The 1,153,433-nt window shown below is 42.2% G+C and overlaps 6 protein-coding genes and 2 long non-coding RNA genes across 11 annotated transcripts; 7 read left to right on the top strand and 1 right to left on the bottom strand.

Annotated features, from left to right (window-relative positions):
* Window positions 1-179,728: 179,728 nt before the first annotated feature.
* APELA (apelin receptor early endogenous ligand) lies at window positions 179,729-189,716 on the top strand. Its single transcript, XM_060246566.1, has 3 exons — window positions 179,729-179,932; window positions 182,161-182,250; window positions 188,741-189,716. The coding sequence occupies exons 1-2, from the start codon at window positions 179,857-179,859 to the stop codon at window positions 182,247-182,249; spliced, it is 165 nt and encodes a 54-aa protein (XP_060102549.1). The 5' UTR covers window positions 179,729-179,856; the 3' UTR covers window position 182,250; window positions 188,741-189,716.
* A 4,097-nt stretch (window positions 189,717-193,813) lies between these two features.
* TMEM192 (transmembrane protein 192) lies at window positions 193,814-681,964 on the bottom strand. Of its 2 annotated transcripts, none has more exons than XM_060246565.1 (6): window positions 681,961-681,964; window positions 207,677-207,820; window positions 206,594-206,858; window positions 202,584-202,718; window positions 198,024-198,126; window positions 193,814-195,768 (listed from the first exon to the last, which is right to left on the bottom strand). In XM_060246565.1, exons 2-6 carry the CDS (start codon window positions 207,794-207,796, stop codon window positions 195,645-195,647), a joined length of 747 nt encoding a protein of 248 aa, XP_060102548.1. In that variant the 5' UTR covers window positions 207,797-207,820; window positions 681,961-681,964; the 3' UTR covers window positions 193,814-195,644. The 2 variants fall into 2 exon arrangements, with proteins under 2 accessions (XP_060102548.1, XP_060102547.1); XM_060246564.1 differs by lacking the exon at window positions 681,961-681,964 and adding an exon at window positions 209,972-210,150.
* On the top strand, window positions 230,041-294,217 carry KLHL2 (kelch like family member 2). Of its 2 annotated transcripts, XM_060246560.1 has the most exons (15): window positions 230,041-230,281; window positions 234,128-234,253; window positions 238,641-238,747; window positions 240,917-241,038; window positions 250,147-250,309; window positions 268,242-268,351; window positions 271,169-271,285; window positions 273,029-273,178; window positions 274,199-274,316; window positions 274,496-274,693; window positions 276,544-276,645; window positions 280,945-281,073; window positions 285,504-285,644; window positions 290,353-290,496; window positions 293,151-294,217. In XM_060246560.1, the coding sequence occupies exons 1-15, from the start codon at window positions 230,253-230,255 to the stop codon at window positions 293,177-293,179; spliced, it is 1,785 nt and encodes a 594-aa protein (XP_060102543.1). In that variant the 5' UTR covers window positions 230,041-230,252; the 3' UTR covers window positions 293,180-294,217. The 2 variants fall into 2 exon arrangements, with proteins under 2 accessions (XP_060102543.1, XP_060102544.1); XM_060246561.1 differs by lacking the exon at window positions 230,041-230,281 and having other exon boundaries at window positions 240,892-241,038.
* On the top strand, window positions 295,674-311,746 carry MSMO1 (methylsterol monooxygenase 1). The gene is made up of 6 exons (XM_060246559.1): window positions 295,674-295,820; window positions 296,714-297,019; window positions 299,371-299,519; window positions 305,004-305,130; window positions 308,827-308,981; window positions 310,865-311,746. Exons 2-6 carry the CDS (start codon window positions 296,762-296,764, stop codon window positions 311,067-311,069), a joined length of 894 nt encoding a protein of 297 aa, XP_060102542.1. The 5' UTR covers window positions 295,674-295,820; window positions 296,714-296,761; the 3' UTR covers window positions 311,070-311,746.
* Window positions 336,151-437,494, top strand: CPE (carboxypeptidase E). 2 transcript variants are annotated; one of them, XM_060246558.1, is made up of 9 exons: window positions 336,151-336,520; window positions 416,925-417,121; window positions 418,742-418,909; window positions 421,180-421,301; window positions 424,612-424,790; window positions 431,914-432,053; window positions 433,444-433,543; window positions 435,230-435,348; window positions 436,742-437,494. In XM_060246558.1, the coding sequence occupies exons 1-9, from the start codon at window positions 336,205-336,207 to the stop codon at window positions 436,838-436,840; spliced, it is 1,440 nt and encodes a 479-aa protein (XP_060102541.1). In that variant the 5' UTR covers window positions 336,151-336,204; the 3' UTR covers window positions 436,841-437,494. The 2 variants fall into 2 exon arrangements, with proteins under 2 accessions (XP_060102541.1, XP_060102540.1); XM_060246557.1 differs by having other exon boundaries at window positions 336,152-336,520; window positions 421,180-421,297; window positions 424,608-424,790.
* LOC132577091 (uncharacterized) lies at window positions 583,928-585,311 on the top strand. The gene is made up of 2 exons (XR_009555791.1): window positions 583,928-584,205; window positions 585,088-585,311. It is a non-coding gene; the product is annotated as an uncharacterized LOC132577091 (long non-coding RNA).
* LOC132577092 (uncharacterized) lies at window positions 606,446-607,542 on the top strand. The gene is made up of 2 exons (XR_009555792.1): window positions 606,446-606,632; window positions 607,288-607,542. It is a non-coding gene; the product is annotated as an uncharacterized LOC132577092 (long non-coding RNA).
* On the top strand, window positions 638,388-829,841 carry TLL1 (tolloid like 1). Its single transcript, XM_060246563.1, has 21 exons — window positions 638,388-638,538; window positions 734,595-734,705; window positions 744,334-744,414; window positions 744,973-745,125; window positions 746,926-747,043; window positions 752,275-752,453; window positions 755,599-755,704; window positions 758,104-758,228; window positions 783,122-783,237; window positions 793,965-794,067; window positions 803,219-803,335; window positions 804,749-804,894; window positions 806,424-806,619; window positions 809,715-809,840; window positions 810,121-810,281; window positions 812,576-812,756; window positions 819,133-819,258; window positions 820,084-820,211; window positions 828,073-828,286; window positions 828,610-828,860; window positions 829,666-829,841. The coding sequence occupies exons 1-21, from the start codon at window positions 638,388-638,390 to the stop codon at window positions 829,798-829,800; spliced, it is 3,024 nt and encodes a 1,007-aa protein (XP_060102546.1). The 3' UTR covers window positions 829,801-829,841.
* The last annotated feature ends 323,592 nt before the right edge of the window (window positions 829,842-1,153,433 follow it).

Here is a 1,153,433-nt window from a genome sequence, read left to right as displayed (position 1 = left end):
CGGAATAAGACCCCGGGTCCAGATGGACTCCCAATAGAATTTTTTACATCCTTTGAAGACTCTCTGCTGATCCCATACAAAAATATAATAGATCACATACAAATTACTAGGGAGATCCCGGGATCGTGGAAAGAAGCATTGATCAGCTTAATTCATAAGGAAGGAACAGATGCATCTGACATTAAAAATTACAGACCAATTTCACTACTAAACAGTGACTACAAGATTTTCGCGGAGATCCTGGCAAACAGACTTAAGGTGATTACTAGCATAGTCCATGAAGATCAAACGGGCTTTGTTCCAGGTAGACTGATGAGGCAGAATGTAAGACTTTTATTAAATATCATCGAGTACTATAAAGAACACCCAGAGAAGCAATTTGCGGGAGTTATGGTGGACGCCGAGAAGGCATTTGATAATGTTAATTGGAACTTCATTTTAAAAACTTTAGTAGCGTTTGGTTGTGGAGAAAACTTCAGTAAATTGGTAGGAACGATCTATACAAAGCAAAATGCAAGAATAAGCTTTAATGGCTGTATGACAGACTCGATTGAAATAGAACAGGGCACCAGACAAGGTTGTCCTTTATCCCCCTTACTCTTTATTCTAACCTTAGAATCTTTAACAAAAAAAATAAGAAATGACCCCAAGATAAAGGGTACAAAAATAAAGAATGAAGAGTTCAAAATACAGGATTTAGTATTTATATTGGAAGAACCGAATTCATCGATAACAAACTTGAAGGAGAGATTAAATCAATATGGTGAAGTATCAGGGTTCAGAGTCAATGTACAAAAAAATTTTTTTGGCTAAAAACATGAATAAAGAACAAATTGAACAATTAGAAATCAATTCAGGATTCAAACACGAAAAGAAAATAAGATATTTAGGAATTTTTTTGACGAATGACTTAAAGAATGTATACCGAGATAATTATGAGAAAATATTAAAAGAAATTCGAACTGATTTAATTAGATGGGAAGATCTGCAAATTTCGCTTCTGGGAAGGGTGGCTACGATTAAGATGAATGTGCTACCTAGAGTTCTATTTTTCTTTCAAATGGTCCCAATTATTCCACTCTGCATAGTTTCCTATACCATCTGAATCTCAGCTATCATCTTAGAAAATACACTTGATAGCCGCTAGAGATAACCTGTGGTAACAAACAGCAGATATGACATTTCCCATTACTATGTCAGAAACATGTACATCTGCAGAACTTTTTGCTGGGTACCTACAAGAGGCATAATTAACTTTTGTAGGGCAAATATTACAAAACCCATCTTCACATCAACTGTACAACCTGATTTAATCATCTGTATTTCAAAATGTCTCATTGATTCCAAATGGGGACAGGTAAGGGACTTTCCAGTGGTTGAGTAAAGGGAAGTGGATGTCTGGAGCAAGCTCAGTTCTCACTGAAAAATGAAAGTTGGTAGCTGAAAAAATATTAAAGCATATACTGTAGATAGGATTGTGAGGTCTGACTCAGGAAATATCTGGGGACTGTGGGAAGGAGCAAGGTAGTGACAAGCACAACTGAACTCCAAAGGGAGTTCTGGTCATCACATGTAAAGTGGCCACACTCCTTTTAAATACCTTCCTTCCATCAGAAACGATGGAGGATGGGGTACCTTCTTTTGGGGCTCATAAAATTGGACTCCCTGGTCCAATCTTTTTGAAACTGGGGGTGGTGGTGCTTGAGGAGAGGCATGAAATGCTATGCTTAAAAAAACAGCCCCCCTAGAACCCCAGATACCCACAGATCAATTCTCCATTATTCCCTATGGAGATTGGTTTCCATAGGGAATAATGGAGTGCCTGGTGGATATCCCCGCCCCTCTGATAAACCAGAAGCAGGAGGAGGGCCTCCAAACCAGGGAATCCCCTGCCCCCAACTGGGAATTGGCAACCCAACCTGTAAAAAGCCACTCACGGTTGGTAGAGAGATCCTACTGCTGTATGGATGGAAAGCTGAATGGTTTTGTGGTATTTCATATTGTGAGGGTGATATTGAAAACATGTATTTAATACACTACAGCCTTAATTTTTAACAATTGGCTGGATCTTGCCATATTTATTCCCAAATATTTAATACAGTGGGTGGCTGTTGAGCACTTTGTAGTCTCTTTTCTTCTTGTGTTAAAAATTTTCACTCCCCCCCCCCCTATTAATTCAATAGCTTGATAGGGATCCTAATTCTTCAATGTATTCAATTACATATTGCCATGATCTCTGGGGATTCAGGACAATTTGAAACATGTTGTCTGAATACTTTTCATTTAGAACTCTGCATCATCCACTTTTATTTCCTTAATTCTATCATCATGTCTAATTATTATAGCTAAAATCTCTATTGCTAGCATAAATGATAAAAGGAATAAAGGACATTCATGATGTGTTCCATTTCAGTTGAAATTGCTTCTGTTAGTTTCAAATCTTTGTTTGTTGGTTCAAGTATATTTTACGCATCCAGTTTCAAAATGCAGAACCACAGTCCATATTTTATAAAACATTCAATAAGAAATGCCATGTTAAGTTGTCAAATGCTTTCTCTGCATCTATAAATAGAAACACTGCTTGCTTGCTTTTCTTATTCACACATCTGTTTTAGAATTTTTTTTCTGTACCTCTTCTAACATATCTAATTGGTTTGTAGTTGTTTAATCTCTGCTATCATTTTTATTATCAGGGCTTTTTTTGAGCAGGAACACAGTTCCAGCTGGCTTGGCATCAGAGGTGTGGCCTGATAAGCAAATGAGTTTCTGCTGGGCTTTTTCCACACAAAAAGACCCATGTCAGACAGTGGTGCAAATGAGTTCCAGCAGGGTTTTTTCTACAAAAAAGCTCTGTTTATTATGATTGGAACAAGAGCATAAAAACAATCTGATTTTTTTTCTGTAATTATCTTAGTTTGTTCTAATCTATCTTGCTTTATTTTTAGCAGCAGCTGCTAGTAGAATTCCTCTAATAAAAGCTTTACCTGCTTCCCAAATTGTAGCTGGAGACATTCCTTCTGTGTTGTTGTTTATTTAAATTCTCCCAAATCTTTTTAACACTTACTACATCTTCTTGTAGTAAGAGTATCATTTAATCTCCATCTTCTTCTTGATTCTCTATTCCACTGCAAGACTACTTCTATGGGATTATGGTCTGCAAATATCTTTGGTTAAATATCTACTTTTTCTAAATTTGTTGTCAAACTTCCTGATATTCAACACATATCTATGCTTGAATATATTTGATGTCTGTCTGAATAGAAAGTATAATCTCTGCCCTTTGGATGTTTGATCCTCCAGGAGTCTTCTAATTCCAGCATTTCCAAGTATTGAAGTACATTTTAAGATAATTTCCCACCATTAATATTCTTTAAGCTGTCTTTTTTGGGGGAGAGAGGCATAGTATTCCATATCTCTAAGAATAATAAAGGGATAAAAAGAAAAAGATTGGTGGGGGTCAGCTGACCTTATCAGCACAAAGCCCTCCTTATCTCAACTGCCCTTGATAGTTCCAGAAATCAGGGACTTTTCAACCCCCCCCCCCCCAATGGGTTTACCTGTCAGTTGGGTCTCCTCTGGGAGTGAGAGATAATGTTGTTGTTGTTCACCTCATGGACCACGTCATGCCAGGCCCTCCTGTCTTCTACCATCCTCCGAAGTTTGCTCAAATTTGTGTTAGTTGAACTTGTGAACATATGAAGCTGCCTTATACTGAAGCAGACCTTTTGGTCCATCAAAGTCAGTATTGTCTTCTCAGACTGGCAACAACTCTCCAGGGTCTCAAGCTGAGATTTTTCACACCTATTTGCCTGGACCCTTTTTTGGAGATGCTAGGGATTGAACCTGGGACCTTCTACTTCCTGAGCAGATGCTCTATCACTGAGCCACCGTCCCTCCCTACATCAGTAATGCTGTACAGCCATCTCATCTTTTGCCATCCCCTTCTTCTTTTGCCTTCTGTCTTTCCCAGCATCAGGATCTTCTCCAGTGAGTGCTCCCTTCTCATTTGGTGGTCAAATGAGAGGTAATGATAGAGAAGTAAATTCCCTCCTTTCCTGGGATTGTTTGCCCCACAGCAAGAAAAGACTGGAGACTTTGAAAGTATGCCTTTTCAGGTTGCCATGTTCCCTGAAATGCAGTACATTGTTTTTGTTCATTTTACAATTCATTAGGATAATACATCATGCTATGATAAACATAAGGTCTCCAACTCCAAATAATCCTGTGTGAAGCACTCTTCTATCTCATTATATCATTAGCGGTTGCCTGTTGGGCAAGAAAGAGGAAATTATGAAGTGACTAGATGGTTAAATTTTACTGCAAAGGTGGAGAACTTGATATGAAGCTATTCTCTTATTTTTAAAACTATTTTTTTTTCAAGAAAAAATAATAAAATAGTGGGAAACAACATGACAAGGACAATATTATGATAAATACAAAGGAGAATATGTCGCTCTCATTCTCTTCCCTCACACACGTACAGGATTTTTCCTTTTTCTTGCTTGCTTGCTGAGTGGCCCCTCGTTTCTTATTAGTTAATCTATGGCTGTTCAACCCTGTCACATCACATTATGATATATTTTGATGCTGACCCAGCCCATGGAATTGATGATATTAACAAAATCACCTGCATATATTCTGCTTCTGTAGTGGCTCATGAGAGGCTTTTGAAAGTTCAAAATTAATAAAATATTCCATTTAATTTGGAGGGGGAAAGCTCAGATGGAATCGAGGGTAGGATATATGAGGTCAATGGATAATAAAAACTGTTACAACTGTAATAATTATAAATCCAGATAATGCATTGCCACTAAGTATTTTTGTTTTACAACAAGGTCTTTGAAACTTTGAGAAGAAAGGCTTTCTTTTTTATGTCTGCTTAAATACTCAAGTATAGGTTCCTGAGTTTCATTGACTCTTAAGGTTTTGAATGCAGGAACATACAACCAAGCTTCCAAAATCCTTTTCTATATACAGACCAGGGATCACTCCTTATTTTAGAGCTATTTTCCTTTCTAGTGGGCAAGGATTACTTTTCCTGACTAGAAGCTCTGTCCCATTTCAGCTTAAATGGGATTCCATTGTGATCCATTCAGTCCTTCAGTCTCTTTCCCAGTCCACCATCAGTTCTCAATAGTTTCTTCTTCATTAGGGTTTGTAGAATCTTTCGGGCTCAAGTGCCATGTTCTACTGGAAAAAGTTTTTTTTCCAGACGTTTCATTCTCGGCTGCGGAGAACATCCTCAGTGGCGTTGCAGCCGGAGTAGGCGCTCTGACCTTCTTGGCCGCTGTGCATTGAGTGAGGTCAGGGCTGCTGAAGAGCTGCTATTTCTAGGCTGGAGGGTGTGTGGTTAAAGGGCAATAGGTTTGTGGATGTGCCCATTGTTTGGTGGGGCTTCCTGGAAGGGTAGTGATAAGGAAACTGGCTGTTGAATGTGACCATTGTTCTGTGTTAATTGCTGGAAGGGGTGTGAAGAAAAGGAAGATGGTTGTTGACTGTGCTGATTGTTCTGTGGAATGTACTGGTTGTTCTGTGAATTTCTGCAATTTATAGTCTGTAGGGTGTTTTGCAGAGCTGGATACCAAGATCCACTGAGGATGTTCTCCGCAGCTGAGAACGAAACGTCTGGAAGGAAAACTTTCTCCAGTAGAACACGGCACTTGAGCCCGAAAGATTCTACAAACCCTAATGATGTTACCAGCCGTGAAAACCTGAAATCTTTGATAGTTTCTTCTTCAACGTTCAGTTCTTAACTGTCATTTCTTAACTTACACTCTCTTCAGAATTCCATTTGAACAGCCTGTCACTCAAAGGCTCTCAGTTAGACATTAACCCTTGAAATCCATCACTATTAGAGCAATTCCAAGCAATCCTAGTAGGCTGTATTCGTTGGCACTATTCCCAGGAAGTGTTCTTGAGACAGCACTTTAAATAATACTGCAATAAATATTTCCTTACATATGATGAGAAGAGTCTCAAAAAAGTTTGTAATCCTATTTCCTTCCTTTCCCCACAACAGACACTGTAACATTCAAGGAAGAGCCCAGCAGGGATAAATTAACCAATTGTAAAAGCTGAAGAAGAGCCAATTACAGTTTCTAAAAACTGGCTTCTGTTGAAGTTGCATACTGCTACTCATCCTTTCAACTCTACTTTAACAGAGTCATGGGGTGGGAGCCATAGCTCAGTGGTAGAGCATCTTTCTCATATGCACAAGGTCTTGACACTGGCACCTCCAATTAAAAGGAACAAGTAGAAATAGTAATGTGAAGGTCCTGGCCCTGGCACCTCCAGCTAAAAGAATCAAGTAGTATTCTCACAATTTTTATTGCTTAATCTCACATTTTTTTTAAAAAAAAAAATTAAAATTAAAAACTGTAAATTAAAAATATAAATAGTTTCAAGTTTCTTCATTTCTCTCTGTTATTTAAATTTTAGGGGTGGGGGGAGGCGCTAGTGGACAGCTTGCCTAGGGCACCAAAAACCCTAGCACTGGACCTGCAAACCAGTTCATATCTGTTCATAATCCATTTAAACCCCTGCTTTCTGCTCCCCATGCTCCCAGTTGGGAGTAGAAAGAAGGGGGTTAATTGGATCTGAGTCGTTTCACTCTCTGCTTTCTGCTTGCCACAGCTTTTACAATGAGCAGAAAGCTGGGGGTGAAATGCCTCCCAGTCATTTCATCCCTTGGTATCTGCTCACTGCAGCTTTAGGCAGCAAACAGAACAGCTCAGAGCTATTTAAACAAACAGCTGGTTTTTTGTGAAGAGCAGAAAGTAGGGGATTTGGGAGCAGAGAAGCCACTACATGGGCGCAGGAAGGGTTTGCACCAACGTACGACTGGTGCCACCACAGCGGGGGGGGAGTTACGTGGGTGGGGGGCTGCTTGAGCGCCACTCCACCTGAGGGCAGCGGTGCCTGAGAGCTGCGCCTGAGCGTGGGCAGAAGTGAGGCAGAGTGCGGCATTCAGGTGGAGGAGGGGGTGGAGTTGGAGGCGCTGCCAGGCTTAGGCAGCTTCTCGAGCAGTTTGGCTCATGACACGCACGCACCCCCCCCCCGGAGAGGCGCAACTTTATGCCTGCAAAAACAGCAGCGTGTCCCGTAAGCAGTTGTTGAAACAAAAAACAAAGGTCGCCTCCACCACTGCAGAAGCTCGCAAACCCCTTAAGGAGCAACGTGATTGCCTTGCCAATCCCCTCGCACCATGGGCTGATGAGCCCCTTCCCCAGCACCCAATCGCAGTCCCCCCCCTCCTAGAAATATTTCCGCTCTGGCCTTGCACAGCTTAGTTGTTAGGGAAAGGAGCGCATGGCGGAAAGTTCTGTCAGCAAGCTCCCAGCCATACAGACTTAGAGTGAGGAACAGGCAGGCACGTTGGTGATGGTTTTGCACCGCATGGTTGCTTTGACAGTATTTTTGACTTGCGAGGCCTAACTGCACTTGTTTCCAGGTGTCCACAGGTTCCAGGCTCCCAGAGGCTCTGCACGCAAGGACTGTCACCCATGGCTGGGTAAGTTCCACTGTCCCCCCCCCCAGCCTCCTCCTCCCCTCGCTCTCGACTGCTTGATGTGTGAGCATCTCCGGCACTTGAACCAGGTAGTGGGCTCCGGCAGGGGGCATTTGCTGACCCCACTCCCCTGTGCTACCACCTGCTTCCTTCCCTTGGTCTGCCCTCTGTCGCTTTCCCAACCCCTGGCAAGGTACGGTGTGTGTGTGTGTGGCAGCTGCCTCGTTGCGGGGAGGTGGGTCAGAGGCTGTCCCTTTAAGAGAGCGCCCAGCTGAAATGCAGCCTGCTCTTCCAGCTGCCGCCCCTGCAGGTGCTCTTGATCTCTATCTCCATTTTGCAGGTGGTACTCCAACACAGAGGCTGCCGCGTGTCTCGCTCCACCGCCCCTCCACTCCCTCAGCTGTTTCTGCCTGCCGCTCAAAATGGAGTCGCACCCACAAGACTGCTCAGAGCACGCCAGGGAGACTGTTGCACTTTGTTCCGGAAAAATAAAGTCTGAGCTGTGCCCTCTGTTGTCTCTCCTGCTTGGCATCTGCTGCACGTTCCCTGGGCAACCCCCCCATCAGTGGCCTCTCCGAGGGAATGCCTGAGAAGGTGGGCAGACTTGGTTTTAGGAGGGGGGATGGTCTATGAGCCACCACGCTGCCCCCCATGTGGCTGGAGAGGGGAGGGGAGTGCTGCCCCTCAGCCTGCCCAGGCTGACAGCCTACCTGACCCACAGGGCTGTTGTGCGCAGGGGACTAAGAGGGGCTGCAGCTGATGCACTCGCACTCTGAGTTCCATGGCCCCCGGGGAGGTGTTCCATGCACATGGCAGGGGTTGTCACGGCCACACAGGGGGTCTCTGGGTGGGGGGGTGTCTGCTGCTGGACTGCTCACTCCCAGACACACATTCCAGCCCTGTTTCACCCCCACCCCCGCCTCGCCATCAAGCCAGGCTTGTCGTGCGTGCATGACACTCCTGTTCCCTCCCCGTGCTGGTAGTACGTCTCTCCTTTGCCTGTGATGGTCTGCCCATCATTGGCTCTGTTCTCTGTTTGGGGGTGGGTTGGGGATGACTATCAGCTGGTTCATGCCCATCCCTAGTTCTGAGAGAACTATGACTGAGAAAAGTGCACTCAAAAGACCATGGTCTCTTTAAATGTGTTCTCCAAGCCCTGTTGTCAGCGCCAGCATGTCTGCTGACGCAAACCACACAGAGCTCCTAAAGCCACCTGGGAGGTTTGTGGGGGCAGGATAGCAGGAATCAGGATTTGCAAACCATGAACTGGGCCATGTTTGGGATGAATCTTGGTTTGTAATTTGGTTCATGCCCATCCCTAGTCAGGATTCAAGGTGGGTACTAAGATAAGTATAATATAAATAATTATCTAGTGAAATCAGTAAAGCACATAATTACAACATGTGCACTTAGAGCTTATGTCTATTGCTTTCAAACTATTTCATAAACTCTTCATAACGGTAGGCAGGGGTGGAATTCTAGCAGGAGCTCCTTTGCATATTAGGCCACACACCCCTGATGTAGCCAATCCTCCAAGGGCTTACAAGGCTCTTTTTTGTAAGTTCATGGAGGATTGGCTACATCAGGGGGTGTGTGGCCTAATATGCAACGGAGACCTTGCTAGCATTCCACCCCTGAGGGTAGGTATCCATCTCATACTTTTGGTAGGCTGTTCCACAGCAGTAGAGGAAAAACAGAAAAGGCTACAGCAAATCATATTCCAATATGTAGGGTGTGGAGAGAAATTATCTTAATTTCACTTTAACCAATTTCTCCCTGAAATCTATTTCTTTTTATCTCTTTTTAGGAATCTGCCATCAGTTTCTAAGCAATTCCACTTCAATCAAAGAAAAATTCAAAAGTGGAGCAGAAAGGGAGGTTCTGTGAAATTTTAAAAAATCACTTTGTACATTCTCAGAGGCAGGTAATCTCCTCCCAAGCCTTCCTATCTCTCTATTAGAGCACCATGTGTAGTTTGTAACATAAAACAACTTTAAGTGTTGATGTTAAAAAAGGGTGCAGTGATTTCTCTTCAAAGAGATATCGCTTATAAAAGAGTAAAGAATGAGGAATCAATGGTTATATATTTAAAAGTTATTTTGGAAAATAAATCCCCATAACACTTCTAATATGTGATTCCTAGTCCCTAGAGCAGGAAACTACGTAGGCGGGGCTGTGGGTCAGTGGGAGCATCTGGTTGGCATGTAGAAGATCCCTGGCATCTCCTGTTAAAGGATGAGCTAGTAGGTGATGTGCAAGTCCTCTGCCTAGAGAGGCACTCCCAGTTTGAGTAAACAGTACTGACCCTGATGAACTGATGGGTTGATTCAGAAGAATGTGTTCATATTGTGAAAAGTACAATTGCCACATAGATTCATGTAAATTCTTAACAGCCTGGAAAGCACAACAAAAACTACCTCTCTCCAAGTAAGCCCCAAGCACTTACAAAGGAGCAGGATATAAGCTGAATAAAATAAATAACATGAATAAAGACGTGACTGACCATCCATTCCATTTTCACAGGGAGATCACAAGAGACAAAACATTGGGTTTTTGGAATTATTTTCTCTAGGAAGTGTGACAAGTGAATTCTTTGCTCAGTTTTTGTAGAGGATTCAATACCTTTGTATTTCAGTTAAGTTTTAACTGAAAAATTTCTTCCTAATATGGCTAGGCTACATTTTTAAAAATATTGTAACACATAATATATGACATTCTAACATAGGATGTCATTATCTTTAATTAATTGGCAAGTTGGATTTTACAGCTTACTGATTGATAGTGATTATTGATACACCACCTGCACATTTGGGTTTCCATTGTTTTATTCATTCCACAGCACCTTTTTTCTCCCCCATTAAGATTCTCCCTTTTGTATCTTTGCATCTTATAATCAAAACATTGGTTCATACTTTATAAACTCTAAAAAGCAAGTAGAAAAGCCTTAACAGAAAAATAAAGATCATAGCTTTTTTAAATGCATCTTGTCCTTGCTTCAATAATAATAAAGACATCAGGATGTTTGTCTCCCCTTGGATGAGTTTCAAGAGTATCTAACATTTCTTTTTATTGTATTGCACTGTTACTACATGTTTTGTTATGGCCAGCAGCCCATAAGTTATAAGCACAAAAAAGGAAAACATCATCTCTTAAAGGTCTCTTTGGAACACCTGAGGGTGCTTAACAAAACACTATTTTTAAGATAGCACAGATGTTAGAGCAGATCAACCACACAATTCTCAGGCTCATTGTCAAGAAGTATCACTTTCCATTAGAATGAAATTCGAATGGAGTGGAGAATGCACTCAGATGGATCCTCCTGATCAATTTTCAGCAAGTTTAGCAGTAAGACAGGTTATCACCAGGCCCGGTGCTAGGGGTTCTACCACTCCCGGCAGACCCCTGTGCCATGTCCCACTCCCACACTCCCTTTCAGATTATTTTTTTGTGTGTGACATCATCATGCAGGGCAGGGTAGGGTAGGGGGAGAGAGCAATGCCGCCACTTTCCCCCTGAACCAACTGGCTGCTTTCAAGCTGAAAGCGGCTGCCGCGCTCTTTGGAGGCTTCCTTGGAAGCCTCTGGATAGCACTGTATTTTAGCAGCACCCAGCCGCTTTGGGGTTGAAAGCAGCTGAGTGGTGTCTTCCCATGAAGTGAAGTTACCTCCCTAGATAGATAGAAAGAGCTTATTGGATTTGAAGAGAGAATGCCATTGGTAACATCTCCTCCCACACACACAAACACACACACAAAAATGCAGGTAGCATTTAACTTGCAAAGACAGTGTGTTTTCTTTGTTTATTCACAAGAGTAACAGATTTGAAATATATTTTAAATTTTTCATACGGATGTTTCTGTATTTATTTATGTATTTCCCCACTTCTGCCTTAAATGAACATAAAAGTATGGAAACTGAAGGGGAAAGATAAATATTTTACATGCAGCTTTTCCTTGCTTCAGAATGAAAAGCAAACTACTGCACAATCACCCTAGTACATTATCATTTTTTTTCCTCTAGGCACCTAACAAATTAGCCACATTGATCATGAGACTCTCGAGAGACACCTACACCTCATTCTTATGCCTAATTAAATGCACACATAAGAGACCACATCTGCTTTTGCAGTTGAAAGGAATTATTTTATTCAGCACTGTTGACAAGTGGTCTGAAGGGGAGAGTGCTGGCATTTCTTACTATGTATAATAATGAACAGATCAACGGAGGATTATAAAAATTCACACCGGAAGTGAATTAATTCCCAATGAGATAGTAAGACTATCACATTGGAAATTAATTCACTCTTTTTATGAATGAATATATAATGAATGGATATAGATATAGATATATATCTGAAGCGCCATGGCAGAGTGGTAAAGCTGCAGTACCGCAGTCCAAGCTCTCTGCTCATGACCTGAGTTAAGTCCTGGCAGAATCTGGGTTCAGGTAGCTGGCTCAAGGTTGACTCAGCCTTCCATCGTTCTGAGGTCAGTAAAATGAGTACCCAACTTGCTGGGAGGAAAGTGTAGATCAAGGGTGTCGAACTCATTTGTTATGAGGGCTGGATCTGACATAAATGAAACCTTGCTGGGCCAGGCCATGTTGGGTTGGGCTGGGCTGTGTTGGGTTGGGCTGAGCCATGGTGGGCCAGGCCGTGTGTGTACCTATTTAAGATTAGGTAGCAGAGATATAAACTTTATAAAGCACACAGACAAACACAAAGATTTTTAAAAACTTAAAAACATGTTTAAAATATTAGCACTCAAATTCAGGGGGATTGTAGCCCTCATCTAAGGGATTCTCCTTGCCAAACTGCATACAGAAAGGAGTAATGGTCTCTGTTTTAAAGGCTATTAAAATATATGTATTCTTAACACATGAACTTGGAAACTTGTGCATAATCAGGTCTCATGCAAGAAAACACTGTGCACAGGGATGCCCATCAGAGACAACACTGTGATGGGAGCAATGGGCAACTTCTTGTCAGATGCTGTGGTAGGGCCATCAGGATAACATTTCCTGATTCATCCTCTCTTCTCTCCTCCTTCAAATCACACTCTGGCCTGGCTGAATAAGTCAGCTGCCACAAGATATGACTATTTATAAACTTTTCTGTGTTTCCAAAAGGCAAAGACAATTCCACTTGAATTAGTGATCTTACCAAACCTAACAAACCGGACATTTGAAGGGTCCGATTTTGATTAATACACATTCTGAGCACATGTCTCTAATATGCATGATTCATAGCTTGTCAGTGGTTAAAGCAGTAGCATATTGCAAGGATAAGTCCTTGCACTCAAGAAATGGAGCACACCTTGCTTTTATGTATTACCACAAGCAGTAGCAACTTCAAATTTCCTTGAACTCCACCTCCATTTCATTGTACTTGTCCAATGTCTAAGTAGCTGTGCCTCACTAGGGGGAAAAAATCTAGTGTAGTTTTATAGGAAGTCTGATTCATTGTTGATGCAATCACATCATTCAAGTAATGGCATTCTATGACCAAATTCACATGATAATAAATCAAAGCTATATTGTAAAACTCCTGAATACCAATGCAAATATTCTTAAAAATTATTCAGCATCACAACTGTTATTTATGAACTGTGGGATGAATCAGATATGATGTTGAAAGCTGCATACGCAGAGCTGTCTCTACTACAGATTTAGGCAACCTTTGGCAAGCATTCCAACAGCTAAGTAGGGTCAGCCCTGAGTAGTGTTTGTGGGAAAGGTCAGCAAGGAAGTCCAGGATTGCTATGCAGAGGCTGGCAATGGCAAATCACCTCTGAATGTCTCTTGCCTTGAAAATCCTACTGGGTTTCCTTGAGTCAGCTGCAAATCAACTAGTCTTCACCACAACGGTGTGCTGTGTAAACTGACCAGAATTGTCCCAGCCTTCAACTGACAGAATGAATGCAAGTGGCCCTCTAAACACAGTTATTTCCTGAGACATCAGGGAAACAGGATTTTAAAAATAACCCTCATTCACTACGAAGGATAGGAGAAATAAGGATATTCAGTAAAGATGCTGAAAACTACTTACAGGGAAAACACAGGTTTTGTGGGTCTCATAGTCAACTGCTGGATGCACAGAACAATTATCAATCAAGAACTGTCTCAGGAATCTCATAATGTAAATGCAAGCTCCTCACAGAAACCACAAATGTTTAGTGATTTTCCCTCAGGAACTGGCTTTGAGACAGCTACAGTTTCCTCCTCAGGCATTGACTACGCTAGCCTGCTTTCTCACAAAACTCAGATTGTGAGACATCCAAAGTCTGATAAGAAAGGATTTTCAGCCTTGACCTCTGTAAGCACAAATCCTATCTCCAGGCATTCATTGTTTTAACCTGCTTACACAAAAGGCAGGCTCTGAGAAAGGATTCCCCCCAAAGACACAGAGTCTAGTCTATCACATCTGAGCTGACAATGTGACAGCTTTTTTTCTCTTGTGCCCCTTCACATCTGGCTTCCTCAGCCATTCATGGGCCCTGATTGGCTGTTATCTGCTCTACCTATACACTGAGCAGATAGTCTGGTAACAGAAAGGGACAAGACCTTTGCCTGTCCATCACACCAGGTAGGTGCTGCATTTTTTTCAGCACCCAATTTTTTAAAAAGTTGCTACCCTTGCTGTATAGCATGGTAGGGTGAATATATGTGGGAGATGGAAGTGAAGACTCCCCAACCATTATTTCCCAGTAATCTGTATTTTTGCTGATGTTCTGTTGATATGGAAGGGACCATAACCAGATACTCGGTGGAGAAAAAGGGCTAACCAAACCCAGACTAAGAACACAACTGAAGGCAAGGGAAGACTTAGCTTCAACCCTCCTGAACTGTACATTGACCCTGTCATTATATATCACACCACTGGGATCTGAGTTGAGTCCTGCTGTTATCATGTCTCTAGATGCCTAGAGAAAACTTTTGCAATTGCCATTTATATCAACCACAGCTTCAGTCACTCAAGGAATACAACATGCAGGAGCTATGAGCTGTGGTTGGAGTTAAGCACTGAGGAACATGCCCATAGCTACAGTGGAGCCCATGAGGGGCCAGACCCATCTTTTTAACCCCCCTTCCAACTGTTTAGCCTCTCCACTGGAAGGCCCCCAATCTGTCCCCTTTGCTCACTGCCACTCCTAACATCTAGTAGCATTGCTGCTGATGTTTTTGCTTTTTTCTCTCTCCTTCCCTAACACAGCATTTAGAGCAAAGGTGGGGGGGAGAGTCAAGCGGTCTCTATGTCTCTGTGAGAGATGGGCACATAAGAAAGGGGTGGGGGAGCAGAGCTGCTGTGACTGTCCAGGCGAAGGGGGGATTAGCTTGTGGAACTCAAGGCAGCTTACAGTGCTGAGAGCCCAAGGTCACCAAACTGGGTGACCCCCCAGCTCCTCCAAACAACAAATCCTGCTGTCGGCCCTACCAAACATTAAATCCTGGCTATGGCCCTGCTGAGGAATATATAAGAAGATGCAAGGGACAAAGCCCAAAGCCTCCCATAGCTATAGCGGACTGGGAGAAGATGAAGAAGTGATAGAGGGCACAGTATTGACTGCTTTTGGCAGAAATAGGGGAGATACCAGCAGAAGCTGATCCCAGAGTCAACTTCCTTTCTTGCATGGCAGCAAGATAGAAAAGCCTTGGGCAAAGTCAGATACAACACTGGAACCACAACAAACTCACTTGTTACTCCTGAAGACTCCATTCCTTGGCTGAAGAAAGGGGGGAAGGCAGCATTCCTTTAAAGGCCCACAATAACTAGGACTGAGGGTCATATAAGTGGCTTTTCTGATTGTTATATTTTTAACAGAGTACAGGGAATGACAATTTAAGGAGCAGACTTTTGATTCTTATGAAATGAGATTCTCAACTTTTACAAAATTCAATTCAGCTCCATTCTTCTGCTGGGTGTTCTGATCTATTCTGAACAATAGATTGTTTTATTTTATGTCAGTATGGTTGCAAAGTACAGCAAGGGCTCATGCTGGATCAGGGAAACCCTTTTACTGTAATAGTTGAAGGAAAAGTGAATTCAGTAGGGATGCTTGGTGTCTCACCTGGCTGAATTAATGGCATTGTCTAAACCTCACTGATTCCTCTTTATAAAGCGACAGAAGCAAAGAATGACTGAACATTTGTAATGTTGTCTGAGCATTGATGCCATCATCCATCGTGCAGCAGGATAGACTTTTCAAATATTTACCCTCCTGACAATAATTTAGCACTGCTATCAAAAAAGCTTCAAAAGGAACAAGGTTTAATATTTTATAACCAAGGAATGTAGAATGAGAGAAATTTATTGATGATCAAGCAAATACATTTAGGGAACAGTAACTAACAGTTTAGTGATGAAAGCAAACAAAACATCTGTGTGGAGGGGTAAGAAAAAGAAAATGTAACTACTGCAGAAATATCACATGCAAATGTTAGAAATTTAAATGTAGGCTACACTTTAATCATAGGTATCTCGAGTTGTGATATGTTTTGTGTTCTTGGAAAACATTTGCACATATATCATTCTGTTTGCTGTAATTAGTTCTCAGTTGCCACAGCCCTATTCTAAACTGAAAGTATTTTTTTTTAAAAAAAGAAAAGTTAATAAATGAGTTAAATTGATCTGGTGCTGCTAATAGACTTGATGACAAAAAAATCAGTCAATACACTGAGAAGCTCATATCAGTTCCCATTGCTGACTTGACTTTATTCCTCCTCATAAACTTCTGTTTCCTATATTATCTTGTTAAATTGACCATAATCACTCAACAAAATCCTTTCCCCTTTGTTTATACCCCACTTTTCTCCATCAGGGATGCAGAGCAGTTTACGTCATCATTTCCTCCATTTTATAGTGACTGTAAAATGTGATGTGTGTTAGCCTGAGAAAGAGTGACTGCTCAAGGTCATCCAGGGGGCTTCCACAGCAGAGTGAGAATTTGAACTTGGGGTTCAACACCGCAACCACTACACCATACTAACTCTCCCCAGCCTGCTTTGAGCATGGTAGACAGCAGGTATGCCTCCATCCCCTAGATGGATGTAGGGTAAGACAAGGCAGAGCAACTACATGCAGCCAGTCCAATTAGAGACAGGGTAGCTGCTAGGGGTGTGCAAAAAAATAATAATACGGAATTACACGGATTCGGAAATACACGGGGCCAAAAAGATACGGAATACCATGTATTTCCTATTACCGTACTCGGAATAGCCGCATATATGGTAGATGCGCGGCTATTTCCGAATATACGGCCCCATTATACCCTATGGCCATTGAAATCAATGGCAAAATATTGGAAGCCGCCTGGAGGGGAGGGGGGTTGAGGGAGAGCCCCCAAATTTGCAGGGAACCTTCAAGGGATTCTCTCCTACAAACCCTCCAAGTCCCAAAAAGATTGGGCCAGGGGGTCCCATTTCAGGGGCACGCAAAGAGGGTGCCCCTATCCCACCATTATACCCTATGGGCCATTGAAATCAATGGCAACGTAGGGCACAATTAGAGGCTACTGGGAAGCAGGGGGTTTGAAGGAGAGCCCCAAAAACTGCAGGGAACCCACAGGGAACTCTCCCCTATAAAACCCCCAAGTCCCAAAAAGATTGGGCCAGGGGGTCCCTTTCTTTGGGCTCCCCAAAAGGCCCATTGCCACCAATGATGGTGAAAGCCCTATTAGCCACTTCCTCCACTATAATTGCTGTGGGGAAAGTGGCTCTGGCCAGAGGGGGGTTTGAGGGAGAGGCCCCAAAACTGCAGGGCACCATCAGGGGACTCCCCAGCATGAAACCCCCCTGGCCCAAAAAGACTGCACCCATCAGTGGGCACCCCAAAAGGAACACTGCTCCCAATGGTGAGAAAAAACCAATTAGAGCCACTTCCTCACTGTAATTGTCATGGGAAAAGTGGCTCTGGGGAGCAGGAGGTTTTGAGGAGAGCCCCCCAAACTGCTGTGCAGCTTCGGGCACTGTCCCACACAAAACCCACAAGGCCAAAAAAAATTGGACCAGGGGGTCCAATTCCCGGGGCACCCAAAACCAAACCTTACTTCACACCAGATAATCTCTATAGGACCCAAATGCACTACATCCCTCTATCTACTCTATGAACCCTGCAGGCCTGGAACCAATATAAACCCAGTTGCCAACGTCACTGCCACACAAAACACAATCTGCTCAAGGTCTGCTCTGCAGACCTGGCTGCAGCAAACCCAGATGCCAGCTCTCCAGCCCTGCCCCAAACAACACGGGGAGAGCTGGCCAAGCACAACAAGCCTGCTGGTTCTGGGTCTCTCACCCAGGTGCCAGCTTCCCTGCTACAGAACACACAATCTACAGATGCCAGCTCTCCAGCCCTGCCTCAAACAACATGGGGAGAGCTGGCCAAGCACAACAAGCCTATTGGTTCTGGGTCTCTCACCCAGGTGCCAGCTTCCCCCCCACCCCCACCCCCCAAAAAAAACAGAACCAGGAAAGGGGACAACAGGAGAAGGTGAAGAAACTCAACTGTTAAAAAAGTGGCCTTTTAAACAATAAAAATTAGGCCAAACAGCCCCCCACCAAGAACCAGAAGAGAAAAGGAACAGCAGCAGCACAACACAGCAGCAACAAATCAAACACAGAATCCTTTTAAAACAGTAAAAAACTTAACTTTTAACAATACAGAAACTTTACCAACCCCTCCCTCCAAAAAAACCCCTTCACTCTAAACCCAAGAAATCCAAGCCACCCAAATCAAGAAAAGTAAAAGGACAATGCACTTTTAAAAGTCCTCTCACTAAAGTAAGATACAGGCAAATTGGCAAACCCCCCACCCCACCTCAGACCCCCACCCCCAGCAGAACCCCCTAACCCCAAATAAACTACCCAGTACTCACCCACCCCAATCTGGATAAGTAAAGGGACTCTGAGTCTTAAAAAGTCCTTTTACTAACTAAAATAAAAACAAGAACCCCAAGACTGTCTTACCTTAGACGTCTTCTCTTCTCAAGTGGAGGGCAGGATATAAATCCAATATCTTCATCTTCTATCTTCTTCAAGGCAGGTCAGGAAAGGCTGAGAGAGAGCAGCAGCAGCTGAGGCCAAGGGCCAGCGCAGCACAATCTCTCTCTCACACCAACTCAAAACACAACAGCACTGGAATGGAGTCTAGCCAGGCAGACTTTGACCCTACACAGAGCAGTTTCAAAAAATAGCATTGCTCTGTGATTGGCCAGAGAACACTGTTTTCTTGGATACCCAAGTAAACAAAAGAACAACAATGTAGCTGATGGCTGAGGGATTAACCCAGCCATCAGCTACACAAAAGCCCTTCAAAGCATGCATTTGCAATGCATTTTGCAAATGCATGCTTTGGATTGGCTGCTGGGGCACCTCTCCCCCTCCCCCTCCTTCCCTGATCCCAGGGAGGCTATGGGAAAGGCGGGAAAAGGCTTCCAAAGGCGGGAAAGGAAGCAAGCAGCTCCCCTGAGGCTGCAGAAGCTCCTTTCCCACCTTTTCCATTGACTTCCGTATACTTCCGAATATCTATACGGAAGTATACGGGGAGCCATATACAGCTCTCATTTAATGGCCTGAAAATGGAATCGGAAGTATATGGTGCCGTATACTTCCGAATCAGGGGTAATTCGGTGGTCTATGCGGTTCAGCCGAACCGAATGCACACCCCTAGTAGCTGCACTTACTTAAAATGGCTGCAGCTTCCTTTGTGGCAGTTATTGACCACAGTGGAAACTCTCACACATGCCTAAGGTATGACAAGATTTGGAAGGTGTTTAGGCTCCTATTCCTAGAGTAGCTATTAAGCATGATTATTTTTCATCTACTTTGTACTCAAGGACTGGAGGAAGAACTTAATTAATTCAATATGTCCATACCACATAAACAGATGAAAACAGGCAGGTTCAGTTTCGATGAGAGAGATGATAAGACAATTGGTAAGCATGGGTGTGGGGTAATAAACTAAGTGGGGTAATAAACTAACTTATTATGGCTTGCCATGTTGGGTAGAAAGTCATCTCTGGGCCCCTGAAAGACTCTACGACTTTCTCAGGTTTACCCACAGGGGTGTCAAGCATACAAGTTATTTCTAATATAAAGCTGTATTATTCCTGTTGTTACTTTGGTATTGCTGCATATCAAAGCTATGTAAACCCTTCCTTAGTTCTCACCTTCTGTAACAAATGCAGGAATGCCTGCTTTGAAGATAGTGCCTCCCGAGACAGTTCCCAAGCTCAAGCCTGGGACTCAGGATGTTTCTAACCACAAAAGATAGTCGAATGCATAGTTGTAGTAATTCACACACTCATGATAGAATTCCTAGTTATCTCTACTGCTCCCTTTGATGTACCCCTTAAAGCCAGATACCATATACTGAAATGTATCACTTTCAAGTTGTTCCATCTCTGAGCACAATGGATTATCAATAAACTAAGATTTTTTCAAATCATCGCTTGGTTCTTTTGAAACTTCTATGCTTGACAAGGGGGTGATATCAACAGGGCCTCCGCTCTGCACCTTTAAGGCATGTGGGTGGTAAACAGAAAGGAACAGTAATATTGCTGATCTGAGACTTGGAAACAGGGTGAAATCACCTGATTAAGACAAACGGTACTTGCCCAGTTGACATTTCTGTGTGGTGCCAGGGCTTCCAAAATGTGATAAAAAAATTTCCCAGCTGTCTTCAGATCTTATTCAGATTTTCAAAACATTTAGCTAAACTACCTTCTCCATAATAGACCTATGCACAGTGGAAAACAATTTGAAGTTTGTTTAAAAGAATGTAATATTTGGTGAGCATCTTCAGAGAAATGACTTTTGTGTTATATATTACAGCAATATATCGTCAGGGCAAAACTGTTCAAATGACATTCCACAGGCCCACATCCCACAAGACCCTTTTTCATATTGCTGAGGCTTTAATAGTTGCTATTTGTCATAACTGAACCACTTGAAAAATGCAGGCAACAAAATCTCTAAAACAGAAAAGCCAGACCTTTTACCCTTTCTTCTGTATGCCTTCATTCTAAATCATTTTTATATAGAATAATATAATGGCCACAATAATGAACACAAACTATGAAAATGGAAGCCTTATAGGGAAAAAAAATCTGTCTGCAATAAAGACAAACTCTGCCTCACATCCTGGACCTTTTTATCAACACTACCCAGCAGCTTCTATCAACACTGCCCAGCGGCTTCTGTTCAGACATGTCACATTCAAGACTTCTAAGCAGGTTGAATGCACAGAGTTTGCAGTTTGTATATACGCACAGGTTTAGCTGAATGCACAGGGGTTAGGTGTGGGCCCACAGGGGTTGATTCTGTTCCCTTTCCCACTAGAATGAATGTGGTATGCCATCTGACTAGGACTTGAAGCTCCCATACCATCAGCACCCTCAGTTAGTTGTCTGAGATCAAAAACTCCTCTGAGGAAATGACATTCTCCCAGGAAATACTGCTTGGCCACTATGGATGATAAGTCCCTCTATAAACCAACACCCATCCAAAAGATGGACTACAGGTTATCAGGAACATTATCCCTGATAACACCACAGCAGAACTTGCTACAAAACTCTGTCATTTTAAAATGCCTTAAATTCACTCTAAAACGCCCAACACAAACTCCACATTGAAAGCCACAGTCTTGGCCATGGTCATACTCATACACATAAGGACATAATGAACACATACAACAGAACACTAGAGCTGTGCAGCTAGGTGCTGATGACCTGATAAAATGGCCAACATTTTGGTTATTGGATCAGCAATATCCAATACCACTCCTCCAACCAACCAACACAATTCCCAATTCCTTTATTACCACTCTGATATCAGAATTGGGAATCCTGTCAGGGATGCAGGAGTGACTAGAGAAGAGGAAGTATGCCTTGGATGGTCATTGGCATATCTTCATTTAAACTTTAAATTATTTTCAATGACAAAGCATGGTCAACCAGCTGGGGAACACTTTAAATAATGGGCAGAAGCCTGACTTCTGGGGTCCAGAGACTACTCATAGGAAAACATTTGTAACCAGCCTCAAGCTCTTACAGAATTCAAAGACTATGCTGTGACCCTCCAGCTGCCCCAGGGCAAGGCCAGTTACTTTAAGGCTGAGCCCACCCTGCAAAACAATGAGAGAAAGGATTGGACCCAAGCTGCACCTGGTGGTTCCTCAGAGGGAGGGAGAGAAAGGAAGAGTTCCCAGCTGATTGGTGGCACATAAGCCTATTAAATTTAGAAGGGCCAATCTTTCCTATGAGCAGTAGATCTGGCATTTGGAGCCCAAAGGCCAGGATGTTGCCATAGGAAACAACAGGCTGTAAACCTCTACTGCCCTTTTTTCCAGTGCTTTATAGCTGATAAGTGGTACACAAGAACTTTAAATTTTAAGGGGCCATTACTTTCTGTGAGGTATATTTGACCTCTGGTGTTCTGAGCCCAGGTCTACCCCAAAGGAAATACTGGCCCTTTAAAATGTAAAGACCCATGCACTGTGATCAGCTGCGAGTCATAAGAACATAAGAGAAGCCATGTTGGATCAGGTCAATGGCCCATCCAGTCCAACACTCTGTGTCACACAGTGGCCAAAAAAGTTATATACATAAAGATATATATATATATATATATATATATATATATATATATATATATATATATATATATATATATATATATATATACATACACACACACACACACACACACACACTGTGACTAATAGCCACTGATGGACCTCTGTTTCATATTTTTATCTAATCCCCTCTTAGATAAAAATATGGAGCAGAGGTCCATCAGTCCTTCCTTTCTCTTCCTAGAGTGAGGAACAGCATGCTTCTCATTATTGTTAATCAGCTTTATTGTTCTGATATTTCCAGAAAACATTTCCATTATAACAATACTCCTGATAAAAGTTCAAGACCAGTGGCACCATTAAGACCAACCAAGTTTTATTCAAGCTTTTGTGTGCATGCACACTTCTTCAAATACATTGAAATGGAAGTTGCCACTTCATACACATAGGTAGAGGGTGAACAACAAATTAGCATACAGTTTAATAAAATTATTTGACAGATGCTTTTAAGACTGCTGGCACCACCTCTGCACAAATCAAAAGCTGCCTACAGTTTAACATTCAGACTCAGATGTTGAGGAATTTAAAGTTCTATTTATGAGCTCTTGAAGACATCGGCTGAAAATTAGAACCTTAAGCAGCAGATTCTGGGGACTGGGGGATTGCCAGGGTGCCTTTCCCAGTTCTTTAATCTTGAGGACTTCAAACCTATTTATCACTCAAGGCAGGCAAAAATATAGTGTAGATGCCTTCTGCGCAAATATAAACTACCACAGACCATATATATTGCAAGCATGCTGTACACTCCCAATAAAGATGCAGTGTCCTCTGTGTCAATAAATCTTGCCAGTCAGCAACTGGGTATGATGAATGCAGTGATTCTGCAAAGGTATAAAAATGGGGCAATGACTGAAGATCTGTACATGCCTTAATTTATGTCACGCTGCCTTACCACCTTCCAAAGCAGTGATGGGATGATCTAAAAGCCCCATTCTCCCCTTGTGCCTACTTCCTAAAAGAATATTTGCCTGACAGCTCAGCTCAGCATCTAGCAAGTGCAAGGTTCCACACCTCAGGAACAGCCCTTTGTGATTTCAGAGTTATAGAAAGTGAAGAGATGTGGAGAAAAAAGCTTCAACAAGACTTTAAAAAATGGAGGAATAGTGAAAGGTATAGAGAATATATCCAGAACTTCACACACACACACCAGCCAATGTATTGGGCCAGTGTGGTTTACTGCTTAGAATGTAAAGCTGGATATCCAGGAATTAAATTCCCCTTTTAGCCATAAATCTCACTAGGTGACCTTGGGCCAGTCACTCACTCTCAGCCTAACATAAAAAGGAGGAGGGAAAAGCCAAATATACTGCCCTGAGCTTAGGGCTGTTGGGTCCTGCTTGGGCCATTCCTGGAGATTTGGGGGTGACACCTGGAGAAAGGAAGGGGAGGGACCTTGCAGGGATGTGATGCTATCAAGCCTGCTTTCTGTGGTTGCCATTTCCTCTGTAGCTCAGAGATTAGTTGTAATTCTGGATGAACTCCAGGCCCAGGAGGTTGGCAACCCCACCTAGGAAGCCAGGATTTTAAAAAATGTACTAGATGTGAGAGAGGTCTGAGAGAGAAAGCATCCCTTTTCTGTTTCTCATTCTATCTCCCTAGCATTCCATTCAGTTCCCACTAAAACCACCAGAGTTCACTGAATGGCTCTTGTTCACTCTCAGGGTCTGCCTGGTCATCATACTTGGGGTCCAGAAGGAAAGTTTTGCCTCTGGCTAGCGAGTGGACTGGATCATATCTTATTCCTTCCATTTTTGTGTTTTCTGACTTATTTACAAAGGATTAAATCAACACATTTAGAATAGCCCATTATACCCAAAATATGAGAGAGCTGATCATAAGACTGTTGCTGTGATCCAGCTGATCCTTATAAAACTTTATAAAACCCATAAGATATTATAGATGAAATGAAACAGTGGTATGCTTTAGAGATCAGAGCCAAAAATTGTCATTGCTCCTCTTTAAAAGGCTACATATGCAGCTGTCTTATACCAAGGCCCTGCTCTGGTAAAGGTATTTGCCAGCCTTATTAGCTCAAATCCTTTTTAACTAGAAGTATCAGGGAATGCATTGGTGACTTGTGCATGCAGAGCATGAGTTCTGTCTATGACTGAACCTCATCTATTTTACATGACTTACCTAAATTTAAAAAATGGAGCCTGGTTTAACACAGATGTAACTAATAGGCATTGGAGGATCTTAATGTCAGTATTTTTTAAATTTACATTTTAGCTTTCTGGCATCAACAGGATCCACCACATACAAAATAAAGCTGCCTATTAATACAAACCAGATTAAAATCCACAATAAAAATGTCTCAACTGATGTTTTAAAAAATCTCCTTATATATCTGACTTAGTGCGGAGAGTAGCTGGAAGGGGAATTTCCCCTCCCAGACCACGGCGACCCAAGCAAAGGACCTTTGTCTTTGCTGGATTTAGTATACATTGTACATCTGAAATAGTATACTTTGTACATCTGAAATAGGCACATTTGGTATACATTGTACATCTGAAATAGGCACATTGATGTAATAGACGTCAATGTTGTGTCGTAATAGGTGATTTTAACTACCCACAGATTGATTGGGTCAATATGTGTTCAAGTCAAGAGAAAGAGATTGAGTTTCTAGATGCTCTCAATGACTGTGCTATGGAGCAGATGGTCACAGAACCTACCAGGGGTGGGGCGATTCTGGATTTGGTCCTAAGTAATGCCCAAGACTTGGTGAGAGATGTAAAAGTGATCGCCGCTTGGGAGCAGTGACCATAACGTTATTGATTTCACCATTTGTATAAATAGGGAATTGCCCAAAAAGACCAGCACAACCACATTCAACTTTAAAAGGGGTAAATTCTCTGAGATGAGGAGGCATGTGAAGAGGAAACTGAAAGGAAAGGTAAATACAGTCAAATCCCTTGGGGAAGCCTGGAGGCTATTTAAAACTACAATCCTAGAAGCTCAGATAAAATATATACCACAAGTTAGGAAAGGCACAAACAGGTATAAGAGAAGGCCTGCATGGTTAACAAACAAAGTAATGGAAGCTGTAAAAGCTGTAAGAAGGACTCCTTTAAGTGATGGAAAGCTAGTCCAAGTGAGTTAATAAAAGGGAACACAGGCTGTGGCAAATCAAATGCAAGACTGTGATCAGGCAGGCAAAAAGGGACTATGAGGAGCATATTGCAAAAAACATAAAGAACAACAATAAAAATTTCTTCAAATATATTAGAAGCAGGAAACCAGCCAGGGAGGCAGTGGGGCCCTTGGATGACCAAGGGGTAAAAGGATTACTGAAGGACAATAGGGAAATGGCTGAGAAGCTGAACACATTTTTTTGCCTCCATCTTTACTGTGGAAGACGAGAAGTGTTTGCCTGCTCCAGAACCACTAATTTTGGAAGGGGTGTTGAAAGACCTGAGTCAAACTGAGGTGGCAAGAGAGGAGGTCCTACAACTGATTGACGAATTAAAAACTAATAAGTCACCAGGTCCAGATGGCATATATCCAAGAGTTCTGAAAGAACTCAAAGTTGAACTTGTGGATCTTCTGACAAAATATGTAATCTTTCATTGAAATTTGCCTCCATTTCTGAGGACTGGAAGGTAGCAAATGTCACCCCCATCTTTTAAAATGATTCCAGAGGACATCCAGGAAATTACAGGCCAGTCAGTCTGACTTCAATACCAAGAAAGTTGGTAGAAACCATTATCAAGGACAGAATAAGTAGGCACATTGATGAACACAGGTTATTGAGGAAGACTTAGCATGGGTTCTGTAAGGGAAGATCTTGCCTCACTAACCTGTTACAGTTCTTTGAGGGCGTGAACAAGCATGTGGACAAAGGGGACCCAGTAGATGTTGTTTACCTTGACTTCCAGAAAGCTTTTGATAAAGTTCCTCATCAAAGGCTCCTTAGTAAGCTCAAGAGTCATGGAGTAAAATGACAGGTCCTCTTGTGGATCAAAAACTGGCTAATTAATAGGAAGCTGAGTATAAATGGGCAGTCTTTGCAGTGGAAGACGGTAAGCAGTGGGGTGCCACAGGGCTCAGTACAGGGATCCATGCTCTTTAACTTGTTCATTAATGATCTGGAGTTGGGAGTAAGCAGTGAAGTGGCCAAGTTTGCAGATGACACTAAATTGTTCAGGGTAGTGAGAACCAGAAAGGATTGTGAGGCACTCCAAAGGGATCTGTTGAGGCTGGGTGGGTGGGCGTCAACGTGGCAGATGAGGTTCAATGTGGCCAAGTGCAAAGTAATGCACATTGGGGCCAAGAATCCCAGCTACAAATACAAGTTGATGGGTTGTGAACTGGCAGAGACTGACCAAGAGAGAGATCTTGGGGTCATGGTAGATAACTCACTGAAAATGTCAAGACAGTGTGCGATTTTAATAAAAAAGGCCAAAGCCGTGCTGGGAATTATTAGGAAGGGAATTGAAAACAAATCAGCCAGTATCATAATGCCCCTGTATAAATCGATGGTGCAGTCTCATTTGGAATACTGTGTACAATTCTGGTCACCACACCTCAAAAACCATATTATAGCACTGGAAAAAGTCCAGAAAAGGGCAGTGAGAATTATTAAAGGTTTGGAACACTTTCCCTATGAAGAAAGGTTAAAACGCTTGGGGCTCTTTAGCTTGGAGAAATGTCGACTGTGAGGTGACATGATAGAGGTTTACAAAATTATGCATGGGATGGAGAAGGTAGAGTAAGATGTCCTTTTCTCCCTTTCTCACAATACAAAAACTCGTGGGCATTCAATGAAATTGCTGAGCAGTCAGGTTAAAACAGATAAAAGAAAGTACTTCTTCACCCAAAGGGTGATTAACATGTGGAATTCACTGCCACATGAGGTGGTGGCGGCTACAAGCATACCCAGCTTCAAGAGGGGATTGGATAAAAATATGGAGCAAAGGTCCATCAGTGGCTATTAGCCACAGTGTGTGTGTGTGTATTTTGGCCACTGTGTGACACAGAGTGTTGGACTGGATGGGCCATTGGCCGGATCCAACATGGCTTCTCTTATGTTCTTATGTATATTTTACCCCAATACCAGGAACAAGAAGCAAAAAATGAACCCTTGAGTTGTACCGGTTTGCTGGACCATTTGTATGTATAAAAATACTGCAGTTATTCTAGCACTATATAAAATGACAGGCAGAATTCGGAGGAGGTTTTCATTCTCCATCATGCTCAAATTATCTGCATGTTGCTGAAGCAGGTATCTGTTTAGCCACCTGCCTCACTTAGCCCGATATTTCATAGGATATTCTAAGCTGAGAGGACAAGCTGAGAAGCCATGCCATAATTCCAGTCTTGCACAGCAGGATGCAGTAGTATCCCTCCTTCCAAAATATTTGGTGAGAGAAAGCTACAAAGCTAATACTGAATTTCATCATCTTAAGTTTGTCAAATGTAGATTCTCCACAGCTCAATATAAATCAAAGGCCACAAGAATATTAGCTTGGATAAATGACCTGAGGAAAAATGAAGCAAGCACTAGATGATAAAAAGATGGAAGGAAATATATATTCAAATACTTTACCTGTTTGAACCATTTTTAAAGTATGCATTGAATGAATCACATAGCTTGGGGGTGGGGGTAACTATAAATATTTAGCAAACCAGTTGCACAGATCTTAACATTCCCCAGCATCCTGCTTTAATAGCCACAATGAATGCTCATCAACCAGTGGAATTCAGACCTAATCTGATACAAACCATTAAAATATTTTTTCTCTTTTCACCATCATTAGCAATTCCATGTGTATATGTATATGATTGTAGACTCTTAGAAGCAAAGCAGTACCATCCTTTTCACACACTGTACACTTTCAGAATAGATGCTAATCTACCAGAAGATTAACATCAGATATGTGCATTTGTTTCTGAGGACCTTTTGCTCCATTAAAATGAGAAATGATGTGAGGATGTGCAGTTGTTGACAGTGACAATGTTTTACAGTTATCACTCATCAGAACTGAACAGCTAGGCTCAATTGTATACAAGAGCTGCTGAATTATTTCCTTGATAGGAGACTGGTGGTATAAATAACTCTATTATTTACATATCTGCCTAACAGTGCGGTTTCCATTCAAAAGGGAGAAATTCTATTAGTCTGTTTCTTAACACATCATTGTTCCAGGTGTTTTACCAGAACAATGGATTTTGCATTCACAAGGAATTAGCAGTCAGAAGCCTGCGTGCTGTGAAATGGCTGGCTGGGGTAGTGCAACATCAGCATGCTGCTATGCATTTTATGACCCTTTTTGCAGCAAAAGAGAAAGAGAGAGAGAGATGCTGTGAAGCGAAGCAAGATGTAGGCAGAGAAGATAGAGTTTTTGGAGGCAGAAGAATTCAACAAGAAGGGAAAGACGGGGATACAATTTTGGAAACGTAATAGAAAAATAAGCTAAATTGTAAACATGTCGAGGAGATAAAGATGAAGAAGAATAAGACTACAATGAGGAATTTATAGAACTGGATCTAGCCAGCTTTTTCATTCAGTCTTAACTAGAATCTCATGTCTGCTGTGAACAGTGGCAAGCCACTCTCTCAGCCTTAGTCTCATTTGTAACATGGAATAAAACTACCTACTTTACAAGATAAGAACATATGCTATTGACACCCTGCGTTATCTGTGAATTACTTAGCCAATTAGGGTTCTGAGCCTCCCACTGGGAAGGTTCCCCCAGTTTGGGGGGCCCCAACATGCCGGCACAGAGATGGTCCCCAGGAAGACCCCCATCCCAAAGAGCTCCATTGCACATGATGTGCCTGATGCAATGTTGTCATCATGCCAAGCACATTGTGCAGGGGATGCTCTAGCAATTTGGGTAAAAACTCTATGGTACCATAGAGTTTTAACCCAAATTGCGAGGTGCCCCCACATGATCTTCCTGGTGCAATGACATCACTTCTGGGAGCAAGGGAGGACATGGCAACCCTATGGCCAACTTGACACCAATCCAGAAAATCTGGCAGAGGGGTTGGAGGTTGTGGTAGGATAGTTAAACCAAAACTGGATGAGACTGAATCCTTCTAAGACAGAGGTTCTGTGGCTGGGCCAGAGATTTCTGGTGTGAAGTGCCAGCTCCTGACTCTTGATGGGGTGCCCCTGAGACCAGAACCTACTGTTAAGACTCTGGGAGTGATTCTGAATGCCTCTCTGACAATGGCAGTCCAGGACGCATCCGTTGCCAGACTGACATTTTTTTTCAACTGCGACAATGTTTTACAGTTATCACTCATCAGAACAACTAGCCCTGTACCTGTCCCATCCTGACCTAGCCACTGTAATCCATGCAACAGTCACCTCTAGGCTGGATTTCTGTAACTCGCTCTATGTGAGTCTACCTTGGGGCTGACTTGGAAACTCCACCTGCTACAGAATACAGCAGCATGGGTCCTTACAGGAACACTACCCACAGCACATATACATTCTGTGCTGTGTCAGCTGCATTGGCTTCCATTGTAGTACCAGATCAGGTTCAAGGTCTTGGTATTGACCTTTAAGGCCCTAAATGATCAGAGACCTACTTACCTTTGGAACCACCTTTCCTGGTTTATCCGCAGGAGAGTGTTGCACTCTGCATATCAGAAATCTATTGGTGGTCTCTGGCCCAAAAGACATTCAGTTGTCCTCGACTAGAGTTTTTCTGCCCTGGACCTATCTGGTGAAGCTCTCTGCCTTATAACATCTCTGCCCTGTGGGACTTGATACAGTTCTGCAGGGCTTGCCAAGCAGAGATGTTCCACCAGGCAATCGGTTGGGGACAGTGAAGGTTCCATCCTGGTACTCCCACCTCTCCTGTAAGACAGCAACGCTACCAGCTTTGTTCCATCTTCAGCCACACTTGTTTGAATACAAATTGCTGTTGTGTTCACAATTCAATTACCTGGAGCTGTTTGTGTTGAGTCCCAGTTAGAAATGTTGACTAATACCTACAAGCAGTGTTCTGTCTAAGCTGATTTAGCATGCACTAGCTCAAGTATTTTTAGCCTCTAGCTCACACATTTTTGTCTTAGCTCAGGAAGGATTACCCCAGAGCACAATAATTTATGCATTAGTTCACAACTTTAAAGCCAGTAGCTCACAACTTTAATACCAGTAGCTCACAAAGTAGAATTTTTGCTCACAGGACTCTGCAGCTTAGAGGGAACATTGCCTACAAGCTGCTTAAGAGTAGGGCTAGATCTCATAGAGAGCCAGTTTGGTGTAGTGGTTAATTATGCAGACTCTTATCTGGGAGAACCAGGTTTGATTCCCCATTCCTCCACTTGCATCTGCTGGAATGGCCTTGGGTCAGCCATAGCTCTCTTAGGAGTTGTCCTTGAAACAGCGGCTGCTATAAGAGCTCTCTCAGCCCCATCTACCTTACAGGGTGTCTGTTGTTGGGGAAGGAAGGTAAAGGAGATTGTGACTCCTCTGAGATTCAGAGTATAGGGTGGGATATAAATCCAATATCTTCTTCTAATAGCTGGTCAATGTTTCTTGCAGACTTTCTAACTGAGCCCTAATTGTTGCTCTGCATTTGTAAATTTGAATCAAGACTAATGGGCCTACACATGCATACATGTTTGCAAAGTAGAATTAAAAACTTTCTTGGGCCAGGTGACCAAGATCGCACAAAGAATTCTAAATAGAATCATAGGTTTATTTCAGCATTACTCAAACGGCATGTCCTAATCCTCTGGAAAACACCAAGATAAAAAATATTCAACAAGGTAGACATTAATGGTGGGGGGAAATAATGAAAAGCATTGCTCCAGAGATGCCATTAGGGAGTAAATGGCATGTAAAATTGCTTCTAAATTGTTCCATCATTCCAATTTAACATGTTAAGAAGAAATGTACGTTTGTTTTTCAGATATAATTTTTTGTCACTGAATTGCATGATTTACACAGGATGCAGAGTCTACCGTTCTCTTAGGAAAGTACCAGGACATCAGCCAAAGTTAAAATGCTATACTAGGTAACAAAGGATTTGATTTCTAGAATCTCCAAAATAAGCACAGTCTCATTAACTCTAGGCTATTTCTGCCGGGCCTGCCAAGTACAGGCATTGTTCAGTTTTACAGATGTTTTATTAGGGAAAAAAAGGTGAACACTGTGCTATGATTGATAAGTACGCCTCTAAAAATGGACTGCATGCTTGGAAAAGAGCTCACAGTTAGCATTTTCCACCTTCAAGGAGCCATCTATAATCTTCCCAACAGGTTGCCAACAATAGATAATAGCCATGATTGCACATTTGTGACTCTCGAGAATAAAAAAAAGCTATACATTGATATTATGCTGTCCAAGAGCTGTCACAGCACAAAGAGATTCATATTGATGAGTTCCGACACAGACAGTCTTGCAGAGGATCAGGCTGCAATTGCCAGAACGTCACTGCTGGACCAAAACTTCCAGCAACAAACAGAAAAAATAAAGCAAGAAAAACTAGCCAGTAATGAAATGCAGTGTAGTTATGCCTTTGGTGCATTTGATGGTTTGGGTTAACAAAGCTAGCTACAAAATAAGGATTTGGAATAGGGCTGGGCACAAACCTGCTCATGACCCTAAATTCACAACTAAAATCTCCTGGGTTGTGTTTCACAAACCAAGGTCCATGCGATCTTGCCTGAACAGCTCTCCCATGACCCTCCATGTGGTTTTCAGAATGGGGGGATGGGCACCAACAGTGGCCTTCTAAAGCTTGACAAGCAGTACTGGTGTGATGGACTACACTTTTAAGAAGATCATGCTGCACAAACAGCTGAAGGACTGTGAGGGGTTCACAAAAGTCAGAGATGTTTGACTGACAGGCTATTCCAAACAATCTGATTGCTTAGCATCAACTGAGCAGAGAGAGACTTCTGAACTGCATGCTGAGAAGAGATTCAGTCAGATGACTTTAAGGTAATTTAGGGAGTAAATTTAAGCAGGTCTACCCAGAAATAAATCCCATGTTATTCAAGATGACTTACTCCCAGGAAAGTCTACAGCATCAAATTCAGATGGCCTTAAGAAGAGATCTCTCTCACCAATAACAGAGCTCCCATTCTACTCTATGGGATAGATACCCCCATCTCATATGCAGCCATTTTTTTCTGTCAGCAGCAGGTGCACCAAGTATTAGTTAGAAGCAGAGGCAGAGAGGGAAGGGAAGTGGCTGTGAGCACTTTCCTGGGGACACATGCTTTGGGGGGGACTGTAACTCAGTCCCCCTAAATCTAATCATCACCAGACTTGGAGGGCAGGTAGAGGATAATCAGCTGGAGACTCACTGTGAGTTTGTCATCTCTAGCTCACAGGACAGCCATTCCACCACATCACAAACCTCACAAAATGAACCAGTTTGATAAATGGGAAAGTCCATGGTTCGTGTGGCTCCATGAACCAAAATGAACCTTCCTTTTCTCAGTTATGAATCTCCATCTTCCCACCCCTAATCCTAAAGTCTTCATCTTAACCATGGGTGGTAAAGTGCCATGGACATTCACAGCAGTGAACCAGTCCACAGCCTTGTACCTAGAGTTGTATTCATCACTACACTGTACAGGTTCCAGAGATTTAGAGAAGCCAGAGTACCAGTAAAGCCATGCAGTATTAAAAGGCCATTCCTCCTGGATGCAGCAGCAGTGAAATGAGATAGTGAGAGACCCTCTATATGTTCTTGGTTCCTTGCCTCTGAGAATTGTCTTCTGCAGTGCTCACTCTATCAGGATATGCCATCAAATCATGAGGTACCAGATTTATGTACTTTGCTCTTTCCTTCCTGCCTAACTACATGAAATAAATTGAACAAATCTGCCCTGCTGTTCTGTCAATCATTTTGCAATACTGTTACAATGGCTACTTTCATTTTGTCAGGTTAATCACTGGACCAAAGTATATTCCTAGTAGCTGAACTGCCCTGTCACACACTCTCTACATTAATGTTGTTTGCTATTTAAGTATATGTGTATACCACCATGCTCCATCTAGAGTTATGTAAATGTTCAGTGTAAAAACCATCAGCCCATGTAAGTTTATTGGTCATCCTGGGTCAGCTCATCCAGAGTGATTGTCTCTCGGAACAATCTTGAAAGGATTCTTGAAATTATGAAATCTTTCATAATCTTGAGATTATGAAAGTTGGCTTTTTGGATTGCCTACTATTATGTTGTATATTATTATTGAGACTTTGAGAACTTGTTTCTTCATTTGCTCCAGGAGTTTCACCTATCATCTCTAAGAGACTGGTTAAATTTGGTTCTGCCTGGATTTTTCAGCTGTCTTTTCAACTGCAGCCTCTATCATTTGGAACAGATTAGCTGAGAATGTCAGAAAGGCTCATGACATTGTTTTTTAGGAAGCCTGCTAAATTTGTGGGGGGGGGGGGGGTTAAAGAAGAGATTAAAATCTTTGAGATTTTTAAAAAGCTACATTGCTCATTCTATTATAATGTTTTATTATCACCTTTTTAATGTTTACTTTGTAAACCAATTTGGGCCTACTTTGTGCATTTTTGGAAGGGAAAAGTGAGATAAAGAGGCATTTCAATGCATAAATAAAACTTGTCTCAGGTCAAATGCTGGCATAACACCACAAGTTATTATAATATGATGGTACAATAATCCATTCCTTTGTCAGCACAATGGGATTTTGGAATGGACTGTCAGTGAAGCAAACAATATTTCGTGAACTTCCCAATGGCACAATGCATGGTTCCAGTGACAATAACCTATTTTTCCTAGTGAGCTGCTTGGTAATTGTATTTGTATCCCCCCCCCCAAAAAAAATCATAGCAGACTGAAGGATATACTAAATCCCAAATTTCTGAAAGCACTGGACAATATCTAGCTACAAAAATACAAAAAAATGCATTTTATATATAACTTCACATATCCTCTTTGTTTTCTGGTGATATCAGTATCTTCCAGAAGCATAGCTTTGTGCACTTGTTGGTATTCCTATCGTTAAGATTTGTTTGTGTTTATTTTCCTTTTCCTACCAGCTTTCTCAAAACAAAGCTTTGGATTCAGTCAATGCTTCAGAAGAACACCAGACCCACAAACAAATTTCGTTCCAAAGATTTCCATGAAGCAAACACAGTTTCTAAGGTGCACTTAGAAACCAATTACTTCTAAGGATGCACAATACCAATTGAGAAAGCACACCAGTAATCACAGTGTGAGCAGCATGACATCTGTGACTTCTCATTTAATTCAAGAGAAATGTGAAGGGTGGGGGGGTCTCCTGTTTCATAGAAGGACTACATGACAATCTCCTGTGCTGCACTGTGATTGTCTGCTCAAATAAAGGAAACAATCTTTTCTTTATTAGAGGTAGCAATAGCAAAATCCATTGCAAATTACAAGCTGTGAACACTATTACTCTGGCATGACCATGAACAGCTTAATCGTTTTCAACTCCACAGGTTGTGCATCATCATCTTGCCCCATCCATATGGTTTTGAAAGATGTTTATTGCCAAGATACTGTGCTGTATGTTGAGATTTAAAATATCATAGCAAAATCTAAGGCTGTGTTAATATAGGTTTTCTTTTTTTCAGATCACAGGTAAAGCATGAGACAGGCCCTACTGAAGTTAAAGGTAATGCTGTGTGTACCTTCAGGGCAGGTGAATCAAAGAAAACTGGGCTGTTACTGCTAAAGGTTTACAAGTCATTTGAGGATGTGTGTTTTGTAGGAAGATTCCATTTTCTCTGTGTGGAATGATTGCCTCCCCCTACCCTTCATAGTGATAATCATATCAAACAGAGTTGTGTTAAGAATCTAGACCCATTGCCCTCAACTGGATAACCCAGGCAAGCCCGATCTTGGCAGATCTCAGAAACTAAGCAGGGTCAACTCTGGCAAATACTTGGATGGGAGACCTCCTTGAGATACCAGTAGTCAGGATGACAGGGACAGGCTTTATTCAGCCACTTCTCTGAATATCCTCCAGGCCCCTAGTAGGGGTCAGTCACCAGAAGTTTCAAGTCTGCTCATTTTACCTCAATGTATATATATTGAGTTATATATACTGAGTTACCTTGGAAATTTTCAACCCCTGATTTCATCTGACCTTTCTTCTCTGCGTTGAATGAAGTATTCTGTTAATATGGAATATAAAAATGTCTTGAATGCCGTTTAAGTTAAAGGGGGCTCCCAATCCTTCCCTTAGGTTCCTGGGTCAAGCCAACAGCCAAAAATATTATACTGTGACAGGGTGGGACAGCCAGTGTTCTTCAACAAGAAGAAAACACATTACTAGGTTGGCTCAGTCAGTAAAGGAAAAGAAAAATGGAAGGAAAATCTTGCCTCAGGGTGGAAAGTGGATGGAGTCATCATACCTACATTTAGGGAAATTGCAGGGGTCAACCGGAATTCAAAGGCAGAATCTTACCCTGGGAGAACTATCTTTGTGATCATGGTATCTCCTGTCAAATGTTAAGATATTTTAAATGATCGTTATGTATTTTTCTTTTTCCTCTGAAATTTCTTGTTTTTATTTTGATGGAATCACTGTTGTAGCTATGACTTATTCTCTGCTTTAATAAAGACAGACTGACAAGAATTATTAGCCATACATGCAATCCACTGACAATAAAAACTACGTATGATTTTTAAAAGTGACCCAGGAATTTTTTTCTTCTGAAATATCCAAACAATAAAGGTTTTTGACAACAGTAAGATTTTGTCTTATCTTGGAATATCATGTTGAAATAAATGAAACTTGTAAAAGTGCTTAACTTAGACTAAATCTCACTCTTCTCTTGTAGACATGTGATTTGTACTTCTCGAGAGCATGAAGTACCAGAAAAAATGAACAGATAGATGGAAATGAATTGTTATGAAAGGCAAGTCATGATGAGTTTACATCACACAAATGATTAAACAAGATGACCAATTCCGTGTGACTAATACTGTTCGCATTTGTGATACACCTGCTCATTGAAATAATCGCTTGAGCATACACAGCAAATGCAAGCCAGCATTTGTTTGTTGCTTGTTTTAAGTATGCATATTCTGCAGAAACTCTGCATAAATAGATGCTGTACAATTAAGGACAACTGAATCTCAGCATCGTGTGAGCAAGGAGCCAGATGTTGCTTTGGCAAAGCTGAACTAGTGTTTGTTCTGTAGTTGTAATGCTGGTGGTCACTCCCTTGAGATAACAACCACCTCACCCCACCCCTGAATCCCCACCTTTGACACCAGAAATAACATTCCTACTGAGTGGCAAAATTTAACCACTTATTATCATACAAAGAATGGGCTCAAAGGGAAACCTGAACATCTTTTAAATGGTGGTGCTATATCCTCTCTTTTTTCTTTTTATGCTGTTCTCTAGGTAAGTATGGGGCTTTTCATAACTTTAGTTACTTTTTAGGGTCTTAAGGACATTTTTATTTATGAGGTTTAAAATGGTTCTTGTGTGAATCAAGAGTTCCTTATTTTAAGATTTTCTAACACCTGAAGTTGATGACATTCGAACACTAAAATGCTATCTCAACTGATATAAACTCTAACTTCAACTAAATATAAAAATGCTAAGGCACATCACATTCACTACATCTTCTGCATACACATCAGAGAACTTTATTGAATAAATAAGCTCGAGCTGTACTAGCGACATGTTAAGACTACTGCCTTGCATTTATAATTTTATAATTTTAAAACACTGAATAAAGCTTGGGGGGATTGGAATTGACAATTTCTGGATCACCATGCACTGTCATATTATTTTTATTCTGTTGGGCACCTGACCCAATAATCATTACCAGCACTCATGATATGGGAAAGAAGAGAATCATGAGGATAGTTGTATGATAACTTAACCAGCTGTCCTAACACTGTAAGTAACCCACATTGTGTAGTCTATCCACATGATATGGTTTTGTCAAATAGCCTGGACAGAACCTGTTGCCGCAAAAGATGGAGTTGATGTTCTGCTTAAAACCCCTGGAATTATAAAGGAAAGTTACCTCTTGGAAGTACTTGGGGAGAGGCTATTGCTGCTTGCTTTGTCTCTTCCCCCCAGCCTCTGGAAGCTTAAAGAGAACCTGTATCCAAGAAGTACTGCTAGCCTCCCTGCAGAGAGATTTGTTGCCATCAAGAACAGAGATGTTGCCATCTGCTCTCCGCCCCTCCCACATACACCTTGGAATGATCTCCAGATGGTAGGTAGATTTGTTATAAAGTAACCTGGGTTTAAATATTTGTGTTATTTTGGTAGGGGTTTTTTTTGTGTGTGGTTGATGTGGACACTGGAAGCCATTTTGAGTCTGTGCTGGGCAGAGAAAGGTGGATTAAAGTGCCCTAACAGTACAGTAATATGGAATGCTTTATGCACTTTGATAAAGACATTTCTATTGTCTTTTTAACTGTGAATGAAGATGTGGTGACAATATGCTTGCCAGTTTTCTATTTCCCCCACTAGTTTCTACACCATCTGCCATCACTGCCATAGAGCTCTAAATGCAGCTTTTTGAGTGTAGGTTTGTTAAAACACTTAGAAAAAAGTTTTATGGTCAATCATGATGAAAACAAAGCACCCCTGTATTTTATCAGAATTTCTCCAAATGAAAGGCCTTCTGTCAGTAATCACTGCTTCAAATTACTAGCCCCGTAACAAGACTTTTGCAGGCAGAATTAGGGCCTTGTAAGGTACCCACATGGGACTCTAAGTTCATAAAGTATTTATGCTGGCAGAACCACTGAAAAGATTATTTGTCTGGATGACAATTTCTTTAATGGAGAACCATCATCCAGAGAGATCAGAACATGAAAGGGTTTTGAGAGCCCAAAGCAACCTTCTGTTAACAACATGCACACTATGGATTTCAATATCATGTTTCACAAAGTAGGTTTCAGGCATTTCAGTTCCCCAAAGGGAACGTGGATACTTCAGGTCTAGAAACCTAAAGTTGCAGCCACTATATACAGTGTGGAAATCCATAAAAAATAGTTAATTCCTAGGGAGAATTCCCTCAGGAAATGGAAATATAAGATCTTCCATCATGGTTTCATAGCTACAATAAACTATTTCCCTTGTGTGCCTCTAGAAGCCAAACAGGAGTGGCTATTAGATTTGACAAATTAACTCTTAAGCCATTGGAAGGCCTTTTAATAAAGAAGTTGGAATGCCTCAATAAACAAACAGCTGCATTTGTTTTCCCTTGGATCCAGCCTTCTGAGTAGTAAAGTAAAAAAATAAATACAGTATAGTTAACTCAATATTTAATTTTGAATTTTGCTACTTGCAGTTAGTTGTCACAGCTGCTGTTTTGATAAAAAATGCCTAAAACAGAGATATGACATAATAGATTTTCTATTAATATAACTACAATCCTGTTGCATCTCTGTAGATGAAAAAAATATATTTATTAGGAAAAGTGGTAAAACAATGCTTCAGGACAGAGAACAGTGCAAAGACTCCAGTGGCTCACGAGATTCTTGTGATGAGCAAGCCCATTCAATTCAATTTGGATGGCAATAATGAATTCCAATTCAATTTGTTATCGGCTCATTCATTACAAGCTTTCTTGGTAAGCATTTGAGGGGTTCCCCCTCCCCACATTCTTTACTGAACTGCTTCGTTTACTATGGGTCAAACACTTCATTTATTTCATAGTCGAGGACATTATAGCACAGATACCACAATAATTCAAGAAAATGGCTGCTTGAACTAGTGGAACGGTTCTGTATTTACAGTAGCAATAAAGGCAGCAATTAATTTTAAATATGCAAAAGGTATAATTTAAAGAAAATCTGAGTAATGCTAATGCTTTAAAATGCTCACAGCAGAAAAGGGGATGCACAAGAGCTTCTTAATAAGACAGACATCTTACAATAGCACCATTTAAAAAACAGCACTTTCACTAGCTGCCTAGAGATAATAACATCTTATGCAGATAACTTGATTCTTATGAAAAGCACAAAACTTCAAATTCTGTGTATGACTTATGATGTTGTGGTCCTGGAACCAAATACAGATACCTCCATGCATCTTTCTGTCCCAGTTTGACATTAGGGATGTGCTTTCTAAAATCTCATTACTGCCATCCTTATTTTTTCATAATGTCTTCCAGCAGCAGGAAGTTCTAGAGAAGAAATATCTTCCCTTAAGGGGTAAGGTACAAAGAAAATCTACTGTCACTGAAGCCCTTGCTATCTTGTGAGGTATCTCTGGGCTTTTCTGCATTTCCAAGCAACCTTAATCTCTGTATAATGATTATTATAAAACTGATACATGTCCACAGAAGTTATCTTCTTCTACTGTGGATATATAAAAACCATATCATGCTGATGTTCCATTACTCCAGTGTAGAAGGAGGAACAAATGGGAAAATTTGAGATTCATAGAGGTTCGTGTTTGGGGTTTTCATGAACCCCAAACCATAAATTTCCATTACTTCTCTATTGCAAGATTCAGTTCGTGCTTCAAGAAGTTTGTGGGGCCATAGACCCACCCAGAAGTAAGCTATGAAGGCATTTAAACGCTTTTGGAGCTTACTTTCAGGTCAAGCCACCCAACTGGAAGTGAGCTCCAAAGGCATTTAAATGCTGCTGGAGCCCACCACTGGCCCGTGGCCCAGCATTTAAATGTTGTCAGAGCCCATCACCTGCCAGCCCAACTGAGCTCTGAGAAGGTCCGGCCCCTTCCCAGCCGACCCAGCTTGCTGGCTATAGGCTGGGGGCCGTCTTTGCATCCCCGGAAGGAGGGAGTGGCAGTAACATCACCCGACATACGGGTGTTTTTGCAAGGCGCGGAGTTGGGGCTATATAAGCCCCGGCTCCCGCTTTGCCACGCAGTTTTTGTTTCGGCTCTCTGGAGAGAGCCACGTCCGTCGGTGCTGCTCAGGGTTGTGGCCTGGGCAGCTAGGGTCGGAGCTCGAACGAACAGCTGATCAGCGCAGGCGGCCGGTGCTTCGCGCGGCGAGGCGCGCTTGCGGCGGCGGCTGTTTGAAGTGGCGTGCGAGCTTCGGGGGATCAGCTGCTTGGCGCGCTTGCGGGGAGCTTCCCGAGGATCAGCTGCTCGGCGCAGCTTGGAATTTTCGCGCGGCGGGTCGCGCTTGCGGCGGCTAACAAGCGCAGCGAAAGGCAGTTGTATCTGGGGCTTTCAGGGAGGCCGGGAGGGACCATTGCTGGGCCATTTCTACCTCATTGCTTTTGCCCTACTGGGCTGTGTGCAGCGGCCGCTAGTCGACGGGAGCGTGGGAGGCTGGCCACTATTCGGCGGCCTCTTCTCTAGACGTTCTCCTGGTGGGGGAGCCGGGTTCCTTTGCTGGTGGTGGGTGTGCCACTCTTCCCTACCCCCCCCTTTCCCACCCTGGTTTGCTCGTCCTGAGGGGAGAGTTTTTGGTCCAGGTGCTGGGGCTTGTGCCTCTAGCAAACTTCCCCCCCCCCTCTCTCATCATCCCTTCCTTACCTTGGGGTTAGCAGCTCCGAGGGCGGTGCCTGCCCAGGGTTTGGGATAGGCAGCTTGGGCTACCCCATTGTAGGGTGTGCAGATATCTCCTCCTAAGGGTAGGTGGGTGGGGCTGAAAGGGGCCTTTGGGTCGTCTGTAAGCCCCAGCCTTGTGCTGGTCGTCAGTTGAGGATGGCCCCAAAAAAGGGTCAGGGCAAGTCTAAGGGCAAGCAGCCCGCTCGCCCACCCCGGGGGCGGGGTCAGCAAGGAGCCCCTGCTGGGGACCAGGGTCAGAGTGAGCGGGTTCGTCTCGCCATTATTAGTCAATTGGCTGCCCTCGAACAGGAGCGTGTGGCCAGGGGGGCACCCATTTGGGAGGGCTGTCGCCGTGCCACCGGCCGGTCGGCGCGGCTGACTTTTGAATCCGAATTGCTTGCAAGGCTGTCTGCTTTACAGGGTGGGCAGCCGGAGCCCGAAGCGCCGCTGGAACTTGACCAAGAGGAGGATCCAGGTGAAGGCCCATCGGGTGCGCCATCGGGCGACGGGGCGTCTGGAAGCGGGGGGACGCAGCCCCCTGGAGGGTCGGGCGTCTTTCCGGGTGACGGTGGTAAGCCCCTTACACTGCCTGTTCAAGGTTGGCCTTGGGGTCCCGCCCAGTCAACCCCCCATCTGCTGGGGGCGAGCGGGGTGGGATGGGGGCCCGGGTGGTTAGGTGCCAGTGAACAGTTGGGCCCCGCTCAGCCACGGGCTTGGGGTTTGCAGGCACCCAGTTGGCTGTCCAGCGCAGTTCCTACCCCTATTGGTCAGCAGGCGGGCGCTGGGGCGCCCCCTGCAGCCCCTCCCTCACTGGCCACACCGGGCATTTTGCCATGGGGTGGTCAACAGGGGGCACAATGGCAGGGAGCATGGCCTGCAGCGCAAGCGGGTGGGTGGTTCTATCCACCAAACCCCTATGCAAGTATCCCCTTTCATGCTCTCCCTTATGGCAACACTTCTTTGCCTTTGGGGGAGCATCTGACGCCGGCCACGCGCGAGAAAATCCTACGTGGGGAGTACGTCGATGTTTTTGGTCTCCTGTTCAGGGAGCTCGAGAAGAAAAGTAAGGATGAGCTCGACGACAGGGACAAGGAAAAGATAAAGCGCAGGAAGGTTGACAGGGCCTGGGCAAATTGGTTGCCCGGCTTCCTGATCTATGCCGGGGTCATCGCAAGGGCACAGCCGGCTAGGGCGGCCGCCCTCTTTCAATATATAGATATAGTCTATAGGGCTTACACGGACTTCGCCGGGGCAGCATGGCTGCAATATGACGAAGCCTTTCGGATGCGGGCCGCCGTCAATCCCGGAATGCCGTGGGACCAAATGAATCAGCAGCTGTGGTTGCAGCTGATGGCCCCGGCAAAACCAAATTCCGGGGATAGGTCCGACAGCGGCCATTTGGTGCAGAGATCACAGCAACAGGAGACTACCCCAAGCGCCCGCGTTTCCGTGGGCCAGCCGGATCATTCCCGGTTGTTGTGCTGGGAGTTTGCCTCCAAGGGGGTCTGTCCCAGGGAGCCTTGTAAATTCCGTCACGAATGTCCGCTGTGCAGTGGGCCCCATGCACTTTCGGCCTGCAGTAGATCAAAGCCTGGAGCGGGCGGTAAGCGCCCCGGAGGCGGCGGCGGCGGTTCGCAGCCACCCGGAAAAGGGGCCCAGCCCCATCCGCCTGCCGGCTCTCAGTAGGTTAGTGGCTACATACCCGTGCAGGGCTGATGCTAGCTATTTACGGGATGGTTTTAATCTGGGGGTTTAGGATTCTGTACAGGGGGCTCGGCCCCCCCCTTTTTTTGTAGACCCCAATCTAAGATCGGTTGTGGGTACTGAACTGGTTGTCCGGGATAAAATAGTTAAGGAATGCAGTCCTCCGCAGATTGTTTGGGGGTGGGCCTAATGTCTCCCCTTCCCCACGGGAGCCTGCATTGTCCCACGCTGCCTGCTGTTGGCCTTCTTTGGGGCCCTGCGCGTAAGCGAATTGGTAGTGCAGCCAGGGGCGGTCACTTCTGGCCTCCACAGCTGCTGCTATGGGCTACGCGCCCTCTGCCATCCAGCGTATCGGCCGATGGCGGTCAGCGGCTTATAAGCTTATGTGTGCCCCTTGGTCACTAGCAGCCCGTTGGGTGGTTGGTTAATTTTTGTGCATGTTGCTGACTGTGGTTTGTTTTTCAGGTGCTGTGGCTCGGGGTGAGAGAAGGCGGGTTCTCATCTGCGGGCACAGCATGGCTTTTTGGGCTGCCCATTACGCCAGACGGTTTCCTGTGGGCACCCAGCTCGGTCTCAGTGCATGGGCTACTGTTGAATGGCTGGGTCGTCGGGGGCTGCGCTGGCCCGGGATCATGCCGCTGTTGTTCAGGGAGCGAAGGGCGTTGCCTCCTCACATTCTTGTCGTTCACTTGGGAGGGAACGACTTGGGGTTGCTGCGTGGGAAGGTTCTTTCCCAGCAGGCGTTGGCTGACCTCCGTGAAATTCGCCGCAGGTGGCCTGGGGTTATACTGGTGGTCGGCAATTTTGCCACGCAGGGTGTGGAGGCACGCCATTTCGCCGGGTGGTATTGAACGGGCCAGACGTAAGGCCAATAGGGCCATTCAGAAGGCCTTGGAGGACGGACTAGGAATTTTCCTCCCTCATCCGGCCATACGGGTCAATCAAGTGGACCTGTATCGGCCGGCTGGTGTTCATTTATTCAATTTGGGCAACCGGGCCTTCTTAGAGGAAATTCGGCAGGGGGTGCGGTCGGCTCTGGGCCACCCGTTGGGGCGCTAATGCCTAAGCAGAGGCTTGGCATTGGCGGTGGCTGGATGAGGTTTGGCCACTGGGTTTTCCAGGGGAGCACCTATGGCCTAGCACCGGTGGTGCGGTGGTCTGCAGGAACCGTAGATGGGCTATACGGCTCAGTACGGTGATGCAGATCACAGGGAGCCTCACCTGGGTGGATCTTTCCATGGGGATTGATGCCAGCCCGGTTGGTGATGGCTGGAGGCCTGGCCGCTCAGTTACAACCCGATTACGGCGGGTTTGTGCTGGGGGCAGGGTGGCTCGCCCTTTGGACAAGGCGGGGTCCAGGTGTTGACCCCAGGGCTTGTCTGGTCTGGTTTCCCCCCCCCTGCCAGTTATATTTGTTAATTCTAATAAAGCGGCCCGGTTTAAAACCCAACAATTGTGTCTGCCTCTTCATTCCGACTGGGGGGGCAAGGTCCGGCCCCTTCCCAGCCGACCCAGCTCGCTGGCTATAGGCTGGGGGCCGTCTTTGCATCCCCGGAAGGAGGGAGTGGCAGTAACATCACCCGACATACGGGTGTTTTTGCAAGGCGCGGAGTTGGGGCTATATAAGCCCCGGCTCCCGCTTTGCCACGCAGTTTTTGTTTCGGCTCTCTGCCCGCCCACCCTTCCCATTGGCAGTACAGGTACATGCCGGTCGCCTGTTGGGGCCAGGTAGGAATTTTTTCACTCCCGCACAATTGGCCTACGTGGGGGTGTTTTTCGCCTACCTTGTACTGCCTAGTAGGTTAGGTTTTGTTGAGTATTAGTTCGGTCGCAGGCTGGATGAGGTTTGGCCACTGGGTTTTCCAGGGGAGCACCTATGGCCTAGCACCGGTGGTGCGGTGGTCTGCAGGAACCGTAGATGGGCTATACGGCTCAGTACGGTGATGCAGATCACAGGGAGCCTCACCTGGGTGGATCTTTCCATGGGGATTGATGCCAGCCCGGTTGGTGATGGCTGGAGGCCTGGCCGCTCAGTTACAACCCGATTACGGCGGGTTTGTGCTGGGGGCAGGGTGGCTCGCCCTTTGGACAAGGCGGGGTCCAGGTGTTGACCCCAGGGCTTGTCTGGTCTGGTTCCCCCCCCCCCCTGCCAGTTATATTTGTTAATTCTAATAAAGCGGCCCGGTTTAAAACCCAACAATTGTGTCTGCCTCTTCATTCCGACTGGGGGGGGCAATGAGCTCTGAAGGTCTATAAAGGCCTTCAGAGCTCACTCTCAGAGCTCAGTTGGGCTAGCCCAGGGGTAGGGAACAGTGGCTCTCCAGATGTTTTTTGCCTACAACTCTCATCAGCCCCAGCCATTGGTCATGCTGGCTGGGGCTGATGGGAGCTGTAGGCAAAAAACATCTGGAGAGCCACTGAAGTTAAAGGTAATGCTGTGTGTACTTTCAGGGCAGGTGAATCAAAGAAAACTGTTCCCTACCCCTGGGCTAGCCCAATCCTGAGGCTGGCTCCGAAGGCATTTAAATTAAAAGTAAGCTAAAAAAAAAATCCAATGCCTTTGGAGCCTGCACAAACCCTCCCACAAATGATAGCCCCTGGGTATAGCAGAGGTGTTCTTACCAGGAAAACATGGAGGTTTGTGGATGGAATGGGAGCCAAACCCCTGGTTCATGAATCACAAACCAGCCTAGTTCATGCTTGAACTAGGGTTCATTTGTTGGTTTGCGCCAATCTCTACGCCAGTATTTTTTGGGCATATATATGGAACCTGTTAAAAACCTTCCTTACCAAATAACTGACTTTTTTTGAAAACCCATCATTACAAAATATTAAGCCAATCTGAAATTCTTCAATAAATGCTAAAATTGCTGTTCTCATAATCTAGCCTTTTTTCGTCCACTTTGTAAGAAATCATTGTCTGAGTTCCTTGTGCACTTCTGCCCACTCTGTTGACCAGAGTCCCACAGCACCACACATGTAGACTGATATCTGAAAAATCCTGTCCCATACTCCAGATCATGGGTCCCCAAACCTTTTGAGCCTGCGGGCACTTCCTAAATTTTGACACAGCATGGTTGGCACAGCCACAAAATGACTGCTTCTTGCCTTCCCTTAAACACCCCTGACCTTCACCTCTTGACACACACTTCTACCCACCATTCACTATGGCAATTGCAAGAAGGGTTCATGAATGAAAATTTACCCATACAGTATTAACAGTATTATCTTTGTTTATTTTTTATTTCTTCTCTATTTCTATTATTTCTTCTCTATTTCTATTATTTCTACTCTTTTTGTGCGCACTGTTTGCATATGAAATAAGTTGCTGGTAGCCAGCTGCATGATGATACATGCATATAGCTGCAACAGAACGCCATGCAGTCTTCTAGTGTGAAGTTGACCATCTGCTTGTATCTTTAGTGGCTAATGACAAAAGGTACCATAGCAGAGGTTGTTCCTGTATGTGTACTTCAGTCACCATAGAAAGAAGATGAGGTGTAATTCCTGGTAAGAACACCTCTGCTATACCCATTCCACCCTGGGGACTGTCATTCCAGTCCCAGAATATTTCTGCTATTCCCAAAAGCTATCATTTCATTTGGGTGCTGTTGTTTCAGCCCCAGAGCACTAATTCTCTTTCTGGGGACTGTCTTTCCACTCTGAGACCTGTTATCCCAGTGCCAGAGCAGTGTATCTGGAAACAGAGATATTAATTGAAGATCCACTCTGCATTTCCATTGCAACTATTTTGTGCTATAAAGAATTTCAATACAGCCCATGCAAGTTAATTGCCATTCCTGGCTCTCATTATCTCCAATGGGCCTTCAAGCCTCTCCCATTATTTCAAATGGGCAATCCTGTCATTCTTTTTAGTATATCTTCCTAGCAGAATCCATTGCCATTGTGGCAATGCCAGCTAAGCAGAACTGATCTGAAGCACAGAATCACATTCCAAGCTGGAGGGGGTGGGTGGGTTACAAGGCCAGCAGAACCACTGCAGTGTACAATGCGCAGCAAAACCTAGCGCCACTGTGGTTATGCAAGCAAAAGAAGACTAATGTCAAACCAGATAACCCCTGCAGTACAAACTGAAGGGGAGATATTTTTTTCAAGCCCAGTGCCACTGTGGCAGTGCAAACTCAACCCAACAGGAGTAAGGTCAAGCCAGAGAATCTCTGCAGTAGAAACTGAAGGTAATATAGGATGCCATTTTTTCAAGTCCAGTAAAACCAGTGGAATGTACTGAGTGCCCAGCAGTACCAATACAATCAAAGAGTGCCCAGTAGAATCCAGTTCCAGTGCCAATGGGGGGGGGGGGATTTTGCAAGCTCTGTTCAAGAAAATGGGAAAGGAACCAAAAGGAATGCCAGCAAAGGAGGAAGAAAAACTTCTTGAAACTGACGAATAGGCAGTCCTTTTGTTGGAGGCCCATAGAAACAGACACAGAAGAAGAAAAAAAACAGTTGGAAAATTCCAACCCTTTGTGAACCATGAACCAGCCAAAATTCATTAGGAATGTTAGTCTATGAGCTGGTTTCTGCTCATCCCTGCACACACACGCACACACAGAGGTTTTCCTACAAACGTTTAGCTTATGGTGTACTCAATTTGCTCTGGAAGCACTAGTAGTTTATAGCCTACACCAAGTTTTCTGAAACTGAGGTTTTGCTCAGAAACTAAATTAGATGCATGTGGCAGATACCTCTTTGCATCCATTCACAGAGGACATGATATCACTGTCATCAGAATGTATTGCTCGTTCACAATTGAAGAAGCGTAGGATTCGCTTTTGAACTGCTCTGCCCATTCAAGTCTCATTGAAGTGGATGAGGGCTTAGCCTGTGGAGAGGTGTAAGATTTCATCTCATTATTGTCATAAGTGTGAGTGAAAATCACTAGTTATGTCCTTTACATAAATTTACCAGCAATATTAGATCTAATTCTATACTAATAAGAAGTGGTGGATGTCAAACTGGGTAGTGTCATTCTGTTACTAATGCTATTCTGAGGATGAATTCTGTGCTTTAGAATGGCATATACCACAACTGGTTTCAGTGTGGGGAGGATAGAAAAGCTCTTCTAACAACATACTTATTAAAACAGTGTTATATAGCAAGTCTAATTATGGTCCTTTAGAAGAAGATTCCTGTTCATGTTTTCTTTTTAAAAAATCAGATTCTGAAATCATGCCTGCTGGTGGGTTAACCTGTAAGGATGGAGGTTCAACACAACAGATGGGAACTATTTTAGCAAAGCAGGCTGCATCAAAAACAGCAGATCAAGTCAACCTTTATTTTGGCAGCCTATGGCTGATAGTTGTGGTATTTGTAGATAAAGCCTGATTACTTTTGATACAATGAGTTGTAGTCAGAAATTAAGGCAAACAAAATATTTAGACCCCACCCTGCTCAGTCAGTTATTTCTGATTCAGCTTTAATCCAGATTGCCTGATATTTAGAAGCCAATATTCTCCCCTTTTGTCCTTGTGCTTCTCTTCCAGGTAGCATTTATTTTACTTTTGTATTCCACATTTTCTGTGTTGCCAGACAGAACTTCAGCTAGCCTTCTACACGCAGAACGCAGAATGCAGAACGCAGAACGCAGCGGCCAGGCTGTTATTAGGACTCCCGAAATCGGAGCATATACAGCCGGGGCTGCGTGAACTGCACTGGCTGCCAGTTACATACCGGGTCCGATACAAAGTGCTGGTTATCACCTTTAAAGCCCTATATGGCCGAGGACCTGTCTACCTGAGGGACTGTCTCTCCCCATATGAGCCCCAAAGAGCACTGAGGTCAGCAGGGAAGAACATGCTGACTATCCCTGGGCCAAAGGAGGCAAAATTACAGAGTACACGGGCACGGGCCTTCTCTGTTATAGCCCCGTGCCTTTGGAATCAACTCCCGGAGGAGGTACGGGCCCTGCAGAATTTGGATCAATTCCGCAGGGCCTGTAAGACCATTCTTTTCAAGCAGGCTTTTGTAGACGTTGATAGGATGGCTGTTTAATCCACCAAAGATTTATCTAGTGACCCCTGCCATAATATAAGTGTACAGAATAACATCAGGAAGATCATCGCCGTTTAAACTATGGAACGACCCAGATTGGTTTTAGATTGTTGTTTTAAATTAATGTATAATCTAAATGTTGTTTTAAATCACTTTATATTATATATTGTATAATTTTATTGAACTGTTGTTAGCCGCCCTGAGCCTGCCTAGGCGGGGAGGGCGGGATATAAATAAAATTTATTATTATTATTATTATTATTATTATTATTATTACACCAGGTAATATGGCAGATCTGCCATATTCCCAGGTGGGAATTTTAAAAAAGCAAATTAACAACCAGCAATTTTATCACAGCCAACAGAAACCTTTTGTTAAATCCTCATGTATTCTTAATGTTAGAAACATGCAGGGCTTGAATTCAGCAGGAGCTCACAGGAGTGCAGTTCTTGAACCTCCAGCCAGGGTCTGCGTGCAGTGGGGAGTTCTCTCCCTGCTGCACACAGATCCCGGGGCATATGCAAATAATATATGCTACTGAGCTCCTGCACCTTTTTTCTACAAAATGACCACTGGAAACATGCATTGAATAAAAAGTGGAGGGTGGTTTCCAGAATACTTTTTCTGAGTATACTTCCACACACACTTTTAATGATGACAGCAATCACTTTTTTAAAAATTCTCATATGCCAAGGAAAGTCATGAGTAAGATGAGCTGCATGGATCATAGCAGATGAACATGGGTACCACTCTAGTGTATTCTAATGTAATTTCATAATACCATAATATTTTTCTTTTTACCCCCTTTCTTCGCCCTCCCCCATTTTTTTGTCAACAGAGTCCTCTAGAAAAAACTTTGGCATTGGTTATCCCTACACAGAGATGGAAATAGGAAGTATTTTGTTTGCCATGCTAATATTTCTTCTCCTTATGGTATTTGGAATGAGTGAGAGTATAAATCATTATAAAGGTATGATAAATGCCTTCTCCAATGACCATTGTAATGCAAGTATGAATACTAGTATAGCTTTGTTATACTAATTAAATCTTTGTGAGAACAAAGATAACAAACGGGCTGGATTGTCCTGGCCTTTAAACAGTGGACTCAAGTTAACTTGTCTTCCTTTAGTTACATTATGAATTAGAAGTCAGATTTAATAAATGGAGGCATTCATGTGGTGGGGGAGGAGTCCATCTCAAAAACAACCCCCCTCTATCTCCTGAGCCTCTGATACTGTTATTTGTTCTCTTTAAAATATCTGGAGCTAGCACCATCAGATACAAAATAAAGTGGGCAGAGGTCTCCAGTGTCCAGGCTGACATTGTTGCTGGAAAGCCAAATAAATATTAGATCTTTCACCAGTTGGTATGAGCCAGTATGACACCAGTTACAGAAGAAACACTTGAAGTTTAGCTTAATAAGGTTATGTCTTTATTACAGATACAAGACAAAAGTTGAGCACATCTGAATCAGAGCCAGAAAACGTATGAGCTGCATGTTCTTCTGACAATAAGCAACATTTTGGCTGGGTAACAAAGAACTTTCAAAATACGCCACAGCTTGTTGAACATCCTTTGAAGATCACAGCATCAATTAGTAAGAATATTCCTGAATACAAGCAGGAACGGGGCATGCCATAGGCAAATCAGATAGATAGGATGACTATAAAGCCAATATTGCTTCATGTGAGAGAAACTTCTAAGCTTACGATGCCGGAACATAGCAATACATGACCTTATTTCTTTTATTTCTAGTATGTTAAGCCAACATTTCTTATGATTTATTGCTTTATCTGTTACAGCTCTAAATTGACTGAGTTGATGCAGCATCAGAATGAGGGCAAATAATCCTTTCCAAAGGCATTTTTGCTTGATCTTGAATTCTACACAATTCCTGTTTACGTTTACTACTACTAACATTTTAAACCAAAGATTCTGAATCACAACATAGATTGTAAAATATGTCCTCTCATCATCTGTAGTTCAACATTTTAAAGCAATAGCAGTGAACTTTTTTAAAAAACCACTTTCATTAGACCAAATAACATAACAGAAGTTGCATGACATCATATCAACTTCTAGTATGTACTTTTGCCATCTTTACTGATTTATATGGATACTTTTCAGCTTTTGGATCCCAAAGATGTGGACAAGATCCTTGGATAGATGAAACCTACCTGTATCCCTGATCCTTGCCCTTCCTGGCTGATAACAAGACTACTCTGCTTGTTCTGTTGGATCTCATAGCAGCCTTAGATGCTATTGCCTATTTTACCCTATTGAGACAACTCTCAGTGCTGGAACTAAGGGGCACTGTGTTACTGTGGTTTGATTCCTGTCTGGGAGGTTAGTCTCAGAAGGTAGTGTTAACGGAATTTCTGCTCTGCCCTAAGGCCATTGGCCTGTGGAGTTCTTCATGGTCTGTTCTTATCCTATATACTATTTAATACCTATATGAAGTCACTGGGAGAGGTCATTAGGAGGTATGAGCTGTGATGCCACCAATATGCAAGTGATATCCAATTCTACCTTTCTTTCCCACCCAATTCTGAGGACACTGGAAGTTCTGAACCAGGGCTTGGAGTTACTAATGGGCTGGATGAGGGTGAACAAGCTGACAAGACAGAGTTTACTAAGTTAGTAGAAGGGCAAACCAGAGACTTGAGATATCTCCTTTCTTGTATAGGGTTATACTGCCCTTGAAAAATCAGATCCACAACTTGGGAGTGCTGCTCAACATAGCAGTTACCTTAGAAAATCAGGTGACTGCAATGGCTTGAAGTGCTTTTGCCCAACTACATCTGGTGCATCGGCTGCACCCGTTCCTGGTTCAGCCAGATCTAGCCACAATGATACATGCCTTGGTTACTTCTAAACTGGCCTACTGCAATGTACTCTGCTTGGGGCTGCCCTTCAAGAGTGTTCAGAACCTGAAGCAGTGTCATGCCTGCACCAGACCCAGCCCTTGCTAACCCAGAGCAGGAGCCACCTGAAACTGATCAGGCCACACCAGGCCCTAGCTCATCCCCTCCTGAAACTGATCAGGCCACACCGGGCCCTAGTGCATCACCTCCTGAATCCCCGCCACCTGTGAGCCGGCTCCGTGAAAGGAGACGGCAGGAGTTCAAAGACAGACGGAAAGAAGCACACATGCGTGGGAGGAGAGATCTAAGCCCGGAGTACTAACGAGTTAACAAGCCAGCACAGTATATCTGTAGTCCTGGCCTTAGGGCAAACTGTGCTGGCAACGAACGATCCTCCTCGGACGTGACCACGCCCTGCACCCTCTTGCCTGCTGAGAGAACCCGTTTGCTCCTGACCCGGCTTGAATCTTGGACTTGGAACTGGACTCTGCTTTTGCTCTGTGGACTGGCTTAGGTACTTTGAATATATTCGGCTTGCTTCCTCTGGCTTTTGACCCACTGCATTCTGGTGACGACGCGCCCTGCTTCTCCCTTCGGCTGGACTGATTTATGGTAGGGACTAATTAGGACTGCTAGATAACGCTTTTGCTGCTCCTTGAAAGCACCGTAGCAGGCTGCCAGCGTCCTTGCCGAATGCCAGGGCAACAGGAGCCGCCCGTCTCTACCTGAAGGTCCGGGTCGTGACAGCTTGCCAGCACCCATATAACTCGCCCAGCTCCCCCATGACTGAACAAGCGGCAGGAGGCGTGGACCCCCTGTCGGGGCTCCTCGACCAAGTGCAACAGCTGACGCAGGCTGTAATTACACTCCAGCAACAGACTGCTTCCAATGCTACGGCCCTGGCTGCTGCAGCAGCGCCTCGCTCCCGCTGCCCGGTGAGTGTTCCTGACAAGTTTGAAGGAAGCCTGGAAGAGTTCCCTGCCTTCCTCGCCCAATGTGAACTGTACATGGAGATAAGGCAGAGCGACTTCCCTACAGACAAGACCAAGGTCTGTTTTGTTTTGAGCCTGCTTAAAGGGCAAGCGGCCAAATGGGCCACTCCCCTACTGCTGGAATCTTCGCCGCTGCTAGCAGATTACCCCCGTTTCAAGGCACATTTCACGGCTGCCTATGCCAACCCCGTGCGAGCTGAGACGGCCAACTGCAAGATACGGACTTTGCAACAAGGCCAAAACTCTGTCTCCCACTACACCACTGAATTCCAGTTGTTGGCTCAAGACCTGGCCTGGAATGAAGCTGCCCTAGTGGACCAGTATATGGAGGGTCTCTCTGATGCCATCCTGGATGAACTGGCCCGCAGCGACCGACCAGCCGCCCTACAAGACCTGATCCGGTTGTGCATGCGCATTGATGGGCGGCTACAGAGCCGCCGCCAGAAGCAGAAAGGAGGCAACGCCCCAGCGAGGGTCCCCACAGCTGCTCCACCGCCAGGTTCCCTGGCTCTTCCCCCAGCTGCGGAACCCATGCAGCTGGGCGTCGCCCGCCCTCGCCTGACTCCCAAGGAGAAGACCCGTCGGCGCACCCACAACCTGTGCCTGTATTGTGGCGGAGCTGGACATTTAGCAAGTACCTGTCCAGCCAAATCGCAGCGCCCCGCAAGCTCCGCTGCCCCGGTAAAAGGCCAGCCCCAGGTCTAGTTGGAGCTCCTGACCTGGGGCATTTCTTGAGGGCCTCCAGCTCCGTCGATCCCCCACCTACCCCGTTCCTGGTCCCGATTCGTCTGCAGCTCCCTGACGGCCGGTGGATCTTTGTACATGCCATGTTGGACTCAGGGGCCGCCTGCTGCTACATGGACCACCTCTTCGCCAAGGAACATGGCATCCCCATCCGGGAAAAGAAGACCCCTACCCTGGTCGAGGTCGTGGACGGTCGTCTGCTGCGCTCTGGACCCGTCCGCCACGAGACTCAACCACTCGTCCTATGGGTCCAGCAACACCAAGGGGAACAAACCTTTGACCTTTCCCGCATGCCACGTTTCCCCGTCATCCTAGGCCTGTCCTGGCTCCAGGCCCACAATCCTCACGTGGACTGGGTGCAACGAGAACTGCAATTTCCCGGTGCCCCTGTGTCGTGCTCCACGCTACAACCGGACCCGGCTCCGGTGCCTCCTGATGCTCGACCCAGCTCTTCGCTCCCCACCACCCTCCTGGGGGCCGCCACCACACTACCAGCTCCCTACCAGGAGTTTGCAGATGTCTTAGACGAAAAGGAAGCAGACCAGCTTCCCCCACATCGGCCCTATGATTGCGCCATTGACCTAATGCCCGGCGCCCCGCTACCAGCAGGCCGCCTCTACCCCATGGCGGACCCGGAGTTGGCTGCCCTACGGGAGTATTTGGAGAAGAACTTGGCCCGAGGGTTCATTCGACCCTCCACCTCGCCCTTGTCCTCGCCCGTCCTGTTCGTAAAGAAGAAAACCGGGGACTTGAGGCTCTGCAATGATTACCGGGCACTCAACAAAATTACCATCCGGAACCATTACCCGCTTCCACTGATTCCGGAGCTCCTTGACCGCGTGAAAGGGGCCACCATCTACACCAAGCTCGACCTTCGAGGGGCCTACAACTTGGTTCGCATCAAAGCCGGAGACGAGTGGAAGACCGCTTTTGGTACCAGGTATGGCCAGTACGAACATCTGGTCATGCCATTTGGACTCACCAATGCCCCCGCCGTGTTCCAACGGTTCATGAACGACGTGTTCCGCGACCTGCTGGACCGGTTCCTGATTATTTATCTGGATGACATTTTGGTCTACTCCACCTCTGAGCAGCACGTCCAACACGTCCGCCAGGTGCTACAGCGGCTCAGAGCTCACCGCCTGTACGCAAAACTAGAGAAATGCGCCTTCCACCTCCCGTCGGTCGAGTTCTTGGGGCACATCATCTCCCCCCAAGGAACTCAGATGGACCCAAAGAAGGTTGATGCCATCCTCCAGTGGCAGGCCCCTCACAATCGGAAGGACGTCCAGCGCCTCCTGGGCTTCGCTAATTACTACCGGCAGTTCATCGCTGGCTACGCCAATCTAACCAAGCCCTTGACTCGGCTCCTCCGCCCCAAGGAACCCTTCCAATGGACCCCGGAAGCTGACCAGGCTTTTCACGACCTCAAGCGCAGCTTCTCCTCCAGTCCCCTCTTGCGATACCCTGATCCCCGCTTGCCTTTCATGGTGAAAGCAGACGCCTCCAACGTGGCCATCAGAGCCGTGCTCTCCCAGCGGGACGACCCCAGTCAGCCCTGGCAGCCCTGCGCTTACTACTCCCGGCAGCTCTCCGCCGCCGAACGCAACTACACCATATGGGAGAGAGAACTCTTGGCCATCAACCAAGCCCTTGACTCGGCTCCTCCGCCCCAAGGAACCCTTCCAATGGACCCCGGAAGCTGACCAGGCTTTTCACGACCTCAAGCGCAGCTTCTCCTCCAGTCCCCTCTTGCGATACCCTGATCCCCGCTTGCCTTTCATGGTGGAAGCAGACGCCTCCAACGTGGCCATCGGAGCCGTGCTCTCCCAGCGGGACGACCCCAGTCAGCCCTGGCAGCCCTGCGCTTACTACTCCCGGCAGCTCTCCGCCGCCGAACGCAACTACACCATATGGGAGAGAGAACTCTTGGCCATCAAAGTAGCTTTCGAGGTGTGGCGGCACCACCTTGAAGGAGCAAGACACCTGGTCCAAGTATTCACGGACCACCGGAACTTGGAACACTTGCAGACCACCCGCCGGCTGAACCAGCGACAGATCCGGTGGTCCCTGTTCTTTTCACGTTTCAACTTCACCATCTCCTACATCCCGCACACCCAAAACCAGAAAGCCGACGCTCTGTCCCGCCGGCCAGACTATGACACCCCTGGTGCTACCGAAGCCCCCAAGGCTAGCATCCTGCCACCCACGGTCTTTGCCGCCGCCCTGACTGCACCTGCCTTGGTGGCAGAAATACAGGCCAGTCAGGCCACCGACCCCTGGGCCCAGAAGCACCTGCAAGACCCTCAGCAAGACCCTGCCGGGGAACTGACCACCCGGGATGGGCTGCTCTACCATCGGGAGCAGTTGTACGTCCCTCCAGGACCTCTCCGATCCCGCATCCTCCGCCTCACCCACGATGCACCCCCGGCCGGCCACTTCGGGCAACACAAAACCGCCCATCTGCTGACCCGAGACTTTTGGTGGCCGACTAACGTCCGAGCGGACGTTAGTCGGTACGTGGCTTCATGTGAGAGCTGCCGCCGCGCTAAAAACGTACCCGCCAAGCCCTCCGGTCTCCTGCAGCCACTTCCTACTCCCGCCGGTCCCTGGGACGTGGTGTCCATGGACTTCATTGTCGACCTACCTCGATCCCAGGGCCACACCTGCATTTTCGTTGTGGTGGACCTGTTCACCAAGATGGCCCATTTTGTCCCCTGCGCCAAAGTGCCGTCGGGGCCGGAAACCGCCCAGCTCTACCTGAACCACGTCTTCCGCCTGCACGGGTTACCCAAGCAGATTGTCTCGGATCGGGGCCCGCAATTCACCTCCCGCTTTTGGCAGGCTTTCCAGCAAGGCTTGGGGACGGAGCTTCACTTGTCGTCCGCCTACCATCCCCAGACCGACGGCCAGACTGAGCACACCAACGCTACCCTGGAGCAGTACTTGCGCTGCTATACCAGTTACCAACAAGATAACTGGGCCTCCCTGCTACCCCTGGCCAAGTTCGCGTACAACAATGCGGTCCACAGCTCCACGCAGACCACACCGTTTGCGGCCAACTACGGACTGCACCCCCGGTTCTTCCCTCCGCTCGGCCCGTCCGCTGATGTTCCCGCAGCGGACAACCAGATCGAGGAACTCCACGCGCTCCATGACCTCCTGCGCGCCCAGCTCCAGCGCGCCAAAGACGCCTATAAACTGGCCGCAGATCGGCATCGTCAGGAGGGAGCCCCCCTCAAGGTCGGGGATTCCTTCTGGCTCTCTACCCGGTATCTCCGGACCCCTGGCCGGTCCTCCAAGTTGACCGCTCGCTTCGTCGGCCCATTCCCCATCGAGGCGCAAATCAACCCGGTGGCGTTCCGCCTGCGCCTTCCCGCCCACCTCCGGATCCACCCGGTTTTCCATCGCTCCCTCCTCCAACCCGCAGCTGCGCCGGACCCAAACAGGGATGTCCCACCACCACCTCCACCACCAGTTTTAGTGGATGAGGAGGAGGAGTACGAGGTCCATCAGATCCTGGACTCCCGGCTGCACCGAGGTCAGCTCCAGTACCTAGTGGACTGGGAGGGCTACCCCCCCGAAGATCATTCCTGGGAACCAGCTACCCACCTGCACACCCCTGACCTGCTCCGGCAATTCCATGCGGCCTACCCGGATAAGCCAGGCGGCTTGGATGAGGGGGGGCCTGAGGGGGGGGGGATAGTGTCATGCCTGCACCAGACCCAGCCCTTGCTAACCCAGAGCAGGAGCCACCTGAAACTGATCAGGCCACACCGGGCCCTAGTGCATCACGTCCTGAATCCCCGCCACCTGTGAGCCGGCTCCGTGAAAGGAGACGGCAGGAGTTCAAAGACAGACGGAAAGAAGCACGCATGCATGGGAGGAGAGATCTAAGCCCGGAGTACTAACGAGTTAACAAGCCAGCACAGTATATCTGTAGTCCTGGCCTTAGGGCAAACTGTGCTGGCAACGAACGATCCTCCTCGGACGTGACCATGCCCTGCACCCTCTTGCCTGCTGAGAGAACCCGTTTGCTCCTGACCCGGCTTGAATCTTGGACTTGGAACTGGACTCTGCTTTTGCTCTGTGGACTGGCTTAGGTACTTTGAATATATTCGGCTTGCTTCCTCTGGCTTTTGACCCACTGCATTCCGGTGACGACGCGCCCTGCTTCTCCCTTCGGCTGGACTGATTTATGGTAGGGACTAATTAGGACTGCTAGATAACGCTTGTGCTGCTCCTTGAAAGCACCGTAGCCGGCTGCCAGCGTCCTGGCCGATTGCCAGGGCAACAGCAGCCACCCGTCTCTACCTGAAGGTCCGGGTCGTGACAAGCAGGATGCTGCAGCTAGACAGCTGGTTAGGGCCAGCTACCAGAAGCATGTGTACATCCTTGTCCAGAAATTAAGATCACAGGGAGAGACCATCACACATATCAAAGAAGCCTGTCTCATGGGCACACAAGAAAGGACCTTTTCAATGGCATCCCTATGACTATGGAACAATCTCCGCAGGGAGCTGTGCCTGGCTCCCTCACTTTTGGAGATTCCGTACTTAGCACTCCCCCCCCCCCCTGTGAGGGGCTCTCATGGCAGCTCTTTTTCCCGGATTCTGCATTGGCATCTCTGGAACAGAGCTATATGTTCCCTGCTTGCTCCCTGCCCTGTGCAAACTCAAGAGCTGAGATGAGACTGGGACAATGGCTAATGTGAAATCTGTGACGCTTTATTTAGGACTACATTTGACTAATTTAGTTTTTATTTACTGGCAGTACTAATTGGAGGTTTCAAATGGTGGCCTTTTGTGTGTTTGTATAATTGCTGTTTATTTATATTGTGAGCCACCTTGAGTTCCACAATGTAGAAAGGCAACTACCTTAAATAAATAAATAGTATTATTCCATGCATAATTCTATAAACCTCTATCATTCCCCCAATCCTCCTCTCTACAATGAAATGTTCTAACTTCTTGAACATCCGCATCAGCACAGTAAGGTTTCTCTCTTCCTCTGTCATCATTGTCGTGAGTGCAGAGGCATCAACACTTCCGCCAGAGCATCAAAATGGCAGTTTTCTCTACACTTTCCTTGCTTCAGCTTCCCCTGGCCATCCACTGCCCCTGCTACTGGAGGGCTATTTTTGTACTTTAAAAAATTCCTATGTCACTATAGCATTATAACCTAATTATAACCTTACCTGGATAGCCAGGATAGCCTGGATCGTTAGATCTCAGAAGCTAAGCAAGGCTGGACCTGGCTAGTATTTGGATGGGAGACCTCCAAGAAATACCATGGTTGTGACAGGGAGGCTGGCAATGCCAAACCATCTCTGAACACCTTGTAAACCCCATGATGTTGCCCTAAGTGAGCTGTGACTTTATGGCACTTTTCACCACCATCATAGCATTATAACAATCTATTGCTACAGTCTGCTAAGTTCTCTTCTTTGATCATTGCAATATATAAAGTTATTTCATCACTACACAATAGCAGTTACTGATTGGTTTAAAGCCCTCTGGTAATGTGATGAGAAAATGGAAAGAAATTATGTATTGAGGACAGGAAAGCCTTGAAAGAAGATTATTAGAGTATGATTGATGTCACTTGTCTCCTTAAAAAAAACCAAACACCTCAGCAGGTAGAAACCAAAGTCAAAATAAGCCTGCATGTGGATGTTGCCTTGGTTGTACTTTTCTGCACCCTTTCCAGCTCTATTATACACGTTCTTGAGATACACCAAATCAGTCCACAGGCACTGTAAAGACTAAGAAAATGTATTCCAGCATAGAATTCTGTAAATCAGAGCTTTCTTCCTCAGATAGACATAACTTTGTCAGAAGGTCACCCTTCTGCTCATCTTTTTGTTGGGGGGGAGTTGAGTGACAACAGCATTGGGGAGTATCAGTTTCAATTGGCAGAAATCACACAATTCTGCACAGCTTTGATCTGAACTAAGTCCCCCGCATGGCTTCTATTCATGTCTTGAAGGCACTGGGAGGATTGAATCACAGCTCTCCCAATGTGTCAAGCAGTGATTTGAGCATATTCTTTTTTTAAAAAGAGAAATGTATCTAATTTGACATACGCATGCCCATCACACTTGGCAGAAAATAAATATAAAAGTAAAGTAAAAATTAGTCCTGTGTCAAACATGGATCTATATTGTAATCAGTTTTCCTTATGTTATTTGTCCCAATAAAAGCTGGGCTATTTTACTGACATGATTGTTGATAAACGTAATCTGCATTTGACCTGCTTGATTTGAGTCTAAGGAATCATCAGTTCTGCCAGTGACCAGGAGAACCAGTACCTGGGTAATTTGAAAAGCTGACACATGTGATTTTAAAGGTATGAGAACCCTTTGTTAAATTCTTGCTTTCTCTTCTCCAGTTCTGATCACTCTCCACAAATAGAAGAAGTGTTTTTTATTTCAGTGTTTTTCCTTACCATCCAAAGTTTCTAACTCTCCATGACTTCATAACTTCGGATAGAAGTAGATAATCTCAGAACTTTAGACTAGAGATTCTCAAAACACTTGCTGGTTTGATTCACATTCTGTGTGCTGGTGAACACTGTACTGATTTTTCATCAAGCAGGTTGGCTGTTCACAAGCAGCTTCTGTCTGTTCAGAATTTAACTTGCTCAGACAGTACAGTACAATCAGCAGCATTTCACATTTGCACATTTTGTACATGGTGACATTATATTGGTATGCCATTCCTTTAGGTGAACTTATTGAGATGACTACCTCTTGAATTTCTCTGGAGCCAATTGTGACTACCAATTTAAAGGGATCCCCTGCCTTCCATACTGCGGTCGACACAATGGCTACATCGCAGTATGGTCCCATGTCCTGTAGAAAATTGTCAGAGGCTGGAGTGGTGCTCAGGGTTGCCTGTGGATCTTTTGGTGACAATTTGCATGGGCCTTTTGGGACGTAAGTGCAATGTAGTGGCACCAAAGGCCTTACTGTATCAGCATAAGAAAAACAATATAATTTCTGCACTTCTGCTTTAGTCCCTACACAAAGTAGGACTAGATCTGAGGGTCTGATCCATTATTCATCACAACTATGGAAATCATGACTACTTGTAGGAAGTAGATGATAATTTTTACAGTAATTGGATTTAATGACTACACAAAATGATTTCTTGATGGTTCAGACCATTTTGCATCTCCAATGAGAGAAGTGGACCACCGTTTTGTTTGTTAAACAACTTTGTGGGCCTATATCCAGAAATATAACATAATGACAACCGTACCAATCTCACCTCTCCCTTCTTGATCTCTCTTTTGATATAACTCCCCATAGTGAAGACCCATCACAGAACCAATACACAAAGCCCTTTTGTTTGGCTTCTGCTAGGGACATTCCCTCCGTTGCTGGCCAAGGTGCATATTGCACAACGAGCAACGGATACTCATGCTCTTCCTCAGTTACTACAAGGCCATACGGAGAGAGGGGCTCTTTTTGTTCCTTCTGGAAGTCTACTCCCCGGTTAGTCAATGACAATGTCCACTGGGCGATGCATTGGTTGAAAACCTGCCCATCTTTTACTTTCCCTGACAAGATGTATTTAAGAGGTGTGGTCTGCACTACAACTCTGGCTCCACCGATTACGAATTTCCAGTGAGTAAGGCTCCATACGAGCGCTAGACAGATTTTCTCACAAGGGGAAAACTTTTCTTCTACCGTAGAAGGATTCCGTGAAGCATAAGCTATCACCCGTTGAGTTCCTGCCTGCTGCTGAATTAGGGTGGCACCTAGGCTGTGTTTGGAGATAGCTAGCTGAATATTAAAAGGCTGTGTCACATTTGGGTGCACGAAAGCTGGAGCTTTTGCCAGGTTCATTTTGAGCTCTACAAATGCGTTCTGCTGCTCAGACCCCCAGTCCCAAGCCACATCCTTCTTCAATAATTCATAAAGAGGACGTGCTTTCTCCAAAAACAGTTCAATGAAGTTTCTAGAAAAATTGAAAGTTCCAAGTAGGGCTCTCAGTGAATGAGGATCTGTGGGGGTGGGGAGCTTGGAAATTACTTCTACCCTCTGGGAATTCGGCATCCTTCCTTCTGCCCCTAGAGTTATTCCTAGGTATTTCACCTCAGTTTGTACCAATTGAGCTTTTTCGTGGCTTGCTTTGAACCCAGTCTTTGGAATGATACTGAGCACTTCCTGTGTGACTTCAAGGACCTTTTGTTCTGTTTCTGCTTGTATATGAACATATGAAGCTGCCTTATACTGAATCAGACCCTTGGTCCATCAAAGTCAGTATTGTCTTCTCAGACTGGCAGCGGCTCTCCAGGGTCTCAAGCTGATTTTAACGCCTACTTGCCTGGACCCTTTTTGGAAATTCCAGGGATTGAACCTGGGACCTTCTGCTTACCAAGCAGATGCTATACCACTGAGCTACCGTCCCTCCCCTAAGGACATCATCCACGTAACTTAACATGTGATCCTTTGAATCAGGCTGTAGACAGTCCCACATTTGCACCACATGTGCGTGACAAATGCTAGGACTCGAGTGAAAGCCCTGAGGTGTCCACTTAAAGACATACTGTTGGCCGCAAAAGGTGAACATGAATTTGTACCAGCAGGACTCATGTAAGCAGATAGAATGGAAGGCATTAGCCAGGTCCAAAACACTATAGAATTTGGACCCTGCAGCGATGGCGACCACGATCTCATTGTATTTGGCAACCACGGGAGCTATTGGAGGAGTGACGGCATTCAAGGCCCTGAAGTCTACTGTCATTCGTCATGTAACTCCGTCTGCCTTTAAAACTGGCCACAAGGGGGCATTGCAGATGGATTGTATCGGGAGAATGACATCCCATTTTAAAAGTCCTTCAATGGTTTTCCCTATGCCTGTTTCTGCTTCGGCTGCATATTTGTACTGGCACTGCGGAGGGGGATCCTAGCCTTCTATTAAGATGCAGGCTTTTTTTACAGTCCCGCACTCGGCTTTGTCCCTGATCCATAACCTGGGAAAGTTTTGGACCCATTCATCGCTGATGAGGGGTGCTAGCAGGAGAGGTGCTTTTAGGGCTGAGCACCGGTGGATGGCATTAATGAATTCTGGCCCTCCTGGGATCTGTCAGAGGAGATAGTTGGCCAGATCAATAGTTAGCTTATTCCTTTTTAGAAATGGGGCTCCTATCATACCATCATCTTTGCCCTGATTGCTACAGGACTTCATTACAGCTTGGAGCTTGCCTATGGCTATGGGGATGTTTTCCCAGATATGTGAGACATGGCCACCGCCTGTGTATCCCGACAGTTCCATAGTCTTTTCAGTTTGAGTTCCTTGTGATACCAGTCTGGAATGGAGCACATTAATGGAGGCTCCAGTATCCACTAACAGGGTGGCAGGTTTAATATTCCCTGGAGCCCCAATGCCTGCCTTCATCATTGGTCTCCCCCACTCATAAGACTCTAATTTAGCTATGATTCCGTTGTGGAGCTTAGTGACCTCCAGGCATCCCTAGCACAAATTTGGGTTTTGGAAGAAAAGGTTGTGTAGGTAGTTCTGTATTTGTACAGCAGCCATGGGATTATGGGGGGTTGGCAATGGAGGGAGAGGGGGTGCTGATGGTGTTGGGCTCCCTCTTTCTTTTAGTATCTGTGCTTGGAGCCAGAACAACACCGAAGTGGCAGCCCTGTCATATGGCTCCATATTTTCCCCAGCATTTACCAGGAATCTCCAGACCTTCCTTCTTCTATCTCCTTCGGCCTGGTTTAGCTGATGGATACAGATTTTGCTGTGGCCCAGGTTGATTGTTTCTTTCCTGGAGGGTCTGTGAGGATCCCGGGTTTGGTACGTCTACAGTCTGGGGGGCGCTACTGTTGTTCACAAAGGGATTATTGCACTGAACGTTAGCAAGTTGCTTACATTTCCCTATTTTTCCTTCTTGTTTTGTGTGGTTCCACCCTCTCTTATGCAGTGGAGCCTACCCAGTGTTAGGCAAGGGGCCTTGTAGGTTAACTTGCCACTTGTGGTACTGGGAGTGAGATCCATTTTTGGCATACATCACGGTGTGAACGGTCTCTGTTCCTTTCTCCTTTTTACCAGTCTTACTGGACCAATTCAGTTTATTCATAAACTTGCTAACGTATTGTGTTGGCCTCCAGATCCTTCCACTCAGGGTCTCTAACATTTCCCAGATCTAGTAGCTGCTGCGTAGGCATGTTAAGACCCATTATGACATTGCTGACAAACCCCATGTTGATTCCTTTTCCTTTTATCGTGAGGTTGTTTAAGGATGGCTGGTCCTACACTTCCTCAGGGAATGTGCTTAGAATACTGATTGAAAAAGGAGAACTCTTGTGGACTGCAGGCCTTTTTACACCCCCCCCCTTTTTTTTTTTTGAAGCAATGCCCTTCACTAAGGTCGCTGCAGTTAGCAGATCGGACCCTGGGACATTTAAACCAATGCCCTACACTAAGGTCGCTGCAGTTAGCAGATCGGACCCCGGGACTTTTTTTTGAAGCAATACCCTACACTAAGGTCGCTGCAGTTAGCAGACCGGACCCCGGGACTTTTAAATCAATGCCCTACACCAAGGTCGCTGCAGTTAGCAGACTGGACCCCAGGACTTTTTCCTAGTTGATGCCCAGAAAAAGCTGATCCATTAAACTCGCCCAGCTCTGGGACTTTTTCTTTTGCTAACAATGTGTGGATGCGTGTGTAGTGTATGTGTATATGTGAATGTGAATAAGGTATGCGGTACTCAAGGCAAAAGAGAAGGGGGAGGGGTTTCTATCCATTCTTAAATAGTCCTGACCTATCTTCATGTTCCCACCCCAGATAGACGCATTCAGTAGGCCTTGGGAAGCGGCTGAACTTCACATGATTCTCCCCTTGCTTTCCAGTCAGGCTCAGCCCCTTTACAGTTGGTATCTGGCCCTCTGGGTGTGGCTGGAGAATCAGCACTGAATGACAGAGTGGGAGCAGCCCCCCACTCCCACCCACAATATAGAAATGCTCTCTAGAGCCGTTCACACAAGTCACAATCACTCACACATTTACACAACAGCCTAACCAGCAAGATTTCTGGATAGTGTTCTCCCACATCTGGTTGTCTGAAGACACGCATGTCAACTCACATGTATTCAATCTGTAAGCCAAAATGCCCTCAAAAGAGGTTGGGGAATTAACAGGTGGGCAACTATGGCTCAAAGGATCTAGACTCTATATATACAGGATTCAACTTCCAGAAATCCTTACTAAATTTACAGAGGACACTATTACAGAAAACTATAGAACACACATACATGGTAAGGAATACATACAACACACATACAGACCTAATAAAAATAGAAAGACATATACAGAGGTAACACAAGGATGGACAAACAGGATGATAATTACCGATCATAGTCTTCGAGGAAGACTCTAATGGCGATGAATGAGGGAGATGGGGGAAGGCACCCTCAACTGACCAAGTATCGGGGGCGTATCTAAACAGCAGGATTGGGATATTGTAAGATGCACACATGTGAGGAGTTGGGTCAGAGGTTATAAGGACTACCTTGAACCCTTAGGGGGTAGGAGGTGCAGGAGTGGATGACAGGTGGTCAGCTGTTACCTGACCTCAGAAAAAGGGGAGGCTCCAAAGTGACCAAACGGGCTTGACTTGTGTGGTGGGCAGTGGCCAGTCTGTTCAGGGCACTTGATTGGATGCCCATATCCGGCCAATGAGAGGACCTGGCCCCGGTTACCTGATTGGGTTTCCAGGTAACAACAGGCAAGGGGGAGGCTCCAGTATGACAGTTAGGGCAAGGCATGGGTGGAGGTGATTAAACAAGCTATTCAAACTTATCTATAAGTGACAATAGAGAGCCAAATTGATACCTAAGGTGAACCCGATTTATACAAAGAACTCTGGCTCTGTGTGAAGCTGTTCTTCCTCTTCTTTACTTCTCTACTGGCACCATCTTTTGTCTTGGGTTCTGTTGGACAAAAGCTTAGGCAGTCTGGCAGGATCCATGCCTAAGATAAGCTTGATTGCCTTATGCAGAAGTGACAGCTCTTGAGTACGTGAGCCTCTTGCTTCGCTGTCATGGAGTCTGGCACTGCAGGAAGATGGTCACTGATGATGTTATCCTACCAACATGACTTTCATGGTCAAGGCTGGAAACCACTTGTCCGGACAGTTCCTGGCAGTGCAACTTCTTCCACTGCAACTGCTGAGATGGTATACGCACGGAGCGGCTGGAAACCCATCTGTACTTCTGGCTAGCACTCTTCCAGAGATATAGAGTGCTGTTGTAATGCTGAGGCTGTTGGTACTCATATAAGTCTCTTATACTCTGGTAGATAAAACCCACGTTTCCCAGCAGATGTGTGTGAGTTGAATCTCCAGGTACCCTGGCAACAAAACGGGTGATTACGATGTTCATATATTACTGAAATTAGGGATCTTTTGCTCACAACAGGTAATTGGAGACAGGTGGCAACACTGAGGAAACCAGCCAGCCAGTGACTATACTATTTTTTTTAAAAAAAATAGTGCTACCACTTAGTGTTTGTGTCTGTGTTATCATCAAAGTAATTTAATGCATGTATGTTTTTACACAGTCCTGTGGGAGTCATAGTCTCCCATGAATTATCATCCCATAGCCTCATCCAACCATCCATGACTCTGGAGGACAATAAAATTCACCTACTGTGCAGATGTAAAAATGACTTGGAAGGAATAAAGAAATTAAACCCCACCATCACAGCTACTGCAGAGCCACAATACTGTTTGCCATGTGTTCATGTCAGGTGGCAACAAGGTGAGGATATCCAAAGCTCAGTTCATATGATATTAGAATGCACCATAGGCTGGGCTTTCAACAAAACTAGGGAGCATTCTGTCAAATCCTACCCATGTCAGCATAGAAAGGCTGAAACCAGAGATTCTTGCAACAGATATTCTGAAGTTCACATAACCATGAGGATCCCTAGATAGACATAATTCTTAACCTTGCTTATGAGTTTAGCTGGGGTAATGGTGAAACAAAGATTCTGTACACTCCTTTTGTCAAACTCCCTCTAATCTATAACTGAAACTAAGTATTGCTTCCTTTACCAGCTAGCTACTACACAAATACCATCTTAGTTGGCTCTAACTACCATCATAGACTTTTTACCACTCTAGAATTGCTAGGTCAAAATGGTGCTCCATTCTTTATTCTTTCCTCACCACATGGAAGCAACATTTCATACAAGTGTTGCCATCTCCAAAGGCTTATGACCAAAGGTTCATGACACTTTGGGGGAGGGGGCTAAATGGGCAGGTGCTTCAATTGTCTGATTCAGTGGTCTGTTTTCTTGAATTGTAATTTCTTGACATTCACATACTCAGACAAGCAATATCTTGTCAAATTTATAGTGAAGGTGAAATAGATTATTAGCACAGTGATGAACTGATCATTGTTTAGCATCAAAACACTATTTATCTGTGACCTGCTTAGCACTGAGTACAGCATATTATTCGCAACTTGGTGGAAAAGAAATATCTTCAACACATATTCTAAATTCATCATGAAGACTGAAGCCCAATAAACTATGAAATATTACTAATTGTATACAGTTAAAATCCTGTATTGTTCTCTACCTGGCCAATCAGGGTAAAGACAGAAGGTCTCTAGTGAGCAACTGAGATGAGGCTGGGTGGTAGTACAGCCTCAGTTTAGGAGCTAGAGAGCAGGGAGCTCAACCTAGGATGAAGAGCTGTCAAATCAGCAAAAGCTAGATATCAGCAGAAGGCTTGTTTGTATTTTATTGAAATCATGGTTGCTCCGTGTCTGTGAGCCACCCTGAGCCTGCCCTTGGCGGGGGAGGGCGGGATACAAAAATAAATTTACTTAGGGCGTTTTCGCATTAGCGTTTACTCCGGGGTGGCATCCCATTTACCTCCGGATCTTTTGCTCGATTTCGCACATGTTGCTCCGCGGTCACGGTTTGATCTGGGGCTTCAGCAGTTTCACCCCGCAGTATCTGGATGCGCATGTTAACGGAGTTTCCTAAAACCTGCGGATCCACACTGGATCCACTCCACGGAGTTTGTTGTGGGAAATTCATCCCATCCCGCATCGACTGCTTTGTGGGCGGCACCCTCTGCCTTTCAGTCCTCCCACTCCATCCATCCCCTTGGGGCATGCAATTCAAATCATGTATGCAGCTGGCCTGGCCAATCATCAGCCGTTCGTGGTGCTTCCCAAAATTGCCCGCCTGGCCATTTTTTTTTTAAACTTCTCATTTCTTGTGTAATAGCGATACTTCGAAATAATAAAATAAATTTCTTTGGTTGAATAGCCTCAATTGCCAATTCATAGCTCCTGTAGTTTTCCTAGAGTTTACGCTGAGTAAAAGCCAAAACCATTTTTTTATACCAAAAAGTGGTTTTTGTTATTTTCCATGTAAGAGAGAAACCCTTTTTTTTTTTTTAACTTCGGCTTAGTTGCATTATTTCGCAGCAACGAAATTTCGTCATATAAATTCCTCAGTATACATCAGGGTCGATCCCTTGGGGGGGGCTCGCGAGTAGCAGCGATCGTCACAATTTGCATGAGCCAAACAGAACACTGGGAGGAAGAAGGGACCGGTATTGCTGGGCGCCATTGAACAGCTTACTGCCTCCACCACCGCACAACAGCTACGTGCAATGGCATCCAGCAGCAAGCTGATGGGGGCTCGTGGTGTTTCGTCGTGTGAGAGCGAAACAGAAGCCTTGCTGTCCATTTGTACTGAGGATAGCGTAAGCTGTGTGGAGGATGCTGCTGCTGCAGCCAATGCTTAAGCAGAAGCGTCACGTGATGGTTTGCCCGCGAAAAAAGGGGATTCTCTATTACGTTGTTACGTTGTTATGCAATTACGCAACTGGAATTGCGCTTAAAAAAAATGATTGACATGGCATCGAAGTCAAGTCAATGCCAGTGCGAAAACAATTTGAGGCGGGGCTTCATGGAAAGCGACTCCGCAAAAGAGACAATAGTGCGAAAACGAGGGAAAGTCCGGACATAATTGCTCCGCGGAATATTGGTAGCAAATGCTAAGTGCGAAAACGCCCTTACTTACTTATACAAGGAGCTAATGACACCACTCATTCCTGAAGTCACAGCTGGGTCCTCAGTCCTCCAGGCACTCTCCTCCTGTGCTCTTGTGTCAGACTGAAGTGCAATTTGCCTCAACCTGCCAGCCAGCACCAGCCCTAGACTGCCTGGCACCCTAGGCAAGGATAACTTCTGCCCCCTCTGCACTGATAATGTCACCAAGTCTCATGGGCAGTGCACCTAGAAGACTGGCGCCCTAGGCAGTTGTCTAGTTTACCTAGTGGCAGGGCTGGCCCTGCTGCCAACATTGCACACCTTCATCTGATCCAGGCTTTGGCCCTGGCTCTCTGCTTTTTTTGTACCTGGAGTAGATTATGGGAGTGCTGGAGGTGGACAAGTCCACCCAAGGGGTTCACTAGCTCCTGAACAGGAGCTTGGTATGGTAAGTGTCAAGTTCCCTTCCTGTTATCTCTGTTGCTGTGTTTCTTCTTTCTCTTTTGATGTAGAATGTGTGAGTAACAATGCTTAGTCTGCTGTATGACCAGAAGTTAACCCGCTTGGCCTCCTAGGAGATGGGCAATATTTTGGTACGTTTATCTTCGTATGTTTAGGTGAAAGCTATATAGTAAATGTGTGTGAATGACCTGTAGCCACTAAATTTGAACTGTCTTTGCACCCTAAGTTCAGGCGCACTTTTAATGATCACTGCAAGGGTATATAATCTGAACATCTGTCATTGTGTATTACTTTCAACACTGTTTGACAACAAGTCAGTGTCCTGTATCCAGATCCTTACAATAAATGCTTATCTAATTCTGTGGAGAGTCATCTTTATTGATAGAATATTGGGAACTTGACAGTAAGATGGTGTGTGTGTAGGGGGGAGGGGGTTCTTTATGAGCTCTGGGGTTCAGGAAGCTTTGTGTTTAGTGGGAACTACATGGGGTTTATCAGCCCTTGGGGAGTCTTCCTTCCAAGCTGTGGCCAGGACAGGGCCTTACAAATTCCCTATTTATCCTGAGCATATACTCTATAGCGTATTTATATACTAAGGTATTTTGGCACTTGAACAAAATGAGTCAGTACCTATGCTATTAATGTTTTAAAACTGAATTCCCCATCGTAGAAACATCTCATCATTTCCATAATTTATTTAAACCTATCAAATTATATCTACATTAATATCACAGAGTTTCCCTACCGTGATAAGGAAATGCATCATAATGTCTCCTGAGGTGTTGCTGCAATGTATCACTGTGTCAGTGTCTTCAATTATTGATGAGTTTTAGCACCTCCATTCAGAAGTGTCAGGTGGAGGATATGAGGGAGGATGTCCATCACTTCTCATGGCACTGAGACAGGACATAAGCAGGGGAGTTAGCATTCTTTTTAAAAAAAATGCAACTGAAAATAGAAACCAGGATCATTTAAAAAAAAATTAAATGTACATTACATTGTAAATAGCCTTCTCATCTGAATCCACAGTACTGTTTTATTTAAAAGGTCTTGCCTTTAGAACACGTTGGACAATTTTCTCTTCCAGATAATTGTTTGGAAACAAAGTGGCCAATTTTTTCTAAGCTCTGAATCTATTTTCATATGGTCTACCTGATGATAAGGGATAACTCCCTGCACAAATGATTAGTGTACTGGTGAGGATGGGCCTAGTTTAATAAAACAGTCGTTTAGAGAGGGACTGGCTTGCTTGCAGTGCTGAATTAGACAAAGACTGGCTTATCTGACAGACAGCTACCCCCTGAATGGTCTTGGTGGAATCGAGCGGTGTGTGGTGGGGGGGGTAGTCTGTGATGTTGGGCCATGGGCACATTGGCCCTAATGGGACTCCATCCACTGCTAAGAAGTTTTTTTTAAAAAAAAAATCAGTCCTGTCCTAATACTCCATGTTCTGGAATTCACCTTTTTCATCACTGCCACAGAACTCAACTTTTACAATGAGTTATCCCTTTCCAGCTGCTTGCTCTTGTCTCCTATTGTGCCAAATCATGCATATGGCTCTCCTTCATAACTAGGATTTCCTTGACATATGAAGAAGTAGCTGCATCAGTCATTGATATCATCAAGATGAATAAATTCCTTCATTTAAGCTCAACTGCAAATGTTTTACAATGTCAAAAAATGCAGGATCTTATTTATTTAAGAACTCATATCAGCTGATTGCTGTCAGCTTGCCAAGAGTTTTAAAATGGCCCCTTAAGAATATGCATTAATTATTACAGGGTAGTCTGCAAGCTATCTGCCAAGGGACATTTTAGGTCAGTGTTATGACGTTATGTTTAAAATTGGCAATGACCAACATCTTTCTGATTTAATTTATGTGTATTATATTTATGAGATAGTTTAACTCTGATATGCTTAATTTTGATATTCCTTATTTATTGTTATTGTAATGTTTTTGATGTTGTAAGCCGCTCTGAGCCCGCTTTGCAGGATAGGGTGGGGTATAAATCACAAATTAAATTAAATTAAAAATTGAATCTAGGACTGCATAAATAAACACTGAAAATAAGCTGTGCACTGGATGTAATGGAAACTGTTGGTTGAATCCTATGGCTAGAGTCTCAATAACAGAAACTTTTATATCAGGGGGAGACTTTTTGCAGCAGTGGGCAATGTTACCATTAGCAGAATCAGGGCTTTTTTTGTAGCAGGAACTTCTCTGCATATTAGGCCACACACCCCTGATATAGCCAATCCTCCTGGAGTTTACAGTAGGCCCTAAACAGAGCCCTGTAGGAGGATTGGCTACATCAGGGGGGATATGGCCTAATATGCAAAGAAGTTCCTGCTACAAAAAAAGCCCTGAATGGAATGGATCCACAGGATACAATCCAATAACAGGTGTTTACATCTTAGATTGTACCAGTTCATCGCTATGGCTTTCGCGCAGTCCAAGACTTTTTTTGTAGAAAAAGCCCAGCAGGAACTCATTTGCATATTAGGCCACACCCCCTGATGTCACCATTTTCCCGCACAGGACTTTTTTGTAGAAAAAGCCAAGCAGGAACTCATTTGCATATTAGACCACACCCCCTGACACCATGGCAGCCAAAACTACTTCCTGTGCATTCTTGCTCAAAAAAAGCCCTGGTGCAGTCCCATATTGGAACTGTGTGTGTGCAAGCCAGCCACAAAAAAGATTTCCAAAGCTCTCTAGTAAACTTGTTAACTAGTTGCGCGCCTCCAATGGTAAGTGCAACCCTGTTTTATATCTCAAAATTATTGAGGATTTTCTATATGAATCTATTTTGTCTTCATTAAAAAGATAGCCACTGATTCCAATTCATTTAATGTTTTGCTTGAGGCAAAATAATGGTCAAAATATAAAATTACCTTAAAATGTTCATTACAAGAGCCATATTTTATGTATTTTATACAATAAATATTGGCATGATAAAAGAAATGCAAAACCATGTCATCTAAATTACTAAAATCCATGTAGTGATTTGCCTTGTAAATTTTGTAACACTGCAAACAAGTTCCAGCTTTAATTAGAACTGAATTAATTGCTGTACTTTTAATCAAGTTGAATATCCCAGAATGATAAAGGGTACTTGATACTCCGTGGAGTTCTATATCAGCCCGAGTCCCTCCTCTCCTGTAGGACATAGTTGACATCAGTAATCAAGAGACTAACTTTAGTGACCATGGAAGGATTATATCAAGGCTACCGGGTGGCCTGTACAAATTAGTGGCTTGTCTTCCATGTGATAAAAATGAGAAGGGTGTGTGTGTGAATTAACATAATAGTAATTTGTCCTGTAGCCTTAAACCTGTATGATAAAGGGGTTTTTTTAAAAAAAAAAAATAGAGAGGTAAGCCATGTCTTGTTTAACACTTAGAAAATAAATCATGCACTTTAAAGATAAACAAAAAATCTCTTAGTGATGAGATTATTATAGTATTCTACTATTTCTTGATTGCTCCAAGTTTAAAATAACTCCCAATCAATAGCTACAAAAAGGAAGCATTGTTCACTTTACCTGAATTTAAGTTCCCTGTGTGACAAACAGTCTCTGTGCTCTCCAGGACCACAGAAAGATTCCTGCCTATTGTTAGACATGGTCAAAACTGAGTGCTGGGAGAGAAGCGCCTTCCACTCAGAGTCTCTGAAAGAAAAACCTTGCCTGCCAATAACAGGAACTTCTTCCCAATAGTGTAAGACAGCATCGACCTTGGACCACAGGAGAATCTCTCTCCCTAATGTAATCAAATGGACCACCTTTACTTGCTTCCAGGTCAAGAGAGAACTGTTGACTTGTATCCCCTTCCTCCGGCAGCCCACTGAGTGCTCTGAAATTCCTCTCCTGGTATCAAGGAACTTCCGAAACAGTTTGTGGGGAATGGGGGTGGAGGGAGTCATTACTTTCTATGGGGGGATAATTAGCAAAAACCACCTTCTCCTCTACACCAGCAGAATGGCATCTTGGAATCTAAACCAGTACAAGGGGGAGAGGTGTCTTGCCTACAATTGCAGCTTATTCTAAAATCTGAATTCACAAAATTTCCCCTTTGGTTTTCATTGTATTGTACTGTGTTCTTGCTAAATGATTTACACATCAAATTTGTGCAAACTTATCTAGGAGTAAATCCCTTTGAGCAAGTGGGCCATTTCTGAGTAAACTTGTATAGGATTGTACTGCAGTTCCTCAGCTCTCCAGCACACTGTAGAATGTGCACATAGGCTGATGAGAGAGAGAGAGAGAGAGAGAGAGAGAGAGAGAGAGAGAGAGAGAGAGAGAGAGAGAGAGAAATGTATTTTCAGTGCATGAATTAAACAGGAAAAAAGAGAGGAGTAGAAACATCATTAAAGAGCCTTCATTTAGAGAGGCATGAGTTCCTGTTCAGTTGCTCCCTTTGTAGTTATAAAAACTTCATTCTGAACATTATTATGATGAAGCCTCCATGTAAAGGGAAATGAACATGATCACCCTGCTCTTCGGCAGAATTTTTCCTGTCTTATATAGATGCACCACAATCATAGCAAACAGGTGATCTTGAACTGAATAGCCCAAAGTTTTGCAGATAATCACTCAGATTCTGCCAGAAGGTACACAACATACAATACTTTCAGTTCAATAGCCGATTTGGTCTACAGCAGAAGAGCAAGGTTCAAGTTCAGTAGTTCCTTAAAGACTAGCAAGATTTACAGCATACAATACTACCAATCTATGAAGTGGCTTTATTCTGAATTAGAACATTGGTTCATCTAACCTATTTGGATGAATCTAGAATCCTTAAAGTGAGAAGCCTTTGTTTAAGTGAGAGCTTTTTTTAAATATGAGAAGCTTTTGTTTCAGTATTTCCTAAACAATCCAGTATATTTTCTTTAGTTGTTTAACTGACTCTTCAGGTTTCAGTGAGCAATCTCTAAACATACCAGATCAGAGCTATCTCCCTTTTAAACTAGGTAGGGAATATCTTCTCTCATTAGAAGAACGACTCCTTTTTCGGGCCTGAATGGGAGTCTTCACTAATCTACCCAACTCCTCTTTTCCAGCCTTCCCAGTTCTCTATCCATGTTAAGCTGCTCTCAGTCAGGGCTAAATACAAACTCAGTCAGCACCCAACTGTTCTCCATTAGGGGCTAACCTCAGACTCCTTTCTCCTCAGCATACAGTTCTGAAGTCTCTCTCTGCTCAACTTACATTAGCAAATAAAATTTCTTTGAGCAACCTGTCACTCAGGACTCTCTGGTTCTATGAGGCATTAACTCTTCACAGTCTATTACTTGTTTACACAGCACTTATGATCTTTTAAAAGGCAGTCCAGTTTCACTGGGAAGTGAATCTAACCAGATAGTTAAGATCAGCCATAAGCAGAGCAGTTGCCTAAAGTAAGCTTCAATTCCTCAGAAAACAAGATTACTCACCCAGCTGAACAGGGAGACTGGCAACAATGTCTTTCTTCTTAAACAAAAATAGAAGCGGCAACTGTTAAAACATTTTCCCTCTTATTAAGATGTTTTCACAATATGATGCATTTCTGTCTGTGCCAGTTCAAAGGATCTCTGAAGACACAACATTCCAAAATGAATAGAACTAGCTTATTCCATAAACTGTATCATGTTTTGACTACCACAATCCAAGTTATCATAATGCTACATGAATATGGCTTTTGCATCTTTTTAAAATAAAATGCAGCAATTCCTGCTAGATTTTTTCATGTTTAAGGCAAAACCATGATGACATCCTGAAACAGATATAATTTAGGTGCATTCTCTAAAAGAGCACTTCACCAGCTCAACTACAATTGTAGTTATAATAAATATGACAGAAGATGATACTTTATCAGCATAGTGGCTGAGATTTCAGGATGCCCAAGGGTAAGAAATGTCAAAGTTTTGAATCTCATAGTCACCATATTCAGCGTTAATTCACATAGGTATATTTTTATCACCACTGCCAAAGATCCATAATTGCTCTGACCTGGATAGCCCAGGCCAGCCTGATCTTTTCAAAGCTCGGAAGCTAAGCAAGGTCAGCCCTGGCGGGGAGGGCAGGATATAAATAAAATGTGTTGTTGTGTTGTTGTTGTAATTGGATGGGTAACTTCCAAGGAATACCAGAGTCATGACACAGAGGCAGACAACGGCGAACCACCTCTGAATGTCTCTTGCCTTGAAACCCTTATGGGGTCACCATAAGTCAGCTGCGATTTGATGACAAAAAAGAGTGATTTTCACAGCAGTACATTTGAGAGGCACAGCAATTAAATTTCCACTGGATCTCAGCCTTAGGCTGCTTACTATGCTTACATAAATTGAAACAATATTTAGCTTTGAACATCTGATAGCCGAAGAGTTTTTCTTTTTTCCTCCTTTATAACCCTCCCCAAATGAACTCTTTCATGCGATCCAGTCCACAACTCCGATGAGAGCCAATTTACACGTTAAAAGGACATCTGCTCAGACCTGTTCAGAACTTAATTTCCAGACACATAGGGGCGCGCTTCAGATTGGGACCATGGCTGATTAAGAAAGGAGCCTTGAGCCTTGTCCCTGACCTGTGTTCCTGACCTGAAATGGTTCCAGGAACCACTATTTTGTTTGTTCGATAAAGAAGAAAACTGCAGATTTACACCCCGCCCTTCTCTCTGAATCAGAAACTCAGAGCGGCTTACAATCTCTTTTATCTTCCTCTCCCACAACAGACACCCCGTGAGGTGGGTGGGGATGAGAGGACTCTCACAGCAGCTGCCTGTTCAAGGAAAACTCATGTGAGAGCTATGGCTGGCCCAAGGCCATTCTAAAAGCTGCAAGTGGAAGAGTGGGGAATCAAACCCGGTTCTCCCAGATAAGAGTCTGCACACTTAACCACTACATCAAACTGGCTCTACACCAAACTAGCACTTATGTGTGCTGATGTTAATATGTGAATTCCCCGAAGGGGGATATTTCAGGGCTGCAAAATTCCTCTCCCCATGTGCTCCAATCGTAATCCAAATTAGGCCTGTGCAGATCTGGAAATTAAGTTCTGAGCATGGACTTCCAACATAAGTCTGACTGAAAGTCAGGGCCAGATCTAGGGGGACAGAGGGGGTGCTTGCCCCAGGTGCTGCTGGGGAAGGGCGTTGAATTCGGCATCCCCTTGGGGTGGGGGAGAAAGATTGGCTACTTTTACTCTGCTTTGCAGAGGCAGCAAAAGCAGCCCTGTGCCCCCCCCCCTCATTTAAAGACCTCACCAGCCAACTGGCCAGCAGAGTCTTTAAATGAGGGGAGAATCAGATCACTTGCCTTTGCTGCCTCACTACAATGTGAAAAGGCAGCCCTGTGGCTTCCTCCCCTCAGTGAGGTGCTTAAATGAAGGGAGTCAGATCGCCTACCTTTGCCACCTCTCTGTAAGGTATTTAAATGGGGAGGGGAGTCAGGTCACCTGCAGCTCTCCCCATTTTTTTGAGTGGGGGCACCATTTTTTGGTTTTGCCCCCACTCTAAAAGTATGTAGATCCAGCCCTGCTGAAAGTCCTCGTGGTGTCGCCATGAAGGACATGCAGACTTTGTAATGTGTGACTTGGTGCCCAACTTCCAAGTCTCTCCTGTCCACAGCACTGGTGTCAAGGGCAGGCATCCTTGGACAGATGTAGGGACCCCAAAGACTCAGGATGGTTCATCACCATCCCACAGACTGTTCCAGAAGAGCAGCAGCCAGCACTGCCTATCTTCTTGTGCCATGTGGTATTGCCAGGATTCAGTCTACTTGAAGGCCCATAGATAAACAAGTGGTAATGGTAATGAGCAGGAATAATAGTAGTAACTTACTTGCTCCCTCTTTCTACATGGTGGTAACAACAGCTGTTCCTAGAAATCATCTCTGCTCACTTACTGGGCTAGCAGAGCCATTGCAAGGGTAGAGCAAAAGGGCATAGTGCCCCACTGGAAAACTGGCTCTTCCCACTAAGGATCTTTTTAAAAAGCAAATTGTTATTCTTAAGTGGGACATCCAAATATGGATTGAAAGCTTGATTTTAGAATTTCAGGCAGGGTTTAAAATAAAACAGTGGCAGGTGAGGCTCCCATCAGTGGTGATAACACTTCAAATCTCACCCACCTCACCTAATCAGTTGTGCCCCTGAAGATTATCCAAGTCTCCATTTTGATTTTTCAAGACCACTATCACAATTAACATTGCTTAAGCAATTCTAATATCACTGTTTTGTTGCTATGACTGGGAGCTTATCAGAGTGATTAAAGGAGAGGGAGAAATGGTGACTTAAAGCAGATTCTAGTCATTTAAGGAAAGCACTCAAGGAGGTAGACATTTTCAAATTAAATAGTTTTATTCCACTTTAGATATTTCCAACAGTAGCAGAGCAATAGGTTTCTTCCACACAGGCATTTGACACTAACTTTTCCTTCAAACTGGGGCACTTTTTATAGCATCCACATGATGTTATCTTCTAAACCAGAGGTGTCAAGTTTAAGGCCCATGGGCCAGAACCAGCCCACTCATGGCTTTAATCTGGCCAGTGGCTCTTTCTTCCTCACCTGCTTGTTCTCACCCTTTGAAACTCGAGGCTGCCACAGTTCTCAGCTCCCTCAAATGCAGAATGGACTTTTCATTAAGGTCTCTGTACCCAAACAGACTACTCTGGGACTGTTTCTTGTAATAGAAATAGTACTCTGGGGCTGGAATGACAGCCCCCAGAGTAGAATGATGGTCCCTAGCAATAGAATCTGTACTCTAGGACTGGAATGACAGGGCACAGAGTGGAATTACAGCCCCTAGGTGTAGCAGCAGCATTCTGGGAACGGAAGATTTGGTCACTTACCGTGAAGCTTCCTTCTCGGTGGACTGGCAGTGGGTCGGTCCGACTACTGGGTATAGGCTCCTCCTCCTCTTCACAGGGTCGGGTCTTCTAAACGATCCGGAGGGGGGAGTGGCCTATACCTCCCAGCTCCTGCCAGGTGTATCCAAGCCGCATCCCCTTAGGAATAAAAAGGTTCCACAACCTCCCCATTCACATACAGAGACAGATGAACGAGGAGAATCGTTTATTACGTTTCAAAACACCACCAAAATAGGAGATTGAAACAAAAACATTGCCAATACAGAGAAAGCAATATTGCTCAGGAGAGGAAACAGACGAGGCTCCAAGATCCATCTCCAAAACCCAGGAAGCCGCTCAACCTCTGACGGGCGGGCCGGACCGACCCACTGCCAGTCCACCGAGAAGGAAGCTTCACGGTAAGTGACCAAATCTTCCGTTCTCCGGTGGTCTGGACAGTGGGTCGGTCCGACTACTGGGACGTAACAAAGCTGAACATCCCCGGGTGGGACCGGCTTCCCTGTTTAGAGTGCATGTTGCAGCACACGCTCCCAAAGGCCGCCTCCGCTGAAGCCCATTTATCCACCTTATAGTGTCTGGTAAAAGTATGTACCGATTTCCAAGTTGCTGCCTTACACACAGCTTCTAGTGAAGGGAAGGACCGATTCACAGCTGATGTTGCAGCACCCCTCAGAGAATGAGCCGTGATCCCCTCTGGAGGGATCTGACCTTGGGCCCTGTAGGCCAGAACAATACATTCCCGTAGCCACCTGCTAAGGGAAGAAGTAGAAACCTGTCGCCCCTGTGATTTTTTACTGAACGAAACAAATAGGGCATCAGACTTTCTCCACTCCTTGGTACGCTCAATATAAAAACTAAAAGCCCTCCTAACGTCTAGGCAATGCAACTCCCTTTCCTTAGAAGACTGAGGATTGGGGCAAAAGTTTGGAAGAACCAACTCCTGGGACCTATGAAAAACAGAATTGACTTTAGGAATAAAAGATGGGTCTGGCCTTAGTACCACCTTTTCCTTATGGAAAACACAAAGCTCCTTATCGACCGATAGGGCCCTCAGTTCCGACACTGTCCGTGCCATGGTGATGCCTACTAAAAAAAGTGTTTTAAGGGTTAATTCCTTGATCCCGCAGGAAGCCAGAGGTTCAAAAGGACGCCCGCACAAGGCCTGTAGGACTACATTCAATCTCCATGAGGGAAACCTGTGTACCTGTGGAGGTTTAAGAAGAGCAGCACCCCTCAAAAACGTTTTAATATGCGGATGCGCTGACAAGGTCTTATGCCCCCGCACCCCCTGTATGGACGATATGGCAGCCACCTGCCTTCGCAGTGTGCTGGTGAAAAGCCCTTTATCTGCCCCTTCCTGCAGAAAACCGAGAATACCTTTAACCTTAACCGACATCGGGTCCCACCCTCTTTGGGTTGACCATGAGGAGAAAACCTTCCAGGTGGTATTATACACCCTATTCGTGGAGCACTTACGTGATGCCAACATAGTGTCCACCACCCTCTTGTTGTAACCTAGCTCTTCGAGCTGCAACCACTCAACCTCCAGACTGTCAATTGTAACATGTCTGGTTGAGGGTGAGACATGTTGCCCTGCGTCAGAAGGTCGTCCCTCCTCGGCAGGCACCAAGGAGGCTGAATCGACAACCTCAGGAGCTCCTGGAACCACGACCGTCTCGGCCAGAAAGGAGCCACTAGCACCATCTCAGCTCTTAGTTCCACCACCCTCTGAATCACCCTGGGTAAAAGAGGAAGGGGCGGGAAGGCATACAGAAGTCCCGCTGGCCACTTGGCGCTGAGCGCATCGGTGCTTTCTGCTCTTGCATCTCTGTTCTTGGCAAAGAACCTGCCCACCTGACAATTTTCTGCCGTGGCAAACAGGTCTACCGTCACCGGGCCGTATCTGTCCACTATCAGACTGAATGTGTCTTTGTGCAACATCCATTCCGTCTGGTCCAGCCAGCGTCTGCTGAGCCAGTCCGCTAATAGATTGTCCTTTCCAGGAACATGCACCGCCTTGATCGAAAGAAGATTGGTCTCCGCCCACTCGAAGAGAATCTTCACCTCGGCATGGAGAGATTTCACCTTGGTTCCTCCCTGCCGATTTACGTACGCCTTGGCTGTTGAATTGTCCGTTTTCACCAGGACATGGCGACCCCTCAGGACTGCATGCAAACCCTGCAATCCTAGCCGAATCGCTCTTAGTTCCAGGAAGTTGATACTCTGCTTCGTCTCGTGGGGCTCTCATTGACCCTGGATCATTTGATCCTGTGAGTGAGCCCCCCAACCCCATAGACTGGTGTCTGTGGTCATGCAAACCCTCTGGGGCTCGCGTAGCAGATGACCTGGAAGGAAAAGATCCGGGTCCAGCCACCACTGCAACTGGGATTTCACTTCTGGTGGTAATGTCACCAGTTTGGGGATTTTGTTCCCTATGAACTCCTGGAACGGGCGGAGGAAAAACTGGAGGGGACGAGTGTGGAACCTGGCCCAGGCGAGTAAGTCCTGAAAGGAGACCATCATCCCCAACAACTGCGCTAACATCATAACCGACACCCTGCGCTGTTGAAGGATCCCTTGTAACATGAGACAGAACTTCTCCCGTCTTTCCTGGGTTACGAAGACTCTGCCCACTGTTGTATCTATCTCCACCCCCAGATGCACTAGCCTCTGAGAGGGAAGAAGATTGCTCTTCTCCAGATTCACCACAAAGCCGTGACTGCGCAACATGGTCACTGTCTGGTGAATGCCCTTCTGGCATTGCTGGTATGACCCCCCCCTTCACCAGAATGTTGTCCAGGTAAGGGAACAGGGCCACACCCTGTAGTCTCAGCTCCGCCACCAGGGTCACCAGGACTTTTGTAAAGACCCGGGGTGAAGACTTCAGGCCGAACGGTAAGGCCCGATACTGGAAACGTTTCCCCGCATAGGAGAAACGTAGAAACCTTCTGTGTGATTCCCGAACATGTAAGTAGGCCTCTGATAGATCCAAGGAACCCAGAAAATCTTGGGGCTGAATGGCTAACAACACTGACCGAAGGGTCTCCATTTTGAAATGCTTTGTTAGAACAAACTTGTTGAGCCATTTCAGATCCAGGATGGTTCTGAACTCCCCATTCTTTTTTGGAACTAAAAATATTATTGAGTAGACTCCTAAACCCTGTTGGGGTATTGGAACGGGTTCCACTGCTCCTATATCCACCAGGTGTTGGATGGCTGCCAGCATTGCTTTGTGAGCAATCAGATCTCTTTTTCGCAGAACCTAACAAAAGTGGTTGGGAGGGGGGGAGTGGAAATCTATGGCATAGCCCTGTTCCACTACCTCTAGCACCCATTTGTCCTGAATCGACTGGTTCCAGGTGCCTGCGAATAAGGAGAGGCGACCCCCTATTTTCCCTGTCATCTGGTGAATGGCGTAGTCATTGAGATCCCCCTTTTTTGGAAGAGGGTTTGGAACCCTGGTCTGCCTTCCCAGAGTAGTAGGGTTTGGAATCACGCCCTTTCTGTTGCCACTTTCCTCTGAAGGAACGAAAGGGACCTGATCTGGATGGCTTTTTGGAGTCTCGAAAGGACGGAAAAGGCTTCCTCTGTTTTGTTTCTTTACCCTTGGAGGGTAGGACTTTCTTTTTATCCTTGTTCTCAATGAGAAACCTATCTAGGCCCTCCCCAAACAACAAGGATCCTTTAAATGGTACTGCTGTAACGCTGGCCTGGGCTGTAGTATCGACCTCCCAATTACGCAGCCAAATGTTGCGTCTAGCCGCCACGCCACAAGCCATGGCTCTGGCCACTAGTTGCATGGTGTCTAAAGAACTGTCTGCCACAAAGGCAGCAGATAGAGCAATCTTTTTAAGCTCATCCTTGAACTCCTTGGGAGCTCTACTATCCGCTGCTGCTAAGTTGTTGGACCACGTGCACATTGCTCTAGCGAACAATGAGGATGTTGTGGCCGCTTTGATAGCCCATGATGTTGCTTCAAACTCTTTACGCAAAGCCTGCTCAATCCTCCTATCACATGGATCCCTGGGTAAACCATCTGCATCCATGGGTAGGACCGAATTGGAGATCAGGCTAGTCACAGGATCATCCACTGTTGGCAATTTTAGCCTCTTAGTGGCCTGTGGAATGAGGGAGTAGAGTTTAGGGATGACCTGTTGGTTGGCTTTAGGTTTAGCCGGCCTTTCCCACTCCGCCTTGACCAGAGCAAAGAAGACCGCCGGTAAGGGAACCCCTGTCTGAGCACTGCTCAGCTTTGGCATCATTTCCCCTGAACCTGTGGGAAGATCAGGATCCAGCTCCTCATTCTCCTTGGGGGTGGCCACAAAGTTAAGGGTCCTCAAAACCTTAGAGAGCAACTTGGAGTAGTATTCCAGGGGGAAAAGTCTGGACTGCACAGTGCCAGGTTTTTCCTCATCTGATAGCTTGCCTTCCTCCTTATCAGATTGTTGATCAGAGTCCTCCGACTCTTCAGCTGAACTCAGGAGAGGGGAATCCAGGCCTAGGTGAGCCTTGCCCTTCGATCACCCCAGAGTGTCACTAGGGCTGGGGTCTCTGCGTCTTTTTCCTCCCTCCTGCCTCTTTTGCTTTGTCAAAGGAGAAGGGGAGTCCTGCCGCTGACTGAAGTCCTGCCCCAACTCCTTCAATATTTCCCTTTTAAGCCATTGCAATAGGTTTGACTTGGCGTCCTCCCCTGTAAGGTCGGGGTTCTGAGCCTCCTGTTGAGGTGACAGGGCTCCTGAAAGCAGAGGCAAGTCGAATTCGCTTGGGGAGTTGCTTTGTGAACTAGCCGCCATTTTGAAGAACACCAGATCCCTATAAGGGAAGTGAGAGGAAAGGCACTAGCAAAAAAGGCAGGAACAACCAAAATGGAGGGCAGCAGCATTAACTTCGCCCTCTGACTGAACTAACAGCACCCTCCAGGCCAAACCCCTCAAAGGTGCCCAAATCCAAGCTCTCCCCGTCTGCCAGGCATGTAAATCTAAGCAGTTCAGGGTCCAGGCATGCAATCAGCGTTCAGGGTAAAAGAGGCCCTTTCCCAGGCTCTAAATCGCCCGCGCAGGTCCTCCCCGCCGCGGGACGACTTACCGCGCTGTCGCTGACTCGCCGGCTTTCTCCTCCGCTCTGTTCCACTCACGTCTGGGTGGAAACGGAGCTTCACAGGGCCACGCTCACTTCAGGCGCTCTCCGCGTCGCTGCAGGGTCTACTCGCGAGTAGTCCTGCGCGTTCGCCCTCCTGCCGGGTTTGTTGGGGCTAACCCCTACGCTCCCAGCCTCCAGCGTTTTTAAAGTAGAAATTTCTTTCTCCGGATCTTCTGCGCTTCTTCAGGAGCGCTAGAAAAAAACATCCTGCTCGTGCAGGGCCGGGAAAAAACTGGCTGGAGCTGGGAGGTATAGGCCACTCCCCCCCTCCGGATCGTTTAGAAGACCCGACCCTGTGAAGAGGAGAAGGAGCCTATACCCAGTAGTCGGACCGACCCACTGTCCAGACCACCGGAGAATGGAATTCCACTCTTGGGGCCCTCATTCCAAACCAAGAAACTTCTGCTACTCCCAGGAACAGTCACTTCACTTTGGGGCTGTCATTCCAGTCCCTGAGTGGTCTATCCAGGCCAAGATACCTTAACAGAAAATCCATTTTCTTTGCAACTTGTCTGTGCTGCAATGTCTTTCCATGGAGCGGAGCTCAAGTAGTTTCACTTTCCAGTGTTTGTATGCTAGCTGAAGCTGTTTATATTTTTAGTTTCTGCTGTGATCCTTGTACTTTTTCTTGATTTTTTAAAAAATTACATTGCCAAATTATACTCTTCCCCACCTTACCATTTTAGACAGACATCTTTTAAGGGGGGAGGTTTGAGAGGTGTCAGTTATCAAAGACTGTTAAATAAACAAAATACCACAAGAGTTTTAAGCATGTTTGTATTTTAAGTTTAAAAAACCCTTTAATTATGTTTGTCTGTATCCTTTTTAAAGTTTATATCTCCACTACCTGGCATTACATTTTATGATATGCACGGTCTGGCCTCACAAAGTTCCATTTATGTCAGATCTGACCCTCATAAGTTCAACATCCCTGAATGTTTAGATTTTTCCCCTGATTTGCTCATATGTTTGATCTTCCTCTCTCTAGCAAGAGGCACCAACCATAGATTCTATGACCATCTTTCAGTTTTAGCACTTGAGACTGCCCAAGCAAATGGCACAACGTGCCTAAGAGAAAGAAAATGTATAGTTACTGCAGTCCAAGCTCTGCTCACAACCTGAGTTCAATTCTAGCAGAAGCTGGGTTCAAGTAGCTGGCTCAAGATTGACTCAGCCTTCCATCCTTCTGATGACTAGGGAAGGCAATGGCAAACCACCCTGTAAAAAATCTGCCATGAAAACATTGTGATGCAACATCACTCCAGAGCTGGAAACGACTGGTGCTTGCACAGGGGACTACCTTTACCTTTTTATACTGTTCACTTCAATGAAGATCCAAAGTGGCTTACATCATTCTCCATCCTACATTTTATCTTCACCACAATCCTGTGAGGGGTGGGGTGGGGGTGAATCCCACCAACTTTTTTGCTCAAGCTCATCCAGTTCTCCTTATTATAGACCCTAACACACATGACTTTGGTTCTTGTGAGTCCCATGATTCCCTACACAACCTTGTTGGTGTTCAAAGGGGACCCCTTTTCCTTTCCACATCAGTTTTATGTGGAATAAAGAGAGAAGCAGAATGCTGGTGATCATATGGTGAGGTTACCATGTGACAACAGGCACTACTTGAAGAAATTTAAAATAACCTCTGTGGTGGGTATAAAACATGCACCCTGTTCTGTGTCCTGTGCCAAAGACAGTGTAAGTTCTTCCTGAGTTTGTGAAGAGCTTTGCTAAAGATTGAGGGATTTCTGTATTTTGCTAAGGGCTATGTAGTTATATATTGCAAAAATAAATAAAGAATCCCTCTGAATCCCTGTCGAGTGCAGTCTTTCAAAGCATCTTGCCTCACAAAGCAGCATTCCCAGCTCTGGTACATGCCTGACTACAGATGCTATGTGTCCAAGTTACAGTTGCTGTAGCAACTGTGACAGGAAACTCTGTAGCATGTATGAATATGAGATCTCCACATTGATCTTGCATTTGCAAGTAAAGGTTGGAAGTGTGTTGCTGCTGTCTGCATTCAGTCACTAAAGATTTCTGGAGGGTTTTTTTTTTAAGGAAAGGAGAAAAATAACATGGAGGACATCATTTCCAATCAGATCCTTCAAGAACAGCATAAAACTCATTATACTGCTTTATCATTTTTGAATGAAATTGTTGAGCATGTTAATGTTTATGCACAGCTAAAAATGAAATCAATAATAGAAGTACATATTACACAAGCTTTGAATGTGCCATACCAGAAAGCATTAATTGACTATGTAAAATTAGCCAACAGAATCAGAATCCTGTAATTAGCCCCTTCTTGTCAGAGATTTATTACTACTTCGTAGACATTAAAAAAAAATTGATCCCAAAGAAGTATCACTGAATTTGGCTACAACACATACTGTTTGGTACTGATTTAATATGTAAAACAGCCATGCACGCCTTTCTTTGATATATCAACTACAATCCTGATTATCTTCTGGTTTTATTTGTGCCTCATGTAATCTGGTAGAAAGCCATCTTTTATACAACTAAATGTCATTATGATGGATCACAAGCTGAGGTCTCCGTTTGGTGTTAAATTGAGAATGTTTTATGCACAAACGGGATTCCTTCCAGGGTTGAATGTCACTAATAAATATTGTAGAATTATTTGCAAATTGCTTAGAACTGTAATTTAAAGGTAGTGAAGGCTCATACCTCTCACTGTTAAGGCAGAGCATGAAAAATGCAATGAAGATGTCATTCTGCATCGCTCTGTATCAAAGTGAAAAGGTAAGTATATGCAAATTATTTTGCTAACCTCTGTGAAGGGATCACATAGCGAGGCAATGGTATATGTAAACAGGATCTGGAGAATGCAGACAATCATTTGCTGTAAGAAATGTGATCTCATGCCACATTACTAGAAGCAGAAAATCCAAGTAATGAGAAGTAATACGTTCTCTTCTGCACTAGTCAGACTATCTCATCTTGAGTATTGTGCCTGGTTCCAACTGCTACACTTTATGCAATATATGGAGAGGAGGGCAACAAAGATGTCCAGGAGTCTGGAAAACCACTGTGAGGAAAGCTTGAAGCCTGGATAAGCGAAAACTAAGGTGGGGCATTGGATGTTCTTTTCAAATACCTCAAAAGCTGTCACAAAGAAAAAGGTAAACATGTGTTTTATGCTGCTCCACGGGGCCAGGCTAGGTTTAATGAACTTAAATTATGGGAGGGGACATTGTGATTAAACAGTAGAAGTGTCTTCCAATCCATAAGAACAGTTCCATAAGGAATCAATATGGTAGTGGTGGTGGTGATAAGCAATGAGTTCTTCCTTGATGGAGATCTTCAAGAATTTGAGTCCTACATTGAGGTTGCTTTAGCTCATGAGCACCTACACTGAGCGGAAATTTGGCCTATAAATCCCCTTCCAATGTCATGGTTTTATGATTTGAAATGCCAAAACAGCAGTAGAAAGGCCTAGAATGGCAGGCAGGAATGTTGGCACAATGAGTAACATGTATTAAAGTTTCTCTGCAACTTCAGGGTACATAATGATTTATGGTGTCAAATTGGTGGTAGGGTTAGAACACAGAGAGAGGTGGGGCAGACAGTGTGCTTCCCCCACTCCACCTTCAACACTGCCAAGGACTACTCTCTTAGGTTGGCTGGCTCGCCCTTTCTGTGGGCTGCAGCAAACCCCACTCCTTCCCCTGTCACCTCTGCAAGGGATTGGGTCTAGAACAGTCTTCTAAGTATGTAGTTGGTGTGGCTATGTATTTAACAATTATAGCTGTTAAGTGCAAACCATTAAATTTTAATTTAGGCTTAAATGGGTAAGGAATCATCAGTCTCTCTTAAATATCCATGCAACTTTAAAAAACATACATATATGTACAATGCCAAATACCATCTTTACTGAACAGTGCTACTTAGTATTAAGAAGGCTATGATCTATTTATCCGTTGTATCAGTTGTTTGGAGGCAGCCCCCCCGCCACCACCATCACTGCCCAAGAAGTTGAATGCAGGGGACCCTTCCAGCTTGGAGGAATGTACCAGGCCACCATGGTGTGAAAAGCAGTCTCAGGAACTTCTTCAGAAGAGCACGTCCTTCATGGTGAAAATTCTTGAGCCAGTGCTTGCTCCAAGCAAGGCTGAGCAAGCCTCCCAAGTACTGGCAGTGACAGGGACACCAGGAAAGCCAGCTGCCTTTCAAAAACCCAGGGAAGAAGTGGAGGAAGGAGGGAGGTGCTAGTAGAGATGCCAGGAAGTTGCCAAATGATGGAGCAAGGTTGGGGGAGGAAGTTCCACCTAGTGCTGGCACTGCAGCGAAGGATGATTGTGGTGGGGAATGGACGAGACAGAGCATGTCCCAAAGGATGAGGAGAGTGCTAATCAGGCAGACAGCCCTCACTGTGGGATGACTGGTGGGTCCAAGGGGGTACTGCTTGGAGGGGGAGCTTTAAATGAGGCATGATGGGCAGCAGGCCAGGGAAGAAGAACATGGGAGAGGCACAGGGGTGTGCATAGGATGTCCTGGTAACAGCAGGAGAGAGGGACCCAGGAGCAGCTGAACTCCACTGCCTCCCCACCATATGTCTGAGGCCAGCCTTAGAGGCATTGTGATCAGTGTTCCCTCTAACCTGAGTTAGTGTGAGCTAGCTCACAGTTTTTTAGTCTCTGACTCACATATTTTTGTCTTAGCTCAAGAAAAATGGTCCCAGTGCAAACTAGTTTATACAGTAGCTCACAATTTTAATCCCAGTAGCTCATGAAGAAGAATTTTTGCTCACAAGACTTCACTGCTTAGAGGGAGTATTGATTGTGACATAGTGGAACCCTGGAGGGTCCCACCCTACCAGATACCCTCCCCTCAGGAACTCCAGACTCCAACATAGGTCCTGGAGCAAGGGAACTAGGTAAAAAATCCAGGCCAGCCATATTATCACAAAACAAGGTTTGAACAGAAAGGTACCTCTCTCTCTGTTCCAGTTTTCAGTGTGAGTAAAATGGTCTAGCCAGAGAGCTGTAGCAAGATAAATACTGCAAAACACCTTTTGCACTAAGAACCATAATAAACAAACCCTTGTGGTATGTAAAGCATAACACAACCAAGTACTGCAGTGTTTGTCAGCAATCAGTTCTGTGGTGCGGGGGAGAACAAAGCTATTCAAATACAATTCATAGTAAAGCAACAGTGTCACCTATCAAGCCACCTACCAGGTGGCACCTGCACATTCTGCTAACATCCTGTTAACCAGTTGCAAGCAGGGAGCTAATTATTCAGACAGCTGTTGGATGTGTCTGAAAAATATTTACTGTGTCCATTTGCTGCTGCCTTCAATATGGTTCTGGGTAACAAATAATTCCACATAAACCAAGACTTATTATTTAGGTATCCTCATGTTTCTTTAGTGTCTTTTCACTGTTACCATGAATCTGCATCCTCCTCTATTTACTGAGGCCAATGGAAGAATACATTACATCCATAATTTTCCCCAGGTTGAGCCAATTACTTCTAATACACTATGACAAGGGTGGCCAACGGTAGCTCTCCAGATGTTTTTTGCCTACAACTCCCATCAGCCCCAGCCAGCATGGCCAATGGCTGGGGCTGATGGGAGTTGTAGGCAAAAAACATCTGGAGAGCTACCGTTGGCCACCCCTGCACTATGACACTGGAAATATCTCCTACTGGTGGATAATAGTGATTGCAGCAAGCAGTTTAGAGGTTAGTTAAGCAACTGGTACCCAGTTTTTATAAACTTTATTAAAATATTATTTTATTTTATTTTATTTTAAAAAGATGCAAAAGCCATACTCATGTAGCATTATGATAACTTAAATGTGAGACCTTCAAACATCCATGCCCAATGTGAGACCTTCCAATGTGCAAAACATGTTATGAGCCCCTTCCCTGGTGCATGCCCATGGTGTTTTTAAATTATTATTTTACCATTCCATGTCCAGTAGAGTTATGCCTCTCCAGTTTACATATTTAAGAATATATACCCAGCCAGTGGATGAAACTATGCTCCAGTACGATTTCCTTATTCTTCATTGTGGTGTTTGCAATGTAAAGGTATTATAGTAAATTATAACTATTTATTTATTTAATTTATACCTCACTTTTTCCTCCAAGAGGACCCAAAGCAGTTTATATCATTCTCCTCTCCTGAGAGTTTGTGACTGGCCCAAGATCACCTAGTAAGTTTCCATGGCAAAGTGGGGATTTGAACCTCTAATGATATTGTAATAACTTTTGACAGCTATGTCAGGAATTTAGGGTAAATGCAGAGGGAAGGAGATTCTTGATTTTTCTGAGGGTGCTAATCTCCTGTCATTGGGACAAATTTCTTTTCATGTAGGAGCATTTAGAACACATGACCCCGCCCCCCCCTCTGACATAAGGTGTTTTTACACTGACAGTTTGCGACTATCACCGCATTGGAAACTCACCTTTTACATTACCTAACTTTCTCACAACTGTTTTGCATCGTTGCTGCCTGAAGCATCTACATTTGTTTTGGTGAGATGGGTTCTGGCACTGCTGCTGTAATGTTTTTCTTGAAACTAGTTTTGATCCGGTCATTTCTCTACAGGAGTTTCAAACTTGTATTGTGGAAGTTTTCATGCGTTTTAAAGAAGAAGAAGAATTGCAGATTTATACCCCACCCTTCTCCCTGAATCAGAGACTTAGAGCGGCTTACAATCTCCTATATCTTCTCCCCCCACAACAGACACCCTATGAGGTGGGTGGGGCTGAGAGGGCTCTAACAGCAACTGCCCTTTCAAGGACAACCTCTGCCCCAGGCCATTCCAGCAGGTGCAAGTGGAGGAGTGGGGAATCAAACCCAATTCTCCCAGATAAGAGTCTACACACTTAACCACTACACCAAACTGGGTCCCTTAAAAGACTCCTCCAAAAACCACAAGGTGCAATAATTTGCATGAGAACTTGAAATTTTTACATATCATTGCTTGCCTCATCTTGTAATTTGAATTTGTATTGTTTTTGCAGTGTTGACACGATTTTCAAGCAGTCCTATACATTTAACTAAGCACTGGTATTCCGGCTGCCCTCTGATCAGAGAACCCCCGGCCCTCGCCAAATTGAAATGCTTTCAGGAGGCAATATAAAAGTTTGGCTATGCAAAATGAGCAGGGTAAGTCCACAAATGTAAAAGGAAAATAATTAAAGCGGAACAGTGGCAGGCAATTTGAAGATCTAAAACTCTGGATCAAACTCTGGATCAAAAACACCCATAGCCCACAGCTCAGAAAAAGAAGGGTGACTTGATTCTCCTACATGTGTTAAAGTAATAACAACCCCTACTTTGACATGAATGTCCTGTACTGGAATGGTGATGGTGCCATGTAGATACATATTGCAACATCTGGGTAAATATGGGGCAGATCACAACTAGTATCAATTTGTGCACACAGCTGTTGCAGATGTGGCTTGTTCTGGGTCTAAATACCAAAATTAAGAATCCACAGTTAACCAGTACAATACAATCAACAACAGAACTGTGTAGCACAGAAATGTCTTATACAAAATATTCTATTCAGAAAATGTAGTATTCTTCATGAGAGACAATGCCAGCACTTATGACACAATACATATGCCAATATTCCATTTACAAAAGCCAAATTCCTTGTTAAATCAAAATGTCCATGGACTTATAACTTCACCCTCTCAAAGGCCTGATAATTAACATTCACAAGTCGATGGAAAAATCATAGGGTCTTTCACAGAAGCCATCCGATGAGCATGTGGAGATGCCACAGATATGGCAAGGAAACCAGTTTGGATCAGATCATCAGCTTAATGCTTCACGTGCCTAAATTCAGCACAATTACTTTATTCCGAAGCACCAGTCCATAGAGAAATTGACCAAAGTTCACAAAGTTCTGAGTATTGACAAGGAATAAGTTGCTATGCATTCTTGTTATTCATTGTACAAGGTCCTCAAACAGCCCTTTATATCCCCTGCAAGGGATTTCAGTAGCCCTGCCTCATTAACTTGAATTAGATGCTTCAACTCCCCCAATATCTCAGGCACAGATATATACCCCAATAGCTGGGAGTGCCAGAAGAAGAGTGCAAAGACCTGCTGCTATGGTGTCATAGCTGTGATGGAGGTCTAGTCCTTGTGGTAGCATGAGGATTTTTTTTTTTTTTTGCACTGGTGTAAATTCCAGCATCGGATCTTAGATATAAAGGGCTGGGCTAGACATAAGACAGTATTATACAAAGGGCATCTTTGCTTAAAAGATGCAGCCTTTCAAATCTATGCAGTCTTTTAAAGACTTTGACTGAGACAAGTTGAAAGTCGAAAATGCCAGCTTTCCAGATTAAGGTCACATTCAATTTAGAACACTGTTTTCATTATGTCATTGACAATAGCTCCCTCTTGTGACAATCTTTAAAAATACATGAGGTTGAAGGACAATTGTTGCAATGTGAAATCCAACAGCTCTTACCACAAGCTTGTGTTCAGTTCTGTCAAGACTCAGAAACTCAATTTGTCCATCTTCATTGTTCCCAGTGGAAATGCTGGTAGTGAAATTCTATATCAGAACAGCACCAAACTGATGGGACTGAGTCTTGAATATATGTCTTAAATCTTTCCCAAAATAGGCCTTATGGAATTACAACACAATCTAATAGGTATGTGGAACTGAGCAGAGAACTGGCACATAGATGCAAAGCATATTTATTTGTCAGTGTTTTGCATGCCAGCATACCCTCATTTGATTGCCATAATCTTATTTCCCCCATCCCTACAATCACATCGAGCATAAGTGCTGCTCTGGTTCTTTCTGTGGTTTAGGATCACCACCTGGCAGAGATTCTTTGAAGAGTACACTCTTAAATTATATAATGCTCTTACGCAAAGAGGATCCCATTTATTCATTTGCAAATATTGGATGCTATTTAGGTGGAACAAACACAGTCTCTTTCAACCCGAAGCAACTGACGGTGTAAAAATTAATATTTGACTTCTCACTTCCTACGTCTGCAGCCCCGGCAGGCAGGTGGGCACAGACAGGTGTGCAGGTGCTGCAAACAGAGCCGTTCTCATCGTGTTGTGTACTTTGTCTATTCATCATCCCCAACCCTTTCTCGCTCTCTTTTTCTTATGCTCTTTGTCTGCTGCCCCTGAGTAGTTTCATTCAGCTGTAATTCCCAAGCCAAAGCCATCAGCTGTCTGACATTTAAACAGAGTGGGAAGAAGGGAGAATAACAGCCTGCAAGGAGAGGGGGCTGTTTATGGGAATTGCTGTACACAAATACACATGCTGAAGAGAGCCAAGCTAACTTGATCTGTAGGAATATTATATTTTTATTACAGTTATCCTGGAAATATGATTGGTCAGTCATCATGTAGAGTTTCAGTCATCAGCTCTGGGAAATACTGCCACTTGTCATGAATAAACTGTGCATAGGATCTAGACATGGTAAATGCCATAAATAATATAAAAGCATATTACTTTTACATGCAATATTTCAGAATGCAGACTCGAGTGCTTGTGGCCACTTCATAAATTGTGACACATCACATGGAACACTGAGATCGCTAATACCAAGACTGAGAGGGAGAAAACTGCTCTCCCCTGTGCTGGGCAGCAGCAGGAGCAGCAGTACACTGATGAGACTGAAAAGGGTTAAATGCCCAAGGCTACAAGAGAATGGTCTAAAACCAGATTGGTCAAACTTTCCTGTGTAGTTGATGCTGTGTAAAGAGGGAATCAGAAGAAAATGTTCTGCTGGGGCAGTACCTTTTGACCAAAGGACAGCACAAGCAGGGGCTTACAGTAACATAAAAAGAGGCCTGATGGATCAGACCAATGGTCAATTGAGTCCAGCGTTCTTTCTTACACAGTGGCAAATCACTTCCTCTGGATGGCCAACCACAGGGCATAGATAATATGGGCTACACACTAGACCAGGGGTGGCCAAACTTGCTTAATGTAAGAGCCACATAGAATACATGTCAGATGTTGAAGAGCCACAAGACTAGACATGTTTGAGGGAGAGAAGAAGGGAGGGAGGGAGGAAGGAAGGAAGGAAGGAAGGAAGGAAGGAAGGAAGGAAGGAAGGAAGGAAGGAAGGAAGGAAGGAAGGAAGGAAGGAAGGAAGGAAGGAAGGAAGGAAGGAAGGAAGATAAATGGGGAGGGAAGATGGAGGCAGAGGTGGAAAGAAAGCAACTTTAAATACATTCTCCAAGCTGCCAGCTGGCTTGGTTTGGAGAAGTGATTTAAAAAGAGAAATGCCTTCTCTAAGTCAGCTGAGAGGCCAGTGAGGGGCTTTAAGAGCCACACAATATGTGTGAAAGCCATGTGTAGCTCCTGAGCCACAGTTTGGCCCAAGGCCTGCACTAGACGAAGGTATAAATGGGTGTGATATAAATCACAGATAGCCATCATTTGGTAAAAGGTAAATTGTGCATCTATGCAGCTGCGAGAGCCAGTTTGGTGTAGTGGTTAAGAGCAGAGGACTCTAATCTGGAGGTTTGATTCCCCACTCCTTCACATGTACCTGCTGAGTGATCTTGGGTCAGTCACAGTTCTCTCAGAGCTGTTCTCTCAAGAGCACTTCTCTCAGAGTTCTCTCAGCCCCACCTACCTCACAGGGTGTATGTTGTGAAGAGAAGAATGAAAGGAGATTGTAAACTGCTCTGAAACTTTGAGTGACGGATGGGGTATATAAATCAAATCTCCTCCAATACTACTGCTGCTGCTGCTGCTGCTGCTGCTTCTTCTTCTTCTTCTTCTTCTTCTTCTTCTTCTTCTTCTTCTTCTTCTTCTTCTTCTTCTTCTTCTTCTTCTTCTTCTTCTTTTCCTTCTCCTCCTCTTCCTCCTCCATTTGGAAGTGAAAATAAAGCATGATTTAACCCTTCAAGCTATACTCCATTTCACTAATCAAAACCAGGCTTCCTATACTGTTATTTGTGGTTTTAAAGGGGTGGGGGAACATGGCCTTTTTAAAGACCTTCAAACTATAGTCAGTTTCTATTAGCAAAACCAAGCTGGGCTAGGGGTGGAGTTGCCTCTTTCCTTTCCACATGCTTTAGATTTATAGACCGATGGAAATCTAAGTCAGTTTTGTTCCTGAGTTTCAGCTTAATTAAGTCAATTGTGCAAGTAATTGAACAGATTCTCTGTTATTTGAAGAAATGTTTTCTTTTGCTGGTCACGAACCTCCTGCTAATCAAGGCAAGCAGGGAAGGGAATTGGTGCAGGAGGGATCAGTTCCATCTTGAGTGTAGAATCCAGCTCCAAATCTGCAGCAGCACAGAGCACAGCGCTGGGATTCAGGACGAAGCAATGAGTTACCATTTGCATATATTTAATGAAGACAATAAGTCATGGGCAGTTTAACAAATGCTAACAGCTGACACTGTTATATTCAGCAATAGTTCAGCAGGAATACTTGTAAAAAAAAATTTAGGCACCTCCTGATTAGTTTCAGTGCAGCTATCCTACAGACCACTTCTGTCTGCAGTGGGCTTGCAACACCTATTAATCATGTCTTGATGCTTCAAAAGCCTTCTAAAAATGAAATCTTGCTACAAATTGCTTTCATATTTATATTTGCATATGGTGACAGTCACCTCACCAAGAGGCAGGAAGACAAAATATTCTCATCATAAATTGTGAGGGTCTTCTGAAACAGAAAATCTAATAATATGTCAAATGTTTCCTCTTAAGTAGCATAAAGACCCCAACCAACTGTTGTTCACATAGGGGCTGTGATCCCTGGTCCAAATCTTCTCTCTGCCTAGATTTGCCAGGCACAGCCTCACAAGCTGTAGGAGTCTCACTCCTCCCAAAATGATGCCAGTCATCTCTAGAACTTAATGGAAATTCTTTGGTTTCACATAGAGTTTCCAGCAATTCCTATAAAGGTGTGACATCATATCCAGGTTTTCCTGGAAGTGACATAACATCATGACCCGAACAGCGATTTTTAAATTATATTTTTCAGACAGATGGCAGGTGAAAAGTACTGGGTTCAGTGCATGAGGAGACTCAGGTAGAGTTGATCACAGCTCTTTATTGTGGTTATAGCATGGCAACTGTTCAACTAAGACTGAAGAACTGGGCCAACAGGGCCAACTATATACACTCAGTCCCTGTGCTTGAACGTCATTGGATCATTTGAACCAGCAGGGAGCTAGCTATAGATCCAGGAAAGCAGAGATTTGGATCTTGCTTCCCATTGTTTCAGTGTCCCCAGGCTCAGTGTCCTAAAAGTGTCAATGAGCCAGGCAGAAACGAGCATTAGCACACAATATTCAATACACGACAGTAGAAAAGGATTGCTGGTGGGGGGGATCACCCATGCTGAACAGAGGGCTGGCAACCTTTCTCTGCAATGAGCTCTCTAGGACAGCATAGACAAGACATACTGTGTCAGCCCCCACCCCACCCAGTTTGCATTACATGAAAAATAATGCTGAATTTCCTTACAGGATTGTTGTAAGGATAATGAGATAATGTATGTGAAGTGCTTTAACAGTGAAAGCATTATATAAATGCTTCATATTATCAGTAGAATCTCAAAAAAAATGCAAGTACAGGAAAAAACAGTGAACAAGTATGTATCCTATATAAATGTTCATGATTTTATAAACTCTTTTGATGCTTGTATACTCTGGCTTGGATCCAACCAGCCCTTCCATGGGTGAAAAAGGGAAGAAGGTGTCTTCTTTGTCAATTAAAGAGGCTGGGAATCATAGGATAGACACAGACAAAAGCCACGGGGGCTATAGGAGGAACCAGCTCTGGAAATGCTCAGAATCTCACACACTTCCTCATCACCTGAAATTTGTTGCAACACACAAATCAAAAGGACCCAATGACAAATCATCTGTCCTTTGTAAGTCTTGACCTAGTAACCTAAGTTGGCAAAGAGAAAGCATTCCAGTACATCACTACAAAACCCAAGGCAAATAATGGATGGGTCTTCTACAGAAAAATCAGTCATCATCAGGTTATATTACAGACCACACTTATTCTCTCATTTTAGGGGTCATTTTCAAACAATATACAATATGTGATGGTCCTTTCTATGCTGAAAACCACTACATCAAAAAGCAAAGCATGCACAATTGGACTAGCCACGGCTTCCATTCAGGAAACATTATTCAGTTGTGTATATTCTTTGCTGCTTAAAAAAATAAACAGCTGGTTGACACACTCATTGCTTCAAAAAAATCATATTTATTCTGCCTGGTCTGATTAAAGTCCTTGCTATGTGTTATCAGTTATAGTTTAATAATTGGGTTGAGTTGGAACACGTCAGGCTCACACCTTATTTGTTGTTGAACCTTGAACCACGGAAGACTGCACAATTTATTGCCTAACCAAGTTCAGCAACTCAGCTGAAGAAACCACATCATAAAAACCATGCTTTCTGCCATTTCAACCATACCTGAGGGGCTCTGCAGTTCATAGTCTATAACTCTTAAAGTTTTACATGAATGCAATTCAAACAGAAGACAAGAAGCTACACATTACCTAGTGAACTTCCAAACATTTTGCATGCTACATTGCCTCAAGAATGCTCATCTAAGGCATCAGATATTGTCAAGAGAAACATTTATATTGTACTGCAGACAGAAATACAATGCACTGGTAAGTAAAAACCATAATTTATTTAACAAACTTTTATTTGTTTCTTTTTAACTTAATTGCAGCAATGCATGACAACTATTTCACTTTCTTCTAAGAGAAGCATAAAAATCTTCACAACTCAGGATAAAATTAAATGATGTAGTAATATAAGAAATATTAGTGTGGGCATTATTTGTTATTAATTTCATTTATTTGATATAGGTAAAGAAATTGTTCTGGCACTGGTAAATACTTCATACATCGGGATTTCTATAAACTAAAGCTGATCCTAAAAACATAAATATGTTGTTTTGAAGAAAACTACTAATTATTTCCTGTTGTCCTCAATCCAAATTTTGATGATGAATTTTTAATTTATTTTTGTAAAAAACCTTCCAGATTTCAATCCTTAACAGCCTTTCTATGATTTCACCAGTAGATGGCTCTGTTTGGCATGCATTTTAATTAAATACTCTGACCACATTCACATTTGTTCAGTCGTTATGTTGTTCTTCAAAGCTGGTTATCTGGGTTGTAGCTAGCCATTTATTTCAATCAGTTTTGCTCAATTCCCTTTCTCATTACAGCACCTGTTCTACATGGCTTTTTTTACATGTAGGTCCCATGAACCCCAGCATAGCTTTTTTACGGTCCCTTTGTCACTTTTTCTCTAGTGGAAAAGCTGGGTGAACCCAATCCATTGGCTTTAAGTAACATATGGCTCACATATATAACGGAAGAGATAGAAACCAAATGAGTCCGTGTATTATTGATATCAAAAATGTTTCCCCCTCCTGTCACATGCTACTTTAGAACCCACAGTCAACTTTCCAGCCTCCTTATTGTTCAACAAAAGGTCTTTATACATTTTTTCCCCCAAATGCATCCCTTATTCCTATTCTATGCCTGGTTTATGGGATGGGAGCTTTTGTGAGAACAAACTTGCTCTAAGGAGTATGTTAAATGTGATGACTTTCTGATGTCATGTTGAATCCATCTGCTCTAGAAGCCTCCTTGAATCCTATGCATACAATGATGGGAAACCCCATTCTGAACATGCTTAGCCACACTTTCTTCTATTACTGTTTATCACTATACTTAAGAATTTTTAGTCAGTCATTTAAGTCACCAATCAGATATATGTAAATGCACAGATAATGAGAAAAAATATTTAAAAACATACTTACTATATAATTGCAAACAAGTATATTTGGAATCTTACTTGCGTCTGTTCACTAGGGATTATTCTCAGGAAAGTGTTTTTTAGGATTGTAGCTAGCTGTTAGGTGATCCGTGTATGTATCATAGGACAATGAGCAGAAGTCAGTAGGGGATACCTTTTATAAGTATTTATATTACTGAAAGTAAAACTCCTCTGTCCATTTATTGTAGGGGGTACCATTAGAGAGAATTCAAACTTTTAAATTCATTACTCTAACCAATTAAATAAACTTTGCAACCATAATGATTATTTTTCCAGACTTTATGATATTTTTAAAAATCCAATCCAATACTCAGCCCAACACAAATTAAGTCCTATTCTTCAGTTTTTTCTCACAACTGCAAACGTAAAAAATATTTTGTTGCTGTTGTTCACTTGCTCTGATATTCATTATAAAAGTGTGGTACTCAGGAAAGTCCAGACACTGGCCAGTCAATTTAAGCCGTTGCAACATTTGGCTGCTATACACCAATGACTTTTTAATTTTTGTATATTGGTGTGTGTGTGTGTGCATGTGTATTTGCACCTGGAAGTCATGTCAACCCTTGGGGCCTGGAGGATATTCAGAGAGGTGGCTGAATAAAACCTGCCGCTGTCCTCTCAACTGGGTATTTCAAAGACAGTCTCCCATCGTACTAACCCCAGTCAACCCTGCTTAACTTCTGAGATCTGACAAGATTGGGCTTGCCTGGGCACCAATGATCTCTTGGACATCATTGTCCTGTTACAATCGTAAGATCATGGTGTTGCAATGGTAAGTACAACCAGCAAAACTTTTTTTAAAGACCAAGGAGTCCTTACAAGGAGGCAATACTGCCTCCTTGACTTACTCAGGACCAGTTCTTTGTCTGTAAATTTTGTTCCTTATTCAGCTCATTTTTGTCCCTAGATCATATGTGAGATTAACTTTTCTTTCAGCCAGAAGCTTTGCTTCCCGAATAACTGGAATATTTGTGAACATTCCATGTTTATAATCCAAACTCTGCCAGGTTATGTCAAATGAACACACAAAATGTTATATAATAGCCTATATAGCTCAATATTATCTACTCTGACTGACTGGTTGCCAAGGTCTCAGGTATTTCCCAACACCTAGGAATTCCAAGAACTGAACCCTAGACCATCTATATAAGCCTTACTAATAAATTGGAGTCCTCAGTACCATAAGTATAGTGGGTTGGATTAGATTATTTGCTTCTATTAACAGTGCAATCCTAAAGTGTGAGCCCCATTGAGTGGACTAAGTATGACTAAGTAGACATCCTTAACAGGGGTGGAATTCTAGCAGGAGCTCCTTTGCATATTAGGCCACACCTCCTAATATAGCCAATCCTCCAAGAGCTTAAAAAAAAAGAGCTTTGTAAACTCTTGGAGGATTGGCTACATCAGGTGTGGCCTAATATGCAAAGGAGCTCCTGCTAGAATTCCACTCTTGATCCTTAGGACAAGTGAGGCAATCTGTTGCATCAGAAAAGTCATTGTTGCATCAGAGAAAAATGAACTCCAAAGGAAGAAGACTACTCTCATCACATAAGGAAATAAGAAGACCTAGCCTAGTCACCTATTTTTTCTTAGTCCTGATGGATTGTGAAAGCATAATACCTGTCTTCTTGTTAGTAATATCCTGATTAAAATTTCATGGCACAGTTCAGAGGCTGAATCAGTCAACTGTTTATTTAATAGGTGACATACATTTGCATCAAAGAAAGCATAGACACTGCCCTAAACCTTAGCTGAGATTAAATATTTCTTCTTTGCATTGCTAGGAACAAAAAAGATCCCTAGCTATACAATAAAATACAGCTGGCAATAACCAAGTACTATTAATGCTTACATGCACACAAAAATTTAATCTCATATTATATCTCTGGTCATTGCTCCAAATACTCTTGTTTACTTCCTCTCCATCTGTGCCACTGTTCTTGGAAACTATTTCCAAAATCTCATTAACATTATTATTTTTCATACTACTTTTACTGCAAATTGGAGGTCTTCTTTATAAAACATGGAGAAAGAAAATGCATAGCAAGTACCTGACTTTTCATGACATGTCAGGACTTTCATTGTTGCTAATAGAACAACAGATCGTTTAGAAAAAGGGAAGTTAGTGGATGTTAATCCCATTTCCTGTAGAAACAATGTTTGATAGTAATGTCAACAGTAATAAATGTGTTGAAGGCTGTACCCATAAACCGCACTTTAAAAATGCTAATGGCAACAACAGGAGAGACATATCAGCCAAAGTTACAAGGAAGAAGAAAAACTATTCATTTTCCCTGCTAGAATCAAGGCTTTTGTAAATGTTTGAAAAATGTTCCCAATTTGAGCTGTTAGTGCCAAAGAAATTCACAATGGCCACCACATTAGGCTATAAGAAGCAGATTTAAAACAGAAGTCAGCATCGGATATGAGCGCCAAAACAATATTTAACAAACCAGCAGCCCTGGCTATTAGTGCCAGTATGATTTAACATACTGATGCAGATGAAGGGCTCCAAAGCTTAAACTTTAAAATAGGATACTTTAGTAGCTAGAAGTGTTGCAATGATTGTTTGATGGCCAATATTCTTAAAAAAAAACAAAAACCCTACAAGTCCTGTCCTCTCCTTTTTTCTAATTTTAAAATTCAAAGTACTCAAATGGTTCAACTTAATCACCTTTCCAACAAATGGAAAAGGAAGGAAGGAGTCCCCTTTGACCATCATTAAGGCTATGATGGAGATCTTGGACTCACACAGAAAAAACCCGTGTATGGTTGTCTTAGGGAAATCAGCAAGAAGGAATGGGAAAGATAGCTGGACTCAATCCTATTTCTCAACACACAATCTTCAGCTGTTTTATCCTGTAAGTGATGAAACACTTCTATAATTGCTCAACATATGATATTCATTTTGATACCTTTGGTACTTGTTTTGTCCTAAGTTGACAACTCCATGGTGGGAAATTCCTGGAGATCTGAGGATGAATTCTAGAGAGTAGGGAGGTCAGCCTCCAGGTGGGACCTGGAATTACAACTCTAATACAATTATGAGCAAGTAGCCAAACTGAGCAGAACATTGTGCAGGATGTCTGCAGAAAGCAAAGGACATTATCCTATATCATGAGTCCAAATTGTTAGCTACATTAGGTGTGGGTGGCGTCTGACTGCCATTGCCTCTCAAGTGGAAACAGAGAGATACAGGCTACAGTGTAGCCTTACCGGTCTAATCAAGTGAATTATTGCTTTTAAGAAGCAAATTTCTATCCTGGATGTTTATAAAACATGCAGCACCCACATTTGTTAAATTCTTAATACAATTTTTGCTGTGTTACAGCTGGAAAAGGTCCATTTGGACCATCCTGTTTCCAACAGTGACCATTTGGATGCAAAGTTATGGTACAAATTATGGTAGAAGGATGTAAAGCTGATTGCCCTGTACTCTCCTCTGTTTTTTGTCTCCAGTACCAGAGGTATTCTGCATCTGAACATGGAGATGCTATTAGGGATGACAGTTTCCAGGTGGCACCTGATGATCCACTGGAATTACAGTTCATCTCCAGGCCACTGAGATCAGTTCCCCTGAAGAAAATAGATGCTTTGGATAGTAGAGTTTATAGTACTGTACCCCACTGAGGTCCATGTCCTTCCCACACTCCATCCTTAAATTAGAAGTTTTCCAACCTGGATATTGCAACACTGTGCCTCATCCCCCATTGGTGGCCAGCAGAGACCTGGCAACCCTAATGGGGAGGGCAGAGTTTGATGAGAGAAGGGAGCTCAGCAGAGATGTGATACCACAGAATCCACCCTCTGAAATGGCCATTTGCTCCCAGAAAAAATGATCTAGGGAGATTAGATATAATTTAGGAGAATTCTAGGCCTCACCTGGACATTGGCATACCTGATACACACACGAATTTCCTGGCCTCAAAGAGTCCCACTGAGCTGCTGTTCCTTGTTGGGCAAACAGACTGGTCTTATTAAGGTTGCCAACTTCCAGGTGGTGGGATAACCACAAGAGATTCATGGAAAGAGGATGTTATCACCACAGCAGCACTTTGGAAAGAAAACATTTGAAATGTTCTGCAGTACACAACTGAAAGTCTCAGTTGTGTGGTGTGTGTTAAGTGACACCCAGTTGCTTCCAACTTATGGCAACTCTATGAAATGATCTTCTCAAAAATGCCCTATCATAAACAACCATTCTCAGATCTTGCAAACTGGGGCTTCCTTTATTGAGTCAATCCATCTCACAGTGGTTCTTCTTTTACTTTTGCCTTCAACATTTCCAGTGACTCTTATCTTCTCATAAGATGACCAAGGTATGATAGCTTCATACTTCTAGGGATAGCTTCTAGGGAGAGTTCAGGATTTATTTGATCTAGAACCCACTTATTTGGTGGTCTACAGTATCCATAAAACTCCAACACCTAATTTCAAAGGAACCTACTTTCTTACTGACAGCTTTTTTCATTATCCAGCTTTCATACCCATACATCAAGTTCAAATTCAAGAACCTTTAATGGGATAAAACCCATCCATAGTAGTGGAGAATACAATGGCATTAACTAACTTGATCTTGGTTGCCAGCGACACATCCTTACACTTAGGAATCTTTTCTAGCTCCTTCATAGCTACGCCAGTTTGGTGTAGTGGTTAAGTGTGCAGACTCTTATCTGGGAGAACCGGGTTTGATTCCCCACTCCTCCACTTGCACCTGCTAGCATGGCCTTGGGTCAGCCATAGCTCTGGCAGAGGTTGTCCTTGAAAGGGCAGCTGCTGTGAGAGCCCTCTCCAGCCCCACTCACCTCACAGGGTGTCTGCTGTGGGGGAGGACGGTAAAGGAGATTGTGAGCTGCTCTGAGACTCTTCGGAGTGGAGGGCGGGATATAAATCCAATATCTTCTACCCTCCCCAGTCTCATCACCTTCTGGTTTCTTGGGTGCAATCTTCCTTTTGGTTGATGATAGAGACAAGGAATAGAAAATCTCGTACAATTTCAATTTCTTCATAGTTAACCTTGGAAAGGAAAGGTCCCCTGGGCAAGCACCAGTCGTTTCCAACTCTGGGGTGACGTTGCTTTCACAATGTTTTCACAGCAGACTTTTTACAGAGTGGTTTGCCATTGCCTTCCCCAGTCACCTACACTTTCCCCCCAGCAAGCTGGGTACTCATTTTACCGACCTCGGAAGGATGGAAGGTTGAGCCAACCTCAAGGCGGCTACCTGAAACCCCAGCTTCCACCGGGGATTGAACTCAGGTCGTGAGTTAGCCTTAGAGTAGTTAGTCTAAGGTAGTTAGCCTTAGAGCTGTGTAATTCCCAGGTAGTCATTCCCTTTGTCTTCTTGATGTTCAGCTGTAATCCTACTTTAACCTTCACCAGTAGCCATTTCAAGTCTTCACTGTTTTCTGCCAGCAATGTAGTGTCATTTGCATATCTCAAACTGTTAATGTTCCTTTCACCAGTATTCACTCCACCATCATCTAAATCTGATCCAGCTTTCCTTATGATATCTCAGTTGCCTAGGGTTTTTTATCCTATGCTCCACTGCTCTTTAATTTATGGACATTGATGAGGGTTTATGCGTAGGTGTAAAAATCACAAGCTGAGACTAATAATCGCGTTCATGTTTTTGGTGCTCTATTCTAGCATCCTCCATTGTTACATGTACCATAACTTTTTATGATGCAAGCAGCAGTTAAAAAAGAATCAGGAATACTGGTTTCAGTAAGGAAAGACAGCCAGATTCTCATATTAAAGTCTCCCCATTCTCAATAAATAGCTTAACAACCTGGTATGGTGGAAAAGGAACAAAGGGGGCAATTTTGCAACCTCAAGAAAATCCCTTTCTTTTAAACATGGTCATCAAACCCAGTGAACTAGTAAGAGGAGACTGTTCTTCCCTTCTCACTATTCATTTGTCTCCCTGAAAATATGTGACAATGTTCTTGAGTACACACAGTAAAAATGAACTGGATTCCATGGCCTTTTTCAAATTTCATAGCTCTCTTCTAAAGGCTGCTTTTCAAAGGCATAAACAATTTAGCTTTGTTAAGGTTATAGTGTCTGTGGTCATTGATCAATTAAGACATTGGAACTGTGACATTACAAATCACTGTCTTCTTTTCTTTTCTTCTCTTCTCCTTTTGTTCATTTTGCAGACTGGTATATAGAACCCCAAAACTGTACAATGGCCTTTTCACATTACTAAAACCTATCCCTTAACACCACCATGCAACTATTTTTTCAGCACTATATTATTTAGCATGCATCCAATTTACTGTTAATATTTTAATATCCTGTCCCACACAATTGCAGGGGCAGAATGAAATCTAATTCATTGAAGGATTGCCAGACCAAACAAGAAATTTTCACCCAAAAAGTCACATCAAAACATGCTTATGCATTTGCTAAGTGGAGTGTTTCTCCCCCCCCCCCGCTTTATTTATAAGGCCTCAGTGAAAAAACATGGCTGATAAACATTATAACAACAAACAATAAATGATAACAAAGTGATAGTAAGTCAGAGTGCCCCTCCCCCCTGTTCATGAGGCCACTATTTCTTTCTTTTGATATTTAGGGTTCCCATTTGCCTGCTTATGGTGGGAGACCACCAAATAATCTCAGTTTTTATCTTGAATAAAACTTTGTTGGTCTTAAAGGTACCACTGGACTCTATTTTTATTCTACTGCTTTAGCCCAACATGGCTACCCACCTGGTTATACCACTCCAGTGCCACAGCAAAACTCAGTCTGTAATTTAAAAAGGGTTTGTTAATCTTCCACAGCACAGAGAGTTCCGTAACTGGCAAGGCACTGTTGGTGGGGAGGAAGACCCTTGCAAATCTTTGCCTCCTTTTGAGAAGGGTCCCATTTATGTAGACCACACTTGCATACTACAGTGAGGAAACATTCCACTGTTGGCAAATGCATAAACATATTCTTATGTGACTTTTTTGGTGAAAAATTTCTTGTTTGGTCCAGAATTCCTTCTATGATCCCCCTTCCTGTCCTATGTTGAAACAGCTGTGTCTTTTACATCTGTACTTTACTTTTGGTTTCAAAGTGGTTTTATAATCATTTTATAATGTTCTGCTTTGAATTTTTAGCAGCCTTGGTGGAAATTCTGATTGGACAATATAAATTTTGTAAATAAAATACACAAAATAATATTTTAAAAATGAAACACAAGTATATGAAATGGCATAGGCACAGTTGGGGACATATTGCTTGTCATGGTGGTGGTGGAGGAAGAGGAGATTGGATTTATACCCTGCCCTTCGCTTGCAGTCTCAGAGTGACTTACAATCTCTTTTCCCTTCCCCTCCCTACAACAGACACTCTGTGAGGTAGGTGGGGCTGAGAGAATTGCTCTTGGGCAGAATAGCTCTGAGAGAATTATGACTGACTCAAGGTCATTCCAACAGGTGCATGTGGAGGAGTGGGGAATGAAAGCCAATTCTCCCAGATACAAGTCCACACACTACACCAAACTGGCTCTCGGTGATGGCACAAAGTCCATCATTAGCCAACTGGGCACATATTCTGTTCCAATTGTCACTATTTATAAAAGACAGCCCCAATATCCCTAGTAAATCCCTGCCTCTATCTTTGCTTTCTGGGGGTGCCTCAAAAAGAAGGTGTTATTAGGCAGCCAGCTTCAGAATTTAGCTCCTTCCTCAGAGTCTCTAGAATTAAGTTCCAAGCGATGAATGGATGTTTCATGTCTCTAAGGCACAAGGACATTAGGGTTGCTAGGTCCTGCTCAGCAACCAATGGGTGATGGTGGGTAGAGTTGCCAGCTCCAGGTTGAGGAACTCCTGGAGATTTGGGGGTGGAGCCTGGGAAAGATAGGGACCTCAGTGGTGTACAATGCTATAAATGCCACCCTCCTAAACTGCCATTTTCTCCAGGACAACTGAGCTCTGTAGTCTGGAGATGAGTTGTAATTCCAGTTATCCCCAGGTCCCCCCAAAGGCTGGCATTCCTAGTACAAATGAACAATAAGGCATGAAATGGTATACAGCCTGTCATTTCACATACAAAACCTGGGTATATGTTATAGCATATGGTAGGACAATATCTATGTTCTTGGCTTTTAAAACAGCAGAGTAAGGCTGAGTGCAGTTTTCAGCAATGTTTAATCATAGAAAGGATACTTAGCCTGTGATCTTTATTAAGAATATAGGGATTTTACAAATATGCCTATATTAACATTTATGAAATGCTGGAAGTAGGTATCCAGTGAGCTAATGATAATAAATTATGTATATAATTTATATGTATGTATGTATATAAGAAAATATTTAGCAACTTACACAGATCATTTATACTTGAAAAACTCAGGGCAAAATTCTCACCCAACCCCTCTATCTCAACCTTTCCTCCACCAACTTGTGATCTTCCCTTAAAGAAGAAATCCCAATTTGATTTCCCTCAAAGTAGCTGTGGGTCATAAAAGCTCATACTGAAATAAACGCTGTTAGTCTTGAAGATGCCACTGGATTTTTGTTTTCTTTTGCTATAACAGACTAACATGGCTATCCTCTTGCAATACATGATAAGGGAATTCTAGAGTGTTTTCTTTGTTTCTAAATTGTTTTGCAAGACAGCAAATAGAACTTAGGTGGCAATGTAATATAATAATAACAGTGGTGGTGAATGGAGTGATGTTTCTTGTGAACCCGAAGTCTGCAACACGTTTACCAAAGTCTCTATTAAATGCTGGAGGGTGTTGGTGTACACACATAGCTACTGTTCTACATCCCTTCACCACAGTTGTCAGGCTAGCCAGAAAGCAAATAACATTTCCTCAGTAATTTTGCAATGTATGTTTCGAAAAATGAGGCTCAACAACAGCTCTGCCACCATAAAGGAAAATAATTAGATCTTGCCAAAACCAGTGTAACTGCAAATGTACATTGATTGCACAGTAACCCAACAATCTGGAAAGGCTAACATGAAACAAATATTAACATAATCGGCTTTTATGCAGGCCCGTAGCTACGAGGGGGCCTGTGGGGGCACAGCCCTCTGACTGCTAGGCAGGGCCCCCTGACTTGGGGCCCCTAACCAGCCTCCAGTGCCTCGGCTGCATCCTTCTCCATTCTGCCGTCATCATACACCGTTGCTTCTGCTTGCTTAGGGGACATGATCATGCACAGTTGCTTCTGCTTGCTTAGGGGCCGGAAGAATTTTCTGACTCCACAGCAAGCAGAAAAAACAGGGCACTTTCGAAGCCCAGGACTGAAACTTAAGCTCCCTGTTGCTTCTGCTTTCTTAGGGGCTGGAAGAAATCTCTGACCCCTCAGCAAGCAGAAACAATGGGGCACTTTCAGCGCCCAGGACTGAAAGTTAAGCTCCACTTTGTTTCTGCTTGCTTAGGGACTAGAGAATTCTCTGACTCCTCAGCAAGCAGAAACAACAGCACCCAGGACTGAAAGTTAAGCTCCCTGTTGCTTCTGCTTTCTTAGGGGCTGAAAGAAATCTCTGACCCCTCAGCAAGCAGAAACAACAGGGCACTTTTGGAGCCCAGGACTGAAAGTTAAGCTCCCTGTTGCTTTTGCTTGCTTAGAGGCTGGTAGAAGTCTCTGACCCCTCAGCAAGCAGAAACAACGGGGCACTTTCAGCACCCAGGACTGCAAGTTAAGCTCCAAGTTGCTTCTGCTTTCTTAGGAGCTGGAAGAAATCTCTGACCCCTCAGCAAGCAGAAACAACTGAAAGTGCCCAGGACTGAAAGTTAAGCTCCACGTTGGGCTGACGTTGGGCTAGAGGGTGCCTGCAAGAAGAGGCCATTCTGGCCCTCAAGTGGGGTGGCGGGGGTAGGGGGCGGATGGCTCCATTGCAGACTGGCCAGGGTAGGGTAGGCTGGCGGACACAAGTGGAGGTCCTGGCTGCAGTCCGGGGCTGAGGATCAGTGGAGAGGTGATGTTCGCCTGCAGGGGTTTTCTGGCCTGGTCTTGCTGGCCACCAGAGCGAAGGTGGGAGCTGCGCTTGGGCAGCCTTGGCTCACCCTCCGATAGGAAGAAATCCGAATTGGAGGTTTTGTACCCCCAGAAGTCAGTTGCAACTTGGTGGTGCCTTCCACCCTCCCCCTCCTTTGTCCCGCCGGGCTTGCCTAGCTGGGTGATGCTACAGGTAAGGGCAGGAGACCGTGCGGCACATATCTAAACCTCTGAGTGGCTCCCCACCAGAGCTGCTGGAAGAGGGGTGGAAAGGGGTCACTTGGGGGCAGCTGTGGGGAGTAGGGAGGCTGTATGGCAGCAAGCTAGCAGCTTTCCTCCTCAGCAGTGGTAGGAGAGAAGGCCATGGAGGTTGGGGGCACCATGTACCCCCTGAAAAAATTCAAGGCCCCCCAATTTTTCAAATCCTGGCTACAGGCTACTTTCATGTTATACTGAAAAGAAAGCTTGGCTTATGTTTGATCCCCCCCTCAAAAAAATCTAGCTCAATAGAGGAATTAACATTGCATTGGAATAGGCCAAAATGCTCCTTTTGTAAATAAAATGGCTTTGTTTCCTCTCTTTCATAAGTTACTCGACCTGTTTGACCAGGATCCAATATCCTCTGAGAAAGCTTCTCTACTCAAACAATATTTTTTTACAAGTTTTACGCCAAGTAACTGTTTGCATTCTATTTAGGTAAAGACACTCCAACATTTCATGGACCTGCCATTTACAAACCTTGAAGTCGCTTTCATCTTGCTGGCTTTTGTTATTTTCACCTTGTTTATCCTGGCTTCCATCTACACTACCCCCGATGCAAAGAATGCAGGTAACAATGCCAGGTTTTTTTTTTTTCCTTTTGCACTCATTGATATATTGAAATTCAGGAAATAATACTATGGATACTTGGTGGATGGTGAAATGCCCTCTAGTTACTGTTACGCTTTAAACCACCTACTGATGCCTCTTACACCAGATGCATTGTTGCAATCTCATATTGCCTGTTATAAGGAGCAGCTTATAAGAAGAACCATTAGCTTGATTTCAGCTACACTCACAATAAGGAACTTAAATCTCAATACTATTTAGTTTAACTAGATTGTATGGACTGACAGTACAATAAGAGCTTCATAATGCAAACAGAATGCAAACAGAAGACACCCTATCCTACTGTGGCAGTGATTGTTCCTAATAACTTCAAAACGTTAACCGATTTTGTTGTGGCTCCCTGGGTATCATCTTCTAAGTGAGGTCATTGCTAATGTGTCAGTTTAAATCTTCCTATTTATATCCTCTTGTGTCAGTATATATTATACTATTATACTGAGTCTGCTTGCGGAGAGGGCGGGATATAAATGTAAAGTAATAAATAAAAATAAATAAATAAATATTAGCTTCTGCTTACCATAATGTTATTAAATAATAATTAATAATAATAATACTGTAGTACTGATCAAATTGATCTGGTGTGCCATAACTTGACACACATACTGGGGATTGTGAACTTCTAGATTACATGCTGCCAGGTGCAGTCCAGAGAAAATGAAATGTCTTCTTCTGACAACAGGGATTAAGAACATTGGAATTTAATTCTTATTCATTTAAACAGTGTTTCAGTGTGCCTAATTTTCTCCGCATTAAACCTTATGCAAACCGGGATGTTTTAGTTGGCTTTGCTGGGACTACATCAATGGAAGCGGGCATTGAATCACTCCCAGTTAATTTCATGTTGTATAAAAATAGCATCTCCCTTTTTTCTTCTCAAAACTTGTTGCTTAGCAGCAATGGCTTGCTAATAAAGAATTGCTCTCAATACATTTGGTGGTATGGTGGGGCAGTCAGGCTGCATGACAAAGAGTGTTCCCTTTCCTGGGACTTGTTTTTCCAAGGATGCAAGTGTATCAATCATCATGTGAATTGGAAACCCTGGGGAAAGTGTTTAAATTGTTTAAATTTAAAGTGTTTTAAATATTTTTAAATGCACTGGTTTATATGATTTTGCATCACTTTTATACAAATTCAGGTATAATTAAAAGTGTAGGAAGAGACAAAGAATTCTCAAGAAAATGTGGCTGATCTGAGGTCTGGCCTCATGCTAAGAATTTCATGAAAACACAATAAAAATATATGTGAATCCTCTGACATGCAGCAGTGTAATGTACTGAGTTGCGAGACGGGTTGAAGGCAACATCCTTTATTCAGTAGTCCATTACAAGAGAGGGAACACGCGGGCCGAGTCCCGCTTATATACATTACCCGGAACTGCCCCCCAGTCTGACCAGTCCAATCCTGGTCAGTCAAACTTCCTGCCACAGATCTTGATGGGCGGGGCGTCTGGCGAGCTACATCCGGGGACCCGCGGGGTCACCTCTGTAGTGATCACCATGCGGTACATCAGCTTATGTTTCAAGACATAACAAGCAGACTAAGAGAACAATCCTAAACAGGGCATATTAGGCCACACAGCCCTGATGTAGCCAATCCTCCAAGAGCTTACTATAGGCCCTGTACTGTGGACCAAAAAGGCCTATATTTGTTTATATCAGGGAAATGGAGCCAAAGAGATTCTGCCTGCCACGCATGAATAGCCAGCCATCTTTCCAGAAGCCCAGGTGGCACAGGCATTCTGGCTTAAGGAGGAGGTGGTGGCAGGCAGCCAAACTGCAGGTCTTCCCCCCACACACACACACCAAGGTCTTCCCCCCCACACACCAAATCTTCGGGGATTGTTCAAGCTGGATTTGGGAACCATAAGGGGCAAGGAGGGCTGATTTGGCCCTGAGCTCTATAGCCAGGGGTACCTTGGGGTCTGCCTGTTGTCCTTGGCTGAGGCACCAGGATGCACTGCCTCCACCTCTGGCCAGAACACATTGGTCTCCTGCCTGTGTCACCTGGGCTGATGGAAAGATGACTTGCTGTTCATGTGTGGAAGGCAGAATCTCTTTGGCTCCACCTCCCTGAGCCCAGCCAAGTAGCCTAGTAGTTTCCCACTTGCAGGCAGCCTGGATAAGGTGCCTTGTGGAAGGCTACTGAACAGCTCATCAACTGTGTGAGAGAGAAATTAGTGCTTCTCTAAGCAATGCATGTGTGCAGAATGCCAAGGGCTGAGCGCAGAGGAGGCCCACTGAGTTGGATGATCCAAAGCCTGCTAACTCAGTAACCCAAATGACACCTCTTCTCCTGCCTCCTTCCCTTAGCAGTGCAGGAGGGATTAAATAAAAGGCAAAGCAGAAAAAACATGGACACTCCCTAGGCTCCCTACATGCAAGTGCTGCCTTAAGTAACCATCTGAATGGAAGGGGGTGGGGTCGGCCCACAATGGAAGCAGGCATTCAGAAATACACACTGGGTTTGCACATGGCAGAGAGGGTTTCTGGATGTGCATATGCACATAGGGAGTAACATTTTGGGTGGCTAGATAATGCCACAGAGCTGGCAGGAAATAAAAGACAATTAAAGACAATTAAAGTGGATCTGTCATCCTTTGAGAATGGCAATGGTTGAAAACTGCTTGTGCTGGGGAGCTCACAGTTCCCCTTGCTGTTCAAGCTGGATTTGGAACTTTGACAGAGGGGGGACTGGGATTGTGTGGCTGCCTCATCCCCCTCCCAAAAACCTGTTGACTGTAGCAGTCTATTTAAAGCAAGGCTTGTTGGGTTCCCCAGCACCACTTGGCCACCTGTCTTTGGCTGCTGCACCTGCAGCAGTGGAATGTAGCCTTTCGTGCTCCAGTTCATCAAAAGCTTCTGGAATGTGTTAATGTTTAAAGAGCCACAAGAGTCTCCGATTTTCTGGGAACAGTTTTCTGTACTGTGCTAAACTTCCTGTATATATTGAGCAAAGGGTGGTTATTTAGGTGCTGAGGAGGAGTGTGCGTCAGTGGTAAAATATCTCTGATACCTGGCATTACATTTTATGGCACTCATGGCCCAGCCTGACAAAGTTACATTTATGTCAGATCTGGCCATCATAACAAATAAGTTTTTCACCTCTTCCCTCTGAGGTCACCATAAGTCAGCTGCGATCTAATGGCAGAAAAAGTCTTAAAACTGCATTTTGTACCCATGGTACATGCCTTCCTTTATATTAAAATTTTCTATTAATATGAAATAGTTCTGTGAAATAATGAACACGTGGCAAGCCAAGAAACCCATCTGCACTTCAGGTAGGCTTTATGTTTTTTAAAAAGTTTGAAAACATCAGTTTCACTGCAATTGATATTTATTTCTTTATAATTCAGTCTTTCCATGGTAATACCATTATACTGCAAGATTACGGAGATTTTGTAAAAGGACCTTACTGATCTTATACATCTCCGAACACATTTAGAAGCTACAGCAGAACCAAAATATTTGTTATGTACCCCCAACCCTTTTCTTGTGCCTCCTAATCTCTGCCACAGCCCCTTGAGCTTTAAAGAGAGGATGATATTCATATAGTGCAAAATTTCTTCTGACATTCATGCATATCTGTTACTGAGTAGCAAAACTGCAAAGTCAAACTTAGCACAAGGAGAGGCTTTATTTCTGAGAGGAAAGCCTTCAGAGTTACCATTGAGCAGCACAGACCCAAACTGAAATATTAGAGGGCCCTTTCTATGGGATTTTAGAGTCACCTCATGACAACTTCCATTTCTGCTTCACTCCCCACTGCTTCCACAGCATCGTCCCTGATGCCTGTTCTAGCCCCTTAAATAAGACCAGGATATGTGAACTGTGGTATACTTCATAATATAGAAAGTGGAATGTAAGGTCACAGTAGCTGCATCTGTTCATTCCTTGTCCCTTTAGAAGTATAAATAGGCATCCTGAGAAACAGCATAGCAGCCCTGTGCTTAGAAATGCAGCAGCAATAGCACTGTAGCTGGAGTGGCAAGATAAGAAGGCCAGGAGGGGGAAGGAAAGGAGGAGACCAAAGGCAAAGAAAGCATAATTGGTACTTGACCCAGGTAAGAAGCAATATTGCTACACTTTTGCTGCCACTGCTTATAGCTGCCTCCTTGGAGATGAGACTTCAGGAAATACAGCAGGCTAGTCAGCAACTGCCTGCCTTGTTTGAGTTCTGTTGGCTCTAGGAAAGGTGGAACAAAGGCACTAGCTTCAGCAGAAACAGAGATGGGTTTCTATGGCCCTTTTCACACTTACCAGTGGAAACCGGAAGAGAGCCAGTATTGTGCTGGCCTGGAGTAATCCGGGACAGGGATTGGAGTTTTCAGACACATGTGTTTTTTTTTTTCCCAGTAGGGTTCTGTGATTGAAACAAGCCATTTCACACTATTCCACTTTTATCTCGCTTCCACAAGTGCTGGCTGTTTTCGCGCCCTTTTTTGCCTGTTGGGATACGATCTCCGGCTTTTTTTTTTTTTTTTAGAACATTAAGCTAAGATCAATATAGCACTATAGTGCAATAGTGATGTTTCAAAACAGCACCACCATAGGATTGGATATGCAGTTCAAGTGGGAAGAGAGTTTACAATGCCTGGCAATCTGAACATGGTCTGTGGCTCCCCCCCTTATATTTATACCTGCTGCAGCTTGGCACAAGTCACTTTCCAGTCAATAGCCTGTGAGCATGGATGGGTGCACATCAGGCTGGGTTAGTAACATCTGTCTCACCAATCACTGTTGGTCTGCTCTCCAGCCAAAACCTGCTGCCCTATGGGCAACCCCTCTCCAAGTGGCAACAGCCCCCCCCCCCCAATGCCTGGTGCCCTGATCTCCTGCTTGAACTGTGTATCCAATGGGGCACTTGTTACAAAGTGTCAGCCGCAGTGATCTCAGGCATCTCAATGGAGCCCAGGCATCCCTATGGTGGTGCTGTTTTGAAACATTGCTATGGCACTATAGTGCTATAGCAATCTTAGCCGGACGTTCCAAAAAAACAAACGCTGGAGATTGCCTGCCGGCAGGTAAAAAACCCCCACAAAAATGGCACTCCCGGAATCACTACGGGACATTTCACACAGCGTCCCATAGCGATTTCAACCCAGAAGGAGGGGTTGAAAATTGAAAGAAGCTGCTCTTTGTTAACAACGACTCAGGCAAGCCTCACTACCGGGACAGCCGTGGGACTGTGTGAAAAGGTAACAATATTCCAGTAGCAGCCAGTTACTGAATCGGGTCTGTCTGAAATGCCAGCAGAAACCCGTTACTGTTCAGTAACTGACCAGCTGCCATACCGGAATACTTAGGCTGTGTGAAAAAGCTCTATGTCTGTGTTCTCAAAGAGAAGGACACTGGAACCAAGACATCTGGCTGCCTATTACAGTTGCCAGTCTCCAGGTGGTAGCTGGAGATTACCTGGTAATACAACTGGTGTCCAGGTTACAGAGATCAGTTCCCCCAGAGAAAACACTCATTTTGGAAGGTAGTCTCTATGACATTATATCTCACTAAGGTCCATCCCCTCCTCAGTTCCCACTCTCCCCAGCCTCCACCCCTCTAATCTCCAGGTATTTCTCAACCCAGAGCTGTCAACCCTATTGCTGTCAAAGTTATTGTGATCCTACTTTATTCAAAGTCTCACACTGTACCAACACTTTCAAACTGATAGACTCAGACCTTGAATAACATCATTAATTCCCTATATTGAGATGATTTCCTAGACCTAGAAGAAAAGAGGTTCACCTGGTTTGTTTTCACAGACCTTGAAAGAAAGATTTCCATATTGATTGATGAGGATGATTTGTTGCACTGCTGAAATGCTCCTTCAGCTGTACAGTAGCTGTTTTTTCTTGATCTCCAGCCTAAATCTGCCCTGCTTGGCATAAAAAGTATGTACATTTTTCTGTCTTTGGCAGCAAGGGGAAAAAGTGATTTGCCTTATCTATAATAAACCTTCTGTTGTACTGAATGTTAAAACAGATACTGTACATAAGTAAACCTAATCAGCTCCCTCCCCAAAAAAAGGTTTGTGCAAATGAATATAAAATCTCAATAATAAGCATAAACATTACAAATGATGCACATCGCACCCAATAAAAAGTCTGTTCTAAAATGAGAGATGCTTGCAAATGTGGTGGGAACAGATCAAAGGCATGTAAACAAACAGGAGATTATGGCTTAATTTTCTATCCCTTTCATGAAAGCATAGTCTGCAAATATAGTCTGCAGATCTTCCACTGGAGGGAGCTCTCTGGTCTCTAGTCTCCATGATATGCCAATTTTATCAGAAAACTGTTAGTTTGCTTGTTCTTGTAATCTAGAATTCCCTTGGAAGCTTTGTTTCTGGCAGTAGCGCTGCATTTAATTTACAAATGTGAATATTACCAAATCTGTCATGGCTAACATACATAAGAAAAGAATTCATGTGATGGTATAACTAGAAAAGACATGAGAGATCTGTGAGCAGATTTTCTCCATCATTTTAAAAAAGCAACTAGTAGTTCCATGAGCATTTACTTGGAATGGGACCATGGCACAGAAAGATAAGAGGTTTAACTTTTCTGGCCCAGCATTCACTGTTTCACCACCACCTTTCTTTAGTTGTTATTATCCCTGGAAGCGGACAAAATTCTAACACACTTTGACCCCTCCTACTATGAGGCCCACTGAAGCAATTACTTCAAACTGCTGTTTTGGGGAGGGCAGTAACCTCCCCCTCCACCTGCCACCTCTGCCTCTCCCCCCACACTGCCTCCATCTTCTCCTCTGGAGAGCCAGAGCAACTGATCCTCCTGCTCAGGGCTTCCCCCCAGCCCTGGAAAAAGAGGTGCCAGAATTCTCAAGAGGGAAATGAAGGAGAACCACACAGGTCCCCCCAATGAACTTTTAAACATTTTTGAGAATTTTGTTTCCACAAAGAGGTTCTGAAAACAGAATGGTAAGCAACTATGACCTAAAGCCTTCCCAAACTCTGGTGAGATTCCTTCTTTTTTCCCCAAAATTCAGCCTTCCCTTTAATTGCCTGGGCAACTACAGTAATTGCCCAGGAAAACCAAAATAATGGTCCAACTGAGGAAGGAATCCCAGGAGAGTTTGGGAAGCCCTACAGGGTAGTGTGTTGTACTGTTCTTGCAGGGAGCTGAGGGAGAGAATACAAGGAGAGGTAACTAGTTCAGCTGCCAGACACAGGAAGGCATGGAAATAAGGGAGCTGAGGTAGCAAAGAAGGAAGCAACTGAACCCAATGTATTGACAAAATGTATTGAGCCATTATTATTATTATTATTATTATTATTATTATTATCTGTTTATTTATATTCCGCCCATTCCCCATAGGGGCTCAGTTTTTTACAAATTGAGCTGGCTACCAAGATGTTTCTAAGTTGAATTCAGATTCTGACATAACCCTTTGTTGTTGTTTATGACATGGGATCCACATATCTGAATGACATTTCCCCTCCACTCTTTTCTCTCTCCAGCCTGTTGTGATTTGAAGAATAAGCATAACCAGGGCTTTTTTTATAGAAAAAAATCCAGCAAGAACTCATTTGCATACTAGGCCATGGCCACTGGTGTCACCATTGTTTTGCACAGGGCTTTTTTTTTTTTTAGAAAATGCCCAGCAGAACTCATTTGCATATTAGGCCACACCCTATGACACCAAGTCAGCTGGAACTGCATTCCTGTGCATTTCTGCTCAAAAAAAGCCCTGGGCATTACTGATGAGTCCCTCTTGCCATGTAACCAAATACATGATAGTGAGGCACAGAATGTTCCCAGAGGCAGCATCCATCTGGTGGAATTACTTTCCTGAAGAGGTAAGGGTTGCAATATCTTCAGCAGGATTCCACAGAGTCCTTGTTTTTATAATGGGCTTTCAGTCTTTAGTGGGAATGGTAAGATATTTTAGGGTGGAAGCTGTGCATTTTGTTACTGATGGTTATATACATGGCAATATCATTATATGATTTTAATTCAGCTTCCCTGCACACTGAACAAGATATAAGTCTTTTAAAAATAAAATAATACGAGATCCCTCTCTTTGCCTGACTTTTACTCTTCAGAGTGGATCAACATGTGGAAGGCAAGGTAGTTTAGCAAATCTATGCAGGGATTCTTGCCCCCTTTCCTCCATTTGGCTCTGATTTATCTGTGCAGTTGCTGTTTAATTTTCTAAAAACACTTAGGAGATGTTTTCTATACCAGGACAGGCTTTATCTAGTTTTCCTGTAGCTGCTGCTAATGCAATACAGTGGCAACAGGGCTTCCATACAGCAGGTTCTCCTGGTAGTGGTTTGTGTGGTTGTTGTCATTATTAAGCTGCGTCTTGCCATTATTAGGCTGTGCCTTGCCAGAGGCTGAGGCTGCGCCTTGTCAGAGGCTGAGCACATTTCAGAGAGCTCTGCGAGAGAGCAGATAAGAAGTGCTATAAGGGTGATGTTTGGCTTTCTAAACAGCTGGGGGAGTTGCTGAGAATTTCTGAGCAGATAAGAAGTGCTATAAGGGTGAGGTTTGACTTTCTAAACAGCTGGGGAAGTTGCTGAGAATTTCTGAGTTTGTGTGACTGTGTGATTGCTGAAAATTCTGAATTTGTGGTTGCTGGGGAACTGCTGTTTGTTTGGTTTGAGTGGGCTGAAGGTGATTGTTGCTGATTGATTAGGAGTGGCTGTGTTCCTGGGGCAAGCTGAGGCCCCACCCTCTTTGCATTATTAAGCTGCGCCTTGCCTAAAGGGCTCTTAGCCTGGGGACTGTGTCCCAGATCCCTATTTTCCTTGTAAGGTAAATAGACCCTCCAGAAGGAGAGCCACATAAACAAACAGGATTTAAAAGGGGACTGTTTATTTTTAAAAAGCTATCATGAAGGTAGAATGCCAGCAGGGGGGTGGGGGCTTTCCAGTATTTTGCACTGAGTGCCACATGTATGACTATCTGCCCACAAGACAAAAGTCTTGGGTGTGTTCTCGATGCAAGGAGCTCCTGGTACTCAGGGAATGAATTCATACCCTTGAGGCCGAGGTGACTGACCTGGAAAATCAGAGACAGTCAGTTAGGCACTCGCAGAAGACAATTGGGGACGTATTAGATGATCCCCACCCTGAACATGGCAGTCCCATTGCTGCCAGGGAGCATGAGGGTCGAGAGGGAACAGAGCACCGTGCTGAGGATAAGGGGAATGCAGAGAAGGGACCTCTTCTTCAGTTGGTGAGCGGGTATCCTTTCACTCCAAGGAACCATCCCAGGGCAGGGAGAGGGGGGGTCTTGATAATTGGTGATTCGATCCTTAGGCAAGTAGACAGCTAGGTGGCAAAACCGCGTACTGACCGTATGGTGACTTGCTTGCCTGGTGCGAAGGTAGTGGACATTATGCGGGTTGTAGATAGGTTGATAGACAGTGCTGGGGAGTAGCCAGTGGTTGTGGTGCATGTTGGCACCAACAATGTGGGGAAATGCAGTCATGAGGTCCTGCAGGAAAAATTTAGGCTGCTAGGCAGGAGACTTAAGGCCAGGATCTTCAAGGTAGCCTTCTCAGAAGTGCTACCTGTTCCACGTGCAGGGCTGGAGAGACAGGCACAAATTAGAAGTCTCAATGTGTGGATAAGGCGATGGTGTAGGGAGGAAGGGTTTAAGTTTGTTAGGCACTGGGATGCTTTCTGGAACAAGTGGGAGCTGTACAAAAGAGACGGTCTCCACTTGTCCCCAGATGGAACCAAGCTACTGGCACTTAAAATCAAAATGGTGGCAGAGCAGTTTTTAAACTAAATCTTGGGGGAAAGCTGTTACTTTTCTACTGGGTAATGGATCAGAGTAGTCCACTGAGATGGTGACAAACCATATGGACTGTCTGCCAAAGTCTCGAGGCGGCAGGAGGAAGGTTGTGGGCCTAGCTTGCCTGGGAAATTATAGATGTTTGTATACAAATGCTGGAAGTGTTCGAAGTAAAATTGGAATGTTTAGTGTTGGGAGAAAACATAGACACTGTGGGAATTTCAGAAACTTGGTGGAATGAGGAGAATCAGTGGGAGACTGTGATTCCTGGATATAAGTTATATCAGAAGGATAGAGAGGGAAGGGTTGGAGGTGGGATGGCTCTGTATGCCAGAGAGGGTATACAGTCCAGTAAGATTGAGGTCAGAGAATTAGATTCACTTCTAGAAATGCTTTGGGTTGAAATAGAGGGCCAAAAAGGAAATTTAACTATGGGAGTTTGTTATCACCCACCAAATCAAAAGATAGAGGATGATTATAATATGATGGAAAGATTAAGGACAGTGGCTAAACGTAAAAACTGTGTCATAATAGGTGATTTTAACTACCTGCAGATTGATTGGGTCAATATGTGTTCTGGTCGAGAGAAAGAGATTGAGTTTCTAGATGCTCTCAATGATTGTGCTATGGAGCAGATGGTCACAGAACCTACAAGGGGTGGGGCGATCCTGGATTTGGTCCTAAGTAATGCCCAAGACTTGGTGAGAGATGTAAAAGTGATCACACCGCTTGGGAGCAGTGACCATAACATTATTGATTTCAACAACTGTATAAATAGGGAGTTGCCCCAAAAGACCAGCACAACCAGGTTTAATTTTAAAAGGGGTAAATTCTCTGAGATGAGGAGGCATGTAAAGAGGAAACTGAAAGGAAAGGTAAATACAGTCAAAACCCTTGGGGAAGCTTGGAGGCTATTTAAAACTACAATCCTAGAAGCTCAGATAAAATATATACTACAAGCTAGGAAAGGCACAAACAGGTATAAGAAAAGGCCTACATGGTTAACAAACAATGTAATGGAAGCTGTAAAAGGTAAGAAGGACTCCTTTAAGTGGTGGATAGCTAGTCTAAGTGAGATTAATCAAAGGGAACACAGGCTGTGGCAAATCAAATGCAAGATTGTGATCAGGCAGGCAAAAAGGGACTATGAGGAGCATATTGCAAAAAACATAAAGAACAACAATAAAAATTTCTTCAAATATATTAGAAGCAGGAAACCAGCCAGGGAGGCAAGGGGTAAAAGGATTACTGAAGAAGGATAGGGAAATGGCTGAAAAGTTGAATGCATTTTTTGCCTCAGTCTTCACTGTGGAAGATGAGAAGTGTTTGCCCGCTCCAGAACCACTAATTTTGGAAGAAGTGTTAAAAGACCTGAGTCAAATTGAGGTGACAAGAGAGTCAAATTGAGGTGACAAGAGAGGTGGTCCTACAACTGATTGACGAATTAAAAACTAATACGTCACCAAGTCCGGATGGCATACATCCAAGAGTTCTGAAAGAACTCAAAGTTGAACTTGTAAATTTCCTGACAAAAATATGTAATCTTTCATTGAACATCTGCCTCTGTTCCTGAGGACTGGAAGGTAGCAAATGTCACCCCCATCTTTAAAAAGGGTTCCAGAGGAGATCCAGGAAATTACAGGCCAGTCAGTCTGACTTCAATACTGAGAAAGTTGGTAGAAACCATTATCAAGGACAGAATGCGTAGACACATTGCTGAACACAAATTATTGAGGAATACTCAGCATGGGTTCTGTAAGGGAGGATCTTGCCTCACTAACCTGTTGCAGTTCTTTGAGGGGGTGAACTAACATGTGGACAAAGGGGACCCAATAGATGTTGTTTACCTTGACTTCCAGAAAGCTTTTGATAACGTTCCTCATCAAAGGCTCCTTAGTAAGCTCAAGAGTCATGGAGTAAAATGACAGGTCCTCTTGTGGATCAAAAACTGGCTAATTAATAGGAAGCTGAGTATAAATGGGCAGTCTTCGCAGTGGAGGACAGTAAGCAGTGGGGTGCCGCAGGGCTCAGTACTAGGTCCCATGCTCTTTAACTTGTTCATTAATGATCTGGAGGTGGGAGTAAGCAGTGAAGTGGCCAGGTTTGCAGATGACACTAAATTGTTCAGGGTGGTGAGAACCAGAGAGGATTGTGAGGCACTCCAAAGGGATCTGTTGAGGCTGGGTGAGTGGACGTCAACGTGGCAGATGAGGTGCAATGTGGCCAAGTGCAAAGTAATGCACATTGAGGCCAAGAATCCCAGCTACAAATACAAGTTGATGGATTGTGAACTGGCAGAGACTGACCAAGAGAGAGATCTTGGGGTAGTGGTAGATAACTCATTGAAAATGTCAAGACAGTGTGCAATTGCAATTTTAAAAAGGCCAACGCCATGCTGGGAGTTATTAGGAAAGGAATTGAAAACAAATCAGCCAGTATCATAATGCCCCTGTATAAATCCATGGTGCGGTCTCATTTGGAATACTGTGTACAATTCTGGTCACTGCACCTCAAAAAGGATATTATAGCATTGGAAAAAGTGCAGAAAAGGGCAATTAGAATGATTAAAGGTTTGGAACACTTTCCCTATGAAAAAAGGTTAAAACGCTTAGGGTTCTTTAGCTTGGAGAAACGTCGACTGCAGGGTGACATGATAGAGGTTTACAAGATTATGCGTGGGATGGAGAAAGTAGAGAAAGAAGTACTTTTCTCCCTTTCTCACAATACAAAAACTCGTGAGCATTTGATGAAATTGCTGAGCAGTCAGGTTAAAATGGATAAAAGGAAGTACTTCTTCACCCAAAGGGTGATTAACATGTGGAATTCACTGCCACCGGAGGTGGTAGTGGCTACAAGCATAGCCAGCTTTAAGAGGGGATTGGATAAAAATATGGAGCAGAGGTCCATCAGTGGCTGTTAGCTACAGTATATATATGTGTGTGTGTGTCTATGTATGTATGTATGTGTGTGTGTGTGTGTATATATGTACACACAAACATATATTGGCCACTGTGTGACACAGAGTGTTGGACTGGATGGGCCATTGGCCTGATCCAACACGGCTTCTCTTATGTTCTTATGTTGTTGTTGTTTAATCATTGGCAATATAATAGTGTTAAGTCAATAGATCATTATACTAAAATAGACAGCAGATTCTCTGGGTTCCTAGGTTTCATTTTGATAAAAGAGTAAGACTATTTTATTGTGGCGATATGCTTTTTCCATATATCTCTACAAGGAAAGAGCCTAGAGACTTACGCTCTTTTAAATGAAAGCCGGGAATTCAGAGAACTTCATGCAGATTTTGGTATGACAGTATGCCAACATAACACTATTAAATCACCAAAAACACTCTGCATTAGGGAGAGGAAATGGCTACCATGAGAGGAGAATTGCTGCTGTATGAGCAGAACCAGGAAAATCTAGCTTTCCCGCCTATACAGCAGCCACCCAGGCATTACTGCAGTTGTTTTCCAAAGCTTCAGAGCAAAGCAAATTTGAGAAAGATCAGAGAAAAGTTGGGTAAACCCCAGAAGGTGTACAAATGCACCACAATGCTGTGGGAATATGGGGGGGAACCATTTCCCAACAGCACCGACCTGAGGGAACATAACCTGTGTAGAAACATCCTTGCCATATCCAGTAACAGATCTCCTTGTGTCTTGTCTAGATGGACCCAGGATTCAGAGAAAACAAAGGCAATATTGAATTTTTTTTCCTAATTGTGGTTTGCTTAGTTATTTCAGGTAGGTTTTCCTTCAGATTATCCGAGCAACATGTTTTAAGACCCATACACTTGTACGCACATGCATTTAAGGTATTTTCTTACAGTACATCAGTAGTGTTTTCTAGCCTCTCTAATACTAATTGGATTCACAAGGAAATGCTGAGGATGCCACAATTTGAAGGGAACATTCTACCCTTTAGCTATTTAAACTAAAGCAAGGAAAATATAGTCCATTCCAAATACAGTGTCCTTTGAAGAAATAAATGCATACCACATTTCTAAATCACATGATCCTTGACTCTTTAAAAAAAACCAAATGCAGCAGAGCAAACATAGTACTGGTCACTCCAAAGGGCATTTGTAACAAAATGATAGCAGTACAGATGTGCCTAAATGAGACATTCTTAATCTGTTACTTAATCAATTGCACGTGTTTATTTGCAGAATGAGACTCTGTGTTTATGGCAAATATATAATTGTTATACACAGAAAATACACATTTGGTGCATGATGATGTCACCCTTCACAATCTCAGCACCATCCTCATTCATGCACTGCCCCATGTAAGGGGTTTCGCATCCACAATCCCCACAAAGAGAAAGCTGCACTCATACAAAAGCTGTACATGCCCACCACCAACTACATTTCATTTAGTCTTTTCACAGTTATACTTAAATCTTTGTGGGCCATTGTTCATAAAGTTCTTATTAGTACAAAAAAGGGAAGTGCAGCTTTTAGCTCCCATTATCTTTTAAATCACACCCTTCAGAAAGCTTAGTGTATAGTGGGGTCAAATTTCAATGGCTAAGTCAGTGTCAACATCCTAGATTAGTAACACAGAACCATTTGGCAGTTCAGCATCAGGCTATGGGATAAATAAGAACTGGCAAACAAATTTCAAGGAAAGGTGCTAATTGGAGGAAAAAAAATACTAGCTTTGATTTTAAAATAAAGCTTGCTTGAGACCAGTCCTAAGAATTGCAAGCCTGTATGGATGGCAATGAAAGCATTTGGATCCAACATCTTCCCCTTTCATAGCCAAGATATCAGGGCCAAGGATAAATGCCCTGTATTACTGAATGCAGAAGGAGTGTGCTGTGAACTCTGGAGAGGCTATCTCTACTTTCCAAATGAACAGCGTTTTGCTTGGCATCTTACTTTTCTGTGTGAATTTCTTTTCCCATGGGGGGGAGAACCTTTCGATCATGATCATCTACAGTCCAAGTAGCACAGTTCAGTATAGTTCTATATTGGAAAGAAAACACTATTTGTCTAGAGTAGGCCTAAGGCTGTAATATTTGATTCACAATTTGCACTGGAAGAAAAGTCATGAACCTGGATACCAAAACACAGAAAGAAATGGTCCAAATGCAGATAAAAATCATGCACTGCTAAATACCATGGAAAATCATGCACTGCAAAATACTAAATACTGCTAAATCTAGCCATCCATTGGAGGAACATGTATAGATATTCCCCATTTTTTCCCTCCTTCTCAACAGTCTCTTTCAACCTCCAGAAATACTGTTAATGGAATTACATTACCTGTGCACAAAACAATCATGGTGGTCAAAGGGCTGCAGTGAGAAGGAGGCAGTGGGGCAGAACATGAGATCTCCCAGCTCTTTCTGTGCATGGAACCACCCTTCACTAGTGGTTTCCACCCCTATAATAGCTATGTCAAAAAGATTACCCAGACATAGAGCAGTAACTGGAAGCACACTCAGATTAGAAGAATCCATAGGTGAGAATAAAAGTAGGATTCTGGCAAAGGCACTTGGAACTTGAAATGGAACACAAAACAAGGGGCATCCACATTGCCACTTTCTAATGCAAATAGCAGAAGCCTTCATAGTTCCTTGGCTCATCACGATTTCAATATATTATCCTGGATTTACAACCAGCAGTTTTCAAACAGCTCAAGTAAAGGAAGAACCTTCAGGTAAGATAATAGCATCAAAGCAGAGTAGTCAGGGGAAAAGAAGAGTGAAAAATCTACTTAACCTGGTTAGAGGGTCATCATGTACAGAAATAGTCAAATGAAGACACCAAATGGCTCCATTACCCTCTAAAAGTGGGGAAATGCAAGATGTACATTAAAGACTGTGGCTTCCCCAGGAGAAGATAAACTGTGTGAGAATGGCCTCTATGCACAAACGTAATATTTTTAAGGCACATAACATCTGATTAGAGAGAGAGGCTTAAACCACATGGTCCTTTCCCAGACTGTGGGTGGGCATCATACCAGGCACAAGTCTGCTGTTGACAGTATTCACAGGCCTTCCACACCCTTGTTCCACTTCCAGGGTACAGTCAAAGGAGGCCTAACACAGCAGCCTTGTGAAAGCTAAGCCAACATAGGAAACCTCCTAGGAACCTCATGGATGCTGCATTGAGTTCCATGATGGAAGATGGACAGGATATACATGTAGTAATAATGGTGTCAGAAGTTGTAAATTTTGCTTTACTTGCCTTGACCAAACTGACTCCATGCTGTAACTTAGTAATAACATAGAGTGCCTGACCACAGCAATTAACCCTGGCCCCTGTGCTATGCCAAATATTTAGGGCAGTAGGGCAGGCGGCAGATAGTCTCTGCTTAACATCCACAGGTGTCCTTTGAAGACAGGCCGTTTGGCCTTCACAACAGGGGAGCATCCTCTCTTCTGATAACGAAGGCTGGGAAAAGAGACACTTGTCTGTGACCGTGTGAATGATTGTTTTATTGTGCTTTACTGATGGCATAAAATGTAACCAACTGCCAAGAATTGGCATTACTGTTATTTCGTTGCTCTAGTACTGTAGTTCTTCAATAAAGATCCTAACTTGTAACAAGTATTGGAATCGTCTGAAGTTCATCCAAGTTCTGACATTATAACAATAATCCTTTATTCGGGACTTATCTGTACTGGCAACCTGGCCCGATGGCGGCAAAGGCTCCAGACAATGGAGAGCCCAGCATCCCACCCGACGAGGAACCCCTTGACCCGAAGGTAACGGGAGCGAGACGAAAACTTAAAGTCCCCGCACCCTTCTCCGTCGACGCCTTCCCTCCGCGAACCTGGAGCCCAAGGAAGTCCACGGCAGCCATGGAAGCCGCGGAACAGCGATACCGGGTCCTCGCCACAGGCGGAGGGGAAGGAGAGGAGGAAGAAACCAGAGACGAGGGGCTCGGCACCTACGGCGGAGGGGACCCGATCCGAACGCTACGCAACGAGCTGTTCGATTGGGTGAAGGAGATCCACGACGAGGTCCACGCGTCCAGGACACTGATGGCCGAGGAGATGCAGCAGAACCTAGGAGCGATTCGCGACCAAATACGCACGCTCCAGGGCGCCGTGCCCGTGGGCCCGATTCCAGGGGGGAGGCCCAGTGGGACCACCGCCGGCTGGCCCTCCGGCCCCACCGCTGGCCGCCCCTCTGGCTCCACCACCGGGCAGGCCGGCCCCACCCGTGCCGCCCGTGGTTCCAGCGGCCCCGGCCATACCGGCAGCGCTGGCGCCCCCCGCGCCCGCAGCTCCAGTGGTTCCAGCCGTGCCGGCGGCCCCGGTCCCCGTCGCCCCGGTGGTACCGGCCCCCGCGGCCCCTGTCGCCCCGGCCGGGGGAGATGGGGGGGGCCAGGGAGCTAAAGATTACGTTCGACGGAGACGGGGATGAAGTCGAGTACTTCACAATCCAGTGCAACACGTTTTTCACACACTGGGGAGCAGGTTACCCTACAGAAGTGAGCCGGGTCGATCACATCGCCTCCAAGCTACGGGGGCCGGCTCGAAAATGGTACGTGGGGCTTTACACGGGGAGGAAGCCCGAGCTGGCCATGGTGGCCGACTTCCTGCAGGCGATGCTCCGACAGTACGGAGATCCCCTGCGGGAGGAGAAAGCCATCGAGGCCCTACAAAGGATCAAACAAGGGAACCGCACCACGCGCGAGTACGCCACTGAATTCATGGGCCACTGCGTGGCAGCCAGGGGTTGGAACGAAGTGATGAAATACACCGCGTTCAAAAACGGCCTGAATGCGAACATCCTGGACCAGTGTTACCACCAAGGGAGACCCGACACCCTGGTGGGATGGATTCAACTGGCGGGAGAGGTAGAGACCGACCTCCAACATGTTGGAATGCGGCGCCAGCAACAAGGCAAGAAGGGGGGGAAGCCGAGTCCCGCTCCCGGCAAAACTGAAGGGAAGCGGGCCCCCGCAATCTCGACCCCCACTACCGTGGCTCAGAAGTGCTTCAGATGTGGGGACCCAAATCATCTGGCCACCAACTGCCCAGTGAGGCCAACGCCGACCCCGACTCAACCCAAGCTGGCGCCCACCGCGCAGAAGAAGAAAGGCGGCCGCTCTAAGGAGCCCAGTCGGGGTGCCGTCGCCACTTCCTTGGCGATTGACGAGGATGTTACCACCATAGAGGAATCCAGCATGGAGTCAGTTACACCCATGGGACAATTTGAATATTTGGTGATGCCTTTCGGGCTTCAGGGGGCGCTGGGGGTTTTCATGAATTTCATCAATGAAGTATTGAGAGAATTTTTGTACAAGGGGATGAGGCGAAAAAACCCGGCACGCGCCTAACGTGGACGCCGGAGTGCCACCGAGCTTTTAAGGAGCTCAAACAACTCTTCACCTCTGAACCAATACTGGCTCGCCCAATGAACTAAAACCCTTCGTGGTGCAATGCGACGCCTCCGACGTCGCCGTAGGAGCCATATTGATGCAGAGGAACGAGGAGGGGGAACTCCGTCCCTGCGCCTACATCTCACACAAATTCTCCAATGAACAGAGGAATTGGTCGGTCTGGGACAAAGAGGCTTTTGCAGTAATGTTTGCTCTCAAAACATGGAGATCCTGGCTGGAGGGAGCCCAAGTCCCTTTCGAAATTTGGACCGATCATAAAAACCTGGAGGCCCTCACCGGCCGCCGCAAACTGACTGCAAAACAAATCCGGTGGGCGGGATTCTTTGCTAAATTTGACTTCGTGCTGAAACACATCCCCGGCACTAAAAACTCTTTGGCTGACGCGCTATCGCGCATGCCCCAGCATGAGAGTCAGAGGGAAGAAGTGATCGATTCTCTCATTCCTCCCTCCGCCGTCGCCGGGGGGGTCACTACCCGTTCAGGGAAGCAAACCGGGGCCCCTGACCCACAGCAAAAGGAACGCTTCGCGACAGAAGCAGAATTAGAGGGGATGGAACGACCAGATGGGCTCGAGAAAGGAGAAGGGGGGCTTTGGTTTCACAAAGGGAAAATCTACGTGCCCAAGTCCTTAAGAAAAGAGGTCCTGGAGCAAAGCCACTTTAGCCGCCTAGCCGGCCACTTTGGGTATGTAAAGACCCTCAATTTAATCACCCGACAATTCTGGTGGCCCAAGTTAAAGAAGGATGTCTCTGAGTTCGTGCTCGCCTGCCCCACCTGCATCATGTCTAAACGGAGGGGGGGGAAGCCACCTGGCCATTTAGTTCCCCTCCCCACAGTGAGCCGCCCATGGGCCGTGGTGTCAATGGACTTCATCGTAGAGCTCCCCCCTTCCCAAGGGAAGACGGTGATATTAGTGGTGGTAGACACGTTCTCCAAACAAGCCCATTTCATCCCCTGCAAGAAACTCCCCACAGCCAAGAAATTGGCCCAGCTATTCTTTAATCACGTGGTCCGCCTACACTCGTTCCCAGAGAAGGTCATTAGCGACCGCGGCCCACAGTTCGTTGCCAACTTCTGGCGGGAGTTTTGTAAACTAGCAGGAATTGAGCAGGGGCTTAGCTCCGTGTACGGACGGACAGACGGAGAGGGTGAACGGGCTTCTCGAGCAGTACTTGCGATGCTATATCAACTACCAGCAAATGAATTGGGTGGAACTCCTCCCCTTCGCAGAATATGGGTACAATAACAGCCTCCATAGTTCCACCAAAACCTCCCCTTTCCAAATAGTCAATGGCTACGAGGGAAAACCCTTCCCCAACCTTCCCCTGCCATCCGGATCCCCGGAGCCCACTTCCTGTCAACAATGGTGGGAAGGGATACGGGAGGGGTGGAGAGTAATTCAGGAAAACCTGGAGGAGGCGAAAAAGGAGTACAAATGGCACTTTGACAAAAAGCATGCCCCCCAATGGGAACTGAAAGAGGGAGAGACAGTGTTCCTGTCCACAAAGAACTTGCCCCTCCCGCAGGGGTGTCGCAAACTCGCTCTGAAATATCTGGGACCATTCAAAATAAAAAAAGGTTATCAACAAAGTAACTGTAGAGTTAGAGCTACCCAAATCCTTGAGTAAGATCCACCCTGTTTTTCATTGCAGCCTTCTTCGCAAAGATCCTGGAGCTACGTCATTCCATCCTCGCCCCCCGGAGCCGCCTCCGACCCTAGTGAAGGGTCAGAGTCACCATGAGGTGCAGGAAATTCTGGACTCCAAAGTCCAACGGGGTGTGTTGTACTACCTTATCAGGTGGAAATACTTCCCCCCGAGCTGTGATGAATGGGTAAAGGCTAATGATGTGTCCGCTCCGCAACTGCTCAAAAGGTTTCACCTACTGTACCCACACAAGCCCAAGGCGAAGAGCTAAGGGGGGGCAGTATGTCAGAACTTGTAACTTTTGCTTTACTTGCCTTGACCAAACTGACTCCATGCTGTAACTTAGTAATAACATAGAGTGCCTGACCACAGCAATTAACCCTGGCCCCTGTGCTATGCCAAATATTTAGGGCAGTAGGGCAGGCAGCAGATAGTCTCTGCTTAACATCCACAGGTGTCCTTTGAAGACAGGCCGTTTGGCCTTCACAACAGGGGAGCATCCTCCCTTCTGATAACGAAGGCTGGGAAAAGAGACACTTGTCTGTGACCGTGTGAATGATTGTTTTATTGTGCTTTACTGATGGCATAAAATGTAACCAACTGCCAAGAATTGGCATTACTGTTATTTCGTTGCTCTAGTACTGTAGTTCTTCAATAAAGATCCTAAGTTGTAACAAGTATTGGAATCGTCTGAAGTTCATCCAAGTTCTGACAAATGGTTAGTTACAGAGGAATTCATCTAAACTGAGCCAAAGAATTAAACAATCCATTAAAATATAAACTATAGTCTCACCTTTCTGGCTGGGTCTCTGTCTTGCCCTAGGTTTTCAACACTCGCATGAAATGTTCCTTACTGGAATATTTTTTTATTTGTTTACAGGGCCGGCCCTAGAGTGTCTGGCACCCCAGGCAAGGCTAACTTCTGGAGGCCCCCCCCCCACTAATAACATCACCAAGTTACATGGGGACACCCAATTTGGTGACCCAAGAAGGATGGCGTCCTAGGCAATTGCCTAGTGGCAGGACCAGCCCTGCTTGTTTGTTTTATCCGTTTTGCCTCTTGATTTGGCTTAGTATTGGTTGCAGTTACTGTAAAAATAATTAATAATGCTCAATAAAATTTGAGTTAAACAAAAGGGCATGTCTGCAGAGCAATTTCTCATGTTCCTAGGCTTTACAGCACTAAACCTGGAAATGCAGCAACATTCATCTTTAAAAAGTGCAACATCGTTTTGTCAAAGGGAGAGAGACTCCCCACATTTACAGTGTGGATTTAACCACATAGACTGCACAATGCATACTGGTCCCTCAATGTTTGGGTATGATATGAAAATAGAGGGGCTTGATATATATACCTGGTCTCCTTTAAACCACTATATAGATACACCCATTAGAGCAGCACCTCCTTTGTTTCCCCAGCAACAATATACTCCATGCAAGAAAAACTGCAGGAGTGTGAACACTGATCTATATGGTTGTCAGAATCCACCATGAGCCAAACTAAGGGGCATTCCTCTTAAAAGATTGTTTTTGATATCTGGAGACCATCATGGCTAAGTGTCTGAAGAGCTGTAAAAGCCTTGTCAGAGCCATGCAGCTCAAGGTCACTGACTGGAGACCCAACAAGGACTCCACATATCTAGACATACACATTCCTAACAGCAAAGCAGAGGGCTAATCCCATTTATCTTTATTATAGGACAATGCTCCCTGCATAAACAAGATGAAAGATGCTCACCCTTCTACAGCATCTATCACATTTAGAAAAAGGAATGTGGAAAGTCTTCCCTAAAATCCAACCCAAAGCAACAGCTGAGGGAGCATGAAGGTTACTACTTGAGAGAAAGAATGTGAGGAAGATAAATTCCTGAACTCAGCAAGATGCAGAAATGACAGTTGAGGACATTTAAAGTTTCCATCACCAATTTAAGCACAAATTGGGAGATGAAAAAGGGCAGCTAACTACTACAATATGAGAACACTATGAAATACCAAACAATATATATATAATGGGTTGCAGCATGTTTTAACGGTGTGAGGGAGACACACACACACAGTGAAAATATGCTGCAGCCCACTGGTCCTCATCCTCAACCAAAGCAAAGTCTAATTACATGCTCACATTCCTTCCCATGTTATTCTTGCCTCCCCATTATTTCCCTCTCCATGTGCTGCTTGCTTCCCTTTCCTCTTTCACCCCCTTCCTCTCCCTGTTGCTGTGTCTTCCAATGTAGATACTGTTGGGCCCAATTTCAATGTGGCTTAAGAGCTTCCCTATGTAATTTTGCAAGGCTCAGGGTCTCACATATACTGTGCTGCAACCATGCAATGCTTTATTTGCACAGCCTTGTGGCTACTGGGTCAGACTCAGACTAAATTTTCCTTTGGTAAAATGGACCTTTCCTTCTAGGGTTCCCAAGTCCAATTCAAGAAATATCTGGGGACTTTGGGGGTGGAGCAAGGAGACTTTGGGGGTGGAGCCAGGAGACATTAGGGGTGGAGCCAAGATCAAGGCTGTGACAAGCATAATTGAACTCCAAAGGGAGTTCTGGCCATCACATTTAAAGGTACGGCACACCTTTTCAATGCCTGCCTTCCATAGGAAATAATGAAGGATAGGGGCACCTTCTTTTGGGGCTCATAGAATTGGACCCCCTGGTCCAATCTTTTTGAAACTTGGGGGGAATTTTGGGGAGAGACACTAGATGCTGTACTGAAAATTTGGTGCTTCTATCCCAAAAAACAGCCCTCCCAGAGTCCCAGATACCTGCAGATCAATTCTTCATTATTTCCTATGGGAATAAGTCTCTATAGGGAATTATAGAGTTCCCAGCAGACATTTCCCTCCCCTCCCCCTGCTTTCTGACGACCCTGAAGCGGGGGGAGGGTCTCCAAACCGGGGGATCCCCTGCCCCCACCTGGGGATTGGCAACCCTATTTCCTTCCTCCCTACTTCCGCTAATCTCCATGAAATGCTGCTCCTGGGGGCAGGGAACTATGAGGAATGACTGGGCTTGGGGTGGCTCTGCACAAGAAATATGGGAAATGGTGGAAAACTGACCATTTCATCTGAATCCAACCCATTGGGCTGGCATGACAAACTACGGGTGGGTGACTGCTTTGCAAGCCAGTGGTATCTGGTACCCATAGGGTATGGTGGGGCAGAGAGAAGATTGACCAAAGGTAGATAGAGCTAATTCTGGGTTTGTTCCCATTTTCCCCACTTGCAACACTGCAGAAGACAACAGTATTTAGAACGCCTTGTTGAAACATTTCTCCAGTTCAGAAGGGGAATGAGTTGCCAACCACCAGGTGGAGACTGGAGATCTCCTGGAATTACAACTGATCTCTAGACAACAGAGATCAGTTCTCCTGGAGAACATGGCTGCATTGGAAGATGGACATTATGGCGTTATATGGCACTGAAATCTCTTCCCTCTCCAAACCAGCTTTCCCAGGGTCCACCTCCAAATTTCCATGAATTTTCCAACCTGGAGATGGAAACCCTAAAGGGCAATGCTGATTGTTACGCAGATCCCAGACTTCTTTTGCTGCTATATTTTCAATGGCACACCTGATGAAGGAGAGAAATGATGTCTCCCTTCACCCCTTTCCTAAAACCTGAGTTGATGGGGCTTGTTTGTTTGTTTTGTTTTTCTGTTTCTAAAAGACAGGCCATTAATGTCAATGGCCAGCTTCCACTGTAGGAATGTCAAGTCTCCAACTTCATCCACTTCACCTCCACTCCCCACTGGCTGCTTCAACCATTGATCAGCTGGCAAAGGGAGAAAAATGGGAGAGGGAAAATGAGGACTGAGTGGCATTGCTGGTGACAGTAGCACTCAGCCCAAACTCTTCAGTTTGGGTCAACTGCTAGAGCATTGGTGGCAACAGGGATGGATTAACAATTAGGCCAAGTAGGCACTGGCCTATGAGCCCCCATGTCTTTAGGAGTCCCAGGCCAGCTTCCCCCCCCTCCTTTTTCCCCCTGCTTGCAGCCCTCCCAGCCTACATGCGCAGCCAGCAACTGAGCTGCTCTTTGCCTGAGTTGCTTCTCTCACCAAGTTTGCTTCTCTCTGCCTCTCCCCCACAGCTTTGTCGAAGGGGCTTTTGAGAAGGTGCCTGCAGGCTGCAGCAGGGGCCACAGTTGGTGGGGTGGGAACTCCAACCCTGAGATAATTTTCGAGGGGGCCCCCAAAATTTTGACTGCCTAGAGGTCTCCACAGGATTTAATCCAGCCCTGGGTGGCAATGTCATGACACCACTTTGAATGCTCAGGAAGTGATACTATCATGTTGTTGACAACATCACTACATCATCAGCAAAGGCCCCCACCCGGCTGGTGAGTCTCCCATTGGTTGCCAGCCTCATGTAAGCCACCTAACTTCACTGGCAGAAACCCAGTTTAAGCCAGACATTGTGTGAGTGCCAAGTGCCATGAGTGAGTTCTTTTGCCTTGCCAGCATTGCATTTAAATCAAGCCTGAGACAGAAACTTTTTGGAGCAGTTAGTTTAAAGTTTGGCTTATACTGTGCAGCATGTTGCAAATACACGATTTTATTTAACATACCATCAAAATTCATAAGGAAATAATTAACGGGGGGAAACTGTAAGCCATGCAAATTGTTCAGTCAGTGTATCTAAAGATAAAATGCTGTTGCATCTTGATGGAAGGAAAATGAAAGCATGGCATTATCTGCAGTGAGAAAGCTTGGGTGCTTAGCTTTCCTCAATCTCCTTCCACTGTCTTTGTAGCAACATTTTGCATGACCTAGTTTTATGCAAATAGTGCAGATCTGTGCTTCTCCCTCAGGGGGGCCAATTGCAGGATCTGCATGAATAATATACCTTGCTATATGAAGCATTCAATTTTATTATGGTTATAATTTCATTCTTCCCTCTTAGGATGCCAAAGCACACCATGATAGATAGCGTGTTATATGCTGAATGATGCTGTTGCTGACAGTGTTCTCCAAGCTGTTAAAAATGAATGAGGATTTTTTAATGTATCTAGTTCAGCCTTTGTAACGCCACCCAGCTGTCTGAGCATCTTGCTCTGCTCCATGTTCAACTTTCATTCATTGTAGCAGATCTTGTGCTGGGAGAGAATGTGCTACTCTAGGGGTAGTTCCACACCACAACCCTTCAGCACTGCTGCCTTCCTTTTTCTGCATTCATCTACATGCAGATTTAAGAAAGAGGATTCACATGTCTAGATACTGTGCCACGGAAATCACAAGCCTGCAGTAGTTCTGATTCCATATCTCCTATAGTTTACCAACCTTTCCTTTTAATACAAATGAGTTTGTGCTATTACAACATAGCATGACCTCATTTCTTCCCATTCCCATAATTAAGCAACAAGCAAGTAACTCTGGATCAAAATCCCAGGAAACAATTCCTCCATCCCACCATAAGATTAAGTCAAAGTTTAGCTAACTCTAGGTAGAAATTTTGAGTTCCCCTCTCAAATTCAAATGTGCAAACAATACTGTGGTATGCCAATTGATTTTTTTTTCCAACATGACTGCAACAGTTTGTTGCTACACTGTTCAGAGATAATGGGAGAAAGTTGCAGTCATCAGGAAGGACCATCTGTAACACAGGAATTATTCTTGTACTCCACATCAATTTAAAAAACAACAACTTTGTTTACAAAATTTATCTGCCACAAATTAGCTCCTGGAAAAAGCAACATTATAATGGGGGGGAAAATGGGACTACAGCTGATTGCTATTACCATTGGTTATTTTCTTCTGCATTATTTTCCTTACTTTAGCCACCCACCTTGTGCAGGGTTTGTTTGTTTGTTTTGTTTTTGCTATTTCTAAAAGACATCGTTGCCATGTTGTACTTTTTATTTCTATGCCAATAAAGAGATTTGGAATTGGAATTGGAATACAAGATATTGGCCTGGATTCATGCCCGAATTGTGGGCAGTGTATTGTTTTCCTCTAAAAGAAATGCTTTTGTAAAACCTGTGTGGAAGGGGATGAGGGATAAAAGAGGGTAGGTGGTGGTGATTCATGATGGAGGAGAAAGAGCAAAGGATGATAGGTGGTACCTGATTTGAAAGGGAAAGCATGCAGAGATTGGAAAGAGTTTGCATTGGCCCATATGTGAATTCTGTGCTCTGTGGTTCTGTGAGAAATTCATATTAACACAAAGAGAGATCAAGTTGACAGAGGGACAAAACCGTTTCTTGTTCCAGGAAAACGAGTTTTCTTTCTCTTGTGGACCAGTTCGTTCAATTGATTCTATTATGTTGGCTTTGTTATTACTCTTCGTTGCCCAACAGAGAGTCTTTGACTGATTCCCCACTAGGCTTGTTCTGGTGTCAAAGCTCTTTTTCCCTGGTGCTTCCCTCCGATTTCGCACAAGCTGCGACTTGCCCAACCTCTTTCCCATGGCAAGCAGAAACCAGTTTTCAGAGGATCTTGCTTGCCACAGAAAAGAGGCAAGGCAAGTCGCAGCCCCGGGGCAGCTTGTGCGAAATTGGATGGAAGCATGGCGGGGGGGGGTGGTTCTGACTCCAGAAAAGCCTACTGGGGAATTAGTCTTTGTGTGCCTCAAGAAGCAATTGGAGTTCATATGCCCAAAGTAGCAACAGGAAGGTACAAGATACTGTGTTCTGACTTCCCTGCAACAAGCTCGGGCTGTGACATTTTTAAAGAGACGGTATCTTTACCATGCTTCAGAATTGCAGCCATTGTCAAATGTGATTTGAACTTTGTACTGTTTATTCATAAGAGGGTCATAGATATTGGTTTATAGTCAGGGGGTTTTTTGAGCTGGAATGCACAGGAATGCAGTTCTGGCTGGCTTGGTGTCACAGGGCATGGCCTAATATGCAAATGAGTTCCTGCAAGGTTTTTTCTATGAACACCCTCCCCCCGTTTATAGTGCTTAGTGTCACAGTGTAAAATTTCAGTAAATATTGGTGGTTACTTTAAACCATTCTACTTCAGTGATTGTTTCAGCATTTTGTATAATTTACAACAAAGTCCATATATTTATATACTCTTTTAAGAATTGGCAGAGAAGATTTTGCACAGGCCTTACAGGGTAATTGTATTTCCCTGCTTTTAGTATTCCATATACTCTATAATAAGTATTTATGCACTCTTTCACAAAGTTTTAGGTCACCAGTCTCACATTGCAGTGTAACTTAATCATTTCTGGAATAAAAAAATTAACGCTTCTTGATAACCAGTCTAGCTATTGAGCAGCACTGGGATAACATATACGTTAATCCACAAGATAATTTTTGAGGTTTTACAGTTGCTTGGTAAGGATTGCCTGGGGACGGGCCAGTTATCAACTGTTATTTTGATTATCTGGTTTTAATTTTCTGATTTTTATTAAAGGATAATTGAATCACACTTATGGGAGTTCAAAAATGGTTTTGAGACAGCACTATGTAAGTGCCAAGGAAAGACAACCATGTGGCTGCCCTTATAAACTCAACACATCCATATTTCTCCATTTTCATCCCATAAATATGTCCAGCTTCCTTTGGGTTTGATTTATACTCTGCATTTGTATTGCTGACTTCAGCATGTCTTTGGATCTTCCAGCCACCCATCGTGATAATCAGATTAATGTTTTAACAACATAACCCCACCCCAGTTGCTCTTTTTTTTCTTTTAAAGTTGGGGAGGAGGATATGTATCAATGGGAAATACAATCCTTCATATGCTAAGTATGGAATGTGAATCCAATTAAGCATGTAGTAAATTCTGTAACAAACAGCAAGTTATGAATTGCTGTGTTCAATTATGCTTTTTTCATATGGTGACCCAACACTTCATCCATGACCGATGCTCAAACTGGATGTAATGAGGGAATCATTTCCTGAATTTGACAGCCATTAATAGTTTTAAATATGCTCAAAAGGAAACCTAGCTCTGACTAATTTAATAGTATTATGAGGGTATTTGTTAGCCATGCTCATCTGGTTGCTGGCAACATAAACACTTGATTGCGGCTATAAAGTACTAAATTGCCATCAGAGGTCATGGATCTATTTAAAAGTCACCTCTGCACTAACCGTATTGGAAATTAGTTTTCTGGTGTCATTGTCCTCCCTGTAAATCTATATTACTTCACGGAAATTGTATCAACTCCTATACAGCTGAAGTGAGTTATGCCTAACCATCAGCAGATCTACATTGTTGTCTTTACTATAAACTTTTACTTACTGATGATCTTCATAGAATTCAGAGGTAACTTCTACTAACTACTGTCATTATATAAATTGTTTTACTACAGCTTCATGAGACAGTTCACTGCTATTCTCATTTTTGGTCTGGAAAACTGAGGTAGAGAATAACATCCATTGGCTGGTTCCTGACCGGCAGCTTGGGGCACATGGGAGGCACTTGGAAACCTGCCAGCTCAAAAAGGAGTGGCCAAATCCCTCCACACATTCCAGTGCAAGGCACCCCTATCCCACCCACGGGGCACCTTGGTGCTGTAGCACACCATTCCCTTGGCACAGTTTGGGTTTCCTTTTTTCCATACATATTTAGTGGTCATGTGCATATGCACTCATTAGTGCCTAGAGCAGATAAGTGCTTAGACTGGATAGGTGGGTTCACACCACCAATCTGCCCTGCTTGCGCACTTCCACATCCAGATGCCAAAGAGGCAACTGCATGCAGCTCAGAAATTTGCTACTGCTTCAAAAGTGGTAGCTTTTTGAGCCATTTTGAGGATGCCAGAGGGTGGGGTGAGTGCAGCGGATGTGCACGTTTGGATACACTTTTCTGATCAGTTTCTAAGGCATCCCTGGGTCACCTTAAACTGCCGGTCTGGAACCAGCCATTAATAGCTTTTAGCGAACTTTACATCGCTAAGTTGAAGTCCTGCATTCTTTCTGATGTATCATCATTGTTTGGGTGTTACTGAACACTTTTTTTGTGTGTGTGCAAAATTCATGATGGTAAATGACAAGAATAAGGGGATGAATGTGGAATGCTGCTGTAGTCTAGACAGACAAGGGTCTTTCTTCCCTTTTATACACTGAGCCCAGCAGCACAGCAGCTGAGAAGTCCTTCCTTTCTCTTATCCAGTAGGCAAAGACTGTATAGGAAGGGGATACCACATGTATGACCTCTCACTAGCTCAGTGATCCTGTTCCAGTGCTACCACATTTTCATAAGATTAAAAACTGGGTTGCACCTATACAGAAGTCTGTGCAAGTCAAACCTGAGTCCTGGACCTGAGAAAGAACCACTGCAGTTTTGAAGAGATCAGTGATGGCCTCAGTAGCTCAGGACCACTCTTTGCAGAAGAGGAGTAGATTCTTGAGTTCCCTATAATAGTAGTTTGGATGATAGTAATGCATTACTATGCAGGGTGGTATCTCTGCTGTGGTTAGAATGTTGGACTAGTATCTGGGAGACTTGGGGTTGAATCCCACTCTGCCATTGAAGCTAGCTAGATAACATTCTTTCTCGGCCTTATATTAGAATGACCCAGGGCTTTTTTTTAGCAGAAATGCACAGGAACACAGTTCTGGCTGGCTTGCTGGCCATGGGGTGTGGTCTAATGTGCAAATTACTTCCTGCTGGGCTTTTTCTACAACAAAAGCCCTGGAATAACCCATTCATTTCCATTCCACCTTGGCATCTTGCCAGAGTTAATCCCTTTTGGACAATCTTGTTTGGGCCAGGCCACCATGTCATGGAAGTTACCAGATGCTTGCTGGGGGTGGGCCTTTTATAGCTCTCTGGGATCAGAGATGGGACTTTGCATGGCATTTGCTATGTCAGTCCATCACTCTTTGAAAGGAGGCTGGTGTAGGTCCAATTTTATTGACCATAAATATCTGAACACTTGAGATTGGAATATTCTGTGCATGTAGAACAGCAAAAATATGGAAATAACTTCTCCCAGTGCTGTTTCAAGCCTGAACTCTTCCCAGAAACTAAAATGACTAAACTAAGGCTATCATATTTTGGTTACATTATGAGAAGACAGGAGCAGCTGGAAAAGACAATAATGCTAGAATAAGTTGAGGGCTGCAGAAAAATAAGAAGACCCAACATGAGGCAAATTGGCTCAATAAAGGAAGCCATGGCCCTCAGTTTGCAAGACTTGAGAATGGCTGTTAACAATAGAAAATTCATAGGACCCCCATAAGTCAGAAGCAACTTGAATGCACTTAACACACACAGAGAGTGCTGTTTCAGTGCAGGAAACTGACTTGGGGGAAAGGCAAGAGTCCTTCCTTCCCCTGTGGTGTCATTCTGAGCATTTTGGGCTCTCCTTTATTTTTTAAAAGCCAAGTTTAAAAATCTGAATGTGTTGCTTGGCCATTCTTCCTTCCATCCTGTAGGATACTGCACAGAGCAAGCTTTCCCGCTTGCACAGCCTGCACTAATTCTCACCAACCACCAGGAACCAGAATGTGTTGAATTCTGTACCATGCAACTGGGCTGCAGGATTTACAAGCACTAAACTAATGCTCCTAGTCTAGAAATGAGACACATCTGGCCCTGGGCAACTCCTCGATAACTGCTTCTTTGGCATAATTCATTACAATAATTTGTAAAACATGATCCTGTTTGAAAGACCAGGGAAAAGAGTTTTAAAAGCCTATGATTATGTCTTTGCAAAAAAAAATGGTTAGGAAGTCATTGGTTTATATAAATTTTTGTCTGATTCTTTCCAGACAAGGAGCATCATCTATGGGAAGAAGGAAGGAAGATGAAAAAAGCCAACAAGATGAAGATTTCTGCAGGTTCAAGCACAGCTGAAACAGTTTAATATGAGAGGAACTCCATGGTCTTGTTGATGGAAACATTCTCCAAAGGGATTGATGCACAAGCTGGTTCTTGGAGACAGTAAAGAGAAAGCGTGCAAATGAGCAAGGAAGGAGCTCTTCCTTGTTCACAAGGAATCCAGATACCACACCAGCCATACAAGAAGCAGCTTTAGCTCTCACTTCTCCTTTCTTTCCCAGTAATATCAGCCTGTTATTACTGTGCATTGAAAAAGCTGCATTTGCACCAATTATTGGAGAGACCAAAGTCTTTCAGCATGGAAGTTTTGTTTTCACAATTGTGTTGTCCTCTGCAGAATAGCATATTGCACAAAACCTATTCAGATTGGATTTTGATTCATTACATTCTAACACACATCTCTAGCAAACAGACTGTGAGAGTTGTATACTTTGACTGATTTGGAGACACTGTGCCCAGTACTGTTTCCTCCCTTTCTCTATGTGATCAGTTGAATTGTCATTTGCACAGGGATAAAATGGTTCCTTGATGCACAGAACACCATTTTATCTACACTGCTGCTAATATCTGAATTTGGGTCACCCATCTTACTTCAGTTCTACAATATACTAACTCATGCTGAGGCATACTTGCATGTATGTCCAACTTCAGAGCTAGCATGTCTCATTTTAGCACAAGTGAATTGGAATGCATATTACTAGGATAATTTAGAGACAAAGAATGTAAAGGCCAAGGGTCTCTCTAATCTATTTTTTTACATTTAAAAAAGTAATAAAATCCAAATATGTTGCAATTACTCTTCTTTTCATTTAATGTCAGGTTTTTTTTCTCTCTTTACTTAGTGCAGTGTTGGAACATTTTAGCCTGTGGATTTTGTAATGCAAAGAAATAAGCCATGTTATTTTTTTTTGTCCAAGTTGTTATTGCAAATTAGGTTAAAACTATGTTTTAACTCCTTATTTAACTCCACAAGTGGCTGTGTTTACATATGGGTTTACCTGATGATAGGCTGAGGTCCTAATACCAGTGGCATGGGAGGAGGGGGGGCGGGGTAGAGAGAGAAACCCAACCTATTCTTCAACAGTTAGCCTTAGATGTATATTGCTTTAAACCAATAACACTAGAAACAGGAAGAAGAGCTTTCATTTGTTTAGGTGACAAGCATTACTACACCTGTCTTATGTAATGGATCATTTCACTGCTTGGTAAACCAGTGTTCCTAGGGAATCTCTTTGATCCCAAGTGTACCATTTACATGTGCTGCAGGTAATTTAAGTATTTGTCATCCGAGCTGAGATCCTTTGATGTGATACATTTCAGAAGACTGAAAGCACTTGTATACATAGCATTCACTCTTCCTACTGGCAGAACCTACAATGATTCTGCAATGTAATGCATAATTTAAAGTAGTTTAAACAATCCAAATCTCACCCTCCCCAACCCCTGCCCTCCAAATTCCCCCCACACACTTTGATAGGCACTGCCATGGAATGTTTCCTTTTCCCCATCCACTGCTTCTCCATTTCAAACTTCTCCCAACCACATTCCCAATGAAGGGGCAGCCCCTGAATAATTAATTAATACCCCCAATAATAATAATATTTGTCATATTGAGTAAAAATATGCTTTGTCTTTAAACTAAGGGGTCTGTTTAAAACTGCCTTTAGAAACTGACTACCGTCCAGCGGGTGTGAGCTCCAGCTGTAAGATTGGATAAGGGAACAGCCTCCTACAGGCGAGTTGCTGTATATAAACAGAGTAAAGGGGGCCATGTCATGGAAATTTACTAGAAGGAGTTCTGTGAAGGTGGGATCTTTGAAATCTGATAAGCTTGCGCCAGCCTACTTGCTTGCTTGAAAATTGTATGCACAAAGCGAAATGTATCTCAGTCATTTTGGGGGGCCATGCCCGCCTGGGTTCTACTTATAGTACCATAAAATAAACCTCACTTCAAACCAGTAAATCTGTGCGGACCTCGTTATTTCTCTGCTTCACCAGTTAACATTTGCAATGGTAAACACACATTTAGAGCCTTATGGGGCTGGTATTATTTATTTATTTATTTATCGTATTTGTATCCCACCCTCCCCGCCGAAGCAGGCTCAGGGCGGCTAACAACATTGAATATATTGAACAGTAAAACCATAAAACAGTAAAAAACAGTTACAATAATATCAGTTAAAATTAAACAATTGCAATTTAAAATACTAATCCATTACAAAACAACAGTTTTGGTGCTAAGTTCCATACCATGATGTTGAGCAGCTTTGTGCTTTAGTTGAAGGCCATTCGAAATAATGTTGTTTTGCAGGCCTTGCGGAATTGGGCAAGGTCCCGCAAGGCTCTAACATCATCTGGGAGTTGGTTCCACCAGTGGGGGGCCGCAATAGAGAAGGCTCGTTCTCTGGTAGCCTTCAATCTCACCTCCATGGGCCCGGGGATTTCTAATAGGTTTTGTGATCCAGACCTAAGTACCCTCTGGGGAATGTATGGGGAGAGACGGTCCCTAAGGTAGACAGGTCATTGGCCATATAGGGCTTTAAAGGTAATAACCAGCATCTTGTAGTGAATCTGGAATGCTATTGGCAGCCAATGCAGTCTCCACAACCCCAGCTGTACATGTTCCCGAATAGAGAGACCCAGTAACAGCCTGGCTGCAGCATTCTACACCAGCTGCAGCTTCTGGATTCGAGACAAGGGCAGCCCCATGTAGAGGGCATTATAGTAGTCCAGTCTCGAGGTAACCATTGCATGAATCACTGTTGCTAAGTCGCTGTGCTCTAGGAAGGGTACCAACTGTCATGCCCACCTAAAATGGAAAAAGGCAGATCTCGCAGTAGCTGCTATCTGGGCCTCCATAGCCAATGTGGGTTCCAACAGCACCCCCAAGCTCTTGACTTTAGGCGCCAATATCAGTGGCGCCCTATCAAAGGCTGGTAGAGGGATTTCCCTTCCCAGGCCACCGCGACTCAGACAAAGGACTTCCGTCTTCATTGGATTCAGCTTCAGACGACTCAGCCTGAGCCACTCTGCCATGGCTTGAAATGCCAGGGCCAATTTTTCTGGGGCGGAGGCAGGCTGGCCATCCATCAGCAGATAAAGCTGGGTGTCATCTGCATACTGATGGCAACCCAGCCCAAACCTCCTGACAATCTGGGCAAGAGGGCACATATAGATATTAAACAACATCGGGGAAAGCACCGCCCCCTGAGGCACCCCACAATTCAGTGGATGCCTCTGGGATGATCGTCCCCCGATCACTACCCTTTGTCCCCGATCACAGAGAAAGGAGGAAAGCCATTGTAAGGCCATCCCCTGAATCCCCGTATCGGTGAGGCGGTGAACCAGCAACTGATGGTCTACCATGTCGAACACGGCCGACAGGTCCAACAGCAACAGTATTGCTGACCCGCCTCGATCCAGTTGTCGCTGGAGATCATCTTCTAAGGCGACCAGCACCGGCTCCGTCCCATGGCCCGGGTGAAAGCCAGACTGGTGTGGGTCTAGGATGGAAGCATCCTCCAGGAAGCTCTGCAACTGAAGTGCTACTGCCCTCTCGATAATTTTACCCAAAAAGGGTAAATTTGAGACCAGCCAATAGTGTGCCAATTCAGCCGGGTCTAATGTTGGTTTTTTCAAGAGGGGATGGAAAAGCCCATCTGAGAGGGACCTATTTACAATATCCCGTACAGGATATTGAAGCTCCATCCAGCAAGCTTTAATCAGCCAGGAAGGGCAAACATCCAAATTGCATGTTGTTGGGCATACAGTTGCGAGGATTCTGCCAACTTCCTCCAAGGTGAGTGTTGTAAAGCTGTCTAAAGCCGATCCCGAAAATAGGCACGGAGCCTCAAGTTCACTTACTGTTTCAATTGTGGCAGGGAGGTCGGGACGGAGCAACAAGACTATCTGTGAAAAATGTTGCAAAAGCCTCACAGCCTATTTCCAATTCCCTATAGTTTGGTCTGCCTTGTGGCAGAGTTGTAAGAGTACGAATAATACTAAATAATTGTGCCGGGCGTGAATTCGCGGATGCAATCTTGGCCGCAAAGTAAACTTTCTTTGTGGCCTTGACTGCCATCTCATAGGATCTCATATACTCTCTATAAGATGCTCTGGTTGCTTTGTCGTGAGTCCACCACCATTGCCTCTCTAGTCGTCTGAGCCTCCGTTTCATCGATCGCAAATCCGCGTTATACCACAGTGCCATCTTTTCACGGGCGCTGAGGAGCGATCTCATCAATGGCCATGGTGAGCCGATTTTGTCATAACTCAACCATGTCATCGAGCAAGTTGCCAGGGGGCCATGGATCCCACAGTTCCCTCTGGAACCGTATTGGGTCCATTAGGTTCCTTGGGCGAGCTAAAATATGCTCGCCTAAACAGGTTTGGGGTGACACATCCATGCGGGCCTTCAGGGCATAGTGGTCCAACCATGGCACTGCATCTGCAGTAATTCAGGTCACTGTAACCCCTGATGCAAAGATCAAATCCAGCATGTGCCCGGCCTGATGTGTCCGTGTGGCTACAAATTGAGAGAGTCCTAGCGTAGCCATGGATGACACTAGGTTTGTCGCCCGATTGGTAGAAGTGGAATGGCAGGATACTGGAGGAAGAGAAGGAGCAGATGGAGGTAAAGTTTAAATTTACACACACACCATATTTCAGATTCAGAATCATCGGCTCCCAAACAGACTTTTCCCTGGAAAATAAAGGGCCAGTTGGACTCAGTTACTTGCAGTTGTCTACAATGCAAAGTTAGTTTTTCAGTCATAAAAGAATAAATGTCCCATCTTGATTCCATTTCCTTAAGTCACGAGTGGACAAGTCACTATGAGGTTGATGAGTCGGCTTCCATGTAGCTGTTATACCTGTGCTGATAGAAATATTTTCTCATCTTTCCCTTTAAAACTACCTCAGTAGCTTCTCTCCTCAAGAAGACCTAATAGAAAATGAACCACTCTAAATGCATTCAGGAACTCAAGGAAGAGAGCAGGGCTTTTTTTGTAGAAAGAGTCCAGCAGGAACACATTTGCATATTAGGCCACATCCCCTGACACCAAGCCAGCCGGAGCTGCATTCCTGTGTGTTCCAGCTCAAAAAAAAAAAAAGCCCTGTTAGAAATTAGGCCTGAATTGAACAGAGTGAACTTTATCACTTCTCCCTCCCTCAGCAGGCCCCAGCACCTTCTGAAAAGCTTTGCTGAGGGTCAAGAGGCCCTTCAGAACAGTGCGCCAGACTAGGGACTAGGAAGAAAGGACTCAATGGGAATTGCTTTTCTTTCCTCTTATGTGACCAGTCTTCAGGAGACTATAGCTGGAAAGAGAAAGCTACAGTCCACAAGCTGAGTCCTCCAGAGGCTCCCTCCACAGAAAGGTACACGTGCATAGAAAGATCCTAGCCAAAAAAACAAAAACTGGAGAAAATCATGCCAAGCAACATTCAAAAAGGAAGAAAAAAGCCGATAATTGGAAAATCATCATTAATTTATATGAGAACAAGCATCACTAACACTCAGAAGGCAAGAAAATTCAGGAAAATTTATCCACAACTTGAAAGGAATAGTCCATGCAGACTGTGGCTGGGGAAAAGGAACAGACAGCAGATTCAAAGAAATGCAGATAATGTAAAATGGGGGGAAGGGAGAGAGATGCACAATGCAGTGGTAGATATGCTTTATTCTGGAATGGTTTTCACTGCATTTAGTGAAACTTTAATGAATCTCTGCTCTGGTAAGCAATCTGAGATTTCAGTTGTAGGTAGGGATGCCAGACTTCAGGTGGGACTTGGGGATCCCCCATCATTACAGCTCATCTTCTGACTAGAGAGATCAGTTCCCCTGAAGAAAATGGATGTTTTGGATGGTGGACACTACGGCATTGCACTCTGCTGAAGTCCCTGTCCTCCACAGGCTCCACAACCAAATCTCCAGGAATTTCCCAACCTGGATCTGGCAACCCTGCCTCCACCATCCCCAGTCAGTGGCCAGAGGGAGACCTGGCAATCCTAGTTGTGGGGTACTATCTACATATTCAGTTTGCTTCAGTGAGATCTTAAGAATAATAAAACTCAGTGAACTGTTTTGTATTTTTTAAAAATTAAGAGTTCTAATTCAACCATAGATTTTACCTCCCCATGCAGCAATTAACAGATAAAGCCAGTGGCCTATGTTACAGAGGAGTCAGAGTAAATTGTAATTATCCTATCCAGCCTTCAAAGCTAAGAATGCTTACATACATCAGTGGTTTGGAAGGCTTAATGAATTACAGTATAGGATCAAAATGTTGTTTATGAATGACAATTTTAAGCCCTATTATAAAACTTATTTAGAGATGGTACTAACTGGCCTCTCATATATTTGTTTCCCAAAACTCCCAAGCAGTGTTAGGAACTTTCCCAGACTAAAACTTGCTAGATTCCTAGCATCTTTCATCAAGTAACTGTTATAGTTCCCCAAAAGGCAATGTGTATGCCAAGTACTCTGGGAATTTTGTCTACTCTGGAATACACTTGCAAACCTTTGGGGCTTATTTTAACAAAAGAACCAACACACACACACACCCAAACCTTGGTGTTTGTGGCAGAATAAATGCCCAGTTATGCTGGTTAGAGCTTTCCTCTTCTGGATTTGGGTTTGCTTGTGGCTTTTCTAAGAATTTTCCTACTTGCCAAAACACTTTTAGGCATCATTTACACCAAGTAATAGTTCCTGTAAAAAGGGGGGGGGGGGTTGGGGGGGAGTGATACTCAGATGTGACATAAGACCCAAGTTGAAATAAACTGGCTGAAGAGGTCCTAGTAGTTCTTATCTACATCATAATATATCCACCCTATTTTGTGTTACTTTGATTCACATTGTTACACATTGCTTCTGTATACCTGCTGCAATGATTTTGCCCTCCCTCACATGGTTTCCCTTTTATCTTCTTGCTGGCTAAGTAGCCCCCTTCTTCTTTTTCTTTTTTTCTGGCTGTCCCACCCAGTCATTTAAATGAATATTGTTAGATGCTGATCCAGCCTCCGGAACTGAGGGAGAGATTAAAATCCTTTTTCTACCCTTGTGTGATAATGGCACACAAGAGGCTGGTGAAAGAGCAAAAATAACAAACCATTTTATTTAACTTTGAGGGGAAATGGTCAGGTTGGAATCAGGTATAGAATTTACAAGGTGAACAGACAACAGGAGTGGTTTGACTTTGTATGCAAATAAATGCCAGATAATTTGTCATGAACAAGTAACTGAGGCTAGAGCTCACCCCCTTCTTTTAGGAGCAATTTCCCTCAGACTTGTTAGAGATGGACTAAGCTTTCTACTTCCCTAATTCAGGATCCTTATTGATTTTCTCCTTCAGACTGCATAGAGATCATCCCCCTTTTCTAGGAGCTATTTTCCTCAGGCTTGAATGGAGATCCTTCTTGATCCTCTCACTCCCTTAGCTTTCTTTCTCAGTCTCCTGTCAGTTCTTAACTTTCACTCCTGATTGACTCTCTCAACTGAGGAATTCCATTTAAATCTCCTGTCACTCAAGGTTCTCAGACCACCAGCATTAACCATCTATTGTCCATCACAGCTGCAGCTGCAGGTGTGGTTGAATAATTGTCTTTTGACTCTGGAAGTATGCCTGAGGTGCTCTGGTGTACATTTCTGCAGTACAGGGAAAGAAAATTCACAAAATTCTCAATAAAAAGAGGGAGTTGTAAACCAGATGAGAAAGTACTGATGATACTAGATTGGCTCCATCCACATCTGCCACCAGTTTTGGTTTAATCACACATATTATGTTCTTCTGTAAATTAAATTAGGGCAATTTGAAACTGCTTCAGTCTTGAATGATTTAACCATAGTAACAAATGCCAGTGCTGGGCAAAGGCCAATGCAGGTATCCACTTCCTAGTGCATGTATCAAAAAAACATAAACCCTGTTCCTATATTACAAATAAAAATAACATGAAAAGGATTCTAAGCAGATATAGACTTCTACTGAATTTTCCCTAGGAAAGGGGACAAGTTAAAAATGATCAATGGGCTGCTATGCGAACCACTAGTCCACCCAGTCCAACACTGCCTACACTAACTGGAAGTTGCTTCTTAAAGTATCAGGCGAAACTCTTGTTCTACCCTGCTATGGGAATCTCTAGGGACAGTGGGCTGAATTAAGCAATTTGTCAGCAAAAAGTCACTGATAGTCATTGGATCTCTTCTCCATAGCAGTACTTTCCAACCTTAGGAAAATTTATTCCCAGGGAAAATTTATTTGCATCCTGCAGCAGAGAAGGGTATGAATTTATCTTTATACTTCTTCATCACACACCACCTTTTACTGTAATGCCTGAACACAGTCTATATTTATGCCACTGAGTTAAAGCTAAGGTTTGGAGATACTTGGATGGCAGCTTCCTCCAGAGGTTACAGTATAACGGGGATCCCCAAAATGGAACCTACCAGCACCTTTCCTAGTTCCTAGCAAGTGTTTTTAGAATTGTTTTTTGAAACTGGATGGGGCCAGATTGGGCTTTTGCCCAGGAAGGCAAGGGCTGGAGATCACTCAGAATTACAACTGGTCTCCAGATAGCAGAGATCAGTTCCCATGAGATGTGTGTGGGGGAGTGAATGCCTCTACTTGGGTGGGGAGACAGCAAATGGGGGGGGGGCACTTGCCCAGAGCCTCTTTCTAGAGCTTTATTCCTAGTGGTTTAATTTGTTGTTGTTAGCTGCCCTGAGCCCATCAGGGGAGGGCGGGATATAAATTTGATAAAATAAAAAAAAAATACAAAGGCCTAAACTAGAACCTGTTTAGTTACTTGCAGGATGTTTTTTGTAAGGGTGAACATTGAACCTCCCACTACGGTTTGAATAGGTATATCACATTCTGTCAACTCCCAATTCTGTCACCTGCTTATGGAATCTAGGGCTCAGAAAGAAGATCTGAGAAGAACTAGATTAGTATGCATTGCCAAGGGTGTTAATGACCCACTTTACCCATAGGTGGAGCTATAACCTGTTACACTTGTTCATTTAGAGCTTGCTACTTACCTCTCTGTCTTTAAGCAATACTCTGATTAACTTCCTATTTTTGAAAGAAAAGGGGTTTATAGCAGTATTCTTCCTTTGTTGTGTTGTTGTTGATGCAGTAAAAAGGCATGTTGAAAGTCACCTCTTCTCTGTGTGGGCTTAGTAACTCTACCTTCACTTAAGTAGCTCTCTGCCAACACATAACAAATTGACTTGGAAACTGGAGAGACTTTCCATAGCAGTTTGTGACGCAGGAGGGTGGTCTGGAATTCAAAGAAAATAAATTTTGGATTTTGTCAAAAACAAATGTACAAGTACACAACCATGTATCATGGGTGGCATTTAACTGTGTTGGTCCTCTATATAGAGCCATGGTTCTCTTACATTGGTTTATGGTGGTAAGAATTTAGTTCTCATTGTTTTCCATTCTGATGTGTATTGACAAGCACAAACAAGAGTTCTGTATCACTGATTATGAATGCAAATGATTTGGCTCACCAAATACAATAGCCTTTGAATTGCATCCACTGGGGATTCCATTGTCATTTGTTGCAGCAAGTGTTTACAACCCATTTCCTTATATGAGATATATAAAGGAAAGTAAAATAGCATTATAGTATGAATAGCCTTATTTTTATCATTTTCTCGAATTGAGGGCCAAACCAGATGTGGTGCTGGGAGATGCTTGAACGAATTTTCCCAGCATTTTTTTAAAAAAGGAAAACAGCAGACAGTACCCCAATTCAGATCAGGTCTACAGCACAGAAGGAGAGTTTTATCTTTCCTTCCCATGTGCTTTTGCTAATTATATTTGACACATACATTTTATTATTACTGGAAGGGGGGTAAACCAGGTACCTTTTGGGTCAATCAGGGCTAATAGTGACCTGTGGAGTTATAATTTTTAATCAGCAAAGTGGCACATGGAAAGGGTTGAACTCCCCCTACTTCCACTCCACAGCTGCATTCTGAATCAGGACACGACACAGCTATATCTTTCATGAATCTTCCAGTGTCACACTGAGGCTTATCCTTAACTTCTGAGGGGGGAAGTCTAAGATACAGGACCACTTTCAATATACACATTAGTTAATTAATTCAGCCAACAAGATCTTTATCACATAATTCACAGCAATCAAACACATTTTGTGTATGACCAAACATGTCTATTCCACTTACCAAATTTAAAACAAATATTCTAGGTTTAATTTGTATGAGACCTCACTTTTGTATCAGCATAAGCAAAACTAAACACATTATTAGTTCTATGTGTATCTTCTCCCTCCAGACAAATTAAAGTATTTTTTCCAAAAGGATGGGAAACCAGGCCTCAAAATGTCCAGTCCTGAGAGCAAGATTATGTATTACTCATGGTCAAACTAGATATGACAGCCACAAATCCATGTCTTAGAATCCAGATTGGCTATGATCATACGTATTGAATGTGCAGTATGCAGTTCAATTTAAGGAGCAAAAGTGCACATTGGTGAGGGAAGATGACCTTCTGCCTCCTGCAACTGACTCCTTTGCAGTTCCTCTCCTTAAGCGTCACTAGCCTCACATCTGAACCCTCAGTGGAAGAAAAGTACCTGGAGCGCAAGGGCCTGTGGGGATGTAAACTGTGAGGGAAAGGGCTACAGTCTGGGAAAGTCCTGGAGACTTAGAGACAGTGCCTGTGGAAGGGGGGATTTGGGGATGGATTTCAACTAGAATCTATGATGTACCATAGAGTCTGCCCTCTGAAGGTATCTTTTTCTACAGAGGAACTGATCTCAGTAGTCTGGAGATCAGTTATAATTCTTGGAGAATGCCAGTCCCCATTTGGGGGCTGGCAAACCCTGTGTTCTGCATTACTCATCCATGTGCTCCTCCACACCCATACATTTCACTGCTGATGGGAGGAGAAACTACTTATTTGTTGACAAGCACCATCGAAGACTTGAAAATACTTACAGACGTGAGTATGAGCAGTTGTGCATGTGTGCACATGCAAGCTCAGAACTTTGAGAAGTCAGCTTAATTACTGCTTTAAAAGTTTAATTTTTAAAAAAAATAGAACAAAATTATATTATACCATGATAGAACTTAAGTGACATTCAATGCAATCTTAAAATCACTTTTCTGGAAGTAAGCCCCATTGAATAGATCTGAGTAAGATTCTGTATCGATGTGCTTAGGACTGCTCTCCTGGTCACCAGGACTAATTCTCCACCCACATAACCAAAGCAGCCATTGGGAACCTCCATCATCAGAGAAGGATGTTGTTACACTGCTGGAGCCCAGCTGGTGGCAGTGTGGAAGAATGTGTCTTATCCATTGTCACATCCCAGATCCATGACACTTCTGGCTCAGTGTAAGACAAACCCCTGAATTGTAAGCAGCATTAACTGAAGCTTGTTCCTGGCCACTGGCAGCATGGAAGAAATAAGAATTGCCAGGTCTGGCAACCAGTGGAGACGAGGGGGCAGGGATGTGGCTGTCAGCTGAAAGCATGACATCAGTTCTGGGAAAACTCAGAAGTGATGTCACACTTCTCTAGGAATTAGCCAAAATGCTAGAGTAAACCATAGAGTTTTGGCCAGTTCATAGACAGGTGTGACATAATTTTCCTAGAATGTTCTGGAATTGAAGTCACACCAATGGCCATGTTTTATTATTTTATTTTTATTCCACTTCTGCTCAGAGTGGCAATGAGAAAGACCAGCTGGAAGCAAGGAAATAATTGCCTCCACTGGTAGGGACTGGAAAATCTCAGACAAATTTATCCTATACCTCTCATCTCTATCACTGCCACCTCCTGGACCCAATCTGAGCTTCTGAGACACTACCAGCACTTGTGGGTTGCACTTGTGATGGACAATGATGATCCTTGCTTGGGGTGGCAAAACGCCTTGCTCCTTGGCTTCATGTTTTCCATTTTGCCTGCCAAAATGTAATTCTGCTTTCTTTGGGAGTGGAAATGTTTTATGTGATTGTGTGATTCTTCATAATCCATTTATAACAGAAGATATAGAATGATAAATGATCAGCATTTCAAAGTGCCACTTAGTATTTCAAGGTATAAACACTAAACAGGTCAAGTAGACCACCTCCTCTCACACTATCAATATTTCATGCTTCAGAGAAGCCCAATTAATCCGTTAATATGCTGAGTCAATTACACAGGCAAGTGTGGAAATAAATTTGCTTTTGACCCTGGAATTAAATTGACCTATACTTTGAAGCAGGGGATTACATTAGATCACCTTTATAAATGGTCTGTGCATGTTTAAATATGCCATAAATGGTAATTTTTTTCAGTTCTGTTTTAATTATAGCCATGCATAGTTCTCCGGTCCCTAATCCACTAATGACACAAATACCTACTTATCACAGAAAACTGGTCAGCACATTTCCATTCCTGCCATCATTTTCTCAAAATACCTGAAGATCTGGCACCTTTGCAGGAAGCTGAGGATGTTTGTTTGTTTGAATTTATATATTTTCACCAGTGCCATATTTGTGACTGCAGTGCCTCAGTGCTGAATGATGTCAAAGGAAACCAGAAGCAACTTGTAATTCCATATGATTCCCACCTGGAGGCTGGCATCCCTAACTGATACTGAAAGCAGTCATTAAAATCACTGAATACTTAAATGGCCTGAAATGAGATCCAGAAGATTAATTCATTTTAAGTAGATTAAATGGATTCCAGTTCTACCAAAATATACATAGATCGATTCTGCATATTTTCCAGTAATTGTTCCTAAATTTCCTTTCTCAAAATGAAGGGGGAGGGAGTCACATTGGAGTCAGTCTGGTTTAAAAAACAGAACTGCCCAGAAATTGCCTTTTTACTAAAGGCCTCTTACTCTTATATGTTTATTGGTACCTATTTAAGGATCACTGCATCTGGGGTCATAGCTACCTCATTTACATTACACTTGCTTATTGCTCCACACAGAAGCAAAAGGCCAAAGGTCAACACTAATTTTAACAAAGCAGGAAGTGGATAAATTTCTTCTATATTTTGCCCTCTAACATGCAGGTGTTAGAAGGGCAAGCAAAGCAAGAACAATTTAGAATAGGATTGTTAACTGAGCTCTTTTAAACTCTTGCTTGCAAAAGTTGTGAGCCTTCCAGTTTTGTTGCTTTCACTGTCCAGACGCCAAAGCTACATTACGATGGGTTCTTCTCCTGCTACGTTCTGAAGTTGGCAACTTGCCAACAGTTTAGATCATGGTTCAGCCACTGTTTGTTGTTTAAAGTATACATTATGCTGTTCCATGTTAGGGGGTGGTGGGAATTCACCTTCTACAAATAAGAATGGATAGTTAATTGTATTTTTCAGGTATAGTATATGTGTTTTCATAACACTAATCCTCTCCTTGCAATGCTGCTAGTGCAAGGAATATGTGCAGCTTTCATTGTTTTGCCTTAGCACAAAGAACTGAGCAGACATTGCCCAGGGAGACGAAAAATTCTCTATGTGTAACATCTGTATACTGGAACCACATCTGTTGATGTTGGCATAATGATGTAGACCATTGTTGATTCTGTCAAGTTGTATGTCCAGCCAAATGTAGCTTTACAGAAGTCCAGAGGTTGAATCCAGCCAGCTTTTTCAGTCTCATCTAATTTCTCTTCCCTTCAAGCAGGGAGGGCCAGTTTATGGCCTTGAAGGTCAGTTGTTTGTTAGAGAGAACAAGAATGCCAAAGGCCCAGCTGATGAGAACATACAATTTTCTGAAGTCCAGATAAAGCTCAAGAACTTCAGTCTGTCTTATCATACCAAGGGCACTTGCAACATGTACAGAACGTGTAACTGCATGTGTTCATTCTGATGCACTATGGTGCCATAGACCAGTTGTTCAGAACAGGGTTTAAGAAGGGACTCCCCCGAAAAACAGCAAAGGGTGGCCTCTTCTCCAGAGTGGGTGACCCTGCCAGTAGTTCACATCTGATCTGTGTCAACAGAGAGCTCTGCTAGGTAAATATACTGGCTTCATGTGTGTCTGCCCATTTTTCTCTAGCATGATCTGGGAGCCTGTAGGATTGCTTTAATTGTTTGTTATCTGTTGTTGAATACATTTTGCTTTGGCTGAAAAAAAAATCTAATTTCCCATCCTTATTCACAAAGGCCTTGAACACTTAGTTTGTCTTTAAGATCCTTTGGGTCTCAAATTTTGTTCTACTATAGCCCTGTCATGCAGCCATGGTTTTTCCCCTCTCCAGTTTTATTCCTTTCCAGATTCCAAGATATGACATTTTCCAGTGGCAGCTGAACTATAACAAATTTGTTTGCTTATGTACCATTGGTCTGTGAGCGCAAAGTATATAATAAAGGAACCTGTGCTTGTAATGGGCATGCCAGCCTTGTTTCTGACCTGCAGAAATATCCTCCATGATGTTTTTGCATCAAGGCTAGCAACCATTCCACTATATTTCTGGCCAAATCCATAATACCTGTGGCACTGCTATTATTTAACCCAATATCATCAGATATCAGAAGCTAAACAGGGTTAGCCATAGGTAGAATTTGGATGGTCGATCTCCAAGGAATATCAGGGGCACAACATAGAGGCAGGCAATGGCAAACCACCTCTAAAACATCTCTTGCTTAAAAAAAGAAAAATAAGCCTAGCTTGCCGCAGTGGTGCATAATGCTAAAAGAGATCTCTCTGTAAGACAATATTTGGACCTCTTGGCTATAATACACACAATGCCACATGATATTTATTTATGTATTATTACCATTAGCACTGACAAAAATTTAAATGGCAGAATAAATTTTCATCCCTTAACTCTCTTTAATTTGTGTCCATCCATAAGGAATCTTACAGTTCTTGTTACAGAAGTAGATGGGAGATATTATGTGGCTTTATTTAAAAAAAAAAACCAACAACCAAAGAAGAGCCATGCAGGATTTTCCCAAAAGCTCTTTGTATTATTATTAACAAGAAAAATAATTGTTCAAGACTTGAACAAAATACAAAGAATATTGATGTGGTGATAACATTGCATGGAAAAACACTTTTTCCATGTCTATTTGGAAAAGTTACCTTTCAGCTTTTTGGAAAATCAAATAATTTGGAGGAAGAATTAAGGCAGAAAAATGCTGGAAATAGATAATAAAGTCTGTTTCAGATGTCAGGAGATACAGGAGAGCAAGGTTGCCCTCTATTATTTATTAACCCTGCAAAGCATTTTGCAATACAGTAGAAAGACTGTACAGGGAACCAATTAAGAGAAAAAGCAGTAAACAAAGAAAGTGTGTGCAGATGCCACAGAGAAAAGACCTAAGAAGCACACTAAAGAAAATCCTAACAGATTTTATCTGAGGGCAAATTTGAGCCACCCCCACCCCTCAATAATTTGAAAGCCAGCTAAAGTGGAACTAGAGCAGAAGGGTCAACTTACTTTGCAAGCATGAAACAGAACATCCAAACTGCATCGCGCTCACTTTTTAACCTCACCGACACCAGGTTCTGAATGCATTTAACCTGCAGGATATACATTGTAACTTACAATTGTCTAGCAAAATCTGAACTGTCTCATGATGGAAATCCTTGTCAGGGTTCAGACACTAAACTGAAACTGACCAAAGGCAGATAAAATTCTGCAAAGCTACCCACTTCCCTCTCTGTTCACAGACAGCACAACTGCAATTCAATGCATGAGGTTCGGCATTTCCTTAGATGTGACTGATCAATGGTCTACATCATCTACAGCTTACCTCATCACTGAATCAGTCCACAATAATGTGTTCATCCTTTTACTGTAGGATAGCAGCAACCTCCTATAAACATTAAATGCACTGTTGGACATGAAACAAACATAAGACATTTTTACAGCATGGATTGCATTGCAAACTTTTTCTGGATGTAATTCAACCAGTGTCTTCAAATGCAAGATAAAAATCACAACAAAGAGGACCTTAGAAAAGCATCTCAATTTATGGACATTTTAAAGTACACCTAGCAATACACATGGTGTTCTTGAAAGGAATCAGACAGAGCTGGAGAAGTTTGTTTCCTGCTTCATTATATAAAATACACAAGTCAAAAACTTATACCCCCAAAATCTTGCTGATCTCTAGGGCTCAAATCTAGCTGCTCTGCTACAGTCCAATATGGTTACCCTTGGAATCCATACATAAGTCCATCACTTTCCAGATAAAATGGAATCAATCCATGCATCTTGCCGCAGCACCATTCATCACTGCATACCAGAGTTAGCTATTAAGCTAATGTCAAGAAGAAGTGCATAGCAAATCATCTGGATCCCCATGGGACATGAGTGGAAAGCAGATAAGAATGAGTTGTTGAACCTTCTGTCTTTTAGCACTGATAACCATGGGCAATGAGGACCAAGCATTAGTGGTCATTTTCATGGGATATCCATAACAATAACGCTTCTAGGGACCTGCATTAGTCTATTGAGCATACAGTTGCTATCCTAAGGAAAGTTACACCTTTCTAAGATCACTGACTTTAATTCTGTTCAGGAGCACTGCAAGTGACCTTAGTGTAATGGCCTTCCACTAGATGGAACAAAAGCTATACCCTGAAATATGAATAATTGTCTTATTCATTTGTGGCTTTTGCTAATTAAGGTATCAAATATATTTACATGGGTAGTTATCAAGATATTGTTGTGAAATATCTATTTCTCCCTTTCATTAGGTTTTTGTTAGCTCTTTGTATAACAATGGTTGTACTTCTAGACATTTCTAGTATATATATTAGAACCAGGTATAATTGTTTGCCAAGTCACAGCCAACTTATGTAGACCCCATAAAGTTTCCAAGGCAGAAGATGCTAGTAGATGTCTTCCCATTGCCTGCCTCTGGATAAAGACCCTGTGCTTCCTTGGTGGTCCAAACCAAGTTTAGTTTGAGATCTGATGAAATCAGGCTTATCTGAGGTAGCCAGGTCAGGGTGCTTTCTATATAGCAAGTTACATTTCTCAAGTAAATATTGGGTTACTTACAGACTCCAGACATATCAAGAAATTCAATGGGCACTACTCCATTAAAAACTGGTGGATTTTTTGACATGCATTCAAAGGGAAGGTTAGCCTTTTCATTAATTCTCTCTTCCTGAAATAAAACACATCCGGAGCTGTCAGGGTTTGAAGGGCAAATGATAAACGCCCTGCTTCACTAGAAATAATGTCAAAATCAGTATCTATCTGCTGGAGGAGAGGGCAGCTCAAAAGATGAAAGCGATGCTTGTTTTTAAGGATTAATCTTTTATAGGTATATTGTTATAATAAAATACATAGTAACCTTAGACCCTTCAGTTGCCACCCAGCCTTTCTCTATACAAGTTGTTTTTTTCTTTAACTGTCTTCCTTTCACAAAGCAAATTCTTCGGGGACCATTGTTGACAGGAACTGTCTTCCCCAAACCTAATGAACTAAAGAAGAGCAATAATTTAGAAAGAAGCAGTATTTGTCACCTCTTTAACAGAAGGAGCAGCTTTCCACAATTTTATATGATGCCCTCACAATGCCCTAGATGAAACTGATGTGCCATCAGACATGGATTATGTGTTGCTTTTGTGTGCTTTGTGTATGCACGCACACACGCACACACACACACACATACACACTGGTGTGACTATTTACTTCTCAAACCACTATATTTCAGAACTGGTAAACACCTATATAAATATAAGAAATGATAACAAATCAATACTTTAAGTACTTTGAGGTCCTTCTTCAATACAGAGGTACAACCTCTCATAGCAAATTCAGCCTTTACATTTCTTCCTACCCCTTAGACCACTTTTTAAATGTATGTGCACTGATTTTTTGTTTCCATGATCATTAAAAATTTGTCTTAAGCATTTAACAAACTGCCAAAAGATGTAGATTAGTTAACTAAGAAAAATAGGCTCCCTCACATCTATTAGAATCCAATTTATTTCTAATTTTATAATACCCAGGAAGATACCATATTCTCATTTGGAATACAAGATGCGTCCATCAAGGGCAGAAACCCCCTTGGTGACATTTATATTCTCTTCCTGACAGCTGCAGTAGAAACAGGCTCCACTTTCCCATACTGCGGTCATGTGAACAATGCCAGTAGCTTGTAAATTTCAGCCCCTCCAACTTTAGGATCTTCATTTTACATTTGAAAGCACCAAAGATTGTATAAACTACCCCAGATCAATGAAATAGCAGCTCACATACTGGGATGCTCAAATGAATAAGCAGCCTCCTCTATAAGTGGCAAAGGGTGTGAAGAACTCATCCATATCTTTACTAAGCCCTCTTCAGTTGCTGCTGTTCTTAATGTGTGTATTCCACAATTCTATACAGGTGCAGAAATACCATCCCACAGCCTTGGTTTTGTGTTGAGCTCCTGAGAGCTTATAGATCCATTTAAAAAAAATGTTTCTAGCCCTTACTACTAAAGCTATAAAGTCCTCTTGTGAAACCTAGGGTGTTTTCGCACTCACCTTCAGCCGGCGCCGCGACCCTCTTGACGCCGGAGGATCTGTGCTGATTTCCCACACGAAGCGCTGGAGCAACCAGAAGAGCCGCCAATTTCTGGCGCGAAGCCCGCTCAAACGTAAATCGCCAAGAAGCAGGAAAACGCTTGAGCGGGCTTCGCGCCGGAAATTGGCGGCTCTTCTGGTTGCTCCAGCGCTTCGTGTGGGAAATCAGCACAGATCCTCCGGCGTCAAGAGGGTCGCGGCGCCGGCTGAAGGTGAGTGCGAAAACACCCCTATAGAGTCTGATAGGGATTCAGTGGAGTTTCCAGTGCTTTAAGGGAGACAGCCTCCATTGTTCACCTTAGGTCCTTGCCCTTCCTTAGAACTAAAAAATGCATGCAAAATAAATTTGTTTTTTACAAAATGGCTTTACTGTTGTGAGGTTACACAATTATAATATTTAACAACTTATAAAATTTACAGATACACAGTATGGGTAACCAGTTATGTATTTTTGTTCCATGTTCCTGTTCACAAGTTAGAGTAAATGCATGTTCAATCCATTCACAGTGTACACTTTATTGTTGTTTGTATGTGTGTTGAGTAATTCTCATGTACATCTGATTGTGGGATACATGTCTTTGCAAAGTGAAGACACATTGTCTCTTTCTTAGAAACAAAAGTACACAAAGACAAGCAGGATGTACATGTGTTCACTGTGACATGTTAATGGGGCTAGCATGGCGTAGAAGACGTGTTCAATTCCTTACTTAGCCATGAACACCCATGGGTCAAGTTGCTATTTCTCAGCCTAGTCGACAACACAGGATTGTAGAGAGAATATCCCATGTTGCTCTACCATGAGCTCATTGGAAGAACAGCTAAGTATAAATCACAACAAAAATAAATCAAATATATGAATGCACATCAATGCTCCCCTTCTATACACCAAGCATCTCAGAAGTAGATACTTCGGACACATTCTCTGCTTCTTAAATTGGATCTCAAAACTCTACCACTTTGATTGAAATGCTTGTGTTTCTGGCGGATGTATTTGTGGTCTGAAGTGAAAGGGAGTGTAGACAGGAACACAAGAAACTACTTTAGGCCACTGGCCTATCTGCCTCAGTAGAGTCTTTTCTAGTGGACAGAAACTTTCCAGGGTGTCAGGCAGAGAAAAGACTCTCTCAACACTTGCTACCTGTTGGAGATCCTTCCAATGAAAGATGCCTGAAGCTTTCTGCATAAAGAGTATATGCTACTCGACGGAGTCAATACTTGCTACCAAATACACTGGGGCAAGTTCCACAGGGCTGTCCAGGGTCTAGAAGTTTCCTGTTCAGTAACAAGAAAGTATAGGCAGCTAACTGTTGTACTGAACAGTCATGTTCATCTGAGGACTTTCATTATGTCCACATTGAGTCAAACACTGAGGGCAGCACAGCAGTTTGAGTCCTATGGTCCATTCCCACTTATCAAATGAAAGGAGACTTTTGCCAGTGTCCTAGTTTCTGCTGCAGACCCCCACTTCACCTCTCATGCTGTTGTGGAAGGTTACTTATCCACCAAGAGCATATTTCAGGCAGTAGCAGAAGAAAGATATCCCTTTGATTAGCAGAGATTGACAGCAGTATCCAAGCCAATTGATTTGTAACTGGAGCCTTTGAAAAAAAGGGACAGAACACAGAAAAATTCTGAGCCAGCTTTGGCTCTTTGCAGTAGCAGTCAGCAGAACCAGATTCGATCTATAAATAAATGGTTGGGGCAGAAGCCAAAGGAAAGAAGAGGTTGATCAAAAGCAGATAATGGTACAAGCTTTCCCTTGGATCGGCACAAATGTGGATTCTAACTGTTTCAAGGGGAATCCCTTTCACCACCCAGGACATTTTTGCTTTTATTTAGGGATTTTATTTTTATCCCACCTTTCCTCCATGGTCGAGTGGCATGCAACAATCCCCTTCACCCTATTTTCTCCCCACAACCAACCTGCTTTAAAGTTTAGCAAGGACAAGGGGACCATAAAAGAAAATCAGTTTATCCTACAATAAAGAAAACACCTTTAAATTGTTCTTATGAAGCTGCTTCAAAACAAATTAGATGGTTTCCAAGCTGTGGTAGGGATATTGACCAAGGATAGCAAAGATGCATGTCAGATATTAGATTTTTAGATGCATTTCAATTTGTATATATACAAGATTGCTGATCCACTATCCTGGCTCTAAACACTATTCTACACCAAGTCTTTAAATATATATATTAAACTTGTATAGTACCTGGATTGTCAGATTCCAAGCATGATTGTCAAGTTTTGACGCCCCCTACTTTCAAAAACCCGATTGTCCTCTGAAAACATTCTTGTGGGATAGGCTGAAGACAGCTTTCCTGCTTCCCAGCCCACAAAATTAGACCTTGCCCAAAGCCCTTTTCCACTAGAAATTCTCACACCACATTGTTATTACTGTCCTTCTTTATATTTAACATACAAACTCTTTTTTAGTAGGTATCTCAGTGCAGTAGCATCTGCCAATCTAAATTGTAGGAAAACAGCCAGAGGAATTGATGGGAATGTAAAAACCATGCATTTATCATGAACGAAACAATCAAGGCTTTTTAAATTGCCTCTTAAGACTGAATGGTTAAATCTGCACTATGCACTAAATTAGGACAACATAATTCAGTTTAATTGCTGAATGCTTACATTGCTGATATCAGATTAGTTAATACATAACCATTACTTTTCTGTTAATACTTGAATAACTTGAATAACTTTGAGCAACATGTTTTGAGTTCACAAGACCTGCAAAATAATTTCTACTATGCTTTGGTTGGATCATGGTTTTAAAAAGAACAGGATCAACTCCCAAACCTTTATAAATCTTAACCTCTCAGATGAAGCTTCCAGATATTAAACTGTGTTACTCTATTGCAGCAAACACAACGTAAAGTCCTGTAGCACTTTAAAGAAAACAAGATTTATTGTGACACAAATTTCTGTGCACTAGTACCTACTTTGTCAGAAACGTGGGCTCCAATCCATGAAAGCTTGCATTAACAATAAACCTGTTAATCTTTCAGGTGCCAAAAGACTCTATTTTAAAATGCAGTATTAATTAGTATTGTGTTATACGGCCACTATTAGATACTCAAATGGTAGTGCAAATCATGAGGTTGCTCATGTGCAACAATAATAATTTGAAAATATTTCATACTCATTTTATATCAGCAGTCCTCCATGGCCAAAAAGATTTTGAATAGATTGTGCAGACATTCTTTTTAAAAGCACTGAGAGAAGAAAAATAGCTGCATATATTTTCAGATATTAGCATAATTATATGCTGCTGTTTAGCTATAAAGCTACAGAGCCAAGGACTGCTTGAGACACTGTGGAGGTCATGCTGTCACTCCCAGCAGTTTTCTGTTAGAATAAAATCCTCCTACCTTGGCTGGCTGGTTATTAAACAATGGGCCATTTGTGATCAGGACACAAATAGATTGAGGACATACCACATAACACTGATTCACCCCAACCAGTCCAAGCAGAGTTTTTTTTTTGACAATCCTAGAGTATCCTGTGATGTTAGCACACCAACAACATGCTCCCCATTTTCTCCCAGTGGTATTTCAGGATCTTGCAAGCCTTGTGGTTACACTGTGCAACGTAGACAGAGGATGCACAGCTAGTAGGCCCCACTGGGAAGAGCAAAGGTGCTGCTTGGGAACACAAAGCTTCAGCTTTATGGTGGTGGAAGTTTTTGCCAACACCCATGAGACAAATCTGTCTAAATAAGGGACATTTCAGAAAGTCCCTATGGAATGGAAAACTGTGCCATCAAGGCAAGTGAGAAGCAGAGGTGGCTTTCCAGTGCCTCCCTCTGCAGTCTTCCTTGGTGGCCTCCCTTCCAAGTACAAAACCTGCTGAGCTTCTGCAGTCCGACTAAATTAGGCTATACCAGGGTTGTGGCTTGGGAGCCACATGTGGCTCTTTCACGCATATTATGCAGCTCTCAAAGCCCTCATCCACCCTGTTTGCCAGACTGGATAAGGCGTTTGTCTCTTTAAATCACTTCTCCAAGCCAAGCCAACCAGCAGCTTGGAGAATGCATTTAAAGTTAAAGTTGCTTTCTTTCCCCCTCTCTCTCCTTCCTTCTTCCATCCATCTATTTGCCCTCCTGCCTTCCTGCTCTCAAACATCTGACATTCATGTCTTGTGGCTCTCAAATGTCCAAAGTTCATATCTTGTGGCTCTCAAACTTCTGATGTGTATTCTGTGCAGCTTTTATGTTGAGCAAGTTTGGCCACCCCTGGGCTATACCATTCTATCTTCTCTCTTGTTTAAAGACTCTCTTGCTTAAAGACTCTCTTGCTGGGGAAGTTGCTGAGAATTTCTGAGTTTGTGTGACTGCTGAAAATTCTGAGTTTGTGGTTGCTGGGGAACTGCTGTCTGTTTGGTTTGAGTGGGCTGAAGGTGAAAGGGATTGAAGGTGATTGTAGCTGATTGATTAGGAGTGGCTGTGTTCCCCACCCTCTTTGCATTATTAAGCTGTGCCTTGCTAGAGGCGCGAGCCTTTGGCGTGAGCCGAAAGGTGAGAGCTAAAGGGCTCTTGGCCTGGGGGCTCTGTAAGGACCAAGAACCCAGATCCCTAATTTCCTTGTGCTCCCAATAAGGTAAGTTGACCCTCCAGAAGGGGAGCCACATAAACAAACAGGATTTGAAAGGGGACTGTAGATTTTTGAAAAAAGCTATCATGAAGGTAGAATGCCAGCAGGGGAGTGGGGGCTTTCCAGTGTTTTGCACTGAGTGTCACATGTATGACTATCTGCCCACAGGACAGAAGTCTTGGGTGTGTTCTCAATGCAAGGAGCTCCTGGTCCTCAGGGAATGAGTTCGTACCCTTGAGGCAGAGGTGACTGACCTGGAGAAGCAGAAACAGTCAGACACTCAGAGAAGACGCTCAGGGACGTATTAGATGAGCCCCACTCTGAACGTGGCAGCCCTGTTGCTGCCAGGCAGCATGAGGGTCGAGAGGGAACAGGGCACCGTGCTGAGGATAAGGAGAATGCGCCCTCAGAAGGGACCTCTTCTTCAGTTTCTGAGCGGATATCCTTTCGTGCCAAGGAACCATCCCTGGGCAGCGAGTGGGGGGGTTGGTAGTTGGTGATTCGATCCTTAGGCAAGTAGACAGCTGGGTGGCAAAACCACGTACTGTCCGTATGGTGACTTTCCTGCCTGGTGAAAAGGTAGCGGACATTACACGTGTAGTAGATAGGCTGAAAGACAGTGCTGGGGAGGAGCCAGTGGTCGTGGTGCATGTTGGCACCAACGATGTGGGAAAATGCAGTCATGAGGTCTTGGAGGAAAAATTTAGGCTGCTAGGCAGGAGACTTAAGGCCAGGACCTCCAAGGTAGCCTTCTCAGAAGTGCTACCTGTTCCACATGCAGGGCTGGAGACACAGGCACAAATTAAAAGTCTCCGTGTGTGGATGAGACAATGGTGTAAGGAGGAAGGGTTTAAGTTTGTTAGGCACTGGGATGCTTTCTGGAACAAGTGGGAGCTGTACAAAAAAGATGGAACCAGGCTGCTGGCCCTTAAAATCAAAAAAGTTGGAAAAGCAGTTTTTAAACTAAATCTTGGGGGGAAGCTGATAGGAGATGAAACATCTCTGGTTCGGGAGGACTCATCTCAAAGAGATGAAGGGTTAGCGTTTACTTTTCTACTGGTTAATGGATCAGAGTTGTCCACTGAGATGGTAACAAATAGTATGGACTGTCTGCCAAAGTCTCGAGACGGCAGGAGGAAGGTTGTGGGCCTAGCTTGCCTGGGAAATTATAGATGTTTGTATACAAATGCTAGAAGTGTTCGAAGTAAAATTGGTGAGTTGGAATGTTTAGTGTTGGGAGAAAACATAGACATTGTGGGAATGTCAGAAACTTGGTAGAATGAGGAGAATCAGTGGGACACGGTGATTCCTGGATATAAGTTATATCGGAAGGATAGGGAGGAAAGGGTTGGAGGTGGGGTGGCTCTGTAAGTCAGAGAGGGTATACGGTCCAGTAAGACTGAGGTCAGAGAATTAGATTCACTTCTAGAAATGCTTTGGGTTTAAATAGAGGGCTCAAAAGGGAATTTAACTATGGGAGTTTGTTATCACCCACCAAATAAAAAAATAGAGGACAATTATAATATGATGGAAGGATTAAAGATAGTGGCTAAATGTAAAAACTGTGTTGTAATAGGTGACTTTAACTACCCGCAGATTGATTGGGTCAATATATGTTCTGGTCGAGAGAAAGAGATTGAGTTTCTAGATGCTCTCAATGACTGTGCTATGGAGCAGATGGTCTCAGAACCTACCAGGGGTGGAGCAATCCTGGATTTGGTCCTAAGTAATGCCCAAGACTTGGTGAGAGATGTAAAAGTGATCACACCACTTGGGAGCAGTGATCATAACGTTATTGATTTCACCATTTGTATAAATAGAGAGTTGCCCCAAAAGACCAGCACAACCACGTTTAACTTCAAAAAGGGTAAATTCTCTGAGATGAGGAGGCATGTGAAGAGGAAACTGAAAAGAAAGGTAAATACAGTCAAAATCCTTGGGGAAGCTTGGAGGCTATTTAAAACTACAGTCCTAGAAGCTCAGATAAAATATATACCACAAGCTAGGAAAGGCACAAACAGGTATAAGAAAAGGCCAGCATGGTTAACAAACAAAGTAATGAAAGCTGTAAAAGGTAAGAAGGACTCCTTTAAGCGGTGGAAAGCTAGTCCAAGTGAGATTAATAAAAGGGAACACAGCTGTGGCAAATCAAATGCAAGACTGATCAGGCAGGCAAAAAGGGACTATGAGGAGCATATTGCAAAAAACATAAAGAACAACAATAAAAATTTCTTCAAATATATTAGAAGCAGGAAACCAGCCAGGGAGGCAGTGGGGCCCTTGGATGACCAAGGGGTAAAAGGATTACTGAAGGAGGATAGGGAAATGGCTGAGAAGCTGAATGCATTTTTTGCCTCCGTCTTCACTGTGGAAGATGAGGAGTGTTTGCCTGCTCCAGAACCACTTATTTTGGAAGGGGTGTTGAAAGACCTGAGTCAGATTGAGATGACAAGAGAGGAGGTCCTACAACTGATAGACAAATTAAAAACTCGGTCTGGATGGCATACATAAGTCACCAGGTCTGGATGGCATACATTCAAGAGTTCTGAAAGAACTCAAAGTTGAACTTGTGGATCTCCTGACAAAAATATGTAATCTTTCATCGAAATCTGCCTCTGTTCCTGAGGACTGGAAGGTAGCAAATGTTGCTCCCATCTTTAAAAAGGGTTCCAGAGGAGATCCGGGAAATTACAGGCCAGTCAGTCTGACTTCAATACCAGGAAAGTTGGTAGAAAGCATTATCAAGGACAGAATGAGTAGGCACATTGATGAACACGAGTTATTGAGGAAGACTCAGCATGGGTTCTGTATGGGAAGATCTTGCCTCACTAACCTGTTACAGATCTTTGAGGGGGTGCACAAACATGTGGACAAAGGGGACCCAATAGATGTTGTTTACCTTGACTTCCAGAAAGCTTTTGATAAAGTTCCTCATCAAAGGCTGCTAGTAAGCTCGAGAGTCATGGAGTAAAAGGACAGGTCCTCTTGTGGATCAAAAACTGGCTAATTAATAGGAAGCAGAGAGTGAGTATAAATGGGCAGTCTTCGCAGTGGAAGACGGTAAGCAGTGGGGTGCCGCAGGGCTCAGTACTGGGTCCCATGCTCTTTAACTTGTTCATAAATGATTTGAAGTTGGGAGTAAGCAGTGAAGTGACCAAGTTTGCAGATGACACTAAATTGTTCAGGGTGGTGAGAACCAGAGAGAATTGTGAGGCACTCCAAAGGGATCTGTTGAGGCTGGGTGAGTGGGTGTCAACGTGCCAGATGAGGTTCAGTATGGCCAAGTGCAAAGTAATGTACATTGGGGCCAAAAATCCCAGCTATAAATACCAGTTGATGGGGTGTGAACTGGCAAAGACTGACCAAGAGAGAGATCTTGGGGTCACAGTAGATAACTCACTGAAAATGTCAAGACAGTGTGCGATTGCAATAAAAAAGGCCAATGCCATGCTGGGAATTATTAGGAAGGGAATTGAAAACAAATCAGCCAGTATCATAATGCCCCTGTATAAATCAATGGTGCAGTCTCATTTGGAATACTGTGTACAATTCTGGTCACTGCACCTCAAAAAGGATATTATAGCATTGGAAAAAGTCCAGAAAAGGGCAACTAGAGTGATTAAAGGGTTGGAACACTTTCCCTATGAATAAAGGTTAAAACGCTTGGGGCTCTTTAGCTTGGAGAAACGTTGACTGTGGGGTGACATGATAAAGGTTTACAACATTATGCATGGGTTGGAGAAAGTAGAGAAAGAAGTACTTTTCTCCCTTTCTCTCAATACAAGAACTCATGGGCATTCAATGAAATTGCTGAGCAATCGGGTTAAAATGGATAAAAGAAGTACTTCTTCACCCAAAGGGTGATTAACATGTGGAATTCACTGCCACAGGAGGTGGTGGCAGCTACAAGCATATCCAGCTTCAAGAGGGGGTTAGATAAAAATATGGAGCAGAGGTCCATCAGTGGCTATTAGCCACAGTGTGTATTTATATGTTTTTTTTGGCCACTGTGTGACACAGAGTGTTGGACTGGATGGATCATTGGCCTGATCCAACATGGTTTCTCTTATGTTCTTATGACTCTGGATAGAACATTACATAGGAGCAAGTTGCCCTTCCAGGTGGAGACTCCAGAGAGGAGATGTGCACCACTCTCTCACTGCCATCAGTAAGGGAAGTGTGGCAAAGCTCTCCTCACCAAATGGGTGGTTGTGCTACAGACAGGTAGCACCCCCACATTGTTATACTCCCACCACACTGTGATACCACTTGCTTAACTGCCAGCTGTATTTACCTTCTGTTATGTTTTAATTGAAAGAACAACAGCCACTATTTGAGGAAGGTCTTAAAGGGAATACAGTTTATTATGCATGCAGCAAAAGCTTTTTGTAATGCACCACAGTGACCCATGCTCAGAAGAAAAGGCTGCACACTTGGCATTCACAAAGCCAGTCTTGAGCTTTAAAGCTTATGCCTCAACTTTCTGCAAAGTGACACTATTTCTCTGCACTATGACACATTTGTCCATGAGCACAGTAACTAGAGTAATGTCATTGTTTTTATAACCTTTAGCTATCTTTCCCTAAGAATATGTACCCATACCCACTCAGATCTCAGAAGACAAGCCCTAGCGGATGGCTTTGAAAACTTTACATCCACCTATCATTCCTCCACTTATAAATAAAATGTGTTATGGGGATACTAACACAGTAGTCCTAAAGAGAGTTACACCCTTCAAATCCCATTGACTCAGAATTGTCTTAGTGATCCTTGAGCCCAGACCAAAAGTCCAGGATGGACTCAGTATGGTTGCCAACCTACAGGTGGTGGCTGGAGCTCTCCTGGAATTATAACTGATCTCTAGGTGACAGAGAGCCCGTTTGGTGTACTGGTTAAATGTGCGGACTTTTATGTGGGAGAAACGGGTTGGATTCCCCATTCCTCCACTTGCAACTGCTGGAATGGCCTTGGGTCAGCCATAGCTCTCGCAGAAGTTGTCCTTGGCAGCTGCTGTAAGAGCTCTCTCAGCCCCACCTACCTCACAGGGTGTCTGTTGTGGAGGGGGGGGGGAGGAAGGTAAAGGAGATTGTGACCGCTCTGAGACTGAGATTCAGAGTATAGGGCAGGGTATAGATCCAATATCTTCAATATTAGTTCCCCTGGAGAAAGTGACTACTTTGAAAGATAGATTCTATAGCATTACACCCCATTGAAGTCCCTCTCCTCTCCTCCCCTCCCCAAACCCCACTCTCTTCAGGCTCCACCCCCAAATATCCAGGTATTTTCCAGTCTGGCAACCCCAGAACCCAGAATCACTGCAAACCCCACCCCCTCCTGCCAGGGTCACTTCCAGGGCCATGCAAGGGGCAGGCAGGAGCCACCACCAGAAGCCAGTCACCTGACACAGACAGACAGGGCAGGCAGCAGCAACTATCACCAGGGAGCCAGCTGAGCTGACTGAGCCCCACTTGGGACAGGCACAAGCTGCTGTCACTGTGCAGCCCAAACCCTACATGGAGCCAGGACCAGATCTACATGTTTTTTGAGGGGGGATGGAATTTTAAAATGTCACCTCCTATTGGGCCCATAGAATAGAATGGACTCCATACCTAATTTGGCGCCCCCCCCCTTCGATGGTGCCCGGGGCAAGCACCCTCCTCTGCCCCCCCTAGATCTGGCCCTGAGTGGGGTAGATGCAAGTGGTGACAGGAGCCTGTTATCCTCCTTCTCCCCTTCTCCTGGGGAGGCAAGGCCATGTGTGCACCCCCCATTGTAGGATCTGTGGCAGCCCATTGGCTAAGACTGTCCCTGCACTGACTCCAGTGGACAGAAGGCTGTAACTCCGCTTACTATTTGTACTGAAGATGTTACACAGCTTTATCATAACAAGGCTTCCATGCCCTGAAGCAACTGCTTGAGTTTCTCCTGGTAATTAATGACCAATATATATATTGCTGTAGTAGGATGACAATAGATGACACTGCAGAACTCAAGCTCTAGCAAGAACATTTTTAAAGGAGTTTCTCTTATTGGCTTCTGTCCCTGTCAGTCACAGCACTGAAGGGGAAGGAGAGATGTATGCTTATCCTCCAACATTTCATAGATAAAAATAATAACCTTATAACACTATTTCAGCAGGTTTTACTGGCCATACCCCTCCCATCCCCAACTTTAAACATTGCTGAAAGTTCTGAAATATTAAAAGAAACAATGTTTAGAGATATAAAGACCAGCACAAGGCATCTCCCTTCATCTATATCCTGAATTTTTGTGAATGGCTATACTTGAAAAGCAAGTGTCAAGTTGCCAGTGTGGTATAGAAGTTAGTGTGTCAGACTGGGGTCCAGGGAGCCCAGGCTTGAATCCCCAGTCTGCCATGGAAGCTTGCTGAGCGACCTTGGGCTAGTCACACGCTTTCAACAAACAAAAATGATGTAAGCTGCTTTGGCTCCTCACTAGGGAAGAAGAAGAAGATACTGGATTTATAACCCGTCCTCCACTCCGAATCTCAGAGCGGCTCACAATCTCCTTTATCTTCCTCCTCCACAACAGACACCCTCTGAGGTGGGTGGGACTTAGAGGACTCTCACAGCAGCTGCCCTTTCAAGGACAACGTAGGGAGAAAGGTGGGGTATAAAGCAAATAAGTAAACTAAAGGTACACTAAGTAGTGCATTATGCAACTGGATTTTTGCTATCCTTACACAGTAAATATCCAGTTGCAAAACACATTATTCAGTGTTGTGTGAATGCACCCTAGTAAGCAAATATGTTAATCATGTGAAGAGGCTCTTCATGCAACTTAAGTGTGTTTCTTCTTCTCTGCATACTACTATGTAGCAAAAATTGAGTTCTCTTGTGAAATTGTGTGGGAACTACTTACATAAATTTCTGACCATGAGAAACAGCCTCCTTGTGGTTGGATTTCCAAATGGATGTATGAATTGGACAACAACAGCAGAAGTCACAGAAGAGAATATATCTCCCTTAGTGACCACCTGCTGACCTCCCACTGGGAAACCACAAATTCCTATCCTTGCTCGTGGTTGTGGGAAAATAACATTTAAAAAAATAATCTTACATGGCAAGATTTGGAAGAGGACATTAGCATTTACAACATTTTCTCAGCTCAGATTTTGCCAGGATAATTGCCTTTGGTTGTACTAGGCACAAGTGCCAGCTGGAAAGCCTCATGGGCATAAAAGCTGTTTCAGCTAAAACAGTGCCAAAATATATGTATTTCCATAACAGGGCATCACACAAAGGCCTCTTTGCAATGGGTTTTTCATTCCAGAAAACCCCCTGTGGCTTCCACTTCATTCTTCCTCACCCCTAGCCCAATGTGGTTTTATATTTGAACTCTATCTGCATTGGCAGTCTTGGGCCCATCTTGCAAAACCTTCTAGTATAATTTGCAAAACACATCACATTGGGTCTTTTCTGTCTTCATGATGATACATTAATTTATCACATTTTTTTCTATCATTTGACATTGTGGAAAAAATTTTGCATGAAGCATGTCTTTCATCTATGAAAACATTAGAGAATGGAAAACTGCAAAGTTAGTGGTAAATTAGGTTGAAAAAATGGTGAAACCAGGCAGCAAAAGCAATTGTACTGTCAGTTTAGAATACAGGGCCCACACTTTTTGTTGGCCAGGAAAAGTGTGACCTTTGTTTTAACTCAGAATTCCGGATTTATGAGATTATTCGTCTTTAATTAGATAACTGCATTGAATACTGAGATACAGAAACAGCATCTGGGGCACACATTCAGGACACATTGGGTGATAACAGATGGGCTGTTTATGCTGCCCTGGGAAAGGGAGGCAGGCGGACCAAAAAATCACATCCACACACACACACATCTGGATGGCCGGGAAGCACCTGGGGAGTGGCCAGGAGGTATACGAGTGCTCCGGAAGTTTCTCCAGAGTGTACGCAGCCTGCCCCTCTTCTTGGGGTGGCTGCATGCTGCTGCAAGCCGGTGATCTGTAGTCACCCATTTTGACATTAGTGTTTGAATTAGTATTGCCAACCTTCAGGTGGTCTACATCTGTGATAGATATAGACTACCATACTTTTTTTTAAAAAAAAAAAACTACTTTCAAATTTACAAATATCATTTACACAAAAATTGACAATAACAACCATAAGAAGCAATTAAACCATTTTCAACAAAGCTCATTGTTATATAGTAGTACAGTATACATGTAACTAGTTATAATAGATGTGTTTCGTGTTGCCACTTCATCAGTATTCTTAATGTCTTCCTCTTGTTGAGCAGTAATGAAGGAGAAAGCCAGTATCTTTTTTTAAAAGCATGTGCAAAGCCTTCCATTTCATTGCTGGCTGATTGCTTCTTATGGTTGCTATTGTTAATATTCAATGCAGTTATCTAATTAAAGACAGATAATCTCACAAGCCTGGAATTCTGAATTAAAACAAAGGTCATACTTTTCCTTCTTATGGTTGTTAATTGCTTCTTATGGTTGTTATTGACAATTTTTGTTTAAATGATATTTGTAAATTCAAAAGTAGTTTTATATTAAAAATGTGTGTGTGTATATATATGTGTGTGTGTATGTAGGTATGTATATGTCACAATTATGTTTCTTGTAATGTATCTATACTGTGATCCCATTTATTGGGTTTTTTTAACCTCCAGGTGGTGGCTGCTATTTTGGAACTGCAACTGATGTCCAGATGACAGAGATCTGTTGACCAGTAGCAAATGACTGCTTTGAAAGGTGGACTCTATGGCATATTACCTCAATGAAGTCCCTCCCCACCCCCTCAGGCTCCACCCCCTCCAAATCTCCAGGTGTTCCCCAACCCAGAGCTGGAAACCCTGGATGTGAATACCAGCTTGATCCCTGTACACATTTACAAAAGGGAAGGGAGGGAAATGTAATGCTATGGTTTCCTTGAACCTTAGTCCTATAGCCAATGTTACATTTTGTTTTAGTATGTGAGAGAGAAATCATAGCCACTGACCTCAGCACCTGTAGCACAATGTCTGCATAGATAATCACAAACAATTTGTACAAAACCATGTTATGTGCAGACATACTTTACACATGTCTTCCCCACATGTGTCTGATATAGCCACATTTATTACGAAGATCCCAGGTTTAATCTTCAGCATCTCCAGTTGAAAGGAACGGGTAGCAAGTGATGTGAAACCATGGAACCTCACCTCAGCCTGAAACCATGGAAAACTACTGCCTATCAGAGTGGACAATACTGGCTTTGAGAGAACAGTGGTCTGACTCAGTATGAGGCAGCTTCACATAAACGTCTACGCAAGGATGCTGAAACTTCACAATGTCATGTGGTGCGTATCCTGGGGGCAATATCTTGCAACTCAAGAATGAACTCCAGGTTGACTCCTACATCCATTTACAAGGGGAAAGAGAAGAGGCACTGGACTGGAAATAGGTCAGCAGCTTCAAATCATTATTATGTCTTGCAAGTACAAACTACAATTAGACCTCCATACATATTTTCTGAGGAGAAAGAGCACATATAAAATACATTAACACATAACATCTGAAGTGAAGCTCCTCATGTACTTAACTTAGCTCAATTAGACTGTCAGATTAGGATCTGGGAGACACAGATATCCTGCTCTGCCATGGAAACTTGCTGGCTGATCTTGGGCCAATCACACACAATCAACTTAACTTACTTCACAGGATTCCAGTGAAGGTAAAATGAAAGAGAATGGTGTTAGCTGCTCTGGGTTCTCACTAGGGAGAAAAGCAGGGAATAAATGAGCGAGCATATCCTTATTCTAACACTGCTTATATCACTTTTCATACAAATGATGTCAAGTTAAGCACAGGGAAATTCACCGGAATTCCTTCAGAAGAGCTAATTGAGCTTAATGTTTTAAGATGGACAGTTCATTATGGATCAGATGCATGATGTACACCCTGTCAATATGGATGTGTTAAATATAGACAAACAACTAAATATGCATAGAAAAGTACCAAGAGACAAAAGGTTTGTAAACAGTGGGACCAAAAGACCTGGAAGGGCAAAGGGTCACAGTAGTTCTTCCACATATCTTTACAAGCCCGAAATATACAAGAGGAGAACAGCTGTAACAGGAAGACCTGTCCTTGTGAATTCATTATTTATTTAGAAAATGTCTCATCAGAGACCTGCTCAAGGCAGCTCACAAGTAAAAGCAATATAATACAATACAAGAATTATCAATATTAAACCAAGACAGAAAAAAGCATAAAATAACATTTAGTAATTTAAGTTATATCCATAAAAACAGCTTGACAGAGATGGAATGCCTGTTAAAAGCCTTGGTAAAAAGAACTATTTTGGTCTGGTGCCTGATTGTAAATTAAGCACCAGATGAAGAACACTTTCCAAATTTACTCTGGGAAAGTCTGAGCATAAGAGAGAAAGCCCAGCAGATAGCCAACTGAGAGTACAGCTAAGCATCATGGTTCTGTGCTGACGGAAGGGACACCACCACCATTGTATAACAGAGGAGACCAAAAGCTGTGGGGGCCTGATTAAGCCTGCAGCATAGGGACGCCAGCTTCCAGGGATCCCCCAGAGTCATAGCTCTTCTCCAGACTATAGAAATCAGTTCCCCTGGAGAAAATGGATGTTTTGGAGCCAAAGCTCTCTTTATCAGACTCTGAAAAGCTGATACTCCCAAAATTGTGTTGATCTTTAAAGTGCTACTGAAATCAATTCTTGCTGTTATATGGCAGACCAGCATCATTACTACCTGAAAATTTTACACACCTACCCACCCACCTCTGTACCCACCTCTCTTTCATGCCTGCACTGGGCTAATGCCTTAAAATTATTCTGGCATTATCCCACACCTGGCCAAAAAAATCTTTTTACCCAATCTACTAGAAAAGATGATAATGCTAGGAAACGTTGAAGGCAGTAGAAAAGAGGGAAACCCGATGTGAGATAGGGGAAGCCACAGTCTGCAGTTTGCAAGACCTGAACAAAGTTCTAATGATAGAACATTTTGGGGATCATTAATCCACAGTGTTGCCATTAGTCAGAAACAAGTGGATGGCATATAACTTGCAGACATCTGTCCAGCTTTTAAATGGTCTGCTTGTGAACTGAGGTTTGTTTTTTTGGTTAGTTTTATCTCATTTGTGACACTGGGCTTGTTTCAGTGACTTGTTTTACATTGTTAACTTATTCTAATTGTAAGCCATCTCAGGTAACACTCTGATGAGGCAGAATAGAAATCTCATTAAAAAAAATAAACTCATTTCCCCCCACAGCTGTAGCTCAAAACAGTTCTTTGCTTCCATTTGTATTCAGCTGAGTTCCTTTTATTAGCTACTGGAATTCCCATCCAGATTTTATAACTCGGTAGGACAGTCTTTTTGATGTAAAGTGGAACTTTGGTGCTTTAGTGCGGCCACACTGCCTAACCCTGCCATCTGCAATCTGATGGTTCAGCATGGTGTAGTAGTTTGTTAAACTACTATAGTTAGAGCATCAAACTAAAGTATTGAAGACTCAGGTTTGAATTGCTACTCTGCCATGGAGACTTTCCAGTTATTCTTGGGGTGGTCAGTCAAGCTCAGCCACGAAGGATTGTTGTTGTGACCAAGGAGAATCATGTTGAAATCCACTTGGGGTCCCACATTGGGGAGAAGAAAAAGCATAAAACATAAACAAACAAATTAGTTATTTATATATACTAACACTCTCTTTAAAAACTGCAGAACAAAAGGTTTTAGAACTGTCAGCTGCCTTTGTTGTTTTCACCTGTTGCAGAGGTCTGACTTACTCAAAGCCGATAAAGAAACAAATGAGGCAGAGAGTCTCAGCAGTAGGTCTGAGAAGGAAGGAACCAGAGATCTATTGGAACAGTTTTTCACCTTTCACAGAAGGCACAGCTCAATAAAGGAAGCTACCAGAGCACTTCCAATAAAACCCAAAGAGAAGATTCATATGTAAAATGAATTTGATCCCTTGAGGCTGGGTGGTAATTGTTCCTAGAATATAGAAGGAAAGTTGGTATTTAAAATTAAAAGGTGGAGACCATGACTAATACAGATAACTGGTCTAAATAGACAGCAATTACATCTAGCTAAACACACAAACTTTGGCCATGATTGCTTTTCAATAATTTGCAGCAATACACAAACATTTTAGTGTCATTTGCAAGTCCTCTGTTTGTTTCCAATGTGTTTGTTTCCAACTTCAGACAACTAGACTGGAATTATCTTGGAAATATCTTTTGTTCTAGTTGTTTATCAGAGGATGTCATATTTTTTTTAGGTGAGGACAAAGCAAGCCAACATGTCCAACAAGTCTACAATCAGACTCCCCGCCCCCTTGGCTGGTTGTTAGAAAAAGAAGCTGTAGCCATTACAGGGGTGGAGTGGTAGGGGTACAGTGTGTTAATGTGCCCATTATATATTCAAATGAACAAAAAAACTCACTCCTGGAAACTATTTCTCCTTTAGTATACAAATGAACTTTGCTACCATATTGCTGAGATGTGAAGGTGGCTGGTGCCATTTTCACTCCTACCACCCCCATACATAGGGTTGCTAGCTCAAGTTTGGGAAATTCCTGGAGATTTTATGGGAGAAGCCTGCATAGGGTGGGATTTGGGGAGGTGATAAAACTCAGCAAGGTATAATTCCACAGAGTCCACCCTCCAAAGCAGCCATTTTCTCCAGGGGGACAGACTTCTGTAATCTGGAGATCAGCTGTATTTCTAGGAGACCTCCAGGTCTCACATGAAGGCTGGCAACTCTATAAGATGAATGCATGTTCTGTTTTCTCCAAATCATTGCACACAAAACCAGCCAGGCAGCTTGGGGGCTTGGGCTGCTTCTCAGCTGAATTAGTACAATGGTTTTTAGGATTGCCAGGAAGAAGGCAAAGGCAACATGTCCAGATTCGTCTCCAAGGGGTTTCAATAAAATAGTAAATATTTATTTATTTATCAAATTTATATCCTGCCCTCCCCGCCGAAGCAGGCTCAGAGTGTGCATAATCATTCCCAAAGTGGAAGAAGAGGCATGGTAAGGCATATATGCTGGACTGGAATAAACTCATTTCATACTCCCCTTGAACTGTGGATGCTTCCTCTGGCCTTACAGCAAAGGAAGTTTGTGTTTGACACTGGAACAGTCTCCCTCATGAAGTGGAGGATTCTTCATCACTAGAGGTTTTTAAGTATGGAGGATATTACAGTCGTAGTTCCTGCATTGTCAAGGATGGACTAGGTCAGGGGTGTCGAACTCATTTGCTATGAGGGCCAGATCTGAAATAAATGAGACCTTGAGGGGTCGGGCCGTGTTGGTTTGAGCCGAGCTATGTCAGGCCGGGCCATGTGTGAACCTATTTAAGATTAGGTAGCAGAAACAAACACAAATAAAGAGCACAAACAAACACAAATATATATATTTTAAAAAACTTAAAACATACTTAAAACATTAGTACTCATTGGTCTTAAAGATGTTTTTTTTTTTTAATTTCTCCCATGGAATCCAGGGAACTGGACAAAGGAAGCTCTGGCTCTTTCCTCCCTTCCCCAGGGACTTGGAGGGGGAGCCTCAGTCAATAGAAGGAAGAGAGGTTTGGCTCAGTAGCTCTGCTATGTGATTCAGAGAGCTCGGCAAAGCATGCTATTCCTCCCCTCTTCCTCCCCAAGGGAAGAGCCTCAGCCAATGGAGAATATAAAGGCTTCACTCTGTGGCTCCCATGCAAGAAGGAAGAGAGGTTTGGCTCAGTAGCTCTGCTATGTGATTCAGAGAGCTCGGCAAAGCATGCTATTCCTCCCCTCTTCCTCCCCAAGGGAAGAGCCTCAGCCAATGGAGAATATAAAGGCTTCACTCTGCGGCTCCCATGAAATTGAGCAAGCCCGACAAAGCAAGCTGTGATGCAGAAGGAAGCAAGTGAAAGGGAAGAGGAAGCAGATGACAGCCAGTTGCTCAGAGGCCTGATAGGAGCCCTCTGGGGGCCTGATTCGGCCTCCGAACTGCATGTTTACACCCCTGGACTAGGTGATCCTGGTGGTTGCTTCCAATTCTGTGATTAAACAAATAAAACTGCATTTGTTGAAGTTTTCAACTTACAAACCTCTAGTAAACAGTTGACTAAATGTATGCAGACTAGGAAATGATCCTGAGAATATATGCCTAGATAATGTGCAGTAGAGAGGCTGGTGTCGTATCTTGAGGACTAAAAAAGGCTTGCAGCATCATTCTCCCCTCTTCCATTTTTATCCTTCCAGAAATTACCTATCAGGTAGGTTAGGCTGAGACAGGCCTGAAGTCACCCAGCAGAGTGGGGAACTGAACCTGGATCTCTCAGATCCTGCTCCATCCTCTACACAATGGTGGTTCCCTTATCTTATCCTTAACCTGATCTATAGTTTTACAGAAAAGTTTAGTGTATGATCAAAAAGAATACAGCAGGCCTGAATTCTACAGAACTGGTATGTTCTACAGGATAGTTCTGCTGTATAGTACTGTGAGCCTTATTAAAATTAAGCCACTGAGGGGTTACCAGTCAAGGAGAAGCAACTGAACCCTTCCTGTGTTTTCCTACCTAACATTACCATGGCCAAGCTGCTTTTATCCATTCTGGAAAAAGCATGTGTATTATGTAAGCTCATTTCCACACAGGTTATTTGGCCCAAGTTTGCTACTGTTGGGAAGCAGGTTTTTTCCTTGCTTCCCCACAGCATCTTCATGTCTTTGTGCATGTCCTGGGGCTTCCATGTCTCCCACCAATCTTTCCCAAACCTGTTTTGCTGTGAAGTTTTAGAAATGACTGCAGTAAAGTCTGCATGATTGCTACTTTTATATTCAGGGCTTTTTTATAGCAGGAACTCTTTGCATATTAGGCCACACACCCCTGATGTAGCCAATCCACCAAGAGCTTTCAGGGAAGAACTTCCTGACCATTAGAGCAATTCCTCAGTGGAACAGGCTTCCTCAGGAGGTGGTGGGCTCTCCTTCCTTGGAGGTTTTTAAACAGAGGCTAGATGGCCATCTGACAGCAATGAGAATCCTGTGGATTTAGGGGGAGGTATTTGTGAGTTTCTTGCATTGTCCAGGGGGTTGGACTAGATTACCCTGGAGGTCCCTTCCAACTCTATGATTCTGTGATTGTAGGGCTCTTAGTACAGGGTCTACTGTAAGCTCCAAGAGGATTGGCTACATCAGGAGTGTGTGGCCTAATATGCAAAGGAGTTCCTGCTAAAAAGAAAAAGTCCTGTTTATACTCATTTGTTTCTAAAACATTCAAGACTGTGCAGGTTCACAACTGTGGAATTAACTTTCAGGATTTTCTATTACACACAATGGGGGTGGCCACTGACTTCAACAGCTTTTTACACAACTTTATGGAGCACAGACATTACAGTAGCCATTAACCAAGACAGCTAAATAGCCCTCCATGTTCAGATGCAGAATACCTCTGATTACCTGGTGCTGAAGACAAAAAGCAGAGGAGGGTGCAGGGCAGTCATTTTTGTATCCTTCTGGAGCTATCCAAATAGCCACTGTTGGAAACAGAATGATGGTCCAGATGGAACTTTTTCAGCTCTAGCACAGCAAAACAATTGTTAAGAATTTAACAAACATGGGCATTTAATAAACATACAGGACAGCAATTTGCTTCCTAAAAGCAGTTATTCACTCAATTAGATCCGTACAGTTATACTATAGCCTGTATCTCTCTGTTTCCACTTGAGAGGCAATGGCAGTCAGACACCACACCAAATGTAGCTAGTGATTTGAACTTGTGATATACAACAATGTCCTTTGCTTTCTGCAGACATCCCGCACAATGCTTGACTCATTTCAATTTGGCTAATTACTTATATTTGTATTAGAGGAACTAATCTATTTTAGCTTTTGCATTGTCAAGGGCAATTACCCCCAAAAAAGCTTCCTGCAACAGCCAGTATTGACTGCAATCAGGAGCAATATAGATGAAAGGTCTGATCCACTGTGACTGTAAGAGTGGGTTTTTTGTTGCTCAGTCTCACGGTTGAGTCCGACTCTTTGCGACCCCATAGACAAAGTCATGCCAGGCCCTCCTGTCTTCCACCATCCTCCGAAGTCTGCTCAAATTTGTTTTTTGTTACATCAGTAACGCTGTCCAGCCATCTCATCTTTTGCCGTCCCCTTCTTCTTTTGCCTTCTGTTTTTCCTAGCATCAGGATCTTCTCCAGGGAGTGCTCCCTTCTCATTTGATGGGCAAAGTATTTGAGCTTCAGCTTCAGCATCTGACCTTCCAGGGAACAGTCTGGGTTGATACTTCATGACTAACACAGAAATATATGGCTACTAACTCAGCAAGATTATGGGCTCAAGACCACATTCAGACTACTAAAAGAGGCCTCTTTCTATTTCCTTCAGTCCAGGCACAAATGCTGTAAGAGTTTTAGGTAAGTGAGGGAAAGAAGACAGTCCAGACTAAAAAGCACACCCAAAGGAAAAAAGTAAATGCATTTGTCTAACTCCTTTTTTAAAAAAATAATAAACTGCATGTGTTTTTCTCACATAAGAACATAAGAGAAGCCATGTTGGATCAGGCCAACGGCCCATCAAGTCCAACACTCTGTGTCACACAGTGGCAAAAAATGTTATATACACACATACACTGTGGCTAATAGCCACTGATGGACCTCTGCTCCATATTTTTATCTAAACCCCTCTTGAAGGTGGCTATACTTGTGGCCGCCATCACCTCCTGTGGCAGTGAATTCCACATGTTAATCACCCTTTGGGTGAAGAAGTACTTCCTTTTATCCGTTTATCACGGTTGCTGGAAATCCCCTGTGTTATAAGAACATCCCATTCAGGGGGCTTTATAGGAGTATTGCTTTGCTCATTATGTGTCCCCTATTCATAGTTGAAATAAAACCACTGGCTTTGAAATTATTGACACACTTGACAAATATTTGCAGCAATAGGGTTCACTTGATATTTTCTATCAAAGGGGAGGTAGAAAAGTTGTGAAAAGGGTGAGATGGGGTAAAAGACTTTTTAAAAAAACAATATACTGGCCATCTTTTGATCAGGCTCAGTATTGTTAGACTTACCTATTTTTTTCTAGAGCCAAGCTGGGGGTGGGGGGTTTGAAGGTTCTGCAGGGCACAGCATGGATTGCACAGTAGCTTTGACATCACAATCCTACCTCCCTCCAGAGAAGTTTCACACCTTCAAAAATTAGTTTGCTTTTTTTAAATAATGCTTTGTTGGTCTTTTTGCCACATTAATGCACAAGCAGCCTTTTAACTTAAAAAAAAAAAGTGGGCAGCTTGCCAGGCGAATAGGGGGAAGGACCAAACCAACATGGATATTGTTTTTTGAAGTGAAAACAAACTGAAAATGGCTTGAATGACAGAGGAGTTTATTCCATCAGCAAAAGATCTGTACCTGTTAGCTATATTGATACACATCTTCTCAGACTCCAGCAAGACCTGGGGTGGAGTCCAACTGGGAAAAAAATCAGCCCATTGGCAATAGCTATTTTTTCAGCCTCAAAAAAGCTATTTACAGAAATCAAGATATGTTGGTGCCTTCCTTGAAGCCACGAAAGATGCCCATTCAGTTGAACAGCTGATATTTTCACTTTGAATAGATGCCACTTTGCAGCTAGTTGAGAAGGGACAAAGGTTTGGGGAGCAGCGGGGAGAAGAGACCACAATGCTCTTAACCGGGCCCTTTCAGAGCGGGACAAAGGGGAGACTTCCTGCCCCTTCTTCTTCTTCCTTTATCCTTCGCGCATCTGAGACCAATCCGGCCCGGCCAAAATGCAGCAAGCATAAACAGTTGCAAATGGGAGGAGGAGGAGGAAGGCTCCGGCTCGCTTTGCATATTAAGCCTTGCCTGGAATGAATCGGAAGGGAAGTTGGACTATTCCTCCCGGCTCCTCGCTTCACAGGCATTGACAGAAGAAGCTGCTGTTTACCCGGGCTCCCCCCCCCACCCCCTTCCCGTTGTTTGCTTATGGAGAATAAGGGGGAGTGACAGAAAAGAAGAGGGAAAACAGAGGGAGGGAGGGAGGGAGGCAGTAACCTTGCCTCATGCGATCATTAACCTTGCTGGGGGCACAGACAGCTCTTGTCACTAGAATGTGAGCAGCAGAGCCCGGCTGGGAGAGCAAACGGCAGGCGCCTTTGCGGGACTGGGGTCTGAGAGGCTCTGCGCCGCTAAGCCAGAGCGGATCTCTTCGGCCGGGAGCGCCCGCAAGATGAGGGTCCAGCTGCTCCTTTGGATCTGCTTGCTGATCATGACTGGCGTGCTCCGGGGCAACGGGCAGAGGCCAGGTAGGAACACACCGAGTCTGGAAGGGGTTACTTGCACCTCCCTGGTTTTGACTTCCCGCTGCAGCCCGGGATGGGGTGGGAGGGAGGGAGGGAGTGGGCATCGAGGGGGTACCTGTGGGGTTTTTTTTTAAGCGACTAGACTTTCTGTGGCGTTTTAAAACCCTCCTTCTCGGGAGGATGATTCGTTCATAGATGCGACAGCTGCTGGCCGCTGAAAATTCAGCGCCAGTACATTTCTCTTTCTGCTCATCAGGAGGAAAGTAGGAACGAAGAGCCACATCGACACAGCATCCATCCCAGATTGGTGTGCCCGGTAAAATCTTTTCGTTAAATGCAGCGTTTAATTAGGCTATTCTTCGTTGAGGTTTAGTGGCAAATAAAGTCCCAATTAAAGTAAAACTGTAGATGGAGACCTGTTTAGTCACCTCCAAAACCTGCAGCCACACAAATAAATGCAAACAGTTAACAGGAACAAAGCTTGTGTTGAAGGGGGCTGTGTGCATGCAACTATTTTCATAAGCAACCATTCTACACCTGTGTGAGGCAGTTATTTTACTGTTTTCCACTGTAAAGGACCTGTAACCTTTATCTAATATACACTTACAGTTACCAGGTTCCTGATAAAATACAAATCAATCTTAACTATGCTGTTAACATAGCTAAGAGCCCTGAGAGCCAGTTTGGTGTAGTGGTTAAGTGTTGTGGACTCGTGTCGGTTTGATTCCCCACTCCTCCACCTGCACCTGCTGGTATGACCTTGGGTCAGTCATAACACTTTCAGAGCTGTTCCTCTCAAGAGCAGTTCTCTGAGAGCTCTCTCAGCCCCATCTACCTCACAGGGTGTGTCTGTTGTGAGGAGGGGAAGGGAAAGGAGATTATAAACTGCTTTGAGACTATGAGTGAAGGAAGGTGTATATATCCAATCTCTTCTTCCATTCTCTATAAGACTCTAGAACAGTCCTTCTGGACCAGACAAATGTGTTCATCCACCTGACTGTGGATTCAGAGACTTTGGGAAGCTGAGAGCTTGCTATAGTTATTTTACTATGATTTATATTCTGGCCTTCTAGTAACACAAAGTAGCTTGTTAGTTTCAGGACTGCCTTCTGGGGTTGGTTAAACTGAGGAACCACCCAATAAGCATCACAGCTGAAAGGAAACGGGAACCAAGGCCTCCCTCATACAAACCCACCATACTGGCTGGAGAACTGCTCTCTGCTCCCCATCTTCCTGCCACTAAAGGGACAGAGCAGCATCACTAATGCTGAGACCTTTTCCTTAAATGTTCAAATTCTTTATATTCACTATCTTGCAAGAGTTTCAGAGCACCAGTAGAGTGATATTGGGACCAAGTAAAATATCATTTTGTGACTTGTTGCTTTGTAAGTTGCTTCCTAATAAAAAGGTTCACATTAATGTTGCCTTTGATTTTTTTTCCTAATGGGTGTGCATGACTATCTGATTTTTTTTAACAATCCTGTTTGGTTGGCCAGTATTAAATAAGGGGAGGTAAGATGAGGCTGTTATCCTTTAACTCCATCCAATGATTCCAAGCTGAGGTTAGACTCAAGAATGTCTAGTTAATCTCAAGAGTTATACCACCATGCGACCAACACCTGTTCCTCAGGAGGCTGTGTTTCTTAGAGTATTTTAGTTCCATATTGTATTACTTTTACCCAACTCTGGTGACAGTGATCTCTGCAGATTATGCTTTGGCAATGTATGACAGCATTCTCTCTTGTTTTCAAGCACTGTTGTGACACATTCATATATTTTCTCCAGGTCAGTCCGGATAGAGATCCTGGAGGTTTCTTGCCATCTCCTGGGCATAGAACAGGAGTCATTGGAGTTTGAGGGGGAGGTATTTGTGAATTTCCTGTACTGTGCAGGGGTTTTGACTAGATGAACCTGGAGGTCCTTTCCAACTCTGTGATTCTGTTCCTGAAAGGGTTAAGAGGTCTTCTTGCACTAAAAATCAAAAAGATAATTGATCTAACTAATCATAAGCATTTTTAACTCCAGTTGGTTTTAAGAGTGCTTTCATTTTACTAAAAGATGCCCAGGAACAACTAAAAGGTTCTGTTGTATGGGGCAATTATATAAAACAAAGACTGCTTTTGATGGAAGCTGCTGTAATTGTATGGATTTTAGACTTTGTAGTATGAAAATAAAATGTATTAATGTTGATGTATTTCTTATTCTCCATTTTCTTATCTGTTGCCTTTCAGCTAACTTGTCCTTGAGAAGAAAACTTCACCGACAGCACTGTTCCCACAGGAGATGCATGCCCCTGCATTCCAGAGTGCCCTTTCCCTGAGGTATCCAAAATTCTATAGAGCTAAAGTTAAATTTAGGCCAGCGTCATTTATAAGTGTGGAGTAATAAAATCAGGCGCCAGAAGGATGCAATTGTAAGAGGCTGCCCCTTTCAGATCATTTAGGAGCAGTGTGTGGTCGATGGACTCCATTCTCCAAAATATACACCATTGCAAATTATACTTTCACTTCCAAACAAGCTTATGGGGGCATTTTACCAACCGCAAGCCACATACAATTTCCTTTGGGTGCCTTTTCTTTGTAATTTTATTTGGTCTGAAAATAGAGCAGGGGAGACCAACAGTGGGGGGTGGGTGCTGAAGAGAACTAAAGAGGGAAGCAGCACAATAAAAGTACTTGTTTTATGTGAACTCCAGGGCACTGTTCCAAATGAGTGAGTAGTGCTGGGCTTCTCTGTTGATTATTTCACAGAGAGTAGGACCCATTTGTCACTCTGGCTAGTAAAAATGCAGTTGAACTGCAAAGGCAAAGTTTTCTCCTGCCTCATCCATGTTTAAAAAGTCTAGAACGCAAGTCCCTCCAGTAGAATCATTGCCACAGATCAAGATGGATAAAGATTATGATACATTGGTTTAGACCACAGGCTCACTTTTGCTTATGGTAGTTTTCTGCCGATAGCACCCTGCAGATCCCCCAGGCAGGCACCTCATGTTGCTTCCAATGATCCAATGACCTCCATCCCAAGTGCAAGATTTTTTCGGGGGGAGCATAGCAAGCAGCATCCCAATAATTGCTCCCTTCCTAAAAATGCAGAAGTTCTTCTATCACTACCCAGAAACCTATGCCATGCTGAAGCTAATTTTTTCACCTCATTCTCATGGCACCAACACTCAGAAAGGCCCAATGCTCATTTTGGACAGGGAAAATGGGGTGAACAGGAGTAGGGTTGCAAGCTCCAGGTTGGGAATTTCTTGAAGATTTGGGGATGGACCTCAGAAGGGTGGGGTTGGGAAGGGGAGAGATCTCAGCAGCAGGGTGATGTCGCAGAGTGTACCCTCTGAAGCAGCCATTTTATCCAGGGAAACCAATCTCTAGTCTGGAGATCAGTTGGAGTTCAGAGTTCTCTGGGAGATCCGCAGGACCCGCCTGGAGGCTGGCAACTGTAGAGAGGAGCTTGACTGTTACCACAGGATTGATTTGAAAAATTTCAAGAAGAGAAATTTGTGTTATATGACACACTATGTAAGAGATGGACTGGAAAGAGGGGGCCATGTTAAAAGTCTCTACCAGGTCCAAGGAAATCATGTTTGGGCTGTGATTGTGGAAGCTGCCATTGTCTTGGCCTGCTTCTGGGTCTTTATCAGCAGTCAGACACACAGAGGGCAGGTAAAGCTTTTCCTGGCACAGAAATAACACAAAGGAGAAAGTTTCCTCTGCTTTATGCAGGTGCTACAATTCCAGACATAGAGGCAGGATCAATCATTCTTTAACAACCTCACTTCAGTAACTGTATACCCTTTAAAGGTTTTATCCCACATGGAGTTTCCCAGCTGCAACCAGTGGGACAGCCTGCTCAGGATTTTAGATTTTTTAAAAAATAGCTCCATATCTTACAAAACAGGGTCTTTTGATCTGATTTTTGCAATAGGTAAAAGAAATCAAACTTCCTTTCCTGAGAATTCCTAAAGAGCATCTACAGGATGGATCCAGGCAGCTTTTTCACTCCATTTTGTTGAACTGTCCTCCTTTCTGCAGCCCACATCCCATCTGGTTTTTGTACCTGCAGGTTCCCTCCCCAGAATGGGCTTTTTTGAGAATCCCAAAATAAAATAGAAGTCCTGTGGCACGTTTAAGATTAACAACATGTATTGCTGGACTTTTGCTTTGCTATGAGATCATGGGAAACTCCTGTAGATTTGGGGATGGGGCCTGGGGAGGACAGGGATCTCAGTGAAATACAATTCCCTAGAGCAGTGGTGGCCAAACTGTGACTCAGGAGCCACATGTGGCTCTTTTACACATGTTGTGTGGCTCTCAAATCTCCACCACCCTGTTGGTCAGCTTGGAGAAGGCATTTGTTACTTTAAATGACTTTTCCAAGCCAAGGCAGCTGGTGGCTTGGAGAATGCATTTAAAGTTAATGTTGCTTTCTTTCCACCTCTCCCTCCCCCCCAATCTATTTGCCTACGTGCCTTCCTTCCACCTTGTGGCTCTCAAACATCTGACATTTATTCTACGTGGCTCTTACATTAAGCAAGTTTGGTCATCCCTGCCCTAGAATGCTTTAAAAGCATCCATTTTTCTCCAGAGGTACTGATCTCTCTGGAGATGAGTTGTAATTCTGGGGGATATCCAGGTCCCATCTGGAGGCTGGCATATTGTATTTCTGGTTTATTGTGGCTTGAGTTCAGGTGCCAACCTGTTCAAAATAGCTCCCAGCAGACTGTTGCAGTGTGAAAGTTGGACCTCTTTGCCTTTACATGGCATCCCAGTCTCAGACAGAAAGAATATTTTTAACCAAACTAGGGAATCTTCTGGCTTAATTCATGGGTGGTTCTAAAGTGCAAATACTGTATGTATATGCAAATTCTTCTCCACTCTAGAGGCATACAGTTAAGGCATGTAAATATACCCAGAATCAAAAGGATACCAAAACCCCCTTTCAGAGAAGCATGCTATTCTGCTGATAAATAAAACATGCCATTAATAGCTTTGCATCTCTGAACCTACATCAGGATAATGGCATTCCCATAGGTAGTTCAGTGTAATAGATTAAAAATGAGAGGCTAGAATCCCAAATCATTCTCTCAAAAGTAGCCTCTTATCAAACTGGTAAGGCTGATCAGGAGTGAAAACCTTTTAAGTGATAATAACTGTTCTTCAGGGAAAGCTTCCTTCTTTCTCTAAGCACAAAAGTAAAATAAAAATACTGAGCAAAGGTATAGAAAGTATACTTGAACCATCTTGAACCAAGTATACTTTCCAGGCTTCCTTCAGATGCTTTTGACACCAAGTACCAGTTCATTTTTGCTGTCTTATAAAAACAACGAAAGGAAAATCTCCTGTGCAAGCACCAGTCGTTTTCGACTCTGGGGTGACGTTACTTTCACAACGTTTTCACAGCAGACCTTTTACAGGGTGGTTTGCCATTGCCTTCCTCAGTCATTACACTTTCCCTCCAGCAAGCTGGGTACTCATTTTACCGACCTCGGAAGGATGGAAGGCTGAGTCAACCTGGAGCTGGCTACCTGAACCAGCTTCCGCTGGGATTGAACTGAGGTCGTGAGCAGAGGGCTCCGACTGCAGTACTGCAGCTTTACCACTTTTGGGGCTGAGTAACACAATTTAGAAGGGAGGAAATTGTAACACCAAGCTGTTTCTTAAAGTAGTTCAGATTGCAAGGACATTCATTATGTCCAAAAGAGGCATTCCAAAAAAATAATTGAAATTTGCTAAAATTAAGGAATATTTCATGTGACTGATCCTTGTTCATGCACTAAATGTTAAGTGTATTCTCTCCCCCCCCCACACACACACACAATTTTCAAGTTTCCAACCAGTTACCGTGCTGTTAGGTTTGTAAAGAAATGCATTAAATATCTTTTTAAGAGCTGATAATCAAACTAGTTCCTCATACCAGTGCCCACACCTGTGTGTTGATTTCAATAGCAGGTAGATTTCAGGAACATCTCAGTGGTAAAAAGCAATCCCATCAGTTCATTCAGCATATAGGAAGTTGGGAGGAAGACCTGTTGAGCCTTTTGCTGCAAAAACAATTCAGAAAGTGAACCCAGTTATCTCTCCCCCTCCCTGCCCGAGGCGGCCATTCCTGTTCCATGATTATGCAGCTGATCTATTTTGCTAATGTGTCTTGAAAGACAATGCATTTAAGTTAATATTGCTGAGCCTGAGCGATAACTATGCACTTAAGGTGGGTTGTGTTTTCCACTTACAGAATATCCATTTGCAGGACTAAAAGCTATTTTGTAGCTAGTGCCACTGGGGAAGTCTTTGTAACAAGATACCATAACAAAAAGTTGGTGAAAGGAAATATTTATGCTCTTAACCATAAACCACCTTACAGATATTAGTTTGAGCATAGCTGGGGCAGGGGGACTCTTTTGCATGTCAAGCAAGTGAAGAGATAAAGTCAAATTGCAGCCTTGTTTGTATATAATTTACTAAGAAACTGGGCCATGGGATTTTGTACTGGCACAATAAGATACTGTTACTGCTTCCCTAGAGGCTGGCCCACTGGTTACTGTAATGCATATTTTAGTTCACAGCTGTTGTTCCTGTGCCTTAGCATGAAGTACAACTACTCCTACCAACAGAGCATCTCCCTTGTAATTCTAAAAGAAGCTCAGCTACGGACTGTTGGATTGCTGCCAACCAATTATTTTGCTTAGCCTCAGCCAATTCCCCTTTATTATAGGTCACATTTCAGTCCATGCTTCTGTTTGTCCATGCAGGTCTCATGATCCCCGGCATAGCTTTTTTTTTTAATGGTCAGAGGGGATTCCTTTTCCACCAGTGGAAAAGCTGGTTGGATCCAACCTGTTCTGTATATTCATTACTTTTTATTCCAGCAACACAGTAGCCATCATCAGATGACTGTCTATAAGACTAATGGGCAGTCCTAACAAGTATACATTCTGCTAAGTGCATTAGTAGGGAGCCCTGTGGTGCAGAGTGGTAAGCTGCAGTACTGCAGTCCAAGCTCTGCTCATTACCTGAGTTTGATCCCAGCAGAAGCTGGGTTCAGGTAGCTGGATCAAGGTTGACTCAGCCTTCCATCCTTCTGTTGGTAAAATGAGTACTCAGCTTGCTGGGGGTAAGTGTAGATGACTGGGGAAGGCAATGGCAAACCATCCTGTAAAAAGTCTGCCATGGAAATGTTGTGATGCAACATCACCCCAGAGTCAGAAACAACTGCTGCTTGCACAGGGGTTTACCTTTATCTTTTTAAAAAAGTGCATTAGTAAAAGGGCTTCAAAAGGTATAACTCTGCTCAGGATTGCAGTGTCCTATTTTTGGCTAACTAGTTGGAATTAAAGGTTATATAAGCATTCACACAACTGCCAACTTTAAAAAAGTGTATACAATTCATGTTTTATAGAAGTTCTGAATAATTTTTAAGCTAGCACAATAAGACTTGTGGACACTTTAATCAAAATGTAGACATCTACTTTGGAGCATAAATATTTAAGCTTTTAACAAAAAAATCAGCTAAGCTCTCTAATGTATTCACTATTGGCCTAATTTTGAGATTAGTTTACAAAAAGAACAGATGCTTTTCCCACTAGACATTCTACTGCATCAGCAGATTCATAAAGTGTTTTGAACTGTACTCTTGGAGCATGAGGACAAAGTTGCTTGCAGATAAGTTAAGAGGTATAAGAAAGGCATGGCAAAGAGGCCCCACTGCCTTTAGCAGGGATCACTTTTATTTGCATCCTTTAGTGAGGCAGGGGTATCAGCAAAAAAAAAAAGCCCACATAAGCACCCTGGATCTAACAACTATCTGATATATTGTGTTGGATCTACCCAGCTTTTCAACTCAATTTTACCCAATTTTCTTCCTTTCTATAGCCCCCTCCCCACCCTGGTGACTTTTTAATATGCAAGTCCCATGATCCCCAGCATAGCCATTTCGGGTGGTCATGTTTTAGGTGGCCCTTCCTTTTTCACTAGCAGAAAAACTGGCTGGATCAAACCCATTCTGTGGTGAGTTAACAAATAGGCAAATGGACATCCTCAGGTACACAACAACAATTCACATTCTTTATATCCTTTATTGCAACATGGTTCTTAGTTACCTCTTGGACTTATTTGCCCTTTAACATAAATTGTTTGTAATGCAGCATGTAGATGATTGTTTAACTGCTCATCATTCAAGAAAACAATATATATATTGACTTCTTCAGTATGCAATATTCTGCTTTTACAGACAGAAAATGGAGGGATGGGTGGATTGGGCAAAATATTAAGTTCAACAGAGATTGACAGGGGACTTTAAATACCTCCCAGCCTTACATCCAACACAAGATCCCACCTGCTTACATAGAAAAAGCTCTTGAACATCCAGCAGCTTGCATGTTTGCACAAGTATTAGCCTTCTTAAGGAGTCAGTTGAGCACAGGCAGACTTAGAGACTCCACTAAGCACCTAAAAGCAGCAAATTGTTATTTGAATAATGTACTTATTTAACAGATTCTAAGCAAAGTGAGGGGTATTGGGCAAATGTATCCTGTTTACCTTATCCAAATCAATTGGAACAAGCAAGTCTATTACTGGAAAAACCTTCAGATTTCCTCAGCAAACAACCTGCCAGATGACTACTTTAGAATCTTTTGAACCAATTGTGACATCCCAAAGCCACTCGCAGATAATTAAGAACTTGCATGAAGTTACATTATTCTCCTATTTCAGCACTTTTCTCCAACTCTATTAAAACAGAGTTGTGTATGTGCACACAAAGAATTTTGACTATCTCATTTAATAATTGGTTTACTGTTCCCTCAAAACACAGTTTGTGTCCACTGCTGAGAAGATGAGCCAAGTGGAGGAGGCCAAATGACAGAATTCGATAGCTTCGCAGGTGTTATCTATGCAGGTGTCCTATGAGCCATCATCAGGAAGCATAAAAAAAAACCTTATCAAGAAGGCTTTGAAACAGCTTCACAGGAGTTTTCAGTTTCTCTAAGCAGGGAGAAAAACAATGAAGAACAAAGTGACCCTTTCTAGAAGTTCTGGAAAATCATCAGTGCAATATGATAGCTATTCTTCTCTACATATCAGTACAGCACTCAAGGAGACAAAAAGCAAACTTTGAACAATTATGGGATCATTTAAACAACTGTTGGTACATTAATGGTGTTATAGTCATATCTTTCACTCAGTTAACACTAACCCCAAGTTCATAGTATAGCACAGTAAAATATGAATTGTTCCACAAATAAAGCAGATACTGCTTCATGTTTAGAATGCACATTGACTGTTTTATGGCATCCATTATTCAAACAACCTTCCTGTTATAAGACTAGAATGATACCTTGCTTTGGCTAGGTAGCTATTTGTTTCCTAGCAGAAAGTTCTTAAATACTGATTAACCTCCAATGTAATGTCTTAATGTTGGAACCTTACTTTGGAATTCCAGGTAAAGCGATGCTGATAAGAGTTTTGCTGTTATCAAAAAGTCCACTTTAAGTCTTCTTCAAAAGTATTCCTGGGTGTATTTGTGCTAATCTTAATATGTTTACAAGCATATTCTGAGATTCAATTATTTCGTTATAGCATGTTTGTAACTGTATATGCTGTAAAAATTGTACTTCAAATAGCATTGTCATTTTAAATCTTTGTATAATTTTTTCAAATTATATTCTGTTCACGGATATTATGCACATCCAAAGACAAGTGAAGTATTTGCCTAATTTGTAAATTTCATAAGAAATCTGTGTAAACTCTTAACAACTTTTATGGAGTTAAATAAAATACAATTCCAATCATGCTTGCTTTTTTTTACAACTCAGTGAAAGCTACTTTTACTTCAAGGAAATGCAGGTTTGAAGTTAAATAATGCCACTGTAATTTTTTTCTCTTCTTGAAAGTATACCCTTGTCAACATCACACTGGATTTAAAAATTAAAATGGATTTTGCATGCCATCACACAATTTTTCATGCATATTATTTTGGAATACTCCCCCTCCAAAAAATACATTTAATTCTTCCCTTTAAAAAATTAAGGACTTGGTTATATTTTGGTGCTATTTTTAATATCTTGAACACAATATTATTGTAAAATGGCATGTATTTGCAAGCCGCAGGCAGAGAATTTCTTCTCTGCATGCTGTGCCAAGCAGATTGAGAGAGATTAACTTTAGAAAGGAGTTTCAACCAGAACAAAGGAACTTGCTTTAAATAACAAATTAGCTGACATGACAGATACTCAATTCACATGGAACTGGAAGAGAACCTGGAAGATCGGGCCCCCTGTTCATTGAATATGTAGAAATGCCTAGTTCAGTGATTCCTAGTGAGCTGCCTATTTTCCTTGTGCAGAATATATCCTCTATATTCAGGTCTTAGGTTTTAAAAGTAAATATGCTTTATGCAAAGGATCGATTTTTACTGCTTTATATGCATTTCTTCCAGCACTACTCACTGTGTAACCTAGTGACCTATTTGAATGGGACTAACCAAAGGTATTTGAAGAACTGAGGTCAAAGGGACAATCTTCATCGAGATGCAGCCCAGACAAATATTAGGGTTAGGAAGGAAAACTTCAGTGTTTTACCCAAGTTAAGTTTTCCATTTGTATACTGATCAAATGCTCCCTGTTGCTTAATATTTACACAAAGGGGACAGTGGTCAATTCTCAGGCCACTTCTGTCTGTGAACACATTGTAGTGCATCTGAGGCATCCGACCACTTCCCACAATGATGATGCTTTTATGCCTGGCAGGTTATTTTGGGATTAGGTTAGTAATACTTGTCTCCTACCTGATTGCTTTTGCCTTTAATTAGCCTTCACTGGGACATCCCTGCCCCCCACGTGAACTGTTCCTCTGTATCAGTCCTGAGCAATTGTATTATTGTATTGCACACACACAAGGACTTAAAAGAAAGAACAATTGCCTTCCTCAGTCATCTACACTTTACCCCCAGCAAGCTAGTTACTCATTTTACCAATCTTGGAAGGAAGGCCAAGTCAACCTTGAGCCGGCTACCTGAACTCAGCTTCTGCAGGGATCGAACTCAGGTCATGAGCAGAGCTTGGACTGCAAAACAGCAGTTTACCATTCTGCACCACAGGGCTCCTGTAAATACAAGAACTACCTTGTACCTAATAATTCAACCCTCCCAGGTTAAGTGCTAGTAATATGTCAAGTTCCTTTCCCAAGATCCTTTTCAGCTTTCACTAGGTCTTGTTGTGGCTGCATTAACAGCATAAAAATAAGGGAGAAAGTTCAATTCTATTTTCCACCTCATAGAAGCTTTATATTGTTGTAGCTTTAGAGCTGACTCATGTGTCACATTTCCAGGTGGTAATTTTATTTTTTAAAATTTTATTCTAAACTTTTTGAAAGAATACAGAAGAAAAGTATTGTGTGGGGGGAAAATAAAAGGTCAAATTACCAAAGCACAATACAAAGAGCATCCTGGTGGTAATTTTCTGCTGACCCACTTCAAGCTGCCTACATGGAATCATAGCAAGCAAATCTACATGCAATAATCAAATTAACTTGAACTCTCCCAGCTCAGAACACATCCAACAAGTTGCTTAAATTTCTCTTAAGAAACAAAATGGTGACTTTGTATAGGGCAGCCTCATCTTACCACAATGACCATCTGGAATATAAACATGTTGCACGGTCTTCTAATTACCTATGGGCTATGTGGAATTGTACAGATTTATACTATTTTACCTGAAGATACCAGCATACATTTTAGTATTCAGACATGCAGAACGGTATCCTGCAAACACATGACAGAATAAACATTCACCCATACCAGTTTGGTGTAGTGGTTAAGTGTGTGGACTCTGATCTGGGAGAACCAGGCTTGATTCTCCACTCCACTTGCAGCTGCTGGAATGGCTTTGGGTCAGCCATAGCTCTTGCAGAGCTGTCCTTGAAAAGACAGCTTCTGTGAGAGCTCTCCCAGTCCCATTTACCTCACAGGGTGTCTGTTGTGGGGGGAAAGGAGGTAAAGGAGATTGTGAGCTGCTCTGAGATTCAGAATGGAGAACAGGGTATAAATCCAATATCATCATCTTCTACTTTTAAGAGCTTGAAAGCCACTGAAAGGACCCCTGACTGAACCACCAATTTTAAGCTACATTAGAAAACCCCATCAATAGCTCCAGGATTTTCAAAAGAGCAGACTGATAAGCCACATTCCATGAAATAAATGTGGTCTCATAACAACTCTCCTAATCACAATACGCTTCCATTTAGCTAGATAACTATTGAGTAAATTGCAACGGCCTCTATCCCATCTACTGTTAAATCCTATGCAATTTCTCTAGCATAAGACCACTGGTTTCAACAATCATAGACTGGAATAACTACACAGGACAGCACTGGAAACTGCTTAATAAGCAATACTAGGAAAGGTCAGTTTAAAAACTTCCTCACTGTCAGGCTCCCAAAATGAGGGTGATACTCCATAGTCATTGGCTAAACATCCCAAATCAAAATTCCACTGCAAACATCTCTGCATGTACATTATAAACAGAATGAATGATCTGGTGAAAATGCTGTTCATCATGGTTCAGATCCTTTTTTGAGTATATAGGAATATTGATTCTTAGCTTATCAAGGTTTTTTGGTATCTTTTGGTTTTTCTTCAAGAATGCACATGTTTGGATGCGTCTCTAATGCTTACCCAAAAAATACTACAAGTTTAAGGATTTTAAACTGGTGTAGTCCTATGTACTCATTCTACTTACTCAGATGTTCAAGCAGAAGTCCAATTTTTTGGCTGGCTGTGGTAGGCCAGAAAAATTTGTGCACACCCATCATCTGAGGGATAGGATCTATGCTTGCCTGGGATATTTCGTCTGGAGGAATGGAAAGTACAGTCAAGACAACTGTGGGGGCAAGCCTCTATCTTCCTCCTCAGCTTTCAATTAGAGGCAAGTCATTCATGTTACACTGAGCCTTGCAGAATCTTAGAAATCAGTACCATGTCCAATCCCCAACCTGCCACGGTGGCTTAGCAGGTGAGCTTAGATCAGCCATACTCAGTCTACCTTATCCTCAAAGGATAGTTGTAAGGATAAAACAGAGAACAATGATGCAAACTACTTTGGGTCCCCAGTGAAGAGAAAGTAAATAACTTTCCTAGCTCCAGGGCTATGTGAAGGATAGGGAAATTCCCCACAGTTAGACAGGAGAGATTGGGAAGACTTTGGTTCAAATACCCATTTTTTTCCCTCCATCCTTCTGAACAGAGTTCAACCTGAAGAAAGATATCCAGGACAAGGTATTTCCAGAAGAGAAACGTGGGTTCTTTCCAGACAAACACATATATTTGCTAATGATGAGTCTAAATAGGACTCATTTAGGATAAAACAGGAGAATTCTCCTTAAGAAACCACTAGATCTCAAGTCATAACACTATATAAATTTAATTCAGAAATAAGGGTTCTGCTACACTTGGAAAAGTGATTGGTATAAAATTAGTTTCTAGAAACCAAGTCCCAAAGTCTGATTTCTAAAATCAATTGGGTTAATTATAATCAGAAGCACTAACAAATGAGGGTCTGGCCATGTATCGAGATCTAGGTAGATGGCTCTGTGTAATAACTAGCAGTTCTTGTATGGATTCCTAATGTACCATATAATACTTGACTGGATAATGACTTAGAGATAATATATTATAGCAACCAATAATTGGTCACCTTAGACCAGTCTATAACCATGGAGATACTGAGCATCATATGATGGAAAAAGCTTTCTAGTGGATGTTAACTTTCTAATAGAATAGGACATCTAGCAGAAAGTTACTCTGTTAAACCACAAGATCAATACAGATTTACTACAGTAAAGGCTCTCGTGCTTCAGATGCAAAGACTCTGACAAATACAATTGAACAGGATATCATCTTGTTGAATTTATTATTTCATTGAGTTTATTACAAAAAGTAAAGAACAAGTTTTACATAAATCACAATGACACCTGAGTGTGCTTAAAAATAAAGTTATCCACATTTGTTTATCTTACCTATAAAATCCCCAGCTGTGTTTAAGACACTGCTAAAAAATAACAGGCATGTTAGATGCAGTCAATTCCAGTTTGCTTTTTCTTCCTTTACTGAATGCACTGCTCAATGAAGAGCAGTGGATTAAGAGTCAGTTTAGATCAAGTATAACAGGGTAGCATGCCTTATTCTTCCTAAGGATGACCACAGCCCATATTAGTCAGAGAACTCTTTTCAATATATGCCTTCCCACAGAAATACTGGACAGGGTATACACACACAAGTCTTGGCAGCCAAAAATACAGCACACAGACTGACAGCAGGTGATAACTAGATGCAGAATTTAAGATCAAGACATGTCCCAGAACAGCTTCTGCTGAATTCACAAAGCCAGAGATTAGACATTCAAGGCTAATAAACAACTATAAATTCCTTGACTATGAACCGCTTGGCTTTGAGATAAAAATGCTAACATTAAGGACTGACAATGATGAGGCACTGCCATAAACTAAAAAAAATTTGTAGCAGCAGTAATGGCAGGACTCCACACTGCATGTAGTGAATTTCATATTGTAGCATAACTGAGGCATATAAAAAAAAATTGCTTGATCATCCAAGTTCTGTACAAGCCAAATATGCCATAAAATGTAAGATGTGAATGTATCCTATTTACAGGACACATCACAAGTGGTTTTGCTCCAAAGAATTTAGAGATATTTAAAACACTGTTTCCATGCCAAGTCATCAACAGAAGGTGCAAGCATTTGTATACTGGTTGCTAATATGATGTCCTTAAATATACACTGATACCTTCCCTTAATTATGCTTAGTTATCCCTTACTTTGAAGACACAAAGAGGGATAACCAGGCAGTCAAGATGAGCTATATGTGTAAGTGGCATATGGAATATCTGAGCAGCTATTTCCTTACTATGTGTGCAGTTACTCAGTACATGACTTGAACAAAGGAGTCAAAAACAAGTTTTCAAAGTGTCAGTATCATTTTTGTATACGCTGCAGCACATACCACCCTTACCTGATGTCTCATCTACACAGTACATTTTGGACTAGACACTACTCTGCTCCATCTCGTGTGTGTGTGTGTGTAGTGTCCATTCCCTTTCAGATCCACCTCTAGCCTTACAAGGCTGCATAACTAACACACATACTAACAGAATTTCAGCAAGTCAGCACAGTTTGAAAGGCAATACTGCCATTAGGATACTGGGCCTCTTCCCAGCAGCCTATCCTATGAGAGTTTGTCACTGTTTGAGGGTCTTCATCTGTACCCGTTTTTAATCATTTTAATCATCTTTAATCCCTTTTTAAAACATTTACATGATGAGCTACTGATTATTATGCAAATGCACAAAAACGGAGCACTGCTCTGACACTAGGAGTAAGGAGGTTTGCTACAAATTTGTTTAATAAAACACTGAATCCAAAACCACCATGGAGTTCTTTGGTAATCTGCATCAGTCTGAACCCAAGAAACTCAAGAGGTTTTCTGTTGGCTAATGATGGTTTTATGCATTGTAGGAATTTTAGGAAATCCTTCAAAATGCCTGTCAGTACCCAGAAGCTTTAGCACAAAGCCAGAATACCTCCAACTGGTGAGGATCCTGGAATGCTGCTGTTCAATTTGCATACAAAGCATTTACTGCTCTCATTCAGTACCTATATTGGTCCTGCATATCTCATAATGTTCTCACACTGTTTAAGGGACACCACTAACTTCTGGCTTGTTGGGATGTTAATGCCAGCAGTCTCTTGCTGAGTAGAGCATTGTGCCGCTGAAGGTATTCAATCACATCTCCTTGTTTTTCAACTATTTCTTCCAACACTGATGCTTCCCTGAAAGACAGAAAATTTATACCAAGTTTCCTTTACCAATAGGTTTCTTCCCACTCCTAAGCCTAGCCCTTTTCCCCTTATAGCTCATGAAAAAAACCAATATGGGTATGAAGACAGAATATGACAAATTTTAGAAACAATCCATCTTGATGCTAATCTGTACATTTGGGGATTTTTTCACATCACCAAAAGACTACCAGATGCAAGCTCATATGGATACATTTACAGAGGAGAGGTCCTTGCATCCCTAAGCAGTCATCCCGGATTATTCCCATGCAACAGGAACTTGCAAGTTGATTTTCCAGTAGAGAGCCAAACCCAGATTTCTTTAGTTCAGTCTTATCAACGATAACAGTTCAGCTACCCAGTATAAGAGAAAGGACCCATTACTGAAAACAGCCATGCAAGCAAGAAGCAAGCCTCCTCATCAATTGCATATAACTAAAGGAAAGCTGCTAATATGCTGCTTTCCTATAAACCCATCTTCAGACAGAAGACAATCCTATACAGCACAGCCAGCTTTTGGAAAACTGCAGGACCGTGGCTGCTATGAATGTTTTGGACACAGGAAAAGGATACCTTGACTCATGGATTTCAAACCACTGATGGCAGACTTTATAAAATGGATGGCAAGAAAAGCACTGATGTACTTGTGGTCATGAAGTTTTAACTACAAACATACAGCTTGATGAATGTCAGCTGCTGCCCCAATGACTGCTGCCTCCTCCTCCTCATCTAGCTGAGGAAGGGGGAAAGACTGAGCAGTTTTTCTTCCATTCCTGAGATTCCCTGCTTAAAAAGAAAGGATCAAGGTAGCTGCTCTCCCTTTTGTAGCAAGTCAAGGGGGAAGGGGGGAAGCAATCATTTTTTGACCTATGTGCAAGACCTCCTAAGTAAGGAAATCAAAGCTTCCTACACACAGGAAAATATTCATTTCTGCACACAAAGCCTGCCTGCTCCTGTGAGACATCAGATGGAAGGGAAAGGGGGGGGGGGGACAACTCTAGGATACTTTCTCACCAGCTGTTATGAGGAGAGGGAGGAGAAAAGGCAACTGTGTTGGCAGACACCCAGTCAAATGAAACAGGAAAATGGCACCAAGCGCCAACAAGGCAGGGCTTGCGGACTAGCTAAAACTAAGCAACTGATTGCTTTGCCAGTGGAAGGGGGAAGGCAGAATCTGAGGCATGAGGGTCAGAAGCAGCATTCCTTTTCCTAGGCTCAGAATGACAAACATTGTTCCTCACACAATTGCAGTTCAAGTCTCTGCATTTTTAACCAGGAAGTTAACTGTTGTTGTATTCAGTGGAGCCAAGCAGTCAATAATAAGACAGTAGCCTCAGGCCATCGCCCTCTGTTTCTGTTAAATACACAGGTTTTCTCACTGCACATTTCCCTTTCCTTCTCTCACCAATAGTACATTAACTTAAACTAGGTCTCTGGGCTCAGGTGGTGGGATAGGCTTCCAAGAGACTGAATATTACCAAATGTTCATAATTCCAAATACAAGTAACATCAAAACCCAACTCTTAACTACAAAAAAAGAAAAGAACAAAATCAGGACCCATTTTTTGTTTTGGCTTTTACAGGTGGCCATCACATTCAACTTTTTCTAGGCCTCTTGGATACAGGCATAAACATTAACTTATTTATCTAGGTCTTTTCTGGCCAGCATGTTCCTATTTGAGAAGATCACTCTTTGCATCTGAGGTATGGCTTTAATGGCTGATCAAGAAAACTTAGTAGTAGTTAATTTCACCAGCTCACAAAAAGATGCCTTTTTCATTTAAAAATAAAGCAGAAAACTGTCTGTTCTAGAACCACCAATCAGGAATGGATTAATCAGTCTTAGGCATGTAACTAGCCTTCAGTATTAGATCAAAGACTCTAGTGACACTGCAAGCTCTGAGTTCCATACCATTAGAGCATACATTCTAAACTTAAGGGAAGAGAGAGAAGAGCATAAGGTTGGATCATTTCACATAATGCTTAAAATGACAATACAGTACTACATAAAAAGTTCCAAATTCAGAAACCATATCTGAACTCAGCAGGTATGTACAGCTAAGCTCTATCAGATCATCAACTGTAACTAAAACATGCCTAGCAAATCATTTGCTTCAACAATACCCAACTAACGAAGAACCAAATAAATATATTGATATTCTTTTAGTAACTGTGCAGCCGCAATTGACATACAGTGATGCTAGGTGTTATACACAAGGTTTAACTGAAGAATGAACAATGGATGTTACCTGAATCCAACTTCTGAGGTAATGCGACTAGGATACGCATACATCTTTTCTTCTTCTAGGATGTCAGGTCTGGGTTTTGCCCGGTTAAAGTTGCTCACTTTCACTATAATTCCGAAAAGAAAATGCTATTCAGGAATAGACTGATATTGGTACAACATACTGAAACTTTTGTACAGATCATTCTATTCTACAAAAGTCCTGTAATGAGCCACATGTGAAGCATATAGTATTGGCGGTCGCTGAAACTTGAGTTCATCCCAGTCAAATGAATGAATATTGCTTCTGGATCTTATGTGACATATTCAGTAGAACCAGCCACTGAAAATGCTCTGGTGGCAACATGCCTCCAGCTAATACAAAAGCAGCCCAGGTCAAGGCATGCAAAACGTTTGTTATGTTGGGTTGGAGGGGGATAGACAACACCTTGGGTGCTGTGTTCCTCTCCATTCTCTTAAGCTGGGGGTTAATAGCAATCTCACTTGCATGCTTCAAATAAAAGGACAAAAGGGAATTAACACTAGAAAAAATGATTATTATTGCAGGAGCATGGAATAGTACAGATCAGAAATGTTGGTTGTTCCCTTAGGGCAAGTTCTGACCTCACTGTGTGGAAGAACTATGCTGAGACTGTTTAAAACAGTAAACAAACTACTTGTTTCTATATATAGCTCATTAGACTAATATGGATTGTCTTTACAAAACTCAGACTGCAGTACAGATCTGGATACAGGTTCTTTTTAAGACGTTCCACCATTCAACACAATGTTTTATTCTCATTTACTCAGCCAGCATCTCCTTGTGAACAGGTTTCTTCCGATCCCTTCTAGAATTGCCTCACTAGGCCACCTGCTGTGTGGAAGCAGTTTGCATGACTGATCAGAGGAATAGCTCAGGCAGTCATGTCAGAAAGCAGTAAAGTAATCAGACAAGAATGGCTCCCAGAAGTCATCATCCATCTCAAATTCAGTTATCAGACTGATCAGGTTACTTCAGCACATGCAGCCGAAGACACTGAAGAACAACAGGTGTCCCAATAGTCAAAAGGATAGTTTCAGTAGAACTTTGGTAGGTGGGTGGCATTGGAAGATCACAGAAAACTTATTCTTTAACTTGCTTAATAAGATGCTTCACCATACAGTCCAGGTCTTTCAGGATTAGGCAATACATCAAAAGTTGTAACACCTTAATGACTAGTAAGTTTGTTAACAATGGAAAATGGGGAAAGAACTGTTCTAAAACCAGATACAAATATTTACGTATATACTCTTCATGCATTAACCAACTGAAGTTAATTCAGTTACTGGACATCAAACCAGGTGTATAATAGTTCTGTACTATGAAATGTTAAACATGATGTGTAAAGGATTTTTTATCTGCTGATTTGGCTAGTGTTTTGTTTACTTCATTTATAACTCACCTTTGTTCACAGCGGGGACCTAAAATGGCTTATGTTCTCTCCATCATTCTATTTGTACAACAACTTTGTGAGGTAGGTTAGGCTGAAAATATGTGACTGGTCGAGGATCACCCAGTAGTGGCACGGTGGGAAAGCAAAACTGGATACATGATTCTAGTTTGACACTCTTACTCTGGCTCTCCAAACTGACAATGTCCAAGAAGAGGCTAAGTAAACCAAGTATGAACACAGACCCTAACTTCTGGAAGAATTATCTATACATAGAAAGGAGTGGGAACTGAGAAGCCTCTTTCACGTCAACAATACATAGGCACTCTACATTTTACTGTTAGACAGCTATTTTCCATAAGATGTAGAAAACATTGACAAAGGTATATTACAAAAGGCTAAAATCAAAACTATTACACAAAATAACAGATTATAGCATCTCTATAATTTCCCCTACAATGTAGCTCCCCACTGATTTTCAACAAAGCTTAAATTTAATAGCATTGAGATTTCATTGGTGCAAGGCGCAGCTGAGTGAATTACAGTTGGGGCAAGAAACTTGGTTTCAGAAGCTGTCTATAAATGCAACTGAATGTGTCAACTGATTTAATGTTTCAAACATTATACTGTTATTATTAATTATAATTGGATTTGTGACTCACCCAATCCCTGTATAATATTTCAAACATAAAATCGTCAGTCCATAAATAATCATTTGATTCAGCTCTGATTACACAGGATCCAGGCACCAACGCTACTGAAGGATGCAAATTATAACTCACTACTTTCTTTGGCCACACACCCCTCAAGCCTACACCATTAGTAATGCTGAAAGACCAAGTAACCTTACAGAGCTGATCTTGGAATTATCAAGAGTACAAATGAAGACCTCAACATCCTAAAACTGGACATCCACAGAAGGCAAGCACAGATATGCTTGTATTATAGTGGTGCCATCCTATACACTTATTTAGTTATGGGAAGAAGTCTCAGTTCATAGCCTGTTAACCAGAGGCATCTCTTCACCACTGACTGTAGAACAAGCTCATAAATCTTGCCTTCACAAAGCACTGCCATTTTGCAACATGCAATTGGTGCCATTATACTTGCCTCACCTGTTTGCTGTGATACAAGAGTCAACACAGGGCAATCTGATATTAATGCAGATATTCATGTATTTGCACAAAAGGAATCTGTGGGAATGAAATGTCACTGAATTGCCAACAAACAGCAGCTGTTTTTGAAAAAACACACCTCAGTACTCAAGCTGCCATCTTAAATGAGAGCATGCATGTTTTAATACAAGACTCCACACATCAATTTTGTTAGCACCAGTGTTCCCTCTGAGCTGAGTTAGCTTGAGCTAGCTCAAAGATTTTTAGCCTCCAGCTCACATATTTTTGCCTTAGCTCAGGAAGGATGACACCTGAGCACACTAATTTATGCAGTAGCTCACAACTTTATTGCCAGTAGCTCAAATTTTAATACCAGTAGCTCACAAAGTAGAATTTTTGCTCACAAGACTCTGCAGCTTAGAGCAAACATTGTTTAGCACATCCATGTTCAGAGGCAGCAAACTACCATTTTGGGTCAGGCAACAATGGGAGCCTTTGTGCCCTGCTTTTAGACTTTGCAGGGGGATTCTGATTGGCCACTGTATGAAACAGGGTACTGCACTAGATGGTTTGATCCAGCACAGCTGCACTTATGTTCTGGTACCACAGGAAGAAAATGCAGAATTAATATCACGCCCTTATTCTTTCTCTGCAATACTTAATATTGTATTAAGATTTATATTCTTTCTCCTTTCTGTTCTTTCTCTGCAATATGTAACACTGTATTAAGATTTCACACTCTTGATTCTGTCAGCACTGTCTAATTTGACCATTTTAATTCCCATCCAACAATTAAACAGACCCACCATTTTAGTGTACAGCCTGCATCATGTTGCACTTAAATTTTAACCAGCTGCTTCAAGCAGATCTCTGGAGATGCAGCATATACACTTTTTAAATGAATGAATTCCAATTTGAACAGACAACTTCTGGCAGCAGCCCAGTTTCTCTGTCCCACTGCTACTATCATATGTTCAAAGACGAGACTGCTTTTGCTACCTGGGCAAAGATACAGCTGCATTTTAGTACCAAGAAAAAGACACCTCTAAACAACTGGTCATCCTCAGACCTGGCTCTCATTGCCAGCTGTGGAATTTTGCTATCAACAGTTGGGATTCTGCACCTTGTGCAAGTCATTCTGAGCTTCTGAGAATGGGAAATAGACTTTAAAATGCAACTTTAGTTCCAGGAAAGCAACTGGACTTGGAATTTATCACCAGAGTACTGAATTCTTAGTATATTTAAGTTAGACATCGTTGATGCCTTAAAGGTGTATATTTGGCTTTGAAGTTATGCTATCAGCTTTCTAGTACTCATACACTTAAAGACAACAACCCAGAAAGTCTGCCAGGTGCACTATATAAAATGCTCAGCTAGGTATTGGAATTTGCAAATGTTTACATTTCAGTCATTATGGAGTTAAATGTTATTTTTAGTTAGCAGGATGTTACATTGTCTCATCTAACTCTGGACAGCTTGTGGGAGTTGTTTCTCCTAATTAAGATACCCGCAACCTTTCTATTGGTCAGTCAGCATCTTGTTTGTAGGAAATGCTTTGATCATTATGCACTATTCACAAGTTTATGGCTCTTTGTGTTCAGCAGCAAGAAGGACACAGAGAGGTGCTATTGCTCTGTTTACCTATGTAACTGATAGGGTGTAGTTTGCAGCTAGGATGATTTTTTGTTTCTTTTATCCAAGTGTTCCCTTCCCTATTGTTTTCAGTATGTTTATAAACATAAGCACAGCATGGTTCTTGTCTTTGCACCTAGCTTCTATTTAAAGGGGGGGAAATCCCAACACTAAGACACCCAGGTTCAAATTTCCCAGAGGGTCATATGACCTTGAGTCAGACACAGAAATACTCACTCCCAGCCACAAAGGGTTGTTCCAAGGTTAAAATGCAGGTGGAGAGACTAATGTATGCTACCCTGAACTCCTTTGAGAAAGGGCTGGGCAAAGTATTACAGTTTAGTAAGGCATTTCAAAAAGTAATGATGTGGTTTATTAAAAAAAGCAAGGCCGTGCCCCAAGTTCTACCTGTGTAGATAACCAGGCATATCAACGAACAAATCAGCTCCACACTCAAGATTGCCAAGATGAAGCAGAGGTACAATTTATTGTGATCAGGAAAGGAATGTTGCACTGACAGTATCAGAAGTAATGCCGCATTACCTACAGGAAGAAAAGAAATAAGACATATTACTGACAAACCACGTGGCTAATTTTAAAAATAGCTCTAGTATTCATATTTATACACAGAAATGCAGTAAGCAGGGCTTTTTTTGAGCAGAAACACACAGGAACGCAGTTCTGGCTGGCTTGGTGCCAGGGGTGTGGCCTAATATGCAAATGAGTTCCTGCTGGGCTTTTTCTACAAAAAAAGTGCTGGCAGTAACAATTGTGTCACATCTAGCTGTAGAATCAACTGGCGTACAAACTGCACACCTTCCCTTTAACAAAAATGCTGCATGAATAGCCCATTCACCTGAGTGGAGATAATACTCTTTGCAGGAGAGATGAAAGAGTGGGGTTCCTTCTCTAATATATCATGGGCACCATTGCACATAGATTGAGAGGTCACTGGACTGAACTTTTTGATGCATGCATGCAGTAGTGAATCCCACTAACTGGAAAGACCCTTGTATTTTCTTCTGGAATATTACCAAACACAGCTATGTGATTAAAGCTAATAGCAACAGTACTTAGAACTGTGTCACTAACAAATATGTGTACAAATAATCAGTACTTGCATTTAAAGTAACAGCATACTTGGTTGAGGGATCACCTAGACATACAAATCTACACACTAGTTAGTGATACTCTGAATCCTACCATTAACTATCAATTTCCTCCAACTTTGTCCTAGCTTATACTTATCAGAAGTATAGAGTTCAATAACTAGAAATATTAAGGCACAAAGCTTTGATCTGCATTTCAGCCACCCTGCCTGACTCTAGTTCATATCTAAAATTTAAACAAGTTCTTGCTTGCCTAAATAATATGACATCTTCAGTGTAAATAGGCAAAGCATGCAATTTATTGTTCTAGAAAGGAACTGATGACCAGTTTTTCATGCTGGTAAACAGTTAAATGAATCCTGTTTGACATTCTCTCCTCAGTTTTAGGCAAATCTGATAGCGCCCTATCAAGAACACGCCAATATTACTTAAAGCCCTATCTACTGCACAAGGGTGATTGAAAGTTTGCCAGCTGTTTCACACATTTTAATCATTAAGAATTAGAGATGGGTTTTTGTGCAAATTCAGATAATCAAAAGTATCTAGCTGTGGGCCCTATTTTGAAACCAACATATTTCCTCATCTCCAGAGCTCTATCTAGTGGCCAATTCTTAACAATGATCTATAACCTGAAAAACTATGCATGAAGCAAATTCGACAAAAATGGATTGTTACATTGGTAGCTGGGTGGCAATTTTAATTTTGTTTCATACTTTGCGCCCAATTTTAATTTTGTTTCATACTTTGCGCCCAATGAGAAGTTTTATGGCTGCCACTCTTACAATTTTTTAAACTGATATTGAGCATATTGCTTTGAATTGCTGGATTTAAGATGTTCTATTATGTTAGTTTTTTCTGAAGTGTAGAAAGCTGTGTTGCAAAGTGGAGGATATAGATTTAGCAATAAAAAGAAGCCACTGTTAAAGATATTAAAAACTAAAAACACTTGCAGTGCTTGGGCAAGTTAAAAATCTAAATTAGTTAACTGGTGCTGCTCAACAAGGGATGTGTCTTATGTCTTGTAAAGAACTGGACATGGTTATAGTTTAGTTGAAGAGCAGTCTGCTGCCTTGGTGAATATATCCAAAATGTAGCCCCATCCTAGCTATGCTCAATAGTCCTGAGTTCAGTGAGGTCTATTTCCAAGCAACTGAGCCCAGGATTGGAGTCTTCGATCTTTGATTGTAAATCCACTAGGATGTTCTTTTCCTGCTGTATATTAACTTTACAAAAATAGGCTTTTGTTTACAGACAGTAAGAGAATCAAACAGAATGTGGCCACTCTCACATTGCTACTGGTCCAAATTAAACTGATAGTTAATTCTCAAGTACTTTGTTATCTGGATCAATGCAAGGATGATTATCTGATGTAATAATTACTTATGTATGTCGAACATTTTTACTCTGAATGTACATACCTTACCGGATTCTTAAGTACTTTGTTATGCGGATCAATGCAAGGATGATTATCTGATGTAGAAATTATTTATGTATTATTTCAAACATTTTACTCAGGATGCACATACATTAAATGAATGCGAACACATTTTTTTGCTGCAGTGATTAGCTATGGTTTATGATAGAAACAGAAGCAATTCTGTGCATGACTATTACAACTTGAGAAATCAAGACAACCCAGAGCAGTCTAGGGGAAAGGAGTCAGCCCAGCTGTCTAACTACACCATCTCCCAGCAACACACATTACAAGAAGAATTGCAGATTTATACCCCACCCTTCTCTCTGAATCAGAGCGGTTTACAATCTGCTATATCTTCTCTCCCCACAACAGACATCCTGTGAGGTGGGTGGGACTGAGAGGGCTCTCACAGCACCTGCCCTTTCAAGGACAACTCTGGTGAGAGCTATGGCTAACTCAAGGCCATTCCAGCAAGTGTAAGTGGAGGAGTGGGGAATCAAACCCAGTCCACATGCTTAACCACTACACCAAACTGGCTCTCATTAGGTTGTCCTGCAAAACCTTTAGCCCTTACTAAAACCTCAGTACCTTGCTTTCATCATGCTTTTCAAGACCCCTTCCTTCCTCTTGCAAAATGTTAGGGAAAGGAAAGGTCCCCTGTGCAAGCACCAGTCATTTCCGACTCTGGGGTGACATTGCTTTCACATTTTCAAGGCAGACTTTTTATGGAGTTGTTTGCCATTGCCTTCCCCAGTCATCTACACTTTCCCCCCAGCAAGCCGGGTACTCATTTTACCAACCTCGGAAGAATGGAAGGCTGAGTCAACCTCGAGCCAGCTACCTGAAAACCCAGCTTCTGCTGGGGATCGAACTCAGGTCATGAGCAGAGCTTAGGACTGCAGTACTGCAACTTTAACACTCTGCACCACAGGGCTCTTTGCAAAAGATTAAGCCCTGTGCAAAGAAACTAAGTAAGCAAGCTAAAAAGGAGCACTGTTTACTCATAGATTTGTTCTTCTCCAAGGGCCAATTGTCACAATGGTAATAATGGGCAATGGTAAGTGCAGCATGGTGAGACAAGCTTTGGCCTCATTTAAGTGGTCACTTACTGACCTTTCTGCAGACCAGCTATGTGATGCTTACACCCAGCTAACACAGCATGAAAGACTATCCTATTGGCAGCAAGCTAACACCTGAATTCCTTCTGGCAGAGTTTTGTTCTCCATTGGCATGTTGTGAGCTTGAGTGCGGCCAGATGCTCAGGTTCTTAGGCATAACCAAAAGGAAAGATACAAAGGGCTCTTGGCCTGTGGCTCAAAGCCTACTGGACCAGGAGCAGCCGAGACACACCTCATTTAGGTATTCATATCTTTTTTTTCCTCCCCAATGGGAACCCAAACCAGTTCACAGTATTGTTTTCCTCTCCCCTTTTTATCTGCAGAACAATCACACTGCTTTAAGGTCACTCAGCAAGCTTCCATGGCAGAGTGGGGATTCAAAGCTGGGTCTCCCAGATCCTAGCCCTATTTTAACCATTATACCACACTGGCTCTTAACATGTCTAATTCGTCAAAAGGGTTTTGGAATTTCCTATAAGCTGCTTTGGTTTTATTCAGGCAGAAAAGCAGCAATGAAATGCTTCAATAAATATTAAATGGAGTAGAAACATATTAAATGCTGAACTACCCTATACAATTGTGCCCGTTGGCGAAGTATTTAGACATAACCTGTAGCCCTCAACTGCTTTTAGGTTTCAGTTTAACAAAGCCAAGTGAAACACTAGAAGACCATAGCATAAGTCCAGCATAATAGCTTGTTCCATATTGAACACATGTCAGTCTATTAATATTTAACAGCTGACAAATGAAAAGGCATGATAAATTCAGGCTCACCTGCAGACTGAATTAGCAGTGGAAGCCTCTTCAGATGTCTTGTGTTTTGGTAGATTAAGAGATAGCCTCTGCGCTTGGCCTTACTGTGATGGTAGTGAATATATAGCTCAAGAAACACATGTAGAAGCCAGAGAATTACCTTGGCAGTCATTATAGCAGTTTGCACTTTAAGCGGATATGTGTAACTTCTAGGACACATATCTTCACTTGCATCAGGATAAGAACAGAACATACCAGCTAAAAAAGCCAGAATGACAAAGGTAACCTAGGAAGAAAAAACCCAAAGCGTTAAGATTTTAATCTCAGTCTAAACATTTCAGTTCACCCAATGTCTATATTAAGTCAGGTTCTACACAAATTACCTTATAACCCATATGTATATGTTCATTTCAGTTACACTGCTGGGTCCTGAAAACCGCTGCAGTTTAAACCCATTCCCCCCTCCCCCTCAAGTCACAGATGACTTATGGAAAACCTGTGGTGTTTTCAAGGTAAGAGACATTGTCTGTCTCTGTGTTGCAACCCTGGTATTCCTTAGTCATCTCCCATTCAAATACTGACCAGAGCCAATCCTTCTTAGCATTTGAGATCAGATGACATCAGGCTAGCCTGGGCATTAGGTAGCCTCAAATCCATCAGGAAGTCATCATGAAACATATCTCTGCAGACACATGCTTGCAAATAAACCAGTTCCCCCATCCCATCCTACTCTTAACATTTTACTGTGATCTAGGAACAAAACAGAAGGTAGGATCTAGTCATTTTTTTCATTAAATTTCAACCAGTTTCCTTCTGTATTGTAACCCACATCTATGCAGGTCCCACAATCTCCAACACAGCCTTTTTTTGGTAGTCGGATCCCCCTCTTACATTTTGTAGCACAGGAAAAACTGGTTGGAAGGTGGCTGCATCCAGTCCAAGGGTGATGCCTAACGTTTAGGTGTTTAATTAAATCGTAGTATTGGTATGCAGAGAGAAGTTTTGATTGTCCAACACCATTTGAGTCATGCTGATTCAAGACAAGCTTTCCAAGGAACACATGCACCTATGCAATATTTGGCAAGAGGCATTAGAACAACTTACATGTATCAGCAACAAAATGTTGGCAAAGCAAACCGTAGGTATAGTATAAAACTTTGGACGCAACCAGGAATGCAATGAGTGAGGTGGAAGGGGGGCTTCAAGTAGGGGGTCATCCTCCATGCTCTGTGTTATCTCCAGAGACCCCTGAAATAAAGTTAACATGATATTTGAGTTAGGTAACCCAGAACCTTCACATTAGAAAGAAAAGATGAATCTCTGAACCAGCTACATTTACTTGTATATTACAACATTGCTGCAACAGTCTGTGAACTGAATCCATTTGAGCCGATGGTGGAACAGTCAAAATAAATGTTACCTGGGAAGTGAAGATTGTGACAACAGACCAACATTGCCTATATCTGCTTAGCTATGTACACATAAGCAAGTTCTACCTATAATATGTGCATTTTAAACTAGTTTGGGTGCAACTACACTAAGCATGCTGATTTTGAACCTTGAAAAGTGTTACAATAGCTCTTTATAAGTTTCTAAGAGCTACCTACCTTTAACAAAACTGGAGCTCTGTCTCCATTATAAGTTTAAGCCATCTACCCTGTCTACACCAAGTATTCCTCAGCATTCTTAGTAGAGTCGATCACTGAAAAATCTAAATGCAGCAGAAAAGGATTAGAACCTAATGTTGTGTAGTCTAGTCCTAGAAACAGCCAGGGAGGTTAGAATTAGAAGACTTCGCCTAAACTTTTATGATGTTTAGTTAGATCTCTGGGTCAGTAGAACAGACAGACATTGCTTATTGTATCTAGGAAAGCCACCTAGTTTAGCATTGAACATAAAAGCCTACGTTATACTTTTATCCCTCTCTTTTAAAACACAAGTTGACAGATAACAGATAGGCAATATGGGGCAGACTGGAGGTGTTCCAAATCAGGCCAGCTCAAAAAGAGCCATCGCAAAGCCGCCACATGCTCACCCACTAACTATCCCCATCCCATCCACAGGACAACACGGGCGCAATCAGATGGCTGTCACACACCATTCCCGTCACTTTGTTTGTTTGTTTTCTCCATACATTTTTAGTGGTCATGCACATGTAAAAAAAAAAAAAAGCTGGATGCGGCTTGGCTGTTTCACACCACCAAGGCACCTCACTTGTGCCCTTCCACTTCCAGATGGCGAGGAGGTGACTGGTGTTCGGCTCAAAAATTTGCTACCACTTCAGAAGTGGTAGCTTTTTGAGCCGCACTGAGGAGGCTGGAGGATGGGGTGAGTACAGGATGAGGACAGGCGCAGATATTTGTGTGTGGAAGGATTTTTCTGGTGAATTTCTAAGGCATCCCCGAGTGGGTCCAACCATTGAAACTGCTCAGCTTTGAAGTCAAAACATTTTCCAACTACTCTGCTCACAAAGTACCATGCACTTAAATATAAGCTAAAAATGAAGACACACAGAGAAGCTCAAGATACAACTTACAATAATGTTGAGTTCATAGCTGAGTTTTGGAAAGCTCTTCAGCATCTAACAATTCTAACTCTTTGTCAACTCGGAGTTGCACATGCAGACACTACAAAACATCAGTCATGTGGATTCCCCCACCCCCACAACACAGTAGAAAAGAGCCCAGTAGCACCTTAAAGACTAATAACGTTTGCAAGGTATAAGCTTTTGTTGTTTTGTTAGCCTTTAAGGTTAAGTGATTTTTTTTTACATACTTGAGCATAAGTCCTGTACATCTCACAGGAACCTCATCACATGATTAAAATTAAATAGTAACATGACTGTTACATTTCCCAATAGAAGCCACACCCACCAGCTTTATCTGACAAAGCACTAGGAGAATAGTCAAAGCTCAGCAAAACCAAACTCCATTCACGTTGCCTGGCCGAAAAGAACCATGATGAATAAAGAAGCGGTGGCCTCCCACTTTCCTACCCATTTCCAAGCATGTTGGAGCAGGACTGAGACACTTAAAACCCACCTTCATAAGGCTGACACAAATTCACAACACAGCCTGCAAGCTTTTCAGTACCACAGAACTAGAAAAGCGGCAACAGCAAAGATGCTTTCCTGACCCTAAGGAACTTAGTATTTTTAAAGGCGATGAGAAAATAAAAGCATGCCACGCAGTGTGACTAATCATTTATGCCTCACTGTGCGAGAGGACCTCGAATCCAAAAGAGCATCTGCACTCCCAGAATGGGCTGTTTAGTGCTGTCTACAGCAATCGCCCACCCCCATCCGCCCAACAGCTTCTATGCAGGCTGGTCACAAACCCACTCGACCATGCATGAGCCACATTTGCCAGAAACAGGTTTCAAGGCGTTTTGTACACTCACATTATCCAGCTCCCGCATCAGCCGCTGGCGTCCTGCAGCAGCCGAGCCTCCCGCCATGGCAGAACACCCCTACTTCCGGTCGCGAGACTCACACGCCGCCACCCAGGCTGTGTTTATCGCAAACGCCCCGCCTCTTACGTTGTCGTCCCCACTGCGTGCAGCCTCACGCTCGACTTCCGCCCAAACCTCCTTCTCTTCCTATCTGCGACACTATTAAAGGACTACTGAAGGCCCTCGAAAGAATCGCTTCGGGAGACTCGGCCGCTCGATCCTGTGCGGCAAATCAGAAGCAGGCAGCGGGGTGGGATTTCGCCTTGGTTAAAATAATGCCGTCGATTTAGTTGAGAGCGTGGCTCGCTGCTGTTGCAAATGGAAAAAAGGGAGCTCAACTGGAATAAGAGGGGAAATTGCACAAAGGAAAAGGTGTACATTTAAGAACATGGAAGGTGCTTTTTACTGCGGGAGTGTGCAGAATTATTCCCCTCTAAACCCACTGATTGTCACTGCCTCTCTGGGATTGGCCATATAATTCAACGTCCCCTTTCCAGCCATAGGATAAACCTCAGATGTGATCTCAGTCCAACGAATCTGAGAACGATGGTCATTCTTTGTTCTTCCACCCGCAATAAGATAGTTTCAGAGAACTGGCTGTGTTAGTCGGCAGTAGAAGAGCTAGATTTGATTCCAAAAGCACTTTAGAGACCATTGGATGCCAACAGAATTTCTGGAGTAAATGCCAACAAGTTTTCCAGATGAACAAAGCAGAAGTCAAGCTGCACCTTTAAGACCAACCAAATTCTATTTAGAACATAAGCTTTCGTGTGCTCTTAAGCACACTTCATCAGACAAGGAATCCAGCATAGTGAGCAAAGCCATACATAGCTGAGGAGAGCCATACATAGCTGGTAGGCAGTGGCCCAGAATGCAACATGGTACAGATTTAAGAACCAATGACAGTGAAGTAAGATTATCTGGTAGGCAGTGGTTTAGAATGTAAAATGGTACAATGACAGAATAATAAAATTAAAAAATTGAGCAGATATTTGATCTGAGTAGCATGAGCATGCGAAAGCAACAAAATAGTATGTCAAAATGTGAGATTGTCTGTCAATGACAATGGGAGATGGGTAAGCTTTCGTGTACTCTTAAGCACACTTCATCAGATGAATCCAGCACAGTGAGCAAAGCCATACTAGCTGAGCAGAGCCATATATAGCTGGTAGGCAGTGGTCCAGAATGCAACATGGTACAGATTTAAGAACCAATGGCAGTGAAGTAAAAGCTCCCTTCAACAGGTATCTGATACAATGCTATAAAACGTGGAGGTTCCACTTCTACCTGGTGTTATCAGGATATTTATAGCACTTCATCCCATATCTTGGAATGATCTCAATGAAGATGAAACACAACAACAGATCCTTGTGGTACCCAAAGTACAATTGCAGGGGGCTGTGATTTTCTGGAATAGGACTGGAACTACCAAACACAGAATACACCATGTCTGACTTGTCAATGTAGTTTTCTTGTCATGAGGCAGAGCTATGTAACCTCATGGCACACAGCTTGCTATATGAGCTATATTGCCTTTCTGGGGTTTATATCATGGTGGTGTGCTATGAATGGGATCCTATCTTTTGATATGGTTAACGAGGAAACCTTTTTTGGTTCTCTGTTGATTTCAAGTACAGTGTTCTAAATTATCTCACTTTGTTGGCATACTGTGCTGGCACAAGTGGGCAGTAGTGATATTTTGAGTCACTATGGAATTCCATGCTCCCCTCCTCTGCCACAACTCCTCATATTCTCCCATGTCAGCATACTGCTACTGGAAGCATACTGCTGATAGAATCATAGAGTTGGAAGGGACCTCCAGGGTCATCTAGTCCAACCCCTGCACAATGCAGAAAACTCACAAACACCTCCCCCTAAATTCACAGGATCTTCATTGCTGTCAGATGGCCTTCTAGCCTCTGTTTAAAAACCTCCAAGGAAGGAGAGCCCACCACCTCCTGAGGAAGCCTGTTCCACTGAGGAATCGCTCCGTCAGGAAGTTCTTCCTAATGTTGAGCTGGAAACTCTATTGATTTAATTTCAACCCATTGGTTCTGGTCCTACCTACTGGGGCCACTGAAAACAATTCCACACCATCCTCTAGATGACAGCCCTTCAAGTACTTGGAAGATGGTGTTCATATCACCTCTCAGTTGTCTCCTCTCCAGGCTAAACATCCCCAGTTCCTTCAACCTTTCCTCATAGGACTTGGTCTCCAGACCCCTCACCATCTTTGTCGTCCTCCTCTGGACCCGTTCCAGCTTGTCTATATCCTTCTTAAAATGTGGTGCCCAAAACTGAACACAATACTCCAGGTGAGGTCTTACCAGAGCAGAGTAAAGCGATACCATCACATCACGTGACCTGGACACTATAGTTCTTTTGATACAACCAAAAATTGCATTTGCCTTTTTAGCCACTGCATCACACTGTTGACATATATTCAGCGTATGATCCCCTAAGACCCCTAGATCCTTTTTGCACATACTACTGCTAAGACAAGTCTCCCCACATCCTATAACCATGCATTGGATTTTTCCTAGTTAAATGCAGAACTTTACATTTATCCCTGTTAAAATTCATTTTATTGATTTTAGCCCAGTTTTCCAGCCTGTCAAGGTCATCCTGTATCCTGTTTCTGTCTTCTTCTGTATTTGCAACCCCTCCCAATTTAGTATAATCGACAAATTTAAAAAGCATTTCCTTTATTCCTTCATCTAAATAATTTATAAAGATGTTGAACAAAACAGGTCCCAGGACAGATCCTTGAGGCACTCCACTTGTCACTCCTCTCCAAGAGGATAAGGAACCATTCACAAGCACCCTTTGGGTGCGATCTGTCAACCAGTTACAGATCCACCTAACGGTAACAGGATCCAAACCACATTTGACCAACTTGACAACAAGGATAGTATGTGGAACCTTATCAAAAAGCCTTACTGAAATCAAGATAAACGATGTCTACAGCATTCTCCTGATCCAGCAAGGTAGTCACTTTCTCAAAGAAAGAGATCAGGTGAGTCTGACATGACTTGTTCTTGAGAAACCCATGCTGGCTCTTAGTAATCATATCCATTCTTTTTAAATATTCCAGGACCGACTGTTTATTTGTTCTAAAACTTTTCCAGGTATAAATGTCAAGCTGACGGGTCCGTAGTTACCCCGATCCTCTTTTTTCCCCCTTCTTGAAGATGGGGACAATATGATTATTTGTTCTAAAACTTTTCCAGGTATAGACATCAAGCTGACGTGTGCATAGTTACCCAGATCCTCTTTTTTCCCCTTCTTTGAGATGAGGACAACATTCACCCACCTCCAATCTTCGAGCACCTCTCCTGTTCTCCAAGAATTCTCAAAAATAATAGCCAGAGGCTCAGAAATTACATCCGCAAGCTCTTTTAGAACCCTTGGATGCAATTCATCTGGCCCTAAGGACTTAGTATCATTTAAAGAAACTAGATGTTTATGTACTACCCCTATGCTGATCCTAGGTTGGAACTTCATAACCTCTTTATATGTTCTGTTTTTGCCATGTTGAGCAACGTTTCCCTAAAAGGAGAAGACTGAGGAAAAGTAGGGATTGAGCAGTTCCGCCCTCTCTTCATTACCTGTTACAATTTCACTTTCTTGCCCTCGCAATGGGCCTACCATGTCCTTGCTTTTTTTCTTGCTCTGAACATAAGAAAAGAACCCTTTTTTGTTGTTTTTAGCATCTTTGGTTAGGCTAAGCTCATACTGAGCTTTAGCTTTCCTAACCTTTTCTCTACAAGCACTGGTGATTTGTTTATATTCATCCTTGGTTATAAGGCCCTCCTTCCAATTCCTAAATGAGTCTTTTTTTTTATTTCTCAAGTCTTTAGAGAGTGTTTTTGGAGCCAACTCGGCCTCTTTAAGCTTTTTCCATTTTTTCTTCTCATAGGAATTATCTGTGATTGCGCTTTCAGTATTTCGCTTTTAAGAAACTTCCACCCCTCCTGAACTCCCTTCTTCCTAAGTATTTATGACCATGGGATTTTACCCAGCATAGTTCTAAGTTTATCGAAGTTTGCCTTTCTGAGGTCCAACCTATAAGTCTGACTATGTATAGCTTTTCCCTTCCCTAAGACTGTAAATTCCAAAATCACATGGTCACTACTTCCCAGGGTGTCCACTATTTCCACTTCTTCAATCAATTCTTCCTTGTTGATGAGAATCAGATTCAAGATAGCAGATCGCCTTGTTTCCTTCTTCACGTTCTGGAAAAGTTGTCAGCAAGACAAGTCCGGAATCTATTTGACTTTTCGTTTTTAGCAGAGTTGGACTTCTAACAGATGTCCAAGTAATTGAAATCTCCCATGATCACTGTATCCCTTCTCTTGGAGAACTTTGCAGTCTGTTGTAGGAGTATCTTATCCAAGTCCTCTGCCTGGCTTGGTGGTCCTCTGCCTGGCTTGGAATTATATTGCTATTCTGCCTGGCTTGGAAAGATATTGCTATTCTGAAGTTGATTTACTTCATCCTCATACCTTCTGTCAGAATAATTAGATTTCCTGTAGTGATCCTGCCTTGTCCAATAGGTGCAGCTTTGGTTAGGATTGCTTTGACAGTGTAATGAATGATCATGAATGTTAGTCATTCTCATAAGCTATATTCTAAAGACTTTATCTACTAGTAAAATTCTACCAACATTTAACTAAGGATTTATAAGGAAAGTCCATATTTAGAATAAAGGTTGATGCCTTTTTAATCAGAGTGTGAAAAATGTACTCCCTGTAAGTTTCTGGGAAGAAGTATGAGGGCATGAGTGTGCTTTGGATCATAGAATCATAGAGTTGGAAAGGATCTCTGGGGTTATCTGCCCATGTCCAGAAGATGGCAAAAAAAAAAAAAGTCTCCAGGATCCCTGACAAAACTGGCCTGGAGAAAACTTGCTGACTGACTCCAAAGTGATGATCACCATTTTCCTGGATGTGTAAAAAAGGGCCACGAGAACTAAGCACTGATACAGCCTCTCCATCCCTCCAGGATCTGTCTAAGTTCATACACAGAATCAGCATTGCTGTCAAGTGGCCATCTAGCCTCACCTTCAAAAAAGAAAAGCACACCATCTCCCAAGAAAGCCTGTTCCACTGAAGAACTGCTCTGCCAGGTAGGTCTTTCTGATGTTGAGCCAGAAACTCTTTTGATTTAATTTCAACCCATTTATTCTGATCCAGACTTTTGGGGCAACAGAAAACAACTCTTCACCATCCTCTATATGATAGCTTTTCAAGCACCTCTCAGTTGTCTCTTCTCCAGACTAAATATAACCAACTCCTTCAACTTTTTCCTCATAGGACTTGGTCTCCAGACCCCTCACCATCTTTGTTGCCCTCCTCTGGACACATTATCCTCCTTATACTGTGGTGCACAAAACTGAACATCATACTCTAGGTGAGGTCTAACCAAAGCAGAGCATAGTGGTACCATCCCTTCATGTGATCTGGACATTATACTTCTGTTGATACAGCTCAAAATTGCATTTGCCTTTTTATAGCTACTGCATCAGACTGCTAATTCATGTTCAGTATATGATCCACTAAGACCCTAGATCTTTTTGCACGTTCTGTTGCCAAGACAAGACTCTCCCATCCTATAATTATGTATTTGCTAGCTGGGTGATCACTTGGCAAGCCAACATAGCAGTGGCTTCCCAAGCTCAGATGCTGTTCCTGTGGGCTAAGGCTCTACCTTGTGTCTGAGCAGAGTTGGATGTTGAACCAAACACCTGCTTGAAATCCTGTGATGCACAAGAACAATTTCTTTCAATCCAAGGAATACCTTTAAGCCTTCTTGTATATTCGGGTGTTGGGAGTGCATTACATCTTGCAAAAAGAATTAAATGCAAAAAGAAAGATCCCACCATACCAAAGTTGTATAGCACCACAAAATGTTTTTAAAATGTTTTAAATTGTATTTTATTCGTTTTAAATTGTATTATAGTATTGATTGTTAGCCGCCCTGAGTCCGCTTGTGGAGAGGGCGGGATAGAAATTGAATGTAATAATAATTTGATTTTTCCTACCTAAGTGCAGAATTTTACATTTATCCCTGTTAAAATTCATTTTATTTGTTTTAGCCCAGTTTTCCATCCTGACTGTCTTCTGCTGTATTGGCTACCTTATGGCACTGATAGTGTAAGAAATCCTCTTTCATCATTATTTTCCTAATTTTTCAACATATTTCTTTCCTTTTCTGTTGGCAGTAATTGTAGATGTCTCCTGTTCCTTCTGCATATCTGACCATTTTTTATTTTGACATACAATTTCAGCACCACTTCCTTTATTACAGTATCCTTATCCACTCCCTATTTTCCACTGAATAAGCTCACTGGATCATTTTCATTAACAATGTAAGTTGTAAGAACTACTACTACCTGGGGATGGAAGGAAAGACCAAGAGCTTCCTTTGCCCAATTCCCTCAATACAAAGCACCTTTACGGCCAACAAAGGTTTATTCAAAGTATGAGCTTTTTGTCTTGCTACAGAGATAGTGTGTGTTGTTGGCTCATTATGCCAGCATTCTCCTGGGTGCAACTGGGTTTGCCTCCCCTTTTTCACTGTATTCATGCTCTCGTGATCCAGTCTTTCTCAGTAGGAAAGCAATGTGAACTATTTAGATGAGGAAAAACAACAAGCCAGTGAGGTGGATTAGATTGAGAGTGTGTGTCCGGACCAGGTTCACCCAGCACATTTCTTTTGCAGACCGGGGATTTTGAATTTAGACTTCCAATATAGTAGGCTGATATGATGACATTGGATTTGTATCCCACACTCCACTCTGCATCTGAGTCCCACTACACCAAATTGGCTCTCAATAAATATCAATAAATCAAAAATAGGTTTGCAACTTACAGATACACATCTGAACAGCATACTCAAGATTGCTACAACACAGACATTGTCTCCAGATTTTGATTCAGTAATTCAGAGCAAGAGGTGTCAGTTATCGGAGACTGTTAAATAAACAAAATATTGCAAGAGTGCTAATCTTTTAAGCATGTTTTAAGTTTTTAAAAAATCTTTTGTGTTTGTCTGTGTCCTTTATAAAGCTTATATCTCTGCTACCTGGCATTACATTTTATGACACATATGACCTGGCCCAACAAGGTATCATTTATGTGAGATCCAGCCCTTATGAGTTCAACACCCTTGACTTAGATGCTCAGCTTTGGGGTTGGTGTATAGTACTGTGGAATATGGTGCTTCAGTGTGGCTCAGCAGTTCCCATGTCCACAAACTTGATGCCTAACTCAACACAATGATGAAAACCATCAGTAAATCCACCCTGATCTGTTGGCTACCCATGCTGTGGCACATTGTTCCTCCACATCTCCGAAGACATTATGTTCTTCATGATTATAGAAATCATGAATCCAAAACAGAGAGTTGCCCATCCACAAAGACATGGCTGACACGGGCCTATCCAGACTAAGATCTTGACACCCAGCAAATCTTGCAATAACAAATTTCATTCTAGAGAATGAATGGTTGCAAACATGGATGCAGTCAGTTCCACTTGATATCCTAAACCTGGTAAGCACCAACGAGAGGCCCTCAGGATTTGATGGCTAATACAATATGAACAAGCTTTGGCAGTTGTGTAGACCTGTTGTTTAAATGGAGCAGATACTGGGTCCTGAATCTGATCGTGGTGCAACCCACCAAACTATTTTCCATCTGTCACAGGACAGTGAGTGTCATGCTTTCCACAGACATGTGATGGAACTCTTTGAACTCTTCCCAGCTGCAGCTGAGTGGATTGAAAATCTAGATATTAGTATTTAGGGGGATTGCCCAGTTGGTCTACATACCCATTTTATCAACTTGGTTACATATTTTATATTATTATACACTTCCTGTGTGTAACTCTGCCATACAAAAAATAAACAAATCCATGTGAAGTGCACTGCAGTAACTTAATCTAGATGTTACCAGGACATGCACCACAGTGGCAAGATCTTTCCTGCCCAGGAATGACTGCAGCTAGTACCTTTGAGCACGAGTTCAGTATTTCTTTGTTCACAAGCATAGGTTATATTCTATTATAGTTCTATCACAGTTTTGATTTTTTGGACATAATTCACAAAACTAGATAGTTTTCTCTCTGTTAATTTATGGCTCTTCATTTACATTTTAATTGCCCTTCATGTACTCATGCTAACATGTTTCCTCTTAAAGTTACAGAATTTTTTAATTGTTCCAGTATACAAGGACTTTCACCACTGTGTTCAACAATGTATATGATGTATTTAGTTCACTCCTGGTAGCATGTTTCTGCAGGTTTCCCCTGTTAATTCACATCTTGTTGTCATTTTCTTATTTGGTATACACTTACCAAGTCCTGCATGTGTATGGTATATTTTTATGGTTTCTGGGCTTTCTAAAACACCCCATGGTCCAATCGTTTTGAAACTTGGGGGATACTTTGGGGAGAGTCACTAGATACTATACTGAAAATTTGGTGCATCTACCTCAGAAAACAGCACCCCCAGAGCCCCTGAAACCTCCAGATCAATTCCCCATTATACCCTATGAGAATCGATCTCCACATAGAGAATAATGAAGTACTCAGCAGATTCCACCCCCCCCCCCCATTTCTGGCAACACTGAAGGGGGATTGGCCTCTCTACACACGAGTTGCTGCCAACTTCTTCAAAGTAACACAGACACCCTATCCCAAGAGGAAGCCTTTCAATCAGCGACTGAAGCTTCCGGAGGTAGAAACGCACATGATCCTCTGGGGGCAGAGCTCCAACCCCCCTCCGCCAGCCAGACTCCCTGAGGAGACGCCTGTGGCAGTCAGAGAGGACGCAAGGACTACAAGTCCCAGCATGCACCTTGCGAAGGGAGGCTGGACTGGAGCGAATAGCAGGCCGGCAGTGGGTGGGTCTTTGTGACCCGGAGGAAGGGAGAAGCCTAAAGCCTGCGAGGGAGGGAGGCAGGCAGGGAAAGAGACACCGCGCCATTTCCCCCCCACCACCGCTTCCACATTTTTGGAGAGCAGGGGAGAAGGCTGCTAATCCAGGGGTCCCCCGGCAGGGCGGGGGGGGGGGTTGGGAAGCCTAGTAAGAAAGTATTTCCAGCTATTTGAGATACTTTTGTTTTAATCAAGTCCAGCTCTATTTCCAACAATCTTTTCCTTGCTTCTTCATCTCTTATTCCAATCACAGCCTTGTCGCTAATAAATGTATTATATCCCCCAACTTCCATCTTATAAGCCATGACGAATACTGGAAAAGTTTCACCATCTTTGGGATATCTAATGAGAAACTTGTATTTTTTTTGTCCCACATTTCTTTGGCAGACAATTATCTTGATGTTTTGCATTACCAAATTGTAATTATTCTGTTCAGAGTCTGACAGACTGAAGCTATTGAATAACAAAACTGATTCATTGCCTGCTATATTTAAAAATACTTCTATCTTTGGGGTACCTTCCTTGGTGTGTAATGCACTTCCTCTCAAAAGCAGCCCCTGATATGGATGGCCCAGTCTATTATTATTATTATTACATTCAATTTCTATCCCGCCCTCTCCACAAGCGGACTCAGGGCGGCTAACAATCAATACTATAATACAATTTAAAACGAGCCCAATCTCCTCAGAACTTAGAAGCTAAGCAGTGTTGCCCCTGATTAGTATTTGAATGGGAGACCAACAAGGAAGTCCAGGATTGCTACAAAGAGGCAGACAATGGTAAACCACCTCTGAGTGTCAGTTGTCTAGAAAACCTTTTGGGATGGTCATAAGTTGGTTGCAAATTGAAAGCACTTTCCACTGCCACTCATTTATTTATTATTATTTGGGAGGTGTATATTTACATGTGTGCGTCTGCACCTGGAAGTTATGTCGACCTCTGGTGACTGACCCCCTACTGGGAGCCTGGAGGATATTCAGAGAGGTGGCTGAATAGAGCTTGCCCCTCTCCTCCTGAATAGAGCTTGCCCCTCTGGGTATTTAAAGAAAGTCTCCCATCCAAGTACTAACCACTTTGACTTTTGAGATCTGACTAGTTCAGGCCTGCCTGGGCTATCTAGGTCAGGGTCATTTACCCTACCCAACAAAGCAGGGCTCAGAGAAGCTCACATAATCATAAAACAGTAAGGCAGTTCAATAGAAACATTACATCATAAAACACAGGCTCCAACTAAATTATAATTAAATTTAGAAAACACAGGCTCCAACTAAATTAAAATTAAATTTAGATAAATTAAATTTAGATAACTATCAGCAGCTTGGCCATTGATTCCAGTTCTGAGGTATGCTGTGTTCATGCCAGGAAATGGTGGTGGATGGCTCGTAAACAAGTCAGGTTTGCTGAAATTTTTCCAGTCTCTTGCATCATTAAAAAACCAAACTTAAGTTTCTAGGTGCTTTCAATTGTTCCATTTTCATTCCTACTGCCAGACTGTGTTAACTTTACTGCTGTATGAAAAGCAGGCTATTAATCAACATTCTATTCATATATACAACAACGATGGCATTATACACTTAAACAGAAGATGATTTTACGTCTGCTTCTTAGGCAGTTCTAACTTCTCTTTCCCAAGTGACAATTGTCAGTTGTCACTGTGCTATAATATTTCTACTTCTATAATATAGGTATAGATATAATATATCTATGACTGTCCCACTGGACTTGTATGATCTGAAAGACAGACCTCTTGTCTTGTTCACATTTAGTTTGAAAAGAAAATACTGAAAATGGAGGCAATCAAAATTTGACAATAGAAAACAATCAGCGAAAGAATGATGGCTTAAGCAGGCTGCTGTAAGAACATCTTGATTCAGTGACCATTAGATGGCGCCTCAAGGCACCCAAAATTAACTTTCTTTACAGACAGTAAACATTTACAGTTAATTTTATGCCCAATCCTTTCCATATTTCCTTGTTTATATGGAAATGAACATTTATTGTACCGTCATTTTAATTCTGGTTGTTTTGAAGCCCAGACAGGCATATTACATGAAACATTTGCCTTGTTGCTGCTTAGAAACAGGCCATTAACAAAGCCAAATATAAATGGAATTGGTGGTAAACCTTCCTTTTAGATGACTGCAGGATTACATTTCATACATCACAGTGTCCATTCCATCTCTGATGTCAGTGGTGACACCATCAGCATCACTGTTTTCATTGCAGCAGGGACGTGCAAATTTTAGAGCTATGCAGCACTACAAGCACTTATTTGGTAGCAAGTCCTAGTGAAATCAATGAGAGATTTCCAAGTAAGGATGAATAGGAATGTGTTGCATGTGAGCAGGACACGCTGTACATCAAATCAGGAGGAATATGGTAGGAAATACAGTGATTGCTGTTGAAACGGGGTAGTTGAGGAAAGTGCCAGGTAAATGATGGTGACAGTATATAGAAGCAATGGAGTGCTTTCAGAGTATATCGAATAGAATTCCCAGCATTTCCAAGACCTGTGCCTAAGGAAGATATAAACACTCATATGCATTTCAGTAACAGTGATAAGAGCAGATGCTACTCTTAGCTATTAATGTGTTTGCAGATTGAATTTACCCTGCTCATCATGCCTGCTCAAAATGCCTTGATTTTAATGTTCCCCCCACTCTGCCTAAATTATTTACTCATAATTTGTTGTGGGCATTTAGTACAGCAGCTAGCCAGGAAGTCCCCACTGGTGTATTCTCAGAGTTTACTGGCTTGCTGAGACTGAATGTGTCGAAGTTACAGGTGGGTTATGCAACATTTCAAAACATATGTTTCAAGTCTGCATGCTGCTTTTGCACCTGCACAGTCAGCAGTGTTCCTTCTAAGCTGAGTTAAAGCTAGCTCACAGTTTTTTAGCCTCCAGTTCACAGATTTTTGTCTTAGCTCAGGAAGGATAGCCCCTTCATTTATGAAGCAGCTCACAACTTTAATGCCAGTAGCTCACGGAGTAGAATTTTTGCTCACAAGACTCCACAGCTTAGAGGGAGTACTGACAGTCAGTTGTGTACATCGTGTTAGTATAGGCTTAGAACTTTACTTGACAAACTACAGTGTGAGAATGCACAAAGTATTTGTGATCCAGTTTAGAATTGTTGCTGAACCTACTCAATTCTGGAAATAACAAACAAGAGGGTATGGAACACTAGAGAAGAAAACTGTTGTTCTCCCCCCACCTCATCCCAGTAGGATGAAGATAACTTTTTTTAAAGCCTCTTTGGTTTCTCCCCCCGCCCCTGTGGGCAGTTGCATAGGTTGTAGAGATGGATGCCCATAGGAAAGCAGAGTGTGAATACATCTGTACCAAACATTTTCAAGAAAACTGGGAACATTTTTTAAAAAATTGTTCAAAGCTGCTGCTTGCAAATTCTGATCAAACTGCACTTTGAGCAGAGGAGTGATGACACATCACTAAAAGGGAGTTAAATGACACAGAGATTCCATCTACATTACATTATTCTATCAATATCATTAACTCTTGCTTCAGTGCAGTTTTTCTGATATATTACATTCTTATTCTGGACACATTGGTAGGAACATGAATTACCTAGTCTTGGGTGTTTTGGTGCATGGCTAACTGACATGCATACCCTAAATGTGTGGTCCACTTTCCAGTGAAGCCCAAATTCTCTCTGAACAGCCAGAGCAGAAGGAACAAATGATCCTTCCACATCTCTCTGGGTCTAACTTCATGTTATGTGTCCCTCACACCTTCCATGGGTCCCAGTGATCAGACATGCACTTTAAGTTCTAAACTCAGAACTCAGTTCCCAAACATGTGGGGAGGACCAATTCAGATCAAGGGTACAGAGAGAGGGGTCGGTATAAGCCTCTCCCCCACTTCTTTCCCCATCTGACATGGTACTGGGGCACTATTTGCCCCACATACTGCTCATCAGTATAGACAGAGCTCCCAGAATAATAATCAGTGTTCACCAAGGTTGTTTAAGGTAATACAAATGACATGGGGAGTTTTAAGCCCCCTTGTTCTGTGCCCCCTATTCCAATCAGCCCCTGCACACTTGGGAACTAAGTCTCATGCATGGAACATGCAGTGCACACCAGACTGCAAATACCTAGGGAGGATACAAAGAAAATGTAACCCATAGATAGGCCCTCACTCTTGTGCTAAAGGAGCTGCTGGCTTAGATTCTATCCCTGTTTTAAAGAACACCTCCATTCTGGGCAGTGACCTTCACATGGCCATAAGGGAACTTATTGATAAAGTGGCAGGGCATTTCCACAAGCTTGGAAGGGATACTGTTGATCTGAATATAGTGATATTAGAAACAAAGTATTTGGACTGGATTCCTACTTCCTCTTCTGACACTGGTATGGTAACAGCCACCTCGTGATGGGGGGTGGGAAGCAGGAACCAAAAAAGGTAAGCTTGCTATGATGCAACATGATGAACTACATAGCCTGTTGTTCTAAGTCACAGCTGCTAAAATAGAAACACTTTCTTTTTACTATTGTGACATTATTTATTTCACAGTCTGAATGTGTTCCAGGGCAAAGTTCTGGGGCTGAACTTTGGCTCTTTGCTAAATCAAAACAGCTCATTAGTAGAATAACTGTTGTGAGATCTAAATACTGAAACTTTTAGGGCACAGAATATGATGAAAGGGAAAAAATAGTCTCACAGGTGAAACAAATATTGATATATTTATAGACAATCAACTGATATTTATGCTCATTTTGATTGCTCCTACTGTCATCCAAACACATGACAAATTGCAGTTTGGAGATGCCAGATTCATCCACTATTGGCAGACATACTCTGATGACATCCTTGCTTGTCAGGAATGTTCCTGATTTTAACATAGGGCACGATCAAGAAATAATGATTTTTTAATACATGGTATGATGATAGATACTCAGGGGGCAATCAAGTCATGGCAAGATATTAGAGATGTAGACATTCAGTGGTTCTTATATTATCCATCCATCCATCCATCCATCCATATAATAATAATAATAATAATAATAATAATAATAATAATAATAATAATAATAATAGATTTTATTTGTATCCCGCCCTCCCCGCCTAGGCGGCTCAGGGCGGCTAACAACATTCCATACATTAACATAAATAGGTAAAACTTTAAATTTAACAATTAAAAATTTAAACATATAAAAACCAGTTAATTAAGTTAAAATACATAATTTAAGTTACATTAAATGTATCTGGCAGCAATAAAACTGTTCTGGCGCTGGTTCTGCCAGTTTAAATAGTTCCATGGTAATATTATAGATGGCGATTCTTTTATTCCTAGCAACTCAGCAGTCGATATCAGTATAGGCGTGTCTGAAAAGGGTGGTCTTGCAGGCCCTGCAGAACTGGTCGAGGTTCCGCAGGGCCCGCACTTCCTCCGGAAGCTGGTTTCACAGTGCAGGAGCCGCGGCTGAAAAGGCCCGTGCTCTGGTGTTTTGGAGTTTGACCTCTCTCGGCCCAGGGATGGTCATTTTATTTTTACCCACTGACCTCAGTGCCCTCTGGGGTTCATATGGGGAGAGACGGTCCCTTAGGTAGGCTGGTCCTCGGCCATATAGGGCTTTAAAGGTAATAACCAACACTTTGTACTGGACTCGGTAGGTGATTGGCAGCCAGTGCAGTCCGCGCAGCCCCGGCCGTATGTGCTCCCATTTCGAGAGCCCCAATAGTAGCCTGGCCGACGCGTTCTGCACCAGCTGCAGCTTCCGGGTCCGGCACAGAGGTAGCCCCAAGTAGAGGGCATTACAGTAGTCCAATCTTGAGGTGACCATTGCATGGATCACTGTTGCGAGGTCGCGACATTCCAGGAAGGGGGCCAACTGCCTTGCCCGCTTCAGGTGGAAGAATGCTGACTTGGCAGTGGCTGCTATCTGGGCCTCCATTGATAATGAAGGCTCCAGTAAAACGCCCAAACTCTTTACCTGGCGCACTGGTTTCAATGGTGCGCCGTCGAAAGTTGGGAGAGCTATTTCCCCTCCTCCCTCCTAGGGCGCCGCGACCCACACAAAGGACCTCTGTCTTCGCTGGGTTCAACTTCAGCCCACTCAATCTGAGCCACGTCGCTACAGCCTGCAGAGCCTGATCTAGGTTCCCTGGGGCGGGGCAGGGCCGGCCGTCCATTAGCAGATAGAGCTGGGTGTCATCTGCATATTGATGGCAACCCAGCCCAAACCTCCGGACAATCTGGGCAAGGGGGCGCATATAAATGTTAAACAGCATTGGGGAGAGAACTGCTCCCTGAGGCACCCCACAGTCAAGTGTGTGCCTCTGGGAACGCTCACCCCCAATAGCCACCCTTTGTCCCCGACCAGAGAGGAAGGAGGAAAGCCATTGCAAGGCCAACCCCCCAACCCCTATGTCGGCGAGGCGGCGCTTTAGCAACTGATGGTCGACTGTGTCAAATGCCGCCGACAGGTCTAGTAACATCAGTACCGCAGCCGCCCCGATCCAGTTGCCGCTGAAGGTCATCTACCAAGGCGACCAGCACCGTCTCCGTCCCATGGCTCGGTCGGAACCCAGACTGGCACAGGTCAAGAACGGAAGCGTCATCTAGGAACCTCTGTAGCTGCAACGCCACTGCCCTCTCAATGATTTTACCTAAAAATGGTAAATTAGACACCGGACGGTAATTCACCAATTCGGCCGGGTCTGCTGTACATTTTTTAAAGAGAGGGCGAACCAACGCCTCTTTCAAGGGCGTTGGGAAATGCCCCTCTATGAGGGATCTATTTATGATGTCCCGTAAAGGACATCTAAGCTCCCTCTGGCAAGATTTAATCAGCCAAGAGGGGCAAGGATCCAAATCGCATGTTGTTGGGCGAGCAGCGGAGAGGATCCCATCGACTTCCTCTTCTTTCTATCTATCTATCTATCTATCTATCTATCTATCTATCTATCTATCTATCTATCTATCTCTCTCTCTCTCTCTCTCTCTCTCTCTCTCTCTCTCTCTCTCTCTCTCTCTATACCGTTAGCAGGAAAGGCCTGTGGCAAATCTTGGAACGTTTAGGATGTCCCCCAAGGTTCCTCAGCATGATCATCCAGCTACACGAAGACCAGCGAGGCCAAGTCAGACACTGCAACGACCTCTCGGAGCCCTTCCCAATAGGCACAGGTGTAAAGCAAGGCTGCGTTCTCGCGCCAACTCTCTTTACGATCTTCTTTAGCATGATGCTTCAAAGAGCCGCAGTAGATCTAGATGAGGACGATGGTGTCTACATCCGCTATCGCACCGATGGCAGCCTGTTCAACCTGAGGCGACTAAAGGCACACTCCAAGACAATGGAAAAACTCATCCGAGAGCTACTGTTTGCTGATGATGCTGCACTCGTCTCCCACTCGGTATCAGCTCTGCAGCATATGACGTCCTGCTTTGCAGAGGCTGCCAAGCTATTCGGCCTAGAAGTTAGTCTGAAGAAGACAGAAGTTCTCCACCAGCCTGCACCCCAGGAAGATTATCACCCTCCCTGCATCACTGTGGGTGAATCAGTTCTGAAGACAGTCCAGCAGTTCAGCTACCTGGGGTGCATCATCTCCTCAGATGCCAAGATCGACAAGGAGATTGACAACAGGCTGGCAAAGGCAAACCGTGCCTTTGGCCGACTGCACAAAAGAGTGTGGAGCAACAAGCATCTGAAAAAAGGCACAAAGATCAATGTTTACAAAGCGGTTGTGATGACAACCCTCATCTATGGCTCCGAATCGTGGGTTTTATACCGTCATCACCTGCGACTCCTTGAGCGCTTTCATCAGCGCTGCCTTCGCACCATCCTCAACATCCACTGGAGTGACTTTGTGACCAACACTGAAGTCCTCAAGCGGGCAGAGGTTACCAGCATCGAGGCACTGCTGTTGAAGACGCAGCTGCGCTGGGCAGGGCATATTTCTAGGATGGAAAACCACCGCCTTCCCAAGATTGCCCTGTATGGCGAACTCTCCACCGGCCATCGAAATAGAGGGGCACCAAAGAAGAGGTACAAGGACTCCTTGAAGAAATCCCTTAGCACCTGTCACATCAACCATCACCAGTGGTCTGACCTAGCCTCAGATCGCAAAGCATGGAGGCACACCATCCACCAGGCTGTCTCTTCCTTTGAGAACGCACGCATAGCTGGTCTTGAGGACAAAAGGAGATTGAGGAAGAATCGCACTGCTACAGGACCAACCCTAAATCAGACTTTTCCCTGCAGCCGCTGTGGCCGGACCTGCCTGTCCCACATTGGTCTTGTCAGCCACCAGCGAGCCTGCAGCAAACGTGGACTATTGCACCCTTCTTAAATCTTCGTTCGCGAAGCCAAGCCAAGAGATATATATATATATATATATATATATATATATATATATATATATATATATATAATTTTGGGTAATCATTTTTTCTTTTTTTTTCTTTTTGTATCCTGTGCCAAAATGGGTTGAAATTTGCCCAGCTCCCATTCATTTTTATGGGGAAGTGTGCAGGAGAAATCCCAGGTAGATTATGCCCTTTTCTTGTAAAGTTCTCCTGCCCCAATTACTTTGAAACATCACTGGTTTTCACCACAGGTTGTTTCTTGTTTATCTGCATGTGGTTTTTATGGAGTCAATTGGCTGCCACTTTAATACCAGAGATTAGGTGGTTTTCAGTCTTGTGAATTTCTACATAATTCAAAAGATCCTTCCCTCCAATTTGACAAAAATCCACCAATGTGGCAATGACAGAATACATACTGCACATTTACCAGAAGAACACTTATTTCCATGTTAACTATCTAATGATTGGGATCCTATTCTCATTTACCTGAAACAAGCCCCATTAAACTTGGCAATTTCTGAGTCAACATGCACAAGATCAAGTTATGCTGAAACTCCGGTTAAGATCACAATCCTTGGATATCCCATCTGTCTGTTCAACTTACTTTATATATAAAAAAGGTAAAGGTAGTCCCCTGTGCAAGCACCAGTCGTTTCCAACTCATAACGTTTCACAATGTTTTCACAGCAGACTTTTTACGGGGTGGTTTGCCATTGCCTTCCCCAGTCATCTACACTTTCCCCCCAGCAAGCTGGGTACTCATTTTACTGACCTCGGAAGGATGGAAGGCTGAGTCAACCTGAGCCGGCTACTTGAAACCAGCTTCCGCCAGGATCGAACTCAGGTTGTGAACAGAGAGTTCAGACTGCAGTACTGCAGCTTTACCACTCTGCGCCACGGGGCTCTAACTTTCTTTATAGGCCATTGCAAAGCCAGAAAACCCTAATAGAAACTTTGCAAAGAAATTCTGCAGGTGAACTGACACACACACTAAATAACATGCTTTGCAACTGAATTTTTACTGTGTGAGAATAGTAAAAAAAACCACTTGCAAGGAAATTATGCAGGTGAACTGACACACACTAAATAACATGCTTTGCAACTGAATTTTTACTGTGTGAGAATAGTAAAAAAAAAACCCCACTTGTGAAAGTCACTCTGTGAAAGCACCCTGATTCCTCACAGCATCTTGTGCCTACCTTCTAAGATGGTCTCCAGCACTATTCAAAATATCATGACCAGGACTCACGTCACCATCATGTCCTGAGGAATTTTCCTATCTCTTTCAAAACTTTTTAAAGGGGTAGGGAACGTTGGCTCTCCAGATGTTTTTTGCCTACAACTCCCATCAGCCCCAGCCAGCATGGCCAATGGCTGGGGCTGATGGGAGTTGTAGGCAAAAAACATCTGGAGAGCCAACATTCCCTACCCCAAAGTTCACGTTCTCCTGTCATTTGATTGGTCCTGATTAAAGGTATCATATAGGCTGTGTCGCAAGCCTAATATGCTAGTTAAACTATGCTTTTTCCTTACAGATTACAGAACAGATACTGTGTCCCGTGTCAGATGCACAAATGAACTGCAGGTTTTCCTCAATTCCCACACGTGTAGTGGCCAACTGAAATCACTTCTGTGGCATGTGTGGAAAATGGGACTGCAGTCCCTCCCCATGGCTCACTGAGGAAACCCACAAGGGTACACATGGGTTTTTCCTAATGGTCAAACTAGTGACCATTTTGGGATTGTGCCCTCCTCGTGAAGAGAAAGGTTGAAGGAGCTGGGCTTGTTTAGAAGAGGAGGCGGCTGAGAGGTGATAAGATCACCATTTTTTAAGTACTTGAAGGGCTGTCATATATTATAGAGGATGGTGCAGAATTGTTTTCTGTGGCCCCAATGGGTTGAAATTAACTTCCTGTTACAGTGGTTCCTCAGTGGAACAGGCTTCCTTGGGAGGTGGTGGGCTCTCCTTTGGAGGTTTTTAAACAGAGGCTGAATGGCCATCTGACAGCAATGTGGATCCTGTGAATTTGCGGAGGGGGGGGAGGTATTTGTTCAGGGGGCTAGACTAGATGACCCTGGAGGTCCCTTCCAACTCTATGATTCTATCCTCATCCAGCAAGAATAGGCTCCCACGCACTACTGACCTAACTCAACATGGCAAGGCAGTTCATGCCCATATTACAATGCTCCCTCTAAGCTGTGAAGTCTTGTGAGCAAAAGTTCTACTTTATGAGCTACTGGCATTAAAGTCGTGAGCTACGGCATAAATTAGTTTGGTCTGGGGCCATCCATCCTGAGATAAGACAAAAATGCGTGAGCCAGAGGGTAAAAAAACGATGAGCTAGCTGAGTTCACACTAACTCAGCTTAGAGGGAACACATCTTCCTATATTGCAAGCAACCTACGGGGCGGGTTTCGAGACAGAATCGGGTCCCACGCCGTCATTCTCCAGCCAGAAGAGCCGATCTTTCCTCGCCAGCCCGCCTCCTGTCCCGGATCCACCCCAACACCAGCTGCCGCTCTCGGGAACGGCGCCCGCGCATGCTGTGTGGGCCCCTCTGGGAAGAGGGGGCGCACGCCGGAGTGCTTCTCCCTCCCCCCCCCCCGCAGTTGCGTGCTGACATCACCCTCCTCCTCCTCCTCCTTCTCCTCCTCCGGCGGCTGCTGCTGCACAAGAGACTCGGCTTCAGTCTGGCTGGACCCCGGAAGTGGCGGGCTGGCGAAGTCTGGCGATAGCGCGTGGATAGCGGCGGCAGCAGCTGCGGCGGCTGGTCTCCGCCTGGGCGGGGAAGAGGCGTTCGGCGGCGGTGGCGCGCCCTCGCAGCTGGCCGGCGGCGGCGAGTCCAGCCTTGCCTCTCGGGGCGTTCTGCCGGCGGGGTCGCAGCGTTCGCGGCTGGAATGGTGCTGGCGCCGGCGTTCGGTGCCTGCGTTCTACGGAGGGAGCAGTCCGAGCGCGGGAGCCGCGATGGAGATGCTACTGCTGCAGCCCTTGGGGTGAGTGGCCGACGGCGCCAGGTGGAGGGGAAAGTGCGGGCGCGGGAAGCTGGCTGCTCCACTCCACTCCACGGAAAAGGCAGTGCCGGCCACTGCTGCTGGTCCTCGGGGCACGAGTTAAGGGCAGGCCTCAAGTTCATAGTCTACGTGCCGAGGGTTCCGTGTTGCAGCAGTGGCTTCAATGCCTCTGAGCATGTGCAGGCTGCTCACATATGCCCATGTGAAATGGTTAGAGGGGCTGGTTATCTTCAGAGGGTGCTGCGGAGAGCTTTTGCTAAGAAGCTGTCCTCTTTGGCCTGGAAGGGCTGCTCTCGAGTTCTGTAGTTACACCCTAAAGGTAGATAGGCACTCTGTATGTGGTCAGATAGCATAGTTGTATTAGCGCAGTGTTCAGCTTTTTTGAGACGATTTCTGCTGCATTGCCTTTGTGTGGTTTACAGTTCTAATCCTAAATGTGGTGGCATCATCTCCTTTGTATGTTCCCCCCCTTGATCTCAACCTATATGTGGTCCCTGTGCTAGAAGAAGGCTTTATGGGTTGGGAGGTCACCCGTGAAGCAGGGTGGCGAGGGGTGAACCTCAAAGAGTGTGTGGGTTTATTGTTGCTTCATTCCTTTTTGTTGGGCACAGTTGATTACTTATCTTCTGAGCATGGCTTGAATAACTAATAATAGTCGTCTTGTATTGTCAGTATGCTAAGTGCTGCATAATGTAGAGAAAGGATGTTCTTTGCCTGTTAGAGTTGCAGTCTAATTTCACATTAACATTTTCACTTTTTAATATGGAATAACTGTCAAATGCCTCAGCTTCACTTAATAAGCATGTAGTGCAATGAACGTGTTCTAATGCCTTTCTACCAAGAATGCCAGGTTGGTAGCTAAGTATTCTTCCAGACTACTCAATCTGTATTACATTATTTGAGATTGCACCTTAACTCATTGTTGAAATGGAAGAAGTGATGAGAGTGGTGAGGATTGCTTGCCTTTCTAGTTCAGGACGTGTATGTCTTTTCCTTTGCACTTGGCTTACTTTCCTGCCTCTACCCTGGGCTTTAAACGTTCCCTGAAGTCCTTTCTGTGGTAGTTGGGAAAATGAGGTTTAGGGGAACATGCTCAAGAGCTGTGTGCAATAGCTAGATAGAAATCTGTTTCCCTGTCTAAGAAGGCCTTCTTTATTGAGCAGTGTCTTTGATGAAGGGCAGGGTAGAGGAGTCATACCACTCTTCACTCTGTGGAGTTCTTATTATTATCTGCCACCTCTTCCCCCCCAGCAGGGCCACTACTTGAAGATACTGTTATTCATTACTTGGCACAGCTAATCTTAGCAATTTACGTAAGTTAGTTGCCTGCCTGTTGTTCTCCAGTTGTCCCACCCTACCCTCATATCACAGTAGAGAATCACAGCTAATAGAACCCCCCTGCCATTTGTCATTTTTACATTTGCATTTGAAAATGCATGGGTTTTTTTGTCTGCTAAGGTATGCCAAGCAGTTAGCTTTCCTAGTGTTCCCCAACTACATCAATTCAGAAGTGTCTCCTGTTTAAGAGTGTGCCTTGGAGGATGTTTGCCATTTTTCTTAGTGAGCTTGGAACGTTATGAGTCGGAAACGACTGGTGCTTGCACAGGGGACTACCTTTACCTTTTTTATATATAAAGTAAGTTGAACAGACAGATGGGATATCCAAGGATTGAAAGGATTACCAAGTCTAATGGTGTTAAAAATGACAGCAGCCATCTTCCAACTCTGTTCCTCAGAAGAAATATCATGGTTGAGAGAAGAGTAGGATAGTGCTGGTTATTTCCTTTATAACTATCAGCTTTCAGAAACTTGTCTGTCAGGCTCGATTCCTAGAATAGCAAGCACAAGAGAAACATTTAAGGATCTGAGAAATGAAGTTGTGATAGCTGGAGTGTGTTATCTGGCAATCCCTGTCACAAGCTATGAAAGGTATGAAATTGGAGATGGCAGCTGTCCAACTGCTGCCATTCTTTGGTATTTGACCAATGTACTGCCTGCATGTCTACAGTATGTTCTTTTATTTTAAATCCCCCTCCCCACATTTAGCTTTACATATGAAATATGCTGCCTTGGGTCAGTTGTCTGCATCTGTCATTCAGTAGCAGGTAAAAGTTAACATGCACAGAGGATTCTGTGGCCTTGTGGATTCCCCCCATATTTGCAGACTAATAGAAAACAGAGTGTGCATGTGCATTTAGAAGTGGAACTGAGGAAAGTAATGGCAGGCACACTGGATTCTTTTGACCCAGGTGCTGCACACAGTTTTTAGGGTGCCTGGTAGTACTGGGCTACAGTCTACAAGATAAGGCCAAGCCTCAAAAGCTTGAGAGGAGAGGAAGAAGATTTCAAGCAAATGGAAGTAAACAGCAAAGCCATATATAGAGGCTGTTTCCTTGGAAAGAATCAGTATGAATGATGAGCATGAACTGGACTTTTGTGTTATAAGTAGGAAATAATGCATAATAAAACTGGCAAGAACATTGGCTTAGTTTATATTCCTTGAAAGGCTAGTATTTCCTTTCCCTTTATCCATTTAATTCACATGTTGCTTCTTCTGTTTGTATTCATTTTATATCAGTGATGCTTTCAACTTATTTTGCATTCAGTCTTACTGTTGATACTGACACTTTCCACAATAGCTGATGGATTGAATTCAACCTCTTCTTCCACTCAGTCTTGCCCAGTTCTCCTTTTAATACAGCCCCCACCCTACATCACTTTTCTGCATTCAGGTCCCAGCTTCTTCAGCAATTTTTTTTTGGGGGGTGGGAATCAAAGAGGACCCTTTCTTTTCTCACCAACAGAAAAGCTGATTAGATCCAACCTTTTTTGGGGGGGGGGGGACATAGAGTCACAGCTGACTTATGGCAACCCCACTTAAATTTGTGGGAAATCCCTGTGTTCACCTTTCTTCTCAAATCTTTTATATTTTATTTGAAATGCAGTAGCTTTAAGAAATAGAACCTCTTTGTAACCCTATATCTTGAAGAGTGGGGGATGGAATGAATGAAAGGCTATGAAATTGTACACTAGCACAGTAGCCTTTTCCATGATAATGAACAATATGTAAGGAGAGGTTGTATATGGTACAGTCCTTTCAGTGCACACAGTTGCAAGAATAGTGAAACACATGTATATTTAACTGCAGTTCACATGACTGGGTGCCCTCAAATCTGGATTTTCCAGTTCTAGATACCAAAGCAGGAAGATCCACATGTTGCCATGTACACAACATGACAACCCCAAGTTAGCAGGAGGATCATGATGTGTGTGATATTCCCTTATGCGTTATTGATTGTGACAAATGAAAAATAATTAATTATGGGCAGGGCTTTTTTGCTAGGAAAAGTCTAGCAGGAACTTATTTGCATATTAGGCCACACACACACCCTTATGCCAAGCCAGCAAAACTGTGTTCCTGTGCATTCCTGCTCAAAAAAAGCGCTGATTACGGGCATGTTTCAGATACAGCAATTATTTACTGAGGTCTAGATTATGTTTCTGGCTAAAAAGTATATCTTAAGGTAAATGTTTCTGTGCAGAGAACATTCTTCCAGGTGGTCCCCACTAATTAGTATTGTTATTTTGATCTCCTACAAGTATTTTAATCAGACTTAAGATCCTTGGAAGCTGTCCATAGGTAGATAAATATTGTTTTTGCATCTTTTGTTTTCTGTTTCAGTTGTTGGAGAATAATCATAGTAAAGGTCTGAAAGTACACTTCACTTGGCTTACTTTCTTGCCTCAGTCCATGTTACTCTATGCCTGTTTTGGCAGTGATAAGCTCTCAAATGGGCAATTACTGAATGAGCCTTTTATTATTTGCAGATGTACCAAGCTGTGCCATCAGAAGCCTCTGGATCTGAAAGATGATAATACTGAAAAGCACTGTCCTGTTACAGTGAACCCTTGGCATATGAAGAAAGCTTTCAAAGTTATGAATGAATTAAGAAGGTAATAATGAATCCTTCCTATGCAGGTTGTGTGCCTGCTGCCTTTTGAAAATTGTATGCAACAGGCAGAATCTACATTCTGTCCAATCTAGGCTGTTGTCGTATTTGAAACTAAATTGTATTGGAGTTGAAAGTTTTAAGAGAGGTATGGATGGAGATTCTTATGCTCGTAAACTGCTATTTTTAGGAACTTGTTGAAGAATGTTGCATGTGGAAGCTTGAGAAGCATCTAGAGAAACACTCCTATCCTGAACTACATGTGATAGTGGGAGGTTCTGCATCTTCAAATGTGGGTGGCTATCAAAGATTTGTAAAAATAAATGGTGGAGGAAAGAAATTTCATACAGAAATGAAGCTGAGTGCTGACTCACGAAGTGGAGGGTGAGCCATGGCCACGTGGCACCTTAAGTGGCCCTGTTGTCCCCCCCGCCCCCATCCTTCTCCAGCCCCTGGGATAGACCCAGCATCAGGCCAGGGCAGGACCAAGCTTCTCGTGTTTTTTGTTGCAGCAGTAATTGCCCTCTTGTGGTGTAGTGGTTAAGAGTAGTGGTGGTTAAGAGTGGGGGACTCTAATCTGGAGAACCAGGTTGGATTCTCCACTCCTTCACATGCAGCCAGACCTTGGGCCAGTCACAGTTCTGTCAGAGCACTCTCAGCCCCACCTACTTTACAGGGTGTCTGTTGTGGGGAGAGGAACGGAAGGTGATTATAAGCTGCTCCAAGACTTCTTTGGGTAGCATCTTTTCTTTTTCTCCCTCCCTCCTGCCTGTGGGGCCACAAACAGTACTTGGGGTAAATCCAGGCCCAGGCTTTCTCTGGCTAATCCTCTCTTTCAGATATGCTCAGCCATGAAGCTCACTGATCTTGGACTGTTCACACTCTTGGACTGAACTTGAATGTGGAGTGGTTGTGAAGACAAAACTTCCTGGAACACTACCCAGAGCAGTTCCAAGGAAGGGTTCAGCACTGCTTTCTGCCATTGTTCCATTTACTTATCTTGATTTAGAAAATCTCTAATTTTATTTTCAAGAAAGTGTTCTGAACTCCATTTGCAATTGCCCCCATACGATGGTCACCCAGTGGTTTGCTGCCCTCGTGTATAGTTCTGCCTGCCTTTGCTCAAGGACTGGAATTGCATGCCCTCAGTCTGGGATGCGAGTAATAGAAGAAGCCATTTTGATAGGTGGTGTTATGGATCATGAGGAATGGGAAATCTTTTTTGTGATACCTTTGATATATCTCAGAGTTGACTGACTGAATTAAGAACTACTGTCTTGGAATTTTTATAAAGTTGGAGCATATGTGTTGTTATTAAAGGGTCAATTCTTATGAAAGCCACTAATGCTGGCTATTTTGTACACAGACTGCTTACAGCATGAAGTCTTCTAGGCTTTCTCTCAGCAAAATTAAAAGTTGCAGTGGTCTGTTCTGCATTACTTGACTCTTTGTAGATATTTCAGTTAAGTCTTGAGGGAAACTCCTACAATTCAGTTGCACTAAACTGAATATTTACTACTTCTTTTTTTAGGCATAAATAATGAAATCTTGGTTGCTTACCTTTATTTAAATAGAGTGGTGGTTTGGATTCATGATACTTATCTTTGAGTGTGATTATGCTCTCTGTTCATACTATTTCCTCTGTAATGTGTGCTGCATTGAACATACTTGGAGAATCAATCTCTGTCACTTTGAGTGACTTTAAGCAAACTAGTACTATGTAAATTGTGCAGGGGGAAATGTTGAGGCAGTGAGTGTATGCACGGTCCTGATTCAATGCCTAGTGCATTCAACTTTTATCTGGAAAACCTAAGTTCAAGGCCTACTTCTTTTAACTCACTGGGTGACTTTCTATCTGTCTGTCTTTAATTCATTACATCAGTAAATTGGATATATCAGTCACCTGTCTTGGAGCCCCATATGTGCATTATGAGGTTGTATAGCCAAGGGAGCAAACCATTTTCTTTTGTATCCATCATGCTATCTTAGTCAAATATGAAGCAGAGGCATACTCTTCTAAATCCATTGAAATTAGTTGACTTAGAAGGGTGCAACTCTACTCAGGATGGGAATGCACGGAAGTACTTTGCATGCTGAGGATTCCTTTTGTATAAAAAAGTGTTGCATGTGTCTCTCTGTACATAAAACATTCACTTTATGGAAAAGAGCCAAGGAAAACAGTGGGCTGGATTCCATGGATTTGTTCTAACTTTTGGCATAAGGTTTTTCAGATCTGTGGGATCTAACTCTATGAGATTTTGGTTGTGCATCCTTAATAGCAAATTGGCTTAATTCCAGTTTGCCATGATACTCTTGGATAATAATGTCTTGCTGTGGTTTCTCTTTAAATGAGGAAAGTTGTTTAATTATAAGGAACTAATTATTTTGATTCTGCAGTAGAATTGGGGTGTGTGTGTTATAATTCAGTGTTAGGAGTCAGGCTACCTTGGGGGGAATTACAGTCCTCCTACAGGAAGGAGATTGTAGCTTGGGGATGTTCCCACATCTTAGCCTTCAGGTGGCGTGTTCTATAGCATGTAGTGCCTTTTATCAGCTGTGGCTGCTGTATCCCAGTGATCCATGCACGGATTACATCCAAGTTAGATTACTGTAATGTTCTCTTTGAGAACTGTCTGGAAATATTAGCTGAGCCAAAATGAAGCAGCTAGGCTGCTGTAAGAGACAGGATGCAAAATTCAGGGTGCTGGTTCCTATCATTAAGTACCTAAACACTTTGGGGCCAGGACAACTGAATGACCTCTTCCTCCTGTATGGTACAATCTACCAGTTAAGATCTTCCTCACATGCCTTCCTCTCTATGCCCCTGCCTTCTCAGGGGAGGCAGGTGAGTGTCATTAAGACCAGAAGAGTTGCAGTGAACTAGAGATATGAAATGCTGGGTGGGAAGAAGAATTTTATTCATTTTTTCCAACAGACAAATCAGGAAACTTTGTGGAGCACTGGGGGAAAAACCTTCCTATGAAATATGTGTTCTTTTAGAATGAGTGAAATTCTTTTTCAGACAAAGTAGAAAATTTAGGTGAACTTAACCTCCCCTACTCCCCCCCATTTTTCCTTTTGGATTTGAGTGAAATGAAAGACAAATTGAAATGTGTAATTGTGCAAAAGATGAGATGTGGTGCTGGAGAAGACTCTTGAGAGTCCCTTGGACTGCAAGAAGATCAAATCAGGGAAATCAACCCAGACTGTTCACTGGAAAGTCAGATGCTGAAACTGAAGCTCAAATACTTTGGCCACCAAATGAGAAGGGAGCACTCCCTGGAGAAGATCCTGACAAAAGGCAAAAGAAGAAGGGGACAGCAAAAGATGAGATGGCTGAACAGTGTTACTGATGTAACAAACACAAATTTGATCAGACTTCGGAGGATGGTGGAAGACAGGAGGGCCTGGCGTGACTTTTCCATAGGATCACAAAGAGTCGGACTCGACTGTGCGACTGAACAACAACAAATTGTGTTTATCTACAGCATTAGACAATAGTGTGTACTGTAGACCTATACATTACTTAGAAGACATTTTTGTTTGCATGTAAAGTGACTTTGACAACAATAAGCTATGATTTATAATGTATTATTTAAAGTTCTATATTTTCAATGTTATAAAGTTTAACCTTATGTCCAAGTATACCAAATAGTACAATTTTGTATGCTAAGTTATAAATGATGCATTTTATATTGAATTGGCAAAAGAAGTTTAGGTTTTATAGGAAAGTAACTATTACATAAATTTCGGTTTTCCCCAAAATTTATGTTTCTCAAAAGAAATAACTTTAAGAGAACCAGCAAGAATTAGAAATTAATTTCTAAGAGGAGTCCAAAAAGTGCTTAATAAGACTAAGCTAAAACTAGGACCAAGTACATGCACTTTCAATCCACTTTCAATGCATGTTCCAGCTGGATTTTGCCAGTTCACACAGTAAAATCCAGTGGAGAGTACACTGAAAGTGGATTGAAAGTGCATTATTTAGTGTGTGTGATTCCAACCTTTATCAGGGGACAAGAGAAACATCTGACATCCTATGGAGCTGTCCTAAGCAGAGTTATGCCTTTCCAAGCCCATTTACTTCAATACACTTAGAAGGATGTAATTCTGCTTAGAATTACATTCTCAGTTACCTTTTTGATTTGCTTATAAGTTTTTCCTGGCCTGTGCTTATTTTAATAAAGCTAAAAATAGGAAAATTCTTTGTTAATGGGTTTTAGCAAAATCATTTTGCTCCCAGGCTCTAGCCTGTACCAAACTGAGTGGGTTTTGAAATATAAAGCAAACATCCCCAATTTGAAGATCTGAGAAGAATAAATAGTGTGTTTGCTATCTTGTGGAATGTTTCTCATTAACAGCTTCTGCTATTCTACTTTTTCCTTGCGCAGTCAAAACTTGCTATGTGATGTAACAATAGTAGCAGAAGATATGGAAATTGCAGCTCATAGAGTTGTGTTAGCCGCTTGCAGTCCGTACTTCCATGCCATGTTTACAGGTACCATATTTTTAAATCATTTGTTACAAACTGAAACAAAAATACCCTGTTTTGAAAGAGACAAACCACTCTGAGGAATTTCTTCAGTATTAATCTTAGGGCTAGTACATATTTTTGTTGATACTGGTGAATGGGAGAGTTGGTATCCATGGTATGAAAAACTTGATCTGTGATGGGGCATTCAGATGTGTAAGTTACAAGTTGAAATGTTGCTGTCAAGGAGAAAAGCATGCTTGCATGAATCACTGAGGTGGACAAAGTCAAAAGACTGTAATGAGGTGATAAAAAGTAGGAAAGGAGTATTGAGACACCAGTAATTACCTTTATAGACTGACAATGTTATGCATATCACACTCATGAAGGACTTCATGACTTTGGCATGTTATTGCTGGAATACATGTTTGCTTAACTTTAGATGGCAGCTGGCCAGTATGTCTTGCTGTAAGTTTCTCATGCCAGCTGGCCTCTTTTTGCTCTGCAAGTTTCTAAGGCCAGTTGTTTCCTAGGTCATGTTCCTTACTGCAGATATTGTTTTTTTGCATATAAATGTTCGGTTTCTTCTTAGGAAAATGTTAACTTCTAAAGTCTGTCTCATCTTTACTTTTTGTGCTGCTTTAGTTTTCAGTATGTATTTAGATATTTACACTCTGCTTTTCTCCCCAGTGATGACCCAAAATAGCTTATAACCTGGTTCTCCCTTCACTTTGTTCTTAAAAGAACAACTCTGTGAAGTAATTGGACAAAAAGCGATTTGCTCAAGATCACCCAAGAAGTTTCCATGGTAGAGTGAGGATTCACACCTGGGTGTCTCAGATTAGGTCTGGCATTCTAACCACTGTGCTGGCTGAGTGACTCTAAGAAAACATGCTGTGTGGCTTATTTCTTCATCGTTTGATATATTAAATACTAGTGGCAGTGCCACTGTTCTGACAGGCTGAGAGTATAGCTGAACTATTTTCTTAATGACTCTGGTCTCTCTTTATGCCATGGCCACTGAGTTTTCTGCTCTGCCTGTGGTGTGTGGCGATGCACTGTTCAGGTGGCTTTATAGGTTGAGGTGTCACAGGTGGATGTGGGTTCTCAGATAGAAATGGAGTGTGGGGTAATTAGGCAGCAGCTCAGAATGGGATGTCTGAGAAGCAGTGAACCATTGAAGTATGTTACCAGCTTCTCTGTTGCTCTAGTAACCCCAGCATCTTGCTGGTGCTTAAGTGCAAGGATAAGATAGGAAGGAGTTATCTTTGCCTCTGTTGGGAAGACCAGGGGTGGGCTTTTCCCCGCTGCCCAAAACAACGTCCCACACATCAGTCAGCCTTCTGGAATATGAAAGGCGCAGGGTTTTCTGCTGTTGGAAACACTGAATCCTCTTCAGTAAAAATTTGTGCTGGCACTGCAGATGGTCTTCATGATCAGTGTTCCAGCCTCCACAAGCTCATGCCATGTTTCCCTTCTCTTCTGGGTAGAGGTGAAATTGTTTTGAGGAGATGATGAGTCAAATGCTGCTAATATTAATCCTTGTGTGGTGATGGAATTTGCTAGGACAGTTTCAACCAGCATTTCTTGAAAATACATTAAACTTGCTTGTGCCAAGTTATGGATATACTTGTGTCCTTAAGAATATGTTGGTTTGTTTCTTATTTTTAGTTATTCTTATGGATGTTATATGTATTGTTCTTTGACTACCTAGAATTTAAGGTCTAGAAAAATCCTGGCTACATAGGAGCTTGATATTGGCACCCAGGTTTAAAAAAAAAAAAAAAAAAAACGTTTAGGCAGCCCAACGGATGCAGACAGTGAAAAATCACCTCTAAATATCTGTTGCCTTGAAAACTCTATGGGGTTGTCCTAAATCAGCTGTGACTTGATGGCAGCAACAACAATGGCAGCAGCAAGAAAAAGAAGAGTAGGATAGTAACAGATTTTGAGCCTTGATTTTTTAATCCAAAGTATCTTTACTGTCCTGCATGAACCTTAATAGGCAAGCCTGTTATTACAAGTGACTTGCTCATTCACTTAACATTGTGATGTTGAGTTTGCTCTCCTCTCTTGGAGGAAATAGAGAACTTACGTTTCATTTGTTATCCAGTAAAGCCCTTTGTGATATATTAAAATATGTTGATGTTGGTGTTTCTCTAAATTAACAGAACTATAAAACCATGTATACCATAGGTGAAATGAGTGAAAGTCAGGCAAAGAGAGTTCGAATAAAAGAAGTGGATGGCTGGACTCTGAAGATGCTCATTGAATATGTTTACACTGCTGAAATTCAGGTTACAGAAGAAAATGTACAGGTGAGTGGGAGGATTTTCAGCTCATCCTATAATGGTATGCATCATGACACAAAAAACAAGGACATTTTTTTTTCTTTCGTGAAGGTAATGACACTTATTTTTAGTATCTTAGTCATATGTGTATTTTAATAGAATTCATGTGATCTCCTAGTACTTCTTTCATTAGTTCAAAATGATTGATACACACAGCTTAAAATGGCTTTCTGTTTTGTAGTCCTTCAAGTGTAAGAGTTTGAAAGGGCCCTGCAAAACTTGGTGTAGTGAAGGATAAATTGTTATTATTATTTGTTCTTGTAATGTAGCTGGGAAGGTTTGTAGACAAAGAGTAATTGTAAGAAATAAACTCATGTGCAATGTTCTGATGTCTGCTTAGTATCTTATGGGACAGGGTTTCAGCTGAACAGCACTGTTGGCCAAAGTTCTGCACCTACTTGAACTCACCAATACAATTTTGAGAAGGAAAAAGTGGAGAAGGCAATCTTTGGCTGCTTCTACATGGCCATTATTGTCTGTTCAGTAGCCATGGAGCACCCAAACAGCCATTTCCTTAGCACTTTGCTTTAGTCAGCCCACTGTGGCCCCATTAGTCCCTCTACACCACCAAAGAGCTTCTTGGTGGTTTTGAAAAAAATATGGAATTGTTGTGTCATAGCTATTACTGTTTTTTAAAAAGAGCCCGGGGGTGGGGCAGTGGGTGGCAGCTGTAGGGAGCAGATAAAAGGAAAATGCTGTCAATTTGGGTGGGACTTGCAATAACATGCATCTTTCTTTCCACACAGCATGCAAACACACTTTGATCTTTTCCAAAAAATCGTCAAACCAGATTATGGAAAGATCAGAACAAAGCAGATGAGAACATGGATAGTGGATGATTAGGGGATAACCTGTGGATGCTCAAACAAACAAATTTCAGTTTCAGTTCCAAACGGCAGCAAATCCTCCTTGTAGCTTTCTTCCACACGGGTTATCAGACCCAAGTTCAGTGCTTTTGAGAGCCAGTTTGGTGTAGCAGTTAAGAGCCTGAGGATTCTAATCTGGAGAACAAGGTTTGATTCCCCAGCTGGGTGATCTTGGGTCAGTCACAGTTCTCTCAGAGCTCTCTTATCCCCACGTATCTCACAGCTATCTATTGTGGGAAGAGGAAGGGAAGGTGATTGTAAGCCACACTGAGACTCCTTTATGTCGTGGTAGAGAGAGGTATAAAAGCCAACTCATCTTTTGGGAAGTTGGTTTTTTCCTGATTCCCAGAGGTGTCGAACTCATTTGTTATGAGGGCCAGATCTGACATAAATGAGACCTTGTTAGGCTGGGCCATGCCGTATTGGGGCGGGCTGTGTCAGGCTGGGCATGTGTTTACCTATTTAAGATTAGGTACCAGAGATATATGTTTTATAAAGAACACAGGTAAACACTAATATATTTTTTAAAAAACTTAAAACATGCTTAAAACGTTAGCACTCATTGGTCTTAAAGATGATTTTTTTGTATTTCTCCCATGGGATCCAGGGAACTGGGCAGAGGAAGCTCTGGCTCTTTACTTCCTTCCCCAGGGGACTGGGGGGGAAGAGCCTCAGCCAATAGAAGGAACATAAGAGAAGCCATGTTGGATCAGGTATCCAGTCCAACACTCTGTGTCACACAGTGGCCAAAAAATCGAAGTGCCATCAAGAGGGCCACCAGTGGGGCTAGAAGCCCTTCCACTGTGCTAACCCCACCCCCCAAGCACAAGAATACAGAGCATCACTGCCCTAGACAGAGAGCTCCAACAATAAGCTATGGCTAATAGCTACTGATGGACCTCTGCTCCATATGCTTATCCATTCCCCTCTTGAAGTTAGGCTTGTAGCCACCACCACCTCCTGTGGCAGTGAATTCCATGTGTTAATCACCCTTTGGGTGAAGAAGTACTTCCTTTTATCAGTTCTAACCCGACTGTTCAGCAATTTCATTGAATGCCCACAAGTTCTTGTATTGTGAGAAAGGAAGAAAAGTACTCCTTTCTCTTCTTGAGAAACTTGGCTCAGTAGCTCTGTTGTGCTATTGAGAGAGCCTGGCTAAGCAAGCTCTTCCTTCCCAAGGAAGGAGCCTCAGCCAATTGAGAAAATAGAGGTTTTGTTCCGTAGCTCCTATGCAATTGAGCAAGCCTTGCAAAGCAAGCTGCGATGCAGAAGGAAACAAGATATAGGGAGAAGGAAGCAGATGACAGCCAGTTGTTCGGGGATCTGATAAGAGCCCTCTGGAGGCCTGATTTGGCCCCCAAACTGCATGTTCGACACCCCTGCCCTACAGCATTGTGGTTTATTAATGCACCACGGGAGGTTTCCCTGACTTTTCTCCAGACTTTCTCAAACCTGCTTTGCTCTGACATTTTGGTGAAGATCTCAGCAGAGCCTAGATGGTGGCTGTGTGGGTAGAAAATTCGGATTTGCTAGTCCACATGGTAGCCATTTTCCCTGACCTTGTCTCTGTGGTAGCCATTTCCTTCTTCCCACTGGGGGAGCATTTAATTTTTTAAAAATAGCATTAGAATATCATTGTATTGATTTATCATTGTACCAGCAGGTGTAGACATCTCACTGAATGCTAAGCTTTCATATTTTTAAAAAAATAAAAAAAAGAGTCTCTAGCTCTTCGCCTTGCAGAAATGTATGCTATATCTCCACAAGAGAAGGGACTAGAGTCTTTTAAATAACATGAAAGCTGGGAATTCAGAGAAATTGTTACTTCTTTTGATACAACAGCATAATGATATTCTAGTACCAGTTTTAAAAAATTGCAAAAATCCTGTTGGCTTGCGGGAGAGGTAGCACTTTCAGGAGATTGGGGATAGGGCAACTAGGTAAACTAGGCATGTGGAAGTCCCATTGCTGCTGCACTTTATCATACTTTATTACAGATTTTGTGTAACATACTTTAAAGTATGTTACACAAAATCTGTGTAACATCCTTTAATAGCAGTTAAAGTATACAGATACAGAATGTAGTTCCAGTTCTTCTGAATTTCTACCACCCAACTGAGAAATGGATTCAAACACTGAGAGCTACAGTTGCTCTGTTCCTAATAAGAAAGGAAACTGGATGCCACTCTCTTCAGGAATCTGGGGGACTCGGGTTTCAATGTGTTAGTGTTGTTCTCTCACCTTGATAACCTTTCTGTATAACTGCTGAGCACCTGTAGTACTCCAGTTCAGCAGAAGTGTTAAGTGTCGTAACAAATCACTCACGCTTGCCCTAGCCATCTAGTTGTAGTGGAAGTGAGATAAAACACATATGCTGAACACCTTTTCTGCTTTGTTCTAGTATGTTCTATTAGATCCTGTGTTCAGGTGGTACAAACAAATCAAAGTTGGTTCAGGGTGATCGCATCCTTGACTTACTGGTGGGATCATTCCCTTCTTATGTTCTTTTGTGAGCTGCACTGAAATTGAAGATGGAGCACAGTTGAGAATCCCTGTTACTGGCAAAGAAATATGCTCAAATTTATTATGATATCAGTATCTCGATGTCATGACTGGTTAGACGTAGACAGAAGAAAACTTCAGTCCTGACAGCTTGCCCAAGGGAAGAAGGAACAGAATGCTCAAGTATTGTAGTAACCTGGGTTCATGCCCATCACAAACAAATTCCAGGCTAATTCCTGTTCCCGTTGTAAGGAAATACTGGTTATTTTATAAAAACTATCAATGTTTTTAGATTAAAACATTCACAAAACAGTTTGAATTATATGGTTTTTTGTGTGTTTGCATGGCATACAACTTTAAAAAAAAACAAAACTTTGATCTGGATTAACAAAACCAAGAAGAGAACTTGCTAGTTCTTGTGGGGAAAGGGGAGTGGAAATTTTTCATCCTCTACCATGTTAGCTTCTGCCCTGTTTCCCTCGTCACACTCTGGGTTATTTCCATGAGATACAGATTGTGCTCCATTTCTTTACTCTCATCTCTCCCTCTTCTTGTGGTCTCTCCTCCTTTTTATCTTGTGTTCCCAGTTGCCTCTTCCCCCCATTCTTTCCTTTGTCTCCCTGTATGCTGCTTTCCCCTGTCTTCTCAGATTTCTTTCTCTTCCACCTCAGCTTTTATTTTGTTTGGTTGTTGAGGCAACCCAAAATGACAGGGGGTTGGGATCTGTGGAGAAACACCATTTTGGGCCTATGTTTGTTTGGGAGTGGTTGGAGGAGTCTCTCAAATTCTAGACAGACTTTGGGCCTAGTTTCTTCCTCCTCCCCCCTCCCCTCCTGTCTGGGAACAGCAATTCTGAGGAGGCCTCCTAGAGTGACAGGAAGTCTGTCAGGCTGCTCTCCCAGAATGCTGCAAGCAGGAAAGCCAGTTCCTGGGTGGGAACTGGGTTTTATATAAGAGGTTTTTTGAGGGAAACTGGCAGTTAAAAGTTGTCGGGGGAAGCTGACAGTCATTTGAGTTTGATTTGAGTCTTGGAGACTGGTGTTAGAACATAAGAACAAAAGAACATAAGAGAAGCCATTCTGGATCAGGCCAATGGCCCATCCAGTCCAACACTCTGTGTTACATAGTGGCCAAAAAAAATTATATATATAATAGTTGCATGTTTTAAATAAATGGGGTTTTTTGTTGAAAAGGTAGTCCCTCTGTACCACCAAGGTTCCCCAACTGCCTTAGACCACACTACTGTTAGAGGGGAGTCCAGGGAAGGCATACAGTTGGCAAGGTTGCCAATCCTTCAGGGGTCTTCCAAAGTAGGACTGTGGTCTCTGTGTTAACCAGGTGCTGGGTTGGCAGAGGACCTTGAGGCCACAGAACTGGCAAGGGGGATTAGGAGTCCTGTTCCTCTCAGTCAGGAACCCCTAAATTGAATAGGTGGTGGCAGCGTGCCCTAGTGGCCAGGAAGAAGACAAACTCCCTTCAGGAGTTGGCAACTCAAAAGGGAGTTGACGGGACTGGGTCTGAAAGCAGAATCGGGCCGGTTCCGTCACAGGATCATTTAGGATTTTTCTGAAAATGTGCTGGGGTTCCTGATTTATAGAAGCCTCTTCTCTACCTGTGTGTAAACACGACTCCACCTGGAAGATGGAGATTAAACATAGTTATGATCTCTTCAGCTTCTGTGCCAAGCATGTTGGTGACAAGTCCCATACCACTGGTATTTGGACAGAACATGGTAACAAATTTCTGTGATTCATCAGATGTGAAGCACTTCTTAAAAGTTTTGTCCAGGTTAGATGCTGGCTGTGTTCTTGCTGCTTAGGTAGCTACTCTCTTCTGGAAGCCTTGGAAGGTGGGGATTCCACTTATCTTCTTCTGGACAGCCAAGCTTAGAGTGAAATCCTGCAGGCAGTTGTTAGTGTGTGTGACCAGGGAGGTTAAGAGAAATTTTAATAGTAGGGAAGTACACATTAGACTGCAAGAAGTAGGTCAAGCTGTTAGAATGGTAATTATGCTGGATTTTGATGACAGTTGTAGGTTCAGCTCCAGGTAGGGAAATCAGAACGTTGCAGCTAATGCACTGAAGATGCTTTTAGAAAGAAGTCTCTTACTCTGGTTTGCAAGCTATAGAGCATGCTTTCCCATTTGTCAAACCAACTTATTCCTCTTTTTATCATATTTCTGTGACCCTCCTGTGTCTGAATCTTGAACAAACAGTCTAATACTTGTTAAGGCTTGCAGCTTTATTGTATGCAGTTCATTCAAAATAGGTGCTTTACAGGAATATATAAATGGTGACAATATATAAATTAATAACAGTGATCTAATGATCTCTTGCACTGGAGGCTGAGTCCTGCTGCTTCCTGTCATTAGGTTTGACTTGGCAATATTTTTAGTTCATTATCTGGTACAGCATGTAGCATTTCTAACAAACTGTTTGGCCAAATGTTCACAAACGCTGCAAAATGTCTCAAGCTGTTACACAGTAACTCTTATCTGCATCAATAAGGATTTCTAATGCCTAATACCTTGTTGGATGGGATTAAAAAAAACACTTTTATGCTTGGGCCAGGCCTGACCCCTTGCTTCAACTGAAAGTGGAAACCAGTCTATTTCACCTTTTAAAATAAGGCCAGTTTGTTTATCCTCCCTGGAAGTGACCTTTCCTGGACCTTTGTAGCTGCTTTGCTAATGCTTCCCCTGCCTTAGTGTAGTCAGTGGCTGCTTTGAGTATGTCTAATCTCTTACTGATTTGTAATTTGCAAGAGTGACAGAGTAGGGCTTTATTTTCTGGGGGGTGGAATCTGTGGTAGATTACTGATCACAAAAAGGGGAAGGAGATTATGATGTCTGTTAGCTGCTGTAAGATTCTGTAGCTAAACTTCTCTAATCTCTCTCTCTCACACACACACAAACACCCCAGTCATTTTTTAAAGCCTGAGCTAGCCCAGGGGCAAAAGCCAAAGGGTTTTGACCCAGAGGATAGCAGCCTGAAGCTAGGACAGGGAGAGACAGAGAGATACCTGTGAAGCACAACACACACAATAGTTTGTACTGCGATCTCAAACATGGAGTATAATTATTCAAGGTATTTATTTCTGGCCATTCTTGAACAAATTGTAATGATTTCCATGTGGTTTTTCCCATGGAAAATATATTTCTAAAATATATTGTCTTAGCGAGTAAGACAGAAATGAGAATGCACGTTACAATTCACCAAGTTCTATTTATTGCAAAAGAAAATATTTGCATCTTGTGGGTGTTGCTTACTCGGCATAGAAATTGATTAGCTAAGCTTGCAATTTACTTTCAGCTGTGCACTTTATGCCTTATTCCTTTACCCAAATGTAGGATCTTGGAGCGATTTGCAAATGCCAGGGCTGAGGCCATGGGAGGTTAGCAGGTGGCTACTAGAGGCATACTATATCGAATATAAATGCCCATGTTCTGATGTTCCCCCATGAATGCAAAGTCAAGCTGTTTTAAAGAGAATGTAAATTATAATTAATATACGTTATTTTGTGAAACACGTAGTAAGATGATAGGGCGGTTGTGATTGCCTGGAGAAAGATGGAGATTCTGGAAATGGTACACAGAATGTGCCCTGTTCAGCCTGTGGGTGCACATCCTATGTGGTTCTTCTTTATTAAGAGCTCCCATGTGTTTAATTTGTGATTTCTGCCTGAAAAAATGCACACAAATGGGATTTTATCCTTTTCAGATTAATGCTCATTTTATGTTTTTCAGGCAGAGTTCACTGTCTAAAACACATCTACAAATACCAATTTACATGCATATTTTGTTTATGGAAATCAACTTGAGTACACAATGTAACCTCAAACTAACCCCTATGGACACATGTTTGGGAGGTGGGACTGCTAGGCGAGCTTGAACATTGTAGCTAGGTCACTTCCTGGATGCATAAACAGTACCTGGATTTCAGGCAGAGCTGTAATAACCCAAGATGAAAAGGGTTTTTATTTTTAGGAGACGTTTACACATGATGCTTGTAAATGATTTTAGGAACAATTTGCTGCCTCTGAAATGAATGAGTGCTAATAACTTTCCTGGTGAAATGTAAAGTGTTAGCTGTTAGCTTTGTGTTACAGATGTCAAAATGTATTTTTAGTCTTCTGAAATGCCACCCACCCACCGCTACAGATGTTTATCTTGACTCATGCTTTCTTGAAAGATAAGCAGCACAAAGTGTTTCAGCTTGAGGCATTTCTGCAGTTCAGTGTTTGGTTTTCTGAACACATGGGAACTTGAAAGCAGCTTCTTATAATCCAATAATGTAGGGAAGAGTGAATTCTAATACTGGGTGAATTCTAATACCACACCCTCTTAAAGACTTTGGTCTTTTCTCCCTTTTGTAATACATGTGGAAAATGAAGCAGATGCATCAAAACATCTGCTGCAATCCACGAGAGCAGTGTGTGCATGAGACTTAGTGCTGTGTAGGGAGTTAGTATTTTGAGATAGTGTGTTGAGAGCCAGTTTGGTGCAGTGGTTAAAAGTGGCAGATTCGAATCTGGAGAACTGGGTTTGATTCTCCACATGCAGCTAGCTGGATGACGTTGTCAATCACAGTTCTCTCAGAGCTGTTTTCTCAAGAGCAGTTCTCTCAGATCTCTCACAGCCCCACCTACCTCACTGGATGTCTTCTCTGCCTGCACGAGGAAGGGAAGAAGATTATAAGCTGTTCTGAGACTCTTGAGTGAAGGACAGGGCATGAATCTAACTCTTCTTCTCATTCCTCTTCCTCCTCCCCGTTTTTGCTCAGCCTTGATAGTGACTGACCATGAACTGTTTCCAGAAAATAGCTGTGTATATTTTCCCTTTCTTTGTGAAAGATTTTTAGAAATTGAAGAGGTATACAAAAACACTTCAAATTATGAAAAGTTGTTATGCGTGAATACTGGAGAGCTGCGTGGCCCTGTTGAATACCTTGACACACTGCAATACATTCTTGTAAGGAACAGCTACAGTAGCTGTTCTGAACCTCTTAACCACCTGTATTGGGGGCAGAATTTTAAAAGCATATAGGTCAAATCCCCACTTATTTCTTAACCTCTTTTATATGCTTATACAAATAGCAGGAATAGCACAAATAGCAGGAATTGTGAATGTAAATGAAACGTTAAGGGGAGTGGCAGTTCTGAAAAACAGTCTGTTTTGTTCCCTGGCATATGTCATTGCTGCGGCAGAAATGGTATAGAAAAATAAGCTAATATATAGCTTCTACACATGTACTCATTATAATGGTTCAAGATACTTAATATGCTTTTCCAGATCAAAATGACCTAGACAAAGAACCAGAATCTTGATGAGGGAAGAGGAAAAGTGAATTACAGTCCTAGATTAAACATGGTATGGGTTTGAAATTTCTATCAGTCCGATTGCCTGTTTTTCTAACTGTGCTATTTAAACAAAGTAAGGTAATGAAAAGAGAAGTAAGGAAATGCAAGATGAACTGAAGTACTGGCTATTTTATAACTAATTGAAAGCTCTGTTTCTTAGACTAATTGTAAACTTCTCGAAATGGTACTAAATCTAAAGCAGCAACTTTATAATGCACAACTCCACTGGTCATATATCTGCTGGAGTTCTAATACTTCTAGTGTGTTTGCATTGTGTTTTCTTTCATCCACAATAACAGTAATGGCAATTTGACTGACTGCATGTACTCATCTAGTTTTGGTTATTGTAGGTCCTTCTCCCGGCAGCTAGTTTGTTGCAGTTACAGGATGTAAAGAAGAGTTGCTGTGATTTTCTGGAAACCCAGCTTCATCCTGTCAACTGCCTGGGCATTCGTGCTTTTGCTGACATGCATGCATGCACAGACCTACTGAACAAGGCCAACATATATGCAGGCAAGTGCAGCACCATTCTAAACTTAATCGAGTTTGGGGTATCACTTTTAACACTGTCCAAGGTAGCAGTTGTCTAACATTTGTTGGTGCAAAAGTGTTCTGAAGCAAGCACGTTAGGAAATGTTAAAGTTTCAGGGCAGACTGTCCACCCATTATAATGCAAATACAAGAGCAGTTCATGAAACAGCTTGGACATTGAAAGTATTTCAAAACCGGGACTGAACAATGCATTACATTTTTAGGCACCAACATAATATCTTTAAAGAGTCCTGCCAATCAGACTCTTAAGTTTTGCTAGTCCTATTCAAAACATGTGGCACTACTGCAAGTTAATGCAGTAATTATAGGCAAAACTTACCATTCTAGCTATTACTAGAATAGCTATAAAAAGGCAAGAATAACTCCTAACATTGTCTAATCAGCAACTGTGTCTGGGAGAATGCACATCTATTTACTCAGGGCTCTTTTTTTGGTAGAAAAAGCCCAGCAGGAACTTATTTGCATATTAGGCCACACTCCCTGATGCCAAACCAGCTAGAACTGTGTTCCTGTGCATTCCCTCTTTTTAAAAAGCCCTGTGTTTTCTCTAAATTTCCATGTGCTTATCCTTCTGAAAATTGAATATTTATGTAAATTGAAACAAGGTTCTTGCACATTCAATGGTTTCTGTGTTTGTGTGCTTTGTTTCCTTATGTGGCCAGCTTTCTAATAACCATTTAATGTAAGAGAGCAGTATTTAAATATTGAACCCATTTTTATATTGGCTTTGTTTACTTTAACCTGGTGCATTCTGGAAATATGTCTGTTTTGCTTTGCTAATGGGAAAATGTTCATTTAAAAATAAGCACTAAAATAGTATTTTGAACACAAACCAATTCCTTTCTTGGAGGGTGTATAATGTAATTATTCCAACCTTTCCACTTTGAGTCATTGTGTTGTTTCAGTGTTCATTTTTTAAAATTTCCACATTGCTGATTTGTGCAGTAGGACATAAGCTTCCAATGAGAATGGATGACACTGTGGCTTAACTCTGTCATAGTTAACTTGTTCTTTAACTGGGAAGAACATCGTGCAGGCTATGCCTTTTTGTGTGTCTGCCAGTTTCCTCCTCCACTTCCTGATACTGGATGCAGGCTAACTAAAGTTACTCTATCCATATAATTGGCCTCCAGGCCAGAAATCCTCTTCAAATAAAGTTCAGTGTAACCACAGTTGGCCTAATTAGGACACTACAACTGGCTATGCAGAACAGGAAGTGGTGGTGGGATACTACAACTCTACTACACATTCCTAAAGTGAAATGGCTGTCAGGGCTTATGTCAGCAGCCCATCAGGTTCAGAGGGCAGAGATGATGGATGCAAGATGTAGAAGGGCCCTTTTTTTTGGACTTTGCAATTGTCCTTTGTTGCAAGCATGCACAAGATCTGTTATAATTCAGAAGAGAATGAGGAAGTTGCATTCATTTGTCCCGTGAGCCCTTGCAACAGATTGACCATTCAGGCCATCAGGAAAAATTGGGGAAGGGGATTTACTTTTTCCAAGCCCTTACCTGGACTGGGAGCAGTCTGAGGAGGACACTGATAGACAGAAGCAAGCAATATGGGGCCTGACCTTGCCAGCTCCTGCCTTGCCGCATGGCTGCTGGACTGGGCAAGAGGTGAGCAGACTGCTGGGGACACCATTGCTAGGCAGAGGCAAGTGGTGTGGTGCCTGCCCTATTCACGCTCTGCCAAGATCTGCTGTTATTGGCTTGTCCTTGCCTGATGGGGGAGGTTAGCCTTGCATAAGTGACCCTTCCCCTCCATCAAGTGACAGGGTAGGAGCCTTTTTCTAGGGCTGTTTTGTCTGCCCCTGCTTGATTTTGAAGCCAACGTTGTTACACCTAAGCAGCTTAGCTATCCAGGATACAAAATGGTGATTAAAAAGCAAAACAAAACTGTTGGTGATTTACTTACCTCCCAAATATAGCAAGAGCTTTAAACAAATTGGTTTTGAATTTGCTGATGTGCTGAAAGTAGTTGGAAGGCTTGACATAATTTTTCAGTTTCAGTCAACATGTTAACTTTCTCATGTAATTTGTGTGGGTTGTTCAGTGTTTGGCTGGATTGCACAATGTTCAATCTACTTTGGGAAGCTTCACCAGTCTTGAACTTGTGTCATAATCTGGATGTGTGTTGAACTATTCCCAGTACACAACTCCAGTAATGTGCTTCAGTGTAAAAACAAAGTGCTTGTGGGAATCAATTCAGTGTGCATGCTCAGACTCTCCTACGTGACTGTGGAAGCGATACTGTAGGAAGCTTCACCACTGTAGTCTGTGTATTATTTTTCTTTGGAGAAATTTTTTTCTGTAAAAATTTCATCAAAAATCATTGCTATTCCTGAGGTTACAATGTAACCAGTATTCAGAACAATAACATTACTGTTTTTGTAATCTATATGTGTAATGGTTTTCAGAACATGATAGGTCTCTTCCCCAGGGTGTGTACAATATGCAAGTCGAACCTTGTAAGACAAGGGAAAAAGATGGGGTGAGAATAAATAGGCAAAATATATATTACAGTCTAGTTACATGTGTTCAGGCTTAGTTTCAATAATGATTGCACCAGAACTTCATGGAATTATTCAATTATAAAGGGGAAATAAGGTCAAATTAAGAGTGAAAACCTTTTCTGTAATTTTTCTTCCTATGACTTTAGTTACAGGTTTTTCCAGTCAATGAGAGGTGTGTGTGGCTCTCCGAATTAGGGGCCTACTATATGACCATTTTAATTGCATTAAAAAGATGCTGGAAAGGGACCTTTCCAAAATCTATTTACTCTGCATGGGTACAAATAGAAAAAGCTTTACTTTATCTTATCCCTGGCTGTGGGGCACTTGGCTAACTTCATCTGTGTAACCAAATAGCATGTTGCCTCGCCATTCAGGCAATCTAGAAAGAAATTAGGTTAGTCCAGATGTTTGACCCATTTACATATGTTCAGTTGATACAGTGGGATTAAAATTAGTATTAAAATTGCAGGCAAATATTTTATGTGGCTGAAATAGATAGATAGATAGATAGATAGATAGATAGATAGATAGATAGATAGATAGATAGATAGATAGATAGATAGATAGATAGATAGATAATTTTATTTATATCCCGCCCTCCCCGCCGGAGCAGGCTCAGGGCGGCTGACAACATCATTCAATTTCCCTTATACAAAAGACAAGGTTACATTAACATTAAACATTAAAATTCTGATAAGTTTAAAATCACTTAATTAAGTTGATAAAAGTGCTAATGCTAATTGTGCTTTTATAATGGCGGTAATCATTAGCAATTTCTTTCTTCGTCAGCGAAAGCCAGTCGGAAGAGGAAGGTCTTGCAGGCCCTGCGGAATTGTTCAAGGTCCCGCAGGGCCCGCATTTCCTCTGGAAGTTGGTTCCATAGGTTCGGGGCTACAGAGGAGAAGGCCCGGTTACGGGTGCATTGCAGCTTCACCTCTTTCGGTCCGGGGGTGGTCAACAAGTTTTTTCCAGCTGACCTCAGTGCTCTCTGGGGTTCATATGGGGAGAGACGGTCCCTAAGGTAGACAGGTCCTCGACCATATAGGGCTTTAAAGGTAATGACCAGCACTTTATAACGAATCCGGTATGTAACTGGCAGCCAGTGCAGCTCGCGCAGCCCAGGCTGTATGTGCTCCCATTTAGGGAGCCCCAACAACAGTCTGGCCGCTGCGTTCTGCACCAGCTGCAGCTTCCGGGTTCGGTACAGAGGCAGCCCCATGTAGAGGGCATTACAGTAATCCAGTCTCGAGGTGACCGTTGCGTGAAGTACCGTTGCCAGGTCTTGGCGCTCTAGGAAGGGAGCCAACTGCCTTGCCCGCCTCAGGTGAAAAAAGGCTGACTTGGAAGTGGCTGCAATCTGGGCCTCCATTGATAAAGAAGGCTCCAGTAAAACTCCCAGACTCCTAACCCGGTGCGTCGCTTTCAGCGGCGCCCCATCGAAGACCGGGAGAGGTATTTCCCCTTCCCGGGCGCCCCGACCCAGACAAAGGACTTCTGTCTTCGCTGGATTCAATCTCAGCCCGCTCCCCCTCAACCACATTGCCATATCCTGCAAGGCCCGGTCTAAATTTTCAGGGACGCAGCCAGGCCGGCCGTCCATCAGCAGATAGAGTTGGGTGTCATCTGCATATTGGTGGCACCCAAGTCCATATCTCCTGGCAATCTGGGCAAGAGGGCGCATATAGATATTGAATAATATTGGTGAGAGAACTGCCCCTTGAGGCACTCCACAAACCAGTGTGCGCCTCCGGGACCGCTCGCCACCAATTGCCACCCTTTGTCCCCGATCCTCGAGGAAGGAGGAGAGCCATTGTAAGGCAGACCCCCTCACCCCTATATCGGCGAGGCGGCGGGTCAGTAGCCGATGGTATCAATGGGCTGCATCTGGTATCATTTCATCTAAAAGTTTTTAAACATTAATGAATTTATTGAACTTTACAGGTGGAATTTGATTCCCCATCCCACCCCTGGGTAGTTGCTGCACTTACAGTTTTGGGCCTTCCTGACACATTACCTGTTTTTTTACTTTGACTAACTTGCTTGAAACCTGATCACTAGCCTCTAACTGAGGAACTATGGCAGAATTGTATCCAAATTCAGAAAACAATATCGAAAGAAATACCGTATGGTGATAAAACTTTTTTAGACCTTAGATTACAATTAATGCAAAAAAATTATTCTCTGTAATTATTCAATTTCTGGTAGATTCCTTAAATTGAGATTATCCTACTTGAATATTAGAGATGTAAGCAGCCAAGAGCAAACTTGACACCTGTGTTAATTGAAATGTCTGATTAATCTGTAACTAAATTGCCATAATAGATAATTTATTTTTTAGGAGTGATGCAATGGCATGAAACAATGTGCTTAAGCAATATATTTGCTTTATTTTCATGAAAGGGGAAAAAGATAAATTAATTTTACACTGTAATGTGCACTGAAGAGTAATCCACTTACTGCAGTATTAAGGTATTTCCTGGAACCTGTTAAAAGGACAAAAGCTCTGGGTCAGCCCCGTAGCCAGAAATATTTTTTTTGGGGGGCAGGGCATACAATTTTGGGTGAGGGGCCATGGAGGCTTGGCTGCTTCTTCCAGTGTCCAGCCACTGGGCCCCAGCTCACTCACTCTCACGCTCTTGGGGGTGGGAAGAGCCTGGGGAAAGCAGCAGCGGCAAAAACGGGGCTGCGGGGAGAGTGGGGGAGGCAGGGAAAAGCCTAGGGAGAGTGGCAGCAACAAAAACGGGGCCCTGGGAAGAGCAGGAGAGGCAGAGAAGAGCCTGGGGAGAGTGGTAGCAGCAAAAATGGGGTCGTGGGGAGAGCGGTGGAGGCAGAGAGGAGCCCAGGGAGAGTGACAGTGGCGAAAACCGGGCTGTGGAAAGAGCGGGGGAGGCAGGGAAGAGCCTGGGAAGAGCAGCAGCAGCAAAAACAGGGCCACAGGGAGACCGGGGGAGGCAGGAACGGGATGAGAAGAGCCCAGGGAGAGTTGCGGCACGAAAATGGGGGGATGAGCGGCAAGGAAAGGAGGGGCCATACAGGAGGAAGAGAGGTTGGGTGGAGGGGCCATGCCCCCCGGCCGTGGCTACGGGCCTGCTCTGGCTCCCATGAGCCTTTTTACATAGCTAAATGAATAATTATTCAAAAGTGGAATGCAATAGCTGTGCCACATACTGAAATTTGTTTTGCTGTCAAAGAAAGAGTTGCCTTTAATAAGAAACAAATATGAAAGGTCATTGCAGTTGGTCTGAATTTGAGGATTTATCTGGATATTAATGCGTTTGTTAGATTTTATATGCTATGGGATAAGCTGGTCACTTTGGAGCCAGGCAGGGTTTTTGGGGAACATTCTGTCTAATTGACCTTTTTGTTTTTGCTTGCTTCATATTTTAAAATAGACCTAGACATAGTTAGAGTAGACTGATAAGGTTCCAACTGAAAAGGCATGTATTGAAAGCTGACAGGATTACTGGACCAGATAGACTTAACCCTAGATTTTGGTAGGCCACTTTCTGGCAGCAGTTCACCCAGGGTCTTTGTTTACTTTTTTAAAAAGTGAGATGTATAAAAGTGAGTACCTTGAGGCATCTGTTGGTGATGAAGGGCGTTCACATAAGTCAGCTGGCTATTGGCTGCATGGTCAGGGTGGCATGGAGAAGGCACTTCCTTGATGCTGGCAGCATCTGACTTGAACCCAAGATGCTTGTATGGCATGGAGGTATGTTGATGAGTCTCAGAACCTCACAGCATAATTCTGTGTAGGGAATAAAGGTGCCAAAAATAATGTTCTTGATGCTTCTTATTTAGTGAATAAGGAAACTCCCCCTTCATATGTTGGTCTTTCTGATGATAAAAAATACAAGCTCTCCACATCTGTTTGCAGTCAGGAAAGCAGTGCTAAGGAAGGGTCCCAAGCTCTCTCTTTCTCTCCCCTGATGGTCTCAGCCTAAGTCAGGTCGACACTCCCCTGTGAAGGATGGAACTCCAGAACATGTCTCTTCAGCTGACCAAGAGACATGTCTGAGGGAGAAATATAATGTGCAGTTAGGTTGGGTGGGCAGTTTCCTCCAGTTTCTCCCCTGGTTTGCAGCTTCCCATGGTCATTTATTTTTGTTTACCAGGATCCCTCAGTTATGCTTTTTTCGGAGGGGGGTGGGTGTTGCAGAGAGAAAGGGGCTTGGAGACTGTGGATCTACCTCATTACTCATGAAATAAATGCAGCTCAAGTGTGCAAGCATGGTATTTTAGTCCAACTGAGATTATTACAGTGTATCTACACTTTCTCAGGCATTTTGATTGATTTGCAGAACAACCCCAACTGCAGTTTGATGCCTTAGACAGGCAGTGGCTGACCTGCAAATGTAACATCTTTCTAAATATGCTTTAATCCCATGAGAAGTCTTTTTAAACATGAAGCACTTCAGCAAATCAACCACTAATTCTGCTTTTGAGCTATAGCTTCTGTTGCTATGCAGTTATCCCAGTTACTATGTTTTTTTGTTCTTGAAAGTGTAATTTAAATAGAAAGTCAAGCAGATGAGGTGCCTGAGTCTTCTCTCCTGACATTGTCTATTTGACTTTAAGCCTGTTAACTAAATGGAGTTATGGGACTTGCAATTTAGAAAGTATGCTAATAGCAGTGGGATAAATCTGTAATGGTTCTGTATCTATAAGAGCTGGGGTAGGAAGAACTTAGGGCCACCTTATCACCAATTAATAAGTTTCTTTTTTGGAAGTTACATTTCTTTGTGAACAAATTGTTTTTATATTCTACCCTTTTAGTAATGGTTTTACATTAAACAATTCTCTTCTGACACCTTCATGACTATTTCTTTAGGAAGTACCATTCCATACAGTAGTATCAGTTACAGTGCTGAAGTTCCAGCTTTGAATCCATATTCCGCCATGGATGTCCACTGAGTTATGTTGAGCTTGAGCCAGTCACTCTTAACCTGTCTCAAATGATTGTTGTGCAGATAATATGGAGGAGGAGAGAATGATGTTGTAAGCTGCTTTGGGTCCCTATTGGAGGGATGTGATGATGTCACCTTAGGTGAAGTCATCGGGCCGTGCGCGCTCTGTGCGCATGAGAAGAAACCGAGGGGGGGGGAGGGAACAAGCCTTGGCCTAGGGGCGCCAGAACCCCTAGCGCCAGGCCTGGTTCCAACTACAAAAAAAGCCCTGATTATGTCTGATATTTAATCTGAAGCAGTGTTACACCAGTGCAGATGATCTGGGGTGGTGGTCTTGGTTCTTATTGGTATCACAGGCCTAGAGGAAATAGTAACTACCAGGTTAAAGTTCTGAGAGACAAAGTCATGGAAGAAGGGATTTTACTGAAGTAATTTTTAACCAGTCTGTCTCCTGTAACAGACTCAGATTGGCTTCTAATGAAAATAACATACTAAATACACATCCATTTTAAAAAGTCACAGTTGCTGGAAATGCTGACATAGCTTTCAGATCTCCTCAAGTCGATCTACTCAAAAAAGATCCTCTTAAAGTTCAGTCTTACATAGTTTCCCAGTCTGTAACAAGTTGGCACCTTCCTGACACATTCAGGAAGGCTGTTCTATTGTTCTATAGAACTGTTCTATAGAAGAAGCCACCACAGTGAATGTTTTTGAGTGGAGTGTCAGTTAACTTGTGTGCAGCAAGGGATTGTCAGCAAGCCTTTGTCAGTTGGATGGATTTGCCACATGGGTACATACTGGCAGAGGTGGTCCTGTCCGTCCCAGTTCATGAATCATTCTTTTTTTGCTATTAGGGTCCCCTTTTTCTACTGGGAGATGAAACCTTAAGGTCACCCTGCGGTCACCCTAGTAAATTTCAATAAGTAGGTGTTGGTTCCATGTAGCCATTTACAATATACTGGAAGTCTGAAGGGGCCCACTTGTGTTCTGTGCCCCAACCAGGATTTTTTAAATAAATTGTTACAGCTTTCCCCAGAAACTAAAAATAATTGTGTCTGTTATATTTCTGGAAACAAATCTTTGTGTAACTACTTTCTAGAAGTTTGTGAACCTTTTCCCTCATAGTCATGTAGATAACACCCTATTCTTTAATCTCAGTAACCACTGACCAGACATAATGAACCATTGAATACAGCGCTATTTAGACTTCTCATTGCTTTCTCAACAGGATCCAAGGGGATCAGGAAGCAATAAATGATTAACTCCTTCTGGCTAGATAAGGTTAACCTCAAGGTGGGGCCTGGGCTTTTCCTGGAATTACACCTGAGTTTGAGACTACAGACATCAATTCCCTTGGAGAAAATGGCAGCTTCAGAGGGCAGAATCTATGGCTCTACATCACTTCTGATCTCCCTCCTTTCCACACTCACAAGTTGCTGCCCCAAAAACTCCAGGAGTTTTTATAGCTGGATTTGGCAATACGGAGTTGACTGAAGTCAAGTAACACTGAAATTGTGTCGGTTTCAAATAATATTTTTTTCTCAGAAATAATATTCTTTGGGAATGTCATAGGTACCTAAAACTTCAACAAAACCTGCGGTAATAAGAGCTTTCCCTTTTTGGCATCTTGGCATACAGCATAATGCTGATAGATTAGAGGAGGGATGGCCAGACTGTGGCTCGGGAGCCACATGTGGTTCTTTTAGACATATTGTGTGGTTCTCGAAGCCCCCACCGCCTCATTGGCCAGCTTGGAGAATGCATGTAAAGTTGCTTTCTTTCCAGCTCGCCCTCCATATATTTTCCTCCCTGCCTCCCTCCTGGTGGCTCTCAAACATCTGACATTCATGTCTTGTGGCACTCCAACATCTGACTTATTCTATGAGGCTCTTACGTTAAGCAAGTTGAGCCACCCCTGGGTTAGACTCTGTATTCTGGACTATGCAGCTCATGGTTAATCTGAGGATCATCATGAAAAATGCTGTGCACATCCCTCCTCATGAGCAGCACAATGACATCTCCTGGCTCTAGATGGTCTGTGAGCACTGTCCCATCACAGCCTTTCTTCCCTGGCTTTTTTTTTTTTTGCAAGAGATGTTCAGAGGTAGCTTGCTATCATCTGTCTCTGTGACCCTTGTATTCCTTGGTGGTCTCTAGGGGTGTGCATTTGTGTCTATCCAAACTGAAAATATACCAGGTATATTCTGGCTTCTCAAATTTATCTAGGATTTTCCGGGAGAACCAAAAAACCCCACCCCAATCCCCAATATATCTGGAAATTACTGGCAAAACCAGGCTACCAAACAGAGCCTGCAGGGAGAACTCACCCCACAGGATTGGCTCCTGGGTGGGCTTTGTTGGGCAGTCTGGTCTAAATCGAGCAGCCCAGCAGAGCCCTAGCTGAGCCTGCAGGGAGAAGTCTTCCACAGGATGGGCTTCTGGGTAGGCTCTATTTGGCAGTCCGGTCTAAACTGGGCTGCCCAGCAGAGCTGTGGGAAAAACTCTCCCTGCAGGATTGGCTCATGGGAAGGCTCTGTCGGGCAGTCTCTCCTCTCTTTAGGTCCTATGAGAGGTTGAGTTCAGGTTCATTATTCAGAATAATAAATGTAGTTCTTTTTTCTTTCCTGACAAAAGGATATGTATCATATGGCTAACAGGATCTCCTAGGCAACCAGCTTAAATTCTAAAGAGACAGCTGATTGCAACAAGGGCTTTTCAGAAGCCTTACTTTTTCATTATTACCACTCTTGTTCGGAGCTTGAAAGAATACACTAGCAGTATGGGTAGGGTAAATGCAAGGAAAGTTACAGGTTTTGGAGAACCTTGGACAGAGTGCCTTGGGGGGCCCTGCCTACATGCCCCTTTCCCACTAGTCATCTACGCACCCTTCCCCAAGTTGCTTGTGGACCCTCCCACCACCTGTACACCACATTCCCAATGGCCTTGGCATCATGTGTAGCCAGGAGCAGAGGCAATGCAGTCTTGGGCCTTGCCATTTCCCACACCTCAAAGTATATTGATATCAGCCCTGGGTACATGGATTAAGGGGAAGAGTTGGATGAGGCACTGCGAAAGGGGGGACTTGCTAAGCAACTGCATTGTTATTTTTGGTACTAGTATCATGGAGATTAGTGGGACTACTATTAGGGATAGGTATGTTACCTTAATGTGCACTTATAAAATTAGACCCCCTTTATTTATTTATTTATTACATTTATATCGCACCCTCCCCATATGAGCTCAGGGTGGCTAACAACAATTAAAACAACATAATGTTAAGATAGAGTTACAATAAAATCATTAAAACATTTCATACAGTTCAACATGTAATACAGTTTCATATTCATTCCCTAGGGCCTAAGATGGCAGATTTTAGTTCTTATTGAGCGCTAGCTACATATAGTGATGTTATAGGATGTTATTTGGTGCTCTGCATTTGTACCAGGATAGGCTCAGGTGTCAATGCTGTGGGGTGGTGGAATAGTAGTCACCTCCCCATTAGATATTAAACACTAGTTTAAACAGTTCTGTCTTGCAGGCCCTGCAGAATTATGGCAAGTCCCGCAGGCCCTGATGTTTTCAAGGAGGGTATTCCACAAGGCAGGGGCTGCCACCAAAAAGGCTCTTGCTCTAGTGGTAGACAGCTGAGCTTCTTTTGGCCTGGGGATCGTGGGAAGATTTTGTGAGCTTGCTTGAAGTGCTCTCTGAGGCTCATATGGGGAGTGGCAGTCCCAGAGGTAGACAGGACCCAGGCCATATAGGGCTTTAAAGGTTAAAACCAGCACCTTGAAGTGAATCTGGAACACCACAGGCAACCAGTGCAACGATTCCAGTGAAGGCTGAATGTGCTCCCATAAATGTAGCTCCATTAACAACCTGGCTGTTGCGTATTGCACCAGTTGCAGCTTCCAAATTTACATCAAGGACAGCCCCATGCAGAGGGCACTACAGTAGTCTATTCTCGAGGTGACCGTCACATGGATCACTGTAGCCAAGTCACCACGTTCTAGGTATGGGACCAGCTGCCTTATCCACCTAAGATGATAAAATGTGAATTTGGCAGTGGCTGGCACCTGGGCCTCCATAGTTAGTAAAAGCTGCAGGAGTATCCCTAGGCTCTTGACCCTAGAAGCTGGTGCTAAAGGTCGGTAAAGGGATCTCCCTTCCCAGACTGCCGCGGCTTAGGCACAGAACCTCTGTCTTTGCTGGGTTCAATTTCAGTCAACTCCGCCTGAGCCATTTCACTGCGGTTTGTAATGCCAGGTCCAGATTTTCCGGGATGCAGCTGGACCGGCCCCCCCATCAATAGATACAGCTGGATGTCATCCGCATACTGATGGCATCCTAGCCCAAATCTCCGGACAATCTGGGCAAGGGGGCACATGTAGATGTTAAATAACATTGGAGAGAGGACCACCCCCTGAGGCACACCACATACAAGTGGGTGCCTCTGGGACGATTTCTCCCAATAGCCAGCCCTTGTCTTCAGCCTTGAAGAAAAGAGGTAAGCCATTGGAGGGTAGACCCCTGTATCCCCATGTCAGTGAGGTGGTGATACAGTAGCTGGTGGTTGACTGTATCAAATGCAGCCGACAGATCTAATAGCAACAGCACTGCCTAACTGCCTTGATCCAGATTTCTCAAGAGATCGTCCATGAGGGTGACCAGTACTGTCTCCGTCCCATGGCCTTGGCAAAAGCCAGATTGAAATGGGTCTAATACGGAAGTGTCATCCAAAAATTCCTGTAATTGTGCTGCCACAGCCCTCTCAATAACTTTTCCCAGAAAGGGCAAGTTCGACACCGGCCTGTAGTTGGCCAATTTGGCTGGGTCAGTGGATGATTTTTTAAGGAGAGGGTGAGCCACCGCCTCCTTAAGGGGCGTGAGAAAAGACCTATTGATGATTTCCTGCAGTGGGACCTGTAATTTCCTGCAGTGGGACCGGCAAGCTCATATCAGCCAGGACGGACAGGGGTCCAAGTCACAGGTGGTGGGGCACACAGAACAGAGGACCTTGTTGACTTTCCCCAGACTGAGTGGAGTGAAAAGATCCAGAGTTGAAACCAAATACGTGCTTGGACCCTCGAGTTCACTTACTGTATCAAAATTGTTTTGGGATCAACCTTTTTTGTTCCTGCTCTGTTGATATTACCCATTTTACTTTCTGCTTCAGCATACTTCTCACCATTGCTAAGGCGTCAAAGGTCTTTGAGTGCAACCTCTTGAAATCTTCTTTACTTTTTTTGTTTTTCTGTACTCTTTCCCCCCCTGCTATACTTACTTTCACTGTAAATGATGAAAAAGAATAATCAAACCTATTCCATAATAAACAAGATCTGTTTTCTAAGCAGAGTTCCTTTATTTAGAATATCTGTATGCCATTTTTCTTGGACATAGAAAGCAACTTACAGATTTTAATGTTGTAAACAATATTAACACAATAGTATAATCACTCAGAATCCAAGTATATCAACACATTAATTCCTCCCACACGTATTGTTGTGAAGCTCAGATTGGTGCCCAGTCCCTTCATAATAGCACTCAGATCTTCTTTGTGGTCTCTGTGCAGTCCCACACATGGGTGTTCGTCTGGATCGAACCCGACCTCGGAGAATTCAAAGCAATCTTAAGCGTTAATTTTGGCGCGCACTCCTTCTTGTTCTGGGGAGGAGGCATCCACTGCGCATGCCTAGAATGGGAGGGAGGCACTCCACCCACCCAGTTTCTTCTTTACCGCTGTCTGGGATACACCTACCTTGCTGCGTCTACATTTTTTCTCTGCAATCTTCACCTTGTTACTTGCATCCTCACCGCTCTTCACTTCAAATTTTCAATCTTCACCTCTCCAGTATTGTAAAAAAAAAAAAATCTTTTAACTATCCCTTATCTTTCTCTTTCCCCTTCCCCCCCCTCTTCCCAGGCGGATGGAAGGGAAAGACAACAAAATCACTTTAAAAAAGTGTACTCAGTGTGGGGCTAAGATTCCGTCGACAGACGGACATTCCTTGTGTCTTTTCTGTCTGGGGGAGACCCATAGAACTGACACTTGCCTCCACTGTAGCCAGTTTGGGAAGCAGGCTAGAAAGAATCGCGCGGCCAGGCTCAAAAGTCACCTTCTGGAGTCATCTTTACGGCCTGCGATGTCTCAAGCTTTGGGATCACAAATTTCGTCATCACCCCTAACTACGCAAAGGGAAGTGGCTCGACTGGCAGCTTCCGTGGCATCGGCTCCCAGCAAGCATAAGTCCGGGAAACACTCCAAGAAGTCTGACGATTCCAAAAAGAAACAACGTATGGAATCGACTTCTGGAAAACCATTGGATTTGACAGCCCACCGATCGAAGTCGAAGACAGATCATCGGTCTTTGGCCCCTAGGTCTCCCACTTGGACCTCAGCATCGCACCCGACTGCTCCCATTTCAACCTCGATGTCAACGGCACTGACTCCACCCGAGCATACCGATACAAGGCCTGAAGAGATTGTCCATATTCTTTCAAGGTCGCTTTCAATCCACGAATCCTTACCGGAAAAGATCCTTGACACTGAGTCGCCTGAATCACTGCGTCTTCGGAGTCAACAATCTAACCTTCTCGAACCACATTCTTTTCTAGAGGTCTCTTTACCTCTAGAACCACAGTCGATGACAGCAGGAAAAGGGCTAAGAGGTTGGGAGTTAACCAGCAACAGTCTCAGCCAAATCGACAGAGAGTTTGGAAACCCTCATACTATAAGTGGCCCCGCTTACCTAGACAATCCGATTTCTGGAAACGCAAGGCACCTCCAGCTAAACAGCCATTCTATCAAAGGGCCCGTCTACAAACTACAAAGAAGACGGCCCAGGCTTCAAAACAGTCTCTTTGACTCTCTCATACCTCCTCTCTACCCGTCACAACATCTTACAGACATCACCAGACTACATCCCTTTTACCCCATGTAGGAATCGATAACATCAGATTCCTGGGTCCTGGCGATCATCCACAGGGGTTACATCATAGAGTTCGATTCACCCCTGAAGCTCCACAGGTTCATAAATACTCCTCCCTCCCTTGCTCTCCAAAAAGAAACCACCACCTTGCTGGACAAGGCGGCTATAGAACCAGTTCCACTGCAGTTCCATCAAGCAGGGTTCTCCTCCCATTACTTTCTGGTTCCAAAGAGGGACGGGGGTCAACGTCCTATACTAGACCTGCGCAAACTCAATCAGCACATTCGTTACAAAAAATTCCGCATGATTACCCTGCAGTCTATTCTACTACTGATTCCAGAGCAGGCCTGGATGGCGTCAATAGATCTTCAAGATGCTTACTTCCACCTCACCATCAATCATCATGACAGAAGAACATTACCAGTTTCGCTCCCTTCTGTTCTGTCTTTCGACAGTGCTGAGGGTCTTCACAAAATGTATGGCGGTGGTGGCAGCCTCACTCCGACAACAGAAGATCTCCATCCACCCCTACATAGACAATTGGCTTGTTGTGGCTCAGTCCAAAGAGCAACTCCAAAGGGACATTTCTACTATCCTGTCTCTCCTAGCCTCGTTAGGTCTTCAGATCAATCTAGCGAAATCCAACCTGAGCCCTATGCAGAACATTCAGTTCATAAGAGCACTCCTCTCAACTCTAGCACACAAGGCTTACCTCCTGATGGACAGAGTACACCGTATTCAATCCCTTGCCAGTACCATCATTATGCACCGTACTCAAACAGCCTTCATCTTCCAACATATGCTGGATCTCATGGCAGCCACCACTAACATTCTATGCTTTGCAAGACTCCACATGCATCCTCTTCAACTGTGGTTTGTCCGGACATTTCACCCACATTGCCAACACCAAATGACCCTATTTACTATTCCATCGTACATCCTACCATCTCTAGAATGGTGGACTCTGGAATGCCATCTCTTGACTGGAATGCTGTTCATACAGCCGACCCCGTCTGCCATTGTCACGACCGACGCTTCGAAGTGAGGATGGGGAGCCCACTTGGGAACGTTGACAGTTCAGGGTCAATGGACAGATTACGAAAGATCCCTCCACATCAGCTGCCTAGAACTCTTAGCAGTTCACAGAGCTCTGAGATCTTTTCTGCCATCTCTTCATGGCCAACACATTCAGGTCACTTCAGACAATATTGCCACTATCTTCTACATCAATCGCCAAGGGGGCACTGCTTCTGCAAGTGAGTCATGTCCCTATGGCATTGGAGCATTGTGCACGACATATTTCTGACAGCTGTGCATCTACCTGGAGTCCAGAATGTGACGGCGGATGCACTAAGTGACACCTAGTCAACGACCACGAATGGACCCTCAATTGCCAATACCTTCAGACAGTCTTCAACATTTTCGGAGTCCCAGAGATAGACGTCTTTGCCTCCCTGCACAACACCCAGTGTCCACACTTTTACACTTGAGGTCCGAGAGATGCATTCCTCCACCTGTGGTCAGGACACTGCATTACTTATTTCCACTGATTCCTCTCATCACAAGGTCACTCCAGAAAATCAAGCTAGATCGGACCAATTGTATCTTGATCACTCCATGGTGGCCCCGTCAACCTTGGTTCACCACTCTTCTTCTGTTGAACAACACATTCCTCCAATTTCCCAGAGTACGCGATTTACTCTACCAACAAGAAGGCAAGGTCCTACACCACGACCCTGGTCTTCTAAAACTGACTGCCTGGAAGATCAGTTTTTAAATTTTCCTCAGGAGGTTCGCCATGTCATGCTTAATGCCAGAAAACCCTCCACTAGGAAATCATACTCTTTGAAATGGAAACGTTTTTCGGTCTATGCTTCCAGTCATAATTTCCATCCTGAACTTTCCACTATAGCCCAGATTTTAACATATACATTGTCTCTCTCTAAGGCGGGACTAACTTATTCTTCTTTAAAAGTGCATCTAGCAGCCATCTCAGTTTTCCATCCTCGCATTGAAGGATGCATAAGGCCTTTATGAAGGGAATCCTGCGTATCCAACCTCCAATTCATCAGTTACATCCCACTTGGAGTTTATCTCTCGTCCTGAGCCAACTCTTGAAACCACCTTTCGAGCCTATGGCATCTATCCCTCCACCTTCTGTCATGGAAGACGGCATTGCTGGTGGCATTTACATCGGGTAGAAGGGTCAGTGACATTTGTGCTTTCAGGGCAGATCATCCATCTTCCACAATGATAGAGTAATATTACGCCCTGACCCATCCTTTCTACCTAAAGTCGTTTCACCGTTTCATTTAGGAAAACCATCTACTCTGCCTTCATTCTTTCAACATCCTAGTGACGAAGGTCAAAGTCCCTTCACAATTTGGATGTGCGTAGGGCTCTTGCCTTTTACTTTGAACGGACACGTTCTTTCTGCACTGAGACTAGACTTTTTGTAGCCTATGGAACTTGTAACCAAGATCGCAAAATCTCAACGCAAAGATTTTCTAAATGGGTTGTTGCGGCCATTTCCTTATGCTATAGACTGGCTAAGCAGCCTGTACCAGAACGTTTACGAGCTCATTCCACTCGAGCCGTGTCCACGTCATCAGCCTTCTGCAAGGGCGTTCTGATGGAAGACATCTGCGCTGCTGCGGTCTGGTTTTCTTCATCTACGTTTGCCACGCACTACGCTTTAGACGTTCATGCTCGGCGTGACGCGTCCTTCGGACAGGCTGTACTATGTTCCATTTTTGACCGATGTCCCCAGTCTTCTATTCTGTAAGTACATTCCTTACTTTTTCATATGCTTAATTAACCTCTGTCTTCTTATTACAGATCCAGCACCTGCCTCCGGGCAGAATATGTGTGGGACTGCACAGAGACCACGAAGAAGATGGACAGGTTTCTTACCTGTAACTGATGATCTTCGAGTGGTCATCTGTGCAGTCACACACGCCCACCCAGCCTTCCCCACTGTTGGTTGTTTTAATTTCTTTATTTACTAGATTTCTCTATACAGCGGCTAGAAGCAACTGGGTGGGTGGAGCGCCTCCCTACCATTCTAGGCATGCGCAGTGGATGCCTCCTCCCCAGAACGAGAAGGAGTGCGCACCAAAATTAATGTGTAAGATTGCTTTGAATTCTCCGAGGTCGGGTTCGATCCAGACGGATAACCCATGTGTGTGACTGCACAGATGACCACTCGAAGATCATCAGTTACAGGTAAGAAACCTGTCCTTCTTTAAAACTTGTTTCAAAAACTGCAAAAAAAACCCCTCTAGAGCAGCAATTGATCTTGGGTGGAACAGGCAAAAATTGGAAAGGGAGGCAGCCTTCAGGCCATGGTAGCCAACAGGTCACATATTATAGAATGTATGTAACTGCTTCATGTACATGAATTGCTTGTTTTAGCAAGTAGTTGTGCTGGCTGGGAGAAAATGAAAAACTATTTAATACATTGATATGAGAAGGTAATACCTCTGTTGCTCATGCTTATTTTGCAGTGGTAGATGTTAAAGACATTTTTTCCTCCCTCCAAACAGAACAGCACTTCACTGAGGTTGTACTTGGTGAGGAATTTCTGAATCTCGGCGTAGAGCAGGTGTGCAGCTTAATATCAAGTGACAAACTCACAATTGCATCAGAAGAAAAGGTAATTTCCCTCTCCAAAAAAGCAGGAAGCCATTTTAAGGATTCTTGAACACTTAAGTCTGCGCAGTTCTAAATTAGCTGTCCAGTTAAACAATTTTCATAAATGTGTTTGATCATACTGAAGAAAGTTACATCTGTTGCAAAAAACATACACTATGTTCAGCGATTATGCAGATAGCTACACTTTTAGGCTCCCATAAGGCAAGATAACATGACACTGAATGTGGGCTGCAATGTAGGTTTAAAAAAATATGTGCCAGGTTTGGGCATATGGAGAAGCTGTTGTAATGTGTTTTGTTTTTGCCACATGTCCAATTCCTGTGTGGGGCAGGTTTATGGGTTTTGTTTTTTTATCAAAGAGTAGAGAATTGCAGTCCAACTTTGGGAAGTCTTGGCAACATTTTGGTGCTGTCAGCCCACAGTTCGACCTACTTTCAGAGTTGTGTTACTCCATCCTCTACTTTTAATCAGATTCTCAGATATTCTCAGATGTTACCCCGTGTGCAGGCTGAGTTTAACTTTTGGGAAGCATCCACTAGGCCGCCATTATGTTTAAGATGAGAGTCTATTTATCTAGCTATTCATTTATGGGGGTGACTCCATTGCATGCTGTGGAATGCTAATAGGTAACTTGAATAATAAAGGCTTTTAACAAATAAGCTTAGCATATTCATTAATTTTCTGGAAAATAGATTCAGAGGTGATACTTATCTCTTGCAGTTCATAAATTGGATTACTATTTTTTAGCCAACAAATCACTTGGCTGAGTTGATAAAGTCAACAAATTTTTACATGACAATGCTGCTCAAAAAGCAGCTCATGATTAACTGGTGTAAGAAACTCACTAGCCTAAGAAGAAAGTTCAGTCTTCAGTGGAAAATACATGAACCCCACAACATAGAAACCTAATATGAACAAATATGGCTTCTAATGTTCAAGATTTTAGGATGGTGTCTGTGCTACCTTGCATTAGGGCTGTCAACTAGAGATATCTTAGTTGATCAAAAGTTGGTATTTTGACTGATTGATAGCAGATGATTACCTTTTTGTAAACTAAGCAAAAGCAGTCATAGTCAAAATCAAGGGATAGGACAGCTTTTCATGTTTTCCTTTGTGTTCTTATTACAATAAGGCATTGAAACCCAAATATTGCTTTGTTAAAAAAAAAGATGTCATGGCACATGTATTAATCATTTATGGTGTTAGTTATTCTGTTGGTAAAATTTACCATAGTTGCACAATCCCTAGATTTTACACTTGAAATTTTGCACTTAGGATCACTGGGGTTACATCTTAAAGTACATTGCTCCAGAAAATAACCGTTCACAATCCATACTATTATGCAAGTATCTCAACCAATACTCCCTCTAAGCTGTGGAGTTTTGTGAGCAGAAATTCTGCTTTGTGAGCTGCTGGCATTAACGTTGTGAGCAAGTGATTTGGCTACTGCATACATTAGTTTGCTTTGGTGCCATTTTTTCTAAGCTAAGACAAAAATGCATGAGCCGATTGTCTTTAAAACTGCGAGCTAGCTCATACTAACTCAGCTTAGAGAGGACACTGATGTCAACCCTAAAAGTTTCAGTTAAGTGACTGAATCATACTTCCCAAGTATAGACCTTTTATCTGTCAGTTGACTGATAGAAGTCTAGACTGTGAAAGCTTTAATTGTTAGGTAGAATGATTTACTGGCACTTCTGATTATTTTGAGAGTATGGGCCAGTTAACATTCTGCTTTCCTGAATGGGGACCACATTGACTACTTTACGGAAAATGGAGGCAGACTCCCTTGATCCAGCAGTTCCTAAGGTATCTCTGGGAGCTAGATTGTCTTTGAATAGTGGTTTGTTTGTTTGTTTGTTTTTGCACAATATATTACAGGAGAACTTTAAAGATGCTGCTGTTTCACCTTCCTCCATCCTTCTCGTTCCTCAAGATTCTTTCATAGGCTGGTGGTGGCTGCTTTCCCCAGAACATTTGAGACTGCTTGTTTAGGAAAAAATAAATAAAGGGATACATAAAATTATGGAATTCATTGCTAGTGGGCATTAGCATAGCTGGATTTAAAAGACCCACAGTAACTGAAGGGAATCTCTACATCCTGAGGCAATAAATCTCTGAATAGCAGTGCTAGGATCCAACAGTGGGGAAAGTCCTGGCCTGTTCATTGGACTTCAAGGGCCACTGTGTGAAATGGATCTTGGACTAGGTGAACCACTGGTCAGATCCAGCAAGGCACGTCTTATACCTAGCATAGAGAAAGCAAATTTCATCCTCCCTCCCCTTACTCTGCCATAACAGTAGTACCAATGAAATTCATAGACAGTACATTCAGGACAAACAAAAATAATAATTAACGTACAAAATAATTTTCAAAATCTACTGCCACAAAATCTATTGACAGGCAGATTTTCCACCTCCTTGGTGGCTTATGAGAAGCAGGCAGTGGTGGGAAGAGCGGTCACTGCTAGAATAAGCACAGCGTGTATGACAAAAGCAGATTATATGTGTTGATCTTCTCTAAATCACAGGCAGAGTTTCTTTAAAAGCTAGATGCTGCTATGGAGATGGGTTAATGTGTGCCACCCTATGTGGCTCTTTTCTCTCCTCCACAGCAAAATGAATGAATGGGCTTTTTTTTTTTTTTTTAGTTCTGGGTTTTTTAGCTTTTGCTGTTAACACTGGCCCTTGTAGGAAGTATATCTGTCTTCGTGCTAGATTTCAGCAGTGGCAGAATAGGAGTTCAGTAGTAGCATTTAACAAATGTATTGCTTGGACAGGCAATGCATAAAATTCAGTATGTTTTCTGTTTTGGAAGGTATTTGAAGCAGTGATAGCTTGGGTCAACCATGACAAAGATGTGAGACAAGAGCTTATGGCACGTCTCATGGAACACGTCCGCCTGCCATTGCTCTCCCGAGAGTATTTGGTTCAGGTAAGTAAAAAGTAAGCATTTCAAGGACTACAATTCTGTACAATAAACTGAATTGTAGATGAGGACTTGCATTATTAGAATAAAAGCTGTGGTATTCTTTTCTTCTTACAGGGCTGTGTCAGTTGGTTCAGTTTGTTCTGTAATTTGGTAATATTTATTACAATCGGATTTAGTTTTTGATACTGTTTCTGCTTCTTTTGCTGCCCTTGAAATTTTTATAAAATATTTAATAGTGGAAAGGAGAAAGCTTTATTAACTTGGAGGTCTAAATTCACCAATCTAACTAGCCAAGAAATAACCCTAATCAAAGCTGGTCTACTTCAGGCAACTTTTGACGTAAAAAAAAAAAAAACAGTTACAACCATACTAGAAGTAGGTGCCCAATAAACTAAGCTGTCAGGGTACATATTTTTCTTTAATTTCTATAGAATCTTTTCTTCTGGTGTTTCCAAAGGTATTCATATAGTTTAGAGCAGGGGTGTCAAACATGCGACCTGGGGGCCAAATCAGGGCCCTGGAGTGCTCCTATCAAGCCCCCAAACAACTGGCTGTCATCTGCTTCCTACTCCCTATCTCTTGCTTCCTTCTGCATAACAGCTTGCTTTGCAAGGCTTGCTCAGTTGCAGAGGAGCTAAAGAGCAAACCTTCCATTTTCTCCATTGGCTGAGGCTCCTCCCTTGGAGAGGAAGACGGGATGGCCGAGCTTGTTTTTTCAGTCTCTCTCAATTGCACAACAGAGCTACTGAGCCAAGCCTCTCTTCCTTCCCCCTTCTGGTCCCCCTGGGGAAGGAAGGAAGGAAAAAGTCATAGATTCCTTTGCCCAGTCGCCTGGATCCCATGGGAGAGATACAAATAAAGCACATTTTGATACCAACAAGTGCTAACGTTTTAAGCAAGTTTTAAGGTTTTTTTTTTAAAAAAATATTTTTTTGTTTATCTGTGTCCTTTATAAAGTTTATATTTCTGCTATCTAATTTTATTTATTTTATTTTATAAAATTTATATCCTGTCCTCCCCTGACAAACTCTTAATCTTAAATAGGTATACACATGGCCTGGCCCGACATGGCTCGTCCCAACCTAACATGATATGACCTAACAATGTCTCATTTATATCAGATCCAGCCCTCATAACAAATGAGTTCAACACCCCTGGTTTAGAGGCTAATTTTAGAAGAGCATCTTACTATCAGCTTTGCAATAGCTTATTAGTTTGTTTATTTCCTTGAATTTAATTTTCTGAATTTTTAAAATACCTTACTGTGATGTCTTCCAAAAACATTATGGAAAATGCCTTTAGGAAAAAAAGTCATACTGCACTTAAGGGGGCAGAAGGAGATAGGTAAAATCAAACTTTTCATATTGCTGGGATACGTCTTCTGAACCAGTTTTTAGCATATCAGCTTTTTTCTTTTAGCACTGGCCTTTCTTATTTGGGTTCTAATAACTTGGGAAACACAAGGCATTGCTCAGGGAAGAACACTTAAAGAGAAATAGCTGCAGTGAGAAAGGGTGCGATGAGAAAGGGAATTGGGTAAGATTGTCCCCTTCTTTTAGTGAGGCAGTGGTAGGGCACAACCCAATTCTTCACTGTTCTTGCTGAGCAAATCCAAAGGAATAATATTTTACAAGAGAGCAGACATAAGACTTTAATGTTGCTGAATTCGTCAATGACTTAGATTAACCAACGTATGCTGATTGTTATAAAATGTGCTAAGACTATATCAATGTGTTTAATACACAGAGAGTTGAAGAGGAAGCGCTAGTTAAAAACAGCAGTGCATGTAAGGATTACCTCATTGAAGCAATGAAGTACCATTTGTTGCCACTTGAGCAAAGAGCTTTGATGAAGAGTACGCGGACCAGACTAAGAACACCTGCCAGTCTCCCAAAAGTAAGGCTCATGTTAGTTAACGTGTATTGCCCTTTCAAATCGTATTCAGTAGGGAAATAAATATAATGTGAAGGATGAATTAGCTCACATGGTCTTTTAAATAAAATGCTTTGTCAGAGCATCATTTCAAAATAATTTGAAATGATGCCATAAAACTATACTGGATGGATAGATTGCCCTACTGTCCCATCACAAACCAGTCTGTTCCATCATAGCATGTTTAAAAGAATTAAGGCCTATAATGGAGGTTGCATTCCTTGTGACAAGACAGTTTGTCTTCTTCATGTTGTTTTGTTTATTCCTGTTGCCTAGGAAAATTACTAAAGGTGTTCTTAGTTTGAACTTGTTGGTAATACCATACAAGTTACATAACAGTATTTAATCAAATGCAAGATTTGTTTCTTCCCTCCAGGTATGCTATAAAAAGAGCGGGACACCTTAAATTCGCATACAAGTTATAGTCACATGCAATAATAATTTTGTGTGTGTGCAAAATTTTAAAGGGCTGTCTTACATTTACATTTAGTGTTGTCGTTCTTTTGAGTAAATATGGTACATGATATACATAATGCCCTCTCCCTACCATACCAGGTAACATCATATAAAAGGAAGTGGCCCCTTCTTGGTTCATTGAGCTCTTGTTTCCGTAACCTATTCTGTGAGCTCTGTTTCTGTAACCTATTCTCCAGCAAAAAACAGTATGCCTTTTAAAAATGGTGGGAGGAGAGAGGATATTAGGCAGTTAAGAAAAAGGGTGGTCTTGGGGAGTCTTCGCTCTGCTATGGCTATAGCATATTTGTGCCTACAGCTGGGTGCAGTTGGTCATTCTGTACTACTTGGTAAGTTGCTAATATTCATTTTAGAAGGGATGGTGTTAAAGAGATAGGAAATGGTGGATACTTTGGAACCTTTCCAATATGTTCACTTGTGAGTTCACTATTCATGTAAAGTAACTCTTCAGTTACTTCCATTCACGTGAATAATAATGAGATTACTTATTGGGTTTTGGCTCCTTGGAAGCTGATGATGGTGGTTGGAGGACAGGCGCCAAAGGCCATCCGCAGTGTGGAATGTTATGATTTTAAAGAAGAACGCTGGCACCAAGTTGCTGAACTACCTTCCAGAAGATGTAGAGCAGGTACTTATTTGATATTTTGATATTACTTTGATATTTGAATCCATACTGACAGCTTCCTGTTAAGGACAGGTGGAAATTCATAATGTGTGAATGAAAGTGCATTTACCATTTGGCTTTTCATGTATGATTTGCAGACTTGGAAGATACAGATGGTGAAATGGAATGTTCTTCTCTTTCAGGAGTAGTCTATATGGGTGGGCTGGTCTTTGCTGTTGGTGGTTTCAATGGTTCATTGAGAGTTCGCACAGTGGATTCATATGATCCCGTGAAGGATCAATGGACAAGTGTTGCTAATATGCAAGACAGAAGAAGCACTTTAGGAGCTGCTGTATTAAATGGGCTTCTGTATGCTGTCGGAGGATTTGACGGCAGTACAGGTGTGTCATCTTTTAGTAATGCTGTAGTGGCTTTTGTGGGGAGTTGTTATTGTTACAAGTATAGCAATAATTATCATTAGAATTTTCCCTTGAGCAGCTTATGCTCCAAAAATGTTGGAGAGTATTGTTCTTTTTCCAGAAAGGGGTGTTTTTTTTGGTGGGGGGGTCCTCTTTATTCCTCTTCTTTTAAATTCAGACTATAAAAGATCCTATAACATCTGAATTACCGTATTTTTCGGACGATTAGACGCACCGGACCATAAGACGCAACTTCGTCTACGTGCGCAAATGGCCATCTTCGGTGATGCGGGCGCCATTGCAGCCTTCGGGCCGCCTCGGCCGGGGGCCGCACGCAGGCGCGGGAGAAGCATGCCAGCGCCTGTGAAGTGAAGGATTTGCGGTGAGGGCCATCTCGCTGCTTATCTCCCAGCCAGGCACGCAAGCGCGGGGCAAGCACGCCTGGCTGGGAGACAAGCGGCGAGATCGCTCCCTGCAAAGTGCTGGGTTGGTGATGGGGGCGGAGGGAGCGATCTTGCCGTTTGTCTTCCAGCCAGGCGTGCTTGCCCCGCACTTGCGTGCCTGGCTGGGAGACAAGCGGCGAGATCGCTCCCTGCAAAGTGCTGGGTTGGCGATGGGGGCGGAGGGAGCGATCTCGCCGCTTGTCTTCCAGCCAGGCGTGCTTGCCCCGCGCTTGCGTGCCTGGCTGGGAGACAAGCGGCGAGATCGCTCCCTGTAAAGTGCTGGGTTGGTGATGGGGGCGGAGGGAGCGATCTCGCCGCTTGTCTTCCAGCCAGGCACGCAAGCGCGGGGCAAGCACGCCTGGCTGGGAGACAAGTGGCGAGATCGCTCCCTGCAAAGTGCTGGGTTGGCGATGGGGGCGGAGGGAGAGATCTCGTCGCTTGTCTTCCAGCCAGGCACGCAAGCGCGGGGCAAGCACGCCTGGCTGGGAGACAAGCGGCGAGATCACTCCCTGCAAAGTGCTGGGTTGGCGATGGGGGCGGAGGGAGCGATCTCGCCGCTTTTCTTCCAGCCAGGCATGCTTGCCCCGCGCTTGCGTGCCTGGCTGGGAGACAAGCGGCGAGATCACTCCCTCTGCCTCCATCGCCAACCCAGCACTTTGCAGGGAGCAATCTCGCCGCTTGTCTCCCAGCCAGGCACGCAAGCGTGGAGCAAGCACGCCTGGCTGGGAGACAAGTGGCGAGATCGCACCCTGCAAAGTGTTGGGTTGGCGATGGGGGCGGAGGGAGCGATCTCGCCGCTTGTCTCCCGGGGGCTGCAGGCCCCTCCCCCCTCATCTTTTAGTATTCGGACCATAAGACACACGCACTTTCCCCCCCACTTTTTTGGGGGGGGGGGGGAAGTGCGTCTTATGGTCCGAAAAATACGGTATTCTGAATTTTCTCTTTCTGCTTTTTCCTTCTTCCAATTTTCAACAAAACAAAAATAGTACTCCACATTTGCATATAAAAATATTCTTAGTGGGTTTTCCTATAAATAAACACAAGCAATATTTCAGCTGAGTAAGACAGTAGTCTAATGTTGTGTTCATCATTGTCAGCTAATCATACACTTTCTTTCATGAATTGGAAAAAAGTCCATGAGTGTAGTTCACGGTTCCCATTGATAGTTTATAGGAAACCTGAATTGTAGGCAGTTTCAGGAGGGGCTCATGTTGGTTTACAGTAAAACAGCTAGATTCCAGTCCAGTAGTACTTTAGAGACAAACAAGAATTTTGGGGTATAAGCTTTCGAGAGTCAAAGGTCCTTTTGACAGCTAGGGAAGCAATTGTTGACAATTTCTGTAGGCAATTTATTTATAAAATCTATCTTTCTGTATTCCTTTATGACAGGTTTATCCTCAGTAGAAGCCTATAATATGAAGACTAATGAGTGGTTTCATGTGGCTCCAATGAATACGAGGAGAAGTAGTGTTGGTGTAGGTGTAGTTGGAGGTAAGGTCTCCTAGCTTGAGTCTGCTTTGGATCTAACCTAGATTTTTGAGCAAGTTCAAATTCTGACTGTACCATATGATTAATAGGGGGCACTCTTTGCAAAGAGACTAGCAACTTCTTGTATAGTATATTATCTATAGATACTGTTTTAGGAGTAAGAGTGCCCTCTGGTGTTCTGTTAATTTTATTCTTTAGCCACTTTATAGGTACCACAATGACAATTTAAGCTAAATGTTTTCTTTGTGATTTGAAAATATAGACATGTACTTCCTGTTATGGAAGCAAACTACTGTAGTAACTTCAGATGACAAATTCAATTATTATTATTTTTTTGCTAAATAATGCTTACATTTTAAATAACTGATTTCCATAATTAGAAAATTTAATACGAGGTCAAATCTTTTAGATGTTTCTTTTGAAGTGCATCGCATGTCTCGCATATTTAAACTGGGTAGCCTCATTGAAGCTGTTTTAATTTGGTGTTCCTTTAGGGTTGCCAAGTCCAATTGAAGAAATATATGGGGACTTTGGGGGTGGAGCCAGGAGACTTTGGGGGTGGAGCCAGGAACAAGGGTGTGGCAAGCATAATTGAACTCCAAGGGACATTTAGAGGGGCAGAACACCTTTTCAAATGCCTTTCTTCCATAGGAAATAATGAAGGATAGGGCCACCATCTTTTGGGGCTCATAGAATTGGACCCCCTGTTTTGAAACTTGGGGGGTATTTTGGGGAGAGGCACTAGATGCTATACTAAAAATTTGGTGCCTATACCTCAAAAAATAGCTCCCCCAGAGCCCCCAATACCCACGGATCAATTTCCCATTATTCCCTGTGGGAATCGTTCTCCATAGGGAATAACAGACTGCCCAGTAAACATTTCCCTCCCCCCTCACACTTTCTAAAGCGGGGGGGGGAGGGCCTCCAAACCAGGGAATCCCCTGCCCCCTCCCTCTCTCTCACACACACACAAATACTTACTGGGTCTTGTTCCTGCAGAACTTTACTTGCTCTGAAAACGAAAGCAAAAGAAAGGCAGGGGCCGTTCTCTGAGGAAACTGTTACTGATCCTTTCCCATGAAGCCCTTCCTGTTTCCTACTTCCTGCTTAGCCTTAAAGGCACACATTTTAAAAACTGCAGGTTTCTAAACCTGCAGGAGCTCTAAAACTACAGGATTACTGTGGGGGCAGAGCTTCCCCCGCCGGCCAGCTGGCTGGGGGCGGGGAGAAGCCTGTCAAAACAGGGGATCCCCCGCTGGGACCTGGGGATTGGGAAGCCTATGTTCCTTAAATTTTAAGACTATAAAAATTTATAGAAAGTGTTCATATAGTATAAAGGAGAAGATAAAAACATGCATTTTTGGCTTGGTTCAGATGCAATGCTGAACTATGGTTGAGCATTAGAATCTTATAATGGTGGCTCAAGCTCCTTTGTATAGGCAAATTGTTGTTAGTTTGAGGGCCCAGGTATAATTTCTTGGGGCCTGGTACAAACCTGCAACATGACCTCCCCCACATGCACCAGTACCACAATATCTCTTCCCTTATATACAGTCTCATGAGCTATGAACAGAGATTGCTTTAATTCTGAAGTTACTGTTACATATTCAGTATTTCTGAAAAATGCCTGCCTTTGCTATTTTGTTTAATAATAATAATCAGCCCAAGAGTCCTACAAGTTCAGTAACTATTTTGTAAAGTTTTGTCATTAAAAGGAGTTTAATCTGTCAGTGTGCTTTAGTTTTCTGGACTTTGTGGACAAGATACCTTTATGGAATGCTTGCAGTTTTTGATGAGTACTACCTTGAGAAATCTTCTTTCAGCTTCTGTAACAACCATTGGCAGTGTGGAAAATACATAGGGCTATCATACTTCACTTAGTTGTTTAATGTTTAGTTGTTGCAGACTCAGTCTCTGTATTGAAATAATTTTCGTTATGATTTTGTCCATCTGTTTTTCTAGCTGCTGTATTGTCCAACTGCAGAAAAACTGGAGGACAGATTGGTGTCCTTTTTGTTTCCTTTTTAACCTTCTTTTTCCTCCTAAGGGGGAACCTGTTGTTGTTGTTGTGTTATTGTTATTATTAATTGAATTTAATAATCACCCTATCCTGGTTTACACCAGTCTCTGGGCAATGTACAGGGCATGTACCATAAAATCAACACACAGTTAAAAGCCAATATAAAACTAATGAATTGAAACTAGAATTAAAAAATTTGAAGAGCCGAGATGGCATGAGTTTTTTGTTCCCATTCTGGATTACTAGGATGTCATGGGGGGGGGGGGGGGGTGTGGAGAAAACTTGCAAGGCATTGGCGGGAAGGAAGAGAAAAGGAAAGATGCCAGCTGATGAAAATCGTTGCTGCCCTCAACCAAAAGCTTAACTAACAATCTGCTGATCAAAATATGTGGAATAATAAATTGTATATAATTAAATCCACAATACAAAAGTTGTATCAGCCAATCATGAACATAATGCTCATCATATGCATTGGACAAATCACGTCACACCACAATAATCCAGGGCAACTGGTTGAATACATGCCATCCATGGCATTTCCATCAGGACTCATGGTGCTGCATTCTGGATCCACTGGAGCTTCTGGATCAGGCCAGCATAGAGCAAGTTACAGTAATAATAATAATAATACTTTTTATTTATATCCCGCCCTCCCCGCCGGGGCAGGCTCAGGGCGGCTCACTACAATGTACAATAAAAAACCATACATGATAATTACAATTACAATTATATAAAATCATCATTAAATCATTAAAACAACTTGTATTAAAATTAACATTGTGGTGCTATAACTTAGTTCTATAAAATTCAGTGATTAAAACATATCCAGCAAAACTTTCTTGGCTCGGTATTAAGAGAAGGCTATTTTGAAGAGGTAGGTCTTGCAGACCCTGCAGAATTGGTCTAAATATCGCAGGGCCCGCACCTCCTCCGGGAGTTGATTCCACAGTAGTGGAGCTGTAATGGAGAAGGCCCGGTCCCACGTAGTCTTCAATCTGGCCTCCCTTGGCCCAGGGATATTCTGGAGGTGACTGTTGTGTGGATTACTGTGGCTAGGTCAGGGTGCAACAAGAAAGGAGCCAGTTGCCAAACTTGGGAAAGGTGAAAGAATACCTACTTGGCAATATGCATTACCTGGGCCTCCACTGATAAGGAGGTATCCAGAGTCACCCCAAACTCCTGACAGATGGTGCCATAATTAATGGTGCCCTGTCAAGAGCTGGAAGCCTGCACTCCAGTCCTGAAGCCCCCAGCTACAGAACCTAGCTTAAAAGAACGGCTGAACTATCAGGAATGTGCCTGTTCCAGTTTTTAACAAATAAGATGCTAAGATGTAAGTATTTCAATATCAATATATACAGGGTTTTTTTTGAAGGGTTTCTATGCTTAGTTTAGCACATTCCAGCCTATGACTGATTGATAGTGATTGATAGCTTCTTTGTTTTAATGTTTCTGACACAGCCACTGCACCATATCTCACAGTGGCTCAATAAAAACTCTTAAAATGTGTGTTAAAAATAATGGTTCAATTTAATACTGAAAACATACAGAGACTACCAGACTATTTTTTTTATGTTTTCTATGACCCTTTTCCTATCATTTTAGTCAGTTCCAAATAGACTCTTGGGGTTTCTGGTTTGATGAAAGAAATACATATTTTACCCTCATTTATTAGAGGTCATTATTCATGCACCAGCAAAGATTTTATCAGTATACCGGGGGGGGGGGGGGGGGAGACTTGCTAATGACAAAAATATGATTCTATAGCAGCTCCTGAGATTGTAATCAATATGTAAACAGTTCTTGCCATTGCTTACGTTATGTATGAATAAAAACAATGCAACAATGAGATCATTCAACAATTTTAAAAAAGTTATCTTTGAGATTTTCCACCTTTAACCTGCTTTGGGCAGTGTCTTAATTTCACCATCATTCCTAGCCCTCAGAAGCAATTTAAGCTATTGAACGAAAACTCTTTAACAAAAGCAGAATATGGCAACAAAAGGAGTTTGCAGTATTGTGAATGCTGACTAGCATCATCCAATAAATAGCATCAGTGCAGCAGCCTTCTGTAAACGGAAATGTACAGGGATTCAGTTACTCTGAGTGTCAATCCAACTGTTTTAAGTTAGTTGCATGACAGCCTCTCCTTTTTAGTTAAAATATGCTAGTTAAATTGTGGTCTTGGAGTTTTCATCCTCCGTGATGTTAACAGGCCTTCAGGGTAGCTTATTCTCTCTGTATGTATGCCAGTGTACTGAATTCGGCAATCTTATTTTCAGGCATGCTGTATGCAGTTGGTGGCTATGATGGTGCATCACGTCAGTGCCTTAGTACAGTGGAGTGCTATAACTATAGTACAAATGAATGGACCTACGTTGCAGAAATGGGCACTAGGCGTAGTGGAGCAGGTGAGCAACCCAAACAGACTAGGATTAAGCAAGGATGTTGGAATGCAGGCATAATACTAAAACATAATTAAGATTAATTGTATTTAATGAATGAATTCCAGATCCTGGTTTGGACACTAATCTAACCATAGTTGGTGGAGAGGCTTGCATTCAGTCACACTAACTATAGTTATTTAAGATTAAACTGTGGTTCTGCATGATGTCTGAAGTGAGCCACAGAGTCTTATGACAGCATAAAGTAGAATGAATTTATTATGGCATAAACTTTTGTGAGGAAGAACTCATTTTGTTACACCTCTGAAAAATTACCTCTGACTCATGACAGCGTTATAGCGTGATGAACCTTTTTGTCTATAAGGTGTCACATGACTCTTGGTTACATGTATGGAATTATTAAATATTAACACTCATCCTGATTATTGCATACAAACACTGTGATGCTGTATTGCGGTACTATTTTGTGCTGTACCACCTTGCTGTCATGTCATCTTGCTGAATCATCTTGCTGCACTTTGATGAATGTTGTAATTGGTTTTATTAAGATTTTATTGTGATTTTATTTCTATTTGCTGTACTCCACTCTGAGCCCCCCCAAATAATAATAATAAGAGTTGAAACTATCATTTCAAGAAGATTCAGAGGTAAAGGCCAGTAAGAATGCAATCAGTTTTTTGGATAGCCCTGTGCGTTCCATTTTGTTCCATACCTGGTTCTTTATCTGTTCTTTTGATGCCAGTCCTCAGCTTTCAACTTGGAAACATTATGGTAGGTCCTACAATTATATGAGTGAAGGGAGTTCAGAGAGACGGGAAAATTTTCTGCTGAGGGTCAGGGGACCTTCACATACAAATGAACCACAGAACTGAGGGCTGCAGTGAGGAGAGGAAAATGCTAGAGGAGGAAGAGATAATTATGCATAATCTTTTCCCTCTTCTTTTCTTCAGCCACCATCCCCTCAGTACTGCAGTGCATTTTGTATGAGGACCCTTTATCCCTCAGTAGAGGATTTGGGGGGGCACACAGGAAGCTGCTAGGGAATATATGTCTTAATGAGATCCTTCCGCTTGCCCTTCCTTAGGATCCAGCCCATTCTTTCTTGTTGAATTGTCTCTGTTAGTCAAGCATTTTACACTGCAGATCCAGCATGTGCTTTTTATCTAAGGGTAAACGCCATCCATTGTGTGTTAGAACAAAGTGACTAACAGGGTGCTCCTATGCTTCACCTTAAAAGGTCTTTGAATGACAACTTAACCTTATGCTGGTGTATCCAGGAAAAAGAAACTTGGTTGTAGGCAGGGATTCAAACCCACATCATAAGAACATAAGAGAAGCCATGTTGGATCAGGCCTGTGGTCCATCCAGTCCAATGCTTTCTGTCTCATAGTGGTAGGGTGGCCAGACCGTCCCGGTCTCCCGGGACATTAAAGGTCCCGGTTTAGGCAGCCCCGGAGCCGGTGGGCCGCGGGCGCCGGCGGGGAAGGCGGCGAGTGAGGGAGGGAGCGTCCCTGCGCCTGCGCAGGGACGCTCCCTCCCTCACTCGCCGCCTTCCCCGCCCACGCGCGGGGCCCGGCGGCAGTGGTGGAGGCCTCTCCGTGGCCTCCGCTGGTCGCTGGAAGCCCTCCAGAGACTCTGGAGGGCCTCCAGGGACCAGCGGAGGCCGCGGGGAGGCCGCGGGGCACCCGGCGCTGGTCCCGGAAGGCCTTCCAGAGCCTCTGGAAGGCCTTCCGGGACCAGCGCCGGCCAGCGAAGGCTTCCCCGCGGCCTCCGCTGGTCCCTGGAGGCCCTCCAGAGACTCTGGAGGGCCTCCAGGGACCAGCGGAGGCCGCGGGGAGGCCGCGGGGCACCCGGCGCTGGTCCCGGAAGGCCTTCCAGAGGCTCTGGAAGGCCTTCCGGGACCAGCGCCGGCCAGCGAAGGCTTCCCCGCGGCCTCCGCTGGTCCCTGGAGGCCCTCCAGAGACTCTGGAGGGCCTCCAGGGACCAGCGGAGGCCGCGGGGAGGCCGCGGGGCACCCGGCGCTGGTCCCGGAAGGCCTTCCAGAGCCTCTGGAAGGCCTTCCGGGACCAGCGCCGGCCAGCGAAGGCTTCCCCGCGGCCTCCGCTGGTCCCTGGAGGCCCTCCAGAGTCTCTGGAGGGCCTCCAGGGACCAGCGGAGGCCTCGGGGAGGCCGCGGGGCACCCGGCGCTGGTCCCGGAAGGCCTTCCAGAGCCTCTGGAAGGCCTTCCGGGACCAGCGCCGGCCAGCGAAGGCTTCCCCGCGGCCTCCGCTGGTCCCTGGAGGCCCTCCAGAGACTCTGGAGGGCCTCCAGGGACCAGCGGAGGCCGCGGGGAGGCCGCGGGGAGGCCGCGGGGCACCCGGCGCTGGTCCCGGAAGGCCTTCCAGAGCCTCTGGAAGGCCTTCCGGGACCAGCGCCGGCCAGCGAAGGCTTCCCCGCGGCCTCCGCTGGTCCCTGGAGGCCCTCCAGAGACTCTGGAGGGCCTCCAGGGACCAGCGGAGGCCGCGGGGAGGCCGCGGGGCACCCGGCGCTGGTCCCGGAAGGCCTTCCAGAGCCTCTGGAAGGCCTTCCGGGACCAGCGCCGGCCAGTGAAGGCTTCCCCGCGGCCTCCGCTGGTCCCTGGAGGCCCTCCAGAGTCTCTGGAGGGCCTCCAGGGACCAGCGGAGGCCGCGGGGCACCCGGCGCTGGTCCCGGAAGGCCTTCCAGAGCCTCTGGAAGGCCTTCCGGGACCAGCGCCGAAGCAGCCTGTCGGTCACTTCCGGGTTCCTGTCCTGCATCTCGACCTGTGTTATTAGTGACAGGCTGCTTCGGCGTGCCGCTGCGCCGGCCCCCTGGGCCCCACAACGATGGGACCGATGCCACAGGGACGGGCTCGAAACACTCTATAACCCCTCAAAAGAACAGCAGTCTAGCTCGCTTCCCCCGAGCCCTGCCGCCATAAGCCTCAAGGGGGCTCATTTTGTGGCATCTCCCGGCGGGAGGGTGGCACCCGCACGGGACACATATCAAATGAAAGAGGGGGCGCAGGGCTATCAGAAACAGCCGGCGGAGGGAGTCGGGAGAGCACCCCACTGGGGGATCCACACCCCGAAAGTGATGAAGGTGGCGCAGATAGAGCCAACAGAGCAAACAGGACAAAATAAATAGGCTGCATTATGCAGCACAGTTGAGAAAGTGCCTTATCCCATATACTGATGAAGTATATACAGGATTTCAGAACAAAATTGTTTCCGGCGGTGATATTTGGGGGATTTTTGGGGATGTCACAGGAAGTGCTGTGAAGTCACTTCCTGTTTCCGGCAGTGGCATTTGGGGGAAATGATGTCATTTGGGGGAAATGATGTCACAGGAAGTGATGTCACTTCCAATTTCCGGCAGGTGACGCGGGGAAATGATGTCACAGGAAGTGATGTCACTTCCTGTTTCCTGTGGTGGCATGCCGTCACCGGAAGTGACGTCACTTCCTGTTTCCGGCGGCACCCCTACCTCCCCCCCCCAATGTGTCCCTGGCTGGCCTTCAGACATTATGGTCACCCTACATAGTGGCCAATACCCAGGTGCCATCAGGAGGCCCACCAGCAGGACCAAGCTCCGTGAGCCCTCCCACTGTTGCCCCCCCCCCCAAGAATACAGAACATCACTGCCCCAGACATAGTGTTCCACCTATACATTGTGACTAATAGCCAGTGATGGACCTCTGCTCCATATGTTTATCCAGTCCCCTCTTGAAGCTGTCTATGCTTGTAGCCACCACCACATCTGCAAAGGTCCATGGAGTATCTTCATCACAGGGCTTCTGCTCAGACTACTGTGTTTCTTCTAGTGGCAGATGCCATGTTCCTTTTGTTTCCTCTTCTGCTATGTACTATACTGTGCAGTGGTAGTGGCTGGAAGTCAAGAGTCATGGCTGCATCACTGTGTGCTGATTGGCTGTCTCCATCTGCTTGTTGGGTGGCAGGGCTGCTTTGCTCTCTGCACCTTGTTGGGGGAGATGCTGTCACATACTTGTGCTTGGCAGAGCAGCTATCAGATACCAATAACAGTGCCCACAATTTGTCAACGTTTTGTGGCTGGACTGTAAGAAGCCAAGTTATGAATCAGGATGTCCCTGGTTCAGAGTGTCTCTACTTTGCTGTAGCCTTTGGCAAGCCATGTTCTTTGTCTCAGCACCCAATATGCAGCATACAAGTAATAATGGCCTGCCTTTCAGGCCTGTTGTAAGGAAGACTAGACTCTGACAGTCTTTAACAACGCATTTGGAAATATGAAATATTGACTTGTATTTGTTAATATGAAATGTATGTCTGTGCATGATTTGTTACAAATGAAAACACTTTTTGAGGTGGCGTTTCTGATCTGCAGAAACTTGACAATATCCCAAAAGTGGATATTGAAGACACTTCAAGTTAACATTGACTAATTTTATATTTTATTTGCAGGTGTTGGTATCTTAAACAACTGTTTGTATGCTGTAGGAGGACATGATGGTCCTCTAGTTAGGAAAAGTGTTGAAGTGTATGATCCCACTGTCAATACATGGAAACAGGTTGCAGATATGAATATGTGCAGGAGAAATGCAGGTAAATATTACAGTCCAAAAGCAACTGGAAATAGAAAATGTATTTAAAGCACTTACTTCCATAATGGGCAATCTAGCAGTACGGCCAATGTACTAACCCAAATGACATGAATGCCCATAGAGAACAATGGGAGATGCCTGAAGGCCCTTTGGATATAATAGGATCCAGGAATGCCAACTGGCTCCATGGGAATAGCACACACAAATTGCAAACAAACTGTGGAATTTATTTTAGAAGTGCTGATCTGGAGATTAGACTAACAGCCTCCACAGTAGAATGACATTCTCTGGCACCAGATCTGGGACTGGAATGACAGCTCCCAGACTGGAATGATGTTTGCTGGGAGCAGCATAAATGTTCTGGGGCCAGAATGACTGGCCCCAGAGTAGAATGACTGTCCCTGGGACTGGGATCAGTGCTCTTGGAGTGGAATGACATCCCCCAGATTCAAAGACAATCCCTGAGAATAGAAAAATGTTTTATGATAGGAAGGATAGCCCCCAAAAGGGGATGACAGTCCCTAGAGCTGGAATCAGTGCTCTAACCCCTGTTAAGTCTCTCTGCCTGTGTGTAATCTTATCTCTCCAGGGGCTGACATTCCACTTTGGGGGCTGTCATTCCAGTCACAGAACACTTGTGCCATTCCCAGAACCATCATTTCACTGTGGGAGCTGTCATGCCAGTGCCAAAGCAATATATCTGGTCCCACAGACTGTCAGTGCACTCTGGGAATTGTCATTCAAGGCCTAGAGCAGATTTCCCCAAATCTCTTCCACATTCTTATTGCGAATTTTCTGTCCTGCAATGTATTTCAAGTCAGTTGACGTTCCTGACTCCCATTATATTTGATGGGTCTTCTGGCATATCCCTTTGTTCCCTGAGGGCATTATTGTCATTCTTCCTCATAGTCTCTGTGCATCATACATATGGGATCTCAGGCATGTGTGCAGAGCCTCAGAACTATAAAAGCTTTAAAACTTCAAGTGTGAGCCTCCCCTTCTATAACAGCGATTCACTGTGGGGCTATACTCACCTATTGGTTCTTGCTTAACTGCTGCAGTAGCAGCTGCCTCGAAAGGGAATTTCTCATTCTCAGTTTCTTCAAGCTATGCATGTAAATACTGTGAAAAAATATACATAGGTGTCAACTGCATGCTCATGGCACAGCACACAACATTTAAGAATTTTTCTGCCAGCAAGGGAAAAATCCCATTCATCGACAGACATAGCCTTTTCCTTTTGTTTTGGGAAGGAACATAAAGTGAACTCCTGCAACCATTGCTTTAAGTTTGCAAAACAAGCCAGGTGCAATTGTGATAACAGACTAAACTCTCTGTTGTGAGAGAAAGCTCTTACTGTAGATCAGATGGCTGCATCCTCATATACAGTCCCCACTATACCAGCAATGATAACATCAGATTCTGTGGCTTCATTGTTGAGCCATCCAAACAACTCCCACTCTAATCAGCAGAAACAGAGCTCTAGTGCAAAGAAGTCCTCTGAGCTTAAGAAGCAGAAATTAAAGGCTGCTAAACATCATACTTTGGAGGAGTTAGCACATGACTTTAAAAAAAATAAAAGGAAGAACACATCAAAACATGGGGAGCCATCTATACTCACCAACATTTCAGTGGAACCTCAGAAATCAGTGCTAGCATAGAACACTGAGACTATCACACGAGTCCTGAAAGTCTTTCAGAAGGATTTGGAAGTGAGCACTCAGTTGCTGGAGAATGTGCTAGGATCATCATCATCATCCCTTTCAGAGAGCAGATTGAAGATACATTAGTAGATGTGCCTACAAACTGGAATCTAAAATGTCAGTCTCAGGCAAGAGAAAGCTGACTCCTGGCATCAGATAAGTGATCAATACTGAGACATGCAGGAATGCAGCAGTTGTGCCTGTTCTTGGTATTGGGAGTTTTTCCATGCAGATAAAGTGACTTTGCAATTAGGCTTATCCTTTTTTCTGAAAGCAGTTCCGCATGTTGCAAGATATAGTGCTCCCAGATTTTTTTCCCCCAAGGCCAACAACAGAGCCAGTACTACACACTTTAGATGTTAAAAGGGCTTAGGCTTTTTATATTGATAGAACCCTACATTTCCATAAGGATCCACATCTTTTTGTCTGCTGTGGAGGCCATAGAAAGAGTTTAAAGATTTCATCTCTGCAGCTGAGTAATTGGATTGTAGAACTGATATCATTGTGTTACACCCTTTCAAAGAAGCCTCTGCCACAAACTATCAGCTCATTCAACACAGGCAACTGCAATATCCACTGCCTTTTTCAAGGGAGTCTCCATACTAGATTTCTGTAAGGTGGCCACTTGGACATGTTTCTCAACATTCATAAGAAATTACACAATGGACATTAGAGCAAGGAGAGATGCAGCATTTGCCAAAACTGTTTTAAATTCATTATTTTCATAAATTGGTAGCACAGTAGTTCATGCTTTATTTTGTTACTAATAACTTTTAAACAACATTTATGTTCCCATCTGCAGTGTGTAAAGTTTGCTAATCTATCCCAAATGTGTGATGCACAGAGATCCTGAAGAAGAAAAACAGGTTCCTAATGTGTAACTGATGTTCTTTGAGTGGTCATCTGTGCAGTCACACAACCCACCCAGCCTTCCCTGCATGTAATTTATCTAGCCTGCTGCATCATTGGGAAGAACTGATGGATAAGCATGACCCAGCCCAGGTGTGGTAACCAGCTGTTATGGGAGGAAAGGCTCACACTCAGAATTGTAAAGTCTTTATAGGTTCTGAGGCGCTTGAGAACCCATATGTGTGACTGCACAGATGACCACAGATGACCAGTTACTTGTAAGCAACCTATTTTTCCTTTTAGTACATCCCCTGCAGACAACATTCTTTTAAAAGGACAGTCAATTCCAGGATCTGGAGCAGCAGTCATTGAAGCTAATGCCAAGTCACCCTGCCAAATTTGCAGAGAATGCAATCCTTCCTCTCCTCAAGACCACCAGATTTCAAGCACATTCAGCAAAGAACCTCCACTTTACTGTTACATGAGTTTCCACACATGTGCACTGTTCTTTTCAATGGACAACGAGTTCCAGGTCTGGCGCAGTAGTCATTGAAGCTAATGCCAAAAGAGATTGACTGGAAGTGCTCTTTTGCATGGATCCAGTTGGTTATAAAAAAATTGTTGCCTGGAAAAGCAGTGAAGTCAAAGAACAACATGATGAGCACATGTTCCTGCTAGCTTGGTAAACATCTGAACTCTAAAACAACATGGAATTTTTTCAGGGATGGTTGTTTCATTTCACTAAGTGCAGATTGTAATACCATTCCAGGAAACAAGTGTAACAATCGGAAACAGTGATTTTTGTGTATATTTTCAGTTTGGAAATTCCATTATGTTCACCTCTAGTGCTCACTCAGACTCACTCTTCATAGTTATGGAGAGGTTCAAAATGTGGTGATGGGAGATGTGTTGAAAATGCTGACATGAGTAAAATTCCCAAGCTTATACAATTAAACATGCACAGCCCCTAAGCTTGTATCTGCACCAGTGTATCTTCATTATACTCCTCAGCATTTTGGTTTCATCCTTCCCAAGTATGTTTCGTAAACTTGGCAAATTGGATGCTCTTAGATTGAAGTCACAATTCTCCTGTAATAACTGGGGAGCAGTCTTAATAGTCTTTGTGCTCTGTATACATCTAGATTTGTATCTGTGTTTAAACATTGATGTATTATATTATTTAGCATGTGATAAAGGCACAAAATTAAGTTCTTAACTATAAGAACAGTAAGTATTTTTGTACACTGGAGTGCTTCCAGATTAATACAAAAGGTAACGCATTTACAGTAGTCGAGAACTGTAAAACAAGTGCAACTTCGCCATATATCGTATAGTTAACCATCATGTGTTTGAATATTTATGCTTATTTTGTAACCTAATTTATCTAGCATATTAATCTTCCAACAGGCCTCTCTGTGCTGAACAAGTTGTCCATTCAATGACAGGGTGGAGAAAACTTGCTAAGCCAACTTTTAAAATTAATTAGTGGTTGAATGCTCTAGTGCTGTGGTAACACATAGTCACAGGAAGAAGACAGCTGGCAAAGAAGGGAGGAGGGGTGGTTGTAAGGATGTCAGTGCACCTATTGAACAATGTGAGTGACTTTCATGAAATAATATTCCTCATAGTTTTGAGATAACAATAGATGTGAAACCCTGAATTTTCCCAGTAACAAAATTTGGTAGTTCTGAGTGCTAGGTAAAATCACTAGCCAAAGGGTGTACTGGTTAGAGTATCATGCTAAAATTCAGGCGACCCTGATGCAATCCCTGCTTTGCTATGTAGCTTTGGCAGGTCACTCTCTGTTAGCCTAATATACCTCACCACAGAGTTGTAAGGAAAAATATGGAGCAGGGGAGAATGATGTACACACTATACAGATCTGAGCTCCTTGGAGGAAGAGAAAGATAAAAATGTATTATGTAATGAATGAATACATTGAGGAAAGCCTGCATGTCTCTCCTTTCTTGGAGAAAGAGCAGAGTAAGCCTGTATTAAATGAGAAAAGAATGCTTTGAGGAAGACCTGCATGTTAGTCTTGTTTCTTTTTAGTTATAAAAAGATCCCCTAGAGAGACCTTAACACTTGACACCTTTGGCTAGCTAAGAAATCAAATTGACGATGCTATTTTCTCCTTTTTCTTTTGTTTTGCCTTAGGAGTTTGTGCTGTGAATGGGCTCTTATATGTAGTCGGAGGAGATGATGGTTCTTGTAACTTGGCAACAGTGGAATATTATAACCAAACCACAGATAAGTGGACAGTTGTATCATCTTGTATGAGTACAGGAAGGAGCTATGCAGGTAATAGCGAATAAATGTTGAAAAAAGTCTGGAGGTGATGGTGAGCTCATTGTTCTTCTCCAGTAAACATGTAAATATTAGCCCCAAATCCCTTGGGAGGTGGATGGGGGAAGAAAGGGAATTTATGGTAGGAAGTTCTTGAAATCCCAACCTTGGAATGCACTTTTTTATTTTCTCTGGAATCTTTTCTTCAGTGGATTAGATGAATGTTGTCCAGAGGGCAAAAGAGAAACAGCAGGGAATTCTGGAACAACTCCAGACCTGAAGGCCACACTGCAAGGAAAAGGCTTGGTTTATATAGTGCAGGAATTTCAAGTCAAAAAAAGTTCTTTTCTTTTCAGGCTTGGACAGAGAAGAGCAAGTGAGCCAGGCATATGTTCTAGTTGGCCAAAAGGGATGAGGGGGCAGTTAAAGGTCTTGGAAATTTGCAAAGAAGGAAAAAGAATGGACGCATCCTGTGGGGAAGTAGAAGCAGTCCCATTTTGATGTGGAAAATCTGGGGTTTGGATGGTTTTGTGTGTGTTATGTTATGGGAGCAGCCCCGTGGCGCAGAGTGGTAAAGCAGCTGTACTGCAGTACTGTGGTCTGAACTCTCTGCTCACGACCTGAGTTCGATTCCGGTGGAAGCTGGATTCAGGTAGCTGGCCCAAGATTGACTCAGCCTTCCATCTTTCCGAGGTCAGTAAAAAGAGTACCCAGCTTGCTGGGGGGAAAGTGCAAAAGACTGGGGAAGGCAGTGGCAAACCACCCCGTAAAAAGTCTGCCATGGACACGTTGTGAAAGCAACGTCACCCCAGAGTCGGAAACGGCTGGTGCTTGCACAGGGGACCTTTCCATTTTCCTATATTATGGGAAATGCTAATGTGAGTATGCTGGTTGAGTGCTGAGGAGCTTTGATTAATGGTCTGGTAGCCTGTCAGAGTGTAAAGCTCAGTTTCTTTCTAGAATGTCTGTTGATCTCACTAAGCATGAAATTAGATATGGCTTGCTCACTCTGCTGGTTCTCCTGGCTTCATTGCGCTACGTTTGTTCATTGGCCTTCCCAAAGCTAGAGATAACAGAAGCTGATCCCAGGATCAATACTGGGAGCAGGGCTAGAAATGAAGGCTTTCTGACAACAATCTAGCCTTGCAGAAATCTATAACTGAACCTTTAAAGCACTAAATGGTTATGGTTCATGGTCTCTGGAGGACTGTCTCCTTCCATACTATCTACCCCACTTGTTAAGATTCACCTCTCATGCTCTGCTTTCTGTACCCCTGCATTCAGATGTGAGCACCACTGTAAGCCCCTGAACAAAGATTCCTCTCACAAGTGGTCCCGATCCAAACAAAATATCATAACAAAACAAATAAGTTGGTTTACTATTAACCATGAATCTCTAGTAATAAAAGACCAGGGGTTATCTTCCCAATATATGACATGTAATAAGAAAGCTTTTATGTAACATGTCATGTTTGAAACAGTTACAGAAAGTTAAATTAGCTGCTTTTTAATAGAGGGTAAGAGTTAAGATTGGTTTTCTTATCTTGTTTTAATGTAACTCATGCACCTGCTTATTGGCCTATTTGCACTTGTGTTGATTATTTCATATTTAGTTAAGAACCAGTCACTTGTCTAGATAATAATCAAATAATTAAGATAGAAGAGGTTTAGAAAATGATAAGACCAATATTTTTGTAGTATTTTTCTATAAATATGCCCAATTGGTGTTAAGCAAATCAGTTTTCTCTGAACAGAAGTCTCAGAAGAAGGCTAAATGATTTGTCGGTATGGGTGTGATTGGGCTTGTTGATAATTCCAAAAATCAGTGAGATAATAACCTGAAACCTTTGATTTGCTTTTAAATATTACTCACTATAAAATGATTATGTAGTGTTAGGAACTTTTGAGATTTTTAGCACTTATTTTTACAGTAATTTCAGGGTTAATTTTCACATTCCCGTATTCCTTAATGTCTTGCATAATATGAGAACTGTTTATCTTTTTTTCCCCATAAAAGTTAAGTCTCTGAAGCTTTTTGGCTTGGTTCCCTAGTTCTAGTCCAAAGAACTAAACTCACACCATACTTGTTTGTGTTGTCATATTTAAGAGAAACAGTCTTTAATAGATAAATCCTGGAGAACTTGGCCACTAAATGGTTTTAAAAAGGCAAAGTCCTTTAAAAAATTGCTTTGTCTGGATTCTCTAATTGGTTCAGGAGTAAAGGCTTCTTGTTACAGTCTTAGCAGTAGTTGGCTGCTATTCTACTTTTATAAATTGTGCTGTGAATATTGAAAGGTAGTACATAAATTTGTATTTAAGGTCTAAGATTTCTTTTATCACACATTTATTAATTGCTTTACTTTGGCATAAAATTGTTTACATTTTCTCTACAGATTATATTTATAATCTAAATTGGCCAATTTCTATAATTGTGCTGAATCAACATGGCAATTCCACTCAAATTGCTATCTTTGCACAACACTTTTTAACTTTTTCACGTGCTTTAATAGACCAACTATTTAGAAATATTGCAATGAATAAGAATGTAAGTCTTGTATAACTCTGAGTGAATTTGGAGTGTGGTTTCCTACATTTAGGTAATGCAGTATTTAATTTCAGTAAGAGCAGTACCTCAGTTGTTCATTGGTCTTTTATTTCTCTGTTTCTAGGTGTAACAGTTATTGACAAACCATTGTGAGTTGGAGAGATTTTACCTTGATTGTGCACTAGAAGAAAGCTTCAGCGTTATTGAAGTGAATAAGCATTAAAGCGCTTCTCAAGTTATAGCTGCACATTGAGCATGTTGGAAGCTGTGATCTACCATTAAAGACGGAAATGAAGATTATTCTAGGTTGAAGCAATGTGCAATAATGCTTTATTTGACATTAAGCCACATCTGATTGAGATGTAGCAAAGATATATGGACCACAGTTCTTCGTTGGATCTCTGGGCAAAATTCCTTTAAGGACCAGTCTTGTCTGTTATGGTTGAATCTGGATTTTTTAAAATCTGGATTTTAAATTGAATCTGGATTTTTTTTTAAAAAAAGTGAAAGATAAAGTGGTTTGTCCTGTGTCTTTTTTTCCCAAAGAAAAAGAGAAATATCCATGAACGGCAGGTTTTCAGAAACAGTGTTGAATCCTTACTCAATACTACAACTGGCATGAGAACCTGGTTGCTTTTTGGGGTGGGGAGGAATACTCTTTGGTTACATAACTATTGTCTGCATATTAAATGTGCAAGTAGCTTTCCTTTATACCTGTTTGAAATATCATGATTCTCTTTATAATTGGGACAGTACTTTGAAGTATGCCAGTACTGTGTTGTAAAATAGAAGTGTATATTTTGATATTAATTGATGCTTTAACAATAATGCCACTTGCAGAAAAGATACAGTGCTCCTGAAATAAGTATAATTTCAAAATGTTTTTTAAGTTTACTAATTATCTTTGTTTACTATTTTTTTTGTTTTTGTTTTGATGTATACTGTCATTAAGTTTAATATGCAGCATGACCATAATTACAGGTTTTTAACGAATGTATGGAGTTCTGTTTTACTTGCATGGCATTTAAAAGGTTCAGTGTAATTCTAGCTGCTATTGAAGACTACATACTGTATGTGAACATGTTTGTAAAGAAATGGCATTTTGATTCCTGGATGCTTTAAATATGACCAAAATTATTGTCATTTTGACGTATTTTCTTTAATAAAACTTTGCATATTTTTTTTCTTAAAGTTTGTTTGGGACTTGTTTTTAATCAAGGCGCCTGTCATGGGAAACGGAGGACCCACAACTCCTTTTTGCCTGCTGTGGTACTGCTGGATTCTTAAGAGCATGACCATTTCTGGGAAGACAGATGGAAGGAATTGTGCATGTTTTGTTGGCGGGGGGGGGGGGGGGAGCTTGTAGGGTGAAGTACTACTAGTTTGCAAACAGAGAGAACAAGACAAAATGCTGCTACTTTAACATACAGAGAAATGGGTTTGGCTTAAACACCAGGAACCTTTTAAACAAACAGCAGTTCAGTTATAGAAGAAGCTGCTTGGTCTTGCTGTGTTTTCTTAATCCTTTGGAGATAGGGTTGCCAGGTCTGAATCGGGAAATACCTGGAGACTTTGGAGGTTGGAGCCAGGAGCAAGATTGTGACAAGCACAATTGAACTCCAGTGGGAGTTCTGACCATCTGGAACCGTGCTCCTTTTAAATGCCTTCCCTTTAGGGAAAAAATGGGGGATGGGGGCACCTTCTTTTGGGGCTCATAGAATTGGACCCTCTAGTGCAATATTTCTGAAATGTGGAGGTTGTTTTTTTGCTGAAAATTCAGATCCTCTACCTCAAAAACAGCCTCCTCCCCAGCCACATATACCCATGGATCGATTCTCCATTGTACCTTCTGGGAACCAGTCTCTATAGGGTATAATGGAGTGCCCAGTGACTATTCAACCCCCACTATCCCTGAAGCAGGGGGAGGGCTTCCAAATCAGGGGGTTCCCTGCCCCCAACTGTGGATTGGCAACCCTATTTGGAGATGCTCAAGAAAATACTGAACAGGCACCCGAGGAAGCTGCTTTAGATACAGGATGGTTTGTTTTAGAGGCTCATGGGCAAGGGATAGAAATGTGATTGTAATAGACGAATCCACTAGTCAGAGCTCTTATGAGGGGAAAGGGTGGGATTAAAATGTGGCAACAAGGGAAAATGCAAAGCAGCATTTTGGGGAATTTTTTTTTATTGTGCAATGTAATAATTGCATTGTTCTCTTTAAAAGAAAGAAATAAACCTGCGCACCTCCCTGGCTTGGTGTCTTATTAAGATTGTAATCATGTGTAGACTTGCTCAAAAGTCCTGCTGAATTCAATAACTTGCAAATCCTACACATCTTTGTTTAAAGAGCCTTTTAGTTTAAATGATAGAATTCTTGATTTACTTTTGAATAAGGATGCGCAGACTGCCTGCCATCAGCTAAAACGTTCATTGGCACTTCATCCGAAAGAAACAGGCAAAACTGAAGGGGGCGCGGGAGAGAAGCGGTATAGTTATTGCTATAGCAACCTTCCGCCTCGGAGAACTTCGCATCCAGTCGGTTTTCGTCATCGAGCCGGTGCTCTAGACTATTGGCTCTCTAACGCGATCTCACGATCCTCACTCCATCCCTTCAGCCAATAAAAGCTCGCGAGGCCTCTTCCGCTTCTGTCTCGGCATACACCTGACCATGACGAAAAGTCGCGCAATAGCCAATCGGAGAGGGGAATGAGGGGGAAAAGGTATTTCAGAAGCCGTGCTAAACAGCGGCGTTTTTCGGAGCTGCTGTTGGAGCGGAGAGTCGGTGCTTGCTCAGGTGAGTGGCTGGGCGGGCGGCGGGCGTTTTTTTTTTACTTGTCCTGGTCGTTCCGTGGAGTCTTTGCAGGAGGGCTTGGTGGCGTTTCTGGGCTGCGTGGTACCTCTGCGGGAGATCACCGGCCCCAGTGCGGGAGTTGGTCACCTAAGGCAGGTTCAAAAACTTTCTGCGTTGGCGCGTTGTGGCCTTTTCTCCGACTTCTAGCCTCACGGTCATCTGGAAGCGAGTCTTCTTGACATTCACTGTTTGTTCCTTGCGCAGTGGATTGCAGCGGGAAAAAGAAAGAATGCTTGTAATTCTTTGTTCTTAATCTTTCCTTCCGATTTGTATCATTTATTACTAATTCAGTACATTATTCTCTTCCCAGGAGCTTAGGGTTGCATACTTTCCTCACAACAAACCTGTATGGTAGGTTGGGCTGAGAGAGAATGATTGGCCTGAGGTCACCCAATAGGTTTCATAGTAATGTGCGATTTTAACTCGGGATTGAGTATGGTCTGAACTCCATCATATTGTTTTTTACATACCTTATAATTATTGTGGAGGAGGACTGAAGAATATTAGGCCAATCAAACTTGATGCAGAGCAGTAAGCAGGGGCAGGCAGGTGTTTCAGGAAGTTTACGAGGGTGTGATTAGTGATGTTCCTTTCCACAGGAGGTGAAGTGTGTGCATTTTTTTCTCCAGGCTGTCTGATTCAAGTTAAGAGGATATCTAGTTAAGGAATTATATTTGCTCTTTGTTTATGCCAACCTGTGCAAAATTTTTATCCCCTTGTTGTACACTGTCTGCACATCTTGAAAAACAGCCCCTTTTACTGCTTGTTCATTAAGATATCTTTTCAACTATATTGCTACTGAGAGTTGTCAGTAATGTTTTCTGACTGTTTTGCAGATTCCCGAGTCCTGCAGAGGAGCTGCCGTTGGAATGTTCCAGAGCTGAATGATGGCAACGAACGAAAGTTTTGCCATACTGAATTCTGCTTACTTGGCTGTAGAATATATAGACTCTTTCTTGCCCCAGAATCCACTGCAGCAGCCATTTAAAAATGCTTGGATCTCTATGCTAAGTAACTATACTAAATTCCAGATTGCAACCTGGGGGTCCCTTCTCGTCCATGAGTTGGCATATTTCTTCATTTGCTTGCCTGGATTTGTTTTTCAGTTTATACCTTACATGCAAAAGTATAAAATACAACAGGTAAGGTGGGGTTTATTTGTTTCATCTTAGAAATTTGAATTCTAATTTCACTTGGAATTTCCTGGTCAGTGTATCTCTCCATCCATACCCCTCCCCTTTGAATGTGCAGGCTGTATTTTTGAAGATTGCCTAAAAGGCCATAGGAAAGACCTTGGGCCAGTCATTTTCCTGTTTTGTCCCACTGCAGAAGTACACATAGAATAATTTTCTCCAGTTGTGACAGAGGGACATGAGGGGGGAAAGGTTCTTTTTCCCAAACTGGAAAGCTTTCCTCTAGGTAAATACTTGGTATGTTAACATGGCTTTGTAGAGATAAAATAATCACAACCATGCTGCGGGGCTGAACAGCTACCAGGTTCAATATTGTTAGATCTGTGATGTTACCTTGTTATTTATCCCAGCAGAACCAATGCTGTTATTACAAGTAAGCGGATAATATTTGATTGTCATTGAGGTCCCCTAATGAGTCACTAGTCTGTAGCAACCAGCACAATAGAACTATTAGTGGCATCAGCCCCCAAGTTCACTGGCTAGCCCCTAATAATATGCCTTTGAAGTACACTTGAGCTCATCCACTTATGGGTTTGTTGAAACACTTGAACATTAGTGGTAGGTACTGATAACTGTGGATTTTTTCCCCGTTCCTCTCTTCCTTCTGCCCTTGCTGATCCTAGGAAAGTTCATTTCTGGGACTTTTGGGGACTAATAGCCATGTTGGTTGGAAGACTGCGCGGGGGGGTGGGGGGGAGAATGGAGAAGGAAATGAAATTGCTGTTAATCAGCTGTCAGTCTGTGCAGGTCCCAGAGTCAGAAATGTCTGTCAGTGAGAGAAGAATATGGGATTTCTTATGTCTACAGATTGCTGAATCCCACCCAATACTTGTACATATAGATTAACATATAACTAGATTATTGTTAACATATTGTAATACCAAATATGGGAGTCATATGCAATTAAATATTAATGTTTGATATTTACCCACTCAAGTGGCTAGCTACAAAAGTATTGTTAGTAACTAACTTCTTTGTGAGATTAACTTGCATTATCATTTAAGGATCTATTGATATTAAATAAGCCCATTTGTAACAGTGTGCTGGTTTTGAACTATGAAGCCATACATCTCTTGAAACCTGTGAACTATAGTATCTCCTCTTGACCTGAAAACTGCTTCAGCTCATTACTTTGGGTCAGATCTAAAAGTATCATGGCACCACTGGAATGGTGCTTCCATTGTTGAAGGAGGAGAGGGCCATTTCTGCCACATTCCCTTTTCAGTGGCAGACTTCTGCTTCACCCTCCCCATGCTGTTTTTGAGAATCTCTTGTGCCCCTAAATGTAGAATTTCAGGGGAATGGAGGGCATCTTGCTATATTACCATCACTCCTCTGGTGATGTTATGGAATGGATCCAGCTCAGTAAATTCAGGCACCACATTCAGTCTTAGAGAGCTTTTCAGGTTGAGCATCACATCATTTTAAGCCCATAAAACAGTTACTCAGGTGTGATAGGTCCCACACACCAATCCACTTTAATACCCTTTATAGAGGAGCAAAGGTTCTATTCATTGAGTTTGGGGAGTTTCCTTGGCTAATTTGATGTGCTCTGTTTTTTGATCTGCAAGCCAAAATTTCCATCCTAGATCAGATACCTGTTTATTGATATTTGTAAATGTAAAATTCTTTTGTGTTTGTCACCAGTTTCAGAATTTTCAAATTGTTTTCCCTCTTCTGTATAAATGGTAACATGAGAGGAGGGAGAGGTTTCAGGGTATTCCCTTCCTGCCAAACCACTTCACATGATGTGTCAAGAAAACCTCACCAGTTTTATTCTTTGCCCAAGATGGATTGTTTGACTTTTCGTAAAGAGAATTAAGAAGCATCTTCAGTGGCGTAATGGATAACTGGACTGTGGCAGCACTGCCTTGGGTTTTTACTGCTGAGTAGGGGAGAAGTTGAGTGCACGGGGAAGGATTCAGGCAAGAATGAACTCTGCATGTGCCAAGAAGTCCATTTTTCCTTCCTCCCCTCTCCTCCAACAGTAACTGGTTGATAACTGGCTAGAGAATTCATATCAAGATGCAGATCTGAATTTGAGAGGACCATTGATAATCCCAGCTGCAAAAATGATCCACTTATTCTATGTTGGTTTTCACTTGGTTTCTCTCATTCCCTAAAGCCATCTTGAGTTTTGGGGACAATTTCAGTTGAAGCACTTTTATACCAATAGGGGGAGCTGTCACCTTTTAGCTTCAAGTTACATCTTGAATACTGGTGTTGCAATATTCTATTATGTTTCTATTTATGAAATCAGCATTATTTAAAGACTATTTTGTTTTGTTTTTTAATTACAGGATAAGCCAGAAACATGGGAAAAACAATGGAGGTGTTTCAAAACAATTATGTTCAACCACTTCTTCATTCAGTTGCCATTGATCTGTGGCACTTACTATTTCACGGAATATTTTAACATTCCTTATGACTGGGACCACATGCCGAGATGGTAAGTAAGGGGGACTTATGTTACATTAGTAGCCTTATGCAGTTAGGTTGGGGAGGGCAGACTGCCTCAGGAGCTTCGATCACTCAAACCTCCAGAGAACTAAAGCATGTAATTTCATTGTGAGAGAGACTTCAGAACTAGAAATACGTTTCAGTCACTTAGTAGTTTCAAGCAGAACCTTCTTTGTGGCTTTCGGATCATTCTTATTACAAATTACAGCCTTGTCTTGTCTACAGGAGTGTAGTTGGAAATAGCAGTGTGATCTCACAGCACTGTATCCCTTCATAGAGGGAATGTGCAAGTGTTTTTCCCCTCTAAATGTATTATTTTAAAATAATCTTTGAAGGTGGTTTCCACATAAGACAGGCTTGTGCGGTTTCCCTATTGTTAATGTGTCTGCCAATACCTTTTACAAATTACAATGGTGTAGAGCTGTAATATAAAATTGCAGAATAAAAAAAACATGAAAAACAAATGTCCCACTCATGCAGCAGCCACCCAAGTTTTACTGCAATTGTTCCCAAAACTTTGCAGCAAATCAGGTGTTTAAAAGATCAGAGAAATGCTGGGGGACTTCTGGGAAGTTCATGAATGCACCATGATGTGAGTAAGCGGGGGGGGGGGGGGGGGACCCTGCTTTCCAGCAGTATTGAATCTGGGGCAGATAACCTGTGTGGTGGTGATCCGATTTCTCATTGATTTCCTTGAGAAAACTAGTAAACACCCTGCCAGTAGCTTTTAAGTTTTTCTTTATATTATTTCTTTAGATCAGGGATTTCCAACAAGTGCCTCATGAGCTACTGGTAGCTTGCCTGCTTTCATGCATCCCCTAGAAAACCCAGGAAAAGATTGCAAACAGATCTGCTGTAAGCATTTTTTAAGCTTTTTTAAAAAAAAGAGTTTATATGATGTTTCTCTGTGTTATTTAGCTGATAGTTGCATTTCTGGTGCTCTTCCTAGTCCATTATCTGTTTCTAGGACAGAACAAAACTTGGTAACATGTCAGGGGAGCAGCAGCAGTGTGATTTATTTTTCATCACCCCAGAAGTAGCTCTGGGTGAAAAGACTGGCAAAATTCTGCTTTAGAATGTTTATATAGCATGTTTTTTAGTTTCTTTGGCCCCATATAAGGTAGCTGCCTGATCTACTCCAAGTAGACATCTCTTGATCTGCAGTTTGTTTTAAAAATGGGTTGCTGGCTGTCTTAAGATAACAAGGACTAGTTCTTGCTACCTGATTTGTTTTACACTTGATCCAAATGGAAACTGTTGTCAGCCACCTTATCAGGTACGTTTGCAGCAAATGTATCATATGGCTATTGCACCATAAAAATGAAATTGGATCTAAGTTATATATTACAAGTTACGTTATATTGGGGGGGTTTTGTTTTGCATGTTTCCCTGGAGGCGCTAGAGAGCACAAATTTTCATTGACTACTGGTGCATACAAGAAAATTTCAGAAAAAAATCCGTTCGTTTTATGAATTACAGCCACAACATCTCATTGTTTTGATGCACAACCTGTACTCTGGACAAAACAAGGCTTCTGTCAGGACAGAATATGGAGAATTGGAATGTGGCAAGAGTTGTCAGACAAGGATGTATTTTATGCCCCTGTCTCTTCAGTCTGTATGCAGAATGTGTAAGGAAACTGGTTAAATTTAGGTGAAAGGTGGAGTGAAAATTGCTGGAAAGAACCATTTGAGATTTGCCAATGACACTATCTTACTGGCAGAAAATAGTGAAGACATTTATTTATTTATTTATTTTATGATTTATATCCCGCCCTTCCCAACAAGTGGCTCAGGGCGGCTGATGAAGTTTCAACAACATGAAACTACTGATGAAGGTTAAAACAGAAGATGCCAAAGTAGGATTATAGTCAAACATCAAGAAGACAAAAGTAACAATGACTGGGAAATTACACAACTTTAAGGTTGATAATGATGAAATTGAAATTGTTCAAGGTTTTCTATTCCTTGGCTTTCTATTCATCATCGAAAAGTGAGACTGCAACCAATAAATAAGAAAGAGGTTGAGATTGGGAAGAGCAGCCATGAAGAAGCTAGAAAATATGTGTTGTAAGGATGTGTTGTTGGCACCAGTACTCCCTCTAAGCTGTGGAATATTGTGAGCAAAAATTCTACTTCGTGAGCTACTGGCATTAAAGTTGTGAGCTATTGCATAAATTAGTTTGCTCTGGGGCCATCCTTCCTGAGCTAAGAAAAAAATGTGTGAGCCAGAGGCTTGAAAACTGTGAGCTAGTTCGTGCTAAATCAGCTTAGAGGGAACACTGGTTGGCGCCCAAGATAATTCATACCACAGTTCACACCTTATTGCTATGTGTGGGTGTGAAAGGTAGACAATGAAGAAAGCTGACAAGCAGAAAGTAGATTCATTTGAAATATGGTGTTGGAGAAGGTTTTTTAGATAGTATAGACTTCCAAAAAGACAAACCAGTGGGTTATAGATCAAATCAAGCCTGAACTTCCCCTAAAAGCTAAAATAACTAAACATAGACTATCATATAATGTTCACGTTATGGAAAAGACTGATGCTAGGAAAAGAGGGAGACCCAGTATGAGATGGATTGAGTAAATCAAGGAAGCCACGGCCCCTCAGTTGGCAAGAACATAAGATCCCTACTGGATCAAACTAGTGGTCCATCTGGTCCATTCTTTTTCATGCAGTGGCCAGCCAGCTCCTCTGGAGGAGCAATATCAGGGCATAGAGGCTGAAACCTTCCCTTGATCTTGTCTCCTGGCACTACTGTTCAGAGGTTCACTGCCTCTGAATGTGGACTGTGGCAACACTGTTAACACAGAATGTTTTGGAGGTCATTAATTCATACAATTGCTATAAGTCATAACTAACATGATGGCACTTAACACACATGTGCTGTTTGTTAGTTTTTTAAATCAAGTGTCTTCCTCCTGCTCTAACATTCTCTGCTAGATTTATTTAAGAGAGATATAATGGGAAGCTTCTAATTCTTACTGGTTCATGATACGTTTCCTGCCTTTGCCTTTCCTGTACTCGGTGACAGGTTATATGTTTCATAGGCAATGCAGTATTGGTTTTGTGTCCAACTGCAGAGGTACAGGAGAAATTGTTAGGGTAGAAAAGAGGATATTCTGTCATTTTTATTTTTTGAGATTTTATAATTTTTATTGATTTTAACTACAAAGAGAAAAGGCACAAGCTTTGTTACATTAAAGAGGGGAAGGTGTGGATACAAAGTGGGAAAAACAGAAACAAAGAGAAATGCAAATATGTCAGTTACAATTCTACCTCCAAGTGAAATACCCAATTCTTTCTACCTGCAAGTATGAGGTTCTCCCCATATATTTTATCATTTTTATCTTTCGTTATAGATTTTTTGCTAAACTATTACTTAAAATACAAGTCTAAACAATTCTTCAGCACATATAAGTATAAAAGAGTCAGAGCTGTCTCAACACAGAACTGTCTGGCTAAGCTTAATCATATTGAAAGTACAGACTAACTTGTTAGTTTAACAATATCGTCATTAAAATAAGCATATGAAACAAATATCTTTATCCTTCTAACTAACTTAATTCAAACAGAAAGAAAGGGGGGGGACGAATTAAAATGTCATAGAACATAGGGAGAAAAATAAAAATAAGCTAAAGATAAGACATAATAGTTTGTCTGTCTCAGTATAGACAGTTTCTCCAAACAAACATACTAAGAGCAGATCTATCAGATTACTAAATAATTGTGCTGTCTGCCTTCGTAACAATTGATCCAAATTAACTATTTATTTAAATAACATTTTTGCTAAACTTTTCAAACCTTAAAATCTCGACCTTTTAAAATCACATATCAGTTCTTATTTAAAAAATCCATATCTTATTACCCACAGAGGGAACAACAGTTTAAAGTCCCTTCTTCCTGAAAGATTTCCACGTTTTGATTTTTTGCTGCTTAACTCAACCATATTAAAAATACAGACTAGCTTATTAGTTTAACAATATCGCCATTAAAATGAGCCAAAAAAACAAGTATCTTCATCTGTTAAGAGCAAATCTACCAAATTACAAGATAATTATGTTGTCTATCTTCTTAAAAGTTAATCCAAGTTAACTATTTATTTACATAAAGTTCTTTTCAAAACTTTTCAATCCTTTAGCTCTTATATCCATATTACTCTAGAAGAAACAGCTTAATATAACACAAAAATCTCACTTAGCCTTTTAAGATTGCATATCATTTCTTATTGAGAGTTCCATATCCGACTGCCCACAGAGAGAAAGACAATTCAAAAACCCTTGTTCCTGAAAAATTTCCACATCTTGATTTTTTGGCTGAGGTGCACCTTCTCTCTCCTTAATGTAGTCATCCTTCTCGGTAAAAGTAGGAAGGATTCCACACCATTTGTTCCTCTCGAAAAAGCTTCAATCAGTCTCGATTTCCGGTCTTTCTTTTTAACTGAGCCATAAGGTTCCATTTTGATTTTCTTTTGCTTATTTCCCAGCGGATCCCTTACCAATTCCACAGACGTCACCAGGATCTCTTTAACACTCTGCTGATGTAGATTTGAGATTTCACTAGCTTTCAGCATAAAAGCTCCCATTTGTTTTTTAATCAACTCTGTTAACAAACCAAGATTAAACCAATTTCAGAGAAATTATGCTACGTAATGTCTTTTTTAATAAAACATTTCGCTCGGTAATGCCATTTTTCTCTGTCAACAAACTCAGTCTATTAATCCAAGTTGAAAAGTAGTTCAGTCTGCCTCTCCAAATTTCCTCCAGCTGTGATTTTGGATGTTACCATTTCAGTTGCAATCAGACGACAAAGACAGATCTCTCTAGAATATCTCATTTTTGTTCAGACCATATTGCAACCAGATAATAGCCTCTTTAACATATATCCAATTATAATCCGGGTCGATTTAGGTATCTGTATTCAGTCTAATTCAGATTGTTGCCAATGCTCAAAGTTGTTCTTTTAACTTTTCGAAGCCTCATTCACAGGGAAAGTGGGGGTGGAATTCACTTCTTTCCCTGCCTTTGAACTGACCCGTTTGTTGTTATGTAAAACGACCCATTAGCCAGTGGTATTGAAAGCACACTTACCGTACTTGCCAAGTAGAATTGCCATGCTTGAGGTGGGAAAGCGATACATCAAGAGCTTATTGAGAGAGAAGAAAGCAAGCGGTCAGGCATTCACCTCTTTCTGCTGTGCTAGCTATTATGGCAGTGGAGCTTCGGGGCATACAAGAAAGACAGGAACAGCTGCCGCTGTGCCCCTGGCTTCTTGCAAACGTCCCATGCCCCAAAAAAACCCCTTCAGGGTCTCCTTGGGGGTGCCACGTCTGTGGCACCCTTCCAACCGCCTGATTCAGAGGGGCTGCTGGAGAGACGATCCACGGACCCCTGCTGAGCTCAAGGTGACATAACCCGGAAAAACTATTCTGTTAATTTTAACCACACCCTAACAAGTATTTTTTTCTCCATAGGTTTGTGATAGTTGCCCAGTGTTTTGGGTGTGCGGTGATTGAGGACACCTGGCATTATTTTCTGCATAGACTCCTGCATCATAAGAGACTATACAAGTATATCCACAAAGTGCATCATGAGTTTGTTGTATGTATAGCCTTAACTTTTCATGCTTGCATAGTTAATGTAAAAGGGCTGTGGGAGGATGAATGTATAGGACATCTGTAATTAAATATTTCTGGCAATGTGAAAAAGAGACAAGGATACACTGAGCTTTATAACATTCAGAACCCTTGAACTTGATATTACAGGGAATGCAACTGAGCCAGGGTTGAATGGCTTCATAAACAGAAAATTTTCAGTATCCCAGTACTACTCCCTGAATGATAGAACACATCAATGATAGCTGCTGCCCTGCTCCCAGAGCCCAGAAATCCTAGTAGATTTTCTCTCAGTTAAATGCCTACCTTCCTGGAACAGTGGACCTCACTGCCGTCTCAAGAGCCCTAAAGGGTCAAAAGTCTTTGACAGACTTCACCAATAAAAATTGATTATATTTTAATTGGGGTTTTAAAGATTAAAGTGAAATCTGAATTTATTACAAACATACAGTCTGCAGTCAATCTCAGACCCTTTAGCCATCATAGGAAAAGTGTGGAGAACTCCTGATAATTTTGGCTGCTCTTTTCTGCAGTTTTTCAATTTGCACAATATCTTTGGCAAGAATTCTAAATTCAGTTGTATTGCAGATGTAGAATTCTAAATTCAGTTGTGTCTAGAATTCTAAATTCAGTTGTGTTGCAGATGTAGGTAAAGGCAATGTGATAAATAAAATGTATTATTATTATTAAAAATATAGGGTTTTTTACACTTGTTTACATTACATCTCACTTGCTTCATTTTTCTTTGCCCAGTTCAGAGAAGCCCTCTGAGAGCTTCTTACAGTCAGTTCAGGTTTTCAGATTCCTAAATAATTTGGTATAATCCACAAACTTGGTCTGCTAACATGAGTCAGCTCTGACTTCAGATCAGTTATAAGTTTAATACCAGACACCAAACATCTAGTTTTCCTCCATTGTGAATGAGTTGAATAGAGGTTCTTAACTCTGCACAGACTATCAGTTCACTGCTTTCCTATAGTTTATCCCTTTTAAAATTTAGTTTCTACTAGATATCCTACAAAAGAAGGTCTGGGTTTGTTAGAAATGGCATCACTATTATAGTGACCTTTCTTGGTTTAAAGCTGTCTTGGCTATGTCTCATCTTCCTTACTACCTGCTTTTCCCAACAAAAAGCAAGGAAAACTACAGTTATGAAACTATAACCCCCTGAACTGGGATATTTCTGCTCCATCCAGTGCCTCAGAGGTGAGAAAAGGGTTTGCAGGAAGCACTTGCAGATGGGGAGGCTTGTATCTGTCCTACTGCTGGTGCAAAGTTGGTGCATCAGCATTGGAGAGGGTGTGGAAAGAGGGCTTAAAAAGCCTAATCAGCTCTCCATCACCCTCTTTGGTCCTCCTCTGGGTACACTATCACAACATCTGCAAAACTGGTAGGAAATATTTTGTGTGCCCTTAATCTCTGCAGATGCTTTTTGGATGTAAAATTCATAAAATGGCCCATCAATAGTGTGCTGGCTTCTCTTATTCCATATCTGCCTGTGGTCTTAAGTATTCTGCCTTCACCTGAGCCAAAACTATACCCAGAAAACCCAGGGGAGGGGGAATCCCAAGACAATTCTGGATATATTCGGGAATTACCAGTAGTTTCAAAAACAGCAAGTGGCGTTTGGCTGTTTGTTAAGCTTCTGCAGTCCCTTTAAACTGTAGAGGCTACAGAAGACCGCCCCTAGCTTGACTTGAGGCTGACTGGCTTCTCCTGCAGCCCAGTTTTAGGGTTGCCAAGTCCAATTCAAGAAATATCTGGGGACTTTGGGGGTGGAGCCAGGAGACTTCGGGGGCGGAGCCAGGAACAAGGGTGTGACAAGCATAATTGAACTCCAAGAGAGTTCTGGCCATCACATTTAAAGGGATAGCACACCTTTTTAAATGTCTTCCTTCTATAGGAAATAATGAAGGATGGGGCACCTTTTGGGGCTCATAGAATTGGACCCTCTGGTCCAATCATTTTGAAACTTGGGGGGGTACTTTGGGGAGAGGCACTAGATACTATACTGAAAATTTGGTGCCTCTACCTCAAAAAGCAGCTCCCCCAGAGCCCCCGAAACCTCCAGATCAATTCCCCAATATACCCTATGAGAAACGATCTCCACAAAGGGAATAATGAAGTGCTCAGCAGACATTTCCCCCCCCACCCCCTGTTTCTGGCGAGTCTGAAGCAGGGGTTTGGCCTCTCTACTCATGAGTTGCTGCCAACTCCTTCACAGCAACACAGACACACCATCCCAAGAGGAAGCCTTTCAATCCGAGACTGAAGCCTCCGGAGGTGCAAAGACACATGGTCCTTTGGGGGCGGGGCTTCCCCCCGCCGGCCAGCTGACTGGGGGTGGGAAGGAGCCTGGGAAAATGGAAGAACTCCCGCTGGGACCTGGGGATTGGCAAGCCTACCCAGTTTAAACCAGGTTGTAAGAGAAGTCAACTCAGAATTAGCCTCAGCTGGGGCTCTTCTTGCAGCTCAGTTTAAACCGAGCTGCAAGACAGGATCAGATGGGGCTGGTAGGACCTGAGAGCTCCATGTCACTTCCTCTTGCATGGAGCATGTCACTGGCTCCTCTTGCAGCTCTGTTTAAATCAAGGCTGCAAGAGAAGTCAGCCCAGGATCAGCCTTCTGCTCCCTGTGGGCATAGCTTCGGGTGTGCAATTTTTTTTCACTGTTTCCCACCCACCCCCTTCTCAGATTTATTAAACTTTAAAAAATCGAAAATTTCTGAAATATCCTGGATCCGAATACTGCACTGGTATTGAGACTTGGGATTTTCAGGAAACCCCAAAACGTTTACAGTTTAATATATCTGAAGAGAGGGAAAAAGGGGGGGTGGAATGCACACCACTGTCACAGATACCAACAATATGAAGCCAGTTCACATGTGCTTTGTGTTGTGTCCTATGCATTAATGGAGCATATCTTCTATATTATTGATAGCTAGATACCATTATTTAATGCAGTATCTTTCTATCTTTGTAAACTGCAATTAAGATCACCTATTTATTTTATAATCCATACTTGTGTTTGTCTTTTCTTTGCTTTGGTGTATCGATTGAATCAAATGAAAGGTAGGACAGGGCTCTGATAACTTCAGCAATTACATAGAAGAGGTGTTTTGGTAGATTTCAGTTTGTGATGCATGGGTGAGAGAACCCCTCTCCACAAATCTTTAACACAAAAGATGCATTTGGCTGCTTTTTCTGCATCAAACTTTCTAAAACAAATACGTTTGAGATAAAGCAAATGATGTTTCTGTCAATGCTGCAGTCTTCAGATTGAGGTGTGACCCACCTGTGGTTCTTATTTTACCAGTTTGCAACCAAATGTTTAAAGTACTTTTGTTTTGCTGGGGGTTCTAAGAGTCCTGCTAAGTCTTAAATGACAATTTACTTCTGAAACACTGTGAGCAGATATATGCTTGAAAGATCAGCTTTTCCTTGTGGCTGTTTTTTAAATGAGGGTTGGTGGTTGTGAAATTGCTTAGATTTTGGGTTCTGTTTACTTCTCTGCCTGTTCTGTAAATAATGGTAAATTCGGGACCCAAGTATGAAGGTGGGTGGAGAATTCTTGTACAGGACCTGCTTGTGTACATGCTACACTTAATTTACTACAGTCTGTTTAGGCAATATGTTAACACATAGTTTTTCCCTTTAAAATCCATGTTTTTCCTCTTCCTTAGGCTCCATTTGGGATGCAAGCAGAATATGCTCACCCTCTGGAAACTCTGATCCTTGGGACTGGATTTTTTATTGGAATAGTTATCTTCTGTAATCACGTGATTCTTTTGTGGGCATGGGTAATTTGTCGCTTGCTGGAGACTATTGATGTCCACAGGTAAATATTCTTATTTTGCTTAGTACGCACCTTGTGTTTGAACTCAGAGCAACAACTTATGTCTCAATAGGGTTTGCATGTAACAATTAAATTTAATGCCCTCCTAAAAGTGTGAATTTAAGACAGGGAAATATGGTTTAGAGGCACTTCTGCATTTATGTGACTGTAGTTCTTCAAATTAGCTAGTCTGCATTTCCCCAGGGCCCCGCAGGGATCACAGGGCCCAGATGTACTGTGCAGCAGCCTCCCTGGGGCCTGGCTGGCCGGCCAGAATTGCTGCAGGGCCTGGAAAAGTTACTGTCACAGTTCAGTTTGCACTTGATTATTCCAGATGGTGTGGCCTAATATGCTAATGAGTGTGTGACCTAATATGCTAATATCAGGGAATGTGGTCTGATACGCTACTGAGTTCCTGCTGGGCTTTTTCTACAAAAAAGACCTGGATGTAGGCATTTGCCTAGGGCGGCAGGCTGTGTGTGTATGTGAATGCGTGTGTGCCAGATTAGGCTCTCCCCACATGACTTCAAATAGAAAAACCATTATTTGAATTAATTTTGCTGTCCTGAATCATTCTCCCTCGGTGGAGCACTATTTTTTAAGTTGATAATTTTTTATGGCCCGCGGCAGAATAAAGGTTCCCCACCCCTGTTGTAAATAAAGGATTTCTGCACAATGTGATCCATAGCTACTCTATGTGGAGTGCCCCAGTAAAATCTGGAAGTAACCCCGACATACAAAATGTGTATGTATCGTTGCACTTGGCTAGGTAAGCCAAGCCTCCAACTTGTATTGATTTGATTCCACTCCGATCTGTCAATTTACCACACCTTTGTTAGAGCAAGCTGTCACAATATATTTGCTTGCAAACACCTAGAAAGGAAAGCTGCAGACTGTTGCTGTTTTACAAGCAGCACTTTGGGAGCCAGGTAAGAAGTACCTAGAGGCTCAGATACTAAACTCCCATCTTGCTGTTAAGCAAAACCAACTCGGCACCTGCAAACATTCAGGATGTGAAAAATGCTAGTTTATTTACCAACCACTAAAAGTTCTTTCAATTCTAGTGGGGAAAGTTTATGTACATGCTTAACTTCAAATTTAATGGGACAACTTATGTTTGTGCTTTGACCATGTATAGAACTCAGTAATAATAATGGGACCTAAAAATGATTAATTTTGATGGCGTTACAGCTTAATATTGTACTTATCTGTTTTCTCTCTGAGGGCACCTTTTGCTCAGACTTCTTTGTCATATATCTGTCTGCTATTCTTTCTGATTTCTCCAGGTCTACTACTCTCTGCATATCACACCTAATCCAGTCACACCTTCTATTGTCATTTGCCTCCTAATGTCATTTGGCATCTGAAATCACTTCACTTTCCAGTATATAGGACAGATGGACTCACATTCTACCTGTACTGGAAGAAGTGAGCAGTGACTCACGAAAGCTGATGCCATACCATGAATTTTGTTAGTCTTTAAGATGCTATTGGTCTCTTAACTTTTTTCTACAGCTACAGACAGATTAACACAGCTACACATCTTGTGCTGTTCCTTCTGTTATTCATAGAGTTCTTCCCAGGGCCTGACTGTGCATGATTGTCTTGCAGGGAATGTATTCCGTGCACAAGCAGTTTATTCGGAGAATAAGATGTGCGCTGCTTAATTTATCTCCTAAAGAATTTAATTTGTATGTCTGTTGCTTCAGAAGTTTGTGAGCCAGTAGAATAGTTATTGATTTTTAAAGTTTTAAAATATTTGTTAGAGAAATTCATACATTTCTAGCCTACTAGCCCTGTTTCATTGTAAAGTAAATGTGAAAAATGGTTTTGTATCACTATTGTAAAATGCCTTGCCTCTCCCCCCCCCCCCTTTTTGTTAACAGTGGCTATGATATTCCTCTGAATCCCTTGCATTTGGTGCCTTTCTATGGTGGGGCTTGCTTTCATGACTTCCATCACATGAACTTCATTGGCAACTATTCTTCAACCTTCACATGGTGGGATAAAATCTTTGGAACAGACTCTCAGTACCAATCCTACGTGGAAAAAATGAAGAAACAGGAGCATATGAAGAAAAAGACCAACTAAATCCTGCCACTGTAAAGGGGAAAGGGCTGCAGCACCAGACAGCTGCTAATGGCTGCCATGCACTTTTGCTTAAAACTGGAAGGTATAACACATGTTGCAGTACTAAAGCAAAGTCTGCTTTAAAGAAAGCCCCAGTACAAGCCTTCTGATGCTTTGTCATGTAGGAGGGAAAACCTGTAGCATCCTAATGGGAATGCAGTGCTGTTCTATAAAAAAGTAAAAGCACATGGGTAATGAAAGTAAATGTATTCGCAAGTTTTGTATTTACAAATGAGTCCTTTACCTTTGGATTGAACTAGTAAACACCTCTGTGGTACAAATGTTAAACTTTTTAGAACTTGTAAAGTACAACCAGGAAAATAGAGGTTTTTACCAGTTTTTGAGGAGGAATTTCTTGGGAGCAGCAATACTGAAGAACTTTTTGGCAAACAATTTGCACATGCTAATAGGTCTTAATTCCAAAACCTTTCACAGTCTATTGTCAGTAAATATTTTTCCTCTTGCAAAGAGCCTTTTTATTCTGTTTTACAAAATCTGTTCCATCAGTGTGCTTCCATTGCATAACGATTTGTAAACTACTGAGCTATTGGTACATTTGTGTCTTGTAAAATAACATAGGGTTGATCTGATGTTTGTTTATGTTCACTGTGGAACAAATAAAACGATCCTGGCTTTTAGACTGTTTCCTTGACTTTGTAATGTATTGTTTCTAGAATATACGAACATTAGGGTCAACAGAGATCAGCACTAGGCAGAGATGCTCCCTTGTTGAGGTGGGACCCTAACCAATGTATCCACAGGCAGAATACCTACCAATATTGCTAATGTGAATAACACATTTGTTGAGCATGAACCATGCAAGGATAATAGCAGACAACTGTGAGCATTGTGTTATAAGCATTAAGGGCAAGGTCTTTTGAAAGAGCTACAGCTAGGGAATGAGTAATAATAGGCACAGGATGCAGACATGTGTAGTATGAGAATGAGTACTAGTAATGCTCATCCATTGAAAAGACTGCAAAACTTCCTAACAAACATAAATAAATGAGGTACTGTCTGCTGAAAAAAAATAGTAAATGTGTGCAAATGTATAAAACAGTGTACCTCGGAATTTATCTCCAGTGTGGAACATTGCAACTGGTTGTAAAAATGTTATTACTGCAAGGGCTTCACCTGATGAAGTCTGGCTCAAGCACACTCCAAGAGCATGCTGAGTGCTTGTGAGAAGCCAGTCCATTACCCACCACATGATACAGAACAGATGCTTATGCTGGAGGGAAGAATCCAGATGACCCCATCCAAAATCATCATGCCCACTTTGCATACGCAGGTGACTAGTCTATTCTCCTGTTCTGAATATAGATCAAAATTATTCTTTAGCCTTAGAGATGAAATCTACAAATATATACATTGTCAAATGATTATTTTCTGTGATTCCTTAACTCACCAATGAGCATAGCAAATAGGAGTTCCAGGCACAGGCTGTGACAATAAGTGGGAGTCTGGGCGGGAACATGGAGAGTGGCTGATGTCTATTTTGTGATGTCACTTCTGGGAAAACCTGGATGTAAACTTGTGCATATCTAGGAATTGCTGGAAACTATGGTAAAACCACAGAGTTTCTGGGATTCCTGCAGAGGACTGAAGTCACTTCTGGGGTTCCCCTGAAAATAATGTCACACCATTGGCACAACAGCTATATATATATATATATTTTAAAATATCCCATTGCCATTCTTGAGCAGCAGTGAGAAACAGTAGTTGGAGAATGGGGGCCTTGGTAATAACACCCAAATTAAACTTGAAATGACTCCTAACCCAGTTGCATGTTCAAGAGAAGCCAGTGTATTTTTCTGATTCAATTTATAAGATATATGATTGCATGGATGATGGTATTAGTAGGGGTCCTGGTTCCTATGCCTGGTGAAGCTACATGTGAAACTGCTGATCTCAGCTAGCAGCCCCATTGTCGGAACTTTTTGGGGATACCAGGGTTTGTGAGTCCATGGGAACAGCTGGAAGAGAGTTAATCTCTGCATAAAACATTTATCCTTCATGTGGACTGAAAGAGCACCAGGAAAACTCCTACTTCATTTTGGAATTGGCATTTATTTGTACCCCAGCTGGAGCAGGGTTTCATTCTGTGGGTGAAGAAATTTGCATTTATAAGAACATAAAAGAAGCCATGTTGGATCAGGCCAATGGCCCATCAAGTCCAACACTCTGTGTCACACAGTGGCCAATATATGTGTATACACACACACACACTTATACATACATATACACAAACACACATATAAGGGTTCGACATTGTATGCCTTGTATGAATTTTGTATGCAATGATTTGAGAATAACACTGACAGACACTTGTTTATAAACTTTATTCTCAGTAGTGATTTTGGCAGTGAGATTTTGTACTTCCAACATACACACGCATCTTCTCTTGACAGGACTTTTATTATTAAATTAAATTTGAGGAATATAGCATATATGTGTGTGCGCGTATATATATATTTGTGTAAATCAGTCCTTTTGAAATGATGGTGCATTATCTGCCATTTTGCTCAAGGAAGCCCAAGTAAACAGGCAAATCTGTTCAGGAGTCTGGAGTATGTATGTGTATGTTATATTTGGCTTAAACAGGACTATTCAGCATCTTTACTGCTGAGGACTATTGAACTCTGAACACACATCTGGGATCAGAATAGCTTGACTATCTTTATACTGACAAAACTGAAAGTAAAGCCTTTTGAGGTACAGAGCATGAAGTCCTGCAATTTGGTGCCAAGATTTCCTTCCTTCCTCCTCAATGTGCATTAAGTTTGAATGAGGATGATGGAAAGAAACTGGCCAGACATAAGGCGTAGATTGAAAGGGAAAATGTGGCCTCTTCTAATTCAGTCACATTAACTGGGCATATTCTGGGGTCAGTCTGGAAGAAAAAAAAAATTAAAACAATTTCTCATCTAAAGATCAGCACACAGATACGGCCAAACAACACAGATATGATCAAATAACTCCAGTGAGCTCATCCATGGGTAGTTTGCCAACAAATACCTCTGTGTCATCATTAATACATCCTCATATTTGTTGGAAAAGGCAATGTCTGGTGTACAAAGAAGAAGAGAAGACCCTGCAGGGGCAGCAACAAGACAATTAGGATAGTGAGGTCAGCACCTCTCCTTTTAAAAGCCATTCTTTGACTCTAGATTGCTACTCTCAGGGCAATTCCCCCCTTCTCAGATGTGTCACACTTAGTCTTACCCTCTCTTCAGCTAAAAATGTAGCTAGGAACCTACCTCTGTCTCCTCTTTCCTATCAAGTATGTTAATTCCTAAGTAAACCTTTATCTACTCTTTACTCAGGTTGTGTGCTGTTGCTGTGTTACTCTGTTTACAGTTCCCATGTTAGTATGCCCATTACTTCACTAAGAATTGAGGATCATATTGGGAATGGTTAACTGCCATGGCCTCTGTTTTGAACTGGTTGCTAATCCCAAGATCTGTTCCTCTTCTATACTGCTGGGACACACCTGTCCTTGCCACCTGTTTGTTTCCAAGTGAGAAAGAAGCAATTTTCTCTTTTTTTGTACCTCAGCTGTTTGGTCTATGATTGGAGACAAAATCCTTCCCTAGGAGTATTTTCTTTTTTTCCCCTGTGTCAATACCACCAAAGGACTTAAAGCCTCTATCTAGCACACAAAATGTGCTCATAGATTTCCTTCACCAGTGTTAAATTATCTGGATCCTAGGACTGATAGTTGTGATATGTCAAGGGTTCAGCCATATGAAGGACACACCAAAGAAAACATGAATATAGAATCATAGAGTTGGAAGGGATCGCCAGAGTCATCTTGTCCAGCCCCCTGCACAATGCAGGAAATTCTCAAATACTTCCCCCTAAGTGCACAGGATCCACATTGCTGTCAGATGGCCATCTAGCCTTTGCTTAAAAACCTCCAAGTAGAGCCCACCACCTCCCAAGGAAGTCTATTCCACTGAGGAACTGCTGTAACTGTCAAGAAGTTCTTCCTAATGTTGAGCCAGAATCTCTTGATGTAATTTCAACACATTGGTACTGGTCTTACCTTCTGGGGCCCCAGAAAACAATTCTACACCATCCTCTATATCAGGGGTGGCCAAAGATAGCTCTCCAGATGTTTTTTGCCTACAACTCCCATCAGCCCCAGTCATCATGGCCAACGGCTGGAGCTGATGGGAGTTGTAGGCAAAAAACATCTGGAGAGCTACTGTTGGCCACCCCTGTTCTATATGACAGCCCTTCAAGTACTTGAAGATGATGATCATATCACCTCTCAGCCGCCTCCTCTCTAGGCTAAACATGCCCAGCTCACTCAACCTTTCTTCATAGGAGTTGGTCTTCAGCCCCATCACCATCTTTGTTGTTTTCCATTGGACCCATTCCAGCTTGTCTATATCCTTAAAATGTGGTGCCCAAAACTGAACACAAAACTCCAGGTGAAGTCTTACCAGAACAGAGTAAAGCGATATCATCACTTCACATAATCTAGACACTATACTTCTGTTGATACATCCCAAAATTACATTTGCCTTTTTAGCCACCACATCACACTGTTGACTCATGTTCAGCATATGGTCCACTAAGACCTCTAGATCGTTTTCACACATACTACTGCCAAGACAAGTCTCCCCCATCCTATAAATGTGCATTGGATTTTCCCTACCTAAATGCAGAACCTTACATTTATCCCTGTTAAAATTAATTTTATTAGTTACAGCACAGTTTTCCAGTCTGTCAAGATCATTCTGAATCTTGTTTCTGTGTTCTACTGCATTTGCAACCCCTCCAAATTTAGTATCATCTGCAAACTTAACATTCCCTCTATTCCTTCATCCAAATCATTTATAAAGATGTTGAACAAAACAGTCCCCAGGACAGATCCCTTAGGTATTCCACTTGTCACTCCTCTCCAAGAATGAGGAACCATTCACGAGCACTCTTTGGGTGTAATCTGTCAGCCAGTTATCCACCTAATGGTAACAGGATCCAAACCACATTTTACCAACTTATCAACAAGGACAGTATGTGGAACCTTATCAAAAACCTTACTGAAATCAAGATAAACGATGTCTACAGCATTCCCTTGATCCATCAAGGTAGTCACTTTCTCAAAAAAAGAGATCAGGTTAGTCTGACATGGCTTGTTCTTGAGAAACCCATGCTGGCTCTTAGCAATCATAGCCATACTTTCTAAATGTTCCAGGACTGACTGACCGACTGATGATTTGCTCTAAAACTTTTCCACGTACAGACATCAAGCTGACGGGTCTGTAGTTACCCAGATCCTCCTTTTCCCCTTTGTCATAGGTGGAAGGAAAAGTAGGAATTCAGCAGTTCTGCCGTCTCTTCATCACCTGTTAAAAGTTTACTTTCCTGCCCTTGCAGCAGGCCTACAATGTCCTTGCTCTTTTTCTTACTCTGAACATAAGAAAAGAACCCTTTTTGTTGATTTTTGCACCTTTGGCTAACGTAAGCTCATACTGAGCTTTAGCTTTTCTAACTTTTTCTCTAAAGTCCTGGTGATTGGTTTATATTCATCCTTGGTTACAAAACCCTCCTTCCATTTCCTAAATGAGTCTTCTTTATTTCTCAGGTCTTTAGAGAGCTGTTTACAGAGCCACCTCAGCTTCTTTAGGCTTCTCCCATTTTTTTTCTTCTCATAAGAATCATCTATGATTTTGCTTTCAATATTTTGTTTTTAAGAAACTCCCAGCCTTCTTGAATCCCCTTCATCTTAAGTATTTCTGACCATGGGATTTTACCCAGCATAGTTCTAAGTTTGTCAAAATTTGCCTTTCTGAAGAAGAATTGCAGATTTATACCCCGCCCTTCTCTCTGAATCAGACACTCAAAGCGGTTTATAATCTTCTCCCACCACAACAGACACCCTGTGAGTGGGTGGGGCTGAGAGGGCTCTCAAAGCAGCTGCCCTTTCAAGGACAACCTCTGCCAGAGCTATGGCTAACCCAAGGCCATTCCAGCAGCTGCAAGTGGAGGAGTGGGGATTCAAACCTGGTTCTCCCAGATAAGAGTCCACACCCTTAACCACTACACCAAACTAACTTTCTTGTCTGAAGTCCAGGCTATACACATGACCTACGTACAGCTTTTCCCTTCCGTAAGACTGTAAATTCAAAAATCACATGGTCACTACCTCTTAGGGTGCCCACTATCTCCGCTCATCAACTAATTCTTCCTTGTTGAGTGGAAAAGATTCATTCCAGAGTGATGCACTGGTATCCTCTCCTCTCCAGAAATTTTAGTTCAAACTGGTAGTTGCAATTTGTTTTGAATAGCTGATGTTGCTTTTTGTTGAGAAAAAAGACATAGTAATTGTAATTTAGAGACATAGCTTTATAAGGAACATAGAGGACAGGAGTTTACAGAAGATTCCTGCTGGCTAGGAGGGTAGAGCTACAGCAGTAAGCGCTAGAAAGCATTCATGGAAGTTACAGCAATACTGTTTGTTTTGCAACAGCCTGACTCCTTCAGGATATACATAGAGACATCTTGTTCTGTTTCATCCTCAATTACCCGCAGTTTCCTATCAGAAGAGGACAGTGACCTCACTAATAGGTTCACACGTGCCTGTATTTCCTTCACAGGAATCTTTCCTGGTTGCTAGGAAGAGTGTTTGACCTGCAGCAAAACATCTACTGCAAACATGGATTTTTTGGGAGAGTAGAACATAACCAAATTATATTTTTATAGCTTTAGCAGCTTCCACTGTCTTCACAGTAACAGCAATAGACATTCAAGAAATGTGTAGGTGCCATCAAGTCACTTACAACTTAATCTCATCTCTCAGCTGTGACCATTCTGCCTTGAATGACTCACCTGAGAGTTTAGATGCCTTACGGTATTGCTCTCAACTTCCTTGAGACATGCAAACCCCCTACATGTTAAGGTGTGAGTCCAAGAAATACAGTCCTGTAATATCTTATCCCACCACGAGGTGGCACATAATACTTGTCAGCATAATTATTTGTTTTAAAATATTATCAGATTTCCATTTTCCTTCTACTTTACAGTACTGAATTTCTTATAATCCTGAGAATGGAGAGGAAACCACAAAGAAAAATCCAATAAGATTAGGAAGTATGTAATATATGCTGTGTGAAGTCTTCTTTTCCCCATAATAACAAATATCCTTGTAATAATCCCATTTGTTCCAGTGCTTTCTTAAATCTCTGATTCAAGTATATGCCCACAGATTAAAATGTCAATAATTCAAACCTTGATGCCTTCAAGGTCTTGACAATTCATTGTATGGGTCTATGATAGATCTCTTATACAAACCTTAATCTGAATGAAAGTCTGAGAAAGCAATACCTCCGAAATGGAATGTTAAATGTATAAGACTGCGCACTTTATATAAATGTATCTCCCAACCTCCCCCCCTGCCACCACCACCAAGAAGGCATTGAGTGTGGAAAAATACTTGGCTTCAGTCACCTTCCTGTCCCTTCCTTTGCTGGAAAGGGGAAATGTTCTCTTCTGATATATTTATTTAGTTGCTTTGGGTCAACACATAAGCATAGTGTTCTACCTTTCTCCCCTACAATTACTACTGTGTGTACCCATTTTGTGGGCTCTTCTATTTTTTCTATTGTATCCAGTGCTACAGTGCAATCTAGTTCTTCCAACGTCTGTTTTCAAGTCAGAGGCATATATCTAGATGCATGTATTGTGTGATGGTTTAGTTCAACCAGCTCTGTCTTGCATTGTGTAGATTATTTCCCTAGCCATTGAAAGTAATTATAGGCAACATATTATTTATGGGCATATCCTGCCCTTCCAAGGATTTTTTTTAAAAAATGAAACCCCTTGTTTGGCAAGTTGTTGTTCCAGAGTAAATATTCTGCAACCACGTAAAATTACAAAGGTAACCTTTTCCAGTGTTTTATTGACTTCAACATCCAATTCACAAACTCTTTTAGTAGGGATAATATCACCACAGTATGCCCTGAGTTTTACTTGTTTGCCTTCAATTGCCTCAGGTTTCTTGTTCAGTGCCTCTATTGTGCATTCAAGAATTTTATTTTTATTTATTTGATTTGATTTTTAGCCTGCCCTTCCCATAGAACAGGTTCAGGGTGGGTTACATCATAAATACAATCAACACAAAAACAATTAAAATATATAACATCTAAAATTACAGAATAATAATGAAGACTAAAATGGAAAATTCTCTCACAAACATGGCCTATCGTCCAGGTCCAGTAGGTCCTACAGCATGGAATGAAAGGGGGGAGACTGATAGCAAGTGACTTCCACTGCCTCAGCTGAAAGCCTGGCAAAAGAGCTCTGTTTTACAGGCCCTGCAGAACTGAAATAAATCCCACAGGGCCCGGATGTTTCAGGGGAGGGGGGAGCGCTGAATTCTAAGCAATGAATTCACCACTTGGGTTTCATTCACATTCCCACTATGATGATGTCACTTCTGAGTGACATAATCACATTGGGGATGTCCCCACTCCCTCCAGGAAAGCCTCCCAGAGTCTCAAAGCTCCCATAAACTCAAGCAAGTGTCTGTTTTCCCCCTCAGAGGCAGGACAGCCTTCTGTCCACCATTGATGGGATAAAAAAGAAGAAGAAGAAGAAGACACCCTGTGAGGTAGGTGGGGCTGAGAGAGCTCTCACAGAAACTGCCCTTTCAAGGACAGCTCTCTGAGAGCTGTGACTAACACAAGGCCATTCCAGCAGCTGCAAGTGGAGGAGTGGGGAATGAAACCCAGTTCTCGCAGATAAGAGTCTGCACATTTAACCACTACATCAAACTGGCTCTCTAAACAAATAAATAGTACTGGAAGTCATGTGACTTTTGAATAGTAAGTCAGGAGCTGGAGAGTCATGGGGGAGTCCTTTCCACCACTAAGTGACCAGACCAGACCAGACCACTGCTCCTCTGACCGAAGCACCATTTCTCTGTGATTGCTTGCTAGCAGTATGGACCTTCCAAAAAGCAGTAGAGATGGCAGGGCTATAGGGATTTTCAACCCCCAAGGTGCAGATCTGCCAACCAATACAGGGGTTCTGATTCATGGGTTGTACGGCACTTCTATAGGGAATGGAGATCCAACAGGTGGACCTCTGTGACCCCCCTCGGGGGGGGGGGGGGTCCTGACTACTGTGTTAAAGAATGTCTTGTGAAAGTGTCACTTGAGTGAATAGGGGAACAGAGTTGGTACCACAGGTTTGTTGCAGGGGCCAAGTCCTTAAATGTGTTATCTCCTCTGAGCTGTTAATTGTTACCTTCACAAAGATTGACTTTCCAGCAAATACCATGGGAAGTCTCCCATGACCCCCTTTTCTGCAAAACCACCCTGCCCCCGGACCCTGGGTTATCTCTGCAGCTCTGTTTTTGTTTTTAGCCTGAATAGTTCTCTACTCCCTGTTTTTATCCTTGACACTGTACTGTTATTCTGTTTCATACTCCTTTTTAGTAAGTAAATCATGCCAATCTCTGCTCATTAGGAAAAAAATCATTCCTTCAGTCATTCCCGTTGCTCTGCTTTGTATCTGCTCCAATTTAGATTAGTTCTGCTTGAACAAAGCTACAAAAAAAAAAAAAGACACTTCTATCTCTAGGCTTGTGAGCCTGATTAACGTGTCACAAGTGCAAACTGGTCTGCTTGTGATCTCAACTCCTTGGTTGCTGGTCTAAAATGGTCAGAGATACTTTGCCTCAAGCCTTTGCACTGTGTGGACTTTATATGGTATTTCATATTTATCTGCCAGGGTTGTGGGCATGGTTTTTGAGAGTATAGTTGATGCTCTGAGCATATGCTCAACCCTAAGAAAAATGCCAGGCTGTGTTACGTAAAAAAGAAGCAGTTTGTACTTTATAAATATGCTCTTTTGTGCTTCACTGTCTTCTTTGTACTTCTGTCTTTTCACTTTTCCCTGTTTGTTTTGGGGTTTTTTGTAGGCAGGGGTGTTTAAGTGCAATGCATGGGGCCTTGTGTAAGCATATGCATGCTCCGTCTATGCTGCCTTAAGCATATGCGTGCTTGTTCTGTGAAGCAGCTGTTTTTCATTGCACTGATGACAGACATGTTGTGCAGTCACATCTGTGCTCATTACTGTTGCTAGGCAAATGCATATAGTTACATTAGGTGACTCGCCACCACCTGGTTTGCATTCAGATGTAGTATCTTGATGCTCCATTCTGGTCTATATAGTGTTGTTAGCCAAAGGATGCTAACTAATTCACATAAGGGCAAATGAGACTACAGTGGGAAAATAGTCTCAGGTTGGCAGACTGGCACTGACAGGCTTTGCAGCCTTTACGCTTCAATGGTGATCTTCATTTCTTTCATTTGCAAGAAACCTAGGTGAGTTCACATATATTGCATATCCATTGATTGCTCAGCATTGGAAGACTCGCTGGGAATACATGAATAGAATCCACTGAAAAGGACTCCTCTGAGGTGATTTAAATTTTTTAACTGTTCTTTTTTCTGTTCTATCTGTCATTATCAGTTGATGCTGTATTCACTGAGTGATGAACAAGGCTGGAACATTTGGACTGTATTTTCTTCCACTTGCCTAATATTCAGGGCTTTTTTTGAGCAGGAATGCAGTTCCGGCTGGCTTGGCACCAGGGTGTGTGGCCTTATATGCAAGTGAGTTCCTGCTGGGCTTTTTCTGCAAAAAGCCCTCTGTGAAACAATGGTGATGTCAGAGAGTGTGGCCTAATATGCAAATGAGTTCTGCTGGGCTTTTTCTACAAAACAGCTCTATGTGAAACAATGGTGATGTAAGGTAGCCTCTTGGTTACTACAGGTTATAGCAATAAGAAATATACTTAAGGCAAGAGACAGTCTTGACAGTGTGGCTTAATATGCAAATGAGTTCCTGCTGGGCTTTTTCTACAAAAAAGCACTGCTAATACTTACTGTCTTTTCTTATGGTCATCTTCTGTATCCTATTCCTGTGATGCTTAGCAATTCATTGAATCATTTGTATTCATATCAGTGCTTTGCCATACATATTCAAAAGGCTTGTCTGGCCTTCCACACAATTCCTTATTGCCTATGATAGTGTCTTTTACCATCTGACTGACCAAATGACATACATCCCCCCTTCCAGTACATATTAGATAAATAATTACCTTTGATATGTTTTACTGTCAGCCATACCGCATCATCCAGTAAAGCCTCTGCCACTGTTGAGTTTTTGAAGTAGCTCAAGATACTTGATTGCATGGAATCTGTAGCAATTTTTGGTCCAGTTTCTATGAGTAAGGAGAAACTTGGCTGAGATTAAAACCTTTCACTGAGGCAGGTTGAGGATTAGAAGATCCCAGAAGAAATGAAAGCTCAGGAAAATAGAGACTAGAGGTTAAGAAGGCTAATCAATAATTCAGAACATAAAATGGACTAAGAAAGAAGAAATGAAAAAAGACAAGTATACAAGAGTCTTGAGAAAATGAACAGAGGAGAGAGGAAATTCATGGTAGAAGGGGCTATTCTGAACTGTAGTCTGAAAAACTTTCACAGCATTTAAATTGAAAGGGCTGTAGGCTACGGGCTGAGAAAAAGACCAGGGCCTAGGAAACAGGTCAGACAAAGGTAGCTAAAGGAAATGGGTCCAAAACCCCCAGCAACCTGAGGAAATAATGAGAACCACATGAAGCTGAAGAGGTCATAGAGAAAACCAGAGCCAATACCAGGCTTTTTGACTAAGAGCTCTCCCAGTGGAGAATGTAACTACTATGTCATGAACATTATAGAGGCTGAAAGGCTCTAGGTAAAGAAGCCTTTAAAAAATATTTTGCGCTTGATAAATAGTCATGTGAACTTTAATGCAAAGTCTTGAATGCTTACATGTGCATCTCTTGATAAAGATATCTATCAAAACTGGAAGTATGATTATCAAAATTCTGTTGAGAACTTACCTTTATGCACATTTGGAGAATTCATATTCATACAATTTTGAGTGTTGAACATTGCTCACATTTTCCTTGGAAGCCTGGAATTGTATTGCTATTTGATGCTTTGGTATGTGGTTACTTTTGTATTTATTGGCATTTGTATTTATTGGCAAGTGTGTGTAATATACCATCCTGTCTTTTTTGCCATATAGATTGATCACTTTCTTATACTACTTGTGTTTTGTGTGTTTTTCAAGTGCTTGTGTATTTATGTACATTTTCATTGAGTAAGGGAGATATCTGGTGTTTTCTGGTTGCTTAGGCTTTCTCCCCATCCCTGACCTTTCCTGTCTTCTGACATATTTCAAATAGAACAAAGAGAAAAAAAAAACGAGACTTAGGAAAGAGGGTCCCCATCAGTGGTGGGATTCAAATAAATTAACAACAGGTTCTATGTCCTAATGACCATTTTAACTATATCAAAAGATATACCGAAAGGTAGTTTAATAATTCACGCATTAAATACTGCAATAAGAACAGTGAAAGAGGTAAAGACAACTAGATTATGTTTAAAGAAAGATTTATTTAAGATATTTCCATATTGGGAGTTCTGGCCCTCACATTTAAAGGGATGGCACACCTTTTCAATGCCTTCCTTTCATAGGAAATAATGAAGGATAAGGGCACCTTCTTTTGGGGCTTATAGAATTGGACCCCCTGGTCCAGTCTTTTTGAAACTGGGAGGGTATTTTGGGGAGAGGCACTACCGTCCTCCATTGCGAAGACTGCCCATTTATACTCACTCTCTGTTTACTATTACTCAGCCAGTTTTTGATCCACAAGAGGACCTGTCCTTTTACTCCATGACTCTCAAGCTTTCTAAGGAGCCTTTGATGAGGAACTTTATCAAAAGCTTTCTGGAAGTCAAGGTAAACAACATCTATTGGGTCCCCTTTGTCCACCCCTTCAAAGAACTGTAACAGGTTAGTGAGGCAAGATCTTCCCTTACAGAACCCATCCTGAGTCTTCCTCAATAACCCGTGTTCATCAGTGTGCCTGCTCATTCTGTCCTTGATAATGGTTTCTAACAACTTTCCCGGTATTGAAGTCAGACTGACTGGCCTGTAATTTCCCGGAAATCCTCTGGAACCCTTTTTAAAGATGGGGGTGACATTTGCTACCTTCCAGTTTTCAGGAACGGAGGCAGATTTCAATGAAAGATTACATATTTTTGTCAGAAGATCAACAAGTTCAACTTTGAGTTCTTTCAGAACTCTCGGATGTATGCCATCCGGACCTGGTGACTTATTAGTTTTTAATTTGTCTATCAGTTGTAGAACCTCCTCTCTTGTCACCTCAATCTGACTCAGGTCTTTCAACACCCCTTCCAAAATTAGTGGTTCTGGAGCGGGCAAACACTTCTCATCTTCCACAGTGAAGGCAAAAAATGCATTCAACTTCTTAGCCATTTCCCTACCCCTGATGTAGCCCATCTTTGTATTCAGGTACTCATGATGTTATACATGGTTTACTAGCCTTCCCCTTTAAATCTGCACAACCTTGTGCAGTAGGTGGGGCTGACAGACACAGCACCATCCTTAGGAGATCTAACTCAGACTCTCACGCAGGTCTATGCAACTGGGCTGCATAGGGAAATGGCTTTAGGATTGCACTGATAGTGACTGATTGAAATCAGCCTGTGAGTTTTGCAGGAATCTGACCTTCAGTCTTCCCAGTCCAGAATTCTGATTGCAACAAATCTTGGCTTCTTCTTCTGGCCAATTAAATAAAACACGATTGCTCCTAACTTTGAACAATTTGAACAATTGCTTTGAACAATTTTGAGGAAGAGAAGAAGAAGAAAAAGAAGACCATAGATTTATACCCCACTCTTCTCTCTGAATCAGTCTCAGAGTGGCTTACAATTTCCATTATCTTCTTCCCCCACAACTGACTCCCTGTGAGGTAGGTGGAGCTGAGAGAGCTCTTCCACAAGCTGCTCTTTCAAAGACAACCTCTGCAAGAACTATAGCTGATCCAAGGCCATTCCAGCAGCTGCAAGTGGAGGAGTGGGGAATAAAACCCAGTTCTTCCAGACAAGAGTCCGCACACTTCACCACCACAACAAACTGGCTCTTGATAGAAAGGATAAACAGGATAGAAACCTGGTAAACTAGTCACTAACTGCTATTAATACACCTATGTCCTTAGTAATGTTTGATTTTTTCCCTCTTCAGTGTTGGATCCAACCATTTTCTCGCCATAAATACCAACAACTGTCCATAACAATATAATTCCCAGGGTCCTGGGTGGGACGTGCCAAAAAAGTACCTTTTCAGGTTCAGGTATATTGGACTGGGAATATATTGGTAATTCCAATATTCCTGAATTCCAGATACCTGTATGGTAATTGGATTTGGAGGGTTCCCCCCCCCCCCATTTCCAGTTTTTTCAGGACCATTATTCTGAATGGGGAATGGCTGGGGAAATGGAACAGTTGTTTTGAAAGATTTCCAGGTGGCCGGGGGAGTTGTTTTTAGAAGAAGAAGAAGAAGAAGATATTGGATTTATATCCCGCCCTCCACTCAGAAGAGTCTCAGAGGGGCTCACAATCTCCTTTCCCTTCCTCCCCCACAAAAAACACCCTGTGAGGTGGGTGGGGCTGGAGAGGGCTCTCCCAGCAGCTGCCCTTTCAAGGACAACCTCTGCCAGAGCTATGGCTGACCGAAGACCATTTCAGCAGGTGCAAGTGGAGGAGTGGGGAATCAAACCCGGTTCTCTCAGATAAGAGTCCGCACACTTAACCACTACACCAAACTGGCTTTTAGAGGCACAAGCACCACAATCGCAGGGAAGCTGCTGGTGCCTGTCCTTTCAATCAGTGGCTCCCAACCTTTTTGGCACCAGGGACCAGTTTTGTAGCAGACAATTTTTCCACGGACTGTGGGGGGTGGTGCAGGGGTTCTTGCTGCCCCAGGCCACCCTGCTCCCATGTCCCTGCCCCCATGGGGGTCTTTAAATACGGGGGAGACTGGGGCTGCTTCTGGCCACCTCCCCTGGAAGGGGAGGCAGCCTCAGAGCGAGGCCACACTGCCTCTTTCGTCCACCACCGTCTTTGGAGTGAGGCTGTGTGGGTGGGCAAAAGGGGTGGTGGAGCAAGCCTGCTCTCCTCTATGCCTGGGAAGCAGGGCTTGAAGGAGAGCACACGCCGCTGATTCATCCCACCGCTCTCAGCTTCCCAGATCTGTGACCCAGGAAGCCAAGAGTGCTGTCCCTGTGCAGCCTGGATGCTAACACACCACGGACCGGGACCGGTCCATGGCCTGGGGGTTGGGGACCCCTGCTTTAAATAACCCCCAAGTTTCAAGTCGATTGGACCAAGGAGTGAGTCCAATTTTATGGGCCTCTGAACATTATTTCCAGTGGAAGGGGGGACAGAAAACCCTGCAAGCTGCTTCCAGGGCAAACCGCCCCCCCCCATGTCTGCAAGTAGGAATCACTGACAGACAGCGAGTTCAGCAGAACTTCTACAGAACTCAGTAATCTCAGAGGAACCACAAGCCAATGTGTCAAGCCAGAGAACCAAAATCAAACCAGAGAATCTTGCAGTGGAACCTGAAGCAGGGTGGGGGTGGGAGGTTCAAGCCTGTTACAACCAGTGTACAGACTGCTATGGAAGTGTCAAACTCATTTTGTTATGAGGGCCGAATCTGACATAAAAGAGACCTTGTCTGGCTGGGCCATGTCAGGCTGGGCCATGTGTGTTCCTATTTAAAGATTAGGTAGCAAAGATACAAACTTTATAAAGGACACAAACACAAATATATTTCCTAAAAAACTTAAAACATGCTAAAAGCATTAGCACTTGTTGGTCTTAAAGGTGCTTTCTTTGTATTTCTCCCACGGGATCCAGGGAACTGGGCAAAGGAAGCTCTGGCTCTGTCCTTCCTTCCCCAGGGGACTGGGGGGGGGGGAGCCTCAGCAAAGAGAAGGAAGAGAGGCTTCACTCAGTATCTCTGCTGTGCGATTGAGGGAGCCTGGCAAAGCAAGCTATTCCTCCTCCTTCCTCCCCAAGGGAGGAGCCTCAGCCAATAGAGAAAATAGAAGTTTTGCTCTGCAGTTCCTGTGCAATTGAGGGAGCCTTGCAAAGCAAGCAGTTATACAGAAAGGAGAAAGAAGGAAGCAGATGACAGTCAGTTGCTCAGGGGCCTGATAGGAGCCCTCCGAGGGCCTGATTCGGCCCCCAGGTCAGATGTTTGACACCCCGGCTTTGCAGAACGAAGTGTCACTCTGGCAATGTGAGCTTAAAAGGCTGGCCTCCCTAAAAAAGCAGTGTGCCAACCAAAGCTGGTTATACAAGCTTGAGCAAACACGGGTGGAGGACTCACATGTCCAGGCAGAGGGTTTTTTTTACCATCACCTGAAAGCTACTACAGTTGGGGCACCCAAACGCATGCCACAGAACCCATCTGAACAGATCAACCGTTGGCTGGGGAAAAGCCCGGCTATCAAGCCTTATTTTGCATACATGGCAACACGCTCCAATATTTATCTCTCTGCAAAAAGAAAAATCTGTCACCTAATTTGACTGCCATTTGCAAAAAAACCAAACAAGCCCGATGCCCCCACAAGCGTTTGCAGCCCACAGACCTTCGCCTACTCATCCTTCCAGGAATGAAAGTGGGCGGGGCTTCCTGACTCCGCGAGCGAGTGAGCGGAGCCCTTCTTTGCCGAGGGGCATACCGGGTCTGGTAGTCTTTCGAGCCTCCCGCCTGCTGCGCTACCGAGCGCAAGGACTATGAGTCTCAGAAGGCGCCGCGGTGGTTAGCTTGAGCTGCTTTTTCCTCAGCGCCTGGGTTTTAATCACACGTGGGAGTGGTGAAGCTGGAAGGGGCTGGAGGGAGTGAGACGCAATTCCTGGCAGGGTGCGCGTCTACTTGTTCGCTTGGGCTTTTTTGCAGTCTGGTGGGGAAAAGAAACTGGTGAGTTTTAGGCACTTAGAGGGGAAAGTCCCCATTGATCCGAGGGTGCCCGACCAACAAACGGTTCTATAGAACCGATAGCGCATTAGGTAACGGTTCCATAGAACTGGTGCGAACCTGCTGAATCCCACCACTGGTCCCCATCCCTTAGAGCAGATTCACACAGTACAAAACCCATTTCCCCTCTTTGCAGACTTTCAACAAGCATTTCCTGGGAGTTCCCAACTAGGAATTTAAATCATGGACATGCACAGGCCCAATTTAGACCTGGCTGGACCATAGCATCTGAAGTCAGTAGGGTTGCCAGGTCTATGTTGGAAACTACCCAGAGACTTTGGGGATGGACCCAGGAGGAGGGGTTTGGGGAGGGGCTTCAGCATGAAGAGGAGACAGCTAGAGGAACAGAAAGTTTATTTACTTCATTTATACCTCAGCTTTATCCCCAGTGGGAGAAACACGTGTGAAATATTTCTCGGAGCTATACCTCTCAAAATTAATATGGGGGGAAACATAGGGTTGCCAGGTTCATGTTGGAAAATACCTGGAAACTTTGGGGGTGGATCAGGAGATGATGGGGTTTGGGAAGGGAGGGGCCTCAGTATGGCACAATGTCATAGAGTTCACCCTTCAAAGCAGCCATTTTCTCCAGGGGAGCTGATCTCTGTCAGCTGGAGATCAGTTGTAAAAGTGGTTCTCCAGGCCCCACCTGGAGACTGGCAACCCTAGAAGTCATAAGGCTTTAGCCTTCTCCTTACTTGCTGCAGTTCAGATCTAAATCAGCGCCATGCATACATCTGACTCAAAGTCCTCATGGTCACCACATGGACCTTCAATCATGTCAACAGCTCTTAGAGACAGGGATATGTTGTAAACAAAGCCCTAGCTATTCCAAATAGTTTTAAGTCTTTTTTCAAACATCTGTGCAAAAGGAGAAAGAAAAGCAAGCCACGTATATAACATTTTAAATATGGCCAAGTTAGAAAACTATATAATCACTATGAAGCCCATGTTCCTGACATTTTTTTCACCTATTCCTCAATTTCTTGAGGGCAGGGGACTAGGACCAAGAGCAGGGGTTTACCCACCATGGACAGGCAAGTGGCAAGTTATTGGGATGACTTTCAGTGGGTATAGCTCACTTTCTTAACTTTCATCACGACTTCCACTGGTGAAATTACTTCAGTCTTCACACGATGCAATAAAATCTGGTTTGATACAATACTTACATTAAGAAAGTGAAAAAAAGGCAACATGCTAGAAAAGTTCTTGAAGAACTAATAGTTTTCCTTTTAATTATTTGGTATATATTTGTTCCACCCTTCCTGCAAGGAGCTCTGGGTGGCATGCTTGGCTCTCCTGCTTTGCCTCCTATAATCCTATGAAATAGGTAAGGCTAAGAGAGAGTCGCTGACCCAACATCATCCAGTGAACGCCACAGCTTAGTGGGAATTTAAACCTATATGGGTGGTTTCACACAAGAGATTTGGCCCAACCTAGCCCCATCTCCCATTTGGATTAAACGCGCACAATCATATGAGCACATTCGCCCTCCAAGCTGCACCCGTTGTCACCCCATCTCCAGATGCCTCCTATCCAGATTAAAAAGCTACCTGGATCATCTCAGTAGTTTTCCCCTGAATCCCATTTAGGTCACATAATCAGCGGCTGTCTGAACACCCAGGCATGACTCACAAGCAGAAGAGCTGTGTAATCATGCCAAGCCATTTCCGGCATGGTTGGGTTTTTTCCCCTAATCCCTCTCTGAGGAGTGCTTGTGTGCTTCTCTGCTTGAGTGCACACACTGGGGGACTTTTTTAAAAAAACAATACTTTCTGCTGTGGGTCCATGGTTAGAGCACGCTAACAATGTGAATGGGCAACCACGGACCACCACCAGGATCCTGCTGCTTCAATGGCGGCTGTCTGATCCCTCTGAAATGGATCAAACCCAAGTGGGTTTTTTGCCAGTGGGATAAAATTGCGTCAATTTCCCAGTGTGAAACCATCTGATATCTCCAGTCCACATCCATTACTCTAACCACATTGGCTTTTTAAAGGATAACTCATTATATATGCACACTACTGTCATGCTTTGGTTTACACTTAGTACTTTAGTGTACAACTGCAATCTTAAAGCCTTTTTGCATTTAAAAATCCTTCCCTGTATCCTTTGCCCTCACCTACTTAAGCCAAGTCAACATTTGTCCCATTCACAGAAGTGAACTGGCAGACAGCCAGTTATTAAGAACTGTCCAAGTCATAGTACAACAGCACTCAACACCTGAATCCATCTCTCACCTTCACACCCTCCAATGTACAGTCAGTACTGGATTGTTTTTATAGCATATCCATTGGCATGACTACTTGTGGCTGTTACCTTAAAAATTGAGGTTATCTAAAATTATACCTGTTACACAGGTGTTTATGTGTAGCAGAATTTAATAAAATGACCTTTACAAAACCCCCCCAAACAGATGCAAAACAAGGGGTAAGTAATGTTTTGAATTATGTCAGAAAAAACACAAAGGCATGCCAATGCAATACTTCACAAACTTAAACTTAGAAAATTGCAATTTATGGTTCAACCAAATTACAGTTTACCGTACTCTGGCGTTTCCCCATACCACAGAAGCTAGCAGGAGAGCATGTTTAGGTAGTTAGAGGCAAGCCAGCTGTGCCACATGTTGCAGTAGATGCTTTGTGTTGTTGCCCTTGCTGAGTCCAAGTACAGCTTCAGATTGACCATAAGCTGTGATGGGTTTCACAACTTGCACCAACTTCTGGGGTGCGGTCACACTCACCATTAAATCCATCTGCAATGTGCCTCTATTATAATCCGCACAACCAATTTTCCGATCAGACAACAGCCAGGCTCCCATTCTATCCCATGTGGGTCCCATTGCTGGTCGATCAGAGTGCTCTACTGGACCTAGTTTCATGAGAAGTCCATCTGCATTAGTGCAGGCGCAGTGATGCCCACTATCTGCAGTGCGTCGCTTTTAAATGGGTCGGATCACTAACAGTTTTGCTAGTCCGTTGGCACTACTTTTCCAGCACGAGCACTACGTGTGCAGAAAAAAACCCAGGAATTCAAATCAGTTCACATCTAGTTCACATCTACTTTCAAAAGTGAGTTTTGTTTCCGGACATGGAGTGGGTAAACAATTTATTGAGCCAACATTCACTCGTTCATTCACTGGCGCAGTGATATCACTTGCAGGGGGCTTTGGGAGGGAAGCGGTGGTGTGCTTCCGACGAGTCGCCAACAATGGAGCGTTCAAACAGAGAAATTCCGCTCAGAAACCGTCAGAAGAATTTTGTTCCTGATGTAAAGCAGTATCAAATTAGTCCGCACCCCAGTCATCTCAACACGGGACTCGAACGAGCTAACCACCATTCGCAGATGCTGACATTTGGACAACTGCTTAAAATCTGACATGCTTCCGGACTCCATTCATGCCCGTAGCGGGATTTTATGAACGTCTAACCTCACTCCTGTTAATTATTCTTCCAAATCCTAGGGGCACCAGTTACCATGAACTGGCCTGAACCCACTGGACTGAGTAATGGAAACCAGTAAAACCAGATTCTGTGAACCATGAAAACTTAGGCATCAGATTTTTTAAAAAAAATCTGCATGGGGTCTGGGTGTGTAATCTTCTGCTTCATTACCATTCTGATGTATTATACCACTAATTACTACTTTAGGCTAGAATAAATGTCAGTGGCTATACTAAACCAATACCATATGGCTGAAAGTATGACTTTAGCTTTTTCAGCTAAAAATATAATATATTTGCAACTACAACACTAGGACCAACGGCTGCATGTAGAATGTAGTAAGTAGGCAGTCAAAGCCTGGTGACCGGTTAAAACATGATTCATTATATGAAAAGTAACCATGTATAACCCAGTGTTGAGAATGGTGATGATTCCCTCAGAGACCGGCAAAGAAAGCTGGAGGGGATTCTAGAGCTGCTGTCTCTGTTTTTCCATCTGTTGTTTAACTATCCTTATCATCCTATTTCTCCTTTAAGCAATTAATTTTCCCTAGAGGCCTCAGAGGGAGAGAAGCAAGGATAACAAGCTGCCAAGGAGATGTCTGCTAAGCATGACCCATTTACCTTAAGAAGAGGAAGATGCTAAAAGCTCCATCTCCTACCCTTTTCCCCTGCTGGCCTTCTGTGGTCAGAAACTGGCTTGCCTCATGACATGCAAATGTGTTCAGGATTGTAACTATCAAATGGATGTTATCTAAAAGTATATCTATAATGTGTAACAGGTATAATTTTAGATAACATCCATTTTCTGTTGCATTTAGTAATTATTATATTTGTGACGTGTTTATTTATTCTGCATAAATAAGAGAGAGAGAGAGAGAGAGAGAGAGATTTTAAAATGTTAATTAATTGTATTATTAAAGTTGCAAGCTGAGTGTTCTCGCAAGCCAAAAGGTAAGACAGAAATGAAAAACTCTTTATTGTTAGTGTGCCATATATGTCTGACTCAAAAATAATATAAAATTCAGTATATTATATTGGGGGTGGGGAGTGAGCATAGTGCACAGAGCTTGTTGTGCAACTGACTATACTGTTCCATTATCTGATGACATTTTAGTGCTGCAAAAGTTCATAGTAGCCATATCCTGTAGTGCTATTCTGAAGAGGTATGTGTGTGTATGTTGCTTCCAACTTATGGTGACCCTATAAATTAATGACCTACAAAAATTCCTATCATTAACAGCCCTGCAAACCGAGGATTTCTATATTGAATCAATCCATCTCATGTTGGATCTTCTTCTCCTGCTGCCTTCAACTTTTTCTAGCATTGTTGTCTTTTCCAGTGTCTCTTGTCTTCTCATAATGTTGCCAAAGAATGATAGCTTCAGGTTGGTCATTCTAGCTTCTAGGACAGAGTTCAGGCTTGATTTAATCCATAACTCATTTGTCTTTCTGGTATTTGTAAAACTCTCCTCCAATACTACATTTCAAATTAATCAACTTTATTCCTGTTAGCTTTCTTTATTGTCCAACTTTCATACCTGCCTGGTGGAATCCTCTGCCTACAGCAGGGGTGGGGAACCCTTTTTCTGCCAAGGGCGCTATGGATATTTTTAACATCATTTGTGGGCCATAAAAAATTATCAAAAAACAGTGCTTCCCCAAGGGAGAATGATTCAGGCCAGCAAAATTAATGCAAATAATTGTTTTTCTATTTGAAGTCATGTGGGGAGAGCCTAATCTGGCACACACACACATGTCCTGCTGCCCTAGGTAAATGCATAGGTCCAGGGCTTTTTTGTAGAAAAAGCTCATCAGGAACTCGGTAGCATATCAGACCACACCCCTTAATATTAGCATATTATGTCATACCATCTGGGATAATCAAGTGCAAACTGAACCCAGGGAGGCTGCCGCACAGTACATCTGGGCCCTGTGATCCCTGCCTGGCCCTGGGGAGGCTGCTGCACAGTGCAGCTGGGCCCCACAATTCTCACTGGCCAGTCAGGCCCCAGGGAGGCTGCCACATGGTTTGGTTTGGTCCAGCAATCCCCAAAGGCCACACCAAGTGACCTCGAGGGCTGTATACAGCCCTTGAGACAGAGGTTCCCCACCCCTAGCCTAGAGACATCCACAACCTGTGGGACCTAATGCAGTTCTGCATGGCATGCAAGACAAAGATGTTCTACCAGCCCTATGGTTGAAAATAGCTATGGTTTCCCATTGCATCTGGCCCATGACCCACCCCTTGAAGGAAGAAACCACACATTGAATGCCATCGAGGAGCTGTGCTACTGATTTTGGTTTTTTTCTGATTAATTATTGGTTGTTTGATGTCTGATGGTGTTGATGTTTTTAAATTAGCTATTGCATGTTTTTACACATAGTGTACATTACCCTAAGCCCTTCAAAGGAGGGTGGTCCAGAAATATTATTTATTATTATTATTATTATTATTATTACGATGATGACGATGATGATGATGATCAGAATTATCTTAATCTTGGTCACCAGCCATCCTTACATTTTAAGAAACCTGGAGAGGTATAGAGAAAGGCAATACCAGTGAAGGTAAGTCAATGTACTTCTTGTATGCTATGAGTATCCTTCCTCCCTCCTTGAAAATAATTCAATTTGTTGATGTATAAAATTGCCAGACAGCTCTTTTTGCAGACAACTAGCAAAAATAAGACATTTATGGTATATTTTTAGTCCAAAGAATGCATGGAATCCCAAGAATATTCCTATAGCTCCAGTTTGGCAAGCACTTATCATTACATACTGTTGGGATTTCATGTACATACATCCAGAGAAGACACTATTTCATGTGAGTGTTCAGTTACATTAGACATTTACAAGTGCTTTAAAATATATTAACATTGATATACATTAAGTCTGGCTCCAACATTGTGATCAATGGCTCAGTCCTAAGAGTTACACCCCTCTAAGACATTGACTTCAGTGAGTTTAGAGGGTGTAACTCTGCTTAAAGACTTTGTTGTTAGCTGCCAAGAAATGTTTAGCATCAACATTGCAATCCTCTGAATATCTTTAGAGGAAGAGAGGGCTCAAAGCACAAGATGAAATATACCACTTTCTTACTGGTAGCCTGTATAGGTTTACTTGCCTTTATACAACCAAGACAATTCCAAGACTATTATCCTGAGATGATAATCTTGTATCCTTGTATGTAGCAATGTGGAATCCCAAAACCTTGTATATTCCAGGATGCATATCCATTGTCGCTTTTAAAGGAAGGCCACCAAGAATAGCCTCTATGCCAGGGATGTCAAACTCATTTGTTATGAGGGCTGGATCTGACATAAGTGAGGGCCATTTGTTATGAGGGCCATGTGTGTCATAAAATGTAATGCCAGATAGTAGATATATAAACTTTATAAAGGACACAGACAAACACAATTAGAGAGTTTTTATCTCTCCTGTGTGATTGAGGGAACTGGGCAAAGGAAGCTCTGGCTCTTTCCCTCCCTCCTCAGGGGATGAAGAGGGGTGGAGCCACAGTCAATAGAAGGAAAAGAGGCTTGGCTCAGTAGCTCTCCTGTGTGATTGAGAAAACTTGGCAAAGCAAGTTTTCTCCCCCTTTCCCCCCCAAGGGAGGAGCCTCAGTCAATGGAGAAAATAGAAGTTTTGCTCTGTAGCTCCTGTGTGACTGAGCAAGCCTAGCAAAGCAAGCTGTGACACAGAAGGAAGCAAGAGAGAGGGAGAAGAAAGCAGATTTGTTGTGGGCCTGATAGGAACCCTCCCTGCTCTATGCAGTGTTGTTCCATGCTGCAGCTGCCATTTTAAAAAGTTGCTAACCGTATAGCTTGAACAAACAGCATAGCGGTTTTGCAAGCCAGTCATACTGGCTGTCAAGGCTGTTCAGTGCTAATGTAGACAGTGTCATGCTTCTGAGGTGGACCATGTAAAAATGGTGTCCAGAAATTAATGGCGGCTATATGGAGTGGCATCTTGTGGAAGCTTCACTGTGACATATGATGTGACTCTGAGCCAATCTAAACTTGATGACAGGAAGGAAACGTTTATTTAATAACTCTTCTGTCCTGTTCACTACAAAGAATGTGAGTTTAATCCCAATACTGTATTAATCTATCAATAATGTGAGTGGGCCGCTGGATGAAAAATGTTCTCCTTGTATTACCCTGAGATGAGAAACCTCGTGAACAAGGCAACCCAGCTGCTAATTGCTGCAGCAGTGCAATGAGATGTGGCCATCGGATTAAACTTTCTGAGTATGTGCAGAGCGCCAGTCCATCCAGCTGCTGGAACCTCCTAAGGCACATCCGACCAGCAGGCTATTACGCATCTCCCGTGTATCCCCGGCTTTGCGGGTTGTGCGCGCCCAGGTAAAGCGTGACGACACACATGACGTTTGGTGGGACCGACGCCACAGGCGCAGAGGCTGCCCGGGGGGCGAGGGCGGACGTCACCTCAGCTGCTCGCAGCGGCAGGCCCTGCGCGGAGTGGTATGCGCGGCGTCTCCCCTCGGCGCTGGAGCGAGTAGTGCAGCCCGCAGAGCGAGCGCGCATCAGCCTCTGCCGCCTCTTCCTGGCCCGAGCAGGTTTCGCCGGCGGCGAGGGAGGTGAGAGCGGCGCTGGCGCCCACCGCGCGCTAGCAGAGCCGGCAGGAGGAGCTCGGTGGCCGGCCAGGCCAAGGGAAGCCGCCCTTCCGCGCCCTCCTCCTCCACCTTCTTCCCGAGGCTGCGACTGAGGCATGGCCGGGCGAGGTCGGCGCTGGGCGCTGGCGGCGCTCTGCGGCGTGCTGGCCGCCTTCTGCCTGCAGGGCTCCGAGGCGGACCAGCCTGAAGCGACTGCGGCGGGCGGCGGGGCGGCCAACCGGCGGCGGCGCTTGAGCCAGGAGGACGGCATCTCCTTCGAGTATCACCGCTATCCCGAGCTGCGGGAGGCGCTGGTGGCCGTGTGGCTGCAGTGCCCGTCCATCAGCAGGATCTACACCGTGGGCCGGAGCTCCGAGGGCAGGGAACTGCTGGTCATCGAGATTTCCGACAACCCCGGCGAGCACGAGCCCGGTAAGCACCCAGGGAGGGGAGGGGAGGGGAGCGCTGTCAAACCTCCCGGGCAGGACCCGGCCGGCCGGCTGGCTGCTGGGCTTGTCCGCAGGAGGCGAGCCTTCTTTCTAGGCGACGACGGTGGGAATGCGAGTGTCACGCAAACAAGCAGAAAGCCCTTTCCCTCACGGCCTCACCGCTCACTTTTGCCATCACGACAGATTGTAGCAGATCCGCCATTACTCCAGGATAATTCTGATCACCTTTATGGCAGTGGACTTGATCCGTTTCTGAGCTCTCCAAATATAACCTGGATGTGAGGGAGCGCTACCCTAGGCAGCCTGCGACGTTGAACATCATTCTAACTGCCACCACTTTGGTGGAAATAAGAACATACATTAAAGGTCGCATAAAATGGAAATGCTGCCTATGTGCTAATGAATTTGGAGAGCAGGCAGCTTAGGAGGTGTAATGGTGGTGTTAATGCAAATCACGAAACCTTCACGCTAACACGGTTGTGAGAATCTGTACCTGCCTCTTTATTGTTGGTGAGAACACAGAAATGAAACGTCCTTAATCCGGACAACGCTTTAGCTCTTCACAATGATTTTGAATCCCCCCCCTAGACATGCTGCTGTGGTGTGAGCAAGTTGTGCGAAACATGGTGCCATGTGCTAAAAGTGAATTGGCTCTTGACCTGCAGTTGAGACATGAGAGGATGAGAATAGCAGTGGAGAAGGGCCTCCCCTATGTACCTTCCTCTTGGGGTAGAAAATGAGCAGATGGATGCTTTTTTGACCTCAAGAACTGCTTGTACTCAGGGGAAGTGGGAGAAATCCATTCCGGGCTGCATGGAAAAGCCTCCATCTCTGTTCTGACTTAAGGAGCTGAGAGCTCTTAAGCGAGATGGAGGGAGAGCTACATGGGACATCTTTCTCCTCAGGTGTGTCATGGTCCCTACGCATACCTACCCTTACTCAGAATCATAGAATCATAGTATTGGAAGGTACCTCCCAGGGTCATCTAGTCCAGCCCCCTTACACAGTGAAGTAAATTCACAAATGCCTCCCCCTAAGTTCACAGGATCAGCATTGCTGTTAGATGGCCATCCAGTCTTTGTTTAAAAACTTCCAAAGAGCCCACCACCTCCTAAGGAAGCCTGTTCCACTGAGAAACTGCTCTGTCAGGAAGTTCTTTCTAATCTTTATCCAGAAACTCTTTGGATTTAATTTCAACCCATTGGTTCTGGTCCTACCTTCTTGGGCAACAGAAAACAATTCCACACCATCCTCTATATGACAGCCCTTCAAGTACTTGAAGATGGTGATCATATTTATTTATTTAATAGATTTATATTCTGCCTTTTCCCGTTATGGGCTCAAAGCGGATCACAACATATAAAAGCAGCAATAAAAACCTACATATCAAAATTAAAACACCAGTTTAAAATTAATAGCAAAAACAATAAATAAAATGCACCATCATCGGACAGGTCACAGCATATCAATAACCAGTTGCACTGTAATAAGCTTGATGTTACCACAAGGGAGGCCAAATGATGGAATAGTAGGACGCCCGCTGCCTCAATCATAGGCCCGGTGGAACAACTTGCATGCCCTACGAAATGGCAGTAATTCAGGTAGGACCTGGATCTCCACAGGGATCTGATTCCACCAGGCAGGGGCCAGGACTGAAAGGGCCCTGGCCCTGGTTGAGGCAAGTCGGACAACCTTAGGGCCAGGGGTGGTCAGGAGGTGTTGCGTAGTCAATCGCGACGACCTCTGGGGCGTATATGGGGAAAGGTGGTCCCTCAGGTATGTTGGTCCCAGACCACATAAGGCTTTAAATGTCAGTACCAAAACCTTGAAGCGGATCTGGTACTCAATAGGTAGCCAGTGCAGTTGGTGCAGCACTGACTGAATGCTTGCCCATAAAGGCAATGCAGTTAACAGCCATGCTGCCGCATTCTGCACTAGCTGGAGTTTCCGGATCAGCCGCAAGAGTAAGGCTGTGTTGAGCGAGTTACAGTAATCCAACCTGGAAGTGACCGTTGCATGGATCACAGTAGCTAAATCCTGGAGGAATAGGTAGGGCGCCAGCTGCCTGGCCTGCCGAAGGTTGTGAAAGGCAGATGGAGCAAATGCTGTGACTTGGGCCTCCATGGCATCCAATATCACTCCCAGACTCCTCACCTTCTGAACCGGCGCAAGAGATGAACCGTCCAGGGTTGGGAGTCGGAGGCCCAACTCTAGTCCCCCACGGTTCAGGTACAGGACCTCCGTTTTGGTTGGATTGAGTTTCAGACGGCTTTGTCACAACCATCCAGCCACGACTTCCAAGGCCCCGGTCAAATGCCTCTTAGCCATCTCCTCTCCAGGTTAAACATACCCAGCTCCTTCAACCTTTCTTCATAGGACTTGGTCTCCAGACCCCTCACTATCTTTGTTGCCCTGCTCTGGACCTGTTCCAGCTTGTCTATATCCTTCTTAGAATCATAGAGTTGGAAGGGACCTCTAGGGTCATCTAGTCCAACCCCCTGCTCAATGCAGGAAACTCACAAACACCTCCCCCTAAATTCACAGGATCTTCATTGCTGTCAGATGGCCATCTAGCCTCTGTTTAAAAACCTCCAAGGAAGGAGAGCCCACCACCTCCTGCGAAAGCCTGTTCCACTGAGGAATTGCTCTAACAGTCAGGAAGTTCTTCCTAATGTTGAGCTGGAAACTCATTTGATTTAATTTCAACCCATTGGTTCTGGTCCTACCTTCCAGGGCCACAGAAAACAATTCCACACCATCCTCTATCTGACAGTACTTGAAGATGGTGATCATATCACCTCTCAGCAGCTTCCTCTCCAGGCTAAACATCCCCAGCTCCTTCAACCTTTCCTCATAGAACTTGGTCTCCAGACCCCTCACTATCTTTGTTGCCCTCTTCTGGACCCGTTCCAGCTTGTCTGTATCTTAAAATGTGGTGCCCAAAACAGAACAGAATACTCCAGATGAGGTCTTACCAGACCAGAGTAAAGCGATACCATCTCTTCACATGATCTGGACACTACTTCTATGTATAATGTAAAACACACACACACACACACCTATGTACTGGACATTGCATATTATAGCAGCTAGAATGGGGAAACTGTATTACTTGATTACCTGTTTCGATACCACCAAGTTCCAGTGCTACCAAAGATGCTCAGCACAGATTCTGGCTGTCCCAGAAACTGATGGAGGTTGTGGTACTCTCACCATGTTGAGGTGGGGTTTTTTTGTTAGTGGCAATCACACTGTGCCTGTAACATCTGAAATGGGCCAAAGCAAGGAGAAACAGGCTGCTTTTGCATCCTTAACCTCTTGTCTTCTTTTAGCTTTTAAAGAGCCAGTGATCTTAAGGCACTTGGGAGATTTTCATGCAGCCTGACACATCATTGCACTGTAGGGTTGCTAGGTTTAATTGTTAGTTGTTGCTAGTGTCCAAGCTCCCCCCCAGTTTTAGAACTGTGTGAATGAATATGTCAGGCAATAAGTGGGGATCTGGATTCCTAATAAAACCTTTACTATTTCCTCATTGATAAAGCAATAGGAATGTAACAAAGATGCATGGTCATAATAACAAAGATCAGCTTTTAGCCTATGTAAATACACCTATCTATTTAGAGAGGACTTTGGATATTATTGAAAGGTTATGATAATTTGATGGTCAATGACAGGGGTGGCCAAATTGTGGCGTGGGAGCCACGTATGGCTCTTCCCACATATTGTGTGGCTCTTGAAGTCCTCACTGCTGGCTTGTCTTTTTTGTAAAACAATTTTTATTATTCAGCAACATTAATCAATAATCTTCCAAAAATAAAACATATTGCATCACATTTCCCATCTCCCTCCCCCCTTTTTATGACTTCCTCGGTGCATTCAACTTAAAATACAAAAAAGAATAAAAGGTAATATTAACCTATTAAGAACCTTCTAAAAACTTATAACTATAATAAAATACAAATAAGAATAAAATTACTTATTACTATTATTTTCTATCTTAATTAATAGTCTTATAATATTACTATACTTAATTTTTGGTGTTATCTATCTTAATTGTTATCTATAAATCACCATCCTCATATGCAAAAAACACTGTATATTTCCATAATTTTACTTTATCTGTAGTTAACATTTTACCCTAAAAAAAGAAAAAAAAGTTAACCATTATTAAAAATCACCAAATGTCCTTTCACCTTCCACTGTCTTTCATGCTGGTTTGTCTTTTAAAATTACTTCTCCAAGCCAGCATTTTCCATAATGTCTTTAAAGTTAAAATTGCTTTCTTTATACCTCTCCCTCTCCATCTATTTTCCTTCCTTCCTTCCTTCTGTCCATCCATCCATCCATCCATCCATCCTGTCCTGTGGCTCTCAAACATCTGACATTTATTCTAAGTGGCTCTTACATTAAGCAAGTTGGGCCACCCCTGGCCAATGACATACCCGTTTTGGGGAAAGCTGTACTTAATAGAAACTCTTTTCTTGCAGATAGGTGAAGAAGGTGGTAAGCACCGGGTTCTTACTATCTGGGTTTCAAAAAGTGCAGAAATATTGACAAATCACTGTGATGATATTGACTGGGAAACAGGAACATACTGATAGATATAACTATACATTGTTGGGTAGTATACAATGTAAAGTTCATCACAACTAGTGATGGGATGATGAGGTATGTGTACAACATTAATACTTTGTACAGAACAGTCATAATTGAGGACAATATATAGGACTAGTGGACTAAGCCTGTAATAAATTACAGAACAAATGTTGTTGTATGCCAAGATAAGTGCCAAGAACAGCAGCTACAGTGCTATGTGTAAATTCCCAAGGGGTAGTCAAGTTACTGTGATGCAGCCAAAATAACAGAGAGCCTTGTGGCACCGTAAAGACTAGAACAGGTATTGTGGCATAAGATTGGATCTGATGAGACAGGCTCTTTGGCTCAGAAAAACTAGTGCCACATTATATGTATTATCTTTAAGATGTCACAAGAATAATTGTTGTTTCATATTATAGGTAAAATATGCTATACCACACTCATAATGCAGGGATTTTGCTGTGGCCTTAAATGGCGTGTGTATGCTTATGTGTATGATATCTATGTACATTAAACAAGCATCTTAGTCAAATTATTTCAGGAGAGTTATCTGCAATTAACTGAAATCTTGTTCTAATGCACAAACTGAAGAGCATTTCTTTTAATAATTAATATATGCATCCAAATGAAAAATTATAGGTAATGTGTCAGTGTATAAAAATATATATGCCCCTTGAGCTGCTTAAGAATCCTTGGACTAGACTGTGATGGTAAATCATGCTTTTATAGGCAGCAATTAGTGGTTTGCACTTTGGCAGGAATCGTGTGTTAGAATTTATGCTTATTTTTGTGATAAATCTGTTGGTGGGTCAGATATTTTAAAATGTATTATTGATACAGAACACATGTATTGCCATCCTAAGCCTTGGCTACTGGGGCAGTGCTAGTGCTGGTTAGTGTCCTTTGCTCTCTCCGTGGAGAACAGATACTTTGAAAAAGACCTAACTCTAAAGAGCTCAGAGCATAGCAGCTACGCTGGAGTTCATTGTGATGCTGCCAAACCTCACCAAGAATGAAGTGGCATGCTGGTGTCGTTCCATTTCAGCCATAGATAGAAGCAACTAACCAATGTAGGACCAGAACCAATGGGTTGAAATTAAATCAAAAGAGTTTCTGACTGAAAATTAGGAAGAACTTCCTGACCATTAGAGTGGTTCCTCAGTGGAGCAGGCTTCCTGAGGAGGTGGTGGGCTCTCCTTCCTTGGAGGCTAGATGGCCATCTGACAGCAGTGAAGATTCTGTGAATTTAGGGGGAGATATTTGTGAGTTTCCTGCATTGTGCAGGGAGTTGAACTAGATGACCCTGGAAGTACTTTCCAACTCTATGATTCTATGAATGTACAGAAATACTTGTATGCTTTCCTGACATTACCTTACACCACAAAAGTAGTAGTAGTAGTGGTGGTGGTAGTGATGTAATATTATTACCTCAAGAATAATGAAGGAAACACAGCACTGAATGTGCACGCTGCAGAGTTTCCCTCTAATAGGCTACAGAGGGAAAAGACACATTGTGGGGCAGTTGGGCTGCTCTATTGGCCTTGGTGCGGAAGTCAACCATATATGACAGGGCAGGAAAGATGGCAGAGAAAGGAAGAGCACTGTGAAACCATGCTGAAGGCTGTGATTCAAGTCCCATACATACTTGCTATTAGACAGAGCTGTAAGGAGTCCAAGAAGAAGCTAAAATTTTGCTCTGTTAGACTTAATCACTAGGGGTGAGCCACTCATGAGCTACTGTAAACTCCAGTTATTTTGCTTAGCACTTTCTAGACATCTTTCCACTGCATTCATGGGTTTCATCACTCCCACCTGCTTCTATCCAGCCTTGTGAGTCCTGTACTCCATCTTTTCTTTCCCCACCCTATCATCATGTAGCCTGCATTATTGATAAAACAGCAGAAGCGATTAGGGGAATTGTGAACTCTGAAGAATCTGCCCCATCCAGTGTGCAGTGTGAGCAAGTGATCTAAGGCATGCGTGAAGAGGAGCTGCATCAGTCTGCTTTCTTAAACAGGAAAAGACTTTACCACTGCAAATTAAGCTAGAGCATAGACATGGAAAACAGCTATCAGTGCCTGCTGGTTACAGATCTAATGAAAGGAACATAAAACATAAGGCTAGGCTAACTTAACAATGCAGAACAGTACCTCTGACATCCTGCCTGCACCAACAAATGCACCATCAGACATTAAACCCCACCTCCCCACACTGCCTCTCCTTGCAGAGGAATCTGGCTCTCAGCATTTGGACCAGGACTAATGTTTCAACCTTTTAATCTTTCCTGTCCTTGGTTGGTGGGAAGCCTCTCCCAATCCAGTTTTAGGAAACTGTCCCACATGGGAAGGTACACATGAGTCTCCCCCCAGTCAGCCTAGGGCTCATGTCCCATACCCAGAAAATGTTTTACAACAGCTATCCATCTTGCCTCTCCTGGCAGGTAGGCAAACCATTTTTCTCTGCAGAACTACATCTTATGTTTTCTGTGTGCATTTTATAGCTCTGTTTCCTGGTAAACAGGAAACAGAAAGTGGTCCCGTGGCGCAGAGTGGTAAAGCAGCAGTACTGCAGCACTGTGGTCTGAACTCTCTGCTCACGACGTGAGTTTGATTCTGGCAGAAGCTGGATTCAGGTAGCCGGCCCAAGGTTGACTCAGCCTTCCATCCTTTCAAGGTCGGTAAAATGAGTACCCAGCTTGCTGGGGGGAAAGTGTAAAAGACTGGGGAAGGCAGTGGCAAACCACCCCATAAAAAGTCTGCCATGACAACGTTGTGAAAGCAGCGTCACCCCAGAGTCGGAAACGACTGGTGCTTGCACAGGGGACCTTTCCTTTTTCCTTTCCTGGGAAAAGAAATGGCAGTCAGGAATCCAGGAACTCCCCAATGTGCTTCAACGCACCTTGCAATTCCAAATCATACCAGGTACTTCTATGGTAATTCTGATCCAGGCTAAAATGAGAGATTTGGCAACCCAGCAGCAGAGCAGCTAGATACAGCTTGGCCACTGCTGGTGATAGGCTCAGCAGATGATTGTCTCTGTGTTGTGAATAGACTTGAACCCTATGATTGTGTTCCATGCATGGTAAACAGTCCCTACTGCACAGTGCCCTACATCTCTTACTTCTGCTCATGCAAAGGCTTATTGAAAAACAGTGATCTTGTGTGAGTGGAAGTGCTAGCAGCAGAAGAAGCATGCTCTGCATTGGAAGCTGTCCAGCATACATGGTAGGATCCAAGATTTGGCCTCTATTCCTGTTGGAAGATTGCCTGCAAAGAGGCAAAAGAGCCTCAAGGGCAGAAATGATTAGGAGTATGCATGAACCGACTTATGACCCAAAGTTCATGATGAACTGGGTCAGTTTGTTGGTTCACAAACCACGATTTAGGCAACTGCACTGTTCACAAACTGCCCCTGAACTGCCATTTTTTATGTCAGTTTGTAGGTTTCTTTAAATGCCTTCCCTTTACTCTCTGAGGCACACCTTGATGAGTGAAGGGAAGGCATTTAAAGAGACCTACGTATTCCCTTCACTCTTCGAGGCTTGCTGCTGCTGTGATGCAACTCAGGGAGGGAAGGGGAGGTTTTCTAACCCCCCCCCCCCTTTCACTCTCTGAAGTTGTGTAGCATGCCTCCACAAGTGAAGGCAAATTCAACAGGATTCAGAAAGGGGAAGCTTTAAAAAATGGCTCTTCATGAATCTCACATACCTGAATAGGTATGGTAAATGGAAAAGTTTGTGGAGGTTTGCAAACCATGGTTTGTGAGATCTCATGAACTTCCATTTTCCTGGTTCGTGCCCATCCCTAATAATGATTAATATTCCACAACAGCAAGAGAGTAGAGGACTTTGGCACAAGGTGCCCTTTCAGTCCTTATGTATTCCCCCTCCCCACCTCAAGGTTACTGCATAGTAAGATTTCTTTGTTAGTGAACATACACTGTTTTCACACATGCTGGGTAATGACTTATTATTGTTTGCAACTTTGTTTTCTGTGGAAAACCAAGTCGCAAACCATTTCTAAAATGAATAGAAGCTGATTATCCAAAGTGTGTGAAAGCAGCTATTTAGTAATTTTGCCAGTGCTTATGCATCTCTTGTAGAGAGTTGCACTGGAACTGTGTCTGCAGTTTCTGTTTGGGCTTCTCCATGAGGTTGCGATCCTACAAGGACCCTGCAGTGCATCATGAATATCTGGCTGGAAGTAGCAGTGTTTGGAGTGGCTAGTAGTCACCTAGGAATACCACTGAGCTCACTGTTTTTCCCACTTGCACACTGACATGGTAATGTACTGCTAGTATATCTATAAAAGGAGAGGGCTTTCTGCGGTGTGCCTATTTACCCTATGCGGGAGACACTGCTAGCAGCTGTTGAAGGAGGAAAGCTTGTTGAGGTCAGTCATTCCAAGCCAAATCAACATTTAGTGTAGGAGGGATGCAGCACAGTCATAGATCTGGTTGATATTTTACAGAGTTATTAAACATGTGAAAATATATATGTACTGCCAGAATTTAATAATTAAAAAACCCTATGAATGGGGTCAGGGCTGCATCCCTCCCAAAAATATGACTCATTTGCAGATATCGTGATAGGATATACATATCCTCTCTTTTCCTGCACTGTAGAATATGAATCCCTGTTTTGAGTTCATAGTGTTCTTTCCTGCTCCTTTGTTAACATGCGTAGTGGTTCTTAGAGAACAGTCCTAAGCAGTTCTATTCAGTGGGCCTTGCTGCTGGAAAAGTGTTCTTAGGACTGCACAGCTTATCTTGTGAATCGCTCTGGTGGTTATTGGTCAGTGTGCTGAGGTTTGAGCTGTTGTTGCATTGTGTGTATGGTAGGGTGGGGTAGAAAGATCTGTTTCTTATGAAAGAGAACATAAGAACATAAGAGAAGCCATGTTAGATCAGGCCAATGGCCCATCCAGTCCAACATTCTGTGTCACACAGCGGCCAAATATATATATATATATATATATATATATATATATATATATATATACACACACACACACTGTGCCTAATAGCCACTGATGGACCTCTGCTCCATATTTTTATCTAACCCCTTCTTGAAGGTGGCTATGCTTGTGGACGCCACCACCTCCTGTGGCAGTGAATTCCACATGTTAATCACCCTTTGGGTGAAGAAGTACTTCCTTTTATCCGTTTTAACCTGTCTGCTCAGCAATTTCATCGAATGCCCACGAGTTCTTGTATTGTGAGAAAGGGAGAAAAGTACTTCTTTCTCTACTTTCTCCATCCCATGCATTATCTTGTAAACTTCTATCATGTCACCCCTCAGTCGACGTTTCTCCAAGCTAAAGAGCCCTAAGCGTTTCAACCTTTCTTCATAGGGAAGGTGTTCCAGCCCTTTAATCATTTTAGTTGCCCTTTTCTGAACTTTCTCCAATGCTATAATATCCTTTTTGAGGTGCGGCGACCAGAACTGCACACAGTACTCCAAATGAGACCGCACCATCGATTTATACAGAGGCATTATGATACTGGCTGATTTGTTTTCAATTCCCTTCCTAATAATTCCCAGCATGGCGTTGGCCTTTTTTATTGCAAACGCACACTGTCTTGACATTTTCAGTGAATTATCTACCATGACCCCAAGATCTCTCTCTTGGTCTGTCTCTGCCAGTTCACACCCCATCAACTTGTATTTGTAGCTGGGATTCTTGGCCCCAATGTGCATTACTTTGCACTTGGCCACATTGAACCGCATCTGCCACGTTGACGCCCACTCACCCAGCCTCAACAGATCCCTTTGGAGTTCCTCACAATCCTCTCTGGTTCTCACCACCCGGAACAATTTAGTGTCATCCGCAAATTTGGCCACTTCACTGCTCACTCCCAACTCTAAATCATTTATGAACAAGTTAAAGAGGATGGGACCCAGTACCGAGCCCTGCGGAACCCCACTGCTTACCGTCCTCCACTGCGAAGACTGCCCATTTATACTCACTCTCTGCTTCCTATTACTCAGCCAGTTTTTGATCCACAAGAGGACCTGTCCTTTTACTCCATGACTCTCAAGCTTTCTAAGGAGCCTTTGATGAGGAACTTTATCAAAAGCTTTCTGGAAGTCAAGGTAAACAAGAGCTTGTCCTATTGTCATTGTAGTCAGTAGCTTTTATGCTGTGACATAATTGTTACTTTCTACAAAAAATGATTTATTACGCAGAGTCTGACAGTCTTTGGCAGCATGGGGACTGGCAATAAATAATTGGTATATATAGCATCCCTGTAAAGACAGGTAAGCATCTTGAAGGATTTGACAAAGATAAAAACCTCAGCACTTTATAACATTAGCAGTCACTTGCTCTGAAATACAAGCTAAGATTTAGGCTTGCCTTCATAAGAACATAAGAACCTAAGAGAAGCCATGTTGGATCAGGCCAATGGCTCATCCAGTCCAACACTCTGTGTCATACAGTGGCAAATATATGTGTGTGTTTATACACACACACACACATATACATACATACATACACACACACACACACATATATATATACTGTGGCTAATAGCCACTGATGGACCTCTGCTTCCATCCTTGGTTACAGAGCACTTCTTCCAGGCTGACTCGTTGCAATGTGAAACGCTGCTCAGACAATGAGTGGCATGTCACTGGTTAGCATAAACCTGAACAATGTACAGGAATCACTTTGCTTTCAGATCTAGAGAAAATACCTCTGAGCAGCCCTCACTTTCTGGAGAAATTCACAACACAGTCCTAAGAAAGTTTGCAGGGAGTATATCTCAGCAAGTAGACTTCAGGAAAAGTCTAAGTAGACCGGTTTAGGATAGCTCTGGCAATCTTCCAAAGATTATTTCATGCTCTTCTTAGAAAGATGGACTCCCTTTAAAATTGAGCAACATGTTCTGTTAATAAAAAGTAGTTCTTAGTCATAGGATTGCCAGCCTCCAGGTGGGGCCTGGAGCTCTCTCACTTTTACAGCTGATCTTTAGCTGGCAGAAACCAGTTCCCCTGGAGAAAATGGCTGCTTTGGAGGGTAGACTCTAGGGCATTGTACCATGCTGAGTCCCCTCTCCTCCCCAAACCCTGTCCTCTCCTGGCTCCACCCCCAAAGTCTTCAGGTATTTTCCAACCCAGACCTGTCAATTTTGTCAGTAGCATAAGTTAATTGTGCAGTTTCATGGGGGTTTTTAATGCTGTAAATTACTAAAGTTGAATTCCTTCAAAGCTAAGTGTGTGAAAGATTTGGCTCTTTAAGTTACTGGAGATTTATTTTTTTTATTAAGAATGCAGTATATTTTTGCTGGGTTGGCCACTGAATTATCCTTGGTTTCCTGCATAATGAAGAGACATGCAAACGCATCAAGCTGATTTATACTGTATTAGACCATTGGTTCATCAGGGAAAGTACTGTCTATTCAGGCTGATAGAGGCTCTCCAGGGCCTTAGATGGAGGTTTTTCACATCACTTAATACCTAATACTTTTGTCTGTAGTGGGTATTGAATTTGGGATGTTCTGCATACTGAGTGGATAATCTACCACTGATCCTCACCTCCTCCCCACTCACCTACAGAAATTGTGAAGCTGTTACAGCAACAGTTGTTACAATGGATATTTTTCATGTGGACATTTAAGGTGTTTGGCTGTGGGGAAAGCAAGGGAGGGATAAACTGTTTAGAACAATGTCTTGGTGGAGTAGGCTTCCCAATCCCCAGGTCCCAGCGGGCGATCCCCCGTTTTTACAGGCTTCTCCCCGCCCCCAGCCAGTTGGCTGGCGGGGGAAGCCCCACCCCCCACAGTCACCATATAGTTTTAGAGCTCCTGCAGGTCTGTTTTTAAAATATGTTCCTTTAAGGCTGAGCAGGAAGCAGGAAACAGGAAGGGCTTCAGAGAACGGCCCCTCCCTTTGTTTTGCTTTTGTTTTCAGATCAAGTAAAGTTCTGCAGGATCAAGACCCAGTAAGTATTTGTGTGTGTGATAGAGGGAGGGGGCAGGGGATTCCCTGGTTTGGAGGCCCTCCCCCTGCTTTAGAAAGCGTGGAGGGGGAGGGAAATGTCTACTGGGCACTCTATTATTCCCTATGGAGAACGATTCCCATAGGGAATAATGGGGAATTGATGCACGGGTATTGGGGGCTCTGGGGGGGGCTATGTTTTGAGGTAGAGGCACCAAATTTTCAGTATAGCATCTAGTGCCTCTCCCCAAAATACCCCCCCCCCCCAAATTTCAAAACGATTGGACCAGGGGGTCCAATTCCATGAGCCCCAAAAGATGGTGCCCCTATCCTTCATTATTTCCTATGGAAGAAAGGCATTTAAAAAGGTGTGCTGCCCCTTTTGTGATGGCCAGAACTCCCTTGGAGTTCAATTATGCTTGTCACACCCTTGTTCCTGGCTCCACCCCCAAAGTCTCCTGGCTCTGCCGCCAAAGTCCCCAGATATTTCTTGAATTGGACTTGGCAACCCTAAGGTGGAGCAACCTTTTTAGTCCAGCACTGAATGAAATGTTGTGCCTACCTCTGAAGATATTTGTGTGCTGGCAAACAAAACTGGGTGGGGGGATATGGGTTGTGTTGACTATAAAACACTTTCATCTGTGGGGAGGGTTGGCAGTGATGGCTTCTGCTCTTCAAAGAGGAGGTGGGACACTCCATATGCAACTGGCAGCCTCCTGCATTATCACACTGAGCAGCAGTGCTGCAATGACATTGCAGTGCAACACCGACCACTGTGGGGGAGCTGCTAGCACTTAGCAGGGGCAAGTCTGAAAGGAGCTCTAGTTGATGACATCATTGGTCCTAATCCAAAAAATGCCCTGGAATTATGCCTTGACCACATGACTACTTTGGGGATGGAGCAAGGAAACTGCTGTGTATGGCAAAATGGTTGGGTTTCTATCATTGAACACAATGTCTTACATCTATGATAAAAGCAGGAGTCAAGTGCACCTTTAAGACCAACAAAGTTTTATTCAGAACGTATTTACATCTATGATAGTCACTGTATGGTAGGTAAATAGGAATAAAACCCCACAGTGTTTATTGGATAAAAAGAAATTCTGGACTTCCTGTGATTACTACAAAATATATTCCAAAAATAGCACCGATAGTATTGTAGTGGGAACTCATATATCTACTACTTCTGTTTCTACTGAAATGTATGAAGGAGGGACATATGGGTCTCTTATGGGGATCTCCAGGAGCACCTTGTAAATAATCAAAATATGTGTAAAAGTGTGCATAAATAACCCACTGTGTTTTGCATTTCAAGATCTCATGTTGTCTTCTGATGCAAGTCACTAAATGTTGGTTGATCCAAGTGATCCCCTCTCTACCAGAACAGACTGATTTCAATTGGGACTTTTGCTGGCAGAAAACCTAAAAGAATTGGGAAAGCCTGTGCCTTGATCTTAAGTCTATAGAAAATCATGGCCTTGTCCTTAACCATGGAAGCAAAATGAGAAATTAATCTTAATATTGGTAGGATTTGGACTAGATAGGAACTGCACACTTGGAGAAAGGATTCACACTCAGCATACAGAATGATAAAACAAAATCTGGGACAAAAAGAAGGGATCAGATGATCGATATTTGGTTCACCTAACCATTTGTTTTTGCAAAAAAAGAAGCCCTGTAGTGTTTCAAATTAGATAACATATTTAACCCTTCTTCCCATGCAGTTTTCCATGAAGCTGCAATTAGTCCGATGGTAGCGGGAGGGAGGAGATACATGCCTCTGTATTGTGCCTTTAGTATTCCTTGGATAGGTTAGTAGTTTAGGAGGGGGATATAGTTTAGGAAAATTTCATGAGATGAAAGGGTTGAGACACTTTTTCCTGACACAGTTGCCCCCATATAATTTATAAAAGCACAATTAAATGTTCAAAGATCCAGTCACAGGTCTCCTACATCCTTGCAGTGTTTGAGACTGCAAATGGTACTTTCAGGAGCAATCACTGTTTACATCAGGTGCCCCACTCACTCAGTGATTCTGAAAGACGAGCTTCCTGCTGAGGTCAGTTGAAGAGGATAGGTTTCCATAGCATTTTATTACTGTTCCATCATTAAATAAGGATTTATTGGTCTTGTTGCAGGCTAAGCACTTGTGACTCACCCTGTTCTTACAAAAAAATATCCTGAGTCATTATATATGTGCGCGTGCGTAAAATGATTCAGGATATTTATGTATATATAAATAAAATTATGCTGTTCTTCATCATCTTGGAAGTTTAGGAAGAAAAACTCAATATGGCCTGTTCCACAGATCTGTTCTGCTTCTGCTCTTGTGCTGGTGCCTTCCACTGGGACAAGATGTTCCCCCCCACCCCCGCCTTATGCAAGGGGCTCTTCTACTAGCCTTTTGCACCCCGGGGGAAGATGCTTTGCACCGGAAGAAGGCAGCACTGTGAGTGGAATAGGCCTATGGGATCCAAGCTGCCTTGGTGGCTTCAACTGGGCAGAAGGATGGGTTATCAATATTGTAAATAAATAAATAAGAAAACTCTCTGGTTTATTGATTGGGTCACTGTGAACTGCAGTGCTGCTTGTAAAATATTGTGTCCTTTGTTGATTTTGGAAGAGGCTTGGGGAGGGAACAAGACAATCTGGTCACACCAAACAATCATAAGGATGTTTGTTACTGGTAGCATGCAAACGTGTTTTGTTTCATATTGGCTTAAGATAGTTATCTGTAAAAAATAAATTATCATTATGTATCATCATTAACACTATGGCTAACAGTTACAGCTGAAAGTGCCTTGTGATAATTGAAAACAACAAAACCAGTCTAACCACAGACATACAGGAAAATATGAGTTTATAAATTAATTGAAAGTGAACATTCTTCCCAGGGCTTTTTTTGAGCAAGAACGCACAGGAAAGCAGTTCCGGTTGGCTTGGCATGGGGTGTGTGGCCTAATACGTAAATGAGTTCCTGCTGGGCTTCTTCTACAAAAACAATGGTGCAAAACAATGATGACATCAGAAGGTGTGGCCTAATATGCAAACGAGTTCCTGCTGGGCTTTTTCTACAAAAAAGCTATGACTCTTCCTTTGCTCCAAATAGCACATTTTAGTTTGAGTATGCTCTAGGAAGCATAAACTATTAACCACTGTTAGTTAAAGGAAGACAAAGAGCGAGGAAAGCCAATAGTAGAGAAATTAGCCTGCTGAAACCCCTGAGAGGCTGCCATCTGGTGGGAGACTTGTCTAGGTGAGAGGGCCCTTGCCAGTGACCCAGCAGGTGACCCAGTGCCATCACTTCTGGAGTGACCTGGAAGTGATGTCATCATGTGGGGTGACCCTCTAGCATTCACCCTAAAGTCATGTGGTTTAGGCAATGCAGAAGACCAGGCTTCCCTAACTCGACAACATATGGAAGCCAGAGCAGGGAGAGTTGGAGTGTGTGTTTGTGTGGTGGGGGGCACTGAACTGTTTATCTCCCATGCCTCACTGCAGATTTCTTGTGGGACTTAAGCTTGTTTCTTCTAAAAGCAAACTTCATAATCAGGGACCAGTAGAGTCATGCACAGAAACTGGAGGGACTCCCCAGATATACAGAAAAATACTGCTTTGCAAATTAAAGCAAAAAAGATTCCTCCCCTCTCACAAAAAGACTTGATAATTAGGGTGTGTCAATCTCCAGGTGTGGCGGGAGTTCTCCCAGAATTGGAAATTATTTCCAGGCAAAAAAGATCAGTTCCCAGGGAGAAAATGGTAGCTTTAAAGGGTAGACATCTATGGCATTTTACCCTGCTGGAGTCCTGCCCCTCCCCAAATCCCTCCCTCCACAAACTCCACCCCCAAAATTTCCCAAATCAGAATTAGCAACCCTGTTGATAATGACTGAGGAGGATGCTCATTGCATTTGCATTAACACAGAAAGTTTTCTTTTTTCTTTTTAAAAGGAGCTTGTGAGATTCATTTGCCCAAGTCCATATGGTCTTACAGTATCCTGAAGGGAAAGAGTTAGGTAAGGAGAAAATTTGTCTATGATTTATCCTGTCCCTGGTCTCCAGCTTGTGTGTATATATGCATATGTACACACCTGTGCAAATGTAGGAACAGTATCGTGCAAATAAATTCAGGCTTGATTCTCAGCCAGCCTAGGGTGCCGGCAAGAACCCAGGAGAGAGAGGGAGGGAGGAAAGGGCAGCAGCTGCTCCTGGGTACCCTCTTGCACAATTTAAATCACCCCAGAGGAGGGAGCAGCCCCCACTCTCCCAACCTAAGGTGCCAGCAAGCTTGGCCCTGGCCAGGGCTGACCCTACTTAGCTTCCAAGATCTGATGGCTGACCCTACTTAGCTTCCAAGATCTGATGGAATAGCCTGCGCTATTCAGGTCAGGGCTTGTTTGCTTTGGGAAGAGATATTTTGAGGATGGAAGAAGCCAATGCCAAGAAACAAACTGACAGGCGCTGCGACATCCATGGGCACAGAACTGAGGATCACTGGCCAATACAGAGGACATTGCAATTTTAGAGGTCCTTGTAGGGTTACCACTCCCCAGATTTGGAGGCCCTCCCACCACTTCAGGGTCATCGGAAACCAGGGGGAGGGAAACATCTGCTGGGCACGCCGTTATTCCCTGTGGAGACCGATTTCCATGGGGTATAATAGAGAATTGATCCACAGGTCTCTGGGGGGCTGTTTTTTGAGGTAGATACACTAAATTTTTAGCATGGCATCCAGTGCTCCTCCCCAAAATACCCTCCAAGTTTCAAAAAGATTGGACCTGAGGGTCCAAATCTATGAGCCCCAAAAGATCCTTAATTGTTTCCGATGTAGGGAAGGCATTTAAAAGGTGTGTGATCCCTTTAAATGTGATGGCCAGAACTCCCTTTGGAGTTCAGTTATGCTTGTCACAACTTTGTTCCTGACTGCACCCCCAATGTTTCCTGGCTCCACCCTCAAAGTCCCCAGATGTTTCTTGAATTGGACCTGGCAACCCTTGACCCTTTCCCCACACACCCCACCTGCAACCCCATAGCCAGGATTTGAAGAATTGGGGGACCCTGATTTTTTTCAGGGGGCACATAGTGGCCGCAACCTCCATGGCCTTCTCTCCTACCACTGCTGAGGAGGAAAGCTGCCAGCTCGCTGCCATACAGTCTTCCCCCTCCCCACAGCTGCCCCAAGGTGATACCTTTCCACCCCTCTTCCAGCAGCTCTGGTGGGGAGCCACTCAGAGGTTTAGATAGGTGCCGCATGGTCTCCTGCCCTTACCTTTAGCATGATCCAGCTAGGCAAGCCTGGTGGGACAAGGGGGGGAGGTGGAAGGTGCCACCAAGTCTCAACTGACTCCTGGGGCTACAAGACCTCCAATTCGGATTTCTTCCTGTCAGAGGGCGAGCTGAGGCTGCCCAAGCACAGCTCCCACCCTCACTTGGGTGGCCAGCAAGATCAAGCCAGAAAACTCCTGCAGACGAACATCACCTCTCCACTAATCCCCAGCCCCGGACTGCAGCCGGGAGCTCCACTTGTGTGTGCCAGCCAACCCTACCCTGCCCTGTCTGCAATGGAGCCATCCGCCCCCTACCCCCGCCACCACACTTGAGGGCCAGAACGGCCTCTTCTTGCAGGCGCCCTCTAACCCAACGTCAAGCTTAATTATCAGTCCTGGGCGCTGAAAGTGCCCAGTTGTTTCTGCTTGCTGGGGGGGGTGGTGGTCAGAGATTTCTTCCAGCCCCTAAGCAAGCAGAAGCAACAGGGAGCTTAACTTTCAGTCCTGGGCTCCAAAAGTACCCTATTGTTTCTGCTTGCTGAGGGGTCAGAGATTTCTTCTAGTTCCTAAGGAAGCAGAAACAAGGTGGAGCTTAACTTTCAGTCCTGGGCTCCAAAAGTGCCCTTTTGTTTCTGCTTGCTGAGGGGTCAGAGATTTCTTCCAGCTTCTAAGCAAGCAGAAGCAAGGTGGAGCTTAACTTTCAGTCCTGGGCTCCGGATGGCTCTGCTTGCTGAGGGTTCAGAGTATTCTTCCGGCCTCTAAGCAAGCAGAAGCAACGGTGTATGATGACGGCAGAATGGAGAAGGATGCAGCCGAGGCACTGGAGGCTGGTTAGGGCCCCCAAGTCAGGGTGCCCTGCCTAGCAGTCAGGGGGCTGTGCCCCCAAAGGCCCTCTCATAGCTATGGGCCTGCCCACTTGTCAGAGACAATACTTTTGCTAGTTCATTAGAAATCTGAATACAGAAAGCACATTGGAAGCCAAGGCTTGGATTAAAGCACTTTTCTTCAAAGTAAAGGTTCTAAAAACTGTGGGAGGATCTACTCTGCTTGGGCTTATCCAGGCAGATAAACATTACAGCTAATGGGCCTAACTACTGGAAAAGAAAATGAAATGCCTAGGAATAACAAATGATACGATTAAGAATACTGAAACAAAAGACTTTATAAGACAACTAAAAAAGTGTGTAAGGAAGCTAGATGTTGCAGGTACATCTTTTAGGGTGCACAAGGGGTATGTTCATCACCCCATTTGGGAATTACCCTCCTGATGCAACTGCCAAAAATTTTTTATTGATTGACAGTCTCAAATCTAAGAAGAGCTTTTATTTTGGCAAGAATGAACACTCTTCCCTTGGTGGTTTTGGAGGGCACATATAAAAGAGTATAATAATCTAATAGAACATGCAGATACTCATATGATAAAATCGAACATATGATTATGGAGTGCCCTATATTTAACAAGTTGAGGACTAATTTAGTCAATTCCATAAAAATATGGAATTGCTGAGTGTGCAAGCCCAGGTGTAATGACTACTATTAGATAAAATGATTGTGTCACCCTCTCAGTAGCTGAATTCATAGGTGCAATAATCAAACATAAGAGAAATAAAACTGAGTAAAATATTTTAAAATACTTTTTGATTCTAACTTCTGCTTAAGGCAATAGCCGTACAAGCAGTACTAGATAGATACGTAGATACAGAAAGCACATGGAAAGAAGTGAGAAGATGTATGTATTAAACCATATAAAATAATTAGTTTGGTTTTTGGAAAGTGCCCCAGTCTTACACATTTTCACCCATGTACCTGTCTGTGTGCCAACACAGAGTTATTGCAAAGCTGGCATATTTTTCAGTATTGTAACCCTGCTCTCTGGCATATAAATAAGCAATTATAGCCTGATGGCTTGAATGAGCTATAAGAAATTTCTGGCACTTTAATACCCTCCGATGTATACATTAGGAACAAGAATAGCTCTTAGGAACAAAACAAGTTTATCATGTGAGCATTTTAAAAGTATCTTTACAAATCTTGAAATCCAGTTATGTACTCCAAAGGCCAGGGTGGCTTTTTTCCAAACTCTTCTCACAGATCTGCTAAATGTTAAAGATGGGAGAAAGCCAGCTTTTACTTGGCCGTGGGCTTTAGCTATATATTAAATGCTAGCAAACCATACTAGACCCCTTTTTGGTGAAAAATTTAAGTTCTGTAAAATATTAAGGGGTCCAATGTGAAACTTATTTTATTATGTACTTTCTGGGATAAAGCTGCAGAAATAAATAAGAGACCTCAGAAGTAAGTTAGCCAGATCTCTTCATAGGATTCTTTAAAAAAAAAATGTGTGTGTGCACACGCTTGCATGCCTGGAAGTGATGGTGACTTCTGACAACCCTTACTGGGATGTTTTCATAGGGGATGGTTGATATTCCTGCCTCTGTGTCCTGGCCTTGGTGTTTCTTTGGAGGTTTCCCTTCCAAGCACTTGCCAGGGTCAGTCCTACTTAGCTCCCAAGATCTGACAAGATCAGCCTTGCCGGATTGAGTCTTGACTGCAGTTAGAACTCCTGAGATGTAATTTTTTTTACTCTAAAGGGCAACAGCACTGGTGGCACTGGACAAATGGGTTTAAATTCTTCCAGTGTTTCCTTGATTTAAAAATGCTATCCTAGACTAGTATGGAAAAAGATAGGTATAATATGAGAAGACTGTCTTTTTCCACTGTGGGGTTTAAGAGAGCCAGTCTGGTGTAGTGGTTTGATTCCCGACTCCTCCACATGAAGCCAGCTACCTTAGGCCATTCACAGCTCTCTTAGCCCCCCTGTCTATGGTTGCCAGCCTCCAGGTGGGGCCTGAAGATCTCCTGCTTTTACAAGTGATCTCCAGCTGGCAGCTAGAGAAAATGGCTGTTTTGAAGGGCAGACTCTATAGCATTGTACCATGCTGAGGCCCCACCTCCCCAACCCCCCCCCTAGCTCCACCCCCAAAGTTTCCAAGTATTTTCCAACACAGACCTAGCTACCCTACCTATCTCACAGGGTGTCTGTTGTGGGGAGAGAAAGGGAAGGTAATTGTAAGTCACTCTGAGACTCCTTTGGGTAGTTAGGGGCGGGGTCTAGAGCCAACTCTTTAAAGCAGCCCAGGATGCATGTGCTCAATTTTGACTGGGGGAAAAAAAAAAACTCCCCAGCATGTGTGGGAAGATTAACACCCTTTCCTTCCTGTACAGTTGCTTTTTAGGACCAGAAAACACTTTGGCAGATCTAGTCATGGAAATCCTACATCGTGTGTAGTTTTTATGTATGTTTGATTGTTATGTCTTATTCTGACAGAAAAATTCAGTAGAAACAACTAAAACAGATGTATTTTCTATATTGATCAGCTATCTCCAATCTTGTTAAACATGTAGGCATTTTTGAAATTTTAAGAAGGTAATGGGTGCTATAACAAAATAGCTGCCAAGGGTGGTGGAACCAACCACAACACTTTGAAAGATTCCACCACAGGTGAAGGGCTTTCAAGCCAAGCATGCTCCTGTGATGGTGGGCATTGTGGGTGCTCCTGACTAATTCAAAGAGGATACTCCCTGGGCTCTTCTGAAGCATCCTCCTCCTCCAATTAAGTGTATACAATCCAAGACTGGCTTTTTGATTTGTTAAAGAAGCAAGTGGGCACATGAGAACACATTGGCCATGGGCATCAAAACTGGTGATCATCAGTATAGACACTGCTACTTTGTAGAACAGCTGTCCTCTTTAGGCTTTCAAAGACTGAACATGCACAGGGATAGAGTGTGATCATGGCAGCAAGCTCTGCTTGGGACATTTTCGCATTAATTTGAAAGTATGCAAAAATCTATGCATGCATATTTGTATAAATGTATAGATCCCTCCACATGATTGGGAGTGCTGCTTGTTTTCAATGTTCCTTGCAGTGTGGAGAAAGCTGGATATGGATTTGTGTGTGGGCATGTAAACTTAGTGTGTATGTGCAAATTAATGCCATATCCTTCATACATATATTTATTCTACACTCCCTTTCAGTGCCTCAAGAAGTCTTGATTGTCTGTTCTGTTTTTGCTTATTATTTTGAAATGTCATAGGTGACTGGTTAGATTTTCTTCATTGTATTTCTTCACGTTTTTCATCAGGGACATCAGTTATAGAGATTCAACCAAATGTGGCAGGAGAAGGAGGTAGAGTGACCTACAGCATAGCATTTTGTTTAGATAATGGAGAGCATTGCCTGATATAGCACATAGACAGGGTGGATAAAAATAGATTGCTTTTAAAAACAAACAAAACCAAATAATATCCTTTAATATTTCTGTTATGCGCAAATATGATTAATCTCTTTCTCTTTTTGTATAGCTTGGTTAATATTATATCAGATCATGCTTTGACTGCAATTTAAATTTAAACTGTAACCTGAATTCACGAATGTCAAACTTACAGGGATGGATCCAGTGATCCTCAGGGGAAGGTGCTGGGGGATGAGTATTTTTGCTACCCACCACCCCAAGAAGTACCTTCAGGCCATGGGAAAGCAGATTCTTGGGATCACAGAACCCACTTGGACTAACAGCCATGCATTCCCTCCCAGCCTGCATGGCTGCCATCCACATGAATGAGTGTTCCTAGAGTTGTAAGGGACTGCTGGGTGGAAGGGATCATGGCAAACTAACAAAATCATTACATTGATGGATCCCTATCCAGCCTGTAATCTTTGAGGTGCATCTAGATCAAATGAAGGAGTCAGAATTAGGCCAGAGCATGCACCCCAGGCCATTTGCAGAGAAGCGCTTCTAGCAGGACAGTGTTGCCTCCTGCTGCTCATGAATGGTGGCAGCAGAGGCCAGTATACAGGTGTAAGAGTCCTCCAATATTTATTGGCTGCTTAACTGAAAGGACCCAACTACTTACTTCTTTTAACCTGGTCAAAGGAAGTGGGTAGCAGCTGGTGTGAGAACATGAATCCCATCAAATGCATGCCCTGCAAGCCCACCTGGAAGATCCTTTCATTCATGATGGGAGCTGCCAATCTACAACTTAAAGAACAGGGTGGCAGTGGCAGCTGTAGTATGCAGAATTCTCTGAGGTGTGCATAGCAAGGTAAATTAATCTTCACACAATACCTTTTTAAGGCCATCTTCCTTTAAACAAGAGCAAGGCAGGCTCTCCAATGGCTTATTGACAGAAGGGAAGAGAGAATGAGTTGACACTCCCACCTCTTTGGCTCCCAAAGCTATTGTAGGGGCTAGACACCAATGCTTCAACCTCCGCTGATCCATCTGGGTACAGGCAGGGGTGAGCAAGGTGGTGACTTTTTCTTGCATATATTCCTGGTATTCCTGGTTCAGTTTTGTGGCCAAAAGCATTCTTGAGACTGTAAATAGTGACTTTTTTGGTAACACTTTTTTCTACCTAGATATAGAAATTCCATATGAACTAAAATGTATTATTCAGCTTCTCTATTTGGCATCAGCATCAGGGGAAATTCAATATGCCAGAGGTCTAGTTTGTTTGTTTTTTAAATTAGATATCAGCTCATTTAACATTTGTCAACGTTTGAGCAGGTCTGGAAGGGAGAAACCAATCTCACTTAGCATTATCCTGATAAAGGCAATGAGGTCAGTTTTCTAAGAACTATACAGTCTGCACTTAAGGTTAAACCTCCCCTGCATGACATACATCTGGGATATTTACAACGATAGTGGAAACAAGATCAAAATACTATGTCATAGGCACAGCAAACAATGAACTCCAGATTCTGTAGGCTGAACTCTTTGTAATTGGTTGTTCTCAAAAAATTTTAAATGAGCCAATAACAATAAGGGAACTTGGAGAGGCAATGACATCTCAAAAGAATGGTAAAGCTCCTGGCTCAGATGGTCTACCTGCAGAATTTTATAAAGCTTATGAAGACTCTTTGCTTCTACCATTCAAGCATCTCATAGAAAAGATTCAAGAAGAAGGTCAAATACCAGTCTCATGGCAAGAAGCTACATATCGTTAAATTTAAACTCAAAGCATTTCAGGATTCTAAACTAAGAGCAGGCTTGGGCCTGCCTGATTGGCAGTTATATGATAAAGCATCTGCACTGTTATTGTTACACCTCAAACAACTTTTTATTGGGGAATATTAATATTTCTTAGCTCAAAATGGTAGGCCTACAAGAGGTGAGGTGTATAGGATCTATGTCTTTGTCTACGGAGATAGACCACTGAAAATCCTTTGGTTAATAATGGATTTTATTATAGCATAAGTTTTCAAATAGTTACATCCCAATCAAACAATTTCAAGCATACAAGAGGAATTACAAAGAGTTTAGCTGAATAAGCAGGATGGGGGAAGGTGATACAATACCTATATCTCTGCAGGGTAGACTCAGTCAGAGGAAATGCAAGGCCTCTGGAGGGAGATTTCTCTTGAGAGAAAGGGGGGGGGGTGAGGGTAGGAAGGGGGTGGAGGAAGGAGAGGATGAAGGGATTCCCTTTTTCCTTCCTTTTTCTTCTTCTGCAACCAGCATCCCCTGAACCCTAAACCTGACAGGTTGGGTTGTCTGTTTTCTAGGGTAAATTACGTCACATCACTCAATTAACCTACCCAATGAGGGGAAAGAGTGTCACACCAATGGGAAATCGGGGTGTCATATGTGTAATATCCAATCAGAGACCATTCGTATCATAGATCCATACCCCAACATAGGCATTTTAATTACACTGGCCAAATGACTTAATGGCCTTGTTTTTCCCAAAACTGGCTCCTTTGAAGCTCCCCAAAAGTGATAGATTTCTCCCTTAGTGTCAAACATGGATGGGCATCCATCAAGTGGTCAGGGGACTGGTTGACTTTGATGGCCTTAGCAATTAATTAAAGAAAAATAGAAACTTTTTTAAGAGTCAAAATTGTGAGATCAGTTTACAGGTTATATACCACACATTCACAACAAGAGGAGTACTTAGCCTCTAACCTTCGTGTTCCTGCTGTCTTGCTGAAAAATAACAGACACAAGCCATTTATTTGTGTTGGAGGTTTCCTGGTTCATTCTCATTTCCTTATGCTTTGATAACAGGACTTTTAAAGGTTGCCAAAAGTGAAGGAATTTTTATGGCACTGCCCACCAGTCTCTCTGGGCCCAGAACATTTTCATTCCCAGGAGCAGAAAGATGGACGCTTCTCAACCTTTCAGCTGGCCACATGTTGTTCTGGCTTGTGGACCAGAATCACATTACAGACCTGCTTTGGGGTCAAGAAGGAACTGGATTGGTCTCCCTTATGTGCAAGAAAGACCATTCCAATTCAAATGGGCATTGCTGTATCCAATTAATATTCTAGGGTTACATTGCAATATCACATTCCAGGGGTGCATGGCTTGGGAATAAGTACAGGGGTGTCTTCCTGGGTATCATTATGGGTAAGAGACTGGATACTCCTGAATGACAGGAGACAACTGTTACTAGAAGGGCATGATTTGACTATGGGATTTGATGCATATTTGTGGTATCAAAGACTTGAAGGACACTCTTATTTTAAAAACCATTGGTTTTGAAAATCTTTGTATCATATCTGGTCATGGTTGAAGACGAGAATTTATCAAAAAATTCCAAGATGGGTCTCGCCAGTAGAAGCATTTACCCATCCAAATCTTTTAAAAATAAACCAGAATTATAAGTATGATGACTTGGGAAAAGATAATCAACTGAAAACCAAAGAAGAATTGGAAAACATGGATATCAAAATGAACTGCAAGTTGAGAATGCAAGTTGAATCAAGATAGCCAAAGACAAGATGATAGGTTTTAACACAGAACAATATGTATTCGATAAAATTTTGTTGGGTCCACAAGAAAAACTAATTTCTAAATTATATGCATATCTACTTCAAATGAAGACACAAGACGAAGTTGTAAAGGATTGTATGGTTCAATGGGCAAAAAATTTTGGATATAATATTGCGTTAGAAGACTGGGAGAGACTTTGGAAATTTAATGTTAAATTAATTAGGTCAGTAACTTTTAAAGAAAATTTATATAAGATGTTCTACAGATGGTATCTGATACCACAGAAACTGTGTAAGATCTATACTAATATGTCCAACAAATGTTGGAAATATACCAAACAGACCGGTTCCTTTTTTCATATGTGGTGGACATGTGAGACTGAGAAAGGCTATTGGAAAATGGTCCATGAAATGTTACAGAAGATCACCAAGACACAGATTCATTTTAAACCAGAACTATTTTTATCGAACATATGTCCTGAGGACTATTCCAAAGAGATGAGACATTTGTTGGTGCATTTTAACACAGCAGCTAGGATCCTTTTGGCGCAAAGATGGAAATCTCAGGAGATGCCCATGAAAATGGATGTAGTGGGAAAGGTTTTGGAAACAGCAGAGTTGGACTTCTTATCCCAGCTGTTAACTGGGAAATCTAAAGATAAACAAGACTCTTAAGATTCTCTGATGTGTACTTACTTTTTCTTTTCTCCCTGTACTCTATAGTATAAAATTTGTCTCTATTGGCATTGTCAAAATTATTGGTAAATTTTAACAAAAGGAGCATACTATAAAATGTGAAATGGAGTTGGTGTAGTTGAGATAAAACAGTAGAGGATAATTATGATAAGAAGTTACTGTAGAACTATAAGTTTTGAAATAATTTCTAGGTAAAATAATAACGGAATGTATTGTGTTTTCTATTCCCCAATCCCATATCCCTATCTTTTTTCTTCTGAAACTAATAAAACTTTTTGAAAATCGTAATTGGTTGTTCTGCTTTTCTCTCGATGTTGGCTCCTCACAATCCTCCTTTAACACATTTCAGCTGCTTTCTGACCTTAACTGTTTGCTTCCTTGTGGTCCTCTCCCCAGTGCTCTTAACCAGAGCTGGATTAACAACTAGGCGAAGTAGGCACTGGCCTATGGGCCCCCACACCTTTAGGGGCTCTGGGCTGGCTTTCCCCCTTCTTGTAGCCCTTCCTGCATGCATGTGCAGCCAGCAACTGAGATGCTCTTTACCCAACTTGCCTGGTGCAGCTGCTGCTGCCGTTGTTGCCAAGTTGTCCTCTCTCTCTCTGCCTCTCCCCTGCAGCTTATTAAAAGGGGTTTTTAAGAAGGTGCCTGCTGGCTGCAGCAGGGGCCATTGTCAATGGGGCAGGTGCTCAGACTCCGAGATAATTGGCGAGCGGGTCCCCAAGATTTGGACTGCCTAGGAGCCTCCACAGGGTTTATTCCGGCACTGCTCTTGACTTTGGTAATCTTTCACATTCTCTCTGCTTAACATTTGGTGGTCTTCTAATTTATTACACTATTTTGTCATTTGATCCTAACTTTTGTATCAGTTTACACTCTTAACCCACCAACTATATGTATTTCAGGTCACGGTACCACATCCCCATGTCTGAAGAAGTATGCATGCAGACAAAAGCTTATTTTGAATAAAACTTTGTTGGTCTTAAAGGTGATACTTGACTCCTACTTTGTTCTACTGCTTCAGCCCAACATGGCTGCCCACTTGGATCTATCCCTTCTTGGCACCTACACCCCTGTTAGCATATCCATAGGACCTGGAAGTGTCATGCATCCTGCATTTTGGGTCATCAGTGCAGATCACCTGCAGTATCCAATCTCCAGTAGGGCTATCAAGGTCCACTCAATACCATTAACCATTTGTTCAAGTTTCTGGGAACTTTTCTGTAAACACATAGAGGTATTATTTTAGGGGCAAACCTGTCTTATTATCGGAAGGTACATTTTCACTATAAATACATGAACCCAGCTTCAGTATGTGTGCTCTGTTCTCGACACCAGCTTCATGTTGGGTGAAGCATTGGTTACTTCTCTCTTCCACAGGTCTGAATCTTCAAGACTGGTAAATATAGACTGTCCCCAAACCACTATTTCCCTACTACAACCTTTATTGCTTTGGTTACCTCTTGTTTGTGTGTTATAGTGTGTTTTGTGTGTGTACCCTTTATTATATTTTCCCCTTTATTATATTTTCAATAAAAACACTATTGGTTGAACATAAGCCTGGTTTATTTGAGAGTTCTCGGGAAAGGGCTCTATGGGAGCAGAATGGATATATACCCCGAGTTCACACACAGCTGGTTTTTTGTGTTGAAGTGGGCAGTTAGACAGAGAGAGAGGGTTAGAGACAGAGAGGAAAGGGAACTGAAAGTTATTCCTCAGTATGAAAGCAGTGTGGTTGGGGGTGTTTGGTGTTTATTAAGGGCTCTGAGGCACCTGTCCTTCTGCTCAAGCTGAGCAGAGGGGCTTAGCCAGTGTGTTCCTCAGCTGAGGGCCCACATTCCCCCTCAGTGCAATTTTGAACCTTCAGTTTCTTCTCCACTTTTGCCCTTTGGACCCTCAGATCCTTGACTTCTGTGCCTTTGGGCATTCCCCTGCCCTTGGCTTAGCATAATCAACTACCCTTGCTGTGCCTGCCTCTCATTTTTGTTTTCCAATTCTCCACCCTCTTTCCTGCATTAAACTTTCTGTTAGATCCCCCTTTGTACTTTGTACTCTAAGATCCTTGACTTCCATGTCTCTGCCCTCCCCCCCCCCAGCTTAACATCATCAGCTGTCCTTGTTGTGCCTGCCCCTCATCTTAGTTTTCCAGCTTTTAACCCCCCCCCCCCCCAGCCTCCTGTAGAGTCCCCCCTTTTGCATTTTGCACCTGAGGATCCTCAGCTTCCATGCCTCTGGACACACCCCCCACTGGGCATTTCATGGCACATGCAATCTTAGAAGATAAGCAAATTAATGAGCCCTAGATGGTATATGACAGTGATCTCAGTTGAATTCTTCACACAAGTTCCAGTTTTCCAAGTGATTATTAGATAGAGGAGAACTAGAAAAAAAATTGGCTTCCTTTTTCTCTGGAAGAGACTTCTGAATGTGCCTGCTATAAGCAATAATATTTAACAGGAACATTACTCTGATAGTATTTTATTTCACAATTTGGTCACATAAGGGAGGTGTTGTGTTCTTGAGCTTTGGCACTGATATAGACACACTTTTAAACTGAGGAACGTCTGGCAGCTCTAATTGGAAGAATGCAGGTGCTGGAAGAAAAGATCTTTGGAATGACTTAAACATCTAAAATAATCCTGCTAGTGAATAAAATCTAACATGCCTAAAGGCATCATCAGAGGGCTGAGCTGGGTGTTACAAGAGACACAAGGCTTAAAGATGCACATATTGTTATGTCTCTAGTTGGTGGAATGGATTAGCCTTTGGACATTTCTGCAAAAGTGATCAGAAGGAGTTGCTCTCTCTTCAGTGAATCCTCAAATTTTTATAACAGCCAGACAATCTTTAATCCATTTAAATTCTTCAAGTCCAAATAGTTTTGTTGGACCCTGATACAATACAGCAGGATTTTTCTTCTTTTTTGAGCACATATAACTGGGCTTCTGCATACTGAGTAAAGTTTAATGAAAAAAGAGTAAGTGTACCTCATGCATTTTGTAATAAATGCAGTTTAATTTACAAATAAAGTTAGAATGTTTTGGAAATGCATTGAACTTTCATATTTTAAAGGAAACTTTATCAAAACTCCGGAAGAACATCTAAGTTAACAAAGAGTTGGCTCAAAGGATAAAGGGAGGTGGTCTATGTGACTTAAAACATTGTTTAAAATGGTTTTTAGAATACTTATGAGTTCATCCAAAGGTTTTAACTTTTTTTGCCATTTTAAAGGACTGATGAAAAGCAGAAATGTTTGGGTCTATGGAAGTGGTAAGATGAAAACATGCACTGAGATATTTGTACAAAACTTAAAAACCTCCACCAGTTTCTCACTCAATAGTTGTTCTGCCCCCTGGTTTCTGCTTTTTGTGGCTCATGTGATCGATTCTCCACCAGTTGCTATGCAGGCACATTTTGATCCATAGCTCCCTTCAATTTCCCCCAAGACTTCTTGATCTTGTTTTTTGGAGATCAGGAAACCTCAGGGAAAATTGGAGATGCGCCTGTGCTTAGTGAGGGTGGTCTTTAGTGACGCAAAGAATGAAGGCCTGCACACAGCAGTGATAAAACCACTATATACAATTTATTTACACCTCCACTCTCCAAACCGACAGAATGCTCCGCTGCAACTCCACCATACATATCCCACACACAGTAAAGTGTCTTTGTACATTTATACACAAGGTCCACCCAGGTAACCAATCAGCTTGCTGCTGAGTCATGCTGACATTGTCCAGGCTGATGCAATCTGGCAACCAGCCACCTTCTGTCACTTAGATGATCTACCTGACAGTTCTGTTACTTTCACTTTCCCAGCATGTGCATAGAAACTGCTTGGCTTTGAATACAATGACAAGCCACAGGTCCAAATGTGCTTGCACAGCAGCTGGTGGGGAATCAAATTGCTTGAGCTGGGGAAAGCAGAAGCCCGAGGGTGGAACAACTGCTGGTGAGGAATTGGTCTTAGACTCTGTGAACATGTCTTGTACTGATGTTTCAAAAGGTTAGATTGATCTAGAATTGGATTCCATATAGGATTTCCACATGTGGTTCTGTCCCATACTGAGGCAGCCCAAAATTTGTATTGAAATGCTGCTCTGGGAGGGATCGAGGGCCACCTAGGAATTCTAGGCAGGATTCAAGCCATTGTTAGCATTTTAAATGACTCCATCTCATTGCATCTAGAGTTGCAATTCAGTGCACTTTTACCTGTATTGCATTTCTTTAAGCAAAACCACCATGCCTGACTGCAACAGTGACTGGATCCACACCTGCAGCTTGGGGTGGCAGCCTCCCATCGCAGAAGAAAGCTGACATAGTGGAAAGTGCCTTGGGGGCAGTCAGACAGTGTGCAACCCACTGCCAGAACAGGAATGGGCTGCGCATGCCCTGGAGGAGTGGTCATGCTGCTCAAGCACATGAATGACACTTCCCTTGTCCTCTCTGGCCGTTCAGACAGCTGGGAAAAGTGACAGGGAAGTGCTTCCAAGATTTGCTACCACTTGCTACCTGGTAGCTTTTTGAAGTGGCAGAGTGACAGCTGAGGATGAGGTAAGGAGCCAGATGTGTATGTTTGAACACACCTTTTAAATTCGGATATAGGGAGTTCCTTTGTTGGCCCTAATTGGCCGTCTGAATTCAGCCTGTACATTCCCCATCTCGAGTTCTACCAGTTGGTGATTACTTCATCCCAAATGCAGTTCAGAGAATTATATGTTCACTTTTATAGGTGGGAATAGGATGGTAATTTGTATTTAGTTTATATTAACTAAAGATCCCAGGAATCAAATTGATATCTATTAGCTGGCATTTTAAGAGCTTTGGCCAATTTATTTCTTGTTGTGAAGATGTGACTGCATGTACTGAATCCATTTCTTCTGGTTCAACATGAGGCATACCAAATGTTTCTTCCTTCTTTTATTATTTTGTAATAGTTAATATCTCAAGACACAATCCAGCAATACACATCTAAACAAAGATACAAATGCATGCTTCATTCTTTGTGTTCCAGGTTTTTTTAAAAAATACATTCTAACTTGTGGATCTTCTTCGTGGTCTCTGTGCTTCACACTCATGGGATAGTGCGCCTGCGCCGATCCCCGAATCGGTAACTGAAAAAGCCCGGGATTTTTTCGCGCTCGGCGCCAGTGAGCATGCGCACGCGACCCACTGCGCATGCCCACCAGCGCCCGCGCGACAATCCCGCCAGTTCCTTTCTGACCGCCGCGCTAGAGAGGTTCACTTTCTGCTTCCCCGGTCGGTGAGATTTTTCCTTCTCTCGTTTTTTGCCCGTTTCGCTGTGTAGATAGTTCCTTAGTTAGTCATAGTGTATAGTTAGATAGTTAGATAGTGTTTAGTAAAAAAAAAAAAAAAAAAAAAAGCGTTTTTTTCCGTTTGTCTGGCGGCCTTGCCCCTTGGGGCGCTCCGCTTTCGCTTTCCCCCACTTTTCTCTCAGTCGTTTTTAACTGAGAGTTTTTTCTCGGGCGGCTGCTTATGGAAAGTCGCTGGGGGTTTTTCAAGCGCTGTCGTGCTTGCGGCAAGAAGATCGCCCCTCCGGACGGCCATTCCCTTTGCCTGCTGTGCCTTGGAGAAACGCACAGGGTAGAGTCGTGTCCGCATTGCCTTCGGTTCTCTAAACAGACTAGAAAGAACCGCGCGGCTCGATTATCGGCGGCACTGACTGAATCGGCGCTTCGGCCTCATCGACCGATGGAGTCATCGGCACCGAAGTCGACCGACACCCCGGCACAGGAGCTCGCATCGGCCGATGCTGCTCCGATATTGACTTTGGATCTGCCGGAGGAGCGTGGCGCTACAAACCGTTCCCACGAGGGTTCGAGTACGCCCGCTGAGAAACGCCGAGAGGACTCGGGGACCCGAGCTCCTAAGAAGGCGAAGGCGAAGTCGAAGGAGAAGCGCAAGCGACCCCGCACTCCTTCCCCGTCGGGCGATGCACCGACTTCGACAAAACCGTCAAAGTCGGCGCGGGTCTCTCCGATTCGGAGTCCATCAGTCCGTCGGCTGTCGGCGTCAGAGCACGAGCCTGAGATCGACCTCACACAACGGTCCTCATCTTCCGGCTCCCGTCGGCGGTCGATCAGTGATTCGGCGTCGGAGGTGGATGCTTCGGCACCGGTCGTAGACCCGCCGTTCAAGCCCCGACAGAGGCGAGAGCGATTTCCCGTTCTCCAGCGCTTCCCGATACCACCATGGGAACAGCGCAGGTGGCAGCCTCCCTACTCCAGATACGAATCCGTTCGTTGGTACCCCGACGACTATCCAGACTGGGAGCAAGCGTCGGAGTTTTCTTCGATGTCGAGGGTTTCACATCGATCCCGAAAGGCGTCGGCATCGGTTTCGGTTCCCCCAGACCGTCAGCTGGTTCCGATTGAGACCTCGTGAGGCGAATTGCTGCTACCCTCAAACTGCCTGTAACTCAGCCGGAGCCTGTAGTGGATGACAACGTGTTTGACATCATGCAACGCAACACGTCCACTGCAGTGGCCCTGCCGGTCACCAAGGTGATCCTTCAGGCCATCAAGGAACCTTGGAAGAAGCCTTCTTCGACACCGGTCTCTTCCAAACGGCTGGACCATATGTACAGGGTCCAGGAGGCAGGGGCCGAATTCTTATTCACCCACCCGCGTCCGAACTCGGTGGTGGTCTCATCCTCGTCGAAGGCCAGGAAGGTGCATTCCTCCCCGCAGGACAAGGAGGGCAGGAAGATTGATGTCATGGGCCGCAAGGTTTATTCGGCGGGGGCTCTCGGCATTAAGGTGGCCAACTACGCTGCATGCATGGCCAGATATCAGTTTGCAGTGTGGGAACAGCTCTCCCCCTTCCTCTCCTCTTTAAGCGAGGATAAGAAGACGGCGGCAATGAAATTGCAGAGGGAAGGCCTCGTTGTGGCCAGACAGCAGCTGGCCGCGGCGAAACATATGGTTGAGGCTTCAGCCAAGGCTATTACTTCGGCAGTTTGCATCCGCCGGCACTCCTGGCTCAGGTCAACGGCACTCCATCAGGACACCAAGACCTTTATTGAGGACTTACCCTTTGAGGGTGATGGACTTTTCAGCGCCACAACTGACACGGCGCTGCAAGAGTTTGACAAGAGTGTCAAGACGTCTAGGAACTTGGGTGTCCAGTCGTCCTCCAAGTCCCCTAAATCCAAGCAATGGTCCAAACCCTGGTCCAAAAAACCGTACCAAAAGTTCTCCCCGGAGCAGTGGCGTCCTCGTTCTCAACAGCCCGAAAGACCATCCTACTCCGGTAACGGCAGAAACCGTTACGGGGGCCAGCCTTCTAATAAGTCTAAAGGGGCCCGGCCACAGAAGCAGGGGGTTTGACTTCCCGCTGGCACGCGTCATCGCTCCCACTGTCGACTCCTCCATCCGTCTACGCCCTTTCCTGCCTGCCTGGGAGTTGATCTCCACAGACAGGTGGGCTCTGTCCATCGTCAAAGAGGGCTACACAATAGAGTTTATTCAGACCCCAGACCAGTCCGTGGTAGTTACCACTCCCCCTTCCCCACCTCTGCTGGCGGAGGTGAACAACCTCCTACAGAAACAAGCCATAGAGGAAGTTCCATTGGAGGCCAGGACAGGAGGTTTTTACTCCCGCTACTTCCTGGTCCCCAAACGGGACGGGGGCCTGAGGCCTATCATGGACCTTCGGAGTCTGAACAAATTTATTCGGTACCAGAAGTTCAGAATGGCCACGCTGCAAACAATCCTGCCCCTCATCAATCAAGGGGACTGGATGGCGACCCTGGATCTCAAGGATGCCTATTTTCATGTCAGCATTCATCCTGCGTTCAGGCGTTTCCTAAGGTTTGCAGTGGGTGCTCGGCATTTCCAATTCAGGGCCCTGCCCTTTGGACTGTCTACTGCCCCTCGGGTGTTCACGAAGCTGATGAGTGTGGTGGCTGCCCATCTTCGTCTGCAGGGAGTCGTCGTCTTCCCATACATCGACGACTGGCTTCTTGTGGCGAGGTCGAGGGAGAGTCTAACAACTCACATTGCTATCACTCTGCGTCTTCTCGGCACCCTGGGGCTGCAGATCAACCTGGAGAAGTCCCATCTCACTCCTTCAAGGACAGTCCAATTCATAGGGGCTCTATTAGACACACAGCAGCATCGAGCATTTCTTCCTTCGCAGAGAGCGAAGGACATCATCGCTCTGGTACAACTTCTTCGAAGACGGCGGTGGGGCACAGCCCAGCAGCTCCAGCGGATGTTGGGGTTGATGGCTGCGACGACAAGCGTGCTACGCTTCGCAAGACTGCACATGAGAGGCCTACAGTTATGGTTCTTGCGCCATTTTCGACCTCTCAGAGACTCACCTCGAAAGAGGTTCACCATTCCACTGGGGACTCTCCGCTCACTGCAATGGTGGGGAGTAGAGAGCAACATCTGCCAAGGGGCTCCTTTTCATCTGCCGACTCCTACAGTGACCATCGCTACCGATGCTTCCATGTGGGGGTGGGGAGCTCATCTGGAAGATCTATGTGTGGGAGGCCAGTGGACACCAGAACTGCGTCGGTGCCATATAAACTATCTAGAACTGCTGGCGGTTCACTTCGCCCTTCGATCTTTCCGTCCACTGTTAGCGGGAAAGACTGTGGCATTGCTTACGGACAACACCACTGCCCTGTGCTATATAAACAGACAGGGGGGGACTGTGTCTCGCAGGCTATGCTCGCTGGCGATAGATCTCTGGGAGGAGTGCCTCCAGTGGGACATTTTTGTAAAGGCCACACATCTGCCGGGGGTCCTCAACATACAGGCGGACTCTCTCAGCAGGGGGGGAGCCTCCCCACACGAATGGGAACTGCATTGGAGGTTCCTAGAGCCAGTGTTCCAACTTTGGGGCTACCCGCAGTTGGATGTTTTTGCCACAGCGCAGAACAAGAAGTGCCCCTTGTTCTGTGCAAGGGGAGGTGCGGATCCGGCGTCCTTGGGAGACGGACTCCTACTTCGGTGGGAGGGCTGGTTCCTGTACATGTTCCCGCCCTTACCTTTGCTGACGAGGGTGGTTCACAAGCTAGTGCAGGAGAAGCCGCGCTGCATCCTAGTGACTCCGTGGTGGCCCCGTCAGAGCTGGTTCTCGATTCTGCTCCAGCAGTCGAGGGGGACCTTTTACCAGTTCCCGGCAGAACCGGACCTGTTGTCGGCCCAGGGCGGGCACGTGCTCCATCACAACGTGCCTCACCTGAAACTGACAGCGTGGTTCATCGACCCCTAGACTTTTCCTCTAGGGTCCAGCAGGTGCTTCAAAGCAGCAGGAAACCTTCCACCCGCGCCTCTTATGAGAGGAAGTGGAAGAAGTTTAGCAAATTTGTAGCTGACTCCCCGTTGCCGCCCGCCTCGGTCGGGCTGTCGGCAATCTTTGAGTTTCTTTTGTCCTTGATGGACGAGGGACTGGTTTTCTCCTCCATCAAGGTCTACCTAGCAGCTATTTCTGCTTTCCATGGTTCGGTTGAGGGTTACACCGTTTTTGCTCACCCGCAGTCAAAAAGATTCATGAAGGGGCTGTTTCGCCTCCATCCCCCTTCTAGATCCCCTCCACAGTTGTGGGACTTGACTTTGGTTCTGGACAAGTTGACTCGCCGTCCCTTTGAACCTATGGCAACGTGTTCCCTGCAACTCTTGTCTTGGAAGACTGCATTTTTGGTTGCAATCACTTCAGCACGTCGTGCGGGGGAGCTCATGGCAATGAGGTGTGACTACCCATACCTTGCCTTTCGGGAGGCTGGGGTTTCTTTGGCTCCGGACATTACATTCCTTCCTAAAGTGGTTTCCCAGTTTCACCTTGACTTAGAAGTCTGGTTGCCTACCTTTTTCCCTAACCCTTCCTCGGATGAGGAACGCAGGCTGCATGCGTTGGATGTTAAGCGTGCCCTCCTGTTTTATTTGAATCGTTCACGGGGGTTTCGTAAGGATAATCAGCTTTTTGTCTCCTACTCTGCCCCCAAGTTAGGGTCCAAGATTTCGTCTCAAAGACTTTCCAAGTGGCTCACTGAGACGATCAAACTTTGTTATTTGTTGGCTAAGAAGCCTTTACCTGGACCTGTTCGTGGACACTCCACAAGGGCGATGGCCACGTCGGTGGCATTCCTGAAGGGCGTGTCCCTGTCTGATGTCTGCAAGGCGGCTACCTGGTCTTCTCCGCATGCCTTCATGAAGCACTACGCGCTGGACGTGCATGCTCAGCAGAGGACTCGGTTGGGAGCTGTGGTGCTACAAGCTGTTTCTTCGGGCTGACCGTCTTCCCACCTCCAGGTATGCTTGCTTGCTAATCTCCCATGAGTGTGAAGCACAGAGACCACGAAGAAGATAGACAGGTTGCTTACCTGTAACTGTAGATCTTCGAGTGGTCATCTGTGCATTCACACTACCCGCCCTCCTTCCCCGCTGCTGACGGTCTCTTTCCAACAAGGGGCTCTCGGCGGTCAGGAAGGAACTGGCGGGATTGTCGCGCGGGCGCTGGTGGGCATGCGCAGTGGGTCGCGTGCGCATGCTCACTGGCGCCGAGCGCGAAAAAATCCCGGGCTTTTTCAGTTACCGATTCGGGGATCGGCGCAGGCGCACTATCCCATGAGTGTGAATGCACAGATGACCACTCGAAGATCTACAGTTACAGGTAAGCAACCTGTCTTTTCTTTTCCCAATACAAAATTAAAATGTACGGGTTGCAGTAGAATCCTAGTTAAAATGACTGGATTCATGGAGGCCCATTTGACTCGAAAACTGAAGAACTGTCTGAATTAAAAGTTGCTATGGTTACAGAGAGGATTAGCAAGCTGAGGTAGCTTTCATTGGTCTACAACTAGCACAAGTTGCTTGTTTGACTAGCATTAATATGTTGTCTCCTGCTGTTTTATATGCCAAGACCATCTGGCATAGGCAGTATTTAAAGGTACAGTTCTGTTACAAAAAAAATCTGGCAGCTTAGTTTTATTTCTTGTAAAAGGCTCTTATGAAGTCAGTGGATTTTTAAAGAGAACGGTGGTAACATTAAAAGAGTCAAAGTTATATATGACTGCAAACAAAGCACCAGCTATTAGCACTGGTAGCTTCAATAGTTTATATTCAATCGATGCATGTTTCAATATGTTTGCTGACTGTATCCTAGTCTCATGTTTAGAAATGGCTATTTATGACAGGGAATATTTTAAAAGATGGGGTTGGATCAAAGCAGGTTTTTTCACTGGTGAAAATGGGAAGGTGGAGATGTCTACTTTGGCCACCAAAAATCTGTTCTAGGAATCATGATATCTTCATGGATCAAAACTCTGCAAAGCAGAGGCTCTAGTGAGAAAGGGCAAAAAGCTGGCTAGATCCCCCCAGTGGATTCCAAAGACAAGAAAGCTGTCTGGATCCAATCAATGGATTCCAAATACATGTAGTCTTACTGCAGAGAAGTTTTTGCTTTCACTCTTCCCTTGAAACTCTAGCGTGAGAATTGTTATTATTTCAAGAGTTTATTTATAAGGACCATATTGTTGTTCAGTTCTGATTTACATCAGATGCTTTTGAATTTTCGTGGATTCCCTGGCCCCATTATTTCTAAGAATGTAAAACTAGGTGTAAAACAGTTTTTAAGCAAAAACAGATCTCATCAGATTTGTCTTAAAAATGTGCTTTTAGGGCCAAACTTATGATAGACACAACATTATAAGTGATTTCATGAGGTTATGTGTAAGACAACAGCAAATTCAGCATTCTACACTGAGTCCATGCTTTGTCCCCAACCTGGCAGAATGAACTTCCCACAGAGATTGGGGTCCTGTGGGACCTACTACAGTCCTGCAGGGCCTGTAAGACGGAGCTCTTCTGCCAGGCTTTTAGCTAAGGCCATGGACACTTGACAGATCAGCCCATCCTGTTGCAGTTGGCCCAACCCTGTTCTCTAACTGCTCATGAGCTTTATGAACTGAATTGAATTGGAATTAGAATATTAATAATAATAATAAATTTTATTTGTATCCTGCCCTCCCCGCCTAGGCGGCTCAGGGCGGCTAACAACCTTTTATACATGTACAATAATAGATAAAAACTTTAAATTCAACAATAAAAGCATTTAAACATTATAAAAACCAGTTAATAATTAAGAATACATAATTTAAGTTAATTTAAATTAATCTGGCAGCAGTGGTGGCATTCTGACGCTGGGCTGCCAGTTTAATAATTCCATGATAACGTAGGTCCTTGAAACAGGACCATGCTGGCGGGTCCTTAATGAGCAGACTTAGGGAGTTATCACCATCCTGCTGTTTTATACTGCTTATATATGTTGTTTTATACCAGGGGTGGCCAAACTGCAGCTCAGGAGCCACACGTTGCTCTTTTACACATCTCGTGTGCCTCTTGAAGTCCCCACTGCCCTGTCAGCCAGCTTTGAGAAGTCATTTATCTCTTTAAGTCATTTCTCCAAGCCAAGCCTGCCTTCCTTCCTTCCTTCCTTCCTTCCTTCCTTCCTTCCTTCCTTCCTTCCTTCCTTCCTTCCTTCCTTCCTTCCTTCCTTCCTTCCTTCCTTCCTTCCTTCCTTCCTTCCTTCCTTCCTTCCTTCCTTCCTTCCTTCCTTCCTTCCTTCCTTCCTTCCTTCCTTCCTTCCTTCCTTCCCTCCCTCCCTCCCTCCCTCCCTTCCTTCCTTCCTTCCTGTTTTGTAGCTGTCAAACATCTTATCTTTATTCTTTGTGGTTCTTACATGATCTTTATTCTATGAGGCCACCCCTGTTTTATACTGAGGAATTTTTATATTTTATATTATTATGTTTTAATGATATATTGTATTGTACTTTGTTGTAACCCAATCTGAACCTGCTTTGGCGAGATAGAAATCCCGTAGATTCAAATTCAAATCTTGAGGAGCGCAGGATAAGGGAACTATTATATAATGCTGCTGAAATATTTATATTGTATAAAAGGCAGGGCTTTTTTTGAGCAGGAACGCAGTTCCGGCTGGCTTGGCATCAGGGGGTGTGGCCTGATATGCAAATGAGTTCCTGCTGGTTTTTTCCCTACAGAAAAGGCCCTGATAAAAGGGTTTGCGCTAATTATTAAGATAATTTATATTATTCTATTTGCAATTATCCAAGATTCTTTCATAGCTTTGCAAATCATGAACCGCTTGTTTGCTAGCTCAATAGTGTAGTTGCATAATGAAGACGCTTTCTTATCTGATTCTCTAATCCAGGGGTCCTCAAACTACGGCCCGCGGGCCAGATGCGGCCCGCTGAGGACGTTTATGCGGCCCGCCGGGTTATGGCAAAATCAGACCGGAAGTGACGTTCGACCTAAACTCATGTTAGCAACGCACACTTCCGGCACTGGGCTGAGGCGGCGGAGACAGAGTGTGAGGTGATACTGAGGTGAAGTGAGTTCCCAGGCCGGGGTGTGTGGTGTGGGGAAGGGAGAGAGATGCAGAAGACGGAGAACTGACGGCCCGCGGCCTTGTACAGTAACAGCAGTCCGGCCCTCCGACAGTCTGAGGGACAGTGAACTGGCCCCCTATTTAAAAAGTTTGAGGACCCCTGCTCTAATCCATGGATTTTTGAGCCTTTCTATTAGTGCTTGTGCTCTCATGCCACCGTTTATTTAATTTACTTAATCAACTTTAAAAAAAACATCAGTGTTTCCATTTTTTAAATACATTCTGCAGTAGCATATGGGGCTGAGTAGTGCTTTCTCCTGATTTAAAAACAACTCTACTCTTGGTTGGCAGGAAAGTTCAGAGGAAAATAAATCAGCAGTTGAAAGTAAAGATGTTTATTCTGTTTTCTTTGCTTGCCTCCATGATCTAGCTGTGCAATAAACCATTACAATTTTTGATACCATAGTCTACCAAATATAAAGAATGCAGAGGTTTATGTATGACTTAAATATGACTTTAGTGGGCAATTGCTTTGCTTTGTCTTCAGACTTTAGCTTTTTGGCAACTATAGGCATACATAATGCAAAATAAAGAACCAGTGCTGCTACTTTAAACTCAGGCTGATTGGAGGGTGGATTTCGCAACCCAATGATCTATAATGACCAGAGGAAGAGAGGCAGAACACCATATTAAAAGGAAACTTGTTATTTAATTATGCCTATAATTATATTATTTTGTTGACAAGTAAGTTGGGTCAAATAAACTGAAAAAGAAGAGAAAGAAAATATATTTTCTTAGAGTTTTAGGCAAATTCTTTTAATTTAAATTATTTTTAACATTGTTTTACTACTATTGCGAATCAATATCAATTTAATTTGTTTTGTATAGGTGGTGGTTGCTTTTCAGTTTAAGTTCTAGAGATAAGGTTGTGAGCCTCCAGGTGGAGCCTGGAGATCTCCTGCTTTTACAACTTATCTCTAGCTGGAAGAGATCATCTCCGTGGAGAGAATGGCTGCTTTGAAGGGTGAACTATATGGCATTGTACCATGCTGAAGCCCCTTCTCTTCCCTTCTCTCCCCTCCCCAATCCCACTCTCTCCCAGATCCTCTCCCAAAGTCTTCAGGTATTTTCTAACACAGACCTGGCAACCCTATCCAGAACACCAGTGGAAAGTAGGAGTCCCAACCCTCCCGCTCTAGCGGGGGACCCCAGGTTTCCGAGCCTCTTCCCCCGCTCCCCCCCAAAATGGAAGCGGGGGGAGAAGCGGCGTCCTCCTGCTGCTGCTGGCGGCGTCGGGGGCTGCCGGGGAGGCTCGCCGCTCAGTTCAGGTCCCTGGGCATTAGGGCTGATGCCCTAATGGCTGATGCCCGGCTCCTCCTCCCCCGACGGCTTCTCTTCCCCCTGGGCCCGGGCTGGAGAGGCGGCAGCAGCAGCAGGAGGCGCTCTTGCTCCGAAGCCTCTGCCCTTCTGGAAGAGGGAAAACAGCGGCGGGGGGCTGAGACTCTTGACCGGCTCGTCCTCTCGGTTGCTGCCCTCCGGGGACGCGGAAAGGCGCATTTTCTTCTTGCAGGGCTACTGCGGGCCCGTCGGACAGCCGCTGTTTCCCCCACTTTTCTCACTGCCCCCTTTCCCCTGCAAACATCTGTCCAGATGCAAGTTAATGCTCGGGGCCGGGAGCTCGCAGGAACAAACGGGGCAACTCACGAGGGGGTCTTTGCAAGCCGCTGCCCCTTCCATTTCCCGGCCCAAAAGAGAAATCCCACTTGCATTCACACCGGGAGGCAGCCGTTCCTTCCCTCCTTTGGGAAAGGCTTTCCAGCAAGAGATCGCCCGCTAAGCGAAAGAAACTCCAAAGTTCCAACCAGGGCGCGAACTAGCAAAAAGAGATTTGCCCGGGCAGGAAGCGCAGGGAAGGAACACCTACTTTTTCCTATGGGCGCTTTCGATGTGCGGGCTGTTGGGAGTTGTAGTTCTTTGGGGCTGGAGGAAAAGTGAAAGTGGGCTTTGGGGCGGGTTTTTGAAGCTGCAGCGCCGCTTTAGGGGAAAAGGGCTTGCTGAAAGTTGCCTCGGATCCCACGGGCGTTGAGAACTGGTAACGTAAAAGGTTAATACGCAAATTAAGGGCCGTTTCCCCCCCTCCCCCTAGCTCCACCCCAGTGTCTCCTGGCTCCACCCCCAAAGTCTCCTGGCTCCACCCCCAAAGTCCCCAGATATTTCTGGGGTTGGACTTGGGAACCCTAGTGGAAAGGTATATGTAAATTATTCAATGAAATTTCTACATATCAACAGGACACATGTCTGAACTTTGATTGAACTTTTGTTGTCTTGACTTCATTATTGGGTTGATCCAACAAGACTTCAGTCAGCAAGACTTCCACTTGATGATAAAACTGCATTTCAAAGTTCCTACTAGCATGCGGTCTGTGAATGGCATAGTTTGCACTGGAGGCCTCATAGGGACTAGATTTATTTCAGTGTTAATCATTAAGTAATAAACAGTATGCACTTGAGTAATCCCAGCAAATCTAGTCATACTAGGGATGTCTGACATACATAGCTCTTTCACCCACACATATCTTCCTCACCCAGAGGAAGGCAGCTGTTTGCGGGGGGTGGGGTGGATAAAAGCATTCCACTGGGCTAGTGCAAGCAGACGTCTTGATTGAGCCCTAAATACTTTAGATCCCAGCTGATATGATTATCTTGATTTTTTAAATTCTGCAATCTGTTGGAAGTGACTTTGAGTTTGGTTTATGAGTAGATTGGTTATGTTTCCTGGATCTCTGCCAGTCTGGCTCTCAACCTGAGCACAGCATGAAGGTGGGGTTGTAGTCTTGCACTGTGATCCTGCACACAGGCCACTTAAATTTCAATGGTGTGCAAGAAAGCAGCCAGACAGTTGTTTTAATTTATTTCCAAGCCCTGATTTTCAGTGTTGGAAAACATTTCACTTCCCACTGCTGGCCAGCTCTTAGTGCAGCATGGGAAAATAGCTCCCATTATTTGAAAACAAAGCAAAACAAACCAACAACAGTGACCTGAGTTACACAGCAAAGCATTCACTTAATTCATTATACTTCTTAATTTGGTCTGTCTGTGTGCAATCCATTTGAACTCTACATTGGAAATAATGTAAATGGATCCTTGAATATACAATTTTGGGAATGTAGACAAGTTACTAATCCTTCCACCGCTGAACCACTGATATATCTGGATAGTGCTTTCCAGAGCTTTTTTTGAGCAGGAACGCAGAGGAATGCAGTTCTGGCTAGCTTGGCAACAGGAGTGTGTGGCCTAATATGCAAATGAATTCCTGCTGGGCTTTTTCTAAAATAAAAAAAAAGCCCTGGTCCTTTCATGGGATTACCTTGTGTGTTCATAACAATAACTTACTTTCATTATAATTTTGTGAAGCCTTAGTCCCATCTAAACCTGCTGATTACTTACAGCTGAGATAGCACCCTATTTATTTATTTGGGATTTCTATCCCACCAAAGCAGGCTCAGGGTGGGTTTGTTTTATATCTTTATTCCTCTTCCATGTGCTTGTTTGGCACACCAAATATTGGCTTTGCTTTTTTGGCAAATTGGTAGTTTGTTCTTCCCTTTCCCTTATGTTTCCCCGGTGGAAGCTGGGTTTTCAGGTAGCCGGCTCGAGGTTGACTCAGCCTTCTATCCTTCCTAGGTTGATAAAATGAGTACCCAGCTTGCTGGAGGGAAAGTGTAGATGACTGGGGAAGGCAATGGCAAACCACCCCATATAAAGTCTGCCGTTAAAACGTTGTGAAAGCAGAGTTGGAAACCAGAGTTGGAAACGACTGGTGCTTGCACAGGAGTCCTTTCCCTTATGTCAGGTTTTGCATCTTTATTCATTATTTGCATTATTTCTTCTTTTTACTTCTCCATTTCAGATTTCATTGTGGAAAGAAGTCAAATGGGAAAGCGGTTTATTTCTTCAGCCCAGGCTCTCATTTCTGTCCTATGCAACCCATCATAAACATTTTCAGAGTGTGATGTGGGACACAGAAGCAGCATGTTCTTTTTCAGACTATATAGCAAAGAAACCATTGGCTTTGAATTGCTGGAGCTTGATCTGGGAAAAAAAAACCCTCAATAGCTGAGAATGTTTTCTCCCAAAATATTTAGTGATGAACATCAGAGAAATAAGAGAAGAAAGAAAAGGTTTTTTACCAGTCTGGATATTTTGAGGTCCTTTTCACAATTCTTATCAAGAAACAGCATAATTTAACTCTTTTCTCTGTGACTCTTCTCTCAAGTGACAGATTGGGTGTAGAAAGCTTAAATAACTGCAATAGTTTATTATTGCTTCATATTCTGTAAAACAGGAACAGATCACTCGTAATCGTAAGTCAGCATGGTGTACTGCTGGACTAGGATCTAAGAGACCCCATTCTGTTTTTTCCCAGCCTGATTTAGCTCACATGGTTATTGTCAGGAAAAAATGGAGGAGAGGAGATTGATGTAAACCTGAGCTTCTTGGATGAAGGGCAGGATAAAAATGTACCAAAAAAAATCAGTTTATAAGATTAGATGTATGAGGTATCCAGGATTGCTTTGTGTATAAACAAATTTATTAGTAACATATGGTAGCAGAATTATATCTACAACTTATAAAGAACTTGAAATAAAATAAAAAAAAAACGTTCTACCCCATATCTTACTTTCCTCCCACCCCTCCCTCCGTTACTTGACCCCCGCCAGTGTTATTTTTAAAAAAACAAATATTAAGGTACCCTTAACTATAAAAATCTTAATCATCAAAAATTGTCCAATGTCCTTTTATTTTCCTTTCTCTACGTATCTTCTGAATTTCTTCCACTCCGCATTAAAAAGTTCTAAATCATAATCTTTTAGTTTTCTTGTTAATTTGTCCATTTCACTCCATGACATAACTTTTGTAATCCAGTCCCATTTTTCTGGTATTTTTTCTTGCTTCCATAACTGCGCATACAATGTCCTAGCAGCTGAGAGCAAGTACCATATTAAAGTTCTATCTTCTTTTGGAAATTTTTCCATTTGTAATCCCAGCAGAAAAGTCTCTGCCTCTTTGTTGAATTCATATCCCAGAATCTTAGAGATCTCTTGCTGAATCATCTGCCAAAACATTTTAGCCCTTTCACAAGTCCACCACATATGGTAGAAAGAACCTTCATGCTTTTTACATTTCCAACACCTATCTGGCATCTTATTATTCATCTTTGCTAATTTTTTTGGAGTCATATACCATCTATACATCATCTTAAAACAGTTTTCTTTAATACTATGACATGTTGAGAGTTTCATAGAGTTCTTCCACAAATACTCCCAAGATTCCATCTTTATTTCTTTATTTACATTAATTGCCCATTTTATCATTTGAGATTTCACTACTTCATCTTCTGTAGACCATTGTAAAAGTAATTTGTATACTTTTGAGATTAATTTCTCATTGTCTCCAAGCAGAACTCTTTCCATTTCTGTTTGTTCTTTCCTTATTCCTTGCAACTTGGGGGGGGGGGGATTGCTAATGGGCAAAATGGATGGGCCCTTACTGGGATGGCCCAGACTAGCTCCATCTCATCAGTTCTCTGGAAGCTTATCAGAGTCAGCCCTGGTTAGTATTTGGATGGAAGACCACTATGGTAGTCGAGGGTTGTTATTCAGAGGCAGGCAATGGAAAGCCATCTCTGTTCATCTCCTGTCTTTAAAACCCTACAGGGCCACCATAACTTAGTTGCAACTTTATGGCACTTTCCACCACTACCTAAAAAGGATGGACTTTAAGTCATGAATGATAGGAGATGCAAACTTGCTACTGTCAGCTTTGTATTTTACAGTGTCATAAAATGACACCTGAATTTTTGTTATGAACCATTCAGGGAATTCAAGATGAGAAGAGTATGATCCTCTTCGATCTGCTGCAAATGAGACATTCTGTTATCTTAGACACAGTGATACAGGTCCCCTTTCATTCTTACTCAGCTTTCAGTAGCATAGATTTCCTTTCATAAATTCTAAAGTGACACTGCCACAGATTTTTCAGATTCTCTTTATTATTTTTATTTTTTATTTTATTTTATTCGATTTATATCCCGCCCTCCCCACTGAGGTGGGCTCAGGACGGCTTACAACAGAAAAAAAAGCTAACAGAGATCAATTTAAATACGTTAATAATTATACAATAAAATACATAAAAACCTAAAAATACATAAAACTCACATCGATATACACTATGCTACCTTTCCTTAAATCAGTCTTTCAAATTTTCCAGTATTCAATAATCTGATGTTCGAGATTTAATATTCAGGCATTCTGATCACAATTAATTATATGCCAACCGGAAGAGGATTGTTTTACAGGCCCTGCGGAACTGTTCAAGGTTCCGCAGGGCCCTCACCTCCTCCGGGAGCTGATTCCACCAACAGGGAGCTGCAATCGAGAAGGCCCTGTCCCTGGTCGCTTTCAGACGGGCCTCCTTTGGCCCAGGGATTGTAAGGAGGTTCTGAGACCCCGACCTCAGCACTCTCTGGGGAATATGTGGGGAGAGACGGTCCCTAAGGTAGGCAGGTCCCAGATCATAAAGGGCTTTAAAGGTCATAACCAGCACCTTGTACCGAACTCGGTATGTTATCGGCAGCCAGTGCAGTTCCCGAAGCCCCGGCTGAATGTGCTCCCGTCTAGGGAGCCCTAACAACAGCCGGGCAGCGGCATTCTGCACTAGCTGCAACTTCCGGGTTCGGCACAGGGGCAGCCCCATGTAGAAAGCATTGCAGTAGTCCAGCCTCAAGGTGACCGTTGCATGGATCACTGTTGCCAGGTCGCCGTCCTCCAGGAAAGGGGCCAACTGCCTTGCCCGCCTAAGATGAAAAAATGCGGACTTGGCAGTGGCTGCTATCTGGGCCTCTCCCACCTTCTAGTTCAGACTCAGAATTCTGGGGCTGCAACATAGCTGGCAGGGAGGGAAGAGGAGACAGTAAGAGGAACAGAAAGTTTATTTACTTTATTTATACCTCAGCTTTATCCCCAGTGGGAAAAACACGTGTGAAATATTTCTCTTGGAGCTATACCATCTCAAAATTAATATGGGGTAAACATAGGGTTGCCAGGTCCATGTTGGAAAATACCTGGAAACTTTGGGGGTAGATCAGGAGAGGGTGGGGTTTGGGAAGGGGCGGGACCTCAGGATGGCACAGTGTCATAGAATCCACCCTTCAAAGCAGCCATTTTCTCCAGGGGAGCTGATCTCTGCCATCTGGAGATCAGTTGTAAAAGTGGGAGATCTCCCACCTGGAGGCTGGCAGCCCTAATAGATATATCCCTGCTTCCCTATTATATGACTCTGCATGTGGAAAACTAGCACATTAAGGGCAAAGGTAAGTTTCTTCCATATTTGCTAACTTTCTTCACACAGTGAAGATTTTTTGAATGTGGAGATGGACAGTTCTGTGGTTTTCTGCATTCTGAGATGACAAGAGTCTCCCACAACAATAGTCAAGTGTACAGCTCTCTGGAATCAGGGGCTTACAATCATGACCCTTGGTTTGCGCTGGTGGACTTGACAGAGATTGTAACTTTACATTTTTAAAAGAAGACGTTAATTACATTATGCATAGAAAAACACACAATTAATAGACAGTATTTCTCAAGTTAACAAATTCAGTCAGAATCACAACTGCTGCTTGAAGATGCAACAATTTGGAGGTTACCCAGGAAGCAAGCCATTCCCTGGAGGTCCCTTCCAACTCTATGATTCAGTTCCATTTAATTGCTGTCCCTGTGGTTCTTCCCATTTTCACCTTGCTATCATAGATCTTTCCCTCCTCCACATCCTTTGTAGTACAGAAATGGCTGGAGGAATAAAGATGAATTTGGTTGAGAGGTATTATATCTTGCAGAGAACAGCATATATCAGTGACCTGGTAAAAGCGTAAGATTTCTGCTGTGAGCTTTTGGATTGATCCTTTTAGACACCCAAATAGTCATGACTCACAGTAGTATAATCTTCAGAGGGACTGTGTGAGTGAGTAATGATTATTCACGTACACAAACTCTGCTGGGTGCCTTTCCTTGTGGACCTGCAATTGTCCATGTTCTATTCCTAGTAAGAAAAATAATTGGATGACACATTTCTTTTGGATTTGTGTGATAAGAAGTTCATTTGTATCTAATACCTGCTTTACAAATTATTGATTTCAGCAATTTTTTTTTTAAATTGCAAGTAGGATTCTCATGTAAAAGGCTAGTGTATCAAATAATCAGTTTTTTAGTTAAGAAGGCTGTGATCACACACACTAAATAATGCACTTTAAATTCATTTTCACTGCATTTTCCAACTGGATTTTACTTTGTGAACTGGCAAAACCCAGTTGGAAAATGCATTGAAAGTGCATTATTTCGGGTGTGTGATCACAGCCTAAATGATGCAAGAAGGAAGTTAAGGATATTCAAAGATCAAGAACTTCACTAACCCCCTCCCCCGTGATATTACTGATACACTTGTGATAGTGGTGTTGCTTTAAGATTTGAACAATCATGGGCTTTGTCAGTCCCAGAACTGTTTTAGATGTGCCTTCTGTTTCTGTTCTCTGCTCTACTGAGGCTGATGAGAATGAACACAGAAGAAGTTAAGCCCTGATCAGACAACAAAAAGGGTGGCATGAATGTGTGGATTTAGGGGAATTGGGATTGTCATTGCAAACACAACCCTGACCTCTGTGTATTTACTGGAAACATCTCCTGTTGTTGCACTGTGAGGGAATACTACTTTTTGATCATAGTTAAAGGCTGGTTCACTCACTATTATGAGGTCTACTACTGTGTTTTTTTCTCAAGCTAACCAGCAATGGGGTGGATGGTATATAAAGTTGCCCATACTAGTTTCTCCCTCCTTGTTCTACATAGTATGCTTCTAAGTATTAGTAAGTTACTATTGTTGCTCTTCCTTGTAACATTTTCTTTCATCACTAATTCATGCATCAGATGATTGGTTGTAATCTGATAACAGGCATATTGATAATCATGAGTGACAACTACTTGCGTGCATTAAGTGCAATCCTTGCAACTTGGGGGGGGGGATATTTAATTATTTTTTGTTTGTCCTCCTTGTCTCCTCTATGAACCCCAGAATTTAGGACATTGTCAAAACAATTATAGATCAAATTGCACAACAAACTAAATTAAGTACTCTGACTGAAAGCAGAAGTGCCAAGTGCCAAATGTAATACAAACATTTATATTCCCTTTGTACTATTGTTCTGATGTTGTGACTCTTGTTCTAAGATTTTCCATCTATTATATCTTGACTACTTGGGACTTTGTGGTTTCTCCATGACAATAATAGTATGATTCCCTGGATGCAAAGTGAACTTAAAGCTCATTAGCTACTCTGACACAACAGTTTTTAGACAATCTTTGAGTGAACTATTTCCACACTGACTTGTTATCCAGACAATCAGTATGTCATCAGTATCCCAAAAGTCAATGCTGAAGCATATCTTTGAATTCAGCTTATTGGTCCTATGGCTATAGATGGGGCATTTTGGGTACAATGCCCCCCTCACTGAATTCCCAGTTTTGTGAGAAATGAAACAAAATTTACAAGCAGTTCTTATTCAGATCACCTGGGAATAATTGTGGTGGGGAGGGCAATTTGGCTAGATTTGAGCCAGTTACTTTTTACTGCCCAAATTCATTCTCTCTTCTCTGATCTCTTCTGTTTGGGTCCTTTGTTTCTTGTATGTTTCTCTTCTCTTTAATGCCCATAATGACAAGTGTGCAGAACACTGGTCAGAAAATTGGAGTGTGAATGATACTATTTTACAATTGCCTGCTTGCTTTGTAGTAATTTGAGTCATACCACCCAACCTGATGGCCTCAAATATTTCTTGAGAGACTTGTGAACATACAATATTTAAATTAACTTAGGTCTCCTAGTATGAGTATAAACAAACCAGGTTTTTTTTCCCTGGATGCTGTAAGAAAGACATATTTATGTAGGGAATTTTTATGACTCCTCTCCGGAGTTCTATTTGATACGCTAACTTTCTCCGACCATAACTCCTATTCAAATGCATATAATTTGTAAAATCATTAGCAAAACATTAAATAATAGAGAAAGCATACAGGGTTTCACAAGCTGTCTAAAATGTAGCTGAATGATATTCTTCAATACCAGATTGTTCTCTGACCTTGCCACCTTTATTCTCCTCCCTCCCCCCTTTCATTGGATGAAACATTATTATTGCTGCTAAAGAAGTTGTGCCTTTATGTTTGCAAAGTACAAATGGTATTTTGTCAAATAAGACTATATCATGCTGTGTTATGAATACCTTAGAATGTTGGGCTTCAACACTGGGGAGCCTGGGAATTAAAAACCCGTTCAGTCAAATTAATGAAGTACGCTTTAAGCATATCAGATTTACTTTGACTTTTGCTATTTCAAGTTCAGTTCTGATAGTGTCTTCTGGTGTTTCAAGGTCTTTGACCCTGATACTCATGTGGTTGGGGACTTATTTTCAGGGTAGCAGCTGAGAACCTCAGGACTTTCAATTATTCCACAGACTTGATGTTTTCTTCTAAGCTTTCTATACATATATTTATGCAGTAACCACTGAACTGCTATTAGTGCCAGATTATTACATCCCATCTCCAATTTGTTTTTCATAGTAATAATATAGTTAATTTCAGGGGGGTTTTGTAGCAAAAACCCAGCAGAAACTTATTTGCATATTAGACCATACCCCCAACATCACCATTGTTTTGCACAGGGCTTTTTTGGTAGAAAAAGCCCATCAGGAACTCATTTGCATATTAGGCCACACCTCCTGATTCCAAACCAGCTAGAACTGCGTTCCTGTGCGTTCCTGCTTAAAAAAAAAAAAATCCTTGTTTAGTTTCCATTTATTTTATTTTCCATCATTACTAAGCCAAATGACTATGGGAATTAGGGTGGCCAGATCGTCCCGGTTGCCCGGGAAAGTCCCGATTCTGGCCCCCAATTCCCGCCTCCCGGGCTGGCTATACCGGGACCATTAGAGGTCCCGGTTTAGCCAGCGGGGAGCCGGCGGGCCGCGTGCGCCGTCGGGGAAGGCAGCGAGTGTGGGACTGAGCGTCCCTGCGCATGTGCAGGGCCAGGAGAGTGGGCGGGGTAGGGCCCGCCACACCACCGTGTGCACGCGCAGGGACGCTTGGTCCCTCACTCGCCGCCTTCCCCAACCGCGCGCGCGGCCCGCCGGCTCCTCTCGCTGGCGGCGGCAGACAGGGAGGCGGAGGCGGGCCGGCGGTGCCTGCGGCGTGCCGGGAGGCCCCGGGTCAGTGGGCTCAGCCGCCTTCTCCTCCTCAGCTGCCGCCAGCCCCGCCAGCAGCGCCGCCAGCAGCACCAGGCCGCGCCCTGGGAGAAGGTAAGGGGGCCAAAAGCCGGGGGGGGCGGCTGGCAGGAGGAGGCGGCCGGCCTTCCTTCCTTCCCTCCCTCCTCCCTCCCTCTCTCCTTCCTTCCTTCCTTCCTTTCTTCCTTCCTTCCCTCCTTCCTTCCTTCCTTCCCTCCCTCCTTCCCTCCCTCCCTCCGTCTTCCCTCCCTCCCTCCTTCCTTCCTCCCTCCTTCCCTTCCTCCCTCCTTCTTCCCTCCCTCCCTCCCTCCTTCCTTCCTCCTTCCTTCCTTCCTTCCTTCCTCCCTCCTTCCCTCCCTCCCTCCCTCCCTCCCTCCTTCCCTCCCTCCCTCCCTCCTTCCCTCCTCCCTTCCTTTCCTCCCTCCCTCCCTCCTCCCTTCCCTCCCTCCCTCCTTCCTCTCTTTCTTCCTTCCTTCCTCCCTCCTTCCCTCCTTCCTTCCCTCCCTCCCTCCCTCCTTCCTTCCTTCCTCCCTTTCTTCCTTCCTCCCTCCTTCCTTCCTTCCTTCCCTCCCTCCCTCCTTCTTCCCTCCCTCCCTCCTTCCTTCCTTTCTTCCTTCCTTCCTCCCTCCTTTCCTCCCTCCCTCCTTCCCTCCCTCCCTTCCCTCCCTCCCTCCTCCCTTCCTTCGTTCCCTCCCTCCTCCCTCCTTTCCTTCCCTCCCTCCTTCCTTCCTCCCTTTCTTCCTTCCTCCCTCTCTCCTTCCCTCCCTCCTCCCTTCCTTCCCTCCCTCCCTCCTTCCTTCCTCCCTCCCTCCTTCCTCCCTTTCTTCCTTCCTTCCTCCCTCCCTCCTTCCTTTCTTCCCTCCTTCCTTCCTTCCTTCCTTCCTTCCTTCCTTCCTTCCTTCCTTCCTTCCTTCCTTCCTTCCTTCCTTCCTTCCTTCCTTCCTTCCTTCCTTCCTTCCTTCCTTCCTTCCGTGGCTCTCAAATATCCAATGTTCATGTCTTGCGGCTCTCAAACATCTGACCTTTATTCTGTGTTGCTCTTTTGTTAAGCAACTCTGGCCACCCCTGGAGTAGACAATACTGACTTTGGTGAACCCAAGCACTGATTCAGTGTAAGGGAGCTTTGTGTTTGTGTCTTCTGGTGCAATTTTGTTCTCAAATCCTGTATTTACTTCATCAGTATATGGGATAAGGCACTTTTTCAACTGTGCTGCATAATGCAGCCTATTTATTTTGTCCTGTTTGCTCTGTTGGCTCTATCTGCGCCACCTTCATCACTTTCGGGGTGTGGATCCCCCAGTGGGGTGGGCTCCCGACTCCCTCCGCTGGCTGTTTCTGATAGCCCTGTGCCCCCTCTTTCATTTGATATGTGTCCCATGCAGGTGCCACCCTCCCGCCGGGAGATGCCGCAAAATGAGCCCCCTTGAGGCTTATGGCGGCAGGGCTCGGGGGAAGTGAGCTAGACTGCCGTTCTTTTGAGGGGTTATAGAGTGTTTCGAGCCCGCCCCTGTGGCATCGGTCCCATCGTTGTGGGACCCAGGGGGCCGGCGCAGCGGCACGCTGAAGCAGCCTGTTGGTCACTTCCGGGTTCCTGTCCTGCATCTCGACCTGTGTTATTAGTGACAGGCTGCTTCGGCGGGCCGCTGCGCTGGCCCCTTGGGTCCCACAACGATGGGACCGATGCCACATTCCTTCCCCCCTCAAGGTGTCCCTGGCTGGCCTGCAGGTATTATGGCCACCCTAATGGGAATATATACTCAAAGCATATGATACAATTCCTAGTGGTGCAGGGAAAGGGAAGTACTGCCAATAATATTGCCATTTAGTGTGACATCACTTTGGGCTGCCAGATCTCCTGCTACAGCAAGAGACCTCTCACCTGATAGCCCTGACTCCCACCCTACTCAGTAGGGGAATAATGCTGGGAAAATCACTGGTGCAATGTTACTTCTGGTTCCAATGCAGAACTGATATCCCTGCACAATGATGTCATTTCTGGGTTTGTGCTGGAAGTAATGTTGTGCTGTTGGAGCAATGGCAATTTATATGTCTCTACCTTTCTGAGACTTCTGCTGATGGCTACTGATCAACTGGCATGCCTAGCATCATTTGATCCCCTCCCATGACATCATCATGCCCTGTACTTTGATATATAGTCTTTGGGATTATGAGATTTGGCAACCATTATGTTCCCTCAGTCTATAGCATTTCTGGATTCAGGATGTAGTTCATGCCAGTGAGGCCCAGTGTTGTTCCATGTAGACTGAAAGTGAGTCCCCAAGCTCATCCATTAGCTGTGCACTGCAGAAATCAGCAGTAAATAGCAAACTGTTTTTCAGATAAATGTATCTGCTGTGTTGACTGGTTTTATCAATGAAAAAGGTTTGATAGGCTTCTGAGGAACCCCAAGGTGCCCTAGTATATCACCTTGGAAACTGATGTTTCAACACAATGCATGAGTGTTTCTAGAGTCGACAATAAGAACTAATTGTTGATTATTGACCGTTGTTTATGTTAATGATATTTTCTGCTCATATATTGGAGCAATAGTTTACATCTTTCAATGTCTAGTTGTTAATTTGTTTTCTGAGCATCTGCTTTCATATATTACAAATTGGTACACAGTGCCCTTCCGTTGAACAGGTGTTGTACTGCTTGAATGAACTTTGTATTTAATTTTAAATGGTGTGTCTCATGTGAAGAAGGAACAGTACATTGCAGTCTTCTATGCTTGTCACTGTAGACTTAATGTAAATTTTATGAATAACTTTTCTGAGATAAAAATAGCAAGTACCATCTGGTGTAATTTCATGCTTAAATTAAAGGTGCAGGTTAATATAAGAAAAAGCCTGGGCCCTATTCTGAAAAGGTTACATGATAACTATGGTAGGCTACCATGTAGTACAACATCTAAATATATTATACAAAACATGTCTGACAATATTTTCAATATAGTCTACACAGAATAGTGTTATATCTTCATTTCCAAACAAAACAAAACAAAAAGCCCCCTTTCATTTAACCCAGATATATGAAAATGAGGTGCCTTTCTTCACCACAGTTGCATTTAGTGTAGTATTGGTTATTGCTGCCAGGACTCGACTAAGATTGTAGCCTCTGTTAGATAGCAGAAAATATTTTTATTTCTTTTTCCCTGGCTGCTCAGATGCTATTTCGGACACATCTGAGGCACCATGTCTTAGTGTACTCTAGGGAAAGTAGCACTTGGATTGTCTGACACCAAGATATCAGGGATGCTTATATGTCCAATAGTAGGGATGGGCACAGACCTGAACCCGAACTAAAATCTGGCCCGGACTTTACCTTGTTCGAGGTTCTAACAGTTTGGTTCAAAAGTCACATGTTCGGACCAGGAAGTCTCCAAAATTTCTGCCCAGTTCGGAACCTCTTGTGCACTCTTGGCAAAGAAACTCCACCCATGGATTTTCGTGCTGAAAAGTGGGTATGAGTGGGATATTTCCAGCCATCAAGGGACCAATAGTGACAGCCTGAAGATGACAGGCAAATCTGATTTCCAATGGCAGGCATTGATCTGAGTTCCTCAGGATGGGGGTGGAGTGTATATAATCACTGGAGGCGCATTCCTGTCCTCTGTTTGCATCTGGTTTTTGCGAGTCTTGTTCTTCTTGCATGTGAAATAATATCTTTTGGTGCACTGAGGGGGCGGGGATTACTGGGGTGGGTGGAGAAACCTGTTGAATCTCCTGGCCTCTATACAAACTGCCAGAGCAAAAGCATCACCTCTGTCTTTTTTCTCCTTTCCTTGCATTCAGAGCTACATTTCTCCCTCCCCTTCTTTTTCTTTCCTGTGAGGAGTGGGAAACATGGATAGTTTTTTTTTCATTTAAAACATGTTTTTGATTTGATTTGGGGGTGGACTGTTCACTTTTGCAGGTTCTGAAAACTGCCCTTTTCTCTGCATGCTGGCTGTGGGGTCCCCTTTCAGCTCCTCCAAAAAGCACCCTGTTTTTTCCTGCATAGCTTGAGTCTCTGCCTGGGGTGGTATCCTCTCCCACTCAGGCACCCAAACTACCTACGGATTTCTGGGGGGCTTGGCTGCTATCTTCTCTAGCTGTGGGGTACCCTTACTGCTCCTCCAAACAAGCATCCCACGCATTCCCTTAACTAGTCCACCAGTGCCCCCTCCCACAGCTGTGCAGTGAGTACCAGTTGCCAAGCTTGGTTGTCACCTTCCCAGGTAGGATAGAAGACTTGGTCCCAATCAGTCATCATGTTACCAGAGCTGGGCAGCTAGTACCAGGAAGACACATCCACCTGCAGCCATGAAGTCCTACAGATATGAGGGGCCAAGGGTGTGAAGGGCTTTGGATGTGATAGCTAGTACTTTGAATTGAGCCTGGTAACTGATGGGAGCCAATGGAATGAGGAAGGTATTTATGAATTTCCTGTATTGTGCAAGGGGCTGGACTAGATGACCATGGAGGTCCCTTCGAAATCTATGATTCTAGGACAGCAGAATGGGAACAATATACATGCTCTGGCTCATTCCTTGTGATAACCAAGCTGTGGCATTTTGTACCAACTGGAGACTCCTAGCTGACTTGGAGGGGAGACCTATATAGAGTCTGTTAAAGCAGCCTAGTCTTGATTTTACCACAATGTGGATTCAGGTGGCCAGATTGACTGAGTCAAAGTAGGGATCCATATTTCGAGCTAGACTGAGATGGAAGAAAGTATTTTTTGCAGCTGTGTTGCTTCTCCAGCAGTAACGTTGAATCCAGTATAACCCCCGGACTCTTAACCGAGTCAGTAAGCCCTATCAAAAGTAGAGAGCATAATGTCCTACAGCATCTCTGCCTTCTCAGATAGTGTTAACTTACCTGTTTCAGTTTGTACACTCCCATATAATCACAGCAGACAGGACATCTACCACATTACCAGGGTATTTGGTTAAGGAGATACAGAGCTGGGTATCATCAGCATATTGATGACAGCCAACCCCAACACTATGAATGATTTATCCTAAGGGTATTATAGAAGTTGAAAAGCATGGGGGATAGGGTTGCACCCTGTGGTATCCCATAGGATAGGCCCCACAAATGCATTAATTAATACAAGTGGGACAAAACTGTATTTTGAAAACAGAAATGAAAACATGTGCACCCACTCCTCTAACACAAAACAAAGCAGGATATTGGCATCACTTATTGAAATACATCTGGCCAGATGAAGTTGTTACCCAAGGCAGGCCTGTAAAGAGTGTTCTCCAAACATGTAGAACAAAAACATGAGTTCTTGGGTAAAAAAGCACTCTTTTCCATTGTATGCTCAGTTCCCAGTTTGCCACAGTAATTCTCTCAGGAAAAAAGAAAGGATAGAAGAGAGGCAGATACTTAACAAACAAGTGAGTTTAATACACTGTTCAGGATGCAGAATAGACAGAAGAGCAGCAAAATGGTGGTAGTCAAGACAGTGAGACTGAGCTATTCAAATAGCAGCAGTTCAGTTTGTTTATGCTAATTCAGGGGAAACCATCCACATTTGCATGGTTCTAGTGTTCAGTTGTGTTAAATTAATGGCCAATTAAGGTTATGTGTATTCCAGATTATGTTCTTCTCTGCATAGTTTGTCCACGGAAACCAATTTAGAGAGTTGGAATAGGTGAAGGGAAACCCCCCAAAAGTGTGGTGTATAGAGGAATAAAAGAAGTAGGACTTTCATAAAGGAGGAAAAGGTTTTTCTAGGTGCATGAGGATCCAATGGGGGAAGACTAGTCAGCTGCAAGGAGGAAGATAAGGGGCAGACAGGAAAACATATAACATCAATTTGTGAAGGGAAGGAAGAGAGAGACGTCACTAGTATGTAGCAGAATCTGAGCTGCCATAGGTCTATTGCTAAAAAGAGAAGCATCCTGTGGCAGGTGATCAGCCGGTTCATATTGCTAGGAGATGTCCTGATAGCCCTACTGGGCTCCAGATTCAGTCCCCAAAGAAGTCTGAATTGAGGAGATTTGGAGAGCCTTGCTTATTACCTTGCAAACCTCAGTCAAGACTCATGGCCATGGGTGTGAGGAGGTTTGGGGGAGCCACACAATATATAATTGATTAATGTGCCCCTGTAGTTCCCAGGCAGTCAGGCTACTTCTTGAAAGTGCTGAGAGAAATACGTGCCTTAGTCAAGAGACTCCTGCCTTGATATCAAAAATGGGTTTATCCATGCTTCTGACCTTGAAAAGACAGATGATCTTGGAGAGCTAAAGGCTCTCTGGGGGCAGGGGATACCAGTGGCAACAAAGTGAGGATATTTAAATTTTAAATTGAGAATATTATTCACAAAGTATTTTGTTATGTTTTAAAGTCTTGGGATCTTTGAAGTATAAGGATCTTGGATAGGTATATTTGTACCAACAGTACCAACACAGTATATGGAAAGCCAGTGTGATCCAGGGAGCAAAATGACACCTTAGTTAGGAATATACTGAGTGATTAATATTTCTGAGCTTCCTATCTAAGGAATTCTGCAAAGCTGAGAAATTTTGAAAACTAAAAGGAATATACTGAATATAGCACGTTCTGTGTTGGGATTAATTTTTAAAGTACATAACCATTAGCCTTAGGGTGCATTCACACACACTAAATAACATGCATTGCAACTGGATTTTTACTGTGTAAGAATAGGAAAATCCATTTGCAAACAGTCGCTGTGTGAAAGCACCCTTACACAAAATGAGCACACAAGCTCAGATTCAGCCTCACAACCAAGTAGCATACATGCCAGTTGTTAAAGACGATACATAAAAAGTGAAAGGGAAATGTCTGCAGTTGAGGAGAGCCTAAAGCACATGCAAATGAGTATGAATGAATGCTGACATGCGACTGATGGGAACAGAGAAGTCAACAGAGCAGAAGAAAAGTTTCCTCTTGGTCAGATTGTGAAGGCTGGGAAACTGAAGAAATTAATAAAAAGAGAACTAGTGGACAAGATTGATTACACTTAAAAATAATTGCACCATTGGATGCTGCAGGCATATTAGCTAAAAGTGCATGATGGAGGAGAAGTGGGAAGATCGTTATACAAAAAATACATTATACCATATACAGTCTTTGCGTCTAACCTCCAGATGTTTTTGATCAGGTCTTGATGAGCTGCATAAGAAACAGAAAGTTCTTGTTTTGGAACGTCCATGGTAAAAGTAGGGTCAGGAAAAAGAAGGAACAAAATGACCTATATTTGAAATGCTCAGATTGAACAATAATTTCATGCAGAAGAAAAAAAATGTAATAAATTTTAAACTAAATACTACAGCATTCGAAGAAAACTGTGACAAATTGCTAGAAAACAGAAAAGGAGTCTTATAGCACTGGGAACAGAATACCAATGGGTACATTTCTAAAGCTTTCTTGTATGCTGATGAATTGTTTGGAGAATTTAAGGGCACACTGTGCATTTTAAATATGCCTTACTTCAAGATGAATGGCCACTCAATTTAAACTGACGATTTCTTGGATTAAAATAAAAAGAAGAGAAGGAATTCTACTGGGAGTGCAAATGTGTTGCTATGAAAACTATTGTAATTTAAGTTGAGAAGTGGCTGAGAAGTGTTTACTAAGTACTTTTTATTCTAATGAGTGTTTTCTGAAAGGAGGAACAGAGAACTTCCAAATGTTCTCTTGTCTGTAGAAACAAAGCTTTCCTCCTTGCAGAATATGGCATGGTGTGTTTGCTTTTAGAAAAAAGAGGAATATGCAAGCTGTCTCCTTTGATGTTTTCCAAGCCTTGTGAGGGCTGCTTAACTAGGAGCAGCTTCTATGTGGCTGGGAAAATGTTGAAATGATCTCTACCCATGGAGGCTGGTTGGGAGGTCTGTCCAACATAGGGTTGCCAGGTCCTTCCTAGTCCCCAGTAGAGAACTTTGGGGGACATATCGGGGGGAGAGGAGATATCACCAATGCAATGATACCATGCAGAAGTGACATCATCGCATTGGGGGCTGGTGCGTAGCACCTGCACTCAGGAGCACTCCCCTTCTTGCCAAAACCTTTTAAAGGGTCCCTTTAAATGCTTTTATCAAGAAATGTGTGTATGTGGGAGTGCAATTTGCCTCTTGGAGTTCATATGTGTGGCCAGCGGCCACTCCTCTCCAGCTGACCACTGCGCCATGTACTCCCACTGATCATGTACTCTCATTGATCAGCTGGAGGACCCTTTATTTATTTCTTTATGGGGCTATTTTTTATTGTAAAATCTTGTACATTTCTCTTTTTTTTAATGTTAAAGTTGAGCTGGTTGCTTTCTGAACTAACAGTTGAATTACCGTACTTATTGCTTATTAAGCATTTATGTCTAATTGTTAACCATTCTCCCCTCCATTCCTAACACTGAAAACTGTACCTGCCTGGTTGGTAGAATGCCAACTTCCTTGCTTTGGTGACAGTTCCAAAAAACTTTGTTAATATTATACAAAGCTTAGAAATTCTGAAGGTTCAGTTCACAAAGGTGAGCCAGGTTATTGGTTTGTTGAGGTCAGTATTGTTTACTCTGACAGGCAGCAGCCCTCTAGAGTGTCAGACTGGCATCTTTGACATCATCTGCTGCCCAACCCTTTAACTGGAGATGATATGAGTTGAGCCTAGGATGTTCTACATGCAAGACAGGTGAGCTGTCATTGATCTATGGCTCAGCTTCATAGGTTGTACAACTTGAGGAAAAGGAAAGGAAAGGTCCCCTGTGCAAGCACCAGTCATTTCCGACTCTGGGGTGACATTGCTCTCACAACGTTTTCACGGCAGACTTTTTATGGGGTGGTTTGCCATTGTCTTCCCCAGTCATCTACACTTTCCCCCAGCAAGCTGGGTACTCATTTTACCGACCTTGGAAGGATGGAAGGCTGAGTCAACCTCAAGCCGGCTACTTGAAAACCCAGTTCCACTGGGGATTGAATTCAGGTCGTGAGCAGAGTTTAGGACTGCAGTACTGCAGCTTTAACACTCTGCGCCACGGGGCTCTTGAGAACTCGATACAAATGAAAAATATATAAATTTATGGTATTTATTTCTGCCAAACTGTGGTAAGGATGCACACTGTAAACTGAAAGTTTTTCCAGATTTTTTTTAAAAAACAGGGTATTAATTCACTAGCCTCATGGTCAGTGGTAGGATCTCGAGGGGAAACTGGGGGGTGCCCCTCAGGATCCATCATGATAAGAGCAACTACTCTTTGTGTATATTATTTCCAAATGGCCAACATTCCAAGTTATGGGAAGAAGAGAAAGAGGCAGGAAAAGATTTTGGCTCCTTTTACTCTTACTATCTCCCCCTCCTTCTATTCTTTGTTCGCTTTAGAATCATCTTTGGGGAGCAGCCAGTGCAGCTCCTCTGTTCAAGCTGGGAAGTTCCTGGCTGGAGCACAGGAAATCTGGTGACTCTTCCCAGAATCTGTTCCATAGAGCAGCCACTGCCAATACTGTCACTCTGTGCATATTGGGAAGTGCTAGGCTTGAGCATAAAGCTCCAGCAGGTCTCCTTAGATTGAACTCCAGGAGCTGCTGCTGCTGTCCTTCTGGTTTAACTAAGAAGCACTTTGCTTAAACAGGAGGATCTCCTGTGTTGGACTTGTGCTTGGTATGCATATGCCACAAGGCAAGTGTTGCCCACAAGTAACATCTTAAAGAACACTTGGAATGTTAGGAGACGGTGTACTTAATAGGTGTCGCATTCTACAAGATCTGAAAAAGACCCCTGGAAAGGTACTGAGGGGGAGTTAGGAGTTTAGATCCCAAATGCTCTGAGATCAGTTTTCCTGTTTAAGTCTTATGTTTAAAAGAAACCAGTGGCAAGCTTCTGGCTTCTGTGCCTGCCTCTGAACCCCTGCCAGAAGAGTGCTTTTGATTTCATGCTGCTGTCTGCTGTCAGCACTACTCAGTAGCAGCATGAGGGCAGTGTTCTTGTGCAAGCCCTGGTTCCTGTCAGATTGGAAGCAAGTGAGGGGAGCATGGTTCATTATAGAAAGCCATGATTTATGAACTTAGGTGCAGTCTTTCTCTAGTACTCCAGCCTTGAGCTTTTTTTTCCCCTTGGGTAATGTTTCGGCGCAGGAAGGAACTTCTTTTAGTGTCATTGGTAGTAAGGCCTACTATTGTCAGTGTCTAAAATAGGTCTTGTGCCAGCCTGTCCTTGCTGTTTATCATTTTAAAATAGTCAGAACAAATGAGTTTGGGTTTCTGGAATAAATTATTCATAGAGAGAACATCTGTGTTGCGTGTACATTAGCACACTAGGCTGACTGGCTGTTGTCCCTTTAACTTTTATTTCATAGTGCTCCAGTGGTAAGATCGTCTCTATGGTGAAATGTCCATAATATATTTTTGAAAGAAAATAAGTTGTGAGCTGATTATTGGATGCAAATGATACTTTGTTGTTGTTCAGCCGCACAGTCGAGTCCAACTCTTTGCGACCCCCTGGACCAAGTCACACCAGGCCCTCCTGTCTTCCACCATCCTCTGAAGTCCGCTCTAATTCATGTTAGTTACATCAGTAAGGCTGTCCAGCCATCTCATCTTTTGCAGTCCCCTTCTTCTTTTGTCTTCTGTCTTTCCCAGCTTCCGGATCTTCTCCAATGAGTGCTACTTTCTCATTTGGTGGCCAAAGTATTTGAACATCAGCTTCAGCATCTGACCTTCCAGGGAACAGTCAGGGTTGATTTCCCTTAGGACTGACTGATTCGATCGTCTTTCAGTCAAAAGGCCTCTCATGAGTCTTCTCTAGCACCACATTCAAAAGCATATATTCTTTCTTTCTTTCTGCTTACAAAGCATAAAAACCCAGCGGGAGTCTAAAACACAAGTGTCAAACATGCAGTTTGGGGGCCGAATCAGGCCTCCAGAGGGCTCATGTCAGGTCCCCAAGCAACTAGCTATCATCTGCTTCCTTTTCCCTCTCTCTTGCTTCCTTCTGCACCACAGCTTGTTTTGCAAGGCTTGCACAGGAGCTATAGAACAAAACCTCTATTTTCTCCCTTGGCTGAGGCTTTTCCCTTGGGGAGAAAGGGGGGAGGAATAGCTTGCTTTGCCAGGCTCTCTCAATTGCACAGTAGAGCTACTGAGCTACTGAGCCAAGCCTCTCTTCCTTCTATTGGCTGAGGAGCCTCCCCCCCCAGTCCCCTGGGGAAGGCAGGAAAGAGTCAGAGCTTCCTTTGCCCAGTTCCCTGGATCCCATGGGAGAAATACAAAGAAAGCATCTTTAAGACCAATGAGTGCTAACGTTTTAAGCATGTTTTAAGTTTTAAAAATATATATTTGTGTTTGTCTGTGTTCTTTATAAAATTTATATCTCCGCTACTTAATCTTAAATAGGTATACACATGGCCAGACCCAACATGGCTCAGCCCAACCTAACATGGTCCGGCCCAACAAGGTCTCATTTATGTCAGATTCAGGCCTCATAGCAAATGAGTTCGACACCTCTGGTCTAAAATATATAAAAGTTGATTCTAAAGTCAACGGTTGTTTGCCTCAGTTCTACAGTTATTTACACATCCTGCTGGCATTATTGTGAGTTACAGTGCCATCCTATGCATGATTACTCAGAAGAAAGTCCCATTTTAATTAAGTTGGCTGGCTCCTAGGTTATTAAGAATAGGATCACAGCCTTGTTCTCTACTACATGTGGTTCAGTTTGGAGTGTCATTCTGCTTTTTCTAACTGGACTTCAATTGTTCCTATTCTGGATTTCCCCCTCCCCCCTTTCAGCAGAAGCCTCTTCTGATGTTATAGTTTGTTCTTCCTGTCTTAATATCATTGAACCAAGCAGAAAGTGGCAATATATATAATGTGTTTCATTCTGATATCCAGCTCCTTATGTTTCAACATTTCTTGAGTCTTTCAAAATTTCTAGTGACTGCTTCTTACATTTATGTAAATCATGGGTATTGACAGTATGTCATGAGTTAGGAGTTCTAATGCACATACACAAAAGCACAACTTGGCATTGCAAGTCTGAGATATAGTGACCATCAACCGAATATAGTGTACATGTTTTGTACGCAGCTCAGATATCAAAAAGAGCATTGTGTTTTTTGTTGTACAAGGATTCAGGTTACTTTATTTATTTGTGTTATTAGACATATATCCTGATTTTTTATCATCAGTTCCTCAGAGTAACATACAACATTTTAATATTCTTCTTTTGCTCCCACAGTTCCCAGTATATCAGTTCCCATTGGTGGTTTCAGAATGGCACTTGCTGGGGAGGGAGAGTTGAGTGCTTGAGCTCCTTTCTCCCATGACTACAGTGCCATTCTATAATAATAATAATAAAATTTTATTTATATCCCGCCCTCCCCGCCGAGGCAGGCTCAGGGCGGCTAACAACATGTCCATACAGTAATTTATACAAAACTTAAAATCAACATTAGTCTAAGAAGGGATACACCCTTCTAAGCATATTGACTTGAATAGAATAAAAGGAGGGTAGCTTTGTGTGATTGGTGCACATGTATCAGGGACATAACATGCAAAGGTGAACCTCAGACATGTATTTTGGGAACCTGTACACTTGGGATCAATAATCAATTCATACTGAGATTCAGATCAAAAAAATGGAGGAAAGACTTTTAAACAGGAACGGCTTTTTATTATAGGAAGAGAAGAAAGAGCAAATTCATCTGTGTACTAAGGTAGAACAGTAATGAAAATTATAGAATGGAAACACAGTACAGTAAATAACACACCAAAACCTTTTATTAGAATGATGGCTTACCTACAGGAAATAAACCTTTTAAAGGGATAATGAGCCACACCAGCCTGTCTGACAAGAAGAGAGGAAGAGCGGTTGTCTGTTGTGGCGAAGAAGCTGCATTGGGGTTGAAAATGATCAGATAGCAGAAACTGCAGTGCAAGGTCTATAGAACAGAGATGCAAGGTCTTAGAGATGAGAGGCTAGCTGGGGTAACAGGATGATTCAAAAACTAGCTACCAAAATTGAGCCTGAGAGGTAATTTTTTAGATTAGACCTTTTTGCCTGGAATGAGGAGGGGGAAAGGTTGTTAGCGCTGGAATGTGGAAGTAATAAGAATCTAATCTTTTGAGGCTGAACAAACCTGAAAAGAAATCCTTTATCTGTTCAGCTGAGGGGAGTTTTCTCCTTTTGTATTGAGAGTATCAAAAATGTTCCATTGGGAAGATTTAGAAGTTAGAGATGACTGGGAACTCATCATGATTGCAGAAGAGCTAGAATCTTCCTGTCTATTTAGATTTTATTTATTTATTTATTTATTTATTTATTTATTTATTTATTTATTTATTTATTTATTTATTTACCTTAAATATATATGCCACCCATTCCTCAAGTGGACTCAGGGTGGCTAACCATCATGTTAAAACCACAATTTCAATTTTTAATTTTACAATTTTTTTTTACAATTTTTACATTTTACAATTAAAATTACAATTTTAAAACAATACAACTTAATAATAACAATTTTTAAAGTATTTTGTGCTATGCAAGAATTTCAACATAGCTGGATCAGATTATTTATGATCTCAAAGTTCTTCTGATTTTCTGTTAGTGGTCCTTTTGATGGTATAGCTCAGCAGCTTAGTTATAAATATAGACAGAAAGGAAATTGCTGGGAGCGTCCCATTGCTTATTGTTTTGGAAATCTGGATGTTGGTTAGGATCAAATTATCTGGGAGGAGGCTCTGAGGTCCTTGGGGAAAATGGCCGTTGACTGAATTCCTCTTAGAGTAGATTAATGCATGATTGACTGAAGAGCTGCCCTCTGTTCTTTAGCATGACTTACTGCCTTTTGATATTGGTTTAATTCAGGCTCCTTCTATCATTTCTAGGCCCATATTCAGGTGTACACATGTACAAGAAAAGGATTCATACTATCAGGGCTTTTTTTGGTAGAAAAAGACCAGCAGGAACTAATTTGCATATTAGGCCACACCCACTGACATCACCATTGTTTCACCCAGGACTTTTTAAAGTACATTAAAAGACAAAAACTCCAAACAAGGCTCCTGGAAAGAAAATGTAGTAATACCTACACTGTAGTAAGAGAAAATTATTAGGGGGGGGGGAGCAGGGGACCCCCAAGGACTTCTTGGGATCACCTCATTTGTCCCCCTGTATCCTGTTCCCTACACTATTTCTTCTTCCCTCCTCCTGGTAACCCTGTATCCTCACCTTTCCTCATCCCACACACCAACTAATTGACTTTTTCTCTGCCCCCTCTTCAGCTGTATTTTTTAATTTATATCATTTATATCCTGCCTTTCTCCATAGTGGGGGTGCAGAGCAGCTTACATCATTCTCCTCTCTTCCCTGTTATCGTCACAATCAGGGCCAGCAGCAGAGTTTCTGGTGCTCTAGCACCCCCCTCCCCCCATGCACCTGTAATGGCAAGGGCAAGCATGGGAGTGGCAGGTGGCACAGCTCTCAGTGCCTCCGAGCACATCCACTGTTGACCCACCCCACATGCCCATAGGTAGGCAGCTAGGCAGAGGAGGGTGGTGGAGAAGCAGGCGAAGGGCGAGCATGGCAGGGAAAGGGCACTGGGAGCAGCAGGGCGCGCATGGGGAGAAGGAGGGGCACCCATCAGCTGCCCCTGAGGCCAGGTAGTGCCCTAGGTGGCTGCCTACCTGGCGTACTGGGACATGCTAGTATCATCTGCAAATTTAATAAGCATTCCCTCTATTCCTTTGTCCAAATAATTTATAAAGATGTTGAAAAAACAGGCCTCAGGACAGATCTTTGAGGCATTCCACTTGTCACTCCTCTCCAAGAGGATGAGGAACCATTCACAAGCACTCTTTGGGTGTGACCTGTCAACCAGTTACAGATTCGCCTTTTTACCACCACATTTTACCAACTTGTCAACAACCACATTTTACCAACTTGTATGTGGAACTTTATCAAAAGCCTTACTGAAATCAAGATAAACTATGTCTACAGTGTTCCCTTGATCCAGCAAGGTAGTCACTTTCTAAAAGAAGAGATCAGGTTAGTCTGACATGACTTGTTCTTGAGAAACCCATGCTGGCTCTTAGCAATCACAGCTATCCTTTCTAAATGTTCCAGGACTGTTTGATGATTTGTCCTAAAACTTTTCTAGGTATAGATGTCAAGCTGACGGGTTGGTAGTTACCCGGATCCCCCTTTTCCCCCTTCTTGAAGATGGGGACATCATTTGCCTGCCTCCAGTCTTCTGGCGCTTCACCTGTTCTCCAAGAATTCTCAAAAATAATGGCCAGAGGCTCAGAAATTACATCTGCAAGCTCTTTTAGTACTCTTGGATGGAGTTCATCTGGCCCTAAGAACTTTCATTTAAAGAAGCTAGGTATTTATGTACTACCCCTATAGTGATCCTAGGTTGGAACTCCATACCCTCATTATATGTTGTTTTTGCCATGTTAAGTATTGTTTCTCTCAGAAGAGGAGGAAAAGTAGGAATTGAGTAATTCTGCCCTCTCTTCATCTCCTGTTACAGTTTCACTTTCCTACCCTCACGACAGGCCTACCATGTCCTTGGTCTTTTTCTTACCCTGAACATAAGAGTTGTTTTTTTTAGCATCTTTGGCTAGGCTAAGCTCATACTGAGCTTTAGCTTTCCTAACTCTTTCTCTACAAGCACTGGTGATTTGTTTGCATTCATCCTTGGTTATAAGGCCATCCTTTCGTTTACTAAATGAATCTTTTTTATTTCTTAAGTCCTTAGAGAGCTGTTTACAGAGCCACCTCGGCTTCTTTAGACTTTCCTAATTTTTTCTTCGCATAGGAATAATCTGTGATTGTGCTTTCAATATTTCACTTTTAAGAAACTCCCACCTCGCTTGAACCCCCTTCTCCTTAAGTATTTGCAACCATGGGATTTTGCCCAGGTTAGTTCTAAGTTTGTTGAAGTTTGCCTTTCTGAAGTCCTACCTATATGTCTGACTACATGCAGCTTTCCCCTTCCTTAAGACTATAGATTCCAAAATCACATGGTTAGTACTGTCCAAGGTGCCCACTGTTTCCACCTCATCAAATAAATAAATTCAAATAAATGTACAAATTATATGGGGTGGTTCACATATGTTATCTGTCCATTTGCATGCACGTACTGTTTCTTTCTCTGTGTGTCCTGAAATTAGGTAACAGTTTACACTTCTCCTGGTAGTGTTTGCCTCCTGGTCCTATTTGACATTTTCCTCCTGCGCAGGTTCCGGAGATGAGTCATATTGATTAATTATTTGCTTCTGTTCCACACTAATGTGCAATTTACAGAAATATGTTCAGGAACATGGAAAAAAAATAGCATGGTCTTTATTGCAACCTCTTTCTGTCTGTAAAGTGCCTGCTCAACCCTTTTATGTTTGTGTATGTTTCCCTGGATAAAGAAAATGTCAATGAGCAAAATGCTTCTGAAAATAAAATGAAGCAACTGAAGCTGTGCAAGACATCAGGAAAATACTGGAGCTGATATAGAGAGAGGGATGTGGCTTAGTGGTAGAACATATGCTCTAGGTCCCAGGTTCAGTTAGGGATTCCCAAACATTTAGAGGTTTGGATCACATCTTGATTGCCAGTTGCAATTGACTGAATATTTTGACGACTGAATATTCACAGAGCCATTCATTGGAGTTCTCTGGTTAGCTGCATGTCTAGCACAACAACACTCACACACAAGCACATGACTAGATTTTGTGCATGCATGTTATTTAATGCATTTGCAATTTAGCAATAACAAAAAAGCTGTATTTTCCAAGGTCTGAAAAAAAAAATGGGGAAAACTTGGAAACTAAAACAAACCAGGAGAGTAACAATGGCAGAACAATACTGTGTGTAAGGGAAGGAAAATAATGATGCAGTTAACAAAGACCAAAATATTATCCTGGGTGTGGAATAAATGGTCGACATTATATATTCCATAACTTGAGATCAGTTTGGTGTAGTGGTTAAGAGCGCAGATGCTAATCTGGGAGAACCTGATTTGCTTCCCCATTTCTCCACATGCAACTGTTGGTGTGACCTTGAGTCAATCATAATTCTCTCAGAGCCGTTCTCTCAAAAGCAGTTCTCAAAAGAACTCTCTCAGCCCCACCACCTCAAAGAGTGTTTGTTGTGGGGAGGGGAAGGAAAAGGAGACTGTAAGATGCTCTGGGCATCTTAAGATGATTTTGGGCGGCAATTTGACTGGGGTGGGGGAGGCTGACCCAGGAGAGCCCCTGGTGAGTGAGGTCTGCTTGGGCTGGCCTTGCTTGTCCAGGGCTTTCCTTTCTTGCATTGGGTTGCTTTTGGATGGGAGGGGTGCATATGCTAATGAGTTATGCTAATGACCTCTGCCACCTATTTTTCTACAAAATGACTCCAGAATCCTCACTTCCTAATGCAACCAAGGGTTGTGTTGACTTGGTGATGAGGCAAATGCATAACATATGGCCAAAGGCACTTTCTTTCTCAATAATTATGTACATGTTCTCAAACTCTCCTGGGGCAGAGGGTCTTGTAGCCAATCTGTCATTCAAACCAATTCAGGGTTTAAAAAACATATTTTTAAAACCCCATCTTTCTTGTTGCCATATTGGCTTGTCTTCTTTTACTTCAGTACTGTTATTCTTAACAACTGCTATTTTAAGAGCAATTAATTGGAAGTCAGTGCTTCTCATTGCCTACAGCTTTCTAGCACCCATCTTTCACACAGCAAAACAACCTGTAAAAGCGTGCAAATGTTAGTTGTTGAAACTGTTGTGATGCATTTTGGTGAAGAGGAAAAGATGGAAACAACTGCTAGGTGTTAAAAGGGGATTTGGGGCTAGTTGATAAACAAAGTTACAGCCCACTAAGTCTGTTGACTTAGAACCAAACTAAATGTTACACGTGACAAGTCAGGACCCATGAGCCTGACCCGACTCTCATATGAAAGAAGTGAGGAACCAGAAAGCTGCAAAAAGGGACAAAGTGGCCCCTTCACATCCATTTCCACTAGTAAAAATGGTGGGGTAGGGAAGCTGGACTTCCATCCTCCCTGCTCACAGTGCTCTGGAGCTGAACAAAGCATTTTCCAGCTAAGTTCCCAAGTTCTTCTTTGTAACAGCAATTTGGGTTGGGCACCTATTTCCTGATTCATGCCACACATAATATCTAATTTGACTCTTAGAAGCGTATAGCTCTGCTTATGACTCCACCCTATGCTGTCTTCAATGGGAAATGAGGGCTTTTCTAGGATTACCAACCCCCAGGCCCAACAGGGGTTCCTCTGCTTTGAGGGAGTTTGGCTTGCTTCCAGTCAGGTGGTAGTTAGGGGAATCTTCAACTCCAAAACAATGACATTATTGCACGATGTCTCCAATGTGATGATGCTCTGGTTTTGGGGGAAACTCCATGGTTTTGAAGGAACCCCCCCCCCTAATTTTTGCCCCAAAACCAAAGTATTGCCTCCAACGTAGCCAAAGCAATATCACATCTGGATGATGTCATCACATTGGAGATATCACATACAACATAATGCCCTTTCCCAGAATGCCCCAACTCCCCCCCCTCCCAGTTTGACGAAGTGGGGTCCTGGCAACCCCAGGCTTTTCGGGACCTGGAAAGAAGCAGAAAGCAACTGCTCTGTGTCTGTGTTTTAAAATATTTTTCTAGCATTCTAAAGTTTTAATAACTTCACATAATTAAGGATTTCTCCCCCCCCTACATATTATATGTCCTTTATTTCACTGTGTACTGCATGAAGTCATGCTCAGTCAGATGTTCCTGTGGAATATATTTGTATCTAATGCATGTGTTGTTTTTAATGGGTGTATTTTAAACTTTTAAATAAACTTTTAAATGGCTATATTTTTAATCATCATACTTTTCGTTGCTGTTATCATCAAATACATTTTATATTTTGGTGTATTCACATAATCTATTTTATTTTCTCCTACATGCACAGAGATGAAGTCACACTGTTGTTTTACTCCCCCCCCCCTTTCCCTCCCTCAAATCGCTAACACCACCTTTTACTTTATAAAACCCCCCTGTAAACATCCTGGATAATAACTGTAAGGACTAACACGAAATCTTTGCTTATACAGGTACATATATGAGAGAGATGTATATGATTGGCAAATCTCAGTCATACATTCAGTTCCTACATTCAGGCCCTTATGCCTGAAGACCATCATCCAGCTCCTTAGTGCTGGGTTTGATTCCTGTTTGCTTTATGCCACTTTTCTAAAGGCTTTTAGGAGAAATCTGGGATTTTATTCTCACTGTGGGGTTAGCAGTATAGAAAGTATACAAAGAAAGTGGGAACAAGGCTGCCTAAAATCCTGAATTTCCTCAAAATCCCCAAGTTCTGAATGTCCTGCACCAATTTGTGAATCAATCCTGTGGGGGCATTAAGAATCATTAAATTAGTTTTTTTTAAAAAAAAAAACCCAACAATATACAAGTAATCTTCAGAATGACTTAGAGTTGTTCACCCCTACAGCATATTGTTTTCTACTTTAATGTTCATAGAAAGCATGTTAAATATGTTGAGAGAGGAACCTTTTCAGACATTACAGTTTGCATACGCACTCTACACATGTTCCTGCAAATCAACATGGTCACCATTTTGCTTGAATAGGACACCACACAGATTTTCAGTTTAATTAAGTGCTGCATGAAATCCATTGGGCCCCATTCAGTTGAAATGATGCCTGCAGGAACTGGGAGCATCACAGGTGCTGCCATTGCCAAGATATGTGGTTGTAATGTCTGAAAAGGGTTGGAGTTACTGGCCAAAGGGCATTCTGTGCAGGGCCATCCCTAGACTATCTGGCACCATAGGCAAGACTAACTTCTGGTGGCCACCCCCCCCCCCCCCCCGCACTGATAACCAGTTTTCAAGAACAGATGAATTGTAGGAAAAATTAAAAGTGCAAAACTTAAGATTTCTCACTGACCTAGATAGCCCAGATCACTAAGCCATGTGGGGGGCCCCAATTTGGCACTCCCAGAAGGCCAGAGCCCTCAGCAACCACCTAGTTTGCCTAGTGGCAGGGCAGGCCCTGATCCTGTGATATTATTGTGGATCTCCCCCATCCATGCCCAACATAGTATTAATATGACTGTGTGACTGTGCTTGCTTGAAGAGGAACAGATTAACTATTTTCATTGTTTCTCTGAACATACAAAACAGAAGAGATTTCATATGCAAACAGTGCTATCAGTTTATGTTCAGTGAAGCTTCTGCTTTTAAGTTTTGGATGCATTTCTTATTGGGAGTGGCTACACTATTAACTGCTGTGCACTGCTCTCTAGTTCTGTAATTTGCCATTTATTTATGCCATGAATAAGGAATGAAATGAAACTGTCATACCCAATCCTGTTGCACTGATGGAATCTTGGCAGAAATGAAATTGTTCATTCTCATGGGTCTGAAAAAGGATATATGAGAAGCTTGTCAAGTAAACTTTATAACGAGCAGTATTTCACACAGATACTTTTATCAGCTATGCATTTAAGTTCCTTGTTTATGCAAGAGCACATCTCCATGAAATGTCTGTTGATCAAAGAAGTGTTTGCTTTTGCTGCCAACAGAAATGACAAGGATCCAGTGAACCTTACCTGTATCAAAGTTCTTTCACTGTCAGACTCGGTACATGTCCTGAGTAATCAGAAAGTCCACTTCTCTGAGATAACAGGGTACCTCCAAGCTTCTGTGTTTGCTGCCTCTATGGATAGTTTTCTTTGATGTAATAACAAATAAAACAAAAATTATCGAAATGGGGGAAGATCTAAAGAGCCATGAGGAAAACAGTCTCTTCCTTTCTTGTTCCCAGCCCAATTAGAAAACTGGACAGAGCACTAAAATTGCTTACAAGTCCTTCCTTATATTTTTTCTTTATGACTGAAGAAATGCCAAAGAGACAGATTTCTTGTCTTTGGACAGATACAGGTTGAACTAGCTTGAGTGACTTGCTTCTTTTTCATGATGACTACACGTGTCCCAAAACCTGGAGGCCAGGGTACCTTATATCATTTATCTTTCTACCAGAACTTTTTTGGTACTTAATGAGCCTGTGTAGTGGAACTTCTCAGACTTAGCAGATGTCATTTCAGAGGGGCAAAGTTCATCTCCAACCCATGGCCTTGTGGACCTTCAAACCGTTTTTGGAAAGTTGGATTGACAGTGCAAGAGGTTAAAGCTCCTAAAACAGAGATATAACAGCCATTTCACAATCTACAATCTGGTTAGTTTGAACTTCTCTCCCTTCTTTTTCACACAGGAGGCAGTATTCCACATGAACTTGCAATGCGATATTTCCATAGTTCAAGGTTGCTCTGGCTCTGTCAACATGCATCTCAAGGAGTCTTCTGATGTTCTCTCTGTCTTGTCTAGTGGGCCAAATGCAAATGCAAAACCTTACTTAACCCTAACCACTGCTGTCTCCCTAATCCTAACCCTGATATTTTGCATATACCATGTAGAATGATCTTGAATGTTTTTTTTGGGGGGGGGGGCTGACTGTTGAAATGTGCTTCTTGAAATTTGCAATTAAATTGAATTTAAACAAAAAAGGAAAGAAAGAAAACCAGTAGACCCGAATGCTTTCATCTTGTAGCCTTTGTCAGCTGGTCAAAGAATGAATCCATTGGCTAAAGGGGGCTTCTATATACTCCAGTGCCTCTAAGCTCAAGGTTATGCCCAGCAGAATCATAGGGAGAAGAAGTAGACTGCAGATTTATACCCTGCCGTTCTCTCTGAATCAGAGACTCAGAGCAGCTTACAATCTCCTATATCCTCCCCCCACAAGAGACACCCTGTGAGGTGGGTGGGGCTGAGAAGGCTCTCACAGCAGCTGCCCTTTCAAGGACAACCTCTGCTATAGCTATGGCTAACCCAAGGCCATTCCAGCAGGTGCAAGTGGAGGAGTTGGGAATCAAGCCCAGTTCTCCCAGATAAGAATCCGCACACTTAACCACTACACCAAACTGGCTCTCACTTAACCACTACACCAAACTGGACAAGTGTTATTCTGATATGGTATATTGATTCCAGAGACTGTGGTTTTGTAGAAATCCAAGTTCAATAGTCTTTTCTGGAAGTACCCAAGCAATCTGAATCTTCCATCCCTAGGCATGGTTGTCTGTACAGAATAAGAGTTCCTGGAATTAGCTGCCTGGAAATGGAAAGGTGCCAGCTGTGTTACTGAGGCTGATCTCACCAGGTCCCGTATACTCTCATAACTTCCAATAAATCACCCTTAAATAAGGTGTATGGTATCACCTGGAGAGGGTGGACTTGCTGTACAGAATGGCCATGGTGCTTTTCTCTTCTCATTTAAAAAGTCAATAATTCCAGCAGGTCAAGTGGTATGACTCCAAAGAATTAAGTTCTCAGAATATTCCCACAGCTTTGGCCCATCTTTGAGGACTGTCCTCAGTAAGTGAGTAACAGAGGCAAAAGTCTCTCTCTACAATGATAAAGGTTTGCTTCTGCTGTTTGGAAAAAGGCTACTCTGTCACTTGCCAGTGATTTACCAGGAAGTAGGGTTGCCAAGTCCAATCCAAGAAATATCTGGGGACTTTGGGGGTGGAGCCAGGAGACTTTGGGGGTGGAGCCAGGAGACATTAGGGGTGGAGCCAAGATCAAGGCTGTGACAAGCATAATTGAACTCCAAAGGGAGTTCTGGCCATCACATTTAAAGGGATGGCACACCTTTTCAATTCCTTCCTTCCATAGGAAATAATGAAGGATAGGGGCACCTTCTTTTGGGGCTCATAGAATTGGACCCCCTGGTCCAATCTTTTTGAAACTTTAGAGGTATTTTGGGGAGAGGCACTAGATGCTATACTGAAAATTTGGTGCCTCTGCCCCAAAAAACAGCCCCCCCCCCAGAGCCCCAGATACCCGTGGATCAATTTTCCATGATTTTCTATGGGGATAAATCTCTATAGGGAATAATAGAGTTCCCAGCAGACATTTCCCTCCCCTCCCCCCGCTTTCTGACGACCCTGAAGCGGGGGGAGAGCCTCCAAACCGGGGGATCCCCTGTCCCACCTGGGGATTGGCAACCCTACCAGGAAGTCAAAGAAAAAGTAATAACTCTTAATGGGTGCTTCAGTTCACTTCAGGAAAATCCAATTTGGGAGTGTACAGAATAATCTTGGAAATTTTCTCAGATTCACTGACTAATATCCACAGCCCAGTTTAACATAACTTAGCCTAACAAAAAGTTCCACAGCCCAGTTTAACGTAATTTAGCCTAACAAAACTGAGCTGTATATAGAGCAACATGTCTTCACTTGCGTCACTGTATATGAAACTTGCATGAACCACAGCAATTTCCTTTATGCCAGACTCAGTCTTTCACCTTCACTGGGTTTTTAAATATATATGAGTGGAATTGATAAGTTTCACAGACTTTCATCTTCTGTTTAAGTAATCTCAAGAGAATTTTTCTCAGATTGAAGTGAAAAAAGAAAGGCAAAACAGCATTCAGATTTCAAATGCATTTAGATTAATGAATTTCCTGTTGCTCAAGGTGGAAAATTGTCTGGTTGCACTACAAGTAGGAATATTTAAAAGTGGCAGGTAAATGGAAACTGTCAGAAACACCATAGCCTAGTAACAGAGGTGAAACACTGGATTTTCCTTAATGAATGGTAGGGCATGGAAATGTCATCAGAGAACATGGTTTTATTGTCCTCAATGAGACATAATGCTGTTATAAAGTAGTCCAGCCCTGTGGTGTTTTCTTTGTATTCTGTGATTTCTGTTGAGTTTATCAACATAAAAGTTTATTTTTTGACAGACCTTGAGAAAGAAGAAAAGTGGGTCGTCTTAATACAAAACATTTTCTGCACATATGAACTCATATGGTATTTCAGACAAAAGATCCTGGGATGGGATAAATCTAAATCACAGTCTTCATGCTTTTTCCTTCACATAAGTCCTTTTCCTGAAGCTTTAAGGGGCCAAACTAAAATTCCAAATAGGCTTAAATCAGGGGTGGGGAACGTTTTTTCTGCCAAGGGCCATATGGATATTTATAACATCATTCGCGGGGCATAAAAATTAACAACTGAAAAAACAGCGCTCCGCCAAGGACAAATGATTCACACCAGCAAAATTAATGCAAATAATTGTTTTTCTATTTGAAGTCATGTGGGGAGAGCCTAATCTGGCACACGCACACACACACCCCTAGCCCGCCGCCCTAGGCAAATGCATAGGTCCAGGGCTTTTTTTGTAGAAAAAGCCCAACAGGAACTCAGTAGCATATTAGACCACATCCAATAATATTAGCATATTAGGTCACACATTCATTAGCATATTAGGCCACACCATCTGGGATAATCAAGTGCAAACTGAACTGTGACAGTAACTTTTCCAGGCCCTGCAGCAATTCTGGCCAGCCAGTCAGGCCCCAGGGAGGCTGCCGCACAGTACATCTGGCCCTGGGGAGGCTGCTGCACAGCACAGATGGACCCCATGATTCTCGCTGGCCAGCCAGGCCCCCGGGAAGCTGCCACATGGCTTGGTTTGGTCCAGCAGTCCTTGAGGGCCACACCAAGTGACCTCGAGGGCCATAAACGGCCCTTGGGACAGAGGTTCCCCACCCCTGGCTTAAATGAAAGGCCAGCCCAGCCACCAGGCAAATTAGGGGATTGCCTAGGGTGTCAGCCTTCTGGGGGCACTGAATTGAGCATCCCCGATGTGACTTAGTGACATTATCAGTGCGGGGGGGGGGAGAGTGCCAAAAGTTAGTCTTGCCTAGGGTGCCAGACAGTCTAGGGCCAGCCCTTCTTAAATGCCAGTTTTATTGTGTCTGGGACTGTCATAGCTTTCCCCACATTTACCTGCAACTCTGGGGACTAACCAGAGGCCATGGCAATATCAGGGCTAGAGGAGCCCCCCCCCAGTGCCAGGACAAGGCCAGGGGGCTACAGTAACATTGGAAGGGCACAAGAACCCCTCCTCATAGCCATATGCCCTGGAAGAATAGTGTTGAATGGCTGTTGTAGCAACAAAGCAATGGAAGCAGGCAGGGAAGGTGAGGAGCATGAGTCCAGACAGACTCAACTGTTAGGAGAAGCCTAGAGGGGGGTGAGTAGCGAAGAAAATTCATCAGCATACCCAGGAGACATAGCCAAAGGGATTGGAGTAGCCAGGGAAAGGAACTAAAGGAGGGGCCTGGAGTTAAGGAGAGGCAAGGAATAGGGAGTTCCCAGGAGCTGCTTTAGTTAGCTAGCAGGAGTTTGTTTCGAAGTCTCCGATCAGGTAGGGCTGATGAGGTAAGGAAAACACAGAGGGAGGCCCATTGGCTTAGAAACTGGGAATGAGCCAGGCCCACCGCTAGTTGGAAGGCATTGACCAAACCTGGGGTAGCCTCACCTCCAGGCAGGCCTTTATTAGGCACAACCCCAAGGCAGGTTTAGCTATACCTAAGCAGTCAGAGGGTGAGCCAAGGGCTGGGGAGAGAGGACTAAGCATGTTGTAACTCTTCTCCTCCTTGTGTTGAGATGTGTGTGGGGTATACTAAAGAAGAAGCTGGAGGATGCACTCTAACCCCCTGGAGGTGGTATCTGATGCATTAAAGGTATGGTGTGGGGCTGATTTACATGTGACAGGGTTTTTTAAAAAGTTCAATTTATAGCCCACTTTTCCTGAAACAAACTCAGAGTGGGTGACAGCATTTTATAAATATACAATTAAAAGCCTTCTAAATACAACATATAATTACACAAAATCCATAAAAACAGTAAGATCAATGACTATTTCTGTAAAAATCAAGATGGCATAAAAATTTATGACTAAGAAGGGAAGAGTGCGGGGAGCAGGGGGAGAAGGGAAGAAGTGGGGGAGCAAGGTGGAAGAGTACACGCATGTGATCTTGCACTCCTAACAATACAGAGTAGCTATTTTTGTAGAAAAAAGCCCAGCAGGAGCTCATTTGCATATTAGGCCACACTCCCTGATGTCACAATTGTTTCACAGGGCTTTTTTGTAGGGAAAGCCCAGCTGGAACTCTTTTGCATATTAGGCCACACCCTGATGTCAAGCCAGCCAGAACTGCATTCCTGTGTGTTCTTGCTCAAAAAAAGCCCTGGTTGCTGCTTTGCGTGGGTGGCAATCCAGTGAAGATGCTGCATAGTGTGACCACAATATCACATGGATGAGCTCTTTTGCCTCACCAATGTCCTTAGTTTCAAGTAATGTATGTAATATCACACAAGCCATGTGTAAAGAATATATATTCTACTTTCCACTGTTTTGTCAGGGGAACTTGGACTGAGCTACCGTGCTTTTTATTCTTTTATCACTGCAAGTAATTTTGAGCTGCATCTGCATTTCTGAGTTTGAGATGGGATTGTAAGACTGGCCTTCAGAGTCATTTACTGAAGAATATTTAGGGAAGTATGTTGGATTATAGAAGCCGTTTTGGAAAGATCTTTCTGGATTAACAGTGGTCAGGCCGGAAGGACACTTGAAGTCTGGAATGGAAAAAATTATTTTATACACCTGCCATAAATTTTTGATAGAAGCTGTTTTTAGGGCTGAAATAAACTCAAACTTACATCAGACTGAAACATCCATTAAATTGACCCGTGATTGATGTAATAACAATTAGATAAACACCTAGAATGGTATTTGAATGATAACAGTTATTTTTTAAGACATTCCAGGGGTCCTGTATGGATAGTAATAGAACTTTCATTTCTTACAGAAAAGACATCATGGATGTTTTTCTCAGAATGTCTGTGGTTTTGAATAATAAACTTACAAACAAAGGCAAATAAACTTACTCATCTTGGACTGTCTATCCCACAGTCTCTTTTAGCCTGTCAGAAGTTGTTGGCCACAAACTCTGATGCACAGGTTCTCTTTAAAACTTCCCTTCAGGTTTTTCACACATAACTTATTATGTTTAGTCCTATTTCAGTACTATTTTTCTTATCTACTAAAACATTGTAGCTGTTATATATATATATATATATATATATATATATATATATATATATATATATATATATATATATATATATATATAATAGCTGAAAATGTAAATTTACTTAGTAACATGCCTATTCAATTGAAAATTTGCTTTTCAGTAGCGTCTGTGTTATTTTGATATGAAATCCTGTTCTTTAATTTTATTCTTTATTCTTGGGCTTTGGATGCAGAAGATCCTAGGTTCAGTCCCCAACATCTGTAGTTAATAAAGATCAAGTAGTGAGTAATATGAAATATCTTAGAGAAAGCATTTCCACTATAGCTTGATGTTCTAAAAATAAAGCAGGAGTCAAGTTGCACCTTTAAGACCAACCAATTTTTATTTAGAACGTAATCTTTTATGTGCTCTTAAGCACACTTCATCAGACAAGGAATCCAGCACAGTGACCATAGCTATGTATAGCTGAGGAGAGCCATACATAGCTGGTAGGCAGTGGCCCAGAATGCAACATGGTACAGATTTAAGAACCAATGACAGTGAAGTAAAATTATCTGGTAGGCAGTGGTTTAGAATGTAAAGTGGTACAATGACAGAATAGTAAAATTAACAAATTGAGCAAACCTTTGATCTGAATAGCATGAGCATTCGAAAGCAACAAAACAGCAGTATGTCAAAAAGTGAGATTGTCTGTCAGTGACCATGGGAGATGGGTTCAATATATGTAATGGGATATGCAACCAAAGTCCCTGTTTGAGTGTGTCAATAATTGTCCACCTAATTTACTTTTTAACATGTAGACATAATTCTAGTTTGCCACAGGAAAAAGGAATACAATAAAATATAGTGAAAATGGGTAAAGCATATGTAATGAGATATAAGAAGAAGAAGATATACAGCCAATATCCCTATTTTGAGTATGTCAATACAAATAATTATACTGATACACAATTCTAAAAGAGAAACACATTGGAATACTGTGGCTGTATACCTCAAGGTAGCTGTTTTACTGCAAAGGAACTTCAAGAACAGAATGGAGAGATTGCTGAATTACAAATTATTATGAAACTTGGAACAAGCACCTCGCCAGGACTGAACAGGGATATTAGTTTTTTATCTCATTACAGATGTTAAACCCACTCTCAGTGAGTATAGCTATACATCCACAGTATTCCAATGTGTTTCTCTTTTAGAGCTATGTATCAGTATAATTATTTGTATTGACATACTCAAAATAGGGATATTGGCTGTATATCTCATTACATATGCTTTACTCATTTTCACTATATTTTATTGTATTCCCTTTTTCTATGGTAAACTTGAATTATGTTTACATGTTAAAAAGTAAATTAGGTGGACAAGAACATCACTATCCAATGTATTTCTCTTTTAGCTGTATTGACACACTGAAACAGGGACTTTTGTTGCTTATCCCATTACATATATTGAACCCATTTCCCAGTGCCACTGCCTACCAGATAATTTGACTTCACTGTCATTGGTTCTTAAATCTGTACCATGTTGCATTCTGGGCCACTGCTTACCAGCTATGTATGGCTCTGCTCAGTTATGTATGGCTTTGCTCACTGTGCTGGATTCCTCATCTGATGAAGTGTGCTTAAGTGTGCTTATTCATAGTGTTTTTGTTGTAGAAATGTAACTGAAATATGTTGTTTTTTTCCTATTTCTCTGTTGTACCCCCCTTTTTTCTTTCTGTATATCTCTACTATGTCTTTTCTTCCACTTAAAACTAATAAAAAAATTGTACTCTGAGCTGTGGTTGGCTAAGTGGTGACTTCTGTTAATTCATGATGGACCCATCTCATGATGATTAGAACTTATATAAATGTCTCTCTCTGTATTGCGAGCTGTATGTCTCTGGTTCTTAACGACCATTGAATTGGTTTGCAATCTGTTCTATAAGTGTCCTATCAGTATCTTTTGCTGATGATACATAGGATTCAATCCATCTTTGTTAGTGAGTTCTTTGTGTATCATTATATATAATTCCCCTATGGTGCTGGCCAAGTAGAACTCTCCCGTTTGCTAATAGGTGCATTCAATACAGTTGACAAATAATTGGCCCATCATGGCTCACTCAGCATCTCTGGCCTCCCAGTTACTAATTCCCCTTGGCTACGTCTGCATTACAACAGGTCTTATTCATAGTGTTTTATTTAAATAACATATTCAAAATGTAGAAGATTTTATAATATGTGACAACTTCACAAAGGGTATTGGATTAATGTAGGCTAAAACAACAGATTTCCTTAAGAACATGCCTTAAGAAAACTTTGAAATATACTTTGAAATATTAAATAAAATAAAAAATACAGACCTCTGTAATCCAGATTGCAGAACTCCAGTTCTTGGTTGTATTTCAATCAAGGTCTTCATTACCTATCTGTTACATGTTCTATGATCTGATGGTATGATAGACTCTGATTGTATGATAAACTCATTCTGGATTTGGAGATTTGTTCTTGAATCTCTGTGCCTCTTATATCTTATATCCCGTTGTGTTTTAGGGGAGCCAGAATTCAAATATGTCGGAAACATGCATGGAAATGAAGCTGTTGGAAGAGAGCTTCTCATTTTCTTGGCTCAATATTTGTGCAACGAATATCAGAAGGGGAATGAAACTATCATCAACTTGATTCACAGTACACGCATCCACATAATGCCATCCTTGAATCCAGATGGTTTTGAGAAGGCAGCATCCCAGGTATTAGTCACTGTCAAGCTTGTTAGATGTTAATATTCTCTATGTGATTGTCAGTATTCTAAATATGTATGATACCCAAGTATCACTTTGCAAATTGCCATGTTTCTGGACATAGTGTGCATAGAATCAAAGAGTCATTTTAAAGTAACTTGTTCAAAGTGAAATACAGTCTTATTCATTTTATTGCTGAGTGAACAGCCAAGAAATTATAATTGCCTTTCAGTTGGACAGAAATGTCCAATGTGGGAGCACCCTCTAGTGGTCCCGAAGAAATCTTAAGTATCTTGCATTTAAACTCAAAGTCCAAAGGAAGGGTTTTTATTTGCCCTGTGTTTTTCATTCTGGGAGCCAGCATTGTTGTTAAGCCTTTGATGGGCAAATAATAGAAGGGTTTATTTGTCTTATGCTGAACAGCTGGAAATATTATGAACTATAAGCTTGTTATCCCTATTTAGCCTTTGCAGATGTCAAAATATCTTAAGTTGTATGCTACTTTGCTTTCACCTGCATAGAGACATCTGCACATATATATGAACCATTAACGAATAAATTTTTGTTGGTCTTAAAGGTGTCACTGGACTCAAAATTTGTTCAGTTGGAAAATCTGATTTTGTTTGTGGGAGAGAATATTTGAATCTTTGCTGTTTTACCTATGAAACATTCAGTATAAATAATGAGTATATTGGCACAGAGTGGTAAAGCTGCAGTACTGCAGTCAGAGCCTTCTGCGCACAACCTGAGTTTGATCCCAGCGGAAGCTGGTTCAGGTAGCCGGCTCCAGGTTGACTCAGCCTTCCATCCTTCTGAGGTTGGTAAAATGAGTACCAACTTGCTGGAGGGAAAGCATAGATCAGGGGTGGCCAATGGTAGCTCTCCAGATGTTTTTAACTACAACTCCCATCAGCCCCAGTCATTGGTCATGCTGGCTGCGGCTGATGGGAGTTGTAGGCAAAAACATCTGGAGAGCTACCGTTGGCCACCCCTGACATAATGACTGGGGAAGGCAATGGCAAACCACCTTGTAAAAAGTCTGCTGTGAAAACATTGTGAAAGCAACGTCACCCCAGAGTCGAAAACGACTGGTGCTTGCACAGGGGACTACCTTTACCTTTACCTTTATATAGCCCAAAGCTTTGTTGGTGTTGGTATTGACCAGTTCTGATAACATAATATTCGTATTAAAAGCCAGTTCGTATGTAAGTGTTCATTATTTGTTGAGTTAAATAGCATTAGTCACCACAGATCCATTGATGCAAATAGAAATGGGCTATAATCCAAACACTTAAGGTAGAAAAGTTCACACATCAAGTGTAAATTATCAAATACTGAGACATCAAGGGATGAATATACATGTGTTAATCATTTATAACATCTGGTGCGCCTCTGAGACTCAGATGCTGGGAATTAAAAACAGTTGGGAAAAATCTCCAGCATCCCCTGCTTTTAAATTTCATTTAAGCCACTGTTGGATAATACAGTACTGAGCTAAATGGATCATTTCTTTCAGTGGTCATGACATTTTATTCTGTGCTTGGTAATCGGTAGTGTGTGCTGTTTCTGCTGATGGTCTGGATGCTAATATATTCCTTCTGCATCCTTCACCTCCCCCCCACCCCCCAGCCTGGTGAACTCAAAGATTGGTTTGTTGGCCGAAATAATGCACTAGGAATAGACCTGAACAGAAATTTTCCTGACCTGGACCGAATAGTCTATGTGTATGAAAAAGAGGGTGGCCCAAATAATCACTTACTGAAAAACCTGAAGAAAGCTGTGGATCAAAACTCCAAGGTAAGGAAACATGTGCTTCCATCAGCATTTGATGCCTGTGCCTCATTCAGTTGATGTTTTCGGGTGTTAGTTATCCATGCACATCTCCCCTCCCCTTTGGCCTCATCCTTCTTTCAGCCCTCTCTTGTCACCATGACATCAACTCTAAAGGGGAGGGTTTTTTCCCATCACCTAGGTTCTCCTCCTGTTGCCGACCCTTGTTCTGTGCAGTCTGCAGGAGCCAGCTCCTTGCCAGCTATTGCCCTGTCCCTTAAAAGAGTGTGCAGCAAGGTATGTACACTCCATCAGGGCTTCCAGCTTCACATGAGACCTCCCTCTCTTGCAAGTCTTTGGATTCTTTCCCATCATTGCTGCAACTGCTTAGTTGAGGAGGCATCAGTGCCTCAGAGCTAGGCATGCTGAAACACCAGCTGGTTCAGATTGTGTCCTGATTGTGAGATATAATAGACCAGTCACCATCCAGCAGTTCCCAGTCCATTCATGACTGTTCTAAGAGTTGCTGTGCAACTTCCCAGCAGCACAGTATAGTACAATCAGCTTTTGCAGGTGCAAATTGTCACACAGTCTGAGGAAGCTCATCCTCCATTGTGCACCACTCCACCCCACAATCAAAACACTGAAGCCTATGAAGCACTAGTAAATAAACACTGTCTAAAAAGATTCCTACCCCTCCCTGTTCCATATGGATTCCTTTGAGACTGTAATGGCTGCTAGTCTGTGTCTCTCTGCATTTCACACATGCATGATTTCTCGGAGCACTATAGGACCCACAGCTTCCTCCCATGTGTTTGTTTTTCACATCTTTAAATGTTCCACAGCTGGAGCAAGCTACAAAATAACCAGTGCCCTCCAGATGAAAGGGCCACATCTGTACATAAAAGCTCAGGGGAATGAGAGCACTTTCACTACAATCACAGCTTCAGCCAGAGTCAGCCTGCTAGTATTTTGTCAGCCCAAAAAACAGGACTTTAACATTAATCTCCCAAAGAGATTTCTCTCCAGATGGCTTGTGCTATTCCAGCATGGTAGCCTTAATATCAGCTGCCACCTGGATGTTCTGTAACCAGGGATGATACTCTGCAAATAATAGCAGCAAACCCAAGCCGCCCACTTAAAATGCGGGTTATGTCATATTTATTAACATTGATTATTCTTATTGTATTTGTATCTACATTTGTTGTATAAATAGAAAAACTCTTAATGTCAAACCTCATACACCCCCCACCTCAATTTCTCTTGCAGGAAAATTTTTGTTTCCTCTCTTCTGGGTATTTTTTTTTAACTTCCATGCTACTTCTAGTTTCCTTTCCCCCCCCTTTCTTCCTTTTTCTATTTGTTTGTTTATTTCCCCCTCTTCTTTTTTCTGTTTATCAGTAGTCAGTGGTAGAAAGACAGGTGCCTAAGCTATCTTCCCAAAGGACATTTCCCTTGAAAAAAAAAAAAAAAACCCTAAAATTTAACAAGACCATCCAATGCACTCAGTTATTCAGACTGTTAACAGCTGAGCAGTGGAGTGGCAAGTGGTTTGAGAACTGTTGGCAGAATTCAGGAAATAGTCAAATCCACGCTTTGGAGTTTGCTGCCAATGACTTTTACTCAGGGGTCTTCTTGTAGAAAAAGCCCAACAGGAACTCATTTGCATATTAGGCTGCACCCCCTGATGTCACCATTGTTTCACACAGGGTTTCTTTGTAGAAAAAACCCAGCAGGAACTCATTTGCATGTTGGACCACACCCCCTGATGCCAAGCCAGCCCAAACTGTGTTCCTGCTCACAAAAAGCCCTGCTTTTACGGCAACAGGTTTTTGCAAAAGACAATAACTGACAGCAGGACACTAATACAACAGAAAGGCCTTCAGAGTACAAGCATTAACAGATGCTAACACACAGCAGAGAGACAATATGGAGGCTGAACTGCAAGAGAAAAAATTCAGCAAACCCTGAACGCTAGAGAATGCGCTACAGGTCCCTCTAGGGTACAACTGGACTAAACTACTCTTTCAGCCATATTTACCTTAACTAGACTTTTAGCAGGCTATCATTTCTCCAACAAGAACTGCTTGTAGTATTTTGCTTAAACAATTCCCATTCAAATTCCTATAAAAACACAGAATGAGCTCCACTGATCCACTGTACAGAGGATCAGTGAAAGGAGGACCCATTCTCATTCTGCTCTAAACAAAGCCAAAGTCTACTTTAGTATTATCACAATAATTTGACTTTGGAACACTGTTGACAAATGCATTGAAATGCTCTTTTTCTTTTTGCAGCTTGCATCAGAAACTAAAGGTGTGATTCACTGGATTATGGATATCCCCTTTGTACTGTCAGCCAACCTCCATGGTGGAGACCTTGTAGCAAACTACCCCTATGATGAGACTCGTACTGGTATGTTCTGTGTACAAGTGCAATCCTATCAAAAATCCTATACCTCAGGGGTGGCCAATGGTAGCTCTCCAGATGTTTTTTGCCTACAACTCCCATCAGCCCCGAGCCATTGGTCATGCTGACTGGGGCTGATGGGAGTTGTAGGCAAAAAACATCTGGAGAGCTACCGTTGGCCACCCCTGCTATACCTCACATGTATACCCATCGGTTTGGAGCTGTAGAAAATTTCATTCCTTAATTCTGTATTAGTATGCGAAAGCTGCTGTCAGATGTTGTGTCTGCTTGTGATGAGAATGAGCCTCCAAAGAGCTTGGATTCCCACACACCACTCCCACTATCCTTCTTTCCTCACTCACAAAGTGATGAGGAAAGACTTTCTGCATTGATTCAAACTACAGCCATGACATAGTCACGATACATACATTGGGAAATTGTGAGAGTAGTCTATTGTGCCTCCTTGATGGGAGGCAAGAAGCACATGATTTTTCACAAACTGAATATCATGACAAATGCCACTATGTATAGGGGAGGATGAGGAAGTGCATGAGGCTGTGGACTTTCATGGCTCATTTTTGTCACATATAAACTGGGGCTCATTTCTGACGTCTGACTGGAACCAAAGACTTCAAAAATTATTCCTCTAGAACACCATGACTTTACACTGAGATATTGTCCTCCTCTACCCCAAGTCATTGTATTTTGTTCCTCTTAAGGCAGAGGATGGTGCAGAAGGCTCTTCTGGAAGGGACTAGTCAGGCTATATTGAAGGGGATCTTCAGCAGATAAAGCTTAGGACTGCTGCTGGACTGCCTTGCTTTTTGATGTGCAGGTTGGCATAGTCTTAAAGAGTGCTTTTTAACATGTACATTTGATTGCAAACATTTGTGCCTTCTGCACTCATGCATCTGGAATTGTAAATTGGACTACTGCAATGTTTTCTACAGGGAGAACCCTTGTAGAGATCGTGGTAACTTCAATTAGTGCAATATGCCATAGCCCATTTATTAACTGGCATATGTTGCAACAAGCACATCATGCTGCTTTGGAAATAACTTTACTAACTTCCTATTTGTCTCCAGGCACAGTTTAGGGTGCTGGTTTGTTAGTTTGGCATGGGACTCCATTTACCCAGGGCTGGCCCTGCCACTAGGCAAACTAGGTGATTCTGGGGCACCAAATTGGGCACCCCCATGTGACTCAGTGATGTTATCAGGGTGCGGGGGGGGGCAGCACCAGAAGTTAGTTTTGCCTAGGTGCCAGATAGTCTAGGGCCAGCCCTGCATATACTTGAAGGACTGCCTTTCCCTCCAAATAGCTGCACACTTGCACAGGTCCAAACACCTTCTCGTGTCTGTGCATGACAGATGCAAAGCTCCTCAGCTAAGCCAGGAACATTTCCAGCTTTAGCACCTCTTCTTCCTCAGGAGATTTGAGGGACATCTTCCTCCCTAGCTTTTCAGAAGCAGGGTAAATCAGTTGTTTTTCCAGGGAAGTATTCCTTTTTATTTTTAGCAGTAAAGTTAGCAATCTGTGGCTTGAGAGAAGCAGGCTGTACTTTTGTCTTGCTATTTTTATATAATTTTATTTTAATGTGCTGATTGGTAGCTTCCTTGAGCATCTGAGAATGCTAAATATACATTTTCATATACATAAATGAATAGTAAGCTATGGAGCAGTGCAGAGAGGAGAGAATATGACACATCTGAATGTGACAGAAATAATAAATGGAGCAACTGTGGTACAGTTCTGCAAATAATTCTATCATACATACCATTGAAGTAAATGGTACTGAAGTAATCTCGTGATGTGAAGCATTGTAGTCATGATATAATACAATACATGTGGAAAACAGACTATATGCCGATTTCTACTCCATCGTTATTGCCTGCTTGAAGTACAATGCACTATATCTTTAAAACTTTAAAGATAGTATTTTAGATACAGTAAATAGTGCAAGATAGTACTTTAAACTTTCTATGAAGGTCTTTGTATACATTGGTGCTAGAAGGTGGCACTAGGGGAGATGGTGTCCACCAGATACTTCTCAGTTTGTGAGGTCCCTCAAGGGGTAATCCTCTCTCCAGTGTTGTTTAACATCTATATGTTAACCCCTCACCCAGCTGGTGTGGCGTTTGGGGCTGGGGTGTCATTCATATGCTGATGACAGCCAGCTGAATCTGTTGATGGGCAACGGCCCCACAAAATCTGGCCAAGAGATGGAGGTAATGGAGAGCTGGTTGATGAAGAGCTGGTTGAAACTAATTCCAGCTAAGACAGCTTTTGTAACTGGTTGGGTGGGATTCAGAATTTGGGAGCCAGCTTCCTACTCTTTGATACCAGTGCAAACTGTCAGGAGTTGGGGCTTGGTTCTGGATGTCTCCTTATCAATGGAAGTCCAGAACATGAATGTAGTTAAACTGGTGTTTTTCCAGCTGTGCCAGGCAAAGCAACTGGTCCTCTTCTTGTCTCGCCCTGACCTGGCCACAGTAATCCATGCAACAGCGCTTGTCCTGATGGGAACATCAGGGATGGCACACATTCAGCAACACTGGCTCCCAGTGGACTAACAAGTCAGGTTCAAGATTTTGACCTTGAGTGATCTGGGACCCACATATTTTTGGGACTGCTTCCTCTGATATGTCCCCTGAAGAACTTTACGCTATGCAGGCCCCTCTGTTCAGTGCCTCCTCCGCCAGCCCACCGCCGCCCCCTCCTTTCCATTCCCATTGCAACCCCCCCAGCGCGCCACCTGCCACCTCAGCCTGTGCCTCCTTTGTTGGCTTGCCACCGCCACTACTGCCGCCCGCCCCTCCTTTTCCTTCGCCTCCCCACACATGATCACAGCAGGGCCCAAACATTGCATGCTGTGATTGCTCGCAAATTGATGTTATTAGCGTCATCTGAAATATTTTTAGTTATTTTAGCTCTTGGTATTATTAATTAGTTGCAAGGATTTTGTTGTTGTTCACCACCCTGAGCTCTGTGAACTCAAAGAAGTGTGGCTTGTAAATCAAAGATATAAATGATAAATAAAAAATTTTGTCCTGTAATTTGGAGCAACAGAGAGATCTGCAGTAGAAAGTTTTCAGTTTTTAATGGTGTATTGTTTTGTAACAATGAAGAGATATTGTAAAATGAGAACACATTGTTCCTGTTCAAAAACAGCTGAAATGTGTTTGTCTAAGCCTGATGCACATGGCCCTTTTCATATAAAACTTTTGGCTACTCTGGAAACAGCAACAGATACTGTTTGACATTTTCTAAGTTGTCTTCACAGCACATCCACATCTATTCGGTTTTGTTTTCCTAGGCAGTGCGCATGAATACAGCTCTTGTCCAGATGATGCAATTTTCCAAAGCTTAGCTCGAAGCTATTCATCCTTCAATCCGGCCATGTCTGATCCAAACAGACCACCTTGTCGCCAGAATGATGATGACAGCAGTTTCATAGATGGAACAACCAATGGAGGAGCTTGGTACAGTGTTCCAGGAGGTTTGTATCAAAATATTGTACCAACTCAATTTGTTGTCGAGGATAAATGTTAATTATGATATTGGATTTATATCCCGTCCTCCACTCCGAAGAGTCTCAGAGCGGCTCACAATCTCCTTTACCTTCCTCCCCCACAACAGCCCCCCCCGTGAGGTGGGTGGAGCTGAGAGGGCTCTCACAGCAGCTGCCCTTTCAAGGACAACCTCTGCCAGAGCTATAGCTGACCCAAGGCCATTCCAGCAGCTGCAAGTGGAGGAGTGGGGAATCAAACCCGGTTCTCCCAGATAAGAGTCCGCACACTTAACCATTACACCAAACTGGCTCTCATTATTACCGCTACTATTTCTCTTTAAAAGGTAAAGGTAGTCCCCTGTGCAAACACCAGTCGTTTTCGACTCTGGGGTGATGTTGCTTTCACAACATTTTCACAGCAGACTTTTTATGAGGTGGTTTGCCATTTCCTTCCCCAGTCATCTACACTTCCCCCACCCCACCTCAGCAAGCTGGATGCTCATTTTACCGACCTCGGAAGGATGGAAGGCTGAGTCAACCTCGAGCCAGCTACCTGAACCAGCTTTCGCTGGGATCCAACTCAGGTCATGAGCAGAGGGCTCTGACTGCAGTACTGCAGCTTTACCACTCTGTGCCACAGGGCTTAGCAGTTCTATTATAGTTTGTACTTATAATAGAATTCTCTAATTTTTCTCTACAATTTTTTTATAGAAGCAATACAATCCTTGCCCAGAGGACTTAAGTTATAGGCGGAGCTAAGTGTGATGTAGTGATTAAAGTGTTGGTCGAGGAGTGGGGAGGCCTGGCTTTATTTCCTTCTCATCCATGAAGTTCATTGTGTGACCTTGAGCCAGTCACACACTCTCTGTCTTAACCTACTTCACAGAGTTCTGAAGATAAAATGGAAAGAAAGGCCACAATTAAAATGTGATAGATTTCTTGATTGTGGTCTCCACACTGTTTCTTATTTTTGCCTTCATCTCACAACTTGCACACAAAGGCAGCATCATCACATTTTGACTGAAGAGGAATGTGTCTTCAGAAAGCCCCATCTTTAAAACAAAATGTGAAGTGTGGTTATATGTAGGCAAGAACTTGTTGGCATAAGTGGAAGTTTCTCAGTCTCTCTCAGTCACGCCGTTGTGTATGTGTATGTGTAACATACAAGTGTATACATACAAACACAAAAGCAATTGGTGAAATTGTGGTCCAGTATGATGAAGGCCTTGATCTCTGTGTCCTGTTGTTGTACCTCCATTTCTTCCTGGGGGAACATGTGGAACAGAGTTCTGGAACCTCTTTGCAGAAACAAAATTCTCAAAAAAAATGTTCAAAAGTTCATGAGGGGCACCCATGAGTTTCTCCTTCATTTCCCTCTTGAGAGTTCCAGGCCCTCTTCATCCAAAAAGAAGGCCCTACTTCAGAGTAACTAGTTGGCCGCACTGTGAGATAGTATGCTGGAGCAGATAAACCAGTGGTATGATCCAGCAGGGCTGTTCTTATGCTCTTATAATCAGTGCCATCCTTAACATAAGGTGTACCCAGAATTCTACTAAGGACTATTTAATGAGGCTTGCTCCCAGGAAAAAGTTCTTAGAATTGTACTACATATTATTTGTGTGACTACATATAATTTTAGCAACAGAGTATATAGTAGCTCCATGGGGCAGTGGCAGGGGTTGGGGGGCGGGGAGCTGAAGCTACTTCTCCCTCTGTGCCATGGTCCTGGGCAGAAGAGTATTCAGCCATGCCTTGATGAAGGCCTTGATTTCTGTGTCCTCCCTTTTCAGATCCATCAGCCTTTAAGAGCTCTTGGGTGTGAAAATAAAAATTAAGTAAATGCAGAAGAATTGTGCAGATTTATCCCCCTAGAGGAGGGATGCTCAGACCCCTGCAGGTTGACTTGTGTCTAATTGTAAGTGACAAATAAACCCCAGATTGATTACTGATTGGTTTGAGTATATGCCAAGCCATTCATAAGAATTTGGGGACACATCTGCATCTAGCATAATAGCACATATACACGATTGGCTTTTGTGCATGCATGAGAGAGCAAAGATGCATTGGAGTTGTATCCCCCCCACGTCTGTTTTAACACCAAGAACTTCCTTCCCATTTAGGGCTCCATTTCAGCATATGGCACTTCCCTACACACACACACATCTGAGCATCACTTTGCAGTACCAGTATCTTCTCGTTACCTTAGCAGTTGAAACCTAAATGTCACCCCAAGTGATTTCTTCTGTTTTGATAGCTCCATTTCTGCATAACACCTTTCTAAGCCCACATTCTGTGAAACGTTCTTCTCTAAAATTAGCAGTGGCTAATTGAAGCATTTGCAAAGCTTCTAACTTGGATGGGCGATCAGAAATTCTGTGGTGAGCTGGACAGGATAGAAGAGCCCTCTCCATGTGATACTGGATTTTGTACTGAAATACTGGATTTTATTCATTATGCTACATAATCCACCAGAATGATTTTAAACTGATCCTCATCATTTTTACATGGAGTTACCCCAAACTTACCTTCATATCACATATTGCCGCCAGGTCCATGGTTTGCACCCAGTGATTTGCAGAATAAAAGGCAGCCAAAAAAAAAAAATCCACCTCCTAGGAGCTGGATTCAGAGGATGGTGGAAGACAGGAGGGCCTGGCATGACTTTGTCCATAGGGTTGCAAAGGGTCAGACTTGACTGTGCGACTGAACAACAAAAGGAGCTTACAGTACAGATTTAAACACCAGGAGGGAGAGAGCAGAAACAGGGATAGAATGGATTGAAAGCTGACACAGTAAATGAAAAGGAAAACCTGCATAGGCAGGCAGTGCCCATTGGAAGCACAAAATACAGTATCTAATCCAGTGTAAGAAAGTACTCCACTCCTGAATCTAGGACAGAGAAGAATGCTTTCATTTTACCCACCTTCATCCTTCTAGGCTATTTCCTTTGTATAGGGAAGGGGCAAAAACCCTTGAAATCTCTCTGACTCACAGCTGCTTTGAAATGACAGTGAGCCGTAGACTGGTATGGCCGAGTCTAGTCCTCAGTTTAGCATTGCACCCTGACTGAATTTGGAGCTCTCACCTTGCCTGCCTCCCAGGAAGCAACAGAGGTGTGATTATCCCCCCCCCCCCCATTTTCTCTTTGCTTTGTTCTTTGCACTGCTTATGTGGTCAGGCAAATTCCCTGAGCATGCTCATTAAGCAAGTTTGCCAGAAACCTTTGTGAACTTAAAAGGAGCCATGAAATACAAAGACTACACTTTTCCTCCCTTCCTGAAATTGTCTTCATTTTTTCTTAGTCCCTCTCCTGTCACCATTTTGGCTGCTCTGCCTGTTAATTTTGACTGGAGAGCAAGCAAATAATAAGGTTCATAGCAAAAAGCTACTGTGCAGCGACTAACCAGTTTGTGAGGCATTTGCAGTGTTTGCCAGGCCAGCAAATAATCCCATGATTGGCTCACCATAGTCGCTTTCTATTGAATGACATGAATGTGTCTGATGAACTCATTTGCAGTGAAGATTGGGACATCCCTAGCCTACAGTGATTTTTTTCCATGTTAAAATAATTGTTTAAAAACAGTTAGTTTCAATTATGCTACCTGGTCCCACAAATTATTCGTTCGTTCGTTCGTTCGTTCGTCCGTCCGTCCGTTCGTTCGTTTATTCATTGTTTGTTTGGATTTTTATCCCACCCTTCCCAGCACTAGCAAATTATTGCTAATGTAAGTGGTCTGCTTATAGGCATCCTGTGATCTGTGAACAGTCCACTCATATGTGACCAAACCTTGAGCCCGTAAGGGGAGGGCGGGATACAAATCTAATGAAATAGATAAATAAATAAAAATAAATAAAATGACCATTTTATTTCATTGGCAGTAACCCTCACTTCCAAGGTAACATTTCTGAAAAATATTCTGGCTGAAATGTATGTACAGTTTTGACATCACTGGCAAATCTATTTAGGTATGTGGTTTGATTGAACATATGAACATATATGAACATATGAAGCTACCTTATACTGAATCAGACCCTCGGTCCATCAAAGTCAGTATTGTATACTCACACTGGCAGCAGCTCTCCAGGGTCTCAAGCTGAGATTTTTCATGCCTATTTGCCTGGATCTTTTTTAGTTGGAGATGCAAAGGATTGAACCTGGGACCTGCTGCTTACCAAGCAGATGCTCTACCATTGAGCCACTGTCCCTCCCTGATTCTTGAACTTTGCCCATCTTCTTTCCTCCCCATTCTCCATAACAGCTGTATCAGGAGGCCTGGACCCAAAGCATCAAGTAGGGATTCTGTGTTGTGTTTGGTGATATTCTTATCTAGTCCTGGGAAATACATGCCCTGAGTGTGGCATTCACTTTTGATTCAGTAGGGGATGCGTTCACAGAAGCCTGCTTCCACTCACTCATCACCCTCTTTTTATTGGAGAGCATATGTTATTCATTGGACTCTGGATTCATAACGTCTTAAACATGTGCAACTAGTAATTGTTCTGTCAAATGCATTTCAGTGTTATGCTGTCACCATCCTTGTCCAGTCTTCTATTTACCCCAGTATTGTATAAGTTGTGTTTTTTGAATTGCACAGTTAGAAAAAATTGTCTGTTTCAAATTATTTCTTGAAGATACACTGGATTTCTTATTATCTTTTATTTGCATGTTTTATTGAAAACATAATAACATGCTTTCTTATTCATCTGGAAAGAATTGAACTATACCTGGAAACTGTTTTTCATTTTTTAAAGCAGGGCTTCTGAAGCCAAATGATCCCATCAGAATATATAGTCCAGATGTAGTATCAGATTTGCTACAGACATTATGCCAAGCTGTGACTGCCAAGAAATTCATTTTATTAAATTGGGCATTTCAATATCTGTAGTTCCAGAAAAATCATACTGGCCTGTGTTTTCTTGTAATATTATGTCTGCTTATTTCAATTAATTGCAGCTGATTATTCCTAGCTCACATTAATGAAAAGTCATGCCCAGGTTTGATGTGAATTTTCTCCTAGGTTACAAGCCCCCAAATCTTACTTTGCTAAAAAAAATTTCACTAAGTTTGTAAAAGTGCTTCGGAGCTTTCATGGTACTTGTGTGTGATGTTATTTATGAAAGATAGAGAATGAAAGAGAAAGTGAATTGGTTTTAGTGTCTGCAACCTTATTAAAGATGCATAACATGCAAAAAGAACCTGCCATGATGAGACATCATGGTAAACAATAGTTATTGGAATGTGGTATTATCTCGGCTGCTTGGCTGTGTGTGTCTGTGCCCTTTGCTTCTCCTGCCTTCATCCTGCTCTTGCACTTTGAGCTTCATTGACATTTGATCAAACTCCTAACATCTGGATGCAAATTAAGATTTGTTCAGGAATGCTCAAACATCTGTCAGTTTGACCTCCTTCTCGTTCAGCAGCAGTGATCAGGCAGCCAATTTATTGACTGGCCATTCACCTATTCAGTGTGTTTCATAGAATCATAGAGTTGGAAGGGATCTCCAGGGTCATCTAGTCCAACCCCCTGCACAATGCAGGAAACCCACAAATACCTATCCCAAATTCACAGGAATTTCATCACTGTCAGATGGCCATCTAGCCTCTGTTTAAAAATCTCCAAGGAAGGAGAGCTCACCACCTCCCAAGGAAGCCTGTTCCACTGAGGAATTGCTCTAATGGTCAGAAAGTTCTTCCTAATGTTGAGCCGGAAACTCTTTTGACTTAATTTCAACCCATTGGTTCTGTCCTACCTTCTGGGGCTACAGAAAACAATTCCACACCCTCCCCTATATGACAACCCTTCAAGTACAAGTTTGTGTGTTTGGAGGAACAGGCTTCTGGCAGCCATCAGAAACTGACTCCCAGCTGATGCAGTGAACTGGCTTCTGATCTACTGATGGGGAAATTTTACTCTGAACCCAGCAACATTCAGGAAGGGGTAATCAGAAACTGAATCCCAGATGATCATCTGGAAGTTGGATTCTTCTGATCTCCCATCCTGGAAAATTTGCTTCCAGACTTGCTGAAATGCAGCAAATTATGTGTTTGTATGTCTGGGAAGCCCAGCTGATTTTCCTTGTGTTTGTCTTGAGCTGTGGAGAAAAGGAGAGAAACCAGCTCTTTCTTCTCTTCATTTAGCAATAGAGATTAAATCCATTGCATCTGTCCCCACCCAGCTGGGGGAGGAGAACAAGCTATTATGTTTCCTTTTCCAATGCAGACATTTTAAACATTGGTCGTTTTCGCACTCACCTCCAGCCGGCGCGACCCCCCTCTTCACCGCGCAGGATCTGTGCGGATTTCGCACTAAATGCCGCAGAGCAGCCTTTTGCGCTGGAAACTCCCGGCGCAAAAGCCGCTCAAATGTAAATCACCAAATCCCCACTTGAATAGGAAGATAGAGAAACAAGCACTATCTCTGGCTTTTGTAACACAGAGATCAATAGCATTACTTTTGTCCTTGTCCAGGAAGAGTGGGAAAAGTAACCATCTTTTTCTCCTCTTCCTTTTCCAACTTCACTGAGTAGTTATCTTGCTGTTGTGGTTAGGTCAGAATCCAATTTGCTGCGGTGAGGCAGCTTCTGTCCAACAGACAGCTGCAACTTTAGGTTTCTGCAGCTGTCTGAGTTGCTTGATGCAATCAAAAAGTATCCCTGATTTGCTAATGGTCTGTCCATGAGTGTTGAACCAGATAAGTTTATCTGTAGAACAGGCTGACTGAAAAAAAAATTGTGGCATCCCTATATTTGCCCCCCCTCCACATCCTCACCAGGTGGTAGGATTATTTATTGGGATTCTACCAGGATTTCTAGTTCCTGTTTATATGAAGTAAGCAAACCCCAGTTTAGCAAGTCACTTCTGTTTAGACATCACAGCAAATAAGAGTTTGGTCAAACTAGGAAATGTTTGTTTAAGATCTACATACTAGGGGAGGAGGGAGGGAAGTGCCTAAACATAACAAACAAGATATGATAGTGCTCAGTGCTGATATACCTCTGTTTAAATACAATTTGTCATGACATCTAAACACAACCATAATGTTTCATGAAACACTTGCTCTCATCTATAGAATACAATGCCTGAGTTTCTTAAAGATTTTTATTCTTGCAGGTATGCAGGACTTCAATTACCTTAGCAGCAATTGCTTTGAAATCACTGTGGAACTCAGCTGTGAAAAATTCCCTCCTGAAGAAACTCTGAAGAGCTACTGGGAGAACAATAAGAATGCACTTATCAATTACATTGAGCAGGTAAAATGAAATGATTTTCACCCCCCGTATGAAGGGTCAGCAATTTAATGGGAAAATAATGGGGGGAACCAGGTGACAGGATTTTCCTATCATTTCCCATATTCAAACATTCTTCTGTTCAGCTGCATCTTTGAGTTCAGATTTGCATTTTATCGCACATTGATCTACTTTCAAAGACAAGTTTCTTGAAAACATGATTACATATTTAACCTTTACATGAAGTTTAGCTGAAAGAATATGACAAGGGAGTTTCACAATTTTCCCTCAGGAGTACAAGCTATAGTTGGATAAAATGGTAATTCAGACCCTTAACAGTCCCTATCTGATTACTTGCAGGTGTATTCAAAGAGGCTGTGGTGGGTTTCTGACTGGTAGGTGATGTGAAACAGCACCTTTATTTGGGTTCTGAACCGGCAGCTACATAAATGCATAGAGTTACCGTGTGACTCCTAATAATTGACAAGCACGCCAAGTGGCAGTCCCCTACAATTATACAAGCAAGCAGGGCTTTTTTTTGGTAGCAGGAACTCATTTGCATATTAGTCCACACACCCCTGATGTAGCCAATCCTCCTGGAGCTTACAGTAGGCACTGTACTAAGAGCCCTGTAAGCTGTTTGAGGATTGGCTACATCAAAGGGATGTGGCCTAATATGCAAAGGAGTTGCTGCTGCAAAAAAAGCCCTGCAAGCAAGGGCTTTCAGGATTCTATACAAGACCTTTATCTTTAATTGGCTAACTGAAGCTTAAGTGTACCCTCGTTATTTTTGTATGCTCCGTTGTATGATTCCAGCAGGAAACAAAAAAGAATATATTCATAAGGTCCTTTCTAATAACAAGTAGTTTTTAGACTTTCTCCCTATATCTGCCTATAACGATATTTTGGTAAAATGCAAAGGTTTTAAAGTGTAATTTATTTAACTGAATCATGTAAAAGACAACTAATAGAAACTAAAAATCCTTGAGTAGGTGGCATTCCTACTTAAGCATAATGTCAAATGGTTTCTCTCTATCTTGTGCATGCAATGTTAGCAAAAATGATGCACTGTGATGATAAGAAAATATTGCTGGTAAATTATTGTTCATTGATGAGAATGGTCAATGATATGGGTGTATTTTCCTTTAGAACACATTTATTTATTTATTTATTATGAATTCATCTTCTTTGGGGCTGGTGAAGCAGAACCTTTTAATACACAGGCTCCCAAGCTGGTTCAGTTGCTGGTTCAGATCCCAAATAAGCCATTAACTAAATCTGATGGCCTTAGTCAGGTCACTGTCTCTCTGGCAGTCTTTATATGAGGATAGTACTAGCCTACCTTACAGGATTCTAAGGATTCATGAGCCAATATAGGCAAATGTAAAATAAAACTATAATAATTGTTTTTCAGATACATCGAGGGATAAAGGGTTTTGTTAGAGATCTTCAGGGCAATCCCATTGCTAATGCTACCGTTTCTGTAGAAGGAATAAATCATGATATTACATCAGGTAACACAATATATTTTCAGATATGAAGACATTATTTGTTAAATGGAATAAGGATAGTTTGGCTTCTACCAGCTGGATACATTCTACACTGGCTATTCATGGTTTAGGTAAAGCTGTTGAATCAGAAAGGATCCTAGCCAGGGTTGAGGATTCAATAGTCCCCTGTGAAATCAGCCTTCCCATTCTGTGTGCAAGCCTTAGGCCTGATCCTTCAGTGACTTAGTTGGGCCTGATCCTGTAAATGTGGGAGAAGCCACTTTGTTTGATGGTAATAACATGGGACCACAAGCTGAGCACTTTTATTCCACCCAGGACTAGTTCCACTCAGACTTGTTGTCTTTGGCTATCTTGCAAGAGGCTTCCAGTTTGAGTCCTAGCTTTATATAATCAAAAGATGACTGACCTAAATTTGAGCCTTCTATTGGAGTTGTTTTTAGGGTGAGTTGCTCTTCTAGGGTGTATGGATGCAGGAGCTCCTGTTTGTGGAGATGTATGTGGCAGCATTAGGCGTCTTCTGAGCCCCCAGACTTTTCTTAGAAGAAGAAATTCTCATGGGCTCCTCTTTGCCCCTTGAAATGGAAGGGCCCTGACATTTTAAGAAATGTCCCCAAAGTGGAGCTTCTTGTCATCCAGTGAAGTTTTCTTGAAATAATAAAGCTACAGCTGTGTGTATATATATATACACACACACACACACAGAGAATAGTATGTTTTAAATGCATTAGTGATCATTTTCAATACATTTTATGAAAGGGGCTTTCTTTGGGTGGAACCTAATGTATGAAGTCACATTCTTATGATCTTATGAAAAATACTATTGTTTGTCTACTGTAACTCCAACAAAATAACTCTGTTGTGCATGTTGTGTACCTACCTTTTCCACTATTTACAAAGTTCTGTGTGAATTAGGTTGTTGGTGCTAGGAAAATCCAGTGTATACTCTACTGATCATGTGTACAAAGCCTTCCTTGGTTTGGACTACAATGGAGGCATTGCCTGAGTATATATGTTAAATCATTTCCATGCTATTTTATATTAGGTTGGACTTATTGGGCACCCTTCCCTGCAAGCAGAGCTTAGGGTAGCCTACAACAAAAGAAATACAATAATTAATTTAAATTAAAACCAGCACTAAAACCCTAAAAGCATCAGTAATGAAACATATACTTCCAGATGGCAGGAAAACCTCCTGGGGGAGGGTTACAGAGGGGAAGGTAAGAGAGTGCCAGATGTAGTGCTGTTCCGTTGCTGCCCATTATCATTACTAATATTTTATTAGCTCCAAGACAACTATCATTTAGCATTCTTCTTCACACCATGGAAATCATTATTTTATGACTTAGCAATCAGTGAGTCTGCAGCGGTTTTAAAAGCAGTTAACTGTATGCAATTTTACAAATAAGATGCCCCATCCATTTTTTAAAAATTTACTTTAGGATACTTTCCCCAAACTAGATCCAATAATTCTTTATTATTGGGGCATTCCATAGAGAGGCTTTTACGAAGTAGCCACTGTTAATTTCAGTACTTCTTATTAATAACAGAAAAGTCCTACTGTAAATGGCTTTAACAGTGCAGAATAAATTTTAAAATAATCAAAATGCATGAGAAAAATAATTCTGGCTCATTTGTAGCACATCATTATTATGTTTGGGGGGATATTCACACGTTGCCTTTCTTTCTCAGCCAAGGATGGTGATTACTGGAGATTGCTTGCACCTGGAAATTATAAAGTGACAGTCTCAGCACCAGGCTATTTAGCAATAACTAAAAAAGTTGCTGTTCCCTTCAGTCCTGCGATTAGAGTAAGTGTTGATTGATCTGCATTATTTGACCATAAACATCCATAGCTTTGTATTAGTGGTTAGATATGATGTAATGTGGTATTGCCTCGAAAAGTTCACTAGCTCTATGCAGCGCTGGCACTAGGGTATCCCGCTGTTCCTGCTGTCCCAGGCAATGTGCCCCTCACCCCCTGTGGGCAAAGCACTCCCCCCCCACACACCTGATCTCCCCCCATAAGCACCTAGCCAGCTTTACCGCAGCTGCCTTATCAGCTGGAGCTCCAGACATATGCATGTCCAGACGTGTGCCCCCACCTCCACTTCTACTGCCTCCTCCCTTCTGCACTATTTAAAATGCACAAGAGGGTGCTGAAAAAGCAGGAAGGGCAGCAGTTCTCCCTTCCTCGCTCACTTTCTCGTTCCCCACCCCTGGGAGGGGGGCATCCAATTTGGTGCCCCCCAGGGCCATACCCATAGGTGACCACCTACAGTCACCTAATGGATGTGCCAGCCCTGGATCTGTCATGATTCAATATGAACCACTACTGCCTTCCCTGTATTCTGCTCTCAAGGCTAGATGCCAGGAGGAGACTATGGATTGGATCCAGACTAACTGAGCATTTTCTGCTGTTTTCCCCTTTCTGCTGCAGATGCCCCTCATGTAATCTGTCAGGGTCCCCTCATCTCCCAGGAGCAGCATTTTGTGGAGACCAGTGAGCTGCACTGGGAGACAGGAAAACTCCATTCTACCATTACACAATTGAATCTGGGCCCAGCCCTCTGAGAGCAGCTCCTGAAGACCATGCTGCATTCTATAGTTTGAATGGGTAGCTGCTCTGGACTGGCATAGGACAACTAGATTTGAGTCCAGTAGCACCTTAGAGTCTAATTAGGTTTGGGGAGTATAAGCTTTTGAAAGTCAAAGCTCCCTTCTGGTATCTGACAAAGGGAGCTTTGAATTTTGAAAGCTTATACCCCCAAAATCTTGTTATCTCTAAATCTAGCTCTGCTGCAGAACTAGACTCGAATCTAGCTCTGTTGTGTTCTCTGTACCTCATAAGATGTAAGCTATCTTGATTCCTTGAGATTATGGAAAGAAACCTAGTTAAAGATGTTTTCAGTGGGTCACTGTTTTTCTAACAAAGGAGCTGAAGAGAATTTCATTGTGTTGGCCACTAAAATTCAGTGAGATTTGATAAATCCCATAGGGGAAACTTTTAACATAATAAAGAAAAACATCCCACTGGATAGACTGAAAATCCCTTCTATTGTCTTGGTCATTCATGTCCTAAATTTCAAGATGCCATTTGAACTCATGGTGTGTGTGCTATGTAGTGTGCACAGAAGTCTTTTTTGTTTGTTTATTTAAAATATTTAAATACCTACTTTTTCCACTATTGTTTCTTTTGCCTAGGTTGACTTTGACCTGGAATCTTTGTCTGAAAGAAAAGAAGAGGAAAAGGAAGAGTTAATGGAATGGTGGAAGATGATGTCAGAAACTCTGAATTTTTAAGCAGAAGTGCTGAATTTATAGCTTTTAATCTACTATGTGTTGACTAAGTATAATGTACTGTGCAAAGTCCCTATATTTTAGATTTTGAGTAGCTTGCAATATTTTCATTTTTGAGTATTTTTTTTTTAAAAAACTCAATAATTTGCTCTTTGTAAAAACATATTGCTGGGTATTTTCATGCCATCATCTCCTATCCCATATGTTCAGTGTGGGGGAAAGATACCTGTTTGAATGTTTCATCCTGCTTACTCAAACAAGTTTATGTTTATTTCATTTACAAATCCTGAATGTGTAGATTGTAAGCACATTACAAAACTAATTATAATTAGCAATCACTTGCAGATCTTTCTGCCCATATTTAACAATGCAGGTGAACATTTGTTTCGCAAAATAATGGCACTGAAAACATATGTGATAAGAATATGGTGTTGTAAGTAATGCTTTACTACAATGTAAATTTGTTTTATGTCTTGTGTAAATTAAGAATCATATGTAACTGGCTTCATTTCCTCACACAAGAAATATCTTTTATTGATCTTATATAAAAGTTAACAGGAAATAGTGCAACTTTGCACTTGTTCTATCCAACAATATTCCCAAGCAATTCTCTAACCAGATTAAAACTTCAAGGTAATTAAAGAAGGATCATACTGAGCAATTGTTATTATGAGGTGTGCTATACTTGGCTGTGCTCTATGGTCTTGTTTGTCAGTGGTGTGTGCACTTAAGTAGACAGACTTTGCATGGGAAAGTCTCAGCATCATTTGCATGAGGACCAAAATGTTTATCCAATGGCTACCCAATTGCATCTTTAAAAGTAGACGGCATTCAAAGTGTGCCATATTGTCTGAAAATCCCAGTTCCAAATATGTTCACACAGCAATAAGTTGCACAAATTTCAGAAGGACTTACTTCCAAGCCACACAAGCTAAAATAATAATTCATATGGTGGCGGCACTTACACATAAATGAGTTTGCAGTTGATCAGCTTTGTGCAATTCAGCACCTGCAAGTCACATGGGGGGGGGTAGTTCATGTTCCAATAAACACTGTTCCATGAGGATTATTATGATAGCCATGAATAACAAATCAGTAATGGTAGTGCTTTGTGCATCTTCAATGATATTCTTCCTGTTAGAACACAACAGTCTTTGATTGGGGTGGCAACTAGAGGTAGGCACAAACCACAAAAAAAATCAGTTTGGTTCAAACCACAAATCAAACTATGAACCCTTTTGGCTCACGTATGAACTGGACCTGGTTCATGAGGTTCATGCCCGAAACAGCTGAACCACAAGAGCAGCCTTCTCCCACGGCTGTTTCCAATCTCCCACAGCTGTTTCCAATCTTTTGGCTGCTTTCATGGAAAAGAGAAAGGCTTTTTGCTCCCCCACTAACCAATCAACCTCCACAAACTGCCTTAAAAGTTCATGGAGGTTCGTAGCTGGCCTGCAATTCAAACTCGAGTTTGTGACTCATGAACCAAAATTAATCACAAACGAAGGTTTGTGAGCTGGTTTATGCCCATCCCTACTGGCCATGGAAAAGTACCTTTAGTAAAGCCAGTTGCATTATTTTACTTGCTGGTTGGTACATCAATAAAACATTACGTTGGATTTCAAATCCTGAATTAACTTTTCATGTATAAAAAGACAATCAAAACAAAGGTGAATTTCAGGGTTGTTTTTTTAAAAAATAATAATTTGGAATCAGTCATTTAACTTCCCTTAGCATTAGGCTTTAACAATCTGTGCTTTGGTCATCACTCCACAAATATACAGATCCATATCTCTCCAAAAAAGTAGTTTAAAAGTAAGATGTGTTTTGCACTTGTACTGTGCCACTAAAATTATTGTGCTGAAACAAAGATGAGAATATATGATAAGCACTCTAATATTGATAGGTAAGTAGCATGGATGGTTTCAACTTTGTAAGTCATTGACTCTGCTATATAAATTTTCCCATTTGATTCTCAGCGAGAAAGTACAATTATATAGCGTAATGGATGTCATGCATCCAGTTTGGCTGCACAGTAAATTGCTGTTGCAAATGTAGTGTTGACATTTCATCCCACAGTCTCAGAGTGGATTTGCAGTTCAGCTTTATCTTACTTTCACATAGGTGTGATGAAGTAGAACTGTTTTGGGGTTGGTATTTTTGTTTTCCTCAGTGCATACTTTATACTATGTGTATTAAGAAAGTTTAAATCAATTAACCACTTCATTATCAGAGACCATGTACCATAGCAAGGGATCATAGTTCAACACTAGAGTCCATGTTTTGCATGCAGAAGGTATCAGCTTTGAATTTTGAAATCATCATTTAAAAGAATCTCAAGTAGCTGGGCTGGGAAAGACTTCTTATGATCCTGAAGAGGCACTGCCACTCAAAACAGTTAGTGCTGTGCTAGATGAACAGATGGCCTGATTCAGGATATGGTGGCTTCATGTAGTGAAATGTTCTACTGGATGAAGAACCACTGAAAAAGAATTCAGTCTAGTTACATTATTAAAGTGAGCCATAATATTAAAAAGTTTATGGTGCAAGGAATTCAATATAGAGTCATTTGGTTCAAGAAACGTACTGTACCATTATTCAATAAATATGGTATTTTAAAAAAGTAAAACGAGTGACTAATTTGCCATTTAAAGAATACTTGACTGGACTAAAAGATGTTGCCTCCTTCTCTTCATGGTCTCAAGGAGCCTGTTTTGTTATACTGCTTTAACATCATATCCATATTATGATGAATAGACATGCTTAGTACTATGTATTTTTTTTGTATTGCTAATGTTGAAGTGCAAACGGATAGCTTAATGTTATGTAATTTTCAGGATTACTTATTATTTTACTGTATTTTTAAATGTCTGAGTCTGAGTGAACTACATAGAGAAAGCTAATGAAATATTCTAATGGGATACACGTGCTATCAAATCAAGCACTCTAACAAGCATCTTTGTTGGCAGGTAAGTTTACTGTATATTAAAGAATCTGACAGTGGGTAAGAATTTGCATTGCCAAAAATTCATTGTGACGACTAACCCTATAAGAAAATCATGTGCCAGTCAGACCAAAGGACAAGTTGACAACTTCATATTGCTACTCAAGAAAAAAAGATATTTGAATTCCAGAAACTGACACTTCTCCCCAACATCTCAGCTCAGCATGCCACCACAAACAAAGAAGTAAACTTGTTAAGACTGTAATGGGCAATTATTTTGTATATAAGAGTTAAGAACATTTGCAGAGATTTTATAGTTCTGGAATTAATCTTGATAACAGAGCACACAATTTAGTTTGAATCCTTCCCCCCTCCCCTTCTTGATAAGTATAGTCCAGTGATAAGTAGGCCATTTGGTTTGAAAATCTGTTTTACAATAGATTCACTTATGGACTTTGGACAAATTATTCATTATTTTCCTGCTTCAGTTTGCTATCTATAAAATGGCAATAGCTGTCTTCACTTTAATAGGATTGTGATGGTAGAATGTTAGATGGTTATAGCTTTATACTGCATGTTTTCAGTGCTGTATGGTGTATCTAATACTCAGTATGCACCCCCCCCCACAGATAGACATGTGGATTGGGGCCATGAGGTGAGAAAGGAGATTTTCCTACAAATTTCAGAACCCTCTGGGTTTGCAGAAAAACATGAACACTTAAGAAGGGGAACAATGCTCTTCCACTAGCCCAGTGATATCCACCCTCCTTGCTGTGTGTGGAAGATGTCAGAAGATGGGAAGCTGCTATAGGCAGAGGCAGCTGTAGGCAAGGGGATCATTGCTCTCAAGACTGGTAGGGAGGGGAACACCTGAGGGAAAATAGCAAAGAGGCAGGCAAGTGGACAGTGAAGGTGGCAGCACTGTAAGCAGGCAGGCAAAACAGGATCACCTACTGTCTCTGCCTCAGTCAGTCATTCAGATGGAGGAGGAGAAAGTAGGCCAGGTGTGCAGGCTGGCCAGTGTGCAAGCAAATGGCTCTGCGAGGCTGTGGGATGGGCTGGTCAGCCAGAGTACAGAAAAGTGGCTTGGAGGGCAACAGAGCCCAGAGGAAGATTGCTGTAGTGAGGTGCAGGAGAAGCAATAGAAACAATGTGGGGATAAATGGGAGAAAAAGCATTTTGGAGGGAGGGGGGAAGGACAAGTGAAAGAAGGTAGTGGGAGGACTATCCCTCCATGAATCTCATGGGTCCTTGCTTGAACAAGAACAACAACAACAAAATAGGTTTCAATCTCCAGCTTGTGGAGATTGTAGTAATTCCAATGCAGATGGTTTGTGGATCACAGTGTATGTAGCTGAGTTCTGTCAAATATCTTCCTGATCAGTGCTGGATTAAACCCTGTGGAGGCCCCCCTAGACAGTCAAAATCTTGGAGTCCCCCTAGCAAATTATCTCAGAGTTGGATTGCCCATGCCACCTGCGGCCCCTGCTGCAGCACTTTCCCCAAACCCCCTTTGACAAAACTGCAGGGAGGAGGCAGAGAGAGGCAAACTTGGGAATTACGCCAGTAGCAGCCACACTAGGCAAGTCGGGTAAGGAGTGGCTCAGTTGCTGGCTGCGCATGCAGGCTGGGAGGGCTGCAAGCAGGGAGCAAAGCCAGCCCAGGGCCCCTAAAGTTGTGGGGGCCCATAGGCCAGTGCCTACTTGACCTAATTGTTAATCTAGCCTGTGCCTAATGCACAAAAAGCAGTTGTCCAGATCTAACTTTAGCAAGGTATTTACACAGGGACATGTATTTAAGTGCACAGCCCGATGAAAGGAAACTGCGGCCAACAGACCCTTATATTTGCTCCCCAGCTTCCTTAGGTCTTTATGCTTTCTGCGGCAAAATGCCCCATTATCTATCAGACTTAACCATTCCAAGTCATTGCAGGGCATTTATGTTGGCTAGACTAAATGCGTTTCCAAAGTTTTGCAAGGTAGATATCATCAAGTCCCTTTAGGCGACAGACTCTGTTCCTGTAGAGCGAATATTCCTGACTCAATTCAGCATATATTGCTTGATTGTTCCTTTTATCATAATCTCCGTAAAGATTTATTTTGTAAGCTTTCTTTCTTTCCAGATGTGTCTATTCTGCCACCCTGTTATTATTTATTGAATGATACTGAGGGGGAGGTTAGCGAGGCTGTGGCAAAAATCTGACCACGTATGAATGCATCTAAGCTCAGTTTCATTTTGATTTTATCTCCAATGTTTAAATTTTTATATTCTGTGTATTTTTATTTGCAACTGTTATGCCATTAAAGGTTTGGTATGGTAATAAAGAACTTTGAATGGCAATATAGGCAGAGCATCAAAGTCAGATATAGTTAAAGTCAGCTAGTTTGGTGTAGTGGTTAAGTGTGCGGACTCTTATCTGGGAGAACCGGGTTTGATTCCCCACTCCTCCACTTGCACCTGCTAGCATGGCCTTGGGTCAGCCATAGCTCTGGCAGAGGTTGTCCTTGAAAGGGCAGCTGCTGTGAGAGCCCTCTCCAGCCCCACCCACCTCACAGGGTGTCTGTTGTGGGGGAGGAAGGTAAAGGAGATTGTGAGCCGCTCTGAGACTCTTCGGAGTGGAGGGCGGAATATAAATCCAATATCTTCTTCTTCTTCTTCTTATTTCATAGTGATAAGTTAATGATGGGATTCCTGAGCATTTATGCTCAGTTAGGTATACTAGCTTTGATCAGGCCGTGGACGTCGTTTGGCGCTGTGGTCAGGGGGCAGAGTTGGCTAAATGCGATATTAAATCTGCTTTTCGCCTTCTCCCTGTCCACCCGGATGATTTTGAGCTCTTAGGTTTTTCTTTTGCAGGGCAATTTTACATGGACAGGGCTTTGCCAATAGGCCGCTCTGTCTCAGGTGCAGCTTTTGAGTGTTTCAGCACGTTCCTGGAATGGGCTGTGCGCGAAAAAGTTGGTTTGCAGGATGTTGTTCATTATTTGGATGACTACCTTTTTGTGGGTCCTGCGGGAACTGGGCGTTGTTCAAGGTTGCTGTCCAGCTTTATTGACCTGGCTGCAGAGCTGGGGGTGCTGTTGGCAAAAGAAAAGACGGAGGGCCCGGCTCAAAACCTTATCTTTTTGGGGATTGAGCTGGACATCCTAGCGCAATCGTCCAGAATACCTTTTCAGAAGGTGGAGGACTTAAGGAATAGGATTAATGCTTTCTTCCTCAAGACAAAGGTCACACTGCTTGAATTCCAGCAGTTGGTTGGGCATCTTAACTTTGCCTGCAAAGTGGTTGCCCCTGGACGGGCTTTTCTTCACAGGTTTTGTGACGCTTGCCTCAGCATAGGACTAGGGTTACCAGCAGCATGTGGGAAGATCGTCCTGGAGGTTCGACCAGAGGGTGCCTTCCATTGAGACGTGCGTCTGGTGGCTGGGCCCTCTGGGGTGTGCTTCCTCGCTAGACTGGCCTGGCAGGAGCTGTGACACAGCTCCGGCTGGGGGGCTGGGTCTCTCACCCGCTAATGGCAGGGGAGCGGTCTGTTGAGGCCCCTGGCCCTGACCAGGCTGCAGTTTTTGTTGCCCTTGCCGTTTCGTGTATTCATATAATAAAGTGGCCCTTGGTTTTACCAATACCTTGTGTTCGACTCTTCATTCCGACTTGGGGGGCAAGGAATTTTTGGCAGCCGGCTGCATCATGGCTCAGCTGTTGGGAATCTGTTTGCTATCCTGAAGGGAAGAGAGGACTCATTGGGCCTGTTTAGGCGCACTTTGAAGGGGGCGGGGCTTGGGCATTGTAACATTGGAAAAGACAATAGCCTGTTTGGTCATTTTAGCTTCTAGTGAGAGTTCAGGCTTGATTTGATGATCTAGAACCCACTTATTTGTCTTTTTGGAGGTCCATGGTATCCATAAAACTCTCTTCCAAAACCACATTTTAAATGAAGCAGCATTCTTTTTGTCATCTTTCTTTGTTGTCCAAGTTTCTCATCCATACATTGTAATGGGGAATACTGTAGTATGAATTATCTTGATCTCCAGCAAGACATCCTTGCAGTTGAGGATCTTTTCCAGTTCCTTCATGGCTCAAAGTCCTTCTGATTTGGTTGCAGTCTCCCTTTGGGTTGATGGCTGATAGAAAAATAGAAAACCTCATACAATTGTTCATCATCAACCTTAAAGTTGTGTTAATTTCTCGGTAGTCATTACTTTTGCCTTCTTGATGCTCAGCTCTGGTACTTTCTACTTTAACCTTCATCAGTAGTTCTTTCAAGTCCTCACTGTTTTCTGCTAGTAATGTGATGTCATCTTTAGATTTCAAATTGTTGATGTTCTTTCCACCAATTTTCACTTCATTTTCCTCTAAATCAGGGGTGGCCAACAGTAGCTCTCCAGATGTTTTTTGCCTACAACTCCCATCAGCCCCAGCCATTGGCCATGCTGGCTGGGGCTGATGGGAGTTGTAGGTAAAAACTTCTGGAGAGCTACCGTTGGCCACCCCTGCTCTAAATATAATCCAGCTTTTCTTATGATATGTTCTGCATATTGATTGAACAGATAGGGAAATAAAATACATCCTTATCTGACACCTTTGCCAATTGGAAATTGTTCTATTTCTCCATTTTCTTTTCTAACAATAGCCTATTGTCCTGAGGAAAGGCTGCACATCAAAACAATCATATGTTGTGGCATATCCATTAATTTTAAAACCATCCATAGCTTTCATGATCCATGCAGTCAAACGCTTTGCTGTAATATATGAAACACAAGATGATTTTCCTCTGAAACTCTCTTATATGCTGCAATAGCCAACATAAATTTACAATATGATCTCTAGTGCCTTTTCCTTTTCTAAATCCAGCTTGAGCATCTGCCATTTCTTTTTCCTTATACGGTAACTGTCTTTGTTGTAAGATTTTGAACATCACTTTGCTTACAAGAGAAATTAAGGCGATGATCCAATAGTTGCTGGAATGTAGATTGAGAATTTCCAGTCTGTGGCCATTGTTTTGTTTTCAGTATTTGTTGGTATATTCTTGTTAAGATTTTGATGGATTTGGTTTCTGTGGCTTGAAATAACTCTATTAATATCCCATCTAATCCTGGTGATTTGTTTCTTTCAATTGCTTTGAGTGCAGCTTTCACTTCTAAAATTGCAGTTTTTCATTTTATTATTCCCATCTTCTCTTTATTTTGTCCTGTTCAGTCGATGTATTTCCATGTTAATCTTTCAGCATGCTTAACTATGCTTTAAATTGCTTTATGACTCTTTGGATCTTGTAGAGCAGATCCTTCCTTCCTTCCTTCCTTCCTTCCTTCCTTCCTTCCTTCCTTCCTTCCTTCCTTCCTTCCTTCCTTCCTTCCTTCCTTCCTTCCTTCCTTCCTTCCTTCCTTCCTTCCTTGTTTCTTTTTAAATGCAAGTCACAGGAACATTGGAATTTTGACCTGATTCTGTTTCTGTCACTTTCCGCTTCTCATCTGTCTTTAGCGATTGTAAGAGCTTCATTAGTCACTTATCAAGGCTTTTCATTTCTTTTGTCTACAGGAACAGTCTTTGTGCATTCTTCCTTGATGATATCTTTGTTTGCACTCCATAGTTCCAGTTCCTGTTCACTTGAATTTAGTAATGCAGATTTGTTCTTTAAGTAGTCTTCAGACTCTTCAGAAATGTTGTTTAGATTTTTGCACTATGAATGTTTTAGTGTTTGTCTTCAACTTTATTTTAATTTTCAATATTAACAATTCTGGTCTGCACAACTACTTTTTATTTCATTTATACCGCACACCCTCTCTCCACAGGAGACTTGAGAAAGCTTACAACATTTTAAAATACAATCAGCTCCTGGTCTTGTTTGAGCAGAGAGAATAGAATTTCTCCATCTACTTCAAATTATGTAATCTATTTAATTTCTGTATTGGCCATCTGGCGATGTCCATGTCTACAGCCATCTGTTTGGCTGCCTAAAGCATAGGCTCACCATGAACAAATTGTTCTCTTCACAGAATTCTGAGTTGCCCTTCTACTTAAGTTCATATTTTGTGTTCTAGTCACCTATGATTTTAAGCACATCTTGTTCAGGTGTATGATCAGGTCTTCCTGGACAATTGTGTAGAAGTTTCTAATTTCTTCCTCTTCAACATTATCAGTTGGGGGGGCATAAATTTGGATGATGAATATTTTTATAGGCTTTCCATTAAGTGTGATTGATGTTATTCGGTCAGACTTTGCATTATAGCCCTTGATAGCTTGAGCAACTCCATTTTTTCTGCGTTTCTCTTTTCCTGAGTAAAATACTTTAATAGTTTTAGGAGTGAAAATGTCCTGATCCAGTCCACTATAGTTTGCTCATTCCTAGGACCGCAATGTTTAAACATGGTGTTTTATTGTTCCAAGTTTCCCTTGATTCATATTTCCCACATTCCATGTTCCTATTATAAGCATCAAACTGCTTTGGCCATACCTTTTGCATCCATTCAAATTAGCCACTAAGGGCTTGGTCACACAGTATGTTAAGTCCATGTTAAACTGACTGGGTTTTGTCCCAAATATTTTTGTTCCAGATGTTATTGATCAGACTGCCATAATGCAGTTTGAATCACTCTGCGGAGAAATCATCCTCTGCCATCCACATGACGGCACCATGCAGCTATTGTGCGCATAAGTGCATTATGCACATGCACATAGATCAGAAAACATTTTATATGCAGTTATGCACACATCACTAAGTAGTAAAAAAAAGGCAACTGTAAACCTGATGTCTGAGGATCCTTTTGCTCTGGGACAGCCTTCAGACGTCTGGAAATTGGTTGAGAACTATCCAGACGGAGAAAACTACAAGTTGAAACCGGACAATTCAAAAAGCACTGCAAAGGAGCAGGTAACAAAATAATCCGGATCGGAGAAGGTTTGGGGGCAGGGCACGATGATTGTCTACCGGGAGGCAGATGTTGCTGTCTGATCAACCACTTTTAATCCAGTAGGAAACAGCGTCAACTGATTAAACTGTGCATCTGAACAGGGCCTGAATATTCTTTTGGCTTTATTGTTATGTATGATTACTACAAGCTTTGAAACAGTGCTGTCTTGCATAACAGCTCTATAAAACACTTATAAGTCCCAACTGAGTAAAAGAGCACAAGTCTTTAAAATTAAGTCAGGGTGATCTTGGACAGGCTCTTTGTATCTGACTATCTCTATGTCTGGGCTTTATTAACATATAGCTAGATGGTTGTTATTTTGGTGTCCGAAGTAGTGATGTTGGTATTCCCAGGAGTTTAGATCACCGCATAATCACCAGGTGTGAATATGTCACTGATTTATCAACTGATTGACCAGCTATTTGTGGAGTTTGTTGGTGGGGCTGGCCGCACCACAACAGGTACACATACTGAGCTTTCAGGCATGCATGTTGTCTCTTGCATCCCAGGGCCATACACAGGCAAAATTTTCTCTGCAACCATGTTTAAATCTACCTTCCAAAATGAGCTTTAAAGTAAATTCTACTTTTTTACTCCTCACATGAAGAAATATAATTACATAAACTATTACCATCAAGGACATTACTCTCCACTTCTGATATGTTTATTGTCTTTGCTCCCCCCTCCCAAGTTGATCCCAGGCAAATGATAACCAGAAACCAAGCTTGTTATTCTTTAAATCTGTTAAAAACATGCTCACTATTTTGCACACCAATTCACTGCCCACCTTCTATATGTAGGACTGCTTATTCCATTCCATTCCATTCCAGTGTCCTACAAAGTGTGTTTGGCACACGAAAGTTTACACCCTGAAAACAACTTTGTTGTCTTAAAAGTGCCATTGGACTTTGTTCTACCTTTTGTTGTTCTCATTAACAGTTCAGAGTATAGTTGGCCAGCAGTTTTAGTGCTTGCAAGTTATTTGTTTAAAAAAGAGCAGTTACAGTTACACATAAAGCTAGAAATGGGTAGGACAAGGGAATGGGCTTAATATGGTGTCTGCAAGTAGAATGAGATTGGGTCCATCTAAGTAGATTTGCTTAAAGATGGGCTGGGAGGGCAAAACACTCATGGAAAGATTTCACCCCACCCCTGCCACAATACCATCCTCCCTGGTTGGAATAAGTGGACAGGACACCAACTCTCCAACACAAGGTCATAGCACCAACAAGCCTTCTCTTTCAATTTTGTACTTTTCTGCATATAATGATAATACATTTTGCTAATAATAGTGGCAGACTACTATAAATGCTTATCTGAGAATAATTCCTAAGGGGAAAAAAACCCATAGGGATGACTCTAATTTGGTCCCTGCAAGTAGAATGAGGAATGCAATGATTCTTGGGAATATGTTCATTGAATACAAGGGGACTTGCATCTGAGTAGACAAGGGTGGGGGGAAGTCTGGGAGGCCAAAAGAACCCTGGAAAAGCACTCATGCAGTCCCAGGGGCTGTTATTGTAGTTTGGTAGCCGTTATTCCAGATGGTGGTGACTGAGAGGCCTAAACTGCTTTACCTAGAAACAAGTCCCATTTTAATCAACGATGCTTAATCCTAGGAAAGAGGATTACAGCTCATTCTTTTTCATGGACTGTTTGACCCATTCCCTTGCTTTTTGTAATCTGTTCTGTAATTTGTTTTATTTAAGCCTTTGCAATCGAGGGAGCAAGTCAATTGTCTTCACTTGCAACTTGCAAGTGGTGCTGGCCAACAGCAAGTCAGTTTACCAGACTGACTACCTTCAATTATGGTAAATTCAACTGGTGAACTCATTTGTGGCAGCAGACAGCATCCCTAGTCCAAAGACACTGGTTACCTAAACCCTGCTGATCCTGCTTGGCTGGCATAATGCAATAAGAACCAATTTGAGCTGTACCACTCTCTCACTCCCATATATACAAATGCTGAACCAGAAATGTGGGAAGTTATGTCAGCGCTTGCAGTAACCTCAGATTAACTGAGCATCATACTGAAAGGATATGCAGTTTTGGAAAGATTTTCTGGGGACTTCAGCTCTTCTATAAATAGATTTCCAGAGCTAGCTATTCTGAAAAGATGTTCCAACTTTGCTTTCTAATTGCAGTCTTTCTCTCCCTGTTTCAACCAGGATGCCAAAGGAGATAAGAGAAAGCAAAGAGTTCCATCACTTTACTGGAAGGCTACATCAGTGGAAGAATGTATCTCAAACTGGAGAAAGAAATAGGGACCTTAAACTTTATTGGGCCAGCATACTCAGCTGTCAAATTTTATTTTATTGAATGGCAACATGAAGAAGAATCTGAGACAAAAATAATTCTAGGCTGGTCAAACTTTTTAAATCTCATTTATTATGTTATTTAGCCGAGGATCAAGACAGATTACAGAGTACAGAAATAGAAAAAAACCTGTAACCATACAGTATACAAGATTCAGTGAACAATACAATAGGATTAGCAATACAAAATTCAATGACAATTAAATGATCATATGAATAGCAATCTGCCCAGGCTGACATAATATGAGTCATGCAGAGAGTAGGGTCAAAGGTATAAGGCAATGTTGTACCCATTCCCATATGAAGGCACCCTTCTGAACTGGTACAGTCCTAATTCTGCTACAAAAATGCCCCCGTGGCCATTTCTGTTTTGCAGAATGATAGTAATTCAAGAGCTTTCCTGACTTCCTCAAACAGGCTGTTCCACAAAGTGGAAGCCACCTCAGAGAATGCATGTGAGCAGATGGAGGAACCTTTGGAATGTTGTTCTCAGATGATGGAAGCTGTCACAGTGGATTTTAGTTGAGGAGGCAGTTCAGCAGGTATATGAGGTGGTTCTGCAGGTCATGAAGGGCTTTGTTGGTGACAACCAGTACCCTGAACTGAGTCCAGTAAGGTGTTAGTTATAACTTCACTGAGGTCTGTACAATAGGCCATTTAGGAAAGGGGTACAATTAAATCTTTTGCCTGCTGAAAAAAATGGATATCCCTAGTCTGTGCCCGTTCCCTTCCCATATTCTTTGATGTTTGATAGAACTTTAGCTCTTTCCAACATCAAGGAATGATTGAAAGGAAACTTTTTGTGTTCCTTGAATGGCATCACAGACAAATATATTATTTTATAAAAGTACTTTGAGGAAAAGAAACCACACTCTCTAGAAAAAAAATGTAGCACTTGTTTTACATATGAGACTTTTATACTTTTATGTCTTTCTAGCCTACATGAAGGAGAAAATTAAGGCATCAATTACATGCCGTGAGATGCCAGTAATTTTCTTGAAACTCTGGATAGGACTGCACGTACTCATGCAATAGAGACCCTGTCCTGTCATCTTCTATATGTGGACTCTAATATCAATATACACAGCAGGTTAAGAATTTTTATAATGTATCATATCATCTTTAGAACATCAGGCATCTGCATGATCTGCCCGTTTTTGCAGTTGTAAAAGCTTAGCATGAAAGCACTTCTTTTTCCTAGTGAATCTGGGAGGCATTTTGAATGCAGACCTTGAATATTTGTTTACAAGCCAGGCAAGCACTACTCAACAGTGCCAACGCAAATCTAAATTCACAAGGACAGTATTCATTACCTTATACTTTACCCTGCCAGATGGAAAGGCTCAGGCACAGAAATGTACATACATACTGAACCTGCTCATTCTGGATGTTAGCAGACAGTTCAAGGGGTTGGATCCTGTGGAAAAAGGTCAGGAATTGGCAGGATAGTTATTTCCCCCACCTTCTTCTTTCCTAAGCAACTTGCTGTTTGTTCCAAAACTTCTCCTCGAGGGTTGAGAGAGCTACGCAAACAAAATACATCATAAGGTTGGGGTGCCACAATGACAAGGGGCAGCCAGATAACATCACCTCTTTCTCCCTCCTCCTCGATGCAAGTCCCTAGCAAAGAGGGAGAAGGCAATTATTTTGCCTGATTCCCTTTTGTCACTGCAATGCCCTTACCTGTGGTGCATTTTGGGACACATGGCAGGCTGCTTGGGGAAGATGAAGGCAATCAAAGGTTCATTTCACCAACTCCTGTGAAGTTTCTCCACTGGATGCAACACAACACAGTAAGTATCTGTGACAGCCAAACACCCCCATCCTTAAATATGAAACTGTCAGCATTTTCAAAAGGATTTCTGTCAAATATCTGGTGGACACTTCTGAACATTCAGTGGGACACTTGCAAAACACATACATTTGTACACATGTGCAGGGGCCTGCCCACTTTCCCAGCAGTTCTCCCACAAGACAAAACCCTTTTGCCATCTGAAATTCATTGTTATTAGAAAGTCATGCCAAGACAGACAAGGTGAAAAGTAAAAGTAGGGTGTATGTCATAAATAGTTCAGAGAAACAAAAACTCACAAAGGCCCTGTGTTACTGGCCCATGGTTTCTGTATGGTGTGGTGCCAGTGCAGTATGTATTTGTAATACAGGAAACCTGTAGGTGGGGCCATTCAGATGTCTGCCTTTTTAATTAGCTGAGCATCTGTGGAAGTGAAGAATGGGATGCATGACAATTTAATTCACCTATGTGGCCTTTTATGAGGCCTTTAGAAAGGAGGGACTTAGATGATGTTTAGAAAGAGTTGTAAATGCACATTTTGGAAGAAATACGATTCCTGCTTTTTGGGGAACAGTGCTTTTGTGTTTTAATAGCAGCATTCAGTGGGAGAGATTTTGCCCATGACTGACCCTCCATATAATTTCTGCGGGAGCTCAGTGCCAAGATAGAAGTTGTCAGAGGAGCACAGCTATTTCTGCTTTGTGACCTTCATAGGAATGAATTCAGCAACTTGGAAAATAGTAGTACCCATATAATAGAGCAGAAAAGCCTATACTCTTTCTGGCTGGCAATGTTAAAATAGGAGCTAAGAAACAAATTTCCCCAAGCTGCACCAAAAAAAAAAGGATCTTCCCTGGTGAAATAGGGAAGACTTATGTGTGATTGCTTGGGGTGAGAGTGGGATCTGAATACGTGATTGCTCCAGGGCTGGCCCTGCCACTAGGCAAACTAGGTGATTGCCTAGGGTGCCAGCCTCCTGGGGGTGATGAATTAAGTGCCCCCATGTGACTCGATGACATTATCAGTGCAGGGGAGGAGGTGCCAGAAGTTAGCCTTGTCCAGAGTGCCAGACGGTTTAGGGCCAGCCCTAGATTGCTTGTGAGAAGCCACTGGATTTCACTGTGTATGCCAACTGCAGATCTTTAAGGAAGGGTGGGATACAATTTTTTTTTTAAACTTACCACACTTTTCTTTCACCTTCCCTCCAAGTTGGGTAAAGTGGTGTGCATGCAGTCTGCTGATAGAAGAGAGCAATGGTTTATACTGATTCCTTGCTTTCCTGCCTGTCTCTAAAGAGCAGCCTGTTAGGGAGATCAGTGGGCTACAGCAGGTGGGGGAGGGGAACAGGAAAGTTCAGTTAACAGAAGTGCCTTCATGGTGTAGTGCTTAGAGTGCTGGACTAGGATCTGGGAGATCACAGTTCAGGTCCTCCCTGCTCTGCAGCAGAAGCTTGCAGGGTGCTCTTGGGCTGCTCAGTCATGCACTCTTAGACTAACCTGCCGTTGTGAGGATAACATGGAAGAGGGAGAATGTTGTTAGCCATTTCTGGTCCCTACTGGGAAGAAAAGTGGGATATAAATGAAGTTAAATGCTTGATTAAATAAACAGAATCTAGTAATCTGCATGGGTGAAAATTCTTTATGTCAGACTGCATATTTTCTATTTTGATTTCTATATTTGTCAGCTGTTACCCTCCAGGCTTCTCTGCATATAGGCAGTATTGTAAAACTGGGCTTCTCATCTTTTCTTATTTTACACCCCACCCATCAAAGAATATGGGTCCTTCCATGGTAGAAACAAAAAGCTCACTTTTCCCAAGAAGGACTTTTTAATAGGTTTACAGGCATTCTGTTATTATATTAATAATTTACAGAAAATATTAGGGACATAATAAATTACAGAAGCACAATGGAGAATCTCTGGCAGACAGTATCACCAAAATGTGGGGCATCAAAGACACTTGCGGGTGGCATGGGGCTCAGGAGAAAAGCCAGGTGCCCGGGGTTACAAGTTGCATGGCAACCCTTTTTATATTATGCTCAGTGGTCACTAGATGGCAGTGTAAATCTATATACAAAGATACAGCAACTGAATTGAGCCCCCCCCCCCGCCCTCCTTCCGCCCGCCCAATAAACTTAACTGAAGTACTGGACCATATTCATCCCATGCTCATGCCTTTTTTTTTGTTTTAAAGCTGCTACTGGACTAAAAATATGTTCATTCACAGTTGTTTGTGAAATACAAGCAGAGGTTAATTAAACATGATACAATTTTTTTTTTTATTTTTGAAAAGGCATTCCTGGTTGCTATAACAAGCCTGGGAAAGGTTTCAGTTCTATGAAATGTGAATTTCTAAAATACCCACAGTAGCTTTGCCTCATCCCCTTAAATATCATTCTCCACCAACCTTCCCTTGTAATTTTGCTATTATCCTGGACACAGATTATGTCCTCCTTTAAGAGGAGAGCACTGCCTTTCACTCTGGGTATGGAGTAGAGCTCCAAAATGTTGTTTCTCTAGTCAAAATATTTGTAACTTGCAGTCTTATGTTAACAATGATAGCCATTATATAGGTATATGCAGATATATATATATTGGTAGCTGGCAAGTGTCTGTAAGCACCATAGTCTGCCCTGCTGCAACTGGCAAATAGAGTGAGGACAGGACTCAGAGGATCAGGAGCTTCCTCCTGCACAGGAGAAGACTCTGGCAGTGTATATAGAGGGTTACCTGTACCTCTGGCCTGGGAGGAGTGATAGCTGCAGCTGAATGCCTAGGTGGAGCTGGCTGCTAATTCTGAAGGTGGCAAGGTCTCACTTTCTTCCTGTCTGCCTCTCTCTCACACATGATACAGCCCATAACCCAGAAAATATGCTTTACTTAATTAGGTAAAAAGCAATGTAATTGTCTTGTTTCAGTCTCTCAAACCAATATAGTCATCAAAGTTTTATCCCTAAGCTTAGGCTTGTAAAGTAGACCTGAAAGCTTTTTGCTGTGAGCATGAGACATCATTTTTACACTCACCAATCCACGCGCCCACACCTTGCACTCTCCCTTTTACCCTTCCTATGGGCTTTCTTTTATGACTGTGGTGAGAATTTCTCACATTATATCCCTCAAGGTGAGAACTGGCTTTCCCCTTCTCCTGTCTTGGGAGTATTGTTGCTACCTTGAGGTGGCAGTCTGCCTTCATTCTTCTCAGGGTCTGCAAGCTGTCATTTGTTAGGCATCTTGTTAGAATTATTGTGCCAAGTTTCAGCATTTCCACTCAGCAAAAGGGCTGGGAAATGCCTAGCTTGATGGCATCAGGTCACACATTAGGATGTGCTAGACATTATCAGGAAGAGGGAAGGCAGAAAGTAGGAAGAATCTTGATCCATAAATGTAAAGTTTAAAAAGCATTACTGAAATTGCACATGTGTTGCACAAATCTGTGCTCTAAGTGTTCTTGACCAATAGAAACACTCAGAGGAGTCCAATTTGTGTAACACATGTTAAAATAAGGTTTTTTTCAATCTACACAGGCAGAAGAGGAAAATCAAACAGGAACCAGGAAACTTTAATTTCACATGTGAGGCTTGTTCTCTGCTTCTATGAAATGGGAAGCAGAGGGAAGACTTGAGTTCATACTTGCCTCTCTTTCCAAGAGTGTAGAATGCAACTTCTGTGGAACCCTGTTAGAAAAGAGACAAGTTTTTAAAAGATGGTTGGTTTGATCTAAATTCCCCATTTTGATTTTGTTTCATACTCATAAACAAGTTTTCTTTCCCAGTTTTTCTGCTGGCGAAAGAAGAAGGAAGCAGCCTGTGGTGGGTATTATGGCACTCCATGTACAAAAAGCTGTATCGGATTGGGGTGGGAGTGGGGGCTTCAGTAACAAAGGGAATCAGGCAAGATCATCCCTCTTTTTCTTGTGCCAGTGGCAAAGTTGGCAGAAGGCATAATGAGGAAAAGCCTGATGGCAGAAAGTTAGCAGCAGCAGCTGAGGTCCTTCTAGGCTGGCTTTTCCTCCTTCTATTCCTGCAGGTATTTAGCCTAGGCAGGCCCATGAGTACAGACTAAAACACAAGAGCCAAAGGATTCTTGGCTCAGGACCTGCAACAGTCAGCTTGGCATACCCAGCCCACACATAGATATTTGTTTTAATTGTTTATTTGTCGATGTATTTTGGAATTTTAACCCCTTTTTGAAAGCTCCTCCCCAATAACTAAACCAACAAACGTTGCCTAGTATTTTCTTACTTTCCTACAGTTTGTATATTTTGCAGTGTGTTCAAAGCAGGATGTATTATCAATACGGTATTAATGCATTAAGTACTCTTAGGACAGTTTAAGGGGAAAAGTGAAGAAAATACATGCTCAATAACAGTGTTAATATTATTACTCTTTAGCTTCATTACAAGATACCAGATTCAAATACCAATCTTATGTATATTTCCTTGGAATTATATCTGGTGGAGTTAAGTAAGACATTTCTAAGAAAGTAGATTAAAATGAATAGCTGTGTCTGTCTGTCTGTAGCAGTAGAACAGAGCAAAAGCCCAGTAGCATCAGTAGACTAACAAAATTTGTGGCAGGGTATGAGCTTTCCTGAGTCACTGCTTTTTTCTGCTTCTAAGGAAGTGGATTTAGTACTGCATCCTTAACCTTGCTAGGATTAAAGATCTCCTATTTTAAAGTGCCATTCCTTATCCTACACATTTTCATTTATTTGACATTCTCTTATTCTAATCCAGTAACTTCATAAAATATAACCAACAACCACTACCGATACTGAAGCTTCAGTACCTACCCCCTTTTACTTTTGTTGTTGAAAAGTTGCTTTGGCAACCATTTCTAGCTACTTCCAAGATGTCTACTGTCAGTGTCAACTTGCACCTAGACTCAGGGTAGAAGTAGATGCTATGACAACTCTTGCAGAGCTGCCATTTCTCCATGCTTGACGATCTCTAGTATCTTATGTGCTCAGTCTTCACCCTGTGTGTTCTCCCTACAGCATCAGCTACTGCTGGCAAATGTGGGGAAGTACTCACTGTAATGGATGGTATCATGCCACAAGTTGTGTTACCAGGAAGAAGGGGGTAAAGTACAGAGTAGCAACAACAACATATCTCTTGCAGTGTTGCAAGCCCCTAGCAAACATGAGACAATACCTAAAATTCCCTTCTGCTGGTTACAGGTACACATAAACGAGCATGAAATTGCCTTATTCTGGGCCAGACCATTGGTTTATCAGGGTTAGTGGTGTCTCCGCTGAGTGACAGTGGTTCTCCAGAGTCTCAGGCTGGGGTCTTTGACATCACCTACTACCAGACACTGAGGACTGAAGAAGCTGCACCACTGAGCCACGGCCCCACCCCCACACATATGTTGATCAATATTAGCTACAGAAATTTCTGTCTGAATTATAATAGCAGCAGGACCTGTCTTTTGTTTAGGACAAGGCTCCATAGCAAGGGTTCTTAGCAAGTTTACTCATTTAATTTCAATATCAAAGCAGGAAGTGTATTTCATACACATGGCAGAACAGGAGTGAACACAACACGAAAATAGCAATAAAAATAGGCAGGACAAAAACATTTACAATGGATGTATATGAATACTAAAAGAAACGTCAAATGGAGTGTTTGTATGGTCTTAGGACTGGCTTTTCAAGTTGTGTGTTCTTAGATCTGTGTAAAGGGTGGCCCAACTTGGGGATCTTTAGGTTTTCCAAAATATATCATCAGAACACAAAGGATGTAAGGATTCTATCCATTTTTAAGTGCAATAATTGTTTCTTTTCAGAAACTTCCTCAGATGCACCCTGCTAATGGTCAAAAAAAGGTGACAAGCAAGATACAGGATTTGCACAAAAGAATATATGTCTGTCTTTGTATCTATCTAAATGTCAGCTAATAAAGCTTCCCACAGGACACAGAATCTAACATAAATGACAAAAGTTCAATACAAAACATTCCTTGAAGAAGGGATTCTTAGCTGTTGCATGTAGACATGGTGAAAGAGTGCTTGGCTGCTTCCACAGGGAAGGGAATGACTTCTGCAGTACATAGTGTTGTTGCAAAGAAGGCCCAGAAGAATAAGCAAGGAAGATAAGTATTCTAATGGCACAGGACTGGTAGTGGCTTTATACCTACAAATGTTGCTGACATATACTTTACATATGGGAGACCTAGACAGGGCAAATATCATTAACTTTACCCGCTTTTTTCATCAACTCCTTCCTCAACAGTTTGTTGACCCAACTCCTTTCTTTACTGTCCTTTAACAGTAGAGCAAAGAAGGGTGCAAACAGGCTTTCTACAACCTCCAGGTTGATAAATTAATCCATTTCAGTGCCTATCTACAGTCCTCTGGCTTCCTTCCTGAGTCAGTGTCCCTTGGCTGAGTTGCAAGCACTATGAGAGGAAGTGGCCCTTTCGATACCTAGGGCAGTTTCACACATAACATTTTCCTCCAGGGAGGGAGAAATGGTGAACAGTGTCATATGTGGAAATTGCATGGTTATTTATTTTGACAAGGTTGCCTGGGTTGGAAAGTCATGGTGTACAGCAGCTGATAGCATGCATATTTTCAGTAAAATGGATGCTTTCCTCAGGTATTAATACCTTACGTGTTTTATATGCTAAAGCATTTGAGTTTTTTAGAACTCTTCATCTGGCTGGATGATAAAAAGCAAGAAAAAGGGGGGCATCTTCTTGAGGCCTCTCTTGCTGCTTCTTGTGCAGGATGCTTTATTGATTTCAGCAAGTATGGGGATGTGGCTAAGCTGTTGTCAAGGCACTCCTTCTGTATTCTGGGAAGAAGCAGATGACATCCAGTTGAAAATATCACAACAGGTAAGTTCATCAAATGTATTTCAGAAGCCAAATGGATCTCACAGGTCCCTTAATAGGATGAGAACATAGGGAAGGGTAATGGTTCTGATGGTCCAGATCCTTCTTTAGGTAGCAGAGACCACAAGGCTTTAACCCAGCTGTGCTTGTATTAGACCTGACTATGTACAAAATTACAGAGTTACAGCAGAGCCACCGTGTCAAGTTGAAACAAAATAATACTCTACTTTATTCTAGAAATACGTGTTAGATAGTATAGGATTCCAAGGCTATCTAGTCAGCAGATGGGAGAGGATGCAGAAAAGAGCATCCTGAGAAAAACCCCTCCCCCATCTTGTGTGCATGGAAAAGAAGGAGGGAAGGAGGAAGGTGCTTTTCCCTATGGAGTGTTCATCTGCATTTCAAAGGGAGATTGTGACAGTAGAGAGTAAACAGGAAGATGCTTACTGCTTGGACTAGGCTTGCCAGCCTCCAGGTCCAGGAAGGGAATCCCTCAGTTTTGCAGGCTCCTCCTTGCCATGATCCAGCTGGCTGGTGGGGGGGAAGCCCCGCTCCAACAGCCATGAAGTGCTTTTAGATCTCAGCTGGTTTAGAAGAAGCTTGTTAACTCTTTGTGCTTTGGAATGTATGTGTGCCTTTAAATCTCAACAGGACCCAAATGCTGCATGGAGGGTGAGCAAGCAGAGCCACGTGGCTCTTCCCGGTGAGTGTGTGAGAGAGGTAGATAGCACAGTTCCTCTTTTAGCTATTTGTATGGTTCCACAATTTGCAAGCCATCTAAATGGAAGTAGTTTGCACAGGGATTCAACAATTGTCATTGTTTACCTACTTCAATTCTGACTGGCCCAGAAATTCTTCAAGGCTTACTGGACTAGTGCTGCAAGTTTGAGACTTCCTTACTTTGGATATTTGTGTACTACTTTTCCTGTTGCTCAACATAACATTTCAGCAGAAGCAGCCATTCTAATGATGTGCAACATTTCCAAATGGGTTGTTTGTTTGTACTATATGTGATCACCTTGATTTTCAAGCAAAGTAATGGGGCCATGGCATGGAGGGGCTGTATGATAGATCAGCTGTAACTAGACCCCTTCTAAACTATCCCTTAGCTAATATGAGTACACTAGTTCTCTACTACTGGGACAATTCCAGTAGCTTCAGATGAGTATTCATGTACTAGATGGGGGTGGGTTTGAAGGAGTTTGGGGAGTAGTTGGAATCAGTAGCAACCCCAGTATTTTTTGCAACAAGAGAATCACTAAAGACCTCAGCACTGTCTAGGAAACCTTCCCTCTTCTCTTGGGATCTGCATAGCTGGTATGTTGATATCAGTAAATATGTTTTGTATTTTTTGTGTGCTTTTTCATACTTAATCTTTTTGTTTTATGTTTGCATTTTGTAAACTGCCTTGAGAATATGGAAGGAGTATGGAAAGCGCAGCCAATAGAGGAATATTTACTTGTTTACTTAGAACAAAGAAAATAAATAATTGGATATTGCATAAAGCCAGAAAATTTTCTGTTATTTTTGTGTGTGTGTGTACCTGGAGGTCATGTTGACTTCTGGTGACTGACCGCTACTGGGGTCCTGGAAGATATTCAGGGAGGTGGCTGAATAAGCCTGTCCCCGCCTCTCAACTGGATATTTCAAGGACAGTCTCCCATTCAAGTACTAACTATAGCCAGCCCTGCTTAGCTTCCTAGATCTGACAAGATCTGGCTTGCCTGGGCTACCCAGATCCAGGTAAAACAGACAAGTTTCTTGATCTACATTTTGAAATAACAAAGATTTATAGTAAGTACTCTTAACAATCCCATATTTAAAATGTATATATTCTTTTAGATTAACTTGTTTCCAATGTTATTTGCAAAGTTCTGTGAAATGTTTGTTTCCAGTCAAAGGAATCCAGATCCATTGTTCTTAAGGCCTAAGGCAGTCTTCTTCCTCCTCTCCTAAACACTGCTGTTGAGGCTCAGAGTCAGACCTGCTTCAACTCTGGAGAGATGCCTTCAAATTGATTTCCCCATCTAAAAAACTTTCATCTTAAAGCTGGAATAAAATGTATTTGAAGTGCCACTTTGTACTGTTTTGTATCACAGATGTATATCAGAAGCAGTACCCCTCACAACCATGTAAAATATAATTCTGGACATTCCCGTGTTCCTTAGTTTTATCTTAACTGTTCAGGTGTTGCTTAGTTTATTCTATGACCAATTAGTTCTTCCAGTATCTTTACCACAAGTGAAATTTCTCTCACTATTTATTATTTCCGCCCCATCAAGCCATCTGCTTATTTTAGCTACTTCTTCCTTCCTCTCTTGTGGCTTCTGCATGGAAATCATAAAGGTCAGAGGTTTAAATTTCAGCTTTGTTTGTACAGTATAAGAATGTAGTCAAGGGCTTTAAATTCGTTTCTTCTCCATGGGCTTGCTTTGCCTTTTGAGGGTATTCAGGAAAGGACTGTTTCCTCCCCCAAAGCCTGTTGGTGATGGGAAAAAGAGACAGCAGCACTCCCTTCCATATCCCATCTTACTAGACTTGGTAAAATCAAGGACTATTAACATTTTTATAAATTGCATGTCTAAACAATAACAATCATCAAGATGGATAGCTGTGTTAGTCTGTCTGTAGCAGCAGAAAAGAGCAAGAGTTCAGTAGCACCTTAAACTATTTTAAAATTTTTGTTAGACTAACAAAATTTGTGGCTTTCTCCCCCACCTCTTCCCTTTAGGGCTAATTCCTTCTTCATTCTGCTCTGTCTTCTCCGCCCCTTCACTTAGCATCATCTTTGTAGTTAATGACTGTGTTTTATTGTTTTGAGGCTTTATTATGGATTGTATTGTTTTATTATGAGCCTTGCCTTGGCAGGGGAGGGTGGTTTAAAATCTAATCTCTCTCGGCTTGGCTTCGCGAACGAAGATTTAAGAAGGGTGCAATAGTCCACGTTTGCTGCAGGCTCGCTGGTGGCTGACAAGACCAATGCGGGACAGGCAGGTCCGGCCACAGTAGCTGCAGGGAAAAGTCTGATTTGGGGTTGGTGCTGTAGCAGTGCGATTCTTCCTCAATCTCCTTTTGTCCTCGAGACCAGCTATGCGTGCGTTCTCAAAGGAAGAGACAGCCTGGTGGATGGTGTGCCTCCATGCTTTGCGATCTGAGGCTAGGTCAGACCACTGGTGATGGTTGATGTGACAGGTGCTAAGGGATTTCTTCAAGGAGTCCTTGTACCTCTTCTTTGGTGCCCCTCTATTTCGATGGCCGGTGGAGAGTTCGCCATACAGGGCAATCTTGGGAAGGCGGTGGTTTTCCATCCTAGAAATATGCCCTGCCCAGCGCAGCTGCGTCTTCAACAGCAGTGCCTCGATGCTGGTAACCTCTGCCCGCTTGAGGACTTCAGTGTTGGTCACAAAGTCACTCCAGTGGATGTTGAGGATGGTGCGAAGGCAGCGCTGATGAAAGCGCTCAAGGAGTCGCAGGTGATGACGGTATAAAACCCACGATTCGGAGCCATAGATGAGGGTTGTCATCACAACAGCTTTGTAAACATTGATCTTTGTGCCTTTTTTCAGATGCTTGTTGCTCCACACTCTTTTGTGCAGTCGGCCAAATGCACGGTTTGCCTTTGCCAGCCTGTTGTCAATCTCCTTGTCGATCTTGGCATCTGAGGAGATGATGCACCCCAGGTAGCTGAACTGCTGGACTGTCTTCAGAACTGATTCACCCACAGTGATGCAGGGAGGGTGATAATCTTCCTGGGGTGCAGGCTGGTGGAGAACTTCTGTCTTCTTCAGACTAACTTCTAGGCCGAATAGCTTGGCAGCCTCTGCAAAGCAGGACGTCATATGCTGCAGAGCTGATGCCGAGTGGGAGATGAGTGCAGCATCATCAGCAAACAGTAGCTCTCGGATGAGTTTTTCCATTGTCTTGGAGTGTGCCTTTAGTCGCCTCAGGTTGAACAGGCTGCCATCGGTGCGATAGCGGATGTAGACACCATCGTCCTCATCTAGATCTACTGCGGCTCTTTGAAGCATCATGCTAAAGAAGATCGTAAAGAGAGTTGGCGCAAGAACGCAGCCTTGCTTTACACCTGTGCCTATTGGGAAGGACTCCGAGAGGTCGTTGCAGTGTCTGACTTGGCCTCGCTGGTCTTCGTGTAGCTGGATGATCATGCTGAGGAACCTTGGGGGACATCCTAAACGTTCCAAGATTTGCCACAGGCCTTTCCTGCTAACGGTATCGAAAGCTTTGGTAAGGTCGACAAAAGTCACATACAGACCCTTGTTCTGTTCCCTGCATTTCTCTTGGAGCTGCCTGAGAACAAATACCATGTCGGTGGTGCTCCTGTTAGCTCTGAAGCCGCACTGGCTCTCTGGGAGGAGTTCTTCTGCAATGGTGGGCACCAGTCTGTTCAGGAGTATTCTGGCAAGGATTTTGCCTGCGATGGAGAGCAGGGTTATCCCCCGGTAGTTGGAGCAGTCTGACTTTTCCCCTTTGTTCTTGTATAGGGTGATGATGATTGCATCGCGAAAGTCCTGTGGTAATTTGCCTTGTTCCCAGCAGGTGACAAGTACTTTGTGAAGTGAGCTATGTAGTACTGTGCCCCCATGCTTCCAGATCTCTGGTGGAATTCCATCAACTCCTGCTGCCTTGCCACTTTTCAGTTGCTTGATGGCTTTAACAGTCTCTTCTAGGGTGGGGATCTCATCCAACTCTGTTTTCACCGGTTGAAGTGGGGTGAGGTGGATTGCTGAATCTTGAACAACGCGGTTGGCACTGAAGAGAACCTGAAAATACTCCGACCACCGGTTCAGTATGGATGCCTTGTCTGTGAGGAGCACTTGGCCGTCTGCACTATGCAAGGGACTCTGAGACTGATATGATGGACCATATACTGCCTTCAGGGCTTCGTAGAACCCTCTTAAATCACCAGTGTCTGCACACAGCTGGGTTCTCTCTGCAAGCTTGGTCCACCACTCGTTCTGAATGTCTCGAAGCTTGCGCTGGAAGTTGCTACATGCAGCGCGAAAGGTTGCTTTTTTCCCAGGACAGGAGGGCTGAGCAAGATGTGCTTGGTAGGCAGATCTCTTTTTTGCCAGTAATTCTTGGATCTCTTGATTGTTCTCATCAAACCAGTCCTTGTTCTTCCTTGTGGAGAACCCGAGGACTTCTTCAGAGATCTGCAGGACGGTAGTTTTTAGGTGTTCCCAGAGTGCTTCTGGAGAAGGGTCTGTGGGGCAACTGAGGTCCTCAATTCTTGACTGGAGTTTTGCCTGGAAGGCAGATTTAACTTCGGCTGACTGGAGGCTGCCAACCTGAAACTTCCTCCGAGGGATACCTCCTCTCCTGGGTGTGGGTTTAAAGTGAAGACGGAGATTGCAGCGTACAAGACGATGATCCGTATGACATTCTGCGCTGGGCATTACTCGGGTGTGTAAGACATCCCGAAGGTCTCTCTGGCGCACCAGAATGTAGTCGATAAGGTGCCAATGCTTGGACCGTGGGTGCATCCAGGTTGTCTTCAGACTGTTCTTCTGCGGAAGATAGTGTTGGTGATGGTGAGCTGGTGCTCCATGCAGAATTCTAGCAGGAGGCGCCCGTTGTCATTGCAGTTGCCAATGCCGTGTTTGCCAAGTACTCCTTTCCAGGCTTCCGAGTCTTTACCTACTCTGGCATTGAAGTCGCCAAGGATGATCACCTTGTCCTCTGTAGGGGTCTTCCGTACGAGGTTGCGTAGATCAGCATAGAACTTGTTCTTTTCTGCAGGATCTGCTTGAAGGGTTGGGGCATACACACTGAAGAGTGTTGCATGCTGCTTGTTTTGAAGTGGGAGGCGCATGGACATGATGCGATCTGAGTGACCTGTTGGAAGGTTTTCGAGTTTGGAGGCAATGGAGTTCCTGACCATGAAGCCAACGCCAGAAAGGTGGCTCTCAGCCTTTGACTTACCCGACCAGTAGAGGGTATAGCCAGCACCGTGTTCTTGAAGACTACCTTCCTCAGGGAAACGGACCTCACTGAGAGCTGCTATGTCGATATTCAACCTGAGAAGTTCGTGGGCAATGAGAGCAGAGCGTCGTTCAGGGCGACCACTGCCTACTGTGTCAAGCATGGTTCTGATGTTCCAACACGCAAGCTTTAGTCTTTGCACACTTTGTGAGGCAGGTGCATGCCTTTTCTTTGTTGTTATTTTTCGACCGCAAGTAAGGATGCCCGTTGACCGCGGCTAGCCAACTGGGGTGGGGGAGACGAGCTTTGTTTAGGCCACCTTTTCTAGGCCCCTCTCCGTGTGGAGCAAGCAGTGCTGTCCCTAGATAAGGCTGCTTGGTCGTTCAGGGTGCTGCCGAAAGATGCTTTCGTCTCCGGGTTAGCATCAGGCGACCAATATCCTGAACCGCCTACATGCAGGATCGGGACTGCGGCTTCCAGTGGCACCTTCCACCTGCCGTTTCGCCCCTTGCCTATCGCTGCAGGACTTGATGCGTTGTGGGTTGTGTGTGTGGATATGCCCTTCAGGCCTGCGCAGAGGAATTTTTTAGGTGAAGCGCAGTGTGCGCGGTACTGGCTCCACCCTTTCACCTGGGGGTCATCTGCCATGGCCCAGTAAGCCGGGACGCCGGCAGTGAGTCCTCCAGGTGGTAGGTGTTACATTAACGAGCTCTATCTGCCCGGGTTTGATGTTAGAGTTTTCCTTCTCTTAGGCTGGCAAGGTTGGTGGGCCCAGCCTGCCCATCCGGTTATACCGCCGGACAATTCGGTCGCACCATGACGTAGCAAACTCTGTGAAAACGGGGGGGACCAGCGAGAAGGTGTTGCTACGGATGCAGTAATGCAGGAGAGGCCATTGCAGTGACCATCTGCCAGGCATAGCCAGACAGTGACCACGCGGCGTTCACTACACCGGGAGAGGAGAGGCTATGTATTGCGCATGCACTTTCCCTGGGGGGGTAGGATTCCCAGAGGGAGCCCACCCCCCAACCCCCCAAAATCTAATCTAATAAATAAATAAATAAATGGTAACTGGCTGTTCTGTCTTTTATTCTCCGTGTTTCCCTCACTCCACAAGACTTTCTACCTCTCCCCTTTGCTCCTCCCTCATAACGTTCTCCAAACCAGTTAAAGCCTCCACTGCACTCAGACTTACACCCCCAGGCTGGGTTTTATGGTGGCCTTCTTTGGTTGAGTGTTCTCCTCCCCGCCTCCCAGTGCTGTGAATGCTGTGTCACTCAGGATCAGCACCAGGAGCTGGATAACTGGCCTGGCCAGCAATGCTCCCTCTAAGCTGTGGAGTCTTGTGAGCAAATATTCTACTTCATGAGCTACTGAAATTCAAGCTGTGAGAAAGCAATTTAGCTACTGCATAAATTAATTTGCTCTGGGGCCATTTTTTCTGAGCTAAGACAAAAATGTGTGAACTAGAGGCTAAAAATCTGTGAGCTAGCTCACACTAACTCAGCTTAGAGGGAACACTGCTGGCCAGCCAGCTGGTTGTAGGGCTCAGAGATGAGTCTATTGGCTTTTTTCTATTGGTTGCTGAAAACCTCTTCCATAGTTTTCATCCTCCAGTAAGACCTCAAAAGCTGTGTCTGGGAAGTTGGTTCAGTGAACAACTATACCACTATTATCAAAATGGTGTCAGTTTGGAGTCCTATTTGCTGGTATTGCAGTGGCAGTGTTAATTGGGCTGCTGCAACATCAGCAAATAGAACACTATGGAACTGGTGTTATGTTCTAGTATTTCAGAACGGCATTGGTAACTGCATTTTCAGAGAGGGAAGTACTTGCAGACTTGAAGATCACATGTAAAAACAATTTCTGGTTGTAAAATATTTTTCCAGGCTTGTTTAAATATTTAGAGAAATATCTAAATAGTAAACCAATCTTTATCACATATTGTTTCCATGTTTAATCCCTAAAATCAATTTATCAGATTATTTTTTGCTATAAACTCACAGCCAATTTGTGGTGACCAATACTCTCTCTAAACTGTGGAGTCTTGCAAAAATTCTACTTCGTGAACTTAAGGTATGAGCTATTGCATAAATTAATTTGCTCTGGGGCATTTTTCCTTAGCTAAGATAAAAATGTTTAGCTGGAGCCTAAAAAACTGAAAGCTAGCTCACACTAACTCAGCATAGAGGGAACACTGGTGGTGACCCTGTAGGGTTTTCAAGCCAAGAGTTGTTGCCATTACCTGTCTCTGTGTAGTGACCCTGGTATTCCTTGGTGGTCTCCCATCCAAATACTAACCAGAACTGACTCTGTTTAGCCTCCAAGATCTGATGAGATCAGCCTAGCATGAGTTGTCCAGGCCAGAGCCATTCATAAAACAGGACAAAATCACAACACAAAGAATTAATTATAAAATAGTAGTCAATCAGTATCATCAGCCATATGCTTGCTGATTTTTTAAATTTTTAATTGTTCTAATGAACAACTGCAAAAAATAAGCATTTAAAGTCAGGTAGAAACACACAGATGTGTACATTTTCAGTTCTTTAAAGGTTAACATGTTCAAGGAGTTCAAATTCTTCATTTAAAAAAAAATGATTTCAGCTGTTCTGCCAAAATTTAATTGTCTGTTTTCAGCTTGTCATATATGGTGTTTAGTGCTTTTCCAAGTGATGTGTAAATTACATCTTCTGATGTCTAAATTGCATCAACTTCCTCTGGTCTTAGAGTTTGGGTGTGTTACCAAGGGATTCTTTCCTAACAATTTGCAGCTATTAAGGAAACATCACATGACATTCTAAATTACCAGTGATTGTTCAGCCAAACAGCATTTTATATCAGATAAATTTTCTTCCATCTTCCAGGATAATTTTGTGCAAGGTACATTGCAGTAGTCAAATGATAAGAATGAAACAACATGGGGAGTTCTGCTTTAGAAGAGAGGCAGAGCTGATGCAATAGACACAAAAGATAAACTGTATTCCTTGCCTTAGTTACAAACTGGGTTTAGAATCAAAGTGGAGATAGTGAAGGGGGACCCCTGAATAATTAATGAATACCCCTATAATAATGAATGAAAGCATGCTTCTGTCTTCAAAAAGAGGGTGTCTGATGCAATGTTCGTTATTAGCACAGACAGCCTTCAGTGGGTGTGGGTTCACAGATGTGTATTAGGATAACACAAAGGGGCCTCACTGAGAAGCTTCTTGCTGGAGCTGATAACGCATGGAGACAGGAGGTATGGAAAAGTACTAGAAGCAGAGCAAGAGGGTGGGGAATGTTGGATCGGATAACTTGTGAAGCCTGCCTGCTAAGCTTGCTTTGTGCTTAAAAAGACAGTCTGAGGATCGAGGTGGAGGTTCAGTATTTTTGGAGCTATGTGTCATGGGTGCTGGGGACCCTGCAGAAGAAGCTGAGCCTGCAGAAGCTGAGCCTGCCACCTGCACCAGTGCCCCTGCCACCGGCACCAGTGCCCCTGCCTCCGACTGGAGAAGATACAAGCCCCCCTGCCTCGCCCTCTCGGGTGGCTTGTGTGTGTGACCGCCTTTGTCAGGACCTCAGGGATCGGAGGAGGGCAGCACGCTCACGAGCAAGACGCTCCCTGAGCCCTGAGTTCTAAAAGGATCCTGGTCCCTCTAGGAGTGAGGATGCTTGAGTCTCAGCAGGATCCTGGCCGCCCTCTGAGTCAGCAATTAGTCCAAATGGGCAATAGACAGCAGAGGGCTATATAGCTGTGGGCTTTGGGAGAAGGCTTTGTGGAAGCAACTAGTCACTTACCTAACGTTCTAGCATCCACTTCGGCTTCTGACTTTGGCTTCTGGATCCCTTGACTGTGATTTGGTTTTGGCGCTTTGAACCCTCTTTGCTCACCAGCTACAGACCTTGGACTGCCCCTGGACTTCGCCTGGCCTGGCCCCAGCTCATGACACTATGATGCTCAACTGGATCCTGCTTATGGTACTAGAAGTAAAATACCTCGTTTCATACCAGTAATGTGTGCGGCTCCGTTATTTTCAGAGCAACCGTTTTTTGCAACAGCTCCTCATTACTCCACGCCTGTGTTTAATAGTCAGAGGTTGGCTGCAAGTTTTAATTCACCTCCTGAGTCTCCGCTGCATACAGAACTCTCATCAAGTACTGAGAAAACTTCCAGTTCTTCTACGGCTTCACCCCCAACTTTTCCAGGTTTTACATCCAGCACAGAGGGGTCACAGCTAGCTCCCCTTTGGGAAGTCCATATCCCTCAACAGCCTGGCCCCGGTATTGAGACCTGATACATGTATGTGCCTTTCACTTCAAGTGATCTAGTAAACTGGAAAACCCATTCTGTTGCATTTTCTGATAATCCTGCCCCAATGACAGATCTGCTAACCAGTATTAGGGCTACGGATCAGCCTACCTATGCAGACTGTCAGCAGCTTTTACTGGCCCTCTTCACAATTGAGGAGAGAAGCCGTATCATGCATCATGCTTGAAAACATGTAGAAGAAAAGTTCCTCAGGGAACTGCAGATAGAGAGGAGTGGATAAAGGCCTGTTTTCTTGCAACAGATCCAAATTGGGACTCCAATTCTCAGATTTCCTAAAAGTGTCTACCAGAATACAGGCAGGCAATCTTAGAAGGGATGAAAAAAGCAAGCAAGAAGCCCATTAATATGTCTAAAGCCAGCAAAGTACTCCAGAAAATAGATGAAAGCCCTGGAGCTTTTGCTGAGTGCATGATGCAGGCATTCCAAATTTACACTCTATTCGATCCTGAGGCTGCAGAGAACTTGCGCATGGTAAATACAGTTTTTGTTGCTCAATCCTATGCTGACATTTGCAAAAAGCAAGATGGCTTTGCTGGCATGAATTTATCCCAACTGTTAGCAATTGCCCAGAAAGTTTATGCCAATTGGGATGTAGACCAGAAGCGGGAGGCAGAAAGAAAGATGAAAAAGAAGGCTGATTTGTTGGCAGCAGCTTTGGCTGGGCAGCCACCTATAAGAGGCAGAGGGGCTACTTGAGGGCAAGGAATGAATGGCAGAAATCAAAGAACAGTGATGACCAATTTGGATCCAAACCAGTGTACGTTTTGTAGGGATTTTGGGCACTGGAAAGATTCATGCCCAAATTGACCCCCCCCCCCCCTCCACACACAAAAAATTCAAAACGCTCCTAAACAGATGACAGGATTGGAGTTTAAAGACTGGCAGAACAGAGAAGCCATTGTGAGGGGAAGAGTAAGAGGCCAAGTCCAGAGTGGCAGATATTGGAGAAACGAAGAAGAGCCTACCCAGGGCTTGGTTGGGCTGGAAGGATGGGATGACTAGGACAGACCGGGCACCAACAGTCCTGACCCTGCGGAGCCTATGGTCACAGTTGATGTTGAGGGTCGGGAGATCGCATTCCTTGTGCATACTGGGGCTGCATGATCTGTTGTGCCTGATAAGATTGCCCCTTCAATTTGCAAGTATATTAATATAATTGGAGCTAAAGGGCATAAATAATTCAGACCACTTCTAGCCAAATGAACTTGTACAGTAGGAGGCCATGTGGTCCATCACAATTTTGTCCATTTGTCTGATTGCCCAGTGCCGCTGATGGGAAGAGATTTGCTTTCCAAGTTATGAGCCCGATTGACTTTTGAATCAGAATGTCAAATGAACTTTGAACTGCCTTATATAACCTCAGAAGGCAAATTACATTATCAAGGTGTATATGTTTTAGAATGCCCCCGAGAAGAGAAGTGGAGGCTTTACCAATCAGCTCCTGTAATGGCTATGTCAGAAGTCTGGGTTCAGCAATTTCCAGATGTATGGGCAGAAGAGAACCCGCCTGGGCTAGCAGCAAACCATGCACCTATTAAGGTAGAATTAATCCCAGCTGCCGTTCCAGTCCAAGAACGCCAGTACCCGATCCCTAAGAAGGCAGCAGCTGGCATCCAGAAACACCTTGATAGGCTTCTTGAATATGTAGAATGTCAGTCTCCATTGAACAGTCCCCTTTTGCCAGTCCAGAAGCTGGGCACCGATGATTACAGACCAGTACAGGATTTATGCTCTCTTAATTCTTTCACACAGAATTCTTTGCATTCTGTCGTTCCAAACCCATATGTCTTGCTGGGACTTATACCTGCCTCAGCCACTTACTTCTCAGTGGTAGATCTCAGGGATGCATTCTTTTGTTTAAGACTGGCATCTGAAAGTCAGCCACTGTTTGCCTTCCAGTGGGAAGAAAAAGGACTGGTAGAAAGCTACAATATACATGGACCCGTTTACCCCAGGGGTTTAAAACTTTGCCCACCCTTTTTGGTAACGCCCTCAGTAAGGACTTGAGCTGGTTCCCAACTGTGCCAGGAGAAGTTGTGTGCCTTCAGTACGTTGATGATATTCTGATAGGGGCCAGAGACTTACAGACTTGCCACTGCTGCCCTGCTAACACTTCTGACTGAGGCTGGGTATAAAGTGTCTCAGAAGAAAGCTCAGCTATGCCAAGAGACAGTGAAATTTTTAGGCTTCCATATATCCCAGGGCAGATGGCAGCTAGGCAGGGAGCGAAAAGAGACTGTGTGTGCCATTCCTGTGCCCACTACCAGACAGGTGCCAGCTAAGAGAATTCTTAGGAGCAGCAGGGTTCTGCAGAATTTGGCTCCCCAATTTTGCGATAACAGCTAAGCCCTTATACAAAGCCACTAAGGGGGGGAGAAAAAGCACCTTTTGAATGGACAGAGAAATGTCAAAATACCTTTGAAGCTTTAAAACGCCAGTTCATGCAGGCCTCAGCTCTGGGACTACCTGATACTGACAAGCTCTTTACTCTGTATGTACATGAGCAAGAAGGAATAGCTGTAGGCTTTCTAACTCAATTGCTGGGATCCTGGCCCAGACCGGTGGCATATTTGTCTAAGCAATAAACACTGTAGCAAAAGGGTGGCCCCTCTGTTTGCGCTCAGTAGCAGCTGTCTCAGAACTTGTGAAGGAGGCAGTCAAGTTTACCTTTGGAAGTCAACTAGAAGTAAGAGTTCCCCACTATGTGTAAGCCCTTCTGGACTAATTTAATGTCTACTAATGTAATGTTTTTATTAATGCATTGCATTTTTATGTTGATGTTAGCCGCCCTGAGCCCGCTTTGGCGGGGGAGGGCGGGATACAAATAAAATTTTACTTACTTACAAAGGGAACTACTGGTTCACCAATGCCCATATGGTCAGATATCAGGCACGTATGTGTGAAAATTCGCAGAATGAAAATAGTGACTGTGTCAGCTCTGAACCCAGCCTCTTTGTTGCCAACTCCTGATGATGCATTGGAGCATGATTGCTTAAAGGTTATGGAAGAATTATTCTCAGACAGCCAGATCTGAGAGATGTCCCATTTTCAGATCCTGATATTGAATATTATACCAATGGGAGTAGCTTTATCCATATGAACATATGAAGCTGCCTTATACTGAATCAGACCTTTGGTCCATCAAAGTCAGTATTGTCTTCTCAGACTGGCAGCGGCTCTCCAGGGTCTCAAGCTGAGGTTTTTCACACCTATTTGCCTGGACCCTTTTTTGGAGATGCCGGGGATTGAACCTGGGACCTTCTGCTTCCCAAGCAGATGCTCTACCACTGAGCCACCGTCCCTCCCACCGTCCCTTGATCCAGGATGGGAAGCGCAGAGCAGGATATGCAGTAGTCACTCTAGAAACAGTTATAGAAGCAGAACAGTTGCCTGTTTCAACCTCTGCACAGAAATCTGAGTTAATTGCCCTCATCGGAGCACTCCAGTCGGCTGGTCTCGAATTTGCCCTTTTTGGGCAAACTCATTGAGAGGGCAGTGGCGATGCAGCTACAGAGTTTCCTGGAGGATGCTTCCGTCCTTGGTCCCCTTCAGTCCGGCTTTCACCCGGGCCACGGGACGGAGACGGTGTTGGTTGCCCTGGTAGATGACCTTCAACGGCATCTGGATCGGGGCGGCTCGGCGGTGCTGATGTTGTTGGACCTATCGGCAGCATTCGATACGGTCGACCATTGGTTACTGACCCGCCACCTTGCCGACGCGGGGATTCAGGGGTTGGCCTTACAATGGCTTTCCTTTTTCCTTGAGGGTTGGGGACAAAGAGTCGTGATTGGGGGTGAACTGTCCCAGAGACACACGCTTGATTGCGGAGTGCCTCAAGGGGCGGTTCTCTCCCCGATGTTATTTAACATCTATATGCGCCCCCTTGCCCAGATTGCCCGAGGGCATGGGCTGGGTTGTCACCAGTATGCTGATGACACCCAGCTCTATCTGCTTATGGATGGCCGGCCTGCGCCCCAGAAAATTTGGACCAGGTACTACAGGCCATGGCTGGGTGGCTCAGGCTGAGCGGGCTGAGGCTAAATCCAGTGAAGACAGAGGTCCTTTGCTTGGGTCATCAGGGTCCGGGAGGGGAAATCCCCCTGCCAGTTTCCGACGGTGCATCGGTGACAGCGACGCGCAAGGTCAAGAGCCTGGGGGTACTCTTGGAGCCTTCCTTAATGATGGAGGCTTAGATAGCAGCCACTGCTAAGTCCGCATACTTTCATCTTAGGCGGGCGAGGCAGTTGGCCCCTTTCCTGGAGCGTGACAATCTAGCAACGGTGATCCATGCAACGGTCACCTCGAGGTTGGACTACTGCAATGCCCTCGAAATGGAGCTGCCCTTGTGCAAAACTCGGAAGTTGCAGTTAGTGCAGAATGCCGCTGCCCAGTTGTTATTGGGGCTCCCAAGATGGGAGCATCGGCCGGGGCTCCGGATTCTGCACTGGCTGCCAATAATATACCGAGTTCGGTACAAGGTGCTGGTTATTACCTTTAAAGCCCTATATGGCCTAGGATCTGCCTACCTTAGGGCCCATCTCTCCCCACATGTTCCCCAGAGAGTACTGAGATCGGGATCTCAAAATCTGCTCGTTATCCCCGGGCCAAAGGAAGCCTGCCTGAAATCTACCAGGGACAGGGCTTTCTCTGTAACGGCCCCTTTCTGGTGGAACCAGCTGCCGGAAGAAGTGAGGGCCCTGCGGGACCTTGGCCAGTTCCGCAGGGCCTGTAAGACAGCCTGCTTCCGGCTGGCCTATAATTAACTGGCATTGGAAACTGAGTGTAGTTTTAATAGACCGCTGTTATATGTTTTATTTTACTGTTTTAACTGTGTAAGATGTTTTAAATTCAATAATTTTATGTTAGATTTTATGCGCTGTGAGCCACCCTGAGGCACTTCGGTGGGAAGGGCGGGCTATAAATTGAAATAAACTTGAAACTTGAAACAGAGGGACTTAAAGTAAATATTTACACAGACTCTAACTATGCTTTCATGACGCTGCATGCCCATGGAGCCCTATACAAAGAGAGAGGCTTAGGAATTAAAAACGGTAAAGAGATCTTGGAATTGTTAAAAGCTGTCTGGGCACCCTGGCACACAGCTGTCATCCATTGCTGGGGCCATCAGAAGCCCTTAAGTTCGATAGCAAGAGGAAATTGGAAGACAGATTTAACAGCTAAGGGGGCAGCACTAAAGTCTTATCAGGGAAGCACAGAAATTCTGCCTATTTTTCAAGTTTCCTTAACCGAATGGAGTCCTCGGTATTCACTAGCTGAGGAGCAGTGGGTTCAAACTCAAGGGGCAGTAAGCAAACGAAAGGATAGCTGGTATGTTCTCCCCAATGGCAGAATTTATATTCCAGAAGCTGTCGCAAGTCAGAATCTGCATGAAGGAACACATTATGGAAAGACGGCACTAGAACACTCTGTGAGTCAGTGGGCATAATCGTGTGAGTTCACTGACAGCCCAAGCCTCTGCACAATGTGTTACATGTGCAAAGAATAATCCAAGGTCGGGTCCCGCTCAACTCCCTGGGAGTCAGCCAGTGGGAGCAACACCTTTCTCCTCCCTAGTTGTGGATTTTACTGAGATGCCCAAAGTTGGACATTACCATTACATGCTTGTATTTGTTTGTACAATGTCTGGATGGATTGAAGCTTACCCCACATGCACTGAGAAAGCCAATTAGGTTGTAAAAGCCTTATTAAAAGACATTGTGCCTAAATTTGGAGTACCTGTAATCATCGGGAGCCTCACTGAGAAGCTTCTTGCTGGAGCTGATAACTCATGGAGACAGGAGGTATGGAAAAGTACTAGAAGGAGAGCAAGGGGGTGGGGAATGTTGAATCAGATAACTTGTGAAGCCTGCCTGCTAAGCTTGCTTTGTGCTTAAAAAGACAGTCTGAGGATGGGGGGCGGGAGGTTCAGTATTTTTGGAGCTATGATGCTCAACTGGACCCTGCTTATGGTACCAGAAGTAAAATACCTCGCTTCATACCAGTAATGTGTGCGGCTCCATTATTTTCCTGCTACAACAGTACCACTCTATATATCACAGATAAATTCAAGCTGTCCAGAATCTGAGAATTCCTCACAATGTCACCTCCATCTTGTCTGGATTCACCTTGACTTTTTCATCTTCATCTGCCTGGTGGCTCTAATCCATTCAACAGGTCAGACACTAGTTTTTGACATAGTAGTTCTGGAAGGTTACTTAATGAAACACATGTTCTATTTCATTTTTATCTTTGATTGGGCAAGTGGGATCTTATTCCTGGGCAAAAAATCCAGTATAGGCACACACCTTTTGTTTATATATTTAGAGAGAGAGAGAGGAAGACTATATATGCACTTCATTTAACTTTTACTGCTCTCTTGATGCATTTTGTAGAAGACTTTTCAGAAGAAAAAATAATTATGTTGTTGAAAATTGTCCAGGAGCTATTACAGCTAAATTATGGGCCAGAACAAGTGTAAGTGGATTTTTTGCCTCTTCAAAATCACAAACCCTGCAATGTAAACTAAACTAATTACAGAAGGGTTAATGTTGAGTGAAAAAAATTGCTTTGCAATTGCTTTGGAATAGAATTTAAGCAACCATCTATCTTCCAAAGAAGCCTCACCCTATTTCTCCTCTGTAGTCTTCATCTGAAATTCTTATTCTCAGTACAGTTGATTCCTAAGTCTTGTGTAAGGGTTAGCACTTCACAGTTTGTCTATTATGACCTGGTTCTTTACCTCATTTTTTAATATTGTAGAATGAGCATTAATCATCAAGCTTTGCAGAACACAAAATAATATGTCCCTGTTTCTATGTGGCAGCTTCTTGGATGCAGAACACTGAATAAGTACATTCCTCTATGCTAGGTGTGGTTACACATCAACAGCCAGGAGCATAGATTTGCACTGACGTAAATAAATCTTTGGTGATAAAGAAGTGTTAAGGATGGTGTATAAATGACTAATGCACAGTCCAATTCCCTTGCCACGTTCTTTGGTCTCTTTGGTGTCATTCTTTGGCTTAAGATATTTGCAGGACACGCAATGCAGAATTTGCTGATGGTAGCTGCTTCTTCAGTGGCAGTTCAATATAATCCTTCCTGTTTACTTGCTGGTGGTGGCTATGTAATTGGACCATACATTGGTTTATATATAAGTATTTCAGTTTTAACTAGTTTATGAATACATTCCGGGCGAATATTGAAATGTTTATAATCTGCCATAGATGCTCATTTCTGAAACTTCTCATATGTCTATACAAAAATAATGTATTTAAAACATTCTGTGGAGAGGTTGTACAGCATGTTGAATATTTAAATGTTCAAGGGATTTGCTGAATTCTGTAATCTTAGCAGAGGTATGAGAAAATGTGGGAATATAAAATTATCATGTTTTGTTCACAGAGATACTGAGATTAGTTCACAGGTGCCATTATTACTGATTCTGAGCTTGCAAGACCATCATTTCAATATTTAATTTCTTGTTTTCTGCAGAAGTACAGTAGAAATAAACAGAATTTTTGGTTCCATCTCATTCAGGTTTATAGAATGTATTTTCCCTTTCAGTATTTTGTTGGTGTAAGTAGCAACCCAAACCCCTGAAAAGCTAATCATTTTGCTGCTTCTGATGGGCTTCAAAGACAAGATGAAGATATTGTTTCATAGATCCCAAAATTGTTAATGCACCTACCATCCCTAAGAATATGACAAATGAAAGCCTAACAGAAAAAAAGGAGGAGGAGATTGAATTTATACTCTGCCCTTCACTACCGGAAGGAGTCTCAGAGCAGTTTATAATCTCCTTTCCCTTCCCCTCCTCAAAACAGACACCTTGTGAGGTAGGTGGGGCTGAGAGAGCTCTCCCAGAACTGCTCTTAAGTAGAACAGCTTTGAGAGAACTTGTGGCTGACCTAAGGTCACATCATCAGGTGCATGTGGACAACTGGAGAATCAAACAGAACATTTAATGGTGATACTTAGGATGCTTTGGGATCTTTGCACTTCTAAAGAGTTAAACCTGGAACTATTTGCCTTTGGAGTCTTAACTAGCATACTTACCAAGCTGCTGTTATAACACCTTCCTATCATGTTTTCTGGATTGGCTATTCATTCATATGGGAAATTCAGTTGGATGCCAAAGAAAATAAAATGTGGACCACTGGAAATAAATCATAAGCTTTTGCCAGGACCTTCACTTCTGGTATTTTGGAGAATAAAGTACCCAACTTTATTTCAGTTTACTGAAAGGCATTTTACATTGATCAGAATGGTCAATAGAGGTGAAGGAATGGGTACAGAATTCAATATGCATACGTGTTTGGGTGATGAATCAATATTTGATATTGTTGACCATGCCTTTTAGATGCAAGCCTGCATTCTTTGCTCTGTGTGAAGGCTATTAATTTACAGCTGAACACTACACTTTTCTTTGTTAGCTACTTTGTTTGCCTTTGTAGACACCTTCAATAGACACAGCTTTAATTAAAGTTGTAAGGACTGGAAAATAAAAATCCAAGGGAGAGCTTGTCATCAAGAATGAATAATAGTTAGCATCTGTGCAGTGAAGCTTTTTGGCAGAAAAAACTGTCTCTTAAAAAGCCCACCCTTATTTGCTTGGGAAGGGGAAGGTCAGAGTTCGGCAAATTTAGTCATGACAAAGATTTAACACTTGGGTTTGAGAACATTTAGTAATATATGGAGAGGTCATTTTCCACATGAGCTTCAGCCTAAATGTAAAATGAGATCAAGATGGATAAGAGAAAATAAAAAATATATCACATTTGGACTCCTGTTCTGGGAGGTAGTGACATAGCATTGGCAATAAGAAAAAGAAAAGAAGTTCTCCTAAACCCACCCTAGGAATTGGACAACACAACACTGACAACATGATTGTCAGTTTGACAATAAGCAATAGGAAGGACTGATTGTGCATGAATGAATAGGTGTTAAAAGAGGAAAGGGATAAGTAATGGAATAAAATGGGAAGTGGAGAAGATAATGAGATGGTGTGAGAGAGAAAACTTCGTTTGGAATTGTTCTGTGTGGAAAAATGACTGGTCAAAGAGTTGAAAGTGATGCATGGTGTGCCTCACATCTCTTTTGTACCACTATCATCACTGTACAAAAAGGTTTTCAGGTATTTAAATTACTACAAAACCCTGTAAGAGTTGGTAGCAAGATGAATGTGCACAGCACAGACCTCTGTCCTACCACCACTGATAAAATTAATTGTTTGTCTAGTCCAAGTGTAGTTTTCAGCCCATTTTTGAGGGGAAACTACTATACTGCAAAATGCTCAAGAGAAGAGTGAAACCTTGAACAGGTATTCAGAGGGGTCTTTTTGAAAGGCTTACATTTCTGCAGGTAGGGCTTTGACATCTTTCATGAAGTAAAACTAAAGAGCCTTACTGAATCCATGTGTTTGGTCCTACATGAGGCCAGGACTGGATCTACATGTTTTTTGAAGGGGGGGGGGCAAAATTAAAAAAATGACACCCCTTATGGGCCATTCTATCTTATGGTTCCATAGAATACAATACACTCCATACCCAATTTGGCACTCCCCTCCATCGGCACCCTGGGCAAGCTCCCCCCTCTGCCCCCCCCCTAGATCAGGCCCTGCATGAGGCTAACATGGAGCTCTAACATGCCACTCCCACTTTCCATTTAACTGATTTAATTATGGCACTTTTAGTGGCATTGTATTTTTCAGGTATTAAGGTAATGAACAGGTACAAGTAAATAAATCTGCAACAGCCCTTAATTGTGTTACATATGCCCAACATTTACATTACTGCTTAGTGTAATACAGTTAACAGTAAAAACATACAGTAATGGGAAACTTTTGAATTAAAATATTTAAAATCATTGAAACAACTGTAGAATAAAAAAGGGCATGATCTGTCTAATTTAACTGCTGTAGTCACATAATGACATCTGCTTTGCTGAGCCTTCAGAAAAGCAAGATGGAAAATGATAGCACAATTTGTCAGCATGAAGCCTAAATCAGTGTGATTTAGGATTATCATATCACTCCAAATAGCAGTGTCACTGGCTGGAAGCTTTTCATAGATGTTTCTATTTATTATAAAGTTATCATCCCCTGTCACATTCCTCTCCATCTAATATTCCTTGGTTTAAGATTAGTTTGCATGGCCTTTTCAGTTTGATGTGGAGCCAGTATTCCCCACCCTGGCCATTATATACAGAAAAGACATTTGCAGCCATGCTGTCCCAAAATCAAAACTAAAAAGCAAAGAATAATCCACATAATACCTTTTATGAGGATCAACCAAAATGATACAAAACCAAGTGCAAAACTGGAACTCTTCATCAGGCTGGGTGTTACAAAATAAAGAAGAGGTAGGCAGAGGTATAGAGGTGTTTCAGGCTATGCTTTTAAGGCCTGTTCCTGTCAGTATTCCTGTGCTAGGAATCTTCCTCCCCCCCCCCCTCTGTTGAGAATACAAAAAAAATCTTGCTTAGCCCCTTGGCAATTGTGCCCTGCCTTTACATATATAGAAGGCTACTAAAAGCAAACTTTGATTAATTTAAAGCTATATAAAACAGTAAATAAAAAAAGAAATGAGTTAGGACTGCCATCTCTGGGTTGGGCAATACCTGACAATTTGGGGGGAGGACCCCAGTAGGTAGGGTTGCCAAGTCCAATTCAAGAAATATCTGGGGACTTTGGGGATGGAGCCAGGAAACATTGGAGGTAGAGCCAGGAGCAAGGTTGTGACAAGTATACTTGAACTCCAAAGAGAGTACTGGCCACCACATTTAAAGGGACTGCACATCTTTTAAATTCCTTTCCTCCATTGGAAATAATGGATAGGGGCACCTTCTTTTGGGGCTCATATAACTGGACCCCCTGGTCCAATCCTTTTGAAACTTGGAGGGTATTTTGAGGAGAGACATCAAGTGCTATGCTGAAAATGTGGTGCCTCTACCGCAAAAACAGCACCCCCTGGAGTCCCAGATACTCACAGATCAATTCTCCATTATACCCTATGGAAACTGGTCTCCATAGGGAATAATGGAGTGCCCAGAAGACATTTCCCTCCCCTCCCACTTTCTGATGACCCTGAAGCGGGGGGAGAGCCTCAAAACTGGGGGATCCCCTGCCCCCACCTGGGGATTAAGCAACCAAAGAAAAATCACGGAAAAGATAGAAGTAGGAGAACTAGCGGTTCCGTGATGCCAGCCTCAAAAAAGAAACCACATGTAATAAGAATTCCAAACTTTTAAATCATATAAATATATCCAAAAAGTAACAAACATTGGAAATCAAGCCACATGTAATAATAAATACAGCCTCATATAACTGCAATAATAGAAGGGACTTTCTGAAGTGGGATACAATAACCTTCAGATAGAGTCCAATAAAGTCCAATATATAAATATGAATTTTTTTTCTAAAGTCCTTCCCAAATGTGATTAAACATGAAGTTCAAAACGCAGCCAAAGCAAGATTTTAGCTGCAGCACCAAGAGTTTGGTAGTGCCTAGAAGCATTCTTGCTGTGTCTTGATTGTTAAATATTCAGCTAGGGAAGAAGCAGTTGTGAAACAGGGACAACGGCATACTATCCTGTCCACCAACGATATCTCATGCATAGCTGTGTTTTGAACTTCATGCTTAATCGCATTTGGAAAGGACTTTGGGAAAATTGGAATTTCATATTTATATATTGGATTTTATTGGGCTCTATCTGAAGTTTGTTGTTTCCCACTTCAGCAAGTCCCTTCTATTATTGCAGTTATATGAGGCTTTATTTATGATTATATGTGGCTTGATTTCCAGTGTTTGTTACTTTTTGGATATTTATATGATTTAAAAGTTTTGAATTCTTAATACATGTGCTTTCTTTTTTGAGGTTGGCATCACGGAACCAGTGGTTCTCCTACTCGCACCTGGGGATTGGCAACTCTATCAGTAGGGTATAATGCCATAGAGTCCAGCCTCCATAGCAGCCATTTTCTCCAGGGGAACTTATCTCTGTTGTTTGGAGATCAGTTCTAATTCTTGGAGATCTCCATCCCCACCTGGAGGCTGCTCTAAATATGACTAGGGTTGCCAGATTCAGCTCAGGAAATATCTGGGGACTTTGGGGTGAAGCCAGGAGCAAGGTTGTGACAAGCACAATTGAACACTGAAGCGAGTTCTGGCCATCACATTCTTTTAAAATTCTTTCCTTCCACTGGAAATAATGGAGGATGGGAGCACATTTTGGGACTCATAGAATTGGACCCCCTGGTCCAAACATGTTGAAACTCGGAGGGTTTTTTTGAGGAGTGGCAACAGATGCTATGTTTAAAATTTGATGCCCCTGCCTCAAAAAACAGCCCCTCCAGAGCCCCAGATACTCATAGATTGGTTGTCCATTATACTTTATGGGGAACTGGTCTCCACAGGATATAGTGGAGTGTTCAGCAGACATTCCCCCTCCCACTTTCTAATAACCCTGAAGTGGGGGAAGGCCTCCAAACCAGGGATCCTCTGCCTCCAACTGGGGATTGGCATCACTATGACTAATAAGCTCCAAAACTTTGCCTAATTTCAATAAATATTACAACTAGCTCTATAAACAACAGAAACCCATAATCAGAAAAACAAAGTTTGAGTCCAGTGGCACCTTAAAGATGAACAAAATTGTGAGTCTTAAAGGTGCCACTGGACTCAAACTTTGTTCTGCTGCTTCAGACCAACATGGCTATGCTACCTGAATCCATAATCAGGAAGGCAACATAAATCAATAGATGTCAACAGAAGATCCTCCTTAAAATAAAGCCCTTCTGAGTGACTTGAGTGTATGAGCTTGATGGTCTCAAACAAAGCATTCTGAAGGGTCAGAGTGGCACACAAACACAAAAAAGCCCAGCCTCTCACAGAGGCCAGAGGGACATAATGAACAGAAAGAACTAAGAGGGGACTTTGGATGGACCTAAGAGGACCAAAATCGTTTACTGCAAAACAGTAACCAATAAAGTTGTTCCAGCACTGGCATCATGCTCATCCTGGCCTGTACCAATCAACAGATATGCAGTTGCATTTTGCACCATCTGAAGCTGGCAAGTATTAAGGGCAGCACTACAAAGAGTGCATTACAATAATCCAACCTCAAGGTTCCATTCGGGTTGTGGTTTTGATCCTAGAAGAACTGCTATTCTGTCTGTATATGGCACCAGCATTGTAATGCTGTTGGTGTTCAATTTTGTTTTTAACTAAAAAGGCCAGAAGTTCAATAATCTGTTACATGTAGTCTGACATAAAAGGAAAAAAACCTGAACCTGATAAGATAAAAATAGTTAAACTGCACGAGAAAGTAGTGACTTTTCCCAACATAAACATTTCTGCAGCCAACACAGCAGTTCTGAACTTTTATTTGTAAAATGTTCCACATCTCTTTAATCATCCCTAGATTAAAAAAAAAAAACAGAGGAGATACAGAAGGCCTTTGTGTTCATTGAATAAATACTATAGTGCTGCAATTAAAACCCCATTCTTTATTAGCAGCATCCTCTTTCCCAAGATATGACTTGGATATACATGGCATCATGACAGTTCCAGTCTCAGTGTGAAGCAGTGGAAGAAGCAAAAATTGAAATGCCTTGCCAATGTTTACTTGATATAGGTACTTTTGACATATCCTGTGTAGATAATGAGTGATAATGTAACATCTTCCATTGTTCAGGAATATACTTGGAAACATGTTGATGGCAAGAGTGAGCAATTAGGTTTTAAAACTGCTTGTTCAGTCAGTTTTCATTGTGTTCGAGTCTCTGTTTCCAAGTGCAATCCCTTTCTCCCGTGTGTGCTTCTGGCTTCTTTTTTCTAGTTATCATTTTACTACATACTGCATCAACACATAATGACACGAAAGGGCAAGATCTTTCAGCCAAACCATAGTTTTAAAAAGTCATAATACCAAAAGTCATAATACCAAAGCAGAACAGCTGAGACAATCCGTTCACAAAATTAGAATTTGAGATACATTAACTGTGATTAATTAAAGGTTAATATTGATGTCTTGCTATAGGTTTACCCACCAAAAACAAACAAAAAACCACTTGCATTTGATTTTGGGATGCTGTGTACTATTAAAAGCATCAGTACGTGTCATCTGTAGGATGAAAGTTTGTGTGATTCAGAGAGGCAAAGGATCAGAGCCCTGAGGGTACAACAGCACCTTTTGTTACAGCTGGAAAAATCAAAAACACTTGCCTACACAATTGCCAATTCTATATACTACTTGCTTCTCCTTGGCCAAGTAAGAGCAAGAAGAAAGCAGTTCATTAGTAGCTGGAATACCGACCATGTTCATAAGTATAGCAAGTACCAATGGTACTGCCAATTAATAATAATAATAATACTTAATTTGTATCTCGCCCTCCCCACCAAAGCAGGCTCAGGGCGGCTCACAACACAGGCACTTCAACAATTAAAGCAATACATATTATACGTACATACATATTATAAATCAAACATTTATAAAATTAATCATCATTGTAATTAAAAAGCATTCTAAGATTAGATTAATATTAAAATCTTATATCATACAGTTTTTCCTTGGTGGTGGTATTCATTCAGCAGTATGCTGTAAGATCATTAAGTAAAGGCCAGCTGAAAAAGAGTGGTCTTGCAGGCCCCGAGGAACTGAGCAAGGCTCCACAAGGTCCACACCTCTTCTAGCAATTGGTTCCACCAGTGGGGGGCTGAGATCGAGAAAGTCCTTTCTCTAGTAACTTTCAGTTTGGCCTCCTTCGGCCTGGGAATTGTCAATAGATTTTGAGAACCAGATTGCAGTACCCTCTGGGAAATATATGGGGAGAGACAGTTCCTAAGGTAGGCAGGTCCCTGGCCATATAGGGCTTTAAAGGTAATAACCAGCACCTTGTACCGAATCTGGTCACTATTGGCAACCAGTGCAGTTCCTGAAGCCCCGGCTGTATGTGCTCCCATCTAGGGAGCCCCAATAACAGCCTGGCCGCTGCATTCTGCACTAGCTGCAGTTTCTGGGTTCGGCACAGGGGCAGCCCTATGTAGAGGGCATTACAGTAGTCCAACCTTGAGGTGACCATCGCATGGATCACTGTTGCTAGGTTGCTGCGCTCCAAGAAAGGGACCAACTGCCTCCCCCGCTTAAGATGGAAAAAAAGCGGATTTAGCAGTGGCTGCTATCTGGGCCTCCATTGACAGGGCAGGCTCCAGCAGCACCCCCAAGCTCTTGACCTTGCGTGCCATTTGCAATGCCACATTGTCAAATGCTGGTACGGGGATTTCCCTGCCCAGACCGCCGCGACTCAGGCAAAGGACCGCTGTCTTCGCTGGGTTCAACTTTAACCTACTCAGCCTGAGCCAGCCTGCCAGAGCTTGCAACACCAGGTCTAGGTTTTTTGGGACACAGTCAGGCCAGCCGTCAATCAGTAGGTAGAGTTGGGTGTCATCAGCATATTGGTGACAGCCCAACCCATACCTCTGGGCAATCTGGGCAAGGGGGCACATGTAAATGTTGAATACCGCCCCCTGTGGCACCCCACAATTAAGCGGGTTCCTCTGGGACAGTTCACCCCCAATCGCCACCCTTTGTTCCCAACCATCAAGGAAAGAGGAAAGTCATTGCAAGGCCAACCCCTGAATCCCCACATCGGTGAGGCAGCAGGTCAACAACTGATGGTCGACCATATTGAACACAGCCAATAGATCTAACAACCACCGAGCCGCCTCAATCCAGATGTCGCTGGAGGTCATCCACCAGAGCGACCAGCACTGTCTCTGTCCCATGGTTTATTGCTCACTTTCTCTTAGTAATAGGAGCTTTTGCCCTGTAGCTTTGTTGTTTTTTAACTTTAAAGAGACTGGACACTTTGATGTATAAATATCAATCTGTTTCTTACTGCCAAGAGAAATATTTTCTGAGCCTTATGTTGGTACGTCTCTTCCTTTAAACAATATTTCAGACAATTCCTCAGTAAACTTATGTGCTGTGTCCTTTACAAGCAGGCCAGTATGCACACTCCTGTCATAGTGTTGTACCCCCCTGATCTGTTCTGGTAATGGTGATGCTTTCCTTCAGGGCAAGGCACCTTCTGATGCAAGAGGCTCTTCTGTCAGGGGAAAGTGCCAGAGGATGGCACTACCATTAGTAAAACAGATCACTGGGATCCAATCCCTTGGTTGGATGTTGCCTGTAGTGTTTAAGGTCTGAATTCTGGCTGTCTGTATCCTCTTGCCTTTCCTCTGAGTCTCTCATTAAGCATTTCCTGTATATAGTTATGTTTTATAGCTGGAAACTAGAAGAGTAATATTAATCCAGTTCTAGTTTTCCATCTACATTAAGTTCAGCCCAAATCCTGTGCATGTTTACTCAGCAGCAGGTCCCACAAAGTTCACGGGGACTTAACTCCCAAGTACATATTGGATGCCAGGTGTGCAATGCAATCTTGAACTGAATTGCCCTTCTAAGCTCGTTGTCTTTAGTGGATTTAGAAAGATATAGTTCGTTTGGCTGCAGGTCACCAATTTGCAAGTATTTTGCACAAAAACACTGTCTGAAATTAATTTTGAAGGGCAGATATTTTTTTAAAATTTGCAGATACTTTCCTTATGCTTAAGGAAAATATTAGAGCAGGAAAAAGACAAATATATTTGTGGGAAAATGGTTCTCATGCACAATAAAAACCTGCATCATTGACACAGAGTCAGGGAGAATTCACAGCTTAACAAATATCAGTGGACTGACCTTCATTAGCTCTGAAGTCATATTATTGAGTTGTGAGACTAGCAAGATGCTTAGAAACACTCTAGTGATTAGCCAGAAATGATTTATTAAGTTAAAACGCTCCAGAAGGATCTAGGGCAGTTCATATCATGTGCCATTATTAACATACAATCACGTACCTCATGTGGCACTCTATAGGCAATCTTGGGCCTATTTATCTAATTTTATTTACTTCATTAATACCCCACTCTTCTCCTCGCTGGGGACATAAAGTTCTTCTCCTTTCCTCCATTTTATCCCCACAGCAACTCTGTGAAGAAGATGAAGCCACAAGAGTGTGACTGGCCCAAGGTCATCAGCAAAGCTGAGTGGGGATTCAAACCTGGGTCACCCAGATCCTATTCTGACACTCTACCCTCTGGCTCTCCAATTCCAGTTTTAAAGAGTTGTATTGGTTTCAGAATGAGTAAGGCTAAGGGATAGGGGGAATAGAAAGCACAATACATTTGACCTTATTCTGCATAAAAATACTTTTGAAAAATGCAAGCTTACATCTACCATACTTTCTTTACATAAATTGTCCCATATTATTATGTCTATACTAAACATCATCAACATTTCAAAATTTTATGTTAGAAATCTTTTGTTAAAGTTGTCTATTAATTTTGACAATTCCAGTAAGGGCAATTTTGTAATATAAAATACAGGGGCGGGGGGGGGGGGGAGAGAGAAATAAGTTCACACCAGAGAATCTTAAGAGCCTTGTCTAACCAGACATAAAATTTCATCCAATATTTTCTTGCTTCTTCTTTAGATCTCCCAGCCAACAGCTGGGAAAGTCCAGCTCTGCTGTTTCCAGAATTTTTCCCACCAAATCAATTTTCGTGGGAATTTCCTGAGATTTCCATCTCTTTGCCAAGAGAATCCTGGCTGCTGTATTAAAATGTGCCAACAAATGTCTCACCTCTTTGGAATAGTCCTCAGGAAATATGTTCAATAAAAATAGTTCTGGTTTGAATTGAATCTGTGTCTTCATAATCTTCTGTAATATTTCATGCACCATTTTCCAATACCCCTTCACTGTCTCACATGTCCAACACGTATGGTAAAAAGAACCAACCTGTTTAGTGCATTGCCAACATTTTAGTATAAATCTTACACAATTTCTGTGGAGTCAAGTACCATTTATAAAACATCTTATACAAATTTTCTTTAAAAGTTGCTGACCTAGTTAATTTAACGTTGAGCTTCCACAGTCTCTCCCATTCTTCTAATGTAATATTATGACCAAAATTTTTTGCCCATTGGACCATAAAATCTTTTACAACTTTGTCTTGTGTCTTCATCTGAAGTAGATATGCATATAATTTGGAGATTATCTTCTGTGGACCCAAGAGTATTTTATCAAATGGGTGTTGTTCTGTATTGAAACCTGTCATCTTGTCTTTGGCATACCTAAATTCAACTTGCATTCTTAACCACCAATTCATTTTGATATTCATATTTTCCAGCTCTTCTCTGGTTTTCAATTGATTATCTTTCCCCAACAAGTCATCATACCTATAATTCTGATTTGATTTTAGGAGATTTGGATGAGTAAATGCTTCTACTGGAGAAACCCATCTTGGAATTTTTTGATAAATTCTGGTCTTTAGCCATGACCACGTATGGAACAAGGATTTTCAAAACCAGTGATTCTTAAAATAAAAATGGCCTTCAGGTCTTTGTTACCATGAATATGTGTGCCACCCCATAGTCAGATCATGTCCTTCTAACAACAGTAGTTTCTTATCATTCAGTAGTATCCAGTCTCTTACCCATAGAAGTACAGAAGCTTTATAATACAATTGCCAGTCTGGAAGGCCCATACCTGCTCTTAATTTAGAGTCTTGCAATGCCTTTAATTTAATTCTAGGTTTTTTGCCTTGCCAAACATATTTAGAGACCATCTTGTTCAGTTCTTGAAAAAATCCACTATTTAAAAATACTGGAATAGTTTGAAGCAGGAATAGTAACTTTGGGAGGATATTCATCTTTATTAAGGCTATTCTTCCCATTAAGAATAGGTTCAAGTCGTGCCATTTTTCCAAATCTTTTTAAATTTCTTTAAGTAGTTTGTCATAATTATCTATTTTTAAGTTGCTACATTTTTGAAATAACAACACCTAGATATTTGATTCTTTTTTCATATAAAAGCCCTTATTTTTGCTGGAGGGATTGAATTTGTTTCATCATCATATTCTTTGTCAAAAATGTTGTTTTATGGTAATTAATATTTAATCCTGTCCAGTAACCAAATTGTTTAATCTTATTTATGAGACAGTCTATTGAATCCATCGGTTGTTCTGCTATAAAGACTAGATCATCTGCAAAGGCTCTAAATTTATATTGTTCATCTTTTATCACAGCTCTATACTTGTATCTCCCCTTATTTGATTATTCAGTACCTCTAGAGATAAGATAAAAAGTAGAGGTGACAATGGACAGCCTTGTCTTGTACCTTTTTGAATGTTGATTACATCTGTTAGTTCGCCATTCACTGTCACCCTTGCATTTTGTGTAGAATATATTGCTTCTACTGCTTGCAAGAAGTTTTCACCACATTTCATGCCTTTCAGTCGCTGTAGCATAAAGTGCCAATGAACATTATCGAAGGCCTTCTCAGCATCTAAACAAATTAAAGCCTGTTGTTTCTCTGGATGAGTTTCATAATATTCCAAGATATTACAAACTGTTCTGACATTATCTTTCAAATATCTTCTAGGAAGGAACCCTGCTTGATCATAATGGATTATAGACTGTAGAACTTTCTTCAAACGTTGTGCCAATATTGCAGCAAAAATTTTATAATCCACATTTAAGAGGGAAATTGGACGGTAGTTTTTAATATCTTTCAAATCATTATTTTCTTTTGGAATCAAAGATATTGTAGCTTCTTGTCATGAAACTGGTATTTTTTTATAAAACTGTTCCACAATTTAACCTATTTCTTGCTTTTGAGTTTTCTCTTTATTGTTCTCATCTTTCAGTGTCGTAATTATTCTTTTGGCCTTTTCTTTTCTCATCCTATAAGCCAACCACCTTCCAGGCTTGTTGGCATGTTCAAAAAATTTTTGTCTAGCATACCTCAGTTTAATCTCCATCTCCTCTATAAGCATCAAATTCAATTTGTGTTGCATTTCTTTCACCTTTTTTTGAAATTCTTGTTTTGTTGGCTGTTTTTTAAGATTCTTTTCAGCTTCTCCAGTTTGTGACATTAAGTTTTGAAAATTTTCAGTTCTTTCTTTTTCTTTATACTATATCTAATTGCAAGATGAAGATGGTTTTTAATGTTCTTGGTTAAAATTGGTTGATGACAGGCTATAAAGATTGTTTTTTCCTTTGATCTCTTTAACCAAATGAATTATTCTTTTGCATGTAAACTGATCAGATGTAGTAACTTACATTTTAATAAATGGACTACTGGCTGTAGAACTCAAAGAGTATGTTCCCTATATTATCTAGGTCTTTCTATCCAAAAGTCTCTGCCTGCTTACTATAAATATTTAATGGTTCCTAAGTATAGAATACTTTTCTCCAAAACTAAATTAAATGCCTTGGCATTAGGAGAATTAGCAGGCAGATTCCCAGGAATTCCTTTCTCTGAGTGGCTATGTGACTAAATCTAGTGACTTGAACACTATTTGGCACTTTTATAGATTGTAATAACTCAGTTCATGATAAATAGGTCATACAATCTATATCCAAAAATGGAGTTCTGCCACAAACAGGAGGTTGTAGCAAGATTATTAGCAGACATTGACCCAAATGTGACTCTGGCAGTTGCAAAAATTTTGTTTATGGCACTTAACGGTATTATTGCCTAATGTAAAATTGTATATCTATGTTTTTCATATTGTATATCTATGTTCTCTATATCATCTGTATATTAATATAATCCTTTTGTATGCTTACAACCTGTTGGTCTTCAAGCATTCATAAATGACTGAGATTGAGACTGTAGAACAAGGTTTGGGTCCAGTGGCACCTTTAAGTGATCTTCTTATATAAGTTTGGTTTAAAAAAAGCTGCAACCCAGATATGTGTATGCTAATCCATTGCAGTGGAGCTACTGGAGATTTTCAGTGTAAAGCAAACACATATTTTTATATTCAGGTGGGTAGCTGTGTTGGACTACAGCAACAAAACAAAGTTTGAGTCCAGTGGCACCTTCAGGACCAACAAAGCTTATCTGAAAGGTGACTATTGAGTATAGTATGCTGGAATTATATATTTGGGGATGAGATTCAGCCTTAAATATTTTCTCTTTTGTAAACAGTAGTGTGATTTCACTATTTGGTTTTGCAAATCATACTCATACACACACACACAGGCTATTTTGCCTCACTTTCATCTCTGACAAAGAAATGAGTCTGTAACCCACAGCAAATGATGCCTCTACTGCACCAACCCTAATAAAATGATGAAAACATTTAAGACATTTTTTTTATAATCCTATGCAAAGTTACTCCAGTCTAAGGCTACTGAAATCAATGGGACTATAAGAGTAGTTTGTAATAATGTTTATTAACAATAATTCGCACTATATTTTGCTCATAATATTATTCTGATCCCTGGGGCACTTAATGTCTTTCACAGCCTTAAAAGGGATTGATTTAATGTCTACTTTATATTGCAATAGTCCACAAAAATACTGTTTGGGAAACAGTGGCCTGTAATGAATAAGTGATACTTGAGCATTAGGAGTGTTGCTGTCCTTGATATTTTGACAGTCCAGGAGTCAGTGTAGAAGTGCAGATGGAGTCATCTGTATTGGCCCCTAGACTTTAGACTTAATATGTTTCAGAGAGCAGGGAAATAATGAACAGTGCCAAAATCTGAAAAACTCACTTAGTATTTGGTAGGGAGAAAGCACAAACTAGGGAGAACTGCCTTCAAACACCAGTCATGACAAGGAATGTATGATCACATCTTCCATACACCACAGACTTTCTTCATAACCTTTTCTCTGAAAGCAAAGCAATAGTTTTCCAGGAAACAGTGTGCCTGATTAAAAAGAAAATCCCTTTTGATTTATTATCTACCCTCAACTGTTAGTGGGAAAAGGTTGAAACACAATGAGGATGCACTTAAAGAGCACCACCCAGATGCTTTATCTTTTTTAATTTCAAAACGGTTTTCACAAGCCCCATCCATCTCTCCTTGACACCAATGGGAGCGCTGCCACCTCTTCAAGGAACAAGCATCCAGGATCAGGACACTGAATCCTAAGTATAAACTTAATTTCAGTTTATTAAAACACATTTGTAATATAATGCAGAATGAAAAGCACAGTAAACAGATTTTTAATTTCTTAAGAAGCAAGTATGAAACTGTTGGATCAGAAACTAGGATTTGTGAATAAAAAAAGGTAAAGGTAGTCCCCTGTGCAAGCACCAGTCATTTCCAACTCTGGGGTGACATCGCATCATGATGTTTTCACAGCAGACTTTTTGTGGAGTGATTTGCCATTGCCTTCCCCAGTCATCTACACTTTCCCCCCAGCAAGCTGGGTACTCATTTTACCAACCTTGGAAGGATGGAAGGCTGAGTCAACCTTGAGCTGGCTACTTGAATTTTGCTGGGATTGAACTCAGGTTGTGAGCAGAGAGCTTGGACTGCAGTATTGCAGCTTTACCACTCTGTGCCACGGGGCTGCTTTGTGATTTGTGAATACCAGGTTCAAATCCTCACTGAGCCATAAAACTGGGTGAAGCTGAGGCTGAAGGCAAGCAGCTGTCTCACTACCTCACAAGCAGGGCTTTTTTGCAGCAGGAACTCCTTTACATATTAGGCCACACACCCGTGATGTAGCCAATCCTCCAAGAGCTTACAGGGTTCTTAGTACAGAGCCTAATGTAAGCTCCAGGAGGACTGGCTACATCAGGGGTGTGTAGCCTAATACGCAAAGGAGTTTCTGCTACAAAAAAAGCCCTGCTCACAGGATTATTGTGAGGATAACATGGGGAAATAAAACTTTGAATGTCACCCTAGCATCCTGTTCTTCTAAGTGTGTGTGTCTATACATATGTAAATATTTAGTAGACTAACCTCTTTCTGTGAATCCTGGCTGCTATAAAGTTCATGACAATGTATTTATATTGTAGTATTGAATCTATAGCAAGCAAAATGAAATTGTGCTGGACTCTTAAATAAAAGTGTGCAGACTCTTATCTGGGAGAACCGGGTTTGATTCCTCACTCCTCCACTTTCAGCTGCTGGAATGGCCTTGGGTTAGCCATAGCCATCACAGGAGTTGTTCTTGAAAGGGCAGCTGCTGCAGAGTCCTCTCAGCCCCACCCACCTAACAGGGTGTCTGTTGTGGGAGGAGAAGATATAGGAGATTGTAAGCCGCTCTGAGTCTCAGATTCAGAGAGAAGGGTGAGGTATAAATCTGCAGCCTTCTTCAAAATGAAATTAGTATTGATATTAATAAAAAGTAATATTACTATTCAAATTTCTATTCCTATTAAGTATTAATATTTCTTTTTACTTGACTGTATATCCTAGGCTGTAATATGAAAATCCTGTTTTATAAAATAAAACCAATTTTCAGCACTAAGACATCTATCAGTATTGCTCAAGTTTCATATTTGCTTCACAATTCATTTTTCACAGAGAGCATCCTGTCTACAGAGAGCACTGTCTACAGCCCAGTGTACCATGAAATTTGGTTTTCACACACATCTTATGCTTTCATGAAGCAATAGAAGATTGTTGGTGTGGTTTTGGAGTAATGTTCTCTCTGAGAAAAAATCATAGTTCTATAGAAGTATTCATAACCACCCGTTGGTAGAACGATGGGTGTTAATTACATATAAGCTAATAGTTCGTTTTACAAATAAACTTCAACTTCCTCAGGACAGCAGCTTTAATAGAGGAAGTACGTATTAATTCCTGTAACATATACATGAAAAGAACTTTTAAGGAAGCTGGTGCCTTACAGCACAAGGGAAAAGGGAATGAAGCATAAAAACGTTTTCTAATTTATTGCCATTAGAAAGAAGCATCTTGTATAATGAACACAGCAGCCCCTCTGGTCCTGCTGTTCTGCCAGATGCTAACATAGTAGCCCATGATTATGTGTGGCTTCACCAAAAAGCAGAGCAATACCAAAAGGAAAAAATTAACATTGACAGTTTCCCACAGTATTTGAGGCAACGCAACTAACACTCAAAAATCAATACTTCCACAATAATTTTACTCCATTGAACATGCATCCTTTGGTGTCTAAGAGACATAAATGTTTTTTTTTAAAGACCTGTTCTTAAAGAACTAATATGTGAAACTGTTGATCTGCTAACAAGGATATGTAACTTGTTGCTAAGGTAGCCAGCCTCCAGGTGGTGGCTGGAGATCTCCTGGGATAACAATCAATCTCCAGGTGACAGAGAAAATGGCCACTTTGGAAGGTGGACTCTATGGCATTATACCCTATTGTCAGACCTTTGGATCTGCAAAGCAAACTGAAGTATGAAACTGTTGGATCAGAAATCCTGCCTTTCTCAGGCTTCACCCAAAAGTCTTCAGGTATTTTCCAACCTGGAGCTGGCAACCCTATTTATCAATGAAATCGGCCTCTGTACTGGGTGACTGGAAAATAGCAAATGCAACCCAGAGGTCCAGAGGGGATCCAGGAAATTATAGGACAGTTACCCTGACCCATGTAAATTAGTCAAAACTGTTATTTAAGAGCTTTATTAAGCTTGCTGAGGAACAAAAGTCTATTGAGGGAAAATCAGTATGGCTTTTGCAAAGGGAAGTCCTGTCTCAACAATGTCTTGGAGTTCTTTAAGCAGGTTCATAAGCATATGGATAAGGATGATCTGTAGACATCATACACTTGGACTTCTTAAAGGTATTTAACAAGGTATCTTACCCAACACTCCTGAGTAAGCTTAGCAATCATGGGATAATAGGACAGGTCCTCTTGTATTTTACAAGCTGATTAAATAGCAGGAAGCAGAGAATTGGACTAAATGGACAGTTCTTGCAAGTGAGCAGTGGAGTTCCACAAGAATAGTATCTGGACCAGTTCTATTTGTTAATAAATTATTTTGAATCGGGGATGAGCAATGTAGTTGCCAAGTTTGCAGATGATACCATATTATGAAGGATGGTGAAAGCTAAATCAGGTTGTGAAGAGTTACAGGAGGATCTCTCTAAATTGAGTGAATGGGCAACAACATGGGAAATGAAGCTCAATATGCCCTCCAAGCAAATCATGGTCCTCTTCCTGGTGCCTGCATACTCAGATAGCTTGCCCTCCTTGTGCCACCAAAGGCTCTTGCCTTGTCAGTTTGCCTTTTCTTCATAGTATTTTCCTTCAAACTAAGTGTCTACAGTATCAAATTCCCTTGCTGCTGCTTGTGTTACTGTGTTGGGAACCTTTCCTATAAACTCTCTCATGGACTTTAATGTTAATGAGGGGCATCTGTGTTGCCTCTGAAAGGGGGATACTTTTATTCTATCTATCTGATATTGGGCAATGTGGATGTCCTAGGGGAGTATGGCAATCCCCATGAGTTTTGTCTAATTTGATGGAAGAGCATGAAGGTATAAACCCAATAAATGGCTTGAGTGTCTCCCATTAAAACCAGTGGCAAATAATAATGAAATACAATATGAAAATGAAACAATAACAAAAGAAGCAATAAGGAAACAAAACCTTCCAAAATAACCCAATAATAAAACAGTCCCTTTTGGAATTAATAACAACAGTGAAGGAAACAAAACAAGCTCACATGCGCAAGTCCAATATTCTTCACATTTCCAAAGATATATTTATTGTTTACATGGGAATAATTCTAGCAATGGTTAATATGCCTTAACAGTCTGATAGTGTACTATTAAAGATGTTAGTGGAACTTGCTCCTGAGTAGGTGTGCCTAGGATTTCTCCCTTAGAGAATAATCCTAAAGAGGTTAACTCAGGATCCTACTTAAATCTATCCAGTGGGGCTTACTCCCAGAAAAAAGTTCTTAGGACTGTACTATTTTATTCTTGAACTACATAAATATGTCACAGTTTTATGATAGCTAAGTTCTAAATGATGCATTTTGCCAGTATATCACCTACCTGGCTTTATGGCTTTTCCCCGTTTATGTTCTATTATGAGTACTTCACTGTTTACATATTCCAGTGCCTAACTTCCCAGCATTATTCACAGAAAAAATTATTCAGAATGGCATAACCTCCACCTATACTGTTTGGACACTCTTTATTTAGAGAAGTATATTTGCTCTTCCTAGCAGTAAGTTAAAGGTTATGCTGTGTGAAGTTAAATGATAACATCTCTACTTGTCAGGCTGCAAACTGTGCATCTTTCTGAGATGGCCGGGGGTATTCTGGAAAGAAGAGTGGGTTTATATACATCAATGAAATAACTTTCTGAAAGACTTCAGCTTGTGATGTCTCACTCATAGGGTCAACGCAAATTAAGGTTGCCAAGTCCAACTCAAGAAATAACTGGGAACTTTGGGGGTGGAGTCAGGAGATTTAGGGGTGGATCCAGGAGCAAGGGTGTGACTAGCACAGCTGAACTCTGAACAGAGTTTTGGTCATCACATTTAAAGTGACCATGCTCCTTTTAAAATGCCTTCCCTCCATTTGGAATAATGAAAGATAGGGGCCCCTTATTTTGGAGCTCATAGAATTGAACCCCGTGGTCCAATCTTTTTGAAACTTGGGGGATTTTTTGAGGAGAGGCACCAGGTGCTATGCTGCAAATTTGGTGCCTCCACCTCAAAAAACAGCCCCCTATAGCCCCAGATATCCATGGATCAATTTTCCATTATACCCTATGGGAATTGGTCTCCATAGGGAATAATGGAATGCCCAGCAGACATTTCCCCCCCCCCCCTCAGCTTTCTGATGACCCTGAAGTGGGGAGAGGGCCTCCAAATCAGGGGATCCCCTGCCTCCACCTGAGGATTGCAAATTAGAAACAACCCACAGGGTTATAGTGACCACAATTGCTAATATTTCATGCACTATATTCCCAAACGGCCTTGAGCTGTTTCTGAGCAGGTGTCTATTTGGAAAGAGATAAGACTTTGATGTCAGCTGTGAATGTATTATATGAAGGATTTATTAGAAAAATTGAAGGAGGAAGGATTTGAAGTTGTCTTGCATTTGGATTATGTTTTAAATTATTGGAGTAGTCTCCGTGAAAAAAGGATTGTGGAGTGTACCTTGTTGGAAGGAACTTCGAAGCAGGATATGAAGTTGACCTCCTGTGACAATGGGACTCTACTTTGTATTGTGAACTTTTAGTGCACTGAGACATTTTTGAGAGTGTTCCATAATCTAATGTATGTGTGTGTTGTATTTCACCTATAAATTTGGGAGTATAGTGCATGAAATATTAGTAACTGTGGTCACTATAACCCTGTGGGTTGTTTCTGATTTGCAATCTAGAGTGACCTCTCTCTGTATCTTCCACCTGGGGATTGGCAGCCTTAACTCAAATATGAAGGCTACCTAAAATACTTCCTCATGGCAGTATTCTGTGTGGCAAGTCATAATGTTACATTATATTTACCGAATCAGTGCAGTTAATTCAGCAGTGCCATGGCTCTCTGGCAACAGTTAGCACATTCTTCATGCTAACTAAAGAATCATTATGAAACATGATGCACTGCTATTTTCCACAAGTGAAGAACTGACTGAATGAAATAGCTTGTATGATTAATCAGTCATTTGCTGTTTTACAAGCAACCATGCAAGACAGTATAATTGAAAAGGAAAGTTTTGTTCAAAGAAGTCCTTTATATTGATAGCAGTTTGTTAACCTAGAAAATCAATTATTTTTATCCAGTGAAACACAGCCTTGTCATTTAAGAACTATGTAATTAATCTTTGGGCAAAACCGTGAGTCGCTGAAAACATTCATATTTCAAATTTGCATAGGAACCAGTGTGTTGTTGAGCAGAGCAAACTTTATTCACTTGTATAGGAATCAGCGCAAGCTCATGCATAATTTAATCCGAATGATATCCTTGACAAAAAACACGCTTAAACATTATTTGGCTTGTCATCAGACAGACTAAGTAGCTGAGGCTTTCATTATCTTTAACAACTTGTATTGTGTTTCCTATTCTGTGCTAAGGTCTTCTTGCTTTCAGGTGCAGTGATTACCTGAAGTTCCTGAGTATTTTACCTTTAGAAGAAATATCCTGAGTAATTATATTTAATGTGTATAGTATGTGATAACGAATTTCTCCTGTTTCATGTTGGCCTGCTTTTTTACACCCCTCCCTCAGTTGACAGGGGCTCTGATGCAGTATTTTGAATGTATCTTTCGCTAAGACCCCTCAAAATGCCAGTAATGTTTCTTTTCACTTATCCTTTTAAGAATGTCTGCTATCACAAATAACTGATTACTTTGTATCATTCATGAGAATCTTTTTGTTTTTTGTTTTTTTGCTATTTGATGCAGCTTCTGGATTTTTAAAGGCTTATATTTTAAAGGATTTCTAAAGACTTATGTTTTATGGAAGTTTGCTCTTAAGGGAGAACTGTAAGGATTAACATTTTATTCAGTTTTATTCACTCAGCTAAGCATCCACTGGGAGTGTAGGAATGTGGAAGCCCTATAAATCCCAGAATTTCTCTTTGGGTTTTTTAAAACTTGTAGTCCTGCAACAAGTGTTTTTTTTCTTTTTATGTACTACAACTAGTGTAATATCTGTGCACAGGGTAACAAGGCTGCTAACAGCCATAATTTTTATCTCCACCTATTACAATGTAAAGAGCCCCATGGCACAGAGTGGTAAAGTTGCAGTACTGCAGTCGGAGCCCGTTGCTCACAACCTGAGTTCAATCCCAGTGGAAGCTGGATCAGATAGTCAGCTCAAGGTTGGCTCAGTCTTCCATCCTTCCGAGTTTGGTAAAATGAGTACCCAGCTTGCTGGGGGGAAAGTGTAGATGACTGGGGAAGGCAATGGCAAACCACCCTGTAAAAAGTCTGCCATGAAAACATTGTGAAAGCAACGTCACCCCAGAGTCGAAAACGACTGGTGCTTGCACAGGGGACTACCTTTACCTTTATTACAATGTAATTACTAGATGCACTCTTGTCTGTGAGCATAACCTAGCCATCTTGGCTGATGAGATATCTATCAATAGTCAGCAACAGAACTGTAACAAACAGGGCAGCTTCTGAGAAATAAATGAAAAGAGTCAGCAAGGTCTGTATACTGTGCTTAAGTCTTTTCCCACCTACTAGTCCTCCCTGGCAAATACGCCATCCCCAGCTGTTTTAATGGTTTGTCTTTTGGCTAGGATCTGAACTGGAAATGAGCACAGCTGAGCCCCCTCCCCCCAGACAATGAGCTGGGAGAGGGGGAAGCTGTTTTTGAGGAAGAGCTGGTGGACATGGGAAGATTTAAGTCCTGTCTTCCCACTGCTTCTGCTCTATAAATGCCTGCTTACCTTCATATTATCTCTTTGGACATAGGTTTGGGAGTATGCACTTAACAAAATAATGTAAAGGTCTGTCCTTGGGATGGGGGCAGTCAGATGCAGGGTTGTGTACAGAATGAGATACTGTTGGAAGAGAAAGAAGTGGATGGATAATAATATTTCAGTGGTTGTAGGACTCTGTGCCAGGAAACAAACTGAACAAGGCGCCTGAATTTGAGCACAGAGACTCAATTTCATATATCAGTTTAAACTAGTTGGTCAGACTTTTAACTTATAGTTTGAATTATCTTATTTCTCACCATGGAGACTACTGGAACTGATTTCTGTGTTCCAAGTCTGGCTTCTACAGAAAGTGACAAAGAATTAAAGTGACAAAGTATTAAATGTATCAAATATATCAAAATAACTGAAACATATCAAAATAACTGAAAAAGCCACTTCTCTCTACATAAGGAGTTGCTCGAATACACAGAAAAGTAAGGTCCTCTAGGGTTTTTACTTGCAATAGCTGAATAAAATTTTTCATCAAGATGACTAGAAAAAGATTAATCTTGTGAGCAGAATGGAGTACCATCAGGGTTGTTCAGCATTAGTTTCTGTAAAATGAAATGTGTGATAGTGATCCTAGCTGTTGTATTATTTTTAGAAGGCTGTCTGTTGATATCGTACTCTGTAAGTATGACCTTTGAAGAAGTGAAGATAACGTTTTTTCTTCATGATAAGGGTTGCAAAAGATTTTTCTCCCCTACAAAGTAGATGCTACTGCTTCTTTGATAACAGTGTGTTGCTTTCAAACAGATACTGTACATTTTATTTCATTTTTCTTATTATTGAAAATATCAGTTGCCATTACAGTGCAAATATCAGTTCATTGTTGTTGTGTCTGGCAAAACTCCTGTTCTGTTCCTGTTCTAATTATAGCTTTTCTTGAGACTCTTGAAAGCATGTAGCAGAATATAAATTGAAAATCAATATTTTTAGAAAGCATTAGGTCAGAAGAGGACCTTACACACACTCTATAAATGAGTTGCACTGAATGGATTGTCTTCTCATATCTTTCTGTTTTTTTCTTATCCATTATTCTAAGGTACAGACGCATCTTCTTTTCTGCTTTTTGAGATCTCTTCGTAGTATAACTAGGTTTGTGATCCAATCAGGGCTTTTTTTGTAATAGGAACTCATTTGCATATTCAGCCACATACCCCTGATGTAGCCAATCCTCTAAGAGCTTACAGGGCTCTTATTACAGCTCTTGGAGGATTGGCTACATCAGGGGTGTGTGGCCTAATATGCAAAGGAGTTCCTGCTACATAAAAAGCCCTGGATCCAATTAAATCTGCACTGGTTAATCAGTGATTAGAACTCACTTGACCCTTTTTGTGATATTTAGTCCAGCCTTCCTCCAAGGACCATTCTGTGGATCCCTTGAATTTCCTTAAAAAAAGGGTAAAACCCCTGAAAATTTCATCTCAATTGAACATGGGGAGAGGGAGGATGTTCAGGCAGCAATGTGTTTTTCATTGAAACCAGCTGAAATTACTATTAGGTTTTATATTTTTTAATATGACTAGCATTAGGGCCAAAATAAGCATAACTTTTTATAATGAGCTGGATCTGGATTCCCTGTTGCAGCCCTAAAATTCCTCAAGAAAATGGCATGAGGGAAAGGGAGGAATCCCTCCCCTGCCACGGGTTCTTGAATTGGGCCCCTGCAGGCCTTTAAAATGCTGTTCCCTGCAGTTATTGTGAGACTGCGGGGAAAGCGAGTTGGGTCTTGTTACAAAAATGTAACATGTAGTTTGACCCATACTTTAGACATTACAGATTCTGTAATAGTATTTTAAAGTTACATATGGTCAACATAATCCAACGTTTTTGTATAATCCTGTTCTTCAGAAGGGATTCTTGCTTCCAAATTTCAGACAAATAGAAAAAAATCATCCCTATTGTACAAGCAACTGAAATAGTCCCTAGTGAGATAAAGAAAGGGGGAAAAGGTTAGAAATGAGTCATTTAAGACAGCAGAAGCTACTATGGATTTTAAAGATGTTTAAATAGAAAATAATAAAAGCTGAAAAAATGACTTTTAATATATCAACATTCTAACCAATAAATTAGCTAAAGATTGCAACTGATGATTAATTTTCATTGTGTGGGAAGGAAATACTTCTGCGCGATCTAGTAGAACTTAGGTGCTGCAAATTGTATGCGAGTTTATATTACCCAGTTTACAACAAGCTCTCATGGTTCTAGCATGGCTTAGGGTGTGCTGACAATGCTGCACTATGTTCTAAACTAGCATCTGAAGAGATTGCCAGTGTACTGTGTAAAATTGGTCCAAGTTCACAATTAATGATCCTCTCTTCATCAAATCTTGAGAACTGTATGAGAAAAACAAAAATATCTAACTATAAGCTAAACCCTAAATTGTTTTTGCAAGGTTATTAATTTATTTACATTTCCCCCCTGTCTTTCTGCTTTATGAGGGTGACCAGGTTAGCTAACAGATTAAAAACATACATAACAAAATCACATCTCAAAAGCACTATTAAAACCAACAACAAAACACACACTCACACATGCATTAAAACAAGTAAAGCTAAAATACACATACAAAAACATTTTTAAAAACAATTAAAATATAGGGCAGGAAGAAATAATCACTGAGGAAAATGCCAAATGAAACAAATAAAAATCTTGACCTACTGATGCAAATGAAAGCAAAAGCAAACAGGATGGGCCTCTTTGGGTAGAGTACTAAATTTTTGGTGCCATGACTTCCAGAAGGCAGAGGCACCTGAAGAAGGTCTTTGAATGATGACTGAAGTGGTTGGTTAGTAGGGTTGCTAGGTCCTACCTGGCAGCTGACAGGGGGCTCCTGTGTCCTTTCCAGGATATTATGCCATGCATCATGATGATGTCATCCGGAAGTGACATCATTGTGCTGCCAGCATTGGGAATGAATCTCTAGGTTTTTTGCCTTCAAAACTATACACGAGGGGTGTCGAACTCATGAGGCTGAATCTGACATAAATGAGACCTGGTCAGGTCAGGTCATGTGTGTCATGAAATGTAATGCTAGGTAGAAGTGGTATAAACTTTATAAAGGACACAGACAAATGCAATTAAAGGTTTTTTTTTTTTTTTTTTTAAAAACCCCTTAAAATATGCTTAAAAGATTATCACTCGCAATATTGTTTATTTAGCAGTTTCTGACAATTGACACCTCTTGCTCTGAATTATTGCATCAAAATCTGGAGACAATGTCTGTGTTGAAGTGAACTTTGAGTACGGTGTTCAGGTGTTGTTCAGATGTAAATCTTTAAGTTGCAAACCTACTTTTGATTTATTGACGTTCATTACAGAAATCTCATGGTCAATGCTTTGAGCCTAAAACTCAGGAGAAAACATGGAGTGGCTGAGAATTGTGAGCTTTTGGACATAAATTGATTCATGTGCTGGTCAGTCAATGGAGAAAACAGGCTTTGTTCTATAGTTCTTGTGTGATTGAGCAAGCCTGGCAAAGCAAGTGATGCAGAAGGAAGCAAGAGAGAAAAGGAAGCAGATGACAGTGAGTTGATCATGGGCCTGCTAGGAACCCTCTGGGGGCCTGATCCAGCCCTCGGGCTGCATGTTTGATACCTCTGCTATAGACTTTGCCCCAAAACTAGAGTGTCACCTCCAACATTGGCAAAGTGATATTATTAAGATTATATGATATTCTATGTCATATCAGATTTGTAATATCTGTGTGATCACATGATATATTTTTGTTACCATGCTTTTGAGACATTTGGGTAAAAATATGTCAGCTGCAGAAATTGGTTTTGCCTGAACTCCAAAGAGGGACTTCAGTAGCAAAATTAAAGCTTGTCTTGAATATCTTACTGGATGTATAACACAGCACAGAAGCAGAGATTCTATGGACATTGCATCTTGCTATTCCCATATGTTTTATTTGTTTCAATTCTTTTATTAAGCTTAGTCTCTGTAGCTATTTTAAATGAAACCTGCATCTCAGATGAAGTTCCTGTGTTAGCCTCCAGCATTTCTCCAAAAGGATTTCAATCTGCTATCAGATTATACAGTATGAAATTAATTAAGTGCATCCAGATTTTTATCTTGACCAGAGCCAGATTTTAACTCAAACCATTTGCCTTGCCCTTGCAATAATAAGGCACAGCTGCCTGGTAGTATTGGGAAACGTTTCCTTGTGATGACTTTGACTCTTATTCTGTAAGCTACTGAGTATCTCAAAAGACACACAGCTCTTTGATTGGACAGTATTATCATGAGTATTGTTAGCTTTAGTTAATCACTTAGTGCTTATCATTTAGTGGTAAAAAGATTACAGTGGTAAGTATCCAACCACCTAGTTCCAAAAAGGCACTTTAGAAGAAGGGATGGTAATTTCTGTCCATTTCTCACTGCTCCTGCAGACCAGGTGCATGCTATTCCAGAAGGTTTGCTGACTCCCTGGGAACACAAGTTAGGGCACTGCTGTGGGAAGAAGTGGAAAGGTCCATCACTAAATACCAGATGCATGTTAAGCAGCTGTATAAACCCAAATCTGCTGGCCATTTGGGATGTAGTGATCCAGCAAAGCAATGGAGTGGGAAATAGATGTTTTGGGTAACTGGTTGCGTAAATAACATTAAAAAAGGAAATTGCATAAAAGAAAGAAAAGAGGTAGGAAATCCTATGATTGTAGGCAAGCTCACTTAAAACCCAAATTAATTTAGTTTCATAACAAATTGTCCCTCTGTTCTGTAAATTGGCTGAAGGAGACTTGATCAGGTGACAGGCCAGCATCTTTTTAAAAAGGTAGGGGTCTACAGGAACACAGAACAGGGTCTTTGCAGGGTTCAAGGAGGGATAAAGGGATGAGGCGGTGGAAGGATTAATGCACAAACACAGCAATCATTTGAAAAAACAAGGCCACATCTTATTTAATTAAATACAGTCAAAAAGGAGCATTGGCACAGCATAGGAATGGATCTATAACATCGAGTCACCTGCTTGCCACCTGATAAATGCACCCCAGCTCACCTGCTGAAGGATAAAACTGTGGAGTAGCAAGAAACCAGGATCCATGGTCCCCTTGCCACCAGGCAATGGAAGCCACCTGGCAGCCCCTGCCTGGGCATGCGGATGAGTGGCTCTACCTTGAAGACCCCTTGAAGGAACCTCAAAAAATGGGGAAAGGTGGGCATGCTGGCATGGCCTCCTTCCACAAGGATCCTTCACAATGCTCAAACCACCTAAGCCATGACAAAACAGAGAGCAAAATAAAACATACAATAATACAAACCATTAACAATACTAAACATAACTATGAAAGTGGGTCAGCGGCTGGGTGGGTGGGAAAGCTGCTAAATGAAGAAAACAGAGGTTGAACTGGCCCTTGAGGGCTGTTTAAATAGCCACTGGGGGAGCTCCGCCCATGTCCCCCAAAGGATGGCTGAGCTGACGTGGCTGGCTGATGAAGCAGCAGGAGGTCCCACCCCTGCCTAGCCTGAAGGCACCATGAGGCAGGCAAACTGCCTTCCTTCCAACCTCTCTCCCTCACTCCTGACCCACAAACAATGGTACAAGTAAATCATGGCCAGGCTTTTATTCTTCCATATTTATTACATGCACTTTAGATCATGGATACTTGAAGTGTGTGTGTTGAAGTGGGGGTGATCATGAGAAATGGTAGAGTTCAGACTTTGCAAGGAAAAGGTTCAAGGTTAAATTGTCTCACCCTGACCTACCCACTGATCTACCCAATTAAAGGGCCTAGATAGTGTGAGAAAAATACCCCTACTTCCAGAACGTCGTAGTCACCCTCTTGGCTGCTAGGGTGCTTGGAGACTCAACTCACACACATCTGCCAGGAGAACGTGGGTTTTGTCTACCAGACTGGAAGGGACTTATGTGTACTAACAGCCACAACGTTGCAGCAGCTCTCCGTGTCTCTGGAAAGTGTGCTAACCAGGAGAACAGATGGTTTCCAGTCGCTCTGTGCGTTCCCCATCTTGGCTTTGGAAGTGGAAGAAAGTGCACCGCCAGGAACTGTCCAGGCAAGCGGTTTCCAACCTCGATCATAGAATCCACTTTGGGAGGCTAACACCACCAGCAGCTATCTTCCTGCAGTGCCAGACTCCATTACAGCGAAGCGGGAGGCTCACGTACTCAACAGATGTCATCTATGCATAAGAGCCATCAAGCTTATCTTAGGCGTGGATCCTGTCAGACTGCCTAAGCCTTTGTCCAACGGAACTCAAGACAAAGACTGGTGCCAGTAGAAGATCGAAGAGGAGGAAAAACATCTTCACCCAGAGCCAAGTTCCATTGTAAACACCGGGTGTTACTTAGGTAGCAATTTGGCCATCTATTGTCCCCTTTTTAGATAAGTTTGATAGACTTAAGTACCCCCCACCTTAACAATTTTTCCCATTCTTTTCCTTAACAGTCATCTTGGAGCCTCCCCCTTGGCCCATTGTTACCTGGAAGTCCAATCAGGTAGCAAAGGCCAAGTCTGCTCATTGGCTAGCTATGAGCATCCAATCAGGGAATGCCAATTAACTGGCCATTGGCTACTGCAGAAGTCCAGCCCTTATGGTCACTGCAAAGCCTCCCCTTTTTCTGAGGTCATGTACCAGCTGACCACTGTCATCCACCCCTATACCTCCCATCCCCTGAGGGCTCAAGGTAGTCCTTATAACCTGTGACCCAGCTCCTCACAGGTGTGCATCTAGCAGTACCCTAGTTCTGCTGTCTAGATACATCTCCGATTCCTGATCAGTTGAGGGTCCCCTCCTCCTAGTCCTCATTCGTCGCCATTGGAGCCTTCCTTGAAGACTACGATCAGTAATTATCACCCTGTTCGTCCATCCTTGTGTTGTCTCTGAATCTCTCTCTATTTTTCTTAGGACTGAATGTATGTTTTATGAGTTTATTGTCTTGTATGTGTGCCTATATTTTTCTGGAATAAATTTTAATTGTTTTTACTTAATTAGTGTCCCTGGTAATTTTAAGCAATAATTTCTGGACGTGTATCCTGTATATATAGATTAAAAGATCCTGTTTAAGCCAGGTGCCCACCTGTCAATTCCCCAACCTCGTTTTGAGGGCATTTTGGCTTACAATAGCAGGTGATGAATACGTTGTTGAGAAAAAAAAATCTTTTTTGCACTGCAGCTATAGATTGTTTGTATTATTTTGGCAAAGATATATATTGGCCTGGATAACAACTGATCTCCAGAAGAAAGAGATTAGTTTACCTGGAGAAAATGGCTGCTTTGGAAGGTGGAATCTATGGCATTATACCCCATTGAGGCCCCTCTTTGACCAAACTGTGCTGTTCAGGCTTCACCCACAAAATCTCCAGATACTTCCCAAACCAGAGCTGGCTACCCTAACCACATTATCTGTAAACATGAACTGCCAAAAATCAGGTAGCTTTAGGGCTGCCAGGTCTCCCATCTAGGTGGGAGACTTCTCTCCTGACAGCCACAGTTCCCACCCCCTCTCACTAGGCAGCAGGGAAAAATGGGGGAGGGGAATTTCCATTGTTCCAATGGCATAATATCACTTCCAGCAGGAACCTGGAAGTGACATCATTTCATCAGATTTAATATAGAGTTTCAGTGGAATCCTATAGAGTGTTGTCCCAATGGTCTGATATCACTTATGGGCTCACTCTGACTGTACAGCAGCTATTTACATGTTCATGTCCCCACGTATCTCCTGCCAGTTGCCAGAGCTGGGCTGGTGGTCCTATGGAGTGTTGAACAATTGAGGTATTCACCAAAATAATTTTTGTAAAGAAAGTGACCTGTGTGCTGAATACAAAAGATATCTCACCTGCTAATGCTGTATTATTTCCTCCCTACTCCAAGTTTCACCATCCTCCCCTTCCTACTTCTCTACTGATGATCTGTCTTATGCAGAAAATATGACATACTCATTTTCCTAAAATATTATCTACTAAACTGTAATCTTCAAAGGACATTTTACAGATTACTATGTGATAGAGCAATGTTTACAGCTTTTTTTTCCCTGGCAGGACTCCTGTAAGTTAAATAACTACTCAATAGACAGTGTGAAGTGAAGCTTTCCTCATAATTTCATCTCCATGCCAGGAAAGAAAATCCCCTGTTAAAAACTCCACCTGTCTCACAGATGTTAAAAGTCATAATAGATCTGTTGAGAGAAAAATAATAAAACACATGACAACCACACAGGGAAGCAATTGGATGGGAAATGGGAAAAAAAGAAGCAGTGCATGGTCTTTTGGCTTACCAAAACTGCTTAGTGATCCAAGCTGTTCAGGATGTTGCTGGGAATTCTTACTTCAACATTTCTAAATGTTTTTCAGTGAGGAGTCCCAAATTACTTTTTCCTAAATCGTTGTTGTTGCTAAAGGACTAGTATTTAACACAATGCCTTATTTAAAGTGTGTCCATTACTGCTGCTCTTATTGTTGGAAATCTTAACCAGAGAATACTAGCTGCCTGACAGTCTGTCAAATATTTAAGGACAATATCACCAGTTTCTATAACGTTACCAACTTTTTTCTGGATGGGCATTTCTGTCTTTAACAGTTGCATGCCAAACAAAAAATCAGCAGTTGAAATTTTCCCATCATTACATCTGCATGCCCCCCTACTAAATTTCTGCTAATTGCATGGCGGTTGAAGGCACAGAAACTCCTGCCAAAGGGAATGTTGGCAACCTTATGTTTCCATGAATAACTAACAATTTAAGAATGTCCTGAACATCTGGGAAGCTTCCTTAGACTAAGTAGAACAGCTGAAGAACTACTGATGAAAGTTTTAAGACTTGAAAACTACACAATATGTTATTTACACCACTGTAGTAACAGCTGCTGAAATTCAAATTGGCAAATAAGAGCTATAGATAGTTTTGGCTTAATTCTGTTAAAATGTTTGTTTAATTTCACTGCTACTTTGGGTTGTGTAACAAGTGTGAGGAAGCGTAAAATTTGCATGCAAGTGCCTAGTTCTTGAATTTAAGGTTGTCTGAATATTTTTCCAGTGCTTTCCACTTCTTGAAATAAAGCTGGTTCATTTTACAGAAGTGTAAAAATTTGCAGGATTAAAATTGTACTAGTGGCTTTAGCCCATTGTATGTCCAACAACTCCAATTTTTAAATTATCATGAAAAAACAATGGGATGTAAAAATATGCTTGGTTAATTCCTAGTTCAGGACTTCATTAGTAAACAAATCCCCCTCCCCTAACCCCTCATAACCTGAAAAGAAGAATTGTTCCCATCCACTGTAATTCATTTTAGAAATACTTCAAAAACTAATGTAAAATTATTTAAATAAGCTAACTTCTTCATGTGCATATGTTGAGGTGTACCAAACACTGTCCCAGTATTAATAATGCAAAGAAGAATGCTATGGGGTAGATAACCAGTAGAAATGATTATGTTTGTGGAAGGAGTGTTTCCTGTTTTTCTCCTAGCTGCAAGTATGTACCGCCTCCCCCAAAGGGCTTTTATGATCCCATGTGGGAAACTGGAGGAGGTAATCAGCAAAATCAGGAGTCCCTCTTTCCAGGAAAGTGTCCTCTGCTCCTGGAAGCAGATCTTTGGATTCAAGCCTATATGACCAGAAATTGTGCATATTTCACTCCTCCTGCCCCATATTTATGTTACAGTTTTCTGTTAGTATCAATTTTTTTTCCTGTGCTTGTACTTAAACTTTTGCCTTTTCCTTTTTTTCAGTCTGACTCTTTCGAGTTGTCTCTTTCAGATGACCAGCACAAAGGTAGGGGGAGCCAAATGGGATTCAGTGTGGGAGCACTGACCAGTTGGGAGCTGACTTGCCAGCCAGGTCTGGTGGCAGCCACCCTCCTTCCTCAGTTTGGCCCAAATGAGCTCCCCATCCACCTACCCTCTTTTTAAGACCATGTGGGATTAGCTAGTTGCCGGTTTTTAGGGCTGAGCAGGCATTTTTTGGGACCTCACTCAGACTGGCAGAGAGGGAGGCCTTTTTTCACCTGCTCCTCATGGGCAAGGGGTTGAGCGATGAATACACTTGGCAAAGCTGGTTAGGCCCTAACTTGGTATGTAGGGAAGACATGAGTTGTAGGGATTTTGAGTTAAGAAGCATCAATGGGGGGTAGAGATCAGCAGTGGGGGGCAGTTTCCTCAAACTGGGTACCTTGCTTTGCAGTCATGGTGTCTCAGTTGGGGGACTCTTCAGGGTTAGATTAGCATACAGCAAGCCTTAAGGGTTTGCAGTAGTGGGCTGAATGTGCCTTCCCTCCCCTCTATATCAATATTATTTCATCCCCCTCCTTGCCTTTTGTTACCTAATAAATATTTTGTGGTTTTTTAAACTTTAAAACCATCTAGTGACAATTATTAATAGTTCTGACAGGATTTCTGGGAGTGCTACTGAGGGACAGAGGGAAGGTGACCGGGGAGAGATTTAAAGTGGTTGCCTCCCGAGGGATGGAGGGAAGGTGACCAGGGAGAGATTTAAAGTGGTTGCCTGAGCCCGCCACGTGTCTCACCCTTTAAGAACATTGTGCATGGGTAAACTCATCTGACTTTTCCCAGAACAATGGGCACATGCAAAACAATAAACCAAATCCTTTTTGCAGGATTTCAAACTCACCAAAAATATCCATAACACCATATAAACACTTTGCATTTAAACCTTATAAAAATCAGACTTATCAAACACTATATACAAAGTTTTCAGGTTTTGTCATGCAAGTATATGGTTACCTTTGCATTCTGGATAATGCATCTGCAATTTCGTTCTCTTTACCTTGGATGTGCTGTATATCAAAGTTGCAAACTCCACCTCACTAGCTTGCTGTTTGTGCTCTTTACCTGATTCAACCACCTGAGTGGTGAATGATCCGTGCATAGTGTGAACTTTCTCCCTCATAGGTACGGTTTTAATTTACCTATGGCCCACCCAATTGCCAAGCACTCTTTTTCAATCACAGAGAGGTGCTGTTCCCTCTCTGTCAGTTTTCTACTAATGTACAGGATGGGATGTTGAGGACCATCCTCTCCACACCGACTCAGCATTGCACCTATACCAATGTCTGATGCATCGGTGTACAAAATAAATTCTTCGGTAAAGTCAAGTGCCATCAACACTGGTTCAGTGGTCAGAACCACTTTCAGATGCTCAAAACCTTTCTGACACTCTGCATTCCAGTTCACTGGATCAGGGTTCTTTTTCTTTGTGGCATTCACATAGTGGGGCTGTTATGGCACTGAACTCTGGCATAAACCTTCTGTAATAGCCCACCATTCTTATGAATGCCTTTATCTGTTTCTTGGTGCTGGGTCTGGGCTACTCTTGGATGGTTTGCACCTTGCCCCAATCCACCTTTATTCTCCCACTACCCAGCACATGCCCTAAATATTTCACCTGGGTCATGGCTAGCTGACTGATTCTTTTATGGTCAAACCACTCTCTTTGATCCGCTAGAACATAAACGCCAGTTCCCTCACAGTTCCGGGGAGAGATAAAGTGGTCGCCTCCCGAGTAAGCCTCTGACTGGGTTCCTCACAACATGGGGGAGGGTAAAGTACAGATTTACATGAGAGTAGTCTCACAGATTTCAGTCATTTATCCTTGTGTCAATCATGGGAAGCTCTTAGACTCTGGCACAGAACAGGAGATAAGAGGTTATTTGTGGGAGGATTTGTTTCTTGAAAACAAGTCCCCTGGGACTCTCAATCCAGAATGACTACTTGGCCATGGCAATTAACCACATCAGGGGCAATTACGCGCTTATGTTAACATTGCTACCTATTTTTTTTTTTAAGGGAAGGAAATGAAAGAGAAGGTTCAGACTTCTCAATTGGCTTGACTTCACAAGAGGGGAGTTCAGACTGCTGGGAATGTAGAGTGGAAGTGCAAGCATTCATAAATACTGGACTTTTTCTGGTGCCTGATTACTCCACTTCCAAAGTGAGGCAAAGCAGGGTGCTGACGAGTGGGGCACAGAAAGAAGATAATGTTGTCGGATTGTGGTTTTTAAATCCGCAAAGGTAACATAACTATATTTGTGTGGACTGCTTATGTGATTTACGGAACTCAAGGCAGTTTACAATATAAATGAAACTTCATAAAAACACAATAAAAAGAACAATTTAAAAACTTATAAAAGTCACAGATTACAAACTCCAATTAGGGACTGCCAATAATCAAAACTAACTAAATCAAAATGTAGTCTTAAGTGAAACTGTTTTTAACTGCCTTCTTAAGATTGACAATGAAGCAGCCAGTCTGGGAAGACTGCTCCATATTTCTACGTTTCTCTGTCCATTTTCTGAAGCTACATCCCATCATTTTCTCCTTCCCTCCTGATTCTCAGAATCAAACCTATTCATAGAGGCCTTACACTTAATTTGATCACCCTTCTCTTCTATCTCAGCAGTCTCTCTGTATCTTTATGCTGATGTCCTAACTCACAGCTTGAGATAGTTATACAATTATAAGGAGAGGTAATATAATCACCACGGCAACTGGCAAGCATACTACAATAGCCATTCAAAAGAACTGGTGTTCCTGGCCTCATTTGTCATGAGAGACATTTCCTCCACTATTTACATTAAATTCTTAATTAGATCTGTTAGAAGACTGTCTGAAACTGATAATGTAAACTAGGTGATAGATTAAAAACAGAAAAAAATATTAACAAAACTGAGAAAACATTTATATTTAGTTACATCATCTCTATATTTGAACCTTCAAAAATGCAAGGCACTGAATCTAATCTGTATTGTTGAAGGCTCAGTTTTTCAGTGCAAATGCTAAGAAAAAGCCTTTTCATGTATGCAGCATGCCATTTGGTTAGGCTTTCTGATTCCAAAATGGTTTTCTATTAAATTTGTGTTTAATGAATATATATATTCTTTGATGGGGTATTTTAGTTTAGGAACTAATTTGGATTTTGACAACTTGATGAGTTTATTGTACGACATAGACTGCAAATTTTTAAAAAGACCTAAATGGATAAAACTATGCTAAAATAAACTGGGAATTGGGGGAGGGGAGTTAAATACACAGGAGTTTTGTTGCTGACTTCAACGGATTATGGATGGGTTGTATCTGGACCTGTTAATCTCAGCAGGACCTCTTTGACCTTTTCTGCAGCATGCTAGTAATGAGATTGACCTTTCCCTTCCAAACATAGTTACATTGCTTGACTCAGGGAGCTCAGAATTGTCAACATCATACTGTATTCTCAAGAAGTATGACTGTATGATTAAAACTAGTCAGAATTCTTTATTATTATATTAAAATTCTTTCCAGATTTTTTTTAAAATAGCAAAGCCCCCTTTGCCCAATCATGATTATTTTCTCTTAAACATTCAAAACTTCTCTTAAACTGGTTCTTTTTACTGAGCACTACATCATCATGAATTTTCTATACACACAAAAAAGAAGACAGGTTCATCCATAGTCAAGCTGAAGAATTACCATCATTTCATATGGAATAGCTATTTTTTCTTTTGGTTTATGCCTCTCTTGAGCCTTTATTACTTTAAACTTTTTCCTTACTGCTGCACTTGCAGTTAGATAGCATGAATCCTGCACTCACAGAGTAGACAAATCCTATAGGGTTCTATTATAACTGTGCTGTCTCCCATCAGCTGCTTTAAGCATGTGCCCTGCTTCCCTTCCAAATATACCTCTACCTGGTAAGGACATTCAATTACCACCAATGCCCTCCACTGTCAACTTCTAATCTTGTAGGTGATTCTTCACCAGGACTCTGTACAGCTCTGCTTTTGCTTTTGCTGGGAATAGCTTGAGTGCTGTGGTCCCTAGAGAAGAATGAACTTCTGAATGCTGATAAAGCTTGTCTCAGTCACTGAAAATCTGATTTGCATCCAGAAGGTCCCAGGTTCAGTCCCCGCTGTCTCCAGTTACAGTGATCCAAGGAAGTAGGTGATGTGATAGACTTTGACCTGTGAGAGACCCTGAAGAGCTGCTTCCAGTCACAGTAGACAATGTTGACGCTGGTAGACTAATGGGGTCTCAGTATAAGGTATGTTCATGAGACCAGGGCCTTGCCTGCAGTCAAATGGTCACACTGAATTGCAGCAGCCTTGGAAGTGCAGTGTATTGCTTGGGGGAAGCTGACTGGGGAAGTGAAATGTATAACAGAGTCCTACTGAGCCCCTCTGCAATGTCCTCTCAGTGACCCAGCTGCAGAATTCCACCCCCCCACTAAGTGAGCAAGCAAGCAACATCTTAAACTGGAGTAAAGATCCCCTTCTACTTCTAGTTAAGAGTCTTAGTATAGAAATTTTGCCTTAGATGCTTGGGTGATCTCTTTAAGCCTAGCTCATCCATATTCAGATAGTTTACTTCTTTCATTATGAGCTCTCAGACTTTAAAATAACAAAATGCTATCAATGGGTAAATCTTTGGTTTCAGTTACAAATACTATTTCCTGAACATCACTCAACTGGAGGGTTAAATTTAAGTGAATTAGCTAGCTGGAATATTCTTGCTAGGAGAAGTGTATAAAAGCAGCATAGCTGTAGTATTTTAGCGTTAAGAAGAACTAACAGGGAGGTTTTTATAGTGGAGAGTGTCCATTTATTTGCTATTAATTTTGAGTGCATCTGCACATTCAAAACACATTACACAATGGGAGTCTCGAAGGCAATGAACACTTGATCTGTAGCCAGGCTTGACGCAAACAGTATGACAGTGCAGATGCGTCAGTGACCTTTCTTGCATGATGCAATTCAGAGAATGGCAAGAAGCACAAAGGCGCTTTGAAACATTTTTGATAAACAAATGCCACTACAGTCTAAATTATATGCGTTTGTGTGTGTGTATGTATATGTGTGTATATATATATATACACACACACTAACACAGGGGGAGAGAGTAAAGTTGGCCTTGACCATTTCTGAGGCTCAAGGATACTCATTTCTAATGGATCCAGGCATAATGCCATAAATCATAAACCTAAGAAATGCCCTCATTTGCAATACTTTGTATGAATTCCTTTCACTTGTACTATAATCACTAACAGACACCATTTGTGTAAAAATTGAGGGGAATGCATTTCAGGCACTAAGCAGTCATACAAATGCATTATATCCATAATTCTTGCTTTTTCAAATGGGCAATTGATAGTTTTCAAAGCAAGCATGGAGCTTGTTTTTAGCTTAAAATCCCAAGTACGAGGTAATCTGGCCAATTAAAATGTTTACTTATGTGATCTTCTCTTGCATTTCACATGGTGTTATAAGTATATACAAGGTGCAAATGGCTATAAGCTATTAAGCCTGGCACATAGTCTCTGGAGTTTCAGATATGAGGTTATAGCCTTTTAGTTCATTCTGACTTTTGTTTTTGGTTGACATTTCATAAATATTAATACACTGCCACCTCACTTTTCTCAACAGAAATGGCAAAATGTGTAGAGCATGTTCATTAATAGACAAGATGGATCTTTTTACAAACTTGAAAAAAACAGGCTAGCGGAACAATCTGAAATTAAAAAATAATTTTGGGGTTATAAAACCCCAAATGATAGAAGCAGCACCTGTAGCTTTAAGAATTTAATGTCCTTAGTAGGGTTGCCAGGTCCAACTCAAATATCTGGGGACTTTGGGGGTGGAGCCAGGAGTAGGGGTGTGACAAGCACAACTGAACTCTGAAGGGAGTTCTGGCCATCACATTTAAAGGGACCACATGCCATTTAAATGCCTTCCCTCCATTGGAAATAATGGAAGATGAGGATACCTCCTTTTGGGGCTCATAGAATTGGAACCCCTTGTCCAATCTTTTTGAAACTTGGGGGGGGGTGCTTTGAGAAGTGACACTGAATGCTATACTGAAAATTTGGTGCCTCTACCTCAAAAAACAGCCTCCCCAAGATACCCATAGATCAATTCTCCATTATACTCTATGGGAATCAGTCTCTATAGGGTATAATGGAGTGACCAGTAGATATTCCCCCCTTGCTTTCTGATGACCCGGAAGCAGGGGAAAGGCCTCCAAACCAGGAGAACCCCTGCCCTCAACAGAAGATTGGCAACCCTAGTGTCTATTGATAGTTGGTCACAACAATACTGCAGGTCTTCAAGGCTTAGTTTCTGTCAGTAAAAGGAAGAGGCAGGGCTCTTTCCAGAGCTGTTCTGGCCATTGGGAGAGGACTCATCAGGGCTAGCAACCAGTGGGTGACTTGTTACCTGATTTGCATGACTCACCTAGGCCTGGCTGCTTGCTGTTTTCAACAGTACTTTTGTATAGTGGTCAGAGGTTCAGACTAGGATCTGAGAGATCCTGGTTCAAATTCAAATTCTGCCATGAAAGCTCATTGGGTAACCTTGGGCCAGTTACACATTCTTAGCCTAAGCTACTTTATTAGATTGCAGGGAGGATAAAATGGAGACGACTAGTGTAAGCTGCTTTGGGTCCCCATTGCAGAGAAAGGAAAGGAAAGGTCCCCTGTGCAAGCTCCAATCATTTCCGACTCTGGGGTGATGTTGCTTTCACAGCGTTTTCATGGCAGACTTTTTACGGGGTGGTTTGCCATTGCCTTTCCCAGGCATCTACGCTCCCCCCCCCCCAGCAAGCTGGGTACTCATTTTACTGACCTCGGAAGGATGGAAGGCTGTGTTAACCTCGAGCTGGCTACCTGAAAACCCAGCTTCCACCAGAGATTGAACTCAGGTTGTGAGCAGAGCTTAGGACTGCAGTACTGCAGCTTTGACGCTATGCACCATGGGGCTTTTATTGCAGAGAAAGAAAGAGTATAAATAAAACTAAATAATGAATACAAATGAAGATGGGGGGGGGGGCAAATAAAAGATAGGTTTTTGTTGGGTTGGAAGGACAGGAGGCAGGAAAGGGGGTGAGACTATGGAGTTTTCCAGGGAAAGGAGAGAAGAAATAGTGGGAGAGGGGACCTTGCAGGTCCCTTGTTTGTGTTTTTATTTTTTTGTCTCACTTGTGTGGCATCTGATGATTTTACTGATCTGTTGCCGGATGTTTTATCTGTTTAGGTGCTGCTCTCATTATGTTGGTTATGTTCTGTTATATTTTAATCAATATTATAAGTTGCTTTGAAAACATTTTAGACTGAGAATAATGAAAGCAATGTTTTATACAGATTAAAAAAACCCTACTGGCCTTGAATTCCCACATTTCTGTCTACTGTTTTTACCCCTGGGGGAACAGTACTTGCACAGAATTAGTGTGTCAAATTATGCATGACACTAAAAAGCAATGAGTCACCTCTACTAAAGAACTATGAGTCACCTTGACTTAAATAAGTTGCGTGCTCTCTAAGCCTTATTAATGCTGGACACATTTTTGAAAATATTTTATTAGTCAGATAGTTCCTGAATTCAAGCTTCTTCTCCATTTCATTTTTCACTTCTAAACTGCAGGAGTAGCAAAATCAGGTCTAAGCTTTTTTCTTTTCTTTTGGCACAAGCAGCCAGCATGTACATCCCAGCTTGCCAACCTCCAGGTGGATTTTGGAGATCTCCTGGAATTATAACTGATCTCCAGATGACAGAAATCAGTTTACCTAAGAGAGAATGGCTGCACTGCAGAGTGGACTGTATGGCATTATACTTCAGTGTATATCTGTTATATGACAGAAAGTGATTTGCTTATACTGAGTCCTTTTCTGATACCTTTACTATTCTTTCAAGAGGTGCTGGATGCCATAAGACAGAGGTAAGATTCAGAATAGTGTCAGGAAAGCTAGGTGTAGGAGAAATGGCAATTAATCAATGACCTAATTAGTAAAATGGTAGATTCTTAACATAGTTGCCTACACACCACTCTGTCCAAAATAGAACTTGTTTTCTAATATGTATAGGTAGATACAGACGTGTTTGCTATACAGTCAGGGGAAAGACCTGTGCCAGCACCTGGAGTGTTTGCAGTCTTAGGATCCAGAATAATGATTATTCTTGGCTCACATTTATTTATTTCTTCCAAAGGTATTATTTTCAGTACTGAAAATGGTGCTTCTTAAGACTGCTAATATAATATGCAACTATCCCTTTGGCCTTATGTTGGGAAGATTCCTCCTCCCACCACCACCATGAGACTTTCTGGCATTTAAACCTGTTTAAACAGTAGACCTCAAATTTTGTTTCAAACACACACACACACATAGATAGATCCAAGTGGGCAGCCGTGTTGGTCTGGAGCAGTAGAACAAAGTAGGAGTCAAGTGCATCTTTAAGATCAACAACGTTTTATTCAGAACATAAGCTTTTGTATGATCCAAGCACACTTCATCAGATGAGGAATCAGGTACAGTGAGCGGGGCTATATATAGATGGTAGGCAGTGGTTGCCAGCCCCAAGCCCGACACATGGGAGTAGGCCATGTAGGCGGTTGCCTCGGGCACTACATGGCCTACAGGGTGCCTCAAGGCGCCCCCTCCCCACATGCCAGCTGGCGCAGCTCTGCCCCTTTCCCCCGCCCAAAACTCGAGCAGAGGAAAGAGACAATTCGGCCTCACTTCTGGGCTGCCTCTCCTGCAGGGGAGCCAGCCCGAGAGCGAGGATGAGAATTAAACTTTGTTGATCTTAAAAATGCCACTGGATACAAACTTTTTCACACACATACTCCTTTCTTCTTTTCTTGTTGGAATTGTATATCTACAAACTACGAAAAAGGGAACATTGTGCTGGTTAGGATTCTAATTACTGATAGTCTCTTGCCTTGAAAACCCTATGGGGTAGCATAAGTTGGCTATGACTTAATGACACTTTACACACTAAACTTTTGACAATTTACATACTATAAGGGTATCTTTGAATAGCTTTTTCACATGCTTTCTACTCTTTATCCATTCTTAGAGTAACAATAGATCAATAAGCATCCAATGCCCTTGACTGTGCCTCAAAAGGCACAAGCTAATGATGTTGGCAACTTTTGAAAAGCTTTCCAGTTGGCCCAATGTAGGATAAATTATCCTAAGAAGAACAATAGAACCTTTTCCAGTAATGCTATTAATGAAAGACATGCCATCAGCAATATACCTCTGTGCTTAATAACAGAGTATAGGACTAAAAAAAGGTGTAATGGAGGAATCATCTGAACAACTGAAAAAAAGTATCCCTGCAGTGTATTTTGTCCCTTTTACAATTCTCTAAGAAAGATTCCTTTCAAATACGAGAAGAAATTTCATGCAGTAGTTACGCAACCTTTAAGAACAGAGGTAGGCCTGGAATTTGATTTCATGTGCTCATGTTATGGTAATAGCTTTTGTTTCCATACGATGTTTTTCTTTGTTTGTCAGAACCATTACCTCAAACTGAAGCTTTCTGCTACTAAATCTAACATTACCTTCTACTAACCTTTCTGTTACTATCCAGATTTAGGGGTTGACTATCAATTGTTAGATTACTGAATTAAATTTGTTATATTTGAACACAGACTTCATTTGCTATTAAGTTATTTTAAGAACTGTATTAGCAACAAGCCTATTGACATTATGTCCTTAGTTCATCTCCTTTATAGCAAATCTACCAGATAACACTTTGTGTTATGCGAGGAAGAGTGGACATAAAGCAAGATGTGTGCAAATAAGATATCTAATTGTAACAACAACCACATGGTGTCTTCACTTAAGGAATAGCACTGGCTTTTATCATCTAATCTGGATTTGTATTTTAAGGTACATATATCCTTGGTCTTGAGGCAATAACAGCAGCTTCAAAAGTATAACATTTCCATCTTTTTTGGATAAGCAAAATTTACACAAAGCTCAGTAAGTACACTATGCTCATGGTGGAATGCCACTCAAAACATCTTTCCCATCGTCAGTGATCTCATCCTGGCTACCATATTCAGAACCTCTTAATTTGCAAATTGCTGAAAGCACACTAAACATTCCACACTAGTGGCCACTGGTGGGGTGTGGACACTCTTTAGGTGGTAATCTGTGGATATGTTACAAAGTTAGCCTATACCCACATGTATACTGGAACATGTAAGGCAGAACCATATGTTTATTTAACCTTATTTGTATGTGTAGTAAAACATGTTACAGGGAATCCTTTGCAAAAAAAAAAAAATTAAAACAAATACCAAAAAGTGCATTTTCCATTGTTTATGTCTCTGGTTCTCATAGATTGTTTTAATGGCTTTTAAAATATGTTATAGTTGTATGGCTTCACTCTTTGTACATCATCTACAGAAAACTATTGTGTATATATATGTGTGTGTATACACACACATGCATGCATATATATACATATGTATACAGTGGATTTGCAATGTCTGCAAAGCTGTCACTAGTTAATCTCTTTCCACGTAAACAGTCATTAGTTTTCTCTGGCTTCTGTAAGATGGACATACAATGGCTTGCCACCTGGTTTTGGTGATGAGTGATGTTTTACAATTTTTTTAAAAAAAATCTGTTAATGGGTTTATATAAAATTGGAGCATGCACGTGATACAATGGGGCAGAAATCAGTGCCACAAGAGAAAACAAAGGGTGCTGGGTGTGACAGTGCCTCACACTTATGTGACCTGTTACAGTGCAGAATGAAAAGGAGGAGCTGGGAGTGAAAATGGGCCTGACTTCAGCCCTTGAAGAGGAAGGAAGGGGCTAGGTAGGGATACCAGCCTCCAGGAAGGACCTGTGGATCATTCAGAATTACAGTTAATCTCCAGTCTTAGAGAGATCAGTGCTCCTGGAGAAAATGGATGCTTTGGAGGGTGGAGTCTTTGGCATTGTATCCCACTCAGCAGAGCCGGTGCATAGGGGTAGGCAGGGTAGACGGCTGCCACTGGGTGCCCCCCATTTCCTCTGATGAGCCGGGCCTGGGGCTTGAGTAACATGCTCCTTGCAAGGAGCGTGAAATGCAAGCCTCACTTCTTCCCACCCCCGATCAGGCTTCCTGCAAGCAAGAAGCCTGAGTGTGTTTGGGGGCTTGCATACTGTGCTCCTTGCAGGAGCACGATACATAAGCCTCAGGTCTCCCTGTCCCTGACCTGCTTGATTATGTCACTTTTGATGTCATCATGCAGCACATGCGCACTTTGCACATGCTTGAACTTTCATTTTCCTGAGGGAGCCGGGGGGGGGGGGTGCTGCACAGGGTGCTGCCTTGAGCGGCAGAACCCCTAGCGCCAGCCCTGCCACTGAGGTCCCTGTACTCCCCAGGCTCCATCCCAAAATCTCCAGGAGTTTCTCAGTCTGGACCTGGCAATTCTTTCCCGCCTTCCTGCTGGTGGCCATGGGAGATCTGGTAACCCTTGGGCCAGGTGAGCCTTGTCACTTGCATAGGAAAGGCCAGAAGATGGTTCCATAAGACCTTTGTACCTCAGGTGAACATGGAGTGAAAAGGGTGGGAAGTCTTAGTAATTGCATTATTTTAAATAAAGTAACTATGGGGGGGAAGTTTCACCTGCTTACCTGCTTGCTATATATCTTTTCCTTTGTTCTGCCTTCTCCTTCTAATAGACTAGCCTTTCATTCACACTCAGGAAGAAGAGAAAGCAGGAGGGGAGTTTTGTCTCATTCAGTTCCCACTCTTTGACTTTATTTCTGGCACTGGAGAGCCTGGGATGTGTAGTTTCCTCAGGGCTCCTAGATTGATATTAAAGGCATCAGAAGTGCCTACATTCAGCAGTGAAGCTCACTGGGTGATCACTGGATGACTTGGAGCCAAGCAGTCTCACTTAAAATACTTCACAGGATTGTTGTGAGGATAAAACAGAAGAGGGTAAAACCAGGAGATCTTAACCTTTAATATAACAAATCATAAATAAACACTGTAAAATTCCTACCATTCTGTTTCAGTAGCAACAGCAACTGCTGCCAGCCTGTCTGGACAGGCAACATTTTTGTGCATGTGCAGTTCTGAAACCCCTCAATACAGCAAACCTGTTCAGGAAGCATTTGGATTTTTTTGCTGCTGAGCTGAAGAGACCTGGTAATCAGCTCACATAACACATTTGACTATCAAACAACTTTGATGGAAAATTTCTTGCATCCCGAGACAGGGTTGCCAACCTCCAGATAGAGCCTGGAGATTTCTCAGAATTACATCAGATCTCCAGATGATAGAGATCGCTTCATCTGGAGAATGTGGCTGCTTTTGGGGGGGGGGGGTCTTTATGGCATTTTACCCTGCTGAGGCTCCACTACTCCCCAAACTCTGTCTACCCCAGTCTCTACCCCCTCAATCTCTAGGAAGTTCCCAACCCAGAGTTTGCAGCGCTATACTCTTAACGGCTTAGAACCAACAAACTTGTTGGACTGCCTGTTGCAGTCTGTTTCCTTGAGAGATTCTATTCATCTTTCTCAGTGCCAGCCCCATTTATTTGGAATGGGCTTTCAAAAGAAGTGCAAAGTGCCATCTTTGTCAGTCTTCAACAAACACATCAAAGATGAACATATCTGAAGGGCCTTCGGCTAGTTCACTCTTTATTAATATTGTGCAGGCCCTGATAAAAGTGGTTTTTGTTATCTTGTATGTTTTTGAAGCAATAGTTTTAAAATCTTTGATTGTACTAAAAGTATGTATGGAAATTTTATTTTCAGAAAAGTAATATATAAATATTTTAAATTAATTAATTAAATGGTCTATTCTGTAATATTACAATGTGGTCAGTATAAGAGATTCTTTCACCAGCTACCTCCTTCCTCGAATGGAAATGCTTTTAAAAAGCTGGAGTAGAAATGAGTATAAGAGTACTTTGTTGATGCTTTGTACAATAAATTAAGGCTAAGGCCTTGGAAGACAAGAGCCACCATGTCTGTACCCCAGTACCTACTGATATCTGGTTGTTTCCATGTGTGACATGCTCCCAAATTTTTAGAAGCGAAATAAACATAAAGCTGAAAAGTTTATATAACCAATGTTTTTCTCATAAATTGAGAGAATGAGTCACTTGTGATCAAGTGCTGCTGGAGAACCTATAAAATATCATTTGATAGCAACCGGGAAACATTTCTTTATGCAACCCTCTCTGCTGTCAAAACTGTAGAAACATACAAGTATGAAGGTCAGAAATCAATGTTTGTTTTTCAGGGTAAAACTGTGCTTATGGAAAACCAGAGACATGTTTTGTGAATAACAGAGTTTCGGATTGCACAAAATTTGTATTGCACTGTAAAATTTTATAAAAGGTTTGCAAAATGGCACTTGATTAAAGTGTTTGAATACAAAGGCAAATATAGTGATGGTTGAACTCAATAACATGCAATTATATTTAATAGGCAACTCTTTCTCAAGTAGATTAAGTTCTTCCCGTGGCAGACAGCTGGACGCTTCTTGAAGTTGTCATATAGTGGCCATAGGCATTCCCTATTGTTTGTTGCTGACATCTTTTACTCAAAAGCGATCATATTCTTAGAACAACATTGTGAGAAATATATCAAATATTCAAGTAGCAGAATTCCAATAATACAAAAATTTCCAAATAGGCACATGAGCTAATAGAGTTAAAGTCTTTCTATTCCTAATTTAAAAGCTCTGCAAACACTGAGTTGCAGATACAAGACTGTTATTACACAAAGTGTCATACATCAGCACTACAAAAATTTGTCTATTTTTAAAGCTGTTTAAGCTAGTGATATATTGAAGTATTGAACACTACCTGATCATTATGCATTAGCCTTTTCCATTACTGAACTCTACTTCTAATTTACTTAATGACAAACCATATCATTGGAATCATATCATTGGATTTTAGCAGATGATCAATATCTGTGTGTTTCACAATACTTTCAGAAAATTATAAAAGTTGATGAGATGTAACTGAAATATTAGGTTAGTTTTATTCCATTGTACTAGGAACTCTGGTCACCTGCACTTAACAATATGTATCAGTTGTCCATAAAAGTAAACAAAATTTTAGTTGGAAGACTAGATCCCGGAGCTAATATTTAATATTAGAACTTGAAAGCACCGATGAAGTTGATGGGCAGTGGATTTCAAACAGCCAGAATGACTGTATTTCTTAATAAAAGGCATAATGAATTTGTGCAAGACACTGTCACAGGATGTAGTGACAGTTGAGTGAACTAGACAGTTCATGGAGGATAGGTCCAGCATGTGCTGTTATCTGTGATGGTTAAATGGAACATCCATGTTTAGAGTCAATATTCCTCTGAGTGCCATTTGTTGAATTAAGATCCTGAATGCTTTGGGTTTTATACTCTGCTTGTTGTATTTCACAGGCATCTGTTTGGCGTTCATAGGAAAAAAGATGTAGGGCTAGATGAACTATTAGTCTAATTTAGCAACACCCTTCTTCTTTGACACAGAACTCTGTGGTTTTCAATATAGCAGGCTAGATCCCAGCAGTGTATTATGAAAACCAACTAGATTAGGCTTAATATCTTGTCAGTGGACTCTGAGAACAGTGTAGCTCAAGGGCTATATGTAAGAATCTGCACAGCTTGTCAACACAGAGACTGATGGAAATGTTTACTGAGAGGAGTCTCACAAATAAAATGCTTTGTAGTATTGGAGTGTGCAGGAGAATTCATCTTTGCCCTCTACTCTTCAGTTATTTACTATAGATTATTTGTTATAATGCACCATGAATGTTTTGGCAAAATATTATGTGACTCAAGCTTGAGGCCTGAACTTGTCTTTGTTAAACATCTGTGTTTGAATGACTAGATATGTGTTCATTTGACCTGTTGCTGGAAGTGACCTGTTGCTGGGTGTTGATAGGTAATTGGATAATGATCCTACAAAGGGCCATGAGAGCATCAGTGATTCAATGTTCTCAAAGGAAAAAATGTCTATGTGAATTTGGCTTGGAAGGGGAAATAAGGCATCACCTGTTTATAAAGAAAGCAGAGTTTACAGTGTATTTTCTGGCAGTTGATTTTGTGACTAAGGACATCTCTGAAAGAGCAGTCAAAGTCTTGCAGGATAGTCCAGCAATTCCTAATTTAACAGCAGTATTTGATCTAGACTTGGAGATGGGGAAGGTGGGGAGGAAAATAATCCTGTTATTGGGGTGGACAAATAAAAAGGCCAGACAGCATATGCTGTAGTGCAGTCTTGAAGCAATGCAGGAGCTCACTTCAATTTACCAGTTTCAAGACACAAAAAAGCCAGTCTCCAGTTTCACTCATGCAGTGAGTCAATTTTAGTTCTACTAAATACACTTAGCTTAAAGGTTTAATTCCCTGTACTGATTTTTATGTATTTTGTTATGCAATGCTGAACAAGAACTTGGGGGTGAATCCATGTTGTACTGCAGGTGTACACAGTAACACCAAGTCCCATCTTAGAATGGCATATCAGAGTCATTTTCATGAACACATTTATTGTACTGATGAAGCACATAATATAAGATCACCACACACTATTATTATTATTGTTGTTGAGCCCCGTGGCACAGAGTGTTAAAGCTGCAGTACTGTAGTCCTAAGCTCTGCTCATGACCTGAGTTTGATCTCCGGTGGAAGCTGGGTTTTCAGGTAGCCGGCTTGAGGTTGACTCAGCCTTCTATCCTTCCGAGGTTGGTAAAATGAGTACCCAGCTTGCTGGGGGGAAAGTGTAGATGATTGGGGAAGGCAATGGCAAACAACCCCATAAAAAGTCTGCCGTGAAAACGTTGTGAAAGCAACGTCACCCCAGAGTCGGAAACGACTGGTGCTTGCACAGGGGACCTTTCCTTTCCTTTCCTTTCCTTTTGTTGTTATTTACCACACACAGTACATAATGTTTCAGGACATGGCAGGAGCTGCTACTCCCTTTGGGGTTTAAACGTGGGAGGGGAAAGCAATTAGAAGTAAGATGGTGGTGGTAAATTCTGGGATAGAAAAATAATGCTTCAAAGAAAGACGTTTGCCCCCCCCCCCCCCGTCAGAATGAAGAGGCCGACACAGTGTGTTGGATAAAAAACCCAGGCCGCTTTATTGAAACATAACTTGAACAAATAAGGACGGCAAGAGGTATAGGCCTACAAGAAGAAGCCCTGGGGTCAAAACACAGGCCCCGCCTTGTCCTAGAAGGGTGAGCCACCCTGCCCCCAGCACACGGCCACTACCATCTGACTGGTGCTGAGCGGCCAGGCCCAAACTCCACCTCCACCTCTGTCGGCATCAATCACTCAGGAAAGATCCGCCCCGGTGAGGCTTTGTCGTGATCTGTACTCCCAGCATTGAGCCTTAAAGCCCATCTACCGTTCATACAGACCACCTGCACCCACTGGTGCAGAGCCATAGGTGCTCCCCTGAAAAGACTGTAGCCAATACCTCATCCTGCCAAGTGACCAAATCTACCTAACTTCACCCCATACTCCCTACACTATCATGAAGTACAAGGTAGGCAAAAATAGGTGGGTGGGTGGGCCGAGAGCCACAAGAGAACTGCGTTGCATGGGTGGGAGCCAGGGCTTTATAGCTCCGACTCCACGCCCCCTCCTACAACTCCCGGATGGCCGGGAAGCCGGCGTCAGCCTCCCTCCTTCCGGGAGGGCAAAGCACGGCCCCCAGCCTATGACTGGCATTGCCAGTGCGGCTGGGAAGGGGCCGATTTTCTTTAGCTAGCTATCCAAGGATAAATTCTAGTTGATATTAAAATTCAAGGGTCTGGGTTGGAATGTGTATATGCCTTGTTTGTGTTGATGATCACACCATTCCCTCTGAAAATTCTTCTTTGGCTTGGTACAAGCCATATAATAAGTCCCTCTTTCCTTCCATACCACAGCAAAGGAGTGTCCCAGGTGCCAAGGATTCTGAACAAAATCATTGTTCAGCATTTAACTTCTTATGACTTGAACACTCAGCATCTGCTCTGGGATACTAATAGTTTCAGGCATGAAGTTTGGGGAACTTTTCAAGGAGATCTCTCTCTCTCTCTCTCTCTCTCTCTCTCATATTGTCACTGCCTGTTAACCTCCAGCCAAGTACCTGGGGGAAATGTAAGGGAAATTAGGTTAACAGTTTGTCACACATTCACTAGTTAGGCTTTCCAAATTTCAAAACTGGAGTTGTTTTGTTTTGAAAGATTCTTTTGGTTTGGCCAGTTCTGAATCAAGCTGGGAAGAGTTCTTCCTCCAATAACTTCACATTAAATATTATAATCTTAAATATTTGGTTTGCAGATGAATTCAAATCAATAGAAGATAATAGGTAAAAGTGTTATTTCTGGGTTATTGATACGGATTTGATAGGCCCACATAAGTCATTGTGAATTAGCTTAAGTGCTTGCTTAGAACATCCATGACTTTGTTTAGGAATAGAAGGCCAAGCTGCCTTTCCCTTTATACAATTTACACACAATTGGTTATCATTGGCATACTCATTTATACTGATACCTGTTACCAAGTCCCTTGTTTGTAGTTTCAAGATGGCTTCTGGGACAAAATAAGCAAATCTCTTGTGCCAAAGCTCCAGGGACTTCTGGTCAGCAGTTGTCTTGACTGTACAGGCCTTTGGTTCATGGCAGCCTAGCTTAACAATACCATTTCTAAGAGCATGTGGAATATAGCTCATCTTGGCATGAGAGAGTACATACATTATTCTCAATGTGTTTGGCAAATCTTTTTTTCTGAGAGTGTGGGCATGCTTAGTAAATCTGCCTTTATATCAGGAATGCATAAAACATCATCTGCAGTAATTTCAGTTCCACTGTTACCTATTTGGCAATTTAGTGTAACTTGTCCTTTTTCTGATATGCCTACTTGATCTCAATTGGCTAGGTACATCAAACCAATTGATATCTGATGCCATATGTATGGAAGTACCACTATCAATTGGCCAAGGTTTGCGATTCCAGCCCTTTAATCATTCTAGTTGCCCTTCTCTGGACTTTCTTCAATGCTGTAATATCCTTTTTGAGGTGCGGCGACCAGAACTGCACACAGTACTCCAAATGAGACCGCACCATCGATTTATACAGGGGCATTATGATACTGGCTGATTTGTTTTCAATTCCCTTCCTAATAATTCCCAGCATGGCATTGGCCTTTTTTATTGCAAACGCACACTGTCTTGACATTTTCAGTGAATTATCTACCACGACCCCAAGATCTTTCTCATGGTCAGTCTCTGCCAGTTCACACCCCATCAACTTGTATTTGTAGCTGGGATTCTTGGCCCCAATGTGCATTACTTTGCACTTGGCCACATTGAACCGCATCTGCCACATTGACGCCCACTCACCCAGCCTCAACAGATCCCTTTGGAGTTCCTCACAATCCTCTCTGGTTCTCACCACCCTGAACAATTTTGTGTCATCCGCAAACTTGGCCACTTCACTGCTCACTCTCAACTCTAAATCATTTATGAACAAGTTAAAGAGCATGGGACCCAGTACCGAGCCCTGTGGCACCCTACTGCTTACCGTCCTCCACTGCGAAGACTGCCCATTTATACTCACCCTCTGCTTCCTATTACTCAGCTAGTTTTTGATCCACAAGAGGACCTGTCCTTTTACTCCATGACTCTCAAGCTTTCTAAGGAGCCTTTGATGAGGAACTTTATCAAAAGCTTTCTGGAAGTCAAGGTAAACAACATCTATCGGGTCTCCTTTGTCCACATGTTTGTTCACCCCCTCAAAGAAATGTAGCAGGTTAGTGAGGCATGATCTTCCCCTACAGAACCCATGCTGAGTCTTCCTCAATAACTCGTGTTCATCAATGTGCCTACTCATTCTGTCCTTGATAATGGTTTCTACCAACTTCCCCGGTATTGAAGTCAGACTGACTGGCCTGTAATTTCCTGGATCTCCTCTGGAACCCTTTTTAAAGATGGGGGTGACATTTGCTACCTTCCAGTCCTCAGGAACGGAGGCAGATTTCAATGAAAGATTACAGATTTTTGTTAGAAGATCCACAAGTTCAACTTTGAGTTCTTTCAGAACTCTCGGATGTATGCCATCCGGACCCGGTGACTTATTAGTTTTTAATTTGTCTATTAGTTGTAGGACCTCCTCTTTTGTCACCTCAATCTGACTCAGGTCTTTCAACACCCCTTCCAACATTGTGGTTCAGGGGTGGGCAAAAAGTTCTCATCTTCCACAGTGAAGACGGAGGCAAAAAATGCATTCAGCTTCTCAGCCATTTCCCTATCCTCCTTCAGTAATCCTTTTACCCCATGGTCATCCAAGGGCCCCACTGCCTCCCTGGCTGGTTTCCTACTTCTAATATATTTGAAGAAATTTTTATTGTTGGTCTTTATGTTTTTTGCAATATGCTCCTCATAGTCCCTTTTTGCCTGAAAATTTATTTATTTGGGAGAAATCCTTTTGTGAGGTTGCTTTCTGGTGCTGGCATTTCCATTTCTATTGAGCAAGCATTCCCTCTGGATATGATCTGTTGCAGTAAACATCTAGTCTTTAAACTTCAAAAGGGGCTATGTGGGTTTAAACAATCTGCAAAAGTGTGGTTTGATAAGATAAACAAGAAGCTAATTAGTCAGGGTTTCAGACGAGGCAAAGCTGACCCCTGTCTTTACAATAGACACAGAGATGGAAGAATTTATTCTGACCGATGTTGATGATCTGATTATTTGCCATGAAAATCAAAATTACTGTGCTGTGATTATATTCCAATTACTTGAGGGACCATCTCTCCCCATATGAACCCCAGAGAGCGCTGAGGTCAGCTGGAAAGAACCAGCTGAATATCCCTGGGCCAAGGGAGGCCAGATTGAAGACTACCTGGGATCGGGCCTTCTCCATAGCAGCTCCTCTACTGTGGAATCAACTCCCGGAGGAGGTGCGGGCCCTGCAATGTCTAGACGAATTCCGCAGGGCCTGCAAGACCCACCTCTTTAAAATAGCCTTCACTTAATACTGAGCCAAGGAAGTCTCGCTGGATATGTCTTAGCCACTGAATTTTATAGGAGACCTTAGTTATAGCACCATAATGTTAATTTTAATACAAGTTGTTTTAACGATTTAAGGATGATTTTATATAATTGTAATTATCGTGTATGGTTTTTATTGTACATTGTATTTATGTGTTGTGAGCCGCCCTGAGCCTGCTTCGGCGAGGAGGGAGGGATATAAATAAAAAGTATTATTATTATATTAAACAAGGAAGTAGAAGTCAAACACCTAAGCAATGCTAACTTTTATTTGGGAATTCAGATTGAATGAGAACTAGATGGAAGTTATCTTCTTAGTCAAAAGCAGAAGATACTGGAACTATTGTAAAACCTGGACCTGGAAGCAATGTTCCCTCTAAGCTGCAGAGTCTTGTGAGCAAACATTCTACTTTGTGAGCTACTGGCATTAAAGTTGTGAGCTACTGGCATTACAGCTGTGAGCTACTGCATAAATTGTGCCCTGGGGCCATCCTTCCTAAACTAAGACAAAAATCTGTGAGCTGGAGGCTAAAAATCTGTGAGCTACCTCATGCTACCTGAGTTTAGAGGGAACACTTCGTGGAAGGTATTAATCCAATGCCCACCAATAGAATCAGGCTTCTACAAAGAAAAGGTACCCGATGAACCACTGGCAGACAACAATAACTATAGAGTTGCCACAGGCAAGCTTCTGTACTTAGTGATGACAGAAAGACTTGACATTGCAACAGCTGTAGGTATATTATCCAGAAGGGTTAACACAACCACCACGAAGGATTGGACTGCATTTAAAAAGATAATAAAGTACTTAGAGGGTACTACACACTTTAAATTGAGACTCCAATAGCTACTAATCTCACACTGTTGGGATATGCTGATGCAGACTAAGATCAAACCTAAGATTCACTAGTGGTTATGTATTTTTCTATAGGGGTGATGCTAAAAGTTGGCAAGTTGTAAACAATAAATTGTTGCCCATTCATTGACTGAAGCAGAATTTGTATCTACTTCTGAAGCATGCAGAAAATTAGAGTGGCTTATAGTGTCACTGGAAGATTTTGGTATTAAGGAACCTGTTATAACAAAAGTGTGAAGCTCTGTCAGAAGCCAACTTGACTGAACCACTGCCTCAGCAGTTTCTCCCACTCAATTACTTTCCCTCCCTGAGAGCTCTGAGCACTTTGCCCCCACCCTCAGGTCACCTGACGCAGGCCCTGTGTGTCTTCAGTTTCTGGTTAACCCCTAGCTTTCCGTCACAGAACCTTTGTCAGTTCAACTGTAGAAAATAACCAGAGTTATATAGCCCCCTGTTTTTCAGAAACGAACAGAGTGTGGACAAAACTATTGGAGTCAGGATCCAGTATATAAGAGTCCTAAAGGGGCAAGAGTTGTCAAACTACATTACTTTCCCGCTGAGAAAATGGCACTACCAAGAGACAAATACCAAGGCCTCAGGGACAACTTGAATATTGTGAACCTCAATGGCATACAGAGTTGAGAGGGAGTGTTGGAATGAATGACTCAGCATGCCTGGATATTGGGGATGCTACATCAGTCTAAGTGTATATAAGTGTTATCTTGAATGGGATGCTGTTGGGGAAATTCTTATTGACCCCTAGTCTGAACCAGGAGGCCAAATCCCCCAACAGTGCCTCTCTTGGTCTTAACCAGGGAGCTGTCCTCTGACCCCCCATCCTTTGTCCTCTCACACATCCTTCATGTGACCTTTCATGGAAATGCAAGTCTCTGTAGTTCTCTCCTGTAGATGCAATGCCCCCATATTCCCACATACATGATGCCAGACAAGCTGGCCATTTGTGATAGGGAAAGTCTAATTTAAAATTAGACTTCTCTCTCTTTTATTGACTGCAACCTGAATGTGACCTGGATCAACTTTAATATATGTAAGTTTACTTTTTTTTGCATATACTTGGGGGATTTATATACTGCACTCAGTATCACTCTTCTATGACTGGGCAAAGTTCTGATATATTAACTAGATACCCCAATAGAGAAAAGAACAGAACTTGGACTAAGCCATTGGAATCAGGACCCAGTATGTAAGGAAACAAGAGCCCAGTCTACCACTAAAGGAACAGTAGCCCAGTCTACCACTACCAGTCAGAGGGATTCATTTTGATTTGTGTGGCCTGCTTACAAAATTACTGGGAACAGTGATTTTTGAAATGTTCCCCCCACTGGATATTGATCGCATAACATGCCTTTGTAAATTAATGGCTCAAAGCAGCTGTCCCTGAGGATGTTTTCTTCATTATCTATGGGTGTGTTAAAGTGGTTAGAATGTCTGAGGAGACCTGGGTTCAAGTCCCCATACTATTTTGAAGCTCATTGGTTGAGCTTGAGGCCTTCATTCTCATGGGGTTGTTGAGGGAATAAAATAGGAATGAGGAAATCATGTTCACTACCATGAGCTCTTAGGGGAGAAAACGTGAAATCACATCACCAAGTTTTAGATGTAGATATCAAAAAATAGAACACAGCAGGGTTTTTTTTCTTTTAAATCCCCTATTTGAAATAGTTTTTGCTTTGATAAGTTTATGAAATTGTATCCTGTCTGATTACTATCCTAAGGAACCTGATTCTTTACAACCTTTTTTTTTTGCTGCTCTCATTACTCTTCTCTGCGCTTCTACTGGATTCGTCCTCTTCCCCCTTCTTCAAAACCTTTGACCAATAATGATCTAGACTTTTTGTTATCTGACAAGTCCCCCCAAATCACTGCATCTGTGGCTGAGTTTCTGTCATGTGTATGGAAGTTAAGGACTAGAGAATCAATATATAAATCTATTCTGACTACCTGCTCTGCCTTTTTAATTTCAGTGGGTTCTGATTGGTGGCGACTTTCTTTACATTTTAGGGTGTCTAGTTCTTGGACTGTGTATCCCTGTTTTATTGTATTATTATGCCATTAAAGATTCGTTTGATTCATTGATATTTCCCTAAGGATGAATTGCGCTATAGGGAAGAGCATTGGTTAGAAGATGGATCTTGTTTGTGTGTGCGTGCGTGTGTTTTAATGAACTGAACATCCTCTAAGAATTAAGATGTAGGAGAGCAAGTCACTTTGGGATTTATTCAACAACATTTGTAACCCTGGCATTGATCCCAGAGCATCAGCAGCAAACTGAATAAAATAAACACTGGATTGCTGAATGGTGCTTTCTGAGGTATCTTGCATATGTTTCTGCGTTACATGGTAAATATTTGTAGACCTGTTTTTAGTTAATGTTATTGACATAGATTAGAGAGGAAAAAGGAGATTCAACTAAAAAAAACATTCAGAAGCCTGTTCTAAACTATTAGGTTATCCCATTTAATACCTAATCATTTTGCTTCTTTGTGTATGCTTTACTGAAGAAACACCAGAAAGTGTTTGATGTGTGTTTCTTAATCTTTATACATACAATATTACGTATATGAGAAAATATTATGTAACCGATGCTTGATTGTATTTGAATGCTGGAACAAAAGACCAACCAAGGAAGACAACACTATAGCACACTAGCAGAGAACTGGTTGCTAGTTGCTGAATTGAAATCCATTTGATAATTTCAGCAAATACACTGCATCTTTGGCTTTTCTATTTCTACCCAAAGCTCTGTTTTTTCCCCTTTATTCCTTTCCAAGGCACACAGGCCTTCCTGTTTTTAGGCTTGGTGTGAAGTATTTCTTAGACCCTCTTTTTGCTTGGCATCCTTCCTTTGCTGTAATCTTTGACTTGAAAGCCACTGCTGATCCTGATCAGTTGTTTTGTCCCTGGGACCTTTTTTGGCCTTCTTTCTCGTATCTCCAGTGTGGTCTTCCCATCCTGCTTTCAGGCCCTCAGCTGTAAACTTTCACCAAGCTGTGGCAGACTCTAGACTTAATGGAATATTTTAGTCTCAGCCAAATGGACCATTAGTTTTTCGTTGCAGGTGTATATATGCAATAGTGTTAAATAGACCAGTGGCCAAATTAGACACGAATCTTTCTGAGCTCTGCTAACTACAGATGCTAGAGAGAGAATCTGGAATCTACTTGTACAAAACGTATGTTCTAACACTAAGCTGTGGGCAGTCAAGATTGAAAGACTGCTCAAAACCAGCATGCTAGATCTTTCTAAACGAATGTCCATGTTGCCATCTGTATGAGTGTGGGAATTAGAAGAAGAAGACTGTAGAAGAAGACTCAGAGCAGTTTACAATCTCCTATATCTTCTCCCCCCCGCAACAGACACCTTGTGAGGTGGGTGGGGCTGAGAGGGCTCTCACAGCAACTGTCCTTTCAAGGACAATTCCTATGACTTGTTAACCCAATGCCATTCCAGCAGCTGTAAGTGGAGGAGTGGGGAATCAAACCCAGTTCTCCCAGATAAGAGTCCGTACACCTATCCACTACACCAAATTGGCTTTTAGGGTTGCCAGCCTCCAGGTGGGGGCCTGGAGATCTCCTGCTTTTACAAGTGATCTCCAGCTGGTAGAAATCAGCTTCACTGGAGAAAATGGCTGCTTTGAAGGGTGGACTCTATGGCATTGTACCATGCTGATCCACTCCCAGAGTCTCCAGGTATTTTCAAACACAGACCTGGCAACCCTAGTGGGAATGCAGCACATATGCCAATATCTTATCTCATGAGCCACTTCAGTAATGTTGGCATAAATTCAGTATATCCACAATACAAATGAAGTGATATTTGCAAATCCTGGCTTCCTTATCTGACATATCCATTACAGCCTGAGCAAATCATCATCTGAATGCTGTATCATTACAATGAAATGCCAACACAGGTATTCCTGACTTTTTCTTCAGGTTGCATAATGTATTACTGAAATCAGTAAGAAATATATGTATATGGAAACATTTCATTCCTGTTGATTTCAAAGAGACAGGCTCAGCTAAGTTTCTATGGATTATACTGTTAATGTTTCCCACCATGATCATTGCAACAATGGCCTATGTATATCTGACATGAAGTACTTCCTCTTGTGTTCTCCTTGTACTACATTGTGTTATTATTGGCACCTGTTTCAATCAACACAAAATTTCAGTAACAAGCCAGTAATGACTCTGGCCAATGGGTGTAACTAGAATGTGGTACACAGAGAAAAGTTCAACAGTGAGGACATGGCAATCTGTCAGTTTCCATTGCAAAATATTTGTTAGGCTTTCTGTATTGGTCTTCAAACATTTCTGGAACTGAGACTGTTCATGCAAAATGCTTATAGTTCTTTAAAAATTGCTTAAAACTTATGATTAGGGAGCTGCCTTTAATTTTGATTTTCCATTATGCAAAACTGTGTAAACATTCAGTTGAAATGTAAGTGGAAGTTCTTTTGAGAACTTTTTATTATTGAATCGACTTTTTAATGTTGTTCTTAATGCAAAATAAAAGAGTGTTTTAGAATTTTGCTGATTCCTTGTAGAGCGTGTGTGTGTTTCAAATTAAGTTACATGCAAATTGCACTGTATGTCTTGATCCAGCCACAAATTGATTATGGATACAAATGAAATGCTATATGCAACTACATATACTATATTTTTATAATGAACAGAATTTGGATTATTTTGCCATTCAAATATAAAATAATAATTGCTACCATAACATTATTGCCACTAATCAGTACTTCCGTGTCTAGTATGTACCCATCAGTCTATCTGGAATTTTGTCTGTTCTGGTGTCATCTCTTTGTAAAGGAAATTTGTTAAACTTTTTTCTTCAAATAAAAGGGCTGGGTTCTGTAGATTTGTTCTTCTAACAGAGGTGTAAGAAACCTTCCACTGGCCTCTTTTGCCAGTGGCTCTCCATGCTGGAAGAAAGGGTCATCAGTAGGATTGCCACCCTCCAAGTGGGGCTGGAGTTTGCTTATAATTACAACTGATCTCTATTTTTTTCCCCTAGAGAAAAGGGCAGCTTTGGAGAGTAGAGGCATCACATTTCTTCTGTGCTCTTTCGCTTCCCCAAATTCTGCCCTTTCCAGCCTCCACCCCCAAATCTCCATAAATTTCCCAACCCACAGTTTGTGACTGGGGAGAGCAGGGTTTCAGGAGAGCTCCTGCCTGTGGACAATATTGTCATTAGTTTTAATACATCCCACGGCAGCTGCTTGAGGATGAGAGGTGCTGTGTGTGCGCGCGCGATATTCTGATCGATGTTCTGATGTCTGAGGGAAGTCTGAAGGGGTTATGAAAAATGACCATTTGATGGGTCAAACTTCCAGCATGACAGGGGCTGGATTTGACCACACCTGAGGTCCACAACCCACCATGCACCTCCCAAACAAAAATGTACCCCTGAAATGATTAAATGGCACCTCTCCAATATTAATGCAGAAGCCATCACCACCCAAACCTCACATCTTTGGGATTCTATCTTTACACCCATTCTCCAATTGTTACTGGAAGCACAAGAAAAAAACACCTGGACATCCTGAAGTTTTCAATCCATTGCTCATCCTCCCAACTGTGGGTGGCAAAGACTCTCCACCACTCGGTGGACCGTGGATATGTCCACCATCTCCTACCAGCTTCCTCAGCTGACAGAAGTCCGATGTGCACATTTTGAATGTTGTTTTGCGAGCATGAAATCTAAGTTGCTGTCTTCGAGAAGCCTGATGGTGACCCAGAATAGCTGACCTCCACCTCCTCCTTTGCCACATCTCTAAGTTGTGAGAAGGGTTGTGGAGACCAGAGGCAAAACATTGCTAAAAAGCCCAAGAACTGCAGCCACCATTTCTGACTTCATGGTCAAGAACTGGGGGATTTTTAGTAAGTGCGGGAAAGTCTGAACGGTTTTGTAACGACATCAGAAACCATCGCGGAGGAATACCACTCCACAAGCAAAACTAGTTTTGACAGCTCAGGGCAAACACTGCCATTGAATGATGTCATTAGGGATCAATCCACAATGAATATGAGTTAATATGGATGTGCACATGCTCGGAAGAAACCCCGCTATGAAAATCAACATATGATCGCACAAGGACAGGACATGAGCGGATTGAATCGTCTCTTCTTTAACAGCTTTGTGCATGCCGAAAGTAAGAGGCGATACAGGTCTGTGATGTCTGATCATTCAAATATGGGATGGGTGCGGGCCGACTCGTGGTCGTCTGATCGGAAACGTGCTGATTTAAAATAAGGCGGTTCAAATAGAGTCACGGTGCAATCACATTAAGTTTGACGTCTGACCGCACCCGTAGTCACCAATGGTAAAAGAGATCTGCAGATTCCAACTTGATATTTCTATGAAGTGGAATTCCTGGCATTAATGCTTGAGAGTGAAATGACAAATTTAGTATGCCAAATGACAAATCTAGTATTGGTTCCAATGAGCTGCTTCAAGACTTAAGTGTGCCTAGTGGAACTTATGCCCTAATTATGAGTTAAAAGAGACTTCTTTCTTATATTTTGTTAATTTCAGCAGTCCCTTTCCAGTTTCTGAAACTAGTTAAACTTCAAGCTGTTGTCTCATTAATTGAGGAAGCGCCTGGGAAAACAAAATTTGTGGACTCTTTACATGTGTGTAACTGAAATTAAAAGACATTTGCTCCTTGGGAGGACACCTATGGCAAGCCTGGGCAGTATAATAAAAAGTAGAAACATCACCCTACCAACAAAAGTCTGTATAGTCAAAGCGATGGTATTCCCAGTAGTAATGTATGGCTGTGAGAGCTGGATCATAAGAGAGGCTGAGTGCAGAAGAATAGATGCTTTTAAACTGTGGTACTGGAGAAGAATCTTGAGAGTCCCTTGGACTGCAAGAAGATCAAGTCAGTCAGTCCTCAGGGAAATCAACCCTGACTGCTCCCTGGAAGGCCAGATGCTGAAGCTGAAGCTCAAATACTTTGGCCACCAAATGAGAAGGGAGCACTCACTGAAGAAGATCCTGATGCTGGGAAAGACAGAAGGCAAAAGAAGAAGGGTATGGCAAAAGATGAGATGATTAGACAACATTACTGATGTAACAAACACGAATCTGAACAGACTTCGGAGGATGGTGGAAGATAGGAGGACCTGGCGTGACTTTGTCCATGGGGGTCACAAACAGTTGGACTTGACTGTGCGACTTAACAACAACAAAAAACTTTGTTTCAGAAACAGATTTTTTTTTGCATTGTATTAGTAGAATCTAAAGTTAATACCAAACCCTGTAACTGTGGGAGCAAAGAAAAGTTGGTGTGATGAAGCAGCGTGGGGAATAAGTGAATATACAAACAATTATTAGAAGGGCTTGCTTTGACTCTGCAGAGTAGCTGAAAAACTTGTTCAAGCTGCCAAAATTAATGAACTCACATTAGTAGAACTGTGGTCCTTGCCAGACAATCAGCTGCAAAATATGTAGTTTGCTTCTTTATGAGGAATGCAGAAATACTTCCTGGAGGTTTGGTCCTAAGTAATGCCCAAAACTTGGTGAGAGATGTAAAAGTGATCGCACTGCTTGGGAGCAGTGACCATAATGTTATTGATTTCACCATTTGTATAAATAGAGAGTTGCCCCAAAAGACCAGCAAAACCACGTTTAACTTTAAAAGGGGTAAATTCTCTGAGATGAGGAGGCATGTGAAGAGGAAACTGAAAGGAAAGGTAAATACAGTCAAAACCCTGGGGAAGCTTGGAGGCTATTTAAAACTACAATCCTAGAAGCTCAGATAAAATATATACCAGAAGTTAGGAAAGGCACAAATAGGTATAAGAGAAGGCCTGCATGGTTAACAAACAAAGTAATGGAAGCTGTAAAAGGTAAGAAGGACTCCTTTAAATGGTGGAAAGCTAGTCCAAGTGAGATTAATAAAAGGGAACACATGCAGTGGCAAATCAAATGCAAGACTGTGAGCAGGCAGGCAAAAAGGGACTAGGAGGAGCATATTGCAAAAAACATAAAGACCAACAATAAAAAATTCTTCAAATATATTAGAAGCAGGAAACCAGCCAGGGAGGCAGTGGGGCCCTTGGATGACCAAGGGGTCAAAGGATTACTGAAGGAGGATAGGTAAATGGCTGAGAAGCTGAATGCATTTTTTAAGCTGAATTTGCCAAGCTTAAATTGACAACCCTAGAACTTGGACCCTTCTGAATCACAGCTCATACTCCAGCCACTATGCTACTCCAGCTCCCCAACTCCCTATTTTGTCAGTTCTGTCACCCACCTCCCTTTCTGGTAGTTATATCTGAGTTATTGATCATTGATTTTTAGTCAGTCATCTTGCTTAAAATATTCTGTTTTGTGTCTTCAATATTTATGCTTCCCCAATTTCATATATGGGGCTAATTTGTGTGTTGTATGTTTTATAATATTCTTTCACGAATGTATTTATTTCCACTTATCAGAAGATGCAGATGACAGCTATAGGAATGTATACATTATGTAAAAAGCATATAAAACCTGTGCTGAATCAATATGAGGTTTCTAATAACTGCTAGTCTGATGTGTTCCAGCTTTAAAAGGGCTATTACTTTTAAATCTTTATAAATCTGTGGGAAATGATATTATTGATCTTTTATTCTTGTCTTGCTGCATAATTCATTTTATATACCACTGAGTGGAGTATTTAGAATGGTGTATTTATGCAACAGACTATGAATTTCAAACTAATGCTTGTTTACTTTGAAGTAGGTTGTGTTCAGTGAGGTTTTTCTCCAGATAAGCAGTATGTGTAGGATTGATGCTTTAGATACCACCAAGCAGGGCTGGCCCTGCCACCAGGCAAACTAAGTGATTACCTGGAGTACCAGTCTTCTAAGGGTGCCAAATTGGGTGCCCCCATCTGACTCAGTGACATTATCGCTGTGTGGGGGGCGGTGCAAAAGTTAGCGTTGCCTAGGATTCCAGACAGTATAGGGCCAGCTCTGCCACCAAGCTATTCCAACCATGTATGTAGCCATTTCAGAAAAGCAGCAACTTGGTTTGTCTTTTGATGTTTACAGGAAGATGTCACTCCATTATCGTGAAGCATAAATACCTTGAAAAAGTTTGAAAAAGTGATCATCATCTATCGAAGAACAAGTGTTTTAAAGAAAGTTTTGTAACAATTCTAGCACCAGAACTTCCATTTTTTTGTCATGCATATCCATATTTCCATACAACTTAATATAAATGTAAGCCTTCTTACCTTAATAATGGACACTGACCTTTCAAAATTTGTCTCTTCATTATTACAACTAGCTTCATGGATTTTATTTTGTACTGCGGTTCACTCCTTTGCAGGTCAGATGTATTAAACTACCAAATCTGCAAGAGAAATGATCATTTTTCATTGTTAGTTCAGTAAACTGTACTTGTGATCTACATGTGAAGATAGAAACTTGGTGTTTAGTGAAGGTGGGCATACAGAACTGAAAGGCACTTCAGGAAAAGCTGAACATTTTAATATTACATTTGCCACTCAAGTGTGAACATGAAACACCTACACAAAAATATTCCTGCAATAACAACCAGATGAAGGGAACTTTGGCTCATGAAAGTTTCTACCCTAAAAACCTTATTGGTCTCTAAGGTTCTATTGGACTATAATATAGCTGTTCTCTTGCAGACCAACATGGCTACCCACCTGAAACATAGAAACAAAGCTAGCCTTCCCTCACTAACTATCTGATGTTGTTTTAAATTTCTACTGAAAATAATTTAATCACATGAAGAATTGTAGGGCAATGCTATCAAAATGTGGTGATTACTTATCTTTCCTGTTTATGCTCTACTAATGGATCTATTATTTGAGCCGTTTTCCACAGGAAAAAATGATCAAGTCTCCATTCCATCATTAAAAAACAAAACAAATCTGTTAAATTCTAGGCCTGTGTTGAATTTGTGTAACGAATATTTTAGGGACAGTTTTGCAGTAGCATAAAAAAAAATGGAGGGAGGGGACCCAAAGTGAAAACTAAAGGCATAAAAATGTATGCAGAAACCAGAGAGTAAACTGAAGCAGTATGAGGCAAAAATCAATGAGAAAGCCACATATGGAAAAGCCCCATTTTACACAGTTTGACTTTACTTCTGAATAATAATGTGCTTCCTAATGCATCCAGTAGCTGAACATTTTTACCCAGTTTTGTAATCCATGCTGTACAAGTGCCAGATGGTGTATTGTGTATTTTGTGAAGGGCAAAGGTTTTTTTGGATATGCTCCCCTTTCCCCATTTTGGCTCTTTCCTTATAGATTTCTGATAATATTTACTGCTGATGGTAGATGCTTGCATTTGTTGGAACAAAGAGTATACTTCAACTGACCAATACCACTGTTTTATTAGGTAATCCAATTCCTGCAGGGCATACTTCTTTGAAAGCATCAATTATAATAGAAAATAGCAATGAACAATATTTCAACACTTACCTGTGACTAGGAATATGAAATTGTGGTTTGTGTTTAACATACAGAAAATATTCTGATTGCTTATCTCCATATCGTTTCAATTATGAGGTACTAGAGCAAAGAAATATAGACTAAATAACACACTAGAAGAAGAGTTGGGTTTTATAGCCTGCTTTTCACTACCCAAAGGAGTCTCAGAGCAGCTTACAATCACCTTCCCTTCCTTCCCTCACAATAAACACCCTGTGAGGTAGGTGGGGCTGAGAGGACTCTGAGAGAGCTGTGACTGACCCAAGGCCACCCAGCTGGCTTCATGTGGAGGAGTGGGAATCAAACCTAGTTCTCCAGATTTGAGTCCACCACTCTTAACCACTACACCACACTGGTTCTCACTATTGTGAGAACAACCTGGGTCCTTGTTAATGGCTAAGTAACTTAAAAGCTTGATTGCAAACAGGCATCCTTCTCCTGACTTTATCTTTGTAATTAGAGTTTATTGATGTTACTAATTAAATTATTAATTGAGGTATCTGTTTCAAACCTCGTGTCTGTGCAGCTTGGGTGACTAAGCAAAGGGCTTTCATATATGATAGGACCAGCATAAAGCAGAAGATAATGCAGAGAGCTATTTATACTAGCAGAAACTGTTATGTAAAGGCATGTCTTCCTCCCTTGTGCTTCAAATTAAGGTACCTTGAATTTATCTGTTCTCAATCCACCCACCTACTTACAGAAGAAATAAAAAAAATACTTGAGCTGACACTTCTTAAATGGTGGTGTCTATTTTTTTTAATTTAAATTAGACCGTATCCCTGTGTAGAAGAAATTAATATGTGAATTGGCCTTCAGAAACTAAGCACATCTCATAGAGTGGAATCAGCATTTGCCTTTCATGTTCCTGGTTGAGGCAGCAGCATTGTCAGGGCAGGCTGGGCTGATGGACAAGAGAGCGCTACACTCAGAACTGCGTATATACAAAAGCTATTCTTAAATCATGTCATTGCAGTAAATTGGTGCCAGCTCATCTTTGCCAATCTGTCACTGGAAATAGTACAAGGAACTGATGCAGCTCATGGTTCATCCCACGATGTGTCACTGATCAGGCATGTCTAGTGCTTCACTTCCTGTTTTTGTTTGCAAAGTTCAGTATCTTATTAAGTAGTGGCCAAACATCCCCCCCAAATCAGTTTGGTCAAATATATTGAGATGCTGTTTTTTCAGGCAACTGTCCAGATTTTTGTATTTTGTTACAGTTGCCCTTCTTTTAAAAATTAAGTTGCTAACATTTGCTAACATTTACCATAGCCATCTAAAAAGCTTCCTCTGTACATAAAGTTTTGTCCCATTTTATTGGAATTATGATGTCATCAGTTTATTTACAGTATAGTCTGTTGTGGAGTTATGTCAGTCTAAATCCATTGCAGTTGACTTATACTAGTATAATTCTGCAAATGATAGCAGAGTTTGGTGAAGTTGTACCTAAGCTAAAAGGCAAATCTTGGCAAAATGTTTGGCAGATACTTTATACCAGTCTATTTCTAGTATCCCACCCACATTCTTTACTCATACACTTCTGCTTTTCCTGCAGTTTTCCCGTAAATACTGGAATGAACTCTGATTTTACTATCTCAGTTAATAGTATTCATATGTGCCAGCATGGAAGTTTTAAAAAGTTTATTTGGGAGTATCACAATTTAAAATTAACATCTTACTCAAATGGACCTTGCATATGCAGTCAGTGAGAGTTTATTTCAATAAAATAGCAGGGTCGGGCATTGCTCTCTTCAGAATTTCTATTATTGATTTTTTAAAAGTTGCTGTTTTAAATTTATAGTTAAAATGTAGGGTGAATGCTGTATTCTTCAGATTTAAAAAATAATGTCCACTGCTTTTAATATTAAAGGGAAGACTGGTTTCCCAGGCAATTCTATGGACACTTTGTGTGATACACAAAAGCTCAACAAAGCTTGAACAGCCATAAACCTACTGAAGAGAGAGAGAGAGATTCTTTAACTGTGTTACTTAATGCAACTCTGATCCATTGGTTCTGTTTTGTCTTTTGCCACTTCCTGGGTCCTATTACTGCCATGTTCTTTACATATGGTTCAAATGAGTATATATTTGTGTGAAATTATAATGAAAGATATGATAAATAACTTTGATCTGGATTTCTCTTTGTGTTTGACAGACGTACATATAGAGTTACTTCTCTGCACCACTGTAATTGAGTAAATGCATCTTTACAAGTCATTGTAATGTACATAGCATTATTTTCCCCATTGACATGTGGGGAGAGGAAACACTTCCTAAAATATATAATTTGAGTTTGATTCAGAAAATAAAAAGCTACTGTCAACATTAGTGAATCCAATTGGACTAGAAAGCTAACTGTAGTGGACAGATCAGGTTGTTTGCTTCTGCCTAAAAATCTTTCTGATTTAAAGCAGGCATATATCTATGAATGTCTAGGTAAATAATACTCTCTTCAGAATTCCTATTATTGATTTTTGTGAAGGATGCTGTTTTAAATTTATAGTTAAAATGTAGGGTGAATGCTACATTCTTCAGATTTAAAAAATAATGTCCACTGCTTTTAATATTAAAGGGAAAACTGGTTTCCCAGGCAATTCTATGGACACTTTCAGTTAGATGACATCAAATATTTATCACATTGTTTCAAAAACACATTGCCCCCCCCCCTTAGGAATAAAGAGACAGACAACGATATGGGATAAAGGGGCACTTTATTTAATTAACGGCAATGGGAAAAAACATGGGGCCAGGTTGAGCCAGGGGTCACAACACAGACCACCCCCTCAACCTGAAAACAGGGCGAGCCCCGGGCCCCGGGAGTGAGCCGACCCAACGGCTCAAACCCAGACGGCCAGGCACTAGATCCAGCTCACTGAGCTCCACCCTCACCCGAGCCGTGCAGCCTGGGCTGTGGACCACTCCCTAATGACTGGATCACCAGGCTCCCTGGAGCCAACCTTGAGCCGTGCAGCTTAGGTCCCCCAGGAGGCCGTACACCCCAAAGGTGCTTTGCCATGTGAGCTCACCAAATGCCCCCAAAGAACATGTTCCCAACGGCAAAACCGCCAGTGACCTAATATAAACAGCACCACCCTAGCCAATTGCCAGCGCACCTTCCACAGTGTAAGGTAGGCGAAAACACTCCCAAGCCAGCCAATTTGCTTGGAAGCGAAAAATTCCTACCTGGCCCCCAAAACTGGTGACCAGCCTATGCCTACACTGCATGACGGGCGGGCCGACAAGCCCTGGTGATCAAACTGTGCAACAGGGGGATGGGCCAGCCTTATATAAGGCTGCCCGCCCCCAAGCAGACCAGGGCGAACCAACTGTCTCCCCTCCAGCAGGGGAGGCAATGGGCGGCCCCCAGCCTAAGGCGGCCGATGGGCCGCTCGGCTGGGTGGTGCCGAATTGTCAGATTAGGTTTTAAATATATTTTAAATTATATACAACTTGAATTCTTTTAGGGTTGCCAAGTCCAATTCAAGAAATATTTGGGGACCTTGGTGGTGGAGCCAGAAGACATTGGAGGTGGAGCCAGGAGCAAAGGGAGTTCTGTCTATCACATTTAAAGGGACTGCACACCTTTTAAATGTCTGCCCTCCATTGGAAATAATGAAGGATAGAGGCACCTTTGGGGGGGGTCATACTGGTCCAATTCTTTTGCAACTTGGAGGGTGTTTTGAGAAGAAGCATCGGATGCTATGCTGCAAATCTGGTGCCTCCATTTAAAAAAAAGCAGCCCCCCAGAGCCCCATATACCCACAGATTAATTCTCCATTATATCCTATGAGAATCAGTCTCCATAGGGAATAATAGAGTGCCCAGCGGACATTTCCACACCCCCCCCCCAACTTTCTGATGACCCTGAAGCAGGGGCTGCAAATCTGGTGCCTCCATTTAAAAAAAAAACAGCCCCCCAGAGCCCCATATACCCACGGATTAATTCTCCATTATATCCTATGAGAATCAGTCTCCATAGGAAATAATAGAGTGCCCAGCGGACATTTCCACCCCCCCCCCCAACTTTCTGATGACCCTGAAGCAGGAAGCAGCTCCCTCTAAGCTGTATGAGCAAAAAATTTACTTTGTGAGCTACTGGCATTAAAGTTGTGAGCTACTGCATAAATTAGTATGCTCTGGCGCCATTTCTCCTGACCTGGATGTGTGAGCTAGAGGCTAAAATACTATGAAGCTAGCTTACACTAACTCAGCTTAGAGGGAACACTATGGGGGGGGGGGGAAGTAAAAATGCAATATTACAGATTAAAAAATGCGATATTACAGATTACTTCTTCCCTTCCATTCCCCAGACTTTCCTTCATTTCTTTTTATTCACCTTCTGCAATTCTATAGTGAGGAAGGAGGTATTGTGTTTGGCTCTGCTGACAGCCATTTTGGGATGGTGCTTATCATTCCCTTTCAAAATCCCAAAGATGATTGCAGGCTCAGAAAGACGGGGGGGGGGGGGGGGGAACCCCTGGTGTATTGCATACTATACTTTACTGGATTCAAATCTCCAGGTAAAGTAATCATCAACTGTAGATTACTGTTTTGCCTTTCTACCCTCAGTTTGAACAGGATTACCTTTCATTACCTTCATACTTTGCTGTGCCCTTAAATCCTTATAATCTAGTCACATTTCCTATAACTGTCAGTTAGCATTAAGATTTTTTTTGTACAGGTCATCATGCTTTTCTTGAAGTGATTACTGAAGTCCAATTCAAAATAAAGAAATAAAAAGTGTATTTGCTAGAATATGTTGACCAGATCTTTTGTCTCAATCTGCTGTGTTCCACAATCGGCCATTTATTTATAGGAAATGGTATTCTCTCTGAATATGTGAATGATGCTTTTGTTAGGTGAAAACAATGATTAAAATTACACTGCTTGGCAGCTATAACTATAACACATGTAAATAATGCTGATATGGACAGAAATCAGGTAAATGGAGGCAAGCTCAAGTTTCTAATCAGGTTTTCTGACCTTGACTATAGAGAGAAAGGATATCACCCAAGCATTAGTTTTTCTTGTGGAAGGCTAAGTTTAATAATCATAGGGAATTCCAGGATTTCTTTATACTACGCAACTCCAAAATCTGTTGTTTCGTTCTTGTTACTTTTGAAACTGAACTCCATAATTCCTGTTTCCTAAGTGGCTGCAATGAGTGATTCCCATGTCCATTAATTGAACAAGACCATACAACAAAAACATATGCTCTGAAATGCTTAGTAATCACCTTACAAGTTTAGACAGGTTGTACATTCTTTGTTTGAAAAAGAGTTGTAACTTTTGAAGGGCAACAGCAAGACCTTAGTGCATCAATATCAATACAGAAGAACTGAAGCATATTTTTGAAAGGTTCATAACTCAGAGCTTTTTGCAGATAAAAGAACAGAAATAGGAATCACTTGCATTGAATAAAATATTCTTCCCTTATTTCAGAACTTTGGGAATTATTTACCCAATGTCTGATTATTTATTTCTGAGTGGACAATGTTATTAATAAATACTCTGGTTTTTAAAATACTTTTTGAGGATTGTCAAAATGGTGTGACTATGAGAGAGTATTCTGGTTTGCCCCCCCCCCCTAGTCGGAATAATGAGGCAAACACATGTGATAGGTGAAAATCAGGGCCACTTTATTAACAATGAACTGTGTGGGGCAAGAATACAGGACAAGCCCAGGGAAGAACCTACCCTGCCTTGACCTGAGCAGGGTGAGCCACCCCGCCCCCGACACAAGCCATCAAGGCGGCTGCTGTTGGACAGCTGGATCTAGGTTGCCCCCCTCTTCCCAGCCTCCCAGTCACAGGAGCTTTACAAGGTGAGGGGAACCACTGGCTGGCGCCCCCACAACAGAGAGCTGCCGATGAAGTCCAGCTGCCGATGAAGCCGACCAGAGCCCTGAATAGGCAGACCCCTGGGTGCTCACTGAAACGTCATACTATGCCCCACCTAACTCCAGCCACTGCCAGCACCAAGCCTCAGCTTAAGTGCTTGCGCCCTACCGGGTAGCCTAGAGCCACCCGAAGCCCTAACTGGATATCATTAAGAAAGGCCCTGTTCCCTAGCACGAATAAGTGAACCCCATCAGCCCGGTAAAGTTCAGCCTGAGCCATGCTAATCTCGGAATGCGACTGGTATAAGCCTAAGCCGTCCTCTAAGGCCCTCTGTATGGCCTGATTAGCCTTATGTCTGGCCTGTTCTACCTCTGCATGGCAGACCAAACAATGATCACGCCCAGCCACCTGCTCAGAATGACCCAGAAATCCTCCATCGCCTGAAGTGAGAGAGCCTTCCCCTTCAGGAGTCAAGGTCATTCCTCCCAAGGTGTACCACCAACACGTGAGGCAGAGGGCCATCCCTCCCTTGGAATAACAGCGGCAAGAGGCTGTCCCAACGGAGGCTACACCGCCCTTGCCACTCAACAACAGCCCATTTGCTTAGCCCCAGTTGGATTAAAACAATTTTATTGGTAACATATGGTAATAAATCTATTTCTTACATCTTTAAAAACTTCTTTTATCTACCCCATATATTACTTTCTACCCACCCCTCCCCCCGTTACTTGACCCCCGCCGGTGTTATTTACTTAAAATGCAAATATTTAAAGGTACCCTTAACTATTAAAACAAAAAATTTATATTCTTTTTTTTTAAACTTAATCATTATCAAAAATTGTCCAATGCCCTTTTATTTTCCACTCTTTTTCTACATATCTTCTAAATTTTTTCCACTCCGTCTTAAAAACTTCTAAATCATTGTCTCTTAGTATTCTTGTTAATTTGTCCATTTCACTCCATGTCATAACTTTTATAATCCAATCCCATTTCTCTGGTACTTTTTCTTGCTTCCACAACTGCGCATATAGCAGCTGAAAGCTGAAAGCAGGTACCAAATTACAGGAGCTGCCAAAGCAAGTGATAAATGATAGAACATATCAAAAGTTGACAGAAAAATTGAGAGACAATGGAATGAGGTTTAGATGGATAATACCTGAAGGTTTGAGCTTTGAACTCCAGGGGAAAAGAATCACAATTACAAATGCACAGGATATGCTTAGCCCCAGTTGGGACCCAATTGCCGTCTGCTGGGCCAGATGGGCCGCCCAGAACACCATGCTGTGACAGGCAATGAGAATCCTCCTTCTCCCCGACCGGGCCACAGCACCTAAAATTAAAGAAACAGTTAGAACTGGTAACCAAAGCCCAACTGGATAATAACCAAACACATTTTAACTGTCCATCAACGGGCAAACATAGGAGCGGTATGCGAATGACCGCCATCGGCCTAAACGCTGAATCTCCAGGCCCAGATACCCCATGGCAGCCGCTGTGGAAGTCGCACCTATGTGGGAACGAGTGTGTCCTGAACTTGACACTTTCCATCTCCGGATTTTTCAAAGCCTTTGTGGTGATGGCCCAAAATTGATATTTTGTCAATGGTGAGCCATCCCTATGACGAAAGAGGAAGCTGGCATCCTCTCCCCTAATAGCCAGGTACTGCTTAAGGGCCTTCAACCAGAAAGAGGTCCTGCTGATTGCATGGGCCCAAAATCAACTCAGAACCTTTCTGAGCATGGTCTGTCTTGGATCACCTGATCTTAATGGTGACTTGGTTATCCCTGAACCGGATGTCACCAGCCTCCAAAGCCCAGCCTGACGCGTTCCCCTTAGAACGGGCCATGAGCTCACTTACCCGTAAGGCCCCAAAGAACGCTGTCAGGGCTGCAGCATGAAAAAGCGAGGCTTCAAATTGTGATGCACACACCCCGGCCCATGCGCCATACAGCCCTTGGAGGACCATTGGGGAGATAGGTTGCCTGGGGTTGGCCCTAGGGCCCCGTTCACGTGCCCACCGTTCTAACATTTTCCTTAATCAGAACTCCCCTGAATTGTCAGGAAATCCCTGAACCCGGCTTGTAAATGCCAGGGCTGTTAATTGGGCTCTTATAGACTTCACCGCCAGACCCTGGTCCTTTAAATACATGCAGTATTGCATAAGGTGGGCTGCAGGGATAGGCCAGGCTTCATGCAACCCCACCTGTGTACTGAAAGTGTTAAACTAGACTGCCACTCTGTTATATGCCAGCCTAGTGCTAGGAGCTAGGGCTAACTGAATGGCCCTGTCGGCTTCTATTCGCCAAACAGCCATAACTCCTGAGGCATCAGCACTGGCCCGGAGTTTGCTTCTGGAGCTAGATGACGAAACCTCTCCATCTGTCGACGAGACAGAGCATCCGCCACCCCATTACAGACTCCCGGGACATTCCTGGCCAAGAACAAAATGTTCAGGCGCAAGCAGTCCAACATGGATTCCCCAACCAGGTTCATTACAGGCCCTGATTTGGAGGTCAGGGTGTTAATTACGTGCACTACTGCCAGATTGTTGCACCAAAAATGTACGACGTGGTTGGCCAGCTCCCCTCCCCACAACTGCACTGCCACCACAATGGGGAAAAATTCCAAAAATTTCAAGTTCTGACAGATGCTGCCAGCCAACCACTCCTTAGGCCAACCACTCCTTAGGCCATTCCTCCGCACACCAGTGCCCGTGAAAAAACACCCCGAAGCCGATGGCACCCACAGCATCCGAACTGACCTGGAACTCAGCCTCAATCCTCATATCCTCCCTCCAAATGGAGGTACCATTAAAGGATTCCCAAAACTTTCCCCAAACCAGCAGGTCACTTCGCATGCCCCTGGTCAGTCGCACCTGATGGTGTGGAAGCTGCAAGGTGCCCATGGCGTCACAAAGACGCCGCAGGAAAGCCCTGCAAGGAGCCACCACCTTGCATGCAAAATTCAGGTGCCCCACAAGCTGCTGCAGCTCCAGCAGGGAAACCTTGCACCTCCCATTTAATGCTACTAATCTGGCTTTAAGCCCCGTAATCTTTTCCACAGGCAGCCATGAAACCTGCTGCGTGGTATCCATCTTGATATCTAAGAAGGTCAAAACTGTGCTGGGGCCCTCCGTTTTTTCATGAGCCAGGGGAACGCCCAGCTCCCCCGACAACTGAACGAAAGCCTCCAGGAGTCGGGCACACTGTCCCAACCCGACAGGGCTGGAGAACAAAAAATCATCAAGGTAATGAACTGTGTCCTCTGACCCCGCCCTCCTCCGAAGGGCCCACTCCACAAAATTACCGAAACGCTCAAAGGCCGAGCATGATACTGAGCATCCCATCGGGAGTGCTCTGTCCATATAATTGTGAGGAAATGACCCCTCTTTCCCCAATATTATAGTCACAGACATGGTTGCCAGGGCACCTGGAGAAGTGAGCTTGCACCCGTCTGGCCAGAGAGTGCGAGCAAAGCTATCCAGGAATTAAACGGGGCTCATGTGTACAAGCAGCCTAAGTGTATAAGTGTTCTAAACAGGCACAGAGTGCTTGCAGACACGCACGGACGTTTCCCCGCTACTGCGTGTAGTCCGCCATGGTGAGGAGGAGGCTGCGCCGCCACGGAGCTGTCCAGGCGACCGGTGTTGAAGCGCTAAGCATGGAAGCCACTGTGTTTCACTAACACCACTTGTAGCCATCTTCCTGCCTGGTTGGGCTTCATTCCTTCCCGATGGGAACCTCACGTACACACCCTGAGTCAGTCCTAGCCCGCAAGCAACCCATCTGTTTTATGAATGGATTAATAGCTCGACTGTTGAGCCTAAGTGCTCAGTAATATCCTGAACAGCAGTTCTTACCCAGGAAATGATGAGAAAGAGGAAGGATCTCTCCTGTCACATCCAAGCCTTTTGTCTACACCGGGGATACCTAGGTCCATATCTGACTCCCTATTGTCACACTCCCAGATAATCCCATCTCATCCCAATCACCCAGCCATTTCCATACTGATATCACTGGAGCCGCCCCAGGCCCTGTCGCAACTTGGAAGTTTCCAGGATGCCCAGGATGAAGGTGAAGTTCATTGGCTAAAGTATACACCCAATCAGGTGTCGCCAAAGACTCACCATTGGTCCAGCCGATGTCCAGCCTTCGCGGTCATCAGCGGAACCTCCCATCTCCCCTCCCAGTCACCTCCCATCCCCTCGGGACTGAGGTGACTCTATATAACCTGTGGACTAGCTACCCACAGGTGTGCTTTCTATTCAGCAACCCCTAATTCCCGCTGTATAGATCCATCCCCGATTCCTGATCAGTTTCGAGTCCTCCCCCATTCCCTCATTCGTCGCCATCGGAGTCTTCCTTGGAGTCTGCGAGAGGTAGTATCACCCTGTATGTTTATCCTTATATGTACCCCTATCGATCTATCTATATTTCTTTAGACCTGTGTGAATGTGTGATTGTTTTGTTTTGTTTTGTATTTTTATCTTGTGTGAAAGAACTATTATTCTAAATAAATTACAATTGGTTTTTATTAAATTAGAGTCCATTTTATTGAGCATTCACTCTCTGAATGGTTGAGCCTGGTATACATTGATAAAAAGATTCCTATTAAAGCCGGGTGTCCATCAAACTAATTCCCCAACCTCGTTTTGAGGGCATTTTGGCTTACATAATATTGACCTTCGAAAGCAAACCCCAGCAACTCAAAGTTGTTGGGGTGAACTGGGAGAAGGCAAAATGCTGACTTAATGTCACATTTCACCTGTTCCGCTCCCACCCCACAGCGCCGGACCACCTTGACCGCTTGGTCAAATGAAGTGTACCACACAGAACACAGATAGTAGGGAATCGCATCATTCACCGACCCCCCCTTTTGGCTATGACAGATTGTGAATCAACCAAAATTCATTCACCTTTTTGGGCACTACCCCCAAAGGGGAAACATGCAAATTTGGCTCTGGAGGGACTGCAAAAGGGCCTAAGACTTGACCCTCTGCACACTCTTTAGCCGTATCACAATACTGGAATAGCAGTGCCGCCTGTACAGGCTGAGCACGCGTGATCACCCCAGCATAAATAAAAAAACTGGGCAGCCAGTTAGCTTAGTTCCGCTCCACCTTCCTTCTCTTCAATTTTTCTTTGTTCTTATTATCAAGTTCCTCCTTATTCTTTTTCTCTAATTCATGGTAAAGGAGGCTGAATACATCCACGTATTCTCCATGCAATATCTTCTCCCTGGTGGCCACCGTGAGGTGGTCACCTAAGGGTATGACCGTATCCCCGAACGGCCGGTGCTGGAAGTGAACAGCCCCATAGGGGAAAAGCCCCATAGGCTGGGGAAAAGCCCCATGACCCCCATAGGTGATAAAGCCAGCCCTGACCTGGCAGCATTAGGTTTTGCTGCCCCTATGGCAAAGCGCCAGAGGATCCCTGCGCTGCAGAGACTGCCCCGGTGGGGGACTGGGACCCTCCCTGCCCTGGGAACAACACTGGACTCCACATGGGAATATGCATGGACCCACCCCTGGGATCCCCCGTAGCTGTGGCTGGCAGACCAAAAGGGGTGCCGCCACCGCTTTGCCCCAGTGCACCCCCTGACCAACGGGGGTTAATTGGGAGATTTGAAGGCGTATGCAACCACTGCCCCCTTGGCCAAGCTCTCCCCTGATAAGCTGTATTACACCCACAGTCCATGTCCAATGGCACCACTGCATCTGCTACTGGAGCACCACGCCTCGGCTGGCTGGGCCCTGGAATCGCGTCCTTCATCTCGCTGGCAGATTCCAGATGCTCCTCCTGTCCTTCCAACAACTGCTTGTCCTTCTCCTCACAATCCACAACGTCAGGCTTCCCCTGCAGGGTAGACAAGCGTGCCAGTACCTCTTTCTCAAAGGCTCTCATGGAGGCCCTGGCTGCCTTACAGCCCCTAGGGGGGTTTGAAATCAATCCCCTGTCCCTTTCTAGGGCCGTCAATGATGGCCTACCTAGTAATTGCTTCCTCCTCCCCTTAGGGTCCTTGAGACCTAGAGGAGCCTGCTTAGCAAGCTTCTTCAGAGGCCGCTTACCCTTCCCCACCCCCTACCCCTTTTTAGGGCCCATTGCTGGGATTAAGTGTCCTAGCTACCACCCCCAGCCGACCCCAACGTATAACCAAACGGGGGAAGGGTGTGAGATGGCAACTGGAAGTATGGGGCTGATAAGGCACCCGTCCCACCAGGGACTATCCCACTGTCTTCCCATGACAAGGGGGGGCCCTGCCACCACCCAAAGGATGAAGGAAATAGGAAAGGAGAAGCTGCAGTGGCCCGACGTACGGGTGAAAAACTGCTGCCACACTCCTTGCGCTCTCCGTGACCCGGTGGGGAGCCACCACCACCGACCGCCCATGAAAAGAAGGGAGGGTGGTGAGAGAGGGAAGCCATGCTGCCGTGATTATGCCCCCACGGTCGGAACAACCACCGCGCTGCTCACACTCTGCTCAGCTCCGCTGCTGCCCCAGCCAACCACCGCCCTCAAGGCCCCAACGGCCACTCCTGATCCCCTTGACGAGGACGGCAAAGAAGCATCCGTGCAGCCGAAAGACACAGGGAGAAACTGCGTGCTCCTGGGCGGGGTTGGGGCTTATCAAGCCCCTGGCGCTCCGCCCTTCCTGGAACCCCGGATGAGCGGGAAGGCCTGTTAGCCTCCCATCCGTCCGGGGAGGCAAAAGCGACTCCTGGCCTTAGCTGCGATGGTGCTGTGTCTGGGAAGGAGCTGGATTCCCTTAAACCTTGGCTAATATCCTCTCATAGGAGAGTTTCTCTGGAAACAAAGCCTTTGAGATCTTTGTTAGCTGCTTTCTACCATTGAGAGCTATATCAGATTTCCTTGGTCATATTCTAACTTGCTGGTAATTTTTATGTACTTATAGTTACATTTCCAACATGTATTTTCACAGTATCCCTTGTGGGATGTTTGGAATTTCTGCCTTTAAAATGCTTTTAACTAAATAAGAAGCAGTTTCCTAGAATTTCAGTAACCAAGGACATTCACTCCAAGTCTACATCTATACATTTTTAGATATTGTGCTCTCATTGTGCTATAATAATAGTTAGCAACGGGATTTTAATGAACAAGACAGTTCAGTTGCAAATGCTTGTTATAGCATAATGAGTGTGCAATATTCAACAGTGTGAATATGCAATACAAGATAGTCCCTTTCTTTGCAACTGCCAATAAGACAATTTATAACTTTGTGATGGTTTACTTCTTGGCATATGACTATAGAGCTAAAGGTTTTCCATTTGTTGTGCTGTAGTTCCTCTGCTTCCAAAAGTTTCAGAAGCCTGCCAAAATATGTCTAAGAATGAAAGCATCAAATAAAACATTGTTTCAAGGAAATGTTATGTTAAATACTGGGTTTGGTGGAAAGAGCGAGGATCCCAGAGTAGTGATCAGCATATTTTATTTAGTGATCCAGCATAATTATTTACAGCATTCAAACCCCAGTCCTTGGCCTGGTTATATACAGTGAGACTCCACCCCGCTCCCAACCCATAGGTGCATTCAAACTAGTCCTAGGTAGTCCAAAGCAGCCGGTCCAACCAGACTGCAGCAGTTTCAATCCTAGTGTTCTGTTGTTTGCAGGGTTGAAGCTCACAGAGTCTCTAGGTTCCAAAGTACAGACATAAGGTAGGCTATGCATGTGACTAGTCACCCAGTGAACTAAATATCAGAGTGGGAACTTGAACCTGTGTGTCCATGATCCTAACCTAGCAGTGTAAGCAATATAGCTGTGGGCTTTTTTATGTTTGAAGAAATATGTAGCCATGTTCATATTGCACCATTTTTTTAAAAAAAAACCCTGGAATTCCAAAGGATTCTGATGACTGGCTGTCATTACATATTTAAAGTTCTACATATTTATTTCCAGGACATGGATGTCAGAAAATTTCATGAATTTACAGAAAATTAAGTAAAGCCATCCATTTAATCTCCATAAGACTGATGCTCTTGGATACTCTTATATTCTGGGCTTCAATGGATACATTGACTTTAAATCTCTCTTAATTACTCACATGCTGTATGTGTTCAAGGGGACAGGTGTTCATGCCTTCATTCAAGTGTTATACTTTTTTTCTTTCATATCATATTTTAATAGTCATTCTTAGATGCATCTTCTTTGTGTTCCAAAAATATTTTGAATTCTTGTTGCATGTTTTTATTGTGTCTTCTCATTTTCTAATTTCACCTTCATTTTTTTTGTTTTTTGCAATCAAATTGACAAATACAATAATATTAAATAATGGGTTTTGTTAATTTGGCCAATTTTTTATATTGCTTGCTTCTGTAGACATCCTCAGTGCCCCAAAATTCAGTTTTTTATCTTGTTTACTTGATCAGTTCTATTCTTTGCTTCCTCCTATCCCCTTGTAAAAACACATTAAATCAGGAAAGGCTCCCTTAAACTCAGATCTTACTTGGATTTTCTGTTTAAATAAGGAGTTTATGTTAGGTCGTGTTAGGTCATGCTAATAATTGTCAGACCGACATGTTTCCATTCTTTCTGAAAAGAGATCTAGGAAGATGTTGTTTTCATGATAAAAGGTGACCAAAGTATGAGGACAATAGTCAGAAAGCAAAAGGAAGCACTCTGATTCAAAACTTTGCCTGTAGGAAGAAGATGTTTCTTCCTCTTTCTTTGAAATTGACTAGTCTTTGAGAATTTGTAGGGAAGATAACCAGACTTTATACCATTGTAAAAATTTGTGACATTACAGCAGCATGTCAGCTTCCATTCAGTTTAGTGCTGATTGTAGCATTTTATTCTAGATCTTGGATAGTGGCTCTTTTTACTTAGGAAAGGAAAGGAAAGGTCCCCTGTGCAAGCACCGGTCGTTTCCGACTCTGGGGTGATGTTGCTTTCACACAGTTTTCAAGGCAGACTTTTTACGGGGTGATTTGCCATTGCCTTCCCCAGTCTTTTACACTTTCCCCCCAGCAAGCTGGATACTCATTTTACCGACCTTGGAAGGATGGAAGGCTGAGTCAACCTTGGGCTGGCTATCTGAATTCAGCTTCCGCCGGAATCGAACTCAGGTCGTGAGCAGAGAGTTCAGACCACAGTACTGCAGTACTGCTGCTTTACCACTCTGCGCCACGGGGCCTTGTCTTTTTACTTAACACTAGCTTTAATTTCAGATATAAAAATTGCAAATGTTAAAAGAACAAACAAGCAGTATTGGCATATTTGAATTCTCATGTGTGTCTGTTGACTTCCTAATGCCTCTGAGATATATCAATGTTGTCTTGCAATTTTTTAAAAAAATATATTAACACATCTGGATAACAAATGTTGGGGGATTCATGGCCTAGAAGGATGTAACTCGGTTTAAGATGACTAAGCTGAGTTTAAAAATGAAGAAAATGGTGTAAATACTGTTACAGAAATATTGCTCTCCTTTCCCCCTAATTCCTGTGTGGGTTTTTAAAAATAAAGCATTATAATACTTCCGTGAGCACTCGCACTTATTTTACAAAAATGATTGAGATAGCTATGTATACATCATGGTTGCCAGCAAATGTGAAATGCTCTCACATGTGGCTATGGTCTCCATCAGTGGCTTCAGTTAAGAACAGTTGAATGCTTGGGACCATAATGCTTAGCACATCAGGAATATATAGCCAGAGGGGGGGAATGCTATCTTCAGTCTTTGATCTTTTATCTGTTCTTTCCTAGTACTCACTTTTACTCAGTTAATCAGATTTTGAAATCCACTTTTGCGAAACAGTTTTCTGGTGTCTTTTTTCCTCTAAGCCATTATAAAGACAGAACTTGCCAAAGTTCTGCAAATCATTTATTCTTAATATATTTAGATAGCAGGCTGCCAAGTTCTGTTCATGTAAGCAGTCACTGCACAGGGAGATGTAATTTTCCACCTGTTATAAAGGTAGCCATGTTCATAATCTGAATTTGGAGGGAGCTTATTGAAATAAGGCACGAATGGCCACTGCCTACTTGTACTGACTCTTGCAGAGGATCACAGCCTGGCCTGGTTGATTTTGGTCAGAAACCCAAGGATCCCTAGGCAGCAGGAGTCTAGTATTTTAGAACACTAGCAGTACTGGAAGCTTGGCAGTCAAAAGGAGTGCCAATAGCATTATAATAAATAAACTGAAATGTTTGGCATGATTCTATAAAATACAATTTTCAGAAGATAATAATCTGATTCCCTCTTAATTGGATTGGTACAAGCATATCCAAAGTGATAAATGTGCCAGATATTTTGATATTAATGCTATGCCAATTGGAAAGGCCAACAGAGCTGGTATGAAATTAATTGACCCAAACCCTGTTTTTCCTGGATGATTTTATGAAAGACATTTTTTCAGTGTGCTTTCTATTGCATAGAATAATGTTTTCCCCCACAGTGTTTTAGAAGGTAAAAACGGAAATATCTAATATTCTTCAAAGTAATAATACATTGATTTCACTGTTGTGATTTTCAGTGTTTCTCATTTTGGAGGGAGGGGGACTAAGATGACTCAGAAGATGCTCTTCCACGTGCAGAAGATATCTTTTGCTAATGAAAAGGTTGTTTTGTGCCACATGATAGAGTATTATATAAGAAAATGAAACGAAATCTTTACTCCCCCTGACAGATAACTTTTGATCATATATGTGAACTGATATAAAATTTATTTACGATAGCACTGCACAAACTCTTCCTTTGGTTCTGTTGATATACTTTAGATTCTGATCTTTCTAGCTGCCATCAGGGAAAACTGATCTCTGTAGCCCTGACTGGAGGCTGGCAACCCTTGGCCATCATTTTTTGTTCTATTAAAAGCTCCTTGTATCCTTCCCAATATTTCTGCCCCCAGTTTGCCATACAGATAGTTTCTATATAATTTGTGGGACTGTGAGGAATCAGAGAAATAGCAGATATATAGGAAATTCTGCCCTCACCCCCAATAGAGTAATGCAATGTGTCGCTAGCACCCGGCAGCTTTGCTGCTGGGTCGATCTTTGCCTCCCTGGAGGGAAAGGGAGGATTGACAGCCCATTTGGGTGCGTGTTGAAGGGGGCAGGGCTTGGCCATTGCTTCGGCTGAACACCCCCCCCCCCCAGCTTTTGTTCCTCGTCGGAGATCGGGCCGGTGGGAGCATTTTCTTTTGCTCCTGCCTGGCTCGTGGGTTGTTTGCAACACTTATCAGCGATCAGATCGCTGATAAGCTGGGAGGGAGTGGCGCAGCATCTGGCTTGTTTCATCAGTCACCGGGTGTGGGGCCTTGGAGGAGGAAGAGGAGCTCCATGACGGCCTGTGCCTTTGTTGTTGTTCTCCCCCCCCCCATTTTTGTTTTAGCTGAGTGGGGGCAATTGTTCTCCCTTTTGTGGAAGGAAGTGGGTGGGTTTTTTCTGTCGTTTCATAATTTAAAGGGCAAAAGGGTGTTTTTGCTGGGCGACTCCAGGTTGGGTTGGAGGTGTGCTGTCGAGGGGAGTCAGACATATTGTGCTTCCCTTTCCTTAGGTGTGAGGGCAGCCATATTTGGTTCCCTTTCTTCTTGGTGGGACAGTGGCCATTTTAAGAGGATTTTTTGAGGGAAGCCATTTTGTGGGTCTGCTTTAGTTGAGCCAACTTTCCATAGGCAGTGTTTTTCTTACAGCTTTCAGGGGCTGCTATTTTAGTGGTGAGAGGCAGCTTTTGGGGTGGTGTGAGGTGCCAGATGGATGTATCCTGTATGCCCTTATTGGTTCAGGGTTTTGCAAGATGTCAGGTAGCAAAGGGGCAGGAAAATCCAAAAGGAAGCAGCCTGCACCCAAGGCCCCTAAGGCTCCGTCGAAAAGGCTGCCACAGCCTTTGCCTTCTTCTGATGAGGAGGGCGAGGACGAAGTTCAAGCAGCGATTATACAAAGGCTGAGGGTGCTTGAGGAAGCGTCTGGTATTCCTCCCTCAGAGGGTGTAGGTGGGAGAAAGGCGTCTAAAAGGGTGCTTCAGGCAAATTTGTTAACCAGGTTACCTATCCTCGAGGGCAGGGCTGGTGGAAACATCATTGGCAGTGCCGTGGGTCTTGGTGTTTCTCTCTCGCCCGTGAATGGCAGGGGAGCGGTCTGTTGAGACCCCTAGCCCTGACCAGGCCGCAGTTCTGGGTGCCCTTGCCGTTTTCATTATGCTTAATAAAGTGGCCCATAGTTACACCAACATTTTGTGTCCGACCCTTCATTCCGACTTGGAGGGCAATGCGAAACTGCTGGCATTTGGACATAATAAGCAGCTTCTTGCTCATTTAGACATGAATCTCAGGAATCTAGTGCTACAGTAAAGTTGCCAAGGTTGCTAAGATTTGCTGTGCCTGAGTAGGAAGTCATGCATCTTGCTCTGAAATGGATAGCGTAATGCAGAAAAGAGACTGGTTGTTGCTGTTTAATGCAGTTACTTATACAATCTGCTTCTGACAAATTCTCCCCCACTCATATTTATTGGATTGAAACTTATTGGGTTGGATCCAATTAGTTATTCCAATGGTAAAAAAGAGATGAAGGCATTCCCTTTGACCACCAAAAAGACTGTGCTAGGGATCATGGGAACTGCCAGGACAAAATCCTTGTGGAACAGGGGCACTATAGTAAGTAAGGGAACTTAGTAATATCAAGTGAAAAAACTGGCAGGGTCCAACTCATAGTGTAAAAGTTCATGCATCTGAAATGTGTGTATATGTACATACAAACACAAACACAGACATGGACAATTAAGATTAATCCTTCCAAAACTAATAGGGGTTATTTGCGTTTTATCTTTGTATGAATCAGAGCTAATTTTATAGCTCCTTTTTAGTTCTGAAACCATTTATGATATTGTTTCCATTGAATTTTTACCAAACCAGGATAGACTAGGGCTTTGCTTTTAGCCTTTTCAGTTTTTTAGGTATCTTCAAGAGGGCTTCCCAGAATCCAATGTCATCTGGTGCAGTGAATTGTTTTCCATCCCTCCTTTATCCCTGCCATGGGGTGACGTCACATCACATTGTTTTCTTGGCAAACTTTTAGTTATAGGGTGATTTGCTAATACCTTCCCCAGTCATCTACCATTTGCATATATTTAAATTTCCCTCACCAACAAATTTTGCTTTTTCTACAAACAAACAAAAACCCTATACATCCATGGTTTCAAAATTTCCAGAAATTTACACCTCTAGTTTCAGCAGTTAGGGATTTTGGGGAATTAGCAACCCTAACTGTAAATCAGGAGCAGGAAACAACTTTAAGCCGATTTGCTACCAGGCTCTGAAGAAACTCTGGCGTGGACTTACCCCCAAATCAAACTAGGCTTTGGTGAGCATCAGATTTTCCCCCCTTTTTTGCATGAATCTTAGAAAAAGAGGGGTTTAGTTTATATTTTAAGCACTGTGGTATCTGTAGTTACACAGTGTACCCACAACACAATAACTACCACATTTAACCTAATCTGAAAAGCATTTCTGAATTAGTGTAATCAGATAAAGTCACACTGCAGAATATGAACTGTAGTTTCCTCCCCTGCTCCTTGTGTCAGGTGTCAGCATTGCACATGCTTTTCTGACACAGTCTTGTTGGAGTCAGCAGTGTGCAGTATAGACTTTGGCCTGGATAGCTGGACGACCGACTGAAGCTGCTCACCAGCCTCAAATCCCACGTTATCAGTGAAACTTTTGCTGCTGTGTTTCCTTTCATTGTGTCCTCAGGCTGACCATTTCCTGACAATGTCCTTTAAGCAGTGAACATACAGAGAAGATCAGGGTCAGTCTTCATGCTGCAAAATCTTCACTTGTGGGTTGAAAGATAAAGGTGCTTTTTCCCCCCTTTAAAAATAAATAATGATAGGGAAAATAAGAACGGCAGCAGCATGCTTTCTCTTTCTGTCAGTGGTTTCCAAAAACTGCTGGAATGGTCCCATTGGAAGCAGCTGCTGAAAAGATTGTTAATGATATCTGACTGTTTTTTACATATTGAATGGAATAAGCATGTTTAAGTGTGCTTAAAGATACTCCATTGTACTGCACAGTGACATTGGAAGCCAAGTACCTTTTGCTGTTCTCTTGAATATCTGAAGACATGTTAAATGGATTTTAATTTTTAATAACAATAACTGTCTTTGGGAATTGTTGCCAAACTGGCTGTGGGAGTAGGAAGTATTTTCCAAAATTATGTTCTCCATAATTTATAGCATTATTCCCTCCCCCCCATTCCCGTGTTATTGTTTTACTTGATAATCTTAAAAAAAAGAAAAGAATAATGAGATATATTGACTACTCCCTTTTTTACCACTCTGGGTTGTTTTCTTAGGATGTTATTGGATAATTTTTGAATCCTTATAATTTATTATTTATAATTCAGCCTAAATTTTATTGTGATTCATAATTTTATTGTTATATTGAATGTTTTACTGAGGTTTTTTCCCCCTACTGTTGAGTCTAGTTAGTTGCTATGGCATTTTGTTGCTATTGTAATAAAGACTAATTGATTGATCTAGTTTATATCGCCTCACAAAGGCTATATCACTAAATTGATAAAACAGAACACCTTAGCTGGAGGTATCCAGAAAAGTAAATATTGAAAATTTTGGCCATTGATCTGTTCTGAGTACAAAACCAGACAGATAATAATTTACAGTAATTTATAACAATTGCTCTGTGATCTTGTTGACAACTTAGACCCACTAAGATATGCAAATAGGCTTGAAGTCATTTTATACTAGAATTTTGGCTTCCTTTTAAAAAAGGGGAAAGAAACCTGGATGCTGGCCCTGTTACAAACATATGCATGAACAGTGGCTCTGTCCAGCAGCCGCAGTCATATCATCACCACTACTTGGCTATTTGGAAGAAGGGAGAAAGAATCCAAGCCCTGATCCTTTTTCCTAAACTATCATAAAGTGAAAATATACATGCTGGTTTTCAAGAGCAGAGTATTCAATGCATGTAAAGCAGCAAAACCAGGGAACTATTCCCCACCTGCCTAGTTTTGGCTGAGGAAAATGGCTGGGGTGGGAGCAGGAACTCTTCCATCCTCTTCAGCCAAGCTCAAATGGGCTCTCCTTTATTTTTAACAGCCTGTTCTCTGCAGTTGATAATTGGCTGTAGGGAAACTGTTTGAAAACCAGCATACCTAGTTTGGCCTCTATTGTCAGTAATATTGCTGGGCTTAAATTGCAGCACATTCTTGGACTATGGATTTCTGAGAGGCTAACTGTGCACTTGTAACCTGTTTGCATGGGTAGCATCCCATTTAAATCAGGTGCAGGACCTTTACAAAATCACACAGAATAATTCTTTTCTCACACCAGCATCACATTCAAATCAGGCTGGATACATTGTATTGAACAATTATTAAATAAAGTCTAGTTCATGAATTCTTAGCACCATGGCAAAGTAGACATTTCATCTCTTTTCCATGCATTTGAAGTGTACTCTGTTGTCATTTTTATCTTTTTGAAGCATTCAAATGTATCAGCGATAATTACAGATTGCCATTTCACATAAAATGTGATTTCACTGAACACCCATTTCAGGCAAAGCTTCTGTATTATGTGAATCCACACCATATTTGCTTGGTTGTGTAAATCCCTACCATCGGATTATGTAAATCCATATAACTCCCCGCCCTGGGGCAAATAATACCCCAGTGTTGTTTTTGCTTAGGAAAATAATGCAGAGGGGATGCAACAACTTCTCCTCCCTCCTACACTGTGGTGCTGATTGGAAATCAGACTCTGCAGTGCTTCTAAATGGAATTGCTGCACAAGAGCTTGCAGCTACAGTAGTGCTTCTAGTCCTTGTGGTGAACCCATGTAATTTTTTGCATCTAGTCTGGCCCTTAGTCTTCTGTGTAGAGGATTTTTTTTTTGTATGGAGCAGCATTTGTTCATGAGAGCCCCCCATACTCACTCTGCAGTGGGTAGAGCTATGTACAAGTTTAGCACTTCAGTGAGAACAAGGCCAATGTGAACATTAGGAAATGTACACTTTCCAACATTAGAAGAATCCTAAAGATGAGCAATCCCTGTCTCAGGAATGATGTCTTGCAACATATTTCCTGTAAAAGTAGATATTATAGCATTTGGAGTATACCAGTGGATGTTTTCCAGAAGTGTTTAATGTTTCCAGAGGTGTCCATAGAGAGAGAAACTGATACCAGGCCCCACTTTCTTGCTGCACTGTCATATACTGACAAGATCAAAGGAGCTTTAATCAGCTCTTTTCTCTGTTGTGCAGATCCTCCCATAACTGGCTGCTCTGCACAGGCAGCCCACCCACAGACATAGCCACCATTTCCCACTGGCTATCTTCCAGGCAGCTAATGATCAGCAGCATCCCCCAGTCAATAGTTAGGGTAGGGCCTCAAGAAGTCCAGCTTGCTGCTGTTTCTGCTGCTCTCTTAGCTGATGTAAGTGTAACACGTGTCAAGCAGCTGCGTAGCTTTCCTGCTTGCAGTAAGACCCACAAATGATGTATCAATCTGTCTTCTTGTTCAGTCCATGTGCCTTTTGTATCTGCAGTAAATTTAATTTAAATTTCCTTGATTTTTAAAATTTCATCAGATGTCTTAAATCAGAATAGTAATTAATCACTTATAGATCATCACAATCATAATGCCTCTTTCTGATAGAATTGTTAAATTTAAATACATTATGAAGTCTGTGTTGCAGAAGTGTTAGTCCATGGATTAGTCCCTGAGTTTCCTAGATGTCTAATGTTTCTTATGTCTGTGGACACTCTCCTAGATGTCATTCAAACTACAGAGAAGGTATTTTTGATAAGGTACAGTAAAATAATGGCACCCACCTTTTACTGTAACACATGGAGCATATGAAGGTCTGGCTGGCTGCCTAGACAATAATGGGAAGCATTTGTAACTTTGCAATTTCTAAGATTAAAGTGCCTACCTCAGAATAAGTTCAGATAGGTACAAAATGAGGGACAGAGGAACTGTGTGTTTATACCTTTCTTTTGTATTGTGCTGTGTTGACAGTGTGTGTGTGTGGACAATTTGCTTTTAGTAAATTCTGACTATTTTGAATGCTAATAGATGTTCTTCATGCTACTTAGACCTCCATCATTTGAACATGTCATTCACGCAGGGCAAAGTGCTAATTCCCCAAGAAGGCACATGTGAAGTAAGCTGTCTTCATGGAAACCAGTCTCTGGATAGCAGGAGATACAGGCACAAAGTAGAGCCTTAGAATGGCAAAGGCAGAAAGGAAGCTGGGAGTCCTGTCCCTCTCAGTGGATTAATCCTAAAATGACCAGTTGGTGGCAGCAGCACCAAAGAGGGGGACAAAATCCCTCTGAGGATTGGGCAAGCTGGGAAAATGGCATGGAACCCGGCAGAGACTCAGCTAGCCACTGATGTTTAGATGCTTCAGAGGGCCTAACAGAGCAGTGCTTGTGGGTCAGTGGGACTATTCCATCACAAGTGGCAAAATATCTCTTGCCAGCTCTTATAGCCAGTACAATGACTGATGTCTATAGAAACTAAAGCTACCATAGTACCCCTGACAAATGCTCATGCAAAGTGAACAATGCTACATGTAGATACATTTTTACAATATTTGTATTTCTGCTGTGTTGTGAAAGGAGGGATTGTTGCAGAAGAGAAACTGAGGGTCACATGCACAAGGAAGTATAGAAAAAATAACTGCTTGAGTTGTTTGTAGTGAGGAGATGCTTCTATGAGGTGCAGCCTGTCTTACAGGTTCCTGTTGGCAACATTAACTGTATTTTTTAATGCAAACAGTTTATTCAGAAAATATTTCAGCATAAGGACCAAACAGTTTAATTATGAAGGTAATACAAAGGTACCAAGAGACATGTTACGAATCTCCTATAGTAGATATTAGCTGCATGCATATAGGTTAATGATAAAGATATATGTAATAGTTTGTAACATGCAGTGAATGAGAGGAATTTGGTAAGTTGTCAGAAAATGCATTCAGCCACATAGACCACTTGCTCATTAAGCTATTTGTCCTAGATGTTCCCTCATATTGTGAAATCCAATCTGTAACCTTATCAAAGAGAAAGTAGTCCCAAACTTTCAGACACCACTGATACACATCCAGAATACACAGTTCCTTCCAACAGGAAGCCAAAACATTTTCTACAACCGTTAGTATACCAAAATAAGTTATCTGGTTTCACAAGGGACAGATGCTCTAGGCCATAAATTTAGTAACAAAAGTGCTAGATCATATGGGATTTCATAAACTGCAATCCTTTTGGTTTGTGCTAAAACATCAATCCAAAACTTCATGACAATGTCACAGGACAACCATATAGTGTGGAATGCGCCTATACTCCCACATCCTTTCCAGCATAATGGAGACATAGAACAACTAATGTGCACAAGTTTCGCAGATGTAAAGTACCATCTATAAATGACCTTTATATTCTGTTGTTGGATGGGAATAGACTGCAAGGTGAAAGCTGAAGAATATCAGATCTGATCCCACTGCTGATTTGTAAACATCCTTCCAAGATCTTTGTGCCAGGCTAATTGATACGTAGTCAGAGAAGAGTCATCCTTCAACAACAAACATTTGTATAACATTGATACTAACCCTATGATGATCAAATTGTTAGATATAAGGCATTGTTCAAATTTTGTTAAAGGTTTATTTAGAGTTTGTTTGATCTTTGGCTGTTGGAGAAGATGAGAAAGCTGCAAGTACTCAAACCATGGAAGACAGAATCCACTATCACATTCTAACATTTTCTTGTCCTTTTTATGCCCGTTAATTGATACATCCACAAATCTTGTCAATTTTAGGGATTGCCATAAAGGATATGAATGCTGGGAATTGCCTGGTTCAAACTAAGGTTGATCTAGGAAGTTTTGTACTGGTGCTGTTGAAGAAGCAAGATATTCCCTAAGACTGTCCCAGGTTCTAAAAGTAGCTTCTAAAAAAGGATGTACTACATTGAGAGACATATGTCTGCTATGGAATAAGCTCAACTTGTCTTTACTGGGTAGGATAGCTGCAATTAAAATGAATATTTTGCCAAGGATAATGTATTTGTTTCAAACCATCCCAATTGTAAAAGATGCAAAACAATTTAACAAATGGCAAAGGAAAATTTCTGATTTCATTTGGGCCGGAAAGAAACCAAGGATAAAGATGAAGATCTTAACGGATGCCAAAGAGAGAGGAGATTTCCAACTTCCCGATCTAAGATTGTATCACGATGCAGTTTGTTTGACATGGATAAAAGATTGGATAATGCTGTTAGACAAAAAACCTTTATGGTTAGAAGCTCACGGAAATAAATTCGGCTGGCATGCATACATGTACTATGGGAAGAATAAAATGGATGGTTTTTTCTCTCACCATTATGTCAGAAATACTTTACTAAGTACTTGGATAAAATACAAGAAATACGGGGACGAGAGAAAACCGCTATGGATAGTGCCAGCAGAAGTAATAAAAATAACAGCTGAATCCGAAGAAAAAAGAGAAATGTCATATAATCAACTGCTTAAGATTCAAGGAGACAAAATTGAATTAAAAACCTCAGAAGAGTTAAATAACAATTATGATTGGTTTCAAATGCAACAAATTAAAAGCTTGATGGAAAATGGCATAAAATCAGAGGGAATTAGACGAGAACAAACAGAACTGGAAAGGGTCTTGCTAGGTGATAATGAAAAATTGATATCAAAAGTATATAAGCTATTATTGAAATGGTCTACAGAAGAAGAAGTAGTAAAGTCTCAAATGGTCAAATGGGCAATCAATGTGAACAGAGAAATACAAATGGATGCATGGGAGCACCTTTGGAAGAACTCAATGAAGATATCAACTTGTCAAAGTATTAAGATGATGTATAGGTGGTATATGACTCCGAAAAAACTGGCTAAGATAAGTAAGAAAATGTCGGATAGATGTTGGAAATGTAAAAAACATGAAGGTTCTTTCTTCCATATGTGGTGGACATGTGAAAAAGCGAAAGAATTCTGGAAGATGATACAACAAGAAATCTCCAAAATTTTTGGCTATGACTTTAAGAAAACTGCAGAGATGTTTTTACTTGGATTACAATTAGAAAAATTTCCAAAAGAAGACAGGACTCTAATTTGGTACCTGCTATCAGCTGCTAGGACATTATACGCGCAGCTTTGGAAGCAAGAAAAAGTACCGGAGAAATGGGACTGGACCATGAAAGTTTTATCGTGGTGTGAAATGGAGAGACATATGTCTGCTAGGGGTTGACCACAATAAATTACTAAATGAACTAAAATTTAAATAGCTGTCTTCAATTGTCTTCCAATCCGCCAAATAGAAGGAATGATACTGTTTGGTTAAGTTTATAAACTGTACCACTTTATAATATATCTGCAGATCTGGAATTGCTAGTCCCCCTTTGGAGAGAGGCCTGCAAATAGTTTGGAAGGATATTCTATGTTTCCTAAAATTCCAAATAAAATTATTCAAGATTAATTGCCAACCACAAAGTATAGTTGCAGGTATGTAAACAGGTAGCACTCTGAAGAAAAAGAGATACTTTGGCAGAATGAATGACTTTATTATATTGATCCTTTCTTTCTGGCCACAATAGTAAATTCGTGTTCCACTTTTGAAGTGATTCCAAGGCATTCTTGTTGGCTTCTAGGAGGTTATGCTTTGCCAACTCAGTTAGTTTAAAGGGTATCAGAAATGACAAACCCATTGAAAATTATATAGTTGTTTAATACATTGTATAACATCTTGAGCAACGTTAACTGGATACAACACAGGTTTTGCCTTATTAAACAGTAAATATGCTATTAGCCTAAAGTCCTATAGCATACTAAATAGTTTAGGAAGTGATTTCAAAAGGTCTGATATATACATTGCCTTGTCTACAAATAGACTAGATATTTGAGTCTCCTATCTGAATTCACTTAATAGCAGAATCCTGTCTAATTATTGGGGCTAGTGGCTCTGTAGGTAAAGCAAAACATAATGGTGATAAGGGACACCCTTGATGTATACCTGTATGCAACGATATAGGAGAGGACACAAGTCATTCATACAGAGGTTCACAGTAGGAGAGGAATACATTGTATGTATAGCTCTTTTAAAGTTATTGCTAAAGTTCATTTTTTCCCAGAAGAGTATGTAGGTAATCTAATTCTACCATGTCAAAGGCCTTTTCTACATCCAAGGACAAAATCAATGAAGATGATACCTGAGGGAGCTTTCTATAGTGCAGGGATGGCCCGCGGTAGCTCTCCAGATGTTTTTTGTCTACAGTTCCCATCAGCCCCAGCCAGCATGGCTGAGGCTGATGGGAGTTGTAGGCAAAAAACATCTGGAGAGCTACGTTGGCCACCCCTGCAATAGTGGATAACATCTTATCTTTCATTGAAATTTGCCTCCGTTCCTGAGGACTGTAAGGTAGCAAATGTCACCCCCATCTTTAAAAAGGGTTCCAGAGGAGACCCGGGAAATTACAGGCCAGTCAGTCTGACTTCAATACCAGGAAAGTTGGTAGAAACCATTATCAAGGACAGAATGAGTAGGCACATTGATGAACACGGGTTATTGAGGAAGACTCAGCATGGGTTCTGCAAGGGAAGATCTTGCCTCACTAACCTGTTACATTTCTTTGAGGGGGTGAACAAACATGTGGACAAAGGAGACCCAATAGATGTTGTTTACCTTGACTTCCAGAAAGCTTTTGATAAAGTTCCTCATCAAAGGCTCCTTAGAAAACTTGAGAGTCATGGAGTAAAAGGACAGGTCCTCTTGTGGATCAAAAACTAGCTGAGTAATAGGAAGCAGAGACTGAGTATAAATGGGCAGTCTTCGCAGTGGAGGACGGTAAGCAGTGGGGTGCCGCAGGGCTCGGTACTGGGTCCCATGCTCTTTAACTTGTTCATAAATGATTTAGAGTTGGGAGTGAGCAGTGAAGTGGCCAAGTTTGCGGATGACACTAAATCGTTCGGGGTGGTGAGAACCAGAGAGGATTGTGAGGAACTCCAAAGGGATCTGTTGAGGCTGGGTGAGTGGGCGTCAATGTGGCAGATGCGGTTCAATGTGGCCAAGTGCAAAGTAATGCACATTGGGGCCAAGAATCCCAGCTACAAATACAAGTTGATGGGGTGTGAACTGGCAGAGACTGACCAAGAGAGAGATCTTGGGGTCGTGGTAGATAACTCACTGAAAATGTCAAGACAGTGTGCGTTTGCAATAAAAAAGGCTAACGCCATGCTGGGAATTATTAGGAAGGGAATTGAAAACAAATCAGCCAGTATCATAATGCCCCTGTATAAATCGATGGTGCGGTCTCATTTGGAGTACTGTGTGCAGTTCTGGTCGCCGCACCTCAAAAAGGATATTATAGCATTGGAGAAAGTCCAGAAAAGGGCAACTAGAATGATTAAAGGGCTGGAGCACTTTCCCTATGAAGAAAGGTTGAAACGCTTGGGACTCTTTAGCTTGGAGAAACGTCGACTGCGGGGTGACATGATAGAGGTTTACAAGATAATGCATGGGATGGAGAAAGTAGAGAAAGAAGTACTTTTCTCCCTTTCTCACAATACAAAAACTCGTGGGCATTCGATGAAATTGCTGAGCAGACAGGTTAAAACGGATAAAAGGAAGTACTTCTTCACCCAAAGGGTGATTAACATGTGGAATTCACTGCCACAGGAGGTGGTGGCGGCCACAAGTATAGCCACCTTCAAGAAGGGTTTAGATAAAAATATGGAGCACAGGTCCATCAGTGGCTATTAGCCACAGTGTATGTGTGTATATAAAATTTTTTGCCACTGTGTGACACAGAGTGTTGGACTTGATGGGCCGTTGGCCTGATCCAACATGGCTTCTCTTATGTTCTTATGTTCTTATCATTTTTCAGATATTATCGGCCATATCTCAATTAATGATGAAATCAGTTTGATCTTTGTGAATGCAGCCTTTAATAATACGGCTGAGGCAAGCTATAAGGACTGCAGCAAAAAATTTATAATCACTATTAAGCAATGTAATCGGCTGCTTTGGTATTACTATTAATGTTGCAGAAGCCCAAGAAGAAGGCATAATTCTGTGTTGCAAGATATTATTAAAAACTTCCTTAAGTGGGTAAGCAAGAACATGATGGTAGATTTTGTAATATTCAGCAGGAAATCCATCTGAACCTGGTGTTTTGTTATTTTTCAGGTTCTTGATTATATCCATTATTTCTTGAGTTGTTATGGGGGAGTCCATAAATTATTGGTGTGACAAAGTAAGGTGACTGATATATCCAATGGATTAAAGATATGCTGAGATTTGTTAAAGGAGCTGTAGAATTATATAGTGATGTATATCAGTTTTGAAAAATCTTTAGAATCTCAGCTGATGAGTGCTGTAAATTACCTTGGACTTCATGTTTAAAAAGAGACAGGGGCTGAGACAAAATGGCAATTTCACTGAAGAATCACAGAGCTAGCATTTAAAAAAGGAAGACCTAACTTGAGGTCTTTGATCTTCCAAGGGGACAAGACTATGACATGCTTCCCACTACCCCATGCATAGGAGGGCTCCCAATAACATAACCCAGTATCAGAAGGGACCCGTGTGGAGCTATAGCTCTATAAAAAGCATGGAAGTAATAAACAAGAGTTCCAGCTTCAAGACTTGTTGGTGAACTCCTGAGAAGGCCTCCAAAGTGAAAATGGAATGTGGTATCCAAATAGACACTTGGAATATAGCCTCACTCAGGTAACTGTCTGAAAGCCACTGTTCTTTTAAAAAAAAAAAAAACCTGCAAAAGAAATATACAACACAAAAGTGCTGAATTAGAACTCATCAAGAAATGAAATTTTGTATCACATCCTGGCTTATACAGAGACAGATGTTTCCCTACTATCATTTGTAACAGTTCAACAAGATCCAATTTTTTAAAACTTTAGCTTTTCCAAACATATTGCATCATACCAAAACCTTAAATTGCACTATTTAATTGCAACTTTTGTTTATCTACACACCAAGAGAGAGACGCTGGAACCTCTAATCTCTCTCATCATCCTTTCTGTATAACAGCCTAATATGTTCCAGTCCTTTGCACAGAGAATTAAATGTGAAAAAATTTATTACAAGATCCACAGCAAACGCCAACATCTCCTCCCTCCCGCATGTGTAATTTCCCCTAAAAACACATGCAATATTATTTCCTTCTAGTATACATATGAGGAAGTAAGCTGTGACTCATGAATTCATGCTGGAATACATGTTGTTAATTTTTAAATTGTTATGGACTCATGGCTGGAATGACCTATCTGTGTGTCCTACTAAACTTTTCACTTTGCCATTCTAGTTTTGATCCCATCCAGCAACACACCCACAGTGTTTATTAGGATGCTTGTCAGTGTCTGTTGATTATGGTTACAGACAGTAACCACTCTCCTTTCCCATTATCCTCTCCATGCTGCCCAACAGAACTGGTGCTTTGACGCTGCGATCAGCTGGCTAAGGAAAAAACTGAATCTAGACAAGACAAGAGGTAAAGTTGGGTGGGAAGAAGACCATAGATTTATATCCGCCCCTCCCCCTGCCTTTCTCTCTGAATCAGAGTCTCAGAGCACCTTACAATCTCCTTTATCTTCTTCCCCCACAACAGACACCCTGTGAGGTAGGTGGGACTGAGAGAGCTCTCACAAAGAAGCTGCCCTTTCAAGGACAACTGCTGCGAGAACTGTGGTTGACACAAGGCCATTCCAGCAGCTGCAAGTGGAGGAGTGGGGAATCAAACCCAGTTCTCCCATATAAGAGTCTGCACACTTAACCACTACACCAAACTGACTCTGCCTACTGATATTCTAGATATTCTACACTCAGCAGGGGTTTCAAACATGTGGCCCAGGGGCTGAATCAGGCCCCCGGAGGGCTCCTAGCAGTCCCCCAAGCAACTGGCTATCATTTGTTTACTTCTGCATTACAACTTGCTTTGCCAGGCTTGGCTTTGCTCAATTGCACAGGAGCTGCAGAGCAAAATCTCTGTTTTCTCCATTGGCTGAGGCTCCTCTCTTGGGGAGGAAGCAGAGAGAAATAGCTTGCTTTGCCAGGCTCTCTCAATCACACAGCAGAGCTACTGAGCCAAGCCTCCATTCTATTGGCTGAAGCTCCTCCTCCACCTGGTCCCCTCGGGAAGAAAGGAAAGAGCCAGAGCCTTTGCCCAGTCCCCTGATTTGCTTGGGAGAGATACAAAGAAAGCACCTTTAATACCAATAAGTGTTAATGTTTTAAGCATGTTTTTAAGTCTTTTTTAAAAAAATCTTTGTGTTTGTGTCCTTTATAAAGTTTATATCTCTGCTACCTGACATTACATTTTGTGACACATTTTATGACCCACAGGCTGATTACAGACTGGCACTTTGGGTCAACTCAGAGAAGCCTCTGAAGTCGACCCCCCAAAACTGGCCAGATGGCAACATCTACTGCCAGCCCCTGTCCCGCACTTACCCTGTCCTGAAAGACGATCCACTCGGCTCAAGTGGTCCCTTTTCACTAGGGCGGCTCTGAGGCAGCGCCCAGCTGTCTGGAAGGTTGGAGAGCACCTCATGAGCACCTGGGGAGCCGTGAGCAGGACGCATGAGTGTTCCAGATTCTCCCTGGCCGCCCCTTTCCTAGAGCGCCATTCGGAAGCTTCAGCCTCATCTAAAAGCTCTGCGCTCCACTCTGGCTTCAGAGTTAGTTGGACTCCTGGCCTCCTTTGAAGATAAGAAGGATCTGGGGAACAATATTTTGGGGTTTTCCATTCTCTCCAGTAAAAGTCTTTGTAATCTATTACTTATCCTGCAGACATCAGTATATCTAATTCCAATATAGCTCCATCTGTGGATACTTCGATCCAGGGACTGACCTCTACAAGTTCTTGCAGATTTCCTGCTTGGAACATTGTTATCCTCAGGGCAAGACCAGGTGTAGGATTCTAGATAAACTTTGGGTTCTAATTAATTTCCATTCCCCACTCATCCCACCAGTTCCACCCCCTTTTCATTCCTTGTGCTGCCTGTTGCTGTCATATTGACATTGTCTTGCCAGCATCCCAACTGTGTTCTGTCTGTTCAAGGAACTTGAGGCATGAACCTGTCCCACAAAGAGAGTTTAACTTGCAGGTGGGGTTAGCTAGAAAACTTTCCATTGGTAACTGTCAAAACACAAATGCAGGCATGAAAACTTAAGAAAAAGCACAATGTTTTTAACCTTTTGCCTCTTTCTTACTGCTTTTTAAATAATGGCTTTATCAGAGTAAAACATAAACAGAGATTAAGTATCTCATATGGATTAGCTTCACAGGTTTTTTTTTTAACAAAAAAGAACTTGGTGAACTGCTAAAATACCGTATCAGCTGAGTTTTCTTTGGCTAGCCTGACTCTCTTGACTTGACACTAGCAAGATCAAGCCATGGAAGACTGTCAGCACAAGGGATATCCTTTCAAAAACAGGACAACGTTTTCTAATTCTTAAGCATTTTTTTAAAAAATTGCTTCTTCTCTTCCCCTCTTCGTACTATAGTTTCCTTTCCACAAAAGATGAGCAGGCTATGATTTGACAAGAGATTCATACATTACTTACTTGTTTATTACAAAAATTACTAAAAATTTTGTTAATTACTAAAAAGTACAGCGTAGTTTTGTCTGTTATAAAAATGATCAAGTGCTTTTGCAGAGAATAATACTCCAAATTTTTCCCATTTGAAGGAAATATAATGCATGGTCTTAGGACATAAATAGGTTCTGTCCCCAGAAGTGCACATTCTCACGTGGCTGTGGTGGGACAATTTCAACTTCTATCCCTCTGTCTTAAGCTCCCCCCTCCCTTGGCAGCCTCTCCCTAGAAAAATGGTGGCCCAGTTGTGTGTTAGGGAACCCACAAGGACTTGTGGTGGACAGACCTCACTTTCCCCTGTATCCCCCCTCCCCACACTTTCCTCTTTCCATCCTCCTGGCAACCTTCATATCCACTCACCTTTTCCTGCCTCATTTGTTCCTTCTCAGCCATTCAGTAATCCACCTTTTATCTGCTTCCCATCTTCAGCTATATTTTTTATTTATTTACTTCTTTAATATCCAGCCTTTCTCCACAGTGGAGACCAAAGCAGCTTGCATTCTCTCCTCCTTTTTGTCTGCACAACAACCCTATGAGGTAGGTTAGGCTGACAGATTGTGACTGGTCCATAATCACCCAATGCGTTTCCACAGCAAGACAGGGATTCAAACCTGGGTCTTCCAGACCCTGCTCTGAAGCTCTAACTGAAACATCATGCTGACTTTCACAGGGTAAACAACTATATGGGACTCCAGGGGAATAACTGTAACCCAACCAGTATTTGAGAGATTTGTGTATATTTCCTTAAAATATATAGCCATGGTTTTTGCTAATACAAATAATATTTTTCCTTACACAAATCTCTCAAATACTTAATTCTATAGTTAATCAGCCTTCTCTATAATATGCACATTCAAGATCCAAAATAAATGTAGTCACACATACACAAAATACAATAGTCACTGGAAAGAACTTATAACCTATTGTCTCTAAATCCAATAAGTATCATACACAAAACTGCTCCTAAAAAAGGAGGCTGCTTTGAGGAGCCTATCAGAAAAGTTTGTGCCTATCAGAAAACTGAGCTCCTTCTGTAATGGGAGTTGTGTCAGCCTGCATTATGAAACAAGAGAGAGAAGGGGAAAAAATTACTGTTATTTCTCCTCATGAGAGAGTCTTACCAACTTAAACTCAGTTTCATCATGGGAGTGCAAAGTAGGGGAGTATGTCAAGAAAAGTTTCATTATAACTTCAAATCAGTGCTCTGGAGGAAATTTTTTACAATTTCTTATTTCCAAGTAGGGCATTATCATTTCAGGATTCCAATCCATGTCATTTCAGAGTTAGGGACCATTATTTTTGATGAGGAAGTTTCTGACGTCCGGAGCACCAAAGTTGCACAGACATGCTCCTCCCTCTAATCTAAAGATTACTGAATCCAGTCTCAGGGGTTGTCATTCTAGTTGTAGAACACTTATGCTACCCCAGGGACCATCATTCCATTCTGGAAGCTGTTATTCCAGCTCTCTATTCATCCATAGAAGATGATATTTGTAAATTTGTAATTTGTGTGTTCGCATATCTGCTCTTATTCTGTATAAATTTGGTATCTATGACTTTAAGTATGTTTCCAGGTAGTTGTAATTATCAGACATTTGTGTGTTTAAAAGAGTGTGGAGAAGTCTCTTAATTGAGATATTATCTCCAAAGAACTAGTGCTTGTTTTGTTGAAGCAATAAGGAATGGTGGTGAATTATAACTGTAATGGCTGAAGTAATGTTTGGAATATTGATTGTTTAAGTATTACAGTGGGATTATGTTTTGTAATTTATTGTTTCACGTAGAGGTTTTAAGTGCCTTCTCTACTCCTCCTTGATAAAAATCTCATTGAAATGGAGGATTGAGGCTGGCATCTCTGTAGGAGGCATGAGAAGTTCTCTACCCACAGAAACAATGAATATATGAGCACTACAAGAACTTTCTACAAGCACCTTCTACCTTTCAAGTTTGAAGCTTGGACTATATGCATTTCTATGGATTTTACCACTTTAAGTATTTTTGAATGCATTTTGAATGTGTATTTATGAAGTGGTATATTGAAGGTTATGTTGTAAACTAGGCTGAAACATTAATTTATAAGACATTCATATTTTTTAAATAGGTGGCATTACTGTTCAATCATGGTAGTGTTTTGTTGTTTAGCCTCCAGGTGGGGCCTGCGTCTTTCTTTCTTTCTTTCTTTCTTTCTTTCTTTCTTTCTTTCTTTCTTTCTTTCTTTCTTTCTTTCTTTCTTTCTTTCTTTCTTTCTTATTTGTCTCATATCACATTTGCTCCTTCCTTTGTGTTTGTGGCCTCCAGGTGGGACCTGGAGATCTCCCACTTTTACAGCTGATCTCCAGCTAGCAGAAATCAGCTCCTCTAGAGAAAATGGCTTCTTTGAAGGGCAAAATCTATGGCATTGTACCATGCTGAGGCTTCTCCTCTCCGCTCCCCAAACTCTACCCTCTCCCAGATCCACCTCCAAGTCTCCAGGCATTTTCCAACACAGACCTGGCAACCCGATAGGTGATTGGCTGGAAATGCTCTGCTTCTCCCTTGCAAGGATCTGATTGTAAAGAAGAAATGCTATTGCCAGATGAATCAATAGAATCTAAGAAAGACAGGAGCACATGCTGCCTGCTACAGCACTCAGAGTTGAAAACAAGAGAGATTTATTTGGGGAGCCTAGTTTTGTTTCACTAAGGGTGATAACAAACAGAGATGCCACAGATACTGACCCAAAAAATCCTTTCAAACGCAAACATCTGCCACCTAGCCCCATGCTGTACTCACCACTATTCTCTGGCAGCTTCAGAGCAGTTCAAAAAGCTACCACTGTTGAAGTGGTAGCAAATTTTTGAGCCACATGCCAGTTGCCTCTTCATTGTCTAGCTGGGGAAGTGTGTAAGCGAAGCACTTTGGTGGAGTGAAACTGCCAAGCTGCCCCAAGCTGTTTATGGCCTTTTTTTTGTAAAAACTACCCAGAGCACTTGCGTGCATGAGTGCTTGACTTGTTGGGGGAGAAAAAGAGCAGTCCAGCCTCTGAGGCACCCCCCATCTGATTGCTCCAAGCGGCCTCACAGATGGGATGGGGCTGCCTCACCAGGGAGCATGTGGAGGGTTCATAATGGCTCTTTTTGAGCCAGCCCGATTTGAGATGCCTAAATGTCAGTCTGTTATTACCCTAAGAATCTCAGATTTCTGTTTCAGAACATCATGATAATGATCCCAAACAGCAATTTCCCTGTATATCTTCAGCTCAGGTATTTCATTATGCACACTCTTGGCTTGTCCTGAGAAGGCCAAGCCAAGAATTCTGAGCCTCCTTTGGCTGACAAAAGTCATGACAAAACAATCATTATATAGGCTGAATCACATGACCAGTTTTTTTATGAGTATTTGAAAATAGGAACTTTGCCTTGGTTCAGTAGTATGTGGAAGGGATGTCAGCATGGATTAATTAATTAATTAAAACATCTATATGCCTATTATCTCCTGACCAAGTGAGAACCAGGGCAAATCACACTAAAATAAAATAATACTGTATAGAACCACATAATTAAAAATATTAAATAAAAGTTATAAACAAAATAGTAAAAATGACCCCTTTAAAAACACCCTGTGCACCTATTCCTTTGGTGCAGACTCAGATGGTATGAAAGCTCCATTAAATAGTTCTGCTTACAGCCTTGCAAGAAAGTTAAAAGGGTAGAAGTTGTCCTCATCTCTTCCAGGAGGGTGTTCTACAGGCATGTAGCAACCATGAGGAAGGCGTGATCCTAGCTACCAACAAACTGCATCCTAGAATGAAGCCTGTATGCCTGTTGAGATAGCTGTGTGTTCTGAGAGTATTTTTATAGCTTTTTTAGTAGTTAAAGATCTAAGGATTGTATCAAATACCTTCATTTTACTAAGTGTGTAATCTTCCTTTCTAAAATCTTCCTCCAAAGGAGAAAGACACTTCACAATTGTTGGATCCCATTCATTGTTTTTATTTACCTTTTTGTGGATTTGTTGTGGCAAAATGGTCTTATAAGGGTTTTTGGTGAGGCAATAAATAAGGTAGAGATTTTCTTGGGGAATGATCATATGTTGTCTGAAACACAGGAAAAGAAAGTGGGACTCCATTACCCCTTCCACCTAACATTTCTTCATTTTTCATCTGAATAATTTAGATCATCACTTCAGAAGAAGATAATTGGTGATTTACATGTTGCCTCTCCTTATCATTGTTCAGTTCCTTCTAGGAATTCTCTTATGAGCTCTTCTCCTGCTGTGACGTCTTCTGTTGATGACATAGCATAATGAATGTTGTACCATTGTCAGTATAGATTCCTTCAACCTTGGGAAGAGTTATGGACTCAGTTGGTCGTCCATATGGAGGAAGATTATTCTGACCAAGCAAACAAAACACAGTTATAGATGTGTACCTGTCTTAATGTTATGCATTATAATACATAACAATTGAATTGTCAAATATATGCTAGGTAAAAATATTAGTAATGATATCTCAGACTAATTTTTAAGTCCTATGTTTTAAAGGGTGCTGTTATAACTATATCAGTGAGCTTCTCTGCAGGTGTAATGAATATTCAACACCTCAATGAAAAAAATCATATATTAGATACATCTTTTGAAGAGGCCTTTTACTCTTCGAGGGAGGAGTTCAATCTGTGTAGTTTACCTAATCACAAGAGTAGCAGCAATGAAGGCTCAAGTGATATGTGACACCATAATTGAGAGCATCGCAATGTCATTAATACCAAAACAAAGCTTGAGGATTTCTTAAAATATATTTATTTACTTTATTTGTAGCCCACCTTCCTCTCTGAGACTCCAGGAGGATTACTTGATTTACAATAAAGCTCTTCAATAGCGTGAGATGTGTAATAACAATCTGATAACATTAAGATACAACGCAATCCAACATCCCTCTCTTTAAAAAGTATTTTTCCCCATATGGAAATAGGAAGAAATTTGCTGCTGCAATTGTTTGATTTATAACATTGCTGTTCTGCATTCTCTGCTATCCACATGGTACCAAGGTGCCAAACATGAAACCAACAATAAATTAAACTACAACTGTGAAAGATTTAATAAAAAAAACCTTAAAACAACACTTAGGCACAGAATTTGTGATCATTCCAAAAGACAATTTCAGTGAATGTCTTCCTTTAAAAAGTGAGGGATGATGAAATATGTCCCAAAGCATAGATGCTGCTGCAGGACAGGTATGGTTTCCAGGTCTTCACACATTACCTGTTTGCTGATTGTAGGAGGTATATGTTTGGGATTCTGCATAGGACTACACTATATATTTTTTCTGTTTATATCCTGCTTTTCTCCAAAGCAGCTTGAATATCACAATCTAGAATAATCTGTTAGCATCAAAATGCCACAAAAATAGTATAAAACCAAAGAGAACTATTTCACTAAAAACCCAATAGTGTGTCCAATACACAACTGGACAATCATGGGCATCAACATCTACACAGTTTTGAAAGATCATTTAAACAGTTTCATGTTGCACAATTTCCAGAACTGCTGTGTGCTACAAACCATCTCTTGTTCTGGCAAACTAAAATATTAAGTATAGATAACAGGTGCACAGAAAATCTTATCTGGAGATGATTCTTTTTTTAAACTTGAATCAGTTGCTTTAATATTGTAATTAAAGCTAGACATTTTGGTTAATCTAAAAGTGATTACTATTGCTTTAAGTAAGAGGCACATTTTGGGTTATAATTTCTCCCCTAGAATGTAGATGGAATTCTTGGAGATTGTACTTCTGATCCAAGGCAGTCTCTCTGATAGCGCTGCCAATCTTTAGGTGGGGGCAGGGGATCACCTGGTTTGGAGGCCCTCCCCCTGCTTCAGGGTCATCAGAAAGCGGGGGGGGGGGGGAATGTCTGCTGAGCACTCCATTATTCCCTATGGAGACCAATTCCCATAGGGAATAATGGAGAATTGAGCCACAGGTATCTGGGGCTTGGGGGGACTGGGTTTTTTTAGGTAGAGGCACCAAATTTGTAGCATAGCATCCAGTGCCTCTCATTAAAACACCCTCCAAGTTTCAAAAGAATTGGACCGAGGGTCCAATTCTATGATCTCCAAAAGAAGGTGCCTTCATCCTTCATTATTTCCAGTGGAGGGAAGGCAATAAAAAGGTGTGCGGTCCCTTTAAATGTGATAGCTAGAACTCCCTTTGGAGTTTAATTGTGCTTCTCATAACCTTGCTCCTGGCTCCAACCCCAATATCTTCTGGCTCCAACCCCTAAGTCTCCTGACCCCGCCCCCAAAATCCCCAGATATTTCTTGAATTCGACTTGGCAACCCTACTCCTTGATTTATTGGTGATGGATAGTAGAAAATATCCCCAGAGAGGCAACTTACATTCATCCATGCAAGATGAACCGAGATGTGTAAAAACGTTGACATGTGAGTGAGCTCTTTCACACTTCTCCAGATGTTCACACCACAGGTATCTCCTCACCCTCTTTTCCTCCAAAACAGAATGTGTGGCAGAGCGGGCTAAATCCTAAACCCTCTGTTGACATTGTAATGTCCTTCAAGGCCCTTTTGATGGCAGAATAGCAAGGCCTGGCTGCCTCCTCACCACTTCTGGCCCTTCACAAGAAGCCCACCTGAGATGACCAGAGCTGTTCCAGATGGCTGCTGCAGCAACTACACCTAGCATGTGCCTCCTCCAGAGTAATTCTGAGATGCCACCATAGTTCTTTAAAGGAAAACATCTCTGCAACATCCACCTCACCTTTTATAACCACCACCAGTCAGTGACAGGTGTCTCTCCATGCCTAGATTTCCATCCTTTTCTTTCCCCCCAACCTTGTACATCCTCACGCTCTGTTTTAACAGTTAAATTGCACTTGTATTTGTGATGAGCTTTTGAGACACTTTTTGTGTGTGAAATGTAGTAAACCATGATGGACTGTTTTTAGTTATTTTAAATAACCACCCCACCACATCCCACTCCAGTGGATGGACTTACAACTATAGCTCTCATCTGTTTAATGGTAATCTTCTGGGTATTTTGATCATTTCCATTTCTTTATTCCCAGAAGGCATATCAGAAGTGAAATGCAAGCCTATAATGGTTACCAGTGCCACTAAAAATAAGAAAATTTGATTACTGTATGTATATTGTCTGTCCTATATGTTATAATTTGTAGGCAACAGAGATTGCCATGACAGCTGTGTGAGCTCATAATTGCCAAACTCATAAGCCAAAGTACAACACATAAGATACTTTCATAAACTCAAATACCATCCTAGAGGACGGATTGTGCTGGTTTTGCCAAAATGGCACGATCCTCTGTGTAGGCTTAAAGCATCAATCCCCAAAAAATGTCACAACGCCCCTGCAGGCCTTCTTGCTGCAAACGAAGCAATAGAAGGCAACATTCTAGAATCCAGAGAAAACAGAGGAGGAGGAGGAAAAAAAGGAGAGGTAAAGAACACTCCTTCTTGCTTTCCTAGCAATTAATGGAGCTCTATTCTTTTACTTGAAGTCATTTCACTAATCTTAAATTTAAGTAATGCGTTTCTGAGTGCACCCTATGTCATTTCCTGGTTTCATTAACAGTGAATATTAACAGAGAGGGCACAAATCTCATTTAAGAGCCCCGTGGTGCAGAGTGGTAAAGCTGCAGTACTGCAGTTGGAGTCCTCTGTTCATGACCTGAGTTCAGGTATCTGGAAGCTGGTTCAGGTATCTGGCTCCAGGTTGACTCAGCCTTCCATCCTTCTGAGGTTAGTAAAATGAGTACCCAGCTTGCTGGGGGGGAAGTGTAGATGACTGGGGAAGGCAATGGCAAACCACCCCATAAAAAGTCTGCCGTGAAAACGTTGTGAAAGCAACTTACAGTATAAATAAAATGATTATTAAAAAGGCATAAAAGACCACAATAATATCTCCAATTAGGACTGCCAATGAATAAAAATTAAATTAGCCAAAGAAAGTCCTAAATAAAACTGTCTTCAACTATTTCCTAAAGATGGAAAGTGACACCTCCCAAGGAGGCTGTTTCATAATTGTGGGGCTGTCACGGAAAAGGCCCACTCTGGTATGCCCACTAAACAAGCTTCTTTGATTAGTGGGACAGTCAGGAAGGCCTCTCCCTGGAACATGTGGGCAATCCTTCAAATACTCTTGTCCCAAACATGTAGAGCTTTAAAGGACAAAACTAACCTTGAATGGGGCTTGGGAGCAGTGCAATTGCTATAGTATAGGGGTCATATGCTCCCAGTAGTTGGCCCCAATCATCAGTCTAGCCTCAGCATTCTGTACTAGTTATAGCTTCTGAACACGCTTCAAGCATATCCCCAAGCAGAGTGACTTGCAGGAGTCCAGTGTAGATGTAACTAAGTCATGGATCACTGTGGCTAGATTTGACTGAACCAAGAACTGATACAGTTGTCACACCAACTGAAGCTAACAAAAGTACTCTGAGCCACCACAGCCCCCTCAAGTCCCTGGTCTACCTTTCTACCAACTGAGAGAACCTCTGTCTTGTCAGGATTAAGATTCATCTTGTTCACCCTCATCCAGCCCATTACTGACTGCAGCTACTGGTTCATTTGTTTCCACAGGATCTCTAGTTAACACTAGGTTCTACAGGAAAGCAAAGGGATGATCTTCACAAGACTCTTTTTCTAGTGTACAGCAGTTTGGAAATGTCAGCCAGGACCAACAAGATGACTGAGTGAACCAACATTCTGGCAAAATCAGATGGACTGTCATTCCAAGATGCTGAAGGCTTCCAAAGAGCCTTCATTAAACATGAAGCTGCAATTTGTTTTGTCTGGTCTGGTTACTTTATCAATTCTTGTTGAATTACAGGGGAAGCAGGGAGAATTAATATATAAATACCCAATGGTCCCAATGTTACAAAGAGTTATACCAATAGCTATGTGTCAATTTATTAAAATGATTTTAATTTTGGAAAGAGTGCTTAGCTTGGACAATTAAGAGAAGAAACATGTTTTTGGGGAGGGGCAGTAGTTTCCCCCATATATTGCATTTCATTGCACAAAGAGGAGCGGACCTTGGTTTTGGGACTACCAATCCAATCCTTACACTGACCCAGTAAACAGCAACAGGTTCTACCATAAGGGTTAACAATGCACCCTAAGCTTTTCAAGTGTAGCAGTCAGTGATAAAATGTATGAAACACATGCTTTAGGACTGTGAGACCATTGGGCCATTGTGCCATAAATGTGAAAATGTACTTGGCCCTGCATCTTTTCTGTGAGCTGGGATCAGGAGGTGTATATTAAATTAAATATGGCCCTGAGACTGGAAGAAGATTCATTGCTAAAATATATTGAAATAAGAAATCATTGGAGTCTGTCATTTTTGTTACTGTTTGCTTCATGCTCAGGTGTCCCAAAACCAAAATAAAATATCAAACACCCTGAATTATATAGTAACTCAAAGGAGATGGGAAGCTCAAGAAAATAACTTGCTTGATTTGAGTAATTGTCTATAATATTTCTCCATATTTTTTTTTGCCCCTTTGTATGGAATTAGGACTATGTATCGCACTTCAGTTAAAATGTGTGCTTCAAAAAAAATCTATGTATCTAATACCGAAAGGGGGGTGATCTGTCAATATCAACATCTGTGGATTGAACTCATTTACACTGAAGAAGTTTTTTTCTACAAATTTTGGGGAACTCCCAGGTTTACAGAAAAATCTGAAAATAGGGGGGGATTGAAAGAGGGGTGTAAATCCCCCCCCCCCGTAAGCCAAAATGCCCTCAAAACAAGGTTGGGGAATTATTAGGTGGGCACCTGGCTCACTAGGGATCTTTTACCAATGTATACAAGAACACACGTCCAGAAAAGTGATGTTTAAAATATCAGGGACTCTAATTAAGTAAAATCAATTATAATTTATTAAGAAAAATATAGACTTCCATACAAGATAAAATACTCATAAAATCACACATACAGTCCTAGGAGATATAGATAGATAGGGGAACACAAGGGTAGACAAACAGGGTGATATTTATCTATCGTAGTCTTCCAGAAAGGCTCCAATGACGATGAAAAAGGGATGGGGGATCTGGGACCCTCAACTGGCCAAGAATCGGGGATGGATCTAGACAGCAGAACTGGGGTACTGCTAGATGCACACCTGAGTGGAGTTGGGTCAGAGGTTAAATAGACTACCTTAGACCCTCAGGGTATGGGCTGTACGGGGGAGGAGAAAGGGGAGGCTCTGCAGTGACCATAAGGGCTGGACTTCTGAAGTAGCCAATAGGAAGTTCATTGGTGGCACATGACTGCCTATGGCTGACCAATAAACAAGCTTGGTCCAGAGGTACCTGAGTAAACTTTCAGGTTGAAACGGACCTGGGGGAGGCTCCAAAGTGACAGTTGGAAAGAAGAATAGAAGTGACTACTGGGTGGGGAACACTTAAGATTAGGGAATTTATCTGAAAGGGTGACAATGGAAAGTCAAATTGTGGCCTAGGTAACACCCGGTTTACACAAAAGGAACTTGGTTCTGGCTGAAGATGGTCTTCCTCTTCTTCTGTCTTCTTCTGGGCAATAGTCTTTGTCCAGAGTTCCGTTGAACAAAGAAAGTGGCAGTTGGACGATTAGCCACTCCTGGGGTGGGTAGGTTGCTTGCAGGCCAAAGGTGACATCTGGTGTGTACGTGAGCTGTCCGCTTCGATGAAATGGAGTCAAGCCTGGTAGGAAGATGGCTGCGTGCGGTGTTAGCCCTCCACGGTGGATTCTATGGTCAGCGCTTCATAACTGTTCGCCTGGATAGCTCCTGGCGGTGCCGTTTCTTCCGCTCCATGGCTGGTGGACGAGGAAATGTCCTTTCTTCTGATAGGCTCTCTTGTAGTGGTCTAGAGATCCTATGTAGCGTTATGGCTGCTTGTACTTGTCCAAGTCCCTTTATACCTGGTTAGGTATACTCACACTCTCTGGCCAGACGGGTATGAGTTACTTCTCCAGGGTTGTTGGCAACCATGCTGGTGACTACGATGTTCTGTAAGGGGCATTTTCTTACACACACCCCGCCAACAGAGGAGCATTGTCTGTTCATGTTCAGGCAATATTTCTGAAGATGCTGTAAGTATGTTACCTGTCTTCAACAACAGTAACTCCTCTAGGGTCAGTTGTTCTTGCCATTGTGGCTCCCCACATCTCTGCTATGACCCCTAGCCCTAGTTCTCACTGTAGCTTTGTCCAGTGTGGTTCTTGGCATTGCCACTGTCACCCTGAAGCCTGACACAACTCTCTGCTGCACTATTCGCCTGACTGCAGCCAGTACAAGCCCAAGTCCATCTGGAGAAAAAGAGACCAGCCCATCCTCCTCTGGGATGGAGGAGGTGGCTGGGCAAAACACCAAAGAGAGGAGGGGGGAAACAAGCAGCATACGAACAATGAGTTGGGGAGGTAAGCATAGTTAGGGTGGGTTGAGGGAGAGGGTAGGAAGGAAAGGCAAGAGGGGGCAGCACCAAGGATGGGGGGGGGTTAGTTGGCTCAAAAGGAAATCAATATAGAGTGAGGAAGGGGAGAGAGAGATGGGATTGACAGAGAAGGTGTGGGGGAAGAAACAGTGGGGGAGATGGACAGAGAGGGAGTGGGGAAGAAAGGGGAGAATTGAGAAAAAAGGCTAGAACGGAGGAAGCAGAGACAGAAGGATAGGATATCCCTCTCTTCAAGTTCCCCACTTGTAAAAGTTTATAATTCTAATTTATTTTAACAATAAAATTATAACTAGTAAAGCAAAACAGAAGCTATCTTAATTTTGCCATGATTTTTTAAAACACAAAATATCTTAGCACACAACTTTCCCTTATATTGGGTAAGGTTGATGTTCAATAAACAGAAAAAAGCTTATGAAAAAAGGATTTCCTGCCTCTCCCTTCCTGTTTCAGTCCACTGAGTTCCCTGCAGTTCCATGCTAGGGGATCAGGAGACAAATAACATTGGGAGAGAGATGTTTGCAGTGGGAGGAGAGATTAGCAAAATCATTCCTCCATGAAATGCTGTTCTACTAGCATAAATCCTGTTACTCTGTTGGAAGGGAACATTTAGGTCCAACGCACTATATTTAAGGTATAAATACCATGAGTTAGATCCAATATTAATTTTCTGCTTATGTTAAAGCTCTGGTGCCAGTAGAAATACAAAAAAGACTGGTAGAGGTTTTTACTATGCCCATTTATGTGCCTTGCTGGACTTGTGCAGCTCATATCTTAAATACTGTGTACAGTTCTGGTCTTCAAATCGACATTGCAGAGCTGGAAAAAGTATAAAGGAGGGTAGCTAAGATGATTAGTCGTCCGGAGCTCCTTCCCTATGAGGAAAGGTGGCTCATTGGTAGAGCATCTGCTTGGTAAGCAGAAGGTCCCAGGTCCAATCCCAGCATCTCCAACTAAAAAGGGTCCAGGCAAATAGGCATGAAAAACCTCAGCTTGAGACCCTGGAGAGCCACTACCAGTCTGAATAGACAATACTGACTTTGATGGACCGAGTGTCTGATTCAGCTTCATGTGTTCAAAGGTTGCAAAGTCTGGGACTTTTCCATTTAGAAAAGAGATGACTGTGTGTGTGTGTGACATGATAGAGGTTTATAAAATTATACATGGGGTGGAGAGAGTTGACAAAGATCATTTTTTCTCCCTCTCCCAGAATACTAGAACTTGAGGGCATCCAATGAAACATGGGCAGTAGGTTCAGTACTACTTTATACAGAGAGTGATTAAAATGTGGAATTCACTGCCAGAGGATGTAGTGATGGCCACTGGAATAAACAGCTTTAAAAAGAGATTGGATAGATTCATGGAGGATAAGTCTATCAATGGCTACTAGCTATGGTGACTGAGGGGAACCTCAGTATTCAGGGGCAGTAAGCCTTTGAATCCCAGAGCCAGGAGGCAACATCAGGGGAAGGCCTTGACCTCTATGCCGTTGTTGGCCATCTGGAGGAATTGGTTGGCTGCTGTGTGAGACAAGATGCTGGACTAGATGGACTATTGGTCTGATCCATCAGGGCTGTTCTTATGTTCTTAATAATATGCAGAATACAAATATTTTATTGTGATAGACAATCTACCATATTATGTTTTCCTGTTAATATGATTAGCAAGCTAGTTTTTCTTGCTCATAACTAGGAATTTGGCTTCTGCTTCCGTGTCAATAAGGAATCTGAGACCTCACTTGAAGCCATATTACTGTATATGGAGAAACTGAAATATCCCTCACAAGAAGCAAAAGGATTGCTTTTGCTACATAGCGATGAGGTTTAGGTATGAAATATGCAAGGCAGCTGGAGGCTTTATGAGCTCATAACTGTGCTGATCCTTTGAGTGATGATGTATCACACTGCATAGTTTCATAAACTCATATACCATCCTCGAGGCTGGGCAGCACTGGCTTCACCTAAATGACATGTTCCTCTGCATAGGCTTCTAACATCATCAGAATCCCAGGAAAATGACCCGATGTCCCTGCAGGCCCCCTACCCTTGCCAGAGGCAGAAGAAAGAAGCGTTCTAAGAAAGGGAGGAAAAGGCATGGCGGGAGAAAGTCGAAGTCTGGGAGAGGTAAGAATAACCACTATAGCTTTCTTAACAGAAAATGAAGACTATATTTTGTCACTTGGAAAAATGGTATTTGGCTATAAGTAGCTATTTGCCAATCCTACATTTGATTAAAGTCTCTCTGAATGTACCATGCAAACATAAATTTCTAGATTATAATTCTTCCTTGGCTCTGTTGTCCAGTAATTAAAGCATTCTAGAAGAAATAAGATGATAAATTAAAATTATTATTGGATATCCTATTGCACTTGACTCAGAATTTTTACTCTTAAAGAATAAGAGATAAAAATCCCCCCCTCTAGTTAACCAAGACAATGGCTATTTATTGTATGCAGCCAAAGCAACAACGGCAAACCACCCAGTAAAAAGTCTGCCATGAAAACGCCATGATGTGACGTCAACCCAAATTCGGAAATGACTGGTGCTTGCACAAGAGACTACCTTTACCTTTTTAAAGCAACAATCACTATAAAATGGAAGTCTGGACAAAAACCTTCTTTAGAAATGTGGCATTAAAACTTTTGGTTTATGTATATCATGGCAAAACTTACAGAGGTACTCAAGTTTAAGATACTGATAATATAAATTATGCTTTTACTTCAATATGGTTCCCAATATTAGAAAATCTGGTCTCTCACAAAGAAATTCCTGATTTTATTAACTTGATGTATCTCTGGCAATGTTTTTCATATAGGCTCATTCTTTTGTATTAATCACTCCACCATTCAAACGGTATCTCTTATAACCATATATTCGATACAATATGTAACCCTCTTATTATGATATGTTATAAAGTTTAATATTGAATAAAGTATATATTTTTTAAAAAACACAATATTTCCAAGATGAAGGGAGAACACTCCTAATTATTTTTTCTTTCCATAGCATCTGAAGCTCACACTGTGTATTACTACAGGAAGATAAGATGAACACCACAAGCTTCCTTTCCCAGTGTGCAGCTGCTTTGGCAATGTCATTCAGTACCAACGAGTATCCTGTCACATGGGTGAACCCCTCACTCTACAAGCAAAACCAGGTGGACTGACATTGCAAGATGCTGAAGTCCTACCAAGAGGAGCAGTCTGTCATTAAACATGAAGCCGCAAATTATTTTTTTATTGGTCTGGTTCCTCTACCAACTCTTGTCAAATGGGATAAGGGGGGGTGGGGTATGATTTTCAACATATTCTAGTGGTTTTTTTAAAGAAAGGGGTTGTTGTAGTTTCTCAGAGATTCCCTCCCTGAATCTTCAATCTTTTAAAATATATGAATTAATATATTTAATTCTCTGTTATTAGAAAGTGTGGTGACAATTGCTTTAAGTGATAGCTGACAGAAAGCATCTACATTTACAGAGGTATTGTAGCAGCATCTTGCTTCAGATGTCCATAATCCAGGAGAGAGAGGAGGCCCAACGTACCTGCTTGAGGAGATAATGTCTCTGACCATTTATGTTATCTCCATCTATGTGGAACTTGAACTGTGCCTAGCATACATGGCAACAGGAAGGCTGTCCAAAGTATTCATGTATTTGGCTGTGGCTATTTAACATTTAATGCTGGGGCTAGGAAGTCTCAGTTCCTGAAAACGTCAAATTTAGTCCATCTTTGCTTTAGTGGGCTACATACTGTTTTACTATGGTAACATACATTTATTTTAGATCCCCTTCTTTTGCAATATGATGAAACATTATTTGTATATAGAAGTGCATTAAATAACATACCATTTTAAAAATCTATCTCATCAAATTCAAATCTTTGAGTTGCTTTTGAAACAACCTAAAACACATTTGTAATACTGTCATCGTATTGTAGATGTTAAATTTGTAAGTGAGAGGAAAGAATGGAGAAACAAAGAAAAGAAAAGAAAAATTCAGATGAATCCAGAATTTCAAGAACATCTTTAAAAGGTGTTATTTTTGGGAACATCAGTATACTTGAGGTTACAGTCAAGTCAAAGTCAAGTGTAAATTAAAATAGAGCCACTTGAATATGTTGGTCCAGAGCCAGAATCAGTGGATTTTCCCTGGTTTGGCAGCTACAGAATGAAAGGTAATTCCACTGCAAGTAATGCTAAGTCAGGTGCTTTAAATGTCTGACTTGCTTTGTCTTGTTTTGTTCCCAAGTGTTCAGTAACCCAGCAATCGAGATTTATCTAGTATTAAAGGGCCCCACATAGCTTTTTAACAGTGTTTTATCTAAGTTTCTTCTCTGCCCCAAGGTCTCCAGGGCAAGATACAATACCAAATAACTGCCTCCTTTGCAGTTTACCAGTGCACACTTGAAATTATTCCCATTGCCAGAGTGAACAATGTTTTGACAGACATTCTGAGCAGTCTATAGAAGGAAATCACAAACTGCAGCTGCATGACAGGTGCATTGAACCAGAGTTTTCCAGTGAGGGTTCCTGAAAGTAAACCTTTTTTGCCACTCAATTTAATGTAAATACCTCCTTTTTCCAAGCTATGAAGGATCTTCTCTCTATAGGGGTCATTTTCCAGATCCTAGGAAGGAAGACTTTCCTACACATTCCCCTATCCCTCTGTTAAGCAGAGTGTTAGGGAAGATAAAATAATGCTTGGTGTAATCTAACTTGTTTATCATATTCACTTCATTTTCACTTCATTTACACCCCCCAGGGTGTGGGGCAAAGCAGTTCACTCCTCTTCTCCATTTTATCCTTGCAGCAACCCTGTGTTGAAGGGAATGTTGAGAGTGTGTGACTGGCCCAAGGTCATCCAGACTTCCATGGCAAAGTGGAAATTCAGATCCTAGATACTAGGCTGACACTTTACTCACTATGTAAGAACTTACATGACTATATGAGCTGGATTTAAGCCCAGAAGTGCCTTGCAGACCAATAGGATTTTTGAGATGTGAGCTTTCATGTGTCAGAGTTCCCTTCATCGTATCTCTTGAGCTTTGACCCCAGGGGTCTTTTTGGTCTCTGGGATGTTGCTGGATTTGTATCTGGCTATTCTACTGCAGACCAATGTGGCTACCCTCTGAAATTGTTACAACATACCTATGTCATTTCTACAAAACACAGTACGCTGTAGCAATTGTACTGTTTCCTGATCCCATTTCTCCAAGTAGACAGATGTTCCAGGGGCGAGACATTACCTATATTGGTTTTCTTGGGAGGAAAAAGCCCTGGAATAGGTGCTTCAGACACTTGGGTTCCCCACTGGAGGAGCCTGCTTTGGGCCAGCTAGCAAGGAGCAAAATGAGGGGGATGTTTACAAAGGAGGAGGAGGCTGCCTGCCTTTGTCTTCCTTTTTCTTTTGTTCTGAACTGGGTATTTTCACACTGAATGTTGAGTGGGATTTGAAATGCCCTTTGTGTATGAGGGCAGACTGTGATCCCAAGGAACGCTATCAACTTCTCCACCTCATGAGTCCCCAACCTCAGGGGAATGGGCCTCCAGGGTGAGAATTGCGAGTTGGTCGTCCGTGGTGAGGTGAGGTCTCAGACTATCCCTGGCAGGTGGTTCCATATTCACCATTGTCCTTCTCACGGGGATCCCAGCAGGAATTCACCTCAGGTAATGGGCCCCATTTTCTCTCAGCCCACCCCTCTGACCTTTTTCCTTCTCTGGGCTGTTCCTCCCCAACCTCCATGCTTGTCACTCCTTTTATTCTCACATCCATGAGACCCCTTCCCTGAACCAATATCCAACTCCTCCTTTAATGTCCCAGCTCTCTCCAGCTGAGGGGGCTCCCGAACTTTCTGTGGCCTCACTAATTCCAGGAACAGGTGGGCTTGATTCCCGGGAGCAGATGTCTCCCTGAGAGGCAAGGGGCCCTTCCTCCCTGGGTGGCACGTGATTCCTTGTATCTCCAGAGGTTGATTGCCATCTTCTTGAGCTGGCTCCAGGTGTTCTGCATTGTTCCTGTGGAGCGCCTCTGGGGGGGGTCACGGGTCGGGCATCTCTGGCAGACACCTCACCAGCCCAGCTCGGCACACTTCTCCAGAGGATCCAGGATGGGGAGGGTGGGTCAGACAAGGCTCAGAGATAGCAAAGGCCGGTGATGATGCCATGAGAGCTGGACACGCTTAACTCACAAGGAAACCTCTTCAGTATCAGTGGACTAGATTATGGGCCCTGCTTTTAAGGTTTATAGAGGCATCTGGCTGCTCAGTGTGTGAAGCAGGATGCTCTGCTAGATGGGTGATCCAGCACAGCTGTTCTTAAATTTTCTATCAGGTGGATTTTGCATGAAAGGCAGGAAATGTAAGAAGAGTGTGAATTCAAAGGGGCAGGGGAGTCTGGCTTTGATGTTTGCCCTGGAGACATTAAGATACTGGAAAGGAGGATCCTTTTTCTGTGGGACAGCCCAAGGGGATTGTGTGAAAACTTGGGATGGTGGCTCTGCCAGGGCTTATGACTGCCCCTAAATACAGGTACTTGTTTGCAATTCAGATTTGGTTGCCTTTGTGTGGCATCTGTGAAGAAAGAACAAATAAAAACAGATACCATAAGTTTTGTAGTAAGCAATAGTAGTATTTTGTACTTGTTTTGTGGTAGTTTTCCTGAAAGGAAAAAAATTATAAGAAATGAATAGGGAACCCTACTTATGTGCTTCATTTCCTCCTGTAAGATTAATAATAAATAAATAAGTGTCCATTTTCCTATGCTATTTCCTTTTCCTCTTCTCACAGCTCATGTATACTTTCCCCTTAGTCTGCTTTTTTCTCTCCCACACTTGCCATCTGACCTCTGCTGAAATCTCCAGCTTTATTTATTATTTATTTAATTAATTTGTCCCCAGTAGAGTGCCAAAGCAACTGATATAATTCTCTTTCATTTCATTTCAATCTCACAATAACCTCATGTGGTTAATTAATTAATTCAATTTGTATCCTGCCCTCCCCACCGAGGCAGGCTCAGGGCAGCTCACATGGTCATGCATATGCATGAATATAAACATACAATAAAACAATTTAAAACATATAAATTGACATTTCAGGTGCTATGATCTTAAGTGTGTTGTCTTGCTATTCCAGCGAGACAACACAAGCATATTTTAATGGTCCAGATGTTCGTTATGGAGCAGATTGCACGTGGAGCACATTAGACTGAGAGAGAACATAAGAACATAAGAGAAGCCATGTTGGATCAGGCCAACGGCCCATCCAGTCCAACACTCTGTGTCACACAGTGGCAAAAAATTTTATATATACACACACACTGTGGCTAATAGCCACTGATGGACCTGTGCTCCATATTTTTATCTAAACCCCTCTTGAAGGTGGCTATACTTGTGGCTGCCACCACCTCCTGTGGCAGTGAATTCCACATGTTAATCACCCTTTGGGTGAAGAAGTACTTCCTTTTATCCGTTTTAACCTGTCTGCTCAGCAATTTCATCGAATGCCCACGAGTTCTTGTATTGTGAGAAAGGGAGAAAACTACTTCTTTCTCTACTTTCTCCATCCCATGCATTATATCTTGTAAACCTCTATCATGTCACCCCGCAGTCGACTTTCTCCAAGCTAAAGAGTCCCAAGCGTTTCAACCTTTCTTCATAGGGAAAGTGCTCCAGCCCTTTAATCATTCTAGTTGCCCTTTTCTGGACTTTCTCCAATGCTATAATATCCTTTTTGAGGTGCGGCGACCAGAACTGCACACAGAACTCCAAATGAGACCGCACCATCGATTTATACAGGGGCATTATGATACTGGCTGATTTGTTTTCAATTCCCTTCCTAATAATTCCCAGCATGGCGTTGGCCTTTTTTTATTGCAAACGCACACTGTCTTGACATTTTCAGTGAGTTATCTACCATGACCCCAAGATCTCTCTCTTGGTCAGTCTCTGCCAGTTCACACCCCATCAACTTGTATTTGTAGCTGGGATTCTTGGCCCCAATGTGCATTACTTTGCACTTGGCCACATTGAATCGCATCTGCCACATTGACGCCCACTCACCCAGCCTCAACAGATCCCTTTGGAGTTCCTCACAATCCTCTCTGGTTCTCACACGTTGGGGGGGGGGAGGTAGGGGTGCGCGCGCGCTCTGTGCGCGCGCTGCCGGAAACAGGAAGTGACGTCACTTCCGGTGACGTCATGCCACCACAGGAAACAGGAAGTGACATCACTTCCTGTGACATCATTTCCCCGCGTCACCTGCCGGAAATGGGAAGTGACATCACTTCCTGTGACATCATTTCCCCCAAATGCCACTGCCGGAAACAGGAAGTGACTTCACAGCACTTCCTGTGACATCCCCAAAAATCCCCCAAATATCACCGCCGGAAACAATTTTGTTCTGAAATCCTGTATATACTTCATCAGTATATGGGATAAGGCACTTTCTCAACTGTGCTGCATAATGCAGCCTATTTATTTTGTCCTGTTTGCTCTGTTGGCTCTATCTGCGCCACCTTCATCACTTTCGGGGTGTGGATCCCCCAGTGGGGTGCTCTCCCGACTCCCTCCGCCGGCTGTTTCTGATAGCCCTGCGCCCCCTCTTTCATTTGATATGTGTCCCGTGCGCGTGCCACCCTCCCGCCAGGAGATGCCGCAAAATGAGCCCCCTTGAGGCTTATGGCGGCAGGGCTCGGGGGAAGCGAGCTAGACTGCTGTTCTTTTGAGGGGTTATAGAGTGTTTCGAGCCCGTCCCTGTGGCATCGGTCCCATCGTTGTGGGGCCCAGGGGGCCAGCGCAGCAGCACGCCGAAGCAGCCTGTCACTAATAACACAGGTCGAGATGCAGGACAGGAACCCGGAAGTGACCGACAGGCTGCTTCAGCCTGGGACGCTCCCTCCCTCACGCGCAGGGACGCTCCCTCCCTCACTCGCCGCCTTCCCCGCCCGCGCGCGGGGCCGGCAGCTGTGGCGGAGGCCTCCCCGCGGCCTCCGCTGGTCCCTGGAGGCCCTCCAGAGTCTCTGGAGGGCCTCCAGGGACCAGCGGAGGCCACGGGGAAGCCGCGGAGCACCCGACGCTGGTCCCGGAAGGCCTTCCAGAGGCTCTGGAAGGCCTTCCGGGACCAGCGCCGGCCAGCGAAGGCCTCCCCGCGGCCTCCGCTGGTCCCTGGAGGCCCTCCAGAGACTCTGGAGGGCCTCCAGGGACCAGCGGAGGCCGCGGGGAGGCCTCCGCCACAGCTGCCGGCCCCGCGCGCGGGTGGGGAAGGCGGCGAGTGAGGGAGGGAGCGTCCCTGCGCGTGCGCAGGGGGCCTGCGCAGGCGCAGGGACGCTCCCTCCCTCACTCGCCGCCTTCCCCGCCGGCGCCCGCGGCCCACCGCCTCCGGGGCTGGCTAAACCGGGACCTTTAATGGTCCCGGTATAGGCAGCCCGGGAGCCGGGATTGGGTGGCCAGAACCGGGAATGTCCCGGGAGACCGGGACGGTCTGGCCACCCTAGCGAAGACTGCCCATTTATACTCACTCTCTGCTTCCTATTACTCAGCCAGTTTTTGATCCACAAGAGAGAGACTAGTACGGAGCACAGAGCAAGGTTTCACAGCTGAATGGAGATTTGAACCTGGGTCTCCCCAGATCATTGTCTGAGACTCTAGCTACTATACCACACTAGGTCTCAGCTTCCCCTCTTCCTCTCCCCTTGGCAGCCTCTCCTTGGGGAGCAGTCTGACCAAGTTGCAAAAATTGAATGATAGCAAGTCATTCAGTTGGGGGCCACTGCTGGGCCTGGCCAAATCATGCAAGTTGTGGGAGGCTGCAGCTGGGCCAGAGCAAGATGTGTGGCATCAAGTGATAGCTACCATCACACTGTCTAAGTAAGGTGCACACATTGCATGGTAGAAAGTTGTCCAGTGGTTAGAGTTCAGATTTTTCTGCAAACTTGGGACTTTTCATGTTCATTTTTGCAGAATGATCTGTCTTGTCTGCCCATGTTATGAGGCCATGTTATGAATTAGATACACTGATGTAATAAATAAATAGATTTGTGAAACTATTTATTTGGGCATCTTTTGATTGAAATCACAATATTTTAGGGCTCTCCATATTTTCAGAATCATGTAGAGGTTCCATGGCTGAAAAAGTTTGGATTTTACTCTTGGTTCTGTACATGTTAATAAGTACATGTTAATAAGGAAATTGTCAAAGCTTCTTGTTACCATTAATTTCACCTAATGATTAAAGTATTGTTTCTATTCTTTAAAATATTTGCCAAGGTAGTGAATTTTCAACTCATAGCACAATCCTTTTCCAAAATTCATATAGATAAAATTGTTTTGCAGTCTACTTTAATTTTCTGCCTCTAGTGATTTCATTAAGTCACCTAACTAAGAGATTGCATTGCCTATATTCTGTCCTAGTCCCACCGATAACAAAGAATGAAGTTTATATTTGATGGATGTTAGTCTGTTTTTATTGTTTTTCTTAAACAGAATAAAGGAATCCAGGAAGGATCCCAATTTTTTATTTGTTACAGAGAGAGAAATGAAAGTCACTCAGAGGAACTCTCAAATGATTTCTAGGAGGAGGTTTCTGGGAATAAAGCAATGCTATGAACTGGCAAGTGTGCAATGTCCTTTACAGGGGATAGCTGACTCAGAGGTCAAGCATCATCTGATGCTTTTCTGAAGGGAATTCCAGTTGAGGATATTTGCAGAGCAGCAATGTGTTCATTGCTTTGAAGTTCATCTGCCACTGCTCTGTAGATGTTAACATTAAAAGGAAGCAGATGTTGGGAAGCCATTTCTCAGTAGCTTCACAGTCTCCATTCAGGGAAAATCAACTTGCTACTCTCTTTTACCAAAGGACTGAGGAAGCTACACACCTCACCCAAAAACTGTATATGTAGATGCAATCCTGGGAGTGGTATTTTGGGTGGAATTGGGAATGGGGGAAGAGAAAGAAAGACAGCAACTTTGAATCAAATTACATTTTACCTTTATTGAACATACCAAAAGAAAAAGAAAAAACAAGCAAGATCAGATACAAAGACAATACAATAAAATATAAATTGGGAAAAGTACTACAAGTTAGTAAATTACACATAGAATTTACACTAATGGGGAATTAGCCATCATCAGGCCATTTAAACAATTTCTAGTGGAAGACATTTCATTTAATGTAGGTGTATTTGCCCATGCCTAATTGAGAAGAATGCACACACATGATTGCCTGTCTGGTGTCCCCAAGAGAGATGTGGGGGGAGGGGGCAGGATATGGTCATGTTGTGAGGATGGAAGAACATGAGATTGAGGCTCCTTTAAGTGAGACTTGGAAGAAGGGGGCAATTGAGATGCAGAGACAGGAAGAAACCAGGCTTGGATGATGAATGCTAAGGTGAAGAAGATGTAGAGGAGTGTGAAGAAACAAGAGAAGGAAGAAAGAAAGATTTGTATGTTGTCTGATGCTGTAGTGTGAGCATGGTTTCAAAGTTCCAGAGTGTTTCAAGGGAACAATCTGGGCAGAGTGGAACCTTTCCTTTCACGACGGTGGAGGGACAGCCCTAGGATATGACTGAACAAAAAATGCTGTACCAGAATTTTGTACATTCACATCCTTTTCAGACAGTAGCAGAGAAACAAAGGTTACTTGGACAGGTAATCTCTTCCTGAAGACTGGGCCTAGGTGAGTCATGTGACATCAGGCCATCTAGTAGTCAGCACTGCACCTCGGCAAATTCAGCAAGTTGCACGCTAGCAAGTTATCCAGCAGTTGCTGCTGGCTCTGACAAGTTCTTTATCCAGGAGAAAGCAGAGCGGGGATCAACTGGGAGGCCAAAATAGTCCTGGAAATGGCCCTCCTCCTGCCATTTACTGGCAGAAACCAAAGTTTGAAGGCTGACTATATTGTTGTGGTTGTTTAGCAACTCCAACCATGGCCACTGGGTGGCAACCCGCTCTTAAAGATACAGGAACTACTATTATTTGGGTTGTTAACCTCATCGTTTTTTATGCTTTCAGATTTTTCTGCAAACCTGGGCTCTTTTCAGGTTTGTCTTCAGGTTTTCAGATCTGTCTTGTCTATTCATGTCTCTGGATCTAAGTATCCACAGATGAGGGCATGTTGAAAATTAGATATATTGATGACAATAGGGGGACTCAAAAGCATGTGCCATTTTTCAGATTTGTAGAAAGTTCTGCCTTGTCTGTTCATGGCTCCAGTCTCTGGATTTAAGTAACTACATTTGACTATGTTGAGAATTAGATATATTGAAGATAAATAAGCAAAAAAAGATTTTCTATAAATACAAGGAAATGCAGACTGTAAGATTTTGATCTGGTGTTAGCATACTACATTATATTCACATATATGTTTAGTCTGATGAGTTCTATACAAAAATAATTTAAAATTATATGTGATCATTCTGTATTTCATGTGGTGTTATTTTATTTAAAGCCAGTATTGCAAAATAGGTCGACTTAAGACTATCAGACATGATTCATTCGATGGGCATTCGATGAAATTGCTGAGCAGACAGGTTAAAACGGATAAATGGAAGTACTTCTTCATCCAAAGGGTGATTAACATGTGGAATTCACTGCCACAGGAGGTGGTGGTGGCCACAAGCATAGCCACCTTCAAGAGGGGTTTAGATAAAAATATGGAGCAGAGGTCCATCAGTGGCTATTAGTCACAGTGTGTGTGTGTGTAATTTTTTTTGGCCACTGTGTGACACAGGGTGTTAGACTGGATGGGCCATTGGCCTGACCTAACATGGCTTCTCTTAAGTTCTTATTTGCACATAATTAGATTCTGTGTCAACTGTTATCTTTTTGTGTTTTATTTCTGAACAAGTGCATAGGAAATTGTCAATTTTGTGTAGTAACAGAAAACAATGTTGACACCTGCAGAGAATGCACAACATATTTAATACTGATAATTAGGGGGAAATCACATGTACATTGTGCAATTTTAGTTGTTTGCTAAATGCAATGAAGACGTTTATTTATTTGTTTGTTTGTTTGTTTATTTTTGTTAATATCTCATCTGCCCTAGGTAAGATCAGATCTTTGTCTATGCTTATATGCACCAGTACAGTGTACCAGCACCTTTTTGGTTAGCAAGAACCAAGGAAGTTAGGGCCACAGCCCAGAGGGTGGTGGAGAAGGCAACAGGTGAACCTGAAGCCTGTGATTCTCCACAACAACTAGTCTAGTATTCCATCACACCTGCTGACATTAGTAATGAGCATGACATGGGGATTCTGTCCTGCAAAATGACAGGTCAAGACACACTTGAGTGATAGGCTCAGCCCCTGGTAGATCCCAGTCTCAGGAGAGACTGAGGAGGGGAGGGCTTTTGGGGACCAGGTGGACCATGGGTAGGGAGGAGTCCACTGACAGCTGGGGTGTGACCAAATGCATTGGCAAATAAGTACTTGCACATTCTGTTTTTTTTAAACAAAAAAAGCAATGGGTAGGATGATCCATGACCCTGACCTGGAAGGTCCAGGTTACCCCTATCTCATCAAATGTTGGAAGCTAAGCAGGGTCCTTCCTGGCTAGTGCTTGGATGTGTGACTACCAAGGAATTCCCAGATTGCTGTGCAGAGGCAAGCAATCACAAACCACCTCTGTTTGTTTCTTGCCATGGAAACTCTATGGGGTCTCTGTAAGTTAGCAGCAGCTTGCTGATGCTTCCCAACAAGATCACTCATTAGCAGCACATATAACTTTTTTTTTGCAAGTTCTGAGAAGACCATTACTTACTTAACACGCCACACCTTGATTTGAGTGTTACCAAAAAATTTGAGTGTTACCAAAGACTTCATACATTTTCATTAGTTTATTGACAGACTGATGGACCCTGGGTTGCTGCTATAACAGGACAGCTCCTTTATCTTGCAGTCTTTCCTCAGGTCACAGGTGATGACTTATCTTATGAGTTTCTTCATCAGGGCCAGTTATAATTTTTTAGTCACTAGTGCTAGAGATGTAATTTCAAAGCAAGAGAAAAGTAGTCCCTGGGCATTATTTTTTTTCTTTATAGTAATAGTATGTGGCACAGACACCTACATAGCCTGCACAAAACAAAACAAAAACAGTATTATTAAAGTACACTTAAAATTTTGAACCATTGATTTCTATTCTAATTACTGATTAAGCATAAAATACCCACTCAAACCACTCTAGGAAGCCTATGTTCCTTTTTTCTCGTTTTGAGTGGTTCAGCATACACCTTCCTATACTTTCTGTTCCTCCTGCTTAGCAGAGCTTTTTGATTGTACTTTCTACTATATGTACTACCTCTGCTTTTTAACACCTTTGATGTTTCCCGGATTTCAGGAACAGACACAATATTATGTGACCTAGTACTGCCTGTCACCTCTGATGTACCTTCTGAAAATACATTAGCTGATACCCTGCTTTTATAAAACATTGACCATGTGACCTATTGCTAAGAATGATCCTTTGTTTACTGAAGTACAACCATACATAGGTATTGTGGGCAGAGGTCACCAAAAAGCCCTTATTTGTTCTTTTTGAGATAATTTTCCTGAACTTTGAAATCCAGTGATTCATCTTCTGTGCAGTCCCACATTGGCACTTCACATGAGCAGGCCTGCTACAAAAAGATCTTCCATCTTAAAAAAGTCTACTGGGGGTGCATGAGCCTTCATCAGAGCTGTTGCAAATGTTTTCCACCTAAATGGTCACATGATCCAAAAGAGCAGCACCCCATTTCCCTCAGTTTCAAATTAAAGGCTGCCCTTTGGGAAAGGATGTTTCCCCCCACTAAATGTCAGCCTGCTCCTGAAAAATCTTCCAAGCCACCTTCAATGGTTGTCAACCAAGTCTGCCTCACAGTTCTGAGGCTGGAACTGGAACAGACTCAGATGTGGATTCACTCCCCTTTGGTTCTGAGGAGCTTGCTGGAGCTGCAGTGTCAACTAAAAAGGCTAGGAGCAAAACAAAACACTAAAACCATTCTAAAATGGATCCAAAACATCATTCTTGGTCAGCACTGGCTCTAGAGCCACTGCCTGCATTGGAGGAGATGTGTAAGAGACTGATCTTAAAGAGGGAGGAGAATAAAACATCCTTGTTCATTTTCAGTTATCTGTGTAAGGGCAACTGCACAGGACGCTGGCAATCTTTGATTCACCATAGTGGGCAGGAACATTTGTTTGTCCCTCTGACATTTCCCCAGTTAGCACCTCCCCAAGCTACTTGAAGTCCCAGAAAGAAAAAAATGATTTTTTTCCCCCCAATTAAATTCAATTTCCAGAGATCTGACTATAGATTGGTGTGTGTGTGTGGAAATCACATATGGCCTCAATTTAGGCAGTCCTTTCTCCATTTTGATATGTTACCTCATTGAGTACGTACATTATCATTTTTAAATGAACATGAAGAGGTTTGGTAATAATGAACAAATGTGAAAGTTTCTTCAGGGTTAGAAACTCTGACCACTATGGAACACTGGGTTTTGAGGGATAGCTGCTGCTAAACAGTAGCAGGCAGTTGAGCTTGGATGAGTCATACAAATCACGTGATAATGTTTTCTGGTGATTGGTGGTGTACCTATCCATTATTAGTCATAATGAGTTCTCTCTCAAAGGCCAAAACTCTCAAGAAAGGGCTCTCCCCAACTTTTGACAGAAACAAAGTCTTGAATGCTGGCAATACTGATATGGTTGCCTAGCAACTACTATCGAGGGCATTTGTTCCATAAGTCTAGAACAGGGGTGGCCAAACTGCGGTTCAGGAGCCACATGTGGCTCTTTCACACATATTGTGTGGCTCTCAAAGTCCCCACCACCCCATCAGCTGGCTTGAAGAACGCAGTTCTCTCTTTAAATCACTTCTCCAAGCCAAGCCAGCTGGCAGCCTGGAGAATGCATTTAAAGTTTAAGTTGCATTCTTTCCACCTCTCCCTCCCTCTCCTTATTTGCCTTCCTTCCTTCCTTGTGGCTCTCAACCATCTGACATTTATTCTTTGTGGTTCTTACATTAAGTAAGTTTGGCCACCCCAGGTCTAGAGGCACTGCTTTTATTATTTGGGTTAACCCTCAATTTATTTTTAGTTTCACATTTTTCTGCAAACCTGTTTTTTTTCCTCAGGGTTTTGGAAAGATCTATTTTGTCTATTCATGGCTCCAGTCTCTGGATTTAAGTATTCACAAACAGAACCATGTTGAGAATTACATATATTTGTATTGATTTAATATTTTTAACAGAGAGACAAAAGAAGACCACAAGGTGTGTGCAAACTGTTTATTGTCTAACTTGAAGTGCTGCAGCTGGTTGGTACTTCAGGTTTCTTCCTTCATCTTGCCCTTCCAAGTGAGTTTCTGGAACTGACAGTTGTCCTGCTGGGGGGAGGGAAGGGGTCTGCTCTTAGGAGCCTATTAGAAAATAGAGCTCCTTCGGTAATGGGAGTTGTGTTTGCCTGTATTACACAAAAAGACAAAGAGAAAGAAAAAAATCAAAATCAAATTTGCTTTGTTATTCCTCATGAAAGAGCCCTATCAACATCAGCTCAGTTCCTTTTTACTGATTTTGCCACTTTCATCATAGAGTTGGGTTTTCTTTGGCTGACAAATGAATGATAAAAGTTATGACAAACTAACAAGCTAAAAGTGTTTGCTCCAGTATATAATCACATAAGTAGGCATTGATTCCAGATCCAAAGTATATGAGAATTTTCCTTGAGCTTCAGGGCTTTACGTGGAAGCTTATCTGGAATCCTGTTGCCACCGCCATTGGGGAATTCTTGGGAATCTTGCAATGGACATTCTTTCTTCAGGCACAAGTATTAGAATCAACAAGAATTTTCTATGGACTTGTGTTTGTATTCTGTTATATGAATATTCTTTAGTTTTATTTTGGCTGTTAACAAGAACTTTAAGAGCTTTTTGTTCAGTGTTCTTTATGGATGCTTGGTGTCTATAATTTTGACACTTTATTTCTCACAGTGCATCTTCATGGTTTGCTTGTGTATCCACCGTGTTCCCTAGTATATCTGCCAAGTCAGGACCAAGGCAGGTAACAGTAAAATAAAATAAACAAATAGTGGATAAAAATCACATATTGAGGGAAAAATAAAATATTAAATAAAAGTTATTAGAAAAATCAACAATAGAAACCACCACTTTAGAAACACTCTGTGCAGCTTTTCCCTTTGGTGCAGTTCTGTGGAGTAGTTCTGTTTTACAGCCTCGCCAGAAAGCCAGGAAGAAAGAAGTTGGCCTGATCTCTTCTGGGAGGCTGTTCCACAGGCATGGGCTTACCACTGAGAAGGCCTGATTCCAGCTGCTTACAAAGCACAAAAGTTACTATCAATTCAACTAAGTGAGTAGTCTTCCTTTGAGGAATCTTTTTTCTCCAAAGGAACAAGGCATTTCACTTAAAGAAGGGGATTTATTGGATTCCATTAATTGTTTTTATTTACTTTTTTGTGTATTTCTTATGGAAAATGATCTCATAAAGTATATCAATAAGCAAATAAATCCAAGTGGGCAGCCATGTTTGTCTGAAGCAGTTGAACAAAGCAGGAGTCACATTCACCTTTAAGACCAACCAAGTTTTATTCAGAATGTAAACTTTTGTGTGCTAAAAACACACTTCTTCAGACAAGGGGATCAGGTCTGAAGAAGTATGTTTTTAGCACACAAAAGCTTACGTTCTGAATAAAACTTGGTTGGTCTTAAAGGTGCGACTTGACTCCTGCTTTGTTCAATAAGCAAATAAACAAGATGTTTCTGGGGAATGGTCACATGCGATCTGAAACACAGTAGAAGAAAGGGGAACTCCATTATCCCCCTCCACACAGCACTTCTTACTTTTTCATGTGAATAATTTAGGTCATCACTTCAGAAAAATCCAATTGGTGATTTATATGTTACCTTTCCTTGTAATTTTTCGGTTTCTTCGAGGAATTCTTCTACGAGTTCTTCTCCCCCGGGCTTGACGTCGTCTTTTGTTGAGAATGTAGCATAAGGCATGTCGTGCCATTGTCAGTATAAGGTTTTTTCAGCCTTGGAAAGCACTATAGATTCAGTTGGTCATCACTGTGTGGTGGATATTATTCTGACCAAGCAAACAAAACACAATTATAGATGTTTATCATGTCTTTATGTTATACATCATATAATAGCTGAATTCTCAAAAATATACCAGATAAAAATATCAGAGGTGATATCTAGGACTGACTTTTAAGACCCATATTTTCATGAGTGCTAAGTATTCAGTGAAAAAACATACATCAGATACATCTTTTGAAGAAGGATTTTACTTTTTTTAGGGAGGAGTTAATTCTGTGCAGCTTACCTAGTCGCAGGAGCTGCAGCACTGAAGGCTCAAGTAATACATGCATAACCAGCTAACCAGTGTTATCTATGGTATCAGTGACATCATAAATGAGAGCATTGTAATGTCATTAATACAAAGACAAAGCCTTAAGAGTTGTAGCCCACCTTTCTGAGACTCCAGGTGGTGTACAGCAAAGCTGTTCAATAGTGTGTGACATGTAATACTAATGTAGAAACACTGCAATCTAACATTCCTCTCTTTTACAAGTAATTTTTTCTGTATGGAAATTGGAGGAAATTTGCTGCTGTAATTGCTTGATTTATGATAACTTTACTGTACTGCATTCACTGAAACTCTCAGAAGGAAGAGGTGGAACTCTCAGAAAGGTTCGGGAGCTGTGCTCCTGTGAGCTCCCACTGAATCTTAGGCCTGAATAGTAGACAGATAAGGTCTGCTTATGTCTCAGGACCTTCTGTGTTTGATCTATCTGCAGTCAGGTGCTGCCTCTCTCACCTTGGCCAGGCCAGCTGGGCACCTCCCTTACCTTGTGCAGGACTCAGCATCTTGCCTTACTTATCATAAGACTCAGCTGAATGCCACCACCTTCCCTGCCTTGCATTGTTTTGCCTTATTTTGTGTGGGCTTGGCCTTATCAACTATGTGACCTTACAACTACTAAAACCTTTAAGTAAAACCATAACACATTAGATAACTTCATAAACTCAAATACCATCCTAGAAGACTGATTGCACTGGCTTTACCCAAATGACATGCTCCTCTGTGTAAACTTTTTTTTAAAATAGGATGTTCTATTTACATGCTTAAATGAATACCTCAAAACATATTTCCCACATTCAGTCAAGTAAAACCATCTCCACTAGATGTCAGATGTATCATGTTCTTCAAGGTGACTTGCCATATTTTGAGAGAAGTAATCACCTTGAAAATTTTTCCTTTGGCTGGTTTCCCCATGTTAATGTTTCACACTCTCCACTGGGCTCTGATTGGCATACTTTTAGCCCTTAAATGCAAGATTCTATTATCCTTCGGTTCCTGAGGTGTAGTGGGGGTAATTGGGACTGAAGTAACAGAGGTTTTAATGTGCTTTTGTTGCTTCATTGTTCATGGGCATGACCCAGTATTTGGATTGGGGATTCACTTCATACATCTGATATTTGTGAATGGCTGGTGAGCCACCTCTGTGTAAACTTTTAACATTATCAGAATCCTTAGAAAATGTCATAATGCCCCTGCAGCTTGCTGCAGACAAAAGAAAAGAAAAGCATATCCTAGAATTCAGGGAAAAGAGAGGAGGATGAGATGGAAGAGGAAAGGTAAAAAACAATCCTGGATTTCTTAGCAGCATTTCACCTTGTGACTAATAAAAAGGATGGCATTTGATGCAAGAGCTATTTGAAAAACCATGAATTCAGGCACTGCCTTTCTGATGGTACCATGCGTGCTTTCCTCATTTCATTAATGAAGCAGAAACAGAAACTAACAGTTCCGCATGTAGGGAAATGTTTAATGTTTAAAGAATCAGAACAAATATTTTCTATACTTGCTTATGCAGGATCTCTAGCTCCCACAACGGGAGGTGGGGGTGGGGGGAAGGACCTTTGAAAGCCTCCTCTACAGCAGTTTTGGAAATGTCATCCAAGACCAACAAGATGAGTTGTGCCTCATGACATGCATGAACCAACATTCAAACAAACCAATGGACTGACATTGCAAGATGCTGAAATCTTCCAATGAGGAGCAATCTCATTAAACATGAAGTCACTATTTTGTTGCATTCTGATTTGATTACTTTGTAAACTCTTGCTGAATTATGGGGGGGAAAGGAACAGAGTATGTTTGAGTTGTACCTTTTTGATATATTTTTTTAAAAATTATAAAGACAACCTAATGTAAGTTACAGAATGATAAATATAAAAAAGAAATGCAAAGTTATATTACTGTGTTCTACAAAACACTTCTTACAGTCAATGAGTAAAGTGTTTTTTCTCCATACACAATGTTCTTCATAACAAGTAAAAAATTGTTAAATGTTACCCAAAAAACCTTCTATCTAAATAATACATTTTTTTTTTACAAACAAGTCTGCTGGTCCATTTTTAACTGTTTATGTCAGTTCAGACATAAAAACAGTTGACCAAACTCTTCTAAGCTAATGTATGAAAAGAGAAACTGATTTTTTTTTCTGAAAGAAAGCAAAGCAAACTTTAGCAGTAAATAACAGATTTAACCACTAATTTTCAATCAGAGATATTTACTGCATCCTTCAGATAACCAAGCAAGATCATCTTTGAATTAAACAATAAAGCATAGTCTGTTATATTTCCAATTGTGTCTAAAATTACTTGCTAGAAGCATCTAATCCTGGGACAAAGTCAAAATACATTTAACAAGTATGCATATTCATTTTCACTGCCAACTGATGCCTTGTATATTGTCATAAGTTTTACTTGGCCTGTAAAGTGTTAAATACCACTGATGGAGAATTTTGAAAAAGGTTTTCTCTTAAATCACAATCTATTAGCAAAGAGGTTACTTTACACCAAATCCAGTCCCAGTGTTCACCAGGAATACAGTAATCTAGATCCTTCTCCAATTTTTCATAAGTCTTTCTGATTAATCATGTTAATCTAGATGTAAGCTTATTATTATCTATAAGTAAGGGTTATTATACTGTTTATTTGTTTTAATTACTGGTTTCCATTTTTTGATGAAATTATGTAGTGAAAGAAGCATGTTCTGATAACCCCACCCCCAATCAAGCTGTTACTTGATCATAGGTCAATAGTTGACCAGACTTTCCCCACAAATTAAATAGTTGGTTTCCTTAACTCGCTAACACAACTACATAAGCATGAAGATAATAGTATAATCCAGGGGTCAGTAGGTATAAATACTACCACTACTACTACCACCACCACTACTACTATCTAAACCATACAGACAATACATTGGTCAATTGGAAGGTTGGCACAGCAACCTTTTAATAACTCAGTTGGCATCATTTGAAAGTACAATACTGTAAATGCCATTCTAAAATGATCTTTCTTTATGGTTTTATACTATGGGGCAAACTTCTGATGGAAGATAGTAGAATTTTCAGTTATCGAGTCCCCTTTAAATACCCATTCCTGTAGGTCTAAATTATTCCTTGGTACCTGGAGCAAAGCATTGGGGATAGTATAGTGAGTGATAATGCCAGGAAATCAAAATGAGCTAGAATTACTAAGTGAACTAGTGTTAGTTAGTTTTTCTTCCATGATTTTAAGATTATGAAATGGGCACAGGTCTTGACTGTGGGCAGGCCAAACTCTGATCTCGGCAAGGCAGTGGGCATCCCTTTTGGCAAAGTTAAAATACATCTCAATTACTACTAGCCATGATGAATGAAATGAACCTCCATATTCAGAGGCCATAGCCTTTTGCCCAAAAACCAAGAACTAGGAAGCAATATCAAAGGATGTCCATAGCCTCTTGCCCCATTTTTTTTAGCTTTCCAAGGCAATTTGTTGGCTGCTGTGTGAAACAGGAGACTGGGGGCGCTGTTGCAGTCTTCCTGTTTGTGGGTTTTCTTCGAGGTAGCTGATTGGCCACTGTCTGAACAGAATGCTGGACTAGATGGACCTTGGGTTTGATCCAGCATGGCTCTTCATATGTTCTTATGTAAAAAAACCCTCCTTCTCCTAGGGATTAAATAAAATACTAGTGAAAGAGGAAACAACCACCCTATTCTAATTGTTCAAATTAACCTGTCTCTTCTGAATTTAAATACTTCTGATGAATTATCACAGAGTTATCACAGAGTTGTTGGCATTAGTCTTTGTGACAATGGAGATAGCTGGATGATCATGTATCACAGTATATTCTGTTCTCCAGCTTAGAGCCTGATCACCTTTCTGCTCCCATTGAATTTATCATAAGAGAGACAGAGCAAAAAATAGTCAAGCAAACTCCCCTGTATTGTGCTGAAATCCAGTCCAATTAAAAACTTCCCTGCACATGGTATTTATATTTCATTTTAATGCCATTTCCATGACCAACTTGAGCTGAAAAGTGGGGAAAATACAGCATTATTATACTAATATATAGAATTTAATGTAGAATTGCTGGGGTTGGGAGATACTTGAGAAACAGCCTAAACCTCTTTCTTTAAAAATTATCTACTCAGAAGTGGTTAGCGATGCCAGCCCCCAGGTGGGACTGGGGGATCCCCTGGAATTACAGGTTAACTTCAGACTACAGAGATCAGTTCTTTTTGAGAAAATGATTGCTTTGGAGGGTAAACGTTATGGCATTGTACCCCACTGTGATCCCTGTCCTCCCCAGGTTCCACCCCTAAATCTTTAGAAGTTTCCCAACCTGGAACTGGCAACCCTACCCTCCCACCCCCTAGCAGTTACCAGAGGAGTCCTGACAACCCTAGAAGTGTTGGTCCTACTAATTAAGATAATAAATTGATTGAGGCAGTATGAAGCTAAAATTATGACAGCACCTAAGCCAGCCAAAGATCTTTGATTAGATTTTATGGTTAAACTTTTAGTGGAATTGTTTAGATTAACTTATTTATTTATTTATTTTATTGGATTTACATATCCTGCCCTCCTCGCCAAAGCAGGCTCAGGGCAGCTTACAACAATAAAAACATTTGCAAATATTGAGCATTAACTAATTAAAACCTTAAACAGTATAACAATTAAAACACATTAAAACAATTTGGTGCTAATGGTATAGATTTTTTTTTAAAGGTAGTCCCCTGTGCAAGCACCAGTCGTTTCCAACTCTGGGGTGACGTTGCTTTCACAACGTTTTCACAGACTTTTTTACGGGGTGGTTTGCCATTGCCTTTCCCATTCATCTACACTTCAACCCCCCAGCAAGCTGGGTACTCATTTTACCGACCTTGGAAGGATGGAAGGCTGAGTCAACCGGAGCTGGCTACCTGATTAATACCTCCACCTAATTTTTAAATATGGACCAGGGTAATCAACAGCAGTCAGGTTCTATCTTCAAGTGGACTGCATCCCTTTTTGTACAGGAATCACTTGTCCCAAAATGCCTCCAGTACCTAATAAATCTGAAGCCTTTATGTATTTCTAAGCTAGTCCCCTTTTGGTGGAGGTGGGAGACATGACTGAATGGGAGACTAGGAGGCCCTATAAACTCAACAGTGTTTTGTACCCTACAAGATCATGAGACATCCTCAGCTTTACAAGTGACACATAATGTTGGTGACAAGATGTCTTGAACACAAGCTTCACATCTGTAAGAACACCAAGGCATTGTGACATAAATACGAAATCATACTTTTGCATTTTTCCTTTGATCTGGGATCAGAAGTTGGGTAAAAATGTCATATAGTCCTTTGAAAGAAAATTCTCATCTCAAACATATTAAGATCAGAAAACATTGGATTCTTTATTTATTCTCCATGCATATGTTCCAACACCAAAATAAAATGAGGTATTATGGAAATATTCTTAACCATAGAGTCATTATTTAATTATTCGAAGCTAAGATCTCCGTGCTTGCTTCATGCCTCCCTGATATCTCTGAGCATTTAAGTTCCCTTGCCATTCATACACTAGGTTGATTTAGGATTGTGCATAGTTCTCCATGTAGTAGCACCCCACCCAATTTCTCAGTTATTATCTTTAGCTATGTGTACATAAGAGATCCCTGGTTTTCAGTTAGGTCTTGAAAAGCTAAACATAGCAGATTTTTACTTAGTAGGCGACATGCTGCTTTATTGATACAGTATAAATTCATCAGTGTAAACTTGATTTTAAATTATAGATGCGTAGCATGAGAATAAAACATGAATCCATTGGCACGCAAAGATTACAATAAACCAGAATTACAAACTCTACTACTATGGCATGCTTCTCTTTCTGTTATATATGGTAAGATCCGAAGTCAAGGATTGTATTTACTACATAGAAATATGGTATGAAATATACAAGGCAGCAGAAGGCTTTATGAGGTCACAGATGGCAACCCTTTAAGTAATGATGTATCACACTGCATAGTTTCATAAACTCAAGTACCATCCTGGAGATTCGGCTGCACTGGCTTCACCTAAATGACATGTTCCTCTGCACAGGTTTTTAATATCCTGAGAACCCCAGGAAAATGACCCGGTGTCCCTGCAGGCCCCCTACCCTTGCCAGAGGCAGAAGAAAGAGGGGTTCTAAGAAAGGGAAGAAGGGGCGCAAATGTAGATGCTCCAAGTCTGGGAGAGGTAAAAAGATATCCTCATGGCTTTTGAATGGGAGTGGGTACTGTCTTGTTTTGTGCCTTTGTAATTGTACATTCTGCATTGTACTTTGTCGGCCTAGACAGCATGCTGTTCACCTAGTCATTTAATTTTTTATTCCTAGTCCTAATGCATTGTTCAGTCAGTATCCTATGCCGTGTGATTACATTTATTTATCTTTATGTGCTCTGTAATTGGCCTTGACTCTTAGTGAGAAAGGCAGGCTATAAATAAGCTAATAACTAAACACAAAATGAAGACTATACTTTGTCACTTGAAAATGGTATTTGGCTATAAAACGCTAATTTGCAAATCCTAAATTTGATCAAAGCCTCTCTGAATGTAACATCCTGGGTTATAATTTTTCCAAATATGGGGGGGGGGGGGGAGGATACTTCTGAATGATTCCTGACCTGGATTGCCTAGACTAGTCTGATCTCATAGATCTCAGAAGCAGGGTTGGTTCTGGCTAGTATTTGGATGGGAATACTGGGGTTGTGACATGAAGGTAGGCAATGGCAAACCATCTCTGAAACATCTCTTGCCTTGAAAACCCTACAGAGCTACCTTAAATTAGGCATGATTTGATGTCACTCTTTCTCTCTCACTCCTGAAATATTTTTTTTCTTTCCTTCCATAGGATCTGAAGCTCACACTGTGTATTACTACAGGAAGATGAAATGACCAGCACAAGCTTCTTTTCCCAGTGTGCAGCAGCTTTGGCAATGTCATCCAGTACCAGCAAGTTAATTTGCCACATGAGTGAACCACCCACTGCAGAAGAGAAACCACATGGACTGACATTGCAAGATGCCAAAGCCCTTCAATGAGGAGCAGTCTTGTCATTAAATGTGAAGCCGCAGTTTCTTTCCTGTCTGGTCTGTTTCCTTCCTCAGCTCTTGTTGTATGGGATGATGCTTGCGAGTCAGTAGTTTCCTTGCTAGAAGAAGCTATTGTTTCTTTCTCCTTTAATCCATTCTTCTTCTCCTCGTTCTCCTTCATTGAATGTAAGAGTTGAGAAAGGTCTGGATGAAGGCATTTCTTTTTAAAGTGAAGATTTTAAAATAACATAAGAACATAAGAGAAGCCATGTTGGATCAGGCCAATGGCCCATCCAGTCCAACACTCTGTGTCACACAGTGGCCAATATATGTTTGTGTGTGTATATATATATGTATACACACACACACACACACACACACACACACACACACATATATATACATACTGTGGCTAATAGCCACTGATGGACCTCTGCTCCATATTTTTATCCAATCCCCTCTTAAAGCTGGCTCTGCTTGTAGCCGCCGCCACCTCCTGTGGCAGTGAATTCCACATGTTAATCACCCTTTGGGTGAAGAAGTACTTCCTTTTATCTGTTTTAACCTGACTGCTCAGCAATTTCATTGAATGCCCATGAGTTCTTGTATTGTGAGAAAGGGGGAAAAGTACTTCTTTCTCTACTTTCTCCATCCCATGCATAATCTTGTAAACCTCTATCATGTCACCCCGCAGTCGACGTTTCTTCAAGCTAAAGAGCCCCAAGAGTTTTAACCTTTCTTCATAGGGAAAGTGTTTCAAACCTTTAATCATTCTAGTTGTCCTTTTCTGGACTTTTTCCAATGCTATAATATCCCTTTTGAGGTGCGGTGACCAGAATTGTACACAGTATTCCAAATGAGACCGCACCATCAATTTATACAGGGGCATTATGATACTGGCTGATTTGTTTTCAATTCCCTTTCTAATAATTCCCAGCATGGCGTTGGCCTTTTTTATTGCAATCGCACACTGTCTTGACATTTTCAGTGATTTGTCTACCATGACCCCAAGATCTCTCTCTTGGTCAGTCTCTGCCAGTTCACACCCCATCAACTTGTATTTGTAGCTGGGATTCTTGACCCCAATGTGCAGTACTTTGCACTTGGCCATATTGAACCTCATCTGCCACATTGATGCCCACTCACCCAGCCTCAACAGATCCCTTTGGAGCGCCTCACAATTCTCCCTGGTTCTCACCACTCTGAACAATTTAGTGTCATCTGCAAACTTGGCCACTTCACTGCTTACTCCCAACTCCAGATCATTATTGAACAAGTTAAAGAGCATGGGACCCAGTACTGAGCCCTGCGGCACCCCACTGCTTACCGTCCTCCACTGTGAAGACTGCCCATTTATATTCACTCTCTGCTTCCTATTAATTAGCCAGTTTTTGATCCACAAGAGGACCTGTCCTTTTACTCCATGACTCTCGAGCTTACTAAGGAGCCTTTGATGAGGAACTTTTATCAAAAGCTTTCTGGAAGTCAAGGTAAACAACATCTATCGGGTTTCCTTTGTCCACATGCTTGTTCACCCCCTCAAAGAACTGTAACAGGTTAGTGAGGCAAGATCTTCCCTTACAGAACCCATGCTGAGTATTCCTCAATAACTTGTGTTCATCCATGTGCCTACTCATTCTGTCATTGATAATGCTTTTTACCAACTTTCCAGGTATTGAAGTCAGACTGACTGGCCTGTAATTTCCCAGATCTCCTCTGGAATCCTTTTTAAAGATGGGAGTGACATTTGCTACCTTCCAGTTCTCAGGAACGGAGGCAGATTTCAATGAAAGATTACATATTTTTGTCAGGAAATCCACAAGTTCAACTTTGAGTTCTTTCAGAACTCTTGGATGTATGCCATCCAGACCTGGTGACTTATTAGTTTTTAATTCATCAATCAGTTGTAGGACCTCCTCTCTTGTCACCTCAATTTGACTCAGGTCTTTCAACACCCCTTCCAAAATTAGTGGTTCTGGAGTGGGCAAAATTAGTGGTTCTGAAGAAGGGCCTACTCTGCTTGGACTTATTAAGCCAAAGGGATCTACTTTTGGGGAAGAAAATGGAATGCCTAGGAGTAACAAATTGACATGGTCAAGGGTAAGTGCCAAGTTCTACATCTTGGTAACGAGGAACTCACATACTGGATGGGGGATACACTTCTGGGTAGCAGTGTGTGTGAACACGATCTTAGGGTATGGGTGGACTGTAAATTAAATATGAGCAGCAGTGTGTTGCAGTGACAAAAAAGACTAATGCCATATTGAGGTGTATCAAAAGAAGCATAACATCCAAATTGCAAGATGTCCTAGTCCCACTGTACACTGCATTGGTCAGGCCACACCTGGAGTATTGTGTGCATTTCTGGAGGCCTCAATTCAAGAAGGGCATGGACAGAATGAGGCAGATGCAGAAGAGAACGACAAGGATGATCAGGGACCTGGAGACCAAGCCCTATGAAGAAAGGCTGAGGGACTTGGAAATGTTCTGTCTGGAGAAGAAGAAGTTGAGGGCCGACATGATTACTCTTTAAGTATTTGAAGGGTTGTCACTTAGAGGAGGGCAGGGAGCTGTTCCTGTTGGCAGCAGAGAAGAGGACTTGCAATAACAATTTTAAATTAAGGGTGGGAAGGTACCTGCTAAATATTGGGGAAAGATTTTTTACAGTTGTTGTTCAGCAGTGAAATCAGCTACCAAGGGTGAGCTTCCCCTCACTGGCAATCTTTAAGCAGTGGCTGAACAAACACTTGTCAGGGATGCTCTAGGCCATGGGTGGTCAGACTGTAGCTTGAGAGCTACATATGGCTCTTTCACACATATTGTTTGGCAAAGTCCCACTGCCTCATCAGCCACCTTGGGGAAGGCATTTATCTCTTTAAATCACTTCTCCAGATGCCGACTTGGAGAATGTATTTAAAGTTGCTTTCTTTCCACCTCTCTCCCTCCTCCATCTATTTGCCTTCCTTTCTTGTGGGTTTCAAACATCTGGCATTCATGTCTTGAGTCTCTCAAACATCTGGCATTTATTCCATGTGGCTCTTATGTTAAGCAAGTTTTGCCATCCCTGCTCTAGGCTGATCCTGCATTGAGCAGGGGGTTGGACTAGATGGCCTGTATGGCCTTTTCCAACTCCGTGATTCTATTAATATGAAGAGTAAAGATATAAGCAAATAAAAATATGTATTAGGAAGTGGGATGCTGCTAGTATGTCTATCATGGTATGTAGGGTATGTTCAAGACTTTGATTAGGAATTGCCTTCCCGATGAAACTGCCAACGTATATTTTGACAGTACCAAAACTCAGAAGAGTTTTTACTCTGGCAAAAATGAATGCCCTTCCCTTGGCAGTTTTGGAGGACAGATATAATTAAGTACCATACACAAACAGAACATGCAGATGTCCATATGACGAAGTTGAAACCATTGAGCATATGGTTTTAGAGTGGCCTATATTCAATGAACTGCTGGCTAATTTAATCACCCCTTTACTTTAAAAATACAGAATTGCTTAATACAAGAGCCTAGGTGACATGGCTACTATTGGTTACAAATGATCTTGTCACCATTTTGATGTCAAATTTATAGGTGCAATAAATAAAAATTAGGGAAATAATACTAAGTAAAGCCTTTTCTATTTTAATTTCAATTTCTGCTTAAGGTGATAGCTGTAAGAGAAAAAGAAAGACAAGATAGATAGATAGATAGATAGATAGATAGATAGATAGATAGATAGATAGATAGATAGAAAGAGAGAGAGAGAGAGAGAGAAAGAAAGAAAGAAAGGAAGAAAGAAAGGAAGGAAGGAAAGAAAGAAAGAAAGAAAGAAAGAAAGAAAGAAAGAAAGAAAGAAAGAAAGAAAGAAAGAAAGAAAGAAAGAAAGAAAGAAAGAAAGAAAGAAAGAAAGAAAGAAAGAAAGAAAGAAAGAAAGAAAGAAAGAAAGGGAGGCTTAATAAACTATCAAGGGTTTGTACCCTAAGTACTGATGTGGCATCCTCAGCTTTACAAGTGAGAGGGAATGTTAAGTGACAAGATGTCTGGTACACAAGCTTCACATCTGTGACATAGATCACTCAGGCATTGTGAAATAGATCAGAATCCATACCTGTTATTTGGGATCAGGAGGAGTAGGGTAAAAAGGAATATAATCATTTGAGACTGAAAGAAGATACATAGCTGAAATACACTGAGATAACTTTGGAGCATCTCATTTTTATTTTTGTCTTTGTTCTCCGTATAGGCATCCTAAAACCGAAATTAAATATAAACACTCTGAATATATAAGGTAAACAGTCTGAACTCTATGGCCATAGTTCAAAGAAGATAGGGAGGCGAACAGGACAGTTGCTTTATTAAAGTCTCTTGTAATATCTTTTGTATGTTGCCTTTCTGTTTATGTTGCCTTACTGTCCATTCTCTGTATGGGATTAGGACTACATACAGCTCCAGTTGAAAGCTGAGCTTCACCAAACATAATCATAGTACTTAAAGTGGGAGCTATTTAACTCTTCTCTAGCAACTCTAAGTTAGGTCTTGAATATGTACCTCATCCTTCACTTATCAGACATGTTGTATTGCTTCAGTATAAATTTATTTTAACTGCACTGGTGTATTATGAGATTTTTTTTCATATTATGCATTAGAGGACTGGATTTATAAAAACAAAATCTGTCTTCAAATTAAATCTTTGTGCTAGCCAAATAATACCTGAAGAAAAGCAGGACCCATTTCCTTGTTATGGGTAGTTGAAATAAATCCATCATCATAAGAAGAAAGCAAGCAAAGACAGTGTTTTCCTCTGTAGTGAAGATGTTAGAGTATGAATTAAGAAGGGGAATAGCTTCAGCCAGTTTTGTGCTTTTAAGCTGAAAGGATAGAGTATGACACAAATCAGAAATATGCAGTGGTGTACCAAGGTGGAGTGGGGGGTGCACTCTACCTTGGGTACATCTTGAAGATGGCCCTTGAAGCTGCTACAGTAATTGCAAGCCTGCAGGTCATTTTCTCCAAGACTCCAACCTTTCTCTCTTCCTTTCCTTGCACCCAGGCTAGCCCAATGAGTGACCTCCAAAGAGTGCCAGGGTCATGACACAGAGGCAGGCAATGGCAAACCATCTCTGGAACATCTCTTGCCTTAATAAGCAAGTCTAGCTCACCACCTAGCGATGCAAAATGCTAAAAGAGCTAGAACTTCTGGCTGCCAGACAATCTTAGGATCTCCTGGCTATACTATACTGCCATATGATAATTAATTGTACCCAGCTCAGTCAGATCACAAAGCAGTTGTTAGGGTACTGCAACAAGACAGAAGAACCTTTCCCTTTCCCTCTCTTAATTTCTCTCATTTCTGTCTCCCTTCATCTAGTTTTTCCATTCCAGCCCTTTATTTTCATGTCCTGGTCTCAAGACCTCATCCCTATCCTGCTTGGTGACAGAATATAATTAAGAGTATAGAATATCAAACTTTAGTTAGTACTATGAACAGAAAGCACCGGGCTTCCCGGGCACCATACATTGTGCTGGCTCTGCTGGGCTTCCAACACCTCCACTGCTTGGACTGTGATTCTGTGCTTGACATCAGCTGGCATTGTCACAATGGCATCAGGTTCTGCTGAGCATTCTGACTGCACTGGTACAGCTGGGTACTCTGTACATTGCATTTGTTCTGTTGGGCTTGCAAAAATGCTCCCGACCTTCAGTTTCTACTGCAGAGATTCTTTGGTCTGACTTTAGTCCTTTGGGAACAATGGATGGGGGTCTCTTTTGTGGGGGTAGTGTGTTTCTTAACATCCAGTCTGGTAAAGCTTGTGATCATTATTTTGAGATGCTTTGGTTAGTGTTAGGTTAGTAAAAGTAAAAAGGCAGAGTCCTAACTCTCAAAAATGCCTTATAGATGTTTGGGATGGTCAGCTCTTGGGTTTCAAAATGGAGAACAGAAACGCTCCCAAGTGCCTTCTCAAAACACAAGTGGTGTGATGGATTTTTTTTTTTTTTGCCATCAAGTCATAGCTGGATGCTATTGGTGCCTTGCCATTGCCTGCTTCCACACTGGCATTGCTTAGTTTCTGAGATCTGACAAGATCAGGCTATCTAGGGTCTGGCTGGGCTGAGAGTAATGAGATTGACTCAAGGTCACCTAGCAAGCTTCCATAGCATGAGTTGGGATTCGAACCTGGACTTCTGAAATCATAGTTCAACACTTTACTACACCATGCTGGCTCCTGTAATGGAATAGAGTGTTGGAATTTAATTTTTTTTACTGGCATGACTATATATAGAATAAAATAATTTTTTTCACTGTCTGCTTTTCTTTTCTGGCCATTGAAACGCTTTGGGTCCAGTGTGGCACCTTTAAGAACAAATTTTGTTCTGCTGCTTCAGACCAGCAGACCACCTAAATATATTTTCGGGCCATTATTATTATTATTCCATGATTATTACTGAAAATAATTTTGTCATATAGAGGAGAAGCCCTGACCTGAATAGCCCCAGCCTAGCCTGATCTTGTCAGATCTCAGAAGCTGCTTAGCTTTAAATGATGGTAAAATGATGACACAGAGGCAGGCAATGGCAAACCACCTCCAAACATCTCTTGCCTTGAAAGACCAGAGGGAAAACCCTATGAGGTCACAAAAAGTGAGCTGTGACTTGGTGGCAAAAAAAGGGGGGGGGGTTAAAAATTATCTTTCCTTGGCACCAAATAGATTAGGCACACCACTGGAAATATTTTCATAATGTTGTTCAGCACTTTAATTAAATATTGCTTACAATAAACCTCTAAAGACCAAGCTTTATTTATGTTTAAGGTAGGACAAATGTCTTGAAAGCAGCCTAATCCAGCATGATAAGTGTTTCTTGATCTGTCTGTGACCATGGCTTTCTTCCTACATTATTCTAGCAGTGCTGAAGCTTCTACTGGCTGCTTATGTTCCTCCCTGGAGTGCTCTAGAAATGCCCGCTGCCACATACCACAATATCAGCATCTCCGTTATTTTGTTTAAAATAGAATGCACAAAATGTTCAGCCTGGGTAAAAGGGGTGGAATGGGAGGCAGTGACCTGTGGACAGAGGGAAAAGACAACAGGACAACAAGAAAGTTCAGGTAGCAGAACTGGAGGGCTGCTGTTTTGTTATGTCTGCATTATGACACAAAAGTTCATAAAAAGAGTCTTGGCTTCTTGGGAACCCTTTGTATTATTGCAAGGTTTGGTCTTGTGCAGGTCTTGGATTCAGTGGGAGCTCACAGGAGCACAGCTCCTCAAACTTTCTGAGAGTTCCACCTCCTCCTCCTGACAGTTCCACCTCCTTGTCCATTGAATAGTATGTGCAGCTGCATAACAATCCCTGGATGAGCTCCACCACCTATTTTTCTAGAATATGACCTCTGGTCTTGTGTAACAGTCAAGAACCAATTCCGCCTGCTTAAGGTTTTTTTTTCTTTTGCTTCTAAAAAAATGCACTAATGAATTTGTATCCTTCCCTGATTTGATTCCTTTAAGACTCAATTTCTTCAATGAAGCAAATTTACCATCATTTAAAGTGACTAATTTAAAACAAAAGCAAAACTTATCAGCTATCAAGGGAATGAAATATTTTTGGTGACACCAAAGACTTCATGCATTTTCATGGGTTTATTTGACAGGGTTGCTGGGTTTCATGTTGCTGCTATAACAGGACAGCTCCTTGATCTTGCAGCCTTCCCTCAGGTCACTGGTGACTTATCTGATGAGTTTCCTTGTCATGGCCAATTCCAGGTTTTGAGTCACTGGTGCTAGAGATGTAATTTCAAAGCAGGGGGAAAGTAGCCACTCGACATTATTTCCTTCCTTTCCAGTAGTAGTATGTGGCACAGACACGTACATATCCTGCACATAACAAACATCTGTAAGTATCATTAAAGTACGCTAAAAACTTTTGAACTATTGATTTCTATTCTAAGTATTGATCAAGCATATGATGCACAACCAAACCACTATAGGAAGTCTAAAAATTACCTTTTTTCTTTTTGAGCGGTGCTTCATTTACCTTCCTGCACTTCCTACCCCTCCTACTTATAGCAGATCTGCGACTGCAGCCTCTACCACATGAACCACCTTTGCTTTTTGACATCTTTGATATTTCTGGATCTCAGTAACAGATAAAATATCACTTGGCCTAGCACTGCTGTCTGCTCTGATGTTTTTTGAGTTTCTGAAAAAACTGTAGCCAGTCTTCTGCTTTTATAAATTCTTGAACACTATGTGCTAACAATGGCCCTTTGTCTACTGAAACATGACCACATTGTGGGCAGGGACCACCAAATAGCCCTTATTTTTGTTGTTTTTCAAGATAATTATCCTCAAATTTGTTTAGTCCAGTGATTATTGAGTAAGTTGTAGAATCTAAAAGGGAAGGAGAATGTGCTAGGTGTCATAAAGCATTTGCGTTCCTTTTCATTTGTATGTAAGAGCCAAATTATTCAGAATGCTGGGGATCTGTAACCAAATATGGATCATGGCTGCAACACTGAAAAGAGAGGCTTAACTTTTTGTCCCTGTGAATTTACCCAACAGGGAATGACTTTGGGGGTACTTGCAAGACATTCCCTGGTCCAACTTCAAAATGGGACAAAGACTTCTGAGAGGGAGATTCCTTGAAGGGAGAGGAGGTGCCCCTAGCCCTCACTACGTTAGGGGTTTCATGCACCCTGGAAGCTCCATTCAGAGATCCCTGCCCCATTTCTCCCAGCAGGCTGGCATGCTAGAGGCATATCAGGAAATTCCTGAGTGGATCTTTCCTTCTCCAGTACCTCCAAAGTAGTCTGCAGGACCCAAGGAGCTAAGACGAAGAGGAGATTGGATTTACACCCTTCCCTTTACTCCGAGTCTCAGAGCAGCTTACGATCTCCTTTCCCTTCCCCTCCCCACAACAGATACCCTGTGAGGTAGGTGGGGCTGAGAGAGCTCTTGCAAGAACTGCTCTGAGAGAACTGTGACTGACCCAAGGTCATGCCAGCTGCATGTGGAGGAGTGGAATCAAACCTCATTCTCCAGACTAGAGTCTTAACCGATGTTCCCTCTAAGCTGCAGAGTCTCGTGAGCAAAAATTCTACTTTGTGAACTACTGGCATTAAAATTGTGAGCTACTGCATAGATTAGTGTGCTCTAGAGTCATCTTCCCTGAGCTAAGACAAAAATGTGTGAGCTGAAGGCTAAAAATCTGTGAGCTAGCTCACGTTAAATCAGCTTAGAGGGAACATTGGTCTTAACCACTACATCAAACAGAAGCAAGAATGAAAACCTGGGCTAGAGAGAGGAATACACACTAAGATTTTGGCATAATGAAGGACCACCGCTGCTGGAAAAAGCATGGCTAAGAGTTCTCCTTGTTATTGAGTTCCAAACTCTGTTGGTTCAACATTTCCTACAAACTAAGGCCATTCTTCAGCAAGGACAGCTTCCTGCTGCCAGGCTCCAGAATCCCAGGCCTTGGCTGCATTTTATGAAGATATGGAGGCTAAAACTCCACTAGTGGTGGCTAGTTCTTGCTGCATGTGTTCTGGCTTGTGCCTTACTGCCTGGGGCTCCAGGTACACAATGGGAGAATTGCTTTAACCCTGGCAAGGAGAAATGACAAAAATCAGTGCTGTTGGTTTTTTTTGGTAGCTTATTTGCATTTCTGGGGTTCTGAACACTGATCTCTAGAGTTAGATGTAGTTCTGCCCTAATCCACACAGCCTTTCTGTCATTTTGTGATCTAAAATACGAAAGCAGAATGTGAGCTAGTTCAGATATTTTAATGCTTTGTTTTTGGGGATTATTAGTGCACACAGTCTATTCACAGGACCAATATAATGTCAGAAGACCATGGAAGACAGTACTGATTTCTTCTGTAAAAACAATATTTTGCATGTTGTGCCTCTGCACACTTAGAGTAGTGGCTCAGATTAAGGAGTTACCTGATTCTGTCACCACTGAACATGGAACCCGATTTCATGCTGCAGCTGGAATGGCCATATAATGCCATTTCATGTCCTTCTTTTACAGTGTCCAATTTTATTTCATGTGAGTTTGGTTCTACATGCTTTCTTGTTTGCCCAGCAGCTCCAGGGCAAGCCTAGAGAAGAAGGCTCTGCAGCCTCAGTGTTCAAGAAAACTTGTTTACCATTAAAAGTTCCAAGTACTTTGGAGACAACCTAAAAATAAATCTGTACAGTTCTCAACATGTTATAGATACTACATTTATCAGTGAGAAAGGGAAAGGGCAGAGAAAGGAAGAAAAGAAAAAAAGTATAATCATTTCAGATGAATTCAAATTTTCAAGAACATCTTTTAAATTATTATTTTTATGTTGTTAAAATGCTTTAAAATTGTTATGTTAAAATGTTATTTTTGGGAACATCGATGAACTCAGAGTTACAGTCAAGTCAAAGTCAAGTGTGAATTAAAATAGAGCCACTTGAATATGTTGGTCCAGAGCCAGTGGATCAGTGGATTTTCCCTGGCTTGGCAGCTACAGAATGAAAGGTAATTCCAATGCAAATAATGCTAAGGTAGGTGCTTCAAATACCTGACATGCTTTGTTCTCCAGTGTTCAGTAACTCAGCAGTGCAGATTTATCTGTTATTAAAGCCCCCCCATAGCTTTTGTTTTTAATTATGTTTCTTCCCTGCCCCAAGGATTCAGAATAGCCAGTATTCTGTCCACTACACTAGTTCCTTTGCAGGCTCCCTTGTTCCACATCTGTGTGGGAAGAGTTGTGTACTTTTAAAGTGCTAAAGAATTTTGTGGTAGCATTAGTGAAACTCTGGAAATGATTGGCTAGAATACTGTAGTGTCATGCTGATGGAATGTAACTATCAACAATAGAATGTTTCTGAGACAGCTAGAGGGGATTTTTTAAAAGTAGCTACATATGATGTTGATGGTTCCATGATTAGATAGATACAAGTATGGCCTATTGTTTTACTCTATGATGACAGAATGCTGTGAAACCAGACAACTAAACAAGGTAAAATTTTAGACCATTCTTACATATATAAGATGTATTCAGTTCAATAGTATTTGGAGAGGTTGCAGGAATTTTAAAATGGAATCTATCATCAGAACTTTAGATACAGGATATCTTTAGGGGAAACAGAAGAACTGTTCAATCATGTCAAGCGCCGATATTTCTCAATAATCAGTCTTTTGTTTTTTAATCAAAGCTGATTTATTGTTAGAAACTCAAAAGCTGTACCAAAGACAAGCCCTGGGAGTAATGACGTATACACAGTTACACAGTTGCTATATAGGATATCATCAAAGGTTACTATACAGATGCACACTTGAGTCATGGGTTCAAAGGCTACTAAACCACTATCTATTTTATTACTAAAGAATGTAGGCTATTGGAAACATCAAACATTCTCACACTTTTCTGGAGATAATAGTTGTCTGTGTGAACCTGTGGGAGAGGCGATCTGATGGTAATGCCAGCCAGGCTGTAGCATAAACATCCTAGGGCCAGATGGATTTATTACTTACCCACTAGCTGTAAAGAAGGGGAGAGCAACATAGAGCTGGTGGCCTGCTCTTTCTCCAAGAAGTGAAGGGGGGAGAAATGAGTGCACTTGACAAATCACTTCACTTACTAAAATCATATTATGTAAACTAGTGAAGCTGCCCAAATTAATAGTCCCTGGATTTGGAATACAAAGTATCCAATGTTGCCAGGCTGGCATTTTATCAACTATTCCAAGTCAGGTAGCTGGTTCCTTACCTGTCCTGCCGCAATTTAGGCATCATAATCCATGCAACAGTCACCTACAGGCTGGATTACTGTAACTCACTCTACATGGTCCTACCCTTGAGGCTGACCCAGAAACTCCAGCTGGTACAGAATACAGTGGCCTGGGTCCTCATGGGGACCCCACACATAGCTCACATCTCTCCCATGTTGTGGAGCTGCACTGGCTTCCAGTGGAGTACTGGATCAGGTTCAAGGTGCTGGTGATAACCTTTAAGGCCTTTAATGGCCAGGAACCCACATACCTTTGGGACTGCCTCTCCTTGTATACCCCCCCCCCCCAGAGAGCCTTGCATTCTGGTGAGCAGATCTGCTGTGGTCCCTAGTCCAAGAGACATCCAGCTGTCCTCAGTCAGGGCCAGGCCTTCTTTGCCCTGACCCCAACCTGGTGGAACTCTCTACCAAAATGCATCTGGGTGCTACGGGATCTATTATGTTTCCTAAGGGCCTGTAAGGGAGAGATGGTTGAGGGCAGCTATGGTGCTATCTTGGCATTCCACCCCCACACACACATGAGATAGGGTTAGGATTTTCTCTGGCTTTATGTCATCTTTTCTGGGGACTGTAAAATTGTATGGTTTTATTTATTCTGATTTTGTTTGTAATTATAATTCTGTTAACTGCCCTGAGCCTGGCTATCAGGAAAGGTGGTCAAAAATCCAAACAAACAAACAAGCACAAACTTGTAATTGACGACATGCATTATGGTTCAAGAGCTCTTGTTTGTCTCAGACTGTAAATCAACTCAGAGAATAACTTCCCTTCTCCTTTTTGTCTCCTTTCTTCAGCTCAGTTATCTCTCCCTTAGTGCCTTGAGTGTCATTTCATCCCGCAGAATAAAATTCCCAATGGACGTGTGAAGGCTTGTACAGGAAAAGCATCATGGAACTCCCAGTGACTCAGGATACCATGGATTTTTCCTTAGCTCAGGTGAGCTTAGCAAACAAGAAGCTATTTGTTCATTTTTAAGCATAATGAAACCAGTTCTGAAAGCCTGCACCAACAGCAGCAGGGATATGGAAACAGGGAAAACAGAAGTTATCATATACATGCTCACAAAAACAACACTGCTGAAAGAAAACCAAGGCAGGATAGTTCCTCTGTGTGGAAACTTGCCCACATGTCCCTCACATTTCATTTCAAAACCCTACTCTGCCATGTGTCAAGAGTCACTCCATCTTTGTTCCTCTTGCCATATATATTCAATGTGTAACCTCTTGCCATATATGCTCAATGTGTAATTGTATAATGCAATGCTGTGCTATGCTAGCTTTGAAGCATCCCCGCTGCTTATCAGAAGGGAGGGTAGTATATCTGGGAACTGGCTAGTTACTATGCAACCAAGGTCAAAGAGCTGGAGGAGATGTAACTAAGGGGTGATAACGGACACCTGGGGTGATCACTGAATACTAATGAACCCGCGCAAATTCCCCGGTTTGGCTTGCCGGGCTTGAATTGCAATGGTCAGGGCGAGGGGTTATAAGTGCCAGGAACAGGCGGGAGAGCCAGTTTGACAATGCCTGTATCTGCCTATGATGCTGGAATAAAGATCTTGAACTCTACTTGTCTTATTCTGGCACTGGGTTTGACACCATGTAGCTCATCCAGTGACCTCAGGTCACTAACCCTCTGACTGAATTGCCTCACAGCATTGTTACAGTATGGGGAGGGTGCTCCATATTTGCCAGCGTGAGCTTGTTGGAACAGGGCAGGTTAAAAATCTAATATGTAATTTATGCTTACTTTTACTTTAGCTTCACTGTAACCTCAGATCTAAAAAATGTGCTAATTGTTATCAAATGAAACAAAAAAGCATATGATTTTTTAAAAAGTCTACCAATGTAGAGAAATCCAGAGAGAAGACTTAGAACTGATGAAATGCTACTTAATAGCTACTTTTGTTTATACACAATGTGATGACTTTTTGTACAGAAATAAAGTTAAAATTAAATTATTCTATATTTCTTGTTATTTATTTACAGATAGTGTTATGTAACTGTTTGATTTAAGACTACCAGACATGATTATTTGCCAGCACAGAATTAGATTCTAATGATAAACATTACAAATGTTCTTGTGTGTGAGAGACAGCTTTTTAAAAAATGTGGCATAGGAAAATTCACAGTGTAGCTTAGTAACAGAAAGCAACAGTAACACCTACAGAGATGGTACAATATATTTGAGAAAAGGCAGGAAATATTTCTTTTAGACTGTGAAATTTTAGTTTATTCATTTCTTAAATGAAATTAAGATTATAGGATCATAGTAATGATATTAAATGTAATATCACTCATTATCGGCACATATAACAGATCATTCACTATCAGTACATATAACTTTCTTGGCAAGTACTAAGAACAGCCCATGCTTTGATCCATGCAAAGACTGAATAAAGTGAACAGTGCTGGTATGTTTCAGCTTACTAAACTGGAATGCTTTGCTTTGAACACATCTCTGAGATATTTTTCTTCTCCATCCCCCGTTTCCTGAAAACCTCCATGACACAGAAGAAATGTATAAATGGAACATCATTACTTTTGTTCCCATCACACTCCCTGAATGGCTTTCCCCCTCCTTTTGTCATTTAATGAGATGAATTTCTAGTCAATTAATACAGAAACCCCAGATTCTGGACACAAGCTTAGAATTCCAGGAATGAATCACGCACCTACTTTCAAGCTGGTCAAGATCAAATGTTGCCTATTACAAATCCTGTGTGATATTACCAATGACATTTCATGCACCATCAAACAAAATATTCTACACACAATGGTATTCAGTCTGGTAGACATCCTATATATCATATATTAAAATACTGCCTTATATTTTAATGTAACTGGATTAGGGTTGCCAGGTCCATCTAAAGAAATATCTAGGGTCTTTGGGAGTGGAGCCAGGAGCAAGGTTGTGACAAGCATGACTGAACTCTGAAGGGGGTTCTGGCCATCACATTTAAAGGGACCATGCACCTTTTAAATGCCTTCCCTCCATTTGGAAATAATGGATAGGGGCACCTTCTTTTGAGACTCACAGAATTGGACCCCCTAGTCCAATCTTTTTGAAACTTGGGAATATTTTGAGGAGAGGCCTGGATGCTATGTTTGGTGCCTCTACCTCAAAAAACAGCCTCCCCCAGAGCCCCCGATACCCATGGATCAATTCTCCATTATACCCAGTCTCCATAGGGTATAATGGAGTACTCAGCAGATATTTCCCTCCCCACCCCCCTTTTTTGGCCTTTTTTCGGCCACGGGTTGTTCCAGCAGCCATTTTAAGTGTGGTTTTTTCGATGTTGAAGATTCTCTCCTCGCAGAGTGTTCAGATAACACCGGGGTCGAAGCACGGCCGGGCGAAAGGAGCAATACCGACGGATGAACTTGCCGGTCCCCAGACCGCTCTCTGCATCTCTCAGGCGGAACCGACACCGATGCCGAAGGTGCATGCCGAGTGGACGATTGATGCGAAAACCTCAAAAAAGAGGCTTCCGACCGCTGATCCCATTCTGGCAACTCATGGGGGGGGTACCATGGGTATGGTGAAAGATATGAGCAAGGCCACTGGCGTTGATCCCACAATGGAAGAGGCGGGAAGCGACGCATCACAGCACTCGTCTCGAGCTCTCTCCATCCTGTAATAGGTGGCAATGGCACTAGAGTTTCATTCAGCGCTGAAGCCTCAACTTCCGATACCGAACCACTGTTGCTGCGACGACACTACCCCGACCTGGACGAATGAGTTCGCTGCGTTAGGTCTATTTCCTGCTCTAATCCTGAAATATGGAGCGGCTGCGAGCTGCGGCTTCTCGATACCGATGGGCTCCGAGGACTGGCCAGAATCTTCCGAGGTGGAGCGACTTGCGCCGATGCCATCGAGGCATCCCAAGAAGGGGAAAGAGTGCGGGAAAGTCTGTCCTTTTCCCGCTTCTCCTTTGATTTAAGCTTCTTCGGGAGGGACGATAGGATCCCCGAATCATCCCAACGTTTCTTAGGTGGTGTGGGCACCACTAACCCTTCAGAGAGTCGTTTTGTGGGCCGACCCCGCTCCGGTGACGATGGATCGATGGATCCACAGCCATTTTAGGCGGGCGAAGAGCCGACTCGACTAAGGCCGCCAAAAGCCTTGCTGCACGATTTTTTCGGGTTTGTTTTGAAAACCTCAAACAATGTGGGCACGAATCCACACGGTGTCCCTTGCCCAGGCACAACAAGCACTTCAAGCTGTGTACCGCACTTCAAGCTGTGTTTGAAGAACCCCTAACGCCTTTCCATAGGACTGGAGCCCACGAGGGAAGGGGAAAATAAAGCCGCGAGGGGCAAAGTCCAACACAGTCTTTAAAAAAAAAAAAAAAAACAACTACTACTAACTATTAACAGGGAAAACAACTAACGGACTAATAAGAGGAAAATCCAATGGATTACCAGGCACTGACCAGAGAAGTCAAAAGCAGATCCTTTCAACACAGCGGTCAAGAAGGAACTGGCGGGATCCTCGTGCTGACTCTGGTGAGCATGCATACTGGGATGCCTGTGCATGCCCACTGGTGCCGAGTGCGAAAAAATCCCGGGCTTTTTAGGTACCGATTTGGGGATCGGCGCGAGTGCTCTATCCCATGAGTGTGAAGCACAGAGACCACGAAGAAGATCTAGTAGAGTTGTCTCTGGAAACTCCAATGACACTTCTGATTCAGGAGGACCTACTTCAGCAGGGTCCTATAGTACATCCGCATCAAGAGTGGCTACACTTAACCGCTTGGAAATTGAGAGGGAAAAGTTGTTAGGTTTAGGATACTCTAATTCAGTAACAGAAACCGTAGTTGCTTCTAGAAGACCAACTACCCAACAGATATACAATATTACCTGGAAGGCATTCGTTCAATGGGGTCGCCGTAAGGGGATTGTCTGAGACCAAGATGTAAAGACAGTTGGTGTTTAATGAGATTGGCCCACCTCCATTCCAAAAGTGATAACAATTATTAAGATTGTAAGCTCTTTGGACTCTAGTTTGTTCCCACTTCAAAGTGATAGTAATTAGCAAACAGGACTATAATTTTTTTTTTTATTCAACCTATTCATCCTTGGACCTGAGGAAGATTCGAAACGGTGTAGTGGATTGACCCACTGTAGTCCATACATTATATTTGGGATTTGTATGTTATATATCTGTAAACAAATGACTGGCTATTACTAAATTGTCTCTTGTTGTGCCTGGAGCAGTGTATTTTTGATTTGTATTCTTCATGCTGTGGTCCTTTGTTTTGACTCCCAACTGGGGACTGGCAACCCCAAACTGGATTGAAATAGAAGTATGGCACTAGACCTGGGCACATAAATATCCTTCTGTTACAGAATATCTCTATAAAAGCTTATATGCTAGGAATTGAGATTTAACATCCAGGTAGGAGCAAAATAGTAAGTTTCATCTGAAAATTACCACCTATGCAATCTACAAAATAACAGGATGGGAGGGTTGTATTAAGCAGTGGGAGGAGAAAATTGTAGGCTCAGTAAGTAAATGAAATATCAGTATTCAAAATGTCCATCATTTCATCATTTAACACAAACAACAGAGAACTCTAACTGATATTTAAAAAGGATTTTGTGACAGGCCTTGTCTTGGAACTGAGAGGACTCACACAGCTTATGATTTGAGCGGGGTGGGGGGGGTGGGGAACAAGTTTGTTTTAAACGGAAAACTTTCCCCTCAGTTACAAGATGTCCTTAGGGCAGCAAAGCTTTAGGTTCACTGCTGTGGGATCAAGTTTTCTGATGATCAAGAAGAACACTGAGATCGCTAAGGCATGGGTTACATAAATAACAAAGATTTATTTATTTACAGATCGGTTTTAAACAACAGATCAGAAGCATGGTTCTCCAGACAGTCAAAGGAGAAACACTGCTGAGGCATAGAAATGTAAGCTAGTTGTGGCTTCAGTGTGGTGTGTATTCTCTTGAATGCTTGCAGGTACAAAGAGGCTTTCACTGGCTAACCACTAGGTTGGATCCTTTCACACACACAGGATTCATTCCACCCACACTAGTCTGCCCTTTTCCAAGAATCAGAATAAACAGTATGAGATTGGCTCATCACCAGAGACAGACATCACAACAGGGTATTCTGTCCTCTACCAGAGGTAGAGTTAAACTATTCTGCTGGACTATCAGGCACAGCTACACTTCAAACGGTCTGCTCTTTACTGAGGCAGACCCAGATTATCTCTGTACTCTCCCTGAGGCAACCTGTACTAAGACTGCTGAACTAAGTCTCCAACCTTTCTTTCTCCCGACTAAAGTGATTGTAGTGGATTCACATTACTATAGGCTCAGGAATGAAACAACGGATAGGTTGTTTTTCCATTTGTCACAGATTCCCTTTACTTCTCTTCATTTCTTAAATTCTTGTTCTTTGAGAACATTTGTTGAATGTTTTGTTACCTGCGTTGAAACATAGATGTAGTTGTCTTCTTAGTGAGCAAGAAATTGACTTCTACAGTTCTAGATGTGAGCCTAAGAACTAGTGTCTTCTAGTATCATTTGACATTGTATATAAGGACAGGAATATTTTTCCTTCTCTATACTGATTTACATTCCCTTCTACATTATTTTTTCCCATCCCTTGTTAATGCAAATGATAATTCACCCGCTTTTGATTATTTCTATGAATGCCTGTTTTAAATTCATGGAAATCAATAGGTTAAAATTGCACAGCGGGTCTGTTTCACCTTAAGGTGGTTATTGCATGCAAAGAATATATTTATTTCCTAGTAATCTTCCAAAACTGACAGCAATCCTTTTTAACACAATTTATTTCTGAGTCAAAATTATAGTTTGTGTATCAATTACATGGCAATTCAGTGGGGAAAATGAAATTGAACACCTTGCTTGTATCTGAAAGTAAGTTTACTGGAAGCAATTCAATGTGTATGATCTTTGCTGCTCACCAGGGGTCCCAGGATGTCAAAAAGCAATAAGCCAACAAGCTAATCTGCCAGCCCCAATCTATGGAAAGCAACTCCAATACAACCATTTGAAGATAAAAAGTAGTCCTTGGAAAAGCACACACATTGGGACACTAACTCTAATGAACACAACCAGGTGATTTAGCAGCACTGTCATATCAAAAACAAAGACCACAGACTATAATAAAATGTATCTTCCATGTAAAGACAGTTGGTGTTTAATGAGATTGGCCCACCTTCATGAGATACTTTTGTCTGAAAGGATAGATATTCTGGGTGCTCCTACTACTATTTTGGTCATATAAAGGCAAAGGGCATTTTCACAAGTGAATCTGAACTGTTGTTTTAGAATTTCCCAGGCTCCTAAATCAAATGACAGTCTTAATCGATATTCCTCTTTTTAGGTATTCGAAGACTGCCAAAACTATGTAAGTGGAGATGGAAGTGAGATCACAGTGGCATGCTTCACCCTCATTTAAGGGCCTTCAGGGAAACATATTTTCATTCAATCATGACCCCAACGAGACAAGCATCCCTAAGAATAAAACATCCTTAAAAATCTAAAATCAGCCAAAATAAAAAAAAAGATTAAAACACACGAACATGAAATAATACCATTAGTAACTAACATGATTCTCCTCCCCTTCAAGAGTCTTTGGTCCATAGATATTATCTTGAGTCCTGGCAAAGATGGGCTTATAAATATTTTAAATACATACCGTAAATCCTGGGGGAAATCTATTTATTCTGTTAAATCGCTATTCTGCAAAAAATGTATGTGAAAGATAATTAAATAGCCAAGGCCTGGCCTGCACTGCTAAGTGTGCAGAAGCAAGAGGTTTCAACATAATTACTTTGAATGGCTGGTACTTAGTTGCACAAAGGTACAAGGCAGAAGGAAAAACAAAAATCATATTAGGGCAAGTATAAGAAGGCGACCATCAAGAACTTGTGGAGGATATCTCTCCCTTTTCTGGCTCTTTCTTTTTTCCACCCAGTAGGCTCTTGATCTGCTCCCGTCTTCAGCTTTCCTCCCCCAGGACGTCTCTTCCTTACAAAAGCCTGATTGAGTTAGCAGTGGCTGTTGCCAACATCAAGCTGGGCCCTGATGTGTGGTGGCTGCCAGGTTGGGCCTGGCCCTTTTGTGTGATGGCCATGGAGCTGAATCCAGTTGCATGCTGGCTGCTGGGCCAGGAAGGATGACTCCAGAGCACACAAATTAATGCAGTAGCTCACAACTTTAATACCAGCAGCTCACAAAGTATAATTTTTGTTCACAAGACTCTGCAGCTTAGAGGGAACATTGCTCAGCTGATATGTTTTTTTTAAAGCTACAAGCGTTATTTCTGTTATTCTGGGGAGTTTTAAACCCCCAATATTTTGGGCTTTTTGAGATTTCAGATTTATCTGCAAATTTGGTAATTCCTTCAGGTTTGTAGAGAACTCCCCTCACCCAATCTGTCCTGAGCTCCATTTTGCATATCTATTAATCCACACTCTATAGCCCAGTTTGGAAATATTAGGTTTCAAAACAGTATAGGTTACTAAAATCTTTAAACAGACTTTATATATAGTAGGTAGGATATACTTTTTCAAATAAAATTTAAATATTTCCTTCCTCCTCATTAAATTAGATCCTTAAAAAAATCTTTTACTCAATATCTTTTCACTGAATTCTACTCTAATCTCTCTCTTTTCCTCTTTTGCCTTTCTTTTTCTTACCCCTTCAAGGGAGAGAAGACAGTTGATGTTATCTTGAAACTAAAGGATACACTATTACTTCTGGGGGGACTGAAACGCTCTTTCCTCCTTTTCTGGAACCAGCAGAATTGTCATTTGGGAACTGAAAAAATACCAGCAATGTAGACTAAATTAAAGGAGAAGCATGCTGTCATAGAAAATAGTGTGTGGATGCAGAACTGAAGGAGAAGCATACTAAAGCTCAAATTACAAGTCATATTTTGATCTACTGAAATGTTTAATCCTGGAGACTGCAGTTAAACTAAAGCTGAATCTGCAGATATTTTTGCTGTTCTTCTCTATGGCTCAGATTAAGTCAACAGTGTCTACACTGAGCACAAATACTAAGTGTTAGCTGGAAGAGTCTATACTTTCATGTGCTGAGATGAGTCACAACAGTTGGAAGTAGCATAGTTAATTTGTCTTAACATCTAACATTGGAATTATTTCTGATATTTTCATCCATATGCATTTCACTTCTGCCCACTATGTAGGATTTGGAATTTCACATTAGATTTTCATCTTGCATTTGGTTTTGATATGATGTTCCTTCAATTTCACTCTAGTAAAGAGTTACCTGCAGCACACACTTTTTCTGTGATTAAAAAACTCAGTAACCTTGGAGACATGAGTTGACTTAGAGATGGGTAGATTGGACAAGACGTAATTTGTTCTAGATGCTAGAAGACAGTGATTTTAAAAAGAAGTAAGAAAGAGGCATCTCCCAAACATATATTTTCCTGTTACACGAGGTTCCAAATGGAATAATAATCATCATCATAGATAATAATTCCCTAATGGAATTGGCCCAGTTCAGTTTCCCCATTGGCTGCGGTGTGCACTCCATTAGTGATTGGCCAGTGAACCTCCAGTCAATCGCTCTCCTGTGCCATTGGCTGGCTATGCTTCTCTCCCCCGCCCACTGCTGGACCCAGGACAGTGGGACCCAGTGGACACTGCTGGACTCAGTGGGCAACTGCGGAAACTACTAGGAAGCTACTAGATGTTGCTAGGCAACTGATCTTGTTTCTGTTAGTAAAAGACAACCAAGCTTGGTTTTCTCAGTAAAAGGCAAGGGAAGAAGCCCTTTCCAGGCCTTTTTGGCCTTTGAGGTAGAACTCATTGGGCCCAGTCCTGACTAGGGTTGCCAGTTCCAGATTGGTGGGAAATTCCTGGAGATTTTGTGGTAGAGTCTATGGAAGCCAGAGTTTAGGGAGAGGAGAGGCCTCAACTGAATATAATGCCACAGGGTCCACCCTCCAAAACAGTTATTTTCTCCAGGGGAAGAGAGATATGTTGTCTGGAGTTCAGCTATGATTCCAGGAGATCTTCTGGCTCCACCTAGAGGTTGGCTACCCTATGCCTGGCTGCTGGCTACTGCTGCTAGGAAGGAGATAGGGTTGCCAACTCCAGGTTGGGAAATTCCTGGGGATTTTAAGGGGTGGAGCTTGGAGAGGATAGGGTCTGAGGAGGGGTGGGACCTCAGACAGGTACAATGCCAAAGACTCCACCCTCCAAACCAGCCATTTCCTCCTAGGGAATCATTGTTGCCAATCTCCAGGTGAGTTCTGAAGATCACTCAGAATTACAACTGCTCTCCAGATGGCAGATTCCCCTGGAGAAAATGCCTGCTTTGCAGGCTGCACTTTGTGTCATTATACCTTGCTGAGGTCGCTTCCCTCCTGTTTTGGTCCACACTATGATTTCAGACCACTCACAGACTTTCAGCCTAACCTACCTCACAGGGTTGTTGTGCAGATCAAAAGGGAAAGAGAAGAATGATGTAAGCTACTTTGGTCCACACTGTGAGAAAGAATGTACTTTTCCTAGGTACAGGCTTCAGAGATGGGGGAGGAGATGGAAAGCTAAAGTTAGATCAATTTCCCTATAGAAAACGGCTGCCTTGGATGGGTGGGAAGTCACCAAGGTTGGAAGGGGAGTGACCACCTCCACTTGGGTGAGTGGGTGGGAAGAAAGCAAGGGGGGGGGCACTTGCCCAGAGCCTTTTTCTAGAGCCTGCTGTATTTCCCTCCACAACAGACCTTATTCCTAGTGAATTTATAAATCAATAACTCTGTGGGTTTGATCCTCTATTGGAGTTTTGGGGAAAAGGTATTTTGTCCTTGAGGTGGAGCCATATGACAGACCTGAGAGAAAGGACAGTCCTGAAGGGAAAAAAGAATGATGAAGAAAGCACAAAGAATTCTGAGATGGAAAAAGGAGATAGAAGCCATCTGGGTCCCAGGGAAGAGAAGAGGGTGACCTGAGAAGGAGCCTCAAGAGACCTGCAGCCTCCAGAAATCTGCAGTAAAACAAAAAGCCTGAAGAACAGCAGCACCACCACAGCCAGCCAAGCTGCACCAGACAGAGTACAAGAGACTTTCAGGAGACCTTAGAGAGATAGTAAAAAACTCTTTGATTGCCACTTTAAATTGCATTGTCGTAGTCTGAGGGTTTTTTTATGTGTGTGCTGCTTTAATTCCTCATCCCTCTTGGTTGAAGTAAACCCTACTTCTATTTTAAGTTTCATTTGTGTTGGTTATAGGTGATTGGAAGGTCTGAGAGTTATGACTGAATTTTTCTTTTCTTTCTTTCTTTCTTTTGGCTGGAGGCACTACTTTTCTTTGTTCACCCCCCCCCCCTACCACCATTAACAAACCTGGGTGCCATAATTTCTTCCCTCAACTGGGTTTGGTGAGAGAAACTGGAGTTACAAATGAATAAAAGCATTTTTAACTGAACAGGTAAAATCTCCAAGGTGAATCTACACATCAGAACTGGCTGTTGGTGTAAATCCAAACACTTATGTGACAACAATAACACTTCTTGTCACAGTGACAAAGCACAGAATGGATTCTGGCTGGAGCAGACCAAAGATGTACCTAATCATCAGCATTCACTTTCCAAGTGTTCCCTCAGATGCTTCTGTGAAACATCACAAGTGGATTATGGAGGCCAGAACCTTCCTGACTGTGTGGCAACAGTCTACCTCATATTCTTCTCTCAGACAAGAACACTTTTCAGAGTAATTATTTCCAAGCATATTGTAGTCAGAATTCAACACAATCTTCATTTGGACTAAACACTGCTGAATTCCTGTCAGTCCCAGGAGAACAAATTCTGAGCACAATTCTACATTACATTTATTCATAGAAGCAGCCTCGGGGAATCCTCCTGTCAGTGGTATTTAGCATAAGTATGCTTTGAATATATCCCAGAGCCAGGAAGCTAAGATTTAGTTTGCTTTAAATTAATATTGTTCATGATTTGCTCCTCTTCCATAATGCTCCCTCTAAGCTGTGGAGTTTTGTGCACAAAAATTCTACTTCATGAGCTACTGGCATTAAAGTTGTGAGCGAGCAATTTGGAAGCTGCATAAATTAGTTTGCTTTGGGGGCATTCTTCCTGAGCTATGACAAAAAATGTGTGAGCAGGAGGCTAAAAACTATGAGATTCCCTCCTTATCTTGGAGGGAATCCCAGAGTCCCATCATGGATGACCAGTCTCCCTGTTTTCAAGGGCTACATCCATCTACAATGCCAATATTTATTTATTATTCAAATACCATTTTGGTCATGCTAAATTCACTGTGTTGGCTATGGCAACATGAAATCTGCTGTTGAGGACCTCTGGGAAAGCTAGAGAGTTGCTATGTATAAGATTCCAAAGCAAACTGGTGACTAGAAGCTATTCAGTATGAACTAGCAAGCTGGACAAGGGAATGCAGACCTAGTATGCAGAAGACACTCTTATTTACTTGTTCATTTCTGACCTGGATAGCCCAGGCTAGCCTGATCTCATTAGATCTTGGAATCTATGCAGGGTCAACCCTGGCTAATATTTGGATAGGTGACCTTCAAGGAATACCAGGGGCATGACATAGAGGCAGGAAATGGCAAACCACCTCTGAAATGTCCCTTGCCTTTAAAAAAAGAAGTCTAGCTCACCACCTACTGGTGCATAATACTAAAAGAGCTAGAACTTATGGCTGCTAGTCAATCTTAGGATCTCCTAGCTATACTACACACACTGCCATACAATAATAATTACCTGTTCAGTTTTTTAACGTTTGCAAATATTACTTTTTACAGAAGTTGCTTTTTTCATTGCTTAAAGCTGATAATGAAACTGGACAATGTGGTTGCATTTGTTAAACAAAAGTCTGCTTATATATGGAGAAAGCTATAGCTCACAGCTGAATGTGCTTCTCTGCTTCTATTGGTGTGAGCGGCTGTATTGCAAAGTCAATAATTACCTATTAAAAACAAGAGGGTCAATAAGGCCCATCAACACCTAGCAGCATAGGTGGTCAAAGCAGACTACCTCATGCTCAGCATTCTCTAGGATATCTGCTAAACTACTAAAATTAGGATGAACAAACCCACAATGTCTCTGGTTCTGAAGTATCTGATACTGGTAAACAGATGAAGGCGATACTTGAAATACCTTATTTTTGAATGTCAGTTCAATTTCTTTGGCTTCATAGAGGGAAGAAAAGACAGTGTCTAATACTTAGCAATGTGCATGGACTTTGAAACATGTCATCCCTTAACCAAATAATGCCTGTTTATTTGTTCTGAAATACATTGGAAGCTGAAAATTTGTTATACCGCTGCATAAATGGACATGGTAATAGCAACAGCAGCACAAAAAAAGATTGAAAGGGTCAGGTGTGCATCACAGCATACCTGACTTTCACTTCCTCAATTAAGCATATCTTTAAGACAACAATCCCTGCAATACTGTGTGGGAAGCCACTTTATTTAGAGCTAAATTCAGCACTGCAGGTGAGAAAGAGCTCACGCAAAGGAAGATAAGAAACAAACATAGACCACTAAGAGGGAAAATTCAAATATGCTTCTACTACATTTCCAGATAGCGTTCATGAAATAAAAGAATGCCTCCCTAAAATTTAATATTTCTACGAGGTAAAAATAGCATTATTGTGACAGAGCCTATTCTAGGAGATGTGAAGTTGTAGGATTTTTCCAGATGTGATAATTGTAGGGTCCAATATGTAGACTCAATTTCAGCCCATATTCTGCAGCTGCATGGAGGTTTTTCTCTCCCATAGTTTCCAGACTGGACACTTTGTATTTTGGATTTTCCACATGAAGTTGTGTTCTAATTATTCTGTTTTCAGCTCTTCCACATCCTCAGTATGCTTTCCTCTGATCTTTTTTGAAAGAATGCAGTCCAAGCATGTTTGCAAACCAGAAGGAACAGTATCCCTTTTCCTGCCCTTCAAAGATCCTGCCTACATCAGTACAATGTTTCCCATCATCACCCCTTCTGTTTGCCATTTCCTTAGGATTTTTTTTTCCTGCCACACCACCAGAGAAGCTTTAAAAGAAAATCAGATTGTAGAGCTATAATGCTATATCTATTGTCACTTTATTTCAAGTTTTAAAAGCGATGCTATATCACTATAGTGCATATGTAAAGAAAAAGAACCAAGGGTAGAGAGTTATCATGGCAGAAGTGATGACCATGCCTCCAACAGCCAGTAGTCTCCATGAAGCACATCTAAAAGGGAAATACCAAAAAAACAGATGGAGAAAGTATACAGAAAATTCTGTGTGGAAGTTCCATCACCAACATGTATGCCTTTGCCTCTACAATAGTGACAAAAGCAACACAAGAGAAAGCTTTGGATGTGGAAGCACCATTAAAAGTCAGGAGTGCAGAACTATCCACACAGTAATGTGATATGGTTAAAACACTGAGCTAGCTCTAGAGAGACACAAGTTTAAATCATCAGCAGTTGCAGGCCTGTAGCCACGGGGGGGGGGGGGGGTCTGTGGGGCATTGCCCCATGACATCCAGGCAGGCCCCCCCCCCCCGCAACTTCCAGGGGGCCTCCAGCATGCAGTCTATGTTTTTCATTTTCTTTTTCCAATGGCTGAGCTGGCGAAGTGTCATCAGTGGCAGAGCTGGGATGAGTTGAGCAGGGCATAGTTCATTGTGGCAGCAAAAGCAACAGGTAGAGAGAAGGGAGGCAGAGGAAGCCATGTGGAATGGGCTGGGGAGGAGGGTGGATGGATGGGGCTGTTGGGTGCAAAGTCCCAGGGTGGGAGAGAGGGAGTGGAAGGAACCTGCCCTCCCCCCCCCCCCCCCAAAGTGCAGTCCCTTCTTCACTCCAAAGTTTTAGGGTTGGCTGCCTCAGTTGGCCATGTTCAAAGCCTCCAGCTTTTGCCCCTACCCCAGAACAATTCTGAGAAGTAGCAAGCCCTGCAGTGGATGGAAAAGGGTGCTCCCTGACTTTTTAAAAAGTCCCCCAACTTGTAAAATCCTGGCTATGACCCTGAGTAGTTGTAAAACTTGCTGGGTGACTTTGTTTCAGTCATTCTTTCTCAACTTGATTTACTTTACAGGGCAGTTGTGAAAATAAAATAGAAAGAACCATGTACTGTATCCTGCTTTTTCTTGGGGGAAGAGTGGGATAAAATGCATTAAAGAAATGAACAAAATACAGTTGTTTTCAGATGCTATTTTAATATATCTCCAGTCAAGGGGGAGACTGTGATGAAATAAGAATATGTGGTTTACACTTGTAGGGCATATATGATTTTTGTTTCTCATGTTAAGATATTTGCTGATGCATTTGGATATTTGAGTGAACATGTAAATACAACAGATTTGGGTTTGTTGTTGCTTTCTCTTTCAGTTTTTCCACTGTGTATGCATTCTGTGTTGGTTACTTTGGAAATGGATGTAGGACAGACTTGTCCTCAGATGGGCATGTTAGTAGTAGAAATGTAATATGTGATCTGAAAAATCAATTGAGAAATTGAGCAGCCTGAAAAAAGGAAAATTGGCTCATGGAATTGTTCTACTTTACCAGGAAATATAAACTGGATATACTTTCTCCAGCATAAGGTGATTAACACTTACTTTGTTAATCACCTATTCCTGTTTTGTTTGGTATGACTGTCACACCTTTCCAGCATGGGCAGGCCTGAATCTTGGGCTCAGCCAAGTCTGGATCTTCTTGTTTTGTGTCAGGGTTCTTCAAGGCCAGCCGGCCTCTAGTCTGCAGGAGGCTGGGAGTTCCTCTGCTGCCACTGGTGATGCTGAGGTCACTGGCAGATTGCCATTTGGAGGCTAAGGGTGACGTCAGTGTGTGACTTGCTGGGATAGTTAATCTCCTGCTGGAAGGATATAGTTTAATAATGAACTCACTAGGGAGACTGGCACACTTGAGACTGCATACTGCGTTCTTTTCTTTGGGAGCTATGAGACAATTGAGAAGACCCTATAATTAAAAACCTTCTTGTCTGCATGCATGATTCTGCTAATATATATATTTTATAGATCCGGGTCAAGAACTGTTTTATTGTTGCAAGCCACAAAAATGAAAAATCAACACGCTGTTTCCAAGGTATGTATGCTGCTGTATACAGTTTATTTGAAAACCTAGATCTTATGGGCAGAAAGTTGTTATGACTGAAGTTTGATTTCAGTCTTAAACAAGGAAATGGTGAGACTTCTAGAGAGATTACTTGTTTGCCGTTATTCAGGGAAATAAACCTAGGAAAGTGGAATCAGGGTTTTTTTTAAAATAATAGCCACTGCTTGATGGAATTACACTCATGATGTTCTTGTTGATGGTGGTAATGTGTGTGATAAGATATTTCCTAAATACCTGTATGATATTGGCTTGATAGTTCTACTGGCATTTGTGAAAACGATCAACAGCTTCTAAAGTTCTCAAGAAATAAACATTGTGGATAAAATTGGGAAGATTTCAGCCAAGGTTGGGTGAATGCCATCAAAGCCAACTATAGGTCTTCTGGAATTCTAAAAACAAACAAGGCTTTTCAAGTTGCGTAGGTAAACTGCAGCACACAGAGAACCCTTAAGAAAATATCACCCTTAATAATGAGAGAAGAATACAAAGCAAATGTCCAGAGCAAGTTCTACTTGCTTTATGCTTTATTACATGGAAAATTATTTTCCACTTGAAATATTGTTTTAGAAAGGCCTCCCCCACCCCCCTTTGAGCCAGGTCTGTAAATCAATGTAGGAAGGCAAGTGATGGATAAAACTCAAGCACACAGAGAATCATTTCAGATTTCTGAGACAGTGTCACATCTATCAGCTTCTGATTGTGTCCCCTTCCCCAAACACCCACCACCCTTCCATGGTCCTGCAGTCTGTAGCAATTCTAATTGTCAAAGTGATGATGAAACAATTTCCAGGCAAGTTCATCTATACTCTGAACTTCTGCATTATTTATTATATTGTATGGTAGAGTTACACACAGGAAGTATATAATAATATAAAATATGTAACCAAGGTGATACAACAGGTATGCAGATCAATTCTAGCTCGCCTGCTGGATAATGCTAAAGAGCTAGAACTCCTGGCAGCCAGCAAATTGTAGGTGAATGCCATCAAAGTCAAGGATAACTATAGGTCTTCTGGTGGAGTACATAAACAGCAGTCTAGCCCCAGTGAATGTTGTTATGACTATTACTCTGCTAATCCTAGCAGGGGAGTTGCAAGCATCAGGTTGACATCTCCACTTTAAGGGGCTAGGAGACCCACCCACACCCTTTCTATTGTTTTGGGAACTTATTGTGGCTCAGAAAGCTTCTCTGTTCTTCAGAAAACATCCAAGAGAGTCTTCTGTACAAGAAACTTCAAGCCCCTTTCAAATTCCATGTTAAATGTGAGTCACCACCCCGAGAGAGATAAGAACAGGTGAAAGCTCCCTGTCTCCTTCTCAGGCTTCTTTTCTACCCACCCTCCTTTTCTTCTTCTGGGGGAGACTCGCAAGAAGAGGCGGAGGGGAGCTTTGCCTGTGAAACTCTCGCCACAGTTGGACAGAGCACTGACGGTCACGTTGGTGTGGAAAAGAATTAAAACCGTTTCCTCCCTCCCTCCTCCGTCCCCGCCCCACCTCCGGAGGGTGCCCTACTTGCAATACTGTCAGGCATAATGCTTTTCTCCCCGCGGCTGGGGGGAGTGTGTGTGTGCATGTATTTCCTTCTCCCAGCTCCACGTTTTCTCTCTCCAGGCTTCCACGCGCCCATCCAATTGGTTGGTTCAGACGCCCAAGTCAGCGCTTGGTTGACTTCGCTGCGGACTGATCGCTGCCAGACAGCGCGCGGCGCGTTTCCAGACCCAGGAGGGCCGGAGCTGCCGCCGCCAACTTTGCTTCTGAAAAACCTCCCTAACCTTTCGCATCCGCTGGAAAGCCAGAGAGCCGAGCTGCCCGTGCAGAAAGGATTGCTACTGTCTGCCGGCGCGCAATCTGATTTCATTGCATTCTTTCGCCTTTGCCTTTTATGTGGTTGTTATTATTTCTTAATTACAGCCGAAAGGGCTTTCCTTGGCTGAACTCTGCTGATCAATGGTACTCTCAGAGCCCTTCCTTTGAACAAACTGCTTCTCGAAACTTTCCTTCCCTCCTGGAGCCTGGGACGCCGCCGGCAGCGGAAAGTGGCAGGCAGAAGCCTTCCAGGAGAGACGCTTTCTCCTCACCGGTCGCCAAAGCCTCCTCTCTGCCGGCTCCTGGGAGGATTCCTCTGCACAAACCTGCTGCTGCTGCTGCTGACCCGACTCTGACCCGCGTCCGCGACCTGCTCCCTCAAGGGCGGCTATGCCTCTCTTCTCTCCCGACACAGCCCGATGGCGAGAGAGGCCCGCCGGCCCTGGACTGGCGCGCGTCGTGTTGGCCTGAGGCGACTAACGCAGCAGAGCAGCAGCCCGGATCCTGACCCTGACTGCATGAATAAGTAAGCAGGATGCTGACGAGGGCTGCGGAGGCCGTTTTCGTGCATTGACACGAGGGGAGGGAGGAGGAGGACGAGGACCGGGTGGGGGGAGCCCGGAGACCCAAGCAGAAAGCCAGCCCTTGGCACTTGCCCCTCGCTCCGTTTTGCCATCCCGGCGGGGCGCCCTCAGTGGGGAAGCCTCTTCAGCCCCGCTTCTTTCTCCTGCTCTGCCCTCGGCAGTTTGCTGATGTGCAGCCCGACTCCCTCGCCCAGCAGCAGGAGCAGCGACCGGAGCGGCGGGCGGCTGGGCGAGAGGCGCTCGGGAGAACGGCTTGCCACGAGTGGGCTCAGCCGCCGAGCCCCGGCAGGAACAGCCCCGGGTGGCCCTCGGCTGCTACTACTACGGCGGCGACGGCGGCTGTGGCGGGAGAATTTGCAAGAGGAGCGGCGGCGGCGGCGGCAACAGCAGCGAGCCAGGAAAGTTTGCTCGGGCTTTGACGGAGGCGAGGGGAGCAAGGCGCCTTGAGGAGGCAGGCGAAGCGCGCGCCTCTTGCCTTTGCCGGAGCGAAGAAGAGCCCCCTTTCCGCCTAGAATAATTCGCCAGTGGGGAATTTCCTGGGGGAAGCCTTCCAGTGCAGCCGAGAGAGCCGCCTTGAAAATCCGGCGTGGACGGCAGAGACAGCCATCCCCGGCTCCCAGCGCCTTGTGCCTACCATCCCCTTCGTGGGGGAGACTGAAAATGCTGTGGTGGAGAATGGCTGCGTGGCTGGCTGGGGTCACCCTGGGGGGCAGGCTCCCTCGCGGCTCCGGCCTTGATTATGACTACCCTGACGAGTTCATCGAAGAGGATAAGGCTGAGGCGATAGATTATAAAGACCCTTGCAAAGCCGGTAAGTGCCTTCCGCGTCACCCATCTGCCCGTCTTGTCCTTGGCTCCCACCCCCCTCTGGGGACTTGTCTGCTGTTATTGTCGGAGGCCGGGGAGATGAACTGGAAGGGGCAACTCACCTGGTTCCTTCTTGGGTGCGGAGCTGGGCCGTGCCGGTCAAGAGTAAGCGGGGGAAGCCGGGGCAGGCGCACTCCGCGACTTTTGCACTAAAGCCACTGGGGGGAGATTTCCACGCGCCTCCTTTCTCGGGACTTGCCGCTCTAGGCACACTTTTGCAGCTGTGTTGTGGCTATCAGAAAAGCTGCTTTGCGAGCGGTGGGAGAAGGTAGGGACTGCAGAGTGAGGTGTGGAATTCGTTTTTTCCTGCCCTAGGATGGCTCTTAGAGCAGGCGCCTGTTTGGGGGCAACTAAATGCCTCTCCCTTCTATCCTAAGGAAGTGTTAAACGAAACTAGTTTATTTTTCTTTTTCTTCATGCTCCTTTTCAGGATTGAGTTTTCAGCTGGGTCTCAAACTACTTGGGACACATCCCTTCTTGCCTTGGGATCTTATAGGTGTGCAACAACGATATAGGGACACCCTCTGCACATGCTTTCTGACACTCATTTCACTATAGTCATTGTTCAGGTACTTCGAACTGATGTTGAAGATGGTTTTGTATGATGAAGCTTACCCTCTTGGTTTAGAAACAAGACAGGTAATACCTTTTATTAAGAGGAACCAAAATGATGCATACAGGGTGCAGGCTGTCAAGTTCTACAGAATTTCAGGCTGCATTTTGCCAGGCAGCAATGTGGCTGCATTCTTGGGAGGGGGAAGAATTTTTATTAACACTTGTTTAAAGAGGCAGCTGACCTTATCTGGTTGATGTTTAATTGCTCCTGCACATCAGAACTCTCCAGTGTGCAGTCGATCCTAGGATGTTAGTTCAAAAGTAAGCCCCAATGAATCCAGTAGGACTTGTTTCAAGTAAAAGTGTTCATAGGATCTCAGATATAGATAGTGTTCTCATGTGTCCAATCCAGCTCTCTGGCTATTTGTGCTATGTGCAAATGGTAGCATGTGCTACTATTTGGGACAAATAAGACTTGTGGTTTTTATGTGCATAGAAAAGACTGAGATGCCTTCAAGAATATGACTGAGTGCCAATTCCTCTTCTCCCTACACACTTTAAATGTTGTGTACGGGACAGATGTAAGTGTTGGGTCACCTATTGGCAGCCACATTGTCTGAAATTCTCACAGACACTGCTGAGTCAGCAGCTTCAGCAGTGGGAACTGTGGGAGGGGGAGGAAGTTGCTCTTTAAAGCCGCTGTCTGAAACTAGCAGGTGCTGTGGTTGTGTAGGAGAAGCAGGGTTGGCTTCTTCCATAAACAGGCCGGTGGAATGGAAATGCTGAGGTTTCCCTTAACAGCAATGATTCCCTCCTCCCTCTTTCAATTTCTGCTACTGGATGTGGGAGAAATTATCCTCTAAATAAGCTGGTGTTTTGCTCAAGTAGGAGTGTCTTCAGATTATTTCTGGTTTGTTTGGAATGATTCTTTCCCTGGACAACTTCTCCCTTTACCAGCATTTATTGGCCCTAGCTGAAAAACAGATAAGTGCTTTCTAGTGCATTGGGGCTTGGGATGCAGTCCAAGGTGAAGAAAACACATGGAGGCATGCATGTGGAAGGAATTATATGGAACACAAAATGCAGGTGGATTTTGTAGGGAGGATCCAGGTCCAGCAGTACACAGGGAAAAAAGTATCCTGCTCATGTAGCTTTGATATATGTAATTTATTGCATTTTTTTTCATTCTGTCATAACTTCTTCCACATGTATTTTTCCATGTGTTTTCACTGATGGGAAAAAGGAGTTAAGTCAGTTACCCCCTGCCCAAAGTATCATGTTGTAGACAGTTCTTTGGGCAGTCATCGACTGTCACATTAGGAGGCATTTAAAAACAATCAGGACTAGGAAAAACTGCAAATGTGATTTTGATTGCATATCAGAAACAAAATACAACACAAGCAATTTCTGTTCCTCAGAAGACAAAGGAACTTTGGCTGGCAGAGTTCATTTTTGTCCATTTGGATGCAAGAAATTAGCTGCAATCAACAGGATTAGGGCTATGCAGTTGGACTAAAGAAGAACAGAGAAAAACAGCACATGGGCAGAAATGGGGAGGGGCAGTGGCTCAGCAGTAGCACATCTGTTTGGCAGTCAGAAAGTCACAGGTTCAATCCCTGGCATCTAGAGTTAAAAGGAGCTAGTAATAGGTGATGTGAAACACTTCTGCATAAACCCCTGGAGAGCTGCTGCTAGTCTAAGTAGCCAGTACCGACACTGATGGACCAATGGCCTGATAGGCAGCTTCAATAGGTGTTTACCAGTCTCTGACATAAATGGCACCAAATGAACAAATAGATGAATTAACTGTAGAGGATTTTACTGCAGAATATAGTCCAGATTTAGAAGTGTTCATAGGAGACAAGGCTATTATTTCCTGGATGTAAGCCCCATTAAATAAACTATGACTTACTTCTGTTTGAGTATACTTCCTTAGAACCTCTTCCTTATTGTGGTATAAGCTTTTGTGGACTGAAGCCCACTATGAAATGGGCTGTAGTTCACAAAAACTTATACTGCAATAGATCTTTCAGTTGCCAGAAAAGTGACCCCCTCCCCCCCCCAAAAAAAAGATTGTACTGGCAATAATGATCTAACACATGGTTGCTGTGACGATGAATAACTAAGTCAATCTTAACAAAATTTACTTGATGTTGGCTCTGGGGGGGAGCTTCTGAGCACCAACTCTAATCAAGTGAGTGTGGCCACCACCACTTGTCTATTGATTGTGTTGTTAAGTCATCTCTCTGTTAGTTTTCATTAGAGATCCATTAATCCTTCAAATTCCTCTGTAAATGGGAGATCCCAGTTTTTCCAGACTTCAGTGAATCATCTGCTGATTGCATGACATGTGTTTTAGATTTATAGGTTCTTTAAGTGGCTTGAGTGAGTTAATATTGGATCCATTCAATCCTGCTCAGTGGCTTTCCTGGCACCAAGAACAGGGTCATGGTTTCTTAAATCAAAATGACATTCCTTTTGTAGTCCCCCCCATTCATTTTGGAAGAGATTATAAACAATATAGACCCATATGCTGCAACTGGAGTGTGCTTGAGCTTTGTGGTTGCTTCATTTGCTTCCAGCCAAAGTTACTGTTCCTTTTGGCCATAATCCTCAAACAGTTTATTGTTTAATAGGAAATAGGATGAAGTGGTTTGAGGTCTTTCTGGTGATGGAAGTACTCCTGAGTATGCCATTTGAGCACTGGCTCATGCATTTGTTGTTTGCTTGCTTTCAGTCATTATTACTTTAGGAATATGTTGTTGACAGTGCCAGATGTGGTATATCATGTGATTCCTTTTTTCTAATCATAAAAATATGTATCAATTAGGTGTTAGTTGCTGAAATTCTTTGTTTACAGCTGAGGAATGTGCAAGAGTAGAAATGAAATGAATTTGCTTCTTTTAAAAAGTTGACACATTTGTACCAAAAGTTAGATGTACTTTGAAAGCAGTCTAAGCAAGTCTATTCAATAGGGCTTATTCCTAGGAAAATAATCTCAGGATTTCATTGTTTTGGTGCATGTATGATGGGCCCCATCCACTTCCCTGCCTCAGCGGCAAGATTTTCCTTTCCCTTTCTGACTGAGCAGCTCTAGTGATGTGTTTTCTTCTTTTCTGGAGAACTCTGGCTGTCCCAGTATAATGGTTTGGCTGTTTGGTTAACCCTGGAACCTGAGGGAAGGATTGGGAGCCCCCTTTAACTTTAATGGCACTAAGATGTTTTTATATTCTAAATTAATAACATGTTTTATTCAGGTGAAATTAGGAGTTGAAAGTTCTGAGGTAACTTAGTATTGATAACTCTACATGCACAGACTTTAGTTCTTATATTTCAGGCTAATAAGAGTTTCATAAGCTGTTCACAGTTCTTAAAATCTTTAAGTTGGGAGGTTTGTTCCAGTGTTTTCCAAACCCTCCGGCACACTTTCTTCGAGAATTTTCTCACTCTTTTGGTTTCAGAAGACTGGTACACTCTTTCCAGTACCCAAACCCCTTCTCTTGAAACACCAGTACTTGTCTTGAGTTTTTAACTGACTCTTAAGGTCTCCTCAGTTTGTTTCTAATCACACCAGATCAGGGATCTCTTCACTCTTCAGAGCTATCACCTTGTTTGGACTGGGTAGGAAAATTCCTTCTCCCTCTAGAAGATCTATCCCCTTTCTTTGGCCTGAGTGGGAGTCTCCATCTAACTATAATAATAATACTTTTTAATAATAAACTATCAACTTGGCCTGACTTTCCTCAATTCTCCTGTCTGTGTTAAAACTGCTCCCAGTCATGGCTGAATTCCAAATCTGTCAGTACTCGACTTTTCCCAGCTAGGGCTGAAGTCAGACTGAATTCTTCTCAGCATTCAGCTCAGAAGTTTTTCTCTCTTCAGCTGATGCTACCCACTCAGATTCCTTGGAGCAACCTGTCACTGAAGGCTCTGTGAAGACTTAACCCTTCACAGTCCTTCAGCTGTTTCTAATCTAGGGGTGGGGAACCTCCATCCCAAGGGCCGTATACGGCCCTTGAGGTCACTTGGTGTGGCCCTCGGGGATTGCTGGACCGAATCAAGCCATGTGGCAGCCTCCCTGGGGCCTGGCTGGCCAGTGAGGATCATGGGGCCCAGCTGCGCTGTGCAGCAGCCTCCCCAGGGCCAGGCAGGGATCACAAGGCCCAGATGTACTGTGCAGCAGCCTCCCTGGGGCCTGGCTGGCCGGCCAGAATTGCTGCAGGGCCTGGAAAAGTTACTGTCACAGTTCAGTTTGCACTTGATTATCCCAGATGGTGTGACCTAATATGCTAATATTAGGAGATGTGGTCTAATATGCTATTGAGTTCCTGTTGGATTTTTTCTACAAAAAAGCCCTGGACCTATGCATTTGCCTAAGGTGGCAGGCCGTGTGTGTGTGTGCGTGTGGCAGATTAGGCTTTCCACACATGACTTTGAATAGAAAAATTATTATTTGCATTAATTTTACTGGCCTGAATCATTCTCCCTCAGCGGAGCACTGTTTTTTAAGTTGATGATTTTTTCATGGCCCGTGAATAATGTTGTAAATATCCATATGGCCCTTTGCAGAAAAAAAGGTTCTTTACCCCTGTTCTAAGCTTTTAAATAGTGCAGTCCAGCAGCCAGTTATATACATGTTTCCTCAGAAGAAAGACCCATTGAGTTGGTTTCATCCCACACAAGTGTCTATAGGATTGCAGATGAGCCTATTTGAGTTTAAGCATCACTGGTGCTAATTGTCCTTACTTCTTACGTAAAAATTAGTATTCAGAGGGAAGACCTTAAGTTGTTTTTAATTTTGTAAGATTTCTTAGATGATCGCGGTAGTGAAACAGACCAGCAGCATTGCTGCTTGGTGGGGAGGGCAGAGTATAAATTGACCTAATAAATAAATAATAAATATAAGTAGATCTAAATAGGGTGTTTCACAAACCCCTACTTTTTAGGGTTGTCAACTGCCTTTAGAAGCAAATGTCCTGGCCCTTTAATTGAGGTTTAATGGGATGTTATTTACCAGGTAATTTTATTTCCATGCCATGAAAAGCTTCAGATGCTTATTTCCACAAATTAAGCCTCTATTGAAAGGACAGGATATTTTTCTCAAAACCTGTTGACAACTCTACCTATCTCTTTCTGTTGCCACCGCACTTACTTTTTTCCACACTGCCTCTCTGAGTATGTCATATTCATTTTACTTAAGCTTACTGTAAAATCCAGTTTAGGGACAAATCACTTTCTTCTCTTATCCATGGTAGGTGGGTGGTTAAGATGATACTATTGACCAGTTTATTTAAATAAACTATTTATTATGAAGAAAAACATATAAACAGAAAAGCTATTCAAATCTCTATTACTATTAAAAGCTGTTTTAGTATCCAAACAAGTGGATTGATTCATAAGGTTACTTGCACCATCATTCGTAGTTCTGTGCTGTTTAGATTGACTGTATCACTCTGCCCCGTGGCGCAGAGTGGTAAAGCTGCAGTACTGCAGTCCTAAGCTTTGCTCATGACCTGAGTTCGATCCTGGCAGAAGCTGGGCTCAGGTAGCCAGCTCAAGGACAACCTTTACCTTTTTATCATATCTCCAGGCAAAAGCCATGCAATACCTTTATGAAGATCAGGAACAATGGCAGATGTTACAGTCTTTTGAATTTTCCAGAACTCTTTGTCATGCTGGATGTTAAAAAAAAGAAAAGTCACAGAAGGGATAAAAAAAATAATCTCTCAGACCAAGATCATGCCCTTTTTTTGGATTTCACTATGATCAATTTGGATTTCATTATGGACCAATTTTGCGTGCTGATTAAGTGTGCGGTCTCTAATCTGGAAGAACCAGGTTTGATTCCCTTCTCCTCCGTATGTACCTGTTGTGTGATCTTGGATCACTCACAGTCCTTGAAAGAGCTGCTCTCTCAATAGCAGTTCTCAAAAGAGCTCTCTCAGCTTCACCTACCTCACAGGGTATCTGTTGTGGAGAGAGGAAGGGAAAGGAGATTGTAAACGGCTCTGAGACTCTGAGTGAAGGGCAGGATATAAATACAGTCTCCTCCTCCTCCTTCTTGTCATCTTCATCTTCTATAACTACTTGTATTGTAACATATCTCAGTACTCTAGTATCTTAAACTGTTTCTGTCCAGTTCTATAGTACCATAGTACAGTAAACTAATTTCTCTCTAATTTCCTAGTTTTCATGCTCTCTGACATTTTCCCAACCAACTTTTTCCAACTGCCATTCTTTAACTGTCATTCCTTGACTCTTTCTCCAGATACTGAAACCAGTATTCCTACCTGGTTTCAGGGAAACCTATTTAACCTTTCCTTTATTAGCTCATTATAACCCATGGATTTTTGTAAAATTGTTTCAGGAAGCAGAACTAAATAGTCAATCCAAATATACATATTGAAAGTCTAAAATCTGGAGTTAAAGCACAGTTAAAACACCTGAAACAAATAGAAAGGTGAGAAAAAGTCATTTTGTTACAGTTTCCACCATTAAACACATGAAGTTGTATTCAGGACAAGTTTTTTCTAAAATATATTAGGCATGAAATTTTTAGGGCTAAGCAACATAAGCAGGAAAGAAGAATTGTTATGACAACTGTGACATTTCGGATGTTGAGAATGTCTGAAAAACTGGCATTATTTGATTTAATGTTTCATGCAAAAATAAATTATTTGTATTTATACAAATGGATGTATAATGAAAGAGACCCCACAGAGCTTATAATGAAAGAGACCCCACACTATGTTTTTGCTTATAGTTTAGCCATTGACAAGTGCTTTTGAGAATGAAAAAAACCACAGTCAGCCTTGGAAAAATAAGAGGTATGCAAATACATATCTCCCTTAAGAAATATTAATTCCATTCTGTAAGCACCACTGTTCCTGGCTTCTGCTAGAAAACCCCACTTCAGTTTGTGGATTATTCTGAAGGAGAGGTTTGTCCTGTTTTCGGGCTCACTTTATAGTTTGCTGCAGCAAATTGTCCCACCCTCATTCAGAGGATAGTTTTGAAATTCTCATGACTGAAAACCCTGTCTTATCTATGCTTTGACATGTGTTGTTCAGGAGTAGTCATTGTTGTTCTGAGAATGGCTTTGTGCTCAGAGAAACAAAGGTAGAATGTCCTGTGTTTTATAATGTTCTCATAATCATCAAATTGGACTATATGTGTACCAAACTGTTCTAGCTAGAGTCTGAAGTTTTCTTATGCAAGTAACATTATGATTTTTAGCATGAGTGAGGCTAATCCTAAAAATACTTACCAGGTAAATCTCATTGACTTCAGTGAAGGTTACTTAGACTTGTACATCATAGAATAAAAAGGCTACAATCCTGTACAAACTTACAAAAGCTATTTTTATTATCAAAGAAATGTACTGCTGCTCTATAGACAGCTTTATGAACAGAGGAGTTTCATAGAATGTGACGCTTCAGACTGCCCAGCAGCTTTGGGTTTTTTAAAATAGTGTTATATACATTTGGGACTTTTAAAAAACATTTCACCTTTTTCTTCTTGCATGGAACTATTACTTTAGTTATTATTAACAGAAGTGGCACAGCTCCTTAAGCAGAGCCTGCCTTCTTTTCTAAGACCATGGACATCTGCTGTTCATCCATTTACTCCATTTGCACAACGACCCTGCTCTACTTTCTGATAAAAGGTGACAGGTTGGAAAAAAGCCTTGTTAATTTCACTGCTAACTCATTACATGCATCAGTGCTGGTGATCATATGTATACACATTTGGGGGGCATGCTGATGAAAATGGCAAGGTTTTCCCTCCCCCCCCCAACTTTGGCACTTTGATCAGATACCTCAGAAAGGTGTGATGGAGGAAATGTTGTAAGATGATAGGCAGGTGATGCAGAACACGTATGTTGGAGGGTTCAGACTCTCACCAGTGACATCATGATGAGAGGACATCCAGCTAGGGGAGTATGACCTGCTTGCCTGGTAGACAAGTACAGGGGTGTCATGACATTTAACATCAGGAAAAAAATGTGAATAGAGGTTCTATACATTAACATTTGACTCCCTACATAATGCCTATGAACACCATTACAGACACCGGTGTGTTTCTCAGTGTCTAGTTGCTTCTCCCCTAGAGCAAAAAGTCAGTCCTGGCCCTCTTCTGTTTTACTGGAGCAGAAAGTGTTTCAGAAGAGCTAACGAGGTATTACTTTTATGTCAGGAGGGAGCACTCATTTGGAAACAGCTTTCTCCACTGAAGGAGCATGCTTGGTTTGGAAACTCCTGATATTTTGTGGAACTGTTCAATATTTTATGATTTACCTCCGCCCTTATAGCAGGCATTTTGTTATTTGTCTCACCTTCAAAAGCAGCCATTTAATTATGGTGCCCACTGCCTTTTCTTAAAATTCCCCAAGTGATCATGGGATCTACATCTTGCAGGACCCTTCTGCTTATTGAAGCAGGTTGTATTGACTTGTGGACTCCAAGTATTAGGTACCGGAAGTCAGGCAAAGCAGAGTTGTTTCGTCCAAGGTCAGGGGTCCAGAAGTCAGGCAAAGCAGAGTCATTCAGTCCAGGGTCAGAGGTCCAGAAGTCAGGCAAGGCAGAGTCAGTGGCTTAGCTTCTATTGTATGCATTGCATTCACACTTAACAGTTTCTCTTGACTCATTTTATATCCCTATGCCTGTGGGTCATGCTTGCAACCAGTTGCACATAAGTAATATTAAAACTACTGATCTTCATTGTCAGCTGGTGTCAGGCCAGAAGGTGTGCACTTTGCTGTCTTGTCTATAGCTCTGTTCTCAGCTTTTATCTGTGGTGCTCTAAAGGTGTAGGTGATACTGGTGGGCTGAGAACGGCCAACTGAGGTTCATCTGCTGAATCAGGGCTGGAGGGTGTCAATGGCTCTGCATCAGCTGATGGCTGTGAATCCTGACAAGCCTGCAGTTCATTTTCTTGCTGGTCAGCTTCTTTTAACTCAAGGCTGGCTACACAGGGTTCCTCTTCTCCTGAGAAGTACTCATTATTGCTAAGCCCTGGCTGACACATTACACAGGTCAAGATTTCTGACTGGTCATTAAGATGCTCAAATGTATATATACTCTAGATGTAAGGAGTCATAGCTCAGCTTGAATTGGGGGAGGGGATAAAGTGATCTGGAGCTAGAAAAGCACAAAACGTATACAGAACAAGGCTCCATTGACAGGTATTATAAATAAGGTCTGCATGCAATGAGCAGAGCTTGCATCCTGTAACTGGCAGCCTACATAACAGGGTTGGCTGCCCATGTGTTTCCAAGGTGCTTTCTATTATATATTCCAAGCCTAAAGGACCCATAAGATTGTATGGTGCTTTCTGATGCTTCTTGAGTAGCTTCAATGCTTTTCTGTAACCTCAAACCTATGCTTGCTGAGAAATCCAGTCCATCTAATAGGTGACTTCCTGAGATTAATCTCTTTCTTTTCACTGGTTTTCATGATAGATAGATAGATAGATAGATAGATAGATAGATAGATAGATAGATAGATAGATAGATAGATAGATAGATAGTCGGGAAACAGAGTGCCTGCAGCATGTGGATTTGGTGGGAGATTGATAATGGTGTTTCCCAAGGAAGAGACAAAGGTGACAAGACTTCGCTCTACCTACCCTGTCCCTAGATCTAGCTGCCTGTCCTTACCAGGTTTTCATCACCAACACAATGGATGTAAAACCCATGTATATACATAGAGCCCAATGTACATAAACATGTAACGACGGTGCATGATCCTTACCCAATAAAACTGGGTGTTAATGTGCACATTGCCTCTCTATGTGTGGGTACTATTACACATGGCATCCAGCATATATAGGTAAGATGTGCATTGGGAAGACAACCCAGATGATTCTGCTGATCCACCATATATTGAGTTTATGTATACTCAGGTACATGTAATGAGCTAAAGAAGCATATTGCTAAAGTCAGAATTGAGGGATTATGAAATGTGTTGTTGACAAATAGTTCTTAGAGAAACAGAGTGAGGTAGCTGAGAATAGCTAGTCCTAGGTCACCTAGGGAATTTTATGATGGAACAAGGATGGAACATGGGACTCGCTGGTCCTAGCTGGGCACTCTAGCCAACAGCAGTACATTCATTAAGAACTTGAAGGTAGTGAGTGACAATTTATTCTTGCCAGCTTAGGGATAAGTGAGGCTGACATGAACTAAAGGGACTGCAGCAGAGAGTATTTAACAGATGGAATTAGCCTTTCTGAAGCAGTTTTCGGGTTCTACAGAGCCAGTTGGTGTAGGGGTTAAGAGTAGTGGACTCTAATCTGCAGAACTAGGTTTGATTCCCTGCTCCTCCACTTGAAGTCAGTTGGGAGACCTCCAGCCAGTCACAGTACTTTCAAAGCTCTTGCAGCCCCGGAAATTGGAGGATGAGGTGGTTAAATCGGTAATGATTAAATGGGCAAAGAACCTAGAGAAAAACATCACGTTAGAACAGTGGACTCTTTTATGGAAAAACAACCAAAGTATAATTAAACCAGTTAGACTTAGAGAAAACTTTTTTAAACTTTTCCATCGGTGGTATATTACACCAGTCCAACTGAATAAAATAAACCCCTCCTACTCTCCAAAATGTTGGAAGTGTGGTCAATGCTTAGGTTCGTTTTTTCACTTATGGTGGTATTGTGAAGTAACTAAAAAATATTGGATTATGATACATAGATTGCTAACAGGATTGTTAAAAGTGAACATTCAACTGAAGCCAGAGATATTTCTGCTCTCTTATGTTCGAAACGAAATTCCGCGGGAAGACGAGTATATCACTGTTTATATTCTGACAGCGGCCAGGATACTTTTTGCTAAACTTTGGAGACAGAAGGCTGTCCCACTCCGAGATGATGTAATTTCTGAGATTTTAGATATTGCTGAAATGGATGTTTTGTCAAACTTGGTAAGAGGAATGTCAAAATGTGAGGCGATAAAGAAATGGGAAAAATTATATATTTGGTTGGAAGGAGGGTGATGCTTTGAACCCAATCAATGTTTACTGATAAAAACTAAATTGAGCTATGTGGTTAAAGACAACAATGGTGACATACCATAATCTACCTCTAATAGGATGTTTTTTTTCTGTGTATTTTTTGTTGATTAAATAAAAGCAAATAATAAAAAAAAAAAAAAAAAAGCTCTTGCAGCCCCTAAAAAGAAATATAACTCACCACTAGCACAATGTTAAGAGCTACAACTTGCGGCTGCCAGACAATCCTAGGATCTCCTGACTATTCCATACACAATGTCTTCTTCTTCTTCTGTCCTAGTATCCAGACTAATGAGGCATGCTAGTTTATAATGTAGTGACACAACAGTTGCAGAAGTTGTGAATCTCTATAGATACAGAATACTGATCTTTTCCTATATCTGTTGCAACTATAGCAACTATCGTATGACAAAGGCTTGCTGAGCTAGGAAAGTTACTTTGGTATTTTTAGCCTTCTTGTATGGCATAAAAATCTTTCATTTTGTGAGAAAAGTTAGTCACATTGTCTACGTTTGCACTTCATTTCATCTCCCCCTCCCATCTGTTCAGTTCTTTCTTACACCGTCACTCTGTACTTACTTCCATGCTGCTGGTTGTTTCATTTTGTTGCTTGTAGAGTCCAGCTTATGCTTTCCCAAACCATCCCCACATATGTTGTCCTTTGTGCTCTGCTTCCCTGCACCTTGCTGCTGTCTCTTTGCTTCTCTTTACATTGTGTGAACAGAGTTAGTACACTTGCATAGTCTTAAGCCTGGGGGTTCTTCAATATTTAAACTTTTATAAGTCAAGATGAAATTAGTCTCAGACTCCCAAACTGTTGGTGATTTGAGCCAAACATGATTCAGTTGGAGCTTTCTGTTAACTTCCCCCAGGTTAAAGGTAAAGGTAGTCCCTGGCAGTTGCAAAAGTGAGCAGGATGAGGCAGTAGCCATACTGACTATTATGGTCGCACCATAGCAGGCAAGTGTGAAGAAGCAAAACTGGCAAGCTGGAACTAGCATCTGATTTGCTTCTCTGACAGTTCTGTTATGATGGTGAGCTCCAGTATGGCTGAGGAATGCAGTGTGAGCCCTCGTTTTGTATTGTTCATTGCATCAGGCAGAAATTTCCATCTTCATTTTTAACTTCTGGAGTGTCATGATTGAAACTGTATGTGTGTATACATCATCAGTATAATTTTCAGTGTTTAACAAGATTTCAATACACCTGCTTGGTAGCATCAAGCTGAAAAAAAAAAAACCCTTGTTCCCATTTTTGAGATGATAACTGAGCCTGTCAGGGGCTTGTGTGAGATGACTAAGTCAACTATGACTATGAACCCACAGACTCAGATGCACCACTCTGTCCCTTGGTCCATGTTTGCTGCTAAGACATAAGAATCTAAGCCTGTGGTTTTTCCCTTCAATATTTAAAAGCAGAGATTGTCAAGATTCAAGGAGGCAGAGATCAATTTTGCTTTAAAATAGCTCCAGGGCTCTTGTTTTATTGAGGTATGTGAAAGATGATACCTAAAAGGAAATGCTCTTGATAATTAGCCACCTGCTCAGCATACTTAACATTGTTAAGATGATATTTGCTGACAAGAGGAGCAGCAATTGAAGAGGTAATTGATTTTGAATTGTTATTATTGGCAAGAATACATGTTATGCAAGGGATTTATTTCATAGGTCTACACTGTTCAGTAATGAACTGAAACAGTTAACCATGTAAATACTTTTATTTATGGCACTCTGTGTCAAAACAGTTACTAAAACATCAGATTGTAGCTTGATCCTTTCAGCAGAAAGACCTATGGAAGCATCATATCACAAGCTGAATGCCAAATAACTGGCACATTCATAAGATTTCCACATGCATAATGATGGATTCAGCACACAGTGGACCAACTGACCTTATTCTGTAAACTCAATATGCAGTTCTGAAAACTATAATGTAACGTATTTCCTTGACCCATTTCAGGTCTGGTTTGCCAAGTGTGAAACAAAAGTAGTGTCTTGTTGAACATTTCCCTAGAGTCAGAAAGGATCTCAGATTGGCTGGCCGTGGAGAGTTACTTCACCACTCCCAATACCCCATCTCAACAGCTCCCTTCCCTCTCTTGGTGCCAGGGAGACTAATATAGTTCTCCTCAACCTTGACTTCTCTGTTCCTTATAATACCCCCTCTTCCATCATGACCTCCGACACCCACTCGGTTGCTGCTCTACTAGTCTTTGCTGCATGGTTTCTTAAATGGGGATACTGGCTTCCCCTGCTCCTTGAGGTGCTGCCAGACTTCCACAGGCCCAGAGCCTTGCCCTGCCTCTGATCTATGCCTCTTTTCAGGTGGCAGTTCTCTCCCACATCTTATGGTGAGGAGGTTGTGTTGCAGAGCCAGCTGCTGACAACCATACAGCTGTCGGCATCCCTGGCAAATTTGCCAGCATGGGCAGCCGTAGTGCCTTCTTCCATGGTAAATTGGGCGTCCCAGAGATGTGTCAGTGCTCCACTTCATCATAGGGCAGGATTGAAGGATAGGCTGAGAACAGACAGGTCTGGGGTGCCTGTGCCCAGACAGCATGTATGAAACATCCTCTTTCAAGAAAGTAAATCAGTCAGAAAGAAAAACCCCATCCTTTCTCTCATCGTAGATGCACATGCAGTCTAGACAGAATCCAAATCATACAGTCTCTCCCCAAGACCTGTGCAGCTGGTTATATTGCCCTCCTTTCCCATCTGGCTACTGCTTCTGGCTGCTCCTCTCTATTGCTGGTTAGCCTGGCTGGGTCAGCAGCTGCAATATTTCTTCTCTTAGTCAGTCCCAGAAGGTGGAGGAGGAGGATGGCATTGCAGCTCTACTGGCTGGTAGACAAGAGTTTTCTGGGGCAGGGCTGGGATAATACTGATAGCTGCAATATGAGATTGAGTGAACAAAGCAGCCAGTGTGCTTCTTCCTTATAAAGCCACTGCTGCTTTGTCATGGTAGTGTGATTATTACAAGAAAGGTAAGGGGGACTTTCAGTGTAGAAATCAGTCATAATGGGGAAACCCTGAAACTATGAATGCTCATGGCAAGCAAATTCAGTTTCATATTTACAAGTTCCCTTTGTGTACTGATATGATTTCTGGGCCTTGCCTCCTCCTGTCTTATGCATGTGCAAGCACAAAACACAGAACATACATTTTTTAAAAATGAGGGCTGAAAATCATATGGGGGAAAAAGAAAACCAATTTTCTACTTTTGTCTGTAAACTAGTGCCCTAGAGACCTCAAATCTTGTCTATCATGATTAGAATCATCAGCAAGAAAATTAGTATTTCATTAATACCCTTAAATATTTTACGTTATTATTTTTTAAAAAATAAAATGAGGAATTTTTTAAACTGAAAATATTTTTTAATTAGCAAGAAATCTTCGTAAGTTAAATATGGTATACTATATTACAGAGGTTTTTTTTAAAAAAAATGAGAGCACTAACATAAATATGATAGAATTGAGTTTGTACTTTAAAATATTAATAGAAAGCAGGAATATCAGGGCATTAATGATGGCACTTAACACACAATGACAGCTCTCCTCATATGTTCAGCATATGTATGTAATTTCCCTTGCCCCGTTGAGAAGTGACAAGTGGTGTTAGGTTGCTGTTGTGTTTAATATGAAACTTTTTTGAAATGATAGGTTATGCATTGTGTGTCTTTTTTGCTTTAATAGAAAGTCAGTTTGTAAGTCTGTGATCTCCAGTGATGAGGCATGCATTCTGGAAGCAGAATATGTATACATGGGGTTGCCAATCCCCAGGTGGGGGCAGGGGATCCCTGGGTTTGGAGGCCCACTCCCACCTTCAGGGACATCAGAAATCAGGGGGGGGGGAGGGAAATACTGCTGGGCACTCCATTATTCCCTATAGAGACCAATTCCCATACAGTATAATGGAGAATTGATCTATGGGTGTTTGGGGCTCTGGAGGAGCTAGGTTTTGAGGTAGAGGCACCAATTTTTCAGCATAGCATCTGGTGCCTTTCCTCGAAACACCCTCCAAGTTTCAAAAAGGGGGTCTAATTCTGTGAGCCTCCAAAGAAGGTGCCCCTATCCATTATTTTCAATGGAAAAAAGGCATTTAAAAGGTGTGCAGTCCCTTTGAAATTTAGTTGTGCTTGTCATACCCTTGCTCCTGGCTCCACCCCCAAAGTCCCCTGGCTCCACCCCCAAAGTCCCCAGATATGTCTTGAATTGGACCTGGCAACCCTATGTATACACCATCGATGCATTAGCAGATTTAAAAACTATACATATACATAATCATAGTCATAAATCTTAGTTGTAGTTGCATACAAAAATTGCTGCTTTGAAGTGCCTCATTTGTGCACACATGTGCATTCACAAGTTCCATATACATTGGTTTCCCACTAATCTAGATGGAGAGAGTAGTTCTGTGAATACAAAAGCAAATACAGGGATGGACCTCAGTGATCTCTGCACTGAAATGAATTGGGGAAGCCCAAGTCGTGGGCATCAAAACCCCTGTTTTGCATCAAAGACCACTGGATACTTAAACTATTAAGGGTCCTTCTCCTTTGATGAAAGGAGGACACCTTGTCCCTCCCAAGTCATTACCAATCAGTTTAATATCTGCAGGATTCTTTTCTGTCTTAACTGTTCTACACTTAACTCAGTAGTTCTTACTTATTCCATAATAGGTTATTCGTTATTTATTCTATTTAAATATAGAGTATAGACTAGTTTAACTGCTTTTGGAGTTACCAGAACTGAACAGCAGGTGACTCCCACAGCAAGACAAGAAGGAAGAAAAAATTGTCCCTTCCTCCCTGCATGATGGTGGGAGTCATGCATCAAGATGTCCTCCTTTCCTTAAATGAGGATGACCAGTGCTTTTTTCTGGGGGAATGCAACAGAATGGCATTCTGGAACCTGTCTGCGAAGACAGAATTCTCAAAAAAATATTTAAAAATTCATGAAGGGCACCTGTGTGTTTCTCCTTCATTTCACTCTTGAGAGTTCTGGCACCTCTTATTCCAGAAAAAAAGCCCCAAGAATGACCCATTACAGTAAATATCCAACGGCCCATTACTGATCATTACCTGAGTCATCTCATGTGTTGCACTTTCTAGTTCACAGACACTACTAATTTATTGTGTAGATGTAAATCATTCAGCAGATTCCCTCCCTGGTTTGGAGCTTCTGTGAAAACTTCAGGGTATTCTGTGTAGAATGTTGCACTTCACATTGATTTGATGCAGATTTTTTTTACTAGATCATTCAGTTCTCCTTTTCCAATGGCCAGCATGATATCTTCAGAAAAAAGTGATATGCGGAATTTCAGATGGCTCTTACATAATATCACTGTTTATTTCAGCATTTCACACAAGCCAATTTTATTTGGTTTCATGAAAGATAGTTTTAGAACAACTCAGTGGGTGTGAGAACATGATGGTGATAAAATTTGAGATGAATTGTCCAATTTCACCATCTGGCAAAATTGCTTTTACACATTTATATAAAGAGAAGTGGGGACCCACAAGAACTTGCGGGGGCATCTCATTTTCCCCTCCCCCACTATTTCCTCTTTTCTTTCCCTGAAAGCCTGCATAGCTTCTCCCTGTTTCTTACTTTCTTTTCTTCTTTTCACCTTTACTTGCCTCCCTATTCTCAGTTTTCTCTCCTTCTGTATACCCTGGCAGCCTTTATCCTGGGTGCTAGCTACTGGGCCCCCTTGTGTGGTTGGGAACCTACAAGAACTTGTCGAGGCAACTCACTTTCTCCTGTATCCCCCTCTCCACATTATTTCCTCTTTCATGTTCCTGGCAGCCCCTATATCCTTACCTTTCCCAATTCCTTTCTCTTCTTCCCATCTACCAGCTGATCCTATCATTGTATCTTCATATGAAGATTGGAAACCCTACCAGATTCATTTTGCCTACTCAGAAGTTGATTTTTCAGTATTATCTAATAATTCATTAGCACTTTTATTTTCCACATAGGAGCACTGATATTTGCTTGCAAAACTGTAGCAAAGGGGTTAATGGACCTCCTGAAAAAGGTCTGTTAAAGTTCAGTTTGAAGTCATGATAGCCAAATAGTTGCCATTCACACTACTGAAGTATATAGTAAGTGTGAACAGTATGATATGTGTCTTGATCCACCAGTAGCCGTATCTGTAATTGTAGCTTCCAGAAAGCATATGTATGACCATGGAGAGGATTGCTGTCTTCCACAATCCTTTCTCCATATAAATGTGTACTCAGGTACATGACTACATGAAGGGAATTTGATATTGTCAGCTAATCACTAATTAAAGCTTGCATAGAAAGCACACTTGTGTCACTGCTATCCTACATTTGGTTTGCATGTGTAATTTGAAGACAGATGCCCAGGATATGTAGTTCCATTTAATATATTTGTATGATGGACATTTTTGTATGTGATCTTAGACCTGGAGAGTTATTCTTGCTGTTGTGTATATAACTCAGTTTTGTGTAGGAGTGTTGAAGACAGAAGTTAAATTACTAAAAAGCTTTTTAATTATGAGAGATGTGTATCGTCATGTTGTACCTAAATCTTTTTCACTGTTAACATGAATTTGCTATTGCAAAATTACATATTTATTTATTTTGAAAACACTTGTGTGCTGCCCTTCTGCCCAATTCAGGATCCCAAAGTAACAAACATTAAATATTTGAGACATTAAAAAGCATTTAAAATACAAATATATTAAATTAAACATAAGATAAACACATAAAAACACACAAATGCGAAAAGGGCTGATAAGAGTTAGTGAGAGAATGCCAGACAAAATAAGTCTTCAGCCACCTGCAGAAGACAGTGATAGGTAAATTGGCAAAAGCACCAACCATATCAACAGGAACAGTCCCCCAATGCCAACTGAAAACCAGTCAGGCTACAAGTGTGGATCACCTTAATCATTCCTCCACCCTTGTGGAGTCTTGGAATCTTTGTATATTTAAATGTTAACACATACTTATGCTCCATGTGATGATCCTTGGGGTCTTTTTAAATGCTTCGTGTTTATGAAGGGGAAAAAAAAAGAAATCTGGACAACAAAATAATACATGCGAGTATCAACTGTAATGGTAACAGCTTTGCTCAAGTGTTGTGCACTTTCTACTGTAAAATATCTAGAATACAGCATACTAGTTATCTTCATGACTTGCACATTAGCAGACTAAGTGATATGTGTGATTGTTTCAATTAATTAACAACAAAAGCCATAATTGTTAATATTATTTACACTTCTATTGAATGCTTCATAGCAAGTTGTTGTCTTCTGGGAGGTTTACAATCAAACAAGTTGACAAAGGAACAGATGGTGAGAAATAAAAAAGTAAAATTCTAATACTTAGAGATGTTGTCATAATTTTGTACACAAACTGTTTTTGATCTTCAGAGATGTGAAGTCCTAGAGTGGGGGACAGGACAATTTTTTTTTTTTGGGGGGGAGGTTTTTTCTGGTTTTACCCTATGGTATCCCCCTATTTTTTTCAATGGAAAAATTGGAGATTTTGGGGAGTACTGAAACACTCCTATGAAATATTTTCTTTTTTAAATTAGTGAAATGCTTTTAAAGACAATGTGGGCATGCTGTAAACATATACAGCTCTTAAATACAAGATGCATTTATGCACCTAGAAGAGTGCCTAAGCTTCATAAGGAGAACATGCAGCACTTTCATTGCTTTTCAGTTGTTGCATGTCTTCTGTTATCCTCTTCACTTGATGTGGTTGAGATTATGGTTGGCATTTTCACAGAGAGCCAGTTTGGTGTAGTGGTTAAGTGTGCAGGCTCTTATCTGGGAGAACCAGGTTTGATTCCCCACTCCTCCACTTGCAGCTGCTGGAATGGCCTTGGGTTAGCCATAGCTCTGGCAGAGGCTGTCCTTGAAAGGGCAGCTGCTGCGAGAGCCCTCTCAGCCCCACCCACCTCACAGGGTGTCTGTTGTGGGGGGCGGGAAGATATCGGAGATTGTAAGCCGCTCTGAGTCTCTGATTCGGAGAGAAGGGTGGGGTATAAATCTGCAAGTCTTCTTCAAATCTTCTTCTCCCTGAACCATTGTGACTCATATACCCACAGACTGGGTAACGAGTAGCTTATTGCCTTACCTTGCAAGAGGAAAAAATATCAAAAAGAGGAGGGGCAGGAACTACACCTTAGCCTTTCAGGAAAATTCTGGAAGTTTGGTTGAGGACTGGGCTCTTTAATTAGATAGGAAAAATTGATGTATATGTGCTAAGGTAGCATAGGGTACATCAGCTTGCAGTTTTCTTTCAAATATTAGGTGTAACTGCAATTTCGCTTTTACAAACTAAGGCATTTATAACTTTTACATTCAATAACTATGCCAAATACTGCAATTTTATATGCTAAATAAATTATAAATTATGCATTTTATGTTAAAGCAGTAAAATCAGGTTAAATTTGATAGGACAATAAGTATTATATGTATTTCAAATTTTCCCAAAATTTCTATTTTTTTTCCAAACCCTGCCCCCCTCACAAAAAAAAAATATTCCTCCATGGCTTCAAAATTTCTGAAAACTGTACATTTCTAATGATGTTGTAGATGAAGCAGCACCATATCAGATTCATATCTGCAGAGGGATCCTTCATCTTGTCCGCATGCAGGGCATGGTGATATCACCCAGAAGTGACGTCATCACATCACAAATGTCTAGGGGGTGACACTCTAGATTTTGGGCAAAACTCTGTGGTATGTAGTCAATTTTACCATAGAGTTTTGCCCAAAAACTAGAGCATAGCTATGGAGTGTTGGTACATGATGCTGTCACTTTCAGGTAACATCATCATGTAACCTTTTGGGGCTGTTGGGGGCAGGATTTTCCCCCATCAGCCAACTGGCTGGCATCAGGGAAGCACCCCCAAAAGCAGGGGTTCCCCTGCCCTCAGCAGGGGTCTGGCAACCCTAGATCCATATATGATGTATTATAGACCCGTGTGTTACTATGTCTGTTCATAGAAAAGGAAAGGAAAGGTCCCCTATGCAAGCACCAGTCGTTTCCGACACTGGGGTGACGTTGCTTTCACAACGTTTTCACGGCAGACTTTTTACGGGGTGGTTTGCCTTTGCCTTCCCCAGTCATCTACACTTTCCCCCCAGCAAGCTGGGTACTCATTTTACCAACCTCGGAAGGATGGAAGGCTGAATCAACCTTGAGGTGGCTACCTGAAAACCCAGCTTCCACCAGGGATCAAACTCAGGTCGTGAGCAGAGCTTAGGACTGCAGTACTGCAGCTTTAACACTCTGTGCCACAGGTCTCTTGTTCATAGAAAGGATAGTACCGAATATTAGACAGATATAGTTATGCTACAACTGTGATAACACAAAACCCCTGTATTCTGACATTTCCAGTCCTCCATAATTTCCCTATTCCTAATTTTAGACCATGCAACTTCAGTATGTGATGCTATTATGCCACCTTTGGTAGTACTGGTTGCAGCTAGTTAGGAGTGGAATTGTCCAATGATGTGCCTATGTACCATCATAAGTTGTGTGCTATACTCACTCATCCTCTTTCTAAACATTTGTTTTCGTCTTAGAAATAGATTGCTGAATATTGTATTACACAGCTTGAGGATGTCAGAATGCACAACTGATTCATGCCTTGTGTTCCCTGTACCTATTTGTCATCTACAATGCTAAATTGGTGCATCCTTTCATCATACATAGAAGATCCCAGTATAGGCACAGTCTATGCATCAGAATGGGGTGAGAGAAATGATAGTTCAATTTTGGATGCTTCCGAGACTTAAAGGAAGGCTCATTTGTACTTCCTCCTTTCTACCTATCCAGAGGTAGAAGCCATGGCTTAAATAACTTCAGTGTTTCAAAGACTTCAGTGCCTGAGCATATGTATAAATGAGCATATGTTTTGAGTGCTCTGTACATCTGTATCTTTGCAAATGATGGAAATTAAATGTATATAGTTCCATTTTCCTTGATGTTTAAACTGTTCTTCATGGTCTTAGATCTGATACTATGTGAAAATGGGTAGTTCATATATTTAGCACTTTTCTGTCAAGGTTGATTTATATATATGTCAGTGCCAGAGAACAGTCCTCATGTGAAGGTTGTATCTCAGTTTTTATATGAGCAATAGTTGAGTAAGGGTGAAGGTACACTCATGTGAAAAACATAAATCACAGGAAAAATATCAAATAGTTTTCAGGCATTTTTTCTTCACGAGCATTGTTCCCACATTGGAGCTACTTTCAGACAAACTACCCTCAGTCCAGCTGCTTTAATTTCAGAGATATTCATAGTAGAGTTTCCACAGATATTCACATTAGGTTATTTTGAAGATTGAAACACAATTTTCAGTCATGCATGGTGTGTTGATGTTTAAGCATATTCTAGTTTAGAATGGTCAATAGATATTACTTGGAAATAAGAGTCATCTCCAGAACTTTTTTTGTTTTAGAAAAAGCCCAGGAGGAACTCATTTGCATATTAGGCCACATGCCCCTGATGTCACCATTGTTTCACACAGGGCTTTTTGTGGGGAAAGCCCAGCAGGAACTTATTTGCATACTAGGCCACACCCCTGGCACCAAGCAAGCCGGAACTGCATTCCTGTGCGTTCTTGTTCAAAAAAAGCCCTGGTCATCTCACCCACTGAATTACTTTCCTGCTGCACACCTTTGCAAAGTTGGAGCAGGGCAACCAGGTCCTCCCTCGCCTGTCCTTGGCAGTATTGGTCAGTAGGTATAGCATATACCATTCAAGGGCCAGAATTATTATACATATGAATGTAAACCTTTTCCCACCACATTTTAAATACATTTTTTATTTTAGAAATTTAGACTATGGTAATAAAGAAGAGAGGGGGGGACAAAGATTTGTATTGCTCATAGCAAGGACATTCATATCATCAAAAACATATGGTATCTCGGTAGATATTAATAGATATATATAATAGGAGTAAAAAATACTCTATTATTCTGTTCTATTAAAGTTTATCACTATATCAGCAAGTATCTAACAGATTATGTGTGCTAGTTAACTCCCTTTCTTTCTTGCCACTGAATTGGATAGGAGCAATTTTAGAATAACATGTACATTTTCCCCCCAGCTGTATATAGAAAAAGAAAAAGACTCATCACAAGGAGTGTGATCTGGCAGTTCCAATGTGCCACATTTCCGTTTTACACCTGTAGATGCCTTTACATTCTCTTCCTGAGGGGATACTTGGAACCCGTAATAGTAAAATCCGGTATGGATGTAAAACATTTATCTGCATAGAAGAGAATGGGAAGCTGAAGTGCATGTGTAGCTCAGTATTCTGTATCTTTGAAGTTGTCCAACAGAGATTCTTTATATTGCAGAAAATATTATTGGTCGTATGCATTTCAAAATAAAGGCATTTAGCTACATTGCCGCATGTATGCTTGTTCCTTGTAAGGGTTTGGGTAAATGCTCATGCCACCAGCATGTTTTCTTTTTATAGAATCTGGTTGACCCATGAAGGAAGCCTATTCAAACAATATAACATTCTCATCAAGCCCCGATCATGTGAAGGCAATTTTGGGTGGCATTCATGAGAGTGTCTTCATGTTTAAATCAGTCCCTGCTTATACCTTAAAGCTGCCGTTTTTCTACATTGATCTGTGCTGTCAACTCTGGAATGATTTTTTAACAAGTCATGGATAGAAATCCACTTCTATGCTCTGCCTCCCTCCCTCAGTAAAGAGCATAGGTTATTAAAGTAACATGCTATTGTTCTGGATTAGGTGGGGACAGCTCCATCTTATATTACATACCTTACCCAAATCGTGAGGCTGACAAAGATTCTCTTGTCCTTTCAAACTTGCTTGAGATATTACATTCAGCTGTACCCCTACAATCTAAGATGTTCTTGAACTGGTTGTGGTAGAGTTGCCCCCTCCAGGTTGAAAAAGACCTGGAGATATTTGGGGTGGCATCTGAGAAGGGTGGGGTTTGGGGAGGGTAGTGACTTCAGTGGGGTATAATACCATAGAATCCACCTTCCAAAGTGGCTCAGTTTTTTCCAGGGGAACTAATCTCTGTCTCCTGGTGACCAGTTCTAGTAGCAGGAGATTTTCAGTCGCACCTGGAGGCTGGCAACCCTAAGTTGTAGTGATATGTTTATCCAGTTTGAGATATATTGAATGCATAGTGTAATTGTGAGTAGGATAAAGTTCCAGAGCTAAAAGGAGGAGTGACAAATATAGTTTTAATGAAAATAGTTGTGAGCAATCAGGATATCATCTCTGTGACTCAAATACCCAGAGGAATCCAATTGCAGAAGGAACCGGGTCCAATTTACTCCATCATGGTTTTAAACTGGACTTCAATTGTGAATCATCCTGCCTGAAATAAAAAGCTCTTGGTCTCCAGAAGGTGTGTGGGTGTTAGTGATTTCAGAAGAACGACAGGAGTTGGAGAAAATCTGAGAACCTCAAGGAACATGACTTTTTCTTTAATTCCTAGTTTGCTCACAGCTAGTAGATTCATCTGTTGCCTCATCTTTACAGAGTGTGCCTGTTAGTACTTGCCTTATTGTAAGTATTGAGAGACAGATGGGTTCACATTCTCAATCCAGGTGTACTGTGTGTCCTGCCCCAAAGGCAACACAAAGATAGGGCTGCTGTTTTCTCATCTCATTTTATTGCAAAGAGCAAAAAGGAATGAACACTTTTTCCCCAAGGAGAATTAAGTTTTCAAGATTATTATTTTGAGTGAATTGTGATGAAATTGCACCCCTTTGGGATGGGTGGAGCTGTTTTATCATGCTTGATGAGAACATTCTTTCAGGGGTCTATTGGTTAATTAGAGTGAATAAGACCTTTTCTCTTTAATTTTAATTATTTTTAAAGGTTGCATAGCCATATTCTGTATTAGGTTTTTATCTTTTTTGTCATTGACAGTGGTCATATCTACTAGACTTGGTTAACAAGAATGATTATATTTTAGCTATGATTCTACCATTTATTTCATTCCAAGAGATTATAATTTAGCTGTCTAACAACAGTGTGTTAATTCTTTTTTTAAGTTGCATAGTTATGTTCTTTATTAGACTGTTACCCTTTTTTGTCATTGACAGTGGTCATATCTGCTAGACCTCTGGTTAGGAGGAATGATTGGATCCTAGCTATGATTCTACCATTTCTTTAATCCCAAGAGAATACAGTTTAACTGTATAACTACAGTGTGCTTTTTAAAAAAACAAAGTATTTTACTGTCAGGAGGATAGCATTGTATATTTTATAAGATATTAAAGCAAACCTCTATATAGAGGCTACATGAAATAATTTAAATGCTAGGTTTTGAGGGCGTTATAATTGCTAGAGTACTGAGTGCAAACATAATGTGATATATATATATATATATATATATATATATATATATATATAAATTTATATATATATAAATAAATTTATATATATTTATATATATATATATATATATAAAAATAAAAAAATTGCTGTAACAATTGATTTGAATTATGAAACTGGTAAATGGCTTATTTAATCAGATCTGGTTTTTGTGATGCATGAATGTAAAAGTGTGAACTTTAATTCCAATTCATTTGGATACAGAAATGGAACTCTGTAAGACTGGTAAAGTAAGGCAAGGTCAAGAGAATAGCAGTACCATCCTAAGAGCACTTTTCTGGTAGTAAGACCTGTTGTGTAGACTTGAGTAGGGCTTAGAGTAGACCTTCAGGACAGCATCTTGGCCAGAGGGGCTGCTGTTTGCATTTCCTCCCATTCCGTGGCTACCCAAACTTCTCAGGAGAGTTCGGGAATTACAAGCACAGGTGTTAATAGTGGCGCCATACTGGCCTCAAAGACCATGGTTCGCAGATCTTTGCGACCTATCAACTCATCCGCCAATACGTCTTCCTGTCTCACATGATCTATTACACCAAGGTCCAATACTTCATCCATGTTGAGAGTTGTTCCATTTGACCGCCTGGCGGTTGAGCGGAAGAATTTTGAGAGCTTAGGTTATTCTTCATTAGTGACGAAGACATTGCTTGCATCCAGAAGACCATCAACACATAGGATTTACGGTGTCACTTGGGCGGCGTTTGTCCGCTGGTGTAAGAGGAAAAAAGTAGATCCTATGTCACCAAAAGTCAAGTCCATTCTAGACTTTTTGCAAGGGAGCATGAGTCAGGGCGTTCGGGTAGCTACCTAAAGATGGCAGGTGGCAGTTTTGTCATCATTTTTCCAAAATTACAGGGAGTAAGTCTGTCTAGACATCCCCATATTTCACGTTTTTTAAGAGGGGTTTCTCTATCTCAACCCGCTCAAGTCCACAGGTTCCCGACATGGAGGTTAAATACTGTCCTCTCGGCATTAACCATGTCACCGTTTGAGCCAATTTCGGACATTTCAGTAGTTTTTCTCAGAATGAAAACCTTGTTTTTGATAGCAATTACATTGGCTCGAAGGGTATCGGAGCTGGGAGCCCTCTCAGTTAGAACTATGCATTTTTCATAAGGACAAAGTGATCTTGCGCACAGACCCTACCTTTCAACCAAAAATCTCTTCTCGTTTTCATAGAGCTCAGGAGATTTATCTTCTGTCTTTCTGCCCTAATCCGATGCATCCTAAAGAAAGAACATGGCATACGCTGGACGTCAGGATGGCATTAAAATGCTACCTACTCAGGATGGCTCAAATACGCAAGTCAGATTCTCTTTTCATTAATGTTTCCCCGCCACACCTGGGGGGAAAGATGTCCAAAACTGCTATTAGTAAAAACATAAGGCAGTGCATCGTGGAGGCGTACAGGGCACAAAAGATACCAGTACCAGTAGGCATAACAGCCCATTCGGTGAGGAGTGCAGCAACCAACGCAGCATTTGCCAAACACGCGTCTGTAGAAGAAGTATGTAGGGCGACCACTTGGTCCTCACTATCAACATTCATTAAACATTACAAGATCAATGTTTATGATTCGGCTGATGCGGCTTTTGGAAGAAAGGTGCTTCAACATGTTCTGGATGATGGGGATGGTGTTAACCCGCCCTAAATGGGACACTGCTTTAGAATGTCCCACAAGATGTCCTCCTTCCTCAGAGGGAGAACGACCATTGGATACTCACCGTAGAGTCCTTCTCTTCTGAGGACAGGATGACATCTTGGCCCTCCCAAGAGGCCATCACCGTTGTCATCATATCAAATAAGCAAAATATTTACATTTTCTTGCCTCCCTGCAAGAAAGTTAGGAAACACCACAAGATGTCCTCCTGTCCTCAGAGGAGAAGGAGCCTTTACGGGGAATATCCACTGGTCGTTCTCTACCTTCTCTATCCCATGCATAATCTTGTAAACCTCTATCGTGTGACCCCGCAATTGACGTTTCTCCAAGGTAGAGAGCCCCAAGCATTTTAACCTTTCTTCAAAGGGAAAGTGTTCCAACCCTTTAATCATTCTAGTTGCCCTTTTCTGCACTTTTCCCAATGCTATATCTTTTGTGAGGTGTGGTGACCAGAATTGTACACAGTGCTCCAAATGAGGCCGCACCATCGATTTATACAGGGGCATTTTGATACTGGCTGATTTGTTTTCAATTCCCTTTCTAATAATTCCCAGCATGGCATTGGCCTTTTTTATTGCAGTCGCGCACTGTCTCGACATTTTCAGTGAGTTATCTACCACAAGCCCAAGATCTTTCTCTTGGTCAGTCTCTGCCAGTTCATACCCCATCAACTTGTATTTATAGCTAGGATTTTTGGCCCCAATGTGCATTACTTTGCAGTTGGCTACATTGAACCTCATCTGCCATGTTGATGCCCACTCACCCAGCCTCAACAGATCCCTTTGGAGTGCCTCACAAACATCCAGTTTAATATATCCATTTATACAAATGTCTGTCATGGACACATTTGGAATTAAGCACACAGTTCTGGTCAGTGGTCACTACATCTGAAAAAGAATAGGCTAAGAAGGAGACAAAGAACCAACATGATCAAGATTTTGGAAACATTCCCTATGAAGAAATGCTAAAGCAGTTGGAGCTTTTTAGTGTATCAAAATGACACCTAAAGGGATGGTAATATCGAGAAACTTATAAAAGATGTGGGGAAATGAGATAATAGATTTTTTTCCTTCTTTTCTTGTGATACCTCAAGATAATAATTTCAGGTCACCCATTGAAATCAAACAATAACAAAATATTCTACTCAGAACAATAATAATAATAAATTTTATTTATATCCCACCCTCCCCGCCGAAGCAGGCTCAGGGCGGCTAACAGGACATAGTGTATACCATGATCTTGTATAAAACAATTATAAAATACAGTTAGTAAATACATTTAAAAACAATTACATAAAATTTAAAACTACAACAACAAAATATTCTACACATCCCATGATCCTCTTGCAAAACTTACAAAATGTGGCGATGGGTGTTTGGTCAGATAGTTATTATAGAAGGGTTAGACAACTTAATGGAGAGTATAATCTAGGGGTGGCCAAACTGCTGCTTGGGAACCACATGTGGCTCTTTCACACATATTGTGTAGCTCTCAAGGCCCCAACTGCTCCTGTCAGTTGGCTTGGCAAAGGCATTTGTCTCTTCAAATCATGTATCCAAGCCAAGCTAGCTGGTGGCTTAGAGAATGCATTTTAAGTTAAAGTTGCTTTCTTTCCACTTGTCTCTTCCCCCTTACCCATCTATTAGCCTCCTTGTCTTCCTTCCTTCTTGTCTTGTGGCTCTCAAACATCTGACATTTATTCTATGTGGCTCTTGCGTTAAGGAAGTTTGGCCACCCCTGGTATAATCTATGACCTCCAAGTACAGCTGCAGCATAACACTGAATATCAGATGCAGAGGAAAAATCTTAGGAGAGAATTATTGCTTCAGTGTTTTATTTAGTGAGCTTTGCAGAGACATCTACCTGGCCCCAGCTGGAAACAGGATACTCTGCTAGATGTACACTAGGGCTAGTTCACCAAGACTGTTCTTATCTTCCCGCATCCTTTGCAGTTCCCCATAATTGACATCCATTCATGTCCATTGGGTTTTGGACCTTATTCCACTGAGACCCATTTCTGCAGGTCATAGCTTCAAAATGTGGGCTTCATTGTGAAGCTTAAGTTCATGCTATGCGGGTAGATTCCCTTCTTGTGTGGACATACCCAAAGAATATGGATGCTGGTGACTATGAAAGAAGCTGGGGCCTGGATTTACTGTGTGTCCTATTTGTGGCCCTGTAGGGATGGCAAAAGTGGCAGCAGCAGCTCTTACTAGCAGAGCAGGAGTGGGGTTGGACTGCAACAAGTGTGGGAAGCTTGGTCCTGCCCTGGTCTGATACCAGAGCTATCCTGGAGGCTGGAGAGGGAGGGAGGCAGCCAATAGGGCCACTTAAGGCACATGCCACCATGGCTCACTCTCTTTGAAGTGTGTTTTTTTGTTTCCCAACAGCTTATTTTGTTTAGCCCACCACCTCGCTCTGCAGGTCTGACCAAAAGGATCACAACATTGAGAGAGAGCGAACATAGATCAAAGAGTGCACATCAACTAGGAAGTATTCACCAACCCCTTTCCCCTGGGAGGCCAGCAATGGCTGTGGTTACACTGAGGTGGGACTACTGTGGGCACCTGGTATAGGCCACGGCAGGTGCCTCTGCTCCATATTACCACATATGAATGACCAAGGGCATAAAGGGAGACCTAGGGTTCTGGCTAGCTTTCCTTTTGAGTACAGTGGTCTAACAGCAGACAAATACAATCTGATGTGCTGAGTGACACTGGGTTTGGTATATATTTCAATGGTTGTGGTGTGCAGAAAGGTGGGCAGGGTTGGGTTTATGGCAGAACCTTACCTTCTTGGAATTGTTACCCATCCTAGTGGTGGGGGTTATGGTGAGGGTGGTGAGAAAACCTCATGATCAGAGCAGGTTATGAATCTGGTACAGTGGCCTATTCTCATTGACATAACTTTTTTTCAGCTATCATGACCAAAGCGGTTATGTGCCTAGTACACAGGCGGGCTAGTTCTTGTGTGTCTGTCAACTAACATAACATTTTTTCAGCTCCCATGTGGACAGGGTCGATATGAACACTGCAAATGCCTTGTCTATGCAGGCTTGTTCTCATGTGTCTGTCAACTAACATTTTTCAGCTCTCCACATGGACGGTGTCGATATTAACATCGTAGATGCCTTGTCTTGCCTGCAGGAGCAGAGGTTAGCACATAGGCTAACTGTTGCATGTTTGTCAGCTAACATCACAATTTTCAGCTCTTTACATGGCAGTTGTTGATAGCAGCATTGCAGAAACCTTGTCTCGCCTGCCGGAACAGAGGTTTAGCACACAGCCGTTCTCTCATGAGTCTGTCAGCTAACATAATGTTTTTCAGCTCTCCATGTGGCAGGTGCTGATAGCAGCATTGTGAATGCTTTGTCTCATCTGCAGGAGGAGAAGTTTTGTAGCCTGGTACCAAAGGTCAGGGCCTTCTGGATCTCCGGAGCTTGGGAATACAACATATTCCAAGGATTATGTTATTCAGTTGCCTCTTCTACTTTTCACTTGTATTAGTCAGGGACTGTGGCCTTCTTGGCTTTCACTATACGTGCAGTGGTCATGATGCCTGCCCTGTGTCACTGGGATGGGTCCTCTGGTATGTAGCCTACTCAGGAACTCATTTGCATATTAGGCCACACCTAATATCACCATTGTTGCACACAGATTTTTTTGTAGAAACCCCCCAGCAGGAACTCATTTAAATATTAGTCCACACCCCTGATCCCAAGCCAGCTGGAACTGTGTTCCTGTGCGTTCCTACTAAAAAAAAAGCCCTGAGCCTACTTTTGGAGGAAATACTTTCCCCCAAGACTATACAGGCCACCATTTCATTTTCTAGCAAAGCTCATGATTTCACCAACTCATGCAACAGCTTCCTGGCTCAGAGGGTCGTAGAAGGATGGAGGAAGCATGGAGCAAATAATCTGTATGCTGGTCTCCTTGTTTGAGGCCACTCTGAGGGTGCATTTACTGTGGCCTTTTGGGAGCATGCCGTGCTTGGTGGCTGCCAGGGGCTACTCTCACGCTCAGGTGACAGGGGAGACCACTTAGTCATGGTTGTCCTTGTGGGATTCAGTGACCTATTATTCCATGTTTCTCAAGGCCCCAGCCAAGAGGCTGGGGTGGGAAGGAGGTCATTGACTTACTGGTGGGTCAGTTGATGTCCAGGATCTGGTTCCCCATGCGATACCAAGGCTTTTTACAATCATAACCAATAAAATTGTGGCCAATTTATTCCAAGCCAAGTTGTATGTGTGTTATTCAAACCTGAGTCATAAAACAGTTTAGCAGGGCACAGAAATAAGAGAACCCCTTTCTCCCTTTGGCAACCTCCCCTGCACCCTCTCCTTGGCGTTGGGGCTGCAATGAATGTTTACATGTCCGATGAAGTGTGTGTGTGTGAGTGGGGTTGGCTGAGTTCTTCAGTATTGTTCACTGCTCAAATTATAGTGAGCCGTTGAGACAGGAGATTCCTAACCTCTGGGCTTGAGAGTATTGACATGTCTTGTTTATAAAATGTGTCATTTAGTCATGATGTTGAAAGGAATATCTCATTTTATTACAGATGATGTCTTCATTCTGTTTGTATAAATCCCATTAGAGCTTTCTTCTTGGGAAGGGATAGTTTTATAGACTGCTGGGACTTGTAGCTACAGCTTACATAGATAACAGGACAGTTAATAATAAACCAAAGACAAGTGAAGTGCATTAACTTGAATGTGTTCATTGTGCAGGTTTTGTGGGATTTGGTAATATAAATGAAAAATGAGTATCTGATACAACATTATGCTCTTAATAAAAGTTTGTAGATACGTTTGCCAAAATTTTTGTTGCTGTATAAAGTAGTCTAACTCCTCAAAACAGAAATAGTCTGATATAATAATAATAATAATAATAATAATAATAATAATAATAATAATAATAATAATAATAATAATAATAATATAAAATTTTATTTATACCCCGCCCTCCCCGCCAAATGCCTTTAGAACATTTTACTGGTTACTTGTAGATCTGTTTTGAAATATATTATGAAACAAAATTAATATTTTTCCTATTTTCCAGTATACCAGTAAAATGTATTTATGATATAGAAACACATTTTATACTGGTACAATAAAGGAGACACTTCAAGGATTCTTATGTAGGATAATTGTATGTGCTAAAAAAAAAAGCAAAGGAAAGCATGGAGCTCTCAAGCCTGTAGCACTATCAATATTATATAATGGTTTTGCATCACATATGGCACTTATTTCCCCAGTATGTGTTGAGTTACATGCATTAATCATGAACAAACCTGTCTATCCTTTCTTAAAGGTCTGTTTGTGCTTTGTACTAGATTCATGCCACAGAGGTGGACATGGATTGTATTTTTGATACCAGGCTAATGCTCGCTTTATATTTTGCACCTGAGTATACATACCTGCATACAAAATAAGTGAATGCCCCATCAATTTGAAAAAAAAAATAGTCAAACTCTTTAAAAAATCAGATGTGATGGTTGGAAAAAGGACTGGTTTCTGGGTGTGAATCTGTCAAAGAAAATATATCTGTAATTCTGAACATTCACCCCATTCATATTAAATTATTTGTTTATATTATTTATAGTCCAGTTTGTCACTGAGACTCAAGGCATCTTACATAATGTAAGTCAGTACAATCAATATTATTAGGAGACATATAATAAACAATGTAATAGGACGAGGATTTCAGAAATCTGAAACGAGGCATAGTTATTAAACACAACATATTTAACAATGCAAGGCATGGTGTTATGTATGTAGGAATATAATGCAATGAGAGCAAGACAAAAACACAAAGAAAAATCAATACACAGTCCTGTTCTCTCTATTGAAATGTCTTCCTGAATCATTCTGTTATAATGTAGCTCTGTTCCTTTATAAAAATGCCCTTCTGGACAGATATGCATTTTGCATAGTTTGCAAAAAGCCCAAACTGTGGGAGCCTTTTTTAGGCATGCCATGTCATAGGGTGGGGGCCACTACGGAGCATGCATGTATACAGGCAGTTGCTGATTTAGCCCATTTGTAGGATGGCACCCGTGGAGGGCCCTGTACAGATAAGCTAAATTGTCATGGTGGCACACAGGAAAATAGGCTATTAGAGCTTTTAATATGATGGCTAGTACCTGGTAACTAATGGGTAGCAAATGGAGTGTTTGCAAAATGGGTGTAATATACATACACCCCCTAGTTTATGATAATAACTGAGCTGCAGCATTCTATTCTAACTGGAGTTTCAGAGCTGATTTTGAGGGGAAACCTATATAAAGTGCATTACAGTAGTCAAGTCTTGAGTGGCCAGATCAATTGACTCGAAGTAGTTCATCTTCCATGCTAAAATAAGTTGAAAGAAAGGGTTTTTGGGGTGTGTGGCTGCAGTAATTTGTTTCTCCGGCAGTAATGCTGGAGTCCAATGTAACTCCTAAGGTCTTGACTGAGTTAGCAAGAGTTGGCTGAGTCTTATCAAAAGTGGGAAGGATGGTGTTCTTCAGAGTCTTATGGATCGCAACCAGCATTACCTCTATCCTGTCAGGGTTCCCTTTCAATTTGTTCACTCTCAGCCTTTTAACCACGGCATTCAGGCAGTGACTCAATACACCTCTCTACTACATCCCTGGGAAAATTTGGATACAGAGTTGGGTGTCATCAGCATACGAAAAATGTTAGGTGGGGAACATATGCATTTGTACTTGATTTTGAGTACATTATTTAGGATCTTTGCCAGCACAAACTTTTCCTGCATGTAACAGATTGCAGAAGTGGATTTGCTGTTTATTAGTTTATGCATATTGATCTACTTTTGTTGGGTGATTTATGAATCTTTGAACAGATTAGGCAGTTACAGAATTTATAGTTATACATAGTTAAAGTTCTACATCACCTGTTATTAAATTGTAAATTTTGAATTAGCTATTAGTATTCTTGCCAGTAAATATTGCAAAATTAAAATAATGTAAAGAAGAAAGTCTCATGAACTATTTGTATCTAAATAGAATATGATGAATAAACCCCATCAAAAACGTTCAGATTATAGAGAAAATGTCTCTATTCTAAAATTCAGTGATGCTGTGTTCTGCTTGTATACAAGCATCTCCAAAACCTGTGGACAATGTGGCTTGCGTTTGTATGGAAAAGCACAGTTTTGCAAAGATATTGTTGTCCTCAATTTTTTCAAACATCAGAAAACAGCACTTGCTTTTTATTGTCATGCTTTGATGCAATTTGACTACATTGCTAGAAGGGAAATTGAACTCTTTCACACACACACAAAGTATTGTGACTGTGATTGTTACTTTTCTGTGGTGCATTCAACCACATCATAAAGACTAATTTTATGAATTTTCACCATTTGACCAGCACCTCTTCTGGGAAGGTGGATGGTAACTAAATGAGGAAGCTCTTCATATTTTCCCAAACTGTCAGAAGATATCTCTCAACTTTTCTGCAGCAATTTAATACTTCTTGTAGGGTGCATCTAAACTTTCCCCCTGTTTAATTTAAAACACCACTGAGGCAATTATCTGTAGTGAGCAAAGAATTTAGTGCAGTAGTAGTTACAATGGAATCTTGTGTGTACAGGGAATATTGGGGTGTTTGCACTGGCCCCACACTTTGCCAAGCCCACTCTGACAAGCAGACGAAGGAGTGGGAAAGGAAGATGCAGTGTTGTTTGTTGGTGGAGCCACCCAACAAATTTCACTACGAGCACACCAGGGCTGGTTAGAGGTTTTTGTGGGTCCAGCGCAAAAAACCCTGTATCTGGACCCCCTTTTTCCTTAGATACAGTCCCTTTCTCTTCTACTGATACTGCTTATCAATCTTTCTCCATTTTTGGATATGCAATATCTAAGTTAGAGAGATGGTGTGTTCTTCCTCTGGCATTCTAAAGTGTCATGTATTAGAATTTGAGGGGGCGTCTGTACTACCCATTTTATCTGACATTTCTAGGTTATTGAACAGGCTTTGAAGATTACAAAACACCTTGAAAATCAATTTATTCTCTGACAATGTAAAAATATATATATTTTCCCATCTTGTAGTCCTTCTCACAACAGGTTTTTGAAACATCTATTTGATTCTAATGGCTTTTACAGGTAAAAGCATTTGAACTGTAGTTTACACAATTATTGACTTTAAAACAAAAAGGGATAATTCTACAAAGAAAGGCTAAGCAATCCATTTTTTGTTTAAAACCAGATATCAAATTTCCATTCTTTATACATTATGAGTGCAATCTTGTAAATGCAAGAATATCCCCCCCTTATTTGTCCTCACTTCCACTTTCCTAGGTTGCAGTGTGCCAAATGGGAATCTCCGGCCACCAGTGTATTACTATAAAAGTGTATGTTTCTTCATCTGAGCACGAAATAGTATTTGCTCACAGAAAAATATGTATTTTCTTGGATGGATAGGACCCTTTGCTTCATATTGCCTTCTACTGAGCTCACCCCAAAAGCCGAAGCCCTGCTTTGGTTTGGCTCTATATAGCATGCCATAGGAGGACTCAAGGATAGCTACAGACACTTAGGCTAGGGTTGCCAGCCCCCAGGTGGGGCCTGGATATGTCCAGAATTACAACCTATTTTGTGAAAGGCTGAAAGTAGAGGCTGCCGCTGCTGCCCCACCCCCTTTTCCAACCACCTTTGAATATTCCTTCCCATGGCACAAATAAAGCAAAACAACGACCCTCCTACTTTATATGCTGATGATGAGGGGACCTGATGATTGGCACAAGTGGATAGGCTAAGTCATGAAAAAAACTGGTCCTTGTGCTTCAGAAGCCACAGGAACAACTGCTTGGTGTGCCAAAGAAACTGCAAAGGGAAAGCCAGGGAGAGAGGCAGGGGAAGGAGACTCCATTCATTGGCAGAAGCTGTTTCTACCGTCTCTTTTTCCAAGCACCTGAACTTCCCCTCAGCAAAAAATGCTGCAGATGAAGGGAACTGGGGGTAGGGGCACCCCTGATGCCCCACTGCTGGCCATAGCCAAGTAAGCCCTGTTTGGATGCTCAGCCTGAAGCATTCATTCACTACTGAACCATGAGCAGTGGAAGAAGTGTGGTAGCCTCCTGGCAATGGTGAAGTGGCAGTAGTCCATCTTCCTTTCTCTCTTCCCCTGCCCTTCTGCCTTCTTGTTCTGGACCATCTGCCCTCCTAGGGATAGCTTTGAATAGTTAAAATGGGCTTTCACTTTTAAGCACTATGGGATACCTCTTTTACTTTGTACTCAGAAAAGCAGGTCATGATTGGAACATGGAATACTGAGGGGGAAGGGGTTAGGATACAGCACCAAGATCAAAGCTGTGTGTGTGTGCTTGGGACCTGGGATTAGAATTTACAGAAGTAGAGATTCAATAAGAGGAAGTATGGGATGTTGGTTTTTCAAGCCATAAGGTTGTAAGACCACCAAATTTTACAGGAGCTTCAAGATTCAAAGCATGGATTGGAGTTACTTTGCTTTCTATCTCTTAAAACCTGCCCAGGGTTCTTGTGAGGGGGAAGAGCAGAGGAGTTTGCATGCTGCCCTGAGTTTCTTGGATGTAGAATGATAAAAATGTGATAGATACGGCAGACATGCCGAAAGGGGGGGAATGTTAGTTCTTAATTCACTTGGAGCAGCAAAATACCACGGATGGTCTTGAGTCTGCACAGTAGTTACCCAGATTTTTTTTGGGGGGGGGAGGGGCAATAAAAGTATCAGCACATTCTCCATGCACAATCTTGTATCCTGTTCATAGAGTAGCCCTACTGTATGAAGAGAAGATACTCCCCTGTGGGGAGAAAATTTGGGGTATAAATTAATTAAATAACTAAATTTTCTAAATAGTGCCATGGTTAGCCTTGAGAGAAAGAAAAAGTTTTGCTCTTTGCAGGGACTCTTTTAGGGACGAAGGGAATGGAAATGAATAGTAATCAGATGATTATTTGTCGCTCAGTAATGACCATGTAAAGAACAAAGGCTTGGATCGTGATGGGAAGAAAATATACATTGATCCTTGAATAAACAGATATAATTTGAATAAAAAATAGTTGTTTTTTTAAAATGGTAGTGTTTAACCTGATCTGCAGAGGTGTAACTCCAGAGGTTGTAGCTCCTGGAAACCAGTTTTAGAGTTACTTGTTTTTTTTTCTGTTGTGGAGTCAACTGGAGATTAACAAAATGCTTTTCTCACGCTGTTTGTCAACCAACATTTATAGTTGATGACACAGGCAGAGTGATGTCACCCTTCCCATAAAATCTTGGCCATTTGATAGCTATTGATGGTTTACTCTGCTGTCAAACTAATCAGATTCAGGACTTTGGAAATAAAAAGTGGAAGAAGCCCATTTTGCTTTAATTAAGACTTCTTTATTCATGCCTCAAACAGATAATTTCCTGTGTTTCCAAAAGGCATATTTAACCTCTGCTACAAGCATCAGTGTCTTAAAGAATCTATGGAAGACAACAAAAAGGTTACAACTATATAAAATTGAGTCACCCTTAACAAGATGAGAGACAATTCAAATGACTTGCCTTTTCTAAATAAGCACTTAGGGAAAGCAAGAGGAAAAAAAGTTTATTACACTCAGGAATATTCGCTTTCTGCAAAAGAGAATCTCCCAAAGAAATAAAAGACTAAGAGCTGGTGGTAGATAAACTGTGAAACAATCTGGAATCAACTTGCTTGAAAAATACAAGCATCATCCTACATAAAATGGAGGTGGGTGGGAGAGAAGTGATGGCTTTGAGAAGAAATATCAGAAAAATTCTAATGAACTGTAACATACAAATAGAAAAACTACCCTTAGGAGGAAGAAAAAAACAGTATATTTCTAGTGGTTACAAGGATTCAGTTAGCTTTTCTTTTTCCCCCAGAAGAGGAAGGGAAAGCACAGCTGCATGCCTTCTATGCAGAGACTGGTAGACACCTGTGCATGAACAAACGAGTGATGCTTAGATTAATGAACTATGTTTCCCCTCCAAAATATTGTTCAAGGAATATGTGCTGAGAAGTTGGTCTAGTAGCCAGATACTTAGATGTGGGAAAAGAACAATACAGCTGGAGAAAGATGGCTTTGTAAAGTGCTTGAACTCTGCCTGCACAAAGATATTCCTATGTTTATTTTGTTTAACTATGTATGCAAAAGAAAACCTTCCATTTGAACTCTCAGCGCCAAACTTTGGACTGTGTGAACATTTTTTTTCCTATCCTGTTTCTGCTTAGATAAAACTAAATCATAGATTGTTTGGTGTTTTCTACGCATGCTTAGTTTCCTAATCTCTGTATAAATTGTGAATATTTGTTTTTTTGCAAAGGAAAGCAGCACAACTATCAGGTTTGCAAGAAACTGATCTACCCATCGCTATGTCTGTATGGTGGCTGCTTCTGCATAGAGATATGTTCCAAGATATGTTCATAAAGAATAGTAACGTATAAAATGGCTTGCCCCATGAATTCTTTCAACTACATGAACAGTTTCTGCACTGGTGCTGGATGTTCTGGCATGTTTTCTGTGTAATCAAGAGGATCCTCATAGCAACTCACTGGACATTATATCAGACAGTGGAATACGGTAGCTACTATGTAAGGATTGTTTCCTTATGGATAACACAGTGTGTAGACCAGCCTAATAAGGCAAAGGAAAATGCCTGCTCTTTATACCTTAAAACCATTTCATATCTGCCCCTTAATACTAATCATGGAATTGTTAATTGTCACACAAGTTGATATAAAACTTTTGTACACAGCTTAATAAACAGCAAGATTTTTAATACGCCAAGGTGATAGAATTGACCCAATCGATGGATTTCCACTCCATTTAGCCTTTCTCAAACCAAAGGCTATTAATGTCTGTAACTAGTTTAATTTCAAAAGGGAAAACATATTTAAAATAAAGAAATTATCTAATGAGTCAGTAAGAGGGAGGGTCAAGAGGATGAGATCTCTGCGGGACACTTGGAAGTTGTGGAGAAATGTGCTCCACCCAGGAATGGCACTACAATATTGCATTCATTGTAACTACACTCTGTCCATGTAGAACCCAGCTGAAACTTGTGGTTGTCAGAAAGGGGGGAGTGGGAGAATGAGCTCTCAGTGCATAGTAAACCAGCTCTTGGATATATTAATAGCACTGGCCAAAGCAGGACAATGGCTGCTAATTCACATCCTGCTTCCACATTACATCCAAAGGAGAGAGAGACAGCTAACAGACAAATGGCTAGAAAATAAATTATTCCTTTTTGGCAGGAAGACCCTGGCAATCCGTGGAGGTTCCCTTTAGTCACCATGACTAGTAGCCACTGATAAACCTATCTTCCATGAATCTACCCAGTCCTGTTTTAAACTTGTCTATGCTTATGGCCATCACCATATCGTCTGGCAGCAAATTCCACATATGCTGTGTAAATAAGTATTTTCTTTTGCATATCCTGAATCTCCTGCCCTGCTCATCAATTTCATCGGATGTCCCCAAGTTCTAGAATTTAGGGGGGAGAAAACACTCTCTTTAGTTATCTTCACCCCCTACATTATTTTATAAAACTCTATAATGTTCCCCCTTTTGTTTATTTTCTAAACTGAAAAATCCCAGACTCTTCAGCCTTTCTTCAGAGGGATGGTGCCTTCCCACAGCATCCTGGTTGTCCTCTTCTGTATTTTTTCCAGCACTGTGATGTCCTTTTTGAGATACAGTGACCAGAACTGCACATAGTCTTCCTAATGAGGCTGCACCATAAATCCATAGAGGGGCATTATAATATTGGCCTTTTTTATTTTCAACCTCTTTCCTAATAATCCCCAACATAAGAGTTTGCCTTTTTCACGGATGCAGCACACTGGGTTGACTCTTTCATTGAGTTATCTACTACAACCTCAAGATATTTTCCTCTCTCAGTCTCACCAAGTTTGGACCCCATTAGACTATACTTGAAGCTGGTATTTTTGTTCCAATGTGGACCACCTTATACTTACCAGCATTCAACTTCATCTGCCACATGGTTGCCCAGTTTGTGGAGATACCCTTGGATCTCTTCACTCTTCACAGTTTTCACTATCCTGAATAATTCTGTGTCATCTCCAAACTTGGCCACTATGCTACTCACCCCTATTTCCAAATTATGCATGAACAAATTAAATAATACTGGCCTCAATAATGATCCTTGTGGAACCCCACTGCCCTATGTACTTTAATTGTGAGAACTTTCCATTTATCCTTACTATCAAGGGAAGTCTCAATCTAGTGATCTAAATAATGTTGCTGAGGAGCAAACAGCATAGACTTTCAAAAAATATCTGGTTGACCACTGTTAGAACCAGGATGTTCAGCTTGTGGCTTGTTCTTTTTTTGGAACAATCTAATTCAATGGAAAGGAAAACTCTAGAACTGATTAAATTATTTCGCTTGTGTAAACCGGGATGAGGATTGTGGCCCTAGGAGGCAGGGAAAATGTATTCCTTCTAATCTGGCATTTCACAGTTATTTAAACAATAATGATTCACTTTAGGATTTATGTAAAAATATATTGTTCTCACACAGGTAGATGATGCAAATTATAAGTAGATAAGACACAGAGGAACCCATGTGCAAATATAGTCCTGAGACAATATATGGTGTCCAATTGAATACTTCACAGGGTAGAATTTCAAGATAGCTTTTAGAGCAGAGAAGCAGGAAATCATGCTGTGGGTCTTTTATTTATTGTCATTTTAAAGAAATATTAATATTTTAAGAAATATTAAGTGCATAAGGAAGTGCACAAAGCCACAATGATTTGTGTGATTAAAACATAGTGGTTCAGTACTGATTTATGGTCAGGGAGTGCAATTTTGAACATATTTACTCAGAAGTTCCATTGAGTTTAATGAGACTTACTGATGTGTAATGGGGTGCTTTAACTGGCAGTCTTACTGAAAGATAAGACGCAGAAATGCTGATCACTGAGATACTGCTATATTTGCTTTTTGGCATTGTTAAATTTTTCTTACACACAATTACTGAAGGCGGTATGATGAATTAAATAAAATTACTTAGTTTTGTAATGTATAAGGCAAAGATGTTCAGTATGGTTGCTACTACTTTAAATGCCTTAGGAATAATAAATAGATTTTGAATGTTAGTTGGTGTGAAATATATGTAAAACAAACAGCTCTCTATGTGATGCCTGCACTTGTAAATATCAACAGCACTATGAAGAGTGTAACCCATTTTCCTGTTTCAGTTTACTGTCCTTCAGAAAATGGGTGGGTGGAATCCCCACAAAAAAGATGTTGAAACTGATGAATTTGGTTGGAATGTAATAGCCAAGCGTTGGCATCTCTCTTGCCATCTGCTTCTGTATCTTCAGTTCATCAGGTTTGTAGTTCTTTAGGATTTATGTTTATGCTGTGCACAACTACACAATCCCACAAGTGAGCCTAAGCGGTCTCCAAAAAGGGGAATAATGGAGAAAATGGAAACAGATGTGTATTGAAAAGCAGACAGGTTGCCACATGTGAGTGCAGAGTATTACTTACTCTGCCAGATACATAGTTTGCAAGGCAATTCTTATCTCCACCAGATAGAAGCAAGGCAATCCTTAGTGTAAATATACATTGCCTGTGGTTGTCCTTTAAAAATCACCAGGCTGGGCGGATCACAGCAGGATCTCCCAAATCCTGTGAGTTCTGACCCATCCATAGTCTCCAAGCAGCAATGTAGTCAGGATTTTTTTTTTTTAAAAAACCATCATATTGGAAGGAGTCTGTGTTTCAAGGAATACACTTTGTAAAAATGATTAGCTTTACTGGAAAAGATGAACAAAGAATGTAGTTTCTCCTGTTTAAATAAGTTAAATAAGGGGACTAATGGTCTATTTTATAGATTCAGGTGGATAGCTATGTTGGTCTGAAGTGCTGGAAGAGAAGGACCAGACTCTGTCGCTTAGCATCAGTGTGGGTTTATGAGATAATCAGATACAGCCAAGCAAACTGAGTTTCCTTCCTATTTATTCTTCTGGCTCTGTTCCTTTAATGTGTAGACAGATATTCCCAGAGAATTGTTTCCTTCCTTCCTTCCTTCCTTCCTTCCTTCCTTCCTTCCTTCCTTCCTTCCTTCCTTCCTTCCTTCCTTCCTTCCTTCCTTCCTTCCTTCCTTCCTTCCTTCCTTCCTTCCTTCCTTCCTTCCTCTCTCTCTCTCTCTCTCTCTCACACACACACACACACACACACAAAGAGGGAGCACATTGCACTCCATCTTTGTACCCTTAGAAGCTCATTGATTCACTTCAGATACAGTGAAACAAGATATCAACCATTACATATAGCAGGTTAGGAGGATGTTGCCAGGAAGGACCACTTGGAGCTAAGACTGGATTAAGGCAATTAGTAAGACCTGTGAATAACAGCAAATATAGCTAAAATTGGATTAAGGCATACTATTTTATTAATTTTAACATCCTGTTTTAAAGAGAATTTAAACACCTAACCACAACAGTTTATAACATAAAACAAAACTTAAGCAAGGTAAATTAGTAAATTTAAAAATATATGTAGTGAGAATACTTATGAACAGATTGCTCTATCTGAAATGTTTTTAATATGGTATTTAGTAAAATGTTCTCCATTTCATTAGAAATTGACAAGTCATTGAATTTCTGTATTGAGTGATTTCTTTGAATTGTAGATTTTACATTATTATAAACATGGCCAACCCATTTAAAAGGGGGGGAGTCTTATAGTGGAAATGTTTTTGTTCCATTTGAAAAGCTTCTGCCAGCAAAAATGTGTTGTAAATTGTGACCTTCCTACCTGCTGAAATATGAATCTCAGTCTGTCTCCCCTTAATTTCTTTAAGCAAGGTAAAATAAATCTGTGTTCAACCAGAAGTTTTCTTAAAGGGTGTGTTTATTTTAAATTGGACTATTAAAAAGGTAAGTTTAATAGTAATATGTGAAATGTCATCATGGTATTTATTTTTTTCTGTATCCAGTTAAGTGTGTTTCATTTACTAAACACTAGAAATTATTATTTGTTCTATGACTATCCCCTAGCTCTTGGCTCAGTCTAGCAGGACTTCAAATATTTTTGTTGTATCATTGAATATAAAATTCAAGCTGTTATGTGCATAGATGATTTCAGTATAACACACGAGAGAAAATAAGACAGTAGCCAAAGTTGGTTCATGGGTAGGGGGAAGAGAAGAATACATCTTTAATGCCACAGCGTTGATTCTTTTCTGTCTGCATAGAATGCTTAGCAGACTTCCATGTACAGATGGCTGGTACATATACAGAGAGCTGGTATCAAGTTCTGCCTGACATGCTCAAAAGAAGAAAAAAATGATAGTCATTTAGTTGGGTATATTTTCAACTGGATAGCTTTTTTCTTCTCCTTCTCCTCTTCCTCCTCATCTTCCTAGCATGTCAAAATGCTGAATACTGGCTAGCCACATTTTGTGCCCATTGTGTTTTTCGCTCTACCCCCCTTTTTGGTTTTGTTTTAATTTTGGATTGCAATATGTAAGAATATTATTTCGTATACAAATATTTTCTAAATGGCAGTTATGCTAATAATAAATTAAGGAGGGGTGGCCTATCAGCCAACCTGTCACTTCTCCGATTGCTGTTTTTACAAGTTCAGATGATCACACTTCCAAAGCCGTGCCTCAGCACATGAGCACTGTTGGTTTTTCAAATGTATAAAATATTAGGTTTCCTTTCATATGATTTATATCCTTATAAAATAAACCCATAAATATTTCTGCACACACCTGTAGGACATGATAATACATTATCCAGGCTTCTGCACTCCTTAAAATCCCAATTAGAATTACCACATTTTAAAATTAAAAATAAAGAATGAAATACAGCTTGGGTGGTTAAAGGTCAACTATAAGTCAGCCCTGTTCTTCATCTCCATTAACTTAAATGAGTATTCAGCTAGTCTTATTATCTTGATTTTCCCAAGAAACACTAGAAATTATAGTTTTGTTTTAAACGCTGAGAATTCTGTTAGGGATTTCTCAGCTGGCTAACATTGCTGCAGAGTTTCTTAGACGCAGAAAGTAATATAAATATGTGTAAAGTAAAAAGTCATCATGTCTATAACAATTTACTCTTAGAAGTAAAAATTTTATTATACAACTAATTTCCTTCTCTTGTGAAAACTTGATTTATTTTTAGGTACATTGAGACAGCTGTAATGTCTTTGTGGGCTCAAGGCACCATCCTGAAACTTCAGGAAAAAAGGATTCCCCCCCCCCATTTTTTTTTAAAAAATAAAATTCTGTTAACTATAATTTGTGCTGAGGGACCCATCTTCTCCTGGCCCTTCTCTTTGATATGTGAGATTCAATCAGAATATCTCATTTTTTTCAGACAAATGCCTGTGACATGTTCTTCAACTCTTTTCTCTCCCACAGTTGTAACCTTGGTTTGCAGAACTTGTCTGCTGATTGTCTTGATAATAGGCCCCCTATTGACAGTTATCTTTACAGGTCTGCTTTATCCTTAATGTATGTGCCTAATTCCCTGTTGATGTTAATAGGACTTAATCACACATATCAAAGGGATAATAAACCACTTACAAGAGTCTACAGCCCTCACTTGGGAAATGCATCTAATTACCATTAGTTCAGCAACAGGGTTGCCCCTAAATCTGTTTCTTATTGCATTGTAATAAAACTCACTGCACACTTTGCTAACTCTAAGCCCACTGTTACCAGTTTAGTGGGCCTTATGGCCAGGTGTTCGGTTTCTTTGATTTAGGTGTTCTGTCCCCTTAATCATTCTTTGATTTAGCTTGCCTGCCTATTGTTAAAAGTCATTTCTTTCTGTAAACTCCTGGCTTGTTGCCTCTGTAAGGCTAAGATGGCAGAATGGCCATTGAGTTTTATGTGTTACTCCTGACTATGATTTAGGGTTTTTTGAGTAAATGACTCTGCTGAGCAGTTAGCAAACAAAAAGATGTTGTAGAGCGACAGCTCTTCTGCTAGCTCTGTGTTGGGTTTAAATTTCCAAGAGCTACTTTAGGTTACGTTTTTACGTGTTCTTAAACTTTACAAGCATGACTTAACCACAAACCACAATTAGGAAATTTTAAGTTCATTTCATTTCAGTTGGAAGTTAAGCATGTTGTAATTGAGTTCAGAGAGATCCTCCAAAGAACTGTCTTCAGACTCTTAGGAAGGAAATTAAAGTATTAATAATTTGTTTAATTCCCAACTTGGCCCTGGAGTGCAGATTAAAAACAAACACAGTAGGGGTAACTTGGGAACGAGATACATGTTTCTGAAAACTGGAGGAAACCTCCAGGTTTGCAGATAAATTGGAAAGTGAGCATGTAGAGCCGTTGAGATGAGGTAACCCCTTGACTGAAAGAAATGTGTGTGAACTCCCCTCTAGCATCCATTGGTCAGCTGATCACGGTAGGTTTGGAGCTGAAAGCATCTTGCACTTTCAGCTCAAAGTAACCCATTTGCTGGCTGGCAATGGTTGGGCAACCCAGGTGGGTCGGGTGGGTGGGAATGAGCTCTTCCTTTGGGAGAGCCTTTCCCAGGGCTTTGTTTGTAGAAAAAGCCCAGCAGGAACTCATTTGCATATTAAAACCCCTGACATCACCATTGTTTCACACAGGGTTTTTTGTGGGAAAACCCCAGCAGGAACTCATTTGCATATTAGGCCATACCTCCTGACATGAAGCCAGCCAGAGCTGCATTCCTGTGTGCTCCTGCTCAGAAAAAGCCCTGGCCTTTCCCATTATTTAGATAAGTTGCCCGATAAATCCAAATCTCTGACAAAACTGATCCAGTACAAAGTGATTTGGCTGTCAAAACAAAAGATCAGTGCAGACAGGCATACTTTGGATGTCTCTGCCAGATCCATGGCATCTGCAGTAGTCCTCAGATGACACTCATGGTTACTCACAATGACTCTCCCTTTGGAGACACAGTGCAAAGTTGAAGATTTTCCCTTTAAAGGATTGACATTGTTCTCTATGGATGAGTTCCTTTCAAAATCATCAGACAGCTAGATACCTGAATATTTCTTCACCTGCTCCTGCTTCAAGGCAGGTAGTATGGCTTTGTCAGTTCGTTCTGTAAAGGACAGAGCAGGCAACAAGCACTATTGCCCTACTCATATTCTCAATGTCCTTATCAGTCTTCCCCCTCCAAAAAAGGAAGAGCATAGCACAGTTGAGTTCAGCCAGCCATCAGTTTTGTTTCATTTTTGGTTGCTACCCCCGCTTTTAGGAATGTTAGCAAAATTTGCAGTAACTTGATGCTGTATTTGTTCAGATAGTTGGGCTTTATTGATAGTGTTTGAAGGTTAAATCTTAGAGTTTATGTCCCTCCACTGTGCATCCCAGCCTTTGAGGCAGTGAATTATATATACCCCGAACTTCATGTTCAGTTTGGTGAAGTTTTCCAGGAGTTCTACAAAGGTTTCAGGGGGCTCCAATCCCAGGGTTTCCATTCCTGGTTCCTTCTGGTTGATAAGAAAGATGGAGGGCATAGACCCATCCTTGATCTGAGGGAATTAAACACATTTTTGAAAGTTTGAAAGCTTACAACTGTCTCTCTGTTTTCTGTTACTGAGTTCCTTTCTCCTGGATCATGGTTTGTGGTCTTTGATTTGAAGGGCACTTACTTTCATGTGGCTAGCCATCTGTCACATTGAAAACAACCTTCATTTCCGACAAGATTAGAGGTGTTTCATTACACTGCTCTCTGATTTGGCCTTGCTACCACCCCAAAGGTTTTTATGAAATGCATGGCAGTAGTGGTGGCACACTTGGATACAAAGCGTTGCAGTATCTTCCCCTAATTGGACAATAGGCTCTTTACTCCCAATAGGGACTTCTTGAAGGGTAGTCTTATACAAGCCAGAAAGTCCTCTGCTAGGTATTCTTAGGGTAGGAAATTGGTCCATTTTGTGGCCTAGACATCACTGAGGGAATTACTCACCTTCTCTGTCTGCTATCATTGATTTTGGAGTATTTACGTTCATTAGCTGAGGAAGGGTTGGCAGTATCCTCTGTTAAGAACCCACTTTGCGGCCATTTCAGCATTTCATGAGGAGGTAGATGGTAGTTTCCTTTTCTTGTACAACAAAGTCCCAGGTACATTTATAAATCAATAAACAATTAATATAGGACACAAAATGGAATGTTCCAATATGGTTATAAATGACACAATTTTTGGAAGGCCCTGATAAGGGAATTTTACTCTTATGACCTAAACTGGAAGGTGCATATTAGCAATATTATTGTTTGATGTATATGTAATTGCTGCTCTGACATAAGGCTAGATACATTTGTGGCCTTCCAAAAATTGTGTTATTTAAATAGGTTTCAAGCATCCTCTAGGGATTTGATTCTCTTGTGTTTTCCCTTGAGCTTTCTCCCCAAAACTATCTATTAACCTATCTAAACAGTGTGTGAAGTCTGCAACCTTCACTCCAGGCAGGGAAATCACCATGCAGTTAAAACACTTATCATAGATCCTACTCTTTATATTCCTAATGACCTAATCTTAAATCTCTCCCAGGAAAATCAATTTTAAACAATTTTGTTTGTCTGGACCACATCTGTTGTGTGTTCCCAGAACACTGTAATGCATAAATGTGTTTCCAGCTGTATATATCATGCAGTTGCTGCATTCACTAACAAACTGAGCTTGGCAACTTTGTGAACCCTAAGGCAAACTGATATGCTTTTGTTTAATTGTAGTTTCTTTTTGCTCATTTATTTCTTTGGTGGCTTACAGGACTATTGAATCAGTATTTCCACAAAATGCTAGTTGTGTTGAAAGTGGGGAGAGGTGGTGATGGGAGGTGAGCTTAATACAGCGAATTAATAAGGCTAAACTATCTTATTTCTCAAAACTGTACTTAAAGTGGATTTTACTTTTCTCTAGGCAAAAGATGAGGATGTAATGATGTTTTATGTTTGTTATTCTAGAATTTCTAAGTGTTGTCTGTAAGGATTAGCTGTGGCAACCTCATTGTTCTAAAATAGGGTAATAGGGTTAAGCGTTTCAGGTCTTGTTCGTTAATCAATTGGGACATATTGGTCTACTGCCAGCCTATGTGAAATGTAATCTTACATATTGTACGCTGAAGTACTGTAATTTGAGGTCAGTTGTAATGTCCAACTTTGAGAGTTGGACGATAAGAAAGGCCAAGCGCAGAAGAACAGATGCTTTTGAGTTGTGCTGGAGAAAACTCTTAAGAGTCCCTTGGATTGCAAGAAGATCAAATCAGTCAGTCCTAAAGGAAATCAACCCTGATTGCTCCCTGGAAGGTCAGACGCTGAAGCTCAAATACTTTGGCCACCAAATCAGAAGGGAGCACTCACTGGAGAAGACCCTGATGCTGGGAAAGACGGAAGGCAAAAGAAGGTGACAGTAAAAGATGGCTGGACAGTGTTACTGATGTAACCGCGGCTTTTTTTGTAGAAAAAGCCCAGCAAAATTCATTTGCATATTAGACCACACCCTCTGACATCACCATTGTTTTGTGCAGGGCTTTTTTGTAGAATTTTTTACATATTAGGCCACACCCCTTGACACCAGGCCAGCCGGAACTGTGTTCCTGCTCAAAAAAAGCCCTGGATGTAACTAACATGAATTTGAGTGGACTTCGGAGGAGGATGGAAGACAGGAGGGCCTGGCATAACTTGGTCCATGGGGTTGCAAAGAGTCAGACTCAACTGTGTGACTGAACAACAGAAAGTTTTTAACCAGAAATTTTTTTTCAAAAGTAGATGTCATTTGGGAATGTTCATTTCGCTATTGGCTGAGTGAGCACTATTAACTGTCAGATGCTTTCTGATGAAAGCTATGCTTTGGTGAGAATTAACACTCAGCTGTGGGGATAACAGGGATTCAACATGGCTCTTGGTTTTTCTAGGTAGAGGTGCCATCAAGACTTGCTTCCAATCAAAATAGTTCCTTATTCAACTTTCCTTTGGAATAGAGGCCTCTTGGTGGCACTCCAAATAGAAGCTTGTGGTGCTAGAAGCAGTGTTTGGACCGGGCAGCACTGTAGGGACGGTGGCTCAGTGGTAGAGCATCTGCTTGGGAAGCAGAAGGTCCCAGGTTCAATCCCTGGCATCTCCAAAAAAGGGTCCAGGCAAATAGGTGTGATAAACCTCAGCTTGAGACCCTGGAGAGCCGCTGCCAGTCTGAGAAGACAATACTGATTTTGATGGACTGAGGGTCTGATTCGGTATAAGGCAGCTTCATATGTTCATAGTTGTTGTGAAAGACAAAATATACACCTAAGTGTGAACCTTGTTCATGTTTTTCTTATTGTTTGCATAAGGGAGCTGCATTTATTAAGAAAAATGAACTTAGTAGGGGAAGTGAATCACTTCCTTCCTATTTCCCTAGCATCTCAGGTGCCATACATTGTGAAAAGTCCATTTCCATGGATACACTGAGGTGAAGCATCTCAGACATACCAGATACAGTGACTGGGTGTCTGGGGGGGACAAGGAAGAGGGGCATTATTTTCTTCAGCCCACTGGCTATTTGGCTGCTTGTTTGACAGAATGGTGAAGTGCTACTGCCACCTCAGGAATCCTGACCAGCATGCATACACTTAACTTCAGCAGTGCTGGTGTGAGCAGGTGAGTGAGAAAGAACAGGTGGATGTTTCTGCAGTAGGGAGAAGAATAACAAATATGAACCCGTGTAGTAATTACTAAAATGAATTATTTGGGGGGAGGGATGAACCTCCCCCCCAAACAATTAATCTATACATCTATTGTACAGATATTGTGAAGATGAACTTGGTAAGAAGCTGAACTTGGTGAGTATTGATATGTATTTTTCTGTCTTCACTTATGGGTTGGTATGAACTTCTTGCTTTCTGTTCAGAGAAATTGGTAATTCAAGAGATTAAGAACAGTGAAGGGATATTTGAGAGACATCTTCAAAGTATCTAGTACCTCTGAAACTTCACTACCTTTCAAACTTTGCTTACAAAAGTTGCCTTGTCTTGTGGAACTTGCATTCCTTTTTCTATAGAAAGTACACTTCCCTCCTAGGGAGAGATCTTAGTTGGATATAAACTCACGGAACACCATAAAACAAATTTCCCTCTGCCCTGTAGTATTTAATAACAGACATTGCCCAGTTTCACAGACTCTTACTAAAACAGTTTTACCATCCAATTCCTTCAAAATATAGGGTTGCCAATTTTGGAGCATCTGGGCTGGTTGCCAGATCATGGGCAGCAGGCTTTTAAAAGGGAGAAGTTCTTTTTTAAACCAGCTCACCTGTTTTCCTTTTTCCTTTTTCTGTGAGTGCAAGTTATACATGTATGCCTGTGGAGCAGAGGAGATTATTTGGAAGGTTTGTGTGTAGTGCAAAATTTAAAATAGCTTCCTCCTTTGTAGAAATCCTAGTCCCCATCAGCAGTGGCAACAAGGAGCTGCCATTGACTAGCTGGCTGGCTCATCCACTTGCCCCCAGCCAGCCTCTTTCCACACTATTGTGGGATGCTGGCACAATGGCAGGAAGGAGAAAGGGGATAGGCTAGGACAGGAACAGGCACTAAAGCCGTTCTAAGCTTCCCCATTACTGATGGGCTATCTCCCTGAACTATCAAAGTTGTCCCTTTTAGACTCCACCCATGTAAGCCAAAATGCCCTCAAAACGAGGTTGGGGAATTGACAGGTGGGCACCTGGCTTAAAAAGGATCTAGAATCTATGTATACAGGATACACGTCCAGAAATTATTGCTTAAATTTGCCAAGAACACTAATTAAGTAAAACAATTAAAATTTTATTCCAGAAAAATATAGAACACCCATACAAGGTAATGAATACATACAACACACATACAGTCCTAATAAAAATAGAAAAAAATGCAGAGATAGCACAAGGATGGACAAACAGGGTGATAATTACCAATCGTCTTCAAGGAAGGCTCCAATGGCGATGAACGAGGACTAGGGGGAAGGAACCCTTAACTGGCCAAGAATCGGGGATGTATCTAAACAGCAGGGTAGGGATACTGCTAGATGCACACCTGTGGGGAGCTGGACCACAGGTTATAAGGACTACCTTGAGCCCTTAGGGGATGGGAGGTACAGGGGCAGATGACAGCGGTCAGCTGGTACATGACCTCAGAAAAATGGGAGGCTCCGCAATGACCATAAGGGCTGGACTTATGCAGTAGCCAATAGCCAGTTTATTGGGGGCACCAGATTGGATGCCCTTCCTGGCCAATGAGCAGGCTTGGCCTGGGTTACCTGATTGTACTTCCAAGTAACAATGGGCCAAGGGGAGGTTCCAGGATGACCATTAAGGGAAAGAATGGGAGAAATGATTAGGATGGGGGTGATTAAAACTATCAAACATCTAAAAAGGTGACAATAGATGGCCAAATTGCTATGTAAGGTAACACCCGGTCTATACAAAGACACTTGGCTCTAGGTGAAGATGTTCTTCCTCCTCTTCTGTCTTCTATTGGCACGAGCCTTTGTCTTGAGTTCCATTAGACAAAAGCTTAGGCGGTTTGTCAGGATTCACGCCTACGATAAGCTTGATGGCTTTATGCATAGGTGACATCTGTTGAGTACGTGAGCCTCCCGCTTCGCTGTTATGGAGTCTGGCACTGCAGGAAGATAGCTGCTGGTGGTGTTAGCGTCCCAAGATGGATTCTCTGGTCAAGGCTGGAGACCACTTACCTGGACAGTTCCTGGTGGCATAACTTCTTCCGCTACAACGGCTGAGATGGGGATCACACAAAGCGACTGGAAACCATCGGTTCTTCTGGTTAGCACTCCTTGAGAGACACAGAGTGCTGCTGCAACATTGTGGCTGTTAGTACGCATAAGTCCCTTCCAGTCTGGTAGATAGAACCCACGTTTTCTTGGCAGATGTGTGTGAGTTAAGTCTCCAGGCACCCTGGCAACCAAACGTGTGACTACGATGTTCTGGAAATAGGGGTATTTTTCTCACATCCAATGATACCAGCCCAGGTACCAGAATTTTCACTTTAAAGAGATGGTAGTTCTTCTAAAATGCCGTGAAACAGATGAACTTTCTGAACCATCCGTTAAATAGATCCCCATAGTGCAGAGTGCTTATGTGCTGGCACAGTATGAAGACTGGGCTGTTAGTCAAGTATTTAAATCAATTAACCATTAAATAAACTAAATATACAGTTCTGAAAAGGTTGGAACTACAATCTGTTGAGCCAGAAAAGATGGTTAAAACAAGTATACGCATTGGTAGTTAGGGGATAGAAGAAATTTTGCAGCTGCAGAGCCATTACTAATCCTAATTGTCACTTCAGATTTTATTACTTTCATGTTCTGACCTACTTATGATTGTATAAAGCTCTTTATAACTATTGAATGACCACGTTGAGAGATTTTCAGACCTTGTACAAACAAAAAAACTTGCACATTCTGTGGAATTTACTATTCAGTAAAAAGAGCATGCGAGGAAGACTGGGGTTGTAGTTTGCTTTGTAATTAATAGAATTCAAGACCACATTACTCAGTAGAATAAATATCAGAGTGACATTATTTAGTTCAGAAAACAAAACAGAATTTCAACCCAAAACTCTTTCAACATGTTTAATAACTTTTGTTTGTATGTTGTATGCTGAAGACCAGCAGATATCATTTGAACATGAAATATGAAGTATTTTGAAAATATTACTTGTTGTAAATTATACTGATTCTCAAAGCATTCAAGATAATAAAATCAGTTGATAGGAAAATGACCCACCCAGCAGATCCGAAATATGCAGAACAATAAATGATTGCCAGTTTTGTGCACATTCAATGTTAATTCAGTAAGGTCCATGTTACTTGCAACAGTTCCCACAATTTTAGAAGTGCTATTTGTAGTTATAAAGATTCCAATGAACTGGACAAGTGGCTTTTAATGCTTCCAAGTTTCTAAATGAAAATAACCTAGTAATTCCAGTTGGCAACTTGACTTCAGCTCTCATCTTCAATAACTTAGGTGTACAAGGTGAGGGAGGGGAAAGCCTTTTTATAATGCCAGCCACTTTGTGCTCTCTGCCTTGTGAAAAACAACACTTTCTCTCTAATTTAGGAAATATTATATAAAAAGTGTTATATAAAATTAAAGAAGATACTGGTTCAATCCAAGGCTTCCAAAAATTTTAAGTAAAGAAGTTATTGGTTCAATCCAAGTAAGCAATTAAAGCAAGTTCTCTGAAACTTCCTGCTGAGGATCCGGGGTGCTCTATGGGGTACGCCATACAGCACAGGGAGATGCAGGATTAGGGATTATAGCTCAGCTCCATAAAACAGTGCTGCTTGGAATACCAAGAATCCTGCAAAGATACATCTGCAGTTCTCAAGAATTTGGCTAAATCTCAAACTGGGGAACACTATCTACCAGTCAAATATCTAACTATGACTCCTCCTCCTCCTTTTCTTCTTCTTCCTCTTCCTTCTCCTCTTGACTGGCAGTTCTGACAAATCAGAACGAAAACTTCAGTCTGTTAACTATCAAGTGATGCAAGTAATATACTGAGAGTGACAGTAAAACTGATATAATGTAGAAGAGTTACATTCTATTGAAACAGATAAGTGGACAACCACTTTCACAACATAAATGCCCACTCTTTTGGATGAAGAAATTAGTGGGTCAACCATTTTTCATATTTTTGGCTTTTTTTCTTTATTAAAGACAATGTAAGGGAAGTAAATATATAGTATTTAATTTTTAATTCCAATAAAATAGTTTTCGCATAAAGCATTGCATTCGTTTGAATGTAACATTTAATCCCAACATGATATTTTTTCCTAATCAGATATTTCAATTCTATTATTTATTGCTATTGGGACATAATATTAACATGGAACACTTTTTAAAATTTTCTTTATTAATTATAAGTCAACATGAAAACACTATATAAGATCACATTGTACTCAGCACATCAGAAAGTTTTCTGGAAAAATTTCTGATGCATATTTTCCCAGAAAATACACAGCATTGGCCATGATAATTTTCTTTGAAGGGTGGGATTTCATATATAGATGTTTCATAATCTGATGGAGCAGGGCGGTCAAGATTAATATGTGTTAACTAGCAACTGTCTTCCTCTATATGATTCTTGCAAAAGTATAGGATTGCAAGGTTTATATTAAGGTTTCCTTAACATGAACAGAACTGCATGTGTGGATTCAGCTAATTGTATGATCACAGTAGCACTTTTACCAGTCTTAAGAATTATGAAAAAGATTGTGGGCTGTCTCCATATGCTGCCTATTTTTGACAGACACTGGAGTTTGAACCTAGGCTGAGCTGTAGGGTTGCCAAACTCCAAGTAGGGCTTGGAGGTCACCTGGAATTATGATTGACTGACAGACAAGCAGAAATAATTTCCTCTGGAGAAAATGACTGCTTTGGAGGGTAGATTCTGGCATTATATTCTGCTGATGTCCTTCTTCTCACTCCACCCCTAATCTTCACCACCAAATGTCCAGGAATTTCCTAACCCAGAGTTGGCAACCGTACTGAGCTGCCTGAGACTGTTTATGCTCAAGAGCCCAAATTATCTTCGGGAAGAGAAGTCTTCTTCAGGAATGGGGACATGGATCATTAGCAGTTGTGGTTGGCAAGCACTGTGAAGCTCTTGGATTGGACATGGTGAAAAGTAGCTCACTGGAAATGTGTTTTCTACTTACCTTTCATGGGAATACTATGTAAACACTGAGAAGAATAGGAGGATAGCAATAGATTTGGACATGCAATCTTTGTTAAAGCCATTATGTTAAATTAAATCTTTCATGACTTACGCTGGAGATTTTTATAGTGAGCGTATTATTTTTATAAGTTTGCCAAAACAAAAAACTAACTTAATGCATAAATCTTCAAAGTAGCTTTTCTTCCAAAGAAAATATTTCAAAATTTTTATCACTGTTAGGGATTCCTGTTTATATTATTGTAAGGAAAGACATGATGTGCATATTTGGCTGTTTGCTTATCTGATATAATCTGTTCTCTTCAAGAGCAAAATGCACGTTGCCAACCTTTTGTTATCTAATTTCCCGACTGCAGTACAGTATTGAATCCTGCCAAACTTGCTTACATATTGCAAGTGCTCACTATTGCCGTAGTTATCTCTTCCTGGTAGTCTGCATCCTGCCACTTAGCTGGAAGTGCCTCTGTTGTCACACTCTCTCACACTCACATACAAATCATTGACACTTATTACAAATAGTTCTTTATTGCAAAAACACATACAGGGAAAATCAAATGCTTCCTAAATGAAATCATGTGCAAAAACATATACAAGGGAAATCAAATAACTCCTAAATGTTAGGGGGATTTCTCAAATTGTGTTCTGTAATGTTAAAAAAATTACCACATAGTACCACATAGAGATAGTACCACATAGAGATAAGGTGGTACTACAGTGGAAAAAGAAAGCCAGATTCCAAATTGTCAGTCTCAATACTTTTCAGGAGCCAATATCAGGTTTTCTAGATACTGACCAAGCAAAGATAGAAAATGCATTTGAATTCCTTCATATGGTCATCAGTTTATTTTAATATCTGGTGAAGAAGGTACAAGGGTTTTTGAACATGGATTTAATACCATATTTACAGAGAGGAGGGAAGGCAGCATGGTATAGCTTGATCTTGGAAGGAGGGCCAGTACCTGGAAGGGAGACTACCAAGAAATATTCTGGAGAGGAAGGCAATGGCGAACAGTCTCTGCTCCTCATTTGCCTTGAAAGCCTTGCTGTGGTCACCATAAATCAGCTGTAATTTACACACAAACACAAATTCCAGAGAATACAAGGACATACACTTCTGAATAAACATTTAAGGGATTACACTGTAATGCAAGGGTGTCAAACATATGGCCCGGGGGCCAAGTCAGGTCCCTGGAGGGCTCCTATCAGGTCCCTGAGCAACTGGCTGTTGTCTGCTTCTTACCGCATAACAGCCTGCTTTTCAAGGCTTGGTCAATTGCTCAGGAGCTACAGAGCAAAACCTGCATTTTCTCCATCGGCTGAGGTCCTTCCTTGAGGAAGAAGGGCAGGGGGAGGGATAGCTTGCTTTGCCAGGCTCTCTCAATTGCACAGCAGAGCTACTGAACCAAGTCTCTCTTCCTTCTGTTGACTGAGACTCCTCTCCTTCCTCGTCCCGTGGGGAAGGAAGGAGTCAGAACTTCCTTTGCCCAATTCCCTGGATCACACAGGAGAGATACAAAGAAAGCACCTCTAAGGCCAACAAGTGCTAATGTTTTGAGCATGTTTTATTTTAAGATTTTTTTAAAAAAATATTTTGTTTGCTTTTATAACGTTTATATCTCTGGTACCTGGCTTTACGTATTATGACACACATGGCTCAGCCTTACAAAGTCTCATTTATGTCAGATCTGGCCATCATAACAAATGAGTTCAACACCCCTACTAATGCATTCTCAACCCTTTTCACGAACAGGGCCTGTACAACTCATTTCAGGAAATTATCTGTACATGCAAAAGAATCGAGCAGACAGACTGTTCTTGGACATTGTACTTAATGGGTCACGTGCTGCGTCAGTGGTTTTATGTACCTTGGCTTTATTGTGGTTTCCAGTTCCACTTCCGATGCAATGGCAACCTAAAGTCTGCCAGGAAACAGGAAGTCAGGGAAGGAGTCTGAGTAAGCAAGGGAAGGGGGAAGAGGGAGTGCATGAGCTGGAGGTTGGCTCATGTAGTGCCAAAAGCAGTGTTTGGCATTACATGTAAGCCTGGCCTAAATCTTCTCTTTGCAGCTGAGCTTGTTCAACAGGAAAATAAATTAACTTTGTCGGGAGCGTGCTTCCAGCCGTAGTTCATATTGAATTAATCTTTTCCTGAAAAATCATTATTACATCACAAAGAAGTGAATCATACTAGTGTACATTTTTAATTTGTTTTAGTGAATATATTTTTTTTCTATTTTCACTTTGATCCAGAGTTGTAAGACCATGAAATGACTACACTAAGATAATATAAGGGGAAATTAATTTAAAATATATTGTTTAGAATACACTTTGAAAAACTTAGTTTTATATCTACATTAAAATCAACAGTGTTATTCTGTTTTCCTGGGAGTAAGCCCCACTGAATAGGAAGGATTCTGAGTAGATCTGCTTATGATGTCACTGTAAATGTACTTGATTTGATCTGGATTTATATTTGATATACTGAGTTGAGGCAGTTCACCAAATGGAACAACAGCTTTTAGTTAAACAATGCTTGATAAAATCTTTTCCAATTGGATATCATGAAAAAAAAAGAACATTTCCCATGTAAAAACAATTGCTATTCTAAATCCATGCAATACCAAATATTGCTGACTAGAACAGAATATATAAACCACAGATGTTTAAAATGTTTTCTCTACCCAGCCCCCACTCCTGCCGTTGTGTTAAGACAGTAGATTCTTGCCAGTATTCATGAAAGAAAAAGTTATCAGAGAAAATTGGCATCATATTAATCTAAAGAATGTCTAGCTTGGAAGGCATGCCTATAACGTAGGAGTGGTGGGAATTCAACTTCTAAAAGAGCAGAAAGAAAAATTTTAAAAAGATCAACATGGGGAAATTGATGTTGGTAAAATACTTAATATTGCCTAATATTAAGCTTTTGCCATTTTATAATACTAAAGGGGAACGTTGGGTGGAGTGAGTGGAGAGAACAAATGCAATTGCAGTGTATTGCATAATAATACTAATCAACAAGCCATTGATTAACGTTACATATATTTGATTTTGGCATTAGAAGTCTGCTTGTACCAGTAAAATGTGATGTAGCAAGAATCACCATGGTGTATTGGGGGCCTTGCAATGGAATGTGCTGAAGCCATTTGCACCATGTATGAGGTACAACTTATCCAGTTTTATATTGCATTTATATATATGTCTAAAGAAACATTTCATTTATTTACTTATATTATTTATATTGTGCCTTTCTCACATGGACTCAAGGTGGATTACACATAGTGAGTCAGTATAGTAAAAAAAAAAAGGTACATTTAATAACTAACGCATTAGGTTATTAGAAGACTGGAACCCATGAAAGAACAGGAGCATAGCATGAGTATTAACATGGCATGTTAAATGGTACAGAAATTACATAATAGGATTCTACTTACAATATGCTATTTATAGCAGTAAAGACCCTGCAGTGTGGATACACTTTCATAAACATATTAAATTATATTATATAATTGCTAATATCTGCAAATTAAATTAAATAATGTGGTTTGAAGGGAACTAAATATAGCTCTTAAATCTGGAGTCCTTCTCTAAAACAGCATATCTAAAAGAAAACACATCTCCAGCAAATGTGTATAACCGTATATTGAAAATCTCTAAGAAGTAAGCCCATAATTCCATTGGCAGCCTTCTCTTATACCTAGGACGTTCTTCCCAAATTTAGAGGAATCAGCCTTCTTATCATTTCAATCCCATTATCCTGGTGCTATCACCATTGGTTAAAGAGAATAAGGATTTTCTCTAGGGTTGCCAAGTCCAGCTCAAGAAATATCTGGGGACTTTGAAAGTAGAGCCATGAGACTTTGGGGGTGGAGCCTGGAGCAAGATTGTAACAAGCACGATTGAACTCCAAAGGGAGTTCTGTCCTTCACATTTAAAGGGACCAGGCACCTTTTAAACGTCTTTCCTCCTTTCGGAAATACTGGAGGATAGGGACAACTTCTTTGGGGGATCATAGAATTGGAGCCCCGGGTCCAATCTTTTTGAAACTTGGTGGGTTTTTTAAGGAGAGGCGCCAGGTGCTATGCTGAAAATTTGGTGCTTCTACCTCAAAAAACAGGATCCCCCCAGGGCTCCAGATACCCACAGATTGATTTTCTATTATATCCTATAGGAACCAATCTCTGTAGAGCAGGGGTCCTCAAACTTTTTAAATAGGGGGCCAGTTCACTGTCCCTCAGACTGTTGGAGGGCCAAATTGCCGTTACTGTACAAGGCCGCGGACGGTCAATTCTCCGTCTTCTGCATCTCTCTCCCTTCCCCACACCACACACCCCGGCCTGGGAACTCACCTCACCTCGGTATCACCTCACACTCTGTCTCCGCTGCCTCAGCCCAGTGCTGAAAGTGTGCGTTGCTAACGCGCGTTTAGGTCGAATGTCACTTCCGGTCTGATGTTGCCATAACCCGGCGGGCCGCATAAACGTCCTCAGCGGGCCGCATCTGGCCCGCGGGCTGTAGTTTGAGGACCCCTGCTGTAGAGTATAATAGAGAGCCCAACAGACATTACCCTCCCCCCACTTTCTGATAAGTGTGGTGAGGGTCTCCAAACTGTGGGATCCCCTGCCTCCAACTGGGGATTGTTGAATAACTAACACTTGTTGGTTATTCATTGAGCAAAATTGTCAACGTTCTTACACATGATTGAAATTCTTTATGTAAAGCTTGAGGAAGCTAAAAGCGAAACAGGGAAATTAGTACAAACATGTTGCACTATGGATTGATTGGCTGCACAGCCTAACGAATTGCAGGCTGTACATGTTTGAAGATACTGAACGGACTGAACACTAATCGACTTCACTGGAACGTTCTAAGGGAGCTTCAACTTGTTCTTGAGAGACAAAGAGGGACTGGTGTTCTGGTGCTACCGTTCCTTATTTTGTACAAAAGGGTTTATACTTGTAAAAATTAATATATGAATTATTTCTTTATTTTGGACTAATTTTCTATGATTTTTGGACAGAGGCTGGACTTCACGGTAGCTTTTGCATTTGTCTATTTCACCTTGGTTTGCCGTGATTCTCTTTTGAGGTCGCCCCAGCTGGGGGATTGGCAACCCTAATTCTCTCTCTTTTGAAAACATGAATGCAGTTGAAACTGTGTGCTTCTCTTGTTTTCTTTCCTTGATAGTAGTGTATGGATTTCTTCCAAGCCCCTCCCTCTCTCTCTCTTAGTGAAGAAAAACTGTCTTCTGTATGTTTGCAGTTTGTATAGTGGTGCATTAATTATCTCAGTGAGCACTGATGTATGATTTCAGTCATTTGAACTGATTATAATAGCAGACATCCCTAAAAAAAATTGCCACTAATGTAGACATACCAAAGATGCCATTCTTCAAAGCTCCATTAAATTTATGGGAAAACTACTTGGGACAATACAAATAGGAAGACTGCAGAAAAACAAGTGAAAATATGAGATTTGTTTTCTAAAGTGTGAAACCTAGATAATTTTTGTTTTCCAACTGAACTTTAAAAATTTATTTATAAAGTTATTTCTCACATCAGGAATTTACTTAATTTTACTCTTATTTGAATATTTGTTTATGTCTAAAGAAGAAGAAGATGATATTGGATTTATATTCCACCCTTTACTCTGAATCTCAGAGCAGTTTACAATCTCCTTTACCTTCTTCCCCTACAACAGACACTCTGTAAGGTAGGTGGGGCTGAGAGAGTTCTCACAGAAGCTACCCTTTCAAGGACAGCTCTGCAGGAGCTATGGCTGACCCAAGGCCATTCCAGCAGCTGCAAGTGGAGGAATGGGGAATCAAACCCAGTTCTCCCAGATAAGAGTCTATGCACTTAACCACTACACCAAACGGACTCTTAAAATATTGATTGCTGCTCTATGCTACAGAAGAATGAAAAAGATTACTTAATATGCCTTATCAATGTTACTGAAGCGCTGTGATAAGGAAAATAATGATTGCATTTTATAAAACCATTATGGAATTCAGCTCCATAAGGTATTGGGCTGTACTGACCTAAGTCTGGTCTCACATGCACAAGACTGAGGTGGTAACAAGGTGGCAGCTGAGATGACATGACTGAGGGTGCTACTTCAGATTGCAAGGGAAGGTTCACATTTTTCCATGTTCCCCCATATTATTAAACCCCAATGGCAGAAACTTGGCACAGCATACTAGAATTCCTCCCCTCCCATATGCTAATATTTATTTACAGAAAGTTTTTACATTATTTATATTTATTTGTTTTCTCTTTATTTACTTTATATCTTGCCTTTCACTCCAATGGGGACCTGTCCCCTGATTCATCCTCACAAGAACCCTGCGAACTAGGTAAGGTTTGAGAGTATGTAACTGGTCCAATGTCATCCAGCAAGCTTCAGTGGCAGACTGAGGATTTGAACCAGGGTTTCCGAGATCCTAGTCAGAGGGTGGGATCACAGTAGAGATTTGGCACACTATTATCTCATCTCTGGAAAAGCTATTTGAGTTTGGTCCATTTCAGAGGGATCAGACACAGGCCGATGAAGTGGCAGGATCCTGGCAGCGGTCCATTTGTGCCCATTCAGACAGCTAGCACACCTCAACCACAGACGCGCTGTGGAAAGTTGTTTTTTTTTTAAAGTCCCCCAATATGTGTGCTCCTGTTTAGGAAGAAAAAATACCTGAACACACTGGAAACTGCTTGGCATGATCACACTGCTCTTCTGCTTATGAGTTATGCCTGGGTATTCAGACAGCCAGTGAATATGCAACCTAGATGTGATTCGGAGGAAACTACCAGGAAGAGGAAGGTGGCTTTTTAATCTGAATAGGAGGCGTCTGGAGATGAAGTGAGAATGGGTGCGGCTCAGAGGGCAGATGAGCTCATGTGATCGTGCACATTTAATTCGAATGGGAGGTGTGGCTAGGTTGGGCCAAATGTCTTGTGTGAAAGCGCCCTGATACTCTTAACTGCTTATACTATGCTGGCTCTCATTACTGTCCCTGTTTTAGTCTGAGTTGGTACAAGTCATTCTATCCTCTCAGGATTCTGCTACATCATTCTTTTCTATGTGTAGACCAGGGCATTGATGACTTTAAAATGAGACCATAGAAGTTCACAGAGAATTGCTCTACCAATCACTGTTAGATTTAGATTAGATTTAGATTTATTGGATTTATATCCTGCCTTCCCGCTGAAGTATGCTCAGGGCGGCTCACAACAATAAACAGTAATTTCAATTCAATAAATATTGAGTAAACACAAACAATTCATAAAATCAACAAGTTAAGCAATTAAAACAATTAACAAAAACAGTTTGGTGATAATGAAATAGAACCTCCTCGATCAGACACAGAATACATCTGAACACTTAGTGTTGGGGGACAAACAACAGTGAAGTGTATTTCCTTCATTTCATTCTTGTGTATTTCCTAGATCATTTCTGGAAACAGGATGTTGCAATAGATGAAACCCAGTCCGTCTGGGAGACTGGGGCTTTTCTTGTATTCATATTGCATTTCAATTCAAATTATGGTATTGTGTGTTCTCCAGTGGTCCCAGGAGTGGGCCAGTCCTCACTCTTGGGATCATAGCTCCTCCTCTTCTATCGCAGAGCTTAACAAACTTGACCCGAAGGGGAGGCGCTTGATCCTCAGAAGTCAGTTTGTTTAGCCCTGCAATAGAAGCAGGACGTGCTTTAGAGCCCTTTGAGGCTCTTGACCTGAATTTTTTTTTTTTTTAAAGTAAGTTCAATGATTAATTACCTGATCTCAGTGGCAAAGGAATCTCCTGGCAAGGGAGAAAAGTCCAGCCGCTGTTTTTTCTTCGAGGGAGCAATCCCTCCCGCACTGAAAGAGAGCGCCTGAATAGCCTCACACCAGAGGCACGCGTTCGCGCCCTTTCATCTTCTGGCCTCCTCCCAGCCCCGCAGGTGTGCGTGGGGCTGTAAACCGATCTTCCCCTTCAGCTCCCAGCAAAGGCACTCTGGCAACCCCGGGGGCCTGCGGAGCAGCAAATCGAAGGGAAGGCTCAGAGGGGAGCCGGGCAAAGGGAGAGGACTGCCCTCCCGAAGCACCGCAGACAGCGCGATCGGTGCGATAGTTCCTGGAAGGGAACACAAAGTTGCGGTAAGCCTGGCAAAAGTGTGACGGCTAGAAGGAATACCTGGCTACGTAATTGGGATGCGGACCCCTCAGCTAGAGCTAAAGTGGCTGCGGTTCCCTTTAAAGGGGCCTCACTCTTTGGGGAGGGCCTAGATAGATACCTCATAGAGGATAGGAATAAGAAAAAAGTACTGCCCTCCAAGAGATGTGATAACAGAACAAGACAACGATTTCAGTCCTTTCGTGGAAATCGGAGAGACTCCAGACAAACCCCCTTCAAGCAATACAGAACAAAGTGGCAACCAAAGACCAGAGACGGCAGAGCTTCCTTCGGTGGAAAACAAAGTCATCCCATTAAAGGACAGAAGAAGCCTACATCAGCATGACTGGGCGGGTCCATTGGACCTAAGTCGGATAGGGGGACGGCTTCAGAGATTCTCCCACGTGTGGCATCAAACGATCTCAGACAGATGGGTGTTGGACACAGTTACCAATGGTTACTCCCTGGAATTTTATTCACCTCCATGACGCCGTTTCCTGGAAGTACAGAGAGCTCAGTCTCTAGAGAAACATCATACCTTGCTGATGGCCATCGACCATCTGATTCAGATAGGAGCCATAAAACTGGTCCCGGAGTTGGAAAAATTTCAAGGCACATATTCAGTCTTCTTTGTAGTTCCCAAAAAGAACGGAGACGTTTGGGCGATATTGGATTTGAAGTGGGTGAACAAGTCGGTAGTTACAAAGAAGTTTCGGATGGAGACTCTGAGATCCATACTACTGGCTGTCCAACGGGGAGACTTCATGGCCTCCATAGATCTGTCAGAAGCCTACCTTCATATCCCTATCGCCAAGGGACATCGCAGGTTTCTTCGCTTCTCCTACGACGGGTGTCATTACCAGTACAGAGCCCTGCCCTTTGGCTTAAAGTCTTCACCAAGAGTGTTCACAAAAGTCTTAGTCACCCTTGTGGCACTCCTCCGGTTACAAGGGGTTTCTCTGTTTCTGTATCTGGACGACATTCTGGTCAAGGCCCCGTCGGCGGAGCAAACGAAACGAGACCTGGATCTGACCATAAAGACCCTCAGATCCCATGGGTTCGTGATAAACATTCAGAAGAGCTTCAACCTTCCCAGTCTCTGACACATCTAGGGGTTCAGATCAACTCCAGCTTGGACAGGGTTTTTCTGACCCCAGAAAGGCAGTCAAAGATCTTGCAGCTGATGTTGGAAGTCCAGCAACGGAAGCGAGTCAAGTTGATGCTGCTGGCAAAGTTGCTGGGAATGGTGGTTTCGTGCCAGGATGTAGTTCAGTGGGCACGGTTCCACATGAGACCTCTCCAGAAGTTCCTTTTACCCTTCCAGAAGCAGATAAGTACCAAAAGCCCGATTTCACTGACATTACCAGCCAATCTGTTAAAAGATCTTGAATGGTGGCAAACGACCGATCGCTTTTCCTTGGGACAGGATTTGCGGGAGCCCAAAAGGGTGGTGGTAACCACGGATGCCAGCCTTTTTGGCTGGGGAGCTCACATGGCCGTAGCCGTAGCGCAGGGTCAGTGGAATGTCTGAGAGGCCAAAGAAAGTATAAATCTTTTGGAATTGAGAGCCATACGACTGGCCATGCTTCAGATGGAAAAAAGAGTGATGGGGACTCATGTACTGATTCAGACAGACAGTATGACGGCAAAGGCCTATGTGAATCATCAAGGAGGCACCAGGTACCAGAAGCTTCAAGTCGAAGCACAGGTCCTGTTCACATGGGCGGAAGTTCATCTTCAGTCCATCAAGGACGTCCATGTGGCAGGAAAGGACAACGTGGTAGCAGACTGGCTGAGTCGGCAATCACTGGACCAGTCGGAATGGGCTCTTCATCGCGAGACGTTTCGAGACATTTGTCAAAGATTCGGGATGCCGGAAGTGGATCTTTTTGCCTCGGACGACAATCACCAAGTGGCTCAGTATTTGTCAAGGACAAGAAGCAGAGGAGCGGCAGCAGTCAACGCTCTGAACTCAGACTGGCCAAGGACTCTATTGTACGCCTTTCCTCCGGTCCAGATCATCCAGAGATTTCTGCAGAGGGTCCGGAAACAGAAAGCGGAAGTGATTGTGGTAGCCCCCTTTTGGCCCAGGAGAGCCTGGTTCCAGGAACTTCAAAGCCTGTCAATAGGGGAGCCATGGCGAATTCCATTGAGAGAGAATCTTCTGTCCCAAGGCGAACTGCATCATCCACGACCAGAGATGCTGCAGCTCACTGTTTGCAGATTGAGCGGCAGCAGTTGATTAGTCTAGGTTATTCTTCTAAGGTAGTAGACACCATGTTGTCTTCAAGGAAGAGCTCCACTAACAGGAGCTATAATGTTACCTGGCAGGTTTTTCATACCTGGTGTGCAAGTAAGTGGGAAGATCCTTTACAGGCCTCAGTTTCTGTTATCCTTTCTTTTCTACAGGAGGGGCTAGAAAAAGGCCTTAGTACTAGTACACTGCGTAGACAAGTGGCAGCCATAGCAGCGGTTAGAGGGTCCAGAAAGGGCTAGCCTATTTCCGCACACCCGCATATCAGGAGGTTTCTAAAGGGGGTGGCTTTGGTTAATCCACCGCAGGTGCATAGGTTCCCCTCTTGGGATCTAAACATGGTGCTGAAGGCGCTGTGCGGCAAGCCTTTTGAGCCTATGGTGTCGTGTAGTCTTAAGTTGCTGACCTTTAAGGTGGCATTCTTAGTGGGCATCACATCGGCGTGCAGAGTGTCGGAGCTTCAGGCTCTGTCGATACATAAGGATCTCCGCGTTTTCCATCAGGACAAAGTAGTGCTTCGCACTGATCCAGCATTCATTCCAAAGGTGAACTCACGGTTTCATAGGGCGGAAGACATTGTGTTTCCTTCTTTCTGCCCTAATCCAGTTCACGAGACAGAGAAGTTGTGGCACTGTTTGGATGTCCGTAGAGCCCTTAGTTTCTATCTGGACAGGACCAAAGGGTTTCGTCAATCTGATTCTTTGTTTGTTTCCTTTAGGGTTTCAAACAATGGATGCAAGGTATCAGCCTCCACCATTAGTAGGTGGATTAGGGGGTGCATTTGGGAAGCTTACAAAGTAAAAGGCCTGGAGCCACCGGTCGGGGTGACAGCTCACTCCCTCAGGGGAACAGCCACTTCAGCGGCCTATAGGGCTTTTCCTTCCCTGGAGGTAGTGTGTAAAGCGGCAACTTGGAAGTCGGTTCACTCCTTCACTAAGCACTACAGGATTGATAAGACGGCCTCAGCTGAGGCTGCGTTTGGTAGGAAGGTACTCTAACACGTGGTCTCGGGACAAAGCTGAAGTGCCCACCCAGGGACTTAGCTTTTTTATGTCCCAAGCGTGAGGACTAGCCCACTCCTGGGACCACTGGAGAATGGAAGATTCTGTTCACTTACCGTGAAGTCTTCCTTCTCTGTGGTCTCGGAGTGGTCCATCCTACCCACCCAGTTGTGTCGGGGGGAGTATCAGCTTTGTCCTGGGACTTCGGAGTTGGAGGTGGACACTGTGTTTTGGGTTCCTGGGTCCCTCGCTAGAGCCCCTTGAGTAAGGGTTCAGGATAAGCTCTGGAGGGAGGGGACTGTTATGTTTTCCCCAGAGAGGTTTTCTCCTGTTGTTCTTGGAGTTATTACTTGGGAGGTAGGATAGCTGGCAGAAGAACTGACTTCTGAGGATCAAGCGCCTCCCCTTCGGGTCAAGTTTGTTAAGCCCTGCGATAGAAGAGGAGGAGCTATGATCCCAAGAGTGAGGACTGGACCACTCCGGGACCACAGACAAGGAAGACTTCACGGTAAGTGAACAGAATCTTACGTTTTTGTGTCTTCTGGAAAAAGTGACTGCACAAATAATTCTTTTTTTTTAAATCTATATATTGACAAAGTGGTAGCAACTTGAATTTTCTTCGAAACTTTGGCAAAGTTAAAAATTGTATCTGAAAGATGGGACTGTGAATCTTGTTGCAGAAGAGTTATGGTGCTTCCTGTGTCTGCAAGAGGCCAAGTCTTAGTAAAAAGGATGAACCCATTTTCTGTGTCAGGTATCAAGCAAAAAGCTACAGGAAGCAGGTTTGTAGATTCACCCCCTTCCAGCTTAGCCAAGTATTTTGTTTGGTCAGCTGTTTTTCCCTATGTCTTTAGAAGATATAGTCTTTTCACCTTAGCAATCATCCTGTTGCGGTGGGGGGGGGGGGAGCATCATCATATTGCCTTGCCAGTTTACTTCCCAAATAGTCTTACTTTGCAAGGCAATAATTACAGTGAAAAATATATCAACACTTAACATAAGGTTCTTTTCCTGAGATAATGAGAATTTTGAAAACTTTACTGCAGCATTTAAAACGTGAAATAGACCTGTCCCAACAATATTATCCAGATACAAAACAAAATAATGGAAATTGTCAGATGTGTTTATGGAAGAACTTGCATAAAAAGTGAAATTCCATACACACCCCGTTTCCACAGTAAGGAAAAATAAGGGAAAATCTTCCATTCTGCATTCCTATTTTGTTATTGTTTGTATCATTATGACGGGTAGATCTGCCTCATTCAGTCTGCCTGCCCCATTTTTCTTCACTTTTTATGTGTTTTGGCTTGTACTGAAAGCTTTCTACTTCACTTCCTCACCAGAAAACATCCAGTGAGTCCCTGAAAGTACAGGCAGAGACACTTGCTTATGTACAGTGGACTTTCTTGCCTATGCCTTATTGCAGGCTTTTAAAAACTATTTCCCTGAGGTTCTAAAACAAGCAGAGGGAGAGGGGATTTTAAAAAAAAAAATCTGTGGATTGCAACCAGGATCTCTTTCTTTAAGTTGCTTTGTGTGACAGCTCCTCTGATATCTGTTCCCAAAGTTCTTCTCCCACTGCTGCTTTCCTTCATGGTTTCCTTGTGATTCCCTGCCCCCTCTCCCCTTTTCCCCATCATTCAAGCAACAGTCAAAAGTTTTTATTCATATATATTTGATCTGGAATGCATTTATATTTTTATAATTGTATGACTTCATATTTCAGTATAAACCAGAGCTCTCTGTAACTGAAATGAATTGATGTTGTATTTACATTATTTACTAAACATTGATGTTCTTGTATTTGCATGATTGTTTTGCTAAAAGCTATTTCAGTTAACTTCTGACAGATTTGTAATTAATCTGTTGAAATAAAATGTCCTGATCACTTTGCCTGTTAGTAATTTTAAGCATTCATCCAAAGTGTTTAATACATTTCAAATTATTTTAATGCCACTAAAGCAGAGCTGATCAACCAGATAGTAAAACATCTTAATCTTGACATACAAGTTAGCAGTACCTAATTCTGAGAAGCTGTTTAGCCTTACCCTAAACTGGAGATTAAGTTGTTTTAGAAATGCTAATTAATTTTATCTCTTAAGTATAAAGTTGTCTGATTAACACTGATAAGTTAAATTCTTGTTATCAGTAAGCTGTCAAGAAAGAATTCACTTCCCTTCAACATTTAGCCAGAGGTTTAGCATTAACACAGTGCATCTTCCTGTAAATTGGGATTTTCCTCAATTAATGTACTAGTATTTACTGATGGTAATATGACATGAAACAGGGCCATCAGTTTAAGGCATTCAGCAAACACTTTGAAACAATACATATGAGCTTTTCACAAGGTTATATTTTAACTTAATGAACTAAGGTGTTGTTTTCCATGGACACAGTCCACTGTTCTTGTTTAGCTCCAGGTAAACTGCTTGCTCAGAAGAAATGTATTCTGTTGAAATGTGCCCCATATATTTCTAACCTCAGTTTAGCCTGGTTTGCAGCTAATGTATCATAAAGAGAACATGCCCTTTCCCAGAAGAAAAAGAAGAAGATGATATTGGATTTATATCCCACCCTATACTCTGAATCTCACAGCCTCAGAGTGGTCACAATCTCTTTTACCTCCCCCCCCATAACAGACACCCTGTGAGGTGGGTGGGGCTGAGAGAGCTGTTGCAGCAGCTGCTCTTTCAAGGACAACTCCTACAAGAGTTATGGCTGACCAAAGGCCATTCCAGCAGGTGCAAGTGGAGAAGTGGGGAATCAAACCCAGTTCTCCCAGATAAGAATCTGTGCACTTAACCATGACACCAAACTGGCAAAGAGTATGTATCTTTCTAGAAAATAAAATTATTTTGTGTTTTGTGGTATTTTGTGTTATTTGTGTTATGTGAAAACACAACAAAGCAAAATATGCAAATATACAAAATAGAGGGTTACTACTCTTCCTTATTCAAAAGACCTCTTGACCACAGGGATATTTTCTGGTGTGAGAACTGCAGCAAGCAATCCATTATATCTACTATTTTTGAGAGCAGAAAGAAACAGGAGTTTTGTGGTACCTTAATCCTAACAAGTTTTTATTCTAGCCCAAGTTTTCATGGACTAGAGCCCACAAATTGTTAGTTTAAACTGCCACAAGGCCATTAATTTCTGTTGCAGTGGACTAACACAGCTGCCCCTCTGAAATTATTTTTGGAATTTTAAAAAATTCAATCCCCCTTTTTGTCTTTTTTTGTAATTGCTTTGGCCATGTATATACATTTTGTGTATTCTCAAAGATTTCAGGTTTTCACGGCTGGTAACATCATTAGGGTTTGTAGAATCTTTCGGGCTCAAGTGCCGTGTTCTACTGGAAGGAAAACTTTCTGCAGTAGAACACGGCACTTGAGCCCGAAAGATTCTACAAACCCTAATTTTGTGTATTGTTGTAAAGCTAGGGAAGACTCACTGGCTGATAACAGACGAGCATTTTGAGGTGGATGGAAGGCATCCCAAATCGGGCTGGCTTAGAAAGAACCACCCAGAACCACCCACATGCTCCCCCGCAAGCCATTCCCAGCTCATCTGTGAGGTGACTTGGTGTGATCAGATGGGGGATGGCACCTCAGAAGCCAAACCACTCTTTTTGACTCCAATAAGTCAACCACACATGCATTCTGGGCAATTAAAAAAAAAAAATACCAGTGAGCACCTAGAGCCGTTTGGCGAATTCACACCTCCAAGGTGCCTCACTTCTGTGTCCAGACACTGAAGAGATGACTGGCGTGTGGCTCAGATTTTTGCTATCGGCAGTGGTAGCTTTTTGAGCTGCTTTGAGGGAACCGGAGGATGGGGTGAATACGGGATGGGGGCAGGCGGCTGATGTGCTCATTTGGACAGATTTTTAAGTCGGCTTCTGAGGTGTCCCTGAGTCACCTCAAACTGCCCATCTGTTATCAGCCACAATATGCTTGAAAAACCCACATTTACAGCATTGTGAGGTACAGTGGCAGAAGTAGCTGTAGAGTAGCAGCTATGGTGAGAATTTAAGAGAAATTAAAGAACCTTGTAAAATGATCATGGATAGGATTGCCAACCTCAGGGTGGCAATTGGAGATCTTCAGATATTACAGTTAATCTCCAGACATTTGAGAGCAGTTATCCTGGAGAAAATGGCTGCTTTGGAGGATGAATTCTATGGCATTATATCCTGCTGAGGTCCCTGCTCTCCACCAAACCCTGCCCTCCCCAGGCCCAGGCCCTAAAATCTCCAGATATTTCCCAACCTAGAGCTGGCAGCTCTATCTATGGAAAGAGGAAAATAATGGGATGTGTTAGAGGTAAAGGGAATGGGATAAACTGATCCACCTTAAAAACATATTTGGAAACTGAAAAGATTTTATTTCTGTTATCTGACAATGATGTTCATGTAACCTATACAGAATCTCTTTGTTTGCCCTTGCAGCTAAGAAGATAAGAGCAGGAGTTATATTGAACATTATACTTTCTTGAGATCGGCCCTTGGAGAACTTTTAAGATATTATCTGGGAATTTTTGTGTTTTTGTTCTTTTTTGTGATGGCCAATGGCTATATACAATAATTTTTTTGACTGACTGATATTCCAGAGGTTTCTGATGGGAAACCAAGAAATACTACTGCTCAGTACTTCTAAAGATGGGCTCATTGGTATACTGCAAAAATGTATTATAAACCTGTTGGACTTGTTAATTTATGGTGGCAATAATGTGCATTTTCCTTCTTATAACACTTTTAGCATATATTTGATTTCCCCTGATGTTTCCTCCTGGATCTAGTTCCTCTCAGACACCGTGGCTAGTAGCCATTGATAGATTTATCCTCCATGAATAGGGTTTCCAGGTCTGATTCAGGAAATACCTGTGGACTTTCAGAGTGGAGCCAGGAGACTTTGGGGGTGGATCCAGAAGCATGGTTTGAACTGAGAAGGGAGTTCTGGCCTTCTCATTTAAAGGGACCATGCTCCTTTTAAATCACTTCCCTTCATTGGAAGTAATGGAGGTTGGGGGCACCTTCTTTTTGGGGCTAAAAAAATCTGACCCATTGGACCAATTTTTTTGAAACTTGTTAGGGGGGTTGAGGAGAGGGACCAGATTCTATACTGAACATTTGGTGCCTCTACCTCAAAAACAGCCACTGATCGATTCTCCATTATACCCTAGGGGGACCAGGCTCCATAGGGTAAAACGGAGTGCACAGCGGACATTCAACACCCCTCCACACTTTATGATAGCCCTGAAGCAGGAGGAAGGCCTCCAAACCAGGGGTTCCCCTGCCCCCAACTGGGGATTACAACACTGAGGAACCACAGTTATATAATGATAAGTAAAGAACAAAGTAAACCATGTAGCACTATATATGAGGTTATATTAACATGTATAGCATAAACATGGAAGCACCAGTCCTATCACTGGAGAAGCATATACCAGCAATAAAATGAGGGAACGTTAATTCCAGAACGGGATAGGACTGGTGCTTCCATTAACATGTTATTTTGTGTAAGAGATTGGCAGGAAGCCATGAGATGTTGAAAATATTAATCTTTGGCTGATGAAGGTTGGACAAACTGAAACCTGTCCCGCTTTTTCCTTCTTTGGACCTACAACTTATTCTACGAAGAAGGCTTGTTTGCCAGTCAGTTCTGTTTGGACTACGAATTGTAATGGCACCTTAAGAGGAAGGCTTATTTGGCAACTGAGAACTTTTTGGTTTACAGCGAACGGGATTTTTTCCTTCAACATTGTTATGTACCTTTATATGTTATACATGTTAATATAACCTCATATATAGTGCTACATGGTTTACTTTGTTCTTTATTTACCCAACTGGGGATTGGCAACCCTATAATGAATCTATCTAATTCCCTTTTAAAGCCGTTTTCCCCCCTGTGACCATCACTACACCCTCTGACAGAAAATTCCACCTTTTAATTACTCTGTATAAAGTAGCATTTTCTTTTGTCCGTTTTAAACTTACTGCCCATCAGTTTCATTCAATGCCCTCAAGTTTTAGTATTTTAGGAGAGGGAGAAAAATTTCTTTTCAACTCTCTCCACACCTCATGCATAATTTTATAAACCTTTATCATGCCTCCCCCTACCCGTTGTATTTTTTATAAACTGAGAAGTCCCAGACTCTTCAGCCTTTCCTTAAAGGAAAGGTGCTCCAACCCCCTAATCAGGGCTTTTTTTTGAGCAAGAATGCTGTTCCATCTGGCTTGGTGTCAGAGGTGTGTGGCCTAATATGCAAATGAGTTCCTGTTGGGATTTTTCTACACCCCCCCCACCTATAATCATATTGGTTGCCCTCCTCTGTTCTTTTTCCAGCTCTGCAATGTCCTTTTTAAGAAATGGTGATGAGAACTGTACACAGTACAGTGCACAGTATTCCAAATGAGGCCGCACTAGAGATTACAATATTGGCCATTTTATTCTCAATCCTTTTCCTAATAATCTCTAACACAGAGTTTGCCTTTTACACTGCTGCAGCACGCTGGTAGACACTTTCATTGAGCTACCCACTATGACCCCAAGATCTTTTCCCCTCTCAATCTCAGCAAGTTCAGACCCTATTAGCCCAGGGGTTATTTTGCAGAAAAATAGGTGGTGGAGCTCATTAGCATAACTCATTAGTATATGCCCCCCCTCCACCAAAAGCAACCCGATGTAAGAAAGGAGAGCCCCGAGTGAGCAAGGCCTGCTTGGGCTGGGTAGAGATCCTGCCAACACAAGCAGGCTTCACTCGCCTGGGGCTCTCCTGGGCTGCCCCCTCCCCAGTCAAAAGGCCAGCAAGTTACCTGCCACCTAAAATCACATAAGAAGTGAAGAAAGGGTGGTGCGGGCTTCTGCAGGGGTTTATGAGGGCTGCTGGAGGCATGGCAAAGCCCCTGGTGGCTGGCTGGCTGCCCGCTCTCCTAATCTAGGGATTGTTATGCAACTGCACCTACTATTCAGTGGACAAAGTAGGTGGGGAGGAAGAGGGAGAGCCATCAGAAAGGTTCAAGATCTGCGCTCCTGTGAGCTCCTGCTGAATCTGAGGCCGGTATTAGCTTATACTTCAAATTTGGGATTTTTTGTTCCAATATGTATCATCTTACATTTATCAACATTGAACATTTGCTACATTATCACCCACTTACCCAGTTTGTGGAGGTCCTCTTGGAGCTCTTTACAATCAGCCTTGGTTTTCACCAGCATGAATAATTTGCTGTCACATGCAAACTTTGCAACTACACTACTCACCTCTCATTTCAGATCATTTATGAATAAATTAGATACTACCAGCCCCAATAACAATACTTGTGGGACCCCACTGCTTACTTCCCTCCATTGGGAAAACTGTCCATTGATTCCTACTCTTTTCTTGCTGTTGAAGTTGGTAATCTCTGAGTTGATGTGCCCTCACTGCAAGGCCCCATGGACTGGGGGAGATGCAAAGGAAAACCTGTATGGAGGGACATGCAGTTCAGCGCTGGACTGATGATCCTATGCTGCCTGGAGGATGAGAAAACCCTTCCCCACCCCACTCTCAGTACCAGTACTGTGAGCCAAGTGAAACCAGTGAGGCTGCTGCTTTAAGTGAAGGGGTTGCTGCAGACAAAATCAAAGTGGCTCCATTCACCCCCCCCCCCCAGCAGCTTTCTGTTTCCTTCCTCACACCAGTTGCTTGCAGGCAGGATAAGAGCCCTTGATGGGCTGGTTCTGGCCCCTAAGCCTTATGTTTGACACCCCTATTTTAGAGCATCTCCTTCATCCTCCTGCTTGTAACTGTCTCCTCAGCTCTCCTTTCTATGTTTTCATCTTCAAGACTGTCACACAAATATTAAAATCTGATATTAGAAACTTTGTGGGGGCAAATAAACAACAAATCATTCATAAATGCATAAAAGTTCAGTAATATTACGGGCAACTTACTCAAGAAAATGAAGTTTTATGTTAAAAGTATTTACAGGTGAACAAATGAAATAGGACATCCAAAGATTTTTATTAGTTACAGATATTTTATCATGCTTACTTTTCTGTCAAAAAATATATCTAATGCCAGGGCTTTTTTGCAGAAAAAGCCCAGCAGGAACTCATTTGCATATTAGGCCACACCCCATGACATCACCATTGTTCCAGCAGGAACTGTTTGCATACTAAGCCACACTCCCTGACACCAAGCCAGCCGGAACTGCATTCCTGTGCGTTCCTGCTCAAAAAAAGCCCTGTCTAATGCTAACTGTACTCAGTGATGTTCCTTCTGTTGCTTGGGTTACCTGAAGAGAGTTGGAAAAAATAATAGATATATCAGTTTGTGAGTCACATTATTATTATTAATAGTTATTCGCATTTCATATTTGCACCTGCTTGGTATTTGTATTTGGAAATTGTATGAAAAAAACCAATGAGTTTTAACAAAAGGCCCTGCCCTGTTAATTTGAAATGCATTTTTAAAACAGCAGAGTCCAATGTCAATCCACAAAATGAAAAATAATGCTATTAGCAGCAGGAACAGACATTTTTGATCTTGCATGATGGAATGAATAACAATGATGCAGAGAAAAATCAATAGACAATTCAATTATGCTCTACACTAAATAATTATGAGAGTCCAGGGGTGTTTCTCACATTACATATGCACAATATGATGCTACTTTTTCCGATGGTAAACATAAAAGTCAGGGCCTATTTCAACTTGCACTTTAGTGGAATTTCATACTTTTTAATTAGCTGACTTCATAAATTTCATTTTAAAAACTTCCCTCATGCATGTGTGGGGGTTATGACATTCAGCAAAAACAACTACAAAGTCATATTGTACTCACAAACTGGTTGCAAATACCTTTGTATCCTAGTGGCCAAATCATTTACAGAAATTCAGAGATTACCCCAGATCAAGTCAGCCACAGAGAATAGCAAAGTACTAAGACACTGAATCATTTAATACAGGAGGGCTAAATCATCAGGTTTAAGGGTCTTTACCAGTGTTGCAGTTATGTAATCTTTCTCAGTTATCACAGGATATACAGTAGGTAAGGATAGGAAAAGGACAGGGTTAGCGCATGGGAGTTGGCAAACTAGGCAATTCCCTCAGTTGGAAGTTCAAGAGGGGGTGTTTGTGGGGCCCAATTTGGGCCAGCGCTGGGAGGCCTTCCCCACTGGAGGGTGGGGATGGAGCCTTTTCGCGGGGGGGGCAAAAAAACCCAGTGCTGGAAAAGGAATACTTCCCTTGTACTGAGGAAATATAATCCATATGAATCCTGGGCATTTTCACGTGTGCATGTACATGTATTTCTAGCTGTACATTTATCTCTTGAGTAGAATGAAAATAATGTGCAGAAGACACCAAGCAAACTGAAGCTCATGCTTCTTTGTGTATTTCTAGTTGTCCCGTCCCGGCTGTGATGGGATTCCAATGGGAGCCCCTCCCGCACCCCCCGGGGACCTGAGATACCTCCCGGCTGCCTGGCACGGCCCATCCTGCCGATGAGTCCGCCAATGCATGGAGCCGATGTGCCCGCCCCCAGGCTCAGGAGCAGTGGCCAAGCTGTGGCTGCAATTGTGGAGCAGGGGAGGAGGGAACGACGCCTCACAGAGAGGGCTGGAAGTCCAGGAACTTTGAGCCCAGAAAGCCCAGGAACTTCAAGCCGCGGCAGCCCCAGCATCACAGCCCCCTCGGCTGCCCCACGGAGCACATGCCTCAGGAAGTCCACCCACAGCGTCCTTGCTTATAAGTGAGGGCGGAGTTATCCGGGGGTGGGGTCAGGGAGGAAGGGAGGGGGCCGGGGACAGTATAAAAGTCCAGAGGCTGAAAGGTCAGGGAGGAAGCAGGCTGCTGCAACAGAAGGGCAGCCGAACGAGAGAGGGAGGAGCCCAAGCACAGCCGGGGAGGACACGAGCACAGAGGGGTGAAGTAACCCAGCTCTGTCCTTCCACATTCTGAGACCTCTGGGAAGCCTAAACGGGCTCAGGCCCAAACCAGGCCAGCAGGAGAGCAGCGGCCACGGTGGGGCGTGGCAGGGGCCATCAGGGGCGTGACACTAGTATTAAATCAGCATTATCTCAATTCCTATTGAGTGCAGGACTACAAAGTTGCTGAAATGGGTGGATGTTGGCTTGACACGTATGGGAGCATACATTCCTGAGGCTTTTGTGAATTTCACTTGGTAGTCATAAAAATCAAACATATGCTATGCTGGAAGAAAAGTGAAATATATTAAAAGAAGCAGGAACTGTCAGGGAAGAGGAAATGCCTCCCCCTTCTAGTCTCTTCCTTCTTCTTCCTATTATATACTTTCCTTTCCCCTCCCAGCCCTCTGTCAGTTTTGAGCCGTTTCTGGAGACTTTGCTGGTCCATTGATTGGGGGTGTTTTGGGATTGAAAAGTTTCACAAATCTTCTCCTCCCTCCAATCGTTTAGTCCTGTCTCCAATACCTCTTGATAGGAAAGTATTACCTGAGCATTGGTTTTTATACTTCTTGTAATGTCTGTGCTTTGTTTTTAATTAGCATTTAAATATTTACCAAAAAAAGCATCAAATTACTAGTTGCATTTCATGTGCTCTTTGAAGTACTAAATGTACTTAGAGAGTATATTAAGAGAAATTATGTTAAGACCTATTCTTGCCTAGTACTAAATGTACTTAGAGAGTATATTAAGAGAAATTATGTTAAGCCCTATTCTTGCCTAGGATTGTGTGGCATAGATTTTTTAACGGTCCATTGAACAAACCATAGTCACCACTTTTCTACTTATGAACTCACTTGTGAGAATGAAAAAGCTAAAAAAAATGATAAACAGCCCAAGGTTAGTTTGTAAACATTTGTCTGCTTTCATATTTCCCCACTCAAATCTAGTTTGGTGATATAAAAGAACTTCAATAGCACTTTGATGGGAGCTGTGTTTCAAACAACAGGCCAGTAATACACTGTGGGAACAAGTCTCAGCTGGTTAACTCGGAAGGAAGCCTTATTTTATTCATTGGGGTTTTCTTCCAGAGAAATGTCTATAGGATTGCATCCTAAGGCTAGTAATAACATTACGCACATAGTAGTTATGGGCTTCACAGTTACTTGATTCATGCATTCCATTTAGATTCAACTGAAACCATATAAAATGCCTGTATCTTATGTGAATGCTTGAGTTTGGAGCATCTGCTGTGTCCATCTCCCAGTTCCAGCAGCTGTTGCGTGTAGGTGGTAAGTTAAACACAATGGTTTATTTCTGCTGTGGCTTTTGTTCATTTCTTTCTTCACAGTTTGTTGCTGAACGACTGAAACAGAGACAGTCCCCCCCCCTTTTTTTTTTGGTATTTTACTTGCCAGAAGGAGCAACCTTAAACCTTCTTTACCCAGAAATCCACAAACCCAGTTGTGAGGAGAAGTGGCAGCCATGATGTGGGGTGTGTTTTCCTACTTCAGTTTTACTTTTTTGGCAAAATGCTGAAAAAGGGACATAGAATGTTTTCTTCTTAGGACATTGTCACCTGTATAATAGTAAAAAATGTTGCCAAAGTACAGCCAGTCACCACTTAGAGTTTGCTTTCTGTAAACAAAAACCCCCACCCCAAAACACCTGGGGTGAAAAAACAGGCCAGAAATAGATGTGGTCCCCCCCCCCCCCCAGTTGGGATATTGTTTCTACACCAAAACCATTTAACATTATGAGATAAGAATACTACCACAACATTAAAAAACAAACAAACTCTAATCTAGAGAAGCATTTCTAGGTGTGCTGAAGAGATACAGCCCTTCATGACAACATGAAGATCCTTCCTGATACCTTACTGATGTGAGTTATTCAGTATGTAAACAACCTGAAGATCCTTCCTGATACCTTACTTGTGTGAGTTATTCAGTATGTAAACAAGGAAGGGCTCAAACTATGGAAAAGATGCCTTCTCCCTCATGTCCAAGCGGGTTTTCAAGCACTGGAAGTTTCATAGTATTGAATTATTTCTGCCACTACAAACCAAAAATAGTTTTGTGGGGCATTTTACACACATCCCAAATTGGAATTTAGCTTGAACTGGAATATACCCCAAATATAATATGTGTACTTTATTTTCCAAGGTATTGTTTCCCAAATGGTTCCCTTTTTTGGTGCAGTTTTAGCTGTGTACAAAGCTGCAGTTCTTTACTGGCATTGAATTACAGTTCTTTACAGCTGCTGAGATACAGGAACAAATTACAATTTTGTCTGGTCATTAATGTATGGGAAGTGACTAGGGTTTTGCTTTTAGAATGTCTTCTACAGTTTCCTTAATCCTGATATTGGCAGCATCTCAAAATATTTAGGAATAATCTCTATCAGATTTCCACATATTTTCTCAGAATAAAGACATACTTTTCATGCTTAACCTTTCACTTAAACCAATTTTCTGTATAACGGTATGCTATATTTATAGCTTAATTGTGAGCTATAATTAGTGAACTTGCTTGTTTTTCCCCATTATGCTTCAGTTGTGACCTTTTATATATAACCATAGTATCTTTGGAAACAATAGTATATTCAGCAAGCTCAGTGGAAGATGAGATTTTTAAAAAGTGAAATATTTAAATCTTTCTCTTAGAGCTGTCCTTGGTAGCTAGCTATATGATGGTTGCTTTGTTGCACTGATCTTGCAGGTTCACCACAGGTTTTAGACTTGTATGATTTTCTTTCCTAAAAGAAGCTTTGTACTAAAGGCTTTCTAATATATTAGCAAGGTCATATAAACGTTAAGAAAACCGCACTAAAATGCATATAAACTGTGCTACTGTATCTTTAAAGCTGAAACGAAAGACTATGGATTCTGCATGTCTGCTCCCAAAAGCAGTAGCTCAGTGTCTCTTCTTTTGGTGAAAAAATGGTGAGAGGAAAAGATAGTTCCTTGCCCACACTAAATCTTAAAAGTGAACTGATTAAAATTAATAATTGAAATAAATTTTTAAAACAATTAAAAGGTGATTTATATGTCATAACTTGAGAGTCCAATGAAAAAACAGGGACAAGGAGAAAGACTAAACAACCAGAAAACACCAAAAATCTCCCTTGTGTTATGAAAACAATGTACTAAATATCTCCAACACATAAATGACAATGTACTAAATATCTCCAACACATAAATAATACACAAAACACTAGTATTACTTATGAGAAAAATTCAAAATACACACACTTTGCCAACAAATACAATTCAGAATAACATAAACAAAACAACCAAGTTACATTACAGTTTCAGGCTTTCAAGGAATATGTAAAGACTTATACAACTCTCAAAGGTGATAAAAATATATTCTCCAACTGTGCATAAGGTATGTTCTCGATGAAATTTTGATTGTTATGTTTCCTGTTTCGATTAATATCTTTGTGAAGAGATACACATATGAATAACTAAAAGCCTTTACTCTGAGACTCTCTAAACCATATATCAGCTTCAATAATATTTATTTTAATATTGCTTATCTCTGGAGCTTTACAGCCTCTGTAATATTCACGACTCAGTGGTACATACTTTATGCTGGGCCAGTAGCTCTCCCGAGTTTATGTTATTCTGAATTGTATTTATTGGCAACAGTGTGTGTATTTTGAATTTTTCTCATAAGTAATACTAGTGTTTTGTGTATTGTTTATGTGTTGAAGATATTTAGTACATTGTTTTCATTACACAAGGGAGATATTTGGCGTTTTCTGATAACTTGAGAGTCCTGCACAAGGTGACTTACCATTAAAAATCAAAAGAACAAACCATTTTAAAAGCCCTTTAAAAGTCATTAAAAAGTAAGCCATTAAAAAATTAGACATAAACTGTTGGAATGAAGACTCTCGACACGTGTATTGAGGAAGTGAGGAAAGCTTGCTTGCTCTCTGCAAGTCCTCATTTTATTTATACATCTCTAACTGATGCTAATAATAATCAGGCAGTTAATTAAACAGGAAGCATTTGTTCAAAAGCATGAGATTATGTCTTCATAGCCCCCAAGATTCGATACAGCCAGCAATTTATCAAGAATACATGTGTCAGCAAAAGGAAGCGAGAATATGAGTGTAAGATGTCTGCGCCCTTTTAGCCTTTGAGACACACTGTGGGCGGCTCAGGCTGATATGCCAAATGCGTGATCCACCCACATTTCTGTCTTCAGGCTTTGTGGGGTCTGGGGGCTCAAGCGCGTGAGCCCCACATTCCACTCTTTTCTCTTTTATATGACTGCTTACAAAGGGCAGCAAAATGACAATTTGGTTTTGACATTCCCAGGAAGGAATAGAATGACATTACAATGGGGGTAACGAAGGAGTGTACTAATAGAGATGGGGTAAAGATAAACCACAGGTGGAGAAGAAGCAATGATGGTTTTTAGCATTCACACTGGCACATCTTAGTATTTGAGGCTAGACTACCCTCTTTATGGCGTGAGAGGGCCCACTAGGTCTCTTTTGAAACTAGGCTACCCTCTTTATACAATAGCACTCTGGTATCAGTTCTCCCCCTTCCTGCACTGTACAATTCTTGGAGAGTGTATGCCAAATTGCATGATGTGCTCTCATGTAAGTTTCAAACAACCAAGGTTAAAACACAGTTGAGATAAGAGGGGGATGGGAATGTCAGTTACCAAAAAGTAAGCTCTATATGTATGAGGGAAAGCTATGTGTCTTGGTATTGGCAATTTTTATCAATAAACATTACTATTTATAATGCAAGAATACAAAAACTCATCTCAATTTTTTAAAACACATAAGGGACATATGTAAGTGACATGTTATAAACTGAATCAATTCATGTGCCTTTATGGCAAGCAACATATTGTAGCCTAGGTGATCAAGATACGCACATTCAGACATAGGTGAGAGCATGGCCAGAAATGGGCAGTCCATACTGGCCATATTAACAATAGAAAAACCATTTTACTGTTCATTTCTTGTTCCCCTCCTCCCTTAGTCTAACAAGAGGTCTTCTTTCTTGAGTTCATGGAGAGTTTGCATGCTTTATGCATGACAATCTTTTCACAGGAAATGTGTTTCTATTGCAGTCAAAAGGAATTCTTTTTATTTGGGAAGTAAAACTGGGAAGTGGCAGTGAGGCTGTTATTGTGCTCAGCTGGAGCAACCAGCCTTTTGCTAGGCAGAGGAATTTCCCTGGAAATAAATTGGATGGGGTTCTGGGGGAGGCCTTCCTTCCAACATCAATGAGACATGACCAGGCAAAGTTCAGAACCTCTGGGTAGATATGGAAGAGTCTGGAAAACATACTTGGAGAAACAAACAAAACAACAATAATGGGTGCTTTTTCCCCTTTAAAGCTTTTCTTGGCTGTCCACAAATTGCCATAAATTACCACACTTGTTTTGGACTGGATACTTTCTCCTCTTCACATGGAGTTTCAGTTTGACAAGGTCTCTACCCTTCCAATGTTAAAGGGCAAATTTTATACACCATATATTATGCAGAATACATATCCACAATATAAACCTATGTTTCAGGCTACTGTACACCCATATAGAAAGCATGCATCTAGAGATTCATGAGAGGCTTTTTACTTTGTTGCAACAGATATGAATTTTTAAAAGGAAAACATGAAATTGTGTACAAGATTGGCACTCCAAAGAGATTACCAGAGTTGGAATTACCCCTGGATTCTAAAAATGGTCACAAAAAGGGAAGAAAAACTTTTGCTATAGCTTTGGAACATATGAAATTGTCAAAAATAAAAAAAAAACTTCAAAAACAAAACAAAACTGAGGCCTCAATAGAACAATGCCAGCTTTAACATACATGTATATGAGGGATTATGATTAGAGATTAGAGAACTGGATCAGAGAATTTAAACCATTGGAAATCAGTGGGGTGATCAAGTTTCACTGAACCCCATTTTTCTCTGTGCCAGCTCATCCCAATCTGTTCTGTGGGTCTCACATAGGTGTGAGAGTGGGTTTCAACAAACTTTAACAACGCAATCCTAAAAGCAAATAATAATTAATCCTTAAACAAACAATTCTTAACAGACATACCAGCCATTCTTAAACCTATCATAATGAACATGCATTCAAACTTGACTTGCAGGTCCAGATTTCCTGCACAGGATATTGAAAGAAAAAATGAGCAAACAATAAAACAATGAAAAAAATCCTAGAAATCAAATTATGGTTAATACCTGGTCAAAAACACAAAACAATTCTTAAATCTATTTATATTAAGCATGATATATATATATAAACTTAGGAGAAAACCTAGGGGCAGTGCAAAGATAGAATTTAAAACTGATGCATAAAGCAGGGTGCTAAAACATGCACCTTGATGAAGAAGGTTGAAATAATGGAGAGGCTGAAACTTAAAACAAGCAAATAGAAATGTGTTATCCAGTAGCCAGCCTGGCCAGGATTGTAGACTGGATTGAAACACAAAATCAAGCAGAACTGGAGTCCTACCATGGTAAGAACATGAAATATAGAAAGGATTTTCTAAACAAAACACTCAGAAAAGGTCAAACTCTAACAAGATACTATAGAGGCATAAAATAAAATAGATAAGCATCTCCCAACTCTGTATGGAGCAACCGCCAGCCAAGCCCGGCCGCTGCGAACCACACACAGCCTATCCACCCCCGTAAAAGACTCCCAGCGAGCCGCTACCGCTTGCGCTACCAGCCCCTTGTGCCCGACTCCAAACCGCGCTCCGTCTAGAACGATCTCCGGCCGCTCGCGCTGCAACGCCTACGCCTCCAGCCGATGCACCGACCCACGCCGCCACAACAGACCCACGACGCTCCAAAGGCCGAAAAAACTGCACGAGGCTCTCCGACAGAGAGCCAAGAAGACAGCCGCCCTCAGTCCAGGCGGGGCCAGGGCTTATAAAGCCCTGGCGCCACGCCCCCGCTCAAGCCCCGGATGGTTAGGGGCTGTCAATCTCTACTCTCGTTCTTCCGCGAGGGCAAAGGCGGCCCCCAGCCTGAGCGCCGGCGATGCGGCTTGGCTGGGAAGGGGCCGAGCCAAAATAAAATAGATAAGCATGTAGATGCCTCTTTCCACAGGTAAGAGGTTCACCAAATAGCTAAATAGGAAGATTGATATGTACAGTTCATAGATGGTTAAACTTGACTATAAATGACATTAAGAGAGCAAATGAAGATATACATTTGAAGAATGCAGAACATTGTTAAAGTCTAGATTTCTAATGAAGACCAAGAATTTTTAGAAATTCTGCTTAGTGAATTATCAACAAATCTAGAAAAGGTATTTCTATGAGAAGCACGACACTGAAAATAATTGGGTCACTGGTAAAACAAGATATTAATTTTTCAAGACTTAAGAGAGAAGATGCACAGTGAGAGGGTAGTTTTATCCAAGGAAGGGTACAGATGTTCTTCTGTAACACATGCTATAACTTCAAATGAAAAGAGGTCTTATAGGAACCAAAATGTGTGAGGTAGCATTTTAAAACACTGTTCTTTTCAGACAAATAACAAAAAGGATTTTCAGATTTAAATGAATGAAAATTGGGAAAGTTCAAAATAAGATAGAAAACTGTGTTAAATGTAACACGAATAGCTTGATAGGAGACAAAATACATAAATATAAACAATAGAGACTAGTCATAGATTTCATTGTGAGTTGCAAGAACAGCAGCCACCAAATTCTCTGGAGAAGGCTCTTGCCCAGCCTCTTCCAGCGTTTGAGGCTGAGATTGAAATTGGGAATCAGATTTGGGAGACCCTGATGCCATGCCATCTTTAGCCGGGCGAATACAATGTGCCAGAACCCACAAAAGACCTGCAACACAGCAGCATTCCTCCTTTTAATTGTTTTTGAAGAGTGGTTTTCAATGTCTGATTAGCATGTTCCACAATAGTTTGACCTGTGGAATTATATGAAATGCCATGCTGGAATTAAATGTTCCATTGTGTACAAAAATCAACAAATTCAGAAAAACAGGTAAAGTAAAATGGGATTCAGCAAAAGAAATACAGAAATATAGACAACGGCCTTGTCTAGCATGTACAAAACTAACAGGCACATAGTAAAATCTGTTATCACCCCCCTTGTGTTCTTGCAGCAGGGAGGATGTATGTCTGGAACCATCGTTTGTTGCTGCTGTTTCCAGAGAGGACAGGTTTTCAGATGCATGTTTGTATGGGCAATTTGAAGTCACCAGGGCCATTTTTTACTGCTGGTGTGTGTGCAAGTGGGACCATATCTTAATTCTGGAAAATATTAGAACACCTTGAGATTAAATCAAGAGAAAAACAAAATTAATTCTATATCATATGGCTGATCAAGAATGTTTTGTTTATTTTTTTTCCATGAAAAGAAAAACTAGGGTTAAAAAATGAGGTTGCCCTTTGCTTTTCAGGGCAATTTGTAACACAAAGGGTTACATTCCTTAGCTCCATGCAAAGAAACTAAGCTATTTATTGCGTTAGTGAAACTCTGCTCATTTCCTGTTTCTTCTTTAAAGGCAGAGAGAAAGAGGAAAATGGCTCCAAGCACATGTAATTAAAAAAAAAAAAATCTTTTATGAGGGAAGGAGCAACTTTTGTAAAAAAAAATCTGGCTGGGTTTATGAAGTAATGCTATCTGTCTGTCTGCCGCTCCTCTATTGGCAGTAAGACTTTGTGGGCTGTTTTTCTGTCTTCATTGCACAAGCCTGTTGTTTGTACTTGGCCCGCCTTGCAGGGCTGGCGTGCAAGTTCAGAGCAGAGTTGTTAGTGATGAGAAAAAAAATGGATAAGTGTGCCAATTACTTTTGGTTCCTACTAAGCATTCAATGAAATTGTTAAGCAGTCAGGCTAAAATAGATAAAAGGAAGTACTTCTTTACCTGAAGGGTGATTAACATGTGGAATTCACTGCTACAGGAAGTGGTGGCAGCTATAAGCATAGCTAGCCCCAAGAGGGCAGATAAAAATATAGAGCAGAGGTCCATCAGTTGCTATCAGCCACAGTATAGATATACATATATATGTACATGTGTGTATGCATAGAAGAAGACATTGGAGCTATATTCTGTCCTCCCTCACAACAGACACCCTGTGAGGTGGGTGGGGCCGAGAGAGCACTGACAGAAACTGCTCTTAACCAAGGTCACTCCAGCAGTTGTAAGTGGAGGAGTGGGGAATCAAACCTGGCTCTTTCAGATAAGAGTCCACACACTTAATCACTACACCAAACAGGCTCTCTTATGTTCTTATGTTAGTTTGCAAACGCTGCAGGTTAACAGCAGAATCAGGAATATGATGATTAGCACAATGTGCTGAGTCTGATCAAAAGCAACAAAAACCGTTTGTCCAGTGCTTTGGCATTTAGGTAAAAACAGCTATGACTGAGAAAGAAAAATAAATAAATAAATAAATAGGGAAGTAACACTTTTTAAAATCTTATCAGCATGTATATTGCCCTGACCAGGAAGATTAAAATGACTTTAAATAGTGAGCAATGAGAAAAGTAACAAGAAGAAATTAAAACCTGCAAAATTTAAAATATAGTCAATCAAATCAAGGTCAATTTGGAGAGATACATGCACCAGGAAGTTGATGAATCAAATTAAGTGCATATAAGGTATCAACTTTTCAGTTGAAAGATCTTTGAGCACTGTTGCAAAGTAAAGTGAGTCTTTTACACTCCCCCCCCGGCAAACTGGGTACTCATTTGACCAACCTCAGAAATATGGAAGGCTGAGTAACCTTGAGGCAGCTACCTGAATCCAGCTTCCGCCAGGATCAAACTCAGGCCATAAGCAGAGCTCAAGACTGCAGTATTGCAGCTTTAACACTCTGCACCACGGGGCTCTTTTTGAATCCAAATTAGCATTTTCTCTGATAGCCTTTACCAATAAAAGGTCAGGCAACTCTTCCCCTGTCAAATGTACAGGGCAAATAGACAACATTTCTGCCAATTCTTCCAATTTAGCCTGATCAAGTTCCTTCTCCAAAACTTCACAGACCATGTGTCCCGGGGCGTTAGATAGTGGGCCCATGGGTGGATCTGTTGGTGGAGGAGGGGGAAAAGGAGGAGGAAGAAGAGGAGGGGCAGGGGGCATTAGTTGGACACCAGTGCCTTTTAGGGGACAATCTTTGGAGAGCTGGCTTGGGTTAGAAACGGGCATAAATTTCTCTACTGCATACCTGCATTTATGCCAGACTTGCAGCAGTTCAATAGAAGCTCGGGGCTCTGTGTGAAAGGTCTTCCCTATCTTCTCCCAGTTCCGAAGTTTAAAAGAACCTCCCTTCAGATACCAGGGGCATTGCTTACTGATCTCTTGTAACAGAGTCTTAAGTTGGCCAGAAGTCACGGACCCGCTGGACTTTTGGATCAAAAACTTTAACTCACCTAAATGTTTCTGCTCAGCCTGAGAGAACTGTCCGCCCATACTTACCAAATGAAAGGGGTCGTTGAGAACGACAGAGTGCGCACTTCAGGGCCTTATGCCAGGCGTTTGATAAGTAGGAGCTGAGCTGCTGGGCTGTGCCACGCGATACCTGAAAGCAGGAGCTCTCCCTTTTCCTGGGAGATGAGCTGTGCCTGCTTCGGTGAGCTGTCCCTGCTTCGGGGCACCGCTTGTTGGAATGAAGACTCTCGGCACATGTATTGAGAAATTGAGGAACGCTTACTTGCTCTTTGCAAGTCCTCATTTTATTTATACATCTCTAGCTGATGCTAATAATAATCAGGCAGTTAATGAAACAGGAAGCATTTGTTCAAAAGCATGAGGTTATGTCTTCATAGCTTCCAAGATCCGATACAGCCAGCAATTTATCAAGAATACATGCGTCAGCAAAAGGAAGCGAGAATATGAGTGCAAGATGTCTGTGCCCTTTTAGCTTTTGAGACACAATGTGGGTGGCTCAAGCTGATATGCCAAATGCGTGATCCACCCACATTTCTGTCTTCAGGCTTTGTGGGGTCTTAGGGCTCAAGCGTGTGAGCCCTACAATAAACAGTATGACAACTATGCATAAAACAGAAGAAAATCATTCAAAATCTGATGAGAAAATCCTTAATTAAAAGCCTAGGTAAATATGTGTGTATTGCCCTGGCTCCTAATGAAAAAACTAGGCACCAGATGACCCTAAAGGGAGAGGGCATTCCAAAGGCAAAATCACCATAGAAAATGTCTTGTCTCTAGACACCACACGCTTTACCTCTGAAGGTAGTAGCATAGAGAGCAGGGCTTGAGAGGTAGATGTTAATTGGTCAGATGATGACCATGGCAGCAGGCAGTCCTTAGTACCCTGTCTCTAAGCCATTTGGGCCCTTAAAAGTAAGAACCAGCACTTTGAATTGTGCCCAGAAACAGATGAGTAACCAGTGCAGATCTTTCAGCATAGGAGTGAATACAATCCATGTAACCAGTCTCAGACATTAACCTGGCCACTGCATTTTGGACCAATTGAAGTTTCTGAACAGTTTTCAAAGGAATTCCAGAAAAGAATGCATTGCAGTAATCTCACTTGGATGCGATCAGAGCATGGATCACTGTAGCCAGGTCATGGTTTTTGAGGACTGGCTGTTGCTGGCAAACTAACCAGGTGTGATAAAAGATGCTATATGTAACAGAGGTCTGGATCTTGCTCCCTATGCCTCTTAGGCCAAGAGCCCTTCAGATTGTGCCTTTGGGAACACCCAGACCTTAAAGTCCAGATTAAACCCAACTATGAATGCTGGCCAATGCCACTGTGATGGACTGCACTTTTTAAAATCCCAGAAATGCTATGTAAACATATAAATAAATGTAAATGATTAATTCTTCTCAGAGCCAGAGTGCCTTGAGTGGCAGGCTGTTCCAAGAGATCTGATTGGTCAGCATCAGCTGAGCAGGAAAAAAAAGTATTTAAGAGCTTCAGGCTGTGGAAATAATCAGTCAGATTTCTTCCTTGATTGATTGAGTCTGATTTCAGTCTTAACTGAGAGCAGTTTAACACAGACAGGAAAACTGTGGAGAAAATTGGCAAGGAAGTTTGGGAAGTAGGCAAAGAATTCCAGGAAAGGGGATAATTCTTCTAGAGAACGGGGAGTTATCTTTTAAGAGTACAGAGATCCCTGGACTGGTGTGGTTGGAAACTGCCTGTAGAAACCTTAAGAGTCAGTTAAAAACTCAAGATGAGTACTGGCATTTCAAGAGAAGGGGTTTGGGTTCTAAAAAGGGCATACCAGCCTTCTGGAAACTAAAGGAGTCAGAGAATACTCATACAAAGTATAGTGAAGTGTTTGGGGGGGACACTTGGAACAAAAGCCTCTCATCATAAAGATTTTAAGAAATTGAGAAAAGCTTAAGAAACCTTTATTAGCCCAAACATAAGTCTGTGCCTGTACTAGTTATACCTCAGAAGTTTTCAACCTCTAATTTCACCTGACATTTCCCCTCTGTGTTAAATAAAATATTTTGAATTTCAAGATGCCTTGAGTGCCGTTTAAGTTAAAGCAGGCTCTTGATCCTTCCCTCAGAATCCTGGGCTGAGCCAACAGCCAAAATATCATACTGAGACAGGGTGGGACAACTAGAATTCTTCAGCACAAAGAAAAACATCACTAGGGTAGCTCAATCAGTAAAGGGAAAGAAAAAAAAACAGAGGGAAAATCTTGCCTTTGAGGGAGAAAAGTGGACAGAGTTGTCATAGCCACATGTGGAAGAAACTGTTCGGTGAATCCTGCCCTTATCCTTTTCTTCAGATTTAGGAGGCTTCAAATAACATTAATGTTTCTTTAGTTGGAAGAAGTGCTGCTTAATCTGAAGAAGGGCTGGAGTAAGGCTCATTCAAGAATGGCTGAATCCATCCCATTATTTATCATACCATGTGTGATTTTTTTTTAAAAAAAATCTGTATACTGTTTTTAAGTAGTGAATGGACTGTTACCAGGGTTGCCAGTCCATAGAATTTCCAGCAAATCCTAGAGACACACGACACCACTTCCATCCCCCCCCAGAAGTGATATAACACTGTCGTCAACAGTTCTCTCCCTTCGTCCATCTCCTGCTGTTTGCCAAGTTGAACCTAGTAACCCTAACTACATGTGCAGCCTGTTCTGTTAGCAACCTCCAGTCTGTGAGGATAAGATGAGATAAATATTTAAATAAAAAATAAAATACCTGCATCTTTCTTTTTGTTTCTTTGTCTACTTTGAGTCTCAGTGAGAAAAGTAAACTGTAAAATAAATAAATACTACCTTGCAGAGTGTGTAGTAGCAGATAAAATTCCTAAAGAGTAGCTGATTTTTTTTAAAAAAAAATTATAGTGAACAGTAAGAGGAAAGGTTCCTACCAAAGGGGGGGGGGAAACACTAGATAATCAAAGCATATATACAGTGTGATGACATAGCTGCAATGTTATGTTTGTCTAAGAAAATTATATTTCTGAAAGCTTAGAAGTGAATTATACTCCTTATGATTCTGAAAATATTTTAGGAAAAAATGAATTAGTTTATTTACACCTCAGTACCCTGCAGTGTAAGCATTCTGGCATTTCTCCTGATTTTTTTTTAAAAACCAATTCACTCTCCCCAGGGAACTGACAAGACTAGGCATGTGCTTGATCTCATAATTTGGAGCTTACTACAAATAAAAATGGCTAAATTACAGCAGATTTGTTTCACCAGTATTGCCTGGCTTCTTGCCCTTTCTGTGCTTTTTAGCTGTTGTAGAGTATTGAGCTGTAATTCTTTCCGTAATATACCGATTAGATTGGGGTGCTAAACTGTAACAGTTTTCAAGAATGTAAAGAAATCTGAAGACATATTTAGCTTGATTTATTCTTCTTCATCACCTTCTACGGAACAGGATGCCCTCCGTTGCAAAAAAGGAAAAGAAAAGAAAAAAGGGTAGGCAAATGTTTCCAAGAAAGAACATACCTTAGTTCAGTAGTTCAGATTTAGCCAAGCAGTTGTGAGCTTAATTGTCAACCATTGAAGTAAAGGATAACCTTTTACAGCAAAAGGAAACCAGGAAAGTAAAATTTTAGGATAGTTACATGATGATTGATGTAGAATAAATCTATACACTTTCTCACTTTAAAGGAGTTATACACTTTTTGTGTATATACCACTTTTTGTGTATATTCTCTTATTTGTCATACTACTAATTTTCACATGCACTTTTATGATCTCTTTGAATTGATTTTTGGAATGCGTAAGTGAAGTTCTAGTATAATTAATGGGGAACATTGCTTATGTTTCTTCAGAGCAATTAATATGTAGAGTTTTAAAGATGTGTGAGAGATGGATGCTTCCCCAACGTTACTGAAGCTAGTCAACAGGTAAAACTCATGATACTTAAGAACATAAAAGAAGCCATGTTGTATGAGATCAATGGCCCATCCAGTCCAACACTCTTTGTCACACAGTAGCAAAAACCCCAGGTATCATCAGGAGGTCCACAAGTGGGGCCAGAAGCAAGAGATACTTTCTAGACCTGGGGCCATCTTTCTGAGCTAAGACAAAAAAATGTGTGAGCCAGAAGCTAAAAAAACCTGTAAGCTATCTCACACTAACTCAGCTTAGAGGGAACACTGATTATGATATTGGCTGATTTGTTTTCAGTTCCTTTGTTTATAATCCCCAGCATAGCATTTGCTTTTTTTTTACTGCAGAAGCATACTGAGTTGACATTTTCAGTGAGTTACGGTATCTACTTTGGCTCCAAGATCTCTCCCCTGGTCAATTGCTACCAGTTTGGACATCAATGTGTATTTATAGTTAGTATTTTTGGCTCCATTTTCATTACTTTGCACTTATCCATATTGAACCTCATTTGCCATGTTTATGCCAACTAGTCCAGCCTCAACAGATTCCTCTAGAACATCTCAGAGTCCTCTGTGGTTTTCACTGCCCCGAAAAACTTTGTGTCATCTGCAAACTTAGCCATTTCACTGCTTACTCCCAACTCCAAATCATTAATGAACAAGTTAAAAAGTGTTGTGGTAAAAAGTACTGAGCCCTGTGGTACTCCACCATTCGCAACCTTCCACTGTAAAAACTGCCCATTTATACTCACTTTCTGTTTCCTGTTAATTAACCAGTTTTTAATCCATTAAAGAACTTGTCCTTTTGTTTCCATGCTGCTGTGTTTAAGAACCTTTGATGAGGAACTTTATCAAAAGCTTTCTTGAAGTCTTGGTAAACAATATCTGTTGGATCACCCTTGTCCACATGCTTACTCACCTGCTCAAAGAATTCTAAAAGGTTAGTGAAACAAGGACCAATTCCTTAATAACAGTTACTCTGCCCCCAGCTTCTGCTTTCCCTGGGTCAAATGTTTAATTTGACCCCACCAGTTGCAGCTTGGGGGCATTTTGATCCATGGTTCCCTCAAATTTCCCTCATAGTTTCTGAATCTCCAAAAAACAAGAGCAGGAAGCCACAATGTAAATTGGAGGGATCTGTGGATCAAAATGCGCCCTTGCAGCAGCTGGTGGGGAATTGATTGCTTGAGACGGGGGAAGCAGAAGCTGTAAAAGTAAAGGTAGTCCCCTGTGTAAGCAACAGTCAGTTCCGATTCTGGGGTAACGTTGCTTTCACAACATTTTCTCAGCAGACTTTTTATGGGGTAGTTTGCCATTGCCTTCCCCAACTCTCTACTCACGACCTGAGTTCAATCCCAGTGGAAGCTGGGTTCAGGTAGCTGGCTCGAGGTTGACTCAGCGTTGCATCCTTCTGAGGTTGGTAAAATAAGTACCTAGCTTTCTGGGGGGAAAGTGTAGATGACTAGGGAAGGCAATGGCAAACCACCCCTTAAAAAGTCTGCCACGAAAACACCATGATGTGATGTAACCCCAGAACTGGAAACGACTGGTGCTTGCACAGAGGACTACCTTATTTTTTCAATGGCTTCTGGGGGCAGAGCAAATTCTAATGAGGAATCGGTTAGGATCTTCCATTACAGAATCCATGCTGATTCTTCCTCAATAGCTTTTGTTAATCAGTGTAAAAGATATCACTGCTTCCCTGGTACAGAAGTTTAAGGCAGAAGCTTTAACTGACAGTTGCCATACTTGGACAAGCATAAATGAATGTTAAATATTTTCTCTTAAAACATGATTGTGCTCACAATTAGAAAGTATAGCTTGTGGTGTAACCAAGATGTCTTAGTTACATTCAGAAAGATTACCAATAATAACTGTTTGAAAATTTACCAATTTTGCATGCTGCTTGTCATACAGTAATCCCATGGAAATTAGATAGGAAGTAGAAAGTCAGTGTGTTTCGGGGAAAACTGTACAGCTGTTTAGACATCAAGCACCAGCAATTAAACTAGACTTCTACACATGCAGCCTTACTCTGAGTGCATGCCAATGTAATGATTGTCTCTGGTGCAGATCTTGGGTGTGATCTCTGGCATGCACAGTAGCTGAGGATCCCATTTAAATGAGAAGCTTCATAAGTAAAGTCTTCTGTCCCACCAGTGTCATGCTTAAATCAGAACCCACTTTGCAAAGGGAGGCAAGTTGTTTGATGAGAAAGGATCTGATAAGTAATATGCTTTGGTACTGCATATTTGATTTCCTATGGAAAACAAAGAGTGAACAAGGGACACTGAATAAGGGAATGAAAAATAGTGCAGAAAACTAAAAACTATATTAAGATTTGCATTGTGCAAGAGATATAATTTAGGGCATTTTTGTTTTGTTTCAAGTGGAATGTTACAGATAAAAAATGCATGGGGTTGAATCCAGCCAGCTTTCCCACTCCATCTCAACCAGTTCCCCACCTTACTGCCCCCATGTCACATGGCTTTTGTCAATGAAGGTCTCTTGATCGTTGGCGTAGCCTTTTTTGTAAAATGATCTGCTTCTCTCTTTTTCAACATTGGAAAAGATGGGGGGTGGGGGAGGAACACAACTCTTTAGTTTTAAGAGGAAAGATTTAAAATTTATCCCTGCTTCCCAAAGTGTGGCAACTGTCAGTTAAGGCTTCTGCCTTAAACGTCTGCACCAGGGAAGCAGTGACATCTCTTATTTCAGCCTCTGTTCTCTTCTTGTGCAGGCTGGGGGTAATGCTGGAAGAGAGGGGGCAACTAGCTGCCCTCTTTCATTCTTTAGTTTAGGTTTGGAAGAACAGCAGAAAGGGCTGACAGAGGATATGGAGAGGAAAATTACCAGGAGCTGCTGTATGCTGAGGAGGTTTGGAAAAGGTTTGGATAAGAGGGGTGACAGCAAACTTTGTATATATGAAGGGAGTTGAAGGCAACAGGAGTTCCAGTAATTGGCATATCTGTCAAGAGAAACAGTGTGAATAGTTATAGAATGTGTGCTGACACAAAATTTGAGGGAACAAGGGTTGAATAGCACTATGTAGATAAAAGTCAGCTCGATGCTAGAACCATATTTGAAAAAGGAAAAGAAACAGAAATCTGCTAAAAGTGGGGCATAGTGTACTTGTGTGTTGGAGATAGTCAAGTGCTCTTGGGATATATATGAGGAAACAAGGGACAGCTATGTGTAACATGCTTTTAAGGACAACTATAACCTTATGTGTGACTTAGAGGAGAAATTCTGCAAGCACTGTCTAGCCTATACAGAGTTCTCTCCAGCCTCAATGTTGGAATTATTTTATAATTTTATAATTAAGTCAGAGAGACAATGGAATAGTACGGAAGGAGGAAATGCAGAGAGCAATGGCAGGAAGAACACTATGGTGACTGGCTGGAAATAATTCCAGAATTACATATTATCATTCTCCCTGTTTCTTGTAGTGTTCCTCATATAGTTCTGCACAGTAGTGTCTTGTACTCTACCACTCAGCAACATTTAAAGACTTAGAGCAGCTTAAGCTAGAGGAAGGCTTCTTACATTGTTGAGTGGAGTGATAGAATACAAGCCATACAAGCCTTGGCTTCACTCTTCTAACCTAGTAGTCTAGGGGTGTGCATTCAGTTTGGCTGAATCAAAGAAGCCGCCAAATCACCCCTGATTCGGAAGTATACGTCACCGTACATTTCCGAATCCAGTTGGGACCCATTATACGGGAGCCGTATACGGCTCCCCATAAACTTCTGAATAGATATTCGGAAGTATATGGAAGTCCATGGAAAAGGTGGGAAAGGAGCTTCTGCAGCCTCAGGGGAGCTGCTTGCCTCCTTTCCCGCCTTTGGAAGCCTTTTCCCGCCTCTCCCATAGCCTCCCTGGGATCAGGGAAGGAGAGGGAGGGGGAGAGGAACCCTAGCAGTCAATCCAAAGCATGCATTTGCAAAATGCATTGCAAATGCATGCTTTTCAGGGCTGTTGTGTAGCTGATGGCTGGGTTAATCCCCCAGCCATCAGCAACATTGTTGTTCTTTTGTTTACTTGGGTATCCAAGTAAACAGTGTTCTCTGGCCAATCACAGAGCAGTGATATTTTTTGAAACTGCTGTGTAGAGCCAGAGAACTTTTTTAAGGGGTCTGACTGGCTGGACTCCATTCCATTGCTGCTGTGTTGGTGTGTGAGAGAGATTGTGCTGCGCTGGCCCTTGGCCTCAGCTGCTGTTGCTCTCTCTCAGACTTGCCTGACCTGGAGAAGAGAAGACGTCTAAGGTAAGACAGTCTTGGTGTTCTTTTTATTTTAGTTAGTAAAAGGACTTTTTAAGACTCAGAGTCCCTTTACTTATCCAGATTTGGGTGGGTGAGTACTGGGTAGCTTATTAGGGGTTAGAGGGTTCTGCTGGGGGTGGGGGCCTGGGGTGGGGGGGTTGCCAATTTGCCCATATCTTACTTTAGTGAGAGAACTTTTAAAAGTGCAGTATCCTTTTACTTTTCCTGATTTGGGTGGCTTGGATTTCTTGGGGTTAGGGTGAGGGGTTGGTAAAGTTCCTGTGTTGTTAAAAGTCAAGGTTTTTTTTACTGTTTTAAAAGGATTCTGTGTTTGATTTGTTGCTGCTGTGTTGTGCTGCTGTTGTTCCTTTTCTCTTCTGGTTCTGGTTCTTGAGGGGGCTATTTGGCCTAATTTTCATTGTTAAAAAGGTCACTTTTTTAACAGTTGAGTTTGTTGGCCTTTTCTCAGTGATCTGCTTGGAACTGTTGTTGTTGCTTGGATCTGTCCACCGCTTCTCTTTTTTGAGAGTTGTGTTGTTTGGGGGCAGGGCTGGAGAGCTGGCATCTGTAGATTGTGTGTTCTGTGGCAGGGAAGGCCTCTTCCCTAACCTTGTATTGATATGATTCAATATTTTAAACCTCTTGACATCTTCAGTTGGTCCCTTCTCAGGCCAAGGAAGAGGCACCATCCTTTTGCTACTTTTGCTTCCTTTCTGTGTAGAAGGTGAAGATTCTTGTCTCCATAGCAATGGCGGTGTCTGCTTTGACTGAAATATCAATATTTCACTGACTAGTCCCGCAATGTGATGTTTTCAGCCCAAATTAGAACCCAAGTGCGGGAACCTTGTGATATGGGAATAACTGTGTTATTTCTATCAAACATGTAATATAGAAAACACAAATTACTGCCAGACTAGAACCAAAAGGGTTCACTTGCCCCTAGTTTTTCACGTTAACGCAATACTTTTTCTTTCTTTTTTTTGCATTCCATTCATGTGTGGAGATAAGTCTGCGTCTGTAGCGGAAGTTAGTGATGCATTGAGTAAACGTATTTTCTACTGAAAGATTGGTATGGGCAAATAAGGCATAACTGTTTCATGCTGGAACAATACCAAGTATTTAGAACTTGGCAGAATGATTGCTTTATATCTGTGGTAGGAGTATGGATTGGAATTTAGTGTATTTTAAACCTACCAAAGTGTCAATGTAAAAACTTCACCATTTATGATAAGCAATTAAGAAACAGCTCATCTAGTCTTGCTAAATTACTGTGATATATGTATATTTGAGGGAGAAATGAAGCTGTTGAAGAAGCTTTTCATTTGGCTAATGATCTGAATAACATTGTTAACATTCTAAGATAACTTCATTAATGCCATAGCTTGACTTCGTGGTGTTTTCCCAGTGGCACAAGGATTTTCACCCAAGGACTATGACTTTATCATTTCCCCCTCTCTTGGGGCAGGATACCCCCCCCCCCCAGCATTTCAGAGTGCATGTCAGTCTGCCACAGGAAGGAGGAGGCAAGAAAGTAATGCTCTATGGGTAGAAATCCTTGCATCTGTGGAAACACTCTGGGGACCCAAGCCTATATTCTGAGGGATGTATTATTTTTCTTCAATATTTAAAAAGTTTTTTTTCAGTAGCTGTGTGAATCAATACATTTTGCAGATAAATGGTTATAGGTCACACAATCCAACAAAATTAAGACTCTGTTAATGATTAAAATTTACTTCTGTGAGCTAAAGAGTAATTAACTCTATGTTGGAATCTGGCCACAGTGTTAAAATAAATGCTTGTGTAATATGACTCTTGATATATTTAAATTAAGTTCTCTTTTTGTATTTAAAGCTGTCTTTTGGGGAGATATTGCCTTAGATGATGAAGACTTAAAAATCTTTCAGATTGACAGGACAATTGATCTTACACAACATTCAAATGAAAGACTTGGACATAATACAGGTAAGATATTCATTTATATATTCACCTTTTCAGAGAGCATAATCAGTGTTCTGTGATCAGTAGTTGAAATATATTATTGTTATAGACTGGAATAGTTTTTTAAGAAGCTTCAGTAATGCCATTATTTAGTCTGGAGTAGTATTACTGAAGTGATTGAAGACATCAGGAAATCTTTTGCCCAAATCCTTGTTATAAAATTGTTTTACCTGACTGTGGCCTAATTCTGTGACTCCAAAATGCTCCATGACTGTCCCCAGGGCATTCTCATTCAGGGAATGTTTCAAATGAACCACTTCTTGGTGGTGCTTTCAAAGAGAGATGTGTCATATTTTTGTACCCAAGACGCATCAGCTTTACTAAAGGAGAGCTGGTTCTTGTGAATCTATCCATAGGAAATTATGCTTGAAGCCACAGGTGACTTTATCAGTCATCCCTACCATTCATATAGGAGAATGCAATTTAAACATACTATACCTTCCTGGAGAAGGAAGTCTGGGAAAGGTTTGTTAATGCATAGCAGCAGCTGTGTAAATAGCCTGCCTACATTAACAAACCTTGGACGATTATGCAAAAACATGTGACACCCTTGAGAGCTGGCTGTACCAAAGACTTCCTAATCCGGGGATTTTAAACATGCGGCCTGAGGACTGGATCCAGCCCATGCAGGGCTCAAATCCATCCCCCGAGTAACTTCCTTCTGCTTCCTTTTTCAGGACTGCTGCAGCAGCCACACAGTAATTAGCTTTTATCCCAGCTCCCTAATGGCTCTTTGCTTCCTGCTTCCTACCTTTTGCCTCTCTCCCTTGGTCACACATATATGCATACACAGCTTTTGCTTCCTTCTCTGGGGTTGCTCCTCTGCTTTTGGGGAGGGGGAGGAAAGAGAGAGAGAAAACAAAGTTGGGATCCCATGATGGTAGATTCAAGAAAGCTTATAGTGTATAAGCTTTTGTGTGTAAGCACACTTCTTCAGAGGGAGGGAGTGAGGGAGGGAGGATGGATGAATGGATTCTTCTGAAAAGCACAATGTACACTGAGGAAATTATTTTGACTTATTATGAAAAGTTTTTTTTAAAAAAGATTGGATTTCTCTGTTCCTATCTGGATTTATTTTCTTCTTCTTCTTCTAAAACCTGATTAGGAATTAGTACACTTGGATTGGTCCTTATATCTTGGGCAGTGGAGTGATTTCAGATGCCAAATGATAATAGCACACACTGGCAATGAGACAGGAAAACTAGCTTTCAATTCAGTCCTGGAGGATGCATTGTCTTGGCGTTCATTATCAATTGCAATTCAGCAGTCTCTCTTTCTAATCTTCATTTGAAATTTCTTTGTAAGATCACTGCTACTCTTAAGTCAGCAATTGAATGTTGTGGTTTCTAATTTCAGAATTATGTCCAGTTATTCTTTGCATCCTGCTGGATTTAATTTTCCTGGATGGAATTTAGACCTGGGTTACCTGTCTCATTACTAATCCTGGTATCTCCATGCCTACTACCCCTCTTCATATCACACCTAACCAATCAAGCCTGCTGTTGTCATTTACCTGCTATAGCCATTTGACATCTGCAATCACCTTTTAAAAATTTTATCTCTGGTACTTCATATTACATTTTATAGCACGCATGACCTGGCCCCAAAAAGTGACATTTATATCAGATCCATCCCTCATAACAAATGAGTTCGGCACCTCTGGTCTAATGCATCCTGCACCCCAAATCACATGGATGTAGAATTCCCATTATATTTCCCTTTCTCTACCAATGTGAGGTAAAAAAACTAATATATTTTCAAGCCAGTTCAGTGCCTGGTGATTGGAGGAATGTTTGATCTTTGCTTGCACTTTGTCATCACACTATACTGGCAGAACACAAGTTGCTATGGCAGTGAAAGAGACTTTTTATCATATTCTTCCACACCCCTTCTTTGGTGGCAATCTGTTGGAGTATCCCCGTTTGACTCAGACAAATAATTCTTTTTATTATCTGTCTGAGTTTTTACTTCTGCCTCTGCTGCTGTGTCCTTGGTTAGCAACTAGTTGTGATGGTGGAGAGTCACTTGAGCAGGCAGTGAGGGAAAGATTTTAAATATGTCAGCCAAACTATGTTTAGTTCTCACCACTGCCTTTTGCAAACCATTTTTTATGGTTTCACATTTACATTGGGCAATATCTAATCCAAAGTGTATGGTAGAATAAATAGCCAGAAAAGTCTCCACTGTGTTAATTACCATGTGAATTACAAATAGAGGCACACACACACACAATTCCTCACTAAAAAGGCAATGGGAATTACTCCCAGGAAAGTGTTTTTAGGACTGCAGCCTGTAGTTCAGCTCCTACTCAAATAGTAGCCAATTCAGTTTCAACAAGGTGTGAAAATTGTGCCTACAATAGCAGCTTACTTTCCCTCTTCTCAAAGCATTTAGTTTTACATCATGGCTGGATTGACAATCCAGCTGGATCTGGAGCCAAAGCACTAGCTGTCCATTCCTTCCTTACAGCCTTAACCAAGCTACTTCATTTCAATGGAATGTTTTGGACTGTAGGTTCTCTTGCTACCTACGGGCAGTGCATCAAAACACACCTTTGCTTTACAATCTAATGAAGATTATGTACAGTTCATAATGGAGAGAGAGGTTTGTTCCATCAGTTAAATGATGGAGGAATTAACATTTAATGCAGAAAAAACATAATGCCTAAAGACATTCTTCAGAACTTGCCATAATTATACCCTTATATTAAAATAAAAAGTACATGCAGAATGCAATGAGTTATAAATCACTCATTGTGTAAATATAATGAACATTTAAGAGGGAGTCTAATTTAAAGAAAATACATCCAGCCCTTGTATCTCTTCACTTGGACAATTCTTCTCCAGCTGCTATGGTTATGGGCTTGATCTTGGCAAATGCTGATTCAGCATGAAGGAAAGGTTTCAGAATTTTGTGGGGCTTGCTGTGTGCCTGTGATAACATTATTATTTCCAGATGGCAAAAATGTCTTCTGGGGGCAGCCTGGAGCACTGTTTGGATAGTCTAGTTGCTGGAGAATACTCATAGTGCTTCAGTCCCCTTAGGATCAGGTTTCAACTGTGAGCTACCATCAAAGAAAACATGGCATGGATCCTGCTCCCTATACTGTAGTTGTGAAGTATTTGGAAAGGATAAAAACCCAGCCCAATCTGCTCTTCTGCCTTTAACAGCAATTTGACATACAAAAATAAGCAGGTTCATCATTGTGGCTTCTGTGCAGTCCCACATGAGAACTGCACAATCACAGGCCAGCCACAAAGAAAGAGTTTTCAAGCTTAGTGGAATTTTCCAGAGCATGAGAATGCTCTCCTTCCCCTCTGTCTCCAGTAACTCCTTTCTCACTAAAAAGGTCATGTTATGGAGGCAGAGCAAACACTTTCCCCTCAGTTTTTTGTTTTTGTTTTTTTGCTGCCATAAGGAGAAAATGAATTTGTCCAAACTACTTTCTCCTCAGACTTTTGTGACACATGAAGATCACTTTGCTAATTTCAAAAGACATAGGATGGCTTTATTTAAGAAACTTGAGGAGTGTGGAGCCAAAATGGCTCAAAACCATGACCATAAGTCATATTTACTCTGTTTGGGCAAAGAGCATAATACAGCTTCATGCCCAGCATGTTGCTGCCTTACAACAAAAGCCCATGAGGGGACAGCTGCCAGCCTTAAAGCAATGTTATGGAAAGAGGCACTGAAAGACCCAGAAAAAATAAATTTGAAAAAAATGGCTCACTCCAAGAAACAGCTGTGAGCCCCATCAGCGGCCTCATTACTGAAAACTTTAATACTGAAAGCAATGGATTAATCAGCACTGATGTGCTTGGAGTCAGAACCATTGCCAAAAAAGCCAAAAAGAAATAAAAATATACCCTATGGGCTTCCTCCTGACACCAGTCCAGTTCTCCTTGACGGCTTCTGTTGTTGCCTTGACACTGATGCCCACCATCTCCCCAGACTCAAATATTGCTCTCCCCTCAAGGTCAACTAAACTCTCCAGCTCAATGCTGACTGAGTACCTTGCCTCACAGCCAACCCTCAACACTGAGTGACTATCAATTGCCATTGTCTCAACACTGTCCATCTCCAATACTGATGGATATTGGAGCTTTTGTGGTACCAATAATGCCATTGCTGTTGGGGTACAAACCTTTTTGTTCAAGGTCTTCTGATGATAACCTCTTTGAGGTCCTGTCTCAGACCATGGAGTCAGTTATGTGCCATAAGCATCAGGTTTCCCAGCCTCCATCTTCACACTGGCCCATGCAACAGCAACCATGGTTTCCATTCCCTTTGACATATCCCCTCCAGTGGGGGAACCTATATGATTGGCAACAACAACGATTCTCCTCCTCTAGGCAGCTGTCACAACCATCTGCCAAGTGCAAAAGGGGTAAGGATCCCAACCTTCCCGTCATATGTCCACTGAGACCATTCTTTCAGAGTCTGAAGGACATCTGGATTGCGATTTAGAAACAAGTTTAGAAGACACCTCTGTGCCATCTTCTGATGACACTGTGAATGAACTATCAGCCCCATTTAGATGGCAAAGGTGCTGGGTACCTGGCTTCTGAATTCCAGACCATTGACCCTATCATGAAGGTCTTACATGCACCAGATTCAGGACTTGTGGCACTTCCCATGCTTCAGGGTATCAAGGATATCATGATGGGAATATGGTCAAAACCTTTTGCATCTGTGTCATTCAAGAAGTTTGAAAATCTCTACAAAGTTTGAGAAGATACTTGCTCTTACCTTTTCCATCACCTGTCAGATAACTCCTTGGTGTCTGAAGTTTTGTCTGCAAGGGACAGATGGGGATCCCGCTTATCACCAATGGACAAAAAGAGATGTAGGCTGGACTTTTTAAGCCACAAGGTTTATTCATCAAGGGCCATGGGCCTGTGCGTGGCAAACCTTACCATCATAATGGTAAGATATCAAATGTTATTGTGGGACTGCATGTCACAATTTCCTGAGACTCCCTGAGGAAAAAGGCTACTGGTGAAATTGCTAGTGCTAGAAGGACAAAAGCTAGGTAAACAGCAATTAAATGCTGCCAGACGTGTAGCAGACTGGGTAGTAGGGCTGTGACATCAGGAATAGTCCTCAGGATACATTCGTAGCTGATATAATCAGCTCTGCTCCAAGACAGTAGGGCTAGGATAGAGGTCCTTCCCTTTGAAGGTTGTGAACTATTCAGCAAATAGACAGAAAACGTGTTGGATTGCATCAGAAAAAACAAAAACCCTGTCCCCTCTCAGCCTTATAAACAACATTATTTTTCAAGACACTCAGAAGTTCAAGTCTGCCAGGCTATATTGTACCCCTCCAGCCTCACAGCATTCATATAGGCCTTCCTATTTTCAACAGCCTCAACTTGACATACTGTCCAAGAGCAGTTTACTGGGAACCTGCTTTGGGAAGCTGTAGCTCAGCCCCCCAAAATCCAATTTGCACAAACCTTGGAGCGCAGATATACTTTCAATTCAGTTCTTCTTTAAATAGAATACTTTGAACACTTTGCTGTTATTATACTTTATTATTTGAAATACAGTGTTGGAGGAGAGTTTTACAGGTAATGGTGAACCTCCAAAAAGACAAATAAGTGGGCCTGGATCCTATCAAGCCTGAACTCTCCCTAGAAGCTAAATGACTAAACTGAGGTTATTGGTGACATTATAAGAAGACAAGAGTCACTGGAAAAGACAGTAATGCTAAGAAAAATTGAAGGCAGCAGGAAAAGAGGAACATCCAACAAGAGATGGGTTGACTTAATAAAAGAAGTTCACGGTTCTTATTTTACAAGACCTGAAAAGGGCTGTTAAAAATAGGATATTTTGGGGCCATTAATTAGAAGCAACTGAACAGCACATAACACACCTAGGCCCCCTTTCTCACTGAGACTTAAGATGTATTACACAGTGTAAATCAATGGTATCAGTAGGATCTAGAGTTGCCAGCCTCCAGATGGGACCTGGGGATCTCCAGCTTTTACAACTGATCTACAGTTAGCAGGGATCAGCTGCCCTGGAGAAAATGACTGCTTTGAAAGGTGGAGTCTATGGCAGGGGTGTCAAACATGTGGCCTGGAGGCCAAATCAGGCCCCTGGAGGACTCCTATCAGGCCCCTGAGCAACTGACTGTCATCTGCTTCCTTCTCCCTCTTTCTAGCTTCCTTCTCCATCACCGCTTGCTTTGCAAGGTTTGCACAATTGCACAGGAGTTATAGAGCTTCCTTTGCCCAGGTCCCTGGATCCCATAGGAGAAATACAAAGAAAGTGCCTTTAAGACCAATGAGTGCTAATGTTTTAAGTGTGTTTTATTTTAAGGGTTTTTTTTTAAAAAAATCTTCAATTGTGTTTGAATGTGTCCTTTATAAAGTTTATATCTCTGCTACCTAATCTTAAATAGGTACATACATGGTCTGGTCTGACATGGCCCGGCTCAATGTGGCCTGGTCCAACAAGGTCTCATTTATGTCAGATCCGGCCTTCATAACCAATGAGTTTGACACCCCTGGTCTATGGCATTGTACCATACTGAGACCCCTCCCCTCCCCAAACCCCACCCTCTCCTGGATCTACCCTCAAAGTCTCCAGGTATTTTCAGCACAACCCCTGGCAATCCTAAGGATGGCACATCACATAAGCAGTGTAATAAAATTAGGATTGCATAAATATTGAAACATAGCATAAGTATTAACATGCCATGTTGAACTATGCAGAAATTACATATTTGGGTTATACATACAGCAACTGATAGTACATACACTACACAGTAGTATAGGCCATGGCACCCATGCCTTTATCTTTCTAAACCATTTTGTTATAGTATATAGCACCCTACTACCTGTGTAAAAAAGGTCTTCTAAATAATCCAGTATTCATAGTTTGTGGCATGCTACTGGAGTGCCGGTAGAGTTTGTGAAATGCCTGACTCTATCAAGCAAGCCATTCCATAAGACTGAGGGTGACGTTAGATGAACCAATTTGTACTGGTCAGAGTCACTTTCCACTCTTGCCTTCTTTGTGCCTGCACAGTCAGACGTATTCATTAAATAATCAGCATTGGATAGGATTCTTTTTTGTTCTTATGCAGTCAGCAGCTTTTATTCACACCTTTGGATTCCAGATAGTGTATGTTGTTGTTTTTTAAATAAGATTTATTTTCTAGTAAAGGGTAGGAAAGTGTTTTACTGCACCATCATTTTTGTTTATTCTTCCTGAAATTATGGGTTTGTTCTAGGCAGTAGCATCTTTGATCTTTTTTTAGACCTGAATTTAAAATGTTAATAGAATCAGTTAATTCCACTCGACCTCCCTTCTGGAAAATAGTTTTAATTAGCTTTGAACTGTTTCTAAGTCTAATTTTGCTGACAACACTAGTAATTTGCCCTGAAACTTAGATATAAGTGACTGATTTGTTTAGCCTGCAGTTTTGCTTTTGATTCACTAATATGCGTAGGTGAGGCTCTTTGTTGCAACCTCTTGGTATCCTTTGCAATATATAGTGTCCCTTTTATTTAATTTCCTTTCCATCTTGGGAAACATGTGCTTGCCATCTGAAAAACAGTTATCTTTAGGCAAGATGATGCTATTTCAGAAAGTGTCAGTTTCTGTTAGCAAGATTATAGAAGTGTTGGAGGCAGATATACCAGTGAAAATGTCTGGGATCAGGGTGATAGTTTTTCTCACTCTTACAATAAAAATAAATTGCATTAAAAACATTTACAAGAAGGCAGCTTATCTCTATGCATAGCAAACAACTTTCGTGGTTAGTGATTTTTACCTTGTCATTGTTAAGCATTTTTCACTTTGTGTGTGTTTCATAAAGTAAACCCTGGCCTGAAAAAATTAAGTGAATGAGTAGTAAGTGTTTGCATACTACACAACATACACTGCTGCTTACCAAATAGCTCATTGGGAAGGAATGCCTACAACTATTGCCTCATTCTCTTAAAAGCTAAGCAAAAATTTGGAAAATTTTTCTCAAGGGTTGCTGCAGCTATATGACTGCGTAATGCAAATAATTAGGCTGATTGCTGAAGAAGCCTACAACATGCTTGCCTTATATGGCACTGTGCACTTTGCAATATGCTTTTGAATACCGTCATTGAGGAAATTTACACATATCTGTGTGTCAGAAGAATCTGGGGAACTCTTGATATGACTAGCCTATTGTTCCTTACACGTTTTGAAACTTCATTCAGTATTCTTACAGTGTGCTAAAACATAGATCAGTAAAAAAAACCAAAACCAAACATCTATTGCATTTTATTAAATCATCTACATACTCTTTAAATAGTTTGACTATTGAATGTTCATTGTGGTACTTCTACACCAAAGGCAAATGTAGACAAATCAATTGACAAAAGAATTCAAGCAGCAAATGAAATTACTGCATATTACCTGTGGCAATCTGCTTTTTGCCTATAAATTGCATAGTATATGTACTCAAATGAAAGGTCCAGTTGTCCCTTTAGTTAAATTTTAAGATTCTTCTGCCCATTAGCACCTCAGTTATTGGGACCAGAGTTAATGAAGCATCTGATAGACCAGGGGTGGCCAACGGTAGCTCTCCAGATGTTTTTTGCCTACAGCTCCCATCAGCCCCAGCCAGCATGGCCAATGGCTGGGGCTGATGGGAGTTGTAGGCAAAAAACATCTGGAGAGCAACCATTGGCCACCCCTGTGATAGACTAATATCGTTATGTAACCTGCATGATATTGAAATCTAGTATGAAAATGCTGTTAAGTTGCAAACAATTTATGGTGACCCCAGGAGGGGATGTCAAGGCAAGCGAGAAGCAGAGGCAGTTTGCCATTGCCCATGAACACATGAAGCTGCCTTATACTGACTCAGACCATCAGTCCATCAATGTCAGAATTGTCAGCTCAGATTGGCAGTGCTTTCCAGGGTCTCAGGTGGAGGTCTTTCACATAACCTTCTACCTTATCCTTAATTGAAGATTGAATTCTGCATGTCAAGCGGATGCTCCACCATTGAGCCACAGCCCTTTCCCAAAGGTGGCTTACTTGGTGGTCTCCCATCCAAGGACTGACCCTGCTTAGCTTCTGATGAGATCAAGCTACACTATGGTGCCTTCCCTCCCTATTGAGGTCTATTAATAATTCCACACATTTTACAGTGGAATCAACCGATCTCATATTTTTATCATTTTATAACCTTTAGTGCTTCTAGATACCTGTACTTTCCTGAAACATTTTTTTAAAAATCTCACATCTCTAAAAATCTGCCAGTCAGTATAGTACTGTGAATGTCTAGGACAGCAGCCTTCAAACAGTAGTTTGATGATGCAGTTGTGATTGTGGGTATAGCATAGTCATGCTTGCTAATCTGATGCTAGGAAACTTCACAGCTACAAATGTGTTTTTGTTTCATTTTCAGTATCTACCAATCTGAATGTTAATTGTCAAAAAATCATTAGCCTTTGTTAAATATATTCTTTATTGGTAAAGTTTTACATTCAGGAAAAAAAACCTCCACTCCCTGAGACTTCTGTAAATATTTGTTAAATGTGTGTGCGTGTACGTATACGTGTGCAGTTCCTCACCTCATTTTCCTTGTTTAAAAGGTGGCTTTGGAGATAGTGAAATATTCAAAAGAAGAGATGCCATCTACCAACTTATAGACAAGCTAAGAAGATTTGGCTCAGGTATTCCTTCTGTTATGATTGGTAGATGCTTAATTTTATAGTGATAGTTCTGACAGCGCTGTGAGACCACATCAGACCAAAAATGCCCGTGCACTTAGGTGTACCCAAATATCTTCTGCACACACACACACACTGGCTTCATTCAGCTCAGTGGAAGAACCAGTCTACATGTGTGAAGGAATGCCCGCAGATTGAGATCAATGGGGAAGCTATTGTGAGTTAGTGAGTTCTGTGTATGTGGGTTGCCAGCTCAGGTGTGGGCAGTTTCTAGAGATTTGGGGGTGATTCCTAGGAACCTTCTGTATGCAAAGCCCTTACCACTGAGCTTCCCCCTAATGCTTGAGAAGTACAGTTCTGCCTCTTCAATGCATAGGATGTGGCATGGGTCCCTCAGAAAAACAGTTTTGGTAGTTTCATTTTAAACATTTCTAAAAATCATGTTTGTTCATTGTGTTGCAAGGCTAAATCTGATCTAAAGGAAATGTTTTGCCTTTAAAGGAAGTGTTGCAGTTAGTGAAACTAAGCACTTTATCTCATTTTGCATCATGCATATTGCAGGTTTTGATGAAAATAATGCAACTAAGGGAAAATCAGCCCTAACATTCTCAGGAAGCTATGAGAGAAAAAGGTTTCCCAGAGCAGCTACATCACGGACAGAAAGAATATGGCCAGGAGGTGTCATTCCATATGTTATAGGAGGGAATTTCACTGGTAAGAGCGACAACAAAGGTCATCTCTTTATAAGACTTTTGAAGGAACTGATCACTGAAATCAGTTGAAAACTTGTATTCAATAAATAGGACTGGTGGGTTTTGTCCATAATAAAAAGAAATTACTTTTTGGAATTCACTTCATTGCCTCATTTCAGTGTTCACTGGTCCCCTCCTGCAGTCCACTGTCCTTCTTAACAGAAGAGGTCACATCCCTCCTGGTTAAAGGGTCCATTACAAAGCTTACCTCTGTGAAGGATTTGAAAGGTTCTTTTCCAGGTACTTTGCCATTGACAAAAGGGGGGAAGAAAGAGGTCCATTCTGGACCTAAGATCCCTGAATAAATGTTTGCATGTATCAAAGTTCAGAATATTATCCATTCAGGAAATAATGAGCCAGTTATGGGGAGGGTGGGACATAAATCTAATAAACAAATAAACAAATCTCCCTCACAAGTCCAAATGTCTTGTTCATTATACTAGACTTGAAGGATGCTTGTTTCCATGTGTCCTTTCACAAAATGTGAAGAAAATGCTTATGCAGGTGTTGCCTATGAATACATGGGTGCTCCCATGTGGCTTAGCCACAACATCTAGGGTTTACAAAATATATTGCAGAGGTCATTGCCTTTTAAAGTTAAGAGGCTATACAATATATCTTTTCCTGAATAATTCACCATTTGTAGAAGAATCCCCAGATAAACTGATTGCATGTTTAAAGTTTGCCTAGACACAATCCAGTCCCTGAGGTTTTTGCTAAATTAGGAGAAGTCCCATCTGACTTCTGCCCAATCTATCTCTAAATGCCATAGAAGGAAAGATGCACTTGCCCCTTCCAAGAGCGAAAAGTACAATTCCCTGGTATGAAAGTTCTTATCCAACAGTTTTCAATAAGCTAGATGCATTCAGAAACTACATGGCTTCAACAATGCATGTTTTTGGATGAGGCCATCACAAAAGTGGTTCATAAGGAACTTTGACTCCAGTTCTGAGCTTCTGTGGAAAAAAAATACCCATCCCAAGTGCCATTTTAAGATCCCTTATCTGGTGGTCTATTGCTGAGAACCTCTTCAGAGGAATCCTTCTAGGAATGCAATCCTATGATGTGCATTTGTTTTCAGATGCTTCTCCCACTGGGAGGCCTTTGCTCAGTTGGAAGCCTACAGCAGGAAAGGAGGGAGGGATGTGTGCCTGCACAGAAGGCCACTCAATGAACAACAGTTACAGGCAAGTGCAGCCCCATTTTCATTGTTGTGGGCTTCTGTGCAGTTCCAAATTGCTATTCCCCCAGGTGGGACTGCACAGAAGATACAACAATGAAAACGGGGCTGTACTTACCTGTTTATTAAGTAGCTTTCTGTGCAGGCACACATCCCTCCCTCCTTTCCTGCTGCAGGCTGCCAACTGAGCAAAGACCTCCTTGTGGCACCAAAGAGAACTCAGGGAGAAGTGCTTGGCCCACATCTGTCATGTGACAGAGAGGAGGCAGAGCACTCCTTGAGCCTAGAAACTTCTTTAAAAGCTTGGAAGCTCTTCTCTGTAACAGGCCTGCAATCTTGCAGTCCCCCTGTCTGCCTGCACAGAAGGCCAGTTGATGAACAATGCTTACAGGTAAGTGCAGCTCTGTTTTCTCCCATTACTTCTTGTTTCCCAAAACCTGCATTCAGTGTTAAGATGCATTTTACATTTCTTACTTAATGTGTGTCGCAAAATAATAAAATTTACTATAATGTTGGTATCAAAAATGATGCAGTTTTTTAAAAAATATAATTTCTGTATTTCATTCCTAACATTGATTCCAGGCAGCCAGCGAGCAATGTTCAAGCAGGCAATGCGACACTGGGAAAAATACACCTGTGTTACATTCATTGAGCGAAGTGATGAAGAAAGTTACATTGTGTTTACATATAGGCCTTGTGGGTAAGTTGGTGTACAAGTACCTGCTCATAAGTGACTGAGGACCTCTTCCTGTACTGATGCTAGAGATGAATCCAAGTTTAATATTTTTTCAGAATCACATGTAAAAAAATTGTGAATTATGAACCCTGTGTCATATAAAAATCTCAGTTTCAAAAGATGCTGCCATGTGGTGTAGTCAGTGGTGGTCCTGGTAATTCTAGGGACCTGGGCAAAGGTCAATGATGGGCAAAAGTCACCTTCTTTATTCCCACCCAGCCCTCTCTGAACAAGAATAAAATGCCTGATTTTCATTATATGTGTCCCTTCAAAAGTATGCCAGACTTTGCATTTTAACATCATTTTTTTCCCCACCACCAGTTTCTCTCACACCTCCCCCTCCAATGGCCATTGGGTCTCCCAAAATGCAGGGCTCTGGGCAATAGCTAAGGGATAGAAAGATGCTGTTTAGGAAACACAAAACAGACACCATCTTGGGCATGCAGAGCTAGTTGCACCATTCTGGTCAACACAATCTAAGATATCATCTGGTCATCTGGTCCATTTTAAGGCTAAATGGGAATATTAGTGCCACTTCTTTCATCAGTGGCTTCAGCATTTCAGTAATGATTGAAAGGTAAAGGGTGGTGGTCAGTCACAAGTGATTCATGGCTGCTCCACCTCATGGCTTTTTCATGACAAAAGATGAGTAGAGGTGGTTTGCCATTGCCATCCTCTGCATAGCAGCCCTTCTTCCTTGGTGGTCTCCCATCCAAATACCTGCCTTGCCTAGCTTCCAAGCTCTGATAACTGAAAGCAAATTTCTTATATATTTGAAATCAAAGCTAATCTATTATTATCTGAATGTTCTTTTTTATCTAGTGAAGATCATTCTGAATTTCTAAACACTGGGTAATGGCAAAGAAGAAAAGTGCATTCATAGCAAATTTTGGCCAGCCATAACAAAACAGTTTCCCCATTTTTGACTTAAAGGCAAGCGGCAAGCTCTCATTGACTAGAATGACTATTATATATAAATAGTGCCTTTAACTGCTTCATTATGTTATCTGTCCATTGCAAATAATCATGCCTAGGATCTAGTGGTGAAAGGAGTTTTGTGAAGTCATTATCTTTACATATAGTGGCTCGGAGTTAATGTAACTATAAGTTTCTATTATACTTTTATAAGGTGCTTTAAACTAGCACATTGTTTACTGTCTAGCTGCCTAAATAAACACTATGAGCTGACCTGGTTCTCTTTCCAAATTCCTCTTAACAACTTAAATCCCATATTTATCGCTTAGCACTCAGAATCGTAAAGAAATATAATTATTTCCCAAGTAAATTAATGTCACAACAAGAAAACCTGTTTTCTTTCATATTGTCAGTTATTTATTTTGCTTGGTACTATTGATCAGCTGGGATGATTAAATGGAATTAGAGATTCATAAATAGTGCCTTTAACTGCTGTCTGGAGCAATAAAGATTAAAGAGATCAAGTTCACAAGAGTCTGCCTTTTGACACAGTTTGAGGAGGGTGACAAGGTTTGCTACTATGGAGAAATACCTAGGCCTTGGACCAAGCCCACCTTGTATTTGTAGTCATGACAGTGATACATACAACTTGCTTGCTGTATTCCTAACCCTTTGACTCAATACTATTGTCTTATGGTTCCAGTCTGGGAACTTAGCTGAATGAATCTGAAGTGTACTTGGTAGGGCTCTAAAAAGAGTGGCCTCCTGTGACCTTGGTTTGGTGTATATTGTGTTTACTAAGTTGTCATATATTTCTGCTTTATTGTAGAGGACAACAAATAGCTATCAGCTTTACAAACTTAATAGCATTGTGTGATCAGCATTGTTGTTGCTAGCTCTTACTTTGAAAGCAGGCTGATCTTTAGTCTGCAGTGATGGAATTAAATATGTATTTCTGCATGTTGGGCATGATTTCTTAGATCTCTGGGATTCACCTGGTGGTATGTGGCACCACCTTTGTCTTGTCTCCAAGTTGATGAAAATCAGTACAAAATTGCTAGGATTAATAGCTCTTCACTGGCTGCTCTTGAATGGGTTTAGAAGTTGAGGCTGTAGTGCAAAACAAGCTGGCTGATCTTTCAATTGAGATGAGAAACCATGAATGAATGTCACACTTGTTTTGAGGGAATTACTCTGAATTCTGGTTCGCTTCTACTGGTTAACTTCTAATCACAATTAAAAGGACATCTTTCCTTGCTTCCATCTGGCTCTCCATTAAGATAATTAAGAAAAGTCTTACACTAGGATTTGCTTGTAAAGTATTCTTAGTAGTAGCAAGGAATCAGGTATTTAGGGATGACTTCAGTTGTCTGGATTTCCATTCCTAGAGAAGCATACCATTGCTCATCATTTTTTTGCCCTTTAGAGACAAATTTAAATAATTTTATGTAGATTTTTTAATCTTCTGCAGGAGTTTGATTTTCCGTGAATTAATGACTTGCGATAGTTTATTATTTTTAGCATTTTTAATCTTCTATTGCATATTAATTTTAGAATGCTGCCTTGGCTTTTCAAAAAAACAGTGGGATATACATACATTAAAAAAGGACTGTAATAATGGTTCTCTCAGTGTTTCTTGAGATTGCAACTGGAGGTCAGTCTGAAAACCAAAGATCATTAGACTTCCTCCTAAACAGAATTATAAGTTTATTTACTTTTTAAAGCTTGCTTGCAATTTTTATTGCAAGTTTTTGTGCCATTTTATGTCAGTAAAGAAAATACAAAGTAATTAATGGCAGTACCTGATTAATTTTCACATTTGAAAGATTATTTTTTTTTCTCTCAGCAGTTTAATCTTCAATTATCTATAGCTCCACCAGAGATTTAGGTAGGCAATCACTGGTTGGTGATCTATAGAGAACAATGATGCATATGCAGTGAAACAGGTGGAGAGACTTGGACAGAACAGATGGGCAGCAGAGATTATATGAAACACAGATTTAGAATGATTAACTTTTGTTGTTCAGAAAAATAATATACCTAAGATATAGTACTCACCATTAAAATATACCGCAACCCCCACCATCCAAGACTATATTTACTCTCAGTAGGACTTCTATGACCTTAAAAAACAGTGGATTGCCAAAATAGGTCAGAAGCTTCTCCTAATTTAAATATCTCCAGTCCAGAGAGATTTTAATCCCTTATATAAAGTAGTATAAGACCTGCTTTATACAGAGAATTTTAAGTTGTGTTACAATTTGGGGTTTTCTAGCACATTTTAAATATAGACCTATGAGTATTTTGTACTAAAAACATCCAGTTTATACACGAAACAGTTCTGCTTCCATAATAAATTATGTAAATATGTATCAAAGGAAGTTATTTCACTCAGTTTCAACTATGACTCAAAAGTATAGTGACTAAGATCCACTGACATTACGTGGACCTGGGACTATCTAAATCATTGCATTCAAGGTAAGTCTTTATTCTGACTATAGCTAGTCATGTGTTAGATGTGAGCTCATGGTTATCACCTATGCATCTTTTTAACAAACGATGCAAACTAGATCTGTTTCCTTATCTTGTCTACAAAATATGGTTCACAACAGAATTCATTTTGATTACATAATCCTGCTTTATTTTGTTATTACTTAGTTTAATTTATGTGATGCATAAGATTAGTTTATTTGCTCTGACCTGAATAGCCCAGAAAAGCCTGATCTCAGAAGCTACTCAGGGCCAACTCTGGCAAGTATTTGGGTGGGAGACTTCCAAAGAATAGCAGAGTTGGGAGGCAGAGGCTGTCTATGAAGACACTTCTCTGAATGTCCATGCCCCAGTAGGCGTTTCCAGAGGTTGCCATGACTTCTAGGCACAGGGGCACAAACACACACATGTGCACGCACGCACACAAATTGCGAAAATACAAAAAAATAAAATAATTTTTAAAAGATTAGATTTTTTCCTCAAACAATGGTAAGAAATTATCAAATTATGCAGCATTGCTGTGAACGTTGCACATCAGTGGAATTTCCATATTATTTTGGCCAAAGATTTGAGCATTGAAAATGGGACCAAGGAAACATTGAGCAGAGAATGTGAGGGACTTCCCAGCAGCAGGAATCTGGTTGTATAATCTGTTAATCTGCTAATCTGAATTCAATTCTGTTTGCTTTGTCTGTTATAAATAAAGGCCAAACTACACAACATGCAAGATATGTACAAGGAGAGTCTGTGCACTGTGCACTGTTTGCCCAACTGAAGAAACATGCATATATCCCACGGCAGCTTCTGCCTTTTGATCCTAATAACTGTTCTGTTGTTTCATGTTTTGTTGGGCCCTAATCGTTTGCTCCCCACACACTCCCTGTGCCTTTATATATAAGCCACTTGGATCCTCAGGGGGAGAAAGGTGGGGTGTAAAGGGAGTAAATAAATAATCTCAATTAAGGTAATGAAATTTCCTTGTAACCGCTTTTAAAACTTCTACTAAAAGGTTTCTTTTAGCCAGTTTGGTGTAGTGGTTAAGCGTGTGGACTCTTATCTGGGAGAACCGGGTTTGATTCCCCACTCCTCCACTTGCACCTGCTGGAATGGCCTTGGGTCAGCCATAGCCCTGGCAGAGGTTGTCCTTGAAAGGGCAGCTGCTGTGAGAACCCTCTCCAGCCCCACCCACCTCACAGGGTGTCTGTTGTGGGGGAGGAAGGTAAAGGAGATTGTGAGCCGCTCTGAGACTCTTCGGAGTGGAGGGCGGGATATAAATCCAATATCTTCTTCTTATTATTAAATAGAATAACTTAATTTGAATATTCAAAACATTCTGAAGTGTTTATCCTTCCAAGCAGATTTCATGGGTTTCAGCTCTCCAGGTATTTAAAATGGAGAAATGTTTCTGCACAAACAGTAAAATGATTAAGAACCCCTCCCCTTTTAGCTGCGTACAATTGTTTGTGTTACTCAGACCTAATCTTTTTCAGTCTGTTGCAGTTCACTGGACTAGGTTTGTCACACTCCATTTTGGTACTGATCTCTTCAACAATAAGTAGGATTTTCCTGCATCCTTGCTGGAAAACAGTTGCTGTGCAAACACACATATGCACAACTCATAGAATAAAATGGAAAAAAAATTCTCTTTAAGCATTTACTTTAAAAAAGAATTCCAAAATTTAATCTTAACCTGCTTGACTACAGAATAACTAAAGATTTTTCAGGATATAAACATTTCTGGCCATTAATGTTTCTCAAGATTGCATCTCTGTTCTTGTCCTAAATCACAGCTGCTGCTCTTATGTAGGCCGAAGGGGTAATGGTCCTCAGGCAATATCTATCGGTAAGAACTGTGATAAATTTGGAATTGTTGTTCATGAACTTGGACATGTGATAGGATTTTGGCATGAACATACAAGACCAGACAGAGATGATCATGTGACCATCATCAGAGAAAACATCCAGCCAGGTGAGACCATTGTTTGATGCTTTGTATTTTAAAATGCTGCTCCCTGTTTGCTTTACTGCTTTACTGATTGTTCTTATGCACCAGTTTGGATTGTTTTAAAACAGTAACATGGAGAAACTGCATGAGAAATACACAGTACAAGCTATTTTAAGACTGTAAAAACAGTAGATGTCTCATATGATTTTTTAAGTCTAAATGCCATTATCTAAATGCCATTATAGCCCACTCATGTTTGGGGCAGCTGTTACCTAATGGCTTTTCCACATGGGGGCATGCAGATAGGGTTGCCAGACCCCTGGTCCAGTCAGGGGATCCCCTAATCTTCAGGGTTCCGATGTGCAACTGGCCATCTGGCTGTTGGTGGAAGCCCCACATCTGAAGAGGCTCATTGCAATGCTCAGTGCAATGACACCACACAGAAGTGACATCATCGTGCCAGGACATATTGCATGTTGACACTCTAGCATTTTGGCCAAAATTTTGGCCAAAATGCTAGAGTGTTGACACACTATGTTCCAGGTCAATGACATCACTTCAGTGTGATGTCATCATGCTAACCATGTTAGGAGAGCCAGTTTGGTGTAGTGGTTAAGTGTGCAGACTCTTATCTGGGAGAACCGGGTTTGATTCCCCACTCCTCCACTTGCACCTGCTAGAATGGCCTTGGGTCAGCCATAGCTCTGGCAGAGGTTGTCCTTGAAAGGGCAGCTGCTGTGAGAGCCCTCTCCAGCCCCACCCACCTCACAGGGTGTCTGTTGTGGGGGAGGAAGGTAAAGGAGATTGTGAGCCGCTCTGAGACTCTTCGGAGTGGAGGGCGGGATATAAATCCAATATCTTCTTCACACAGTGATGTCACTCTGCACCCACACTCCTGGACAGCTTCCTCCCACCCTCACCACTTGGACAATATGACCTGGCAACCCTACATGCAAAGATGCTCCTACTGTGGCTCATGCTAACAGAAACAGTGTCCACAGTCTCTGTCCTCACACTGCTTGCTGCTGAAATTCCTCCTCTTTCCCCCTAAATCTTGCTTCTGATAAAACAGAGGACAGCTCTTTTGCATTTTAAGAGTATTTGTTTTGAGCCTTTTGGATGCAATCTTAAGAGTACTTTCCAGGAAGTAAGTCCCATAGAATAAACAGGCTTCTTAGAGCCAAAGTACACATTACAGAGGACATAGATCCAGCCCATAGCTGCTGATACCATTTTAGAGGAAAAATTAGCCATTTAAAAATTGCCAGGAGGGATTGTGCCTGCAGCACAATCTTGTCCCTCCTTGTGGCTTTTAAAGTGCTAAAATAGCACTCCTACACACAACTGTTTTGTCACTTGAAGAGGCCAAGGAGGGAGAACGAGATCACTTTGTGCTTTCACAGCACAGGTCCAGTAGGCTAAATTTTCCTCTAAAACAAAGTTGCTGTCTATAGATTGGACCTGTGTCTATCATAGGCTTGTCAACTCCAGGTTGGACAGTTCCTGGAGATATGGGTGTGGAGTTAGGGAAGGGCAGAGTATGAGAAGAGGATGGACCTCACCATGGTAAAATACCATACAGTCTGCCCCTTCAAAGCCGCCTTTTTCTCCAGGGGGTTGATTTCTGTACTCTGGAGAACACATGTAATTCAGGGAGATCTCCAGGCCCTACTTGGGGATTGGGAACTGTGGCTTTTATACCCCACTGCTTTATTGAATTAGGTTTACTTCCCAGTCTGCCGTCCCAGGCTACTTTCTTCTTCCTGTCCAAAACTGCCAGCTGAAATCCATGTACTCCCTGCTTCCATATGGATTTGCTTAGCCCTGCTCTTAGGAGGAGCAAAGGCCTAAGGAGCAAAGTGGCTGTCTTGGTGGATGATAGAGGAACCACCTGCAGGATTTCTAAAAAATCTATTCATTGTATGGGATTATATTCCTTACAGTGCCAGCTTCTCACCCAAAACAGCATGCTGAACAGTAAGATAAGGTTTCATAGGACTATTACAAAAATAATTGGGAGTCATGTGGAAAGGCTACATATTTAATAAAGTTTACATTAGACGGGAAGATTTTCAAAGCTGATAGTATCTGTGCAGAAATACTTTACTTGATCAGCGTTGAATTCTCTAACTGTGAGAGGAACAGCTGATCTGATCTTGTGTGGGTGAAAAATGGTGGTGCCCAAGAGTCTGTACATTATATTACAAACGTAGTGTTTGTGGCTAAAGGGCCTGGCACTGTATCTCTTGAAAAACATTGCATAACTAGCAGAATTCTTTTCAAGATACAACAATAGTTGAAAAAGAAGAAAACTTCACCTTGTAATGACAGCTTCTTTTCTATGAATTTTGTGTGTGTTCATTTGGGTTTTGTAATAATTATGACACTGGATCTGTGTTCTGCTGCAAAGAGGCAATAGAACACAGGATTCAGTAATATGGTTCCAGCGCCATTGCCATAAGGCCTATTCCTTTGACTTCAGTCAGGGAGTTGGCCACATTCAGGCCCATAGCTTCACTCACGGCCACGCTCCCTAACTTTACAGCCATGGCCCACCACACATTGGTGTATCAGAAAAAATATTATTAAATAATTATTTGTATTACTTTCACCTTGCCCTGTGTTTAGCCACCTTCTCCTAACTCACTGCACCCTGCCTGTGATTAGAAGGGGTGGAATTCTAGCAGGAGCTCCTTTGCATATTAGGACACACACCCCTGAAGTAGCCAATCCTCCAAGAGCTTACAAAGCTCTTTTTTGTTAGCTCTTGAACGATTGGCTATATCAAGGGTGTGTGGCCTAATTTGCAAAGGAGCTCCTGCTAGAATTCCACCCCTGATGATTAGTATCATTTCTTTGCACCTAATAAAACATAGGTCTTTTCCTTCCTGAGCCCATCCCATACAAGCATCTTTATTTCAGAAGAAAAATCTAATTTATTCCTGAAATGTCATAATTAGACCAAATCATGATATGGGCTAATTAGGCTAGGTGAGTGAAATGTTCTGAGCTGAGACTCAGTGAAACGATTGAGCTGAGTATTGAGTTTGAGCTCTTGCTGGCTTACTGCTTCCTGTTTTGGTTTTCAGGAGAAGCTTCTTTGTGGCATGTGGATGTCACAGAAAAGATTTTTTTCAGGGTCACATGAGATCTTGCTTGTGAATTGCAGGTCAGGAATACAACTTTTTGAAGATGGAGCCTGGGGAAGTGAATTCTTTGGGGGAACCATATGATTTTGATAGTATTATGCATTATGCCAGGAACACCTTCTCAAGGTTGGAGTCTCAGGTTATACCTTTTGACTTTTAATTCCATTCTTCTGTGTGAATATTTTACAGATGATGTTTTAATGCATAAGTTGCTAGAAAAAATTTATGATGTGTTCTCAGTGAACAGCAGATGTGAGGGCCTGGGGAAAAATAATTGAAAAAAAAGTTTTTTCTCCCTGTCCCTCCCATGTTTCCAACAGAAAGAAATTAAAATTTGGGGAAACACTGACAAGACTCTCCTATGAGATGCTCTGTTTAGGATTGTACTGCTAATAGTACAATAGCCTGATTATCTCCCATTTTAGTCCATGAAGGCAGTTATTCCCAGGGCTTTTTTTGTAGCAGGAACTCTTTTGCATATTAGGCCACACACCCCTGATGTAGCCAATCCTCCAAGAGCTTACAGGGCTCTTATTACAGGGCCTCCTGTAAACTTCAGGAGGATTGGCTACATCCGGGTGTGTGTGGCCTAATATGCAAAGGAGTTCCTGCTACAAAAATAAGCCCTGGTTATTCCACTGGACTTGGTTCTCTTGCTCAGGGTTGGCAATACCATACCCTTAGAAGGTGCATCTGGTAGGGCACATGGATTCTGGTAGGGCCCAATGCCATCACTCACCCACTCCCCACCTTCATGAAGCTTCTAACATCTGAATCATTTCTCTGTTCACTTATTGCAAACACTCCAGATCCTATGCAGCTTTCTTTCACAGCTGCCCAGTATCTCCAGGGCCGTGCAGATAGTGGAAGCGGTGTTCCTGACAGTCAGAGCAGTGGCACTCCCAGCTGTACACACTGGCAAGTCCTGTTGAGGAAGAAGACTGGAAGCATGGCCAGTGGGAGGGGGTCATGAGGGGACAGGGGACGGATGCACAGACAGGTGTGGAGATGGGAAGGAAGGTACCAGTCTTAGTCATGGGCAGAACAGGATGGGGGGGGGGAGGCACTTTCTTTGCCAGGACCCTCAAATCCTGGAATCAGCCCTGCCTTTGTTCATAAAAGAAATTGGGGGGCTTCCTGTATATTGATCAGAGCAGTTAAATCCTAGCCATTGTCTTCAATTGGGACAAGTCTTCTTTTGACTATATTTTGACTATGGCAGGAGCAAAGTAAAATAATAACGTCCAAGAATGTTAAAAGTAGAGTTGCCAGAAATCTTTCTCAATAAAGGTTATACCAGGATACTGTATAAAGCATTCTGCCAGGAATAGGAACAATGTGGGATGCTTTCAGCCACTGTATAGTAGAATTTCTCTTTTTCATGGGCATAACATATCTTATTTTTGAGTGACACTAATTTGATCATTTTTAGATTACAGTGATAGGAAAAGAGCCTTCAGAAAAATACTCAATATGTATAGTGGCAAAAAGTAAAGCAATCTGAGTTTGTTCTTGTATTCAGGTCTTTTGTGTAGGAATGGTACAGTTGAAATGCTTTTTTCCCAAGTTGAGACATGTTCTGCTTTTTTAGTTAAAATGTCACAATAACCCATTCAGTAAGGTTTTTTTAAAAAGTGGGTTCTGTTAGATACCCATGGCTTTATTGTAGGATTTGCGGCACCAGAAAATAAATATTTAGGATTAGGCATGGTGGTGGGGAACAACATCTGATCAAAACACAATCAATAAACATAAACCTGTCTCATGCACATCAACATATTGTTGAAATGATTGGACCCCAGAAATCTACTGAAGATCCTTAAAAGCAAGAGAAGACCCTTAAAGTAGTTAGAATGCTCATTAACGCCTGCAAGAGTTGACTTACAATATGTAAAACACATGGATGATTTAAACCATTATAAATTAGAATTTGTTTTAAAGATCAGACAAAGAAATTTTCAAAATAATGAGCTACAGCTATAACAATTTACTAAGCAACAGGGGCTTGAGCAGAAAAGTTTCCACAAATTCTTGTGTGGTTGTAAATTACAAACCAGGGAAACCAAACATTTCATTATTAAGTTAATGAAGTTCCAAAAGAATATGGATAAATTTATTTAATATTATATATATTCAGTTATTTTGGGTAGGAACGGTATGGTTTAAATGCTGTTTTCCCAAGTACAGGCATGCTTTTTCTTTAGGCATCCCACAAAGAAGATAAGATAAGATAAGATAGATAGATAGATAGATAGATAGATAGATAGATAGATAGATAGATAGATAGATAGATGTCTTAAGACATGTATATTTTAAAAAGAAATTACAGGGCAAAATGCTTTAAACAAATCACAATGGCTGCTGGTTGTTTTTCTAGTTGTCGAATTTTCAAATATTCTGTCTCCTGTTTGTTTGAGATCATATTTTGCCTAAGTAGATTGCATTGTCTGTAAAATGAAAATTAAATCCAAAGTCTAGTTTTATATTAAATCTGATTTAGTTTCTTTTGTCTCTTCATATTTTAGGGGCATGTTTCTGGATACCATACTTCCCTCCCGTGATGATAATGGTATACGACCTGCCATTGGTCAGCGCACCCGATTAAGTAAAGGTGATATTGCACAAGCAAGAAAGCTGTACAGATGCACAGGTAACCACCAAGTAGTATGCTTATATGTATTGTTTTGAATTAGCATTTAGCAGACTGTCTGCATGCAGGTCATATTGTATATATTTTTAAGGCATAAGAAATCTGGAATGCTAGGTACCAAGACATAAATGGCATAAATCTGCTCTTACTGAATTGTGTGGTATTTCTGTGCCTTGCCTACTTTAGCAGTTCCCTTACTGGGGATGAATGTAGGTCTCCTGATGACAACACCAACTCCTACCCGGGGTGGGAATGGAGAAGAAGAAAAAAATCAGTTGGTATGATGGCATCATGTCACTTCCAGGGAAAACCCAGAAGTGACATTACACTGTTGCATTGACAGTGACTCCCCCCTGCTCCATTTACCACTAGGTGTCTGCCATAGCTAGCAACCATAGATGAAGGTGGGGAAAGCTGTTATATTGCTTCTTGTTTACAATATTGTAGTTTAAACCCAAAGCTATATTTAAATAGATGATGAACACTCCAGTACGGGGATCTTGTTGTCCTGCAATACAGTTACCTGGTTTTTGTTTTCAAAATAAAAAATAAAGTTCAGGAATTGTTTGTACAAGAGGTTTAATGTTTGATTATCATCTCTATTTGCAGTGAATCTTGAACCTTGGCCATTGCTCCCATGGCCACTGTTCCTCTATTGCATGCTATGTGTAATGTACTAAGTGACGAGACGTGTTGAAGGCAGCATGCTTTATTAGCGAGTACATCACAAGAGCGAGAACGCGTGCCGGGTCCCCAATTATATACACAACCGGAACAACCCTCTGCCTGGCCTGGTCCAATCCTGGCCAGTTAAACTTCCCGCCACAGATCTTGATTGGTGGAGCATATCTGCGAGCTACACCTCTGTAGCGTTCGCAGTGTTGTAATTTCAGGACTGAAATGCAAAACACAACGCTCCTCCCCCCTTAGTTCAAGACACAAAGTCTTTCAAGTAGGCTGGCGCCCTGCGTTCCCTGGTCGACCTCCTTGGGGTTATTTGGGGAGTTGGAGTGGCCACTGTGGCTGGTGGGGCTGCTGGTTCCTCATGGTGGGGTGACGCCGGAAGAGGGCTGTCCACCGCTTGTTGCTGTTCTGGAACCTCCGCTCTGGGGGGGGGGGTCACTCCCTCCGCTGTGGTGCTCTTCTGCCCGCATCATCGGTGCGGCCATCATAGGTTGGGTAGCTCCCGGGGGTGTTGCTGTAAGTTTTCCCCCACTCCCCACTCCCTCTAACGCTGTTGGTTCTTCTGGCAAGGTGCGGCAGCGCAGCTGGTCAATATGTCTCCTTAGGATCTGGCCCCCCTCTGACGAGGCCTCTTTTGTGGTGTGCACCATGTACTCTGCTTGGCCATTGGTGGCTGGATGGAAAGGGGCGGACCGAATGTGCTAGATGAGGTACCTATTCAGGAACTCCTGGAATTCCCAGGAGGTGAAAGTGGTACCATTGTCCGTGACAAGGGTCTCAGGGATCCCATGGGTGCAAAATACTCTTCACAAGGCTCTGACCACTGCCACGGTGGAGCTTGAAGCTACGGGAGTCACCTCCAACCACTTGGTATACACGTCGACTAGGATAAAGAATATTTGGCCCTGGTATGGCCCCGCAAAGTCTAGGTGTAGCCGGGACCATGGCTTCCTATTTGACTCCCACGGGTAGACGGGCACTGGGCGGATCTGGCCGGGACTCTTGGCAGGGTTGGCACCTTCTAACCCACCCCTCTATCTCCTCATCCATCCCCGGCCACCATACATAGCTTTGTGCCAGGGCCTTCATCCGCACTATCCCCAGGTGTGTTTCATGTAAGGCTTCCAGCACTTGCTTCCGCAGTGGGGGGGGGGGACCACCACCCTGCTACCCCAGAGAATGCACCCCTTGAGTATGGACAGTTCTTCTCTGCGAGATGTGAATGCCCTGAATTCTACATCCAGTTTGCCCACGGGCCATCCCCTTCCAACCCAGTCTAAAACACATGCGAGGATGCAGTCTCTGCCTGTGGACCAAGCAACCTCAGTGGTGTGGAGGGGCCTCTTGGGTAGAGTCTCTATAAGCATCACATGGTGGGCAGGAGTGGGATCCGGGTCCATAGAGGGCAGCGGCAGGTGGCTGAGGGCGTCAGCGTGTCCCATAGCTTTGCCAGGGCAGTGGATCAGGGCATATGTGTACGAGTTGAGGAACTGGTTCCACCACAGGATGCTCTGTGACAGAATCTGTGGCGGTCCGGGACGAGGAGGCCCAGAAGCGGCTTGTGGTCCGTGATAATCGTGAAATGCCTACCATACAGGTAGTTGTTGAATTTATGCACACCCACGACGATTGCCAACGCCTCCTTGTCTATCTGAGCATAATTACGCTCTGAGGGGGTCAGGGTCCACGAATAATAGGCCACGGGAACCTCCCTCCCGTCCGGGAGTTGGTGCCCCAGAACAGCGCCCACCCCGTACGGGGAAGCATCGCAAGCCAGAATCACTGGTAGAAATTCGTCAAAATGGTGGAGCACAGCATTGGAAACTAGGAGGTCCTTGACTGCCTGAAAAGCAGTGGCCTGCTTCTTTTCCCAGACGCACGGGGCTTGTTTATCAAGGAGCCTATGTAGGGGTTCTGTGACGGCCGCTTTGTGGAGCAAAAATGAATGGTAAAAATTTAATAACCCCAAGAAACTTTGTAACTCCACCTTGCAAGTGGGGGCCAGGGCGTGGACTATTGCCCTGGTCTTGTCGGCCATCGGGTGGATTCCCGCGGCGTCCACAGCAAACCCCAAGAACTCCACCCTCGGCACCCCGAGGGAACACTTCTCCTGCTTCACTTGAAGTCCCACCGTCTGGAAGCGGCGGAGTATCTCTCGCAGACGGCTGCTGAACTCCTCAGCGTCCGGGGCGGAGATCAAAATGTCATCGAAAAACAGTTGCACTCCGGGGATCCCTTTGAGAAGAGAGTCCATTATGCTCTGAAAGATTCCCGGAGCCACACTAAGCCCAAATTGCAACCGCTGCACCCGAAAAGCTTCCCTGTGAGTCACAATGATCTGAGCCTCTGTTGTCTTGGCGTCCACCGGGAGTTGCTGGTACGCTTGGGCCAGGTCCAGTTTCCCAAAAACCTTAGAGCCTGCTAAGGCTGCCAGGACGTTGCTGATCACCAAAACGGGGTATGGATTGTCTTGGAGCGCTTTATTTATTGTGCACTTATAGTCAACACATATGCGCACATCTCCATTCAGGTTTGCCGGAGTGACTATGGGTGTTTCCTATGCAGTGTAGGATACAGGTTCTAGTACTCCCTGGGCCAGCTCCGCTTCTATTTTGGGTTTAAGAGCGAACGGAATTCTCCTGGCTTCAGCCTTATTGGTCTCACTTGGGGATCGAGAGGTAAGGTGATGGGAGGCCCCTTGTAGCACCCCAGGGACCCATCAAACACTTCTGAGAATTCCCAGCACACGTGCTTGAAATTGTTTGTTTGCATCTGCTGCACCCCCACTATTTGAATTCCCAGTGGTTGAAACCAGGCCAGCCCCAGCAATGTGGTGAGCTGGCGCTTGACCACGAGTATGTCCAGCATGCCCTTAAAGTTCTTAAACTCTACTTTTACAGTGGTCCAACCCAAAATCTGTAAGGGGTTTTTCTGGAAGTCCCACAGTATGAAATCAGCTGGTCACAACCTGGGCCGGCCACAGGGGCAAAGTTTTCTTAGAGACTCCTCCAAAATTATGGAGATGGAGGAGCCCGAGTCCAGCTCCATTAGGCATGGAGCGCCCTCGATGAGGACCGACACCCTGACCTTATCGGGGGTGGTGAGGGGCAAGTTCATTACTTGTAGCTAGTCGATGCGGTCGAGTAGGCATCGGTCGAGTCATGGCCTTGGCCCAGCAAACCCGCACTATGTGGCCCACTCTTCTGCAGTTCCTGCAGTCCACGTTGCGATAAGGGCTGGCCTGTCGCTCATGTGGATCTCCACAGCTGGTACACTTGGTGTTGGCTGGTCTCTCTGTCACACGTGGTCGAGTTGGCGCTTTCGGCCCCATTCCTGGTCGGTGGCGGAGCTGGTGTGCCTCCTCCTCTGGGTTGCCTGGTGCCATCTCCTCCTGGTGGATGGCTTCAGCTTGCGGGTTTTGGTAAGCTTTGGTTGCTCTCTTGAACGCGGTGGCTTTGTTGAGGGCGAGTTGGAGGGTGAGCTCCTCCTTTGCGAAGAGCTTTTGCTGCAGTCTTTCATCTCGGAGGTCCCAGACGAATCCATCTCTCAGGGCTTCCTCCAGCTTGTCGAAACTGCAGTTCCCCGCAATTTGGCAGAAAGCAGCCAGGTAAACAGCGGCCGTCTCTCCCACCCCTTGATCCCTCTTGTAGAAGAGAAATCAGAATTGGTCAGAATGCCCATTTCCCCTAATCACCCAACTAATAAAATTTCTGCCCTTAGCTGAAGCTAGACAATCAGAGTGTTTGGAGCAGCCTGTCACTCAAAGCTCTTCGTTCTTGAGAAGATTTAACTCTTCACCTCCTGGTACTCAGATAGTGCAGCATTTTGAAACCTGTTTTAAGGGGTGTCCATCACACAGACCATATACCACCTGTTCCCACAGGCTTTCAGCAGCATCTACTCTTATTGCTCTCTAGAGTGTGTGATACCTTACCATTTACATTTGACAACCCCTTATGTCACTTCCCTTTCCTGCCTGAAGTCTTTGGCTGTGCTTTGTCTAGGGTGATGCTGCTAGATCCCACCTCAAGCTTACTAGCTCTCAGCTCTCTCAGGGGCATGATTCATGGAAGGAGAGCTGAGGGAGGTCCATCTCTCTGTTTCTATTATTTATTGCTCCCTCTGAGCACTTACTTTTCTGTCCCACTCACTGTTTCTACACTTTGGCTGAATATTATTATAAACAATTAAATGAGCCGCTGCACGATGTATGCATGCCAAAAGCACAAATCATACTGAAAGAACCTGCAGTTTTGTTTCATTTAGCTAGGCAATACAGGAAATATAACTAGTGTTAAACTTTAAAAGGCATGTACGTGATCACAGTGAAAGCAGAGATGTATATTATAGAAGCAGTAATTAGTTTTTTCTGGCATGAAAAGTGGTAAAATTAGTTTTATGGAACTGTGAATAACTCACTGTGCCCTTCACTATATTTTATATTTGCATTTGCCTTTTACAATGAATCCCACTATTAATGTACCGTAACATACAGTTCAAGTTTGCTAACAGTAAGCCATTTTAAAATCTACTCACAAATAAGATGTGTGTTGTAATAATTGGCAAGGAAATTAAGGCCAGAAATCCTCTGAATTCTCTTGTTTTGGAATTTCAGCTAATTACATTGGGAGCCACTGAACTGCTATAAGTAGCATTAGGGACATGGCTTTTGTCAAATCAAGATTTGATGAGGAGATAAGACCCACCTTCCTGGCTCCTCCCTCCCTCCTGGCTCCCCCCCTCCTGGGACTATCAGGGGTGGGTGGAGCCATCCCTCCCCGGGGTCTGGACTTCTGGGAAGAAGGAGGAGGCAAAATGGCTACAGTGGTTTTTTTATTAGGTAAAAAATTGTTTGGTGCAAGCTTTATTTTTGGGGGGAGCTGTGCTTTTGTACAGGAGGGTATTGGAAAGTGTGCTTTTGTACATTGTGGGAAAATGTTTGGTGTGCTTTGAAGACTGTATTTGAAAAGCTGAAATCACAAATTCCTGGAGATTCTCCAGTTCCCACCTGGAGAATGTTTTGCCAGTTCTCTCTTCCTGCAAGCTTCAGTGGTTCCCTCACAAGGAACAGTATGCTTTTTAAACTTAAAGGCACTAGAATGGAGAGGCTGTAATACAAGCAGCTCCTCTCTTTATAAAACATAGCCATTTCCCTTGAGAGAGTTCTCTTTTGCAAGGAACAGACACCATTTATTTTTAAAGCCTGCACAAAAGCGGAGAGAGATAGGGTGTGTGTGTGAGAGAGATACCCTTTGCCCCTTCAGCCAGCCATAGAATGCTTCAGATCCATTTTAAAATACACAGTTGCACACAGGTTCCTTCAGGATTTTAGCACTTTCCCATAAAAAACCCTTCAGCTTCCTAAAGCAAAGAGCGAGAGTGACTGCAAACACAGGCAAGCAGGTTTTGCAAAATGCAACAGCTCCCGTTTTCCCCAGACCCCAGCAAGCAGACACAGAGCCCTTGTAAGGTTTAAGCCACCCCCCCCCTTTAAGCCCAGCAGGAGAGAGAGAGAATGCAATTGCTTACCAACCACAGCTTAAAAAACAAAACAAAAAATGGCTTTTAAAACACAGCTTCATTCCCCCCCCCCCCCCCCCCCCCGCTTTGAGATGTGTATTGGAAGGCTGGCTGTGAGCTACTGACTAACAGAGTCAGTTGAACAAGTGCGCTGCTGCTAGGGGTGGGACTAGATAAGCGGGGCTCCAATCAAGTTAGCTCACCAAACAGAATTTACCCTGGCTGAAATGGGGGTTTTAGCCAACCAGAAAGCAAGGAATCACGTGGATCTTTTCAGCCAATGCTCGCTGCACCCTTCAGTCAGCATTTCTAATGCTGAAGAGGAACCCCTCCGCCTCTTTTGCTGCCATCTCTGACTTGCTAAAATAAAAAGCACACACACACTTTATAAATAACAACAACAACAACAACAATAATAGTAATAATTGGATTTATATTCTGCCCACCACACAGTCTCGGAGCAGCTCACAGTCTCCATTACCTTCCTCCCCCACAACAAACACTCTGTGAGGCAGGTGGGGATGAGAGAGCTTTTGCAGCAGCAGCCCTTTCAAGGACAAGCTCTGTGAAAACCATGGCTGACCCATGGCCATTCCAACAGCTGCAAGTGGTGGAGTTGGGGAATCAAACCAAAAAACGGGCTTTGAATGAAACAATACGTTTGCTTAGTGGTTGGTAGGTGCTTTTAAAAATAAAAATTAAAGTCTGCATAGAGTTGTGTGGAGAGCATTTGGCACAGCCCCCCTGCAGAGTAGGCACAGGGCTGTCTTGGACTGTGTAGATAAGAATGGGCGTGAGACAACCACGAGGATAAAAGGGGGCTTTCAGACAGTTGCATTTTAAACAAGTCTGCAGCATTCCAGGATTTCTGTGCAACAAAATTTCAGCATGGATCCCCAAAGCAGCAGCTGTTTGAGGATTCTGAAGGTATGTGTCATGCCTGTTTCAAAAATTTTTAAATGCAAATGGGTGCCAGAGTTCTTTTTCTCAGTCCATTTATATTTTGTGTCTACAGAAAATCACATTGTCTATGCCACAGATGCTTTCCAATTTTCTGCAGAAGACCTATACATCGCTGAGAATGAGGGTATGTGCAATGTTGCCATCCTCTAGGCAGAACCAGGAGATCTCCAACTTTCTTGGAGAAAAAGGGTAGACTTTATGGCATAGGGTTTTTGATGAGTTCAAAGGATTAATTTCCTTTCTTTTAACAGTGGAAATGCCAATTTCAGTGGGCAGAGCCAATCCCCAGCAGGTGGCTTCTATACCTTGTACAGTTGACCAACATGTGACAGCTTGGCCTGTTCCAGAACCAGCTGTGGAACATGGTAAGATTTTTAAAAGTTGTTAAACAGCTTGACCATTGTGGGGGAGAAGTTAAAAGTCTTTTACCCAATTGTGGCACTTTTATGCAGAGGTGTTTTTTATTAAATGTGGAGAGTGGGACAAACAGGGTCCTCCAGGCAGACCCTGGACATCTCCAGCTTCCCTGGAAAAAAAGGATAGACTCTATGGCATCGGGTTCAAAGGATTAATATCCTTTCTTTTTTAACAGTGGAAATGCCAATTTCAGTGGGCAATGCCAATCCCCAGCAATTGGTGTCTATGTTTGGTACAGCTGACCAGCAAGTGACTGGCCAGTTCCAGAACCAGCAGTGGAACCTGGTAAGGTAGGTAGGTAGGTAGGTAGGTAGGTAGGTAGGTAGGTAGGTAGGTAGGTAGATAGATAGATAGATAGATAGATAGATAGATAGATAGATAGATAGATAGATAGATAGATAGATAGATAAATTTATTGTCATTGTTCTCAACAAAAAGAGAGCAACGAAATGAGGTGCTCTTCCACAAAACATACCAACACATCAAACACACATATTCATATTCATACCATTTAAATACATCTAAAACCATTTAAACCATTCAAACCATTTAAATACATCTAAAACAGATAAACATTCATAAAACCATTAAAACCATTTAAACCATTTAAATATATCTAAAACAGATAATCCTTCATAACCCTGCATTTAGCCTAACCACAGCACTTGGATAGAAACTGTCCTTAAATCTGTTTGTCCTAGCCTTCAACACTCTATATCGTCTACCTGACGGTAAGATCTCAAATAGCAAATGGCCCAGATGTGAAGGGTCCCTTAGGATCATTTGTATCTTCCTTTTACATCCCATATTATACAGATCCACCAATGAGGGGAGAGAACATCCACAAATCTTTTGTGCTCTTCTCGTCACTCTTTGGAGCACCCTTCTCTCTGCTTCCGTGCAGCTCCCAAACCACGCGCAGAGGCAATAAGATAAAATGCTCTCAATGGAACTACGATAAAAGGCAACCAGCAGACTCCCTGACAGTTGTAGTGATCTTAAGAGTCTTAAGTAGTATAGTCGTTGCTGGGCCTTTTTCTCTAGAGCTGAAGTATTTGCCCCCCATGTTAGATCCTGTTTCATGGTAATTCCCAGAAACTTCCATTCTGTCACCTGTTCTACCATAACACCATCAATAAACAACGGCTGGGTGTCCAAACTATTCTTCCTGTAATCCACTATAATTTCCTTCGTCTTATTTATATTAAAAATAAGATTATTTACTTTACACCAAAGGGACAGCTGTTGAACTTCCCTCCTATACGCAGACTCATCATCCTCAGAGATGAGCCCTACCAAGTTCTTAAATAGTTCTATTTTAAAAGTTCTTAAATAGCTTGACCATTGTGTTTAGGGTAAATAGCCAATTTTTAACACACTTCTTGTACTTTTATGTTCTTTTGTGTGTCTGACGCAACCTAAGGAGTCAGCAAAAATGCAGGGGGCAATAATGCAGCAGAGGAATAAATTAAAGTTAGTTAAGAACAGATATGCTGGATGAGGCCTGCGTTCTATATTACACAGTGGGGCCAGGATACTGGCTCTGCATGTTTGTACAATCTCCTTTTGAAGCCTGCCACAGTCTCCTGCGGCGATGAATTCCACAGGTCATTGAGTTCTTCTGAGAAAGGGGGAAAAGTACATCTTTCTCTATCCTGCCACCCTCAGGCAGAGTTTCTCCAAGTTATAAAGTCTTTTTTTCATGGTGTGGTGACCAAAATTGTACTTGCATGTGTAGCTGGAGGGGATAAATTCTAGTTTTAAAAGTTCTTAAACGGTGGGAGGAAGGGTAAAGTTTCCACTCTATATTTTCAACTATATATTTTCCCCCCTAGATGTTGTTTGTGGAACCTCTTCCACTCTGGTCAACCACAACCCCCAGAAGCGTCCTTTGCTAGTCTGTGCCTGGGAAGGTCCTGATCTGAAAAAGCACAAGAATTCGGCCAAGTGATCTCTGAGTTCATGATGGAGATAAATAACCACAAGAATGTGATAGACCGAGAGAGTATTGAATTAAGAAAACACGTCCTCATGATGGAAACTGAAAAATTTATTTTGGTTGCAAAATACTGGAACTTCAATCAATTTGTTGAGAACTATGTTGCCCAAATGAATGAAAAATCTAAGCACGGGGTCCCCAGTGTCCAGGGTGGGGGGGTTCTGCTAGAGAATGCCACTGAGGCACCAAACACCTCCCCACCACCTCCAGAAGTCTCTGTTAACTCTGATGGAGTGGGGAGAGGTGGAGATGGAAGCAGCCTCCCCACCACCTCCAGAAGTCTCTGCTAGCTCTGATGGGGTGTGGGGAGAGGAGGTGTTGGAAGCAGCCTCCCCACCACCTCCAGAAGTCTATGTGAAGCGTATCAGAGGGTGCCAAGACCCTATGATAAGATTCAGATCCCTGGTAAGCAGTGAGGAGTTCTGATTTGTCAATTTAGAACATGTGTTCCTTTGCTCATGCCATTGAAGTTTTAACATACGGGGTTCAGGAGGTTTTGGGTGAGATAAATGGACGCCTAGAGAAGGGTGACTATGTTCAATTGAGACTTGAGGGTGGGGAACTACAAAATCTGCTCTTTTTATTTTTTAAAAAATCAGCTGGATGCAGTTGAGTTTCTGGACTTTGTAGTTAATATGCCTCAAAGTAACAGGGAAGTTCTAAGCAACTATACTCTGCATTTAATCGTGACCATATCTAAACCTCCTAGGGGTGGTGGTGGTGCATGTGGGAAAATCAAGTCTATTCCTTACAGTTTAATCATTGACAAAAAACGCAATTTTTTGGTAGATTATTCCTATTATGACAACAACCTCTGTTTTGTGGCAGGGCTAATGGGGGTTATGAAAACAGCAGAGAGTCCTACTGATGCGGAAGTCTTAGAGGCCGCTAAGAAATTACACGCTGAACTGGGGTGGTCTGATCGGAAACAAGTGGGCCTCAATGACATATCAATTGTTGAGGAGCATTTAAAAGTGAACATCCAGGTGGTGCTGTGTTCAGAAAAGGAGTGGGACATATTTAAAACGCAGTCCCTGAAATATCCGGAGTCCCATTTTATGCTTTTGTATCAAGATCACTATCTTAGTGTATTGAATGTTCAGGGGTTCACAGAATCTAGGAATTTCTGTAAGCATTGTCGCACCTTGTACAATCATAAGCACAATTGTTCTTTATTTTGCAGAATGTGTGGGACCCCTGAATGTAAAAACATCAACGATGCCCCTCAGAAATGTCCCAACTGTTGTTTCTACTGTATCAGCGAATTTTGCTTAAAATTACACGGGGAGTTGGCTGCCAAGGATGAAATTGCCTATCCCTCCGGGGTGTGATGTAAAAAATGCAAGTCTTATGTCAACATGAACCACTGATATAAAGAGTGCAGGGGGAGGGTCTGTAAGCAATGTGGTGGGGTGCTGGAGGAAGGTGAAGATTTTCATGACTTGTGTTACTTAGAGCCTCTGAAAGAGCCGCCTGTTTCAGCAAAGTACATATTTTACGATTTTGAATGTACTCAAGATGGTGGGGAGCACAAGCCCAACTACGTTTTTGCTAAAGCTTTTGACCAAGACAAAGAATGGCGCATAGCAGCTCAACGTTGGGAATTTAGGGGTGAAACATGTGTGTATGAGTTTGTGAAAACAATTACTTCCAAGAAGCAGTTTAGAGAAACAACCTTTATTGCCCATAACTCCAAGGCCTACGATTCTTCCTTTATCATTAAACAGCTGATTGAAGATCGGATGGATCCCAAGCTAGTTGCCATAGGGGGAAAGCTGATGTGTGTGAGTATAAAAAGCCTCGACATAAAGTTCATCGACTCTCTGAACCACCTCCCCATGGCCCTCTCTAAGCTGCTGAATGCGCTAGGATTTTCCCAGAGTAAGGGGTATTTTCCTCATTTTTTCAGCACTGAGGAAAATCAGTCTTATGTGGGACCATTACCAGAGCCCAAAGGGAGGATTTCTTAAAATGGCACGAGGAAAATCGTTTTAATATCCAAAAAGAACTAGGTTTTTATTGCCAGCAAGATGTGAATATTTTGGAACAAGCTTGTACTCTGTACTGTTCTGAGATTATGAACATGACATCTCAGGACACTCTAAAGATCCCCTGGAATATCTCACCCTAGTGAGGGTCTGTTTAGCCATGTACAGGTTTAACTTTCTGCAGCCTCTCTCTGTGGCCATTCCCCCTCCCGATGGTTATGACAGGCAAACAATCTTCAATTCAGTGGCTTTGCTACTTAGAGCACTCTGAAAAGATCCAAATTCGCCACATGCTGAAGTGGGGTGACTTTAAGGTGAGGAAGTATTCCCTAGATGGGTTTGCAATGGTGGATGATAAAAGAACGGCCTTCAAATTTAATGGTTGCTTCTGACATGTCTGCACCCAATGCTATGATCCTTTCAAAATCAACAAGGCAACCAGGAAACCATTTCAATACCTTTACTGCGCCACCAGGCAGAGGAGTAATGACCTTAAAAGAATGGGGTTTGAAGTCAGGAGCATCTGGGAACATAAGTGGAATCACTTAAAAAACAGATGAGTCTGTGAAATCCTTTCTTAAATCAGCTCAGTTACCTGAACCTCTGGTTCCTAGAGATGCCCTATTTGGGGGCCACACTAATGCCATTACCCTCTACTACAAAGCTGAGGAAGGGGGGAGGAGATCCACTACTATGATTTCACCAGCCTGTACCTCTTCGTGAATGCTAGGAAAACATACCCTCTAGGCCACCTCGAGATCATCCAGAATAAATTTGCGTCTCTGACAATATTTCGGATTGGCTAAGGTCAAAGTCTATCCCGCAAGATGGCTTTTCTACCCAGTGCTGCCTTCCAGGGTGGGCAGGAAGCTGTTTTTCACACTGTGCAGTATCTGTGCCAAAACAAAACAGCAGGAAACCTGCACCCATACCGATGAGAAGAGGTCCCTAGTGGACACGTGGGTTACAGCAGAATTGCAGAGGGCGGTGGACAAAAGTTATCAGATTGTAAAAATCTTTGATATCTGGCATTTCAAGGACAAATCCAATAAGTTGTTTGTGAAATACATTAAAAGACATCTCAGACAGAAACAGGAATCTTCAGGCTACCCCAACTGGTGTGTGACAGAGGCTGATAAAGAGAAATACATTGCAGATTTTTATAAAAAGGAAGGGGTCCTTCTCCGCCCCAACCATACCTGCCCCAACCCTGCAAAGCATCAGATCGCTAAACTGTTTCTCAATTCTCTGTGGGGTAAATTTGCACAGAGAACAAACTTGCCAACCACTGAAATTGTGAGAGATCCAGACCGTTATTTCGAGTTGCTATTTTCAAACAATTACGAGGTTGCCACGAGCAGTTTTATCAGTGAGGATGCTGCCTGCGTGTCTTGGAAACATGCTAAGGAGCGTTTGACATCTCCCGGTTACACTAATGTGTACATAGCGGCTTTCACCTCCGCTTATGTGCGATTGGAATTTCATGATTGCAGATTTTTATAAAAAGGAGGGGGTCCTTCTAAATTGTTCAGGGTGGTGAGAACCAGAGAGGATTGTGAGGAACTCCAAAGGGATCTGTTGAGGCTGGGTGAGTGGGCGTCAACGTGGCAGATGCGGTTCAATGTGGCCAAGTGCAAAGTAATGCACATTGGGGCCAAGAATCCCAGCTACAAATACAAGTTGATGGGGTGTGAACTGGCAGAGACTGACCAAGAGAGAGATCTTGGGGTCGTGGTAGATAACTCACTGAAAATGTCAACACAGTGTGAGTTTGCAATAAAAAAGGCCAACGCCATGCTGGGAATTATTAGGAAGGGAATTGAAAACAAATCAGCCAGTATCATAATGCCCCTGTATAAATCGATGGTGTGGTCTCATTTGGAGTACTGTGTGCAGTTCTGGTCACCGCACCTCAAAAAGGATATTATAGCATTGGAGAAAGTCCAGAGAAGGGCAACTAGAATGATTAAAGGGCTGGAGCACTTTCCCTATGAAGAAAGGTTGAAACGCTTGGGACTCTTTAGCTTGGAGAAATGTCGACTGCGGGGTGACATGATAGAGGTTTACAAGATAATGCATAGGATGGAGAAAGTAGAGAAAGAAGTCCTTTTCTCCCTTTCTCACAATACAAGAACTCGTGGGCATTCGATGAAATTGCTGAGCAGACAGGTTAAAACGGATAAACGGAAGTACTTCTTCACCCAAAGGGTGATTAACATGTGGAATTCACTGCCACAGGAGGTGATTGTTTTCAATTCCCTTCCTAATAATTCCCAGCATGGCATTGGCCTTTTTTATTGCAATCGTACACTGTCTTGACATTTTCAGTGAGTTATCTACCAACGACCCCAAGAGCTCTCTTTTGGTCAGTCTCTGCTGAGAGAGAGATCTTGGGGTCATGGTAGATAACTCACCCCTTCTTTTAAGACCCCCCAATCCCTCCTGGGGGTCAAGTTTATTCATAACTCTATGTGTCACATGGCTCACGACATCCTGAGCAATATTGTGGGCTGCAGATTTCAAGTGCGGCTTGACAATGTCCACCCTTATTTTAAAAAGCGGTACAGCCATTCGGAAAAGCCTCCGGAAAATCCTGCCCCATACCTTTTGGGTGCACCATGAAATCCAGGGAGAGCGTAACCAGCTTGAGAATTGTAATAACTCCTAAACATTGTGGAGTCCCTGTAATCTTTCACAATCACCATTTTTTCCGCGGTTGTAAGTGCAACCTTACGTTGAGCTTGCCGTAACGGAATGACACATGTTGGTTCTGATCTGTCTTTATTTCTGTGTGGATCGTTTCAATATGCTGCTTGTTGATGCGAACGTAGTGAGGCTCATCATAGATGACTGTGATAAAATCTTGGGTATTTCCTCTTTATCGGGATACAGCGCAGAAGGGGTGTTGCAGTGTCCCCTACCAGCTGGTGTTCTATGATATCCATAAATAGGTACAGAAAATTAAACCCTTTTGTAATATCCCTGGCATGGTGAATGTTTTTGAACAGGGTGTTAGGGGGAGTCCCCAGCAGCAGCGCTAATTTGTCACCCACAATGAAGTGTGTAATGCTTTGGCCGACAAATCTATTTTTTCCCGATGTTTGGTCATAAAGGAAACGCACATCAGGTGGCGTGTCAGGATGTTTCCATACAGCGGTGTGCATGGCATCTAATATATGGCGGATGTCTTCATAATAACCATGCTTCACTTGGAATTCATTTCTAGTAGTCTCGGTACAGATTTGGAACATCTGAGACTTTCTGATAGTGTACCAGGTGCGGAGGTACTGAATTTTCACCAACCCCCACGTCCCACCACCCCCCTCAAATCCAGAGGTTTAAACAAGCGCACTGTGAAAGCTGAACTGTTATTTTCAGGAAATAGGTCCTTAGAGGCATTGCTTGGGAGCGTGATATAAAACCCATCATCAGCCATCCTGTCCAGTGATGTCTTTGGCGGGGACTCCACTTCACTAAGAAATGCTTCTGTTCCTTGTTGGTCCGGCATTGCTTGGGAGCGTGATATAAAACCCATCATCAGCCATCCTGTCCAGTGATGTCTTTGGCGGGGACTCCACTTCACTAAGAAATGCTTCTGTTCCTTGTTGGTCCGGGTTTTTATAATTTTATCTATCTTGTATGTTCTGTCTTTCCAGCGAGACACTTTTTGCAGCTCCTCCAGGTAAAACCCCCCCTGGATTGGTTCACCTTCAAAATCTACCAGGTGGTACACGGGCCTCTCGCTCCGTCCATCCGCCTCTTCTGTAATAAAGATTTCTTCAGTTAAATTCTGTTCATAACCTTTCTCAAAAATCCCCTTTGTTCTAGAGACCCTCACGGTCCCTCTTTCTAAATAGAACTCTTGTTTCTTTTTGAGGGGTTCCCAGGACTGCACCATACACACGTCTCCACACAGTAAGCACGTTAGAGGGCTTGACATCGACAGGCCGTGCCTGAATAGTTTTGTGGTAGCTGTGGTTATAGCTTTTGACCAGGTCCTGCAACACATCCGTATACTTAAAAGTGTTATTGGCTGTAAAATACCTCCACATCTTGGTCTTTAAAGTTCTGTTAAATCTCTCCACCACAGAGGCCTTAACTTCACTGTTGGTGACAAAATGGTGAACTCTGTGTTGTTTTAACAGGGCAGCCATTTTTTATTGAGAAACTCTTTGCCCCTGTCTGTAGCTTCTTAGGGACCGTCCCTGACCCCCTAAATATGCTTTTAAAAGCAGATGCTACCTCTGCTCCTCCTTTATCTTTTAGAGGCACAGCCCATCTGTATTTAGACAGGATGTCTATCACCGTTAGAATGCATTTGTAGCCCCCATTGTAATTGGAATATTGCATCATGTTGACAAGGTTCCCTTGCCACTGTTCATCAAAATCACCCACAATTACCTTGTTTCTTTTGAAATGCACCCTGGCCGGTTTATGCAGGGCATAAGCATCTTGATCATTCAGCCACTCTTTCACCTCTTTTCTGCCCAATCTATGCCCCCTCTTACATGCGGCCTGAAAGAGTGCTTCGATGCCCCCAAAGCTCCCAGCCTCGCCAGGGGTATAATAAATCTCATTTAAAATATTCCATGTGTGAGCCATGGTGCTTTGGTCTCTTTTGCCACAATGACAGTATTTTATTAGACAGCCAATATACAAACAACAGAAATCTCCCTTCACTGTGGCTTCTTCTGGTTTTCATCCTCTGGCCCCTTTGCGTGCACAGACTGTATTTCTTCATGACCCTTCACAACCATGAGCCCATCTGTCTCCACAGGGACCATTTCTTCACCAACTGCTTCTTCAATGCACAGAACCCAACAGCAATAGAAGAGCTGAACATTTTTCTCTTCCATTTTTGCCAGGGTCTGCAGATTCATTGGCACGCTTAAATGTTTCTGGGACACTCCTGAGAAGACCTGGTGCACCTAGGTCTATCTTGTAGGGTCTGACCCCAAAAAGTTTTCCTACATGCTGTTTTTCATTAAGCCCCACACAGCTGTGGCTTTTCAGGTGTGGGGGTACCCCCCAGCACCCTAGAAACAATACCACAAGGTTCTCCTCCCCCAGAGGCATCTCTAGAGGTGTCACACGGTAGCCCAACATGAATCATGTCTCTCCCCTAAGCCTACCTGTCAGGGCTGTTGTGGCTATCACAGAGCTTGTCCTTGAAAGGGTTGCTGCTATAAAAACACTCTCACCCCTACCTGCCTCACAGAGTGTTTGTTGTGGGGGAGGAAGGTAATGGAGACTGTGAGCTGCTCTGAGACTGTGTGGTGGGCAGAATATAAATCCAATTATTATTATTATTTATAAAGTTTGTGTGTTTTTTATTTTAACAAGTCAGTGATGGCAGCAAACGAGGGGGAGGGTTTTCTCTTCAGCGTTAGAAATGCAGGCTGAAGGGTGCAGCTAAAACAATAAGAGGAAACTGCAAATAAATGCAAATATGAAAACCAAAAAGGTTTGCGGTTGTAAATTACTGGCAATGTATTCAAACTATTAAAGTGTATAATTCGAAAAGTCTTAAAAATACATTTAGCACAAAGCTGAAACATCAATTTACACAAGTGAATTCCTATGACATCAAATTGACTTGGCAAAATCCCAGCAAATTGGGAAAACTCAAATCATCAGTCCAAGATATATCAGTCCAAATTCCACCACAATCATTTCCACACGTTATGAGGCAATCATAATGCCATTTTTCAGAGATTGTCAGTGGTACAAGAGCTGAACCCCAATTTCATGAGTTGATCACGGGGCCGCACACTGGAGCTGGCCCTTTCACACTGAATAGCTTCGTCACATGTTCAAAACGGGGTCTTGCAGTATTTCATATATTCATTAAACAATACATTCAACATTCTAAGTCAAGATTGCTGGCTCCTCCCGGGTTTTTGCCGAGTCAATTTGATGTCATAGGAATTCATGTGTAAATTGATGTTATCAGCTTTGTGCTAAATGTATTTTTAAGACTTTTTGAATTATACACTTTAATAGTTTGAATACGTTGCCAGTAATTTACAACCGCGAACCTTTTTGGTTTTCATACTTGAAGGGTACAGCTGGCATTGGCTGAAAAGGCTCATGTGATTCCCTGTTTCCTGAATGGCTAAAACGCCCATTTCAGCTGTCGGAGTGGAGTAAACACCATCTGGTGAGCTATGTTGATTGGTCCTTGGTTTCTCAGTCCCTCCTTCCTCAGCCTGGCACGCTGTATTGAAACTCTAGCAGTCAGTAAGCAGGGCGTCTGTCGGGAAATACACATTGCTGAAAAGGAATTTGCTTTCTTTTAGAAGAAAAGGTGGGGAAAAAGGTCTGCTTGGTAAACTTGCAGCTAGTTTTTGCTTTATGGCTTAAAAATCTTTGCATGCTAAAAACTACCTACTTTGTGAGAGGGAGAAGAGCTGGGGTCTCTCCCTTTTTCGGGGGAAGGTGGGGGGACTGTATTAAAGCCTCTCCATTCCAGTTTCAGAGGAGTGTTTGGGAAAGGCATCTTAAAACTTTGCTATCTCTGCAGTTTCTCTCTCTGTCTCTCCTGCTTTAGGAAGCTGGAGGGGTTTTTTCCTGGGAAGTGCTAAAATCCTGAAGGAACCTGTGTGTAACTGTGTATTTTAAAATAGATCTGAAGCATTCTGTGGCTGGCTGGAGGGTATCTCTCTCACACACACACACCCTCTGTCTCTCTCTCTCAGCTTTTGTGCAAGCTTTAAAAAATAAATGGTGTTTGTTCCTTGCAAAAGAGAACTCTTTCAAGGAAAATGGCTATGTTTTATAAAGAGAGGAGCTGCTTGTATTACAGCCTCTCCATTCTAGTGCCTTTAAGTTTAAAAGGGGTACTGTTCCTTGTGGGGGAACCACTGGGGCTTGCAGGAAGCCCTAGCAAACATTCTCCAGGTGGAAACTGGAGAATCTTCAGGAATTTGTGATTTCAGCTTTTCAAATACAGTTTTCAAAGCACACCAAACATTTTTCTCACATTATACAAAAGCATACTTTCCAATACCCCTCCTGTACAAAAGCACAGCTCCCCCCCAAAAAATAAAGTTTGCAGCAAACAGTTTTTTACCCAATAAAAAAACCCCACAGTAGCCATTTTGCCTCCTCCTTCTTCCCCGAAGTCCAGACCCCAGGGGGATGGCTCCACCCACCCCTGACAGTCCCAGGTGGGCAGGATAGGGGGAGCCAGGAGTCATGTCCCTAATACTACTGCTGTAATGCAGCGTGCTTTTAAATTCTGAATGCCAAAATATTGCTCAGTCAAAGCAGAATTTTAAATTTGTGTGAGATAACATCTAATGAATATAACAAGTGGGAAAGATGGCATCATACTATACTTTTATCTGTAGCCAGCATGACATAAGTGTCACAAAACATTCGTAAGCCATGGTGAACAAAATTACAGCCCTGTGGGCATGGCAGTAAAGTTACAGCATTCAACCTATTCTACTTTTTATATGAAAGTGAGGGAGTTAAATGATTTGGTTATTAGATGAAAGACTGTGCTAGTAATTAGGGTTTCCATGTCCCCCACCTGGACACTGGCAGGGAATGAGGTGGCAGGGTTTGTCAGATCTGGGTGGGAAACTCTTGGAGATTTGAGAATGGAGCCTGGGGAGGGGTACAATGCCACAGAATCCACCTTCCAAAGCATCTATTTGTTCCAGAGGAACTGACCTCTGTGATCGGGAGATGAGCTGTAATTCTAGTGAATCTCCAGATCCCACATGGAGGCTGACATACCTACTAGTAACAGCTTCCCTTCTGTCTTGTTGCTTAGGACTTTCCTGCCACATTGGATGCAGTACAAGAACCCGGGGTTCCGTGCCTGTCTTCTGATGTTACCTTGGATCACTTCGACGTGCTTAGTCTTGGGGAAGTCGACGAAATCCTCTCAACTGTACGCCCTACAACTTGCGACCTTGACCCATGCCCCTCCTGGCTAATTAAATCCTGCCAGAGGGAGCTTAGATATCCTGTACGGGATATCATAAATAGATCCCTCTTGGAAGGGCAATTTCCAACATCTTTGAAAGAGGCCATGGTCCGCCCTCTCCTAAAAAAGAGTACAGCAGATCCGGCCGAATTGGCAAACTACCGACCGGTCTCGAACCTACCATTCTTAGGTAAGGTTATAGAGAGGGTAGTGGCATCACAGTTGCAGAGTTTTTTGGATGACACTTCCGCCTTAGACTCCCACCAGTCCGGCTTTCTTCCAGGTCATGGGACGGAGACGGTGCTGGTCACCTTGGTAGATGACCTCCAGCGGCATCTGGATTGAGGCGGCGTGGCGGTGCTGATGCTGTTGGACCTGTCGGCCGCATTTGACACGGTCGATCATCAGCTACTGGCCCGCCGGCTCGCTGACGCAGGGATTAGGGGGTTGGCCTTACAGTGGCTTTCCTCCTTCCTTGATGGACGGGGACAAAGGGTGGCTATTGGGGGAGAGCGGTCCCGGAGGCATCCACTAGTGTGCGGGGTGCCACAAGGGGCAGTTCTCTCCCCGATGCTGTTTAACATCTACATGCGCCCCCTTGCCCAGATTGCTCGGAGGTTCGGGCTCGGGTGCCATCAATATGCTGATGACACCCAGCTCTATCTACTAATGGATGGCTGACCTGACTCCGTCCCAGAAAACCTGGACCTAGCGCTGCAAGCCGTGGCAGGTTGGCTCAGACTGAGCGGGCTGAAGTTGAATCCAACGAAGACAGAGGTCCTTTGCTTGGGTCGCGGTGCCCTGGGAAGGGAAATCCCCTTGCCGGTCTTTGACGGTGTGCTGCTGAAAGCAGCCCATAAGGTCAAGAGCTTGGGGGTTCTTCTGGAGCCTTCACTATCAATGGAGGCACAGATAGCGGCCGCTGCCAAGTCCGCGTTTTTTTATCTTCGACGGGCGAAGCAGTTGGCCCCCTTCCTGGAGCGCCGTGACCTAGCAATGGTGATCCATGCTACGGTCACCTTGAGACTGGACTACTGCAATGCCCTCTACATGGGGCTGCCCTTGTGCTGAACTCGGCGGCTGCAGCTGGTGCAGAACGCGGCGGCTAGGCTGTTGCTGGGGCTCCCAAGGTGGGAGCAGATACAGCCAGGGCTACGCAGACTGCACTGGCTGCCAGTGGTATACCGAGTTCGCTACAAAGTGCTGGTTATCACCTTTAAAGCCCTATATGGCCGAGGACCTGCCTACCTGAAGGACCGTCTCTCCCCATACGAGCCCCAGAGAGCGCTGAGGTCAGCTGGAAAAAACCAGCTGAATGTCCCTGGGCCAAGGGAGGCCAGATTGAAGGCCACCCGGGATCGGGCCTTCTCTGTCGCTGCTCCACTGTTGTGGAATCAACTCCCAGAGGAGGTGCGGGCCCTACGATGCTTAGATCAATTCCGTAGGGCCTGTAAAACCCACCTTTTCAAGATAGCCTTCAACTAATGACAAGCTAGGAAGTGCCGCTGAAAATGCTTTTAGTTACTGAATTCTACTGAAGATCTAATGTTTATAGCACCATATTGTTAATGTTAATTTTAATAATCTGTAATTTGTTTTAACCATGATTTTATAAGTATAACTTGATGTATAATGTATTTTATGTTGTGAGCCGCCCTGAGCCTGCCTCGGCGGGGAGGGCGGGATAGAATTATTATTATTATTATTACGCCTATTAATATTTTTCTTATTAATCCAATTGTTTTAGCTCACTGATATGTTTTGTAAATTGGTTGGTCTTGGGTTAGAGAGTAATCAAAGCAAATAAAATAGATCCTTGACTTAATGTTTGATGGGGTCAAAGCAAAAGGAAAAAAAGGAAGGAAGGAAGGAGGACAAGTAATGAATGTGGGGAAATTCAACTTTGTGTACTTAAAAAGCAAAGCATGCCATCACTGTATAAAACAGTAAACAGTGCCCAGACAGACAGACAGATACACATATGAAGTTAATAATTACATAATTAAGTCTCATTAACAGTGAGAATGATTTAAAAAAAGATGTTACCAGGAACGGAGGAGAGAGGTAACCACATGCACGTGGGGCTTTTTTCAGTTTTTTTGAGCCAGTGTGGTATAGTGGTTAAGAATGGTGGACTCTAATCTGGAAAACCAGGTTTGATTGGCCACTCCTCTACATGAAGCCTACTGGTGACCTTAGATCAGTTACAGTTCTCTCAGAACTTTTTCAGTCCTGCTTATCTCACAAGGTGACTGTTGTGGGGAGACGAAGGGAAGGTAATTGTAAACCACTTTGAGACTCCTTAAGGTAGAGAAAAGCAGCGTATACAGGGCTTTTTTTGTAGCAGGAACTCCTTTGCTTATTAGGCCACACCCTCCTGATGTAGCCAACCCTCCAAGAGCTTACAGAGCTCTTGGTACAGGACCTACTGTAAGCTCTTGGAGGATTGGCTACATTAGGGAGGTGTGGCCTAATATGCAAAGGAATTCCTGCTACAAAAAAAGCCCTGAGTGTATAAAAATCTCTTATTATTATTCTCTTCTGGTTCATCCCTATATTTGCACATTGTTTGTTTGGAATGTGGCTAGTATTACAAATGTAGAATTTTGCTGTATCTTTGTGCAGATCTTGAAACCTTAGTTCCCTTGTATTGTATTTTATGTTTCTTGCATTTGCAGCAGTATGCTTTTTTCATCTGAAGTTTTAAAGCAAATTGTCAGTGAGTCTTTAATTCCATAGCAATCAGCACTGAGGAAATTCAGGATACCAGTGCTATCTGCAGTTTAGTGGAATTACTAATGACTGCAGAGTTAAAAATAAACTGCTGGCAATTAGCTATGGTATTTACACTGAAGATGGCTGGTAATGAATACATTATTTAATACTTTGCTCATCTTTGATTAGATGTTATGTTATATGTGTTTGGTATGGAAAGGGAAACAAAAGATATATATTTTTGGCCAAGCCAGGTTTCATTCTCTATAGATACGCATTGCAGTCCTAAACAGATTTTACATCCCAAGTCCATTTAAGTCAATGGGTTTATAAGGGTGTTATTCTGCTTAAGATGACACTATATTTATTTATTGATATAATATAGAAATATTTGGTTTTAAATACTTTTCACACCAAACCAAAGACATTTAAAACATATTAGACACCATTTGGGCATAGTGGTATTAATTGTATTTAGTATCTAGGGTAGAGCTGAAGTCCATTATTGTCATGTGTTGTTGGGGCTTAACTTCCCATTGTGTGAAGGTCCTTGATTGGAACTCTAGATACTTTTAAAACATTAAAGCTCTACAATAGCTGCAGGAGGGAAGATTTAATGATCACTGCCATTCTATTTCCCTATACTAATCATTCAACAGACAAACTATTAGCTGTTGCAGAAAAAAAGAAAAATATTCATTTGTATCTGGTTTCTTCCTCCCCTTCTGTTGTCAAAATCAATCAAAATTGTTAGAAATATCAGAGGCTCCAATCAGGGATCCCCAAAATAATCTGTAACTTGGTCCTTACATACAATTTTAGATAAGATTTAACATCTAACTAGTTACACAAAATCTAATCTTTTGGCACCAGTGTCTAAAGATTTTCTATATCATTAATAGTCAATGTGGCTTTTGATTATACTTCTGGTTCACTGCTAGAAGCTGTAATCCTGTCTTTTGAAAGCACTGCTGATTGGGTCTTGCTGTCAGAGAAGCAGGGTGATAGTTTCAAATGGCCACCTCATGCTTATGCTCATGCTTATCAGATGAGTTGGCGAAACAATTGATTGAAGGTCAAGGAGATAACTGGCAGTCATATAGCAGTAGTATAGGAACCTGCTTTAATGGCAGAGGTCACTGGTTTCCACTGATAGTTGGTCACAGAAGCAACAAGAGAGATAGTGATCTTAGACTTGGTTCCAAGCAGGGCTAAAGACCTGGTGAGAGATGAAGTTGTTGCCCCAGTTGGGAACAATGACCACAGTGCTATAAAGTTCTGCGTTCACGTCAATGGAAAGTTACCTCAAAGTCCAAAACTGTAACATTTTATTTCAAAGGAATGAACTTTATAAAAATGAATAGAATAGTTAAAAGGAAACTGAAAGGGCAACAGGAGAGTATCAGATCCATAGAGGATGCTTGGAAGTTGTTTAAAACCATACTTACTCAAGCCCAGATAGAATGTATTCCCTGGATTAGGAAAGGCACTGCCAAGCCTAAAAGATTGTCTTCATGGTTAACAATGCAAGTCAAGGAAGCTATAAAAAGCAGAGGAGCTTCTTTTAAAAAGTGGAAGCTCTATCCCAATGAATTGAACAGAAGAGGCTACAAATTCTGGCAAAATAAATGTAAGTTAATGTTTAGGCATACAAAAGTGATTTTGAGAAGCAGGCTGCTAAAAGTATAATGACAAACCTGTATATGCAACAGCACTAAATTTAGCCTCTGAACTAGAAGACTGGAGAGTAGCATATGTTGTACTAATTTTATAAAGGGGTCCAGACGGGAACCAGGAAATTATAGGACAGCCTAACATCTGCCCCAGGCAAATTAGCAGAAAGTGTACTAAAAAAATAGACTCATTAGGTGCACAGAGGAACAAAGCCTGCTGAGGGAAAATCAGCATGACTTCTGCAAAGGGAAGTTCTGCCTCATCAACCTTGGGGAGTTATTTGAGAAAGTGAACAAGTATGTAGACAGTGGTAAACTGGTAAACATTATATACTTGGTCTTTCAAAAGACTTTTGACAGACAAAAGAAAGTCCTTTTTTACATAAAGAGTGATTAAAATGTGGAATTTGCTGCCAGAAGATGTAGTGTTGGCCACAAGAATAAACAGCTTTAAAAGAAGATTTGATAAATCCATGGAGGATAAATCTATCAATGGCTATTGGCCATGTTGACTGAGGAGACCCTCCACATTCAGAGGTAGTAAACATTCAGAGGTTTTCCTGTGCTTATTTCTTGTGCTTTAAACCATCCTCATCTAACACCCATCCTAAAGTAAAGAAAGGTGAAGTGGACATATTGTTTGTTTCATCATCACAGTAATCTCTTCATTTTTTTTTAGTTCTGTACAGTATATCTGTGGGGGGGGGATCCGTTTTTGTATGCTGTCTTTTTGTCTGATTGACAGTAAAATGATTGACATTTTAAGGACTGCACTAATTTTGATTTGAGGTAAGAGTAAAGTATATGGAAATAATCTCACTTTTTTAGTAGATCAAAAATTTAATGACATTTTTAAAACAATTTCTTTTCATAAACTGCAGTCATTTGATTACATTAATTTCTCTCTGTCCTGTTATTTAATTATAGTGTAGAAGAAATATACTTTGCACCTCATAAGGCAACTTTCAGTATATGTAATATCAAATTTCTTTCAGCATGTGGTGAAACATTGCAAGAATCCTCAGGCAACTTTTCCTCTCCTGGATTTCCAAACGGCTATCCTTCATACACACACTGCATATGGAGAATTTCAGTGACGCCAGGAGAGAAGGTACTTTGCTAGTATTCTCGTGTCAGAGTCACCCTCAGATGAATACTATATTCTTTTGTTGATTGTGTACCTTTCTCTTGTTTTGGTGAATTTCTTTTAATTTAAAAGTTTTACTTCAGTGAATAGTTGAAAAGTTTTAAGATGAATTAATGGGTTCAGTCCTGTGAACTGTTCTGTCAGCTATTCTGCTGCAGTCCATGTTCATAGTGCTGCTTCCATTAATACGGGAAGCATCATATGAAATGAGGATTCAGGTTTTGTATCTAATCCAATTGTTGCCACCTTTAGCATGATGAAGGAGAATATACTCATATATAGATAACTGAAATATGACATGATATTGATGAGTTTTAGACAAAAGAAAATTAATTGATAGCTGTATAAAGAAAGGGACTCAGGTTAATAAAATCAATGCAGTGTCATACTTGCTCAGCCTAAACTACCTGACAAGGCTGTTGGGAGATTAAAATGGGGATGTGAAGGGAAAGCATTTGTAGCACACTAAGCACCTTAGAAGAAAGGTGAATTGAAATGGCATTATCCTTAAAACTGATACTATTTATATTACACACATTTCTGCATCCTTAAAAGTGGGTCACACCCTATATTCTCTTTACACAGTATATTTTAGTGATTTCATAAGCCAAATGTTATAAAGTACGCCATCCATACTGATAATCAGACTCAGTTCTTAGCATAAACTACTATACATTGCAGCTGTTTTTGCTGTCAGTTTTATTTTAAGAATGCACTTCAAATGTTTCCAGTTACTATCATCCACCTTTCTTCTACCATGGAAACAAAGGCAGTATATTTAAGAGTCCCAATCCATGCTCTAACCAGACCCAAACTACTTATCTTTAGCAGAGATACCATAGTTTGTGCCTTCCAACCACACTCTGTGACCAACAATCTTGAACACATTTTACATCAGAGTTTCCTTTTTGGTTATGGTGTTGTCCCAGTGGTGAAGATATGTGATTCATTATTCTGCATGAGACAGCACTGCCACTATTGAATTTGCTTATATAACCAATAATTTCTCAATTGCACTGACAAATGTTCATTGATTGTTTGTCTCATGAGACTTCCAGTCATTCTGTCCTCATGAACTGTTGATCTGTCTTGTCTTTTTATCTGCTGAGTTGCAGAATAGAAGTTAAACTAAATATATATGTATTCTAGACCACAAGTAATGCTTACCACAGTTTTGAAAAAGTAGCATAGGGGTACCAATTCCAAGGTTTATATTTCAGCATTGGGTGCAGTGTACCACAGTTCCTGCTTTAGAAGTTGTTGTTTTTTTGCCCTATCAGCGTAGCCCTCTTGATGTTGAGAGCTGATAGAGTGCAGAACTGGTTTCTCTGGTACTAGAAACACCCAGTCATGCAAGACTGGTATCTTTCAGTGAGCTGGAAAGCACTACGCAGTGTACTATCATTGCAACAAAGAGATGCAAAAACATGGAAACAAAGCTTAGTATTCAAACCAGTATATGTCAGTCTGGGGCTGTTCAGACGCACAGTATAATCAGTTGTCGCTGCTGTTTCACACCAGATTAAAAGTGGCTGATCAGACAGCAACATCTGCCTCCCAGTATTAACTCGTAGTAGCCCCCCCCCCCCCCCCCAAATCCTTCTCGGAACTGGAGTATTTTGTTACCTGCTCCTTTGCAGTGTTCTTTTGAGTTCTCCAGTTCTCATAGTTTCCCTGTCTGGATAGTTCTCGACCAACTTCCGCATGTCTGAAGGCTGTCCTGGAGCAAAAGGAGCCTCAGACATCCGGTTTACGGTTGGCATTTTTTTTACTACTTAGTGATATGCACATAACTGCATAACCACATAATGTTTTAGCCTATGTGCATGTGCGCATAATGTACATTAAAGTGGCGAAAAAAGAACTACATGGTGCCGTCGTGTGGATGGCAGAAGACGTTTTCACCGTGGAGTGATTCGAATTGCAGTATGGCAGTCTGATTGATAATATCTGGAACAAAGATATTCGGAACAAAACCGGATCAGTTTAACACGGACTCAACACAATGTGTGAACAGGACCTCTGATTTCTTTGGAGGAAAGGAAGATACTACTCCGATAAAACAAACAGTAGCTTGCCCATTCCAATGGAAAGAAATAGTGGCTTTGAAATTATCTTTCTTCTACATTCTCAGAAAGGCTGTTTGAAATTAATGTAAAAGAACAAACACAGTTTTTGTAACATTTTTTCTTCAGTTCAGCTAACTTAAACTAATATTTAACTGTGCTTCCATTTAAGAAAAAACAATATTAGTACAGCGGATGCAAGAACACTGGAGATGGTATTTTGAAACAACCAATTTGCACTCAAAAACTAAAGCCTGCCTGTGGTTAAATATATTATCATGACATATTTCCTGCCTAAAATAAAAATAGCCATGACACAGAATTTCTGCAGCTTTTAAGTTTATGAGAGGATTAAACCAATATTTTCCAAGTGTATCAATTTTTAGAGAAAACCCTTAAGCAACCGTCACACAAAGCATTAGGCATTCTTAAGCCTACTAGTGTCCTTTGGTTTCAACCAGCATAACTCACCATTGAATTGCGGCAGTTGGAGTGCGTAAATCCCATTTCATTCATTAGAATTTAAACAGCATAACTATGAACAGGACTGCGAGCCATTTCTGTTTGTAAGGATTCAAAAAAAATTGCTGTCCCAGCACTTAGGGGAAGAAGGCCACAAAGGTGAAGGGTCCCTCCTGTAGCAACCCCCCAGTAACACAATCATGGCCACAACTTTATTGGTTACAGCTGTAAGAAGCCTTGGCACAGCATGGTCCAGCTGGATCCTAACATCGAAAGGTTACGATTGCACTATTTTCTAGGTGCCTAGGGCCTCATTTATATTCAGAGCATGGTGCATAGGAGGAAGGAGTTTAAGACATGGAGGTGTCATTTGTGGTGTTAATGGCTATTTGTGTACACCTAGGATTTTCCAACTGGACAAATAGGTTGGGGAAACAGTGCAGGGAGGATGACTTAAACCCCCTCTCACCACACATTTTAGTCCCAATCACCAAGTGTCTGGGAAGTAGTTTCCAGTGGAGAGTTTGGTGTAGTTTGGTGTAGTGGTTAAGTGCACAGACTCTTATCTGGTTTGATTCCCCACTCCTGCACTTGCAGCTGCTGGAATGACCTTAGGTCAGCCATATCTCTCACAGAGCTGTCCTTGAAAGTGCAGCTTCTGGGAGAGCTCTCTCAACCCCACATACCTCACAGGGTGTCTGTTGTGGGGGAGGAAGGTAAAGGAAATTGTAAGCCACTCTGAGACTGAGATTCAGAATGAAGGGTGGGATATAAATCCAATATAATAATCTTCTTCTTCTTCTCCAATAAAAAGTCTCAGCAGCAGACACCGATGCCACCTGAGGTTTTGGTAACTTGAAAGTCAGCCCTACATTTGCTTTTCATTACATGAATGCAACCAGCACTGAAAGAATTTGATCGTCGCTTATTGGTGAACAAAAGTCACTAAAACAAAAGATCTGATGAAGGTTGATTTACTAAGATTGGTCTGGCTTTTCTAAATTCATTTATAGATAGTGATGGGAAGGAATCACGGGAGAAAGGACACTTGGATTTAAGAAAAGTGTTCTGGATCTGGATACCTTAAAAAAAGACAAGAACAGATATAGCATTTCTGATTGCTGCAATGTTTTTCTTTATGTGCTGGTTGGCTTCAATAATACTTTTTATGAAGGTGTTTTGATCTTTTGAGTATGCAACATGAGCTGAGGAATTTAGTTCACTTGCAGACCCTTGAAACTTGCTTACTATAAGAGCTGCATAGAATAAACATCAGATGTTTGAGAGTCCCAAGACATGAACAAATATTACACACACATCTTTATTAAAACTCGTAATACTTTATTTGCACAGAAAGATAAAATACATATGCATGCACTTTACAATACATTCTAGCATCATCATGTTATAAAGTGAGAATAACAGGGAAAGGCTAGGGAATTATTTTTTTGCACCAATTGGAAAAGGAAATTTATGTACCATATAAATCACTGCCCACCGTTTGCATCGTTATGCATCTCTCTCTGCTTTGACACAGGTTAGTAAATATGGCTCCTACATGAGCTATGAAATTAAGGGGAAACCCTGTGCTGCCCTCTTTAATTCTGTCTCTTCTTCCAGTGGCTCCCTCAGTTCTTGCACTGTCTTTCCCCACTCTAGGTTTCCAGGAGACTTCTGTGGTGGAGGAGCAGAGCTTACAAGCTTGCCTATTTCCTCCTCCTTCCCCACTTCACACATGACAAAAATAGTCACCTGCCTATGGATCAACACTCAGAGGCTGATTGAGGTCCCAATGCTGAGCACACTTACTTGAGAATAAGCCTGTATTATCTCTTTGACCTGTATTACCTCTTTGACCTCTGAAACCATACAATATGTGTGAAAGAGACACATGTGGCTCCCAAGCCACAGTTTGGCTACCCCTGCTTGAAACAATCCTAGGATCTTGGATTTTCTTTTTAAAAAAATAATGTCCCTTTTAAAATCTTAGGTGATCCAATTAGGGATGCTGCAAATGTTGCCACAAATGAATTCACCAGGTGAATTTACCATAACTGAAGACAGCCAATTTGGTAAGCTGACTTGCTGCTGGCCAGCACCACTTGCAGCTAAAGACAATTGGTCTGCTCTCTCCATTGCAAAAGTGCAAATAAAACAATGAATGGATCACATAAAGCAAGGGAATGGGTCAAACACAGTGCCTAAAAGTAGAATGAGCTGCATTCCTTTTTCCTAGGATTATGCCTCATTAAATAAAATGGGACTTACTTCTGAGCAAACCAGTTAGGACTGTACTCTCAAGTCTCCAGTGTCTGGAATGACAGCTCCCAGGCTACAATGATAGTCCCTGGGATAGGACTTGGAAGTAAGTCCCATTTAATTCAGTAAGGTTTGATATTGAGGAAATGTGCATGGGATCTGGCTGCAAAATTACTTTCACGCATATGTTTTAATGAATCTTTGAGACTTCGATGCTATGTGTGACTACAGTAGTGGGACAAAATAGGGAAAGGAAAATGGAACACATTTGTAGTAGACAGTGTAAGTTTTGCAGTTGTGCATTGCAGACCAGTGTAATATTCATAGGTGAAAAAACTTGCACTTGTAATAGGCATTTCAAGTAGTTTTTTTCCTCTCCCGCTTGAAATAAAATGCTACTTAAGGCTCAGATGAAAACAGAGAAGAAAAACAACATACCCACCAAGTACTGGCTCAACATTTATCATTATTATAAAAATGCACTATCTATTACTCTCATCCAATAGGGTTTTCAAAATTGCCCTTAGTGCAGATGGCTGTGTGGGATGCAGGAAATTGTTTTTACTCTAGACACCAGTGTGAACTCATTCTTTGCTACTGTGTGGGGTGATCCTACGCATGTTTGCTTGGAAGTAAGTCCCACTGTGCTGAAGAGGACTTATTTCTCACTGAGCAGGCATAGAAATTCAGTTGTAGTCATATCTATATATTACTAATGTATTGCCAATACATACATTGGCAATACATAGTAAATATACACTGTATATAGTATATTAATTCTGAGGTAAAGTGAAATGCTCTGGAGCCAAATGCTATTTAAGCAGTTCTAGTGTCATTGTCTAAAAATATATGTTATTAATGAATACAATCTGTTCTGTTAATGATGACTAACGGCATGAAAATTCCAGATTTTCATTTCTGCAGAAAGAATTCAGTCAACAAATGAACAGTTTCTTCCTCTGCAGAGGTGTCATTTAAAGATAGCGGGGGATGCAGTGTCACTCCACTTTTCTATTTCAGAGTATATGTGCACTTACCAAAGGAACAAATCCATTTGTTCCAAAGAGAGATCCACTAATTTTGATGAAATTCACGGGGGGTTGTGAAGAGTAGAAAGCAGGGGGTTTAAATGGCTCAGAGCCATTTAAACTGCTGCTTTCTACTCCCAGCTGTTTGGTTTAATGTCTCAGAGCCATTTAAAGCCCTTTCTACTCTTCACAAAAAGCAGCAGAAAGCAGAAAGATTTAAATGGCTCAAGTACTGATTACCAACTGATTACAAACTAGCATATCAGTTTGTGGTTCAGTTCATGATTCAGTCATGAATGACAAACAAAGTCACAAAAATATGGTTTGTGCCCATCCCTATCTACACGGTCACTGAGAACGGGGCAAAGAAAATTACTTCTTCTCCAGCTGTGATAAACAAGAGATAACTTTATTTTGTAGCAAGATAAGAATCTGCAAGGGGAAAACTCACTCCATAGTTCATCATGGTTCAGGCAACTGATGGAATGCCAAAGAGTCAGGCCTCCTCTGGCTATACATACCTTTATTCTGAGTGAGGCCCACCCTAGCTCTGATCAGTGAGAAATCATTGTATAGTACCCATGCTGTTCCTTGCCAAGCATTTATTGACGCTCAAAGGAGGTGTTCCATTTCCTTCCTCCCTAGGTCTCTGAATCATGGCTAATGGGTACCCTCCAAAGAGTTCTTGAATCAGTTCAATGAAAGCATCATAGACCTCAGGTACTGGTCTGAGAACCTGCCATTCTGCCTTTGGACTGATGCCTCAGTCTGCTTACCTAAGCCTTATATTAAGAACTTAACCTACTTTACCTGCACTGATTCTGCCACCAGATGAAGTTGATACCTAAGGTAACTGATCCACTAAGGCCAGGAAAAGTCTGCCACTATGGTCTTCAGACTGATTCAGGCAAAAAAAAAAAAAAAAGCCAAAAACTGGTTGATGCCAGTTGGGCTAGAGAGGTAAAAACAAACAAACAAAAAAACCACCCTTGGTCAGCTCCAAAAATGACCAGCATGTGCCTATTCTGGAACATTAGGAGGAAGGGTAGGTGTTGTTGAAGGTAGGAAAAACAGGCAGCAGATGCAGTTATGGTACTTTAAATAAACCTTCACTTGATCTATACCCCATGCAAGGTATCTGCTTGCATTGTTGTATCAAGACCCACTGGCCCCTTCTGTAGTTTGTTAGCAGTCTCAACACTCTTGCTTCACTCTTTGTTGGATATTGAATGGAGTAGCATCGTGTGGATATTATTTTTTCCTTCTCCAGAGCATGTGGAGTTTTAAAAAAAATTCTTATTGTTTCCAGAATTTAGTTATCAGATGAAGGAGGTTCCTGCATTCTCTTTCAGCACCTCAAACTAACCTTCTTAGGACAGTTTTAGCATCTAAGTCTTTGTTTTGGAAAACCTCCTATGGGCCAAACCAGATACATGCTAGAAGTTCATTCTTTGAAATTCTGAGTGCTGTTTTAAACTCAGTTTTAAGGTGTGGAAGGGCCCATTCAAATAGGTACGGCAGTGCATTGGAGGGTAGACCTTAAGCCTTTGCTCTACAGTTTTCCAGGCCTGGTAGCCCTGGAGAACATCTGTTTTCACTGTTGTTGTAACATTAAACTAACATTTAAACCCCTCCCTTCCCCATACATTGTTATTATGATCCAAAGTGAACACTTCAAATAGAACTTGAGTTTTTTAAAAGTACAGATTTTTGTTTAGTTAAAAAAGTGCACACATCTGGTTTGGCCCTGATATTCTGAAAAAAAGCGGGGGTATTGCACCATACCATAGAGTATTTTTTTCCTTTCCTTTTTCCTTTCTATTTAGACATTAAATCATCCTTAAGAAACTGAAATGTCTTCTCTCTTCTTTTTTACACAAATGCAAGGTGCTCATAGAAATAGAAAGTCTGCACATAGGCTTTGTCAGTGATGCTCAGCTAAGGCATGTTGTAGTGGTACAGTCTGTAATGCTATAAAATTGTGCAGCTGGACTTGGAACATAGAATATCATTATAATATGCCCTCCAGACTTAAGGACTCTGCAGGAAATCATAAGTCACTTTGGCCTAGCCTTCATCATGAGCTTCTTGTGAACGTTAAGATCCTTATTAGAACTCTTCATTCATTCACTTTTGTCCTCTGCATATGGAGTAGATAAGGAACAACAGAAGGTATCTTTGGGATCATAGTGCCCTCCACTGGATATTCTCTCATAAATCCAACAGCCTACCTACAAGCCTACTCAGAGGTCAAATCCAGAGCCTCCCAAGGTCCTTTCTCATTACCATTGGCTTCATCCTCATCCATGAAGAGCAAAACAAATGCATTTTTTCTAATGAAGCATCAGATGATGATGCTTAGTATTTTTAAGTTGCTTCTTGGGTATTCAGAGTGTTTTACCTCCTATGTAATAATACCCAACAGTCATAAGTCACATTAAAAAGAGGCATTGCTGTTCCCATCTTGCAGACAAGGACTTGAAGCCAGTTCATGGCTAAGGTGAAATACAAAGACTATTTTCTTTTTCTTCACCTTTAATAGACTGACATAATAATAATAAGAATCTATAGCTGTAATTTACCTCAACCTTTTCATTAGGCTCACAAGGATGGAGATAGTGGTCTTTATTTCTTTATGACATGATCAAATTTAGGGAGAATCCTTTTCCCATCCTGCTGTCACTCCACTGTATCTTTGCAGTTTCCAAGAGTGGTTTTTCATAGGAGTATTTCCCCTCCTCATCTTAATTTACTTTCAAGCCTTTAAAAGCAGAAACATCTTCTCTGACTTTTCCCCTCCCCTCCCCTGGCAGGCTAATTGGTCCATTCTTATTGGTAAGTTTCACACTATGCATGTCTTCTGAAATAGGAGATTAGGAAAGTAATTACCTTTTCTGACTCATTTGTAGGAACATCAAGTTAGCTTGGTTGATTAAGATGCTGGGCTATTGCATGCAAGGTTTTGGAGTTCAATTCCTCTTTCAGGGAATTTTGTATTTGTAAAAAAGGTTTCCTTTTTTTATTGTTCTGTAATTGATATTGATCTATGCTTCTTTTTTGTAAAACCAAACTTTGATATAACTTTTGTATAAGCATTATTTAAGTTCTTGTTTGTAACATTTTTTTTAACAATAAAATTGAAATTAAAAAAAAGGTTTCCTTTTAAATTGACTCTGACCACAAACATTTCAAATGTGAGAATATTGCTACAGAACCTATTTTGTGGTGGCGGCAGCCTGTTTTGTTTTGTTTTTAAAGTCTGGTCCATCTCAACATCTTGTCTTCCCCTTTTGCCATCTCATTTCTAAATAACAATGGGGGGACTCAGACACTGACATTTCCACTTCCACCCTCATGAACCGCCTCCTCTCCAGCCAAGTGGTTGGAGCCCGTTAGGGGAGGGTGATATAAATTTGATAAGATAAATAAAATAAATAAATTGACTCTCAGTACATTTTTAAAGCAGTGCCTGCCGGGTTTTTTTCTCCAGCAAACTCCTTGACTACTGATGGGAATGGGGCACTTATGGCAACCCCACAGTAAATTCAGCTGAAAAAAATCTCCTTTTTAAAGGCGTGCCCAATGGGAAACTAACCAATCAAGGAAAATCAACCCAGAAAACTACCTAGTTTTTCTTTTTGGTATGCAGAATATATATACCACAATTCACAATAGAAATTGGAGAGAGAGAGAAAGATACAGAATGCAGGCACAGCATTCAAAGTAAACCCCAACTGACTCGTGTTCAGTGAAATTCAGAAGTAAACTGTGTATGCAGAATGGACCTTTGTTAAACTGACTTTAAGCTGGGATACTCAGCTTATATGTCTGTACATGATCTTCAGCTTTCCTTTATGGCAAATGCCTCATTAGTTGAACATAGTGGTCTCTCTCTGGTATAGTAATTAGGCACTTTGTGTAAAGTTTCATCCACTGAAGGCCTGTCCTATTTGTTTGGGGTCAAAAATAATATTTTTCCTGCTTCGTCTTACTACTTTTAAAATCTTTTTTTAAAGTGCTATGAAGTTGAAGCAAAAGCATTACTATGTGTGTTAACAAATGCAAATGTTCATCAAACAGTTCTTTGACAAATCCCTCTCCAATGTGGGGGGTTCGATCTTTGGAGGAAGAAATTGATAAAATTATGACTAATATTTATATGACAATTCCAGCATCTCCTCTTTCTCTTTCATTTCAGCCACCCACAAAGATTTCTTTCACTGCTTGTAACATTTGCCAAGTCCTGCAGTCAGGCAGCAAAGGTGCTGCTGATCCTGAGACTCACATGCCACTTGTCCACATAGCATATGTGGAGTAGCTGGCACCTGCACAACTTTTCAATGCACACACTCTCCTACAAAATTACACATTCTCATGCATGTGGGCATGCAGTCAGATATATAGCTTTGGTCATTAATCCTATACTAGAAGTAGAAGAGGGCGTACCTGACTCTTCCAGCTCCCCCCAGTAAAAAACTGATCTTAAAGCAAACCGCAGTTCTGCCTCAGCTTCTTCTTTACAAAATCAAGTGGGCTGATGGGGCAGCGGGAAGTAAATTAAATTTAAATTAATAGAGAGGGCTTTTGCCAAGAGGTATCCAGTCCACCCAGGAAAGAGAGGGCTTTTCTCACATCATCAGGATCAGCTTTTTTCACGGCTTGAGAACCTAGGCTCTAGGCAGATTAGCTATTTACTTTCTACATATATAGCTTTGTGTTATCTGTGTTCCCTTCCATAAAAAGCACAGAGCGAAGCAGATAAGAATTCTAGCACTGCCTACTTTTTAGTCATCATGCTGGTGAAACTAACTTTTTTTCCTGCTTAGAGTATAAATGAAATTAATTGTATGACATGCTTATCCCCTTTGTACTCCAGATTGTCTTAAACTTCACTACAATGGACCTCTATAAGAGCAGCCTCTGCTGGTATGACTACATTGAAGTAAGAGATGGCTACTGGAGAAAATCATCCCTGCTTGGTATGAACCATATTTTAATTATGAGATTGTGGTATTGGTATGAAAACGAGAAGTAATAGCAGAGCCAAATGATCTGGGTTTTTTTTAATCAGACATACGCTAAGGTTGAATGTAGATGATACTTCCACCAGTTTCCCTTTGTGCTTCATTCTAGGGGTGTGCAAAAACAAAAAAATCGAAATTGATTGCATTCGGAAATATATGGGGCCAAAATATTCAGAATACCATATATTTCCGAATACCGGTACTCGGAATAGCCGTATGTAGGTCTGTTTCCGAATATATGGCCCCATTATACTCTATGGCCATTGAAATCAATGGCAAAATAGGGTATATTGGAAGCTACCTGGAGGGGAGGGGGTTTGAGGGAAAACCCCAAAATTTGCAGGGGACCTGCAGGAGACTCTCCCCTACAAACCCCCCAAGTTCCAAAAAGATTGGGCCAGGGGGTCCCATTCTAGGGGCACCTTAGAGGGTGCCCCTATCCTACCATTATACCCTACGGGTCATTGAAATCAATGGCAACATAGGGCATAATTAGAGGCTACTGGGGGGGCAGGGGGTTTGAGGGAGAGCCCTCAAAACTGCAGGAAACCTACAGGGGACTCTCCCCTACAAAACCCCTAAGTCCCAAAAAGATTGGGCCACGGGGTCCCTGTCTTTGGGTTCCCCAAAGGCCCATTGCCACCAATGTTGGGGAAAGCACAATTAGCCACTTACTCCACTATAATTGCTGTGGGAAAAGTGGCTCTGGCCAGAGGGGGGTTTGAGGGAGAGGCCCCAAGACTGCAGGGCAGCTTCAGGGGATGCCCCCGCATGCAACCTCTTTGGCCCAAAAAGACTACACCCATCTGTGGGCACCCCAAAAGGAACACTTCTCAATAGTGAGAAATAACCAATTAGAGCCACTTCCCCCACTGTAATTGTCGTGGGAAAAGTGGCTCTGGGGAGCAGGAGGTTTTGAGGAGAGTCCCCCAATCCGCTGTACAGCTCCAGGGCACTGTCCCACACAAAATCCACAAGTCCAAAAAAATATTGGACCAGGGGGTCCAATTCCTGGGGCACCCTAAGCCAAACCTAACTTCACACCAGAGAATCTCTATAGGATCCAAATGCACTACATCCATCTATCTACTCTACGAACCCTGCTGGCCTGGAACCAATATAAATGCAGTTGCCAACGTCACTGCCACACAAGACACAATCTGCTTAAGGTCTGCTCTGCAGACCTGACTGCAGCAAACCCAGATGCCAGCTCTCCAGCCCTGCCCCAAACAACACAGGGAGAGCTGGCCAAGCACAACAAGCATGCTGGTTCTGGGTCTCTCACCCAGATGTCAGCTTCCCCGCCACAGAAAACGCAATCTACAGATGCCAGCTCTCCAGCCCTGTCCCAAACAACACGGGGAGAGCTGGCCAAGCACAACAAGCATGCTTGTTCTGGGTCTCTCACCATATAGATGCCAGCTCTCCAGCCCTGCCCCAAACAACACAACTCTCAAACAAGAGAAGCGGTGGACCGCACCTGGCTCCACATCATTCTGTATCTGACACAAAGCATGAAGCATTTCGACTTACCTTGAGTGATGAATGGTTGGCTGGTCCAGGCTCTTTTGCATTACCCAGGGTGCACCACAAGGAGGTGAGCCAAAGTTGCACCCAAATGAGGAAGATCACAGGGAGGGCCTCAGATTGTGTGAGAGGAAGGGAACCATTCCTTCTCTCTCAGCTCAGCAGCAACATACCAGCTATCACTGTCCCATTAGAGGGACCTCAGCATTGGTCTGGCTGCTGGCTGCCTGTCATCATCACTGGCACCTCCCACTTTCTGCCTCCTGCCCCTTAAAAAAAACAACTGGGTTATCCTGGCTGGGCCTGTGGGTGCTGTCGGTTACAGTTGGGGACTGCAATGGCTCTTTCAGTATCATTAGGCATGTGTGGATGGGGACTGGGGAAATTTGGATTGCTTTGCAGATTTTAAACCAGCATTCACTTTTGGTTTGGGGATGGATGAGGGGTAGGGGGGTGCACTGCCAATCAATCTGTGAGTGAGTTTTTGGACTGTCTTTGGACTGTAGTCTATATTGACTGGGAGAGTGTTTTACAACCACCTTCCAAACACGGGCCAAGAGAGGATGCAGGCACAAGTAGGTGCTCACTTCATTCACTCTCAAAGTCTACGTTTGGGGAGCTGAACAGAGGCAAGTTGACCTTCAGGAAGACCAACTGCTCAACTGTCCAGGGTTGCAGGCGATTGTGATGTGGGCAGACAATGTCGCCCATATGCGAAAAGATGTGCTTGCTCTGCACGCTCGTCGGTGGGCATGAGAGGAACGCCTTGGCTACAGAGGAGATAGCCGGCCGGACCCCCTCCTTCATGACCCAGTAGTCCAAAGGAGACATTTCCTGCGACTCGTTGGGCTCCGAAAGATAGTCCCTCACAATCGCAGCACCCATCTCTGCTCTCAGGGGCCTACCGCTCCCAGAGGGGCAATGAGCCGCCCGATGAGTGTTATCTTGGTACTCTTCTTGGCGTGAGTCTGGTGGGAAGCACTCCCTAGACATCAGTGGAAAAGCAGTGAAAGTGGCAGATGAGCTGCTTCCAACCCCCTCCTCCTCAGCTACCGGCACTGGGCCCGGCCTGATTCTGCAGCGCTCGACCTTCTGGGAAAGCTCGTCTTGCCAGCAATTGAGCTCGTTGGCCTGCTCAGCGATCATGCCCTTAAGGCACAGGTCTAACATGGTCGCCATCATGTAGACCTTATCCTGGGTGAAAGTCTGAAAGTGGACCTCAAGCCCTTCCTGCAGCCTAACAACCAGGGTGCACACCGCTGTAAGAACATCTGCACGATCTTGAGCTGGCACTAGAAACGCCAGGTCCTCACGGGCCATGTGGACCATGGGGACGACCAGTGCGATGCTCGCCGTGTCAGACGAGAGCATTTCTGTGTGGGTCTTGAAGGGCCCAAGAACCTCCACAGTCTGAGAAATGACCACCCAATCCTCTTGGGTGAGACAGTTCTCATCCCAAAAGACCCTCGTCTCAGAGGCAAAGGCATTCAGGGCTGCTCTCTGCTCCATCATGCACTCCAGTATGGCACAGGTGAAGTTCCAGCGTGTGCTGACATCACTGATCAGGCGGTGCCCTGGCTTCTGCAGGTGGTTCCACATCCCCCCCCCCGGAGTCAGGTGGGCAGGGTCCCGCCCACGACTGCCCTGGGCCCTGCACAGCTGGCACTGCGCATAGCATGGATCCTTCGTAAGTCAGAAATGCTTCCAGACTTTGGAGGTGTACGGACGCCCAAGCTGACCAGCAGCTTGGGTGTCTGGAGCCACCTTCTGTGAGGTACCTGGCTACAGTTTTTAAAAGGCTACGTTGAGATGAAAGCAATCCTTGTTATATCCTCCTAGTTAAACTTCTCCTAACTAGATCCTGGGACAAACCGGATTTCCTTGCAAATTAGAAATCAGGAATCCCCTACAACTAGAGAGCAGCTGAGGTTTACCCTATGGAAATCTAAGGATGCACCAGCTTTCAGTGGCTGAAAGCAAGATGCGCTGTAACCCTAGTCTCTTTAAAAAGGGAGGCTGATATGGCCTAGTAGTCATGCTGCCTTTTATGAAAAACCTAAAATCTTTTTAAATTGCCCCTATCTGGCCTAGTTGAATTTGGAAAAAAGATAAAGCCCTAAACTGGATTAATTTTTTTTTTAATTTCAAAAAACACAATCCCTAAAAACACCCTTATTAGTGGGGCAGCCTATTTAGTTGCCCTAGCCAAACCAAAAGCACCCTCAGACTCCAAAAATAACTCTATAAAAACATGAAAGTGACCCACCCCAAACAGCCTTCACACCAACCAGAGGTAATTTAAAAAAAGCAAAACGTGAGAGAAAGAAACTTAACTTTTAACCCCCCCCCCCAAAAAAAACAGAACCAGGAAAAGCGACAACAGGACAGGATGCAAACCCAACAACAACAGATCCAAACAGATCACTGAGAAAAGGCCAAGAAACTCAACTGTTTAAAAAGTGACCTTTTTAACAATAAAAAACCTCAGGCCAAATCAGTCAACAACAACACCCCCCCAAACCAGAACCAGAAAAAGGGACAACAGGACAGGATGCAAAACCAACAACAACAGATCCAAACAGATCACTGAGAAAAGGCCAAGAAACTCAACTGTTAAAAAAGTGACCTTTTCAATAATAAAAAACCTCAGGCCAAATCAGTCAACAACTCCCCCCCCCCCCAAAAAAAAAAAAACAGGAAAAGGGACAACAGGACACAATGCAAAACCAACAACGACAGATCCAAATCACTGAGAAAAGGCCAAAAAACTGACCTTATTAACACTGAAAATTAGGCCAAACAGCCCCTTCCCCCCAAGAACCAGAAGAGAAAAGGAACAACAGCAGCACAACACAGCAGCAACAAATCAAACACAGAATCCTTTTAAAACAGTAAAAAACTTGACTTTTAACAATACAGGAACTTTACCAACCCCTCCCCCCAAAAAAACCTTCACCCTAACCCCAAGAAATCCAAGCCACCCAAATCAGGAAAAGTAAAAGGACAATGCACTTTTAAAAGTCCTCTCACTAAAGTAAGATATAGGTAAATTGGCTACCCCCCCCACCCCCAGCAGAACCCCCTAACTCCAAATAAGCTACCCAGTACCCACTCACCCAAATCTGGATAAGTAAAGGGACTTTGAGTCTTATCCTTACTAAAATAAAAACAAGAACCCCAAGACTGTCTTACCTTAGATGTCTTCTCTTCTCCAGGCAGGTCAGGAAAGGCTGAGAGAGAGCAGGAGCAGCTGAGGCCAAGGGCCAGCGCAGCACAATCTCTCTCTCACACCAACACCAACACAGCAGCAATGGAATGGAGTCCAGCCAGGCAGACTCCTTAAAAAGGTTCTCTGGCCCTACACAGAGCAGTTTCAAAAAAATACCACTGCTCTGTGATTGGCCAGAGAACACTGTTTACTTGGATACCCAAATAAACAAAAGAACAACAATGTTGCTGATGGCTGGGGATTAGCCCAGCCATCAGCTACACAACAGCCCTGCAAAGCATGCATTTGCAATGCATTTTGCAAATGCATGCTTTGGATTGGCTGCTGGGGCTCCTCTTCCCCTCTCCCTCCCTCCCTGATCCCAGGGAGGCTATGGGAGAGGCGGGAAAAGGCTTCCAAAGGTGGGAAAGGAGGCAAGCAGCTCCCCTGAGGCTGCAGAAGCTCCTTTCCCGCCTTTTCTATGGACTTCCGTATGCTTCTGAATATTGATTCGGAAGTATACGGGACGCCATATACGGCTCCTGTATAATGGCTTCCAATTGGATTCATATAATTGGAATTATATGCAGTGCCACATATAATTACTCTTAATTTATTTATAGTCTGCCTTTCTCACTGGGACTCAAGATGGATTATGCAGTGTATATGTAATTCTGTATATGTAATTTAGTGTATATGTATATGTAATTCTGAATATGGCCATAGATTCAGACTGATATTCAGACAGAATATGGCCTTGTAAAAAGATGAGAAATATTTCTGCAAACTTGGGAGGACACCCAGGGTTGCAGAAAAACCTTATACATCTAAAACATGGAGGGAAGTATTACCAAAAAACCCCACAAAACCCCAAAGAAGTGTTGTCTGCAGTACAGGCACTGTAAAAACAAAATGAATCTTGGCTGCCCTTGCAAAGGCCCATCTTCTCCCAAGAGGGGGTGCTCGTGAGCAGCTCTGTATCTCTCACTCTCTTTGCAAGACCATTGGAGGCTCGAGGTGGCAGAGGACGGAGCACATGGTCTGGGAGCACGTGGCTGCCTACTACTTCCCCTCTGCCAGAGACCGTTTTTTGAGCTGGAGCCCTAGCCAGGGCAGCTGGAACTGCATTCCTGTGCATTTCTGCTCAAAAGAACAGAAGCCTGCTCAAAAGAGCTGTCTGTAAGACATATCTGTTCAAGCAGGCTTTTAATAACTAAATGGAGGTACTTTTAACATCTATGGGGGTGTGTACTATCTACCCCACAATATCATCACTAAATAAATTCAAAATAGACAAAACGCTATTTGAACTGTATTTAAACTATTTTAATGTTTTAATAATTTTTTTTTGTTGTAATGTGAATCTGTCATCGAATTGTGACTGTAATTAATTTATTTATTGCACTTGCATCCCGCCCTGAGCCCGTTTGGGGAGGGCGGGATACAAGTGCAGTGAATAAGTTAATTAATTTTAAAAGCCCTAGAACTAAAAATAGTTAGTGCACTAGATGACTGAAAATAACCAGAGTTTGCTTGAAAATCCTGATTTGCCTGCTGCCCATGACAGCTAATTGTGGCTGGAAAGGGAAGGCAATTCTATGCCCTGGGGACAATGATAGTGAATTAGCATGGATTCAATGGGGATTCTTGCATTCAGGAAAAAGAACCTGCCAAATTTACATTGAATAGGATTGACTAAATGTGGTACAAGTTGCATTTAGAATCGTGGTTTGTGGCCTCCTACTAAGCAGAGTTAGTGGAGTGGCTAGCATTTGAAAATCACACTGAATGGAAACTTCTTTATGCCTGAATGCAATCTCTCAGCATAGCATATCAGCATGAGGAAACTAGATACTTTTGTCTCTACTGTATGTGAGGCATACACATTTTCACAATACATAATATGGGAAGTGATTTGTAATCACCCCAAAAGTCTTTAAGTTATATATACCAATGAGTATGCAGTGAGAAAAAGACATTTGTCACACACACACACACACACTTATTATTTATTTATTTAATTAGATTTATATCCCGCCCTCCCTGCCAAAACAGGCGCTCTCTCTCTCTCTCTCTCTCTCTCTCTCTCTCTCTCTCTCTCTCTCTCTCTATATATATATATATATATATATATATATATATATATATATATATATAATGACTGTATATAATGGTCTCTGGTGTATCCAGTAATTTTATCAAGTGTGAAGTGAACAAAGAAATAGTGAAGTGAAAATTGCACAGCAAAAGCATGGTCGTTTACCACCGTGTTGTGGAGAACAACCAATTTTAACAGTATACAGTGGAGTGAAATTGATTCTGAAATCAGCGAACATGGAAGTATCTGTGTAGTATTTTGAGATTTTACTTTTGACAGGTATAAAAAGGGTTTTTAAAAATAATTTTAATGAGAATTTTGGAGTGGAGAGATTTATAGAAAGGTGGGCATTTACCCAGAAGATATTGGTTTTGCACACATATAACATATCTATATGCTCATGTTTGTTGCTTTCCATCTGTTTATCTATCTACCTTTAGTTTTTATGGCTTAAAATGTACAAAACATTCAAATTTATTTTGTTGAGGTGTTCAAAGTCTTCATGTGATGCACAATACAGTTACTTTCTTGGGTTCTGACATCTTCACTCTGTCTTTTGTGTGTAGATTATTTAGGAGTTGCCTAATCCACAGTAGAACTGCCGCAAAAACATCATGATGCGATGTCACCCCAGAGTCGGAAACGACTGGTGCTTGCACAGGGAACTACCTTTACCTTTTTTAAAATCCATAGTAGATGCTATCTGCATATTTATGCAATTAGTATTTTTAGTTATCTTCTTAGGGAAAATAAGACTTGAAAATAGAGTGGAACCTGATACAAACTAAAAGATAAAGTTAAAAAACAGAGATGCACATCCATTTCAAACAAATAAAAAAAATTAAAAGCCACTATTCATTTTATGTTGTAGGGTCAGAGCTTTTTTTAAGCAGGAACACAGTTCTACCTAGCTTGCCACTGGGATGTGGCCTAATATGCGAATGAGTTTCTGCTGGGCTTTTTCTATGAAAAGCCCTGTGTGAAACAATGGTGATGTCAGAGGGTGTGGCCTAATAGGCAAATGAGTTTCTGCTGGGCTTTTTCTACCAAAAATGCCTTGTGTAGGGCAGGGGTGGCCAATGGTAGCTCTCCAGATGTTTTTTGCCTGCAACTCTCATCAACCCCAGCCAGCATGGCCAATGGCTGGGGCTGATGGGAGTTGTAGACAGAAAACATTTGGAGAGCTACCGTTGGCCACCCCGGTGTAGGGTGTAACAAAGACAAATGGGAATATTAGTGAATGAATAAACACCATTTGTTTCCTTATGTTTTGTCTATAACTGCCTGTAAACCTTTTCTCCTATTTATATGTAATTTGGCAGGAAGAATATGTTGGGTGAGAGGTACATGCCCTGTGAATTTCATCCAATTGAATGGGGGGGAAATGAGATCTTACAGCCACAAATGTGTGTTGCATTTAATTTTCTATAAAACTGGAATGCTTCTTCTATCTCTCTGATGGCTACAATTCTGCAAAACAATATTCAAAACAATGGAAAAGAAATTACTGTAAAAAAAAAACTTCCACTGAAATCCATGGAATGGAATGAATGTGACTTAAAAAGCACATCCCTAGAAAAACTACAGAAACTATACAACACAAACTATGAAACTCAAAAAGAAAATATTTAACATATGAGAGAAACATTTCTTGAATTGGGACAAGTAGATAGACAAAGCAATGTTTGCTCTTGTGATTTGGATTCTGATGTGTGCCACTCGCCTGAACTAGTCTAACGTTGATGTGAATGACATTGCTTTGTCAAATCATATTGTTTACAAGTATATTATTACTTTTGTTACCATTGTTTCATTAGATTTCCAATGACAAGAAATGTAAAAAGTAATGGTCATGTGTTTATCACATATTCATATTATATGGGCTTAATCCTTTATGTGCATAAAAGAGGCTAGAAAGAGTGGACCAAACCACACAGGAGAATGTCGCACCCATGTACTTAAACATGTAAATTAGGAGGGGCATATGAGTGTGGTTCAAATGTTAATTCTTACCCCTTCCCTTTAATTCCTGAGTCCCCCAACTGTTCACTCCTCCCCTTCAGCTGGGCTGTCATAGTAAAACTGGAGAGAACAGAGAGCAGAGGATTTTTTTTTTTCTTTAAATGGTACCCTCACCTCCCACTATAAATTGTTTAAGGAAGATCACATTTAAAGATATGGGTTTGTCTCTGCCAAAAGTTTTTCGACCCTTAGACGAAGGGTTTCTTCCTTGTGAGAAACCCTAAAATCCATTTACTGACTTTTTTTTTTAGGTAGGTTCTGTGGTGACAAACTCCCAGATGTCCTTACATCCACTGATAGCCGAATGTGGATAGAGTTCCGTAGCAGCAGTAACTGGGTAGGAAAAGGTTTTGCAACAGTTTATGAAGGTGAGTCACTGGGTGCATTCACACACATTAAATAATGTGCTTTACAACTGGATTTTTACTGTGTTAAGGATCCACTTGCAAACAGTCACCATGTGAAACCATCCATTGTGCAAATCAAAGAGACTAAACTTTTCTTTCTTTGGAATTGTTACTAACTTAATGCATAGCCCTGTGGTGCAGAGTGGTAAAGCTGTAGTACTGCAGTCCAAACTCTCTGCTCACGACCTGAGTTCAATCCCGTCAGAAGCTGCATTCAGGTAGTCAGCTCAAGGTTGACTCAGCCTTCCATCCTTCCGAGGATGGTAAAATGAGTACCCAGCTTGCTGCGGGGAAAGTGTAGCTAACTGGGGAAGGCAATTGCAAACCACCCCATAAAAAGTCTGCCATGAAAACATCATGATGCAATGTCACCCCAGAATCAGAAACGACTGCTGCTTGCACAGGGGACTACCTTTACCTTTAATGCATAGCTTATATATAAGTTAAATGTGATTCTTAATGGATGGTTAACTGTGTCTGAGCTAGACCTGGCACACAGTTCTATGCATCACACCCCCTCCCCTGGACTCTGAAAGCTGTAAGCAGAGAAAAGGTGGGGAGAGAAGTTAGTAACCCTTTCCTTCCTGGCCATTTTTTCCATATATAGACCCATCTCTTCTTCCCCCAGGCAAAAAAGTATAAGAATTATTTAAGAACATGCTCAGCTTCCTCATTTCAGTTAAGCAAAGCTTAACAGTGCTTAACAGTTGCTGTATTAGCTCAACAGTTAGGTTTAGATCTCTAGTTTATTAGATTCTAATCTTGAAGAACTGTACATAGTCTCTCAAAGTTGGATAGCATGGTTGTTTATCCTCCTGCACAGCTCTTGTTTATTTTAACGTTATTTATGTCTTTTAATGATCCAAAAGGGCTGGGTGAGTTCTGAATAGTAATAATGACATTTTTCAGTTCTTCATAAACTTACAAACTGTGGCAGAATCCCAAATTCTGCATGCGAAGGGCTTCCTTTCCTATGAGAAGGAAATGTTCAATGCAAAGCACAGGCATTTCCCATTGTGCATGCCAAGCAGCCCCTTCTCATTGAAGACAAAGGGAAGCCCCTGCAGTAACAGCTCTGGATCCAAACATGGAAGCTGGTAGGTCATGTCCTGTGGCTGCAATCCAGTCGGCTGTATATACATGCTGGGGGTGTAATTGCAGACTGGATTGCAGTCTATACTGTTAAATGGTTTTAAGCTTATAAATACTGCTTTGAGTAAAAAGAAGTCAGTAGGTGAAGCAGCCGAGTTTTATTTGGACAGTTTGACATTTGTGATCTGCCCATCTTTTCTCCTGGCATAGGAGATCAGTAGTTTGATGTAAACATAAATATTAAGGAGGTATTTAAATTGATTTCTATACATTCATCATCAGCAATTTGTGGAGGTGAAATACACAAAAATGAAGGCCAAATCCAGTCTCCTAATTATCCTGATGACTACAGACCAATGAAGGAATGTGTGTGGAAAATAACGGTGTCAGAGAACTACAATGTTGGATTAACCTTTCAGGCATTTGAGGTAAAGCCTTTTAACTGATCTCAGCAAACCATCTAGTGGATAAATGACAGTGACATTTAAGGGAATCCTCATTAAGCCAATGAAGAAACAAAGCATTCTCTATATAATGCAACCCCTACAGTTAATATTTCCTTTCATGAAGACTTTTCCCATTGCATAAATTTCAAGAAGATTAAAAGGGTTTTATGTTATCTGTGCTAGTTGAATTGGAATGTTTTAAAAACTGACAATAGTTTCTTTTAACAAATGCCTAATCCTATTCCACAAGGCTGCTTTAGGAATCTATTAAATACTAGGGCTGTTATTTCTTTTCTGAATCTATTTGTTTCCTTTAAAAAGGGGCTATTTTTTGTTTCTGTTATTTAAAGATAAGCATCAAGGATTTTTCGCTTTGTGTTTTTAGTAGTCACTTGTTACACTTTTTCTAATAGCTATTAATCTTTATTTTTGAACTCATAGTATACTTCTGTCTGTGAGGTATTTGCTGCTGCATGCAATTAGCCACTGGATGAGTCTGTAACTCTAGTTTTAGCTTCATAAACCACAACTGACAGTAGGGAAATATTTATTTTTACATAATTTTGAATAGTGCCAGGCATGAAAGAATAAGCTTATTAAGAATATAAATAAATAAATAAATGTTATGTGTTCAACTGTGGTTTCATAAAGCCAGTCATGAGTACTTTATGCAGAGATTTGAAGTTCACAGCTGCTCACGATATTTGCATTTTTCAATTTAGAATACAATTCCACATTTTTATTATATGCTTGTTCTTTTATCCTTCAAGTGCTTGTAGCAGCTGTTGCAGTTAATGGTAGTTCAGAGGTGTGGGAATCTCAAAAGATCAGATATTGGCAGCCAGGTTCATGGCTATAGTCTGGATTTCTAAGAGCTGGGACCAAAGCTTTTACTTTTTCACTACGCTCTCTGTGGTAGAGGGCAGTGTAAATGAGCTCAGATCTCACCATATATTTGGTGCAAGGATCTCAGACAGAAGGGTTGAATAAGATCTCTGCCTGTAAAACATAGAGCTGACTCAGTATGGAAATTTCATATGTCTCTCCTTGTCTAGGCCCAGGTTAAAAAGCTATACTACTAAAAAGCTCTACACACTTTACTGCCAGTTGGCCAATGTTCAAAGCCAGTAACATCTCAAGTCATAGTATGCAAAGCACCCTCACCACATGGAGATTAGCCATGTGTCTTTTTAGTATAATTTATTGATTTGAACACGCTATGTTTCTGACTCTTATACCAGCATGTATAATCTTCATTTCATTTCAGCAAATTAACCTGATTTGTTAAAACAGTGTGCTGTAAAGCTTTATTTGGTTTTGCACTGGGAAAACACTTCTTCATAGGACTGGACAAATGAGTTGATGACAAACGTTTATTCACTTATGAATTTTGCAGTAAGACATTACTGTTTTCAACTGGAAAATGAATTACATTTTGTGTTAAATTTATCAACAGAAAAGGGTGTTTGTTATGAACTTGGACAAATGCTCGTTTCTGTGCATATTTGCAGATCGAGAGACATGACAGCTGTGCCTATGATTACTTAGAAGTCCGAGATGGAACCAGTGAAAGCAGTCCTTTGGTAGGCCACTTTTGTGGTTATGATAAACCGGATGACATAAGATCTACCTCCAATACCCTGTGGATGAAGTTTGTTTCTGATGGAACAGTCAACAAAGCAGGGTTTGCTGCTAACTTTTTTAAAGGTAACAGTTTTGAAAAGCGAGGAGTGGTTCCATTTAACAATGCAGTTTCAGAAACAAAATGAAAAATAAAAAATATTGGCTGATCATAAGAACTCTTCAGAGGTTACTTCTGCCGTCCTGCGCAATTCACTTTTATTCTCAATGTATTGGTCCTTGCGTTTGCATGATTCTTTCCCATCTCTCTGTCATTCTTTATGCAGTCAGTCATTCAAATTATTTGTATGCAGGATCACTCAGTTAAAAAATGGTTGGTCCCTGTGCCCATCACAAGAACCTTCATAACCCAGCAGTTCAGGGTCACTACATCTTCAGAGAATGCTTCTGATTTGCAGAAAAATATGACTTTATAAATTAATCAGAAGCTCTTCCTGCCAGGACCTGATGACCACTAATTATAATCCAGGAACATGGAATGTCGAGCAGTTCAGAACAGAGCACACAGGTACCAGGATTAAGCTTGGGCTCCACTGACCTTGTATAGCTTCCCAAAAAAGCAATCAAAAGTTCAACTGAATTAATGTATCCCCAAGTAGGGCCTACTAGTGGCCAGATCCCACCCCTTTAATTAAGTATTAAGAGGGGTAGGCTGCTGATTTGGTGCCAAGCAGTTTATTTTAGTAAATTTCTATTCTGCCCATTCTCCATAGGGCTCAGGGCGGAGTACAACATATAATAAAACAATAAAATACAATAAAAAAACATTTTAAAACAGACAACTCAACAGCACTCAGATTACCATGACATCACATATTGCCCAGCCTAGCCATCTCACATCATGATATCTCATAGGGATGGCAGTTTTTATTCCAATTCCTAGCACAGATGACAGTGCTGGCCAGGGAGGCCAACCAGATCAAGAATAATTGTAACCCATGTCTTCTGCAACAGCGGATCTTCAGAGAGCAAAGAGCCTTCAAAGAGCAAAGAGCTGACCAATTTTTTTCACTTTAAGATTTAAACTGCCTCTCCGTAGTTTCAAGTCTGTTACCTCTTCCTCTAAATAGGTTTTCAGGGATTCAGAGGCCCTGAAACCGGCATTGAATTTTTTAGGGGCTGCAAAATCCAGTGTGCTAATTTTGGCTTGAGGCCATGGACAGAGGAGATACTAGCAGAGGGGGCAACACAAGCCTTGTGACAACACAAGCCTTCTGAAACAAACATGTAATATATTCAGCAATAGTTAATATCTAGTTTTATAGTTTTTGCAGTCTAATCCCAAGTACAGCTGTTTATAGGAAATTAACTATTTAATCATCTTGAAAGAGGCTTGAGTTGTGCCACCGTCACCCCCTTTCAGCACATGACTGTATAGCTATGTGAATTGTTAAAAAAAAACCCACCTCTGTTAAATCATAGTGGTAAAAAAATTAAATTTGTAAAAATTTTAATAGCTACCCAAAGAATTTTTAATCCATTTCAAATTAAATAGGAAACCTCTGATACTGTCATATTCCATATACAGGCATTTCTGAGCAGGAACACACAGGAACACAGTTCCAGTGGGCTTGGTGTCAGGGGGTGTGGCCTAATATGCAAATGAGTTCCTGCTGGGGGGGTTCCCTACAAAAAACCCCCTGTCCATACATATTAATGGAAAGTGTCTGATAACCAAGTGTTGGCCAAGCAGTATATATCTAAATCTGCAAATTGTGCCCACACTGACAGTAAACATGTTTCCGCAAACTTGCCGCTCCCTGTTTTGTAGAAAACTCTGAAACTAAAAAAAGTTGGGGTAAATCCCCCCAAAACAATACCATTGTTTAGGCAGGTGCAGACAACAGATCTCTCCTCTGTCCACAGTGGTGGCATTCAGGTTTCTTGTAGGTCTCCACTTGTGAATGATTAATTCATACAAATGTTTCTTTACTCATTTGTGTAAGGTTATATAGTGCTGTACAGCTTGGTGCGATTTTTCCAATCCAAATAGCAAAGGCAATAATTACAAGATTTTATGCCAATAAAGGTCTGAACTGAACTGACCTAACTACAAGATAAACAAACACTACTCTGTGTTTCACTCAGTTTGAGGTAAAGTTTCTCACCCCTATTTGGTCAGTGTGTCAGATGTTTAATTTGACCACAGGTTTCAAGTGTGTAGGATTCATAGTTTTGCTGAAATCAGTAGAGCTAGATTATACTAGTAAAGGTGATAATTAAATTGGTCTCGTGGGCTTTTCCTCTCCTCTGAATCTTCCTTCTTTTAGAATAAAAATGTGGGATTTGAGGATTCTATTAATCTGGGTTTGAGTACAAATTCAGGATAAATGTAGAAATTCATATTGCTAGAGATAAAGAGCCCTGTAAGTGACGTTGCTGTGGATTTCCAGTCTTTCACTCAGTAGTTTATGCAACCTTTAAATTGCTGCAGCTTAGATTATTACGTGCTGGCAACAGAAGTCTTAGGGCATGACCTTTCTACATTGTATGCATGGCATGGCATCTGCTGGTGGAGGAATCCTCAGAGGACATAACAGAGCCCTGTTGTACTCTCTTTCCCACTTGGCACATGTGCACTACACGTGTCTTACATTTGATGTGTAAACCCATTCTCCAGTATCTGGCTTATTCCTTTGGTTGGTCAAGTAATGCAGGCTCAGGGATGTCATTCCTTGTCCAAGAGAAGGAGAAAAGATTGGGCAGAGAGAGATGGACAGCCTTGCCAACAGGAATGGAAATGCTTTATCTAGTAGGACAAAAGTAATGAACTATTTGTGTTTTCTGAAGAGTATGTAATCTTTGAAACACACTGATGAAAATTACTAATTAACTGCTGGCCTTGCACTCAGTGGGGAAAGGGAAAACTGGGGTCTTCTGTGTTCTATTAAGGCTCCTCAGTGTTCAGATGCTTTTTTTTTTTTACAAGGGAAAGGATCATGGCCTTGGAATGCAGAGCTTGAGTTTTAAATTGCTGCTTCAAAAATGAATGTGTTTTATTGTCTCATTTATTAAATTCTCCAATATATAACAGGGGACAGAGACAAGTGCATTACATAGAACAGCACCTGCAAACAAATACATAAAGTGTTTTGAAGGAATATCAACATGTCATTCCATAGTCAAGAGGGAAAATGAAATTCTGTTCTGTTTCTTTACAGAGGAAGATGAATGTGCCAAACCTGATAATGGAGGATGTGAACAGCGGTGTGTTAATACACTGGGCAGCTACCAATGTGCTTGTGATCCAGGGTATGAGCTTGGGCCTGATAAGAAGAGTTGTGAAGGTACCATGTGCTAATTCCAGATATTATTCAGTTTTAATGTATGAAATACCTTAGGAACTTCAATATAACCAAAATCACATTTCTTCAAATCAACATGAGATTCTAAGAAGCTGATGAAGGATGTAGTAGAGCACAAACATGACCCATATGAAGGCTAAGGTACTGGAAATAAGAAAGAGGGTCAGTGAAAGCTAAGATTATATATTTAAATGTTGTAAACTGTTTTAAGAAGTAGACAGTTTAAAAAAGATATGTCACATTTCTTTCCCTCGTATTTCAGCTGCTTGTGGAGGACTTTTGACCAAACTGAATGGGACAATTACAACTCCAGGATGGCCCAAAGAATATCCTCCAAACAAGAACTGTGTGTGGCAGGTGGTGGCTCCTACCCAATACAGAATCTCAATGAAGTTTGAGTTTTTTGAATTGGAAGGAAATGAAGTAAGTAATCACAGATAGATTCATGGTTAACAGTGGCAGAATTCCTAAGCAGCAAATTCCTCTTCTGTGCTTTCCCATTAAGAATGAAAATGGCTGTAGCAATTCCAATTATCATTAACTATCCCTGGATTTCTTCAAAACACATGCAAAGAAGCTTACTCTTTTTTCTACTTTATGGGCAGTTAGGGGTGACTCAGAGACACCTCAGAAACTGATCCCAAAAATCTTTGCAATCTTTGCAAGCGTGAACATCTGCAGCCTGGCTCCATCCTGTACTCATCCTGTCCTCTGGCAGCCTCAGAGCTGCTCAAAAAGCTTACACTGTTGAAGTGGTAGCAAATTTTTGAGTCGCACGCCAGTTGCCTCTTCAGCGTGTGGATGGAGATGTGCACCTTGGCGGTGTGAGGCACGTTGGTGGTGTGAAACTGCCAAGCTGCCCCAAGCCATTTCCAGCTTCTTTTTTTTGTAGAAACTACCCAGAGCGCTTGAGCACAAGTGCTTAACTCAGTGGGGGAGAAAAAGAGCAGTCTGCCTCTGAGGCGCTCTTCCCCCCCCCCCCCCCCCGTGTGTGATCACACCAAGCCACCTCGCAGATGGAATGGGGCTGTCTCACTGGGGAGTGTGTAGAGGGTTTGGGAAAGCTCTTTTTGAGGCAGCTCAATTTGGGATGCCTCTGATCCACCCCAGATGCCCGTCTAAATACTGTGTGTGGTATTTTAATGTAGATGTAAAAAGGATGGTGGATCTCCTGCTGTAACATCTAGCTTGGCCCTAATTGGTTTACAATAATTTCAGATTAAACCCTGTTTATTGTCAGTATAGTTACCTAATTTTATTTATTACATTTTCTAAACTACCTTTGACAGTATTTATTGGCAAGAGGCAATAAACACTGCTAACAATAAAATAAATACTCTGGGCCAGCCAGAGTTTAGCACTTAAGTACCACTGATTTCAGTTAGAGAGGCAGATATGTGTTTAATTCTCTCTTATTGAAATCAATTCTAAAAGTGCTTGACTTTCCTCCCTTCCTCTCACAGTTTTTAAAATAACTCAGTGATCAAAAACCGGTTGAAACATAAAATGAGCAGTATATGGTTACATATTTTTAACAAGGAAAGCGGTACCATAACAAAAACTAAAAAATTAGGTCTTGCCTAAACATCAAGAAATAAGAAATCTGATGGACAGTGAAAGGCAAGAATTTCTGAATTCTTGGCCTCTTCATGGCGAATGCCCTCCTTCCATCTCCTGAAGATAAGATTTTGAGACCTTTGCAAGAGTTCATCATAATACTTACTGAGATACCTAAGAGAAGGTAATTTTTATGGTAACCAAACCACTCCTGGCACTGTGGATTACACACAGCTCTTCCAAGTTCAAGGTAACCCAATACAGACTGCACAATGTAGATGTACTGAGCATTAGAACAGCCAGTATTTTTAATAGCAAAACAGTTGCACTGAATGCTAGAATTTGAGCACATCTGCATGCAACAGAGCTAATCCTGGCTTGGTGGCCAGTTAAAGGATACACAAGATTAGGAGTACGTGCTTGGTATGTACCAAGGCAAATAAATACAAAATAAAGGTATTTGGGGAATATTTATTCAGATGAATCAGATTTTCTAATCTGATTCAGCTGCTGATTTACATGAATCCAAATAAAAACTGTTATTATTTAGCTTTTATTCGGGCTTAGCTGAAGCAGCGCGAGTTTGCACCACTTCCAGGTTCCGTGCACACAGCTTGGCTTTGCAAAAGCCATTTAAAAGGAAAGTTCCCTTTAAATGGTTTTTATAAAGCCAAGCTGCACGTGTGCCTTTCCTTGCCTCCCTGAGATGCACCACAGTGGTGGCACGCCTCAACAAGGGAAGGAAAAATCTTTAAATATTATTTTTTTTTGTGGGGGGGTACAGCCTAACATGAGATGCCAGCCTCCATCACTTCTAATTCACACACACTAACATCTAGAACATTTCTCTGAAGGAAAGTAAATTCTGGTTTCTTTTCATCTTGCACACACACAAACACTATTCACAACTTTTGTTCCTGTTTAAGATAATCATCTATCACAGGAAATGTGCAATATTTATTTCGGGAGTGGAAAATCACAGGTATAGGTGACATCACTAGTAGAATTCATGGAAATATTCTTTAAAAAACCATAAAGAAGTGTGAGAGATGTCTCACACTCAATATATGAAGCATAAACTAAATTCATGAGCTTTTAGACAGACAAAAATGATTGATGGTGACTATTATTTTAATAATACTGGATTTTCCACTTTTCAGGTTTGCAAATATGATTATGTAGAGATCCGCAGTGGCCTTTCTTCTGATTCCAAACTGCATGGCAAATTTTGTGGTACAGAAGTGCCTGAAGTTATTACATCACAATACAACAACATGAGAATTGAGTTCAAATCTGATAATACAGTTTCAAAAAAGGGTTTCAAGGCCCACTTCTTTTCAGGTATCAAAACAAAGTTGGGGCATATTGTGTGTATGAATGCTTTGTTATTCAGTATATTTTGTCCCATGAAAGTTTTAGCTTACAATTTTTTTCCTGGTGAATGACCTTTCCTGTATCATTCCCACTTTCAGTTTTCTATTCAATATATAAATTTTAATTTTAAGATATATGCAGATCCTGTGATTGTCATGGAAGTGCTATACAAAATGTTCCTAGTATGTCATTAAACTTCCAGGTAAATTTATTTTATTTTAATAAAAATATGTATTATTATTATTATTTTTTAAAAAAATCTATTCTCTCAGTTATATACTTCATGTTTAGTCATTTTCTATAAACCTCTTTTGGTTTTCTAAAATTTGCTCAATTAAAGAAGGAGTGTTCCCACAATATAAAAGGGATCCAAGCAGGTAGAGCTATATTACAAGGGAAAGAGATAATACTTACTTTTTTTCCCTTAGTATTTATCTCTGATTCCAGATGCAGCAACTATAGGTGTCTTTAATCCAAGAGAAGTTGGATTTCAGCTTTCCTAAAATGATGCCTTAGTTATGATTCCTGGAAAAGGTTAATGTGGCTCATATATGGATGGACTGTAGATGGTCTTAACATTTATAGGATCTGAGAGTTAGAGTCAGATGATATAAACCCATCGCCTTCCCTAGATGTCTAAAAGGGAGCAACTGGTCTTCCTCATCATATGTCAATCAAAACAGGTCCAAGTATTTCATTAGGATATATTTCCATTTCATTTGAAGTCAATAACGAACCCATTGATTTGGGATTTGGTAGCTTTCTTAATGACATCATATATGTCAAGTTCAGTAAAGCTAAACTTTATTTTTATTTATTTATTTATTTGTAATTTATATCCCGCCCTTCCCACCAGGTGGCTGTAAAATATTCAGCTATTCAATTTTCATTAGCTTCTGTTTTAGGTAGTTAATCATTTTTTTATAATCCAGCCATCAAAGTTCTTTTAAATTCATTAATTTCAGTGAAGAATTAAACATGTAGTTTAATCTCTTCCATAAAATCAAAATAACTTTGTGCTCACCCATGGCTGCTTATCTACAGTTATCTTGTTTTGAGTGCCCAGGATTAAAGTGGACTAAAGAGAAATCTCTTCACTGTTCTGTATGGCTAGCCCCCTCCCACCTAATTATCCCAATGTCAAACAGCAGGCCAGTGTGTTGAGGACATAGATAGCAATGTGACTGTCTCATGTTCTCCTACTCTTTCTTCCCCCCTGCCTGGACACAGTGGTCACTTTTGCTCCCAGCAGGCAGCCAGATATTATACAGTTATTGTGAAATGCAAGAATGTTTGTTAATCATCATCCACCTTCATACTTTTCAGATTCAGTCTTGTCATTTTTGAATTCTTCATATATTTGGTGGTTTTTGCTTCTTTCCTTCCAGTGTCTTGTATGTAGAATATATCTATGATAATGCTGTGTCTTAGCAATACCTTCAAAATCCAGAAAATGTTTCAGTTTGGTAAAATTAATCAAAGAACCTGATTCATATGCTAAAAAAATTTGTCCACTGTGAGGCAGTGAGTTCTGAAGATAGTAGGCTTTCAAGTCGCTACATGGTGCTTCCTTCCTTTATAAACAAAATGCTACCATTAGGGCTGCAGGCATAATTATTTTATAGGTATAACTATTTTATATTCAAAGATTATATACTTATTTTATTTTATTAACAATTATTTTATTGATGTGTTGAAAATAAAATATTGCAGCTTGGATTTCCAGCTGCAATATATTGTTTTCAATAATCTGTTGTCATATCTGAGTATAATTTTACATTATTTATATTGGAGTCATACTTTCTAGGATCTCTGAGATAGGCTGCTGGTTTTTTTCCATAGTGAAAATAATTCCATTTTCTTGCTTATATATGTAATTGTGTATTGGCAGAGGAGATAAGAGTGTGGGAAGTATGATTATTACAATGAACCTGTGAAAAGCAACCCATTAGCAGATTTATGTTGGAGCAGTCACTCATGTTTGGTGCCATCCTGGTACATTTTTTTCCCCACAGACAAAAGAGCTGCCTGCAAAGAGAAAATTTTTGTTTTTGAATCATGCAAGGACTTGATACAGGTTGCTCCTTCTGGCCGAGTACGTATAATTCACAGACTGTCGGTCTCTGAGGGTATCAGAGGTACGACCATATGTCCTGTGAATGGTTAAACTCTAACATATTGCTGAGAGAGAATGGATCTTTCTTTGTTATGAGTATTGACAGAAAAATACACAAAGCATCCATTCAGAAGTGGGAGACTGATTTCCATCTGGGAGCCCAACAAATGTTTTGCATTTACTCAGCAAAACATTTGTTTCTCTAACTAATCTACACTAATTTTCCCCCCTAAGATTCTGAGTCTGAAATGCACACGATGGAAAGTCTGCACTGGTTTATAAAAATGTAGATAAAACCTCTATTGCACAATTCTCTGTCAGTGCCAAACTTTGTTGCCATTTCACTTTTGTTCCTGTGTGATGAAGTTGTCCTTAAAGGCTCCTTTGGATAAAATATAAGTTATTTAAATTAATCAGGCTTGAGTTGTGTGTGTTTATTTGACTGTACATACATATATAAATGTTCTGTTTCAGGTATTTGGGATAGAACAGAGAAGATCTTATTACATAAACAATTTGCTTTGAGGAGAAGAAATACTTAACAGTTCTCCATTCCCTGACCCATTCTCTGTCATTTGTCTGTTTCTTTCCAAGAGTCGCAACAGAGAGTTCCTCATAGGCCTCAACTGCCCCTATTTCTGGGAAATCAGCTTGTTCTTTCATACCTTCCCCTTATACAGAATCATTCCTTTGGTGTACATTTCCTTAAAATCTTGTTAGTGGAGGTTGCTAGCACCATCATTCTACTAAACACTGTGGGTTTAAGAACTGCACAAATTACTCTTATGCAAACGCTCAGGCTTTTTAGACTTTCCTCTGAAAAGAAGCTCTTTGGACCCTTCTCATCAAAATACTATAAGAATTTATAGTATATAATGGATTTCTTGTGCAAATAAATGGTTATTTAGGTTTTAGTTTCATGGACATGTTTGGATATCTCCCCAAATAGTAGACAACTGGCAAACAGACTTGTAGTCTACTTGGGAACAAAATATGTGTTTGACTAGAAGAAATTCATATTGAATGACAGACTTTTCGTTTCTCTATTGCAGTTTGATGCCAGTGAAAATATAATATGCCATCACTTTGTAGAGGGAAATGAGATGAAGTTCTTCTGTATCTAATTATTTTACAGTTTTTTCTGCATATAATGAAATAGAGGCTAGGATCCTCCATGGTCTTTTTTACTGATGGAATGGATTTCTGTCAGCAAAGTGGATTTCCCTCTCTGTCCCTCCAACTACAATCCAAAATGTCTCCTGAAATGGTGCTTCTGATGGACAGGCCTCCCCCTAGAAACTGCATTAGGGTTGTTGGAGGTCTGCCATGGGAAAGGGTAATTCGTGAAAATCCCCTTCCTTCTGTTACAGGATCCAACTCAGAAAGACAATTGCAGAAAAGGCAAATAGTGAGACTTCCTTTTAACAGAACAAAGTTTGAGTCAGTGGCACCTTTAAGACCAATGGAAGTTGCGAGTCCATACATGTAGGTGGAGGATGAGCAGCAGGTTAGCATAGAACATAATAAAGTTGTTGGACAAATCAAGGACCAAACTGGAATAACAAGTTTCATTTATCACCATTTGTTTGGGTTTCATTCCAGGGGGGGAAAGATGGTGAAGGAAATAAATATATCAGAATTGGAGACTGATGGGCAGATGTACCCTTCTTAATTATAGAATGCTGAAAGTATTTAAATGAGACCCTTTCTGTCCATCTCCTCTCAAGCATGGAGGCAACCTTACAGCATCCTCTTCTTTGAAGTGTTGAGTCCTGGGGATTCCGTTGTTCTGAGTGCTGTAATAACTTATAACTCTTTCTAGTCTGTTCCTGAAGTTCTTTTGCAATTAAACAATTTGTTATTCCAGTTCAATCCTTGCAACTATCAAACCACTTTATTATGTTCTATGCTAATTTGCTGTCCACCCTCTACCTATATGTATGGACTCGCAACTTCCATTTCAATGTATCTGAAGAAGTGTGCATGAACACAAAAACTTATATTTTTAATAAATCTTTGTTGGTCTTAAAGGTGCCACTGGACTCAAACTTTGTTCTGATGCTTCAGACCAACATGGCTACCAACCTGAATCTTTCGTTTAACAGTTGTTTTGAGAAGTTACCTTACTGAAGAAGAGTCACATACATTTCAGCATGCAGAATATTTAAGTCCCCAAGAGCAAATGCAGCTGCTTGTTTGTACGTTATTTTATTCTGTGTGGATGTTGTAAGTCTCAGTGAGAAAGGCTGGCTATAAATCAAGTAAATAAATTGTATAGTGTTAAACAAGGAGGAGATAGTATAATGGATTTGATCCAAACCTTGTTTTCTACTAGCAGAAGTATACTTCTTCTGATAGTGAGGGAAGGGGAGATTTCTACCAATTTCTCCTAAAGTGGACTCCAGCATAATGTATATGCTATTAATGGAGCTATGGTGGGTAGAGGAAGATTAGACTGCAGCTGCATCAGGAAGCAGAAAATTCCCAGTACTTTGAATCCAACCTACTGTATGTAAGATCAATTGCAAGGATTGAATTCTACATAATGACTGGTTACGGATGGGCAGTAAAAGCTGCCCAGGGATGGCTGTTGAGCCGACCAGTCCCTGCCTTCACTCCATCCCTACCTGTAGTCCGGCCAGCTCAAAACGCCAAGGTGCATCTCTGGCCATCTAGATGGCTGGGAAGCAGAGGAGTGGCAGAGGAGCACATGAGAGCTCTGGAAGCTCTTCCAAGGCACCCATGGCTGGTCCTTGTTCCGGCGGTGAGCCACGCACTGTCTGGATGCTACAGGGCGCTCCTGTTTCCACTGGCTCACTTCTGGGTTGGCAAGCAGTCTGGAACCAGCTAATGTGAAACCAATGCATGGTAATCTTGTTAAGAAAATAACTCTTTTTAAAAATATGTCCTGAGTTATGAAGGGTGTGAAGGGTGTGTGAGTATTTGTGTGTGTGTAAATGCCTATTTTGCATTCCTTAATCTGCATCCCTCTGATAAAATCAACATCTCTCTTGTTGAACTAACAAAGCTTTACATATTACTTACAAATTCATATGAGGAATAAATCTGACCAGTTTTGATTGAATGGATCAGCTCCACCTAAACATAGCAGCTGATGCCTCTTGCTGGAATGACTGCCTGCTAATCTAGTCAGGTTTTTCTTCTCACAAATGAATTTTGATGCCATGTAGTACAACTCAAATTACTCCAACACTCACCTTGCTTTGTATTTAATGCACTAAAAGATTATTATTTAGTAAACTGGACTGCCTGTTGTGTGGTATCTTTTATTGCCTTACATAACATCTGTTTATTCTATGTGCTACTTGAACAGTACACTTCCCTTTTCAGTGTTCCATGCTACATCCAGATTTATGGTCAAAGCATATTCATCAAGGTCTTGAGGGAGAGGGAGGCCATATTGAAGTGTGTGTGTGTGTGGAGAGATGGGGTTAAGAGGGATAGGAGAGCCAGTTTGGTGTAGTGGTTAAGAGCGGTGGACTTTAATATGGACAACTGGGTTTGATTCCCCACTCCTCCACTTTTAGCAGCCCTACCTACCTCACAAGGTATCTGTTGTGGGGAGGGAAAGGAGATTGTAAACCGCTCTGAGACACCAAGTGAAGGATGGGATATAAATCCAATCTCCTCCTGTTCCTCTTCTTCTGGCACATGCTGCACTTGAAACCTTTTTAAGCCTAAATTGATGTGTATCTGCTCAAGCCTGTACAACTTGTGACCCATAAAGCCAAATGGAGCCCATTAGAGCATGTATTGTTTTTGCTGACTTTTGGGGACTGCAAGAATGGGGGGGGGCAGGGGGTGGCTTGTCAAACACTTTGCAGCTGAGCTGTGTTTGATTGGGTCACAAACTGCAGGAGTTGGGCAGATCTTTGCAACGCTCGTAACTGCTGGGGCGACACTATTCAAAGCAAGAAAATTAGTTTCAGAATTAACTTTTGGCAGTAATTTACTATGCTGACATATTTTTGTTTGTTTTCTTGCGAAATAAACTCCCTGGCATTCTGCCATTTTACAAGGTTGCAGGCTAAACAATGAATGGGTATCATTAAGGTACAATTATGTTGTTACGCTGAAAAGGATAAAGTGAGTGCCTTAGATTTTCTCTGCTTCTGGACATGAACCTAACAAAACACTTCCATGCCTCTTTCTGAGCCTTGGGAGTAGATAATGCAGCTCACAATAAAAGTGTCATGTGTCTTTTAGACAAGGACGAATGTTCTAAGGACAACGGTGGCTGCCAGCATGAATGCATCAACACTGTCGGAAGCTATATCTGTCAATGTCGCAATGGATTTGTGTTACATGAAAACAAACATGACTGCAAAGAAGGTAAAAAGTGGCGGTATGTTAAAGCAGCACATTTGGAATGGGTGCAGGACTGGCAGCAGGGTCCCAAGCAAAGTGAAATCCTTCTAAGTACTTAGATTTAGAAGGCTTATAGCATAAGACAGCAATCCTGAACAGGTCTGCTGAGAATCCTACTTGGGTATATTCAGTGGGGCTTACTCCCAGGAAAGCATGCTTAGGATTATACTATAACCCAGGGGTGGCCAAACTTGCTTAGTGTAAGAGCCACGTAGAATAAACATCAGATGTTTGAGAACCCAAGACATGAACCTTAGATGTTTGATATCCGTGAGGGAGGGAGGAAGGAAGGAAAATAGATGGGGTGGGAGGAGGGAGGGAGAGGTGGAAAGAAAGCAACTTTAACTTTAAATGCATTCTCCAAGCCACTGGCTGGCTTGGAGAAGTGTTATAAAGAGAGAAATGCCTTTTCCAAGTTGGCTAATGGGGCAGTGGGGGCTTCAAGAGCCACACAATATGTGTGAAAGAGCCACATGTGGTTCCTGAGCCACAGTTTGGCCACCCCTGCTATAAGCCCTTAGATGCGCATAGATGAATTATTGGTATGGTAAAGTTTTATGTGATCCATAGTACAAATATTCATTAAAGTCAAGCATAACACTAGCACAATGGTCCAGTGTCCATTGCAATCAGTTTGTAATCACTGATTATAATAATAGTGAAGACCAAAAAGGTGATTAGCCCTTTATTAGTTTGTGGACAACCTTTCAATGGAACAGCAAGAAAATAGCTTGCTTGATATCATACATTTTTATCTAAACTGATACTATCTATCAATTATTGGTGCAGCCGAGTGTGAACAGAAGATCCATAGTCCAAGTGGAATTATCACAAGCCCTAATTGGCCAGACAAGTACCCAAGTAGGAAGGAATGTACATGGGAAATCAGTGCCACTCCAGGACACAGAGTCAAAATAGTAAGTAACTCAAATATTATTAGGGAATGTCTTCTGCAGCTGGTGTTAGGAGATTATCTAATGAATGGTGATGGGGGCACATGGCAAATAGTAAAATATGCATGGGGAGTAACTTTCTTATTCCTCCCACCTTTGCTTTTTCCCCTCTATCCCTACTTCTCTGTCTCTCACTCTTTCTCACTTCCAGCACCTGTTCTCTTACTCCACACCATACCAAACCTTTAATGGCATAATAGATTCAGATAAAAATACACAGAATATAAAAATTTAAACATTGGAGATAAAATCAAAATAAAACCGAGCTTACAGATGCATTCAAACATGGTCAGAATTAAATTTAAGGATGTCAGCCAGAAATTTTGCCACAGCCTCACTAACCACCCCCTCAGTATCACTCAATAAATAATAACAGGGTGGCAGAATAGACAAATCTGGAGAAAAAGAAAGCTTGCCAAATAAATCTTTACAGAGGTTATGGTATAAAGAACAATCAAGCAATATATGCTGGATTGAGTCAGGGGTATTTGCTCCACAGGAGCAAAGTCTGTCGGCTAAAGGGACTCGCTGATATCTCCCTTGTAAAACTTTGGAGGGAAACGCGTTTAGTCTAGCCAACATAAATGCCCTGCGATGACTTGGAGTGGTTAGGTCTGATAGATAATTGGGCATTTTGCCACAAAAAGCATAAAGACCTAAGGAAGCTGGAGAGCAAATATAAGGGTCAGTTGGCCGTAATTTCGTTTCCTCCAATTCCCATAGTCTCAGTTTAATACATCTGAAGATATATGACTCATCAGCGGTAGAAAAATCATCTACCTCTAACCCCAATTGATTGAGTTTAGACAGAAGCACTGCTGTCCAGGATGAAATATATGGGTCTCTTTTCATACAATCAAGAAGGCTGTTGGGATCTGTTCTAAAATGAATTTTGAGCCAGAATTTAAACACTGCAATCCAGGCTTTTGTCTCCACCAAAGACTGACCCACTTCAGAGCAGAGAGCAAAGTGGGACACACATTTTGGCAAACCAAGAATTTGTCTAAAGAATGAGGCTTGAATGCCCTCCACTTTCCTGGTAAAAGCTGAGATCCAAATAGGGATACCATAGAGGATTTGGGCAAGCGTTTTGGCTTTGAACACTTTAATAGCTGCTGGAACTAATTGGTTGCCCCTTGCAAAGAAAAACTGTTTAATTTGAGCAGCTGAACATTTAGCCAAGTTGACGGTGTTGTTACGATGTGAAACCCAGCTTAACTTGTGGTTAAAAGTGATCCCCAAGTATTTAAAAATTTTTGTTTGCTCAATTGTTGAATTGCCAATAAACCATCTCTGTGGGCGCCAGCAGTTTGAAAAGACAACTACTTTAGATTTGGTGTAATTGATAGTAAGTGAATTACAATTACAGTAGTCATAAAAGGCATTCAAATACCTTTGCAGGCCCACTCTTGTACAAGAGAGGATGGTAGTGTCATCGGCATAAAGTAATAAGGGGACCGCTCGGCCTGCAAGTTTAGGCGGATGACCGTTGACAGGGTTCAAAAATTGTGCCAGGTCGGATAAAAATAGATTAAAAAGATGCGGGGCCAGCACGCAACCTTGTTTAACCCCCTTTAACACTGAGATTTTACTAGTCAAGTCACTGCTAGAAGAAAATTTCACTTGGCAAAAGGTATTAGAATGAAGTTTCCTCAAGAGAAACAGCAGACGAGGGTCCATTCCCAGGTGACCTAGCTTGATCCATAGTTGGGCTCTATCTATTGAATCAAAAGCACCCTTCAAATCGATGAAGGCAGCGTATAATTTTTTTGACCCGGTATGCATATATTTTTCAGCAAGGAAGGCCAGAGTGCAGCAGTGATCCATAGCAGATTTGCCTTTGGAGAAACCAATCTGTTCAGGACCTATGATGTTGCCTAGGCGCATCCAGTCAGTTAATCGGAGTTCTAAATGTTTTGCATACAGTTTGCCCACTATAGATAATAAACTAATGGGGCGGAAATTTTCTGGTAACTCCAACCCCCCCTTTTTGTATATTGGAATAATTATAGAGTCAAGCCAAGGGTCAGGGATGGAGCCATGCAGATCGATAAAAGAGAACAATTTTGCAAGGGGCAAGAGCCACCAATCGGCAAACTTTGTGAATACCTCAGTGGGAAGGCCATCAGGGCCAGGTGCTTTACCCGCTTTTAAATCCTTCAATAACTCACTGATTTCCTCTAGAGTTACTGGAGGCCAGACCGGCATATCAGTAACTGAGAGGTTTGCTAAGATAGGAGGGGATACACATGGAGCAGCAAAAATGTTAGAGAAGTAATCAACCCATGTTTGCTCAGAGATATTTGGGTCAGTGTCAGGAGATTATCTAATGAACGGTGATGGGGGCACATGGCAAATAGTAAAATATGCATGAGGAGTAACTTTCTTATTCCTCCCACCTTTGCTTTTTCCCCTCTATCCCTACTTCTCTGTCTCTCACTCTTTCTCACTTCCAGCACCTGTTCTCTTACTCTCTCCTCCATACCTGTCACTTCCTCTCTCTTTCTGCCCCATCACTCTCCCAGCTGCCCACCTGCTTCCTCTTCCCCCATAACATAAGTGGTGGTGGCAGCTTTCCCAGAATCACAGTCTTCTAACTACAGAGATCATTTCCCCTTAGGGTTGCCAGCTCCAGGTTGGGAAATTCCTGGATATTTTGGGGTGGAGCCTTGGAAGGTCAAGGTTTGGGAAGGAAAATGATCTCAGCAGGGTATAATGCTGCAGAATCCACTCCCCAAAGCAGCCTTTCTCTCCAGATAAACTGATCTCTGTCATCTGTAGATCTTCAGTCCTCACATGAAGGTTGTCAACACTAGTTGTCCTGGAGAAAATGACTGCTTTGGAAGGTCTTTGGTATTATACCTATCTGAGGTCCCTCTCCTCCTCAAACCCCACCTCCCCCAGGCCTAACCCCTCAAATATCCAGAAATTTCCCAACCTGGAGTTGGCAACCATGTCTCCTTCCCACTGAACAGGCAACCTACCTTTATCTGCCCCTCTGTCTTCAGCTTTCTGTTGCCTCCTTCCCTGCACCTTCTACCTAGGAAAACCACAATACTTCTCCACAGTAGGGACTAAAGTGGCTTACATTATTCTCTCCTCCTTTTTGTCTTGACAACAACTCTGTGAAGTAGGTTAGGTTGAAACTATGGTTCAAAATCATCCAGTCAGCTTCCACAACAAGATAGGGATTTGAACATGAGTCTTACAGACCCTGCTCTGAAGCTATAACCACTATACCACATTGGCTTTCATAGAGTGGCTGCTGTTGAATGGTAGAAAGCAGCCAGACCGAATGCAAGTCAGGGGTATCCAATCAGTTAGAGGTTGCTGTCAGCCCTAGGGTTGACAGCCGTCAGGTGGAACTTGGAGATCCCCCAGAATTACAATTAAACTCCAGACAACTGAGATCTGTATCCCTGGAGAAAATGGCTGCTTTTGAGAGTGAACTCTGTGGCATTATACCATGCTGAGGCTCCTTGGCTCCCAAACCCTGCATCCCACAGATTTCACCACAAAATCTCCAGGCATTTTTCAACCCTAGCCAGTCCTGGCCCCAATGAATCCTCCCTCAAAAGCCAAAATAGACCCGGAAAGAGCCCTGCTCTCTCTTCCTGCTAGTCTTGCCAATCCCCAGGTCCCAGTTTGGCAGGCTCTGTCTTGCTCCCAGTCAGCAGCCAGTGGGGGGAAGCCCCGCCCCAAGTGCCTCCATGTGCCTTCAAACCTTTGAAGGCTTAAGAAGACACCAGGAACAGTTTGCTCTTTGAAAAGTGTGTATGCCTTTAAATCTTCAGCTAGGCTGAATGGGGGCGGAGTGTAGGCTTGCCAATCCCCAGGTCCCAGCGGGGTTTTTTCTGCTTTCCCAGACTCCTTCCCGCCCCCAGTCAGCTGACCGGCAGGGGAAGCCCCACCCCCAGAGGACCATGTGCCTTTCACCTCTGGAGGCTTCAGTCTCCGATTGAAAGGCTTCCTCTTGGGATGGTGTGTCTGTGTTACTTTGAAGAAGTTGGCAGCAACTCATGAGTAGAGAGGCCAGTCCAGAGTCGCCAGAAAAGTGGGGGGGGGGAGGAAACGTCTGCTGAGCACTTCATTATTCCCTATGTGGAGATCGATTCTCATAGGGTATAATGGGGAATTGATCTGGAGGTATCGGGGGCTCTGGGGGAGCTATTTTTTGAGGTAAAAGCACCAAATTTTCCATATAGTATCTAGTGCCTCTCCCCAAAGTACCCCCAATTTTCAAAATGATTGGACCAGGGGTTCCAATTCTATGAGCCCCAAAAGAAGGTGCCCCTATCCTTCATTATTTCCTATGGAAGGAAGACATTTAAAAAGGTGTGCTGTCACTTTAAAGGTGATGGCCAGAACTCCCTTGGAGTTCAATGATGCTTGTCACACCCTTGTTCCTGGCTCCACCCCAATGTCTCCTGGCTCCACCCCCAAAGTCCCCAGATAGTTCTTGAATTGGACTTGGCAACCCTAGTGGGGTGAATCTGCAAAACAATGTAGGAAGGAGGGAGGGAACTGCAGCCAGCTGATGGGGAAATGAAGACTGTATTCAGGGGAACTGCACTGCTCTATTTTTATTTATTTATTTTAGAGAATGGGAAAGTCTCCTGGTCCCACCTCCAAAGTCCCCAGATATTTTGTGAGTTAGACTTGGCAACCCTACCTCCTGCCCTTTTTACTCACAATAACCCAGCATGGAATACTGTGGTTGCTTGGCAACAATAACTGAGGAAATCTGTTTTTTTTAAAGCCACAGGTGCTCCTTTTATCATTTTTGGATTTTTAAATTCCCCAGTGTATTTTTGTTTTAAATTCCACATTTTGCTGTAAACCTGGGGGCCTTTTGGGGTTTGTAGAAATATATATTGTGCCTGTTCACAGCTCCTAATTAGTCACCTAATTAAAGTATCTAAAGATTTGTCCTACTTCACTATTAGTATATAAGATATAGGCTGATGCTTTAAAAATGTTTTTAGGCATTATAATGTCAGTCTCTGTGTTCCTAAATCAAACATGCAATTCAGCCAGTATGACAGTATTTTAGAATGACTTGTGGCGCAGAGTGGTAAAGCAGCAGTACTGCAGCACTGTGGTCTGAACTCTCTGCTCACGACGTGAGTTTGATTCTGGCGGAAGCGGGATTCAGGTAGCAGGCCCAAGGTTGACTCAGCCTTCCATCCTTCCAAGGTCGGTTAAAATGAGTACCCAGCTTGCTGGGGGGGAAAGTGTTAAAGACTGGGGAAGGCAATGGCAAACCACCCCGTAAAAAGTCTTCCGTGAAAACATTGTGAAAGCAACGTCACCCCAGAGTCGGAAACGACTGGTGCTTTCACAGGGGACCTTTACTTTTCTTCAGTAACTATATTCAGCACAATGCCATGTAATGTACCTTGGGAGAAGCAAATTCACTACCAAATTAAAAACCCCAAACAATAGAAATTATTCTTCTGTTCAGCAGAGTCTAATTTTCCATTTGAGTGGATTCAATCCTGTATTTAACCACCTTCTCCTAAGATTTTAATATGCCTATGAGATCGCCTGGGGGCAAAATAAGGCCATACCAAACCAAATGAAAACATACTTGGAAAATGTTTATGAGTAGCAACTCAGATTGCTGTCCAGCTGCTCCAATTATTAAGGATAGCTAATCTCCCTAAGAAAACCTTAATAAATTGGGGGAAGTTATCAGGGTTTCAGCTTTTAGCACACTGTGCTTCTTCTGAGTCTCTTTCCACTGCCAAAACATCAGCACTTGAGCTACATGCAGTTCCTTGAGGACAGCTGTTAATATCAAGTGGCATCACTTTGTACCTTGGCTGGCTGCCGTGAGAGATTCAGTAGATTAGAGCCACTTTATTGTAAGGCTGTTTTTTTGCAGTGGCGTTTGACTTTCTTGTCTGGTTTAGTTCCTTTTACATATTGCCTCTTTATACTCCCATATTGCTTTTGCCAACAATTTTGTGAGAATCCTCCCCTTTATATTGGCCCAATTTTAAAAGTGCAATAGAGCTGCCCCATACAATTTTAATCAGTGTCTATGATTAAAATTGGTACTCTATGCAAACTATGTGGTACTCTATGCAAAATACCTATGTGCAGTTATTTAGAACAATGTCCCTGAGGGACACACATCTCTGGCATGCAAGCCAAGCATGCTTAGCTGTTTTGCATATAAACACTCTTTGTCTTGCTGGGATCACATTTAAATCAGGCTTCAGTTAGGCAGGGAGGAACAAGGAGTCAGCTTGTGCCTTTTTTGTAAACCAGGCTTAAGTCAGAACAGTGTATATGAGAGAGAGTGAGATTTCTCATGTTTGTACAGATTTTACCAGGGTTTCTTGTTTGTTTGTTTTTTGTTTTTGGGGAGGTGACTTCCAGTAACCCAAACCAAATGAATAGTTCAGGATTTCCAATTAAAACTCCCACCTTTAGACTGTTTTGTTAATATTATGACTGTGTTCAGTGGATCCTTCACTCTATATCTATACTTACAAATGATATTCAGGAGTGCTGCCCATCTTCCTAACAGTTCACATTATAGGGTTATTATTGTTAATCCTATTGATTGAGGAACCAGTCCAATGGGGAAAAAGAGTAAAATCTGCAGTTCCTACTTGATCAGTAACTTTTTCCTGCTTTTATTTTCATTCCTTGTTTTTAAGTACAACTTTGTTCAATAGTTATGTTTTATTTGGCTGTGCTACCTTAAATAGCTGTCTAACTGTAGTCATAGAACTTGTTTTGTGTAGCATTTGTAAAGTCGGGTTCATTTTTCACACACACACACACACACACACACACACAGTTATTCATTTTGGTAAGCTCAGACATATTAGATAGGGTGGGAACGAGCCAGCCACATTTTAGTAAAATATCTTCCATCTTTATAAAATTGATGTGGAAAGTAAATAAACTCACAATATAGCTCACAGCTGTTCCAGAAACCTTCATTCCCCATTTAGTATATTCCACATGTTCTGAGAAACATGAGATGATCCTGCAAATTAGAAGAATGAATTCAGTGGAACATTGATATTTTCCAGATTTGCTTCCTTCTGCCATGGATAGTTATGGGGAATAAAAGCCTTGATCTCTTTAGTGTGAACACATAAACGGGCAGCTCTTGAAACCACTGAGAAAGCAATCTACTCAAGGACTGCCACTCTTTGGTTTCCATTGCAAAAGTTTCCTTGTAAGACATGGAAAGTGCATAGGACGCTGTGGAGTGAATTGTACCCACAGGGCTTGTTTTGTAGCAGGAATTCCTTTGCATATTAGGCCACACACCCCTGATGTAACCAGTCCTCCTGGAGCTTACAGTAGACCCTGTACTGAGAGCCCTGTAAGCTCTTGGAAGATTGGCTACATCAGGGGAGGTGGCCTAATATGCAAAGGCGTTCCTGCTACAAAAAAAGCCCTGGTACCCACCATCTTTGTTGTCATCACTTCCACAGCCAACATGTCATTCACAGATCAGAAATGTGTAAGAAGAGAATAACTAGGCATCAATTCATACTCTAGAGCAGGAGTAGACAACCCCTGCACATAGGCTAAAAAATAGCACAGTAGGCTATTTTGCTTAGCGTGGTGGGCTAGCTCTCTTGACAAGGGACTGTGGTGAGCAGCTGAGGTGTTAGCAGTGCCACAAGAGGTCAGCTTGTTCTCAGTGTGTAGAAGCCTCTCCTCTCTTCCCCCCATCCTTTAGTGTGCTGATCCATCAACACCTATGTTTTCCCACATTTGGCTCAAAAAGTTGCCTGTTCTGGTGTTCTAGACATACATGACCTATGTGATTCATGTTGTGGTTACTATTCAGATTTTTAACGAGTTTGAAATAGAACAACATCAAGAGTGTGCTTATGACCATCTGGAGGTATTTGATGGAGAAACAGAAAAATCACCAATTCTTGGACGTTTATGTGGAAATAAGATACCAGATCCTCTTGTTGCAACAGGAAATAAAATGTTCCTTCGCTTTATTTCGGATGCCTCAGTACAGAGAAAAGGCTTCCAAGCTACGCACACTACAGGTCTGAAAATAATTTCCTTATTTTTGTTAATGACATGTTTTTAAATGAAAATAAAATATAGAGTAGAGCCTCATCACTGGAAGTACACTGCATTGTTCAGATTGAGTAATTACTGTTATTCAAAAGTATTTAATTAAAAAGCCAGTGACCATATTTTAGTCTTTTTTGTTCAAGTCACAAATATACTAATACCTGGTTGAGTGTCCTTTTTGTGGTTTATACTGACCTCCAGTGGTAGGTCTGATTTTCTGTTCCGAACACTATGCAATAATAATGCAGATTAAATCAGATAGATCTTTGTTTTTCTTCTCCACTTTGCACAGAGTGTGGCGGTCGTCTGAAAGCTGACAGCAAGACAAGAGACCTTTACTCTCATGCTCAGTTTGGTGATAACAATTATCCGGTTCAAGAGGACTGTGAGTGGCTAATAGTGACGGACCGTAGCTATCGAATAGAATTAATTTTTCAAACTTTTGAGGTGGAAGAAGAGGCAGACTGTGGTTATGACTACTTAGAACTTTTTGATGGCCATGATACGTCTGCTCTGAGGCTTGGTCGGTTTTGTGGATCGGGGGTACGTAATCTTGTAATTGTTGAAGTTGTTAGAACTCTGGAACACAGCCAAAAATTGAGATGTGTTTATTTCTTTTCACCATTTAGTAGACTCCCCCATACACATGTACAAACATCCTATCCCAGCCTCCTTTTCAAACTCTTCCGTGCAGTGCAGTACAGAATGCAAGGATGCATTCATATACATTTATGCATATTCTAAACTTGACTTTAAAGAAATGTAGAACATTTTTTGGCAGGATTACTTTGGCGTCATCAAAAGGTTAAGTGTATGAGTTTTCCACTGTGACAGAATATGCTTCTGTGTTCAGTGGACTCTGTAGCTGAGAAAGTAATAAGAACTTATCAGATTTGGGTGGGTCCAGACAGCTTTTTCACTCAGTTTTTCCCAGTTCCCCTGCTTAAAGCCCACTTGCCACATGGATTTTTTTACATGCATGTCATATGAGCTCTAGTTTAGCCTTTTGGGATGCTCAGATGGTACTCTAGCTTCCTCTTTCACAACAGAAAAGAGATTGTTCTGTTCTTGTCATTCTTCTATTCCATCAAAATATGTAATGTAATGAAAACTGGAATACTACATTGATACAACCATTTGACGGCCCATTAGACGGTGTATGTGTGTATATAAAATTTTTTGCCACTGTGTGACACAGAGTGTTGGACTTGATGGGCCGTTGGCCTGATCCAACATGGCTTCTCTTATGTTCTTATGGTTGGATCCAGCCCATTGTGTAATTGCTGAAACCTTCTTAAGTGCAGTTTTCTAAGAACATTTTCTGTAAATGTGCTGTTTGTTTCTACAGCCACCTGAAGAAGCTTACTCAGCAGGCGACACTCTCCTACTCCATTTTCACACCGATGACACAATCAACAAGAAAGGATTCCATATACGATACAGAAGTATAAAACGACAAGATAGCGTTCGCACCAAAAAATAACATAAGATCCCTCAGATCACCCAAAAAAAGACACAGAGAGAAATGTTATGAAGAAAGAGGGTTTTTAAAAACAAAAAAACAAAAACTGACATTATCAGCAAACACAAACTGAAGGAAAACTCATGCACCCAAAAGCATCTTACTGTTGAATACTATTCCTAATTTAGAGGAAAAGACCTTCTAGTGATGACGTGTGATCTCTGTATGTGGCTTTCCTAAACAGCTGGTCAAGAGGTATTGCATGCTTACAGGGAGACCATGAGAGCTTTGACCACAGTTTGACAAGAGTTGTCGTTGCCTGCGTACCCAGCCACTCAGATTCAGGTGAAGTGACGCTGTAGACTGTTTTTCCTTTTGACAATTGTCTGGTGTCCAGGAGGCGGGAGAAAACCCCCCACCTTCTGCAGGTCATGCACCCAAAATACTGTCTGTGTATCTTTTGTGCTCTGATTGTTTTGTGGCATATCCAGGATATAGTTTGTACAAGATGAAAGAGATCTTCTGAGATTGTTCTGTTCTTGTCATTCTTCTATTCCATCAAAATATGTAATGTAATGAAAACTGGAATACTACATTGATACAACCATTTGACCATTAGACGGTTTTGCTTGTAGCAACATATTGGAATATCTGCAGCTTTTTGTGTTGATCATAATTATAATCACATCCAGAGTATGGACACTGTTCGTGACTGAAAATACTGGATTTCTTGTTGGAAAAAGACTCTGTATCTGCCAAGCTCTTAAATTTTACACTGAGAGTCATAATTAAGACCATGGAGTGGCACTTTGCATGACTGTTGCAGCCATTTGTCCAGTAAGCAAAAGAAATAATCAGGACCAGAAACACCCAAAAACACCAGTTGTGGATTTCATATCAGTAGTAATGAGCTGCTAATCTGCATTTCCTTGATTTATTTTTTTTTTGTGAATGAACATATTTTTATTTTAAACTAGTCAAAAAGGAAAAGGAAGTGGTTTCCAAAAGACCAGGCAGTTGAAAGGAGGAGTTAAAAAAATTATTTTCTGGAAACAAGACTTTTGTGGTGGCAATTTCTATGGTGCTATTCCATGAACAATTAAAAAAAGGGATATTTTAGACCTTTGAGCCAACAACCTGCAGATCATGAATGTCTCACTATGCCTAGTTGCGTCTTAAGAAGAAGAGACTTTCTGAGCATGTGAAAAAAAGATTGTTGCAACAGCAGCACTAACCCTGTGGAAGAACTACTACTATTGCCTTAGAATTCTTGCACATGATCAAACAGATCTTCCTGTAGATACATCAGATTTGATAAAGAACTTGACAACTTGAACATTTTAAAACATGACTTCCAAAAGTGTTCCTGAAGCAAATTCCCATCTACAGAGTAAGATCATCAGCTGTAAATACAGTGGACTTGCTACCCATGTAGAAATATATTACTTTTAGAATGAATTACTGTATGTGCTTTAGGCCATACATGGCTTTAGCCATAATGTATATGCATCTTGGCAGTATGTATGAATGAATGTTTTAAGAGAGTGAGATGTGTTGTGTATGGATGGATGGACAGGTAAAACATGTGCCAAGTTCTACCAGAATCTGAATTGACTGTAGCAACTTTCTTTAAAAGATTCATAAGCAGATAATGAGGACTTCAATAATGAACTGAGAGCTAATGAAATATTGTGCTCATTTAAAAGACATATTTTGATATCATTTGGCATTGGTTGCTACTCAGCTTAGTTTTTGTTTCCTTACTCTGACCATACACTGGCATTAATAAATGTTTTTATAAAAAAATAAAATAAACTTAAGCATGTGTAGGTTTTGTTGTTCAGATGAACAGCCTGTTTATGTTTTTGTATTGTTCCTTTAATCTTCCAAAAGACATGTCTTCACAAAGCTTTTTGGGTACTACCACAAATAATTATACAGGCGCTGCTGCTAACCCCCTTCTGCTGCCATATAGCTCATAGCACTTTGAAGCCCAGACTGAGCTCCACACGGTAAAAAACGTATTTATTTATTTATGTATTCACTTAGGTTAGGCTGAGAGTGTGTGACTGGTCCGAAGTCAGCCAGTAAGTTTCCATGACACAGTCAGGAGTCAAACCTGGGCGTCCCAGATTTCAGTCTGACAGTCACTATACCACAGTATAGCCCCATTCTCTCTAGTCCTTTGAGTTTTGAAGAGGGAGGAGGACTCGAGTTGCAGAACTATCTATTTTATCCCATCCTTTCCACAAATTGCTCAGACAGAAGACATAGTTCTCTTGTCCCATTCTGAGTAGGTTACATGTTGAGAGGGAGTAACTGGCCTGAGCACCATGGCACTGTAGTAATTTGAACCTGGGATTCCTTGGTCTTTTTGGGGGGAGCTACTGAACCATAGTAGTGGACTATTCTACAGTGGCTACAAATTTAGTGCTAATTCTTTTCTTTATTAAAATAATGCCACATGTGCGGAAAGGTAAAGATTGCCTCTCTAGTGCTCATTATGCCATACTGGGGCAGACTGGCCATTAAACTTACAAGGAAATTTCCTAGCAGGCCACTGCCCTAGAGGCCCACTAGCAAGCAAGAGCAAACAAAGCTGTGCTTCAGCTATTCTGCCAAAGCCTCAGTCTGAGACTTTTCATCAGCAATGGTAATCAATGTCAGTTCACCAGTTTTCCTATGCTGCTACCAGTTTTCAGGAGGGAGCTATGGAGGAACTTATGCCCACTGTTTGCACTGCAGGGCTCACTGAACCTTGAAGAGCTGAATTGTAGTGCTGCAGAGGCCATTCAGCGTATTCTAGGGCCACTTTTTACTTCCCAGTCAGCTTCTGGTAGTATATTGCAATGGTTGCTACATCCCATGATTACTATCTCTAAGAGAAATTTGTTGCCATCTTGAAAGTTAGTAATTCTGCATTCTGATAATCTATCAGAAAAGGTTGGCTCACATACACTTCCTTGCGAAGCTCAACGGAATATCATTGCTATTTACTGGAACAAGTTAATGAGATTATTGGGCCTTTAGTAGTTTGTGCATGTTTTTAGCTAAGCTATAGTTGCTCCCAGTTAAACACCAGAATCAGGCAGATTATACTATGGGTTGGATCCAGACAATAATTCTCCTCATTACAGGAACCCCCATGGACTTTATCCAGATAGACCCATCATCCTTAGCATAGCCTTTGGGTCAACCCTTAGGGGAAATAGTGGCTGGATCCAACGCTATATCTAAGCATAGCAGTCACATTTCAGGCAATCATGGGGTAGGAACCACCTGCAAATAGGCCAATCCTCCATGCATTTTCTAAAGCTGCTTTGTAGATCCTTGCATGAAACAGCCTGAAGAATGAAAGTGTTAGTGGTGCCATTTTGCAAAACAACCAAAGGTCCCTTTCTGGTCAAGCTTTCCCACTGAATAAGGATATCTGTTTACATTCCAAGGCATAGCTTCTTTCATAAGAAAGATATAGAAAAATGTCTTCCATTTAGGAATATTGACAGCTGTCAACACAGCTTAGTGTTTACATAGTATTTAATAATAATATTTAATATGTACAATCAAAATATTTGTGCCTTTTGCCTTTATTCACATGTAAATAAAAGAGTAAGTAAAAGAAGTCTAATTAAACATGTTCTGTACTCATAGTGGAGAGGCGTTTTACCATGACATCAATGTCAAGAGCCTACAAATTGGTTTTAGCTACATCGCCACCCATGCCTGGGTTGCGTTTTGTCATGATACTTCACTGAACTAAAATTCCATCATTTTTAACAGCACTGTTTTCCCATTAGCAGTACCTTTGAGTAATGTGACATCGTCTTTGCAGCTGCATTTAATCTTTTAAAAGGCAACGTTGGCTGGAGGCTAAAAGATTAACCAAAACAGTTACTCATCTGAAGCAGACTGAGGGCAAAGAGTACTGGATCCTGACTCTTCACTTCTTTCCCTGCAGACAAGATTGTTCAGTTTCCTTGGTACACATACATATTTTCTGCAGAGTTCTGTGCTCAGAGTATGTTGTGCATGACTATTTCCCCCTATTCTCATATATAAATGGCTGCTCCATATTCTTATCTAAATTCTAACCACTTTGCTGGACAACTATGGAGATGAAACAGTGCATAGTCATAGTTCATTTAATAGAAATATAATGCCATCCTAAGGAGAGTTACACACACTTCTAAATCAAGTGAAGTCAATGGATTTAGAAAGGTCTAACTCTATTTAAGAGTTTAGGACCTGGAATACAGACTTATTTGAGGATACTTCATTACTTTAATCCTGATATAGACAAATCTCATCAGATCTTGGAAGCTACGTGAGGTTGGCCCTAGCAAGTATTTAGATAGAAGACCTCCAAGGAATACCAGGCTTGTGAAGCAGAGGCAGGCCATGGTAAGCCACTTCTGAATGCATCTTGCCTTGAAACCCCCACAGGAATGCAATAAATCAGCTGTGACTTGATGGCACTTTCCACCAGTGTTTAATTTGCTTGAGTGTGTGTTTATTTAGATCATCAGCTCTGTGTATGATTCATATATTATTTCTTCGAAAGTGATACAGTTGGAACATCTGTCAGAGAAATCCAGCATGTGTTGTTGTGTGATAAGGCATGCTTGTGAGCATACCAAAGAATCCACAACCTCTACAGTACATATTCAATAGATATAAATGTTTCTTGCTAGCATGACAAGGAATTAGGATTGAAGGATCTCTTTCCCCTTTACTGAACCAGATTTTCCCTCTTTTCCATACCAGCTCTCCTGGCTTCAGTGCTCTTAGGCATCTGGTTCTATGCTGCTTGTCATAGTTCCTTCTGGCAATCCCTACTGTTCCCATGGATTTAACTGGGAAGGAAACAATGGGAGTATAAAACATAATTCTGTCTCATGAGGAGTTTTTCTTGGCTGGCTCCATTTGTCATGCTTGTTGGCTAATATACTGAATAGGAAGGGAATGAAGATAATAGTAAATTTGGGAAGATTTCACATTCTACTTCATCATTCCTTTTATGGAAAAAATGGCATAGTGGCAACACAGTGAAATTCACAGGCCCCTTGTGAGTTGCCTGAAGAGGTCAGAGGAAAATGGGGGTCCATTGTCAGAGCCTAAATATTCCGTTCTGTCAAAACTTTCTTCTGGACATAATCTTTTGATGGAATATCTGGCAGCAGCCCATGAAAATGTATCTGATGTACTGAGGTAGTTCTGTGGTATGTCAAGGTATCAGGAAATGACATCTCTTGAGTTGCATGGTTAAATCTTGGTAGTAATTCATTCAAGAGTTTGAATTCCAAAACGGCAAATAGGGAATGATTGTCAGCTTCAACATAGAACATGATTCCAATTTTTAAAAGTCATTGAAACATTTAAAAACTCATGTCAGTTTCTTTTACTAGAACTTTTCCCCCACTTGGTCATATCATTACATAGTAGAATTTACATTAGATAAAAATATGGAGCAGCCAATAGATTGCCTTGTGTAGGTTATAGAGTATCAGCACAGCAGCCCTTTGAAGAGAACATCCTTACCCCATATGATGATGCATCTGAAAAAATCCTAATAGCGTTACTTGCATTTTATATAGCTAAAAATGTCCTGGTTTTGTTGTTGTTGGGAGATATTCTGTGTTTAGAGCCCTCCACATATTCCTGTACCATAAATACTATGGGATTAAAACATTTCTCAATTATTTTGATTCCTTAGTAGAAATTTTTCAGGATATGTTTCGTGTCTATGATTCATATATACGTCACTGACAGTCTGAAATTCAGACTTATGGATGGCTTGAACTTTTTCTAGATCCAGTCTTATTGCAGTTGCAGAAATAATCTGGCGAAGAAATTTTATTTCCCTTGTTAAAAATTGACTTAAATTGAAAGTATGTGTTGCTGTGTAATCCATTTTTATACCATTCTTCCTTAATGGATCTACCCTAGCAGCTTTATCCTCAAAGTAAGACAAAGCTGGGCACATAGGGTTTTGAACTCCAGATGTCCTAGTCCACCACTCTAACTATACCATTCTGGCTGTCCAGCAAGGTTAGACTCACCTCTGTCATCAGCAGCTCACCTCAAGCAGGTTTTTGGAGAGGCAGCATATAAGTTGTCTAAATAAAAGGCATAATATAAATACAGTCGGATGTCCGAGTATCTTCTTCATCTGCTGCTATAGAAGTGAAACATGGATTGTGCTGACAACAGTTAGGCTTCTAAGAGTTTCTTGAGCCTTCTCTCTTCTTTCATGTTTTGTTTACTCTGTGTATTTTGCTCAGTCCTCTGTTCTAGTTAAAGACTGCCCTCAAATTTCAGCTGTTCTCTGATACCATAAACTTCAGCTTGTTCAGTATGTGGCAGTCAGGCTATTGTTGGGAGCAGGATACAGGGATTGTACTACCCCTTTGCTGAAAGTCATGCATTAGCTGCTCATTTATCTCCAAGCATAATTCAAAATGCTGGTTTTTACAGCTTGAGGCCAGGGCACTTGAAGGGTTGCATCCTCTCCTACTGTCCAGTTCACCAGATAAGATCTTCATCATAAGCATTCTGTGTTGTACCTTAAGACATGGAGTAGGTGGCTACCTGACAGAGGACTTTGTCAGTGGTCACACCTTATCTGTAGAAAGTTCCCCTCATTGAGTCTTGTATAGTGCCCATCGCACTGCTCAGCCAAAACATATCTTTTAATGCAGGCTTTTAATTAAGGAACTGATCTGTCAATATTGTTCTTACAGTCCGCTTCTAGTAGTAAGAATTGTTTTATGAGACTCATTTTAAGGTACTATATGTTTCATGCTGTTTAATGCTCTTGCTGACTTTTTAATGCTGGAAGATATATCAAATATGGAAAGATGTTATTAACTCCAAGGTATTAAATTGTAGCCACTTCTAAACAGTAAGGTTTTTATTTTCTAGGAAAACTACAAGGCCCTGGAGAGTATTAATAATGGGAAAATGTAAGAATATTAAGAAATATCCATGCAGTACATGAATTTCAAATTATTGTTGAAAATAAACATGATTAAATCATGTCAAAATGGACAAATAAATCTATTTCCTAAACATGTGGTAGACCACATATACTCTGTTCCTCTCCCCCATACATATTCATTTTCTTTGTATGGATGAAAAACTCCCTTCTGGTATGTGTTTTGAGGTGGAAATACATCCAGATCTTCCTTCTGCATTGATATTCCATTATGAGGATCTTTATTTGGGCAGTTGGTGCATGCATATGTGTATGTGCATATGAATTTCATCTACCAGTGGAAGCCTCCTTGTGCAAGAAGAGGACTCCACTATTATGTATGATCCAACTCATTGTCTTTGCCTTGCTCTCATGATTAGGGTTGCAAGCTAGCATCTGGTACTCAGCATGAGACTAGGTTGAGGGGACATGAAGGGTACCATCATGTTGACACCACGATGTAATTTACAAGGTGGAGCTGAAGTGATATGCCACTCTTGGATTCAATTGATCATCTATGGTAAAACCATAGTGTTTCCACTCAGTCCTAGAGCAGTGTGGCATCACTTCCAAATCCATTGTGGAGATATCATGCCATCAACACAACAGAGATTTTTGCCTTAATCCATCCACCCCCGCCCCCTCAAGCCTACTGAGTGGCAGCAGTGGAAGCTGCAATCCTATATAATAGAATTTGACAGGTGAGTTTTTATTTATTTAGTAAATGTATATAACATCTCTCCAGATGCCTCCTTGAGGCAGCTCACAAAGTGAAAAGAAAGCATCAGAATAATAAAATCTCTATAAAGAGCCCTTAAGTTGCTCTGAAAACCATTTTCAATATTCTACACAAATCCCTTCCTTGTAATTAAAGACTCTGAACAAACTCTAGTTTTAAACTTTCTTACAGTTTGGTGTCACAATGCAATGGAGAATTTACTACCCTTAAATCTAGTGATTTCAATGTTCTTAAGTATGGTTAATCCTGTACTGGATTGCACCTGGGAGATTTATAGTGCAATCCTACAGAGAGTTACTCCAGTCTAAGCCCATTAATTCTCTTTAGGATTGTACTGTAAGGGTATCTGCATTTTCAAGATACAATTGTTTTGTTGGAAACTTGTCTGCTAGATGATATGGATCCCAAAGGCAAACTTGATCTGATTTTTAAATAAATCTGATTTGCAGAAAGTGTGCAGGTTCTTTTCCAAGTCTCTACTATTCCTTGTGAAGGATATCCTTCCTTCAGATGTGCTCACTTATTTCCTCTTGCTAGAACATTTTTCTCACAAGGCTAGTTTCCTCTTTGTCTGACTGCTAATTTCTATTTTTCCTCATGAAGCAACTGCATGCAAATCCAAGAAGAATGCTGAAAAAAAGAAAATTAATTTTCTGTTTTAGTATTAAAACATTTTATTTTTTCCCCATATTTTCATTATACCCAAGTTCTTTGTTACATCAGTTATTCATTTCCATGTTGAAGCACCATTGTTTTATAATCAAGTATAGTTCTCATGGACAAAGGTGAACTCTGCAAACCACAGCAAGAAGGGAAGGCCAAAATATAATAAAATAATATTATATATATATATATATATATATATATATATATATATATATATATATATATATATATATATATATAATAAATCTTCTTGTATGAGTTTATCTATTCACATCTAAAGCATCTAACAAACACAGATCTTAAACCCTATGCCTCCCTTCTCATACCAGAACACAGAAACTGAATGGAGGAAAATAAGATGTGGGCATAGGCAGGTTTAGCTTTTTTTGTTTAAAATGGACCCAGCCCCCAGGTGCCGTGGGTCCAATACACAGTACACTCTCTTTTAAATGACATTAAAGACATAGAGACATACTAGATCTTCATCTGCTGATGGAAAAGGCAGAAAGACCCCTGCCCTTGCACCTCTGCAGCCTCCAAACTTTAGTGGCTATTACTCTGTGGGAGTCCTGTGACTGTGTGAATAAATGGCTGCTGGTGGGAAGGGAAGGGAAGAAACCATCAGCACCAAATTGAATGATCCAATCCATTAAGATGACACAACAAAGGCTACTTGCCACCAAAGGGAAATGTAACATTTTCTAAGCTCTGTCCCACTCCTGTCTAGAGCGCTGCATGTCAGTATACACAAGGAAATTTCTGACCCTATGCAGACTCACTGCAAAACTAGAGAGAGACAAAGAGAAAGCAAAACATTGTTTTTAAGCAGAACCCTATCAAAGACCACTCCAAGCCAATGAACCAACAATGTAATTGGTGTAAACAGTTCTTTTGGGAAGACAGTGTTGTTGATGCAAATTTCTTTGGAAGTAGATCTGTGAATAATGTGCTGATCTCAATTCACTCTCCTCCCTTTGACCTCAATGAACTCAAAACTCGAAAGGTGCCAGAATAACAAATAAATAAATCCAAATGTCAGAATATTAACAAGTTTGGATGAAGTTTTTGTAATAGATTTTGTAAACAATAGTGGGCCATTTTCAGTAGAGATTTTGATCAATTCCCCAACATTTGTTTTAAAATTTTGCTTTGGGAATTGGAAAGTAATGACAAAGGAGGTGGTGCTTAACCCTTTGACTGTCCATTGTACATTGTAAATTGCCCTCACTGCAATATTTTTACATCTATGATATTTCAGAGACGTGTATTTGAAACTCCACAGGGAAGAGCAATCACTTCAAATACATGGGAAGCTATTTGCCAGAAGTGCAGGTTTAAGTAGTTGGGGCAAATTGAACAAATGAATTTTCTTATTTCAGATGAATGTTCAAGATGGAGATCTGATTCCCCCCCACAACACACACACAGATTTTTTTTTTTTGGGGGGGGGGGTCAAAGTGACAAATATTCTTCTTAGTGTTGCATCAGAATTATCCATACAGACTAAATATTTAGGCTACAATTACACACATTAAATAATGCACTTTCAATCCACTTTTAATGCACTTCCCAACTGAATTTTATTGTGTGAACTGGCAAAATCCTGCTGAAAAGTGGATTGAAAGTGCATTATTTAGCATGTGTGATTGCAACCTTATACTTTTAAACTGTTATAGGGCTAGGGTTGCCAAGTCCCATTTTAAAAATATCTGGGGACTTTGGGGGTGGAACCAGGAGACTTTGGGGGTGGAGCCAGGAGACACTGGGGTGGAGCTAGGGGGAGCGGGGAAACGGCGCCGGGGAGCGTGGCTGCTCCTCTGAGATGGGCTCAAATTGGGCCCCTCTCGGAGGAGAAGCTGGGGGGGGAGCAGCGGCGCAGCAGCGGCGCGCGCTCCGCTCCGCCTCTGGGTTGGAATTGGGGGCTGCTGCAGGAGGGAGACGCACCGGCCTACCGCGGCCTGCTGGCCCAGTGCCTCGTGGGGCTGCCCGCCCCGCCGCCGGCCGCTGAGCATGTGTCCCGCTTCCGTCCCTTGCAGGTTTCCAGCCCCTGCGAGGTGGTCGGGAGGGTGGTGGGGCGGATGTGCGCGCAGGGCAAGAAGAACGTGCTGGCCTCCGGCTACGCCCTGCTGGCTGAGAGCCGATGCCAGAATCACCAACCAGCATCACCTTGAAGGCGACGTCGTAGAACTCGCCGCTGCTGCTCAGGGAGAGCTGGCCAGGCAGCGGCGCCACCACCCCATTGGCCGCCCCGGCTTCTGCCCCTCCATGCCTGCCGGCTGCGCCCCTCGCCTTGGTGTCGCGCTGCTGCTGGGTGGCGGGCAGCGTGGACGAGGGCGAGGAGACGCCCTTGCCTCGCAGGGACTTCTTGCGGGACATGCTGGCTCAGGGCGCTGCCAGTGCTGCTGCCAGTACCGGCCTCGTCCGCCCGACGCAGCTCCAGCCGCCCCTCCCGAGCGCCGCCGCCATCCCGACCTGCTGCTCACCCACCTTCTCTTCCCTTCCCGCGGCCCGCTACAGCCGCCCCGCCTCACCATGCCCGCTGGCCGGCCCGTCAGCGCCTCTCTCAGCCACTGGCAATGCCGCACCCACCCGAGCCGCCCAGCCAGCCCCCAAACCCGGCCAGAGGGAGCGGCGACTGCACGTGCGAGCAGGGCAGCCGGGCCGGGGAGGGCACCAGGCCCCCCTCAACACTCCGCCCCCATTGCTTCCCCTTTGGGAAACGGCCACTGGCTGAGAGCAGAGCCCCCTTGCCCGGCTTGCCCGCCCTTGGCAGCCTTTGGCCCAGCAGCGCCACGGAGGAGCAGCTGCGGGGGGAGGGAGCGGCGTCGCCTGCTCCGGGATGGGGCAGCTCGCCACGTTCGTGGCACCGTTTCCCCCCTCCCCCTGCTTCCGTTTTTGGGGGGAGCGGGGGAAGAGGGTGGAAATCCTGGCATCCCCCGCCAGAGCGGGGGGGTTGGGAAGCCTATATAGGGCATAAAGTTCAGTACCATAATGATAAAAGGCCTGCATGAGCACATGAAGCTGCCTTATCCTAGATCAAACAACTGGTCTGTCAAGGTCAGTACTGTCTGTTCTGAGTGGCAGTGGCTTTCTGGAGTTTCAGGGTGAGGTCTTTCACATCACCTCTGGGCTCTGTTGCATGCCTATTATTATTGGTGTTGTTGATTACATTTAATTAATTGCCCCATCCGAACTTCGGCTACACTCTGGGCAATTTACAACTTAATTAAAATACATAAAATTAATAACAACACATAAATTAGCTAAATTGTAAAAACTCATATGGCGCCTGCCTGCCTGCCTTCCAAATACCTTTTATCTGTAAATAAAGAAGTGTGCAGATCCAGACGGTATAACAATTAACAAGTTTGTTATAAGTGCTCAAAAAAAGTGGGTCGCAACCTTTTTGGTGCAATAATGAATATGAAAAAACAAGACAGCAAAGTTTGTTCAAAAGAATAAAAGCCCTGATACAACAAAGTACACATTCCCTTCCTCTAATTCCAGTTGACTGACTCAGCCCCCTTGGATGACGGATCCCTCCTGCTGCTGCCTCTATCCAGTTCATTATTCCCAGAGAGAACAACCTCTCTCTCCAGCTAGGTCTATTTGTTCTGTCTTCCCAGGTCCCACCCATCTGATCTTCACTGGGCAAGTTTTCCCTCCTAAATCAGACTGCCACCCAATCGGATGGATAGATGGGATCCTGTGAGATGTAGGCCCTGATACAGACTTCCCTGGAGCCGGTATGCCTCACTAGGCCTAGGATCATAACACCGCTCAAGGCCTTAGAGGTCAAAATCAAAACCTTGAATCCGACTTGATAGTCCACTGGCAGCCAATGTAGCTGGCACAGCACTGGTTGAATATGTGCTGTCTGTGGCATTTTTGTCAGGACTCATGCCACTGCATTCTGGACCTGTTGGGAATTTTCAGATCGGTCTCAAGGGTAGACCAGCATACAGTGAGTTACAATAGTCTAATCTGGAGGTAACAGTCACATGGATTACTGTGGCCAGGTCAGAATGTGATGGGGGGGTTTGGCGAAGGTGGAAAAATGCCACCTTAGCCCTATGCATGATCTGGGTCTCCACTGAAAGGAATATATCCAGCATCACACCCAGACTCTTGACAGATGGTGCCAATATTAATGGTGCCCTGTCAAGAGCCAGTAATCTGAGCTCTGATCCCAATCCAGTCTCTCCAGCAACAGAACCTCCATCTTTGACGGATTCAATTTCAACCTGCTCTTTCTTAGCCAGCCCACCATAGCCTCCAATCTCATGGCCAGATTTTTCAGGACAGATGCTTTACGTCTGAACTCTTCTTCCTCATCTTATCAAATGTACATTATGAAATGGCATATATCAAAAACAAATTGAATCAAAATCAGCAAGTCTTCAGAAAAAGGTAAGAGACTGAGAGAGCCTGTGAGAAAGACCTTAAGTGGAGCATTCAGGGAGACTCCCTGAAATAAAAACTTTTGGGCATGCTACAGTTCACAAGATAGTACCAATCAGGGTAGGCAAAAACTTGCAAGGGGCAGAACATGCTGTGATTTAAAAGCATGGTTCTCTTCAAGGGGAAAAGAACATGCATCAGTGAAACTCTTGAAGCACATCAGGAATGCACATAGGAGAACAACATGGAGAAAAGGAATCAGAAGTCGGCATTGGAAGGAGATAATCAATGAAATTATCACCTTCCATCACCAATATCTTCTGTGGAATTTAAGCCTTGACTTTGGGAAGTGCTGACACAACATTTACTTGTACATCTTAAGGCACATGGATTAATCACTGAGTCATTGATTAACAACATGGGTGAAGAGAGGCTTCTCCCTGGTACAGCCTATTTTTAGCTTGATGAAATTAGGTACAGTACTGTTCCTTCTTCTGCCTCTCTGTTTTCTGTCTCAGAAATAGCCAGAACTCTTGTTTACTGGGCTGATGTAACTCTCCGAGAGAACATGCCCCTGGCCATGAGATGAAAGGATGTAATGGACTGCACTTTTAAAAAGTTTAGAAGTGCTATACAAACAGCTGAATGACTGCGAAGCATTAATTCTTCACAGAAACAGCAAGTCTTGGGTTGATTGGCTGCTCCAAACAATCTGATTGGTTAGCATCAGCTGAGCAGAGCAAGTCTAGAGAGAGCTGTATGCTGAGGAGAGATTCAGTCAGGTCTCTGCCTTGATTGAATTGAGTCTGATTTCATCCTTAGCTGAGAGTAGTTTAATACAGACAGGAGAACTGGGGAAAAGTTGGTAAGGAAGTTTGGGAAGTAGGAGACTCCCATTTGGGCCAAGAAAGCAGGGTAGTTCTAGAAAGAGAAGAAAATTCCCTACCCAATCAGGAAGTTAGCTCTGAAGCATACAGAGATCCCTGGTCTGTTGTTTAAAAACTGCCTTTAGAAACCTTAAGAGTCAGTTCAAAGCTCAAAATGAGTACTGGCAGGGGGGTTTTGAGCAGGAACGCATAGGAACACAGTTCTAGCTGGCTTTTTTTTTTAAGCCCCTTGTGAAACATGTGATGTCAGGATGTGGCCTAATAAGCAAAAGAGTTCCTACTAGGTTTTTTCTACAAAAAGTACTGGTGTTTCAAGAGAAGGAGTTTGAGTACTGGAAAGAGTGTACCAGCCTTCTGGAAACCAAAAGAGTCAGAAAATATTCAAAGAAAGTGTGCTGGGTTGTTCAGAAAACACAAATCTCACAACAAAAAGATTTAAAAGCTTAAGAAACTCATTAGTCTGAAACATAAGGTCTAAAGTATATGTCTGTGCTGATTTTACCTCAGAAGTTTTCAACCCTGGATTTCACCTGACCATTCCCCTCTTTGTTATTTTTAAAGTTTAAAATGCCTTGAGTGCCACTTGAGTTGTTTATGTTAAAGTGAGCTCCTGATCCTTCCTTCAGGTTCCTGGGCTGACCAACAGCTCAAATACCATACTGCTGACAGGATGGGACAGCCACAGTTTTTCAGCAAAGAAGAAAACACATTGCTCAGGTGGCCCAGTCAATACAGTTACAGAAAAATGGAGGGGAAATCTTGCCTCTGAAGAAGGGAAGTGGTCAAGACCATCATAAAGGGAAAGAAAATATGAACAAAATGGAGGCCTCTTGGCAACAGTGAGGGCCAAAGTAGCTTTGTAATAGCAATTTATAGAAGAAAAAAACACCCCAAGGGGAGAAAGTTGCAGTCTCTACTCTTGCACTTCCCCTTTTAAACATCAATCCCAGGGACTACTCTTAAAATATTATTGAGGAAAGAAGAATTATGAAATTTACACATAATGTAATGTTTCACTTAAAGAGGGGAGGCAGGGTGGACTTGACACTCTTTGGGCCTAGCTGAGCTTCCATAAGCTTCCAGTTTGTTTCCAACTGAAAGATATTCCTGTGTCTTCTTTCATGAAAACCTAGTGAAGGACTCCTAATGCCCTCCTTCCAAGTTTCAAAAGACTTGCCTCATTATGCATTTCGGCTGCTTATTCCTATAAGGAAGATGTCATGTGTGAAGGAGGAACAACGGAAGTTCATAAATGAAGAACAATGTATAAGCTTGGCTGCTGCTTCCACACTTGAGTGGCCAAGCCAGTGTGTGGAACCACTGTTGCTTAATTCAAAACATAGTATGTGTTAAAACTTAGTTCATAGCCAGGGATTCAGTTTGTTTCAAAACAATTCTCATTGATATTTCTCTTGATTTTACTTTGCAACACATCTGTCAAGGGGATGAAGTTTCAGGGATGAATTATTTTATTCAGAAATGCTGTCACTTACATTTGAACTAAATACCACTGTGATGAGTAGAACAGAAATTATTGAAGTGATGACGGAGCACTAAAATGTAGTCCTGCCATCTGTTAACCACTTAATTCATAATCCTGGGTATAATGCTATTACAGATACACAAATGAGTTCAGGCTTAAAGCTTCATGTGTTGATTGAACATCTTTGGAATACGTTTCTTTCCTTGTGTGGAGAAAAAAAACACCAATGGTTACCTAATCCAGACACACAGTCTGCTGAAACCAGACATATGTTTCTCTTCATTAAATATAGTGACAAGATAGGAACCATTTGGTTAGCTATTTGGAGACAGCTTGCCCTTATTCATAAGAAAATCCCTGCTCAGTCAACCAAGGGTCCTAATCCAGCACTCTCGGCCCAATAATGGCTGGCATCTCTTGGAAGTCTAGAAAAGGGCTTGAAAGAGTCATCTTCTGCTGTAACTCTTCATTATTTGGGAATCTGTGCCTTTGAAAATGAAGGCTCCTTTTAAGTATCATTGCTATTGATGGCTCTGTTTTTAATGATTTTTTTTCTCCTGTTTTAAAGCCATCAGAACCAGTAGCCATTATTATCACATCTCGTGGCAGTGAATTCCATAACAATTCATTGGTCACTTCCGGGCTCCGTCATCTTGGCTTCAGAGTTGCTTGCAGATCGCCTCTCTGTGGCAGCTCTGAGTCTGGCTGTTGGAGGGGTGTTGCAGAAGTGATGCCCCCATAGAAAAAGCCCAGAGAGCCTTTTTCTTAGGCATGGGTTTTTTACAGGGAGAGAGAGGCTTAGCAGCAGCTGCCTCTGTGTTCCCTGTATGTCCCGAAGCTCTGCGGCCATGAAAGCTGGTATGTCAGCAGAAAAAGAAGAATGCCTGACTGCTTTCTTGCTTTCGTTTCCTCCAGTACGTCTTTGAAGTAGCATTCCTCTACTCCTAAAGTGATGATTCTATTTAACAAGTAGGTGTTTTTCTAATTCTACTCCCTGATGGGTCACTCTGCATAACAACAAGAGACTAGCTCAAAAGAAGAAGTGGCCTCGGAATGTCATGAGCAGTCTTAACTATTTAAATTGGATTGAATACATTTACTAAAATCGACCCGGATTATAATTGGACACATACTAAAGAGATTAAGAGGTCCCAATATGATCTGAACACAAAGGAGATATATTTTAGAGAGATCTCTCTTTATCGCCTGACTGTATTTGAAAGAATGGCATTTAAAGCTTTAGATGGAGCTATTGTGGAATGTGGATTAGCAGGAGCTTGAAGCGATTTTACAAGCTGGTCTGGGTTTTGTTATCAGAGAAAAATGGAATTGCTTAGTGAAATGTCTCATGGAAAAGATATTTGTTCAAATCTTGTTTCTCTGAAAGAAGATCTTATCTCATTTATGCAGCTCCTTAAAGATCAAATGAGTGGTTTTATGCTGACAGCTAATGAAATTGCAAATTTACAGGGGCTGAATGCTAAAGAGAGTGTACTGACGGCTCTGAAATTTGAAGGGGAAAGTGATACTATTTGAAACAAACAAACAAAAATCAAGATGGTCTCCTCTGTCGCAGTTTTAAAACCAGGCTGGAAATCAAGACAAAGTGGAATTAGGCTGAGAGGGAAAAATGGTGTTGAATTCTTCTCCCCATGGTTGAGGGGGCAGGCCATGTTGAGAAGAGAAAAGTTGCACTCCAATCAACAAATCAAGATGTGGAAGGCTTTTTGGGAAAAGGATTTTGGATTTTTTATTTTATTTTTGTGAATGGTTGGACATGGAACTCTGACTAAGAAGTGGTATATGATTTTAAAAGGCAACTGTGACTAAATGGGCTGCCTCGGATGTGATATGGGTACAGAAATTAAAGGAACTTAAAAGTTTTTAATCTTTGGAAAGAAGGATTCTGGAATTTGGGTTCCTTTTTTCCTTGTGGATAAATAAACATGTAACCATTAATAATGAACATATGTTTGACTTTAAAAGAACAAAAGAGATTGTGAAGAAGTAGAGAGCTGGTAAAATTGTAATTAAATAGTCATCTGATATTAATGTTAATGAGTGCAGATAACATATTTCTCTATATAGTAGATGTATTTACAATATGCCTACTTAGTGAAATTGTTTATAATGCTGTAAGAGTTGGATTAAGGCAGATAGCATAATTGCTGTATAATCTGTTAGGTTTGGTAACTTGGTAGATTTGTTTTTAATATCTTATTTGGAGAAATGTTATAGACTGAGATAGACAAATTATTTAGTTGTATCTTATGAAATTTACTAAGGATAAAGAAATGATTCCTATGTGCTTGTTTTAATAAGGATCTTATTAAGTGTTAATAATAGGTTTAAGGTAAACTAGATAAAATTTGGCATTGAGAGAGATTTGAAAAAAAATGTTCTCTGTAATTTGTTATACCTATTTGTGTTTAAGAAGAAATGTTTAGATTTACATTGCTATTACTAGTTTATTATAAGAAGTTTTTTTTATGTTTTTTCTTTCCTGATAATGGAAGAAAGGAAGGTAAAATTTATGGAGATTTTTATACTTGTAGGTAGAATGATTTGAATATTTTATTAGGAGGTAGAATTATAATTGATATATTTGTACTGGTTTCTGTTTCTGTTTTTCTCACTCTGTTAATGCCCTTCCCCCCCTTTTTTGCCCTCTTTTTATGTACTCTCTGCAATGCCTCTTTCTTTTGTAGTTTAAAACAAATAAAAATTATAAAATGTAACAATTCATTGGTCACATACTCTTTCCTTCATCCATTCTGAACATAACATCCTGTCAATTTAATTGGAGGCCTTAAATTCTAGTAATGTGATTTGAGAAAAAGAGAGCAGCTTTTTTTTCTATTCACTTTTCCCATATAAGACTTCATTTTCTAAGCCTCTATTGTATCCCTCTTTAGTCTTCTTTTTAAAAACTAAGAAGCCACAAACTTAACACAAGATTTTCCTTCCAACCCCATGACCACTCTGGTTGCTCTTTTTTGTAAATTGTCTAGTATTATGATATTATTTTTGTGATATAGAGAGCTGTATTTCAAATGTCACCGCACCACAAATTTATAAAAATGCATTATGATATTACTGGTCATAATATAATATAATATAATATAATATAATATAATATAATATAATATAATATAATATAATATAATATAATATAATATAATATAATATAATATAATATAATATAATATAATATAATCAACATTAGTTTTTCATTATTCAGTGCTGTTTTACTCTGAACAGACATTTCCAGTGAGTTATCAACTATAATCCCAAAATCTCTTTCCTGGGGAGTCTGTTCCTTTCTCTCTCTCTCTCTCTCTCTCTCTCTCTCACACACACACACACACACACACACACAAACACACACTCCTTCTCTCTTTCCCTCCCGCTCTTTCACAGTCACAAATAATTCAGTAGTATCCACAGTCCTGTGCTACTTTATTAATCCCTCCTTCCAGATAATTTGGTGATCTCAACATTTACTATCACTATTGGGAGTAGGGATCATAAACTGGCTGACAAACTAAAGTTAATCACAAATTTTGGCTGATTCATGGTTCACGAAGTGATGTTCATGGAAGGGCTATGTGGAGGGCCCAGGAAGGAGACACTAACCTTATCAGTGAGATGACCAACCCCTCTCCTACATGGAGGGTGTAGACTTTTGCTGGCTCCTGGCTGGTATACTAGTACACTGTTCCCTCATGAAGGACAATGAGCCAACAAGTCTTACCCACGATGCACACCTCTGCAGTGGCAATAGTCAAGGGTGAACTCTCCAGAGGGCAATCCAAAACCATGCACTTCACAGCAGATCTCTGGAACAGCCAGCAGCACAGCTACCTCTCCCTCCCCACCCACTTCTAGCAACCAGAACACCTGTCTGTCTGGACTGTCAGATTATGGCCCAGCCCCCATAAGGAAACAGTCCTGCCATCGGTTTACAAAGGGGCAGAGGGAGGTTCCCTGTGTGTGTGGTGCATGTAGCTTGCAGGAGGTCCATTCTATAAACTTTTGAACCTGTGCTTGACATTTTCCCCCAAAGCACTTTCCTGGCTTGACCTTAGTCTTGTTGATGCCACCTGTTCTGCTGGACTTGCAAAAAATGTGCCCCCAGCCAGTTTCTACTGAAAGATTATCTAGTGTAACCATAGTCCATTGGAAACAATGGAGGCTGGAGTACCTTCTTTGGGAAGGGGGGCATAACTCAGACCATGTTAATCCAACCATCAAACTTGGAGACCACATTGAGGCAAGTCAGGCAGAAATCCTCTGTGAGTTTGGTGTTTCTAGCACACCAGGGGGGAGTTTTACTGTGTCACAAATTTCACAAATGGAACCAGTTCATCCAGCACAAAAAAAGTTTGTGACTGACAATCTATGGTTCACGAACTGTACACACCATGAATCACAAACTGAACCATGCTTTTCTGGTTCATGTCCATCTCTAGTTGTGAGGACCATCCTTCTGCTTCTTCTCTTTGAACAACAAGTTACAGAAGAGGGACTGTCCTCTTATCAGTATGATTACTTTGCTTAATCTAAAAGAAAATCAGAACAGGATGATGTCCCAGTTGTCTAAGTGTTTTAACATTCAGATGCTCTTCTTTAGTGGTTCCAAGAGATAGTTAATAAAACAAAGTATCAGGGTGTGAAGCAGAGCAGGTTTGCTAGGGCAATGGATCCATGGGCTCTCAGAAAAAAACATAATTGTCAGCTTTTGACAAAGCCAGAAGAATTGAGTGGCTTACTGTGGAAATATAATGAATATGAGTTGTCTTAATTCAAACTAATCCCCAAAAGTCAGCTTTCAGTTGAGATTTCTAAAGATGCGAGGCAGTTTTCTTGTAGGGTGGCCAGACCGTCCCAGGCACCCGGGAATGTCCCGGTTCTGGCCCCCATTAGAGGTCCCGGTTTAGCCAACCCTGGAGGCGGTGGGCCGGCGGGGAAGGCGGCGAGTGAGGGAGGGAGCATCCCTGCGTGTGTGCAGGGCCCCTGCACACACGCAGGGACGCTCCCTCCCTCCCTCACCGCCTTCCCCGCCCGCGCGCGGGGCCCGGCAGTGGTGGCGGAGGCCGGGGAGGCAGCGAAGAGGCCGGCGCTGGTCGCTGGAGAGCCTCCAGCGACCAGCGCCGGCCTCTCCGCCACCTCCCCGGCCTCCGCCACCACCGCAGGGCCCCGTGCGTGGGCCCTACACTTCAGGAGGAGGCCGGGGAGGCGGCGGAGAGGCCGGTGCTGGTCGCTGGAGGCCCTCCAGAGAGTCTGGAGGGCCTCCAGCGACCAGCGGAGGCGGCGGAGAGGCCGGCGCTGGTCCCTGGAGGCCCTCCAGGGACCAGCGCCGGCCTCTCCACGGCCTCCGCTGGCCCGGCGCTGGTCGATGGAGGCCCTCCAGAGACTCTGGAGGGCCTCCAGCAACCAGCCCCGACCAGCGGAGGCCGCGGAGAGGCCGGCACTGGTCGATGGAGGCCCTCCAGAGACTCTGGAGGGCGACCAGCGCCGACCAGCGGAGGCCGCAGAGAGGCCGGCGCTGGTCCCTGGAGGCCCTCCAGAGACCAGCGGAGGCCCTCCCCGGCCTCCGCAGCTGCCGCCAGCCCCGCCAGCAGCACCAGCTGCCGGGAGGAGAGGCCACCACCCGCCCTGGATGAAGGTAAGCAGGGAGGGAGGGGGCCGAAAGCGGTGGGGGGGGCGGCTGGCGGGAGGGGGCGGCCTTCCTTCCTTCCTTCCTTCCTTCCTTCCTTCCTTCCTTCCTTCCTTCCTTCCTCCTTCCTTCCTTCCTCCTTCCTTCCTCCCTCTCTTCCCTCCCTCCCTTCCCTCCCTCCCTCCTCCCTTCCTTCCCTCCCTCCTTCCTTCCCTCCTTCCCTCCCTCCCTCCTCCCTTCCTTCCTTCCCTCCCTCCCTCCTCCCTTCCTTCCCTCCCTCCCTCCCTCCCTCCCTCCTTCCTTCCTTTCTTCCTCCCTCCCTCCTTCCTTCCCTCCCTCCCTCCTTCCTTCCTTCCTTCCTTTCTTCCTTCCCTCCCTCCCTCCCTCCTCCCTTCCTTCCCTCCCTCCCTCCTTCCTTCCTTTCTTTCTTTCTTCCTTCCTTCCTTCCTTCCTTCCCTCCCTCCCTCCTTCCTTCCTTCCTTCCTTCCTTCCTTTCTTCTCTCTTTCCCTCCTTCCCTCCCTCCCTCTTCCCTTCCTTCCCTCCCTCCCTCCTTCCTTCCTTCCTCCCTCCCTCCCTCCTTCCTTCCTTCCTTCCTTCCCTTCCTTCCCTTCCTTCCCTTCCTTCCTTCCCTCCCTCCCTCCTTCCTCCCTCCCTGTTTTGGTGGTTTGGTATATGGTTACTTTTGCATTTATTGGCATTTGCATTTATTGGCAATAGCTTGTGTAATACAGCATTTTGACTTTTTTTTTTTTGCCATATAGATAGGGTGATCATTTTCCTATACTACTTGTGCTTTGCGTATTTTTCAAGTGCTTGTGTATTTATGTACATTGTTTTCATTGACTAAGGGAGGTATCTGGTGTTTTCTGGTTGCTGACCTAGCCAGACAGGACAGGAGACCAGCAGATAATATCTCCCCTGTTTCCCTCCCTCCCTCCCTCCCTTCCTTCCTTCCTTCCTTCCTTCCTTCCTTCCTTCCTTCCTTCCTTCCTTCCTTCCTTCCTTCCTTCCTTCCTTCCTTCCTTCCTTCCTTCCTTCCTTTCTTCCTTCCTTCCTTCCTTCCTTCCTTCCCTCCCTCCCTCCCTCCCTCCCTCCCTCCCTCCCTCCTTCCTTCCTTCCTTCCTTCCTTCCTTCCTTCCTTCCTTCCTTCCTTCCTTCCTTCCTTCCTTCCTTCCGTGGCTCTCAAATATCCGATGTTCATGTCTTGCGGCTCTCAAACATCTGACCTTTATTCTGTGTTGCTCTTTTGTTAAGCAACTCTGGCCACCCCTGGAGTAGACAATACTGACTTTGGTGGACCCAAGCACTGATTCAGTGTAAGGAAGCTTTGTGTTTGTGTCTTCTGGTGCAATTTTGTTCTCAGATTCTGTATTTACTTCATCAGTATATGGGATAAGGCACTTTCTCAACTGTGCTGCATAATGCAGCCTATTTATTTTGTCCTGTTTGCTCTGTTGGCTCTATCTGCGCCACCTTCATCACTTTCGGGGTGTGGATCCCCAGTGGGGTGGTCTCCCGACTCCCTCCGCCGGCTGTTTCTGATAGCCCTGCGCCCCCTCTTTCATTTGATATGTGTCCCGTGCGGGTGCCACCCTCCCGCCGGAGATGCCGCAAAATGAGCCCCCTTTAGGCTTATGGCGGCAGGGCTCGGGGGAAGCGATCTAGACTGCTGTTCTTTTGAGGGGTTATAGAGTGTTTCGAGCCCGTCCCTGTGGCATTGGTCCCATCGTTGTGGGGCCCAGGGGGCCGGTGCAGCAGCACGCTGAAGCAGCCTGTCGGTCACTTCCGGGTTCCTGTCCTGCATCTCGACCTGTGTTATTAGTGACAGGCTGCTTCGGCGTGCCCCTACCTCCCCCCCCCCCAAAGGTGTCCCTGGCTGGCCTTCAGACATTATGGCCACCCTATTTTCTTGCAAACACTGGCACTGAACAATATGGATCTTTTACTATTTATGCTAGTAAATCTCAATGTCTTCAAATCAAAGTATGCTCAGAATAAGCCACAATTAGAGATTTCATTCACAGATCATTTGAAAGCATAAGCCAATAGGTTAGCAATCCTAAGAACAGTGGCGTAGCTAGGGCTTTGGGGGCCCGGGGCCCAAGATTTATGTGGGCCCCCCATGTGTGTGCACGCCTCCAGAACGTCTAATCACTTAGATTTTCTCCCAAGCTAGGATTTCCCTTGCCTTTATGCTAGTTGCTACTATCAGATCTTTCCAGGGATCCCTGGATGTCCCATAATAAGAATAAGCCAGTCAGCACTTGATTGAATTCAGCCAGACCTTCTGATCACTTGAGAGTTCTGTTGTTCACTTTCCTGGGCCAGGTCAACTTCCAGTCCGTGTTTTTTAGGCCTCTTGTAAATCATAGACAGCTTCATGAGGGGACTGAATAAACATATGGAGCAGAGGTCCATCAGTGTCTATTAGCCACAGGGTATAGATGGAACTCTCTGTCTGGGGCAGTGATGCTCTGTACTCTTGGTGCTGGAGGGGTCCACAGTGGGAGGGCTTCTAATGTCCTGGCCCTATTAGTGAACCTCCTGATGACACCTGGTTTTTTGGCCACTGTGTGACAGAGTGTTGGACTGGATGGGCCATTGGCCTGATCCAACATGGCTTTTCTTATGTAGCCCTTATCAGCTGAAACAGCTCAGCTGGGAGAGTCATAAGAACATAAGAGAAGCCATGTTGGATCAGGCCAATGGCCCATCCAATCCAACACTCTGTATCACACAGTGGCCAATACACACACACTATGGCTAATAGTCTAAGATCTAATCACAGGTAGCATCATCTGTACCTGTACTGGCCTGCTCCTTGCCTTTCAAGAGAACGGATCCTAAACCAATAATCTCTGCTGACTACAGAAAGGCCTGTTATTCAACAGTAGGACACAAGCCCTGCATACCAAAAGGTCCTAAGTTCACTATCTTGCTTCTGTAGTTACGTCAGATAAAAGAACAATTTTCAGTCACTTGATATTTACATATACTTACGTGTATGAAATTGCCTCCCCTCTAAATAAGCTAGTTTCCTGACACATGGAGTCTCTGTAATACACCTTCAAAAAATTGTAGGCCTCTAAATGGTCAAATGTGATATGCCACCATTTTCAATAAAATCATTCATAATATTCAGACATGCTGATTTAGAAAGCAAAATTAATTAACTACACCCAGTTTAATGGATTGAGCATATTTTAATAGATATCAATGTTGCCAGAACATCAATACTTTCAGAGATAAAGACTTTTGTTTTAAAAATAAAGTTTTCTACTTTCTGTTCATCCTTATCTCTTATGTAAATGATGACTAAGGCTGCAGTCATATAAGAATTCTTTCCTGGAAGTAAACCCCATTTAATAAAATAGGACTTACTTCTAATTAAATGGATACTCTGTATCTGTCACTTCATCCATGCATGGTCATCGCCTGCTTATTTTGCCTGTCTCTTCATCTTTGTGTTTTATTTCTCTCACTGTCAGAATTTAGATAGCACGCTCCTTGGGGCACAGCCCTTCTCTTTTGAATATTTTGCTTAATAAAAATTATGTATGTTAATGGTACTATAAAGTTATACAACAACAAAGAATAGTTTTTAAAATCTTTAATATTTTTCACTGCCTGTTCGAAAAAATGATACAAACCAAAATCATTTAACAAAGTAAACCACAGCTTCATTACAGAATGAGACCGCTAGTCCAGTACATCACACCTCTTTAGCAACCAAGACTGTCTGGGAGAGTCAGAATTCAAATCCTCACTCTGTCATGAAGCTTACTGTATAGAAATGAGCGGGTCATTCTCAGCCTAATCTACCTCACAGGGTTGTTGTAAAAATAAAACGATGTATGCCACCCTGAGCTTTTCAGAGAACAGTGGGATTAAAAAAGGAAGAACAAATAAACTACATAAACAAAAACCAGTTTCAGCACGATTTTAGCTACCAAGCCAGCATACCTCCCTTGACACCACTTTAACTGTTTTACATGTCACGTTGTACTATTAGTCCATTTCACTTGGTACACTGTACTCAGATTTGCAACAACTTTCTAAAGGATGTTTCTCAGCCCCGAGTTGCCACAAACTAAACTCGGGATCCTCAGTCTTGCAAAGCAAGTGTGCTGTTCCCCACTCCCAACATACTAGGATTGTCAACCTCCAAGCAGAGCCTGGAGATCTGGAATAACAACTCTTTTCCAGACCCACTCCTCTGGGGAAAACTGGCTGCTTTGGCAGGTGCCCTCTATGCCACTATCCCCTGCGAAGCTCCCTCTCCAGGCTCCGGCCCCAGTCCCCAAAAACCGTCTGACCCAGAACTGGCAATGGCAACCTTAACAATTCTAGCCCTTTGGAGTGAGACGCTCTGCGAGCATCCAGCGCTCTGCAGCTCCGCCTTTGCTTGCTCCAACCTCGCAGCCGCTCCGCAGGACCTGCCCACCTTTGCTCGCTCCTTCATCTGCGTATCGTCGGGTGTCATCCCCGCCCAGAGCATAACCCCGGCTCCCAACGAGGAGCCCCGAGGTGCGTGCGTGCGCGCGCCCCTCCCCACCCCCTTCTTCCGCCGTGCGCGCGCGCTTCCCCTCGCTGTCGGGCGCCGCGGGCGCTTCCATTCTTTTTCAGCAACGTCACGGCCATTGTTTGGGGGCCCCCTTGCCAACGCGGGGCCCCAGGGCCTGGGGCGGTCCGCCATCCCCGCCCCCCCCTCCCTACGCGTCTGCCTAAGAAAGTTCGCTTAGTTCTGTGCTACTTAGAGATGGCAGCTAACAGTATAACCATAACCAGAGTCATACCTTTCTAAATTTATATGGACTTAAATAGATTTAGAAGGACATAATTCTCCTTAGAACTGCACTGTTAAGTCAGTCAAATAAATCACATCTAAATGCTGAAAGAATGAACACATCTGAAAAGGTTGCTGTTCTATGAAGACATCTGCTGCAAATGCCAGCAGGAAGCACAATAGTGGATTTCTACAAAGTGCTGCTTCAGCCTCTGGGCAACAGAAGGAAGTGAATTTTGAAGTTTTGCTTGACTTGCAATGAATTGATTACATTTTCACCTCAACACTGACCTTCCTGATGTAATTTCAAAATAAACGGAGCAAAACCAATGACCAGCAGACTCAGGTATGTTGTTGGTTTAGCAACACAGGAACATTTGTTTATTCTAAAGTGCTCTGTGGGGAGGAAGCTTCATGGCTTTGTAATACCTATTAAGGCTGGACCTATTGTAATAACTCTTTTGATGGTGTAGCAAAGATCTGATTTCTCAGCGTTACTTGAAGCAGATGTCTTCTTTTAAAAATAACACTTTGGTGCATTTTGAGGTAAGGCTCCATGGACGTTTAAGAGTTATTTGTGGATACAACTACAGCCAGCTGTATGGAAGAAGTAACACATGAGCCAGCATGGCCAAAATGACAAGGGCAATGATTTGCATTAGTGCAATGTCACATTGTGTCCTGCTCCCCTCATGCAAATCACCACTACAAAATAAAGCAGAAATCCAGTGGCTCAATACTAACAGTGCAATCCTAATAATAATTTTGTCTTTCTGAACGTCTTAACTTTTATGGACTTAGAAAGGTGTAAGTCTGTTGAGGATTGCACCACAAGAGAATTCATTCCAGTATAATCTTTCTTGAGCCAGAGCTCAGTTAATCAGATGCATTGCATGTATATGCATTACAATAGGCATTTATATTACAGGCTGCTGTGACAGACTGCACTTAAAAAACCAGGTTCCTAGTGCAGCAGAATCAGAGATATGGGAGATGAAGGGTGAACACTCTACTGGAATGGGGATCTTGAGTTACAGGCTGCTCCTTGTTTCTGATTGGCCAGCACTAGCTGAGAAAAACTATATGATGAACTGAGAAAAAGAAGAATAATAGAATCACAGAGTTGGAAGGTACCTCCAGGGTTATCTAGTCCAGCCGCATGCACAATGAGAACAGTTGGTTTTCATTTCCCCCACTTTTTATTTCCCAAAGGAGTCTTAAAGTGGCTTATAATCACCTTCCCTTCATCTCCCCACAGCAGACACCCAGTGAGGTAGGTGGGGCTGAGAGTACTCTGAGGGAGCTGTGACTAGCCCAAAATCCCTCAACTGGCTGCATGTGGAAGAGCAAGGAATAAAACCCAGGTCTCCAGGTTAGAGTCCACTACTCTTAACCACTAGACCACAGCTGGCTGGCTGAAATCTGAAGGGAGTTCAATTCATTCCATTTCAGAGCTTCTGTCAGTTGGAACCATTCAGAAGGCAGTCATTTTGCTTCTGACAGAGTTTGGAGTTGGTGAGTCTGACAGGAAAAGCCAGACAGGTTCACCTTAGAGTGAAGGGAAAAGACTGATTTGCCTAAACTGTAATATTCCTATCCTGAGGAAGAATTCATTAACAGAATTTAGAGGTGTGTTCACACTACACTAAATAATGTGTTTTGGAGCTGTATTTTTACTATGTAAGAGTATAAAAAATCCAGTTGAAAACACATTGTTTAGTGTAGTGTGAACAAACCTTTTGTGACAGCCTAAGCCAAAGTACGCTTTACACAGACACCAGAACTGGGATGGTGATATGGCAAGATTGTTTGGGCAGTGTCCTGAAATCCCCTTTCAAAGCCATAAGGAAACAGTTATATCTTCTTGTGGGAAGAAGATTAATTCCTGCCCAGTTTCTCTTGGGGAAGGAGGGTTGACTCTGAGGAGGACAACAGGTTTGATGTGAAGGGAAAACAGTTTTAGACAACTCAGGAAACAGAAATGAACTGTAGTTTCAAGAAAGGGAGTTAGGTTCCACTCCGGGAAAACAGCATTGTCATAGGAAACTCTCTGAAGAAACATTGTTGCAGTAATTAAATACAAAGTAAGACATCTCTCACTGTTAAGAGCCTAGAATACACACAAACAAGCTTCAATATCACTATTTTGTTTGTTTAAAGAAGGGTACAAGTTTTACCTCATCTTTTCCAACCCCTATTCATCCCCTGCCTGTTAAATAAACTTAAGATTTCTGTTTGAATGTTAGACCATCTCAAGTGCCATTTCAAAGGGTAAAACAAGAGCAATCCTGTTTTCTTCATCAAGTTCTTGGACTGAGCTAAAGTCCAAATTATATTCTGTGTAACAGGGTGGGACAAACAAACTATCAAAAACACAGCCACTTGGAGCTGCTCAGTCATGTTGCACACACCATCGGTGCCGAGAGTTGAGTCCCTCCAGTCCAAATTAAGAGACTCAACAGCCAGAGTTCCAAGTGAGTTGATCCAGAGATTCCTTTATTACCACTATTGGCAGGAGGAAAACTCAGATGTCTCTATACCACCATTCCTCATGCGTTTTTCCTCAAACCCATCTTTACAAAACATAGCATATTTATACAATTTCTGATAACAAAGCAGATCTCATTGATTAGTTACAAATCCTTGCTTTTAGCCTTTTGTGTGTCTCTTTGGCTTAAAGAAACCTGTCTCTACCAGGGTGAGGTAATTCCTTAGGGAGTTCTTTGTTCCCTACTCCCAATCTCCCGTCTTCCTGGCATTCAGCATCCTCCCGGTTTCTGGTTTGTTCCAGAGAATGAGTCAGTAAGTACAGTCTCTACTGCAAGGGAGAAATGGATTCTTTCAGACTAGGAGGTCCTTCCTTGAGGCAGAGAGAATGCTTCCCTTATCAAAGGATGCTAACATACCTCTGATAATGTTCTCTTGCCAGCGAAATATGTTTCCTTTCATAGATTTTATGCTTAGCAAGGACTCTTAATAGAACCCTATTGTCCATTGTTCCAGACCACTTCAGGCCTGGGGGGGGGGGGGAGAGAGAGAGAGAGATAAAGCACTATGTACTTTTAAAGCAAGCCCTGCAAATATAATACTCTGAAAGTAACAGTTCAAATAGTTCAACGGTAGTGCAAGGTAGGTTAGAGCAAATGAGTTCTGTGATCTGGAGTAGTGCAATTCTATTTGGCACTCTGTCCATTCTCTAATGCAAATCTGAATCTGCGTCATACAGTCACAGCAGGAAACAATACTTTTTATGGGAAAATCTGCCTCAGGGGAGTGACAGGGATCCTTCATGGGTGCAGACAACAAAAGGCAACTAGAAGAGGAGAAAATATATTACAAAGAGAGGCCCCTTTTAAAACAATCAATCAGAGTGAAGGCAACACTAGAAGGATCACTCTCAGTATGGTCATACGAGTTCCTACTTTTTTCATAAGGTTGTTTCTGGAATCATTCTGCATGGAGGATCTGAAAGGATATCAGTTGATCCATAGAGAGGTATTGGTGGCTGATCTGCAATTGTACAACTTTATCCACTTTAGAGATTTTGCCATATGGGAATGCACTCTAGATAGAGATTAGTATGCCAGAAGTTTTACTGAAGACACACAACCACAGAAAATACCTCAGTCCTATTAATCTGAATAGGCTTTGTGAACTAATCATCTTTGAATCATGCCAACTACCTGGATATTTTTTCAGAAACCACAGACTTTCAATTTGGGTGTGGAAGTGGCTTTTATTACTTCTGATTAAGCTAGCATGTTTTTAGTCCATAACATTTTATAGCTCATATTTTTAAATCCCTTTTTCTTGAGGCCTTGGGGTAAGGTGAGAGTAAAACAAAAACGAAGGGCAAAATCCCACTCTATTCAGCAGGGCAATGGGCAGTACATCAGGTTAGGGACCAAATGCAGACAAATGCAAACCACTGGCCTTGCATTTTAACACGTAAACAGTTGAACAAATGAATGTTCCTCTTTGCAGAAGGGTCACAGTTATACACAATGTAATTCAAAAAGCAATGGCTGTTTTTTCACCACTTATAGCTGCTTCTCCATGCAGCCCCTTTGATTTACTCATAAAAAAATCTTGAAATGCAGAAATGAAGGACTTAATTTTCTGGTATCCAGGGCAGCTTTGTGCTAGTTCACTGGTGCAAAGCTGTCCCAATCTATAGCATTTTTCCAGTCTCATGATTAGAGCAAATGTGAAGCCAAACAGTCTTTGTCAAATCAAAAACTCAATGAACCTGAACTGTATATTTTCCAGCTTGGAATTTGGCCTGCATCAGTTTCTTACAAATGTCATTAAATACAAATAACATTAATTTCTAAGCTGTAGGTTGTTAAAAATGCAAGTATAATTTATAACTATTGAGAATACAATATAACATGAAATCAGAAGCAGGCAGTTCAAAATATTTAAACGTGACAATTTAATGCTCCACTCAACATGCAGAATTACAGATGACTATTGATCAATATTAAGTTAAACTGCGTAATGTTTTGGGTTGGCATGCCAGTCAATTGACAAGTCAGATATTCCCTGAAAACAAGAAGGTTGCTATGTCGGTGGCAGTTTTCTTTTAAAATTTATTATCAATATATTTAATTCTCAATGAGGCCAAAGCTGTGGATACTTAAATCCAGAGACTGTGATCATGGACAGACAAGAAAATCTCCAGGTTTGCTGAAAAATTGGGGTTCTAAAAAAATGCATTGGAAGGTTAACTTAAAACCTCAAAAATAGAAACAATGCCTGTAGTTTTAAGAACAAATCCTTAATGGCTGTTGATAGGCAACCACAACAGTATTGCCAGCCTTTAAGCCTTGGTTTTAGGGTGGTGACCTTGAACACAACCTATGAACTCTGCCACATTTGAAGAGACTTCTCCCAGGCACATGATGGCTTCAGAACACAGTTCCTCCAGATCAGCTTACAACAAATTCCTATGGATGCCTAGTGCTGTCTTACTATGATTCCAGTAGCATTTTGAGTGTAAACTCTTCATAAAACCATAGAGTTGAAAGGGTAATCTATGGTCATATAGACCAACCCTAGCAAGTAAGCTGTGTATATGCAAGAAAATATTTCAAAACAATGTTCTTTTTTAAAGGCACCCTGTTAAATACAGCTTCTGCCTGACTTGTTGAAGTGTTATTATTAGAATTATACTTTACCTCCCTCTTGTTATTTTGTGGATGTCTCAGTCTCCTTTGGCAGCAATTTGATGGTTGCACCCACCACCCTATGCTAGAATTCCAGCAAGCCTACAGGCTGAAACAGATTGGGGACACAGACTGGGACCCTTTGCAAAATTGAATTTGGGTGGCAAAAGGAATTGTAGGGAGAAACATATTTTTAATTGAAACCAATGAAAATAGTCACTGAACTGCTTAATTAATTGGAACATGTACTACTATAATATAGAAAAATCTGAACAAATAATTAACAAATCACCCAAAACTGAACCTGGGTAAAAAGATATGTGCATATCCCTTTAATAGTGAAACAGCCTGATATTACCTGTCAAATTATGATTGAGACAAAAAAAATTAATACATTGAAATAAAAAAAAATATTCACTAATATTTTGATTGTCAGCAGGGATGCTGCCAGTCAAGTTACTTGAATCAGAGTGTTCTAAAGGTGGCTACAAAAAAAAGAGGGGGTGATTTGGATACATTGAACCCAAACAATCTCTAAAGAACCCTGAATTCAAATTCATTTTTTTGAAACCCAATTTTTTATGGTTACATTATTCCCTATGGGACAATTATAGTCAATGGGGAATATATCGACCAGGGGGTCCAATTCTATGGGGTCCCAAAGAAAGTGCCTTGATCCTCCATTGTTTCCACTGGTGTGGGGGAGAAACAGCAGAGAGCGAGAGAGCGAGAGAGATGTCAGACCAGAGAGTCTCTTTTGTAGAAACTGAAGGGGGGAAATTCCAAGCAACCCTGCAGAACCAGTGTACGTACAGAGTGCCCAACAGAACCAGTACCACTGTGGCAATGCCAGTTCATCAGACCAAGCAAGGGGGGAGGGGTGCAAGCAAAGCACAAATAGTGCATGTACAGAGTGCCCAGCAGAACCAGTGTATGTACAGAGCAGCCAAAGACAATGAAGGAAAAAACAATGGAAGAAAAAAAGAAAGCATTTAAGGGAAGGCACTGGGTTTTGCTGGGCACTAGTACATTGTACTGGCTATGCTGGCATGAAACCTCTCCCCCCTCCCTCCCGGCTTGAATTTGTTGAGCTGGTATTGCCACAGTGGCACTGGTTCTGCAAAAATGCCTCCCCTTCAGTTTCTACTGCAGAGACTCTCTGGTTTAACATCAGCCCCTGTTTTCCCCCTGCTTTTTTCCCTCCAGTGGAAATAATGGAGGATGGGGGCACATTCTTTGGAGGCCCATAGAATTCTATTTTTGGTTCAATCTTTTGGAAACTTTTTTTTGGGGGATGTCTTTTGAGTAAAGGTACCAAAAGCTACACCGAAAATTTGGTGCCTCTGCCTTTAAAACACAACCACTGTCCCCTGCATGCCCCAGATAGATTTCCCATTATAGCCAATGGAGATAATTGACTATAATGGTCCCCTTAGGCTATCATGGAGCTGAAGGCATTTAAAGGTGTTGTGATACCTTTAAATGCATTTGTGAAGCTACTGCTTCACCTGGAACAGCGTTTAAAGGGAGTGCACTCTCTTTAAATGCTATTTAACTAGACTATTCTGTTTTTCCAAGTAATCCCCTTTTTTCAGGTTTCTTTGGGATTGGCTATGCTCAATAGCCTGAAAACACACCCTTCTCTATAACCAGCTGAAATACCAATAAGGTATTTTCCAGCTATTTTTTTTCAGCTCAGATTGAGCTGAATGCACACCCCTAGTGGCTACAGTTAACTATCCCCCTGCAAAAAATTAATATTTGATCACCAGCCAATCTCATATTTTGAAGAGGAGAATAGCATTGGTTTACCTTAAATGGAAACAGGACTGTTGTGGCACCTTAAAGATATAACATTTTTTTTTATTCCAACATAAATGTTAGTCACCTAGAACCTGGGAATGTTATGGTGGAATACATTATTGTTAATCTTTAAGGTGCCACAAGAAATTCTTATTGTGTTTTCTGCAAAAAACCCCCACAAAAAACCCCTAACATGGCTACTCCTTTGGAATCAATATTTTAAAAGATTGTTTAAAAGAATTTTGGAGACCCTGTATCTAAGTACTTTAAATTTATAGGGGAAGTTGTATATAAACACTGTATTCCCATTACAAACAGCCACTGGGATAAGTGTAAGCTTCTAGCAATTCTGCAGACTTTTTACAATAAGAAAGGTGACTATTTTATCATGGGGTTCCTTAAGTTACATTACCTGTACACAGGTAATGCCCTCCAAGTGAAATTTAATGATATGGCTCTTATAGTCTTTAAACTGAGTGTCAGGCTATTCATTTGAATTTGGTATGTAGAGAGACTGAGGAGCAAATGCTTCTGTAAGTGATGAAGCAAAATGAAACTGAAGCTCATACAGTGTAAACTGCATTTGTACATGATCCAACTTGGATCAATTCAGCATTACTACTCCTTCTAGGCTAATGACCAGGGCTAATGGCGTGCAAAATATCCATTTAAAAATAGATAACTATTTCATCTGCGGTAGTTAAATCTAAGCTTAGAATAATAGGCTCAGGTTTCTCACCCCCTCCCTCCCAATATAATTCTAAATGTACACAAACGCACTGAGTATCCCAGTTCATTTAATGTGGTGAGCCAAATATGATTATTGGGGACACTGGCATGGGATTATAAAGTAGCAAGTTTATAACTGCAAAATAAGCAAGTTTTTCTGGAAAGAATTAATATAACATTATTACATTGACTATAATGCACAAATATAATAGCAAAAACTAAGTTATAATTAAAAAAAACTGGAAGAGCAGGAGAATATAGCACAGAACAAGATTTAAGTGACATACAAATCACTATACCTTCACTCCTGAACTACATTCTTTAGGTTACCATTAAGAGCAGACTTAAAAACAAACAAAAACCACTGCTATTTAGTTTTCTCATAGTCCTGTATGTTGCATAAAAGAAAAAAAAGTATTTGTACGTTACACGTTGCAAGAAAAATTACATATAAATCCACCTTCTTGTCAGGTATCTATGTGCACCATTTTCTGGCTTCATTGTAGCCTGTGAGGACCATTATAGTAAATGGCCCCATAAGTTACAATGGAGAATCAATCTGGGAATCTCTGGGGGGCTGGTTTTTTTAGGTAGATACATGGAATTTGCAGCATAACTGCTGGTGCTTTTCCTTATAAACCTCCCCAAGTTTAAAAAAGATTAGACCAGGAGGTCCAATTCTATGGGCCTCAGAAAGAGGTGCCCCCATCCTCCATTGTTTCCAATGGAAGTTGTGAGCAGAAACCTATGAGCAGCCTGTTGAAAATTTGTGCTCCAGCACTCCCTAACACAGCTTAGAGGGAACTATGGTTACCTGTGATGGAAAAATACAGATGCGCAGACTAATTGGTGTTACCCGCCCCCCTCCCTTTCAACCTCTGGGAACCTACCCCTGGATTAAGCACTAGTTTAGTATTTCAGTTAGTGATAGAAATACTACAGTTCATACCTATGCCTGCATTTGGACATTGTGAGTAACTGGGTTTAGTGTTTTCAGTATAATTCCTTATGTGGGGGGAGGTGGTAAAGAGGTGAATAAGACATGTAAGTATGGTTAGCAAAAAACTGGGTTCATGCATATTTTTCCTTCACCATGGTTACAGATGATATCTGAGTGCAGCTTCAGTATTAAAATCCTTCACACATGCACTGCCCAGCTTGGAATTTTTAAAAGGATCCTGTCTATGGTATTTCATATTCTCTTATAGGGTCACCCCTAAAATGAGGACCCCTGAAGCAGTCATCACAGATGGCCACTAGCCCCCAGCTTCTTTCTGCCACTTTCCTAACCACCTACTATCAACTCCACCCCACCCCCCTCTGCTTGGGAGCTGGAGAAATAATCCTCCTTGGCGTATTAAGAAAATGTATTCAGAAATTGTCTATCCCTTGATGTCATTCCCCATGTCATGCCATAGCATGCCATGAAACGCAGGCCTATTTCCAATCTCTCACAATATTCTGAGGGCAACCAAAATGGCAGCCTGGTTCTTATGTGAGGAAGGAATTGTGTGAGACTTTTAGAGGTTCTACAGGCCGTGCTGTTTTTAAAGGGACTTGGGGGACCAAAGAACTACAAAAGAGTATTTCCCTGTCTCCTGGGCAAGGGAGCGCCGAGCTCCCAAGAAACTTCCTTCGCCTGCAAAGACGGATGCCGCCACCACAGACGCAGCCTCCAAGGCTGGGGAGCGCCGAGCTCCCAAGAGACTTCCTTCGCCTGCAAAGATGGACGCCACAGACACGGCCTCTGAGGCTGGGGAGCTCCGAGCTCCCAAGAGACTTCCCTTGCCTGCAAAGGCGGCCGCTGCCACCACAGACACAGCCTACGAGCCTGGGGAGCACCGAACTCCCAAGAGACTTCCCTTGCTTGCGAAGGCGGCAGCTGCCGCAACAGACACAGCTTCCAAGCCTGGGGAGCGCCCAGCTCCCAAGAGACTTTCCTCGCCTGCACATGTCGCCGCCGCCACCACAGATGCAGCCTCTGAGCCTGGGGAGCACCCAGCTCCTAAGAGACTTCCCTCGCCTGCAAAGACGGCCACGGCCACAGACACAGCCTCTGAGCCTCAGGCTCCTGAATCCCCTCAAGACCGCGCTAACCCCAACGAAGAGGCAAGGCCTCCTCCCCCTCAGCACTCCAAGCCTACAAAGATCGACCCTTCAAAGCCGATCATCTGCAGGACTGTCAGCAAAGGGCGGAGGTATGGCTATTAAGACAGCCAGGCCCCACCCACCACCTTGTGTGCCCAAACGGGCGAAGACTGACTCTATCCTTTTCTGGGCAGCAAAACAGGCTGTAGCAGCCTAGCAGCGAAGCTGCAGGCTGCAAGCCTCATAATCTCCCTGTCTCCTGGGCAAGGTGCCAGCAAAAGATCTCCTTAACTAAAATGAGTTTATTATCTATTCTAGAAACAGAGTAACAGATATCTCTGGTAATTTTTAAAAAAGTGATTGGAAGATGGAGAAATGCTTTTGAATTATTTTTGCCCTATGGGCTTATTTCACCTCATTTTGTAAGGGAAATGATTGATAAAGCCTATAGTTTAAAATAGTGCAAGGTGAGCTATTAGTGGAATAGAAATGTAACTTGTGTAGTCCCCCTTGATCCAATAGGAAATGTGGACTACAAAATTTTTAATTAAGAAATAAATTGTTATAAGTAATAGAAAAATTAAAACCAGCAAACAATGTGAGTCCGCCTGTCAGGTGGTTTGTATCTGAGATCATTAACTCAAATGCTGACCCAACAATAGCAAAGAGGTGTTATTTTTAGCATGCACATTTTCTTTGAAATGAGTCAAATCTGGCTGGAGATCTCCCAGATCTACAACTGATCTCCTGATGACAGAGATGAGTTTCTGGAGCAAATGGCTGCTTTGGAGGTTGGAATCTTTGGCATTTTACCCTGCTGAGGATCCTCTCCTCCATTCAGCTTTGTTGTCCCATGAACAACCATCAAACCATACTAATAAAAATACAAAATCACATTAAAATAATAACCATTTTAAAGCAGAAAATGACAGGAGCTTTGAAGGTCTGCTGAAACATTTTCTTTTTTGAACACCATAAGAGACTTTATTAAGGCACAGGAGTTCATATGGTCATCAGTTTTTTTTTTAAAAAGCCACTGAAAGAATCTCATGGCAATTATACATTTGAGTTGGCATTGATTGCTTTTCTGCAGTGTTTTATCAATGCCAACGTGTTTATTGGACAATGGTTCAAATGAACTGAAAATGCAGCAACTGTCCATGCTCCAATTCTGTCCTAATTAAATTGGCATTAAGAAAAAGTGGAGCACAGTGCAAATTGAAATTGTGGTCTAAAGAAATGGAATGGAAAAATCTGTTCATATGATACCCTGCAGAAGGTTTCAGGCAATATGGTTAACAGTGCATTCTTAACAGAGATCCACCCATTTAAGTTCAATGACTTTAACCAGTTTTGACTGGTGTAACTCTGTTTAGAATTATACTATAAATTATAATATTCACTTTGCCCATAAGTGGAGGGAGATTCAGTTTTTGAAAGGAAACAGCTGACAGCCAAACACTATCCATTTTATATGCACATTTAAGAACTCTGTTCAATTTTGCATAATTCTGTTTCATTAAATATCCCAACCCTAAGCACAGAACAAGTTGTGAGGAAAAAATCAACAGGTGAACTTGCTTTGTTATGGAAATACTGTTGGAGGCTCAGTTCATAAAATAAAAGTGCGAATCCCCAGATGAATGAGACTTTGCAGACCATAACTATGTGCAGGATTTAAGTTGTCACTCCCAAAACGGTGGCATTGATTTCTCTATGCATAATATCATATTGCAGGCATTGCATTGGATCCAGCCAGCTTCTTCACTCCATCTTGCTCAACCCCCATCTTACAAGGTGTTTGACCATGCAGGTCCCAAGATCCCCAGCAAACCATAGTGTTGGGTGGGTGGGGTGGGGGAGAGCATCTTCTTTTTTGGCAGTGGGAAAGCTGGTTGGATACAACCCAAAGCAAGACAGAAAATAATATGACTCCAGAACGAAGGTACTAAGAAGTGTTAGGTGCACTTTGCACACTAGATGGCACTCTTGTTCTTTTTAAAGTTGTGATTTGAGCTGCCTATTGAAAAGTTTAGGTTTTGAGAAATCACTTCCCATTGAGATACTCCAGTGAATATTTCATGTAATGATTTTTTCCCATCCTTTCTTTAAAATATTTATTGTGCTTGAATACAAAATACAAGCTTTTCATTGGGCTGGTCTGTCAATAGTTTATTTTTTTAACCATTGAAGCTATAAATATTTGAAAAGCTAATCTGTTAGCAAACTCAGAATATAATTGCGCTAAACCTATGCAGCGATGAACTGCCTATTAGTGAACATTACTAGGGATGTTGAGTCAAATTCTTGCTTTGTAAAAGCATAAAAATAATATGCCAAGGAACCAATTGTTAATATACCTACTGAAAATCTAACAAAACAACATCTCCGTTATACAATTTAATTTTTTCTGCTACATATAATAATGTGCTGATTCTGGAAGAATGAGTGAGCTGGAGGTTCAATGGATTGGAGGAGATTTATGAGATCTGAAGGTACAAATTACTTGTCATAATTATATTAGTCCACTCAGCTAACAGAAAATGGGCCATTACCAGCTTAATAGCATTAGAAGTCAAATCATCCATGCTCTCATACATGCTCCTGAAAAGAGATGTCTATTGGGCTTCTAGGTATTTTGTTCAATGAACAGCAAAACCAGTTGCACTGTGGTTCAAGTATAGCCTTGGCTCGAAGGTAGAGCTTCTACTTGTCATATAGAGGGTCCCAGGTTCAATCCTAGCATCTCTAGTTAAAAGAATCAGGTAGTAGGTGATGTGCAGAACCCCATCCTGTGACTGTGGAGAGCTGCTGCCAGACTGAAAAAGAATGCTGGTCTTGATAGTTCACTGATCTGTCTCAATATAAGGCAACTTCACCTTGAAATATCCTACTTTTTCCAAGTTTTTCTTACCTCTACCAATGGATAACTGGTTATGGGTTCCTAGCTTTCCTAGGATCTACATGATATACCTCAGTATAACAATGTCATCATGTAGCTTCGAATCCTAATGATTTACAAGCTTCATTGATAATGAAGGGAAATGTCGTGAATAAAAGGTTATAGGTCTCTGCCCTCTCTGCCTTCTTAAGTAGTATCTTATGGAATGCTTTGAACACAGCTGAAGATGGTAGGTATTTTTTCAGACAGATGAACAATGTTTATCTGTTACCATCTGTGGTCGCAAGACATGTGTTTTCTCTGGTGGTCTTCCATCCATGTACTGACTCTGCTTAGCTTCCAAGATCTGAGGAGATCAGGCTATACTATACCATTCCACACCCCAACAGATAATATACAGTAATCAAATTTGTCTTTTGCAACAAATAGGATACACAGGTCCTTTAAAAATCAGAGAGCAGAAGAAACTATGGCTCCATAGCTATATAAACTGGGGTTGCTTTGAAGCAAGTCGGAAGAGCTTTCAGGATAGAATATACTCAGGCCAAGCAAGAAAGGACTGAAAATGACACAGCACCAAACAACAGGGTACCTGGCAAGGCTTGGCATGATTTGGAGACAGATCCTGGTCCTGATTATAGGAAAAGAGGCTTGATTCCAAAACAGAAGTTTTATTTTCAGGCTGGAAACAAGGGAGGGACAAGGAGGATTGGTCAGGTTAGTTACCTGACTTGATGGAGGAGAGAAATGGCTGGTTCAGGGTTCTGCTAATGAGGAAAGAAGGGAGGAGAGGAATTCAGGTGGAGAACAGGCGTGTTTGTGAAGAAATCTTGACAACATGTGGTTTTGGTAAGTGTTAATTACATTAATGAACAGAGATCTGATCTGCGTGCAATACAAATTCTTTCTTTGGTAGAATATTCTATAGCAGAATCCCTTTGTGACTACAGGTTAGGGGTGTACACTGAAAAAAAATCTGCTACAATTTTGAATTGGGCTTGAGGTGAGATTTTATCATGATAGGGAGAGGGATAATGTAATATAAATGTATAACATCATGCCTGATACTAAGTAGAGGAAAATATTCTTTTACCCTTTCAAAATACATACACCAAAATTCCAAGATGGGTCTCACCAGTAGAAGCATTTACTCATCCAAATCTTTTAAAAACAAATCAGAACTATAAGTATGATGACTTGCTGGGAAAAGATAACCAATTGAAAAATAAAGAAGAATTGGAAAATGTAAATATTAAAATGAGCTGGTGGTTGAGAATGCAAGTTGAATCGAGATATGCTAAAGATAAGATGACATGTTTTAATACAAAACAATATGTACCCGTATTTTTCGCTCCATAAGACGCACCTGAGCATAAGATGCACCTAGTTTTTAGAGCCGTTTGTGTGAATTTAGAGGCATTTGTGTGAATTTTTTGCAGTATTCACTCCTTAAGACGCACACACTTTTCCCTCCACTTTTTTTTTGGGGGGGGGGAAGTGAGTCTTATGGTGCAAAAAACACTGTATTTGATAAAATGTTGTTGGAACCACAAGAAAAGCTAATTTCGAAATTATACGCTTATCTACTTCAAATGAAGACATAAGACAAAGTCGTAAAGGATTGTATGGTTAATGGGCAAAAAACTTTGGATATAATATTGCACTAGAAGATTGGGAGAGGCTGTGGAAACTTAATGTCAAATTAATTAGGTCAGTAACTTTCAAAGAAAATTTATATAAGATGTTTTATAGATGGCATTTGACACCACAGAAACTTTGTAAGATGTATACTAATATCTCCAACAAATGCTGGAAATGTACCAAACATATTGGTTCCTTCTTTCATATGTGGTGGTCATGTGAAACTGTGAAAAGATACTGGAAAATGGTTCATGAAATGTTACAGAAGATCACCAAGACACAGATTCATTTTAAACCAGAACTATTTTTATTTAATATGTTCCCTGAGGACTATTCTAAAGAGAAGAGACATTTGTTGGTACACTTCAATACAGCTGCTAGGATTCTCCTGGCGCAAAAATGGAAGTCTCAGGAAATTCCCACGAAAATGGACTTAGTGGGAAAAGTTTTGGAAACAGCAGAGATGGATTTCTTATCCCAGTTGTTAACTGGGAAATCTAAAGAAGAAGCAAGAAAATGTTGGATTAAACTTTATGCCTGGTTAGATAACCAAGACTCTTAAGATTCTCTGATTTGAACTTATTTTTTCTTTTTTTCCTGAATTTTATATTATAAAATTTGCCTCGAATGGGACTGTCAAATTTATTGGACAAGTTTAACAAATGGAGTATACCATAAAATGTGTAATGGACTTAGTGTAATTGAGACAATAATAGGATAAATTTATAAGAAATGATTGTAGAATTATAAATTTTGAAAGTTTTTCAAGATAAAATAATACCAGAATGTAATTTGTTCTATATCTCCCAACTCCCTATCCCCCTCTTTTCTTTTTTTCTTAAACCAATAAAACTTTTTGAATATCCAAAATACATGCACCAAAATTAACTCAGGCAGTAAGATCGATACACAGCAGGTTTAAGACAAAAGGAATAGTTTCTTCATACACTTTGTAATTGGAGCTTATTGCCACAGTACTAGCATAAAAAGGACTTTAAAGAGGAAGAGAGAGCTACTTGGAGGGCAGATCTATTGATGGCTCTTAGTCATAATAGCCAGAAGAGCAACCTTCAATTTCTGCATCAAGTCTCAGAGATAGTATACCTCAGAACAGATAGTGGATAGTATGCCTTCCTTGTGATACTCTCTCTCTCTCTCTTGGCATTTGGGCTCAGCTCTTATATTTAATTCAGAACTATTATTGTTGATGTTGCTGCTGTTTTGTTATTTATGAATTTCCCAATCCTGCTGCAGGTGCAATGTGTGATGTACAGATTCGATACACATAAAATAAAACCAGTTAAAACATTAGCAACATTCCAATAGTCAGATGGTGAGAAATAGTCAAACTCAACCCCAACTGCCAGCTATTTTGTGGGCAGGGGGGAAGAAGGCAAGGTAGATGTTGAAAAAAGAGGGTACAAGTCAAGATGGAACCATCACTGTCCTCAACAGAAGGCATTGTGGAACATCTCCACCTTGCAGGCCCTGTGGAATTGCATCAGATCCTGCAGGTCCCTAATGGTGTTTTGGAGAGAGTTCCACCACACTGGGGCCAGGACTGAAAAAAAGCACTGGCCCTGGTCAAGGACAGTCAGATGACTTTGGACTGGAGGACCACCAGCAGGTTGCTGTCTGAGGAGCACAACACTCTCCTAGGGGCATAACAGAGGAGATGGTCCCTGACTGCTCAAGGCCTTATAGGTCAATACCAAAACCTTGACGTTGACTTGGTATTCTCCTGGGACAATACAATATAATATAAATGATGCTACACTGGGCTTCTCAGGAAATAATCACTTGCACGTGTAGTGTAGTTCTGCCCACTCAGTCCCAGACGGAGACTCTGGGTTCTTTATTACTCCGTTTCACAATTTCTTCAGTGGTGTAAGCTACAACAGAACAGTGTTCATAATAATTAATTAATAATTTGAAATACAATCAATGACTAATAATTCCCATATTAATTTTCATGTTAATTTCATTTGAGGCTGACCTTCAATCAAATAATATCTGGACGCGATGTAAGTTTTGAATTAATATTCCAATCTCTACAAAAATATATCATAAAATTATTTTTTATATTTTATATACAATCTTCAATAAACAATTTTATACAATGTCATGTAATAATATTATGAAATACTTTTATTCCATTTCAATTTCTTTATTTCATGTACTAAAAATAATAACCAAAATGATTAATTACAATGCAATGCATTCATACTGTTCATTATTAGAATATACTATTCAACTAAGTAATATTCCAACAATTTATGCTTACCAAATCTATTTTCTATAACATCTCATTCTATGTGGAATCAAGCCTTCAGTCAATTTGCATCTTAAAACAACCACTAGTTACTCCTGTTAATATACTAAAACTATTCTCGCTGTTTAAAGGGATCACATGTCAATTACAGGAAACAGCTGAAATCAATCTGTTGATTCAGTCCATGGTGAATCAAAGTTTGTAGGTGATGGATGTAAAAAGATTCTCTTCTCAAAAATGTAGAATGAACATTACTTCTATTATATCTATGATATCGATATGTCTCTAAAATCACAAATCTAAAATCTTCCGGCGCATGGCTTTTTTTCATTAAAGTGACTCACAAGAGACGTCTCTGTCATGCCTCTTCTAATTGTGGACATATTCTATTATTCGTGTCCTTATAGATCTTGTGGACATACCAACATATTTTAAACCACATACACATATTAGTAAATAAATGCACCCTTTAGTTGCACATGTGTGTAACTCATGAAGTTCCTTGGCAATGAAGTTCTGGTAACGTAACTCTGTCTGTGATCCACACTTGTGTGCAAATAGAGCAACGTCCACATTTCCTTTGGCCCTTAATAGGATAATCCTTTCTCGGTTCTCAGACCACATCTGTTTTAATCAATAATTCACTAAGATTTCTGGTATGTCTAAATCCTATCATTGGAGGTATATCACAACCAGGAATTAATTTAAGAATGTGCCAGTTTCTCATGTTAATGTTTCTGAACGCTTTCGCCCTCACTGTATGCTCTATGGCCCATGTAACTCGAGAAGGACCCTTTAATTTTTCTTTTGGTTTTAATAATGCACTTCGCTCTTTTCTATCAGTCTTATTTTTTGCTTCTTCAATGATTTTAAGAGGATAACCTCTATCCATAAACTGCATACTTATCTCTGGCTCTCCCTTTGATAATCTCTATTTAAAGTGGAATTACATTTAATTCTCAAAAATTGTCCGTAGGGTAAATTATGTTTCAATTGCTGGGTATGATAGGACTGAAATGATTTGGTACTTGCTATCAGCTGCTAGGACATTGTATGCGCAGCTATGGAAACAAGAAAAAATACCAGAGAAATGGGACTGGAACATGAAAGTTTTATCGTGGAGTGAAATGGACAAACTAACTAGAACGCTAAGAGACTATGACTTAGAGATATTCAAAAAGGAGTGGAAGAAATTTAAAGGATATATGGAGAAAGAGTGGAACATAAAAAGACATTGGACAATTTTTTAGCATTAATGGGGAAATATATATATATATATATATATATATATATATATATATATATATATATATATATATATATATATATATATATATATATATATATATTGAACTTTGATCAGTTAGAAGTACCTTTAGTATTGAACTTGAATCTATAACTCCGGGGAAGTCAACATTGGAGGGAGGGGGGATTGTAATGCCATATGGGTTAGCACTGAAAATTTAAAATTAAGATTTGTAACCATATGTTATCAATAAATTGTTAAAACACAGGACTGAAATGATAGATATGAATTCCTATCTGTGCTTTCTTATACAATTTGACTGCCAATTTATTCTCTTTAGTTGTAAAGACCTCAATATCCAAAAAAGTAATGCATGATTCATTATGTTCCCCTGAAAATGTTATGGTATTTTCAGCACGGGATCTATATGTGCCATCCATTATGTTCCTGTCAGGACTCACACCACTATATTCTGAACCAGTTGGAGCTTTCAGGTCAGTCTAAAGGGCAGGCTAGAGTAGAGCAAATTACAGTAGTCTAACCTGGAAGTAATGTTGCATGGATTACCATGGTTAGATCAGGGCATTACAAGAAAGGGGCCAGTTGCTGAGCCTGGCATAGATAGAAGAATGACAGCTTAGCAATACGTGTGAGTTGGGCCTCCATATTTAAGGAGGGATCCAAAATCAGCCCCAGATTCTTGACAGATTATGCTGGTGTCAGTGACTTCCTATCAAGAGCTGGTAACCTGTGCCGCAGTCCCTACCTCCCCAGCCACTGAACTTCCATCTTGGCTGGATTCAGTTTCAGTCTACTCTGTTTCAACCACCTAATTATTTTGCTCCTCTATAAACACAATTATACCTTTTCCACCCACTTCTGGCTCCTCATGATGTTTACAATCCAAATTAATAACTATCCATAAAAAACTGTGACAATAAAAAGAGGAATAAAACAGAATCGTGAGACTGCAGCCTGCAGCATAGCTGCTAGGCTGCGTCGGCTCTGTTTGCCTCCCTGGGAGGGAGGAGGCAGAGCTCGCCCGTTTGGGCGCGCAATGTGGGGGGTGGGGCCAGCCGCTTTAATGGCTGGCTCCTGCTTCCCCCAGCAGTCCTTGGCAGGTTTTTGGGGTTTAGGACACTATGCGGCTAGGGGAGGACTGCGAAGCATCCCCCTTTTGGGGAATTTGGGGTCTGGCATGAACAACCTTGGGGTTTGGAGACCCGGGTTGGAGATTGCAGACTGTCCAGGAGGCTTGGCTAGAGGGTGCCTTTCCGCCGAGATGTGTGTCTGGGTTTGGGCCCTCTGCTGCGGGCCTCCCTGCTGGGCCTGCCTGGAGGGAGCTGAGTTGCTCAGCTCTGGCTGGGGGGCTGGGTCTCTCGCCCGTTAATGGCAGGGGAGCGGTCGCGGTGACCCCTAGCCCTGGCCAGGCCGCTGGTGGGGTTCCCTTGCTGTTTATGCTGTTAATTAATAAAGTGGCCCAAATTTTATTCCAATGCATTGTGTCTGACTCTTCATTCCGACCTTGGGGGGCAAACTCATGGCCAGCTGAATGTGCTTCAAAGTGATCAAATTCCACCAAAATCCCAAGAGAATTAAAAAACCTGATATATAATTGGTGTCAGGCATCTGACAACTATGCTTTGGGAGAATATCCAAAGTCTTGGTACCACCACAGACACCCACACTTCATGTCTGCAGTTAGAGGTACTGAGCCTCAGCTGAAGATCAGAAGGCATGGATACTTTTAAATGAAAGCAGGCAGTCCCTCAAGCACCTTAGTCCTGGATCATTTGTGTGTTTCAAGATAAGAGCCAGTACTTTGAATTGTGCTTGGAAACAGCTTGCCATCAGTGAACTGAAGGACTTTAAGCAATAGCAAAATGTGATCACATCTGCAAGAACCTATTAATACTCTGTTAGCCTTTTGAATCAATTAAAATTTTCAGCTAGATTTGAGTCTGCTAGCACCTTAGAGACCAACAGGGTTTTTGAGGTATGAGCTTTTGAGCATCAAAGGTCCCTTTGTCAGGTCTGACAAAGTTCTCATGAAAGGGAGCTTGGACTCTTAATACCCTGGAAATCTTGTTGGTCTCTAAGGCTCTACTGGACTTGAAGCTAGCTGTTCTATTGCAGACCAACATGGCTACTCTCTGAAACCTGAAAATTTCAAACAATTTTATATACTGCAGCCATTTTTTCATGTTATTAGAACAGACAGATTATGAACTATTTAAATTTGTGCATATGTTCATGGAGATAAAAAACAGTATAGGACCCCAAAAGGAAAAGGAGGGGTCCTTAGTTTGATTCACATCCTGTTCACTGATTGAGAACTGTTCAGATGCATCTGAAGGAATTCAGGTGCACCAATTTGCATGGTAAAATGCTCTCTTGTAGCTGCCTTTTTGAGTTCTCTGTGTGCTTTTGATGTCTGCCCATAACCCTATCTAATATTGTTATATGTTCTTACAACCTCTTCATGAATAAATACCACTGAAGCAGAGGCTCAAAAAGTGTATGCAGGGGACAGTCATTTTAATGATGCAAGTAAGAGATGAACTGCAAGTAACTCCATGATAAGTATGTTAATTTAATTACCCAATAATGACCTTGGGGGATATGTGTATCTTCTCTGGTAAATGGAATTATTTAGTTGGTAGACTGAGCAAAAGTAGCCATAAACTGAAACTTATTTGTTTCTTATTTATCAAGGCCCTATAGCCTAAGCAGCTACTGCATATAAACTGTTCACCATTGTTCTTTGCTTGAGAAAACCTTCAACAGAGAGCATTGAGGCAATTTGATTAAGACATTGTCCCATATTTATGAGGGAGTTCAAACAAGGTATGTTTGCCTGATAGTCACGTTTATGATGAAATTCTCAGCATGCCTAAAGGTCCCTCTCCTAAAAGGTTTAAACTACTGCTTAAGACTGAAAAGCTCATCAAAATATCCTAGGTTTTGTTGCCTTTTCAGAGGCAACTGTATAAGGATGACCAAGGGTCCATATCTGATTTCCTTCTATAAATTGTACACAGAAAATGTGGCAAAGGAAATACTTCCCCACCCCACATCCTTTATAGTCTGAGGCCTTTCTACCCTATCTCTTTTCCTTTTTTGCTGATCATCTATTCAGGTTTCCTTTGGTTAGTAATGCCCTTTCTAAAGTCCCCCCAAAAAACCATTTTCCTAAAACACATGTTAAAATGACACTTCCGTTACTATGTTATGGCATATGTGTCACAGTGGCTGTGAATTTGGTTTTTATTAATGCATTCCTTTTCTATTCAGTGCTAGCATTGGGTGTCGACTCTGCTAGACACAGAAAATCTGAAATGCCGTTGGCAGTGCTTTGGGAAACTCCATGACAAGGGGAGTACACTGAAATATTCCTAGACTGGATTGACCACTTGCACTCAGTTTTACTTCAGGCATTTTCACTTTCTTATTTGTGTGAAGAAACAGACATACTACATTAAACACACATTTATTCAACCTTTTCTCAAAACAGGGAATGAAAGGTCACTAAATACAATTTATGTTCCTGAGAACAAAATATTCAAAATCCTCTAATCCCAATTCCAAGCAAGTTTATCCAGGCATTAATTTCACAATGAAACAGGATTTCTTATTTTAGCTTGGAGTGCCAGTCTTTCAGAAACCAAGGCCCATTGTGATCCAGCCCCAAATGTTCTTCAAACAATCCAGATTAAAATTATGTGTAATTTCTTCTGTAATGATCACAGCTCTTTAACCTGCATGTAGTCCCAGTGGTTTGCTAAGTGCTTTACCAATCACAGAAAAATGCCATTTGCTCTGCCCAGAAGGTTTATAATACGTAATACGGAAAATCTGTGATCAGAACCCCTGATGTATACTTGAGTTGCAAAAATTAACCATACAGAGGATCCAGTAGAAATCTGGGCTATGGGTTTAGGGAAAGATGGTGGTTACAGTCTTTCTCCTGATACCTTTTTCCTCTACCTCTACCACATCTTCTTTAAAACCTGGAAGAGAAATAAAAGACAGTTCCAGTGTCGTTTCTGTATGTTTCTGTATGTTGGGGTGTAAAGTAGATGGAAGGGGGCATTTTTGATTGGGGATTTGGGGGGCAGACAGCATTCCCCAGAGCCATGCCCCTGAGCTCTCCCAAGTTTTCTTGTGGTTTCTTTTTGCAGTTGACACACACATTCTGGAAGCCCTGGGCTTTTTTTGAGCAGGAACACACAGGAATGCAGTTTTGGCTGGCTTGGCCAGTGCTCCAGCTCAATAATAGCCCTGGAAAGCAGCCACAGGCTCCTCCCTTCCCCAACCTTTCTGTTCAGAGTAGGCAGGAAGTGCTGGTGAATGAGGGAAGAAGGAAGGGAAAGAGTTCTGTCCCAAGAGAGTGTATCGCTAGTGAACATCTGTGTTGGGATGGAGGTGGGGGCTGTTGATGCATGACACCTGTCTGTTCACAAAGCTAGTTACATTCACCTTATTCTGTTTGTTTTCTCTACTGCTACTAATCATTAGTGGCAGGATGACCGTAATTCTGTTGATGTCAGGGGGTGTGGCCTAATATGCTAATGAGTTCCTGCTGGAGATTTTCTACAAAAAAAGCCTTGTGGAAGCCAATAATGGATCTCTTACATTATGTGTGGTTGTGTCTTAACTAAAGAAAAAAACAAATATGTGAGGGGTAGGAAAGCCTCAGTCATTGTTATGCCCTTTTCAGCTATATGTTGCTAAAACAGCACACATACAGAAGAGTGGAGAAATCCATTTAAAGTTTTCAAAGTTGGAAAGAAATCTTTCTCTTCATTAAGAGTAGGGTGGCCCATATTTCTGACCAAATCAAACATATGTGATGCAAGGATCTGAGGACTGGTTATTTTATAACAGGAACATTTAACCAGGAGGATATGTGCCTATTTTTTTCACAGTTACAAAAATGACACACATCTGAGAACCTCTCAAGCAGAAACTTGCTGTTGAATGACAAATGGAAGAACTGAAGAAGACTTGCCCACCATCATCGGTATTGCAGTGTGAAGCAACCAGAGGCCTCTCTGTCAACAGCGCCAGCTGTTTTCATCAAGCAGGTAAATAAATCTATTGCTTTGCTTATGTAATAATGCAAGAGCAGTAGCACTTTCCAGTTGTTTTTATTTTGGCACTGCTACCTTGTGCGCCTGGAAAATGCACTATGCACAATTTTCTTGACATGCACATTTGCTCTTTTTGTGTGTGTGTGTGAACAGGACAATATATGCATTTTCGTACCTTGGAATACACAAGTGAATATTCTTAAATATCTGGGTTTCCAACTGTGTGCACCAAAGCCGGTAAATGTATGCAATGCCCTACTGGTACAAAATGGCAAATATATGTATTAGGATTATAGTGGACTGCAGTCTTTCCAGGTATGTGAGATCCGAAGATTTGTTTCACTTACCGTGAAGCTTCCTTCTCAGTGGACTGGCAGTGGGTTGGTTCAACTACTGGGTATAGGCTCCTCCTCCTCATCACAGGGTTGGGTCTTCCAATCGATCTGGAGGGGGAGTGGCCTATACCTTCCAGATCTCTCCAGTCATTTCCAAGCTGCATCTCCCCCTATAGGAAATAACTCCCAAATCCTCCCCATTAAACATACTCCACTACCGAGTACACAAGGAGAAAAACTTTATTATGCTCAACTGCACTATGCAAAAATGGATAATTGAACTAGAGGGTTACAAACCACAGTGCAGTAACTTACCCCAAAGGAAGGAGTAAGCTCCAGAATCCAGCTCCAAAACCCAGGAAGCCTCTCAACCACCAAAGGGCGGGCCGGACCTACCCACTGCCAGTCCACCGAGAAGGAAGCTTCACGGTAAGTGAAATAAATCTTCCATTCTCCGGTGGCCTGGTCAGTGGGTCGGTCCGACTACTGGGACGTATCAAAGCTGTACATCCCTGGGCGGGACCAGCTTCGCTGTTTAGAGTGCATGCTGCAGCACACACCTCCCAAAGGCAGCCTCTGCTGATGCCCACTTATCTACCTTATAGTGTTTGGTAAAGGTATGCACAAACCTCCATGTTGCTGCCTTACACACAGCTTCCAAGGAAGGAAAAGACCTATACACGGCCGATGTAGCAGCACTTCTCAGAGAGTGAGCCGTGATCCCATCCGGAGGGATCTGACCTTGGGCCTTGTAAGCCAGCAGAATGCATCCCTGCAGCCATCCACTAAGAGAGGAAGTGGAAACCTGTCGCCCCCCATGACCCTTTACTGAAAGACACAAACAACGAGTCAGACTTTCTCCAGTCTTTTGTACGCTCGATATAAAAACTAAGTGCCCTCTTAATGTCTAGACAGTGCAACTCCCTTTCCCTAGGAGACTTGGGATTGGGGCAAAGATTCGGAAACACTAACTCCTGAGATCTATGATAAATAAGAGTTGACTTTTGGAATAAAGGATGGGTCTGGTCTAAGCACAACTATATCATTATGAAAGACACAGAGTTCCTTATCAACCGAAAGGGCCCATAACTCAGACACTCTATGTGCCGTAGTGATTCCCACTAGAAAGAGTGCTTTCAGAGTCAATTCTTTAACCCCACATGATGCCATAGGCTCAAAGGGGTGTCTACACAAGACATTCAACACCACATTCAATTTCCATGAAGGGAACCTATGAACCTTGGGCGATTTAAGAAGTGCAGTACCCCTCAAAGAACGTTTAATATGCGGATGCATGGACAAAGCCTTATGCCCCCTAGATAACAGAAATGGCAGTCACTTGACGCTGCAGCGTGCTAGTGGAAAGCCCCTTGTCCGCCCCCTCCTGTAGAAAACATAGAACACCTTGCACGTTCACCTTCAATGGATCCCACCCCTGCTGGGCAGACCACAAAGAGAAAACCTTCCAAGTGGTGTTATACACTCTGTTAGTGGAGAATCTATGAGACGCCAACATAGTGTCCACCACCCTCTTAGCATAACCTAGACCTTCAAGCTGCAACTGCTCAACCTCCAAACTGTTAACTTTAACAATTCCGGCTGAGGATGTGACATGTTGCCCTAAGAGATCGTCCCTCCTTGGCAGCTGCCAAGGGGGCTGAACTGAGAGCCTCAGCAGCTCCTGAAACCACACCCGTCTCAGCCAGAAAGGAGCCACAAGCACCATCTCTGCCCTTAGATTCACTACTCTCTGAATCAACCTGGGCAATAGCTGAGCGGGTGGAAAGGCATACAGTAGCCCTGTCGGTCACTCGCCACTGAGCACATCGGTCTCTTCTGCCTCTACATCTCTGTTTTTGGCGAAAAACCTGTCCACCTGCCGATTCTCTGCTGTGGCAAACAGGTCCACCGATACTGGACTGTATCTGTCCACTATCCGACTGAAGGTCTCTCTGTGCAGCATCCACTCTGTCTGATCCAGAAAACGTCTGCTGAGCCAATCCGCTAGCAGATTGTCCTTCCTGGGAACATGAACCACCTTGATCAACAGAAGGTTGGCTTCTGCCCACTTGAAAAGTACCTTCGCCTCGGTGTAAAGAAACTTCACCCGAGTCCCTCCTTGTTGATTCACATATGCCTTGATCGACAGAAGGTTGGCTTCCACCCACTCGAAAAGTACCTTCGCCTCGGCATAAAGAAACTTCACCCGAGTCCCTCCTTGTTGATTCACATATGCCTTGGCCATCGAGTTGTCCATCTTGACCAGGACATGGCAGCCTGTCAAGACAGCCTGTAAACCCAACAACTCCAGACAAATCACTCTGAGCTCTAAGAAGTTGATACTGCGTTTCATTTCGTGGGGCTCCCATTGTCCCTGAATCATTTGCTCCTGCGAGTGGGCCCCCCAGCCCCACAGAATGGCGTCCGTGGTCACATATACTCTCTAGGGTTCGCAGAGTGGGTGCCCCTGAAGGAAACGGACTGGCTCCAGCCACCATTGCAACTGGGTTGTCACCTCTGGTGGAAATACTACCAGTTTGTGTAGTTTGTTCCCTATGATGTCCTGAAGAGGTCTGAAAAAAAACTGGAGGGGTCGAGTGTGGAACCTGGCCCAAAACAGTAAGTCCTGACATGAGACCAGCATTCCTAGCAACTGTGCTAGGGACATGACCGGTACCCTGCATCATGTAACCCCTTGTAACAGGGAACAGAGCTTCTCCCTTCTATCTAACGTCAGAAATACTCTGTCCATGGTCGTATCTATCTCTACCCCCAAGTGCACTAACCTCTGTGAGGGAAGAAGACTGCTCTTCTCTACATTTACTATGAAACCGTGATGACGTAACATGGTCACAGTCTGTTGAGTGTCCTCCAGACACTGCTGGTATGACCCCGCAGGTTATCACCAGGTTATCGTCCAGATAAGGAAACAGGGCCACACCCTGCAGCCTCAGCTCCGCCACCAGTGTTATCAAGATCTTTGTAAGCATGCGAGGAGAGGACTTCAGGCCAAATGGCAGGGCCCAATATTGGAAGTGCTTCCCCCCGTAGGGGAAGCGCAGAAACTTTCGGTGTTATTCCCGAATGGGAACATGTAAATAAGCCTTGGATAGATCCAAGGAGGCCAGGAAGTCCTGTGGCTGAATGGCTAGCAACACTGACCATAAGGTCTCCATCTTGAAGTGTTTCGTTTTCACAAACTTGTTGAACCATTTCCAGAATGGTTCTGAACTCCCCCTTCTTCTTTGGCACTAAAAAAATTACTGAATAAACCCCAAGCCCCTTTTGGGGTGTCGGGACTAACTCCACAGCCCCAATATACACCAGGTGTTGAATGGCCGACAACATTGCTCTGTGAGCGGCCAGATCCTGCTTCCGCAGGACCCAACGAAAGCAACTGGGAGGGAGGGAGTGAAACTCTTTGGCGTAGCCCTGGGTCATGACCTCCAACGCCCATTGGTCTTGAATAGATTGATGCCAGGTGTTTGAGAATAGAGAGAGATGACCCCCTATTCTCCCAGTTGCCTGGTGAACAGCATAGTCATTGAGACCCCCCCCCTTCTTTGAGAGGGGCTTAGAACTCTGGTCTGACTTTCCAGAATAGTAGGGCTTAGAGTCATGCCCCTTCTGCTGCCACTTCCCTCTAAAAGAACAAAAGGGGTCCTGGTCTGGAAGGCTTCTTGGAATCTCAAAAGGAAGGGAAAGATTTCCTCTGTTTTGCCTCTTTACCCTTAGAAGGTAGGACCTTCTTTTTATCTCTGTTCTCAATGAGGTACCTACCTAAGCCCTCACCAAACTACAAGACCCCTTTAAATGGCACCACTGCCACCCATGCCTGGGCCGCAGCATCCACCTCCCAATTTTGAAGCCAGATGTTGCACCTAGCCACCACGCCACAAGCCATGGCTCTAGCCGCTTGCTGCATGGTATCTAATGAATCATCTGCCACAAAGACAACAGATAGGGCAATCTTTTTCAGCTCGTCCTTGAACTCCTTAGGGGCTCCACTATCCGCTGCCGCTAAATTATTAGCCCAAGTACACATTGCTCTAGCAAACAATGAGGATGTCGTGGCAGACTTAATGGCCCAGGCCAATGCCTCAAATTTGCACAAAGCCTGCTCTATTCTTCTATCACATGGATCTTTAGGTCAGCCATCTGCATCCATAGGTAGGACCGAATTAGAGTTAAGACTAGTTACAGGGTCATCTACCACTGGTAGCTTTAATCTCTTAGTGGCCTGCGGAATTAGGAAATAGAGCTTAGAAAACACTTGCTGGGTGGCCTTGGGTTTAGCCGGCCATTCCCACTCTGCTTTAAGCATGGCAAAAAAGGCAGCTGGCAAGGGAACCCCGTTTGAGAGCTACACAGTTTCGGCATCATCTCCCCTGAGCCTGTGGGAAGGTCAGGATCAAGCTCTTCCTTTTCTTTAGGAGTTGCCACAAAGTTAAGGATTCTTAAAACCTTAGGGAGCAACCTTGAATAATATTCAAGGGGGAAAAGCCTGGATTGCACTGTAGCAGCCTGTTCCTCCTCTTCTGAGAGCTCCCCTTCCTCCCTGTCTGAAGGCTGGTCAGAGCACTCTGACTCCTCAGCCGAGCTAGGCAGGGGCGAATCTAAGCCTAGATGAAGTCTGCCCTTAGGTCACCATTCAAGAGAGTCACTAGGGCTGGTATCTCTGCCTCTTTTTCCCCCCTCCTATTTCTTTCTTAGTGTTGAGGAAGCAGGGGAGTCCAGATGTTGAAGGAGATCCTGCCCCAGCTCTTTTAACATTTCCTGCTTAAGCCACTGAAGCAAGTTTGCCTTGGCATCGTTCCCTGAGAGATCGGGATTCTGTGCCTCTTGTGCCTTCTGAGAGGCCAGTGTCCCTGAGAGAAGAGGTAGGTCGAACTCACTGGAGGAATTGCTCTTTGAACTAGCTGACATTTCGTTGCCTCCGTGCCTCACTGAAGCAAAAGTGAAAGTAGAGGCAGTGAGAAATAAAGGCAGGAAGAGCACAAAATGGAAGGCAGTCCACATGCCTTCACTGCGCCCCCTGCCGGCCCTTAAGGCGTCTTCTACCCTTCCCTTAGTTCTTCCAATGGTCACCATAAAGGGTTTGTCCCCTCTGCTATGCATTTAACCGCAACGCAGCTTTGGGCTCCAGATGGTCTTGCCTGTGCCGTGCCTCTTCCCAGGGCTCTCAGCCGCGCTCCCGACCATGCAAGGTCCCTTCTCACTGCCAGGCGACTTACTGCGCTGCAGTTTCCGGGCTCACTCAGCTTCTGTGCCACTTTTCTCCCGCTCTGTTCCTGTCGCGTCAGCAAGGGAATGGAGCTCCGCAGGGCTCTGCTGCCTCTGGCGACTGGGTCTACTCGTGAGTAGCCTACGTCGGCTTGCCCCATGCCGGTTTTGTTGGGGACCAACCCTTACACTCCCAGCCTTTGTCCTTCTTCATCCGGATCCCTGCACTTTCTTAAGAACGCTCGGAAGAAAGCCGTCCTGCTTCATGCAGGGCCGGAACAAACTGGAGAGATCTGGGAGGCATAGGCCACTCCCCCTCCGGATCGATTGGAAGACCCGACCCTGTGATGAGGAGGAGGAGCCTATACCCAGTAGTCAGACTGACCCACTGACCAGGCCACCGAAGAAAGGTATATCAAAATCACAGAGACTGAAAAGGACTAGTATATTTTAAGCATTTTGCTCTTTTAAAAATAAGATCTCAGTGTTTTCAGCAAGGCTAATACTACCTATTTTAGAAAAAGAGAAAGCATGAGTATCTTTACCAATCAAACTTTAGGGCTTTCTGGCTGTTGTCCTCTCAATTTTCTTTGATGCAGTTAGCTTTCTTGTTCTTTGACAATTATGACCTCTGACAACACCACAGGCCTTGAATACACTTTGCACAGCCACATACTAGTTCCTTTCAGTACCTTATCTAACAAGTATTATTAGGCTTGCAGAATTTGGATGCAACTCAAAGTTGCCAATGCATTCAGAAGAACCTGCTGTGTTGCTTTGCCAAGATACTTGTACATATACCTTGTTTAGACTTACCTTGCATGATCATAGCAGGAGTCAAGTTGCACCTTTAAGACCAACCCATTTTTATTTAGAACGTAAGCTTTCATGTGCTCTTAAGCACACTTTCATCAGACGAGGAATCCAGCACAGTGAGCAAAGCCATACATAGCTAAGCAGAGCCATACATAGCTGGTAGGCAGTGGCCCAGAATGCAACATGGTACAGATTTGTACCATGGCACAGTACTGTGCTGGATTCCTCATCTGATGAAATGTGCTTAAGAGCACACAAAAGTTTACATTCTAAATAAAAATTGACTCCTGCTTTGTTCAACTGCGTCAGACCAACACGGCTGCCCACTTGGATCTACCTGCATGATCATGCAATACTTGTACGAGCCTCCAGGCAAATGAAAATGCTGGAACTGATGCATAGCATTAGCACTGTCCATACTTCATCTCAGTCTCTGCTTGCCAGATGGTATCCTAAAATTAAGCTCTGTTTATTTTTACTTTTGTTCAATACTGAATTCTAAGCTGCACCTACCAATCTATCTTGGTGTCAGTTTGATCTTTGTGAACTCTAATTTACTAAACTTTTGTATTAAAAATATCTGTATTAATATTGTCAGGAGAACTGAGAATCTATTTTAAACATTGCTATCTCTATGGGATATGATGTATTTCATATACTCAAAGACTATGATACACTGTATATGAAGATGTTTTCAAGTTTTGTGAGGGGCACTTTGTTATGGTACAGGTATGTTTCACTTGTTCTGTGAGTCACTTGAAAATCTGAAATTTCCATACCTATCAATGTTTGAGCCAGAAGACTTGCAGCAACAGGATTATAGCACATAAAGCTGATACAGTTGATTCATGCCATGGAGAAAGCTTGGATGGGGAGGGGCTGTGGTTCAGTGGTAGAGCATCTGCTTTGCATCAAGGGCTGAATCACTGGATAACTGGTGATCTGAAAGACCTCTACCAGAGACCTTGGAGAGTCATTTTCCATTAGAGTAGACAGTACTGAAGTTAACAGACCAAAGGATTTTCTGATTCAATATTAGACACCTGCATTGATAGGGTTTTATTTTTTATATATTGAAGAATCAGTTTTATCTTTTAAATATTTGAGCATTCTCTGAGTAGGACTAATTTAATTAGTCACTGTCGTTGCAAAGCCTGAAAGTGTAAATATTTTATAACTTAAATGTATTAATTAATTTTAACTGTTCTATGTTTAAATGTCATTATGTGGAATTTTATGCTGTGAGCCGCCCTGAGTCACTTGTTGGGAAGGGCGGGATATAAATAAATAAATAAATAAATAAATAAATAAATAAATAAATAAAGTAGGGGAAAGATTATAATAAAAATAGTAATGAAGAATTCTCACCCTTCCCTTATAATCTGAAATTAAACCCTATGACAATATACTGAATCAGTGAAACTAATTTAGAGTAAGTGTAGAAAGTGTATGTAAATCTGCAAAGCTGTTGAGCTATGATCTGGATGTTCAAACCTCCTGCCAAACACATGGTTATTTCACTGTAGACTCAGTATTAACCTCTGACTCCATAAATGTCATAATCGCATGGCAAAACTTTGTGCAAGGGGGTCAACATTCATCTAGGTTACTGTACCAAGATGTGAACAAATACTGGAGTGTGATGACCTGGCAAAAGTGATCCATGCAACAGTCACCTCGAGGTTAGACTACTGTAATGCCCTCTACATGGGGCTGCCCCTGTGCCGAACCTGGAAACTGCAGCTAGTGCAGAATGCGGTAGCCAGACTGTTAATGGAATTCCCTAAGTGGGAACATATACAGCCTAGGCTACGGGAACTGCACTGGCTGCCAATTGTGTACCGGGTTTGTTACAAGGTGCTGGTTATCACCTTTAAAGCCCTATATGGCCGAGGACCTGCCTACTTTAGGGACCATCTCTCCCCATATGTTCCCCAGAGAGTACTGAGATCTAGCTTGCAAAATCTGCTGACCATCCCTGGGCTGAAGGAGGCCAAATTGAAAGCTACGTGGAAGAGGGCCTTCTCTATTACAGCTCCCCACTGGTGGAAGCAGCTACCAGAAGAGGTACGGGCCTTGCGGAGCCTCAGCCAGTTCTGCCAGGCCTGCAAGACCATCCTCTTCCAGCTGGCTTTTTAATGTGGAATTATTGTACCATCGCCATGAAAACTATGTTTTATATCAAGATCGTAGCACCAAATCAAATTGTGGTTTTAAATTGTTAGTTTAATTGCTGTTTTAAACATGATTGTATATTTAATTAACTGTTATGAAATTGGGGTATTTTATTGTTGTATTACTGTAATGTTGTATTTTATGCTATGTAAGCCGCCCTGAGCCTGCTTCGGCATGGAGGGTGGGATATAAATTAAAAAATTATTATTATTATTATTATTATTATTATTATTATTATTATTATTATTATTATTATTATTATTATTATTATTATTATTACGTATTTCTATATAAGAGATCTAAAATGGATACAATGGTCATTAGACATAGTTAACAATGAAAGCACCATTTGTTCTGTAGTTGTCTGATATGTCTCTATATAACCAGAATAAATATATACATGTAAGTGTAAATGGACATCTCAGTTTAAATGTACATATCAAGGCCATTATGTGGTATGTATTAGGAAGCTCACTATATAAAAAATGAATTTTTGCCATGTAGCAGGAGGCTGAGCAATGTAGATACATAATTTTTCCCACACCAGTTTCTGTGTCCTTGTTGGAAGTGTGGTGCTGAAACTAGAAATAAACTTATAAGACATGCCATCCACATGGCTGCTACTTGAATAAGTGGTTTATCAACCGCAGCCACAGAAGTAACATCTGAATTGGACCAAGGTAGAATTACCAGTTGTATAGTGTTCATACATTACATTGATAAAATGCCAGTGTCCATACCCTGCACTGACACATGGATAACTAAATCATGGCTCAAGAGGCATTTATTGTATTTCATTCCTCCCTTTCTGGTAGATCATTTTGTCACCTGTCAGAAGAACAATGTGGTAGGTCTAAGTGGATTCTGCAGGAAGCAGCAAAGGCCATGTAATGAATACCTTCAAGCTAGGCTTCCATCAGATTGTACTTAATTAAGGCAAGGGACACAATTTCAGAGTAAACCAATTAAAGACATTTTAATTAAATGCATGAACACTGAAGAGGCAGCTAGTGTCCAGATAACTCTTGCTGCTTAATTTCTCAGCAGCTGGGAGGGATGAAGGGAGAGGGATTAACTTTGAAGCATTGCTGTTTGAAAAGGGAAGAAAATTTAATTTCTGTCCCTGAGAGCAAGCTGAGACTCATACCTGTTGAGATCTAGAACAATGGCAGTGGTACAAGTAACTTGGCTTGTAATCAAGTGAGAAAATTACTTTCTAGAAGAGAGGACAGGCCCAGCGAGAAAGAAGAAGGGTCTGCCTCGATGTAGATTTTTTCTTAACCTAGCTAACATTTGCTGTTTACCCTGGACACTAGATTTCCATTTTAACAATGCAATTCTAAGCAGAGTTATATGCTTCCAAGTCCATTGAAGTCCACTATAAATCTCCTAAAGCAGTGAAAAATAATACAGCTTCTAGGCAGCCATAGTTGTTCCCAGGACTTTTTTTTTTTTAGCAAGAATGCACAGGAATGCAGTTCCAGCTGACTTGGTGTCAGGGGGTATGGCCTAATATGCAAACGAGTACCTGCTGAGCTTTTTCTACAAAAAGCCTTGGTCAATGTTCCTGCCCTTTTGCTTCTTAGTCCAGTCATTTATATACTACATGCTTTCTGATATACTGCTTTCCCACATCAGTCCTATAAAATAGGCTAGGTCTAGAGAGAGACAGTGACTGGTCCAAGGTTACCTACTGTGCTTCATCACTGAGGAAGGATTGGAACTAGTTTGTCCCAATGCTAGTCTAACCACTGCGCCGCACGGGCATCATAGTATATACACATTGAATAATGCAGAGATTAAATTATGTGGAGCAATCATAGGAGAGTTTGTTTTTATATAGTCACCAGTAAGATTTATGGTTGAAGGAAGGTACACAGTCTCCACAGTCCTAGTCTTACATCCCCACTGAACCATTTAGGCTGTATCACACACTGCCTTCCCTAAATTAGACATTAATAAAGAGCTAGCAAATCTAGTACATACTGACTTTCACCAGTTAAGTATGGAAAATATAACTTTTGGGTTGACATAGCTTAGGTTAATCATGGGACAGGACACATACTCAAATTTCTCATCCCTGAGGTTCTGACAGTAAAACCTCCCTTGGTATCCCCCAGCAGATGGGCTGGAGGTGGTCTGTACATTGGCTGGAAGGCAGGTTGGATGTTGGAGAACCCCAAAAGAATGGGCAACATACAGATTATTTCTCTGACTCACATGGCATTTTTCATGTAGAATAAATTTAACTGATATATAAATAACATACACTGAACATATAGACAATACACAAAAAAAACTAATGGTGCAATTCTAAGCAAAGTTACACCATTGTAAGTCCATTGATTTCAAGGACTTTATAAGTGTTTAAGGCAATGTAAATGGGGAACACCCATCAGATCTTGGAAGCTAATCAGAGTTGGACCTGGTTAGTATTTGGATGGGAGACCATCAAGAAAGTGCAGGGTCACTACATAGAGGCAATGGTAAACCACCTCCTATAAAATAGGGTAGGTCTAGAGAGAGACAGTGACTGGTCCAAGATCACCTACTGTGCTTCATCTAACCTTGAGAACCCTATGGGGTTACCATAAGTCAACTGCAATGTGACAGCACCGCTCATCACTAAATAGGGAACATTCACTCATCACCTAAAACAGTTCCATTGGTTGTGATGTGAAAAGCTGAAGCTCCTTGAGAAGTAAAATGGCTTACATATTCTGGAATTTTAGGTACACTCTCTGGTATTATTTGTAATTCTGAGTTATTTACTTCATAAACATAGTAATGAGAAGAATGTTAACAGGACTTCCTGAATAAGGCTTTAGAATTCAAACTTAACATAATTCTAATATAAGCAATGAATAACATTTCTTGTATAAATCTTTTGCTTTTCACAGTTTGTATTTCAAACATAGAGTCTACTGGGGAATATATTGCGGGAATAATGCGTCTGCTATATGTGGACATTGTACAAAACACATCCTTTGCTTCAAGACTTTTTTTGCCCTCAGCATCTCTTTCATTTTAAGCCTACACCAATTTCAAGAATCTCCTGTAAGCTATCCTTTTAAAAAAGTTGAAAGAGACTACCAGACATTCATGGCAGCAAATGATATCTTTTTTTTTTCTTTTTTGGGGGGTGTTGTGTATGTGTGTGTGTTTTAAAAAAACCTTCTGAAATATAACTATCACAATGAACAGTCCCCAGTAGTCAAATAGATCTAAGGGCATTAAATAAAGGGTTTCCTTTCTTGAAAAAAATGCCTTTGCAAACATTCATTTGAGGGGGTGGAATAATAAGGTGCTTAAATTCGACACACAGTGCAACACAGAAAATTACCATACACAAGAGTTTCTTTAAACAAAGCAACATTTTAGAATTAAACTAATTAATGAGAATGTCAAAGTAATTGTTCTCTTATCTCTGAACCACCAAGCACCATTTCATGTGCAAAAGTCATGGCTGTCAGTCAGCATGAATAAAACACTAACAAATATCATGAATAATCTCCAGGCAGCAAAACTAGATCAAATGCTGGAGCACAAACCAATGGTTGGGCAGGTGTTGCACTTTCAGTTCACAACTGATGTCTTAATTCCTCGGCTGTATTAATCTGAAGATTTCAATGCCTTGCCCAAAATTGCTGTGAGTTCAAAGAATAAAAAAAGAACAGAGAATAGAAGAGATGGAAGAGCTTTATATTTTCAAAATATATTTAAAGTGTGTGGCTAGGAAACAGGATATTGGTGATATAAGGTATCTTGCCAGAGAGTAATCAAAGGTGACATTTTGGGGTTACAAACTCTGGCATCTCCTTTCTCCACTAAAACAAAAAATAAATTAGAGTTGAAAGAAACAGCTGCACATTGCACCTTATATAATATTGATGGTAACTGAAATCCAAATTAGAATATCTTCCTTCACCTAGGATTGTGAATTCTATCATTGCCTCTGTGTGGTAAGGGACTGCTTTATTCTTATGGGAAACACAGCCTATTCCTGGGCTAAGAAAAACTCTTGAGAAATCCTCATTGTCTGGGTGCAATGTCGCTATAAAAATTAATAACATATCCTGGGATAATTGTTTTTATTTTACTGGAATATATGATACTTGATCGTGTTTTTGTTTTAATGCTATTTGTGCTATATGTGTGTGTGTATGTAACTGGTCAATATTAACATCTACAGATGTTTTTAAAGAGACTGGTTTTGCACTCAGCACTTGCCTCACTTTAGCCGCATGGTTGCTTGCTGTGGTTAGTCTTGCTAGATTTCACATTTGAAAATTTGCTGCATTGCCATTCTCATGCTGATAGATTTCACATTTATTCTGCCTTGCTTCTAACTCCCCAGCATTCCATCACTGTGGGCATGTTTTTCCTCAACACTTCCTCTTTTCCCCACCCCTTTCACCTTTTTTTAAGGCATGTGTGGTCATGTTACAATGCAAGCACAAAAAAAGATATTGAGAACACCCTGCTCTATTCCCTTCCCCATCGCTTCTTCTCCCCCCGCCCCTTTAACTTTTTTTTCTAGGCATGTTTGGTCGCATTACAACACACAAACAAAAAAAATTAGAACTCTCTTCTCTAAGTCCTCCAGCACACAAAGTGTCACATGGCAACCATCTGTTTCCCGATTGGGCAGTTCTTTCCCTTCCCTGTGAAATTCAAAACAAGCTGTAAATCTCACTGTGTTTGATCCACCCACTAAATGCATGTTGTTGTGAGAATCTAATCCCACACCTACTCCTAACCCTAGCAGACACTATTACATTTAACCCCTGAATCCCAGCCACAAAATCGAGGAGGCTTAGACCAATGTGCGATAGCAGGGACAGCAATAGCAGTAGTGAAAAAACCCACAACTGTCCCCAATGTAGTGGAGTGCAAATAAGAGTCAGCAGTGCAAAGCACAACACAGGTTGACTAAAATAAAAAAATGATGTTGCCTATCATTAACAAAAGAAGGGGGGGCAGACACAGCCACTTGATATGCATGTGGGGGAATACAGAAACGCTTGCTCTCCATGTCCACCTCATGAGCATTGCCTTGAAACAAGTGTTTACAGTCATAAATTAAGTAAATTGTACTGTTAGATTGCACCCAACTTTGCCATGGAAACTCCATCAAAGTTGCTTGTACAAGCAAAATCCTGCTTCAATCTCACTACACAGCCCAAAGTTGTCCTGCTAATAACTTGGAACTGGTGGAGGGGGGAGGAATCTCTTTGGGGGGGCAGAATCTGCTGCACAGGAACTCATCATGTTATGCTTTTAAAGTAATGGGCATGGGGAGGAGGCACAAAAAGGCAAGACAGGTTAATATTGAGCTGACTTGTATTTGCATTGTTATGTGATCAGGAATTTTTTTTTAAAAAAATGACCAGAAAAGAGATGAAGATTGGGAGCATTGCTGGCTGTTCAATTCCTACGATCAGCTAGGAAGAGGGGTTATTCAGCTTTGGGTGACGTAAAGTTAGGAGGCAGGAGAGTGATGTGAAGAGAGAAGTGGGAGAGTGGGCATGGGTAGAGGCAAGTGAAGACAGGGGTTGCAATCTGAGTCACCTAGTCAGATGAATTTCACACACAAAACAAGGGACTTGAGCCCAAAGCAAAGGAAAACGTCTGGTGAAATAAGGACCGATTTCGCACTCAGCTTACCCCACTGTCACGTTCCTCTTCTCTGCACAGTGTCTGTCGGATTTCCCACTATCTGGGCTGGAGTTACAGGAAGCATCGCAGCTTTCACACAGTGAACGGAAACCACTAAAAACCAGTTTCCATTTGCTGCACGAAAGCCATGTAACTCCGGCGCAGATAGTGGGAAATCCAAAGAGGAAATGTGACAGCGGGGTAAGCTGAGTGCGAAATTGGTGAAGGATACACAAGATGTGAAGGAAAAATTAGCAAGCCACAGGTCAACTGGCCAGCCCACAGTAACAGCTGGGAAACTTACAACAAAGGCCGGGACAAGTAGAGCACTGGGCAAAATTGGTTCCAGAAAGCAATGTCAGAAAACTACAAGGAATCATAAAAACTTATGGTCTGCTTTCCACAGAACTGGAAGCTCAAGTTATGCAATTCTACACCTAGGGTCACTAGACATAACAAATAGCAATAAGGACTCCAGAAGTACTAAGCAACATGTGAGACAGTGCTGAAGAAGGCCATGACTGCGGAGCTTCCGGTTTGCGGTGGAACAGGGCGGTCGCGTCTCAGAGAGCTCTCTCTTGAGGCGAACCGACCGAAGGATTTCGGGGGGCCCTAGGGTCTGCACGAGACTCCAGTTGGGGAGCAAGTGCACTGAAGGAGCCAGGTGAGAAGTAGCCAGGGTTTACTTTTTAAACGCCTGGTTCTCTCACCTCTTACCTTGTCCCGAGCCCTTCGGCGTCTTCGGACGAAGCAGCCCCGCCTCCGGAGTACAGAGGTGGAAGACGGCAGGCGCTGCAGGAGAAGTCCGTTAGAACCCCTCTCTTGGTCCTTTTTTCTTCTATTTTGCCCTGTTGGGCTATTTGATTTTCTTTCTTTTGTTTCTGTGCCGGGGGACGGCTGGACTGTGTGAGGAGGACGAGTGCGTGAAGCTGGGAAAACGCAGCGGAGGCGGCAACGGCTTCAGCACGGATACACCCTTCCCCCACTCTCCCTTTCAAGGCTCTTTAAGGTTTTTTTTCTGTTTTTGTGCTCTTCTTTCGGCTACTCTGGAACCGCTCCCCTCTTTGATGATTAATGAGACAGACTGAACTAATTTGAATTTGAAGGGAGCGTTTCCTCTTTTCCCCCTTTCCATTGTCTACTGCTACTGTTTATTTTGGAGTTGCCATCCCTTTAAGCTTCAGAGATTTGAATGCTTTCTGAGAGTGGAGCAAATTAACTTTGGACTCAACTCAGCTGCAGGTGGAAGTGAAAAAAGAAGGCACGGAGGTGACGGAGTTTGGCGGATTAGTTTTGAGACTGTAAATTGATAACTGACAACAGCACTGGAGACGAAGACAAAAGTTGTGAGAGGAGAAAGAGAAGGTGATTATTATTTAAGTGTGGGAGTAAACGGAAGAAGACGGCTTGAAGGAAGAGAGAAGACATAAAGACTGAACTATTGAAAGACTTAAGAGACACTAAAATAAGAACTCTTTTTCCTTTGTTGTTTCTGTTTTTTTTTCTGGAGGACGCTATATTATGTGAGAAGACATTATTAGATGGTAGTCTCTGGATATTGGATTAGTGGAGTAGTAAAAGTTGGAGAAGTGGTGACAGGAAAGTGATAGATAGTGACAGAAGTTGAAAGAGTCCCTAACAGAAGGTCTGCCCTGTAACAGAAAGCGATTTTATAAAAATAGAAACCGATTATAGAGAATAAACCAATGGGGGGGGGGTACAACTTAAAACATACTTAAATTATTTGAAGGTTAATATTTTAACCAAATTTAACTTTTGTAACCCCACCGAACGGAAGATGTCTCAACAGCCCAAAACAAAATTCTCCCCGGGGCAACCTAAATCAGTTGGAACTGTAATAACTCAGGAGACGTATAAAGAATTACAAAATACGTTTTTGGATGCTCTAAATCAAATGCAGGGTCAACTAAGTGGACAGATGAAAGGATTGGCTGATAAATTAGAGAGCTTAGAGTGTTGTTCAAAAGATATGAAAAAAGAGATAACAGAGTTAGTTAAAATAACTAAATCTATAGAGGATAAATTAATGATAATGGAACAGCGGGTCAGCACAATAGAACTTAAGCAATCAGAACTAACTGAAAAGGTGACTAAGATAGAAATGGGGAGTGCAGAATATGTTTTAAGATTTCTGAACGTCCCGGAGGAAAAGAATGAAGATCTGATAAGCTTACTAGGGACTGCGCTGACACCAATTTTGGAAATGGAGAAATCTGAGATAGAAAAGGAATTTGATTATGTGTATAGAGTTAACTCTTTATATGTAAAAAAAACATGAACTACCTAGAGAGATACATCTTAAATTCGTCAGAAAGGGGATAAAGGAGAAAGTGTGGAGATTAGTAAGAGAACAATCAATAGTAGTTAAAGGGAAAAGGATTAAAATATTGAGAGAAATCCCATGGTCAATTAGGCAGAAAAGAAAAGAATATATGAAATTGGCGATCATGTTACAGGATAATGGGATAATGTATAAGTGGCTTGCGCCAGAGGGGTATTGTTTACTTTTTCTGAACACGAGATATAAAATTGATTCCAGGCCTAAATTGGAAGAGTTTTTAAATAACCAGGCAAAGAATTGGTCAAAAAATCCAAGTAAGGGTCATTCAAAAGAATTTGAAAGTTGGAAGGACTTGGATGAGATACGAAATCAGGTAGATCCCCCGCAGACAAACGAACAAGAGGAGGGTGAGGTTACTCATAGTGAGGATTCAATCCAAATAGAAACAAGACTCCAGAAAAAAAAGAAAAACATACAACCAGAATATAGAGGACTATTAAATTAATTATGGCAAAGCAATTGAAGATATTATCTGTAAATGTCAATGGTTTAAATTCGCCTGATACACGAAGAAGGGTATTAATGCAACTTATGAAACTTAATGTAGACATCATATGTATTCAGGAGACACACATGAAACAAAAAGATGAAATTTTGTTAAAGGATAAGAGATTGGGTAAAGCGATAATAACATCAGAAAAAGAGAAGAAGAAGAGAGGATTGGTTACTTACATTAAGGGTGATATACAAGCCAAATTGATTTTTTCATCACATGATGCAAGATTTCAAGGAATTGAGATAATTAGGGACCAACAGAAATTTCTGTTAGTTAATATCTATGCACCAAATGAGAAATTGGGCGCCTTTTATAAAAATATTTACTCGATTGTTGGTGAATATGACTATGAAAACATATGTCTAATTGGCGACTTTAACGCAGTTAACTGTCCAGAAGTAGATAAGAAACTGGGGAAAAATACTGATAAACGGAAAAAATGTAAGAGTAACGTTTTACCGGATGTTTTTTTTTAAATGGCTGAGGAATTTGTAATGGTTGATTTATGGCGCTCTTTAAATCCAGGCAGGAAGGATTTTACTTTTTTTTTCTCATAGACACAGTTCGTGGTCCCGTATAGACATGTGCTGGCTTTCAGTAAGTTTAACTAAGTTTGTGAGAGATATTGAAATCCTCCCGAATACTATGGCAGATCATAACCCAATTTTACTGTCTTTGGAAAGTGGAAGAAGAACAGGAGGATGGAGGATGAATCCAGGTTTAGTGAAAGATAAGAAATTTATTGAATACATAAAAGAAGAAATGGGATGGTTTTTTAAGCTAAATGATCAGAAGGAGATTTCATCCAAAATTGTGTGGGAAACGAGCAAAGCTTATGTCAGAGGGTTAATTAAGAATTATATTGTACATAAGAGACGGGAAGAAAATAAGAAACTAGAAGAAATAACCGAACATCTAAAACAACAAGAAGAGCAGCTTAAAAAGACACCAAATATTCAGGAGGTTAAGGATAGGATAAAATTGTTACAACACAAGATCCATGTAATGTTTTTAGAGAAAATGGAAAGGCATTTCCATTTTCTCTAAAAGACAGCAGTTTTTTGAGAACGCTAACAAATCAGGGAGATGGTTGGTGTATAAAATCAAGAAGGAATGGGAGAAAAGAACCATCAAGACATTGAAGGATAAAGAAGGGAATCATAAGCATCTCTTGGAGGATCTGAAAAAGATAGTTACGGAGTTTTATACACAATTATATGATTCAGTAGAAATTGATGAGAAGAAGCAGGAAAATTATCTTTTGAGTAGACCTCTACCTAAGTTAACAGAAGAACAGAAGAGGATAATGAATAGCCCAATTACAATGTTTGAGACTGAAGAAGCTTGGGGCAAACAAAAGAGAAATAAAGCGGCGGGTCCGGATGGCCTCCCCGCTGAGTATTATATTGTGTTTAAGGAGAGTTTAATTTATCAGTTTAAAAAAATGATAGAGGAAGTATGGGCAACCGCAGAAGTGCCAAATTGTGGAGATACGCGAACATAACTCTTATACCGAAAATGGACTGTGAATGTGAAGTAATCAGGGACTTTAGGCCAATAGCATTACTCAACATGGACTATAAAATCTACGCACTGATACTTGCAAATAGAATGAAAAAAGTCTTAAATATATTAATACATCCAGATCAAACAGGTTTCCTGCCAAAAAGGCACTTAAGTACTAATATTAGAATTATTTTGGATACCTTGGAGTACTATGAGTTAAATAGAGACAAGCAATTAGCATTATTGTTGCTTGATGCAGAAAAGGCTTTTGATAATTTAGACTGGAATTTTATGTTGCAACAGCTTAAGATTATGGGGTTTGGTGACGATTTTATCAGAAACGTACAGGCAATTTACTATGAACAAAAAATTCAAATAATTATTAATGGCGAAACAACTGAAGAAGTTAAAGTCAGTAAAGGAACTAGGCAAGGCTGTCCCCTCTCCCCATTACTTTTTATTTTATCATTGGAAGTATTTAATGAATCCATCAGAAGCAACGAGAACATTAGAGGTTTGACAGTAAAAGGCGAAACTTACAAACTATTGGCTTACGCCAATGATATTATTTTAATCATTCAAAATCCATTGCAATCGATAGACGAAGTTTTGAAAGAAATAGATGCCTATGGTCAAGTTGCTGGCTTGAAAATAAACAAACAGAAATAAAAAATATTAACAAAGAATATGACAAAGTTGGAGGCTAATGAATTAGAAATGAAAGCCGGCTTTAAAAATGAAAAAAGTGAAGTATTTGGGAATAAATCTAACAAATAAATGCAGTAGTATATACAAAAACAACTGCTTAGGGATATTGGAAATTTATTGAAAAAATGGGAAGGCATGCAACTATCTTTTATGGGTAAAAATGGCTATCCTCCCGAAAGTGATGTTCTTATTTCAAACAATTAATTTTGCTGTCAAGAAGGAATTTTTTGCTAAATTAAATAGAGTAGTCAGGGATTTTGTGTGGCTTGGAAAAAAGCCTAGGGTTAAGTGAAAATACTAAGTGATAAAAAAGAAAATGGCGGCCTTGGACTGCCAGATTGGGAAACCTATTATATGGCTAATGTGACGGTTTGGCTGAAAGACTGGATAAAGTTGGAGAATAAGAGAATTCTTGCCTTAGAAGGACATGACCTCTCAACTGGTTGGCATGCAAATTTATGGTATATAGAGAAAGGCCATAAATATTTTACAAATCATTTAATTCGAAAAGCCATAGTTAATGTCTGGACAAAAATAAAAAAAGATGATATATACTAAGACACCCAGGTGGATTTCACCAGTAGAAGCATCTATAAAACCACAACTGTGGGAACCTTCAAAAATTTTAACATATCAGGAACTGTTGGATGGTGAAGATAAATTAAGGAAAAAGGAGGAATTGGAACAAATGGGAATAAAAATAGACTGGTGGCTGAATATGCAGATTATGGCTAAGTTTAATAAAGATAAAACAATTGGTTTTACAAAAAAGAACTTTGATTTAGATGGAATATTATTAGCAAAAGAAGATAAAACAATCAAAAAAGTATATAACTATTTGATGCAAATAAAATTAGAAGAGGAAGTGGTTAAAGAAACAATGATTAAATGGTCGCAGAATTTGGGAAAGACCATACAGTTCGAACAATGGTCGCAAGCATGGAAAAACAATTATAAAGTTATCAAAGCAGTTAGTTACAGGGAAAATTTTTATAAAATGTTCCATAGGTGGTACATTACACCAGTACTAGTGTCCAAAATGAACAATAGTCTTTCACCTAAGTGTTGGAAGTGTGGAATTAAGCCAGGTACATTTTATCATGCATGGTGGACTTGGGATATTGTTCAAAAAAATTGGGTGAAAGTTTATATATTTTTAAAAGAAAGGTATGAATTTTCATTTTGAACCAGAGACAATGTTACTATCTATGATAGGTAAGCAGATACCAAAAGAAGGTGATTTATACTATCACTGCTGCTAGAATTTTAATAGCCAAATATTGGAAGAAAGGGAATTGCCCAAATTTGGAGGAATTGGTGGAAAATGTGCTTTTTGCCGCTGAGGCAGATATACTTTCAGCACTTCTGAAAGGGCAGGCGAAACCAGTAGCAAGTAATAAATGGAAGAAATTGTACAGATGGATTGAAAGGAAGACAGAAGGGAAAGAAGAGGGGGGGGGGGAAATTAAGTTGAAGAGGAATTTATGTTATGATAATAATCTACTTTATTTAAAAGTGATAATTAACGTGTTGTTTGAATCCACTTTCACTCTCTGTTTTTTGTTTTATGTTTCATGTATAGGGAATATTCAGAATTACCTGGATGAATGTTTAACTCTTTTGTTAAGATCGTTTGTTTATTCTCAATAAAGTTATAAAATTAAAAAAAAGAAGGCCATGACTGCAACATAGCTTAATCAAACACTTGACCCTATACAGACTTATGGGGATCCAAGGTTACAGGCTGGGCCCATCTGGCTATTGGGCAAACAAAGATTAAAGTCAAACAATTTAACCATTCTAAAATAGGTAGAATATTGCTGTCTGACAAATGGGACCCAAATACAGTCTTTACATGGTTGTTCCTATTCATTCACTGTCTGGTGAAAGGCAGAACACACTTCCTGGACAGCAGCCATAATGTATCACAAGTGCTTAGGGATCTGGCATGTGGGACCTAGAGAACAAGCCCTGGCATACCTCTATTCTTTCAGTATAGGGGTCAAGGTAGCCATTTAGCCTGATTTAAAAACTGCTATCAGAATCCCCCGATTCTGAGTTCTGCCAGCTGATAGCTGACATGGTCATCAGAATGATTCCCAGTGCCTAACTCTAATCTGGAGAATTGGGTTCAGTTCTGCATTCTTTCACATGAAGCTAGCTGGGTAACCTTGGGCCAGTCATGGCTCTTTCAGTGCTTTCTCAGAACCCAAAATAAGTCTTGCTTGCCACCTAGTGGTGCACAGTGTTAAAAGAACTAGAACTTCAGGCAGTCAGACAATCTTAAGATCTCCTGGCTACACTACACAAAATGCCATGCGATAATTAATTATTACCCCTTAGAGATTGTGTCCCTTGTCCCCTAACATCACACTTGACTCTTTGTTTTTTATTCACATTCATTCTCAGCCATTTGTATCCTTGGTAATCATTGTTTCTTACCTAGGAGCTTTCCACATATGAATATTTGTTTCTCTGCTGCCTTCTGCCTGTTCTTTGTTGCTATAAGATTCTTTCTGGGCAATAAAGTCAATAATACAACCTCAAGTGAATATTTTTGGTGCAAAGTAAGTGGTTTCCTGAGTATCCTACAGCCAGCCAAAGGCAGCAGCATCTAAGAACCACTTGGTCTGATGTGAGATACAGTTGGTTGCTAGGCAGCTTTTTTCATTTAATAACGTGGAATGCACACAACTTTTTAGTTAGTTAATAATGAGGGCTGAATAGGTGAAAGAAGAGGAAGCGTATAGGGGAAGGTGGCGATAGCCAATGATGCTCCAAACACTCAGATGCATTCATATGCATGAAATATCAATAAGATTTGTAGTTCCTGTAGGGTCAAAGCATTTGTGGGATTTCTCAGTGATGGAACTCTCAAGCAAATCAATCTCAAGCCATTAACCTCACCTTCCTCAAGATTTTCAGACAGTATCCCTCCCACCAAGCTGGTGAATAAAATGGAGAGACAGATTTACAAATTCTTCTGCCAGTCTTGGTAGCTGGAACAAAGTTTCATGGTGATTTATGGCATGCCCTAATAGGCAGTTATATGCTCTAGTACTGGCATCTTAACATACAATTGAGAAGCACAGCCACAAAAATGGCTTAATTTAGAATGACATAAACAATACCAATTTTAATCCCTAGAGATTTTGGCTCACACTCTAAAATAAACATAATTACCTTAATTTTGTTAAGATCTGCCTCCTCTGATGAACTGTGCTATAGTTTCCCTTTCCTCTAATTTTGAAATTAATGTGTTTCCTTTGTAATGATTGGAAATCTTTTTCTGCTGCATTGCTATTACATGTGTTTGAGCATAGTAATTTAATCTACCCATTAAAAATGAATTAAGGGATAGCTCCTCACTCTGAAGTTAAACTAATACATGACAGATTTCTTAGACCAATCAGTGAACCATTTAGGAGGAGGTGAGCAAAACATTCTTTTTGGGAAAAAAATGAAAATTAAAGATATTGTTGACAGGAGTGAGAAGATATGAGATTACCAGTTGCCAGGGATTTTTTTGTAGCAAGAACTCCTGTGCATATTAGGCCGCACACCCCTGATGTAGCCAATCTTCCAAGAGTTTACAGGGCTCTTATTACAGGGCCTAATATGAAAAGGAATTCCTGCTACAAAAAACCCCTGCCATTTGCAAGGCAGGCCCTATAATTTCATAAAATGGTCAGGAGTCTGGAATGTGGAGTTCTGATTTATGGTATTTTAAAGCCCTGAAATTTTATGCCTAGAGCTAACTAGCATTCTCTCCATAAAAAGTAATGCCTGGATTTTATAGCAAAATATCAAGCCAGTTTTGAATTCACATCTTCTGCTTGGAAGTTCATTCCTACAATTCCAGAATTTTATTATGTAGATTATTATGTACCCTGTTTTCCTTCCTAGTAGGATCCAAAGTGGCCTACAGCATAATTCTCTGCTCCATTTTATCTGTACAACAACCACTTTTTGTGGAAGATTATGCTGTGAGGGTGAATTTTTGAGGAAGACTATGCTGTGAGAGGTCACCCATAGAGCTTCCAAGCTGAAATAAGGGATTCAGACATGGGTTTCCCAGATCTTGGTCTGACACAGTGGAAGTTGCAGGGGACCTGCAAAATAGGTGTCATGGCCAGGGGATTTTTAGCAGGAACACAGTTCGGGCTGGCTTGGTGTCAGGGGGTGCAGCCTAATATGCAAATGAGTTCCTGCTGGGCTTTTTCTACCAAAAAAGAGCTCTGGTCATAGCAGATCCACATTATTTCTGGTGTGTGTCCTGTGTAACATTAACATGTGTCCTTTGTAACATTAATGTTGAATTACTGAGAAAACAAGCTGCAGCAATTTGTTATGGCATAAACTATTTTGCTTATTATAGTTTGTGCTCATTCCTTGCATGCTACCTTCTTGTTGAACAAAAAAGCCATTTATTTAATTCAAGATGTTTTCAATTGATTTTTATTTATGGCATATACCTTGTATGAATTCATCCATAATCTATGTTCTTTTCAATTTTATAGGATGCTGTTTATTGTTAAGTACAAGTTTCTAGACTCACCTGCTCTTATTCAATGTAATTGTTTTGTTGACAGCAAGAACTCATAGATATTAAAATGTATTGAGATAGTTTGGCTTGGCACGAATATTGTAAAAGTTTGTTAGTTATGTGAAGCTCACTAATTCTTCATTTATTTCTTTGAAGGGACACCTGAAAGTGTGTGATAACCAGCTTTTTAAATACACGCTTTAAATGCACACTTTAAAATGTATTCTAAGGGCTAAACCAGTCATAGTGAGACTAGCTCTTTCAACCTTCAGGTGTGAGGTTGGAGTTCTCCCAGATTTATTATGGAATGGGATTTCAGGATTACAGAGATCAGTTGCCCTGGGGAAAGTGGCATATTAAGAGGGTAGAGTTTATGTTATCTCTTCCCTGCTGAATCAGCTCTGCTCTTCCCAGGCTGTGCCCTCAAATCCCCAGGAATTTCTCAACTAGGAGTTGGCAACAATAGATGAGGCCCATTTTTATAGCAAGCCATTCTCACACACTGTAGAGGTAAGTGTAGAGTTATTATACCAGAAAAAAGGAGCATGTGAAATATGGGAGGGTTTGTGATTCAGTGCTCAGAATCTATGCTATGCAAATAGAAAGCCCCAGGTTCAGTCCCTGATGTTTTGTTAAACATTGCATCTCAAAAAACAGGGGCTGGAAAAGACCATTCTTTACCTCAGTAAATAAACCAGACTGAAATAAGACTTGATATAAAGCTTCTTCATATGTTGGGCAGATGCAGCATTGAATCCTTGTCCTCCATTGTCTTACCCAGTTTGGTGTAGTGGTTAAGTGTGCGGACTCTTATCTGGGAGAACCGGGTTTGATTCCCCACTCCTCCACTTGCACCTGCTAGCATGGCCTTGGGTCAGCCATAGCTCTGGCAGAGATTGTCCTTGAAAGGGCAGCTGCTGTGAGAGCCCTCTCCAGCCCCACCCACCTCACAGGGTGTCTGTTGTGGGGGAGGAAGGTAAAGGAGATTGTGAGCCGCTCTGAGACTCTTCGGAGTGGAGGGCGGGATATAAATCCAATATCTTCTTTTTCTTCTTCTTCTTCTTCTTCTTCTTCTTCTTCTTCTTCTTCTTCTTCTTCTTCTTCTTCTTCTTCTTCTTCTTCTTCTTCTTCTTCTTCCCTCTCCTATTTGTTTGGTCCAGGTGTGGCGTGGAGGTTAGAATGGAATGGTGTGAAATGGAAGCAGGGAGAATGATGATGTGTAAGCCACTCTGGGTCTTACTGGGATGAAAAGAAGAGTACAGATACCTAAATAAATAAATAAATCCTCATTCCAGTTAGCTGGGAATGGAAAAAGGCTTGCCAATCCCCAGGTCCCAATGGGGGTTTTTCTGCTTTCCCAGGCTCCTTCCCGCCCCCAGTCAGCTGGCCAGCGGGGGGAAGCCCCGCCCCCAGAGGACCATGTGCCTTTCCACCTCCGGAGGCTTCAGTCTCCGATTGAAAGGCTTCCTCTTGGGATGGTTTGTCTGTGTTACTTTGAAGAAGTTGGCAGCAACTCGTGAGTAGAGAGGCCAATCCCTCGCTTCAGAGTCGCCAGAAACGGGGTGGGTGGGGGAGGGAAACATCTGCTGAGCACTTCATTATTTCCTATGTGGAGATCGATTCTCATAGGGTATAATGGGGAATTGATCTGGAGGTTTTGGGGGCTCTGGGAGAGCTGTTTTTTGAGGTAGAGGCAGCAAATTTTCAATTTAGTATCTAGTGCCTCTCTCCAAAGTACCCCCCCAAGTTTCAAAATGATTGGACCGGGGGGGTCCATTTCTATGAGTACCAAAAGAAGGTGCCCCTATCCATTATTTCCTATGGAAGGAAGACATTTAAAAAGGTGTGCTGTCCCTTTAAATGTGATGGCCAGAACTCCCTTGGAGTTAAATTATGCTGGTCACACCCTTGTTTCTGGCTCTGCCCCAAGGTCTCCTGGCTCCACCCCCAAAGTCTCCTGGCTCCAACCCCAAAGTCCCCAGATATTTCTTGAATTGGACTTGGCAACCCTAAATGGAAACAAAAACAAAAAAATGGAAGCTACAGTGTCTGGGAGAAGATGAGGGCTCAATCAACAGGCAGGCTAGAAACCACAGACAAAAATCAGGTGCAAATCTTCATTACCAAAATTGATTTTCTCTTCTTCCTGCTCTCTGCTTGTTGCAAAGCATAATTCATTTGGAGATTATTCTGATAGTAATGTTTGGATATAATGTTGATACTGCCTCAGCATATCAATTTGAGCTAGCTTTACTTCAAGCACTTTAATTTCTGGACCAATAATTCCATTTGAATCCTTAAGGTAATATTTTAAACAAAGTTCTGCAGTGTCATTCCCCCCCTCCACTGTTGTAGAATTAGAAACAAAGAGCAATTACTTCAAATATTGTGAGTATTGCACCGGTACATATAACCAATAGTTTTATGTTTATAGTTCCTAATTTTTGTTAGAATTTATTTCAATGGAGGTATTGATCACAGTGCTAAATAAATATCAAACAAGCTGTCTAAGCCCCAAAGACCTTTAAAGACCTGCTCTAATTATCTTTAAAATCAATTCTTTGGCTTTCATTCCCATCACTGGGAGCTAAATCATTCTTCTAAAAAAATTGTGCAATAGATGGATGAAGCAAACAATCAGGAATGGTGGGGGAGTTAGATGAGGGTTACACAAGAAATGGCACAAACACAATATTCTCTTTCATTAGTATAGTACACTTGCCCCACTGCCACACAAAAAAATTATACTTCCTCACTGCAATTATTGTACTTTCTCTCATTTCTCCACTCCTTCCCCAAAAAGATTCCATTCTTAAGTCATTTTAAACACATGTACTGACAAGTCAGTGAATTCTTCCCCTTCCCCAGATCCTCACATGAGATGTGTGTATGTCAGGATCTCTTTATATATTTTTTGCAAAATGTAGCATGAAGATGAGGGGAGCTACATTACATTCTCTCCTGTGGTTTTCTACTGTGCACTTTATTTTTCAGTGTGTTTCTCCTAGCCCAGCCAAACTCTTGTTATCAGAGCATGGCTGGGAAGAAACAGGTTTTGAACAGCAAAGCAAGGCTTATATGGAAGAATTAGATCCATTCACTTGCCACAATGTTTGTTTAAAAGTAGATCCCCTGCTTTAGAGACAAACAGTGATGGTGCTGGGACCTTCCTTATAGTGACCCCCATTTTGTACACTTTTCTGCACAGGTCTAGCAATGAAATGTGTGGAAGAATTAACTGTCTTAAGATCACTGATCAACCAAAGCAGTGAATGCAGTCCAGAAATAAAATACTGAATCATGCTGATGAGCAATGATGAGCATGAATCAAATATGGAAGAGCAAGGACATCAGCCTAGCAACCAAATGCAGATTAGTCTGTGCTGTTGTGTTCCCCATAGCAACCTATGGCTGTGAAAGTTGGATCATGAAGAAACAAGACAGGGGGAAAATCAACATATATGAGCTGTGGCGCTCAAGAAGGCTCCTGTGCATTCTGTGGACACAAACATGGCAAACAAGCAAGTATTGGAGTTCATAAAACCAGACATGTCCTTGGAAGGAAAAAAAAAATCACAAAACTGCAACTGGCTTATTTCAGCCATGTCATGTGGAAGAACTCACTAGAAAAGGCAATTATGTTTGGGCAGGTTAGCAGCAAAAGGCAACCAGCCTACCAACCATAAAAGTCAACAACAGCCTGAACATAGAACAACTCAAAGAAAAAGTACAAGATTCGAAAACACAGACACATTTTTCGCACTAGCGTTTGCTCCGGCGTAGCGCCCCATTTACCTCCGGATCTTCTCTTGGATTTCGCACATGTTGCTCCGGCGCTGCGCTTTGCTCCGGCGCTTCAGGGATTTTACGCCGGAGTATGTTTTTCAGCAAGTTGCCGGAGTTTCCGAAAACCTCCGGATCCACTCCGGATCCACTCAGCGGAGTTTCCTGTGCGAAATCCATCCACGCCGGATCGACTGCTTTGGGGGCGTCACCCTCTCCCTTTCCGTCCTCCCACCCCATCCACCCGCTTGGCCAATCATCAGCCTTTCGCGGCGCTTCCCCAAAGTGCCGGCACGGCCATTTTTTTTTTAAACTTCACAGTTTTGCGTAATAGCGATATTTCGAAATTAACAAATAGAAAAAAAAAAACCCTCCTGGAATAGCCTCAATTGGCACTTCAATTGGTTTCGTTAGAATTTTTTTTTATTATTGACTTTAGTTGCGTTATTCCGCTGTTGCGTTATCTCGATAATGCGAAAACGACCATTGTTGGGGTGGGGGGAATGTAGTGCCGGTGCGGGCCAAAGCGTCCATGTGTGTGTGTTTTAAAAAGGGAATGCCTCCCTCAGCTGTGCCACCAGGATTTCTGGACCTGCACAAAATCGCCATGTATAAAATGGGAAGTTGGAGTCCTGCATTCTTCTCCCTGGCTACATTCCGCTCGGTTAGAAAGTAGACGCGAGCGAGCTCCTCACACGCGCCACAGAAGGGGAAGGAGAGAATGGAGCGGGGGGGGGGGGAGCTCTGGCAGCAGGAATCAGTCAGGTCCCCGTTGCAAGCGCCAGCCGGGGAGGGGAAAGAGAGCGGAGGAAATTTTTTTGGGGGGATCTAGTGCTTCAGAATTTGGGGGGGGGGGAATCTAGTGCTAGGATATATATATATTGGGATTTATACCCCGCCCTTCGCACCGAAGTGTCTCAGGATTCTCCACTGTGAATGCTTCCGTTAATACATAAAGGGCTGTGGAGGATTCTACAGCTGCAGCCAATCCATAAGCAGCAGCAGCACACGTGATGCGGTTTGTCCAAGAAAAGAAGGGGAGGGAACAGCTCGATGTTACGTTAGTACGTTAGTACGTCATTACGCAACCAGACTTGCGCTTAAAAAAAAAATGATTGACAGGGCATCGGACTCAAGCCGATGCCAGTGGGAAAACGATTTGAGCCGGGGCTTCAGGGAAGGCGACTCCGCAAAGAGTCACTAGTGGGAAAACGAGAAAAATGATCCGGACATAATTGCGCCGCGGAAAAAGGGGAGCAAACGCTAAGTGCGAAAACGGCCAGAGAGAGCTGGCCCATAGAATCACCAAGAATCAGACATGACTGAATGGTTAACAACAACAACAACAACAGCAAAAGACAGAGCCTGTATTAAACTGACACCAAAATGACAAGTAGTTACTTGGAGGACATGAAAGGAATATAAAGGCAGCACCTCCAGCAATTATGCCAAAAGACCATATCCAGTGGGAGTCAACTGAAGGGCCATTTCCTCCAAGGACCTAGGAGCCTCCCCACTGATAATTTTGTTTTAATAAATAACCCAGATCTCCAAGACAGTAAACAATTAGCTAATTCAGAGCATTCCCCCCCCCCCAATTTAACAATTGCACAGGAAAGCTTTCTTAGTCATGTCAAGTACCCAACCATCAATATTTACATAGCTAATTCCAGTCTCCCCAAGGGAACATTTTTGATACTTTTAATGCAAAAGGGGAAAACTGCCCTCCACAATGCAAAGAATTTCTTTGTAGACTCTGAATTTATTTTCAGAGACCCTTCCCCAGAAAGAGTGAGCTTTTATGATTCTTATGCATTCCAGTGAGAACATGTAATGAACCGTAAGCTTAGAACAGATAAAACGAAGTACTTCTTCACCCAAAGAGTAAATCACTAGAATTTACTGCCATATGTGGAATTCACTGCTGCAAGATGTGCTGGAGGCTACAAGCATAGGAAGCTTCAAGAGGGGATTGGACAAGCATATGGACCCATCAATGGCTATTAGCAACAAGGAATAGATGGAACACTATGTTTGGGGTAGTGATACTCTGTATTCTTGATGTTGGGGGGGAAAGAGTGGGAGGGCTCCTGGAGTTCTTGCCCCACCAGTAAATCTCCTGATAGCACTTGAGTTTTGGTCACTGTGTAACACAGACTGGATGGGCCACTGGCTTGATCCGACTTGGTTTCTCTTACATTCACATGTTAACACCCTTTCTCCTCTTCAGTCTTGGGAAAAGGGTATGAAAAGTTACCCCTCTTGTAGCTGGTTTGGGATCCATCTAGTTACCCTTGCTTCTTGGTTGGCATCTCCACTTCTCCACCTGCTTTTCTTTGCTTTCTCTCACCTGGTAATTCACTCTCCTGGGGCTGCTTCATTGCTGCCAAGAAATATTTCCTCCCCTTCTTTGGGGGCTTTTCAGTTTAGGGGGGAAACCCAAGTAAGATGGGAGATAATATACAAAATAATGCATGGGTTGGAGAAAGTGGATAGAAATCATTTTTTTCCCATCTCTACAATAACACGAGAATCTGGGAACACCCAATGAAGCAGATGGTCAGGATGAGCAAGAGGAAATATTTCTTTGAATAATTACGGTACATTGTCAGTCAGCAATTTTTTCCAGGTCAGTTTTGCCTGGAATCCTGGAGAGGGGTAGTGGGGTTGGGGTTTTTTTTGCCATCTTCTGGGCTTGGAGCAGGGGTCACTGGGTGAGTGTGTAGGGGAGAGGTACATGTGAAGTTGTGCAGGGAGTTGGACTAGATAACCCTGGAGGTCCCTTTCAACTCTATGATTCTATGAATTCTCTACTAGAAGGTGTAATGATGGCCATGAGTGTGTGTGTGTGTGTGTGTGTGTGTGTGTAAAATGCCATAAATTGCAGCCAGCTAATGGAAACCCTAGCAAGAGGCTCTGAAAGAAAGTAAGAGACAGAGGTGGTTTGCAATTGCTTTCCCATGCAGAGTCTTCCTTGGTGGTCTCCCTTCCAAGAACTGTGCTTAGCTTCTGAGATCTGATAAGATCACTTTAAAATGGGATTATATTAATGGAAGATCGGTCCATCAATGGCTACTATTAATTGTGAGTTAAAGGAACCTGCACATTTAGTAATACTAGTAAATACTAGTACTAGAAGGTGCCATCAAGAGGACGACTTTAACTTTATGCTCTGTTTGTTGGCCCTCCAGTACAACTGATGTGCAACAGCACATTAGTCTGGATGGACCACTGGTCTGATCCAGCAGGGCTCCTCCTATGTTCACCACAATTATTCACTGATGTATTGTCTACTGAAAATGTGCCTCCTACAACACCCAATGATCATGGAAAGAGCAAAAAGAGAGCAACTTCTCACAGCCTCTTATCAGTCAATAAAACAGAACAAAACACAGCTTTTATTGGGTTTTTTTAAATGTACACATTGAACTTGGTTTTAAAAGAACTGGGAATCTGTCTTGAAATTACAGCCTAAGAGTACTATGTTTAATGTCCATATGATTTAAGCAATAATAGCTCAGCAAAAGTGTTCAGAAGGCTTTGATTCCTTCCCCGTCTCTGAATTTGTGCTTAGAAAAGAAAATAGGACAAAGCTGGATGGAGGCTATGCAGTAAGTGTTTGAAAGATGGGGGATAGGATTGGCCTTTGTCTACATCACTTTTTCCCAGAAAACGTAATCTGTGGTGACGCTACAGAGTGCACCCAAGGTTGTCATCACTTTGCCAGAAGTGCCTGAATGCTCAGAAAGCAAGAACAATTCATCAGTGGTAATGACAGGATATGGAGAGGATAGTAAGACAATGTTTGGCTTCATAGACTGCCTTTCCTACACATGCAGATCTTTACAAAGATCCTTTTTTCTGTGAAAGCATATTGTTATATGCAGACCAAATTGAGTTGTTGAGCTTAATGACATTAAGAAGGGAGCTTACAGAGAGCAAATAACACAGCATGACAGATAGACAGGGAGGCCTTGTAATGCAAGATCAACAATGCCTCTTGCAGCTGTTTGTGATGCATTCATTAATTCAACACTCTGCAGGACAGTTTTATCAAGAGATGCAGTTTGGAGAATTTTTCTGTTTCAGTGTGAAATGAATGCCATTGGAAATTCTGGTATCACATAAAAAACTAGCATTGCCTGCTGTTTAAATGTTCTATTTCTCTTATCCCCCTGCTTCTGGTACTACACTGAGCTATTGTTTTACAAAGCAATAGCCTGTATTAAAAACATTTATTTGCTCATTTCTCCCTAACAGATAGGCAGCTCAGCACTAAGCTCTAGACACTGATGCACTGTTGATCCAGCATTAGTAACTAGTCAGTATTCTGCATTCTTCTAGCAAAAGGAAAGTATGTATATACAAAAGGAACCCTTTCCAAGGAGCTGTGAGCACAGCAACTGTGCCAAAACTGTACCAACTCTAGCACCACCTACCAATCACAGATCTGTATTTTGATGACACCCCATTATAGCCATATAAGGAAAGCAAACAGTGCACACTAATGATGACACCTTCTTGGCATCACCCATTCCCACTCAATTGCAAAATGAAACTGAAGAAATGCACCTCCCCCACTGTAAGGAGGACTGAGGCATGATCAGTAGGAACTTGACAGACATGCATCAGGGAATTCTTTTTGCAGGTTTGGTTCCTCACCAGCAGTCATGATATATTTTGCTAGGCTGATGCAAAGAGCTATTCCAACTGGATGAGCCATATGCTTCCAAAGCTTACTTGTCAGAGGCAACCCTGCTGGTAAGCTCAAGACATTACCTGTACAAAAGTGCATGTCTTGGGAAGGGACAACTATAAAGTGCCAGGTTTTTGCAGATGAAATGCAGGCACTATGGTAGCAATAAATAAAAGAACACTGTATATTCACAGCAGTAATTATTGTCACTCCTCCTCTCCCCCCCCCAAAAAAAAACTTCTCTGGGTGAAAACACCCATGTTGGCAACATGAAGCACACACTCAAATCCTTCCAAAGGTGAAGATGGAAATAAGCAAAGCTCAGTTTTTATCCAGCAAAAAGGTTTTTTATATACTTTCCATCATTAAAACCCCCTTGACAGAGTTTGTATTTTATGTGAACACGAGACCAGAGGCATATAGCCCATACTGTGTACCCTATCATACAGAATCTGCAGGAACTCATCTCCTGACAAAGATTGTTAGTGCCACCAAGAATATTTCTATCCCAAATCCAGGCCTGAATCCCAACTGAACTCTGCCTCTTCCAAGACCAGATAAAACTCTATAGCCACCACCTGCTTGAGCACCTTGCCCAAGAATGTTGGCCATTGGGTGGTGGTTATCTTCATCATTTGAATCCAGGGACACCTTCTTCAGAAGCAATTTCATAACGGCTTCTCAAATCACATCATCCTAGGGTTGCCAAGTCCAATTCAAGAAATATCTGGGGACTTTGGGGGTGGAGCCAGGAGACTTTGGGGGTGGAGCCAGGAGACATTGGGGCGGAGCCAGGAACAAGAGTGTGACAAGCATAATTGAACTCCAAGAGAGTTCTGGCCATCACATTTAAAGGGACAGCACACCTTTTTAAATGTCTTCCTTCCATAGGAAATAATGAAGGATAAGGGCACCTTCTTTTGGGGCTCATAGAATTGGACCCCCTGGTCCAATCGTTTTGAAATTTGGGGGATACTTTGGGGAGAGGCACTAGATACTATATTGAAAATTTGGTGCCTCTACCTCAAAAAACAGCTCCCCCAGAGCCCCCGAAACCTCCAGATCAATTCCCCATTATACCCTATGAGAAGACGTTTCCCTCTCCACCCCCCTCCCCCCCGCCCCCCCCCCCCTTTCTGGGAAATCTGATGCAGGAGACAGAACTCACTCACCTCCGGAGGTGCAAAGGCACATGGTCCTTTGGGGGCGTGGCTGGGCTCCCCTCCCTTCACCGGCCAGCTGACTGGGGGCGGGAAGCAGCCTGAGAAAACGGAAGAGCTCTGGCTGCTGCGATCGGGGCTGGGTGCGAAGGGCTGCCGTTCTCCCCCTCCCCCCCCCGCTTTCCCTTTTATGGCCAGCGGGAGGAGGAGGCTCCAAATCGGGGGTCTCCAGGCCTAGCGGGGGATTTGGGACCCCTACATCATCCTACATAGACTTTTGCTACTATTTCCCAAACCCACAAATGGCAAAGATTGAATTTAGAAAGACCAGCTGCACATTTCTAAACAGCTTATCTACTTTATCAGGACTTGTCATCAGAAAGTCATTTATACCACTAGGACAAGACTGTGTTCCAATGGTAGCCTGAGACTGAACTACTGAATATCTGATGTTCTTTGGGTGCTTGTGATTGCCAGTTCTCCCATCTATTCCCCTTAATAAATTTAATAATAAATTCAATTTCTTTTTTTTTTTACTCTACCCGTAGCCCTTTGAGGTATTATGTTTCAAGTACTTCTGTATTTTGTACAGGTATGTGTACAATCATTAACTTTTTTGTCAAATGGACAACATGTGTAAAATATGGTACACATCACCCAGTTTTGCTCAGGCATGTGTCACATTCTCATGACAGTATGTATCCACATGTACCAAAGCTCCAAAACAAAGTGTTGCCATTTTCACATCATACAGCAATTGCATGTACCAAGATGATTACACATTGCCTACTCTACCTGTATATGATATAGGAATGTCATGAATGTAGTGCCTGAACAGGGTTTACATCTCAGCATTCCTTCATAGCAGTGTCTCATTACTTCGTCAAAGATGCTTTCCTACCATTACGTGGCTCTTTGCCTAGATTTCAAAACATATTGTACTATATCACTAGAACTCAAGAGTGTCAGAAAGGAAAGTCTGACTTTAGTGTGGGTTTGGCGTGGACTTGCAATGGAAAGTAGCCATATTCATGATGACACATTTGTGTCTTAAGTTCACACATAGGGCATCAGACAGGCATTTGGACCTGCTATAACCAATCCCAACTCCAGATTTAAAGGGTGCAATCACACGTGCACATCTGTCCCCTGTGACCCACTCATGTTTACTTCATGCAACAATTGCTGGGAAATGGATTAAATAGCCACTGGAGCTTCCCAGTCCTTGTGGAGATTCTGTGGCACATTTCAGGCTGTGTGATTGGCCTGGGTGTGCCAGGCACATGCAGGAGCAGTGTAATTGCTCCACTCTGCATGTGTGCAGCCCATGCCTGTGTTGCTGGATGAGTGGGCACCATCTGATTGCTGCTGCATGTCTTTTTAAAAGCCAGGAGACTGCTGCAGCAACTGACTTGTCTGATCCCACCCATATTAGCAATGAGACCGCTTCTGCACTAGGCTTATTCTGGTCTCAGTGCTTTTTCCTCTGGCGCTTATGTCCAGTTTTGCACAAGCTGCTGCAGGGCTGTGACTTGCCGTGCCTCTTTCCAGCAGCAAGCAAGATCCCCTAAAAACCATTTGCTGTTTGCCACAGGAAAGAGATGGGGCAAGTTGCAGCCCTGCGGCAGCTTGTGCAAAATTGGACAGAAGTGTTTGGGGGAAAGGGGCTCTGAGGCCAGAACAAGTCTAGTGTAAAATTGGCCTGACTTATTTTCACTTGTACTTCTTTTAATCCTTTACCTTCTATTTTTTAAACAGAAATTATCTTGATAGAAGCCTCAAAGGCAAAGATCTGTAGATTCTAACCTCACAATTCCAGTTTTCATCCAAAGTGACATCACTATTGGCCATGAGTGAACAATAGTTACACTCCCAGATTGTTTCAGAAATGATGTACAGACAGAATAAAGTACTGAATGAATATGAATATAATTCCAGTGAGAAATCGTTACCCTAATAGTACCAGACATAATATGCCAGCTCTACAACATTAAAACCGACAGATCATTTCTGTGTCAGTTTTTGATTTAAATACTACAGGAGTCATATTCCAGAATCATAAGGGTAACATGAGCATGGCCAGAGTCCCCAAATTGTTCCAGTGAAGCATTGCCATATTCATTTCCGTACAGCCAATTCTTAAAGTAGTACTTTGCAGATTGTATTGTATAGCACTTTCCTCTTAAAATGTTTTACAGGCTGTAAAAGTAATTGGCCAAGTTTATAAATATAAATTCTTTCTGAAGGAGGGCTGTGTACAGCTGTAGGAAGCTTTTGTATCCTCACCATGAGTTTCTCATTAATAGGAACTGTTTTCTTTTTCAGCTTTTGGAGAAATCATTGATTTTTTCCATAAAAGTATTTATCCTTCTTGTATGTCACAAGAAAAAAAATTATAGAGGACATGATCACTTTACAGCTTTGGGCTGTGCCTAGGTTGTACTGGAATGAATCTGGACTAAGGATGGGCATGGACTAGGGAATGTGGTTCAGTTCATGGTTTGTGGCTGAACCACAAACTGAACTAAACAAAAAGGTTTGTTCACAAACTGAAAGGCATCCCAGTCCTTTTAAATAGGGTTTGAAGAGGGCTTTAAAAACAACTGAGTCATAGGGAGCAGCTTGCTCCCCATTGTTCAGCTGTTTCAGGCTGTCTTGTGCAGTCCGTTTAAACTATGAACCACCACAAACCACTTTTAAAGTTCATGGAAATCCATGACAGTAGACCCATTGTGAATTCTTGGTCATGAATCATGAACCGGAAAAAATTCATGATGAATTTTGGGTTGTGTTTCAGTTCCTGGCTGTTCCTAATCTGGACCATGCCACTTTGTGGTTTTAACTTCTGTATGGCATCTTAGAAATAATATTCAGGCAATTTCACAGCCTTTGGTACTATAGATTACAAGGGGTTTAGCAATGGAACCATGTAGCTGGATTTGGGGGGGAAATTGAATAATTTGGAGATTATGCACTGGAAATTCACAGCTGAATTTTAATTCAAACCTATTCCAGTTCAGTAGAGACCATTGTCCTATCACATTCCCAATGATATTATTAAGAGCATGAAAGAGTCTGATAAATCAATCATGAACAGACCTATATCCTTCTAAGCCCAGTGGCTTCTGTTAGGGTTGCCAAGTCTTCGACTATAGTGAGAGACTTCCTGCTAACTCAGATGTGTTGCCCACAGGTGCCTGAAGTCCCAGGAGCAAGAAACAGGGGCACATACCAGTATCAAGCTGGCACACCGATGTCATTTTCATAGGATCATGCTACATATTTCTTCAGCTTGTTCTTATTAGGAAGGCATTGGAGGATAGTAATGTATAAATTAAATCATGGCTGAAATTAAAAACAGTATCTAGGAGGAAATGGATCCAGAGGATGGCAATGTGTGATATATTCCTCCCGATGTAGCATCTATTGGGGATCTGTCTTATCAGTGCTCTTGTTCAATGTGCCACCAAATATAATTATGATATCCATATGTATCTAACCAAGGTTCTGCAGTCTTATTACTTGGTCAGTATCTGGCCTTGGCAATAACTAGGTACAAGTGAGTCAATTCAAGCCATTTGTTGACAAGACTACAGAAGTCTACAGAAAAATGATGAAATTGTAGCAAGATAAGGCAGAGGTTGGGGCAGGGTTTATGAGGTGTTCTGTTTTGTTTGTGCCTTGATGGAGTCATATAATTGCACAATAATACCACCTTCTATTTAATTTGGCAGTTGCTTGTCTTCTACCCTTGTTGTAGTTAATATCAGGGGGGTTATTTATTAAAGAGAAAGCCTGCAAGGGAAAGGTTTAACTCCTCCTGGCACCAACCCAAATCCCCCACACTTTCTTTTGCAGAAAACTGAGCATGTAAAGAGATTTCAAATTGCCCTTAGCTTTTATGGTTTCCTCTCAGGCGTTACTGACTGCTGGGAGCACACAGTGACACTATTATGAACAAACCAAAGCTTGTGATGAGAAACAGCAAGAACTCTTCAGGCATGTGCATTCTCTTCTACCACTTCCTTTGCATGTTCCGCACAGTGTCTGAGAACTTCCTGGTTTAGGAAATCTTCAAGCTATCTGTAATTTGTTGGGACATTCTTTCAAACTGGGACACTTTAATGAATTGCTTAGAGTAGTTTAATTAGTAGTAGACTATTTTTCTCCCATTTTCTTCACCACCAAAGATGGAATAGTGGAGGAGAAGCTGAAGCTGAGACATAGCTGTTTACCTTAGGTGAACTAGAACGCTCAAGATTAGAATCAGGAAATGATTTACTTAGAGTCCCCTAGCAATCTATTTTATTCTGCATAAGAATGTTACTGTTTCAGAGTACAAGATGTTGCTTATATAAGTGCCCTCTACTTTGGAATTATTTTCACACATCACAGTTAGGAGAGAAGTATCTGATTACACACACACAAAGCACATAGACATATCTTCCTGAGGGAAGTAGATTGCCTCAGCAGGGCCATAATTTATTGAGATTATCAGTGAGTCATCTATGAAGATTATCATGTCTGTAGAATAATTACGGACAACACACCAAACAATAAGAACATGATTGATAGCCCATGATAATTTTGCTGACAAACACAAATTAATCATGATTAGTCATGGTCTGGGTGAGCTAATGTATGCTATAAATTGTCATTACCCAATACATTTGACACACATGCATATTACAACTCAGGTTTAACTACAATGAGCAGAAATTAACCAGCAAACTATAAAATTCCCATGCACACTGGTCACCACCCACTTCTTCATTACATGCTTTTCTCCAAAAACATTTCCCTTTATCACCCAGTAGTTCAAGTGAGTAGACAAGCAACTATTACACAATCACTTCTTGAAGGGCTCATCATTATTCAGCCTACAGTATCATGAAGCTATTGAATTCTGACACTTGTATATAGCTACTTGCTGGAACAATGAAAATGAAGTTCCTAATATGGAAAATAAATGGTGACCCTTTATTTCAGTGTTTGTGCCAGACCATTGCACCTTATTGTAAAATAGACAAACTATAAAAGCTACTGAATCATGTAATTATAGCAGAAATAGAATAATAAAAAAGAACATATCCCAGGGTTCTTATAGCTCAACTATCTAGAAGATATTGTTAGTACGCTTGCTGAATTCATTGAGATGTGCAGTGCCGAAACATAAAAAGCCAATGCTCCGTAGAAAGTCTGATGTTCTGTTTCCAGCTGGTGATGTGGTTGAATATTCAGCCAGATCAATGCTCATTCATAAATTTCAGAACTGCTCCAAAACAAAACAAACTATTTCTGACTTCAGGTAACAGATGGAAGACTTTTCCTATAGCTATTGCTCTAGTTCTTCAAACAGACTCTTCTAGGGAATATTTTATTTAAAGCATCCCAATAAAACTTCTAGGCAGTTGGAGGAAGACAGAGGCAGTGGTTAAGGCTTCATTTCCCCAAACTTTCTTTGGCAGTCTTTCAAGGAGATGGACCTATGAGTGCACAAATTTTGAGATAAATTAGCCTAACAATAGTGGACTGCTGTGACAGGCATCTACATTAAACAAGCCTTGAAATTAGTGATTCGGTGTTCAAAATCCTTTTGGTGGGGTCAGGTTCAGTATTCTGACATTCTTTCAATGAAAGAATTGCATTGAGCAGTCACACTGATTCTTTGCAGTTTTATCTCATTAATAGCTAGTATCAGGGAAAAAATGGAAAAACAAACTTGAAGGGGTCCAAAATTGGCAGTAACTGAGCAGGAAGAAATCTTGGAGTCATGGTAGATAACTCACTGAAGATTCCCCTCACGGTACAACTGCAGTTTTTTTTAAAAAAGGCAAATACTATGCTCGGAATTATTAGAAAGGGGATTGAAAACAAACTATTATCATAATGCCCCTGTAGAAATCTATGCTGCAGCCTCAACTGGAATACTGTGAAGAGTTCTGGTCACTGCACCTCAAAAAAGATATAGCATTGGAAAATGTGCAGAAAAGGGCAACTAAAATGATTCAGGGGATGGAACAGGCTAAAGAGGTTAGGGCAGAGGTGTCAAACATATGAACCACAAGCCACATCCAGTACCTGCAGGGCTCCAATCAGGCCCACAAGCAACTGGCTCTCGTCTGCTTCCTGCATCCAGCATCAGAGCAGTCTTTTGCCTAATCACTCCTATTTCCTGCTTTGCAGAGGAAAGAAAGAAAGCCAAGTCTCCTTTCCTTCGATTGATTTGGCACTCTTCCCCTCCTCCTCTGGAGATGGAGGGGGAAGGAAACAGCCAGAGAGAGAGAGAAAGAATGTCCCATAGCACATTTAAGTTGACCCAACAATGTTTTATTTCAGGCATAAGCTTTTGTGTGCCTGCACACTTTTTCAGAGAGAGGAAGGTAGGGGAGAGGGGAAGAAAGAGCCAGAGAGAACACACCAGAGAGAGAGAGAGGGAGAGAGACCCATAGCACTTTTAAGAAGATCAACAACATTTCATTCTAGATATAAGTTTTTGTGTGCCTGCACACTCCTTCAGAGAGGGGGGAGGGGGAGAGAAGGAGGAGAGAAGGGGGAGAGAGAAAGAGCCAGTGAGAGCACACCAGAGAGAGGGAGTCCTGTAGCACTTTAAAGAAGACCAACAATGTTTTGTTCCCAGTATAAACTTTTGTGTGCCTACACACTTTTTTAGCAAGAGAGAGAGAGAGAGGGGATGGTGGAGGGAGGAAAAGAAAGAGCGAGAGAGAAATATATATATATTCCTCTAGCACTTTTAAGAAGACCAATAATGTTTTATTTCAAGTATAAGCTTTTATATGTCTTCATACTTCTTCAGAACAAGAGGGAGGGAAGGAAGGAAAGAAAAAGCCAGAGAAAGAGAGATAAAGCTGGAGTCCCATGGCACTTGAAGAGATCCCTCTTTCTAGTTCTAACAGATTGGGGGGAAGAAATTTAAGCTTGCGTTCTTTATTAGGGGAAGGGAGCAAGACTCCAGTAGTCCCTTAACAACTAAACAAATTGTGGCAGAGCATGATTCACTGCTCACTTTCATGAATCACTGCTCACTTCTTCAGATACAGTTAGAATGTGAGTCCATCTGTCCTTGTATCTCTGAGAGTGAAGTTATTTCAGATGCCAAATGATTATAGCAGACATTGGTAATGCCTAGAGTGGTCTAGAGTGGCTGCTGCACAATGTCACCGGCTTGATGACATCACTTCTGGGTGACGTCATCATGCTGGCGACGTCGGGGGAGGTTCCCCCTGCCAGCCCAATGTGGGAATGAGAGATGAAACCTAGGACTCAATTCAGTTCAGGAGGATGCATTGTTGGGTTAGAACTGATAAAAAGAAGTACTTCTTCAACCAAAGGGTGATTAACACATGGAATTCACTGCCACAGGAGGTGGTGGCAACTGCAAGCATAGACAGCTTCAAGAGGGGATTTGATAAATATATGGAGCAGAGGTCCACCAGTGGCTATTAGCCATAGGGTATAGATGAAACACTATGATGCTCTGTATGCTTGGTGTTTGGGAAGTGACAGTTGGAGTGCTTCTGGAGTTCTAGCCCTGCTGGTGGATCCTCTGATGGCTTCTGAGTTTGGGCCACTGCATGACACAGACTGTTATGGATGGGCCATTGGCTTCTCTTATGTTCTTAATTGTTGCTAGCACTGGGGGGAGGAGCTAAAATGATACAGGATATGTCAGTAAAATAATCTTTAACAAATCATATGCATTTGCATGGACTTCCAACTTTGCTTGAAGGTACATATGCAAACTGATACAAAAATCTTAGTTTACATTTACTTCTGTTATTAATGCTCCTGCAGTTTTTAAAAGTATTTTTATAGGTCAAGCAACTTTGTTGTTGCCAACCACAGAAAGTATTATCTCCCAAGGAAGGAATTACAGTCAGATTGCATTTTGAGGCAATAGTCCTATCTATACCGTTCTGCTTGTTAATAAAGACATTGTTTTGGGACAGAAGCCATGGTCCCATTGATGTTGGAGTTAAGCATAACAATACCTGTTGTGTCTGGCGTTCGTTCCGGAAGGTACAGGACAACATGCTTGTGAGTGGTGCCTGGAAGGGACGAACACAGCCCGCCTATGACGATCAGTGGTGGAAAGTTTAACTGGCCAGGATTGGACCTGACCAGGAAGAAGGTTGTTCTGGGAAATGTATATAACAGGGGACCCAGATGTACTCGCTAATAAAGCATGTTGCCATCTGAACGTCTCCGACTTCAGTACATCAACCTTGTGAAAGCACTTCGACAGACAACCGCCTTCGAACAGACATACACCAGCCCTTCTGCAAACCAGGCCGCCACTGCCTTGACCTCGGATGGCTCCGACGAGAAAGGGATACACCAGCTCCACCGCCAGCTGCTCAGCGGTCTGAAAACACCAACTCAATCAGGGGCAGCAGAGAAACCAAGCACCAAGTGCGCCAGCTGAGGGGAACCACATGAGCGCCGAGACTGCCCCTACTGCAACGTGGATTGCAGAAGCTGCGGAAAAGTGGGCCACATCTTCCGATCTTGCAGGGCCAGAACCAACAGGAGGCCCCAGCCCACACACTACAACTTGACAGACGCACACATGACAGCCTCAAACAGCATCCAGGTAATGAACTTGCCGCTGGACACTCCCGACAAGGTCAAAGTGAAGGTCTTGATGGAAGTGCAGGTTCCTGCCTGATGGAATTGGACACAGGCTCCTCCATCTCCATAATTTCTGAGGAGACATTTAGAAAACTCTGCCCCCACAACTGGCCGGCCCTCCGGCCCACGGAGTTCATTTTGCGGGACTTTCAAAAGAATGTGGTGCAGATCATGGAGTGGGCCAGAGTTAGGGTGGAGTTCAAAAATTTCAAAGGGGCCCTGAACATACTTGTGGTGAAGCGCCGGCTCACCATTCTTTTGAGATTGGCTTGATTTAAGCCCCTGGGCAGCAAAATTGTTGGGGTGGACCATCCAGGCTCACAATTTAGACCAAGCATGCTGGGAGTTCCCAGAAGTATTCAATGGGTCTCTGGGAACCTACAAGGGACCACCTATCACTGCAGCTGGACCCAACGGTTAGGCCCTTAAAGCTGAAGGCTCGGCGGGTTCTGTTTGTGCTTAAGCCAAAAATTGAAGCTGAACTGGACCACCTTGTGGCCAGGGGGTGCTAGAGTCTGTCTCCCACACCACTTGGGAAACCCCCATAGTCACCCCAGTCAAGCCGGACGGGGACATGTGCATCTGTGCAGACTACAAATGCTCAATTAATAAAGTTTTACAGCACCACCCATACCCTATCCTGGTGGTCAGCCATGTCCTCGCCTTCCTAGCCGGTTCTAAGATTTTCAGGAAGTTGGATTTGGCCCAAGCATACCAACAACTTCCGGTTGATGAGCAAACGACTGAGGCTCAGACCATCATTACACACCGGGATGCTTTCAAGGTGCAGAGGCTACAATTTGGAGTCAGCGTGGCTCCAGGAATTTTCCAAAGCTTAATGGACTCTCTCCTTAAATGGATTCCCAGAGTACAACCCTTTTTTGATGACATTTTGATACCGGCACCCAACGCTGATGAGTTCTGCTGCCACCTTCAAGAGGTGCTCCGCCATTTCCAGAATGTGGGTCCCAAGGTGAAGCCAGAGAAGTGCTCACTTGGGGTGCCGAGGGTGGAGTTCCAGGGTGATAGTCCAGGCCCCAGCCCCCATTTGCAAGGCGGAGCTTCAAAGTTTTTTAGGGCTCCTGAACTTTTACCACTCATTCTTGCCCCACAAAGCAGCCCTGGCCAAACCCCTACACAGACTCCTAGATAAGGGCACCCCATGGATCCGAGGAAAAAAGCAGGCCGTGGCCTTCCAAGCGGTCAAGGACATCTTGGTTTCAAATGAGGTACTCCACCATTTTTACGAGTCCTTCGCCATGATTTTAGCCTGTGATGCTTCCCTTTATGGAGTGGGCGCCATCCTGGGCCACCAACTCCTGGATGGGAGAGAGGTCCCCGTGGCCTATTACTCTTGGACCTTGAACCAGGCTGAGCACAACTACGCCCAAATAGACAAGGAGGCATTGGCAACTGCTTGTGAGTTTAAATTGAGTTGTTAGTTTTTGTGTTGTAAGCCGCCCTGAGCCCGCCTCGGTGGGGTAGGGCGGGATATAAATCGAATAAAATAAAATAAATAAAAAATAAACTGTGGCGGGTGTATACAGATTCAATGACTGTCTGCATGGTAGGCGCTTCACGATTGCCACAGACTACAAGCCATTGCTTGACCTACTTGCCCCAGACCGCCAGACGCCACAGATCCTGTTGCAGCAGGTCCTGCGGTGGAACGAGTTCCTCAACTCCTACACCTACAAGCTAGTCTACCGTCCTGGCAAAACAATGGGTCATGCAGACACCCTCAGCCACCTTCCGCTACTGGAGATGGACCCGATCCAGCCCTGGCCCACCACGTGATGCTTCTGGAGTCTCTACCAGAACAGCCCCTCCATGCCGCTGAGGTAGCCAGGTCCATGGGTAGAGACCACATCCTTGCACATGTTTCAGACTGGGCAGGGAGGGGTTGGCCCACGGGAAAATTGGACGCTGAATTCAGGCCTTTTGTTTCCTGCCAAGAGGAACTCTCCTTATACAAGGGGTGTATTCTGTGGGGTAGCAGAGTGGTGGTCCCTCCCCCACTCCAGAAGCACCTCTGTCAGCGGCGCACAGGGTTAGGAGCCTGGGGGTGCTATTGGAGCCTACTTTAACTATGGAGGCCCAGATAGCGGCCACTGCCAAGTCCGCATTTTTTCATCTTAGGCGGGCAAGGCAGTTGGCTCCTTTCCTGGAGGACGACGACCTGGCAACAGTGATCCATGCAATGGTCACCTCGAGGTTGGACTACTGCAATGCCCTCTACATGGGGCTGCCCCTGTGCTGAACCCGGAAGTTGCAGCTAGTGCAGAATGCCGCTGCCCGGCTGTTGTTAGGGCTCCCTAGATGGGAGCACATTCAGCGGGGCTTCGGGGACTGCACTGGCTGCCGATAACATACCGAGTTCGGTACAAGGTGCTGGTTATGACCTTTAAAGCCCTTTATGGCCTGGGACCTGCCTACCTTAGGGACCGTCTCTCCCCACATGTTCCCCAGAGAGTGCTGAGATCGGGGTCCCAAAACCTTCTTACAATCCCTGGGCCAAAGGAAGCCCGTTTGAAAGTGACCAGAGACAGGGCCTTCTTGATTGCAGCTCCCTGTTGGTGGAATCAGCTCCCGGAGAAGGTGAGGGCCCTGTGGAGCCTTGAACAGTTCCGCAGGGCCTGCAAAACAGCCCTCTTCCGGTTGGCATACAATTAACTGTTATCGGAATGCCTGAACACTCAAATCTCGAACACCAGATTATTTAATACTGGAATATTGAAGAATTGACTTAAGGAAGGTAGCATAGTACATACTGAAGTGAGTTTTATGTGTTTTTATGTATTTTATATGTATTTTATTGTATAATTATAATTATTAATGTATTATTAATGTATTTAAATTGATTTTGTTGGTTTTTATGTTGTAAGCTGCCCTGAGCCCACCTCGGTGGGGTAGGGCAGGATATAAATCGAATTAAATAAATAAATAAATAAATAAATAAATAAATAAATAAATAGATAAATAAATAAATAAATAAATAAATAAATAAATAAGCAAGTGCTCAAAGCCTTGCATGAGATGCACCCTGGAATAGTGTATATGAAAGTTCTGGTGCGGAGCTATGTATGGTGGCCAGGGATGGATGAAGAGATAGAGGGGTGGGTTAGGAGGTGCCCGCCCTGCCAAGAGTCCCAGACAACTCCTCCCAGTGCCCCCATTCACCAATGGGAATCCAATCAGGTGCTGTGGTCCTGGCTACACTTAGATTTTGTGGGGCCATACCAGGGGCAAATATTCTTTATCTTGGTGGATGCTTACACGAAGTGGCTGGAGGTGATCCCAATTGCTTCCACCTCCACTGCGGCTGCAGTCAGAGCCTTACGGAGGGGTTTTTGCACCCATGGGATCCCTGACACTGTAGTGATGGACAATGGCACTGCTTTTACCTCCCAAGAGTTCTAGGAATTCCTGAATAGGTATCTCATCCACCACATAAGGTCTGCTCCCTTTCACCCTGCAACTAACGGCCAAGCGGAGCTCATGGCTCACACAACCAAGAAGGCCCTGGGTCGCATAGTTCAAGGGGATTGGGACCACTGACTGTCCACTTTCCTATTTGGGAACAGGATCAACCCTAACCCAGCTACGGGTGTAAGCCCCGATGAGTTACTCATGGGCAGGAGGTTAATCACCTGGCTCGATAGGCTACACCCCGACCGGACCCCAGACCTCCGCAGCTCCCCCCAAACCAGGGAGGCCACTAGGGGGTTCTTTCTGGGGGATCCAGTCTATGCCAAAAACTTTGCAAGCAGGCTGGAGTAGATAACAGCTCGGGTGCTGTGGCTCACCGGGTCCCGCTCATACGAGGTCACGTCGGAAGGAAAGCAGCTCCTCAGACACACAGACCAACTTCACTGCTGCACCTTGCCGGAGGAACTGGCAGGGCCAGGGGGAGCGGAAAACGGGGAGAGCACGGGACTTCCGCAAGAAGCAACCCTGCCCGGCTCGCCGGGTTCACTGGTGGAGGAGCCTTACAGGGACAGGGTGCAGGAGATATTTCCACAGGCTTGAGACAATGCTCTGCCAACTGCACCTCAAAGCGAGGAACCAGCGGTTACCGAACCCCAGGCAGCAGCTCCAGCTCCTCAGAATGAACCTTGGCGGTCACACAGAGAGCAGCAGCCACCCGCTCATTTGAAAGACTATGTATCTTGAACTAGGGGGGAGGAGTGTTGTGACTGGCGTTCGTCCCGGAAGGTACAGCACAGCGCGCCTGTGGGTGGTGCCTGGAAGAGACGAACACAGCCTGCCTATGATGATCAGTGGCGGGAAGTTTAACTGGCCAGGATTGGACCTGACCAGGAAGAAGGTTGTTCTGGGAAATATATATAACAGCAGACCCCACCCCACCAGGTTGTCTTTATGATGTACTCGCTAATAAAGCATGTTGCCATCTGAATGTCTCCGACTTCAGTACATTACAACACCTGACTATTTTCAACTCGTTGCATTTTTCCCCTTCTAACCCTGCACAATAATTCATGTTACAATTAGTTTTTCTTTTTTCCCATTTATTGCTTAGGCAATAAATGCATCTAACTTTGTATTGGTTGTGCTTCCTGCAGTGAAAAAGCAGATATTGTTACTACATCACATTGACATACTGAATAGTGTTTCCAGTCCTTATATTAGCTAACAAAGTTTGACTCATCTTCATGATAAATATTATTTGAGAAGATTTCTGCTATTCCACTATGATACAGAAACCTACCTGCTCTTGTTACTATCTCCCTTTCCAGTATACTATGATTTAAAGTAAGAAACATTATACTGAATGTATTGGAGGTAACCTATGAAGTTACAACCATCATGAGTGAGACAAGTCAGAAGTATTCACAAAGCAAGGTATATCTATTTCTTACATTTTTATTTCAAGAAGGAGCTCAGAGTGGCATGCATTGTTCATCTATGTTATTCTCACAACAGTTCATGAGGTAGATTAGTATGTTTCATAGTTGAGTAGAGATAGTTGAACCTGGGTATTCCTTGGTCCTATTCTGAAATAGCTAGCTTTCAATCATTTCCACAGGGTGTCGAACTCATTTGTTATGAGGGCTGGATCTGACATAAATGAGACCTTGTTGGATTGGGCCATGTGTGTACCTATTTAAGATTAGGTAGCAGATGATAAACACAATTAAACACAATTAAATATATATATTTTAAAAACTTAAAACATGCTTAAAATGTTAGCACTTGGTTGTCTTAAAGGTGCTTTCTTCGTATTTCTCCCATGGAATCCAGGGAACTGGGTAAAGGAAGCTGTGGTTCTTTCCTTCCTTCCCCAAGGGACTAGGGGAAAGGAACCTCAGTCAACAGAACGAAAAGCGGCTTGGCTCCGTAGCTCTGCTGTGAAATTAAGAGAGCCTGGAAAAACAAGCTCTGCCTTTCTTCCTCCCTGAGGGAGGAGCCTCAGCCAATGAAGAAAAGTTTTCGTCTGTAGTTTCTATGCAATTGAGCAAGCCTTGCAAAGCAGGCTGTTATTCAGAAGGAAGCAAGAGAGAGGGAGAAGGAAGCAGACAGCACCCAGTTGCTCGGGGGGCTGATAGGAGCCCTCTGGAGGCCTAATTCAGCCCCCAGACTGCATGTTTGACACCCCTGATTTACAAGATGCATGTATATACATGATCTTAATTTCTTCAGTAGAAAACAAATTTGCCAAGCAACCTATTTTTTAAAGTGCAGTCAGGTGAACTATGCATGTCTGAAACGTCCCCAAGTCCTCTTATAACTTTGTGTAAAATTGTATCCTTAATGTTTAAGCTTAGCTTTGGCAACCACTAGGTTCTAATATTGATCATGGCAGGGTATAAAACATGAAGTGTATGATTCCCTCTTCAGTAGTAAACCAAACAAAACGTGATTTTGAAGCTGTTGGAAGCAGGGATGAATATGGAATGAAGGAGCCCAATAAAATGCTATGAGGTAGAAAATAATACCTATTTTTATTACATTGGAGCTTTGATTTCTGTGTAAGCATACCAAGCTCTAATTTTCTAAGCATGAAGGAACATTCAAATACCTTTACTTCACCAGGAGGAAAAGACTCAGAAAATTAAACTGTCTTCTGTTCTATAGTCATATAGTAACAGAAATAAAGATGGTAGTTTAGAATGTTTGCACACATTATCCGCAGGTTTCCCCAGGAATATTAATCCCTTTGTTTTAATTGGTTTCATATAACATCTACAGTACTCCCTAAGCAGTGTTATATTCTTCTAAGACCATTGATTGCAATTAAAAGGATATAACTCCTCTTCAGGCCTCGGATTCAGCAGGAGCTCACAGGAGCACAGCTCCTGAACTTTTCTGAGGGTTCCCCCTCCTCCTCCCTACCTTGTCTATTGAATAGTAGGTGCAGCTGCATAACAATCCCTGGATGAGCTCCACCACCTATTTTTCTACAAAGCGACCCCTGCTCCTCTTAGGATTGCACTGCTACACAATATGTCTAGGCTTCCCAACCCCCCCACCCTGGTGGGGGACCCCCCTGCATCTTCCTCCCCCGCTCTCAAAAAATCTGGGGGCGGGGGGGGGGAGAGAAAAAACATACCTTTAGGCATCATGTTGTAGAGCTTTTGATACGTTTTAAAATGTGTCCCTTTAAGGTTGCACAGGAAACAGGAAGGGCTTCATGGGAAAGTAACAGTTTCCATGGAGAATGGCCCCTCCCTTTCTTTTCCTGTGCAGCCTTCCTTTCATTTTCACAGCAAGCACATTCTGCTTGAAGAAGACCAAGTACGGTAAGTGTTTGTGTGTGTGTGTGAGAGGTATGGTATGTGAGAGGTATTATGGTATGGAGGCCCTCCCCCCCTTTAGAAAGCGTGGGCAGGGGGAGGGAAATGTCTACTAGGCACTCTATTATTCCCTATGGAGAACAATTCCCATAGGGAATAATAGGGAATTGATCCGTGGGTATTGGGGGCTCTGGGGGGGCTATTTTTTGAGATAGAGGCACCAGATTTTTAGTATAGCATCTAGTGCCTCTCCCCAAAATACCCCCCAAGTTTCAAAATGATTGGACCAGAGGGTCCAATTCTATGAGCCCCAAAAGATGGTGCCCCTATCCTTCATTATTTCCTATGGAAGGAAGGCATTTAAAAAGGCATGCTGTCCCTTTATATGTGATGGCCAGAACTCCCTTGGAGTTCAATTATGCTTGTCACATCCTTGTTCCTGGCTCCACCCCCAAAGTCTCCTGGCTCCACCCCCAAAGTCCCCGGTTTTTTTTTTAATTGGACTTGGCAACCCTACCTGAAGCAGGCCTCCATACCAGGGGATTCCCTGCCCTCATCTGGGTATTGGCAGCCATAACTCCAGACAACAAATCTCTCTCTCCATCCTGGAGCAAATGAATGCTTTGGAGGGTAGGGTTGCCAATCCCCAGGTGGCGGCAGGGGATCCCCAGGTTTGGAGGCCCTACCCCTGCTTCAGGGTCATCAGAAAGCTGGGGGGGAATATCTGCTGGGTATTCCATTATTCCCTAAGGAGAATTATTCCATGGGTTTAGTAAGGAATAATAGGGAATTGATCTGTGGGTATCTGGGGCTCAGCGGGGGCTGTTTATTTAGTTAGCGGCACCAACATTTCAGCATAGCATCCTGTGCCTTTCCCTAAAATACCCTCCAAGTTTCACAACGATTGGACCAGGGGGTCCAATTCTATGAGCCCCAAAAGAAGGTGCCCCTATCCTTCATTATTTCCAATGGAGGGAAGGAATTCAAAAGGTGTGCAGTCCCTTTAAATGTGATGGCCAGAACTCCCCATGGAGTTCAATTGTGCTTGTCACAACCTTGGTCCTGGCCCCACCCCCAATGTCTCCTGGCTCCATCCCCAAAGTCTCCTGGCCCCTCCCCCAAAGTCTTCAGATATTTCTTGAATTGGACTTGGCAACCCTAAATATGTCTGGACTTCCCCCGGCCCCAACCCATCTCATCTTCTTTGTAGCCTCATGGCAGATATGGGGAACTTATTGCCCCAAGTTCTGCAGGGCCTGACTCAGATCAAAACTCCAGTAGATAAGGTTGTCAGTTCTAGGTTGGGAAATTCCTGGAGATTTAGTGGTGGAGCCTGGGGGTGGGAGGGGATCTCAGTAAGATATAATGTCATAGAGTCAACTTTCCAAACCAGCCATTTCCTCTAGGGGAATTCATCTCTGTAGCTTGGAGATCACTTGTTTTTACAGGAGATCTCCAGGCTCCACCTGGAGGCTGGAAGCTCTGCATGTGGAGGAGGGGCTTCTAAGATGCAATGGTTCTAGGGGCACTATTTATCCCATTTTGAGGCAGCATACATTCTGAATTCTGCATGTGCTGCCCTAAAACAGGGCAAAAAGCACCTGTAGGGCCATTTAAGCTCAGGAAAATAGTATGAGGAATAGGCTACAGCCCCTTCTCCACTGGTGTTGTTGGTTCTGATCTGATTCAGGCTATATGGGGAAGTAAGTTCTTGGAAGCTGTCATGTGGCTGCTGGGAAAGCAAGTAGTAAATGTATGATATAGTTTGGCCAAAGGACACAGGATGGGATTTTAAGAAAAACTCCCTCTTTGGTGCCTGCTGCCACTTAGAAGGGCAGTAGAAGAATGGGCAGAAAGTTGTGTTGTAGCTATGGCATGGCGTCATTCCCACCAAATACCAGGAAGTGACATTATGTTGCCAATATGATATCATTTCTGGGTATTTGCTGTAAATGATGTTGTGCCATTGCCATGGCATAATTCCCCCATTCCCTTTCCCACTCCCACAGGTTGCTGGCAACCCTAGGGAAGGCTAGAAGTGGTCAAGAGTGTTATTAATATTGCCTGTTTAGGTGCATTTTTACATTTGCTTATTTAATGGACTAATAATGTAGTTTTGTTATCATATTCAGTATAACCCTTGCTGAATTCAAACCAGTGAGAAGTGTTCCCTCTAAGCTGAGTTAGTGTGAGCTAGCACAGATTTTTGGCCTCTGGCTCATGCATTTTTGTCTTAGTTCAGAAAAAAAACCCAGTCCCAGAGCAAACTAATTTATGCAGTAGCTCACAAAGTAGAATTTCTGCTCACAAAACTCCATGGCTTAGAGGGAACATTGCCAGTGAGGTGAGGGAACCAAGGAAAAGGAGTATGGATCACATTGATAGTTTTTAGACTAGATAAAATAACAGAAATGTAATACATTTTGTTACATAAATTCCACCCCCCCCCCCAAAAAAAAGCAACCATAACCTTTGGAAAACTGAGCTGGGGGGAGAGAGGCAGAAGAAGACTGTATGTCTATTTTTATTATGTGCTTACCTCCCCTCCCCTCTTCGCTGATACCGGAGGCAGATAGGTTCTAACATTTGGCTTTGGACAGAAGCATTTTTTCCACATTGGGTTTCATTTCTGTTTGCTTTTCTTCTGTATGTTTCTGTCTCTGATCTATAGAAAACACAATTTACCCAAAAAATGGCTCAAGTGAGTACAGCCATTTATTTAATTTGTTGATATTTCAAATACACCTGCTTAGGTGTAAACCAAAATTATTTCTAGCTAACATTTTAAAGAATGGGCAGTTAGTTTTCAAATCTACCCTTTCCTAAAAGGTGAAGGAAGTCTATCTGGGCTAATTAAGTTCAAAATGAAAGAGGGAACACAGTTCATAAAGAGCATAGAATATAGAATGGTCAAACTTGAACCTGATGTCAGGTTCTAATTCTATCACTACATTCTATTCTCAAGGCTAAGATCAACTAAGTCCCTGCTGTGAAGTTCGGGGGCCTAGAGACCAACTCACCTCCACCTCCATCTTGATCCTCAGCCTTAACTTCCACAGCAGTATTTTGCCCTTATGATCCCAGGGGAGGGACTTTTAAGAACCTCCACTGTCAATCTTGGGAGGTTCTAGCACCTTTTCTGCCTCACTTTTGGAGTCCCTGTGTTAACTCAACTTTGTACCACAGCTATACTGTCACAGCTACGCCTTAAGTTGCTATGTGCCCATCTGTTTAATAACTTATGTAATATCTCCTCATTACAGAGGGTTGAACAAAATTATCTGTGTAAAATATAATCTGTAGTAAAATATAATAACAAAGGGCACCCATCTTTGGAGACAATACATTCATAGCTGAGTGGAGATTTGAGTCAAGATTCTAGTCAAATACTTCGATCACTACATTACACAGACAGACATATTGGCAGGCAGGTTCATTAGGGAAGCAGCAGCCCTGTACTCTGATGCTATTCAATGCAATTTGCAAGAAAGTATCAACTAGAACATCTAGCCTGACTCAGCATCCTATGACAATTTGTTAATAAATTGTCCCATAAACATAGGTAGTATATTCAGGTAAAGCTAAAAAGATACCATGCGATTTTTTGGGGAGAGGTGCTCATGAAACCAAACATTGACTGCGATCAGACAGCAGGTTTGGTGTGGCCTGGCCTCACCTCTATGCTTTCTGGACTATTTGTTCTGGAGACTGAGTGATCAGATGTGTCACCCTTCTTTCTTTTTATTTTTTTAAACTTTTCTTGCACATATGTAGAACTATTTATTTACCATGGGCAAATGTGCAGTTATGTAGATATTGCTGAGGGAAAAAATCGCAGCCAGGGAGTGGAATCCGCAGACCTTCAAGCATCTGGAGGGCACAACAGGTTGATTAGACAGCCTGAAATGCACAGTGAGACAATTTGAGCTATAAATACCAGACTTTTTCAGGGTTCATGGAAGTCCAGGTAAGGACAGAGGACTGACTGCTGGGGAATGGAACAAATAGAAGACAGATGTTAATGTCTTGCATGTGCACATTGAATCCAGTAGGGAGAAGAGATAATATTGGACGAAACAGTCTGTCTAATCACACCCATTCTCAAGTGCTCTTGGAAACATTTGTTGATAAGTTTTTAGAAGTTGTGTAGAGATTTCTGTAATGTTGCAAAGCTTTATTGTAAGCAATGTGAGGATTGGTTCTTGATGATTAACTGATTTACAAGAGCAGAAGGACTGTGTGGGTTGTGATAATAATGACTTAGCTTACACCACCTTGTTTTTCTTCAGACAGATGCACTTGGAGCTGGTTCCTTACCTGCAGAGCCACCGGATTAAGACTGCAACACCTGACAAGTATTTTCTCTGAATAACTGATCTTCTTCAGTTTAGCTTCTGTTTCTGTTAGTGTTTCAGTATTTTCAAACAATTCAAATGTAAATGTAGTTCTTGGTTACCTAAGATGAGTAAATAAAAAAAGAAAGCATCTAATTAAAATGCCACCTTGAAAAGTTGACTGTCAGGGAAAATAACTGTGGATTCATCAAACATGAAACCTAAACTTAATTCACAACATGAGAGTTCTATTCCCAGAAGAAATTTCAGCTGTAAATCTCCAATGATTTGTTAAATAAAAATTGTAGGCCTTGTCATTGATAAAATGGGACTTTTAGCTAGACAGCCATTTTCAGGCTTTTAGCAATTAACACTCTGAACTTTAGTCTTTCCTTCATTGATATGAAATGCATTTGAAATCATTTATTTCAAATCATTGAGGAGGTCAGGTTACCTTTGATGTCCTGGCAAGTGACACAACTCTGTTTTCCATCCCGCTCTTCTCTTTCAAGTACACTGGCTTCAGAAGTGCATCTGTCTGTGGATTATATTCAGTTCAGTTTCTTTTTGGAGAAACAAACACAATACAACCCCCCAGCAAGCTTTAAAGCAGAGTGTTTGGGTTCATTTTGTGACATATTGTATACATTAGGGAAATGTACAAATTAAAAATGTGTTTTGAAATAAATATTAGTAACACTCAGAGAAATGGATCATTTACAACATATGGTAGTAGATTACATTTTAGCACAGAGGATGTCTGAAGATTCAAGGCCATGATCCAGTGCAGTATGATGTACATTTAAGTACTGTAAATTTGAATGGAGATGTGGCACATAGATGTGTAAATTTGAATGGAGATGTGGCACATAGAACTCCATGCTGGAGTAAAGCTAGGGTTGCCAAGTCCAATTCAAGAAATATCTGGGGACTTTGAGAGTGGAGTCAGGAGACTTTGGAGGTGGAGCCAGGAGGCATTGGGGTGGAGCCAAGATCAAGGCTGTGACAAGCATAATTGAACTCCAAAGGGAGTTCTGGCCATCACATTTAAAGGGACGGCACACCTTTTCAATGCCTTCCTTCCATAGGAAATAATGGATAGGGGCACCTTCTTTTGGGGCTCATAGAATTGGACCCCCTGGCCCAATCTTTTTGAAACTTGGGAGGTATTTTGGGGAGAGGCACTAGGTGCTATACTGAAAATTCAGTGCCTCTACCCTCCAAAACAGCTCCCCCCCAGAGCTCCAGATACCCACAGATCAATTCTCCATGATTTTCTATGGGAATAAATCTCCATAGGGAATAATAGAGTTCCCAGAAGACATTTCCCTTCCCTCCTCCCACTTTCTGACGATCCTGAAGTGGGGGGAGGACCTCCAAACCAGGGGATCCCCTGCCCCCACCTGGGGATTGGCAACCCTAAGTAAAGCCCAGATCAGCAAGGACAAATTTCTAAAATGTATTAACATTAATTTGAAAACAAATCAGGCTCAGTCAAATTGTCTTTGTTGCTAGTTCTTGCTCAGCATTAGCAATTTTTTCCCCTACCTCTATGAGCAAATCCGTATTTTTTTTTGCCTGCCTCATATTATTATGAATTCCATTCAGTTTTTTTTACTCTTACCTTTTTCTTCAACAATACCTCGTTTTCCTAACTTTCTTACTTTATCTAATTTTTATGTCAGATATGCTAGATCAAGGTCACTTATTTTCTCATTCTGTTTTGAAAAATTTATGTAGGGCACTAAGATATGATAGTGACTTTTCTAGCTGCGTGTACTCACCTCAGAACATTTTCATAGAACTATGCTGCTTGCCTTATATAAGGTGTGACTTTGTGAAGGAGTATGATTTTAGGGGTTGTTCCTTGCTTTGCACAGCAATGCATGTACAGTCAAAATGTTTTCAACAGGAGGCCATTTAGACATGTCATCAGTAGCAACCCCAAATACATAAGACAAGAACATTTAATAAGAAGCTTTCCCCCTACTTCATTGCTGCAGAGACACTGAATGTCTGAACAGATCTGAACTTCTTGCAGGCCACATTTTATTCTATAATCATAGTTGCTGCAGGGTACATGAGTGTTCTACCAATAAAATAATGACCATGCAAACAATGACAGATGCATCCATGTTTTCATGACTGGGAGCCTGACTGGTCATAGGAGAGAATCACATGTGTCATCATGCTCACATGTCTTGTTCCTGTTTCTAAAGGATTTGGTAAAGATAAAAAAAATAATACAATTCTAAAGGATTTGGTAAAGATAAAAAATACAATTCCTGAGAATTTAATCCCAATTGTATATAACAAAGTTTCAGCTGGAAATGAGGTTTCCATTGTAATGAAGAGCTTTAAGAAAAAAATCTGAGAAAATTGAATGAATTTTTTTAAAAAGAAAATGAAACAAATGAAGCTACTCCTTTCTGTATATATTCCTGTTTTGTATAAATACATTTACCCCCTCCTTCTCCTGCCACATCAGAGATCCACTCAAATTGGTGCTCCAGTATAGCTTAGTGCTATGTATGGTGCTTTGTACAAAACTGCACAAACAAAAAAACAAAACACAGCGAAATTACTGGCAAATTACACAAAAATAATTACAACTTTATAAGTGTGCCATAATCACCCATTGGACTGTACAAATTCATATATTCAAAAAATGCAAACAATTTTATAACCATGGAAAACTAGACTCATCGGAAAACCGCTCAAGGCGGAAACAAAGTCCATTTTAGATGTTCATATATCCACTGTGTTGTTGAAAATTTCTAAAGGACATCAAATTCCTTCTTCTTGCAACAGTGGAGCAGAGATGAAAGTCCCATTAATTAAAATTCTGGTGACGGGGCCGCAGGCAGGAACCGGCCGTTTCACTGTTGAGCTTCGTCGGACATATATGATGGGGGCATGAACTATTTTATGCATTACTTAATTCATTCTAAACCTGATGAGTCATGAAGCTGGCTCCTCCCAGGACATCATATATGTCTGATGAAGCTCGACAGTGAAACGGCTGATTCCAGCCTGCGGTCTCATAACCAGAATTTTAATTAACGGGGCTTTCATCTCTGCTCCACTGTTGCAAGAAGAATGAATTTGATCTCCTTTAGAAATTTTCAACAACACAGTGGATGTATGAATGTCTAAAATAGTAACTAAGTAAAATTTTATTTGTATCCTGCCCTCCCCCGCCGAAGCAGGCTCAGGGCGGCTAATGAATGTCTAAAATGGTTATAAAGCTTGTTTGCACTTTTTGAATATATGAATTTGTACAATCCAGTGGGTGATTATGGCACACTTATAAAGTTGTAATTATTTTTGTGTAATTTGCCAGTAATTTCGCTATGTTTTGTTTTTTGGTTTGTGCATGTATGGTGCTTTGGCATTGTCTTCAAATATCATTATTATCTGGATTCTTTGGGTGGTTGCAAAGTCAATGCTGTTCTGAAATACTGTATGATGTACAAGCATGTCTTTTCACAAGCTTGGAGAAGGATTCTTTTCTTCTACAGACTTCAAGGTTTCCAGATTTAAAAACACTAGTCCAGATCTGATTTACCTTATAGTCAATATACAGTTAGATAGTTCACCTGGAAATAAACCTTCCCTTTGTGTATTTGCTTCATAATGCAAAGGAAGCTTGAATGGGATTGAAAGTTCAACCAAACAAAGAAAAAGTAACCCTGACAATAGCTCTTAGAGCCATGAAGGAGACGTTTGTGTGAACTGAAGGATTTCGGCTTGTCCGTGAAGAAGCAGAATAAGATCTAAAAATAAAATCAGTGACTCATATCTGAGGAGGAAACTGTTCTTTAAAAGTTGTACCAGCATTTTGTGAGAAGAAAGGGACAAGTGGAATAAAGTTCCTATGTTCTGGATATACTACTGCAGATTGAGTTTCCCCATTAGAACAAAGAATTAATGCAGGAAGAAAGTGGTGAAAAATGCATGCAGCATGCAATGCACATAAATGCACACATAGCCCATGAAAAGACTCTTGAAGGGGAGAAGTTCATGGTATGTGCATTAATTATTACTGCCTTTGAAAGTATCTATGTATATAAATAGCCTCAAGTAGAACAATATTAAACACAAATGAAAATAAGAATGGTAAGTAATTAGTAAGAATAAACTTCTCTCCCAGGTACACACTTCTTGCCAAATTAAGTCATATTTATTTGTTTAAAATATTTCTGTGCAGTTTTACTGTTATATACTCCATACACAAAGACATTAACAAATTGGCAATAAGAAATTATCAGATGATCCGCCCACCAATGGGTAAATTTCCAATGGCATTTAAAAACTATTCGGCCTTGCATTTTTGGCAACATATCCCCAGAAGTGGCACTTTTCTGGTTGTTCCCTAGGCAACCCATTCCAAAAGATTTGAACTGCCACTGGAAAAGCCCAAGTATGAACTGAAACCATTCTGTGGGATGCAGGCAACTCCTATTATTACTAGAATATGCTCTCCAGGGCTCATATCAGCAAGTAGTCTAGCAAGTAGGGGTGGAATTGTAGCAGAAGCTACTTTGCATATTAGGCCACAAACCCCTGATGGCTCTTTTTTGTAAGCGCCAGGAGGATTGGCTACATCAGGGATGTGTGGCCTAATATGCAAAGGAGCTCCTGCTAGAATTCCACCCCTCAAACCAACTGAAGAGACGGTTGTATAAATCGAAACCAACAAAAGCTCACGACCCATATATTGCAGTCTAAATCTTTATTTAATGAAATACTCACAAAGAATCAATATAATACAAAACATTTCAGTAGCAAACTCAGTTGCATACAGACAAGATGACTCGAGAAAAGTCCGCACAGAGAATTTGCTCCTCCACCCATCTTCCTGTTAATTAAAGAGCCCGAGCTCCACTCTCTTCGCGCAGTCACCCAGCGCTTGGTGGATACCTTGATAGCTGTGCAGTGTCCGATGTTTTTTATGTTGTCTTTGATATGTTCCAAAAACAAATGTACAAAGCACAATGGTGGACCATTCCCCAAATGACTGCTTCCTCAGGCACTAGTAACATGCATTGGAAATGCTAGTGATGCAATCACAGAAACTACTCGAGTCAGAGTCATCCAGCTGACACTTCCGGCAGCCCGGAATACAGATTTAGACTGCAGCATATGAGTCATGAGCTTTGAGCTTTAGAATTCGACCCCTGCCAGCAAGTATGTGGTTCTTGGGCCAGTAAGAGCTTTAAAAGTTAGAACCAAACTGTTGAATTGAATACAGAAATGAACCAGCACCATGTGATTCTTTCAAGATCTCAGTAGAACTGCTCCTATCAGCAACCCATTGCATTTTGAACTAACTGAAGTTTCCACATTCCCAAAAGGGAATACTTTTCTCTTGGCAAAGAAGAATTTCACTGGTTGTACTGATTTTAGTGATAGAGAAATGCCTTTCAGTCTGCATAATTACTATGGCCTACAAAAATCTGTCATTTCTTTAGGAACTCCATATTTGGATGTGGCTTGGCACTGCAGATCTGCAGTTTTGCTTATGTACAATGGTAACACAAAAATATATCTGCTTCTTAACACAGGAGCCAATGCAAATCCATGCCAAACAACAGTTGTTTATTTAAATTTCCCTCCTGACTTTCTTACATCACAGAAGTCAAGTTGATATGCATGGGGTGGTCCCAGGTAACCTTCCACTCAGGAACAGCTCAAACAAAAGATCTGGGCAGTTTCAGCATGGTGGTACCATTATTTAACTTCAGCCCCTGCCTCAGAGCAAAAGACAATCACAGTTCTGACTGTATGTAGCATTACATTTGCATGTAAAACTCTTTAGTCTGGGTAAGGCTATGATAATGTTTTCAATAAAGAGATATCACATTTCTGTTCTTAGACAGACTGCAGTAAATTGCAAAGATGCCTTATAATAAATGTTAGCAAAACAATCTAAAAATGTGAGCTTCCACCTGCTATTCAATATTCCCTCCTAAACATTTTGAACCTGGAAAATTGTTGCCTTCTTTTTCTATTACCACCATGCGTGACTATCAAAAGTAATAAAAATGTAAATAAGTGTATAGTATTATCAACTTTCTCAGTTAAGTGGCTTGTAAGCCAGGCTGATCAACAATAAATTGAATTACTAGTGGAAACCTTCAGGTCCATCACTTCAAGGTCTACCATGACAGGAAAACAAAAGCAGCCTAAAAATTCAGTCTCCCCGCCCCTCCCTGCTGCCGTTTTCACCATGAAATTTAATCATAATGTTAACTGTTTCTTTCTTCAGTAATTATTTATTTAAAAGTCTCTGCTTTTTTTTTTGTTCCACCTTCCTTCCTCTCCTGACACTATACATTGAAAAATTCACATTTACAAGACAGTATTTGTCTGAATCTATGAGTATGTGCTTTTTACACCTGAATAAGGCTATGGCATGAACAATTTGTAGCAGTTTGTAGTAGCACGCAGCATTCATTCTTCCCTTCATTGTCCTATGCAGTGGACTGAAAGGTTTTCATGACAAAAACAATAATTTTGAAGAGTATCTGACATTTCAAGATATGTGAATGACACACAAGCCTATCCAAGTTTACTCAGCCATACGCTCCATTGTATTCAACAGAATTTAGTTCCAGGTAAATGTGCACAGGATTGCCCTGTAACTATCTTCAGTAAAAAGTGGTTTCATAAGGAATTTCTCTGTATATTCAGGGAGACAATTCCCATTATCATACCTTCTCAAATGTTCTTGTATATAATTTATATGAGCAAATATAATGGAACTATATGAATAAAATAATAGAATAATGGTGGATTTTGAATTGATTTTTTAAAAATAATTAAATTTGCCAGAGTTTGCTTTTCATCATGGCAGTTGTACTTTTGGAGAAATTTGTGTGCTCAGTGTATATTCTAAATTTGATGACATAAGTAAGTATTTCTTCTTCTTCTTGGACTCCAGTTATTCAAAAATGTAAACTCTATATTAATTAAAGGGAAAAAATCTTCTGAAATGGAAAGGAAGATCTAGAAACACCTACCCCAGGTGGTTACAGATCCAGTCAAAGCCAACACACTGAGTCTGTTTCATATACTTAGAAATTCTCCACTTGAAGCTGCGTCTTGCAGAGTTGCCATGAGGGGGAAGCAATGTCATATGTGAGTTGCACCAGATCTTTTGCATGCCAGTTTCTTTCCCTGAAAAGGGGTGAGCAATCACATAATTTGGGTTGATTTGGGGTTGGGAACTGGCAAAGACAGCTCAGATCATACATTATATCTACTGTTAGACAAAGTCCTCCTGGGTAAGTTTGGAAATGGGTTCAGGAAGCCAAGATTTCCCTTCCCTTCATAAAACTGGAGAAAAGCTCAGTTTTCTTCTTTAGTCCAAACTTTAATTGCCCATCATACTCCCACTGTGTGAACAGGTACATGATGGGGTCTAGCACTAGTCTTTCCTGCAGCCCACAACTTCTAAATGCTACACCTGATGGAGGTGGGTCAGCAATAGCAAAGATTTCTCTAGTGCAACAAAAGTCTCTCTAAAGATTTCTGTACATAGGGTTGCCACGAATTGACTCATAGCCCCTGTCACCACCATTGACAATGCTTCACATTGTAAACTTCATAATGCAAAGTTACTGTTGTGCACTATTGATGCTACACAGAGCTCTTTTTTATAGAAAAAGCCCAACAGGAACTCATTTGCATGTTAGGCCACACCCCCTGACACCAAGCCAGTTAGAACTGCATTCCTGCTAGGGAAAAAAAAACCTTGATGCATAATACCCTACCTAGCTAGGGTAGCCATCTCTGGGTTGGGAAATTCCTGGAGATTTGGAGGTAGCTACTGAGGTGGGCGGAGCTTGGAGGGAGGAGGGAGCTCATGGGGATGTGATGCCATAGATTCTACTCTCCAAAGCAGCCATTTCTTTTCAGGGAATTGATCTCTGTAGTCTGGAGAATTCCAGAAGCTCTGCAGACCCCAAACACATAGCGCTAAACACAAAAGCACTAGTTCCCCAGAAAAACAAAACAAACACTCCTTTTGTGCAATACTTCGTTGAATATAGTCACAGTCTCATTGAAAAAATCTTCTGGACCATTCAGAACATGCTGAGTTACCATGACAACATGCTCCTGAGGAAAAAAGGGGAATAGCTCCTCAGACTTCAAACCATAGCTCCACAGGGATTAAATGAGAGTCTACTTTTTAAACATCTGGTTTGACTATAAATCTCACTGTACTCTGGCCATCTGTTTTACAGGAAATATTCTGCAGACACCTGGCTTACAGGTTGGTCACATTTCTCATTTATTTATTGAAAACATTTCTATGCCAACTTTCTATGCAAATATGGTACCAAAGATGTAATACATCAAACATTAAATCATTTCAACATTAACAAAAATTAAAATAAATTATATATACAACAATTCAATGAAAACAATATAAGAATTCAATAAAACAATAATTCAATTTTTTTTAAAAACATACAAGAACACATCTGACAGAAACCCTAAAACTTTACTAGGGCAAGAATGCCACCTAGAGTGTCTGGGATCTTGAACCTCTGGGGGTTTACATTAGAATGTCCCATTCAGTTCCATTCCACATTTAGACCATCCTAAGAGAGTTAATCCCTGTGGGCCTTTCCCTTGTCTTCAGTTCCAGTTTTCCACACAAACTGGGGTCCATAGGCAGTTGGGTAAATGTTAAGAACTTCTCCAACATCTTGTTACTGCACACACTCTGTGGAACCTGCTACAGCCTAGGTAACATGTATTTAGCTAAATTAGCCAAATGATACTTCTTTTAAATTTAAAATTTGTGTTGTGTGTTGTGCGACTGCTCTTTATATTGTTCAGACCCTTTTCCACTACTTTGTTGAATCCAACTACCCTTTCACTTTCTCTCTAAACATTCCTCCGCTAAAAACCCTTGTTATATGAGATTCTTTTAATTCAGTATTTTAGGTATTGAATTTGGGACTGTCTTTCTGTACACAAAACATGTACACTACTAATGGCCTATGTTTACTCCGCATTTGGAATTAATGCACATTTTTTTTTAAAAAAACATCTTGTAGTTGGTTATGTAAAAGTATACAAAAATGTTGAACAAACATAATGCTCAGTTACATAGAGTAAGTTTTAATTGTCTTTTTTTCTGCTGGTCACTTGTATAGGAGTTCACAAATAATTTAAAAAGCTGCTTCAAAACCAGTTATATTTTAGCATGTAAAACTGGTTCTAAAACTACCTACTAGATCTTAGATTTCTTGATCATTGCTGTGCCCAAATAGCACCCCAAACAAAAGTGTGAGCTGGAAAGCAACCCACTGCATCTTATTTTTATATGGGGATGCCTCTGGAAAATTTTATATTTTAGCCATATCCTGTTGTAATAACATCCTGGAGGATTTGCTAGTAATCAACTGTTTATTATTTAATGTCCTGAAGCAAGATTGAGAATAGGAGACATTCCTATAGTGCAGGAAGGAAATGATTTCTCCTTGCAGATTATTGCTTAGCCATTATTAGAAGCCATTTTCAAAAGTTTATGATGCAGATGTGCAAGCTTGAAATCATCCGCAGCTACGGTAAAGTATCTGCTCATATTATTGAATTGCCAGCCTTAGTCTGTTCTTTATATCTTACACTGCAGACCAAATGCACTATTTCTTATTGTCTTTGTCCTGTATCTAATGGTATTCTTTTAAATTTGCTTCACTTATAAGTAAATGTGAGTCATTTTAAGACTGCTTCATGTATTTTCATACCATGGTGATTTATAAGACCAAAAATCCGTAAACAAGAATGTACAACTTTTGTGTCAAGCATGATAGTGAATTGGATAACAGCATTCTTTCATTTCTGGAAAAGTGTTCTCTTGTTGAACTTTCAGGAAGATTAAAACTCAGTAGTGTTCAAATACAAGATCCACTGATTATGTGAATAAGGATGTGGCTAAGGCAATCTTGGATGCCAATGCTGGCAAGGCCCAGATGATTTTGCTCTTGATCAAAACCTCAGCTTTTGCTGTGACTGAGTCCCAACTCCAATGTTATACACATGTAAGTCAACAGTCATATGCACACACTAGCCCATGGTACCACAGCTAAAGTAATCACAGCCTGATTTAAAAACACAGGTTCCCCAGAATGAGATGGTTGTGTGAAAAGCCTTCAATCAAGGAAAAATTTCCAGGTGAGGAAAAATGCTGGAGACAAACAATAGAAGAATGAGAAAAGATGGTGAGGACAAACAATGCTGTCTAATTTCATGTATTCCTTTCAGCATTTTGTTATACAAGGGACAAAAAGTTTCACATATTCAGAAAGCATTGTGGTGAATAGGTTTGTATGCCCTCTTGCTCCTGATCAGCTAGGATTAACATGTGACTTGCCCAGGAAGCTTTGCCCACATGTCAAATAATCTTTCTTTGCCTCAATGTCTCAGTTATTGACTGAAATGGACTGGCTGTGAAACTTCATGGTCCCCCCCCCCCATTTTCTGCATGATTCTTGATTGACCAGGATCATTCTGAGTAAGATATAAAATGGAAGCCATCTTGGTAATGACTGGCAAAAATGGATAGGGTGGAAAATTAACCTTTTTAGCACTTTCACATGAAGACCAGAACAAGAAAGGATGGCTAATGCAGTGTTGCTACTGAGAGGCGCTGCCTGTTAAAATGGAGTACCCCAGTGCCTAGTGAGGGAGAGTGGGTCTCCTATTACTGGAAACAAAATGGAGTCTGACCAAAAACAGGCCTAGAAAACACTATCTAAAGGTGAAGTGGACCCAGCAGACAGCTTGTTCTGGTTGGCGCCTGAAGTCTGTCTCTCAACGCAATTTCACCTATTCCCCGCCCCCCCCCCCCCCCCGTCCACCCAAATAGGATGCATAATAACATGGGAACTGCTGGTAAGTGTTATTTTCACTCTGAACTTCTGCTACCTGTTGGCCTCTTCCTTCGATCTGTCACCTCTATTCTGCCACTTCCATTCATATTCATGATAAGACCCAACCTACCACTCAAGGTCTTTATCTTTCTAAAGTATCCTTTCCTGAGTGTCAGTCAAAACTGGTAACAAATCATTCAGTCACGTCTGAGCCCATTGTTCTAGTAAATGTGAGGAATTTCCCGACCTATTGTTTTAATTAAATAGCTATTAAAGAAAGCCATCACTGGGCAATCAAGGACTCCTTAGTAACTAATGATCCCCAACTGTTGGATTGCTATATAGTATGGGTTAAAAGCCCATTTCAGTGTGCATTCTGTAGGGCACCATTTCTCTTGTCTATAGGGCGTGCCACGCTGGTTGTGCTTATCCCTCTCTCTCTAGTTTTTCACGGAGCAGATGTCTCCTCTTCTGGATCAGGTGAATATTACCCGCTTCAACAACCCTTAAATTCCTCTATCGATAACCTCTATTTTTCTAAGCCTCTTGATTATTTGTTTTGTGTACCTGCATGTGTGCATCTTTAATTACACATCTGAGTAAAACATTATAAAATACAATTGCTTGGACTATTCTTTGCTGAAAACCTGAACTCCATATCATTGAAAGCAAAGATCCTTTGCTCCTAATTCGCTCAACCAAGTCTCTTAGCTAATTTCCCCATTAAAAATAAGAGACTCAAAGCATTGTTGGTAACAGTGTTTTCTATGAAGAGGTAAGAAATTTTTATTGTCAGTCAGTCACTGCAGAAAAAAATGCAGACAGGGTTTTTGGGTTTTTTTTAAAAAAGTGCTGTGGTCAGCCAGAGGTCTCTGTTAGACTGATGTTTGAACACAATTTTAGGAATCTGTAGAGAAAAGTGCAGCTGTGCAGACAAGCAACAATTTTTTTTGGGGGGGGGGTGGTCTGGGAAATTTGCTCAATCTGCTTGAAAGTTAGTGTGCAAATTTGGTGCAATGACCTTTAGATATATTCCCCACTGAAAATAATGGTCACAAACTCTGGAACCACACAGATTTGAATCTTGAACAGATAATGTCCTACCTAAAAATAATCTATCACAATACTCCCCCCCCCCCCAAAAAAAAAGGCTAGATTCAAAATAAAGTTTGTTTTTTTCACAGCACACTTACAATTGGTGGCTCTTAGTGTCCCTTGTAAGCACTGCTTTTGACCCAGAATTGAAATGAGTAAGCAGAATGATCCTCAACTAATGGATCTTTTGTCTGTTACATTGGACAAGACCATGTTCTGATTTATCTTCAATAGGCTTATTTTATAACATCTAAGCCTGTGTGGTTTACAGTAGCCATAAGGCTGATTTCAGAAGTTCTTCAACAATAATTAGGCTCCCTGTACAATGGAAAATATACGCCAGGGAACACTATTGCACTAGATGACTTACAGTAATAGGGACTGCATTCTGTGATTTCATGGAGGTGCTCAGATACAGCTCCCAATTTGGTCTTTGCTTTATAAGTCATTAAAGCAATTTTAAAACTGATTCACTATAAACAGTGTGTTCTGGAGCTTAATATTCTCCAAGTGGGAAGCACAGATTGAATTCATTTTACAGGAGTAACAATTTTAACAACAGCATGTATTTACTATATGTTTGAGTGGGTACAGAGGGTCATTTTTTCCACAGATGACATAAAACACCATTTTAATCATCCCATGCCTCATCTATAATGCTATTTGTCAGACACAGGCAATGTTCAATGGTGATAAAAAGCAGAGCTCATAGAAAATGCGACATGATCAAAGGATTTTTAGTGTGTGTGTGTGCACACACACAGAGATGATGATGATGAGATTGTCTTCCACTACAATACTTCACTTTCTCCACAGCAATTGGTGATGCATCACTTGAAAAAGCATAGGAAAACACTGTCAGTTCCACATGAGTACAATCTAAAATAAATGGTTACCTTCAAGTTGACATAAGTTGTTACAAATAGCTTGGGAAAACTAACAAGAAAAAGTAACCTTTTTACACATTTTGTAGTCAAAAAATTAAGGCAAGAGCTTGCCTTCAGTATTACTCATACTCAGGGCTACAAACAGTAGCTGGGTCAGGAGGTAGGATGAGAACAAATGAGAGACCCGATTCTCAGAACAAAGAATGCTACTTGTATTGCAGAGTTCAGGTGTAAACAAGATCCAATCAAAAGAGTAAATGATCCACTCAAAATGGTTGTGGGCAGCTCCCAACACTTCATGACCTGGCGAAATAGAATGAATGTAAATAGTAAACTTGTAAGGAGGAGCTATTACTTTCTGAAATGTGACAACCATCCCAAGTCCCTTTTAACTTCAAGACTAATAGTGTGAAATCTGTATATGAATTCCAACTCAGCTGTATCTTGCTGGAATGTCCCCTTGAAACCTTTCTGCTGGAGTGTTGCAACATTAAAGTCTATTACTGAATATCCAGCTGCTGTGAACTTTAACTTAAAAAAAAATTGTTTAGGTTGCCTGAGAAGTTTTTTGTGTAAATCTGCTAACATGCATTTTTTCCACTTTTATATTGAACTCTACAGTTTTTAGCCTTGAGAAGAATAACATACGAGTCAAAGGCTTATGTACAGAATAAACCCTAGAAGAAACAAAGCAGGGTCTGCATCAGTTTTCCTTTGGAATGCTCAAAGGTGTTCAACTGCCTCTAGGGAAAACTAACTAGTTTAATAAAGTTATGTGAGGCTCACATAATTTTGTCTATATAAGATAGCCACATCCTGAAACCCCAAATATCTCAAATCTAGGTTGTGGTGAGACTAATTTATCTTTGATGAGACTATGACCGTTTTCACACACAGTTTACCTCGCAGTCACAATCCTGTTCCCTCCGCAGCGTCTGGTCGTATTTCCCACCATCTGCGCTAAAGTTACAGGCAGTGCCGCAGCTTTTGCGTAGAAAATGTAAACCACTAAAACCCAGTTTACGTTTGCTATGCAAAAGCCGCGGCACTTCCTGTAACTCCGGTGCAGATGGTGGGAAATCCGACAGATGCTGCGGAGGGAACAGGATTGTGACTGCGAGGTAAGCTGTGTGCGAAAATGGTATATATATTTTCTGAAAAGGTTTGGTAAGAATTTTAGAAGCTGCATTTCTAAATACATTTTTAAACGCAGGCTATGTAGGAGAAAGGATAATCTGGTGAGCAGAAGCAAAGGTAGCGAGCAGAAAGTAGGATGTGTGTGTGTGAAATGGCTCAGAGACATTTCACCCCTTGCTTTCTACTCCCTGCTGCTTTTGATAGGGAGCAGAAAGCAAAGGTTTTAATGGCTCAGCTGGTTTTTAATGAAAAGCACAAAGCACAAGCAACGGTTTAAATGGCCCTGTGTTCTGCTCTTCACAAACCACCACAAACTGCATCAAAATTCATGAAAGTTTGTGGTGACTCTTCAGTTTGTGAATGTTACTTCATGAACCATGAACTGGCCAAACTTCATGACAAACTTTAGTTCATGAACTGATTCATGTCCATCACAACTTGATGGTGTGACTATTATTGGCTTCTGTGATTGAGTCATTTGAATACATATAAGGGAAAAAAATTAACACTGAGGTTTCAGCTAGTCTTCACTTTTATATTGTCAGTAGGCTGATGGTGAAAAGTTGATGGTGGATCATTGTTGCAGGCTAGAAAGCCAACCCCTTCCCTGAGGCCTGAGAAAGGGAAAGATCATCTTCCAGGATAGATTGTAGATCCTTGATGGTGCGATGAGGGGGTTTTAGTAGCTATATGCAGGGCTTTTTATGTAGCAGGAAATTCTTTGCATATTAGGCCACACCCCTCTCATGTAGCCAATCCTCCAAGAGCTTAAAAAGGTAAAGGTAGTCCCCTGTGCAAGCACCAGTCATTTTCGACTCTGGGGTGATGTTGCTTTCACGTTTTCACGGCAGACTTTTTATGGGGTGGTTTGCCATTGCCTTCCCCAGTCAACTACACTTTCCCCCAGCAAAGCTGGGTACTCATTTTACCGACCTCAGAAGGACAGAAGGCTGAGTCAACCTGGAGCCGGCTACCTGAACCAGCTTTCGCTGGGATCGAACTCAGATCGTGCCTGCAGTACTGCAGCTTTACCACTCTGCCACGGGCAGAGTTTACAGGGTTCTTATTACAGGGCCTTCTGCAAACTCTTGGAGGATTGGCTACATAAGAGGGATGTGGCCTCATATGCAAAGGAGTTCCAGCTGCAAAAAACAAACAACCCCCTGGCTGTATGTGAGAACTGGTGATGTTCTGTAGCTTTCCCAGTTGGGCCTGGTCTATAGGTAATGTAACATGGGTACCTATCTAGTGGTATCAATCTATCTCTTTATATTTGGGGTGTCTGTTCACTGTTCACTATGACTGTTCACTATAAAGCCTACATTTGTGCTGTAGACTAAGGATTATATTGAATGTTTGGAATGCTAGCTAGAAGCATATATATGTGTTGTTTCTTGTATGAGGTGCTATGCCTTGACTTGAATAGCCCAAGGTAGCCCAATCTTGTCAAATCTCAAAACAGGGTCGGTCGTGGTCAGTTTTTGAATGGGAGACCACCAAGAAATACCAGGGTTGCTACACAGAGACAAGCAATGGCAAGCCACCTCTGTATGTTTCTTGCTTTGGAAACCCTATGGGGTCACAATAAGTATATTGGACCTGGAAAATATCAGTATTTCCTAATATTAGAGGTGTGCAGAAAAAAATTGTTAAAATTTGGTTTTGGATTGATTAAACAAAAAAAATTGTTATTCCTTTGGAAAGCTGAATCTCATATTAGGTAAAAGGGGGGGGGGAATCCTAGGGGAAAAAATCTGTGTTCCCATTTTTCCCCCACTCCAGAGGCCATAAGGGCCCTGTGGGATCTTTCTACTTTCTGTAGGGCCTATAAGACTGAATTGTTCCGACAGGCCTTTGATATCTAACCGGGAGAGAACTGCCACCTGACATCATTATAGAGTACTATGTGATCACCATCAGAAAAGAACTCGCTTATATTGTAGTGATACAGCACCACAAAATGGTTTTAAAAATCTTAAATTGTAATTATGTTTTATTGGTTTTTATTGATTTTAACTTGTGAATATGAATATTGTCAGCCACCCTGAGTTGCTTGCGGAGAGGGTGGGATAGAAATTTAAAGTAATAAAATAATAATAATAATAATAATAATAATAATAATAATAATAATAATAATAATAATAATAATAATAATAATAATAATAATAATAATATTCTATGGGCCATTTTAGTCAATGGCAAAATTCCATAGAATGCATTCCATGAGCTGGGGGGGGGGGGGTAGGCAGTTTTAGCGAGCAGCACCAAATTTGCTGTGTAGCTGCTGCAGCCTCTCCAAAAGAACCCTCAAGTTTCAAAATGATTAGACCAGGGGTTCCAAAGAGGGTGCCCCTATCTTAATTGAAATCAATGGCTGTGAAAACTCCATTGGTTTCAATTGAGGAGAAAAAATGACTAAGGTCAAATAGAATCTCTTACCTAAAAAAAACAGTGCTTTTTCAGTCAGCAGCAGAACCAGTGCATGAGCTCAGCAGAGGCAATGCTACTATGGCATTGCCAAAAAACCCCCCAAAACAAACCTTCAACAGGACAAAGATCAAATTGGGTAGGAGGGATTTCCTGGGGAACCATTGTTGCCAATCTCCAGGTGAGAAGCAAACACAAAACTGTGGAAAATGACGAAGAAAATATAACAATATTGAAAAGACGCAAACAAAATTCAAAAAGCTGAACAGCAACAACAAACAAAGCTCTTGGAAAAATTCTAAGTGTTATTATTTAAGATTAATCCTAATACAGTCTCCACAATATCTCATTAATCAATCAATATTATAAATCACAAGTTCCAGTTCATACAACATCATTAGTCAACATCCATGTGTACATCAATTTACAGCTCCTGAGCTTCTAAGAGGATCCTGCCGCTCCACTGTGGTGGATTAAAGTGCCAGTGCTCACAACGATCCTGTAGCCATGATTATTCCTTCTTTCCTTTTGAGACTTATGATGTTGTATGAACTGGAACTTGTGATTTATAATATTGATTGATTAATGAGGTATTGTAGAGACTGTATTAAGGTTAATCTTAAATAATAACACTTAGAATTTTTCCAAGAACTTTGTTTATATAATTACAGTTTAAAAGCAATTGTATTTTATTGCTTTTAAACTGTAATTATAGAAGTTTGAACCAAACTGATTGTTAGCTGCTCTGAATCTGCTTGTGGAGAGGGCGACAGAAAAATCTAAAGTAATAAACAAACAAATAAATAAATTTGTTGTTGCTGTTCAGTTTTTTGAATTCTATTTCAGTCTTTTCAATATTATTCGGCACCTTCCCAGCCGAGCGGCCAATCGGCCGCCCTAGGCTGGGGGCCGTCCATTGCCTCCCCTGGAGGAGGAGAGACAATGGTTTCTCCCTCAACTGCCGGGGGTGGGCAGCCTTATATAGGCTGGCCCAGCCCCTTGTGGCGCAGTTGCGTCCAGGGTTTGTCGGCCTGCCCGCCCGTCATGCAGTGCAGGCACAGGCTGGTCGCCAGGTTATGGGGCCAGGTAGGAATTTTTCGCTTTCAAGTATATTGGCTGGACTTGGGAGTGTTTTCGCCTACCTTGCACTGCAGTAGGAGCGTTGGCAGATTGGCTTGAGGCGGAGCCGTTTAATTGGTCACTTGCGGTTTGTTATGTTGGGAACATGTTCTTCTGGGGTTTCGGTGAGCTCCCTTGGCAACACACCATTTGGGTGTACGGTCTCCCTGGGGTGACCTAAGCTGCATGGCTCAAGGTTGGCTTCAGGGAGCCTCGCGATCCCGCCGCTAGGGAGTTGTCCACATCCCAGGCTGCACGGCTGGGACGGGGTGGAGCTCGGCGAACGGGATCTCGTGCCTGGCTGGCCGGGCCTGAGCCGTTGGGTTGGCTCAGGCTCGGGGCCTTGGGGCTCGCCCAGTTCTCGGGTTGAGGAGGTGGTCAGCGGTATGACCCCTGGCTCAACCTGACCCCAAGTTTTCCCTTTGCCGTTAAGTTAAATAAAGTGGCCCTTTATCCCACCTGGCTGTACGTCTCGTTATTCCGAATGGGGGGGGCAATTACATTTTCTTCCCTATTTTTCTCAGTTTTGTGTTTGCTTATTACCTTGTACTGTGGTACTATGGGGTGCTCAATCTCCAGGTGAGGGTTGGAGTACTCTCCAGGTAGCAGAGATCAGCTCCCCTGGAGAAAACAGCTACTAAAATTAGGGTTGCCAGCCTCTAGGTGGGGCTTGGAGATCTGCTTTTAAGATCTTATCTGGCCTACTTAGGCGGGAAGTGCTAAAGCTCTATGCCAACAATGTTACTATTTATTTTTAAAAGCCTACTAACAGCCCTAACTAAGTTGTAAAAACCCAGAAGCACCCACTGAACAAACTCAGATCAACTGGCTTGCCTTTGAAAAGCAACCTTCTGGAAGTCAAAACTTTAAACTTGCCCCTCTTCTAGCAGTACCCACTAAACAGAAATCTTCAAGACCAACTGATCTAGGGTTGCCAAGTCCACTTCAAGAAATATCTGGGGACTTTGGGGGTGGAGCCAGGAGACTTTGGGGGTGGAGCCAGGAGACATTGGGGTGGAGCCAGGAACAAGGGTGTGACAAGCATAATTGAACTCCAAGGGAGTTCTGGCCATCACATTTAAAGGGACAGCACACCTTTTTAAATGTCTTCCTTCCATAGGAAATAATGAAGGATAGGGGCACCTTCTTTTGGGGCTCATAGAATTGGACCCCCTGGTCCAATCGTTTTGAAACTTGGGGGGTACTTTGGGGAGAGGCACTAGATACTATACTGAAACTTTGGTGCCTCTACCTCAAAAAACAGCTCCCCTAGAGCCCCCAAAACCTCCAGATCAATTCCTCATTATACCTTATCTATCTATACCTTACCTTATCTGAGAATCTATCTCCACATAGGGAATAATGAAGTGCTCAGCAGACGTTTCCCTCCCCTCCACCCCACCCTGTTTCTGGCGACTCTGAAGTGACAGATTGGCGTCTCTACTCATGAATTGCTGCCAACTTCTTCAAAGTAACACAGACACACCATCCCAAGAGGAAACCTTTCAATTGGAGACTGAAGCCTCCAAAGGCACATGGTCCTCTGAGGGCGGGGCTTCCCCCACCGGCCAGCTGACTGTGGATGGGAAGGTGTCTGGGTAAGCAGAAGAACCCTTGCTGGGACCTGGGGATTGGCAAGCCTAAACTGACCTCTCCCTGAAAAAGCAATCTTGTAAGACTGAGAAACTTACAATAGCCTCTATTAACACAACTAGTGCAGCTGCAGTACAATAAATCTGCACAAAAACACCAGAATCAACCACTACACAGCCAAACCTAGGACCCAGAAACAGTCCAAGTCCAACAGGATAATTTTAAAAACCTGTGAAACAACTGTTGTTATCTAGGCTAACTGCAGGCCTCAAGCAAGCAAGTCAACCACACAAGCAGGCACACAATCTGTGAAGTCACACAATCTGAGGCAGGCAGCCCACTCAGCAGAAAACCAGGAGAACAACTGTCTCAAATCTTTTAAGAAGCTTCAAGGCAGGCACAAAATTCCAAAAAACAAAATAATACCCTCAACAACAAGGCAGCCACAGGCCACTCCACCAGCATTGCACCAGCCCAAGAAGGCCCACACCAAGAAAGTACAACAGGCTAAGTTTTAAAACCTTTTTAAAGAAATTGCAGGGCCTTAACTATTACAGACCCAGCAGAGACAGATTACATATGATTTAACTTCAGAGAATATATATATAATTTAAACAACAAACAGTGGAAATGATTTAACCTAAGATCAGAGAATATAATATGACTTTTAAACAACAAGCAGCACAAATGACTATCAGTCCTCCTATTCCCCCCAACAAAGCAACTGAACTTTTTAAAAAATGCCTAGGCAAGGGGAGCCTGTCTCCCCAACCCAAAGTAGTACCCCCCCCTTAACAGCCCTCCCTTTAACCCAGTAGGCAAATTTAAAAAGACCTAACAGGAAAATATTTTTAAGCATTGTCAGGCAAACCAGGAAATGTCTTCCTCTTCCAGCCAGAGACAGGAGTCAGGGAGCAGGATATTCCTCCAGAAATTTTCAAGGAATTCAAACAGCAGGGTAATGCTCTCTGGCCATGCACAGAAGATTTTCAAAATATAAAAAATCCCCTGTGACTGGCATGCACTTCTGTGTCCCTATATGACCAGATTGCCCATCTCTTCCCCCCCACCCCTGCCTGCTGGCTGCTAGCTGCTCAGCCAGCTACTACAGGTCTTACAAAGGAAAGCAATTTAATTGTTTAACTATACCGTGTAATCAAGGAAACACAAAGGCATGCATGATACATTAGATACTAGCCTCGTTTTTAGCTATTGCTTTATTTCAGAAGTTCATTCCTTTGCTAATCCATCCCTGAGTATGTGTGAAATTATAAATATTAACCATTCTAGAGCATTTATTCTTATTTGCAGTCAAATAATAAACCTGATGCAACAAATCCCTACCTTCCCCCCATTGCCCTGATTGAATTCATTGCTGTTTTGCTACACTGATAAAACAGTTGTTAACTTGATGGCTGAGTGATGACTGGTCTTTGTTCAAGCCTTGAGGAACACATTCAGGATCTTCAGACCTCTTAATGGATTCTAACTGTAGAGACAAAGAAGATGAAAGATTCCTGGGGAAAAAAGCCGGTTTTTTTCCTGATGTGGTTAATTCTCAGCTTTATGAAAGCCTAAAATTGCCAAAAAGGACATTTTTTTTCAATTTTTATCTTTACCAAATGCCCCTATCTAATATTCCCATAATATCAGTATCGTATTTAGATTTAGGCAGAGCTTTTTTTTTCTTTTTATAGGAAAAGGTTCTTTAGCAGGCTGAAAAATTCTTTATAGTGTTCCTCAGCAGGTTCTGAAGAAAATTATGTTAGAGAAGCATCTCTCTGCCTACTAGTTGTAATCATGGTTCATGACCACCTCCTCTTGTCAGCCTTGTTTAGAATAATAATTTAAAATATGGCTGATACTATTAAATTGCAAAGAAAATGACACAGGAAAAGCTGGTGGAAAGTGCAGTCAAGTTGCAGTCAACTTATGGTAACCCTGTAGAATTTTCAAGATAACAAACAGGTGGCTTGCCACTGGTGGTCTCCCAAGTATTAGCCAGGGCTGACCCTGCTTAGCTTCCAAGATGTGATGAGATTGGGTTAGCCTGGACCATCCATATCGGGGCAACAGAGGGAAGCAGAGAGGAAGTGATTGAAAGTGCCTCATTCTTTTAAATAACATATATTCCTAATTTTCTTGTGAGACTGGTGACTTAATGGCTACCATCCTTATTAAACAACATGGACACCTTCCTTCATCATCATTTGCTTTATCCTCTTTGTAACAGTATCTCCATTTTGTTTAAAGAAATCTAGTTCACAGCAAGGAAACTCTTGAAAACAGACAATTTCATAGAAGTGAGAATTGCTGCCAGCCAGACCCGTGATCCTTTCTGTTCACATGTTACATTTGTCTCTGTGTGGAAGAGGTCAGGAATGTTCAGCTCTCAAAAATGCATTGTGTAGATATTTCTACTGAATACTTTTATTGCTTCTTTTTTTCATTTGCTATGTTAGACTGTTGCTTGAAGATGCAATTGACTTGTGGGTGTTTGAATGGTTTACAATTGCTCATCTTTCAGACACTTATTCAGAAGGAGCAGGAATCAGCTGAACTTTTCCAAGCAATTAGCTATGCATAAGATAAGGATAAGTTGTTTTCTACAGCTGCACACAGAACATTTCTTTTTTTGATTTGGGATTCAAATTAACTCATAAATATTGAAATTATAAGCTTAAGGAAATTGTGTTATTTGATGCATGGCCTATTTTAAATAATTAGTTTTATGGAGAAATTGTAACAGAAATGCTGCCTTTCTAGCTTCTCAGCAGTGGTGCTTCTTACCCAATTACAAATTTATTTCTTTATTTAAATATAAAGTCATCCTAAACGCTTTGGGGTGATGGTGATAACAATGTTTTAAAATCAATATAAAATATAAAATCCAGTCAAGCAATTAAAACTCAGCAAGTTTTAAAACCTCTAACTTCTACTAGCATAACTGTGGCTGTCAAAAATCAAGTAACTGCCACGTGAAAAGTTGGAAGCACATTGTTAGTTTTATATTATTACCTTCCATGGAAATACCACTGTCAATGATGTGGAGTGGTAGCAGGGAAATTCACATCATCATGATACTATATCACTTGCAGGAAAGAAGACTCCCTACAAGAGGGTTACTTTTGGTGGCATCCCTATGGTCTGGGTAGAATATAACCCATATCTATAGCCACTAAAATTATACATATTAAAAATGCTTCCAGAAGTTAGTGCTAGCTGTTGAACTGAGAACTCTGGAAAATGAAATATGGCGGATGAAGCTGAGCAGGATAGTTTATAATGAGTTACTAGGTGGAAGAATATATTCAGTATTAACTAAGTAGTAAAAAAAAACCTCTGCACAATGATGAACATGTCTAAGGGAGTTTGCTGCAGAACTTTTACAATAGGAGGTGTGCAAAAAGTCATTTGGGGGGTTTAAGTATATCGGACCTGAAAAATATCAGTATTTTCTAGTATTCTCATAATAACCATAATATCAGTATAGTGTTCAGATTTAGGCAGGGCTTTTTATGAAGAAAAAGCCCACCAGGAACTTATTTGCATATTAGGCCACACCCCCTGGCATCACCATTGTTTTCTACAGAGCTTTTTTGTAGAAAAAGCCCAGCAGAGACTCATGCATATTAGGCTGCACGCCCTGATGCTAAGCCAGCTAGAACTGCATTCCTGCTCCAGAAAAAGCCCTGGATTTAGGCATTTTTTGGGAGGGGATTTCATTTTTTTCGTCATTATACCATATGGGGACCATTATACTCACTGAAGAATCTCTCTGGGAGTATCTGGGGGAGCTGTTTTTTGAGGCACATACTTTGAAACATAGTTGCTGGTGCTTCTCCTTAGAAGAACCCCCAAGTTTCAAAAAGGTTATACTAGGGTTACCAATTAGGGCTACCCCAAAGAAGGTGCCTTCATCCTCCATTGTTTCCCAAAAAGTAAAAAATGGTAAAAAACAAAAGAAAAAAGGGCAATAAAAGCTCAGAACGGAATCAAAGTCCTACAGAATCTTTGCAGTACAAACTGAAGGTGTGGGAGGCATTTTTGCAAACCCAGCAAAACCAGTGCAATATGCCCAGAAGAACCAGTGCCAGTGTGGCAATGCAAACCCAACAGGACTAAGGTTAAACCAGATAATCTCTGCAGTAGAAACTGAAGGGAAGGCATTTTTTTGCAAATCTAGCAGAGTCAGTGCAATGCACAAAGTGCCCTGCAGTACCAGTGCAATAATAGAGTGCTCAGCAGAATCCAAGGCCTTTGTGACAATGCTAGCTCAACAGGATTGATGTGAAGCACAGAATCACAATCCAAGCAAGAGAGTGGGTTGCAAGCCCAGCAAAACCAGTTCAGATTAGAGAATGTTTAGCAGCATCCCGTGCCATTGATGCAATGCAAGCAAAAGAGGATTAATGTCAAACCAGAGAAGCCCTGCAGTAGAAACAGAAACTTTTTTTTCAAGTTCAGCATAATTAGTTCAGTGTACAGTAAGCCCAGCATAACCCAATGCCACTGTGGCACTGTAAACTTAAAAGACTGATCTCAAAGCAGAGTGTCACAAGAAATCCAAGCAAGCGGGGGTGTGTGTGTGTGTTAGATTTTGCAAGCTCTCTGCAAGAATTGAATGGAATATAAAGGAAATGTCAAGCACCGATATTTCCCAATAACAGAGTTCTTTTGTTTTGAATCAAAAGACAGGTTTATTGTAAGAAACTCAGGAGATTTTCCAAGGACATAAGCCTTGGGAGTAATGGAGTACCAACAGTTACGCAGTTGCTCTATAGGATAGCATCAAAGGTTACATTACAGATACATACTTGAGTCACAGGTTCAAAGGTTACTAAGCAACTATCTATCCATACTAAGGCATCTTAGGCTATTGAAAACATCAGAAACATTCTCACACTTATTCGTGAACTGATAAGGGCTGTCTGTGTGAAATTGGGGGAGTCCGCTTTGAGGTACCAACATGCCAGCCTATAATGTAAACATCCCAGGGCCAGATGTTTTTGCTATCTGCCCTCTGGGTTGTAAATAATGGGGAAGAGCTGGAGAGCTGGCTCTCTACCTAATAAAATGTGGTTCAGAAATGAGTGTGCTTGACATACTGCCCCCCTAAACCCTCCTTCTGGGCTTTGATGGATATTTAGCATAGAATTGTTTAATTAATGCTGGGGCCCTCACATTTGAACTTATTACCCATTCGTCGTGGGCCGTTGAGAAATGTTTCCACCTATCAGAAAGTATAACACACCCCGATTCAGCTTAGCATCTAAGATTTCTTTTACTTCATGGTGATTCTGATCTCCCACCGGGATAGGATCTGGCGCTTTTGGTCTAGGGTGCCAGGATGTCGCTCCAGGGTCTTTTTGAAGTAAGCTGCAATGAGAAATTGGGTGTATCTTACTAAACAATTTTGGCAATTCTAGTTCTACAATCACTTTGTTGATCACGTTTTTATACGAAACGTTCCCAAGAATTTGTAGGCCAGTTTTTTAGACGTTTGTGGTAACAGCAAGTTCTTGGTGGATAGAAACATTGTATCTCCCACTTTAAAGTCTCAAGCAGGTGAGTGATGCTTATCATAATGCTTTTTGTATGTCTCTTTGGCTAGTTCCAAATTTTCCTGGATGTTGCTACAGGCCTTCCCCAATTTCCCCCACCATTGCTTGAAGGTGGATGGGCTTTCTGCTGTCGGTCCTCCTGGTAACTGGGGGAAGGGCTTCCCTTCGTAGCCATCACTACCAGGAAAGGGGAAGATTTGGTGGAGCTATGCATGCTGTTATTATAACCATATTCCGCAAAGGGGAGCAACTCTGCCCAATTTGACTGCTGGTAGTTCACAAAGCACCTTAAGTACTGTTCCAGCAACTCGTTCACTCTCTCAGTCTGTCTGTCTGTCTGAAGGTGATATGCAGAGCTCAGTCCCTGCTCAATACCGGTTAATTTACAGAACTCCCGCCAGAAGTTAGCAACAAATTGTATTCCTCTGTCACTAATTAATTTATCTGGGAAGGAGTGTAATTTCACCATGTGTTGAAAGAATAATTGGGCTAGTTTCTTAGCCATCCGTATCTGGGAGCATGGGATAAAGTGGGCTTGTTTAGAAAAGGTGTCCACTATTACAAGAATTACGGTTTTTTCTCTGGGAAGGAGGGAGCTCCATGATAAGGTCCAGCAACACCACCGACCAGGGTCGGGCTGCTGTCTCTAGTGGTTGTAATAGTTCCGGTGGTTTTCCTCCTCGCCGTTTTGCCATTAGACAAATTGGGCAGGAGGCCACATATTCAGATATGTCCCTTTTCATAAATGGCCACCAAAATTGTCTATTCACTAGGTGAAGGGTTTTGACATACCCAAAATGACCAGCTATCTTGTTGTCATGGCAGGATTGCAGTACTTCTTTTCTGTATAGTTTATTGTCTTTGTACCAAAAGCCTCCCTCCCTCTTTTCACCCCCTCCGGTTTTGCATCTCCTTCCTTTCTACCTCTTTACTCAGTTTCTCCCCCCATTGCTCTTCGGTCACTTCACGCTTTGATTGTGAGCGAGTGGTCATGGCTCTCCCCAAGTGGCTGGGGGAGATTAATGAATCAATCACCTCCTCTCTTTGGCTGTTCTGCTGGGGAAGGCATGATAGAGCGTTAGCTAAAAAGTTTTTAGACCCTGGGATGTGTTTTAGCTTGAAATCGAATTTGGCGAAGAACTCTGCCCACTGGATTTGTTTCTTAGTTAGTTTCTGACACCCTGTTAGGGCTTCCAAATTTTTATGGCCTGTCTATATCTCAAACAGGACCCTCGCTCCTTTGAGCCATGATCTCCATGTCTTTAACGCGAACATTACAGCAAATGCCTCTTTATCTCACATTGACCAGTTCCTTTGGTCTTGGGAGATTTTTTTGGAGATGTAAGCGCAGAGCTTTAGGAACCCCCCTCATCTGATTGCATCAGAATTGCTCCCACAGCGACATCGCTGGCATCGCATTGAACCACAAAAGGTTTTAATTCATTGAGGTGGATCAAGATTGGTTCACTGGTGAACAGTCTCTTTAATTTATTGAATGCCTCTTGGCAACTTTCTCTCCATTTCAGTTTGGCTTCCAGCTGTTGGCCTTGGGATCTTTCCCTTTCGTTTTAAGGAAGTCCATCAGGGGGAGCATAGTGTGGGCAAACCCCTATATAACATTATGATAAAAATTTGCAAATCTGATGAAGGATTGGAGGTTCCCAATCCAACACAGCTTGTATTTTGGCTGGGTCCATCGCCAATCCCTTCCCCAACACTCTGTAGCCCAGGTAATCCAGTTCCATTTTATGGAACTCGCACTTAGATAGTTTCGCATACAGTTGGTTCTCATAGAAGGTTGCCAATACTTTCCTCACTAATCTCACATGCAAGGGGAGTAAATAATTTTGAGTAAAATAATTTTACTCTTTTGAGTAAATAATTATGTCATCCAGGTACACCACTACTCCATGGTACAAATACTTTCGCAGCACCTCGTTTATGAAGTTCATGAAGACCCCAGGGGCCCCCTGTAAGCCGAATGGCATGGCTAAGTATTCAAACTGTCCCATCGGCGTGTTGAACGCCATTTTCCATTTGTCCCCCTCTTTTATGCGCACATGGAAATAGACATCCCGCAGATCCAGCTTGGTAAAAATCTTTCCCTCTGAAACAGTGCTTCATAGGTCTTTTATGAGCGGTATGAGGTACGCATTGGATGCAGAAATAGCGTTAATCCCTCTAAAATCCGTGCATAGCCTCAGCCCCCCGTCTTTTTTTTTCCTAAAGAGCAATGGAGCGGCATGAGGGGTGGTGGCCAGCCGGATGAAACCATGTTTTAGGTTCTTATCTAAAAACTTGTGGAGCTCTGCCTTTTTGGCCCACCCCATAGAATATATTTTTGCTCTGGGGAGGCTCTGCCCACGTATTAATTCTATGGCACAGTCAGTGTCCTGGTGTGAGGTGGAGCTCATTAGCTTCTTCTTCACTAAACACTTGTTTTAAGTTGCAATATTCCTTCAGGATCAATCTCACTTCCTCCATGGTGAGGCATAGCTTCTTGTTTAGGGGAGGATCTTTGGGGCCCCACCCCTCGTTCCACTTGTGGGGCTTGCACACTGAGTCTCTAAAGTCTATGATTTGATCCCCCCATCTGATGTTAGTCTTATGTTTAGCCGGCCACCCCACCTTCAGGGCAATGTCAAAAGATGATGAGGGGGGCACAACAAAAATCTCTGTGTTCCAGTGGTCTTCTATCCCTACCGGCACCCCTTGGTGCCGTGCAGGGCTTCCCCTTTGTTCCATGTTCAGGGCTTTGTTCTGTGCAGGGCTCCCCTTTCATCACTGTTCCATCCATCTGCTCAAATTGGATGGGATGCTGCAAGGGACTCGTAGGGAGTCTGAGAGCTTCTACTAGTTTGGGGGTGATTATGTCTCTGGTGCACCCGGAATCTAGTAACGCTCAGGCAAGTATAAAGCGTTTAAGGTTAGGGTTCAGTAAAGTCAGTGGGATGAAAAGCAAAGTCCCCGTAATTCTCACCCTCAGTGGCGCCGTTAGTTCCACAACCTGCTGCTTGGCACCACTCAGTGCAGGTCGTTCCTGTTTCTCGCCGGCTCTTCTTCCCAGGATTCTTCCCCTAATTCATCGATGGTGATGATTTATTCTTCCCATGGGGTTGCTGCTGTCGAGCTGCTCTTCGATGGTTCCTTCACTCATTCATCCGCTTTCTTCGCTTTGGGTGCACTGGTCTTCAGAGTGAGGGGGGGCCTCAGGGCAGTTTGCAGCCATGTGGTTAGGGTCTCCACATCGAAAGCAGCACCAGGGGGTGGGTGGTTTGGTTGCCCCCCGGACTGGCCTGCCTTCTGCCCCCGGCCGAGACTCATGTCCCCCTTTACTCCCTTGCTGCTGTTGGTGCTGGAGAGCCACTCTCTTCATGTTGGTTTCTACTTCCCTTGCAAGTTGCACCCACCCTACCAATGAGGTAGGGCGAGCTTGTTGGAGGGCTTGATCCAGTACACTGGCATTCAGACCTCTCTGGAATTGCTTGATTTTCATCTGCTTGCTCCAGCCCCATACTTTGGCGGTGTTGGCCCGAAACTCAGCCGCATGCTGTCTTACTGCCTTGGGCCCCGTTGTACGTTCTGCAGGGTCATCAGCACTCAGGTCTCTTGCAAGGGGTCTTCGTACTGCATCAATAGTGTCCGCAGGAACACCGCCACTGTGTCTAGCTCCAGGCTTTGGGTTTCATAGAGGCTCACATACCATCTCTTGGTGGCCCCTTTCAGTTTGAATCCTAAGTAATCCACTCGGCTGAACTCGTCGGGGAAGGTGTGCCCCCAGTAGTACATGAAGCTGTTAGTTTGTATTGAAAAGTATCCCACATCTTCTGGGTCCCTGTCGAAGGTGGCATCCAACTCTTGGCCCCTGCTGTAGTTTATTGGCCGTGGCGGTGGCAGTGGCGGCAGCGGTGGTTGCTGAGGTTGCTGCGGCGGTGGTGGCAGTGGTTGCTGAGGTGGCAGTGGTTGCTGCGGCGGTGGGGTTGCTGTGGTTGCTGAGGTTGAGGTTGTGGGGGCTGGTGTGGTTGTCCACCCCCCTGCGCTGCTTGTTGCAGCACTCGGTCAAGCTGCCTCCTCACCTCTTGAGTCATGAAGGCGTTGTTTGCTAGATTTCCTCCCGGAGAGTTGTGGCCATCTCCACCATTTCAAACCTCATCATTTGGAGGAAGTCCCGTGGTTCGGGATCTTGTTCCTCCTCTTCCTCGTCTGGGATCAGGTCGGTACCCTGGTCTTCTCAATCATCCCCCCCCCCCACTTGCCTCAGATGTGCCTTGAGCGCTATTGTCCCCCATCAGTGTGCATTGGGGGGGCAGCGCTAAGATCGCTTCCCTCCATGGTGGTGCTTCATCCATTAGGCTGGTAGACCTTCTGGGGCCCCAATCCTTTGGGGTTATGAATAGTCACTGAATGTGCAGCGAGGGCCCTCTCCCAGCCAGCCTCCTGGCGTCGAATATGTGCCACAGAGGCTGTCTCAGGACTGTATCTGGTCCTTGATCCTTGTAAAATGGCAGTTCTGGGTTGTCAGGGGCCTCTCCGTTATCTGGAGCCCTCTCCACCATCATGATAGAAAGTTTCCAATTTCGGTTAAATCTCCAGATGAGATTACTCCCAAAATGTCAAGCACCGATATTTCCCAATAACAGAGTCCTTTTATTTTGAATCAAAAGATAGGTTTATTGTAAGAAACTCAGAAGCTTTTCCAAGGACATAAGCCTTGGGAGTAATGGAATACCAATAGTTACACAGTTGCTATATAGGATAGCATCAAAGGTTACATTACAGATGCATACTTGAGTCACGGGTTCAAAGGTTACTAAGCAACTATCTATCCATACTAAGGCATCTTAGGCTATTGAAAACATCAGAAACATTCTCACACTTATTTGTGAACCGATAAGGGCTATATGTGTGAAACCGGGGGAGGCCTCTTTGAGGTACCAACATGCCAGCCTATAAAGTAAACATCCCACGGCCAGATGTTTTTGCTACGTGCCCTCTGGGTTGTAAATAATGGAGAAGAGCTGGAGAGCTGGCTCTCTACCTAATAAAATGTGGTCCAGAAATGAGCACGCTTGACAGGAAGACCAGCAAAGGGTGGGGGGAACCTCTTGAAACTGACAAGACTATTTTGGAACTGGCAAGGGCAGTGGGGAAGCCTATAGAAATCCTGAGACACAGAAACAAACAAATAACAATACAACAGTCCCTTGGAGCCTGCAATGCTGGTTCCTGATCTTCCAGAAAACCTCAAATCTATCTGGAATTTTTTCTGGGGTTTTTTGCAGAGGGGGGGGAGGAGTTCTGAAAAATCCCAGATATCTTTGGGATGCTGAAATATACCTGAAAAATACCAGTAAGGTATATTTTTGAGTTGGATGTGCACATCCTATTTCACAACAGCATGGAAAATAGATGAAGGCAAAATAATAACAATGACACATTTTACAGATGCATAAATAAAAGAATGATGGAAACAGACATTGGAGACAAGCTTATACTGCGTCACTTTAAAGTAAGACCTTCTTCCAGATAGGGAGGCTGACTGAAGAAAAACCTACACATTTGGAGAGTGAAGTATACCAGTTTAAAAATGTTGAGAATAAATTGTGACTGCAGAATACAAATTAATGTTGTTCGCAACATCACATGAGAATTGGTGATGAACTGTATGAACTAAGACTGCATCTGTAGCACTGAACTGTCAAGAGGCACCAATAGTAACACAGATGTCTTTGTTACTAATGTTATTTTATTAAGAAGAAAAACTCTATGAAGTAAGCATTTTCAGTTACATTAATGGTGTTTGCAGATTTTTTTTTTAAAAAAGGGCGAAAAAATCACTTTTGCTTTATTGCTGTGGCAACAAAGTGTCCTCATCAATTTCTTTGTTCAGTAAGATCTTCTGTGGCTTTGTTTTGTCCCTGTCGGAATTCATGCATCAGCATGTAAAAATGTATTTTGTTTTAAGATCTTTTCTTTAACTCAGGAGACTCGTTATTTTTTGTTGCCAGGCTTTTGAGAACAGTTCATTTGTTTACCAACCACTGGATAAGCTCTACATCACCAGACTCCTTCTTCCAGGGAGATTAGTGTAAATCTTGGAAGTTGAATTATATGAACTAATGTTTGGGTCTTTAATAGAAGAAAGCCACAAATTCTCTGGGTGGACTAGGGTTGCCAAGTGCAATTCAAGACATATCTGGAGACTTTGGGGGTGGAGCCAGGAGACATTGAGAGTGGAGCCAGGAACAAGGGTGTGACAAGCATACTTGAACTCCAAGGGAGTTCTGGCCATCACATTTAAAGGGACAGCACACCTTTTCTTTCCTTCCATAGGAAATAATGAAGGATAGGGGTACATTTTGGGGGGTTCATAGAATTGGACCCCCTAGTCCAATTGTTTTGAAACCTGGGGGGTACTTTGGGGAGAGTTACTAGATACTATACTGAAAATTTGGTGCCTCTACCTCAAAAAACAGCTCCCTCAGAGCCCCCGAAACCTCCAGATCAATTCCCCATTATACCCTATGAATCGATCTCCACATAGGGAATAATGAAGTGCTCAGCAGACGTTTCCTCCCCCCCCCCCCCATTTCTGGCGACTCTGAAGCGAGGGATTGGCCTCTCTACTCAAGAGTTGCTGCCAACTTCTTCAAAGTAACACAGACACCCCATCCCAAGAGGAAGCCTTTCAATCGGAGACTGAAGCCTCTGGAGGTGGAAAGTCACATGGTCCTCTGCGGGTTGGGCTTCCCCCCACCGCCCAGCTGAAGAAGAAGATAGAAGATATTGGATTTATATCCTGCCCTCCACTCCGAAGAGTCTCAGAGCAGCTCACAATCTCCTTTACCTTTCTCCCCCATAACAGACACCCTGTGAGGTGGGTGGGGCTGGAGAGGGCTCTCACAGCAGCTGCCCTTTCAAGGACAACCTCTGCCAGAGCTATGACTGACCCAAGGCCATTCTAGCAGGTGCAAGTGGAGGAGTGGGGAATCAAACCTGGTTCTCCCAGATAAGAGTCCGCATACTTAACCACTACACCAAACTGGCTCACTACACCAAACTGGGGATGGGAAGGAGTCTGGGAAAGCAGAAGAACCCCTGCTGGGACCTGGGGACTGGCAAGCTTAGGGTGGACAGAACTAAATTCTTGAATGTTGTTTATTTTTTCTGCTGTGGGAAGCAACTCCACTGAATTTGTGTGGAATTATATAGAACGCCTTAGGTTTTTAAGATATGCAATCCCCACTGTGATTGCTCAGAGTGTTCTTGAAAACTAAAGTGACATTGTACTGTTGTCCACTGTTATTCTGGTTACTGATCCTTCTCCAACTACTCCTTTCCAGGTCAGGCCACTGAAGCGGATTATTTCCAAATTTATGCATATCTACTGCTGATGTGTGAAATGCTGAAATGCTGTTATTTGTCAATGTGACAATTCATTGCATTGCTGAACAGCACAGGCTTCTGACAGTTGAATTTTGGTGGTTAATACTGTTTCACTACTGGCTCATATTTATCTCATTACCATATTCACATCAAACCTGTCCCTGCCTCAACTTCCCCCTTTCTGTAATTTTCCCTATAAGAATCTCCAAAGTGATCTTCTCTTCACATATCTGAAGAAGAGCGCTCTGACTCATGAAGGCTCATATTGAAATGAAAGTCTTTAAGACCTTGACCCAGATGGCCCAGGATAGCCCAATCTTATCAGATCTTGGGAAACTATGAAAAAAAAAATACGAGGGTTACCAAGCAAAAGCAGGCAATGGAAAACCACTTCTGAATGTCTCTCTTCCCTTGAAAATCCTACTGAGTCACTATAAAACAGTTGCAACTTGACAGTAATTTCTACCACCAGTCTTTTAAGGTGCCGCTGAACCATTGTTTTATTTTTCTGCAGTAGAATAACACAGCTACCTCTCCACCAATACTCTTCTAAGCTGTGGAGTCTTATGAGCAAAAATTCTGCTTTGTGAGCTACTGGCATTAAAGTTGTGAGTTCCTGCATGAATCAGTTTGCTCTGGGGCCATTTTTCCTGACAAAAATGTGTAAGCTGAAGGCTAAAAACTATGAGCTAGCTCACATTAACTCAGCTTAGAGGAAACACTGCTCTCCGCACATACTCAACACAGATTTTCTGGGTGACAGGTCAGACTTGATTCAGATACAAGTGAGGCTATTTTGGAGCAGGAACTCCTTTGCATATTAGGCCACACACCCCTGATGTATCAAATCCTCCTGGAGCTTACAGGGCTCTTAGTACAGGGCCTACTGTAAGCTCCAGGAGGATTGGCTACATCAGGGTGTGTGGCCTAATATGCAAAGGAGTTCCTGCTCCAAAAAAAAAGCCCTGCATACAAGTGTGCACCTTAGAAGCCCTAGGCATCAAGACCTTTAAACTCCTAGACAGAGGTATACCTCAGTAATGTTTTAGGTAAATAGAATAATTAACATGTGGAATTCACTGCTTAAGCATAGACAGCTTCAAGGGAATTAGATGAATATATGGAATAGAGGTTCATCAGTAGCTATTAGGCTCAATGTAAAGGTGGAATGCTACATATGAGGCAGTGATGCTCTGTGTTCTTGGTGCTTCGGGGGCAACAGTGAGAGAGCTTCTGGAGACCTGGCCCTGCAGGTGGACCTCTTGATAGCACCCGGGTTTTGGCCACCGTGTGACACAGAAGGATTGGCTGGGCCATTAGCCTGATCTAACATGGCTTCTCTTATGTTTTTAGGTTTGTTCTGAGTATACTACACAAAAAAATACTGTTAGAGCATTCCTGCTTCCTATGTAAGCTTTTGATTAAGGCATAGCTATTGCATTATTAAAATTGACTGAATCAACAAAGCATTGTACTATGCACCATTATTACATTGATAACTAAAGAACAGAAACTACATGAGTCCATAAAAGTTTCTTACCCTGGCAATAAGCAGGTCAAAGGAAAGGAGCCCCTTCTGAGAAGAAGCTCTCAATCAGTTCAGCTTCCCATATTTATAGGATTTTGACATCTCCTAACAATGGCATATTCTTGGCTCACTGATTATCTTATAACTTCAAACATCAGACAAGGTTATCTATACTTGAAATGTCTTCTTTATATAAAAACAGTTCTTTGGTGCTTTTAAAAAAAATCTTAAAGGTTATTCAGAAACAGTGACTGCAAGTTTCTTTTACATATAAATATCTTTTAGCCCTTAGCCAACATAACCATCTTTGAATCATATCTTTTCTATGAAGTTGGACATTCTCAGCTGTTTCTGCACGTGGGCCTCAACCAACACTATCTATCTACTGGTAGGTGTTGGATGACTTCTAATCTACACAAGCCTACATAATTATTTTAGTACTTTGTTTTCTTGCTCCTCTCCAAAGCTCTTCTATTCTGTGTCTCTAGTCTCCCTTTCTGGCATGCTTTGCTAAGACGCCAGGCTTAGCTCTGTTTCTGTGCACAAAGACACATCATTTTGTATAGTGTTTTTAGACAAGTCCAGCAACTGTTCTACTATATTTCTGGTCATAGCCATGATAGATAGTTCATTCCATGCCCATAGTTGTGTGATCCTCTTTTACCTCCAAATGCCACAGGGAGCAGTAAATAACTAGCTTTTTTTTTTAAATTAAAGTTCTAATAAGATTCAAAAATAAGAAGCATAACGAAAAGGCTTCATGTTGCCTGGCTTATTCAGTGTCAAAGTCAGTAACACCAAAGGCAAAATCCACATTGTACAAAAATGCTTTTGATTCATTTGTTATCCTTGGATGATGACATTTTGCACATCAGTAGAATTTGGAATCCAGTAAACAATTGGAATGAATTCATTCATGTGATGGGTGTTTAGCACCCGAAGAATGGGAATCTACACTAAAGAACTGGTTTCCCTCACCATCTGTCCATTTGGCTCCTTCAAAACCTGACACAACAGCTTTCCTGAAAACCAGCTGGCAAAAAATCCTAGAATAAACTTTGGCTGTCAGCCTTCTTCCTTGGAAAGGAATCTGTTGGTTATAACAACAATGGGAAAATAGTGGAGTACTCAGTCAAACAGATTAACATTTGTTAAGGCAAATGTTAAGCCTGGATTGAAGGAGAGACTCATAACTACTGCTATAATGAGTCATACATTTTCCTTTGTAATTAAAATAGAAGCTATGTTTAATGGTCCTTTTTTGTCCTTTATTGTTATTCTATGTTGCTCATTCATAACGAAAGTCTAGCAGTAGTCACACAGACAAAGGTAATTCATATATGTACTTAGTTTAGACAGGGCTTTTTTTTGTAACAGGAACTCCTTTGCATATTAGGCCACACACCCCTGATGTAACCAGTCCTCCTGGAGCTTACAGAAGGCTTTGAACTAACAGCCCTGTAAGCTCTTTGGAAGATTGGCTACATAGGGGGAGGGGCTAATATGCAAAGGAGTTCCTGCTACAAAAAAGCTCTGAATTTAAGTAACGTGCATCCAAAAATACCATTAAAATCAGGCTGAGTTTCAGTGGACAATTCCTGATACTAGTTTTGATATGTCTGTAAACCATTTAAATGTATATACTTTAAAAAAACATTTATTTTCTACTTCTGAGCAATAACATTTCAACAGTAAGGAATGATAGTGTTAATGACAGTAAACAGTAACAACAACAATAATGAACACATGAACACATGAAGCTGCCTTATACTGAATCAGACCCTTGGTCCATCACAGTCAGTATTGTCTACTCAGACTGGCAGCGGCTCTCCAGGGTCTCAAGCTGAGGATTTTCACACCTATTTGCCTGGACCCTTTTTAGTTGGAGATGCCGGGGATTGAACCTGGAACCTTCTGCTTACCAAGCAGATGCTCTACCACTGAGCCACCGTCCCTCCCCCAAATAGTAATAGATAATAGTAGTAACAGTAAATACAACTACAACAGCTAAAACACCAGATTATCCAAGTCTGTCTATTGAATTTGATTATGTAAGGGAAAAACTTAGTAACACCCAAGGTAATTTATTGGTTGCTTCCAGCCAAAAGAGTCTGTAATTTATAGAGGGCTAGAAGACTAGCCAAGTCCTTTAGGAGGCAGGAGATAAACATAGTTCTATACCTGTGAAATTTCAGACAATGCAATAAGCAGTGGAGCAAAGTATCAAGACTTCCTGTGTTGCAGCTGCAAAATCTATGAGCTAATGGGATCTTCTCAAAGCGGCCAAAGAGTTCTGCCACTGGGATTAAGATGAGCCAGCATAAAGGCTCATTAGTATTTAAGGACTGTCAGTACTTACAGATTGTCAGACAGTCAAGGTAAACTGGGCTAAGTTATATATACCTCAGAATTGACCTCCTCTGCTTTTTTAAATGATCCACAACCTCTATCAAGAATATACTCTTGAATTTTCTCAGGGCCGTTCTTGATATCTATTTCCACACACAAGGTAAGGACCATAAAGCATATGGTTTGCTTTAATTAATGCCCTAACTGGTTTTTAAGGTTAAATTAATGCTCAGTTTTAATGTTCTTAATGTAATTGTTTTATTAATGTACCATTGGTCATTGTGTTGTTTATTACTGTTCTATTTATTAATGTACCATTGGTCATTGTGTTGTTAGCTGCCCTGAGCCTGCTTCGGCGGGGGAGGGCGGGATACAAATAAAATTTTACTTACTTACTTACTTACTTACACAAGGTTAGGGGTTTAGATATTTCTCGCTGTATTTTGTCTCAAATCTGTTGATTTACGGTAGAGAGTAAATCTATCTGTCTGTCTATCATCTACTACTGCTTATATGGCTATTAACTTAAGCAAAAGTTAGAACCAAATTATTTCAAAAGACCTTACTCCGTATTATTTCTCTTATATTTAATTATTGCACCTATGAATTTTGCCACTGAGAGGGTGACACGATCATTTGTATCCAATAGTTGCCATGACACATGGGCTTGCACATTTATCAATTCCATATTTTTAAGTGAAGGGTTGATTAAATGAGCCCTCAACTCATTGAGAGGATAAATCATAATCTCAATATAATTTTCTCTTTAGCATGATTCAACTTTCCTTCCTGTTTTAAGTCCACATTGTGTTCATTTGATTACTTGAACATCTGAAAAATATCATTGGAGTTTACAGACAACGTTTAATCTTTATTGGATTCTATTTCATCTCTGAGTAAAACCTTACTTGCTAGGATCAAGACAATAACAAATCTTCAATCAAAACTCTCTGTATGAAAAAGTGTGCAAAAGTCAAAACTACTTTCAGTACTGTTTTCAATCAACCACTGGTCAAATACCAAAAATTAGTACCCAGGGGGGTTTTTTTGTAGAAAAAGCCCAGCAGGAACTCATTTGCATATTAGGCTGCACACCCTGACATCACCATTGTTTCACACAGGGCTTTTTGTAGAAAAAGCCCAGAAGGAATTCATCTGCATATTAGGCTATGACACCATGACACCAGACCAGCCATAACTGTGTTCCTGTGCTTTCCTGCTCAAAAAAAAAGCCTGCTAGTACCCAACTTTAAGCAAATATATCTTAATCAGAGCTGAAGCCACAACATTATGAACAAAGTAAGGCAATGTCTCTTAATTCAATCATTTAATGGTATAAACCATGGGTGGCAAACATGCGACTCAGGGGACGAATTAGGCCCCCAGAAAAACTGGCTGTCATCTGCTTCCTTCTCCCTCTCTCTTGTTCCCTTCTGTATCACAGCTTGTTTTGCACAAGGAGCTACAGAGCAAAGCCTCTATTTTCTCCATTGGCTTAGGCGCCTTCCTTGGGGAGGAAGGCTCACTCAATCGCACAGCAGAGCTACTAAACCAAGCCTCTCTTTCTACTATTGGCTGAAGCTCCTCCCCTTCCTGGTCCCCTGGGGAAAGAAGGAAAGATCCTTTGCCCAGTTCCCTGGATCTCATGGGAGAAATACAAAGAAAGCACCCTTAAGACCAAGTGCTAATGTTTTAAGCATGTTTTATTTTAAGTTTTAAAAAAATATTTGTGTTTGTCTGTATCTTTTATAAAGTTTATATCTCTGCTGCCTAATCTTAAATAGGAACACACATGGCCCGGTCTGATATGGCCTAGCCCAACAAGCTCTCATTTATGTCAGATTTGACCCTCAAAACAAATGAGTTTGACACCCCTGGTATAAACCATTTTGAAAGAAGCCAAAAGGAGCAAAGGTGGCATGGCATGAGTAATGCATCTGGCAAACAAAAGAAAAAATAAGAAAAAAATTAAGTAGAAAAGAAAAAAACAATCTTCCAGTAATATTGTGATCATTATATATAGGCCTAATCTTTAGATATTGAGTCCTATGTGAGAAGAATGATTTTAAAATGCCATAAATAAACATAACAGGAGTTAAGGTTCTCCTGTTTAACAATATTTTTCCCTCCTATTTCCATTTGTTGGTGTGAATCTTGACCTTGGTATTCATAGGCCAGATACCAAGTATAGATATACCCAAAACACTCTTGTTTGTTCCATGCTAGGAAGGACACATGCAGATCGATTTAGGTAACAGTCCTTGACATGCACAGACCAATTTGGGTAACATTCTGCATATTTTAAAGGTTAAAATCTTGTTTCAAAAAAAGGGTGTGTGTTGGGGGGGGGGGCTACTGACAATTAGCTTGCTTCCTCCAGGCCTGAGCAAACACCCTGGATTGAGGTCTCAGCTTGTTAGAAGATGCTGTTAAAACCACCAACCTCCTTTCATTGACCCCAGTTCCACACTGCCAAAAATGGGTGGATGAGAGTCTTCCTTGGCTAGAATCCCTGACCATTTAAAGAGAATGCAACACATTGCACAGGCTCTGTAGAAGAGCCCCCTCCCCCCATTTATTCAAGTCTGTGGGCACCTATGGACTCTTGAGAAGGTGTGGTGAGAGCCATCCCAAAATGCGTTTGGTTCTTGATTCAATTCATTTTGGGTTAAGTTTTACCCCCTTCCTTTGTCTTTTCTTGCAGTTCTCCCAGTCCCGATAAGGATATGAGCTGGCCTTATGGTGAAGTAGGAGATCTGGTTCAAGAAGGCAGGTCATAAATAAAATATGGATTTCATATTTTAAAACAAAATGGAGATAATGTTAAGGGGATAAAGATGTTCAAGCAGGGTTATAGCTAATTTCAAGTCCAGTTGCACCTTAGAGATCCACTTAATTTTGGGGGCTGAGTCAAAGCTCCCTTTGTCAGATACAGGAGTCCAGGAGTCCTTATATGCAAGTCTGAAGGTGGGGGACGGCAGTTGCAGAGAAAAGATTCAGGATGCAGAGGTACAATGTAAAAACGTAATCAGCTTGATTAGAGCAGGAGAGAAATGCTTAGCTGCAGAAAATCAGCATCTGTAGTGGGTCTTGTGGGTCTCCAAGGTGCTATAGGACTTGAATCTAGCTCTTCTACTGCAGACCAACATGACTAACCCCTGAAACAAGCAGGGAAATGTCAGCAATCAAAACTGATTTAGTGGGAATGGCTGCATTTAATGAGACAACGCTGATGTATGAATATGTCAGTTATGGGGGCTGCACTTTGGTTATTTTGCTATGCTGCTGTTGCCTGATTGCATGCAAAGCCATTCTGTTCTAGAAGGTACTTGGTAGAGGGTAAACTGTTTTAGCTATGTTAACTCTGTGTGCCAGCTTTTTAACTCCGTTTTGATTCTGTATTGGTTTTTGTATCGGACATTTGTGATGCCTGTGTCCTGCAGCTCCTGCTGGTTTGTTAAGTCATCTGAGATTGAAGGAAATGGCAGGGTATTAATATTTTAAATAGAATCAAATATAAAGTGAGTATGCCTGTACAACAATGTCAGAAATAGCTATAAGGCTATTTTAACAAGCATGCTAGGCAAGCAAAATTTTGAGGAAAGATTCAGTTCCATATGCTTCTTTTCAGTTCCATACTCCTTAAATATAATATCTTCACCATATCCAACCCCCTTTGTGCTGCATATCAAGTCAAGGTATGTTAATCAGCCACTGCTGACTTTTAGACACATTTCCCACAGTCTGCTTTGTCAAACAGTTCAGATATGGTTTCCTGTTACTGATTTGTTTCAATCAATGCCTATCGTGGCATTGTTCTTTGGCATTATCTCAGGTGGTTTGGAGATAAAATAGGATTATTGAAAACAACAGAGAAGAGCTCATGTGAATTCATATGAATGAAAAAAAGAATGAGAGATGGTTGAAACTACTTCTGCTAAAATTGTTTGGACATCAATCAGAAATTTCATCTGTGGAAAAAAGTACTTTGCCTAAAGTTTTAAACTAGTTTATATTTTTATTTATTTATTTTATTTATTTATTTAGAATTTATATCCCGCCCTTCCCACAAGTGGCTCAGGGCGGCTTCCAACAATAAATCCGACACAAAAATTAAACAATATTTAAACATGTAAGGAATTAAACATTTAAAAACAGATAAAACCTTAAAAATTAATAAATATTCCAAATATATAAAAAGAAATCTGGCAAGTTGCATTGAATTCTCAAGCTAGGTGTAAGCTAGCCGGAAGAGGGTCGTCTTACAGGCCCTGTGGAACTGAACAAGGTCCCGCAGGGCCCTCACCTCTTCCGGCAGCTGATTCCACCATGTAGGGGCCATAACAGAGAAGGCCCTTTCTCTGGTGGATTTCAAACGGGCTTCTTTTGGCCCAGGGATAGTAAGGAGATTTTGTGTTCCCGACCTCAGTACTCTCTGGGGAACATGTGGGGAAAGATGGTCCTTCAGGTAGACAGGTCCCAAGCCATATAGGGCTTTAAAGGTGATAACCAGCACCTTGTACCGGACTCGGTATATCACTGGGAGCCAGTGCAGGGTCCGGAGACCTGGCTGAATGTGTCCCCACTTTGGGAGACCCAGTAACAGCCGGGCCGCGGCATTCTGCACCAGCTGCAATTTCCGAGTTCGGGACAGGGGCAGCCCCATGTAGAGGGCATTACAGTAGTCCAACCTCGAGGTGACCGTAGCATGGATCACTGTTGCTAGGTCGTCGCGCTCCAGGAAGGGGGCCAACTGCCTTGCCCGCCTAAGGTGAAAAAATGCGGACTTGGCAGCGGCTGCTATCTGAGCCTCCATCTTTAAGGAAGGCTCCAATAGCACCCCCAAGCTCCTGACCCTGTCCGCCGCTATCAGCGGCGCACTGTCAAAGACTGGTAGGGGGATTCCCCCTCCCGGGCCGCGGCGACCCAGGCAAAGGACCTCTGTCTTTGCAGGATTAAGCTTCATCCCACTCAGTCTGAGCCACTCAGCCACAGCATGTAATGCCCAATCTAGATTTTCCAGGACGCAGGTCGGCTGGCTGTCCATCAGTAGATAGAGCTGGGTGTCATCAGCGTACTGGTGACACCCTAGCCCGTACCTTCAGGCAATCTGGGCAAGAGGCCGCATATAGATGTTAAATAACATCGGGAAGAGAACCGCCCCTTGGGGCACACCACAATCGAGTGTGCACCTCCGGGATAGCTCCCCCCCAACTGCGACCCTTTGTCCCCGACCTTCCAGGAAAGAGGAAAGCCACTGTACGGCCAACCCCTGAATCCCCACGTCGGCGAGGCGACCCTTCAGTAGCCGATGGTCGACCGTGTCGAACGCAGCCAACATGTCTAACAGCATCAGCACTGCCGAGCTGCCCCGATCCAGATTTTGTTGTATACATGCTTACCTGTTCAATGCTAAGTGCGTAGACAGAAGCAAATGTCATCGAATTTAATGGGACTTGGTAAGTGTGGAAAGTGTTGTCAAGTTGCTGCAGATTTATGTTGACCCCATAGGATTTTCAAGGCAAGAGATAAATGCAGTTGGTTTGCCATTACCTGCAACTCTGGACTTCCTTGATGGTCTCCCATCCAAATGTTAGCTACGTCTACAGGTGACTCTGCTTAGCTTTTGAAATCTGATGAGACTGGGCTAGTCTAGGCCATCCTTAGTAAGGTATGCTACAAATGTCATATACAGTGTGCTGGCACTTAACCAGTTATTGATCCACCTTTTTAACCTACATCAGACTACTCTCCACATTAGGAAGATGCTTGGAGGGAAAGATGATGTTAAAAGTTTTTGCCATAGACTAAAACCCAGAGCTTTTTTTTTCCTGGAAAAAGAGGTGGTGGAACTCTCAAGAGGGTGCCCCTCATGGACATTTTTTTGAGAATTTTGCTTCCACAAAGAGATTCTAGAACTGCATTCTGCTGTGTTTCCCCAGAACAAAAACCCTGCTAAAACCTCTAAGATAAAGAACAAAAAAGATGAACATTGATTGGGAAATGGGCATGACTTCGCATATCTGAATTTTCTTTAACAGAAAATGCTACTGAAGATTTATTAGAAAATGATGCATGCTTCTGTCTCAGATGGTGCTGTTTCTAGAAGCTTTTTCCATATTAACCCAAAATGGGTACCAGGATCTAATAATTAAAATATTTACCTTTTCTGAGAGATAAGTGGTGTTTTACTACTGTAAGATGTAGAGTTGACAACACATTGCCTGCAGGATATTAACTATTTTTCAACTCTGAGTGTCCTTTTGTTAAAACTCTACTCATGCCTTCCTCTCATCTATAAGTGAGGTTCTAGCCCTCATTACATTTGCACAGAAGCCCTCAGTACATTTTCACATGACACGTTGTAGAGTGACAACAATTCAATTTCAATTTAATACTTTTATTGCCATAAAGAGTGACAACAAGTGTACTGGGGAAGCAGGAGGAAACTTTTAGAGGTGCTGATGCTGCATTCATATTCATTAGATGTTCATATGGGAGGTTAGGAGGTTCACTCCTGTTCTCCTTTATGCATGCCAGCTCTGTACAATAATATGCTCCCTTTCACTAATAGAGAACACAGGCTGTGCTCTTAGGTTTCTCCCCCCCCCCCTTTTGTTAGAACTGAAAAGGTGAATCTCTCCAAGTGCCATGGGACTCCCTCTCTCTAATGCTCTTTCTGGCTCTTCCTTTGCCTCCCCCTTCCCCTTCTCTCTGAAGAAGTGTGCAGCAGGCACACAAAAGCTTATACCTGAAATGAAATGTTCTCAGTCTTCTTAAAAGTGCTACAGGACTCTCTCTCTCTGTGTGGCTCTTTTCTTCCCCCTCCTTCCCCAGAGAAGGAGGCACCCTCAGACAGTCAAGAGAAGGGAGACTTGGCTTTCTTTCTTTCTTCTGTGAATCAGGAGATAGGAGAGACAGGGTAAAAGTCAGTTTGGATGCTGGAACGGGAAGAAGGAACAAGAAGTAGGAAGCTGTAGAGAGGCAGTTGCTTGGGCCTGATTGGAACCCTACAGGGGTTGGATGTGGCCCTTGGGCCATATGTTTGACACCCCTGCTCTCAAGGTTGCTGATTATAGTCCCTACTGTACATGATAGGCAACATTTCAATCCCATAAATGTAATGAAAAGCAAACAATATCTGTTCTAAAAGTTCAGAAAGTCAAAGGAAAGAAAGTCCAAATACATTTATATTTTTCAAGCTTCTTGATTTTTAAGGTTATTCAGTTCTTTGAAGGCTCTCTGACTCTTGGTAAATTCTGTTAGACTATATATTACTAGAAATATGCCATGGGGTAAAAAGCCTTTTCCAATGGTACTTAGGAACTAGATATTGAGGTCTGTTTATATATGGCATGGCTACTGTAGCTTCTCTAGAGTACAGAGGTAGCTATGCAAAAGTTATGAATTGCCCAACGGGTCAGCCAATCATGCCAAGGAAGGGGTGTCATTATAATTAAAGCCAAGCAGTTTCTATGCACATGCTGGGAGAAGTGAAAGTAACAGAACTGCCAGGTAGATCATCTAAGTGACAGAAGGTGGCTGGCTGCCAGATTGCAGCCTGGACAATGTCAGCATGACTCAGCAGCAAGTTGATTGGTTACCTGGGTGCATGGGGTGTATAAATGGACAAAGACACTTTACTGTGTGTGGGATATGTATGGTGGAGCTGCAGCGGAGCATTCTGTCGGTTTGGAGAGTGGAGATGTAAATAAATTGTATATAATGGTTTTATCACTGCTATGTGCAAGCCTTCATTCTTTGCGTCACTAAAGACCACCCTCACTAAGCACAGGTGCATTAACAAGGGGATGATGGGTAGAGCTACAATATTTTCTTTGCATTGCCATCTAGTGAAATAGACAGCTAGTGTTCTTTGTCTGTAGCTGTCCCTTCTTTCAAAGTAACTTTTTTATGAGGTTGGTATCAGCAGAGGTTGCTGTAATCAAAGCACCATTTATGATCCGCACCTAGAATGAAAGGGGCAAAAAGGCTCTTTTCCTGACAAGCCTTTCACTAACTGCCATTGGTTAGGTGAAGAAGTCCATCATTCAGCACTCATTAAATTTGATAAGTTGTAGGAATATTGCAAAAGGCTTTCCTAATGCTTGTTTTGCTTTCAAAAGCAAACAATGCTTTAAGCAAACCTAAAAAAGAAAAGACACACCAGCTGCTTGGGGAGAGGGGGAAGCTTATCATTAATTAAGGTCTGCTATTTGACAGTGTTGGAAATGGATCATTAGAAGACTATAGCCCAGTGAATTAAAATAGAGCATTAGAACACAGTCTGTTCAAACTCTCATCATGCGATTAACAATTTTCTACATATCACAAATCCAAACCATTGGAAACAGGAATAGAGAAGGAGCTAGAATGTTGAGTGGAAAAAATAGGTTCAATTCAGTCATGGTGTTTGTGATGAAATTCATTTTTTCTTTGGAGATCTGAAATGAGCAAAACCTTCACTCTGAGCTTTAAAAGGGGTTTTTTTGGGGGGGGGAGGGGGTCTCTGAGCAGAAAACAGGAGGCAGGCAAGAAATCAGTTCAATTGAATTCCAGACTTACCTTAGCCCACTTTCATACAAATGCTAATAGGTCTAGAAAATGGGATAGTAATCTCCCCACCTTCAAGTAGGGAACAAAGATTTGGAGGAATTAAATACTAGAGAGACTTCAAGAAAAGCTCTGTCACCTTGCCTGACCTGGTCAGTGAATAGGAAAAAGAGGTGATACAACTCAAAAGAGCAAAAAGGAAGATCTCTTTTGTGCTGGGTCCATCAGAGCAGACAGAATTCTTAACTGAGGTCTGGAAGATGCAGCCATTTAACCATGTGCGGTCCTGGAGAGCTGAAGGAAGCTTTAAGGTAATGATATCACTGTAGAGATCTGTAACTTCCTAAGCTAAGAAGCCTGTCCTTAGCTTTTAACATCTGATAGGGCATGGATCTAGAGGGACAGAGGAATTGCATTTTACCCATTTCTTTTGAATCCTTGACGTGTTTTCATTGGGTATTATTCTCACCTGATGCCGAGTCAAAAACTATCATTTAGCTAAGACCCAGAAGAAGATACACTAGCTGAAATACAACTGCCAAGTTCCCAGGCCAGATGGGGGTTCCCCACCCTGGAGGTTCCTAACCCACCGGCCCACATTGGGCTGGCAGGGGGGATCATCCCCCGATGTTGCTGGTGTGATGACATCACTCGCAGTGATGTCATCGCACTGGTGACATCGTGTGCCAGCTGCTTTAGGAGCTTACAGGGAAACTCTATGGTTTTCTTAGACGCTCTCGCAATTTGGGAGGGAAAGCTCTATGGTACCATAGAGTTTTCCCTCCCAAATTGCGTCCGGAGCGTCCGGAGAAACCATAGAGTTTGACTTGCTTGATTGCAATTGCTAGCAACATAGAGAATAGCTTTGCTTTGGCCTTTGATCATAGTGTAGTCACTGTAACCAAGCTTAACCCACCTCACACAATTATTGTGAGTCCAAAATAAGGGGGAAATCCCATGTACAGTAATCTGAGCTGTGGAGTAGGGACCCCTTCTTGTCCACATGGTGAGGAACACAGAGGTCTATGAGAACTATGAGAACTATGGGAATCAACTATGAGAACTATGGGAATCTGAACATTTAAACAACCACAACTTCAAGAATTATATGTCTTAAATATAAGTACTGAGTATAGAGAAAGGGGCTGCATGTTTTCACCTTTGGTTTTTGTTTTGTTTTTTTACTGTTGCTTAGCCAGAGTGCTTGAACAGACCATTCATATTATTTTTATTCATTTATTAAATTTAGCATTTATTAAATTTTATTTATTACATTTATTGAATTAATTAAGCCTGATATCTAGAAACACACTATGCCTATTTGGTTGTGCTATCTGAATTGTGATAGTAGGTGGGTGCAGAGGGTAAGCTTGCAACTCCTGGAGCACAATAGTTTGAACATGAAAAGTTGAAGAATCAGAGGGGCTTACAAGGATTGGAGTCCTCTTAAAATTTCCATGTGCAAAAGAGGAGTAATTTTCACTGTTACCTCTATCTTGCAGCTGTCTCTGGACTCCACCCTAAGGTATTCCTGGAGTTCTCTGTCCCCAGTGGCAGTATTTTGGGGGAGGCAGGAAAGACAGCAGTATTATTTCTTTACGTATGTATACCCCACCTTTCTCTCCAATGGGAACCAAAAATGGTTAATTACCTAATTTTCTTCTCCTCCATTTCTGGGCTGGTGCTTTAACCACATTGCTCTCAAGCAGGCCTCATTTTGGGTAGGAGCTCGCAGGAGCAGAGCTCTAGAACCTCTAAATTTCTTTCTTACCCCTCCTCCAAATACTTGCTTCTGGGCTCCATTATTCAAATCCCTTGTGAGAATTTTGCTGAACTCTAAGAGTTGACAAACTTCCTAAAATAATCAAAACATATAAAGCAGACAGACAGATGGAAATCTTCATCATGCCATTGTGGCCACATAAGAGAAAATAATTTAAACCGTATGATGGTAGTAAGATTTTATTATATCAATTATAATTCAAGAAGCATTTTAAAGAAGATGCTAAGCTGATATAATTTAGTACACCTTTAGGTGATGTCAGGGGCATGTGGCATATGCAAATGAGTTATACTAATGAGCTCCAGCACCTCTTTTTCTACAAAATGACCCCTGCTTTCAAGACCTCCAATGGTGGAACACAAAATGTCATCAGAATGATTTTCCCAAAGACATTTTTATTTGAAAAAAAAACTTTATGTTTTCATAATGTTATTGGTTAAAACAATTAGGGGGAGGATGGAATGCTATCAGGTCCTCAGAGAAGGCAATGGTATATGTCAGGGGTGGCCAACGGTAGCTCTCCAAATGTTTTTTGCCTACAACTCCCATCAGCCACAGCCAGCATGGCCAATGGCTGAGGCTGATGGGAGTTTTAGGCAAAAAACATCTGGGGAGCTATCGTTGGCCACCCCTGGTATATGGAGCTGTTAATCCAGAATGCTTGGCCTTTGCTTTGGGTATAATGCGTTTTCTCAAGCCCTTTCCTGTTGTTCAGAAAGTCACCATTTACATAAGCCTATTGAAGATTTCAAGCCAGGCTTTTTACCTGAGATCATAAGCGCTCTGCTGAGCTAACATGCTGTAAAAGATACTTAACAAAGATGTACCAATTATAAGCTTCTTTTCAAGTCCTCTAGGGAGGCAGCCAAGTTACATAATGGTTTTCAGAGGATGCCACAGCATTTCCATAAGCAAATTTGAAGTTGATAACATTCTCACAAGGGGATTAATTAATATATTTGAGTTAAGAAGATTTGAAAGGATAATAAATAACTGCAGCAGGCTTGGTAGCTGACCCTCTATCTACCTCACACACTGATATAGCAAAAAGGATCCCATTAATTGGGCTAATTGTACAGTCTCATTTTGTCCATTATTGTTCAGCAATAGAACGTGCTTGTTTTGAACTGCCAGTCTGGAGCTGATGCTCTGGCCTCTCTCCCATTACTGCCTGCACAAGCTTCTTGTGCAGTGCTCCATACTGGAACTTTCTTCCATGATAATGGCACATTCAGTTGCTATTGCAGAGGCAGCACAGACCGCAGAGTCCATATGAATGTAACAATTACACGAATTAGAGAGCAATTCTAAGCCAGTCTACTCGGAACCCTACTCAATGGTGCTTGCTCCCAGGTAAGTGTTTTTTAGGATTACACTATTATTTCCTTAACAATATGTGAACTGTAGTTGTCTGAATTCCAGAGTTCAAATGTTGAATGGGGTGTATTGCCCATCTGTTGTGAACCAAGGTTCCTTTTTTGGGTAATGGTACTCACCACTACTGAATACTGGTACCTTTTCAGAAAACTCTCCCAAGACCTGCGGGAGGAATTGGAGAAAATTGATGTAATCTTATACATGAGTATTGGCATCTGCTCCAGCCTCTCTGCTGTTTTTGGATCTGCCCTGTATTTCCCAAATATATCCAGGGGATGGGTTTCGTTTTCCTGAGAAAACCCAGATATATTTGGGATGCTGACCACTACAGTATTCTTCAGGTAGATTTTTTGGCTCAGTTTGTCCTTTAGTACTTCACTCAGTGAAGAGTGTTGTTTTAGGCCAGAATTGTAGAACTGAACCTTTTGTTTCCTTGCTTTTATGCATCCTTTGTATGCAAGTCATAGGACAGGTCCATTGAAGGCACCAGCTTACATGGAGTACTGATTTTCCTTATTTACATGTTCTTTGCGAGCTACATTTCTTTCTTTCTTTCTTTCTTTCTTTCTTTCTTTCTTTCTTTCTTTCTTTCTTTCTTTCTTTCTTTCTTTCTTTCTTTCTTTCTTTCTTTCTTTCTTTCTTTCTTTCTTTCTTTCTTTCTTTCTTTCTTTCTTTCTTTCTTTCTTTCTTGCAATACTGCAGTTGCAATACTGCAGTTTGCATTATATATATATGAGAACTTGTTTTCAGAACAGAACTCCTGATTTAAAAGGTGGAGTAGAGGTCGGTGGCATCCAAACATGATAGCATTCCTCACTCTGCACCCACTTGATTTTCTCAGTTCTGCCTATTCAATGCACCTTTTGGCACTTTCACCCTTATCATCATGCTTAAGTTAACCTGACAAAAGTCCTTAAACTATTTAAACTGTGAATATCATAAGCTCCTTAAAAAAAGTCAGAGATAACTTTTGACATTTCTTGCTTATTTAAAAAGAGTGTATAATTATGGAAAAGTTTTGAAGCATAAAAATTGTTCTTACTAACAACCTGCAGGCAGTAAAACACATATAGACGGTTGTGCTTGGCAGTTGAGTTACAGAGGTTTCGATTGATTGTGTGTAAACTAATTTTCCACAGGTTTCTTTAAAATCTTAAATGAAAATGTAGCAGCCCCCCTGAGCAAAGAAAGCTCCAAATAGCCCTGGATTTATACTTTGTTAGGATAATCAGATGTGATTCACATGGAGTCAGGCCTCCTAAGAATATCTGTGGGATTAGGATTTAGTTGGCCAAAGGAAAATCTGAAACTGGTTTGCTTTAGACCAGATGGCAGATTAGCAAAGACTGTCCCACCTTCCACAATTTATTTTAGCTGTGCATTTTCAGGAAGTAAGCAGGTTTTGCACTGGACACTGCCCTTGGACCAAGTCAAAATAATTTGGCTTGTGTCCAGAACTGTCAAATATCATGAACCTTCACTTCTGCCAAAGACTGTCCGCTGTCTCCACACTCACATCCTGCCCACATATCAGGTTTTAAGCAATTAACAACCCTAAGCGAAAAATTACAAAAGACCGATCTCTTCTGAAAAATATTCTGGGGTTGACACAACAGTAGTTGGGGTTTTTTAAGAGATGCTCACAGACTTCCTGGTTTGATGCCAGTCATGATGAGGGTGTCAATTTTCACCTTTGGTTCTGCTGTTCAAGAACAGTTTGAGTTTTTTCCACTGGATTAGTTTTTATGTATTCAAACAGTATAGTGCAGTGTAATCAGCAGTTTTTTATGCACGACCTTTTTTGTAGAAAAAAGCCCAGCAGGAACTCATATGCATATTAGGCCACACCCCCTGACATCTCCATTGTTTTGTACAAGGCTTTTTTGTAGGGAAAGCCCAGCAGGAACTAATTTGAATATTAGGCCACACCCTGATGCCAAGCCAGCTGGAACTGCATTCCTGTGCGCCCATGGTCAAAAATGCCCTGTTTTATTCATGCAGTTCTTCACACAGACTGATCACAGTCTCACTTCTCCCCTTCCCACAGACCCAAGGCCAATTCATACCACTTGGCAGCCAATTGTATAAATAAACAGTGAACAAATCAATGTCAACCAGTGATTATTAATACCATATTTTTAAGTCAAGTCTTGGTGCTTTAAGTCAGTGTTACTGACCTTATTGTAAGCCAAAATGCCCTCAAAACGAGGTTGGGGGGATTGTCAGATGGGCACCTGGCTTAGTCAGGATCTTTTTACCTGTGTATACAGGATTCCACATCCAGAAAGTAATGCTTAAAAATATTAGGGACTCTAATTAAGTAAAACAATTACAATTTATTCCAGAAAAATATAGGCTTGCATACAAGATAAAATACTCATAAAATCATTCATACAGTCCTAGGAAATATATAGAGAGATATAGAGACAACATATGCGTAGACAAACAGGGTGATAATTACCGATCATAGCCTTCAAGAAGGCTCCAATGGTGACGATAGAGGATGGGGAAAATGGGACCCTCAACTGTGAACAGAATCGGGGATGGATCTAGACAGCGGAACTGGGGTACTGCTAGATGCACACCTGTGGGTAGCTAGTCCACAGATTATAAAGACTCTCTTGAGCCCTTAGGGAATGGGAGGTATGAGGGAGGAGGAAGGTGATCAGCTGGTGCATGACCTCAAGAAAAGGGGAAGTTTCGCAGTGACCATAAGGGCTGGACTACTGCGACAACCAATAGAAAGTTCATTGGTGGCACCTAATTGGGTGCTTGCTCGTGACCAATGGACTGGCTTGGATCCTGGATACCTGAGTGAACTTTCAGGTTGCAATGGACCAGGGTGAGGCTCCAAAATGAGGAAAAGAATGGGGGAAATTATTGGGTGGAGGTGTGCTTGAGTTTACCAAACTTATCTAAAAAGGTGACAATAGATGGCCAAATTGCTACCTAAGGTAACACCCAGTTTACACAAAGGAACTTGGCTCTAGCTGTAGATGGTCTTCCTCTTGGCACCAGTCTTTGTCTTGAGTTCTGTTAGACAAAGGCTTAGGCGGTCTGGCAGGATCCAAGCCCAAGGTAAACTTGATTGCCTTATGCAGAAGCAGCTGTTGGATATGGAGTCAGGAAAACAAGATGGATTCTGGTGGTGTTAGCCTTTGGTTCATGGAAACAGGCTGGAAACTGTTTGCCTGTACAGTTCATGGTGGCATGGCTTCTTCCACTGCAGCGGCCAAGACTGGGCACACAAGGAGCAGCTGAAAGCTTGTCTGTAGTTCTGGCTAACACCCATCCAGAGATGCAGAATGCTGCTGCAAAGCTGAGGCTTATAGTATCCACATAAGCCTTAGAAACCGTGGGCAAAGTCCACATCTTAGAGCAGATGTGTGTGAGTCAAACTCCAGGCACCCTGGCAACCATATTGGTGATCACGATGTCCATGTGTATGAAAAGTAGGGTTTTTTTTCTTACATTATTTCATGCATGCACATTTTCCCAAAAACTTACAGGAGACACAGTTACCCCCTCACATCATTTAATTACATGACCCAGCTGTTTATGACCCTGGGTAGAATCAGCTCATCTACTGCACATATGCAAAAGCTCCTGCAAAGCAAGAAAATGAATGCACAGCACTACAACTACTGCAAGCTCCTGTGCAAAGATAGCACCTCAACTAATACTATAGGAGCATTGACTAGTATAAAATTTAAGCCAATCTTCAATACAGATAGAGGTAGATATGTAGATTTAACATATTCTGTATATGGCAGCTAGAAATTGCTTTGTGGATTTTGGGCGTGTTATAAGATGTTCATCTATTATGGTCCAAGACCACTCTTAAAGGGACTGGATTTCTTGTGCCTTTGTTATTTATGGTTTTACTTTTAGGCCCAAATTCTAAATTGTTATCAGTGTCTCTTAAATAGGCATTCATTAACTATAAGGTTAGATCTTTCTTTAGTACTATTTTACTAGTTGCCTGGTTGTTGGAACCCATGTTCCCTCTTCTGACCTTCAGAAATATTACATGCATCTCTTCTATGTGATCACACTATCAGTATCTGTAAATCTCTCTATTCCCTACATTTTAAACAACAGAAGATTTACTATTCTTTGTCACAAAGTCTCCTTGGATTTAGTAAAAACTGACACCACAGGTCCCTCTAAATCTCTTGAATACCTTAATCCAACAACAGCCAAATCCTGCTCTTCTTTCAAACAGAGGGATTTCTACAATTTTAGGTCTCTAATCCTTCACACATCACAGCAGTTTGTCTCTCAGCAGGATCTCAAATAGATCTAGTTCTTAATCTAAATTTCAAAAATTGGGATATGTTCTTAGAAAGATATGTTTCAGAGATGAAAAGCAGGGGGAGACTAAAAGATGTTCTGCACAAGATTTCATTAAATGTCTTATGTACATACCATTTTTTCTTACCTATTAATAACTAATGTCCAGTGGTATTTTCTTTTAATTCTGGGGATTTGAGCAGCACCCGATAAGAGAAGACTGATGTTTTCCAAAAAGAAGAAACTGGGTCTCACATCTCTTGCTTATCCACATGAAACATTAATCACAAATTACAGATTTCTTTCCAGGGAGCAAATGTACCAACTGCGGTAATATGATTCTAAGTTACTGGTTGCCAAAGGAAATAGATACTTTTGTAACTATTACTGTATGGCCCTATTCACGCCTCCATTGTAACTATTACTGTATGGCTCCTCCATTTGCACATGCTGGAATGGCCTTGGGTCAGCCATAGCTCTAGCAGAGGTTGTCCTTGAAAGGGCAGCTGCTGTGAGAGCCCTCTCCAGCCCCACCCACCTCACAGGGTGTCTATTGTGGGGGAGGAAGGTAAAGGAGATTGTGAGCCACTCTGAGGCTCTTTGGAGTGGAGGGCGGGATATAAATCCAATATCTTCTTCTTCACACAGCGTGTTGAGTCCATGCTAAACTGACTCGGTTCTGTTCCGAATATCTTTGTTCCGGATATTATCAATCAGACTGCCATACTGCAATTCAAATCACTCTGCGGTGAAACCGTCTTCTGCCATCCACATGACGGCACCGTGCAGTTCTTTTTCCCCTCCACTGTTATGCGCATATTATGTACATGTGCGCATTATGCGCAAGTGCACATTATGCACATGCACACATGTACATAGGTTAAACATTATGTGGTTATGCACATATTGCTAAGTAGTAAAAAAAATGGCGACCATAAACTGGATGTCTGAGACTCCTTTTGCTCTGGGACAGCCTTCAGACATCTGGAAGTTGATTAATATCATAGCAGAACTATCCAGACAGAGAAGACTATGAGGTGAAACTGGAGAACTCAAAAAACTCCACAATGGAGCAGGTAACAAAATAATCCTGTTCTGAGAAGGATTTGAGGGGGTGGGGCTACCACGAGTTAATACTGGGAGGCAGATGTTGCTGTCTGATCAGCCACTTTAAATCTGGAAGGAAACAACAGCGACATCTGGTTACGCTGTGCGTCTGAACAGGGACTATGCATTTTACTCATATGTGAGAGGCATGTGCGATTCTTGTGCCTTCTTTCTTTAAATTAATCATTGAACCACTTATTAATGATAGTGGGTATGATTACAGGGATCAGTTAATGAAAATGTTATATGCTGCATTTGTTTATTGATCTCTTGGACATACTGACAAGACTGTGATTATATGACATTTAAAACTTTGAAGGACAGGCTGGTTGCTAAAGAAAACTATTTGGACTTTTCAAAGGAAATAGGGGCTTTCAAAACTCTGAGCTTGCTCTCGTGGGCATTCAATGAAATTGCTGAGCAGTCAGGTTAAAATGGATAAAAGGAAGTACTTCTTCACCCAAAGGTGTGTGTGTGTGTGTATACACACACACACATATTGGCCACTGTGTGACACAGAATGTTGGACTGGCTGGGCCATTGGCCTGATCCAACATGGCTTCTCTTATGTTCTTTTGTTCTAAACAAGAATCCTTCCGGAGCATAATCCAGCAGAAGAATAGCACTTTTAAGCAGATATACTCTGGAACTTCTGAACTCCTTTTGAGATTTCCTTATACCAAATTACCAGATCTTTCTTTAGGAGCAATAGCAAAACATTCACAATCAATAATTCATTTTACTTCAATTTCCAGATTTAAAAACTGCTATGAACATCTATAGTATATTCAGACAACCTGTGCACATATGTGCAAGCTGGCGCAACGATACCTCCCACTGTATTCTTTTAAAATACTATATAGAGGAAGAAAAGGGAAATGCCAAGTGCTGGCACTAACACTTTCTCCTCCTCCATTGCTGCAATCAGCTGATCTATCCATATGTAAAGAGCACTTCCAAGGCAAAGAGATGGGAAGCTTCCAAAGTGAAGAAGGACATAGGTGTTGACTGACAAATGCAAACAGAAATTTGTAGGCATAGACTTGGTGAAGAAGGAGTACGACCAACGGCCTTCTTGCTGTTGTCCAGTGTTTTACCGGGAAATTGGTGACAGGGGCATCTTTTAAAAGTTGTGTGGTTCATGTAGGTATATTATAGTAGAGATTTAACAAAATTTAGATAGTGGCTCATATATAAAGAATGTGTGCATCAAAATATTCTTAAATAGAAGCAGCCACTTTGTAAAAACATATTCAGAGTTGTTCTACAGTATCCCATCAATCATGATATTTATTTGAGATTATGTGTATCTAAAGTTGATTGTTTTTCATTGATTCAATTCTGCTGAAATGAATGATCTGGTGAAGTAAAAGAGCAATCTTTATTTAGTGTTAAATGCATTTCAAAAGCATTCCAAAAATCCTCTCCTTGCAACCCTTGATGACCTTGTCAACAAGACATTCGGTAGTGGTACAGTTTTTGTCTTCCCAGTTCTAGATAATATAAAAGTGAACTATAGAATTACAACTGGGACAGCTGTTCAATGAATAGATATATTACACAATAGGCTGTATTAATAACTTCACTTGACATATTTGCAAAGCTGAACAGTTTGCTTTTTGACCACAGAAGACCAAAGGGCATCCTTCATGGCAAAGTTGTGTAGCTAATTTGAATGGAGACAAAAGTATGAGTATTAAACATCTCATATTTCTCATCTTGGTGATAGCTCAGAATATGTTCCAGGTACCAGATTTTTTTTTTTAAAGTCTAGCACACAGTTTTTGCTAATGAGAACAAAATTCTTGAAACAATTAATAAACCACACTTTTCCTTCTGACAATGAGAACTTCAAGGAAGCATTTAGTAAAAATCAGAGAGCATGTAAGAATCAGTGTCCTTGAAGAAGGCACTTTTGCCACAGTTCACAGGGCATTTGCATTTCATTTTCATTGTGTCCCAAGTGGAGACAAACCTGACGGGGAAGGAGAGAAGGAAAACACAGACACAGTGAACTATGAAAATCAAGCCACAATTTTATTGACTACAAGTATCTCATGCCTTGATGCAGTAATAGGCTGGGAACAATATTCTGAATACCCAGCCTAGAGTGGCCAACTCTGAGCTGGAAAATTCCTGGAGATTTGGGGATAGAGCCTGGGGAAGACAGGATTTGGGGAGGGACTTCAGCAGGACATAATGCCATAGAGTTCACCCACACAAGAATGCAAGATCATATATTTTTTGAAGCACCTAGATTTCCCTTTCAATGAAAAATAAATGCTATAATTCAGTTTGGTGCTTAAGTTTGTTATTTATAAAATGCCATAGAGTTCACCCTCTCAAGCAGCTATTTTATCTGCTGAAATGATCTTGTTGTTTGGAGATCATTAATAATACTGGGAACTCTCCAGGCCCCACCTGTAGCCACAATATTCTGCTTTCTTATTTTAAACACACAGTGTGGACCAAATTGGAGACTGACCAGCTGGTGCATTTGTTGTCTGAGAATTGCTTCCACAGATTTTTCTCATTCTTCTTCTTCTTCTGAAAATCACCCACACAAGAATGCAAGATCATATAATTTTTGAAGCACCTAGATTTCCCTTTCAATGAAAAATAAATGCTATAATACAGACTCCTTTAAGCGGTGGAAAACCAGTCCAAGTGAGATTAATAAAAGGGAACACAGGCAGTGGCAAATCAAATGCAAGACTGTGATCAGGCAGGCAAAAAGGGACTATGAGGAGCATATTGCAAAAAACATAAAGACCAACAATAAAAATTTCTTCAAATATATTAGAAGTAGGAAACCAGCCAGGGAAGCAGTGGGGCCCTTGGATGACCATGGGGTAGGTAAAAGGATTACTGAACGAGGATGGGGAAATGGCTGAGAAGCTGAATGCATTTTTTGCCTCCGTCTTCACCGTGGAAGATGAGAAGTGTTTGCCCGCCCCAGAACCACTAATATTGGAAGGGGTGTTGAAAGACCTGAGTCAGATTGAGGTGACAAAAGAGGAGGTCCTACAACTAATAGACAAATTAAAAACTAATAAGTCACCGGGTCCGGATGGCATACATCCGAGAGTTCTGAAAGAACTCAAAGTTGAACTTGTGGATCTTCTAACAAAAATCTGTAATCTTTCATTGAAATCTGCCTCTGTTCCTGAGGACTGGAAGGTAGCAAATGTCACCCCCATCTTTAAAAAGGGTTCCAGAGGAGATCCAGGAAATTACAGGCCAGTCAGTCTGACTTCAATACCGGGAAAGTTGGTAGAAACCATTATCAAGGACAGAATGAGTAGGCACATTGATGAACACGGGTTATTGAGGAAGACTCAGCATGGGTTCTGTAAGGGAAGATCTTGCCTCACTAACCTGTTACATTTCTTTGAGGAGGTAAACAAACTTGTGGACAAAGGAGACCCGATAGATGTTGTTTACCTTGACTTCCAGAAAGCTTTTGATAAAGTTCCTCATCAAAGGCTCCTTAGAAAGCTTGAGAGTCATGGAGTAAAAGGACAGGTCCTCTTGTGGATCAAAAACTGGCTGAGTAATAGGAAGCAGAGAGTGAGTATAAATGGGCAGTCTTCACAGTGGAGGACGGTAAGCAGTGGGGTGCCGCAGGGCTCGGTACTGGGTCCCATGCTCTTTAACTTGTTCATAAATGATTTAGAGTTGAGAGTGAGCAGTGAAGTGGCCAAATTTGCGGATGACACTAAATTGTTCAGGGTGGTGAGAACCAGAGAGGATTGTGAGGAACTCCAAAGGGATCTGTTGAGGCTGGGTGAGTGGGCGTCAACGTGGCAGATGCGGTTCAATGTGGCCAAGTGCAAAGTAATGCACATTGGGGCCAAGAATCCCAGCTACAAATACAAGTTGATGGGGTGTGAACTGGCAGAGACTGACCAAGAGAGAGATCTTGGGGTCGTGGTAGATAATTCACTGAAAATGTCAAGGCAGTGTGCGTTTGCAATAAAAAAGGCCAACGCCATGCTGGGAATTATTAGGAAGGGAATTGAAAACAAATCAGCCAGTATCATAATGCCCCTGTATAAATCGATGGTGCGGTCTCATTTGGAGTACTGTGTGCAGTTCTGGTCGCCGCACCTCAAAAAGGATATTATAGCATTGGAGAAAGTTCAGAAAAGGGCAACTAGAATGATTAAAGGGCTGGAACACCTTCCCTATGAAAAAAGGTTGAAACGCTTAGGGCTCTTTAGCTTGGAGAAACGTCGACTGAGGGGTGACATGATAGAGGTTTACAAGATAATGCATGGGATGGAGAAAGTAGAGAAAGAAGTACTTTTCTCCCTTTCTCACAATACGAGAACTCGTGGGCATTCGATGAAATTGCTGAGCAGACAGGTTAAAACGGATAAAAGGAAGTACTTCTTCACCCAAAGGGTGATTAACATGTGGAATTCACTGCCACAGGAGGTGGTGGCGGCCACAAGCATGGCCACCTTCAAGAGGGGGTTAGATAAAAATATGGAGCAGAGGTCCATCAGTGGCTATTAGCCACAGTGTGTATGTGTGTGTGTGTGTATGTATATGTATATATATATATATATATATATATATATATATATATATATATATATATATATATATATATATATATATATATATATATATATATATTTGGCCGCTGTGTGACACAGAATGTTGGACTGGATGGGCCATTGGCCTGATCTAACATGGCTTCTCTTATGTTCTTATGTCTGGTGCTTCAGTTTGTTATTTATAAAAATGAGCCTTGTTGAGAAAGGTCTATGTGACATTTGATATATGAAAATTGTACCTTAGAACAATGTATGAGTTTGGGTGCCACCTTGTATTACATTTTAGGCTGGTGTTTTGCCACTATCTTCCTATAGAGGGACAAGATCTACAATTAATTAATTTCTTAGTGACACTGTGTCCAAAATAGAGCTTTTATATCTCTCTTATCTCAGAGATGCACAACCTGTTTCCACATTGGGAATCTACACATCTCACATCTCACATATGAAGGAAATGCAGAACATATATTTCATTATTGTGGAAGAATGGGAAACTTGGCAAATTTTTACATTTTCCTTGGCACAACAGGCTCGTCCCTGCTTTCTGAATAGCTTTAATTAAAAGAAATCAAATTATACTTAATTGTCAGATACATTATTCTACAATCGGTGTTGACTGTCTAGCATCAGAAAGGTTGTTACTGAGAGGCGCTGCCTGATAAAATGGAGTACCCCAGTGCCTAGAGAGAGAGTGGGTCTCCTACTTCTGTTAAACAAAATGGAGTCCGACCACAAACAGACCAAGAAACCAGTTCATCTAAACAGGTGGAGTGGACCTGTAGAGACCTTGTTGTGGTTAGCACCTGAAGTCTGTCTCTCAGCATAATCTCACCCATTCCACCTCTAGCGCCTCTGCCCAAACGGGATGCATAATAACATGGGAACTGCAGGTAAGTACTACTCTCACTCTGATCTTTTGCTACTTGACAATTGTCTCTTCCTCCAGCCTATCTCCTCTACCTTGCTAACTCCAATTAAATGTACAGTTTGATTGATCCTACCCTTAAAGGACTTTGATCTCTTTCCGAGTATCAACCAAAAACCAGTAACAAATTATTCAATCTCTCTGAGCTTATCCTAGCAAAATGTGCAAAGTTTCCCAACATAGCGATTCAAGATAGCCATCAATGGAACATCAAAGGCCCTTGGTAACTAACGACCCCCATCTGTCGAACCCCTATATATTGTGGATCAAAAACCACCTCGGTGTGCATTCTGTAGGGCGCCATTTGCAGTCTGTACCACCCTTTACTCCTGTAATTGGGTCTATAGGGTGCATTATGCTGATTGTAATTGGGTCTATAGGGCGCATTATGCTGATTGTTCGCGTTCCTCTCCATGTACTTTCCATTGAACAGACATCTCCTCTTCTGGATCAGGTGAATATTACCCACTTCAACAACCCTTGAATTCCTTTATCGATAACCTCTATTTTCTTAGTCTCTTGATTGCTTGAACATAGATCTGTGGGTGGGTGTGTAAATCCTCTTGCTACATATCCTAAGTAAACACTATAAAAATACAATTGCTTGGACTATTCTTGTCTGAAAACCCAAATTCCGTATCATTGAAAGAAAAGATCCTCGCTCCTAAATTCGCTTAACCTAGTCTCTTAGCTAATTTCCCCATCAAAATTAAGAGACTTAAAAGCATTGCCTGTAACAAGGTCAATAATATCTTTGGGAGTAAAGCATATGACATGGTAGAAATTCAGTCTTGTTTTCCTCCTTAAAAGCTAATCTCACCTACATCAAGGCTGGTTTTAAGATGTTTTCATTCTTAAAAGCTTATTGCAAAAGCCTGGTTATTATTGTCTGACACATAGATACATACAGAAGGGCCAGTCAATGTTTTTAATGGAGAACGATAAGAGTTTACTGGAGCTGAAGTGGATTTCTTGAGTGTTGTTTACAGTCGATGGGTAAAAGCTGCCTCCAGAAGCAACAGCTGATCTCTGTGTCTAAATTTGCCACCAGCTACTAATACAAAGCTCTAAAATATTCATGCTCTAGTCCTAGCTGAAGTGGGGTATCACTTATTGATCTAAAGAAATGGATAAAAATGCTAAAGGAATGAAAAGGGGTCAAATGTAAGTCACACACTAACTTTTGTTTTAAATCCACCTCTTCTTTAAATTTAATTTCATTACACAGTCCTCCAGCACTGTATTTTCTGCTGTCCTATTTTCTTTCCTTCAGGATGCAGTTTTATACCCCCATCCCCAGACAATGACAGCCATTCACAACTCATGAGTCTTCAGCTGTTAGTACAGGGCTATTGTTAATGCCCTTTGAACTCCAAACTGTCTCAGGTGTAATTCAAGGGAGCATTTTTTTCCCCCACAGACAGAACCAGGATATCCCAAAAGAGTAGCAAAGAGCAACAAAAAATAGTGCCCAGCAAATTTTACCCTTCCCCTCATATTATTCTCACACCCTGCACAATTACTGTAATGTGAAACATAATTTGAAACAGGCATGGACTGTACACTAAATCTGTTGTGGGAAGGGGTTAGATCTCCAGAAAAAAAATGTAGAAGTGGAATAGAACTTTAAAATCTGTATCAAGAAGGTATCATTGAGGGAAGATGCCTTAATCAAGACAGGACATTTCTGCCATTTGTCAAGTGGTTGATCTGAACTGCTAAGCTTGAACTGAAACCTACCAAAAATCAACAAGAGTTTCTCTCTTTTGTCTGTTTCTGGGATAATTGACATATGTTCTTTTATGTTAGCTGTCTGAAATTATTGCAGCATTTCTATTCCAGCACTTAAAGGAATGTGTAGGATAGAAAAGAAGCAATTCTTGTGCTCTATGCAGCTCTATGTTTGATTTCTGATTTCTGCCTCAGGTTATAGCAGCTATTCCACCTGCTAACAGACCAGTTGTCAGCTATGACCATTTTATATCTGAACCATATGTCTTAAGTTGTCATATCCTATTAACTGAGAACAGCAGAGAAAGCTTTATCAACATTTGGTGGGTCTTTTTTGGACTGGAAGAGAGCATCTCTGTTCTTTAAGGAGACAGGGTCTCTGTTCTGGCCACGAGACTCCTTTTAGTTTTGTACAGTTCAGTGTGGCCCCAAGAACCTTCCTGCATGGCCCTAATTAAAATCAGGGCTATGTATTCATGTGTGATGAAGTGTACTTCTTAAGAGGCTTAGAAGTGCTATACCAACAACTAAAAAACTGTGAAGGGTTAATTCTTCACAGAGCCAGAGAGCCTTGAGTGACAGGCTGCTCCAAGCAATCTGATTGGTTTGCATCTGCTGAGCAGAAAAAGTCTTGAGAGAGCTGGATGCTGAGGAGAAGCAGTCAGATTACTGCCTTAACTGAGAAGAGACATGTACTGAGACTATCTGAGAATAGCCTTGACAGAAAAAGGGGTTAGTGCTGATAGAGTCAGATTTCTACCTTGACTGAAAGCAGGCTGAATTCATCTGTCTGGGGGCAGTAGGCAGAACTTAACCCCTGTTCTATCCCTAACAACTTGCAAAATGCCCGCCAGAAGTTAGCAATGAACTGTGGCCCCCTGTCGCTAATTACCTTGTCAGGGAATGAGTGAAGTTTCACAATGTGGTGGAAAAATAGATAGGCTAAAATTACCGTCTTGCCTTGCGATGGCGGCAGCTCAATGATAAAGTCCATGGACACTACTGACCAGGTCCATGTGGCCATTTCCAGAGGTTTTAACAGTCCAGGTGGCTTCCCCCCCCCCCCATTTCGCCATCAAACAGATGGGGCAGGAGGCGACAAATTCAGATACATCCTTTTTCAGGGACAGCCACCAGAACTGTCTACTGATTAGATGGAGTGTCTTCACGTACCCAAAGTGCCCAGCCAATTTGTTCGAGTGGCAAAATTGTAAAACCTCCGACCTCATGGTCTTGGGGACGTACAGCTTCTCCCCTCTGTACCACAGCCCATTCTCTCTTTTCTGAACTTCTCCTGGATGATCCTCTCCCTCCTGTTCTGTTTTTAAAGCCATACGTTCCTTCCCCCACCCATCCTGGCCGTGTTTTGTTTTGGACCGTGTTGTCACTACAGCGGCCACCTGAGAGGGGGGAATCAGAGTCTATGACTTCCTCCTTTTGGCTGTTATGCTGTGGCAGGTGAGAAAGAGGGTTGGCCAAGAAATTCTTGGTTCCTGGAATGTGCCTCAGCACAAAGTCAAATTTGGAGAAAAAGCCCGCCCACCTAATTTGTTTTTCACTCAGCTTCCTCCTCCCAGTGAGCACTTCCAGATTCTTATGGTCTGTCTAGATCTCGAATGGGACTTTGGCCCCTTCCAACCATGACCGCCAGGTCTTCAGAGCATAAGTTACAGCAAACGCCTCTTTGTCCCGCACTGACCAGTTCCTTTGCTCCTGCGAGAATTTTTTGGAAATATACGTGCAAGGTTTCAGCCTCCCCTCTTGTCTTTCTGCATAAGAATGGCCCCAACGGCCACATCAGAGGCGTCGCATTGCACAATGAAGGGCCGCAACTCATTGGGGTGGCTTAGGACCGGCTCACTAGTAAACAATCGCTTGAGTTTGTCGAACGCCTCTTGGCATTTCGGTGTCTAATGCAGACAGGCCCCAGGTTTTTTCACCTCGGGGCCCTTCCCCCTTGTTTTTAATAGCTCGGTGAGGGGGAGCATAATTTGGGTGAACCTAACTATGAAATTCCTGTAAAAAATTGCAAACCCAAGGAAAGATTGTAGCTGTCTACGTGTCCTCGGGGGAGCCCAATCCAATACCGCTTGTACTTTGTCCGGGTCCATCACCAACCCTTGAGCGGATACCCCAGGTAGTCTAACTCGGTCTTGTGGAACTCACATTTGGACAGTTTGGCATATAACTTATGCTTCAGCAATGTACTCAACACCTCCCTCACCAATCTTACATCTTTTCATCCTGAGAATAGATAATAATGTCATCCAGATACACTACCACCCCTTTAAACAGAAACTTTCGTAATACATCGTTGATAAAGTTCATGAACACCCCCGGCGCTCCCTGCAACCCAAATGGCATCACCAAATACTCAAATTGTCCCATAGGGGTATTGAAAGCTGTCTTCCACTCATCCCCCTCTTTGATGCACACTCTAAAGTACGCGTCTCTCAAGTCCAGTTTGGTGAAAATCTTCCCTTCGGACACTGTGCTTAATAAATCCTTGATGAGGGGTATGGGATAGGCATTTGAGGTAGAAATCCCATTAATCCCTTGAAAGTCTGTGCAAAGCCGGAGCGTGCCGTCCTTCTTCTTCCTAAATAAGACGGGGGCGGCATGGGGGGCCGTCGCCGGTCTAATGAACTCCCACTTCAGGTTTCAGTCTAGGAACTTCTGCAGTTCCATTTTCTCTGCCCACCCCATGGAGTATAGTTTGGCCTTAGGCAGTGACTGCCCCAGTATCAGTTCGATAGCGCAGTCTGTGCTCCTGTGGGGGGGCAGTTCATCTGCCCCTTGCTCACTAAACACTCCCATTAAGTCTTGGTAGGCCTTGGGGATGACCGGGACCTCCTCCATAGTTAAACAGACTCTCTCCTTCGTAGGGGGAGGTCACGGGCCCCAGTCCATGCTCCAAACTACACCATGCTCCAAGCTAGTTTGGTGTAGTGGTTAAGTGTGCAGACTCTTATCTGGGAGAACCGGGTTTGATTCCCCACTCCTCCACTTGCACCTGCCAGCATGGCCTTGGGTCAGCCATAGCTCTGGCAGAGGTTGTCCTTGAAAGGGCAGCTGCTGGGAGAGCCCTCTCCAGCCCCACCCACCTCACAGGGTGTCTGTTGTGGGGGAGGAAGGTAAAGGAGATTGTGAGCCGCTCTGAGACTCTTCGGAGTGGAGGGCGGGATATAAATCCAATATCTTCTTCTTCTTCTTCTTCTTCAAAGATGCGCCTTGCACAGTGGGTCAACAAAATGTATTGTTTGATCCTCCCACCAGATACTTGGCTTGTGTTTGGCCAGCCATCCCACCCCTAGGACCACATCGTAGGAAGATGAGGGGGCGATTACAAAAGTCTCTTGGTCCCAATGCTCTTCAATCCCCACGGGCACCAACTGAGTCTCTAGTACGCAGGGCTCCCCCCTCATAACCGACCCATCCACCTGCTCAAGCTGGATGGGGAAGGGTAGGGCCGTGGTGGCCAACCCCAATGCATCCACTAATTTAGGTGTGATTATGTCCCGGGTGCACGCAGAATCGATTAGGGCCTTCACCTGCACAAATCTTTTGAGTCTACTGTTCAGCAGTTTTACTGCTACAAAATACAGCAACCCCGTTACTCTCACCCTGAGCGGTGCCGGTTCCTCCATGACCTCCTGGTTGGCACTCTTTAGAGCAGGTCGTCCTTGTTTCCCAACGGCTCATCCAGCCACAACAACTCACTCAGCTCATCCATGATGAGGGTGTCATCATCCTGCTCCGCCGCAGCGCTGCTTTTCACCGCTTTTCGCCGCTTCCTTAGGGCGGCTGGGTGTCTTCTTCGGTGCAGGTGTGCTCGGCTTGGAAGCACTCGAAGGTGCCTGGGGTGGGTTTGGGCAATTGCTGGCCAGGTGGTTGGGGTCCCCTCACAGGAAACATTTGCGGGACCCCGCAGCCTTTCCACCACCACCGCCTCCCCCTTGGGTTTTCTTCACCTCCGGTTTTCTTCACCCTCCCGATTTTGGGTTGCGGCTCACCTTGCCACTTTGGTGTTGGTGTTGTAGGGCCACCCGTTTCATGTTGGTTTTGACCTCCCCCACCAATTGGATCCAGCCCACCAATGTAGTGGGTCTGACTTGGGTGAGGGCTTGGTCTAGGATGCCCGCATTCAACCCTCTGGTAAAATGCTCGATTTTTATAAGCTCACTCCACCCTCTCACCCTTGCGGCATTGGCCCAGAACTCCGCAGCATACTCTCGAATCGACTTGGACCCTTGCTGCATGTCGCGTAGGGCGGCCAATGGTCTCCTGAAGGGGATCTTCGTACTGGGCCATCAAAGCCTGTAGGAATGTAGCGACATAGTCCAGTTCTGGGCTCGTGGCTTCATACAGGCTCACGTATCGTCTTTTAGCGGCCCCCTTCAATTTCGATCCCAGGTAGTCCAGCCTGCTACACTCGTCAGGGAACGTGTTCCCCCAGTAGTGCATGTAGCTGTTAGCCTGGATCGTAAAGTACTCCACCTCCGGATCCCCATCGAAGGTGGCGTCTAGCTCCCGTCCCCGGCCTCCCTCCCTTGGAGTCAGGGGCACTGCTGGCTGAGGGGCCAGGGCCACTGGCGGTGGAGCAACTGGTGCCTCCAGAGCCATCGGTTGTCTGGCTGAAGGGAATTGTTGAGCCCTCCGGGGCCCGGTTAGTCCCAGGACTTGTTGAGCCCGGCCATCCGAGTGGTCATCGCCTGCATTTTGTCCCACAGCCCCTTGGTGACATCCTCCACCTCTTTTTGGACCATCGCACAGAACTCATGGGCCATCTCATCTTCTTCCTTCTTCGGGGCCGGTTCGTCCGGATCTCTCTCTCCCGGAGTAGGATCAGGGTCTGGTAGGGGAACGACCACGATGGTATCTATCTCCTCCGGTTCCACCGGTCCTGGGTTGTCACCCCCTTCGTTAGCCATCTTCACCTGGCGCATGTGTCTGGTTAGAATGGCCTCTCTTCGCACCAGAGCCTCGTCCATTGTGGTGGTAGAGGTAAGCGGCTGCCACTGCAAGGGGGTAACCAAGAGCTGTTGGATCTGGAGAGGCGAACCCGGTCATCTCCTGGCATCCAGCACATGCCACGGTACGGGCATCCCGTCTTCAGGCTCGAGAAGCTCACCACCTCCTTTTCAGCCATTCAGTTATAAAGTTGCCAGGGCGGTTAAACTTCTAAAAGCATTCTACTCAAAATGTCAAGCATGCGGGTTCAATGACAAGTCGAAGTTGATACAAAGACTACGTTTATTGATAGACCGATACTTTGACCGAAGCCGTTGCTTGAGAAGAATGAAACCGATACATTGATGCAGAACTCTTAAGGCTTACTTCAAAGGGATTCCAAGGGTGGGGGGACGCGGGAGAGCGTTCACACAAAAATATCAAAACTACATACATTCCCAGGGCGTTATCAGACATTCATCCTTGCTATGCCCGGATGGCTCATCCTCCCAGAGGAGAATTCATGGGAAGGTGCTGATTACTTTGTTCCCTTCACACTACTTCTAATTTAACAGTCATAAAGCAGGATGAAAGCCATGAAAGAATAATAAACTAACAACATTTGGTTCTCGGGGACATTTCCCAGATCTGCCTCTGGCAAAGCCCTAAAACTATTAGTTATTGATCAGAATTAGCCATGCTTGACAGGGAGGAAAAAATTCATTAAAAATGTAAAACTGGGAATCTTCCCCATAAGAAGGCTATTTCAGGCTATTGCTAAACCCAACCAAAGTAAAACTAATAATCTGGATTTATGTAAAACCCAAGAATCTTAAACTATGTAAAACAATTTTGGAAAGACAAAATTATCAGTGTAATCCACTTTGGTGGCAAGACCTGTATGTAAATCTGCTGATCAGTGAATGTTATATATCACTTAAATATCTGCTAACTCTCTCCTCACTCCCCCCACCCCATAATTCTGACTTCTATGCATTCTAAACCAGAAAACAGGTACCAGAATAAGTACTTGACCTAAATATTTCCAGTCACTGCCAAGTGTTGTTAATATATCAGTCCCAATTAGTTATAATAACAATATTAATGAGCAAGGAATATTTTGTTTGTGTTTTGCTTAATTAATATCCTGTTATAAATCTTTATGATTTCTGGACTGCTAGTATATACATTTTGTAAATAAACAAAGATAAATTAAATAAATAGCTGGGAAGTACAGTGGCTTCTGCCATCTGTCTCTCTCTTTTTCTTTATCTGTAGAACATAGGGCACCCCTACTCCTACTCTCTGGTGTGATTCCGCAACCCTTTGTTTACTAATTTATCTAGTTTAGGTGTATATACTGAGTATCTAATTGCTTGAAATCTCAGCTCATAAATGACTGGTTTTGATTAATATTCAATGCATTTCATAATATATTTACTCAAGGGTATTGATTTACTTTTGTAACTGTTATTTAACAACATACAGTAGAATTTCACTGTCAAAACTCCTTCATAAATAATTTCCCCAGTATTATAGTAATAATAACATCAGTGATTTATATCAGTGTCTGTTCACATAATTATTAGTAATGTTGTTGTTGTTTTTTAAATGAAACAGTGTTTACCTGACCCTTATTTAGGTATGTACTGAATAATCACTATATTAGCATAGATTACCCATCGGTAGCATATATTCCTTTCCGTGTGCTAGGATATTTTTATATGGAAATGCTTTCAAATGAGAAATTGCCAACATGCACTTTGATATGGAATAAATCCATGTATTAAATGTGTTGGTTGCTGCAATGGCAGTTCTTGTGGATTATTGGAGATATGCTTTAACAGAAGCAATAACAGACTGGTTGGTTGAGGAGATGGAAAGAACAGACATGGATACACTGACAGGTGCAGTATATAACAAAAATAGACTTAAAGTCTGCAATGAAGGAAGGAAGGAAGAAAAAAAGTGAAGAATTACACCTGAAGGGGGATGCCAACAAGTAAGTCAGTTTTGGAGACATCAGCACTAGAGTACTGGGATGTCAGTACTGGAGTCAAGTAATGTCAGGGTATACCTTAGCTAGCAAAAATGATTATAATTTTGAATTATTTAGATAAAGGTGTTTAGATTCAGAATAAATCCATGTATTAAATTTGTTGGTTCCTGCAATGGCAGTTCTTGTGCATTATTGGAAATATGCTTTAGCAGAAGCAATAACAGACTGTTTGGTTGAGAAGATGGAAAGAACAGACATGGATGCACTGACAGGTGCAGTATATAACCAAAACAGGCTTTTATTAACAGATGATTTAATAGATGAATTTATTCGCTGGAATGCTAACTAGAACTATGTTACTTTGGAATTTTTATTTTTTTGAATATGTGAGATTAATAAAGTAAAAAAAAAAAAGAATAGATGGAGAAGATGACAGTGAAAAGGAAGAGCAAACTGGCCAGTGGTCATTACCCATGACATAGGCAATGGAGTTTCACAGCTGTTATTTGGAGCCTGAGTCAGAGTCACATACTCAATCTGTAAAGTGACTACTTTAAACTCACATAAAATGACACTTTATTAATACTCTGCAGTAGAACTGAATTGGAATATGAATCTAACCAGTCTCAAAATACAGATTTTGATATACCCAAAGAAATTTATCTTCACTTCAGACTTATTATTATTAATGATTTTTAAACCCTCTATTTTTAGATTAAAATCGCCCCACTTCAAAGCACATTGCTTTAGAAGTTATTTAATGGTGTCATTAAAACATAGCAGCAGCTTAGGTTGAAATAGCATTCTTTATTATCTCTTGTTTATTTTCATTAGAAATTGTTCTTGTGAAGGGAGAACATTCAGGGTAACAAATATACTAGAATAAGAAGAAATTATATTTCAATAAGTGAATATTGTGGTGAAGCACCTAAGCATGTATAGCTGTCTTTGGAACAGCCTGTTGCATTACAGTGAGAATTTCCCCCCAGAAGGAATTACTGCTCTGATGTTCTGTAAATACCCAGTGGGACTTTTAAAAGTAGGACTCTGACAATGTGTCAGGAAACTTCTCAGTGAAAAGCTCCCAGACCCAAGCTCCAATTGGGGTGGGGAGGAGGGAGGGGTAGGCTGGCTGGGCAGTTCCTTGCCAGAGAGAGTGAGAGAGCTGCAGACAAAAGTCTCCTTCTAATTTCAGTTTATTATATTCCAAGTAGACATCAAGTAAAATATGTGATGGAACACTAAGTGTACACTTAGACAATAAGGAATATATTCTGGCTACAAACATTAAGGCCCATGGGCATTGATGAGCCCCGACCCTTGGTAAACTAGAGGTATATACATGTCTGGGACCTGCCTTGGACCAAGAGCTGGTACCATACCTACTGACATACCTGACATGTAAAGACTACCATGGATGTGATGCAGGCCCAATCAGAACTGCCTAGAACTGACTCTTTGGTCTATCACTGGGGTCCTGAAGCTCTCAGAAAGGCAAGGAAAGCCGAGGAAGCTAGATTTGGCTATGGCAGCTATTTTGATTCTGATAGTGACACTACTCATTCCTGTTATGTATAAACATCCTTAAAACAGAAGTCATGTACAGAGTTATCTGTACCAGAAGGCCAAAGCAGGATTCTGTAGCCTCCAGTGGAAATAGAACCAAAGATTCAGCTATGGACAGTAAATTACTGTAAAAATAAAGAAGCATAAATTTAGCAGAAGACTGAAACTCAATCCAGACCCTAATTCTGCCTTACAAGGGAAATGCAGTAAATTCAGATTAGGATTCAAACATTCCTGAGACTTACACTACAATCCTAAGAAGAGTTATATCCTTTGAAGCCCATGAACTTCAATAGACTCTGTTTAGCATGGCAATGCAAGGAAGGTTGGGGTGATGTTCAATTAATCTTGCTGCTTTTTCAAAGGCCTTGCTGGAATGTAATAAATTTTACATTTAATTTATGTTTTTTTTTTGTTGTTTTTTTAAGATTTTATATTGTTTGTTGACTTGTGCTTTCTGAGTGAAAAGTAAAATAGGTAGGAAAGTATATGAGTGAGATTAGGAAAGTCATAATGGAGACTTATGGTTACACCTTCAAATATGAAATTTGCCCCTGAATGACAGCAGTATGTGTGGGTGATCAAGGTCAAAGATCTAATACTGGAGAAACTTGAAAGGGGAGTGATGTTTCTAGCTTGTGGTATTTTCAGGGTCAGAAAAAAATGGACAGCTTTAAGCCCCAGTGACAGAAAGTCAGATACTTAAATTGTGCCTTCCAATCAATTTCTTCAAGAGTTTCAAGAGCTCTTCTGGGCATGGAGCAAGGATCAGTGGGGTGGGTGGGAGGTATCTGTGAATTTTTTGCATTGTGCAGGTGGTTGGATTAGATAACCTTGGATGTCCTTTCCAACTCTATGATTCTATTTCTTTGCCCTACAATGAGGATATAGACATTGGGGGCGGGTGGTGGTGGTGATGACCTGAAAAAACCCCTGGAATAACTACAGCAAATTAAATTGTCCCTAGATATCAGCCACCACTTTTTATTGAATTTCTTTTGAACAATGCATGGAAGACAATTCTCTAGATGGATCATAGGGACAGAGAAGGTATAAAGGGAATGGTAATGTATTTGCTTAATATAAGTGGGCACTCATAAACTATCACAGTGGTCTTCCTCCTTTACCTACCATATTTCCTTTTCTCTCCTCCTCCTCCACCACCACCACCTCCTCCTCCTCTTTCAGCCCATTCAACCTCCCTTCCATCTCCTTGTTTGCATTCTCTTTGGCATCTGATGGGTTGCTTCAGCAGCTCCAAATGGCATCAGAAGTAACAAGGTAGAAATGCCTATAGTGAAGGGTGGGGAGGTTGGAAGACAGAGGTATAGGGCTATAGCAGCTCAGCATCTCTATAGTATATTTATTATACCACACAGCTTTATTTATTTTTATTTATCTTTATTTATCTTTTTATTTATTTATGAGAAAAACAAAACTTTATTGTGAAATTATTAATATACAAACTTGAAAACAGGCAAGAATAAAATTAAAAGATAATAACATAAATACAGCAAATAAAAGCAAATATACAAAGGCAAACACAAGATGTATATCTACATGGATGAACACAGATGTGTTTACATGAAGTATAATTGTACCAATGTATTTATAATTAGACTTGTTCTTGTATTTAAAGATATAAATATTAACCAAAGATTTAAAAAATTAAAGAAAAGATTTAAAAAATTAAAAAGTAGTTGACAAATTTACAATGTTGGGGGGGCAATAAATGGCATTAATAGCTTCCAAGAAATTGTGGTATTCATCATCATTGCTTTTTATTTATTTTTGTGGTATTCATCATCATTGTCTTTTTATTTATTTTTGTCTTTGTACATTTTATTTGTATGTATTTTATCATAAAGTATGGCTTTATTTTTATCTTTTTTTTAGCAAAAAAAATTGGCTACTGTTAACAGATAAAATATACAGGGGATCTTTATTCAAATACTCTGGGAAGGACACCCTTCAGGAAAAAGAAGGACACCAGACTTCAAGCTCTAAAATATATGAAGAATTTATTTAAGTCTTAGTCAATACATGCATTTAAAAGATTAGGGACAATATATGATCCCAAAGTTACATAGTTACATGGCTCCATGGTTGCATGGCTATAGCCTTTCCTATACTCAGGTTCGATAGATTAATAGACTTGTTTACCAGATCTTCCCTACATTTAACATTTGGTAAAAGCAAAGCCATTGTATAGATAGCAAAGAGCATTTCATCCTCACCTCTCCTATGGTTCAGGTTGTCTATGAAGAAACAGAGGGGTCAGGCTTCTCAGGAGGCTTGTTATTGCTGCCGCTGCCAAAATAGATCCTCCTTCCAATTTATACTCTTCCCTAAGATGTCTGTCCCTTCCTTTTGACCAATCAGAGAAAAGAAAGCTAGGTTTGGTCATCTTTTGGCTGGAAAGCACCAAAACCCCCTATTACCACCTATTGTTGCCAAATATCAGCTCTGATAATTGGTACCAGAGAGGTCAATGAACTCTAAAAGAAAATCTCCATCTGATACCCTGGATCCCAATTTTCCTAATCTGGGACCACAGATTCTCCATGGGTGCTTGAGAACCCAATCTAACCCATTCTGATCATATTCATCAATACATATATACCATAACAAAGCATACAGTCAATATATTTATACATATAGGATTTCAGAGATATATCTTCCCTCTCCTCATATGTAAATGTGCATAAATATAAAAAGGAAAAGGTTATGTGTGTATACAGAGAGTCCTATATAATCCACAAAGATTCTATGTAAGTAACTATGGTTGCTCTTCATTTCAATCTTATGATTTACTAACCATCAGATCCACTATAGTTCCCTAAATCCATCTATAATTTCCTAAAGCATCATGCTATTATATCTATAAAGAAAATCTAACAAGCCCTATACAAATCCATTTAATAAAAATCCCTTTAATAAATCCATTTAATAAAAAAAACTGGAGAGCCAGTTTGGTGTAGTGGTTAAGTGTGCGGACTCTTATCTGGGAGAACCGGGTTTGATTCCCCACTCCTCCACTTGCACCTGCTAGCATGGCCTTGGGTCAGCCATAGCTCTGGCAGAGGTTGTCCTTGAAAGGGCAGCTGCTGTGAGAGCCCTCTCCAGCCCCACCCACCTCACAGGGTGTCTGTTGTGGGGGAGGAAGGTAAAGGAGATTGTGAGCCGCTCTGAGACTCTTCGGAGTGGAGGGCGGGATATAAATCCAATATCTTCTTCTTCTTCTTCTTCTCTATATCTATGCTTAGATTCTGACAGGCTTTCCCCACTTGGCAATCTCTCTCTCTCTTTCATTCCCCCTCCTTTCCTCTATTTATTATGGCATTGAATAATTCCCTATAAAAACTTAACTTAGAAGAAATCATTTCTTCTGTCCCTTTATCCTTCTCATCTTTCCTTCAACAGGGTATACACAAACATCCATACATTATTCCATAAAATTCAAGCTGTTTGGCAATATTTCTCCATGCCAGACCTATTTTCCATACAAGGGCATTGTCAAAGTTCTCTTCCTCGATAAGATTAATAGACTTGTTTACCAGATCTTCCCTATTACACAACAGATCACTTCCAGATGTGTTGAGGACACATTGTCAAAGGTCTCTATTTTATCACTTCCAGATGTTTTAAGAACAAGTTGTTTTCGCCAATATCTCGCGGTTATAGAACACAGAATGACCTCCAAATGTACTTTGTCAATAGGTTACCTTCGATCAACCTTCGGTCAAAATGTATTTTCAGACCGAGATATTCTTTACTGAGGAAATCCAGGCCCTTTCACATAAAAAGTCATATAGAAACACCATATATATAAATCCAACACTACAAACAATCCAAATGCCTTATAAAATATAGTGAAACCATGCTTTTTCTGTTGCTCCTGTCTCTATGACCTTGCTGATGGACATTATTGGCTAGGAGTAGCTTGCTCTCACCTGAAGTTGGAAACAGGCTTGCTGGAAGGGTGCTGGAATATGGTCCTTTCATCTTCCAGCATCAGGATCATGGCTGGGTTCAGGCACAATGGCTAGGTGCCTGACTATAACTTCTTACACCTGGTAACAAGCTTTCCTCCTGGTATTAGATCCAATGAACTGTGAGCACTTTTCCTGCACTGGTGAAAGAGGGAGATGAATTTGCTTTCTGGTCTCTGTTACAGTTTCCTATACTCCATGGCATTTTGTCCCCACTCCCCCCTCCAACTCCTGTCACAATGGGATGTTATAGGAAGGGAACGGCAGGAAAGATCTTCTGCACTAAGTACCACTCTTTGAGAAAAAACTAAAAGGTGACCCAAGGCCAATGTCTATGTTTGGAAAATGTCCTTTTCACACAGGAATCTCAAAGGACTGGAGGATTCTTATTTTTGTGTGTGACTTTCTCCCAATATTAAGACATATGATCCTGATCAGCTGTACAATATTACCATTAAGAGCCTCATTAATAGCTCATAAGTCTGAAACTGTACAGGAACTTTGCTGATATACAATAATTACAGAGATGAAAAATACCATTAAAAAGTAATTCATCAAATAGTCAAAGGAAATACTGCACAGCACTCTCACTGAATGATGGTGAATAAAGATCAGTACTAACAATTTGGATCCAAAATATAGCTATCTGAGAACATAACAAATCGGATAATTTGCTACTCCTTACACATGAAATTCTTGATTAACATTTCCCAGTTAGCTGCCAAGAACATTTATACAGTTCATTAAGGGAGTTCAACCAATGAAGAACACACTGATGAGCAAATCTGAAAGACTTAAAAAGAGTGCAAATAAAATTGATTTTCATTTATAAATGAGATTAAAAGACTCTCCTTGACTGAAGCCATGGCCTTCTTATACTGACATACAGGGCAGAAGAAGTGAACATTTATTTCAAAATACGTAAGTTTTACGAGAGTATCTGTAGATAAAAAGTTTAGCTGAGAAGATTATGACCACTGATGATCAGTGCATATAACTCTATGGGGGAGGTGTTACTTGTTGGCAGAATTACTCTAAATCAGCTTTGAGAGATGATTTTGATGTGTTCAAATTCCCTATAATCCTCTGCTGCTGAGTTTCTGGAGTAAAGATTCCACCTGTCTCTATCACTCAGTCTGACCTCCCTCAAAGAATTGTTGAGGATAAGATGTGGAAGGAGATATTTGTGCATCATCTGGAGTTCCTTGGCAAAGCCAGACCCACCATACAGGTGAACTAGACAGTTGCCCAGAGCACCAAGCTTTCATATATATATATATATATATATATATATATATATATACACACACACACACACACTTCAACCTTCCATAAATGAAGGGCAGTTTACAAAACCCAAAATTAAACAATGCATCATGAAACACACTGAAAACAATAAAGCAGTCCCAGGAAATATCACTGCAGGCAAATCAAAAACAATCCCACTGAACCTGCACTGGGCTTCACATAAGGCTTCATAAGTCTTCTGAAAGTCAGCTTCAGAGGGAAATGTCTGCGCCATCTCCAGGAGTCTAGTTAAAAAAGAAAATACATTCACCTTGAAATCTGCCAGACTGACTTAAGATAGCACATTGGTTAATACCATGAGGCAGTTCTTAGTCCCCAGTTCATGAAGGGCTTTACAGGTAAGAACCAACACCCTGAACTGATCCTAGAAGCAAATAGGCAGTCTATTAAATTGTTTCAGAATCAGTGATACATGAGCAGAAGGCAGACTGCTGCATTTTGTGCTAATTGTATCTTCAGTCTTTATGGGCAGGCTCAGATAGAGAGGGAATTCCAGTAGTCCAGTCTTGAGGTTACGGAAGCATGAACTCAGATGAGCTGATTCAAGGATAGAAAAAAACTTGGAAAACAATTAAATCTACTTTCTTCCATTCCCATTAATTGATTAGCTTTAATTAATTAATAATTTAACTATATTAAGAGTAAGAAATGACACCCTTTTAATTAATTAAAATATTTATATGCTTGCCTTTTGCCCAGACAAGAAGGATCCAAGGCAAAATCCTGGACAAACGCAACCCACAGAATAGCTAGACTAATAACCATAAGGAAATAGCTATCATCAAAGTAACTAGCAAAATAAATTAATAGTGGCCAGTTAACAGGGGCCAAGCTACAGAGAGAACATGCAGAGAAGAAGCTGAACAAGAAAAGATTTCACAGAGCCTACATGTATTCTGCCCTGAGGAAGCCTACTGAAACAGGTGTTTGAGCAAGCCTGTCTGCAGAATCGTGACCTCTTATGCTACTGTCTTCAACCTGACACTAGTTCAAGAAAGACACAAAGAACATTTATTGGCTATTGCACTTTATTTGCACTGGATGATGCTTGAGATGAAGAGGACTAAGCAGACTCTTGCAGTAGGAAGGAGCTTCAGATGATTGGATGTGCTTGTTAACATAGAAGAGCCACAACTTGATATTTACACCTATGTGATTATACGGTAACATTTTTCAAATACTTTGAAAATTTTACATAGCCTTTCATAAAAATATCATGGTTATTACTAATTATTTTCTAGCCTCCACGTGAGACATGGAGAACTTTCAGAATTACAATGGCACTTGTGAAAGGCAGAATGCAGAGGCTGCTGATGCCATCTCTCTATTTCCAGCCACCCCTGAACATTCCTCCTCACAGCAGAAATAAAGGCCCAAACCCCTCCTACTTTATCTATCGCTTATAGGAGACCGAATTGTTGGCACAAGCAGACAAGCAGACAAAAAGGACTGGACCATGTGCTTCACAGCCTACTGGAGCAACTGCTTCATACACTAAGCAAATTGCAAAGATAAAGATGGGGAGGGGGAGGGAGACTCCTTCCATCATCAACAAAAGCTGTTTTGGGCTATCTTTCCACCCCTTCTTTTTCCAGCCATCTTTGAACATCCCCTCCTCAGCAAAAATAAAGCCCTAAAAAGCTCCTCCCTTGTGTGCTGTTATTGAGGGAAATGATGGCTGCCTGGCACAAATTAGCATGCCAATATGCAAAAAGGATGGGGCTACATGATCCAAAGCCTTGTGTGCCAAGCAAACTGCAAAGGGAAAACTGGGGAGATGGAGGAAGGGGGACTCCTTCCCTCATTGTTTAAGCCAGGGAAAGCCACGGAGACTCCCTCCTTCATTGGCAGAAGTTGCAGTTAGGAGTGGGCTCCCTGGCATCTCTCATTGGTTGGCCACTACCCCAATAAACCCTGTTTTGATTCAGGGTCTGACTGAAGTATTCATATCCCTAATTAAGGGTGGAACGTTTTCAGCTGGATGGCTGTGTTGGAGACCTAGTTAAAGACATGAATTCTAGTGCATATATGAATAAACTAGACCAGTAGCTTAATTTAGTACTCTGTGTAAGCCCTGACTGAATACACATTCTTAAATGAACACCATGTTTTGTCAATGTTGACTTTGCTAAAACTGTATTGTGAGATTAACACGCTGGCAACACTAACCATTTAACAGAGCTATGGAAATGAATACTAAATCCATTTAATTGTCCTGCAAGGTTCCTAGATGTTTCTAGGAACTTTGAAAAGAAATACACACCCCACTGAATTAGAGACCATACAACTTTTTGAAGGAAATATAGAATAAACAGCTAAATACTTATGCTTTTGTGTTATTTTTGTAAAGTTTAAGAACATAACATAAGTCCTGCTGGATCAGACAAGTAGTCCATCTAGTCTAGCATCCTGTGTTACACAATGGCCAACCAGTTCCTCTGGAGGGCCAACAACAGGGCATAGAGGCTGATTCTTTCCCTTTATATTGCCTCTTGGCACTGGGATTCAGAGGCTGAGTGTCTCTGAGCACTTAAATTCCCTTTAGTTACCGTGGCTAGTATCCAGTGATAGTCCAATCCTCCATGAATCTATCTAACCCCCTTTTAAAGCTGTCTAAGCATGTGGCCATCACTACATTATCTGGCAGCAGATCCCACATTTTAATCATACTCTGTGTAAAGAAATACTTCCTTTTGTCTGTCCTGAATCTACTGCCCTTCAGCTTCACTGAATGTCCTTGTGTTCTAGTATATTGGGAGACAGGAGCAGGGGGAGTTCTCTTTCTCAACTCTCTCTACTCTATGCATAATTTTATAAACCTTTATCATGTCTCCCCATAATAGTCTGTTTTCTAAACTGAAAAGTCCCAGAATCTTCAGTCTTACCTCATTGGGAAGGTACTCCAACCCTCTAATCATCTTGGTTGCCTTCTTCTATACATTTTCAGGTTTCTGATATCTTTTTTGAGATATGGTGACCAGTACTGTACACAATGTAATATTAGTACTTTTATAGTGTAATATTGGTACAACTGCTCCCCTCCTGCATGATTTTAAAATTGTTTGGACAAACAGAAGCACTAATATCTAGCAATTACATTTTTTTCATGTTAGTCTGAACAAATAAAAAGCTATGTCCAGATTTGCTTCTGATAAATGAATTTTCACTGGCATCATTGTTTTCTGTTCTGTATCTTAGTTAGAAGACCTATTTCTTTTGACAGATTATTCTGCATTTATGAAGTGTTTACCATACTGATATATGTAATTTTTTGTTTATTTTTCAATGAACACATCATGAATGTACCATCTTCAATAATGGCTTGAAGATTTTTGTGTATGTGCTGATGTACCAGCTTTGTAAAAAGTTCATTTTAATACTGTATTTATGGCCTAAAGTATGTTTATAAATTGAATAAGACACACTAAGATGTCTGAAGTCCTCCAGTATCCACAATATAACAAGGACTAGATCTTGGGCGACCAAGATCAGCCTCTAATTTATACTTTTTTTGTACAATATTGCTGTGTATTTGAATTCACTCCAATACTCACGCCAGAATTCACAATATTTTAATTCACTCCAAAGCTCATACCTCTAGAGCATTCATATCTCACAAATGCAGTGTAAAATGATGGCGGAATTAATGCAGAATAATATTTTAAAATGTTGCTAGAAAAAGATAAGAACAAAACAAATAAATTGATCAAGAAATTGCCAGATTGCTAGGAAATGATTGGTTCCTTTAAGCCTATACATGAAAAGACAAAATCTGGCAATGAAATGGGAAATTATGTTTAAGGAGGCAGCGACTGAAAAAGAAATAATCCCATGCCTTGTATGTAACATGTGTATGCTAACCCATATCAGATTGGAAAAAACTGTGTAATAGAAACTCAAGGCAACACTGTTTCTGTGTACAAGCTATCCCTTTGCTCTCCGACACAATTAGAAAGTTATATAATAAATCCTAGAATCTTGTGAAAACACAGTTGACAATCCCATCTGTAAATAAACGGCATCCCTGAAGAGGATGGCTGAAGCACTGGGATTGAATTAAAAACTGGCATCTTTAGAAAACACATTGGGAACACTTTCCTCAATGGATTAAAAAAAATCCTCTCCCCCAACTGTTATCATTTCTAGCTAACAATAACTATCTCTGGAATCACTGACAGTATAAGAAAATACATCAATTTTGAGAAAAATGTTTTAAAACACAGACACTGTGGCTCAGTGGTAGACAATCTGCTTGGTTTGCAGAAAGTCCCAGATTCAATCTCCAGTTTCTCCAGTTAAAGGAAGCAGGTAATAGGTGAACATATGAACATATGAAGCTGCCTTATACTGAATCAGACCTTTGGTCCATCAAAGTCAGTATTGTCTTCTCAGACTGGCAGTGGTTCTCCAGGGTCTCAAGCTGAGGTTTTTCACACTTATTTGCCTGGACCCTTTTTTGAAGATGCCAGGGATTGAACCTGGGACCTTCTGCTTCCCAAGCAGATGCTCTACCACTGAGCCACCGTCCCTCCCCTGAAAGACCTTTAACTAAGACCCTGGAGAGCTGCTGCTGGCCTGAGTAGACAATTACTGATCTTGATGCCCAAAAGTCTGATTCAGTATAAAACTGAATTTTTAAAGCCATTTATGCAACCCTTGGATCTGAAGACTGTAAGATCTTTTCACTATTAGCTCATACAAGAATGAAGCCATTGCATTTGTAGCAAAATTCTTTTACCATGCTTCAAGGATGAGATGTGCTTTTTGACCATGGACTTTATTGTTATCCATATATTGTTGTCTATGTGTTTGAGTGTAGGTACAACAACAACAACCCAGTGCTGTACCTGCTGTGATGTCACTTCCAGGAAAATCCCAGAAGTGACATCACTTCACTCTAAGAGAAATTCTTTGACCTTACCATGGTGTTTCTGATGATTCCTAGAGAGATGCGATGTAACTAGGGTGGCCAGACCGTCCCGGTCTCCCGGGACATTCCCGGTTCTGGCCACCCAATCCCGGCTCCCGGGCTGCCTATACCGGGACCATTAAAGGTCCCGGTTTAGCCAGCCCCGGAGGCGGTGGGCCACGGGCGCCGGCGGGGAAGGCGGCGAGTGAGGGAGGGAGCGTCCCTGTGCCTGCGCAGGGCCCCTGCGCACGCGCAGGGACGCTCCCTCCCTCACTCGCCGCCTTCCCCGCCCGCGCGCGGGGCCGGCAGTGGTGGCGGAGGCCTCTCCGCGGCCTCCGCTGGTCGCTGGAAGCCCTCCAGAGTCTCTGGAGGGCCTCCAGGGACCAGCGGAGGCCGCGGAGAGGCCGCAGAGCAGCCGGCGCTGGTCCCGGAAGGCCTTCCAGAGACTCTGGAGGGCCTTCCGGGACCAGCGCCGACCAGCGAAGGCCTCTCCGCAGCCTCCGCTGGTCCCTGGAGGCCCTCCAGAGTCTCTGGAGGGCCTCCAGGGACCAGCGGAGGCCGCGGGGAAGCCGCGGAGCACCCGGCGCTGGTCCCGGAAGGCCTTCCAGAGCCTCTGGAAGGCCTTCCGGGACCAGCGCCGGCCAGCGAAGGCCTCCCCGCGGCCTCCGCTGGTCCCTGGAGGCCCTCCAGAGTCTCTGGAGGGCCTCCAGGGACCAGCGGAGGCCGCGGGGAAGCCGCGGAGCACCCGGCGCTGGTCCCGGAAGGCCTTCCAGAGCCTCTGGAAGGCCTTCCGGGACCAGCGCCGGCCAGCGAAGGCCTCCCCGCGGCCTCCGCTGGTCCCTGGAGGCCCTCCAGAGTCTCTGGAGGGCCTCCAGGGACCAGCAGAGGCCGTGGGGAGGCCGCGGAGCACCCGGCGCTGGTCCCGGAAGGCCTTCCAGAGCCTCTGGAAGGCCTTCCGGGACCAGCGCCGGCCAGCGAAGGCCTCCCCGCGGCCTCCGCTGGTCCCTGGAGGCCCTCCAGAGTCTCTGGAGGGCCTCCAGGGACCAGCGGAGGTTGCGGGGAAGCCGCGGAGCAGCCGGCGCTGGTCTCTGGAGGCCTCCAGAGGCCAGCGCCGGTAGCGGAGAGGCCCGGCGCTGGTCCCTGGAGGCCTCCAGAGGCCAGCGCCGGCAGCTCCCTCCCTCCCTCGCCGTGAGGCCGCCGCCCTGGAATCGCCGCCGCCGCCGCTGGACTCTCCGCCGCCCTGGAATCAGGTAAGGGGGCCGAAAGCGGGGGGGGGGGGCGGGGGGCGGCCTTCCTTTCTTCCCTCCCTCCTCCCTCCCTCCCTCCCTCCCTTCCTTCCTTTCTTTCTTCCTTCCTTCCTTCTTCCTTCCTTCCTTCCTTCCTTCCCTCACTCCCTTCCCTTCCTTCCTTCCCTCCCTCCTCCCTTCCTTCCTTTCTTCCCTCACTCCCTTCCCTCCCTTCCTTCCCACACTCCCTTCCCTTCCTTCCTTCCTTCCTTCCCTCCCTCCTCCCTTCCTTCCTTTCTTCCTTCCTTCCTTCCCTCCCTCCCTCCCCCTTCCTTCCTTCCTTCCTTCCTTCCTTCCTTCCTTCCTTCCTTCCTTCCTTCCTTCCTTCCTTCCTTCCTTCCTTCCTTCCCTTCCCTTCCCTTCCCTTCCCTTCCCTTCCCTTCCCTTCCCTTCCCTCCCTCCTCCCTTCCTTCCCTCCTTATCTTCTTATGTGACACAGAGTGTTGGACTGGAGGGGCCACTGGCCTGATGCAACAGGGCTTCTCTTATATTTTTATGTGACACAGAGTGTTGGACTGGAGGGGCCACTGGCCTGATCCAACAGGGCTTCTCTTATGTTCTTATGTGACACAGAGTGTTGGACTGGAGGGGCCACTGGCCTGATCTAACAGGGCTTCTCTTATGTTCTTATGTGACCAGAGTGGTGGAGTGGATGAGCCATTGGTCTGATGCAACAGGGCTTCTCTTATATTTTTATGTGGCACAGAGTGTTGGACTGGAGGGGCCACTGGCCTGATCCAACAGGGCTTCTCTTATGTTCTTATGTGACGCAGAGTGTTGGACTGGATGGGCCACTGGCCTGATCCAACAGGGCTTCTCTTATGTTCTTATGTGACAATACTGACAAGCACTGATTCAGTGTAAGGGAGCTTTGTGTTTGTGACTGGAGTAGATAATACTGACTTTGGTGGACCCAAGCACTGATTCAGTGTAAGGGAGCTTTGTGTTTGTGTCTTCTGGTGCAATTTTGTTCTCAGATCCTGTATTTACTTCATCAGTATATGGGATAAGGCACTTTCTCAACTGTGCTGCATAATGCAGCCTATTTATTTTGTCCTGTTTGCTCTGTTGGCTCTATCTGCGCCACCTTCATCACTTTCGGGGTGTGGATCCCCCAGTGGGGTGCTCTCCCGACTCCCTCCGCCGGCTGTTTCTGATAGCCCTGCGCCCCCTCTTTCATTTGATATGTGTCCCGTGCGGGTGCCACCCTCCCGCCGGGAGATGCCGCAAAATGAGCCCCCTTGAGGCTTATGGCGGCAGGGCTCGGGGGAAGCGAGCTAGACTGCTGTTCTTTTGAGGGGTTATAGAGTGTTTCGAGCCCGTCCCTGTGGCATCAGTCCCATCATTGTGGGGCCCAGGGGGTCGGCGCAGCGGCACGCTGAAGCAGCCTGTCGGTCACTTCCGGGTTCCTGTCCTGCATCTCGACCTGTGTTATTAGTGACAGGCTGCCTCCCCCCCCCCCCAACGTGTCCCTGGCTGGCCTTCAGACATTATGGTCACCCTAGATGTAACTTCTGGGTTTTTTTCCCTGAAAGTGACCTCATTGCTTATGTAACTAGCACCTCCCATGTCCCATCACACAGGTTTCCAGCAGTTGCCAGGCATGTCCACCTGTCAAGAAACTGTAAAACATCTAAGTGTTTGTGTGACTCAATGTCTTTATGTGTATTTAAGTTTGCCAGGATTTGCACCAGCATTGTGCTAAGATAACAGGCACTTACCCAATTAAGGTGAAAAGTAATTCATCACACCTGTGAAGTCTATATAAATAAGCACTATGTATTCTAACAATAGCTAATTTTCATAACTTTCAGTCTTTTCCTGCTAAACCAGTTTCATTCTCAGTAGTTTATCTATTTGCAATAAACCAACTGCATCCTAGACCCCTCCAGTCTCATGAATAGCAGGAAGATGTACGACAATGTTTATGCAGACTTGCAACTACAAAACCCTTGATGTATATGGATGAAAACTGTAACCTGATAGTATTTGAATTAAGAAGACAGTAATTTTAAATAAATTCATTGCTTAAGTTCAGGAAACTGCATATTTGTTTTAAGTAATATTTCTATTTATGGTATCTGCAAAAGATCACACTAGCAGTAAGTTTAAGTCATCCTTTTGAAACTTTTCACAGCTTATTTTATAGAATATTTTTGATAGGATGCAAATTTAATAATAATATATTTCCATCAAGCACCTAAAAGCTTTTTTCTATTCCTGTACATGTTTCAGTATTTCTGTTTTCAGGCTGTTTTCCACCCATGTACTTTATAAATGCTCCTCCAATTTGTTGAGCTTACTATTGATTTCCATTTCCATTTATTTTCAGTTGAGTTACCTACCAGAGGTGAAGCAATTTCTCATCTGTCGCACAGTGCAGCTTCTAAGAGAACCCGAGTCAAAGAGTGAAGTGCCAATTTATCACAGAAACCTCCTTTTTTAGTTGATTTGTATAATTCCTGAGTTGTAATACTGACAGTGTTTGGCAACACCTGCACAATACAAGAGATGAGACACTTAACAGCCTGTGCTTTTCTATTTTTGTAGAGAGGCAGAGTCCAAATTCATTTGCATCCATGAAAAAGAAGAGTGAAATTCGTTTCTGTCATTAATAGCATACTTTTGTGCACCAAATATACAAAATCAAATAACTAGACATACCAACAAGACAATTCTAAAATTTCTACAAGTACACACACACACACAAACGATGAAGAATACAACAAAACTAGATAATATAATGCACTAAACCCTTTCCATGTGGACTGGAAGGTGTCTTAACATCAGAGGTGTCAGACCTACAGTAGAAAAAAAATAAGCTAAAACAATCCGATGTATCCATGCTCAAGTTTCCAGAGAGATTAAACCCATATCTAGATGTAAAGCTGCATTAGAAACACAGTGAGAGACTGCTGGTATGACTCTCAGGACTTTGGTCTGTACAATTTCAGGAGCACTGTAATTAGAATACATGCATAGCTGAGAGCTATATAACTGAAAAATAACCTAGGCCACAAAGACACATATAGCTGAAGGAACACGCTGACTGCTTCTTAGTATATTAAAAAAACCCCTATTCTCAGAGCAGAGGCACTTCTCCGGACATTCCCAACTAGGGATGGGCATGACCCAGCTCATGAACCAAAATTCATGATGAATTTAGACTAGTTTGTAGTGTGCAAAGTGAAGTTCATGTCAAATCAACTGGTACAAATTTTCCACAAACTTTCAAGCTGTTTGTGGAGGTTCATGCCAGTTTGTGAATGGATTTATTTCCAGAAAGACTGTCTCTGCTCAATCTAAATGTTTACCAAACATTGAAGCAATTGGGGTGTGTGTGTGTGTGAAACTTAGAGGCCATGTAGAGGAGCATTCAGGGGAAGTCCCCTGTGACTTTGATATTTCTATCTTGCACAGGATCCATTCTATAAATTCCTGAACCTGCATCTGTCAAATGTTAGTAACAGGTGGTCATTTTCCCAGAAAGCACTTTCCCGAGGACATCTTCTTTGGGGGGCATAACTTGGATCCCATAAATCCAAACTTTACCTACCTTGGGGTGCAGGTAGAAGAGAGTCAGCTAGAGATCCCCTGTGAGTTTGGTGTCTCTAGCATGCTGGGGAGAGCTGTTCTTCTGGGTCATGGGCCTCATGAACCAAGCCAATTCATTTGACCCTGAAAAGTTTGTGATGATTTGTGGTTCACAAACCCAGGCATGCCACAAACCACAAACCAAACCACAGTTTTCCAGTTTGTGCCTATCCCTGTTCCCAACCACATTCTTGATATGAGTGTGCCAAGACCCCAAAGAATGAAAAACTACACCTAACTATTTAAAGCATGCCACCTGCTCAATACCATTCCTATTAATCAGCCACGTGCTTCTATTAAACATAATTATTTTGGATTTACTGTAATTAATTGTTAAATATTAATTATTACAATATGCTGCAAGGGCTCTCAACATATACTTTAAACATTTATAGGTATGGAACAGCAGTACTGCATCATCAGCATAAAGTAAAAATGAAAGTGGACTAGAGGTCGGTGAAAGGGTGTGAAAGCTAAGACAAACAGTTAATGTATTAATATAGACAGTAGAACAAAGTGACTCTGTACATTAGTGCTGGATCATAACACCAGAACCACAGGACTGGATTCTTTACTTGTGAATGTCTTCTTAAAAAGTTTGTGTGTCTGTGTTGTGAGCATGTGTATTCATAACAACATACCTTCTATAAGGTCTTTGTAATCCCTATAAAATCTGTTCCCTCTACAAATCTCTCTGTTTGTGACTTTCCAGTTGCATCTGTTTGTCCATTACAAAAAACTGAATGTTGGACTAAATGCATCATCTTGAGTCTGCAGCATAATTTCTGGTGAAAGTGATTTTCCAAGAAATATCTTTCTTGAACTACTGCCCCAAGACAGCTCCAAAAACTATTAATACACAGTGGATTGTCAGTCCAGTTTTGCCCCTTATCCTTAGGTCTTGAAATAATGCTATAAATTCTAAATCTCCATACAATTTAGCTAATTTTAAATTAAGAACATGCCTCTTCCTCTTTTATTTTTAAAAAAGAAAGCCCATACAATGTCCCTAATGGTCATATATACAATTATTGATGCTGATTGCTAAATGAAAACACATGTTTTCAAACCCACTTTTCTTTATTAGTAGCATCTTGCCCGCATGTTCCACAGTTATATCTAAAATATGGTTTTCATTACTACCAAAGAGGTTTTACTTGTATTTAGCCATTTTCACTGTACTTATGGTTTTATGTATATGATTCTGTTTCCTTTATAGTCATTCTAATTCATGTTGTTTTTCCACTTTTGAAATAATTGTAGCATTAATTCTTGCTAATGTAAGATTCTGCATGAATGTTCATTTCTTAAGATAGTTTTTAAAACTTCACAAACAGGAACAAACCAGTATTCCATCTAGAGAAGCAGAAGGATACCTGTATACTGTTGGTCCTGCAGAAACATAGTGCCTACCACATAAACTGCAGCATGGGGAGTTATAGGCTACAAATGTATGCCATCTTGTATTGCTGACACATACATGAAATACATTCTGTTGTACCTATTGTAGCAGAGTTTTGCACACCTTAATAGCTAACCTGTAAATAAGAACTGCTTTAACAAGATTGGGTACATGTTTGCATTTGTCCCAAGTATGCATTCAAAGAAGACATGAGACAACAGTTTGGATTTAATTAGTTTATCTAATTAAATTGATCTGTGTAATATTTAAATATGCTAACATATTTAACTGGGCAGGCTGTGCTAAGACATCTTGCCTTTTCTGACAGACCCACCCTGACTCCAAGCACAGCCAGCATCTTCTTCTTAGTTTGTTTATCATCGCCTATACCCAATATGCTGACAGGTTCCCAGCCCCAGCCCCCTCATCTGATGTGCTTTACAGCCATTGCCAGGTTTGGAAAGATGTTGCTTAGACCAAGGGCCATTCTTTTCCAACTGCACCCTACTGCAATGGCAGCATATGCTGTTCCAGACACTCCTTCCACCAGCTCAGATGTTTCAGGGTGCTTGCCAAACATGAAGAAGGAGGAGGAGGAGGAGATATTGGATTTATACCCCACCCTTCAATCTCCTTTACCTTCCCCCCTCACAATGGACACCCTGTGAGGTAGGTGGGACTGAGAAAGCTCCCACAGAAGCTGCCCTTTCAAGGACTGCTCTGTGAGAATTACTGCTGACCCGAAGCCATTCCAGCAGTGAAGGTGTGGGGAATCAAATCTGGTTCTCCCAGATAAGAGTCTGCACACTTAATCACTACACCAAACTGGCTCTCCCACCTGAGAGTAATCATCCCACTTGAACCTTGCCAAAACTAGTCACTGACCAAGTCTATTTAAAACCAACAACTTTCACTTTGACATTATGAAATAGATGGGGAAAAGGTTGCCCCATAGGCAACCGGCTAATCTCACGATGCCAAAAGAGAGGGCCGGCGGGCAGCAGGCAGCAGCTATAGCATGTTCAGAGGAGGTATGGCTAAAATATAACCAAAACAGCCATGTTTCCCTAATGGTTGCCAGAAATTTCAGCAGCCAATGGTGCTTCATGCCTCCTTTGAATTCATCAGGCTGGGACAAACTATTCCTTAGTATTTATGTTAGGAATTCTGCTTTTCATGGTACAACAGCTGTGGTTGGTTGTATGATATGAGTGCTTGTGTTGACTTAACACTAACACTAACACTTAACATTAACACTAACCCATCTTTAAAAAAGGGTTCCAGAAGAGATCCGGGAAATTACAGGCCAGTCAGTCTGACTTCAATACCGGGAAAGTTGGTAGAAACCATTATCAAGGACAGAATGAGTAGGCACATTGATGAACACGGGTTATTGAGGAAGACTCAGCATGGGTTCTGCAAGGGAAGATCTTGCCTCACTAACCTGTTACATTTCTTTGAGGGGGTGAACAAACATGTGGACAAAGGCGACCCGATAGATGTTGTTTACCTTGACTTCCAGAAAGCTTTTGATAAAGTTCCTCATCAAAGGCTCCTTAGAAAACTTGAGAGTCATGGAGTAAAAGGACAGGTCCTCTTGTGGATCAAAAACTGGCTTAGTAATAGGAAGCAGAGAGTCAGTATAAATGGGCAGTCTTCGCAGTGGAGGACGGTAAGCAGTGGGGTGCCGCAGGGCTCGGTACTGGGTCCCATGCTCTTTAACTTGTTCATAAATGATTTAGAGTTGGGAGTGAGCAGTGAAGTGGCCAAATTTGCGGATGACACTAAATTGTTCAGGGTGGTGAGAACCAGAGAGGATTGTGAGGAACTCCAAAGGGATCTGTTGAGGCTGGGTGAGTGGGCGTCAACGTGGCAGATGCGGTTCAATGTGGCCAAGTGCAAAGTAATGCACATTGGGGCAAAGAATCCCAGCTACAAATACAAGTTGATGGGGTGTGAACTGGCAGAGACTGACCAAGAGAGAGATCTTGGGGTCGTGGTAGATAACTCACTGAAAATGTCAAGACAGTGTGCGTCTGCAATAAAAAAGGCCAACGCCATGCTGGGAATTATTAGGAAGGGAATTGAAAACAAATCAGCCAGTATCATAATGCCCCTGTATAAATCGATGGTGCGGTCTCATTTGGAGTACTGTGTGCAGTTCTGGTCGCCGCACCTCAAAAAGGATATTATAGCATTGGAGAAAGTCCAGAGAAGGGCAACTAGAATGATTAAAGGGCTGGAGCACTTTCCCTATGAAGAAAGGTTGAAACGCTTGGGACTCTTTAGCTTGGAGAAACGTCGACTGCGGGGTGACATGATAGAGGTTTACAAGATAATGCATGGGATGGAGAAAGTAGAGAAAGAAGTACTTTTCTCCCTTTCTCACAATACAAGAACTCGTGGGCATTCGATGAAATTGCTGAGCAGAAAGGTTAAAACGGATAAAAGGAAGTACTTCTTCACCCAAAGGGTGATTAACATGTGGAATTCACTGCCACAGGAGGTGGTGGCGGCCACAAGTATAGCCACCTTCAAGAGGGGTTTAGATAAAAATATGGAGCACAGGTCCATTAGTGGCTATTAGCCACAGTGTATGTGTGTATATAAAATTTTTTGCCACTGTGTGACACAGAGTGTTGGACTTGATGGGCCGTTGGCCTGATCCAACATGGCTTCTCTTATGTTCTTATGTTCTTATGATAAACAGAAAGATTGAAATTCAGGTGACAGCTGTGAATATGCTCAGCAGGGAACCTGCAACCACAGGGTCTCTGTCATCATACATGTGGCAGTCTGTTGAAAGACTTCTGAAGGAAAACATAACACACCATGAAATATGAAACACAAAGTATGATAAAGATCCTCTATATTTGGTCACAGAATGAGACATCATATTTTGTTATTACATCTGCATGGTACCACAGTGGGGGTTTTTATTTTCTAGTTCAATCCTTTTCTCAGTATGGCTGAACAATGAACTAAACCAATTACAAACCTCCTCCTCCTCCCCTTTCTTCTTCTTCTCCTTCCTCTTTAGAAACAGAGAAGCTTAAGGCCCTATGGCTTCCAAAGTTAAAACAAGAGACTTCATTTTGATTTTGGAGGAGAAACTACAACCATCTCCTGTAAGACATATTTATAGAACTGACAACTTTGAAAACTGTCTGAAGAAGCCATCCCTAAGATTGCAATCCTAAGAACCTTTTCTTCAGAGCAAGACCTATTGAAGAAAATAGGGATTGACTTACAAGTGGACCTGTTTGGGATTGCTACCTATATTTCCTGTAGGTTATGTAAGACATCTGAGTCCTAGATTAATTGGAGACTGACCCATTGATTCTGTTCTGTTGATAAAATGGAAATAAGTGAAGTGAAGTACATTCCTCATCATAGATTTGCAGCCCCTTTTCCCACTCTGCCTTGCATACAGCATATTCTTTTTTGTCACAGCCCTTGTTGTGGGCCATTGCGATTTGCATAGTATGTTGTACAGCAAGATGTTACTAGCATACCAGAGACTAGTATCTAAAATCACAGATAGTAGAAAACAGGTGACCATTTAATATTTGTGCTTAAGACACAGTACACCTCCCCCCCCCACAAAAAAAAATTCAGACAGTAAATGATGTACAGCAAATGCAATTACCTGCTCCCATGCACAGCTGTACAATAGTAGAGGCTACTGCATAGGGGAATATCTGCAGGGAAATTGCCTGCCTGCTGGATGGAAGACATATTTTTGCCTTAATCTTTCCCTCCTCAAGTTTTGATTAGTCCCAATTCTGTGGAAAAGAGCAGAGCAAAGGAAATAGCAATCAGTAAATTCTGGGAAAAGAAGGGGGGAAAGCTAAAAGTCTTTGAATGCATTATAGTCCATTTGCCATTCCCTCCATGGTAATCTCACAAAAAGGGAAGGGAGAATACTGTTCTTGTGTGAGATGTTGACAACACAGACCAGCAGTGCAACATCCTCTGTACCTCTTTCTGTCAGAGTCAGGTCTGACCTACTGAGCCCTTGGACAGGATATTTCAAGCCTCAGGGCCATTCAACCATGCAAGTTTTGACACATCTTTCAAAACTGCCAGCAAGGCTTTGATTGATGCCAGAGATAGTGGCATTCTGGTTTTTTTCCATCGTGTAGTGAAGATGCTTGCATATTAAATGCTGATCTGTGAACAAATGACCATGAACCTACAGTGTACATATCAGCCAACAGAAGCCTAATGTTTTGTTCTAGAAAATTCAGCAACATCTATTGCTAATAGTGTCTGAGGGGGAAATACAGTAAAAAGATGCTGGTCCTTCAGGGACTGACTTATGGAAAGAAACTGTGAAAAGATCCAGCAAAATGGAATCCAAGCTTGGAAACTTCAGAATAAAGCATCTGCTCAAGTCACATATATATGTGCACACACACAGAGTACAATCGAAAAAAATCTGACAAATATTAATCTCTGAGGAACAGCAAACTTTTGTGAAAAGAAAAGAACAACAACAACAAAGAATCTGAAACACTTCTATTTATTGAAATTATTTCAAATGATTGGGGCAGCGGGAGTACTTTGTCATCTCTTTGGTCACAGCAGGATGCTGGAAGACTCAGTGTGATTACCAGTGGGTATATCTACACAGAAAAAGGCCTTGTATTCCCCCTCCCCTTGATGTGAATGCTTCATTGTTTCCCCTTGCATATATTCCTCCACAGCTTTAATGAATGTATTTGGCTGTTGGCAGGTGTACAAGAGTATTGTTCAGATGAATGTGTGATTGATCGTTCTTTTCATGTATATAAATTGAATGTTTGTGAGAGCAAGTATTGGTTTATAGCCTGGCAGTGTGAGCTTTGACTGCACCCAACTTATCAGTACTATTCTTTGGAGTTTAAACTTATGCTCATCTTTTATAAATTTTAAGAGAGCTCCATGAGGTGATGGAACTGAAAACAGTAGCTGAAAACAATCATGGTATCCAGTCTATGATGAGCCAATATAGATTTACAAGGCCCTGTTTCCCATATTTACTTCCTTCCTTAATTTATGCCTCACTTTTCTCATGAATGGCGAACCAAAACAGTTTACATATTTCTCCTTGTCTCCATTTGTCCTCACAATAACCATGTAAGGTAAATTGGTCGGAGAGTGTGTGACTAGCCAGAAAGCCTCCATGGCAGAGGAAGGATTCCAACCTGGATGTCCCATATCCTAGTCTAACGCTCCAACCACTACATCATGCTGCTTGATGACTGCAAATATTAGAAACCCCAGGATTTTGCCATTATCAATATATATTATTTCTATGATAGCCTTACAATATAGCCAGGCAGTAGTTGCAATTGGAGAAAAATGATAATCTTATCATTCTGTTGGTCAATAGTGGAAGTAGTAGATAGGGGGTCCCTATCATCATCAAGCCGCATTCCAAAGTGACAGCTGCCCCTCCCACACAGGCATGCGCACACAAAAATGAACACCGTATGTTTCCTTATGGGGGAGTGATACAACATTCCCCGATGGGAGGCTAGGGATCTGCCCACCCCAAGGAATGGCAGATGTTTCCTCAGGGGGGAAAAGGCAGGGTCAGCCACTGGTGTAGCAGGCTTCATATTGTTTGGGGAAAGCCTGTTTTGCAACACAGACGTTATTTAGAGAATTGTGGAGATGCAACAGTTCTAAGCGGCCATAATTTGGAGAGGAGACATACCCAACGGATATAATGATGGCTTTAAAACTGAACATGGCTAACCTTATACATGTAACACGTCCTTTAACAGCATGTTGCATCAGGTTGCTTGTCGATACAACTCATGCTCTTTAACTTGTTCATTAATGATCTGGAGTCGGGAGTAAGCAGCAAAGTGGCCAAGTTTGCAGATGACACTAAATTGTTCAGGGTGGTGAGAACCATAGAAGATTGTGAGGCACTCCAAAGGGATCTGTTGAGGCTGGGTGAGTGGGCATCAACATGGCAGATGAGGTTCAATGAGGCCAAATGCAAAGTAATGCACATCGGGGCCAAGAATCCAGGCTACAAATACAAGTTGATGAGGGTGTGAACCGGTAGAGACTGACCAAGAGAGAGATCTTGGGGTTGTGGTAGATAACTCACTGAAAAAATTTCAAGACAGTGTGTGATTGCAATAAAAAAGGCCAACACCACACTGGGGATTATTAGGAAGGGATTGAAAACAAAGCAGACAGTATCATAATGCCCCCCTGTATAAACCGATGGTGCGGGCTCATTTGGAATACTGTGTACAGTTCTGGTCACCGCACCTCAAAAAGGGTATTATAGGATTGGAAAAAAGTGTAGAAAAGGCCAAGTAGAATGATTATAGGTTTGTGACACTTTTCCTATGAAGAAAGGTTAAAATGCTTGGGGCTCTTCAGCTTGGAGAAACGTCGACTGCGGGGTGACACGATAGAGATTTACAAGATTATGCATGGGATGGAGAAAGTAGAGAAAGAAGTACTTTTCTCCCTTTCTCACAATACAACAACTCATGGTGGAGACTACAAACATAGCCAGCTTCAAGAGGGGATTGGATAAAAATATGGAGCAGAGGTCCATCAGTGGCTATTAGCCACAGCATTTTATTGGAACAGTCTGGGGCAGTGATGCTCTGTATTCTTGGTGCTTGGGGGGGCAAAGTGGAAGGGCTTTTAGCCCCACTTGTGAACCTTCTGATGGAACTTGGATTTTGTTTTGGGTTTTTTGCCACTGTGTGATACAGAGTGTTGGCCTGATCCAACATGGCTTCTCTTATGTTCTTATTATGATCTGCAACTTGTGTTTCACAACTTGGTGCATGCTTAAAGTCACTGTTACTTACTTGATCCCTTTTTAAGATTGGCAGTGTGTGGTGTTTAACATGTGGAATTCACCGCCACAGGAGGTGGTGACAGCTACAAGCATAGCCTGCTTTAAGAGGGGATTGGATAAAAATATGGAGCAGAGGTCCAACAGTGGCTATTGGCCACAGTTTATATATGTGTGTGTGTATGTACACACACATATATTGGGCACTGTGTGACACAGAGTGTTGATTGGATGGGCCATAGGCCTGATCCAACACGGCTTCTCTTATGTTCTTATGTTCTCAGTGTGTTTTACGGGGAAACTGTTCCAAAGACATGCATGACTAGTTCTGCAACCCAGTCTAATAACACTTCCTTAGTAATATTTGCTTATAACATTGCAAATTATTGTGACTATCTGCCAATTATAAATGGTATTATTGCATCAGTTTTTAATTTTGTATTAATGTTGATATCTCACCCCTTGAAATGAAAAATAATCAGTGTGTCTGGTCACAGCTATATAGCTTAAAACCCATCCTTGCATTCATTGTTGGGAATAAAGACTACCTCTTTTCCATGTAGGGGGGAATGAAAACTGTCTCTTGTACTCTGCAAGCACAGGGAGCTTGCCAGTCTCCAGACTGGAGAATCTAGCTCTGGCTGTCAAAACAAAAAGCACGACCTTGCAAATGAGTTCTCACAGAACCGTGTCTGGGAAAGTGATTTCTTCCAAGGTATAGTTTTTCAGCTTCTAAGTCGATTGATCTTATATATTGCTAATTTTGAGACAAAAGTATTTGACCCACAAACAGTCCTAAAAGGTCAAGTGCTCTAGTCCGGTGGTTTTATGGGTGAGAAGTGCAGAAATGTATATCTCTCAGACGTAGGAGGGTATTCACCTGTGAGACAACCATCAATAAGAATCTTAACAAGTTATGGATATTATTAAAGCTGACACAGTTTACACTGGACAAGATAAACAAAGAGAACTGAGGAAATTAGGTTCTCACACACTATATTTTCAGAGTCAAGTTGCCATATATTTTCTGAGTCCCCCACCCAAACAGATATATTAAGGATGGGTGAAGAACCATTTTTTTTTTTTTTTTTTTTTTATGGCAAAAAAAGACTTTATTTCAACTCCACAAAAAGAAAATTACAAACTTTTGTATACTTTATCATTCGCCTTCTATAAGGCTTACATTGAATGAAACCGACAGACAAACAAACAAACTAACAAAAAAAGTTATAGTACGAAAAATTAACCTAAACTTTCACCCGGTTCTATTTTTCCGCTTGAGACTGAGGGCAGTGATACTTCAGTGTAACATCACATATTGCCTGTAACAAATTACCCAATACATATTTATCACCTATCTTCTTTCCAGTTATTACTTCACTTCATTACTTGACCACCATAGATACTTAACATTATCATTTGTCAATCGTTCTCTATGTCTTGCCTTTTGTCTTTAACCATAAATAAAACTTTTCCCACTTATTAGTGGCTTCTACTTTGGAAATCCCTTTCAGCATATTGGATAAAATATCCATCTCAGCGGCCTGATAAACCTTGTCTATTACTTCCTCTATTTCTGGGCTGTCTTTTTGCCTCCAAAACCTTGCATAAACAATTCTAGCAGCAGTTAGTACGTAAATCGTAAGATATTCGTCCTCTCTGGGGACTTCCTTTCTCACTAAAGAAAGGAGCATAATTTCAGGTTTAAACTGCCAATTTATACCCAGCATATTTTTCAGCATTCCGTGTATTTTAACCCAGAATTTCCTTGCAATTACACAGGTCCACCATAGATGATAAAATGAGCCTATTTTTGACCCACATTTCCAGCATTTTGGTGAAGTAATCGGGTTAATCTTATTTAATTGAACAGGCGTTACATACCACCTGTGAAATAATTTAAAAAATTTTTCCTTAAAATTAATCGGTTTAATTATTTTATGATTTAATCTCCAAAATAACATCCAAGTTTCTAAATCTATATTTTTCTCTAAGTTTTCGGACCATTTTAGCATGACTACCTTAACTATTTCATCCTCTAGTTTGAGCTGCATCAAATAATTATATGTGCACTTAATTGTTTTGTCAACCTTATTTTGTAAAATTTTGTCAAAATCAAATCTTAAACTGGTGAACCCAGACAACTTATCCTGATTAAACTTAGCCAATATCTGTGTCATGGGCCACCAGTCTATCTTTATACCTCCCTTTTCTAGGTCTTCCCTCCCTCTTATTCTATTATTTTCATCTAACAAATCATAATATTTAACTGTTTTTGTATAATCATATAACTGAGGTTGTATGGAGGCCTCATAAGGAGAAATCCATCTTGGGACTTTGTTGTAAATTAACCTTTTAAGCTTCAACCACACACTATATGTCCCCTTCCGTATTAAATGGTTAACAAAATACTTTTGCGTTTTCCGGGTATACCATAAATTAAAGTGCCAACCATTTAATATGTCAAAACCTTCTAATGTCAAGACTCTTTTGTTTTCAAGCCCTATCCACTCCAATAACCACGGAATACCGCAAGCCGTGTGATAATTTTCCCAGTCTGGGAGACCAAGACCGCCATTTTCTTTAGCATCCATAAGAATTTTCCCTCTGATTCTAGGTTTTTTATCTAACCATATAAAAGATCTGGTAATACGTTCTAATTTAACAAAAAAGACTTTCCGAGCTGCAAAGTTAACGACTTGGAATAAAAATAGTACCTTAGGTAGTATGTACATCTTTATCAAGGCAATTCTACCCATAAAAGATAATTGTAATGAACGCCATTTTTTTAATTTACCTTCAAGTTCTTTTAGAAGTGGTTCGTAATTAAGTGCATATATATTACTACTCTTGTTATCTAACATTATCCCTAAATATTTAACTTTAGATTCACTCTGGAAGCCAGTACCTTTTACCACCGTTTGTATATCAGATGAAGACATATTTTTAGTTATAAGCTTAGATTTATTATAATTAACTCTTAATCCTGCCACTTGTCCATAGTCATTTAATTCCTGTAAAATCTCCTCAGTTGCTTCAATTGGATTTTGAACAATTAAAACCAAATCATCTGCGTATGCTAACACTTTATAGCTTTCATGTTTGATTTCTAAACCCCTAATTTTGTCATTTTTCCTTATGGACTCCAGTAATATTTCCAGAGCTAACACAAAAAGTAGGGGCGAGAGAGGGCATCCCTGTCTAGTCCCCTTCCTTAGGTTTATCTCCTCTGTTAGATCTCCATTCACTATTATCTTCGCCCTCTGGTCTTTATATATTGCTGCCACATTCCGAATAAAATCCTGTCCAAAATCCATCATCTTCAATAGACCCAACATGAAATCCCAATTTAAGTTATCAAAAGCTTTTTCGGCGTCTATAAAAAACAAAGCCAACTGTTTCTTCCCCGTTATTTCATAATATTCCAAAACATTCAGTATCATTCTTAAGTTCATCCTCATATGTCTTTTAGGCAGGAACCCAACTTGATCAGTATGAATTATTTTATTTAATACCTTTTTTAATCTATTAGCGAGAATAGCAGAATAAATTTTATAATCCACGTTCAGAAGCGATATCGGTCTGTAGTTTTTAACTTCATCTGCACCTTGTGCTGATTTAGGTATTAATGCAATGTTCGCCATCTTCCAAGAGTCCAAGATTTCCGCTTTAGACCACACCTCTTCAAGAAGCCTTTTGAAGTGGTTAATTAATGTCTCCTTGAGCACAATATAATATTCAGGTGGAATGCCATCCGGACCGGCGGCTTTATTTTTCTTCAATTTATTCCAGACTTCTACTAATTCATACATTGCTATTGGGCGATTCAATCCCTCCTGTTGTTCTAATGTTATTTTGGGTAAAGACTTTCTCAGCAAATAATCTTCTTGTTTTTTCCTGTCCATCTCCTTAGCTCCATAAAGTTGGGAGTAGAAATCTTTTATTATCTCTTTCAAATCTTCTTGTGTATGTTTATATTCACCCCCGTTATTCTTAAGGATTTTAATAATCTTATTATTTCGTTCTTGTCTGATCTTATGGGCGAGCCATCTTCCCGGCTTATTAGCATTTTCAAAGAAATATTGTTTAGCAAATCTAATATTCTTTTCCATCTTCTCCAAATAAAATAAATGTATCTTGTGTTGCAGAATTTTTAACTCTTCCTTTATGTGCAGTACTGTTGGATTATCTTTCAGTTTCTTTTCTCGCCCTTTTATTGCTTCTATCATTTCCTTTAATTTACCACTTTCTTCGCGTTTCTTTTGTGCATTGAAGCTTATTACTAGGCCTCTAAAAAAGGCTTTACTTGCCTCCCAGACCGTCATAAATGTTGTTTCTTCTCTAACATTCCATTGAAAAAATTCTTCCATTTCTTTTTCAGCATATTGAACAAATTTCTTATTGTTTAATAATCTCTGATCCATCCTCCAACCTTGCTTTTTCCTTTGGCCTTTCATGTGAATCATAAGTGGACTATGGTCTGCTACTGTTCTGGGTAAAATTTCCACCTCTTCTACCTCTTGCATAAGTGGCGCAGAGACCCAGCACATATCGATCCTAGACCACGAACAATGTCGATTTGAGAAAAAGGTGAAGTCTCTCTTATCTGGATTTAAGGTTCGCCAAGCGTCCACTAAAACGTGTTCATCTGCCATTCTAAAGAAGCTATCTGAAAGAGTTTTACATGAGACTGGTCTACATTTTGATCTATCTTTTCCATATTGTTTATCTATTTTTTGACACGTCACAGCATTGAAGTCTCCAATTATGCAGATGTTATCCAACTTATTTATGTCAACCACTCGTTGTAGCTTCTTATAAAAACCGCCTTGTTTTCCATTGGGAGCATATATATTGATAAGAAGAAAATTATGATAACCTTTAGTAATGTGTATGCCCTGATATCTGGCATCTTCTGCTTCAAAAACCAAATTAGCTTGTATCTCCTCCTTACAGTAAGTGACCAGACCTCTTTTTTTTTTGTCTTTGTCCGACGAAATTATTGCCTTCCCCAACCTTTTATTATGCAGTAAAGCTACATCCTTCTGTTTTATGTGTGTTTCTTGTAAGCATATAATGTCTGCCTTAAATTTTTTGAGTTGTTCAAAAACACGTCTTCTCTTTTGTGGAGAATTTAATCCGTTTACATTTAACGAAAGTATCTTTAGTTGCGTAGACATAATTAATTATTACCTGTCTTTATCTTTTGCTAATTGCGGTCTCTCTTTCTTTTTTTCGTTGTCTGGTCTCTCTTACTGCTTCTATACTAACCTCTCCCTCCTCATGTTCACTCAGCTCTACTTCCGGAGTCATTTTATTGTTGAATTCTCTGGGGTTCTTCCGTTGTATTTCTGTCAGCCAACTCCCCGTCTGACTATTTAAAAACTCCTCAAGCTTAAAAATCGAGTCAATCTTATACCTAATATCAGCCACACTAAACAATATTCCCTCTGGCGTGAGCCATCTGTACGATATATTTTTTTCCTGTAGGGCCATCACTAATTTTTTGTAACTTTTCCTTTTGCTTCTAATTGACCATGGAATTTCGCGCATAATTCTTATCTTTATACCTTTTATTATAAGAGGTTGTTCCTTTGTGACTACCCAAATCTTATCCTTAATCCTTTTCCTTACAAATTTCAGATGGACTTCCCGCGGGAGATCGTTCTTCCTGGCATAAAATGAATTTACTCTGTATACATAGTCAAACTCCATTTCTATCTCTTCCTGCCTCATATTAAGTAATTCCGTCAATGCCTCAGCTAAGATGGCGTATAGTGAAGAACCATTTTTAATGCAACAAAGCTTTTAAGACCCACTGTTAACTTACAGATCAGCAATTTTCATTATCATGGCATCCCTAATGCACAGCATTAGTGCGTGTGCAAAACAGCTGTGTGGTGCTGTGAGAATTCGTGTGAGAACACTTTACCCCCAGCCTTTCTGAAAAAGAGATAGTTCAGACCAGATCTTTACTAATAAATTTAGCACTTATAGGCTCATTGCTTTTCACAGGACATACGTCCACAGCCGTTTTTGCACGTGTGTGTGTAAATTGCGCAGATGCTAAGTTCTGCAAGGCTGTCCTCTTTCCTTCTGAACGTGTGTGCATGAATCCTCCCTTCTGTGTCCTGTCCAGGCCTCTCCAACACAGATTTGTTAACATTTGTAAATATCACAGAGCACAAACATCCGCCGTCAGAAACAAAAGAAAAATCCTAACAATTTGTGAGAAACGGGAGAGATTATGAGCGGCGCATATAACACCGGGAACAAACTTTGCAGCTTCAAAAATATAATGGATCATAACCAAATAGTGTTGAAATAAATAGTTTTTTAAGGTGGCTTTGAGATTTTATTTCCTTTGTTTACGGCGGTACCTATATTCTAGAACGTAATAGTGTTTTTATACGTTATAACAAATACCGTGAATACATGGAAGACGATCTAGAAGATGCGTTTCAGTTTTAATACAAAGGCATGCAAATTGGGCCCTTTGCGGAAGTTTCTAAAGCATCCGTGCAATTCGGTGTTTTGATTACACGTGTCTTAGCAAGTCACGGTGTATAACCGAGTAAAATATAATATGTGAACACAACCTTGTTACTCTGACTTTTGATGCGCCAAGCTGTAATACGCTCATTGCTAGCGATACCACAACCCCGAGATAGGCCCCTCCGTAAATTCAGCTCTGCAACCCACCACCAATAGGAGAGTTGCCGTTGTTCAAACACACCAACGGGTGCGGGTGGGGGGTCAGTGCAGGATTTCTTTAAATACAGGAAAGCCGGGCACTGTTCTGACGGCTCTGTAGCACCATGGCAAATACACCCATGTCTGTTTTTAATCCAGTGGCCCCTGAAGCACCTGTAAGGAGGAAAGCTACAGCGAGGATTCAAAAACCTAGCACCGATTCTGACAAGGAGAATGTAGAGCCAGTTCTTGCAAAGTGCCTTTTTGCTTCACCCGAGAAAATGAAAGATGGGGCAGAAATCTGTACACCGAAGTGGAGTAGATGTTTCCAGGGTGGTGAGAGTTGACACATGAATCTGCCACAACAAGATACATTTAAGGAGGGTAGAACAACATGGGAAAGATGTGTAAAGGTTGTGTTGTTTCTCTTTAGGATCCTTTTCTCATTTTGTGTGTTTGTGATTTTTTTTTAGAAAATTTGTCTTGTGGACTTGTCCAATGTTCAGACATCGATTCATACTGTCCTGCAAAAATATGTGGGAGTGTCCAATGAAGACGTTCCACCTGTGGACAAGCAAAAGCCACGTTCTGCGATGTACAAACTGATAACTGCCGCTGCTTATTCAGTTCTCAATTATTGCTCCAACGATCTCTCTTATTCTTTGTGTGACGGATGCATTTTAGATAGACATAGACAGAATTCTTATGTATGTTTGATGTGGCCCGCTGCTTTTTATGATGAGAACTTATATGTTTATTGCAATCTGAATATGGGCCCAGTGTTGTATGTGATCACGGTTATTGCGTGTTTTCTGGATTGCTGCGGTATTAACAAGAATCATATTATAGCATTGATCAACCTGGTGGAAGGTGTACGAACATCCCCAACTCCCTGTGAACAATTGAGAACAGTGTTTCAGAAATGCCACCGACCCTATGTGATGCTTGTTGAAAAATTTCTGCATAATACATTTCAGAATGGCACATCTGTGAATACTTTTCTTTCCCCCCTTTTGTAAATAAATTTTAAAAACTTTCTGTAATGAATGTACATTTTATGTATAAAAATAAAAATGTAATTAGAAGCCGTTGAGTTTGTGCAAAAAGAAACGGTCATCATTGTTGCTGGGAAAAAAATGAATTTTTGATACTAAAAAACGTTCAATATTAAAAAGATCACGCTGCATTTAGGGAGATCACTTTTGATCAGTAAGAGGGAGACTGATGCTGATACATTGATAGACGTTTGGTTTTACCAATAACACTGAAAATAACGCCTCTGCACTGAGAAAACTTAAGATAGGATGAGAGCTATTTAAACACAAGTCCTAATACCGACATCATGTTTTCATGGGTTCCTTATTTTAAAAAGCAACACCATGCACGCTCTTCCCCACATAATCCTGAACGGCTCTTTAAAAGTTCTTTAAAAGCCAGAGCAAGTCTGTAGCGGTCCCATTCTTATGCCCCGCTGAAGGCAGGGGTCGTCTCTTCTCTCATCCAATATCACCAACACAGAAAGTCCTTCTCCTGGTTTGGTTTTAATAATGTTTAATCATGCCAATTTTTGGCTAATGGCTTTTTTGTAAAACACTTTGAGCAACAAAGAAACAAGGTATAAAAATACATCGAATAAATGGACACCGCTGGTTATTACATATAAGCTTTTTTTCTTTATTTTCACTTTACAGTGAAACACTTTCCTGTAAGTATGACCCATTGAACAGGATAGGAGTAATGGTGTAAAGGTTGTGGATCGCAATTGTGGGAGGATAGGTTTCTTCAGCGTTTGCTTGGGTGGACTAAAATTAGTTGGGGCAGCCAGGGCGAGAAACAGCAGAAGTCTATTTGATTTTATTTAGGAAAGCAGGGCATAATATTGTATAAAGTTGGCTACAAATCAAAGGTGCTGATGGTGAGGATTATTGGAAAAGGTGGGAATGGGGGAGGCCAGAATCAGGTTGGGGTACAATAAACATATCACAAAGTAATGCACAAGCAACAGCGTTATAGCCTGCTGCTGAATCATGCTAGGGAAAGGGAGGGGGAGGGGGGGTATGTCCCGTGTCTATACACATAGGTAATTCCATCGTTCTTTTACTCCATGTCCTTTTGGACAGTACTTTCTCTACATTTCTATGACCGTATCTATTACAGATGCTTAATTTGTCAGCTTCTTGATTTTAAGAAGCCTACTGATTGGGGGAAAGTAGGCTGTAAAACCATATCTGTATAGAACCAACGGTACGGGGCACAGTTGGAGTGGGCCGACGTATTCATCGGCAGTCATCGAAGAGTCACTATGCTGAACGATCTGACAGCCGAGACAAGACAAGACAATCTTGCCGTGAGGCGGTGCAGATGGAATCTGATGGCGGGCTTAACTGGGGCCGAGTAGTGGCGCTGTTTAAGTTCACCGGCACCTTGGCAACAGCACTGGCTGAGCTGGGGGCCCACAAGGAGATCGGCAGCCCGACAGAGGCATTGGTCATCTATCTGTCTGTGAAGAAGCGTGAGTGGCTGGAGGCACACGGTGGCTGGAATGGGTTCTACTGCTACTTCAGCAAACACGGATCTGATTCAATCAGTCGGTATGATACCAAAAGCAACACTGTCATGGAGACTGCTAGATTTGTCCTAGCAGGATTAGCTTTCCTCTTGGCTGTGCGATAAAAGTACATTGTGAACTTGAAACTATGAACAAGCTCAATGAAACTATGAACAAGTTCTATATTTTTACAATTTTAAAAATGTTGTTTAAACTGGTGTCTAGGCCAGAATGTTTAAAATGAAGCGCAACCCACCTTGGCAACGTCAAAAAAACAAAAACAAATGGGAACAAAGATTGTTCAGATCCTAGGTTTGTATTTTTTTTTAGTTCCATTCTAGAGAACTGAGACGTTATGCTAAATACGTTAGATGACCATGCAATGCAACCCGTGTAATGATGTGTGTTTGGATTTTTATGGAGGAAATTCTAATCTTATTTCAGTCGAGCACACCATGTGTTTCATACCAGATCAAAAAAAAAATGATTCTATACACTGTCATATCTAATAGAAAAGTATTTTATTAAAGCGAGAATATACAAAGCGTAGCTTTTTTTTTAGTTAGCAACAATTTGCATCCCAACCCGTGTGCCTTCAGTTCCCCACGAATGAGGCACCTTCCACTTTGGTGTCAGATAGGTGGGGAGGGGGATTGTGGGGAAATCCTGCTGGGGCAGTGTAAGAAATACATGGCATACATTTTTGGTGTGTTGTGATTGAAAAAGATTAGACACGTACGTATGTACAGAATGTGTAGCAGAAATAATCTGTTTCCTTCCCACAGATGGCATTTGCCATTTGATCAATATCACACCAATACATCCTTTTTATCAATGTGAGAAAACAAAAACAAGTGTGCTATTTCCGCCATCCTACTGAAAAAATACAGTTCTTACTATCTATTTCAGGATATGTGTCTTATATACAAACAGACGTATGTGTTTGCCCCCCCAAGGCGGAATAAAGAGACGGACACAAATGATTTGGTGAAACTATGGGCCACTTTTATTAAAATTAACCAAGAACGGCAAGGGCAACCGAGCTGCGGCCAAGTCAGGGCCAGGGGTCTCCTCAGACCGCTCCCCTGCCTTTTTCAGCGGGCGAGAGACCCGGCCCCCCGGCCGGAGCTGTGAGCCACAGCTCCCGTCAGGCAGGCCCAGCAGGGAGGCTCAAACCGGAGGGCCCCAACACCAGACGCGAGTCTCAGCGAAAGGCACCCATCCAATCGAGTCTCCAGGACAGTCTGCATTCACATACCTCGGGCCACACCAAAGGTAGATCCTGACAGACCCCTAACTCCCCAAAAGGGGGAGGCTATCCGGTCCTCCCCAGGCCGCCTGGTGCCATAAACCCCGTAGAACCTGCCACAACTAAGGCCAAGTCTCTACTTAGGGCTTAGCACCCACAGAAAGACCCAAAACTGACAAAAGCCCTTGCCGCAAATCTCTCAGGAAAAGCATATTACCCTTTTCCGAGAGATGCACTCCATCCCCTCTGTAGAGGTCGGGACAATCCTTAGAAATGTCCGGATGGGGCAAATAGTGACCCAAGCCACCCTCCAAAACATTGCGAATTTCCTTATTCGCTCGGTGACGAGCCCTTTCCAACCCAGCTGGATTCCAGGCACAACGCCACTCCAAGCGTGGAATCATGGCCGACCAAACTGTAACGGTACCAGGCCATCTGTTCCTTATGTACCTGAAATCATCCCGGGCCTGCAAGATCAACTCCTTGCCTTTAATTAGCCCGAGATCATTCCCTCCCAGGGGAATGATTAATACCTGCGGAGGAGGGGCCCCTGCCCCATGAAACAAAAGGGGGAGCAAGCCAGGCCACTGAAGACCATGGCGCCCCCTCCACTCGACAGTGACATGTTTGCTGAGCCCCAGCTGAGAGCCAACAGCAGTTCTCCGAGCTTTATGTGCTGCCCAAAACACATAACTGTGCCCGCAGATGAGAACTCTGCTCCTCCGGCCAGGAACCACAGCATCTAAAAAGAAGAAACACACAAGTTATACCACCAGAACGTCAAGGTACCCCCAGCTCCTATTAGCGGAGCAAAGGGCGAATATAGCTTTTGTAAGCCTGAGAGCGCCAACGGCCAAGGCGTTGTATGGCCGTAGCTGAATAACCCAAGGCAGCAACAGTAGAAGCTGCCCCAATTCGAAAGGAATGGGTACCAAACCTCATTCCAGTCAAACCCAGCATGGCTAAAGCCTTTGATGTCACAGCCCAAAATTGATGCTTTGTCAGGGGACTGCCCCCTGCATGACAAAACAGCAATCCATCGCAGCCTCCCCGCACAGCCAAATAAGCGGCCAATGCGGCAACTGGGCAAAGCTCCCCATCTGAACACAGACCCAACTCCAGCACCGTCCCCGCGCCTTCTTGGTCAGTTTTAGACCGCCGGACAGTGAGGACTGCCTTACCTCCTAGCAACATAACGTCCCTCAACAACAATGCCCTACCTGAAACATCACTCTTGGAGCTTGCCACCAGTTCACTAATCCTTAGAGCACCAAAAAAGGCCACCAAGGAGGCTGCGTGAAACAACACTGCTTCAAATTGAGACGCACACACTGCGCTCCACACCCCTTTGAGACCCTTAAGGATCTCAGGAGACAAAGGGGCCCTAGTATCAGGCCCGGGCCCAGCCTCCCTGGACCACCCCTCCAGCATCTTTTGAAGACGAAAATCTGCTGTCTCCTCCTTGAACCCCAAAGCCTTACTAGCGAAGGCCAACGCCGACATGCGTCCCCGAATTGATCGCACGGCCAAACCCTTACCTCTCAAAGCAACACAGTAATGGAGCAACTGCTCCACTGGGATGGGCCAAACAATCCGATACCCTACCTCCGCCCTAAAGTCCTCAAACTGCCGCACGGCGCGCTCATAGGACCTCCTGGTGCTGGGTGCAATGGCTAAGCCTATCGCTCTGCAGGCCTCGGCTCTCCAATCAGCCATAGCTCCTGGGGCATTGGCACCGCATCCATATCGGCGTCTGGAGCCAGCTGACGAAACCTCTCCATCTGTTTACGAGAGAGAGCGTCAGCCACTCCGTTATTCACCCCAGGGACATGCTTGGCCAAAAACAAAATGTTGAGCCGCAGGCAGCGCAGAGTGAAGGCCCTAACCAACCTCATAACCCGCTGCGATTTGGATGTAAGGGAATTAATAACATGGACCACCGCCATGTTATCACACCAGAAATGAACGGTGGAATTGACCATATCCTTCCCCCACAGCCAAACCGCAACTAAAATCAGAAAAAACTCCAAAAAGGTAAGATCCCTGATCAAACCGGCCCGCACCCACGACTCAGGCCACTCTTCCATGCACCAATGCCCACGGAAGTAGACACCGAACCCTAGTGACCCAGCAGCATCAGACATAACCTGAAGCTCAGCTTCAAGCCTCATGTCCTCCCTCCAAAAAGAAATCCCATTAAAGGATTCCAAAAATTCCTGCCACATCCGCAGGTCCTCCCTCATGCTGCTAGTAACCCTAGTCCTGTGCTGTGGCAGGCGAAGGCCCGCCATAGCATCACAAAACCTACGCAGAAAAGGCCTACCTGGGGCGACCACTTTGCAAGCAAAGTTAAGGTGCCCCACCAGCTGCTGCAGCTCAAGCAACGTAACCTTCCTCCTACCTAGAAAGGAATGAATCCTTCCCTTCAAATCCAACAGCTTCTGCTCGGGAATCCTGGATGACTGAGCCAAGGTATCTAGCTCAATCCCTAGAAAAACAAGGCGTTGGGCCGGGCCTTCAGTTTTCTCCTCGGCCAATGGCACGCCCAACTCAGCAGCCAACTCAACAAAGCCGGCTAACAACTGAGCACAACGACCCGAGCCGGCAGGGCCCACAAACAGGTAGTCGTCCAGGTAATGAACAACCTCCTGCAAACCCACTTTTTCGCGCACAGCCCATTCCAGAAAGGTGCTGAAGCACTCAAAAGCAGAACATGAAACAGAGCAGCCCATAGGCAACGCCCTGTCCATGTAAAATTGCCCTGCAAACGAAAAGCCCAACAACTCAAAATCATCGGGGTGGACAGGGAGAAGGCGAAATGCCGACTTGATATCGCATTTTGCCATCTCAGCCCCCTGCCCACAGCGTCGCACGACGCCCACAGCCTGATCGAATGAGGTATACCGAACGGAGCAAAGCTCCTCCGGTATGCCATCATTAACGGATGAACCCCTAGGATAAGAAAGGTGGTGAATCAAACGAAATTCACCAGGTGCTTTCTTTGGCACAACCCCTAACGGGGAAACCCTAAAATTAACAACCGGAGGGCTAGCAAATGGGCCCAAAATCCTGCCAGCAGCCAACTCCTTAGCAATTTTTTCCTTAACTATATGTTCCAAACCCACAACTGAACTAAGGTTCCTGGACCGAGTTGGTACCCGAGGACCTTGAAAAGGAATCCTAAAACCTAACGTGAAACCATTCAAAAGATAACAACTTTCCTCCCTACGAGGGTATCTACTAAGCCAATCACTGAGAGGCCCCACCCTTATCGGGCTGGGACCCTTTTCCAGGCAAAGAACCCCCCCCCCCCTGATTTTCTCTGACCCTTGCGAGATCGGACTTTGGGGCAGGTGTTGAAGGAGTGAGGGCCGGCGCACAAGGGGCATTCATGCTTAAAGTGGCAGTCTTTTCGACTGTAAGCCCCCTGGGACCCAAACTCCCAACAGAGCAGGCGGGGTTGAACCGCCTGCCCCGCAACACTGCGGGGGGAAGAGGACGCACCTGAAAGAGAAGCGGAGCCCTTGGAAACAAGGTGACCGCTGTCGGATCGATCCCCCAAATTGGGCCGTGCCGGTGACATCACCTGCAGCCACAACTGCTGGTGGATCCGATCCCATGGGAGTGCAGGATACAATGCGGCCCTCATCCTGAACTCCTGGTCGTACTGGCTCCAGGCAGGGCCACTGAACATCGTATACCCTTTGTATATGATGTCCAAATATTGTATAAGAGCGGCCGCCCGCCAGGGCTGAGCCCGCGCAATCACTCCCACGTATATCAGAAACCCAGGAAGCCAATTGGCCCAGGTCCGGTCGACCCTCCTTTTCCTAAGCTTCTCCTTATCTTTGTCATCAAGTTCCTCTTTGTCCTTTTTTTCCAACTCTCTGTATAAAAGGGAGAATACGTCGACATATTCTCCCTTTAAGATTTTTTCCTTCGTGGCAGGCAGCAAGTGATCGCCTAAGGGTAAGGCGACCTCGCCAGAAGGCATGGCACTAAATGGCACCGCTCCATAAGGCGAAGGCAAACCCCAGGCGCCAGGCCAGGCCCCGCCTATCCCCTGCTGCCCGGCCCCACCTATCCCCAGCTGGCCGGCCCCAGGCCATTGACCCAACATGCCCCACTGACTCTGAGGCCCCATCCAACTAACAGGCTGCTCTAAGCCCCCGGCAGGAGCGGTCCCTAACGAGGAGCCAACCCCACTAGTGCCAGTATACCCCCAGGCACCCCATGGCCATACAGGCCCCATGTGTGGTAGGGAGCCATTCCCAGTCTTACCTGAAGGCACAGCGGGCACCAACGCAGACCCAGCACCGCCGGCACCAGACGAAGGGCCAGCACCGACATCAAGGCCTCCAAGCCCCATAGCACTGCCAGCCACCGCTGCTGATCTACCCTCAAGGAGAGACAAGCGTGTCAGAATATCAGCCTGTAACATCCTTTTGGAAACCTGCCCCTTATTGGGCATTTGAGAAGGAGGAAGACCCGACGCCCGCTCTAAAGCCTGCAGTCGCTGAAAAATGACTGCATTAACATCGTCGTCGCCATCCTCATCGGAAGATGAGGGTGGCGCAGGATGCTTTGGCGGCGGCCTGGGGGCCCTAGGGGCAGGCTGATTCCCTTTAGGCTTACCAGAACCCTTACGGCCTGACATGCTGTGCTAAAGAGCGCAGAACGCTTAAAGCACAAGAAAGAAATGCGCCCCTCAAGGCGGAAGCCTGAATAAAGCTGAGAAAAAAAAAGGGGGGGTAGTGAAAGGGCGAACAGGCCAAAACCTGCACCTAAAATGGCCGCCGCTCCACAACCCTTACTACCAGACACTAAAATGGCCGCCGCCTCACCCACCAATAAAGGATCCAAAATGGCCGCCCTGCACCAGCAAGAAGGAGAAACAACAACCTCCCACTAGTGAAGAAATGGCTCCCAACAAAATGGCCGACCTGCCCAGCTAACCACCAGCCCTGGATCTGCAGCCAGCAATACCACCCAGCCTTCAAGAGAAGCACCCCTGAATGGCCGACCAGCCCAGTTAACACCCAGCCCTGGACCTGCAGCCTTTAATACCTCCCAGCCCTCAAAGAAGAAGCCCCAAATGTCTCACTTGAGGCGAGCGGGGCGGGGGGGGAGGGGGGGTAGAACAAACCCCAAAGGCTAGGTGCCCTGAATGTAGGGGACACCAACCGCCCAGAAGGCACCCCAAAGACCCAGGGCTATAAAGAAGCCAGTTAAAGAACCCCCAAATGTCTCACTTGTAGGAGAGAGTGGGGGGGGGGAGGGTAGAAAAAACCCCAAAGGCTAGGTGCCCTAAATGTAGGGGCCACCAACCACCAAGAAGGCACCCCAAACACCAAGGGCTATCCAAGAAGCCCAATAAAAGATAAGCACAGAAGAAACTCAGCACAGAACAAACAGCAAACGTCCCACGACGATCCCGGCGAAGCCAGCAGCGATCGGACGAAGCAGCGATCAGCAGAAGCAGCTCCCAGACACCCAGAGCGTGCACGCACGCTCCGAAGCCTCCAAAAACGCCGGGAAGACTGCCACGGCGTCGGACAGGGCTTCAGAAACAACGCTGAAGCCCCGCCCACTCCCCAACGCGCTCAGAAGCGCGCCGAAAGATCCGCTCTCCCTCCAAGGGGGGGCAAAATTACCTCCTCAGCCACGCTGCGTGCAGCGGGCTTCTGGAGGCTTCGCTTCTCATCTACAGGTGGTTGGGACATTCTCGATTCTAATCTGCATGTTTTTCCTTCTTTGCAAACTCTTCATCCCCCATGAGGGAATCAACCTCCTTTGGAGACTCTGGTGTTTGCGCTTCAGAAAATGATGCTCCTTTACTTCTCCTTCTTTCTCACAATCCTCCTTTTCATTTTGAACGTTATATACAGTCCTGCATTCCCAGCAGCAACTTGGTTCCGCTTTCACAGGGAAGACATCCGCCACCTCCAATTACAGGCGAGTTTTTCCTACCTTATCAGGGAAAAAGAAAAGTGTCTAAGTCTTTCTATTTCCCTTCTAGACATCCGCATCCCACCCTTTAAAATTAAAAAAAAAAACCTTACACCCAGATATAAATCTTACACACAGGGCGGATGCTGACGTTTCACGTCCGTTCTCACCCAACTGTCCTCCTGATACCAAGCTATTTCTTCACAATATGAACAGCAGCTGGAAATAACCCTCTGATGCGCCAACTGCACCACTTTTGAAAATACCCTCTAATCCAAATCACAATCTAGCTGCAAGAGATAAAACAGCTTTGTGTTTTATGCTCCCCCACATCACCGTAATCTTTCTCACGTCCCCTGCTACTTACCATCTCTAGGTGATATTCGGCATACACTGGTTCTTCTAACACCTCTTCTTCTCCCTTGAAGGAATCATCCTCCATTGGCGGCTCAGATGTTTGCACTTCATAAACCAGGGGTTCCCTCGCCTTTTCCATGGCTTCAACCTCCATGTCTGCTCCAAAATCTCCAGAGGTATCCTCCATGTCCTCTCCAGAATCACCGGTGGTATCATGCTCAGCATCTGCTAGGGAATCTTTCTCATCATCCCTTTCATCGCCTGAATCTTGAAAGTGAGCTAGACCCCCGCAGTATGGGCAGTGACAGGAGTCCAGCCTCCCTGAGTTGACTGCTGCCACATTCTCTACCTAGAAGTTTGAAGAAGCCAAAAAAAAAAAAAAAGTATCCTGCCTCATGAGTGTGCTCCCCCAATTCCACACACCTCATTTTTAGGCCTTACATCCAGATAGAGCGCTTTCAAGTACAGTGTTTCTTCCACAATCTCCATAATTTCCTGTGCCTTCCCTCCATGTTCTGACTCCTTGATAGAGAGCTATTCTCAGAGAGCTCTGTCCTTTCCCAAGCCTTCTTGTGGAACTTTCCCTCAAAGGGGATTCGTTATTCTCCACCTCTGTTGAGTTCTTGAGATTAGAACCACACTTTCTTAAAGATTTGAGCAACACCAGGGTTAGCATCCCACACATAACCAAATCCTCTAAATCAGCAACTTCAGTTTCTGATCCCTCTGCTGCCTGTTTTAAAAAAAGAAAGGGTATAACACTACATGACCTGCCTTTGCAATCCTCCCCGATTTCCTCTTTTCTCACATCTGACCTGTGCATCTGTTTCTGCTTCCTGATTCTTCAAGCTCTCCTCTTCCATGTTTTTGGGTATAGATTCTAGAGAGGTCTTCTTGGGGTCAGTGTTCTCTGCTTCTATCTCATCACCATTGCCTTTTTTTCAATGTTTGTGGGGCTTAATGCCTAGGTGTCCCTCCATGTTAGAAAATTTCTCCATGGTGCTACAGAGCCGTCAGAATGGTGCCCGGATTTCCCATATTTAAAGAGAATCCTGCGCTGACCCCCCACCTGCACCCGTTAGTGCATTTGAACAACGGCAACTCTCCTATTGGTGGTGGGTTGCAGAGCTGAATTCACAGAGGGGCCTATCTCGGGGTTGCGGTATCGCTAGCGATGAGCATATTACAGCTTGGCACATCAAAAGTCAGAGTAACAAGGTTGTCTAATGTTATACATTGTGATCACGTATTATATTTTATTCAGTTATATACCGTGACCCGCTAAGACACGCGCAATCAAAACATCGAATTGCATGGATGCTTTAGAAACTATTGCAAAGGCCCCAATTTGTGTGCGCGCGCGTGTGTGGGAGGGGCAGTTGTCACTTTGGAATGCGGCTTGATGATGATAGGGGCCCCCTATCTACTACTAGTGGATTATTTGAATTCTTGTTAAGGATTTGTCTATCCAGTCAAAGCTTAAAGGTTACCTGAGGAACAATTTGCACATGTGAGCAGGCACTTCTTTGTCTGCAGAATCCTTCCCAGTCATCCGGCATGAAAAAGAAAAGATAATTTGTGAATAGTCAGGCAACAGAATGTATTTGACACAAATGCACTATTCTGCGGGTTCTGCAATTGTTGTGGCTCTTATGATCATTATAACCATAATATATTTTTGTGGTAACGGTTTCCAGATCACAGAGGATAATCCTTGCAATGAATCAGACAATTTGTGCAAAAAAGTCAGTATTGTCTTCTCAGACCATCACCAGCCCCTCTGGGTTTCAGGTGCTTTCACATCACCTACTACCTGACCCTTTTAACTGACCAGACCTGAGGCTTTCTACATGTCAAGCAGATGCTCTACCTCTAAGCCACAGCCAGCATAAACTAGACCTTCATTTCAGCCTCAGGCATGGTACATGCACTAATAAATTAAGCCCTCATTTTACTATCAGTTCAAACTTTTCTGTTTCTTTTAACTGGAACAAATCAGTTTTGGTAGTCCTTTTCTGACACAAGGTAAGCTTGACATGAATTGATTTTTGAGTCAATTTATGACACATGAAAGCAACAGACCCTCAATAAACAAGAGGCATTTCAACTGCAATTGGACCCTGTTGAGCAGTTCATACACCATTGTATTATATAACGGTGTATGAACTGCTCAGCTGGGAACACTTTCTCTTAAAAATCATGAAACATTGTCCAAAGCCAATCATGCAACTGCCTAGTGTTTATTGAGAGATAACAGCTCTTACACATTACTCAGTCAGCCTTGGAGACCCCCAGTGTGAGGTCAATTTTTTTGATGTATGAAAATAATTTTAAACACAATGTAGTATGCCTTGTCTATTACTTGAGCTTATGGAATTAAATTCCTTTTAAAAAGTATCCTATTAAAACTTGAGGACCACCAAACTTCCCTCAACACTACAGAGTAGCTAATTTTACTATAGCATTACTATAACATTTTCCTTTCTTGCATGAGTAGCTCTCTCAAGACAGGTATATGCTAAAATATTGTAACTCTTCCAAAAACAATTCTTTCCAGTTCATTAGCCTCATATTCTGGAATACTATTCACTCTTGTTTTATAGCTAATGAACCTGTTTCCTTTGGATATCATGAAGCTACAAGGGTGGTTTTTTTTGGGGGGGGGGTTGTTGTTTTTTCTCCTGTGAGGTCTAAGTTCTTCAAATATGAAGTTTAACTAACTCATATTTCATTCTGCAAGTAATTGATCTCATTATTGCATCAAGGACTATTTTCTCCTGTATCATTTCATAGGCATTTATGAAGACTTTGGTTGCAGTTGATTGTTTTTATGAATACCTGCTCACATTTTCTTCCAGACTGATACCAACTTAGTTTGGTTTTGGTTTTGTCATGGATTTGTCTTAGGCTGCAATCACACACACTAAGTAATCCCACTGTCAATCATTTCAATGCACTTTCCAATTGGATTTTGCCAGTTCACAAAGTAAAATCTAGTTGGAAAGTGCATTATTTAGTGTGTGCAATCACAGCCTTAACAGTGTTTTATTCATTACAAAATATTTTTTTCATTATGCTTGCCACATTATGGGTCATTTAGCCAAAGAAAGGTAAATTTAAAAAGAAAACAAATGCAATGAAATTTGGCAATATATGTTTATGCAATGCTTTATATATATATATATATATATATATATATATATATATATATATATATATATATATATATATCTGTTTTTGTTTCTTATCTTGCCATCGCCATCCTCTTCAGCATAGGTTTGTTTTTCTGCTTGAGGATATAGTTGTATGAGCAGAGAGGACAGATAGATGATACATATATGATAGATGATGATGATGATGATGGTGGTGATGATGATGATGATGATGATGATGATGAAGATAGATAGATAGATAGATAGATAGATAGATAGATAGATAGATAGATAGATAGATAGATAGATAGATAGATAGATAGATAGATGTGGGTTTGTTACAGTGTGCTCCAGAGACTGTACCCTAAAGAACTGCCACCAAAACTTATTTCCCATCTCGGCATCCCTATACAATGTGTCAAGGAGAAAGGTGACTAGCCTACACCAGAACATTTTTTAAAAAAGAGAAAAAAAGTTAATGTCCGTGCAAACCATTTCCACATACGTTATATTTAACTAGAGTATTTATATCTTTCTGCCTTATAACAACACACCAAGGCAGATCACAATCACAAAAAGCTGAGATAAAGAAACATAATTAGACTTTTCAAACAGCATTATTGAAAATTAAGTTGCGATGGAATTATGGGAAATGTCTTCTCTCCAGTGTTCTCCAAATGCTTTGCAGTGGTCATGAGGGAATTAGCCCTTCCCTCAGAAGTGTGCTACTTAGCTACCAGGGTCAAGAAGCAACAGATGTTTTTGTCCCTAGAGCAGAGACTTTTCTTCACCCAAGCAGATGGAGAGTTCACAACTCTTGGTTCTTCAAGTTACAACAGGAGATGTTCTAGGGAGAATATGGTTAACACAGAAATGAGACCCATGAATATTTGTTGATGATTATTCAAATTGTATGAATTCTACTTTTGAGAGTTATCCTAATACTAGGCAGGCTTCAGGCAATGCTGTGGCATAGCTGACTTATCTGAATTTAAACAAGAGCAAACCAGAAAGTGCACTCTGACTGCTGCCTGGGAAAAGAACCACTGTGGTTAGAGTAACTACCTGCAGTTCCATAGTTGTTCTTTGTTGAGTCACCAAAGACTCAGGGTGTTTTCGCACTCACCTTCAGCCGGCGCCGCGACCCTCTTGACGACGGAGGATCTGTGCTGATTTCCCACACGAAGCGCTGGAGCAACCAGAAGAGCCGCCAATTTCCGGCGCGAAGCCCGCTCAAACGTAAATCGCCAAGAAGCAGGAAAACGCTTGAGCGGGCTTCGCGCCGGAAATTGGCGGCTCTTCTGGTTGCTCCAGCGCTTCGTGTGGGAAATCAGCACAGATCCTCCGTCGTCAAGAGGGTCGCGGCGCCGGCTGAAGGTGAGTGCGAAAACACCCTCAGAATGCCTCAGTGGTAGACACAAGCCCACACCATTCAGAGGACTGGTACAAATCATCAGACTTCGTATTCATTTGCATTGGGCATTCCTTTCTGAGAAAGACATAAAAACATAAGAAGAGCCCAACTGGACCAGACTAGTGGTTAATCTTGTTCACCATCCTGTCTCACACAGTGGCCAACCACTTCCTCTGGAGGAACAACAACAAGGCATAGAGGCTGAGGACTTCCCCTGATGTTGTCTTCTGGCACTCTGAATGTTGAGGTTGATTTAGTCACTATAGCTAGTAGCCACTGATATACCTATTCTCTACAAATCTCTCTAACTCTCTTTTAGAGTTGTCTATGGCCATCGCTACATCCTCTGGCAGAAAAGTCTAGATTTTAATCTCAGAAAAGACATTGCTGACATGTACAAAGTACAGAAAAGGGCAACTAAGATGAGTGGGGGTTGGAGCACCATTCCTATAAGGGAAGGTCAAAAAGTATGGGACTCTTCAGTTTTAAATATACAGCTAGGGGTGTGCATATATAGCTCCAGTAGATCTGAATGCATACCCCTAGCTGCAGGCCTCAGATTCAGTGGGAGCTCACAGGAGCACAGCTCCTGAACCTTTCTGAGAGTTCCACCTCCTTGTTCATTGAATAGTATTGCAGCTGCATAACAATCCCTGGATGAGCTCCACCACCTATTTTTCTACAAAACAACCCCTGCCTAGCTGTATATTTAAAATTGAAGAGTCCCATACTTTTTGACTTTTCCTTATAGGAATGGTGCTCCAACCCCCACTCATCTTAGTTGACCATTTCTGTACTTTGTCCAGCACACACACACACACACACACTATATCTAAATTGTGACTTAGTAATAAGCTCTCCATCTCCTAAATCTTGACTATCATTGACATATAGATACTTGCAAAACATTTCCCTCTCCAACAATCTTCATCTGCCCTGGCAACTTTGTCCCTGCAGATGGCCTTCCTTCACCATCCTCCCCTCACTCCCAAGTTCTATTTCAGATGAAGCATGGTTTAGCATACATAAAGTGAGGTCTCATGGCATGCTTTAATTTTCTAAGATTATATATAAGAAGTTTCTCTTGGCCACTTGGACGGGGAAGCAGTAAACAGACAAGAAACAACAAAGATCTGAGTTCATTGGCCTGCTATATTATGAGATAACAGGACCAGATATTATCAGAATTCTATGCACATTCAGTACACCCTGGATGAAGACAGCTTCTCTGTTAATCACTATGTCAGTCTCTTACCATTGTGCAAGAACCTATACTTGTACTTGAGTTTTACTATGAGAGAGAAAATGAAAGAATTAGAAGTGTATATCTTAGCCTTCTTTCTCACAGATGAGACCAGCTGCTCTTGTTTTGACAAATCTTTGAAACGGTCACTTTCTATTGAGCTGTAGAAGCATCAGGAGCTGTCATTTTACACCCATATGCACCTGGCACTATGTTAGCTCTGAGGTTTCCAGGTGTCCCTTCTTTTAGAGAAAGGTTTTGTCTAAAGTGGTAAGAAACTTAATAGGACCAAGATAAAATAAAATGGCATCCTTGTTAAATAAACACAATACTTTTAGACTAGTATCATAGGTCCTGTTCAGACACAAATTTTTATTGGCTAACAGTGCAATCCTAAACATGTTCCATTGAATTCAATGGGGTTTCCTATTCTGCAGATGTTGTAAGGATAGTAGCTTGAGATGTTTCTCTTAAAATTACACTAATTGTGTGCTTGGTAATACTTCACCCCAGCCACCATCCTACTATTCTCATTACAGATTCTGGTAGATTATGCATATATTTGTATATCAGGTTCACCCTGAGGATGCAAAATAGAACCTGAAGGGTAACTGATTAGGAACGGGCACAAACCAGGAAAATGCAATTTGGTTTATGCTTTGTGGCATGCCTGGTTCACAAGCCACAAACCACCATGAACTTTTAGGTGGTTCAGTTTGTGAGATCTGTGACAAAGAAGAGTTTCCCTCCACAGGGGATTTCCAGGTGACTTTCCTCTACCTGTCCTCAACATTTGGTGAGGATTGGATTTACAAGGACTGAGTAACAGCTCTCCAAAGAGGGTGCCCCCAGGATAGTGCTTTCTGGGGAAATTATAGGCACAGTTTCAAGAGGTTCAAGACCTGTGTAAGCTAGAGACACCACAGGATATCTCCAGCTGACTCTTCTCTATTTGCACTTCAAATCTGGTAAGAATTGGATTTACAGCACAGGTTCAGGAGTTGAAAACATCCACTTTGCATGGGACCTCTTCCTGATGCTCCTCTACATATTATCCAAGTTCTGCCAGCCTTGTTGCTTTGAAGTTTGAAAAACATTTAGTTTGAGTGGAAACAGTGTTTCTGGAAATGTATCCATTCATGAATCACCATGAACCACCTCAAACCACTTGCAGCTTTGTGGAAAGTTTTGTCCTGGATGACCTGCCAAAATTCATCACTCTAGTCCATTAGACAGTTCATGAAAAAAAGTCTATTAGTTGTTACTAGCCATGGTGACTGAAGGAATCTCCATATTCAGAGGCACTAATCCTTTGAATCCCAGAGCCAGGAGGCTATATCTAAGGAAGGCCTTGGTTTTTATACCCTGCTGTTGGCCATCCAGAGGAAATGATTATCCACTCTTAGAGAATCTGATTTGGCTACAAAAATAGCTGTGCCTGAATAAAAGTCAGTCAGGGTCGGTCCAAAAGCATGCGGTGTCCCAGGCAGACTTACTGCCTGAGCACCCCTAGGCCAACCCCCTCCCATTTTTCTGTGGTGCCGCAACACGGCGCTGTGCTCCACCCCCCCCAGGCACGCTCAGCTTTAGTCAGCATCGCAATACCAGCGGGAAAGAGCTTCACTCCCCCTCCCTTCCCGTTGTGGAAGGGAGGGGTGAGAGTGAAGCCTTTTCCTACTTGATATTAACAGACGGGTCTCTTGCGATGCCGGCCAAAGCCGGTAAACAGAAGGCTGGTGTTGCTACTCCGCTGCCCCCCACCACCTCGGTGCGCTCAGAGTAATTATGCCAGCCTCCTGCTTACTGCCCTCAGATGGCTTTGCAAGAGACCCCTCTGTTAATATCAAGTAGGAAAAGGCTTCGCTCTCACCCCTCCCTTCCAGAACAGGAAGGGAGGGGGGAGTGAAGCCTTTTATTCTGAGTGCACTGAGGGGGTGGGGGGCAGTGGAGTAGCAACACCAGTCTCCTGTTTACCAGCTTTGGCTGGCATCGCAAGAGACCCCTCTGTTAATATCAAGTAAGAAAAGGCTTCACGCTCACCACTCCCTGTGCCGGGGGGGAGGGAGGTGGCCCACCCGCCCCCTGCTGCTGCCTAATTGCCCCTGGGCAATTAGGCATTTGTCTTGGGTGCAGGGGGGAGAGCCCAATTTGGTGCCCCTCAGCCCCACGCCCTAGGCAAATGCCTAATTTGCCCAGTGGGCGAGCTGGTCCTGAAGTCAGTATTATTCCCCAGGCTCCCTGTAGTTGCAGGGCACCTGGGAAAGCTGATCCTTGGAGGGAAGGCAGTTTAAACCAAGGGATCCAATTATATAGCTCCCTGAACAAGGTGCCCCCAGCCACCCAACTTGCAGAGGAAGAAAGGCCCAAAGGAGGGAGGGAAAGAGATGGAGAAAACTAGAACCTCTGCTTTGATGGGTCCTGTGCCTGGTTTGCACTGGCTGCAAGATGCTTTCCCAAAACCCTTGCTGGAGAAACTTGGAAAATCAAAGAAAAACAATATGTCTGATGGTGGTGGTAAACACCCAAATGCAAAAAACAAAACAAAAAACAAACTACTCATCATTTGCTGTGTATGTGTTTTTATGATGCCTATGAATCCAGATTTGTGTACTGTAAAATCATGGTAATGACCCAAAACAGTGATGTTTGTGTATATATTCAGCTTGGGAATTTTCAGCACACCCCTATCACAGAAATGTAGGGATAAGAAAGCTTTATCTGTCATTAATAGAATGAGTATCTATTTATTTTTATTTTTTTAAAAATGAAGCACTACCCCAGGTTAGTATGTCTGCAGTAGCACAAAGAGCCAGTTTGGTGTAGTGGTTAAGTATGCGGACTCTTATCTGGGAGAACCGGGTTTGATTCCTCACTCCTCCATTTGCACCTGCTAGCATGGCCTTGAGTCAGCCATAGCTCTAGCAGAGGTTGTCCTTGAAAGGGCAGCTGCTGTGAGAGCCCTCTCCAGCCCCACCCACCTCACAGGGTGTCTGTTGTGGGGGAGGAAGGTAAAGGAGATTGTGAGCCGCTCTGAGACTCTTCGGAGTGGAGGGTGGAATATAAATCCAATATCTTCTATCTTCTTCTTCAAAGTATGGCTGCTTTACCTATATTGATTTTTTTCAAATGAAATGTAAGTTAGTCTAGAATTGCAGGACTGCCATAAGCAGCATTTAAGTGAATTTTTCTAAATTCAAAAGGAATGCTAAACTTAGCGGGTGTGAGGAATTAAGCCCATAATTAGCATTCTTGGTCCTGATCCAACAATGAAATAGCACAGGTAGAGCAATGTTGGATAATGGCTTCTCATTGCTAGATGTTGGTCTTCATTTCTGAGCATTGTGCATTACTTTGATTATGTCCTTTTAAAGAATCTGATCTCACATGCTGAAGCAGTAAATTTCTTGTTATTTATAGGTCTCCAGCAGGGATGGAGATAATTTATGAAATTATGATGCCTTTGTATCCAGCTGAAAGTTCACAAAATCAGTATGCTGAAAGAGTCTAGTTATGCCTTCAATTCAGAATGATATTCTTGAGCATAACAAAGAGACAGTAAAAATGCTTTAATTGAACATCAAGCTCATACATATTCTCCCTGATTTGCTCATTTAATACAGAATTGTAAAGAAGAAGAATGCATTTTGTGTAAAGATGCGTTTTCTTGTTATTTTTCATAGCAACTCTCTTTTTCTTCTGTCCCTTCCTGGATGAATATCTTATGGGAGTTCTAAAATACAGATGTCATTGTTTTCTGAACCATTTAAAGGAAAGGCAGTGAGGAAGCTTTTAACTGGGGGCCCTACTGTTTTCTTTTATTGAAATCACACCACTCTAATAATTTTTACATGGCTGTTAAATCAATTTGGCTGTGCTTTTAGAATGGTAATTTTATGTAAATAATGTTTGCATCCTCTGTCAATAGATCAAAGATTTTTCTTGTGTGGAAGCTGAATTTCCTGTGAAAAGATAACAACTAGAGCAGGGGCTATAATTGTATGAGCACAGTTAAAGCAGACATTACTGAGCTAGATGGACCAATAGACTGACTTAGTAGAACACAACTTCACATAGGAATTCATAGAAAACAACCCTATTTATATAGGAGACTGGCTTATAAATAAGGTTTTCCAGGTCCTCTATAGTGATGATTAAGCTAAAGAGGAGAAAAAAAGTTCTAGTATAAATCTTGCTTGAAAAAAAAGAGAGGATATATTTGCCAGATTCATCCTTTCCCCTTTGTATTTCCAGTTAAGCACATCTCGCAATGAAAAACCATTATCCATTAACTGGCATATAAATTTTATAAATACATAAAATCCACATATACTTTGGATGTTGTGGGAAACAACAATAGAGAACTGAATAGAATTTTCATTTTCTCTTTCTTGCAGTCAAGCCAGGCATACTGTACTGAGGAGAGCAGTGAAGAAACTGCTCATCCTTTCACAAAGGCAATGCTGACCAAACTGAGATGAAAGATACCATTGATTAAGAATGATCCATGCATATTTGTATGTGCCAGTAAAAGTTCAGTAGCAACATGTCAAATACAGCTGTGGACCTCTAGCTTCTTGTAGTGCCATATCAGCTTCTGACCCTGAATCTTAAATTTCAGAAGCTACCATATTTATTTATTTAGAATATTTTCTTCATACTGAGTTCTGTTTAAGAGTCTGCACACACACACAAAAAACAAACCCAGGATTTTTTTTATTCAGACATATTGGACCTCCAAAACTTTTGGATTTCACCCAAGACCCAAATTCCTGTACTGGTATGGTATTTGTATTCAGCCCCCCCCCCCAAGAAATTCCAATTCCCCCCAGCTGCACTGTAGCCTAAGGAACCATTATAGTCAATGGGGAAACTATCTGGGGATATCGAGGGGCCTGAGGGGGTTGTTTTTTGAGGGAGAGGCACCAGAATTTCAGTGCTGCTTCTGGTGCCTCTCCTCAAAAGATACCCCCCCAAGTTTTAAAAAGATTGGTGCCCCTTTTCTCCATTGTTTCCAGTCATTGTCTCTATTGTTCTCTGCATTGAATGTTAATATCTGTATAGCAGAACTGGACAGTGACAGGACAGGTGGGCAAAGTGTGCTTGTGTGTTGACAAACACCTCATAAGGAGACCACAACTAGAGATAGTGCCAAATGCCAAACAGACAGCAGTCGGAAATTGCAGGCAGAAAACTTAAATAAAGTTTTTTCAAACCTATTGTGTTTATTTTTTATCCAAATAGTGTAAGTACAAAAGTTTCAAAACATTTCAAACATTGAACATCACATTGCTTAATGACAAGAACAAGTTTTGCCATTTGGCACTGTGTGTATTGTCAAGTGCAAGATGGTTGCAAAACTACAGTGGTACACACAGCTTTGACTTCAATCACAACTATGCTGCCAATGTTTCAGAGACATAAATATATTTACCAGCACCTGCTCCCCAGTATCCTTTAACTGAGGATTCTGGGGATTGAATCTAGGGTGACCTTTACACAAAGTATGTGCTTACCACTGGGCCAAAGTTTGTGCTTACCATTGCCATATATAAGATGACTAATTGATTTACTGGAGTCTGAACTTTCAGGTAGCACCTGCAATTACACTCCCCTGATGCCCTTGCCCAAAAGCTCCTGAGGATCTGGGTTTGAGCAAGAAGGCTCCAACTTGTTTGCCTTGGGTAGGTTTTTCCCACTCAATGTCAGCTCTGTTCTTCTGCTATCCACAGTGTGTTGTGCAAATAAAGGTGTTGTGTGTGCATTTTAGCTCCTACATCCCCCCACCTTGTCTCCTGCCTATTTATTGGTCTATACATGGAAAGGCACTTCCAAGAATCTTTGGCCACAGTCCTAAGATGTTTTAAAACAGAAAAAGATTTTATTTACTAATTGACATTTTTAATTTCTAGGGGCACCAAAGCATAGCACATTAAAATCAGGAAGCTGAATAAAATGAAACAAACCAAGATGCTAACTCCGTAAGTCGTACAAGTAAGTGGCTTTACCTTGGCATTCTGTTTTGAAGAATAGGCACAAACAAAATTAGAACTCTGAAAGAGAGGCTGGTCAAGTCAGGCATCCCTCCATTTCTCCATTATCTGGTTCTTCATGTTTCCACAGAGAGTGCTAAGCTTTTTTGTTTGTTCGTTTAAACCCAATGGGAGGGATTCTATCGGATCTATTGCAAACCGGGGCTGAGTCTTCCCTAGTTCCTGTTATAGCCCCTCTTTCCAGACATAAAGTTGTGCATGTCCTTCACATTTATTGCCTAATTCAGAATCTCTCAAAAGTGATCTGGAATGCCTCTTTCTGACAGGTGGGCAAATGGTTCAATTGCCCTGGCTATCTCCTCCCAGCCTGAGACCCAAGGCATTTATGATTTCCCAAGGTCAGTCAGATGTTGATGAAGGCATCCTATAATCCTATTCATAACAACACCAACTTAATGAGATGCAAATAGAAACCTAGTTTATTGCTCTTGTTTTTATATACCAACACTTGATTTCTAAGATATATCTGAAGATTGATTTTTCTGCCATCTGCAAAAGTAACTTTGATGTGTAAAGATATCTTCTTTAGTCAGTGAGCAGAAAATCAGAAAGCCTGTTAGCTTTCTGTATCTGCCAAGTAACAATAGAGGGGAAGAGAATTCAATTAAAGGTTTCCTATTGACATTTGTTAATCCATTTTCAGGTTGAGCCAAAAATTGGATGGACCAGCACAAAAGTAGCTTAATAGATATGTACCAAATTCTAATTTTAAAGCAATTTCACAAATACTGACTCAGGATGATTGGGCAGAGAAAACAGCAAAGGCAAAAAATGTCGGAATTGGAGATTGATGTCAATGTTGTTAGGTCTCTTAATTGTGAATAGTAATAGTCTGTTGTAATGTTCCATTCATCTCCTCTAAAGCATGGGTTAAAATAACATTTTCCTGTAGAATGAAGCTGCTGTCTACTCTGTTCAAATATTAATATAAAAATACATTAGAATATATCTCTCAAGTATGGTTTAGCCAGGGCTTTTTTTTTTTTTTTAAGGAGGAACACACAGGAACGCAGTTCTGGCTGGCTTGGTGGCAGAGGTATGTAGCCTAATATGCAAATGAGTTCATGCTGGGCTTTTTCTACAACCCCCCCCCCCCGGGTTTAATTAACAACATCTTTTCTTAAGAGTAGTTCTGTCAGAGAGATTTCTGCTCTGTTATACTGAATAGATAACCCCCCCCCCCCAAAAAAAAATCTCAAACAACTTCTCACTCACAATAATGCAGCATCTTGTTTGAGCATGGACACTGGTACCAGAGCATGCAATAAACCCAAATGCCAATTTTGCTGCCAAATACACCCAGGCAATGCAATCACTAGACCTAACAACATTAACTACCCATCTCAGGCTAATTCACTTACTCATCTTCCAACATTATAAATGCCATTAAATGTCAACCATGTTCTTCAGTTCTCTACATAGGACAAACAGGACAACCCTACACCAAAGGTTAAATGGATACAAATCTGACATCAGGAATTACAAAACTTAGAAACCTGTAGGAGAACATTTCAACCTTCCAAGACATTCAGTGGGTGACCTCGAAATGCTATTTTACTGTAAAGGAACTTCAAGAACAGAATGGAAAGGGAAATTGCTGAATTACAACGAACACCTCCCTGGGACTGAACAGGAATTTTGGTTTCTTATCTCATTATAGATGCTAAACCCATTCTCACCAAGTAGAGCTATACATCCACTGCATTCCTCTTTTAGAATAGTATATCAGAATAATGTCTGTGATATTATGCAACATAACAGAGTAGAAATCTCTCTGACGGAGCTACTCTTAGAAAAGGATGTTGTTAGTTTAACCCGTACTTGAGAAGTATATTTTAATATATTTTTGTATTAGTATTTGCAGCTTCATTCTACAGGACAATGTTGTTATTTTAACCCATACTTTAGGGAATACCAATGAAACATTACAACAGACTCTAATTTATTACTACTCACATTAAGAGACCTAATGACATTGACATCAAACTCCAGTTCTGACATTTATTATTGCCTTTTCAGTTATTCTGCCCAGTCATCTCAAACTGACAATTACCAGACCCTTGTGATTCTTTTAATCTGCTAAAAGATTTCCATGACTTTGCATACTAACTCACTGACTACTTTCTCTATATTTAGAACTGCTTGCCATTTCATACTATTGTCTGATGAAGTGTGCTTCTAGCACACGAAAGCTTACATTCTGAATAAATCTTTGTTGGTCTTAAAGGTGCACTTGACTACTGGTGCTTTGTTCTACTGCTTCAGACCAACATGGCTGCCCATCTGGATCTATCGGACCCCAACTTGTCATTCTTTTAATCTGCTAAAAACATTTTCACTGCCCACTCTCTGTATATGTAGGACTGCTAATTCCATCCCATACTATTTGATGAAGTGTGCATTTAGCACAAGAAAGCTTACATTCTCAATAAATCTTAGTTGGTCTAAAAGATGCTATTGAACTTTGTTCTATTGCTTCAGACCAACATGGCTGCCCACTACTGATTTTAGTTATAGCATTTTTAGTTCTCCGAGTCTTTCTATATTTATGTAAACAATTCAGCAAAAATTATGCAGGCCTTGATTTCAGTGGGAGAGCTGAAGTGTAGCCCATTAGGAAAAGTTAAACCAGTGTATATTTGATATTTATTTGGTAATCAACATTCGTTGTTATTTGTTTCTTGATTTCAGTATTTTATTTGATTGTGAGATTTTGTTTTCATGTTCCATAATAGACCATGTTTGATAATTCCATACTCTTCAGCATTTCACAGGTGAAAACAGGAAAATATCTACAATTCTAACAGCAAAGATCACAGCCTGTGCCCTGCCCCCACTTCCACTGTTACACAGTGTTGAAAAGTTTTACCCTACCACTTGCTCACCCTGTGTCAGCTTAGTCTCTGGAGATTAGTCAAAAGGACAACTGCTCTTTCAGTTAAAGATATGAACAACATAGTTGTCCTGCAATACATTATCTACAGTTTAAAACCTCAATAGCTGCTGGGTATGGAATGGCAGACTGTACATAGCATCCTGCCTTAGTGTTTATGCACAGCCATTTACCTTCCTGTAGGGTTGCCATCCAGGTTGGGAAACTCACGGAGGTTTGGGGATGGATCTTAGGAAGGACAGGGACCTCAATGGGGTACAATGCCACAGAGACCACCCTCCAAAGCATCCATTTTATCCAGGAAAACTGATCTCTGGAGATGAGCAGTAATTCTGGGGGATCCCCATATCCCACCTGGAGGTTGGCATCCTAACTGTGCAATACAGATAACAAGATGAACCCATTCCTCATACAGAGATTTCATTTATAGAGACCTTGGGGAAAGTGCTGAACACTTCCACTCCCAAGTGACAAGTCTAGCAGTTCTTTCTAACAACACTTCAAAAGGGCAGCTTCAAGAGGTAAAAACAGGAACTGTGATTATCCAAACACCAGACAATTGGGATAGCCCCAGGCAAATAGGGACAGTTGATATATGTGTAGTTAGCATGCAGTAGTGAAGAAGAAGAAGAAGATATTGGATTTATATCCTGCCCTCCACTCTGAAGAGTCTCAGAGCGGCTCACAATCTCCTTTACCTTCCTCCCCCACAACAGACACCCTGTGAGGTGGGTGGGGCTGGAGAGGGCTCTCATAGCAGCTGCCCTTTCAAGGACAACCTCTGCCAGAGCTATGGCTGACCCAAGGCCATCCCAGCAGGTGCAAGTGGAGGAGTGGGGAATCAAACCTGGTTCTCCCAGATAAGAGTCCGCACACTTAAACACTACACCAAACTGGCTCTCCTGGATAGTGAATATCCTGGAAGGGGTGATTCTTCATGAGAGGCCAATGTGATACCAAACAGCATTGTCATCTCACTTAAGCACAAGTGTTCTAAAGCTATAAAGCAGTTTCAGCTTAAACAAAAAACCTACATAAAAATCAAAAAGTCAAAAGTTTAGCCTGGCAAATGGCGAATGGGTTTGTGGTGCTGGAAGATGAAAAAGTAGGGCAGGGTGTCTTGTGGTCTCTGGACTTTGAGTTGTTGCATCCTGTGAGGCCCACAGTAGGGCTGGCTGAAAGATACATTATATAGCAACTCTGGTGAAGCTAAGCGGGTCTGGGACTTGTCATCAGGCAGACCAGAGACTCTTCTGAACTGAACCACCTTGAGTGCTATGATGGAGGAAATGTAGAATATAAATACATTCAATCATGCCTACAAAGACTCTTACGGATCATGATGCAGTAAATTTGTCAGTTTTTAAGGTGTCACAGGACTCTTTTTTATCAGAACTAGAAATAAACAAATGAAGAACATCACAGAGATAGTTTTTCTTCTCACAAACTGCAGCTGTATTTATTCATATATTTAAATGCATTTATTTAAAGCATTTACCTTTCTCCTAAGTCTCAAGCAGCATGTCTTCCCTTCAATTTCATTTAGAAGGGTTTTGGCTCCGTAGCAGAGCATCTGCTTGGCATATAGAAGGTCCCAGGTTCAGTCCCTAGTATCTCCCGTTAAAAGAGCTGGCAGTAGGTGATGTGAAAGCCCTTTGCCTGAGACCCTGGAGAGCCACTGCCAGTCTGTGTAGACAATACTGACTTTGATGGACCAAGGGTCTGATTCAGTATAAGGCAATTTCATGTGTGTTCATGTGACAGGGATACTATCTCAGACTTCTGTATGGGATAGTGAAGAGATTATTAAAAAGATTACATTGATCAATGCCTGACTGTTGTATATGTGATCTGAATTGACTATTATAATGGAGTTCTTGCCTGGCTCATTGGAGCATGTAGGACTGAGTTGGGGACTCAGGAACAATAGGCAGCAGGATCCAAATCCTTGCTGCCCTGCTCCAATCACAAGTCCCCTGCTGGTTTGAATGGTTCAATAGAATGCTAGTGCGGGAACTTTGAGTGTATATGCTGTTGGCCCCATTGGCCCTGTCTTCAGTCTTGGAGTGCAGCACTATACTATGCTGTATCTAATAAAACAGCTATGATCACTACCACCTCACCTCATCATTGCATAGAACCCACTATATTATACTGACTCTGACTCTTCAATATATTCAAGATCAAAGTACAAATAGCAGCACATCCAAAGAGTTTCCAAGAGTATCTGATATGACTTTTAAAGTATATGTCATAATAACTATGTAGTGGAACAGCTAGTTCATCCTGTAAAGGAAAGGATGCTTTCTCCGCCAAACTTCTCTCTCTCTTTCTGGCAAGCAGCCCTCAGGAAGCTGGGGGCAGAATGGTGTCTCTTGCCCTCTGTTGTAGCATGCCTCCACACAAGGTCTGAAAAGCTATATTTCTTAGTTGGTACTACCCAGGGAACCAATGCCAGGGAACCACCTATCCTAGTGCTGCTGAGTAGCCAAGACAGTGAGTAAAGAAGAGTGCAAGGCTCTTTATTTACTACAAGGCACAACAAGACAGGAAAACTTTAAAAATATGAAAGAAAGGTTACTGGCTAGTTAATTTGTTGTTCGGTCACACAGTCAAGTCCAGTTCTTTGCGACCCCGTGGATCAAGTCACGCCAGGCCCTCCTGTCTTCTACCATCCTCCAAAGTCTGCTCAAATTCAGTAATGCTGTCCAGCCATCTCATCATTTGCCATCCCCTTCTGTCTTTCCCAGTATCAGAGTCTTCTCCAGTGAGTGCTCCCTTCTCATTTGGTGGCCAAAGTATTGGAGGCTCAGCTTCAGCATCTGACCTTCCAGGGAACAGTCAGGGTTGATTTCCCTTAGGACTGACTGATTTGATCTTCTTAAGTCCAAAGGACTCTCAAGAGTCTTCTCCAACACCTCATGGACAGTTAATTTACAGTCCTTGAATATCTGGTCTAGCCTTGGAGTGAGGCTGGGTGCTAGCTGCATAGTGCATCCTCCCCAGGGTTACATCTGCAAGCATCCTCCTGCATCACTCTCATCTCTCATTGCAATCATCAACAGTGCAACCAACAACAGACTCATAAGGCACTAGCTAATCTAGGTGCCAGGTCCTTATTCTCAAGCCTGCCAAAAGATGATTCCTCCAATCAAGAGGTGTTAACACACCAAACAGCTAGCACATTTTCCCTTAGGGTTGTAAATTACCCTCTTTATCCAGTCAAGTGTATTCCTCCTATTCTCTGCCAGTCTGTGGGATGTCAAGACAGCTTTCCCTCACCATAACTTGGCACAGAATATCTTGCCCATCTGCCACTAATCCACAACAATCTATAATAGTGATATCAAAACAAGATACTCTTGTTTGTTTAAATGAAGGGAGTTGTGCTTTTGGCATGGATATCTTAATGTATCCATTTAATATTTTAAATATAATAGTCATTCAAGCTACAACAGAATAGAAAGGGGTGGTCAGTTGTCACCAAAAGAAGCAGTAACATGTCCTCTTTTCCATTATCCACAGCATCCAAGAATCCAAAATGTGTGACATATCATGTTCCATGGCTGTCATCCCACACTTTTCATTGACCAGTACATACATAATTGTTTCTCTATCTGTATCTGGGTAACTCAGAAAATGTCCAAATAAGTGCTTATTTGGGATGTGGAAAACTGGGATGTGGAATGACTTGTTTTTGACACTAGTCACTCCTCTCATAGCCCTGTAGTCCATCCTTGGTGTCTAAGACAACATGTGCATTCCATGATTGCTCTTTTGAACTCATTCAGCATAGAGAAAATGATTTTTTAAACCAGCAGACAACCTAATTTCTTCTCGCTAGACAAGCCTAGGTAAATTCCATCCCATTTTATACCTTATGAAGCAATTTGTACAAGCAAGGGTCTAAATTTATTTAAGATGGCATTCAAGATAAAATCCTGCACACATTTACAGGCAGTGAACAGACAATTTTTATAACTTTCAATTAAATGATTTGATAACCAAAGCACTTATTTGGGCATTTTCTGAGTCACCCAGATGCAGATAGAGAAGCAATTAAATATTACAAGAAATCCTAAACAATTTTCTCTGCTTTTTTTTTTTTTTTAATAATGCATGCATGCATGCACACACGCAAACATTCAGATAATAATGTCAAAACCAGTAAAAATAAGGGACCTGACATTTTCCTAGCAATTTCACTTCAGGCAGTAAATAAAGTCTATACATTCTCAATATGTGCAATCCCAGCCCATTATTTTCCCTCATACAGAATGAATTTCCTTCCACTACAAATAATATTTGGATGGATTTATTTAGATCTCGTCCCTTATTTCTTGCCTATTAGATTGGTGTAAAAGGATTCCCATCTTATTATCTATTGAAATCATCTATGGTATAGATTAGCAAAATCATTTTAAAGTACTCAAATGATCTTTTTTAACAGGTTAAAGTTGAGTTCAAGACTTTTAATGGCATAATAAAATAATAAATTAAAAATACAAACAGGATCTAAAATGAAAGAAGCAATTAAGACAATGTCACTGAGGAAAAAAATACTAAAAACAGAATTAATCAAATACTCGTTGCTTTTCTTGGATAGAGTAACCCTTATACAGTACAACAGCCAAATAACCACTAATGCAGTCAAACAGGCAGATTTATCAGCAAGTAAATACTGGGTAATTCTCTGCGGAGGGCCAGAGAGGTTAGAAATAACAGGATCAAGAAGTTGCTGGCAAATCTTACAGAACATGGGGCAACGGAGAAGAATAGGAGTAATTGAATCTGGTTCCAGTAGACAATATTTACATGATCTGTACTCAAAAGGGATATTATGGTATATGCCAGAAAAAACAGATGACGGGAAAATATTCAATCTGGCAAGCATAAAAGCCTGATAGTGTTGAGGATTAGTAAGATTTTGCATATAAGCAACTCCTTGCCCGGCAGAGGGCAACAAACCAAAAAAACATGGCGAGCAAATCAGGTTAATTCCTGCTACAATAGTCTGGCTCTCAATGTCCCAAATACTTTGATGAATAATATGAAATAGTATGAATCTCTTCACAATTTACTAGGGACTCTAAATTGATACCAATTGAGACAATTTTTGATCTGATATGTAGGTACCATTCGGAAATATAGGAGTCACTCAATAAATCGTATAACAGCGTATTAACACAAATCTGGAAATGGAGTCTCAGCCAGTATTTCATGGCAACTGTCCAGGCTATAGTTGAAGGAAAATGAAGGCCAAGTTCATTAGAAATAGTAGTAAGTCTGATCATATTTGAAAGGCCCAAAATGCAATGCAAAAAAGTAGCCGCAATATGATCTACTTCAGAATTTGCTGCCAGGATCCAGATTGGAATTCCATATAGAAGCTGATGTATAATCTTCATCTGAAAAATCTGTAAAGCAGCTGGGACATACTGGTTCCCACTATTGAAATGGAATTGAGAGATTGAAGACAGTTGGTTCCTTACAGCTATAGAAGCCGTTTTCCGATGAAAGGACCAATTAAGTTGATGGTGGAAAAGAAGGCTCAAATATCTGAAGGATTTAACCTGTTCAACATTTCCCATCTACCCTCCACAGACAGGTGTGATGGACACAGGCCCTTAGCCTGAGTAGCTGAGAAACAGGCTTGCAGTGATTGGCTGGAACGTTGCCCAAGCAATGGAAAAGTAGCTTTTTGAGGTTTGCGCAGCAGAAAATGACCTCAGGATTTTTAGTCTGAGCCAGGGTGTCTTTGAGTGAAGTCTTCAGTATACCAGTCTGAAGTGAAGACAGTGGGCTTAGGCCAGGCAGTTGTAAAACCAACTGAATGAGGGGCTGAGTGCATCCAGAGTGCCTGAGTTCCTTGTGGGAGACAGATCTGAGTGGACTCCGTCTGGAAGAGGGAGTTTTCAGATGGTTTGAAACTTTCTGAGGGAGATTTTGCCAGTGCATCAGGCAATCTCCAAGTACAAACAAGATCACACAAATACACACTGAAGGGAGAACTGGATGCTGGTGGTCAGCAGAGGTACCCAAGACTCAGACCAGAGGGCTAGCTGTGGGGCTGAGACGCATTGGAATTGAGGGGTGCAATTACTGGAAGATAGCTAGTGTGAAAGGGTCTGTGAGGGAGAATACTGACACCAATCAGCAGTTCTCTATGTATGTGTGGAAGAGTGATTGAAGTTTGTTATTTATATGATTTGGCACTACCTAAGTTAGGGTAAAACATCTGAAGAAACAGCATTCTGAGTGCCCAGAAGGCACAGACAACCTGTGTGAAGTAGAGTCTAGTGAGACTCTGAAATCTGCCAAGTTTATTGTTTATTTTAAAGATATTCTACCAAAGTCTTGTTATATTTTTCTCAGCCTAAAAAATCTCTACTCTTTGTAATTGATTTATTCTGCCAACCAGCTGTCAACTGATCTACCTTTTTAATAGTGAATAGTCATAATCAATATCATTTCATCCCTCTCCCTTGCCTTTTGTTCCTTAATAAATATTTTGTGGTTTTTAACTTTAAAACTGTCTGGTGCCAATTATTAATAGTTCTGACAGGATTTCTGTGAGTGTGACTGAGGGACTGAGGGAAAGTGACCGGGGAGAAATTTAAAGTGGTCACCCTCCCGAGTAAAGCCTCTGAACGGGTTCCTCACAACAGGGTTTCCAAACTTTGGTAAATATCAGAATCTTGGTTTTCTCACAATTGATGGACAAGTCATTTTGAGAGCAAAAATCAGAGAAGGCTGAGAGCAATGGTATAGATTAGTAAATAAATTTTAAATTACTCAAATGCTCTTTTTTAACAGATCAAAGTCCAGTTCTTTAGGCAAAAACAATTCTAAGAAGATTCTGTGAATCAGTCTATTGAGTTATCTAAATTAGCTGGTAAAAGAACAAATGCTGAGTCCAGTGGCATCTTTAAGACCAACACTAGTTTTATTCAAGGTATGAGCTTTCCTGTGCAGGTACACGATTTTTCAGACCAACTGATCTATCACCTTGTAACAGACCATGAAATGTCAACAGTTCATAACCAATAGATCTAACCAATGCAATCTAAGAAAAAAGTGAATATATCTCTGTCAGTGGTAAAACATTGTACAATTGCCTTTGGGGGAGGGAGGTTATGTTATGGGGAACTAGTACTAAATAGGGTAAATCTAATAATGAAGCAACCTAAGGCAGTTGTCTCAGGGAGAAGACTTGAGGTGGGAAGCAGCTACTTCCTATCTCATTTATGTGAGATCCGGCCCTCATAACAAATGAGTTTGACTCCCCTGACCTAAACAGTCTATGATCACATCTAATTTATCCAGATTTGTCCCACCTGTCCTTAACATTGTGAAGCAGGTGAAAAAAGGATCTCCCCAGTGCCAATCAGAGGAAACCCCCTCCCAGATTCCAGCTTGGTCCCATATGGTGACCAGTTACTCCTGCAATATCCTAGGGAGGGTGGTTAAGTCAGCAGGAGGAGGCAAAAGTTTGCAGTGAAGTGGTGAGGCTTGATTATGTAAATAATAATTCTGCCTTTCTGTTGGATGGCCACCATTCATACAGCCAATCCAGCCTCATGCATTATATGAAGAGGGACTGAGGCTAATTAATGGCCATGAATGCTTCTTTTTAAGATAACAGGGACAGCAAACAGGAAAGGAAAGTTATGTCCTATAGCTTCTTGATAGGGGCAGTAGCTGCAGCAACGAGATGAAGCACTGTATATATGTAGTCTACATTATAAAAAGTTAATTCTAGCTAGAAACATAGACAAATTTAGAGCCCCGAGGTCTGACAATAACTTAAAACTGTATATGAATCGAGGCTTGATACAACTTTGCTCACATATTATAGAATTTTGCACTCTCACAATGACTCATTGGCTGCTGTTTAATAGCCTTGTGGTTTCAAATGTTATTCAGTAGCAAAGTGGCAATGACCGGAGGGAAAGAGTATAGCAGAGAAAACAGTATTAACCTTTGACCATTGCATAATAACTTGGCAATAATCTCTGTAATTTACAGTTATGGGATTTTAAAAATTACTTCTTCACTAGTTTCTAAAGCTTTTTCTGTTCTAGATTCCAAAATTAAAAGTGTCTCCCACACTAAATGTGTAAAATAATTCACACAGATGCTGGAATTACAATATTTGTGGTTTCTTCGATAACTATAAAACTTGAAACAGTAGATTTGTATAAACCAAAGCAATAAACAATGCCAATTCTCAGCAAAGTCACATCCTTTACTTCAATGGATTTAGAAAGGTATATTAGGATGACACTGAAAGACCAGTTCTACACTAGACCTTTAATCCTCGTCCAGCCCTGTCCCCAGACTGATTTTCTATACTAGAATACCCAGGGCTTTTTTTGAGCAGGAATGCAATTCTGGCTGGCTTGGCATCAGGAGCTATGGCCTAATATGCAAATTAGTTCCAGCTGTGCTTTTTCTACAAAACCTGGTGTGAAATGGTTATGGCATCGGGGTTTGGCTTAATATGCAAATGAGTTCATATGGGGCTTTTTCTACCAAAAAAGCCCTGAAGATACCTAACTGGGTAAGTAACTCCCTAGAGTCATTCTAAGCAGCGATTTTAAACTTGTGAGTCCATTCAAGTCTATGGGTTAAGAAGAGTGTCACTATGCGTAGGATGGCTGTGTTCATTGAGATTATCCCATATGGTTGGCTCTACATACTAGGAAACTTCTCTTAGAGTTTAAGAAGTGGGAGTAACAGTGGACTCCTGAATGAACATTGGCTTCAGTTTAATTGGGCTGTAGAACAGTCTGTAAAGCAGATCAGAGAGGCTAGAATGGCAGCAAACAAAATAATAATGTCTAATTGATTATTTCAGTTCTCATTCAAACTGGGCAAATGTCATCTCACATCACTTCAAGACATAATGAACAGAGAAAATGTCTAGAGAAAAATAGATCTAAATTGGCATCATTTTGGCTGATGCATCATTGGTATTTAATACTGACATGACCTGCTAATACGACCTAGGCCTGACATGAGTTAGTTAGTAATCATTGGTTTTCTGGTTGGAAGACATTTACTGTGAGCTAATCCAATTATCAGTTACATTAAATGTTCTTAAAGTACTTCATGTTAACAGGCCTCTCTGAATCCCTAAAATTACTCCGAAGCTTTGCACTTAGTATTGTGATAGACACAGAGTTCACGTCATGCAACTCCCTGGAGCTAAACCCATAAATGGTGGTTTATCCAAGCATGGGGGTGAGTCAGCCAATACTATAAATTAATAGTTTTCAAAGTTATTGTCTTAGAAAGCCTCTCCTTTGACCCCAGATACAACTTTAGAGAAGCAATAGGGTAGCAGAAACCATGGTTAGGGAAACATAGATTTTGGTATATGCATTTATGTATGCATCTGCCCCGTGGTGCAGGAATGGTAAAGCTGCAGTCCAAGCTCTCTACTCATGACCTGAGTTCTATCCCAGCGGAAGCTGGGTTCAGGTAGCTGGCTCAAGGTTGATTCAATTTTCCATCCTTCCGAGGTCGGTAAAATGAGTACCCAGCTTGCTGGGGGTAAAGTGTAGATGACTGGGGAAGGGAATGGCAAGCCACCCTATTAAAAAGTCTGCCATGAAAACATTGTGATGCAACGTCACCTCAGAGTCAGAAACAACTGGTGCTTGCACAGGGGACTACCTTTATCTTTATGGCAACAAATAATGTTGCTAATCCATTATTGGTCTAAAACTCTCTGAGCAAAATATTTTGAGACTAGCCAAGACAGCTGAAGTCTCCTGGCATCTTAGTTGTTTTTGTCTACCTTTTATTCATAAATAGATACTCTGTCTCCAACACTGAGTGATCAGCATTTGTCTTCTGTAATATAATCTTCATTATCATAATTTATCAATGTCTATATGCTAGGTGAGCACCCTCCTGATTTCTCCCTGAAATTTATGTGTGATCAAGGACAGTTCTATTTCAGAATATTTGCTGTTTTTTTGACCAGTGATGGTTTGTTTGGCTTTTTGAATATAAATTTGACTCTCAATTGTAAGAATGTTTCTGGGCTGCTCTTTACACAACTGTGACTTGACTCTTGTGGTACTGTTTCTTTTGCATTATTTATTTATTTGTTTGTTTGTTTGTTTGTTTGTTTAATTCATGGGCTTTTTATCCTGCACTCCTCTGTAAGCAGGGAGCAAGCCGATTTTCATTGTCAGTGTACTGCAAGACTGTAAGGATTTTGTATCCTGTCTCCCCTCAGCTTGGTATGCACAAGAAATCGGGTAAGCTGAAGGGCAAGTGGAAGCAGCACCTTTCATGGAGAGAAAATGCTTGTCCAAGGGATTCTATTTCTGTAAATGTGGCAAATATGGCATGCAATAAAACTATGGTTAGGTCATTAAATGTCAAGCAAGCACTGTGTAAGATCCAGGCCCTCAAACATTTCCTAATGAACTCCATTGTGCATGTGTAGGTGGAGTCTGAGAGGAGTCTGGCAGACTAGCAGCTTGCATTGACTGGCAATTGTGGAGTCAACATAGCCCACACTGAGATGTGCCAGAAGCAGCACTAAAACTGCATTGCATGCAGGACACCAGGAGACAGAAAGATTGGAGTAAGATGAACAATATGACACACCTGTCTTCAGTATAGTGCACTGATTACCATGTTCAGGACACTGGTTCCATTTTAAAGCTAAGGAACAGTGAAGCACAGCAAGAAGTGATTTTAGTCAATGCTTTTGTGGCACAGAATCCTCAGCAAAATAACCATAATAAAATATGCATGAGCTTCTGCAAAGTGCTTTTCGCTCCTCGATGAGCAAGTAAAGTCACTCTCTTCCTGCACAGATAGAATGAGAAAACAGTGTTTAGGGAGTGATTGTGGTCTTCCTTTCCCTGATGGAGACCAGGCGAAACTGGAAACCCTATTTCCCATGTGGATTTAAGCCCCAGTCAGTGCCTTCCTAAGCACTGAGTTTACCTTCATGGCTAATAAACTACAAAAAAAGAGAGCAGTCTTTTGCCTTTCACATAACAATCTCACCTATTCATTTCCCCTCCAAGTGGTGGGTGGAGCCAGCATCCATCAGCTGTCCCTCTCAGATGTCCATCTCCTGCATCCCCCAATACCCACCTCAGTTCAGAAACTCCTTGATCCTTCAGGCCTCTTTGAAAACAGCTGCATATGCCCATTAGGGCTTCTCTATTTCTCATTGAATTCTTTCCTCTCATGAGAGTTCAGGTACCATTTTTGTTGCCCGGGCAACCAAATTCAGGAGCGGGTTGCATACTAACACAGGATTATGCAGTGTTTCAAAATATATGGTCTAAATCATAGTATCTTCCACCTGTTAAAACAACACTTTGGCCTTTTCTCCTTTCTGGATCATCACAAAACTAAGGTTATTTTAAAAGAAAAAAAAACTTATAAGCATTTCCCCATTCTAATATTTATCTTGGTTTTGTATCGATAAATTAAGGTGTATGTGGAAACTGAAGAAAGCCCTTTTTCATCCAGTCTTCTCAATTTTATACCTGTGGAAAGCTCAGAGTGGCTTCAGTCTCCTTTCCCTTCTTCTCCCCACAACAGACAGGTAGGTGGGGCTGAAAGAGCTCTTTGAAGAACTGCTCTTGAGAGAACAAGGAAAAAAGTAGACATTGGTAAAAGCTTCTCATTTTCATTTAACGTGATCAGCATTCATTTAAAAGAATGTATCGTTGCCACTTTCTTCATAGTTTCTCAGTAATGTAAATGGTTATGTAGTCGTCAATGGTTTTCTAGAATCACTTTTGTGGCATAAAAATATGCATGCCTTCATATTATGCTGGGAAAGAGGTTGCACTATCTTAGGTTGCAATATAAAGGACACTTTCCTGGGAGTAAACACTACTACATAACATGTTACTTCTCAGTAGACCTGCTTAGCATTGTCCCATATAAATGAATGAATGAATAAGTTAAATCTAAGAAAGTGGGAGGATAGGCTTTTTCCCAGGACAAGTTTCTGGAAGGACGGCCCTTATGCCTGACCTATCTGGGTCTCATTCTGTTATAAACTATGTGGTGGGCTGGGTATCAGCTGTCTATGAATGACCAACAAGAAAACAACAACAACAACCACAAATAACACTGTGATTGAAATAAAGGACAGAGAAAGGAATAAGTTGTATTTGGCAGCTATGAATCTTTGAGGGAATTGTTTTCAGCTGCACAATAAAAATTGTCCACAGAATAACTATTATTCATTTGAAGGAGATATAGGTTGAACAAGGCCTCAGGTCAGCAAATGGCATTTCGTATAATTAGTGTTTCCTTGACAAATAATGTATGGCGTAACCCAGCAAAGTTAGACATTTATGAGTTCTGTTTTTTTAAGTGGAATAGTTATGTATTTAACTTTCACCTTCCATGCTAAATGGAAATTTGATGAGGTTAACTTTGACCAGAAAGTTTAACTTTAACTGGGAGTGTCAAAGGGATGCTGTGAAGTTTCAAAGACAAGATGAACTCACAGAATGTAATTCCTGCACTATAACACTACACAACAGCTGAATTTTCATAGACTGTTTTTAATGATATGCAGAAACAGAGGTCTCTCTTTGGTCCATTGTTTTTATTCCCAAGCGTACACCTCTTTTAAAAGTGCTTTAAAATGATCAAAAGGAGGAGTTATGGGACAGAGAGACTTTGGTCATATTGAAAGAAGTGCTCAGATTTTCATGCCTGCAGCCATTTTATTCTGCATGTTTACTTGCAACCACAGGAACCATAGGAACTATTTTAAGGCATTTTTAAATGTTACAAATATATTGTTGTTGCTAATATAATAATTTAAACAATTTCTGAGAGCACTGGTCACTCACAGACACGGTATCTAAAGCCCTGTGTCTTTGGCAATAAAATAATACAATGTAGGTATAATACCATGAGGTTTTCTTGGCAAGGATGCTGGAGTGGGTTGCCATTTCCTTCTCCAGTGGATCACATTTTGTCTGGGTTCTCATGAAATTAAAAGATGTTTGCTCTTGGAAGGACAGCTATGGCAAATCTGGGTGGTATAATAAAAAGTAGAGTCATCACCCTGCCAACAAAAGTCCGTATATTCAAAATGATGGTATTCCCAGTAGTAATGTATGACTGTGAGAGCCGGACTATAAGGAAGGCCAAGAGCAGAAGAATAGATGCTTTTGAGCTGTGGTTCTGGAGAAGAATCTTGAGAGTCCCTTGGACTGCAAGAAGATCATATCAGTCAGTTCTAAGGGATATCAACCCTGACTGTTCCCTGGAAGGTCAGAAGCTGAAACTCAAATACTTTGGCCACCAAATGAGAAGGGAGCACTCATTGGAGAATATCCTGATGCTGGAAAAGACAGAAGGCAAAAGAAGAAGGGGACGGCAAAAGATGAGATGGCTGGACATTGTTACTGATGTAACTAACATGAATCTGAGTAGACTTGGTGGAAGACAGGAGGGCCTGAGGTGACTTTGTCCATGCAGTCGCAAAGAGTCAGACTCAACTATGCAACTGAACAACAAGTATAATACCACTTGTCCTAAATACTTCAAGCACTGTTCGCATACATGACATCAGTAACCCAAATAATAATGCTGTATATAGGCCAAAGCTATTATCTCTTTGTTACAGCAAAATCAAACAGTAATCTTTATGACACTTTAAACATTAACATTTTTACATTAGCATAATCTTTTATGGACTAGAACCACTTTCTCAGATGCATGAAACAGATTCTTTCTTGGCAAATAAGTGTGTATGCATACACACACTCTTGACACATATACATGGTATGGAGGATCAAAAGATTATGAAATACATGATGTACAGGGCTCGGCAATATGTAAAACAATATGCAATCAAGTACAATACAGTGACTGTTCATAATAGCCTTAATTGGAGATGACATGATGTCTCAAATGTTGTTGAGCTAAGTAACATTTGTAATGTGAGTTCTCAATCTTTGTTCAGGCAGCGGTGGTCTTAGGGAGTCTGACCCTCTTCCTGCTGGAACCACCTCCAAGGCTGAGCAAGAGGTGGACCTCATCCTGTACTAGATGGGCAGAAGCTGCTACTAGAAGCCAGTCACTTGAGCCCCAAATAGGCAGCCATTACCATGGATCAGGCTGTCCAAGCACTGGAGAAGGCAGGCACAAGCAGCCATTGTCATTAACAACTGATTCAAGGCCAAATGGGATACGTGTGAGTGGCAAAAGGAGCTTGCTGTTCCCCTTCTTTGTCCCCTCTGTTGGGGGGGGGGGTAGAACTGTGGGTGGTCATCCCCCTCAGCACAGAGGCCTGATATGGTATAACTGTTGAGTGGCCCAATGTTGTTGATAAGGCCCTGTTATAGATGTGGGGCTGTCTGCAAGCTAGGAAAGGACTCTGTGTGAGAAGTATTGTTCAGGAAAGCAGTTTATTATTGATGATAACCTACACTGCTTTTAGAACTCTTCTCACTTTCAAATGGTATTTGCTGCATGTCATGGATATGTTCAAGCAACAGAAGGCCAAAGCCTCAGTGGATACTAGGATTGCCAGGCTTAACCAGGCAATCAGTGAGAAGCAAGGAGGGTATGGGAGGGTGGCTGATAGTGTGGCATAACTTTCAGGAAAACACTGGCAATCCATGAAAACCATAGATTTCTGAAAATTCCAAGAGAGGCATGACATCACCTCCTGGTTCCCCCCAGTGACATCATGCCATAGGTCTGATGGCCATTTTTAATTTTATTTTAATCCCACTGCCACTCTGAATAGCAATGGGAAACAGAAGCTTGAGGCAGGGAATCCCCCATCCCCAATGAAGGACCGGCTATCGTACCGATTACATGAAGCTAGTTGTGGGACTGACTGCATTTTTTGCAGATAAGGAGAAAGATGTAAACTCCTCCTTTGTAATGAATCCATTTTTCTCTCTCCTCATTTAAGAGAAACTGCTTGTAATTAAGTTACTCCTAAATTTCTTTTTACCAAAAATAAGAGGTGTGAAGAAATTTAAATTTTATGTAAAGCTCAGGAAATAGTTTTTCTCTAGCTGCCAAATTAGGTGTTACAACTTTTAATGGTATCTATAGTACCACTTTTCTCTGCATGTTCCCCAGAGAGCACTGCGTTCAGGGACACAAAACCTATTGTCCATCCCTGGACCAAAGGAAGCTAGGATGTGTTCCACACGGGCTAGGGCTTTCTCAGTGGCAGCACCAGAAATGTGGAATGCACTCCTGGAGGCCGTAAGGGCCTGCGGGATCTTTCTCAATTCCACAGGCCCTGCAAAACTGAATTGTTCCGACAGGCCTTCAATATCTAACTGGGAGAGAACTGCCATTTTACACCGTTGAGGAGCTATAAACATTAAAGGATCACTAACAGCAAAAACAAAGATCCTGCCATATCAAAGTTGTACAGCACCACAAACTGTTTTAAATTGTATTTTATTGCTTTTTAAATTGTACTATAGAACTGATTGTTAGCTGCCCTGAGTCTACTTGCGGAGAGGGCAGGATAGAAATTTAACTAAATAAATAATAATGAACTGAGTTAGGATTCTGCCAACCCAATTCTCAATCAGTTTAGTCAGATGGCAGCTGCTGGGAACTGACTTCCCAAGTGCCACACAGGTCCTATTTGGCTAAGACCATGGCATAGGGGGAGAAGGGGCTTCAGCCTTCCTGCTCTGGGCCATTATCTCAATCCAAAACAGCTCCCACGAGTATTATTTGCCACACTGGGCAACTCACAGTGCTACAGATCAGTACTAGTAGAAGTGGCGATGCAATATCTTCCACTTCAACATGAGGGGGAGGAGTCTTTACAGGACCCCTTATCCTTTTGCATTTAAAAAGTTAAAGGTAGTCTCCTGTGCAAGCATCAATCGTTTCTGACTCTGGCAAACCACTCCGTAAAAAGTCTGCCTTTTGCACTTACTGACGTTATAATTACCTCAAATATTTTAAATGAGTAACCAGAGAATTACACAATGGGTTTATTCAAGACCCTATGAAGCTTGATGCAGTTGAGTGTTTTATGTTATTTGCAGAATTATCTGACCTGCATTATGAACAGACCATAACTTTAAATCATCCATCTCTCTCTCTCCCAAGTGATGCCATGGTTGCTGCAGGGCATCCATTAAAACCATACCCCTCTTCCTGTAGTCATAGTTACAGAATATCACTGTGCCAGCTATGGTCAGACACCACAGAGATTCCCTAATAAGACCAAGGCATCTCAGTAGTTTATTGCTGATGTCAGTAGGGCCATTTCAAATTTTAAAAAACAAAACGAAGGTGCATTATTGATATTGGCACAACATAGAAACTCTCAGGTTGTTTCACGATGCAAGAAAGCAGAAAACAAAAGACAAAATGATGACTGCATGATGGCAGATGGTTAAACTCATGCAAAAATAATCTAAAATCAAATGAGCTATCAACCACCAACTTGCAATCATTCCTTTTGTATTCATTGCCTTTATGTCCCTTCTTCTCTTAGCTTGTTTAATTTGAAAAGTACTTTCAAAAAGAGAGGGCAGCTATCAAGTTGATTCAGTCTTATTCGTTAGACGGAAACAAATTAAATACTTGAAAGGGAACATTTCTGCAATAGCATCAGACATACATGGATTATTCCCATTCGGTGCTGCATATGGAAGACACAGTTACAAATAAATGTTTAATTCAGCATAACAATCATAAGAACATAACAGAAGCCATGTTGGATCAGGCCAATGGCCCATCCAGTCCAACACTCTGTATCACACAGTGGCCTATACACACACACACACACACACACACACTGTGGCTAATAGCCACTGTTGGACCTCTGCTCCATATTTTTATCCAACCCCCTCTTGAAGCTGGCTATGCTTGTAGCCGCCGCCACCTCCTGTGGCAGTGAATTCCACATGTTACTCACCCTTTGGGTGAAGAAGTACTTCCTTTTATCCGTTTAACTTGACTGCTCAGCAATTTCATCGAATGCCCACAAATTCTTGTATTGTGAGAAAGGGAGAAAAGGACTTCTCTACTTTCTCCATCCCATGCATAATCTTGTAAACCTCCATCGTGTCACCCCACAGTTTCTCCAAGCTAAAGAGCCCCAAGCGTTTTAACCTTTCTTCATAGGGAAAGTGTTCCAACCCTTTAATCATTCTAGTTGCCCTTTTCTGGACTTTTCCCAATGCTATAATATCTTTTTTGAGGTGCGGTGACCAGAATTGCACTCCAAATGAGAATTGTACTCCAAATGAGACCGCACCATCGATTTATACAGGGGCATTATGATACTGGCTGATTTGTTTTCAATTCCCTCCCTAATAATTCCCAGCATGGCGTTGGCCTTTTTATTGCAATCGCACACTGTCTTGACATTTTCAGTGAGTTATCTACCACGACCCCAAGATCTCTCTCTTGGTCAGTCTCTGCCAGTTCACACCCCATCAACTTGTATTTGTACCTGGGATTCTTGGCCCCAATGTGCATTACTTTGCACTTGACCACATTGAACCTCATCTGCCACGTTGATGCCCACTCACCCAGCCTCAACAGATCCCTTTGGAATGCCTCACAATCCTCTCTGGTTCTCACCACCCTGAACAATTTAGTGTCATCTGCAAACTTGGCTACTTCACTGCTTACTCCCAACTCCAGATCATTAATGAACAAGTTAAAGAGCATGGGACCCAGTACTGAGCCCTGCGGCACCCCACTGCTTACCATCTTCCACTGTGAAGACTGCCCATTTATACTCATTCTTTGCTTCCTATTAATTAGCCAGTTTTTGATCCACAAGAGGACCTGAACTTTTACTCCATGACCTCGAGTTTACTAAGGAGCCTTTGATGAGGAACTTTATGAAAAGCTTTCTGGAAATCAAGGTAAACAACATCTATTGGGTCCCTTTTGTCCACATGCTTGTTCACCCTCTCAAAGAACTGTAACAGGTTAGTGAGGCAAGATCTTCCCTTACAGAACCCATGCTGAGTCTTCCTCAATAACTTGTGCTCATCAATGTGCCTACTCATTCTGTCCTTGATAATGCTTTCTACCAACTTTCCCGGTATTGAAGTCAGACTGACTGGCCTGTAATTTTCCGGATCTCCTCCGGAACCCTTTTTAAAGATGGGGGTGACATTTGCTACCTTCCAGTCCTCAGGAATGGAGGCAGATTTCAATGAAAGATTACATATTTTTGTCAGGAGATCCACAAGTTCAACTTTGAGTTCTTTCAGAACTCTTGGATGTATGCCATCCGGACCTGGTGACTTATTAGTTTTTAATTCGTCAATCAGTTGTAGAACCTCCTCTCTTGTCACCTCAATCTGACTCAGGTATTTCAACACCCCTTCCAAAATTAGTGGTTCTGGAATGGGCAAACACTTCTCATCTTCCACAGTGAAGATGGAGGCAAAAAATGCATTCAGCTTCTCAGCCATTTCCCTACCTCCTTCAGTAATCCTTTTACTCCTTGGTCATCCAATGGCCCCACTGCTTCCCTGGCTGGTTTCCTGCTTCTAATATATTTGAAGAAATTTTTATTGTTGGTCTTTATGTTTTTTGTAATATGCTCCTCATAGTCCCTATTTGCCTGCCTGATCACAGTCTTGCATTTGATTTGCCACAGCCTGTGTTCGCTTTTATTAATCTCACTTGGACTAGCTTTCTACCGCTTAAAGGAATCCTTCTTACCTTTTACAGCTTCCATTACTTTGTTTGTTAACCATACAGGCCTTCTCTCAAAACTGTTTGTGCCTTTCCTAACTTGTGGTATATATTTTATCTGAGCTTCTAGGATTGTAGGTTTAAATAGCCTCCAAGCTTCCCCAAGGGTTTTGACTGTATTTACCTTTCCTTTCAGTTTCCTCTTCAATGTTATTGTTGTTGAAGAATTGACTGTTCTCACACTAATTAAGATTTCTGGACTATGTATGTGTTATGTGCCATCAAGTTGCTTCAGCCCTGTAGCCAGGATTTGAAGAATTGGGGGGCCCTGATTTTTTTCAGGGGGCACATAATGGCCCCAACCTCCATGGCCTTCTCTCCTACCACCGCTGAGGAGGAAAGCTGCCAGCTCGCAGCCATACAGCCTCCCCCCTCCCCACAGCTGCCCCAAGGTGATCCCTTTCCACCCCTCTTCCAGCAGCTCTGGTGGGGAGCCACTCAGAGGTTTAGATACATGCTGTACGGTCTCCTGCCATTAACTGTAGCATGATCCAGCTAGGCAAGCCCAGCGAGACAAGGGAGGGGGGGTGGTGGAAGGTGCTACCAAGTTGCCTTCTTCTGGGACTACAAGACCTCCAATTCTGATTTCTTCCTGTCGGAGGGTGAGCCAAGGCTGCCCAAGTGCAGCTCACACCCTCGCTTGAGTGGCCAACGAGACCAGGCCAGAAAACCCCTGGAGGCGAGCATCACCTCTCCACTGATCCCCAGCCCAGGACTGCAGCCGGGACCTCTACTTGTGTGTCCCAGCCTACCCTACCCTGCCCTGTCTGCAATGGAACAATCCGCCTCCTACCCCCGCCACCCCACTTGAGGGCCAGAACGGCCTCTTCCTGCAGGTGCCCTCAAGCACAACGTCAGCCCAACGTGGAGCTTAACTTTCAGTCCTGGGCACTGAAAGTGCCCCGTTGTTTCTGCTTGCTGCGGGGGGTCAAAGATTTCTTCCAGCCCCTAAGCAAGCAGAAGCAACACAGAACTTAACTTTCAGTCCTGGGCACTGAAAATGCTCTGTTGCTTCTGCTTGCTGAGCCCAGAGATTTCTTCCAGCCCCTAAGCAAGCAGAAGCAGCTTTGAGCTTAACTTTCAGTCCTGGGTGCTGAAAGTGCTCTGTTGTTTCTGCTTGCTGAGGGATCAGAGATTTCTTCCGGCCCCTAAGCAAGCAGAAGCAACAGGGAGCTTAACTTTCAGTCCTGGGCTCCAAAAGTGCCCTGTTGTTTCTGCTTGCTGAGGGATCAGAGAATTCCTCCAGCCCCTAAGCAAGCAGAAGCAACAGGGAGCTTAACTTTCAGTCCTGGGCTCCGAAAGTGCCCCCTTGTTTCTGCTTGCTGAGGGGTCAGAGAATTCTTCCCACCCCTAAACAAGCAGAAGCAACTGTGTATGACAACAGCAGAATGGAGAAGGATGCAGCTGAGGCACTGGAGGCTGGTTAGGGGCCCCAAGTCAGGGGGCCCTGCCTAGCAGTCAGGGGGCTGTGCCCCCACAGGCCTCCTCGTAGCTAGGGGCCTGAGTTGCTTCCAATTTATGGCAGCCATACAAATTAATGATCTCCAAAATTACTAATAGTCTACTAGTTTAAGTCTTGCAGACTAAAGGCCATGGTTTTCTCTACTGAGTCAATCCACCTCATGTTAGGTGTTTCTCTTTTCCAATTACCTTCAGCTTTTCCTAGCATTATTATCTTTTTCCAGTGACCGCATCTCATAATGTGATTGAAGTATGATAGACTCAGTTTAGTCATTTTAGCTTCTAGGGAGAATTCATGTTTGATTTGATCTAGACTATAGAAATATCCAGGGCTTTTGTTTTTGAGCAGGAACACACAGGAACGCAGTTCCAGCCAGCTTGGCTTCAGGAGGTATGGCCTAATATGCAAATGAGTTCCTGATGGGCCTTTTCTACAAAAAAGCCCTATGTGAAACAATGGTGACATCAGGGGATGTGGCCTAATATGCAAATTAGTTCCTGCTGGGCTTTTTCTACATAAAAATCCCTGGAAATATCTATTCTGGCCACTTTGGAGGATGAGAAACCGGACATTCCTTGCTGCTTTAGGGGACTGGTGGCATTGTTTGAAGGCACTCTACAGCCTCCCCCCCCTTTCCTAGATGGCACAGAGCAACCCAATTGCTGGTGATGAAATAGCAACTTGGGGCATCCTGATGTACTCAAGTCACTACAGTTTGTAGGACATTAATTTAAATAGCAAATTTTATTTTCAATGTATCCATTACAAAAGTGGAGGAAATACGTTTGGCCAGATTTGATTTACATGCTGCATGGGAAATTACTATTTCCCATGCAGCAGGTAATTCAAATCTGGCCAAATGTATTTCCTCCACTTTTGTAATGGATTCATTGAAGATAAAATTTGCTATTTAAATTGCTATTTAAAGGGTCCAGTAGCACCTTTAAGACTAACACATTTTATTGTAGTATAAGCATCTGACAAAGAGAGCCGTGTTTCTCAAAAGCTTATGCTACAATAAAATGTATTAGTCTTAAAGGTGCTACTGGACTCTTTACTATTTTGCAGTAACAGACTAACACAGCTAACTCCTCTGGATCTGCTGCACGGACCAATTCATTTCATGCATGAGACAGGATTATTTATCCTGTGAGATCCTCAGCTTCTTGAATAATGAGAGGCACATCACATCAGAAATTGATCTTTTGCATAGAACTGGGTTTTTTATTCTCTGTTGCTCAATAGCGTTTTGGGGGATTATTTTATTTGCACTGTTGTTGAATTTTGACAATCAATTGTCTGGCATTTTTTGTCTTGAGGATACACGTTCTTATTTCTCACTTCTTTGTTTTTGTATTTCCTTTATTATTTAAGGTACCCCTACGTGTGTGTCTTTAGACATATTACACTTGTACAACATTTCTAGTGCTAGAGAAAGCCAATAATTCTAAAAGCAAATATAAACATTAATAAAAATATTGTTTGAATATTAAAGTTAGTTTTCTATGCTAGTATTTTGTCTCTAAGGTATAATAGTATGATTAAGCTTAATTATATTTGTTCATTGAATTGCCTTCATTGTTTCAAGTTAATAATTGATTGAGTTATTTATCTCAGCTGAAGATAACATGAAGACAATGTTGAAGACAAAATGAGCCTATTTTCAGGATTTTTAAAATATATTACTAGTGATGTTTGAAAAACTGAACTTTATATCTCAGTAGGCGTTTTGTGTCAGTTGAAGGCAAAATCTACAGTATATAATTTCACTTCAATTTTCAGTTATATATCATTGAATGTGTGCTGTCTAACCCCTGCTCCATAAATCAGTTCCTTACCAAACTGAGTAATACCTTCAAACCTTGTAGATGTGTAAGCAATGCCAAAATGTGTACTGTAATTGTAAATACAAATACAAGTTACACTGAATGTGGATAGCCATGGGGGAGGGACTAGAAAGCATGATCCCACTCACCTCTCTTCCTGCGCATTGACTTTGTACCAATGTAGCCAATGTTTTGAATTAAAGTATTAGCATGACTTGCATCTTTAATTATTCCAATAGCAGTTCCTTATCCCAAGATTGAAAAATGGAAAGTGCAGCAAAAATAAATAACTGAAGACCCTTTTAGAAATAAAAAGCCAGGAATTAATGCATTTTGAATTACCAAAAACAAGGGGAGGCACCTCGATAGGATTTGTTCAGCCATATATTTATTTGAGGCCCCTTTCTTGTTCTAATTGAGCAAAATTAGTCAGTCTCACATTTAGTCTCCTGTTTCAATCATTTCAGTTAAGAAATTTCTTGTCACGGTCCATCTGACAAGCTGAGCATATTCCCTGCAGCTTTAATGAGCACATTTATAACGAAAAGCTTTTACCCCTGTAACCTCACAGACATTTACTTTCACTTCAGCAGAACACTGCTTGAGTTTCCAATTCAAGAATGTATTAACAATCTCCACTAATGAAAATGCAGCTTTTTATTTGTGCATAAACCTTGGCCTGGAGTTAGAAGAGAATTTGTGCTCTACGTCAACCAGGGCTGCCCTTTTACAGTTGCTACTGATCAGTAGTGGGAGTGGGATAGAATCCACATATGCTTGGGGGGCATCAGTTTTCTGTCCTTGATCTATATACTACTATTATGCTCCAGACAGAAGAATTTTATTCATGCCTTTTGTTAGTGGCAGTGGGAAGAGTGGATTGTATTCACTTGAAGTTCACCTTTTCCATGTGTTCCACAAAAGAAAATGAAAAAAAAAAAGATGATATATTTCAGAGCTCTCAAGTTCTAGGAACTATTATATATACCATCTGCTTGTGGGGTTCTTTGGTTTGACAAAGTAGGCATCTCTTCTCCTCCAAAAGTTCTTGTTAATTATAATGCGTGTTGATGCGGTGCTCATATTTTCCTTTTACGGTCCCTTAAGATAACACACTACTTCATAGCAATTTTGGTCTGGCATTTTGATCCTGAAAAGGTAATGAACTCGTCTGTTGTGTTTTGTTGGTATTATGCTAACTTTAGGCTTAATGCTAAACAATGTCTCACTAGGCCTTTAGACACAATGATGGGAGAAATTTTTGTAATACTCTTAATAGACACTTTTAACTTTAGAATTCTCAGGCAAGACACATTGCTTTAAGACCCATTTTTGCCTTTTATTCATTTATGTAATCCAAATTTCACAGTGCAGGAAGTGGGGGTAGGGGACTCCTTTGCCCATCACATTCTCAGATTGAGGGCAAGTTGTTTCCTTTATTTGGCCACCCCAAGGCTATTTTTGTAGCAGGAACCCCTTTGCATTCTAGGCCACACACCCTGATGTAGCCAATCCTCAAAGAGCTTACAGGGCTCTTATTACAGGGCCTACTGTAAGCTCTAGGAGGATTGGCCACATCGGGGGTGGGGGGTGGGGGTGCAGCCTAATATGCAAAGGAGTTCCTGCTACAAAAAAAGCCCTAGTCCATCCTAAGATAATCATTTAGCCAAACAAATTATCATATTCACTAGATGATCTATGAATGGCTGGGATCACTTTGGGAAAACAAACAAAAGACAGAACTTGGAGCAGGAGAGTAAGCCCCCACCCTTATATATGTGGAGGGCTTTCAAGTTTATTTTGTACCACCTAACTAGGGATCTTCAAAAAAAAAAAAATCGGTAGTACATGGATTCAGAAATATACCGGGGGGGGGGGGGGATACGGAATCCCGTAAATTTCTGAATTCCATAGTCGGAATAGCCGCATATATGGTAGATGTGCGGCTATTTCCGAATATACGGCCCCATTATACCCTATGGGCCATTGAAATCAATGGCAAATAGGGTATATTTGAAGCCGCCTGGAGGGGAGGGGGTTTGAGGGAGAGCCCCCAAATTTGCAGGGGACCTGCAGGGGACTCTCCCCTACAAATCCTCCAAGCCCCAAAAAGATTGGGCCAGGGGGCCCAATTCCTGGGGCACCCAAAGCCAAACCTAACTTCACACCAGAGAATCTCTATAGGACCCAAATGCACTATATACATTTATCTACTCTATGAACCCTGCCACACAAAACACAATCTGCTCAAGGTCTGCTCTGCAGACCTGGCTGCAGCAAACCCAGATGCCAGCTCTCCAGCCCTGCCCCAAAGAATGCAGGGAGAGCTGGCCAAGCATAACAAGCATGCTGGCTCTGGGTCTCTCACCCAGGTGCCAGCTTCCCTGCCACAGAAACACACAATCTACAGATGCCAGCTCTCCAACCCTGCCCCAAAGAATGTGGGGAGAGCTGGCTAAGCACAACAAGCATGCTGGCTCTTGGTCTCTCACCCAGGTGCCAGCTTCCCTGCCACAGAACACACAATCTACAGATGCCAGCTCTGCAGCCCTGCCCCAAACAACACGGGGAGAGCTGGCCAACCACAACAAGCCTGCTGGTTCTGGGTCTCTCACCCAGGTGCCAGCTTCCCTGCCACAGAACACACAATCTACAGATGCCAGGTCTCCAGCCCTACCCCAAACAACACGGGGAGAGCTGGCCAAGCACAACAAGCCTGCTGGTTCTGGGTCTCTCACCCAGGTGCCAGCTTCCCTGCCACAGAACACACAATCTACAGATGCCAGCTCTCCAGACCTGCCCCAAACAACATAGGGAGAGCTGGCCAAGCACAACAAGCCTGCTGGTTCTGGGTTTCTCACCCAGGTGCCAGCTCCCCATCCCCCAAAACCAGAAAAAGGGACAACAGGAGAAGGCCAAGAAACACACCCCTACACCTAACCTTCAAAAGGGACAACAGGAGAAGGCCAAGAAAAGTGACCTTTTAAACAATGAAAATTAGGCCAAACAGCCCCCCCAAGAACCAGAACAGAAGAGAAAAGGAACAACAGCAGCACAACACAGCAGCAACATATCAAACACAGAATCCTTTTAAAACAGTAAAAAAACCTTAACTTTTAACAATATAGGAACTTTCCCAACCCCTCCCCCCCATAAAAAAACTCTTCACCCTAGCCCCAAGAAATCCAAGCCACCCAAATCAGGAAAAGTAAAAGGACACTGCACTTTTAAAAGTCCTCTCACTAAAGTAAGATATGGGCAAATTGGCAAAAAAAAACCCCACCCCAGGCCCCCTCCCCCAGCAGAACCCTTTAACCCTAACCCCAAATAAGCTACCTACCACCCAAATCTGGATAAGTAAAAGGATTCTGAGTCTTAAAAAGTCCTTTTACCAACTAAAATAAAAACAAGAACCCCAAGACTGTCTTACCTTAGACGTCTTCTCTACTCCAGGCAAGTCTGGTAAGGCTGAGAGAGAGCAGCAGCAGCTGAGGCCAAGGGCCAGCACAGCAAAATCTCTCTCACACACCAACACACACCAACACAGCAGCAATGGAGGAGTCCAGCCAGGCAGACTCCTTAAAAAGGTTCTCTGGCCCTACAGAGAGCAGTTTCAAAAAATAGCACTGCTCTGTGATTGGCCAGACAACAGTGCTTACTTGGATACCCAAGTAAGCAAAAGATCAAAAGAACAACAATGTTGCTGATGGCTGGGGGATCAGCTACACAACAGCCCCGCAAAGCATGCATTTGCAATGCATTTTGCAAATGCATGCTTTGGATTGGCTGCTGGGGCTCCTCTTCCCCCTCCCCCCTCCCTGATCCCAGGGAGGCTATGGGAGAGGTGGGAAAAGGCTACCAAAGGTGGGAAAGGAGGCAAGCAGCTCCCCTGAGGCTGCAGAAGCCCCTTTCCCACCTTTTGCATTGAATTCCATATACTTCCGGATATCTATATGGAAGTATACGGGGAGCCATACTCGGCTCCCTCATAATGGGCCCCAATTGGATTCGGCTGTATGTGATTCCGTATACAGCCGAATCAGGGGTAATTCGGCGGTTGATTCAGTTCAGCCTAACCGAATGCACACCCCTACACCTAACCTTCAATTTTAATCTGAGATTATTGGATGCAGCTATGATTAAGGCTATTGAAAACACACAGAGCAAGTGAAAGCATAGAGTGAGGGGGAAATGATTGCTGACTGAAAGAAGTTTATTACCCCTGTGAACACAGATTGGCAAGGGGCCATAAATAAACAAGAATCCATAAACAAAGATTTGGAGACACAGAATATGTGTCAATATTCCTGCTTTCCCTTATTTCAGTGCCATGTAAGTAAATGACAGTGCTAGAACATCTCAGAGAACAAAGGTCAAGAGTTACAACCCCAGGCCTTGAGTGGCAGCAACTGCATTGAGCTCTTCCATCTCTATCTCTCTCCTCCACTCTGCTGCTGCTTAGAGTTTTCAAGGTTGTGGGCTTTGTTGGTTCTGCCTCATCAGGTGTGGGGCATAAAAATAAGGTTGCCAGGCTAAGCCAGGATGAGATGGGGGCAGGAACAAGGGATGGCTGTTAGGAAATACCCAGGAGTGACATCACATCTCTCTAAGAATCACCACAACCTCAAAGGCAAAACCATATAGCTTCTAGTCATTCCTAAAGAGGGCTGACATAACTTCTGGGATTCCCAAAAGGAGTTTACCCAAAAGTGACATCACTGCTCTCTAGGAATAATCTAGAGAAGCATGGAATCTCTTCTGTTTTTCCATGCCATTATTTTTCTCCTGTTGCTACTCTGAGTGACTGTGAGAGATGGAGATGAGGACTCTCCCACCCTGACCAGGGTACTGGCAGTCCTACATAAAAGCCAACCCTTGCAGCTACCAGTGGGCTTTAAATGGACCACAGAACAATCACATACCTCACAGGGGGCTAGAAATACCCCAACTGAATCCAACACTTGTATACTCTGTTGGCATACATATTTGTTCTGCTACATGTTGTACAAAATATTGCTTGTAGTTAGCAAGAATCATTAGAGCAATCTGAAAAATTAAAAGAATGGGGATTTGAGCATAAATTTAATGGTTCCTATTAAAATAAAACCAGCAGATTCATGGTTGAATGTGGTTTATATATTGTGTGGAGAGAGAATTCTTGGACTGTATTAATTGCTGATTTTTTAAAGCTGATTTTCCTGTTTCTCATTACTCATTTAGGAAGCCACTTTAAGTAGCTGAATCTATGTATTGTTGTATATTGTGTTATCATAGTACTATAGCAATAATCTGCCACTGGCTTCTTCTGTAAATGATTGCTATTGAAGAATACTAACACAATATACCGAGATATATGAATGTATTTTGTTTCTGGAGACAGAGCTTTCTAAGTTCTGAAAAGTTAGATTAAATAAACGTGTTTGTTTATTATTTTGGCAACAATTAATAAAATAAACAGGCAACATTTATTTTCTTCGATATATTGATCATTTTTAATTTGAAAAAAAATCTACATTTTTCATTATTTAAATTCTTTTTCTGTTAAATATTTAACATTGCTTTAAAGTCAATGCAGTGTCACCATCTCTGTGTAAAAATTCTGCATTAAATTAATATTGATGTAACTAGCTGACCATTGCAATACCTTAGGCATTCAATTACATTCAATTATCTCGGGATTCTGCTGTGATCATGTTACATCTCTATTCATCAGACTCCAGGGGGTAATACTTAATTAGGTCAGATTTTGTGACCCATTCATCTTCTGTGTTCATGTCAGCTAGAATTTATTTGACATAGTTCTACATTCCTACTTAGGCAAAGGTTAATCAGCAAAGGGTCCATGGATATTCAGATTACAGAACTTCACATATTGTAGGGATAAAACCTGTTCTTTCCTTTCCACAGGTGGGCACAGAGAATGGAATTCACGTGGAAGTAATTCAACAAAGCTCCTTGTGGAGAGACTTCTTCAAGGAGCAAATGCTGCTTTGGAGTATCACAATGAGCCATGTCAAAGAAAGAGCTAGTGTGTCCTTATGTGTTAAATACTTGTACAATATGCTAACTGATAATGAACAATAGCATAGACTGAAAGAAGGAAATCAAGTTGCCATTTTAGAGTAGAAGAACAAGATCTATCTTCTTTACTTAATGTTCCCTGCAACTTCCCAGTCTAGAGTCACTACAACTCTAGTTGATTGTGTGATTAACTATGCCAATTCAGGGTTTCTAAAGCGTGAGTCAAGCACATATTTGCCCAGTGGATATGAGGGCAGCTGAAATAATTCAGGATTACAACATTTTCCACTTGATTCAGCCCCTGATTTAGCTTTCCAACTTGATATCTACTTCGTGGTTTAGGTTAGGCAGTGATAGTATGCCACTACCTTTAAGTACCATTCAGGGCTCAGACCAATAACTCCACCCATGGGAATTTTGTGCGGAAGTTTACTCCCCTATGTGATCTATGTCCTCTTTGATATACAGACCAGCACAGCCCCCAACACAATGCTTTGGTCTGGCTAAAGCATTCTGTCTGTCTAGAATTCTGTGAATGCTACTTTTGCAGTCCTGGCCTTTACAAATCTGCAAAGTAACATCAATTTTTCTTCCAATACTACAGAACCACATTTCGCAACATTATTGGTGAAAATATGCCCTATGATTGCTGACTTCTTTGCCACACTAGCTCTCGTTCTATCATTCAGATGGGTTCAATCCATCCATCTTTTTCATTCAGTTATCTTTCTTACTACAGCCACTGTTCCATGTGGTGTTTATCCATTCAGGTCCTAGGATCCCTAGCATTGCTTTTTTGGGAAAAGTGGTTGAATTCAGTCTGATGCCTGCAAATTTCACACAAGACAGGAAAGTCACCATCTCTGATGTCTGGGAAACCTTAGCTAGACTTTATTGACCTGGTGGTGACTTGATAAAAGCATGTATTCTTTTATATTTTCTCTCTGAGTGTCATTCATTTAGAAGGCTTTCCCCCATCAATGTTAAATCCAGGATTGGAGGTTATATATGCATACTGTTCATAGTCTTGACAAGAGGGTTATTTTAAAGCCAGTGGCAACCATGAGTTTTTCCTCTAATTTTTTTTTTTTTAGAAAAGAGCAAACGTATGACACTTATTTTCAAAAGTTCATAAACCTTCATACACTAGAAATATAATGAGTTTCAAGCTCAAAGTGAGCGTTCTAGTTTATTTTATATTTAGCATGATAACAGCCCAACCTGCATCATTAAAATTCATCCCAGCCTGGGGAATGGTGTGAAATTGCTCAGAAGACATAATGAGCCCAATAACTTGAACACAAATGGAAACCAGAAAAAAAGTTGCTGAAGTCAGTTTAGTTAAACAAATGTAAACCAATGTGATGGAAAGGCCAATTTCATTTCAGTGGGTGCAGCTACTTGTGGATCGTCTTTGGGAGCAAAAGGAAGGTACCACTTCATACAACCTGTGGGTTACAGGGGAGCTAGGGATATCATAATTGGAGAAAAATAACTCAGTAAATTGATATTCTGCTTCTCAGATATAGCATTTTCCTTTGGATAGAGCAGAACAAACCACTGTGCTATTGTGGCCTAAGTAGACTTATCATGCTGGTAAGTTAGAAAAGTACAACAAACCACCCCTTTTCTTGATTTATCATCTGGGCATAAAAACAGGGCTTTTTGTAGCAGGAACTCCTTTGTATATTAGGCAAGGGTCATTTTGTAGAAAAACATGTGGTGAAGCTCATCCAGGGATTGTTACGCAGCTGCACCTACTGTTCCAAGGAGGGGGAACCGTCAGAAAGGTTCAGGAGCTGTGCTCCTGTGAGCTCCTGCTGAATCCGAGGCCTGATATTAGGCCACACACCCTGATGTAGCCAGTCATCCTGTTGTATGTACTTGGCAGATCATTGGTCCATTACTCCTAGGCTTGGCATTATCTGCCTTTGCTAACTGACAGCAGTTCTCCCAAGTTTCAGACATAGCTTCTGCTGCCTGAGGTCATCTTAATGGGAGAGGCCAGTAGGTGAAACTAGTTGGATACAAACTATCCACCCTGTCCCTGAGTCCTGGACCATCCTCAACAATTTAGTATACATCTGATTCTTAAGGAAATTATAATTATTGAACATATTAATTCAAATTTTCTTGACCAGAACATCATATGCATATACAGAATGGTAAGGAGACATTTCCTGATTGCAGGGTTACAATGTAAATAGTTTTAAGTATAAATATTAATATTGAGAGAGCCCTTTTAGTATTTATTGAAATAGCAGCACATATAAAATACACCTGCTGACAATTCTATGAGTGTGAAATGGAAAAGCGCAGAGAACTTACCTCATATTATGGAAGCAGTATTTGCATGAGAAATAATAGCAATTCATTTATCCCAGTTAAAAGAGAACACTTCAGGCTATTATATCGATGAAAGACAATTTCAGTGTCATTCACCACCTCTGTGACTCTGTAAATCAAAGAAGTAGATGATAAAAAGAAACATATCACTTACCTGTTTTCTTCACAGTTTAGATGCAAAATATGATATGAGGGATTGATGAGGCATAAAAATTATGCAACAAAGTATTCCTTTTGTGCATTAAATACAAATGCAAAGTATAAAACCTTATTTAATTTCACAACCATGACGGTTAGTGATGCATACTCACGCCAGTCTGAACCTTTAGCCTGCTTTAGTCTTCACCAACAATCAAAACAGTAACCATGCTTTAAAAAAAAATGAATCCGCTTATTCTCTTTCTGCTGCAGAGTATCAGCCACTGCATTGGCTTCTTCTTGTTCCTTTTTCAAACTAATTTTATTAATAGCAGTGGTGATATTTGTAGAAAAGAACAAATAGCTTACCTTTCAACTGATCAGCTGCCTATTGCTTCATTTAGTGCAGGGGTGGCCAATGATAGCTCTCCAGATGTTTTTGCCTACAACTCACATCAGCCCCAGCCATTGGCCATGCTGGCTGGGGCTGATGGGAGTTGTAGGCAAAAAACATCTGGAGAGCTACTGTTGGCCTGTTGGTATAAGGAGTCCTCCTTTACACAGCCTGACAGGTGCAACGTGCCAGCAGGAGATCTAACTGACAGGTGAGGTCACAGTGGCCTTGTCAGCAAGCCGGTTCTGGCTGGTTAAGGACAAGGGGAAAGTACCTGCTGGAGTCAGCAAGATTATGGACTGCCTTGATTGGCTGATGTACATATATAAGGACTGCATTACCTGTGTATAGTTCTCTCACTGGAGAGCTGAATGCTGGCGGAGCACTTTGTCACTGAGATCCATGTTTGTCACTGCACTAGTTACTTTGTATATAGCTTATAAATACACTGTTTTAATACTAGGTGCAGGTGTCTTGCTCACTTCCTTACCGGAGCTCACTATTGTATATATCTCAGTTCCTCACTCTGCACACACACGCACCGATATGGCCACCCCTGATTTAGTGTGATAGTGCTTCCATAACTTTGGGTCTGGCACATCTGTAAATGTGTATTATAACAAAATTCTGTGAATGGCAACAGCTCGCTCTGAACATTGGTTGGATCCCATCAGTTTTTTGACTGGTGAAAAAGGGAGGAAGTTACTCCCTTTGACCACAAAAAATGTTGTGCCATTGCAACTAGGGGGGGGGGATCTTGCTGCTAATGCAGTGACACAACAGGCAATGTGCTGATGTCTCCACTCAGCTGGCTAGTGTTGAAAAACTGGCTGTTATCACTCCTGTGCATATGGAATAGATGTCAGTGCATGATCTAGCATTTGGGCAAAACTCTGTGATTTACCCGTAGAGGTGTTTTTAATGGTATTTTTTGTATGTATGGCTGGAATTCATGGTTGACCTGGCAACCTCTAGTGAGGCTTGGAAGTTCAAAAAGGTAGCTTGCTATTTTCTGCCTGTCCTGGCCTTTGTATTCCTTGGAGGTCTCCCATCCAAGTACTTGACAGAGTCAGCCCTGCTTAGCTTCCAAGATCTGACAAGACTGAGCTTGCCTGGGCTATCCAGATCATGGCAATTTACTCACAGAGTTTTGTCCAAATGTCAGAGCATCCCATATTCCTCAGCATTGTACTAATGTAACTTCTGGGTGCACATCAGGACATTTCCATCACTCCTTGGTTTCCTGTCATTTTTCCCCTTTGGCCAGTTAAGCAGTGGCAGGAAAGTGCCCACTGGCAGCAGGGGATCCTCCATATTGGGGGTGGGGGGTGAGCTGAATAATCCTATGTTGGGGAGTCATGAGACCTGCATGTGCAAAACACATATGGGACAGGGGCTTTAATAAAGAAGGGGACTGGAAGAAATTCACTTCAAAAGCTGGCTGGATCCAACCTGTAATCTTTTGGCCATGAATGGATAACAGGAGGAGAAGAATATTAAGGGTGGGTGTGTTTTTTTACAGAGTGAAAAAACTCCAAACAGTTGGATACTAACACATTCCCCCATATTTTTTTTTGCTGTGTTGATATCTAACAATGCATTCTAAATGGAGTTAGACACTTCTAAACAATGTACTAGAAGAATGTAGCTCTGTTTAAAATGCTGTGTTGGTCTGAAACATTAGAACAAAGTTTGAGTCCAATGGCAATTTAAGACCAAAGTAAACTTTGTTGGGCTTAAAGGTGCCATTGGACTCCAACTTTGTTCTGTTTAGAATGGTATGTGTTAATGCTAAAGGTCCACTTGTTCTTTGCACACCATTTTGTTCTTTGCTAGTATGAATGAATAGCACACCTTTATTGGCATAACCAAAAGAGATATACAGACACCTTTTCTAATATACTTTCCTTTAATCCCAAGCCAGCCTGCTAAAATGGTTCAAATTCAGAAACCAGTTGTTGTGATAAATCATCTTGCACATTCCCAAAGGACAGCACAGCTATAAGAAAAGGATGAAATGTAAAATAACTCCTACTGACTTATCTTTCAAGGTGAGATGGGTAGAGATGAATGTGGGGAAAGACAGCCACTTTGTCACTGGTCCTCACTGGTAGAGAACTATTAATATTAAGCAATGAAGATATCTAATGCACACTTTACAGCGAGACCAGTTTTGGTAGTGATGCTATTATTTATATCCATCTTCATGAAAATAAAATATTATTTAAAATGAAAATATCATTTGAAATCAAAATGTTGCCCCATTTCTTTCCCCATAGCTATTGGATACCAGCTTCACTAAAAAGCATTTTTCAAATTGTCCAGGCAGAAACTTTGGTGAGAAAGGAAATTTACAGCTGCGTAGCACTGAGAATGGGAACTCCTCCAGTGGTCTTTTTGGAGTCTTAGCGAGGCACCACATGATCTCATCAATCTCTGCTGTTGTCATTGCGGAGAATGGATGGTGGACTCAAGTCCTTTGAGGCTCAAGTCCTTTGAGCTACATCCTGCACTATTTCACATTGTTTGCTTCTCTGCCTGCAGATAATACCTTGTTCTACCCTCTGCTATACAGAGGAAACAACTTAAGAAAATTTTCTCTGCAGCTTTTTTTCTTCAAGGCTGTTTTTCTTCAAGGACAGAGAGTAATTTGGCATCCTTGTCCGCTCATAGGCAGCCACTACATTGAAATAAAATAAAAGTAAAATAAAGACCTATGCAGTGGGAAACATTAGCTAGGATATTCACCTTACTGTGGCTGCACTTAGAAATGTCTAGGTAAGCAAGCTTCTCCATTTGAACACCCTATTTTAGCTGACTGCTGGGGTTTTTATACAGCTCTGAATAAAACATATTTGCATTTTCTTTCATGCCATTAATTGCATATTTTTGGAGGTAGGTGTGCTGGGGTGAAAACAATATTCTCTTCCTGTGGCCATCTGGTTTAGATATGTACTTTGGGGGTTATTCATTTCTCATACATATAATTATTTCTTTAATTAAAAATAATTTAAATGAACTTTGCCTTGCTATATACAAGTAGATGAAGTTATTGTCCAATTACTGGACTCAGAGAAGGAAGATGGACACTGTAAACATGTCTGGCAAATTATATTATTTGCAGCATTCCTCAAAAGAAAAGAAACCCAAGCACCAAGAGACCAAAAAACACCCAGTGTGGAGTAATGAGATATATATGTTTGCAAAAATTTGCCAGTTGGCATCCACTGTCATGTGGTACCCACTTTCAAAAATGATTTAAAGGGAACATTCCCTTTAAATGGGTTTTGCAAGTGGGTGCCATATATGGGACTGGAGGCCAACAGTGAATTTTCTGTTTGGCTCCACCGCTTGCAAAACCTGCTTACAAAGAATGCTTGGAAATGGGAGGGGGTGTGAGAGGGATATCTGAAATGGTTTGCCATGCCATTTCAGAGATCCCTCTCACTCTCCCCTGCTTCTCACCAAAACCCCACAAACCTGCAAAACCATGTTGATAATCCTGAGAGGTTTGTATAGGGATGGGCACAAACAAACTGAGGCTCATGAACCATTAACCAGGCCCAGTGCATGATGAATTTTGGTTCGTAATTCTGTTTGTGCCAATCTCTAGTTGCTAGTTACAAATTAAGTTAATAGGACTGGCTGTTCCACAATAAAAACAGTAGTCTAGGAACTGCATACTATATAGGAAAGAGTAGAGACAGCATTCTAAACCACCTGGCTATGCTAAGATGGATAGAGACAGAGGTGAGCAAATCTTGCTCCTATGGAGTTAGACAAAGAGATGTTCAGCCAGGAGGAAACACATTATCCTAAGAATAAGAGGCAGAACTGAACAATATATGGTCCTTTCCAGACAACCTATTTATTCCATTTCAGAACTGTTTACTAAGGAATTTTTTCTGTCCTTTCAAACAGACCCATTTCAGTAACTGGCTGCTAACAGAATTAATTTACCTTTTCATACAATACCAGTTGTGTCATGTTTGAGAACATGCCTGGACCATTGCTTACAGAAACCATCTTTCTTCTGTTTTCAAACCGCCTTCTGAAATGCCCCATAGTGCTTCCTGCATTGCTGCTTTCTTTCCCCTCCTCTTTTCACCCCACTCACATGCAATCTTACTTGGCCTTATTTTTAAGGTCCTGAGTGCTGAAATGCTAAACAAATAAAGCAAGTCAGTGTAATAGTGACAACACAGAGATGCTCTGTCTCTCAGGCTTGCAATTCTTCTCTGAGCCCCCAGTTGCACCTCAGCTACATAAACCATCACTCTAGACCAGGGTTTCCCAAACTTTTATTTCCTGTGGCCTCGTTATTTTTACACTTCTCCTTTGTGGCCCACAAAGGGGTGGAGCCAAGAGACTTTGGAGGTGGAGCCGGAAGACAGGGGTGGAATTCAGGGGTGGAGCCAAGAGACTTTGGGGGTGGAGCCGGAAGACAGGAATTATGTCATTTCCTATGGTGTCAAGGCCAAGTGATGTCACTTCCGGAGCACACTGAACCAAAACTCCACCTTTTCCTGTGATGTCACTTCCAGGGCATTCCCCCAAACCTGCCTTTTCTTCTGAAGTAACTTCATTTTCAGAAAAATCTCGCTGAAACTCATGCTGAGCCAAAATGGGGGTGGAAAGTGGGCAGTCCTCTCTTTCCACTCCCAGACCTGCATGCACCTATCTGTTTGTGGGTTCTTCTCCAGCTTGCAAGCACTCCTAATGCCCATGTTCAATTGCCTGCACCACCTACACGCCCCTTCCTCAACAGCACTGGCCAGTGTATGCAGTTGGGAACGCTGTTGCCATTGCCAACAGGAACGACAGCACTGTGTATCACCCACACTGGGCCCTGGCAGCTGCTCTACCTCAAAATATACTGAAACATTTAGTAGGCCCTTCCTTCAGCTGCTACTACTGGAACCCTGACTCAAGCTATAACCAAGCTTGCTTGGTTTCAAGAAAATCTTTTGACAGCTATTTTTCACACTTTTCTTTTGTTGAAACACTGGGAAATTGCTGTGAAAGTTACCAGAGAATTGTACTGCAAACAATGAATTAATTTCCAGTTATATGAAGTTCATACAAGCTTTTCTGTAGTTAGCCCAAAAAGGATATTTATGAGGGGCCTGCAGCTCTTTACTGGCTGTGTTTCCCATGCCTTTAAAAGCAAGGTGTTTTGCAGATATTTAGCCAGTGAACTTCTTTCATCCTTCTTAATATCTACAGGAGGAGTTTAATTTTGGTGTCAGACAGCTGTTAAAAGCAGAACCAGTAAAATGGTGCCAAGTTCATAGTACCATTACTTCCAGTGCTGTTGAGATATACTGCAGTAATCTCCAATAATCTCTTACTGCCCCACACCTCTCACTTTCACTCACTCACACAGAAATTTCATAGAAAGGCTAGCTGGCTACAACTGGGGGTGCCAACTTTTCATTGGCAGAGCTCCTATGTCCGCAACAACAGTATGATGAATAGAAAAGTTTCATCCAGTAAAAATGGAAGGAAAGAAAGAGAAAGAATGAAATGGAAGGAGAGGAAAAGAAGACATGGAAAAAAAGAACATAAGAGGAGCTATGTTGGATCAGGCCAGTGGACTATCCAGTCCAAAATTCTCTCATACAATGCCTAAAAAGCACCAGAATGTCCACCAGTGGGGCCAGGGCACTAGAAGCCCTCCCATTGTTGCTTCCCCCCCTCCCAGCACCAAGAATACAGACAGAGCATCACTTGCAGGGAAAGAAAGAAAGAAGGGGGGGGGGAGAAAAAAAAAGTCTTTCTCACCATTAGATGACCCCAGCCAGCAACAATTTTGCCCAGAGGTTGTTTGGTTAAAAAAAATAGTTACTGGAATGCCTGCTCCCCGCCCCTTCCAGCTGAAAAACACACACACACCCTTCTTTGCTGCCCAGGCCTCCCGAGGAAATCTCCCCAAAAGAGCATACTGCAAGGTACATGAAAGCTCATACCTTGAAGAACACTTCATGGGTCTAAAGTGCCAGTGGACTCCAGCTTTTCTCTTAAACACTGGGAGGAGGGGAGAAGGAAGGAGAGGCAGCCCAGCTCCTCTATGCACAACACAGAGACTGGGGAAGGAAGGAAGCCAAACAGAGCTCAGGCTTTGCAGCCTGTGTCAGTCTTCAAGGCTAGCCTTTTTCTGCACAACAGAAAGATGGGGGAAGAAAGGAAGCCAAATGGAGTGCAGGCTTTGCATCCTGTGTCAGTCTTCAAGGCTAGATTTTCTCTGCACAACAGAGAGACGGGGGAAGGAAGGAAGCAGAGCAGAGGTCATGCTTTGCTGGGGGCAGAGCTAGCTTTGCTTGGGGCGGGGCTAGCTTTGGCTTTCCTTGTGACCTGGTAGTGAGGCTTCCATGGCCCGGTACCAGGTCACGACCCTGCAAATGGGAAACACTGCTCTAGACTCTCTGAAAGAACATGTCTTGGCAACATGGAAAGGACAAAATAAATACATTTTTTGCATTTCCCTCAGGAGAAGTGAGGGCAGAATGCTTTGCACTATTTCCCAGAAGCTGCAGAGAGCTGGCTTGCCAACTGGAAAGAATGCATGGAAGGAGAGAGTCAGAGAGGAGCTCCTCTTTTCAGAATTCACTCAGGGAGTTTTCCGCTTCCTGACAATTCAGCTAGCATGCAAAAAGCTTTTGCTTATGCTGCCATTTGAAAATGTGAGTACAGGAGAGAGAGAGATCTATTTACATAGCTAGGAGTGGGACTTGGGGAGAAAGGATTGCCAAGGAGCCTGAAAGTCAGCATATCTCTATGGTGCCACTATTGCACTGACTTGCTATATTTGTTTGGCCAAGGAAGATTGCACATGGGCACAGTGAAAAGGGGAGAGGGAAGAATGCAGCACTGTTTGAAATGGCCAGATCACATCAGGGATGGCTCCTTAATAGAAGGAAATTTACTGTGTGAAAGCCTTGTCCTTGTATCACTTTACTCAGAACCAGGCCAATGACAGATACCATTCTATACTGTAAAAAGAGCCTATTGTAAGAAAAAGCCCCCTACTCTTCATACACATGGACATCGTGATCACCAGTATGGTTGCCAGGGTGCCTGGAGCTTTGACTTGCACACATCTACTCTAAGAAGTGGACTTTGCCCATGGTTTCTAAGGCTTATGTGGATACTATAAGCCTCAGCTTTGCAGCAGCATTCTACATCTCTGGATGGGTGTTAGCCAGAACTACAGACGAGCTTCCAGCTGCTCCTTGTGTGCCCAGTCTTGGCCGCTGCAATGGAAGAAGCCATGCCACCATGAACTGTACAGGCAAACAGTGTCCAGCCTGTTTCCATAAACCAAAGGCTAACACCACCAGAATCCATCTTGTTTTCCTGACTCCATATCCAACAGCTGCTTCAACTTCTGCATAAGGCAATCAAGCTCTTCTTAGGCGTGGATCCTGCCAGACCACCTAAGCCTTTGTCTAACAAAACTCAAGACAAAGACTGGTGCCAGGAAGAAGACTAAAGAAGAGGAAGACCATCTTCAGCCAGAGCCAAGTTCCTTTGTACAAACTGGGTGTTACCTAGGCCATGATTTGACTCTCTATTTTCACTCTTTCAGATAAGTCTAATAGTCCTAAGCATCTCCCCACCCAAGTAATCTCTCCCATTCTTCTCCCCAACTGTCATTTTGGAGCCTCACCCTGGTCCATTGCAACCTGAAAGTTCAACCAGGTATCCAGGATACAAGCAAGTCCATTGGTCAAGAGCAAGCAGGTGCCACAAATTAACTTGCTATTGGCTACTGCAGAAGTCCAGCCCTTATGGTCACTGCAGAGCCTCCCCTTTTCTGAGGTCATGTACCAGCTAACCACCTGTCATCCACCCCTTTACCTTCCATCCCCTAAGGGCTCAAGATAGTCTTTATAACCTGTAACACAGCTCCCCACGTGTGCATCTAGCAGTACCCCAGTTCCGCTGTCTAGATCCATCCTCGATTCTGGCCACAGTTGAGGGTCCCATTTCCCCTGTCCTCTATTGTCACCATTGGAGCCTTCTTGAAGACTACGGTTGGTAATTATCACCCTGTTTGTCTACCCTTGTGTTCCCCTGTCTATCTATCTATATTTCTTAGGACTGTATGTATGTTTCATGAGCACATTGTCTTGTATGTATGCCTATATTTTCTAGAATAAATTTAAATTGTTTTACTTAATTAGAGTCCCTAATATTTTTAAGCATTACTTTCTGGACGTGGAATCTTGTATACACAGGTAAAAAGATCCTGAGTGAGCCAGGTGCCCACCTGACAATTCCCCAACCTCGTTTTGAGGGCATTTTGGCTTACACTATGTCTACGGTGATCTATATCTATACTGGTCAAATGTTAGGAGTGTTAGGAATGAAGAAATGATAGGACTAAAATAAAATTTTATAAGTAATCTGTATGTAATAAAATCAAATAAATTCTGTTTGACAATTTTGATAGAAAAATGTGAATTACAATTTAATAGACAATATTGATGATTATGGTCTATCTCTTTTATTAATGTTTATGCTTTTGTCTAGCAAATAGGATTGCTTATGTGAAAATTTAGTATTGTAGTAATTTTATCTCACTTTTTTCTTTATATTTGTTTGTATGTTTTTAGTAAAAAAAAATACCAAAACATTACAGAAATCCTGGCAGCAATACTCCAATTTAAGTGCATTGATTTCAAATGAGTATTGGATAACTCTGCATAGGATTGTACTATCAAACATTGAAGAATTGTTATATTAATATAGTTTTCATCACCCCAATTATGAATTCCATCTATCCTTTGTCAGAATAAATATTCTCCATTACTATTTTTATTCATTTTAATGAACTTTTATCCTCATTAGTTTCTCTAAATGTACCCACTTGTAAATTAGTTTAATGTATCTTAAACAGCTATGACAGAATATTACTTGATGCACATCCAAATGAGAGTGCTAAAAAAATGGAAGTTACAGTAATTTTTAAATTGCTATGCCCTGAACATAGCAATTAAAAATAATTGCAACCTTTCCCACAGTTTTATAAAAGTTCTTTAGTATGAAGTAGAAGAGGATCGTGCCTATACAATGGCAAAAATTGTAATATTTACAGCTGCAAATGTTGTAAAATTATGCCATAGATGCCTGAAATGTGGTAAAAGCAGACTTTGCCTAACATTATGAAACTCTGCAACTTCAGCTGGCTCATAATGGCTTCTGGTTGAAACTTCAGACCTCTGCTGTTGTCCATCAGAACTCCTATCCATGAACCCATTCATTTAAAACTGGTTTCTGCTATCATTACAGCAATTACTGTGGCCTTTTGTATTGTTCAGAACTTCCAGAGAACTTTGTAATATATACAACTTCTTGTTACAGAGTTACTTCTACCATTGGGATGTTACATTAGTTAAAACAAGCACATAGGGAAACCAAAAGTCTCTTTGTTTGAAAGTAACACATTAACCACTAAACCATAAGGCTGTTTGAAAAATGATCAGTCTCTTCTATGATCATTCTGTTCCGATACCAGTCTTCTGACCGAAGAGAAGTCAGAAGTTTAATTATTCCAGGGCATAGTGAAAACCTTGTATCTTAACCAATTTTATTAATTAATCAATCAATTTATTCATGAACAGATTAAATAAACAGGAATCATAATTATACATAAAACACTGGGATACATACATGAGATTATGAATTAAAACAGCAGAGCATCCTTTATCACCAGGTGAAATGCGTGCTGCAGGCAGATGATGCCCTTGAGACACATGACATGTTAGGCTGTCATCTGTGACCATGTAGGCATGAAGTTGTTGCTGCTCACCCAGTCCTTCAGGCTTCTCTTTATGGCGGTAATGTTACCCACCATGTGTTCCACACCCATCTGCTGTGCATGCAGTTGAACCACTTAGTAGCCAGGTGGCAGGACTGTCACCTCCTGGGAGTGGGGTGGACAGTCTGGACAATGAGGTCCTCTGGTTGCCATCAGTGGGTAGTGAGGGAGAGGAAGTCATGTTGTTGGTGTTCCTATGCGATATCAGCAGTGCCAACCTGATTCAATCCAGCTGCCTGTAGAGATAGTCCAGTATTACGTCCATGACTACTACTGTCTTTGTCCCAAATTGGAATGGATCAAACACCAATGAATCATCCAGGACTTTCTGGAGCTGTGCTGCTACTACTCTCTCAATTACCTTGCCCAGAGACAAAAGATTGGAAACTGGGTGGTAAGTGGTCAGATCCATAGGGTTTGAATTCAGTCTCTTCAAGAGCATGGTAACCACTGCCTCCCTCAACCCTACTGGAAAGGTCCCTGAGCTCTGAGACAGATTGTTTGGGTAACAATTTCCCATCTTCCACTGGTTGTCAGACAATGTTATCCCTATACACACCTAGCTTGCATTTAAAAATAAAATGCAATTTCTAAAATTTTTATCAAGCCTTTTCAGAAAAGATAAAATAGTCTCACCACAACCTAGATTTGAGACATTTGGGGGCTTTTGGGTGTGTCTAGTTTATGTAGACATAATTCCATGTGTCTCATATGGTTCTATTAAATGCTCTAATTCATTTTCTGTGTAAGTGTGATGTTGGACACCTCTGAGTATTCCAAAGAATAACTGTTGCAAATTCTATTCCATTTCTTCTAGGATTTAATCTGGGCATAAAGCCATTGGTTCATATATTGCTTTTCTCAAGGTTGAAAACTCTAACTTAGCTAGAACAGTGGAGGAAAATGTATGTTTGCATATATATATAAAAACCTAAAAGCAAACTCTCAGGTCTTCTGTGTTAAAATATCCTAAACATCTGCAGCTTTCTTCCCCATTAACATCATAATGATTTATCTAGCTCTGGACAAAAGCATGCTGTTAGTTATTGCTATATTTGTTGTGACTTCACTAGTGAATAATTAAGTCAATACTAAGAATAGGATCAATCCTAAATTCCTTTCTACCATCAAAGCTCAAACATGCACTGGCTTGAGTAATCTACATGTTGCATCACCATTTAATGAGAAATAACTACAGCCAGCAGAACCCTTTACCATCAACGGAGAACCTGAGTTTCAGGGAGTAAACAGTGGGAAGAGTGGGACGAGTCAACTCTGATTTGGGGCAGTGCCTGTGGAGGAGGGAACAAGGAAAGATAGCTAGATGGAGCAAACTTTAAGTTTTTATTCCTTACTACCATGTAGTGTGAGACATGTGCTCTATCCATTTAGAGAGTCCCATAATCTTTGTTTGACAATTGCTTTGGCTCCTTGGAATCCAAGGTGTAGAAGGGCTGTACTAGAAAACCCTAGAATTGCAGAGCCAGATCTACATATTTTTTGAGTGGGGCAAAACCAAAAAATGGTGCTCCACTCAAAAAATGGGGGGAGCCGAAGTGATGTGCTGTTGTTCAGTTGCACAGTCGAGTTCGACTCTTTGTAACCCGATGGACAAAGTCATGCCAGGCCCTCCTGTCTTCCACCATCCTCCGAAGTATGCTCAAATTCATGTTAGCTACATCAGTAACACCATCCAGCCATCTCATCTTTTGCCGTCCCCTTCTTCTTTTGCCTTCTGTCTTTCCCAGCATCAGGATCTTCTCCAGTGAGTGCTCCTTTCTCATTTGGTGGCCAAAGTATTTGAGCTTCAGCTTCAGCATCTGACTTTCCAGGGAACAGTCAGGGTTGATTTCCCTTAGGACTGACTGATTTGATCTTCTTGCAGTCCAAGGGACTCTCAATAATCTTCTCCAGCACCACAGCTCAATGGAATCTATTCTTCTGCGCTTGGCCTTCCTTATGGCCAACTCGGCCAACTCTCACAGCCATACATTACTACTGGGAATACCATTGTTTGACTATACAGACTTTTGTTCACAGGGTGAGGTCTCTACTTTTTATTATACTGCCCAGGTTCACCATAGTTGTCCTCCCAAGGAGCAAACGTCTTTTAGTTTCATGGCTACAGTCACCATCTGTGGTGATCTTGGATCCCAGAAATGTGAAGTCTGTCACAACTTTCATGTCTTCCCCTTCTATTTGCAAAGGTGTGATGGGGCCATATTCCATGATCAGTTTTTTTGATGTTGAGTTTCAAGCCTACTTTTGTGCTCTCCTCTTTCACCCTCAACAAGAGGTTCTTTAGGTCCTCCTCACTTTCTGACATTAGAGTGGTATCATCTGCATACCTGAATTTGTTGATGTTTTTCCTGGCAATCTTAATTCCGGTTTCTGCTTCATCCAGGCCAGTATTCCGCATGATGTACTCTGCATATAAATTAAATAAGCAGGGTGATAATGTACATCTTTGTTGAACTCCTTTTCCTTTTCTAAACCAATCAGTTGTTCCATATCCCGTTCTGACAGCTGCTTCTTGACCTTATATAGGTTTCTCAGGAGACATGTGAAGTGGTCAGGTATTCCCATCTCTTTAAGGACTTGCCACAGTTTGTTGTGATCCACACAATCAAAGGCTTTAGCGCAGTTAATGAAACAGAAATAGACATTTTTCTGATACTCCCGTGCTTTCTCTGTAATCCAGCGAATGTTGGCTATTTGATCTCTAGTTCCTCTACGAAACCCAGCTTGAACTTCTGGTAGTTCCTGATCTACATACTGCTGAAGCCCAGCTTGTAGGATCTTTAACATGAGCTTGCTGGCATGTGAAATGAGTGTAATGGTGCAACAGTTTGAACATTCTTTGGCATTCTTTGGGACTGAAATATAAACTTACCTGTGATGTAACTCCCCCTCATTTAAACACAGAGAATATTCAAAAGGTCAAACATCTGGAAAAAGAACAGAATATACATGACTCTAGACTCTTGCAACTGGAAGTAGACAGAGCTGCTTACATGCTGAGGTTTCAAAATATACCAGAAGAGAAATCTGAAGATTTACAGAAAATTTTAAGTGAAGCTTTGGATGAAATTTTACAGGTGACTCCGCAGAGGATGGAAGAAGAGTTTGATCAAGTTAGACAGGTGCCATCAAGTTATACAAGATGAAACAAATTACCTCGTGAAGTCCATTTGAGACTCACAAGAAAGAGGACTAAAGATGACATTTTGAAGCAAGTAAGAGACAGACCTAAGATGATAGCTGGAAACATGGTGAAAGTTTTAAGAGAGGTACCTTGGCCTGTGAGACAAAAGAGGAGAGAATATCAAGCATTAACAGACTTTTTAAGAGGAAGAGAAATATCCTACATGTGGCTAATGCCAGAAGGCCTTCTTTTTACTTACCAGAACAGATACAGGATTAACTCCATGTTCAAAGCTCAGAACTTTCTGGATAGAGTGAGGGGAAAAGAAGGCAAAGAAAAGAAGGACGAGGAGGAGGAGGAAGAAAGCTCTGGTGAAGAGAATCCAAATGAACCCTGGAGATATCATACAAGACAGCATTCCAAAAAAGATAAGAAAGATAATGATAAGCAAAACCCATAATGGCTTTAATAGTTTCAATTAATGTTAATGGACTCAACTCTCCTACCAAAAGGAGGAAGACTTTTAGATATTTGACAAAAATGGAAATGGAAATAATCTGCTTACAAGAAACACATATTTTAACTAAAGATCAACATCTTTTGAAAAATAAAAAACTTGGTAACTTATTTACAGCAACAGACATGAACAAGAAGAAAAGGGGAGTTGCAACATACATTAAAGATAAATTTAACCCACAATTGCAGTATGCTTCTGAAGATGGAAGAATTCTATTAGTGGAAATTACAGTGGAGAATAAAAAAATTCTACTGGTAATTATCTATGCCCCAAATGATCACCAAGAGAAATTTTTTCAAGATTTGCATCTTAAATTATCAAATTTGGACTATGTAGAACATTGCCTAATAGGAGATTTCAATGCAGTTTCTGATAGACAACTGGACAAAAAAATGCACAAACAGATGAAAAGTAAAGGTCTTCAGTTGCCAACAAATTTTTGGTAATTAGTAGAAGAAATGGATCTAGTTGACGTATGGAGAACAAGATATCCTAACTACAACGACTTTACTTACTATTCCTCTAGCCACCAAACTTGGTCAAGAATCGATATGTGCTGGCTCTCTGCAAGTATGATTAAAGATTTAGTCAACACAGAAATTCAACCAAGAGTTATTTCTGACCACAACCCTGTAATGATAAAACTCAAAGGTCCATGGATGAGAAGACCATGGAGGTTAAATACTTCAATTTTGAAAGATAAAGACTTTCTCAAAGAATCTAAGGTGGAAATGGAATCTTTTTTCAAACAGAACATAACACAAGATGCAAGTGGTTTGGGACACTGCTAAAGCTTACTATAGGGGCCTTGCAATTATAAATAGTATTAAGAAAAAGAAAGAAAGAACTGAAAATTTCCAAAACTTAATGTCACAAGCTGAAGAAGCTGAAAAGAATTTTAAAAAACACACAACAAAACATGCATTTCAAAAAAGGTTAAAGAAATGCAACACAAATTGAATTTGATTCTTATGGAGGAGGTGAAGATTAAGTTGAGGTATGCTAGACAAAAATTTTTTGAACATGCTAATAAGCCTGGAAGGTGGTTGGCTTATAGGATGAGAAAAGAAAAGGCCAAAAGAATAATTTCGACATTGAAACATGAGAACAACAAAGAGAAAAATCAAAAGGAAGAAATACGTCAACTTGTGGAACAGTTCTATGAAAAATTATATGAAGACAAGTAAGTTCATAAAATAAACTTAGAAGAATATGTCAATCAAAATAATCTCAATAAATTTACAGAAGAACAACAAAAAACTTTAAATGAGCCAATAACAATAAGGGAACTTGGAGATGTAATGGCATCTCAAAAGAATGGTAAAACTTTGGATCCAGATGGACTACCTGCAGAATTTTACAAAGGTTACGAAGAGTCTTTACTCTTACCATTTAAGCATCTTATTGAAAAAATTCAAGAGGAAGGCCAAATACCAGTTCCATGGCAAGAAGCTACAATATCTTTGATACCAAAAGAAAATAATGGTTTGAAAGATATTAAAAGCTAGCGTCCAATTTCTCTTTTAAATGTGGATTATAAAATTTTTGCTGCAATATTGGCACAACGTTTGAAGAAAGTTCTACAGTCTATAATACATTATGATCAAGCAGGATTCCTTCTTAGAAGATATTTGAAAGATAATGTCAGAACAGTGTGTAATATTTTGGAATATTATGAAACTCATCCAGAGAAACAATTGGCTTTAATTTGTTTAGATGCTGAGAAGGCCTTCAACAATGTTCGTTGGCACTTCATGCTACAGAACTGAAAGGCATGGAATGTGGTGAAAAATGTGGTGAAAAGAGCAGAAGAAGCAATTTATTCTTCATAAACTGCAAGGGTGACAGTGAATGGCGAACTAACAAATCTAATCAACATTCAAAAAGGTACAAGACAAGGCTGTCCATTGTCACCCTGACTTTTTATCCTATTATTAGAAGTACTGAATGATCAAATAAGGCAAGATTCAAATATAAAGGGAGCTGTGATAAAAGATGAAGAATACAAACTCAGAGCCTTTGCAGATGATCTAGTTTTTATACTAGAACAACCAATGGACTCGATAAACTGTCTTATAAATAAGATTAAACAACTTGGTTACTGGGCAGGACTAAAGATTAATTACCATAAAACAAAATTTGGAACAAGCTCAATCCTTTCAGCAAAAATCAGGGGTTTTGCATGAAAAATGAATCAAATATTTAGGTATTGTTATTTCAAATAAATGTAGCAACCTAAAAATAGGTAATTATGACAATTACTTAAAGACATTAAAAAGGATTTGGAAAAATGGCATGATTTGAATCTATCTTTAATGGGAAGAATAGCCTTAATAAAGATGAATATTCTTTTAATAAAGATGAATATTACTTTTTTTTTCAAATTATTCCAATATTTTTAAATAGTGGATTTTTTCAAGAACTGAACAAGATGGTCACCAAATACGTTTGGCAAGGTAAAAAACCTAGAATTAAATTAAAGACACTGCAAGATTCTAAATTAAGAGTAGATATGGGCCTCCCAGACTGGCAATTATATTATAAAGTCTCTGCACTTCTATGGGTAAGAGATTGGATACTACTGAAGGACAAGAGACAAATGTTGCATACCTTACTATGGAGTGGCATGCATATTTATGGTATCAAAGACTCGAAGGCCAATCCTATTTTAAGAACCATTGGTTTAGAAAATCCTTATATCATAACTGGTCATGGCTAAAGACCAGAATTTATCAAAAAATTCCAAGATGTGTTTCCCCAGTAGAAGCATTTACGCATCCGAATCTCCTAAAATCAAATCAGAATTATAGGTATGATGACTTGTTGGGAAAAGATAATCAATTGAAAACCAGAGGAGAGCTGGAAAATATGCATATCAAATGACTTGGTGGCTGAGAATGCAACTTGAATCCAGATATGCCAAAGACAAGGTGATAGGTTTCAATACAGAACAATATCTATTTGATAAAATTTGTTTAGGTCCATAGGAAAAGTTAATCTCTAAATTATATGCATATCTACTTCAAATGAAGACACAAGACAAAGTGGTAAAAGACTGCATGGTCCAATGGGCAAAAATTTTTGGTCGTAATATTACATTAGAAGAATGGGAGAGACTGTGGAAGCTTAATGTCAAATTAACTAGGCTAGCAACTTTTAAAGAAAATTTGTATAAGTTGTTTTACAGATGTTACTTGACCCCACAGAAATTGTGTAAGATTTATACTAATATGTCTAACAAATGTTGGAAATGTACTAAGCAGGTGGGTACTTTTTACCATATGTGGTGGACATGTGAGATGGTGAAGGGCTATTGGAAAATGGTGCATGAAATATTACAGAAGATTACAAAGACGCAGATTCATTTCAAACCAGAACTATTTTTATTGAATATATTTCCTGAGGATTATTCCAAAGAAATGAGACATTTGCTGGCACACTTTAACACAGCAGCTAGAATTCTTTTGGCACAGAGATGGAAATCTCAGCAAATTCTCACAAAAATGGACTTGGTGAAAAAAATTCTGGAAATAGCAGAGCTGGATTTTCTATCCCAGCTGTTGGCTGGGAGATCTAAAGAAGAAGCAAGAAAATATTGGATGAAATTTTATGCCTGGTTAGATATTCAAGATTCTTAAGATTCTCTGGTGTGAACTTATTTCTTCCTTCTTTCTTTCCTGTATTTTATATTATAAAATTACCTTTACTGGAATTGTCAAATCAATTGATAACTTTAACAAAGGATTTAAACTATAAAATTTTAAAATGTGGAGGAGCTTTAGTATAGACATAATAATATGGAACAATTTATGTAGAAATTGTAGAAATAAGCTTGTATTTTTTGAAAGTATTTTTATGCAGAATAAGGTCCAAATATAGTGTGCTTTCTATCTCCCCTATCCCTTACCCTTACTCTTTTTGAAAATAATAAAACTTTTTGAAATCTATTAAGAACAAAACACTGGCTCAAATTAAAGGAACAGAGTTATCATTAACACTACTGTCAACCAGGCCTGCAGCTACAGGGGAGCCTGTGGAGGCCCTCCCCCTGACTTTCTGTTGGGTGCCCCAACTCAGTTGTTCCTGACTTTCCCTCCCTCCCCTTACCACCACTATGGGGGTGAAACCTGGGAGCCATTCCCTCCCACCATGATTTAAATTGCACAGAAGGTGTACCTAGAAGCAGCTGTTGCTTTTCCTGGTTCTTTAAACGATGTGGGATGGGCAGTAGCTGCTCCTGGGTACTCCTCCCATGCAATTTAAATCATGGAGGGAGGGGTGATCCCTGGTTCTCAGCTTTCACCCCTATGGCCCCTCAGGCAGTGATGGTGGGGTGAGAGGGAAGGTCAGGCACCCTGAGTCATGGTGGCAGTGGTGGCGGCAGAGAGTCACAGGGATGGCGGCAACCAGGGGAGGGGAGCTGTTAAGTATTCCTTGACTTTTTTATGTGCCCCCCCAACTTTTAAAATCCTGACTACGGGCCTGCTGTCAACATGCATACTTTCCTGATTTAGTATACTTGGCAGGGGTCATTTAATAGAAAAGGTGTCAAAGCTCATTAGCACAACTCATTTGCATAACTCATTTATGTCTGCTTTATATGTTTCGGTTATTTCCCCATTTTTATGGGAGAAAATATTAGAAAGTTTGTAAAATCTTGGAGTTCATCAACATTTTCACTGAAGGTTTGAACAATGGAGTCCAGAAGCAGATATTGGGGAGGGGGTAGTCAGTCAGTCAGTCATATTTATTACAGTCATTAGACCATCCATGCACAGAAGAAAAAATACAAAGCAAAAGTTAAAAATTAAAAGTTGAAAAGTATGCATTCTTATATACAAGCAGAGAGGAGAGATATGAAAAATACCACTTATTCAAGTTCAGTATTCAAACCTCGTTAGGGAGTAATAATCTCTGACCGTGGCATGGATGGGGAGAGGGTAAGAAAGAGCACAATAAAATTTAGAAGTTCTGGAGCTCTGCTCCTGTGAACTCCTGCTCAAAATGAGGCCTGCCTGTAAGAAATTTTTGTGGAGACACAGGGCCAACCCTACTTGACTTCTGAGATCTGACAGGATCTATCATTAAGGTGTTCCAGTGACCATAGAACCAGATTCGGCTACATATAAAGAGTATTCACTGGAGGAAAGTAGCCTAAATTGGGAAATGGCTTGTAAACGTTCAAAAATTCCCACTGATGATGGTATGTTTGTAACATATCTTTAAATTACATGGTACTTTCCAGTGTAAGCAAACAAAACAAAACAAATATATGTTTCTACCACAGGAGCTTTCAATCTAATGTTTGACAGTGAGGAAAAAGCTGAAAAAGGTAAGGGTGACCAGGGATGAATGTGAACAAATGCTGTTAGAAAATAAAAGAGCTGCTCACAGGAAAAAAAGAACAGAAGGAAAATAATATCCAAAGATGCCATGGGAAATGCTTTTATTTTTGAAGCTTATTCATTATGTTTAGAACCACTAGTACTTGTACAGGGTATTTTCCCATTCCTTACATAAAGGACCATTTTTCTTCCATGGTTGTAGTAGCACACATACTTTGCATGGAGATGGTCCCAGGTTAAATCTCTGCCATCTCCCATTTAAAGGGATCTCCAGTTGTAGGAGGAGTTGGGAAATGCTTTGCCAGAGACCCTTGAGAGCTGCTGCCAATCAGAGCAGACAAAACTGAACTGAATATAGAATGCAACTTTATATGCTCACATATGTCTATTTTTATAACAACTTTGGATATCCTCCATCTGTTCCTTCAGCAAAATGTAGTTAAACATTATATAGTATAGACACGAAAATTGCTCAGTGTATCCATGATGCATTTTCTTCTTTTTTAAAAAAGACAAGGACAGCTACCCTTTGTACATAGAATTCTGGGTGCATACCAAGGTACTTATGTATACATCAGATCTATTAGATTGCAGTGGTGTAGTTAGTGGTGAGCCACTAAAATGGAATTGCAGTGAGTTCTTATTGTGATTTTGCTTCACATTCAGTATTGCTAGAGCCACCACAATGCATGCCACACAATGCATCATCACACAACTGTAGGATATGGTGCCAGATTTTGAACAGAAATTAGGCCTAAGAAATCTGTTCACTTATAAATTTTGTCATGCAAACTGACTGATTTATCATTAAGTTTTCTTCACCACCTCCAGGTAAATGGTTAGATGGGCTTTTAGTTGATTATATTGTAATTTTAAATTATATTGTAATTTTAATCTGTTTTATTGGTACTTTTAATTCTTATCTTAACTGTTTAATCCTGTTGTAACCTGCCCTGAGCCTGCTTTGGCGGGAAGGGTGGGATAAAAATCAAATCAAATAAATAAAAATAAATTGATTGATTTTTATTTATGCTACATGCATAGTAGAATCAGAATACCAAAATGCATGCATGTGTTGACTTTTTCCTATAGATGACCCGGCAGCATCTCCCAAGTTTGGTTCATATGTGTGACCTAATGAAAAGTCTGCATCAGGAGGCAAAACTTACCAGGCAGGGGAGGGAATCTCAATGCAAGTTCTAGGGAGTGAAGAACTGAAATCAGAGATAAAGGGACAGCCATAGAGCTGGGGTAACAGAATAAATCCAATCCAGCTACAGTGACTGCTGGGACTGAAGCAGGAACTTTTTGGACCTTTTTGCCTGGGATGAGTTGGGGAAGGGGTGTTGGTATTGGAATGTCAGGATAATAAAAATGAAGTCTGTTGAAGATGAGCCAGTCTGAAAATAAATCCTTTGTTTTGTGGTAGAGGAGTTTTCCTTTTGTGCATGAAAAGTATCAAAAATGTTCCCATGGGGAGATGGAGAAATTAGATTTATGGCCAGATAGTCATCATGATTGGGGAAAGGTTGGATCTTCCTGTCCAGTTGTTGAGGTAAGTGGCATTCACATTTATGTGTATTCAAACACTTTAGAGAGATATTCATACATACAGCCATACATCTATTAAAGTCTTTTGCAATTCTTCTCCTGTTCTGTTGCATCATCTATAAAGAAAATAAAAAACTCCTACGGTTTGACCAGAAGTGATTCACATGGCCATGAGATAATTTCTGACTTGGTCACTTACTGGATACTGATTTTACATGAAAAATCTGTGCATGTACATGTATGCACAGGAATATATGCAAATGCATGCACTACATGTGCACATACATGTATGCACACAATAATCCCATGAGACTGCAAATCCCAGTTGGCATTATCCCAAAGTGCTGAAATAAATTTTGCAGCCTATCTAATTATATATCTATTGATTTACCCACCAAAAATCTGCTCTATACTTTTAAGAGAAGGAAGCATATGGTGATCTTATTTACACTGTGCATAATCTAGATGATGATAGAACATGCTGGCACATTTGTCTGAGTTATTTTAGAATAACACCGTGATGAGTTCGGAGATCCTGAACTGAGGAAACTGTTTAGCTTCTGCTACGTGCTAATGATAGATGATTATGTAAATGTTTCACTAAAACACACAGACAGAAACACTCTGAGAAATTCAGGTCTCATCAGACAAAAAAAAAATGATTGTTTCAGAGTGCAAAAATTACAGGGTTTAAACAGTGTTCTGTTTCAGCATCCTGTGTCACCTGTGAGATGGTTTATCACAAAACTGCACAGCCTGAAGAGACTAGGGCAGAGCAGTGTTGGGCAACTAGAACTGGTTTTGACAGAGAATTCATTTGAGCAACATTTGAAAAACTCTAGAACATATCTGAAAAACTATGGTGATTATAGCAGTGAAGGAATGTCATTCCCCTCTGCCATTGCATCAGCCAACTTGCATCCAGCTTCATTGTTTAGCATATTCTAACAGTGGCTTACTCATGCGTTAGAGTCACAGGAATTGAATTCACAGGAATTCATGATTAAATGTGATGCTTCTGCTGGAATTTTACTTATAAAAACCTCTCAAATCTGCTTTAGTATGGATGCTTACCATGCAATGTCAAGTATGAAAGTTATTTGCTGTACAATCTGGTCCATTTATAAATAGTTTCCACTTGGTAACCCTGACTAATGTCATCAGATTCATGGGTGTTGTGAGAAGCCACTAATTGTAGATTCGATCCTTGACCTTCCTAGCTAATAAAATCTTGCAAAGAGAAGGTGAATCATTGATGTCTATCATTAACATCTTATTCACACCAAGTTTTTTCCTAGTTGTCTGAAGGAGTCAGTCATTAAACTTTCACTAGGGAAAAATGGGGAATTATCAACTGATTTCTGATCTCCCTTTCTTTAGTAAGGAGGCTGAGAGACAGGTGGCAGAGCAGTTCCAGAATTTTCTGGTTGATATTTGCCCCCACAGATGGAATAAAGAGACTGACACAGCGGGTAAGATAACTAGGGGGCACTTTTATTTGTTAAACATAAAATGGCAAAGATACTAACACAACTAGCGGCATGGGCAGGGCCAAAAGTCAGACAACCTTTCTCCAGCCACATAATGGGAGAGCCACCATTGCCCCTGGGTAGAGCCATCCGGAAATGGTTCATATGAATTGGCACAGCAAATGGGCTAAGCCCTGGAGTTTCAACCCCCAGTCTCAAGGCTGCCGGGGTGGATCGATCCAGGCAGTTCCAAGGCAGTCAGCATCCACTTTCAACCAGTGTGCATGGTCCGGGAATGATTCAGCCTGACCCCCAAACCATCCTAAAGAGGGAGAGCTACTGGTGCTCACAAAGCCACATAATAACAACCAGAAATCTTGCCTACTCATAAAGTGACCAACCTATTTAACAGCACCACCTTGGCCAATTCCACAATCCCTTGTGTCAGCAGTGCCTCTTCAAACTGCCAATATTGAAAAGGTGAAAAAATTCCTACCTGGCCCCAGTATAACCAGGACAACCAGCACCAGCTCGCACTGCCTAAAGGGCAAGACGGTGGGATGAGCATGCGGAACTGACTGTGAAGGTGGGAGTGGAGCTGGCTGTTAGAGTACCGGCTCTACCCCCCGCAGTTCCCAGAATGCCTTGCGCACCACCGCTCTTTCTCCTTGCACGGAGGCAAAGGTGCCCCCCCAATCACATGTGCCATTAACCAGGTGGGAGCTGTGATTTGTCCATGATCCCTTTCAGTCTGGTTTCAGACCTCATTATGGGATGGAGGACTTATCAATTGCTCTGTAAATGAATTCTGCTTATACATAGACACGAGTACTGCTTCATTAAAACTGCAGCCTTTGATGCAGTGGGCCGCATGATTCAGCTAAGCCATTTGAGGGAATATTGGACTGGTTTAAAGTTTTAATGTTTATGTGAAATTCTTAAATAAGATCATCTGTACCTTTGGAGTTGGGTGCCATCAAGATGGTGATGATACCAAGATCTATATTTGTTTATTGAAACCAAGAGCAGCAATTTACATGGTCCTGTTCCAACTTTTGGTAGCCAAGTGGCTGATTGGGAACAAGTAGAAGTTAAAGTCAGAGCAGAGATTATGTTGGTTGGTTAAGATGAGATCCTGGAAAGCTTTGGGTTCTGCACATTTGATGGTTTGTAGGTTTGTTTTTTCTAACTCACTGAGGAGTTTGGGCATAATGTTAGATATGGTTTAATTATTAGAGAACATCATGAAGAGACTGAACAAGTACAATTTTTTCTCATTATTCTCAGTTTGTACCCAAGCTGGTTCCCCTAAAAAGATCAGAATATGCCACCAACCTCATTGTTTACTAAAGACTAACAAATATTCATCATATTCTCTTATAATACCCCTAACTATTCAGATATTTGAACTGTGAACATAATACGTCACTGAAGTTATAAGAAGAGGAATAAAATCACAGGCACAATGCTGCAGTTTAAAGGGAAATTTTGGTTATTTGAAAGGCAATCTCAATTCCAAATACTATCAAAAGGCTAGAGCTTGTGCGAGGTATAGTAATTTGGGTAGATGAGAACAATCTCCTGAGAGCATTTGCCATTTGTCATTTTCCAGGTACATAGAAAAGCCCAATGCACAAGCCTTTGGACACAGCCAAAGAACAAGAGCCAAAGGGTTCCTGGCCTGTGATTCTTTGCCTGTGGTCTTGATCAGCCATATGGACATTCAGTCTTGGATTGACAGCTGTTAGGAACTGTATAGCAGAGGATGATTGGTTCTGTATGGATTTTGGATGGACTTTGCTCTCTGTGTGCTGCCACTATATCTGTAAACCACTCAGAGTATGTTGGGGGTGAAGGGGGGTATAAACATATCTTAAATAAATATAAGATATGCAAACAAACCCTTTGTTCCTTGACCAATGACTGGCTTAAAGTTCTTAACAGAGGCTGGTTTTTCTTCATCACTTTTTTAAAAAAAAATATTTCTGTCAGCTGAAAAGAAACACTAATTCAAACTTTCTATTTGCTTATTTGTTTCAAAAATTACTCATGCTGAAAAAATAATACTGATAAGACTTAATGGTTTGTAGAGAGGGAAAAACTACTTTTGCCATGGCAAAGTTAATTGGTTTTCTATCATCAGTATTAACACTGGGCAAAAGTCAGGCACTCAGGGCAATTTGCCTACAGAACATTTGCCTGACAAAACATGATCTGAGCAAAGGAAAAATGTTTTTAAAAGTGATTGATGGAGCCACATAATCTAGGCAAGCAGTTTAACAGCTGCTAAAATCTACTGAAGCAATGAAATGTTTCAAATGTTAATAGCTGTAGCTATAGGGCCACAACACCCAATTCCTTTGTTCAGAACAAATAAGCACATGTGTAGGTAGACTGTCTTTCATCTACATTATTAAGACTCAAAAGTGAAGTTATGGAAGTACACAGAGAAGTAAGTAGTGGATTGGGCAAGAATTTTGTTCTGTGTGATTAATTAACTGTCCTTCAGAAGAGCAAATTTGTTTTCTGTTAAATGCATGGATTATCAAGCTTGTGGGTTTCAGAGTCATTTCACCTGGTTTTAATTTGCATTTCTAAAGGAGCATCTAGTAATTTCTGTGAGGTAAAACCAATCTGGGCATTTTGCATTAGAAAAATTGAATTGATTGGTGCTTCTCTAACAATTTCCTTTAGTAAGCTTTCTTTGAATTGAAACAATACACATAATTTTATTTGCAAGAACAGAATGATCTCTTGGAGCAAACTGCCTTAGTGGAAGGGATACCAAGAAGCTACCAATCTAATCACAGCCAATTTGTCCCATGAACATTGAGGTTCATATTCCTGAACATTTCCCCACATACACCCCTCTTTCCTCTAAACGAGCAGCTTTGAGAGGACAGTCAGTATTCTTCAGAGAGGGTCAAACTTGGTCAAGATGCCTACAATTGTTAATGCATATTCTGAGTTATTTCCTTACATGTAAATTATTTTAGAGCTGGTTCAGCTATCTGGACATAACACGAGTTGAAATCTTTTTTAGACATACCAATTCAGACTGATGTGGGGAGGGCCATTACAAGTTCAAATATCTTCCTGATTTATCATATCCTTTTTCATTAATAGTTTTTACATTGTCAAGCCTAGCCTTTCCCAAGTTTGCCCCTAAGTCCTAATAATTATGTTCAGGACATTACAAAGAGCAAATTTCTTCCCTCTGCTTTAATTCAGTTTATGACTCTTATTTATGATAATATCTGTACTTGGTTGTGAATGAAAGGTGTGTCTGCAGCCATGTGGTTTAATGAAGAATAGTGTCAATAATACGTTCACACACTTCAGATTTGAAACACTTTATTTGTATGTATACCTTCACGCTCCTGTGACAGGTATTCATACCAGAATAATCTTTTTTATTTAAGACAAAGAATTGGCCATCATACTCTGTATACAGACCAACATGAAACTGCATTGTTTGCCTCCAAAGTTTTCATGTTATTTTAAGAACATTCTGTAGTTTTCAGCTTAGTGCATGCTTCCAAATATTGTAGGAGCTTTTAGGAAACTGACAGATCAAGCTGTTGTGCTTCTCAAACTTATCAGCATGTTAGTGTCCTCTGGTGCCTGCAGTAGTCCTGAAAACAGATGTCTGGTGTGGAAAAATGTGTCAGGTAAACTTCCCACTGATTTGAGAAGTTGTCAGCAGAGGACGGGATACTGATAATAATTTTGCAGATCATAAAGGAAACTGCCATTTTCCTAATAGCATCAACAGCAAAGTCCTAAAGAGGGAAAGGCATACAATGGGGGGGGGGGTGGAATGTCTACTGAAAAGAAGGTGTTCTTTTTTAAAAACCATCCCAAATGCAGTTCTAAAACCACAAGCAGTCACATATTGTAGGACTTGAGGTTACTGGCAGAAAATGTCTATTTCTGTCTCTTTACAACTGATCAATGCAGTTGTTGTCACACATTCGTGAGCCAGCAGCCTGCAGCATAGCTGCTAGGCTGCGTCGGCTCTGTTTGTCTCCCTGGGAGGGAGGAGTCGGAGCTCGCCAGTTTGAGCGCGCAATGTGGGGGGTGGGGCCAGCCGCTTTATCGGCTGGCTCCTGCTTCCCCCAGCAGTCTTTCGTCGATCGGAGGTGTGGTCGGGAGCCTGGGGAGCGTCGTGGGAGTCCTTGTCGGCTGGGAAGGGTCGAGCGGCGTCGCAGCAGTGTCTGGAGCACAGGGCGGCATCGGAAGCTTCCTTAGGGGCTGATGAGCGTGCGGACGGCGTGCTTGGTGGTGGCGTCGGCTGTGTCGGCGGAGCATTGAGTGGCTGAGTTTTGGCTGGGGCCGGGGGGTTCTTTAAGGTGTATTGTTAACTCTGGCCTGGCTGCCTTTACTGGCCTTCTTAGGTGTGCTTTGGCTGGCGGGGCTGTAATTGGGAGTTGGGGTGGTCCGTTTCCCCCCCCCCCCCCTTTTTGTCAGTCTGAAGCAGACGGTCTGAGGGAGTTAGGGGCTCCTTGGTAGAGCATTGGCTTGGTAGGCAGATTATCACAGGTTTAATATCTGGCATCTCCTACTGGGGAGGGTCAGTTAGGCTGTGTGGAGAACATAAGCCTGGGATTCTTGAAAGCTGCTGTTAGTAGTGGCAGGGTGATAGGGGGCCATTGCTGTCGCAATTAAAGTGTGTATCTGGGCAGAAAGTGGGTGGTAGCCATTTGCTGTCTCATTTGAATTGTCTCTGGGCAGAAAGTGGGGGTGGCCATTTGCTGTCCCATTTAAATAGTGTCTCTGGGCAGAAAGTGGGTGGTGGCCATTTTAAATCCTTGTGAAAGGTGTGAAAGGCTGTTGGCAGCCATTTTAAGTCTCTTTTTTCCAGTGAAGGTGGGTGGCGGCCATTTCAGAAGCGTTTCTCTGGCATAAGTTGGTGCAGTTTACCTACTGTGAGATGGCTGGGGGTAAGGGCTCGGGTAAGTCTAAGGGCAAGAAGCCTGTGCCTAGGCCATCTAAGGTACCTCCTAAGAGGCCACCTCCCCCGTCTTCCTCTTCGGATGAAGAGGGCAAAGCAGCAGTGGACTCTAACATTTTAAGTAGGTTAAGGGCGCTGGAGCAGGCGTCGGGTGTCCCTCCTTTAAGTGGGGGGGGGGAGTGGTAAGCAATCCAAAAAGGTGAGGCAGGCTAATATACTCACAAGACTGTCTATGCTTGAGAGCAGGTCTGGTGGAATCGGGCCTGGCTGGGATGTCGGTACCGGTGGTCCTGAGGCTGTGGCTGGAACGTCTGGTGGCGGTTTGCCATTGGTGCCTGCTGGATTTGGAGGTAGGTTTGGGGATGCCTCGCAAATCGGGTCAGGACAGGGTTGGCCATGGGGGACATGGGGGCCGGCTTCAGCGGCTGGGCAGGGTATGTCAGGGGTGCCTGCATCTTCTGGAGTGGGAATAACGCAGAATTGGCCGTGGCCAAGTGGGCAGGGTATGTCTTGGGCGTGTCCATCTACGGGGCAGGTGAATTTGGTGGGTTCTGTTATGGGGGCTCCTTCTCCATATGGAATGGTGCCTTTCGCAGCCTTGCCCTTTGGGGAGGTTGCTTTGCCGCTGGGGGATCATCTGCTGCCGGCCACAAGGGAGAAGATTTTAAAAGGGGAGTATGTAGACATATTTTCCCTCCTGTATCGTGAGCTAGAAAAAAAGGATAAAGAAGATTTAGATGATAAGGAGAAGGAGAAGTTGAAGAAGAGGAAGGTGGACAGGACTTGGGCAAATTGGCTGCCTGGGTTCTGTATCTATGCTGGGGTGATTGCCAGGGTGCAACCATGGCGGGCGGCGTCTTTGTTCCAGTATCTGGACATAATATATAAAGGCTATACGGCCTTTAGTGGACCAGCCTGGTTGCAATATGACCAGGAATTTCGTATGAGGGCCACCCTGTATCCGTCCCTTCAGTGGGATCGGATACATCAGCAGCTTTGGCTGCAGGTGATGTCCCCGGCTAGGCCTAATCTGGGTGATCGCTCCGACAGCGGTCACCTGGTAAGTAGGTTGTCCACTGCTGCTTCAGTTTCATCAGGATCTCCCCGCAGTACAGCGGGGCAGGCGGTTCAACCCCGCTCGCTCTGCTGGGATTTTGGAGCACTCGGGGTATGCAACAGGAAGGCGTGCCAATTTAAGCACGAGTGCCCTATGTGCAGGGGATCCCACTCTTTTGATGAATGCCCTAAAGCCCGGGGGCGTAGGAATCCAAAGAAACCTGGAGAGAGTGGTGGAGCCTTTCCGCCCAAAAAAGGGACCCAGCCCGGTAAGGGTGGGTCCTCTTGAGCAGTGGCTAGCAAGGTATCCTAGACAAGTTGATAGGTTGTATTTGTTAGAGGGTTTTAAGTTCGGTTTTAGGATACCTTTTCGGGGGTCAAGAGTTCAGTTTGTGTCAGGAAACCTTAAGTCAGTTCAGGGTTTGGAACAGGTCGTGAGGGACAAAATTGCTAAGGAACTGGCTGAAAGTAGGATTTTGGGTCCCTTTTCACGTCCTCCGGTGTGTACTCTTAGAGTCTCACCTTTGGGTGTGGTCCCTAAAAAGACGCCTGGTGAATTTCGTTTGATTCATCATTTGTCTTTTCCCAAGGGTAGGTCAGTGAACGATGGGATTCCGGAGCACTTGTGCTCTGTAAGGTACACTAGCTTCGACCAGGCTATTGCCGTGGTCAGGCGTTGTGGGGTGGGAGCAGAATTGGCTAAATGCGATATTAAGTCTGCATTTTGCCTTTTACCTGTCCACCCACTCCTGGGGTTTTCGTTTGAAGGCCAATTTTACATGGACAGAGCACTGCCAATGGGCTGCTCTGTGTCATGCGCTGCTTTCGAGCGTTTCAGCACATTTTTGGAATGGGCTGTATGGGAGAAAGTGGGTCTGCAGGATGTCGTTCATTATTTGGACGACTACCTGTTTGTGGGTCCCAAAGGGATGGGGCGTTGTGGGTGCCTACTGGCCGGTTTTGCTGAGCTGGCTGCCGAGCTTGGGGTGCCTTTGGCGCCTGAGAAGACAGAGGGGCTGGCTCAGAGGTTGACCTTCTTAGGGATAGAGATTGATACTGTGGCACAATTGTCTAGAGTGCCTCCGCAGAAGATATTGGAGTTGAGGTCTAGGATTGGTACCTTTCTTCTTAAGAAGAAGGTTACCTTATTGGAATTGCAGCAGCTAGTGGGGCACCTCAACTTTGCATGCAAAGTATTCGCTCCTGGAAGGGCTTTTTATTAGGAGGCTGTGTGATGCTATGGCTGGGTTGCGCCAGCCTCAGCACAGAACTAGGGTTACCAGCAGCATGAGGGATGATTTGAGGGTTTGGCAGGAATTTTTGGAGTCTTTTAATGGAGTCTCCTTTTGGAGGGAGGACTTGAGGCTCGAGGCCGAGCTACTGGTCATGTCTGATGCTGCTGGTTCCTTGGGTTTTGGGGTTTATTTCCGCGGACATTGGTGCACGGATAGTTGGCCTGATTCATGGGCACGGGTAGGAGTGAACCGGGATCTCACGTTTCTCGAGTTCTTTCCCATTTTAGTCGCGGTTTGGCTGTGGGGGAAGGATATGGCCAATCACACAGTTCATTTTTGGTGTGATAATATGGCGGTGGTCCATGTCATTAATTCCCTCTCATCCAAATCGGGGAGGGTTATGAGATTGGTGAGAGCCTTCACTCTGCGTTGTTTGCGGCTGAATATTTTGTTTTTAGCCAAACATGTTCCTGGGGTAAGTAACGGGGTAGCTGACGCTCTATCTCATAAACAGATGGAGAGATTTCGTCAGCTGGCACCGGAAGCAGACGGAGAGCCGGTGCCAATGCCCCAGGAGCTATGGCTGATTGGAGAGCCGAAGCCTACAGAGCGATAGGTCTAGCCATTGTGCCTAGTACTCAGAAGTCTTATGAACGGGCTGTGCAGCAGTTTGAAGACTTTAGGGCTGAGGTAGTGTATTGCAGGGTTTGGCCCCTTCCGGTGGAGGAATTGCTCCATTACTGTGTTTCGCTGAGAGGTAAGGGGCTGGCAGTGCGATCCATCAGGGGGCACTTGTCTGCTCTGGCTTTTGCCAGCAAAGCGCTGGGTTATAGGGAGGATACAGCAGATTTCTGTCTGCGAAAAATGTTGGAGGGGTGGTCTAGAGAGGCCGGTCCCAGGGTTGATACGCGGAATCCTGTGTCTCCTTTGATTCTGCGTGGTTTAAGGAGGGTATGGGATGTGGTGTGTGCTTCGTCTTTTGAAGCTTGCTTGTTTCATGCCGCGTCCTTAGTGGCCTTTTTCAGGGCTCTCAGGGTGAGTGAGCTGGTGGCTCAGTCTAGGAATGATGTCTCTGGCAGGGCTCTGCGGTTGGGGGACTTGCAGCTGTCTGGGGGTAAGGCAGTCATTACTGTTCGTCGTTCCAAGACGGATCAGTGGCAGCGTGGTACTACGCTCGAGCTTGGTAGTTGTTCCGAGCTTGAGCTTTGCCCAGTTACCGCGTTGGCTGCTTATTTAGCAGTCAGGGGCCCCAAGGATGGGTTTTTGTTTATGCATGTGGATGGTAAGCCATTAACGAGACATAAGTTTTGGGCCGTGACACCCCGGGCTTTGGGTGAGCTGGGGTTGTCAGGAGTGCGGTTTGGGACCCACTCCTTTAGGATCGGGGCAGCCTCTACGGCGTCCGCCATGGGGTATCCTTCCACCTCTATTCAGAGGTTGGGCCGGTGGCGTTCTTCAGCCTATAAGACATATGTGCGACCTTTTTTCAGGCCGTGAGTGGCTTGTGGGTTGGATGTTTATTGTTCTGGTTGTGTTTAACTGTTTCTTTCTCTTTAGATGCTGCTGTTCCTGGCCAGAGGAGCTGGAGCCGAGTTCTCATCTGCGGCCATAGCCACGTGTTTTGGGCTGCTCTTCAAGCACGGAGAATTGCGGCTGGCTCTCAGCTGGGACTCAGTCAGCATGCTGTTATCGAATGGCAGGGGCGTCGGGGCCTTAAGTGGCCGGGCCTGCTGCCTTTATTGTTCACTGATAGGATGGGTCCTCATCCTCAGATCTTACTTGTTCATCTGGGTGGTAATGATCTGGGGTTATTGAAGGGCAAGGCCTTAATTTGGCAAGCCTGAGATGATTTCCAGCACATTCGGGAGCGATGGCTGGGGACCATCATTGTGTGGTCAGCCATGCTGCCCCGCCTGGTGTGGCGTTGTGCTTTGGACCCCGCAGCTATAGAGAGGGCCAGGTATAAGGCAAACAAGGAGATTAAAAAGGCGCTGGAAAGGGGGTTGGGCCACTTTCTGCCCCATCCGGACATTTCGGTGAAATGTCCTGACCTCTACAGGGGGGATGGGGTCCATCTCTCGGAAAAGGGTAACATGCTTTTCCTGAGAGATTTGCAGCGAGGGTTGTGGGTGGCTTTGGGCCTCCCGGTGGGCACTAAGCCCTAAGTAGAGACTTGGCCTTAGTGGTGGCAGGTTTTTGGGGTTTAGGACACTATGCGGCTAGGGGAGGACTGCGAAGCATCCCCCTTTTGGGGAATTTGGGGTCTGGCATGAACAACCTTGGGGTTTGGAGACCCGGGTTGGAGATTGCAGACTGTCCAGGAGGCTTGGCTAGAGGGTGCCTTTCTGCCGAGACGTGCATCTGGGTTTGGGCCCTCTGGTGCGGGCCTCCCTGCTGGGCCTCCCTGGAGGGAGCTGAGTTGCTCAGCTCCGGCTGGGGGGCTGGGTCTCTCGCCCGTTAATGGCAGGGGAGCGGTCGCAGTGACCCCTAGCCCTGGTCAGGCCGCTTGTGGGGTTCCCTTGCTGTTTATGCTGTTAATTAATAAAGTGGCCCAAATTTTATTCCAATGCATTGTGTCTGACTCTTCATTCCAACCTTGGGGGGCAAATTTAAGCTCCCTTTTATAATGTATGAGCATGGTGAATTCAGTTGCTGTAAAACATTTCCCCTTTTTCCCCCTCCATTAGAAGGTGGAAAAATAATTTAATCAACTAAAAAGTATGGAACACATATAAACCTTGGATAGTAATTGCCTTATAAATCAATACAAAGATTCTTTCAGCTCTGCATCAAGATACACAGCAGAAGATGTGGTATATATTTCAGAGTAGAAGGTTTTGGAATGTGTATGTATTTTTAAATGCACATTTCACACAGGCATTCTTACTGATTCCCTAAAGAGTTTCTTGGTTTGCAGCTCCAGCACCAAAGGGAAGGGGAGGGGGGCAAAGGTGGGCACTCTGAACCAAGTCCTCTGTGACTACATATTCTAGTTTCATATACACAACTGAGTTGAAATAACACACAGAACCCAGCATTTTCAGAAAAGTAGAATAAAATTGACCACAACTTTTATTTGTTACAGCTAGAATTCTCATGTTACTTGCTTTGTGGAAAATTCCAACCTCAAGAGGCCCTGGGCCCTTCATTTCACTTGCCAGAGCTATCTTCTGTACTCCTGGATTCCAGTGATTTACACAGTGGAACCTAAATTCTGTGGAACTTTCAGGAACAAGGATGAAAGTTTTCAAAATCTCAAGAACTGGGGTTCCTGAGAAAAAGCAACCCATGTGTTGTAACACAGAAACAAAATAGCAAAAATGGCTCCAAAACTAGCTCTTTGGGTTGTAGCCCTTTTAAATACTTGTTAGATAACTGTTTTTAAACATTGATTTTAAATAGTTATACCCCACTTTTCTTCCCAGTGGGGAACCAAGCATCTTAGTTTTCATTCTCCTTTTTAACCTTATACTCTTCTTAACATACCCCCCCCCCACACACACACACAAGGAAACCTCTTCAAATGAATTGTTAATGTACTGAAAACATTTTCTTTAGTGTTCGGGCATGCAAAGAAGATGATTTTATAGGGACCATTATTAGGATTCCCAGATCTCAAGGTCATGAAAGTACACACCTATGTAACTTAAAATATTTCATCCCCAGTGTTCATGGTTTCACAGACACCAGGGGAAAAAATTGGAAATATTCCAAAAGGTGAACTATATGATCTCTCAAATATCAAGTTAGATCAGATTTTGAAGAAAAGTCAAAGGGGGGGAAGAAGACCAAGATTTCATTATAAAATCCATCCTAACAAGATTTTATAGTCATTGAGGCATCAAACAAGTATCTTTAATGCTGTTTCTCTTTCCATAAAGTTTTGTGCAAAACATAACAGATGGCTTCATCTGCCCCCACAAATGATGGAGTTTTCTGCTGTCATAAGGGGCTGCAAAGAGCTCCTTCCTGTAGAAGAAAGCCCCACCTTCAGCTGAATGGAATCACAGACAATAACCCAATATACATAGACATAGATAAATAGCTCTTCACCTTCAAAAAGATTTAAACAGAGGGCTCTTGCCTTATATCTGGAAGTATTTGCTTTCTTCGGTATTTATGTCCCCTTACAGCCACATTCTAGTCTTAATTAGGTTGGGCTAAAGGGGCTTAGTGAATAGAAGTTCTAGTCTTGGGTAGGATGCAAATTTAGAAAGCTTTTGTTCTTTTCCAGTTCTAGGATTATACACTGCATGTGCAATGCAACCTAGCACTAAATTTCACTTTTCAAAAGGTTGTTCAGCAATTAAGCGAATGTTTAACTTCTCTACATTGTCAGGAACTTAATGTTTTACTCAGTACTTTTATATGCTAACATTTCTGTAAAATGGAAGAATGTATGTTGCAGTATTATGGTCATACTAAGGTTAGGTGCTGCACCAGAAATAAAGTATTTAGGATGTCATAATGCTCACAAAGCATAATACTACAAATGATATTACTATTATGCTGCAAGCAGGTTTGAGGTCAAGGCACCATTAAAGCTTATATGTTGCAGTGTTGCAAATTATTGAAAGAGGACAGGATCTGCAAAAATAAAGAGAGCAGCAACAAGAGATTTGTCTCTTCTATAGCTTGCTGACAATGGTAATGTTTCAATGCAATTTCTAGGATACTTGATACAAAAAGCAAAGGAGGGGGAAGCTGTGAGGCTGTGGGGGGGAATCCATTTTGTTTTAGATAGACAAGGTCTCACCAATACACATGTGCTTGTGGCTGTACATTGCTCTTGAAAGTACCATATAATATTTTCTCAATTGAAGCCCAATTTCTATTACTATCAGCACAGTAGGTTGTGACTACTTGTCTCACAGTACACCATAGGTCATGGATGAATGCGTTTGGATGGCAATCTGCTTTTCTGCTTCAGGGGTTCTGAATATAGTTAACTGTAGTTAACTGACAATTCCATTTCAGAGTTTTAACTATTTCACAGAGGCTACTTGTAACAATGTTCAGTCTTCTGATAGGTTCATATGTTGAAAATGACGGTGTCATTCACAATGTGAAAAATATTCACAGATCATTTTCTCTTAGACAATGTCTTCCACCCACTGATAAAAACTTGCTTTCTTGTAAAGAAAATCTGTAGTGGATGCATCTCCAGATGGTAAAAATGTTAGCATGAAACTTGTTCTCTGTGTGTAAAGAACAGAGTTTCTGCTCCACAGATTATGTAGACCATGACAATACAAGGAATTCTAGTTGTTTTATGGGACCTGCACTATTCAAGGTCCTGCATAAGCATGATAAAGCTGCTGAATGAAAGAAAGGGAGACAGAGCCAATCTAAAGCCTTGATCCAAGCTACTAAGCTAGCAATGATAGTAAGCAACATTTTGAAAAGACAGCTATTTTTTTTCAATTTGGATATTAATTAGTTAAAGCACAAAGCCCAGCTATGTTTTATCCACTGTTACTTTGTGCATGTTAATACACCAGCCTTTTAAAAACTGAAGATAAGTGTGTTTATTATCCGAGCTAAAAAAAAAAGAAGCTAGCTCTATAAATGTTGGGTAACATTCTCAGCACAGAATGTGACTCATACTGCAGTATAGAAACCAGAGAATGTGTTTCTGTATTCCATATGCTCCAATACATTTTTTAACTCACCAGAATCCAGGACAGACTAATAGAGAGCATGCTAAACGCAGTTAGCAGTGATGGCAGGGATCAACCCAATGGATGGCAAACTCATTAAAACATGAGCTTTCTGGCACCAGATGAATCTTTAAAATGTGCACTCAAACATCACATTCACTCAATGGCATTGGTAACCTCCATGGGGGAAAACGTGATTGCTGTTCGGAGTCCTCATTTCACTGACCCTTCTCTTAACAGAATTTTAATCAAAAAGATGCAGTATCTTTTTTCTTTTCTTTTCTTTTTTTACCATGCTTGTTACCTTGTTCAAAAATTTTAAAATGGAACAGCAGTCAGTGAATTGGCCATACATGGCTGCAGTTCAAAAATGCTCCCCCAGATACTGCTTTTAGGACCCAGGGGGCTTCCAGAAACCACATGAGGGGAAAATCATAGGTCTGCAGCAGGAGGAGGAAAAATCACCCCCTTCTCTTACCACTGGATTCAACACATTTCATTATACAAAAAAGCAAAAGAGAGAAGCAGAAGAATTCCATAGGATAGCTGGTGCCACAGATCAGCAGCACATGTTCATATCTATCACATCAAGGAGTTTGGACTGGTGACAGTGAAATTGTTTCTGATACATTATGATTAATGCTGGTGGGATTGATAGGCAGAAAGGCTGTGATGTTTCACATGAATACTATTGGGCTAAATGTTTCATATGAGTAATATTGGCCAACATTCAATGTTAAGCCTGCAACTGTCCAGTCACATAATTAATGTCTTTATATGTGTGGCACTTTCCAATGACATTGAGCCAATGAAGTAACAGTTGATAAATTCTGGAGTTCCAACATACCTACTAGCAATTGGACATTGAATGAGTATCCATTACATTATCACAATATGTATGTACAAGGATAAGTAAGCTAACTAATATTTATTCTGAAGTCAACTGCAGAAAACACGTCTTCCATTCAAAACTCCAATTGTCACTACATACTGTGCTTTAAATCAGGCAAAGGAAACTTTTTGTGCCTCAGTTATTAAATTGCTTTCACTCTCTTTGCTGCTATTTGGATTCAAAACTGTCAGTGCATGGGTCAACTCACAATTCAATATGAAGACGAAAGGGAGGGCAACCCACATAAGAATCATATAATTCTGCCTTCTCAGGAACCATCTGTCTCTGCACCTGGTGAGAATAGTAAGGATTTATCTTCAGCTCAAATGCTGCTTGTCTGTTGAAGGTAAAACAAAATATTTCTGCCACCCAACATGAGTGCTGCACAATATTGGACATACAATTGATCAAGGCCACTTTGTTATCATCATAGTCTCATGACCCTTCTCTTGGGTATTATAAGAGAATTGTAAAAGCAACAGTTCTATTTTTTTCTTCGTTTAAAAAAAGGCAGCATTTTCTTCATCCCTTACTTTACGGTTATTGAGTAACTATGAATATCTCAGAAGCAGTTCCAGCAGCAATCTTGCCCCCTGCCAAACTTCCTATGTTTTTAGCAGAAATCAGATTCTCTATGAAATAATGTAAAGCATGTGCTTGAAGCAATGATGGGGGGGTGGAGTGTCTTGCCTCATTAAGGGTTGGCACCATGGTTAGGATAGTAAATGAGGCATTGTGTAATTTGAAATTTCAGTCCTTTGCAACATTGTGAGGGATCCTGAACTGTATCACTTTGATCATCTGGTGCAGCCTCCTGTGATAGCAAAATGTCTTTCTACTGTAATATCTACATCTTGTTCTAACTGAAAAGAGAGGTGGTATAAGGACTAGTATGCTCTGAGGGTGCCTTCAGAACTTTTTTTTTCTTTTTCCAATAGCATAAACTTTATTTTAACTTTAATGTTTGGTTACAATATTCAAAGCTAATAATCATAGCAGAAATAGCTACAATTCTTGTTACAGTTATAATTACATATTCCTTTCAGAAATAAAAACAAAACAGGGGCCAGGGAAAGAAGAACAATTATTGCTGTCAATAATTAAAATAAGGCACAATGGGTATTTCCATTATTATTATTATCTATATTATTTTTTGTTTTAACCTTTCCAGAATAGCTAAAGTAAAAGGGTTTACACTTAATAGGACTAAAAATATAACATCTTTCTATACAGCATTTGACATGGAAAAATGTTTTGTTCAGATAAGTAAGTTATCACTGGGTACCATACAGCAATAAAAAATATTTCATAATTTTCCATCAAAGGGGTTTGAGTCTGAACAGAAATCTTAAAGATTATGAAATATTCCCACAGTCTTTGTTGCCAAGCTAGGATAGATGGGGGATTTTTATCAATCCAGTGTGCCACCAGGGTGGTGCATGCAGCAGATATTAATATATGTACTCTTTCTGAATTTGTTTCCAGGGTCAGTCCATTTGCCAAGAAGGAAGACTTCAGGTTTTAAAGGTAAGTTTGTACTTGTAATAAGTGCTATATGTTGATGTTTTCCCAGAAGTTCTGTATGTGCTTGCATGACCACCGCAATGAAAATAGTTGCCTATTTCCCCACACTGTTTTATACAGTTTGAACTTATGCTATTGTGCATGCGGTGAAGTATTTTTGGAGGTAAGTACCAACGCATTAGCTGTTTATAGGATTGTAGGCTAACGGTGGAGGTATAAGATGGGAAGACCATATTTCTTTCCAGTCGTTGTCAGAACATTTTGTGCTACAATCAGTTTGCCATAATTTTTGATATTTTAAGGATGAAGTATGGTCTAAGTTGAGCAAAACTTTATGCAATCTAGATATGAGTTTAGAATCGTCAGTAGCTAGTATATGTAATATATTTTCAAACTGAGGTTTGAGGTCTGGCTAAGGCATTCCGTATTAGTGGTATGGAGAAAAAACTTCTGATTTGAAAATAATGTAGCCAAAATAACTTAAGACCAGTTTTTTGTTCTAATTTATTGTTTTCTAAAAGCTTTCCTTTGCTGAAGAGGTCTATAATTCGTGTAAGTCCAGCTTTATAGCAAGATATCAGAATATCTGCAGTATGTGTGGATGACCATTCTTGGTTCAAGTATTATTGAATGGATAGAAAAGGGGTGATTCTATTTCTATATTTGTTCCATATTTTAATGGCAGTATGTAAGAAGATTTTTGTAAGAGAAGCTTTTGGTTTCAACTTGTTAGCAGGAAGGTTCCATATATAGTCAAATAAATTTAGAGGCCGAATATCATGTGTTTCTATTTGTACCCAAGCTAAGGTGGGAGAAACTAAAGCTCTCAATAAGGAGGCTAAATTGGAGGACTCACAGTATAGTGCAAGATTTGGTATTTCAAGACCTCAATACTGCATTGATCTGTAAAGAGTCTTTTGGTTAGTGCATTGTCCTTTTTGTTGCCCATAAAAATTGTAAAAGATCTTTTTGCAAAAGGTATAGGCATTTCCTGAAGATCTCAATTGGGATGGCCCAAAAAGGGTAAAGAAATTTGGGGAGGATAAAGTGTCTGATATGATCTAGTCTATCCATCCAAGATAGAGACATAGCATTCCAGTTTTTAATTTAATTTCTAATTTCTGTCTGCAAGGTGCTGAAATTGGCAGAAAATAACTGCAATAGGTTTACAGGTATAGTCACCCCTAAATACTTCCACTTTTTTGAAACCCAATTATAAGGGGAAAAATGTTTAACACTTTGGATATTAAAGTTTGACATATTAATTGGATATATATCAGATTTTGTTTGACTAAAGGACAGTCCAGAGACTAGGCTAAAATTATGTAATATCGATTGTAGTTCCAGCAAAGAATCAGAGGGTTTGGAGAGACATAAGACAATATCATCAGTTTATAAGGATATTTTATGAGAAGTAACACCTATGTCTATTCCTTTAATTAGAGGGTTTGTACAAATTGTCTCAGCCAATGGTTCTATGGCTATTGCAAAGAGGAGCGGGAATAGGGGGCATCCTTGCCTCATACCTTGTTGCAGTGAAACTGATTCAGTAAAGTAGACGTTTATTAATAGCTTAGCTGAGGGCTCCTCATATAAAGCATGGATTGCATTGTTAAACTTAGTGCCAAAACCCATACCATGTAAAACCATTTTCAAATAGTGGATTTCAACGCTATCAAAAGCCTTTGTTGCATCTAGTGATAATAGTAAGGCTTCATGTTGATTAGCTTTACAATGCAAAATAATGTTTAAAATGTGACGTATGTTATCAGTAATCTTTTTTTTAAAATAAAGCCAGTTTGGTCGGGCTTAATATAATCAGGTAATATAACTTTTAATCTGTTTGCCAAAATTTTTGTGAAAATTTTGTTTTCCACATTAAGGAGCGAAATTGGGCAGTATGAAGCCAGATCTTGACGATATTTATTCGGTTTTGGAATTGTAATGATATTGGTCCCTGACCAAGTTTTTGGCATGGACCCTGACTCTAGAATATTGTTGCAGAGAGTTGTTAGGGGACCAACTAGCTCTGCTTTAAAAATTTTATAATAGTCGGGAGGGAGGCCATCCCTACCAGGTGCAGTAGTTGTTGTAATAATATTTTATTTTAGGTTTTGTGGTGGAATATATCTTTGTGCAGAAATCAGCCATAATTTTGGCAATTTTTTGAGTTTCTACTTGTTTGGATCCTTCCTTGTCCAGAAGTGAGTATATGTGAGAGGTTTGGTGCTTCTGTTTAACCTTCCACGCTAGGTATTTGATTGATCTCGGGGATTTTTTTCCAGTACCTGTTTTTAATATACATCAGCTGTCTCTGAATTGTTTCAGTTTCCTTATGCTGTAGGAGTTTCCGTTCTGCCTCTAATTTCCTATAAATACGTGAGTTATCAGTTTGTTTATGGAGTAGTTCCAAATGTTTAATTTTTTCTTTTGTTTCCAATATTAATTGTTTCTTTTCTTTTTTCAGGCGTATTGTCATAGAAGATACCAAGCCTCTAACAACTGCTTTAGATGCATCCCATAATGTATTTAATAGGATATCATCTGTGTTATTTTCTTTAAAATAGTTTTGTATGCCTTGGGCTATTTGTTCTTTCATGGTGTCATCCAATAAAATTTTTTCTCAAATTTCCAGTGCCTTTCTGATTGTATTTGTCTAAATGGTTTTAATGTACAAAGGATTGGTGTATGGTCTGATCAAATATTAATTCCAATTAGTATGTCTGATAAAATTTTTATTAAGAATTGGAATAGAATTATGTAATCAATTCGTGTACAAATGTTATGTCTTGCTGAGTAATATGTATAATCTCTCTCATTCTGGTGGGAATGACGCCATACATCATATAGACCATAGCTTTCAAGAAGGGAAGATAAACCTGTATCTGTGTTACCTAAGTTTCAAGAGTTGGGCTGCCTATGTGTTCTGTCTAAAGCTTTATTGGCTATCAGATTAAAGTCCTAGTATAACATTATCAGTTTGGAAGGCTTGTAGCTGCAATAATGACTGGTTTAGAAATTCTAACTGATTAATATTTGGAGCATGGTTGCTAGTGTTAGAGGAAAGCCTTCCAAACTGCCTTTTACAAAAAGGACTCTATCTTGAGGATCAGAGATGGTGTCTTGTAGTTCAAAGCGGATGTGCTTGGTAAGTAAAATGGCTACTCCCCTTGATTTTGAGTTCCCAGGGGCAAGGAGTTGAGTAGCAAACCAGGGGGATTTCAAGACTGGGTGATCTTTAGATTTCAGATGTGTCTTTTTAGGAACAAAATGTCAGGCTTATCTTTCATAATCTGAGAGAGTACACATTTTTGTTTGATTTTGTTGTTTAAGCCACATACATTATAAGTCATAACTTTTAAAGGATTCATTTTGCAAGTTAAACACTCTATGCTAATAATCTAGTCACAAAATTCTAGAAATGTGCTATTGTATCCTATAAGTATTAAGGTCACCAAATACCCAATGTAAAACTCTAAATCTATACTACTAATTTAACTTCAATAATATCTAACTAATTCCTGTTATTAAAATCTTAACTGGTAAGTTCTTATACTAAGCTTCACTTAAGTACCACACTTATACCTACTCTAACCAACAAAATAAAACAGCAGTTATAACACTATTAACACAGCAAAGAAGGCAAGGAAAGAAGACTGTAACCCCCCTCCCCCAGCCCCCCCCTTTTTACTCATAAATCAGGTATTCTTCATTGAAATCAGTTCTGACAGTTTCCAAGTCTTCAATTAGAAAGTCAGCAGCAAATGTTCACTTCACAGGTTTCAGGTCTTTTCCAGGATGGGAATCTTGCATTTCTTCTCTGGGTAAGTGAAAGCTTCCTCTTAGCTGTTTTCTTCAGTAAGTCTGCAGGGACTTCCAAGTGTAGGGCCTTCAACATAGTAATTCCAGAGGCCAGATCCATGGCTACATATTGTTTGCTATGGTGTCGCACTTGTAATTTGTACAGCATTGTCCATCTGTATTTTATGTTGGCCTGCTGCAGTTTGGTGGTGATTGGCTTCAGTGTTTGGCTGCCTTCAAAACTTAAGTGACGTATGAGTGTACCAAGAAATTAAATGCTGATTGAAGCATTCAGCCTTGTCCCTTGCTTGCTTGTCCCCTCCACTCCTCACTTATCCCATATTTTTGAATACTCTTAATTAATTTCTACACTAAACATATAACCTCACCATGAAATGTGCTGCAAACAGTTATATATTCTAATACTGCTTACAAAAACCATAATACATACGTCAATAAAGTTATATCAACATTCAATATATATATTAATATATTTAATTAAAATAGCCATATTTTTCAAAAATCCACCATGTATCACTGGCACATAGGTGATACATCCAACAACAAATATACAGATTGGAAACTGTACAATGACCCAAACATCTATTTAAATAATTGGCCCTACAAATAGTTGACAATTACACAGTCAATTTCAGAAACCACTGTGCTTTTTCAAGGATCCAAATGTATTCAGCTCTTCTGGTCATGCAACTTCAGTAAAGCTTCCCATTTTCTAAAGGTCTGCTATTAGATTAAAGCATCTCATATGTATCTGCTCATCACAGAGATACAAAACATTACACTTCTAAACATGTGCCAAATTTCTGCAACCAGTCAACTTCACAGACTCTTCTCTCAACTGAATATTGTGTGAATTGAATTTGATTCAATTGAGAGAAGAATCTGTGAAGCTGACTGGTTGTGCCAATGATACATGCTGGATTTTTGATAAAATATATAAAACACATACAAATATATTGAATGTTCATATAACTTTATTGAAGTATTTATTATTTTTTGTAAACAGGATTAAAACATATAGCTGTTTGTGGCATATTTCATGGCAAGGTTGTATGTTTAGTGTCTATCATGGTCCCTTTAATTATTCCGTTTCTTTTATTCATTTCTGGCTGGATAAAAAGGCCTGCAGCCACATGCCTGAGATGCGATGAGGTTGTCCCAATTCCAACTCAGGCACTCTACTTATCTCTTACTTCACTACTGCTGTGCTATATCTGAAGGGCAGAAGTGAGATAGAGTTGGTTGTTCATAAGGCATTTCTTTTTTATGAAGGCTAGAAGAATATCTCTTTCTTCTTAGGGTTTCAAGGGGTATGCTAATCCTGAGGTGGAAAGGCAGGGAACAATAAACACCTAGGTGGTGGAATCACACGACTCTTTACCATGTGATGGTTAAACATGAGTGGGTTTATAAATCACACTTAAAACCAGTTCTAATTTATATGTTCTGACCACACAGTGATTGCAGCTTTATGAAGTCCCATTTCATTTCTCCAAATTTCTGAACAATTGTGACAGTACAAAAATGCTCATTTCACCAGTATCTTAAAGCTATGGATGACAGTTTTCCATGTGGCATCAGCATTGTTCTCTGTCTTTAGTACACTTTGAGGAAAATCCTAGTTTTAATCTCTAATTTGCATGCTTCAGTGACTTTGGAAACATCATTTCCAACCATGTGAATCATCCAGTGCTTCATAAAAAGAAAACAATTCCAGGAGGATCTTTTCCTAAAATACTAATAAATCTGAAAGCGTTTAATGGCATAAAAACAACAATTTGAAGTACTGTGGTGTGCCACCTGCCTCTATGACAGCCCTGATGACTCAGGGAAACTGTAATAAAAGCAGAAGCCAGATTAAATTGAAGTATTGCTGACAGCAGATATTTCATTTAAATTGAAATATTTTCTCCATTTTCCTCTACATGACAAGGCAAAAAACAAAACAAAACACCACCTTTAGGATCCATATTGGGGATTTCTGTTGATGCAAAAAAAGCCTACAATGGGAAAAGAAAAAACAGATTGAAAATATTCTCTCTAGTTCTAATCTGCTAAATATTATTGCATGTTTCATTGCACTGCTTATTAGATGTCTCATCCAATTGATAGCATTTATGTACACTGTGTAATCTGCCTTGAGTCTCAGCAAAGTGCTTAAGTGCGTGGACTCAGTATAGTGCGTGGACAAAGTGCTTAAGTGCGTGGACTCAGTATAGTGCTTAAGTGCGTGGACTCTTATCTGGGAGAACCGAGTTTGATTCCCCACTCCTCCATTTGCACCTGCTGGAATGGCCTTTGGTCAGCCATAGCCTTCGTAGGAGTTGCTGGAAGAGCTCTCTTAGCCCCACCTACCTCACAGGGTGTCTGTTGGGGGGGGATGTAGTGGAGATTGTGGACTGTAGTGGATTGTAACCGCTCTGAGACTCTGAGATTCAGAGTATAGGGTGGGATATAAATCCAGTTTCTTCTTTTTGGGTATCAATGAAGAAGAGAATGTAAGCGTTCACAATTTTTTTTTTCATTCTCATACATATCTAACTGCACACTTCCCTATATTTAAACTTCTCCTGGGACAACTTATCTATTTTGCTATCAAGAGGACTAGGGAAAATGTTCAGAATAACTAGACTTAGTTATTTATAGAAAATCCTCATAGGGCACTTAGATGTCTAAGTGTTTTGAAGTTATGCAGCTTAATTTTCTCTAAATAAATTTCATTTTCCCTGTTCAATATGACCAATGATGTTGCAGAAACAGAAATGGCTCTCCCCTGGATTATGGGTGCAAAATCCCTAGCATGTAGTAACAGCCAGCCAACACAAACCACACAGCACTGCATTTATAACACTTCTCTAATAGAGGGCAATGCAAATCTCATCCTGCCTTCAGAATAAAAACCACACCCAACATCTTTGTTGAGGTTACTGGATCTTTATTAGTTTCTTCTCCTGCTATGTCTTCTACCTACAAATAATTGATATACTTATTTTTCTTATTTTTCTCTCTCTTGTTGGGGCAAACAGGATAGAACATCAAGAAGAAGTTGATGTACTGCACACTCATTTGTACCTCTATTTCTATCTAGTGTACCCTATGAAAACTGCAGTGTAGCAGGGATGTGGAGAACTTTGTGATCAGCATTTGAATTGATCATATTTGTCAAGGTCATTTTGATCTGAGTTGAGCAAGACAGTTTGTCTACAGTTTAAAAATGATCAGCTTTGTGTATGTGTGCACATGCATGTGTGTATGTGTGTGTGAGACATGGCAGCATTAGCATGGCTGAGTAGCTGATGATGATGAATGTTCACCATTTTGTGGAATGCTTGGATTATGTATGCCCTAAATTTGCCCTGGGAGAGATGAAGACATGATGTAGCCCAATCTCATCAGATCTCAGAAGGTATCTCCGATCACATGGGCAGTTTCCACAACACAATATCCATTCCTCTCTGTGCTCCTTTCTGCCTCCTACCACTAGTTTCCTGAAATTATACTTCAGGGTTAGACTTTCTTTCCTTTGCATCCTCCTTTACTTTCAAAATAGAAAAGTGCTTATGATGCAACACAGTGGGGCTGCTGTTAGGACACACAGGCCTTTCTCCTTGTGGCCTAAGTAAGTCAGATTTTAACAGCTGCTCTGCAGCAACTGAGAATGGTCATGACGCACATCATGTTGTCTTATATAATGAAATAAAAAGTAGGTGACCTTAAAAAAATGCATATGTAATTATCACTTTCTTCTATTTTAAGACAAATAAAGATATGCTACCATAGTAGAAACATGTTATTTTAAATAGCTGCAATTTTAAAACCCTGACCTTTTGAAGTTTTTTTAAACAATGTCATAAAACCAAAGTGTCCTGTGTTCCTTTTTAGTACATGAGAACAGACCCAGATTACAAACTTATTGCTTTCTTTGCCTTTTGATTCTTCTTTTCCCTAAATTCTTACTGGTAGTAAGCCCTTGAGCCTGCTCTATTTTAGGATGAAACCTTCCTGACAAATTCTGAGTAGATCATAATCTTGTTAGTGAGCTCTGAAAATTGCTCAAATTATGACTTTTTTGAGATCACAAAGAGAGAGATGGGATTCAGTGACTCATAAAAATTCAAAATCTTTTTGTAACAAAAGATACATGTGTAATGCTCTCATCCAGTAGTACAATACATTTCCTCTTGATATATGCAGCACGTCAGCAACATTCTCTCCAACTGGATGCTATTATGACAAAAGGAAATAAAAAGGCAGATTGTCCTTTCACCACAAAGGAGCAGCAGAAGAAAAAGAATGGCCAGAATTCACTTTTCATACCACATTTGATTTTCCAGAAGCTGAAACAATTTTCAACTTTTCTGTAAGGCTCATGGATCCAGGTGGTCTGAAGTGGTAGAACAAAGTCTGAGTCCAGTGGCACCTTTAAGACCAACAAAGTTTTATTCAAGGTGTGAGCTTTCATGTGCATGCAGTATCTGAGGAAGTGTGTGCACACATGAAAGTTCATACCTTTATGTCACTGGACTCTGATTTTACTGTAAGAATTGGGGGGGGGGGGGGTTTGAGCAGGAACACACAGGAACGCAGTTCTGGCTGGCTTGGTGACAGGGGGTGTGGCCTAATGTGCAAATAAGTTCCTGATGGGCTTTTTCTACAAAAAAGCACTGGTAAGGCTCATGGTTTGCAGAAAACATTTTCTGATGGACTTTGATCAAAACACAAATGGACAAGAATGGCTTTACAGAGGTTGGTACAAAATTCCGCCTGTATTCCACCTGTATATATGGCACCCCATTCCTTTAACTTTCTTGGAAGAAAATTATCTTGTTTCTGTAAGAGTATTAGTGAGAAGAAGAAAAGAGCAGATGGTATTTATGGGGATCAGATCGAGCCTTTAACAGTGCAAAGAGCGGTATGTTCAGGGAGACAGAGTCACTGCTATATAGCAGGGAAGCAGACTTCCTCCCCCTTACAGTTTATAGCAGTGATTTAAAATCTCTCTTGATATGTTGTAAATTGTATCCTGCCTACACTCCTTCTTGATCCTAAAAGTCAACAAATGGCTTGGCTGTTTATCTATTTGATTTCTAGCCTGTCTCATCCTGAAAGCATGGGTAAGTAGCAATATGTAACAATGCAAGGAACTGAATAAAGCAATCACTACATGTGAAATATATATATGAATATTCAATAAGAATTCTCTACACCTGCCACAAAAGATGACCCCAAAGAATTGTGTTGCTTGGGCTCATGCATTAGTAAGACTCTAGAAGAACAGGAATCTTACAATTCTAGAACAGCCACTGAGGACATGCTTCTGAACTCAATCTTTGTGCGATCCTGTTATTTATAAAAGTAAAGAAAATGATTGACTAACTCCATGCTATTGCAAAGGAAAACAGAGGCTTATTATGCAAGCTCAGCTTACTAAAGAGAATTCGAGTAGTCAAGCCATATATATATATATATATATATATATATATATATATATATATATATATATATATATATATATATATATATATATATATATATATATATATATATATATATATATATATATATATATATGCAGTTTTTGTTAATTGAAGTGGGGATGGGGATGTCCAAAGTCATTTCTTTAAATTTATGCAGTTGTCCTATTGCAGCTGTGCAGTAGTGTCAAGTAAGTGCCTTCCATTTAAATCCTCATGGATCAATTCATTGAATGCAAGGGAACACAAAGGAACCCAGGCAAAGTGGGTTTTTTTTAAAAAAAAATCCTGAAATAGGTCAAACTATTCTTTCAAACAGACCAGAGCAGCTCTGAGGCTCTAGTGAATTCTCTGTTGTGTTAACAGCCACTGTGAAAAATGAAAAATAGTCACCACCACCACACAAGCTCTATTTTGAATTGTTTTTATTGTTTTTCTCATAGTTTTAATTTTTAAAATAAGCAGTATGAGACTAGAAATAAAACATTAATTTAAATCCACCATATGCAAGAGAATACACAGTAATGCTTCTCTGCAAGTGCAGCTTTGTGCTGCCTGGTTTAAACTGGGCAGCAGGAAAGGGCAGCCCAGCCAGGACTGCTTGTGCCTGTGAGGAGCCCATCACTCCCTGCAGATGCTGTGTGCTGTCCCAGGGGTAGGGAATGTTGGCTCTCCAGATGTTTTTTTGCCAACAACTCAGCCCCAGCCATTGGCCATGCTGGCCAAAGGGAGTTGTAGGCAAAAACATCTGGAGAGTCAACATTCCCTACCCCTCATGCCACTTATTTTTTAAAAATGTAGAACACCGAGGGGAAAAGTAATCAATGGAGCTTGCACACCAATGAATGGTGGAAGGTAAAGAATAAGCAGAACGACCTTAATAAGAGCAAGGGTCAGCAAAGGGTCAGCAAAGTGTACACTTTTGAATTACCTTTGGCTCAGAAGTGGCACAAAGGAAAAATTGGCACAAAACCATTCCCAGAAAACCCAGATTAACAGCAACCAGAAAGTAAACTGAGCTCTGAAGGCGGGGGGGGGGGGGAGGATCAATGCAGTATGAAAAAGAAAATCTGATGGAGATGCACAGAAAAAGTGAGAGAAAACATCCATGCAGAGTAGGCCAGAGAATGGAAAACTGAGAAAATAGAAACAATGAATTAGAATAATAATGAATATAATAAAAATAAATGAGATTCTCAAAAATCTATTAACATTTTATACAAAGAACCCAAAATGAACTGGTAGATTGGGATCTGATTGGATTTCTAGAGCAGGGTTGAGATTATTGGCTCACGTAATCATAAATTGACAGCAGCTTTTCATGCATTTTCCCCATGTTTTGTTTGGATACTTATGGCATTCTCAGGCCTGGTGCTTGGGGTTCTGCTGCCCGAGGCAGAACCCCAATGCGTCCCTCCCCAGGGAAAAAGTTATCATGAGTGGTGTGATGTCATCATGCTGGGCACTCAGTGCTTCTCCTCCCCAGCCCTCTCCAAGTCTGGAGGGTGTTGAGGATGGGAAGTGCCATTCTTTCTGGGTGCTGAGGGGCTGGGGGGGGGGAGTTGCTCTGACCCTTCATCACGCAGAAAGAACACATGGTGCTTCCCCTCTCTAGAGCTTTCTGAGTTTGGAGGGCACCAAGGATGGGAAGCGCTGTTCTTTCTGGGTTCTGAGAGGCCAGAAGAGCTCCTCAGATCTCTCAGTGCCCAGAAAGAACATGCAGTGCTTCCCCTCCCCTGCACTTTCCAAGTTCAGAGGGCGCCGAGGACCAGAAGTGCCATTCTTTCTGGGTGCTGAGGGGCCAGGGAAGTTCCTCCAACCCCTCAGAGCCCAGTTGGAGGCTCAGGGATGGTGCAAGTGGGGAGGGGGCACCCATCCGTTGCCCTTGCTGGGAGCTAGCACCCTAGGCAATTGCCTAGGTTGCTGACTCCTACACACTGGCCCTGGGCATTCTTACATTTTATCTACTTCATGTGAATATAGTGATTTTATCTATGAATCTCTTGGGGTTTTGGGGCACTAATAAAATTATGAATAAATCAAGGAAGATGCACTTAGAGGTCCAACTTGTTAAGTGCTGAAATTTGAAGCTATGAAGAACTGCCATTACCATGGTAGTAAGCCAGCAGCCTCTTGCATAGCACATGGGTAATCATCCAGACTGTTCAAGCTGTCTCTTCTGGTCATGTTAGAATCAGGCCTCGGATCCAGTGGTAGCTCACAGGAGTGCAGCTTTGAACCTTTCTGAGAGTTCCACCTCTTTGTCCATTGAATAGTATGTGCAGCTGCATAACAATCTCTGAATGAGCTCCACCACCTATTTTTCTACAAAATGATCCCTGGTTAGAACTATTAGGTTACATTTTCAAACTATTGCCTTTATATTTCATATCACATTTGTGGAAGTCTAGTCAGCAATTGAGAATCAAACAATAGACAAATGTGAAGAATATTTGCTGTTTGGTTGGATGGATGTCTAATATTTTCTAGCTCTGTACATTTTTTAAAAAAGATTCATTTAGTACAGACGCTCATTTAGAAACGAATGGAAAACAAACAGAAAAAAAACACATTTGTTCCATTCATTTGGATAATGAAAACCAATAGAAAAACAGACATATATATAGACAGAATTGTATTTCATTAACTTTCATGGTGCTTGGAAGACTGGTTAGAGTTCAGACAGAAAAGCAAAGTTTTCCAGTGCAAAAAGATTTTGCAACAGAAAATAATTGTGCTGATGAGTCTTTCTTTTCATACTGTTTGGGCCAATCACATGGCTTGAAGGCAAACAGTTATCTTTTATTGGGAATGACTCCCCATCTCTTTGGCTGAGATAATTGAATTCTCTGGCTTAGATTAGCTGGCTGTGCAATAAAATCATATCACAAAGGCACATGGTGAGTTAACTGCCTTTGTTGCCCTTCCCTTCCCAGTGCCACATATCCCCTACAGGATCTTCTCCTCTTGTCATGATCCAGCAGTGTTGCTGATTCTCAGCAGGAAGCTTCCTGTGCCACATGACATGGAGTGAGCAGCATTTGCTGAGTTTCTTACACTTCAATGATATGTGTCAGGCAATGGCAGGTTCATAATGGGTCAGTTTTGGTTCCTTGACCATTATTGCAATCTTGGCATTTTATGCTGTCTTTGAAATCTATGTGCTGAATCATGGGGTGGTGTGCTGCTGCCCAGTAAGTAGGGTGGCCATAATATCTGCAGGCCAGCCAGGGACACCTTGAGGGGGGGGGTGAATGTGTGTGTGCGCGCGCGAAGCGCGAGCCCGCCGGAAACAGGAAGTGACGTCACTTCCGGTGACGTCATGCCACTGCCGGAAACAGGAAGTGACATCACTTCCCGTGACATCGTTTTCCCTGTGCCACCTGCCGGAAGCAGGAAGTGACATCACTTCCTGTGACATCATTTCCCCCAAATGCCACTGCCGGAAACAGGAAGTAAAATGAGTACCCAGCTTGCTGGGGGGAAAGTGTAGATGACCGGGGAAGGCAATGACAAACCACCACCTAAAAAGGTCTGCCGTGAAAACGTGAAAGCAGCGTCACCCCAGGGTCAAAAACGACTGGTGCTTGCACAGGGGACCTTTCCTTTCCATTGGTAATAACGGCTAGGAGCACCTTCATTGGAGGCTCATAGAATAAGACCCCCTGGTCCAATCTTTTTGAAACTTGAAGGGTGTTTTGAGGAGAGACACCAGATGGTATGCTGAAAATGTGGTGCCTCTATCTCAAAAAACAGCCCCCCAGAGCCCCAGACACCCGACAATTCTCCATTATACCCTATATCAATTCTCCATTACACCCTATGGGAATCAGTCTCCATAGGGAATCATGGAGAGCCCAGCAGACATTTCCCTCTTCCCCTCTGCTTTCTGATGACCCTGAAGTGGGGAGAGGGCCTCCAAACTGGGGGATACCTTGCCCCCAACCTGGGGATTGGCAACCCTATCCCCTCAGGCTGCTTTCACGGCCAGCGGCTGGCCAATCTCGACTCTCGTCCGGCTTTCCTCCCTGCCGCGCTCCCCCCACAGGCGCTCCTCCGATCCTGAGGAAAGAGCAAAAGCAGCCCTCCCTCCCAGCAGAGAGACATGCTTTGCAATCCATTAAGAGAATACTGGCACATTCAGAGTTTCTGTAGTAATTCATTCTGCCCGCATTCTATTACATCCTATGAATGCAACAACTCCTAGTCATTGATCCCAGTACTAATATTATTGGTCATTTCAGGAACGTTATTTGTGGGCAGTGTAAAACTTTTACTCACTTTATCTTCCACCCTCAAATAACTATTACAAAAACAACCTAGATTCTCCTTTCCTAAAACTAAGAAGTATTTCCTGATGCCACCCTGCCACCCCAGATCTGAGGACTCTCACATGCCTCTATTAAAAGATGCTCAGAAGTACTTTCCACAACTTCCAATGGCAAACAGAAAAGGATTTCACACACACACACACACACACACACACACAAAGATTGCCTTTAAAACACTATAACTCTTTTTTGGGTTTTGCTGTAAGTTCTATGGAACTAGACCCTCTTTTTTGTAAGCTCTTGGAGGATTGGCTACATCAGGGGGTGAGGCCTAATATGCAAAGGAGCTCCGACTAGAATTCCACCTCTGAATAATACCCATCTTGATAGACCAAAGGTCAGTATAAGACAGCTAGAAAGCAGTATAAGCAGCTAGAAAGCGGCTTTGGCTTGGCATGCAGAAGGTCCCAGGTTCAACCCTGGCATCTCTAGTTAAAAGGATCATGTCATGTGAAGACCTCCACTTGAAACCCTGGAGAGCCAATGCTAGCTTGAGCAGACAATACCCATCTCGCTAGACAAAAGGTCAGTCTACAGCAGACTGGAAGGGTCTGTGGCTCAGTGGCAGAGCACCTGCTTAGCATCAAAGAATCACAGAGTTGGAAGGGACCTCCAGGGATCCCTACAAAAGAAAGAAAGAGAGAAAGAAGAGAGAGAAGGAGGGGGGAAAAAGACAACAGGGGGTTGGTCTTTTCCACAACAAGCCTCTTGTCGGAGACAGATATTATTTCTCTTTAAAAAAAAAAATACACCACCACAACAACATCCAGAGAGCAAACAAGCAATCTTTACACCAAGCAGCCTAAGCACCCTGTGATAGACAATTTTACAGGGCAAAGTGGGAGAGGAAACCCCAATTTTAAAAAGCAAGCTGGCCTAAGGATAGGGTTGCCAAGTCCAATTCAAGAAATATCTGGGGACTTTGGGGGTGGAGCCAGGAGACTTTGGGGGTGAAGTCAGGAGACATTGGGGCGGAGCCAGGAACAAGGGTGTGACAAGCATAATTGAACTCCAAGAGAGTTCTGGCCATCACATTTAAAGGGACAGCACACCTTTTTAAAATGTCTTCCTTTCATAGGAAATGAAGATGTTTCCCTCTCTCCGCCCCCACCCTTTCTGGCTAGTCGGCTCTGAAGAGGGGATTGGCTTCCCTACTCACGAGTTGCTGCTACAGGAGGTGCAAAAGCACATGGTCCTGGGGTTTCCCTCCTCTCTGTTCCTGGCTAGTTGCCTCTGAAGGGGGGATTAGCCTCTCTACTCACGAGTTGCTGCTACAGGAGGTGCAAAAGCACATGGTCCTGGGGCTTCCCTCCTCTCCGTTCCTGGCTAGTTGCCTCTGAAGGGGGGATTGGCCTGTCTACTCACGAGTTGCTGCTACAGGAGGTGCAAAAGCACATGGTCCTGGAGCTTCCCTCCTCTCCGTTCCTGGCTAGTTGCCTCTGAAGGGGGGATTGGCCTCTCTACTCACGAGTTGCTGCTACAGGAGGTGCAAAAGCACATGGTCCTGGAGCTTCCCTCCTCTCCGTTTCTGGCTAGCTGCCTCTGAAGGGGGGATTAGCCTCTCTACTCACGAGTTGCTGCTACAGGAGGTGCAAAAGCACATGGTCCTGGAGCTTCCCTCCTCTCCGTTCCTGGCTAGTTGCCTCTGAAGGGGGGATTGGCCTGTCTACTCACGAGTTGCTGCTACAAGAGGTGCAAAAGCACATGGTCCTGGAGCTTCCCTCCTCTCCGTTCCTGGCTAGTTGCCTCTGAAGGGGGGATTAGCCTCTCTACTCACGAGTTGCTGCTACAGGAGGTGCAAAAGCACATGGTCCTGGGGCTTCCCTCCTCTCCGTTCCTGGCTAGTTGCCTCTGAAGGGGGGATTGGCCTGTCTACTCACGAGTTGCTGCTACAGGAGGTGCAAAAGCACATGGTCCTGGAGCTTCCCTCCTCTCCGTTCCTGGCTAGTTGCCTCTGAAGGGGGGATTGGCCTCTCTACTCACGAGTTGCTGCTACAGGAGGTGCAAAAGCACATGGTCCTGGAGCTTCCCTCCTCTCCGTTTCTGGCTAGCTGCCTCTGAAGGGGGGGATTAGCCTCTCTACTCACGAGTTGCTGCTACAGGAGGTGCAAAAGCACATGGTCCTGGAGCTTCCCTCCTCTCCGTTCCTGGCTAGTTGCCTCTGAAGGGGGGATTGGCCTGTCTACTCACGAGTTGCTGCTACAGGAGGTGCAAAAGCACATGGTCCTGGGGCTTCCCTCCTCCCCCAAACACCCCAGTTTTCCCTCCCCTCCCCATCGTACCTTCTTCTCTCTCCGCTCTTCCTTCTCTGGTTAACTGCAGTCGGGCGGGAAGCCTGGAGGCGGAGCCTCCAGGGCAGGCAGCAGGGCCCAATCTGGTGAGAGCCCTGGTGCCTGGCATGCCCCCCTCGCCTTTCAGGTGCCCCTGTGATTGGCTGGGGGAGGCAGGCTGCCTTGTAATTGGCTTCATCATTAAAAAAATAATGGAGAAAAAATGACGGACAGGGGCACTGGCCAATCCGGGACTCTGAATGGTCCTGAGCTTGGCCAATCGGGACGTGGGATTCAGGAGGCGGAGGCGGGACTTTCCCGGGAGGGCGGGACGTTCTGGCCACCCTACCAGTAAGACTCACCTTGGGATAGTCAGCTGCCACTGACACCTTGACCCAGGTTATTAAGCTTCAGTGGCACATGATAGTATTGCACTCTTGTTGCTGACCCTGTATTGCTGCCTGTGTTCCTGAGGCTTCCAATCCAGTTTTGCTTCATGCCTTTTCGGGGGTGCAACTATAATGCTTACTTCTATGTCATCTTCGTAATTTTTCCTTGGATTATTTGAGGTTTTAGTACCTCTACCTGCATTTCTTTCATTGGGATTTCTTAAAATTGAAACGAATGAAATAAAAATAAATGTGATAACAAAAATGAACATGAGTCAATAATGAACTGAGTGAAAAATGAAATACAAATTAATAAAGTTTGAAAACAAAAATTAAATTTCAAAGATCACAGTCCTCAGTTGAATAATGTCATTGAAAGAATTTAAAGGCAGTCCCTATTCATATAAAATATTAGTTCATTTAAAGAAACAACATTTGGAAACAAGTGTAAGTTAAAGGCAAACACAGTTCTGACGTTCTCTCAATATACTTAACAGCCTGGATTTCTGAAGATCTTGTGGGGAAAAGTTGTTTCTTCAATAAACTTGTGGCAGTTGGTATGGAGTAAAAAAGAGGCATGGTTTTTAATGTAAAAAACGAATTGGAACCAAAATTGATTTTTAAGGATGATGATTGTAGATATATTGCAGTGCAAGTGATGATGAACCACAAGAAGACTTTGCTATTGGGACTGTATGCTCCTAATGGAGCAAAAGATTCTTTTTTTAAGGACATTATCTAGCAACTTGATCAAGAGACATATGAGCAAATCATGTTAATGGGAGACTTTAATGGTACAGTTAAAAATATTTTGGACAGATCTGGGAAGAAGCATAATGAAGGTAAACTACCAAAGTCTTTTTTTGAATTAGCCAAGCAAGAAAATCTTGTAGACATTTGGAGGGAGAAAAATCCTACAGTTAGAGACTATACCTTCTTCTCAGCTCGACATAACTCTTTCTCAAGGATTGATATGTTATGGAGTACAAAAAAATTGGGACTTACAACAAAAAAAATAGAGATTCTTCTGAAAATAAGAGCAGATCATAATCCAATAATGTAGTCTGCGAAACCTACCAAAAAGACTTTAAGATGGTGAATAAATGAAGATTTACTGCAGAAAGATGGGGTAGTAGAATCTCTGCAAAAAGAGACAAAAGCCTTTTTCCAAGTAAATGAAAATGAGGACGTTCAATATCAAATGGTGTGGGATGCTTATAAAGCGGTGATGAGAGGTATTTTAATCACATTGAATAATAAAGACAGAAAAGCTAAACAAATGACAGACATACAGAAGGAGAGAGAGCTTATTAAGAGACCAGGGAAAAAGAAGATTTTAAAAGAAATTGGAATTCTACAGGACCAACTAAGACACTTGTTAAATAAAGAAGTAGAATGGAACTTAAAAAGGCTTCAACAAAAATCTTTTGAGAGTGCAAATAAAGCTGGAAAATACTTGGCCTGGCAAATGAAAAGAAAAAGGGAAAATAAAATTGTTAATAAAATTAGTTTGGGCAACAAAGAAATTGTTGACCAGGAAGGAATCAAAAGAGAGTTTTATAAGTATTATGCAAATTTGTATAAAAGTCATGTGGGGGAAAAAAAGAAAATAGATGCCTATTTACAGGAAATTGATGTTAAACCCCTAACGGACAATATGAAAAAGATCTTAAACAACCCAATTGGTAAGGAAGAAATTGAAGCGGCAATTAACTCAATGAAGCCAGATATTATAAAGTTCTTAAAGAAACTCTACTTCCAAAACTTCAGAAACTGATGAACATTATAAGAATAGATGGGAAGATACCTAATACTTGGAAGGAAGCAGTAATCTCGTTGATACCAAAAGAAGACAGAGATGTGACTAATGTAAAAAACTATAGACCAATTTCATTGCTAAATAATGACTACAAAATATATGCTAGAATTTTAGCGGAACGCCTGAAGCAGCATTTGAATAGTTTTGTTAAAGAGGAACAAGCAGGGTTTCTCCCCAGAAGGCAATTAAGAGAAAATATCAGAACTGTAATAGATATAATAGAATATTATGAAAAACATCCTGAAAAAGAAGTAGCTTTGCTTTTCGCTGATGCAGAGAAAGCTTTTGACAATGTTCATTGGGACTTTACGTTTGCAGTAATGGAGAAATTGGGATTGGGTGAGGACATTGTTAGAATGGTAAAGGCAATATATACTGACCAACAAGCAAGACTTTGTATAAATGCAGATCTGACAGAGAAAATAGCAATTTGTAAAGGAACAAGACAAGGGTGCCCTCTATCCCCTTTGATATTTATAATGACGCTGGAAATACTGCTTATGCAAGTTCAAGAAGATAAGGATATAGAGGGTTTGAAATTAAAAGGCTTTTCTTACAAATACAGAGCGTTTGCAGATGATGTAATGTTTATATCACCCTCCCTGCATCACTGTGGGTGAATCAGTTCTGAAGACAGTCCAGCAGTTCAGCTACCTGGGGTGCATCATCTCCTCAGATGCTAAGATCAACAAGGAGATTGACAACAGGCTGGCAAAGGCAAACGGTGCCTTTGGCCGACTGCACAAAAGAGTGTGGAGCAACAAGCATCTGAAAAAAGGCACAAAGATCAATGTTTACAAAGCGGTTGTGATGACAACCCTCATCTACGGCTCCGAATCGTGGGTTTTATACCGTCATCACCTGCGACTCCTTGAGCGCTTTCATCAGCGCTGCCTTCGCACCATCCTCAACATCCACTGGAGTGACTTTGTGACCAACACTGAAGTTCTCAAGCGGGCGGAGGTTACCAGCATCGAGGCACTGCTGTTGAAGACGCAGCTGCGCTGGGCAGGGCATATTTCTAGGATGGAAAACCACCGCCTTCCCAAGATTGCTCTGTATGGCGAACTCTCCACCGGCCATCGAAATAGAGGGGCACCAAAGAAGAGGTACAAGGACTCCTTGAAGAAATCCCTTGGCACCTGTCACATCAACCATCACCAGTGGTCTGACCTAGCCTCAGATCGCAAAGCATGGAGGCACACCATCCACCAGGCTGTCTCTTCTTTTGAGAACGCACGCATAGCTGGTCTTGAGGACAAAAGGAGATTGAGGAAGAATCGCACAGCTACAGCACCAACCCTAAATCAGACTTTTCCCTGCAGCCACTGTGGCCGGACCTGCCTGTCCCGCATTGGTCTTGTCAGCCACCAGCGAGCCTGCAGCAGACGTGGACTATTGCACCCTTCTTAAATCTTCGTTCGCGAAGCCAAGCCGAGAGGAATGTTTATAAATGAAAACCCAACTCAAGTTACACAGTTGCTGCTCCAAAAAAATAAAAGAATATGGTGAACTGGCAGGCTTTTATGTAAATAAAGAGAAAACAAAAATTTTGTGTAAAAATATGTCAAAATTTAAGCAGATGGAATTACAAAATTTAACAAACTGTGAAGTGGCCTCTAAAGTAAAGTATTTAGGAGTAGAAATTACAACAAAGAATACTGACTTATTTAAAAACAAATATGAAAAGCTTTGGTGGAAAATTGTGGACTTACAAAAATGGAATAAGTTGAAATTGTCTATCCTGGGTAGGATATCGGCAATAAAAATGAATGTATTACCAAGAATGTTCTTGTTTCAAACTATACCAATAGTGAAAGAAGATAAACAATTTCATAAATGGCAGAGGAAACTTTCGGAATTTATATGGGCTGGTAAGAAACCAAGAATTAAAATGAAGATCCTGATAGACACTAAAGAAAGGGGAGGCTTCCAAGTACCAGATTTAAGACTATATCATGATGCAGTTTGTTTGGTATGGATTAAGGACTGGATAGTGTTATTAAGCATAAAATTATTAACATTAGAAGGCCATGGAAAGGTTTTTGGTTGGCATGCATATTTGTGCTATGGGAAAAGTAAAATGGATGTTTTTTTCTTACATATTATGTAAGAAATAGTTTGCTTAAAACTTGGTTGAAATACCAAAAATATGGAAATGAGAGGAAACCACTGTGGATTGTGCCAATGGAAGTAATAAAGGTATATTCGGTTATTGAGGAAGAGAAATGGTTACCATATAAACAATTGTTAAAAAATACAAGGAGGCAAAGCAGAATGAAAATCAGTGGAAGAATTGGATTATAAATGTAATTGGTTTCAATGGTTACAAATTAAAAGTCTGCTGAAGCAGGATATTAGGAATGAAGGAATAAGACAAGAACAAACAGAAATGGAGAAAATGCTGTTTGGTGAGGACGTAAAATTGATCTCAAGAGTATATAAACTGTTACTGAAATGGTCTACAGAGGAAGAAGTGGTGAAATCTCAAATGATAAAGTGGGCAATTAATATAAACAAGGAAATTCAGATGGAACAATGGGAATATTTGTGGAAGAACTCTATGAAAATATCAACATGTAATAACATAAAAGAAAATTGTTACAAAATGTTGTATAGATGGTATATGACACCAAAAAACTGTCAAAATCTAATAATCAGATGACTGATCGATGTTGGAAATGTAAAAAACATGAAGGGTCCTTCTACCATATGTGGTGGACTTTTGAAAGGGCTGTACAATATTGGCAAATGATCCAGCAAGAAATGACAAAGATTTTGGGATACAAAGTGAAGAAGGCACCAGAAATCTTTTTGTTGGGATTACAAATAGAAAATTTTCCAAAGCAAGACAGAACATTACTTTGGTACATGCTTTCAGCTGCACGGACATTGTATGCACAGTTGTGGAAACAAAATAAAATTCCAGAAAAATGGGATTGGGTTATGAAAACTGCACTGGAGTGAAATGGACAAATTAACAAGAACACTAAAGGATATGGAAAAAATTAATAATGAATGGCAAAAGTTTCAGAACTATGTGGAAGAACATTGGAGAGTGAAAGGACACTTGGTGATATTTGATAATGGATAACTAGTTTATTAGCTATTTTTAATTTACTGAGACAAGAATGATAGTTAAAATGAGAGTATGAGAAAATATTTTGTTCTTTCTTAAAAGATTATAATAAGATAGATAATATGACTTAATTTAGTAATATATTGGATCATTAATCGAATGAGGTAATAACCATAAAGAAGTACAAGTTCCTTTTTTTCTTTTTAAACAGTTTTTTTAAATGTTAAATTACCTTTATTGCTTTTATATTGTAAGTAACACTGGGGCAGTCTTGAAAGGGAGGAGGGAAGGTGAAAAATGTGATGCAACATATTGACTTTCATTTGAGAGAAGTAAAGGAAATAGTGATATAATATGTTGTAGAATAATAAAAATTGTTTCTACAAAAAATAAACTTGTGGCAGTTGCAGAATTAGGACATGTTCCTGTTTGCAATAATTGCACAGAAGGCTGTTTCACAGCAGATTGCCTGCAGACAAACACATGAATACATGATCACGTGCCTAGGTGTTTTGCACTGGCAGTCTGAATCAGCCTTAGTGGGTAATCAAGCTTTTTTTTTTTCTGGAGATAGTCCTTTGCTATGGTGTATGAATGGTGTCTGATAAATAAAAAGGAATAAAAGTGAGGAAACAACAATACACACATGCTTAAATGGTTGAAAAACAATTTTCTCTACCAAATCAAGGTAGATAGATGTCATTCCAGATGCACCTTTTTCTTTGAAAACCACTTAGTTTTAATGTTCTGTCAGCCAGCCATACTTGATAATTTTGCCACACTTGATATTAAAGATATTAAAGACACTTCTTCCAGATGCAGCCTGTAGTTCTTCTGGAATTATAATTTCCCCTGGAGAAAATGGCAGCTTCATAACATGGACTCTGTGGCAACATATCCCTGCTGAGCTCTCTTACTTCTTCCTTCCCCCTCCCTCCCCAGGCTCCACTCTCAAATCAGGAATTTCCCTTCCCCATTTTATAATTAAATACACTATTTTAGAAACTGTTCATAAATTAGGATTCTATACCAGGAACATAAACCCAGCTGAAATGGATAGTCCACAGCAAAATATCAAGGTTCCTAATGCTAAAAAGTGTTAATGCAGAGACACATAGCTAAGAGACAATATACAACTAAAGTAAAGATTAAAGCTACTGAAAAAGTGAAGATACTCATGACAGAGACTGATAGAGACAGATACACTAATAATCTAGTTAAAGACTTGAAGTCCTAAGTCCAACTATTTAAGAGAAAGACAGATACAGTAATAGATTTAGAGATGAAGACATGAAAATTTCCACAGAGAGGGATAAATGGATAGAAGAGAAAATGAGAGTAATGAAACCACGTGCAAACCAAGTGACTGAATGCACACCCCATCAAAGGCAAACAAGATGAGCAAAAAGCTACTCTAGAACAATGCAAAGCTAAATTTTGAGAACTCACCTAGTGAAAAAGGCTAACCTTTTCAATATGATCATACCTGAAACCCTTATTAAAATGAAAGCTTTATTATCCTTTTTATAAAATTAATTATGAGTAATCTAGATCTCCTCCAGAGTCCTAGTGATTCTCAACTGGGATTCATGGAAAAACTTGTATGAAGCATAGGACATCTGGAGTCGCTGAAGGCTTTTTAATAGTAGTTTCTTAATTAATTTTTATGCCACCTTTCTGTCTTACAAGGAAACTCAAGCCAACTAACAACACAAAAATCATCCCATACAATAATTTACAATTACCAACAACAACATATCTGAAGTAAAATGTGTCTCAGATAATTTCACTTACACATCTTCTGCAATTAAAAATAACTTTAAGTTGCATCATAAGGTCTGAAATGAAAGCACAATATCATCTCCTAAACAAGAGCTATGGAATGGCAGTTGAAAAGGTTCGTCCATGTATTCCAGACAACCAGATCTAAACAGGATGCTCTCACATGTTGGTGTTATATCTTTCATTTTATCCTTACAACAATAAGATGTTAGCTAGTGATTGGCCAAGGTCACCCAGAAGTGAGGATTTGAACCAGTTTCCTTGATCCAAGTCCAACATGGGCCATGTGAAGTTTGTGCAAGGTGGAAATAAATGTAATGACTCTGTTGCTTCTAGATATCATAATGCTGTTCGTGGCCAGTTCCATGTATTCAGGAGGACACCGCAGTTCCTTTGTGTGTGCAGTCGCCACTTCTCCTCCTATCTCTTTGTTTCATTCCAATATGAATGACAGCAAACAAATGCCTCTTGCCCTCTGTTGGCCTGTAGAAAAGAGATAGAGATGAGGGTTCAATCCATTTGGTGAAGGAATTCTGTCACTGCCCCTGCTCCCATCCCAAAAGAGAGATCAGTCAGTGATGAATCAAGGGGACCTGTGGGTCTTTCCATGCCTTTACAGCCTTGACAGCTTCCTCATAATGTTGACCCCTGGCATTAGCTATGGTGCTCTTCAGTTCCCCAACCTCTGATTCACATCATTGACTGCTGCTGACAAGACTTATACAAATACAATGGATTTCACAATTTATGTCCATTTTAAACATATCAGAATAAATTAAAACAATGAGAATGTATTAAGATAAGGCATTTACAACAGATTTTGAATGGAAAATAATCTAGTATGGCAGATATTTCACTAATACTCTCTATATATTGAGAAATAAATTTAAAAACTTGAGTTTTCTTCCTTTCTCAGCTCATTTTATTTTCCAAATTCCCCTGAGCTGATCTCAGTCTTAATGACTCCACTGTGATTTTTCCAAAGAGACATAAAATTGAAACTTTGTCAGTCGCAGCCTTTACACTGTGACAAAATGGAAAATACTATTCTGCAGATTTGACAATAGCAACAAGAAGGAAGAAAAGGGTTTTGTGCTCTCGCAAGCAAGATGTATCTGGCTCAATTTTTTTTAAAAAAAGAATACAGGGCTGTAGATGATCGACACAGCAACAATGGGAAAGAGTGGGCGAGATCTTCAATTGTTGTAAACTGTCATTACTTCATTGATTTACATTAGCTATAAAGGTTTGAAACACCTCCCTGGATATGTGTGTGCGTTATCAGCATTTGCACAGACAACCTGCGAATAAGTCGATTATGTGGTAAATGAGGTTTGCTATTGACAATTGGTGACGTATGTCTTTCAGTAAGCCCAAGAGCTCTTTTAGCAATTCATCATGTGAAAGGTTAGTCTAATATCAAAATTGGAGTGCTAAATATAAGCTGCTTCAGCTGCTAAAATCAGTCAGAAGACTGCTGGACTACAAAAGAGCTTGGAGTACTAAGGAAGACGAATTTGGCTTCTGAAAATTTCACTCCTGTGGGATAAAGCGATGAACACAGCAATCTGAGTATTCTTTTTCAATTTTGTTTTGCCTGTGTTGTTTCCCATCCACCATCTTCTGTACATATCAATCTGTCCAAGCAGAGGTAAAAGCACAGGTTATAGACTAAAGTATAGGAACAAAGGGCCTCAATTTGGTTCAAGACAGAAAGTAATTACGGATGTTTGTCAAGTAGTAATATAACATGATGCATGTCACCCAGTCATCTGTATAACCATGACAAATGGTGAATAGAATTTTATCACACATATCTGCATCTGAAATGAAGAGGTAGGTGATTAGAGAGATTAACCTAAGGTTGCCAAACTCCAGGTGGGACCGATGTTCTCCCAGAATTATAACTGATCTCTAGACTGCAGAGATCAGTTTCTCTGTAATAAATAGCAGCTTTTATGTGTAGGATTGTGATGATTTTGCATTCCCTCACAGGGTTTCCCTTTATCTTTTTCTTCACTGAGCAGCCCCTTTTCTCTTTTTCTTTGTTTTTCTCTGGTTCTCCCACCCAGTTGTTTGAAAGCTGATTTAGCCTAGAAAACAGAGAAGAGACTAAAATCTGTGTTCGTTTGATAATGACCAGGCCTCAGATTCAGCAGGAGTGCAGCTCCTGAACCTTTCTGACGGTTCCCCCTCCTCCTCCCCACCTTGTCCATTGAATAGCTGCATAACAATCCCTGGATTAGGGCAGCAAGTGGGCAGCCAGCCAGCCACCAGGAGCTTTACCACACCCCCAGCAGCCCTCATTAATACCTGGAGAAGCCCGAACCACCATTTCCCCCCCCATTTCTTATGTGATTTTGGCCAGCAGGTAGCCTGTTTCAGTACATATATTGCCCCCACAGATAGAAGGAAGAGACGGTCACAACGGTTTGGGTAACTAAGGGCCACTTTCTTTATTATTAAATTAACAACAAGGGCTATAAACATAACAGGCAGCACAGCAGGGCCAGGGGATGAAATACCCCTCCCCTGCCTTATGGTATAGCCAAATGCATGGCTCGTACTCGGCCAGCCTAGCAAAGGTTATGCCCTGGAGTTCCAGCCCCCATCTGCACGGCTGAAGGGTGGATCAATCCATGCAAACCTGAGGCAGTCCGCTTCATCACTCAACTAGTCCGCAAGGGCCAGGAATGATTTAGCTAGACCCCGTGCCCCAAAACTGGGTGCTCACCGAGCTGCATAACAGAAGTTAGGCAAAAAACCCAGCCAACCTGAAAGTGACCAGCCTATTTAAACCAACCACACCCCAGCCAATTCCACAATCCCTTCTAAAAGCAGTGTGAGGTAGGCGAAAAACACCACTTTGAACAGCCAAACAGGAAGAGATGAAAACATTCCTAATCGGTCCCCTATAAATGAAGAGCAACCAACTATCACCCACACTGCCTCAAGGGCGAGAGGGTGGGCCAAGCAAGAGGTGAAGACTGGGAGGCAGAAGCGGAGACAGCCGTTAAGGCATGCCTGCTCCACCCTTACCTCCCATAATGCCCTGCCTGCTCATCCTCCTTACGAAGAGGCAAAACGGCCCCCCGGAGACATGGCTGTGCAGCCTGCCTCCGGTTGGGAGCCGCATTGCCCTCACAGACGGAAAGAAGAGACAGACACAAGGGTTTGGGTAACTAAGAGCCACTTTCTTTATTATTAAATTAACAACAAGGGCTATAAACATAACAGGCAGCACGGCAGGGCTAGTGGATGAAATACCTCTCCCCTGCCGCCTGATAGGCGAGCCACCCTACCAAAATGTATAGCCAAAATGCATGGCTCGTACACGGCCAGCCTAGCAAACGTTATGCCCTGGAGTCCCAGCCCCCATCCGCATGGCTGAAGGGCATATCAATCCATGCAAACCCGAGGCAGTCTGCTTCATCACTCAACTAGTCTGCATGGGCCAGGAATGATTTAGCTAGATCCCGTGCCCCAAAACTGGGGTGCTATTGGTGCTCACTGAGCTGCATAATGGAAGTTAGGCAAAAAAACCCAGCCACCGCGAGGCTAAGCCTCTGCTTAGGCAGCTGTGCCCACTGAATGCCTAGCACTTCCCAAAGCCCAAGTTTTAAGTCATCTAAAAAAGCGCTGTTTCCCTTAACGGAAAGATGGACGCCAACAATCCTGTATAAATCCATGCAATCAGCACAGATCCCAGGATGAGGGAGAAAGTGGCCCAACCTTTTTTAATTTCTAAATTGGCTTTGCGGCAAGCTCTCTCAATCACCCGTGGATCCCATGCCATACCTGGCACGGGATCATGGCCAACCACACAATCAAAACCTGAGGCCAATGACTCCTAATGACTTGAAAGTCATCCTTGGCCTGCAGCACAAGGGCTTTACCCATGAGTAAGCCTAGATTGTTTCCTCCCAAATGTATCACCACAACATGTGGTGGCAAAACATGGATGTTTTCAAAAAGCAAGGGCAACAGGCTCGACCAATGGAGACCCTGCCGTCCATGCCACTCTATGGTAGCCCACTTGCTGAGCCCCAGCTGTGACCCGGCCGAAGTCCTCCCGGCCCTATGGGCAGCCCAGAACCCGAAGCTGTGCCCACATATGAGGACGCGTCGTCTCTCCCCACGGACAACAGCACCTGAGAAAAGAAGAAAACAGTGAATAACCACATCCTCAATAACCCGATGCCAGTTACTGCAGCGCCAGAGGACATAGCCTTTATAGGCTGAGGAACTCCACCTACCAAACTTCTGAATGAATGGTGGGGAGTACCCCAGAGCCGCTGCCATAGAAGCCACCCCTATGCGGAAAGAATGAGTGCCAAACTTAACCCCTGCCAGGCCAAGCCTGGCGAGAGCTTTGACAGTCAGAGACCAAAACTGATGCTTCATTAGGGGACTACTGTCCCCATGCCAGAACAACAGACCAGCCCCAGAACTGCGGGCAGCCAGAAAGCGTGTTAAAGCCGCTACATGACACAGTTCCCCCTTGGAACAGGTGCCCAAACTAATAGTGTTCCCCCGCTGCAACTGGTCAGTCTTAGAATGACGCACTGTGATATATGCTGCTCCATCAGCAATGCAAATGTCTTGGGCCAATAAAGCCCTTCCAGAAACATCCCTTCTGGACTGAGCTACCAGCTCACTCACCCGGAGAGCCCCCAAAAATGTCACCAGGGAGGCAGCATGAAAGAGAAGTGTTTCATACTCCAACCGACACACCTGGCCCCAGACTGACCGTAAATCCCTAAGCACAAGAAACAGAGTACCCCATGGGCAAGGCCCTATCCATGTAAAACTGTCCATCAAATTGGAAACCCAGCAATTCAAAATCTAAAGGATGAACAGGTAGAAGGTGAAAGGCAGACTTTATATCGCATTCCGCCAACTCAGCACCCACCCCACAGTGCCTCACCATGTGAGGAGCCAGGCAGGGCCACTAAAGCTGGTGTAGCTCTTGTATATGATATAAAAAAACTGGAAAAGAGAAGTGGCCCTCCATGGATGAGACCTGGAAATTATTCTGGCGTAAATAATGAAACCGGGCACCCAATTTGCCCAGGTCCTATCAACTTTACGCCGTTTGATTTTTTCCTTTTCTTTATCATCAAGGTCCTCCTTATCCTTTTTCTCCAGCTCCCAGTAGAGCAGAGAAAAAAGGTCCACAAATTTACCCTTTAATAGTTTATCCTTGGTGGCTGGCAACAAGTGATCCCCTAAGGGAAGAGCCAGATCACTAAAAGGTAAGACCTTAGCAGGCACCAAAGAATATGATGGGCCCCAGGGATAAGGGAAACCCCAGCCACCGCAAGGGGCTGAGGATAGTCCAGGAAACTAACCAGGCAGGCCACTCCAAGACACTAGAAGGTTAGCTGAATTAAAACCCCAAACCCAAGGCTGAGGATTAGTAAACACTGCAGACTGGCTATTGGCCACAGGCCCAAATGTTTCCAACTGCCTCCATGGCCCCCAGGGCCAAGCTACATTAGTGTGTTGTAGAGACTCACCCCTACCAAACTGCACACCTTGCCAGGTGTCCACATCAGGAACTTCCACCGGGAGAGGTGACGCTCTATCCATCTCAACGGGGCTGGATCTGCTCTCAAGAGAAGACAAGCGGTTAAGAATCTCTTCTTGCAAACGTTTCCTATCAGCCTTGAAAGCTTTGGATGAAACGCCCTTCTTACCCCCAACCTCTGTGATATGGGGCTTGCCACAAGAACCCTCCAAAGCAGCCAACCTAGCTAATACAGACTGCTCAAAGGATGGCATAGGCTGAGGTGCCGGGCGCTTATAAGAAACTGGCTGGCGAGGCTGAGATTTTGGTGCAGGGCTCTTGCTCTTTGATTTTCCTTGCCCCTTAGGCATGGCTAGTGAGCCCAATAACTAGCCTGCAAAAAACGGGGGGTCGCTCTAAGCAGAAACTAACAAAAAATGGCCGCTGCCCTGCCTAGCAACAGGGAAGTAATAAGCAGCAAAAATGGCCGGCACCTCACCCAGCAACAGGGAAGTAATAAGCAGGAAAAATGGCCACCACGATGCCCAGCAACAGTGCAGACCACTCCAACAATAGGACGGTGGGGAATGAAGAGGGTCGCAAAACTAGACCTGATATTCCCAGCTACAGAGGGGGAACAACCCCCAGGAAAAGGCAGAGAAAAAACACTGGCTGAGCTAAAAACAAACAAACAAAAAACAGCAGCAAACTGCTATGCCAAAAAGCGCTCCTGCTGCCTCCACACAGCTGAAAACCGGGTGATTACTGTCCCTCGATGCTCAAAAGCGGCTGTGGCTGCCAGGAAACAGCTGCCACTGAGCTACAGCTCCTTCCTCTGAAGCTCAGCAGAGGGATCGCCACCGTTGCTCGCGGCTGCACGAAAACCAATGTGTCGAAAGGTCCCGTACAGAGCAGGACATAAGGAGCTTGTCAAAGCTCTCTGCTCCCCGAGCACAAGGCGAAGACTGGGAGGCAGAAGCAGAGACAGCTATTAAGGCATGCCTGCTCCGCCCTCACCTCCCATAATGCCCTGCCTGCTCCTCCTCCTTACGAAGAGGCAAAACGGCCCCCCCGGAGACAAGGCTGTGCAGCCTGCCTCCGGTTGGGAACCGCATTCTCTTTTGTAGTTTCCACACAAGTTTCTTGTCTTTCAAATCCTGGTGGCTGTTCCATGCAAACATCTCCCTTTTTTTCTCCACATAGGAAAGCAGTCTTTGTCCTGATGTTCCACATGCATGTTCCTTGCTGCTTCTATGCTCAAGAGCATTTTATTGAAGTATATCTCACCACTGGTGCAAAGGTTTTCTCATAGTATTCTCCAGACTTCTTAGAGTATCCTTTAGCAACCAATTGGCTTTGTATCTTTGTACTTCCCCTTCTGCATCATGCTTGGTTTTGAAGATCCATTCGCATTCTACTGTCCTCTTCCCTGGAGGCAGTTCTGTAAGCATCCATATTTGGATCTTGAACAGACAATCTGTCCTTCTGCAGGTTTTTTTTCCTATTTTTCTGTTTCTATGGCAGGCATTCTTGCTATGTCTTCCCATGTGAAAGGCTCAGGTATAGTTTCTGCCTTTGCTAGATAAGAAAGTCTCTCGGTGGTACTCTTTTGATTGTATGACACTTTGTTCTGCAGTACCTTCTGGTTCTTTAGCTTCTGCAGGT

This window comes from Heteronotia binoei, chromosome 9 (genome assembly GCF_032191835.1).
Source record: "Heteronotia binoei isolate CCM8104 ecotype False Entrance Well chromosome 9, APGP_CSIRO_Hbin_v1, whole genome shotgun sequence".
Classification (NCBI taxonomy): Eukaryota; Metazoa; Chordata; class Lepidosauria; order Squamata; family Gekkonidae; genus Heteronotia; species Heteronotia binoei.
This window is presented reverse-complemented; position numbering and strand designations above follow the sequence as displayed.

Bases quoted from the DNA above. Each gene is read 5' to 3' on its own strand.
- APELA (XM_060246566.1), top strand. From the start codon at position 179,857: ATGAGGGTCCAGCTGCTCCTTTGGATCTGCTTGCTGATCATGACTGGC. The intron at 179,933-182,160 runs GTAGGAACACAC...GTTGCCTTTCAG, and splicing joins GGGCAACGGGCAGAGGCCAG to CTAACTTGTCCTTGAGAAGA.
- TMEM192 (XM_060246564.1), bottom strand. From the start codon at position 210,028: ATGGCGGGAGGCTCGGCTGCTGCAGGACGCCAGCGGCTGATGCGGGAG. The intron at 202,719-206,593 runs GTGAGCCTGAAT...TTCTTCCTGTAG, and splicing joins ACTGCTAATTCAGTCTGCAG to GTAATGCGGCATTACTTCTG. The intron at 198,127-202,583 runs GTAGAACTTGGG...TCGGAATTATAG, and splicing joins ATGCCTGGTTATCTACACAG to TGAAAGTGAGCAACTTTAAC.
- KLHL2 (XM_060246560.1), top strand. From the start codon at position 230,253: ATGGAGATGCTACTGCTGCAGCCCTTGGG. The intron at 250,310-268,241 runs GCAAGTGCAGCA...CCCTCCAAACAG, and splicing joins CAAGGCCAACATATATGCAG to AACAGCACTTCACTGAGGTT. The intron at 271,286-273,028 runs GTAAGTAAAAAG...TTTAATACACAG, and splicing joins CCCGAGAGTATTTGGTTCAG to AGAGTTGAAGAGGAAGCGCT.
- MSMO1 (XM_060246559.1), top strand. From the start codon at position 296,762: ATGATGGCAACGAACGAAAGTTTTGCCATACTGAATTCTGCTTACTTG. The intron at 297,020-299,370 runs GTAAGGTGGGGT...TTTTAATTACAG, and splicing joins AAAAGTATAAAATACAACAG to GATAAGCCAGAAACATGGGA. The intron at 305,131-308,826 runs GTATGTATAGCC...CCTCTTCCTTAG, and splicing joins AAGTGCATCATGAGTTTGTT to GCTCCATTTGGGATGCAAGC.
- CPE (XM_060246558.1), top strand. From the start codon at position 336,205: ATGGCCGGGCGAGGTCGGCGCTGGGCGCTGGCGGCGCTCTGCGGCGTG. The intron at 417,122-418,741 runs GTATTAGTCACT...CCCACCCCCCAG, and splicing joins TTGAGAAGGCAGCATCCCAG to CCTGGTGAACTCAAAGATTG. The intron at 424,791-431,913 runs GTTTGTATCAAA...TTATTCTTGCAG, and splicing joins TTGGTACAGTGTTCCAGGAG to GTATGCAGGACTTCAATTAC.
- TLL1 (XM_060246563.1), top strand. From the start codon at position 638,388: ATGCTGTGGTGGAGAATGGCTGCGTGGCTGGCTGGGGTCACCCTGGGG. The intron at 744,415-744,972 runs GTATTCCTTCTG...TGCATATTGCAG, and splicing joins GCTAAGAAGATTTGGCTCAG to GTTTTGATGAAAATAATGCA. The intron at 812,757-819,132 runs GTATCAAAACAA...TGTGTCTTTTAG, and splicing joins CAAGGCCCACTTCTTTTCAG to ACAAGGACGAATGTTCTAAG.